General features: G+C 43.1%; 1 protein-coding gene, 2 non-coding genes and 2 pseudogenes across 35 annotated transcripts; 4 read left to right on the forward strand and 1 right to left on the reverse strand.

Annotated features, from left to right (window-relative positions):
- Nucleotides 1–58,030: 58,030 nt before the first annotated feature.
- Nucleotides 58,031–714,063, reverse strand: Magi1 (membrane associated guanylate kinase, WW and PDZ domain containing 1). Of its 33 annotated transcripts, none has more exons than XM_052721677.1 (26): nucleotides 713,177–714,062; nucleotides 558,252–558,341; nucleotides 326,354–326,470; nucleotides 200,581–200,700; nucleotides 180,830–181,036; nucleotides 171,605–171,806; nucleotides 160,323–160,405; nucleotides 156,379–156,414; nucleotides 144,582–144,639; nucleotides 141,631–141,764; nucleotides 139,478–139,570; nucleotides 130,787–130,969; nucleotides 129,079–129,699; nucleotides 101,655–101,686; nucleotides 90,984–91,197; nucleotides 87,223–87,306; nucleotides 84,337–84,428; nucleotides 82,585–82,777; nucleotides 80,174–80,470; nucleotides 77,104–77,307; nucleotides 69,477–69,570; nucleotides 69,259–69,319; nucleotides 68,277–68,420; nucleotides 65,403–65,541; nucleotides 63,265–63,353; nucleotides 61,327–61,492 (listed from the first exon to the last, which is right to left on the reverse strand). In XM_052721677.1, exons 1-26 carry the CDS (start codon nucleotides 713,487–713,489, stop codon nucleotides 61,436–61,438), a joined length of 3,957 nt encoding a protein of 1,318 aa, XP_052577637.1. In that variant the 5' UTR covers nucleotides 713,490–714,062; the 3' UTR covers nucleotides 61,327–61,435. The 33 variants fall into 33 exon arrangements, with proteins under 33 accessions (XP_052577622.1, XP_052577619.1, XP_052577621.1 ...); XM_052721678.1 differs by having other exon boundaries at nucleotides 77,104–77,271; nucleotides 90,984–91,200; XM_052721676.1 differs by having other exon boundaries at nucleotides 77,104–77,304; nucleotides 90,984–91,200; nucleotides 713,177–714,061.
- On the forward strand, nucleotides 172,720–177,997 carry LOC128099832 (40S ribosomal protein S2-like; annotated as a pseudogene).
- On the forward strand, nucleotides 182,405–182,511 carry LOC128100184 (U6 spliceosomal RNA). The gene has a single exon (XR_008214702.1). It is a non-coding gene; the product is annotated as a U6 spliceosomal RNA (small nuclear RNA).
- Nucleotides 277,328–277,457, forward strand: LOC128100214 (small nucleolar RNA SNORA44). The gene has a single exon (XR_008214728.1). It is a non-coding gene; the product is annotated as a small nucleolar RNA SNORA44 (small nucleolar RNA).
- LOC128099831 (histone-binding protein RBBP4-like) lies at nucleotides 604,024–605,375 on the forward strand (annotated as a pseudogene).
- Nucleotides 714,064–923,281: the final 209,218 nt, after the last annotated feature.

Consider the following 923,281-nt stretch of genomic DNA (forward strand, 5'->3'; position numbering starts at 1 on the left):
AACAATATTATTTCATAGTGTTAAACCTAGAATAGTTCTTGGGTCTTCAAGGGAACTGAGAAAACACGCTTAATGAGATAACATCACCCAGGTACACAGGATACGAACCTCAAGGGGTTTTAGTCAATACTACCGTTCTACCTTCAACTCTCAACACCTTCCAATGCCATTCACTCATGGCTTGCAGCCAGTCAGATATCATTCCATTCCCTAGAGATGCTCCATCTCATCTTCACCTAATAAGCTTCTGTATTTAGAGAATACAATTCTCCAAAATCATTTTTATTTCCATTTCTATTCCATGTTTTCTCATAAGCACTATAACGAAGCTGCTATGCAGTAGATCACAGAAGCACTAATGAGCTGTACTCATGTTCAACTTTGCTGGATGGAAAACCACTCATATTGAGGTTTGATTAAAAAATATCAGTCCTGTGACATACATGAGATCCTAACGTAATGATGACCCTTGAAAAGGGGACTTTCCAGAAAATTCTCTAGAATTTTCATCAGCTCAGGAGGTACCAGAGAGTAATTAGTTAGTCAAAGTAGATGTTAATCAGGGACATCAGCCCTAACACCCAAGTGATCATTTTTCCATGCAAGATTTTAAATTCTAAGCACATTCACGTTACAAGACATTAAAGGCTTTGAACAGTCACTCTGTGAATTATAGCCATGTCCTGCTTGGAAAGCCAGTGAGTAATTCTTTGCACATCAAAAGGTATTGCATACAAATTCTTCATCTCTCTCGATGTTAATGTTGGCCTTGGCTGATCCTTCATCAAAGACTAGTATAATGTCTTTTTAAATGACCCTTTCTTGCCTTGCACAACATTTGCAGACCAGGTATTCTGAAGAACATTGTCAGGTTTCTGGGAAGAGCTGCAGCATGTTTCAAAGTGTTTGCTCAGTAATACACACAGTTTCAAAAGCCCCCCCGCCAAAGTGTCTCAGAAATACAACAGAATTCCTAGAGGTACCAAGTTCTTCCAGTCCAGATACTCAGGGTCTGAATTATTTATTTTTTACCCAGAAAGTAGCCTACTCAATGGGACCTTCCCTCTTTAAGCATCCGCTGCCCTTTCCTTTCCTATTGTGATGATAAACAACATCACCAGCACCCCACAACTCAGCAGTAGCAGGCGCCCCCACAGTGCTCAGTTGCTTGAAAATTCTCAACCTTTCATTCTGCCTAGTTATGCTCATCTGCTGCCTCCCCAACAATATGCCTACCTACGTCCATCCAGGCAAAATAACAAAATACTTCCAAGCCAATAATTTATAAACATATATATGACTGTATTATCCAGTTCTAAAACTAAAATGTTCAAGACCAGTGTGCTAGCAGATTCAGTGTCTGGTAACAGCTCACTGCTCATAGATGGTGAACTCTATCTGCATCTTCATAAGCTGGGAGGGACAAAGAGATTCTTGGTTCTTAAGCTACCACTACCATTCATGTCACATTTGATAACTTCAACCCTCTCATGATGTCACTGAATTGGGGAGGACATCCTGGGCACACAGATATTCAGACACGGCACTCTCTAGGTGTCTGTCCGTCTCTATCCATATTTCCTCCTCCCCTCCTCTCCTCCCCACCTCTCTGCCAGCATGTGTATACCCATCTCTGTTGCTCTCTCAGTGCGTCTGTCTCTGTGTCCTTCTCTATTTCTCTCCTTCATTTCTCTGTTTTGCTCTAGATGTTATTTATAGTCAGGATATGAGAAGTCCCCCTAAAATCCATATATTAAAATCTTGGTCCCGAATGCGTGCTTAAAGATAAGGCTTAGGGCAAGTGATGAAGTCCAGAGGGCTCTGGCTTAATCAGTGGATTGGTCCATTGATGGATTCATAATTTGCTGGCATCACTGGGGAGTATTGGAAACTAGACAGTAAAGCCTAGGTAGAGGAAATAGGTCACTAGAGGTGTGTCATGGAGAAGATGCCTAGTCCCCAGTCCTTCTATCTCAGTCTGTGCCACCTGGCCACCATAATGTGAGTTACTTTGCTTGACCATCTGTTCATTATGATGCTCTGACCGATCATACAGAAGCCCAGAAGCAGCTGGGTGTAGAGACCGTGAACTAAAATCTCCACAATCGTGAGAGAAATCCTTTCTCCCTTAAGTTGTCTTCTTAGATATTTTATTACAGTGATGGAAAGGTAACACATTGTCTCTCCCTCTACTTTCCCTCCTCCCCCTCACATCCACACTATCATTACTGTTTTACCTTTATGGGGGATGGAGAGATTAACCGCTAGAGGCTGTTCATGTCTCCCATACTATACAATGAAAAGTTCTACCTGAAAAACAAATGTCTATGCTGAGACATTAAAATCTTATTAGAAAATAAAACTCCAAGGCAAATGCAAATTAATTTCTCATTGCCCTTTACATCTAACACTTCACCTACGGATCCCCAATGTGTAATGAAGGCTCCATTTCATTTCTTACACAAGTGATTAAGAATATCTAAACAGTGACACTCATATTCATAGGCACAGCTATCACTAGGTACAGGTGGATTTAACTATGCATTATGTGTTTTTTCACTATTATTTTGAAGTTCATTTAATTCAAGATTGTACATACAGAAGGCATGATTGTCCACAGTGGCTAATTCTAATCTATTTGGGAATCTCTTGAAACTATAAAATATTCTGCTTGTGAGCAGTTTTCAGGAGGAAATCCCATAGCTTCCACCAAGATTCTCAAAAGAGGCCAGGGGTAGTGATTCATTCACAAAACCCAAGCACTAAGGAGTCTGAGACAAAAGTTCCAGGTCATTCTGGGAAACATAAACAAATGCAAAAAAAAAATTCCCAAGAGAATCCTTAATACACACACACACACACACACACACACACACACACACTTAAAAATAAATAAAGGTTGACAGATTTCTGCAAGTCCAAGACCAGCCTGGTCTGCATAGTAAGTTATAGGCCAATCCAGCCAGGGATATATAGTGAGACATTGTCTCAAAAATAATAATACAAATAATAAATGATAATATTTTAAAATTATCAATCCCTGACATAGTGGCCATCTGCAAGAAAGAATAAATCCATTGAAAATATTTTCCTTGTAGTCAGTGTGCATGCTATCGGCTAAGGGATGCTGACAGTCACATATCCACCATCCCATGGAAGTTCACAAGGCATTCTCACAACTGCTGCTTTAGAGGCTGCAGTTCTTCCCACAGGGAGCTATTTCATTTGGCACTGCTATTATTTTCAATCATCTCTGTGACATTGGGGAACCGTTTCTGACACCATCCAAAGCAGTCTCACCTCTGTGCTTTTACCTTCCTGAATATTTGTGCAACATTTTTTTCCTATCAATTCCTGAAGCAGCTGCTCACTGGAGAGGATAAAGTCATGATGCATTTAGCAAGTAGCTCATTCTGTCTCTACAATGAGTCCACAGAGAAGCTGTGCTGAAGAAAAAAAAAAAAAGGTGTGATTGTCTTTTGTCTTGCTTCTCAATGCAGGAATTTGTAAATTTGCCTTCCACAACTCACCAAATAATGAAACTATCGAAGATGGTCAATTTTTGATGTAGACACTTGACTTTATATACAATTATCATTTCATTTCTAAAGCACTTTTTGGAAGGAATGACTACTTATGGATAAAAAACTAAAAGCAAAATGGGTCCGCTAGCAGACACATTAGCTTCAGAAGCCAAGGATGGAACGTTCCATTTGTAAGCTCCACAATGCCCAAATTGGAGCACCTCAAAACTTCAAGATTCCCCAAGCTGTAGTGCCAAACTTTAGTCCCACTGTCTTATCCCCAGAGTTCCTGACCAGCTGGTCCACCTCCTTCCTTCTTTCTTGAATTCAGTACTCCAATAGCCCTCTGTACACTTGGTACTGTGACAAGTTTCACGGACGTCACCATAGCCCCAAACACATAATGACCACATCTTTATATATCCTATCCCTCTAAGTGTATGTCTCCCACAAATAAATGTCACAAGATGTAACTGTCACGGTTCTGTTACATAGTATAAAACCCAGCATTGCTTGGGAGTTTATCCTGCTACTCTCTCCCCTCCCTCTCCACCTCACTCTCTACAGGAAAATGAATGGGGTACAGCCAGTAACTGAGAGGGACTTGGAAGTGATGAGGATACAACCCTGGTCAAGCCCGGTAGGATTCCTCCCCCACAGAAACTACGAAGTAACTAATATGCTGTGTTAAGCTGCTATTCATTACCCAGCAAAGAAGAGCAATGTAGCTTAGACCATGTTGTCTTTCTAGAGTGTTCTTTTTCCTCTTTGGAAATCCTGCCCCTTTGTGAAGCATCACATCTCAATTGTCTCTGGCATTTTATCACCTAGAAGCTGACGGTTTCTCCAAGGGCTTCCTGGCAGTTGGACTGCTATCTTCTTAATGCCCCCTTTTTACAAAGGCGAATCTGGGCCCTGGTGTCTTGGATCTCTCTGCATGCTGCAGCAAAGGCCACTATGGCTTTATTTATGTGCAGTAATAGTCTCCTCCCTCTGAATGAAACTTCCTTCTTAACCTTTCTTTCTTCTATCTAGAGATAGACAGAGATGTCTCTGTCTACCTCTAGTCTTTCCTGCTGTCCCCACAGGGAAGGTAAGTCCTAAGCCCCTGAGCTTTAGTGAGATGGTCTGGTTTCCTTTTCCTGTGAACCCATGTAAATTTCCCCAGCCAACTAAACCCCATAGTTACAAGCTGTGGAGAAGACTGGAGGTTGATGCCCAGTCACCCCATCAGTCTGAATGCCTCTCCAGTCAGCGGAGCAAGGCCCCCCTATCCACACACCAGTGCAAACAGCTGTGCAGCCAGCGGCTAGCAGGCACCTGGCTGGCTCTGAAAATCTCAGTGCTCAGAGGTACCAAAAGGTGGACACACATTTGAGTTCATATCCGAACCAAAACAGGTCTACATCAGGGGAAATGAGGGTTAAAACAGTAAAGGGGATGTTATTACTTTATTAATTATTTACAATTAGAATATATGCATGGTTCGTGCATTTAAGAAATGTACCGTAAAACACTTTGCCAGTGTAATTCAATGGCTCCAAATTTAAAGTCCTGTTTGGCAAAGTGCCCCTCTAACACATAAGTGTCAAGAGCTTCCAGCTTCCTGCAGGGTCCCGTGAGCATTCCCCAGGAGAGGATATTTCAGTTCAGAGGAAGTCACTCACAGCAGTATGTGAAAAGATTTAACTAAACCATGGTTTATCTATTTCATAGACTACCACCAGGCAACAAAAAGTACCAGTTTTCGATGTAGGCAACTGAATCAATCCCCAGAGAATCACCAAGTGAACAGTCACATTCCCCATAGGTTGCCTTCCTGACTGTGTCATGCATCTGTTTTTGAAACCCAAAAGTTATAGAAACTGAGAACATGCCAGTAGCCTCCAGGACAGTAGCTCCCAGGGGTAAAGGATGGTGTTGGGAAAAAAGGAATGGTATGTGGCTCTTACAAGGTTATAGAATGTGTCCTCGAGATGCATCTAACCCACATCTGGGCTGCATCCATGCCTCCATGCCAGCATTTGGGCTGTGCTGCTGTAGTTTGGTTTTGCACAGTGTTACCAGTGCTTAATATGTCTGTAGTTTTCCTTTCAGGTTCACGAGAATTTATAGTTATCTCAAAATAAATGTTTTCATTTAAAAGGGTATAGTGCTTCTAAACTCTTTAAGATGCAATGCTTTAAAAGAAGATAAGTTTAGAACATTACATACACTCTGGCCCCAAATATATTAACATTAATATCAACCACCTTCATAGGACCCATCACACACATTTATACAGTTCATCCTCATGATAAATGTACTATTATCTGCATCCTACAGAGAAAGACATCAAAGGTACAGAGGTTAGGTAGCTCAGACAAGGTCACTTAGCATCTAGCAGAGTCAAGATTTGAACTAAGCATCATGATGCTGGGGCTCCTGCCTTGAGTCACTAAGAGGCAAATCTTTAGATTATCAAACTGAAATAAACTTTTACTTTTAAGTAAGAGGAAATTAACTTTAAAAGATATATATCACTAGAGGTGTCCTGGCAAGCAATCTTTGGTGGGGAAGGGAGGTCATGGTTCTGGTTTGAGGTCATTACCAAGGTAATACAAATTTGCTCAATTTCTAGGTACTAAAACGATATCACTAGACACAGGGTTATAGCCTGCCCCAGCACATGACTGTACATTGTGCCACACAACAAATAAAGCCAGCATTCCTTTAGGGAAGAGAAATGTAGGTTAAAAACATTAAAAGGGGATTTTTGCTCTGCATAAATTATTAACAATGAGAATATATGCATGACTCCACGCATTTAAGAAATACAACATAAAACAATTTAACAGTGTAATCCATTGACTCCAAATGTAAAATCCTTTTTGGCACAGCTTCCTCTAACATATTGCAGTGCTCAAAATACTTCGGTGTACCCATTACCTATATGAAAATCGCCAGGCCCCTTCTCAGGACATGCACAGCCTTTCAAGGGTTTGGCTGTGGCCCCTGTCTGAACTCCTGCCTCCCTTCCCGACTCTTAAGCCTCCTTGTCTTTGACGGAGCCTTCGTCTATATGTGGAATGCTATCTCCACTTCTTTTCCACAGTTGTACTCACAGGTAGCATGAAGCCTTCCATGAAGCTGCACCCTTGAGGTGAAAGCTCATTTTTATCTTCCCCTCCCTGAGCCCTAATATAGTATGTATTAGTTAACTGTTGCTGCCTAACAAGTTGCCACCTAAATTAGCAGCTTAAAACAATATTTTTGTTTATAGTGTCGCTGGGTCAAAAGTCTCTGGTTCTGTGGGTCATGAATCCTCATTTCATGGCATCTCACAAAGCACAGAACAGTATCACTACCAGGTTACTAGGTCAGTAATCTCACTCAGAACCTGAGTGGAGAAGGATTCTCTTCCAAACTCACTCACATCATTGTTGACAGGACTAGATTCCCTCTAAGCTGTGTGGCTGAAGTCCTCAGTGCTTTGGGGACTGTTGGCTAGAAGTCTCTCTCTGCTGGGTTCATAGGGCTGCCCACCACATTGGGGCTGGTTTGGACAGAAAGGACAAACTTGAGAGAAACCGTGAGCAAAGCACAAACCAGGCCTCCTAAATCCTTTTCTAGGAAATTTCAGTCCAGACTTGGTCATATCTCACTCAAGAAAGCAAGTCCCTGAGCCTAGCCTGTGGGGAGCTGAGGAACGAGTGAATGCATATTGTTGACCTAGGCATGGCCATGTCAATGACTGATGATTCTGACCCAGGGGAGACTGGCACAGCCTTTCTCTGGTCCAAGCGTGAATGTAAACAGTGTGCAGGCACGAGTGTTTACAAAAGATTGACTGGTGTGTGCAAAGACTAGCAACTGTGACTTCCTTTTCCAGGATGCTTGCAGTCTGAGACTTTTCACCCGTAGAGAACCCCCTCCAGAGGCTGGCTAACCACACCGCCCACACCCCTGTGCTGTATATAGTAAATACACTGAGGTTCAAGGTTGCTCCATAGTTAGTACAGCTCCATCAGATCATGCCCAGCACACCTGACCACAGTTTTTCTGTATCTGTGTCTGTGTATCCATCCTTCCTTCATTCTCCTTCAGCCTACGTCATGTTTCCAGGACCAAGCTATACAGGATGGGATGTGACACCAGCCTTCACTCAAAGGGAAGAGATTACAGAGGAGAGACAAGGACCTTTGGGAGCCATTTTGAAAGCTTTTTATTAAACAGGGTTTCATAGCTTCCTAGGTATAGAACACAATGCATTACCATAGCAACATCTTTACCTATCTGTGTACATATGAGTTAAAATTCTCTATCTCGCCAGATGCATGTTTGGAACTGAGTGTTTCCAAGGTGTTGGTCATTCACTGTGCTATGTGTTGACAGGTAGCATAAAATGAAGAGAGAAATCTCTGTTTTCATGAAACTACAAACCAGGTGGAGGAAGAAGACAAAGACCAACCCAAGCAGAAGATGTAAATTAGATCAGATGGCAAATTCAGAGAGGACGGGTTTATTTTGGCTCAGTGTCAGAGAGACCAGATTCCATTGATCCATTGATTGTAGGTGCACAGTAAGCAGAGCCTCACAGCAGCCAGAGCATATGACAGAGGCCACTTCCCTCATGGTGGACAGGAAACAAAGGGAGCAGAAGGAGCCCAGGACTGCATAACTGTCCAAGGCATGCCTCCTGTGACCTGTGACCCACTGACTCCATACAGAGATGCTGCAATGGTTTAAATAGGAAATACCTCCTGCTGGTTCATTTGCATTTTTAAAATGTGAAATATCAATGTATGCACATTTCTAGAATTATCATTCCTTCACCCATGACTTAAAGAAGAGCCACAGCTCTGGTGTTCTCTGGGTTAAGCACACTGAATTTCTCAATCTTGAAGCAGCTGGCATTAGGTTGGTCAACTTTGCTGTGGGGTTGCCCAGTGCACTGTAGATGTTTAGTGGCTTCCTCTTCACTAGATACCAATGGCACCTTCCAAGCTAAGAAAGTAAAAAACATCTTCTGATATTGTTGAATTTCCCTTGGAAGCCAAAACAACCCTGCTGAGACCAACTTTCCCAATAGCTCAGGTATGTGTTCTTGGGAAATTACTAATCCTGTTTGGCCTTCAGATATTGATTTATAAAGTGGAGAAAATGTTCTTAGGACATGTCTAAGGAAAGAAAGGGGAAACAACATTCTTTGGAATGTCTAAGCTCAATGCTCCTGTGACCTTAGACTACTCAATGGAACAGTTACACAGTATTGAGGGCATCCCTATGCAATGGAGCTACATAAGGTGAGAACTGGATCTTATGCTGTGCTGTGTGTTAGTATCTAGCTGGGTTTGTGAAGTAGGCTCCCAATCAATATGGCCTTAATGATGATGAAATACTGCCCATACTGTTCTCCCCATTGGTACTACTAAACCTAGCACAGCATAAGTGCTTAATGAATGCTTAACAGTGTTATTTAATGTGTGAGGTCACAGTGAAGTGGGCCCTTTTGTTAATTCAAATGCATTTAAGCTAACTAACACTTATCAATCACTTGCAATGACCCAAGCCACAAAGATACAGATGTGAATGGCAACAGCAGTAGCTGTGCAGAGCATCCCACCACAGTGGCACACACCAGCCCACGTTACAGGGGATTCTAGTCTCCAATGAAAGATTCAACAGCCAGGTATCAGGGAAGAAAACTGCCTAGCCCTGTCAATCTTGTCCATGCATTGATTCCTAGGAAAAGGCATTTCTCAAGAATCCAATCACATTAATGTAAGCAATTATATAAGATGAAGTCATTCATTTGAGAACTCTGAAGAAATCGATTACAGATTCCCCCTACCTTCCTAACTATACAACGAGTACAGTGGACTCTGCTGATGATTTTATCTCAAGCATCAGCTCGGAGCCATGCTCGCTTCTAAGAGAACTGTGACGGATTCTCAAGTCACAATCAGACCCATAGCTGATGTCGACCCTGGCCCCAGCAGTGGCTTCTTTCCAGGCATTGAACATAAATGATCTAGCCTCTTCCTGACATGTCAAAGTTACATTATAAATGCACTCCAACCTCTCAGCTAAATGATAGCTCAACAGTTTTACTCATATTGGCCAAAATTCTGGGAATCATCCTGGTCTTCTTCCTCTCACAACCCCAAAGTAGCTTCTCAGCAAATGTTAGTGGCTCTGCCCCAGCAGACATTTACTTCCACAGAGACCAGCCTGGAGCAAGCCTCTTCTGGATTCCCTTTCCCTTCTCACCATAGCTCCCCAAATGTCCCCTGAATCTGTTGGGATCCCAATGGACTCTAGAACTTTTGGTTCCCAGTTCCCTCCAACTTGCACACTCCCTCGTCAGACAACCACGTTCCAAATATTCCTTTGTCTTTCCACAAGGCCTTTCCTGGCTTTTCTATTTACAGTCACAGCTCCCACAGCTTTCCTCCTCCCAACCCTTTCCCCTCGACTTGCTGATGCTCCATACACTTTTGCTATTTGCTTGTTGAGTGGAGACATTTTCCTCATTTGCTACACAAGGGCAAGAGTTTCTACCCAATCCACCCACCAGTGTATCTCTAGCATCTACAGCAGACCAACCACATGGCAGTAGCTTCATAAACAAATGAACAAAATGGTTAGAGGAACAATGCCTCTATAAATGCCTCCACAATCCTGCTGTAGGGAGTTTTCTTAATTATTGACTGATCAGAGGAGGGTCCAGCCCATTGTGGGTGGTGCCATCTCTGGGCTGCTGGTCCTGGTTCTATAAGAGGAGACTCAGCAGGTCAGGGAAACCAAGCCAGTAAGCAGCACCCTTCCATGGCCTCTACAACAGCTCCTGCCTCCAGGATCTGTTTGAGTTCCTGTCCTGACTTCCCTTGATGATGAACAGCAATATGGAAGTGTAAGGCAAATAAACTCTTTCCTTACCAACTTGCTTTTTGGTCATGGTGTTTCATCTCAGCAGTAGAGACCCTAGCTAAGACAAGGATTATAGATTGGTAATATTTAGTAAAACTTGCAAGTATGGAAGCCTCTTTGTCTCTGCACAAAGTACCTCACATAGGAGTGCTTTGTTTCCTTCTCTAAGGCGAGTCTCTCAAGGTGCATTGTCCAGGGGGCAGGGGAGATGTAATCTCAGCACTGGGGAGCCAGAGACAGGAGGATCCCTAGGGCTTGCTTGTTAAATCAGTGAGCGCCATGTTCAGTGAAATACCCTGTCTCAAAAATCAAGGTAGAAAGCAATTGAGGAAGACATTGATACTGACATCTGCCTCTATGTGTACATGCACATATGTGTATATGCATCTGCACACACACGTGTACACATAAACACCTCACACATACACACAAAGATACAGTGTGCAATATGAGAGCCGTTACTCACAGATGTCTATCTACGTATAACTTTGAGTTAACTAAGACTAAATTAAACTTCCCTCAGTCAGAGTATTTGCATTTCAAGTACTCAATTAATAGCCACATTCTGGCCACCACCATTGACCAGCAGAGACAGAAGATTTATACTAATTCAGGAAGTTCTACTGACCAGAAACAGACTAGAAAATCTACCCTGACTACCTCACAGTAATTATTATATCTAGTATGCCAATTAGAGAGACCAAACAAACTTCTTTAAATCACAGAAGGCCTAGAAATATGACTGCATCAGTAAAGTGTCTGCTGAGCAATCATGAGGACAGGAGTAGAGATTCCAGCACTGACGTAAAGGCTGGGCATGGCAGTCTGCGACCCCAGCTCTGTTGGGGGGAGGGGAAGATAGGAGGCTCTCTGAAGCTCTTGGCCAGCCATCTTAGCCAGAGATGAGCTTTGTGTTCAACAAGAGAATCTGCCCCAGAAGATAAGGTGGAAAGCAACTGTGGGAGACACCCGAGAGTGACCGATGACCACAGCAGCTGCACACGTACACTCACACATCCCACATGCATCCATATATACCACACACTAGATGACAGAACATAGAACGGGGGGTGGGTGGGGTGGTGGTGAATAGAGCTGATGTTATGGAAAGAGGTCGACATGTCCCCATTTGTAGCTGTCACCTTTCAAAGCATGCTAGATCTCTCTCTCTCTCTCTCTCTCTCTCTCTCTCTCTCTCTCTCTCTCTCTACCTTTCTCCTCTCCTCCCCCCCTCTTTCTCATTATAAACTGTCTTTGTATCTGTCAAAAGAACTGCAAATATGTTTTGATTGACAACAGGCTTCGAGGTGGCTTAAGGCTGTAGCAGTTAGGATCAAATGAGCTACAAGTAAAATATGACTGAACTTAATACGATCTAATTTTAACTCCACCAAATAAGAACAAAATCATATTTCCCAAAGCAAATACTAAAGATGTCCTTTCATTTTTAAGAAATGGTCATTTATTTTGGAAACATGCCAAACCCTTCTCTTTTTTTCAAATTTGAGATAGACTTTCGTCATTTCAAAACTGGGATAATCTTATTATCTTTTAAAGTTCGTGTTTTTCAACATGGTGATCTTTTACTATTTACTATTGTTTTAGTGAAAGATGGTGACTGTCTATTAATTTCATTCTATAATTAACAGGTTTTTCATTTATCTCTCCTCAATCCTCTGTCAGTAGCATCTGCTCAGTCATCTTGGAAGTGTCTTGTTCATCCTTTTGAGTTTCCTTGGTACTTCACCTGGAATATGACATTGAGTTGATGTGGAATTATTGAATGAACGGATTTGTGAGTGGAGGAATGGCTTGATGAATGAGTATCTAGGTAACCAAGTGAAGAAGTTATCACATGTGTCTATGGATGGCCAGTCTTCACCTACATGTCCTCACTTAGAAAATGCTTTCAGGGGGAGCAGCTATGTATCAGTGATCTGAAGAGGGATGGGAAAAATGGAGGGGGCTTTAATTAGAAAGGAGATAAGGGAGATAAATACAGAAGACGGAGGATACAATAATAGTAAAGCTGTCTGAAAAGTCATAAAGAATCTTATTATTAACTATTTACCTAAAAGAAAAACTATAATACATATCTGGGGTGTGTGTGTGTGTGTATGTGTCTACACATACATATTTTAAATGAAAATTTCCCATCTGGGCTAACAATGCTCCCCCAAAAGCCATAGACAATCTAACAAAACCCCAAACACCAGGCATAACAGCCATCTTTTGAGTCGTTGGTCAGGATTAGTTATCCAATAGACTCCCAAAACCTGAGAGGCTATTGCTTGTCTCCCAGAGAAGGAAGCCCTTATTGCTGAAGACACCATGCACTTTGGACACAGGACCCAGAGGCTCCTGAGATGGATCTGACCTGAAAGCCTCCTCTCTGAGGACTACCTTACATGGTACCAGAAGGTGCCATGCAAGCATCCTAAGGAGGGAAGCAACCAACAGTACCACCCACTTGTGATGCCTATGAACCACAGCAATGGCCAGCATGGGTCCAATAATGACATGAATACCCTGGCAGCCACCAGCGTCTCTCTAATTGGACTTAGGCCCACTCAACAAGAAGGAAACCTTGCCTGGTACTGGAAACCTAGCCAACTACCCAGGACTAGGGAAGTCATGAACCTTGGAGGAAAACCTACAACTTCTACTTCACTAAACCAGGATAATCCCTAGCTACATTCTAAATATTTATCCTTATACCTACAGATAAGTGTAGTTATTACCTCTAATCAAGGAAGCTTCTCTTTGCAACAAATGGAGACCATTACAGAAAACACCACAACCCATCAAAATGCAAAGTTGTGGAGCCCGGCCCCAACTGATACATTCACAACAGAACTCCTGCACTGAAGGCTCAGGGATCACTGTGGAAGGGGAGGCAGGGCAGAGGACTGTAAGAGCCAGAGGAACAGGGAATTTGTTGTGCGGTGGTGTCTCCTAGAAGTGTCAGAGAAGCTGCACCCATGAAATCCCATCAACATGGCTGCCTAAACATGACCTGAACAAGGACTACATCATTAATGTGGAAGGTGGAAAGGTCATATGGCTTCAACCCTAACAAAAAGCTACCGGCAACTAAGGAATGCTGATAGTGGAAATAGTCTTCCCCAGGGAGGAGCACACCAACTGGTCATCCAATAGAAAATGATCAACCACGAGAAACATATACATATGTACATATACAGACTGAGCAATTGGTGTTTGTATATTTAGGAATTAATATATATTAATATATATATATATTAAAGGGTCAGCAAGGAGGTACATGGGAGAGGATGAAGAGAGAAAAGGGAAAGTGGGAAATGTCATAATTATAATCTTTAAAAAAGCCCATTTTCCAAAGGGACTCCATTGCTGAGCAGAATAATTTAATTGCCTTGGCTCAGGGATAACTGGTAGCAGAGAGGGGATGGATACTGTTTGGGTTTCTATTGCTGTGGCAAAACACCATGACCAAAGCAACTTGGAGAGGAAAGGCTTTATTCGCTTAAACTTCCACATCATAGTTCATCACCAAAGGAAGTCAGGACATGAACTCAAGCAGGACAGGAACCTAAAGGCTGAAGCTGAAGTAGGGTCCATGGAGAGGTGCTGCTTACTGGCTTGCTCTCATGGCTTTGCTTAGCCTGCTTTCTTATAGAACCCAGGACCACCAGCCTAGTGGTGGCATCACCCACAATGGTGCCTCCTCCATCAGTCACTAATTAAGAAAATGTCCTAAAGGCTTGCCTGCAGCCCAACATTATGGAGGCATTTCTTAATTGATGTTTCCTCCTCCCAGATGACTTTAGCTTTTGTCAAGTTGACATAAAACCATACAGCACAGAATCTATGAGCCAACTGATATGCAACATAGCTCTCACACAATCACAGGGATCCGGAAGGTACCATAGTCCTGAATGGATTTTGTTTTAATGTATTTGGATGTTATCCAAGTCATAGGCAAAGTATTCAAGAAGAACGCTTCTGGGTGTACTCCCATTTAAGCTACTTTTTTTTTTTTTTTTGGTTTTTCGAGACAGAGTTTCTCTGTGTAGCTTTGCGCCTTTCCTGGAACTCACTCTGTAGCTCAGGCTGGCCTTGAACTCACAAAGATCCTCCTGGCTCTGCCTCCTGAGTGCTGGGATTAAAGGCGTCCGCCGCCACCACCGCCACCACCACCACCGGGCTCCATTTAAGCAACTATTAACACCTGATAACCTTGACCAAAGTGAGGAGGCTCTCCATCATCTCCTCTTGCTGGTTTCCAGGCAAGACAATTAGATAGGTCCAAGCTCCAACATGCAGAGCCAATAGCTGCATCTGGAAAGGGAGCTCCAGCCGGAGAACATAAATGATCTCTGAAGCCAGAATCCGGGCTCACTAGCCATGTGTAATTGTTAACTTTGATTTTCCAGAATGATTATCTGAGGGAGCAGACCCCGCTCACAGAGCGGGCGGCACCTTCTAGGAGACGGCCCAGGAGAAGTCGGTACCGCTCTACCTGCCTGCCTACCTTAGCTCCCTGCTGCTGATGCATCTACCCTGGGTTGCTGCTGTTGAAATCTGGCTTCACCAGCCTTCCCATGTAGACTGAGGATCAGCTCTTCTTCAGGAATCTTCCAGGCCTTCAGCATCAGAGTGGAACTACTGAAGCATCCAGCCGTGAGGACAGAACAGGGACCAGACTCTTAGATTCTCCCTCCAGTGTGCAGATGGTTACTGTTGGACTACCCAGCCACTGTCATATAAGCCAGTCTAATAAATCCCTTCATATAATGTATCATTCCATCCTTTCTGCTTCTCTAGAAAACCCTAACTAATATACCATGTGATCCACCTGAAGTGGAGAACAATGACTGTTCCTATGCCATGGAGTTCTTACACAGGCAAGTGTAAAGGACTAAGAATAGCGTAGGGTACCCTTCAGCCCTCCAGAAGTCATTGCTAACATGATGGCAACGATGATGATCTTGAAAGGGTGGATTTCAATAATACATTCCCATTCTAGGACACAGCTTGTCATATGGACATCTGTCAGACAGACCTGGGTAGTGCTCATAGTCCATATGCCCCATAATAATTACAGAGCACACGGCACCACTGTGCTTCTCTGTACACACCTTATGTGAGACTCTTCCATATGAGAAATTCAAAACTGTCGCCACCACAGGAGCAAGCAGCAGAACAGAGCACCTGTCACTCAGACCAGGATGTGCTCAAAGAGCAGCTCCATCACTTACTACTTGTGCAGTGTAGACAGTCAACCTTGCTTCATTTGCTGTTCTGTAGATGAAGGTGACAGTAGTGCCTGTGGAATATGCCTTTTCCCTGTGTGAATATATGACTCTGTGGTTGGTTTAATAAAGAAGCTGACTGGCCAATAGCTGCACAGGTAGAGGTTAAGCAGTACTGGCAGACAAAAAGAAAGCGTCAAGTAGAAGCAACATAGGGAGCTCATAGATGAGGTAAACAAGCCGCAGGGTAGTACATAGATCAATAGAAATGAGTTAATTTAAGTTGTAAGAGCTGGCTGGAGACAAGCCTGAGCTATCAGCCGAGCATTTGTAATTAATAATAAGTCTCTGTGTCGTTATTTGGGAGCTGGTGGTCCCGATGAAAAAACTCCACCTACAAGTGCCTGAGCTCATTGTGCTGTGATAGAAATAAAACATCCCATTCAACTCTTTCCTCTGTTGCCAAGAGACTGTTCAGTAAAGAGAGCCATCACAGCCGACCCACTTGGTCAGGGTGCTGATGGTCCAGAGCATCGACCTGTTCTTTGCATATATACAGGACTTGCTTCACTTCTTGTAGTGCTGGGATCGAGCCCAGTGCTTTCTAAGCACTCTATTACTGAGAAACATCCTCAGCCCCACAACAGGCCTCAATTCAAAGAACCACAGGGTATCTGAGTGTGAAATACGTGCAAGATCACGTGCCCAACTCTTTTCTTTAGAAAGCAGTAAACTAGGATCTAGAGGTAGGAAGTTACTGTCCAACCATACCCTGATGGGTACAGGCAGAGACGGCATTGGAGAGTGAAAAGTCTGTTCTGGGGAGATGTCTTAATTGATAAACACATGTGCAAGCATGAGTTCGATTCCCAGCACATAAGTAAAAAGCCATGCATAGTGGCATGCCAATGAGGTAGAGGGAAGACAGAGACAACTAGATTCCTGGGGTCCACTGGCCAGCTAGTCTAGCCTACTTGGAGCAGTCCCAGGCTGGTTAGAAGCCCTGTCTCAAACAAAAGGTAAGGCAGGGCAGGGTAGATGGCTGAATCTGTGACGTGCCTGCTCTGCAAGCACAAGGACCAGAGTTCAAGCCCCAGAACCAACAAAAAAGCAGAGAGCAGAGGCATTAGTTTGTAATCCCAGTGTGGGGAGAGAGAGAAGCGGGTCCCTGGGTCCAACTAGACAGCCAGTCTAGCCGAACCAGTGAGTTTCCAGATAAAATGAGAGACTCAGTCCTAACAAATAAGGTGAAGGGCAACTGAGGAAGAAAGCCAAAGCTGGCTTCTGGCCTCCATGAGCAAACAGATGCACACACATTCACCTGCACAGACACACACACACACACATGCACCTGCACAAACACACACACACATACATATGCACCTGCACAGACACACACAGACATGTGGACACACTAAGAAAAAGTGGAAGGTCCCTGAGAAATGCTGTCTGAGCTTGTTGTTCCCTGAGCTCAGTTGCGCGCGCGCGCGCGCGCGCGCGCGCGCACACACACACACATACATGCACTTCCTGGGCTGTGGCTCTTTCACCGACTCCTAGCTAGAACTGCTTGCTTCACCCCACGTCCACTGCAGCACATGTTTTCAATGTCCATGATCTCAGCAGTGACTTCTGCTTCCCGCAGGTCATCTCAGAGGTATGTTCTACCCCACCTCTCAAGTATCCCCCTCCCCATGTGGCTGAGCCCCAACTGTACCCAGAGGTAACCTACTCACTAATGCTCCCTGTATTGGCTTCTTTCTCTTCTTTTTTTTCTTTTTTTTTTTTTTTTAGATTTATTTATTTATTATGTATACAGTGTTCTGACTGCATGTATGCCCACCCACCAGAAGAGGGCACCAGATCTCATTACAGATGGTTGTGAGCCACCATGTGGTTGCTGGGAATTGAACTCGGGTCCTCTGGAAGAGCAGCCAGTGTTCTTAACCTCTGAGCCATCTCTCCAGCTCCTTCTTTCTCTTCTTACTTCCTCATCATGTAGTCAGGGGTTCATGGTATCTCCTTACAATTGCTTAGCTCACCGTCCACTTCTGGGTAACATCACCTACAACGTCCACAAACACGATGGACTGACTAAAGAAGGAAAATGTTAGTATAAAATCAAACACCTTGGCAGGAGAGCAGGAATATGTGCACATCAGAAAGTTGAAACAAAAGGTCCAGGCTGGTCAATGGCAGCTATCTGGCCTAAGTCTGCTCAAGTTCAAATACCCTTGCGAATCTCTAGAGGGGACCTTTAATCATCTGTAAAGTCATTGGACCCCTTCTGTGAACATCCCTGTGACACAAGTCAGGCAGCATCTCTTCCCATCAGCTGGTACCCACAACCCATAAAATATTGGTGTCTCTCTTCCCTGAAAGTCCCCCGCCCTCACATTCTACAAACAGAGGCCCTTAACCTGGAACATTCGGTAGCTCATTTCCCTTCCCCAGCACGTCAGCCAACTAGGAAATTAATGGGACGGATTCTGACCTGAAGCTTTTGGACCAGGCCAACAGCTCAAGGCCAAGCAGCAATACCACTAAGCACAGTAAACAAGTCTGTCTTTGCCGGTGTGTTTTCTCATCTGGAAAGCTGAGGAGCTGGCAAGGCCCGCTAACGATAGTGTGCTGGTTAAACAACACGGCCAGAGAAACAACAGTTGCGCTGTGTGCCGTTGTTACATTACGGCCTCCTTCCTGCCCACTGTTAAGGCTTCCTATAGCTCTGTCCTGGTGGCAGGCTCTCTTCAGCTAGGGATTATAGAGGCAAGCCTTCCTCCCCTTTCATCATGAAAGACTGGTTTGGAGTCTGTCTTTGAACCCGTGAGAGCAGAGAGAAAGCAGTCTTCTAAGAATAGCGCGCTAATCTTAAGGAAGGCGGCCTTGGGAGCAGAATCAAGAACACAGAGCAAAGCTATTGTGATGGGTTTTAAAGCTTCCTGGAAAATGATTCATGGGTCTCTGCTTCTAATTTAAATTTCGCTGTAAGAAATGATGTCATCTGTCCCCAGTTGTTCTGTAATCAGGGCCGGTCAAGCTCCCAATGGAAATCCAATGGAAAATAAACATGGTATCTGTTTCAAAATATGACCACCCTGAAGCCTAAATTCCTCTGCACTGCACCGAGAAGAGGAAGTCATATTTCATCCTACAGAAGCCTGTCTAGCACAGTGAGTATGGAGTAATGACATTGGCGAACAACTTCTTGGAGAGTGAGGGCAACTGAAGAGAGAACCTGGGCCTCACACGTGCTAGCCAAGTGCTCTACCATTGAGACGTACCCCAAACACTGCTTCTACTTTTTACTTCAAGAAAGAGTCTCACTGAGTTACCTAGGCTGGACTTGAACTTATGATTCTTCTGTCTCAGCAGTGATCCCTGCCAAGGAGCTGGGATTATAGGCTTTCGTCACCGTGCACAGTTTAGACAACTTCTGGAGATTGGCTAACTTTTGTAACAAACAGAACTCAAATAGTAAAGCCACTATTTCTTGATTTTCTAATAGTTATGGGTAGGTGGACACCGACAGGGAACCTTCCAGTGCAGTTTGTTGGGGAGTAAATTAGTGGAACCTTCGCCATCCTCAACATTTGAAGTCGATGGTGGCCCGGAGAAGGGTCTCAATTTGAGGCAGCCCCCAGGAAACCGGTCTGATGACTAAGGTGAGGAAGTATTTACAGATAGAGCTGACGTGGTGCTCATGGCTTCGGAACATGGTCCATTGACTAGATCTGCAGCTGGTCTCCTGGTCCCTGAGAGGAAGGAGATGTGAGTGCTGTGTGGCCAGCAGTCTCTTCCATAGGCACTCCCACTTTGATCCAGAAGCTGTGGTTTCTAGACATAGCTTTTAGCTGGCTATGATAAAGCCACTCAACGTTTCTGAGTCCAAATGAGAAAGATTTGGATAGCTTTTACAATGTGGAGAAGGAGGAGGAGGAGGAGGAGGAGGAGGAGGAGGAGGAGGAGGAGGAGGAGGTATGAAAGTAGTCAGGATGTCAGACCACACAGCAAGATTCAATATGGCTGCATAGATGGATGCTGCTAGCTGTGAATGGCTGGAATTTGGATCCTGGAATGGGTGACAACGTGCAATGTCCCCATAGGTTGCTGGGTGGAATCCTCTGGCAATAGCAGACTTATTCAATCACTTGCACCTCTAATTTACAATGATGCATACGTAACAATACAGCTATTCTTTAATAAGAGGCTCATTTGGGGATGGGAGAGCGGAAACTATCATCTGTCCAGCATGTTCTTCCGTGTCCTAGTCACAGAACAGAGAAAGGTGAACCATCTTGATGGCATTATTTACAGGTGTTTGAAGATACGAAAGAGCCAAACATCCCTGGATCATAAGCCAACATTTTGTTGTTAGCTTTTACTATTTTGAAATGTAATTCTGCTATTAGCAGTAGACAGTACTGACTAATTAAAGTTCTTTGCTCGTAGGCAAGCTTAAACTAAACAAACCACTTGGATACTATGTTGTTTGGCTTCCTATTTCTATAATAAATACTTGGAACAAGTCAGCTTAAAATGGGAGAAGGTTATTTGGGCTCAGGGTTGGAGGGTTCAGGCCATGGTTAGCTGGCCCTAGTGATCTGTGCCTATGGTATGGCAGAACATCATGGTGGGAGTTACAGGAAGCCTTGTGTCAGACAGATGAAGCTAGAGAGGAAGAGATCAGAGCCACAGGCCCCATTGAAGGTTTATTCCCAAAACCCTAACAAGGCCTTTCATGAAGCTGCACCTCTCAAAGGCTCCAACACGCCCTAAGAAATGAAGCCCTCAACGCATGGGTCTTTGGGATGTAATGGTTGTTATCCATTGTCAACTTGAAAGGATCTAGAAATCACCAGAAAACAAACCCCTGGAGCTGTCTGTATGGGAGTTTCTACATTAGATTAATTCAGATGGGAAGACCCACCCTCAATGAGGGTGGCACTCTTCCCTGAGCTGAAATCTTGGATTGTGATGAAAAAGGAGAAAGCTAGCTGGGTGAAGGCACTCATCACTCTCTGCTTCCTGGCTGGATACAATGTGGCCAACTGCCTCAAACTCTTGCTGTCATGCTCCTTGCCATGATGGACTGTATCCTCAATCTGATAGCCATACTAAAGCCTTCCTTCCTTAATTCACTTTCCTCATATTTTATAAAAGCCAGAGAAAACATAAATAACACAGGAGACATTACAATCCAAACTAGAATTAAATGTGAAGTAAATTCTTGGGAGAGTCTTGGCTCAGAGTCAAACAGGAGAATGGAACAACATGAGGATCTGGGGACAGCAGTTAGACATATCCTTTTACCTTCTTTTCTAGGACATTATCAAAATATGTCCTGATTCAGTCGCCTTCTAAGCACAAATGTGACCACCAAGTGACTCCTCAGATTCCTAGAAGAGGACTTCCTCTTGGTCCTGCTGGGTAAGTCAACTCGACCCACAGACAGTGCTTCTCAACCCCAGCATCACTGACATTTTGTTCAATATAATTCCTTGTTATGCAGAGCTTCCCCAGACATTGTAAGCTGTTTAGCAGGCTCTTTGGCCTCTACCCACTAAGTGCGACCAGTATCAACTCCATCTCTTGCCAGATGTACCCTGGGGTGAGAAGAGGGAACATATTCCTTGCCTGATAACTATTGTATAATCGTGCATGGGCCCCCAAACAGGAAATGTCAACATGGCTGCTGGGTGTCCGAGGTGACTTATCTGAGCAGTCGTACTAGCAGGGATCCACATAACATTTCTCACTTGAAATTTTTTTCTTTCTATTATTTAAATTTGTACTTTGAAATTTTCAAGCAAAGAAGTTTGATCATATTCTGTACTATACCTCTAGATCTACTTCCGGTCCTACCCACCCAGCTTTGTGTCTTTGTTTCTTCCCCCAAACCCATCCAATCCAATGCACGCTGCTCATATGGTCTTTGGAGTGAGGTTATCCAAAGGAGCATGGTCAACCTTCCAGAGGCTACACCCTTAAAGACTACTGACAGCCCCTCTCCCAGGAGCTATTAATTGCCAGTAGCTCCCATTCCCTAAGAATGGGAATTTGTGCCAACCTTCCTTTTCTATGCTGGGATTTTGTCCAACTTGACTTGGCCCAGATATGACGCTTACTGTCACAGCTGCTAGGGGTTCATATGTTCAACTGCGCTCCTATATCTGGAAGACAGTGTCTTCTGGTGGTCACCCACCACCTTTGGCCCTTACAATCTGTTGTTACCCTTTTCTGCATTGATTCCTGAGCCTTGGGAGAACAGGGTGTGCCAGAGGTGACCCATATAGAACTAAGAATTCTGCATTAACTTATTCTCTGCATCTTGACCAGGTGTGGGTCTCTGTGTTAATTAGTATTTACTACAAAAAGAAACTTCTCGGATGAGAGAGATATTAATCTGTGGGTAACTAGAAGGCATTAGGAGTAAGTTTAATACTGTGCCCATTTAGCAGAATAATAGTAGTAGGTTCTTCCCTGAGGTTCTCTCTCTATGACCTATGTAGCTGCTACAGGTTCTTTGCCTCAAAAATGGTGCTAGATATGGGTTTCATATTGTGGAGCAGATCTTAAATCTGGTCAGAGAGTGATTAGTCACTCCCACGACCTTCATGCCACTATCACACCAGTGGCCATGTTTTGTCAGGACGGTTGTTACTACAGCTCCCAGGATTCATGTATGGGTAAGAGAGATATTTACTTTCCCCCTCTGGCAGCATGCCGAGCAAGCTCCCAGGACTCATATATGGGTAAGTGTAATGGGTGGCTGTTAGAGCCATGCCCTAAAGCACTGCCCCTAGTGCAGGGTGGCAGGTCACTGTTATACCTGCCTATGACTTTGAGGTACAAGCCACTGGGGCATGGCCCTGGGGACCCTTAAGACCTGGGATGCACATACATGATCTCTCTTCAATACCTCATGGTTTTGGATGCTGGAAAGAACCACAGCAGAGCTTGCCAGAGAACAGCATTGGACTGTGCCTCATCCTTCCAAAATCCTGCAACAAATTCCTTTATTCGGCCTTGTGAGTTAACCCCCAAATAAACTCCTTTGCTCATTAAATAGACTCTGTGGATTACTAGCAATATAATCCCAATAGGTAAGATGGATGTTTACTCTTCTCCTCTGGTGCCCTGCCTAGCCCCGACCAGCATTATGAAAGCTAGCCAGGAAGGAGGAAGCTTCCAGGTTAATGGCAGCTTCATTTTTCCATGGTCTGTGACTGAGACACGTGGTATCTTCAGCAATAGAGTCTTACTGTCTCCTTCACTTGCCTTATTGCTCTAGTTAAGACTTCAAGCATTATATTAAGCAAGGGGTGGGAGATACATGGACATCCTCATTATGTTCCTGATTTTAGCAGAAATTCCTTGAGATTTTTCCACTTAACAAGGTGTTGGCTCTGTGCTTGCTGTATATTGCATTTATTATGCTGAAATATGTGGCCTGTGTCCTCAGGTTCTCCAGGACTTTTGTTACGAAGCGATGATGGATTTTTGTCCAAGGCCTTTTTCTGCATCTACTGAGGCGTTTATGTTGTTTCTATCCCTGAGTCTATTTATATGGTGGATTACGTTTGTTGATTTGTATGTGTTGAATCATCCCTGCACCTCTGGAATGAAGCCATCTTGATCATAGTGGATGATCTTTTTAATGTGTTATTGAATTTGATTTGCAACTATTTCTTTGAGAATTTTCCATCCATGTTCATCAGAGTTATTGGCCTATGAAATATATATTTGGGCTTCATAAAAAGAGTCTGTAAATGTTCCTTCAAACTTTAAACTCAAATGCCTTTAGACATCTCCATATAGATATCTTAAAATGAAAAGCAGAAGCTGTATCTTTTCTTGAGTCTGCTCCATCTCTTGTCTCAATGTACTGGTGAGAAGCAGAACTCTTTGCTTGTTCTCCCCAAGCTGGAGAAATGAGTATCAGCTCACCATCTCTGTCTCCTCCATCCTCCTTTCAAAGACCCAATTCTGTCTTGTGTGCCTCAAAACTATCTTTCCTTGCCTCCTAATTTCTAATCTTGGACCAGCCCCCATGGTGTGTGTGTGTGTGTGTGTGTGTGTGTGTGTGTGTGTGTGTGTGTGTGTGTGTGTGTGATGGTCATGCATGTGTGTATGCACATCCCCATGTGTGTGTGTATGTGTGTGTGTGAGTGCGCACATGTGTATGCATGCATACACATATATATGGGGTGTACATGCACATGCATGTGGAAGTCTAAGATTGACACTCAGTGTCTTTCTCTCTTGCATTGAGGAAGAGTCTCTCCCAGAATAAAGAGCTCGAAATTTTAGCTAGTCTATCTAGGAAGCTCCATTCTGAGATGCCTCTGCCTCTGGTGCACTGGGACCGCGGGAGTGTCACTGTGCCCTCTGGCTTTTAAGAAGATTCTGGGAAACTGAACTCTGGTCCTAAAACTTTAAACACTATCTCTCTATACCCACGTCTTTTTAATTATGGACTTGGATGATGCTCTACTAGTTCTCCCTACCACTGCTCCCCGCTGCTAACCAATTTCCAGATCCCAGAAAGATCTCCCCAAGCTGACTCTCAGAGCAGCACTTGCCTGCTTAAAACAATGTGTGGGCCCCTTTCTAATTCAGCTTCCGAAGATTTTCTTTTTATTTTTTAGTTGTGTGAATATGTGTGCATGAATGGACACCACCTCTTGCAGATGCTGTGGAGGTCATCAGAGGGCATTGGGTGCCCTGCAGCTACAGTCACAGGCAGTTGTGAGCTGCCCAGTGTGAGTGCTGGAACCATGTGAGTCCTCTGGAAAGGCAGTAACCTGCTCTTACCCAGAAGCCATCTCTTCAGCCCCAACTTGCTAGAGTGAAACATGACATCATCACCGTCTTGACTCAGATTCCTTTTCTTTTCTTTTATTGGTCTTTTCTCTCTCTTCCCTAGTCCTTTGTGTTGACCACAGAGAAATTTAAAAACAATGACTGTTTCTAAAAATACGCCACTTGCGGGGGACATGCCTTGTATAGGAACTATTCTTTTCCTCGGAGCATCCTTTGATTCTTCCAGTAGACACTTCTTTTTCTTGTGTCCCTGCAGGATGCTGTCCCTGACTCTGTTGTGAAGTTAGTTGCTCCTGTCTCACAGTTACTGTGTCCCTCTCTACTATTAACACCTGGGTGGCAGATTTGGACTGGCATGTCTCTCTGTGGTCCCAGGAATTTCAGTTTGTATAGAGCAGTGACATCTAGACAGGCCTAGACATCTAGAGTCTGGGGCATGTAGCAGGCATGTACCATAATGTTGTTAAATATGTTTATCCATTAAAGATTTAGGCTGCTACTTCGAAGCCAGCATATGGGCTCTTAGACCTGAGTTCTAATCCTGTCTTTGTATCCACAGCTAAGTGACATGTTACAGTGCCCCCCACCCCGGCCTCTTTCCTATAGAAACGGGCATGCCGTCTACGCAGAAGCTCTCCACCACCATGAAGCTTTTCAATGAAAGCTGAAGAAGCACTTGCCTGTGGAGCACTTACCCCAGTACCTTTGAAAGACCTGAGTAGCTGCTGGCTGCTGTTATTCTCTTCACTCTCATCATTACTGTCTACTCAGACCCTGTCAAAAGGCATTGAAATGCTCTCTTGAAAGGCCATTACCGACTCCAATTGAGGCAGGCCAGAAAACCTAATCAGCTTTGAAGGAGCACAGTTTGTGACATCATCCCACACACCAGGCAGGCACAGTACTAAAGGGGGAGGGGAGAATGTAATCACTGAACTGGAGTGATTGGACACTTAGACGTCAGAGCACTCCTCAATGTGAACCTGAAGACCATCACAAGTACACTCTGGTGAGGACCCTGGTAAAGATGGACATCTGGCTTTAATCTACTAACCAACCTTTGCAAATTTTCCTCGGGGGCTCAGTTTCCTAATCTATAAACTGATCACAAAATTATTATATGTATCCCTAAGGCTCCAATGGGTTAGACATTGTGTTGTTATATAATGCTGTGGAGATTTCGAACTCAATACAAATGTAAAGGCATTTGTTTCTCAAAGTTAATGGTAACTGATCCTCATTGGGTGTCCAGGAGAATGGGCTGAGCTGAGGCCACACAATGATGTGTCTCTTAGTCCATTTTCTGTTGACAAAATACCTGAGGCTAAAGGATTTATAAACAGGCCGGGCGGTGATGGCGCACGCCTTTAATCCCAGCACTCGGGAGGAAGAGGCAGGTGGATCTCTGTGAGTTCGAGGCCAGCCTGGGCTACAGAGTGAGTTCCAGGACAGGCGCCAAAGCTACACAGAGAGACCCTGTCTCAAAAAACCAAAAACCAAAAAAAAAAAAAAAAAAAGGATTTATAAACAGGGAAGATTTCTGTAGCTCACAACAGTGGAGTTCAAAAGCGTGGCAATGTTGGAAACACTCATTTTTAATTGTGTCCCAGTGGCACGATGTCCCAGACTCTATGAGTCATATGGCAGGGACCAATGTGCTAGTGACAAACAGGTGTGTTGGAGGAGGCAGAACACTATCGGAAAATGTGCTCCACAAGAACACACTTGTGCAGTAACAGACTCGGTTTCAGAACGCCCAACTTACTTCCAAAAAAGATGGTCATGTACTCATGGGAGCAGAGACCTGTAATACGGTCACCTCTTCCACCGTTGCACAGGTAATTACAGCAGCGTGGGTTTATGGGGAGGGAAGAGACTACATCTGGAGGACTCAGAGAACCGGGCTACAAACTAGCCTATCAAATGATTTACTGCAAACAAGACAGATGAGATCCACACTAGTGTGCACACTAAAAACACATCTTAGAGTCCTTAATGAAAGGAATTTCCAAGGCTCAGGTATGAAAATATGACCTAATGTCACATGGGGAGAACCCAACTGTGAAGTGTGCTTATACAAAAATCGGCATCGCGAGTGTTTTCACAGAGACAAATCCCGTAGTTTAAGATTTTCAGTGGAAATACATTAGCCCCGGATGCATTATTTTTCACATTGCTAGGAAAAAATACCTGACGAAAGCAACCTTAAAAAGGAAGGGTTTGTTTTGGCTCACAGTTCAAGGGTGTAATTTGTCCAGGAGAAGAGGGCGTGGCAGCGGAGATGGGGCGTGGCAGCAGAGAGGAGGGCGTGGCAGCAGAGAGGGGGCATGGCAGCAGGAGCTGGGACACTGCTCGCACTGAGTCTGTGAAGAGGAGAGACACTCACTCAGCTCAACTTTCTCCTTTTATCCAGCCCATGAGACACCGCCCCCACCCACCCACCCACCTCCACCCCACCCATTCCTGTCTATGGAAGACAGGTGCATCTTTCCTGCCTCAATTAACCTAATCTAAATAATCCCTCATAGGCACGCCCCGGGGCTTGTCTCCCAGCTAACTCTAGATCTCAGCAAGTTGACAGTCAATGTGTACCATCCACAAGGCCCTAATATGGGTCAGGCACATCTTTACATGCTAAAGGCACTACTATTAATCCTTCTTTGAATTCTAAAAAGGTAGATACTCCAAACCCCATTTGGATGGGGGTGGGCAGAGGGTAGGGGTGGACAGAGCCTGGAAAAGGAAGCCCACAGAGGTTTGGTGATTTACCACAGGTCAACACAACATGTATGTGGTAAAACAAAATTTGAACCTACACCATACTCCAAAGGTGATTCTTTGCACCCTCCTGCCTCATGTTCTATGCATACTCCTTCCTTGAATATGAAAAGGCTCAGTCACTCTCTCCTGGGCTGTGCTAATTTAGATTTCACAGCCAACTCTACTGCAGCTAGCATGTGACTCGGATGCCTTTAGGGCTTTTCCCCAGTTGAAGACCTCAGTGGGTTACAGAGGGGGTAAATGAGCTTGTATCCTAAGAAAGAGCGAGTGTGGAGTAGGCAAGTCTGCAGGCCACTTTTCCAGTCAGAGCCAAGGGAGGTCAAGGTCAGCAGGAAATCCCCAGTGAGCAGCTGAAGTACTTAGCTGCCTGCTAAGGGGGTTGCCAAACAATGATTTAATTAAGGAGTAGACCATGGAGCAGAGCAAAGCATGAAACTTCCGATAAGTCCAGCAAAGCACCGTGGCTAAGTGTGGGGCCTGTTTCTAAGGAAGAGGTCGGCACCTTTCGTTTGGTGACATCAGGGGTCTCCAGCTGGAGGCTCCTGCCTATCAGGCAGCTCCTGTTCAGACCATTTCCATGGTAATGATGGCTATTTATTGAGTGTGGAGAATGTGCAGTCAACGCGCATGTGTGCACATGAGTGTCAGGGAAGGGAGTGTAGGAGGAAAGCAGAGAAATGGTCATAATCCAAAATTAAAACGTCTAATGCCAAATACAGACAGTCACATCTTTGAAAAATAAAATTCAAAGTCATTTTGAGATGCAGACAAGTCTAAGAGGCAAAAATAAATGAATTTCTTTTTTAAAGCCCATGCATGGCTTTTAAGAACAAAGGACACACAGTTTTATGTTCATAAAAATGAGCCAGGAATCCATGCTGTCTTTAAATTGGGATAATCATTTCAAGGTTCTCTCTATTATTGCCAAATTGGGGCTGAGGGAGTCTGGTAATTTTGTCCAAGAGAAAAATCTACAGTGAACTAGAGGTTGAGAAAGTTATTAATCCAGTATTGACGTGGGGTGTGCTGACAGGCTGATGGCCCATGGGTAAGGGGGCGTCAGGCTACCCAGAGTTTTTGCTTCCCTTACATCAGCGACTTTGGGATTAGGTAGAGAAGTCATTGAGGCAGAAGAAATGAGTGGTGGTCGCTGCGTGGCAGGAGCTGGCCCATAATGGAGCTGGGCTTTCTGAGTGGGAAAGGTGGTCAGCAGAGCACGCCAGCTTGGAAGGAGGGAGCCAGAACACTGGGTTAAAGCAGCATTGGCTTTTCCTTTGTGTGTATTCATGTGTGTGTGTGTGTGTGTGTGTGTATTCACACGAGTGTATGTGAACCTGAAGGTCCGAGGTTGACTTTTGGGCTTTCCTCGGTTGCTCTCTACATTTTTTTTTTTTGAAAAAAAAAAAAAAAATGGTTGTATTGAATGCATAATGATGGGTTTCCCTGTGGCACTTTGATACACGTACATTCCACAAAGCAAGATTCATTGTTGTAACAACCACAAGACCCGTTGCTTAGAATGTATGCTCATAGTGGCTTATAGAATCAAGAACCAGATGAGCAGTTTTCTTCGTAGTCTGTGCAACTGTGGGTATGTTCAGACTCTCCAAACCTCAGGATGGGGCCTAATTTATCGAAGGCCTTATGTACTAGGCGTTCGTGCTAAACACTGGGGGAATCAGTGGTGAGCCAGCCGAAGGTCCTCCCCTCAAGGAGCTTACTTTCAACTAGGGAGGAGAGACAATGTGTGCTCTTACTTCAACAGAGAGTAAGGAGGACTAGGCCTGCGGAGGGTGGGGAAGACGCTTTGGAACACGTGTGTTTACAGAGGTTTTTCTTGGGAGGAAACATTTGAGCACTCAGATGGGGCAAGGCTTCTTAGCCTAGGGACTACTGCCAGGGGGCCAGAGCACCTCCGCTATGGGGGCTCCCTGTGTCATATAGGGTGTTGGTTAGCATGCCTGGCCTCTGCCTGGTGGAGGATGGAATTGTCTCCCCCATCCCAGAGCTGTTAACACAAGATGCCTGCAGACAAGGCCTGCTGAGCAAAGGAGAGTGCAACAGAGAAGTCTATAGCCTGGGCTAGGGCTAGGCCTGGGGCAGCTAGGAAGAATGCAGGTGATTTGGGAGTGTGGCGGGGCTGGACTCTGAAGTCAGTGAGAAGAAACCCCTCTGAAGTGGAGTCAGAGACACAGAGCATGGCCAGACCACCAGCGCTTGGCTGTGAGAAGATTTGGGTGAGAGCGACAAGGATGTCTGCTGGGAGGTTAGGCAGGAAGGGATCTGACCCAATTTCCCTCCTGGAGGATCATTCTGCCATGAGGAGAACTGGCCATCGTGGCAGAAAGAAAGCAATGGGCCTGTGGTTTGGACTTCCAGGCAAGAGTTGCCGGGGCCACAGTGTCACAGAGAAATTGCAATAATTTGTTGGAAGAACTGACGGACTCTGAGGATTGTAAGAGAAATGAGGGACAGCATGCCTACATCTGCGTGAGGTGAACAATTCAGCGGGGTGGCTGCCAAAGGATGGGGCTGGGAGGCGGGGCAGTGGCAGCAGCTGAGTCAGTGCTTCTCTGGACATACCGACCTGAGTGTGACATCTCAGAATCAAGCACTGGACAAGCTTGACACATGAGGAGGGTTCAGTGAGGCAAGAAGAGGAAGCAGCCGCATCTGACACTCACACCGTGAAGCTATTTACATTACAAGGGCACACGGACTAGTCCTTTAAATTATGTATTTCTCTCACTCAATTAAGATAAATTTAGGAAGAATATTCTACCCCTGTCACTCACCCTTGCCACTTGCTCTCCATAACTTCACACTCAGATGGGAAATCTTGCCTGGGGGAGGAAGTATTTGAGTATCTGGGATCCATCATAGGTAAGACCCTTTAGGACTCTCTCCTGCTTGTTTATCAGGCAGGAAATCAGTGGCAGAAGTCATCAGAACCAATCTCTTGGCGTATTTTATCGATGGTTTCTTCCATCCCTAAAAAAGGTGCACTCCAGAGGAGATGACAAAGCACAAGCTGCAGAGGAAAGTGACTTTGAACGAGTTAAAGATGGCACTTATATTTAGAACAAACTGCCCCCCCCCCCCGCAAGGAGAGGGGTTGGCTTGGTGTTTAATTAAATAGCTCCCCGCTGTTCTCCATGGGGCACACACACCACTCCTGTCCCATGGCCTCTGTACCTTCAACCATTTTCTTCCTATTTGGAATGCTCGCTTTCTCTGCCTTGGCAGTCTAAATCCATACTGCATGTATTGTCCAATTATTAATGCGTGGATTCTTAGGTTTAGACGCTCTGTGGCAAGCATTTCACAAGCTTTGGGGGGAAAAGGGCAGAGAGTAAATAGTCTAGAGTTTACAAGCCCCTGTCTGTCACAGCCAGACACGTCTTCCAAATGCAGTAAAAAAGCCACCATAGACAATACGTGAACAACCAGTGTGACTACAGTCCAATAAAACTTTATTTGCCAAGACTGATCATGGGATTTGGCTTACAGGCTATCACTTGCTACCCACTGCCATGGAGCATAGTCTCACAGGACATGAAAGCCCTGTAGCATGGCCTCCAAGCACGCAATGCAGGCCCGTACTGAATCAATCACGGGAACACACCCTCCAAATCTATTGACAGGTCTCTAGTATCATCTTCCTTCAGATTCCACGTTAGGGACTTATACATCTGTAATCCCAACCGAGAAAAGATTAAGCTATATCGTCTATTACCACAGTATTTAATAAACCACACTAAAACCATATGGTTTCAAACAACAGTCATTTATTATCTCTCCTAAGTTCAGGGGCCTCTGATCTGAACTGGCCTTGCTCATATCTCTGCGGAGCTGGCAGGTTAGCTGGGGCTGGCCTTGACTAGAATAATTTAGCTCAGTTCTACGTGGCTTCTCATCTCCAAAACACTAGCCAGGGCTGGCCTTCACTGTCAGGCTGAAGCAAAGTCTGAGAAAGAGCAAGCGTAGTGCGAGCAAAGGGATGGCTCAGGCCTCTCCAGACAGATGCTCGGAGCTGAGTCTGTCATTTCTACATTTCTACCACACTGTCTTGACTGCAGCAAGTCAAAGACTCGTCCAGGACCATCCTGAAGAAAGACTCTAATCAGGGCAAATACCGAGTACAGAGAAGCCATTCACTGGGGTCTTCAATGAGCCGGGCTGTCACCAGAGCACTCCAACACCAGCTCATTACTGGCACACTTTCTCAGCGGTGGACTGTCACTTAGGCAGAAGGAAGCTGGGGGAAAAAAATCAATTTATTCTCAGATTCTTTGAAGACCTATGTTCTAATGTGTCGAATTTTTCAAATAGCTCCAAGTAGTGGCTCATTTCCTTCTGTCTGACCGTGACATAGAGAAGTGTCTGTCATTTCCAAGGTCGGAGGACACGCTTGTGCTGCAGGGTTAAGACTTATCAGAAGTTGTGGGGTTTTTTTATTTTTTTGTTTTTTATTTTATTGTTATTTTTTTTTTTTTTTTGGTTTTTTAAGAGAGAGAGTGTTTTACTGTGTAGCTTTGCGCCTTTCCTGGAACTCACTCTGTAGCCCAGGCTGGCCTCGAACTCACAGAGATCCGCCTGCCTCTGCTTCCTGAGTGCTGGGATTAAAGGCGTGCGCCACCACCGCCCGCCCTAAGACTTATCAGGGCACCAAAAGTGATCAGTTGTCCAGCTACAGAAAGCAAAGCAACAAAAGAAGACCCATTAGAAACCAAAAACACAGCCAGGTGTAGTGGCGCACACCTTTAGTCCCAGCACTTGGGAGACAGAGGCAGGCTGATCTCTGTGAGTTCGAGGCCAGCCTGGTCTACAGAGCTAGTTCCAGGACAGCCAGGGTTGCATGGAGAAACCCTGTCTGGAGAAAAAACAAAATAACAAAATAATAATAATAATAATAATAATAATAATAATAATAATAACAACACAGCCCTGAACCCCTGTACCCAGCTTTACCTAGCAGCCCAAGCTGGGCTCCTAGTTCTTACTGTTGGCCACCTGTTTGGTTTAGACAAAATATTCCAACAGGAAAGTACTGTTAAAGATTCTTCTTTTGTAACAAGCTCCACGGGAACTGTACTCATTTGGATCCTTTGGTTCTAAGTACCAGAAGCCATCTTAAGCAAGCTACAGCACTTGAAAGAAAACCTGGCGTTAGAACACAGTGGCTGCCTCTCAGAAGCCACAGAGAATGGAAGCCCAGCTTTAAGGAGCTGGCACACAGCCAGGGCCCAAGAGAACTTTCCTCCAGCTTCTTCATTTCTCAGTCAGTCCAGCTACCAGCTTGTTCTAGTACTTAGCCCAGCTTCTGGAGGGCATGTAGGGGAAAATGGCTTCCTATGTCCTCGTGGACTTTTTTGCTATTGTTCTTATGGAGAGAGAGGGAGGGAGGGAGGGAGAGAGAGAGAGAGGTTCATTCTGTTGCTGTGACAACCACCATGACCAAATGCTACTTTGGAGAGGAAAGGGTGCATTTTAGCTTATAGGTTACAGTCCATCACTGATGGGAATCAGCAAAAACACAGAGGCAGCTCCCAGACAGCATTCCTTCCAACCAAGAAACTCACTTCACAGCCAAAGAAAGAGATACAGCAAGAACTGTGAAGGATGCTGCTTGCTAACATTTTCCCAAGCCAGCTTATACTCAGCCAGCTTTCTTACATAGTTCAGGACCACCTGCCTAAGGATGGTGCCACACAAGGTAGGCTGAGCCCTCCTACATCAACCAATAATCATTCAAATCTGAACAGTTCCTCAGCTGAGACTCCCTTCTCAAGTAACTCTGGGCTGTGTCAAGTTGACAGTTAAAGCTAAGACAGAGGTGTATGTGTGTGTGTGTTTATGTCCATATCCATGTCTGTGTGTCCGTGTGTGTGTGCACGTGCATGCACACCTCTATGTGAAGGTTAAGGCCAGAGGGCCACATTGAATGTCTTTCTCCATTGCTCTCCACCGTATATTTTGAGACAAGAGTCTCTTGCTGAATCTGGAACTGAGCACTTTGTTGGGCTGGTTGCTCAGCTAGCCCCAGGAGCCTCCTGCCTCGTCTCCTGAGCCCTAGGATTGCAAGTGTGAACTGCCACTCCCAGTTTTTTACGTGGGTGCTGGGAATTCGAACTCAGGTCCTCTTGCTTCTACAGCAAGCACTTTATGATCAAGCCGCCTCCCCGGACTCCTATGTTTTATCTTCTCTGTCTGTATCTGAACTGGAATATTGATGTATTAACTCCATATTCCTGATGATACGGATTTTATTAGTCGAGCTTGAGTCTGATGGCCACTCAGTTCAGTCATCTATGGCCATGGTTGGAGAACAGAACATGGTCCCCAAATCCCCTCTTCTGTGAGACACTTGAAGGGGTGCTGAAAGTTGCACAAACATGCCCCAAAGAGCTTGTGACAAAACATCTCTGGAGTTTTAGGCCAGGACTTCAGTAAGGAGGAAAACAGGTCAGGCTTGTAAAATTGTGGAACTCTCAAATCTGTGCATTCTTTCAAGTCTCACATTTCCCCATCACTGGGTAAATTTATGTTAATGACCTAACATGCCAAAAATATGAATGAAAGCTTGCCCCACAAATAGACTTGGAGTTAAGGCTCCAAGGGTGAGCAGTCAACCTGGGTAGTTAATGTCTCACTAATGGAAAGGTACCAAAGCTGACAGGAAGGGTCTATGGAAGCTGAATGGATGGAGAACTAACAAGCAAACAGCCATGGCATACACCTGCATCTAACTGGGGAACTTGGAGAAACAGTAGGGATTGTGCATCCAGGACTTGCCACGTTAGTTAAGACTGCCGAGTTGATGTTTAATTTGCTGTCAGTGCCGGCTTGCTACTTACATGGAAAGAGCTGGTTCCATTGGCCACTGGGAGCCCATGGGCACCAAAATTCATGTTCTAGCTAGAGTAACCTCTGCTGGTGTGCTATGAAGCAGTGTGTGCTGGAGACAGCCAGGGACTATGGGGGAAGGGACCACACAGCCACATTGTTAACAGGAGCCAGCCTACTTTATAAAGGTCACAGGGGGCTAGGGAGATGGCTTACCCTGTAAAGAGCCTGCTGCAGAAGCATTTGGGTCTAAGTTCTGATCACCAGCACCCGTGTGAAAAGCAGAGTCCGGTACACATCTGTAATCCCAGTACTAGGGAAGTGGATCCCTGGAGCCAGCTTAGCTTAAAGTGGGGACCTCCAGGTTCAGGGAGAGACCCTGTCTCAACAATTAAGGTAGAGAAAACACCTGTAGATTTGTACCCACATGCATATGTGCATACACTCACATGCAAACATATAATAAACCTGTATAACACTTCCCCGCCATACACACGATCACATCGAGAGGGCACAAGTTGGAAGCAGTGGGACCAATTAGAAAGCTGTGACACTAGTCCAGGTCTGACATGCTGGAGAAGATGGGGAGGCAGGTTTACAGCAAGCAGGAGCTGTAAGGAAGGTCTTCAGGACGTGCAGACAGAAAGTGGCAAGGATGACTCCGGGAAGCCCTGTGGTCTGCTTTCTCTGAATGGGGAGAAGTTTGTTAGGAAAGATCGGGTGTTCCAATCCAAGTGGAAGACAAGGCATTGGTACCTGTCAGAATACACAGTGTTCTTAAAATGGCCCCCAGTACTTGGTACCCTGCCAAGGAGTCCTGAAAAGTCACTAAGGGCTGTACATTCTAGAGGAGTACCTTTACAAGTTCAAGTGCATAATCAGGCCAGTGTTTTATGAGGACATTTTGGGAAATAATAGAACCCGGGTCATCAGAGGAAGGCACGTAGAATATGACACAAAGGGTCCAGTTCCATCGCTGTAAAATCCTCAAAGACCCAGGAGATGAGGGTAGAGCAAGGACTCAGTGTGAGCAAAGGGGTGCAGAGGAAAGATGTGAGAAGTGGTCCAGCCTCACAGGGCAAGAGAAAACCACGGCTTACCACTGGCTTCACAGGAAGGTCTTCCTGGCTAAGAGCTCATGCTGTCCTTAGCAGGGTTGCCAGAAGTGACAGGGCAGGCATGTTGGATAAACAGCCAAGCCTTTTAGTGTGTGCCCTTTCGGAAACACGAATGTGACTGGACCCTCTGTATTTTCACTTGCTAAATTTGGATATTCAGGGTCTGAAGAAGACTGGGGACAGGTAGAGATACAGGCCTTGGGTGGAAGGAGAAGTGGCGTTTGTAAGTTTTCACCCAAGAACACACAGGACACGACTCGAGTGTCTGGGCCTCACAATTGACTACACTTAAGAATCGCCCAGAGAGCTTTGAAGAAAATAAAGTAAAAAACGTCCTGATTATCAGAGATGCTGGGTTAATTCATCTATTGCACAGTCTAGGAAGTTTAAATCTCCTTAGGTGATTCTAGTCCATGGTGAAGTTTAGGAACCACTGAACTAAGCCCGGGAAAAGATGGAGTCACTGATGCGGGTGAAAAAGAATGCACAAGTTGGTTCCCTGGAGAGCAACTAGTGCTTACGAGCTACACAGGGACAAGGAGACAGCAAGGGGAATGGAGAGTGCTGGTTTGGGCATGATGAATGACCCACCAAAGCCAAAGGGAGGCAGGGAAGGCCTCGCCAGGGAGGCCCCAGGGGAAAGAAGGCTGCAGTACTAGACAGCTGCTGGTAGGTGGCGCTGGTGGGTTCAAGGTCAAGGAGACCGTGTGGAAGCCAGTTTTCAGGTGCTGGGAAACACAGGCAAGGTGCCAATCCTGTCATTTCTGCCTTTATCTGAAAACAGAGACGTCTGCTGTCTTCCCTATTCAACTCCTGGGGGACAAAAGCCAAGTAGGAAAAAAGGACGCACACATTTGTCTTAGTTTGAGATGCTGAAGCAATACAGCATTGACTTCGGAACAACTGGAGCATGTTCTCATTTCCCAGTTCAGAGGCCATGGTCAAGAGAGTAGCCCCAAGGACACTTCCACGCTGGTAGTCACCAGCTGGACAAGACCATACAAGGTCTGGGAGGTGCTGGAGGATGAGATATGGTCCAAGCACAGTGACCGACACATAGTGGGTGCTTTTCAAATTGTTTCTGCCCAAACCAAAAGGACTTTGCAAATGCAGTAGACAAAGACTATAACAAGAATTATGACTACAAGGAAAAAGGAATTTATAGATCCCAGCACTTACATGGCAACCATAATTATCCATAACTCCAGTTCCTTGGCATCTGACCCCCTCTCCTGACCTCTGTGGGCATCAGGCATGCACATGGTACGCATGCATACATGCCAACAAAACACTCATAAAATAAAATACATCTTTTTTTTTTAAATCATCTGCATAGGGGCTGGAGAGATGTCCCAGGGATGAAGAGCACACACTGCTCTCTTGCAGAGGACCTGAGTTCAATTCTCAGCACCCACCTTGGGTAGCTCACAACTATGGATAACTCCAGCTACAGAGGGACCCCATGCCTCTGGCCTCTGAGGTTCCCTGTACCTGTGTGTACCCTCTCATATATATAATTAGAAATAAGACAAATCTTGAAAATGTGTGCCTGGGAACTAAATTTAAGTTAGAGTTTCTTCAAGCGAGGGTTGGGAGCAGTCTCCCAGTCAGGCTCTGCTCTCAGCAAGGGGGCAAGTGAGAAAGGGAAAGAAACACAGATGATGGATGATTACATATGAGAAGATGTGTGGGGTTTCTAATTCAGTTACTGCATCTCGGAAGTAGCATTGCATTCTATCACTACTATGGGATTTTAACTTCCCTGGGAGTATTTTTCTCTTTGTCTCATCATTAAAGGAGAATCTGCAATTAGTCACCTCAAATAAGGCTCCTGTTTTTCAGCTGTTGGCCACTCCCAACTCCGATACCCTCCCTCCCAGGGAACTACTCAAGAAAGTGAGGGGATAGGCAGGTTCAAAGCCACGAGTAATGTCGAAAAGGTGCCTAATTTGCCTAATGGTGGTAGTTAGAACGCTGAGTGTGCTTCAAAGCACCTTACCAATGTTAACTAATCAATGCTCAGAACACCCTCTGCAGTGTGCCTCTGAGTGCACGGACAGACTGCAGAGCTTCAGCTGGGGCTAAGATTTAAATACGGCCACTTGACAGTGAGAATCTGTAACCAAACCAGGACGGCTGTGTTAGTCTCAAAGAATTCTGTGTGCTCTGACAGAGGAGCTGAACAGGTTGTTTTAGGAGCTGTCTGAAAAAACAAGCATAAAAGAAAATTGATTGATGCACTAACCATTCCAGAGAAACATTCAAACCAGCAAGCTGGGGGCTAGAGGATGAATGCATGCTTGTCTAAAATTCTATTTTCTACAAAATTCAATTGTTAATATTTTTGAAGTATTTTTCCAGTGGCAAGGTCCCAGGAAATCCATAAAACGTGGCTTAGTGCAGAGTTTCTCAACCTCACTCTGCAGGCATTCTGGCTGGCTGGTTGCCTACTGAGGAGGAGGACCTATGTGTGCCAGAGGAGCACTGGCAGATGCTAGGAGCACAAACCCCTCTCCCAGTCTGATAAAAAAAAATATCTCCAATCATTCTTTAGTGTCCCCTGACCATGCGAATTGTGTATGTGTAAGAACTACACACTTAGACTAGATTCAAAGTATTTCTTCCCAGCTCTCTACACATCCAGAGAGTTCTTGCGGATTTATAACTTCCCTGACAGGAATGAAGGGATTCTAAAGAGACACTGCTTTCCCTGTCTGCCGTGGTCAGCCTCTTGAGACCATAAACCTCCCCAGATTGGAATTCCCCAGGATTCTGACTCTGTGAGAAGGGGAAGGCTGAAGCCCTGAGCCAGTCAGAGCAGGAAAGTGTCTCTTGAAAAGAGATTTTCCAGGATTCCAGCAGCTGGTCAGATCACCTTGAAGGAGAGAAGGAAGTCGAGCAGACCGGATGGGTCAATGATGGAGAGACAGAAGCCGAGCAGACAGATGGGTCGAAGATTGGAGGAGCACACCGTGACGGGATCACTAAGCTGTGCCTATTTCTTGCTCTCTACTGAAACCTAAACCTCATGTCAGAGTCCAGGAGGTTGTCTTGGAGGTCACTGGACTTCTTCAATAGTTCCTCTTCTCCACATTATCATGTTGAGTAAACTTCCATTCTTTGCTTTCCACTAGAACTTTCTCTATTCTTGTGAGGACAGGTGGCTGGGCCCAGTTCATCAGGGCTGCCAGAGCTCAGGCTCTTACCTTAGCAACTCCAGTCACAGTTTTGCCAAGGGGAGGAGCATTTAATCTTCCCTGGATTGTTACTCTTTGGTTCATGTGAACAGAGATATCCAGAACTTCTCCTGGCTTGGGAGGGTGGGCCTTGGATGACACAGTGTCTCTGAAGAGTCTCCAAATAGCAGTGCATTTTAGCATTACGAGATGGCTTCCCTGGACAATCCATCTGTGTGGGGGCTGGCCATGGACCTGGGGGTGTCTACTAGTGGCCTCTGTAGCTTTCTCTTTCTCCTCAGATTGCCTGCTGGATATACTAATGCTCGGGGAAAGCTGGCAGCCCACACAAGACATTTCTGGCTTTGCCTGCCTCCTCCATCTCTGCATACTGAAATGCCAAATTCTCCCACTCTTGGAGCTGAGAACTCTGGGGGCTGTTGAGAATGAGCAACTGGCGATCAACCTTCCTACAACCAACCTCTGACTCCTTCCTGCCTCTGCACCTCAGTTCCTTCTTTCTTACCATCCAGTGCCTCCCCAGAAGTGACAGAAGTCCTCATTGCTGTTAGTTCAAGGGGAAGCAATGACACTTTATTAAAGCTTAGAAAAATAAGGGAAATTATCTCCTGATGGACATACGGATAAATAGAGGATAGTCATACGATGTGTTATGAAAACAAACTGGGCATTTATCAGTTCATATATGTAGTCTCTTTACACACAGTGTGTCTGCATTTGAACAGAGGGTCTTATAAGGGAACGATTAGGGTTAAGTGGCATCCTAAGGACAGGACTTAATCTGCCAGAGCAGTTGTCCTTACCAGGAAGTGACACCAGAAGAGAGCAGTGTGAAGACAGCAGAGAAGTAAGGATGAGAACCCTCACAAGAAACCAACCTTGGTGCCTCAGCCTTGGACTTCTGGTCTCCAGAAGTGTTGGAAAATAAACATTTGTCCCATCACCAATGCTGTGGTAATCTATAAGAGCAACCTGAGAAGACTAATACACCACAGAACTCAGCAGCTAAGTAAATGGAACAAAAACCAACAGAAAATGAGTTAGAAGAGCCTCACCAAGGTGGGCAAGAAACAGCATGATGTGCGGAGCGGGAGAAAACCCAGAGCCTCTGAGCAAGAGGATTATCACCATTTGGCATCTTAAGACTCCACAGACAAGATTGTGAGCACAGTCAAACACAAGTGCTTTGAGACACTGGCATATAAATGGTGGTGTCTGGGATAATCATCCCAATGTGACAAACCCCAGTTAGCTCTGGGAGAAAACTGGAATTGGGCAAGGAAATGGTCAAGTGGATGTTTTATCATGCTATCTGGAGGGTTTCAAAATATGTATTTTATTAATTCTTTGAGAATTTCACATGATATATTTTGATCATATTCATCTCCACTCCTCCCCTTAACTCCTGACAGATCTGCCCTAAGCATGCCTTCCCAGCCTCCTATCTCCTCTTCTTTCTTTTTTTCTTTTCAGTTTTTTGAGACAGGGTTTCTCTGTATATCCCTGGATGTCCTGGAACTCACTCTGTAGACCAGGCTGGCCTCCAACTCAAAGATCTGCCTGCTTCTGCCTCCTAAGTGCTGGGATTAAAGTCCTGCACCACCACAGCCTGGCACTTTTTTTTTTTTTAACTCACAGAGTCCAATTAGGGCTTCCTATATACTCTATCTGTTGTTTTAGGAAAATTCAGCAGGTCTGGAGAGATGGTTCTTGCTACAAAAGCACAAGAGCCAGAGTCTGAGCTCCAGCACACACACGAAGGCAAGCATCAGCAAGTGCTTGGAATCCCAGTGCTGTGGAGTTGGAGGTAGGAAGATGCCTGGGGCTCAGTGATCAGCTAGCCTCACCTATTTGGCAAGTTTAGACCAGTGAGAAACTCTTCTCAAGAAAAAAGTGGACAGCACCTGAGGAGTGACACCCATTATTGTCCTCTGGTTTATGCACCTGCACACACACACACACACACACACACACACACACACACACACGCACATGATACATAACTAATGTACTACATACTGCATATATCATAAACAGTAATTAAGTCCTTTGTTGCCTTATTGTTCTTCTGTTTTCTCAGAGCTTGAATTATGTTCTCACTGATGCCTACATCTGGCCTCTATCAAAGGCAGCATAAAGTCCCAATAATATTAAATTCTTTCTGCTCTAAGTTCTACAATGAATCACACTTTTTCTCAGCATTTGAACCTAGTTGCTTGATGCAGGAGTGGAACATGCAGAGTATTTCCCTCAAAATCTAAACTGAGTTCCATTAATAGTAGAAGAGAAACATGTTCATTCTTTTCAATGGAGGCTAGAGAGAGAAGAAATAAATTTACAATAAAAAAGAAAAGTAATCTGCATACACATTATGGTTGTTAGCTTGGTGTTTTTGTGGGACTCCTAACAGTGGGAGTGGGGGTGTCTCTAACTCTTTTGCCTGCTCTTGGGACCCTTTTCCTCTCACTGGGTTGCCTCACCTACCCTTGATATGAGGGTTTGTGTCTAGTCTTATTGTAACTTGTTATGCTGTGTTCAGTGGATATGCCTGGGAGGCCCGTTCTTTTTTGAAGGGAAACAGAGGAGGAGCGGATCTGGGGGAGAGGGGAGGGGAGATACTGGGAGGAGTGGAGGGAGGGAAAACTGCAATCAGGATGTATTGTATGAAAGAAGACATTCACAATAAAAACGAAGAGCAATACAAAGAAACCAGACAAAATATACCAAGTTAATAATAATAAAAGCCTGTGAAATGGATTTTCTGAAATAAAATTCAAAAGAGGTGGAGAGTTAAAAAACAATCCACAATAGTGACTTCATGGAGCTCACAACATGGTGCATTTACTGAGTCCATCTTCCTTCCAGAATGTGTACCTGTGTTCAGATTCCACACAGACCGGCGAGTGGCAGTGAAGACACTCCCAGACCAAGTCTGCTCTTTAGAACCCAAATGTTGGCTCTTAGGGGAAGAATTAAGAAAATTCTTCTTCCTCTGATGAAAGAATGCCAACCCATGATGTCCCCTTCACATATCTGTGGTTCTTCTAATAGGTTTTGGTGTTTTCTGGATGTTGGACATGGGCTGTCCTCACTGCCTTTTGTTATGGGAGTTATTTCAGCAATCATTGGAGGGCTTGGTGCTCTGTAAACTGCTCCACACACACACACACACACACACACACACACACACACACACACACACACACACACACACACACAATCAGTCTTTCTCCATAAGGCTTCCAGATCCATTCTGAGTCTTGCTTCTGTGTTTCCCTACTGCAGGCCTCCAGGCCGTCCCTCCACTCCACGAGAAGCCGCCCTAACTTTTCAGTGAAGTCTTTGCCCACGCCTTCAGTTCCCTGTGGGGAGCTTGAGCTTCTCTCCTTCCCTTCTCGGCACGGTCTAGACGAAGTTTCTTTAATACAGACACTCAAGGACACCACATACTCCTCCAGAGCTCTTACCACAAGGAAACGCAATTAGCTAGTGTCTGGCTTTCCTGTCAGACTCTAAACTTCAGGATTGTAGGAATTTCATTGCCCTCCTCCTTTTGACATAAACACCCAGTGCCATGCCTGCAAAATGGTAGCCACTCCATGCACACTTGTAAACAAACTGCTCTGGAGGAAGCTATATTTTTCAGGCCATAAAGGAAACAGTTTAATCAGTCACATTTCAGTTTGCAAGAGGAGAATCTGCTCCATAAATAATCTCTCTCTCTCTCTCTCTCTCTCTCTCTCTCTCTCTCTCTCTCTCTCTCTCTCTCTCTCTCTCTGTCTCTCTCTCTCTGTCTCTCTCTCTCTCCTTCCCTTCCTCCCTCCCCCCTCTCTGTCTCCCCCTCCTCTGTGTGTGTACATGTGTCGAGGTCAACACTGAATATCTTCCTCTATCTCTCCATCTTATTTTTTGAGACATCCTCTTACTGAACCTGGAACTCACCACTTAGCTACACTGCCTGGCCAGAGAGCTCCAGGACTCCTCCTGTCTCTACCTCCCCAGAGTGGGGATTACAGTCACTGATGAGACATCCAGCTTTGTATGTGGGTTCTGGGGATCTCAATTCCCGTCTCCAGGCTTGGGTGCTAAGTACTTTATCCACAGAACCATCTCTCCATCTCATCCAATGGATCTTTGAGTTCTGATCCAGTCCCTAGATAGAACTCCTAATATCAATGGTGTATTCTGGCCTGGGGCACTAGTCTAGACAAATGTAAGTCACCTGGGCTGATCTGCTATAGGAATGGCATTATTAATAACAACATGCTCTCAAGAATTTCTTCTCATATTTTAAAACTGGACTGCTGTCTTGGTTAGAGGAATGTGCATTCTGCTCATTCAGCCACACACAGTTTTTAAACTTTAAGATGCTTAATTAGGATCTGGAGAGATGGCTTAATATCCAGAGATGGTCCCTTGCAGAGGATTCACATCGGGTGGCTCACAACTGCCTTTAACTACAGTTCCAGGGGGTCCAACGGCCTCTTCTGGCTTCCACCACACCCAAATGCATTTGTTGCATATACACACACTCAGGCTCATACATGTACACATAAAATGAAAAAAAATGGATCTTTTAAACATGCTCAATTTAATCAATATTATAACTAGTTAAATTTGTTTTTAAACAATTTCACACATATATGAGATATACACTGACCACTCTCACGTCTGCAAAGTCTTCTGCTCAGAGTAGTCACAGGTGGAGGCTGGGAAGAGTGAGGGGCCCAGAAATACTTTGGAAAGAAAGAATGTGCTAGAAAAACACTGCAGTCTTCTCCTGACATCAAACCACTCATTATTTAATATTCTCTTTCTTGTTCTGTTTTAACATGCCTTGTGTTCCATTTAGATAGGAGCATTAAAGTATTCTTCAAGGCTTTTTTTTTTTTTGGTTTTTGGAGCCAGGATTTCTCTTTGTAACAGCCCTGGCTGTCCTGGAACTCACTTTGTAGACCAAGCTGGTCTTTGAACTCAAAGATCCGCCTGTCTCTGCCTCCTAAGTGCTGGGATTAAAAGAGCGTGCTACCATGCCAAGGCTTTTTTTAAAAAAGGAAGTTATGTGATGGTATTGTGTTCCCCAAAATATTGTGCACTCTAATAAACTTATCTGGGGTCAGAGACAGAACAGCCACAATATTAAACATAGAGGATAGGCAGTGGTAACTCACGCCTTTAATCCTAACATTCCAGAGGCAGAAATCCATCTGGATCTCTGTGAGTTCAAGGCCACATTGGAAACAGCCAAGCATGGTGACTCCCGCTTTTAATCCCAGAAAGTGAGCCTTTAATCCCAGGGAGTGATGGCAGAAAGTAGAAAGGTATATAAGGCGTGAGGACCAGAAACTAGAAGCATTTGGCTGGTTAAGCTTTCAGGCTTTTGAGCAGCAGTTCAGCTGAGATTCATTCTGGATGAGGACTCAGAGGCTTCCAGTCTGAGGAAACAGGATCAGTTGAGGAATTGGCAAGGTGAGGTAGCTGTGGCTTGTTCTGCTTCTCTGATCTTCCAGCATTCACCCCAATAACTGGCCTCAGATTTGATTTTATTAATAAGACCTTCTGGGCTGGAGAGATGGCTCAGAGGTTAAGAGCACTGACTGTTCTTCCAGAGGTCCTGAGTTCAATTCCCAGCAACCACATGGTGGCTCACAACCATCTGTAATGAGATCTGGTGCCCTCTTCTGGCTTGCAGGAATACATGCAAGCAGAACACTGTAAACATAATAAATAAACAACATAATAAATAAATATTTTAAAAAAATAAGACCTTCTAAGATTCTTGCTACAAAGTTACCCTTGCTGAAGCTCAGGGCAACGCTGGTGCCTTGGAGGATGCAACCACCTCTCCATACTGTGGAATAAACTCAGTTATGGCAAGGATATCAAACAATTGACAATTGATACCTGTAACTGGAGTATTCCTGTGTCCACCCAGCTCCTGCAGCTGCTCAGGCCCAATTAAACACACAGAGACTTGTATTACTTATAAACTGTATGGCCATGGCAAGCTTCTTGCTATCTGTTCTTATATTTTAAATTAACCCATTTCTATTAATCTATAAGTTGCCACATGGCTCGTGGCTTACTGGTATCTTACGTCATGCTCCTTCTCGTGGCGGCTGGCAGAGTCTCCTGACTCAGCCTTCTTCCACCCAGCCTTCTCCTCTCTCCTTGTCCCACCTACACTATCCTTCCTGCCCGGCTACTGGCGAATCAGCATTTTATTTATCAATCAATCATAGCAACATATATTCACAGCATACAGGACATCCCACAGCAGATACCCACTTCCCTATCTGAGTATATTACCCTATATTTAGGTAATAGCCTCATATGATTAGGAAGGTTTGCAAAAATCATCATACTTGTCTTTCCTTTGTGCAACTGAGGGATTGCAGAAGGTGAGTGCAGACCCCTTATGGCCAAAGGAGAAAGCAAAGCAACGCACCCCATCCCTCTGTCCATGAAGTTAAAGTCACTGCTGTCTGATGGAATCACCAGGGACCTTTTATAATCAGGCTGCAGCCAGGCCAGTTACATCACAGTCCCTGAGAGGGCCAAGGCCTCACGGTTTCTGAAGCTCTCCACGTGGCTGCAATGTGCACCTGAGGCTGTGAACCATCAGGGTCAGCCATTAGGTTATGCTTGGAAACTCACATCAATGGGACACTGTCCCAAGACCTGCAAACACTTAGCTAAAACAGCTGTTCCCAATGACAGTGTACATATTCCCGGTATTAGTGTCACCAGAAATAGAAAAGAAGTAGGAACCATGATTTACTCCTTCAAAGGCATTTAAACCGAACCACTCAGGGATGCCGGGCTTTCATTATATACAGGGCTATTCACTGCAGCAGATTTTTGTAATAGAAACTGTGTTCCATAGGGAACTAGCTAAATAAATTGTGGTCAACAGCAGAATAGGTAGCCATTAAAAGAGCAAACTACACATATTACAGAATAACAACTCTGAGCAGGTTTGCCCCCGCCTAAAAGACGACAATCCTTGACTTTTCCAAGCTTACATTAGGGCTCTTGCACGGGCTTAACTCTAAATGAGGATGAACCATGCAAATTCAAATTGTGGGGTTCCTTATTCAAAGACTTACTAAAAAGTAAAGACCACAAGAGGAAAGTATTAAAACGGGTCAGGGCTCCTTCCTCGGGCATGGCTCTGGGTGTGGCCGCACAGGCTGCATGCTCAAGAGGAAACAGGTGGTCCACGGTGGAGAGAAAAGGGATGGTGGAGAGTCAGCAGTCAGGAGGTGCAAGAGCTGTGGAGGAGAAAGAACAAAGGATTCGAGCTGAAATCCTTAAATAGAGTAGTCAGGGGAGGGGGCCAGGAAGAGTGAGAGAGGAAGCCAGTGCGGCTTTCTGGGTCGAGAGCGGCAGTTGATGATCAGGGGCTGGCTGGGGCAAAGTCCCAAGGACTTCCCAGAGTGTGGCTGGAGTGCTAAGGACTTCGCTGAAGCCCCAGGAAGAAGGATTTGTAGGTGGATACGTGGGAAGGTGGGCAGAGGAGCGAGAAAGCTTCAGCAGGAACCAGAAGAAAAGGGGAGAGAGCGGGGATCTACAGGATGCAGATTTTATTTTAAATGTGTGTATACATCCCTAACATGGAAAAATGTCACCATATCCAAGCTAAAAGAGCAACTCAAAATATGATTCGTGGCTAATTCAAGAAAATAAAAACTTGACTTTATGCACACACATATAAACATGCACACACACACACACACACACACACACACACTCTAAAAAGATTAGAGATGTAATAAAAACATCCGTTGACAAGTCAGTTCTTTTAAATGCTCATTGGGCCATTCTAACTGTTGTGCATAATAATGGGCTTCATCATGACATCTTCACACATGTACAGGATCACAGTCACCCTCCACTGCTCTCTTCACACCCGCCTCCCACTGGCCCCCATGCTCTTTCCAAATATTTCCCTTTGTAATTTCATGAACTTGAAAAAAAATAATGTAATATTTCCTTTCTGAGTTTCACTTGGTTTGCTTAACATTATGCTAAGAGTCCCACTCGTTTGTACTTTCATTTATATTTATGGCTCAATAAGACACACACATACAATGCATATATGTCACATTTTCTTTACCCATGCAATGACTGATAGGTACCTGGGCCGATTCTAGAACTTGGTTATTGTGCACGCATAAACACACACACTGACCTTGATTCTCTTGGGTGTATACCCAGCGAGAGGGAGAGCTGGATTGTGTGGTATCTCCTTTGAGGGGACTCCCATGCTGATTTCCATGGTGGCTGGACTCTCATTGCCACCATCAATGGGTAAGGGTCCCTCCCACACACTCCTGCCAGTATTTGCCGTGTTTTGGTTTCTTGATGACAGCCACACTGGCTGGAGTGAGATACAATCCTAACGTCATTTTGATTTGTGAAGACGTTTAACATTTTTTTCATGCAGGTACAGGTCATCTGTGTTTTTTATTTTGAGAATTGTCCCTTCAGTTCATTTGCCTACTTACTGATAGATCTCTGTTCTTTTGGTGCTTAACCTTGTCAGTTTTTTGTATTCGGGGAATCCGTTCCTGTGGAATGAGGAGCTAGCTGCCCAGCATCCTCTCCATTTTCTTGCAGGCTAGGTCTCTTCTCTGGTAAATGTTTTCTTTGTAAGCAAAAGTCTTCTAATTCGGTACAACCCAATCTCCAGTTCCTGCTATTTCCTGAGCAATTGAGGACTCCGTCAGAGAGTTCTTGACTATAACTGTATTTTAAAGTATTTCCCAAGAGTGGTTTCAAATGTGATCCATGTTAGATTGGTGTTTGTACAGGGTAGAGGAAGGACAGAGGCTCAGTTTTCTTCACATGGCTATTTAGTTTTGTCACCACGGCTTTTGCGAAGCTTGTCTTTTCTCGAACATGTTTTTGGCGTCTTCTCAAGAACAGCAGGCTGGAACTGCATGAGTTAACTTCCTGGTACCCTGCTCTATTCTGTTGCTCCTTATCTGTTTCTGCGTCTGCAGCATACTGGTGTTTCTCTGCAGTACAGTTTGAGATCAGGCTTTGTGATACCCTCAGAATTGCTCTTTTTGCTCAGGATTTCTCTAACGATTGAGGGTCTTCATTTATTTTTTATTTATTTCACTCTCTGCATGAATGGTTTTGCCTGAATGTGTGTTCCTGCACCACACGCATACCTGGTGCCTGCAGAGGTCAGAAGCGGGTACTGTGGCCCCTGGACCTGGAGTTATGGATGGTTATGAGCCATTATGTAGGTCTCCTAACTGGCTTCAGGGCATCTGTAAGAGCAATGAATGTTCTTAAGTGAGTGAGCCATCTCTCTAGCCCCCTATTCACAGCTTTTTTTTCTTTTATAACTCCAGTATGAATTTTAGGGTGTCTAATTTTTCAGAATGCTCCTAGAGCTTTGTTGAAGATTGAACTGAATCTGTAAGTTACTTTTGGTAATAATGATTTTCAGCATATGAATTCGTCCAATCCATGAATTTCTTTCCCTCCCTCCCTCCCTCCCTCCTTCCTTCCTTCCCTCCCTCCCTCCCTCCCTCCTTCCTTCCTCCCCTCCCTCCCTTCCTCCCTCCCTCCCTCCCTCCTTCCTTCCTCCCCTCCCTCCCTTCCTCCCTCCCTCCTTCCTTCCCTCCCTCCCTCCCTCCTTCCTTCCTTCCCTCCCTCCCTTCCTCCCTCCCTCCTTCCTTCCCTCCCTCTTTCCTTCCTTTCTTTTGTGTCTTCTTCTATTTCTTTCTTCAATGTTTTATCCTTTTCATTGTAGAAGTCTTGTACCTCCTTGGTTATGGTTAATGTAGGTATTTTATTTGATTTTGGAACCATATGAACAAGTTTCTCGGATTTCTTTTTCAGCATGTTCATTATTGGTAGAGCAAAATAGCTGCTGACTTTGTATACTGATATTGACCTGTTTGTCAGACTCAAGAGTTTCCCGGTGATGTCTTTAGGGTCTTTTTAGTATAGGTTTCCTTTCCTATTTATATTTCTTTTCTTTTTCTTGCCTTACTGCTCCAGTTAAGAACTCAAGCACTATATTCAATAAGAGTGGAGAGAACCAATAGATACACCTGTCTTGTTCTCGGTTCTAGGTGAACTGACTCAGGTTTTCCCCATTCAGAGTGGGGCTACTGGTTCATCACATAGAACTGCACTATGTGGAGGTATGTCCTTTGCTTCTTTTGGGCTTCTATCATGAACAGATGCTGAATTTTGTCAAAGACTTTTTCTTTCCTATATCAGTTCACATGGTTATGTGATTTACATCTTTGATTACATATATATACTGTGATGGTTCAAAAGAAAATGGCGCCCAAAGGGAGTGGCACTATTGGGAGGTATGGCCTTGTTGGAGTAGCTGTGGTCTTGTTGGAGGAAGTGTGTCACCATGGATGCTTTGCTCAGTGTGATATTCAGTCTACTTCCTGTTGCCTGCAAGATGTAGGAATCTCAAATACTTCTCCAGCATCATGTCTGCCTACACATCACTATGTCCCACCATGATGCTAATGGACTGAACCTCTGAACTGCAAGTGAATCACCCCAATTAAATGTTTTCCTTCGGAAGAGTTGCCGTGGTCATGGTGTCTCTTCACAATAGAAACCCTAAGACATGTGCTGTTATAGTTATTTATATGTATCTGTTGTACCATCATTGCATCCCTAGAATGAAACCAGTGTGATCATGGCTGTGATATTAATGTGCTATTGTCAAATCTAGTTTGTACTTTTAAAAAAAGATTACTTGTGCATGCGCAACATCCTTCTGAACACTTGCAAGGTTCCCTTCCCATCTCTAATTTTATTAATGTGAGTTCTTTCTTTTGGCTAGTTTCAGCTAAGGGTTTGTCAATTTTATTCATCTTTCTGAAGAGCCAAATTTTTACTTTGTTGATATTTTTTCCCCTCTTGGTCTCCACTTCTTTGATTTCTGCCCTGATTTTTATTATTTCTACCAATTTGGGGTTGGGTTTGTTCTAATTTTTCTAACATCATTGGGTACATCACTAGACTATTTATTTGAGACTGATTTTAAAATGTAAGTAGGTATACCTATGAATTCCCTCTTAAAACTACCTTCCTTATATCCCAAAGGATCTGGTAAATTGTGTTTTCATTTTAATTTGATTCTAGAAACTTTTTAATCCCACTCCTCAACTTATTCAACAACCCACTGATCACTAAAAAATGCATTGGGCAACCCCCATGAGTTTGTAATTTCTCTTCGTATTGGTTGTAGTTCTCCCTCATTATGATTTTCATATTAAATATATAAGAACATATTTAAATGACTTTTAGGTGTGTTAAGGCTAGTTTTTTGACTTTTAATGTAATCTATTTTTGAAAATTTTGCATAGGCTGATGAAATTCAATAGCTAGTTGTAATATTCTATAGGTGTGTAATAAGCTTAATCTATGCTGATCTTTAACTCTGGAGTTTTATATTAAGTTTTATATTTACAATCATTAAATATAAATGTAAATATATTAAAAATAAATATAAATATAAATCACTGTCTATTTTCAGACCCCGACTACTTGAGTTCTCATTTTCCATTCTTTGGCTTTCAGTCTCTGTATGCCTTTTGCCAAGGAGGATGTTTATAGACAGGAAACAGTTAGATCTTATTTTTTAAATGCAATCTACAAGTCTACATCTTTTAATTGGAAATTAAAAGACTGTTTACACTTAGGGTTATTGTTGAAAAATAAGTCTTAATTTCTCCATTACCCCGGAGGTTTTCTGTTTAAGTGAGTTAGCACCCTCTGACCCTTTCCTAATTCTCATAGTGAGCCTTGTGAGCTTTATACTTTCCCAAGCTCTCAAGCTCATGCACATCTATCTTCTTCTTCTCTGTGTAGAATTCCTTCCAGTATTCTCTGCAGTTCTGACTTGGTGGTCATGAACTATTTCAGCTTACACTTATAATGGGCGGACTTTCTTCTTTGATTTTAAAGGGTCATTTTGCTGGATAGAGTAATCTTGGTGGGGACTGTTGTGTTTCATGGTTTGAAGTGTATGAGCACACACCCTGCTGGCTTTGAGTTTCTGCTCAAGAGGTCTGCTATTGTTCTCATAGGTTTATCTTTGTAAAGAACTTGGCACTTCTCTTGCAGTTCCTTCCTTGTCCTGTGCTCTTGTTATTTTAGTTAAACCAGGGCATGGGGAATTTCCTTTCTGGTAACATCTTTTGGGGGTTCTGTTGTACTTGAAGGCCTATTCCCTGCCCCCACCTAGATTTGAGGGAACTTTTCCCTTAGTTCACTGAATAGGTTTTTCTATGCTTTTATTTATTTATTTATTTATTTAACTATTTATTTATTTATTTATTTTGAGCCAGTGTTTCTCTGTGTAGCTTTGGAGCCTGTCCTTGAACTCACTCTGTAGCCCAGACTGGCCTCAAACTCAGAGATCCACCTGCCTTTGCCTCCTGAGTGCTGAATTAAAGGCGTGCGCCACCGCCGCCCAGCCTGCTTTTAGTATATATTTAAGTTCTCTTCAATATCATAGACATACAGATTTAGGTTTTTGTTTGTTTGTTTGGTTGGTTGGTTTTTGTTTGTTTGTTTGTTTTTTCAAGACAGGGTTTCTCTGTGTATCCCTGGCTGTCCTGGAACTCTTTCTACAGACCAGACTGGCCTTGAACTCAGAGATTCACCCGCCTCTGACTCTGGAGTGCTGGGATTAATGGAGTGCGCCACCACCACTCGGCCTAGACTTAGATTCTTAGTGATGTCCCAGAGGCCTTAAATATTATAGTTATTATTTCTTTTGAGACATTTGAATAGAGCAATTCTTCAACCTTTTTTTTTTTTTTTTTTTTTTTTTTTTTTTCGTTTTTCGAGACAGGGTTTCTCTGTGTAGCTTTGCGCCTTTCCTGGGACTCGCTTGGTAGCCCAGGCTGGCCTCGAACTCACAGAGATCCACCTGGCTCTGCCTCCCGAGTGCTGGGATTAAAGGCGTGCGCCACCACCGCCCAGCGCAATTCTTCAACCTTTTGATCAGTCCCTGATACTCATCCTTCCATTTGGTTTTGTCTATCAATCTATTAGTCACACTTTTCATTTCAGTCCTTTGAATTATCGAGCTGTTCATTTCCAATATTCTTTTTTTTAATTATCTCCATTTCTTTGTCATTCAAATGTTTAATTTTTTATCCACACCTTGACATCTTAACTTCATTTATATTTACTTTAATTCTCCAAAAGGTCATTAATAACTTTTAATATTAAGCTTTTTAATTTTTTAGGATTTTAAACATTTCAGTTTGGATTTAATTTTTAAGTTATGAACTTTAAAAGGAGTCATGTTTATTGGCTTCTAGAATTACATGTATATATATATATGTATATATATATTATTATTTTTTTTTTCTTTTGAGAGGAAGTCTCACTATGTTGCCCAGATTGAGCTCACGTTCACCTTCTACCTCATGCATCTGAGTGCTGGAATTATATGTTTTTTTGTTTTTGTTTTTTCAAGACAGGATTTCTCTGTGTAGTTTTGGTGCCTGTCCTAGATCTCACTCTGTAGACCAGGCTGGCCTGGAACTCACAGAGATCTGCCTGGCTCTGCTTTCCGAGTGCTGGGATTAAAGGTGTGTGCCACCACCGCCCGGCTCTGGGATTATATCTATGTGCCACTACACCCACCCAGTAACTCCTGTTTCTGTGTTGCAGCTTATGTCATCGTTAGGATGGGTATATCGTCTGTTTTATATGGGGTCTTCAAGTAAGCTGCCTTCTCTTGAGGGGTTAATCCTTAGGACTGTTCCAGGAGAAAACAAAATACTGTAAAAGTAACGTCATCCACATAAAAAAGCAAAGACAACTACTACATCACCGACCACCACCAAAAAGGAAGTGGTAAAAACCACTGAAGGATACCTCTGAGGTTAAAAATTAATAAAGGAAGAAGTAGTGAAAGAATTGAGTAGGAGCAAGGAAGGGAAGACAAGATGCTGCAAGGCTAAATAAAAGAATAAACGTATATGAGGAGGAAAAAAAGACAGATTCTGCTTACAAAATAAAAAGAGCATATAAGTAAAACTAGATAAAGGTAAGAAGATAAAAATATGAAATATTTTAAATAAAGTAAAAATGTCAAAAATAAAGCCCACAGATGAAAGGTTTAAAAAAAAAAAAGATGAAGAATTGTTGAAGATGTACCCACAGATGCAATAATGGCATGAACATCATAGGAGTAACCTATAATTTTCTGATAGAATTTAAGACACATTGCACAAGATAAACCCACCTGTCAATACTGTCAGGCCAAGAGCCTGTGGCTAGACAGGTTTCAAGCTCCAAGGCAGAACCTACCTACTACAATTATTCTGCTAAGTGGATATAGCATTATACCAACTTCTAATGGGTTAGTGTTATACTCATCAATTAATGCATCTCTCAACCCTCACCAGAGAAAATTTTATTTGTAGTACACAGTGGTAGGGAACACAGAAAACCACAACCAACCAAGGTGTAGAAAATAAAAGACCACAGAATGCTCAGTCCTAAATGGGACATGTATTTCACATCCTCTCCTACCAAAGCTCAGGGATCATTGCAGAAGATGGTGGAAAGGCAAATACCCAGAGGAGTTGTTGAATATGAGGAGACAATGTCCCCAGGGCACAGCAGAGTAGCTGCACATAAGAACTCATGATTGTGACAACATGCATAAGACCCATGCAAGATGAAGCCATACCAAATCTCAGCATGGACAGGGGAGGTGGGCATAAAATCCAAACCTTAGCTGAAGACCTATTGACTTCTTTAAGAATGTTGCCTCTCCAAAGGGGTTCCATGGGAATCCTAAAACAACCCAGGCTGTTTGCAAGACTATAGATCTGTTATTCTCCACAAAGGATGGTAAGTCCCATTGCTGAAGACAACGCATTCACAACTCATTGAACATAGAGAAGTTGAGCTGGTGCCTACCTAGAGCCTTCACCCCTATGTTCTAGTATCTTTAGTACAGGAAGGTATCTTGCACACTACCAAATGAGAAACACACACAGCAAACCAGCCACAAACCTTTTATCTACAAGGGTGGCCTGCTTGCAAAATATGCTAGTGTATACTGTTGGACAAAGCTTGTGGGAGTAAAAATAAAACAAAGTAAAAGACAAAAATAAAAACAAGAACAAAGTGACTCCAGTGACTTTCTGTTATACTCAGAGATCAGTGCTTTGCTCAGCCATCATCTTGCAGCTCAAGCATCATCTTGCAGCAGATGGGAACAAATACAGAGACCCACAGCCTGACTCTCACAGCAGAGAGTGAGAGACCTTGGAACACTCAGCCCTAAACAGACTGTCTCCATCAAACCTCTCCCCTCAGGGCTTAGGAAACCCTGTGAAGAGGAGGTGGAAAGAGTATAAGAGCCAGAGGGGATGGAGGATAGAAAGGAAACAAGGCCCTCTGAATCATCCTGATCAAAGCACACATGAACTCACAGAGACCCAGTCAGCATGCACAGGGCCTGCATGGTCTGCACCAGGTCCTTTGTATATATATTATGGTTTCCAGTTTAGTGCTTTTATGGGATTCCTGAGTGTATGAATGAGTGAGTTTCTGTTTCTTATGCCTTTTCTTGGGCTCTTAATGTTTGTTTGTTTTGTTCAATTTTGACGTGTTAGTTTAGTTATCTTATCGTATTTTATTTTATTATTATCCCTTAGAAGCCTGTTAGTTTTCTAATGAGAGACAGAAAGGGAGTGGATCTGGATGGGAGGGGATGAGGGAGGAACTGAGAGGAGTAGAGAGAGGGGAAGCTGACATCAGGATATATTATCTGAGGAAAAAACTATTTTCTGTAAAAGGATAAAAAAATACACTAATAATTAGAAAATAACTGTACTGGAGAGCCAGGACCAGAGGATCCTGACAAATATCAAGTAACAGGGAACCTGGAAAATAGTATCATGGGAGATTTTATTTATAAGATCTTTTAAGTTATTGCTCCCCCAAAAGAAGGATTTTTAAATTAAAAAAAAAATGTCCTATTGCCTCTGGGGGGAAAAAAAAAGCATGTTGCCTCTGGTAAATCGACTGGAAGGTCACATATCCAAGAATTGGCGGGCAACACAAATTAGACTTGATGCATGGAGGGAAAAAAGAGAGAGAGAACACAGAGTTCAGTGGACAGGGAAAGGGCTTGAATCTGTAAGGAATGGTGTCCATGAATCTATCAAAGCACAATGTACAAAATTCTCAAGGAATCAATTAAAAAAAGAATTGGAGAAACTTCTTTTTTGGTCCTCTAATGTAGACCAATTGCTAAATGGTGTTATTAATAAAAAACATGGAGCCAGAAACTGGGGTTAAAGCTGAGAGATCAGAGGAATAGGACAAGCCACAGCCAACCTCACCTCACCACCCTTCAGTCTCCAGAAGAGACCTACTTCCTGTGTACTGGTACTCACTTTGTGTGTGCAGAGGGAGCAAACGTTCCCGTTGAGGAGTCCTTCCTACCTGACTGAGCTCTGCCCTGGAGGGGAAGAGCTCAGAGAACTGGCAGTCCACCCGATACTCCCAGAACTGTCAGAATTTACAGTGGAGGGAACTGCCCTGTGGGACAAAGGAGGTCGTTGGAACCCAGCCGTCTGCTGGACCTCTAAGTTCAGAGCTCTACCTCCTTACCCACAGCCAACCATCGGTGGAAGGAAGGTAGGTCTAGGGGTCCCGTGACTGCCAGCTACGGGTTCGGCGTTCTCATCTCCTCTCCCGCAGGCAGTCAAGCTTACTCCTCCTCAGGGTGCGGTGCCACTGGCCCCTGCTTCTGACACTGAAGCTCCCTGATCCCTAAACTTCTCAGATCTCGCCGAACCCTTTGGTTGTCATCCCTCGAGATACTGTGGCAGTGCTTCCAGGCTGCTTCATTTAGGACTGACCCTCAGTTTCGCGTCCCCAGATGTGGTGATTTGAATAGGTATGGGCCCCCACAGACTCATGTGTTTCACTGCTTGGCCTATTGAGAGTGGCCCTATTAGAAGGTGTGGCCGCCGGGCGGTGGTGGCGCACGCCTTTAATCCCAGCACTCGGGAGGCAGAGCCAGGCGGATCTCTGTGAGTTCGAGGCCAGCCTGGTCTCCAAAGCGAGTACCAGGTAAGGCGCAAAGCTACACAGAGAAACCCTGTCTCGAAAAACCAAAAAAAAAAAAAAAGGTGTGGCCTTGTTGGAAGAAGTATGACACTGTAGGGGTGGGCTTTGAGGTCTCATATAGGCTCAAGCTACACCCACTTGGGACAGTTCTCTTTCTGTTGCCTGCAGATCAAGATGTAGAACTCTCAGCTACCTCTCCAGCACTATGTTTGTCTGCCCACCACCATACTCCTCGCCATGATGATAAAGGATGAAATCTCCGAAACTGTAAGCCAGCCCCAATTAAGTGTTTTCCTTTATAAGAGTTCCTGTGGTCATGGTGTCTCTTCACAGCAATAGAAACCCTAACTAAGACACCAGAGTAGCTCAGTCTTAAATCACAGAACCACTGTCAAGATGGCCCCTGGGTCTAGTGCTCTGAGACATGAAGAGTGCTGCCATGGATTTCTCCTCTGGTGCTAGCTCCAAATCCAGAGTGATAGTTATGTTGAAAACATGCACCGAGATTCAGGTGTGTGAGCCCTGTTTTTCCTCAGACTGATGCTCATCGCCAGAGCCATCTGGCTCATTTTATTGTGCATCTTTGGGCTCCATTCCCTAACAGGGAGCCAGGGCTGGAGTTGTGGACTCTTTTCTCAATTGTTTCTGTTACCATCTTCTCCATGCTTCTTAGCTGCCCTGTCACTTTTTTTTGATTACCAATCCCCTTCATCCTCCTCTCCAGAGAATACAGTTTCTTTTTGTTACCTGACTCGTCTCATTCAGTCTCGCAGAAGAAACTTGGAAACCAACATCTTATCCCAGAAATGCCTTCTGGCAACTCTGTAAGTTACATACAAAGATTGGAATTGACTGGTCACCAAGAACACCACCTTGTTCTTTATAATCTCCTGAAATACTTGTGTATTTTATTAAAAGTCTGCATTACTTTCATAAATTTAAACATGTTCTTCAAGACAGAGTATTGGAAGTATTCCTATCCAATACTCAAATGCGGGATGTCCAGCAAATGCCGAGCAATACACGAACATGCTTCTGCACGTCAACAAAGATGTGGTCAACCAAAACAGTAAAAAGACAAGAGTGAGAACAAGGTTTATGAGCTCTGACACCTATGTGTGAAAAAGGGTAGAGTAAGGTATGGATTTGTAAGCTTCAAGAAAATGAGATAAATTACCTGGGTACAAATTTCAACAGGTTTTTACATGTATTATAAGGGTACACTGACAAAAAGTAATGACTAGGCAGACTGGAAAGAAAATGAATTCTTTCCTACGAAAAGTCCAACAGTAAGTGGGTCTGGGCCCAGGCAAACCAGCTCTTGTATTCCCTTGAGTGAGATCCCATGGTTACAGGGACAGGAAGGGCACCAATGTCTAATGCCTCCAGCCCTCCTCTTGCAGTCTGAGGGGCATGATGCTCCGAGATCAGCTTTCTCCAACTGAAACCTAACTTGTCCACATTTCCTTCCCTGAGAGCCACGCAACCCAGCAGCGGCTCTGTAAACACTCCAAACGCTGTTCTGTTGAAGCTGGAAATTGGGAACAAGGCCAGCTAGCCCTTCCATTTGGGTCACATTTTACCTCTGATCTCCACCCCAGCCCACTCGATGATCCTTCTGTCACCGGCTAAGTCCTTTTCTTCTCTTGGTCTATCCAACCACCACTCTCCTCACTGGCTAGATCCCCTTAAGTCACTATCACAGGACCTGGGCCTCTCTACCTGCTGTCTTTTGTGCATTCTTTTGTTTTTTGTTTTTCTTCCCCCTCTACAAACTATCAACTCTCCCCACCAAGTAGGTATGTCTAACTATGTATGTATCCGCCTTCAAGTGAAGCTCTGAGACCGATTCTCTGGATCAAAACACAGCATTTACCTGCCCATTTCAAGATGAGACGTTCATCATACCTGTCCCTAGTACAAACGCATGCAATTAAGGGAAAGGCTAACTGCTGGCAGTGTCACTCACTGAGGACTGTCCACTTGCCAGGGGAGTTCTGAGCACTTGTCACTTATCCTGACCAACTCTATGAGGTATGTTCCTTTAGAGGGGAGGGAGGGAGGCTTCAAGAGAGTAAGGAACCCCCTGGCCAGAGAGCATACCCTTAGGAAGTGACTCATCCCTTGGGTCTGAGGAATTTGCTATTACTAGGTGTCTGCACTATAGCACACTGCTCAACTTTTCATGTGCATACAAATTAGCACAGGATCTTGTTAAGTACACATTCTGACTCTGGAGGTCTGGAGTGGGGTCTGAGATTTTATACTAATACACCCCCGCCCTCAGTAATCATGAGGCAGCTGGGTCATGTATCACACCTTGAATAGCAAGGCACTTTCCCATGACAGAGACACAGCTCCCTTTTTCACGGGCAGAATGATAGTTCAGTAGTTGCAATCATGGGCTCTCAAGTGATGACTTCACCCTGACACATCTGAGACCACATGGAGACGAAGAAGATACCAATCCAGAAGCAACAGTAGTTATGGAATGCATCCACTTCCATGTATTTTTACAGTAAAAATGCGTTAAAAAATCTTTCACAAAAGAAACTTAAAAAAACACAAGTAGGCTATTGAGTCCTCCTACCCCCTGAACACTCTTTCAGGCATCAGTTGTATGGGGGGGGGGGTCCTAAATGGTTTGATTTAATCATACAAAATACTCATCCATCATACCTCATCAGCACTCGTACGTGAAGTGGGAGGTGGGGAGATAGGCTCACAAGAATCAGTTTCCAATAAAGGTTACAGTAGATTGAAGAGAATTCTACTTTTCTGCTTAGTGTACAGTTTTCCGTACTTTGAAAGTGCAATACTTTCAAACCAGATCTGATGTACGGAATTAAGGTTAAATTGCTACAGCAGAATTCCCCAGACACCGAGACAGGCTCAGTTTAAATGCTCACTACCATTTCTTACAACGAGACAGACATCTTGATGTTAACATCAGGACACCATCCAACATTCCTCCTTGACTTTTACTTGCTTATAACCCATAGACTGTGATCAAGAGAATGAATCAGTCACATCACGGACTGTGCTCGAAGTAGTGAGAAACATCCCAGCGGCAGAGCCTCAAGCGTGACACCTCCAAGTTGGCTCTCAGGAAACAGATGAACTAAACATCGTCACTCAGTTGCTCAGTTGTCTTCCTCAGCATTAGTACTGTAGTCAGTGCATGCTTGTAGGGAAAACTCTGCTAGTAAAAGCAGCAATCACAGACTCCCTGACCCCTTTAGCTACAGAGTGTACACTGTGTTTGATTCAGGAAAGGAACTTTGATCATTTCCCCATAACTATAGCTACTCAGTGTAATGTTACGTATAAACCCTAGGACAAATAACGCTATGAACAATGTAATATTGATCTGTGCATAGTGTTTTATAAAAAAGATTGGCCCACACAGTGCTTTTCATCAACACAGAAAGAGCATTAAGCAAGAAATAAATGAGTGAAGAACAGAGAATGCAAATGAATGCTTGATTATTCATGAGCAGGCTCTCCATGGAGAAATGATAGCCCCCACAAACTGAAGCTTTACTGATTACTTATATAGTCTCCCATTTTAAAACAACTTTACATACCTGATTTAGTTTAAACTATATTCCCAAGAATCAGTCTGTTCATATTCAGAAATATAGACACATATCACATTCCTCACAGCTAGACTTTTGTCATAAATTCTCTTTTATACAAAAAAAGGCAACAGTTGTTTAATTTTTTTCCAACAGGCTCTATTAATTACAATTTTAAACTCTACATACAATGATTGGCTGGTTTTCTTTTCTTTTTCTTTTTTTTTTTGTCTTTTTTCTCCCCTCCCCTAATACAGTACCATGGGAACAACAGTGATTGACTTGCAGTTTTTGTGTCTGAATGGGAAATGTGAAACAGTACTACAGAAATACAAATGCACTGTCAGCAGCGGTCTGCTGTAGCGGTCCAACAGGTACAAGCAAACACTTTGGCTCAGCTAGGCAGTAATCCACTTAAACCACTTCTCAGGGCTACAGCTGACCCAGCCACACCTCCTGAGGGTTCAGAAAATGGGTCTATTTTAGAAAGAAAAACCATTACATTTTATTTTGCTGTCCCCCCAAATAAAGAACAGGGTCACCGGGATGGAGGTTTCCCAGTTTCTTCCTTGCCCTTCAATCCTTCAGACTTGGATTGCGCTTTCAAAGTGCATAGTCAGCTATTCTGGGAATAAGCAGCCCCAGTGCTTTTTAAATATCACGAGAGAGGTTTCTTCCACCAACGTCCACTCCTTTGCTCCATGAGATTATGCTAAACCTTTCCATGTTGGAGACATTTACATCTCCCTTATCCCAGAAGCATAAGGTCCTACATTCCATCTCTTCAGCTTCACACTGGACCAGACAACCCAGAAGCAGCTTGTCTGTTCCTTCTAGAGGCTGACAAGCTGTGGCGGGCACTGCTGTAAGTGAGATGTATTCTGTGGTGGAGCTGATGAACCTGACCACCTGAGCTAAGGCTGTATTTGGTTAATGGCAGCCAAGCTTCTTGTTTCTGCACCTTCCTGGGCCAGGGAGAGCACAAACTGTTCTTTGAACCAACTGTAACTCAAGATCATAAAGTTTCTTAGCGCTGTGCACTGTAGTCATAAATATCCTTCATTTGCAGTAGTATTCTGTCACACAGCCTGGCCACCCTAATTCATCCTAAAAGGTCCTCAGTTTGTACAAGTAGAAGTTTACTTTCTGTGTTCTGCTTTTCTGAAAAACAAGTGTTTACAACACAGCACTACATCACTTCTAACAGTTTATATTGAGTTAGATTTAATTGCATTTACTTTGAGGACATGACCAACAGCCCCATTTTCTGGAAGAGAAAGAGCTTGCCCCAAAGAGGGAACAATTCTCAACAATTCTATAGCTTGTGAAGAAACAAAATGTACATCCCTTTGGGCCATTATTTTGGCAAATGATTTTCAAAAAAAAGTATGCATTTAAAAATACTTTCTTTAATATTATACATCAGGCACAAGACTTTTCATATATATTTTTTTTCTTATAAGATTTCAAATGCATAAAATGTCCATTACTATTCATAGGTCTGTCAGGTGTCAGATGCTGCCTCAGGTAAGAAACTAAACTATTTCATGTTTGCGACCTCCCTCTTAGAACCTTTGACACGGTAAAGGTTGCAATGTGACTCAGAGTCTCAGATGCTGAGGTCGGTGCTACATTCTTTATAAGGCCGCCTTCTCTGCTCCGGGGGATTTCTGGGGCTTCTCCCGGCCTCAGCCTTCAGACCAGCCTCCTCCTTTTCTCGGTGGCCAACCTTGTCATCCCGGTTCCTTTTGTCCAGAGACCGCTCTCGCCTGCGCTCAGGGGACCTGGCCCTCCTCCTGTCGGTGGACTTGGCTCTCCTCTCAGGCGAGCCCCCTCTTCTGCGCTCCGGGGACCGTCTCTGATCCAGGAGTCTTTCGAGGGACCTCCGCCGGCGGCTGGGGGAGCTGTCTCTTCTCCGGGTGGGTGACCGCTCTCGCTTCCTCTCAGGGGACACCTCCCTCCTCTTCTCATGCCTCTCCCTCCTTTCCAAAGTGTTGTCAGCGCTGCGGGTGCCTTCCCTGCGCTTCTCCGGAGACCTCTTCTTGGGGCCATTGGTGGCTGTCCGCTCCGGCTGTGCGTCTCTCCATGCATCGGGTGGCCGGTCTTTGGGCCGGCATGCCCCACTGTCGGGTTTTCTAGAAGTTCCATTCCAGGTGTGGTGTTCGTTGGGTTGTCTGCTGTGCTCCCTGTTGCCTTTTGGATCCTTCGCGAGTGCCCGCTTTTCCCCATGTTGTGATGATTTGTGAAGATCGGGTGGGTAACTGGACTCCAAGGCTGGATGCGGTCTGCGGTCTGGCGGCCCGGACCTCACTTCCGGAACACCTTGTGCACCGGTGGAGGGGCCGTTCCGGTCGCTGCTGGGGTCTGCCAGGAAGAGAAATAAGAACAACCGTTTAACATGAAGGTCCTGGGCTCCCGGCCCCCGGCCCCTCCCACACTTGACTCATTAGTCACAACAAACAAACAACTGTTAAAGCAGATTCAAAGCCAACTGAATCTGGGTTAATTTAAGAATGACTGCAACTAGTTAGGATTAAAGACTAGCAGTATGGCTTTCAACGTTTAGCTGACTATTCCCCATACCCTGAAGACAGACCATCTGAGACATTATAAATGGTTTTAGTTTTTAAAAAGCAGAACTGGAAGGGTCTGTCTAGAGGTGCCAGAACTACCGCCCCCTGACGTACACCTACTCTCCCTTGGCCACCCACCAGCTCTTTCCCAGCCTCTGTCTTTCTTCTGTATCCCTCCAATACCATTTTATTTGAACAATACTTGTTCTGCTTAAAGTTAACCTAGAACACAGACCTGGATGGGCACGAGGAAAGCTTTCTGAGGGTTAAAATTAGTCGCTGGCTTATCTGGATGGTGACCTAACAAGCAGGAGGACAAGCCACTGGGGATCTGCATGTCACAGAAAAAACACACTTCTACTTCTAGAAAATGATTCAGGGTATTGGGCAAAGGGGGTTATCTAGGCAACACACAGGGCAGATGTTAACTGTCAAATGTGACACCAGCTTGAAGGTCCACTGAATTACTTTTACATTTTACTATTTTGTTTACTTTTGAGTAAAGTAAAAAAAACAAGGAACTGTATTTAAAAAAGCTTTCTGCCAGAAAAAAGTGAGGGGGAATAGGATGTTAGATGCACCTTTAAGTGAGTTGGGACTTACAAAATCTCTACGTTTAAAGCACCTTTCCTTATGCTGTAAGAAGCAACCATAATGATATGCGAGAGCTGTGGACTCGGTGGACTACTTCTCAGTTCACTCAGGCATCCACAGATCTAAATGCTGGACAGCCCATGACAAGTCCCACTTATCATTAAACTATCTGAACTGACACCACAACCCTTTAAGGCAGCATCTTGAATTTATGCAAGCCTTTGCAAAGCGGGATGTTTTGTTGCAATGATAAAACTATCAAGTTTTGGGTGCCTGAGCTGCTGAACTGCAACGTGGGATACAGGGCTTTGAAAACATCTTCCATGAGACAGTCAGGATGACAGTAACCAAATGGTCTGTCTCATGAAGGAGCTCTCCAAACCCAGGACAAGCTCAGCGAAGGGAGAGAGACAGAGTAGAACACGAGTCCTCACAGCCTTAATTCTTTTTACTGAGAGGGGGGCTTCTAACACTCATTTTGGGTCAGCAATCCCTCTTTAAGTTGACCCCTGTGGTGCAAAAACATTTTTAAAAAAATGCGTGTGCAATATGCCAAGAAAACTTTATTTACAACACCAGGATGTGGTTCACAGGCTGGAGTTTGCTGAGAGACCCCTGAACAACCAGGAAATCTCCTCTCCCTGTCCAGCAAAGCCTTACCCACCAGGGAAGAGCTCCATGATGAGGCTCGTTCTTTCTAAAGGCTGGGTGTGCTACCGAGACAGAGACAAAGTCATTCCACACTTGGGGGAGAGAAGCACTCGGGTAGCTGTAAAGCTAACCTACGTTCTGACTCTATTCTTAAGACAAGGGAGTGCAAACTTCAACAGGGTCAGCCATGTACTTACAATTCAAAGAACGCAGGGTGCTCAGAATGAATTGCCAAACATATCAAAATAGAGCTAAGCAGAAGCAATGAGGAAATTAGGCCACAGCACAGAAACACCTAGTATTGATTGAGCTACAAACCGTAGTTTGATTATGGCCCATAAGGTAGAAGCAAGCCTCCCCGAGCTTTTCATTTCTCATACATGCAGCGATATTAGGAGGTATCATCGCTGTAGGAGGGAGGGCCCAGCACCAAGAACAGTCAGAGAGAAGGAGAGAGAGAGAAAGAGAAAAAGTTGAACATTTAGATTCCCTATAACAAGAAAGAAAGAAAAAAAAATCTTCATTTGTTAACATAGGGCAAAGAGAGTTTATTTGTCCGGTCAGTCTAAGGCAATACCCAAGGCTGCAGGGACCGACCGCAATTGAACAATGACCTTTTTAGATAGCTGTAAGATGACTCCAAAACCCAGATGATGATGCATCCTTTTGTTTTTTTGTTTTGTGATTTTTTTTTCAAACAACTGGAACAATGACAAGCTGGCATAGGAGAGCATTAACAATAAACAACCAAAGAACCAAGTCCCCTCCCGCCCCCCCCCCCCCAATACCGCGGCAGTTAAATTAAGTACAAAAAACTCATTACAAAAATAGCCTCACAGAGAAGCAGGTTCCAGTCAAGTCAGAAAAATATTGGAACTTAACATATTATAACCCATTTGTAACTCTAATCAATAGAATTAGAGAGATTTAGTCCAAATGACGCATGGAAACATTACAGTAGCACAACCCTGGCATGTTCAACCCTTTGTGGAAAACCATGTAGTTCAATGATCTTTATTTTTAGCCCAAAGAACATTTGTTAGTGTTGGATTTTCATCCTCAGTGCAACAGACATAGGTTTGGAGAAGATACACAGGTTACTGACGATGGCCCTCAAGTGAGACATCACATCCAACAGAAGCATAGGAAAGACAGAAAAGGGAGACACGTTACACAGGTTCAGTGGTATCCATACACCGAACGGCCAGAAGTTCAGCACAGTGTGCAGCCATGGCACCTGATGTTGTCATTAAGGTTCCCTCTGATTGGACACCCACCCCCCCCCCTTACCTCAGACCCCTCATATTGTGCACCGGGTACCAATGTCCAACACCTGGAAAGGCTGCCCTGCGAAGGAGCCACTCTCCTCCTTGAACTATGTCTGAAATTGAGCATCTCATTGAGCCCAAAATGCATCTGGGAATTGTGCAGAAAGACGTTCAGAAAAGAGGGTGATAACAGATAAATCCCGAATAAAGGGGACCAATGTATATGGGGATCTTTCAATCACAGTTTCTATAGAAACTTTTGTAGACCTTTGGTTGGGAAAAAAAGCCCTACATCTAGGGCATAGCTTCCTTTTTTTTTTTAAATTTTAAATTTTAAACAAGAATCTCAAATAAATAGGACATAATTATCACAATATACAATATTTTGCCATCAGAACACTAAGCTAGGTAAAGAGCATTGCTGTCTACTCAAACTATGTTAAAGATACGACAGAGGAACTCTTCATATCACCTGGCTTTCCTCATAGGAAAGGTATAGTAGCATGTTTCCCTCATGATGAGCGCTGGGAATCTATTTCATCCTTTATCATTTAAAAACATATGGCTAATAGATCAACATTTGTTTGTTGTTGTTTGTTTGATAGTGTGGGCTCAGGTGGTCTGATTTGGGGTAAAAGACCAGTTGAGAGGGACAGAGAACTGTCATATACAGAGTCTAAACAAAGTGAGCAAAGCCCCCCAATCTCAAAATTTCACACCTCTGCAATAAAGTAACAAGAAAAACAAAACAAAACAAAAAACAAAACAGAGCAAAACAAACAAAGAAACAAACCCAACTAGATATTGTGCCTCAACACCAGTCGGGCAACCTGCTTCTTTAAAGGACTGTGTAGTCATTTGTGCTAACAATTGGATCTGAGAAACAGTTTGGCACAGTTCAACAAACATTCCTTCGCTCCTGGTTGGACTAGACAGAATGTTCTCTCTGATTATCAGAAAGGGGGCTATCAAGATCTTGTCTTAGGCCATGCCCCAGTCCATGTAAGCAAGCAAAGGATGAAATGTGTAGAGATTTCAGAACAAGCGCGGCAAATAACCACATGGTGCGAGAGGCTGGTAAGACACTGGTGAATAGGGAAACAAAAAGGACTTTCCTGCTGCCGTTCTGGAGACAAACTCATGGAGTCATGCCAGGGAAGGAAGGGATGTTTTCATAGTTTGACCCACCATATTCTGGGACTGAGCCGTCTCCCCGCCTCAGAAACAGACGAACTCTGCGGCCACCATTCTTTATCAGTTCTATGGCCCGAGAATGTTTCATGTTTTTGGTGGTCTCACCATTGATCTCTAGAATTTCATCACCAATCTGTCAGAACAAGAGACAAAGTGAAATGGTCACACCAGGTTTGCATGAGCTATGGAAGTCTTTTTGACTCAGAATTCTTCCCCTCACTGGTTCCCCATATACACATTAGGCATATTCCAGAATTTTTTCTATTGCTCAGGATGTAGCAGTGAAAATACTCAACCCTCGTGGCACTTAGATTCTAATGAGGGAAAGGCAATTTGTAGGAACACTGTACAAGTCGTACGTTACATAATGTTAAGTGCTAACTGAAGCAAAAGCGCTGTAAGAGACTATGAGTTACTGAGGAGGACACAGCATGGCCCCAACTGAGGATCTCTGTTCCATGGACGGACCCTTGGGTGCAATCTCCTTTACTCTGGATGTAGGTTAGAATTAGTGGGTTGTTTCGAATCACAAGAATATGGTAAATGTGACAGGATATCCGGTCAAGGCATTACAAAATAATTGTCTTCTGTCTTTCTTGTTCTGTGTTCTCTCATTTGCTCACCCTGATGCATGTTGTGGGGTGCCTACTGTGGTGAATGTGTTCCCCAAAGGCGCTGTGTTGAATGAAGACTTTGACCCATAGTCTGCGATGCTAGTGATCAATGGTAGCATAAAAGGAAGTTAGGTGACTGAGGGCATGTCCTTGAAGGGGATACAGGTAGCCTGGCCCCTTGCTCTCACTCTTTCCTATTTCCCATGAGGTAAGGAGTTTTGCTATGCCATACATCCTTCCACCTCACTATAACACTCTTTGCCTTCCAAACAGGCCTCAAAACAGGAACCTCTGAGACTGTGAGGCACAATATGCTTCTCTTCACTTTAGGCTTATTTCTGTAGGCATCTGGTTCTGAAATCTAACTAATATATCACCCTATGGAGTTCCATGATAAGAAAATGAGAGAAAAGCCTGGTGTGGTGATGCATGCCTTTAATTCCAGCACTTGGGAGGCAGAGCCAGGTGGATCTCTGTGAGTTCGAGGCTAGCCTGGTCTACAGGGTGAGTTCCAGGACAATCAAGGTTATGCAGAGAAACTCTGACTCAAAAACCAAAACACAAAACACCAAAAAAAAAAAAAAAAAAAAAAAAAAAAAGAACATGAGAGAAGACTCTAAGACTCCAGCCACAGGCTGACAGGCACCTAAGCCTGGAAACAGCCACAATGAATGAGCTCAGAAGAGAAATCTTCCATGTGAGTCTTCCACATACCTTCCTAGGCACTGTGCAAAATCAGAATGAACAAAACAGGCCCGAATCTGACTCATACTCAGCTTACATTCTAGAAGAAAGAAGAGGCAAAGTACTGGCTTTGGAATCCATGCCACGAGCTTGGATCCCATCTCACGTCTGTCAAGTAATCAATTCCAGGGCCCTTCAACCTCCTGCAGCTCAGTTCTTCAATTGCAGAGGGGGGTGAAAACAACCTCATGCTACAAAGCTCAAGGGACCAGAGGATAAATGTGTCTTAGGAGCTGTGCACAGCTGTATAGTAATGCTATTTCATACTATTAGAAACTGTTTCTTCCAAATATCCATCATTTTTCACCGCTTAATTCTAGAAACTATGCTCTGCTTCCTCAATTAAGAAAAGGCTCAGTTTGGGGCCAGTGAGATGGATCAGTAGGCCAAGGCCACAGGCAAAGTCTAAGGAGCTGACTTTGATCCCTGGGACCCACACTGTGGAAGGAGAGAACTGACTCCTGAAAGTCATCTTACTGGCTCCACATGTATGCCTAGACACATATACACATATAGAAGAAGCAGAATAGTATATAAAAATAAGAAACAACAAGAAGCCAAACACTTCAGCCTGAAAATGAAAAACAAGTATAAACACATTATTGAGTTCCTCACTCTTGGCTTGTGTGTGTGCGTGTGTGTGTGTGTGTATGTGTGTGTGTGTGTGTGTGTGTCTTTCTGCTCAGGTAGCTCACTTTTCTTCCTTTCCTGATGATCTCTTAGCTGCTGCAGTGGCTCCCTAAGTGTTTCAAGTTATGTAACTTACCTAAATGCCATGATTTGCCTCTTTTCAATCACCCAATCCACACAGATAGTAACAAACATTAAACAGCTCAAGAGAACAGAGAGCCCTGGGTCTGTGTCTTTTCTAATTCTCAGGCTGGGTATGCCCAAGCTGTGACATGAGGGCACACATGGCTGAGGAGGGTTATAAATGTGGCCCAACACAAAACTCTTACTCAAAACTTTATGAGATTTATTTTTGATAATTTGGTTTTTTTTTTTTTTTTTTTTTTTTTTTTTTTTTTTTTTTTTTTTTTTTTTTTTTTTTTTTTTGTAACTTGATTTCGAGGTTCTGGTATGTGACCTTTGTAGATAATAATGTTGTTTCACAATTTTAAAAGGGTTGACACCCCTGTAGCAATTCCCAGTGTATTAGAACTATTGACCCCATTGGGGTCTAGGGTTGACTGGGAGTCTCTGCGGCTAAGGACAAGCAGCTGGTGACAGCTAGAGAAAGAATGAGCTCTCTACTCAGAATCTATAGGGCTACTTGGATTTCCTCCCTTCTATGCATTCTGCACTGTCCAGTTTCTTGTGACAGGATGTGCCTACTGTAAGAGACTAAGACCAGAACAATGGGGAAGGCATTCAAAAAATACCCACTTTAAGTATGCTTTAGAAAGAACCATGACAGGAGCCATACATCCAGTGTCCTGAAGGCTGTGGGAATGTCAAGCAGCGACCACAGATGACATATGTACAACCACTCTGGCCCCTCTCTACTTACCCTCATCTTTCCACATCTTTCCGCAGGACCATCCTCTGCTAAGCGCAGAACATAGAGGTCCATATTATACTCTCGTCCCCCTCGAAGACTAAAGCCAAATCCCTTGGCTCCTCTTTCCAGTTCCACAGTGTAAAAATCTTGCTCCTATTTGAAGACATTAAATGCAGTCATTCTGGGGGAACTTAGATCCCCACCCATTTCTCTTAGTGACTTTGCAGAAAGGCACAGACTATCTGCAACCCCCATCTTGTGACTCTTGTTTATTAATCATCCGAGGAGTTAGGAATCCTGCATCTGTAAACATTCATGAGCATGTCTTGATACATGCATACATTTACAACACTCAGTAAGGCTGCAGCTGACGTTTTAGGCAGGGAAATTTTCCATTTCATCAGCCCAACCACTGGCTGCTGTGTTGCTAAATGGCCCATTCCTGGTAAATGCTAGCAGTGCCCTAAGTCCGCTTTTAGAGATGAGGGCTCCGTTTCCATTCTGCTTGGAGAAGGCCAGCAAAAACATTTACCTTTGGATCACCCCTGTTCCTCAGATTTGTATCACTGGCTGTTACTTGTGCATTCCCAACCTGAGGACAAGATTTGCACTCTAGGGGGTCTTATCTGAAATTCACTAGCTAGAGGAATGTCTCCTACACAAAGACACTTGCTTGGCAGCAGCAGGTTTTGAAAACCATGAGAAGCGAGACACTAGCTGTCTTGCTTCTCTGATCACTGAGTCTTGTGACAGCCTTTCTTCCTTCGCCCTCAGAAAAGAGCACCTAGGAATATTTTTCAAAGGCAGTAAAAACAAAATGTCATTTTCTAGACAATCAAATTTGAGCACACATCTGGTTAAACCACCTCCCCAAAAAAGGCTGTTTATTTCCAAATAAGGGTTCTTTGAAGACTTCTTCCTAAAGCTAGCTAGCTTCAGGAAGTTGGAGGGCAATGAGGAAGATGGACAGAGAAGAGGAAGTGGCCCTCACCTGGGCAGCCTGCGGTCCTTTGAACTCAAACTGAGAATCCTGCTTTGGTTTGGTGGTATTCCTGCCAAAATGACAGACACAAATATAACAGCAATCCCAGGAGAAACAAGAAAGAAAAGCCAAAGATGTGTGTACATGAGGCAGGGGCTACTTTATCCCTTCAACAATGCTGATGACAACAGTAACGGTAACAACAGAGGGCCCAAGCCACATCTGACCTTGTTTCCTGGGTCCCCTGCTGAGAAGGGGCATGAGTAGTGGTGATGGTGGCGATCTTCTCAGCATTGGTCAGCAGTGTGGCATTTGAGGACTCTGTAAGGCAGAGCATGAAGACATGAGGGCCTTAGAGAAGACATCAACCAACTGGGAGGCATGCAGAAACCCTGGACCGAGATGAAAAAGCCTGGCTTCTCTGTCTCCATTTCCAAGAGCTGACTAAAACTTCTAAACAATCAGGTGGCCAATGAACCTTCCCGAAGACCATGTGTGTCCCACAACTCTCCTCCCCACCAGACATTTCCCCAGAAATGTAATGTGGCTTACACAGCCGGATCACCCCTGTCCTGCCACTGAAAGGTGGTGGCATGTGCCATCAGAGCACTGCGCCCCACTGGAGTTCAAGAACTTTACAGGATGATGATAAACGGCTTTGCTAACTTCTCTTGCAATTTATCGGCTATATTTGGTTGAGTCTGCTTGATTTCCTCGTCTGAATACGAAAACTCAGAAATGCTGTACCATCTTGTTAAATACATAGATCTACTTTCTTCCCCATTGCTTTTAATGAAGCCCAACTGCAAAGATGGGACGCTTGACAAATTTCATTTAGTATCTCTTTGAAAGATTAATTTTAAGACTTGCATTAGCATAACCAGTGTTTATAAATATAAGTCATATAAATTATGAAGCCACCTTAATGTAATGAATACAATTATATTCATATGTAAATTGACTTTCTTCTCCACTAATCAAATTCAAAACCAACTTCATTAATCTCTAGAAGTTTAGAGGCTCAGAATCTGAAAATACTCATGAATGTCACCATGCTCTGCACACTGACATGCATGTAAAATACAATCACTTGTTAGCAATGGCTAATCATTCTCTATTTACTAATCATTTGCTAATTTCTAATCATTTCTCTATTTAGATCAAGCCGGCTGGCAGCTAACCATGAGCAAGTCCTACTTTCAGTATTTATTTTTAAATTGACGCTGAAACTTAGTGTAGATTTTCTAATCAGGAAAACACTAACCGTGGTTGTCAAGTTCTAGTGTGAGTCTGTACATGTCCATTTCATTCATGGAGCACCTTGGAAACTCAAAGTCCTATGATTCGTAGTTTAGCATTTGCTGAATACAAATCTCTACCTACCAGGTACAATAGGTTTCTATGGGGAAATGCTTTAGGTATTCTAAGCCTAGAAACCTGGACTATATCTTTCTCTACTGAACTCTTGGAACAAAAGACAGCTCGCTTATCCCAACTGCTGGTGGTCTATCTTCTGTTTTCATTTCTTAAGCATGTAGTCAGCTAGTATCTAACTTCCTAGTTCTTTCTTTTTCATTATATGCCATGCATGAGTTTCGAGATCTCAGACGCAGATTCAAATCACTGCTTTCCTCCTCATTAGGTACGAGCCTGATTTTTCTTATTTGGTAAAAGGAGACCTACCCCTTCATGTGGATGAAGGGCTAGAAAGTGTTTAGTAGACTGCCTGACATGTATGTCATGAGTGTCCAGTGTGTATCTACTCTACCTTTGGGCCTTGCTACTAGTAAAAACATTTTATTAGTTTCTCTGGGAGCTTCTTAAAGCTATATGAGCTCTCTGCAAAATGACAAAGTTTAATCTGATTTTTTTTACAGTTTCTAGTCTAGCCCCCAAAGCTTATTACTCATACAGGCAAGGCACAAAAATCTAACTGGATCCAGAGAACTGCTTCTGTATCCCAGTCATGTTTCAGGACAGTGTTCCCCAGAATCTGTTCTTATCAAATGTTTCTGTAGCTATCAAGGGAAAGAGTGTGTGGTCAGTTAGGAAGTAAGGTGTGAAACAAAGGGGAACCTGCCTCGGAGCACCTCTTGGGCTTTCTCTATCTGGTACGGATACAATGTGCCCTGTGCCCTCTGAGTGGGGAGGTGGTGCTCAAGTCAGCTGAGAGGCAGACTGCTCAGTGGTTGCAAGGTCAGACTGCAGAGTCTTGACAGCTTGTTCTGCATCCTACGCTCTGAAGCTTACTGCACAGGCCTTGGACAAGATGACGTAAGTGTTTGCTGCCTCAGTTCCCTCACTTTACAAGAGGAACAACGGAAGTCTCGAAGGAAACTGGCGCAATGATTATAAGTCAAAAATCGGATAGTGCTGGACACATAAATATGAGCCAAAATGGTAAGAATATGTGAGGGCATTTATTGTTACTACTTATTACCACCATCATTATTAATGATTAAGAGAACATTGGTGAATTTTAACGAATGCTATTAAAAGACTGCAGGAACACCAGCTCTTTACATCACTTCCATACCAGGGCAGCTATCCTGGAGAACTGAGGTGTAAGTCTACGTGGTATTTCATAAAGCAAGTTCACTGTGCCAGTACAAGATGAGGGATAGCACAGCCTGTCAGTATGACTCTCCGGAACATTTATGAGCGTGGGCACTGGTCTCGTATCACACTTCATAGTGCTCACGGTCACACACTGCATAAAGATTATCCAGGAAATTATGGTGGTGTTTGGGCCATAACGAAATCATAAATGGGACAAAGAAGAATGTTTCCTTGTAATTAAAGTGATTATAACTGCTGAATGAATTCCTTTAGAATGTTGGTGTGCTGTTGGTCACCAGCATTTTCTGGGCACACTGAATCCCATTGTTAAGCAAATTTTGTATTTCTGTTGTTTTTGTGATTTGGTGGCATATGATAATCGCCCACTACACATGTAAATAGAATGCCAGCAATAATTTTCCTTCAATTCTTTACTTACGATGTTTCACAATGCAAATTGTTTGGGTGTTGAAGCTCAATTTTCAACATTCAAAACACATTAACACTTAATATGCTACTGTGGGTTTGATGTATTTTCCTTCTCCCATGGATTGTCGTACTATTTAGTTTACAGTGTGCAAAGCAAACACTGTACCTTGTAGGTCCCCTATGCTAATCACCTATCATTCGATTCTTCTCTCTCCATAAAGCAAGCAGCTACAATGAATGTCTCACTTTACAGATGTGGATCTGAGGCATAGGAAGATAAATAACACACTCAAGACCTCCCAGGAAGCAAGTGGAGATGTTGGGACGTGAAGCCAAGGCTCATCTCACAGTTCATTTCCCAACACTTACTTTATTTTGCCTAGGAATTATAATTATCAAGAAAATCATACCCAACTGGTACATTCCTTTCAAATAAGCAATGCTTTAATTTTACTACATGAATATCAGTACCTTCACTAATCACCATCAATGATTCCTTAAAATATAGCCTATCCCTGTCTACTGGATTTTATAAGCCATCTTCAGAGCATCAAAATAACTTAAATAGGCTTGATTTCCAGTATGCTTTTACAATATCAATAAAATTAGACTTATTTTCCATAAACATTTAAGTCTTCATTTGGAATTAAACCAAGATTACATCTGCCAAACACTGTCCAACTTTTAAAAACACAGAGATACAGCCCATTATCAACAATGTATTGTAGCTCTAGCTCCCAAGCAAAATTTGCCTTGTATAAGAGACAAAGTACCAAGGGGCCTGAAAGAAGAGCACACGCTTCCCTGTATGCTAACAGCAATGGTACGAGGGAGAGTCACATCACATGTGACTGTCACAGTTCTCTGGCAGTGAGCAGACTGAGCATTTTGGAGACAAAATCTAGACAGTGCCTATACCCTTTATTATTAATACTCTAATAATAATTAATGTTATTATTAAATAGCATTTACATCTCCCAGAGGAACGAAGATGGATATTACTACATTTTTCAAATCCATCACATATCATGAAAAGCACATCCTAGCTCTCAAGGCACTGTGGAGGGCTATTCTAAGCCAGGGTACTTACTCTTCTGACAGGAGCTTCTACCTCAGGTTTCAACCTACCCCCGCTGACAAATGGTTACCATGCTAACCTCATTGCCATGCTAATATTCTTACCTTCCCTGATGAAATATACATTGAAAAGCCAAGCAAATCAACAAAGGATGCAATCTTTTTTTCATAAATACTTTAACTGCAAACACAATAAGTGTCTGGAAACAGCATGGGCAAACCTAAATCCTATGCATATGTGACACCGTTGGGAGCTTTTTACTATTCCTCCTCTTCTCCCAAGGAAACCACAGAATCTGTACTGCCAAGCTCTGACTTATCTATAAGCAAATACTTTGAATAACAGTGAAATGAAATATTAGTTACATTTTTAAGCTCACACAATTTTTTATCTTGAACTTGATTCTGTATTAGCCAAGCTCAGTCATGTTCTTCTCTACCTGATCAAAGTCTTATTCCCACTGAAACTGCACAGGCATTTCTATGCAATACAGGTATGGTTTCATTCTGAAAATTCAAGCTCAGATTCAGTATGTTCAGCTATCTTCTAGGCCTTTCTGAGTTGTCACTATATATTTACTAGCCCTTGCTCATAATCATGGAAGAGGCTCTTCCTCTACTCTACCATACTTCTTGATCACTAACATGTAAAAGGCAGAGAGGTAAGGGGTCCTCATTTGGTACAAGATCTGTGAAACTAAAGATGATGTCCTGGATCAGCGGTTCTCAACTTGTGGGTCATGACCCCCTTGGAGGTTGAACGACCCTTTTACAGGGGTCACCTAAGACCATCAGAAAACACAGACATTTCCATTGCGCTACACTATGATTCACAACAGTAGCAAAATTACGATTATGAAGTGGCAATGAAAAGTTTTATGGTTGGCCCTTTATGGTATTATTAGGAAGGCTGAGAACCACTGGCCTAGAGGGGAGTAGAGTAAGGGAGATTAGGGACAGAATGAGGCATCTGAAGACGGGAACAGAGAACCAGGCAGCAGGAGCTGAACAATGCAGCCAGGGTGGTGCCTCATGCCTGTAATCCCAACACTCAGGAGGCTGAGGCAGGAGGATCTCAAGCTTGAGACCTTGTTTCCAGACAACACCAAAAGAAATAACTAACAAAGCCAAAAACATCCAGGGCATGTTTTTAAGCATTGCCCAGATACTAAAGTGAGGATCAATGGTCTTGCTGTGCAGGCCTAGGATTCCTGAGAACAATACCAAGGAGCATGGATTCACTGTGGTTTAGAACTTCAGCCTCTTTGGGATATCGCCAAACGACTGGTCTTCAGGTTATTCGGTATGGTGACCACTCAAATGAAACATCCGAAGGAGACCAGAGTTCCCTAACTCCAAGAGCTGCCCACCTCACTTCCCAAACCTGTCCTACAAACCATACACAGAGGAAACGGATCCAGCAGGGTTTCACCCCGCGAGATGGTGAAGGCCATTCTCCCTTTCCATGTTTGCCAGTCACTGGAATCTGAACTCCCTTGCCTCAGGCTCCAGTTTCAGACCCTCTAATGAATGGACACCACATGTTCTTCCTATGCCTTCACCTGGCTCCTGACAGTCATTCAAGTCACTGTAGAGAGTTTGATTATCATTGCAATGATTTCCTGAAACACCATGGAGAAAATCCACATCCTTAGAGAGCCCATTCTGCCTTCAAAACAAACAAACAAACAAACAAACAAAAACACTGTCTTCTAATCAAAGTAGGGTATAGAATGCCTTCCTGAACTTGACATTTAAGTATTAGTTTTAAAAGTCCTTTTAACTGCTAATTATTAGTGGCCACCCCACTACATACTCTGTATTGTTGGTGTTCAGGTTTTCAGAAAGTCTGTTGTCTATTATTATTATTATGTTGATTCTTGGTGTCCACACTGTAGTATGAGTTGCCTTTCCTGACTTCAGACTTTAGCACTTGCTTTCAGGAGGTCCCCTGCCTGCCTGCCTTCTTTTTTGAGACATTCTCATTCTCACATCTTGATTGCCCAGGACAGAGTCAGTAAGTGAATTCCCATGCCCAGTTCTTTGTTGTTGTTGTTTTAAACATCTCTTCGTGACAGGTAAACTATTTAAATACTACCTCTGGTTCTCAACCAATGTTCACTTCTTCTCTGGCTTCCCTTATCCGTTCCATTTGGAATCCAGGGCTCTGCCATTTTGTGATCACTTTTGTAAATTGCAGTAGCTTTCCAGAGAGGCAAATTGGTGGAATGGCCTCTGCACCAGATGGCAAATTACAAACCATGCATTTAAAGAAGGTGATGCATACAACCACTTAAGGAGATATATGTTCTCCTCCACAATAGGCACAGGGTATTTTTTAGAGGAAAGCACTCAGTTCTGAGAATACACAATTTTTTTTTTTTTTGGTCAGAGCTGAGGACCAAACCAAGGGCCTTGCACTCTACCACTGAGCTAAACCCCCAACCCCCACAATTTTAAAATATGTGTTTGCTTTGAAGTTAACTTTGACTGAAAAAGCACCAGCTCTGCCATTCAACTTCCCAATCCTAAGTATCACTCTCTATCAAGTAGCATATAAAATATTCATTGAAATTATGGCATTAGTGTTCTTCACCTTGGGAAACACTCATGCTTTAGAATGTAATTTACTTTGTAGCGTGTATGGAAATAATGGGGAGACAATTAAATGTTTTGGGATAAGTATTAGCTTCTTCCTAACATAAAGCTGGCTTAGAATGAGATCAATACTCAGACTTTAAGTGAACAAGCAACCCACCCTCACCGATATCAGCACATTAGCCTCACTTTTGCAATTATGAATGCTAGTCTTTTCTACTAGGTGACTTCTCACTGTGGGGGATGCTCTATGCACTGGGGGATATTTGGGACTGTCCCAAGCCTTCACCCATTAGAGGACACTGTACAAACTACAGGCATGGCCAGATGTCTCCTGGGACAGAAGTACCAATGATGTAAAAGAACCCAAAGTATTAATTTAACCAGTTAAGTAAACAAGGGTACTTCAAGTTTAATATATATAATCTGTCAAAAAATATAGACATCCAATCTTTCTTTTTGTTTTTTTTGTTTTTGTTTTTGTTTTTTGTCTTTTTTTTGGTTTTTCGAGACAGGGTTTCTCTGTGTAGTTTTGGTGCCTGTCTTGGAACTCACTCTGTAGCCCAGGGTGACCTCGAACTCACAGAGATCCGCCTGCCTCTGCCTCCCAAGTGCTGGGATTAAAGGTGTGCGCCACCACCACCTGGCCAATCTTTCTTAATCCATATTGAAAAATTATAGACAAACCAAGTAGGCTATGGCCTACTGTTCATTAAATCACAAGTATCAATATGGTCACTTATTTTGAAAAATAAAATAAGTATTGGCTCTGCATTGTCGTTAGATAGTTTTTGTGATGTCATATTTTAGTGATTGTTTAAAAAAAATAACATTATAAAAAAAAAAACCCAGATTTCCAGCTAGACTATCAGGTCAACATTACTACCCATAGTAAAGTTTTTCTATAGCACTGGAAACAAAGAGAGCAAAGGAAAAAATAAACGGAGAAAGTTGAAGGTTTTCTGGAATATTTTATATCTGCATCAAGATGGGATCATAGAGTGATAGGATTAATTAGGTCAGAGAGTGAGAAATGGTTTAGTAACAATGGCTCTGGTTCATTTGATAGGTATGTTTAGTTAGGGATAGATAAAGCTGCCTCTATATCAAAATCAAACAATTACATGAACACTAATGGGGGGGGGTGAAAGAGAGAGAGAGGAATGAGAGAGAGATAACAGTATACTTTACCATCCCCGGGGATGATCCGGAGGGTCACTGTGTTGCCCGCTTCTTTGATTAGGTTGACAATGTCAGAATGGGATTTGTTGGTGATGGAACATCCATTTACTGCCAAGATCCGGTCTCCTACTTTCAGCTTGCCACAGCGGTCAGCAGGGCTCCCCTCAATAATCCGACCTATTTTGTGAGGCATAGCCACACATGCATTGCCTGCTTTGGTATTGCGTTTTAATTTTGTTTTTAAGTTATGTGGGAATATAGTGAAGGGAGGAGAAAAGGGTTGAAAAGGGAAAGAGAAGGTTAAGTGTTAATTAATTAAAGCATTAAGCAAATGTTATTAGAGGAGAGCGCTGTGCTGATGGTCAAAACATTGGCAATACTCAGGGTGTTTAAAAAGCCACAGCTCTGAGACTAGAGTTCAAGGTCATAGTCTTTTTCTGATTGAAAATGATCACAAAACCCCAGCTTCTCTCCTTAAAACAGTTAGAATTTGGGATATTTGGCAACTTGAATCTTGAGACCCCAAAGAACTTGGTGGCCGTTGGTTTATTTGGGGCTATAAACATAAACCCCAAAGCTGGGGTGGACGCTTTTATCCACTCTGGGTTCCTGTCCCTTCATTTGCCAATTGTTATTAAAGCGTCTGCCAATGTTTTGTTCTTTCTCCATTTACAAAAATAATCACTGGACTTTGGGCGAGATTTAAGAGTCTGCTAGCGTTAAAAGTTCAATGTGAAAACACAAGGTGGACCGACCCCTTAGCTCTCTGTGTGCAGAGATGAAAGCTTTGGAAAAGAGCATAATCATCGGAGGTGAGCCTGGAGAGCACCAGCACCGACACATACTGATCCATGTGGGACCTTTGTTCAATCAGCCCAAGTAGGGAGCTCTCAGGCAGGCCCTGGTGGGCTCATTAGCTCGGATCCCCTTCCTGCTTCACAAACAAATTCCCTTAAAGGGACATAGTGAAAATCCAGCACCTATTCACACTTAGGATAGCGAAGCAAAGCTAGCCTCCAGTCATTCCCCAGCCCCCTTTCTTTCATCATCTCCTCTCTACTCATCGGCTTACACACATACATACATAATATGAAACAGGGGAAAGGGATCTGCGTGTGTGTGTGTTTATTGCACGCTTGAGGCACTCTATTGGGGGAGTTGTCTTTGAGGAGTGCTCTGGGATAATCAGGTATTTGTATAGTGAGTTCCAATGTTTTTATGCAGACTTTTAGAATTTGCTTTCTCAGAACTATCAAAACAGCTTCCTGGTGGAGCCACCTTTTGGAAACGGTGACAAAATTAATAGGGGAGTCTATAAAGTCAACTGTGCAGGCTCTTTCATTATAATTTCTACCTGAAGGGAAAACTATCGGAAAAACACACTTTGACTCCTTTGAATTTGAATGACCGAGTCTGTGTGGAACACCAAATTCAATTCAAAGAATTTTAAAAAGCAAGTGAGCTGTCCATGAATCTACAGAGGAGGCACAGTGGAAGGGAAGAGTATCCAGTTCAAGGTCCTGAGTAAGTGTAGCTCGGCTCCAAGGACAACTTGCAGGACAAAGGTCTCAAACAGCAGGCATGAAGAAAGGCTCTGCGTAGCTCGGCAGCCTCGTGCAAGGTGTTAGGGGAAGTTGAATTTGTTCATTGTAAGAATGAAGGGAAAATAATCAAAGATCAAACTGTGAGTGAAAGCATCCAATACTCATCATCCAACACAGAGCCTGTCACCTGACATACCTGCTTCTTCTTTCTGGAGACTGAAAATGAGAACTATGATAAAGTTGAGAGGGTCAAGGGGTACACTGCAGATTGGGGGAGCAATCACTTGGGATTTCTTTTCCCTGTTTTTTGTTATTCCTAAAGTCAGCAGAAAAGTCTTTGAAAGTAATTTAAAAGCAAAGCAAAATAAAACCAAATAAAAACTGGTGCCTTGATGTCAGGTCACGCACTGTGACACGCGGTGATGACTTCATCTTCGCAACTCAGAAAAGCATGGTTAGTGATGGGCGGTTGTTACTGCAGTCACACATGTGCAGAACAGGCTGACTGTCTCCTTTAGCAAGAAGCAGCTCATCAAGACTAACTGGAGACAGTGTGGTTTCTACCGGATCAGAATGTTAAAGAGCTATAGGCCCTTGTTAACTTAAGCCAATGAGTGACCTACACCACTGGCCAAGAGGTCCTGGGTGGATAAGCCATTTGAGATAAAAATTGAAGCCTGCATAATAACCCTTCCTGTCTCCCATCACCTTCCAGCGTGCTTGGGAGACAACAAGGGACTGAATCAGGAAGGAGGGTGCACACCCATTGCAACAGGAAAGAGACTCCTAGACTCAACTGGGTTCTTAGAATAATCTGGGTTCCTATTCGCCTTTATGCATGCACCCAGGAGAGAGGTAATACTTGGAAAAGGTTACAAAACATTACCCATACTTGGCTGAAATCTAAGACCTGGATAAGACCCCTAATCAAATGACTCTTAACTCAGAGTTCAGCCAGTTTCTAAAGCAACAATAAAAAAATCATTTAAAACTTCAACAGCATTCAGGTAGGGATGGAGGAAGGACACACACGAGGCGGGGGAGTATCACAGGTGGCTTTTTACTTCTACATGGCTCCTTTTCCTAGGCATCCTTATAAACATCTGCTTTTTTGAAAACCCTTATGACTTTCTGAGGCCATTGCTATTAATGGCCTCCCCTACTCAGGAACTTTCTGAAGTCTTTCTCTGGCCAAAAAAAAAAAAAAAAAAAAAAAATGTATAATCCGTTACACTACCAAAGAGCTGCTATTCAAATTTGACATAAATCTTATCTGTACTTGAAGTTGTGCATGACCACACATTTAGAAAGCTAAATGGGGTTGTGGATCCAATAAAACCTACCAAATAAACTCCATCTCCAATTAAGACTTTAATTATCTGAAGCAAAAAACAAACAAACAAACAAACAAAACAAAACCATTAAGGCCTTTCTGTTGGGAGCTAAGTCCAGATCCTCTGCAAGAGTAGCAAGTATCCTTAACTGCTGAACCCTGCTGGTAGCAGCAAGCCCAGCCTGTTCCTTCTAGCACTCACCAAAGGTTGTGCCCGCTTCAGGCCTGCTCACGGAGGACACGATGACGAACCCAAAGCCCTCGTTCTCCCCACGGCGAATCTCCACGTCATAGGGCTGCAGCACCGCACTGACCACGCCGCTGCCCCCGCCGCCGCCGCCGCTGCCGATGCCGCTGGTGCTGCCGCTGCCGGAGCTCACAGTGTTCAGCGAGTTCTGGCTGCCCTGTGGCGTGCGCTTCTCTTCCGTCAGAGAGGCCGGCTGGTTGCTACTGTGGTGCGATGAAGCTGGTGAGGGTACCTCATTCTCTGCTTTGGGGACTGGGAGAGACATGTATTACGACTAAACCATTTGAAATCCCTGGAAAACGGGCCCAGTCACCACTTCCACCTTCCCCACCTGTAAGGAAACCGAGATGCTAAGGAGGGCATCTTGTCTCAGAGGACTGCAACACAAGCGTGGAAAAACAGCCTTGCTGTGGAAACATTAATAGTCTGTCTTCAGGAAGGCTGACTCCATGCACATCGACCCCCAAAGAGGACTCCTAAATGGCATGCAGTAGACAGTACAATGATACTACCCACAATGCCACTCTGTCTACATCAACATCCAGTTATGACCTTTCTGCGATGGAGGAAGGAACTGTGAACAGACTCTGTATGAGCTGTACCAGTGCAGGCTGCCGTCCTCGCTTCCTTCATAGCCTCACTCACTCAGTCATTCCCTCCTCCTTACATCTTTGTTCAGTGTTTACGTTTTCACTGGGTAGGAGACTGCTAGGGTGGTTCTTTTAAGGTACGCAGGATTCATGAAGACCTGAAGGTAGGTACACATAATTGCTCTCCCAGCTCCCAGCTGTAAATATCTATTCCAATCACAGAGCTAGAGGCATTAGCTTCCTTCCAGCTTTGGGTATTCATCCGGTCTTACTGCCTTGTCAGCTAACAGGGCAAAACATTCTTAAAGAGTCCACACCTTAGGTAAATCCAGGCATGCCAAAATCACTGTGTACTATGGCGAGTTGTGGCTACGGTTATATTTATTCCACAAAGCTTTTACTTTCATAGATGGCTTTAGTTATGGGAAAGCACAAATTTAATGACGTAACAGTGCTTACATGTAACTCAGGGGCATAGATGTATTCACACTGTCATGTAAATGTCACCACCATCCATTTCTAGAACTTTGTCAACTTCCCCAAGTGAAACTTTCACCACCAAATAACAGCTCCCTTACCAGCACCTGTCAACACCCACTCTGCTTACTATCTGCCTGCCTAATTTCACTTAATATAACGTCTGCATTGAACTAACTTACTGAATATCCCAAACATAAGCCTTTCAAATAAAACTGAAACAACCAAGTGAAATTACATTGCCTTACTACTTTAAGACAGGGAAATCAAAGTTTTCAACTCATTTCAAAACCCCAAAACAAACCAGCTGACTGCCATTGGCTGCACGGAATACCATACTCAGAATTTGGGGGGGCCAGAAATGAGTTCTAAGGACATAATCTATTGTGAAATAGGGACTGTTTTCAATGGCTACCATTAGATTCTTACACTGGAATTTAGTAACTTCATTCTGTAATTAATTATATATCACTTCAAATAAGCTACATTAGTTTCTTTTTTTTAAGTGCCAATTAATTTTATCTGGGCTATCTGCTACACTAATATTAAGGCTACAGAGAATTCACAGGCTTTCACATCATACTTCTTCAGGAATTCAACTGACATAACAGTTAATCTTCCTCCTCTGGATTCTGTTGTACAGGCTTTGAGTAGAGGCTGCATGCAAAGGTGAATAATAAAGACATACGCTTTCAGGAGAGAGCAGACGTGTAACAGCTTTCTTAAAGGGGCAGAGTGAGATGTGGAAATATACTCTGAGCCACAGGCATGGCGGGAAGGGGGTGCTAAAACCTGAAAGCATTTGGAGGAGTGTTTTTGAGTGGAGCCTGAAAGGGTATTCTGAGAACTTCAGAGGAACCAGAGCTGACCTAGAACTGGCCAGCTTTTTGGCTTTCTCAGTAAAGCAACTGCAGGAGCTGCTGGGAAGAGCTCATTCTGCAGTCCAAACCTAACTTCTGTTCTTTGAATCTGGAGCTGACCTTTTCTCACGCTCCCGATAAGCTGGTCGGATGAGGACTATCCTCCAGTGAAGAGGAAGGCTAAGTTCTGGTTGGTGAGGGGCGAGAGTCAGGGGATGTATATTCATCTCTCGTCTTTCTGGAAGTCTTTTTTGGAGCATATGCAAAGAGCATATTAAAGTACTTTTGAATGACAGCACTTTTGCAGAGCCGGAGAGAAGCAAGCCATCTGGAAATTCTGAGCTTGATCACATTTGCAAACATTTGCTAAAATAGAAGCTTGAGGAGGCAGACACAAAAACGACAGAGCATGGTCCGAGGGGATGAATGGAAAACATACCAGCAAACACCACTTTGCGCCTCACTGTGAGATTGACATGGCCTTGCTTGGCAGCCTGTTGCATAAGCTGGACCACAAGCTGGTGTGATTTTCCAATTACTGGTGTCCCATCCACACAGATTAATTCATCTCCAGACCTCAGGCGGCCGTCTGTGTCAGCAGCACCCAGTGGTACGATGTGACCGATATAAATCTGTTGAGTAATCAGATGATGGATGAAACATTGTCCTGTTAGTTTTACTATCAAGACTGATGGCCTGTACATCTCTAGAAATAATTCAATTCATTCATTCATATCCACATGCATGCCACAAACGATTATTGAGCACCCACTGTGTATAAGGCATTGTGCCAGGTACTGTAGCAGTTTTTAAGAAGTGGGAAGAATAACTATTTCTTGTATGGCTCTCTGACATAGCTATTATCTGTGGCCTGTCAATCATGTCGTTTTTCTTCTTCCACTCCAGAGAAATGGGCACTTTATTTTCTCACTTATAAGGCCTTTCCTCTTTCCCTGTCTACCCAAGAACCCCACTCTCACTGAGCCCTGCTAAGTACATCAATACTTAGTTTCTTAATTGTCTAGTACTGTCTGCTTAGCAGTAGGGCACCTCACTAAACATAAAATGAAGGGGAGAATGAAGCAAATTCTGGCCTGATATTCCCATTTCTGCCATCTTTCAGCACTAGAAGGCAGAGGAACATTTTTATTCGATGTCTTGCTGTTCTGCCATTCACCAAATGTGAGTTTAAATTTGGTGTGTGCTCTGTCTTCTCAGTAGACAACAATGTTATTGTTCTCTTCATATGGCATTTAGGGTTTATGAGGGGCATGAACAAAACAGTGGCTGAAGAGATGGAGGAGTTGGGCCTTATCAGCCTTGCATCTACACTCGCTCTGGGACCTTGGGCCGGTTCATTAACCTTTCTGGAGCTTTTATTTTCTGGTTTGAAAAACAGGGATACATTCTGGCTAAAGGAGATATTATATGTTAAAGGTTTTTAGTATAGCACGTCACACACAGTAACTGCTCGATGAATGATATGTTTTGTTCCAAAGGCATCAACTACACTTCTCTTTTGTTTTCCTTTCAAAGGACCGTGTGGTGTGAAATAACTGACTCTAAGAAACTGAGGCCCAGGGAGGAGATTCAGTGTTTATTGGTCACTGTTCAGGGTTCTTTTTCCATTATTTAAGGATAGGGTGCTGTTTTCTTGAGCCACAGTGCTGCCTAAGGAAGTTCTCTCTGTGCTCTAGCTACTTACTATTCAGACCCCTACAGTTTCTACATACACACACACACACACACCCCTCTACTTGCTACAGATACCACAGAACTGACTCCTACAGTTTCCACACACACACACACACACACACACACACACACACACACACACACACACACACACACACACCCCTCTACTTGCTACAGATACCACAGAACTGACTACAGGGCTGAGGCTACTGTCTGCTCTGCCTTCTGTTTTCCTTCTTGGTGGGGGGCCTCACTGTTGCAACCCCCACCACACACAAAAGCTTTAGAAAATATGACTTCCCTTCTTCTTTAAGACAAATAAACAAACAAACAAACGCAGCTCCACAAGAGGAAGTGCGAGATCCATACTTCTCAAGATGAAAGAGCCAGGGCCCCAACTAGCAGGACTCCTCTCCTGGTGATCTGTCAATTGCCACCACTTTGCTTTGAAGTCTTAGCAAATAGCACAAGGGAGAGAAGCAGATAAAAGACTCACAGGTTCCCCTGGCTCATTTCCACCCAGAATCCTAAATCCAAATCCGGTCTCTTTTCTCCAAAGGAAGATGTCCTGTTCCTGATAATCTGGAACTGCAGAGAAGAAGGGAAAGAGATTATTTCATTAATAAAGGGGATTATGTGTCTAAAAAGGACACAATTACAGGACCATGATGGATGATGCATGCACAGATAAAAGCTCCCCAGCACAGGCAACCACAGAAAAGGTCATGGGTAGGCGACAGGGCACAGGGCAGTGGGCACAAGGAAGCGGTAGGAAAGTTGAGCTCTGCAGTTCCCCAAGAGACTCAGGCTGCCTGGTAATTCCCAGTTTAGCTCACGACAGCTACGCCAGGAGTCAGCAAGCACCTCTCTCCCCAGCATCGCTCCAACAGGAATCAAACTGAGTCACTGTGGGCTGCACTACCCAGCAAGTATCCACGAAAAAAATCACACAGAGGGACTCTCCCCAGAGGAGAAGTGGGCGCTATGGATTTGAAAGTTCCTTTAAATGACTTGTCATTTGATTGAGAGGACAAGTATTATGGCTTTGGCTAAAAAGAATTCCTAATTTATTTTTAATCATATTCTTCTTCTCTAGCATAATCAAGACCACTGACACCAGTAATTTAATATGAGATCAGTTTTGTGAGAAAAACAAAATTACTCTCAAGGGCTGTGGGGCGCACAGCTCAGTGGAAACTGTTTGCCTATCCTTCTTCAGGTCTTGGGTTTGAACCTTGGCACCATTACAAAACATAGAGCTTAATATGATTTCAGTACTAATATCCCAGAGTTGTCACATTTCTAGACCCTTAGGGTCAAGTGGTGACAGCAACTTCTGAACAATTAACTGTATCTCATTACTAAATTACAGCTTTTCCCTTAATTTGCCTATGGTATCTGAACGTGCATTATCTTATTACCCAATAAGTTCCTATTTTGTCTAACACTCAGTAATGGTCTAGTGCTTTAAAACGAAGCCCTCAGTAAATTCCAGAAGAAAATGCCTGTCGTGCATGAAGTCATTCTATATAACTGCACTGTTACCTCACTGAGATAATAAAAGGCTTGCTTTCCCTTTATTCTTATGGAGTACTTTAATGTACATACAAGGTGTTTTATAGTCTATAAAGAGATATAACTTTTAGTTAAAGAGAATGCATATAATTTAGTTGCAGTGAATCCTAAAGGGGGCATTAAATTACTGTTCCACATTCTTTGTTATTTGCTTTATTAATTGTATTTTGGGCTGTAGGAGTATCTAGGCCTGAAACTTTAATTCCCATCTTCACCGTTTTGTGCGATAGAATAGGAAAGACAAAAATGGTAGTTTAGATTTCACATTGGGGGTTATTGTTGCTTTTCAGTGATTTGCCTATAGCCTAAGATGCATAGTAAATGAATAATCCAAGGGAAACAAAATGAATGGGTATAAGGCAGAGGACTCAGAATAGATTTTGGATGTTTGTATACAACCTTTTATATTAAAAATGCTGAGGCTAGCTTGTAAAATGCCAGGAAAGATGAACCTGGCTACATCATGGGACTCCTACAGAAACATTTGGAGACTAATGTTTCCTTGAACACATTTATATAAATATATTCATTAATTCCTGTTTGAGTAGCTTGGTAAATGATGCATGCTGTGAAGTGCCTCATTGAAATAACTAAATCAGAGGGTGTTCTGCCTTTTGGTTTACCCAGGGAAGGAAACTAGCACCCCAAAAGACCACTGGTGATTTTCAGCTGGTATACATGGGTGCTGGCAGAGTCAATCTGATGTCTGCTGAGCATAAGAGCTTTCCAAGAGCAATTAAAGGGCCTCTGCAGTCGCCTTCAGCCCAGACCCATTTTTCTCTGCATCACTCATTTTTCTCTGCATCACTTTAACACAGTATCTTTTGTCCATCCTACAGGGGCAAAAAAAAAAAGTAGTACATTCTGCCTTATGTTGCAATGAGGTGTCAGCTATCATGGTATATGGAGGAGACCCAACAGATTTAGGTCAATCACCCAAGTTAGGCCACAGGAAAAAAGTTTTTCTTCCTTTCAAGAATCAACTGGAAAATTTATTTAAAGAGTTTTCTGTTGAAAAGAAAGGTGCCCCGTGACAACTGGGATATACATACACTCACAATGAGTCAGGAAACACAGATATAAACACCAACACAGACACGTGACAAAGAAAGCCTTCGGCTACTTAACTTTTAGCATATTAACAATTTTACCCTTTCACCAACTAAATACCATTTACTCAAATAAATATAGCCTCGGTTAATGAATTGGTATTGAAATATACTATGGTAGTCAAAATTTTATCTCCTATGGTACTACTTCTTGATATAAGTGCTGAGATTTTGAAATTAGTTCCCCCAAATGTTTCACTCTCTACTTTCAGAAGAATTGTATTTTAGAGGGCAGCAAGGTGGGGCCATTTTTCTGACATTACTGTCACATTTCTTATTATTACTGTCACTTCAGTGAGGCCAGTCGTGCAGAAGTTACAGCTCTGATCCAGCCGTCTGCATCTTAGATCCTCACCTAGGGGACAATCGCCACCGCAGTTCATCTGCTTCTGGTATTGGTAGTGGTCACTTAAGAAAGTAGCCGAATGACTTTCCTTGATATTTAGTGAGAGTGGGGTCACCAGGCCCTGGTGTCTCCACTGCTCCAGACACACAATGCATCTACAGATTCTGAGAGCACACACATCACTTCCTAATCTCATCTTGTGTTTGCTTTATGCTCAGCCAAAACAAGCCTAAAAACATCACTGCATGGACTTTTATCTTCCCTCATTTCTGTGGGCTTCTCCCCGGACAGATGGGAACATCAAACAGGAGCAATGATAATGGAGACACAAACGTGTGCGGCAGATCCTTACTCTGACATTCTCCAAAACTCGTGGAACTGATCTCTCTGTCTCTTTCACCCTTGCTCAGTCCTGATGCAGGCGAAGGCGACATGGCTGGAACAGCAATTTCACAGTTGTGTAAAGCTCAACATACACTCGCTCTTGGTTCATTTGAATTTAGTCGTGACTGATAAGGGATGTGCAATTCAGCTCCACAATAAAGGTCCTGACTGCTATGGACTTGAAAGGACCACAGTTGGGTTCTGTTTTTCACTTTCTTTTTTTCCTGGTGCTTTACTTGTCAAAAATCTAATTGAACACTGAGAGTTTCCTGTGACTTCCATTACCACCGTAGGCTCCTGATGCTTAATTAGACTCTAACCACATTCTTGAGTGACCTCATTTCAGTCACATCATGAACTAGAGAAGGCTGTCTAAACCCTCATTGCCTTGTGAGAACATGGACGTGTATGTTAGCACTCCACAACAGCACTTGCTTAGGGGAGTGTCGGTTCCTGAGAGAATCCATTCTTAGAACGAGGCATGCCCTGGTGAATTCTAGGTATTTCAAACCAGAATAGTCTTATGTTTGAGATACAATCATGGAATCTGTTGAATCTGAACGAACACACAGACAGAAATGGTTATAATGATCCTACAATCCTGGTGTAAGACTTGTAAGCATGACCCCCCAGAGGACAGCTTTATAATGGTTAAAATGACGGCTTCGGCTGCTTTCTTCGCAAGCTAGACCACAAACAGGCACAAACTTTATTTATAAGCTTTGGAGTTTCCTTTGTAGTAAAGGCTGCTGTGCACGAGGTGACTGTGTGAACATCTGCTAATAAGACCAATCATGTCACTTTTAAAGACATGGATCCAACTGGCATGTTATCTAGAGAAAATACAAAACAGGCAAGGCGGCTTATTGAAAGGACTTCAAGTCTTTAATTAACATTGAAATCCTTCAAAGGGATTCATTAACACTTCTGTAACTCAGATTAAATCATTTTTGACACTGCGGTTTTGGCAGAGAGCCAAATTGAGAGGATGGTATTTTGTGAAACACCTAGAACATGTAAGGGAAAGTGGTCAGCTGTGTGTTCATCTTTACACTGCCCTTAACAATGAAGTTCAATAAGAAGGAAAAGGTATTTTCAGCACAAAGGGAATAATATGTATAATTAATGTACTGTGACTTACTTCAATTTTCCTTCAGTATTTGCTTATTTTATCATCAAAGGATGGGGAGGGAATTCCATCCATCAAGGCTACTCTTTTTTTTTTTTTTTTTAAAGAATGTTCTTAAAAGACAACATACAAAATAACTTATTGCAATGGGAGAAATGAATTTGAGATTAAATAAAATGGTAGGTAATTCAAAGACAAGATTGCTATAGGTTCATCAGTGGGCACCATGGGAAGAAGAAAAGCTGTGCTGGAGACACAGTAATTACTGGAGGTGGAGCCAGGGGAGGGTCATCATTATCCTCATTTAGTAGAGAAGAAAAAAAATCTATGCCGATCTTAACAGCCATTAGGCTGTTCCTATCACTCAATTACAGAACCTCCATTGATTCTCACTGTGGGGCTATATCTGATCGCTTAGATGCTAAGAAAGCAAAGGGACAAAAAGGGAACCATTCCAAACATGTCATTGTGACCGCATGGAGCAATGTCAAAGCTTACAGCAATCAGCTTATAGTGCTTATGCTGGATAGTCCAGTTTCTTTTCCTGGTGAAAACTTTCCTAAAAGTTGAACTAAAATATCCAAATCCCAAGAACTATTGTTGCTTTAGGGTGGACGAGCCTACCATTGAGCACGTCCGTGCTTGAAGTGTCCTGTCAATCCAGGAGGTCCCGCCAGTACTTCAGGGAATGATTTATTTGATCACAAAAGGATTGGAACATGGAAAACTCAATCATAATGTGTACTGGACTGAAGAAAGCAGGAGCATGGTCAATAAAGCAATCACTCAACATCCCCTGAAGTTGGGTCATTGATTGAAGAAGCCACATGGTTAGAGAGCAATGTGAAGGGACTATGGAACATTCGAAACTGGGAGGCATTCCTTCAGGGTGTTTTAAAGAGAAATCACTACAGTTAGAGGGTATTCCTGGTATGAAGCCCAGGTTTGTAATAGTTGGGTGTCCCTGATTCTGAAAACCTCACATGCTATAAAACCCAAAGCTTTTTAAGTATTGATATAACACCATAAGAAGAAAACTCCATACCATAAAATTTATATTTACAGATAAAATCACTGCAAATATGGCCTAAAATGACTTTCTGGCTTTGTGTGTAAGAGATGTAAGAAACATAAACAGATTTGAAATTCAGACTCGGGTCCCGTCCTCAGACTATCTCATTACAAATATGCAAATATTTCAAAATTGAAATTGGAAGCATTTCCCCTCGCGAGCATTTTTTGATATAGGATGCTCAACTTTGTAGTTAATATTTGCTGCATTTGTAGATTTCCTTCAGCCTGGCTTCCAAAGGACTTCAGTGCTGTCTTCCTGGGAGTCGGGGGAGTCCATTTCCAAATTAGCTGGCTTTTGTCAGCATGGTGAGCCTCCACGGGTACAACAGGCTATCTAATGGGCCAGTGTTTTACTCTGATGGTGTGGTACTTCAAGGGACCTCTGACAGCTGCTAATCAGCAAGAGACCCTCCTGTGCCCCCTGAATGTCGAGTTCTACCTAAGAGTTTGGTCAGCTTTCCTTCTCAGGGCTGCTGGCCTTACTCCCTTCCTTATCCGAGTCACAGAACAAGGGAAGTCTTCCCAAACACCCTTCAGACAGCCAGGTATGCTGAAGAGCCAAGTCAGAGTGGTTGTTGAGAGGAGGAAGAGCCCTTAGCCTCTCCATAGTCTCTGAGCTACCAATCTCCACAGCGGTGACATCGGGGTGGTTAGGAACAAAGCCTGTTCTAAGTTCCCCCAGTGGCCAGGCACAGCAATGCTGTTTTCTCTCTCAGCTTCTCCCAGGTCATCAATAGAATATGTCTTTCCTCCTAACACACTGTACTTCATTCTATGGCTGGGCATACGAACCAGCCAACTCAGAAAGAAAATGTTAGTGACGGCAAAGACCCCAAAAGAGCCAATAGCGTCTGCTAAGCTTGGGGCGTTTTAGGGCCTGGCATTGGTAAAATAACAAAGACAACTGATGGTGAATGTCCCCAGGAATCCCTTCATTAAAAGGAGAGAAGGGAAATAAGGAGGAGTTCTTAGGTGTTTAAGATCCGGAAAGTTCTGAGGTCCATCTCTCCAAGTTGATCTTAATAAAACAACACACCTAACTACTGTATAGATAATTAAGCTACAATCATTCTCTGTGGGTTTTTTTTCCTTCTTCTTTTTGAGGGAAATGTTTGCAAAGACTGGTATCACCAGTATTTTTAAGAACCACAAGGCCACAAAGAAAGTACCTGACCTCTTCTCATGAACCCACAGTCACAGTTATACTGTTGTGTGTCGGAGCAGCTTCATCAGGCAGGAGTACAGAGCAGGCCACATTCTCCACCCGGGAAAGGATTAAAAGACAGAGGCTCTTACCAACCACTTCTTTGAACCAGAGAGAAAAGCATCCATTTTTACCCGTGCTTCCTCAAGCTGGAGACATCATCTAGCCTATGCAGACAACCAGGGAGTTCTACCTGTTCTAGGAAGCTGTGGCTTTCCATCCTCTTTACCTTTATCCACTGGATACCCCAGGCCTCTTTTATTAAGAGGAGGCTAGCGCACTGGGAAGGGCCTGGGAGAGCAGGAACCCAGGTTTTACTCACGTCGGTTTTCATACATGCTCCTGGACTGGGCCCAGATTTTAAAAGGATCTGGTTTTTTCTGCCCAGAGCTGTCGGTCTGATCTGGAGCAGGGGCGTCTGCGGGTGGGTACTCGGGGAGCACCTGTGTGCTGTGACTCGGGGATGCCGTGTGCAGGCTCCGGTGGCTGGAGACACTGTGCTGGGAGCTGTTCTGGCTGTCTTTCCTCTCCAGTGGCTGCTGTAAGAAAGCAAGTGAGAGGGCCAAGAAAGGAAGATGACTGTTGTTTCTCCAGTGGGTACCTCTCCCCAGCCTGCCTTTGCTCAGCATTTCTGTACACACACACACACACACACACACACACACACACACACACACACACACACACACTTAAAATGACACTCTGGCTTCTACAGCAAGTGCTGAATGCAGATAAATCCTTAGATGATTGGCAGGAAGACAGAGGGGCGGACTAGACAGAGACATAACCATACCCATGCTGCTCTCTGGACTGTAGTGGGAGACAAATCTGATTTTCATTGTAAGCTCTCGGGAAGATACACTGGGTTTATTTATTGTAAGATGCATCTATCCCAGCACCCTCAGTTCTTGACAAAAATATGTGACTCAAAATATCCTAAGTGTTTTAGATGTAAGTCTGTAATACCTGTAAGCAATACAATCAGGGCTACAAATGCTATGTGGGGCTCCATATGCTGTATCTCTTAATAATAAAATGCCTGCTCCGCTCTGCAGGTTTCCTCCAGCCCTGTTCCAGCAGGGACTGTGGCAGAGCATTAGGGAGTCACACCGGGCAGCACAGTGCTCTGGTACTCACTGCAGAGAACCAAGAGCGTCTACAATTTTTAGTCAATCAGTTCTAAAGGCAGTGCTTTCTACCTCTTGAATTACCGAGACTACCGTGAATTGAAAAAATGAAGAGCAAACTTGAAGTACATGTATGTGTTGCTCTGCAGGGTCAGCCTTCCCAGCCTGGTAACTTGACCAAAGTTTAAGTACTTTTCAAAGGGGAACTTCGACTTCAAAGGCAGAGTCAAGTTCCTGATCACTGAAACCAGCCCAGCACAGACGTACACTGGATGAAATATTCCCTGACTTGACAGAGAGCACAAGCAAAAACCCTGGTAAGGGTTTCACCCCTGCGAATGCAATGCTGGAGTTCTCATTTGCAAAAGTTACCATGTTACTTAACTTCAGGTGGGGGACGTCTGCATCCTCTATTAAGCACAGTGCAGAGCTGTTTTTAAAGAGGTTTATAAGAACCCGACTGTGTGTGTTCTGGTCCCCTGGAGCTCTGCCACCAGAGGCTATCATCAATCCCCCTTGCTCTCCCCTCAGTGTCCTCCATCTTTCACTCCTTGTTGGAAATGACCATGGTCCTTTCCCTTTTCGTCCTTGTTTAGAAATCAGTAGATGAAGAGAGTCCAAAAAGAACAGATTTGCTTTGTCCCTTTTGCCTGTGTATGTTCATGTGTGGGGACATGTGCATTCATACACACACACACACACACACACACACACACACACACACACACACACACACACAGAATGCAGAAGGCAACCTACCACTTTTTTTTGAGACAGAGTCTCTCATTGGCCTTGAGTTCACCAAGCAGGCTAGTTAGCCAGCGAGCCCCTGAGAGCCTTGTCTCCACCTCCCATTTCACCTTTCTGGAATAACAAGCACGGGCTGCTATGCCTGGCGTTTTCTGTGGGTTCTGAGAATATAACCTAGGTTTTCATATTTGCACGGCAAGCGTTATTGACGGCCATCTCTCAACTCCTAGGCTGAGTTGAGATCTTGCCTGCTAGAAACCTGACTATAGGTTTTGGAAAAGATCCACAGGCTATTAGCACGTTGAGAGGCCTAGCTCACTCCCATGCAAAGGGGTGGCACCCACTAACGAAGATGCCAAGGGAAGCACAGGGCAAACACACCACCACTTCACCCTTTCTCTCTTCAGGTGTTAATGGACTTAGCTCAGTGCTGGATAGACAAGCATTTCTGGGACCTGAAATAGGCACTCCGCCACCTTTTAAGGTCCTTCCCTACATGGACGTCAGCTCTCTTGGCCTCATATCATGCCCTGAAAAGCAATGCCTATCCTGACCCTTCCTTGGGCGACATGCTGGAGATGTTGAGGGCAAGAACAGCACCAGTTCTCTCTTGAATGTACACATCTCATCTGTGTCTCTCTTACAAGCTCCCTCTGTGTCTCTCTTACAAGCTCCCAATCACAAAACTTGCATAACATCGGCCCATTGTTGGTGTGGACATACGGCACAATGTTTAGAAAAAACCCCGATACTATGGGTAGTTTCTTCTTTTAAGTTTTATACTTTTCAGTGCTGTATATGTATATATATATATATATATATATATATATATATATATGTATATATATGTGTGTGTGTACATATATTTATACACACACACACACACACACACACATATATATTTTCTAACAACAGGTAACATCTTACAATAAGAGAATTAAAGGCTATTTCCATCTTGAAGTGAACTTTAGTAAACAGAATTAATATGGACTATGACTTTTATGCTGTTAAGGGGATATTCTAAATATAAAACCAAATCACTCAATATAGGAGCTGAGTTTGCCTGGAGAACCACACACTCCCTTTCAAATGCTAACCCTATTTTTCTTCCTTAAAAGAGTGGCAGATGCCTGATTGTGGAATAAGCCCAGCAACACTGAGTTCATTTCACAGCTGAAATAAGTCTCTACTCCTGAATGTGTCAGTCTCCATTTGAAGACACTTAACACCCCCACCCTCTAGGCCTGCATGCCACAGTATACCTGGAAGAGCATTCATAGGTAGCTGTTTCAGGGGGTGCTTTGCAGTGTGTGTCCTACTGACTTCTTGGGTCCCTGTCCCTGAAAACCAAACTTTAACCTCTTACACTAGATCACTTTTCCTCCCTGTCCCACTGAGAGTCTGGTGCAGTGTTGGGCATTTCTGCTGTATAACGTGCCCACTGGTTTTGTGCCCAGTGAGTGGCACCCACAGAGCCAAGGGTTTGAGCACATGGTCCCCAGCTGGTGGTGGTGTGGGAAGGTGTGGAGCCTTTGGGAAGCTACCAGAAGCGGGTATCCTGGGATGGCCCTTGAAGATGACAACACCCTTCTGGGTCTAGCCTGACCTTTCTGTTTCTTGTCAGTCACCATGTGGTCAGCCACTTCCTGCTCCTGCTGACAGAGATTAAGTCAATCCTGCAGTATGCCTCTTCACCCTGATTGAGTGACACCCCGAGCTCAGGAGCCAAAATAAACTGTTTCCCCTTAAGCTGCTTATGTCAAGACTTTTCTCACCCCAACGAGAAGAGTCATGCACACACCATCATCCATGTTGCTCAAATGGGTTTCTAAGGCCCTAGGATGTTCATCTTAGTGTAACAACTAAGGACACAGAGGACCCAGCCTCAGGTTTAACTAGAGAGCTGCTTGGCCATAAAGGGAGTATGCAGATGAAGTCTCCTGAAAACACTTTAGCCACTTTTCAAATTATAACAGCCTTTCTCACCTAGCCATAAAGGCTCATTTAAGTCTGACGGCACACTTGGATGAAGGAACAAAACTGCATCTCTGTCACACTGGGCCTCTCAGTCCCTTTAATGTCATCTAATGTTGCCTCTCAGTCAGAAAATACTAGCAAAGGGATATCCAAAAATTTGGAGAACGTGCTCCAAAAACTATACTCCAGAGCTGTCACTCACTAGTTTAACCTGATGCCAAACTAAAAGGCTATGGTCCAGTAATCTGGAAGCTTTCTGGATTTTTACCTTGCTAAGATTTAGCTCTGTTCTATGTTCATTTTTAAAACTGACTACTTCTCTTCAACTTAAAGATGCATTTTATCATGTGAATCTTAGGGTTTTTGGAGTTGTGCTCTGTGTGTATGTGTGCAAACATTTCACAAGTATTTTTTCATTTTCTGTGACATCCTTTATCAGAGCCCAAAACTGGTCAAGGAAAAAGCAGGATTTACAGGGCTCTCAAAATTAAAGTAATCTGGTGTGTGTGTGTGTGTGTGTGTGTGTGTGTGTGTGTGTGTGTGTGTGTGTGTACACGTGATCAGGTCTGTATGCACACAGGTGCATATGTATTTTTTGTGGAAGCCAGAGGGTAACCTTGGGTGCTGTTCCTTAGGCGCCATGCACTTCAGGGTTTTGAGACAGCCCTTTTTTAAGTCTGGAGGTCCTTGATAAAGCCAGGTGGGCTGATAACCAAACAACACATTTGCCATCTGTACCTCCTCAGTACTAGAATTATATGCATACACCACTGTATACTTTTTAAAAAATGTAGATGCTAGGGAATGAGCTTGAGTTCCCGATGCCTGTGTGATCATTTTACTGACTGAGCTATCTTCCTGCCCCTTCAGTTTGTATGGCTTTTCTTGACTGTCTACCAGAAGGCTTTGCGCATGAAAGAAAATTTACTTCTCAGTTGAGACAGCACAGATTTAGATCTGCAAGCAATATGAATGCCATTCATCTGTTTTTCTTTATAGTTTTGTTTACTTTGTGTGTGCGTGTGCGTGTGCGTCTGTGTGTGTGTGTGTTTAAAGAAAGTTTTACTATGTAGCCCAGGCTAAACTCAAACTCTCCTGCTCCTGCCTCTGGAGTGCTAGGGTTATATATGCGTGCTACCTTCAATTCATTTCCCCAAGTGAGACACTAGCTCTAAGACAAGGAGCCCTAAGGCTGTATCTTTAGCCCTGTTAAGAAAGGGAAACCTGTGCATGCAGGGCATGGATGGAGAGAAACACCTAGCACACTAACAACAGGATACCAGTCAAGGCCTGCCTACAACCACCTGCAACATATTTATTCAACTCGATCAATAAATACAAATGGATAATTTATACTGTGCCAGACACTAAGAAACACAACAGATAAATAAAAAGATGTTACCTAACTGCCTGGAATTTATACCCAAGTATGAATGTATATGTGAAGATGGATATTAAATGAATCAGATATTCAGAATATATTTAAAACAATGCACCACAATGTCCTTTGGATAGCTGGTTTAAGGATGGGCGTATAGAAAAGTATTTTGGCAATGGACCCAGCATATGCTAAGTCCTAACATAGAAATGAGCTTGGACAGCTTGCAGTTTGCAGAATGAATGCTAGTGTGACACTGCAAGGGGATGGGGAGCTGGACAGGAACTTGGAAGGCGAATCCGGCAAGTGCCTTATGTGACACTGTAAGGAGAGGCTTCCTTTCTAGCTTTGGAGGAAGAATCTATTGACGCTAAAATGAGAATGAACCAGGAGTTAACTGATGTAGAGAAAGGACAGGAAGCAGAGAGGCCAGGCTGAGGTTCCTTGTTGCTCTGCACCCGAGGCAGCCTCCCCTGGGGTAGGGGTGTGACGAGGAATAGGCACTGCTGAGAGGTCCAGTGGGAGACAGGAGGAGGAAGAAGAAAATACCTTAGAAACAAAGAACTCACCCCCGCCATCTCCACCTTAGAAACAATGCATTCACCCCAACAACACTCCCGCTTGAGATAATGATTGGGAAGCCACATAACCAGACAGAAATCACCAATCCTAACTACTGTCACTAGGCTGATACTTTTTAACTAAGAATTTCATTTCTGATTCTCAAATCTCTACCAACTTGGAAGAAGGAATGGGCTTAATTTTAAATCTCCTTAAGAGTCCTTGGCCATGAACTTGTCTCACAAAACCTTTTAGAATGAAATTGTACCTATCTCCCTAAAATGAATGATTCTCATCCTACTTACTGTCAGGTCAGGAAAATTGGGAAGGCGCAATGGTTTTTATAAATGGAAATGGGGAAAAATTTATCTCATCAGTATTTCACAGAATGATTTAGAAATGGAGGTTCTTATAAAGTGAACTGAAAATATTTGCTCGGAAGAGCAAATGAATACAGACAGCACTTAGGAGCTTAGATGATGAGAAGAATTCATGTGCCTTAAAAATGACAAATTGATCCATTTTAAAGCCAAATTATTTACAGTTGATGTATCTGCCAAGACCCAAGGCCACTGCAGTGATTTTCATGGACAATAGGAGCAGATCCAAGTGCTGCTGAGGTATGAGGCCAAGGTCATTAGAAGTGTGAAAATCAAACACCAGGTCTAGGCCAAAGCATAGGCTGCTCTTTACTTTTGCCTTTTCCTGTATCTCTTATCAGCTTCCATATCAAATTTCTTCTCAAAGACAGGTGAAGGAAATTAATGGAGAAGAGCAGGAGAACACTGGTTGGATATAAAAATGAAATCTGAGTCACATAAGATGTAAGAAATTTAGGAAAATGGAAAGTCTATGCTTCTAAGGGCTCCAATGTGCTGTTCACTGAGGTGGGACAATTTGATTGACAATTTGAAGTCAGTCTATTCCTTTCCTCGTCTACCATTCTCACGGCTTTTCCTTGTGGTCTGAAGAAGCTTTGATGAGATCTACATGGTAGCTTTGGAACTATGAAGACTAGGAGTGCAGTGTGAGAGCATCACAGAGAGCGACTCAGGCAGGAGTCACCCAATGCATATGTCATCTAAGAGGTCTTGTGTCTCCCCAATGCATACATCATCATCTAGGAGGTCTTGTGTCTCCCCAATGCATACACCATCATCTAAGAGGTCTTGTGTCTCCCCAATGCATACATCATCATCTAGGAGGTCTTGTGTCTCCCCAATGCATACACCATCATCTAAGAGGTCTTGTGTCTCCCCAATGCATACATCATCATCTAAGAGGTCTTGTGTCTCCCCAATGCATACATCATCATCTAAGAGGTCTTGTGTCTCCCCAATGCATACATCATCATCTAAGAGGTCTTGTGTCTCCCCAATGCATACATCATCATCTAAGAGGTCTTGTGTCTCCCCAATGCATACATCATCATCTAAGAGGTCTTGTGTCTCCCCAATGCATACATCATCATCTAAGAGGTCTTGTGTCTCCCCAATGCATACATCATCATCTAAGAGGTCTTGTGTCTCCCCAATGCATACATCATCATCTAAGAGGTCTTGTGTCTCCCCAATGCATACATCATCATCTAAGAGGTCTTGTGTCTCCCCAATGCATACATCATCATCTAAGAGATCTTGTGTCTCCGTCTCCTCAATGCATACATCATCATCTAAGAGGTCTTATGTCTCCCCAGTGCATACATGACCTAAGAGGTCTTTTGTCTCCTAAAAACATACATCACATAAGAGATCTCGTGTCCCCCTTACATGTCTTAATGTCTAGTTCCAGAAATGTTGTTCAGTATCTCTTGTAGGTAAAGGGGATGGAAGTGAAACTTCCTATTGCTGTCTTGAAGACACCATCTTGTCACTGTTTGTAAAACTTTGGGTGTTCCCAGTCTGCCAGAGAACTCCAAATAATTTCACAGTTCAGCACAGTTCTTTATTCTACCTTGGGTCTGGGCTTTGTGAGACTATTCAATGCAGGTCACTGGAACTGACAGCGGCATGACTAGCATAATGTGTGCTCGTGGTCCTCCCTTCATCCACTTTCAATGTGTACCCCAGACTTTAATCCCCAGGCGGAGAGGGTCTAGACAGCTCTGTCTGTTGATGTGGTATCTATTTCTCTCTCCAGTTGCTGAGAGTCAGGGATAGCTTCTGTCTTAGTTTCTGGATACCTGCACTATCGTAGCATCTGAAGATAGTTAGTAAACATTTGTACTTCCAATGTCTCATTTCAAGTTCCATCTTAGTAGTCCTTACTACTAATTTGCTGAATGAAAGGCTGGATAAATGGTTGAGTAAGTGGAGGATAAATGTATGGATGGACAAATGAACAGAAGATTGGTGAACAGGCAAAGCAATGGACAGATTAACAAAGGGAGGATGGGGAGGTGGGATGTGACCCAGCAGGAACACAGGTATATCTGCCTTACAAGAAGTTTGAGTGTGCAATTTAGAGTTTAAAGGCCCCACACAAGATCTCTGTGTTTGATATAAACTGACAGTTAAAATTAAGTTTCTAATCAGAATGATTAAGTTGGGCCACAACTTAAGTTTTCCAGAGACGTCTAAAATCCCACAGCAAATGTGTCTTATTTTTTTACTGCCATGTGGTAGAAAATCTGTGACGTAGAAATCCAGGTATTAAATTAATCAGACATTATTAAGATACCACCATTATCCCGCAAGAGTATACAAAAACCCACAAACTTGCCGTTTAAACTAAATCTAGCAAGTTAAGTTCTTATTAAGAGTAAGCTATAGGGACAACCCAGGAGGAGGAACAACATTAAAACGCTAAACCCTTCTGCTCTAATAAAATCTCAACTGCCTAATTATTGAAAACATTAAAGAAGAAAGAAAAAGTATGGCAACACAGAGACCCTGTCCATCATGAGAGGAAGCCGAGCGTGTCAGAACCTCGGGGTACAGAGGGGAGAACAGGCAACCAATAGTGAGGACCTGGTTTAGATGATAAACCACAGAGCTGGGGTGGAATCTACACGGATCACAACCCAGGTCCAACTGCTGCACTTTTCCTTCTGCAGCCTGCAGAACTGACACTATCTGTCATCACCTGAGTGGCTCAACCAGCACCTGGAAACCCATCGTCCCTGTGGATTCCCTCCAACTCTACTGAAAACATCTCATAATCATCTGTCCCATTGGCAGGACATCATCCAAATTCAACCCAGGGAAAGGGAAACAGCTTTCCATCCACCTGTACAAGCCCCCACTGATCACAGATGTTTGTAATGCTCTCCTGCCAACAGCAGTCCTTGGCTGATAGTCCCCTAATCATGTGCAGTAGCTGCCGGAGTGCCAACATGCTATGCAAGCTGCCATCCCTGTCCTGGAGCAGGACCTGGGTGAGGACAAGCTCCAAGCTCTTGGGTCCAGCAGCACCCACCCTCTTAGCTTGTGGTAATTAGAAGCCAGCAGACTGTGGGCAAAGCAGTTAAGAGCGCTTTTTTTCCCTAGGAATGCAACCCAAGTAATTGGCTTGTTGCTCACTAATGACATGGCAACTACAAAAATAAGCTACCAGAGAATTCTCTTAACTGATTTCAAGAACATGGGCTCTGTACATGCTTGATACTACTAGGTGTCCACCAGGTAATTCTGAACTACTCCAGATGATATACAAACATTACAGAAACCTCTCCTACACAGGTGCAAACAGCAGCGAACACCCCGATATCTGAAATCATGTTATTAGTGCAAAGCGGTGGCTCCTGGTCAGGATTCCACAGCATGTGGGGTGTGTAAAACAGGTCCATGCATCAACACAGCATGGTCATGGAAAGCTCACACTAACTCAAGCTCGGGAGACACATCTTCCAGCTGCATTCCGTTTGGCTGAAGGCTGAATGGGTTTCTGACGATGACCCAGGGATGGCGATAAACACATGCACACATGCAGCCACTTGGGCATCTCTGTGGTTTCAATGTGGGCACCAAGCAGCACTTTCCTGCCTGGACATTAACACAAACTGACATGGGAAGCAGCCCTGAAGTCAGTGTTCCAGTTGCCACGGCCGGCCCTGTGCCATCAGAAGCACATTGACTACTGCAGGTTTTTCTCTTTGCAGAACTAGGGAGTCGGGCTTCCGAGGGCGTAAAGCTCCCCTCGCTCATCTCCTTAATAAACTTCTGCCTGGTGCTGCCATGCTTGGAGACAGGTGTAAAGAATTCAGCTGCAGCGCCTGAAGCTGCAAAGTTTTCAATGTCCTCCTCCGGATGGTACAAAGCTACAAATTTCCCCGTTCAGAAATCTTCTAAGTTACAAGGAAGCCCCCCTTTTAAATCCTAATGTTAATGACCTGGGAAGCTTCTACCACCTAGTTCAATTTCACAGGCATTCCAATCACAGATTTTGAGTTTTTAAGTAGCATTTTAATTTGTTGTTAGTGCCCTGGGAGTAAAAGCTCATACAACCAAACAAAACACTATAGCCTCTAGGCTATTAGCCAGCATGCCAAGTAGGTAATGCATCTTCAGGGAAACCAGATTAGAAAGGACAGCAAAACATTGATTTTTTTTTTTTTTTTAAAGAATCCTATACCTGCAGCATAATGCTGCTAAAGCTAGCAAAACAACAAAGGACATTTCCCCAGCAAGGAAATGTCTTATTCTCAGTGCCAGGCAGTGAACACCGTTCCACCTGAGCATGGACATACACAGGCATAGCAATTCTCCAAACCCACGGGCTTTAGGTTTTGTGATTAATTCACCATTGAGTGCATAAGGAAGCTCTGAGAGAGCCGGTAGCCATGTGAACGGCTGCCGGCGAACACCAGTTGAGAAGCAGGTGGAGCCTTTTCTCTCTCTTCCTCCCCCAAAGGAAACAATAGCATTTGTATCAAGTTGAAACAGCTCAGAAACTCGCCCATTCAAAGGAGTTGCGAGCATTTGTGTAGGGAAGCCAAACTGCATTGTTTCAATCCTCAAAGCTTTTGCATCCTGCTTACACATCTCCGCATAGTTAAAAGACAAACCCAAATACCATCTGTATCAAACATATCCCCAAAACTTAATTAAATGAGCCTCTGCTCCTGGCTCCTGCATCCACTCTAAAACACATTTAGTGAGGTGAAACCAGGCAGCGAACCTTCCTTCCGCTGGGGTCCCCCGCTCCCCCTCCTTACCCCCCCCCACCCCACCCAAACACCAAGTAAATGACAAGTCCTTACCGACTTTGGACTCTTCTTGGGAACTGGTAGCCCTAGAAAAAAATGCAACAAGGAGAGGGGGGAGGAGACATCATTAGCATATAAATGTTACCTTTTCTTAAAGAACAATCCCCAGGTGTTTCATGGCCACCTAGTCATCTGCAGAGTTCTGTCAGGTTCCTCCCCAGCATCGGAGTTACCAGCCTGTTCATATCGAATCAAAGCTGAGGGAGGAGGAGAGCGAGAGGCAGGAGATCTATCTGCATTAGCTATGCTGACTTGTGCTGCAGCAGCCTGGAGGCTGGGAAAAGAAATTCACAGACCTCAGCGGCCTGGGAAATTGAACACTTGGACAGAATCTCAAATGCTCTTCTGGATTAAGAGAGACTTAACTTACAATTAAGTTCAGGATATTCCCTTTGCTCACGATCCACTTGTCAACGGAAATGGACCAATCAGGGCAGAGAAAGGGGTATATATTTAGTTTTAAAGGACAGCATGGTTAAATTTATATCCCCCCTCCCGTCTTTTTATTCCCCTATGTATTTCAGGCAAAGAAATGCCTCCTTTAGCTTGGATGAGCTCAGTCTCAACACAAAGCCGACTGTTCTTTCGCCAGCAGAGAAGGATAAAATAGGAGCACAAGTTCAAGTTGGTTTAGGATACCCTCTGGATCATCAGCACACATCCTGAGATCTGTCAGTCATATAAGCAGCTCCCTAACTTGGCTTCTGGAAGAGACTGGGGCTTGGACTGGGCTCTGGAGAGGTAAGCATGCCATTTGGAAGGAAGAAGGAGAATTTCACAAAGCCGAGAGAAAAAGCTAGTAAGGGAGAAAGAGATCGGCAAAGGAGACAGGTGGTGGCTGAACCTGGTGGGCTGTCCGCAGACCCCGCCGTCCTTAGTGGGAGGGCCGGCCGGCCGGCGCGGGAGGGAGGGAGTCAGTGATCTCATCACTTCTAGGAAAATGAGCAGCCATCAGAGGCAGGCTTATGGGGACTCTGTCACCAAACAAGCGTGGGGAAGGGAGGTGAGAAAGGAAAACAAGTACAAGCTGGTGTCAGAAAAGTAATCACTTCCCCCAACTGCCACTTCTTTTTCTTTTTCTTGTTGGAGCAGGAGTTAGACCACAAGCTGCAGATCCCATCTGCACCAATGCCAAAGATACACTTGGGATGCGATGATTCTGCACAGCCATTTCAGCTTGGCTCTGAGAAGTGATTCTGATGCAGCCTACTGAATTTCAAGTCTTTGGGAAGTCACTTGTCAGATGGGAAGCCATGCTAACCCAGCAAGAACCACAGGAAGCAGCGGAAGTGGGTAGGAAGGAGGATCCCACTCAGATGAGCAGTGCTAATGTCCACACTACCAGTGAGGCCTGGCAAGAGTCACTGGTCCTCAGAGAAGTTAGGGGCACTCTCTGGCAAGGCTTCTCACATCACAAAAATGAGGTTACCATGGTCTGACAGAGTAGGTCTCAGATCTCAAAATGTAACACTTCCTTTAAAAAAAAAAAAAGCACAACCCCAGCACCCTCTACCCACCTCAGGGGAGCAGAAACCTGCAGTATTAACAAAAATCTCTCAAGGTTTCTGATGCCAAGGTAAGAGTCACCTCAGGAACATGTTTAAAGAAATTATGACAGAGCAGAAAGAGTGTCACTGTTTCAAGTGAGGCAAAGGCAGGCGGGTCACACTTTGGAGTCTTTTGCAGCTTAGTTTCTGCACTAATAAATGGAAATCACAAGGCTCCTCTTTTAGGATTGTTAAGGCAATTAAATAACACAAAATCTCTGAGAGCCTCTACCCTGTCCTGGTCCTATTCCAACATCATGTTCTTTTACCTTCCTTGGCTGACTGACATCATCGATGAAAAAAATGATTAGGATTAGCCAATTTCAATCAGGAAAAAATCATTTTGCTGAGTTAATTAACACATAAAAAGATTTAGGGGAGGATTTACTTACAGATTTCAGACTGGACTGAATAATTTTTATATGACTTTAATTTAAAAGAATTGGGTGCTTTTATTGGCCAATAGGCTGTCCATAAGGAATCTTTATCAAATGGTATTACTGAATCACTACATACATTTCGAAACTATATACTATTACATGGGTATGTTCACATTTTCTCCTAATTCTTACATACTTAATTGGAATAAGCCAAGTTTCATGACAGTTAGTTTTTATAAAACTCGATTGATCAGTATCCATTGGCCCTCCACAAAACTTCTTATACAGTCTCCAACTGGCTTTGTAAGACTTCAGTCTGGGTAGTCACCAACTGTCTCTCTTAAGATTGCCATTTGTAAGGTAATGGTATGTTTCATTCTCTGCCACAGAGGAACAATCACAGATTCCCTATGGTGCACCCACAAAGACGCTCACTGCAGCATTTTAATACACAGGCAAACTGAAAACCACCAGAACTTCTAAATAACTTGTGGGGTAATCCACCAACAAAGCACTCCACATGCTTTGAAGGAATGAGCTCTCTCTTCAGGTAACAATGCAGAAACCACCTCCAAAACACAAACTCAGTGTAAACAGTATGAAGTATAACAGGAGGGAGGCAGTAAATACAGACACACTGTGCCTTCTGTGAATGTCCCCAAACTGATATCACGGACATTATTCATCATTACTGATCTCACTGAGGTAAAAAGATAGCAATTTTAAAATAAAAATTAGCTAATAGCCCTTCTACTATTAACAATAAAATATCAACCAGCATGAAAGAAATTGGTGTAACCGACTGATGCATGTTTGTATGTTTCCTCTAGGAAGTTGCCCATATGATGTTCCAGAAGGTCCTAGCTAACCTGAAAAATCTACCACCCCACCCCCCGACAGGGTTTCTAGGTGTAGCCCTTGCTGCCCTGGAACTAGCTCTGTAGACCAGGCTGGCCTTGAACTCACAGAGATCTGCCTGCCTCTGCCTCCCCAGTGCTGGGATTAAAGGCATGGACCACCATGCCTGGCCCCACAAACTGTATTTTACAACAAATAAGAACACCTCTTTGTAAGAAGGCCTTTATTTTGCTCTGCCAGTGAGTTGCTGAAACCTTCATTTTAAAAACCACACCCTTTGATAGAAGCCCAAAGTAGGTTATGACCACAAATTAATATTTAAATAGTCAAAATCAAGAAATTCCACTTGACTGCTTTAAAGTGTGTGTGTGTGTGTGGGGGGGAACCAAAGATTTGTGTTAGGCCCATATGGTCATTAAATCTTAAAAATCTAATAAATATGAATGCTGGAACAAACTTCCTTATTACAATTTATAATTTATTTTAGCAAAACCTATTCAGAAGGATTGAAAGCAGCTGGGAAAAGCCCTATAACACAGTCAAAGGGTCCCATTTGGGGACACATTCTCTAAGCCCTAGAAATCATGGCACACAGCTCTTCCCCAGAAAGAGGCAGCTGCAGAACACCCTGTGCTGGGTAGACTCCTTCTCCATGGCAGAGCCCTGGTCTGCTTAGGCAAATTCATTCTTTGTGCACCCTGTGGCAGCAGGAAAGAGGACCGTGCTCTATAAAGCACACCACATACTGCTTGTGAGGCATATGGGCACAAGCAGCACCTGTCTTGGTGGGCTCATATGGTCCACTCAAGGTAAGAAGGTTCCCCAAAGTGGGAGAAGAAAGCATTGATGGATGGCGCCATCTGCTCTTAGCACCCAGGCAGCAGCAAATGCTACTTCTAAGAGAATCCGGAACACTTTTACAGGGATGTGTATGCTCAAGGTGTGAGCCTATGTGTGATACATGCAGTGAGAAAAGCCTGGGACCCGGATTTCTACACTTCCCAGCAGGGAAAACAAAAGGCGAACGATCTAGTGAATGGGACATGACCATTAACGCCTCAACAGGGAGTGCTCTCTCCCTCATTAAATACCAAAGCCATAAACTCTGCTCCCAGACTCACTCTCACATTACTAAGTGTAAGAATGGTATTCCTGAAGAAATGCTTTAATGGCCGGGCACAGATAACTTACAGGAAAAAGTAACACTATACAAGCATCTGGGAAGCAAGGAAGTCCTACACAGAAACACCACTTTCTTTGGCTCAGGGGGTTCCAGGTGCCTTTACTATGTATGTTGTTATCCCCTGCAACAAGGAAAGCTTTATTTGTGAACATACACATACACACGGATACTACACTAAACACGAATCTGCACCGCCTTTTAAAGTAAGACACATTTGAGAACAATTGCTAGGGCTCTCACTGACTTCTGCATCTTGTAAGCATCGCTTCTTTCCCTGCAAATGAGCGCAGACACATCGCTTTCCCTTCCTGGTAAGAGGATTGAACCCAGGGTCCCATGTACGCCAGGTCAGTGCTATACCAGCTGGGCTGTGTCATCAGCCCTTGGTTTTGTTCTCTTTTTATTTTTGAGACCAGGTCTTAATATGTATCTCAGGCTGGCTTCGAACTCACGGCCCGCCTGTTTCAACCTCTGAACAGTAGAGATACACAGTAGACTACCATGTCAGGCTGATGCGTACATAGTTTTGTCTAGATAAACATTTGTCCTTGCCCTAATGACAGAATGAAATGGCGAAGAAATAGGAGTGCTCAGCTGAGCTATTGGGGAAGCTAAGCAGAAACTTCATTTTAGCTCAGCGATGTGTGATCCTGGAGTTGCTGTGACAGAGGGCTTCTACGGCCCCAGTGTCCTCCAGGGTTAAAGGACATGAGGTCCCAGGCAACCCTCCCTGACTGACAGAATGAAGAAAAAAACTGGGCAGAGGGTGTTGAAAAGGTGAATTCTGAAGTCACTGTGACATACGAAGAGGATCTAACGAACAAGAAAAAAAGCACAGCATCACTGGCTGACACTTCCTTCATTATTGGCTTCCATTCCCCTTTCACTGTGTCTCCAGACATGGCCATCCTGCTACAAACACTTGGGTTTTCTTTGAGCAGTTCAACAAACCCTAGGTCACTATTCTGCATGCCCCTGAACACATCTCCTTTTCTTGGAACTGTCTAGAAGTCTATAGAAAATGATTGTGAGGGGAGGAACTGCATTGAAGAACACACCACAACACTAACATTCAGAAGCAAGATGCTGCTCTGTGAATACTGTTTCTGCTAGTGAACGCATCAGCCTGTTTATGGTGGTGAGCCGAGAGAGAGGGACCACTGGGTAGGACGGACAGCTGAGAACTAGGCTCCTCCATCCAAGCCGAAATGATGATAGTCTGAAAACCAGCACTTCTTAAACAAGCCATGAATACCATTCCTTACCAACTAGCTTTCTTGTTTTGTTTGATAGAGAACATGTGAAAACAGACGTAATATAATAGATTTAAGTGAGAACGCTAATTTCTACTGGCTTCCATGCAGATAAAACTGAAATGCTAGGGAGAGCTCAGGCTGGAAGGGATTAGGACAGATTCACTCACAAGTTTAACCGCAGCGCATAGAAGCCCTACTATGTGCCATGAATTAAAATGCAGTGAGCGGGCTGAACTCCTGATTTCACACACTGTGAAGAGAATCAACAGCATGGTAGATAATTCCCGTGAGGAGTTTCTTCTTTGATGACAATGCAGAATTACAGTGAGAGAGAGGCTGGACCTGGGAACAGCTACTTTAAACTCTGGTCAACAAAGTAGTCCACTGAAGAGATGGCATTTTAGCTAAGACCCGAATCATAAGAAGGAACCTGGCATGAGATTATTCCTCCATCCAAGATTTACTGAGCTCTGCCATATGCCTAGCAGAGCATGGCTGGGGAGATCCAGGAACTCGGGCTAGGACCTTTGCCCTGGAGAGGTTCCCAGGCTGTTCACAAACCCAAATAACAGAGTGGTGAGCATGAACCACCACACTGGAAGGCAACCCTGTCACATGTAGAACCGAAAAAGAAAGCGATTCCTTCAGGAAGAAAGGAGCAGAGGGGATGGGCTGGAATCAAAGGACAGTCAGAGTTTGCCCATGGGGCTCGGAGAAGCTGGCAGCTACATGCAATGACTGATGATTGACTGAATAAGGACCATGACTTTTAAGGTTGTTTCAGGCTAAATAAGTATGTCAACATAGACTCAAAGCAAAGCTCGAGCCAGGGTACATTTCCACTGATGCATCTGACAAACACAATACATCACAAAATTAAATCCAGAAAACAAAATGAAAAATGATTCTAGTTTGAACTGTTTGATTTTTTTCCCCTTTCTTCTAGCCAAAGACCATCATCAACTCTGCAGAGTAATTTTTCAATGCAAACACAGTGTCAGCTGCCAAGAACACGTGGACCAGACCCACTGGCCCCAGAAAGATGAAGGCATTCTTCCTTAGGAAGCCTACTAATGGTCACTATGCAATAGCATCACCCTTATAATGCAGAGGGCTGGCTGGACTTCAAGATCTGGAGTAAGGAGTTCCCATGCTGTATCACCTGGCATCTTGCAGAGAAGATTAAGAATATAGCTGTTCAGGTTTTACAGCTATAGAGAAGTTGGCTTCAATTACACAGTACATATAGCCTAATAAATATGTCCCTAGGAGAAATAAATGGCTTGCGAGGCTGGTGATTGCTAATGGTTACAGAGCCTTTCACCTCTAAGTCAGAAGCCTTGAACTGACACAGATGTGGAGAGACTTGGAGCATTAATACCATGCGCTGCTGAAAGACCAAGGTAGGATGGATGGACTACTTTCAAGCAATTCCTCAGAAATAAATGGTCACTTGAGAAAAAATACCACTGAAATGGAAGGATGTTCCTACAGTTCATTCAAAAGCGTGGGAAGTATGGGCTGAGGTTGTGGCTTAACAGGAGGGGGCTTGCTTACCATGCAAGAGAGTTGAAAAAAAAAAACCCACAAACAAACAAAACCCAAAACACATATGAAGTATACCTATAACTCGAAGGGTGAAAAGCTGTCTTTTCTTCTTATTTCTAATATCTGTATATATCTTTAAAAGTGAGACCTGCGTGTAAAAACAACTAGTGAGCATAGATGTGTACTGCTCTTTACAAATAGCTCTCTGGGCAAGTCCTAAAGGCTTCCTGACTTTACAGATGAGAAAATTGTCACACTCAGTGTTAAACAACGTGGCCAAGGGCACACTGCCAAGTAAGTAGCCCAGGAGACCACACAACATGCTATTCTGGGGAACAGATCACAATGAAGGGATGAAAACTATAGTTGTCCATGCAGTATACAATGACTTTATGGAAACGTTTTCATACAGCCTCATGGAGAATGTCGTCTAACATCTGCAAACAACAGGTCAGTTTGTCATGGTTATCTTAGACCCATGATCATGATTTAAATTTGGGCAGATGGTTCTCTTCCATAGGTGAAGTCTCTATATAGTTAATTTCTTAACATGCCTCTGAGTTATTACTCTAAGTCCCAGTACCTAAATCATTGCCTGCTGAAAGCTGTGCATACTGAAAATACAGTTAGACCTGTCTCTGATTGGGGCAAAGAAGCAAATCTAAAGCTACACAGCTGACCCTAATAGTTGGAAACAGAGTAGTAGTAACAGTTTTGGTTTGCAACTGAATCCTGACAGTACATGATAAAAGGATTTCTTTTTATGGGGTATAGGGAAAAGAAGTAAGGAGTCAGAAGTTGGCGGGGGATTGTGGAGCCTTGCCTTCATAAAGGGAAAAAGAAGAATTGTCACTTTAAAAAGTCTGTTCTGTCATGATATAGCGCAGGGACAATCCTTCTCCAGGGAATATCCTTGCAAGATGTACTGCTTCAAAGTGGAATCAAGGCAGTTCTTATAGTTCTCTACATCATGTGGGTTGTGAATATTTGTAATTATACTGTTCAGGGGTCTTATCTCACTCTAAATATATTTCTACCCCTGGGGAACACTCCTGGAATGACAGACCACCAGCTTGAAATATCAACTGCTACTTGTACAGATGTTTCACAACTGGCCTTGCTAATTCTTCCTCTTACCAAGAGTTCCCTCACAGAGAAGCTGTTGGGGTGGGTAGACTAGAGTGGTCTGGAAACTCTACAGAAGTCCCTTCAAATTTCAAAGTTTGACTTTTAATAGTATTAGGAAGTAGGGAGCGGATTATGAAACAATAGCTCAAAATAGTGCACTGAGAGAAAAACTCAGTAAGAATTCCTCTTCCCAAAACAGGATGCTGCGTGTGTCCCTATTTTAAGGTCACTGGCCTCCAAGGGAAAGCTATCACTGTAATTGGTACTGAGGCACTTCTGGGTTGTAAAATCCACACCAGGCCCCTTCCCTCCAGCCCTGGGGACTTTGGGTCAATTTTTATCACAATTGCTTATTTTTAGTAGTGGAAGTAAGGCATGGGATGAAGAAAGCTATCTAGTAGAATCTTCTGAATTTTATCTTTACAAGGCTTCTAGGGTGATCTTAATCTCTCCTGCCTTGTCTGCCTCTATGGAAGCACTCCCATCTCCACTGCCATTGTCTTGTCTTTCCTAAATGACTACAAAGGCCTCACCGCCCGACCCTCAGATTTATGATGGAGACCAGAGATGGCATTGTGTAGCACAGATCCAGTGATCTGGTCCCTTGGCTGTAGCTTCACTTCAATGAATCTCCCGCTCGTCCCTGTATCCCACCAGGCCCTCCTTCATCTCAGCTGCCCTTGGTCCATTCCGGTTCCACCTGAGTCACCTCGTCCCCATGTTCTAGTCTGGCTGCCATTTACTTTTAAACTCTTTGCTTCGAGTCCCTGGGCATTTTCACTGGCTGCTCCCCCATCGTGGAACAGTAAGTCCGAAGCTCTAGGCATGGGAAGCTTCCCATCTTCTCGACACGACGCCCTCAGAATTGATCCCGGCCACCAGCCAATATGAAGTGACCCCTTTTGTCATAATTGACTTACAAAGTCCAGCTGGTTTCCAGATACCATGACACTCCCTAAAATAACTTCATGTGCCCACGTCTTTATTTTTTAGTCCTGATTGTCTTTGGTCCACCTTATCTGTCTATGCCGGGCTTCAGAACCAGAGCTGGACCTCAGGTCAGTAACTATCTTTCCACGGAATCCATGAACGTGCAGACCTTCTGAAGTAAGCCTGTATTTCAGGGGCTGCAGGAAGAGCCGACGAGGCACCTGGGAGGGGCGACCCAGCCTCTCATTTTTCTCACCCCGTCACTGCTGCAGTGCCTAGCTAACAACTCTTGATCATTGCTCTGTTTCTTGATTTAACGGGAAGCCGCCAGGCTTAGCTCAACTCAGAGCCGCCTCGCTCTGCACAGAACAAGGTTCTACTGTGCCACCTTGTGTCCTGACTTCCCATGACAACGACAAGCTTGCTTCTCAGAGCTCAAACCCGAGAAGCTCCCAGCCCCATGAAACTCAAGGACTATTTTCAGGCTGAGATAAGAGACCTACCTATCTTTGCTTATGAAAGAAACTTGCATTCCAGCAGGAGTTGTAAGGCTCCAAGTGGCTCCCTTTCACTCCCACAATACTGCTAAGGGGAAGAGCAGCAGCTGCTTTGTGCAGGCCAAGCCATGCATCTCTGGCACAGTGCTAACGGCCTGATGGGGGTGTCAATTCCTCTTGTCAGTCTATTTTTTTTTTAATTTTATAGGAAGGCAGATTTTCAATGTCTTCTGTAAGGTTGTGGCAATTTTATTTAACTTATTACAGGACTGCTTAATCACAACTAAGGACTTCCCCCCAACCTGCACCAAATCAAACTTTAAGAAGTGTTATATACTTCAGATAGCACAGGTTGTGGTTAATAACAGCAAGACGATTCCCCAACTGGAGTCCGTGGTACTGCATTATTCAAAGAGTCTGTGAATCAGGCCAAAGAAGCCACTTACGCAGGGGTCAGGCTTTCCAGAGAGCAAAGGACATATCATGTGAAGCCCCATTTGTGTCCTGGGGAGATATTAAATGTCTTCAAAATCCTCTTGATGAAACAGTATCTGAAGTGGTCTAAGTGACTGTGGGAATTACTGAGCGGGGGAAGGAGGTGTTTCCTGTCAATTTCTAATGAAAAGAAACCAATCACTGTAGCTTCAGGAGAGAGGCTCACACTCTGTTCAGGTTTCAAGCAGTCAGGTCTCATTGTGCCAACTGGATTTACATCCAGGGAAAATACAGCATCAGTTCACACACCCTAACACACGCACGCACGCACGCACGCACGCACGCACGCACGCACAGGGTCCCACCCCAGGTGAGCCTCATTACAAATAACTTTTATAGGTCAAGTGTATTTAAGATGCAGGAAGGATCTGAGAACTTGGAGGCCATGGAATGGAATATTTTAGCCAGGAACAAGCTATAGAACGGAGTACCGTGATTGTGGCGAGGAAGAGGAAGTATGGTGGAAATGAAATCTGTGCCGACCCGTGAGCACTCAAGTCACTTGCGCACTGTGGAGGGTCCCATTGCTGCTTCTGTCTGAAGTTAGCTGTTTCCTGTTGTTTTTCTTGGCAAATCAGGCTAAAAGTTAATGCGGACGGGAGATCTTAATGCTAAGCAAACACTCAGGAAGGAGTTTTAAAGGCTGTTATAAAGTTTCTGAGGCTGCTTTTTCCTTTTTAAACATAAAACGAAGACAAAAACAAAAACACCAGCCACGGGTATCTTGGAAATCCTCAAGCACACTGAATGTGCCCAGCTCAGTCTGTCTTTCCCTTTTGGATTAGACAATCTCTAGGTTACCCTAGTAACTTTAAGAGGGCAGAGCTACAGGAAAGGGTTTCATCAATAATGTCACAGTAAGAGGGTGGCATACGGAAGAGTAACAAATGTCACCGTGGCCTGGGACTCTGCTTCTCCATACATTAAGAGTCCCTGGTGGTCGGAGGAGGAAGAGTCCCCTGGACATTCCCACATGCTCTCCTGTCCTGTCTTCATCTTCCTGGGGGCCTTTTCCCTACAGCCGTGCTCTTTGGATTGTAGATTTCACAGACCAGCACATTTTTGTAAACCAGAATTGAGCAACTGAACACAAGCTGCCAATTCCTTACTTTGCAAACTGAGAAGAACATCTTCAGAACGATTTAAAAAGGAGGCCAAAGGCACTCGTCTCTCTCACTGAAGACTTCAGCGGGAAAACTTCCCCAGTCAGTGCTGATTTTCCTCTTTCACTGCAGCAGAAAGAACCCAAAGTCACCTCGCCCCGTCAAAAGTATAAAGTGGCAGCACATGTCTGTGTGTCTTTCTTCTTCTCCCCTAAGCACCGCCCACCCAGACAAAGCAAGGGCTATAAGGTAAGAACCCGCCACCTCCAGCCTACTGGTGGGCTGAGAGTGTGACAAGCCTGTGCCAGTCCATCTTGGTTACCACAAAGGAGGGTGCCCTTCCACCCATATATCAGATAACGAGCAGGAAGTCAGAGACACTGTCTAAGGCTCACCCAGGCTGAACCTCGCCTAGTGGCAGCCCGCGCAGGGAGCTGTCACAACTGGCCGAAGCATTTACTTCTATTACTGAGGAGGTACAACAGAAAAATCAGAAATGGGAGACTGAGAGAAATTAAGTATCTTCTGCCCGAGTTCAACAACGACAACAAAAGATAATAAAGAAATGGATATAATTTGCATTTTAATGAGTAGAACACAGAAATTGCAATAAGCAAACACAAGTGGATATCAACGGGCTATCTAAACATGGCTCTCAGAACTGACTCTGTCCTTGAGACAGGTAGCCCACACATCTGCAGACACCCACTGCTACAACCGAGGGCTGGGAGCTGTTACTGGCAGCAAGGCCTCACTTGAATACCAGCCTTTCCCCAGTTTCAGCTTGCCAGGGGTTAAGTAAAAGCTGCTTTACCAAAGCAGACTGATTCCACAAACATAGAATTCTATTAATTCACGGGCAGTGTTGCTAATTTCAATGCAATCATCTGTCACTTTGGTAGGTGGTATCTACTGCAAAAGTCACTAAGAGAACATAATCCATTTTTAAATTTAGAAACAACAACAACAAAGTCCAAAAGAGGACAGACAATTCTATCTCCAAATGATTTTTATGAAACATGGTGTTCATGCCAACTATAGGAAAGTCTTTTTTAATACTGATTTTGCAGGGTTAATCATGCCAGGATCAATGACCATACCAACGGACAGAGTAAAGGCCTAATTAAAAACCCAGGGCGCCGAAGGAGGTCAGCAGACAGTGGCGCAGGGACCTGAGGGGACTTCCTCCTTCTCTAGGGCCTTTTTACTGTCCTCTAAGGCAACTCCCTAAGGGCCGCTAAGCTGTGGCTGTGAAAAACGATCTTTCTTTAAACACGGAGCTCACAAAACAGTAGAGGTGTTGATGGCTAAGGTGATGTACCAATGAGAGGTCTAGAAATTGAAGGAGGCATGGGACCTGAGCAAGCACACTGGATTTTACATGTTTACTTTCATGTCACCATCCATGAGAGATTAGCGCAGTTCTGGAGTTTGCTGGGTGAATTAGAAGTAGTATTTATTACATGTGGCAAGGAAAAAAATAAGAGAATTAAAAACACACAAAAATATTATACTAAGGAATCAGAAAAAAACCCAGGTAATAACCTGACACCAAAAAGGCACATTTGAGGTGGCCAGGAGGAAGCTGACACTTGTGTGGAGCCAATGCTATTTTTGAAGACATTAAGATTCCACTAATAAGAATTCTTGCCGGGCGGTGGTGGCGCACACCTTTAATCCCAGCACTCAGGAGGCAGAGCCAGGCGGATCTCTGTGAGTTTGAGGCCAGCCTGGGCTACCAAGTGAGTTCCAGGAAAGGCACAAAGCTACACAGAGGAACCCTGTCTCGAAAAACCAAAAAGAAAAAAAAAAAGAATTCTTAATAATAAGTTCACAGATAGGGTCTGGGATTAATATCTGAGTCAGAAACCACGTTTGCACCTGTCTGTGACAACGCGAAGACTCCAGCAATTTCTTTTTTTCACTCACCACTTATGTTCTTTTTTTTTCTTTTATTGAAAATAGATTTTTTTCTCATATAATATATCCCAACAATGGTTTCCCCTCCCTCCACTCCTTCTAGTCGTCCCCCCCCCCCCCGCCACCTTCCGTCTGGATGTACCCCCCTTTCTGTCTCTCATTAGGGAAAAAAAACAGGCCTCTAAGGAATAATATAATAAAAAAACATAATAAGATTAAACAAACAAAACCCACAACATACCAGAATTGGGCAAAACAAACAGAAGGAAAAGAGCCCAAGAGAAGGCACAAGAAACAGAGACCCACTTGTTCACACACTCAGGGATCTCATAAGAACACTAAACTGGGAGCCATAATATATACTCAGAGGACCTGTGCGAACCCATGCAGGCCCTCATTCCAGCAAATTCTTAATGCAATACGCTGCTAACGAATGTGAGATTTACCTTGATGGAATAAAGGAAAAAGAATATTTTACAGGGCAAACTGCCCCACATAGTAGCTCTGAGAGTGTTCAAAATCAGGAGCAGGAAGGTGCCTCTTCCTTTAGTGAGGAGAAAAAAAACTATCATTATGGAGTTCCTTTTCTTCTATACTTTTAAGATATGATACAACATCCAAAGTTGCTGATAAAAGTTAATCTTCGCCTATAACTAAGTGAAGGGGAAAAAAACCTGTGGGAGAAAAAGTCCACAGGTATTGAGTTTTTGTTAAAACAAATTATATTAATGAAAAAACAGAAAATGCCACATTTTGGGATTTTGAGACAGTAACAATGTACTAAAATACTTGGGAAATGGCCCACAGCGGGTCTCTCTCTACGCATCCATGCACTATATCCAGCCGCCGCCCCTCCCTATCAGCGTCATCATCAGTCTTTGGGCTGCTTATGGACCACAGACAGGTAATGTACAAGCGTGAAATCAGATGTAAGAAATGGTAGGACAGGCCCATGGCATAGGAACCAATGCAAAAGCTAACTGTATTCAAATTTTAAAATAATTCTTCAAGAGATCGCTACAAAATGGATGAGTGGGCCATGTCAAATACTGCCCATGGACCACCAGTTCCCAGCTCCAAGTCCTTCCTAGACTTCAAAGTTCCACTGCATCAGTTCTCACAGGTGACAATTTGTCGTCTAAGGGATATCTGCCAATCTTGTCAGGCAGTTATGCCTCCGACATCTAACCACCTACAACATGGGTGTGGACTTTTAGGGAGGAATTACTCGGCTCATGTCCATCAGACTCTGCCCTTGCCTCACTGTTACCCGAATAGGCTCCATAATCACCTCCCCTCTGGGTCATTTTTTTTTTTTCTTTCCCCAAAGAGGGTTTCTCTGTATAGCCGTGGCTGTCCTGGAACTTGCTCCGTAGACCAGGCTGGCCTCAAACTCAAACTCTGCTTCTGCCTCCTAGTGCTGGGTCTGAAGGCATGTGCCACCACACCCAGCTTTCTGACTCACATTTCTTCCAAATCTACACCACACAGAGAATACCTGTCACTCTGGGAAAATTCATCTGCTGGTCTGGACTCCTTTAGTTAGCTTAGGCATACTATGATTTCACTCTTCAAATTCCATAATCGAACACAAAGAATATCTTCATTCTTTGTTAGGACCAAGAAGGGGTTAAATGACAAGAGGCTTATAACTTTATTAATAGGACAATTAAGTAGAAAATAGAGGCTGGGGAGAGCCTAGTCAGTACTGTGCTTGCCTTGTACCTGTAAGGACCCAAGTCTGACCTTAATCTCTCCTCTAAAAAGCCAGACAGGGTAACATATGCTTGTAATCCCAGTGCTGGGGAGGCAGAGAGAGGTGGGTTTATGGGACTTGGTGGCAGGCCACCCAATCCTAATCAGAAAGCTCCAGGCCCCAGTGAGAGATCTTATCTCAAAACACAAGGTGGATGTCTCCTGAGGAATGATACCCAAGGATGAACTCTGGTCTAATATGCACATGTGCACACATGTAACCCACCTCCCCACATAGATAAACACATACACAATGAAATAAAATCAGCTATAGTATAACTTCAATTGGTTCTATTAAGTGCAAACCTCAAATATACACGTTTGAGTATTTTACTTTCAGGAGAAAAAATAATGATCAAATCTAGACTATTTTCTACCAAGTTTACAGAGATCACCCCACATGCCAATATTCCTCCCATGAGGGCTCCACTTCCTCCCCCTCAGACAGTCTGTCTGCAAGCAGCAAGCACAGGCTTCTCTCAGTTCTCCAAGCACCAGGACCCCTCTCTTCTAAGTCATCCCCATCAGCATTCAAGATATTCCTACCTCCTAAGAAAAAAGAAGTGCCCCTCCCATGACTCCACGCGCTCAGCCTGTCTCTTCTATGTGCTCTACTTTATGACAGAGTTTCTACAGCTTGTCCCCAGCTCCCACTCCTCGCCACTCACTCCAGGCTGACTGCCTTCCGAGAACTCCACAGCTCTGTGCAGAAGGTTCCCCGTGTGCTCAGGAGGCAGCACTGTGCCCTCATGAGTGTCGCTCTTCCTGGATGCCACTACTGCCACCGGGACCCCACGGACATGGCTCCACTCTGGATTCTGAAATACTCGGTTTTAATTTTCCTATTCTTTTTCCTTTGCACACCTATTCTGTTCTTGCTGGCACCTTCCTCTGCTCAGCCTCACCTTGCAGGGGGACACAGGCCTCTCAGGCTTCTGTTTTGGCTCCTTCCTTTTTATTTTTATTTTTTCCTAAATAACCTCAGTTAGCCCCAGGCCTCAAAGACTGTCCGACCATGTGAAGAGTTGTAATTGTGGTCCACAATGAGGAGTATATTAATATAACACATTCATACACATATACATTTACATATATGTACAGGTGTGCACAAACATGTACACAATGTTCTGTGAGTACCTACTTACCTTTCCATAGTGAGATACACTCTGATAAGTTTATATTCTCTTTCACTTAAAATAAAAATGCCAATTATAGCCTAATATATTGATTTCATGGCTAGCAATAGGTCATATCTAACAGTTTGTAGAACATTCAATGATTTTATTAATGGCCCATAAATATGTATTTCTCCTGCCCTTATTCCAGACTCCAGACAATAGCAGGCATTCCTGCTGTACTTGGATGCTGATGGGGCATTTCACAATGAGTGTGTCCAAGAAGGAACACCTGACACCACAGCACCTCTCTGCCTACTCCTCTTCCAGCATCCAAATCCAGGCAAGTATGAGACTCATATGGGAAATTTAGAGATCTCTTTTGGCTTTTCCATCTTCTCTTCCTTTTCTTCTCCTCTCCCCTCCCCGCCTCCTCCCCTGAGACAGGGTTTCTCTGTGTAGCCCTGGCTGTCCTGGAACTCACTCTATAGACCAGGTTGGCTTCGAACTCATAGAGATCTGCCTGCCTCTGCCTCCCAAGTGCTGGGATTAAAGGCGGGTGGCACCACCGCCTCTTTTCCCTCTTTAAACTAGGATCAGTGAAACTGGAGCCTGTAAGTATTCTAGTCAGATCGGACTGAAGACACCCGAGAAGGGCGTTTCAATTGGGGAATTCAATTGAGGAATCACTCAGATCAGACTGCCCTGTGGGTATCCCTACGGGTGACTGTCTTGACGGTGAACTGACGTAGGAGGGTGCATACCACTGTTGGCCGAGCCATTCCTGGAGTCAGGTGGTCTAGACTGGACAGGAAGCTAGCTACGCATGGGGTTGCTAGCAAGCAGCACTCTTTCCTGGTTCAGTACTTCCTTGCCTGTAAATGAGTTCCCTGGTTATGAGTGGTTATATGTGTGGAATACTAAGAAGGCCCGCCTTCAAGTTCCCACTTGAGTTCCTGTTCTGGCCTCCCTCAGTGTTGGGACTGTGACCTGGAAGTATAAGCCGAAAAAATCCTTTTCTCCCCTAAGTTGCTTTTGACCATGGAATTTGTCACCTGGAAGTATAAGCCGAAAAAATCTTTTTCTCCCCTAAGTTGCTTTTGGCCATGGCATTTGTCACAACAGATTGAAACCAGAGCAGTGAGGCACATCGTGTGTTTTTAGAACACAAACAATCCATGCCTTTGCATGCTACCTGGTACAGGGCAGATGAGTGGTGAAAATATAGAGGCTGTAAGGCCCATAAAGCCTAGAACAGTTACTAGCTTGCTTTTTACACATATGTCAATCACTACTTACAACTCACCCACCGCATCATGCCACTCTCCCTAACGGCCCATGGCACATTGCGCTTGATCGGAACTGTGGTCACTCCGAGCTGCCGAAGCTTGCTCAAGCTCAGCAACAGCTCCACAGACCCGCTCCCTTCACTAGTTTCTAGTGCACTCTTTCACACCGGCTAGCGGGATGCTCTGCCAATGCTAGTGCAAGCGTTTTCCTTCCACAGGGTGAAACCGGACACCACTGTGAACACGGCATTCTATTCTGAGTCCGGTCCTTGTCCCCAGCTCCTGACCTCATTATGACTCTTACCACTTGTCTCCAGCCACACTGCCCTCCTTTCCATCTCCTCCTTCCTCCCTGTGGTGGCTTGGGTTTTGCCAGCTAACACAGAGGAGTCACCCTCCCAAACTGCCCCCACCTGCCCACTCCCGCTTTGATCGCGTCCCAGCACTCTCCTCTGCCTGACACCTTCCTGTTCACCTGCCAATTTTGCCCCCTTTCACCTTTCACAGAACACACATTTCACGAAACCAAGTCTTTTTCTGTTTTCTTTGCAGATGATTCTGTTCTGCTCCCTGCGTCTAGGCAATGCCAGGCACATAATGTGAATAAATTTGCCCCCCTCCCCAAAGAGACAACAAATCATTGTCTTTAACATTCAGAAGCAGTTCTGTAAGTAGCAGCACAGAATAGTAATTTTACTGCTGTCAGCCCAGCCAATGAAATGCTACCACTCTTCCAGAAAAGCCGGGGGAGGCCACTACGTTTTAATGAGAATGATAAATCTCATACACATTTATAATAAATAATGTGCATACGTTGGGGATATTATACTTACCTTCAAAGGGGGATGAGGCACTCAGCCATAGGGGAAAAAAAATCATTTGTTTGAGAGGTGTCAACCACTCAGCGTTATGAACATAAAGGAACGGGGCTGAGGAGAGGGCTCAGTTGGAAAGGCCAAGCATGAGACCTGAGTTCAATCCCCACAGCTTTTCATGTGAAAAAGCCAGCCATGGTAATACATGCTTATTGTCCCAGTTCTGGGTAGGTGGAGCCAGAAGACCCCCAAGGCTCACTGGCCAGCTGGCCAAACCTACTCAGGTGAACTCTAGGCTCACAAGAGACCAAAACCCAAGCTGAAGAGCTCCTGAGGATAAGACCCAAGGTTGACCTGGGGCCTGCACATGTCCATAGGCACACATACTCACACACAAATAGCCAGACATATCATCCAAAATAGAAAATATTAAAAAGAGAATATCAAGGAATGAACTCTAATTGTCCAATTACATTTGACACCACCTATAAATGCTTGAACAAGTAAGCAATATACTTAAATTTACAAATTAAGACAAAATATAATTAAAGAAACTAGAATTCCTCAAGACATGAAAATGAAGCAATTCTTATGCATTATATAATGAAACACAACCAAAATAGAAACATTTTTATATTTATCTCCTATCTTGGTGTAAGTCATCTCAAATGCAAATGTGACCTAACATTTTATGAAGAATTCCAAAATAAAATCCTTGATGACTTTAAGCCATGGCAATAAACCAAAATAACAACTTCAAACTGCATTACTAATAAAGGCCAGAAGGCTCCTTAATAGCAAACGTGAAAGCCATCCTGCTTAGCACCATGGAAGTGCAAGAAGTTTGCTAATTTTAACTTGAACAACTTCTAACCGCCTTGAAGGAATCAGGCTTCACACTGGATCCAACCAAGGCCTCAACTTTCTGATCGTGCTGCAAAACCAGAACACCCTCTGTAAGCTGTGATGTCACGCCCATCAACTCAGGAGGTGTCGTCAGCTTTCTCTTTCAATGGAGTTCTAACCAACTGTACACTTAGCTTAGGTGGCAGATCACACATTTTATATGCAAAAATTTTAGCTGTTATTCATTTTAAAGGTAAGATCTCACTATGTAAACCTGACTGGCCTGGAACTCAAGAGAGACCTGCCTACTTCTGCTTCCCGAATGCTGGAATTAAAGGCAGGTGCCACCAATGCCTGCAATGTTTTATATAAAATGTTGTTTTCTGTGTATGTCTGAGTGCATGCAGTAGCCAGTGCAGGCCAGAAGAGGGCATTGCATCACATGAACTAGAGTTGCAGATGGTTTTGAGCCACTATGTGGGCGCTGCAAATTGAACCTAGGCCTTCTGCAAGAACAGTAAGTGCTCTTAGCCAGTGAGCTAGCAGTCCAGCCTCCATTTTAATTTTTTTATACCTTTGTGTGTATATTGTGTACGCATGTGTGAGTGTGTAGGTCAGAGGACAAGTTACAAAAGTCAGTTCTCTCCTTTCATCATGTGGGACCCAGAGATTGAACTCAGGTTGGCAGGGCTGGCAGCAAATGATTTTACCTGCTGAGCCATCTTTCAGTCTAGTTGGGTATAGTTGAAATTTTTTAAATAAACTTCTGCCATGGTTAGTTTTTACTATCAAATAGACATCCTAGCCATGAGTCACCTGTGAAGAGGGAGTTTTGATAGAGAAATAGTCTAGATCAGAATGGCTTGTAGGCATATCTTTGAGAAGAATTTTCTTGATTACTGATTGATGCAGGAGGGCACAGTCCACTGGGAGCATTGGCCATCCCTGGGATGGTGGTCCTGGGCTGTATAAGAAAGCTGGCTGAGGGGCTAGAGAGATGGCTCAGCAGTTAAGAATCAAGCCAGTGAATCCTACAGCCAGTCATGGCAGAAAGTGTGGCTTGGGTGTAGAGTTTATTTTATCTCAGAAGTGAGGTGTTAAATACCCTTTATTTTACCATTTCTCTTAACTGTATACCTTGGAACAGAAGGAAAAATATGATAATGAAGATGACTTCATACTTAGTGGAGTTCTTTTTTATTATGGAAGGCAGTAATACCAATAGATCCAATTGATTCTTTGGCATCTTAGCTTACAGACGCTCTTGATCAACACAATTCCCTGTCCTTGTGAGCAGTCCTGAGAGTCCTCAGGCTTTGCAAACAACCAGATCTGGGTTGAGATCCAGGTGATGGCACTGTTTTGCTGCATGGTGTTAGTTCTTTTCTCCAGCTATCCCTCCAGTAATCACATCCCAGGAAGCTCAGCTAAGGAGAGCTGTTCAAGAAACACGGCCTGGCATGTCTCATTTGTTCATTCAGTACATGTGATTTTTGTGGGTTTTTTTTCCCCCTTAATGAACCAGAGTTGGGATTTCATAAAGATAGTTGTGAATAGGTTTAAGCATGAGAATTAAGAGAAAGAGATGCTCAGAAGAAAGGGAGGCACATCTGTGAGCGTGGGTGTAGGCTTCTCAAAGAGCTGTAGAAACTAAGACATACCCAAGGTACGGGTTCCTTAAGGAAGAGCCAGTCATTAATCTATGTGATTTTTTCTGAATAACTCTCATATACCGGGCTCTATTTCAGGTAATGGGATTGAGTTCCAGCTCTCATAGAGACTCCAAGTAAGTACAAGGAACCTGTCCCTTACCTGAGGTGATACTTTCTGAGGGCTAAGTCATTCTAAGTCTGAAAATACGAACTTGAAATTTCCAGAAATAAACAAGTCATAGGTATTGTATGCTGGCAAGAGAGGCATGCATATTGTTCTAATTATTCATTATTATTGGCTATTATTGGTCTCTTCCGTGCTTAACAAAGTAATCTTTACTCTAAGTATGTGTATACATACATGGAGGGAGGGCGCGAGTTGTGCTATAAGGTATCCACTGAAGGCCCGAAGGATAAAGGATAAAGGAGGAAACACGGTCTAAACACTAGGACTTTAAAACCTCTAAAACCCAGAGAACAGGGGGGGATGGTGATTGACGCCATTTCACTTTATGTGCATGGTCAGAGCCAGCCTCTGAGATGAAAGGATCTCAGAGCAGAGGCCAGAGGATGTGAGGAATGGAGTCCCGAGATTCTCTGGGAGAAGAAAGAGCAGAGAGTGGATATCACACGGCAGGGCTTGACATAGGACTGTGGAGTTTACACTGAATGATGGGAAGCCACTCGGATGTGAGAAGAGCCTTGACTTGACTTTAATCCACTCTAGCTAGAGTATGGACAGAAGCACTGAGTCCTCTTCTGAGGCCAGTACAAAGCCAAGTGCCATGAGGGTGCCTGGCAGAGGCCAGGGAGGGGTGAGAGGTACTCTGAGCCTGGAGACCTAACAGGGAGAGGGACAGCGTTTGAGAGAAGAACATGGAGTACTCAACTCTATCAGGATATCACTCTGGGAACAACCTGAATTTCCCTTCCTGGGGCCTTGCAGCTCAGTGTGAGACATTCTGGCAGTCAAACACTTTAAGTGGTGCAATTTGCAATTCATTCTCCAATCCAAGACCAGAGGGCAAAGAGAGGCGCCTGATCACCCAGTCTAACTCACAGGCAGACGCTCACTGTGTTCCTAATTATGATGGGTTTGCATCATTTCAGAAGAAGCACACACACACAGAGATAGATATACACACACATAGACAGACAGACAACACACACATCCAGATGGACAAACACACACACACAAAGGCACATACTTACACTCATACTTTCTCATACACACAAACATACACACATAAGTGGATAGAAAGGAACCCACATACACAGAAGCACACACTCACATACACAGGCACATATACACACAGGTATAGTGACACACACAGATACACACACATATGAGCATACTTATACACACACACAAAGCACATACTTACACACAAACACAGACACTGACACTAACGCTGTGCTTAAATGACTGAAATTTTTTTTCTTCTTTTGTTCTTTTCTTTCCTTTTTCATGCTAGGTGGCTTTTTTAGCAGAGTGTTTAAGCACAATCTCTGCGGCCCAGATTCCCAGTTCAAATCTCAGCCAGGCATGTAATTTGGGGAAACTCTGACACTCTTGAGACCTCAACTTCTCCTAAAACATGGAACTAATACTGCACCATTTTCAGAGGGCTCCAGGAATTCTATGTCAAGTGAATGCAAAACGCTAAGGTCAGTGCCTGGTGCAATGGCGGTTTGTTTCTGCATGCTTTCCCAACGGAACCAGAACCCCTGCTTTGCTCTAGACTACTCAGAGCTAGCTGGAGTTTCCTTCCACCCCCCCCACACCAATCCTCCACATTTTCTTTCATATTGTAGGAGGCAGTAAATAAGTACCTTCATTTTGCAGAGGATCAAACTTAGAGTAACTCTGCACATGACAGTAATTCTAGTTTGGCTGCAAAAATGAGATGTCACCAGGTTTAGTGTATGTCTTTGTTTGAACGTGTATGACTGTACCATGCTAACATGTCTGACCCACAGGAAGGACTCAGCCACTATTTTCATATTTAATTTTTCCCGAAATATGTATCATTGCTCTTCTACAGTGAATTGAGGAGGTTACAAAGCTATATGGTGTGGTGATATTGTGTCCCCCAATATATTTGTGCACCCTAATAAACTTATCTGGGGTCAGAGAACAGAACAGCCACTAGACAGACACAGAGGCCAGAAAATGGTGGCACACACACACCTTTAATCCCAGCATTCTGGAGGCAGAGATCCATCTGGATCTCTGTGAATTCAAAGCCACACTGGAAACAGTCAGGCATGGTGACATATGCCTTTAATCCCAGGAAGTGATGGCAGGAAGCAGAAAGGTATATAAGGCGTGAGGACAAGGAACTAGAGCCTTTTTAAGCTTTTAGGTTTTAGCAGCAGTTCAGCTGAGATCCATTTGGATGAGGATTCAGAGGCTTCCAGTCTGAGGAAACAAGATCAGCTGAGGAATTGGCAAGGTGAGGTTGGATGTGACTTGTTCTGTTTCTCTAATCTTTCCGTGTTCACCCCAATACCTGGCTCCGGGTTTGTTTTTATTAATAAGACCATTTAAGATTTGTGTTACAATATGGGTAATATTTTTCTGTGACTTGTGGATGAGGCAGTCTACTCTAAAGCATCTGTGGTATAAGAAAAAAGGCACAGATCCCACTTTCTGGGAATCCTAAAATTTCATTACTTAAGAATCAGATCCTAAAAAATAACTTAGTGGCTTGACAAAAAAAACTCTGTGTATGACATGGTTCATGGACACGGTGGGGCAGACACCCCTTCATTACTGTCGGCATCACCGGAAGAACTCTGTGTATGACATGGTTCATGGACACGGTGGGGCAGACACCCCTTCAGAACCCAACCATTGCTCCTATTCTCTGAAGCAGAAGAGTGCAGAAGGTAGGAGTTAAAATGGCTCTTAGGAAAGATGGGGACATCTGCTGCTTACAGAAGCTTAAGTGGCAGAGACACGGCTTAGTAGGCGAGAACGTACCCAACCAAGCAAGAGGCCTCAGCTTGATCCTCATCACCAACAAACCCAGAGAAACCTTTTAGAAATTATTCAAAATGGAAAATAACTTTAGTTTTATGAACTTACCCCCCCACACACCCACACACACAAAGTATATGAGAAGGAGTTCAAGCCAAAGACATCATGAGGTAGGAGCCTGGTTTCATTCACAACACCGATTACTATCTAACACCAACAATGGAGCTTCTAAAACAAAACGCAGATGTCAAAACATCATAGAATGCTATTAAGAGTCTGAGTTCTGGCTAGAGGTCATCTTTGCTTTGCTTCCCCCCCCCCCCCCCCACTTTTTTGGTTGTTGTTAATAAAAAGCCAGCCCAACCAACTTCAGTAGTTACTTCTGCTAACTGGCAATATTAGTAAAATGCCATGGATGGACCACCAGCAGCTACTTCTTATTTATATCATGCACACAAGGCATTCTCTTTTGTTACATTCTGAACTAAGCTAAGGGAAGGTGAGAGACGTGTCTAAAAGCGCACACAGTGAAGGCAGGAACCAGGTTCAATTCAAATGATGTTCTTCGGGCTCCAACTTTACTGTCTTGTCTCCCCAACAGTGGAATCATTCTCTTTATGAAACGGGAGCCCAAAAGGTCCTCCAGCTCAAAACGTTCTTTTTCTTTTTTGGATGAAGAAGTGAGTGTTGGGGCCAGAGGTAAAATGGTAAGGACACAGCTTAACCCAGAGGCCTGCTCACTCCTGACAGACCCAGTTCAGCTATATTTCCAATAGATGCTTCCTCTCCAAAGCACAGCACACATTTCCCACATTCACAAAACACTGTGGCAAAACAAAACACTGTCAAACTTCAAGTCAACATAGAATTATTTTGGAAAGAGAAGCACAGAGGTGTGCGTTAGCTGAGCAGGCAAGGCTTTATACACTGTGGGGCATAGGTGATATGCTGACTCCCCTTAAACATAGGAAAACCTGTACAGGGCACGTTCTTTAGTACATTAAGAAACTATTATATTAATTAACCACTGGCTAGCATGATTCTCTAAACTCAAGAAGTCCTATAGACTCACACTGGCACTCGGAGGCAGACTGCTGACTGCAGATGCTGGTACAATTTTAAGCCGTAACAGAAAGAAAGCACTCTCTTGTCTACACAGCCGAGGGAGGAGGAGGGAAGGACATGCTTGAGAAGACGAGGACAGCACAAGGAGGGCTGTGCTTTACAGACAAACCCCAGAGCGGGAGCAACAGCAGGAAGGAGGTCTAGTTGAGACACTAGGGACAACCTGTGACATTTCCAGCTAGCCAGCCTGTGGGAGGACAACCCTGGCAAACCCAAGCCTAACCCCAGAAACTGACTCCCGAAATGAACAAAAGCTATTTCATCCTCTGCCTTATTTCCCTAAAAGTAACAGACATGGGTGTGTGTGTGTGTGTGTGTGTGTGTGTGTGTGTGTGTGTGTGTGTGTGCGTGCATTAAAGTAAATTTAACCAAATCTCGACAAGGACAACCATCAAGAATGAACACGGGACTTAGGAACGAAAACAGAGGCCGCCAACATCCAATTCTGCCACCAAGGAAAACAAACCCATTTGATAAGGCATAGGAAACCCCACCCTCCCAACATGGATGCTAGAGCATCACGGACGATGTGGTGATTTAATGAGTGAATCAATCTGTTTACCAGCAACTATGACAGAAATGAGATTCATGAGCAGTCAGTGAACTGACCGCTCACTTCCTCATATCACCCAGCTGCTGTCCTGCTTCTTCATCTAACATTCTCCTTACACCCCCACCCCACACACGGAGGGATGATTAAATGTCAGCCCCGATGCAAACAACTAATGCGTGGCACAAGCAAATATATTTTTATGCTTTTGAGAAAGATTAATAGTAGCTGGCAATGGCCTGCCAACTGCAGATGTACAAACTTCCCATCCTCCACATAAATCAAACTCAGGGTGTATGGCGTACTTTACAGACTGTCGCTGTTACAGTGATTTGAAATTACTCAAGTTGTAGAGTAAACCATGTAGATGTTGACTAATGAGGCAATACATTCTGGATCTTTCCATATGAATGTTATAAAATGTAATAGCATCAACAGAAAGACCGTCTCAGAATTAAGAAAAGATAGACTTAGTTAAAAGAAGGGGTATATATATTTCTATAATCAACTCTTTGCTATTTTAGGCAAATGCAGCATGAGTTGAGTTAGTAGATTATCACAAAACTATGTTTTGGTACCTTTAAAAGTTAATCTAGTGGTAGAAAAGCCCAGTACACAATACACTCAATAGAGAAGAAGGATTAAAATAGGTTATAGAGGAGACTGGCTATAAAATGCACAGTAGCTGGATCAGAGAGAGATGCCTGTGAACAAGTGGACATGTGAACAAGTATGCACAACCAACATTGTTCAGAGGGAAGCTGGCAGAGCTCTAGACGAGGAACAGGAGAACCAGAAATGGGGGTAACAATTCGCTTCTGCTGGGAGCCGCCACTTTCCCATGCAAAGGAAATGGTAAAGATCAGATGAGAGGTGTATACATGTATAAGAGCACTCTACAAATCACCAGTCTGTCTACATGAACCCAGATCACTTTTAGGGATTGGCTTTCTGGGTATAAAGTGGTCTCAGAACCAGAGGAGAGCTCAAAATGTACTAGAGTGTTTTTGCCAAATCAGTCTGCACAGTGTTTTTTGTTTGTTTGTTTTAAATTTTAGACATGCTCTCACAATGTACCTCTGACTATCCTAGAACTCATGATGTAGACCAGACTGGCCTTGAACTCCCAGAAATCCACCTGCCTCTGCCTTCCAAGTACTGGGATCAAAGGTGTGTGCCACCACTCCCAGCCTGCACAATGGTTTTGATGACTGCTCCGGGAAGTTGGAAAAACCCTTTAACCAACTCAACAGTTGTGCTGTGTTCTGGGTTTCCTTCAGTGACCCTAATCACTCTGATAACACAAAACGCAGCTGCAAGTGAGCACCTCTGCTGCAAGGAAACCACATTTGAGAACTGATCTCCTCCTTTCCAAGGGCTCAACTATGTTAAGCATGAAATGTCATGCTGAGGAGGACGGGGGCGGGGAAGGGAGACAATCTCAGGCCTTCTGTGAACAAAAATAAGCTACAACTAGTTACAAGTTCCCACCCCAGTAGTGAGACATTTCAACATGGAAATTAAGAAATACGAGGAGTGCTACTGAGGAAGGAAATGGGAGGCTTAGGCAAGGAGAAAGAAGGAAGTTTAATGTTGAGACTAAGATGATGTGAGTTCTATAGCATTGTTCTAAAAGGAGTCAGGTATGCTAAACGCTAGGTTAACAAACAATGTGCAGATGTGTGTGCTGGCTCATAGAACTTACGATCCCATGAAAGAGAAAGAAATGAAAATAAAAGTCTAAAATAATGGCTCATGATAACAATTAATAATACTGACTGTGATAAAGACTATCACAAGACAGACATACAGGAGAGATGTCGTGGATGTGTCAATGGTTAACTTAGATAGTGAGATAGATAACTCCCTAGGGAGAAATCCGGGAGAAACTGGGCTGAGGAAATAGAAAGGTCCTGAGGCAGGAAAGGACTAAGCCAGTGTGGCTGAATTCCAGTGGAAGCAGCAAAATAGTGAGAACTGAGGCTGGGAGAGTAGACTCAAGAGGACATTTTTTTTTTCAGCCTGGGAAGGCCAGGGCCAGGAGTCCTACAAGAGAAATCTTACTTGGTTTTAAGAGACAAATCTTACTTATTTTTAAAAGATGCAGGATTTGTTTTACAGAGTCACTCTAATTATATGTATGCAACACAATATATAAACTTTATTGTGAAGAATGTCCAAAGCAACCAAAAGACATTTGCAAAGTATTTTCAAATACGTAAGTGAAAGGGATCTAGGGCTAGCAATGCAGCCTGGTAGCACAGTGCTTGCCTAGCATGCTGAAGGCCCTGTGTTCAACTTCTAGTGTCCCAAAAAGGAAAAAGAACAACAACAAATCTTTAAAAAAACAAAACAAAACAAAAACCCTCAAATAGTTGAAGACTAGTAAGCCAACCAATGCATTTCAGACTTCAAAAGCAAAGAACAAAATCAACCTACGTACCTCCTCGCTGCACCAACAGTGTGACCTCACTTCCCTTTGGACACTCAATCAGCATATCCACGACTTGGTTGTGCGTCAGAGCCTGCACGTTCTTCTTATTCACTTCCACAATCAGATCCCCTTCTTTGAGGCCTCGGCAGCGGGGACTGTCGACAATCTGTTTCACTCTTTGGCCACCCCCACCGGGACTATCTGCAATCGTGAAGCCAAAGCCCATTGGCCCTTTGACTATGTGCACAGTTATCAGCTCTGGCTGCGTGGCTATGGAGGAAGCCAAAGAGACCGTGTCATTGGGATAACCATGGGAACTGTTGGAAGCCACGTCTGCAGGGCTGCTTGGCCTGGCATCCTTCATGCTGCTGACTTTGCCTGTTTTACTACTGTGGCTTGCTGGTGAATCATAGGTCTCTTGTCCATTCACAATAATTGGTTCTTTGTCCAAAATGGCCACCGAGGTCACTAAACTTGTATTAGGGTCATCCGGGTCAAAAGGCAATGGATAACCTCTGCAGAGTTCAAGGTCCACACTGGCACCAATAGGAATGGACTGGAAGATTTTTACAACTTGAGCATGTGTGTGTCCCAAAACACAGGTGTCATTCACGCTGACAATTACATCCCCTGTAAAAGGTAAGAGTTTGGAGGTCAAACAACAGTACCAAAAAATGGTGCTACAATCACATTCTCTTAATGTTCAGAACCCACCACCTGAGGTTCCTCACTCAGGACAGGCCTATTCTGAGCTAAAGATGCTTGAGAGGAACTCTTTTATTCCTCCTGAGAACTCCACATAGACGATGTTCTCACACAAGAAGCAGCATTCTGACTTCAGTACATCCTCGTTACTATGGATAAGAAGCCAACACCAGGAGGAGTCGATGCACACTGACCTTGTTAAACCACATCTGACTTCCCAGTCACTTCTCTACTCTAGCCTAAGCCTGTGTGTTCTTGTCACATTCTTATAACCTACTCTGTTTGCTGTACCAAGTGCTGAACATCATCTCTGGGCTGCTATTTACTTTTGAGGGTCCTGTGTCACACTCTACTCATTCTTTGTATTTAGGGAGCAGTTTCAGAGTCAAGGTCTCCCTATGCAGCCCAGGCTGGCCTTTAATTTGTGATCTTTTTTTCTATAGCTATCTGAGTGCCATTATACCTGGTTTTAAACTCATCTTAAATGAACGTAAATGCTCTTCTCTTATTGACCTATCTTTTGTGATTCTAAGGCCCATCCAAATTCCTAATGAGGGTGGAAGTGAAATTTTAGTTCTTCTGTACCTTCAATATAAAGTTGAATGAAACAGGGTGGGGGTGGGGCATCCACCAGCCAAAACCAGATTGGATATTTTAACTGATAATAAAGCTTTCTTTTAGCATCTAGTATCTTCTCTGTTAAATGACAATATAATAATCATTGAAAGAACACTGGGGTTCTAAGTTTAGAATTCATTTATTCAAATGGATCTACATTTTTAGTAAATTACTACTTTACTACATGCAATAGCACTCTAACAGGTTTCTAAAGTCCAAGTACTTTCAAAGGTTTTCATCTGGACTGAGGACGGAGGGTGTTGTAAGAGGAGACTCTAGCTCACTGCCAGGTGTGAAAAGGATACATCCAAAGGAATCCTGATGCTGTCTGCCCCTGTTCAGATGTGGGCACAGGTCTCACCACATGGAACATGCTATGGCCATGGGGACTCACCCGTCTCCATCTTGCCATCCAGGGCAGCGGGACCATCTAGGACGAGGCTCTTGATCTGCAGGAACTCGTCAGGTTCATCCCCTCCCACCACTGTGAAGCCAAAGCCACGACTGCTTTTCCGTAGCTTCGTGTGAATGAACTTGCCTTTCAGCTCAGAAGGGTTTCTTGTAAAAAAAGGTTTGCCTGGTTTGGATTAGAAGGAGAAAAAGACAAGGAAATTCATCGTGAGTATACCTGTGAATGGATTAAGGATGCTACGAGACCATGCAGACAGCTGTTCAAGAACAAGGGTTGAGGCCTTTAGACACAGATGGGCCTCTGGGGGGATCAGAGATGACTCAGAAATTAAGAACACTTGCTGCTCTTGCAGGGGACCCAAGTTTGGTTTTCAGTGTCCTATCAGGTGTGAGGCCAATACAGACTCCATCTAAGGGTATGGCCATCATCGTAGACCACCTGCTGTACTCAGTTCCAGGAACGACCTCAGGAATGTGCCATGACAACTCAAACAGATACAGGGCAGTATGCTCCTGCAGACATTCTGTCTGTGGTTTACGGCCCTTGAAGATATCTAGATAATCCTGCTGAGCAGCCCAGATAATTCTGTTCAGCAGGTTGTGGTTCCAAAAAGTCTAACCCAATGGTTTCAAATGTGGTTTCATGCCCAAAGCTTAGACCAATAGCTTCAAAAAAATCACCTTGCCCCATATCCCTTCTACCCAATCCCAAGTTGACAAAACATGTAATTCCTGGCTTGCGGTTTTTCCCTACAAAAACTCTCTACCCCTGGGCCTGTGGCCACCACGGCATTTCCCTCCATCTGCCGTTTGCTTGCCCAGGTTCAAACCTGACAATAAAAGGACCCTTATGTGCTTGCATCAGAAATCGGCTCCTTGGTGGTCTCTGGGTGTTTCAAGAAATGGGTACAACACAGGCAGCTCACAACTGCTGTAAGTCCAACTCTAGGGAATCTGATGCCCTCTTCTGTTCCCTATGGGCATCTGCACATACATGGCATGTTTATATACACACACTTGAATACAGTTTTAAAACTCTTCTCTTGACTGCAGGAATGAGGGTGATCCTGAATACTCTGTTTAGGAGGTGGATGTCGCAGTCATATTGTCATACATTGAGAATATCTTCCTTCCTTCCTTCCTTCCTTCCTTCCTTCCTTCCTTCCTTCCTTCCTTCCTTCCTTCCTTCCCTCCCTTCTCTCTCTCTCTCTCTCTCTCTCTCTCTCTCTCTCTCTCTCTCTCTCTCTCTCTCTCTTTCTTCCTTTCTTTCAAGACAGGGTTTCATGTAGCCTAAGCTGGCTTCCAACCTCTTATACAGACCCTCCACCCCTCAAGTGCTGGATCACAGGCGTGCAGGGTACGAATCCACCCTAGTAGGTCAGAGTCATCGGGCATTCTCTCAGGTACAGCCCTGTGTCAGGCAAGTCAGCTTCCAGGTCCAAAAGAAAGAGAAGAGGACAAAAAACCAGTCTCAGGATGGTGACATTCTCCCTCAATTTCAGCCTACGGGGTTTCACAGCTCCTGGGCTGCCACAGCCTCCTTAAAGGAAGCTTCTGGTCTTTGCTTTGTGCCATAGTTTTCTATTTTGCAGTGTTTACTATAATGTGCTACCGCAAGACACGGCTTCTAAGCATAGGGCCAACGGAGCAGAAACTTCAGTTCTTAACCAAATGGAAGGCTCCAAACAAAAATCCATGGGTAATATCAGGTCACCAAGTGTAGCTTGACAAAAATGTAGTATCCCAGTTTGGAAAATTAAAGGTCATTACTTCAAATGGAATTCCAAAGTCAATGGACTTGTCTTATTTGCTGCAGCTTGTAACATTCTGAGAAAGAGCTAACATGTATTCATTGCAAAGGTTGATTGCTTTAAACAACAACAACAACAATAACACCATCACCACTACCACTACCACCACCAACAAAAACCTTAAGGCATTTGGCAGAAGCAGCAAAAGCAGAAGCCGAAACAAAATCCTCAAACTAAACTAGTTCCTACAAGAGCCACATGGGTTCAAATTCAGCCATTTTCCTGGAAAGGAATTACTTAGCTAAGCAATGCTCACTCATACTAAGGCTTTCCTGCTTTTAAACATGTGTATATGTTCATTTGCATGTCTGTATAAGTATAGGTGCATACATGTGTGTGGAGGCCAGAAGACAACTTCAGGTTTCATCCTCAGAAAAACTGTCTGGGTCCTTTGAGAGAGGGTCTCTCATTGGCGGGGAGCTCAACAATTAGGTTAAGCTGGCTGGTCACAGAGCTTCAGGGATCCTCCTGTCTCTGACCCTTAGGGCTGCCATTAGAAGTGTGTATCATCACCACGTCTAGCATTTTCCTGTGGGCTCTGAGGACCAAACTCGGGGACTCATGCTCATGGGGTAGTAGTTATCAGTCTGAACTATAGCTCCAGATATGTTCTAAAGATAACTAACACTGAGGATGTTTGTAAAGCCATAGAGACATATATTTTATAAGTTTACTTAAAAACACGTATATAATATATATGCATGTGTGTGAATACATAAGCACATACATACACATAGCTTAAATGGTGTTATACCACATGGGGTGATAATACTCCTCATAAGAGCCATAGAATAAAACCCCCAGTGCCAGGCACAGGGAATCTCTCTCCAAGCTGTTGATCAGAAGATTATAAGAGTTGCCCCTAAACCATATAGGCTATTGGCACTGACCTTGGCTGATTCCCAGAATTTTAAGGTAGGTCCCTATTGCTGAAGACAACACATGCTTTGGTCACAGGACTTCAAAGAATGGAGCTGGAACTGACCTGGAAGGGCCCTCCCTGAGGACTGGCTTTCAAAGTATCTGAAGGTGTTATGCAAGCTGCCAAGGGAGCAAAGTGGTCACTAATCCTACCCAGCTGTAAAGCCTGTGAACCACAACAATGGCCAGTCTGGCAAGATACCCCCAATGGTGCAGTGGTGGCACTTTTCTCTTGTGGATAATGAATAAACTGTCTTTTTGGACTTAAGACACATTTAATAGAAGGGAATCTGTGCCTGCTGCTATCACCTAGCCAACTACCTACTGGCTGATTATATCATAGGGCCTAGAGGAGAACCTACTACTGCCGTATTCCTGAACCAATATGATTTCTAACTGTATTCTAAATACCTAAATACTTATCCTTATGTCCAGAGATAAGCACAGCTCTTTCTGCTCACTAAGAACACTTCTTTTAGCTACAGATTGAGACTATTACAGAAATCCTAACTGGTCAAAATGCAGAGACTAAATGACCTTGGGATTCCTAGTCCCACCAGATACATCTATAGCACAACCTCTATACCCAAGGCTCAGTGAACATCAGGGAGGAGGAGCAGAAAGATCTTAAGAGCCAGATGACCAAGACCCCTGATGCTGGATAGTGCTTTTTGTTTATGATAGAAAGTTGCACTCGTGAAATCTCAACAATATGGTTAGGCAACAAGATGTACATATTGAGAACACCAGCTAACATGCAAATGTGGATACAGGAAATTCTGCAAGGCAATCAATGGCTGCAGAGAGAGAGAGAGAGAATATATCAGTGTTCTTCCAGTACAAGTTCCTGATAAATTATCTAATCCCAAATTGTCAATCTTAAACACATGTACATACAAATGACACTAAATGGACTCAATAGGTTATATCAATGTGTGTGTATATAAATGTAATAATAACAATAATAACAATAATAATAATAATAAGGAAAGAAGAGGTCATGGATTTGAGAGGTACTTGGGGGCATGGGAGGAAATGGAAGGAACAAGGAGAGCTGAATGGAAATGCTGTAGATGCAATACTCATGTATGACAATCTCAAAAAAAATTAAATAAATTTAAAAAAGTGGCATTTCAGAACTAACTCACAAAGCCATATTCAGGCTTCACTAAGTTCTTCTCTGTATCCAAGAAGTTCTTTGGGATTTCTAGGGTTATCCCAAGCAGTGGTCAGTTGCCTCTTTCCTAATTTCATTTGCTGTGTCCTGCCCTTGTTACAACTTCCTCATCTGCTCTATTTCTTTTCTTTCTTTTCTTTTTCTCTCTTTCTTTCTTTCTTTCTTTCTTTCTTTCTTTCTTTCTTTCTTTCTTTCTTTCTTTCTTTCTTTCCTTCCTTCCTTCCTTCCTTCCTTCCTTCCTTCCTTCCTTCCTTCCTTCCTTCCTTCCTTCCTTCCTATCTATCTATCTATCTATCTATCTATTTTTTTTTTAAGAGGAAGAAAAAGAAGTTACCCTGTGCCTCTGCACTTAGCAGCCTTGGCACCCAGTTGGGAAAGTTATTTTTGGTTAGCTATAACTAAAAGGCTTAAAAAGGTCTCTGGGCACACACACAAATTTTAATTGCATATTTTTAAAAGTCTCTGGCTCTTACAAAGAAGGCTCCTTCAAGTTGGCTGTAGTCAGAGGTCTGCTCACAAACCTCCTCTCCAGTGCAGTCCAAGGCTTATTGGAAATTCAATGAATGGCAGCCCTGAAACTGTGGTTAAAGAGAGGCAAGATTTAGCAGGATTTGCCAGGCACAGTCATCTGCCAAGGTGTGGGGAGAAGAATGGCACCACCAGTGAAGACTTCTGGGAGACAGCTCGCAGGCCATTACCAGGTGAAAAGTTGAGGACAGGGAGAAGGACTCTGAAGCTCACTTTGGCACATGGAAGTCAGATGGCCTAGGTCTTAGAGGGGAGGCTGAAGGAGTCTAGAGGGCTTGAAGTGCACACATTTCAGTTATGCAGAGACATCAAGAGCTGCTAACTGTCAGTGAGACTTTCTTGGACCACGTTATTAAAATGGGCAAGGTCTCTGCAATAGTTCCAGCCCTCTTTCCTGCTTTCTTTTTATCCTAGAATTGTCTCATTTAACACAGTACACATCTCACTGACTAGCTTGCTTTCCTGTGCCCATGCTGAAGGAGCACTGTACGTGCACTAAACTCACGAGAATGTAAGCTCCATGGAGACTCACTTGCAGATTCAGGGCTTAGAATCTGAGTCCTGTCTGATATGTATGAGGTGCTCCAACAATTTCTGTTGAAGGAATAAAATGCTAAGGAAGGGCACAATGAACAGACTTACTAAGATGCTGAGAACTCTGACAAGAAGTGACCGGTATTGGTACCTTTCATTTGTATTATAGGCCAAGTTAGAACATGTGAAAACGCACCACTTAGCTTACTGAACTGTAACCACAGAGACAACATCAGAATTTTGTATTAAATGCACATTTTATTATATTTTAGGTATGGGTGGGCCATGAGTTAATGTGCATTGGGAATTATTTTCTCCCACAAGCAGGGGCATTTGATACTCTTGGCTGCTGCGCTGTGGTCTACTCCATCTACTGAGACACTAACTTCTTGGGGGTAGTTGTAAGACTTGGTTGTGTATCTGTACATTCATCTGAATGGCTTTTAAAAAACGTACTCAAGGGTTGGGGATTTAGCTCAGTAGTAGAGCGCTTGCCTAGCAAGTCCAAGGCCCTGGGTTTGATCCTCAGCTAAAAAAAAAAAAAAAATACTCAATTTAGTTCTTACCCACTGCCCGTTGAATGAGGATCTTCTGGGTCGGGCTCAGACTCTGCCCTTGAACTACCCTTAAGTGTTCTCTGACAGGTCAGAACTACTCTAGGCTCTGGTACTTGGATTTCTAGACTGGTAGCTATCTACTATCACTTACTGCAGCACTGGAAATACTGTGTATTTACACGGACCTATATGGCAGCCGCTACATCATGTAAGTAGATATCAAAGCCTCAAAAGGAGGCTAATGGTCAAAAAAAATTCAACTTTTAATTTTTTCAGTTGTAGTTAATTTAAACCTAAGTGACACTATCTAACCAGTGACACTGCACTAAATAGTAGAGCTTAACTCATGAAATAAAGTGCCCCACAGAAAGTAGAATAATAAAAAGTTATGAGCCAGAAGGTCACTAATTTCTAATGAGAACAGCATTTATATATACATTCTACTACTTGGTGACAAACCTCTCTTTCTATCCGAGTATTGCACATCTAAAGAGAGACAGAGATGGTACCAACTTCACATAATGGTTATCAAGAATTAGCAAAGTGGATCATGGATATGAAGGGCTTAGAGGGGTATCCTGGCATGTAATATGGTTCAAGAAATCAGTTATCATAGGGATGGGATTTGGGTTCAGTGTGGAGAGGAAGCTGTAGAAATCCCTCCCCAAACCCAATCTGGAAGCTGGAGAGTTTATCCAAGAACACATCTACAAAATGACCAGGTGCTGGGAAGAAAAGTTAGTCACAGGAGAATCTGGTCTAGAAATTAACCACCAAGCTAAGTTGGCAAAATGGCTTCTTGATTTACCATTAAAACTAGATACTGTGCAAAACTAAGATGTGTAAGCAGGAGGCTGGTGACGCAGTCATAAACAATGAGACTAAAGTCTAAGTTAAAGTTTATGACACTGCCAGCTTAGAGAGAGTGTTCCTTTGGTGTCAGACACACTCCAAAGACCCTATGTCTGAGCAATATTCAGGGATCAACACGAAGGCCACCCTGGAGATTGGCTATGAGAACAGTTACTTCCATGGAGAGTTTGGTGGACCTGGACTTTTTCAGCCCACTGTCAAGTTCAACAGGACTAAAGAAAATAAAGAAAAGGAACCAAAAGCCTGGAGTATGGCTCAGTAGCTGAGCACCTGCCTGAGACACCAAGGACTCTGGGCATAGTGGTGTCCAGATATGTGTCCTCTACTATCAGTACAGAGGAGGCAGACAGGAGGATCTCTGTGAGTTTGAGGCCAGTCTGGTCTAGACAGCTAGTTCCACACCAGTCAGAGCTGTATAGTGAGAACATGGCCTTAAACAAACAAAACAAAACAAAAAAAAAAAAAAAAGCGGGGAGATAATGAGATGAAGCATACGGACAAATGCCATGTGTAGCCTTAGTTGGTGCTTTACACACATGGTACATCCAGGACCTGTACCTTTCGATCTGTAGTGTGGTTCATCTCTAAGACAATTCTTTTTAAGAACATGAGCTAACACTCAATAAGTGGTGGCGCACGCCTTTAATCCCAGCACTCGGGAGGCAGAGCCAGGCGGATCTCTGTGAGTTCGAGGCCAACCTGGGCTACCAAGTGAGTTCCAGGAAAGGCGCAAAGCTACACAGAGAAACCCTGTCTCGAAAAACCAAAAAAAAAAAAAAAAAAAAAAAAAAATACATGTGTGTGTGTGTGTATGTATATATACATACTGTTTCACTCAATAATATTGTAATTTCAGCAGAGCATACGTAGTGTTCTACTTGATAGGGAATTAACAAAACAAATAAACAAACACCAAACTCCTGGGCTCAGGCCTCCATGGATTTAAAGCTTAGTGAAGAAAGTACTGTGAAATAACACAACACAAGTGAAGACGAATTCCACTGTCAGGCTCTATAAATGACGAGTACAGGATGGCTAAGAGTGAACGACGGGAAGGAAGAGTAGAAAAGAGTGGGTGGAGGAGACGAGTGGGTGGAGGAGACGGCGACACGGAGGAAGAGACTATGGAACTCTTCTAGTGGTCCAGCGTGGCCGGTTGAGGCACATGAGGCTGGTACAGCTCTCTGATTATGAGAGAGCTGAAGCCACAGGACAGGAGCCAAAGAAATTGGCTTACATTCCAAGAAATGCTAAGGACGCTACAACAAAGATGGCATTCTTTAATATGCTAGATAGACTGCAGGCTCTCTTTAGGAAACCATTATCATAGTAAAATGCATTTGTGTGCTCAAAGATAGTAATAATGCTCTAATGATGACATCAGCTACCAGAGACAACTTGCCACGGGTGTAATGGTTCTGTATCACCAACATCCCATAAGTCTACAACACTATCCAACGTATGTCTAGTTTTCTTGTTTGGACAGAAAAAAAAACAAGCAACCCAAACAAGCTGCCTCTCTTCCATCATTGAGGAGTAATAAGGACTGACTATAGCAAGGCTCAAGAACCCAAATTAGGGATGATCCTTTCTAAGGGGTTACACCAAGACATACCAGTTTAAATACAGCAGCAGGAAAGGACATTTAAGGTAAAGTTATTTACACTGAGAAGAAAAAACTTCTCAAAAGCAAATATGTTGTCTGGAATCTCAAAATATCTAACACTCAATTTAAAAAACATTGTGGTCTCTGAATCATTCACTCTCAACTCTGGGATGGTTCTGTTCCTGAGGGGCATCTAACTATGTCTGGGCATCTTCCAGAACATCATAGTGGGTAGGGGGAGGTGGGTATATCCTCCTGATGTCGAGTGGATAGGGATATTTCCAAACATCCTATAAATAAGTGTTTAAGACAGTCCCCTTTACAAAGAATTACCTAGCCAGAAGGGTTGATAGCACTGAGGCTTATGACTTACAAAATCTCATTTTTAAAATGAGACTTTAGGACTGACAAGATAGCTTGGCAAAAGTCTAACAAGCTGAGTTTGATCCCTAAGCCCCACACGGTGGAAGAGAGAACTAATTCCTTCAAGTTGTACTCTGACCTCCGCATGTATTATGTGGCACTAGTGTGGGAGTGGCACACACACGCGCGCGCGCACACACACACACAGACACACACACACACACACTTCATCAATGTAATGAAGAAATTAAAACGTGGGCAACTCTAGAGCTCAAACTATCATGCAATCAGAAACCCACATTACCCTGAAGTGGAGCTTCCCTGGCTGGCTCCGAATTGCTCTGGGGATGGGAAGGAGCAACAGGGGGCACAAGGGATGCATGATCTTCTGTCCATTCTACGAAAAAGAAAAGAAGCAGTTTCCTGGTTTGTCTCTGAACAGCTGTGCCATTTATCTTCCCAGTAATAGTCAAAGCAACGAATCCATAGCAGGTGGTGAACAGAAGAAAAGGCCAACGGCCCTCCGTCGGTGGGAAAGATGGCAGGGTCTTTCTCCCCGTGTTTGCGCTTTTGCTAAAGAAATATGGCATGACTGGTAAAAATCCAACTTTAAAGGTCTTAAGTGAAAACACAGTTTTGGTTTTTTTAAAGTGTGCATTCACCTGAAGGTAGCCATATGAGGAAGAACCTTCTCCAGGCTCATTGAGGGGTGGGCTGGTCTGCTACCGTGCCCGTCCTACATGGTGAGTTGGATGAAGACATGCCATCATTTTGCTGAAACACAACTTCTATTGTCTCTGAGACCCAAAGGGAGGCCACCACCAGATCCTAACTCTAAGCTCACGACCATTGGAGGCCCAGGAGCACCTTGCAGTGAATTACTCCTTAAGAGGTACTGCAGGGCCATGTTCCCTCAGCTAACATGCACCCACGGCTCAGAACATATTTTCTGAGACTATTAGGTTTTATCATCAAGAAAAAAATAAATTCAAGTTGTTCTTAAATTAAAAAGGAGATTAAGGCAGAGAACTTCTCAGCTGGCAAATAGGCTCGCTCTCTGAACTATATAGTTAAGGGTAGCAGGTGGGAAACCATGGCTTACCAGCTAAACTGGGCTCAACATCTACTTTTGTATAAACACAAGGCATGAACATCTTTCACGTTTTTAAAAGCTTAAAACTGAGTATTTTCTGATACATGAAAATTATGAGATTTACATTAGTGTTCATGAAGTTTTACTGATCCACAGATATGCCTATATTTACATATTATCTGTAGCTGTTTTCATATTATAAAGGTGGGTAGTTATTATGGGAAATACATGTTCATTAATCCTAAAACACTTGTATGTGGCCATTTACAGAAACATTTGGCTATTCCTATAGTGTAAGGTCTATATTTGATTATGTTTAAGGGCTAGGAGTGTAGCTCAATGGTTGAGTAGATGCTTGGCAAGCATGAGGTCCTGAGTTCAATTTCTACCACCATACACATTTATATATATATATATTATATATATAATATACACACACATATATTATATATATTATATAGTGGATATATAGTTACGTCCAGTATTGTAGGAACAAAAGTGTTATACTTCACATTCACACAATTGATATTCATATATTATACTTAGAGGGTATAAAGCCTATCATTTAAAAATTGTAATGAAAAATTGGGAAAATATAAATATGAATAATGGATGGTTACATATCAGTAGAAACACTCATTAAATGATACATTATTCAGTTATTTAAACTATGAGTTAATTATAATAAACCTTCAAGAAGGTTTAAGAAAAAAAAGTGAAAAAAAACAAAAAACAAGGTGCTCAAATACACCTGGGATATATTTACGCACAAGATTATCTTGTTTTTGATATTTCCAATTTGTATATACCAGAAAATTTCTGCACAGTGAACATCTGAGAACGGGATGGGGCAAGCATTGGGAAATTTAATGTTGCACTCTGCTCCTGGGTTATTTTTATTTCTACAACGAATATGAATTCCTAACTTCCTAGAAGCACTCAGGATTACCAGCTCTAATCCTTCTGTGCAGGGTTTCAAAAAACAAAACAAAACAAAACAAAACAAAAAAACCCTGCACATGAAAAAGGCGTCTAGTGCCCAGAAACTCCGCTTGAAGTAAAAACATTAAAGGGGCACTGGATTTTGACAAGGATTGCCATGCAAATGCTGCAGGGGCCCTAAAGTCCCTCACTGTCAGACTTAGCTCTGCAGGCTAAGCTCCTGTTGAAGCAAAGCAGAGAGGTCTGGGTGCCTGTGCAGGGGCGCCCCCTTCAGCAGAGTGCTGGGGTGTGCTGTGGGAGGAGGGAAGGCAAGAGGAGGAGGAGTCAGTCATCAAGGCCAGCTCTGACCACACGGGGGTGGCAGTGCCTAGGAATTGCCCCACATTCCCAGCTAGGCAAAAGCCTCCAGCAAAGAAGCCGACCTTCTGGCTGTGGTGGTTGGGGCTGCTGCTGCTGCTGCTGCTGCTGCTGCTGCTGCTGCTGCTGCTGCTCAAGCTGTTTCTTCCTTTTGGCTTCTAGGACTGGGTTTTCATATTGTGTCTTCCTGTTGATGTGGCTAGGAAGAAAGGAAAGCAGTTTTCAGGCAGGAAATACTCATTCTAGAGGCAAAAGGCTCACCAAGTCCTTCAGTTGGAATGAAGCCACAGAGAGGGTCTGGTGCGGACATGCAGATAAGAAGAAATAAACACGGTTTCCATTACTGGCTGCTTATGTGCACTAAGAGCTAGGGTGTCAGCTAGGAATGCATCTTATTAGAAATTCCTAGTAAATGTCCTAAGGCAAAATGTATTCTTACTCATGCAGCAGAAACTCCTTGTTTATAGGGACATACTCCAAGACTCCCAGTGGATACTGGAGTCCAGGATAACGTCTAGTCCTATATGAAGTATGGTTTTCCTCTGTATCTGCACACACCTATAGTGAAGTTTAATCGACAAAACAGCTACAGGAAAAGATCAACAACAATTTACCACAGCCTCCAGCAGTCTCCACACGTGATTTCTTTTCTGTCCTTAGTCACTTAAAGAACTTCTGCCCTGTCTCTTAAGCATGTTCCAATTGCCTGTGCCACTTTGTGCTCTGGGTCCACCATGGAGTTAAATAAGGGATACTTGAACACAGCATTTGACATTGTGGCAGCTGACCTGGTAACTGAGATGGCCATTAATAGGTAGGCAGTGCATAATAAAGTAGAAATGCGCTGGACAAAGGGATGCTTCATGGCCAGATCTTCATGGAGCAGCAAGGACAGAGAGCTCATCATGCCAGAAGCACATTCAACTTGAAACTTAAGATTTAGTTTCTTCTAAACTATCCCATGTAACTCCCCCACCCCCAACCAACAGTTGACCTTGAGTAGGTGAAATTACAGAAGCGAACCATGTATTTAGGGACACTACGTCATTTTATGGGGGAGGGAAGTACCTCTGAGTAGTTCGCTTGCTCTGACAGTATGAGTGAGCCTGCTCACTCAGCTATGGCTGCTTTTGAATCCTAAGACTTGAGCCAGTGACTCTACCCAAATTTCCAAGCTATCACCAGAGAGCGGAGGTACTTAAATCCAGCAAGAAGTACATTCAGAATTACTGAAAATTAAGATTAACTGGGGCTGTGATATTATCTGTGGCACACAATGGTAGAAGTCTTGAATGGCTTTACAGCAGGGTATATAGAAACCTAAGAGTAAAGTTGAAAGAACCCCACTAACATCTGTCAACTATGTTAACTGACTGACCAAGAGGAAAGACCGAAATTAGAGCCCGTAGACAAAGATAGCCGAACTGAGTATGTGTGATGTGTTCACAGGGACAAAGACCTAGGTATTTTAGATGACTATGTAACTAATAAGGTCAGGGCAAGCGTGCACGCACATACGCATACAACCGCCTATCCACCCACATAGGTGTGTTTTTAAGCGATGGCCTTATTTTGTATTTATGCTAAGAATACATAAATATACATATACAGATGGTGTATGTACATACTTTTTAAGCAAAATTAACAGTTCATTAGACGCTTGGGGGCATACCTATTGTGTTATTATCTAAAATATCAAATATCGCTTTTGAAATTCAGACTTTTTTTAAAAAAGGGTTTAATCAAACGGGGTGGGCAGATTATCTTTAATTCTTATTAAAAGGACATTTGCCTTTTGATTCCTTTGGGCCAGGCATTAAAAGACATAGAGAACCAGACAAGAGTAACAACATCTCATCCCTGAGGACCAGATTTCTTTTCCCTTCAAAGCGGTGCCCAGCCACTTCCTTTCTTACTAAATGCACAAGGCAGCTGAGTTCCGAAGCAAGCCTGGCCTCATCTGGCAGAAGACTCTCTGTTCACCTGTATAAAAGAGCTTCCGAGCTCACACAGGAAATGTACTTTATTAGGGTCCATAAAAATGGCTTTGCTTGTGTCTCTGATGACAATACTTCTCTTTCTGTTCTGCAGAGGGAAGCAGGACTTGCACTGGTCAAGGGCACTTCCTATACTGAACTCCTATAATTGCTTTACAATGTGATGTGGCATCTTACTTTGGCCTGGCATTTTTGCATAATGTGCTCCTATTATAGGGGCATTATATGAGTGACATTTTATAGCCAGCAACATGAGAAAGAGAAAGAAGGCCTTTTATCTTCACCATGGCAGGAAGGATAACGATGATACAAAATTGATATGGCATTTGTCTTGTTCAAAGGGACTGTATTAGTTATCTCTCATTTTTCTCAGAGGAAAAGATATGATTTATATGTTTTCAGTATTCTACCTCTTGGTTATTTTAAAATTTCCTTTTAGAATCCTGCTAATCAATGGTTTTAGTAAAATGACAGAGGACACGCCCAATGTTAGAATAAAGTCCATAGTGAAGAGATCACACTAAGAGGTGAGACTCCTGGGGACAGGCCAAGAGGGACAGATAACAGGTCCTGCATCTCATCCCAGTTTTCCATTTCCTTCTTACTCCTGGTAACATTTCATAAATTATTAAGATTTGTCTAACCCGTTTAGAATGGCAGAATAAATAAGTAATTACTGCGAAGTTCAGACCTAGGCATGAGAAAGTAGGGCAGTAAGGCCCCTCTGAGAGAGCACTAGCTTTTTTATTGGCTCTCCCACACCCTGGCCTTCAACTAACACTCACTGAGCACCTGTCACACACACCGTGTCTCGGTGATTTGGAAGTTAACAAAAGCCACATGGACTGACTTCCTTTCTGAATTTCTTCAGCTTCAGGGACGACTTACTTATTCACTAAGTTCTTCACATTTTCATTATAAAATTATTACTATTACGTTGAACCTTGTAACAATACCATCATGAACACAACTGCCCAGGAGTGCAGAGAACGATGTGTGGATGTTCCACAGGCACTTACTCTACATAGTAGACACCGTAGACAGGGTCTTCAATCTTCTCCCAGCCAGCAGGCAGCTCTGAAAAACAGAAGGACATCAGAACAAGAGGAGCCGATTCCTGAAGACCCAGGCGCTCACCAACTGAGCGAATCAAAGGGGAGTGATATGTACAAGCACCGTGGACCCAATTAAAACTGTATGTTCTAACACAAAGACGCATGCATTATTTTTACTTTGTTCAGTGTACTTTTCTACATGAAAAACAACAACCACAACAATTCTTTATCTACTAGTATTTTACTTAAGAAAATAAAACTTAATAAAATGCACTCCCAGCTGCCTCCATTACCAGCCAAGTATTAAATTAGCTTTTAACAGAAACACTTGAAACTTGCCTTCAATGCCTACTTCTCACCTTAAGTATTTACAGTTTTCTCATTGTTTCCAGACTACCTTGCCATATAAGCAAAAACACATTAAAAACTACTTTCTATTCATTTTCAACTCAATGGTCTTATTTTGCTTTCCTCAAATAAAAATCAAAACCCACGTCTTATTTTCTCATTGTTCTTGATTAACACTACTGAGTGAATAAACATGGCAGGCCGTGCCAGTGTCTGACATGCACACTCTGTCAGGCCATTCTTACTTACATGTGGGTCAGTTTGTCTTTCCAGAGCTTTACTTATGAATGTGACACAGACAGCTCACAGTTGTGTGTGAGTATTATTCTTTTCTATTTCCCCTAGTGAGTGGTGTCAGACCAGGTCGCACTAGGAAGGCCAGGCTGGTCTCACACTTGCAATTTTCTGGCCTTCACTGCTAGAGCCCCGGGATTGTAGGCATGTGCCAACATGGCAGACTATGTTATCTTTTAAATGGGAGGGGGACTAGCACTAGGTAAACAGTGAACCCTGCCTGCCTCCTATGGTTTCACATCAAGGTTGGAAATTCATATATTAACTAGGTTCCTGAGTTCCACTAGATGAATCTAGTACAGAAAAGCCTGCTGCATTTAGCTGTTTTACATGGAGAAGAAGCACCTTGGTTGCATCTGTGTCATCAAACAGTCCTTTCAGGCAGAGCAGCAATTACTCAATTTGAGTTTCAAAGCTCTGTAGATCTGTGTAGCTAAGGAAAGCTTGGGTAAATGCTATACTGTGAAGTGAATCATTATTCCTAGAACTCACTAGTCAGAGGGTTTGAGCTGAACACTATAAATACTAAACATACAAATACTAGAAGTATCACTAACTTTGAAACAGTTTCATTTTTTAATTCAAAGAATTGTATAGTTACTATTAATTATTTTTGAGATGATAATACAATTGCGCCATTTTCCCATCCCTTTCCTCCCTGCAAACACTCCCATACACCTCTCCTTGCTCTTTGAAATTCACAGCCTCTTTTCTCATTAATAGTTGTTAGAGGCACACACACACACACAACACACCCGTATATACATGTATATTTCTAAAGACAACCTGCTCAGTCTGCATGTTATTTGCATGCATGTTTACAGGGCTGACTGTTTGGTATTGAGAAACCAAGTGGTGTGTTCTTCCCTGAGGAATACTATTTCTTCCACTGGGAGCATTTCTTAGTTGCCTCTAGTTCTTTTTGTAGGGCTGAGGTCTCATGGGTCCTCCCTCCCATCTACTTTGGCATATCTACTGTTGTCTTGGTTCAGCTCATGTTTTGATAGTCATGCCGGGGAGACATTCCTAGGAGACACAGTCTCACAGCAAACTCACTGGCCCTCTGGGTCTTCCTATCTTTCTGCCCCTTCCCACAGTGCTCCCTGAGCCTTAGGTGCACATTTGTTTTGTAGATGTGTCCATTGGGAGTAGGATAACAAGCATTTTGATTGGTTGTGAGTTTCTGAAAGAGGCTTCCATCTGTTGCAAAGAGAAGTTTCCTTGATGAGGGATGAGGATTTGAATATCTGAAGATTTGGAGCTAGGAGCCGAGAGAGAGAGGAGAGAGAGAGGAGAGAGAGGAGAGGGAGGAGAGGGAGGAGAGAGAGAGGGAGAGAGGGAGAGGGAGGGAGAGAGAGGGAGAGAGAGGGGAGGAGAGAGAGAGAGAGAGAGAGAGAGAGAGAGAGAGAGAGAGAGAGAGAGAGAGAGAGGTGTGACATTTGACTTTTTTGGGTCTAGGTTATGTCATTCAATATTTCAATAGGACCTTTTCTAGTTTCATCTGTTACCTGCAAAGATCATGATCTGATTTTTCTTTACAGCTGAATAGTATTCCACAGTGTGTAACACATTTTCATTAATCATCCATAGGGTGGCAAGCATTTAGGTGGTTTCCATTTTCTGCTTAATGTGACTGGAATAGCAATGAACATGGTTGAGGAAGCATCTGAGGAGTCAAATGCCATGACCCCTTCGGGCATATGCCAAGGAGTGGTATAGCTGGGTCATATGATAGATTTACTTTTTACCTTTCTGAAAAGTCTCCACACTGATTTCCATAGAGGCTGCACCCGTTTACAATCCCACCAAGAGTGAATGAGGGGCCCTTTCCCCTCACCCCCTCTAGCATTTGTTGTTAGTTGTTTTGTTAAACTTTGCCATTCTGATAGAGGTAAGATGAAATCTCAAAGTTGTATCAATTTGCATTTCCCTAAGTGCTAGAGGAACAACGAACATTTTGTGAGATATTCCATGGCCATTTTTTTTCCTTCTTTTGAGAACGCTTTGTTCAGGTCCTAGGCCTGTTTTTTGGAATAGGTCATTTGGTCTTTTTTAGTTCTTTATATATTCTGGACATTAATCCTTTCAGATATTTATCTGGCAAAAAGATAAATCCCATCCTGTGGGCTTCCTCTTCACCCAGTTGATGTTTCTTTAGCTGTGCGGAGCACTTCAGTTCTGGAAGTCGCACATGTCAGTTGCTGACCTTTACCTCGGGCAAACGGGAGTCTTCTTCAGAAAGTCCTTTCATACACCTCTATTATGTAGGATACTGCCTATGTTTTCTTCCAGCCATTTCAGTGTTTCGTGTTTAGGTTTTGGTCCATTGGGAGTTAGTTTCTCTGCAAGGTGATAGGTACAAGACTAATTTCATTCTTCTGCACGTGGATGTCCAGTTTTCCCATCACCATTTGCTGAAGATGCTTTCTTTTTTCCAGCTTATATTTTGGGAATCTTTGTCAATTATTAAATGAAGTTATGTGTACTCATGTCTGGGTCTTCAATTTTGTTCCATGGGCCTACATGTCTGTTTTTCTGCCATTACTATATTGCTTTTATTGCCACGATTCTGTAATACATCTTAAGATCTGGTATGGTAATGCATCCAGCATTGTTCTTTTTGTTCAGGATTGTTTTGGCTATCTGAGGTCTGTTGTGGTGCCATGAGAATTTCAAATTTTTTATTTCTATTTCTGTGAGGAATAAGATGAGGATCTTCATTGGGATTGTATTGACTCTGTAAACACCTTTTGGTAAAATGGTTATTTTGACATTAATTCTACCAATCCATGAGTATGGACTGTCTACCCATTTTTCTAATGTTTATCTCTTTCTTTAGAGGTTTAAAGTTTTCATTGTAGAGGTCCCTCACTTCTGTGGTTAGGTTTATTCTTAGATGTTTTATTTTCTTTGAGGCTACTGTGAATGGGAGTGTGCCCATGATCTCCTTCTCTGTGTGTTTGTTCCTGGTGTATAGGAAAGCCAGTGAATTGTGCAGCTTGATTCCATATCCTTCCACAATGCTGAATTTGCTTATCATTTCTAAAAGTTTTCTGGCAGAATCTTGGGGATCTCTAACGTAAAGTGTCATACATACCATCTACAAACAGTGGTGGTTAGACTTCTTTACCTATTTGTCTTATGGCTGCAGCTAGTACTTCAAACACACACACACACACACACACACACACACACACACACACAAAGAAAAGTGAGGATAGTGGTATCCTTGTTTTGTTCCTGACTTCAGTAGAATTGATCCAAGATTTTCTCTGTTTAGAATGATGTTGGTTATGCATTTCTCTTATGCAGCTTTTATTATGTTGAGGTATGTATGTTTACTCTAGTCTCACATTCTCTGAGACTTTTATCAAGAAGGAATGCTGAATTGTAGTGAGTAGCCATTCCAGCTTTGATCTGGAAGTTCCAACCCCCATTGAGGCTTCAGTAACTGTCACGCCTACAAGGCGGGGCCAAGAGAGGGCCCTGAAGACCTGAGATCCAGATGCTCCGAGCTCTCTCTCTTCCTGGACCATGGACGGTGGAGGTTGACCGAGCAGAGTTCTCCAGAGAACACCACAGGACTGCGACACACCTTCCCCAGACTCTGCGACCTACCTATCCCTTCATTTGTAAGTTATGCCACTAATAAACCTCCCTTTTAACTACGTCGAGTGGCCTTAATAATTTCACCAATACTGAATTTTGTCAAAGGACTTTTCTGCATCTATTGAGATGATCATTTGATTTTTGTCTTTAAGACCAAAGTCCATCTTTAAGACCAAAGTTTACCATATTTACTGACTTGTGTATGTTCAATCCTCCTGCATTTCAGGGATAAAGCAAACTTGGATACGGAGTATAATCTTTTTGATGTATCTCTGTATTCTGTTTACGAGTATTATACTGAGCATTCTTGAATCTATGTTCAGAGATATCGGCTTGTGTTTTTCTGTTTTTGTTGTTTCTCTACCTGGTTTTGGTATGTAAGCAATACTGGCTCTGGAAGTGCTCTTTCTGTTTCTTTTTCTTTCTTCCTCTTGTTCTTTTTTTCCTCTTTTTTCTGGTAATAGTTAAAGGAGGATTGGCTGTAGATCTTCTTTGAATGAGTGAAAGAATTCTCTTGTGAATCCACTTGGCCTTGGACTTTTTTTTTTGTTTGTTTAAGCTTAAAGGCTTTTTATTACTATCTTAAGCTCCTCATTTGCTATACTTCTCTTTAGGTTGTTGGCTTTTTCTTGATTTAATTTTGGTGGTTTGGCTGAATCTAGAAATTCATTTCTTTTAGGGTTTCCAGCTTGATGGAGTATAGATTTAAGTGTTCCCTCATAATATTGTGAAACTCTTTGGTGTCTGTTGTACTGTTTCCCTGTTTGTTTCGGGATCTTTTAATTTGGTTCCTCTCGGTTCTTTATTTTGGCTAGTTTGCCAATTATCTGATAATTTTGTTTATCTTCTTGAAGAACTTGCTCTTAGATTTGTCAATTCTTTGTATTGTTTCTATAATTTTTGCTGGTTTTTTTGTTTTGTTTTGTTTTGTTTTTGCTGTTGACTAGTGTGATGGCTGCTCTTGGTTGTCAACTTGACAGTATCTGTAATGAACTACAATCCAGAATTAGGGGGCACACCACCTGTGAGAGATTTTCTCCTTGGTTTGAAGTGGGTAAATCTATTTCTAGTCCAGACCTTTGAGGTAGGAAGAAACATCTTTGATCCAGATCTTGAGATGGGAAGACACATTTTTTTGATCTGCTCTTGAGGCAAGAAGACATACCTTTAACCTGGGCAACACCTTCTGCTGGAAGCCTATACAAAGACATGGAAGAAGAAAGCTCTTGCTCTTTGCCCGCTTGCCCTTGCTCTGCCAGCACATCCATTCCTTCACTGACATTGGAGCCTTCCTCTTCCGGATTCCAGCATGTACAGAACAGCTGAGACACCCAGCCTGTGGGACTGATCTCCTACTAGATTCATGGACGTTCCGTTCACAGCTGACCATTATTGGATTAGCAGACTGCAGCCTGTAAATTACTCCAATAAATTCCGTGTGTGTGTGTGTGTGTGTGTGTGTGTGTATGTGTGTGTGAGAGAGAGAGAGAGAAAGAGAGAGAGAGAGAGAGAGAGAGAGAGAGAGAGAGAGAGAGAGAGAGAGAGAGAGATTGAGATTCATTTCATAAATTCTGTGGCTCTAGAGTACCCTGACTAATACAACTGGGTTTGGATTTGGTTTGCTTTTATTTTCCAAATTTTTGAATTGCTTTGTTAAGGCATTTATTTGTGCTCCTTTTCTTCCTTCCTTCCTTCCTTCCTTCCTTCCCTCCTTCCCTTTCCTTCCCTTCCCTTTCCTCCTCCTCCTCCTCCTCCTCCTCCTCCTCCTCCTCCTCCTCCTCCTCCTCCTCCTCCTTCCCCTCTCTTTCATTTTCTGATGCAGGCACTAGGAGCTAAAGATTTCCCTGCTAGTACTGCTTTCAATGTGTCCCAGAGGCTTAGCTGTGCTCTCATTTTCACTCAGTAGAAGGGAAACTTTCTTTCTTTCTTCATTGACCCAATCATGCTTCAGAAATGAGTTGTTTAGTCTCTACAAGTTTGTGTACTTACTAGAGATTTGTTTGTTGTCCATTTTAAGGTTTTATTGCCTTGTGATCAGATAGGATACATGGAGTGATTTCAATCTTTTTGACTTGTAAAGATTTGTGTCTCAGGACGTGGTATGTTTTCGAAAGCATCCATGTGTTGCTGACCAAAATATGTATTCTTTGGTGTTTGAGAAGAATATTCTTTAGATAACCATTTGGTGTATGATATCAATTAATTCTGATGTTTCTCCATTTATATTTTTTCTGGATGATGCTTCTAGTGGAGAAATTGGGTATTGAAATCACCAACTATTACTAGATGGGTCTTAATCAGTGTCTTTAAATCAAGTAGTGCAATTTTTAAATTAAATTAGGTGATTAGGGTTTGGAGCATACATCTTTAGGATTGTAATGTCTTCTTGGTTAACTGTTACCTCGATTAGGATGAAATGTCTATCTCCTTTGATTAGTTTTACTTTCAAATCTGTAGTGTATAGTGTCAGATATTAATATAAAGATACCTGATTGTTTCCTAGTCCCATTTGATTAGAGCACTTTGGTGTCTATCTTTAAAGCTAAGATGTATTCCTTGTAGAGAACAGATAGATGGGTTTTGTGTTTTGCTCCATTCATTCAGCTCGTGTCTTTTGATTGGAGTATCGAGGCCACTGACATTTAAAGTGTCAGCTGAAATGTGTGTTAACTGCAGTTGTCCTGTTGTTGATTTTGGGTGGTGCTGTGTTCTCAGTGGTACTCTGTGCTTTAATAATTGTGGCTTCCTATGTCTTTCCACACTGTCTCTACTATGCTCATTTCTCTGTTCAGCTGAAATTATTGCTTTCGGTTTTTTCTTTAGGTAGAATTTGTTGGTTGTAAACTTTTTAAAAGACTGTTTATATAATAGAAAGCTTTTCTTTCAACTTCAATTACAGTGGGTAGTTTTGCTGGGTATATTATTGTAGCCTGGCAATGATAGTCTTTTAAGACTTGGAATGCATTGCTCCAGGCTCTTCTCGCTTTCAGAGTTTCCATTGTGAAATCAGCTGTTATTCTGATGGGTTTCCATTTATATATGACTTGTATTTTTTTCTCTTGGAGCTTTTAGTACACTTTTGTTTGTTAAGTCCACTTAGTGTTTTAATTTTGATATGTTGTGGGGATTTTCAAATATTGACAGTTTTGTCAGCAAAGTGTTCTCACATGTTACCAACAGTCACAGAGTGTGGTGGAGTCATGCATGTGCACACAAACACATGTAAACTAATTACTCAAAGCTCATGTTCTGTTTAAATTTGACTGCACATCCAGAGACATTGATTTTATGGCATTTGCCACACAGGTTATGCCTGCAAACAAAGACACACTCCCCCTGCTTTTTTAAAAAGCATTTAGCAGATTTTAAGATGTCTCTGAGTTTGGGAGACATTAGCACTAAAATGCATGTTATAACATAGCCTTTGTTTGTTAATATCAGAGCTTAAAAGACTGATGTCAATCAAATGCCTGGGAAATAGTTTACCCTTACAAAGCTGGAAATTACCATTTAAATGAAAATGAAGCAGGGAAACATTTTCAAGGAGTTGGGAAATTCAAGGTTAAAAAATGCAAATTGTTGCACAGTCATGGGGTGGAGGAATGGATGAGAGTGAAGGATAGTGCTAATTATACCAGACCTACCAAAACCTAAAACCTAAAATATTTGACCTGATTATCATCAAATAAAATGGCAGAAAGATGTACTCGATTTTCTTAATTTGGCAAACATTAACAGAAGCACTACTGTTTGCCTGTGGATGTTGTCAGGCACCAGGGACCCAGAGGGAAGTGTACAAGTCGTTACCTGTGCTTAGGTGGAGGTACAAAGAGGATACAAGAAACCACCCCTGACTTGACCCCCAGGTATCATCAACAACTTAACATCCTGGAGTTGAGAAATGTGGCCAGGCAGCTGGTATTTGTGAGTATGGGGGTTGGGGTGATAGCTCGATTGGCAAGCACTCTGTGTATTTCCATGCACACACACAAACACATACACAAATTAAACATTTCTGAAACAGACAAACCAATTCTATAAATTTTTGAATTTTTTAAGCTAAAACTCAGTTTGAAATGAAAAGACAGATTTCTCACTTCCAATGTGGTAATTAACTTAATAACAGGAATTAGTCTCCTAATGCTTAAAATAGAAATAGGTCATCAATTTAAAAAAAAAAGGAAGCTGTTTGTCTTAGAATTCGCCACTTGGTTTTGGAAAATGAAAAAGGTCAGAAAATATTTAACATAGAAACTGATTCCATTATGTTTTAGGCAAACATTACTGAAGACACACTGCCTGTGTCTATGGATGGATGACAGACAGGCAAAGCTCTCCAGCCTGTTATGGGGATTAGAGAGAGCTGAGATCTTTCACACTCAGATCTGGGATTGTAACTTATGGTCCACATTGGCTCTGTTGTCCTGTGGATTCGGCTTGGTTAGTAAATATCTCTGAATATACCTTTCCCCCAGTTCACCTGAATGGAGATGCTTGTAAAATGCTTCCAAGGCATGCAGCCCATAGCCAATGCCTGACAGGGAAGCACACGGAATAAGGATGGTTGTCTACAACTGTATGCTTGCTTTTCCTCCCTCGGAAAATTTCATGTGGAGCAAATGTTATGATTAGTCAAATGTTCTGTATGTGGGAAAGCTGTCAGAGGATTTTTTTTTACTTTAAGTCTCTACTTGATTTCACTATCTGAATACCTACCTACTAGATCAAATGAAGGTTCTGTGGGTGTTTGTTTTTTGTTTTTTAATTCTAAAGACACTTTTATGGAGAATGTGACAGTATCTGCAGACCCAGTGCAGAATGGAGCTACTACCTTAGTTCACATACTAGAGTCCAGACACAACTCTATAATCAAGTGACGTTTATCCAATACCCATACTGACTGCCTATGCCCCCCAGAGCAGGTTAGAGGTTCCTTATCACATACGGACTCCCACTATTCACCGAAAACCTGACAGGTGCCTTTGTTCAAAAAATAGATTACATTTATTAAGTAAATGGGCAGTGAGCTCATCAACAGAACTTCAAGTAAATATAGTAGACAATAGTAAACATGGCAAACATGAGTGTGCACACTACTCTTACACAACGGAACTGTGCAAACAAAAATCAGGCGCCATGCCTACACTACTCATGAGAACATATTTGATATATGGGTGACTTCTTTAGAATGGCACATAGTCAACTCTTGTCTTTGATGAAGGGAAAAGTATTGCAAGAAAGTACTGGTCAATCCAATAAGAGGGCTAACTAACATATAAAGCCTTACTGAAGCACCAACTTGTGCTGATCACCAAAACAAGTTCTCAGTAAGTCTCCTCGGAAGCATGGAGGGAGCCCTCCTTTTACTCTGATTTGCAAATCTGTGTGTGTGTGTGTGTGTGTGTGTGTGTGTGTGTGTGTGTGTGTGGTGTGTGCTTGCTGTGTACATGTACACAGGTTCATGTAGGTGAGGGTGTATGTGGGTGGAGTCCAGTGTGGACATTAAGCCATTGTGAGCATGGAGAGGGCAGAGGAGTTGTTTTTTTCTCCCCATCTTCCTGTGGATTCCAGAGATTAAACTCTGATTTTGAGACTTGAAGTAAGTGTGTTTGCCTTCTGAGTCCTTGTACCAGCCACAACCATGGTTTGTGAGACAGGATCTCTCATCTGTCTGGACCTTGCCAGGTAGGCTAGGCTGGCCGGCCAGCAAGTCCCACCTACCTCTATCCTCAGCACTGGGATTTTCAGTGTTAGGCTAAGCTTTTTTAAAAGCAAAGGTTAAAGGTCCCTCGGCTGCAAGATACACACTTTACCAACTGAGGCCTCGCCCCAGCCCCTGACTTAGACATCTTTTATAAGTGTAAAGCGGGAAGGTGAAGAAGGCTGACATCACAGAGCCAGTATGTAAGCGAGGAGAGCTAGTCCATGTCAGGGAGTCAGTCAAGTAAGGAAGCTGGGCAGTCTGCTTCATCCCAGAGGCAGCTCGGCAAACTGTCTCCATGTGAGCATGGAGCACATCACTAGAACACATTCTTGAGAGTCTTCGACGCTATGGGCAAGTTCTAACAATGCCATAGTTACAAAGGGGAAATGACAAACTGCTTTCCGGAAATCCCAACATTCAGACTGCCTTGGAAGCAATGAAGCATGTGCTAGTACACACAGCTGTGTATGCTATCTCCACGGGCCACCAACAGCCGCAGATTGGTCACTCACATATTTTATTCAGGTGGTAGCAAAGGCTGAAATTGGTTCAACAAATGGTTACTACTCCTGACTTTGTCAATGTTTTAATCTATTCTAAGTTGATAATTTTTTAAAATAGAACTGGTTTTGAATTATGTTATCACACAGGGCAAACCTCAAGCCATTCCCATCACAATAACTGCAGGACAATTTACTAAGCAACTTAAAAAACAGACCCCAAGAGTTATCATCCATTACTGATGTATTCACTAGTTGTAAGAGGATATCTTCCAAGTGTTGATAAAAATGAGGCTAAATTCTCTACTACAACTCTAGTCAACCAATATTATATGTATGTAGGAAAAGCAAATGAGAGTGGTAATCACTATAAAATATATCGCCATTGCTAGGAATGAAGACACTGCTAGAGTGCAAGCAGATTCAGTAATCTTGGGAGAGTCCGCGCACTCACACTCATGTTAAAGAATCTTCTTAAAACTGGCAAGCGTGGGCCACTTTTCAATCAGCCAGTGCTTGCTCCTGCAATTTACCTGAAAGTACTTGTGCTTTCCCATCTACTCCAGTGATGTTCCACATGGACTGCAACTGACCTCAAAACTATTCAAATCCCAGTCTTATCACAGGGAATATAACGCAATACAGTCCAAAAGCAAAGCAAAGAAACAGCATTGTAGACACGTGCAAATTACTCCTAAACTCCAACAGCCAGGGCAGCCAAGAGCTGAGTTACACTGACACACAGTCTCCACAGAAATCAGCACGGCTCCTGCTGCCCAAGACTGCAGTGACAAGGTCAGCAGCACACAGTCCATGACTTAACAATACAATTATAAGACTCATCAGCTAATGCAGCTCATCGCTGGAATTACTTGATTTCACATAGCGCACATAGCAATCAGTAAATCTGTCTCTTGAGTTTTGGTTTTACTTGGCTGGTTTATATTATTCATAAAAACAGTCTTGCACACTACACAGATTGAGGCAATGAAGCAAAGACAGATTACATGAAAGTTCGAGGGTCATGGCAAGTATCCCTTCATTTCTTTCTCCAATTCTGAATTTAAAGACCACTCATTGCCAATTTATTCCCACGCTACTCTTAATCTACCCGCACTGGTTCTCTGTAAACACCGTGTGTTACACACAACTCCGATTGATGCCTGTCATCACAGGCACGGCCTTCCATGGGCCCAGCAGGCTGAAAACTGTGACTGGCGAAGCACAAACTCAAGGGACAGAGCAAGGAAGCAGTCCGTCATGGAGGGTACCCACGCAACAGCAGCAGGCAGGGGGTGGGCGTTACCTAGTTCACTGTCCAGCTCCTCGGTGTGTACCCCTTCTTCTCCAAAGGAAGAGCAGGAATGAGATAGAAAAGAGAAAGACAAATTCAGACACCAGCACCAAGAGAGAAACCCCCTTAGAAATCAGCAGCAAACACATCATTATAGTGTCCTTACCTGAATTGCGGTTTGTTTCACTGGCTTGGCTAGTAAACTCCTGACCTCAGTGTAAATCACAAAATGGTAAGAGCTGATATTGGCAAAATAATTATACAGCTCATTTCCTTGCATGTCAAAACGTCGTTTGATTGGTTGTAAAGGATGATAAATACCTTTGCGGTTTCCATGCTCTTAAGTGGGAAGTCACTTGCTACTGACCTTATTTTGCAGCAAACAAAGCTGTGAGACCTTTCACTATCGGTCCTTTTAATCCTTCAATAATCCTCTCATCACAGAAGCAATCACACTCGCAATTAGAGCATTACTTAACTTAAAAGTAATACCGCTTGAGAAACAGAAGGTGAGGTCAAATTGAGAAAGGAGATTGTATAATGAACCCAGAGCCTTTCAATAGGGGCTGGAAAGATCAACTATGTCACGGTGATACATTATCAAGGATGGGGTGCTTGAAGGCCACACTCAAGGAGGACCAGGGCAGAGTTCATTCACTTGTTTGCTTGGTTATTTGTACATAAGCTTTCTAAGCCAATGGTTCAGAAATAGTCATGGGAATATGTGCTCAATTATTTCAGCCAGCAAAACAAGTCAAAATCCTTTCCGTCTTGACCTCCTCTGGCTGTCAGTAAAACAAGCGGGTTGTGTGTGCCTGAGATGAGAACACGGCACAGCACACAGAGTTTATTTTGGTGCTAAAACCTCCCCAGTGGAGAGCAGGTGGCTGCTGCCTACACCGGAAAGAAGCTGCACAAACAAGAGACTAGGGGTCCAAGCCTCTTTCACAGTGCTACATGCTAGTAGTGCCCAGGGCACTTTCTAGACCATCTTAGGCACTAAACATTTCTCAGCTAGTCCTGGGAGCCAGTCTGACCTCAGGATCCCATCTCTGTCTCCTGGTGGAGTCTACAGAGAGGCTTCCATGGCCCCCCCCCACACCACCCCCCCCCCCCCCCCCCCCCCGGCATGGACAGTAAGTTTTGACTGGCGGTCTTTTTTTTTTTTTTTTTTTAAAGAGGTTATCAAACTTGAATAAAATTATTTGTAAAAATGCCCATTTAGATGTTACCTAATAATGTTTTGGGGAGGGATTGTTAATTTCTTCCCCTGTGACTATACGCCAGTCACTGTGCTAGGGGCCTGTTACATCAGCAAAGATACAGCGACTCTTTTGGAAGAAGAGACACATATAAAGCTAAACAAAATGTAACTGAAATTAAGACCACGCCTAATTCTCCAGGGTCATTGAAATGGTATCTGAGCTAGAATGTGAAGGGTGCATGGATGTCAACAAAAATGACTCAAACTTCAGCTCTGTGGCAGCTGGCTGTTTTGCCATTGCAGTCACTGCAGGGCCTACAATGCATGTGTCACACAGAAGACATTCAGCAACAGTGACGAACGTGAAGCTGTTCTAAGGAGAAAGAACTGTGCATCTAACTGTTGGGCAGTAGTAGCTCAGCGCGGTCTAGTGGGAGTGAGTGCAAAGCAAAGGGCAGGGCAGAGAAGAGCAAGGACGGCTGGACAGGCAGACGAGACCCGGCAGTTACCAAGCAACCGGAGAGCCACAAGTGAAGACTCCTTCACCCCGACACTGCAGAAGAGCATCTAGGTAGGAGATGCGTGCGACCTGGCTAGGGATGGTACAGGCAGGGAAGAAAACAGGGAGAGGGTCCAGCAATGTTTAAGAAGCACGTGAACTGAGCTGACTCATGTATCAGAAATGGAGGTAAAAGGGACAGACGGATGGGATTGCCGAGTGTGCAGTCATTTACTCTCAACTAACACGGGGAACGACTAGCAAAGGCTGGTGAAGGGTCAAGAGTCGGGTTCTAATGAGCCCGTGAGTCTGGAATCTCTTTAAGACAGCCTGTTGGGACAACAACGGGCAACTAAAGACACTGACCTGGCACTAGAAGGCAAGGTCAAGACTTCTAATGGTGCTACACTGAGGTCAATGGCCACAGGTAATTAATACACCTTGCGTCCTCACTCATTTGAGAACAGCAACAGAAAGTGCAGCATCCTCGCAATATTTAAGCATAACGGTGTTGCGTTGCATTCTGTGTGCAGGTGAACCTGGGAGCAGAAGGCAATGCAGGCAGGGTATGTGTGGGCAATAGTGCATTCTTGGTCTGCGTCACAACAGCAAACAGGAGCACAAGGCAGCTCTGTGTTTACTAGCATCGGAAAATGCAAACTGACGTGTCATCATATGATTACATGTTTATGCTGTCTGCACATACATATCATTCTAGATGAATAAAACATATGATTCTAATGTGGAAGAGACAATTACTGAATGAATTGCACTTGGTATGGACGTATACTTGTTTTAAAGGAAATACTGGTAATACAGAGATGAAAATTTGGTGACAAAATCATTAACTCCTCTTAATGCATTTATTCCCCAGCAATTTTTCTCACTAAAAGGTTCTGTAACCTTCTGTCATCTATAAAATTATAGTACTATGTATTTTCACACATTCCCAATGTACTCATAATGGATACTGACCCTGAAGACCCTATGTGATAAAAATGGCTAAACTGCCTTCAAACTCATCTCTTGTCAGAGATTAAACTTGTTCTATGAAGTTGTACTAAAATACATTCTAAAGAATGCATGTGAGGTTCTCATCTTTGAAAATTGAAAATCTTTTGAAAACATTATATTAAACAGAATCCTCAAATACTCTCAGATAGCCGTTACCCCCAGTGTATGAGAAGCGGCTCTGATCATACCTAGCTCACTCCTTCTTCAGCTATGGGAACAAGGATCCAAAATAAAATGAGCACCTGATCGTGCCTCTTAAATTAGAAAAATACACATTTCCACTTGGACTTGCTCCAATAAATATAGAACATGCAAATCTATATTTATCTCATGTAATCTGTAGCCATATGCAACAGGAAACTCTCAGAGTACAAGGCTTTTAACTGTGTGATACTTTGAAAAACAGTCTTGCATTTTCCAAACATCACATTTATGTATATGCAACAATTCTTCACTTCAGGACAAATTAATTATACTACAAATTCAAATGCCAGAATTGTATTGTATAATGAGCAGCAAGGCAAGAATTTGTCTTTTAATGTGTTCCCAGGAAGAAGGAATCTTGGTAGAACTCGGGTTAGATCCCAGTGCTAAAGAGGACGGACATGCTCTGCCTTCACCTCCCCCCCCCCTCCCCAGTTTGGGAGAAATAATTAGAAACTCCAATACTTGAAATAATCTTTTACAACAGAAACTGGTATAGTCAGAAGGAACGTTTGGGAGATGAGGCAGTAGCTCTAACAGCTGCCTCTTCGAGAAATAGCCTTTAAAAAAAAATGTGGCTGTATTTTAGGCTACAAAGATATTCCCAACATGTCAAGATCTTCCTGTTGCCCCCCAAACTGGAGAAACAACAGCCAAGGAAATCTGATTGCTTCCATGAAGCTTTTACCACATAGGGTTAGGGTCTAGTACATTAGTGTGTGTGGAAAATCAAACTATCTTTCGTTTCTATACCCTGGAGTGCTTCTCTAGAGTCTTTTCAAGTTCAAGGCAGAGGATGAACTTGCCTCTATTTCCAACAACTATACTGGAATGTACATGTCTTGAACCGTTCTTTTGAAAGAATTCTATTTAAGTCCCTCTTGCATTCTAAGCCACAGTGTGCTTCCAATAAAATCAAACAACAAAAACTACTTCCATGTTAAAAACTGATTTACCTTTCGATCACTCTTTAGAAAAATGTGCCCATGTAATCAAGTCCCCAACCTGCTGATCCTAAGACCTCTTAGTCCTTACCATCATCTTCACATTCTTCCAGAGGCTTCTGCTGTTTGTTCAGGCACCGAGGGTCTAACCATGATGTTGTCTTTGTGTTATGGCTGAAATCCAGAGACAAAAAAAAGATGAAATTTCTTTAAAAAGAAAGAATAACAACAAAGTACAAAGACAGAAAAATCACAAACACTTGCATATCTGCTCATGAACCAATGAAGAGATACATTCCAACAGTACAGGCAAACGACTAGAGGACTGGAGGCTGGAATGATAATGGCCTAGGGCGAGTCTTAGAAGAACATTTCCCTAAAATATAATCAATGAATTACTGAATGCTTAAAATATAATACCAGCTTTCTTTTTGAAAAAGATACAAAGGACATGCTTTTCTTATACAGTCTACCCATCTAGACTTATTCTTCAGTCTTCATATTTGCCAAAGAATAAAGTTTGGTTTAGTTTACGTTTGTCTATGACTTCAATTTAGAAGACTGAAATTCAAACAAGGCTGCTATGTCACTCTTCTATCATACAAGCCCTTTCCTTACAGTAGGGAACCCCTCTATCACATAGCACCTTAAACCTATTCATACGCATCACTCTCCACAATATCCTAACTTAGGCATTTAATGAACTAGTTAATTTACTTATTTATCAGTGTGTGAGCACATTCATGCTATGGAACATGTGGAAGTCTGAGGACACCTCACAGGAGTCAGTTCTCATCTTTTATCATCAGGGTCCCAAGAACTGAACTCCGGCATCAGGTTTGTGGGGAAGCACCTTGACTGGCAAGTCGCCTCACTGGTCCCTAACTTAGGCTTCAGAGAGGTCAAAGGCAACCCAAATTACCGACTACAAGTAGAATCAGGCTATTAAGGAAAAAAAGAGAATGAGTAACAGAGACGCTGTCCAAATGCCTTCTGGAGAGGACAGAGAAAAGGTCTCAACAGACTGACTGGGGCCTTCTGAGATCTGAAATATCCCAAGGATATTGCCCTTCAGTCGCACTAGGAATGTCACAGGCAAAGCGGGAAGAAGACGCCTTTGTGCTTCCCCAAGTGGATCAAGACACTGGAGGTCAGAGTTCTGCCTGGGCCTGATTCACTGAGCAACTAAGTGGGTGAGATGGGACCGCCAAGTCCAAGAGCTCTGGCCAGAAACTAGATATGAAAACAAGATATGGAGAGGGAAAAGAAAGCATTTGAAGTTTCAGCATGAATCCTCGTTTATCCAGAGTTTAAAGTTCAAGCTATCAAGGTAAGAGGAGGCACAGAGCTGCACCAGGTTTTAGACTCAAATCTTACTAATTGTTAAAGAGAAAATTATGCCATTTCACCTAAGAAAAACAACAACAACAACAAAATTTAAAATAATACCATAATTCCCATCATCACTCTGCTCTGTGGGGCCACCTGCCGCCATGAGAATCTTATTTCATGTTAGTTTATTTCATTCTCATAATAACCCTATGGGGGCAGTAGTGAGCAGTAAAGTTACTATGCCCATTTTACAGAGGAGAAAAATGGAACTACAAAGATGAAGCCGGCCAGAGGACACTGCTGACACATGGCAGACATGGAACCGAAACTAGTCTACAGTGATGCAGCAACACTACACCGCTCACTGCCGGGAGACGGGTATGCAGCATTTCAGAAACAAACCTCTGTCTTAGTTATGTTTCTGTTGCTCTGATGAAACATCGTGACCAAAAACAACTTGGGGAGGAATGGGTTTATTTCAGCTTACAGCTTGTAGTCCATCATCCAGGGAAGTCAGGGCAGGAGCTTGATGTAGTTACTGATGCAGAGGCCACGGAGGAGTGCTGTTTACTGGCCTGCTCAGCTTGCTTTCTTAAATAACTCAGGACAAGCTGCTCATGGGCTGACCCTGCCCACAGCAATCATTAATCAAGAAAATGCCCACAGGCTTGCCTACAGGCCACGTTGTGGAGATATTTTCTCAACTGAGTTTCTTTTTACCAATGATGGCTAGGTTTGTGTCAAGCTGACAGAAACCAACAGGACAATTAACCCCTTGCTGACACACAAACACATAATTTATTTATCCATAATCTTCCCTTTCTTATTCATTCACAAGATCTCATATTAATATCAATATCACAATATCAAACATTTCAGCCTTTAAAAAATCAAACACTTTAAAAGTTCAGTCTGTCTAAAAGATTCAAAGTCATTTTCAAAGTTCAAGTTCTTTCTAAAATATCTAAACTCTCTCAACTGAACTCCTATAAAAAGTAACTTACATACTTATTTCCAAAAGGAAGAGCCAGAGCCCAGTTACCATTAGATCAAAGCAAAACCAAACTCTAACACTGTAAATAACCCAGTGTCCAATGTTTAGGACTCAAAATCTTCTGGGCTTTAAAGGGTTTAAGGAGCTCCACCTCTCTTGCTCTAGCATGCAGAACCCACACAGTACATTTCACAGGCTCAGACCAACTCCAATCCACAGCTGCTGCTGTTCTTGGAGGCTGTCCCATAGTACTGAGATCTCCAAAATGCTAGGAGATAACTAGAGGCACCCTTACCAATGACTTCTCCTAGCCTCTCTTCAGGGACTCTGACCCTGCCACATGATGCCAAGTCTCAATTTCTCTCCCTGACTCTTAAATCTTGGGGATTCTACTTGAGGCTGTACCATGACCAGTGGTCTCTCCTGGCTTCTCACAGTGCCAAATCTCAGCTGCTCTCCATGACCACGTCATACTTTCAAAACCAGTACCACCTGGGAAACCCTTACACATTATCAAGCTCAGCTGCCATCATGAGGTATAGTCTTGGCCCTCTCTGGACCACAGCTTGTGTGTGCTAACCCTGAGGAAATACTTCCAGACTTCCGATAGCCAATGATACTGGCCTCTTCCTAAAAACCACTAATTTCTCAGCTCCAGCATCAACTGTCCCAGTAAAGCAAAGGTTTTACTGTGGGGGTGCCGGTCTCTTGTTAATTACAGCCAATTCTTCAGCCCTAGCTGTCCAGGACCACAAATTATTTTATTGAAATTATCAAAAGGCCACAACAGAGTCTATAAGGGACTCTTAAAACCCTCTAGAATTTCACAAGTTAGGTTTCCATTATCACAACAAATGTCAGCGTTCGTATATTCCAAGCTCCCACAAAACAGCCCTCTGGGCTGCGAACACTCAATAGCTTTTCCAGTCCAAAGTTCTAAAGTCCTTTCACAATCCTCTCAAGAACACCACAGTCAGGTCTGTCACAACAAAATCCCACTCCTGGTTCCAATTTATGTCTTAGTTATCTTTCTGTTGCTGTGATAAAAACACCATGAACAAAAGCAATTTGGAAACGAAAGGGTTTATTTCATCTTATAGCTTGGAGTCAATCATGGAAGTCAGGGTAGGAACTCGAGGCAGGAGCCGATACAAAAGCCCTGGAGGAATGCTGCATACTTCTAAATATGTCTCGGTTTGTGTCAAGTTGACAACCAACCAACAGGCATAATAACCTTTTAGTCTGAAATAACTATAGATCCTCATGTCACTATATTGAAGAAAACAGCTAGATTCAATATACCTTTACCTGGATACCATCAATGGCAACATCTTTACAAAGCTATTCACTGGGGCAGCTAGAACATGTATTATCGTGTGTGTGTGTGTGTGTGTGTGTGTGTGTGTGTGTGTGTGTGTGTGTGTCTCCCTCTCTCCATTTTTTAAAGACAGGATCTCATAATGCAGGTTACCCTCAAACTTGACATTCTCCTGAGAGCTGGGATTTTCAGGTACATAACCATGTTGGCTATTGGTTTTGTACTTACTGAATTTTATTTTTCACTCTTTTTATTTGTAATGCCTTTGAGTTTTTGTTCTTTTTTTTTTTCCCTCCAGTACTAGGGTTTGAACCTGTGCTGTAGGCATACACACAAGCCTTCATTTGTATCCTCATCAGGGAAACATCACCATATAAACATCATACAATGTTGATGTTCTATTTTCTAAAACATTGTGTAGAATTCTGCTATGACAGAATTCTCCAATGTGAAACCATGGAGGCCTACAATTTCTTTTTCAGTAGTTTAAAATTATAAACTCATTTTCCTAATAGTTAAGGGCTCCTTTAAAGATCTTAGCTCATACTAGATGAGCAACAGTCTATCTCTTGAATCACTGTGATTTGTTAAATGTTTATATGGAGATCTGCAGCCACATTCCCTTAGTATCTTGTAGAAATCTTCAGATTGGTGATGATTCCCAGCTTGATTAATACTGGCAAATTTCTATTTTTCATTCTTTGTCTGTCTTAGAGATCCTCTTCAGTTCTATTAAACCTTTGAAGAATTAGCCATTCTGGACATTTTCTCTAGGGTTCAGTTCCATTGACTGCTCTTCTTCGGTCTCCCCTGAGAACAGCTTGAGAGAGTGTGCTAAGATTTATTATTATTTTACTTGTATAAGTGTTTGCCTTTATCCATGCGCACTACATTGTATACAGTTATCTGTGGATGCCACAGAGGACACCAGACCCTCTAAAACTGGAGTTACTTTGTGAGCTGTCACGTGAGTGCTGGGAATGGAATCAGGTCCTCTCAAGAGCAGCCAGGGTCCTTAGCTGCCAAGGCATCCCTTATTTTGAGTTTGACTTAACTCTTCTTTTTCTTTTTCTTTTTCTTTTTTTTTTTTTTTTCGTTTTTTCGAGACAGGGTTTCTCTGTGTAGCTTTGCGCCTTTCCTGGAACTCACTTGGTAGCCCAGGCTGGCCTCGAACTCACAGAGATCCACCTGGCTCTGCCTCCCGAGTGCTGGGATTAAAGGCGTGCGCCACCACCGCCCGGCTTAACTCTTCTTTTTCTAGGTTCTTGAGATAAAAGCTCAGACTACAGACCAGAGCCGTCTCTTTTTTAAACACTACACATTTACCTCTGTCATTCACTGGGTTTTGTTCCATTCTGATACACAGTATTTTCATTTAATTTGATTTTCTTTCTCAAGCTAAGTACTAAGGAGACTAAGGCTAGAGGATTACAAGTTTGAGGTCAGAACGGTTACAAAGAAAGACTCAGCCACAGAAGTGAACAAAAGCAAACAATTTCTTTGAGAATACTGTTCTGAGTTATTGGTTCTTTTTCTTTCTTTTTAAAGAAGTCTTGTTTGTTTGTGAAATGATTTTTTCTTACTTTATTACATAATATTATGATGTTTAGTCTTTTATGATTAATACTTTTGTTATAGTGTTCCCTATCCTTTTATGTTCAGCATACCTCAACTGTCACAGCATTAATTAATTTCACGTAGCTACTGATAATCCCTGACTATGCTCCTGCTTTCCAACTCTTTTCCAGCTTTCCTGTGGGCTGCTGGACTTGAGAAATCCTTTCTCTGTATCTGAACTACACTTATTGTTTATCTGGCTTTTGAAATGGTTGCTTTGGGTACGCCTTAGTTGGAGTTATTATAGTCGTGTTGAAACACCACGACCAAAGCAACTTGGGGAGAAAACGGTTTACTTCTCTCGCAGCTCCATGTAACAGTTCATCACTAAAAGCAGTGAGGGCAGGAACTCAAGCAAGGCAGGAACCTGGAGGCAGGAGCTGATGCAGAGGCCATGGAGGCGGGTGGTGGGGAGGGGTGCTGCTTCCTGCCTTGCTCTCCTGGGCTTGCTCAGGCTGCTTTCTCTGGCCCGGGGTGGCCCCCCACAGTAGGTTGGGCTCCTCCCCACAAATCACTAATTAAGAAATGGCCTACAAGGGCTGGAGAGATGGCTTAGCAGTTAAGAGCACTGGCTGCTCTTCCAGAGGTCCTGAGTTCAATTCCCAGCCACCAAATGGTGGCTTACAACCATCTATAATGAGATCAGATGCCCTCTACTGGCATGCAGGCATACATGCAGACAGAGCACTTCTATCTAAAATAAAAATTATATAAAGTTTTATAAAAAAGAAAATGACCTACGGGCTTGCTTGCCTATAGCTCGATATTATGGAGACATTTTCTTAACTGGGGCTCCCTCCTTAATGATGACTCCAGCTTGTGTCAAGTTGCCATAAAACTAACCAGTACAGGGTATTACAATGTAAATATTAAGATACCATATCTTATCACATTTAGATAGTAATTCATATATAGTTATCTTATTATACTTATATATTCCTTCATATGTGTGTGTTATAAAATCTACTGGTGTTACTATTTTCCCTGGTCAATTGAAAATATAAAAATCTTAGCTACACTTACATTCTTTTACTTATAACTAGCTTACTGCTTTTTCCTAAATTTGTATGGAAAAAAGTGTTGAACTTCTTTTTTATTTCAGTCCTCTAAATTAATTAAGAAAAATCAAGAGGTAAAGCAAAGTTTTTCTTATTTATATTTTTGCTTTTTCTATTGTGGCTTCCTGCTGTTCCAGAATTCTCCTCTTCATATAGAGTAGGCTTGCTGATGATTACCTTTCCTAGCACTGGTTCATCTACGAGCACCTCATCCTAAAGGTGCTTTCAGTCTACGTAGACACTGAGTTATTTCCCCTCTCTCAGGGTCCAAACAGCTCTTCCTACCTTCTAGGCTGGTGGCAACCTTCCTAACATTGTGACCTTTTAATACAGTTCCTCACATTGTGGTGACCCCCTAACCATAAAATTATTTTGTTGCTACATCATAACTGTATTTTGCTACTGTCATGAATCATAATGGAAGTGTCAAAGCTGACATGTTGGATATCTGATAAGTGACCCCTAAGGGGGCGGCAACCCACATGTTGAGAACCATTGTGCTAGTCTTTTTTATCAGTTGTTATATTAAGGTGTCATTTCTCCTATTCAAGATTTTTTTTATGTTTAGTTATGATGGTTTGAAAGAGAAATATCACCATAGGCTCACGTATTTGGGCACTTGGTCCCCAACTGGTGGCTCTGTTTTAGGAAGTTACAGAAGTTTTAGGATGTGGGGTCTTGCTGGAGAAAGTCACAGGGCGCTGGGGAGCTTTGAGAGTTCATCGCCTAGCGTTACTTCCAGTTCAATTTCTGGGTTTGCTAGGCGACAATCTATATGACCAGCCAGCTCCCTGCGTGGGCCATCTGTTGTGGTGCCTTCCTGGCCCTTACAGATTCTCCCTCTGCAATTGTAAACAGAAAAAAACTCTCCCCTAAGTTGCTTTTGGTCATGACCCTTTCTTTACTGCAGCAACAGAGAAGTAACGTGACGATGATGTGCGTTTTCTTTGTGTGCATTCAGTTTGAGCTCAGCTGTTTTCTACAATCCTGCTAAATGTGGGAGATTTTGAGACACTGACTCTTCCATTTTCCCCCTTGCCCATTCACTGTCTTCTCCTAAAACTTTGATCACTGATGTCGGATGTTTGTAATTGGCCCCAAAGTGCCTGAAAGTCCGTTCCTTTACTTCTCTCCCAAGTTTTGTGTGTCGTACGGGTCAGGTAGTCTGTTTGCCACCTCCACATGCGGCCCATGTGGCTCTCCCTTCCCTGGCTCTCACTCTGATGATGACAGTGAGTGCTGATGAACCCATCTACTAGGCTTTTTTATTTTTATTTTTTTTTAAGTTCAAGGTTTTTCTTTTTATATTTTCTACTGTTTTGCTGAAACTTTCTATTTTTTTTATTTGTTACAAGTATGTTTATAATTGACTAGTGAAGGAGTTTGTAATGGCTGTATGTACATATATATGTACTCATTCATTCATTCATGCAACAAAATCTCTAAATGTTGCTCAGGCTGGCCCTAGATTCTCCATCCTCCTGCCTCAGTCTTCCTAGTGCTGAGACTTCAGGCTAGCTACCATGCCTAACTATAATGGGTATTTGTAAAATCTTGAGACAATGCTAACATCTCTGCCATCTTGGTATTGGTATCTGCTGATTGCTTTCTCTCACTCAACATGAGATCTTTCTGGCTTTTGCTACAAGAAATGTGTCTGTCTGTCTGTCTACCTACCTATCAATCAATCAATCATTATCTATTTGTGGTACAGGGAATTAAACCCAGGGCCTAACATATGCTAGGCAAATGCCCTAATGCTAAGCTATAACCCTTTTTATTTTTAAAGAGGGCATTGATATGTTGCTAAGGAAGGCCTTTAAATCCTGTTGCCCAGTTCACTGAATGGGTGAATTCCAGACTTGTACCAACAGGTCCAGCTAAGAAGTGACTTTTTTTTATTAACTTGGATATTCAAAGCATTATATTACAAAACTATGGGTTTCACTTAAACCTACTTTAGCTGGCTTGACAATGCTCCATAGAGTTATAGGTAGGAATTGCCTCACTTTCAGGGACATTAGATGGGGAAGGACATCCTTGTCCCCTTATCTGGAGAGGTTCATTCCAGCTATTTAGGAGACCTTGCCTGATACCAGCCCAGCTGAAAGGGATAGAAGCATCTCACTATGGCTCCAAACCAGAAGCTTCACCTGTGGGCTCTACCGCAGGCCCGAGATGGAAATCTGGACAACACCCTAGAAGGGAAACGGTACTTTGCTTCTACGGGTAGGGAGGAGGTCCACACCCTCTCCTCCCAGTATTTGGGTGGAGAATGGGCAGGCAACATTGTTTTGGCCTCTCTACAATCAACATTCCATCTCTGCCACAAGTCTTTCAGAGAGTACCCTGGAAGCAGGTTTAGGCTCCCATCGGACTATTAAGGGGCAATATCTAGGTTCCCTCTTTTACTGGCTCTTGGGGGCAAGGGTAGGACCCTGGTATGTTCTGTGTTGCTGTCTGGGGTATAGGAACTGTTCACCAAAAGCTGTCTGAGTTGTCGGATTCCCCCTCCTTTCCCAATTATCAGCTAGAGAAAGCAGGCTTTCATTAGGACCATCTGTTTCTCTATCTGCTACTGTTTCTGAGTTGCCAGTATCTCTTGCTCAAAGCCTAAGATAAATGAATTAAAAAGAAAACTCCAGGAATGACCTGCCCATGGCTCTTTTGAAGACCTGTTTGAGAAAGTCTGCTCCATCAGCTCCTTTCAGAGTCCTCTTATTTCATTTTGTACACAACGTACAAGCGTCCTAAGTCTATGCTTTATCTTTAATGTTCTTGCTAACTTTTAATATTTTACATTTTCCCAAAACTGTAAAACCAGTCTAGTATTTTAGATTTTTCCAAATCCGTAAAACACAAAAGCATTAGATTTAATTCTACTTCAACTTGTGATTCAATACAAGATACTCTAAGTTCTTTTCAGAAGGAAAACATTGTTGGACGTTTAGTTCTGTATGTGTATGTCTGTAAAATTAAGGTTAACATATAAATGGCATGTATGTATGAATGTTTATACACAGGTTTTTTTTTTTTTTTTTAAAGTGCTGGTGATCAAATCTAGTATTCACATACAGAAGGCAGGAGCTCTACCACCAAAGAACATCTCCAGTCTCAAATGGACTATGCAGTTAATACAGCTAATACTAATATCTGGAAAGCCAATGTCATACTTGTCAGAACCATATGTTTTGACATTAGGGTAATAAAACTGGCCTCCTAAAAGCTATGTTAACTTGCAAAGAGTATGTACTTAAGCTAGCCAAAGTTTTTGGGGCAGGGGGGGAGGTTAGCATCTCACTTACTGTTAGCATATGAACTTTCTTTTCTAAAATTTATCAGTTCAGTCCTTGGCAAAATTACAGGTTGTTTCTTTTCCAAGAATGTGCATTTCACACATTATTTGATATTGGGAACGCCTCTATTACACTTTCTTCTTGCTAATGGACATAATTTCGAAGGAAAAATATGTTATAAATCCTAACTATGGAAGTCTGAACTTCAAGGTGATAAAATTTCTTTTAGCAATATTGGAATTCATCTGCCATAACTGTGAGCGATGAATGCAGTACTAAGAGAAGCAGTGACAGCTAACTACATCAACCCAAGCACTCTACACACTGCTCCCGCCAACCCGCCAGACTGAGTAGGTTCGAGATCTTCTATCCTTTTACAGATACGGAAAAGGTTCAAAGAGGAGCAAGGCTCTCAGCTCACACAGCTGGGAAGTGGAGAAAACAAAGCGCTGATCACTCTGCTGCTCCCATTCTGTGTTTAATAAGCATCCGCCATTAACAAGAAATCCGCAAGAGCCATGGGTGTCTCCATCCTCTGGCTGGACAATACCAGAGCTCCCCCTCACGCCTCACAAACTTCTTTCCAGGTGGGTTTTCAAAGTAGTTTTCTTCCTCATGCCCATGTGCTTAGGAGAATTGTACTTTTAATTTTTATTTCCCTTTTCTAGTAATAAAATATATGGCATATAAGAAACTTAAAACCCAGAGAAATGTGGACTATGATTAGGAAACAAGCCTCTCACTTAGATGCATGCATGTATTTTAGAAAGTTGAGGTGCTTATATATTCTTCTGCAATGCCTTCTTTTGCTGGTTCACGTAATAGTAGACCATTTATGTGAGAATAATACATTTATCTATAGTTTTGTTTGTGTATAATTAGAGCATTGTACTACTGCTTTAACCGAATAATTGCCTCCCCACCCCCCGTCCATCTATGACCTATAAAAAGCGGTGCATGTCACCACCAGCAGATTCAAAACACTACGTTTAAACATGCACTACCGTTGTTAGGAGCGCCAGAAGACTTTTGGATTTTCAATTATAGGAACTATATGTTTTCTTTTCTCTATTTCTGCTAGTGTTACTTATTTAAAACTTTAACTACATACAATTTTAGCCTTTCACATCTACATTTTTTCAAATCCCTATTCACCTATCTTGTACTGTGCAATAAAATCAGCCTATGTCAGTCCACGCACTGAAACATTCGATGTAAAGCTATGAAATTTCTTCAAGAACTATAACAGAAAATCTTTAACCTTGAGTTAGGCAATGATTTCTCGTTACCCCAGTAAAGGCACACTCCACAAAGGAAAAAAACAGATCAGTCAAATCCAAAGCTCCTTGACTTTGAAAAGCTATGAAGAGTCACACTTGAGAAAAATCAATAAAACTATGTCCATAATATATAAAGAAGCCTCAAAACTCAGTAGTAAGAAAACTGAAACCAGTTAAGAAAAATATGTCAAGTATTTACCATTTTAATGGGAAAATAAAATGGTTATTTATTATAATTATATAACAAGATTCAGTATGTCTAACCCCTTCAAGAAATTATAGACCTTCCACTCCCTAAACCCTTTCACACGAATAATTAAGAACGATATGAATGAAAACGTTTTACGTGAAGCTTGTGTAATCAGAATATCACTACTATGTGATTAGATCCCTCAGGCCGAGCTGATTTCCAGAGCAAGGGGGCGGGAGGGAGAGAGCTAGAAGGGTATTTTCAGGTAGAGAAAATAGTATACTTTACTCTATAAAATAGACTTCTCCATTTTCGGTATAGGCCATCTCCCAGTTTTCAGGTAGAGGACCTAAATTATCCTCTGCAGAAAGAGGTAGGTACTGAGGGAACTTCTGAGAAGGGTCCGTGATGGGAGCGGCGAGGATGCTACTATTCACAGGCGGGAGCGTTGCTTCTTGGAGAGTGTGCTCGTCCTGGTCTCCAGAATCGGCTGCTCCATCAGGCACAAAGGAGAGAGAAAAAAAACAAGCACAAAGCTGTTCAACAACATGCTGGGAAATGCATGACGAATACATCTACATTCTTTCCCCACACACATTTGTGATCCTAGATTTTATTAACAAATATTAATTATGCATAATAATGGCTTTCCTTAGGTCATTTTCATACATGTACATAATGTATTTGGATCATATGAACCCATTACCCTCCTCTCTCATTAATTCCTTTTCTCTTCACACCTAGACCTCCTTCTCCTTTACTCCCCAACCTTCTAGCGACCCATGAGTTTTTCATCAGCATGTTTACAAAAACTTGTGTGTCTTGCCAGTGGCGATACCACTGAAGAAAATGCCTCTACCTGCTCTAATCAACCATTAACAGTGTGTAAAGCATCACAGAGTGTGTGGCCTCATGAGCGGCTTCTTCTTTCATGCCAGGCCCAGTCTTACAGCTGCTGTGAATTCAAGGGTGCGACAGTGACGTCATGCCCAGAAGTTAGGGTTCCACACCACTCTCCACCCTTTTACAGCTCTTGTAAATTCATCCATCCCTTCGTCTGCAAGGTTCCCTGAGCCTTGGTGAGGGTGTTATAGATGTCTCATTGATAGGTAGGCTTTTAACAATTATTTAATTTCTGTGCCGTGTATCCCTGGTGAACACAGTTGCAAAAATTCTCAATAAAATACTTGCAGACCAAATTCAAGAACCCATCAAAAAGATCGTTCATAGTGATCAAGTTGGCTTCTTTCCAGAGATGGCATGATCTGTAACTGTAGTATGTCACATAACTGCCCAAATTCAGCTTCTACATTCTTTTTTTTTTTTTTGGTTTTTTGAGACAGGGTTTCTCTTGTGTAGCTTTGCGCCTTTTCCTGGAACTCACTTGTTAGCCCAGGCTGGCCTCGAACTCACAGAGATCTGCCTGGCTCTGCCTCCCGTGCGCCACCACCGCCCGGCCCAGCTTCTACATTCTTAAAAGAACTTATCTTTTCCTAGTTGCTGGTTATCCACTATGGCTTCTGTTTCACTTGGGTAAACAGAAAGAATCAAAATGATTAGCAAGGTCAGGGATATGGCTGAGTCATAGAGCATCTGCTTAAGGAACCACCCAAACAAAACAAAACACAGCAAAGTGTATTTGAAAAGAAACAAGACAACAATTATCTTGAAGATATCAAAGGAGAAAGCAGTTTATCAACTCAAACCCTAAGGATTCTATACCAAAATGTCCTCAGACTGATCTGAGTTCTCATTCCGTTGAATTTATTTGGTTTCATGATTCAGGAGGGGAAAAAAGATCAAACTAAACCCACAGAATCTGTGGCATTTTTGTAGGTTTTTGTATAAGTTATTTAGTCTCTCTGAGTCACTCCCCTGTAGACATTTCTGAGTTTTGATAGACACCGGCAAAGATCAAATAGTGACAAATTAAGCTGGAAAGATTACAAAAGTTTAGAATAAAGAGACAGCTATGGCATTGAGTCAGAACTGAGACTCCTTTGGGAAGCTAAAGAGACTGTTCCTGTGAAAACTAAGACAGTTACCCCAGAACAGTATCGTGTGGGTGGACTGATTGGACTTGGATCCTAGAAGAAGGCTCTAAGTGAATATGTCTCCTTGCCTCCGTATTAACCAGAAACATCAAGGATGATGTCATCAAAATACCCATAAACAGCACTGCTGACATCCCTGCTGACTTTTTATAGAGGAGGATGATATTAAACGTCAATCTCCATGGAGCTTCAAAACACAATAATCAAGATATAGTCATTTTCTGTCTCCCCCAAGTCACTCCCCTGTAGACATTTCTGAGTAAAGCAAAATAAGGGATAAAACTGGGTCCCAAGCTGTCTGATGAACAGCTAGTGAGCTCAACACATGAGAAGGCTCCCCAGAAGGTGAATGGCAGCATGCCAAGCCTACAAGATGAGCAGCTCTACCACAACCTAGCACCACTGACTAGGCCATCTGGAGGACTTCCCTGGCCAACATTTCTCCCCTCTTATTTTGGTGCCATCATTAAGGCTCCTGTTTGGAGGCCATTCTGTGTCTGGGTGGTCCAGATAGAAACAGACACAAACCAATGTGTGGTTCCAAGTCACACTCTTGGATTTAGGAATATTCTATCGTGTTTGTTTTTTCCATTGGTTCAGGAACAGGTGCATGCTGCAAGGCTAAGCAATGAAGGGCAGGTGTCTTAGTCACATTTCTACTGATGTGAAAAACACTCCAAGACCAAAGGCAGCTTGGAGAGGAAATGGTTTATTTCAGCTTACAGTTGTAATCTGCCATGGAGAGAAGTTCAGGCCAGGAACTCAATGCTGGAACCTGGAGACAGGAACTGAAGCAGAGGCCACAGAGGAAAGCTGCTTACTGGCTTGTTCCCTATGGCTTATTCAGCCTGCTTACTTATACCACCCAGGATCGCTTGCCCATGGGTGGCTATGCCCCCAGAGAGCTGGGCCCTCACACATTAACCATTAACTGAGAAAACACACTACAAACTTGCCTACAAGCAAACCTTACAGAGGCATTTTCTCAACCGAGTTCCTCTTCTTAAATGACTCTAGCTTGTGTCAAGTTGACATAAAACTAACCAGCACATAAGGTATAGATATTTTGGTGGAGCAACTTGCAGCCTGTTGATGTTAGAATAATCAAGCAGACAGGTTTCTAACACTTGATGTGCTGCTGGTGGTCCTTCTAACATGGCTTAGCAAGATGTATGCAGAGAAAAGCAGAAACAAAAAGTGGAACACTGCCTAAGATTCCCAATGGAGCCTTTGAGGTCATGTCTGAAACCGAAGCTGTTCCCAGGCTATTCAACTGCTTAATGCCTCATTTTCTTTCTCAAACCAATACAAGTCAAGTTTTATGACTTGCTTCTCCTTCTTTTGGAAAACATCAAATGGCAGATAATGCCAGTGCGGTGGGAAGGCCTAGAGAACCAGAGGCCCAGGATAGGAGGCTGTGGCAGAGGTCTTAGGGGCCACAGTAGTGGTCAAGGCAGTGGCTATAGTCAAGGCCGTGGTTGTGGTCAAGGATGTGGGGCTCATGGAGGTAAAACCAAAGATAAGGGGTGGATCCCTGTCATCAAGCTGGGCTGACAGGTTAAAGACATGAAGACCAAGTCCCTGGAGGAGATCTACCTGTTCTCCCTGTCCATTAAGGAATCCGAGATTATTGATCCCCGCCCCCGCTCCCGCCACCAGGCTCATCCCTAAAGAATGAGGTTCTCAAGATCATGACAGTGCAGAAGCAGACTTGGACTGGCCACCGGACCAGGTTCAAGGATTTTGTCACTATTGGAACTACAATGGTCATGTTGGTCTTGGTGTTAAGTGCTTCAGGGAGGACTGGCATCCGAGGGGCCATCATCTTGGCCAGGCTTTCCATTGTTCCTGTGTGGAGAGGTTGCTAGGGGAACAAGATTGGCAAGCCCCACACTGTTCCGTGCAAAATGACAGGTCACTGTGGCTCTGTGTTGATGTGTCTCATCCCCGCCCCCAGAGGCACTAGCATGGTCTCTGCTCCAAACTGCTGCTGATGGCTGGTATTTATGACTGCTACACATCAGTGAGGGGCTGCACTGCCACCCTAGGCAACTTTGGCAAGGCCATCTTTCATGCTATCTCCAAGACCAAAGTCTCCTTATCAGGAACTCACTGGCCATCTTGTGAAAACCCATACCAGAGTCTTTGTTCAGAGGACCCAGGCTCCAGCTGTGACTACCAAATAAGAGTTTTTATACAAGAAAAATAAAGTGAATTAAGTCTGTTAAAAAAAAAAACTTACTGTTGTAGAATATTAAAGATATATTACATTTGTTTATGCTGTGGAATATTTGTTTAATGATGCAAAGATGTATTGCATTCTTTTATGTTGCATTTGTTTAACTCTGTGAAGCTGTGTTACCTTGCCTATCTAAAACACCAGATTGGTCTAATAAAGAGCTAAACAGCCAGGAGGTGGGCAGAGGAAGGATAGGTAGGGCAGGCAGGCAGAGAGAATAAATAAAAAGAGAAATCAGGGAAGAAGAGATCCAGAAGTGAGAGAAGGAGGAGGCCTCCAGGGTCAGCCACCCAGCTACACAGCCAGCCATGGAGTAAGAAGTAAAGAAAGGTGCATAGGATAAAGATAAAAGCCCAGAGGCAAAGATAAATGGGATAATTTAAGTTAAGAAAAGCTGGCTAGAAACAAGCCAAGCTAAGGCTGGGCATTCATAAATAAGAATAAGACTCTGTGATTTATTGGGGAGCCGGGTAGTGGGCTGCCAAAGAGTAGAGAAAAAAACAAAACAAAAACAACAGTTTACAACTTATATCTAACAGTATAGATTAACAGAAATCTAGAAAAACAGAAAGGAAATCAAAAACAGAAGGATCATCTTAAAATTATTAACAGCTATCAATATGAACTGAGTAATTAGCAAGAATGTAGAATGACTCCACAAAAGTCAACACACACTCATTTCTGACATTTCTCTGGAAGTTTCACACCTCATGTGTCCTAGAAACCCCCAGACCCACCACCAACTACTACTAACCACTTGCCTGGCTCCTTGGTGCAAAACACAGGACGGAGGTAAAATTTTAAAGGTGTGGTGATATTGTGTTCCCCAATATATTGTGCATCCTAATAAACTTATCTGGGATCAGAGAACAGAACTGCCCCTAGATTTAGAGGCCAGAAATTTGTGGCACACACACCTTTAATCTTAGCATTCCAAAGGCAGAGAGATCCATCTGGATCTCTGTGAGTTCAAGGCTACACTGGAAACAGACTCACGCCTTTAATCCCAGGGGGTGATGGCAGAAAGCAGAAAGGTATATAAGGCGTGAGGACCAGAAACTAGAAACTTTTGGCTGGTTAAGCTTTTAGGCTTTGAGCAGCAGTTCAGCTGAGACCCATTTAGATAAGGACACAGAGGCTTCCAGTTTGAAGAAACAGGATAAGCTGAGGAATTCGCAAGGTGAGGTAGCTGTGGCTTGTTCTGCTTCTCTGATCTTTCACCCCAATACCTGGCTCCAGGTTTGTTTTTATTAATAAGACTCTTTAAGATTCATGCTACATAAAGGGACTTTTTTTTTGGGGGGGGGGGCGTTGAACCAGGGTTTTTCTCTGTGTAGCCCTGGCTATCATGAAACTCACTCTGTAGACCAGGCTGGCCTCAAACTCACAGAGATCCATCTACCTCTGCCTCCCCAGAGTGGGATGGATTAAAGGCATGTGCCGCCACTGTCTGGCTTAAAGAGACTCTTTTTAAAAGCACCACATTGAGGAAGAGTCAGTTCATATAAGAACCATGTTTTCATACAGTTCTCTAAAGAGTGGAAAGACATAAGATAAGGTAGCATGTGAGTTGTTTAAAGTCTTAATTTATGTGCATGTTTATTCCCAACTGGGATTTGAACTCAGCTTCTCAATCTTGAGCAGCAAACACTCTTACTCACTAATCCATTTCTCCAGCCCCTAAAATTGTTTTTTTTTTTGTTTTTCTTTTTAACATTTTTGGTTCCCTAAATAGCTGTGCACTTTGGCCAACAGTATAATTCTACTGTCATTAAGTACACATAAGAAGAATTTGCCTTCAGTGGCTCCTCTTAGCTCTGTAATTCAGGGGCCATTTGTAGAAGACTGTCCCACTACCTAGTTCAACCATCAGTCCTGTGGTTAGTGTCTGCTCATTGTGTGTGTCGGCTATCATCACATAAAGAAGGCACAGGCTGTGCCCTCAGGATGCATGTGGCCATTATTCCCCTGTTGGCCTGCTATTGACGTTGAATGTCACACAGGCATGATTACGGGGTACAACTTCTTCAAATGATCCAAGCGAGGGACAGCAGCAATATCAGGTTCTTTTTCAATGTCCTGGTGAGTATCATTTTTAATGGGCACATAGTACTTGTACATTTGGATAGGAGTGTCACCACTTTAGCAAAGCCAGTCTAAAACAGAGTGAAGACCTCATTATGCCACTGTTGTTCAAGAAGCTGTTAGCTTAGAGCAGCTGGCGGATTGCAACTTGAAGAGGTATACGGTGCAAAATGCTTTGAAGCAACTCCTTTGACACATATATCACAGGCGTGTTAATTATTTGAAAGCATCAGTTTGAGTTAGTGCATGACAGTGTCAGTGTTCTGAATTAGTATTCATTCAACATATTCCTTACATACTGAAGTCATCCTATCACACAGACACATCGAGCTACCCCTCCCCTTTTTCCCTCTCCTTTTCCTTTCTACTTCCTTTCTCCACCCCACCTCACCCCCATCCCCAGATGCAGTACCTGGAATCTCCCCGAACTTGCACACTGGGCATGCACTGTACCACTGAGCTATCCCCCCAGTGTAGACCATCCCTTTGGAGGACATGCTATTTGCTTTCTTGGTACTAAGGTGGGAACCTAAAGAGCACAACTAGTGATCATTTGGCTTTCTGTTTTGTGTATAAACTAATGATGAGACTGATTTTACCAATGATGATCTAGGAACACATGCTGTCCTTAGATGCTAGACTTTCAACTGGGGGTGATTAAAAAAAAAATCAGGTTTTCCGAGACCTGGCTTCTACCAATAGAAACATACAGTAGTTAAAAACAGGAAGCCCACCAATAACTGCAGCTACTACCATGAATTTGGTCTTGTTTTCTACCAAGAAACCTCTTTAACATGTATGTAGAAGACAGGTAAAGGACATGAAACAAACCCCAGGCGACTACTCCTGGGAACAAATCCTGGAGGGCACTCCTGGGACCAACTCCAGGGATCCTCTCATGGAGCCTACTCTTAGGGAACACTACTGTGGTCTACTGAAGACCACTCCTGGAGTCTACTCTTAAAGACTACTCCTGGAGCCTGCTCTTGAGGTTTATTCCTGGGGCCAACTCCTGAGGTTTATTCTTGGGAACTTACCTTCGGGAACCACTCCTGGGGTCTAGTTCTAGAGACCACTCCTGGGACCTAACTCTGGGGTCCACTCCAGGGATCTACTCTTGGGGAATATTCCTGTGGCCTACCGAAGACTCCTCTTGGAGTCTACTTGAGGAGACTCTTCCTGGGGTCACTCCTCGGGACTACTCCCTGTGCTCACTCCTGGCATCCACTCCTCAGGACCGCTCTTGAGGTCTACTCCCTGTGCTCACTCCTGGCATCCACTCCTCAGGACCGCTCTTGAGGTCTACTCCCTGTGCTCACTCCTGGCATCCACTCCTCAGGACCGCTCTTGAGGTCTACTCCCTGGGCCCACTCCTGGCATCCACTCCTCAGGACCGCTCTTGAGGTCTACTCCGTGGGCCCACTCCTGGCATCCACTCCTCAGGACCGCTCTTGAGGTCTACTCCCTGAGCTGGCAGAGCTGCTTCACTAAATCTGGCTGCTAGATCTTCTTTGGGGACCTCCTCTTTGCTGGGAGTTAAATCATGATTCGCTATTCTTATCTGCTGAACTACTACAATATTAAAGTATTAGAGGTTTTTAAAAGAAATGGTAACACTTGTGCATGGTCCATTTTCATTTTGGAAAAGAACACGATAAACACACAAAATATTCCCAAGGAATGAAATCAGCGGAATTTAATAAAAGTATGCATAAGAATGGCAAATATCTTCTAGCTATTGCAACTAAAGGTCAGCCACTGTCTATTCCATTCTAAATAAAAAAATGGAAAATTTCACAGAATCAAATTCTTAGAGAAAGTTAGAAGTAGCCTAATTCAGCCATTTTATACACAAGTGAGGCTATGCATATTGTCTATAAAAGGAAAACCACCACAAGCCAAGCCATAACACCTAAGCACTCCTTCTTTACCCAATGTTTCTCACAAAAAGGTTGAGCTACACTATTGCTGATAATAAAATTACCAAAACTTTTTATTGCCACCTCAGGATTCTGAATTTAATGTCTGGCAAAACCTCTGAGAAGTACAAAAGGCTATATATGATGTTCAACTCTAATAGCTCTTTCTTGAATATCCTATTAAGTTATCTTGACTGTGGTGGGAGGTAGGCATACAGACTGACCAATCTTTTCACTCACTCTGGCTAGGTCTAACTAGATAATGACAAAAGTCTGCTGATACGCAGAGAAAAGGATCTAACATGCTGAAAATGGATAAACCATCAATAGCTACAATTCCGAGACAGGAAAGGAAATAAAAATACAGGCAAAGTGGAGGAAACAAGATGAACTTGTAAGTCACATAACACATTAGCAACTCCATATATGCTATAGGCTGTGTGTCTGTGCCATGGTGGAAACAATGAACTGCATAGCCATTTATATAATCACTACATTTTGAGCTACAGCATACAGATCAAACCCACACACTGTGAAAAATACGCTCACTAACTGAGAACATGCACCCCAGCCTCTGGTCTTACAGTGCCCGGAGGCCTTATCCTTAACCATCCCTTCATAATATGTATCATCTCAGTAACCCATGCTCTTTAATGCAGCATGCACATGCACTGTGGAACCTTACAATATTTATTTTTCTATCGTTCCCCCTGTAGGATATACAGTGAAATTTGTACAAGTTAACTGAAGACCTGAGCTGGTTCCATTATATCTTTACCTAGATGAGAAGAGGATGCTGGGAGCTCACCAGTATAGCCTCAAATGACAGCAGCCTGATCAAACAAATTTTCATGTTTCAATTCATGATCAACCATGATCATGTCTCATGATCAGGCCCCCCATAATAATAAATAAAAATAATCAAGCAACAAAGTAAAGAATTTTTTAAACATGTTTTTTAGTATTTTGAAGAGAAAGAAATCAGGTTGAGACTGCAGTTATTTATTCCTAGTGCAGTAAAGATGGTTTGGGTGAAGTTCAAAGACTTTTAGGAACAAGCACGGTACGTAGACCAAGGAAAGGACCCCCTGTCCCCATGTACCCAGTGGTCACAGTTTGAATCTTGATAACCCCAAACACTGGTTGGAACCCTTCCATAAAGACTCCAATCACCACTTTCGCACATCTGTTCAGAGGAGACACAATCTATTCTTACCTGTAAAGCTACTGTTCATTTCAGGAACATCATCCTCCTCCTCATTCTCCGTGTGGACTATGCCAGCATTTTGCATATCATTGTAGGACTTTGTTCGCTTAGGGGTCGACTGCTTGGAGCCGGACTGAAGGCTGTGCAAGGCATCCGTCGTGGTCACTTTCCCACTGACTGGCTGGCTGGGAGGTTTGGGTGTCCCATAATAGTTTCCTAGGTGATGGAGAGACACATTTGCATGTTTCAAAATGAAGACTTTTTTTTTCAGCCCCAAGAATTCACATCCAAATCTCTTAGAGTATTAAAAAATGAAGCTGGAAAGCTAGAACATGCTGGATTTCATTTCTAGAATGAGTTATCAAAGGGGTCTTTTCTATCTAGCTAGTTACGGGGTTATAGAAGGGAAAAGGAAAGCCACAGCGTTTTGATGCAAAGAAGTTAGGATAAAAACAAAAGTGGCCGTGCTGAATAGAGGCGTTTCATTGTCATTACATTTGAATTTCAATGGGTCATCTTTTGATATAGGCAACCACACAAGGCCGAATCCGATTAAGAGTGAGTCCCACAGAAGACAAAATTCATGACTGCCAAGATCCTCCCAGGCCTCAAAGGTCGAGGTCTCTGTCTCTCTTCAAGAGGCAACCGGGGCGCTTCTGTAAAAGGAGGGCAGTGAGCACCACGTGGCACCTCTTAAACTGAATGGCAGGGTTGACTATAGGGGTTGTGCCAGGTGGGAACAAATCCTCGCCAAGTTTCAACAGAAAAATGTTCACTGATGCCCCCTGGGGGAAATCACCCTTCATGTAGTGGTCTTCTTTGCTTCTAGCCATCTTCAATTCCTCCGTGTTTGGGAGGGGGCCCCCCTACCTCTGCTACGCAATTATGAATGATACATGAAGTGGATACTTTTTTCTTTTTTTTTGAGACAGGGTTTCTCTGTGTAACAGTCCTGGCTGTCCTGAAACTCACTCTGTAGACCAGGTTGGCCCCAAACATACAGAGATCTACCTGCCTCTCCCTCCTGAGTGCTGGGATTAAAGGCGTGCAACACTACTGGCCAGCAGAGTGGATATTTTAATATTTAGAAATGTGTACTTTATTTCCATTTGTATGTTTGCTCATATGTGTGTATATTCACGTGTGGAGTATGCTTTTATACTTGTATGCATATACCATATACAAACCAGAACGGTCAACCGTACATGACATTCCTCAGATGCCATGCACCTTCACTTTTGAGACAGGATCTCTCCTTGGCTTGAAGTTTGCTGATTCAGCTAGACCAGCTGACCAGTGAGGCCCTCTCCACCTGTCTCCTCCTCCCCAGCACTGAGATTACAAGCACACCCTATTACACCCTACTCTTTTATGTGGGTTCTGAGGTTAAACTCAGGTTTTTATAATTACATGACAGACACTTTAACTATGTACCTAGTCCCAGATAGGTATATTTTAAATTTGGTATAATTACTAAATCCTAACTAGTAAATTCAATTAACTTTCAAAATGAAAAACAATGCTTTAAAAAAAAAGGTTTATTTTAACCACATACCTTAATTTTCCGAAGAGAAAGTTAATCAAGTGCTCTCTTTGACAACACTTATACTAACATTGCAATAATACCGAGAAGATATGCATGGCCCCTGTGCAAGGATGACATAAAGCCAAAGTTTACTTAAGCAATATTAAGGTGGCTCAATGTCATTACCAGTTGACATGCCAATGTGGATGGGAGATTTCACAAAGCCCCACCTCTACATAAAGAGCCACAGTCAAGCAATGGTTGCTGGAAGAGGGAGAATTGGTTTTCTCCAACCCCAAGTGGTCAGCCCTAAATACGCATGCATATGAGCAACACTAAATGGACTCAGTAGTTTGTGTGTGTATGTATGCAACAATAACAACTGAAGAAGTCATGAGTTTGAGAGTGAATGGCAGTCATGGAGGCGTTTAAGGGAGTTAGGGGGTATAAATGGTGTAAGTACAGTACTCATGCACGAAATCCTCAGAAACTTAAAAAAATTAAAAATTTAAATAAAGTGGGTAATGGTGGCACACGCCTTTAATCCCAGTACTCGGGAGGCAGAGGCAGGAGGAGCTCTGTGAGTTCAAGGCCAGCCTGATCTACAAATTGAGTTCCAGGACAGCCAGAGCTGTTATAACAGAGAAACCCTGTCTCAAAAAACAACAAAACAAAACAAATTTAAATAAAAAAAGAAATCAATGAGTGGAAGAAATAATGATAGTAGTGATAATTTCCTTCTGCAATTTTATGTTTAAAAGCAAGTGATTTTGATATTGTCTTAAATGAAACTTTAAGAAGCTTGTCCCAATACAAAAAAAAATCTTGAGTACTTTCCGACTAATCTAGATTTGGAAAGCATGTGATATTCAGGAGGGTAGGGGCATTGACAAAGAGTGTGCTTCCACCAGGCTTTACCTATAACTACTCTTCCGTTTTCTTTTATTGGGACACCTGCTTTCTTATAGTGCGGCTTTATGGGGTGGGGAGTGGAGGACAGAGGCATGGTCTGGTTTCAGGTAGCCCAGGCTAGGCTGGTCTACTGCCTCTGCTTCCTGGGGCATGCATGAACTGCCACTCTTTTTATACTTGCTGGGATTCCACTCAGAGCTCCAAGCATACTAGCCAACCTCTCTAGCAACTAAGCTATTTCTCCAGCCCTGCAATTAAATTTTTTTTTTTTTTTTGGTTTTTTGAGACAGGGTTTCTCTGTGTAGCTTTGCGCCTTTCCTGGATCTCGCTCTGTAGACCAGGCTGGCCTCGAACTCACAGAGATCCGCCTGCCTCTGCCTCCCGAGTGCTGGGATTAAAGGCGTGCGCCACCACCACCCGGCGCAATTAAATTTTTTTAAGAAAGGAAGGTTTAATATTAATGCAATATTTTTTAAAGAAGAAACTCTTTAGAATTCTTTTCAATTTTTGTTTGTGTATGTGTGTATGTGTATGTCTACATGTATGTGCTGTGCTTGTTTGTGTGGGTGCCTGTGGAGGCCAGAAGAGAGCATGGGAGACCCTGAACCTGGAGTTATTAAAGATGGCTATGATCTGCCCAGTGTGGGTTCTGGGAACCAACTTCTGATCATGGGGGAGAGCAGCAAGCACTCTCAATAACAGAGTCATCTCTCCAACCCTAACATTTGTTTCTTTAAGTTGTCTTTTGAATCCATAATTTTATTAGCACACGTAAAACTATTTTCTTTTGAGATGGATATAATAATCCATGCCACCAGTGAACTCTGGACATAGAAGTTAATAAACACAGGAGCGAGAAATGGAGCCACTGCTCAGCAGCTGAGGGCACTTGATACTCCTACAGAGGACTTGGGCTCAGCTCCCACCACTCAAATGGTGGCTCACAACCATCTGGACCTTCAGTTCCAGAGCATCTGACATCCCCTTCTGACCTCTGCATGCATGTGGTACACATAGGTACAGGTAGGCAAAACAATCCTACACATAAATATAACAAATAAACCTTAATTAAAAAAAAACCCATGGGGGCAAAGGGCACCATGTTTAAACTTTGAAGACTCCAGTTGGCAGTCTCTGGTAAGCTGTCACTGGAGGCTTTGGTTAAGACTTAAGCTCTCACACAGTAAGTGATCTATCAGTCTCTTATAAAGAAAAATCTTTCAGATTCTCAACTTATAGGCCAAGAAGTTGGGAGGAAGAAGCTAGAAAGAAGACAACCTATAATGGTGTGAGAGGCTAACCCTCACACAAGGAAGAGCTAGCAATTATGTAACAATGAAACACACTTCATCTTTCATATGTACAAGGTCATGGAAAGACTATTCTATGCTTTCTTTAAAGGTGTGCCTAGGCCAAGTACACCAGTGTTTGTGAGGTTAAGGGAAAGTAAGACTGTTGACTTAAAATTAAATCTCCATAGAGAATTAAATGAACAAACAGAGATAAAGCGCTACTGAATTTAATTTTAATTTCTCCCCATTACTAATATACCAAAAGAGCACACTCACTTTAGAACTAGATGTTGAATGAAGGCTGATATCTACAAGTCAGAACCTACTGCAAAAAGGGAGGTAAAGAATGGGACCCTGCGCTCTTAATTTCCTAATTACTGTTGCTCACAAAATTATCATCTTAAAACTAATTTACTCTTTGATATCCACAGTTTATGACAGAAATAAATGGCTAGGAAACAAAGTTTCACGTAATTTGACAAACACGTGTAGATTTTCCAACAAACACCTGTCCTGAGTTTGCAAGTTAAAAAAGCCTAGCAGATTTGTTGATACACCCCTACAAGTTGTTTCCCATGTCTACAAAGCAGTCTCGGAGACAGATGACTTGCATATTATCAGGTGAACCATATAAAATTAAAACTTGTTGCACTTCAACAACGTAGTGTGCCTTATAACAATGAATAAATGTGCATCAGCAATACTGAGCAGCCTTGGCACTGCATGTCAATAAAGCTTGTAAGAGAGAGCCCACAGTTCCAACTCACCATCACAATTTCCAAAAAATCCTCAAAGAGTCTGTAAGCTGGCCTTTGAATGAATTCAAATTTGGACACATCTATCTGGATCCTGGACTTTTAGTCAACAAGAGTATAACATTGTAGACCGTCTTTCCCATGTAACCGCAGGCAGGTGGGTCATGTATAGAGTCCCACAGTTACTCCAGGACTCTATAGCCTGTATCTAGTGTCTTGGAGTTTGAGATCCAAACTGTGCCTTCCAAAAAAAAACCTCCACCTTATCAAGAATTCCCAGTGCGATCATTATGTAGGCCAGGTTCAGCCAAGGTAGAAGCCCAAACCTTACAGAGAATGTGCAGCATGTACACAAGACTCTGTGTGAAGGACATAAATAATCCGAGGCACTGCAAATGATTCAAAAATTAATTAAGCTTATTGCTTGGCAGGTTGCATCATTTCTGTGAACCCTGAACCTGGCTGTCCCACAGTCTCCATGTTACCCAGCAGACACTTCCTGAGGTGCCCGGGCTTCAGCCCAAGTGGGAATGTGTTCCTCTTCCTCTGCTATTTTCAGAGCAGGTTCTACAATAAAACTCAACAGGGGTGGTGGGTAGGGAGGGAAGGGAAGGCAGGGGAAGAGGAAGGAAAGTCTGGCCTTAATTAACAGGCACAATCTATGGCCATGACCAAAGCCAAAGAAAATCCTTTCTAACTCACACTTATAAATTAATGAGGGCTGCAAATCAATTTTTAAGAGCTTTATAAAACATTTAAGGAAGACTGTACTATCCCTGGATTTTCAGCAAGAATGAATCAAATCTGCAGCTTCTCAGCTTACACAGTTATAATTTCATTTACATCCTAGGAGAGAACCTTTATTCTAAGTACTAAGTGACATACTAGCAGTAAGATGTAAAAATACAAATCTTTGTACACAGCAAATGTCAGTATTCTGAAACTTTAATGGGCAAACAGTCTAGGAACATTAATTACAGATGCTGATCCCATAGGTCAGGGTGGGCCTGATAGTCAAGATTCCAACCAGTGTATCAGGTGATTCTGCAGCACCTCAGGGTTTCTATGTTTAGACAGAGGAAACCATCCCCCGTTTTGTAGGAGAGGGCACAGAGGGCTCTTGTAGGGTGCCACTGTTAGTTCAGCATAAATGAGGAAACCCTTTTCTGTCCTCTTAGGGGCTAAGCATTTGAAAATAACCTAAAGCCCAGAAGGAAATATAGACAAAACATTTGCAATGAGGGTAGTATCAACCGCAGGTGATGAAGATCCCTTCTCCTTTTGGAGGGGGTGTTTGTATTCTACCCTCTCCTGTATAAGCACAGACAGACATCTGTACACTTGGTGAACAAAGACATCCAGCTCATCTGGTTTGGCCTTGGCCTCGGGGCCCTGAGGACTCTGCTCTGGTCCTCCCTACTCTCAGGCTGGTCTACAGCTGTCTTCTGCATGCTCTCTCACTCTGCCTCCACAGGGCTTCATTCAGGAGCCCCTCACACTGGGCCTCCTTATCATCTCATGGCTTCCTTTGTCCCTCATCCTTACTACTACTTGTCCTCAGGACATTATCTCTGATACCAGAGGCTGAATCAAAGCTGTACTCAGCCCTGCTGTGTTAACAGGGAGATACATACCAGTCCCTTTCTAACATCTTCCTCTGCATGTATCAAGTAGTTTGATTCAGCATCAGTTCTCACTTCTGGGTTATGAATTCTATAAGGCAGTAACCACGACAGTTTCTGTGCACGTCTGTGTTCCCTGAGGGCTGCCAGAGTCTATAAGGTACACAGTGTCACTCAGTAATACTTTGCGGAACATAAAAAGGAACAAGTAGTGACAGCACACATAAATCCCAGCCGAGGATCGTCCTAGATACCAGTACTGTGGATCCGGTTTTTAATGACATGACTCATGGCATTTCTCTCCACTCCATTAGTTACACCTGAATAACATATACCTATACTACTTTGCCATGTATGTGTTCAACACATTAGGATATTCAGAAGACTCCCATCACTTTCTCTCTACTATTCCTTTTCCCACATGCCCCACCCTGTAAATGTGTTCATATATAAAAAGGATAATAAGCCAACATCCTGTAATTAGATGTTCCTCTGTACCCATGACTTTGAGTATGAGACCAAAGAAGAGACAAGCTAGTATTTATAGTGATCTCACAGCAAAAGGAACAAGTAGTCTCATTTTTCAGTTGAAGGAGATGAGAGACACATAATTTGTAAATGATGAAGGGCATTAAAACACAGACTGGCTTGTGTCTCAAATCTACACACTCAACTCCAGAAATCTCAAAGGATCTCTGAGCAAGAAATTAAGTAAAATTTTCCTAGTTCCAGCCTCACCATCTTCAAATGCAGGGAAAAGCCACTGACAGCACAGGTTTCCTTTGGTTACTTTCATTATCAACAGAGAACATTCCAAAGCAGAGTGTGCCAACAGAGCTTATCACAACAGACGGCTCCCAGGGCCCGCCAGAGAACAGGACTCCAGACGGTCTCCTTTTCCTCAATGACAAACATGAACTCTCTTCACCCCACTTTATATCTCTGTCCCCCAAAAGTACACTGCCGGCAGCTGCTTCTCTGCAGATCTTCTAGGAAGCAAAACAATCCCATTATTGAGCACAGACATCCCCTTTCTAATTAGCATGCAGAAATATGCAACCCATAACTCCAGTTTGAAATGTCACCCTGGCACTGCACTTCCAGGCTGAAGGAAAATCTCTGTGTGGCTCGAAGTGTATAATCGGTCTCTTCTACCCAGAGGCATTTGTAAAACAGGCATGTTCAGAACCCAGTCCTATTGAATAGTTCATCCCTTGTAAACTCTCTCCCAGGGAAGTCCCAAGGGTGGGCACTAAGGCAGCAACCAGGATTGCAGAGTAAAAATGTCAGCACAGAAAAAAAGAAAAGAAAGAAAGAAAAAAAAAAAGAACCAACAGGGATGGTTCAGTGTTTTATTTCCAGCACTGTATCAAATAAATTAGCTCAGTGCACCATTAGAAAGTTGGCCCAAGGAGTTTATTCTTAGTTCCTTTGATTTGCTTTGATACCTTGTCTGTCCAGGAAAAGGACAAGGACCTGGTTTGAGCCGATTCAAGGTGTAAAGCTCCACTAACAACTTCAATGCCTTGCAAGAGGGTCTGTTGGGAGCACATGCAGCTGTCAACAGTTACAGCTGCTGAGGGGACAGTTCCACGATAGAGTCGGTGCCCACTCCTTAAACCTGGTCCAATTACAGCATTGCTTTCCTTCTTTTTTGGGATAGGCTTCACTATGTAGTCCAGGGTAATCTAAAAACCATGCTCCCCTTTGCCTCCTTCTCTCTGTCTACCACAGCCCCCTAGTGTTTATTATCTTAGCAAATGTTAGCAACCTAGGTCTAGATATAGAAGACAATAGGCTAGGAGGATTATTGTCACTTATCTCTTCTTTCCTTCTGACAATGAACAACAAATACATCAAAAAATTCAGCTCTTTGGTTACAGGAATATCTCTAGATTGAACCAACTGGTCACTACTACCATCACCCATGCAGTTCACAGCTAACCACAATACCCACTGCCAGATAAAAAGCACAGTAGGGTGTTCTGTGGTGTGGTATGTGTGTGTGTGTGTGTGTGTGTGTGTGTGTGTGTGTGTGTGTGTGTGTGTGTGCATGCACACGTATGCATATAAAAGTGAGTTCAGGAGCATGTGTGCTATGCTCCATGTATATGCATGTACTGCTGGTACACGGGGTGCATGCTGGTCCTTGCCTTCCATCTTGTTTTGAAACAGGGTCTCTACTGGATTCCTCATTGTATACTCCAAGCTCGCTGGCCCATGAACTTCCAAAGGGTCTCTCATCTTTGTTTCCCATCTCACTGTGAGGGTCTTGGGGTTACAGACACACACACTACAGTGTCCAGGTTTTATGTGGATTTGTGCTACGGCATTGAGCTTTCTGTACAAAGTTGGTAAGTGAGGAGAGAGGTTCTTCGGTGGGACTTTATTTCTCCTTGAATAATTTTTTATTCAAAAATGGCACTGAAATAAATACAGTGGCCAGCAACCATGGTTAATTTAAATTCAACTTTTAAAAAATTATCAGTTATTCCTTTTACTATTTTGTGTGTGCATGTGTGTGTAAGAGGGAAGGAGGGAGAGAGAGACAGAGACAGAGAGGGAGGGAGAAGATATGTGTGTGTCTGAAAGGATCAGTGGCATCAGATCTCTCTGGAACTGGAGTTGCAGGCCATTGTGAGCTACATGACATGGATGCTGGGAAGTTTACTTGGGTCCTCTGCAAGAACAGTAACTGCTCTTAATCACCGAGCCATCTCTCCAGCCCCAATGTACGAATTCACAGTAGTTGCAACAGCAACAAATCTCTGTAAACCCAGGCCAGAACAAATCCAAGCATGGTGAAGAGAATTTGGCAAATAATCCCTACTGCCATCTATTAGCTGAGAAGAGGGATGTTAGTTCCGGTTAAGTTGACTATTCTTTAGTGGAAGACCACACCTCCAAGACTATTTGGGCAGCACATATTGGTCTGGAAAGATTTGGGGGCAGGGGGGAAACACACAAAGTGTGTGGTAGAAAGGATAGGTTTAATCTGGGGAGAGTTGGGGGAGGGGAGTGAGAATGACTAAAACACATTGTAAGAAACTCTGAAAGAAGTGAAAGAAAAGAAAAACCCACAAAACCTCAACTGTTCAGGGGCTTGAGAGATGGTTCAGCATTAGGAGCACTTGCTGTTCTTCAGCAGAGGACTAGAGTTTAGTTCCTAGCACACAGATGGAGTGCCTCATCAACCACCTGTAACTTCAGCCCCAGGGGATCTTGATGGCCAGTTCTGGACTCCACGGGCACCTGTACTCAGGCACATAGGCACACACATATCATTTTAAAAAGTACAAATGAATGCACCTGTTGAGTCTGAAGAGCCTTAGCAGGTTAGTGGCTACCATATGCAGAGTTGAAAATAAAGCGGGCGTGGTACACTGAACAAAACTCTCCATGGACAGCGCTGGCTTGGGGAAGTCGAGATGGGCTGCTTCGTGCCCCACCCACAAGCCATCCTGCTAACCTTCTCTGTACTCAACACAGTCGGCTTTCGGCTCATGCCTTGGGTGCTGATGACTGGGCTCCCTTGCTATCTCCAAGCAGTTCACCTGACCTTCCACAAGCTCCCCTCTTCCAGCTGCTTCCTCGACCAGCTGGAGACAGCACCTGCCATAGCCTTCTGGAGCATGCTGCAGAATGCCCTTTCAGAATGCATTTTGCTTTTGTTTTGTTTAGTATTTTCGGTTTTCCCAGACAGGGTTTCTCTGTGTAGCCACCCTGGCAGTCCTGGAACTAGCTCTGTAGACCAAGCTAGCCTCAAACTCACAGAGATCCCCCTGCCTCTTCCTCCTGAGTGCTGGGATTAAAAGTGTGGACTACCACACCCACATTCTATCTATCTATCTATCTATCTATCTATCTATCTATCTATCTGTCTGTCTGTCTGTCTGTCTGTCTGTCTGTCTGTCTGCCTGTCTGTCTGTCTGTCTATTTGCATCAGAACCTGAGAGATTCTAATCCATAATCAGATGGCTCTCTTCCTTTGTTTTGGCCCTGTGGCAAAACAAGGCATTGGGACAAGGAAAAGGTGCATGCCAAGGTGGAGCAATCTGTTCATGTCATGTGGCTAAGAGGCAAAGAGAGAAAGAAGCCATGCTCTCAATATTCCCCTCAAGAGCATATTCCCTATGACTTCCCCAAAGCATTCTAACTAGACTGACTCCATCTTTTAAGAGTCCCACCACTTGCCAACAGCAGCCTGGACTAGGAAACTAGCATTTTTAATGCACAGCTCTTGAGGACATTTATCTGAATAAAAGCAATCAAATACAGTTATTTTTAATGGCATATTTAAAGAATACCCTATATAGTTTGGTTTGTTTTTAAGGAGAAGAGCTGTCTCAGCTCAGAGTTTCAGAGTGCTCAGTTCACAGCATGGTAGGCCCGGAAGTAAAAAGTGTTGTAATACCAGCCTCTTCCTTTTTGGAATTAGAGGCCAAAAGAAATTCCAGATGGCAAAAAAAATGTGGGTGGAACCTGGGAAATAAATACATATACTTGACTGGCAGGTCCACTGGTTTACTAGAAGGAGATGGAATATGCTGTGTAGCAATTTACGTAAGGCGTGTGTGTGCGCGTGCGTGTGCGTGTGTGTGTGCAAGAGCTAACACTGACTGGGAGTGTACCTATGCCAGGCCCTCAGCTAAGCCCTTTGCAAGCACTCCCTCATTTAGTCCAACTCACACGGAAGTGCTGTAATTACCAAGGGGAAAATGGAGACTGAGCATAAAATGATTTGCCAGAGGAGACACAGTTCCACGGCTCAGGGCCGAGACTCAGATCCAAGTGGTTGTAGCCTGCTCCTGAGTGTCACCCACAGACACAGCCACTGGTGAGGGATGTTCCAGGGGCAACAGGTGAGAGACAGGCCTCTGGGGATCTAGTAGCATTACTCCTAGTATCTGGCATTTAATAAAATTTCCATTTGCTTTCAGCTTGTGAAAGTCAAACTCTAGTTGGTTCCAAAAATTTAAGAGCCTTCTTGTATGGGTGTGAAATTAAACTAGTAAAAGGTCAAATGCTGGAGAGCAAGCATAGAAAAATGCCTAAGAAGTAGAAAGGGTTGATTTGGTATATCAGGAAATTTCAATTCCAAAATAACCAACCAACATTCATAGAAATATACTTGAAGACAATCAGATATTTTCTGAAAAATATTTACTTCCCTTCTGCTTGGCCAGGAAGTCAGTGCAACACTAACAGGCTACCTGTTATAGCCAGGGTACCCTTGAGTTTGGGGGAAGACTGCTGGATCTGAGCTGGGGGTGGCGTCTCAGACCGGCCATGAAGACCTTCCCTATTCCCTTTAGCCCTGGTCGGTCACAGTACTGGTACCCTTGCTGCACCGATGACAGTAAAGGCGAAAAGGAACCTGTCCCACCTATGTAGTTTGTCACATAAACATCTGAATAAACTAAGTTTATTTCTACTTTCCATACTATGCTTTTGTCTAGATCCTAAGCTTTTCCTCTCACCCCAATTCCTCTAGCTGTGCCCATAAAAATGCAAACATATGGAATATGCATCTGGGGACCAAGGCTCCCCAGATTGAAAGAATAGGTGAGGACAATTCACTATCGAAGCAAAGAGGTCTCCAGCTGCTCCATAAAGGTCACCAAATTATTAAATGGAGTCACACAGACAGGAAGTCCTTTGTGTCTCTCTCAGCCCCTTTCTATTCTTCATTGTATCCTTAGACCGCAACCATTCAGCCCAGAAGCTATCCAGATACATTCCCTTCCAAGGGACTAAGTCAGAAATAAGTAAGAATCCCCCCAAACAGTATTGTTGCCTGTAGTTATCCACCACTACTGGCCTTTACAATTTTTCAGCCTGCTCATTCACAATGATCCCTGAACCTTCTATTTAGGAATGAACATTCTACAGTCGCTTGTTCTCTGCATCTTAACCGTGTGTGGATGTCTGTATGAACTGCCATCTACTACAAAAAGGAGTTTCTCTAAATGGGGTTGAGAGATGCATTAATCTATGGGTATAATAATAAGTCATTAAGAACTGGTTTAATACTATGTCTATTTAGCAAAAAATAATAATAGGAGGTTCTCTCCTAGGGCCTATGATCTGTCTAGTCACAGGCTTTTTGCCTAGATAATGGTGTCAGATATGGATTCCATCTTGTGAGGTGGGACTTAAGTTCAATCAGAAAGTGGATGGTTACTCCCATGATGTTCAGCCACTACTGCTCCAGTGGGCATGTCTTGCCCGCTTAATTGTTACTTTAGTGATTAGAGTCTGGGTAAGACTGATGATTACTTTCTTCCCCTGGTAGCAAAACACGCTCCAGGACAGTGAAAGCTACACAGTAAGGATGAGCTTCCAGGTGAGTACCAGCTTGCTTTTTCCACATTCTTTGACTCAAGTTTATAGTTTCTCCAACAATACAGTCTCGCCATCAAGTCCAGAGTGAAAGCAATAGCATTGGCTATATATACCTGCAATGTTTGGGGGTCTATGTGACCTAACTAGCCAACAACTTCAAAATAGGCAAACCATTCGTGGCACTAGGCTTTTTATTTGTTAGCCTATGGTGTCTGGTAGGGGCACTGTTACCTGGTTATAGGGTAATTCCACTTTAATTCTTTTCATATATGTGCATGTATATATTATAGGAAGCTCCTATAGTGGTAGATTTCCTGATGACTTTTTTTTGGAAGAATATTAGTGTTATTTATCTCTCTCCAAGTCCCTTCTCTACTCCGCCCTACTATACACAGCCCCATATTAACCCCCCCCCCCCCAACCCCGTACCACTATTACTCTTTAGCCATTTCTATTACTGAGTTCTGGTGCTCTTCCCTTGAAAGCTCTTCTCATGGTACCTTCCTTATTCCGGACATGGCTGTTCCAAACAAGGCATACATATCTGAAGACTGAAAGCTAACATTAGCAAATGAGAGACGACATGTGATGTTTCTTTCTAAATCTAGGTTACTACACTCAGAATGATTGTTTCTAGCTCTATCTACTTACCTGTGAATTTTATAATTTTATGATTCTTAATAGCTAAGTAATATTTCATAAATATACCACATTTTATTATTCACTTGTTATTTATCTCATCTTGTTATAACTTTGGTAGGCCATATATTTTTCTCATCCATTTCTTTCAGATTTTCCAGTTGGGGAAAATATAAATTTTAAAAGTATATCTATGATTCTCAGAATTTCTTCAGTATCTGTTGTGAGGTCTTCCTCCTCATCACCAATTTTATTAATTTGGGTCCCGTTTCTCTCTTTTGGTTAATATGGCTAGCAAACTGCCAACCTTGTTAATCTTTTCAAAGAACCAACTCTTGGTTTTATTCTTTGTATTGTTTTGCTTTTTTTCTGTTTCTATCTCAATAATTTCAGCCCTGATTTTGATTATCTTCTTGTCTTAGTTTGACTTTTATTGCTTTGATAAAGACATGATCAAAATCAACTTAAGGAGGAAAGAGTCTAGTTTATCTTATAGTTTACTGTCCACCAGGAAGGAAAAGTCAGGGCAAGTGCTCAAGGCCACAACCTAGAGGCAGACACTGAAGCTGGAACCACAGAGGGAGGGGCACTCCTCACTGGCTTGCTTCTTATACAACTCAGGACCACCTACTCAGGGGTGGCAGTGCCCACAGAAGGCCTAGCCCTCCCACATGGATCATTAATAAAGAAAATGCCCCACAGACTTGCCTACAAGCCAATCTGGTGGAGGCATTTTCTCAGGTGAAGTTTCCTCTTCCCAAATGACCCTAGCTTGTGTCAAGTTGACAAAAACAAAAACAAACAAAATACCCCAACAACAACAACAACAAAAAACCAACCAGTATACTCTCTTGTCTATTGTTTTTGGTTTTGCTTGTTCTGGATTTTCCAAGTTCTTCCAGGGCAACATAGTTATTAGTTTGAGATTTCTCAGATTTTTTTGATACAGGTACATAAAACTATAAGCTTTCCTCTTCGGATTACCTTCATGGTATCTCACAGACTTTGGTAGGTTGTGTTTTCATTTCCATTCATTTCTTTCTTGATCACTTATTTGACCTAACTCAGTAGTGTGTTGTTTAGTTTCCATGAGTCTACATACTTTCTGTAGTTTCTACTGCTGTTGATAATCAGCTTTATTCACTTATGGTCAGACAAAATGCAGTGTGTGATTTCACTTGTTCTATATTTATTAAGTGCTGTGGGATGGTCTGTATGTCAAATGTGTTGCTCTGATTGGTCAATAAATAAAACACTGATTGGCCAGTAGCCAGGCAGGAAGTATAGGCGGGACTAACAGAGAGGAGAATTGAGAGAACAGGAAGGCAGAGGGAGACACTGCCAGCCTCTGCCATGACAAGCAGCATGTGAAGATGCCAGTAAGCCACGAGCCACGTGGCAAGGTATAGATTTATAGAAATGGATTAATTTAAGATGTAAGAACTAGATAGCTAGAAGCCTGAGCCATTAGGCCAAACAGTTTAAATAATATAAGTGTCTGTGTGTTTATTTTATAAGTGGGCTGTTGGACTGCCGGGAATTGGCAGGGCCCAGAGAGAAAACTCTCCAGCTACAAGTAAGACTTGCCTTAGATCCTAATATGTGGTCTGTTTTGGAGAAAGTTCCATGGGCTGCTGAGAAGAAAGTGTATTCTTTAGCGTTTGGGTGGAATGTTCTATGGATAATCTGTTAGGCCGATTTGATTTATGATGTTTTCTAACTCCAGAGTTTCTTAGTATAGGCCTTTCCCCGCTTCAATGGTCTGTCTATTAGTAAGCGTGGTATTGAAACCACCCACTATCACCATGTTGGGATCAATCTGTAGCTTTAGATCTAATAGTGACCCTTTTATGAAAATGAGTGTTTCTGTATTTGGTGCACATACAGTTAGAATGTAATACTCTATTAGTGGAGTAATACTTTGATGATTATGAAGTATTTTCCCCCTCTCTCCCTCCCTCCCTCCCTCCCCCCCCCCTCTCCTTCCCTCCCTCTCTTGTTTTTGTTTTCAAGACAGAGTTTCTCTGTGGAATAGTCCTGGCTGTCCTGGAACTCACTCTGTAGACCAGCCTGGCTCACTGAGATCCACCTGCCTCTGCCTCCCAAGTACTGGGATTAAAAGCATGCACCGCCACCACCCAGCTCCTCATCTCTTCTGAGTAGTTTTGAAGTCTACTTTTCCAGATATTGGATTAACTACTCCACTTGTTTCTAATTTCATATCTTTTCCTATCACTTTACCCTATGGTGGTATCTATCATTGATTGTGGGGCATGTTTCCTGGAGGCAGCAAAAAAAGAGATGTATCCCATTTTCTAATCTAATCTGTTAATCTGTGTGTATTTGCTAGGGAGTTGAGACCCTTAAGGATTATTGAGCAATATGTACTAATTCCTGTTACTTTGTGGTATTTTATTACATATCTTTTAAGTAACTGTTCTATTCAAATTATATTACGTTTGATTAAGTTTATTTCCTATGCCTTCTCAGGCATGTTTAATCTTCTCTCCATATCTCCTCTGTAGAGCTGGCTTAGTGGTCACAAATTCCTTAAATCTATTTTAATCATGAAAAATTTCCTTTTTCCTTTGATACAACTGATAATTTTGCTGCATATAGTAGTCTGGCCTGGTATCTGAGGTCTTTTATAACTTGTCTAACTGCTTCAGGTTTTCAGTCTCCACTGAAATATCAGTTCCTCCTCTTCCTCCTCCTCCTCTGCTCTAGCCTTTCTTTGTTCTATACATTTACTGTGTTGACTGTTATGTGGAAAGTTTCTTTCTGGTTGTGTCCGGTGATTGCTCTGTATGCCTCAGATTTTTGACAGGCTTCTCCTTCCTTAGATTAGGGAAGTTTTCTTCTTTGGTTTTGTTGACAATATTTTCTGTGTCTTTGACCTGAGTCTCTTTTCCTTTTGCACCTGCTATCCTGCTATCCCTGGGTGCTCTGTCTTTTCATAGTGTTCTGACGTCCCTTGTTATGTTGTATCCGTGACTTTTTGCTGTTGGTTTCATTTAACACACCCTTTGACTCAGTGATCCGGGTCTTCTGGATTGTCTCTAGACACGGCGTGCTTCCTTTCCCTTGTTCCAGTCTATTGATGAGGCTTTCCTCTGAATTTTTTGTTTCAATTCCTGAAATTTTTAAGAGTTTTACTTCATTTTTTTCCCCGAGCTTCTATCTCCTTATTAAATTCTATTTCCAAAGCTTGGATTGCTTTTATTATTTTATTCAACTGTGTTTTCACTGTCTTTATTCCAGCATTTACTCAGACCCTTTTGGAGTTTCTCAGTTATTTTATTGTTGTTATTTTGAAATAATTGTCTTGTATATCATCTAAGTTGCTTTTCTTAGGAATATTACTCTGGGAGGACTGATTTTTTGTGGTGACCTATTGTGTTGATTATCCATGTTGCATGTGTTTTGGTGATGGGACCTAGGTATCTGGGGTTAGGTCTTTGGTAAGGTTTCTTGGTATGGATATCTTGCTTTTCCTTTGTTGAGTGGGTATTTAAAAATCTCTGTTTACTGCTCTAGCAATCTGTAGGGTTATAGACCAGAATTCAAATTAATTTCAGGATAGTTTAGGGGTTAGTCTTAGGGCAATTCAATGTTGATGCTTGACAGGGTATTAGAAGTAATCCCAGTTCATCTTAGGCTAGGAGTAGTATCTAAGAACAGGAGAGGGCTTCTGTAGAATTAGAGGGGAATCTCAGGAGAGTCTGGGGGAGAGGAAACCATGATCAGAATGTACTGTATGAAAAACATCTATTTTCAGTAAAAGAAAAAAAAAGACAAAAAGAAAAGAATTCCATATGATACTGCATTGTCATATTTTAATTAGTAATTAGTTTGGCTTTTAATGGTGCATACAATCAAGTGACAATGTCATAGATTTGAAAATATATAATCACTGGGTGTAGTGGCACACAGCTTTAAGCCCAGCACATGGGAGCCTGGTCTACAGAGTGAGTTTCATGATAGCCAGAGCTATATAGATAGACCTTGTCTCAAAAAAAGGGGTAGGAGGGAGAAAAAGAAAGGAGAAGAAGATTCTTACAGCCAATCCTCAGGAGTCTGCTTAGGACTACCTGTTAGGCAGCAAGAGTGAGTGGAACTGACAGTGTGAGCATGGGGCTCCCTATCTGAAGAATGGGGTCTAAGGGCCAATAAAAGAAACCTGATTCTCATGCAGGGAAGGGGGTTAAGTGGAGTTGTAGTGGAGCCTAGGAATAGGATGTAGTACTCAGGTTTCAGGAGCAGGTGGAGGTGGTCATGAGAGTGTGGGGCCCTTTCCTGGAGAGACGCCATGGGCATGAATGGATCTGGCAGCACCAGTCTACAGTCCCTACCTGGAAAGTGGTCTAGGCAAAGGACACAGTCTTCAGGCAGGTTGAGGTGGAGACAGGTGAGTAATAATGTTTCCATTTACCTTTTGTTTCTAATCTTAATGTTCAAAATTTTTGTATGATTATCCAATACATATTTTAAGAGTTTGTAGAGATCCATATAACATAACTATGAATAAATTAGTAATTTAACCTAGTTAATTGTATCATATTATGGTATTCTGTCTCAAATAACAACACTCCAAAGAACAATCAAACATTATATCCAAAGATATAACATTGTTTTCAGAAAATGTCACATTTTCAAGACATATAAATGGTCAACAAGTATCTAAAAGTATCTCAGTATCAGTCATCATCAAAACTAAATCAACACCATAACAAGGTATTGTCTCACTCCAGGCAGAGTAGCTATTAGCAAAAGGACCAAAAGTAGCACACAGCAAACCTGAGGGTGAAGGGGAATTCTTGAACAATGAATATACATTGTATATCCAATAGGAAAAATAGCATAGAAATTCCTTAGAAATATAGAAACAGAAGTAGTTCATGATCCGCTTCATGCTCACATACATATATGTACGTATATACATACATATACGCATATAATATATATATATATATATATATATATATATATATATATATGAAGAGAAAACAGAAGTAAGAGTGTAAAACACATCACTACTCCCATGTTTATTATTGTTCACAATGGTCATGGCTTGGCATCAACCTGAGTATGCCGATGCCCTAGGTTCATTCTCCGGTACCTCATAAAACAGAAGTGGCGGTAAAAGTTGTTACCTCAGTACTGGACAGGTTGGGGCATTGGGATACCAAGTTCAAAGTCAACTTCAGCTACATACTGAGTATCATGCCAGCCTGGACTACATGAGACTCTCCTCAAAAATAAAAATAAAAACTTATTGTTGGTCAACATGGATGATCATGGAGGACATTAGGCTAGATGAAAACATCAGACACAGAAAGACAAATACCTCATGTTTTTACATGCATGTGAAAGACACAATAGCTCTGTAACAGAAGGCGAGAGGAGAATAGTAGCAACTGGAGGCTGGGAAGGGTGTGGAAGACAGAGAAGATGATTAGCAGTAACACGGATACAATTAGCTAAGATGAAAAATCTCCAATTTTCTATCGAATAATAGAGTAACTAGGGCTGTCACTAATTAATTATATATTTCAAAACAACCAGGAGAAAGGACTCTGAATATCCCTAACACAAATGATCAGTGTTAAATGATGAGTATCACTTGTAGTCTGGCCTTGTATCGAACTCATGACCTTCCATTTCAGCATTCCCAGCCCTGGGATTCCAAGTGTATGTCAAGTGTCCTGATCTGATCCTCACATATGTATGAAATATCAGACCTGAATGTCAATTAAAAAAGAAAACACTTAAGAAATCAGCTATGAAAAACCCACACATAGAGAACTAGCTAGATAAATTATAATACAACCCTCAAACAGGTAAGGAAATGTAACTTTTCCCCTATTTGGTTTTGACATAGAAATTTCATTTGTAGAAACTCACACTATAGCTACAGCTAATGCCCATGTTATTAAATACAGTAGTGTTCTGAAAGAGCAAAAATTATAAATATTTTTAAATAATGAAAAATCGTAAAAATTGTTTTTAAAATAACGCAAATGTTTGCATGGAGAGAAAAAAACTAAATATGGTACATTCATAGGAAGTGACTTGAGAAAGGGAAACAGGGAGTTCTCTACTGCTGAATGGCAAGGATCTATAAAGACAGAACAAGACAGACAGGCACAGGGTATCCGGAGCATTCAATGCACACTGTCCTCTGTGCACAACAGGAAGAAACATGAACACACAGAGGGACACACATGCATGCATGTGATACTCAAATGGACTTCAAAGAACAATCAGGAGCTCTGGTCATCAGCCACATTGCTTATTGCACTGAATTCAAGTCAAGCAGGGAGCAGTCTGCCATAGGAAGGTGCTACTCAGTGGTGTTTCTTTATGAACAGTGTAAATACACTTCCGGGTAAAACCAACTAGTGGTAAAAATAGAATTTCATTTCTTCAAGATAAAAACAACAATGCACAAGGGTCCACATCAAAACATAAAACTTAATGTCCTTAAATTCACAAAGTAAAAGAGAAAAGCGATTTGCAAAGAGATCTTTCAAGGCTTTCCATCTTATTAGCACAAACCACATTAAGGCAGACTAATCTCTTCTTACTTCTTTAGACTCCCCAGAGTCTAAACACTCTGTCTGGACCACTGCAGGCACTCGGGATGCCACAGGGCAGCAGGGCAGCTCACCTTCATAGGTGCCGACTTCCAACAGGGTCCCGCTCTGCTCGAGGTCCAAGAACTCTTTCACAGTCAGAAAGCTGTAATCCACGCCAGGCACTTCTCCTTCTCTGGGAGATCGGGTTGTGCCTGCAGCAGAAAATACAAAGGCCCAGGATGCCATCAGTCCATTAGAACAGGGAGTTCCAACCTGAGTAATTAAACAAACCTGCTCAGTAAGCTGGCCTGCCTAGAACTGGAACAGGGGCCCAGGAAAAGTAGCTTTCTAATAGAATGACATCCCCAATTCCTCCCTCCTTCCCTCCAGCAGGGAGATGGGAAACAGGTAATCCAGACAGTTTTAGCATTTTTTTTTAATGCAGCAAGCAAATGAAAAATTGAATCCAATGTCACACAGGCAATGTTCACAATTATCAGCTTTTAGGACTCTAATAAATGCTACAAAGTTATCTTCCCTAAGCTTGGAGCCTAAAGGATTTGTATTGTTATCAGAGGCCTTGAAAATCCTTGTTCACAATACATCTAGCAAACTCCAGTGTAATAAGCCTTTGAAGAAAATGATACCCAGTGCATAGACATAGCACTGCAGAAATGTGACTGCTCAATCTGGGCACGGACATCTCCCAGGATTAAAATGCTGCTTCCTCCAGGTAATTATTATGCTCAATAAAACGTGGACACCCATGAGCTCCGAGGACAGACAAAGGACACTGTGTATGAAAGGAAAACTCCCCTTGAATTAATCTGTTCACACTCTCAACAGCTAATCAATGTATCCATTTCTCTCAGGAAATGACACGGGCCACAGAGAGCATTTAAGACGTTCTGCCCAAGCTCTGAACTGTAAAACTATCTATCACACTTCAGCACAGTGCCAACCAAAGAGGGGAAACAAGGTGAATGTGGTTCAGATCTACACCAAAGGAGAAAATAATACGATGCGAACACACAGCATGTACTGGGAACCCGTGATTAATGTTATGAGAACAAAATCTGGGCAATACAATATGGTTTCTGATCCTATGTAAACCCTGCAAGCCTACAACTAGGGGATGAGACTCAGTGGAGTTCACAAGGCATCATCCATGGTGGTAATTTACCGTTTTCCAGTACAATAAGCAGGGTTTTGTCTTCTTCCCCGAACTCTCTCCTTGCAATTGTAAAGCAATTAAGTAAGCAACTGTATGCAAGCAGCAGTTCTAATACCTTTGGTGCAGCATGCAGTCTGATCCCATACCTGTATAAAACAGCATTGACATGCATAGCATGTGTAGCTATAACTTCCTAAGGTCAAAACCCTCAAGAATTACTGCATAATCTGCTCAGGCTGAATCCATTTCTCTGAGCATCCAAAATTTAAAATATCTTAAATCCATATGTCTTATAAGATAGCTTCAATTTTTTCCCAGAATGGTAGTTTCTCACAACCAATACATGGCTTTGGGCAAAGAGGCTATTGGTGCCACCCAGAACTCAACTCCTATATTCTTTGCTGGTTTGTTCCCCCTTCTGGTCCTGAGTGGATAAAAGGATAGTGTGCGATCTTTAAACTTCTATCCCAGTTATCACAGGCTAGGATCATTGGTGATGCTTGCTTGGCATGTTCCATCCCCAGAAAGGCAAAACAGGCACCAGATACCAGCACACAGTTGATACTGGAGAAAACCAAGAGCAACATACACCACAGGAGAGCAGAGGTCTGGATGGGAAGGACAAATTCATGGTCTGGCTCTCTACTCACAGTCTCAGGCATGTTCCTTAGTTTCTATGACTTAACAGTGTCCGCTTTGCAAGACAGGGTTAACAACAGCACTTACACCACAGGCTTGCTGAACGAGTCTGCTGGGATAATACTTGCAGTCAGTAATTGTTAGTGGGTATTGTTTTTATGTTGTTAGGATTAAATGAGTTTATAGAGTCTTATATTTCCAATTCCACTATAACAATTTGCAATTATCAAATATATACAAATATGTATACATCTACACATGTATATAATGCCATTGTTTGTCTCAATTACTTAATAATTTTCTGAGGTCCCAATGAATGCCAAGTGATGATGAAAGTGCAGAGATAGCATTGGTAAATGAGGCAAAGTTCATGGGAAAAATGATCATTTTACTGTGAGACATAAAATATGTATGGGGCTGGAGAGATGATTCAGAGGTTAAGAGCACCGGCTATTCTTCCAGAGGTCCTGAGATCAATTCCCAGCAACCACATGGTGGCTCACAACCATCTAGAATGAAGTCTGGTGCCTTCTTCAGATAAACATGTATATGTGATAAATAAAATAAATCTAAAAGAAAATATGTATGTATGTAGACAAGCACAGAGTATAGTTGTGGGTAAAAACAAAAAAAAATGTATCTTAGTGCCATGCAGCCTAAAGGGTTGGAAAGGGGGAAAAGGAGGCACCCACACAGTGGCAGCTCCTAACTGGCTGTAACTCCAGTCCCAGGGGATGGATGCCCTCTTCTGGCCTCCATGTGTACTTCATACTCTTGGTGCACAGACACATTCAGACAAACTACCAATATACATAATAATAAAAATTGGGGGAAAAGGAAACTCATTACATACTATTGTTGGAATTCTCAGGGTCAAATCTGGGCTTAGGAGACCCAACAAGTTAGATGAACCATCCTCCATATGCTAACTGAAGAGACAAGTAGTCCAGAAAAGCAGAGAAAGATGGTAGTTCAGTGTAGTCACACTGGGAAAAGAATGAGTAAAGAGGTCTGATGACCCCCAAATCCATCTTCAGGGTGCTGCCACGAGGTTTAGGTTTCTATGGAGTGTAAGAGGTATGCATAACTACGCAGTTCCCATCAAGGTGTGATCATGTCCATCACTGACCCAGACTGCCTCCCAAAGTTGTCAGGACTATGTGGAATCTCTTCGGGGAGGCAAGTTCCTCCTTTGGCTGGTACTAGGTAGGATGCCAGCCTTTCCTTCACCCACATGAGGTTTCTGGGGAAAAATTTGGGGGGGGGGGGTCCGTTGTTTCAATAGTCCTAGTAATACAAGTGTCTCTCTTTTAGATATCCTCTCTCCTAACAAGAAGGTTAGAACCACTCTGCCTGCATTTTAAAGATAAACACACAGTAACCTGCTGGTGGATTAGATATGCTATGTAAGAGAGAATAATGGAGACTTTTTAAAGGTTTTTAACCTGGACAAATGGGTGATGCCATTTATAAAAGTTGAAATCATGGAACAAATAGTTCCAAGGGGAAGGGTCAAAAAAGTTCACCTTGGTCATGTTAAATTTGAGATTAGACACTTTGGTGTAGAAAGCCCAAGGAACAGTGACCTTGTAAATCTGCAGGTCAAGCCGAGTTTGAGAAATTAGTTGTCCGTTATCAGCAAGTCAGGGGCATCTGAAGACAAAATATTGAGAGAGAAAACCTGAGTAGAGTGTGGCGGGAAAGAAGCTGAGAAGCACTGGCTGGACAGTAAGACCTTCCACTCTCTACCCTAGAAATTCCAGGAAGATTCTGGAAGACAGCTGAGCAGAAGTCAGAGAGGAAGAAGCAAAGGCGGGCGGGGTCCTGAAGCCAAGAGAAAAAGTTGCTTAGTCAGCAACTTGTACGCCACCAATAACCAACAGTCATCCTGGGAAATCCTCTCTGGACAGGCCGCGGGAGGATCCGCCCTGAGTCTGTTCTTATGGCAAACTCGCACTCAGCTTCCACCCTCAAATTCCATCAACCTAGTCCATTCAAAAGAAGACGAGGAGAAAATAAAACCAAACGAAAGATCCCCTCAGCCTTAAAAGTCTTCCTAGACCATTGAGTGCTGTTTTCCCCTTTGCCTGGCTCTGGCTCATATTTGCCGACTCTTTTTTACACGTTATCACATCCTATTTGCCAGATTTACTTTAAAGACAATCGTCACCCCAGGGTCTGCATTTCCTGAAAGGATTAGAAATAATCAGGAACTTCAAAAATTACATTTTACGGGAAAAATGAAGCTACTAGAGACACTGTCTTTCCAAGAAAACAAATCTGTTTCCAACAGCCTTTGAGCTGCGGGGAGGAGGTGGGAAGGCGGATGAGTCTCCACCCATTGGGCTCACAGGGCTTATTACTCAGATGAAACCTGTCCTCACTATAGGCTACCAAGAGGGTTACTCCCAGGGATGCTCCGAGCAACCCACTTTGGGTCTGGGCCAACTTCCCAGGATCCATTCAGAGAGGATGCTGGGGGAAAAGGCCACAGGGAGGGGCCCCGCCTCCTCTTTTCTTGTAACAGAATGACAGGCTGCTGGCTGGACACACGCCTGACAGATGGCATTTCAAAGGGATTTCGGGAGCCATCTGGGGTGGGTACAATGATTACAAACCGTGCTTCTAACAAAGCCAGAAGGGTTACTTCCTGAAAGAAGAGAAGTAAAACAGATTCTATCATATTAGGAAGACACACAAGAATAGACCAGACTCACAAACTCCAGCTTTCTGCAGCCTAAAATGCTACCTTCTGTTTGTGGAGCTGGAAACCAGGCCAGCAATGTCTTCCAGTTATTAGCTTTACGCTCATAAACAGAGGGTTTCTCCTCTTCGAGAAAAGGAGACCATCAGACACCAGGGGGAACAATGGCTTCTAGCTCCTGGATGTTTACTCGTAGAAAGACATTCAGCATTTAATCAAGAATATATTTAATCTGCACAAGAAACCATAGAGGTAGAAGTAGGATTAATATTATACTCGTGAAGAATTCTGAGATTCAGATGAGGAAAGTAACCCATTCACGGCCATATAAAAGGTAGGTGAGATTAAATGATTTAAGTCATTTAACATGATTTAAAAGGTAACAGTTGATACCATCTCTCATTCTAAACTAGCCTTGTCTAACAGAACCTTCTGCTGTGGTGAAAACACTTCATTTTGGTGCTGCCCAACATGTAGGCTCTACCCACACGTGCCTGTTGAAAGGTGATTACCAGGTCTGGGAAGTGGCTCGGAGGATTCAGTGCGTGCCATGCACACATGAGGCCTTGGGTTCAGATGCTAGAGAGCATCCACGTAAAAGCCAGGAGCGGAAGAAATTTGAGTCTGTAATTCCAGTAGAAGAGTGGGGAACGGAGTGTAGACTCAGAAGGCTCCTCAGAGCTTGCTGGCCAGCCAGTTTAGCTAATCTGTGAGCTCCATGTTCAATGAAAGACTACATCTCAAAAAATAAGAGAGAAGAGAAAAGATGCTCCCAAGTCCACTTTCAGCTATGTATCACATGCACACACAACTACACACACACACACACACACACACACACACACACACACACACACACACACACACGGGGGTGGGCGTGGGGTGACTACTGAGGCTGTGGAACTAAATTCAATATTACTCACTTTAAATGTGAAGAAGCCCTGCTAACAGCAGTGGACTAGCCAGTCGAGCTCTACTGGAGAAAGGATCTGTGTTGCTGGTTATACACTGTGTTTGATACAGCCCCCCAAAGATTTCAAGCTCTCAAAGTAACAAGAAACATACTTATATTAAACGGCAAGACATCTTGAACGGCTATTTGAAAAAATCTTCCATTTTTTCAAAGCTTGTATATGCTTTGAAAAATGATCTAGTTAAAGCCTGTGTTTTTGGGAGCAAAAAAAATTTTTTTAAATATACTTGTATAGCATGGATTGCAAACAAATTAAACACAGTAAAATGAGGGAGAAAAGGAAGCAGCCCTCCACAGGGAAGAGATGGGACTGAGCTTGGTGGGTTTGCCCTCAGCAACAGTTTTAGCCATGGAACGGCAAACGGGCAGGACCGTTAGACTGTAGGCAGCCGCCAGAAGGAATGTCTGCATCGTGCACTGAGGAGACATGAACAAGTCACAGAATAACAGATGACTGCGGCTGCAGTGACCCAAGAATGGAGAATGAAAAGGCCATGCTTCGTAGGCTCATATTCTACCAGATAACCGGTTGGAAGAATTCTAAAGTCTTAATGCTGGGCACTTCAAGAGGGTGGCTGCAGAAATGGGAGAGATAAAAAATTCTTCCTTTCAGTAAATACTCTCATATTCTGGACTTGGGCGGGGGGGGGGGGGGGGGGCGCTTATTTATTGCTGCATCTCATGAACTGAATAAAATGATTCCTTAACTCTTGGACACTAGTCAACCATCACCAGTCTTAACTTATTCACCAGAAAAACATGTAAAGGAATTATAGGCTCCAGTCAGTGACACTAACAATGCATTTCAAGGTTTCCCACGTGACAGAAAGCTAACACCAAGGTCAAGAACACACACTTTCAGTTGTGAATAAGAACACACTGGGAATAAAGTTGCAGAAAAGGTGGTACTATTTTTCCCTGATATTACTTTTAAAACTCAAAGTGTTAATGTTAATCATTACAGCCGTCTTTAATTGTTTTAAGGTAGAATCTAAACTCCCAACCCTTTTTACCACCAGATCATAACTTAATCTGAGCACTGTCCTATTGAATGTCTCAGTGTGAATTAGCAAAGGCCCCAGAGTTCTCCTAGCAAATATTGAGTGGCTATTTGCTTCTTATGCACATTTTATGGTCCATAAACTTTTAGTATACCTGGCTTCAGTGACCCTCGCTGAGGCAATCAGAAAGTGACCTTCTTTGCCATCACACTCTATTCACCGTAGCTGAAGAGAGGACACTGGGCCGAAAGCCCTTCTTCCAGCCATCCCTCTGTAATACCCAGGCAGCTGAAGAGACCCCAGTGCTGAAGGGCCTCTAAGCAGTCTCCTGCTGATTCAGGTTCCCAACACCAGCAGGTTTCCAGACCAGCCATCCCAATGGAGTTCTTTCTCAGCAACTGTACAAACGCTCTCAGGCCCAGCCTGCTAACTGGGTCATGATCATCTCACTCAGATTGAGCAGCAATGGTATCGTTTGCTGTTATATTAATTTGGGCCTTGTTTATCAAAATCTACTAAGACTTCACAAAGATTACTGTCATTTCCACTGCTTAGGACGGTTGAACACACTACACACAGACACCATTTCATCTTGCTACACAACTGCTTGCATTCCTTAGACATCCGGGATATCTGACAAGGCCAGACTTACGCTATTCATTCTTTAGCTAACGGAGACAGAGCACAGATGTATGCATTGCTCCCCCACCCCCATTTACTCCATTACCAACCTCTCACAGTAATTTTTTTTTACAGCTCTGAAGACCAGAGGCACTACTCAATATTTGCCCTTCAAATAATTTTTCAAAAGCTTTAACATGACAATTTGTTTAAAAATATTTAATATAAATGTATCATACATTCCAATAATCTAATTCATTTCTTCCAGAGAAGTGAAACGCAAGTTTACAAAACCAAACAAAAATGTTTACAAATGTTTATGGAAGGCTTCTTTTGTAATCACCTCAAACTGGATATGACCTAAATGGTCTTCAACTGGACAAACTGTGGTGTGCCACTGCAATGCAACAACACCCAGAAAAACAACTGTTACATAACAGTGTGGCTAAATCTCAATTACATTGTGCTAAGTGGGGAAAAAGCCGGACCTGGAAGACTACACGCGGTATAATACCATTTACATGATGGTCTATAAAAGGTAAAATTACCATATGACAGACAGGCTACTGCAGAGAGATAGTGTGGGTGGTATGAAATGACCACACAGGGCATCACAAGATGACTGGGGAGAAGAGAACACAGAAACACTGCATCCTGACAGTAGTAGATGGCGTTCATTAGTTAACCTGTGGTACACTGTCTTAGCTCATTTTCATGTTGCTGTGATAAAATAACCTCACAAAAAGAACTTAAGGAAGGGTTCATTTTGGTTCATAGTTCCAGATACAGTCTATCATGGTCAGGAACTCAAAGCAATGGGAACTGGATAGCTGGTCACACTGCATTCACAATCAGGAAGCAGAGAGAGATGGATGAATGCTTCTGCCCAGTCCACTGTCTCCTTTATATATAGTCCAGGATCCTAATCTAGAGAATGATGGTACCATAGTGATTTGGATCTTCCTACCCCAAGTAATCACTGGTGAACTCTACTTCTTATTAGTTATTTTTAACAAAAGGAAATGTCTAGCATTTCATTAAATGGAGAATCAGTTTCATTTTGTCATAAATACCAACCAAAAATAAATACAATAAAAAAATAAAACCCGTTTATCCAATCTGGAACCCAAGGCTTAAATTCCCTTATTACAAAAGGAGATAACCACCGTGACTATGGAACGGAGACCACCTCCTTAACTTAATTATAAGGCTTGGTCATAACTGGAGCTGCAACAATCCACCAGAGACCAGGTGGCTAACGCTGAACAAGCCTATACTTCTCACAGTGCAGGTTCTGTCTGGACTGGAGGCAGGACTTTCAGGGAGCGAGGGGGTCAGGGAGGAAAGCGTGAGCTCTTTCTTTTTCAATGACATTAACTCCATCAGGAGTAACCAATGCTGTCCTAAGCCGTTCTAATCATCTCCTAGAGCAGAAGTTCATGAGACCTTTGGGGGAGGTCGAATGACCCTTCACAGGGGCCACCTAAGACCATTGGAAAACACAGATATTTACGTTACAACTCAAATTAAGGCATTTTACAATTCTGTATGTCTCAGCTATACCACTCCTGGGTATTCACCCAAAAGACTCCAAGTCATCAAAAAGAAATGCGGTGGGTTTGGCTAAGTTGGATGAGAAGAAAGCTGATAAAGCATTCTCAGGATTTCCAGGAGCAGGAAGCAATTTCAAGAATACAACGTCCACATCCCCAAAGAGGTGGTGTGGGATGGGTGGTTTTTTTGGTCATTTAATGGGTTTTGGGTCTGGGATAATTTTCATTGATTGGGGGGGTTGGTTACAAGCTGTTGTCAAGGGTTAGGAAAAAGGCTAAGCAAAGGAGATTAGATTTAAGGTTCTTGTTTAAAAAAAAAGAGAGAAAGAAAGAAGAAGAAAAAGACAATTAATAGTTTTAAATACTTTACATTGGATTGGATTGTTTTATATTGTATACAAATTATATATATTGAAATTGATATTGTTAGAAAATGCTTTATGTATATTTCTAATTGTACTGTTTATTTAACAATGTAATGCAATTTTCTGATCCTTGAATGTTATTATTACCAACTATTAGGATATAAAGAAATGAAGGTTAGTAGTTAGACATTACAATAGAAATTGTAGTCATATTAGATATGTTTTAAAAATTGAGCAGATATATTTTAGACAGGTCATCTTCAAACCCTTCAGAGATCTGCAGAATATGGCATTTAAAATGTTTTAATAACTTAGAAAATTTTTCTTTTTTGTTATGACTATGAGACATGTCGGCTCCTGGCAGTACCAATCTACTTCAGAGAAAATATGGGCATTGAAGAAACTGCATATGGAGTTAACTTTCATTGTGGCAAAAGTTAGCCACTGGACAACAAAGTATCCTCGAATCAACTGCTGACAAAATGGACAGACAGGACATGAAACAAAGGACTACTGATTCTTGCCAAAACAAGTGTGGTTCTTTATCAAAAGGCATCTTCTGAGGCCAGGACAATATGGCACCATCCCTGAAGTGGCCTTCGCAATTCGGAAAAGGTACAGTGCCCTTTTCTTCGAAGGCAGCTGAACAGGCAGTGGGCTGATGGCCTCTGATGTGCAATGAAACAGCAGCTGAAACAGTTATTCTTGAAGAGTAACTAAGCTCACGCCTCTCAATAGTAGACTGGCATTTGATAGAGGGATGTGGAGAAGAACGGGATGCTGAGATGAAGCCATATATACACAGCCAAGAAGAATGGACAGCTGAATTAAAAAACCATCAACAATTTCCAGAATTTAAAATCCTGAATCATGACATGACACTAGTGGAATTCAGGTGTTTCTGGTACATGGAATGCTCTCACCCAATGTGAGGTTGAACTGTTGACCTTGTGTACATCCTACTTCACAAATGAGTCTGTCAAACACGCTAAGCCTATAGGCTGAAGATGATGCCCCAACACTGCGGAGAAACCTCAGATGATTGTCCAGGCAGCTGGCTGTTTCTGTCAACTCACAATTTTTTGGAAGTTGCTTGCATATACTTCCCGTTTTTATTTTTTTGTTAGTTAATATTATTTCCTTCTTGGGTCTCTGAGGGAGTTGAAGATTAGTTAGTTATAGTTGAAGATTAATTAGGATAGAAAGTGAATTAGATACAATAGAATAGATAATGGAATTATTTTCTCTGAATTTGTCAAATACAAATGAACTTATATTGTATATAGTTATTGTACTTTTGTATATAGTTTTTCTTATGTTAGTTATAAGCTTTTTCTTTTTTTTATTAAAATAGAAAAGGGGAAATATGGGGATATTTTATTTGTATTAAAATGTTATTTTTATGTTAATAAATAAAGTTGCCTGGGAGTCAGAGCTATTAGCAAGCCATAGGAAAGCAGGGCAGTGGTGGCGTACTCTTGTAATCCCAGCACTTGGTAGGCAGAGCTGGGTAAGTCTCTGTGTGTTCAGGGATACAGCCATTATTGGATACACATGCCTTTAATCAATACCAATCATGGAAAACCTGGAGGCCTATACAGACAGGCCGTGAGGAGGCAGTCATGTGGTTGGGTTTACAACCAATGAGAAGGCACGACAGGAACTCTATATAAAGACTTTAACACAGGGGTAGCTCTGGTTCGGAGAGGTAGGACCACCGCAGGAGGAAGGGTAAGGTTTTAGCTCATAGCTCTGACCTCTTGGCTTTCTTCTTTGCATTTGTTCTGTGTTTCTTATTTAATAAGAAGGTTGGTTACATCTACACTGACCCCAAGTTGTATGGCATTCTGTCACATTACCTCTTGATCAGAGAAACTCGGGGAAGAGCCCAGACTCCATTCAGTAACGAATTCCAGTACAAAGGGACGTGAGCATTAATCACTCTTCTGCTTTGTCCATGGGAGAGAATGTGATCACAGATAAATGCAGAGAGCCTGCATGCATTAAACACAGGAAAGCAGAAGTCTCCAGCTGTTGCTGATTCATTCCAAACAGCAGCAAAAACATTCAGGAAATAAAGAATCTTCACCATGAGAGGTTCCCTTATCAAAAATCAACCCCTGGGGATTATCTTGACACATATTCCACCTGAGTAGAATTCAGGAAGTGAGGAATGCCACATCTGAATGGGAAGGGTTGTCTGTGATAATTGGGGACCTAAGCTGATTTTATCCATTATGACAGGTGATACTTTCATTTTCTCTGAAGTCATTACACTAGTGTTTGTATATAATGGAATGGATTCATCTTCAATGTTTTCAATTGGACAATTTTCAAAAGCTTGTGAAAAAAGTGATTATTTTAAATGAAAAACAATGATTAAGAATATCATATTTCCATAAATTAGGTGACTTTGCTTGCCCAATACAGAATGAATAATGGTTCTAATATTAGGCAGCTTGCTTTCTTAGTTTAAAAGAAAAAAAAAGCTCAGAAGTGACTGCTAATGAGCATATGGTTTCTTTGGGGATAATGAAAATATTTTGCAATTAATTGGTTGCAATAGTTGCACAGTCCTGTGAATGTAATGCAAACCAATGAATTGTACTATTCAAAAGGGGGGAATTTTATGGTACATAAACTGTACATCAATAAGGCTGTTAAAATATAAATAAATGTTGGCTGGGCAGGGTGATGCATGGTTGTAACTCCAGCACTTAAGTAGTTCAAGCAGGAGGAGTTTGAAGGAAGCTGGGGCTACATAATGAATTTAAGGCCAGTCTTAGATACATAGTGAGAGACCCTAATTCAAAACAGATAAAAAGTATGCATGTGTGTGTGTTACCCTTAAAGATAAATGTGCAAGTAAAGTCTAGTCTCTGCTCTCACTTTTCAGAGAAAGTCCAAGTTCAGAAATCAATGTCCACTTTATATAATTTCCCTTAACACTTCAGAGATCTTGAGCTCTTCCAGAATTTGTGTAGAGAAATTACAAAATCTAAAATCAGGCTTTATACATTTAAATCTCAGCTCAGGTTTTTACAAACTCAGAAATGACAGTCAAGGTCAACACCTTAGTTTCTTTATCTCTAAAATGGGAATAATTATGATAAAAATATAACAACACATTCTTCATGAGATGTGTAATGTTATATAAGACAATGCGTGTAAAATGCTTAGCTGGGTCAGAATATGCACTTGTGAAGTACCAGCTGTAACAATGGGAACATCATCATCATCACCCTGACAAACTCTGTAGCTCAAGGAACCAAATCTAGTGATTGTGCTGGGACAGGTGGGGGCAGACACTGTAGCTCAGTGGCAGACAGCTTGCTTCCCTTGCAGCAAGGCCTGGGTTTGAGCTGCAGCACCACACCTAAGAAAGTAATAAAGACCCAGCTATTGGTCACTTGCTGTTCTTACACAGAACACAGGCTTTCTTCACTCAATGCCTAATTTCACTCTTCAAAGGAGGGTACGTTTTCCCTGCCTTCACCAAAGTTTCCATCTTCAGTCAACATTTTTCAAAGCCTTTCGCACAATGTATGTAACTTTAACTATACCTCCTTGGGTTATCTTTAGATGACAAGTCACACGGTCCACATATTGTGTAAACAGCATCACTTTAATCATTTAGCACTAGCACTGGTATTGATTCACAAGAATATGTCAATATGTTTGCACATAATGTCTACATTGGAAAAACTCAATACTCCCAATCCCTTATCAACCATATTATTCTTCATGTGGCTGACTCCTTTTCATTGAATGAATGTAATACTTATTTATTTAATAAATAACACAAGTGGATTCAAAGACAGATAACAATGTTTAGTACTAAGACTGAACAATTCTAAGAACAATTCCAGATGGATATAAGAACAAAGGTTGATGTGAATGGCCTGCTAGTCACCCGAGTCCAAGGTGATGTAGGGGCCTGAGCTGTTGCCAAGGGTCATGTCTGGGTCTGTGACCCTGCCACAACCAGGGTCTGTGTTGACGTTCATGGCTCCTGAGACCATTAAAGGCTATGCCGATGCCTGAACTCTGGGTTGCCACCTGGGGCCATGTTGGTGTCCGAGGGCCACACGGTCATGGGGGCCATGCCAATCAGAGTAGCCTGTGCTTCTACCTGGGACCATGGTGACATCCAGGACTAGGTGGTTGCCTAGGACCATGTCTGGGCCCATGGTCTTATCACAACTCGGGTCTGCTGTGGGATGGTCTGTATGTCAAGTGTGTTGCTGATTGGTCAATAAATAAATCACTGATTGGCCAGTGGCCAGGCAGGAAGTATAGGCGGGACAAAGAGGAGAATAAAGCTGGGAAGTGGAAGGCTGAGTCAGAGACACTGCCAGCCGCCATGATGACAAACAGCATGTGAAGATGCTGGTAAGCCACAAGCCACGTGGCAAGGTATAGATTTATAGAAATGGATTAATTTAAGCTGTAAGAACAGTTAGCAAGAAGCCTGCCACGGCCATACAGTTTGTAACCAATATAAGTCTCTGTGTTTACTTGGTCGGGTCTGAGCGGCTGTGGGACTGGCAGGTGATAGAGATTTGTCCTGACTGTGGGCCAGGCAGGAAAACTCTAGCAACTGGGGTCTGTACTGATGATGTCTGTGGCCCATGTTGCCACCAAAGACCACACAGATGCTTGGGTCTGGGCCGCAACCTGTGGCCATGAGGGTGTTCAAGGGCCATGTGACTGTAGGGGCCATGCTGATCTGAGTGGTCTGTGCTGTCACCCGGGACCATGGTGTTGTCCAGGTCAGGGCTGCTGCTGAGGGGCCATGTCTGGGTATGTGGCCCTAAAGCAGCCAGGGTCTGAGTTGATGTCCATGGTTCCTGTTACTACCAAGGGCTGTGTGGATGACCAGGATCTGGTCAGCTATCTGAGACCATATGTGGGTGCCTGAGGGCTACAATGCCACCAGGGCCATGGTGATATCCAGGCCTGAGCTACTGCCAAGGGTTCATGCTCCTATTGCAGTTGGGGTCTTTGATGATGTCTGTGTCCCGTGTTAGCACAGGGAGTCACTGGAACCATGCCCTGCTGAGCCGGCTCTGCCCTTCATTGACCCTAGGATGGCTGGCCCTGGCCATTACTGGATATTGAAGCAGGAGAGCTGGCCCCGCCCCTCCGGGCAGAGCTAGTGCCCGGCTCCCCACACACACTTGGGAAAGATGGCTCCACCCCTCACCATAGGCAAGCACCGCACCAGAGCAGCACACTAGATCTGACCCTGTGGTCAGAGATGCAGGTGAGCCGACTCTGAGGGGTTGAGAGCAGGAGAGCTGACCTTGCCCCTTTATCTGTCATGTGGTGGCATGGGTGAGAGAAAGATGTCCTCTCCCCCCCCCACCCCCGCCCCCTGCCGCCTCCCACCCATTAGCACCTGCAGCAGGTGAGGGAGCTAGTCCAGGGTCACAAGAGTGGGAGAGCTAGCCCTGGTCCTTACTGGCTGCAGCACACAAGAGAGTGGGCAATGCACCCCACCTGGACATCATACTAGAGCTGACCCTTTTGTTGGGGGCACAAGTGAGTCCGCCCTGAAGGCATCAGAGCAGGAGAGCTACCCCCACCCCCATATCCCCCCGACAGCAATTGGGAAAGTGGGCCCTGCACCTTGCCTGGGCAAAACAATAGAGCTGGCCATGTTGGTGTGAGTGTGGGCGACCCGGATTCGGGGACCTGAAGACAGAATGGGCCCAGCTCCTTGCTGCAGGTTGCACTGGGTGACCTAGCCGAGGTAGTGCTGGAGAGCTCACCCAGGCAGTGAGGATGGGGGAAAGCTGCTGGCAGGGTGACCAACCCAGCTACCACCCAGGCCCAGAACCATCCCAACATCCACCTCATCTATGAACTGTTGGAGCGGGTGAAAGGGGCAAACCTACAGATCCAAAACAGCAAGATCTCCATGGCAAAGGACAACAACAGGATAGTCAAGAGGAGCCCCAGAGACAGCCCATTATCTATGGCGCAGCAGAAGCCAGAGGCCTTTGAGCCAGACCAGTGACTCTTGCAAGTAAAGATGAATGGACTAAAGGGTAAACTGTGTAACTCAATGGACCACACTACAGCTTCCAGGACAAGATTATTCTTCTCTCTCTCTCTCTCTCTCTCTCTCTCTCTCTCTCTCTCTCTCTCTCATTTGTTTCATTTCTTTGTTTTGTTTTGTTTTTGGTTTTTTCTTTTATATTTGATTTCGTTTTGGGGGGAGGTTGCAAGGGCAGAGGGTGGAATCCAGAGGACACAGAGATAAGTGGGATTGGAATGCAGATGTGAAATCTACAAAGAATCAAAAAAAGTTCAAAAAAAAAAAAAGAGCAAAGTTCCTGGTGATTTATGACTATACACAGTCATGATAACTCCTGAAGCCTTCTCAGCCATACAGCCAAATACTCCAGAATATGTGAATTTTATCTACACACAGTCATGATAATTCCTAAAGCCTTCTCAGCCATACAGCCAAATACTCCAGAACATGGGAATTTGATCTACACACAGTCATGATAATTCCTAAAGCCTTCTCAGCCATACAGCCAAATACTCCAGAACATGGGAATTTGATCTACACACAGTCATGATAATTCCTAAAGCCTTCTCAGCCATACAGCCAAATACTCCAGAACATGGGAATTTGATCTACACACAGTCATGATAATTCCTAAAGCCTTCTCAGCCATACAGCCAAATACTCCAGAACATGGGAATTTTATTTTAGCTCCCCTAAAATACACATTGCCATGTCAAAGTCAATAAAAGGGCATGCTGTGCAGAGAGAATGACAGCGTGTTGGTAGAATAAAGGGGATTGGCTAGGAATTCGGCCTACATTAAGTGGAAAGGGGATTGGCTAGGAATTCCGCCTACATTAAGCGGAGACTGCCTATGTGTAGACTTTGTAGCATAAGGACATAAGAGCAAAGAGAGTAAGAGAAAATTTAGTGGCCAATTTAAAAAACAACAACAACAACAAAAAACATTTCAAAGAGAAATGTTTACAGGTTGCTTTGAATAATTACATAAGGATAATAAAATCTATTTTACAGATTTTAACTGGCTGTTTTCATACAAGTGTGCTCCCACCCCCAATATCAGGTAAGCATGTTGCCTTCTAAAATGGTAACATCATTTTAAACCTACAGGAGTCTCATTAACCCCCAAATGCAAATTATGCCCTTGTCAAATATGGAAAACTGGACCTAAAGTAAGTTAATTAGATAAGATCCAATCAATGATAAAATCAAAAGCTCTTTATTAGAGACAAGAATTTGTACATTGATCATTAAAAGTGAAGGATTCATCACGAAAAATAAATAAGCTTATTTTTTAAAAGAAAAAAATAATGAAATACATTGTTTGCTCCCTCTATGTGAACTGAATGGTTCACATAACAGGAAGCTGATGGGTTCTCACTACTGGGTTTCATCTAATTCTTCATGCTTGTCAACAGCAGCTGCTGGTCAAGGGCAGAGAGAGGGGAGAGCAATCTTCCTTCCTTCATTTGGCAGCAGGGGCTCACTGCCATTAGCTCTGTCAGTGGGGGCAGCCGGGGGAGGTAATAAATGACCTGGGAGCCCTTACAGGCCACTCTCCTCCATCCTCGCCTCTTCACCTACTTACCTAGCAGTGACTGTCTCATCTTCAGGCAAAGCCACCTTTTTGCCCACAGCAGAAGAGTCAAAGTCTTTACTAAACCCACAGGCCACTAGTGGAGTTCCGTGGACATGTCCTGACAAAGCAGCTCACTAAAATAGTGCAGAGAGTTTGGTAAAGGGAGCGTGGACATTCTGAAAGTCTCTTTCTAATCCCACACCTAATGAGTTATTTCTGAAAAGAGGGAAGAGAGATTGAAGGCGGCAACTCTCCAGTTAGTCACTTTAGCAAATGTTGTAAAGGACAAGACTGCCTTTATTGTTTTGTGAGGGTAAAGCAGGAAGCGAGCCATGTAAGGAAAGCCGCAGCTTCCTAAACGCCGGCCACTGAACGACGCAGGAATGATCCAGAGAAGAATGGGAAACAATGGAAAAGGCAGCGGTGGCAAAGAGGGCCTGCCAACCTTCTCAGTACGTTCTTCTTCCAACATTTCTCTCTCTAAGTTGATGAGGACAAGGGAGATGCTACCAGGAAGTCCAATGGGGAAAAGCACCTTTACCATCCCAGCTGACCACCAAAGGTTCCCACCCACCACCCCGCAGACAGGGATCACATCCGTGGTGCTCAGCCAGAAGTGGGGCTCATCCACGCATGCTTTCTTGGGAGCAACACTGACCAACACTGATCCCTACCACAAACGTTTACGGGGACAGAGACCTACTCCTTTTCACAACCCTTTTACTACCTCCACCACTGCTGTGCTCAAGTCTCACAAGCATGGAGAGTGAGTGAGAGCACACTTTCGACACCTTTACAGGAGGCTGAGGAATTGGAAGAGTGAAATAATCAAAAGCAATTTCTTGCTCTGGGTCATGTAAAGGCATTACAATAATGATGATGATGATGATGATGATGATGATGATGATGATGATGATGACAGGTGTTCAACTAATGGGAGAGGTCTGTTATTAGTGCTGCCACTACAAACTCTGACTCTGGTGCTACTTGGCATCCTCTCTCCTTGAAACCTCATCACACTCACAAGCCCAGAGCTCACGCCTATGGCTGCGAAAGGATGAATTACTTACTTGCTACCTTTTAATGGCAGCTATGCTGGGATCAAAACTCACACTTTGCTGATTCTGAAGTTTATGCCACTTCCCTTCTCAGTGGCCTCCTTGCTCCTACAGAACGCCAGGGAGCATCATCCCTCGAAGGCCTCATGTTCACATTCTTCTATCAGAAGGCTAGTGCTCCAAACTTCATTAGAATGTGTGCGCGCGCACAGGGGTGTGTGTACACATGTGGATGTCAGAGGACAACTGCTGGGGAGCCAGCTCTCTCTTTCCACCTTCATCTCGTTTCTGGAGGTCACATGCAGGACATCAGGACTGCACAGTCAGTGCCTCCATCAGCTGAGTCACCTGACTAACCCTCAGATGGCCAGTGGTCCACAAAACAGCCTCAGGGCTGTTGCCAAATCGCCGATAAGTTTAACTCAAATGTTACTGTGGGTAGTCTGAATGTCACTGGCCCCCATAATCCCATAGGGAGTGGCACGATTAGGAAGTGCGTGGCTTCCATGGAGCAGGTGTGGCCTCGTTGGAGGAAGTGTGTCACTGTGGAGGTGGGCTTTTGGGGTTTCCTATGCTGAGGATACTGCCCAGTGTGTCAGTCGACTTCCTGTTGCCTGCAAGATATAGGACTTTCAGCTCCAGCACCGCATTCATTTGCATGTCGCCATATTCCTCATCATAAAAATAATGGACTGAACCTCTGAAAACCGTAAGCAAGCCACCCCAATTAAATGTTTTATTTATAAGAGCTGCCGAGGTCATGGTGTTTCTTCACAGCAATAAAAACCCTAAGACAGTCATCTTCGAGGTAAAGAGTTCCTTAACCCTTTAATTGCAAGTCACAGCCTCTCCCCCATCCAACTCCTCGCATTACACATGTCCTTCAGCACCCATCCATAATAAATGCTTGGCAGGCATAGTGATCCACATGCAATCCCAGAGTTTGGGAATTGGAGACAAGCCATCCTTGGGTCAAGCTAGCTAGCTAAACTAGGCAAACTGGCAGGCTCCAGGTTCAAGTGAAAGACTCTGACACAGTAAGGAAGGCAGAGAGCAATCGAGAAAGGTGCTGGATGTCAGGCTCTGGGCGTGACACACACACTTTAACAGGTGCACATTCACTTTATGCCAGCACACATTTGAACATGTATGCACGTATCACACACACACACACACACACACACACACACACACACACACACACACACACACTCTACAAAGAAAAAGAAGAGTGTAGATTAGTGAAGCCTATCTCTAGCTGTTAAGAGGACATTTCCCGAGACAATGAGATACTGGGAGCTCTGACCCAATGAATAGGTTAATCTACTGATGTATTCAAAGCATAAATAGGTAAGTGTGGAACCATGGAAGAAGGTTGGGCTGGAGGTGCCTGGGTACAAAGCATGTGGAGCTTGATCTCAGCCTGGCCTTCTTTATCACAGCTTCATTCTGATTCTGATGAACTCTCTGATGTTCCAGACCACCATGAGGGTAAACAGCTTCTGTGACATGGTCCTGTCTCCATGATGGAGTGTCTCACCCACCACAGGTCTACAAAAAACCTATAGCCTGAGATCTCTCAAGCTGAGGGCTGTGGTAACTAAGATCGCAGCGAGAACAGATCTTCCACTCACAAAACTGAAGCGAAGGAAAGGCATTCATACCAGCTTTGCTTTTGCATCTCAGACTGCAAACTTCCTCATGGCTTGTGCCAAGTGTTCACAGCTCGGATGGAAGAGGCAGCAACATGAGAAGGCGCAGACACCGAGACACCCGAGAGAGAAGTTCACATGCCGTGTAGTATAGACGGTGTTGCTGATGTTAATCTCCCACTGTGTCTATTCATACATTCAACTTTACTGTGAGCATGTGGATACAGCGACAAACAGACTGACTGGGGCTTGGTGCTATTTCAAGCATCCTCTGGGAATCTGGGAACAGATTTGCTGTGCATAAAGAAGAACTATGGCACCTGACGTATTACCAGTGCAGGTCACAAGCAACAAAAAACACCTTCCTATAGTGGCACACAAGCTCCGTGGAAACAAGGGGCTTCGTCTGTCTTGTTGCTATTTAACTGAGCTCCTGGAGTACTATCTGGCCTATGTTAGCTGCTGAATAGACATGGGTTGAAAAAATAATCCATGTGGTTAGATGCTTAAAAATAGCAAGTAGCTATGGTCCAGATTTCACTTCAAGATGGCCATGCCTCTCCAAAGCCTCCCCTGACCATGACTAAAATGTCTCTCCCAACTGTCCTTTGTTGGCCACTCACTTTTCTTCCCTAGCACTTTCATAATCTAGAATTAGCTTATGTATCTGTATAGTCATTTTCTTCCTCATTCCCAATATTAATACTATAAGGATCAGGGCTGTATCTGTCCCAGGACATCCTCAGGCACTAGCCCAGCAAAGCAAACAGTAGCTGTTCAGGTTTTTTTCTGGAAATAAAAGTACAGAGGGACTTAGATAACTTCTTAAGGGAATGAACTCTCGGGCTGTTTTATCATATGGTTCCAAAAAGAAATGGTTAAGAGAGGTTGAGATTAGGAGGAATCCCAGTGAGATCCTGGAATCCCGAGTGGGTAGCTTATTAAGCCAAATCTGAGCTGACAACACCATGAGATATTAAGTTATATTCATGAAATAAAATACTTCGTAAGTATCAATATCCTGCTTTCGGTAAATGTTTACTAAATACTGTGTGCCAAGTTTAACACATTGCATGCACCAAAAATAGATGAATAAGTAAAACCAAAGACCTGCCCTACTGGAGTTTATATTCTAGTAGATAAACAATCCCCAAATTATAGAATAGTGTTCATTTGCTGTAAGGGAGAGTGGGGTAGGGAATTCTGGGTGGCAGAAGCCCAGAGACAAAAGGAACCAGTCACAAGGGTACGTGAATCACAATTATATAGCTATTTTCAACACAGCAATTTTGTTTATTAAATGTTGTGTGAAAGGGCCGAGCATGTAGGCTCATGATTTTAATCCCAGCAACTGGGAATCAAAGGCAGGTTGGTCCCTGTGAGTTTGAGGCCAGCCTAATCTACATAGTGAGTACCGAGCTAACCACGGATACACAGTGAGACCCATCTTTAAAGAATAAAACAAAATAACAAAGATGTATGAGAGGCTGGCGAGATGGTGCCAGCTCTACTAGCCTGGAAACATGAGTTTGATCCCCAGAACCTGAGAAAAGGTGAAGAGAGAGAACCAACTGCGCAGCTGCCCTCTGACCTCTACAAGCACTCTGCGGCATGACCCCACTACAAATAACAATTTTAAGAGCTTGTGTGATTTTCTGTGACAGTGTCTGTCTTCTGTGCTCAGGGAACCTTGGTAGGAATCGAAGATGTTGAGAGTACCAACCCACTGCACGATGTTTCCCAAGCGCCATTGCTACCATGTCTATTCTGGAAAACATACTTTAGTGGACTTGGTGACTAGCACTCTGCTGTGACACCATCCAGGACCTCAATGCTGATGAGCACAAAAACCACCAGAAAAACCCAGACATGGGACACCTTTGCCACCACCAAGATGAGACTTCCACAGATGGGTCCTTTACCACTTTATTAATGTAACAGATCAAGATATTTACACTCACCCACTTCCACTTTATTAGAGATTACACTCAATAGAGGCTGGATTTTAACAACAAAAGTCTCTAGCCAGAGGCAATAAAGTCCTGACCCAATAGCCACAGCCAGGCAGAGAAACAGGCAGCCTGTAACTGGCTTTCTAGATTCTTGTGAGGAGACTAGAAACAATGTTGCTTTAAAATCCTAATAGCCACAGCTTGGAACAAGTGCAACAGATGTATAGAACTGATTCAATAAATATTTAAATACCTATGTGGGTATGCCATTAGTTTGTGAAACACAGATTTCAGAAAATATCGACTTGAGGATTACATTACTTACTGAGTAAATATATAGTGCAATGAATATTCATGAACAATGGAAATTCACTATTTTAATGTAAGCATGCATACTTGATTTCTAAATGATTTAGCTTTGCACAAGGTGGCTCTTAGGTTATTATAAGGCTATGCTCCTTACCATATGCTAATAAGTAATTTAAGGTAAGGATTTTAGGCACCAAGTCTTGGATTATAATATAATGGAAAGTCATTACAGACTAATAGAAAACTAATTTTTACAAATGAACAACCATTTCTCTGTTGATATATAAACCAAAGTGCTACTATTTTTAAAGACTTATACTGGACATTAATCTTATCTCTTAGTTTAATGGGACTTAATGCATCAGAGATGAATTCCTCCATCATCTGTTATCCTTCTTTACACCTACATAAGCTTATGACAGCAACGTGTTCTCAACCACTGTTACAAGAAGGTAGCAACAAGAGAATAGAAGCACAAGGAAGAGCCCAAATGGAAATTTCTTTTCCTTGTTCACTCTCCCAATGGTCCTCACCTAGTACAGTGAACCCCAAAGAGAAGCATAAAACTGTGAATGTTATTACTAATAAAGACACTCAAAGTTTTACAAAGAACTAGATTCAACACAAGGCTGGAAGAAAAAAAGTAATAAAAAGCAAAGGACAGCCGGGTGTTGGTGGCACATGCCTTTAATCCCAGCACAGGGAGGCAGAGGCAGGAGGATCTCTATGAGTTTGAGGCCCACATGGTCTACAGAGTGAGTTCCAGGACAGGCAGGGCTACACAGAAGAAACCCTGTCTCGGGGAGAAAAAAAAAAGTAAAGGACATGACATGACTTCTCCTAGGTATGGTAGATGAGAAAGTTTACTGTAGATAAAAGGGAGACATAGTCAGAGGCAGGGACTTCTGGAAGAGTCCAGAGTAGACATGACCCTGAGCCATGTGAGGAGAGGGGGAGGGGAAGAGAAAAGGGAGAGAGAGAGAGAAGCAGGTGCAGCAGCCAGGAGGCCCAAAGGAGAGATGAAAGGGCCAGGTAACGAAATGGTTGGTTTACACAGGGAAGGGCAGCTGGGAGAAGGGCAGCCCAGCCTCTGCACTGGAGAAGTTTAGGGTAGGGGGCAGGGTATGCCGGCCATACCCTCTAACAGGTAGGGACTGAGGGATGCACAGAGAATCTGGTTGCATACTTTGATATGTTAAATAGGCACCTCAACCATTTGTCCCAGGTTTGAAACCTAACAAAGGCTTTCTCAAATTTTTTTTCATATATACTATTAATCAAGAATTTCCAGGAAGAGTAAATGATGCTGCATTTACCCAATTCTTTCTACACTGAGCGCTCCATGGGACTGGTGCTCTTTGGTGGAACCTTAGGAAATACCAGCAGGTCAGGATTGAGTTCTACTGTTACACACTGCAGAGGATGCTTATTTGTATCATCACAGGAACACTGCTTCAAGAACTGATTCCAGTTTTTATGTTTTCACCACAGAAAGTTAAGGTGTACCTATGTTCTCAGCAGGATGCAGCAATTAGGTTTCCCTCCCAGCTGTCCAGCAGACCATCGCAAACACAAATGTGACTCCATTATCTATCTGCTCAAAGTCCGCCACAACATCTACCTACTCAAAGTCCTCCAGGGGCTTCACAGCTCTGTACAGTAATACTTACATATTTGATAAGAGTTCTTGGAATTTTTCCCATGATCTGCTCTTGGTTTATCTCCCCTTTCAAATCTGTCAAGATCGCAAGCTAATGACTTCAAGTTCCCTAGAAGCCCTCCCAAATAAATGTTCCAAGGGAAGAGGCCTTGGCTAACTTAGTTGAGTGTGGAATAGACCATCACTGCCTGTGCATGGAAAGTTCGCACCTGTTACACCTCCACCAGAAAATAGTTATGCCACCAATCCTTGCCTGGCAGGAGAACTCCCATATGTTCTTTTGGCTTCAGGCTGAGCTAAGTAATCATTACTCTGGGTTTTCACAGCATCTATTTATTCCTTTGGCATGTGGTAGGATCCCCCACTGGTCATTGAAATGGCCTAGTTACTTGTCTTCTCAAGCAAAATGCTTATGACCTGGGAGCCAAGAACAGAGTTAATATGCACATGTCTGTGCACATATCTTAGGTGGCAAGATCGATCAGTAAAACATACACGCTCCTAGGATGCTGGATATTCACACAGGTCACTAAAGCTGTTGAACAGTGCAGGATAACCACTGAGCTCAAAGTGCATAACACTCTATTCAGATGTCCAGGATGTTGAGTGAGGGTGTGCTCTGAATCAGCCCAGTATGACAGTCCAGAAGGTGACTTTTAGAATTACTATGAAGGTCATTTAATGTGGACAACTCTTGTGGTATATTCTGATCACACTGTGACACTCCAGACTGTCATTAAGACTTACCTTGAATCAGGGAGCAGAGCCAGGGACCAACTGACCGGAATTAGCCACAGAGAAGCCAGCAATTTGGATAGAGAAGATAGAGAGGGTGGGGACTAGAGTTTGAGCTACCTTTTGGTTCTAGGACAAGGGAAGAGACGTGTCTCTTGGGGTGTCTTGGCCAAACATCAAGGTTAGCTCGTTGCTACTCAACCTCGCTAGCAGGTTTTCACTCCAGCCTTTAACTCCTGAGTTTTACTGATAAAGAGAATGATAGAGACTTAACTGAAGCTGCAGCAGAGTGGGAGCTGGAAGCCTTGACAGGTCTTGGCCTGAGTGGCTGATAGGACACTGACTACGGGGCCGTGGGCTGCAGATAACAATTAAAATATCAGCACATTCGTGTGCAGCCACTAAGCTGACAAAAAAAAAAAAAAAATCAGGAAACCTTAATAACATTAGTGAGATCAGGAAATGAGGGAAGGGAGGTGAGTTGGAAAAAAGAAAGGGGGGGGGGGGGAGGAAAGCACATAAGATAAAAGGCCAGATAGAGAACAATGTAGTTGTGCATCTGAATGGATCCACACTGCTATGCCCAGCTGCTGAGTGGTACTTCGTCACAGTCTCTGTTCCACATACATCTCGGCACGAGCATCTTGCCTGATGTAGTATTAGATAATATACAAAACTGAGAGCCCTTCAAGAGGAATTTTTATCTTAGGTGGTTTTCTTTGTCTTATATGCTTGGAAACTGCTGCATAGGTTAGGACTCAATTGTACAAGCATGTAAACAAGTAACTCTCACTATTGGGAAGATATGGAAATCATTGTTGAGACCACTGGGAAAGACATTATTCTCAAGAACTTAATACACTGTCTATACTTTTGTATCGCTCAAGAAAACAAGTACAAATTCTTCTCCTGCAGAATCATGGCAGCTGACACTACAGATGTCTATGGTGAGCTGTTCTCTACCCTGCTACCAAAGAAACCCTAATGTGAAAGCCATGGACAACACAGACCTCAAGTTACTGCAATGTCAATTATAGGAAAAAAAAATGCTCAGTGGAATTTTGAAAAAAGGAGGAGGAAGTGAGAAAGGGGGAATGAAAAAAGTGGGGGTAAGGAAGAAAAGAGAAAAAAAGAAAAGAAAACTGAGTTTTGTTCCTTGGAAAAATGTTATTATTCCACAGCATTCTTTTCGAATGAAAAATTCCAACTAGACTTTAAATCACAAAACTATACACAATAGACATAGCCAGGAAACACAATGAAAATGTTTGCTGTATTCTTTCCAGAAGGGTAGATGTGTCTCCTACCAGTCTACCGAGCTTCTTCGAGGAAGGAACGTGTTACAAGAAAAGAAGCACTCCTTTCTGCTCAGAAGCTCAACCCTGACAGAGAAATCAAGACAGACAATGAAGAGGGTTGGAGCGAAGCTCACTTGGGAGAGCACTTGCCTAGCACACATGAAGCCCCAAGACTTCAATCACCAGCACCCATAAACTGGACATGATGGCACACATCTGAAACCCCAATAATCAGGTGGCAAAAGCAGGATCAAAAGTTCAAGGACATCCTCATCTAAACAGTAAGTTGGGGCCAGCTTGTCTCAAAAAGCTAGAGAGGGAGAAGAGAAGAGGGGGAGAGAAGAAAGAGACAGAGAAAAAGAGAATTTCTGACTGTGAGAACGAACAAAACGCTCCTCTTACTTAGGATCTGACACTTCCTGGGACTTAATAAACACTCACCTCCAGTGCGACTACTTTCCTTTTCCCTACAGAACAGTAACAGGAATGTGTGGAGAAGTGCACTGCCTTGTGACCGACTCCTAAAGCAAAGGCACAGGTATCTCAGAGCATCACTGAATTCCTGTAGCACAGATGAAAGTGCTAGCTTGTCCAGGACCAGGCAAATATTGGGGGTGTAAAAACAATGCCCACGTGCTGCCCAGCCTGAGGTCAACCCATCCTACCCTGCTGCCCTAGTGAGTTTGAAGACAGTGGACAGCATCCAGTGTGTAGACCTTACTGCATAACAAGAAAGGCTCTGCAGGTCACCACAGGTGGAGGTCTGAAATGGCAGCCATATAGGATTCCTTGTGGTCACCCACCTCCTAACTCTCTCTCAGCATCATGCAGCTCTCCTTGGAAATTGTATCTCACCCACAGACTTGGGCAGAGATCCAGGAAAACCTAAGACAAAAACTGGCAAATCTCCCAGCACAGCTCATTAATAATCTGCAAATGATGCCCTTCAAGCCACAGGTCATGGAGGTGCAGCCTCACATCTGTCATGTAAAAGCAGTGCCTTGGTGCTAGAGGTCCACAGGTGCCACAGGCTTGAAACTGTCCCTGACTGAGCTCCACCCACTAGCTACTTTAAATGCCCACTCAGAACTTCTTAGAGGCAAATGCTCACACTGCTAGGAGGGGCGTCTTTCTAACCCACGCCACCTCCTTCCCTGAAGTCAAAGTCCCTTCATCTTTGAATATCTTCTTAGGTCAAGTCCAAGGAAGGATACCATCATCCAATCTGCAGCACTCCTCAACACTGCTCTCATGGAGCACATCAGTTCTCAGTGGGGTTTCTATTTCCTTTTCTTCTCTTTAGATAAAGCACACTGCCCCAGTACCTGATAATCTGCAGAGAAACGCTGCCCTAACACTTGTAATGCCAAATGCCTTCTATACCCATGGAACTAAGATCAACTCAGGATATTCTCAACAACTCCGTTCTTGCTGAAGAATCAAAGTGATCTGAAAAATCTAAATATGCGGCTTAGAAGAATGACTTATCAAGACCTCGGGCTTAGCTTCAAAGAAAGTGAAACCGAAGGGCATCAGCACTTCCAGTATGCTACTGTCTGGAATAAATGAATTAACTTCTTAGGCTGTATCTCATAGTGCTTGAATTACAGTTATCGAGAGCCACTGCATTGTAAAAATGTGTGGAAAGAAACAAGGATGAGACAACTACCCTGTCAACTCTCTACCGGCAGAATGTGCCTAATTACAACCTGGGGCTCAGTGGTGGAAATCCACTGGCATGCTGTGTAAGGGTTTACTGGATCACTACGTCCCACAATCCCGTCCTCATCACTTACCGTCTTGGGAATTACAGTAATGCCACCAAATCTCAGCCAAAGGGAGTTCAAAGAACTTAGAAAATGAGATGTTCAGCAAAGGGCTTCCCAATCTTTGCAAAACAAGAGGGAGTCTTTTGATCTATAGAACTAGTTCTTTAAAAACTTACCTTACATTCAACATTTGTACCTTAATTTATGACGCCTGACGGACGGAGCCAACGATGAAGGGGTGACGCTTGCTACTCCACTCTGCCAGGTGACTATCTGATTGTTTCCTTTCTTTTCCCGTCACCCCTTCCCCGCCCTGCTTGATGTTTGCTGTGAAGGTGTTGCTCCCCCAACTTGTTTTTTTTTTTTTTTTTTTTTTTTTTTTTTTGCCAAAAACGACTGTTCAAATTAAAATAACTTGTGAACTATTGCGTGTAAAACAAATGGGGCATCACCGGAACGACTACTTCCTGTATGTAATTCATCTGAAATGTAACGAAGTCGGGGAGATGGGTCCCATGAGCACACCCAGAGCAAAAGCTTCACTTGTCCTAGCAACCATTACCATGGGTAACTATGCCACCAAGCTGTCCAGAATGCTTTATCAGCATGTAAATCAGTTCATAGGTGCTACAGCTGCTATTACGACAGTATAAAAGCAAGAATTTGATAATGAACTCTCCTCTTTATGGAAATTTGCTTCAAATTACTCCAGTAACACCCTGTACGTATCTGGAATTGCTCGCCAACTGAAAAGCCCAATTCTCTACTGTGCCCAGATAGCTGCACTTGACCTTCCTTCTTATCACTTCAAATGGATGAAGAGGGAGTCTCCAGGCTACCTTCCACGGACCCCCAGCTTTTTCAGTACTCTGACAGGGGCATTCCTGCAACTGACAGTGTGGATCACTTGGTGATGCAATAGTCCTACAATCTTTGGAAGGTTAAAAATGTAAACAGCCATCAAACCCACAGCTCCTAGCTTACCACCAATCATCAGCATTAAGTTCTGAGACCTTCACATGCCACCAGCACGTAGGATCCAGAAAGGAAAAAAGAACTCCAAGGTCCGGATCTGAGACCAAGAACACATGCATAGGGTAGAAAAAGCTGGGCTTGAAAGAATTTAGAAGGGCCGTTTTACTCCAGGATGCTCACCTCCGATGTATTCGCTTCATCAGGTGACTGGCCAGGTTTATTAATCACCATCTAAAACTAATGCTTTTGAGCAGAAACTGCGGAGGAAAAGTCACAGCCCTTTGCCACCTTTTTAGGAAACAGAAGCCAGGCCTCAGTTCCAGCATTTTCTCTGCCTCCTGAGCATAGGATGCTACCACAAGGACATGGTGGGGCCTCACATCTCCACACTCACAGTTTGATTCTTCAAGTTAACTATTATATTTCAGAGAGATGGCAAGTGCCAACTAGGAGTCTCACAGAAAATGGGGACTATGGATCCCTACATTAATATCTTTTATAGATTATTTTTTGGGGGGGTTAACTGAAACAATACAGAGATTTTAGGACAGTAAGTTCTAGGGAGATGGCTTAGTGAGTATAGCACTAGCCATCAGATTGGTCTGTAGGAATGGGGGCACGGGGGGGGGCATTTCCTTGATGAATGACTGAGATGCGAGGGCCTAGCTTACTGAAAGCAGTGCTAGGTAGGTGGTCCTGGGTGATATAGCAGCACTCAGACCAAGCCATGGAGAGCAAGCCAGAAAGCAGCATTCTTGATGGTCTCTGTACCAGTTCCTGCCTCAAGTTCCTGCCCTGACTTTCCTGGAGCATAAGATGAAATTAATCGGTCTCCCCCCAGGTTATTTTTGATTACTGTGTTTCTCACAGCAGAGAGGTAAACTACAACGATACATAAATCCCAGTGTGGTAGTCTGCATCTGTAATCTCGCTGTGTCTACTGCAAGAAGGGTGGTGGAGACATGGGAATTCCCCAAATCCTGCAGAGCAGCTAGTCTGGTATTTACCCACTGGCAAATAACTAGAGACCTCATTTCAGACAAGTTGGGGAATGAGGTTGTCCTCTGACTTCCATATATGTGCCATGACACATACATGAACACACTTACACACATACACACAAAAGACAAAAGGAAGACAGCAGGTTAACAGAAACGTGTCCACTCAGTCCTTGTTCCAACGCCGTCACCTGTATCAAGGAAAATGGAAGGCTCTGAAAGAATGGAGCACGGGCCTTATCAACTGGACGGAAGTCCCTCGTTTCGGCTTCACTCTTCGTTTACTCCAAGTCGATGGGTATAAATTCACCCAATACTGCAGAATCCATCTCAGTGACAAATTCAAGATATGCAGCAGCTCCCTCCGTGTAGAACAGCCAAAGGACCTGGTGCTCACACACATTGAGTCTCTGCAGGAGACTGGACAGGGTACAGAGCCACCTGCATCTCAATTACTAATTCTGCAACATGAAAAAGCACTACTCACCGCAAAGGCTGCTGGGTCATTTAAATTTGATAATCCAACTAAGCTCTCTGTGTGGGGCTGGCAGAGAGCAAACACCCCACAGTATCAGTTCCCACTTCTATGCTTTCTTCCCACAGGGAAACATGGTCACCGTACCAGTGACATTTTGCCACTCAAGAATACTGGGGCTAACTTCTATCTGCCTGGGATATAGACTTTTCTACAACACAGAATTGATCTCAGCTTGTAAGAAATACGTTTAGAATAGATTCCTCTCATAACTGTGGTTAAAAGACAAAACAAAACAAACACACAAAAAACATTACCAAAAGTAAAAAATGTAACTGTTTCAAATGTATGATTCAGTGACAAGATATGGGCAATGCTGCCCAGTCATCACTACCCAGTCTGTGCCCACTTCATCAGCACAAACCACCAAGCATCCATGTTCCCTCTTCTTCCAGCGCCTAGGTTTACCTAATTTAGCTTTGCATAATTTATATCTTTCACATAAATTCACTGACAAAAAAGATGGTCCTCTGTGCTTGACTTTTTCCACACAGTACATTTTCCAGATTTGTCCACCCTGCAGCATGTCCTTCAATACTTTTCATGACTAAATGGTATTCTCTCGCATAGACATACTACAATTTATTTATCCACCATTAGTTGATTATCATTTAGGTTGTTTATACCTTCCGGTTACAGTGAATAGTGTTCTGCTATGAACATTCATGTGTGAGTTTCAACTGTTTTACACATAAACCTACAAGTGGATTAGAGTCAGAAAGGTCCCAACTTTTTAACACAGTGATACCGGCAATGCCATCCACAATGTTCATGCTCAAGAACTGTGCAATCAGACTACCCCTCTGGCCTCCAAATAGCACATAATGTTTTAAGTAACTTTAGAATTCCATGTTGGCCCACATGCATAACTCTCCTTGACCACATTTATATGCACACACACATACAAGCTCATATATACAAAGACATAGATCATTAATAGATAGTTATGCAGAACACACATAGAGGCTAATGTGTGCTACAGTTGACTTGGCCATATTTCTTGCGTTAAGGCCTTTCTTCTTTCTCCATCATCACTGGCTGATGCTCTCAACTCCACAACTGTAATCTTTTAAACATCAAGTCATGTCCCTATTTTCCTTGCTTACACATTAGCACAGACGTGTGAGAATACCTGCCTTGACTAGGTGTTCAGTAAATGTTTGAGCAATAAACAAATAGATAGGACCCAGCACACAGCACAGATGCAGTGAATACCTGAAACCAGGCCAGTACCATAACCATTTACAAGGTTAAGTCAGAAAAAAGGTAGTGTTCAGAGGGGGACTTTAGGTGTCACTGCCAGATGTTTGTCACCACTGCTCCTCATGCTAGGATGGACTTTGCTCTCTCTTACACCACAAACTCCTCAACAAGAGGATATATCACAGTATTAGAATTTCACCAGCCCCATTACTGAACTGAATGCAGCTTCTATAAGGCTCTATTTGCCCCTCTGAAAGCTGAGATGCTAATTCTTGTGCCTTTAGTTTGCTATGAAAACAAAATGGTTTAGTCCTTTATGAAGTACCCAACAGTGTCTGACACATAGATAAGGTCATCAGTGATAGTTCTCCTTAATACATTCTGAGTATAAGCTACATCTTTCTTCTTGTACTAAATCCAGGAATCACACAAATCTCTGGAAAAAAATCAATGTATCCATTCCAATACAGATCCATGGCCTTACATGGATATGATGAAGAATGTCGAGTCTGCTGTCACGGTTGTTACCTGAGCTACACACTTGCCTGTAACCCAACAACCCACTTGACATTTCCACTTAGGCCTCTATGAACATCTTAGAATTAATATGGAGCATGCTCAAGATACCATCATGGAGGGAGCTGGGAACAGGATAAACAGAAGGCCTCTTCACTATGTCTGCAATGTTCTAGGACTCCTAAACTACCCCAAAATCGAAGTTGTGATATTGATTCATAATAATAGCGACTGCAACTTTGCTTACTATCCTGTTTCTTTATAAAAAAAATAAAGTTAATATGACTCTTCAGCCCTAAAATGCAGATGCCCAAGGTTATGTAGCTACAAATTAGAGGACCCAGAATTCAAACCCAGCAATGTAGCCCTAAGGCTTTTGTTCTTTGGCTACTTTCTGGTATGAGCACACACTTCAGCAGTTGTGTGGACTAGTTCGTTTACTGCCTTGTGTCCAATGTGTATTGAAAACCTGGCCACTCCTCCCTCTCTGGCCTACCAACCACCCCAGTGTCCTGCCACCATCAACTCCCATGAGTCTGCATATGCTCCTCCCCTTACCACAGCTGACTTACCACAGTACTCAGAAACCTAGCTCACATGAGTAATCTTCTTCTCCTACAGTTTCTTTTTAATGTTTCCATAGTTTTTCACTAAGAGAGTTTTTAAAATCCTACCAGTGGGGGTGGCAAGAGGACTCTGCAGATAAAGGTGCTTGCCGCCAAGCTAACAACCTGAGTTCAATTCCTGGGAAGCACATGGTGAAAAGAAAGAACTGGTTTGACAAGTTATCCTCTGTCCTACACACCTGTGCCCCAGCATGTGTGTAGACACACACACACACACACACACACACACACACACACACACACACACACACACACATTTTTAAAAAGGATAATGCATATTCATTTTAAAAAATGAAATAAAAGCAAGACCATACATAACAGTGCCTCCCAAGTCTTCTGACTTCATTCCTGCTTTCCCCTCTGTCTTCCTTTCCAGAAACAGTGGCCTTGACATCTTGCTGCTTGTGGCCTGGATTTTAAATGCCATTTTCTCATCCTTTCTTAGCAACAGGACTCCTAATTCCCATAGTCATGCCAAACACTGGAACAGAAACTACTTATGTAGCCTGCTTCACAGCTACGGAGCCAAGGCATTAATATCTAACCAATAAGATCTACACAGAAGTATTAGGTGTATCCTTCAGGATATCCTTTGGCACAGAAGGCACTTGGCTTTCTAACTCATCCTACATCAGAACGGCTACTGTGCAAGCATGGCGGCTTAGCCGTGAAGCATGAGAATTTTTAAAAATCGCAAAGCAGGGCTAGGGAATTAGTTCGGCTGATGGAGTGCTAGCCTAGCATGTGCAAAGCTCTGGGTCTGAACCTCAACACTGCACAAACCAGGTGTGGCGGTACACATCTGTAATCCTCTTCAGGAGGCGGAGGCAGCAGTATCAGGAGTTTAACGTCGCCCCCATCTACACAGCAAGTTTAGGACCCAGAGAGCTGGGAAGGAAAGAGGTAGAATGGGGAGCTTGCCAAGCAACAGGTGAGAAGGCGCCAAAGGCAGTGAGGGTAACACAAAGTTAGAGAAGGTGTCTCGGTTCATGACCATGACCCTCCCCACAGTGCCAGCTCCAGGGTACTTAGTCTGTGCACTGCTATCCTCAACAAGCGACTTTAGCTTGGGTTCTTCCCCCTTTTCCTGGCAGACAGGTCCCTGTATGGCTGCCTGTTTTTTATTAGTCTGTCTCCCCTCTGTGGTACCCCAATGGCGTCTATGGTTCAGGACCTCCCCCGATACCCCGTCTCTCCACATGTCTGTAAACTTCCTTTGTAGCATGTGGTAGCACTAAAAATCACTCGTCTTTCTCCTGACTTGGTGTCCCCTTCCACTGAAAGGTAAACATGGTTGGGAGTTGGGGGTGTCCTCTCTAAAGCACCTAGAACAGTTTCTGGCACACAAAGGACAGCATGTCTCCTTTGTGAGTGGTTTTGCACTTCCTCCAAATTAGCAGACTTAGTTCAGCCCACAATTTACTGAGTGCCTAACTGGGTAGAGACACTGTGGAGGATCTTGAAGAAACAGTGATAAAATAAGGTGATGTCAAAGGTCACTGGCCCCAGGGGCTTCACATGGGCAATATTGCACTCCATGTTTACAGGCAAAGTACTCAGTGTTCAAGGAAGAAGCAGGACATTAGTCAAAACTTTTCTCCAGGTATGCTTAGATGCTCAGACTCTTATCCGTTATTTTCATTGTTGGAATCCAGCTTCATACTACACTACAATGATTTTTCGGTGTTTCTACTATCATAAAATATTAACAAATTCCAAAATGTCATTAATTATCCCCTTCTTTAAAAATCCTATCATCACAATATCATTCTGTCAAAACCCATGCTGCAGAATCCAAACAGCCTACGAATGTAACATGCAAGACTCTGAAAAGCTTATAGAAAGAGACACATGTCCTTTTAACAAGACCAAATGCTTCCTCAAGAGGCAGCTCCTAAGGCAGCTCCATCAAAATACCCTCAGAGCACTTGAACAAGGACTTTCCCATGAGGTTATAACCATTTCCTGGTTTACTATCACTCAAGATGGATCACTGAAAACGGAACTTGAAAAACTTCATGACACCAGCCAGGTATGGGATCCATCCAGTTTAAGCCTGCCTGCAATGATGTAAGATTGCCCATGATGCTTGCACTGCTTTTACAAATTCAATACTTGGACTCTGAAGAACATTCGAGGTCAGTCACCAGCTTGGAAGTGGTTCTCTAGCCATAGCCAAAGCTTGAGATCCACTGAAGCCTGGCAGCTCCACTGAAGTTTATGAGAGAAAAAAAAAAAAAAAAAGTTCCCCAAACTCCCTAAGCCAGAATGCCCAGTGGAGCTGTCCCCGGATTCCTGGCCCTCAGAATCTGGTGATAACAAACAATAACTGTTTTTAAAAAAACTAAGAACATATATATGAGCATGAAAACCTGAGTTTCGAGCTCCGGCACCATTTCAAGTAGGGCACAGTGGTATATGTCTGCATCCGCAATCAGAAAAGGTGGAGACAGGAAGATGGCTGGAGCTTGCTGACCCTCCATTCTAGCTAAATCAGTGAGCTCCATTCAGTGAAGACTCTGACTTCAAAAGTAAGCTGGAGCCGGGCAGTGGTGGCGCACGCCTTTAATCCCAGCACTCGAGAGGCAGAGCCAGGCGGATCTCTGTGAGTTCGAGGCCAGCCTGGTCCACAAAGCGAGATCCAGTATACACCAAAACCACACAGAGATATCCTGTCTCAAAAACACCAAAAAAAAAAAAAAAAAAAAAAAAAAAAAGTAAGCTGGAGGACCACTGAGATAGCTCAACAGGTAAAGGTGCTCACTGCCAAGCCTGACAGACTGAGTTAGACCCCTGGGATCCACATGGTGGAAGGGGAAAGCCAACTCTTGCAAGCTGTCCTCTGTCTTCCATACATACACTGTGACATGCACACACCCATTCACATACACAAATGAATAAATAGATGTAATATAAAAATAAGGTGGAGAGCAACTGAGGAAGACACCTGGAATTGACCCGACCTCTACATGTGTGCACACCACACACACACACACACACACACACTTCATATGTACACACAATAAAACACTTAAGATAGGGCTGGAGAAATCACTCAGCAGTTAAGAACACTGGCTGGTCTTCCAGAGGATCTAGGTTCAATTCCCAGCATCCACACGACAGATTACAATTGTCTGTAACTCCTGTGCCACGGGATCCAATACCCTCACACAGACATCTACCCAAGCAAAACACCAATGCGCATAAAACAATAAATAAGTCATTAAAAAGAGAAGACACTTGGGACAGTATTTAGAGTGTAGATCTAGAAAGACTGTAGTTAGAAAGTGGCCTGAGCTCTGTGACTTGTGTGAGTGCCACTAGCTTCAGAGAACTAGCAGGATAAATACAGGAGATCAGGAAGTGAGGTCACAGGGCTGGCCACCCTGGCACACAGTAGGCCCTCAGCAAACGTCCACTGTGCTGCTACTGAGATTGATGAAGATGACTGATATGTGCTAGGATTTGAATCCATGTCTGGCTGCCTCTAAAATTCAGTCTTATTTCATTCTCTCTTACCCACTGTCTTTACTCCTGTTCACTAAGGAGTCACCTGCAGGAAGCCTCAGCTCCCATTTTTAAGATCTGGAAGCTGCAAGGCATCTAGGATGGAGTCTGCTGAACCCGAGCACCATGGCAGGTAATTTGGGCAACAGAAGACAGAAATTGAATGGAGGGAAAGGGCCAACTACTCTGTGTGTGTGTGTGTGTGTGTGTGTGTGTGTGTGTGTGTGTGTGTGTGTGTGTATGTGTGTTTCGGGGAGTGGGGGGGGGACCACAAAGCACCATATGGCCCTGCAATTAGGGAGGAAGAAGACTGCCAAGGGCAAAAATAACCCTGGCAAAACTGAATACGGTTGGCAGGAGAAGTCAGCCCAGGCCAGCTCCTTCTCCATGCTGTTTTCATTCCCCAGGGGATGTTACTGTCACTTCTTCCCATGAATTTGAAAGGGATTTGAAAGATGAAAATAAGTCTGATGATAGTGGGTATTTCTAATAACAGGTCATTAAAACAATTTTCTCCCTTCCTAAAAGCCTGAGAATGAACAGCTCTTCAAAGGGAAGATCGTCTCAGGAGAAGATCAAATTGTTAACTTTGAAGATGTACAAGGATTCCCTTCTCCCAGCTGAGAAAGACAGCAGGTAAACTCCCAGCTCTGAAGGACGCTTCTAGGTGCATGAAGCCAGGGGCAGAAGCCAGAGGTGGAGGCTTCACAAGTCCCACGTGTGAATTTTCATTCAAGGAAAAGTACAGGGAATGGACCCAACTGCATTCCTTGAAGTACGCAAGTATTTTCTGCCTGAGGAAAACCAGCCTTGTGACTTTCCCAATCTGGACAGACTTCCAATGTTCCCCCGCCTTCTGGACCAATGGAACAAAGCGATCAATGGCATCAAACACTATCACTCACTCAGTGGGAAGCTATTTTAGGCAATGAAGTTCGGGTGGGCGATACAAGGATAGAAAAAGCCAAAGTCTGCATTTGGCAAAATGAAAATTAATATTTCTTAAAATAGAGATCAGTTAGGTAATCACTTGTCTTAATTATGACACCTCAAAAAAAATTTTTTTTCTTGACAGCTTATAGTCAAAATCATCCTGATTGCTGCTTCTCTGGTTAAACAGCAGCTGAGGAAGTTGGCTTAGATCCAGGGACCATGTGGCATTTTTTAAGAATATACACCGAGCGCTAGAAATGTACCCACTTGGGTACTCACAGCATGGGGACACACTGAAAAGAAAACAAGAAAGCTAACCAGTGCCTGAAGTCCTGCTGAGGGGTCTTAGGAGCACCACACCCTCAAGAAAAGGAACTCACAACAAGGATAGTAGCATTTCAGTCTTTGACCTTTGAGCCAGCAGGCATTCCTGATTGTGTGTCTGGGGTATCAGCACTGTAGAGTATCGATGTTGTCTAATTGTTTCTTCCGCAAGACCTGTGAAGGTGGAGCTATCTTTAACTCCTCCTACTACACAGCACGTTTCTTCCTCCTCCTCCTCCTCTTCCTCCTCCTCTTCTTCTTTTTTGGTTTTTCAAGACAGGGTTTCCCTGTGTACCAACTTGGCTTGCTCTGTAGACCAGGCTGGTCTCAAACTCACAGAGATCCACCTGCCTCTGCCTCCTCAGTGCTGGAATTAAAGTCATGTGCCACCACACCCAGCATCTACATAGCACTTTCTATATTCTATGATATCAGGATAATATTGGATAAAATGACAAGAAAAGTGTGTGTGTAATCTGAAGTCCCTCCTTATTCACACAGGATATTGTCTAAGACCCCTACAAATGTCTAAAATTAAATGATAAGGTTTAATATCTCAATTAGACATAATAAAGATCAATAATTAATAGTGAAATAGAACACTTATAACTATAATATGTAAATGGGGTCTCTTTCGAAAGATTTTACTGTACTGTAGAGCCCTAAAATCTCAGAATATAATTTTTTTCTTTTGTTATTAAGCCAAGAACATTTACCTTTTTGAAAGAAACATTTTTGGGTTTCTCTTTCTCATATCCCAGTTATCAGCACCATTAATACTGTCTTTGGGGTATTTACTAAGTAAAATGACAGTTCCTTGAACAAGCACTAAAATACCATTCACAGTAAATCTAACACACTAGCTCAAGGGACTAACCAGTGTGTATGGCATACAGCATGGATGTGATGGACGAAGGAATGATTGACGTGCCAGCTGGGACAAAGCATGACAAAGTGAGACTTCGGAGCACGCTACTCATGGGGCATGTGACCTAAAAATTATATCTGGAATTTTCCATTTAATATTTTCAGACTGCAGGTAACCAAAAGAAGGGAGGATCCTTTCCTGCAGGCACCTATAAAAAACAATGATGAGATCTCTCTTTGCTTCTTTACAACCAAAAATGGATTGAGTCAAAAAGATTTCGGTGTTTACAAAAAGAGCCAATCCCTTTTAGCGTGTAGGCTGAAATGTGTACTACAAATAAAACATCTCACTCTAGTCTCCATGATCTGGATTCCTGTTACCAGCTCCCACATCCTGAGGGCCAAATGAGCCCGACCTTGCCCAGCACAGAACCTCTTCTCCAATCAGAGTGTTCTGGAGTGGCCACATGACCCAGATAATCTGGCTGGATTCAATAGAAGGATTTGGGTTGTAAACACTGAGGAGAAGAAACTTGTCTTTAAGGTCCAGGGGCTGGGGTGCAGAGCTGTTAAAAATGCATTCCCACCTGACACGTAATTAGAATATAGTTAGATGGTATCAACACGTCAGAAGACAGATCAGAGACTCAGGGGTAAATCCCTAGCGTGTTCTGGGCACCTAGATCTAGCCAATGTGTGAAGCCAGTTCCTATCCAATGCGTGAAGCCAGTTCCTAGCCAACGCCTGGAGACAGTTCCTTTAGTTCTTGCTGTCGAGTAGGCAGGACGTTTCCTTCTCTACCATCAGAATGAGTTAGGATTCAGTGGCAAGAGCCGAAAGTGGAATGAGGGTGTCGCTGAGGCTAACGCAGGTTTGCTGTCCTCAATCGTTACACAATGGACCAGAACCCACTTTCTCTAACCTTAGATGTGGATGTCATGCATTTAAACTCCAAGTGTTGTCTATAAATAAGAGGCGGGACAGAAAGGCAGAAGAAATTGAGGGGAAAGGGAAAGAAGCCCCTCACCCCAGAGTCTAGTTGAAGTATCAAACAGCCACAAACCATACTAATGGCCAGAGGGTGTGACCTTTGAATTTAATTTTCCTCCTGTCCTGGCTATAAACCTGTATCTTTCTGAGAACCTTACAAATAAGATTATGAACCATCGTTATAACTGAAACATGCCTTAATTCCCTTGTGACCAGTACAGTGAGATTACCTCAACCCTTTTTAGATCATGTTTCTATCTTAACAACCTGAGATCCTGTCTCGCGACACTCTGGAATGACCCTACGGCCTCACTTACTGGAGGAAGGAGGAGGAAGAAAAGAGAAGAAAAAAGGTTGGTGGTGGAGGGGGGCGGGGAATAAAGGGAAGATGGGAGAGGGAGAAAAGAAAAACACTGAAGCCTCTTAGAAACTCTATGAACAATGTAACCTCAGAAACTACCCAAATGGTATATATAGCTATCATCAAGGTACTTAAATCAGCGTTGTCTGTCTGTCTCCATCTCTCAGTCTTCAAGTTGGAATGTAGTCAAGCAAGGTAGACCTTGAACTGCTGATTCTCCCGCCTCCCTCTGCCAAATGCTGGGTTACAGGCCTGTACCACCAAGCTGCTTGGCTCTCTTTGGAGAATCTACAGACATGTTTTAGTGTGTACATACAATCCTTTGCCAAAGAACATTACTCCCTCCCTAACATCTGCATTTATATCTATGATACAGTCCAACTCATTCAGAAATTCTTCTCTGGGATGAAGTCAGGAATCCTGGCTTCACCTAAGTAGAAGCCTCTAGAGAGAACCCTCGGACTGCCACAGGGAAGAGTATGGAGCTGTCTCCAGCTCTCCGAGTCCCTGACAAGCCACATACAGTGATGCTGATGTGCCTGCCTTTGCGCTTGCCATCACTCCTGCATATAAGAGCCTCTCCCCCTCATCTCGACAATAAAGTCCAGTGGAAATGAGGAAGACATCCCCCCCACCCCGTGAAAGCCTGGCTCAACCCTCTTAAGGAGGGACAGACTCGGTCTGGTGTTTTCCTACCGTGTCACCATCCTTGACAGCTTCTTACGTTATCTGCCACATCAGTCTCACAAGTCTCTTATCAACTGTACTATCCACCTGCATCGCCTCACAGCTCAGTGTTCAACCAGCAAGAGAGAGAGGAAGAGACAGGAGGGAAGCAGTGAAGATGGGTGGATTCCCAACGAGAGCCTCCTAAGGCTGGCTACACTTCGTAATGAAAGCAAAATTCAGGTGATTGGCATCAGATTCCAATGTTTCCAAAATAACTTTCCAAGCCCTCTCCTTCCACTGCAGACCCAGGAAACAGTCACTGCCCTAGCAACGTCAGATCATTCGCACCTTCACCAACACACAGGAAACCCAGGAGGCGGTGCTGGAAACCAGGAAAGAACAGACAACAAACACCACAGGAATAATGCTTTACGTGACGCCAACTCAGGGACTACCTTTTAGTCAGGCTGGAGGGCACAGAGCATCTTTCTTCTGATCTTTCCCTCTCTCAAATCCTAAAACATTGCTCTTGTGTGCCAAGTACTTTCTGAAACATATATTCAAAAATCAATCATGTAGAGGGAGACTCACCACTCTCAGAAATCTGGCAGATAAAATATTAAAGCTTCTACAAGAAGTGTGTAATTGGACTAAAATATTAATTACAGCATCAATGTGATTCTCTTCAATCAGTAAGATCTGCTAGATACTGCAATCTCATTTACCCATATAGCTGCATCTCAGTTTATGTTCAAGATAGACAACTCAGAATAGCCACTTTCTCTCCATTTGTGCGCACCCCCCCCCCTCTCTCTCTCACACACACACACACACTTTTCTTAAGGAAACAAGCTACACATGCACACACATAAACTACCCAGCAAATAGAAAAAGAACTTTCTCCACATGCTGCCAAGGGGCCATCTGAAAGGAATATACCATTCTCCAGGGAACAAGAATACCACCCCCTGGGAAGGCTGTGTCCTTTTAACCTGTATCTGCATTTGTGACTGCGGGCCAAAGCATATGTGCTCAATAACAGGAGTGTAAGGAAGCATATGGTAAGTAATTCTGCAGCACAATTTGGGATGAAAAGCAGGGCATGGCTTTGCAGGCTGCTGGAAACACAATGGAATGGGCTCCCCCTGCTTTGGACTGGGTGCGTACAGCTAGTTAACATGTGAAGCAGATGCCCAGCAGGGAGCATTTTCTGGAGACATAACAGGTGGTCCTTAATAGAAATACAGCATATACACCAATGGTGTATCAAGTAGTCCAGTTTATCCAGTGTATTTTCCCTCCAGGCTTAGCAACCTGGAGAAGGAATAACCCTGGACTTCTTGCTCACTGGCGAGGCGCTCTAAGGGGCTTTAAACAAAGCAGGATCAGCTCTGCTACTAGGCCAGCGGCTCTCCCTCTCTGCACAGACACTCAAGAAGGAAATGCACCCTTGCTTCCTCAGGAATCGATGGAAAACGTGTGATCAAATCACACACTGAATGCGCTTAGCAATCAGACAGGCTCCGAGGGAAGTCAGAAACCGCACACCAGGACAACTCAGACATTCAGCAGCTAAGCTAAAACTCACAACCAACAGAAGACTTCTTAATTTCTGTTTGCTACTGGACTACTTTATCTAAAATAGCAATGCGCCCTTTATTCTCTGTCAGCTCATGCTGTCTTATTATGCTCCACAGAAGTATGTATCACCATTGGCATTTTACATTTCTAGGGGTTTATATACTACTGTTTTTTTTTTTTTTTTTCCTTTGAGAGGAAACAGTATCTAATGCAGACCAAGCTGGCTTTGAACTCACTGTTGTAGGTGAGACCAGCCTTGATTTCCTGATTCCTACCTTTGCCTCCCAGGTGCTAGGATTATAGGAGTCCCTCACCAGATCAGTTCTCTTCTTGTTTCACAATGGAAGTTGGAGGAAGCTTACTGCTATACCACAGTACCCAAACCAGTACCCAAGAGAAAGAGAATCCCATGGCTCCAAAACAGGAGAATGGATAGAAACCTGAAAAACAGACAGCTATATATTTTTATTCATTTTTTTAAATGACTGTGTTAAAATGAAAAGGATCTTTTGTTTTTGTTTAGGGGATAAGGCCTCATGTAGCCCAGGTTGGCCTCAAACTCAGTATGTAGCAAAGCATGACCTTAAAGTCCTTATCTTCCAGTCCACATCCCCTGGGGTTAGAGATGTGCCACCAATCATGAGGTATGCAGGGCTTCCTGCATGCTGTACAAGTACTCTACCAACTGAGCTACAGTCCTGGGTGCGTGAAGAGGAGTTTTGATATTGTAGCTATTGACCTAAAATAGAACTACCATTGTTTGTTTGTTTGTTTGTTTGTCAACAAACACTGACTTGATAGTGCATTTCAGGAAGCTGCCTGTGAGCTGCTGAGAGGTAAAGCCAACCTTTCATCAATCCAGAGTTTCACCTACAGTATACAATCACACCTTACTGATAACTGTCCCTCTCCCTTCTTCCTCCCGGCAACAGGAAACGCCGCCCTGCCATGGGACACAATAACCAGCCTGTTGGGAGAAGGAAGAGGGGATGGATGTACGAGAGCAGCAGCGAGGCAGGGCTTAGCTTCTGGGGTTCCCAGGGGTGCAGTCAAGAGCCAGCCCGCCTCCATTTTAGGCTTAAAAGCCATCTTCCAGTGAAGACAAACTAGGTTCCTTCCTGTTTGTGATTAAATCTGTTTCTCAAGGTTTGGGTTCTGCCCCACCTGTCCCCTTAACTACAATCTGTGCTGCCTGCTTCAGGAATGGCAATTATGCCTTGGTTTCAAAAAGTTGTTTAGAAACATCTCACAACCCTGCCTTTGTTATGCCCAACTTGCAACCACGGCTTTGTTTCAGGTCATGAGGAATAACGTGTTATGCTTATGTGCTGTTCCTGTAACCCTGCCTATTTTGCCTACCAAATCCTCTACCTGGAAGCCCTCTACCCGTGAAAAGCCTTCTCTTCCTCACATGCAATGCTGATCTTCCAAACCCCGCCTTAGGGGGAGGCAGCCCTTGGACTTGACTGAAACAATTGGGTCTACTTAATTTGGCCATGATGATCTGGGCCGGTGGTCTTTCTCCTCCCATCTCTGGGATTAACAGCAGCAAGCTCACCAAGTCCTGAGTCTTCCTTAGTCTCTTGAGAACAAACCACAAAAGCAAGTTTTTAAAAAAAAAGATGATCAAGCAACATAAATCAGGAATGTTTTTAAAAATGCCTATGGTTAGGTGAAGACAGGAGAACCATGAATTTGACACCATTCTGAGGTACAGAGGAAAATCCTGTCTTGAAAAATAAAAATAAAAAAGAATTTTTCTTTTATTTTCAGAATCTTGTACTTTCTAGACTGTCTCTAATGAATGATTGCCACTTCATTTATAAAATGCTACATATATTTGTGACTGGATAGACAGTGCAAATGGGCAAAATGTATGCTATGCAAGTCTGATTATCCAAGTTCAATCCCCACTACCCAGTGTCAAAGTAGAATACAAAAAGTGACTTCACAAAGGTGTCCTCTGGGCTCATACATGGGCCAGGCCCATGCATATCTATTATCCCAGCAGTAAGAGGGCAGAGACAGGGGCTTCCCAGGGCTCACTGTGGCCAGCTGCGAAATACCAGTTCCAGGGTCACCAAGAGATCCTCCCTCAGAAAGTGCAAGGTGGAGAGTAACACCTCTGTGTTGCAGAATATTTGTATACTGTGTGAAGATGTGTGGCTACGGCTGGTGTAATAAAAAGCTAAATGGCCAATAGCTAGGCAGGAGAGGATGGGCAGGATTTCCGGGGAGAGAAAAGTGCTAACAGGAGTCACGAACTGCAAACAGCACCAGGCCTACACTGACGCTGGCCATAACATAACCATATGATGGTTATAATGTTTATTTCACACACAACCTCAAGACAGAGTCTGGAGTTTCCAACACCACACCCTGGAGAAGTGCCAAACCATGAAGCTCCATGACTATAGGAACAAGGTTTGAGCAGTGTTCATCTGACGAGTAGGTGGAGTCATTGTGGACTCCGAAACTCCCAATCAAGCACTCCTCACAGCGTCTCCATGAGTCTCCTAACCCAGACATGAACTCACACAGTCAAGGATGTGGATCCACACTGGCGGCTGGGAGGAGGAAACTGCTTCTGGCAGACAGGCATGCTAAGAGTTACATTTCCTGTGAGTGGGCAGGGAAACCATGGAAACTGGAGCTACAGGGCACTTAGGGGCATCCAGGTAAAAAGCTAGCTCTCTCCATTTCAGAGCAACCTCCTGCCTCAAAATGAAGACACTGGTGTAGGGGGCCAGGGAACTGTGGACGCCCTCCTCCTCCTTCTTCCTAAGCTAGGGACCTCCAGAGGCCAGGAGGGAACACGGCTTTACAATAGGATCCTGCACAAAAGGATCTCCCACTTCTCAGTGCATTTTTTTTTTCCCCAGCTGAGCTCAGCTTTAAGCAAGCACCATTCTCAGAGGGGTCCAAAATCCAGGCTCCTTGAGGGGTGGGGTGAGCCAACACTTCCCAATAGCAGCAAACCAGTGAAGTGGGGATGGAGGGAATAGGAGACAGACACAAAGAGGAAGACCTTCTGGCTCTGAATACACGGGAGCCACAGCAAGGCATCCTCCATGACCCCTGCCACCAAGCAGAGGCAGCCTGGGGGATGCTAGCTGCTCCCATCCCTCTCCATCTTCTTGCACAGACTCCTAAGACACAGCAGGGCAGTTCCTGAAGCACGTGCTCAGCAGTGCACCCGGCACGACTGCCCAGAGAACATGGCTGTCTGGAGTAAACTGGAGAAAACACACAGAGAGCGAGGCTGGCACTTCAGATGTTTAGAGGAGGACGTCAGGCTCCGGCTGTAGATGCAGGAGACAGGGAACTTGAAAGCCTGGCAGGAGCCAAATGTGGTGCTTCCAAGCTGCTCTGGTGGTGCTTCCAAGCTGCTCTGGGGCTGCCTCCTCCCTCCTCCCTCCTCTTTCCCATCTTCCCTGCCTCTCTCTCATCCCAGGCTCCGTCCTGACCCCCACCCTTCCTCCTGCTGTCACTCCAAAGTCCAAAACAAGGAAATCCTGCCTGCCCACCCCTGCAGCCCCTGATTTACCTGCCTGCCAAGCCTCCTTAGGCCCTACTCAGTCACAGCCTAAGTCCAGGGGAGCAATCTGTGGCCAGCTGCCTCGTCATCAGGCACCTGTGGGCTGGGTAGCAGCTGCTCCTTCTATGGGATCACAGGTAGGAGACATGGCCCCAAGTGTCCCTCAGCCCACTCGCCACCTTCTCAAGGCATCCTATTCACACTCCCTGCCCTGTTCCATAAGGCCTTGGGCAGGGTGGGGTGGGAGGTAAACATGGCTTTCAGGACACTCAGTAGGGGAAGGGGATCAAACAGCCCTCACCCAGAGTTACTACAGACTTAGAAATGGAAGTGGAAACTACAGTGAAATGACTGGGTTGAGTTTGAAATAAGGCAGAAAAGCAGTTAAGGCTTAACTTTAACTCATTATCAACTTACTTAGAACTATTACATAGGACCTGCCATTTTCTTAGGTCATTATGATAAGCTGCACTCTTTGTTCTGGTCCAGACCATCCTGAAAGCACTATGCTATCCTAGCCCACCACGCAGCCCCATCTTGGGGATACATTCTCTTTTTTGAGGGAGGATGATTCTGGCCCTCCTTCCACGGGATAAAACCAGTACAACTTGGTATTCTAACAGTTATCTGTAAGGCTATCCTGGCTCAATTCTACAGTCTCAAAGCTGATGCTATCTCATTGCATGCCAGTCCAGAGATGGTGACTATTTGTTTTCCCCTTTAAGGCTCAAAATGGGGCCACACAGCCAAGAAATAAGAGAGCAAAGTCTCTGTGCAGTCCAAGTTCAAGGATGTGGGTGGTCCAGTTTGCCCAGTGTTTCTATCTGTTAAAAACTCTTAAAGTCAAAAAGGCACCATGCCTATTTAAGATTGGGAAGATACTCCATCCTTCCATCTCAAAAAAACAAACAACAACAACAACAAAAACAACCAAAAATAAAACAAAACAAAAAACAAAAAAACAACCAAAAAAAACCAAAAAAACAAAAAAACCCTTTTTTCCCTAAAAGGACTTTGTATAGGCTCATCCCCAAGCGCGCACGCTTCTGGCCAGCTCTTCTTTTTTATTCGTATACAATTTCGGTTCTAATTTCAGGTGGACTATTGCAATCATTTGTGGGGAATTCAGGAGGAATAATCAATGTGACTAAATTGGAACTGGCCCCAGCATGCTCATATCATTGCCTGGAATAGCAGGTCCACTTACAAAGGAAGTGAAAAGCAATGGTTTGCTGTGCTTTACAAAATGCTTCAGGGGTATTTCCAGGTGGCTTAGAGAAGCAGAGGAAATAGAATCTGCATTGAGGGGCTGCAGCAGGCCTGCCTTCGAGGAGGTGGACACATTAGCCAGTGGGAAGCACATTTCCTTTTAATTTATTTTTTATGCAAGGACCAAGAATGCGTTTCACATGCAGGGTCCCCCAAAACAAACTGGTACAATTCTCCTAAGGGAACACATCAGAGGACCTGATCATCCTGCTTCTGATGAGATGTGGAGAGACGCAGAAGGGCAGTGTCTAAGGTGGTAACTTCCTGAGGGCTTGGGGTGGCAAGATATTCCTGCTGGAGTAAACGTAACTTTCAATTTGGAATAATTACATTAGGTCATTCAGTGGGTGGAGTGGAGTGTCTGTAGTATATGGATCTCCTGCTGAGAGGGTTCTTCAAGGCTGAGTGTTAGGAGGCAGAAAGCTGGCAATTAGAAGCCCTGAAGCACCCACCTTTTCTGATGAAGAGGGCTGGAGAGCAGCCCTGCTCAGACAGTGGCGAGCATGTGTGTGTGTGTGTGTGTGTGTGTGTGTGTGTGTGTGAGAGAGAGAGAGAGAGAGAGAGAGAGAGCGAGAGAGAGAGAGAGAGAGAGAGAGAAGTTCCCAACATTAACATTTACTTCATCAAGTTTTACAAGCTTCAGGGTGGTGGAAAAAGAGTAACTCAAAGCAAAGGCAAATGAAAAAGCCATTTGACAAAACCCTAAAACCCATAATTCAGAGACAAAGATATTTGAACCTACACCCAAACATCCATTTAGCACAAGGTGAGAGAACAGGCTATGCTTTGAAGCATCCAACAACAATAACAACAACAAAAAAGAACTTTTTCTGAGCTGCACACTTTTTGGTTTATTGCACTGATCTGCTCCTTACCAAAGGGAACAGGAAAATGAGGGCTTGCTGGTGACATCACCGTTCTTGTCTATTTCTGGTTGTTTCTAGCAAAATGGACCTCTTGGAACAAATTTAGCTTCTCTTGGGCCCTGACTCTTACTCGATAAGGGTGTGTGCAAGCTGAAATCTGCTTATCGGAGGAAATATAGAAACAAAACTTAGGTCCACAGCTACTCCTGACATGATACATGTGAAAAGCGTCACTCCTCCTCTGAGTACACTGGCTATGTTTCAGAAAGCAATGGTAGATAAATTCACTGCTTTTTATAATACACTCATCAATTCAATTCTCTAGTTCAAAGTAAGGAGGACTGGAGACTGGCGCTTACCTGCTCAGGCACTCATATACCTAGGTGCACCCAAGCCCCCCTAAACATGAACAGTCACTCCCAGGTGACAAGGCAAAGGGAAGTGAGGAAAACACCTCGCCATCAACGTTTCACTCTCTCAGATGAATCCTGCTCACCTTGGCTAAACTAACAATACTGGTGCTTTCTGCCTTGTGCAAGCACCCCAAGATGGAAGGAAACTAAAGTCTGATTTAATCTATGAGCTATGCAGGGTCTAACTCTATGAAGTCATGTATTTGGAGACTTAGTAGCTGGAGGCAGTTTCTCCATTTAACTAGAATGGCCACCCAGAACTCACTCTCTGCGGTAGGTACGGATCTTATCCTACATTTTGATCACTGGGGTTTATTTCTTTCTGAAGGTCCTAGCGAGCTATACTGCACTAAGCTTATGGCCCTAGTAACAAACAGAATAAATCAGTTTGGCTCTCACTGACATTTTTTTCTTTAAGTAGTACCTCTTTTCCAATTTATTCCTTCAATACAATTTTTGGGAGAGGGGATTTCACAAGGCCAGGCTGGCCTTGAACTCATCATGTAGGTCCAAGCTAGTCTCCAACTCATGAGCCTCCTATCTGTGTCTCTTGAACATGGCCATTAACGCATTTCTTGTTACTATTACACACCGTCTTCTATTCTGCTGTCTCAGATGTTAGAGAAGTGGCAGAGCAGACTTCCATGGTGACATCCCTCTGCCTAACCAGGATCTAACGTCAACAGCACAAGTGGAGAGACAGTCCCCAGTTATCATCTTACTCCAGCTAACTGCACAACAAGAAACACAGATGAAGTAAGAAAGGACCATCTCTGCTTCGAGGTGCTGCTGCGTCTTGTCTCTATGGACTTCCTTGTGGGTTTCTAATATGAATAAGGCTACAGCTTGGTAAGGGTGAACGGTGTTTAGGCCTTTGCCATTTGAGTCTAACTGTCCTGCACGGAGCTCACCCATCCACACGCACTCTCTCCCTCTCTGATCTGAGACAAAGGTAAGACTGAAGTCAGACCACAAAAGAAAAACTATTTGGCCTACAGCCGTGTTTTACAACACATTTTTTCATTATTACTTCCACTATTTTCAGATATCTGCCCTCTCATGCCCCTCAACCTCTTCTAACAAACAAAGCTTAACAGCGCAGATACACCGAATATCTATTTGGGTACTCCAGGACTGTTTACATCTGTTTAAGCAAATCTTTGCCCTACGAACTAAACATAGCAAGTTTTTTCCCCCATGCTGTCTTAGTTAGGTTTCTATTCCTGTGATACAACACTATGACCAAAACTGTTTTAGGGATGTGTGTGGTTGCCTTGACTTACATGAAGGGAAGTCGGGGCAAGGAAACAAGGCTGGAACCTGGAGGAGCACTGCTTCCTGCCAACTGCCTTGCTCCTTGGGGCTTGCTCAGCCTGCTTTCTAAAACAATGCAGGACCACCTGCTCAGGGGTTGCACTGCCCACAGTGAACTGGGCCGTCCCACATCAATCATGTACCAAGAACATGCCCCACAGGTTTGCCTATCGGCCAATCCGAAGGAGACAGTTTCTCAACTGAGGTTCTTCTACCCAGAGAACTCTAACTTGTGTGCCATTGGCAAAAACAAACAAGCAGAACACACCCCCAGGAACTGCTACTGTTCACACACTTCCAGGTTGATCTGGCTTCCAGCTGGGAGGGCATGGCCAAGAGTCTGGCATGCAGTGCTTCCTAAATTGAAGAAACTACAATGATGTGGTGGAAACAAGAATGGCCCCCATAAACTCATATGTTTGAGTGCCTGGTTCCCATTTGGTAGAACTGTTTGGGAAAGATTAAGAGCTGTGGCTTCCTTGGAGGAGGTATGTCACTGGGAGTAGTGGGCTTTGAGGTTTCAAAAGACTCAAGTATCTCTCTGCCTCCTATTTGCAGATCAAGATGTAAGGCTGTTCCTGTCCTGTGTCTTCATTTTACCTTCATGGACTCTAGCCCTGTAAAACTGTATGCCACAAATTAAATGCATTCTTATATAAGATGCCTTCTTGGTAACGGCGTTTATTCACAGCAAAAGAAAAGTAACTGAGATAAGGGGAAGCCACAAGAAGATGCAGTAGGTGTGACTCTATCCCAAGATTAAGGAAAGGCTGGTTGAGTCTAGGAAAAAATGACAGGGGAGAAGGTGGGACCTAGAAGGCTTAGGAGCCCTTGGTGCTCTTGCAGACGGGCCAGGTTTAGTTCCCAGAACTCACATGTGGCTCACAACCCCCTGGAACTTCAGTTTCAGGGGGTCTGGCACCCTCTTCTACCTCCTCAGGCATCAGGGACTAACATGCAGGCACTAACACATACACATAAGATAAAATAATAATTATTTTAAAAAGGTGATAGGGGCTGGAAAGATGGCTCAGAGGTTAAGAGTACTGGCTGCTCTTCCAGAGGTCCTGAGTTTGATTCCCAGCAACTACACGGTGGCTCACAACCATCTGTAATGAGATCTGGTCCCCTCTTCTGACATTCAGGCAAACACACAGGCAGAACACTGTATATAATAAATAAATGAATGTTAGAGAGAGAGAGAGAGAGAGAGAGAGAGAGAGAGAGAGAGAGAGAGAGATGATAGAGAATACATCAGGTCTTATGCCCAAGAAGCCAGAGTTTGACTGGCAGGGTGGCAGCATAAGGAGGCTGGGCTGAGCTGGGCATGAATCACAACGATCGTTTTATTGATGAAGAGAGATAAGAGCCAGTGCTGAGGGCAGCCAGATAAGGGTGACAACTCTTGACTGGTCAGCTAAAGCTAACTATTACTTGAAGATACAAAGGAACAAGACTCCAGGTTCAGAGTTCTCCTTGCCTAAAAATTCTCCTTGCATCCCTTGCTCCGTCCACTCTTCCCCTTCTGTCAAGTTTGCCAAAGTCCCATGGCCCTCATGAAGTCATCTGCAGCACAGGTATGTCACCATCACAGCATGGTCTTGAGTGGAAGGTCCTTTCATAGGACAACTAACTACAGCACTTTTTCATAAACATCACGGTCGTAAGGGACTTAAAATGTTACAGATCAGACAGAGGGCATCTGAATAAATTGTAGGACCTTATATTGTTGGTAAAAAGGAAAGTGGTAAAATTCCACTGTCCCCAGGTTAGTTACTAGTATTGTGCCAATGGTGACTTCCTAGTTTTGATCATGGTGCCACTGTGATATGAGAAACCAACATTAGGGGTAACTTTGAGGAAAATAGGAGAAATCTCTATACTGTTTTTCAGAACTTCTAAGTCTGATTATTTCAGAAAGAAAGTTTTTAATAAATGTCTCAAGAACCTACCCCACACTAGGCCTTTTTAGGAGCTTGGAAATAAGTCATGAACAAAGACAGACACCTATACAGTCATAGATACCAGGGATTTCTCTCCTCACAGTAGCTACTGAGCAATGCCTACTTGGGGAGTTCTATCCTGCTACTACTGACATGTCAAGTTCAAAAGCCCTTGTTGTGTTTCCACACAATGAACATGGCAAGTTGTTCATGGACAGAGCATGGCTTTGATTCGCTGCCTTTCACTCACTCCCTGCCTGACATGTAGCAGGTGCCTGGAATAAGGCTTAGTGTAAGTATCCTGGATACTTAAGAGGAGGTAGTATTTCCTCAAAAACCTAGAGCCTGGAACAAAGTATCTTTTCAATTAACCTGTTTCTTTTCCTGGAAAGTAAGAATGATTTACGTACTAGTCCTATAGACTCTCAAATGTTTTATGACATGTCTAAGTTAATTCTTTGACAATTATTTATATGTGGTCTGGAGATGTGGTTATGTTACTTAAATGCTTGGCTAGCATGCACAAGACACTATGTTTCAGCCCACTCCTGTATGATAAGACATACTATGAACTCTGGGATAGCAATAGGAGAAGCAGAAGGCTGGATTTTATGGCTAGTGTGGAAGACATGAAATACTGTCTTAAAACAAAAGCGAATACAAGTGCACACAAGAGTGAGAAAGAGGAGAGGGAACAGGAAGAGGAGAGGGGAAGGAAGGGAGGGTAGGTAGGGAGACAGGGAGAGAGGGAGGGAGAGAGCAGAGGCAAGAGGCAAAGCAAGAAAGGGGTTAAATTACGTATGAAAAATGAATTCATTTGGACACCCCAAATGGACATCAACATCTAAATAAATAAATAAATAAATAAACTGGGATTCAAAAGATTTTATCAAGCTGCTTTAAAAGATAAGAATGATCACTTAAGGGAAAATGCCAAGAATTCCAATGAGCATTGCTGGACATGAACTATTCACACACAAATGAAAACAATATCCATTTTTAAAATATGTACTAGGCCTGGACTGGGGTTTAACCATGTACTAGGCCTGGATTGGGAGATGGCTTGGTAAGGAAAGTGCTTGCTTGAGCAAACATGAGGACCTGACTTCAATTCCTAGAACCCCCAAAAAATCTGAGTGTGGCAGTGTGCATCTATTTCCCTAGGGCTGAGGGCAGGTACATCCCTAGGCATGCCTCAGGTTCAGTGAGAAACCCTGCATCAATTAATACGGTAGAGACAAATAAAGGAATGCATCATCAACCTTTGTCCTCCACATGGGTGAGCACAGTCGAACGAATGAACACACACACACACACACACACACACACACACACACACATTAAAGAAAAAAGGCCACCATGTTTTCTACAATTTGAGTAGAACTGCACGTTTCCTAGCAGAGCTTACCTTCCTCTCCTCTTCCATCTCCTAATATTGGCTACCTGATACATTTATTCACTGTCCACTGTGACATCTCCAATTTCAGGACCAATTGTATTACACATTTCTGAAGGCTGGTCCTCTTTCCAGCCCCCCTCTCTCCCTCCCCCCACCTCTCTCTCAAGAAAAAAAAAGGACATCATGCATACCAACCTGGCCTCAAGCTCATTATGTAACTGGGGATGACTTCGAATTTCTGATCCTTCTGCCCCCACAGCTCAAGTGCTGGGATTACAGGTATGTGCCATCATGTCTGGTTTATGCTACACTGAGGAATGAACCCAGGGCTTAATCCATGCTAGGCAAATATTACCAACTGAGCTGCATCCTCTGAGCTCCTGGTTCCCTTTATCTGACAATGTCACCTCAGTCCATCCCATTCTAGATGCCACAAGCAGAGGTCCTACTGGACAACAGCTCCATCCACTCTAAATTCTGACAAGCTTCCTCCTAAATATATTGCACATCCATCCACTACTATTTCTCTGCCAATGTTCTCACCCGAAATGATAATTTGCCTGGATAACTATCACAGCTTTCCAGCTGGCTTTCCTACCTATAATTCATACTGCTCACAGAAAGCAGACTGATGTCTTTAAAAAAATTAACTAGCTTAAGTATTCAAAGACTAAAATTCTTCATTTGACCTCAAAGGACATGTGCGATCTGGTCCCAGTCAAGCTCTTGAGCATCATCTCCCAGGGCATCTAAGGCTCTGCTCCAAAGAACCCTCACTTTCATCTCAGCTTGAACAGCATCTTATCAGAATGGACATCAACAATCCTCCAGATTCTGTGCGTGGGTGACTCTCTAGATGGCCCTTAAGAAGCCCTAATTCCTTTGATTTGGACTCTTGTACATTCTCCACCCACTTAATACAACATTGATTTGTATAACAACAGAGAGAAAGAGAGAGAGAGAGAGAGAGAGAGAGAGAGAGAGAGAGAGAGAGAGAGAGAAACAGACAGACAGACAGACAGACAGACACACTGGACAAGAGAGGTTACATCACTTGAAAGATGACGTGAGGATACAGCAGTGGTACCCATCTTGTTTGTGTATACACTCTGTCTGCTTTGAAGAAACCAGATGCCTTGGTAGAACCTGCCCTATGCAGAGCCACCCATATCAAGGGACTAAAACAACACTGCAAAAGACATGCTTTAGCCCCAGACAAATCCTTGATGATTACAGTGATACCAACAGCCGAGTTTTACCCTCAAGAGAGTCCTTGAGCCAGAACCACCCACTTCTACCACCCCTGGATGCATGGCCCACAGCAACTGTGGGAGACAACATCAATCTATCTTTGTAAGTTGCCTCTGTTAATGAAATGCACAGGGCATTAGAAATGTATTCACTAGGTTCAATGTCATGGTGATAACCTCTCAAAGAAGCTTGCTCTTCTCTTTTCTTGATGATTACATACTTACTGAACTATACTGGTCCATGTCAATGTCCTCATCAGTTCTGTCTTAACCCTCACCACAGTATTTTCCAGAACTTTGTGCCAGGTAGAACGGAGCCTTCAAAAACATTACACAGTTCAGGTCACCATTCCAACCTTACACCTGGAAGACTTTCCTTCAATAACAATCACCTTGATAATTTTGCTTTTGGTAGGAAGTTAACAGATGCAATGTGAACCTTAAAATCGAACAGTAATTAATAGCGATAACAGATAACAATGTAGACAAGTTCCCCTTAGAACTGTGATTCATCTAGTGTTAATTTTACTCTATAATTGACCTTCAGCAGTACCCTGCACCAAACTGCCTTCCACCTAAGAGTCGATTAATAACAATAAAATTGCATCTGCTCCAGGTCCAGCCAGACTGCACACAAGACTCAGACATGAACAGACTTCCTCATCCCTGAGGGATAACTGCCATCCTCATCTTCCCTGGTCCTAGAGGAAGATGTGACTGGTGTCTAAATGGACTGGATTTCTGTTCCTCACCAAGACTTCTCCTCTGCAGTGGTATACTGCTAGTTCCAAGTGGGATCATTTGAGAAAAACACAGCCAGAAGGACCCCAAAGAGGGCTGGCAAGCCACCAATACTCAATGTGTATAATCAAACAGGTGACAGGTTCTATTTTCTCCACGTATCATTCCCTTCCAGCCACTGCCCCAATTTCTACTCTGATGATTAGAGAAAGCTCTGGTCCCACTTCCAAGAAATACATGGGTTTAGGCCAACATTTCCAATGGGTTGGCTGTAAAGGATATGTTGTCCGAGCTTTCCTTGAATGTAGTTTCAGTTGAAATGCTAAAAATGAGAGAGGGAAAAAAAGGAAAGAAAAGGAAGGTAGAGAAAATAAAGAGACAGTGTGAGATTAAAGAAAGAAAAGGAAAGGGGGGAAAAAAGGTCAATTCATGGTGGTGGTGCCATGAAAACCGGAAGTCTTTCACCTAGTCTATTCTGAAATGAGGAAAAAGAGGCTACAATTGCTAACACACATGAAAGAAAGAAAAAGTGATCAAGTGAGAGAGTTAGGTGGGGAGGGAGGGAGAAAAGGAAAGGAATGTTTAGCAAACCATCCTGATGTATTTGGTCAGAACTCCTGTAAGGAAAGCCTAGGAATCTGTACTTTTAGCCACTAATCTATGGAGTAGAGTAGACTACCAAGCACTAAGCTTTACATGATCTAAAATCATTTCCACTTCACTAACCTAAAGGGAATAATGGCAGAGAACAGTGACTGTTCTAAAGCCGGAAGCACTAATGACGTCATTCCCAGGTACTCCTACTCTGCTATGGTGGAACCAAATGAACAAGCCATATACGCTACAAACCAGATAGCTCAAAAGCCTCTCAGCACACATGGTGTGGTGGTTTGAAAGAAAACAGCCCCCAAAGAGAGTGGCACTATTAGGAAGTGTGCCCTTGCTGTAGTAGGCATAGTCTTGTTGGAGGAAGTGTGTCACTGTGAAGGTGAGCTTTGAGGTTTTATATATGCTTAAGTTACTCACAGTGAGATAGACCACTTCTTGTTGTTTATAAGATGTAGGACTCTCAGCTACCTCTCCAGCACCATGTCTGCCTGCATACTGCCATGTCCCACCATGATGATAATGGAATGAACCTCTGAACTATAACTGAGCCACCCCAATTAAATGTTTTCTTCATAAGAATTGCCATGGTCATGGTGTCTCTTCACAGCAACAGAAACCCCTAAATAAGACACATGGGGATTAATACACCACACAGGGACCATGAAACACTGGAAAAATCGCTTTTTAGATTCCCTTTCCTTGGTGAACTCATGTGCTAGGACCCATCTCATTCTTCCTCAAGAATAACTCCAAGTTGAACAGAAGACAAGAACATTTCCCTCATGCCACTTATCACCATAAAAAGAGACAATGCCCTTCAAAGAAGAGGGCTGAAGGATTCTTATACTTTTCTTAATCATCTTTCCTGCCTTTTTATTGTTCTGATTTAGCTTTAATATGGGGGTTTACTATGTTCTGAGGCTAGCTGTGGGCTACTCAACCTCCTGAGCAACTCAAATACAGGTGTGTGTCACCACAACCAGCCCATTCTTCCTCACTCTAAAGCGACAGCTTTTGTGTCAAATTAATAACCTACTTTAAACGCAAACCTATATGATTTATTCTGTACTATCTTCCATTTACAAAACATCAGTTATCTACGTGAACATATCTACTCAGTACTTGAAAGTATTAAATTACTATTTTTATTTTTACCTTGGTTTTCTAAGGAAACACTTACCTGTACCATTTCTTATTTCTTATTTCTAACATTCTAATATTCCTGTGGTGCCAGATGCTATATCAGGTAATTAAATCCAATCCTTTTTAAATCTGACCCAAGTTCCAATGAAGTAGGGATGACTATTCTCTTCTTACACAGCAGAAAATGGAGGCCAAGAGAGGTTTACAAAATCATCGAGGGACTGGGGAGAGGACTGGGTGGGTAAAACCACCTGCCATGTAAAAGCTGGCTGTACAGCTTGAACATCTGCAGTCCCTGGATAGGGAAGCAGAGGCAAGAATATCCTCATCAGTTCATAGGCCAGCTAGCCTGGTATGTGCATGTGTGTGTGTGTGTGTGTGTGTGTGTGTGTGTGTGTGTGTGTGTAGCAGTAATTAATGCATAAGTAAATAAAGACCGTAACTCAAAGTGGAAAATGAATGACACCGAAGTTGTCCTTTGACCTACAAAATATGTCATGAAAAGCACATGCCTACACCTGTAGACATAGAAATACACACATATACACATGAGGCACACACGGGCACACACATACTTAAATTCACATGGTTTCAGGCACAAATATGATTGTAATGCTTTTTAAAAAACAAACTATAAGTTTTGCATATATAGGATAAAATATCATCTTCCCATGGCAATAGGAAAAATCATGTCAAGAACAATACATAGGGATTCCTTGGCATTTACCAGCATTTTATCATTTCAGGGAAAGTCACATACCAGTGGGTTTAATTGGTCTCTTTGAAATGTAACGTATCCATGGTGACAGTGCAGGGAAGCATACTTCTTTCACTCACATCCTATAGTAAGGAGAGGTTACAATAGCTAGCTCATGTGTTAATAGCAGTTTGGGATTCTGAAGGAACTAGCCACCTACAGTGAACTTACAGGGCTGGAGTAAGCGTGAACTGTGGCCAGGCAGAGAAAGACAGGCGAAGGCACACATGAAAGAAACAGTACTGGAGGAGAAGTAAAAAGCCACCCAAGAACACCTCACACAAGATCACAACAGGCACTAAAGCGTGCAGACACGGGAGGGCTCCTGACACTGTGCCTCCCAAGAAAGGCTAGGGATCTGCTACAAACTCTGCAAACACAGGGGTCATCTGAGAGGAGGAGTCCCAGTGCTTAGCCCAGAGCACTGATAGATGAGCTGACAAAGACACTGACCTATTCCTAACTTGACGGGCCCTAAAATCTCTGAAGAGGCAGCATCTAGCTATGTTTCTTAGTTAGGGTTTCTAATACTATGAAGAGACACCATGTCCACAGCAACTCTTAAGAAGGAAAACATTTAATGGGGTGGTTTACACTTTCAGAGGTTTAGTTCATTATCATCATGGTGGGACATGGTGGTGTGCAGGCAGACATGGTACTGGAGCTGAGATCAACAGGCAACAGGAAGTGGTCTGAGGTACTGGGTGTGGCTTAGTATACATGAGCCCTCAAAGCCCACCCCCACAGTGACACACTTCCTCCAACAAGGCCACACCTCCTAAGAGTGCCACTCCCTTTGGGGGCCATTTTCTTTCAAACCACTACAGTATGTGTATGAAGAATTACCTAGCTGAGGTCAACTGAGGTGGGAAGATTTACCTTAATTGTGGATAGCACCATCCCAAGGGCTGAAGTCCTAGACTGAATAAGGAGGAGGAAGTAAGCTGAGCACAATCATTCATGTTTCTGCTTCCTGACTAGAGATGCATGATGGACAGTTGCTTCAAGCTCTTGCCACCACATCGTCCCCACTGGGGTGGACTAAACCCTCAACTCTGAGCCCAAATAAGCCCTTCCTTAAGCTGTTTCTCAGGTGTCATCAAGGCAATGACAAGGGGAGCATGACAGTGACTCCTGGGGACACATGTTCACACGGTACAAATGGAGCCTGTGTTTTGAAAATGTTCACAGTTTTCCATTACTAATTCTTATCGGCACACTGTTATCAGGGGAACAGATACGTTGAGAAGAGACAAGCTGCTTAAGGCAACTGAGTATTAGAACTTATGCTTTTCCTAGTTCTTCAAAGGTGAAGTTGTTTATATTCTGTCATCGGGTTGAACTCAAGACTTTGTACACGGTAGGCCGAGTTCTACTATATTCTCAGCCTATATGTGAGGTTTTTAATGGTTACCAAAAGCTTTTACAGATCTTCTAACACTACTAAGAAAACATGATTTTCTTTGTCCGTCAGTATTTCTTCCCAATGTGGGAGAATCTGGTTGCAAAGGTCACGTGACTAAGTATTTTGAATGCTACCCCCAGCTATCATCTCAATGCCCCAGCTTAGGACATGGGGTCCAAAAGTCTCTATAGAACTCAGGAAGAAGACACCAGCAAAGACTTGAGGCTGAAAGAACAACCCACCACCTCAGAGGAATTTAAAGCTTTAGTTGATTATAGAGCTGTACAAAGAGAAAAGGAAATCATCAGACAGAAATGTCGAAATTTAAGGTAGAAAACTCCAGATAGGCTTTACCTTGAACTCAAAGGGCCCCAATGTTTAGCTATAATCTTAGAGGGTTGAGGAATGTATTATCTCTGGAAACTGAAAATCTTGGGAATTTACTGTCACAGGCACTTGCTTATTATAAAACAGTGATTCTCAAACTTCCAAACACTGTGACCCTTTAATACAGTTCATGTTATGGTGACCCCAACCATAAAATTATTTCATTGCTACTTCACAAATGTAATTTTACTACTGTTAGGAATCATAATGTAAGTATCTGTTATTCAGGATATGTGGTATTTGACCTCAAGGGGTCATGACCCATAGGTTGAGGACTATTAAAAAAGGTTGGTTAATTTTATTTCCATTTTACTTCTTTGAAAATTCTTTTTAAAATTGAAACATAAAGCCTGTATATATTTATGAGTCACAATGTAATGCTTAAATACACATATACACTGCCTGATGTTCAAATCAAGATAAACACATCTAATGTTCAAATCGATATAAACATATCTGTCTCCTAAAGGATTTTCCCTGTCTTCTTCCCTTCCTTCCTTAGTTTTACTTTTTTTTAGGAGTGATCTCCTGTAGCTAAGCTGGCCTCGGTCTCCATATGTATCTAAGGATGACCTTGAACTACTGATCCCTATGGCTTCTTCCTCCCTAGTGTTGGGATCCTAGCTGCCTCCTCCAGGTGCATTTGCCATTTCTTTATGGTGAAAACATTTGAAATCCTTTCTTCTAGCCTTTGAAAGTATGCAGCACATTATCACTATCTGTAGTCAACCTACCATACAACACAACACCAGAGCTTATTTCTTCTGTCCTACTACAACCAGACAGGGCACTGTCTATTGGACAGGCTTGATGCACTCCATTCCATTTCTCTCCACTGTTAAAAGATGTATGAGAAAGTGCACGAATAGATCAAAAACTAAAACCCATTCCCATGGAAGAAAGTGTCAGACTTTTATGTTCAAGCTGAAACAGAGTCTGGGACTAATTTATGTCACTTCTCTCAATACACAGTGGAGGAGACTGAGATACCCGGATGCCACATTTCCTTATCATCATGAAAGATGAGTCACATATGAGTTTGCACTGCTTTGTACAACTTTATTAACAAATTAAAACAGATTCAGCAAAGCCACAATTTGGCACAAACACCTACCTCCACTTTAACAAAAACCTAGAACTCAGATATTTAACATATTTTCTAGGACATACCATGAAACACATCATGCATTATCAAATCTAAGGCATAAGCTATAATTTAAGATGCAACTGTATACTGTCAACTAAATTACAAAATGTCGCTGATTGTAGAGTGTGTTTTAATTCCTGGAACATTAAAGGGTGGGAAACCACACATCTTAGAATTGATGGTTGTGGCAATGCTTTCATTTAGAACAGAGTGGTTAACTACCTTTTGCAATAATTCATAGTTAAGAACGTTGAGACTACCTCACATGCTAAAACTGCCTTTTCCAACATATCTAAGACCAGGAAATGATGAATTCATGAAACCAGGTGCAAAGGGCAAGACATCAGACCAAAAAAAATCATATAAATTCAAAGTCTTTCACTTTAACACATACATTCATTCTCTGATCCATTTTTTTTAAAGTACAATGAGAATCTGGTTTTGAATCTAGACTCCCTGTTTGGGAGTACACAAGTTTTTTCTTGGAAGAGATCATGCCTACAATTCAAAGGCTACAGTTTCCAGTCAGAATTTATTCGAAATGGAGTAAAAAGGGAGACAGTTGAAAAGCAATGTGAATGTTTTTAAGTTTTTATGGCTGTTTTTAAATTTTACAGACCTTACCTAAACCTAACTTCACAATGATTTTTTAATCAGCTATCCTTTATTGGGACTTCTTCGAAGGTTCTAATGAGTTTAAACAATTGATAGCTCTCTTTTTCCCTCACTCATTACTTTACTGGTTTCCATAACTCTTACTTAAATTTATGCCTGTAGTAATATGTGGCAGGTATGAGCCAGGTTGGTAACAAACAACAGATCATTCACTGGAAACACCATACAACTTTGGGTAGGCAGCACGGGATCTGACTGTCTCTGGAGTTCTCTGGGAGGAGCTCCATTGTAGTCCCCTCCCACCGAAGGGACTAACACGATAGGATGATGGGGTTTTCTGAAGTGAAATCCTAAAAGACACCTCAACTTTCAGTGTTTTGTCTTTGGTCTCTTGTTTTGCAAAAGCAGATGCAATGTCATGAGGTCACTTAATCAATCTTGTAGAGAAGTTCCTGTGACCTCCTGACAAGAGCCAGCAAAACTGACCAAGCTATGAAACACGACAAGATAATATCCTCCAGCTTTACCAACCCTGCTCACACTTGAACTTCAAACTCACAATTCTGGCCCCAGCTACTCGGCCATGCAAGTTCAGATATTTCACTTACAGAGCCTATATGGAGTAGTACATATTTATCACTGAAATCATCAACAGGATGGACAAGCTCACCTTACAGTACCAGGAACCAATATATCTCTCGACTACCTTGTGTGCAGTCAACAGGGGTTCACCTTTGAGATGGAAAGGCTAAATGGCTATGCAGAATCTTCCTCAGAATGGCGTTCTAGCTTCCTTTACTACTAGGAGTTACTGAACAGCCTTTACATGTGAGGCACCTTCTGCTTTCATAACACCTAGTAATGTACTCAAACCAGGAGGCGTGGCTAAGGGGGGAGAAAGCACTGTACAGAAGTGGATATGGGGACATCAAGTCCCAAGTCTGCACTTGTTAGCATCAAGATGGCCAGGAAGGGCCTATCACCCAGTCACCTACTAGGCTTCTGCCTTAGGAGCTGCAGGTCTTCTGCATTCCTCTCTCCTTATAGTCCCCTCACCCCACCATACTAGGTGACTAGTTAGGAAAGAAGCTCTGAAGACCACAAGGAAATCTGTTTCATTACAAAACTAATGAACACAGAACAAACAAGAAAAAGACATACCTAGAAAGACCAGCATGTCAAAACGTTCATTCAATCCATCTCTGTCCACTCTCAGGAATATGGACAAAGTCTTGGGTGAAGGCTGAGCTAAATATATTCTGTGAAATGCAAAGGGAGCTAAAATATTTTGTGAGGCTATGTTGGGTGGAGCAGATCTCTAAGACCTCAAACCTCACAGCAGGGCAAAGGTGGGTTCTGACTTGCAGTAACAGAAATAGATGTCTCTAACTCAGATGTAGCCGACAAATAATCTATTTCTTATAAATCACCTCTAAAGCAATGTTAATCACCTCAGATTCATAGATAAGGACATCAGTAACTTGTACAGGACAAGGAGAAAGGTTCAGTGAAAGAATGCTTCACATATATAATAATCGCCTTGGATTCAATTCTCAACCCTACAAACAAAAACCAAAACAAACAAAAAGAATACCTCATCCAAAAGGCCATCACAGTGCCCCTGGTTTCAGCCGTCTTCTCTATTTCTAGGAAGTGCAGCTGATGACCATCTCTGCTCTCCTCTATCCCACACCACAAACAGGGCCACTCAGTCTCTCTGCATGAGAACACAGGAGGTTTCCACTAACTTCCTCTTTCCCTGGGCAGAGAAGGGCTGGCGAGACGGCTGGGCGGGTAAAGGCACTTGTCGTCCCTAGACCCCACATGGTGAAGAGAACCAAGTCCCACAGGTGTCCTCTAACCTCCACACACACGCTGTGACACACATGCAGCCCATACAATGCATGCACATATACAAAACAAATCATTGGTTTTTAAAAACTAAGACAGAAAAACCAGGTGCGATGGCAAATGAGTGTAATTTCCAGCACCTGGGAAATCAAAGCAGGAGAACAAGAGTCGGAGGCCAACCTGGGCTACAAGAGACACAATGGGGAGAGGAGGAAGCCCCAAATGAAATGTGCGTTGTTGACAGGAGCACTGGCATGCCAAGGACCCTCATGTGTCAGGCCCACGCGAACTGGCCGAGCCCTTCTCTGGCCTGAGGGCAAATGTAACAGTGTATACAGAAACTGTCAACTACTCTTTTCTCCTCTGGGATGACTAGAGTCTGAGACTGGTCCCCTGCAAACATCTCCTATGAGATAAATAAGCCTGTGGTGGCTCTTGGAGCCTGTAGTGGTTTGAATAAGAATGGTCCCCATAAACTCATCTATACAAATGCTTAATCACCAGGGAGTGGCACTATGAGAAGGATTAGGGGGTGTGGCCTTGCTGGAGTGGCAGTGGCCTTATTGGAGGAAGTGTGTCACTGGGGGTGGGCTATGAGGTTTCAAAAACCCACAGCAGTGCCCCTCACTCTCGGCCTGCTGATCAGGATGTAGCTCTCAGCTACTGATCCGGTGCCATGCGTGGCACCCTGCTGCCACCCTGATGACAATGGACTAAACCTCTGCAGCTGTAATCAAGCCCCAATTAAACACTCTCTCTCTCGTAAGAGTCGCTTTGTCATGCCGTCTCTTCATAGCAATAGAACAGTGACTAAGACAGTGTGTCTCCATCAGAAAGCATGGCCCCCACACATATGCTTTTCCGTATGTGTCCATAAGTCTGTTCGTTCTTCACTCCCTCATCATCCCAGTCAAGTTCCCAAACCAGACTGTGCAGAATGCCAAAAGAACCCGACTTATGTAGCTAAAGAAGAACAGAGGCAGAAGGCTACAGGGAGAAATAACAGAGAAACTGAGAGCTCAAAGTCAGGAACCTAAGTGGTGAAACACAGATGGTCTACTTTCTCACTGTTTTACCCCTCACGAGCCACCATACTGGCTAAAGAAGGGCAAAGCGATCAGAATGGACAGCAGAACATACAAGAGACCTCACAAACATGGAGCAGTTCCCTGCCTTACACAAAGCTGCAAAAGAAGATAAATCTCATAGGAAAAAAGAGGAGTAGGGGCAGAACAAACCTATTTAAAAGATTCCTCCCTTTTACAATCACAGTGTGCTTTACACATGTCCTGATTTGGGTATTTCCACTGCCATCTTCTGCCCCTGTTTTTGGCCTCTTTCCACGTCTAATTCTGAATTTTCTTCTTCACTGAATAGATCCAGGCAAGGCAAAGAGACAATTATATGGCAAAAGAATGAATGAGCTTTTTTTTTTTTTAAAGATCTCTTATAAATAACTATCTGCAGAAATCTTGAAATAACTGTGGACAAAGAATTGTCATCCAATCTACAATACTAACAATATGAAGACCAAAAAAATTAAAAAAATAAAAATAGTAGGCCATGTAATGGTTATTCACGAGTCTACTGGGAAATTAAAAATAGGCACAGCCTCATCCCAAGTTCAATAGCAACCTAAAGATTTATTTGCTTAACAGTTTGATTTCCTAATAGTATTCTAACCTGCAGCCAAGGTCTTCAGCAGAGGGGCCACTTGTCAGAAATGCTCTCAAAAGCTTCACTAATGTTTTATCATCATTAACCGCCTGTGACAGAATAGATCTCCTGGCTCCTCACTGCCGACCAACTTCGCAATGGTAGAAAGACAACATGGCTCCAAAGGCTTTGCAGAAAGTGCAATGACACTATCAGAACAGAGCTGAGCCAGCACGCTTCACAGTCAGAGTACTGGCTCCCCTGAGAGTATCAAAACAGACCTACGGTAAAGGGCAGCTGAACCTCCGAGACAGGGTAGCAAGCCTTGATAGTCACCAAAGGTGCCAAGAGGAGTCCACCAGCAACGAGCACACAAACGCACGTACATGTGTGCACAGACATAATTTAATAAAGACTTAAACATATTTCTAGTGACAACTGAGCAACAGAAAAAAGGTACATTATCTAAAACATCATTCTTATTCCCTTTTTCTTAGTAGAAGATGCTGTGGCCTGTGCCACACGAAGAATAACTCTAGAAGAAAATAAATTCCACAGTCTTATCAAGGGCCTACCATTGCTTGCTGATAATTCATAATATACAGACAAAGAAGCATGCCAATACTAATTAGGAACTACACAGGAATACTTATGACTAGAGGGTATTCTGCAAGGCTATATGCAGTAGTTAAGAAAACAGCAATAGCCATTTGGGTTCTTGGATGTTTGATCAAGCTGACATTTGAGATCTTCACCTTCTCCAGGACAGTTTCAGGAATACCACTCTTCTTAAGAAACATTTTTAGGGGTGAAGGAGCCACTGGTGTGCTCTGCAACCATGAGGGCCCAGTTCAGCGCCCCAGCACCCAAATAAAAAGCTAGCTGTGGTTATGCATTTGCCTTTACCTCCAGGGCTATAGGTGGACACGGGAGGTTTACAGGTGCCTGCTGGACCAGCCTAGCTCCAGGTTTAGTATCCTAGTCTGCTTCTTGGTTTGTATGATGAAACATCAGGGCCAAAAGGACATGGCGAGGCAAAGGCTTAATTTCACTTACACTTCCGGGTCAAAGCCCATGACTGAGGGAAGTCAGGGCAAGATACAACTGGGATGACTTGCCCAGAGATGGCACCATCCACAGTGAGCTGGGCCCTCCCACATCAAGCATTAGCTAAGAAAATGCCCCATAAACATGCCCAGGGGCCCATCTGATGAAGGCAGTTCCTGAACTGAGGTTCCTTCTTCCCAGGCGGACTCTAGTTTATAGCAAGTTGACAAAAACTAAGCAGTACAGTGAGAGCTTGTCTCAAGGAGAAGAGTGGTAGAGCAGAATACTTGACTTCCTCCTCTGGCTTCCCAGTGTGTACACCTGCATTCACACTACACACACACACACACACACACCCCTCATACTCAACACACACACTCCATACATCACACACACACACCCCCCCCTCATACTCAACACACACACTCCACACACCCCCCCCCACACACACACTCCTCATACTCAACACACACACTCCACACATCACACACACACACATACACACACCCCTCATACTCAACACACACACTCTACACCACACACACACACATATACACATCTCATACTCAACACACACACTCCACACATCACACATCACACACACACACACACACACACACACACACACACACACACACACACACACACACTGAGTGGGCAGGGGTCAGAGGGAGAGGGAGGAAAGAACTCATCTTTGGACACTCTCTACGTCCAGAGTAGGGTACACAGCAGGAGAGTGGAAGCTGCCACATCGCAGATGGGAACAGAGTCCTTACCATCATACAGCAGGTATATTAAGTGTCAAGAGAAAGTATCACATGCACGTTTTTCAAAAGTAGTGCATAAAGCAAGTTACATTAAAACAGATGTCCATGGCACTCATCTGAACATGCTATCTGCATACAGAGAAAGAACCACAGGAAGGCTAGCAACCTAAAAATACTAACAGTGACTAAGTGCTGGGGACAGGGTGATTTTTATTTCCTCTACTTTGCTGATTTGTGTTGTCTTTCTACAATGAACACAAGGGACTTCTGCGATTGTCACATTCAATGTAAGTGGCACAAAGGCAAACAGTACACACTTCACAGCAATAACATAGGAAAGGTGGCTTCAAAGTCACTTGAGGTCAAGGTTCTTCTCCATGTCATGGGGGTATTGCTTGCTTCACTTGGACTGTGGGTCAGATACTTGTACTCACACTTGCATTTTCCATAGCCAACCCAGAGCACACCATGGCCATTTTCCATTGGCAGCACTGTCAAGACCTCAGAGACAGCCCCAGAAGTCTAGGACACTTGTGACTGTTGAGGCTTCTTGCACACAATGTCCTCATCAGGAGTCTACACATTGCAGCATGTTGCTGGATGTCTCAAATGCACCTTGGGATGGGCTCTGTTTCTACCTGGATGTACCTCAGCCTTCACTTTAAGAGAATTCCCAAGGCTTAAACTGGAGGCTCTTCTCTGCTCCCTCTAAGTGCATCCTGAATCTAGGAAATGTAAATAGGAACACCCCAAATGGCCCATCCAGCCCCACAAAAACCAGACAGGCCACGCTAATACAGAGATAACATCTAAATCTAAAAATGTAAAACAAAACAAAACTCAACACACACAAAACCAAACAGCAGTCAACAAACCAAAACAAATCTCAGAAAAGGTCCTGCCACAAAAAGCACTAAGAGACTCATGCTCCCAACAATTTTATCAGGTCAAAGAGGCTAGTTAGAGAAGAAAGGAACTGGGGAGGCAGCAAAGAGCCTTCCCACTGCTGCAACATATCCCACTGGTGTGGTATATTTATATTTAATTTAGGCCGAACGCAAATCTAGCAAATCTCTTCAGCAGTTAAATGTTGCCTTCAAAGGGACATCAGGACATAAATCCCAGAGTCAGCATCCACAAAGCAAACTCCAAAAGCCCTGTCCCAAGGGCACCTGTTTACCAGAGAAAGGGCACAGCCAGAGAGTCAATTAATGTGAAGGTAAAGGACCGAGTAAACACGGAAGCTCAGCTTTTCATCAACTCTTCACTCAGTCAAGGAAGAGGGCTGGGAGTGGGAGTACTTGTTAACGGGGAGGCAGGAACTATCCCCGACCTTGTCCCCTGGGTTCTCTTTGATTTCTCATTCTTTATAGCACCTAAAACAAAAATGTTTGACTACACACCCACACTCACACACACACACACACACACACACACACACACCCCTATTGGTTGAACTCAGGAGTCAGCCTTTGATGTATTTATCCAAACATTCCAGGTGACTCCTTGCTATGAGCTATGAGGGAAACCCTTAGCCTTAATCAAATCAAGGTGCACAGTAGAACCCTCGTGAATATATATCCCTGCACACGAGCAGGGAGCTTAACTCATGTACTGGGCTCCATACTCTGCTCAGTGTGGATGATCCAAATCATAGACTAAATTCCACACCAGTGTTTTCAGCTATTAGTGAACAGACAACCCGGGACTGATGAAGCTGCATCTAGTCTACAGCCATTTAGTGCCTGTTCTGGGCAAAGGCCTGGATGATGTTCTGTATGTTGGAGATTCTACAAGAAAATGATGATTGCCAAGTTTGCTTTTGGGTTTAAGCCAGACTAATACTAAAGATGAGTGCTCAGTATCCAGAAAACATCCTGACAGGGCCGGGGAGATGGATCAGTCAGTATAGTGCTTGCTGCCCAAGTATGGGACCCTGTGTTTAATCCCCAGAACTCACACTTGAAAAATAATTCAAAACAACAACAACAAAAGCAAAACAAAACAAACCAGCTGAGTGTGCTAGGACACACTTGGAATCCCACAGCTGGGAAGCACAAGACTTGGGTCCCTGGGGCTCGGTGAGCAGTCAGCCTAGTCTACTCAGCAAGTTACAAGCCAATGGGAGATCCTGTCTTTAAAAACGAAGTGGACAGTGCTTGAAGAATGATGCACAAAGTTCAACTCAGGCCTACACACACAGGCACATGCACATATCTAAAGGAACAGCCACACACACACACAATCACAAACCTCATGATGCTCCATAAATTTCTACTACATCAAGTACATGGCCCTTTTAGTGTGACTGCACGGGGTACTTGATCCTCTATACTTTCTTTTTCTTTTCTTTTTTTTTTTTTTTTGGTTTTTTGAGACAGGGTTTCTCTGTGTAGCTTTGGTCCCTTTCCTGGAACTCACACTGTAGCCCAGGCTGGCCTCGAACTCACAGAGACCCGCTTGCCTCTGCTTCCTTCATGCTGGGATTAAATGAGTGCACCACCACCGAGTGGCCCTCTATACTTTCTAACAATCTACAGTAATGAGTTAGATAATTTTCATGTTCACTTTTATTATCCATATAGACCAGTGCAAAATCCAGTTGAGGGAGTCATGTTTTGGCTAGCTTGCATAATGCTTAAAAAAATTTTTTTAAACAAGTTATCAGCTAGGTATGGTTTTGCCAAGCTTCAATCCTAGCACTTGGGAGGCAGAGGCAGTAAGAGCTCTGAGTTTGAAGTAATCTCGGTCTATACAGCCAGTTACAGGCTAGCTGGGGCTACAGAGTGTGATCCTGTCTCAAAACAAATAAACAAATAAAAAACAACCCAAGTAAATGATAACAAACTAGCTGTTAAGCAAACTAGTATTTATTGATTAAAAAATAGAAAGGATAAACAAAATCTGGTTTGTACATTTCAATTGTGAATTTCCAAGTAGAAATACTGACATGTGATACGTGAATGAGCCCGAAGGACAATGGGCCAAGCAAATGCCCTCTGAACTCAGGACTATGGGATCTCCACAAGCATCAAGTGAAGAAAGACAAATGAAGTTGGCAGTCTGCAGTCACTGAAGGGAGGGAAAGGAGAAGTTGTTGGCTGGGTACAAAGTTTTAGTTCTGCAAGATGCAAAGAAATCTGACCGAAGGTTGGTTGCACAATTGTGTGAATGTACTTAATATTGTGAACTATCATGCACACGTAATGATTAAGATGGTAGGCTCAGTGGGTTAGGAGTACACACTGTTCTTGCAGAGGGGATCTGGGTTCAGTTCCCAGCATCACACGGTGGCTCAAAACCACCTGTAACTTCAGTTCCCAGCCTCCCAGTTTAGTAGACACAAACTTGAAGACATACACAGTAGGCAAACACTCAGACACATACAATAAAAATAAATATTTTTTAAAGATGGTGTAAGCTCTATATTATGTATATCTAGCCCAGGTTTAGAATTTAGTTGACAATTTCAAAAGGGGCTAATGTCACAGGAAAAAAAAATTCAAATTTCCAACTTCTCTTTAAAACTGACAAGATCTGACAATAATGAGACCCTGCTACAACCTGGTAATGGACAGCCGGAGGAAGAGTAACCACTCCTCTCAATATGCTCTTGGTCTCCCAAATTCCCAGCATCTCTTGGTGTGTAAGGAAGGCTCTGAGTTTCATCTCCAGCACAAAGAGAGAAAGAAAGGGAGCTTACCCTATCAATCTGATTACTGTACTCACAAATGAAAAAAGAAGCCCTACGTAATTACTCTGTGAACATGGAAAAACCATTTGAGAAATTCCAGTACTGATGGAACAGAAAAAGCAAGAAAGGGAAAATAAATAACTTCTGGCAAACTCTAACTAGCTCCGAACTTCCTCCACCTGAAAGGGGACTTAGACGAGACCCTACCCCAGCACTCACACCTGGCGCCAAGATGGAGTGCTTCCCCTGCAATTATAAATGAGAGGTGCAGAACTGCTTCCCTCCATTCTACCCAACACATCATTACAAGAACTCCTAGGCAGCACGACAAAGAAAGGAAAGGAAAGAAAAGACAAGGAAAATTGGAGAAGGCCGAGCAACCTGCCCATTTCTCCCTGATGGCACAGTTACCTGTGGCCAAGGCTGGCATCCTGGAGAAATTTCCATGACTAAGTGTGGTGGGGAACTTCCCCAACCCCCACTTGCTTATGTAGTGACCAGGACTGTTTTCCCTACGGCAGGCAGAGAAGCCGCCACCACAGACCATCCAACCCACAAGCTGAAAATAACTGCTAAAGGGTTTGAAGAAAAAGGTTTCTAACCCCTGATCGATGTAGACAATCTGATTCAATCTGTAATATTACAGATCACAAGAATAATGTCCAAAATATGTGTATTTCTATCCACTTACAATCTGTAGTCAGAACTGAAATGTTAAAGTAGCATTTATTGAAGCAACAAAAATATATAATCTCGAAGACTAAATCTGACCACATGGTGAAAGGAAAGAATATGGCCTCTGGAGAGTTGACCTTTGACCTCCACAAGCACTCCCTGATGCAAACATGCCCCCCACAAATATTAAAGCAAACAAACAACAAACAAAAAAACTAAAAGGAAGAAACAAACCCTTTAAAGATTCACCTTATTTGGGGGTAGAATGTATTCATCCTGCAGTGTTGGGGGATGGAACCAGGAGCCCTGCACAGGCCAGGTAAGCAGTACCACTTAGCTAGACCCCAAACTCCACGGGTATATTTTTTAAACTGTAAATTCTCTACGTTTAGATATTCAATATAGTCCTAACCAAAATTCCACCTTACGTTTGTAGCACTAGAAACAGTGGTTCTAAAATGTTTGTAGAATTTTACTGCAGAAGATCACCAATGGCCAAAATAAATTTGAAGATGGAGGAGAAGGTTTATGTCTAATTTCAAGACTTCAATTCCCAATTACCAAGACAATGCTACCCTACTCTGGGAACATAACAGACAATCCAAATACGCATGCACACACGATATATGACTCGCTCTCGTAGACAGAAATCCAATACAATCCAGTGGAGAAATGAAACGTTTCCGAGAAATGGTAGAAAAACAACTAGACTTCTATATTAGAAGCAGACAAATAAAAGATAAAAGCAAAACCCAACAAGAACATAAACGGTATGGTGGTACGTGTCTTTAATCCCAGCACTGGGGAAGCAAAGGAAGAGGCAGGCCCATCTCTGTGAGTTCAAGGCTGGCCTGGTTCACCTAGTAACCAACCAGAGCACATAGTGGAGACTCTGTTTGTCATCCCTACCCCACACCCTCAAAAAATTCAAAATGGATCGGAAACATAAAAGTAAAATCACAAACTACAAAATTTATAGATAGAGATGGGAGAAAACCCTTCTGACCCGCCGTTACATGAAATACGATGCCAAAAGCATGATCCCTACGTATAGATACAAGGGGTAATTTGGATAGCAACAAAATCCAAACTTCTATTTTCTAAAAGACACTATAAAAGCATGAAAACACAAGGCACAGCCTGAGAAATAATACTTACAAACCAAATATTTGATAAAGGACTTTTATTGAGAATATCTAAAAAAATTTTAGAAATGCATTAAGAAAACACCCAGCGTAAAAGGAGCAAAAAAACATTTCAATATACACTTCAAAAAAGAAGATACATGAAAAGCAAAGGAGGCCATGAAAAGACTCAACATCATCTGTCATCAATAATGAAATACCACTATACACTATTAAAAGATTAAAGCTAAAAAGACTAGCCAAGGGGCTGAAGAGACAGTTCAGTGGTTAAGAGTGCACACTGCTCTGTGCACACTGCTCTTGCAGTGGACCTGAGTTCCTGGCGACCACATTAGACAGTTCACAATTGCCTGTAACACCTGCTAACAAAGATCTGACACTTCTAGCCTCTGCTGGCACCAGCACTCACTTATGTGTGGGTATATAGCCCCTCATAGGCACACAAAATCCTAAAAACTGGCCAAGTTGACACTTGTTGAATACGTGGGAAAACTGAAGTCTTATTCACCACCAGGCCGGGGGGGGGGGGGGGGGGGGGGGGGGGGGGGGATATAAAATGCAACTGATACTCTAGAAATGATGGTATATTGCTTAAAATTTTCAGATGAAGTAACATCCAGCCATATCACCCCTAGATACTAAAAGAAGAGAAATGAAAGCCCAAATCCATATAAAGACTTACTTGCAGATGTTCATAACAGTCCCCAAAATAGAAATAACAAAAATGTCCATCAGCAGAGAAGTAGGTAAAATATGGTATCTCCATACGAGGATCATGATTCTACTTGGTAATTAAACAGTGAACTACAGCTACATGCTACAACATGAATGGATCTCAAAGAATTATGTCAGTGAATAAAACATAATTCACTGTTATGCTTTGATTTAAGCTAGACTGGTTCCTTCACAAGAAGAATACATAGTACATGATTTCATTGGTGTAAAATTTCTAAGAAAGCAACCTAAAGCATAACAATAGAAACCATGTATTGGGGCTGGAAAGACGGCTCAGCAGTTAAGAGCCATGACTGCTCTGCCAGAGGACCAGAGTTCAATTCCCAGCACTGACATGATGGCTAGCAACCACCTGTAACTCCAGCTCCAAGGGATCTAACACCCTCTTCTATCTCTGAGGGCACTGCACATACATGATGCACAGACATACATGCAGTCAAAACACATAAAATAAAAATAAATCTCAAAAAAGAAAATTTTAAAAAGAAAGAAAACACGTATCATTGTGTGGGAATGGAAAAAGTATAGGGTAGATAAGCGTGATTATAAATAGGTACAAGGAAACTTACACAAACAAAACATGAATGTGGCTTTGTCCCCTCCCCCTGGTCTCCCTGTCTTGTTATATTGTTCCATTTAACTCCTGAGTAGTAGTTATCTGTGGTGGTATTGTGTTCCCCAAAATATTGTGTACCCTAATAAACTTATCTGGGGTCAGAGAACAGAAAAGCCACTAGATACTTACTTAGGCTAGAAAATGGTGGCACTCACGCCTTTAATCCTAGCATTCCAGAGGCAGAAATCCCTCTGGATCTCTGTGAGTTCAAGGCCACATTGGAAACAGCTAGGCATGTGACACATGCCTTTAATCCCAGAAAGTGAGCCTTTAATCCCAGGGAGTGATGGCAGAAGGCAGAAAGATATATAAGGCGTGAAGACTAGAAACTAGCAGCATTTGGCTGGTTAAGCTTTCAGGCTCTAAGTAGCAGTTCAGCTGAGAGCCATTCTGGATGAGGACTGAGAGGCTTCCAATCTGAGGAAACAGAATCAGCTGAGGAACTGGTGAGGCGAGGCTTGTTCTGCTTCTCTGATCTTCCAGCATTCACCCCAATAACTGGCCTCATGTTTGATTTTATTAATAAGTACCTTTAAGGTTCATGCTACAGTTTTCCTCTTGCTTCAGCTTTTTCAAGCAGTTAGGACTAAAAGCATATACAGCTGGGCCTAGGTTTTTGATCACTCTTAATCTTGGTGATGGCTTCAAATTGTTTCACATACTAAATACGTGCAAGACATTGTATATCAAATCTTTCTCAATAAAGAAGTGTTTCAAAGGTCTTTAATGGAAGTTAAATTCTGTTTTCTAATTGTCCGCTGCATTAATAAACACAAGCTTTACACAATTGTATTCAAAATACACCATCAACATTTTAACCTAAATTTTTCCACTTTCTGTTCCTTTCTCCTATCTAAGTCTCCAAACAATCAAGCCAACACGTACTAGTAATCTCTCCAGCAATTCTAATTGAACTTTTCTAAAGATTCAGTTCGGGGCACTAATGTAATCAACATAATCACATCAGTGTTATAATGTACCTGGCATACTAGCATGAAAATGAGTGGTGATCCTGTCATTCCCATGCAGATATTGCTAATAAATCACTGTGCTCTCTTCTCTGGATAAAGGATCCCAGTTCTAACAGACTCAAGTTAGGCCCACCTCTACCATTATAGAAGTGTAGTGGAAGCTACTGAGTAACACTTGGTTTTCACCCTCACCTGCCTCTCTCTCTGCCATTCTGTTGCCTTGCTCCAAATCAAAGAAAATGAGTATTACATTTCTGCCCTGGAATTTAAATAATGGCTTCCTCTAAGAGCCAATTTAGAACTCATACATTCCAGGAAGTCTCCTATTGACTAAACTCAGGTTGTAATAAGCCTGACTTTTTCTAAATCCCTTCAACAGTCTTCTATGCTAGACATTACCACACTCATCATCTGCTGCCAGGATTATCCTTGGAATATCTCTCTTCTCACCTGAAAAATGGTTGTGCCAATATCTATATTGAAGAGTTGTCATAAGGACTTGGAGTGATGTACAGTTGTCACTGAGATGTATGTTCCAAGAACAAAGATTTGCTTAATTTATATAACTCAAGCATTCAGAATAGTGCTGGCATGCAGTAAATGGTCAATAAATATCTATTAAATAAAAGAATATGTAAAAAGCCCTTCACATACAGAACATACACAAAAAGGGAATTCAATCCATATACACAGTCCGTGTTCTTTCCGTAAGAACTGAATTCATGAAGTCACCTTAGATGTTCTTTCTGTCAGTTACAATCATAATTTCCAAGGTCGGAAGTCAAGGACAGAACCAAACCAAAGGGAAGCAAAGGATACATGATCTTAGCACTCCAAAGAGAAAAACAAAACCAAACAAAGCTTTAGTAATTTCGAGTAAAAGTGTTTGATGCAATATATATAAAACACACACACACACACACACACACACACACACACACACACACAATTAATGCAAGGAATCTTTGAAGAACTTATGTCTTAGTTACTTTTCAATTCCTCTGCAGAGACACCATGACTGAGACAATTTATAGAAGAAATTATTACTGGGGCTTACACTTCCAGAGGATTAGTTCATGACCATCAGAGTAGGAACATGGCAGAAGACAGGCATTGCTGTGGGATGGTCTTTCTGTGCGCTGTGAATATGTGTTGCTACTATTAGTTAATAAAAAAGCTATTTTGGCCTATGGATATAACATATCCACAGGATATAACCAGGCAGGTAGTCCAAGAGAGACACAGGGAGAAGAGAAGCCGGGTCAGAGGAGACACTGCGAGCTGCTGAGGAGCAAGATGTAATAGTACACAAGTAAAGCCACGAGACACATGGCTATACGTAGATTAATAGAAATGTGTTAATTCAAGATGTTAGAGCCAGCTAGCTATAAGTCTGAGCCATAGACCAAACAGTTTGTAACGGATATTAAGTCTCTGCGTGATTATTTTATAAAAATAGCTTCTCTCTGGGTGGGACCAGGTGGGTCCGAGAAGCTTCAGTCTACAAGGCATGGTCTTAGAGCAGTATCTGAGAGCTCACATCTTGATCCACACAAGCACAAGGCAGAGAAAAACACTAAGAATGGTGTGAACTTTTGAAACCTCAAAGTCTACCCCCAACTGATATATCTCCTCCAACAAGGGCACACCTCCGAATCCTTCCCAAATAGTTCTACCAACTAGAGACCAAGCATTCGAATATATAAGCTTATGAGGGTCATTTTCATTCAAACCATAACAAGTGAGTTTTATATGAAGGTAAGATCAGTACCAGAGCCATGCTGAGACTCAAAGACATCCTAGGAAAAAAGAAAAGGAAAAATTCTCATATATCTTTACTTAAAATATTGTGTTTTAGTTTTTAAATTTTATATATGTTTTGTTTGTTTGTTTGTTTTCCTGCATGTCTATGCACCACGTGAGTGCCTGTTGCTCACAGAAGCCAGAAGAGGGCATTAGCTCCCCTGGAACTGGAATTATGGAATGTTGTGAAGAGCCATACAAGTGATAGAAATTAAGCCAGGGTCTTCTGGTAGAGCAGTCAGTACTCCAAACTGCTAAGCCATCTCTCCAGCCTCTTAAAATAATTTCAAAAACATTATCTTAAAGAGTTAAAATGATTACTGATAGTGCTCTTAAGTTGTATGCTTCTCCTACTTTATCCCAATTCGCCATTTGTAAAAAACCTAAAACTGTCTTAGAAGTGTCCTATTTAAACTCTCCACCAAATGCAATAGTCTACTCTGCTTAAGCTCAATGTTGCCAGTCTGTTTCCAACGTGAGAAAAGCTCACTGCTTTTGGAGGTGAGCCCCAGGATGAAGTTGGCTTATGTCTGAAGAACGACAGTGTAGATGAGGTCCCTCAGCTCGGTGAGGTGGTGATGTGAGGAGATTTATGTCTCCCAGTTCAGTCTCCCTCCTGATACAGCCTCTAGGCAATTGGGACCAGGTACACAGTTTTTGCCCCCTGCATTCCTTCTTGTGAGTGATATACCACACCTGTCTCAATCTCACACATGCACACACTTGGCTTATGTCATGTGAATGAATAAATAAATATCGTGACAATGTGGCTCTCTTAGGAATGCAACATTGCCTACCACAACTTGGCTCTCTACCCAGAACCCTGCAAGCTGAGGGAGGGTTCCGCCTATAGTTAGGACCTCAGCTCTCACAAATCACTATCAATGTCTTCAGGCCACAAAGACCCAAGAGACTGCGGCACCCAGGCTGCGCATCCCATTTGCTGCCCTTAAGAAATCACATCATGTTGCTTCTTCTTAAAACTTCACAGTTTTATCCTGAGACGATGTAGCACCATTTCTGCCAGGAAGCACATGCAGAAACATGGTTCTGTTTTGTTTCTGGACATACTGTATTTGATAAAATTAGAAGGAAGTCGTCATACCAGCATTCTCACAGGAGGAGGAGGGGATTTTCAACCAGCTATGAGATGCCCCATAAAGAAGACATAAGGAAACATTTTTGCTGGTTCCAAATCCCACTTGCAACACTGATCCAGCACCAGAATGGAAAGAGCTGGATGCCAAGTGTTACTGAGCACAATTAATCCTGTATGAAAACTTGGCCACAAGGGACAATGAAGTCTCCCTGGTCTAAGAGTTTTTCAGTAAGGACAGATAGATGCCCTCTGCAAGCTCTCTAAAATCCACTGTATTCTGGAAGTCCACAAAACACAAGACACACTTGGCACTGGACCTCCCATGGCTGTAATGGAAAACTAGGTCAATGTGAATAGCTTTAAGGGGAACAGTCTTGAAGTACTGCCCAGCCCGACTACTGTATGAGTCCTGTAATCAGAGTACCAGATTCTACGAGGTCAATGTAGGTGTTTTTGAGATAAGGTAACAGAAACTTAACAAAACCCAGTGTCACAATGGCACTGAGGTCATGAAGACATTGGTTGGGACCCTCCAGCAAAGTTCCTGCCAAGGTATTACAGCACCTTCTGTCACTCAGTGGTTGGACCACTGAGCCCAAGACAGACACATGTGTGAACTCTGTACAGCTTCCCTCTATGATGAGCAGGACAGATCTCTCTACCTGCTATCAGATGCCATCTCACCAAACTTGCTGCTGAGATGCAAAAAGGATCTGACAGTCAAAACACTCAGTTCTAGAGCCTCAGAAATTAAAGCCAGTGAGAAAGGTGAATGGAGCATGATTCAATGAGACCTCACTAAAAAAGAAAACAACACCATGTTTCCAAGAGCTTTGGCTGGGGTATGGTCATGGGATCTCCAACTACATCACCGAGTAACATGGAGACACTCTGACAGCTCAGGTCAGCACAGTGCCTGCAGCTGCTACTCATCTCAGAGAGGGGAGGGGAGGATGGAAACAGGCTAGACATATAGTCCAACAACTGGTGAACAGATAGTGACGGTGTGGTACACTCATACAATGGAATAATATTCAATTTAGGGAAAATGAAATTCACAGGTTAATGGATTGTGAACTGGAAACCATCATCTTGAGTGAGAAAACTCAGATGGAGAAAGACAAACCACATGTTTTCTCTGAAATAGGAACTTTGTGTGTTTCACTTGGAATGCCCACACAGGTTAGGACACCAGGAAAAGGCCATGTAGGAGCGGGACTTTTTCACACAAGGGGAGACAGAATATAAGGGTAGAAAGAAGGAAAAGAGAAAAACAGAATAGGAGAGGTTAAGGGGATGGGGGATAGGAGGGAATACCGAGAGCCAATAACTAACTAAATTCCTTTTGGAAAAGACACACACACACACACACACACACACACACACACACACACACACACACTTAACCTATAACCACACGTTACCAAATAAAAACCCCAATGCAGGAATGGGTTACTTCTTTGTGAAGTTGTTGGCCAACAGGGTCACATAGACCTACAAATATTACAGGTTATATCATTGATTTTGGTTACCTTCCAAAAGTAAGATCCTACTGCTGAAGACACCATACCCTTGATTCATAAAACATGGAGGTCAACACCATGGCTGCCCAAACCAAGCCTGAACAATTCCAACTCCAGCTGACATCCCAACATAGACAGGAAAAATCGCTTGGGGATCCACTCCTATATAAAGAACTACAGGCAATTAATGACTGTGGAGAGAGGAAGAATTTTCTTTCTTGGGGATGAGGCCCCTAATTAGTCATCTAATACCAGTGGTCAGCCCTAGAAACATATGCATACAAGTAATACAAAACCGACTCAGCAGGTTGCATTTATGTATATATTTGAATATATATCTGTGCTGGATAGTTTTATGTCAAACTGACAAAAGCTAAAGTCATCTGAGAGGAGGGAGCCTCAATAAAGATAATGCCTTAGTAAGATACGGCTGTAGGCAAGCCTGCAGGGCACTTTCTTAATTAGTGATTGATGAGGGAAGGCTCAGCCCACTGTGAGTAGTGCCACTCCGTGGGCTCCTAGTCCTGGGTTCTATAAGAAAGCAGGATGAACAGGCCATGATGAGCAGCATCCCTCCATGACCTCTGAATCTGCTCCTGCCTCCAGGTTCTGGCCATGTTTGAGTTCCTGTCCTGACTTCCCTCAGTAATGACTACGATGTGGAAGTGTAAGCCAAATAAAGCCTTTTTTCCCCAAGTTACTTTGGTCATAGTATTTCATCACAGCAAGAGTAACCCTAACTAAGACAATATCAATAATAATTAAAGGAAAAGAGGCCATGAATTTGAGAGGAAGTGGGAATGGGGATGCATGAAAGCAATGAGGCAGGGGAAATGACGCAATATTTTCATTAAAAATTTAACAAAAGAACATCAACAACAACAAAAATCCATATTGAAAACAGCTAGCTGGCTTTCAGTCCTGGAAGGTGCTAGGCATGCTGTTTCCTTGTAATGATCCATCACTTCTAAAGAAATGTAATCATCAGTCTCACCCAGCTGTGCACCCTGTGAGCTACAGTAACAACCTAACTGGCAAGATGTGCCCAACGGTGTAATAGTGTCACACATATTACGGAGATAACCAACCACTTTCTTTCTTTTTTTTTTTTTTTTTTTTTTTTTTTTTGGTTTTTTCGAGACAGGGTTTCTCTGTGTAGCTTTGCGCCTTTTCCTGGAACTCACTTGGTAGCCCAGGCTGGCCTCGAACTCACAGAGATCCGCCTGGCTCTGCCTCCCGAGTGCTGGGATTAAAGGCGTGCGCCACCACCGCCCGGCCCAACCACTTTCTTAATTGGATTTAAGGCCCACTCCATATGCCTGGCTCTGTTAATGAGGCCAAGAACCTGTGGCAAGATAGGTCAGAGGTCCTAGTAGAAAACCTACCAGCACTAAAACAACTCCTAACGACATACTGCTGTACCCAAGATCAGTGTACCTCTCAATCCTCACCAGAGATTCTTCCTGCCCTAGAAAGCAATTAACAGAGACTACAACTAGTCAGTGTGTAGAGAACAAGAAACTTCAGAGTGCTCCGCCCTAAATGGGACATCTATGTCACACCCTTCCCTACAAGGATCAAAGATCTTAGTGGAAGGGGTAGAGAAAGACTCTGAGGGTCAGAGATGGTGGCTTATTCCAAGGAAACAGTGTTTTGTTAGCTTTGTTTTGTTTGGGTATACAGCAGGGCAGATGCACCACTTATGACTATCAACCGCAAGTGGCGCAAGCCTGTAATTCCTGCACTCAGGAGGTTAGACGGGAACTCTCTGAGTTTGGGGTCAGTCCGGTCTACATGGAAAGTTCCAGACCAGGAAAAGCTACACAGTTGCAACTGATAACTATTCTCAGATATTCTTTCCAGAATATATACTAGACTTAATTTGGGACTCGACTATAGAAAGTACTTGTATCCCTTTCCCCCGCAACTAGCGTTTGCTCCCGGTTAGATGTTCAGCATTCTCTCGGGTTCTCTCCTACCTCAAGAGCGTTGTCAGCTAACAGCACCAGAAGAGAGGCAGTGACTCAAACACCAGAGCTGCCTCCAAGCTGAAGTTCAACTTTGGGGAAATAAAAAAGACTCCTAATGAGCTCGGTCTCCCTACCACAGGTCACATTTCTTGTGTAAGTCAAGCAGGTGAAGAATCATTACAGCTACACTAAATGCTGTATTGTGCCCACCTAGAAAGAAAGATCTTTCTACCAAAGAACAAATAACAAATCGAACTGAGACCACACCGCACAAAACATGGAGTCAAGCACCTCAGAATCCTACAGAGGGACAAGAGACCCCTATAACATCACTAATTTTCTTTCCACCTTTTTCTCTTACAAAGCATACAAGGATTTCTAAATATGAATGCGTACATTTCAATGTTGCCTAGATATCTTCTACATACTTAATGCTTTACAATCTCCCCCAACTCAGTAGATTAAAACTATTCCACCCTTCTTTACTGTAGAAGGCAAAAATCATGCCAGCCTTCCTTTCTTCTACACAGTCCATCCAACTTTACCGTGAGACCACACCCAGATCTGCTGGCTTCCTCCCCTTCCGACAGCTGTATGAACCTGCACGCTAGCCTTCTTCACCTAAGCTTGCCTTTCTACAGGCTGCCGGTCAGAGTCTCCTGAGTTGTCCTCTGAGGTGCCAAGTCACAAGGGAGTCTCTCAACACAAGGACTCAGCATCTTGCCAGGGACTGTGGCTAGAGGGTCAGGTATGTTCCTTAAGGCTTACAGAACTGCACATCAGTGATCCAGAATTCTACTGCATAGATCACTTTTCTCAGAAAACTAAGCTGGATTACAGAAGATCTGTACTCAAAATCCTGTGTTTAAAAAAAAAAAAAGCTAAGTTCCCACCTGATAACATTCCCTATTACCTCTTCAACATCTTCAGATACTTCCTTCCCCTTTGCCCCACTGTGCCCCAGCCCCACTGCCCTCCCTTATTGATCATCAAACAAGTCAGGCATACTTCCGCCTCTTGGACATTGACTGACTTTTCATTCAACTGGGAACAAGCCACCAACACCCTGATTTCCAGAAGGAAAACAAACTCGCTCCAATTCATCTGGATCACCTTCCTGGTTGAAAACTCCCACTCACTCCCACCTACACCCTCAGCACCTTATTTTGTTGCACTCTGCCTTTTCCTCCCACTTTTTTTGTTTATCAGTTTCAAACTCAAAGAGAACAACAGTCTTTCTCTCATGCTTCTATTTGCTGAGAACATCAGAAAGTACCTAGAAGATGGCGGTTGTTGAGGTAGTCACTGAATTCATGAAGGTGCACAATGAGTACCTCAGTACACAAACACAGCCTTCACCCCTGTGGATACAGATTACAGGGATGATTGCTAAATAAGTGGTTTGCCCTCTATAACTTCCAAGTTCTCTGTAGGTTGGCCATTCATTGCAATTGAGTGTCTTAAACATACAAGAGGCCCTAGTAGACTATCTGCCCCTTCAGTCAAGCTTAGCAGGAGTTAGTGTGGCTTTTCTACTACTTTACCTCTAACCCTAGAAGGTGCACCCCACACAGCTCCATACGCAATAACAGACTGTTCAGGAACAGAGCACACGCTCTGTGGACAAGGAATCATTTATGAGCCTACATAGCAGATTTAAGGATGGGAGGAGGGAACAGCAGGTGTAGAGAAGAGGCTCAGGCCTGGGTTAGTTCTTCTCCGAATGGCCAGGCCCAATCACAGTGGGCAACAATACACAGAAACCTCCTTCAGTGCTCTTGGGAACTGAGTGGAGTGGGTGTCTGTAAGCACCCCACAAAAGCACTCACTGCAGGTGAGAGCCCTTGGAACTGCTATTAGGCACGTAACATCAAAAAACAGGCTCTGGGGGTTGATGGAGGAGAATGCCAGAGCATTCTGAGCATGAAATCCAGGTCAAATACAACTTCTGTAGAGAGCAAGCTTTTCCAAGGAAATTGCTGGGCTTTCCCTTTGCATTCTGACCTTGTTACCTCATTTCTCCCACTTGAACCTCATACCAAGGCCATCACGAGCACAGATATCCATGGCAAGCACACAGTTGTTACCAATCCCAAGCCCCTCTATGGTCAGTATTCAAATGGTGGCTTCAAGGGATGCAAGTTTTTCCAAAGAAGAACACACTTCAATCAGCAAGTGAACACCGACCGGCATAGGCTATGACTTTGACTTCTTGAATTTTTGAAATTATGAGTGCAAATGTCACACAAGTATTATACCTTTCTCTCATAGAGATATAATATGGACCCATACATAATTTTACAACACAAAGATAATACTAAAAATAATTCAAGAGGGTGGATGGCTCCATGGTTAAGAGTGTATACAGCTCTTGCAGAGGACTTGGGTTGGGTTCCCAGCACCGACATTCACAACTGACTGTAATTCCAGCTCTGCACTCACAGGCACATACCTACACACGTACATATAATTTAAAAAAATATTTAAAAAAAGAAAGAATTCACCAGGTGGTGGTGGTGCATGCCTTTAACCCCAGCACTCAGGATTAAAGAGGCAAGTGGAGCTCTGTGAATTCAAGGCCAGCCTGGTCTACAAAGCGAGTTTCAGGACAGCCAGAGCTGTTACACAGAGAAACCTTGTCTTGAGAAACAAACAAACAAGCAAACAAACAAACAAAAAACCAAAAAGAATGAATCCAAGCCAAAACTAAATGAACAATTAGTTTATTTGAACTCAACATATTCAAACTACTGTGATGTCAAGTCAGTCTAAGAATGATTAGCAAGGTATTTTCCTTTCATTTGCTGACACTGAATCTTTACAATGTGCAGCCTATCTTTTCCTGTTACCAGATCTCAATTCAGATGTTTCATATCTGAAATGCCCCAACAGTTCCATGTGGTTTAAGACTTACTGACCCTGGACAGTGTGAGTACAGATGTTAAGCACTTTTCCTTTTCCAGACTCTATTGCTGTTCTCTGATTCATGCTTGTTAGGTACCTCAGAAAGGAGTTTGAAATTTCTCCCAATTTAGGACAGCATTAGCCTCAGCTCCCAGATATCTCTTGGAATATGGTTACTATATGAAGTAATATGACAGTGGGAATGGGCTGCTCTGTATACCAGAGTTGTATTGCAAATAATAACTGTGTTTTTCTGATCTCTAAGAGAAACTGCTTCATTAAGCTTCCTTTTTTTGCAGTGGTATTTCTTGCTAATGACACACTAATGTATGTTGACGATAAGGCTTTCAAACAGTTATACCAAAAACAAACCTAACGAAACAATTAACTAGCAACACAGAGGACAGGAGGCAGGTAGAGTTCAAAAACTATCCTGCATGCCTGGAGCTACTCTCAATGTTCTAGCTTCTGTACAAGGGAGCTCCTGAAGGATGTTCTCAGCAAGGTTTTAAGGAGAGGAAGTGAAAACGCATTCCGGATAGGTATAAATCTACCACCCGAGAGTCTCTTTGACCACGAAAAGGCCTCCTCTTCTTGAAGGTGAGATTACAGCTTCTCCTGGCTTCTGAAAGGTGAAGTGGATCACCAGAGCATGAAAGGCAGTTCAATTTGGAGAGCTTTCCACAGCAACAGTGGTGTAGAGCTCAAAGCTAGACAGAACCTAACATAATAATTAACACATCCCAGCAACTCCCTGACAGTCCCTATCCCTCCTTCCCTTACCCATGGGCCTCAAAAGACACTTTTTGAAAGAAAGCAAGCTGGCTTAAAGTTAACTTTCTCCCTTCCAGTGGGAAAAAGGAAGGTTGGTTGGAAGTATTGCTCAGCCTACAAAATGAGCTATTATGACCTAGTTCTGCCTTATAGCTGACTCAGCTGAGACCAGCTGAAACAATGCTTTTCAGGAGGCCAATGCTGGAGTTGGTGAGGCTATGACAGGACCCTGCCAAAGTCAGCGATTTCTTAAAAATGAGGTCAGGTTATAAGGAACCCTGGTAGCCTTGCTGCTGCTGCAAGAAAGCTAAAGCAACCACAAGTACCTACCCTCCCTAAAAACAGCCAAGAAATAATGGGCCACACCCGAGGAAAGCTGGTCAAGAAGTGCCATTCAGCACAGCTAAAAAGTCATCAGTTTATCCATAGTTAGACTATTGGCAGATACTGTATCCCAGCCAAGAGAAACCTGCAGGTGGGTTGCAGGCTATGGTTTTGTCCTTTAGAAAAGCATTAAGTAGAGAGAAAGTATATGCAAACACATCACATTCCTAAATCTTGCTGTCAGACTCCCTAAAATTAAATCTGAATTTGTTAGCTAAAAAGTATCAATGACTCCAGCACTAAAATAAGTGGCAATGTTACAAAAATACCCAAGACTTAGTTCAGTGCCTAAAAGGCGCACTTGCGATGGTCCTACAGAGCAACCTTCAGCAGTACCATCCCATGTTCTTCATTCACCCAACAATTCATTCCGGCCTTTCAGTACCAGTTAAGGGCCAGACCCTGGAGCTGCAGTGGTAAGCAAAGGTCACCAAGCACTTCCCTTTAGGGACCTCACAGATCTGTTATTACGGAAGGCAGACAGGCTAAAAGGAAGTTCACAGAAATCAGTAGTGCTCCCTGACTTGCTCAGCAAGCATACATTTTGTGTGAGTATGCATGACTACTGTCCAAATGAAGGAACAGACTCATAGATGTGAAATGGCCGGCTAAGGTCATCTTTACAGTCAGCGACAGAGGAAGCCCAGGTAGGTCCAACTCCTAGCAAAATTTTAAAACAAAACAAAACAAACAAACAAAAACCCATCAAAAAGGAAGGAAGGAAATGAAGAAGTGAGGAACCATTTTGATATTATATTTATTTGTGAGTATATGGGTCTGTGTGAATGTCTGCACATACATGCGGGTGCCAATGGAGGTAAGAAGAAGGTTTCAGATACTCTGAAGCTGCAGTTAACAGGCTGTGTGGCTGTGTGGCCTGCCTGACATGGGGGCTGAGAACTGAACTCAGGCCCTCTGGAAGAGCAGTATGTACTCATAACCACTGAGCCATCTTTCCAGACACCATCTTGATATTTGAAAGAAAAAAAAAAAAATCAGACAAACTAATAAATAGGATTGACTGACAGTTTGTGTATTCCCTTAAAATTCTTGATTGTAAACAAAGCAATTTTTTAAATGGATAAAGAATTTCTATACACAGCTTACCAAACAAGATATACAGGTGGCAAATAAGCACATGTGGACATGTTTAGCATGTATAATTGTTTGGAACTAGGACAAATTACTATCACAGTATTAGAAAGACTAAGAAAAAAAATCTGGCAGGATGGCTTGAGATGTAAAGATACTCCTTGCCAAGCATAACAACCCGAGATTAACCCCAGAACCTCCATGGTGGGAGGAGAAAATCTAATCCTGCAGGTCCTCTGTCCTCCAATACATGTACTATGAAGCTTTGTGTGTGTGTGTGTGTGTGTGTGTGTGTGTGTGTGTGTGTGTGCACTCATACACATGCATACGCACATGCATGCATACACACACACACACTGAATAAACATTAAAAACCACACACCTATAAATATTTTTAAATAGACTAAGAAAATATTTAACTTTACAATATAGCTTGGGATTCTTTTATTTGAAATATTTGAGACAAGACTGTTTCCGAGTTCCCAGTCCTTTGGATTTTGAAATATTTGTATAGCCTTTACCCAGTGCACATCTCTCATCTGAAAACCCAAACTCTGAAAAACAATGAAATTACAGAATTTTTTAAGTGTGGACATGACACTAACAACGCATTAGGGTTCAGCATTGGAATTACTGATGAGGGATGCTCAGCGTGTACCAAGTATTAGAGAAATGCCAGGCATGGCGGTGCATGACTTTAATACCAGCACTTAGGTGGCAGAGGCAGGGAGGTCTCTATGAGTTCCAGGCCAGTTTGGCCAACATATTGAGCTCCAGATCACCCAGGACTACACAGTGAGACCCTGTCACAAAAACAAAACAAAACAAAAAACAAATACCAGTCTATACAGCAACTGAGAGTCTTAGACTGCCCACCACAGTGAGGACGCACCACTACAGAAGTGGGTAAGTTTTCCCTAGCATTAACCACGGACTTACCATGGACCCAGAGACCTCACTCCTAGGTATTTACCCAAACAAAGTGAAAATCCAACTTGACAAAAATCCCTTGAACACTCATGTGGTTCTTTGCCCAGGAACTCTAAGCCTATTCTCTTACTTTCTGTGGAGCCTCCTTAATGACATTATTCATAATCTCCTGAGTGAAAGCAATTCAACAGTCCTTCAGGAGGTAAATAGGTAAATGTACTGTGGTACATTCATGAAATAGAACAATACACAGCAATACAAAGGAACTAATAAAGCAAGCAACAACAGAGATGAGTCTTAACTCTATTTAATATGCAAAAGAAGCTGAATTCATAAGCTCAATACTAAATGATTCCATTTATATGGTATCTGGGATAAGTCAAAAATATTGGTAACACAAAGCAGATATGGATGTTTGGGGATGGAAGGGTATCGACTACAAAGGATGGGAAGGAAGGGATTCTTCGGGAGACTTCAGTGTTCTCCTTGAATGAACTGACAGGTCCAAGACTGTATGTGACTGCCAAAACGCAGTACCACATCCCCAGTTGTAAGTAATTTTGAAGTGAATTAAACTCACTTCAAAAAATTGAAGTTTTTAACAACAACCACTACCTAGCATTTCTTAGAAGCAGGCATGTATGTGCATGTACGCACGTACATACACATGCACACACTTAAAATTCACCTAGATTAAAGCCATCTCAAACTAGCATAAGTTTTCTTAATGACAAATGTTGGAACATACATATTTTCAAACTGGCAAGAAACATAACAGACTTTTTTTTTTTTAACACCCTCTTGCTGGTTGGCAAGCACCACAGTTCACTTCAACACCTTCATTCTGCATTCTGGAAAATGCAAACACAACACAGGCGTCTGGAGTAGGAGACACAGGTTTTCCATATATCTTGTAAGTCACAAAAGCCGCCTCGGAGAAAGTGTCTTTATAGAAAGGAAACTGAAACCTCCCCACCAATAAAATCAAACCTTAAGTATACTATAACTACATCCACTGCCTTGGAGTCCCATCCCTAGTCCACTGCTGGAGGATTCTATGCTATAAGGTTAGGGACATTTGCGATCATTACACATAGAAGATACCACTGTGTTAGCACCTTGCTAATGTTCAGACTGTCCTCAGAAAATAAACCATGCCCCACCCCATGTCTTTGCATCACACATAACAAAAAAAGAAAACTCATGAGGAACAATTAGCTTCTTCAGTGCATGGCAAGACCAGCTGCCCTTTAGGGTTGGGTGAGGAATCTATCTAGAATTCTCTTCTCCAGACACATGTAGGTCTCCTTGGGCTCCAGAGCCATTCTCTTTTCTGAACGGTCCCAGAGCTCTGGCTCATCTGCCTACCAAAGACTCACTGAAAACCCCTATTACAAGCAATTCAAAGCATGAAATGAAAATTGATGCTTTCAGCTCATGTAATGATGAAAATGGGAAACTGCCAGAAACTCCATGTTCCTTAATTTCCCATGTCACATTTCAAGAATGCAGATAGCAGCGTGTCATATGAGATAAGAGAACGGACTAAGGGTGAAGCATTCTTCCCTAAATTTGACCCCATTAAAACAGAGCATCTGCAATAAAAGTAAGTCTGGGAAGAATGTATTAACAAAAGAAGAGAAGAAATAGTTTCAAAATCAGCACCAATCAGGGCCAAGGATGGAAAGTGCACATTAAAATAATGCATCCTGTGTCCTTCAGAGTGGATCAGATCACACAAGTGAGATGTGCAACCCAAGGCCTATCTCTCAAAATGATGGAACTAGACTAAAATATAATCTTTCTACAATGTTATTCGTTATAGTCTTAGGAACTGAGAAAGGGTAGGGATATTGTACTGTCTTTCTTCTTCCATTAAAACAAAAGTTCTTTGATGGCAAGAATTGTTAACTACTGTACGGCAGAAATAAAGCAGACTGCCTGGGATGATATTTAATGTGTTAGACAAATTTTTATTGAACAAATCAATGGAATATTTTAGAAGAAAGATGTCTGTCTTCTTTCACCCAAGTATCGTGTTTTGTAACTACAAAATAAATATTAATACATTGAATTGGTTGCATGATAGATCCTAGAGTCACATAAAAATGTATGAGACACTGTACTTAGCCTTAGACTAATAGTCTAGGTAGAGAAATAAATATTTGCTTGAAAAGTGAGCCATCTAGACAGTCAGGACTTCCCCATGATTCTGTGAAGGGTTTGGAGCCGGGGTGGATCACATTACATAATGTACCACATTAAGGTTTAGGTATGAAACTTACTAGAAGGCTCATGTGTTGAAAGCTTAGTGTCCAATGCAATGTTCAAAGGTAGATCTTTGGGGGTGTTTAATGATGGGTGCTCTAATAAATCAACAAATTAATATGACATTATTGGGAGGCGAGGGAAAGAAGGAGGTAGAATCTGGTTGAAGTAGGTCCCAGGGGCATGCCTTTGAAAGATCTAGTTTTCTCTCTCTGTTTCCTGGCTGCTATGAGGGAAGCTGCTTTCCTCCCCCATGCCCTTTCACCCAGTGTTCTGTTTCACCACTACTTGCCAGTTGGTGGTTGTGGACTGAAACCTCTGAACTCAAGAGCCAAAGGAAACCATTTGACCTGCATGCTCTTTTTCGTTAGATTTTCCGTTACAGCAATGACAATCGGACCGACACTCCACACACAGGGATGGCTTCCTCAAGTGTGCGAAGCTGAGATTTGAGTCAAGATTAAAACTGGCAAAGACAGATTCATTCCTGGAGCAGACAAGCAGAAAGAAGATAAACAATGAGGTACTTCTGGGGTTTTATGCACTAACGAGGCCTAAACTCCAAGTTATCATCTTCCACACCCAATCCGGGCAGCCACAGGCTCAAACACCTCCCACTTTGCTGGGCATCTCCACTTAAATGTCCCCTGTGACCTTTCAATTTCCCCGGTCACTCTTCCTAGAACTAATATGTCATTTCCAACTCCTCCTCTCCCTTGTACTTCTCATTCCATTACAAAGTTCTTCCAACTTTACTGAATGGTTGGCTTCAGGACATTCATTAGTCACAGCTTCCTTATAAATGTCCTTGTATTAACTTCCAACCTTAAATCAAGGGTTAACAAACTTTCCTCAAGTAAATAGTTCAGGCTTGGCGGGCTATACAGTCTGTGCTACAGGTACTATACCCTATAGTTACAGCACAAAAGCAGGAGAAAGACAAGCCCATGTCCCAAGTGAAGACTAGCCTAACAAACAAACAAACAAACAAAAACTTTATTTGTGAGAAGAAGCAAGCAATGGATCACATTTGCCCAGAGGATCAGTTAGATGGCCTCTACCTAAAGTGGCTGCCAGTCATTTTCAAAAAATGCAAGCAAGCAATTCCTTCTGTTTAAATTCCCCCAAGATTCCCAAGGCCCTCAAGAGAAGTTCTAAGACTGACATTCTGGCAGGACACAGGAGTGTCACTAAGTCCCTACCATGACAGTCCCTCACAACTCGTATAAACTGCACACTCCACAATGAGTGACTCTCTTCAAGATGTGCACATGACTGGGCCTTCACTCCGGACTCTCCAGGTATCCTTCTGTCCTCTGCCCTTCAAAGCCACAGCAGAGCTTCCTGTGTCCCAGAACCCATCCTTGACCTCAATTCCAGCCACATCACCTGTACTCACTGTCCCCCATAGTTCAGAGGCCAGCATGCCACCATCTCCCACAGATGCATTTCCTACCATCAATGCCACTGGATCCTGAGTCACACTTCATGCGACGTTGTCTCCCAGGCCCCTAATCTACTATCTTCCTCACAGCTGAGACATATTAAGTATTTGTTTCATTAATTAAGGAAAAAGTCCTCAATCAACCTTGTATAATTTTTGAAGAAAGCTGAATTCACTGGGCACTTTACCTTGGCTGTGCCAACTATTTTAATTTAGCACCAGCTACTAAAACTCGTCCACATGTCGGAATGCACTGTTCTTTCTGAGGATGATAGAATGGCATAATTGAAAATTTCCCCTTTTACAGGAGATGTACTTTAAAACTGCTACTTGGCTGTCTCCCCATTAGTCTTTAATTAGCTGCTTGAACAATGCTGAGTATGTTACATCCTCCTGCAGAAAGCTAAGTCCTCAGGCAATTAGTTTGTCCTGCTAAATATGGCCTATGCTACCACTGTGCCCGTGGTAGGCAAACTTTCACAGAGGGGAGCAAATTCTTACAGCTTCCAGGACCTGGACAGAACCTCTGAGGCTGAGGACATGAGGTCTGAGTAAAGACTATATTTATTATTAATATTTACATATGTAGACCATATTAATACACAGCATTTCTTCTATCAACCTGTGCAACTTTTAAAGATTGATTATACTCAGTCTGAAGGAAGTTGAAAGAAAATAAAAACTTGCACACACTGACAAGAATGTGCACTATGAAATTCCTTTGCAAAGGTATTTCTAATCCTAAAACACAAATTCTCTAAGGCTAGAGGAATGGCCATTCAGAAAGTGCTCGCTTTGTAAGCACAAAGACCTGAGTTGGAGCTACAGAACCCACAGAAAGAATGCCAGGCACAGTGATACAGGCTTGTAATCTTAGTGCTGGACAGGCAGATCCCTGGAGCTCACTGGCCAGTCGGTCTACCCTAATTGGTAAGTTTCAGGCCAATGAGAAACCCTGTCTCCCAGGAGGTGGACAGGATTACTAGGATGACACCAGATGTTGTCCACTGGCTTCCACATACACCTTCACATGCACGCATGTGGACCTGAACACATGCTTCCTCACACACATGAACACACACATAAATGTAAGTGTGCATAGAAAATACACACCTGTTTCACTCAGTAATGGTAGACACCTCGGGAGTTGAACCCCCAGAAAGTTGCAAGTAGGTACAAAGCTATTTCTCTAACAGTGTTGTCATAGGATTGACCTAGCTAGTGATAGCCTAACTCATGGCATACTGGAGGTTTCCATAAATTCCAGATCATAAACTCCTGAGAACCCGTTCCATGTCTAGTTAGATATTTCTCATTTACTAAGTCCTACCTGAACTCCTGACCTAAACCACAAGTTGATGACACCTTCTAGGCTTCCCCTATATGTTCAAGCTAAAAAGCAAAACCAAACAAACCATCAAACCCAAACAACTACAGTTAAAAAATAAATAAAGCTGGGTGGTGGTGGCATACACCTTTAATCCCAGCACTGGGGAGGCAGAGGCATGTGGATCTCCAAGTTCAAGTTCAAGGCTAGCCTGGTCTACGCAGTGAGTCCCAGGACACCCAAGACTACACAGAGAAACCCTGTCTCGAAAAACCAAAAATAAAAATAATAAACTAGAGTCATTCTTCCTCCCTTTCACCCTCACCAAACGCAGCCATGCCTTCCTTCGGCACACCTCTGCTCTGAGTAGAAGACAGTGACAACTTCCTAGTTGTGTTCCCTGCTTCCATTCCTTCAGACAACTCAGCCCACTGCCTAGAATGAGGCTTCCCACCACCAAGAGCAGGTCTGCAGCACTCTAGTCGGGACCCTGCGATGACTACTGTTCATTTTGAGTAGTGCGGTTGTGTCCTGAGATGCCACTTTCCAGTTTCCCCCATGTTCTCGACTCCAGTCATTCTCATCTTCTTCCTGTTTCTCCGCAAGTGCAGCTAGCACTTCTGCTGTAGTGTCTGTACTGGGCTGTCAATCACTCAGACATAGTCCCTCCCCTCTGTCAACTTTTATGTTTCCTTCCCTGTGGGGTCTAACCAGACACCTTAAAGACGCTATTCAAAACTGCAACACACCTAATCCCCATGTTCCTGGCCTTCTTCCTCTCCTCTGCTCCTCCCCCCATCACACCTGCACCATTTTGCACACTAAATAACTGACTATTGCCAAATTCCCTGACTGTAACACAGACCCCATGCTGGACCTCCATCCTTGATCTTGATCGTAAATCTCGAGCATCCCAGTGGTTCTCAGAACAGAGATGTTGCAAAATGTGCCAAACTTTTAAATCTATCTTATATGACTAAATGAGCCAGCTCAAGCATGAAGCAGCCTAAAAACTCAGATTTCAATAATGACTAGAAAGCAGGAAGTAGGCAAACGTGTACTGACATGGAAAGCTGCCCAAATGTGATTGATGATAACAAGAAAAGCCAAGCGGAACTCGTGCACTGGGCTAGTTACTGTGTATCAATATGGGAGGGAAAGGGGAGCTAAGCCAAAGTCCCAGCATCAAAATGAAAATTAAGAGCATTATAGCACTCTGCCCTATACATGGGGCATTTGCTACCAAAATTTTGGCAAGGATACTTTAATTATTGTCTTAAGATGTCAATTTCAGGTAGAAAAAAAGTGGCATTGATTCAACAGGAATACAAGTTGCCTATGCATATATTGATGCAGAAAACTCAGAGCATACACACAGACACAGACACACACACACAGACACACAGACACACACACACACACACACACACACACACACACACACACACTCCTTTTGAAGTATGAGACTGAGGTCAGCTGAAATTGTCTTTGTGACTGACCTTATTTGTAAACAATCAAGTCAACTTTTGTTTTGACCACCACAATAGTTTTTAGGAAGAAACTTTACAAAGTATTTCCTTTCCAGTAATCACTTCTGCCTTATCCTCCTTTCCCTACCTTGGCTGGACTAAATCGGCACGGGTTCTAATTCAAGCCTTAGAAGCTCAGCGAGATCTGGTCTGCTTTGCTCACTGTGCTACAGTCCTCAATCTCTAAAGGCACAGAGTAGGCATCCACATGTGTACTACTTCCAGGGCAGTATCACCACTAGATAGAAAGGTCAATAATGACCTAAGGATCCCAGAAGCCAGAAAGAGAAGTAGCAAAGGCTTCCTTCCCTAAACCCAGGTGCTAAGCAGCATTAAAAAGAGCTAAATGTTTGCAGACTAGTTTCCCTTTCAGGCCCTATCTATACTTAGAGTTTTTAAAGCAACACCCTTTGGCATTGCTCCACAATTAATTAGAAAATTATGGCACTTACTGCTTTTCGGCAAGTTATTTCATACAGCTGTTGTCAAATTTGTAGATTCACATGGATCTAATCTTTACTACGGAACAGAAATACACCCCATGCAATAGTTCAGTATCACCCTGAAGATCAATTAAACAGTGAGCAGAAACCTAAGTGCTTTATTTCCTATAGAATATTGGACCAGCGATTTAGCTTGCAGGAAAGAACATGCATCTTTAAATGTAGGGGACCTGCCCCTCCTTTCTCTATTTCTGAAATGATTTTTCATGTACTGGCAAAAGCAACAGCACTCTAGCACTCAGATCAAACTTCAAAATGACTGCCCAGGGTACCTGATGTATCCACTCACTCAAGTATTTACTCAATATGTATTATGTACTAGACATGGCACTTAGAACTGGGATCCAGAAAGGAAAATGGCAGAAAAGCTCCACAAACAAGGGTGTATATCACAAAGAAAGGAAGTCTATGCCTGGGGATTTTTTTTCCTTTTCCTTTCGGGTCAGAAAACCACAAATATCGAAGAGGTTTGAGTCTAGTGGGTCACTTTCAAGCCTGGGGTCTCTCTTTACGCTCATGTTTGGACTCCTTCAAACATCATAGTAAATGTCAAACAACATTTTCCCATTGATTTTATGCCTCAGTCTGACGTCTGTTGAAACTTCAAAGATGCCAATCTCCTTGGAAGAGAGAATCAAAATGAGCAGCCAGAGCCCAAGATGTGTATAAGGAGAATACACCAAGCCGAACCGAGTATCCACATGGCATTCAGTCATCAACTCGCTAGATTCTGGGGACAAATGGGAGAAGAGCCATTTTTAGGAGTCTGAGACCAGAGACAGAACACACTGCAGTGCTTGGGAGGCACTGCTAACTTAGCCATAATCCCCTGAGTATGAGCATCTCTGACAAGTCCTGTGCATGTGCTGGGGGCCAACAACGGCAGACACTTCCCTCGAAGACCTGGGGATCCAGAACACAACCTTGGAAGCAAGTGTCTCAAACAGTTCTTCAGAAGATGGGAAGCCCACAAGAGCCGACCTGCTGCTGTCTGTCACACGGGCATCTGCAGAGTTCCCAAATCAATGGCTGCCACTGCTGCCTTTTCTTCCCACCAGACTTCTCAAAAATGCTATGACAGTTTGTCTGGTGCCAGAGGGTGTCAGTATGACTGCGAGGGATGTGCTTACATTCAAATATTTGGGGTCTGATTATCAACATAAGAAACATTTTTTTAAAGGAGAAAATAAACATGCTGGGAGAAAAATGGTTACCAAATGAACTGGATTTTGCCAGAAAAATACAAGTGCAAAGAAAAAAAAATACTTGAATGGAGAATTGTCTTTGATTCTGTTTTTTCTGATCTTTGCACCTCTACAGTCATTATTAACGTGAAAAACTCTTTTGCATTTAGGCCCAAGTTCCCACACATTCTATTCCACATGGGAAGGCTAATAAGCCAAAATTAGAGGGACACACTGAACTACGTACTTAGTAGTACATACATACCATGAAATAAGCCATCTCAGATGCTGTTACCTTAACTGCTTTAAAGACACTGCCCAGGGGCAAAGAGAAATGTCAACTTTTTATTTATTATTTGTTTTTATTTATTCATTTTAGTAACTGGTACTGATCAATTAGTTTGACTTCTTTGTAAATGTAAAGGTGTTATTCTTTCTCCCTCTTCTTTATTCTCTCTTCTACCTCCATCCACATGACAAGGGTGAAGTAGAATACACTATGGGAAATGTTCTTGATGCACACCGGCTACAGCCATGACTCCTTTGGTACAATGACTCATGGACTGTTATCTTATGTGTCAGAATGGCCCATCTACAGCTGTGTATCACAGAAACAGTCTCAGTGTGGAAGAGATCCAGTGGACGGTTGCTCCACTGGGACACACCCTAGGTCACACATGGAAGCTCCAGTCTTCTTGGGGAAAGTTCAGTAACAAACATAACTGTCCCTGCTTTCTGCTCAGCAAGGAGCAGCAGGTAAACCTCAAGTCCAAGTTCAGTGAAAAAAACGAAAACAAAATAATAGGTCAATTCCACCTCTGTGGTAAAAACACAGGAGAGCCAGAAACAATACCAAACATTTTCTTCAAGGCATTGCCATAGAAACACAACTTGAAATGTGTAGCCTGAGAAACTACAAAGGGAAGCAAAACAGGAATGCTCCAGCATTTAACTTGGTGGGGTAGAGTACAGTGGGAGTGGGGGACAGAGATGGGTCCCAGCAGCAATCCCTCCCTTCTGCCCCATCCTCTTCCCCAAAGCCCAAAGCAAAGCGGCCAGGGGCAACAGCAGACTGTTTCTGTTTGCTCAGCTGAGAAATGGAGGAATCAAGACAGTGTTGATACCATTAATCTGCTCAAGCTTTCAACAGCACTAAAATTCACAGGCAAGTGGTGAGCTAGGCCTTATTGACCAGGTACTGTGCAAGTTCAATCATGAAAAGAATCTAAACATATATACGATCAATGCAGGATTCCAAAGTTATGGAATTTTTAGTTCAGTTTTCAGAAGGCACTAGCTTTATAGATGATAAAATGTAAGCTTTTCTCAACAAAAATCATTTTCCCCAGAACCCCCAAAGGCACTGTTAGTCTATGTTAAAATGTGCATAGTTATATATAAAACCACAGTCAAATATTTTCAACATAAAAGTCACACACCCCTTCCTCTGGAAACGCTTTCAGTTTTCATCTGAACCTCCAATGAATATGTCTGAACCTTTGAAAACACTGAATAGGTTCTAGTCAAGAGTAGTAAAAACAAGCATGCAAGCAAACAACAAAACCAGCAAGGGTTATTTGACCAGTGCACAGCCCCAACTAAAAAGCCTCCTAAATGATTCTCAATGGATAGGGCTGTAGGCATAGTCAACTCTTGGAAAGAGAAAGGGGCCTAGTCCTAATCCTTACAAATAAACAACACACACCCTCAAACCATTTAGTCCAGACACAAATCCACTCCCTTTGTGTGGAAGGCCAACTCTGTGGTTGAGACAGCTTCCTTGCACACTTCACTGCCCCCTTGGATCTCAGGTCAGGCAGACTCGGGTTTGAGAAGAGGAAGGTACACCCTCCTGCCTCTTTAAAAAATAAAGATCCCAGCCTTCCAGGATTGGCCCATTAAGAACCAGCTAAGGAGAACAGCCTTTCAGGTCCCAAGCACTCACAAGCCAGACTCCGGATTCCTCTATTTACTGATGCCCACAGACAAGCATACCTTACCTAGATAAGACAGAGCTCTCACAAACACATGTTAATTTCCAGGAAGCAAACTTAAAAAAAAAAAAAAATAAACCTTCTGCATGTACATTCCTCCTTTTAAAACTGAGGGAAAGGAGAGAGGGGATGGTGGTCCTTTCCTCCTTTATTTTCCTGAGAGCTTGCAAAGCTCTTCCAAAGTGCAAAGGCATTTGCCTACTACCGCCAGGAGAAGCAGCTCTCTGTCTCCCCGCCTACTCCAGCCTGGGCGCCGGAACAATGCTGCAACATGCATTTACCAACACCTGCTGGAGCCTATTAATATGCACGGGGGGCCTAAGGCTTTCCCCCTCCCCTTCCCCTGCCCTCCACACTGAGCAGGCTTTCATCTCTCCTTTACCATCCATCAGGAACTCATTTCGGCAGCCCCCCTCCCCCTCCCACCCCTAGTCCCCATTCAGCAAAGCCTGGGGGCCGCCCCTCGCTCTGGCTCCCCAAGCCCAGGCTGACTAGCACACTTTGGAATGCACTTCATTAAAATTTAGCTGCCCGATTCCAACCTGCAATGCGGAGGAGGCAATACAAAGCGCACGCCACACTTCCTCCAGCATCCCCTTCAAAAGCCCCATTGTTCACCAGGCATCTGCTCTGGAGCCCAGCCTCTCCCTACCCACTGACCTCTGATTTTTTTTTTTTTCCTTCTCGGCTTCTCCTCCCACCCTGCCCAGCCAAACGGGGCCTGCCTGCCCGTTGAATTAAAACGCAGCCTCGGCCATCTGGCCCTCCCAAGCTGGCCCACAGTCTCCCCTCCTCCCTGGTCCACACACCACACATGGCATCTTCACCTCCATGGATGTTCCCACAACCCAAGCGCAAACCTCCGGTGACAGGCGCCCCTGTCGCCGCCTGCCTGATCCCAGCCTTCCTCCAGTGGACGAGCGTTCGAATCCAGAGGTGGGCAGGGGACGGCCAGGAGGAGATCGTGGACTTGTACTTGCCTGCAAAAGCCCAGCCAATCGCCAAGATTAATCCTTCCTTTTGTGCGCCTGAAAGAGCCTCCCACCACGCTGGTCCTCGGCTCCGCAGCGGCTGTAAGGAGAGGCGGGGGTGGGGAGTGGGATCTGAACCCTTTCCTGAGCTATCTGGGGGCTCCTCGGCCACCTGACCACCCAGTGGGTTTTCCAGGGCACAGGCTCTGGATGGAGGAGCAGCTGATGTGCGAGAAGGGAGAGAAGATGCTCAAGCTTGCGCCTTTTATATCACTGGCGACATTTCTAACACATGACAACAATTTCCATCTGTATTTAAGCCGGGAGTGTGAAAAAAGCGCATTACATCACAGAGCCCGGGTTCTTAGAGGCTGCCGGATATCTAGGCCAGGGGGGATTAGGGCTGCACCTGTGAAGGGGGCGGGAGGGGGCGGGACCCAGCTAGCTCCCCTACCAGGACATGTCAAGTCCCCATCACCCGATTGGTCCTAGGGAGCCCTTGGCCAAGCAAAGGCGGGAAATCGGGTTGCCCCATTTGCTAAGGACTGGCAGCTGAGTGGACAGATGGGTGAGGGCTTGGGGGTATGGTCAGGAAAGGTGGGTGACTCTCAAGAACAGGGACAAATGCCTCCCAAGTCCCCTTTGGCCTTTCTCCTAACTTTGAAAGGAATTTCACAGGAAATAATTCTTATATTTGACATAATTGTTTCTCGGAGTTAAAGATGATGGAGAAGTTCAGAATGAGAATGTAAAAGGTTCCCCATCAAGCAGCTGACTCGAAAAAATTAAAGGTAGAATCCCATTGAGAATCAAGTTCTTTGGGGTTTATCACCTTTTATTCAAACTTACTTTTTCTTTTCTTCTTGTGTGTGTGTGTGTGTGTGTGTATGTGTGTGTGTGTGTGTGTGTGTGTGTGTGTGAAGAATGCATCTTCAATCATTTCTGTAGCTTAATATTCGAGGAAGGGTCTACCCCAAACCTGAAGTTCACCAGTGCAGCTGGACCAACTGGCCAGCTAGCTAGCCCCTTGGGATGCCCTCATCTCTGCCTCCCCAGCACTAGGATGAAAGGTGCATCCCGCTGCACTGGCTCTTGGAAGAGAGCTGGGATCTCAGGTCCTCATGCCTGTGCAACAAGCACTTCACTAGTCATCTCCCCCACCTCGGACTCAGGGCTTTGATCTTAGGTCTATTTCTAGTTCAGCATCCCCATCCCAGCTCTAGGAGTGGAAAACAGTGCTCAGAGACTTAGAACTCCAGGGAGGAAATAGTTCCTATTGGCAATTGAGGAACACACTGATAGCAACACAGAGTATGCATTTGACTACAAACGGAATCACCCACCACTGCATTCCCACAGCTCCATACTATGCAAGAGTCACATGCAAGGAACTGTCAAGAGTTAAATACTAGAGCAGGGGCGCACACCTCTAATCCTAGCATTCCTTGAATCCCAGAATGTGGGAGGCAGAGGCAGGCAGATCTTTGTGAGTTTGAAGCCAGCCTGGTCTACAAAGTGAGCTCCAGGACAGCTGGGTCTACACAGAGAAACCCTGTCTTGAAAAACCAAAACATAACTAAATACTAAAGTATCTAAAGTATGGACAGGAGACAAGGGAGTCTAAAACTCTGAAGAATAATGAGAAAAACAGGCAGAGGGGACGAAAGCCAAAAGATGGCAAAATATTTGAAAGCTGGGCAGGAGGGAGCTGACAGTGCAGCCAGGTCAGATAACTGGGGACAGAACTCGGCCTGGGATTCAGGATCAGCAAGATGTCAGAGCAGATGAGGGAAACAAAGCATGCTGCTTCCCATTTACTGGGCAGGAACCTGTGACTCTATTCCTGGAAATGGGATCTTTTGTTCCTTCAACAAGCCAGGGAGTGGCAAGACAGCATTTCTAATGTTCCTCTTCCTGTGGTCACCTATGTATGGCTGGAAGACTCAACAATGGAATCAGGCTCTGTGTGTGCTAAGCCCATCTCTCCTCTTTAGGCTTTTGCATATCGGTGAACTGTGGTGGGAACTTTTTGTATATTATTCCCACATGATAGTAGTCATGGTGTATATGAATGTATGTCTTCACATGTGTGTGTTCATGTGAGACTGGAGGTCAATATCCGGTATCACCTTTATCACTGTTTCTATTATAGTTTTTTAAACATGTGAAAACAGGCAAGTAAAGTGTCTACAGCCCATGTGGACAGAAAAAAAGGGTTTCTGTATGTCATCTGCTGTTGCTATTTACTACAATGTTTTCCCTATAAAGCATCTCTAATTGACTGTTTGTTTGTTTTCTGGCTGTCCTAGAATGCACTATGTAGAGCAGGCTGGCCTCGAACTCAGAGATCCACCTGACTCCCAAGTGGCTGGATCAAAGACTTGTACCACTAAGCCTAGCACAAAACACACACCCTTTACTATGGGAGAGGTCCTATAAAATAAGTATAGGACTCCAGTTAGCTGAATGCAGGGCCCTGGGTCGGGGCATCACTCTAGTTGTCAGAAAAGTGAGATACTACTTTGTTTAAAAACAAAAACAAAAAACAAAAAAACCCTTAATTCCAGATTCCTGCCTACTCCATTGGCAGGTGAGGCCTTAGAAGCCGAATGCAAAGAATCAGTTTACATTTTTGTTTTGAGGAAAACAATACTTGAGTGAGCAGTTTCTTTATCAACTTTGCACATAATATGTGTAAGTACTGACATCATTCTCTGTCATCATCAGATGGAAAAGCATCACATAAAATTTTTAAAAGCCTTTGGCCACAAGCTCATGCTAAAAACTGGAATCTGTATTTTATTAGTTTCCACATGAAAATGATTGTACAGTACAAATTAAACTGTTCTAGTACAACGAAGCTCCACAGAGACTGCAGCAAAGGTAACAGAACTACAAAGCCATCCTCTTTAGGAACCATGGAAGGAACTTCTATGCAGTCAGTATTCACAGACGGAGCTTTTCAGTCTTCAGTAGGGTCAGAAAAACAACCCTCATTTAGATGGGAAATGTCCGTAATGGTAACAAATCATTTTCTTTTTAAATTTATGTTTTATTTTTAAAAACTCTCATACAATATATTTTGATCATATTCTATCCCCTCCTCCAGCTCCCTCCAGATCCTCCCCATCTCCCTACCAATTCAACTTCATGTTTTCTCTACAAAGAGAGAGAGAAGAAAAGAAGAAAATCAAAATGATTTTCAATTAGCCCAAGACTAGGCTTCTCTATGTATAAGAGAAACTCAAGGCGAGGAAAGAGACCATAGGAATCTGCTTAAGATTTAGTACACCCTCAATCTTACAAACCCAGGCTCGCAGAGATCAAGTGGTCTCCAGCAAAAATAAGTACAGATACGTCACAGGGTGTCTTGAAATCACACTGGTCACATACACAAAATAAGAACCAGTGTGCTCTTTGTTCATTACTACCCGAGTTCTAGACCCAGGGAGCAGTTAGACAGGGTCTTCAGTTCAAAGTAACAATGAGCTGTAGACATGTCTTCCTATCAACAATTTAACAAGGTGTGAGAGAAGACCAAAGGGTTTCTCTCTGAACAAATGTTTGGCCATCAGACCAAGTAAACACAATGACCACTCTGGAGGTAGGAGTGCAGGCTGGTTTCGAAAGTGGAAACTGGGGCCAAACATGTGCAAAAGCCACTCTGCCTCTTTCTCATGTGGCTAACGGGGCAAACAGCCTCACTGGGCAACACCTTTACTCTCTCTCCTGTCCAAGGAGAGTCCTTGCCCCATGGGGCAGGTATAACGACTGGGGGAGGGGGAGGATGCAGACCATGAGTGAGTCTGGCACAGAGGCAGGCTTGGTGTTCCTGCCATCACACTAACCACCTTGGAACCTTCCAGATGTGGATCTGATAACTGCTTTCTATGAATATGCCTTCGGGAGGATGGAGGGGGGTAGTTTGTGATATTGGGTCTTGCTATGGAGATAGCTGGGAGTTCTCTATATCGAACATGCTAGTCTCAAACTTCCAGCACCCCCCAGCCTCTGCCTTCTATGTGCTGGGATTACAGACACGCACCACTATGCCAGAATTTAACTGGTGATCATATTCTTCTGTTTTGGTTTGTTATTGTAAGGCAGGATCTGACTATGTAGTCCATGCTGGCCCTGAACTCAATCTCTATCTGCTTGCCTCAGCCTCTTGTGTCCTGGGATCACAGGTCAGCATCACCAAACCCAGTTTCCATGTTTTTCCATGTTATTTAGTACATGCCAAGAGTGTGGCCCTATGGGATACAATAAACAGGCATAAACAATCTATGATGTTGGAAGAGGGGCTTTGTACTGACTACAATATAAGTGTCCCTTGATAAAATTATGTTTAATGACAATCTAAGCCACCTTCACTAACTAAATGCAGTAACAATAGACATTAGAAATAGAAAGGAGGCCAAAAACGGGCACTAATAACAAACTAAATCTGCAGGATGGGCCTAGGCACCTACACAGAAGGAAACTACAGCCTTAAGTATACTTATTGGAGAATGACAGAAAACAATTGAATTATGATATCTACTTATGGACCTATAAACATGAAAGATAATCTTTAAAAAGGTTTGAAATATCATCTAATAGTGCTGGGAGTATTAGATATTCATATGCAAAAGAATAAAGCTGCTCCCTTCTCACATTGTATACAAAGATTTACTCACAAGAGATGACAGACAGAAATTGATATAATTCTCAGAAGAGTTATTAACAGTCCTTGGTTAGGCAATACCAAAAATGTACACACACAAATTAAGCACATTACATATTAAAGAGCTCGCTTTTTTCCCTGAGAGTAATACTACCAAGAAAAGGAAAAGAGAATCAATAAAAAGGGGGAGAATATTTGTGAATCATATCTGATGAGGAACTTATATCCAAAATATATGAAGGACTTCCACAACTAGATAATAAAAAAAACCAAACAGTCCATTTGAGAAACAAGTGAAGGATTTAAAGAGACAGTTCTCCAATGATGATACACAATTGACCAATAAACACATGAGAATGCGCTCAGTGTAATTGGGCAATCCATCAGGAAACATAAGTCACGACCACCATGACATATCACTTCATAGTCATGAAGATGTTTTAATCAAAATGACAACTAGCAAGATGAAACTCTCAAATAGGAATATAAAATGGAACTGCCATTTTGGAAGATAGTCTGGCAGAGGCTCAAAAAGTTATTTATAATATGACAGAAGAATTCCATTTCATAGAATGTGTCCAAGAGAAATGAAAATATGCCAGGGCTGGAGAGATGGCTCAGAGGTTAAGAGCAGTGGCTGCTCTTCCAGAGGTCCTGAGTTCAATTCCCAGCATCCACATGGTGGCTCACAACCATCTGTAATGAAATCTGGTGTGAAGGTACACATGCAGGCAGAACACTGTATACATAATAAATAAATAAATCTTTTAAAAAAATATGCCAATATAAAAATGTATACAATGTGTTTGTGGTAGTATTATTCATACTCATCAAAAAGAAGTAAACACTCAAAAGAATGTGTATGTGTTCATAACTTAGGCCTTTCAAATACTATAAGTCACTTCTGGGTTGCTTATAATACCTAAGAATTGTTAAACTGTGTTGCTTTGAGAACAGTGACAAGAAAATAAAAGGCATTAATACTCAAGATAGACATATCCACTGTGAGCTTAACACAGAATCTGAAGTTGCTTGAATCCATGGATACAGGGAGCCAGCTATAGACTAAAAAACAAGTCCTTAAGAAATGGATGATACATTTCAATGAGGCTATTTTAAAAGGTATAGTGTAAGAATAATGACATTAGAGTAGAAATATAGATAAGAAACTACAGGCAATAAGAAAAAAGGATGAAGAGAGGAAATTTCTTTTATAGTTTGTTGTTTTCTGTGAGAGCATAATGCAGAGACCCACAGAAGTTTCCTAGTGAGAACTTACTCAGGGTCCGAGAATCTGAGCTTGCTTTACCCAGCAGGGCTGTATAAGGGGATGATTTGACCATGGGCGTGGTTACCAGGTGTTTGGAAGGGACTACACTTGGCTGTGCAGTGTGCTTTGATCTTGCAAGGGGGAGGTCCTTTGCCCCACCCCTTGGCATTATTATAAAAAGCCCTTTTGAAGAGGCAGAAGGAACCATTGGGTTTTGATCCAGGTCCTCCTGAAGCTATCCTGTGTTTCTGCTTTTCTCCTCTTCACTATCTTTCTGTGTAATATTTTCTTATCCCTCTCTCTTCCTCATAAGAACCCTGGAAAAGGTGCGAGCAGGCCTCCCACAGCTTAAGAAAAAGATCTTTGGAAAACAAAATCATGAGTAGAGAAAGGAGAAATCATGTCATTAGCTTCAAAAACAAAATGTAAAGCAATATTAAAAAATGTGTAAGAGAATGTCATATATAACTCTACTAATTTGAAAACCTAGACAGATGAATTATTTTCTGGGATAATATACTAATGAAACTATCTTAAGAAACAACAGAAAACCAAAAGAGAGAAATTAATGAATAAAATGCAGTTAAGATGAAAGAACCAGTTGGGTTCTTTATATATATATAGTATACACACACACACACACACACACACACACACAAACGCATATATATGATGCACATTCTTTGCTCTACATTGTGTGTCTTTTATGTGCTCATACATGTTATGGTCTGGATACTAACATCCTCCAAAGGGAAAAACATTGGGTTGCCTGACTGTGGCACCACTGGGAGGTAAGGCAGCCTGAAGGAAGTGAGGACTGGTGAAGGAAGGTAGGTTGTTAGGGGCAGCCCCCAAAGGTATTAGGATCCTTATATCTTCCCCTCACCTCTCTGCTTCTTAGCCACCAGGATGTGAAGAGATCTCCTCAGCCACAGCTTCTGCTGTGATGTCCTGCTGTAGGTATTACAGGCCCCAAGCAATGGGGCCAAAGGACCACAGTCCCAAACCTTCTGAAACTGAGTCAAAACAACCCTTTCCTTTACATGTGACTTTTCCCGGATACTTTGTCACAGTAAAGAAAGGCACACACATTTGTGAATTATTAGAAAAAAAAATATCAGAGGGATATTTTTGTTTGATTTTGTTTTTGCAGCGTTATGAGTTAAACTCAGGCCTTGTGCATCACATACTGAGCAAGCAGGAGCTGTACAGCTAGATTACATCTAGCACCCTAATACATGTGTCTATGTTATGTGTATTAGGGATGGGGTGCTGGGAGCCCTGGATGCCTCACACATGCAAGGCAAAGGATTAGAAGATTTCAATAACAGTCCACAGTTATTTGACAAAAATAAACACTATGGTATTACGAAGGTCACATGAAATGTTTCTGCTTTTTTTAAATAACAAAATTAACGTTACTGGTGCAATAACTTGATAATTATATGGAATGGAACACTCTAAGGTATTCATTAAAAATGCGCATTGAATGTCTTGCTAGTTGATAGAGCCATGGAGATGAAAAGGGGCCAGACAACTGACACCTGAAGGCAACTCCTTTGAGCTAAAGTCATCCACACGCTGATTTATCAGCCTGAACACACAAATTCCAAGCACAGGTAACAACAATAAATAGTCTGTGTCTTAGTCCATTTGTGTTGATGTTTGTTAGAAGCAGAAATTCGTGAAGTTTGTGTCACACAGTTCTGTTAGCTGGAGAGGTCAAAGTCAAGGTGCCAATGGGCTTGGGAGTCTCACAAGAGACTTGTCCAAAAATGGCAGCTTGTCTGCATGCTCAGAAGGGTGAACACTGTGTCATTATCTGGCAGAACCAAGACAGAACACAAACATATTCTCTTAAGCCTTCTCATAACCGCTCTGATTCCCTTCACACTCATGACTTGATCTATCATCTAAAAGTCTTTGGCCATTTATTTTCAACATTTGAATTTAGGGAGACATTTTTTTATATCATAGCACAGGGACTTTTTTTTTTTTTTTAAATACCAAACTTTCCTTAGTTTGGGGCTGAGGCTGTAGCTCAGATGATAGAGTGATTGCCCAGTATGCACAAAGCCCAGGTTCAATTCCTAGCAGTGCATTAATCGGGTATGCTGGTTCATGCATGTTATCCTGCACTCAGTGTTCAGAATATGGAGGCAAGAAGATTGGAAGCTCAAGGTCGTGCTTAGTATAAAGCAAGTTCAAGGCCTGCCTAGGATACATGACACTGGGAGAACAAACAACAGTTTTACCATGTTATTAATTATAAGCTACATATTTAATAGGTTTTTCAAGGAAAAAAGGAAACTATAACATTACACACATACATCTGTGTTTCAACACACCCAAATGCAGAAAAACATACGTCTCCAAATCAAGAAATAATGGTTTTGTAGAACAATGGAGGCGCTGATCAAAATGAAACCCCTTTTCAAAGGATACAGCTTTTAAGCACAGCTGTTTGAGTCTTGCAGCAAAGTTTTGCCAGGAAAAGGACACTGATTTTCTCCTAAGGTTAATCTATAAGGCTCATTTAGGACGTAACAAATATTGTTGGGGAAAGAGAAGCCAATCAAAAGAATTTCTACTTCTATGATGCTTTTAATGTTAGTCAAAGGACCTCGATATCAGGATGTTCCGCCAACCTATAGCTGAGACATGATGGAAAATCACTATTGATGTTTTTTCCTGCATACGGATTATAGTGGCTCTCACATAACATCAAAGACAGATGATAAATCATTTCACAGTTAGTATGGGCCACAGAGATGCAGCTTCCTTATAAGAACCTTTGACTTCTACTACAAATGAAAAGGGGAAAAAGTGGAACAATTTGAAATGTTGCTTTCCAGCTGGATTTTGACTTGAATTGCCACAAATATAGGAGGAAGTGACCCCTCCACCCTTACAGAAAACAATCCCACTGACAATTCCGAAGCTTTCCTAAGTCAGCTGGGAACCACACTGTAAATGGGAAATAAACTCAGTCCAAAGGCTGTCAGTTTCAACAAGGAAAGGAAATAGAGTAGATGGAGAGCATTTCCCCACAACTGTCACTATTTGACAGTGCCCTCCAAGGTGGAAAGAGCCCAGCTTCTTTGATAGCATGCACAGGTTTGTCAACCAACAGTCTTCCAGTTGCTACTCGACAAGGGTTCATGTAATGTAATCTATGCAAGAAGGCTATTCTACAATGGTGCCATCAAAGATCAAAGTTCCAGAAACTCCCAATTTGTATTGAACAGGAATGTTGTCAATGTGCAATCTTTCTTTGCAGGACCTCACTACAGAAGGACTGTTTGACCAGGTCATAGCTCTCCATCCTCAACAATGAGGTCATAGCCCTCCATCCTCAACACTGTGGACTGTGTGACCAGGTCACAGCCCTCCATCCTCAACACTGTGGACTGTGTGACCAGGTCACAGCCCTCCATCCTCAACACTGTGGACTGTGTGACCAGGTCACAGCCCTCCATCCTCAACACTGTGGACTGTGTGACCAGGTCACAGCCCTCCATCCTCAACACTGCAACCTTCCTTAGCCTGTGTCATCATTACCTTTTGATCTGCTCTGCTGTGACTCCCACTGGGCACAGAACACACAAGAACAGGGGATAGGATGTTTTAACTTTTTACATGTGGTACATTATGGTCTACTCAACATAACACCCATGTGGAGGTCCTGAAGAAAAATCTGTTACAGTGAGTAACTAAAGAGGGTAGGAAACAGAGATGTGCATTTGCTGGGGGAAATGATGTGACACACGGGTGTGCTTCGTGGGGTCTCTGCAAGACTGCAGAAAAGCTCACTTCTGTCATGCAGACAGCCATTTCAGAGAGCTCCAGAACTGGCAACAAAAGGAGAAGCCCATGAGGCCAAGCAGGCCCTTCTGTACTGCCTGACCTCCTTTAAAGCATGCTTAGGAGCTTTATAGTCAATGAGGGGGAAAGAAAAAATAAGGCTACAATATCACACTTAGCATTTTTTTTTTTTTAAAGATTTATTTATTTATTATGTATACAATATTCTGCCTGCACATGTCCCTGCAGGCCAGAAGAGGGCACCAGAGCTCATTACAGATGGTTGTGAGCCACCATGTGGTTGCTGGGAATTGAACTCAGGACCTCTGGAAGAGCAGTCGGTGCTCTTAACCACTGAGCCATCTCTCCAGCCCCACACTTAGCATTTTAATGTGCAGGTGAGTGTCTTTTATGTCAGCAAATTATAGATTGTTCAATGGTAGGCTAGTTATACAGCAGATTTATCTCAATCGCAATTGCTCTAAAGAGCGTGGAACATTTGGTGACAGAATTATAGAACCAAAGCCTGCTTGTAGCCACAACGCACAGACGGGGTTGAGTGAGACTACATGGTCTGGTAGGTGTGCTTAAAACACGCCTTTCTTTGGACCGACCACTGTACTCATAAATATCACTGAATTTGACATTTTCTCATCAAGTGTATGGATTTATCTCAGAAACACGGCTGCCAACTGTGTGCTTGGTCATATCTTCAAATGTTATGCCTCTCAATCCTCTATCTAAGTCTAGGGGGACCATAGCACAATCCTGTTTGTAAAACGTTAGGAAACGTCAGGGAAGCAACCTATCCAAGTCCACAAAGCCGGATGGTGGAGGGAATGTGAGTCCACATTTGAAGTCTGCATTTACTAACAACCCCAATGGTGTCCCAAAGTGCCCCAGTGTCCCAAAGCCAGGACGAGGAAAGCTGCCTAAAGTCAATTCCAGTACCTTCTCAAGTCACTATGATTTTGTCCTTACACACACTTCTCCCAACCCACCCTGCCCTGAGACAGGGTTTCTCTGTATAACCCTCGCTGTCCTGGAATTCAGTCTGTTAGACCAGGTTGGCCTAGCACTCAGGGATCCACCTGCTTCTGCCTCCAGAGTGCTGGGATTAAAGGCATGTGCTACTACAGCCCTGTATTACACATGCTTTGAAATACACAATCAAATATAACAACAAAACTCACAGTACGTCATTTGGGATCCCAGGGTTGGCCCAACCCCTGAGCCTGACATGTAAAGGGGCATCCTGGAACAATGGCCCAGGAGAAACTTGACACTGACAGAGGTTCCTCCCAGAGGAGAAGAGCCTCTCCCCCTTTCTAACATTGCTCTTACTGTTGCCACAAGCACCACTCCCTGGGCCTGCTGCTGTCTCTGCCCTGAAACAGCTTTCACTGAGCCCCGTGATGGCAGAGGCAGACACTTCCATCACCTCCATCAGCACCGACACTCTCACCGTGGACACTGGCCATCTCATCACAGTAGGTCCCAGCACAGTGCTTGATGACTGGAGGTGAAGCCCTGTGAGGAGTCTCACAGAAAGGCTGTGAGGAAGGAATTGCTCTCTCCGCTTTCCAGGTGAACAAAGTGGGTCTCTGAGAAGCTAAGTAACAAAGGAGGGGGAAGAAATGAAAGACAAAAGCCAGGCCTTTTTCCTGCATGCTTCTTACCAGGGCAGGGAGATGGCTCTAATTGAGTGCTCCATCTACATTTTATATTCTCGCCCTCTTTTTAGCAACTCATGTCTACGCCACATTTGTCTCCCTTGCAAAGACAAGTTTCTTGGGAGAATTGATATGACCTCTAGTGTGCCTTTGTAACCAATCAGTCACTTTAGCTCAGTATGTATTATGCATGTGACCATTCTCGTTTTGTACTACAAAGAATAGGAAGCAGGTAAGGGCACATAAAGAGAAGGGGGGGGGGGGGGTGCGCACAACATAACAATGTCTTAATGAATCTGACCTCTGATACAAGAATAGATTTTCTTTTTCTTAATTTAGATGTTACTCGCCCGTGCCTTCATTGTGCCTGGAACAGAGCACTTACTGCTTTGTCCTTGGTGATTCACACTTCCTGTGTCAATCTTATTGCAGCCTACCGATAAAGCAGGTATAACTGGAACCATTCTGTGGGGTTTTCTTTGTATCTGTGTGTGTGTGTGTGTATATGTGCATGCATGTTCATGTATGCACCGGTGCACTTCTGTATGTGGAGGTGCATGTATGCATGCATGCAGAGAGCAGAAGACAGCCTCGAGCCGTGTCATTCTTCAGGGGCCATCTATCATGTTTTTACTGAAACAGTCACTCAGTGACTCTGAAACTCACTAGTAGACTAGGCTAACCCTAGGGATCTGCCTATCTCTGCCTCCCCATCACCCAGATTACAAATCAATGCCATCACATTCAGGTAACTTTACATGGGTTCTGGAGGTCAAGCTCAGGTCCTTGTGCTTGCAAGCAAGCAAGTTCTTTACCAACTGAGCCATCTCCTCCATGCCCCAGTGAGCTTTATTGTTTGATTTTTGAGATATATACACTTTACAGACAGGTCTTATGATGACTAAAGTTATGTTTTAAGTTTAATAACTGTGATTAAGAGATCTATAAAGAAAAATTGCTTCTAACCTATGAGCCCTACTTGCACAAGGACAGATTCCTGGAATGCTAGGGGCTATTGTTTATGTACGATAACAAGCTACATGTTTTAATTTCTGTAAACAAGCTTGGTTGCCCCAATTACCCAACCACACAGGACATGCTTGATCACATGTAGTGACAGGGATGGAGGGTGTTATATAGGCAGGAAGTACATCAGCAGGTTTGCTTGGTCCCATTGAACCAAGGCTGGAAGTACAGAGCCTTGTGCAGTTTGCCTTTATAAGCCCCTGACTAATGTAATTTGGAATACCAAGAATGGACCCAGCCAGTGTCCATCGTCCTGGACAGTGTTTAATGAAGCTTGCTTCAAATTTGGCTCAAAAATTGTGGTGGTGATCTTATTCTGACCCAGTAGGATTAATAGTCTCATTATGTAGCATAGGCTGCCTCTGATTCAAATCCTTTAAACTCGGCATGCTGAGTACTGGGATTATAAGCACCTACCACCCCACTTGACCTTACTAGTCCCACTCCTGAGAAATGTAAGAAGTTTGGACAATCTATCCAAACATAAAGATAAAATTTAGGGCTGGAGAGATGGCTCAGCAGTTAAGAGCACTGGCTGTTCTTCCGGAGGTCCTGAGTTCAATTCCCAGCAACCACATGATGGCTCACAACCATCTGTAATGAGATCTGGCACTCACTTCTGGCCTGCAGGCATACATGCAGGCAGAATACTGCATATATAATAAATAAATAAATCTTTTTTTTAAAAAAGATAAAATTTAAAACTCAATTTCTGCTACAATTCTGAGGAAAAAATAATCTAAATTAAAAGAAAAAAAATGGAAACAAATCGAATAGGAACCTTACAAAAGAAGATACACAAGTGGATGAAAAATATTTGAAATGATGCTCAATATCATTGTGACAGCAAGTATGCAAACAAGTCCCAAAGAGATACTACTGTATACTCACCAAGATGACAAAAATATTTGTACACAAAACTAACAATATCTGATGACTTTAACAATGAGGTGTGGTCTGAACTCAGTGTAGAGGCAAATTCCACCTTGGAAATGCTTTGGCAAGATCTACCACAACTGAATTTATGTCTTCACTTTGACCAGCAATTCTTCTCCAGGTATTGTGCATACTTGTGTAATTGTGTAAGAACACAGACAAGCGGAACTAAAGGCTGGAGACCATTGGAACCAATGGAAAAGGATGGCAGTCTATCTTCACAAGGAAAACCTATCCAGCGGGGGTGGGGTGGGGTGGGAATTCCTGTTACATTGAAACACGTGGACACATTTCAAAAGAAGAACATTAGAAAAAGATAGAAAGAGATAACAGAACTCGGGCTGGCTGGATGTTTCCACTGAGTGAAAACACCCACCACCTCAAAGCCTGAGGACATAAGTTCAATTCCTGGAACACAAGGTGGAAGAAAAACACACATATCACATGGTTATACTTATATGAAGATCAAGAAGAAAAGTGTATTTATATAGAGAGCATCAGAATCATGATTACTTCTGAAAAGGAAAGGAAGTATTCACAGGTGGAGGTATAAGGGGGCTGCTAGAAGGCTTTTATCTGGGACCAATCACGTGGCTCTGGGTGTGTCCACCTGCAAACAAGCAGGTGACAAATGTTTGTGTGGAAATACAGGACAGAGGTCAACCCTGGTGTCATTCCTTAGGCACTGTACACCTTGTTTTCTAAGACAGGGTCTCTCACTGGCCTGGAGCTCCCCAAGTAAGGTGAGGCCAGGGTGGCTGGCCAGCCAATGCCAGGGGTCTTCCTGTCTACCTCCCAGCATTGAGATGATAATCACTCCCTACCACACCCAGCTTCAGTGGGGTGAATTCAGTGGGGACTGAATTCAGGTGTACACTTTACCCACTAGCTGTCTACTCACTACCTCCCCACCCACTTCTTGGTCTGTAAATGACGCACTCTGCCGGGCACTGGGGATGATGCACTCTACTGTACACAGGGAATGATGTCCTCTACTGTGCACTGGGGATGATGTCCTCTACTGTGCACTGGGAATGATGTCCTCTACTGTGCACTGGGAATGATGTCCTCTACTGTGCACTGGGAATGATATCTCTACTGTGCACTGGGAATGATGTCCTCTACTGTGCACTGGGAATCATGTCCTCTACTGTGCACTGGGAATCATGTCCTCTACTGTGCACTGGGGATGATGTACTCTACTGTGCACTGGGAATGATGTCCTCTACTGTGCACTAGGAATGATGTACTCCCCTGTGTACCAGGGATGATGTCCTCTACTGTGCACTGGGAAGGCACAAACTTCCCCTGCAGAATCTTTAAATGGTACGAATGTGTGCAGGTGTGCAATTCTGACAAAATGTACAAGGCATAAAGTAGGTGTCTAGCCTTTGGGAGGAGTAGAACTGAGTAACTAACAAACAAACAAAACTCAATGAAACCTCAAGGCCAAGGTTCTCAAAACAAAATATGACCAGTGTCTCCCAGGGTCACCATGAGTTCCATTGTCAGAAATCTGGGAGAATTTCATTGTTCCTGCGTGTGTGCATGTGTGTGTATGTGTGTGTGTGTGTGTGTGTGTGTGTGTGTGTGTGTGTGTGTGTGTGTGTGCGTGTGTGTCTGCACACATGTATATGCACCCATGTGTGTGGAGGTCAGAGGCCAAAATCAAGTCACTTCCTCTATTGCTCTCTACCTTACTTCCTGGACACATCCGTCTCTGACTGAATCTTGAGCTCACTGACTCAGCAGGACTATCTGGTCCGTGAGCTTGAGGGACCCTCTTGGCTCCAAATCCCCAGCACTAGAGCTACAGGTAAGTGCCCCACACTTGACTTTTTCTGAGGGTGCTGGAGATCTGTACTCAAGTTCTCATACTAGCATGGCAGGCGCTCTAACAGCCAAGCCCCCACTTCCCTCCATAGTGGTTCCACAGGGTGACTCATTGTAAGTCGTACCACACAACTAAAGAACATTCCAGCTACCACTCAAGCAACGTTTCCTTTCTTAATTCTTCTGAAACAGATGTGGCGTTTCTCCCACAAATCCTAATTAAGTGAAGCTGAAGCCACAAAAACCAATTAGAGATGAAAACAAGACATGTATAACTCTGAAATCAGTAGACGAAACAAAGAATACAGAAACTGTGGTTCCCATATGCTGTAAGAACTTAATGTTCCACCCAAGGAGGTGGGTGAGGAGAAAACATCAAACACATTCCCATACAGAAACCAGAGGAATGAATCGCCCACAGGTATTAGCCAGTGACCTTGAAAATGATTTCATTTCCATTCTAACCAAAATATGTCTCACTTTTCCAAACAAACCCCCTAAGACAACAGAATGGCCCACTTCTCACAGGCAGGAAAGGGCAGAAAACCCCAACTCCACGTAAGTCAAACATACATAGGTGAGATGGCTTGAGAATAAAGAGCAGGCTGATGAGAAGGCAAAGCCCTGGGAAAGGCCTGAGGGCTGCCACAGAACACCTTGCTCATGTTGAGAGGGCCCTTGATGTCTGTCAACTAGCCTCCTGGGCACCTTCATTTAACAGGCGATTGAAGTTGGGAAGCATGCCGTACCTATCAAGAGTTGCCCAGGACAAGGAGGGCAAAGGTCATTTGTCTCAAGTCTCCTATTCATCATGGACCTCAAATTTAGGAATTTGAAGTCCTTTTTGGAGGGCGGGGGGGGGGGGGGGGGGGGGGAGACAGGGTCTCACTATGTAGCCTTGACTATCTTGGATCTCAGTGTGTAGACCAGGGTGGTCTAGAACTGTCTGCCTTTGCCTCCCAAGTGCTGGGATCAAAGGCATGCGCCACCACACAAAGCTTTAATGTACTCTTCAAATAAATCTAGATCCACAGTACAGTGATGCAATAAAAGAATCCAAGGCATTAATGGGGGTCTCAGCTCACAGTCACAGGGTAGATTTTCCCTGGTTCCTCCACTGCTTTTCCCAGTATCTCCTTTGGCATTTTTGTTGGATCCCAGGTCACACTGACTCACTGGGCTCATGGCAGCTATCTCCCACATGCTTTTTGTCTTCCCTGCTACACAGCAGACACCCAAAAGTAGGGAATTCACCCAGCTTATCTTTTTTTTTTTAGGTGTTTCATCATTTTTTAATTATTTATTTATTTATTCATTTATTATTTATTTATTTTTCTTTTTTATTTTATTTTATAATTTAATTTAATTTTACATATCAGCCACGGATTCCCTTGTTCTCTCCCCTCCCGGCCCCCCCCACCCCCACCTTCCCCCCAGCCCATCCCATCTCCTCCAAGGCAAAGACTCCCCTGGGGATTGAGTTCAACCTGGTAGATTCAGTCCAGGCAGGTCCAGTCCCCTCCTCCCAGGCTGAGCCAAGTGTCCCTGCATAAGCCCCAGGTTCCAAACAGCCAGCTCATGCACTGAGGACAGGTCCCGGTCCCACTGCCTGGATGCCTCCCAAACAGTTCAAGCTAATCAACTGTCTCACTTATCCAGAGGGCCTGATCCAGTTGGGGGCTCCTCAGCTATTGGTTCATAGTTCATGTGTTTCCATTCGTTTGGCTATTTGTCCCTGTGCTTTTTCCAATCTTGGTCTCAACAATTCTTGCTCATACAAACCCTCCTCTTTCTTGCCAATTGGACTCCTGGAGCTCCACCTGGGGCCTGGCTGTGGATCTCTGCATCCGGTTCCCTCAGTCATTGGATGAGGTTTGTCCAGGTTGTTCATGTAGATCTCATCCATTTCTCTGTCATTGGGCGATCCCTGTGTCTTTCTTGGGTTCCTGTTTTCTAGGTAGCCTACCTGGAGTTGTGAGTAGCAGTCTAGTCATATTTTGATGCACCCAGCTTATCTTTAATACTAAGCACCCAACACATTCATCTGCTCGGTACTGCTGTTCTGTAAACATTTTTCCAGGAGACAGAGAAATGAATAAATAGACATGGACTATTAAGTAGATGTTTTAATTGAGAACGTCAGGATGGATAATCACTGCTCATTAAGGGCCAATCCTGATAGCTCATTAATTACATCTGTTTCACTGTGACCAAAATATCTGAAAAAAAATAAAGAACAAATTTCTTTTGGCTCTCAGTTTCAGAGGGTTTTAGTCCATCACCACAGAGAAGCATGGCAGAGCGACTCAGCTCAGAGAGGTGAAAGCATGTGGCTGAAGCTATTCATGTGATACCAGACAGGCAGCAAAGAGGGAAGTGAGAGGTAGGTATACCCTTCATCAATGCTGTCCATAGTAAACTACACATTTGGGTGGAACCTCCAGCTCGCCCCTGCATGATCTGGAAAGCACCCCCTCCCCCGCCTCTCCAACAATTTCCAGCAAAGAAAAGGTGCCAAAAAAGCCCAGTTCTGCATACCTGGCGAAGATTACAACTTTCTCCCCTGTTTCCACCAGCAGTCCAAGTCCCCACTTAAGCATTCCAGATTTTGACCATACTTGGGCACAAACCCAGCTTGTGGCGGGCACATCACCCCTCACCTACAGGCTATATTATAATCTCCCATCTTCAGTTCAGGCATTTTTGGCTTCTTGGGCTTCCATCTCTGGGACTGGAGAACCCACCCGGGAGTAGCTTTGCTCAAATAAACATGTTGTTATACTTTTTCAGTTCAGCTTGATCTGGTTTACTTCATCGGCGGAGCAATCTATCACTGGGGTACAGAAACCCTATCACTACATCCAACAGCTGGCTCTACATCTAAAGGGTTCCACAGCTGCCAAAACCAGGCAAGCCAGACTGGGGAGCAGGTGTTTAAGACATGAGTAAGGAGAGGGGTACTTTTGACTCAAGTCATAACAAACAAAACCCTTTTTCCTTTAAGACAGGGCCTCATTATACAGCTCTGAATGTCCTGGAACTCACTATGTAGACTAGGCAGACCTCAAACTCACAAGAATTCCAAAGGGCTTAGTAGTACTCCCCTTTAATCCCAGCATTTGGGACCCACAGACCTGGAAGTATCACAGGTTCAGAACCAAGATGGTGTTTAAATTTTGTACTGTACATAAAGGATTAATAAGAGAAAGAATGAAGAACTCTTTTAATTGGGTTTCTGATAAATCTGTAGCAGGTATTACCTGGATAACACACTACGTCATAATATTTAGAAAGCATCTTTGAGACATGTACTTCCAAAAATTAGTAGCAATATTATTCCACTCTCTCTTTCTCAAATTGAGCATCTATCTAGTAGAGTATCCACTACAGAGCTATGACTTAGAGGTGGTGAGATTTTAAGCAAGTTATTTAACCTTGAATGTGGAGAGTAACAGCACCCTGTTATAGGACCATCAGGAGACAACTATGCTGCAGTGGAGTAAAACCTAGCATATGCAGCATTCAGCACATGTTCATAATACAATTATCATTCTACGGATACGTTTATATTCCTCTAGAATCTCATTAGCAAATCCTTAGAATTGACTTAAAATGATTATTCCTAACTTATTTTCTAGATAGGCATACATGCAACTATATACCCAAAGTCTAATGAAAAAACTAGAGTTATGAGCAGACGTTGAGTGCTGGTGTCTCAATCCTATTGTGCAAGAGTAAGAAAGTGAACATTATCAGCCTCAGTTTCCCTATCTGTAAAAGGCTAACAGTATGACAGGAGTGCCTACCTTCACAAGAGTTCTGCAATAATGACATGAAACATGCTAACTAAAACACTTAACATAAACTTGTTATTCCATACGAGATTTTTGTTTCATACTATGCACCTCCCTCAGAAAGTCTCCGCTTCATGACCTATCAAGGTGTTCACTAAATCTCAGCTCTAGGACAGTCTAAAGACACTGATGGAAATATAGGAAGAATGATCCCCAAATGGAGTATATACACCTTTTTCCTACCAAATAACATGTGGTTAATTTACTTCTTTTGGGTATGGGTTAATTTTCTTTTAAGAATATTTTATTCAGGAGTAATTTCAAATTTATAGATGTCAAAAGAATAAAAATGATACATAGGACACCACATGCCCTCTCCCAGACTCGTCCACTGTTAGCAGTTCTGCCTGCTGGCCTGTTATTTGTTCTCTGGCTCCCTTTCTGTACAGGCAGTATATTTTCAGTTGTTTTTTTCTCTTGTAAATAACTGGCATTAGTTGTATTCACCCTGGCCATCTATCCATAAATACTTCAAGGCATATTTCCAGACAGAAGTGGTAACCAGCTAATTATATGTGGAGGAGGGAGTGTTTCTGGAGATTAATATAGGGCTTCATGTACTATGTTAGCCGTGCTACTGTCCCAGGCAACTGCCTAATTTTAAATGCAGTGTACCACTCATTAATATGACAATTTTATTCACATTGTGATTGAAATGGAACAGTAGGCACTGTCTAGTCTAAACTGAATAAAATCACATTGAGCAGTTTGTTTTACACCTCAGTATTTCTTGTGTATGTGCATCTGTGTCTGTGTTGTGTGTGTGTACATGCACCATGTGTGAATGCAGATGAGCATGCATGTGTGTATGTGAGCATGAGAGCACACTATGTGGGAGTGTAGGTAACTGTGTGCCATGGTTGCTCGAGGAGGTCAAGGACAACTTTCAGAAGGTTTTCCCTTCCAGTATGGCTCTCAGGGATTGAACTCAGGTCCCCAGACATTCATGACAAGGGCTTTTATTCGCTGAGCCATCTTGCCAGCCCAATAGTTTCTAAAAGTGTGTGTTGAAACCCATATAAAGTCCTGTAACTGAATGTGAGGGATAGGAAACTTTTGGCAATAGTAAAAGGGTGCTGAATGTGTGGTGATGAACAATTAACTCAAACATGTAATGAATCTGAGGTATTTGTGGCACGGTTTTCCCATGTTTCATTTCGCAGCTTCACTGTAGCCCCTGTTCTGAACATACAAGCCCAACTGTGCACTATCATGCTGTCATGCCATATAACATCAGCAACACTGTCTACAGGAGCTTAGCTCAGAAATGAGATGCTAGCGGTTATAAATCCCAGCATTTCTACTGCTCACATGAAGTTTTCTGCTCTTATAGGAACATAATTTAGTTACACAACACAGAAAGTCTTTTAAATTTTCCCTACTGTCAATCCTCAGCATGTATCAAATAGGGGATCTTTGCATGATACTGTGTTAAAGTGTTTGATTTTTAAAATTACTGTTTGAGCTGCTCACTTGGGTTGCATTAAAAAAAATGATTCAATGAATTTTGGTTTGAGACTATCTCAGAGTTTCAAAACTTTCTGAAATGGCCCTAAATATGCTTCTGCTCGTTTGTATCATGTACCTGTGTGAAGCAACATTCCCAGCTCTCACCATCATAAGATCTAGCTGCCAATCAACTCTCAAAGACATGGAAAATGTTCTATGTCCTGCACTATCAAATAGCTAACAAAGATTTAAGTGATTATGTAAGGATGGACAAGCACATCCATCTTGTTTAGGCAAGTTTGTTTTCATCTTCAGTAAATGACAAAATTATGCACACACACACACCAAATAATTGCTTTAAAATAAGTTGCTTTATGAATTCTTCTCAACAAATGCTGATTTAGAAACTTATTTCATATATCTATATACCTGGAGTCGGGTAAAAAATTCTCAAGCAAACAGGTGTTGTGGTTAAAAAATTTTTTAGAAGCCCTGACCTATATCATGGTCTATTTTAAATTTTAACATGCCTGTGTGTGTGTCTGTGTGTATGTGTGTGTGAGTGTGTGTGTGTGTGTGTCTGTGTGTCTGTCTAAATGTATATCATTTGAGTACAGAAGCCCATAAAGGCCAAAAGAGGGTATCAGATGCCCTGGAACTGGAATTACAGGCCACTATGGCCTGCCTGGTCTGAGTGCTGGAACCAAATCCATGCCCTCTGTAAGAGCACAAAGTGATATTAACCCCTTATTTCATCAAGTCTTTAGCAAGACAATCAAATCATAAGAGGAAAAGTATCCCTACCTGGACTTTAACATAAATACTCACAATCCATAAAAAGAGCTAGAAAATGTATTTGTTTCTTTGTGGGTTTTTAGGGGTGTGTGTGTGTGTGTTGTTTTTGTTTTGTTTTAGAGATGGGGTCTCATGTAGTTCAGGCTAGCCTCAAACTCCCTGGGCTCTATGCTGCTAAGTGCATCTATGCTCTTGCTGCAGCTGCTGATGTAGTTCAGGCTAGCCTCAAACTCCCTGGGCTCTTTGCTGCTAAGGGCATCTATGCTACTGCTGCAGCTGCTGGCACCATCTGGCACTGAAGATAGAACCCAGACTTCTTAGCTTCCAGCAGGCACTGAATGCCAGTTCACTCCAGGCCTTGAGCACCACACTGAGACTGGTGGGGCACCCCGGCCTGTGGACAGAGCAGCCGGGTTGTCAGCCTCTGCAGAGTGCAGACAGCCACTGCTGGACCACCCACCCAGCAGCATGTAAACCAGCCTGTTAGCTCCCTTTGCAAGGTATATTAATGCGATCGAGTCGGATCCTCTAGAGGACCCTGACTAATACAATCTCCATGCCCAGTTTTACGTAACACTAGGGATCAAACCCAAAGGGTAGGAGTGTGGAGCTCATGAATGCTAGGTGTGAGCACTCAACCAAATGAGCCACACACCCAGCACTATTTGCACTTGTTTCTACTGAACACACTTGACACAAGGAGGATTTGTGTAAAATACATTGTATTTTGTTCTCTGGACTTAAATATTTTTTTAAAAACTAACATATCATAAAGCCTTCTCTGATATAATAGGTGGTAAGGACACTATGGAAACTCTCATGTACCTTCAAAAATTACTGTGAAAATTGCTTTATAATTATAACAAATCTTGATGGAAAATGTCAGCTAAAATTATAAAGCAATTAAATAAATTAACACGGATGCCAAATAGATATATTAGGATCCCGGACTGAGCCAAGGACTAATCCATATGTTATTAAGAGGAGATGCTTTGCAATTCAGTATGCATTTAAAAACTGATCTTCAAGGCGACTGGAGGCAAAGAAGCAAAACCAGAGCTTGGACTCTGGTGCCAGTTAGAACTGTGTCTGTTCTTGAGTTCAATCACTAATAAACTGAGTACCAGCACAGATCACTGACTGGAGCTGCCCACCTCTCTTGCTACATACACTAAGAAGACATGAAATACAATAGTAACAAACTACAGCTCATCCTCTGAAGGGGCTTCAAACGGAGGAGAGGCCTCCTCTCATCACGCCTCTGTCACTGGACCAAACAGCAAGAAAGCTCTTGCCCCATTCACACACCTTGGTACTGATAAGTTTTAGACCCTCCTGAAGGCCTCTCCGCCATCACAACAAACCAAATCAGACCAAATTAGGAAAAGCCCAGGTTTAATGGGCAAAGTGCTCCTGGGCGATTCCCCACCCCCTCGCCCCGCCCTGCAGAGAGGAGAAGGGGACCAGACCAGAGGAACCAGGAGTCTGTTTTTGGGGATGCTGCTTATACATCCCCTGTGGGAGTCGTCCTGAGCCTCTCTGGGGGAGGAGCTGTGTTTGGTGGGCTTTGAAGGGGCGGATTTGGGGAGGAGCTGTGTGAGGTGGAGCTCCCACCCAAACATTCCAGACTCTATGGGCATAGGGATGCCAAGGTACCAGGGTGCCATGGGTTGAGGCGGAGCTCACATCCAAACAGGTACCTCCAGTCGTGAGTGATTTTTTTCTCTTTATATTCCCTAGTCCAGAGTGTTTCTGAGATAGCTAAAGCCTAGAGAGAACTTGAAAATGAGCAGTGATGCTAAATTTGGAAATTCATGTCAGTAGGGGAAGGACTGACCTCAACAGAAGACCTTCAGACAGAAGGTCCCAGGGCTGTGTAACAGAATCACACTGCAACATAACATTATTGTCTACAAAGTGCAACTGAATTGCCCCCCCCCCAAAAAAAAAAACAGCAAAAACATTTCAGGATATATGTTTATGATTTTGTGCCAGGCTGGGACATTCACAGTTATCCCAGGACACATGTGGTCTGTGAGTCACAGGTTGGACACACTTGACGGATGACCTGGGAAGAGGGAGGCTCACTTTTGGGTGCTTATATGCTGCTCACAAGCATCCATGAAAAGAGTGAACAGTGGGGCCCCACACACCACAGGAAAAGTGCTAACTGGAAGAGCTGCTGGCCTCTCCGGTCCTTCGCAGAATGTCCCAGAGAGTCAGCATCTCTTTGTCAAGCACCAATGACAGAGAGGCAGCGAGGGAGTCCAGGAGAGCAGAGTGAAATCTGAAAGGTGGTTTGTGGTGATGCTCTTCTGTACATTACCACACTACTTGCTAAATAAACCAGCCGATACGGCAGGTTAAAGGTTAAACACACAAGCACACACACAGACAGACATACACAGAGAGAGAGAGAGAGAGAGAGAGAGAGAGAGAGAGAGAGAGAGAGAGAGAGAGAGAGAGAGAGAGAGAGATTTGTCTGTCTGTACTTCAGGCCCATAAGCACCTATGTACCCTAGAGAGTTAGAGATGACAGGACAGACAGGCAATCTACACAAACTACACAAATCACAATAGAGCACCTGAGACACAGAAACAGTCACAAAAGTAAGTGACTATCCATGTTAGGAATCAGGCTAGGCTTCGCAATGAGCAAAAAAAATCCTTTTAATTTTAGGCAGCACTTTGATTAGAGGGTAACAGTCATGACAGTCCTCAGATGCATACAGACCTCTCTACAGGCTCCAATCAGAAGCACTTCATTAACATCAAACACAACCTGAACACAGACACACATTCCAGAAGACGTTCAGCATCAGCTTCTTTGCTCCTAGTCTACTCTACCATTAGCTCTAATTATTAAAGATCATGGCTGAAAGGGCTGATTTCAGACAAGCCAAGGTGGAAACAATAATGCCTCAGATAAAACTAATAGGTTCAAACAGTCCCCAAAGTAATGCATGGCTCTATGCATGAAGAGGGGAAAAAAAAAAAAAAAAAAAAAAAAAAGGTCAACGTTGGCAGATGCTCAACTGTCTATCTGAATACGGCACCTCTGTAAACAAAGACCAGGGTCATCTGTTTATCACATCAAATTTAAAATGTCTTGGAGATCAAACACAATCTCTTCGTAAACTCTTTTAATAATCAATACCTCTTGGGCAGGTCACACTGGTCTCAGGATCACAGAGAGCCTTGATCAACAAAACATTAAGCTGTAAAACAGGCTCCTCTTCTCCTCCCCTGTTTTAGGAGATATTTCTTTGCCTGTGTAGAAAAATGAGCCCCTCAGAGCAGAGCCCCAAGACTTGGGAGGCAGGAGCGGGGTGCACTCAGCATTCCAGAGAAGCAACATTGCTGAATGAGCCATGAGCTGCAGCTTCCATCTCACTTTGACAGCAGCGGCACGGCAAATGACAAGTCCCGTCAGGTGAGGTATTTATCCTCACATGGAACGCGGCCACTCCAAAGCAACAGTCTCAGATGCTGTCACATCGGCGAAGACAGGAAGTCATGGAACAGGAAGGCTATCATTGAGGGAGGTACAGCAACAGAGACTGTAATTAAGAGCTGCTGCAAAGGGCCCCTCTGCATCATGCTCAGGATTGCTTGGATTACCTGCCAAGCCACCAGTGAAGTCCTTACCAGCCAATCTCTGAGGGGAGTGAACTTCTGAGCAGTCTTTCAATCTGGAAACCTATGCAAAAGCAGCTCTTAAAGGCTGCATAGGTATAACCAAGGAAGAAAAATCAAGGAAAACAGTGAACTTTCCTCCATCTTTCTTCCCTTGTTCATTCACTCAACAAGTAGTTATCTTACTATCCCGGCACCAGGTTAGGGGTACAGAGGTCACTGAGGGAGGCTTGGCAAAGTAAGATTCTAAAAGAACAGATAGACACACGGTAGGAACCACAGCTTAGGACATGGTAGAGGGTGAGGGGCTTTGAGAGCCCTGAGGAGGGCACCTGTCCCAGTAAAGGAGATGAGGCAGACCTTCAAGGAAGAAGAGGCTTCTAAGCTGAACCTTAAATGGAAAGTAAGGAACTGGTCAGAGAAAACAATCTGTGCACACAGAAGAAGGCACTGGATGTATGCTGGAGACAGGAAGAAGTCTGTGTGGCTGACACATTAGGCAGGGGCCAGGAAACAGACTGCATGTGCCTCAGGACAGTTACAAAAAGGGCACAAGACAAAATGGTAAACTTAGAACACGGTGAGATGTGTGTGTGTGTGTGTGTGTGTGTGTGTGTGTGTGTGTGTGTGTGTGTGTGTGACTACATTACCAGGTTCACAAGTGTGAGATAAAGTGTTGCAAAGTCAGGAGGTTGGTCATACCTACAAGGACCTCCCTCAAGCTTCCCCTCCTTCAGAGACACTAGTTGGGCTTAGACTCCTACCTCCCATCTAAAGAGCATCAAAGGGGTTCTGTGAGCTGCAGGAGGCCAGAGAGCTGACAGAGCAACCCTCACACTTCACACTCTGGCTCCTTCTGCATTAGCTCTCTTCTCTGTACTCATTTTTTTTTGTCCTAGAGAGGAGGGGGTGATTTTCAGCGGTAAATATAATTAAGTTCTAGCATGATGACCTTTTCCTTCGACTGTAGAAACAGAGTTCTTGAATAAGGAGGAAAATAAAAGGGAGAATAGTTACCCCAAAAATAGGACTGTAGGAAGGAATTAAAAGGGTGACGTAGATAGTATGTGAATTACACCTCAAGGAAGCTGCTGCAAATTTAAAATAATAACCACAGAAGTGGGTGAGAAGTGAGCAGCGTGGTATTTCCAAGTGTGACTGAGCAGCAATTCAGTGGTTCCTCTGCTTGTCCGTAAAACAGACTACTGTCATGGTTAGGACTGAGTTCTGATCTGTGACATCCATCCCTACACACATGCTGAGGATGTCAAGATGACGTGGGACAAGAGGAGCTTTATCTCCTCATTTCTAATGGCCAGTGTATCTTCTACAGTGTGGAGAACAGAAATTCAGCCCCCCACTGGCAGACACCTGCTCAGGGGGTCACCCTTCCACACATGGAGGTCAGGGACTATCAGCCAAGGAAGGTTCTGGAACCAAGAGAACACAGGGAGTTTCATTTCTATTACAACACAAGCAGTCTCCCGATAAGGTACTGGTGAAGAAAGACCCCTGCTTTGCCAGGCATAGGCCCAAAGATCAAAATCAACACACACAGGGACGGACTATCCCAAGCCTGCCACAGAATTCCACATCACACTAGCCAACTCATGTTAAGAAGCACATCACAGGCAGGGGAGGCAGCGCAGAGGGCAAAGTGCTTGCTCGACCAGCATGAGGGCCTGTACCCACAGTTTAGAAAGCCAGATGTGGTGACACAGGCTTGTAATCCTAGCGCTGAGGAGGTGGAGACATGTGGATCCTGTGACTCTCTGGGCAGCCAGCCTAGCTTAAAGGGTAAGCCCCAAGTCCCAGAGAGAGACCCAAGGTTTCAGCACCCAAGAATGACATCAAAAATGGACCTCTGGACTCCACTTACACACATGTGCATGTGGATGTACATCCACAGGCATCACATACATATCTCCATGCACACATGCATACACACATACGTGCATATACATACACAGAACACACTACGCACAGAAATAGACCTCATTTTTCTGCCACTTTATAATTGGATAGGTACAGTGAATTGTGATGTATCTTCTTTTTCAATCCAAACACCAACTCCACTTTCCAAATTCCTATTTACTAGTTTCATACAAAGAGAACATCAATACCCACTAGTTTTTCAAGCAAAGACAAACATTATTTTCCCATCGTTTTTAAAAAACTGAGGTCATTTTGGACCTACTTCCTCAATAGTGGCGCACTTAAAATCAAGTCATGTAGCTCAGTCAGGTCCAAGAGATCAGTGGGGGCAAAAATAAATGGGAAAACTTGCCCAAAATGTAACCATGGCAACACCATAGATGTATCAAGCAATGGTTTGATCATTTGCTTCATCCCCATTTCTTAAACTGGAATCTAAGTAGGGGGGAAAGTACCTGGAGAAAAGCATGAGTCTGCAATTACTGAACTCTGCAAAGTTGCATTCAGCCTGCAATTGTAACTTACAGGCAGTCATGGGACAGCTAAAAAATGGCCCTAGGAGGTTCAAGAGTCAAAAAGATGAGGATCCGCTCTGAACTCCCCATGACTCTGTTTCCCCATCTGCTTTCAGGGGGTTGGTGTCTGTGACACTGGCCAGTGTGACAAAGGTGAACCCAGCTGGATCATACAGCCTCAATCCTGGAACCCAGAGTCACATTCTCACTCAAAACTGTGTTACTAGATCAATAAAAATGGGATTAAAATCAGCACCCATTCGCAAGACTAGATTTAAGAATTGCAATTAATCCAAATACACATGTAGTCATTCAAGGATATTACTGGGATTAGAGTTCTCAGTTCAATATGGAAAAGCTGAAATGAGGACAACTAAGTCAAGTAAACAGGTCACCTCTTCTCTGTCAGATGCAGCAGCCATGTAAGTAAAGAGGGGACTCTGGAGTGCTGGCCCAAGTCACTTGCAGTATTCTTCTTCCCTACAGAGCCATGATTTACTACCAAGTAAGATGGAGGGCAGCAGATTGTTCTAGAATCTGATTTCCTAAGGTTCTCAAATCTATGCAAAGCCTTTGGTTAGTTACGCTTGTGACTTTAGAGTAATATCAGCAAACACTGGCATCTAGCACATCACTTACAAAATACCATATTTTAAAGAAAACCATTTCTAGACAACAGATCACAGTAACAGGAGGGCTTTGTGGATAGGATATTAATCTTCCTCTAGGAGGCAGTGTCTTAAAACTCTTTCAAACTTTAAAGGACCAAGTGACAGACAGCACTACGCAAAATTCCCAGTAATAAAACCAGAATCACTCTTTCCTTGAGATGTGAATGAAATCAAATAAATGCCGTGACTTCCCAAGAGGCAGAGGTGAGATCAGTCTGTTCATGGACACAGTGTGTCCATGTCCCACTCTAAGGCAGTTGTCTATTTACTACTCACAGATCAACAACACACTGCCCCTTGTCCTCACCCACAAAGATTTCCTTTCAGAGGCCCAATGTTCTGGATCTTGCTTGCTCAAATTTGATTGCACTGAACGGTTTTTAGAATTTGGAATTTTTAATCTTTGAAAATCCTTTCTTCCTACAATCCATACTTGGGAATTTTTAAGTCTGGTTGTAGGAAAGGAGAGTATACTGTGGTATTCCCTCCACTGAGGGCCATTAAAGACACAGTGGCCTCCACCCAGGTCAGTCTCAGGGTCTCTGCCTCGCTCACTCCATTAAACACAATAATGTTTAGAAATGTCTCTGTTTCTAGAGGCTTCACCTTGCCAAGGCTTTACAAACTGCTTACCCGCTTCAGCTCACTTATACTTCACAGCAGCTCCACGAAGCTAGCATGGCTGACATGTTCTTTACACAGATCAGATGGTGAGCTCACAAAAGGTAGATAATTCACTCCGCATTGAAACCCAGTATAAGTAGCAGAGCCAAGCGGAAATCCAGTCACACAGTCACACCATGATCTCATGCTGTCTGTCTCACGGTCAACCACCATTTGCTTCACTCGGGAGGGCATCCCTGGGTGGACCCGCTACTAAGTGCACCAGAACCATCAGTTGAGCTTCCTTCTCCTCTTTACACACGCGTGAGCCCACACACCCCCACTCCAGCAGTGAGACACCAAAGCTGGCTACTTACAAGGCACGGCATGGCGGTAGAGGTTGTCCCTTATGGTCTGCTGGAGCTCATGATCCGGAGACCCCTTCTGGAAGCGCTGGTTGAGGAAGTGTCGCAGGTCCTTGTTGAGCCTTCCTCCTGCAGGAAATACATAAAACAGACAGAGCATATCAACAAGAGAGGGCTGTGTGTGAGAAAGCAGCGTCCGGCACATCCAGCCCACAGCCCCTCAGCCACCGTGAGGAAGTGCTTCCGTTTCCCTCTGCAGGGGAACAGCCAGAAGAAGGCACCAAAGAGAAAACAGTCCAGAAACAACTAAGGTGTGGCCCTATCACGTGCAACACTAGAAAGCCAAAGAACTGAGAATTTCCTCTAGGCTTTGCACTTAGATGGGCGCCTGTGACATCCACAGACACTCTGGGAGGGAGAATAAGCCGCTGAAACTGCAAAGGGGACAGTCTGTGACAACTGTCCCACTACACAGCCTTCTTCACTGGTTACACTCGCAAGCCTGTTTGGAACCCCAGGATAATTTCCTATAGCCAATAAGTAAAGATAAAAGCAAGCAAAGAAACAACATAGAAAAAACAAGCAGACACCGATTCAGTAAAGCGCGGCCCACCTGCTAAGAACACAGGAGCTCCACCTCTACATGCCAGTCACAGGGAGGGAGCTCAGAAAAGAGCCCTCAAGGTCTGACCCCGGTTTGCATATTTAAACTTTATTTAACTGGCATATAAAAGCAAAAAAAAAAAAAAGTTACAACTTAACATATAGGAGTATATAGGAGTGTACCATGTAATATTTAAACATAGGTATACACTGCACAATGGTTAAGGTAGCTATCATTTGTATACAGTGGAAACTTTCAAAATCCTTTCTTCTAGCTTTTAAAGTATAGACTGCTGTACTATTATGTCTAGTTATCCTTCTCAGTGGGAGCAAACCAGTTTCTACCTACTGACAAACCTCTCCCCTGGTACCACCCAGACCACTGGTAAACACCATTCTCCCACTCTACTCTCCATTAGTGTGAAATCATCTTTTATATTCCATGCATGAGTGAGATCATGAGTGTAACTTGTCTGTCTTTATGATTCTTTTGGTGCGGAAAAAGGATTCTAAATAGGAAATAGACTGAGGCACAGCTTAGCCAGTTTGAGACTAAGTTCAATCCCCAGAATCAAACAAAAACAATGAAATAAATAAACTACAAAATAAAAAAGAGAGAACACATATTAATAGAAGGGATCTTAAAAAGAAAAGAAGGACAGCCATTTCCTTTAGAGTAAAAGACTTGAGCAGAGAAAGGAGACCCCATTCTTCATTTTAGAGGTAAATAACTATTGATGAACTATTGATGTGTATATCTCCATCCCTTCCACTGCCTTTCAAAGGCAAGGTACACATTGCTTTTTTATTGCTATGTGAGCCACAGTTAATTGTGTCTTTATTTCCTTGAAATCTTGTATACTTAGTAGAACAAAAGGAAAGCTTTCAAATGTTGCAAAAATGTATCATAGAAAAGAGAATTTTAAAGAATTGTAAAATAAATGGATAAAGACCCTACAGAGATGGCTAAAAATCACAAGAATAAGGTTGTCTTCCCAGCTGGGCAGTGATAGTGCAGACTTTAATCCCAGCACTCGGGGACAAAGGCAGGCAGATCTGAGTTGAAGGCCAGTTTCTTAATGTACAGAGAGAGTTCCAGGACAGCCAGAGCTAGAGAAACCCTGCCTCAAAAAACAAAAACAAACAAACAAACAAAGAGTCTCTTTCAGTTTTTATACAAAATAAAAATCAGGCAGAGGCATTTCCAGCCTTAGTGAAGCAACACAGCCACTGGTCACCATGCGAGCCACAAAACTCCTTGAAGCAACTTCATGCTCAGAAGGGTGATTTAGGACTAAGACAGTGATGCTAACATGACGGTATTTCCTACTTTGGCAGGAAACTACTGGTCTCGCTTGTCACACCTGCTCATTCTGGCACAAACTTATGAAACTGCATTTGAACTATTTTATTTCAGTTGTATTAAAACCAAGGTTCAAGTTGTCAAAAGGAAAATACATACATACATTAATAATCAAAGTTAACACCATTCAATCATTTATCACCTATTTATGAATGAAGCAAGAGCTGCCTTACCTGCTTCCTAGACAGACAGACAGGATGCTTCAAAAGTTCAGAAAAGAACACACACACACACACACACACACACACACACACACACACACACACGATGCTGACACAAACCTAGGTGATAGGAACATACAAATTCAAATCACAAGGAGATCCCACTACATAGCTACCAGAAGAGCAGAATTCAAAGAGTGAATAAATATATCACCTTTTGGCAAGGTTATAAAACAAGGTTTTACATACAGCTAGTGTACAAGGAGTGTATAAGGAGGCTCAGCCTCATGGGAACACAATTTAACAATACCTTATTAAGTCAAATTTGCACAGAACAAGTAACCCACCAATTTTACTGGAAATGAAGAACACGAAAATAAGTCCACAAAAAGAAAACAAATATGAATCATTACAGTAGCCTTAATGATGACAACCTTAAATTATAAAAAATCCAAATGTTTATCCAGAGGCAATGAAACAAAATGTGATATGTTCGATGAAGTGCTACACAGCAATTAAAAAGGAGAAATGGCAAATACATAAATAATGTTGACAATTCTCAAGCACTTAACATTGAACACAGAGGCCAGACACAAAAGGGAACAAAACTTCATCCATAAAGTTTTAACATGTTCTCTCCAGAATAGAAGAAAACAAAGACAAAGAGTGGAATACATGATGGTATGGAATACCTGATGTATGAAGTACATGGATGTTTGCTTATGCACCAGTTCACATGAGTGAACTTCATGAAGGGCATTGAGAAACACGATTCTACAACTATGAGTCAACAACCACCACAATAATTATTTCCAAATAACTTAAAAAAAATAACTGATTTAATTTTCTTTGATGTGCCTTGGTGTGAGAGTGTCAGTTCTCCTGGAACTAGAGTTACAGACAGTTGTGAGTTGCCATGTGGGTGCTGGGAATTGAACCTGGGTCCTCTGGAAGGGCAGTCAGTGCTCTTAACTGCTGGAGAGTCATCTCTCCAGCCCTCCAAATACCTTTTTAAGAAACAGAGACGACAATGGACTCTTTGAGGGAGATGGCAATCTCGAATTGATAGACTGTGTGCTACAACACAGATCCTACACATCCGAATGCACAGACGCACACAGGAAACAGAGTTAGATGGGGTGGCTGGCTGAGTGGGTACCATACGCTAGGCGCTGTGCTAGATGCCCCGTTCCCAATTTCATCAGAGTCAAACAGAAAGAATAGGGCACCTCTTGGCAGTGAACAAACACAGGTCCAGGTATGGATCCAGCTCCATGGCTCATGGCTCCTGGGCCTCTCCTCTCTCACTTGTATAAATAGACCAATGACATAATAGGAGCGGGTCACATGGCTGCTGTCAACATCACAGGCGGTGACAGGATGGCACAGTGCAGGGCAGAGTGGAAGCACTTACCAAGAGATAAAAACTGTAATCACCACAGTGTCAAGTGGACAATTTCTGAGGTGAGGGGAAAAGAATAAAAACTGGCCCAAACATGAATTATCATTCTTTTTCAAAATAAAAAAAAAAATCACATCAATTTGAATGTTATTCAAATGGGTTAGAAATCACAAGAGACAAAACATAAGGGCGAGAGAGCTTGGACTAAAGAGCATTTCCAGGGCTTCTAGAAATGGGTGAAAGTCTTTTCGTGCTAAAATAGTGTGTTCTTGGGTAAACGGGCTGAGGTTCAGGAAAGAATGCTAGCTGGTAAAGTACTGGTAGGTGTGATAGTCACACTTGCTAACCTCTAGCCCCAGGGGGAAGGCACTCTGGGATGATTCAGCAAGAATAACATTTCCCATGTCCTACGACCTAGGTGGTATTTGACATAAAAAAGTCCTATCAGATCACCGACAGGGCCAGAGAGGCTCAGTGGGCAGTCTGCCAACCAAGCCCGAATTCCGTCCCTAGATGCAACATGGCAAAAGAGAGCCAACTGTTGCATGTTCTTCCCAACACGTTTGCCATGACACTTGTGCTCCCACGTACACACGCACACATATAAATAAATGGATGGATGGATGGATGAATGAATGAATGAGTGAATGAAAGGGGCAATGAACACTATTTGAGCTATGAGTAGCAAAGAGGTCTGTGATATCTAAATATACTCTTAGGCTCCAAAATAAATTCCAGAGAACATATGGGACACATTAGTTCTTTCCCTATATGTAACAGAGATGCACACCTCTATAGTCACCACCAGGATAAATCAGAGGTTTTCAGACGGGATGGTATTATTAAGACTCTGCTGGATTATCCTTGATTTTAGGCTCCAACTAAGCAAGCCAGTTATGGTTTATGGTCAGCAGACCGAAACCCTCCCTTTTGTGGATGTGCAAAGGGCAGGGTTAACTCTGCTGCCAGTTAACATTTACTCTGCATTCCCTGACATTTGGATGGAAAAGGCTTCCACCTTCACATTCCATTAAGAATAAAGTACTCTGAGCATCTAATCTCAAATTAATTGCCAATTATTCAGAGGACATGTCAGTAAATCTTTTCCTAATTGTCAAGGGCATTGTGCCAATGAAATAATAAATTGTAAGGTGGATAAATAATAAACTGTAAGTATGTCACGGCATCTTTACTTTTGTTCAATTTAAAGATTTGTTTTGTAAATGGAAGAAAGAACATAGGTCGGAAGTATGTAGAGCTTTGCCCAAGAAAAAAAGGTCAGAACTAGGGCTGGGGAGATGGTTCAGTGAGTGAATAAAGTGCTTGCTCTGCAAACATGACCTGGGTTCAAATCCCCAGCACCCATATAAAAAGCTGGTTATGGCAAGATAAACCTCTAATCAAAGTGTAGGGGAGGCAGAGAGAAGTGGATCCCTGGAGCCTACTGGGGAGCCAGCCTAGCCAAATTGATTTGGTGAGAGACCCTGTCTCAAAGAAATGAGAAGGAAAGCTGGGTGTAGTGGTACAGGGCTATAACTCCAGCACTTGGGAGGCAGAGGCAGACAGATCTCTGTGAGCTTGAGGTCAGCCTGGTCTACATAGTGAGTTCCAGAAACAGCCTGAGCAAATAGTGAGGTCTTGTCTTAAAAAACACACCCTCCCCAAAGAAAGAAAGAAAGAGAAGAAAAAAATTAGGAGGAAAGCAACTGAAGAAGCCACTCAGTCAACTTCTCGTCTTCACACATGTGCATGCACCTGCACAGACACCCGTGTGAACAGACGGACATGTCCACCTGAACACACTGCACATGCACATGGGCACACACACGCTTTCAGAGATCAGTGCAAGAAGTTTTAAATTGTTTTTTGTTTTTTTGGGTTTTTTTTTAGGTTTTTCGAGACAGGGTTTCTCTGTGCAGCTTTGCGCCTTTCCTGGATCTCGCTCTGTAGACCAGGCTGGCCTTGAACTCACAAAGATCCGCCTGCCTCTGCCTCCCAAGTGCTGGGATTAAAGGCATTGTAAAAGAGGGCAATTCTATATCTTCTAAATTCCCAAATATATCTCTGTATTTTTCCATTGAGTTTTCTGAAATTTAATGACTATCAATATATCATCTTAATATTGTATAAGGTTCCATTTTCAATACACCAAAATTCATTTTCCTTCATATAAAAATCAAGGTATGATTTTAATCCAGATCATGTTGCTATAAATGTCAGTGGGATGACATGAAGAAAAAAAAATGCAGTAAAGGTCAAGAAACTGATTTCCACAGAGCAGAAGCTTAGTCTGCAAGCAAGTGCACTAGGGAGGGACTCCTATGGTGTATTTAAGGACACAGCTCATGGATGGAATGGTTATTCATCCCATTTTCTTCACATGTCTTCAGGCATACCACGTTTCTTTCCTTTGGGGCTTCAGGCTGGACCTTAACTCTGAAATAGGATTTTCTGTCTCTTTTGGGGCAAGAGAAGCATGTGCTATCTGCATCAATACCATAATGAAATTCAATACTTTGGATGATAATTTCAATTAAAATATTTTAGTTCAGGGAAAGAAAAGGAAATTTATTTTCAGTAAATCAGAACTCTCTGTATTTTCCTTAAAAGTTTTAGTTAGGCAACTATAAATTTCTACAATATACTTTGAAAGGCAGAGGACAGGACTATTATCAACAATGACCAAGCCACTGTGACCTTCAGACCCTCACCTACGTCATTTGTGCCAGAGGATATCAACATGGTGTTATTCATGTTTCTTTCTAACATTTTTTACCCAAAATTTCTCTCACCTGTAAAAGAAATATAATTATTAGGGAGTTAGTGTTTGATAAGAAAGAGTCTTGGTTGGAGATATTCAAAAAGTTCTGGAAACAGAGGGTGGTGCTGGCTGCAGAATAATGTGAATAGACTTGATGCCAAAACCTCTCCTTGAAGGTGGTTAAATGAAGTCTTACACATATTTTACCACAATAACGAAGGTATATAAATTATCAACCTTGAGAAACAAGCCAGTCCCAGAGACACACACTTATACTCTCACCACTTCAAGGTTGGGACCAGAGTACAAAGCATTCAAAAACAGCCTGAGCTGCACAGTGAGATCCTTTCACCAAAGAGCAAACAAAAACCCAAAACATGAAATGTTCTGTGCGTGGGTATTTCTGTGTATCACATATGTATGGAAGCCAGAAGAGAGTGTTGGATCCCCGGGAACTGGAGTTACTGATGGTGGTGAGCCTCCTCATAGGTACTGTGAATCAAACCTGGATCCTCTGGTTGAGCCATCTCTCCACCACCTCGAGGAGAAATATTTGAAGACAGAAAGTTGCACAACAAAGTAAAACCATGTGTAACCTCACTTGCACTCCTGTATTTATTTTTATCTATTTTTTGCCCTGTGTATGGATACATATATACACTCAAACATGAAATCATAGCTGTACAGACACATTGTATCCTTGGATTACAACATACACCCTTTAACATGCCCATTCACATGAGTAAATGCATCATCTCACTCAACAGAAATGTATTGAATGCCTACAGACAAATACGCTGTGAACCCTGAGGATACGCTTGTCCCTAGGAAGTGGCACTGATGTACAAGGCAGGAATAGCCCATGGATAGAGGCAACTGTTAAGAGGGCAACTAATGAACTAAATGAAGGTAGTCACTCCTGCAAAGCGTGGAGGAAAGTATTCCAAGTAGGAGGGAACAGCATGTGTCAAAGATTCAGAAGCAGCAGAGAGGCAGGCCTGCACAAAAAGAGCACAGAGCGTCATCAAGGAGGAGCGTGGGTGGAGAGTGAAAAGGGCTTCGAAGGCCATGACAAGGAGCTCGTATTTTACTTGAAGTGCAGGAGAAATGTGCTGAGGGACTCCAGCCATGGCAGAGAAAGACACGTTGTAAATTTTCAGGCACAGTAGGCTGTGTAGTAGTAAGTGACAGTAGTAAGTGTCAGTGCAGCCACACTAGCTAAAGAGGGGTGTTGACCTAGGAAAGGGCAGAAGAGCAGGAGAGGATAGAGATGTGATTTAACGCAGAGCCTCCCAGAAGCTCGTGTATTCAACACCTGATCCCCAGTGGCGGCAGTCTGGGAAGGGTATGGAAGCTCCTGGAACCAGAGCCTTGCTCAAGTAAGCATGCCCGTGGGGGCGGGCTTTGAGGTTTTATAGCCTGGACCTACTTCCTTTTCTCTCTCTGCTTCCGGTGAGCAGATGAAATGTGATCTCTACTCTCCCTGTCTGCCAGGCAAGTCTCAGGCTCCTGATTCCATGCCATGATAGACTCTGTTTAAGTCAGAATAAAAGCTATCCTCCTCTAAATTGCTTTTGGTCATGGTATTTTATCGCAGCAACAGAAAAGCAACAAGGTTTTACTTTGAACTGGCGATGAATGGGTCCAGAGTTCAGTTGATCCCTATTAACTATGGCCTAATTTGTCAGATCATACCAAGTATAAGGATTCATGCCCACATTTTATAACATTTTGTAAGCATTTGCAAAACATAATTATGTTTCAAAATGCTATATATTTCATCAATTCACACAACCTATCCATCTGTAAGAAGGAACCAAACTGAAGCCATTTTGAATAAAACTTCCAACTTGAATGAGGGTCAAACAAAGTTTAACTCCCAAGACCTCCCCAGACCTCCCGGGGTTACTGACATCACTGAAATCCAGTTGGCAAGATGAGACAAGAAGAGTGGGCAAGCCACCCCACCACACTTGAGTAAACCAACCAATGAGAGTAAGGTTAGTGTATTACAAAGCCATGTTCCTAGAAACTATCTACTCTTTGAATCCTGATTGGTGGAAAACCATAACTGTAACTTGGCACAGATGTTTGGGGTGTTTCTGCTTAAATACCTGCTGAGAGGGGGATCGGTCAGCTTCCGAGTCTGTGTTGCTGTTCCTGACTGGTCACTTTCTGCCCTGCTGCCCAATCCAATAAAATCTCTCTTTGTGAAACTTTTTGTGTCTGCATGGGTTGTTTTGGATCCTTGGACCCACAACATATCCATTTCCAACAGGTAAGCATGTACATTATCTTCTGTGTACAAAATCCATTCGTAGCTATGCCACAGACCTAAAATCTTGGTATTTGGGAGGTGGAGGCGGGATCAGATGTTCAAGTTCATCCTTGGCTGTATATGGAGTTTGAGACCAGTCTACATGAGATTATCTATCAAAACAGACAGACAGAGTAATCTATCTGTATTTATTACTTTTTCATGATCCTTGATGTAGTGATATTGGAACAAAAAGCATGGAAATGTTTAAGGCTCTTGAAAGGAATTCTCTCCAAAAAACTGTGCTAGCTTCCCCTCATCCCACCCGATCTTTATTTATTAGTTTTTTGAAATTCTATAACCAGGCTGGCCTCCAACTGTTTTTCCTGCTGTTAGGTGCTAAGGCCCTAATTCTTACCCCAACTCCATGCAGTGTGGACACTGTCCTACACAGAGGGACTTTGGCCTGGTAAACAGAAGGATTCTTACTGGATAAACAAGTCCAATGGCTGCTTTCTGCCTACCAGACTCACTCTGAGTCTTCCCACAAAGGTCAGCTACCTAGGGCAAAAACATCTGGTTTAGTCTGCATGGCCTGTATCAGCTCACTGACCCCATCCTGTTGTCACATAAAACCTGCTCGCTCTTCTGCCATTTTGTTGTTCTCTCTGCCCGCACCTCCTACAGCCTTTGCAGCTCGATCCCAACAACCTTTTTCTTCTACACGTGGAGTGGCCTAGTTCGGCAGTTTCACGAGGCCCTTGCTTATACCTGCCTCTATTTCATATGTGCTGAGTTTGCAGATGGGCACCACACCAGAACTCTTACCTTCAAATGGCTCAAAACTGGTATAGAGATTAATCATGTACCAGACATGTGGATGCCCTACCTAATGCTACAATGCAAACTTAAGTATAAATTATTGCTGAAATTGCCTTTAAATGAAATTACGTGGTTCCCAAGGGTCATACCAATTTCTACTAAAGTACAGAAAAAATTCAATATCACTCATGTGACAAAGAATGTTGAAATGAGAATGGGTTTTCCCTTTTAATTAGTGTCTCCTAATCTTGACAAACTGCTCTCCACAGAAAATTAATTTAGAGAATGGCCTATTGAGAAATAACGAATGACTGTCATTATCATGTATATTTAACCAAAAAAAAAAAAAAACCAAAAGAATACCCTAATATGTAAAAAAACACATAAACTGGGAACACTGACTATGTCAAGTCTTTATACAGTTATGTCAAACTTCTTTACCCAAATAGCATTAAAGCAATGACCTAACTCAGGGTTGGCTACATTTTACAATACAGGATGAAATTGAAGTACCCTTTCCCAGCCTTGAGAGCACACACAGGCCATGCAACTATTCCATTCTGCCTTGGTGCTATGAAAGTCAACAGGGACCTATGCAAATAAGAATGCTTCCCATCAAAACAGTATTTATGAAAACAGGAGCGAGAGCTAGACAAGGTGGGGCACACCAGTAATCCTGAAAAGCAGGAGGCTGAGGGTGAAGGACAGGTGTGGGATATACAGTGAGATCCAACAAACAAGACTGGACTAAGGGGGGGATGGGGAGAAGGGCTAATAGACATGGTCTCAGAGCTATAGCTTATGAATGAGAATCCTGAAAAGAAACTGCTTCTAAAACGTCTGATGATTACATCTCAATGAAATTTTATACTTTAATTACACGTTTTCTTGCTGTACCATTAGCCCTCCCACCACTCCTTCCCCACCTATTTGCCAAACCTAACATCCTGACAAATAGATAAAACCCCCTGGAATGTATTCAGTTAACAAAGCCTTATTCTCCACCAATGGGAAGGCTAAGAATGCCATCAGCTACCATCTGAGGCCCACAGTTGAGATCTGACATCTTTGTGGCACCTCCACCCTGATGTTTCCACCAAAGAATTTTTAAAAAGCTTTATTTAGCTGGGCTTGGTAGTGCATGCCTTTAATCCCAGTTCTCAAGAGGCAGAGGCAGGCGGTTCTCTGAGTTCCAGGACAGCCAGAGTTACACAGAGAAGTCCTGCCTGGGAAAAGAGAGAGAGAGAGAGAGAGAGAGAGAGAGAGAGAGAGAGAGAGAGAGAGAGAGAGAGAGAGAGAGAGAGAGAGAAAGAGAAAGAGAGAGACAGAGAGAGAGGGAAGGAGAGAGACAGAGACAGAGAGAGACAGAGAGGAAGGGAGAGAGACAGAGACAGAGACAGAGACACAGAGAAAGAGGGAAGGAGGGGGGGAGGCAAGCAGCCTTGTTTTATAACTCTACTTGTTCTGTCCACACAAAAACTCCACGCTGTGGTTTCCATGTTGAGACACTATACGGGGAACCTAAATCTGTGTTCCAGAATGAACCTGATCTTCCTGTCTTTCATTCCTTTGATGCAGAGCTGCTCCTCTGGAGAGCAGGCTCCTGTTTAGGTGACAGCTCTGCATCCCTAGGCGGGTGGGAGATTCGACAGGGAACTCTTGAGACACATGGAAGCCGAATCCATGCATGCCTTGGTGGTACAAAGATTGCTGTTTGCTCAAGCGTGTTTCTCCAAAACTTAAAAAGAAATGCACAGGAGTCTGTGATGCGAGAGAGGCGCAGAGCAGAATTGTGTTTGCTGATGAAACCCAAGAAAACACTACTTAACATTAACTACCCCACGTGGACGAGCACAAAACATTTGTCAGCACTTTAGGAAGTCGGCTTTATTATTATTTCCTGGCTACCTTTTTATTCTTTTTCTCCCAGTGAATCTTTTTGTAACAAATTTCATCCCACAGCGAGAAGAAACTTGAATTAAGCATGGAAAGAAAAGCAAGCTCAGGTTTTAACTTTATCGTCTCCATATTTCCATTATTTACAGCCTTTCTGTTCCCTGTATTTATTCCAGTTAAGCTAAGAAGCAGAATAACATCTGTTCACTGGGGGGGGGAAGGGGGGGGAGAGATTTCTACAGAGAAAGCAGAAAGACAATGATCCCTCTTGTCTAAGCATTCTAGCTGATGCAAGTTCACGCCAGCCCAACAAGCAGCTCTAGGGTTTTACAAAAAAACCCGAAGCTGTGCACCCAGGCTCAGCCTCCTCAGCAGCACCTGAAGATGCCTGTGTGCCCATTTATGCCCCACGCCAAGGCACTGGGGATGGCAGTGGTGGCTGCTGCTGCTGCTGCTTCTTCATTGTCTTCTCCTGTCCTCCCCCTCCTCTTGAGCTTCTTTGTTATATTTATTCATGGGGGCTGGCGGGAGGCACATTGTAGTGGGTACTCATTCCAACCTTGATCTGAAAATTCCAACCCCCATTGAGGCTTAGGGTAACTGTCACGTCTACAATGCGGGGCCAAAAGAGGACCCTGAAGACCCGAGATCCAGATGCACCGTTCCTCTTGGTTCCTGGACCCTGGACACTGGAGGTAGACGGAGCAGAGTTCTCCAGAGAACACCGCCGGACTGCGCTACGTCTTTCCCAGACCCTGTGACCTACCTATTCCTTCATTTGTAAGTAACACCACTAAATAAATCTCCCTTTTAACTACGTGGAGTGGCCTTAATAAATTTGCCAATAGCACATGTTCCACAGTGGACTTGTGGAGATCAGAGGACAACTCATGGAAATCAGGTCTCTCCTTCTGTCAGTGATCCTGGTACCTGAACTCTGATGGTTAAGCTTGGCAGCAAGTGCCTCTCTCTACTCAGGGAGCCATCTTACAGATCTGACAGTGACATCCTGAAAAGACACTAACCGGACCTGCCACATTTGAGTAAGGATAAGGAGCATATACAGACCACACCAGTATATACTGATGAGGTGACTTCATGATCCATCCACCTCCAAGCCAATGAGGTCGCTTCTACTGCCAGTGCCATGTTGAAGAAGAAAAACTAAAGAAATCCCTCCATCACCCACCTAGAAAGGAGGAGAGAGATGGGACTCCTATCCAGATAGAGGGGCTGTCCGAGTGTCAGTAGTTAGGGAGGGAGTCAGGAGACGCTTACATTGGGAACAGAGCATCTTGGAAGAGGCAAATTAGGAAATTAAGGCCAAGAAGTCAGGGCACAGTCTTTGTGTAAAGTCAAGTTCTCATATTCACAAAAGGTCTGTTTTCTGAACAGCTTCTGCTTTTGGAAGTGTTTGAAAGCACAGCTGGTGTGGTGGAAACCAAGTGATGTAAGACATGCCCATGCACAGTAGGACTGTCAGTGGCATGCAATCTGCATGCACCTGATGGTAAGGAATGGTTTTTCTTTTCTACCAAGGTAGTCAGCCAACAACATAGTTTCTGAACCTCCCCTCAGCCCTTTGCTCTGATTAGCCAATCACATCAGACTGTGAAGTCAAGCTCCAACCAATGGAATGAGATGCAGTCACTGCCTACATCAGGGATAAAAGACAAGAGGCCCTTTTGGCTACTGTGTTCATTAGCCTCATTTGGGCTCTGGTGCAACTTTTTTACAAAAAGAAATGGTTCTGCTGAATTACTTTTGCTTTCTTTGTTCATGTGTTCCTCTGTGCAATACCAAGATTATCGATTTCCCAGCAGACCTCGAGCCAGATTCCACTATCTCTAATCTAGGCTCCAAATTCTGCAGCAGGCTTTAGACAAGTTGCTAAATCCCCGGTGATCCTAGCTTTCCCAAAGTATCAGCTGATTATAAAGACGGCATGTGCTCTGAAGATTTCTTGTCAGGCTTAGCATCATCATGCTTTAACACACTACCTAGCACACTGTAAATGCTCAGTAATTCGTTATTCTTTCTCTTACCAAGGGTCATCTCAAAGAAGTGTGTAAACTTGAGTAGACACTAAATTTAATACAAACAAGGCAAGAAAGACTCAGCTGAGGAAAAGATGAGTGTGGCTGAGAAAGTCTAAGGATGCTACTGAAAGGCTACTGAGACATGGCATCTGTGCCAAAACTTACAGAAGAATGTCATCAGTTGGAAGTGATGAAGGGCTAAGGTAGCTACATCCTATATTCATAAAATGTGGTGAGATGCAAATATGTATAGATATGCAAACAGAGAACAGTGATGGCCAGATGTGAATGAAATGGAGCTTGGTAATGAGGGTACATGTTATGCTGCTATTCACCTTCCAGACGGATAGGAAGTTTTTCAGAATAAAAAAATAAATGATAACATTATTTTGCTAAGGCTGTTATAATTACCACGAAACTAGCAAACATCTGTATGACTCTCAATAGGAAAGATACTAACTTCTCTCACAAATCACAGAAGTAAAGTCAACAGCCCTCAGTGTTCCTACTATGGAAAAAAAAAAAAAAAGAGCAAAGCAAAGAATTGACATCAGACTAACAAACACTACTTTCCAGACAGTCAGCCAGGATGTGGGAGCAAAGTTCCTTCCAGGGAAACAGCCCTCCCCACCCACTGGCAAAGCACTGTCCTGCAGGGTTTTAGGACTCTGGGGACAAGAAGGACCTTTCAAATGATTTTCAATGCAAATGTGACTGAGATCCCATTGGCATTGCCAGGCTTGAACATCCACAATAATTAAGACAGCTGTTTTGCTGCCCTCCCAGTCTCACCTCAATTTATTCTCCAAGTGGGGAGAGAATCTGGGTTGCAAACCATATTCTGATATTGTTCATTCAACAGTTGGCTGGGGCCAGAGCTCCAGGCACTCTGACCTACATTGGCAAACCACAGACGAACAGCATCATAGCACAGCACACTGCTGCCATTTATACTGGACCAGACTATGAGAGCGGACAGGAATGGTGAAGCACACATCACTACATAAGTTTAAAGAAGAAAGCGAGATAATTTCCTGTTGTGGAACATTTGCACACTGTGTGAAAATGTATTGCTGTGATTGGTGTAATAAAATGTTGAATGGCCAAGAGCTAGGTAGGAGGTATAGGTGGGACTTCCAGGCAGAGAGAACTCTGGGAAGAGAAACTTGGAGTCACCAGCCAGACATGGAGAAAGGAGCATGAGCTGAATGAAGAGATGAGGTAACAAGCCACATGACAGAACATAGATTAAAATAAATGAGTTAATTTAAATTACAGGAGCTAGTGGGACAAGCCTAAGCTAGGGCCGAGCTTTCATAATTAATAATGTCTCTGTGTTGTTATTTGGGAGCTGGCTGGTGGAATTGAGAAAGACTCGCTACTGTTTCCCACTCAAGAAGATACACCTTTACAGTTTTATTCTTTGCATACAATCTTGGCTTTAAATACAGTTCAAAGTCAAAACCAAATAACAGAATCACCAAGACCAACAAGGGAAGAACTGAGGGAAGGAATACTTCATATGTGCACGTGGTTATGTGCATGGTTTTGGAGTAATTTTATATGTTGCAAACCTGTCATGGCCTGTCTGGCAGGAATGAATATACTTTAAAGTGGCACTTACGTTATTCTCTTTGGCTATCAGACTAGTAAAAGAATGGATCCCCAGAAAGCAAAATTTCCCCTGGAATCTCATGCAGGGAGAAGAAATGGTTGAAGCCCTGTGGGCAGCCAGAGGAGGAACTAATAGACCAGAGGAGGGCCCTGTCTCCCAAAGAATAAGCTTACAGCAGAGGCTAGGAACTGAGACAGCAGGTACACAGGGACCACACCACCTCTGCTTAGTTATGTGTACCTCTGGCTTCCACTGAACCCTCACTCTCAGGACCTCCAAGATGGCCTTGAGGTGGGGGTGGGGATCTGGTCATTGGATCTCTTTGTTCCTCTTGTAGCTGTGTTGAGTACATCCCTTCTTCTGCTTTTCATTATTAATTTGGCTCTTTTAACAGGGCTATTAAGGAAGGTGGCTAGGTGGGGCAAAGGTGGTGACACTCAAGTTTGGGAATAAACCTATCAAGTAAAAATTCTTAATTTACCAAGATTCACCTCGCTGGACAGACTACAGCTCTCACTTTGAATGAATGAGGAAAACACTTCCTCGGCTGGTCATCAGAGGTTGCTGATCTCCCAAATGCTATCAACAATTCCCATTTTTAGACCCCACCACTTCCATGATGGACTCACTGCCATCTTCCAGCTACTATTCAAGAGTGACTACAAATAATGGGCTATAAAAGCCACTCGGTAATTAGGACACTCACTGGCCATATGCCAACTCAACAAGAGGTGATGTATCGGGAGTCACTGGCGCATCTGCCAGCCTGGTCCCCTCTGGCTGTAGAATAACAGTGCTCTCAATGGCCATTTGTTCTTGATTGAAGGGCTGACCAGCAAGCAAGCAAACAAAACAATCAATAAATGCCTGTCTGCCTCTCCAGTGTTGGGATTATAAGTGATGTCACCCTGCCTGGCTTCTTTTAAAGAAAAGGACTTGTCAGTGCTATAGACTGAACTAGGGTCCTTTTGCAAGCACTTTACCAAATGAATTATGGCCACAGCCAACTCTTGTAGAATTCTGGGTTTGTTTATTTCTTTTCTTTTCTTTTCTTTTCTTTTTTCTTTTTTTTTTTAAGCTTCATGACTGTCACTTAGGTATAAAACAAAAGGAGTTAAACACGCCAGCCTTCTATGTGTCCAGAATGTAAACTAATTAAATCCAATGTTGGCATCAGGCTGCTTCCACACTCCCACTACCACACGGTATAGCTAAAAGTATGCAAGCCAAGAGAGGGGATGTGCTTTCAGCTTTATGGGAGGAGAGGACAGGAGAGAGCAGCAAGTAGCATCCCCACTCTGGTTTAATCCAGTCCCAAACATCAGGGCATGCAGCCTTCATTTTCAATTTCCCCGTTTATTCCCACATTCTTTATGTGTGGATCACATTGCTTATTCATTATTTTAATTTGCATTCTCCCCAGAAGGCTAACCATGTTAAGCATCTTGTTATGTGCTAATGAAAGTATCTTTCCATTTGTGAAGTTTCTATTCAGATTGCTTGACTGTTTATTAGGTTATCTTAATAAAACAGTTCCCCATATACTGTGATTCAAGTCATAGACAAAAGGGGATTTTGTAAACATTCTCTCCATCTGTGGTTGCCTACTTATTTTCTTAGTGATGTAGCTTTTTCAAAATTATATTTTATTACTTTGGGACCCAAGGATTGAACATAGGGTCTGGTGTACGCTGGGCAAACATTTTATTCTACAAAACTACACCTCAGACTTAATGGAATCTTTAGACGAGTGAAAATTGTCAATGTTGATGAAGCCTAATTTTTACAGTTATTTTTTCTTAACATTTTACTATTTTATATGTGAGTCAGAAAACAAGAAAATAAAAACAAAGAATCCTGGACAAAGGTCAGAAGACCTGGATGCAAACCCAAAATCTGTACAATCTGGTTTAAAGAATCATCTGTAAGAGTCCATTTCACATGCAGACCCGACTAGGATATGAAGTAGCCAGATTCTTGGTCAAATATGATGCGTTTAACAAAAATCAATAGACTGAGTAAATCAGATCGCCTTCGTAAGTGTAGGTAGACCTGATCTAATGGGTGAAGGCCGGAGGGTGTTAAAATCTTGGCCCCTCACAAACAACAGGGACTTTTCTCCACCTGAGAGTTCTGAATACAGAATCATTTCTTCTTCCCTTCAGACTAGAGCTAAATCATGGGCTTGCCAACTTTCTGCTGGGCAGTACCACCAGCTCGCCTGGGTCTCCAGCTCCTTCACTTCAATTCTTGGAATATGCCAACCTCCGAAATACTTATAATCTGAATCTATCTCTCATCTCTCTCCTTCCCTCCCTCTCCCCCCCACCCAAACTCCTTGCTTTTACACACACATACACACACACACACACACACACACACACACACACACACACACACACGGTGGAGAACTCAAAAGGATATGTCATTTGGTTCCATTAGCACCAACATAGTATGACACATTGTACTTAGTGCCTGTGGAATGTCCAAAAAAGTGGCCCTAGTTTTTTCTTTCTTTTTTGTTCTTGTTTTTGTTTTTGTTTTGCTTTTTGAGACAGGGTTTCTCTGTCAAACAGTCCTGGCTATCCTGGAACTCACTCTGTAGATCAAGCTGGCCTCAAATTTAGAGATTTGCCTGCCTCTGCCTCCCAAGTGCTGGGATTAAGGGCATGCATCACCACCACCCAGCACCATTGTTCTTTCTTAAAGATTTGTTTTTGTTATTTTTAATTGTATATAGGTATATACAGGTGCCCTCAGAGACTAGACCAGTGATTCTCAACCTGTAGGTCTTGACCCCTTTGGGGCTCACATATCATATATCCTGCATATCAGATATTTACTTTATAATTCATAACAGCAAAACGACCCTTATGAAGTGGTAATGAAATAATTTTATGGTTGGAGGTCACCACAGTATGAGGAACTGTACTAAAGGGTCACAGCATTAGGAAAAACAACCACTGGACTAGAGGGACTGGATTCCCCTTGAGCTGGAGTTACAGGTGGTTGTGAGCTCCTGACACAGGAGCTGAGAGCTGAACTTGGGTCCTCTTTGAGAGCAGTATACACTCTTAATCACTGAATCGCCATCTCTCCAACCCTAAGTGACCCAAAAAAGAATACACTAGCTTCTAACTGATTTTAAAATTGTCCGATCCTTATTTTGGTCTCCCCTTTCTATTCCAATGAATGCTTTAATGTCCGCGTTCCTCCAATAAAATTAAGTCAGCTGCACCATCTACAATGAGGTCAAAAGGGATTCTAAAAGAACTCCATAACATACAACTTTTTAGTGTCGCACTGGCTTGCTTACGCCACAGCGGTACTACATGTAGTCCTTTCTGCCCCGAGTTCAGAACGAAGACAAGTCAAGAGGGCTGGAGCAGCTGGATTCTCCCAGCTCCTTCTCTACACACCTTACTTATATACAGATAGAATCACTTGAATCCTGACATCTTAAAATCGGCACCAAAGATGCCAGATGAGCCAATAAACCCCATTAGTAAGTGCTCTATTAGGTGAGCAAGTCCTTGACGCTTTGCTTCTTTTCATACATTGCATCCAGACATGCACGGGATAGATGAAAGTCTTTCATCTTCTGCCTTTAAAATGGGACACTTTGTCAGTTGCTTGATTTCAGACTGATCCTTGAGCCTAGACACTTGGACTCCAGCCAATGGTGCTGTTGAGAGCTGCAGAAACTGTGGCTGTGGCCCGACTAGCAGACGTGCATCACTAGGGGGCTGGCCCTGAAGGAAATACCTGCTCCTGTTCCCGAGTTACGCTTCTAGATTTCCCGAGATGTTATAAACATACCATGCCACAAGCATTCACCACTAGGGACCAAGCCTGCTGCAGCCCATACCTTCCCAACCATGAGGGACTGGTGTCACTGGAGAGCCTCAGCAAAAATAAGTCCTCCCTCCCTGTGATGTTTCTGTTGGGTATTATGTATTATAGTAAGGCCAGGAGAAAAGTGACTTATGTGTTACATGTATCTCTCAGAGAAAAATCAAACATCTTTTCTCTCCTAGTGTCCTCAAAAAAATCTTAATACCAGAGAACCAGCCAGACTTACTCAAGGGCAGAGATGGAAGCTGGATGCCACCAGAGAACCAGCCAGACTTACTCAAGGACAGAGATAGAAACTGGATGCTACCAGATGAAGATTTGCATTTCACTGGGGTTTCAGCAGAATCAGCTAAGACATGTCTAAAATAATACCCATTCCCAGGCCTCTGACTTCAGATCAATTAATAATTTCCATAGCAGGGCTAGGCAGATTAAAAGACAAAACAAACAAGCAAACAAATCCCAGTATTTTCAACAGGTTTTAAATGTCTGGTAGGCTGGAGAGATGGCCGAGCCATTAGGAACCAGTACCCACATTAGGGACTCATAACTGCCTATAACTCAAGTTTCAGGGGATCCAGCAACCCCTCTGGCCTGCTTGGGTATCTACACACCTGTGGCAGACACTCACGCAGACACATACATACACACCTACACAGGGTGTAACTCAGTTGTCAATGTGCTTGTTTACAGTGCCTAATGCCCTGGGTTTGATCCCCAGCAGGGTCTAAACTGGAAGTGACAGTACACTTCTGTAATCACAGAAGTAAAGGCAGGAAGATGAGCAGTTCAAGGTCATCTTTGGCTAGATAGCATGTTCTAGGCCAGCCTCGGATGCATGAGACTCTATCTGAAAAAACACAAACAAACAAAAAACCAACCACTATTTTTAATAGGCACCCACTAGTGGTTCCACTATGCAGCCAGAGTTCTGAGCATAGCCTGATTATTCACTCCTGAATTCATAATGGTTGTACTAATTGTCAGAACACTGTGCCAAACCTGCTGTTTATACTGCATCATGCACCTAAGATGAAGTGCTCTCAGCTTCAAAGATGAAGCCGAAGACTCTTGAGAGGAGGAGAAAGTGGGATGGGAGTGAAGAACATCAATAAGAAAAGGACATGAAAAATTCTAACACTCTTTAGAGTCACAGCCCTGGGAATTTAAATTGGGTTTCTGCCTGCCCTGACTAGGTGAGAAAAAAAAATCAAATTAGCTGGATAGACACTTCATCTCAAAAGATCATGAGACTCAAAGTGATCTTTTCTTATGTGTTATCACTGACCCTTAGCCACACTTCTCACTTTCACACAAATTTCTGAGAAAAGACCTCTTAACCGTGTGCAATCTGAAGAAAAGACATCAAAGGGTAGGGTGTGTGTGTGTGTGTGTGTGTGGGTGTGTGTGTGTGTGTGTGGGTGTGTGTGTGTACAAGTGTAGGGGGAACCTGAATAGACCAGTTTGCAGTTGGCTATGATCAATAGCAAAGAGCAAGGGGAGAAAGGCTTTTTGGGAACATGGTGCTTCCCACCCTCATGTCACAATAATGATGCTTTAACAGCCACTCAGGCTGGTATCTGAACTCTAGCAAGCAGCAGCACACTCAGAACCATAGAAAATGAAAGGACAAACAGGAGCCTCTCCCAAACTGAACACAACTCAATGTGACTGCTACGGATAGGGTAATTATTTCATTGGCCTACATGCACCCCAACAAGGTGTCTTCGGCCACCAACACCGAGTGCAGCCACTGCCAGATAAAGATCAAGCCTTCTCTGTTCACAGGAACCATTAACTTCTTTAATGAGAAAGTACCCTGCCATGGGTCAGAGATACAGGTACAATGACATCATGCCCTATCTAACAAGGCATCCAGAAATTTCTACCAGCAAACTAAAATGGTGTAAGCACTATAGAAAAGCCTTATCTTTATGCAGACACTAAAATTTTGCACAAAATCTTTTTCTGCTGGCTTATCTAGCTGTCTAGCCTGGATATGTGTGCTCTATTTATACAGACTGAAGTCACACCGGTATCTTAAAAGTTCAAGCAAAATCAAACTATGCAAGTAAGCCAGTTACACTTGCTTCCGCTTTTCAAGATGAAGAGAGACTAGCTTAACATTTCTTCCCCTCCCCATAATTAGAAAGGTTCTGGGAAGAGAAAATGTAGTCAAACAGGCTTGAGCAGAAAATAGCTTAAAAAGCAGTCTCATGTATAAAAGAATAACAATTAAGGGATAAGAGCTCCGTCTCTCATCTGGGAGGTATTACCTGCCCAAGAGTTAGAATATTCTTTGTGCTATCTCGAGAGAAGACTTTTGTTCCAAAACTGGGGTCTAATGTTTGAGTAGTGCACGCCAAATGAGCCTGAAGAAACAGAAGGCTCGGCGAAGCGCTAACAGAAGAAGCCCTAACATAATATGCCAAGGAAAGCGTGTGACAAAACAGAAGTAGAAAAATATTTTCAAAATCGGCTCCTGGCTTAAATATAGCACTTGGCGCCTCGAGTACACACAGAAGCAGCTCTAACTCGGTGGTGCCATGTGACTTCTTGAACTGCAGGAAGCCAGATGGGGAGGCTGGTGATTCATTTCTCAGCTCCTCATTCTCTTTGCCCTTCCATTACCAACTACCAGTTTCCAGTATTTTAGAAGAGCTGGACAGGAAATCCCTGGCTAGATCAACCTTTGCTCTTCCTAAGCATTTGCTTCTATAAAGTCACATTACTAGCAACTTCCTCACACCAACTTGATAGTTCTTCTTCGTAAGTGTTCTGGATGACATAACCAAGTCCCCACCCACTGTCTACTAACTAGGTAACCCTGCCCTTCTTGAAAGATGAGGCCTAGTTCTCTCTTTCTCACACTGAGCACAACCAGAGATCCTGGGTATCATCTTCAAGACAAACAAGCCCTCAAATGTAAAGAGACAGACATACAGCGGGATGACAATAGTTCCGGGAGTTTCCTTAAATTTCTCATATCTCAGAGTTGATAGTGAAGAAGCTGGAAACTAGTCAAAAATGAATAGGAAGAGAGAAGATGAAAGCCTGTTCTCTTAAACAACCAGGGGACCGGAAAGGGACAGAACCTTTAGAAGATGGCCGCCCTACTTCAGCCAATCACTACTGAAAACAACAAAACTATGGCTCTACTACATTCTAAACTGGAAATTATGGAGAAGGGAGCCAGAGACTTCCAGGCAGTAAGGAGGCACCCTAATCTCTGGGCTCCACTATAAGGCATATCAGAGGAGTGAATGAAGTAGAGAGACCAAATTTTCTTTTTCTATTTTAATTCTTTTTTGAATTATCTATTTTATGTATATGAATGGTTTGCTTATATATGTATGTATGTATGTATGGGTGTCATGGGCCCAAGGAAGACAGAAGAGGATACTGTATCCCCAGAATGCTGTATTACAGAAGTTGGGGATCAACACGTGGATGCTTGAGAGCCTAACATGGTTTCTCTTCAAGAATAAGGAGTGTCCTTAATTGCTAACCAACTCTCCAGCCCCCAAAAATCAAATTTTGAACAAGGCTCTTGCCTTCCTCACATCTTCCCAAATCCACCTATGGAGAACCATGGGATTGCATGGACTCCTGAATCACCCAGGAGGGATAAAATCCACCTATGGGAACCATGGGATTGCAGGACTCCTGAATTACCCAGAAGGGATAAAATCCACCTATGGGAACCATGGGATTGCAGGACTCCTGAATCACCCAGAAGGGATAAAATCCACCTATGGGAACCATGGGATTGCAGGACTCCTGAATCACCCAGGAGGGATAAAATCCACCTATGGGAACCATGGGATTGCAGGACTCCTGAATCACCCAGGAGGGATAAAATCCATCTATAGTGAACCATGGGATTGCAGGACTCCTGAATCACCCAGGAGGGATAAAAGCACCGGTCCACTGAATGCCAGTGGAGGACTAAGGATTTCCTTCTCCTCCCCTTGCCAAATCAACAGTAAAACAGCAAACAACAGAGCACCACCACCAATCTCTAAGGGGGCTAGAGAGATGAGTCAGCAGGAAGAGTACCCACTGCTCTCGGGGGAAGACCCAGGTTCAACTTCCAGCACCCACATGGTGGCTCACAACCATCTGTAACTCCCAGTTCCCGGGCATCCAAGGCCCTCTTCTGGCCTCCTTGGGCACAAGGTACCCACATGGAGCACTTAATACATGCAGGCAAACATACACATAAAATAAACATATGACTCTTAAAACAAACAAAAAAAAAAAAACCCTAAAGTTTAATGAAGAGTCAGAAGTTCATAATGGCCAAAATTTACAGGCTTTATAACTGAAAATTATTCATCACACCACGAATCAGAAGTTTCAACAATGACGAAAAAGGCATCAACAGACACCAACTTGGAGGTAACAGAGATGTTACAGTTATCTGACAAGAACTTTCGCAGTGACTATAGAGGTGATCCCAGAGACAACAGTGAATACATCAAATACCTTAGGAAAAAACAGATACCATAAGGTTGAAACAAATAGAAACCTTGTAGATGTAAACAACCTTCTTATTAAATAAGAAACACAGAACCAATGCAAAGAAGAAAGCCAAGAGGTCAGAGCTAAGAGCTAAAACCTTACCCTTCCTCCTGCGGTGGTCCCTACCTCTCCGAACCAGAGCTACCCCTGTGTTAAAGTCTTTATATAGAGTTCCTGTCCTGCCTTCTCATTGGTTGTAAACCCAACCACATGACTGCCTCCTCACGGCCTGTCTGTATAGGCCTCCAGGTTTTCCATGATTGGTATTGAGATTAAAGGCATGTGTATCCAATAATGGCTGTATCCCTGAACACACAGAGACTTACCCAGCTCTGCCTACCAAGTGCTGGGATTACAAGCGTACGCCACCACTGCCCTGCTTTCCTATGGCTTTGCTAATAGCTCTGACCCCCCGGGCAACTTTATTTATTAACATACAAATAACATTTTAATACAAATAAAATATCACCATAAAACCTACAACTAAATTATGACCAATGAGCAAAAAACAATGGCTGGGCTCCACAGCGTAACTCATAATGGAAACCTAAGGATGGAGGAAAGGAGTAACTAGAAGGAACAATTCCAGTACACTTGAAGGCAAAAACCATCAAGAATGCAACTCGGGGAGGCTGAGGCAGGCGGATCTCTGAGTTCTAGCCCAGCCTGGTGTATAGAAAGCATTACAAGACAGCTAGGGATACACAGACAAAACCCTGTCTCAAAAGACAAATAAACAAACAGACAAAAAAAAAATCAAGAAAATAATTGGAAGCTCTGGTAGAGATGCATGCCTTTAATCCCAGTACTTGGAAGCCAGAGGCAGGTGGATCTCTGTGAATTCCAGGACAGCCAGGGCCATATAGAGATACCCTGTCTAAAAATGAGAAAGAAAGGGGAGGGGAAGGGAAGGGAGGGGGGAAGAGAGGAAGGAAGGAAGGAAGGAAGGAAGGAAGGAAGGAAGGAAGGAAGGAAGGGAAGGAAGGAAGGGAGGAGAGAGAGAGAGAGAGAGAGAGAGAGAGAGAAGAGAGAGAGAGAGAAAGAAAGAAAGAAGAAAGAAAGAAGAAAGAAAGAAGAAAGAAAGAAAGAAAAAGAAAGAAAGAAGAAAGAAAGAAAGAAAGAAAGAGGGAGGGAATGTGTGTGTGTGTGTGAATGTGTGTGTAGGAAGGGAGAGGGGAAAGAGAGACAAAAACAGACACAGAGAGAACACACACCAGTCAGCCTGCCTGTTCTGCCTCAGGGAATTATAGGGCTATATAAATAGATTTCATATTTGTGTCACTAGAATCCCAAAAGAAGAGAAGAAAGAACACGTCTAAAAATGCACTGGCAGTAATAATCACGAAATGTCTCAAATTAAGCAAAACATATAAATGTAGAAATTCAAGAAAGTAAGAAAAAAAAAGAGGAAAAAAGTCAATCCACATAATATACAATATAATTAAGCATATGAAAGGAAATAAAGGTATTGTCACATGAATGAAAGTTATTCATTAGCAGCAGACCTACCATAAAGAATGAGTGAAGAGGGACTGGAGAGACACCTTGTGGTTAAGAGCACTTGCTCTAGTCAAGTTCCCAGCACCCATGTTGGGCAGCTTACACTTTCCCATAACTCCTGGTCCAGAAGACCTGATACCTACTTCTGGCTTCCACAGGCACTCCTACACACATGACACATGCTCATACAGATATACACATACACATAGACAAAAACAATGGACAAACAGATTTACTGAACGAAAGGAAGACCAGAACAGAAATTAAGTGTGTGTGTGTGTGTGTGTGTGTGTGTGTGTGTGTAGTGTGTGTGTGTGTGTATGTATGATTCAGGGTCCTTCTCTCTCTCAATTCCCTAAACAGGTTTAATAATTGGGACATAAGGTATAATACTGTTTCATTTGATTCTAAGCATACAGAAGTACTTCAGACAAGTATATTATAAGGACGTAAAAGAACATATGGTTTAAAGAATACACTTGAGCTAATAAAATTACCACATCAGTAGAAGGCTACATTCTGAGTCTATAAGGTGGTATCTAAAACAACTACTACAAAAAATCATGAAAACAACAACATGATAAAACTTGAGATAAATTGAAATCGGAAACTTGAACAATGCTTAGCTCTTAGGAAAGCAGGTAACAAAAATTACAAAAAAAAACAAGTGAAAAAGTAAAATAAGAGAGCTATAAGCACTAACATGCCTAAAGTTACAATGTAAATGGACTAATAAACTGTAAGCATTATATATTTAGTCTTTCAAACATTGTAAAACTTTTATGAGAAGAAATTCAAATCTTTTTTCATCTTAACCTTGTAAAACACTATACAAATGTTTTCACCCCACTCCCACCCCTGCCAATCTCCCCATTGTCCAAGCTTATAAAGCCTTTGTTTACACACAAAAGGCCCTGCTGCATTCCCAGAACTTAAGTGCCTCCCTTGCTCTCCTTTCCTTTTCAGGACTCTTTTAAAACTAACTGGGAAAGACTGAGGCTGGCCCAGGCAAGGAAGAAGACACCGTCAGCACCTGAGTTAGGACACAAGACATGTGTGTTGAGAAGATGTATTTATGTGATTGGTGTAATAAAAAGCTGAATGGCCAATAGCTAGGCAGAGGTTTAGGCGGGATTTCCAGGGAGAGAAAGGAAGAGGAGGAAGAATCTAGGCACGCAGGAGATGCCAGGAGACATGGAGAGAAATAGAAGGTGCAAGATGGAAGAGAGGTAACACCATGTGACAGAATGTAGATTAATATAAATAGGTTAATTTCAGTTGTAAGAACTAGTTAGGAACAAGCCTAAGCTATAGGCCAAACATTCATAATTACTAATAAGTCTCAGTGTCAAGTTATTTGCGGGGCTGGCGGTCCCCATGAAAAAGTAGTGATACACAAGTGTATTTCCTCTCAATGTGCTTGCTCTTCTGAGTACATCCTCTTGATAAAGACTAAAATGTTGCCTTTCCAAGATACTTTTGCTTTGTTTCTGGTATTCCTTTGTATAATGTAGAGAATGTTTCTAACAAAATTAAAAGACAGAGGCAGCAGAATGAACTGAAAAGCACAAACCAACTATATTCTTCAAATATACCACCACAGAAAAAGGAAGAATAAAAGGATAGAAAGAAAATCATGGAAATTTAAGTCCAAGGAAGCAGTAATGCCCAGTCTCAGATAAAGAGGACTTCACAGCAAGGAAAGTTAGCACAGACAGAGGCATCATATAATGATTAAAAAGGTCAAACTAACAAAAAGACAGCACAGTCCTGGTGTACACACTGAAGAAGAGGACTTTAAGACACATGATGGATGGAACTTAGAAAGGGGATAAATCTATAGACTTCAACATCCCTCTCAGTTGGTAAAATCTCACAATCACCCATGAACATGTGATAGACAGACACCTATCCAAGTACAACCAATATATATCTATTATATCCTTCTACAATAAATCTTAAAGTATGGGGCAAGTGAGATGGTTCAGTAGTTGAGAACACTTTCTTTTCTTGCAAAGGACTAGAGTTTAATTTCCAGCATCCACATTGGGTAGCTCACAAATGCCTAGATCCAGTTCTAGGGAATATGATGTCTATCTTCACAGGTACCCACATATACATGCATGTGTGAGCATGCACACATATAAATGAAATTTCAAATATTTTATTTTAATCTGAAAGTAGACATGGTTGTGTTCTATCAATACAAGAGAATCAAACTAGAAATTAGTAAGAGAAAGATCTGAGGACAAGGTCTGGACACTTAAAAGATCTGTAACGAATTTTCAACTGGACAGAAGAAAACTGCAGCATATCAAAATCTGTGCAACACAGCTAAAGTAGGAAATTAAATTTCAGAGGAAAATTTATAGCTTTTACATCAGTAAAGAAATAAATCCTCAAATCAATAATCACCACAAGAATTCATAGAAAGAAAAGCAAAATAAAGACAAACAAGAGAAAGAATATGAAGATAATAAACGTAACAAAAAAACAAAACAACAGAATAGTTTATGGTTCTTTGAAAATATTGAACAGAAGGTAATTTCTCCTGTAAACTGACAAATGGGGACAAAAGAGGAAGAGAATGGTCCATAGGAGGAACTCAGTAAATGATGTGGCCACGCATGTATAAACTAGAAGGGACTACTAGAACAGGGCACACATTGATGACTGAGGAGGAGAAGGGAACTCGTAACGAGAGCAACACCATAGTTTAGCTAAGAAACATATAACTCAAACAGCTTTAGGACTATTGCAACTTGCAAACTAAATGCACAAGGAAACCTATAGACTCACATACCTCTTCACTGATGAGACAAACCTAACAACTCTGTGAAGAACACCAATTCCACACAGTCTTTTCCAGAAAATGAATATAAGTGAACGTTTCTCAATTCATTTTACAAAGCTAGTATTATCTGCTACAAAAGAAAAAAAAAACAGACTAGTATATCTCTCCCATGAGCCCAGATGCGAAAATTCTCAAAAGAAAAATAAACTGAACCTGGCAATATGAAATGAAAAGAAATTATGAGCCACGGACTAATTGAGGTGTTGTTTGCTTGTTTGTTTGTTTTGGTAGATAAGCAATAGTGTTTTATGACAGTGATCGTCTGAAGAGCCATCAGTATAATTCATAATACTAACACGCTTATAAAGAAACCTCAAGTGGAGTGGTGGTGGTGCACACACCCCTGTAATCCCAGCACTTGAGAGGCAGAGGCAGGTGGATCTCCGGGTGTTCAAGGCCAGCCTGGGGTACAGAGTGAGTTCTAGAACAGCAAAGACTGTTACACAAAGAAACCCTGTCTCAAACGCACCCCCCATACACAAAAAAAGAAAGAACAGAAAAAAGAAAACTCATACTATCATATCAACTGATTCGGAACTGATAGGTATAAAACTGAATTCATAATTAAAAATAAACTTTCAAAAATTATGATTAGAGGAGATATCTTCAAGCTGACCAAAACCAGTCAGGAAATCCTTTGGCTGACATGACATTTCTCAATGCTCAGTCAAATGCTCTTCCTGCTAAGATGTGGAAAATTTTCACCACTCAGTCAATAAGGCACCGGAAGTTGTAGCACAAGAGCAGAGTGAAGGATGGTAACACATTCATTACAACTGAAGAAATAAAACCGCCCGAATTTACAACGCCAAGTTTATTTGCACAGACTGGACTGGGGATACAGCTTAGAGGTGAAGAGGACTGGCTCCTCTTGCAGAAGACCTGGGTTCAGTTCCCAGCACCCACATGGCAGCTAACAATCATAAGTAACTCCAGTCCCACGGGTTTCCACTTCCAACACCCTTTCCTGGCCTCCAAGGGCACCAAGTATGTATGTGATCCATAGGTATGCAGGCAAAGCATCCTACAGAGAATTAAACAAAGATTATTTACATAGAAAATCTCATGGATTTTTTTATTAAGAATGTAAAATTGAGGTCAGTGAGATTGAGACAGGGGAGGGATTTAGATATATATATATATATATATATATATATATATATATATATATATATATATATATATATATACACATACACACACTACATAGCATTAACAAAAGAGACCTTGCCTCAACAAGTTAGAAGCAGAGAGCCAGCTTCAGAGAGTGCCTCTATAATCTCCACATGCACATCATGATGCACCCGCACCCACACACAAACACAGTAACTAATTATCTATTTCATTTTTAGATTCTTTTATTTAACATGTGTGAGTATTTTGCCTGTATATGTGTGTGTATATGAACCACATATGTGCCTGGTGATGTGGGGACAAGGAGAGGATGTGAGATCGATCCTCTGGAACTAGAGTTACAGATGGTTTTGAGCTGCCATGTGGGTGCTGAGAACCAAACTGGGGTCCACTGCAAGAGTGGCAAGTGTGCTTAAGTGCTGAGCCATCTCTCCAACACCCTGGCAGGTGTGCCTGTACATGAAGCCAACTTTCCCAGACACACGCAATCCGTATCAGCCAGGCCAATGGGACTGTTGGTCACAGTCTATCAACCTCTTTACTTTCTTCTTTTGCTCGCAGAAGACAGACATCCCACACATGCCAGCTGAATATTTAACTCAGCACCAAAGTTAATTTTTCAATTTCTCTGGGATTTAAGCCAGTATTTTTCATTCTCATCTTAAGGTAACCAACCTTTGACTAAGTTTTTAGCTCATCTTTAGAGAATATATTGCTCTAGAAATATTTAGAGCAAACATCTAAGTACCTATCTTCTGGAGCTATTACGCTGAGGGGAAAAAGTACTAATTGAAATGATAAGGCCATAGCAGGACAAAGTAAACAACATCGACTTTCAGACTCTGTTATTTGTACATACGCCATTCGAATGGAAACCTAAATAAGAAGCGGTAAAATGAGTTCTATTACTGTTTCTAGACTAACAGCACCACCGCTGTGAAGCCACTGTAGTCCCTCCTCTGCCAAGACAGGATTTCTCTAGGTATTCCTGATTGTCCTGGAACTCACTCTGTAGACCAGGCTAGCCTCCAACTCAGAGACACATCTGCCTCTGCCTCCCAAGTGCTGGGATTAAAGGTGTGCCCTGACTGTGAAGCTACTGTTTAAAGGTCTTAAGCTCTGGTTTTTAGTGGATGGGTAAATAATTCAACATTCTTCTAGGAAAAATCTGTTTTCATTTCTATAACTGTCACCATTGATATTATTTAAAAATTTGAAGATGAACATACGATTCATAGTCATTCAAAGTGAGAAATAGTTGAGAAAGAACCAGGATAAAAATAGCACTTTAATCTACGGCTCTTGACTTTGGCATTATTGGCCTGTGTGAACAGATGCACCTGTGTTCTTGGGGGCAGTACTTGTGCTGTAGAACAATTCACAGTCTCCCTGGTCTGTATCCACTAGAGAGCAGGTACCAGTTCCCAATCAGCTGTGAAAAGCAAGAGCAGCCTCACACATTGCCAACTGTCTTCCAGTGGAAAAAAAAAAATCATCCTCATCTAAAAAACCCTTGCTTCAAATGAGCAAACAAGCTAACTAGCTGAATGCTGAGATGTAACTGAATTCTCCATTGGCCCTCTGTGGGTTTAGTACTTGGTGATTCTACAGAACTGTCAGTGACTTAACTCCTAATGACTACATGTTATGAATCATCTAAGTACAACAAATTCCATGGGGATGCGAGACCATGAAAAGGCCAAGACCTCAGCTTTACTGGGATTCCAATAACAGGGGCCTTGCCTACTTTTGTATCCAAGAAACTGAAGGTGTCATTTTGAGGCCTGAAGACAATGTGTGGAGCCTCTGGGTAGCATACCTGAGGAATGAGGGTTCAAACAGTATGCAATTCAGACCTGTAAGAAAAACACAACTCTCTCCCATTCACTGCTGGAGTCAGGATAGCAGCATTTCCAAATCACTCAGGGAGTTCCCCTGCTCAGCATGTATCCAAGTCACTATGCACTTAGGGATTCAGAACCATCTCAACAGGTTGGGCAACTCTTATGGAACCCCACCCCACATGCATGCCCAACCACAATAGAAATGTGTGTTCAAATCACAATCTGAGAAAAAAAATGAAGGGCAGTATTTTGTACCTGAAGCTATCTCCTCCATCTTTTCTAGATGCCATCAATCCAACAGTCTGCTTCTGTCAATTCCACCAGCTGCTTCTCTCTCCAACCAGCCCACTTCTTATCACGTGTTTCACTATTGGACTCGGATGGGAAATCCGTCAGCAGCCACCTACCTTCCTTTTGGTCTTCTCTCCTGTCTAAAACACAAATCTGATTGCCTTTCTCAATGTATATTCCTTCGTGAGATCCCCAATAAACTTAGAATGAATCTTGATAGCTGTAACCTTCATTTTTGTTTTTGTGAGACAGGGTCTTTCTAGTGTGTAGCTCTGGCTGTCCTGGAACTTTCTATGTAGACCAGAGATCCACTTGCCTCTGCTTCTGGAGTGCTGGAATTAAAAGCATGGGCTACCAACTCTCTGTTTCTTTTCCTTAACCATGACTTACCTTAGGTGTGCAGGATGCACCTCTGCACAGGAGTCTTGATGCTACACAAGCTGAAAATGTCCGAATAACTAATAATACAAATTACTGCTAAAATCCTCTAAATGACCAGGAGTTGGGCTTCTAGAAGCTAGAAGGCCACACATAAACCTTTCGTTCCTCTCTCTGCGTTTCTACAGTACTGTTCTTTTCTCAAAGTCAGAGAGAGAACTGAGCCAAGGTTATTTTAAACCTAGCAGGGCTGGGGGCTGGGACAGTTAATTAGAGGGATTTCAGTTTTCTCTTTCTTTTTATCCATCATCTCAGTTACATATGGTGGAGTCTAACTGTGCTTTTGATGTAATTTCCATATATAAAGCACAACTTCAACTACATTGAAGATATGCATACACAAAGGTATCCTATTTCCATGAGGGGGCAGAGAGGGTTGCTAAGCATGGTTCTAATATATGCAAGACAAATAAACTAGAAAAAAATACAGCCATATGCTAACAGGAATGTGTCTGGATGACGAAATTAAAGATGAATTGATTCTCAATACTTTTAAAAATTCTAAAAGTTTGCTTTGTAAAAAGTCTTCATCTATACACATAGATCTAGGGCCTACAGCAAAGGCACCATAAATCATTTTAGAATGCAAAGATGGATCACCCACCCAGTTTTGCTAAGCTGTGGATCTTTGTGCCCACTTGATGGCCCCAGACTGGAAACGGTTATCATTTAGTGCTTTCAGAGTTAACTGCAAAATCAATCACAACTAAGCTTTTTCATACACAAATGTGTAGGGGGTAAGAGGGCAGGGCAGAGAGCAAAACACTACTCAAAGCTGAGAGCAAATTCCTATAAAATAGTTAAGTGGCTGCAAGAGCAAGTCTGGCTGTGTAACCTGGACAAGAGCAGCTTGTGCTGAACATAAGCATGGGGAGGAAGACAGTTAGGAAGCATGGCAGCATGTAATAAGCTGCCAGCTTTCCTGCCAGTACCTCAAAATCAAATGTTCCATGAACATCCAAGGTTTCACATGCCAATCTTTACTTCAAGTACCCTTTCTGTGTGCTGGTGACACAGGAGTAGGGACCATGTTTTTCATTGAAGTATATCTCTTTCAATACAGGGCTGGTAAGCCCAGTTAAATATCCATTTGCCAAAAGTTATCCACTCTTTCCCTCTTAACACGTAATCTACAGTGTGCATCTTGGTTGGGGAATGAAATCTGGGCAGAGCCTGCCGACTAGTCTGTCTCCTGCAATTCTTTGCATAATTCCCAAAGTGCTAGGCTCCAAAATGTAAGACTCAAAGCTACCTTCACTTTATTGCCCAGTTGTTATGGAAATGCAAATTGCTACAAATATATTGCATGTGCTCCAATTCTACACATTTTGTAATTGTGAAATAATTTCACTTTGCACAGAAAAATGCTTCTTGCCATTACTCCACTTCATTCCTATCAATTTCAAAAGGTGGAAATTATCTATCGCCTTGGAACTGCAAGCCTTGCTGCTTTCAATGCAGGGGCTTTTATGAGCTCCCTCCATTATACAGCTCTTCTCTTTACCAATGTGAAAGGGCATGTGGGAGAGAGGAAGGTGTTTCATTCAACACCCAAGGATTCTAACAGGGGGAGGGCGGGAGTGCAGACAGAGGGGGGGGGGGGCAGCTCCACACCTGCCTTCCCAGATGACAGGAGAGGACTTCACCATGATTCCATAAAGGCTTCTGATAGATAGGCAGGTGTAGACAGTAAGCAACTAATTAAAAGGAGGGAAACGTTTATATCCAGCCACATATAGTTATGGTATAGATTGTTACCTACACAGCAAAGTGCAACTCCCGAACTGTGACCTAGTCAAACTCCAGCAAAGAACAGATGACAGAGCAGAGTGTTTCTGTTCCTCCCCCACTGATGCTCAGATGGATTCATGGGGATTTATTATCAAGGGATATTTTTTTTTTTTTGCCTTTCTGCTCAATTTGATATGCAGAGGGGAATTCTAAATTGTCATCATCTATCACCATGACGACTATAATTTACTGCAGGACTTTGCTAAGTGTCCTTATACATTATGCAGTCCTAGCCTCAGCACTTTGAAATGGGAGCACCATTTGCTACCTTAGAGGCGATAAACAGAAGGAAGCACAGACAGGTTGAGAAAGTTGCCCAAGATCACACAGCTTAGTTAAAAGTCAATATGGAACTTGAGCGTAGGTACCTGAATTCTCATTTCCAGTTACTTTTATACTCTTTATGAAAATCTTATTAAGAAAGAGAAAAGCCTTGGGAACTAGAGAGATGGGTCAGCAGTTAAGAGCACTTGTTGCTCTTGCAGAGGACACAGGTTCAGTTCCCAGCAACCACCCAGAGGCTCACAACCATCTGTAACTCTAGTCCCAGGGGCCCTGTCACTCTTTGGCCTCCATGGGCATCAGGCATGCACATGGTGCACATATATACAGATAAAACATTCATACAAATAAGAAAAATAAATGAATCTTGAGAGAGAGAGAGAGAGAGAGAGAGAGAGAGAGAGAGAGAGAGAGAGAGAGGGGAAGAGAGAGAGAGAGAAAGAGAGAGAGAGAATCTTTTTTTCTTGTATTTTCTCAAGAACCAGTTGGATCTTATGATCACTAACAGTGCAGAAAGAGGTCCTGGTGTCACAGAGTGAGTTGCCTAAATTACCATCCCAGACTTTTGTTTTCTAATAAAGTATAATCCTACAATATCATCTAGTCTGCATCAGGAACAGAGAAATAATGTTACAAAAGTACTAAATTTTAAAAACTCACCAAGGATATTTAGGGTCACATATTGAGAAAATGTAATCTTTTAAATTCTTTTAGATTTATTTATTTTATCTTATGTGTATGAGTATTTTGCCTGCATGAATGTCTGTGTACCAAGTGCATTCCTGATGTTCACAGAGACCAGAAAAAGTCACTGGAGTTACAGATGGTTGTGAGCCACCATGTTGGTGCTGGTAAATGAACCTGGGACTCTGTAAGGGAAGCAAATGCTTTTAACTTCTGGGTCATCCCTCCAGCCCATAGAAAGTACATTTTTAACCAGAAGTTCAGTATCTTGCAAACATCTCAAACTCACCTGCCTGACATAGTTTACTGTTTCTCAAATGGTCTGTAACACTAGTGTATATGACAAGCCCAAGATGAAGGAAACTTGAATCTTTTAGCATAAATTTGCTGAGAGGAGGGAATGAAGAATGGTCATCTAATATTTATGAAGTTCTAGATTGGATCCTCAACAAGCCAAAGGGAGGAAAAAGTATCTATTGGTTATATCAGGAAATAAAAAACAAACAGGTGACAGACAGCCAGTCAGCCAGTCAGCCAGACACACACACACACACACACACACACAGAGAGAGAGAGAGAGAGAGAGAGAGAGAGAGAGAGAGAGAGAGAGAGAGAGAGAGAGAGAGAGAGAGAGAGAGAGAGAGAATAAGGACAATTATATTAATAGTTAATATTTATGGAATACCTTCTGTGAAGCTAAGAACTTTACATAATTCTGAACATTTTATCTCTACAACATCTGTAGGACCTAAATACTACGGTGTCCCCAACTTTAAGATAAGAGGGTACAGGCATAAGCAAGCTAAATATCTCACCTGAGGACAAAGGTTAAGATGTTACTGGGATTCAAAATCCAAACTCTGTGTTGATATTGCCTCTCAAGCAGAGCAACCAGAAAATTATTCTCTGAATTAAGAAAGCTAAGCACATGTACCCTTTACTTCATACAAACAACAGTAAGCAACTTGGAAAGCCATTGGAAACTACTACCTAAGGGGCCAATAGCTTTGATTAACTAAATGAAGATCTCTGTTAAAGGGTCAGGAGGAGAATCCCTAAGCAATTAGGAAATGCCAGTGAATCCAACTCTCCTTCCCTAGCCTTGCTGAACTTTGGTTTCTACTGAAATCTCTGGGTGGCTACATTCTAGTTACTCTGGGCTGTCTGCAGCTGATACCTAAGAGAAAGAAAACTTGCTCCCAAATTTGGAGTCATAGACCAACAAAAGCCAACTCCTTACCAATGACTTCCAATTGAAGAGAAACACTTGTCAAATCTTGAAACCAGCCACACAACACTGGGAAGGTCATGCTCTGAGTAAGTCCCTTACCTGTCAATCTGGTGTAACAGTGCCTACCTACAAACGTACCTGCTGACAACAGTGATAGCAAAACATTCATAAGGAGCAAGAAAGCTTGTGCCTTTTCCAAGTTTCTAAATCTCATTAAGGAAAACAGTCCAGATTTCTGCTCCTATGATCACGTCAGACCTTCATTCAACCGGAATGGCAAGAAGTATCTGCCTTTCATTTCCTAATCACCCATCCCCTTTGTCTTTTAGATTAAACAAATTTGACTATGATGAAACAAGAGGAGCAGAGCCCATCATCTCCATGGGAGGTCAGAATGTCTAGTCTTCCAGATCAAGCCATTACAGCATTCTGGAGCCATTTGCATGATGTCAAAGGACCAATTATCCCGGGAATCTCAGTTCTGGGAATCAGATTGATAAGAGAAAATGCATCCACTTCAAACAAAAGTCTAACCATCAATCTGCTACCACACACGCACATAAGACAAAACACCAAACCACACCCCAGGATTCCAATGTGAATGAATACACATTTTCTGAAATAAATTACGCATTGTTCAGGACACAAAATCATGTTTCCTGACACCAGTTTAGAGCTTAAAAAAGAAAAGAAAAGAAAAAGCCCCAAATCTTTTTCTTCATATCCACTCACAGGTTGGAATGCAATTAGATAAATTGTGAGCATATATATGCCCTCCTGTGGTGAGGGGTGCCAGCAGGGCAAAAAAATAAGCCATTCTAGATTGCTAGCCTAGAATTCAGAACAAGTGGAGAGAAAAGCAAATGTCAAACAATCCTTCTATCATCATGTACAAATTACAAACTAAATAATTTCTTGTCAATACAATGTGCGGCTGAGGATGACCATGAACTTCTGAACATTCTACCTCAACTTCTATAATGCTGGAATTACAGGTATGTGCCAGCACACCCAGTTTTATGTGGTGCTGAAACTAGAACCCAGGTTCCAAGGCATGCTAGGCAAGTTCTACCAGCTAAGTTGTGGGGGCCCATAGGAGGCTCTTTGTTAAGATCTTACTCAGGGTCAGAAAATCTGAGCTTGCTATACCCAGCAGGGCTGCATAATCAGATTATTTGACTGCAAGCATGGTTACCAGGTGTTTGGAAGGGTCTACACTTGGCTGTACGTTATGCTTTGATCTTGCAAGGGGGAGCTCTTTTGCCTCTCCCCTTGGCATATTATAAAAAGCCTTTTGAATAACGTCTCAAGGCACGACTGGGTATTGATCCAGAGCCCTCCCAAAGCTATTCTGTGTCTCTATCTTTCTCCTTGTCATTGTAGTCTAGGTCTATATTTCTACCTAATATTTCCTCATTCCTCTCTCCTCCAACCAAGAACCCTTCAAAAGGTGGGAGCAAGGTAGAAGCTGGTTTCCCGTAGACTCCCACACTTAACAATACCTCAAATCCCAATGTTTTGTCTTCTTGATAGAGTCTTGCTATATACCCTAGGCTGACCTGGAACTCACAATCCTCCTGCATAAGTACTGGACCTACAGGACTGTGTCTTCACTCAGGTTCTATTTTACTATCTTGATGGGTTTAAAAAAAAAAAAAAAAAAGAGGACACAAGCCAGGCATTGGTGTTACACACCTTTAATCCCAGCCCTTGGAAGGCAAAAACAACCAGACCTCTGAGTTTGAGGCCAGGTTGTTCTGCAGATCCAGTTCCAGGATAGCCAGAGCTAACACAGAAAAACTCTTGTCTTGGAAAACCAAACCAAACTAAAATGAAAAGAAAATAGAGGACACAATTGTGTAAGTATGGAATGGGGGATGGATCTGGGAGGAGATGGTAGATGGGGATGAAAATGTTCAAAGTAAACTATAAAATCCTCAATAATTTACAAATACTTTTAAAATTTTTAGTGGGTAGGCAAATATACAAATATGGAACCACTGATAGGGATTAACCATGTTTTTCCATGTAAAGCTAGAAGTGATTGGGCAGAACACTTGAAACTGACCTGCCTTCCACCTACCCATTAATAGTGATAGGACTTTGAGCAAACAGTTTCATTTCTCTTAGCTTCAGTTTTTAAAACATGGCAATACTGGAAGCTGCCCCATTAGGTCCTTTTGAGCACTATATATGATTAATAGCCCTAGAACTAACTATACTCTAGATAAGCACACGTTGACTGAGTACATATTATTACCATTTTATGGTGGTAATGAAGTGATACTCATCCTTGTACAAACAGATAGATTGTTCTACATCATTTCCCCCTTCCCTCTTCTCTTTAGTGTATGCTGTAATGATAAGTTGGCAGCATTGTTGGGAGCATTCTCTGAAATGTCATAGGTGAGAGAATTTGTATCACTTAGCAACTAGGCTGTGTTCTCAGAAACTCACTGTCAGGTGACTTCATCAATGTGTGTGACATCAGAGTGCATTTACACAAAGACAGCTACAGTAGTCATACTGGTGATGTAATCCTGTGGGACCACCAGAGCATATCATTTTTGTCACTGGTGGAAATATTATCGTGCACATGACTGTACTACAATACACACTGGAATAGATTTTAGATATTCCCACCACAGAGCAAAGGAAGAGAGCTGTGATCCTTTTACTCTGAGTATATGTATCAAAACTTCATGTCGTATTCTTTACACAGTATAAAGAAACATTATTAGGAAGTACAAACACACCATCGTGTCATTCTTACTGACCTGTTACACTGCTCTGGAACAGTCCACCTGTCTCAGAAGTCATTTTGGACATACGCACGGTCCTTTGGTCATTTCCTGACTAATGCTACTTTTACGTTAAACAGAATCAAGTTATTACTATAGAGACTGTATGGTCCTGAAGCTTAAACCAAATGCTTCCTAGTAGTTCCAGAAAAAGTTTACTAATCCTATTTTAGAAGAATCTTTCTCAATTAAAACTAAGCCAGGCTGCTTCCTTAAGTGCCAGAGGTAAACAGCGTGGCCTTTCCAGGGACAAATGTGTCAGTATTAACCCAGAGAGGGGGAGGACGGGCAGTGGCACATTCCCAATCTCCTCAGGATTTTTATTTCATTCACCTTTTCTTTGTTCTGATTCAGCTTCTGTCCTAAACTTATTAGGATTTTCCGTGATCCCTCTGCTTTTTATTATTGTGATTATTTGTGGAAATAATAAAAAATAAAAAGGTGACCGATAATAATATAGTAAACTGGATGGCTGGGTGGTAGCAGTGCATGCCTTTAATCCCAGCACTTGGGAGGCAGAGGTGAGCAGATCAATGAATTTGAGGCCAGCCTGGTCTACAGAGTGAGTTCCAGGACAGTCAGAGCTACACAGAGAAAACAAAACAAAACAAAAAACAAACACACACAAACAAATGAGGACTTGAGGTATTACTTAGCCAGTAGTACTTGCCTAGCATGCCTCAAGAGGTGCTCAGGTTCTTGTGCACAGTGTCATAACTACTGTGGGTTCCTTTGTGCAACTGCCTCCTATGTCTGGAAACCGCTGCTTCCCTGTAGTCATGCACTGCTTCTACTCTTCCTGTCTCTCCACCCTCTTCTGCAGAGGTCCCTGCACCTTGTGAGGGGGGAGTTGCGATACAGATGTTTTATTTGGGGCTGAGCACTGGACAGTCTCTTAGTCTCTGCTCCGAGACCAGTTGTGGGTCTCTGTGTCAATCACCATGTTGCACATGAACATTCTCTGACAGGGTCTGAGAGACTCTCTCATCTATGGGTACAACAAGAAGTCATTAGAAATCAGTTTAATAATACCTCCCATGAGCAGCAAGACAGTATTGTGTCGGTATGCTTCGCACACCTGAGTCACAGAACATGAAGGTAAGGAGAGATAGTGACCTGGAAGCTTCCTTTCTACTGGCTAGTCTTCCTAATGCTAGTGGTTATGCATTCGACTAGAGGAAGACAGTAATCATCAACCTTATCCAGAAGTGAACTCTGCAAGCTACAAGAATAACCAACCTGCCTTGCCAATGTCTACTGGTGCAATAGTGTCACAAATGTCCTGGGCATAAACAGTTCTGGTCAGTTTTAAGACTTGCTCCATAATGGAACCTGGCCCAATTACTGGGGTCCATGGCCTCTGATTAGACAGGTCAAAGGCCTTAAGGCAAAATCTACTACTATAACATTGTTAATGGGATATACTATTAAACCAACTCCCAAATGTCATTTTTAACCTGAAATCAATACAAAATATTTTCTTAGTCACTTACAGACATGTAAAACGCATTGAAAGATTTTTCTCGTACAAGGTGTATGTTCCCAGCAAAGGATAAACATGACAACATCCCGCCTTCTTGTTTCAGTTCTTACATGGCAGACAAATGCCCCCTTCACCATGTATTCACTGCTATCTTCTCACATCTTTGTGCTTTTTGTGGGTGTTTTCTGTTAAAGATGCCCCCTAACTGTCCGGCTGAAGCCCACCCAGTGCTTCTAAAGACACAGCCATGCTGTGCTTTTCATGGGTGCTAACTAAGCTTCGTTTAGCCGTGAGTTTTAGGGCATCTGATTGTGAATTCCAGACTAGCCAAGCCACAATAAGGTGCATTCAGACAGAGGAAGAAGCCACTCCCCAAACGAGACCAACATCTGTGACAAAGCTGAGATAAAAAGAAAGAGACTAAACTGGGAGCTTGTGGAACTGGGCAGTAAATGAAGCACGGCAGGTATCTATGTCATGGGGCTAAAGGCCCAAGACAATGTCAGCCATGTTAGCCAGGGTCAGGAAAGTATCATCTCTCTTCAGTGGCTTTGAATTATACATCAAAAAGCAGGATTGTGTGCTTTATAAGAAATATGCATAAAGTAATGGATAACTAGCTGTTCACACATCTATAATAATCCTAACACAAACAGGCTGAGGCAGGAAGACTGCCAGCTGGAGGCCAATCTGGGCTTTACAGTAATTTCTAGGCCAGTTCTGGGCTGTATTCTGAGATGTAGGTAGGTGTGGAGATGTAGAATTTTGTGTTTGCCCTACTGGGTTTCATTCTTGGTTTGATCCAGTATTTTCTCACTGTGCTCCCTTTTCTCCATTTTGAAATGGTAATGTATATTCTGTGCCAGTGTTTGTGGGAACTAAATGATCTGCTTTTTAATTTTCATTTTACAGGGGGTTACAGTTAAGAGATTGCCATGAGTATCAGAGACTTTGAACTTTGATTTTTAAACAGTGTTGAGATTGTTACTGACTATATGAACTTCAGAAGTTGGAATGAATGCATTTTTGCATTATGATATGGCTACAAGCCTGTGGGAGTCAGAGAATGGAATGTGGTGGTTGGAATAAGAATGGCCCCTTAGGCTTACATATTTGAATACTTGGTTACCAGGGAGTAGTGGTATCTAAAAGGATTAGGAGGAGTGGCCTTGTTGGAAGAAGTGTGTCACTGGGGATGGGCTTTGAGGTTTCAGAAGCCCAAGCCAGACCCACTGTCTCTCTCTTCCTTCTGCCTGTGGATCAGGATGTAGAAGGCTCAGCTACCTTTCCAGCACCAGGTCTGTCTGAGTGCTGCCATGCTTCCTGCTGTGATGATAATGGACTAAATCTCTGAATGATAAACCAGTCCCGGTTACATGCTTTCTTTTATAAGAGTTGCCATGGTAATGGTGTCTTTTCCCAGCAATAGAACACTGACTAAGACAGTAGGTATGTATGTAGGTATAAATAAAGTGCCTTTAAACACAAACACAAAAACCATAAGATTCTGGTAGATTAATGGATAAAAATGCTACCAGAGGTCCACAGGACCCTAGTCCTGCATTTCCCTCAGAAGCTGAGTGTTGGCTCCGGTCTTCATGGTGACTTTGCAGAACACAGTTATCATGGATGACAAGAACTGAATAGACCCAGACCTTCCTTTAATAAATATGCATTTTAGACCTTAGCACATTGTTCTCCAATTAAACTTCTGAGCAGTTCTGTCCAGAAATCTGAATGTTTTCAAGGTTCTTCATTTACAAACCTGTGTTTTATCACTATGCTGTGTCATGCTCTTCATCAGAAACCACAGAACTCCCAGGAGCCCAATCTACCTAGTTTTCAATTCCGTACCACCCCGTTCTGACCTGCATGCTCTAGAGGCTGCCCTAGACATGGCTCAAGCTTAGAAACTGCTCTAAATCTTGCAGGAAGTAATTTCGGCAAACCATTTTTAAAAAGAAAAAACTTCTAACACCTTCCATATGGTCATTAAAAAAGCAATCACACTCAAATTTCCAGCTAGTAGTCCACCTGCTGAAGATGCTTTTCTGTACCAAGTGGAGAGCCAGGGATTTGTGTGGTTGCCATTGGCAACCTGTCACTCTCAGCAAACTTATCACCTCTTTCAAACTTCTCATGTGTACACATATGTTCACCAAGCACTATTATGCTAACAAGCAGAGCAATGTATAAAAGACATAAAAGGATAATCAAATCAGGTGAGCTCAGGGATGGATCTCAGTCACTAAATCCTGTACAGCAAGCATAAAGCGCTCGCGTTTGCTCCCCAGCACTGCATTCATGTCCCTAATCCAAAACAGGAGGATCAGAAGTTCAAGGTTGCTCTCTGCTACATACCAAGTTCAGGGTCAGGCTACACTGACCCTTTGTCTCAAAAATAAAAAATAACCAAATACAAAAGCAGCTAGGTGTCGGCACATGACATTATTCCTAAGGCAGAGATAGGGGGACCTCTGTGTTCCAGGTTAGCCTGGTCTAAAGAGGGAGTTCCAGGACAGCCAGGGCTACAATATGGTTGAAACTCTGTCTCAAAAAGGGGGTAACTTTTTTCAGAGGTATAGACATAGTTGCTATAAACAGTATCTTAAAGAACACAAATGGATTTGGGGGTCATCCTCAAAAGTCTAACAACTTTTTACTGTAATATAGAATTCCTCAGACTTTGTTTCTCTACACCAGTGGTTCCCAACCTTCCTAATGCTGCGGCCCTTTAATACAGTTCTTCATGTTGTGGCGACCCCCAACCATAAAATTATTTTCGTTGCTACTTCATAACTGCAAATTTGCTACTCTTATGAACCATAATGTAAATATCTGCTATTTAGGATATCTGACATGTAACCCCTGTAAAAGGGGCATTGACACCCCCCCAAAGGGGTCGCAGCCAACAACATATTGAGAACCAGAGCTCTACACACAAGTCACATGAAACATGATGAGAAGGAAGTCACTGAAAAATGACTTTTGGAAAATGCCATGTGTAATAAAATCTTGGAGACAACCACACAGGGGAGTAAAAGCTCTGAGAAGGTCTGAAGGGAAAATGACAACGTCTAAAATATGATACAGAACCATGACGGTGGCTTAGGCTTGCCTCGGACTGTGGCCAGTCAAGCTGGTTTGAATTCAGTTCTATGAACGTGGAGTTCACAAGGACCTTTCTCCAGGCAGTGAGTGGCCCTGCCACCAACCTCAACTGCTCATGATCGCCAGCCTGTGAGGCACTATGGCTCCAGCCCTACATGGATGTGTTATCCTGAGATGGGTATCGGCTGACCCACCTCATCACCCAGAAAATGTTCACTGCCTTGGTCTCCTACATCCCGGCCAGGAATGTAGCAGCTGCAGCAGGAGCAGCATCTCATCCAGCATAGACCAGCTCAGCCCGGGTTCAGGCAACCAGAGCTGACATCGCAGAAGGGTCCAACAACTGGATGTTAGCTTGAAACTAGAGGAAGTTGTCTAGGAAATGCTGGACTTGATCTCTCAAAGTGCTACCTGGAGGTCACAAAACAGACTTGACACTTAACAGTGCTTCGGAGGCCAGATAAGTAAGATTGGGTGGTGAAGAATCTGAACAAATTTGAATTTTTCTTTTCTACCTTCCTTCATTGCTTAACCATATTTGAATTTGGCTTCCTCTGCCACCCAGTACCTTTTAATTATTTACTGCCAAACAAATACGTGTGTGTGAGTGCGCACCCACACCCACCCACCCACACACACTTACTTCAAGGAGTAGTTCCCAGACCTCTTTGACCATGGATTTCTTTTACATACCTATGAATTCCAGGAAACAATGCTGAGAAACATTGTTATGTTTTGAAGTTCAAAGCCACAAAGATGTAACCAGCCAGTCATAATACACTATTCCTTCAAAACAATGTGATGGACCTTTCACATTCAGTGTGCAGATTCATCACAGATCATTCAAACAGGCAGTGTTGGGCCCTCTCTGAAGTTCCATTACTGCAACATTCACTGCGTGAACACACAAGCAAGCCATCCTTAGGTAGGGAGGAGCACTGGGTTCCATCAAAGACAAACCCATCTAAAACCTACAAAACGCCGAGAGAATCACCTTGTCAGCCCACGGATGGAGCACGTGAAGAAGAAGAAGGAATGGTCTACTTGAAGAATGGCAGTGTCCTCTCTACTCACAGCGAATAGAAATGGGACTTCTTTGCTATGAATGGGAACAGAGGAAAAAGACTTCAAATTTAGACATTTCAGTTTCAAAGGCATCTGTCAAAATTATTTGGTGACATTATAAGGGCTCTCGGGAAGGAGGACACAACAGGTTGGGCCTTGAGGAACCAATCACAAGTCAATAAGGACTAGGGTGTGAGAGCGTGTGCGGCGAAGGGGGCTGGGGTTGGAGGGGAGGGCTCGGATGGAGCAGAATGAGAGCATTGAACAATCTGGTTCGTCCCAATTCCATGTCGGCAGGTTCCTGTGAGAAAAGCAGCCAGAAGGTAAAATTTAATTATTCTTGCTGAGGCCCTTGGAGACATGCAAGCGTAAGGAGCTTGCTGCATGCCTGGCACAGACCAGGGAAGGGAGGACACATGAGGGAGACGAGAGTGAAACAGGAAGGACAGGTGTCTTCCAAAGAACTGCTCTGCATCCTAAAGGAGGAATCAACTTCTCAACACGCCCAGATGCAGCTGGACCTGTGGAGGACTTTCGGAGCAGTAACAGTATAATGGTGGGATACAGTACATCAATTCTGAATCTAGGCTACCTGGATCTCTATCACAGCTCTTAAAAACTGTGTGACTCTGGGCTGTTTATTAAATTCTCTGTGCCTCGGTTTTTCCATTACAATAGAAATGATACAAAGGTTAAAGGAACTAATATACCTAAAGCACCTATAATAGTGCCTAGCATACTGTATTATTCAATAGACTGTGCGGGAGCAGGCTTGGATTCACTCATGAAACCAAAGGGTAATTAGGATTTCTTCCCAGTTCCATGTTGAGTGACCAGAACCAGTGGCTCAACACTATCAGACCACAGACACACACAGACACAGACACACACACACATGAATGCACTCATGCAGAGAAAGGGGGTGTACTCATGTCACACATATATGTAGACATATATATTAGTTACGTTTCTGTCACTGTGATAAGATGCCATGATCACAGCAACTTATAGAAGGAAGATCTTATTTTGGCTTATGGTTATAGAGGGAAAAATATCATAGTGATATCAGGCATGGTGTCTAGAGCAGGAAGTTGAGAGTTCATATTTTTTAACCACAAACACGAAGGAGAGAAAACAACCAGAAGTGGGACCAGGCTATGAGCTCTCACAGACTTGACCCACTGAGTCTTTCCTTCAGCAAGACTGAAGCATCTCACCAAACAGTACCAACAACTGAGGACCAAGTTTTCCAATACCTGAGCCTGTGGGAAACAGTCTCATTCAACCACAATATATATGCATGTTCACATGGGTACATGTGTGTAGTTCTGTGAATATACAGAAATGCTATCACCGATGCTATCACCATTAGAGTTTTATGTGACTCAAGCAGAGACTCACTTGAATTCTTGTTTTTTTTTTTTTTAGAGGTTACACAAAAATTGAGACATTGTCATGAATCCACACTCTAACAAATACAGATGTTCTTCAATTTACAGGAGAGTTACCTACCAATGAATCCGCCAACTAAAAGCACCAAGCTGTGAAAATTCACTCAATAAACCAGACTTGCGGAACACCACAGACCAGACTGACCTTCCTTAACATGTTTTAGGAACTACATCAGCCTGTGATTGGCCAAAAATCATCCAATACTAAGCTTCTTTTATAACAAAAGATTGAATATCTTATACAGTTCAGTTCTTGAACACCGCACTGAAAGTGTACAGGTACACTTCAAACCATCACACCATTAAAGACTGTAGGTCAAACACTCTATACTTGTGGAGCATCAAAACTACCAGGCACAAGCCTAGTCAGGCTGGGCTATTGATTGCTAAAGTACAACAAGGGTTTTTGCCTGCAGGGAGTTTGCAATCTAACTAAGATGTACTACAGAGATCCTGCCACAAGGAAGACTCAAGTTCCCCCTCCTCCCCTGCCCCATCTGCCTGGTTTGTCTTTTAGAAGATTAAAGGAAGAGCAGGTGGGAATGTGGCACCAAGCAGCTGATAAGCACAGCATTACTTTTAATAAATTAAGCACCACTGGGGCTTACTGGCTCTGATTCCCTCCCTTAGGAGCCTCAACCATCAACACAGCTAACATGGAGATTAGCTCCAGACAAGTACACATATGCCAACGGCACACATTCCCATTCTTCAATCAAGAAGGAGTCAACACACATGTACTGGGGCTCTAGAATGTGCTGAAGTACTTTATTCACTTCCTTTGGAGGTGTCATTTACTGTTTTGGGCTACATTTATAATGATGTAATATAATTAAAGTTATGTAGTAGGTACCCAATGTTTATTGAGAATGGGTTCTTATAAGAACCTGAGATTATTTACTCAAAGTGCATTGTGTACAAGTGCAACAATGCCATGATACACTCATAAGTTTGCATGAAGAGTAGATATTAGTAGTTATTAACTTAAAAATACACACACAAAACAATACTAGTCCTGCAAAATAAATAAATGGATGAGTAAATAAAAAGCCAATTAATGAAAAATTAAAATTTAGGTACAAGACTCTAACCCTGACTCAGAGAATAAAAGGGCCCAGAAAATGACTATTACAGTAGCCAAGAAAATCTGTCTAAAACAGAATCATTGACACAAATACAATCTTTTCATTGTAGACGCAAAACCCAGGCAGAGTCTTTATGTGGGGAGAGGCTAGTTTTCATTTTAACCTATGAGAGGTATAAAACACTCATCTCAAATTAGAGATGTATTTTCCCATCATGCAAAGTGGCTGCTACATCCTAAAGTGAAAAACAAACAAACAACCCCAAACTAGAACTGTCATCAAGTAGATTCACTAGAAATCTCAAAGCTTAACACTAGAGAACAAGCTCATGCTTTCAGACACTCATTCATAGGAGCAAATGCTAAAAGAGAAAGGTAGGGACTAGACATGAATAGACGCTTGGGCGTTGGTGTAAAAATCCTGGATCCTAACCTCAAGTCAACAAAACTTCATCTACAGAATGAAAGTGCTACAGAAGGTAACTCTGGTTTGTCCTATCCATACATATAATGAATTCCCAAATGCCAAAAGTGATGATTTATCTATCAGATCTAATGCTGAAAAGATACCACCTTTGATTGTTCTTTTAGCAACTGATGGATGGTCTTCAGGTCACAGCAGTGAGGGCACAATATGTAGAAACAGAATAAAAATGTTTGTGTCCTGAGCATCTGGTTTTTAAGGTAAAAATAAGAACAAAAAAAAAAAAAAGAGGGAAGTCCACAAGAATACCAGGCAGACACTGCCTGTGAAGGTCAGAGAACGGGGTAGATGTCTTAGATAGAGACCGTGATAAAATTCTGACCAGGAATTACATTTTATTAATTAATGAAGTGATGATCTGATACCACTACAACAATTTTCTAGGGACTGATCTCAGAGAGCAGATTTGTAGCTGTAACTGAAGTCTATTCCTTTGAAACATGCATATCATTACACTCCCTCAAGGGCAGGCCTTCCCTAGCATTAAAGTGTGGAAGAAAATTATTCCAATTTGCTTGATGACTAGGAATTACAAAGAAGAAAATCAACTCATCTTAAATGATATGACAACAGGATGTGATCAAGAATGAACAATTGTTTTCTTGTATCCCAGTCCCTTAATTAATGCTTTAGAGTTTGAGAAGGTGACGGTTAAAAACTAAGTTTTCAAGTCCAAAAGGGCATCAAATAAACGACTACTGTCGCCACCTTTTGGTGGCAAGCAGAACTGCTGTGCTTCTACTTGGCCTTGGAGGTTTCTTCTGAACCCAGGAACTCTAATCATATGAACCCTCCAAGTTTTCCACGCGAAAAAGGGGGTTAATGTTAATAGCGTGGCAGATAATATCCATTACTACTGGACCTTCTCAACCAGACACAGCATGAACTGTAGAGGAAGTCTGGTCACTCCTTTCAATATTCAAATTGTGTGATGGCTCATATTTTTATCTTAAAATTTCATATGAATTTTGTGCCATACATCAAAGTAATCCCCATCTATTTAACACGAAAAAAATTTTGAAAATTAATTATGAGGCAACTTTTGTAGTCCAACTGTTTAACTGTCATCACCCTGGGGTTAAACGCACAGTGCTTTAGGGACACTTGATTTTAAGTAAGCTCCACTTGCCACCTTCAGAAAGTCCTGAATTTGAGGATAAGTCTGATCTCAGCTCTGCCACAGTCTGCTCCATGCCCACCACGACCCTCAGTTTACTTGTAAGGCCTTATAAGCACTGTGGCTGAGCGGGGCTAGGATGCTTCCAGCTCTGAAACAACCCAGAGACCTTTAGACATAATCCCTCTGTCTACTAGGAACCATAGGTGCAAAAATCTCATCAAATGTGGCCTCTGAGAATAGAGAACTCTTATTCCTTAGCACAGAACTAACAGAAATTTCACTTACATTATTAAAACCTAACACATTCAAACTGGCAAAATAAGAGCCTTTTCTCCCTCACATTCCTCATAAGCAAAATGCAGATGCCTTCCACATGGGGTTACTTCATATGGAAACACACAGAGTAGCTCAATAAGGCCTAGCATTTGAATGTGGGACAAGAGATGGCACTAGCCAGAGAAGCAGTGGCCGCATCACAAGAGGTCTCCAAAATTATGTGAAGGAGCCAACAGGAAGGATTAAAGGCACCTGCCACTGAACATTGGACCCATAAAGAATTCAAGAAATGACTTCCAACATTGTCATATGACTTCCACAAGTTCAACCAAGGCACACATACGTACTTACAAGTATAAATTTTTAATGTAAAAAGAATTTTTTAAATTATGTTAAATTGGGGGGGGAGGACAGGGGAATCCATGGCTGATAGGTAAAATTAAATTAAATTATAAAATAAAAAAAATTTTTTAAATTATGTTAAATAGCTTAGACCCCTCCATACATGTGACAGCCTACAGCCTGTGTGTTCTGCATACTCTGATAAGGGCACACAGACAGACAGGTAGGCAGGAGAGTATGGATGATAGCCTCAGCACACTCACAGGCACACAGACAGGCAGGAGAACATGGAGGACAGCCTCAGCAGTGGACTTTCAAGTAGGATTCCTGTTCACACTGAAGAAGAAAGACAAGCCATCTATCCAATCTACCTGCAGGCACAGACTGTCGTTTCATTTTACCCTATGACCACAGACATTCCCAACCTCACGAGGTGCCTGTGAAACTCCATCTACAGAAACTACTTTGGGGAAATGTAGACACTGGAAAGTGCACTCCCAGAATGCTCTTGCTCCTGGTCCTATCGGTGGAGGGAGAGTGCCATTGATACTCTACAGCCACACCTTCCACACACTCAGCAAGCCCACTGGCTCACTCACTGCTGTGGGTGCACTTAGTGCTAATAAATAAACTCTAAACTCTGTAGACACTGGAAAGTGCACTCCCAGAATGCTCTTGCTCCTGGTCCTATTGGTGGAGGGAGAGTGCCATTGATACTCTACAGCCACATCTACTCTACAGCTTATGCATCTCTTTTGAAACAATACAACTTTCCCTAGTTTCTAGAAGAGCCATTCTCAACAGAGGCTTTCTGTTCTCGGACAGCTTTCAACCCTGCCTTAAGCTAGTCATCATCAAGAGAAATAAGAAGGACATTTCAGTATGCCCCTTGTTCTCAGTGTTCCCCCTTCTGCCATGATCCCTCTGTTCTCTGGCTGGCAGCTCACTCTCATACAATCTGCCGCAGAATACAGAACCCGCGCACTTCCCACACACATCACTGCCCCAACTGTACTAAAGCACAGGCTTCATAATTTGCTGCAATTCAATACTAAAAACGAGGATAAGGCTCACTCACTGCTGTGGGTGCACTTAGTGCTAATAAATAAACTCTAAACTTCTGTAGACACTGGAAAGTGCACTCCCAGAATGCTCTTGCTCCTGGTCCTATTGGTGGAGGGAGAGTGCCATTGATACTCTACAGCCACACTTTCCACACACTCAGCAAGCCCACTGGGTTGTTCCTCTTAAGACAAAGGATGATAAATTAGGAGAGAGACACGCTGACTTGACACTCCGATCCATGCCCACCAGTCTTAATCACAATGTGGGGACACCAAGACTCATGAAAACAAGTTAAAATGAAATTACGATATTCGCTTATATGTGTCATGCAGGGCAGATGAAAAGTCCCAGATGTTTGGGGCTTCAAAGTTCATTTGAAATAACAACAGATCACCTTTATAAAAACTGCACACCCAGGGCCTCTAGGCTTCAAGGACAGTAGAAGATGTTGGGTTAGAACAAACCAGCTTGAAAAGCTGAAGTCAACAATTCCACAGTTCTGCCAAAGCATAAAATGTGTTTTTAAATGGGGAAACAGGGAAAGGGGGAAAAATAAAAACCTCAAAAACATTTTAATACTATACTATAGAACACTTAGTAGAAAACTTGAGGGGAAAAAAGGGGAAATTCTCAAATGACAATCACAGTCAGAATGGCATAGCAAACAAACAAAACCACAAGCCCACTATGAACCTAGAAAGACCTCATTCCAAGTATGTACCATAGACAGATTAACGAGGTGGCTTTTTACAATGGAATTCAGCTCCACCCACTGAGCCAAGAACAAAACAAAACCGAAACAACTGCCTCACAACACAATCCAAACAATTTACATTGGTTTAACCAAAGAAACAGTGTGTTCTAAGGCTAGAGACAGTTTTGGCTGAATTACGCTCAGGAAGAAATGATGGAGAATAGGGAAAACCTAACAGATTTTTGAAGATAAATGTGGCCATACAAAAAAATTCCACTTGATGATGACTTCTACATAATGGCTGCAAAGAGAAAACCCACCTGGTTAGCCCAGCAGACAGCAGGCAGCATTCTATCCAACAGTAAATTTTATACATATTCAGATCTTCACCTATACAATAACAAGCACTTAACTATAGAATACTCATACAGGAAAATGTGGCTATTAAAAAGAAATGGGACCCATGTACTGTAACATGAATTGTTAGAAGGTCTTATTGATAAAAACAAACCCGGGAACCAGATATTGGGGTGAATGCTGAAAGATCAGAGAAATAGAATAAGCCACAGCTAACCTCACCTCGCCAATTCCTCAGCTGATCTTGTTTCCTCAAACTGGAAGCCTCTGTGTCCTCATCCGAATGGATGTCAGCTGAATTGCTGCTAAAAAGCCTAAAAGTTTAAAAAGCCCCTAGTTCCTAGTCCTCATGCCTTATATATCTTTCTGCTTCCTGCCATCACTTACTGGGATTAAAGGCATGTGTCTTTCCCAAGCAAAGATATGAGATCTCAAGTGCTGGGATTAAAAGTGTGTGCCACCACACCTGGCTCTGTTCCTAGTGTGGTGTTGAACTCACAGAGATCCACATGGATTTTTGCCTCCCAAGTGATAGGATTAAAGGCATGTATGCCACCATTTTCTGGCCTCTATGTCTATCTAGTGGCTGTTCTGTTCTCTGACCCCAGATAAGTTTATTAGGATGCACAATATATTGGAGAACACAATATCCCCACAGTGTACTCACAGTAATAAGGACAGACATGAATTAAAGGATGAAAACTATTATTTTTATAGTTTTAAAACTATAGCATATAATGATCAAAAACACTAATGACAGTCTATGTTGGAGAGGATGCGGAGCAAGGGGAACACTCCTCCACTGTTGGGGGGAGTACAAACTTGTACAACCACTGTGGAAATCAGTATGGCGGTTTCTCAGAAAATTAAGAATTGATCTACCTCAAGACCCAGCCATACCACTCTTGGGCATATACCCAAGAAATGTTCAATCATACCACAAAGATACATGCTCAACTATGTTCATAGCAGCATTATTCGTAATAGCCAGAACCTGGAAACAACCTAAATGTCCATCAGCTGAAGAATGAATTAAGAAAATGTGGTACATATACACAATGAAGTACTACTCTGCAGAGAAAAACAATGACATCATGAAATTTGCAGGCAAATGGATGGAACTAGAAAATATCATCCTGAGTGAGGTAACCCAGACTCAGAAGGACAAACATAGTATGTACTCACTCATAAGTGGATACTAGATAAAAAGCAAAGGACAATCAGACTGCAACTTACACATCCAGGGAGGCTACCTAGCAGAGGGGACCCTAGGATGACTATGGCTTATAATAAGTTTTGGTTTTGCCCAATCACTGGGCAAGATTTGGTGAAACATTTCACTATTAGGATAAGAATATGTACCATATCAAGCTGATGAAAGAATATGCTGGCCATACATACTTTCAAGAGGGGAGGCTTAAATCTTTTTAGATTATGGATTAGCCTATGAAAAATGTCTGCTGTAAATCAAAGAATAAAGGGGAATTTGAATAGGAAGCTCACTTACACAACTTAAGTAAAATGTAGCTCTCTGAACCAAATGAAGATAGGTTTTTTCTGTCTCCTAGAATCTAATTAATATTTATGTGTAATTCAACTATTATTTGGCTTAAAGGGGCTTATTGGGAAATGTTATCATTTTTACTATTTTCTACAGAGAAAATATTTTCCAGTTTCAAATAACCCTGGACTTTTGAATTATAACCTGCTTTTATGTTCAAGCTATCTGTGTATTATTTCTCTTGCAGTTACACATAAAAGTTTTTAGATTTAAAAAAGGGGCAAATAGGTCGGGCAGTGGTGGCGCATGCCTTTAATCCCAGCACTCAGGAGACAGAGCCAGGCGGATCTCTGTGAGTTCGAGGCCAGCCTGGGCTACCAAGTGAGTTCCAGGAAAGGCGCAAAGCTACGCAGAGAAACCCTGTCTCAAAAAACAAAAAAACAAAAAAAAAAAAAAGTGTTTTAGCCGGGCGGTGGTGGCGCACGCCTTTAATCCCAGCACTTGGGAGGCAGAGGCAGGCGGATCTCTGTGAGTTCGAGGCCAGCCTGGTCTCCAAAGCGAGTTCCAGGAAAGGCGCAAAGCTACACAGAGAAACCCTGTCTCGAAAAACCAAAAAAAAAAAAAAAAAAAAAAAAAAAGGGGGCAAATACTAAAATAAAAGAAAAAAACTATAGCATATAAAATATATGTCTGTATTTAAAGAAAAAAACATGCAAAGATGTGTATCCCCTTACTGAAAGTAGTTAAGCCAGAGAAAGAAACTGGAGCAGCAATTTTCAGCTCTGACTTAAAATTTCTGAAATCTTACTTCTTCTAATAAACGAAAGATGTTCTTATGTATTTGTGAGAGATCTCTTCCCCACCCCACCCCACCTCACCCCCCAAAGAACCTCCCTTTGATGCTCCAAATCTGTGCATGCTCAAGTCACTTATGTGATGGGGTATCCACTTCTCCAGAGAATTCACACACATTTAAGTCACCTCTAGACTGTTTATAAAATATCTACTATAGAGCAGACAAGATGGCTCAGTGGGTAAAAGCATTGGCTGCCTACCTTTACAATCTCAGTATAATCAGCACATGATGGAATCAGAGAAACAACTCCACAAGTTATCCTTTCTTGACTTACACACACACACACACACACACACACACACACACACACACACACACACACACAGTAATTTTTAAAAGTACCTAGTATAATAAAACAGCTACATGCTATTTCATTTGTATAGATTTCAGGTTACACTCAATGTGCAACAAATTCCAGTTCAGTCTTTTTGGAAAGCTCTGAGGTTTTTTGCTTCCTAAATACTTCTGATTGTCAGCTGACTAAATGTGCAGATGAGGAGCCCACACCCACAGACACCGAGGGCCAACTGTACTCCTTTTGCAATACCAAATAACTGAAATCAGTCTGGAGGGTGGGGAAAGTTTTGAATTAAAACAGAACTGGGCTAAGACGGGGAGCTGACCTAGTCAAGTCTAGCATGGCTGGAACAGGAGACACTGAATTGTATACAGACCAGGGAAGGCGACAGAGAGGTCCTGGCCCCAGCTCAGTCAACCATTAAAAACCTGAAGAGGGATTTGTTTCTTGTGTTCTTTTTCTCTCCCTACTCCTCATTCTCAGCCAAAGTACAATCCTTTTGTTCTTTCCTCGGGAGCTAAAGAAAACAGATGGTCTCACCATCCTTTGAAACTCTCAATGAACTACACAAAACCAAGTGTTTTTCTGGAGGGGCAATATTGTGTTCACAATATGGAATGACACATCCCAGTTTGTCCCTCACTTGCAAACATAACAGATCATCCTTCTAAGGAGACTTACAAAGGGACAGGGACAGATGTACTTAATTTAATTCAACAGATATTAATTCAATGTCTCCATGTACATGGGATTTAAAAAGCTGCTGAGGGCTCTTTAGAAACTGACAACTTTATGGGGGGGTACATAATAAAGAATAAGTATATAATTAAGATTGGGGGATGTGTTTGTAGATTATTTTAGAAGCAATAAGGAGATCTTGAGTTGAGACTAGCCTTAAGAATGGTAACAAGAACATCTAGAACTTTTAAACTTTCTCAGCTTTAAATTCTAATTTTTGATTTGTTTTGTTTTGTTTTTAGAGAGTGGGTTTCTTTGTGTAGCCCTGGATGTCCTAGAACTATCTCTGTAGACCAGGCTGGGCTAGAGCTCATAGAGATCAGCCTGCCTCTGCTTCACAAGTGCTGGGATTAAAGGCGTGCGCCACTGCCCGGCCTATTTATTGATTTTTGCTTGCTTGCTTATTATTGTTATTAATATTTACTGTTTGCCAAAAAAGAGTCAAGCCAAAGATATTACAGCTGACTAAGAACAGTTTCCATGGTCACTGAGGAATTCAGTGAGGGTTGCTGGGCTCCGAGAAACAGCACAGACACAGTGGACATGACAAAGATCTGTGGTATACTGGCATCCTTGGAATCCCAACAATAGGGGATGTTTTAGCAATAGCTGAAATAAGGAAGAAAAACCGTGGTCTGGGGCAAGGTGCTCAAGATGGAAAGCTCTCGGCATGAGGATGCCAGAAGGAAACATGACTCAGGTTCACCACTCAGAGGAGGTGAGCACTGGGTTACTGCCTCGCTCTCTCCACCCGGCAGCTTCATGCAGTCAGTATGAAACCCGGCTGGCAGCACCTCCAACACGGTCACACTTCACACCTCCACGTTCAAGCCACCCCTGCCCAATCTGGACCCACAAAGTAATTGAGAAAATATTGAGACAAATATCGTAACATGTGTCACCATATTGATTATGAGTGAACGTATACTGACTTCCTTTCTAAAATAAATAAATAAGCAAATAAATAAGGACTCATGCTGCAAGTGATAGTAATTTGTATGGTGTATGTGTGTTAGACATTTGTGTGTGAACATGCATGTGTGCATGCATGTAATAAACATGTGTAGGTGCCAAAGGTTGATGGCGGGTTTCTTCCTCTCTCAATCTCCACCATTTATGTATGTATGTATGTATGTATGTATTTATTTGAGTCAGGGTTTCTCTGTGTAACCCAGACTGTCCTGGAACTAGTTCCATAGACCAGGCTGGCCTTGAACTCACAGAGATCCACCTGCCTCTGACATCCCAGTGCTAGGATTAAAGGCGTGTGCCACCATCGCCCTGCTCCACCTTATTTTTAAACACAGGGTCTTTCACTAAACCTGGAGCACATCTATTCAGCTAGATTGGTTGGCCAGCAAGCTCCAAAGATCCACCTGCCTCCATCCCCTCAGCACAGGCCTTAGAGCTGTGCACTGCCACACCTAGCTCTCCTTCCACAGAGGGCTGCTGGGGACCTGCACTCAGGTCTGCGTGCTGTGTAGCAAGCACTTTACCAATCTCCTCAGCCCCAGTGCACAGCATGTTTGCATTTTTCTTAAGCAATTTAAAAAGTTCCCTACTCACAAAAGAAGTAAGGGTGTAAGAGGGTCCACCAAACCATAATGGGATAAAAGAGACGATATCCTTGGTAGGAATAGATACAAGACAGAGACTTAATTAAAACCCCTTCATGCAGGCTTGAGGGCAAGCATTCTTATGGGTAGGTGCCTGCTGTGGATATCGTTCTGTATAAATAAAACACTGATTGGCCAGTGGCCAGGCAGGAAGTATAGGCAGGACAAGGAGAGAGGAGAATTCTGGGAAGTGGAAGGCTGAGTGGGAGAGACACTGCCAGCCACCGCCATGACAAGCAGCATGTGAAGATGCTGGTAAGCCACGAGTCACGTGGCAAGGTATAGATTTATAGAAATGAATTAATTTAAGATGTAAGAACAGTTAGCAAGAAGCCTGCCACAGCCATACAGTTTGTAAGCAATATAAGTCTCTGTGTTTACTTGGTTGGGTCTGAGCAGCTGTGGGACTGGCAGGTGACAGAGATTTGTCCCGACTGTGGGCCAGGCAGGGAAACTCTAGCTACAGGTGCCTACCGAGGTTCTCAGCACATCTGTCTTACAAAGGCAGGAAGCCCACGGCTATGGCTCTCTTCAGTGCTGTCCTTTTCAAATTTTGTCAACCCGTGTGCTTACACTCCTCAAACAAGGGAACTGTCAACTAGTTTAACATCTTTCTTCTACATAGATTCAACAGGCTCAAAGGAAAAAAAAAAGTCTGAAAACTTCCCCTCATTCTTACTCTGAAATTTGAGAAGCACTTCGTCATTTCAACATGTCCTTGTTACTATAAGATAGCTATTTTCTATCCTCATTGAAACTCAAATGAATAATTAAGAACCATCCAATCTTCAAACTTGAATAATGGGCTTAAATAGCAACAGAACCCTTTTTTTCCCCAGCATTTCACTTGCTCTGCTATTCCTCCTCAATCATGTTGTTTAATTTCTCGTCAGCTAAGCATGTCTGCAGACTAACAAAGCAATTTCTCCCCAGAGGAGGCTCTTCTGCAGTTGAAGTTTCTGTTTGCCTATCTACATCCTCTAGCACAAACCCACGGATGAATATACTCAACCAGCACAAAGATGCTGTGTGTGATATTGAACTAAATGAGAAGAGTGGTAAAGTCTAGCACTGTAGACATGACAGACACTGTACTCGTGGGAAATTGGTTTCAGGATCCACCCAGAGAAACTAAATTCCATATTGTCCAAATATATAAATAGGATACAGCATTCGCAGATAATCTAGGCATGCCCTCCAGGGTATTTTAAGCAATCTTAAGAATGCCAGAGGGACAAAATCACCCACATCTCTTGTTTCCATGGGGCCAGTTTGGGCAAGGGCTGCTAAGATGATGTCATGCCCAAACCATCCTCCCTGGGGGCTTCCTTGTCCTGAGCAAGAATGAAGAAGGCAGAGGGAGCCCTTACTCAGAAGACAGAGAAGACTACTCCTCCCTTTAGTCCCAAAGCTTTCTACCTTCTGAGTGTAAGGATAAGGAAGGAGAGGGAGTGACGACCTCACATTACACTCTTTTCCCTCTATACTTTCTATTCTTTTATGACCTTAGGAAGTACAGAGCTGGCCTCTGCTCTGGATTCCTAAACCCCACCCCATTATTGCCTTGGCAAAGCCACACAGGTCTCAAAACATTAAGCCATGATCTCTTGTTGTCAAAGTATAAAATTATAGTGTCACTGATCACTTTTGGGTGGGAATAGCCATTAGTAAAATAAAAATGATAATATTATGATACTGCCAGGTATGTATCTTAGAACTGTCCAAAGAAAGCATGACTATGACTTGACATGGATGTCAAGTACGAGATCTGAGGAAGAAAAAGAATTACTTTGGGGCCAGGCGGTGGTGGCACACGATTTTAATCCCAGCACTCGGAAGGCAGAGGTAGGTGGATCTCTGTGAGTTTGAGGTCTACAGAGTGAGTTCCAGGACAGGCTCCAAAGCTACACAGAGAAACCCTGTCTCTAAAAAAAAAAAAAAAAAATGTTTTGGGTTCCTTAACTTTTAAGTCATTTTGACAAACATGTCCCCTGTCAATCCCTAGATAAGACCTACTTCCCTGAGCTCTGCACTGGGACTCAAGAGCAGAGCACCACCACTTCTGTGCTTCTTATATTGTCTGTGCATAAGTGCCTCTGGGAGTTTGGAAACAGGGTGAGTTACTCCCTGGGCCACTAGCTAAAAGAGCATAATAGCTACTTAAGATCACCTGTGCTAATGTGCATGCCATTAAGAGAGAATTCCAAATTCCTTCTTCTCCATTTCTTTCTTTCCCTTCCAAAGCCCTAGATCTTATTCATGGAGTGGAATTGAGAAACATGCCTAAATAACAATCCTCTCAAGTCCATTTCCTCATGAGGTCCCCTGGAAGTGTGTAAAGGCACCAGAAGACAGTGCCATTGTTTGTCCTGCCATTACTGTACAGTATGAGTTAAAATGCTTTTATCCTAAGTGAACAACCAAACCATTGTTAAGAGGAAAAAAAAGTTCCTCTTCTGTTTATGTAGCCAAAGGGACAGACATTACAATTTACACAATCACTCTGCTGCCATGCTGTTTGAAAACATTTCCTGAAGAAATTCCCCCCTAAAACCTTCCTGTTTGAACATTTGCAGACCCTTGCACTTATTTGTACACTCAGTCACTTCGCTTTTAAAGAGAGCATTGGGAAATTACAAGTGAAGCCATCTTCATCTCTTCATCCCCATTCCCAGTCACATCGCTAAATCTAAACAGGAAAAGAACTTAAGATCAAAGATTTGCAAATCAGATACATTTACAGAAAGGTGTTCAAGAGTTTGGGGGGTTAAGGAGGGCATAAATAAAATCACCCACAAGATCAACTTGGTTTTACTGTACTCAGGGAGAAAATGAACAACATGATTCCCTGGGAAAAGGGAAAGAATTGCTTTAATCAAAAAAAAAAAAATACAATGAGTTCAGGATTAAAAGTGAGCATGGGAAGACACAGAAACCCAGACAACAGGACTGTGGGGAACACAGACCCAACAGTCCAGGCGAAGAAAGATGTGGGGAGACACATTCCATTCATTACTAGTACTCAGTAGGTGCTACAATAGTGCCACAGTGTGATATGGGGAGGGGGATGGACATACAGAGACATAAAGGACATACATTACAGGACCTAGAAACAGACCTGTGAAACATATGCACATCTGATTTTTTGGCAATGATTTAAAAAAAAAAACAATAATTAAATCAATGAAATGTCACCTTTGAGCAAATACTGCTAGAGAAAAAGAACATTCACAGAACAAACAAATAAAAAAAATGAATGGTAACTTTCAGAGAAAATCTTCAACACACAGAGTAGGAGAAAGGGCTTTTGGTATGATACCACATACAATCTATTAGAGGACAAATTATTACTGTGAAGCCAATAGAAGTTTAAAACTTAACCACTTGAAAACCAAAGTGAAAAGATTAAAAAGGACCCACTAACAGGGCCCAGCATGTTTAGGGAGAGTACACAACACTACACATTTATCTAAACCAACAGAATATACATCACCATGAGGGAACACTAATGTTCAGGTGAAAATTACCTGTCCACAGTTCATGAATTTTAATGGCTCTCTTTGTGGGGAGCAAAATGAAGAAGACTTCTAAAAGATTTATTTTTTATTTTTAATTGTATGCACATATACACAGGTTTTTGCACATGCATATGGGTTACCATGGAGACCAGAGGCATAGGAACCTCTGCAACTAGAGCTACAAGAGGTTGTAAGTTATCTGGCACAGATATTGGGAACCAAACTCAGGTCTTCTGGAAGAGGAGACTTCACTATGAACTGCTGAGCCATCTCTACAGTCTAGGAAGGCTCTTCATGTGTAGGGTCAGCAAATTCAGAGGAAACGTGTGCAATTTTCTCAGCTTTGCTGCAAACCTTCTCTAGAATAGCTTTTACATTTTTTTTTTAAATAAATGCAAGTTGTTAACTGGGAGAATTAGGACTTACAAAGGATGCTCATGCGTGAAGGTTTAAAACTCTACTTAAAAATGAGCTAAAGCCCTGAACAAAAGATATGTGACTGAAAATGACAGGCAAGCACATGAAAAGATGTCCAAGACAAATGGCATTGGAACTATGTAAGTTCAAAACACAACATGTCCACTTCACTGCTTGCAGAATGGATAAAATACGGCAGCATTGCCAAGTAAGTACCAGCAAAGATGAGCTAATCCCAACTTGTACTCACGGGTAAGTGACCCTTCTAAAGTGCCTGAGGAGAAGGCATAGGTCGGATCTGAAACTGTTCAGGAATGTTATCTCAGCTTTATTGGTAACTGTGATACTAGAAATAGAACCCAGGCCCTCCCTTGCCCCTGATAGGCAGGTACATTCCCAGTCCGGTTGTGCACCCAGACCAGAAAATTCCAAATCCAAAATTCTGAAAACAGAACATGAGCAGCAGAGCCTTCAAAGGTTTTAGATTTTGGAGCATTTTGAACTTCAGATTTTCGGATTAAGGATGCTCAACCTTGAGTAAGGTGGGAAGTGAAATAAACGGTAGGGCCACTCTTGTAAACTGCTTGTGAGTTCCTTACAGAACTGAACACCCACCCAAATACTGTTGTCTGTGCATTTTATCTAGGAAAAGAGAAAGCCACACTGAAAGAAACACTCTACAACAATCTCTGCATGAATATTCATAGCAGCCTCATTGTAGTACCTGAAATCTGGAAGTAACCAAGATGGCCTTTAACAGGTGAGTAAGAAATACAAGGCTAGATGACTCAGCTACAAAATTTGTATACTCCAAAAGTATAACAATTTTGAAATGAAAAATTTCAGAATCTAAGGAGAGATTAGTAGTTACCACAAGCTGAGAAGGGTAGGAAAAAGCAAAAAAAAAAAAAAAAAGAGAGAGAGAGAGAGCAGATATGAATATAAATGTTACACTTGTAACAAGTATGGCACAAGTATGTGTTTTAAGTGTGTTGCTGGGAGGACTGAACAAAGGGCCGTGTGTGCCAGTCAATGCATGAAGCTACAGCCCAGCCTTGTTCAATAAGTTGACTGTGGTGATACATAGCTAAGGTTTCTATTGCTGTGATAAAACACCATGACCAAAAGCAACTTGGGGAGAAAAGGGTTATTTTGCTTACACTTCCACATCATCATCCATCACTCAAAGAAGTCAAGGCGAGCAGGAACTGAAGCAGAGACCACGGAAGAGTGCTGCTTACTTGGCTTGTTCCTCATGGCTTGCTCACCTTGTGTTCTTATACAACTGAGGACCACCAGCCCAGGGTCAGCACTACCCACAGTGGGCTAGGCCCTCCTACATCAATCATTAATCAAACCAATGCTCCACAGACTTGCTTATAGGCCATTTTTATGGAGATCTTTTCTCAGTTGAGGTTCCCTCTTCTCAAATGACTCTAGCTTGTGTCAAGTTGACATAAAGTTAACCAACAAAACCATCTTACAAAGGTGGTGAAATTAAGTCCCCAGATCCACACAAATGAGCACACATCAACCTGGGCAAATGTGAACCTGCTTGATAGGCTGCATCACCATCAATATCCTAGCTGCAGTACTACAGTGGGTTTCTGTGAAAAGCAGCTCTGGGAACCCTGAACTAAGTGTTGAAGGGATCCGACCACATTATTCCATAAACCTGCATGTGAATTTATAATTATTTCAAAAATCTCCAATTAAAAAACCAAGTGCTTAAAAATGAATGCTTTCAATGTGCATGTTCCATAATGCTCAACGAAACACCAACATATAAAACCAGCAGAATGACGTCATTTAGTAAAAATGTGAACATAAGTTTAAACATTTCTGCATTAAAAAAATAGGAAAAAAATTAGGAAATATTTCTCGACAGTTGTTATTTGGGGGGTGCCAGGTACACTTATTTGCTTTTTAATTTTTCTTAAAAATTTAATCTATTTTTCAAATATTCCACAGTGAACATAGTTTATATTCTATTGTTATTAAATGGCTTTGTATCAAAAGAAGAAAAGCCATATTGTACCTATTTCATGTGAAGCACAATGTCAAGGAATGTAGTTTAGCTGAAGGCTAAAATATTTTCAGTTCAAGTATGTGAGTATCAATTTAGAAATGGTAATTAATCCCTTGAATATAAATAAACACCCTTTTCCATGTAAATCCTACCAGTAAATTCACCCTATATATTGCTACTTTCATTCAGTCAATTCCATCATTTTAATTTTAGCACCAATAATGACTTCAAATTTTAAAGCTAGTGTGGTGGCACATGTCAGTAACCTAATCATCTGGGAGGTGGAAACAAGAGAATCAAGAGTTCAAAGCCAGTCTCAGCTACATGGAGAGTTAGTTCACTGCTAGCCTGGGCTATACAAGATCCTGTCTCAAAACAAGAACAAGAAACAACAAAATTCAAACTTGAAGAGCTAACTAAAGTCCTTCAAGGAATTCACAGCTCCACATAGCCACTGTTGCCATTCCAGGGTTGGATAATGTCTGTGGTCTTTTTTTTTTTTTTTTTAAAGATTTATTTATTATATATACAGTGTTCTGGAGCGGGCGCCAGATCTCATTACAAGTGGTTGTGAGCCACCATGTGGTTGCCGGGAATTGAACTCAGGACCTCTGGAAGAACAGTCAGTGCTCTTAACCTCTGAGCCATCTCTCCAGCCCATGTCTGTGTTCTTGACATAGAGCTACAGAACTATGGGGAGATGGACTCAGCTGGAAAAACACAATTCAGTCCTTGGTAACTAGCAGGTTTCACTGTGATGGCTATTCTTGGTTGTCAATTTGAGGCAGGATGACACACGACTTTAATCCAGATCTTGAGGCTGGAAACACACCTTTAATCTGGGCCACACCTTCTGCTGGAAGCCTATGTAAGGACAATGGAAGAAGAAAGAGCTCCTTTGTTCTTGGCCTGTTTGTTCTCATCTCAGCACATCCATTCCTTCACTGACATTGGAGTCTATTTCTTCGGGATTCCAGCACATACAGAAGACCAGCTGGGACACACAGTCTCATGGGATTGAGCAGCTACTAGATTCTTGGACTTTCCATTCACAGCTAGCCATGGTTGGATTGCAGCCTGCAAGTCGTTCCAATAAATTCCCATATATATCTCAGTATATATATATACAGAGAGAGAGAGAGAGAGAGAGAGAGAGAGAGAGAGAGAGAGATTGATTCATTCCCTAAATTCTGTGACTCACAAGAACCCTGACTGATTCACGCTATGTCCCACCCTCAGAATGCTTCAGATTCTTCCTGGACCTCCACTTAACACCCCTTTGCAGCCCAATACAAAACAAATCTGTCAGTGCAAATATGGCCACAGTGACTTCTCTCCCAGTTACTGTGGGAACGAAGTGAACAGCAGAGAAAACACCTCCAAAGCGAATGTGCTGGCTGGTCTCCCGCCGTGTTCTGCACTGCGTACCATCAGTCTACTTGATTTTTTCCTTGGGCTCTGGGCTTATGAGACAATCTTCTTGAATTAAACTATAGGTGATCACAAGAAACTGAAGGTTAGCCTGTGGCCCATTTCATTGACTGTCCTTTGGGTTCAGGGGCTGTCAATAAATGATACATCATCCTATGAAATATTTTGGCAATCTGTATGGGAGTGGACCTTGTGAATGCAGAGAGAAAGGCTGGAGTTGTAGCTCAGTGGTAATGCACTAACTTGCCACTAGCTAGCATGCACAAGGTCCTAATTTTGAACCCCATCACCATAAGAAAACAAAACAAAGAATTCTATCTCTGAATATAGAGAAGAGGAAATCTGTCAGAGCAACTTGGAAGCAAAACTAGGATTTCATAGGCAAGGTCTTGATGAGCTAGTCATGAAAAAAGACTGTCCCAGTAGAGAGTGAACAAAACACCAAGAATCTGAGCTGAGAGTCTTTTCATCCTGTATCTAGAAAGACAAATTGTGATTTTTGCCTCTATGTGTGTACACATAAGCCAGAGGACAACCATGGCTGTATTCCTTCAGGAGTCATCCATCTGGCTGGCCAGAGAGCCCCAGGAATATTCTTTCCCAGCTTCCCTAGTGTCTTAGTTCACTTTATACTGCTGTAATAAAGACCATAACCCAAAGCAACTTGGGGAGGAAAGGGTTTATTTTGTCTACACTTCTTAGTCATATTCCATCATGAAGGAAAGTCAGGGCAGGGATTCAAGACAGGAAGTGAACACAGGCTATGGAAGAACACTGCTTACTGACTTGCTCCATAAGGCTACCTCAGCCTACTCTCTTATACTCCCAGGACCACCTGTCACCATCCAAATTATGCTGGGCCCAACCGGATCAGTCATTAATCAGGAAAATGCCCCACAAACTTGCCTCCTGACAATATGACAAAGGCAAATCCTCAACTGAGCTGATCTCCTTCCAGATGACCCTAGCTATGTTAAGTTGACAAAAAACCAACAAGCATATTTTGTGCTGGGATTACAAGCATACACCACCATGCCTGACTTATTTGTTTTTGTTTAAACATACATTGTGACGGTTGAACTCAGATCCTCACACTTGTGTGGCAAGCATGTTACCAACAAAGATATCTCCCTAGCCCAAAGCATGATTTAAAAAATATATTTACTTCATTTTAGGTCATGCACCATGTGTGTGCCTGGCGATCAGTGAGGAAAGAAGAGGTTGTTGGCTACCCTGGAACAGGAGTTATGGGTGGCTGTAAGACACCATATGACATCTAGGAACTGAACCTGGGTCCTCTGCAAGAGTAACAAGCATTGTCAGTTTCTGAGCCATCTCTCCAGCCCTCTAAATGATGATTTTTACAGTTTTAATACTCTAATATGCAAAAATCATATAAATTAAGAGGATCTCGGGACTAGCAATATGGCTCAGTGGGTAAAGATGTTTGATATGCAGCCTGAGAACCTGAGTTGGATCTGTAGCAATTAGTTTTATGACTGAAACTCATAATGGCTCTGTGCACAGGTTTCTAGAGCCTTTCTGCTCATAGCATGTCTAGGAACAGGAGTAATGGACTCAGCAAGTGGCTGGAAATGAATGTTCTCAAGCATTACACGGGAGCTGCTTAATCAGAATAGGCACTGAGAAGTTCCCCAGGAAGAGCTGGCCCCCAAGCATGTATTACACACACTGCAATGTGCACCACTCACCATCAGCAACCTGGTTTCTTTTATTTTCCATAGAGAGTTCCGTCACTACATAATTTTAAGCATTAGGGAAATCAAGAGGATGAATTCTCTATTAACTATACCAGAGGCAAATAAACAGAACTCAAAAACATCTTAGAGAACAGACTCTGGGTGGAAAACTACAGAGAAGCAGCTATCCACAGGCTGCCAGCTCTGTACACTTTTTTAACATCACTGTAGGGTTTAAAAAGGCAGTTGAGCTGCAGAGGACAGCAGGACAAACAAGGGAGATTCCTGTTCCACTCTGAGTTTTGTGTCCCAAATCATCCTCACTGGAACAGTGTGATACTGTGTCACTAACATAGGTGGTATTTGGGTTGGAGAGATAGCTTAGAGGTTAAGAGCACTGGCTGCTCTTCCAGAGGTCCTGAGTTCAATTCCCAGCAACCACATGGTGGCTCACAACCATCTGTAATGAGATCTGGTGCCCTCTTCTGGCCTGCAGGGATATATGCAGACAGAGCACTGTAAACATAATTAAAAGACACTATATACATATTAAATAAATAAAAGAATTTAGGCCGGGCAGTGGTGGCGCATGCCTTTAATCCCAGCACTCGGGAGGCAGAGGCAGGCAGATCTCTGTGAGTTCGAGGGCCACCTGGACTACCGAGTGAGTTCCAGGACAGGCTCCAAAGCTACACAGAGAAACCCTGTCTCGAAAAAAAAAAACAACAGTGGTATCTAATACAAGTTAGCAGACACAGAGAGAAACACAAAGCTCCTGAGGCCCAGGTATTGGTGTCTTCAAGAGAAAACACACGCTCCAAGAACACTTCCTCCAAACAGCCTTCTCAAAGACAAAGAGCCAGCTTTCACCTCACAAGGAGACAAGTCTTCACTTTTCTCTAAGAGGATTTTGCTTTGAACAAAACTAAACCGTTGTCTTCAAATTCATGGTGAGTGTTTTTCTCCAAAATCTACTTTTTTCCTTTTGTTTCCTTGTTTCAGCAAATAACAGGCCCTATCACAATCTCCGAATTCTACAGAAACAACAAAATTCGGCGACTACTAATGACAGCAGGTCACAGCGGCACAATGGCAGAGGAGGTGGTCCACTCGGAGGAGAAGCCCGTAGCTAAGCTTCAGCTTCCTTAAGCCTGACCTGTTCGGCACTTGCAACACTAAAGGCCAACCTTGAACTCCTTGCCTTCACCACTTGATTGTATTTTTGTGACATGTTTACTCTGTCTGCACCTAATTATCTACCAAACACAATTAGCTGCAGCTTAACTGACTAGAAGCTCAATTAATGAAGATCTTTATCTGATTAACAGGAAAAAGAGGTTTCACAAAACGACAGGCTAAGGCCACCTGCTATTTCACCTACCAAAGCACAGGATAATTTTCTGCTGCTTGTCCTCAACTTTCTTCTAGGGCACAGTCCAAGCCCCATTCCTGACTCTGCACATGGGCATTACCTGGGAACGACATATCCCTCTGCACAAAAGGTAACAGGAGCCCCAGCCCAGCCGTGCCTACCACCCAACCTTTCACAAGAGGAAGGCAATGAAAATCACATGACCATGACGCACCAATGAGATTTCAACCTAAGCATGATTGGAAGAGGAGGAGAGCTCAACCTCCACTGTTGATGTAGAGCGAATCAGCATGGACCATTTGCTTCCACAGTTCCCTTCAGAACCAAAGGAATACAGAGGGGGGGAAAGGACAAACAACTCCCCCCCAAAAAAAACACCCCAAAACCTGACGACAGAATGTGCTTGGTCCTCGTGGCACACTTGCAGACTTACAGTTCACAAAGACACACCTTTCCTGGCACAGTATCCCTGTTTTGAAAGCCAGGTGCAGTTTGTGAACTGGTACTTGCAATAAAACCCAGATAGGCTAAGTGTCTTCCCTTTTTTAATGGCTCGCTTGAGGAGACACAAAGAAAAAAGCCAAAAGAACTAACAAGTCGAGGACAGTATCTACACCACCTGAGCCACGTATGATCTGTTTAAGGAATCTGTAACCAAGCTGGGAGTGCTGGCACACGCCCTTCTTTAATCCTAGCACTTGGGAGGCAGAGGCAGGCAGATCTCCGTGAGTTCAAGGGCAGCCAGGTTTACATAGCAAGTTCCAGGCTAGCCAGGACTATATATAATAGAGACCCTATTTTCAAAGCAAAAACCCTGGTAAACAGAAAGGTGGTCACAAATGCTAGGACATGGGATTATGACATGCGGATGTTTTGATAAGTAAACCTTACTTCCACAACCACCAAAATCCGTGAACTCATTTTAGACTGCCCAGAGCAACTGTGTGACAGTCCACATGCCAAACCCCTAGAAAAGTCACGACGAACATTAGCATGGTAAGGGCCTGTGGTGTTCTGCTTAAGGAACGCGTTTATCCTCTTTGAAGACATAATTTTACATTAACACTACTGTGCAAATATTCTTAGCACATACAACATGACGGAACATTACACTCGGGTGAGCCCTGAACGCCAAGGTCTGCTGTTGCGTCTGAAAACACCACTGCTGTTGTTCTAAGTCCGTGGCTGTGCTGATAAAACTGTAAGAACTTTGATTTTCAAAATCTAGCAAGAATTGATTGAAAGCCGCTATCCCAGCACAGCGCAAACTAACGCACCTCTCCAGGTTCTAGAGTGGGGGCTGCACTAACTACCTTCCCAGCTTCCTGTCGCTGCTGCTATGTCCCCTTGTGTTCACGCATGAGTGGGAAGAAGAGGTTGGATGACTGCACTGAAACCATAGCCAAAAAGTGCCTAGGCCATTTTCAACTCAATCAGCTTCTCAATGGAAGACAAAAATCTAGCTTGATGCCGTCAAACAGCTCTTACTACGTGGACGTCAAAATGCCGCATTCCATGCAGAGGAATTCGAGTCTGAGTAAATCACCCCAGGCAACATAAATACTGTGCATGATACATGATCAATGCTATTGAAGAGGAACCAAGCACACAAGTACAAGGAATATGAGCCTGGGGCCAGAACAGGGATACTTTGGTTTTGTTTCATTTTGGTTTCTTGACACAAGATCTCTTTGTAGCCTACAGTGGTTTGAGTGAAAATGGCCCCCACAGACTCATAAGAAGTGGCACTATTAGGAGATGTGGCCTTGTTGAAGGAAGCATGTCACTGGGGGTGGGCTGTAAGGTTTCAGAAGCTCAAGACAGGCCCAGTGTTTCTCTCCTCCTGTTGCCTGTGGATCCAGATATAGAATTCTCGGCTACCTCTCCAGCACCATGTCTGCCTGTGTGCCACCATGCTGCCCAGCAGGCTGATAATGGACTAAACCTCTGAACTATAAGGTAGACACAATTAAATGTTTTCTTTATAAGAGTTTCCAGCCAGGCGGTGGTGGCGCACGCCTTTAAACCCAGCACTCGTAAGGTAGAGGCAGGCGGATCTCTGTGAGTTCGAGGCCAGCCTGGTCTATAAAGTGAGTTCCAGGAAAGGTGCAAAACTACACAGAGAAACCCTGTCTCGAAAAACCAAAAAAAAAAAAGAGTTTCCATGGTAATGGTGTCTCTTCATAGGAATAAAACATTGACTAAGACATAGCCCAACTCACAATCCTCCTGCCTCAGCCTCATGAGTGGTGAAATTACAAGTGTGGTCCTTCTTGAGTGAGTCTCTATCAGACACTTGAACTGGCCTAATCTAAACATCATCTGGTTCCTTATTCTCTCAAGACTCAGTATTTCACAGCTGGCCAGTGTTGGTGACTCCAGTAAACAGCATCTCTGTGAAAAAAATCACAATTTTGCCTTTTTGAAATTCTTTTTGAGGTTTAATTAGTTTTCCAACCAACCAGATCTCTGAATTTCAAGTCTAAACCACATTTAAATAAAATGTATGAATGTTTTACCTGCATGTATATATGTATAGCATGTACATGCCTGATGCCTTGTAGAAGTCGGAAGAGGACATGGATTCCCTAAAACCAGAGTTATGGAAAGTTGTGAGCCACCATGAGGATGCGGGAACTGAACCTGGGTCCTCTGCAAGAGCAACAAGTACTCTTAAAAAAAAAAACACTGAGTCACCTCTCTAGCCCCTATTTTATACATTTAAAAACACTATTTTCAGATGCTTTCATGGGTTTCACACTGCCTGAGGTATCTGGCACAGTAAGGTGAGAAATCCACAAGAACTTTATTTTATTCTCAGATTAATTACTAGCAGTTATCACTTCAGCAAGTTCATTAATTGAGGCATCAGACCCCCTGGAACTGGAATTACGGACAGCCATGAGCTGCCATGTGGTTGCTGGGAACTGAACTCAGGTCCTCTGCAAAAGCAGTAAGTGCTCTTAACTGCTGAGTCATCTTTCCAGCCCCTCTTATCCTTATTTTTATTATTGATGAGAAGCCACTGTGGTATTTTAAGTACAGGGAGTGAAGATCATTTTGGAAAGAGCATTCCAACTCAACCATAGACAGTGTGTGAGAAGGGACACAGAACAGTGCTCCCTCTGAACATCTTTTTAATCCAACAGTGAACTTTTAGAAGTGAAAACACTTCTTCAGCTCTACCTTATGTACCTCTACCCAGGTACATAAGCCAGTAATAAGCATAGCTACTCTGAAGGAAGCTGGTGTCACAGCCCCAAATCATAGCAGCTCAACATTTCTTTCCTTTCCCAAAAAGTCCCTTCTGACACTCCCATCTACAAAGCCTGAAAACAGGATATATTTCCACGTCTAAGCCAGTAATTTGAAAATTGATCGTTTTTGATAGAACAATTCAGAAACTACCAAGACCATTAAGGAACAACAGGTTTTTATGAACCTAATAATCCAATTCTCAATATGCCACTATGTTCCATTACAACAAAGATTCTTTCATTCATTTTCTTGTTCAGTCATTCATACACACTGGTGGATGCTTCCTCTGTAACAGGTAGTATTCTAGATAAGGGAGATACACTGCACCTACCACACAGAGTGAAAGGCCGAGATGGTAGTGGCAGAAGCCAGACAACATGTACAGGAAGGAGGGCAGGCTCTCTTCTCTCTCTGTCTCAACCTTACCTTGACATTCTAGAGTAGCTCCCTAAACTCCTTGTCTCTAAAGACCTCTTTAATCATTGAACTTCCAGGGTTTTCATCCTTCCTCTTTACCTATCTTGCATGTTGAAAACCCTCAGAGAGACACAGTTTTTGTGTGCTTATTTTTCTTTGGACCACATTCTGTCCCTTACTCCCATCTGCTAGCCAGGCAACCAGCTCATGTGCTCCTGCTTTAATAGCCCATAGTTCCAGCTTTAACCCACCTGCAGTGCTCTCCTTGTACAATTCATCAAATGAGCCTCCACTGCCTCAAACTCTGACCCTTGACCTACAATGTAAAAATCTGACACAAGGTCCTAAACACAACAGGACCAACTAGGATAGAAAGTAAGGTCTGTGCAGGTAGCTAAAGCATCACTTTTGCTCATTGTGGCCTATCCAGGGTTCGAAATGGGATCTGTCAAAAAAGTATACTCCAGGTGGATAGGATTCAATTGGATGGGATGGGATGGGATGGGATGGGATGGGATGGGATGGGATGGGATGGCATGAGATGGGATGGGATGAGATGGGATGAGATGGGATGAGATGGGATGAGATGGGATGAGATGGGATAGGATTTGATGGGATGGGATGGGATGGGGTGGGGTGGAGTGGGGTGGGATGGGGTGGGATAAGATGAGATGAGCTGGGATGAGATTCGATGGGATGGGATGGATGGGATAGGATGGGATAGGATTCAATGGGATGGGATAGGATTCGATGGGATGGGATGGGATGGGATGGGATGGGATGGGATGGGATGGGATGGGATGGGATGGGGGATGGGATGGGATGGGATGGGATGGGATGGGATGGGATGGGATGGATGGGATGGATGGGAGAAAGGGTTAATAGACAGGCTATTGGGCAGACAGAAGAAAAGAAAGACTAGAAAGAGATGGGGAGGGGAAGGGAAGAAAGGAACAACATGACACTGGATATTGAAGGGAGCACAGACACACAATGAAGTACATTATTGGAGAGTTAGAAAAACCCAAAGAAGCCTTGACTCATGCTCCACAGTGCCTCCTAACCCATGTATCCCAGGAGGACAACTAGTGTTTCATCAACATGACCTTCACCATGTCGTGAATAAGGAGGCTGCAAATGACTAGGTTTCAGAGATTTTTCTTAAGATCATACAACATGGACATGCACAGCAGGACTTAGACCCTAGTCTTCACTGCCCACACAAGTAGCTCAAAGCACCTGAACACAAAACAGCACAAGAATGGAACATGTTTTTGATTTCACAGACACTGAAAATTCAAAACAGTGAAGAAAATGCCCCAGACCAGGATTTCCTGAAAGACATTACGTGTCTTCTTGAAAGGTCTGCTGTCCTACCATCAAATGGAAGCAAAGCTTAGTGTGGTGGTGCACATAGGTATTCCCAGCCCTGGAGAGGCTAGGGTAGGAAGACTATGGGTTTAAGGCCAGCCCAGGCTATACAGCAAGGCCCTATCTCCAGAAAATATAACAAAACCAAGAAACCAAAAGGAAACAGATGAGTATCTTTGCAGAGGTGGAAGAAGACTTTGTCCCAGATAAAGGGTAGATCCTCAGTCGTTACTGGGCATCCATATTCAGAACACAGATGACAGAGGGGAAAATATGGGCAAGAAATAAATACTGGATTTTTTTAATCAGCAAGAAACAATAAAGATAAAAATTCACGTTGTAAAATGTAGTCAGATAACTAACAAACAGAAAACAAGAAGCAGAAAAGTCTGACCTCCTAATCTCACTCATATACTCAAACTACTTCTTAAAACACAAAAGCTATATCCAAGCAGTAGGAGCTGGTAAAGTCACTACCTTTCAGTAACACTACCTAAGTGTCAGGTACTGCATTAGGAGGCGCGCCTTGAGGGCATTCCTCATCCTCACCACATTGCATCTACAGTGAGCATCTCTCAGTGCTTACCTCACCAGGATGTTGTGGAAATTAACTGAATTTAGAATGGTTAATGGTTAATAGTAATTGCTCATAAATGTGACAGGGGGCGGGAGAGGAGGGATGGAAAAGTAGCTCAGCAGGTAAGAGCACGTGCTGTGCAAACATGAGTATATGGAGTTCAAATCCCCAGTATTCGTGTAAAAAGCTCTGCATGGCTGTGTATACGCTAGCATTGGAGATATGAAGATAGGAAGACCCTGGGAATTGTTGGCCAGATAGGCCCCAGTTTAATACTAGAACCGTTTTTTGTTTTGTTTTTAAGAAAAATTAGAGAGTGGTAGAGAAAGACATTGGACACACACATCCACGTGCAAACACACACACACATACACACTCATGCATGAAAGCACTCACACAAGAACGTACACCAAATAACAACAACAACAACAACAATAATAATAATAATAAAGGCGACTGTTCTCCTTACTACCGCTCTGTAGCTCTTCCACAAGGGGAATTCAATCAATTCCACATCCTAATAATAGCACATACTAAACCAAAGATGGGTGAACCATCCTCAGGGACTTAAGTAAAGAGACAGCTCACCGAGCCTAATCAAGTCGATGGTCAGCAACAGTAACCCTGTATTCTGACTCCACCCCACACATACCCAGAAACTCTTATCCTGCAAACAGCAGGTACCCTGACAAGTCCTCTAACTCATGCTCCTTTGAGCACCCCCTGAGTTGCACTTCTCGAGCTGAGGTCCTCTACAGGACAATAAAAAACACCTGCATTAAAAGGCAGGACTCTATCACTTACAACCAAAGACTTGCATTTTAAAGGAATTTTTTTTAAAGATTTATTAATTTATTATGTATACAGTGCTCTGCTTGCATGAATCCCTGCAGGCCAGAAGAGGGCACCAGATCTCATTACAGATGGTTGTGAGCCACCATGTGGTTGCTGGGAATTGAACTCAGGACCTCTGGAAGAGCAGCCAGTGCTCTTAACCACTGAGCCATCTCTCCAGCCCGACTTGCATTTTAAAACGCAGCAATCCCTCCTCTGGTTAGCTGTCTCTAAGAGCAGAAAGAGATCATTGGTGTTCTATTTTATGTTTTTCTTATGTAATCCTTTTTAGTATATATTTTAGCACCGACTACATTTTGTGTACAAATTGAGAAAGTTCTTTTATACTTAAGGCAGCTCATGCTCAAGCAAACATTTAGTAAACTGGATTGGCATTCTTTACCAGAAAACAATTAGGATGGGAAAAGGAGCATGAAGATCCCCAAACTAATGACCCTGTTCGTACACAAATGCCAGTGTGCAATCCATTCTCAGATGCCCGCTGAACAATCTTCTTCTTCAATGTGGGGAACTAGTGGGTGAAAAAGGGAGAATGAGAGAGAAATCCAAAGAACAAAGACAAGTAGGGAGAGGATGGAGGAGAGGAGAGGTCTTTGGAGTAGCAAGTGTTCAGAACAAGTTCAGGACCGACCAACTCAGGCATCACTCTGTTAAATAATGTGGGGAGTAGCAAGTCCTGTCACAAGACGATGATAACAGCTGCAGAGTTCAGACTGATGGAAGTGATGGAAGTGACCATAAGGCCACCTGAAGACTGAGACACTCGGTCCTTCTGCACCACAAGCTGTGGGACATCTTGACCACCCCTATCCTTAAAACATCATTTCCTACTATCTAAAGGATTGAGGGGGCTAGGGAGATTGCACAATGGCTATGAACACTTGCTGCTCTTGCAGAGGACAGTTTGACCTCCCAGCACCTACATGGTGACTTACGACCACCCATAACTCCAATTCCAGGATATCTGATGCCCTCTTCAGACCTCCATTGTCACCAGACATGGACATGACATGCATATATACATTCTGGCAAAATACTCAGACATATAAAAATAATTTAAGATTTAAAAAAAATTATTGAGTCCTCATTTTTGTTGTTGTTGTCATCATCGTCGTCGTTGTTTTGTTTGTTTTGTTTTTGAGACAAGGTTTCTCTGTGTAGTTTTGGTGCCTCTCCTGGATCTCGCTCTGTAGAACAGGCTGGCCTCAAACTCAGAGAGATCCGCCTGGCTCTGCCTTCCGAGTGCTGGGTTTAAAGGCGTGTGCCACCACTGCCTGGCGAGTCCTCATTTTAATGTCTTGATTACATCATATCTGGACAGAGAACACAGGTTCTGAAATGACCAAGCTCCTGTATTTGTGGACTTTCCTCTTTATTGCTCAGAATGAAATGTTGATGAATGAATCTTCCTAAGATTTCTTCTAAGGACAGAAAAGGAACTGAAAAGCCATTTGATACAATGGGCTGCTGGGACAGACATAAAGAAATTTCATTCCATGTATAGACTCTAATGCTCAGTTTCTGGCAGCATGCTGCATTGACAAGTCATTAAAATCAATATCCAAGCCAGTGATAAAGGTCCTGGTGATTGATTTGTGGTGTTAGGAGAGCAACATAGAACATCAGTGTTTTGAGCACTTTTTACTCTTCTAAAAGCCACCACACTTTCCTTGTTCCAATTCTCCATAAGGACAGTCTGGCCCTTCCAAAGGTCAGGCATATCCTATCTATACATTTCAAAACCCTCCAATGGCAACCATTTTCATTCAGAACAAAATCCAGTGGCCATTCCCCATCCACCTCATCTATTACCTAGTAGGTTCCAGTGCTGACAGCTTTTCTGCTCATCTTTAAGCACAACCAGCATATTCCTGCATCTCTCTCTGAGAACCACTTCCGTCCACCCAGATGCACTTAACCTCACTTTTCTATGGGTACCTATTTCACTTAGCAAGACAGTGTCCCCTGTTCACCCTGTATAAAATAGACCTCCTTCACCATCATCTCCTCATAATATTTTCATACTTGATGTACCACTTATCTGTTGTCTGTTTCCTCCTCCGACTCCTTTCCAACTGTCATTCAGTACTAAACTCCATTAGAGAAGAAAGCCATCATTCATATTTATGGAGTGTCCCAAAACTCAGAACACATGAATGAATAAATGAATTTCTTGGCTATTAAAATGACTGAGGTTATATTCATATAAACAGTAGCTCATCTACCCAACAAAATGTTTGTCTATGATCTCATATTTTGGTTCCCTCTTGTCAGATACCAAACACTGAACTTCCCACCTTGAAATGGCAATGGTAAAAAGTCAAGTAGAAGGAAGATCAATGCATCTCAGCATGAAACATATGCAGTAATGAATGACGAACAGGAGAATGGAAATGGGTGGAGCCAAGCGGCAGAGTGCAGACAGAGCCCTGCAAGGCCCAACTCTGCAGTATCAAGGAAAGGAGCTGCTTCTTCCCCAGTTCTCTAAGTGTGAGCTACCCCAGACTCACCATCAAAACCACAGGATATCTGTCGGGCATGAAAATTCTTAAGCCTGACCTCTGACCTTCTGAAGACAGACCCAGAAATCAGTTTTAAACTAGGCAAAGTATGCTGACCTATAGTCATGCTTAGAAATTACTGCCCTGGGCAAAGAGGCAATATTTTAGATCCCCTCTTCCCTTGGGATAGAGTCTTGCTATGTCCCCTCAGGCTGGCCTTGAAGATCTGAGCTCAAGTGATTATCCTGTCATAGTCTCCTGAGTTATATAAGGATGGAACTATACCATTGTATCCAACTGGAAAATTATTTTAACTAGGAATACTTTTGATCTTTTGCCTGCAAATTAAAAACATCTTTCTTTATAAAATTCTTGAGATAGCCTTTAAATAATAAACAACAAATTTCATGTGATTCCCATAGTGAATTGTCATTTTTAAAAACAACTATACATGATTTGTACATTTAAAAATATTTGTATCTTACAGTTGCCTTGAATCTACCTATATAAAAAACTGAACAACTACATCTACTTTCTGCCTATGTTGTGACTCTTCAGATAGCAGTTCTGATAATTAGCAGGAATTGGCAAATTAAAATATGACTGTAAAACATCTTAAGAAGGCCTCAAAGGATAGAAAATGTGAATGCCTAACAGCCTGGCATCCAGAAACTTCACAGAATGTCTTTACCTGAAGCCGTTTCTGTAATTGCTTCTAATGAAGTCAATGCATGTGTTAATTAAATATTAAGTGCAAATGTAAGTACTTCTAAGGTGCAACACAGCTCTTCAGAAGTACACACTAGTCACTCTGATCCCTATAGAGGATAAGGGCTGGGGCCCCAAAATCACTTAGCCAACACTCTCTTTCTATGCCCTGGACCACCATCAAGGGAACACTTGTCAGCTTATAAAGATGAAATTTATGCCCAGAATATGGGTGAAGGACAGGTTATGCAAAAAGACTAAAAATATTAACCACTGACCTGTGCTAAGTGTTGTCACAGTCTTGTGACATTTCCATTTATCTCCAGTTGACAATGAAGAAACTAAGATTCCACAAAACAAATGAACTTATCTCAAATTGCAGTTTATAAGAATGATGTCAGAAGTTGACTCCATGCAGCTTTCCAATGCATGGTTTACTTTTTCTTCCTGCCCCGCCCACATGTGGTCCCTTGAGCTTCTCAGACAAGCCCCAAATAAAAGCACTTTTACTACAGAACGTCGAAAGGCATGATTAGGAAGAGCTTGAATTGGAGTTTCATTTGCCAAGTAATGGTCTCTGGCGGACCCTGAATTTCCTCCGTACTAATAAACAGAATCACAGCTGTATACTTCTAGCAAAAAGATGTATAATTTGTAGACAGTCAATATGAGCAAAATAGGAAAATGAGTAGAAAATACTTTGAAATGGCTGACACGAAGCCATGCTAAAATTTTAAACGTGAACATTTCTGAGAACCGATTTCAGCTTATCGGGCACTATGCAAATCAGATGCAAATCCCACACCAGGCCTGGCTCTAGTCTCCCTTGCCTGTTATTTCATTGGTTTCCCCTCACAGGTGGCCCTTGGGAAATCCAAGTAGAAACAAGGGAGCTGTGATTCTCCCTGTGGCTCAAGCTCTGGATGGAACGCTTGCTGCAGGAGAGGTGACGAGTGTGGCGGAGTTTCTGATTGGTATTCCACACATACGTTCCCACACAAGTCCACCAGTCTCCTGCAAAGCCAGCATTACATCCAAACGTCAAGAAGAATTGGTGGATGCATATTTTTAAAGTGTCAGCTCATACAGCATCCACTTATTTACAGCCAGTCTTTGCCTACCCCTGCTTTAAAAAAAAAAAAATCAATGCACAAACACAACAAGCCACCCCTTACATGTATGATTAGGCAGAAAGGCTCTTCACAGTTGAGCCTGATGCCACCACAGCCTTTTGGGTCAATGCTGCAATTTATCATAGTATAATTTGTAAGCTGCCCAACCTCCCCCCACTGCCCCCCCCCAGTCTCACGTGACACAGATGCAATACACAGCAGTAAAGTGTGAATTTTAAAATATATATGCGGAATTCTTGTCAGAAGCTATAAGCAGGCTTACCAGCCAGTCCCTCTTTTTGTTTTTGGGTTTTGTTTTGTTTTGTTTTGTTTTTTGAGACAGGGTTTCTCTGTGTAGCTTCGCACCTTTCCTAGAACTCACTCTGTAGCCCCGGTTGGCCTTGAACTCACAGAGGTCCACCTGCCTCTGCTTCCTGAGTGCTAGGATTAAAGGCATGCGCCACCACTGCCCAGCCTACTAGCCCCCTCTTACTTCCCAGAATTACCAATCCCTTTCCTGACCCAGCCTTCTTCCTGGTCCCCACTCCCTATCTCTCTGCCCTGAACATCATTTAGGGCCTGTCTTCCCTGACTAAAGAATATGCACGCATGTGTATGCATACTTGTGTGAGCAGGTGAACATGTGTGAGTGGGTACAAATGTGTAAGTACAAGTGTGGGATGTTCAGGCATGGGAGTACATGTGTATGTGCACATGGGTGCATGTCGGAGTCCAGCTCCAACCTGTCGAAGGGTTCTTGGGGGGTGGAGAGAGAAATGAGGAAGTATTAGATAGAAATGTAGGTGGAGACAAGAAACACAGAGACACAGGATAGTTTCGAAAGGGCCTTGGGTCAATACCCAGTTACCCTAAGATTTATTCTAATGGGCTTTTTATATACTACCAAGGGGAGAGGCAAAAGACCTCCCCCTTTCAAGATCAAAGCAGAACATGCAGCCAAGTACAGACCCTTTAAAACTCCTGGTAACCTCCCCCCTGGCCAAATCATCCTATTATGCAGCCCTGCTGGGTAAAGCAAGTGTAGATTCTCTGACCTTGAGTAAGGCCTTACTAGGGAACCTCTGTGGGCCCCCACAGGTTGCACATACATGTGGGTGCACACACATCGTGTAAGTATGTACATGTGTGAGGGTGCCACACATCTGGGTATAGTTCCTAAGGCACTATTCACCTTTGTTTGAGAAAGTTTTTTTACTGGGCTGAAATTCACCAAGTAGGCTGGGCTGGACAGTCAGAAAGCCCCAGGGATCTACCTGCTTTTGTCTCTCCAGCACTGGGATTGGAGGAGCTCATCGACACTCCTGGTATCTGGGCGCTGGGAGTAGAACACAGGTCCTCATGCTTACACAGTCAATGCTTTACTGAAGAGGACTTTAACCACCTGCAATTATTCATTGCACTTATTTATGCTCAGAATTTGAACTCCTTGAAAGGAGTGACATTGCTTGATCTGGTAACCAGAGTATTTCTGAAGCCTCAGTCCTCAAGGCATATTTGTCAAACAACAAATAAATAAGGAGCTTCTCCTTTTTCCATCTCCAGCTTGGAGCTCCTGTTGAACACATGGTGTGAGAAACTCCACTCTTTAGAACTCTGAGATGCAGGGCTACCCCTGCTAACAATGATGGAAGGTTCCCATGGCTTTCATAGAGCATTTGCAGCAGAACCTGGAGAAGAGGCACTAAGAGGATTGGCTGGGGAGAGGCAGCCACCCTCCCAGGTCAGCAGCTCCCTGCTGCACTTGACAAGTGCCTCTTCTAGCCTTTAAGGCAGGGCGTTCATATCCTACTGTTTTGGCAGGGGTAAGTGGCTCCTAGTCCTGCTGCTCTGTGTGCTGCATGACTGCTGAACCAGAAGATGAGCAAATCTGATGCCTTCGATGCTGAGTGAGTCTAACTAGAGTAATGAACTCGACCTAGGCATTTGCTGAACCCAGGAGCGGAGTGTGAGGACCCATGATGGGCGAGTCAATTATCTATTCAAATACTGCCAAGACTGCCCAGCACAACTTTTCTCACTGATTAAAGACCCAATGAAAACTTGTCTAAGGAAATAGAAACACACTCCAGGTGCCCTTTCTCATTCCCTCCATGACTGCCTTTAAGCAGTTCTGTCTAAGCCTGCAACTTCCATTATTAGCTCTGCGGCGATGAGTTTTTTCCAGAGCTTCTTCCATGGATCCAGCTGCTTCCTGAATACTACTATGTGGGCATTTCAAACTTGGAATGTGCAACACTCGTATCAGGTTAATTCCAGGTTAAGATGGTGCCAGAGAATATAAACAGGCTTTCTAATGTCCAACCTGTCTCTCCCTCAGTGTGGGCTCCTGGAGGATACAGGGTTGGAGAGTCCAACTGTACAGACTTGCTGAGGTAAGTGAAATCCCAGAAAAATGAGCTCTAGATCACCAATGCCAATAAAATGCTACCAAATCCTAACCTTGGGAATGGCTAACTTGAGTGCTAGCTGGAGATTTCCAAGACACTGTTACAAGCTTCCAGGAACTAAACATCCTGCAATTTGGTAGAGTGGTGTTGTTGTTACTTAGGTATTTTTGTTTTATTTTGTTCTTCTTATTTCTTGCACTGTCTTTATTTTTATTTATTTGGTTTTGGTTTGGTGTTTTGGTGTTTTGGTGTTTTTTTTATATGACACACTCATGTGGAAATCCGAGAACAACTTGAAGGAATGAACACTCTCCTACCACGTGGGTTCTGGGGGCTGAACACTGGTCATCAGGTTTGCGGACGAGTGGGAAATTCCCTTTACCAGCTGAACCATCCCTTCAGCCCGTGCTCTGCTTTAGAATGGTTACAGTTACAGAAGTCTCTCCCGATACAAGGAACGTATAGAGGCAGAAAAGGACGGAGGTCCTCCAATCCACTGCTCTCTTTACATAATAGTCACGTCACAGGGAGGCTTCATCTTATGTGGAGCTTCTGCAAGTCTGCTCTTACAAATTTCTTCCTTTAGGCTTTGCTTTTCCAGGACAGGTAACACCGAGCTATCTCCACTCCTGAACAAGATCAGCTGTCCTTAGAAGGCACCTAACTTGCCATTCCTTGCCAATCTTGAACTCTAATTTTCTTAGGTACAATTCTTACCAAATGAGCTGGAGCCTGAGATGTAAACTCAGCTGACTTGTCCAGGAAAGACCAGGCAACCTCCTCAGCAGGAAGTTCAAGCCAGACTGGCTGTCCTATGCTGCTCTTTGCTACCCACTTCCTCGGGACTTCCAGACCTCACTCCTGGGCCCTTTCTCCTGGTTATCTTTATCTTTCTTCTGCTGCTGACTAGCTCTGCCCAAACAGCTCCCTGTGGACTGACCTGAGTTTCTTTCTCATCTAACTTGCACAAGTAACAAATGACTCACTTGGGTCTTCTATGGTCTGTAAGTTTGGGAATGTAATTGTTGGTCATTTACATTTTTGTTCACAATGATCACTTAAATTAGTTCCTGAAAAATGTTTGTACATTCAAGTGCATGGCCACACAAAGATCTGCTTTATAAAAAAAAAAAAAAAAAAAAAAAAGGCAGAAACAGGCAGCATTCTATGGAAATGCAGCTAGAAGAGGAGCTAAGTCACCTATACCGGGGTAACCCATGGACCCTCATCTCCTTCCATCTTGCCTGGGCTGTGCACAGGGAACTGTGTGTCTCATATTGACCTACCCTTCCCAATAATCCCCGTTTTCTTTCTAAACTCAAAACACAGCTTTCTGCAGCTGCACAAACTCCTCAGTGGCTTTCCCAAATCCCCAATCAATTAAAAGTGGCTCTGGCTGCCTGGAGATTTGGAGACCTTCGCTGAGGCTAAGGAGCAGTCACAATACATCTCATATCACCTTTACACAAACACCAGGGAGCACAATGATGCAGAGATTTGCAGACTATTCCCTGAAATCTCTCATTCTCATGGTTTTAAGTCAAGCTACACTCTTATTGAGCTCTATTTGAAGTAAGAAAAAAATGATTTCCAAGCTTACATTTGGATAATAAAGTGTTATTTGAAGTCATTTAATATTGTCGGAGAGCATAATCTTAACTAAGAACTTTCTCTGCTCTATAAAACTCCATAAAGTAGCTGGTATTCAGTGGCACACAAGGCCAGCTGTGACAGGCTTTTGAAATTTACTGAAACTCTAATTAAATAGATAGTGCCTTAGTAAGTTCTTAAGCGGAACATTATTCACAACACATCCTCAGTCCTGAAAAGTAGTACATGCACTTTAAGCTGTATACATTAAAACACTTTTTGTTCAGTGAATCTCACCCTGATTCTTAGAAAAAGTGTAAAGTATGAATCAGGGCAAACAATCTCTGATGGGAAGGCTTCTTCATTCTCATGAGATTAGCCCAGGGTTATCCTGACCAACTACAAACCTATGGATGGGCCTGAATGCTATTCTTCTTAAAGAAAGATAAATGTTTAAAAATGTAGTTTAAATTTACTTTTTATTAAATTTAATTGTGTGTGTGTTTACTATATGTGTATCGGTGATATATGTGTGTATGTATATGTAGGTATGTGTGCCCATGCATACATGCTTGTGTGGAGGCTAGATGTCAACCTCAGGTGTCATTTCCCCAGATACTACCTACCTTATTTTTTTATATATGGCCTCTCCTGAGCTGGAGCTCCAATTCAGCTAGACTGGCTGGCTATGAGTCCTAGAGATCCACCTATCTCCTCCTTCCCAGTGCCAGCTTCTTACATGGGTACTAAGGATCCAATCTCACATTCCCAAATTTGTGCAAAAAGCCATTTACCAACTGATCCATACCCCTATTCCCCTGAGTACCTTGTAAGAGATATGGGACACTTTCCAACTCACATGGATGAAACCTTAATATGTCTTATGGAAAAAATTATATGAGTATGCAAAAGGATTTCACATTAGAATGAGTACAAAAACTTTAGCTCCTTCATGTGACTCAAACCTTTGAGTCTCCTCTTTAGACAGGACTGATGTATAGGCCTGGGGCTACACAATACCTCAAGAGAAGCTCTGACAGGATGTTAGCACTTGTGTGCCTACTGATCTACAAAGGCAGAATCTACATATTTTTAAGACTTACTTTTATTTCTGCAGGTGCCAGAAGTGGGTATTGGATGGCAGAAAAGGAGGCAATGTGTTGGCTAGTTTTATGTCAATTTGAACAAGCTACAGTCATTTTAGAAGAGGAACTCAGCTGAGAAAACGTCCCCACCAGATTGACCTGTGGTATACCTTCTTGATTAATAACTGATATGAGAGGGCCCAGCTCACTGTGGATAGTGCCATCCCTGGGCTGCTGGTCCTTGGTGCTACAAAAAAGCATGCTGAACAAGCCTTGAGAAAGCAAGCCAGTAAGCAACATGCCTTCATGGACTCTGCTTCAGTTCCTGCCTTGACTTCCCTCAGTGATGGATTGTCATCTATAAGATGAAATAAGCCCTTTCCTCCTCAAGATGCTTTCGGTCATGGTGTTTATCACAGCAATAGAAACCCTAACTAAAACAGGCAGCACGTGCTCTTAACTGTTGAGCCATCTCTCCACCCCTCCTAGATGTATGGGAAGCACCTCCAAGGTACCGAGCACAGAGCTATAGATAGAGAAACTGTGAAAAACGAACCAAGCTCTTCTTTCTGAAGGAGCTGGAAAACAGCATCAATTCAGACTGTAATAGCTTCAAGATAAGGACAGAGAAGGGCTTGTGATGTTAGGAACCAGAAACAGCCTGGAATGTAGCGGAATCAAAGATGAGGATCCAGAGCTGGGCGATAGTGGTGGTGGTGGTGGTGGTGCACGCCTTTAATCCCAGCACGCGGGAGGCAGAGGCAGGAGGATGGTTGTGAGTCTGAGGCCAGCCTGGTCTATAGAGCAAGTTCCAGAACAGCCAGAGAAATCTTCTCTCGAGGAAAAGAAAAAAAAAAAATGAGGATCCAGAAACAGAAGGTCAAAAGACGAAGGAAAGGGATCTGAGAGAGGAAAATAGAAACTCAAATGTACTGAAAAAATACAGAGTATCTGAAAGTACTTTTGTAGAGCACAGCTTAATAGACAGAGAAAGGAGGGAAGTCACCTGAGATGACACTGAAAAAGCAGGCAGGGGCCAGACACCGAAGGACCCTCTTGGCCGTGAGAGTACACTTGAGCATTCTACTTTGATACAGGGAGACGTTGAAGGTCTTCCCCCCACCCCTAGGATGCTCAATTTACTTTAAACCCGAACCTATGCTTTCATCTTCGAAAAGCATACACAAAAAATTTCCATACCCAAACAACCTATGGGTTTCATTTATCATTTCAAGAGAACCAGTCTCAGTGTGGCAGGAGGATAAACTAAAGACTTGGCAAGGGATGTGGAGGGATTGACAGCTCATTGATCAAATACGGACGCGTTCCACACAGTTCTTAATGGTGTAGGAACGTCTATCCTGAAGCCTGGCCACACCTTAGAGGTAGGCAACTTTTCTTAGGAGCTGCCTGAAAGAGCTCCTAAGGTTCCCAAGCTAAATATTTCATCGCTTGGATCCATCAGGGTTGGTGCTACACAACACAGAAGCACTTTGTAAATAATCAAAACAGGCACTCAAGATTGACAAAAAAAAAAAATCTCTGGAGCAGAGAGGGAGGGTCATTAAGCAAAAGATAAAAGAAACCACATCAGTAGCCATGGGCTTCAAACTTCCCTCTCAAGTTTCTCTAGCAATACAGCAATTAAATGACACAGGCAGCTAAACCAGGGTAAAGTGAGCCAGTAAGATACTGGCAGTCAGGAAACCTTCAGACAAGGTCATGGGCATGCCTACTCAAACCAGGGCTGTGATGGCGGAAATGGTGCGGCAAACACACATTTGAATAGATACAAAGCGAAGCACCATTCAATAGGGCATAAGTGTCATATACAGGTCAGCATCTCAGCAGCATTTCAACCTGAAAGAGCAGAGAATGGACACAGTTCTGTATAGTCCTCTGTGACAAAGTAATTCCCCCTGTAAGTGCAGCCCACTTTTTACAAATTGAAAATTAATCTTTCAAATCAGCTAGATAAAACTAAAGCTCTCAAAGCACCTAGGTGAGATCCAGCCTGGCCCCTTTCAAATTTAAAGACACTTCTAGTTTAGAGGGTGCTGCTGTAGATCAAATCCAGGGCCTTATGCATACTGGGCAAGCACTCTACCAACTGAGCTACATGCCCAACAGATATGGAATACCTTTAAAGAACAAAAGCTAATGAGAAGATAGTGTAGACCAGAAAAAGGAGAAAGGGGGCCGAGGCGAGGAGGAGATAGCATTCTGCTTCTGATAGAACACCCAAAAAGGCCTTTCCAGACTTCATGATCAACCTTTCTCCTATTTTCTCCTCTTCTACACCAAATCCAGGGCACTGGGATAAGTAAAAGACATGAGACGTTAAGGGGAAGAGAATAATAATTCCGAGCCCTGTCTCCCATCTGCCAGCCCCTCAGGAGCTGTGGCCTTGAAGGTAGTGGAGGGAATCTGATATCTCCTAAGGGTTAATAAAGCACTCTAATTTAACAAGTCCCAGAAGAGGGAGGGATAGACCACACAGCTCAGCTTTGTGGACTGAGGGAAAAGCCTTAGAAAACTAGTCATACATTTTCAAACAATGATGAAAATGTATTTGGTCTTTGTGTTCTTCTGTGTGACAGAAACGGACTCCGAGGTTCCATCTCTGACTTTGGAGTAGGGGTACTCAAGCATGTAAAAGCATGAGGAAAACAAAACCAAACCAATCGTACAGATGGCACGTTTCTTAAACCATTCTCTGAAGGAGAGGCAATGAGTAACATACTGGAAACAGAAACTCTCTCTCGTTTCCAGTCCACTGTGTAGTACAGTGGATGGCAGAAACTCAAAGGTTTTAGGACAGTGTGTCTCCTTAAAGCTGTGTCTCCGCCAAGACTTTGTTGTTACAAATGGGCTGCCTCACCCAACTCTAGTAACACTTCCCAAGTGTCCCTGGATTTTTTTATTTTTGTGTGTTTATATGTATGTGTATATCTGTGTGTTTATGCAGATGCACACACACCTAGACAGCCAGACGACAGATCGATAGATGTATGTGAACATGTATACATATGCCTGTGGAAGCATGGGACAAATTCAGCTATCATTCCTCAGGCACTGGCTACCTTTTTTATTGATACAAAACCTAGAACTCACAAGTATCATAGACTTGGCAGCCAATGAACCCTAGGGACCTGCCTTCTCCTCCTCCTCCTCCTCCTCCTCCTCCTCCTCCTCCTCCTCCTCCTTTTCCTCCTCCTCCGTGTTGGGATTCTAAGTACAGTGTGCCCTGACCAGACCAGTGGTGGCTACATGTTCTGGGGATCAAGCTCAAGTCTGAATGCTTGGGAGGCAAGCACTTTACTAACTGAGCTATTTCTCACCCCTAGGTCTCTCTGTAAGAGCCACTGCAGGAGCATCAACGTGTGTGTGTGTGTGTGTGTGTGTGTGTGTGTGTGTGTGTGTGTGTGTGTGCATGTGTGTGTTGTATGCACTATTTCTTTGCCAACATAAGCACATAACACCTATCTTTCAGTATCTGATCCATTAGCGGTGTGTTTAAACACACTGACACCCAAGAGTGCCACCTTAATCAGCCTATGATCACAGTGTTCATTTCACACATAACATTTGACAAGTTGAAAATCCAAGACCTGTTTTTGACAGGCAATTTTAAAAGACTCTGAATAGCTCTAATTTGCTGATGGTACCTAACCTCTGTTTTATGACAGAAATAAACTGTAAGTCAGGTCCTGCTTAAAATACACTTACCAAGAAGTACCTGGAGTTATGCAAACTATAAGGAATACGCTTCAAAAACCAATGACATTCCCTTCAAAACACCTTGCAGAAGACAACTCAGTGGCTAGACATAAGCTCAAGGGTTTGACCTGTGAAAACTGTCTCTTCTTAGAAAGCATTGTGGGAGCTGGACAGGCGGCTCAGCAGTTACTAGCAAGTACTGCTCTTACAAAAGATTCAAGTTCAGGTGCCGGCACCCACATCAGGCAGCTCACTAGCGTGCGTAACTCTAGCTGCAGGGGATCTGATGCCCTTGCTCTCCTCTTCTTGATTCTCCAGGCACCTGCACTCACACGCACACACCCACACACAGACAGATGCATAGGTGTAATTCAAAATGAAAAATGAAAGACTTGGTGGGCTGGGGTAAGCACCAGGGACTGAGTTAGTCCCCAGAACTCATGTAAAAACCAGACAAAACAAACACAGATTTGCTTTTACATGCTTATAATCTCAGTCCGAGGAAGGCATAAACAAGCAGATTCCTGGTGCTCACTGACCAGCCAGCTACTTGCTGAGTTTCAATAGAGACTGGTTCTCAAAAATGAAAAAAGAAAGGGAAAAAAATGAAAAAAAGATAGAAGGCATCTCACCAACAATATCCAGGTTGTCTGTTCTCTGGTCTCCATACATACATACATGCCCATGTGTGCACACACCTATAAATACATTTAAAAACAACCCACATTGTCATTGAAAAAAAATACAGGTATGCCTGCCTTAGCTGGACGGTGCTGACGCACACCTTTAATCCCAGCACTCGGGAGGCAGAGGCAGGCAGATCTCTGTGAGTTCGAGGCCAGCCTGGGCTACAGAGTGAGTTCCAGGACAGGCTCCAAAGCTACACAGAGAAACTGTGTCTCGAAAAACCAAAATGACTTTTATTGTCCAGTTCCCTATTTCCTGATCCATAGCTACATCTTCAATATACAGTTTTCTCTGATGCCTGAAGACACGGACTTCTGAGTCCTACCTCTGCCAAACTTTTCTGTTCACTCATTTTGTATTGTACCCCAAACATGAAACTTTCCATTTTTTTTTTTTTGGTATTGGAAAGTTTAAGTAAATTAGCTTGTTTTTTGAGATGGTCTCATATAGGACAGGCTGACCAAAATGCAGCATAGGATACCCTTGAATTTCAGGTCCTCATGCCTCTGTTTCTATCTACAGTGCTGGGTTACAGACATGGACCACCACACCTAGCTTCTGCCCCTTCGTTTTCTAACTCATTCCACTTGATGTCCCCATCCACTTCCATTGCCTCTTGTGTAGATGATTCCCAAAACTAGCCTTATGCCCTCAATTCCAATAAAACACTGCTACTCACCAACTATCAATCAAGCATCAGCCACAGCCTATGAACAGTCAGAACTTCAGGTCTGACACCATGAACAAGAAAATGAAAGAGCCGCGCTGACTGTGAGGATCAATCATCATAACTCTGCAACATGATCACTGGACTAACAGGGCTCTTCATAGGTGTACAGACAAGATCAACAGGGATGAGTGTACAAAGGAAACAAAGAGGAAATTTAGAATCTAGATTTTATTCTGATATATTTTACAGATATTACTTTTTTTTAACCATGTAAACTACTTGTAAAAATGTAAAAATGAAAGTGTTTTAAAAGTAATTCCTAAAAAGGGAGGCTAATCAAAATGATCTGAATCTTGGTACTTTTAGTTTGTATCTATTTGATGTTTGGTCAAATCTCTGCTACAAGCTTCATTCTGCTACAAACACAATCAACTCATATGTGAAGAGTTAAGTCCAAGAATGTGGGTCTGGTTACTGACAGGGTCTTTAGGAACACAAAGTCAATGAGATCATATGGAAAACCCTAATCCAACATGGCTGATGTCCTTCTAAAGGCCTTAGGGCTTGCACCTGTATAGCCTCAGAGAAAGACCACGTGAGGACCCAGAGAGAAGATATTTGCATGCATACAAGCCAAGGAGACCAGCCTCAGGAGAAGGAAAACACACTGGCACCTTGATATGTAACTTCTACCCTCCAGGAAGAAGAGAAAATATTTCTGTTATCCAAGCCACCCAGCTGACAGTAATTTATGACAGCCTAAGCAAGCAAACAACCCCCATACTGTCAACCGTCTGGGTACACCCATTTTATGATCCATTCCATATTATAATTAATTTCTCTTCGTGTGAGCTGTTAGGTTGAAGCTATCTCCCAGGATATGAACACAATGAGGACCAGAACTATAAGTTTCTCTAAAGTACTCAGCATAGAGGGAGCTCTTGTGTTGGCTTAACAATAAAACCTGAGAATTCTTTGCTCTATCTCCCACTAAAAGGTCAGGTCTATGTAAGCTCCTATTAATTTAGGATCTTGAACTTGACTGATAGACTATGAGAGAAATGACATTACCATTCCATAACATTTACCATTTCCAGGTCCAAAGCTCAAGAGCCTTCAAATTACTCTTTGGGGGACTTTTCCTTGAAACCAACCAACTTATGTAAAGTAAGCTGCAGGGAAGCTATGTGCACATGCTCTGGTTCACAGTTCCAGATGAGATCCCAACCAATAGTCACCAACAGCTGCCAGACAGGAGTTAGGATCTTTCATTCTGACAGCAACCATGTAGAGGTCCACGGCAGGGAAAAACACCAAAGCAGAAGAAACACTAACGTCGTTTCCAGAAGTCACAGTGTTTTATGATTCGTGGGTTTTGTTCTGGAGCAACAGAATGTCTATTTTATAAGCATACAACTACATGAAATGTGTTAGCAGACATGTCTAGAAACTCCACCCTAGATCTTTTGTCATACCCCTAGGTCCATAGCAGGTAAACATTATTCTATCTTTATTCCTTTACTGGAAGATTCTCCAACTAAATATGCATCAAAAAGATGTAGTTAAAAGGTAAATTTACTGTTAATCTTTACCTCAGATGTAAGCTGATTTCTCAGTGAAATGGAGAGTGGAAGTAACATGGACAAAAGCTTTCTCAGCTCCTTCTGCTGAGGAGACAGTTCCTGGCCACTGTCCTTTGCGGCCCTCTTTGTCATAAAGGACCCTGGCTGCTTGAGTGATGGAATATCACCCTGTCTTCTGCTTCCTTTAGCTGCCACATGAACCTTATCAAAGCTGCAGCCATCACCATGGAAACCAGGCTGGGAAGAAGCTCAACATCTTTGGTCAACTCTATGCTGTTACCTACAGAGAGCTCTAGAAAAAGCCTTGTACTTAATTGAAAATGTGTATTTCAGGTTCTAGGAGACACCCGCTGTTTTCTCCCTAACAAGCCACAAGAGAAATTCAAAAAAATAAATCAAATAATTTCATTTCTAACTGCCTTTCAAAATAATACTGATGATCTATCTCTGGGAATGACTAAAATAAGCCAGAAAACCTAAACCCCATTTTATTTAAGAATGGGTTTGTTCTACTATTAACTAATAACTAAATACAAGGCTTGCAAGACCAGAGGGACCTCAACTCAAGCCCCAGCTTGCTACTAAACATCACGGTAAGGTCATACAGTCCCTCGGTAACTTGTGTGGTTAACAAATTCTTTTGTGTATCTACTAGGTCAAGAGCCATTTGCTGAGCACCAAGAAAATTCTTGGCTGCTCAACAGAACTGCCTTTGCCAGGCACAGGCTATAATCCTAGCTCTTAGGAGGGACTTAAATACATTACTTACCCTTCTTGTTGCTATGACTAACTAGCAAGAAGTAACTTAAGGGAAGAAAGACTTACTTAGGCTTACAGAAGGAATACAGTCCACCACGGCAGGGAAGCCATGGCAGCAGCAGAAGCCTAAGTCAGCTGGTCAGATCATACCCACAGTGAGAAAGCAAAGCTTGAACAGGAAGTAGGAAGTGCTTTAAAACCTCAAGATTCAATCTTAGTGACCTAGTACCTTCAGGAGGCTCCACCACATACAGGTCCCGCAACCTTTCAAAACAGAGCCACCAGCTAGGGACTAAAGGTTCAGACTGAGCCTGTAAGAGACGCTTGACATTCAAAGCACATCATGGCGGCAGAAGGATAGGAGTTCAGGCCCCATCTGGCTTTATAGTGAGTCTGAGGCTAGCCTAGGCTACGAGACTCCAATTCAAAACAAAGAAAGCCCCAAACCAGATGCAGCCTTAAACACTGACCTAGGTTCTACATCATACCACTCAGTACAATCTAGCTCCTAAGAAGCAAAGCACATTTAAAATAGTTTTCTTTCCAGTATAGAGACAAAGAAAACCAAAGTTAAAGAAAATGACATGGTTGCAAAAGCTATGATCAGCCCTGGTAGTAAGTACAGCAATGCCAATTAATCTCCAAGCCTTAGCCTTGGTTTCTGTACTGGAAGACAGGCATAATATTGTCATGAATGGTTGTAAGGATTAAAATGGATTAAAATGAACATTTGCAATGCACAAGAGCAGTGTGCCATACCGTGTGGGTGGTCAATATACCTCCTCTTGAAAGAGACAATCCACCTTGACTCCCGGTCCCTGGGCATTCCACTAGAAAAGCCCTAAACTGCCGTTTGCCCAGATCACTGCTGTAATCGTGAGGAACCAACATGAGACACAAGAAAATGTCATCCAGCTCAGATGCACAATCCCATCCTAGACCTTTGAAATATCCTCTTGAGAGTCAAAGGGTGCAGGAAGCCTGCACACACCGTGCCCATGCTGCTTGCTGTTTCCCAGTGATATCAATTCTTTCCTCTCTGGCCCAAGAGTCTTTTGTCTTCTGCTGATATGGACGAAACTGTAATCAGCAAACTGGTCAATTTTTATATAGACTAAAATTCTCAAACCGTAAAAGTATTCAAGAATCACCAACAATCTTTAGATTGGTTTTCTATAGAGAAATCAAATCTCTCTCTGACACAGCTGACTTTTTTAATGATAGCTCTTATGAGATCACCATGAAGTACGTACAAACTTCTGAACACAAAATCTGAAGATACGATATAGACTATAGATGTGCTTTCAAAATGGAGACATGGCTAGAAACAAAACTGAGCTCAGCTAGGTCAAATATTAATCAGTGATGCTTGTTAAAAGATATCCCCTCAAGGACACCCAACTATAGATGATAAAATGGACCAGAATAATCTTCTGAAACTCACATTAAAGTAAAAAAAAAAAATGCACCCATTGTAGTTATAACTTTTTCAGGATAAGAAAGATTTTTTCCCTTTGTTCCCTTGTAACACCTTCCTTCTTCCCAGCCATTTCTCCCTTTTCTTTTACTTTCTGGGAGAAACTGTAAGTCCAATTTGCTACCTGAACACAAAAGCACAGAATCTGAAGTGCATCTTTAATTAAGTACACGCCTGGGACTTGGAAAATTCCAACCAGACCAGTGTGTTTATTTCATCTTAACTGCAGGAATGCAACAGTGTTTTTCCTTGAGTATCACCTCTTACTCGAAAAGCCACATGCACTTTCCAGGGAATGTCACACACCTACCAACAGACACGTACACACAGGAACCACAGCTTCAGACACATATTTTGTTTAAAATAAAAATTACTTGGGGGAAGAAGCAGATTTATTACTTCTCCCAGGCACTAGCCATGCTGAGGAATTATTTCATGTCAAAGATAATTGCATCAATGAAATATTTATGTGCTCTCATTATATGAATACACTCCATTTTATAACCAAGATTTTGTGCAGTTAAAAAAAAAAAAAAGCAGGGAAAGGTAAGACTGTAGAATTCATTCTGCTTGGGATTTGTTAATTTAGTCAACTAGAGCAGCTGCAGTTGCTTGTCTCCACTGGGATGCCCCTGTGAGCAGCCAGGTGTTGGAAGCCGTTTGTTAGAGCAATGCTTTCAAAGAGTCTCGTTACCCTTGAAGGTATGTGAAGACTCGGGTCTCTGAAATTGGGTTCTAAAACAAAACGAAAACAATGGATGCCAAGAAAGCATTTAGCAACCTGAACAACTCGGGTACCTTTGGTCTACTTTCAATCAGAAGCACCCTCTTGTCCTCACCTCTGGGGCTGAAGCATCAGACACCATCTAGCTAGGAGCTATCCATCCCATCATGCTGCCAAGCATCGAAAACACTCTGCTGTTTAGATGCAGAACCAGTATGCAAATTTGGGACATTTGCTAAGGACACCAAAGGTGATGTAGGAACTGTCAGATATGCTACAGGTCAGTGAACTGTAATCCCAAAGGATCTATGTAATCACTCCGTTGAAAAACACAGAGACTCCATCACAACCCAGCTTGAGAACAAAGATATATTTCATCTGGAGAAGCTGCACTGAGAAAGAAAATAAAAAGAATAAATTATTCTCCGCCCTGGATTGATTCATTGGCCACTTACCTCAATATGCAATGCACAGAAGAAATGGGAAGAATGAGCTGCAATTAGGCCGACACAGAGACAGACTATCTCATTTCACAGAGTACTGGGAACAGTGGGAGACTGCAATTCCTCCCTTGCTACCTGACTCTGAAATCTCCAGTTCTTGGAAACGACTTAATCGCGTATCTTTGCAGGCCCGTTTGCTGCCTTCTCCACATTCTGTATTGCAGAACTGTTCCCAATGCACGGCTTCTAACAACTCCTCTTCGCGGGGCCCAAGATGAATAGAAAGAACAAGCCTGGTGCTCAGTGAGCACATATGGAGGCCTCCTTTGTACCAGGCTTTGTGTTTGTGTTAACAGGCTGGGGTTCAGAAAGAAAATCCCATCCTATGAATTGTGGAAACACTTAAAGAGAGGTTTTCTAAACTATATCACAAACATTTTATAGCTAAGTCTTAGATGCTGTAATGGAAAGTCAGGTCAACTCACTCAAGCCGTGTGTGTGTGTGTGTGTGTGTGTGTGTGTGTGTGTGTGTGTGTGTGTGTACACCACACAAATGTGGTAGGCAGAAAAAAGCCTCTCCAGATGTGTCCATGTCTGCTCCTCAGAACGTGTGGGTGTGTCCCCTCACAGGGCAAAAGCAGACTTGTTTAAGGGAAGGACTTGAAGAAAGGAAGACTGACCAGACCTTTCAGATGGGCTAAGCCAAGGGCATCTTAAAGAGAACCTTTCTGGGATTTACAGAAACACAGGAACAGACACAAGGCCACACTGATGGCAGTGGTTTAAAAAAGCAATACCAGAGTTAGGAGATGGCTTAGTCGGTAAAGGCGTGAGGACCCAAGTGCGGACTTCTAGCGCGCACATAAAAGCTGGCGTGAAGCTATGTGCCAGTAAGCCCAGCCCTGGGAGGTAGAGACAATTGGCTCTCGGGGGAGTTAGGAGCAAGCCAGTTTAGGAGAGAAGGTGAACTCCAGGTCACGGAGAGAACTTCATAGAGTAGAGAGGACTGGAGAAAGACACTCAGCATTGACCTCTGGTCTCCACAATCTGTTTTGTTTTGTTTTTTTTTGAGATAGGGTTTCTCTGGGCAGCCCTAGCTGTCCGAAAACTTGCTTTGTAGACCAGGCCTTGAACTCACAGAGATCAGCCCGCCTCTGCCTCCCAAGTGCTGGGATTAAAGGTGTGCACTGCCACTGCGTGGCTTCAAGCCCACACTCTTAATCTCTGAGAAGCCTTCTCTAATAGGACTACCGAAAGTCCTTCAGTTGGTTCTGACTGGTCCGGCTTGGATCACTCTCTGAATTAACCACGGTAGCCATGAGATGAGATTAGACAGCATCCTGAAAGGTCAAGCTCAGCCTCGGGCCCTCTTCCAGGACTGAAAGGGCTGCCAGTCCTAGATCTCTACAATCGAAAACACAGCAGCCAAGGTGATAACACAGAGGAAGCCGAGAAGAAAGAGATGTTCTGGTCAAATATACCTAACTACACTGACAGTGATTTGGGAGAGGTTTCCCAAACTTACATAACACCACCATTCATGAATCAGTCTCTCTGTACTTTCTCTTGGACTCAGAATTCACTTTGTGAATCTCATCATCAAGATATTTGTCAAGGTCACAATGACATGAAAATAAGAGACTACATTGTCTATGGTTAATGTGACACCACGATGGTCAACACGAACTTGTTTTGCTTTGTTTTTTTTTGTTTTTGTTTTTTTTTTTTTAAAAAAGAAACGGTATTGAGACTAGCCAGGCACTCTAATTGTAGAAGCCAGTTCTGCAATACTGCTGCAAGGATTCTGGCTGGGTCTGAGCTCCCTACAGTGATGAAAAGGAGCATCACTGTGAGGACTTGGGGCAGCTCTCTGAATACATGTTTCCAGAACAAGACGGAGATAAACCTCTGCAATCAGTCATAGCGACAGACAGGATGGGCAGAAGTGGCCTCAAGGTCCCAATCCAAAGCCTGCTCTGTCCTTCCCAATGTATTCCCACCACATTTCCATTCTCTGGAAAACATGCAGAGGCCACGTACTTTAGTTACACATCAGAAACACCTAGCCATTAGATGTCTTCACATTGCCGTAACTCACATGAATAAGCAAAGTAACCTGGGCTCAGAGATAATATAGATTTCTGAGTACATTCTGAGTCAAATTATAGAATTCACATACAAATAAGGGAGGTAATCCTGAAAATCAACATACCATTAAGGAGCACAACATAAAAATGGGAAATGAATAAAGTCTTCATTGTTTTTTTTCTTATGGCTCCTCCAGAAATTACTTGTCATGCCTCTCTCTCTCTCTCTCTCTCTCTCTCTCTCTCTCTCTCTCTCTCTCTCTCTCTCTCATCAACTTTACATAAACTACGATCATCTGGGAAGAGGGACACCAATCAAGAAACTACCTCCATCAGACTGACCTGTAGACAAGCCTCTGGGGGCATTTTCTTAATGAATGCTTGATGTGGGAGAGCTCAGACCACTGCAAGTTGCCAACCTGAGGAGGTAGTTCTGGGTGGTGAAAGATCAGGCTGAGGGCTGGAGAAATGACTCAGAGGTTATGAGCACTGGCTGCTGTTCCAGAGGACCTCAGTTCAATTCCCAGCACCTCCAGAGCAGTTCACAACTATAACTCCAGTCCCAGGGGATCCAGCACTCATTGGAAGCAATCCAGTGAGCAGCATTCCTTCAGGGGCATTCCTTCAGTTCCTGGCTCCAGGTCCCTGCTTTGAGTTCCTGCCCTGACTTTTTATTCATGATGGTCTATAAACTGTAAGCTGAAATAAACCCTTTCCTTCCCGAGTTACTTTCGGTCCTGTCGTTTATCACAATAGAAAGGAGAGTTTCAAGTCTCCAAGCTAGTATCATCAGGCATCTTGTCCTGGTTTCCACTGTCATGTTAAACTGAGCTAGAGTGTTTTCCCTTCTTCTCTTGTTCCTGTCATCCCTCCTTCCCTCCTCCCTTCCTCTATCCAGTCTGTGTTCCTCCCTCTAGGCACCAACAGACGCTATCTACTCCTTTACCCAGCTCTCTCCACTCCTGGCCCCATCCTCTCACACACAGCTTTTCAGTACATAGCCCTATCAAGAAAAAGATGGAGAGCAAATGCTTTAAAGTGTTGGGTAGTTTATTAAAAATAAATAAATAAATAAAAATTTAAAAAAAAAACCTGAAAAATAAGTTCTAAACCCAAAACCTACAGTCATTAAAAAAAGAAAGAAAAAACTTGAAAAGGCACAGATAAAGACAGAAAATCACAAATAGTAGTCTATTGAACTAATATAAACATGCTGTTATAGATTTGTTCAAATGATGTGAATGCATAATCATACAATGCATGTATACATATAAACATATCTAGGATTTCCATATAGAATTTTGTTTTTACAAAATCCATTTTTATAATACTTTAAATATGTTTAAATTTAAGGTGGAGCGGTATATGCAACTTTCTAGTTTACTTTTTATCATTTACATCACATAATGAAAGCACTATTGAATACCAATAAATATACTGTGGCATCCTGTTAATATACAGTATTTTAACACCTACAACATTAAATATACAATTCACTTACTCTATCCATAACTTTACATACTTGGGTTTTTCCTAAAAGTGTCAAATTTTAGAACACTGCTATTTGGATGGCCCAGACTCAGCATAGCTTCCTGACTCTCTATGATTTATCTTGTCTTTTTCAAGAGTTATCATCCTGGAGCCTGGCGGTGGTGGAGCACACCTTTAATCCCAGCAGAGGTAGGTGGATCTCTGTGAGTTCCAGGACAGCCAGGGCTGTTACACAGAGAAACCCTGTCTCGAAAAACAAACAAAAAGTTATTATCCTCACTAGTGACTGAATACTGACAGTTTATCATGAACTGATTTTTTAATGTGGTTTACTTCCTCCAACTAGGCTCCACATCTCAGATTCCACAGCTTCCCCAGACAGCGCCACCAACTGGGGACCAAGTGTTCAAACATCTAAGCCATTGGGGAAGATTTTCACTCAACCCACCACCACACTGTATTCATAGCATATCTAGCAATTTCATGTAACCCAGGTATAGGTACGGCCTACCATACACAATCGTCTTCAATTCACTTTAGTAAGTGAAAAACAACCACAAATGACTAAGTTGGTAACTCCGACATGAAAAGCACATCATAATCACAGTTTTGGTGGAGAAGTCATGCTAAAGCGAGGGTGATGAAACCTTAATCACATAGGAGGGCCTCATTAGAGCCTCGAGTATTTAATTGTCAGCGAGACACATTATGAGCGTCAAAAAAAAAAAAAAAAAAAAAAAAAAAAAAAAACCCTTGGGTGAAAATTAGTGCATTTCTGGATTAGAAAACGTGAGAGTTGCTAGGTGTGCCAATGAATGCACACATTTCTAAAATATCATCAACCACACACACAGTATTTCAAACAAAGAAATTTGAAACTCTAAGCAACACACTAACAATAACAAGCCTGAACAGGCATGTTTAATAAGAGTGAATATAATACATCTTCAAAGAGACCATGCATTAGAGTTTTCTTTCAACCCAACCAGGCTTTATAAACACATATAGGTTTGTATGTAAACTCATATTATCCTGTAGAAATTATAATGCAGTGGTGGAGAGGGATGGCAAGGGAAGTGGTTACTACAGTAACCAAAATCACCACTACACCCAAATACTCAAATGATTCCATCTCTTCTCTTAGGTGACCAACATATCCAATTGATTCTTTATTATCTCTTATGTGACCTACATAGCCAAGTGATTCTTTATCATTTCTTAGGTGACCTACATATCCAAGTCATTCTTTATCATCTCTTAGGTGACCAACATATCCAAGTGACTCTTTATTATGTTAGATGCTTCTCAAAATTATTTGAGCCAGTTATATGTCAGCCACAGAGAGGAGAGTCCTTTAGGAACAGGGCCCCCATTCTTCAGGATCATCTAAAAAGAGCTGTAAGTACAAAGTCTGTGGATAAGCAATTTCACTGCATACTAGACTCAGTTGGTCTTACTGGAATACAAAGTGATGTATACTCTTTGGAAAGAGACATTTTTACTTGTTTTCATTGTTGAATACTCATTACCCAAGCAAGATACTACCTAAATGAATGAAGTGCTCAATAACCAGATATTAAACAAATGAACAACTGATCTCTCTCTCTCTTTCTCACACACACAGACACACACAAAACAAATAAACAAACAACAACAACAAAACTCATTAACAAAATCTCTGTACTTGGGTCTCTTGGTCTAAAAATCCCAAGGACCAGAACTTGAGTGGAAAGAACTCGACTCTTCTATATGCCCAGAAGGAAAGAACTCCAAATAGGGTTCCAATCCAACTTGTTTGGATCACTCATTCCTACTAATCATCAATGTGTCATTCAACAGAAGGAAAGTGTAATGGTTGAACGCACAGACTCTGGGACAATGGTGTCTCAATCTGAAACGTGGTGCTCTCCCTGTGTGACCTGGGAAAAGCCACCTAACCTGTGTGCTCCACTGTTTTTGTCTGAGAAACAAGGAAAATAACAGGACCTATTTCAAGTGTTCACAACCATAATTAACTACAGACTAAAGACACAAAGAAGTCAGCAGTGGTGACTCATGCCATTAATCCTAGCACTCAAGAAACAGTCGTAGCTTAGAGTTTGAGACCAGTTTGGTCTACAGAGAGAGAGTTCCAGGACAGCTAGGGCTCTACAGAAAAACCCTATCTTAAAAAACAAACCAACAAAACAAACAACAAAGAGTAAAATATCCTTAAGTTCTGTCTTACTTAGGGGTTTCTAGTACTGTGACAAAGCATCATGAGCAGAGCAACTTGGGGAGGAAAGGGTTTATTTGGTGTATGCTTCCACATCTCTGTTCATCATCCAAGGTGGTCAAGACAGGAACTCAAACATGGCATGAACCTGGAGGCAGGAGCTGATGCAGAGGCCATGGAGGAATGCTGCTTACTGGCTCGCTCCACTCCACCCAGCACCACCAGCTCAGGGGTGGCCATACCCTCAATGAACTGGGCCCTCCCCCATTAATCATTAATTAAATGCATTACAGGCTTTCCTACAGCCAGATCTTATGTGGGCATTTTCTCAACTGGGGTTCCTTCCTTTCCAGTGACTCTGGTTTTTGTTATGTTGACATAAAACTAGCCAGTACAAGTTCTTTGTCAAAAATAACCAATGGCAATATATTGTTAGCAGTTAAGAGTATGAAGTGCTCTTTCAAAGGACCCATATTGAGTTCCCAGAACTCATGTTGGGCAGCTCACAACTGCCTGCAACTCCAACTCCAGGGGGTCTAACACCCTCAGTGGACACTTGCACTCATATATGCACACCAACACAAACACACACATTATTAAAAATAAAATGAATATTTTAAAAACCCAATTCCAAGTAATTTAATCAGCAATAAAAATAAAAGAAGGAAAGAAAGTAAGAAAGTGTTATGCAAAGGGTTAATGATTCCATGGCTTCTCAGATCTGTTCTGGAACCAGTATAGCAGGCAAAAAGTAATTTACATGAATGTACACTTGGCAAAAAAAAATAAAAAATAAAAAGAAGAGGAATATAAAATTATGCAAAGGCTTTTGAGATTAAATGAATTATACTGCTGCATATGAATCAGTGTATTTTAAAGAAGGTAGGCAGTATAAAATAGACATAGTCTTGTAGTTGATTAGATTTACACTTCTATCTTATTTAAACCATGCCACCTGGAGAATAAGATAATTCAATGCTTTTTACATAAAACACCTTAGCTTAATATTTCACAATGAGAACCCCTGCTTTTGAATTCAATTATGGCGAAATGGAAGTTTAGGAAGGAAGATTCAGTGAGGGGTGCTAACTACCTGGTGAAGACACACTGCCTGAGTGGTGGGAGATAAGGATGCTGTGTAACATTTCCTAGAGAGAGAAGTGATTCGGAAGCACCACCAAGTCTTGGAGGAGTCTTCCACAAGACAAGCACATGTTGCCTTGACTTTTTTTTTTTTATTTGTTTTGCATCTTTGTCTTCTGTAAACTGTCTGTCTGTTTCAGTTAAAGAAGCCAAGGCTCGGTTGCACTCACAATGCCTAGGAATCTCTGATTAATGCTGTCTTCACAGATGGCATTGTGAAAACAGAGAGAAGGAGAATTATGCTATTTCATACACACCAATCCAAAGGGAGGCCAGAAAGTCTCTGCACTGCTGTCAGCAAGTGCATTAAGACACTCTGAAATCAGTGGGCTGAGCGACGCAGAGGCCTTCCACCTTGGGAGCGAGGATGGGACCTGGGTCAGTTAAGGCTTCCAGGACCATCTTCTTATTCCCTGAGCATCCTGGGCACTCCAAATTCTCTCCAGAGAGCCATGAAAACATCACTCTTCACTCTAACAGCCTTTCACACCAAAGTAAGAAGCAGAACAGAAAGGGTATAATTCAACTCGATATTAACAGTTAACACAGAAGAAAATACAGAAGGCCGCTACGTACATAAAGTAAATTGTGACACAAAAGCAATACACCTTTCTACCCTCTGGGACTTACAAGCATCCTTCAGTATGATCACGAAATATTCTAAAGGGATACAAAACTGCTGCAACTTATGAATTATTTGATAAGTAAACTCATTTTAATGGAGTTTCATTAGAGTCAAGAATTCATACAGAACAAAGTAAGGGGCCCCAGCTTCAGATACTTAAGTTGTATTAACTGATGCACGGATGCCAATAAATATTTGAGCAACATGTGAATTTTTTAAAAAATAAAGAGGCGGAGATTTATTTAAATTTAATTTGAGAAGTTATTATGTGTTCTAGGTCCCACAGTGCCCGGTCCCCCTTATACAGGCAAATAGGATGGATAACAGTAGGCAAGGTAGATTTTCATTTAAACAGACAACAGAAATATAGACAGAAGAATCTCAAATTCACATTATATTTTTAAGCCAGGGTGATACAATAATGTGACAGTGGCTTGGACTCTGGGGCACTACTTTAGACTGGATTAGTGGAGGAAGCACTAGAAAGGGGCGGTATTAGGGCTTGGTATCTGACCACAAGGAGCAGCTAGTCACATAAAGGTCTCGGGAAAGAGGTCTTTCACACTAGGCAAATACAAAATGAAGAAAAACAAGTGGAGCCCCAGCACCCTGTGAGAAGCGAAGAGGGTTTAACGCAACACTGGAGACCCAGTGAGGTAGAGATCATGTAGGGCTGTCAAGTGCACAGTAAGATGGATCTTCATCAGAGGGAGCTGCTGTTGCTGCTGCATGCATTCACGTGAGTGTGTCCGTGTGACATATCTGTGCAAGTGTACAGTGTGTGCATATGGAAGACAGAGGTCAATGCTGTCTTCTTCACCTGTTACTTTCTAATCTAGTTTTTGAGAGAGGTCTCTAAAATGAACCTGAAGATTGTGGACTCCTGGACTCAGCTAGATTGACTGGCCAGCAAGCCTCAGAAATCCTCCTCTCCTGTTGCTGCCTCTCCAGCACAGGGATTATAGGTGTACAGCACTATAAAATGACTTAAAACAACAACAACAAGACCCTTATTTTCATTTATCAGATTGACATGTGTCTTAGTTAGGGTTTCTACTGCTGTGAAGAGACACCAGGACCACAGTGACTCTTACAAAGGAAAACATTTAATCGGGGTGGCTCTACTACAGTTCAGAGGTTCAGTCCATTATCATCATGATGAGATATGGTGTCATCCAGGCAGACGTGGTGCTAGAGAAGTAGCCAAGAGTCCTACATCTTGCAGGCAACAGGAAGTAGTTTGAGACACTGGGCAGGAACCTGGGCATATATGAGACCTCAAAACCTGCTTCCATAGTGACACACTTCCTCCAACAAGACCACACCTACTCCAAGGTCACACTTCCTAGTACTGCCACTCCATTTGGGGTCATTTTCTATCAAACCACCACAGCATGCATTCGTATTTTTTCCTTTTTTTTTAAGAATTTCAGGAGTACCATATTTACATCATTTCCAACTGCTCCAATGTTCTCCCAACTCCTCAAATTCAATAACCTCTTCTGCTTTAACTATTATTATTGCTACATGTATGTGCACACACATACTCAAGTGCACATGAATACATTCTTGCATATATAAGTACAACCTGCTGAGTCCATTTAGTGTCACTTATATGTGTATCTGTTTAGGGCTGACCGCTTGGGATTGGATAATCTACCAGGGGGCTTGTCCCTGGAGAAAACTGATTCGTCTTTTCTCAGCAGCCAATCGTGGCCTGCAGCTTTTCATCTGGGGGTGGGGCCTTGTGAGATTTCCCCAGCTGCACTACAATGTCAACTTGTTTCATAAACTCCATTGCCTGTGCAGCCAGGGCTTTACTGACAGGGCCACTTCCCCAAGCCCACGGTGGTTTTAAGTAGGAAAATGACATGATTTCTGCTGTGAGTGTGGTTGCTGCTGTGTCAAAGAAGAATTCAGACCTCAATAACCTAGTTCAGTTCCTTAAGCCCGACATTCCCCAGAGAACCAATGGACACATGTTCAGGTCTACCTTTCTCCTAAAGAAGCACTGTTGGAAGAGATGCGATCATCCCAGAGAAATCAGGGAAAGAAAAAAACAACAACAACTTTGTTTTAATATTGTTTTGTCTAAGGCACCATTATTCTTTACAAACTTCCTTTGAATCTCATAGGGAAAAAAAGAACTCAAGCAAAAGCCTTTTCAATCCCACGCATTATTCTTCCAGGAGAGCTCCAGCATGTATTGAAGCCAATTAGTTTTTAAACAGTAAGTCTCTACCTTGACTCCGAGTCAATATCCCATGACACTGCCTCACAAAATGATAACATATTTAATACTCTTAGGATTCAAAAGGAGTGAATACACTACAATCTAATTAATTCTGACCCAATTAAAACTGATTTTTATAAAAGTTTACAACTGCAAAGATCTGAGTCTTTATTCTGCTTCATTAAGAAAATTTTGTTCTAGAAATTAGAAAGTATCAAAAGGAACAGTTGCACGAGACAGAAATTATTCAAGCAAATGTGACATAGAAATGAATTTCTATGGTGCTGGACTCGGACTACACCTGGCTTGTCTGTCTGTGACAGCAGGCCATCCACAGATCTCTGCTACCCTATGGGAGCTACTCTGCAGCTTCCTGTCCCCATACTAATAAACGAACTACAAATTTGAAAATACCTCCAGTTGAGGGTCTACAATTCTTTCAGCGAGTATTATATAGGAGTTAGTAAAAAGTAACAGAAAGTACAAAAGTAACAATAGTTAGTACCAAAAGCCCTGGGACATCACTATCTACTAACATTCTGAGTATAATACTGGACACAGCAGACAGCTACAGTGTAGACAGTGTCACCAACAGACTTTACCCGAAATGGTAAGGGAACTAAACTCTAACTTGAGGTTTAGAAAGTCAACTAACAAAGAGGCAAATGTGTGTGATACTGCTTTATTTAAACATTCTAGTTACTGCCCAGCAAAGCCAAGTTCCTTAAGCAAATCTGTTTGTGATCCCTGGAACCACCTCTGAGGTTCATTATCACTAACGAAAGATACTGGAAGAACTGAAGAAACAGTTCAGGGGGTAAAGTGTTGGCTGGGCAAGCATGAGGACCTGAGTTCGGATCCCCTGAACCAATGTTAAAAAAAAAAAGAAAGGATAGAAGGGAGGGAGGGAGGGAGGGAGGGAGGGAGGGACAGGCAGCCAGGTATAGTGGAGAATACATCTGTAATCTTGGGCTGGAAGGGTAAGCAGGCAGATCCTTGGAGCTAGTGAGCCAGCCAGCCCAGGCAATTAATGAGCTCTAGCATATCCACATGTTCACTCATATAGTCACCCATGCACACGCACCCTCCTGATCTTTCAGTCACTCTAAGAATAGACAGACAGACAGACAGACAGACAGACAGACACACACACACACACACACACACACACACACACACACACACACACTCCCACACTCCCTCCCTCCCTCCCAAGCTTTCAGCCACTCTAAGAATAGACAGACAGACAGACAGACACACACACACACACATACACACACACACACACACACACACACACACACACACACACACACACACACACACACCCCTTCCCTCCCTCCTGAGCCTTCAGCCACTCTAAGAACAGAACCACAGTTCCAGTCTCCTGAGAGAGTCTCTGAACGAGTCTGCTGTTCCTACGCTCCGATAGTCTAGACAGCAGACCCGGCTCGCTAAGAAACAAATGGTTAGGGAAGAACAGACGCAGCAACGCTGAGAGCACCAAGTAGTGCAGTCCGGCTTCCTCTGCTGTTTGACTCTACAGGAGAGCTCAGAATGATTTATTAAACAAAACAGGACAGATTATTTTCTTTCTCTAACCACACACTTTCAGGCCTCCGGTTCAACTAAAAATTAAAACCTGACCACATACGTAGAGTGTAATTACATTTCTTCAATATTTGTCTTTCTTTTCAAGCCAAAAGAAAATTAATATTTACAAAAAAGCAGACCGAGGAAAAAACATAAATGGCTGTCTTTCCATCTCATTCAACTAGTTATGCATACAGGCCCATTTTGCCTTAAAGTATTTTATCAATTAAGAAATTTAGGCTAAAAATAAGAGAATCCCTGAGAAACAGTGGTTTAAATAGTGAGAAGCTTGGTTTTTGTTTTTTAACTTTTATTTTCTCCCCCGTGTTGCTTCCCCCAGGGATCTAGGGGGAGAGTGTTCTGGGGAGTTGCTTCAGCTATTCAACAATGATGTCTCTATTCCACCCTTCTTTACACCTTAGTCCCACCATCTGTCTACCACCTCATTCCCATAAAATGGTTTCTATATCCTTATTCAAAGCAGGAAGCAGGAGAGAATGCTGGAATGATTTGTTTCTGTGAGTATCCACCATTTTCATTCAGGAATGGACTCTCGACTACCTCCTCTTAACATCAATAGCAAGAGGTGGGTCACATGTACACCTCTAAGTCAATCATGTTTTTATTGTATGTAGTGTGTAGTGAGGGTAGAGGCTCAGAAGCTGTTACCAGTAGTCCTCTGGATCAATGTTCACCTTGCTCATTGACAAAAGACCTCCAATTGAAATCAGAGCTCACTGATATGACTAGTCTAGCTAGCCATCTTGCCCTGTGGATCTCCCATCTCCACCTTTTGAGAATTAGAATTACAGACAGACCAGCATGCTCACCCAACATTCATACATTTACATGGGTACTGGGGATTCAAACTAGGGTCGCACACATGCAGAACAGACACTTTAACCACTGAGCCAGTCCCAGATCTTGTTTGTGGTTGGTTTTCTCATTTTTGTTTTTAAAATAGGGTCTCAGGTAGCTCAGGATGGCTTCAAGCTGTTTCTGTAGCTGAAGACCTTGAACTTCTGTTCTTCCTGTCTCCATCTCCTGAGCTCTGAGATTACAGGTATGTTCCACCAAAGTCAATTCATGTGCTACTGAGGATTTAACCCAGAGCATCATGCATTGTAAAACTCTCTACCAATTGAGTGATATCCTCATTCCCTAGACACTTGAAGGAGAATAGGAGGATTACACTGGCTTAGACCAATCATGATTCAGCAGATATGAGTAGAGATACAATTGCTAAGATGAATTAACTGTTCTAATGAATGTCTGGGTTCGGTGAGTAATAACAACAAGGAGATGGTCACAAAGTAAACAAGGACAGTAACATAGATCTCACCCCCTACAGTTGAAGGATCTATGAATAACAAATGATCATGGGGCTGGAGAGTTGGCGCAGTGGTTAAGAGCACTTGTTCTTGCAGAGGAACTGGGTTCCCAGCATTCACATGGTGGTTCACAACCATCCACAACTCCAGTTGCATTAGATTCAATATTCTCTTCTGACCTCTGTGGGTACCAGTCACACACATGTACAGAAATGCACGCAAGCAAAACACTATAAAATAAATAAATCTAAAATAAGAAAATTTAATGAAGAAACATCATAGCATATCTTTTATTCTTCTCAAGTCTGAATATTGTGGAAGGCTGACATGTCCTCACCCCCACTGCAAAGCCATCTCTACTCATTCTTTACCACAGTCAATGAAGAAAAGGAAGATGAGTCATGCTATCTCTGGAAATATCATCCAACCTCAAAATTAGTAAATGGGTAATTCAAAATGTAACGAGAATAACAGGCTATTTCTTCTGGTTACCCGTGAAGTTTTAAACATATATTAAACATGTATAACCAAAGAGGCTGGAGAGACAGCTCAGTGGTTAAGAGTACTGACTGTTCTTCCAGAGAGTCTGGGTTCATCAATTCCCAACATCCACTATAGTAGTTTGTAAACTTCTGTAACTCCAGTCCCCAGGGGATCTACTGCCCTCTTCTGGTCTCCTGGGGCACTATAGGTACACAGTGCACAGACATACAAACAGACAAACATTCATACATACTAAATAAAAATAAAAACTCAAAAAGGTTTAAAAGCTATATAACTAATAGCTCTGGGATTATATGACTGATGTAAGAGGAAGAACTTAGAAATGTTTGCAAAATTGTAACCCTGTCATCAGAAAATTGTAACTCTGTTGAAAGTAAGAGACCCACTCCTACCCCCTACACAAGTAATTTCCACGCTATACCTAAAACCACCACATGACCAGTCTCAACCACAATATGGCTAAAGTGAAAGTGAACACTATATAAAGAATTTCTGGGGCTGGAGAAGTGGCTCAGTGTTTAAGAACATGAATTGTTCTTGTGGGGGACATCAAGTTCAATTCCCAGCACCCATATCAGGCAGCTTATAACTGCTTGTAGCTCCAGCTCTGGGGGATGCCCCTAACCTCAGGCACATGCACATATACAGTCATACACACTTGTACATATAAATAAATGATAATAAAAATATTTTTAAAAAGAATATTCATTATCACACAAATTAGTGGTTTTTAGGGCTTTAAATATTATTTCTTCAATTTCAGTCACTACATAAGCATTGCTTTCAAACCCCCAGACACAAAGCTGAGACTTAGAAGCGCATCCATGCTCCAGTAGCCAGCCCTGTAACCTAAGGTCTGGTCCACTCCATTCTTAAGCAGTTTAAGAGCACAAGCAAGAATCACCCTCTACATTTGAGAAAGTGACTAACAAGATTATGGATGGTAATTAGTTGTTGTTCAGATAAGTCACTAAGAACTAAAAAGTCACACTTAAAGAATCCTAGGTCTTGTGAACCACCCCCCCTAGGAAAAAAATCCATTTAAATGAGTTTATCAAGTTACATTCTTCGAAGATGTTTAGGAATAAAATGAATCCTGTCTTGGCCTAAAAAGGAAGCAGTCACAGGCATCAGGGAGACAAAAGAACAAAGTCCAGATTCCCTTCACAATGTCTCTATGCCAAGATCACACAGCCCCACTGTTGGGCATTTAGCAGTCAATCAACACACACATGCAGGCTTCATCCTGATACTGGGATTCAAGACACAAAATCCCGCACACACTGTGTATGTGTACATACACATACTTCACACTGATTCCTGCAGATTCTGATAAAGAAAAACAAGCCCAAGAACACAACTTTCATCCTTCCCCCACATCTTCCACGAGCTCCCGGTACTCTCGGGATTTACAGTGGGAGAAAAAGAAAAAGGAAAATTTTCTGAATGCTCCAAACCAGCCCCTTTGCCCTCAGACACCTTATCAGCAAGCTGCTCTCTATTGCCCCCTAGAGGGTCTCATTATTACAGCACGAAAAGAAAAGGCTTTGCACAAGAATGGAAGTGACCTCAAAAGAATGTTTATTGAGGCTTATGGTTTTACATTTTGATTAGCAAAAAGAATTTCCCAAACATCTTGCTAGAGATTCTATACCACACTTAAGTACCATTAATGCATACTTTCCCCAATACCAAGGCTGCTCCACTTCCTGGGAAATGGAACACTTAACTGAACACAGTAAAATATATGTGAAGATTGTCTTTAGTTAAACAAAGAGTCTGTGCTTCTTTAATTCTTTTATCAGAAACTGCAATAAGAGAAATGAGCTAGGTATAAGATATTAGGGAATGGTGGGGACTGTAGCAAACTGGAGATTTCAGCTGTACTGACAGGGCGGAGGGGCAAGATCTAAGTTCTCGGTAACTGATTATGCCCCAGTTGGTCACATTATTTTAAAGACTGTGCATGCATGCATGTGTGTGTTTGTTAGATAGGACAGAAGAACAATTTTTATCAGAACCTCTATGTTTTAAATGATGCATAACTTCAAACAATGGGAAGGAAGAAATCATGCCAACCCCTTCAATCTATCCACGTCAGCCGACATTTCTGCTATACGCTCATCTGGAGTAAAGGCAATCCCAGAGAAAAACAGAAGGAAACCTCATCCATCTCTCCTACAATGAGATTCATTCTATCAAAAAAACATCTGGCTTATAGGGACAGATGCAGCAGCTGTGGCAATTTGAAGACTGCTTAACTCTTCAACCAGTCCCTTCCTTGGGTGTTTCATCTTAATTTTGAAACAAACAAGTGGCTTTATATGGCATATTAAAGCATAAATAAATCTCTACAGTAGTCTGGGCTGTTTCTTCCTCTGCCTGTTCCGTCTGGAAGTACAAGAAAGAGTGCCAACTGGACACTCCCCAGCACGGGATAGAGGCAATGAAACCACTTCCCTCGTTCCTATGAGACCACTGCCATTATTAATTCTCTTCTAGGGAGGGGCAGCACAGCCAAGTTAATACAGCAGTTCATGCCCCGATCCCAACTGGTACTTTTCTCCAATTCTGGGTTTGATCTAATCCAATCTCCTCTGCCTACTGCCCCAATGGCCCTCCTTAGATCCATTTCTCTTTTCCAGAAATGAGGACAGACTCTCAGTTCACTTTCTCCACAGCTTATAGGACAAGGGATGGGGAACAGGCTCAGCAGAGGAGAATGAGCGGGCCAGATGCCAACTCATTTTCATCTTCAGGTTAAATACATTGTCTGCTCCGTGTCACCTTTACTATCATTAGTCAAATCTCTATTTCAGCAGCATGGAAAACTCCTCCGTGCTGCTTCCAATTCAATGTGATCACTGAAGATTCCTAAAGGAAGCAGAACTCCTAGGTATATAAGCAAGGGCCTGATGCCCTTGAACATATGCAAACATTTAGCAGAAATTTCCAGGAGGCTATCTCCAGTATTCTGGAAAAGAAAAAGAAAGAAAAGAAAGACAAAATTTATCCTTCTGATCACTACAACTCATACAAATATATATATATATATATATATATATATATATATATATATATCGTGTGTGTGTGTGTGTGTGTGTGTGTGTGTGTGTGTGTGTGTGTGCTAGTTTGTTCACATGTGTATGTGGGTGTGTATACATGTGTCTGAGCATGCAGGCGGAGGCCAGTTCAACATAAGGTGTTTTTCTCAATTGTTCTTCACTTTAATTTTTGATGTATTCTTTATTTGTATTTTATGTGCACGTCTGTGTGAGGGTGTCAGGTCCCCGAGAACCAGTAAGACAGTTGTGAGCTGCCATTGGGTTCTGAGAATTGAACCCAGGTCCTCTGAAGAGCCGTTATCCCCTGTGCCACCTCTCCATCCTCACTTTATTTTTTTACTACAGACTCTCACTGAACTTGGACCTCACCTATTGAGCTAGGCCGCTGGACAGTGGGCTCCCAGGATCCTGGGGTGCCCACCTCCCTGGCTCTGGGATCACACTCACATTTCCGTCCCCGGCAAATGTCCTCATGCTTCCAAAGCAAGCGCTTCACCAACTGAGTCATCTCCCCAGCCCCTTTCAGGATGGTTTCTAAAATACATACATTTGCACACAACAAAGATCCTTAAAAATCTGCCCAGTGATATTTCAGTAATTTAACAATAACTTATTCCTGAAAGAGACACAAAACTAAGTTTAAAGATCTGTGGACTGTTTTTAACCTCCAAGGATTTTTTCATCAGATCCTTTCTGGGATTGTGCTAGAATCCTAACCTTTAATTTCTCCCTTGCAAATGAAAGAGGGTTATGCCGACAGCTTCATCTAAAAATCTCATTTTAAAAAGTTCTGTCTTCAGCCGGGCAGTAAATCCCAGTACTCAGGAGGCAGAGGCAGGGGGAATCTCTCTGAGTTCGAGACCAGCCTGGTCTACAGAGTGAGTTCCCGGACAGGCACCAAAACTACACAGAGAACGCTGTCTCGAAAAAAAAAAAAAACAAACACAAAAAATAAGTATTGTCTTCGACTGTTCTAATAATAGAAAATTGGGATTTACATATTATCTGGGTTTCTCATATTAAAGTGGATACAGCCCAGTTTATAAGGCATGCGTATGGGGGCACTTTCTTCAGATCCATAAGCTGAGGACCTGAAGCACCTGGTCTAACGATTCAACACCCCTCTCAACTGCTCACTGCCTTCTGGTGTCAGGTCCTGCAACTCCCCTGCAGGGAAGGAGGTGAGGATTTGATAACAAGCATCAGATCATAAACGCCAGATAACATGTGTCCAATTAGAAACAGCCAATGTTTTAGAACAAGGCACAGAGCTCATTAGCCTCCTTGTCGACACTGCCACAGCTACACGTGGTAAGTGGGGTGAAGAGAGAGAAAGAGGAAATTTATAAAGATGCAATGGACACACATCATTAGTCCACAAAAGGAGCCTCATTGGCCCACCTACAATTAAACTGTGCATAGCCTTACAACCTGCCAATAAACACGGAGAAACTCAGCTGGAGTACCCAGTGTTTTCAAGAGGCCATTTTCTTTCCTCAGTACCAATGGCTTTAGGCCACCACCTCTCATGACAGTACTCAAGTGTTTAAACCGCAAGTTTTGCTGCAACAGCACACACTGCACAGACAGCCCCAGAGAAGACTGAGAAAGGCTTTGACAGGATAGTTTACTTAAAGCCTTAGACAGGAACACACAGTAAGTTCACACAAATTCTCCCCCACAGACATGACCACACACAAAGAAAAATAAATAATGATCTACGTTCATAAATCTGAAAGGAAATACACTCAGCTTCTGCTGGAGAAGACTACTTAGGCTTGTGATAGCAGGGTTGATAAGAATGCTGACAATATTTTCTGAGAGCTAGACACTGACCAAGGTGAACTACAAGCATACATTATCGAATCCTGCAGGACTTCCCGGGAGGTTACTACAAGGTCTACGGCAATGCACACCCATAGAAAGTATTCCTGAGAGTCATTAATGAGTGTGTTCAAAGGTCACACACAGAGAGAGCTGAGAATGCTGGGATCTGAATTTAGGAAGCCCTAATCCCAACCCTGTTTCTAATTACCATGCCCACTGCCTCTGACTGCAAAAGTGTTTCTAATGGTAAGGATTCCTGCTACTCTACAGCATCTCTGGGGTTGGGGAAGGACTCAGAGACGGTAGGGAGAAAGGAAGGCAGAGGTGATTGCTATGGATGAGTTTGTAGCAACTCAGAAGCATTTTTCAGCTAGGACCAAGAGACATTTTGTGAACTTAAACTATAAAACCACCACTCTTAAGCTACTAAAATTAGGTTGTGAAAAACGTCTTTACTGATGTGAACATTTTAGAAATATATTGCTAAGGAAAATCCAGCTCCAAGTACATTGGGTGTGTACATATTTATAGACACTATCTAACTTTTGCCATTCTTTATTTAAGTATTTATTTCTCCAAAGGGTTTCAGATTTATTGTTTCTGTGGTGAGGAAGTAGGCTTAATGGAATCTATTAGGGGCAGGGTAGAATTTAATAGCATTTGGGCCGTTTTTTAAAAATGGCGTTTATTATTATTGTCGAGGTGTGCACATGCTGCCATGCACATGTGGAGGTCTGAGGACAACTCTGTGGAGTCAGTTCTGTCCTTCAACCTTCACACGGGTTCCAGGGATTGAACTCAGGTCATCAGGCTTGTGCAACAAACACCTTTCCTGGCTAAGCCCTTCTGCCAGCCCTTGGGCTGGTTCTTGAATGGACATTTTGGACTCCAGTATGCAAGCAGGTTCAAAAACTAGTTAGGACCAGACAGACCTTGTACTCTTAACCAATTGTAGAGTGCAGAGCTCTACCAAAATAAAAGCAGAAGCCACCGTCCTTGTTTCAATACTAAGCTACATGCTGATGGGCACATGATGATATAAAAGTCCTCACCTATGGCACCTTCAGTTACTGCAACAATATTTAAAATTCGTAAGATCTGTAAAAACCTACTCTGGAGTAGCTCTGTCTTCCATGGACTACAACAGGGAGAGTTCTGACAAGGACAGACTGAAAAGATTGTGTGTGTGTGTGTGTGTGTGTGCCCATAGAAATCAAAGGTTGATAATGGATACTCCCTCAGTTACTATAGATATTACTATTATTATTATTATTACTACTACTATTATTTGAGACAAGGTCCCTCATTGATTGGCTAGGCTGGCTGGCCAGTGAGCTCCAGAAATCTGTTTCTCTCTGCCTCCACAGAGCTAACAGGACAGGCACACGCTGCCATGCCTGCTTTCACAAGGGTGCTTGGGATCACAACTCGGGTACTTAAGTTTGTGCAACTAGTACTTTACAGACTAGGTCATTTCCCCAGCCACTGATGGTTCTTTTTAACCAGCACCTCCACAGAGAGCAAAATGAGTGGTTCTCATGGGGAGGAAGACACCCCAGGATCATTCTGTGTCATACAAATCAATGGGCATACTCCACTTGGGAATGGAATTTGTCACACACAAACAGAAAACCTTCACCATGGACATTCAAAGTTTAGAGAATAAGTACACAGAGATTCTGTCCAAGCTTGTTTAACGATGTTGTGGGAAATCTTTCTTTGGGGAGATGTATGTCTACCCATTCCTTACAGGGCTCCAATGACAAACCAAAGTATAACTATACCAAATTCCAACTCAGGGACCCACTGAATTTCTTGGGCTTACCTACAGAGCGTGGGCGAAGGGTTCTTCACAACAGCATGGGTAACTAGAAACAGCCACAGCACTGATCAGTCACATCCCAAGCATGGGTCATGACTTCCTCATAATTGCAGATGGTGCCCTCCTTTCGTTAACCTATCATAATCTGCATATTTTAGTACTTCTTAAGACAGTGAGGCCACCTACAATTTGGGCAGAATTACATACAACTGGCCAGGAGGTGTAGGAGAGCTGCCAGAATCTCAAGTGCAAGTCCAGGGACCCTCCTCACCCCCATCATCTATGGGGGACTGTCAGCAACCTACAAATTGATTGATGATCTTGGGGGTCACTTGCAAGTAGTCACAGCTGTTCTGATGAAGGTGGCTGTTAATCTGGAGGATAGCATTCTACAACAAACGCTTATGACTTATTTCAACTACTTTTTCGTTCAGCAAACATCTAGTAAGTTCCCAACCTGAACTTGGTATACAGTAACAGGTACAGCAGAGAGGAGGCGTGACCTTGACTAAGCAGGGTGTTCAGATTATACAGAATGAAGTCTGGAAATTAGATAATAGAATCACATTATGAGGCTGTCGCTGCCCTTGCTTATCTGCATACAGGAAATAGGACATTTATGCATATTTACATCAAAATGCTTAGAACTGCGCAACACTTAACACTTCATCAAAAGCAGGGAGAACAAAGGCATCCTTCAAAGGCTCCTGTTGTTCTACAGCAAAAACTCAAACCACAGCAACCACAAGCATCATCGAATGTGGAGTGCTTGGCATTCACCAAGCACCATGACAAATATTTTATATCACTGGTCCATTCAATGTCAAGAGATGACTCTTAGAATCCAGGTGCCCAGGTTTTGAGACAACATTCCTTTTTTTTTTTTTTTTTTCTGTTTACAGAACTCCAACCATTCCCAGGGCATGCTATTAATTTCAATAAACTTTTATAAAGAGAGCAAGGAAAGACTGTGGTGCCTGACATGTCAGGTTGTGTGGCTTGTGTGGTCCACCATGAATTGCTCATGTGCACTTGGACAAGTTCCATGAACTCTGAGCCTCTCTGCCCTCTTCCCTGAAAGGAAGAGCTGAGTCCTTGCCCAGGACTCTGAGAATTAAAGGAAGTACAGGTGAGTGTGTGTGCATCTGCTGATACTGGCACATAAGGAACAAACCTTGACCTTACTCAAGATGTAAACTACAACCACACTGCTCCATGCCCTCCTCCCCCATCCCCCCAGCTTCTGGGTGATTTCATTTTGCGTGAAGTGTCTCAGTTCTCTTTATCTGATTTCCACTGGATTCTGCTGAGCTAATGAACTTCTCTGTCTCTGCAAAAACCTACGGCATTTGTCAAACTGTCAATCAGAAATGTAGGGAAACAGCCCAAAGAAACTGCCGTTAATTGAAGAAATGCGGTGATCAACAGTATGGCTGGGAAATGTTAGTAAACAAACCCTGAAACACATCTGCCCAAACACAAGTTTGAAAACAGATATGAAAAGTAGCTTTTCAGAGGGTGGTAAGTGAGAGCTGTGGTAAAATGGGCCTGTTTTTATAAATCACCCGAGAAAGAGACAGATTCCCCATGGACTTACAATTCAAAAGGGATCTGCACTTCCTTGATGCCAGATACATACAGTGACATACCACAGCACCTATTATCACCCCTCTTGAGATTAAAAATCATTATTCTGTTCATTCCCACTATAGAAAGCTCTATTCTTTCAAAATGCATTTATCCATTCAACTGTATGTCAAGTTTTTACTGTGTGCCAGGTACTGTAAAATAAGAACATGTGGAAGCTTCCTAAGAATGTGTCTATCCAGCTCCTCATATCCCAGCAACTTTCCAGTTAACCACGGAGGAAATACCTCTGAATCGGCCCTTGTACTCTGCTAATGTTTTAAAGGTCTCTAGAATTTCCTATTCACCTCACTAAAGCTTCCGTTACAATAATTATTTTTTCTGCATCTAGGGAATATTTAATATATATATTCCATTTGTGTGAGTTCTCAAACTCTAAGAAAGTAACATAAAGTCTGGGAACAATTAAATGACATGTAATAAAGATACAGGAATTCACAAAGATACCGTTAGGTGCATGGCAGCTTTGTCCTACTACTCACAACAAATGGAAACTCTTTTTTCTTTAAAAGCACACTTGGATGTATTTTTGCAAAGACTCTTTCAAAGTGTTAATTATGTTACACATTAGTTTTCAGAAGAGGCCAAAGCATCTTCTGTATCCTAGGGACAGTAGAGTGGAGCCTGAGAAATGGCTACAGAAAATGTTTTTGATAGGGTTTTCTTTGTCAGGCTCCTTTCAGATAGTTTTCTGGTATTAGCATGAAACTCTGAGAGAATGGTAAGTCCAGAGGAGTGATAAACATTCTAGAGACTGCCCAGCCCAGTGCCCTCCACACAACACCACATGGAATCGGTTTGCATGGGTCAGATGATGTAGCTCTATTGCCCATACCCATCACCAGCTTACTCAGAGGCAATGGCCAGCCTGGCTGGAGTCCAGCACATGCTCACTGAGCATCTACTGAATGAACAAAATGGAAATCAGTGTGAACAGGAGAACATTGAAAAAGGCGGGATGGCACATGGTCCATAATGAATGACTCAGATAAGAAGTCCTTTAATAAATACTTTTTCTTAAATTTCATGTGTATGAGTGCCTGTGTGTCTATATGTGCACCATTTACAGCCCAGAAGAAGATGTTGGCTCCTTTGGAACTGGAGTCAGACTGCTGTGAGCTGCCATGTGGGTGCTGGAAACTAAACCCAGGTCCTCTGCAAGAGCAACAAGTACTCTTAACCATCTGTCCAACACCTTGACACACTTTAAGCAACTAACTGTGTATGATGCAAAGTTCCTCACAGCACAGAGAAGTGTTCATGACAAAAGGCTGAAAAAAGACAGTGGGTAGCCTGTATAGACTCTATGATCTCAACTTCAATAGTGACAAAGACCTTTAGAAAATATTTTCAAAAATAAATGTATGGAAACGCAGTCAACGCATGAATAGGAAAGTCTCGGAGGAGTGGGCTCCTACATGATTTTTCCTTTTATTTGCTGTCTTTAAAAATACGAAATTTGCCATTTGGGTAATATTCTGAATTTTTGTTTAGTTATTTATGATTGTACAAGCAAGTGTGTGCACCCACATATGTGGAGATGTGCACGCAAGTGTGTGCACCCACATATGTGGTGGTCAGAGGACAGCTTTGTGGAGTGGATTTTCTCCTCCCACCTTTGCGGAGGATCAAACTCAGTTTTCAGGCTTGGCAGCAGGTGCCTTTACCTGCTAAACTATCACATGCTGCTCACATAGATGGCCGCAATTAGACCAGTTTAAGTGTGTAACTTTATTGCATTAATGACATTCACAATGTTCTATAGTCATCATGGGTATCCATTTTCAATACCTCTGAGAGAAATTCTGTAACTATTAAACAAAGAAGTTCCCTACTCCACCCATCCCAGACCCTGGTGACCTTTAGTCTACTTTATTTCTCTCCATTTGCCCATTCCATATAGTTTATAAAAATGGGTTCATGTTTATAAAAATGTTGGCTTTATTTCACTTTGTATAATACATTCAACACTGATACTTTTTGAAAACTATTTTCACATATTTCATTTCTTGCAGAGGAAATATTATATATAGGGAACCAGAATGCCCTGTGCTGTAAATGAGAACAATAAAAGAAGAAAAGAGAAGAGGCACACAAAGGGCAGTAGCCCAGTGGTCAGTAAGTCCGTCCGCTACCCTGAAATGGGTGGCACAGAGCATGAGACATACCCCCCCATTCCGCCCAGTTCGTCCCACAGGATCACCTCCACGGACTGGGATATGAAGCGTGTGACTTACACTTGGAAGCCCTAGATTTGTAGGTGAGCATTTTGTGCACGATTTGGCAGGTTACAAATGAACATAGGAAGACAGCATCTGTCACGCCCCTTAGGAAACCAGGCAGAACCGAATGTAATTCCTTACCTGAAAAACATAAACACAAACACATATTAGCATTCAATTGGCACAGTTTCTTAGTAATTTAAGCCACATGTTCAGTTTATTTCTTCTTCTCAAGGCAGGCTGGCAGTGTCAGTTGGATACTGAATTCTTATTTCAAAGAACATTCTTCCCTGTTTCAAGTCAGTTTGGATATAAATATTGCTATCAAGAATCTATGTTCCATGCTAGCCTGGTCTGGTCAGCTCATGTGACTTTGACCATCCCATGCTACATCCAACCTCCATGCCCTGCCCAGGACACTCATCTTAAGTCTAGATTGCTGATTTCCTGAACCCTAGCCTGACTGCATTCTCCCCAATCTTCAGACTTCGCCCAGGTTGCACATCCTATGGGTCAGTCCAATACCATTAAACCACCTGCACTTTCTCAATCCCCATGCTTGTCCCTGGCCATACACCCTACACGCTGGTCCAGTCTGGAGAGTCACTACAACCTTACCTGTTCACACTATCTCCCACTCTACACCCTGCACACTGGTCCAGTCTGGAGAGTCACTACAACCTTACCTGTTCACACTATCTCCCACTCTACACCCTGCACACTGGTCCAGTCTGAAGAGTCACTACAACCTTACCTGTTCGCACTATCTCCCACTCTACACCCTGCACACTGGTCCAGTCTGGAGAGTCACTACAACCTTACCTGTTCGCACTATCTCCCACTCTATACCCTGCACACTGGTCCAGTCTGAAGAGTCACTACAACCTTACCTGTTCGCACTATCTCCCACTCTAAGTCCTTGCTTTGGCCACACGGTTTGTACACTGCTTAGCTAGTGAGTTTCCAATATCGAGCTCACCCATGTCGTTCTCTATGTTCACACTTAGCCCAGCTAGAACAGTCTGCACACTACCTCAGGTAAATCCAACCATTTTCCCATCCACATGCTTCTGTGTTTACCACTAGCCTGGAATCACTCCATTCCTCCACCAAAACCAGCACTGAGCATCTGAAAGACTGACCTACCAACCCCTCATACCTGATCTGAAATCAGTCAATACTGAACAACAGCAACAACAAAACAGAAACTGACTCTCCCTCAACAGAGGCAACCTAGAATCCCAGCAGGCACACAACCAGGGAAGGGAGTCCATGTGCCCAGGTCTCCTTGCAAATCAAGCAATATGAAAGGCCAAGATGGTATACTTGCCCCCAGATGAACTCCACAACATACATCTTAAAATTAAGAACAATCACTGGCCTAGAGAGCTGGCTCAGCAGTTACAAGCACTGGCTGCTCTTCCAAAGGACGTGGGTTTGATTCCCAGCACCCACATGGCAGCTCACAACTGTCTGTAACTCTAACTCTAGTTCCAGGTGATCCAACCTGCTCACACAGACATACATACAGACAAAACACCAAGGCATGTAAAATACATTTTAAATATTTTTTAAAAATTATATACTTCATCAAAGAATTCAAGAAGTTTAAAGAAGACGTGAAACAGCTCAATGAAATACTTACTAGACTAAATGCCTAAGTGATGCTCAAGAAAACACAAAAACACATGGCTGGATGAAACAATGAAGACTGGAATCAATAAAGAGATAGAAATGTTGACAAGAACTCAAGGCAAAATGAAGACGGAATTAGTAAACACAAGACAGCCTACAAGCAGATAGAATGTCAGGACTTGAAGATAAAGGAATTAGACCATATGATGTTAAAACTCACAAAGGGGAAAGACAGGAACTGTGGGGCCCCCTCCAGGACCAAGTCTTCAAAATACAGGCAAGGATGAAGGAGAAGAATTTCAGGGTAATGGAATATACCAAATCTTCAGCAATATCACAAAAGGCGACTTCTCTGAATTAAGGAAAGACATACCTACCTATACAGTAATAAGAACACAGAGAACACCAAACAAATGGAGGAGGAGCCGCCTCTTCCCTAGAGCATATCATAGTTTATACAGTAAATATACTTAATAAATGAGTATTGAAAGCTTTAAGTGGAAAAAACACAGTTAACATATAAAGGAAAATTCAACAGAATAACAGATGATTTTTCAATGGAAACATTAAAAGTCAGAAGACCCTGGAACAATGAATTTCAAGTTCAAAACACCATGGATGCCAGCCTATATTACTGTACCTGGCAAAACTATCTGGCATAGTTGAAACACAGAGAAACATTTTGTTTTTATGAAAAACAGGCTAAAGGGATTCAGTTCTACCAAACCAGTCTCACAAAGAATACCAGGAACAACACTTTGGACTGAATTGGTGTAGCTAGCCAAGAGGTGATTGAAAGAAAACAACTGAAGCTGTGATTACTCAAATGAAAAACAGGATGACAAAGACAAAAAGAAAAACAAACCATAACCAGACAACAATCAACACATACCTTACAACAACTTGAAATATTAATAGCTTCAAATCCTCAATCAAAAGACACAGGTTAGCTCAATGGATTAAGAAAGCAAATTCTAGCCAGGTGTGGTGGTGCACATCTTTATTTCCAGCACTCTGGAGGCAGAGGCAGGCAGATATCTGTGAGTTCAAGGGCAGCCTGGTCTACAAAGTGGCCAGCCTAGTCTACAAAGCAAGTTCCAGGACAACTATGGCTGTTACGCAGAGAAACCCTATTTGGGGGCAGGGGGGAGAAGAAGAAAGAAAATCCTATTTTCTATTGTCTACAAGAAACTCAGCTTTAAAGATATTCACCACTGTAAACTGAAAAGGTGGAAAAGTATTCCAAGCAAAGGGGATCAAAAATATCCAATATCCAACAAAAATGGACTTCAGACTACAACTGAGGAAAAAAAGAAAAAAGAAAGAAAGAAAGAAATGACCCAAATTAACAGAAGCAGAAGTGAACAGGAAAACATATAATAAGTACTAAAGAAATTCATAATATTATAAGGGAATACTTTAAAACCTGTAGTTCTTTAAGTTGGAAAATCTGAAAGAAGTGAACAAATTTTCTAGATTCATCCAAGCCACCAAAATTAAACCAAGAAGAGATTAAAAAAAAAAAAAAAAAAAACCTAAACAGACCCAATACAGAGGGGGAGATTGAAATGGTAATGAAAGGCCTTCTAACTAAAAAAAAAGCTCAGGACCTGATACATTTATGGCAGATTTCTAAACAGCCTCGACCAATTCTCCTTACATTATTTTTTAAAGATAAAACAAACTGAAGAGCACATCCAAACCCCTACAAACCAGTATTACTCTAATACCACAAATAGGTATTAGAAAGAGGGAGGGAAAAAGGGATTGAGAGGGAGGGAGGGAGAGAGGGAAAGGTGGGTGGGGGAGGGAAGGAGGTAAGTAGATAGAGGCAAGCAAAAACTCTACAGAACATTATCCCTGATGAACATAGATGCAAAATTCTTTGGTAAAATACTTGCAAGTCAAATTCAGGACTATCTTAAAAAGATTGTCTACCATGATCAGGTTGGCTTTGTTCCAGGGATGCAGGGATGGTATATACAACCCAACAAATATAATAAATCGTATAAATGACATAAAGACAAAAATCACATGGTGTTATCAACAGATTCAAACAAGCCCTTTGACAAACCCCAACATGCCTCCATGAGAAAAACTGGACTGGAGGGAACATACTTCAACATTATAAAGGCTATAAACCCACAGCCAACATCATCCTAAATGGACAGAGAGCAATCCCAATAAAATGAGGAACAGGACAAAGCTGCCCATCATCCTGACACATCTTCAACACAGTGCTTGAACCCTAGCTAGAACAATAAAACAAGGCATAAAGGGCTACAAATAGGAAAATGAGTCACTTATTATATTTTCAAATGATATGCATGAGATCATAAACTTTCCACTAGAAAACTTCTAGAAATGATTGAATTTCAGTCAAGTGGAAGAATATAAACAAAATTAATGTACAAAAACCAGTAGCCTTTCTATACACCAATAACAACCATGCTGAGAAAGGGACCATGGATACACCCCGATTTACAATACAAACCCACGCTATCTATCTTTCTAAAATCTATCTATCTATCTAAAATCATCAACCTATCTATCTATCTATCTATCTATCTATCTATCTATCTATCTATCTATCTATCTATTCTTACATACATACATATGAACTAACCAAGAAAGTGAAAACTCTACTCTGAGGAAAGAAATTGATGAAGACACTAGAAAATGGAAAGACCACTCATGCTCATGTATTGGTAGAGTTAATACTGTTAAAATGATCATTATGACAAAAGCAATTTATGGGTTCAATGCACTCCCCAACCGAAGTCCCCATTCTTCACAAGTAGAAAACAAATCCTAAAACTCACATGGAATCTCAAAAGACCCTGGAGAAACAAAGCAATCCTGAGCAAAAAGACCAATTCTGGAAAAACTACCATTCCAGATGTCAAGCAATATTACAGAGCTATCGTAATAAGAACAGCATGGTATTGGTCCCAAAACAGACACAAATACCAATGGAACAAAACAGAAGGCCCAAGCACAGGTGCACCTAACTACAGTCTCTAATATTTGATAAAGATGCCAAAAAACATGTACTGGAGAAAAGACAGCATCTTCAATGAACGATGATGGGAAAACTAATGTCCATGTTTAGAGGAATGAAATTAGACTCATAACTATCATCCTGCACAAAAGTCAACTCTAAGCCGGGTGGTGGTGGTGGTGGTGGTGGTGGTGGCGGCGGCGGCGGTGGCGGCGGCGGCGGCGCTCGCCTTTAATCCCAGCACTCGGGAGGCAGAGCCAAGTGGATCTCTGTGAGTTCGAGGCCAGCCTGGGCTACCAAGTGAGTCCCAGGAAAGGCGCAAAGCTACACAGAGAAACCCTGTCTCGAAAAACCAAAAAAAAAAAAAAAAAAAAAAAAAAAAAAAGTCAACTCTAAAGCCATCAAAGACCTCAATTTGAAACCTGAAATGCCAAAGCTACTATAAGAAAACATAGGCGGTATCTTATATGATATAGGTATAGGAAATCATTGAATTCTTTGCCCAAGAATTAAGGCTAACAATAGACAAGGGAGACTTCATAAAATCAAAATGGTCTGTAAAACAAAGTAAAGAATCAGTGGAGAGGACCCCACAGAGTGGGGAAAACTTTTTGCCAGTGATAAATCTTACAGAGCATTAATAAACAGAATATGTAAAGAACTTAAAACAGAATGAAACCACAAATGACCCAGTTAAGAATTTTTATGGATCTAAATGGAGATTCTCAAAAGAAAAAAGTAAAAATAGCTAAGAAATATCTCCAAAAGTGCTTATCATCCTTAGCATTAGAGACACGCAAATTCAAACTAATTTTGAGATTTCATCTCACCCCAGAACAGCAAACATCAACAAAACAACTGACAACAAATGCTGGCAAGGAGGTGGGAAAAGGAGAATCCATCACTTTTGATGGAACTGCAAACTAGTACAGCTACTCCGGAAATTGGCATAGAGAATTCTCAAAAAGGTAAAAAATAAATCTACCACATATATGGCACAGATAAAGCACGTCCTAGCACATGCCCCAAGGACTCAACATCCTACTCCACAGATAACTACTTAACCAGGTTCACTGAAGCTCTATTCACAATAGGAACTGGACACACCTCAAAGTCATTTGACTGATGAATGAATAGTGAAAATGTGGAATATATGCATAATGGAATTCTATTCAGCTGTAAAGAAAAATGAAATTATGAAACTGAAGGTAAATGGAAGGAATGAGAAAATACTGTATTGAGTGAGGCAACCCAGACCCAGAAAGACAAATGTCACATGCTCTCTGTTATTTGTGGATACTAACTCTGAATCTTTAGAGTTGAGCACAGAACCTGGAGTAACAGCGGAATCCAGGACATGAAAGTGGACAGGGGTGGGGAAAGAGCTCTAGAAACGGGAATAGCAAGGCCCAGTGCTATGAAGGGAGAGAAATAAATGAGGAAAACAAGGTCTGGGGTCGGGGTGGGGGTCAGCAGCTTTAACTGGGAAGTGGGGAGACAGGACAACATAAAGGGGGAGTGAGGGATTAAATAACCCTAACAATGTTTGAGAAAGCCAAAGGGAATCATTATTTTATGTTTACCTAAAATTGTATTATATATATAGATAGATATGTACATGAACATATATACAAATACACATACAAACACACACACAAATTAAATGATATCACACTACTTAAGGGTGATAATACACTCACCAAGAGCCATAGATTATCTAACCAAAACTCCAATGCTAGGCATGAGAACTTTCCTTTAAAGTTGTTCATCAGACAACTTCATGAGACCAAAACCAAGAGAACCTGCAGTCACTGCCCTTGGTTGCATCCCAGAACTAGAAGTCAGGTATGCATTGCTGAGCACATGGGGAAAACACCATCTTCCGGTCAAGAAGTCTCTGGCCAGGGTCAGGCAGAGCAGGAAGGGATGCCCAGTCACTGGCTAGAGCTCAGGCTATGAATTAAAGCCAGGAGTCTGCAGGATCCAGAATCCATTGGTCATGTTACTGGTAAAATAATCGCTAGGGAACCCCAAGGCCACATGCTGTAACTCTGGCTAGTATGATAATGGAGGTAGGGCTGGGGATATGAAAACATGAGATTTTTAAAAGGAGAGTTAACTACCTAAGATTTATAAACAAGAGGCAGGGGGCCTGAACACTGCACCTTACTTAGTCTTACTTACAAGCAGCACCCTGGAAGACCAAACTATGGCCCTAACAAAAACCAATGACAAGGTGAACCTCAGAATGAATTCCTGAAATTTGTAAAGACTCCACAATGCAGTTCCTCAAAGGCTGTGACTAAACGCATGCATTCAGACAAGTGGGCAACATTGATCACCAGCTGGGTGAATGAGTTCAAAGTTTGCTATAACGATGAGAATCTTGAAAATGTGATTAAACCCTCTCACCTGAGTTAAAGAGCACACTTCAGTCTCCAGTGCCGGATCTACATTAGAATCCTGGCTTCCAGGAACATTTTCCATACACTCCCTCCATCATTAGTTATAGAAATGAGTTAAAAAGAAAGCTTGTGGACTGGGGGTGGTGGCTCATGCCTCTACTTACCAATACTCCAGAGGAAAAAGCAGAAGGGACGCAGGAAGGTGACAAGGATGCCAGCCTACAGCTTCAGAGCAAGCGCAAGCACCTGACCCCAACTCCCTCACACACCTGACCCCAACTCCCTCACACACCTGACCCCAACTCCCTCACAGGCCTGCAAAGCTCCTATCATCCCTCTGTGGAAGGTGGAGCATGCAAGTTATTTAAACTTTTGAGCTTGGCGGGGTGGTGCATACTTTAATCCCAGCACTTAGGAGGCACAAGCAGGTAGATGGATCACTGTGAAGTTTTAGGATAGCCTGGTCTAGCCTGGTCTACACTTTGAGTACTCAGACAGACAGGGTTACATATAGAAACTCTATCTAAAAACAAAAAACAAATAAAATAATCTAACAACAAAAAAAAAAGACTCTCTGAGACTTGGGCCTCTGTTCCCTTATCTTAAGAAGGGGAATTATGAATTTTCATAAATTCATTATAAGGACTAGTCCAAATAATTTTCTTAGTATTTGTGTCTGATGGATATAAGCTGCAATTATTAGGGGAAAATACATGATTAAAATGGTGACGCCACTTGCTAATCACTCAGGAGAGATGGCTGTCAGGCACATGCTTGTCCTTTTATTTGTCCTATCTCTAGCTCAGTCAGAGGCCTCAATCTAAATGTCCTCCTGCTGGTGACTTCTCAGGAAGGAAGAGCTGGTCCTGCCCCCTGCTGGGTAATGCAGCATTAACAGAGAAACAACAACCACCAAAAAAAGCAGATTTCAGAAGCAGGCTGTGGTCACCCCATAGTGTGGCAGTCTCAAGAAGACCAATGTCTCCCTTTCTCTACTTTGATGGCCCTTTTCGGCCTAAGAATATGATGTTCATTGACCCTCAGAGGAAGCATTCTACCTTCTACAAGGTTCTGGTAAGTGATTTCTGAAAACACTCCCCACAGGGCAGCAGTACTTCTCAGAAGGGAACAAGGTAATGATCATGTCATTTCAGAGTGGCCTTGGGAACAAGAGGACAAAGAGTTTCCAAATTTCATTCAAGACTGTCTTTGAAAATATCATCAAGTCAAGTGAGGATGTGAGTTATGTATATGTACATATGACCGGTAGTTATTTTTTTTCTCAATAATCAAAGTACTTAACATTTCTAGGTTCAAGTTTACACAACAATGCTACAGTTTAGACATAAAGAAAATACACCATGAACTGCAGTGCTGGCTTGGTGGGTAAGTGCACCCATTGCTGTTCTAGAGGACCCAAGTTCAGTTCCTATCAGCCACATCCAGCAGGTCACAACCCACCGTAACTCCAGATCTGATGTATCCAATACCCTCTTCTGGCTTCCTAGGGCACCTCCATGCATGTCACATGAATAAAAACAAAACAATTCTATTTTTAAAGAAAGACGCTACATCACCTTCAGAGATAAAGACTCAGTCTGTAGTCAAATTTGAAATAATACAATTTCTTGGGATTGAAGAGATGACTGAGCAGTTAAGAGCATTTGCTGCTCTTCAGAGCTCATGAAATTCTATATTCACTCACTGTAGTCCTCAAATTTTAATCTACAATATCATTTTTCAACAGCATGAAAGCTATTCCATCAACTCCCAGAGCAGCCTTTTCATAGATGCACTTTTTAATGTTCTCAAATCTGCTTTTTATCTGGGCTGCCTTGAAAAAAAAAAAATCATCTTAAGAAAAAATGGTGTTAGGAATGCCAAGTTTTCCCCTTAAAAGGAATATGCTGAGTTTGAGGTGGCTGTAAGAATTACAGCTTTAGGGGGCTAGAGAGATGGCTCTGTGGTTAAGAGCACTGGCTGCTCTTCCAGAGGACCTTGGTTCAATTCCCAGCAACCACATGGCAGCTCACAACTGTCTGTAACTCCAGTTTCAGGGGATCTGACACCTTCACACCAATGCACATAAAATAAATTTAAATAAATTATTTAAAAAATTTATAGCTTTGGCAAAGTCCCACTAGGTTTTCAGAGTGTACTCACATATTTCAAACTAAATCTACCATGTTATAGATAAAGGAATGGCAACTGATTAGCCAATCAATTTGAACACCATGAATTATCATGAATTCTAACTCTACCTGCAGCATACATTAGCTAGCTACAGTTTTCCTGTTTGTAGAAAAACATCTTCCACATAAAGAGTGGTGTCCATGGGCCCAGCCAACTAAACAATGATTACAAAGCAAAGAGTGTGCCCAGTTACTCAATGAATGCTTACAACATTCCTTCGAAAAGCGGGCACAGCTAACACCTTTGACAAAGAGACAAGTGTAGAAAGGCTCAACTTCACTGGGTTCAAGTCCAACCTTACCACTGTCATTAGGATCAGCAGATTCAATCAAGAACAGGGAGGTCTATTTGAAACTAATAAAAAACATTTTTATCTAAAGATGCAGGAGGCAGGGAAAGTGCAGGGCTGAAAATTCAAATTCACTTCTAGACAGTCTGTGATGGAATTCAGCAGCAGCAATTTACATAAGACATATAAAATGAATATGTCTTCTAAGAAAATGTAAATGATACCCAGAGATACAACTTTATATCTATTTATGGTCTTCAGGAAGCTTAGTAAATGTCTTAATGTTTTCTCTTGTGAACAATAAAAATCAACTTACCCACAACTGAATAAACCTAAAAAACTTAAAGCAACAGTTATCTTACAAAGTTGCTATAATTATTAAAATAAAAATCTCATTAACCCTGTGCCAATTTATTTCAGAGTGTACCAATTTGAGAAAACAGTTACCCTTGAGGCAACCTCATGCCTTATTATGCTATAATACAAACACTGAATATTTTGAACCTAGATAATTCAAAATCTGTCATTTCTGATCTCTCCCGCCCCAAATTCCCTTTTTTTATACCATTTCTCCACTTCTAAACAAGTCCTCCCTTTAGGGCTTTACATCATCTCAATTTTCAGCAGCTGATTCTAAAAATGTTCTAAAATATGGAAAGAACTACGTAATATTCATGATGTTGAAACAGCTCATATAATTAGTTTTCCCCTCTTTTTTTTCCAACCCACTGTCCTTCCTGACCACCCCGAAACCCTTCTCAAGGAGATGAAATGTCTCATGCAATTTGCTAGTGGTAGATTCTTCAGGAAAGAAAGGATTTAGAATGCAGGCAGCATCCCACTGGGGAATGTGGCTGGATAGGAAGAAGGGTCCTTGTTCTGCACAGCATTGAAAAGGAAGTAAAATGGTTCATTTGAATAAGATCAAAGCTCTCCAGTGATGAAGGACTAGAGCAAAGAGAAGATGGGGATTTGAGGATGATGAGTTGTCACAGTGTAGATGATTTTAAACACCCTATGAGCTCGAGTCAAGGCCACCTTAGCACTCAACAAGAGAAACACTTGAGAAATGCTACAACTCCATTTCATGCTCTGTGTCAGCAGAGGACTTCACGGTTTCTGTCAGTATCCCTGTCTGACCTGAGACACTCTCTCAGCTGAACTGCAGAAGCAGGTTCTCCTATAAACTACTTTTATGAAAAATGCTGGTCTTCCTCCCAGTGACACACCTTGAGGTCACTGGTAAAGACTTGTATCTCAACACAGAGAGCAGAGCCAAAGGGAAAGCTACAGAAGACAATGCCTGAACTTCAGTCTCAACTAAAACAAAACCACCACACAATACATCATCGCAGGAGGACGAGATTGAACTCTGTGGCCCATCCTCAAAAGAGAACAAAAATCTTTCAGTAATGATACTGTGTTTGCACCTACACACAGAATGTTGAATTTAAAGCATTTAAGCTCATTGAAAAGAATCTCAAAAACGACACTAAATTATTATTTTTTGAAAACAATGTGCTATAAATTAAATTTCAACAAATAAAACCACCCTTCCTAGTGGTTTAAGCCATCTTCTCAGAAGTATTTTACACTATGCAGGGTTCAACTTTTACATTTCTTGGCCAACTTCCTAGAAGAAGGAACCTTAAAATAAATTAAATCTCAGGAATTTAGGAAAGGGTGGGAGAGAAGCATTCACTTCTGCTTTCTCAGGTTTCAAAGTTGAAAAGCCCATCTTTTTGCTGGTGTAGGTGTGTTGAAATTGAGGGTCTTCCGAAATCACTCTACTGTGACTCCTGAAGCAGAGTTTCTCACAGAGCCCAGAGCTCACTGATTTGACTAAGCTAGTTGACCAGCTTGTCCTGGAGCTTCCCTGTCCCCAGTGCCTGAATGCTGGGATCTCAGGAGAGCCATCATCTTTTATGTGAGTTCTAGGGATCCAAACTTCAGTCCTTGGGCTCATGTGACGAGAGCTTCATCGCCAACCCCCATCTTCTGATATAGAAAACAAGGCATTCGAAAATCTGTATCAGTTTCACTGGAAAAATGAAGGCAAGCTCCTAAAGTGAGGTGGGAGGAAGATACAGAAGCATCTCCAAAAGCTCAACAGCCAGCTAGGAAAACAACAAAGACTCTCTCAAATAACAACAGAGGTTGTCTATGACCTCCAAACACCTACACTTGTGTAACAGCACACACACTCTCTAGCATACACACTCTCTAGCACACACATGAGCACAGAGATAAAACAAAAAACAACAAACAAAAATATAAGTCAAGGGAAGAAGTAAGATGCCACTCACTCCCTTCTAAGATGTTTACATTATTAATTTTCTCATAATTCACACTATACAAACACTAGACACCTCCTCTGTTTTTTCTTCTTGTTTAAATTGGGTTGTGTTTGTTCACCCATTTGTTTTGTTTTGTTTTCAAAACAGTCTCATCATGTGGCCCATGAACTCACAATTGCTGCATTTTAATCACTTGGAGCTCATTTCCAAGCATGGCACTCTTGAAATACATGAAAAAAAAAATTGTTCTCTTTGGACCACATTTCACAAACTGTTCATATGGAGCCACTATCACATTTACCCACCTTGCAGTATATTTAACCAAACTAGATGCTAATATATATTCCCAGAACAGTGGTTATAAGCCAGAGGTGATATCATACCCCAAAGAACACTTGGCAACATCTGGACCCAGTTGTGGTTGTCATGACTGTGGAAAAGCTATTGGTATCTAGTGAGTAGAGGCCAGGGATATTTCTAAACCTGCTACATATTATATAGCCTAAAATCTCTACAGTGCCAAAGTTGAGTCACTTTGAGAAGACAATAGTATTTTGTTGTCTTTATTCATTAACATTCAGGTGACTCCAACACACTTCCAAGAATTCTCAAAAACAGGCAGACATTTACTTCTACTTGACATAAAAATTTAGTAAGTGCACGTATATATGTACAGTATAAGAATTCATAATTTAAACCTATCAACTACTGAGAGCATCTCACACATGTCACGTGTGTACGATGAGAGCTTCTCACACATGTGTACCTTAGCACAGCCCCAGGAATATCTGTCTTACTGCCCATTAAAACAAAACCACTGAATCAAGTCCCTTGTTTCCATTCTCCCATTTATTCCACAGTACTCCCTTTCAGGACAATTTTGGGGTTTACATTTTGTTATTTTCTTATTTGTAGGATTGTTGGTATTTTGAGAGTAGGTTTCATGTAGCTTAAACTGGCCCCAAATTCACTATGTAATTAAAGGATGACCTTTCACTCTTCATCCACCTTCCTAGTGCTGGGATTATAGGCCTGTGCCACAACCTACCTCAACACCAAATGCTCCCTGATGTCACTTAACCAATATACATTTCAGTGTTCCTGTCTATCCAAAATAAGCTCACAAGGATGCCACGCATATGCATATAATTATAAAAAAATATATTTGAGCAATTAAAGAAAGCCCAGCACAAAAACCACCCACTGCAAAATTCTGTGAGTGCCACAGAATATAAGGGGAAGGGACACACGCCCATTCACATGGGCCACAGGATTCAACATCTGCTCTTTTTTCTTTTTCCTCTATTAAAAGAATAACAAGAATCTAGATTTTAAAGTCAGCTGGATGGTGGTGGTACATTCCCTTTATCCCAGCACTCAGGAAGCAGAGGCAGGTGAATCTCTGAGTTCGAGGCCAGCAAGTTCCAGGACAGCCAAGGCTACACAGAGAAGCCCTTTCTTGGAAATTACCCATTCCCCCTCAAAAAAAATTTTTTTTAATTTCAATGACACTGGACAAAGGTGGAACTAGTAATGTATAGAGAAGTCTTCTTTTCCCATTTAAAAACAATGAGTCTGTCTGTATTTTCTTATTTAAACAAATACTGAAAGGTGAAATGCACTGAGAGCAAGGAAAAGGAAAAAAATTTATTCGAGTTTAAGAACCTAGAATTAGCTGGATTTGGATGCTATCTCTACTATGTACTGCTGTGGGATGGTCTGCATGTCAAATGTGTTGCTCTCATTGGTTAATAAATAAAACACTGATTGGCCAGTAGCCAGGCAGGAAGTATAGGCGGGACTAACAGAGGGGAGAACTGAGAGAACAGGAAGACAGAGGGAGACACGGCCAGCCGCCACCATGACAAGAAAGATGTAAGGTACCAGTAAGCCAGGAGCCACGTGGCAAAGTAGAGATTAATAAAACTGGGTTAATTTAAGATATAAGAACAGTTAACAAGAAGCCTGAGCCATTAGGTCAAACAGTTTAAATAATATAAGCGTCTGTGTGTTTATTTTATAAGTGGGCTGTCAGACTGCTGGGGCTTGGCGGTCGGTCCCCGGAGAGAAAACTCTCTAGCTACAATGTACTATTTCTGATAAAGAGAAGAGGATAGACGCTTTCTAGCCTCGATTTCTCTGTGAACTCTCACAGAATTCTTCTGACAGCCAAATGATATACCATATGTCAAACTCTTTGCAATTTGGGGGAAGGAGACTGGATCTCACCGGGTAATGCACACTGCCCTGAATTCACTCTGATGTCCCGGCTGGCCTCGAATTCAAGATCCTCCTGCTTCAGCCACTGAAGTAGCAGTGACAACCACTGACCCAGCTGTAAGTCAAGCTCTTAACTCAGGGCTGGCATCATGCACAAGTAGAAACTGTTGGCCATCATTGTTACCATTGCTGCTCTGCTCCTCTGCCAATGTACCCTGCTGTGTCTGGTTTCTGGAAGGTTCACAGTATATGTCCACAGATAAGAAGTTATTTACTACATTACATGCACTGTCCTTTGAAGGAATTATAATTGCTGTCTACTCCATGAAATGAAAAAACTGGGGGACAGCCAAAGTCACACAAGTAGGAAGCAGTAGAGCCAATCCCTCTAGTACCACACAGCCCTGCCTTAGAATGGAGGAAAAGAGATGGACTGAAAAAGGCCTTGTACCTTAAAAACCACAACACAGGAGCTCCATCTCAGATCTAGGGAAAGAAACGGATGTTATGTCTCACAGAAGATCCTTGGACAGATGTAGGGCGACCGATTGAGCTCGCTTACCATCTTAAACATATTCAGTGTTATACAGACAGATGAGCCAAAACTGAGGGCAGGGGAGCTGGGGAAGGATCACTGAAATGGACAGAAATTTAGGATGAAACCGTGGCGCCCTTCCACAGTACAGGTGCAGCTCAAAGCCCTGTGTGGTTTGAGATTCTCAATCCTCGTTGATTCTCTAGAGGCCCATTCAATTTCCACTGTCCCCAGAATGTTTTCTTTTAGACATCACAACTTCATAGTCATGTAACTTCACCATCTGACTGCAAACCAAGCTACAAGTGAGATTGAAACATGAAAAAGGAAGTGGAATAGCAATGCTAGACACGGCCACGAAGAGGCACCTCTGTCGCCAACAGACCTTGTTCATCTAGGACTTTGAAGACTCTATAGGAAAATGCCGAATTCCAGCACCGTTAAGCTATTTCCTGTAGTAATTACAGGAGGCTTCATTTCCAACCTCTCAAAATGCTTTTATGGCTGTCGCTTTCCTAGTAGCAAAGGCAGGGAGGTTAAGAGGAGCAAACCATTTTATTTCCAACGAGACACAATATGCACGCACAATGCGGCAGAAGTCTTGATTCTGCAGGAGCCTACTCCTCATTAGGCAGCAGAGAATGAGTCTGGAATGCACAATGTCTCCGAAACCACAGAAAAAAGATGCCAGTGACGGCTGCAGGTAAAACGGATTGCTTTTGCCTCCCAGGACCACCTGGGAGTGAATGTGCTCTCCGCTTCATCTCCACTCTGCACTCCAGGATGGCTGAGCTCCTGAGCGCTTGTGGGAACAAGTCAGGTATGAGGATAGCCTGTAGAAAATGAAAAATGGGCTTGATGTGACAAAGTGGTATTTTCCATCTTGATTACAAATGGGCCTTGATGGGGAATGAAAGGAGGTTCGTTTAACCCTTCAGGACCCTTGTAAGTATCATTGGGGAAGAGGTGGACTGGGATGTAGCTCAGGAACTTCCTGGGTGGTCAACAGGGCAGTGGTGGAAAATGTCCTCCTTTTCTTTGTACTGTAACTCCATCATGGCCCCAGAATGACTATACTTCACCAGGCAGAAGCCTTCAACATGCAGAGTCTTTCCAGAAGGCAGGCCATGGATAACCATAGGCCAAACAGTTATTTTTTGCCTCTTCAATTAGACTCGCAAAGGAACTCTCAGAAGGGGGTCCACAAAAAGTTCCTTCAGACACTATCTGTCCCTTCTAATAAAAGAAGAAAGTCTGACCTGTCACCGGGAGCCACTGACAATTACAAGAGACACCAATATAAGACACCAATTCACTCCCCCTCAAACTGGCCTCTTTTTACTGTGAGCATTGACATCAAGCATGGTCCATGAGAGTGGAGGGGAAAAAAAGGAAGCAAAACTTCAAGGTACTCAGAGGGAAGCCACCATTACTTTGCTGTACAAGGATCCTTTCCAAAGTATGAACTAGACATTGTTCATTTAGCCATTCACCAGAGAATCATGAGCCGACTCTGAGGAACCAAGAATGTTATTAGTCAAAATTATTACTTTGCTTGGAATTGGTTTTTGAGTTGTGTAAGTGATCTTTTCCCTTGTCGCCTTGGTTACTCTAAGTGCTTTATTTGTGTTCTTATTCAGTTCTTCTAGCCGACCGGTTCAGGGGGTACCATTGCTCCTACCGCTTTACAGATAGGGCAACTGAGGCCCTAGGACACTGAACATCGCACCTAGGATTACACAGCTGGGAGTGACTGAGATGAGCTTGAAACACTGGCACACTCTCAGAAGATGGAAGAGAACAGCACTCTCCACAGGACTTAATGTCTGTGCTACTACAACTTCTGGAATAGGGACCAAATGCAGGCGTAATTAGATGTATATGACTACTCACTGTCATACAATTTGAAATCCAAGATAGAAACGACTCCAGTTTCTTAAAGAAGGGAGGTCAATCAATGATGGTGCATTCTATAAAAGCAAACACCAAACTAAGTGAGATGAAACTGAAGAGGAGCAGAAGGCCCATTCTGAGATGTGCCACACTGGCAGAAGGGTTATTTTGAGCTTAAAGCCCTGTAAAAATAGCAAAGATAAGGACACTCTGACCTACTCTTTTTTCCATGAAATGCCCTTCCTGTACCAAAAGAAAAGTGATGTTCTTATTGTCAAGGACAGTGATGGCTGGGAGAATTCTGTACAAACAAACCATGTTAAAAGCACTCATCTTTCTTTGGCTCCTGTGCAGTTCAGTTACTTTTTACAATCGCTTCTCTTTGTTCAGCAAAATATGAAGTTGGAACATGAAATTGTCTAAGTTCTGCAGCTTCTTTGGCTCTGCACCTCACTGAGGCACTTCCTGTGCCTTCACAAACTTTACATTAAATGTGTATGTTACTTCTCCTGCTGTGTATTCTGGAAGTTTAACACCCAAGCCTGCTGGCAAAGCCAAGGAGGGTGGAGCTCTACCTGCGCTTCCTCTCCAAGAGCAGCATGCAGGCGTGGCTTATTACGTGCCATATCCTTTTGATATATTCACTCACTTAATTGCCGCAGAAACTACAGGAAAGGGGAACGGGAAAATCCTCCCTCACCTCGTCCAGTCACTAAATCTAAGAGGTGGGGTTCCATCCCAGGTGTCTAGCTTCAGTGGCTTCTAACCATCACCCTCCACCCAAGGACAACAAAACAGCACAAATTCACATCTCTCATATGCTTTCTATGAACACAGCCTGTCTGTCAACAAAGGCTACTATTAGTAATTAAAAGGGTAAAAATGGGAATATCCATGTATTTCATTTGGTTCTTTGCTTTTTTTCCTAAATTGAACTTCAATTTACCTTAAAGTCTAGAAGAAGGTCTGACAACTGAGGCCTTTTAGAAAGGTCACCTAACTCAACAGACCACTTGGGGACACATCGATCAAAGGGCTTACATTTGCAGACAGAAGTCTACTATAAATCAACTTTCTTCTCTAAAGCATCCTTTACAGAATACAATGAGAAAGCACTACCACACAACATGCCCTTTGAAAGGAATTTTAGGATTAATGGAGTGTGTGGAATAACCACAGGTGTGGACCCAAGGCCTGAGTAATACGCCTGGGGTATGTTGGCTTCTTTGAGGTATTTATTTTTATGTTTTTCACTTGGCATACAAAGTGACAAGGCAACTAATCACACTATTTCCTTGGGGTTACAGCCTTTTAAGCTGCATTATGCACCCTCTAAAAAAGACACTTAACCATCAAAAAAGAAGATTAAAGGAACTAACGTACCACACCCAAGAGGTGGATTCTCACAAGGCATCCATGTCTCTCATTAAGCAATGCATACTTTCCATGACAGAAGTGAATGGATGATCCTCGATGGGGCATCCTCAGTGCTGGAGAACTACCTAATTCAATTGTCCCCATTAAAACCAGTCACATATACAGTCAACTCCTGCAGAACGCAAACTTGGCAAATGCCATGCGTCCCTCTGGCATCTGTAGCTAGGAATGGACAGATGCTGAAAGACTGTGCGCAGAGCTTGGTTCCCTCCCTTCCTTCCTTCCTTCCTTCCTTCCTCCCTCCCTCCCTCCCTCCCTCCCTCCCTCCCTCCCTTCCTTCCTTCCTTCCAGGATTTTGTGGCAGTCCTGATAACAAATACACCAATGCTTAATTGATTATAATCTTAAAAAAAAGTATGAGTTATTTCCCACAAGTCACCAAGTTTGTGTGGTGATATTGTGTTCCCCAAAAATATTGTGCACCCTAATAAACTTATCTGGGGGTCAGAGAACAGAACAGCCACAAGATATAGAAGCTATATTAAAGGCACACATGCCTTTAATCCTAACATTCCAGAGGCAGAGATCTGTCTGGATCTCTGTGAGTTCAAGGCCACACTGGAAAAAGCCAGGCATTGTAACAAGAGCCTTTAATCCCAGGAAGTGATGGCAGGAAGCAGAAAGGTATTTAAGGCATGAGGACGAGGAACTAGAGTCTGGTTAAGCTTTTCAGCTTTTAAGCAGCAGTTCAGCTGAGATCCATTTGGATGAGGACTCAGAGGCTTCCAGTCTGAGGAAACAGGATCAGCTGAGGAATTGGCAAGGTGAGGAAGCTGTGGCTTGTTCTGCTTCTCTGATCTTCCAGCATTCACCCTAATACCTGGCTCCAGGTTTGATTTTATTAATAAGAATTTTTAAGATTCATGCTACAAGTTTGAGATGGGGAAAGACACACAAAAGCCTAGAACAACAGGCTTGCATCAGGCCTGCTAGCTACAGGGGCTTTGCTCCGAGAACATGACCTTGAAAAGTTTACAGTGCCTGCTCTGCCAAAACTCCCTACTACTGCCCGTGCAGTCTTTGGAATTGATTGTGTGGAGGAAATATAATCACTAACCCATAAATCAATTCATTTTCTTCCATTGTGCAAATCAATGGACAATCTTCAAATAGTAGACATTTTCAAGTTTCTTGGTCTTCCATCTAGTTTTCATACAAGACAATGGCTCTTTCTGCACAATTTTCCCATTCTTGCAGCATCTGCCTACATCATTAATATACCTGTGAACCCTGCTGATATAAGTAAAATTTTCACTGCTTTCAACTAAATAACTTGATCTGACCATCCTAACCCAACTTGTGGGTTTCTTCTTACCCGTGATTAAACTGAGGCCAACAGGAAGGGTGAATTATGCCTACCATTTTCAGAGAACTTCATTTATGAAGACAGAATACAAGCTTTGGCTCAGGCAGAAGGGTGTTCATAAGTGCTGGTTACACTCACTGCAGTATATGATCAAGAACAAGGAACAGAAATCCAGAAGTGGTGGGCAACATCTGGAATACAGCCAACCTGCTGTAATCCTTAAAGAGGAAAACAACACTGGACCATGACCACATGAGATGTGGATAAAAAAGACTGGAAACCAAGTTGAAAGGAAGTCTCTGGCTCTCTCAAGGGGAGGAATGTTAAGTACGTATCTACATCAGCATTCCTTAAATTAAACCAAAATATGATGTGACAGTGACAAAAAAATGAGCCGAGAATCTTACCATTAAACAGTTGAAAATGATGTATTATACATTATGTACTCCATTCAGGGCTAAAAAAAAAAAATTACGGGTGTGATGAACGTGCTTAGGGAATGGATGCTTGAGTTTTGTGACCTTGCTTAGATGATGACAATCTAATTTATACCATCATACCACAGATGGCAACTGCTGATCATAGCAAGTGTTTCTAAACAGGAGAAAATAACCAACAGGATTTTTTAAAAAATAAAATGGGAAGGATGTGGAATATGAGGTTAAAATCAAGGAAGGCCAGGCATGGTGGCACACACCATTAATCCCAGCAGAGGCAGGCAGACCTCTGTGAGTTCAATACCAGCCTAGTCTACATAGTGAGTTCCAGGGCATCCCGAGTTACATAGTGAGAACCTGTCTTGAACAGAAAAGGAAAGAAAAGGAAAACAAACAGAAAAAAAAAAAACCTATATTGCAGTCACCAACATAATACAGTAGGTTCAAATAAAGAAAATTCTGGTTGCACTGAGATACCTGACCTGAAGCAGGCAATGGCCTCCTCTCTCACTTTCTATTGTCTCTCTATTCTTCCATGAGTGCTTAGATTCTGTAGGGAGGATGGCAGAACCAGGGGACACACAATCCTTGTGCACCCATGTCTGTTCGACCACATGACCTCTCTAATCACTACCATACCTTCCTCTTCATACTACTGGCCATCTGTCTGTCCCCAACCATGTGTAATCCTATATTTTTTTGCAGACCCCCCCAAAATTCTATATTTTTTGTAGGCCTCCAAAATACATAATCTCTTTCTGAATTAACCACAAATTTCCCCATTTTTTTTTAAATTGTGCACACATGCATACACAGAAGTCAGAGAACAACCTGTTCTCTACCACATCAGTTCCAGGGACTGAACTCAGGTCACTAGGCTTGGTGGCTTTCATATGCTGAGACAGCTCCGCCGCCTGAAAGGTGTTTTTTTTATTTAGTTTTGTTTTTCAAATACTTTACTAAGAGTATTTTCAAAATTCCCATAGCCTAAGTTGGAGAATATTTGTACAGAAAATATTTTCATAGAAAATATTTGTATAGAAGATGGATGGCAAGCAGTAAAGCCATCCACTCTTTCTGCCAAGGAAAAGACTCTTCCACAGTGAAGCCCTGCTGTGGCTGTAGCTGGGGGGTATACTACTTGTCTGGCATGCAGGAGGACTTGGGTTAGATTCCCTCCCACTGCAAAGGCAAATACAACAAAAGGAAGCTCTGGTAAATTGAAATTAAACAACAGTTAAAAGAACAAACAAAAAACCACCCATTGTTTTGGACTGAGTTCCTGCATGAGGGCCCCAAAGTCAGACCAAACCAATTCATTTCAAAGTCCCCCGTTGACAATCAAACATTTAAGTTCTTCATCTCATGAGAAATCCAATGAGAAAAATGATAGCTAAGTCCTAGACCAGCCAGTTCTAGCAAGCACAACACCTTCACCTTTACAATTAGAGACCTTATTAGCCTGACATTACCCGGCCCATTCTTTACATTTTGCTATTTCCTCACTCCTGCTCAAGCTACCTTATAAAAACTGAGTGCTCTGCCATGCCTAGCAGACTTTCTTTTCTGAATCCTGAGATGTGGTATTTGCCAACTTGTGAATCACTAATAAAAGCCAATTAGATCCATGACCTACATCAACAGGCAAGTTAGCATAGCAAGTTGCCTGAACATTCTTTAAACAAATGGCTGCGAAAATAATTTCAGGAAGTGGTCCCAACACATCAAATTCAAGAACTGAAAACCAAAGGTCACTTTTCTCAATCAATTCTTCTAAGATTCCACCACTACCTCACTTTACTAGCGAGTGGGGGAAGAGAGAGACAGAGAGAGATAGAGAGACAGAGAGAGAATTGAAATCAAAGAGCAGAAAAGTCAGAATGCCGTCTGAAAAACTAATCACTTCTGCAGAGCTCACATAATAACAGCCAGCTGTGGGGTAGAATGACTTTATTCACATCGATGAAATCAACGGCAAAGATGAAATGCAGAACCGGAGGCCTGTGTTTTCCCCGTGAAGGTAGCACACAGAGGAGCCCTGGGTTGAACCTGCCTTGAGTTTAATTTTTAATATCTCTGCTTTAGAAAATACTACAGTGGCAGTACTTTAAAGAAATCATTATCTTTTGGAAAATGGGAGAAGTATTTTTTAAAGGATAAAAAGTGCTTTACACACCAAATAATATTTCCCTTTTAAACTCCATGGACAAAGTACATTTTCCTATGTCACCACACTGTCAGCCCACTGGGATTCTGACAAACCACTTCTTATCTAAACTTAGTGCTAAGAACTCCTTGGGACCTAAAGCCAGCAAACAGCCTCTCACTAGCTTTAATAGATGAATTTCAGGATTAAAGGCAACAGGCTTTAACAAGATGCAGTGCCATAAAGAAAAAAAAAATTTCTTAAAACTTGAACTCAGTATTTGCTTTATGATTAAAGAAAGGAAGCAGGAAAATGTTCTTCAAAGTTGTGGATCTTTCTTCCATGATGGTAAAGGAAATATGAGCAGCTGGGGACAAACGATTACTTATGCATGTCATCACAATATACATGTGAATATAGGGGCTTAGCTGGGTGTCTTTTGAACAATTTTTATTTGCAATACTGTCTCATCTAGCTCCGAATGGACTCAGATTCACCATGTAGCTAAGGATGACTGTAAACTTCTGATCCTCAAGGGCCTATAATCTCAGCCACTTTAGAGGCCGAGAGAGAAAGACTGCTTCAGTCTAGGGATTCGGAGCCTGGGTAACAGCAAGACTATTCTTCAAAATAACATGAACATCAGAACTTGCTGATTTATTGCCACTAAGTAGGTCCCTGACATGACCATTGTTCCTGTACCTATTAAGGCTACAAGGAAAGCGAAATAAGTAGAAGAAAATAGGTCCATGGGGGAAAGCTCTTTATCTTTTACCACAAGGGTCCTGAAGCCCTGCATGGACAAAGGACAAGACCACTGTGGCCATTTCCCCAAGGACTCAGCACCTTCTTACCCAAAGAAGACTGCCTTCTACACCAACACTGGGTTTCACAACTAAAACCCGCCAAACCCTGTTAGAAACTAAAACCGTACACTGACTGCTACCCTCTTAGCTGCCACTGTGAGTCATGTGGTAAACTCAGCCCTCATCCATCTTGCCAAGTCCAGAAGAATTAGATGGTAGAAAGAATTATTTTCTTTTTGTAAAGAAAATAAGTTTAGCTTTAAGGGAATCCATCACAGTCTAGGAATGTAGACGGCTTGCCCAGCATGTGTGAGGCCCTGGGTTGACCCTTGGTACCACACACATATGGATGGATGATCATATACACACACAATTATAAAATATTGTTGAGCAAATATCAGTTAAGATAGAACATTAACATGGAAAAACATCTTGTAAGTTATTTCTCAGTCTTTTCAGATTATGGATGGAGCATGTGTAAGCATCTCATCACAGAGCATGGGCAACACAGGGAAATACTGGTACTATGTCATATATATGAAATTTTTGTAACTACATGATATAAAATTTCAACTATAGGGAATATAATTTGAAACAAAACTAGCTATCAAAACAAGGTATAGTTGTCTTTCTCTAAATGTGTTCATAGTTATTTACTATTAGCTCGCATCATTTCAGTTTCCGATAGCATCAAAAGCCAGTAAGAGGTCTGGAGAGCTGGCTCCACGGTTAGCTGAACTCACCGGAGCTAGTTCCTAGCATCCACATAATGGAGTTGATACCTTAACTTCAATTCCAGAGTCTTAGACACCTTTTTCTGGCCTCTGAGGGCACCAGCACACACATGGAATATACAAAATGAAGACACACAATAACACACATATACAAAATTAAAAAAAAATTTTAAAAAGCCTATGAGTCATCTTTAAAAGAAATTAAGAAAGTTTGACAAAGGTTGGCAGTGTGGCACTTCTTGACAACCAACACTGAGAAAGCAGGTAGAGGCAGGAACACTAGGAGTTCATGGACATTGAGAACTATATAGTGACTATGAGGTCAATCTGGTCTACATGAGACCCTGAACTCCCCCACATACATACACACAAAGAAGTTTGATATAAAATAATCTTAATGGATTTGATCTCATTATTCAGTGACTGCATTATTTCACACTTCTTTATTTAAAGGCATGAGTCCCTATAATAAGTATGCAATCAAGGTCTCCTATATGATTCTATCCTATGTAAGATCAATGTTGTTAATGTTTTAAAGGAATGTGACTTACTGAGCCTTTATTGTAAAGACCAGTGTTCCCTGGTCAAAACAGAGACTTGGTGGTTCTGTATGTGAGGGTCCACCCATTCATTAGCACTGTGAGGCCCTAGTAAAAATAGCTCTTGTCTCTTCTAACCAAATTCTGTGGGGTTCAGGTATAACTGCCTAGCACAGAACCCTGCTTCTACCACAGGGACAGACATAGGACCCAGGGTGGCCAATCGATGCTGATGGAAGCAAAGGTCCCAAAGTAGCCACTGAAGTTCATCTCATACACCGGCAATGATGCTAGACAGAGAAGGAGCACTTACTCCCTACAACACAGGAAGAAGAAAGCCAGCAGCTGCCATGACAACAGCTTCCCAAGATCCAAGCTACTATACGGAAGCAAGCAAGGGGAAGGGAAAAGAGAGAGTGGAAGGGCAAAACCTTCCAGGCAGGAAGCTTATAACTACAGGAAATCAAGGAGTTACATTGTTGAGACTCTATTGAGCACAAGACACCTTTCCAGGCACCTGATTTCATAACTCACTTCTGAAAACTAAACCTTCTAGAGCAGTGGGTCTCAACCTTCCGAATGCTACGACCTTTTAATACAGCTCTTCATGTCGTGGTGACCCCAACCATAACATTATTTCATTGCTACCAATAACTATAATTTTGCTACGGTTAGGAATCGTAATGTAAATATCTGATATGTAGGATATCTGACATGTGACCTCAAAGGGGTCACGACCCACAGGTTTAGAACCACTGGTGTAGTGATATTATCTATACCAAAAGTACTTTACAGAATGAGAATTTAAGAGAATGAAGGTCACAAGGAGCTGAGGAGGCCAGAGGTCTGTCTGAGCTGAGTAAAGGTCAGGACTCAATAACCAATGGCCTGAGTTTTTAAAAGCAGTCTATTTTTTTCAAGAGCTGGATTCTTCATCAGTTAACTGAGGAAACTACTTGACAGGCAGCTCTACTTGAAGAAGAAATGAAATAATATGCATTGTACATATAAAGTATTCAAAAAGCACTGGATATAGAATGGTTCACCTTAAATGTTAGTGAGGACTGGTCACCCCCATAAAATACCAAACTTTTTAAGAAGGAGAGGAACTCAAGTTCTCACAGATCGTGAATCACTGTGACTAGGAACAGCATGTCAAAGCAAATGCAGACATCTCCAAAAGATTAATGACCACAGGAATGGGGATAGAATCACTGAGAGATCAACTCAGCATGTCCTAGCACCAGATCCGTCTTCACACGGTGACAGTTTATGGAGAGTCACTGGCTTGCACAGCTCTTCTGGCTACAGGGCCCATTGGAATTTGTTACCGGCACTTTGAACTTGGTTCACAAGACTATCTTTTAAAGAACAAAAAGAACACAGAAGAAAAATACAGCGACATTGTAATTTGCTTTTCTCAGGTCTACGACTGCCTTGTCTTGGATACTTATGCCTTAATTATACTTAAGTCATTAATTTTAACGACTTCTTCATAATTAGATTCAAAGATTAGAATTGTTATATCTGATTGTACTTCCATTCTAATATGAATTATTTGTAGCTTGCTAAATGAGCTACAAATTAGAATAATTTCTTCCAAAGAGCAAATAAGAAAAAGAATTCATAGGAAGAGAGAAAATTCCAGAAGATAAATAGCTCTGGGGTAGAAATTATTCACTACAGATTCCTGCAATGCTAACCAACCCAATAATTAAGGGGAACATGGGCATTTGTTTTCATAGCCCCAGTCTCTAGCTAATAAAAAAATTAATAAAGTGGTAATCCAGTTTTGTTCCAACATGGGATAAAACATTACAGCATTAGAAATTTATACATCTAAAATATAAATCTGGCTAAATGAAAGTTCTGTTTTCACCAGCACCGCTGAATGAGGAAAGGGGAGTTACATCTTTAACATGGCTCACAAAGGCCCGCAACATTCACCACAGTGACGCCTGAAACTGCCTGAAGATGCCTGCCATTGTTTCCCACCACATACCCAGAGCCTTTTCTGTTACTGTAATAAACACCATGACCAAACGCAGCTTAAGGAGAACATCATTTGTTTAGCTTAGCCTTGCAGATCACGGTCCATCACTGAGGGAAGTCGGGGCAGGAACTCAAGAAGAAACTAAACAGAACCCACAGAGGAACACTGCTTACTGGCTTGGTGTCTGGCTCATGCTCAGTGAGCTTTCTTACACAGCCCATGCCTGCCTACCATCTAGGGATGGAGCCGCCCACAGTAGGCTGGGCCCGCCCACATCAATCACCAATTAAGACAATTCTTTTCAACAGAGCCACATATCAATTCTTCAGCAAAGGTTCCTCTTCCTCAAGTGACTTCAGGTTATGTCAAGTGAACAATTAAAAATCAGTACAACTGCCAGGCATGTTTAATCCTAGCACTCATGAGGCATAGGTAGGCAGATCTCTGTGAGTTTGAAGCCAGTCTGGTCTACAGAGTGAGTTCTAGGACAGCCAGGGTTATGTGTCTCAAAAACAAACAAAAACAAAAACAACATGAAACATATATATATATATATATAATATTCCAAGACATAGTCTCACTATGTAGTTATGGCTGTCCTGGAACTCACTATGTAGACCACACTGACCTCAAACTCACAGAGGTACCCCTGCCTTTGCTTCTGCCTCCCAAGTACCAGGATTAAAGCTATACGCCACTACACCCACCTTTATTCTGAATACAAGTTTTAGTCTTTGGACTTGTAGGTGCCCATAACCCCATGGGCCACATCATCTACCAAGTCAGTCTATTAAGCTACTGTTCACATGGTTTATGGGTACACTGTGCACATCCATTCTGCTCTGCTAAGGGAAATGGTACACTCACAGCGTCTTCCCAAACAGTAGTGAATGAGTACATGGAACAAAAGGATCACAATGACTTAAGAGCCTGTGCTTAATCCTTTGAATTGAATAAGAAATTCAAGCAAAGGATTAACTGGAACTGAGAGTGTGTTCTGTGCCTAACACAGGGAAGGGAGGATCTGTGAAGATCTATGGACTTGCCTCTGGCATAACAAGACACTGGAATCTGCCCCCAGAAGAGAAAGACTGGGGCCTGACCTCTGTCTTTCCATCTTTGCCACTGACTGGGCCATGAGGCAGTTACTTCTCAGCTTCCGTTTCCATGCTTATAACTGAGAAGAAAGCATTATCAATGTTGCAGGATAATAGTGAAAATTAATGAAACAATATACGGCATGCAGAAGCTCAAAAATATTGCTGATAATGTTTACTATTATTCTTATCCCAAAGAGCCATCAATAACATAAACATACTGTGATCTCCATTTCATTAAAAGAACATTTTAGTGCTTTTTTAAAATTTAATTTTGTTTTAAATTAGCATGTAAATAAGTTTTTTATGGCATTTTTATATAGACTTAGTTTTGGTTGATTCATCTGTCCCTTCTCTCCCCATCTTCCTGCTCCCTGTCCCCTAGTCCCCTAATCCCCTTCCCTCACAGAACTCACCCTTCAACTTCCATATCACATGTATTTGCTCTATGACCCTCCTTGAAAGCCCATCCTCCCTCAAAGAAAAACTTGGTGGAGTCTTGTGATATAATGTGCTTCCCTTTTCCTTCCTCTCCCCCATTCTGCAAAAGCAACTAACACAAATGCCACTTTTTCTGGTGAACAATGATATATGTTGTCATACCAAACATCTTGCATTTTTAAAAGTTATCTACATGTGAGCAGGTGTGTAAAAAAAAAATGTTCATTAACACCAAAATATTAATTTTGGATATGCATGGGCTGCAGACTCTGGGTCTTTGTTTTCTTCTAGCACTAACTGATCTTTGATAAATTTCTCTTTGGTTGTAAAACAAACAAGACAGAGACACTTCCGTAAGAGAAAGAATGTAAACCAAAATCTAGTGAAATCAATTAGAAGGCAGGTGCTTCTGTGGCTGCTGTCGCCCTTATCACTCTGGCTGAGAGTTTTCCAGTCCTCTTAAACAAAATCCTCACCCCGTCTTCTCCTGGGACAGTGCAGGAAGAGTAGGAGGAAATCAATGCAGCATTATTTACTGCTGTTTGCACAGAAAACTACTGGCTGGCAGCTGCGTTTTCTTACCTTGCACTAACTAAGTTGAATTGTAACTTCAAAAACAAACAAACAAAAATAAGGTCACACAAATATTCATGTTAAAAATGGGATGAGGTGAGACAATGAAAGATTTGGATTTTGCATCTTTGAGTTGCAAGAAACACAATTTAAAAAAAGGTAATCCTCGTTTTAACACGTTTAGAAGATCTTCTTGTGAAGTGTATTAAATTATAAAGGAGACATCAGTTTTGTAAAGGCTGATTTCTAAATTATAATAGAGCACATCTGGGGTGATTTCAGAATCTCCTCCAGTATTTGGTTTTCTTGGCAGCTACAGGAAATCTCTGGGCAGGCACACCACTCCAATAATTAATGCCAGCTTTCAGGCACTGGGATGAAAAAAAAAAATCCATAACATCAACAAAAAGTGGTATCCCTCAAAAAAAAAAAAAAAAAACCACGGGTCTAATGTAAAACATGAATCCATGGCCTGGAGCCTAGAGCAGATGAAAGACACTTGTGGGATCCATGAACAAAGGGCCATTCGCTCTCCTCTGTCACACACTTCTGCTTTTCAGAGCTTTGGTTTATGCCCATCATAGGCAGCTCCATTCACACCCTGGCTAAGTCCTCTCTGAACAGTGCTCCTGAGTCCTGCAGCAAACACAACACGGACTCTACCCGCTGCTTCAACTCTTGAGAGTTCCACAAGGAACTGCAGAGCCTATCCCAGCGGAAAGGTAGGAGAGCTCAAGAAAAGGTGGTGGACAGACAGGCTAGAGGATGAATGAATGCGAACATGGGAAAGGAGCATCCTCACGGGCTAGGGCCGAGGAGACAGCACCACGCAGAAAGTGTTAGCATCAGGTCGGATCCCAAGCATCTACGTAACAAGCAGGGTACCGCACTGCACACCTGTAATCCCAGCTCCGGCAAGGCAGAAAGGGGGATCCCCAAGGCTTGTCGGCCAATTAGCCTAGTCAAACTGGTGGGTTACAGGTTCACGAAGAGGTTATCTCAAATATATGGTGGACAGTAAAAAAGGAAGGCACCCAATGTCAACCTCTGGCCTCCATATGTGCACACACACATAAACATATGCTCATGTATACACTATATACACAGTGAATAAAATTTTAACAATATGCCAGACTTTCCTGATTGAAGTACAGCAAAATTCTTTTATTGATAGTAAATGTATTTTTAGGGAAGTTTACTTTTTAAATGATTTCATACATGAGTATTATATGTCATTTCTACCCTTCCATTTCCAACTCCTCCCAAGTCTCCCCTACTCCCTCTAATATTCATAACCTAGTATATTCTCTCTCTCTCTCTCTCTCTCTCTCTCTCTCTCTCTCTCTCTCTCTCTCTCTCTCTCACACACACACACACACACACACACACACACACACACACACCCTTCCTGAGCCCATTTAGTATAGTATTGTTTGTATGTGCATATGTTCAGGGGTGACCACTTGGTATTAGATAAACTATCAAGGGATTTGTGCCTAGAAAAAAAAAACTGGTTCTCTCTTAGCAGCCATTGATTGCCTGTAGCTCTTCATCTAAGAATGGAGCCATGTGAAGTTGTCCCCCCCCCACCCCCCCACCCCCCACTGCCACCCCGCCATTCATAGCAGCATTTCAACTGGTGTTGTCATTATGCAGGTCTTGTTTAGACAACCATATTTTTGAGATGTTAAAAAGCAGCTTCCCTGTCATGTCTAGAAAACACTATCTTACAGCAGGTGCCCTTGCCAACACACATATGGTTTTCCTTGGGTTTTGAGGGTAGAGGTTGTGCTGTACCAACTGGGATTAGTTACTCCACAGTCATTTATTCTCTACATTCTGACTAGTAGTGAATCTCTGTAGTAGCTCCCATCTGTTGTAAAAAGATTCTTTAAGGAGGGTGAGAGCTACATTTATCTGTGGGTATAAGGAGAAGTATTTAGACTACAGATAGAAATAACACTGGTTTAGAAAAGTACAGTAGCATTCTCCTCTAGGGCCTGTGGCGGCCTCTCTAGCCACAGGGAGTTGGCTAGGTTGAGAGTACTGGGCATCAATTCCTCACTTTGATTGGACCAAAAGTCCAACTAAACAGTTGTTGGTTACCCCCAAGATACAAGTCCCACTATTGCACCACTGAGGTTATCTTGGTAGGCCAGTCATATTGGCTTGTAGGTTTTACAGCTGGGTAGGGCTATTGCTTACTTTTACATTTCTCTCTTGGCAATCCACATAGAACTTTGAGTATGTTGAGAGCTAGTAGGAAGGAGGCTTTCAGGGCAGTTCCAGTTCATGTGGTGGTGTCTTAAGCAATAGGATCCTATCTTCAAATTCTGGGAGTTACCAAGGGCAATGGCAACAACTCTTACAGTTTGGGGAGTCTCTTAGATTCCCTGTTCAACAACTTGAAGGGAGGGTTCCTATGCCTGGCAACGCCTTGTTTTTTGTTTTTTGTTTTGTTTTGTTTGGTTTTGTTTGGTTTGGTTACACATTCTATGGTTCTTGTGGGAAAACATTATATCCCTGATGGTATGATATATCTATTTACACACACTTTATTTATAAGCATTGTTAAATAAACATAAGATAATATGTTTCTCTATGGTTTTTCCCTCCCTCCCCCAAGTTAAAGTCCCACCACCACCATTTGCCCCTTTTCCTCTTCATAGCATCTCTATTCTACTTTTAGAAGCAAACAGATAAACACTATGGTCACAAGGCAGGTGATCTGGGGGGAAAGCTTTAAGTTCCCGTGTGTCAGTATATTCTCAGTGACAAAACAGACGTGGTAACACTACATGCTCAGAGAACTGTTTGGAAGGTCAGCTACTGAACCTAAGAACTTAGTGAGTAGGGCGAGGCCATAGCTCAGTGGTAGAGTGTTTCCTTAGCATGGGTGGAGTCCTGGAGCCCCTGTGTCACAAAGAAGGAAAACCATTAAGGCAAAATAAATGCTAGTGTCGGGGGAGAGGAGTTAGGTCTGAGCAAATAAAAAAGTAATTATCACAGGGGCCAAAATTGGCATAAATATCAGATGTTCAATATTATGTTCCAACTCCTAAGACATGAAGACTCAGTGGCCGAAGCTGGCTTCCAAGCCCTGTGGCCTGGGGAGGTGCTACACAGTGTCCGGGCATCCATGGCCGTGTACACACGTAGACACCACAGTTCTCATCACCTCAACCATTTGTTTGCTTTTCTAGAGCTAGGGATTGAACCAGGGCTTTATGCACGGCAGACAAGGGCTAACTCTACCACTGAGGTAAACCCCCAAACCCCACCACATCCTCCTGAAAACATTAAGTTAAACAACCTATTTTTATAGAAAATTTATATCACATCTTTTTAAAAAAAGATTACACTTTATTAATTTATGGGGGCGGGGTTGCATGTCATAGCATGTGTGTGATACCAGAGGATGGTTCTCTCCTTCTGTCATGATGAGGGTTCCAGAGACAGAACTCCAGTCATCGGGGTTGATAGCAGGCACTCTTAACCATTGGACTATTTTGCCAGCCCACATTTATTTTATTTATTTTACTTTTTAAACATTTATTTATCATGTGTTTACGTGTGTGTATATATGTATATGTGTATATATATATATGTGTGTATGTATGTATGTATCATATAGTGTGTGTGTGTGTAATGTGTACATGCCATGGCATATATGTGAAAGTCAGAGGACAATTTTGAGGAGTCAGTTTTCTCCTACTACCAAGAGGGTCTCTGAGATAGAACGCAAGTCATCAGTCAAGGCAGCAAGGGCTTTTATTCACTGAGCCATCTTGCTGGCCCCACGTTACATCTTTTTTATTGTGCTCTCAAAGAAACTCCAGTCCATAGTAACAAGGCAAATCAGTGGTTAACTAGTGGACTGTGGGTAGGACAGGAAAGTCAGGATGCAAGAATACAAAGGACCACTCCCTTCACAGGGTGGTAGTTTTATGGATGCTGAAGGTCAAAATTCATTAAACTGTATCCCTAAAATCTGTACAAATCATTGTAGGGCAATTATATCCCCAAAAAGCTGTTAAACGGCTGGCAAAGGGTAATATATATAAAGAACTAGTAAGAAGCCTGGCACACAGGAAACAGTCAACACATCATAGCTAATACTATCCCATACTGTTTGGAATCCAGTGACACCATGGATAAGTAGTGAAGCAATATCACATATACACAGAAGATGTCAGACATCATTTACTAACCCATAAAACATCTAGGGAACACTTACCTCATACTAGGAAACTTCAGATACTGTATTCTTTAAAGTCTTACAAAAGCCATGCGCAACAACCGTTTCTACCACTCAGTCTCTTGGCAGATGCAAAGAGGTAGAAAACACTTATGGACACTTATGGACCCAGGGCCCTTCATGTAATCAGTGGACCACATCCTCAGCACACATCTAGACTAGGGGAAATATGCCTTCATCCATACCCAACAGGAAAACAGCTTGCCAAAAAAACCAGAGCCAAAGTTGGGAGCCATTAAACCAAAAGAGACTAAAAGCCAGTCAACGTTTGTCTTTGACTTTGGTAACTTTAAAAAAGATAAAACAATTCTTGGGCCAGAATCCTAAGAGCAAGTTTTCAAAGATTCTCATGTATTTCAGAGGCTTCCACCTTGTGGCAAAATGCCATTGGACACTGGACAGAATGCAACGGCATTAATAGTTGTCACAAATATGGAGGTGCTACCATCATGGAAGGGAAAACACACTGAACATCCTATAATGCCCAGAATAGCTGCCTCCACTTACCTCTATTAATTAAACTATTAATAAACCAGTACAAACAGTCAACAGTTTGCCTGTATTAACCAGAATGAAATTTAACCAGAATGAAAACCTCCCCACTGCCCATGAACCTGCACAGTGCTGAGTCACACTCAGGAGCTCCAATGCTCGAGTGCTGCATGAAATACCAGCTCAGCCTCACTCAGTCCTTCAGCATGCTCACACTCCAGCAGCCTCCCTCAGTCCTTCAGCATGCTCACACTCCAGCAGCCTCCCTCAGTCCTTCAGCATGCTCACACTTCAGCATACAGTGCTGCCAATGTGACCTGCCAATGTGACCTTCTCCATTGCACCATAGGCTCTGCCAGCACTGCCATCAGTCCAGGTGTCCTTGCAGATGTCCATTAATGAACTTGCCATGCTCTCAAGCAGACATGGGAAGGTTCCAAGTAACTTCTCAGACTCAGCTCCCAAGCAAGAGAAGCCAGGAGTGACTAGGCAGAAGGTGCAACATTTCCCCAAAGACAATACATCTCCTACCAAGCCCATGGTCTTCTCTACCTATGCTTTTGGCATAAAGAACTATGCGATGATTTAAAACTAAACTTTAAGTTGGGTGTGGTGGTTCATGCCTGCAATCACAACACTCAACAGGCCGACACAGAAAGACTGATGGAAGTTTGGAGCAGTCTGGGCTACACAGGGAGACATTTGTTGGCTGGGTGGTTGATTGGATGGATGGATGGATGGATGGATGGATGGATGGATGGATGGATGGATGGATGGATGGTTTTGTTTTGAAGAAGCTGACAAATAAACTTTACAAAGGTAAGACTGAATCTGATTCCTAAGAGTGGGAATAGCATGATCAAGTGACACATTTATGTCATCTTTGATGGCCTCTGCCCCTCCCCAGGAAATCTCAACTTTGGGATCCACAAGTCTATATTATGAATAGTTCTCTTTGGGAGCACAGCCTTTTAAAGTCACAACCTGAGGAATATTATTCACACCACAGATGGAAAGATCTTGACCCCGTAAGGTCCCCATGGAGATCTACTTTTTGAAGGTGACAAATGTGTTAACATAAGCCAGTAATAAGTAGCACTGACCTTTCCCTAACTAGCTGAAACTGTTCCAGACTCTGTGTGATGCCAGGATGTTTTACCATGAAAATAATGAGACGAAATGACAAAAGATGATGCTTCTTATCACATTTGACCAACTTGAGGAAGCAGTACCACTGATGGCTGAGATGATGCATCAGGAGAGGCAGAAAGGAGGGCAAGGGGCTTACTCAAAGGCATCAACGAATACAGCAGAAGACAAAGTTTTGCCTTTCAAATGCACCCTCATTAACTTTAATAAGCACTTAGTTATGACACCGTCCACGTGGCCAGAGGAAGATTTGAGGCAGACATTCTACCACACAACACTCAAAGGGCTGAAGACGACCCTGAAACCAGTGAAAGAAGAGACTCAGAGGTCAACTCACAGAATGTCTCCGCTGTTATCTTCAGAACCACAGTGTCACAGAGGCTCGACAGCTGAGCAGCAGTTTCATCTTGGAAGGACAAATGACTCTTAACATTGTAGAAAATACATTACTGTGATGCAATGAATTTGAATAAGCCCAGTTCATATCTGAAGATCACGCATGAACTTGTTTGCAAAACCATAGGAAAATTAAGGAAGTTATGAACACTGAGGTGACAGACTTCTGGAAGGACACAACACACCGGTCTGTTTACCTCAGGAAGGGAACTCATGACAGACAAAGCAATCAGTGCAGGGAGTCAACTTGGAGGACCAATGACTTTTTTATTGGTGTTACTAATGAATCTGGGTGAGGGGTTACTTACAAGCAGCAGGGATGACTCAAAAGCAGCCGCATCCCTGACAAGCCACCTCAGCCAGGGGATAAGATGCAACTCTGGGGCTCTCTGCACGGCTCACAGGAGGCTCAGCAGCCTGAGACTCTCCTCTCTCTGCCACTCAGTTCTGATCAGGGTCTCCTCCCAGCCATTGTTTACTCCTTCTTATACTGCTGGAGAGGGGCTGCAGAGAACCTTCCAAGTCTCTGTTCCCCCAGACAGGTGACCTTTTCTTTGCTTCCCGAGTGTCATGGAGGAACTGCCATGTGAGATGCAGTAAGGAGAAAAGAACCCAGCTCATGCAGAGTTCTGGGAAGAGTTCTGGGTGCTGCTGCTTTTCAATTCTCCAAGAACAGTGGCTAGGGATGCTTTTTAGTTCAAACTTCACATAATTTGTTTTTAGAATGTTTGGAAGAACAGAACAGTACCCATACACAGCATCTCAGAATAGATCCTGAACCACCACAAGCCTCCTAGTACTCACTGAGGGCCCTCTGTGCCTGGCCTGGAGTGGGAGCACTTGAGGACTTTATCATCACAGCTGCCTTAGTCTGTTTCCCAGAAACAGATCCATTAAAAGAATCATTGCCCAAATAATATGGCAACTGCTGTTTCTCAAAGAACAAAGGGCACAATGGAATTTACTTGGCCTCAGGCACATAAGAAGCTTCATTTTTCATGTCAGGGTAAAGAGCTTTAAGACAGTATTACCATGTGATAACATCCATGGAAGGACTTGCTAAAAGTCTTCTTCAATTCTCTATTTAATCCGCATTACCCTGCCCCTGGCAACCACACACCATTTGTAGTCTGAGTCTTTCCTGGGGTCAAAGGCAATGGGGGGGTGGGGGTTAAGCTACTAGACTGGAGAGCTGTGAATATATATTACTCAGATTGGTTTAATAAAGAAGCTGACTGGCCAACAGATGAACAGGATAAGGTTAGGCAGGAGAGCCAAACTGAGAATGCTGGGAGAAAGAAGGGTGGAGTCAGAAGAGATGCCAGCAGACTCAGAGGAAGCAGGATGTGTAGAAAGTGAGGTAATAAGCCATGAGCCACGTGGCAGAGGGCAGATAAAAATATGGGTTAACATAAATGTAAGAGTTAGCTAGTAACAAGTCTAAGCTATTGACCAATCATTTATAATTAATATTAAGCCTCTGTGTGTTTATTTGGGGGCTGCTAGCAAGACAGAAACTTCCACCTACAGAGCAAGCAGTGGAGTCTTGGGTATCCTGAACTTTGATGGACATGATATATTTACATGCCTGTTCATCACACAGCCCAAGTCTAGAATCCCCCCTGCCCATTAAGGAGAAAATACTTTCCTGTTATACTCTGCAAAAATTTTAATTAAGAAGTATGGCAGTCCCCCAAAGATGTCCAGGTATGGATCCTAGGAGATTATATGTGTAAGGTTCATGGCAAACAGAACAGTGATTACTAATTGAGGTGACCTTATAAGTATGTGGGTGGGCCCTGGCTAACAGGGGGATGTAACAACCATGGTTTTGAAGGCAGAGGAAAACAACCCCCAGAGAAAAGTCAAGGAAATGATCCGACAAGAGACTCCAGAAGGGAGCACAGCCTCCTCTACAGCTGGATTTGTAGCCCAGTGGGATCATTGCTCAGCACTAGTCCCCAGAAATTGTTTCATTTTCAAGAACTAACTTCGTGGATTTTGTTATAACAACAAAGAAGAACCTAATATAGAAATAACTATTGAGGGGTTGGGGATGGGGCTCAGTCTGGGAAGTACTTTGCCACACAAGCATAAGACGCTGATTTCAGATCCCTAGATTCCACATAAACAAATCAGGCACAGAAGCACACACCATAATCCCAGCCTCGGGGGCAGAAATAGGATTCCTGGGGCTTGCTGGCCATTCTCAGACAAGGAATGGAAGAGTTCCAAGTTCAGTGATGGACAGGTGGGTGGGTGGATGGGTAGATGGACGGGCAGATGGATGGATGGATGGACGGAAGCAACTGAAGATGTCTAGTGCTTTCCTCTGTTCTTCACAGGAATGCACATACACACTTGAGCACACACCTAAAATATACACACACACTAATAACATAAAAATAAATAAAAGGTATTTATACAACTCTTGAAAGGAAAAAAACTATTTAAAAAATATATATGCATATATATTATTTTAGCAAAGAAAAATGTTAGATGAAAAGGTCAGTTTACTTTGATTGCTTACCTTTAAAATACCAATATTTTGAAGTAGGTTTCCCCCCTCATTTGTTTATTAGTTGGTTTTGCTAAGGCTTAAACTCCAGATCTTACTCATGGTAGGCAAGGGCTGCTAACACTTAACCTCCACCAGAGTTCCTTTTTGACTCTGCAGTTTAGAATAGGATCTTCATAGGTGAGGGGGCTCTATTCTAGTGAAGGTCATTTGTTTTCAGGTTCAAAATCCATAACATTTACTAAGAGCTGATAATATATGAGCCATAAGTGTTACCTCATTAAGTCCTTACTATAGATACTATTGCACGGGGAAGATGCTATTATTGCTTGGCAACCAATGAACAGTAGTTTAAGGGACTGGAGAGATGGCTCAGTGGTTAAGAGCACTGGCTGCTCTTCCGGAGGACCCTGGTTCAATTTCCAGCACCCACGTGGCAACTCACAACTGTTTATAACTCCAGTTCTAGGGGATCTGACACCCTCGCACAGACACGTATGCAGGCAAAACACTAATGCATGTAAAATAAGAATAAATAAATCATTAAAAAAAAGAAAAGTAGTTTAAGGATCAGAGCCTACATGTGCAAATCATATAAAAACTATACAACTCTTCTCTGTTTCTCTCTGTGTCTCTGTCTCTCTCTCTCTTCTCTCTCTCTCTCTCTCTCTCTCTCTCTCTCTCTCTCTGTGTGTGTGTGTGCGCGCGCGCGTGCGTGCGTGCGTGTCTGTGTGAACATCAGGTTCTTTCTTCAATTTCTCTCTACCTAATTTTTTGAAAGAGTTTCTATTTGGAAAACAGTCTTGGATTTCTTCAGAAAGTTACATGTGGAGTTATGGATGACCTAGCACCTCCAAGATGTACTGCAAGAGAACTGGAAGCATATGCCCACGTAGAAATTTGCATGTGAATGTTCCAGGTAATACTAATTATAACAAGCTTTAAAAGCAGAAACAACCCCAAAAAGTCTACTAGTTGGTGAGCTGTAAAGAAAAGTATGGAGGATCCTTAGAAAAAAGGACTCAAGTCCTGATACCTGATGGTGCTTGAAAACAAGTCAAGTAGCAAACTACAAGAGACCAGGTATCACACAGTTCCCTTTGTCTGAAACAACTACCAAAGGGAAGTCTATAGAAACAGAAAGTACATTTTCTGAATGTGGCCTCGAGCCACGTGGAGGAAGTGATGGATAACAAAGAGGCATGGGGATACTTTGAGAAAAGATTAAAATATTCCAAAAATAAGAAGGCTGCATGATGCAAGACAGCTGCATATCTCTGCAAGTCCATTAGAAACACTAAACTGTACCAACTGTTACATGAATGAATGTTGCATCACATATTGATTGTTTCTAAATAAACCACTTAAAATGTAATTTAACTCCAGGGCCATGCGTTTATGTAATTTGGTTTAAGCAAATAGTTTGAGAAGTGAGAATTTAGAAGAAAAATACAGTGAGCCACAAGAGGGCGCTATCTTCATAGCTACAGAAAAGAGATGCCAACCGAGCTGGGTAATTTATTTACCAATCTAATTCATATTCATCTCCTCCTTCCTTTTTGAGGAAGCGGCATTTATTGGTTTGTTTCATCCAAGCCAACAACATGACCAAAGTTGATAGGAGGTTGATAAATCAAGGATTAAACACAGATAAAAAGTAAATGTTTAACTGAACGTCAGGAATGGAGAAACTACAGATAGGATTGCTATGTGTTCCTTTCCGTCCCTTCCAGCCATACAACAGACTAACAAAGGTGTTTATTCAGGATGGAATTCAGGAAGACAGCATAAATCATTACAAGAAATGGAACATGTTAGAAATACTGGGTGATGGGTTCCCTGTTCTGTTTCCTGCCCCTAGAAAATTCCTGCTGCAATTGGCCTCTAATAAAAACTTAGCAAATGAATAAGATGAATGAATGAAATCAGTATTTCTATTTTTTTACTGTGTCTTGTAAACCAGATCAAAAATATCTCTCTGCATCCATACCCATATGAATAACCACACGATCCTTTCATCAAGTATCTCTCAGAAGTATATTCAGTGGTATTAAATGTAATTCTTTTGGCCAAGGAGTCCTCTAATATTGGCAGACACACCTCTTTCAATGATTTTTTTTTTTTATGTGCATTAGTGTTTTGCCATGAGAAGTTTCAGGTCCCCTGAAACTGGAGTTACAGATAGTTGTGAGACGCCATGTGGGTGCTGGGAGTTGAACCTGGGTCCTCTGGAAGAGCAGTCAGTGCTTTTACCCACTGAGCCATCTCTCCAGCGCTTTAATGATTTATTTTTAAAGTTTCCTACTTCAAATTTCAATCAGTAGCCTTGCTAACACTCAAAGCATGCAACAACTCATTAGTGGGAGTCAGGTGTTTCTCCTCCTCATCTTCAAGTTCCCTAACATCAGAAGGTCTGTGGTGGCATCACCACTCTGTTGTCCCCTAAAGCCATGTTGAGGGATAGAAATTCACAGAGACAACCACAGGCAGATGCACTCAGGAGACAAGGAATGGGTATAGATAAAAGGTACTGCAATCCAGGCACTGGGGCCACCTTTAAGACTGAACTCAGGACCAAAACAGCATTTCCATGGCAATACACTCTAAAAGAAACCAGATCACCAAAGGATAAATTCAACTTGAAGTCTTCCTCTGCCATTTTTTTTTTAGTGAACAGTCTACTGTCAAAACAAAGATGTTATGTTTAGCCAGTTCTAGGCAGCTCAGAAACTTTAAATAGAAAACCAAAAACACACTGAACTTGAACGACAGGGAAGTGATTCTCACACGTCATTCATTTGTGTACTCAAAACTATTTCATGGAGATAAGGGCTATATTCGGCACTGGAAAGCTGACAGCAAACAGGGCAGGCACACTCCCAGTCCTCTGAGACTGCACAGCCCAGCAGACCAGCTGGACAGAGAAGTGGGCAATTCTAAAAGCGAGTGGAATGTTAGGAGAAGGGCATGGTATTCTGAGAACACTAAACTGAATACCTAATCGGGGTTCGGGGGTTAATAAAACAACTGCCAATTCATGAAATAACAACGGTGAGGAGTTTGCCATTGAAAGTGGGTAAGAAGAGCATCTCAGACAAAAATCCCCCATGCAAAGGCCCGGAAGTACCATAGCTTAGCAAACCAAGAAAATGAAGCACAGCATGGCTGAAGTCGGGGATGGACATAGCCAGGGTTCAAGTCAAAACGACCAACGAGGCAAGAAAGTCTCACCTGCTCTTCATCCTAAGAGAGCCCTACAAGTCTAAACGTTGCCATTTTCTTTTTCTTCCACATTTTTTAGAGCCTCCTAAGTTCCCTCAAGGTCAAATCAGAAACCCTGACAAGTAACTCACATATGCTATAACTCAATTGTGCCCAAGTAAAGTTCCATGAAACAATCATGAGCGATCCTGCCAAAGCCTGTTTGGACAGCACTAGCAAGTCACAGATACGTGAAAAGCTTTGGAAGGTTTTACAGGATTTTTTTTTTCAATGCAATTTGTTCTAGGAATCATGTAAGCATCCCACAAGGTGTGTGTTATCCCAGTCTTACAAATAATAGTGCTGCAATTCAGCCAAGTTTATGAATTCAGCAACAGAGCTTGGACTCTTAACGCTGGTCTCAGCCTACCTGTCACTTATCTGCCACCAGAGCACCTGTTTCCCACTGGAAACATCTTGCTCTGCGGACACTTCTGTATGCATTTCAAGTGATTCGTTTCATTCTGTTTTTAGGGTGCTCCTTTTGCACTGCAATTGTGAAAAGTCTTACTAGCTAGCTATGTCCAGAGTTCTATGAATGCCTCAGACAGACTTCCCAGCTTGGACTGTACTCTTGACCCTCTGCTACAATAAAATCAATACCACAAAAGCACTCTTGAAATCATGTGGTACTTCTCACCCATAGATACAAACAAAAATCCTGCTTTTTAAACATCTTGGAGCAATGTAGAACCTTTGTAATTTGGACAAAATTTTCCTCTGTCTTTCTTCTGGTTTCCATAAGGGAGAAACAACTTAGACATAAAAATCCCCAGGTCTCTTATCCCTCCAGTTCTTATCCAGAGAGCTCCAAACAAGAAATGCTGTCAAAGCTGGCCTGCAAGACACTTGAGCAGATAAAGAGCTTGCTGGGTAAGCCCAACTCTCTGAGTTGGATCCCGAGCATACTGACTCCCGAGAGTGATCCTCTGGCGTACACACACAACACACTCACTCACTCCACGGCATATTTGTACCCACATTTACACACTCAATAAATATAAAATACTGTTATTGTAAGCATTATCATAAATGCTTATTAGTCCAGTAAATGGATTGCATGTCCATAATCTGTAGGCCTAAAGAAGACCAAGAGAAAAACTTTGTTCTTAAAAGCCAAACTAGAGTTGGAGAAGAAAAATAGTTCTATTCATTACTAAGAGCCTATGTGAGCTTTGGTTAAACTGAGTTTCACCTCCCTAGCTCAAAACAAACAGCAACAATAAAGGACACTTGAAAACTAAGATGACATACTCAAAGTTAAGAACAACCCTAAGACCACTGAACCACCATAAGAAAATGGAATCCCCACAACAAAACTGCTTTGCTTTAGCTTTGTGTGTTTGGGGTGGGGAGTTCGACACAGGGTGTCTCCATGTAGCCCTGGCTGTCCTGGAACCCACTCTATAGATCAGGTTAGCCTGGAGCTCTGACAAGTGCTGGGATCAAAGGCGTGTGCTACCACCTGGGTTTGCTTGCTTAAGCAGTTGAGCTTGCTGTCGGAACATGGAGGAAAGAAGAAACCATGGAAATGCATTGTGTCCTCCTTGTGAAATACTTGTTCAATACAACTCAGCCTAAATTGGCCTTTTATCAACCTAGACTCGGTGGTTTATAAACCCAACCCCTTGGAGTCCATTAGTTGTCCTTTTTCTTGGATTAAAAGCAAAGTAGACAGTCACACAAGGGTTAATGCCAGTGGGCAGTTAGAGAAGAAAAAACCAGAAAGCCTGCTTTCCTGCAATAGACAGATCTTGATAAGACAGCATTTTATTGAGCCTGTGAAGTCAACTAGAGAAGTTTTAAAGAACTGTTAAGCTTGAGCTAGTAAAGTGGGGAAAGGGTAGCTTAGAGCCAAAGAACCCTGTCATTCCAACTTGTCAGCTTTAGCCTCCTCAGGGAGCCTCGGGCCTTTCAGTTCCATAATGGCAAGAGGCTGGTGCAATAAAGCATGTTCATATCGACATGGTTTACACATGCAGTCCTTATAAGGATGACCTTTCATAGCACTTGCTGTCCTTGCCTATGTCACTGTCCCCCCATCAAGGCAAGCCCCGATGGGTGGAGACTCAGGCTTCCTGAGAGGAACTAGTAGCCTTCCCCTCCAAGCTGAAGAGGTCAAGCTAGTCCAACAAAGACTTTTTTTTTTTTTAAGCATAAAGAAAGTAGACAAGGGACCCGCAAATACTGAAGTCCATTGATATTCAAATCTCTATGTAAAATGTCTCAGTATTGGCAAAACACCCACATGCACTCCTATATGCTTTAAATCATCACTAGTTATCGATACTTAATACAATACAAATGATAAGTAAGTAATTTTTACCTTAGATTGTTTGGGGACACTGACAGGTAAGAAAGTCTGTAGTGCATGTTCAGTACAGAGAGTTTGGTTTTGACTTGTTGTTTTCAAATATATGTCCATCTGCAGCTAGTTAGTTAAACCACAGATATACAATCCACAGATATGGAAGTCACTGGCTAGCACCTCCACAAGGAGAACCAGTCACAGCCAACAGCCCTCTACGGACGGTCGATGTAAAGACAGAACACTGATTGGCAAGGGGCAGTGGGCACACCAGGAGGAGGAGGACAGGTTGTAAACAAGGAAAAACAACGACAACTCTAACTATCGAATTTCTTCCAACCTGCTTGAGTTCCCAGGGAGACTCCACTCTCTCTTCTGTGTTTTAAGTGCCTGATTCTCTGTGTTCAATCAATTTCCTTTCAGGCTTCTGTGTGTTGGAAAATGTTCCTTTTCTTGTTAAAGTATCATTTGGCCTGATACTTCTACCTCAAGATAGAATTCTCATTCAAGGTATAATTTCTCCAAGAAAACTGGTAAAATCCTAATAGATACCCAAATAAATAGAAACTCACTGAAGTGCTCAACCACAGACATCTGGGGGGATATTTAAATGACAAGTGAAACAGGATTGGATAAACAAATCATTATCTATATATTCTGAAATAGTTTGAGAACTGTTCACCATCTCTATGGAACTCTTGTAGGCACTGGGCTAAGCTGTGAACAGAATGAAAATCTACCTTCAAGAGGCCTACATCCTGGTACTACAGTGGTAACACAGCCACCAAAGAACATGATTCTGAGGGGGGGAATTTAACATTAGAAAATATTATTAAGGGACATTAAATAGAAGATGGTCCAAGAGGAGAATGCCTAAATTTTCCACCAGTGGGTATGAATTTTAAATAGAAGAGGGGAGGAGGGAGAAAACAAAGACTGGGTATCTAGAAATGGAAGAGGAAGAAGAAGAGAACAGTGAAGACACAAATCAAGTGCACATTCCACCCTGCACTTGCAATTACATTTACAAAGTATGCGTTTTTCTCTCTCCCTCCCTCTCCCTAGGCCTTGGGTCTAACCAAGGACCTTGGGCATGCTAGGCAAGCAGTCTAGCACTAAACTGCATGCCTATCCTTAGTTTTCCTTCTCCTCCTCTCCACACCTCCTTATTTTGTGTACAATCCTGGGATTCAAACCTAGGACCTCCACTGGGCTACAAGCCCAGTGTTCTACTTAAATCTCCTTAAACAGCCTAGTCTTCTGAACAGTAAGTACACTGTCTGTAATGTTCTAACCAAGACTACTCTATCGGAAGCATTATGCAGCATATTCTCTCTGCCATAACTGCTCAGCTGTGGTGCTGAGGTGGGAAAGCAGCCTTGGACTGCACATAACACATGGGAATGTTTGTTTGTGTTCCAATCGAACTTTATCAGTGGGAACAAGCTCTGTACCACATTTGAGCTAAGGGACATACAGATCAAGGACTCCTTCCCCAACCCATTCCTCCCCCACCAAGGTATTTTTCATCTTCCAAGGGTGTGATCTTGGGTTGAAATCTATGTCTGTGCTTTTGTTTGCTTATTTATCTAGCTTGGCACTGCTTATCTAAAAAACTTTGGCTATACCTCACAATCTGTAGTTATTATACACTAGTAATGAAGTGTTTATTTGCTGGTAAATTTTTAACTTGCGATAAAACAAAACAAACAAACAAACAAAAACCAAAGGCATCCTTTAGTCTCTGCCATACAGCAAAGCCTAATTAGTACAGATCACACAATGCACCCAGCTTCAGGAGCCTCAAGCTTTCCAAAACAGGAGAGGAGACAGATAAACATTCCAGCTCAGGGTTCCGGAAGGAAGTGCCCAAGTCAGCTTTAATAGGGACAAGGTGGCTCTGGAATCTACGAGCAACTACAGTTGTTAGACAAATTTTTTGAATTAATTTGGTCTATGTTTGACAACTGCTGCTTCTGATAAAGAGAAAACTGAAGTGCAGTTTTTATGAATGGAAAGCTTTATAAACATGCAGAATCTCCTAAGAGTGTAGGGCAGAGACAGGAAACATCATCGAAACAGACTTGACTGGGAATTAGAATCAGAGCTGACTCCAGCGCATGGGCCAGAGTTGGTGTACGGTACAGCTACGGAGCAACCCTTTCAAAGTGACAGCATGGCTCAGTCCAAAACACATTCTCAGCTCTGCACCTTCAGCACAACCATAGGAGCTTAACATAGTAACCCGTCCACTCATCTAGGCCCTTCTTGTCTCCTGGACACAAAAGTGAGCAGGCATAAGCCTGCTCAAAAAACCAGGCAGCAGCCATCATTCTGAGGGGCAGAACTCACATCAAGATGAGCAGAGTTGCTGCTGTTCCCATGACCAGGGCTTTCGAAGGTGCCTTGGATTTCTTTTATCTCCACAGATGTATCCGAGGGATGGTAAAAATTATCCACAGATCTAAGTCATTGTAAACTGAGGTTTGATTTAATTAAATCAAATTAAGCTAAACTAAACAGGTGAGCCACAAATCATTTAATATAGTTTTAACTGACCTTTATCTGGGTATTACTAAAAGTATACCATTTAGTATTCTTCTGGTCAAGACTCTCTGGCCCAGGTGAAGACCTAACATTCCAGTTGGGCACAGTCAATCACTTGGTCCATAGACCATTCCAAGGAAGGTGGGCTCAGGTCAAGCCACACTAAAGAGACAGATAAAATCATTGTTCTTTAATGACACACTCTACTTTTCCTTCCCAGAATTCCCTCTTCCAAGTGCAGTTTCCATGAGCCACCATGAGGTCTGGCTGGTCTGCCACCTTTTTGAGGCCCGAGTCACAAAAGTACTTTTCTTCATACTGTTTCTTTATCACTTTCTCCCTCCTCCCCCATCTCACCCCACTTCAGATGCTAGCCAGAACCTCCGTGTACTTTGTCTAATACATTAAGCCTCTTTATTCTGTCTCTAAAGCCACACTCCCCATCATGTGGATGCTTCCCTGCCATGTGATGCCAGCTAAAATGAATGGTTTTTTCCCTTCTCTCCTTGATTCTCCTCCCAGTAGCTGTGGAGAATTACAGCTTGTGGGGTGGGCAGGGTTCCTTTAAACTTGAATAAAAGTCTCCTTGATCTTTTGTTTTTAAGTATACTCTACTGACCAATGTTTGGGGGGTGTTTGGAAGGTAGACAGTATATTATACATTTCCCACTAAATTATCAAGTATACTAATACTTTACATTTAAGTGTTCCTCGCTTGGAAAAATGGCTGGTAGTTAAGGGGGGAGGGTAGAAAAACAGTGAACATATTGTTTGAACATAGAAATAACATTGTTTAAAACATTTATGCTATGTTTTCCAAATTGTCAGATATTCTTGATTCAGAATGTCTACTCAGGTGACTGGCACTAATATGGTAACTGATCCCATGTTTCCATATCCTTATCTACAATATAAGATATACTTATCTAACAATCCCCACCCCTCTGTCTGATCAGAATGAAGAGATGACTGTAACATCTTGAAGCATATAGAAAACACCCACAGGGAGCACCTACCACCATCACCCTTTTTTATTTTTGGAGACAGGGTCTCGCTATGTATCCCTGGCTGTCCTGGCACTTACTGTGTAGACCAGGCCATCCACCTACCTCTGGATCCCAAAAACCAGAAACTGAAGGTATGAACAACCATACCCAGACATCCTTTTCTTTTCGGTCACTACTTCCTGGTCCTTATGTTTGAAAGTATCATGTGTGAGCATGGGTAGGACATGCCATGTCATAGGTAAGCCAGTCTTCATTATCTCAGAGTAATGTGGATAAACTGAAGAGGATCCTTTGGTTACTGAGTTAATTTCTTAGCCCCGTAGAGAGCTAGCAGGAAATATAGAATGGACAAGTTTGTGCATAAGCTAGTTCAGTTCATCTCTCCTCTGCTTTCACCCTGTCACCCGGGGAATGAATCGGGGGACAGGTGCTCAGTCAGGTGCATCAGGAACTGCTTCCAATAACTAGAAATGCATTCATTGCAATAAGAGCTTCCCTGGTAGAAAATGATCCACAATTAGGAAACACAATTACCACATAAGAAATTGGCAGAGGGGCTGGAGAGATGACTCAGTGGTTAAAAGCACTGGCTGCTCTTCCAGAGGGTTTGATTCCCACAAGGCTGCTCATAACCCTCTGCATTCCAGTCCAAGGCCCTCTTCCTGGCCCTGGGGTGCTGCACACATACAGCACATGGACACATATTCAGGCAAACAATTATACACATAAAATAAAAAAAAATTAAAACCTAAAAAAACTTAAAAGAAAAAATTGGTAGAAATCATTGCTTCTGGAAAGTTTATCAGTAAAAAATTTTTCTTAAATTAATTTCTCAGTGAGGCATGGTGACTTGCATCTTTAATCCCAATACTTGGGACACAGAGACAGGTAGAGTTCCAGGCCAGCCTCATCTGCAAAGTGAGTTAGTTTTAGGATAGCCAGGGCTACATAGTGACACCCTGCCTGGAAGGATGGATGGATGATAGGATGATAGATAGATAGATAGATAGATAGATAGATAGATAGATAGATAGATAGATAGACAGACAGACAAATGGAAATTTTAGAAATCCATTTCTCCTGATGTCTACGTATTTTGATGCTAGGGTAATAATCTACCATCTCACGTCCATCTTATAGTCAAACTATACACTGCACAGTTTGCTGCCGTTCCATCTCAGATGAAGGGTAAACAGAGTGACGCATGAAAATCTCAGCATACTCTTTATACTTATTCTCAGTCCCTTTCACTTACTTGCATCAATGTGTTTATTTCTGTCTTACATACAGAAAAACACCTTGTTTTGTTCTTATTGTAGACTATGGAAGTGAGAAGCAAAGAACAACTCTAGCTAGCTACAGCTACAATTCTCCTGGGCAAACGTCATGGATCTAAGGCTGTCAATGGAATGTTTGCCTTACCCAGCACCAGGGTCTTGTGTATGGTAGGCAAGCACTCTAGCACAGTGCTATAACTTCACCCTTTGCTGTAGCTTTTATCTTTTTTTTAAGAATAAATATATGTTTATTAGAATGGCGTACAGACTGTGGTCCACCAACAATTGCTATATACCTATATGTAGCTTTTATCTTGAGACAGGGTCTCACTAAGGGACCTAGGCATGCCTTGAACTTGTGACCCTCTAGCATCAGTATAGACCCACAACACCAGCAGAAATACCCATTCTTTAAATGAAAATGAATGAACACAGGAAGTTGGGGGGGGGAGCACAGATTTAAAAACAGTAACACATTTATAGCTTCCAGTTAAATAACATTAATGCAGGCAATCTCCTTTTGAGATTTGATACAGTACATCTAAGAAATATCTGGTCTTAAAAAACTATATGACCCTTTGAACTAGGACTTTATTAAATGTTTCTATTTTATATGTGTATTTGTATGTGCATGTGGAACTGTGCTCTCCTGTGTGTGTGTCCATGTGGAACCAGAGTCTGATCTCACGTACCATCCTCAAGTTTCCCCATCTTTTTTGTTGTTGGTGGTGGTTTTTGTTTTTGTTTTTTGAGACAGGTCTCTCATTGACCATGCAGCTGTTACCTTGGCTAGACTGACTGAGCAGAGTGCTCCAGTGACCCTCCTGTCTGTACAGAACACTCCACTGCACCCAGCTTTCACATGGACACTGGGAATCCCAACTCAGGTCCTCATGCTTGTGTGTCAAGTGCAATATCCACTGAGCATCTCCCCAGGCCCAGGTGGCTACGTCAGATGTGAAGTCGTAACATTCTAGGAAAATGCCAAGTTGCTGACATCTTTGCTTCCATGGAGATGACTGGCAAATTTGAAGGGACCTATATGTACCTGATGCCTGAGCAGAAATAACATCTTAGAGGGCTGTAGAAAACTCTGTAATTCAGACATGTCCAACAGACTACATACATTCCCAGACAACTATGAAGGTAGCCCAACACATTTGTAGATGATGGTATTTCACAAAGCCAGAAGGTTGAACACTCCAGCTCCATGTTATCAAGCAAGACCCAATGTCCACATAGATGTCCATTTTGCTCACATATTGTGTTCCCTTCCAATGACCTGGCCTACCTACATGTCAACATAGTGGCTCCCAATTTTCAAATAATTACCTATCTTTTGGAGTTTAATGAAACTTGGGGTGATAGTAATTATGTTTAAAATATGTGTGTGTGCATAAAAACAAAAACTTTCAAACAATTCACAAAAGAAGTACCTATTTTATGAATTCCCAAAATGTCACAAGGATTTAAAAAAAAAAAATCAAAGTTTCTTTGTGTATCTACTACATACCACTGTCCCCAGTACCTGAGGTAGAAAATTTGCTCTCAAAACTCTCCCCACTGATAGATCAGTTGGTAAAGTGTTCATTTTACAAGCATTACAGCTGAGTTCAATCTCCAGAATCCACATCCAAAAAGCCAGGCAATGGCCTGGAGAGATGGCTCTGTTCCTAATAGGCCTTGCTGTTCTATCATGAGGACTGGAGTTTGTATCCCAGAACCCAAGTTGGGCAGCTCACAAACACCTTTAACTCCAGCTCCAAGAGATCTAATAGCCTTCTTCAGGCCTCTGCAAGCAACGCCCCCAACACACACACAAATATATAGCCACACAGACATACACAAATAATGAAAATAAATAATAAAATTAAATCCTTAAAGAAATAAGGCAAGGTGGCACATGCTTACAATCCCAGGCATGGAGAGGAGACAGGCAGGCATCTGGGACTCTGGCCATCCAGCACAGCCTACAAGATGCATTCTAGGCTAGTCTCAAAAAAGAAAGACAAACAAAAATTGATGGTGTTTGAGAAACAACATCTGTAGTTCCCTATAACCTCCACATGAACACATGGACCTGTGCACACACACACACCAACAACTTCTCCTTGTCCTATAACCTCCACATGAACACATGCAAATGGACCTGTGCACACACACCAATTTCTCCACACTACTCCCTACTTCTCCTCATCCAACCCCATTCTCTTCAGAGAAGGTCTGAGCAGAAAAGGTAACCTCAGAGAATTCTAAAAATCTATTTGGTGGAAATGGGGAAGAAAAGGAGATGGTGATGGGTGGCAACTGTCCTTTAATTGCTAGGATTTTAATTTCTTATCACACAGATTCATTCATCATCTAGTAGTAATTAAAATTTATTGATTTATTAATTTATTAAAACTAATTAAAACATTAATGTAAAGGATGTCCAGAAAAAAAAATCAAAAAACCCTTCCCAACCACTTTAATGTCCCTAAGAACATGATATCCTGCAACCACACACTGCATTCTGGGCTCTAACAATGGCTAATATTACTAGATATACTATTGTTGATACTCTAATATCAACATGAAACTGGTCATGCAATGACTGGGACTCTTCACTGTGACACCCATCAAGTACAATACAGCATCTAACACAGGGAGGAAAGGGGATTAACGAAATAGTGGAGAAGTGAAGGGGTGAATGACTAAAGAACCCCTGGTGTTCCACCCCAGTACTAAGAACATGTTACTACTTTCCTTCCATGGCAAACATTTTCCAAGACACCTCAAGAAAGTCCACCTAATCCTTGTAGTAACTTATGTTGACATCTAACTACCCACAATGAAGAACGCAAACTCCAAGTCTATGCCTCCTCCATTTTCTATGATGTATACACCCATGTAAGCACTGTGCAGAAGATGAACACATAACATATCATCTATGATGTATACATCCATGAAAGCACTGTGCATGAGAAGATGAACACATAACATATCATCTATGATGTATACACCCATGTAAGCACTGTGCAGGAGAAGATGAACACATATCATCTATGATATATACACCCATGTAAGCACTGTGCAGGAGAAGATGAACACATAACATATCACCTATGATGTATACACCCATGTAAACACTGTGCAGAAGATGAACACATATCATCTATGATGTATACAGCCATGTAAGCACTGTGCAGAAGATGAACACATAACATATCTAGTACCAACAACACACTCCTCCAATATCACCTGCTTTAAAACAACAATAATCAAGCTGGGTGCAGTGGTGCATGCCTTTAATCCCAGCCCTTGGGAAGAAGAGTCAAGAGGATTTCTGTGAGTTTGAGGCCAGTCTGGTCTACATAGTGAGTTCTAGGACACCAAGGCCTATGTAGAGAGATCCTGTTCCAAAATAACAAAATAAATAAATAAAATAATCTTTATGCACTGTCTTTGTTTCCTAGTAATTGCAAAGTGAGTTTTAAAATACGGCATTTTTATACAGAACACACACAGCCAATCTAATAAAGTGATATAGGCTAAAACAGTAGTAGACGGAGAGTGTTCTCTTAAGAGATGACAAATAATACTGTCTAAACTAAAATCATGTGACAACTTCTACTGTAATGGGCACTGTCTACATGAACACATAGTAAAGAGTTTGGATTTCAAAACCTTTCCTCTCAGCACTGACTAATTTTTATTTGTTTATTTATTGATTACAAATAAAAAACACATTAAGGAAATATTTAGATGTGGCCTGATACGCCCCTCAAAGACATCTTCCAGTTCCTTAGGCGATGGTTCAGTCGGTAAGGAGCTTGTCAAAGAGTTTGTCCATGCAGGGGTGGGGACCTTGAATCCCCAGATCCTATATTACCAGTGCTGGAGAGACAGAAATAGGTAGATCCTGGGGTTTGCTGGTCAGCCAGCTCAGCCTGCCAGTGAGATGCCCTGTCTCAGCTGACTCCAGGCCGGTGAGATGCCCTGTCTCAGCCGACTCCAGGCCGGTGAGATGCCCTGTCTCAGCCGACTCCAGGCCGGTGAGATGCCCTGTCTCAGCCAACTCCAGGCCGGTGAGATGCCCTGTCTCAGCCGACTCCAGGCCAGTGAGATGCCGTGTCTCAGCCGACTCCAGGCAGGTGAGATGCCCTGTCTCAGCCAACTCCAGGTCAGTGAGATGCCCTGTCTCAGTTGACTCCAGGCCGGTGAGATGCCCTGTCTCAGCTGACTCCAGGCCGGTGAGATGCCCTGTCTCAGCTGACTCCAGGCCGGTGAGATGCCCTGTCTCAGCTGACTCCAGGCCGGTGAGATGCCCTGTCTCAGCTGACTCCAGGCCGGTGAGATGCCCTGTCTCAGCTGACTCCAGGCTGGTGAGATGCCCTGTCTCAGCTGACTCCAGGCTGGTGAGATGCCCTGTCTCAGCTGACTCCAGGCTGGTGAGATGCCCTGTCTCAAGAAAACAGGGTGGAAAAGACCTAGGGAATGATACCCTAGATTGATGCCTAACCTCCACATGGCCACACACAAGCACATCCATATACATCCACATAGAGAAAGTATTACTCCTTATGAAATTGACTGAATCCATCCCTTGTGAATAGGTGTCAACGGGGAATATAATGTCATAAACATGTTCTGCGTAAGTCAATGTAATTTACATTTCCTCTTACACAGAAGCAGTTTAAGTGCTTCAATGAAAATTGTAATTAAGGTACAAAAACAGTACATACACCTTTAAGATAGTAATGACAAATTAATGAAAATCTAGCAGAAATGGAGGCATCTCAAGGCTCACTCCCCATCTACCCCTGAGACAATTGCAACAACACTCAAGCCCAATTAATTACATTCAAGTTGGAAAACCAGACTCATGTCTTCTTACTGAGGTAGAAATCGAGAGAACTACCACGCTAATAGCTTCTTCTGCTTGACCTGGCAGACAATGATTTGCAGGGGCACAAATAAGAAAAGCAGAAAGCTCAAAGAATGTATCAGTTACAAATAGAACACTTCTGATACAGCGTTTTTGGTGTTTTGTTATTGTTTTTTTATAGGAACATGATTACATCACAACATCAGGAGGAATGGGAAGTCAGATGTGGCGGCACAGGCCAGTAATCCTAGGACTTGGAGGTGGAGGAGAAGAATCAAGGGTCAGGAGTTCATGGACAGTTTAGTTTAGGCTACCTGAGACCCCATCTCAAGACAAAAAATGAGAGAGAGAAAGGATAGTGGGGCAGAGGAGAGGTAGAGGGGAGGGGAGGAGGAGGAAGGGAATAAAGGAGGGAGGGAGGGAGGGAGGGAAGGAGGGAAGGAGGGAGGGAGGGAGGGAGGGAGGGAGGGAGGGAGGGAGGGAGGGGGGGGGGGCAAGCAAAGAAAATGGGAATAATTTTCCAGTGCTACCCACACTAAATGAGGGGATTTCAGGATTTCTGCTGCTGCCTTGTGATCAAATCATTTTAACTTACATGTTCTGTGCATTGTAGGGAACTTAACACCTCTGGCCTCTGCTCACCAGATATGAGTGCACAGCCCCCAAGTTCTGATCATCAAATGTCTGTAGACACTCCTGATCCGGCACGTATAGGGGGGACAGAGTTTTGAGTGCTCAGTTGAGAACTAATGCTCTCCATCCGTGACCCTGCTGACCACACAGACGATGAGGATGAAAACAGAATAAAATAATAACAATGTCCACCTGGTCACTGCTGAGTCAGATGCTGTGTTAAACACTCTGGATGCATTTTATTCTGTCAAATCATCATTGAAACAGGTACTGATATGATATGAAGAAGACACAGTTCGGGAAAGATAATTTTCCTATTCAATGGCATTACCAAGCAGCTGTATTGCACTCAATACATTACCAAGCAGCTCTCTTAATCTTTTCATGCACTGTAACAATTTCTAGTCTGTGAAACGTACACGTAACAGAAATCCACTTCTTCCAGTTCTGGAAGCTGGGGAGGCCCAGATGAAGGTAGCAGCAACGATGAAGGTGACAGCTCCCACATCTGGTGACGTCTTGATCTCCGCTTCAAGTATAAGCCCTTCTTGCTGTGTGCTTCCACGGCAGAGGAACAATAAGGAGCAAGGACTCCTCCATGGTCTCCTCTCTTACGGAAGCACCTGCCAGAGACCCGCCCACCTCTGAGGACTCCTGCACCGGCAATGCAGTTCTAACACAACAGCAAGGGCTGAGCACAGAAACAGCAGGACTGGCCTTCCGAGTCTGGAATTTCAACCTCTGTTCTGGACTGCCACCTCTAGCCATACAGCATTGTAGGAGTGCTCCGTGGAGCCAGAATCAGGTACTTCAAAGAGAGAGACATGCAGAACATGGCACCTAATGATTCCACTGGAGATACCTGGGATAGACAAAGTAAGTCACCTCTGGCCTGGGAAGACATGCATGCTTCCTACCAATAACCTATGCTTCACACACAACCTCGCCAATCTTCAGAGCAAGAAAGACTCTGAAAAACAGCCTTAGTAAATAGAGCTCTATTTTTCAATGTAACAGTGTTGATGCTCCTAATAGAGCCCAGATTTTAAAAGGAAAACACATCTGGCTGCTAAGCATCAATTGCTTGCGGCACAATGATTCCTTTGGGTCCAAAGACAATAATGTCAACAGAAAAATCTTCATGAAATGTCATTTAAAAAAATGGGAAAACTTCACAAGACCAACCGTGTTCCAACCACTTCACAAACTGGGGACCATTCTGGTTTCTGTCACTTAAGATACATCTTAGATTGACTCAGGACCTTTTGCAGGTCCTCCCCCCCCCACCCTTCTTTTTCCATCTTATTTTAAACAAAACAAGATCTTTCTTAGAGTGCATTTCTCCTCTTACAAGAGCACTAACTTAACTGCTCAGGCTCAACTGGAACACTGAGGCACAGCCATAATGTGTCCCCTGGATAACCCAAAAAAGTAAGAGAAGAAAGAGAGATTTACTCTGGGAAATGAGCGCAATACCCGAAGCGGGAATAACCTGAATTACAGGTGTGTAATATGAGAGAAACATTTGGATATTGGGAATTCCAGAGGAGAAATGAGCCCATGATTACGGTCCATGGGACCCATGGGTATGTTATTAAGAAACACATTCACATTAAAATAGTACGCTATGCTAGTGTGGTGTGAAAATACTGTTTGAGGTTTCCTACCGCATTCCCATCACAGACCCTGATGATATGCTCTAACAGCTGGGATAATTGAGCACACTGGGACCCTAAGCTTCTTTCTGGACACTTCAGCAATCCAGATGTAGCAGATAATTTAAGACCTTTAGAACTGGGTCACCACTGTCACCATTGCAAGGGGAAGTTGCATAAATAGGTGAGAGGGTTACACCTAGCAAAGAAATTCAGTAATCAGTCAATTACGTCCCCTCACACTATGGAAAGACCACAGTTTACACAGGAGTCCCTCCCCTGACTGGAGGCAGCAAAGGTAGAGAAAGGTGAGAAAGAAGGAACAAGGACAGGGAGGAGAGCATAATTTAAATTGATGATGATGAGTCTTTTAAAAACACTTTATCCAGGGGCTTCTGCTCATTCAGAGTAGCCTCCAAAAAATCCTAAGATCACAACCCTCTCAGCTGTGACAGGAAACCCAATTCAAACTGAAAGCCAGATACTCTCTTTCTGCTGGTACAGTCACATGACCAGTATTACATCCTTGCCCTTGCCACCAGAGGAGACACTGGAGCAGGGCGGAGATGGGTAGGCAGCTGCTAGAAGAAGAGGAGAAGCCCTTGCCACCACAGAGGAACCAGGACACCACACAGGTAAAAACCTACCTCTGACATCCAGTTTAACTTCTCAGGTGCATAAGATGGTGGCCTTGGCACAGGTTCTCATAATCAGTCTCAGAACCCCACGGGCTCCGTCTTTTGCCCTCTGCAATGCCCCTCTCCCACCATACCCCTCCCTTAGTTCCTGCACACACACATCTTCATTTGTCCTCACTCTCCTCTCTCTTAATGCCTGTTTTACTCTATTTTTTCTCTACCAAGAGAAAATGTCTCTATTTCAGGATCCCCTCCTTCCCCAAGTATCTTATGAATTCAGAGGCAGGAGATACCTGAACACACACAGATTCATTTGTCAAATGCCATCCTTGCTGGTAAGAGGACCAGCTGGGTGAAGCCTCTGCAGCTAAATGAATGCATCAGCATTAGTACAGCACTTCTTTCTTTTTCTTTTTTGTTTCGGGCTTTTGTTCTTTTGTTTGTTTGGAGACAAATTCTCCCTGAGTAGTTCTGGCTGCTCTGGAACCTGCTCTGTGGACTAATCTGGCCTTGAAGTCAGTATGAGACAGCCTGAATGCTGGGATTATAGATGTCCACCACCACGCCCAGTTTACCATAGCACGACTTTGTGGGAGGTCCAAAGCAGCCTGACCACACAGCTGCCATGACAGGCTTACAGGCAGGCAACACCTGGATCCAGGAAAAGCCATAAACTGGCACCACCTAGGGATGCACCCAGGGATGGGCCAGCACCTAAGGGGAAGAACCTGACATCCCAAACATTCCAACCCTCAGGTAAGATTAGATAAGATCACCAGATGTCCCTGAGCCTAGCACACACCTATTTCCCCTATTCAGATACCCCCTAGACAAATGTTTGCCAATCAGGGTCCTGAAGGCTGGAAATACCCTCACTTCAACCTTATTAAGTAAAAATCCTACCCTGCCTGGGCTCTGGGCTCTCTGCTCTCACCGAATGTGTCAGACATCAGGGAATAAAGGCTCTTTGTTTTTACATAAGGGATTCGGTCTCTGTGGTGATCTTTTGGGGGTCCCCTCAATCTAGGCATAACAGAAGTTCAGGAGGCCCTTCCTTTCCATAATCCTTCACATCCTAACAGCGGCAAACTGCCTCTGAAGTTCTGCCACCAGGAGGCCTCCTTCCTTCAGAGTAGTCAAGCCACAAGTCAGAAAACATGACCACTGTGGCAGCATCCCTGTTCAGAAAAAAGAATACTCCCTGAATGTTATATCAAAGCACACCGCAAACTAAGCATGAGTAATTCCACTGCAGTGGTGACTAGAAACACAAGTCAGAAACTCTTACAGATAAGAAACAGGGCCCCCAACTAATGGAAAATGAACTCCAGTGTAGCACCACAGAGAGACAGGAATGAACTAACAGGCATCTTCCCCCTCACACTTCTGTCATCCAACCAAGGTTCCAACTCTGCCAGTGAGGTTGAGTGTCTACTGAACGATCATGGACACCCTCTCTTGGAGCTCTTGCTTTTCAGTCAACTCAAAAGAGCCCAACAGCCACATGTGCAATGTGTGACAATGAGCAGCTAAAGCCACTGAAACACACCTTCATTGTACTGACACTAATGTTTCTTTGTTACTTGTGGATGGACTTATGTAGCTCCTTCCTGGCTCTCCCAGGAGACTGTTACAGGAAGGCTCCACCCACCACCCCACCACCTCCTTCAACACTTTGTAAATACATAGCCTACAATGAACACATACCACATATTTGCTGATAGAACCAATATGCTGATTTTAAAGAGTTGATAACTAATTGAGCGAATGTTTACAGAGGAGCAAGGAAAGAAAGTTTTTGTTCTCAAGACTGCTGAATTTCAGCTGCTAGACTAACTATAAAAACATCAGAGTCTATGTTAGGGAAGCAGAACCCTGAATGCACCCTTCATTATTTTTTCTCTAGGTAGTTTAATAACCTTTGCATCCTGGCTCTTCAAGGTATGAAAAGCATGTATTGTTATGGTAACGCTGCCCTTAGGCCTATCACCCAGGCCCTTTTGATTCAGACAAACAATGAAAGCTATAATCACTAATGTTTTCTGCTAACAGCCTAAGAAATGAGTGTTTAAAACTTGGGTTTTTTTTTTTTTTCTTATTCTATGAGACATCTTTTGTATTGCCTGCCAAATCCAGAAGCCAACTCTCTTCTTGGGACACCTCCTGCCAGGTCTCTACAGGGAACCCTAGGCGGCCATGTTTGACTAGGAATCCAACCTCCACGCATTGGCCAAGAGCAGCCACCTGACCCATACTTGGCAGCACTGAGTCTCTTTCTAGGAAATGTGAAGCTATGACTGGAAGCCAGCTAGCCAGTCTCTGTGGGTGGCTAGAACTTTACAAAGAGCTAAGGGTTATTCATGTTTTCCTCCACATGAAAGCTAGGCTTTGGAGAATGAGAGACAGGCAAAAACAACAAAAGCAGCTCCAAGACAGTGATAAACTCCCTAGTGCTCCCCAGATTCCAGGCCACAACCCAGGAGGAGCTCATGTGTGCACTCAGGGGCTAGGCCACCCCTGTAACTCCACAATAAAGAAGGTTTCTGCTTTTAGTCTTTGCCAAATACTTATTAGCTGTGACTGAATACACACACACACACACACACACACACACACACACACACACACACACACACACACGCACGCACGTGCGCACACACACAAAAATCAAAGTCTTGTGTTGTTCACGGCTGTAAACAAATAGTATTGCTTTTTTACAAACTCAGGAATTTGGGATGGGGTTAATCTCAGGTTCTCTGTGCAGATCTCCAATTCAAGACCAAGCTATCTAAACAGCTTCAGGAAGTTGTCCTCCAGCCTCCTCAGTATTGGGCACATGGAAAATGGGGAGGTTGAGGGAAAATAATATGCCACCCAACGGGCTATTCTTATAAAATGGCTGACTTCTAAAAAAGCTATATAAAAGGTCATACAATGTGATATCCTAGAAATTCGTGTCCTTATTTTGGAAATAAGCTAATAAATCCACAGGGCATTGCACACACATATGAAAAGCCACCCTCCTGAAGTAACCAGAGAGTAACTGTCAGTCTCTCCCCCGTTCTTCTCAACCTGACTTAACTACACTGTACATTACTATCACCCACAATGGTGTGATGAATGGTTCTACTGGTTAAGAAACAGAAGGTAGTAGGATACTAAGGACTAGTGTACTAGTTTATTTAAAAACAAAAAGCCGAGGCTGCTGAGACGGCTCAATCAGTGAAGTATCTGCTATGAAGGCATGAGGCCCTGTGTTCAGATCCCATGCCCAGTGTGGAAAAGCTGTGGGAGGCAGAGACTGGAGGATTCCTGCGGCTTGCTGGCTAGACAGTCATTCAGAATCATTGAGCTCCAGGTTCAATGAGAGACCACACCTCAAAAAAGTGGGGGAGGGGTTAGAGTTGGCCTACATATATAGTCTTCAAAACACACACACACACACACACACACACACACACACACACACCACAGAGGTGGGGCAGGCATTAATTTAAGCTACAGAGTTTCCTGCTAAGTACCACATGTGAAGTCAAATAAATTTTTTAAAAACTTTCAACAATAATTTGTAGTTGGATTTTCTTTTACTGTAGCCCCATGTTGTTACATTAAAAGGCTGTTGGTTATTTTTGCTCTTTTTGTTCTTTTGGGAGGCCTACCACCCAGCTACCAAATAAATACATGCACGGAGACTTTTTTTTTTCAAGACAGGGTTTCTCTGTGTAGCTTTGGAGCCTTTCCTGGAACTTACTCTGTAGCCCAGGCTGGCCTCAAACTGAGAGAGATCCGCCTGGCTCTGCCTCCCGAGTGCTGGGATTAAAGGTGTGTGCCACCACTGCCTGGCTCAGATGGCTTATTCTTAGTTATAAATGTCCGGCCTTAGCTTGGCTTGTTTCTTGCCAGCTTTTCTTAAATTATCCCATCTACCTTTTGCCTCTGGGCTTTTTCCTTTTCTTACTTCTGTATATCTTACTTTCACTCTTACTCTGTGGCTGGCAGTGTGACTGGCCCCTAGCATCCTCCTCTCCTTGTTCCCTTGCTCCTTCCTTTCCTCCCAGATTTCTCCTTCTCTTAATTCTTTCTGCCTGCCAATCCCACCTACCTCTCTCTCCTGTCTCGCCATTAGCCGTTCAGCTCTTTATTAGACCATCGAGTGTTTTAGACAGGCAAAGTAACACAGAGTTAAACGAATGCAACGTAAACAAAAGTAACACACCTTAAAATAAAATTCTAGAACAATAATTTATGTATATGAGTATTTTGCCTGCATGCATATATATGCACCACATGCTTGAAGTACCCTTGGAGGCCTAAAGATGTTGGATCCCCTGGAACTAAAGCTACACAGCTGTGAGCTGCCTTATAAGCGTTGGAAGCCAAACCCGGGTCCTCTGTGAAAGAAGCAAGTGGTTTTAACCATTCAGCCATCTCTCCAGCCCCACCCCACAAACACTTAAAAAACAGTGTAACCATCTTTTAACTATCTGTAAAAGGCAATTAAAGAAATCACAGTGTTAAAGTAGTAGTGAAAACTAATTGAGTTAATATATGACACAGCAATTTCTCTCCATGAAAGGCATACAATAGTCCATAAGAGATGCATATTTGATATATATTGAGGCTTAGGATTTCACATTTACTTTATTTATCCCTCATCTCTCATTTATACAGTGGTAAAAGTGTTATCAGCTCAGACCTCCAAGATGCTAGATCTTTTATGAGGTCACCAACAGCTATTTGGGGTTAGGGGCACGGTGCACTGGTGTATCACATGTCTGCAAGCCTGCAGTTCTGGACTCCCAGCACCAAATCACACAAACAGACAAAAAACAAGGCCCTAGTTCTCTCGCCTGAAAATGCAGGTTTCCTTGGGTCAGCCAAGGAAGCAGAACTATAGTTCTGTAGCAAGTGGACACAGAGCACCCCTCACTCCCAAGTGGCCACCTGTCCCAAGAAACACAGACCAACTCAAAGCAGCTGGGAGAATCACAGCATGTTACAAAAGAAGCCTTGCATGAAGGAGAATACGACTGCCATGTTTTTATGTCTCTGAGAAATGATGATAATTCCGGTTCCAGTTGTATAGTGATTTGATTTGATCATTTGAAAACACGAACATAAAATGGTTTATCTAACCAGTTGCTAAGAGTCCTGGCATTTTAATAGGCAACTTAGGAAAACACACCTTTTGAAAGAAAATACCAGTGTCTACAGCGAGGAAAAGGACAGATGAAGCTCATAAAATTTAACTGCATTTTAGTTTTGATTTGGGAAAGCTGTTAAGATCATCCATCCACCGGGAAAACGGTCTACATTTTTAAGTCCAACCTATTATAATGACAGTCTCTTCTACAGGGCTCCAGGGACCAGCAGCATGCACAACCTCCACTTGTTCTTTCTCAGTCTCCAGAAAAAAGTCCCAGTAACTCAAACAACTGGAAAAGTTTCCCTCCTCAGAAACTCAGATGAGTCTAGACCTCATGGTTTGAGAAAAGACGCTCTGGCCTAACCTAGGCTGTGGCCAACAACGGCTAGTGAGAACACTGAAGCACAGAGGTACCACCTGCCTGCCCTGGAGACTTCTCCAGATATGGGGCCACTTAACTCCACTCAGACTGAGTAATTCCAAGGTACAAACCAAAAAGGCAGAGTAAGCAATTTCTGGCAGATAGCCATGTGACAAGGGTGTCTAAATTCTCACTTTGCTCTGTCCTTGCATATTTGAAGGAAAATACTTAGACATTCCCTAAATGGGAAAGCAATTCTCATAAAAATAAACCATGTCATTTTATGCTAGCAAGAGTTTTATGTTACATATTCATATTCTGAGAACACATATTTTATTATATATTTAAATAATTTATAATAAAATTATATTACCAAATGTATTTTTATTAAATGCCTGCATGTTTTATGTGCTTTATCATAATCATCACACATTTCAAGGGAGGTGCTATTAAATACACATGAAGTAACAAAGGTGTGGTCTGTGGACATAAATGACCAGAAGCTCCTCAGCAGAGGATTGAGATAACTCTACCATGGTTTTGAAACTTGCCGGGGAACTTTCAAAGGCACCTAGACAAAAAAAAGAGAGGAGGAAGGAGGTCAAGTTCAGGAGACCCTGATTTGTGAATTAAAACATAAAAAGTAGGGCTGGGGTATAACTCAGTAGAGGGTATATGCTTAGCACAGGCAAGGCCCTGGGTTCAATCTCAAGCTTCAGAAAAGCAAATAAAATAAAATATTTTTATCTACAACAGTGATTGTGAATGTTGGCAGCCAACAAGAATCACTGAGGAAAAATCCTTTGTAAATTCTGATGCTCTGATGATTATTGTTATTAGTCAACATGACAAATCTAGAATTCCCTGGGAGATGGCCCTGTGAGTATGCCTGTGGTATAGTAAGTATATTTAAGTTCATTAAATTAATGAAATGGGAAGACCTACCTTAATTGTGTGCAGAAACATTCCCTAGGCTGGAAACCCTGGACTATACAAAGGTGTGAAAGGCTAGTGCCCCAAGATCCTAGTGCTGGTGACTCTCCCTCACCATGCCACATCCCCACAACCACACTTCGCCAGTCCCACAACAATGGACTGTAACTCTGAACTATGATTTGAAGTAAATACCTTCCCATTTAAGTTGCTTTTGTCAGGGTATTTTATCACAATGATAGGAAGAGCAACCATTTCCTCCCCCTTCCCAATGGTAATTCTACTTACCTAGAATGGTAAAATGTCAAATATTCCCCCATTTCATTTTTTTTTTTTAAGTTTTCCAAGATAGGGTTTCTCTGTGTTAACAATCCTGGCTTTCCTGAAACTCCCTTTGTGGACCAGGCTGGCCTCGAACTCACGGGAATACACCTGCCTCTGCCACCTAGGTACTGGGATTAAAGGCATGCACCACCACCCAGTGCCCCATTTGATTTTAATGTAGAGTCAAGCTTAGAAACAAACTGTATAGAATACAAGAAGCAGAGAGAGAGGGGGAGAAGGGGCATGTGGCAGAACCTGGGGTAATACTTCAAAGTCCATAAAGGAAGTTAAGCTGCTAAGAGGCTGTGGCACTCTCTATAAGAGCAGTACTGAAAAGTCTTCCCTCGTTAACAGAAATGTTCTGAAATGGGTTCTGTCCAGTGTGGTAGCCTGCAGCTTCAATGGCTACTGGGAGCATAAAAATAAATTTAAATTTTATTTCTCCTTAAATAAAAATTAAATAACCGCACAGGGAGGGTGATACTGTATTAAACAGCACAGCTCCAAATATCCAGAGATACACCCAAGCTCTACCAACTTGAAATTTGCTAACTGGAATTGCCACTGTAAAACAGAGGCAAAATAGATGCGTTTTTGCTGTGTAACAATTATCTGGCAGGACTGGCTATCCATAGTGGAGCCTTATTAACAATTCAGAATCTCTGCATAACTACTGGGGGAAATAATCAGTACGACCGAAAGTATATCAAATATGTCCAACCAAATGTGCTCTAAGGACCTAACACTCCAAGATAATGAAGGGTTGGGAGAGATGAGGACACAGAGAGGGAGGGGGACAGAGAGAAATGCATACATGTAGAGGAGGCCAAAGCAGGACACTGGGGGTCTTCTGCTCTCCACCTTACTGTCCAGAGGCAGGGTTTTTCACAGAACTGGAACCTCACAATTTTGGCTAGACTGGCTAGCGAGTTTTCTCCCCTGCCCTGCAATGCTGAGATGATAGGCACATGCAGCCTTGCCCAGTAAGCTCATGTCCTCGGGCTTGCACAGCAAGAGTTCTTACCCACTCTGCCATCTCCACATTCTTAATATGCTCCACATAATACAAGCATCGATTACTAGCCATGGCCGTCATCAATATTATATTATTGATGTAAAACAAGTGAAATTAAATTAAATGTGAGGTATTAGGCCAAATGTTATCTTAATAATGGGACCCTAAATGCTTTAGTTCATCTTCAGATAGTCAGCATCAGCTCCAATGTTTTAAATACATATTAAATGGATCAATTACTAAGTCAATGTAACACATTTAGCCATTCTCTTTAATAGTGTAGCTAATGAGATAATAGCTAAATTATAAGGAATAGGAATACATAAAATATTGAATATATGCAAGGAACAGATGGTTTAGACAGAAGTTATAGCCTAGAAAAATTAGCAATACTTCTGACTTTTATTTCAACTAGAAACTGTTTTAATTCGTAGGTAAATAGTATTCCTGTATGCCAAGGTATTATGCATCCCTTAATGGGAACTACAAAAATATATGTCACCTGACTAATTTCACACATGTGCACATTTTCCTAAATTCTACCATAAAATATGCTTTAAAAAAAAAGATTAACCAAATTTGGCAAGTCAGATTTTGACATATTTTATCTCTGAATGTAATTACAATTATGGATGCTGAACAGTATATTACACTTATCTAATTTTACATGGGGTTGTTTCTATAACTTAAAATGACTTATTATATTCAGAATGGATTTTGCAAAAAGGAATCATCAATCCCTAGCTATACATATCTTATAAATATAGTATAGTTGCCCACTCCAGAAATACAACCCTTATTTATAGTTTCATCTTCTATGGCTTCAGATAACGGTGAACAACTTCAGGGCAAATTATTAAATGAAAAATTCTGGGAAAAGTTTTGAAGTGAATACTCTTTTGTGTGACATGATGAAAGCTCATGTCATTTCTATGCATCAGACCAATATGAAAAAGATTCTCTGTCCAGTGTATAGAAGCAATATGTACTACCTGCCCATTAGTCACTCAGTAGCTAAGTTATCAGACTGCTTGTCATTTGTATTCTATTGCTGTGTAAGTGTTGTGTAAGAGCCTAAGAAAACGTCACAATGCTATATCATCCTATCTCATCACAAAGGCACTGGGTCCCTTTACATCGTCACAAGTAATAGACTGAATGTGATTCAGTAAAACATTTCAAGAGAGAGGGCACATTCATATCACTATGTAGTATCTCATTATAATCACTTTTGGTTATTATTGTCAAAATAGTATAAACAGGAAATGGTACTGCCCATGTGTGATGGCTATTCTTGGCGGTCAACTTGACTACATCTGGAATTAACTAAAACCCAAGTGGCTGAATATATCTTCTGGTAGCAGCCTATATAAAAGACAAGGAAGAAGGAAGCACTTGCTCTTTGCCTGCTTGCCCTCGCTGTTACTGGCAAGTTTATCCCTTCATGGGCATTAGAGCCTACTTTTTTGGGAATCCAGCATATGCTGAAGACCTCCTGAGATACCCAGCCTCATAGACTGAATAACCACTGGATTCTTGGATTTTTCTGGTAGTAGATAGCCATTGCTGGACTAGCTGGACCACAGCCTGTAAGCTATTCTGTAAATCCTGTATGCGTGCGTGCATGCGTGCGTGCACGTGCGTGTGCGTGTGCGTGTGCGTGTGTGTGTGTGTGTGTGTGTGTGTGCATTCATTCATTCTATCACTTCTGTTCCTCTAGAGAGCCCTGACTAATACACCACGGTTCCAGATATCTATCAAGAATCTTGAGTTGTGTCTTTCACAGGGAAGGAGTGGCTAGTATAATGTTAAAGCCTTGGCATGGCACCAATCTAAAAACAAAAGCTTAGTCTGCTCAGTTAAACTCTCTGGCAGTAAACATTAAGTTCCTAGTGTGGTCTTGGTGAACATATGAACATATCCTGGGCTCAATCCTCAACACACTCCTCCCATTCCTACCCCAATCACCCCTTGTTGGAGCATTTCTGCCTCCTGTTCTAGAGACAGGGAGAATAGGGCCATTTAAACATCTCTAGCACCACAAAAATAATAACAACAATAACCAAAAAATCATGCTTCTGGTTTACCCAAAATATACTAGCACTTCTATTAAAAAAAAGAAAAAGGCTACCAACTGAATCTTTAGGAAAAATGAATAAATAATGACAATGAAAACCTATGAGAGTGCTCGGGTTACTGTAGGTCCCCTTTGGGTGCATTCCTATTCTGCTCTATGACAACAGATTAAACAGGACTGCTCTGGCCCTGGTAGGGACTATTTTTAGACAAGAAGGAAAAAGAAGATTTGCCTGTTAATGGCATATCAAATGTAAGAGAAACAAGACACAATGGTCTAATAAGAAAGAAAAGCAAATCATAAAATAAACTTGGACTATGATAATAGCTTGAGAAAGTCAATTCTAATGCAAGAGAACCATGATAATGTCTAATTACTCCCTTCTATTTCTGCAGAGAAAACCAAAACACAGGACATTCTAACTTCAGTTAAAGGACAACTAATTAAAATTATGAGGGTCTCTCCGCTCTGGTTTTCCTTGTTTGGGTACTGGGAATTGAACTCAGAGACTTACACATACATTTTTACCACTAACTATATACTCTCAAGTCTCGATTTCCATTTTAAAAATAAAATTAAAAAGACACTTAAATCCTTTTAAACACACAATATTCTGTATTCCTCTGTATCTTTCAAACACTGTCCTTGGCCAGAAACTATTAGTTAATGAAAGATCTTGTTCACTTTCTAACGCGTCTTCACAGTACTCTTCTGTAGTTAGTTCACATCTATCTCAATTCCACATTTAATTCAACTAATATTTAGTGATGCTCTATTTAACAAGCACCATACAAGGTGTAGAAGCTCTGATAGTAAGCACGATCAATTTCCTAGGCGATGGAACATCTGGATTTATGGCTATCTAAGGTATAGCAAATGTAGTGAAGGGGCTGTACAGGGTGCAGCCATAACACACAGAAAGGGCTACCAGGCTGGATGATGGAGAAAGAGGCAGCTTTCCAGACATAGTGAATCTAGGGTAAAGAAAAGACCTATCCTGAACCAAGAAATACCATGCGTCAGCAGCTTAGCAGGGGGCTGAACCCTGCATGTGGAAGGATTCTTATGTTTAGCTAGCTCAAGGATGCAGAAAGAGGGTCCAGTGACCAGAGAAGAAGCAGGTGCCATCACTGAGGAACTCCAACATCCTATCAGTGAGTTTCAACTTTTACTAGGAGAAAGCTCTAAGGCTCTAGATTTGAGGTTTGTAGGACAACACTCGGGTGCTTTGTAGAATGGAGATTGGAGGATGGACGAAGTCAGAGGATGTAGAACATTCCTGAGGAATCATCCAGGTGGCTTCTGCAGCACTGACGGGATTTAATCTCCATCTTTATGTGGATGCAGTAAGCATGAGCCAAACTCTTCGCAAAGTAACCTATCTTTTTTCACAGTAGATATTTATAGAGTCTGTACTATGCTCCAGAATTGTCTAAGTAGTAGGGATGCCTCATGAAGCTTGCATTCTGAATGACAGGCCATCCTTGGCAGGTTCCCTCCCAAGCGTCACCACAGAGATACAAGAGATCACAAGATGCTCAACAAGTTCAGAGACCCAATATAAATCTTGGTTTTGACTTTTAACAGAAGCTGAAACCTGGAGTGAATAATTTCAAACTTCTTCACTTCACTGGTAAAATGAAAAACATTTTACAATTCACTTTCTAGAATTTAGGTACAATTACACATAAACTTCTTTAATATAATACAAACATAAAGCAATCAATAATGTTACTGATTATTATATCAATTCTCCCAAGGAAAATTTAAAAACTAAAACTCTTAATTAAAAAAGGATTAAAAGCTATGTGGCTAAACCACTCACGTACCCACTGTCACTGAAAATTTGGATGTTCACATAATTTTGTGAATCCTTGCTCTGCCTTTTCTCTAAGCTCTTGTGGGATCTTGGAGAAGAGCTGTATGTAAGAGCCAGGGCCACAGATGGGCAAATAACAGGAACTGTTTGCATAGCACATCTGGCTTCCTTTCCAGCTCCTCAGCCCCAAAAGCCCTTCAAGAGCTCTAAAACAAAACATCTCATTTGTGCCCCTGGTCGATGAAGGGGATCAGCACATGGGGCTGTGTAGATGGAGAAAAGAAGGGGCCTAGTATGTGAAGAGGCCCAACGTTAATTCCAAACTACAGGTGCTTCCAACCACACACATGTTGCAGGGACTATAAGGAACTATACACACAGTGAAATAGGCTACAGAAAGAGCTCTGAGATTCATGTCTTTAAAAATAACCTGGGGATAAAGAGGCCAGGGATATGTAGCTCAACTGGTAGAATGACTATCTAATACAGACAAAACCCTGGGTTATAGACCCAGTACCACATAGGCCAGATGTGGGTGTGCTTGGGCATATCTGTATTCCCAGCATCCTAGAGGGAGAAGCAGAGTGACCACAAGGTCATCCTCAGCTAAAGGGCAAGCCCAAGGTAAAACTGAACTATCGGAGACCTTTACCTCAATGACTAAATAGATTCTTTGTTCTCAGATGATCTAACTCTCCACCCATCATTAACAGACTATGAATTAAAAAGCAGACACAGGGCTGGAGAGATGGCTCAGTGGGTAAGAACACTTGCTCAAGCATGAGGACCTGAGTTCAGATCTCCAGCACCTACATAAAAAGCCAGTTATGCCAATGTGAACCCATAACCCCATCACTGGGGCAGGTGAGGGACAGAGGATCTCTGGGACTTACTGGTCACCAGCCTAGCTAGACTCCCTCCATGCTCCATGCACAAGCACAAAGCAGACACGAGGGCTGTGTAGGCCCTCTGAAGGTGGCTGCCGAGATAACTAACTGTCCCTTCTGATGCAGCATTCAAACCCTGTGTTCAATATTGGGGGGTGGGGGGCTGAGGAGTAATGATTCTAGCAGCTAGCTCTGGCTTTTCTCTTATCCATCAATCATTTAAGCACTTGGTAAGTTGTACCAAGTATCTCCTTACTAAAAAAAAAAAAAAAAAAATACAATGTTTTTTTCTAGTCTAGAGTTATTTGTGTGTTTTTAAGACAGCATTCATGAGAACATTGAAGGATATTTTAAGATTAAATTAATATTAAAATTTAAGGATGCTCCCTGAAAAGGGGGGTGACACGTACTAACTGCCATCAACCACCGAACACACAAACACAGATCAGGGTAAGGCCCAAATGAAGCAGGGAATAGGGGGATGGAAACTGATATCTTCAAAAGCACAGGCACAGAAAGGGATTAATGACTTCAAATGGACACTAGACTTGGTTTTTTAAAAGTTTATCTTTGAAAATCTTACGTCAGATTTGCTTCTGCACAGAGGGTGGGGGGTGGGGGTACTAAACAGAAAGAAAGTACTGACAGTTTCTCAACTCAACATTTTGGCCAATGGTGCAGTCCTCTATTCCTGCTAGCAGACGGGGTCTCTTCATCTTTATAATCTGCCTTGCAATACTTCCTTTAAAGTACTACCCCTAAAAATAATATAAAATCAATTGTAAACTTGCTTCAAACATTAGGAGATACTGTTGCCTTTGGGTCTGAGGTAACTCAACTGCCAATTGTTAATGACAACTCCATGTCACAGTCTCAAGAGGCTGAACACCCCTGCGAACCTCCAGAAAGAACTACAATTCTACTAGCACCTTTATCTTAGAGCTATAAGACTACGCCAAGCTGCCGACCTTCAGAAATTAAACGTGTGGCATCTCAGCCCCTAAGCCTGTGATGATGCAGCAACAATAGCAAAGTAAAACACTAACTAGCTTAGGCATAAGAAATAATCATGCCTATCTGTTTAGGCCAAGAGTCAAGCCCCTCCACACTGCTATGTTCTTTACCTTAGTGTTCCCTCGAAATTCCTACTTTCAAACCTGAAGCTCCTGAGATACTTTTAAACGGTCTGGCCTTTAAGAAAGAACTTCCAAAAGCTTGGCTCTCACCAACCGGGTGCTGACCTTAGAAGGTGCAGCGACTGCCCTTTCAGTCTGTGCTAAAGCAGGAGGGTGTGGTCTATGAGACACAAGCCCTTGGCAAGCCCTGAATCTACTGACCTTCCTAGTCTCCAGAACACTGAGCAATACAGCTCTTGCTAGACACTGCCCAATCTAGGCATTTTTTGTTGTAGAAGCCCCAATGACTAATACACATAAGGCATTATTTATAAACACGTTTTATTAAGTGTGAAAGTTGCACAAAACAGTCACATGTGCAATGCCAAAGACAGCCAACAGTGTTGGAGAAAGTCTTAGAGAAACTAATATCAAAGTTATAAAATCCCCTCAGGACATTCTGAAAGACAAAAATAGGTAACTTGAATCAGTCACTGAAACTTTTTACCAGCAGAATATGCTTTTACAATGGCCAAATGAAGCATAGACCCCCCACACACACACACACACACACATGTGAAGGGGTTTTCATTAGGTGTTGAAGGGTAAAATGTATAGCCTTTCAGTTGTACTCTGGACTCATTACTGCTCACGAACTAATTGTCTTACCAGTCATGACAATATCCACCTACAATTGAAAATTTGTGTTCCACACATACAATGATGTCTTATGCCGGGAATGCCTGGTACACATACAGACATTAAAACACTCTAACTCCTGACCATCAGCATTACCCGGATCCACAGAAACCAGTGCCAAGGCCTCAATGCCATGGCTAGCATCTGGCACATATGGTATCCCAGGAACCTCTGCTTGAGGCAATACACTTCTCATGACTTGAAAGTGAACTTTCTTTCCGTCCTTCTTCTCTCCCTCCCTCAAGTTGTCCTTTTAAGGAGTCTTTCAAGTTGTGACCTTTGAATAGTCACCAATCATCCTGAAGTTACTTGTATACTACAAAATCCACATCTGGAAGAAAACATTACTAAAGTACTGGCTGTCCAAAAACAAAGTCCAATATGTAACTATAGCTAAAACATCATGAACCTTCACATCATGATGCTAGGAAAAACACACAAGGAAAACCAAATAGTCATGTGGCTTGACTTATAAAGCCTAGAAAGGAGGATAAAGTCATCGGTGCTACTGCCACTGGTGCAGATACTTACTGGCTAGGACAGTCCTAGGGGACACTCTGGTGACACAGACATGAGTCACACACAACTGCAAGAACTGGGTGCTGGTCACGGAGAGTGCGGTATTTCGTCTCCTGAAAACTCATCAAGCTGTTCAGTTACAGCTTGTTCACTTTTCTGTATGCACTTTATAGCTTAAAAAGACGAAACTGGCAAAGAGCCGAAGTAAACAGAACTAAGACTATGCACCTGGGCACAAAAGTCATGACCTGTAATACTGATTGCTGCAAAGAAATTCAATAGAAAAGGTCAACATGTACAAATGTGTAAAGAGGAGTCTTTCTTTCCTTGAGTATCACATCACTAAAAGATGAGAGAAAAAAAAAATCTGGGAAATGAAAAATGTCACTAATATAAATGTAACTGCGGTTGTCAATCCGTGCAGATTATCATGTCACATCATTACATGTAAAGTTTCCTAATTATTAGAAGACATACTTTGCCCCAAGCCCTCAAGACCGCAATGTTTACATTATTAAAAAAAATTAAAAAGAAAACCTAGCAAACACATTGAAAAGCTGAAACTTACAGACAGGGGTGGAGGGAGAGCTGGTTCACTTACAGATACAGAGCCACCAACCCTAGAGTTCTCATGGTTAGATTCACCATCAAGCACCAATCCATGGAACGGGTCAACTGCAGCTCCAGTGAAAACACTCATGGAAAACAGAAATCCGCCTTTACAAAACCAATGGCTTCATTACTTTTCTAAAGTTTAAGCCACAGATGACCAGGCTCTTGGCAAAATGGGCTACCACACAACACATTTTCTCTCAGCAGAAATCACTTCCCATTGCCTCCCACAGCCAGACCCCTCCTAAGAGAGGTTCCTGGCAGCCTTCCCAAATGACTGAACAAGTCTGACTTATGTTTGCAATTAATTTCCAATGTGTTTTATGACTGATAGTAATATATTGTACACTATTAAAAATAATCACACATGTCCATGTGATTAAACACTCAAAGGCTTGCCCGAATCTTATCAAGACTGCAATGCCCTAGTATGAGTGAGGAAAATCCATAGACAATGATGCCTGGGTTGTTTGCCAGGAGTCTTCCTATGACATCAGCTAGTATGAATACATAGGTCTGCAGTGCTGAAGCAAACAAGCATGCAGAATTAAGATGGGCGTGGTACTGGGTAGTTTAGAACAATGAACTCTGAAAAATAAACACTAGCAGGGCTGGAAGGATGGATCAGTGGTTAGGAGCACTGGCTGCTCTTCCAGAGGACCTTGAGTTTAGTTCCCAGCACCCACATGACAGCTCACAACTGCTTGTAACTCCAGTTCCAGGGGATCCGACACCCTTACACAGACATTCATGCAGGCCAAACACCAATGCACATTGGATGGATGGATGGATGGATGGATGGATGGATGGATGGATGGATGGATGGATGGATAGAAGCAAACACACACTAGCCAGGATTTGTAACTCTGCCAATAATGGGCACTCTTGGGCAAGTGTTCGGACATGACACTGATTTTCCCTGTTCATTTGTGAAATAGGTTTATTGGTCTGTGCTGCATTGTGGATTCCAAATTCATGAAAATATGTGGACCACCAGCATCCCTAATGACAATGGGAGAATTCTGATGATGTTCCTCTGTGCTGAGTCTCCATAGAGACAACGAATTGCTCTGTCTCCTGCCTTGACTTCATCAAGGGTGGTTGCCCAGGAAACTTTAGTTTCTCCTTTGCTTGTAACTTTATCTCCTAGTTGAGGTGAGGGGAGGTAGGGATCTCAGCATCTCCTTTAATAAGGGTTCCATCTGGAAGAAGAACAAGGAGGAAAGGAGGCAAACAGGATGAGGATGAGGGGCAGGACGAACAGGAGTAAGAGAGCAGCAGTAGCAGCAGCTTGGCAACTTGGGAAGAAACCATGTCCATATAACCTAAATAGTGTTTTACAAAAACTAAAACCAAGTGCACATAAACCCCAGAGCCAGCTGAATTTACATTCCTCTTCCTTAAGAATGGGCACTATGAGGGTCTGAGCACAGACATAAAGCATCCCATTATAACAAAGTACAGCATTGTACTGAACCACTCTTTTTCCAAAGTACAGAGTAGAGCGCTCAATCTGTAAAAGAGGCTTGAAGACTAAGTTCGGAAACTCAACAAGTGGTATGTAATCATAATAAAGACATCAAGTTTCTGAACAACAACAACAACAACAACTAAAGAACTAAATGTTGCCAGCTTTAGAATTAAAGCAAGAAAGATGTGAAGCCAAAACACAAGAAAAGGGGGGCTGGAGAGATGGCTCAGCAGTAAAGAGAACTTGTTTTTCCAGAGAACCAGAGTTTGATTCCTATCACCCACATCAGGGGGCTCACAACTGCCTGTTAACTCCAGCTCCAGGGACTGCACAGGCACCTACAGACACGCACACACACACATGCATGGACACACGGAGACACCCATACCATAAAAAATAAATATTTTTAAAACTACCAAAATAAAAGAAATTCATGAGAGGTTCAGGATATATCTCCATTAGTACAGCACTTTGCCTAGCATGCATGGAGCCCTGGGTTCAATCCCTAGGACCACATAAGCATAGTTTGGTGGGGCACACCTGAGATCCAACACTTGGAAGATGGAGGCAGGAAGACCAGAAGTTCAAGGTCATTCTTGGCTACACAGCAGGTTTGAGAATAGCCTAGGCTACATGAGATCCTGCTAATCAAAGAACTGAAATGAATGAAGACTGTTGGCAATCAAGAAATTTTAAAGCACTTGTTAGGAAAAAATCTACTTGTGTGAAAGGAAGTGTTAAATAAAATGGCCATGTGAGCCACAAACAACTATGGAGCTGAAAAGGCAAGACAGAGTGAAATACGAAGTTCTGAAAGAACCCTGGTGGACTGCAGTTACAGAGTTGGGGCACTACTGAATTTCACGAGAACAACATCACAAACCTTCCTTTCAATAGTAGAGAAAGAATCTCTGGAGAGACCTCAGACACCGACTCTCAGTACATCTTAATTGCAGTTGCCATTGCCCCAAAGTGCTTTCTTGGTTTCTGGGGTTTCCAATGGCCCCTCCTTTTGATAGCACCTCTCTCGTCTGTCCACAGATAAAAGCTTCCTCATGGCTGGCAAGGGAGCAACCGCACAGCCATTGACAAGAATCCCAGTGCAGATCCACACACCAATGGCTGCAGCATACATGTTTCCCACCTCAGGGGTGGCAGCAATGGCTGTCTCTGTATGGTCCTAAGCCTTATAATCTGGAAAGACCCTTCAGCAACAACACCAAGGAAGAAGCTAACATGAACTCTTCAACACAAGTGAAAGGCTCTGAATGCCTTGAACACTGAAGTAAACCTAAATCTAGGATACTAAAACTAGGGATGAAGGGAGAACAAAAAAAAATGAGAAAAAAGAAGATATCCCTTTTGGAGTTAAGTACTCCAGCCTTGTATTCTTGGCACTCTCACTGCCCCTCAAGATTCAAAGATCACCACGGAAGAGAAGGCAGGAACACTGTAAGCCAGAGGGAGTTGCTGTCTGTAATAAAACAGCATTTGTTGGGCATGACAGCACAGTTGCATACACGAACTCACAACGGCCGGGACCGAAGACACAAAACTTGCACAAGAATAAACCAGTCAAAATTCTAGCACAGATGGGAAAGGGGCTGGTGAAGTCCTACCCACTAAGCAGCGGCCAGAAGCTGATGGCTACTGAGGGAGGGAGCTCACTTTTCTTTGGGATGTGGCTCAGAGAGTTTTCTCATGCTCCAGTAGATGGTCCCACACCCATGACATACAGACAGCACTAAGTAGACTCAGTGGGTATTAATATTTTTATTAACAGAACACAGGAAGTCGGATGAAAAGGAGGAGCAGACAAGGGAGCAAACGGAGGGTGGGCTGAATCCAAACATTTACATGCATAGACGAATAATAAAATAGTTACTAAAAATAGCTGGAGGAGGAGGAGGAAAGTGGGCCACAGTAGCCCACACCTTTAATACTAGCACTCACAGGAGGCAAAGGCAGGTGGGTCTCATGAGTCTGAAACCAGTTCTACACAAACCAGGGCTACATACTGAGATTCTGCCTTAAAAATAATAGCAATAACAACAATGATACTACTACTACTACTACTAAAGAAGAAGAAAAAGCTCACGGGCAAGTCTTCTAACTTCAAAACTGCCAGCACTTCTGTGAATGGCACATACTGATCTACACCTACTGACTTTGCCAGTGAATGTCCACACTCCCTCAAAACTGGGGGAAGCAAGATGTTCCCTTGCACAGCCAAGAAAAACACACTACCCCCAGCTTCCGCTTCAATCCCATGTAATCTGTAGTTGTTTCTTTTCCATCTCTTGGTTCCCTAAGCCTCCTATTCATTTCTATGGCCCACAGTGTAGCAAAGACATACATGATACTTAACAGTGTCAAGTGGTTACTAAAGAGAAGCCCCTGCATTTGATGGAAGTAAGCAACATGGTCTCTTGCTACATAAAAGAAAATGACATTATCACTAAATGGATTCAGTGGGTATTAATTTCTGTTGGTTTTCTAAGGATTTTGTTGGCTGCAATGTCTGACTATTGTTGAGTAATGCTACTTTGGGATGCTTGTCACCTGTCCACTGCTTTCACTCACTGTGTGACTCTGGGAAAGAATGGAACATGCAAGATTAGTATTTTGTATTAAAATCTTCACAACAATTCTATAGTGGCACAGTCACCAGGCCAATTCTTATGACAGAATAGAAGGCTTTGGAAAAGAAAATAAATCACGTTTCCATTTCTAACACAAATGACTGAAATACCTTGCGATTATCCAACATCCATGCTATAACTCCTCTCCAACTTATCAAATACCAAAATGAAACAAAGAGACTGAATACAGGCCCCCCGAATATACATTGATATGTTCAAGTTTCTACTTATTACAATAACCACTGATCACTTTCCGATGTGCAAGACCTTGTTATTGTTTGGGTTTATTTTATTCGGTATTGGTTTTGTTGTTGTTGATATTTGCTTGTTTGTGGATAGGTTTGTTTGTTTGTTTATTTATTCATTCATTTATTTATTTATTGAGACAAGATGTGTCTTGTGTTCTATACTGTCCTAGAACTCATCACATATCTGAGAGTAACTTGAACTTCCAGTCCTCCAGCCCCACCTCTCAAGTGCTGGGATTATAAGTGGGTACCATTACTCACAGCTTATGTGGTACTGGGGGTGAAACCCAGAGTCCACTACTAGGCAGGCACCCTAACAACTGAGCTATGCAGTCCATTCCCAGTATACATGTTTACAAGATTGTTAAAGATCAGGGCTAAACTGAATGGCCCACCAGGATTTAGTATTTGTTTTTTTTTTTTCATAATTTAGATTATCAGTCTTCTGAAGACTTTTACATACATCCAACCCATTTCATTTCAGACTCCCCTAAGAGTTTCTTTGCTTAAATAAACAACTGTATGAATAAAAAAAGGCTAGTTGAAGAGATTTCATTTGCACAGGAAGGATCTGGTTAACTTAGTTTCTCAAATCCCCAGTTATGGATTGCTAATATACAGGAGTGATTATGCAACCAAAACCTAACGTCCACTTAACAAATTGTGACTTGACAGGCATTATCCAGGTACCAGGGACACTGTTGAGACAGACAACATAGGCAGTTCAGCCCTTTCTGCTGAGAAACACAAAAGGTAAGTGTACATACAGTGACTGTTAGAAAGTGACAGTGATATGAAAGGAGTGGGGAGGGACAGCAGGATGGCTACAGAAGGCTGTGCAGAGCCATTTTAGGCCGTCTCAAAAGTGCCTAAACAGTATTGAATTAAATGCCCAGGGTGAACAGACCAAAGGACTAATGAACAGCATGGCATTCAAAATGCCCCACCAGTATAATTGGACTTAACACAAGCCAGGAACAGCCCCGGGGCACACAGAGTTGGACTTCTTTCTCTTATTGACTTCCACCTTGACTATACTATGGTTGGAGAACACACTGAATGATTACAACTTAAACTTGGTGAGATTTGTTTTATGGCTCAGGATATAGTCAATCCTTGCATACAACCTGTGGAAGCTTGAAAGGAGCATGGATTCCCACCTGCTGGATAAAGTACAGAGGCCAACTCCGTCTCCGCCTAACATTAAGACCTTCAGCAGCTTTGCTAGTTTCTTCTCCAATACTCTGTCTCAGTCATCAAGAGGAGAGGCTGAGAGCTACAACCACAATTACGCTTTGTGCACTTCTCTAGTCCATTACTCCCTCCATCTGTTTTGGCTTCACACAGGTTTCTCCTCCATTGTTTGGTGCACAGCCATTTTGAACTCCTCTGTCAATCTGACAGATGGACCCTTTTTATCAAAGGGTCCCGCCCCTCTCTGGGCCTGAGGATTTGGCTCAGTAAGTAAAATGACTATCACTCAAGCATGAGGATCTGAGTTCAGATCCCCACCACCCTCATAAAAGCTGGGTGGGGTTAGAGGAAGCCCAGTGCTTGGGATAAAGAGACAGACAGACAGATCTCTGGAGCTCTCTGGCTAGCCAGTCTAGACAATCAGTGATCTCTCACAAAAACAATATGGAGAACAACAGATGCAGATACCCAGTGTCAACCTCTGGCCTCCACATACATGTGAATACAAAGGAATTTTCTAAATGTCTTTCTATGAGTGGTAAGTTTATACGCTTTGAAGTGTGTTTTTGTTTCTGTTTTTTATTTTATTTTATGTCTATGAGTGACTGCCTGAATGTATGGATGTACACCCTGTGTGTGCTTGGTACCTGCAGAGGCCAGAAGAGGCTGTTAGGTGCGCTGGAACTGGAGTCACTATATGTGAGTAATCATGTAGGTGTTAGGAACAGAACCCAGGTTTTCTTTAAGATCAGAACGTGCTTTTAACTGCTGAGCCATCTCTGTAACCCTGAATTCCATTTCATTTTATATTAACACAGCTACATCTGCTTACTATTGATTATGGGTTGCATAATATACCCTTTCATCCTTTTCCTTCAGACTTGTGTATATCATATAACTTGATGTGATTTTCCTGAAACCAGCATAAAATGGTGTGTGTGTGTGTGTTTTGATGACATTTTTGATGCATTAGGTCTTCAGTATGCCAATCTATTTTAGCTAATGTTCTCCTCTATTTTCTATATTTCTTTCTTTTTTCTTTTCTTTTTCCGCAAGTAGAGAATTTAAACTCTTTTTATTAAAAAAAAAAAAAAAAAAAAAAAAAAAAAAGAACTTCATTCTGGTTTGCCTGTATTTTTTAAATCCCCCCTTTGATACATTTATCTTTTTTTAAAAAAACCAGGGACTTCAAGGAAACACAACACGTATGACTTTAAGGTATTTACATTTTCACGGTCTCAGACATATATAGCAGGAAAAGAAGAACTTGCCCGAGAGTTAATAGCACTTAATAGCAATGGCAAAAGCATCTGTGGGCTTATGTATAACCAGCAATGTTTTTCTTATTTGAAGCATCTATATTTCCTGGGCTTCTGATCCACCTTAACATGTAAACTCCTAAGTTAGATGAAGGCCATTCATGGTAAGTCAGTGTTTGAAAACACATGACTGTGTACAAGAAATTAATAACCCTCTCTGGTGTATTTACTTTCTTCACCGAACAATATTTGCATTAATGTTGCATTTTATAGTGAAATCTAAGACATCTCAACTATTTAAATGCAAATTAGAACTCTCTTATTTTATACGAAGTATTTATAGGCCATTATCTGGCAGATTTAGGAATTTATATTTATAATTTTAGCACCCACTAGTACCCTATATAGATTTGCCTGCTCTATGGCTGAAACCAGAATGCAGCCCTTCTGTTCAACAACCCTGGATCTCCCTCACTGGTTACATTAAGCTTCTTGTTTATCCCTGCTTTAATTTAAAATTTGGTACCATGGATAATAGATGAGAACAGAGTTGAAGTCAACATCACTGCTGACAAAATGGGTGTTACTTGCTTAATACAAGGACCCAGTATCAGGGACTTTAACGTGTGGCTTCAGTATGCCATCCACATCAACCCACGTGCACAGAAGCTGTGACATCATGATCTAACAGATGATTCATTCAACAAACCCAAGATGTCATGGGTACATTTAGTCTTGAGTAAGATGTACCAGGTACCACACACAAGATCACAAAGCCAAAGAAGGATAGTGCTTTGCTGGAAAACATGAAGACTGGACTCTGATGCTGCATGAAAGATTGCTCAGGAGCATAAACAGCTCTACTTACTGACAGGCTGGGTAGTCACCCAGAAACTAAGCTAACTCTGCTGTTACGGTGTAGTGAACATTCCTGGCTTTCTAGTTTCTTAAGGACTCTGTAAAAACAGGTTGGAGATCATGGCAAGTGCAGACTATCAGCTACTAAGGATAGACAGGGGAAATGACATTTGGCTTAAGAACAGGATGGAGCTGGGCTTTGTGCCATCTGCCCTGCCTGGATGCTTCTGGCACACCTATGTTGTAATATGAGTATAAAATATCATACAAACAATAAGTCCGGATGTAGTATAGTGCATGCCTGAAGTTCCATCAACATAGGAAAATGAGGTAAGAGGATCATTTGAGTCCTGGAGTTCAAGATCAGCCTACACAAGACAGAGGGAATTTTCATTATGTTATTTTTGATTGTCATAATGATGATGATACAGCACCACCTCCTTATATTAACATAGTCACTGACAGTTTGCACACCTTCCATCTTTGCTCACAAATGGATCCTAAATGTGACAGTTTGGAAACAATTTCTCAGAAATTAAGACATCATTAATAAAGGCAAAACGAAGAGAACCTTCCTCAATTAAAAAAACAAAAATAAAAACCGCATTTGCTTTTCTATGAAGGATCCTGATACCATAGCTTCAAATGGATACAGGTGGGATGAGAGTCACACCTTGCTAACACGATCTCAGCCAAAACAGAGTTTCCACAGCACCTGGGTGGCCTTGCCTCTCCTCACTCAGTCCCTGTGTTATCAGCTCTGCAGCAACTGGCAGAACGGCCCTACAAGTGAGTACCGGCCACAGATGCTATGCCTGCTAAGGGAAGGCACAGCACATTGAAGCAAGAGTGAGGAGAAACACATGCTCTCCCCGAAGTGGCGCCGGGCTACTGGAGTTCTCCCAGTCTACTCTCCAGTACCGACACTGGCTACAACGCCCGACGGCGGCACTAGAGTCCTCCACCAGCCACAAGGGAGAAAACACAGCTAGCAGTGGCCTTCATGTTTTGCTAGTGAAATATGCAGCAGCTACTACTAGCCATTTCCATAGGACACAGCTGCCTCCTGCTGCCTGGCAACAGTAAGCATCTTATTTATGATCTAAATGATCAGCACAAACTCACTCACACTTGATATCCCATCTCTCTTCTGCTATGCTATATCCTCCAGCATTCTCTATCTGTTGGTCTATGTGGTTCTTCTAATCACGTCCTGCTGAATCTGCTGTCTGCTTCCTTGCAGGGCCAACCTCAAATTTCACACTTGTTTCAAGCCGTTTAAAGGAACTAGCACAGAGATTCACAAACTCAGATTCAGGACACTTGTGGCTGAATACTTCTTCCACTGTGTGTGACTGCGCTGTGGTCAGCAGGACATTTAGCAGTATGATCCACCTCTCGCCATATGTGGCAAACAAAAATATCTCCAGGACACATCAAAATGTGCCAGGGTTGAGGCTAGAGAGATGGCTCGGCAGTTAGGAATGTTTGCTGTCCAATCCTTTGGGCTAGAGTCCCCAAACTCACATAACAAGTCAGGGGTAACTCAAGCTCAGAGGGATCTGACACCTTCTTTTGGCTTCTATACACATGTGTGCAATATACATTCATGCAAATACACACATAAAATATAACGGAAAAAAGTACCCGGGTTGGTGGGAGAGCAGTGGTAGAGGATTGGGCTAGAATTAGAATTCTAGCCAGCACATGAGAGGTCATCTGAGAGGTCTCACTTGTTTTATTTGGGTTTTGAGCGAGTGTCTTGTGTAGTCCAGGATGGTCTCAAACTCACTATAAAGCCAACTTCTGACCTTCCCACCTCTACTTTCCCAGTGCTAGGGTTATAGGCATGGATCCCGGGCCCAATTTTATGTAGCGCTTACATTTAAACCTAGGACTTGTACACACTAAGCAAGGCCCCAACCAACTGAACTACATATATCACCAACCTGAAGGTCTTATTTTCATACAGTTTTTCCCCTTCAAGAGATTATAGATCCATGAAAAACGGTAGAGATAGAAGAGATAAGACTTCTGTACCCATCACCTGTTTTCCCATATTGGTTCTACCCTAAATAACTACAGAGGAATTTCAGAAGTAAAAAGTGGCATTGCTACATGCATTTATTTATGCATTCTATGTCAGTTCATTACCTGGGTAGATTACTATAACCACATGCCCCCATCTTCTACACATACACACAACTGTTAACTCTGGGAAAAAAACAGTAACAATTACTAAAAGAGAACCCTTGGATATCATTGGGAGGAATGTAAATTGGTACTGTCATTATGGAAGACAGTACTCCTGTTCCTCCAAGATGACTGAAAAGAGAACTGCAGAATGATCCAACAATCCCACTGACAAGTATCTATCAAGGTAATGAAATAGGTTTGTGTTAGAAACAGCTGCTCTCCCACGATGGGGCTATTCAAATTAACTAGTCAAACTAAAGGGAGGCAGTTTGTGCTTCTCTGGTCCCCCCTCATGTCATCTTGCGCACATCTGTATAGAGACAGCAATGGTGTTCTGAACCTGGATGTCGTGACCCCTTTGGGGGTTGAACGTCCCTTTCACAGAGATTGCCTAAGACCATCTGCATATCAGATATTTGCATACGATTCATAACAGTGGCAAAATCACAGCTATGAAGTAGCAATGAAAATAATTTTGTGGTTGGTGGTCACCACAACATAAGGAACTGTATTAAGGGGTCATAGCATTACGAAAGTTGAGAACCACTGGTATTATTGTACCCGGTATTCCCTTTGAGCTTGCTTTGTTGGCTAGCTGGTTGGTTTTTATGCTTCTGAAGACTGAACCCAGTGCTCCACACATGCTAGGCATGTGCTCTACCCTCAAGCAACTTCCACAGTTCTGATGTCTTCAGAATCTGCAATGGTATCTTCTTTTTCATCTTTCATGCTTGCAGTTAGTGTCCTTTCTATTTGTCAACTTTGGTAGACATCTGTCACTTTCCTTGTTTTCAGTATTTCACCCATTTTCTCCATTATGTTCCATTTTCAATGATTGCTGACTGTATTGTTGGGGGTGGGGGGCGTCTATTGCTGTGATAAAACACAATGGCTGACGCAACATATAGAAGGAGGGTTCGTTTTGAGCTTACGGTTGCAGAGCTTTAGGGTCCATAATGATTGAAACCAAATGGAAGCAGGCAGCAGGCATGAAGGCTGGAGCAGAAGCTCAGACCCACATCTCAAACCACAAACAGGAAGCAGGGAGAATGCACTAGAAATATGGCTTTGGAAAGCTCAAAGCCTGCCTCCAATAACATACTTCCTCCAGTAAGGCCATACCTCCTAAACCTACCCAAACAATGTCACTAACTGGGGACCATGCATTCAGATGCCACAGAATATGAGTAATATCTCATTCAAACCACCACACCAAATTACAATGGCTCTGTTTAAGCCAATTGGAAATGCCTGAGGGATATCGAGGATTCAATTCAAAAAAAGAGTCATCATCCAGTTTGATAACACAGATACAGAAGAATCATGGTAATAAAACATTTCAACAGTTACAATTAAATACAATACTCACAATTTAAATCACTGTTAACTAGGTAACTAGTTAAGTATCAGTGTGCACAGTTTCATCATTCTACTTTTTTGGGGTCCCAGCTTCAGACCTCTACCACAGAGGTTGCTCTGCCTCCATCAAATTTTTATGGCCATTTCTTTAACATCAAAACAAATGCCACAGCCCTGAGTTATAGAGCTGTTTCCTACAGAGCAGGAAGTAGCTGGTTTTCCCTCCTGGGTGTCTTAAGACACAGCAATCAACAGGACCACTTTTTTACAACACTGCAATTACACTCTGGGAAGGGAGGAGGTAATAAAAGGTTATTTAATCAAACACAGAAAATGACACCCATTTTCTCATTTTGTTTAGTTCCTGGATTTTGTGAATGTGAAATTTTAACATAATCCCAGCTAAAAGAATGACTTGGGCTGCAGCAAAAAGCCTTTCTGTAGCTCCTTCTTTTTCATTAGCTTTTGAACCACAGGGTGCCATGGGCAAAGTCACGATGACCATCTGTTGCTTACTCAGTGCTATTTCTATCCGAATCCTCTGCTTAATTCTGGACCAGGACTACTATGTTGCTCACAGTACTGGGGGATGGGAGCCTTCCTCTGTAAACTGTTCTCTGCCTTCTTGTTACTGTGAAAATTTGATATATGGGTCCTCTACCAAGAGTCTATAGCTCTTTACACTCTGTGGTTCCTGTTGGTCACATTTTGTTGCTGTATCAAAGCACGTGACATACACAGTTTAAGAGAGAAGAGTTGCTGCCAGAAGATCACAGTGGTAGGGGTATGTAGCAGAGATGGGTCATGTAGAAAGAGACATGGTACAGCCTCCAACAAGAACCTCAGAACTCACAAATTCACTTTTAACCTAAAACTGTCACTTTCAGCCAAGATTGAAGAAGACTGAAGCTTCTGTCTCAGGTGAGCTCTGCCACTCTTCCCTGAATCCCTCCTGGAGGAGCCAGATGTCACAGACAAGTCCACTGGAGAGGTCTACTAAGTAAGGGACCAAGGCCTGCATTCCTGCCAGTGCCACTGACTCAGGCCTTTAGATGAGACTTCAGCCCAGCTGTCAATCAGTCAGCTCATCAGAACCCTGAGCACAAGGTCCCAAGTAAAGCCACACTCAGGTTCGGACCCACAGAAACATCTATTATTTTAAGCTAGCAAGTTTTGAGACACATTTATTACTCAGCAATAAATAACTAATACTACCTCCCAGCTAGAGACATTTACGGTCACAACAAAGCTGTCACCTGTTATTTAGGTCATGTTCAAAGACTCCCCCATTCCAGAGGAACTAACCCTGCTCCCCTAATCAAATCCACAGAGCAGGAAAATTAGTCATCACCAAGACTTAAACTTCGTAGAATTTTTATTTTTTATATTTAACAGTAAAGCAACAAAAGTAGAATGGAAATCTTTAAAGAGAAAAAAGCAGATAGTTAGAGAGGTTGCTCGGTGGTAAACACTTTCTTTCTATATGAATGCTCCTGCTTTGATCTCAGCACTGAAGGGGGAAAAAAAATGCCATCAGGCCTGAATTCAGTTCCCAGGACCCATGTGGTGGAAGGAGAAACTGACTCCTGGAAGTTGCTCTCCTAACTCCACATGCATACCATAGAATACTGATGTACATACATACATGTGCACACATAATTAAGTAAATGATGCTTTAATTTTAAAAACAACAACAAAACAGAAAGCAAGGTTCAACCTTGTGCTCGGTTTTGGGCACTGATCTCATGGAAAAAAGACTGGTGGCCAAAAATTGTTAAAGAATGCAAGAGCTTATTTCCCGCTTTGGGGAGCTCTGAGAGGCCTTCCCATATCAAAAACTCTGATCCTGAGCAGGCAAAATATCCTCTGACCCCCAAATATGCGCCATGGCCGATGTGCAACCCTTGCACATATACAAATGCACAGAATAAATTAATGTATTTTAAAAACAAGTAAAACCTCCGATCCTGCCCATTTCAGTTTAGCACACCCTTCACAGCCATAATATCCACTTTGGAAGTCTTGCTGAAGCAGAATTCTGAATGGTACACTTTGGGGAGGAAACAGTGCAGAGAAAGCCGTCTCTAAATGCAGCTTAAATACAAGTAAAAGTGGGCTGGAGAGATGGCTAGGGGCACTGGCTGCTCTTCCAGAAAATGAGGGTTTGATTCCCAGTACCCACCTGGCAGCACACAACTGTTTATAACCTCAGGTTCAGGGGATTTGAACCCTCTTCTGGCCTCTACAGGCATGATACACACAAAAATAAATAAATTTTAGATAGATAGATAGATAGATAGATAGATAGACAGATATTTAAATGAGTAAATTCAAATCCAGTTTATATAAGACATGGGTGTTGTTTTGTTTTATAGTGTGTTTCCCAACTTAAGTACAGGGATACTTAAGTAGGGAAATTCAATATTGAATGGGATGGTGCTCTACCCCCACCAATTCAAAGACCATGGCGGCTGCAGCCACTCTTACTGCGGTTTTCAGGGTTAGGGATACTTTCATGCATTAAGGTATTCACCTCTTGCTTTCATTTAAGTTGTTTTGTTTTGCCACCCTGAAATTTTCAGAAGAAAGGCAATGTCAAGCATGGTAAAGACGATGGGCTCTGGAGTAATTCTGAACTGTTAAGTGGCTCTGTATCCTACAACTCATGTTGAATAGCTTTGCTGGGCTTCCCCACTCTTATCAGTAAAAGGTAGCTAATAAAAAGGCCTACCTCAGTGAGATCCATGGGCATTTATGGTACAACACCTAGGACCAGAGAGACTCTATAAAAACCGTAACAATTTCCTCATCTGATGCACTGGATCTTAAATTAAGGAACTTGGACTTCTAACCCAGGGCTGACATCTCAATGATTCAATCTTGTCCTTCATAACTGCACAGAGGTCCTGTCCTCACTAGGCCACTGCTCTGCCGGGATGATGGAAGTCTGCTCTCCTGTGACAGCGCTCAGGGCTTCATCCTGTCCGAATCAGCCACACATGCCTTGAGCTTCCCCAGGTCCAGACTGCAGACAGAGCTACCAATTTGGAGATCTCAATTTCCAAAGTTTCACAATTCTTGCAAGAAAGTGCACTTGGTTGGTTTGCTTCCAATACCATTCATGATGCCACACAATGTTTCCATGGCCTCACAATCTAGGACACAGGTTAATCAGCTGAGCCTAACTGATATGTTCAGCCTTCTTACCTAGTGAAAGGCTAAGACAGATCAAAAGCCAGGCTGAACACTCTTAAACTTTCATAAAACTTGTAAGTCAAAGCTGCAAATCAATAGTGGCACTGACACACTGAGCACATCATGTGGCAATTTCAGAACCCACAGACACTGACTTGGTGCATGACTGTTCACACAGTGCTAAGAAATGTATTGGCTATTAACCAGATCTGCTTCTCCTTCTGCAAGTTATTCTCAGTCAGTAAGTAATCTCTCTCTCTCTCTCTCTCTCTCACACACACACACACACACACACACACACACACACACACACACACACACACACACGAGACTTCTAAAGGAGACCACAGTCAGCCCGAAAACTAGAAAACTAGAAGCATCCTGGGATATTAGCCCTGATGTCATGAGGACTTGAGTGACAGTTGAAAAGAGAATTTGCACACTAGAAATGTGATGTCACTGCAGACGGCAGACAGAGTTGAACAGGATGCAAGCCTGGCCTCTGAGCAGACTTTACAGGATACTCAGTCTAGGCAACACACCCTCGCTGGAGAATCAAAGTCATGAACCAGATCTTCTGGCTGTTAAAGCTACCAGATGCTCTGTTACCATGGTCAATGGGAGGCAATGATGGGGCCTTGGGCTCAATGAGGGAAATTAAACACCTAAGTAGCAAAGACCGTGTTAAGCCTTGGTAACAATTCTAAGGTAGGTCCTGTTATTATTCCAATCATACGTAAACTGTAAGTCTGAAAGGGTAAGTATTTATCTAGGACAGTTAGGAAATGATGGAACTAAAACCCAAGCTCAAGCCTCTGATTGTAGTGCATAAGGTCTCAGCCAAGGGACCACACTGACCCTCTGAGGAAACTCTTGAATGCATAATTTGAAAGGAAAAACGGATTAACAATTGCCATGAGCTGGTGTTTTTATCTTCATGGGCCTCATCCTCAAATAAAGAAGGAAACCCTAGCTTGTTCTGGCAGATTACAATGAGCAGCAGAGTCACTCTCAGAAATGAAGCACCTTTGTTTATACCGATTTTAAAACAATTACCTCCTGAGCTAAATTCTGTCCTGAGGGCAGGTACTTTCTTAAACAGTGCCACATAATCAAACAACTGGGGACAAGGCAACAAATGACCCTCCAGACAGTTTTCTTCTTTGTAAATGTAAAATCCTATCTGCTAAACAACTATACCGTGACAAATCACAAGTCTGAGACAGAGTCTTCCAAGTGCAGATTTAAAGCTCCAGGATTTCTACAAACTTAATAACATTAAATCTGAGGCAGATGGCTGAATGCCTTAGAAATCCCAAATTCTTAAGGGGATCCTGGATGGAAATTCCCTGGCTGGGTTTGTAGTTTTTATCTCTGCATCAGAAAAATACTGGCACCACCTGGTGGTTCTTTTTCTGCTACAATAAAAGTCTCTGTGAACCATAAAATTAAGATCTGGACAGCACTCCTGTTATCAAAGTGACTCACATTTAAAAAAAAAAAAAAAATCCTGTTCTTAATTTGTAAGTTTGTCATATAACTCCAACTGAAGCATTGAACAAATTTAGCTTTTATCCATATGGAGATATCCCCATCTCTTGAGCATGCTCTTAAATTCAGTGATACACATGATAAATATTAAAACACACAAGTCAAGCCTGAGACAATGGTACGTGCCTATAATGCCAGAAACATAGAAGGATGGTTGAGTAGGAGGATCATGTGAGGCCATGAGTTCAAGAGAAACTCATACAACACAGTGAGACTTTGTCTAAAAGTAAACTTAATTAATTTAATAAAATTAAAAATATACAAGTTCAAAAATACCCAGGATTTATACTGAGCACAGTGAAAATTCAGTCCTGAATTTTTATACTGGAGGAATCACATCATTCTGCTATTATTTATGCATTACTTTATGCTGAGGATACAGAAGCTACTTTTTATAAATAAATGTACCTTTGAACAGCCCCTAGTTATCATGAAACAATTTATCATGCAACTATTATTTATTTTTTTCATTCTCTCACCTATCCAGGCCAATGACATACAAATGATTTTTTCCGTTAAATGTTTCTTTGCAAAGCTGGGGGTGGAACCCTGCCCCCTCTTGCCCATGTTAGGCTTGTTTACCTAACACTACCACTAAGCTTCAGCCTGGGCCCTGAACATGTCTTGATAATGCTTCACTGGGTTGCTTATCATTTTGCAAGGACTGAGTCAGTAGTGAGTGCCAGAGCTCAGATTGAAGCCTGTTCCCATACTGCTCCCTGCTACCCTTGGTTAGTATTACCAGGATGACCAGGAGCCAATACCTACCACATTTACACAAAACTTAGAGAGTTCTAGGGGACTTAAAAACTCCACTAATCGATGGCAGTTACCTTGAAATTTTAAACCAGAGTACAGGTTGCAACACACAAAATACGTATACAAACTGTTGCTCATTAGCTTACAATTCTGTTGACATTAGATAACTCAGAAGTCCTAAATACTTCTCCCTGGTAGAAGTTAAAATGCAAAACCAGAGGGTCCGAACTGCTCCAAAGACAGGAAGCACGTCTGTCAACTTCACTAGGAAGACTGAGAAGCAGCAGTGAGTTGGAAGAAATCTACTTTGTCAGCCCATGTGTCTCTGTTTGGGTTACTGGGAAGTGTGGTTAACATAGGAACTGCCTGTTACACTGAATGAGCTTCCAATAAAAGAAAGCCAAATGGGAAACATATGGGAGTGGTAAAGAGGTGAGCCAAGTGGAGCAGAGCAGAGCAAAGTGACCTGGAATGTTTTAGACCCCATATGGACAGTCTTAATAAGATGCTTAAAATGACATCCTAGGGCCTGCAAATCCAAGCGAGCCCGTAAGTACATTTACTCCTGGCCCCATGGACCCATTATTGCTCAGCTTATAATTCAGCTCTTACAGAAACCTGACAATCACTCTTTAATTAAAGTGCATTACAAACATAAGGCACAGTTTGAACAAAGAAAACGACAGTGCTCTGGTAAAATTATCCAGCTTCTGTTGTATCTGATTTTCCTCCTAAGCTGAGAGTTCATTAAAGGAAATAAACTGACCTTCTAACTTATTAAGAGATGAGCAATCGGCGGACAGGGAGACTTTGCCGAGAAGGGATTAGTGGCTGAAAGCCTGAGTGCTGTACTCAGCACAGAAATGGAGCTCAGTCACCTGGGGAGTCTATAATCAAGTTCCTTCACCAAGCTTAGTCTCAAGTTCAAGTGCTGCTGGGGAAGACACCAGAGTAGCTCACTAAGTATTTCTGATTGTTGGTAATATATGAAGGCTGTATTTCCTATTCACCCGGCTTGTGAGTGTGTGGCTGGGGCCCTGTCATCAGGCAGCCAAAGAGGAGTAAGCAGGTCAATGGCAGCCCAAATACTCATTGAAAGTTCAAGACCACCCACAGCCTCTTTTGCTCTTGCTAGGGGAACGAGTTCTGCTGCTGGGATAGAGGGTTCTCTCTCAGCCTCAGAGATGAAGTTGAGCAAAGTTATTGTCCCCATCCCTGACCATTTGATACACACGTACTTGAGCTAGAAATCAGCAGGAACAGTGGAAGCAGAAATGGAAAGTTAAACAAAAAACACTAGGATTTGGTTATTGCTTCAGATGATACCTACAGACTACTTCATATGGTAGTCATAGAAACTAAAGGAAATAAATTCTCTCAAGCAGCCCCAGCGTATCAAGGGGTGTCAAGAAATAAGTATTTTGCCGTCTATATAGCTTCATATATTGTGGAGAAGGAACACAAAGATCAATTAATATCATTTTTTTTCTCCATTCTTTCCAGATTCCAATAAACATGGGAAGATGGTATTTGGCTACCTATGAGAATGTAATAAAAAACTATTGCTCTGTAGATCCGAGGCAGGATAGAAAGGCAGGGAAAACTGGGAGGACAGAAGAAAAAAGGAGCTTGCATCCAGACATTTGGTTTCAGCTTCTCAGCAGCAGTAGGGCAAGATTCTAGCACGAGACCACTGTTCAAAGCCCCCTCCTTCTACCTCAGTCCCTACAGAGTTCTTGGACTCTCAGCAGAAATCCCATTTACAGGGAAAGGACATGCACTAAACCCCAGTGCAGCCCCCATGGACCTAATCAGAGTCTAACTCTATCCATCCAAAGCATCTCTGAGAGAGAGAGACAGAGAGAGAGAGAGAGAGAGAGAGAGAGAGAGAGAGAGACAGAGAGAGACAGACAGAGAGAGAGGGAGGGAGGGAGAGAGAGAGAGAGAGAGAGAGAGAGAGACAGAGAGAGACAGACAGAGAGAGACAGACAGAGAGAGAGAGACAGACAGAGAGAGAGGGAAGGAGGGAGGGAGAGAGAGAGAGAGAGACAGAGAAACAGAGAGAGAAAGAGAAAGAGAAAGAGGAAGAGGAAGAGAAAGAGGGGATGACTTGTCAACTTTTTGAGATCAAACGGGAAGGTCACCAAAAGGGTATATAAGGCTAATGCTGAGACAATGAACTGTTTCCCTTCCTGGAGAAGCCAGTATGTCTTGGGTGTACGTCTTGCTTTCTGGCACTCTCCCTCAGAAAGCATATACCCACTCTTGGGGGTGTCTGTCCTTCTTCTGCCTCTCTGTCTCTTAAGCCTACATTAAAAGATCTTTAATAAAAATCAGCTACTTGGTTTTACTATACTAACTAGTCCTTAAACTTTTTTGTTGTTGTTGTTGTTGTTGTTGTTGTTGTTGTTGAAGCCAGTGATCCCACTGAGATGAGATCGAGATCCCTAAAGGCTGAAGGAAACTTCTCAGGCTCTGAGGGTAGCCACGTAGCGCCATGTTTCTGTCTCCAGTGACCCATCAACAAAACAGATTCTTTCTCTACAATGCCAATTGGTGAGCTATTTTATTAGTTTAGTATGAAGCAGAAACACATATCAGAGTTAGCTGATCAACTATCATTATGATGACCCAGGGGAATACCATATTATTCTGAATAATAACCGAAGAGGCACAATGCATCTGAACCAAACTCATCTAAATAGCCTGCTTCTTTACCAGAATCGTACTAATCTAAGCATACCTATTTGGAAATGTGCTAAGATTTTATTTTTTTAACCCATACGTTTGTGTCGTGCTCCAAAATGTAAGCATAAGCCTTTTCTATTTGCATTATGCAAATGAGAATGACCAAATAACGATTTGCAGAACACTTAGGTAGCTGAACATCCTGCTAACTCAAGAAACCTCTTAGCACTCCAAGCAAACACACTCCCAGATTGTCCTGGACTGTCCAGATTTTATTTTTTAATTGTCTAGATTTTAAAAGTGAAATTCTCACATCTCAGACACACTGTCAAACCAGGGCTGCTGCTGGTCTTAGTAATGCAAAGACATCCTCCGAGTGTCAAGATAAGAAAGAAGCATCTTCCTGGAGTGTAAAGACATAAGGGAGGGACATTACATCATCTGAGAGAGTCTTCCATTAAAACCAAGATAAGAAATAATATATGATATAAACTCTGGATGAACTTTTAGGGTAAAACTAAAGCTGTCAAAGCAATGTTGAGTTTTTGTCTTTTGTTTTTATAGGAGTATGGCAGACGAGATGCTGATTCGCAGTACTGAAGAACAAAAGCCCCTGTGTGAGCCTGGACCAGGCAGTCAGCTCTCCAGGCCTTTCTTAAACCATCCATTGGAAAGGAGGGAGTACTTGGTACCTGAAATTTGTACAGAGAAAATACTTGCTATACTGTGTTAGTGGTCTGATCTCTGAGCCACACATACAATATTACTGTCATGAAAAGGGAAATTCCCCAAGAACACCCCATACATGTACATGTACATGCAGGCATACACACATGTGCATTCATATGCACCAGACACACAGACAGACATTTTGTTTTTCATTTTTGAAAACTCGGAAAATACACCCATCATAAGAAAAAATTGCATGTTTCTGTCAGAAGAGGAAGTAGGAAGATTGACAAGGGATGAGGCTGAACAAAGACTGAATCTTATGGGATGGGCTGTCACAGGGGTAAGAGTAATGTTGAGTTTTCGTCTTTTGTTTTTATAGGAATGTGGCAAATGCTATGACTGATAAGCAATACCAGAGAACAAAAGCCGCCAGTGTGGACTGCTCAGCTAGGTGTGAAGGGTTACAGAGTACCTTGGGCAAGGTAAGCTTAGTGGTGTGCTTCCACGGGGAATAGCTAAGAACCCACACAGAAAGTGGGTTCCGGGACCTGTGACTCCTACACCAGCCTTTCTGTCTGGTCCTACCATAAGGAAGAAATCTGCCCAAGGATAACCACACAGGAAGCTAGTGATGGAAGCAGGAGGGCCACTGTCTAGGATGGGCTCCCTGGACATCAACAGACTTAAGCCTAGCCAGAAATAAGGAGGGCACTGATCAAACACAGTAAGCTTGTTACCAAATGACCCCAAATGTGGAACACTACCTAAAATGGTAGAACGCAACACACACTAGGGAGTGTGTGTGTGTATACACCTCCATCCACTGCTTTTAACGTTAGAAGACTCTCTGTACTTGAGAAAGCATTAGAAAATACCTGAGTGACTAGTCAGAGGTACCACACCAGCATCTTCTGTTGCTACACAGCTTGAGATTTAGAGAGGTCTCCAGATTTTCTCAACTGCCCAATCCAACCCGATGTAGTCAACAGCTCCAGGAACTGTGAACACCACTTGAGTGTGCTATGACTAGATCTACTGTATATATTTAATGCACTGAGGAGTGAGTCCCTGGAAGGGCCAAGATCACAGCTCATTCATCTATGGATACTCTATGCTGATAAAAATGCTAACATGAGTTTCATTCCTCAAATACTTCAACACTCAAAGTCTAAAACACACACTACACCTCTATCATCTGCTGGGCAGTTTCTGGTGCACCGAAGCCTCATTCTATCTGTTCTGCTTCTCCTGTCCTCTCGGTCAGCATAATATTAGCGGAACATGGAATGAATTTCTGGACCAGTAAAAAAAACTTCAAAATGTATCAAAAAAAATAAAAAATAAAAAAGGATAGGTAAGTGATGGGGGGGGGCGTTATCTCTATCTACACAAGACCACATTTTATTTAATTATTTGAAGTGCTTTCTTCTTCTAGACAGCCATTTTGCTGCTGACACTAAAAATGAAAATCCCCTCAGAGCAAATGGGTTTTTACTATCAGGATTCATCCAAAGTGCCCCTGGCAAAAAAATACATGGGCTCTGAACAAATTCTAGCCTATTATTTGAAATACATTACAGGGAGAAGAAAAAGAAAGAAAGAAAGAAAAACAACCAGGAAAACCTAAGTTCAAGAAGCTCCTTCCTTCACACAAGGACTTAACTAGGCCAGTCATCTATCTGTCTCTGAAGATCCAAGACAGGATTTCTGAAAGAATGAAGCAATGATATGCAAACATCTCTCTGCTCTAAAAAACTCAAGGAATCTTCAGCATTGTTATCACCCCATTACTGAAATAAATTGCCCATCAAGATAAGGAAGAGTGGCTTTAAAAACCAGAGTTTGGGCCGGGCGGTGGTGGTGCACGCCTTTAATCCCAGCACTCGGGAGGCAAAGCCAGGTGGATCTCTGTGAGTTCGAGGCCAGCCTGGGCTACCAAGCGAGTCCCAGGAAAGGCGCAAAGCTACACAGAGAAACCCTGTCTCGAAAAACGAAAAAAAAAAAACAAAAAAACAGAGTTTGAAGAACTCCCCTGCCCCGCCCCCAACACACACACGCTCTCCAGCATACTCACAAAGAAGCTAGACACCAGTCTTACAGACACCACTGGAGGGGATGAGTTTGGGGAAGCTTGCCTATGGTGTCCTCCCAGGGGTGCTTAGCCAAGGAGTTTTGCAACCAAAACAAAGATTGCCTCACTGTCCCATCACCTGGTTCCAGTTCAAATCATGACCCATACATACCTCCTGGGATGCCATGACAGATGGCCACACAGATGAAAAAAAGGAAATACCTATTTCAAGCTCACAAGCAGAGAGAGAGAGAGGTGTGGCACCTCAGAGATGGAATCAGCATCCTCAGGTCAGGTGGGCCCAGAAGAGTAGCAAGCAAGTCTAACACTTGCTAGGTATTATGTTCAAGGGAATGGCACTAGCCACCGCAGCAGAGGGTGTGCCAGGCTAGAAGGATAAAAGTGATTATTTACACTCTGGGGTGGTGCTCATGGCCTCTGAAATGGTAAGATAAACACAGTTTGTGGCAAGCTGTGACAAGCCTTCCCAATCCTCATTTCCTCTAGGTTCTGTTGACAGAACCCAGTGTCACAGAGAGAAAGCGTGCCCAGCAAGAAGAGTCCTAACCTCCCTTGCAAGAGACAAGCAGAGAAACTCTAGGGAAGTTGCTGGGCTAGACTTCCACAAACGTGCTGTAAAAACACCAGTGGCTGTCACTGGCCCTCACCATTCTTCCTTCTTCCTGAACTGTACTCTACACAGGAGTCTCACCTTGAGGAGAACAAGAGCACTGCCTAGGGGTGGCAGAACATGAAACAAAAAGAACCATGTGCCTTAGGTGTCCCAGGCCATCTTCCTCCAGGCCCTGCACTTCTTAGGACAAAAGCAAACCTTGCTCAGTCCATTCTTCGGCTTCTCTGCAGTCTCCTCTCAGTATAATTTCTTTTTTTTTTTTTTTCTTTTTTTCGGTTTTTTGAGACAGGGTTTCTCTGTGTAGGTTTGCGCCTTTCCTGGAACTCACTTGGTAATCCAGGCTGGCCTCGAACTCACAGAGATCCGCCTGGCTCTGCCTCCCAAGTGCTGGGATTAAAGGCGTGCGCCGCCGCCGCCGCCGCCGCCGCCGCCGCCGCCGCCGCCGCCGCCGCCGCCGCCGCCGCCGCCACCACCGCCCGGCTCAGTATACTTTCTAATGGGCACAGAGCCCTGTGATATCTAGGATAGGCCACTGAAACAGGAAATAATGAGAACATGCTCCAGGAGCCACCTGAGGCTCTGGAACCCCAGATGTGGGTGTGATCTTTGGTTCTGCCAGAGACTGGAAAGTTAAGACAGACTTCTTAACTCTGGAGGGCCTCAGCTTCCTCAGAGAGAAAATGAGGACCAAACTCCGAGGACGAGGTGGGATGTCAGTGCACCCATGGAGCACTCGGCATCCTAGCCAGCATACAGGATGGATTCTGCCAAAGATGCCATCATAAAGAAGAGCTTGTGTGGGTCCAGAAGATGGAAAAGCCTGGGTAATGTCTGCTTTGGGACCTGTAGAGAGAGAGATCACTGCACTAAATGACTGGGAGGCAAGGTAATTAAACAAATGAAGTCAGAGGGGGGCAGATGGCACAAGGAAAATTAGGAGAACTAAACTTGGCTATCCCTGGTTCCCGTGGGTCCACTGGCATGGCTAAGGAGACATGCGCAGAATTTGTCTCTGGTTATCCGCCAGATCATCCCCTCACTTACTCATGTATCAGAGTCACGGGGAGCTCCTCACATGCTATGTCCTGAAACCTTGTACTAAGCACACACAGAGATGTATACACGCGCGCACACACACACACACACACACACACACACACAGAACTTGGCCTTGCTATCTCTAGTACTCCTCAGCAGAACCAAGGATAAAGACAATTTCCGGGAGAAGACTAAAGATGGCAGCTACCGGCACCCTCGGGACTGCATGGCTGCTCCGAGGAGCCGAAGAGACCCATGGAGATGCTTAGGGGCCATGCGGCAGTGGAGGATGAGTCTGCAGAGGGCCTGCAGACTCTCCGGAACAACTTTACAGGGCAGGTCTTCGGGACGATGCTTTTAAAAAGTGGTCTCAGGAAACTGGAGGGAAAGATTGCAGAGCAGAGTGGCGCACACAGTGGCGACTGGAGAAACTGCAGACATGGCTGCAAACAGTGCGGGAGCTGTATGACACAAGGACAAAGAACATGTTAGTACAGAAGAGGGCCAGCCCCAAGTCCAAGGGACAGCCGGCAGCATGGAGCCACCTCTGCTGCAGCCCGTGCTGTCCAGCCTGCTGGGAGAAGTGAGTAGATGAGCAACGCAAATTGGACTTGGTGTATTTCTTTTCTTTTCTTTTTTGGGGAGGACACAAGGCGGGGTGGACCTGGGAAAACACTGGGAATCGATCAGGGTGCGGTGTAAAATTCTCAATCAATAAAAATGTCATGTTAGGAAAAACATTAATTTAAAAAAAGGAGTATTTCTGACCTGAATTGTCCTGTGCAATAGCCACAAATGGCTACTGAACACTTGAAGTACTGTCACTGCAACTTAACCTGGGATTTTCTGAATTATATGCCATTTACACAAATTTGTGTCTCTAGTTAAATAGCCGCAGAATGCTAATGGCTCCCACAATGGATATGGAATCCATTTAGATGGAGTGTTCTGGATAGGGCCCTTGGGTTAGACAACAAGAAGAATGGAAGAGACTCCAGAATGAATGAAGATCTTATCCGAACACTTCCCTACACATGCTGAACGTTCTATGACAAATGACAGCTCAAAAACTCAGTGTTTCCATTCCCATCCCCATCCCCGCCCCCTAGCACAGAGACATGCTTTCCTAGGGGGGTAAAAATTACAATGGCAAAATGATAAAAAAACAAACCAAACCAAACAAAACACTAAAGTTCCTGTGTTGGATGAGTGTGTCCCAGAACACCACTGTACGGAGTGAGTGATCTTGGCAGGTGCCGGAGCCAATGTGATGCACACGGCCTGATGCTATGTCCCTCCCACACTTCCCTGCACAAAGACTACGAGAACCCTGACATCAGAGAACCGATGCTGTAATGGTACAGAACCCAAGAGCAGGAAGACAGCAGGCTCGACTTCACTTCACACCATTCAGACACACTTTGGATGAGCATGTTCAGTGCCACATCTCAGTGTCAACAGTCCTTGTTCAAGAGGTCCACGTGCCCTCTCAACATGGATGGCCCGGGACAAGCAAGTTGAGAGCTCAAGGTTGGTGTCTTCTCTACAAAGCTGTAACTAACGTCCCCTCACTTGAGCCAGCAGCGCCAAGAAACCGTGTCTGACTCTCCAGGAGAGTTTCCACGCATGCTCAAGTTGATGAGATGTACAACAGAGGGGTAACACCAACACATACAGATCCGGACTTCATTTTACCTTAACCCATGGCATATTAGAAATTGTCCACAACCCTACCACACACACTGGCACTGCGCGCATGAAAACCAGCATTCTGCAAGTGGCCTGCTTACTCAACAAGAATGTATGAACCCAAACAGTGGTAATGGGGCCGCAGATGTACGAGCCACACCTGGCAGGAAGGCCGCGCTTGTGTCCTTAGCCTTGGTTTATAAGGTCATCAGCCAGCCGTGGTCAGCGGTATTCAGAACAGGAAACAGCTGGTCTTTAGGATGATTGGCAAGCAGGTTCCTGGAAGAAACTGGCGAGGAGAGCACAAAACCCAAGCTCACTTTAGAGGTGACAAGCCACTGAAACACAGAGACACTGCTATGTCACCTGAGGTCAGATGCATCCTGTTTTTTCACACTTGAAGAACTTAAAAATTTATGAAATTTTGTTAATTATCACCCTATAATGGTTTGCAAACCAGAATATTCTCATAGCGATTCTGCAATTCACACCTACTAACACACACATGACTCTAGCCAGAGTAGGTACAACCACTTTCAAGTCACACGCAAAAACTAGAGTTCAGGTCAGAGTTCCCAGTCAACTGGCTCTGCCATCCTTAGCAGAGATGGCGGTTATGTTACAGGTAAAAGGTTTGGGTCATGAAAACTGTGGAGGTGGGATGGTTTTCTTTTTTCTTTATCTTTTCTTTTTCGAGCTTTTAAATCTAGTATTTCCCCCAAGGAAGACCTGAAATGAATGAACCTGAGATGCTGCCTTTTAGTGAAATTCTGAAAACTGCAATCCACTGAACAGGTTCCGAAACCAGTTGAGAAATGCTGCAGTCAGCAACTCACAAGCCTTTGCCTGTATTTCCTCCTTTTACAGGGGCACATTAAAAGACACACTACGTGTACCTGGAAAGATGAGTGAGCAGTTCAGAACAGCGAGTGCACAATCATGAAGACTACCAATTTGGATACTGCACTCAGGTAACAAGCCAAGCATTCCAAACACCTGTAACTCCAGCTTCAAGGGCTCTAACTCCCTTTTCCTGTGCTCAGGTGAGGCTTGTGCCTACATGTACACACACACACACACACTTCTTAAAGATACCTTATGGGGCTGAGGAGATGGCTCAATGTACCACAGCCTGAGAACCCAAGTTCAGATCCCTAACACCCACATTTAAAAGTTGGATGCAAAAGCATGCCTATATAAACCCCAGAGCTGGAGGTGAAAGGGCAAGAATAGATGATTTTTGGAGTTCTCTGGTCAATCTAACCAAATGTGTAAGTTACAGGTTCCATGAGACAAACCCTACCTAAAAAGAGAGGGTGATTAAGGAACCATCGACACTGACCTCTACATATAGATGTAGCCACAGGCACACCTCTTGGGCATTGAAATGAGGTAGAGTGGCAAGGAAACAGGAAAGGAACAAGTAAGTCTAATGCTACAACATTCAACTAATTAAATAGACATTCATGAAGACTGAGTATTTCCAAAAGTATTAATTCTGAAATGGTGTTTACAAGTATAAAGCTTTAACAATCACCTAAGCCTGAATGTGATCGTTTCCACTAAACAAAAATTCAGGACCCTGAGAAGTTTCCAAACAACTTCCGAAGGAACTCGGTGCTCAGATGTTTTACAGAGCTATGCCGTGTGGTTAGACGGAGTGGTGCCCCGGTCTGTGATTCCAGACTCAAGCTAGTTGTTATGGAGACAACATGCCAATGGGTCCCAGCTGCATTCAACTAATTTTTAATCTTGTAGACTTCGCTGCTCTGCCTAGCTGGGTAATGCCATTAATACATTAGAAAAGCTGAGAATCAGAATTTTCCAAGTCCTAATATGGATAACTAAATCACTGCCTCTTCCCTACAGGAATTGCAGATTCTTTTACCTTCCACCCCATTCCACTCAGCATCTCTTCATCAGATCTAATTGTGAGCATCTCTGCCTTGTGGGAAGAGGAAAGACAGAGAGGGGATCCCTCTGTAAATGGAAACCTTCACTTAGCAAGAGACTGTGGGTCTGACTTTGTCATCTCTGCAAGCGGCTCTCCTCAGTGATGGGCATGGGGGGAAGCCTGACTGCTCTTCCAAAAATTATTACTTTTTTTTTGCAAATATACAGCATCCAACCGCATAAAAGCCGGAAGACATCAAAGCCCACTTCCCCGTTGGTGTGTGCATTATTTTAGAGCTAATTCATCTTCGACTCTGAATGAGCTAGCACCGTTTGTCTATATCCAACACAAATATACCCCGAGTCTTTAAAGTGACAGAGCAAGACAGGGAGCCAGCACAGTGGATGCTTGTCTGAACCCCGGCATTGGTGGGGGGTAGGGTGGAGGTGGAGGGGGTGGTGGAGAAAAACCTTACAAAGGCAAGAGAAGAGTGGAGGGAAGGAATCGATCACGTATTAAATGCTCGACGCCAGCTACTACACCAAGGTCTCTGAACATAAGGTTTTATTTAATTCTTAGATCAAAATCGCAGACCAATGTGTGTACAGAGTCATCTTTACAGGTAAGATGGAGACTGTGTCAGAAGCCACAGAGCTGGTCAGTGTGGATGCCAGGGCACATGGTACCACAGCCCAAGAAAGCTCCCCATGTTGACTTCGAAGAGGGCGGAGTCCTCAGGTACCCTGCAGGGATTTCTGTGCACACTTTTAACAAGAGCTGTGGGGATTTGCCATGGTGATGGCATCCAAAGGCAGCTGCCACGGAGCAGGTGCCCCAGGAGTGTTCCAGAAGCCTGCCTTCCCAGAGGCAGAATCTTTGGGGAAAGAACCGGGATGTGGATGGTAGGCTTAGAGGAGTAGATCGCCTCCTCTTCTGCTTCTTCCAGCTCCTTTGAGGAGGGAGTCACCCTTCATAGATTTACATCTGTTTGACATGACAAAATATTTATTCTTTGAGTCATTTCAAAGTAACTAACAATAATCATTACCCCCCCCCCCCGTTTTCCTATTATTCTTAGAGTAACATACAGAATTTAAATAAGGAAGCAGAGCTGTGCTTTAAAAAAAAAAAAAAAAAAGGCTTTTTGAGACATAGTTTCTCTGTATAACAGCCCTGGCTGTCCTGTAACTCTCTGTCTCTCACTCTCTCTCTAGTTCTATTTATATTTATTTTTATTTTATGTGTACAGGGTGTCAGATCCCCTGGAACTGTAATTACAGACAGGTATAAGCTACTATGTGGGTCCTGTGAATTGAACCTGGGTCTTCTGGAAGAGCAGCCAGTGCTCTTAACCACTGAGCCATTTCTCCAGCCACCTGGAACTCTCTTTATGGACCAGGCTGGCCTCGAACTCACAGAGATCCACCTCCCTCTGTCCCCTGAGTGCTGGGATTAAAGGCCTGCGCCACCATTCCCCACTTGAGCTGTCCTTTAATAAAGGGTTTATTATCATCCAGCAAAACAAAGTAATGATCTACACCCCTCAAGTAACAGATATTTAAATCACCACACATTTATAAGAAAATATTATACAACTATAAAGAGCAGCTTTGATATACACACTGGTCTTATCTCCAATCTTCCTCCACTTCTGTGTTCAGACATAGCCAGTCAGTTCCCTGAGGACCATTCTCTGTGCTACAAACTCACAGATCAAGTCTCTTTCAACATTCTCTTATATTCATTGGAATTATTGTTTGATTATTACCTGTCTCTTCTACTGCTATTAAATGAATGGTAGCAAAAAGACTTTTCCTGCCTGGCCCACAGTCAGGGCAAATCTCTCTCACCTGCCAGTCCCACAGCCGTCAGACCCGACCAAGTAAACACAGAGACTTGTATTGGTTTCAAACTGTATGGCCATGGCAGGCTTCTTGCTAACTGTTCTTTCAGCTTAAATTAATCCATTTTTATAAATCTATACCTTGCCACATAGCTCGTGGCTTACCGGCATCTTCACATGCTGTTTCTCATCATGGCGGCTGGCAGTGTCTCTCTGACTCAGCCTTCCACTTCCCAGCTTTATTCTCCTCCTTGTCCCGCCTACACTTCCTACCTAGCCAATGGCCAATCAGTGTTTTAATTATTGACTAATCAGCAACACATTTGACATACAGAACATCCCACAGCAAGACTTCTTTTTTTCTTAACTCTTAAATAGGTTAATGGATGAATGAAAATTCAACAGAACAGAAAATGTGATGAAATGTATATACTTATCAATGGAAGGGTGATCTGCAGCATGTGTCAAGTGGCCTCATCAGCAATGCTCAGCTGCACATCAGAAGCAGACAAACTTCCCATTTTCCAACTTGAAGGGTTCCCTTTACAGAAATGCCCCTGTGCCCTCCACGGCTACTTGCCTCCAGGCCTTTGGGAAAAACACCAGGTGGCTTTTTGTGGCTATTGACTGGAAACATTGAGCTGACATGAGAATCCTTCTCAGTGACCCTACCACTGTTCAAATCCAAGTTAGAGTCCCAATGAGGGTTTTACTGGGGCTACAAATAGGAAAGAGGGAAAGGGGAGGGGAGGGGAAAAGAGAAAAGCACAAATCAAAAATGTGACTAAGAAGACAGCTAAGGAGTCACCATCACTGTAATGACAGATACTGGGCAGCATTCCTCATGACAACCGCCCAAGAAATTAAGATGCGCCAAAATACAGCACCCTGAAAACTTATGTTTGTTTATCTTTATTTTATTTATTTATCATTTATTTGTTTGTTTGTTTGTTTGTTTTTATGTTGGGGCAGCATCTCATATATCCTAAGCTGATCTGGAACTCCTGGCAGAACAATGACCTCGAACTTCTGATCTTCCTGCCTCTAACTCTCCAATGCTGGGATATGGGTATGCTCCACCAGGACTCTGCTGCGGGATGTTCTGTATGACAAATATGTTAATAAATAAAACACTGATTGGCCAGTAGCCAGACAGGAAGTATAGGCAGGACTAACAGAGAGGAGAATTAAGGGAATAGGAAGTGAAGGACAAGGAAGATGTAAGGTACCAGTAAGCCACGAGCCACGTGGCAAAGTATAGATTAATAGAAATGGGCTGAATATAAGAGTAAGAGCTAGACAATGGTAGGCCTGAGCTAATGGCCAAGCAGTTTAAATAATATAAGCGTCTGTATGTTTATTTTATAAGTGGGCTACGGGACTGCCGGGACTTGGCGGGACGGGATCGAAAACTCTCCAGCTACAGGACTCGTTTATATAATACCAGGGTTTGAACCCAAGGACTCATATATGCTAAGCAAGTACTCTACTACCACATCACTTGCCCTCACTAACCATAAATACCAACAGTTACATAAGAGTGTGTACATGGAATCTTACTGAGGGGGGAAAAAAAGCTTTTAAAACACAATGTATTGATTTCATTTTTGTAAGGTAAATACAAGCTCTCCGTGTAAAGACATAAAGTACACACGTGTATAAAACACATATAGTAGAGAATATAAATGTACATGTAAACAGATAAATATGTAAGTTTATACACAAAACCAGGAAAAGAACTACTCTACAGAGACAAAGAGAGGACACTTGGGAAGAACTGTTGGGAAGTGCTACAGTCCCTGGGGAGGGGAGATGGGATGTATATTTAAAAGAAAATAAAAGTGATTAACAAAGAAAGTGAACTCTCTGGGGAAGTGGAAGAGAACCCAGGCCTGGAGCTCACCACCAGGCCTTAAACATCTGCTTCAGTCCCCAGTTTACTCCTGACACACAGAGATCTGACGGGAGCCATAAGCCTAAGTGACCCTTGACACACACGCCGCCATATTTAGGCTTCTCTCCTCTTTTCTTAGATCTAGGCCTTGCTTAAGTCTCCATAGCACCAGAACCTCTTCCCACAGATACCAGAACCTCTTCTCAGATATCAGGTGAATGAGCTGCAGTTAAGCAATTAGGCAGTTAGACAAGGGTAGATAGATAACCCTCAGAGCAACATTTCCTGCTGGCTGAACAGCCCATAATTAAGTCCCTTCCTGCTTGCAACCCTCATTACTAAGTGCCTTCCTGCTCAACCCCCTTTGCCTACCTATATATGCCTTAAGAGAAAAATAAACTTTTGGAGCTTGATCAGACTTCCTGTCTTGCTCTCATTCTTTGTGTCTCTTGTCCCTCTCATTCGCCGGCCCTCCCTTTAGGTCCCTGTTGAAGACCCCGCTGGCCGGGGCAGAGATCCAGAATGGCAGAAGCGCAGGGGGAGTGTGGGTTTCTGAAGAAAGGCTCTGCAGAGATGGCCGGCACTCTGGTATCTCCTGCTGAACCCCTCCCCGCCCTCTACCCACCCGTCACCTGGGAGATCTACACTGTCTTCTGGAGTCAGCTGTTTCCAAAGGCTGAGTGCTATCACGCTGATGGACTAGAGGAACAAACCTCAGGGCCAAGTGCCGAGTGGCCAGGGACTCAGAGAAGAGGGCAGCAGGTGGCTATTTACCTGGAGCCCAGGAGCCTGCCCGCTGCCTTAGCCGGCCACTACTGCTCAGGCAGAAGCACTCAGCAGTTAACCTTGCTTTTTGTCATTTTTTTTTAACTTTGTTATTTTAAAAAATGTCACAAATAAAAATTCATCACACCCTAAAATTAACCAGACCCAAAAACTCTGAATTTCAGTACAGTTAGAGTGGCCATTTGGAATGGATGTTGTGGAGCTTCACATTGGATTTTATATGTTCACTATCAAATGTTTTTTATGCACTAATCCACCACCAAAAGCATTAAAAACTCATGACAGTTAGAACTAGAAAGAAAAGTAGCTTTCCATCCTAGTCCATAACTCCAGCCCCTACTGCATTCAGTTCTTCCTAAGATTTAGCCTTCCTTGGTCTCTTTTCTCCATGATACACTGTGCCCATACACTTGTTTACACGTACACATATACTGTTGGCTAGAATTCTTCTTTTTTTTTTTTTTTTGGTTTTTTTTAAGACAGGGTTTCTCTGTGTAGTTTTGGTGCCTGTCCTAGATCTCGCTCTGTAGACCAGGCTAGCCTCAAACTCACAGAGATCTGCCTGGCTCTGCCTCCTAAATGCTGAGATTAAAGGCATGCACCACCATCACCCAGACTGTTGCTAGAATTCTTTTACAAGATGTCTTTTGAAAGCAAACTTGTTCAAGCTTCCCCCAGAAGAAGAATGCCCTCGGTTGCTGAAATGGGCCCTGGGGAGTTACTATGACACTCCCTAGCTTGTGTAGATAATCACAACGCTGGCTGGGTATGTTGATATACATCCAAACCCTAAGCAAGATGGGAGCTTGAGTTGGAACCAGCTTAGGGTACACAGCAAGACCCTGTCTTGAGCATGTGAGATGTTATCAGTGACTTGAATAGGGGAGGGAGTAGTATGTTCAAAGCTAATTTTCAACTAACGTTACCAGAAGTAGTATGCTGCTGCTCAACAGACTCAATCCAGAGTTAAGAAAACCCTTCAAAAATAAGTAATAAATTCTCAAAGTGTGCTGCATGGTTCTGAAATTTAAATGAGTTACGTACCCAAAGTACTTAGGAAGTCACCCAACCCAAGAAAAGCTCTCAGTTTTTACCATCACCCAGCTGCCAACCCCACCCCTCCCCACCAGGTTCCCAGACTGCAAGCCCTGAGCTGACATGATCCTATTGCACCAGGCGCTGGTGTAGTGCTGACATGCTGTGGGCGACACTCTCCTTCCTGGAACACTCCCTCAAGAGCTCAGCTCCACAGGGCCCATGTGCATCACTAGTCCAGCCCATCTGACCTCTAGAGCCCTCCCTGCAGGATTCCTTCTGACCCAGCCCCAAAGCCCCGGCCATACACTTTGTGCTTTGTTGGAGGCTTAGGTGTGTTAGGTCAGAGAGTATGGGAACAGATGGTAGTCCCTGGAGTGCTCCTTGTCACCACTGATCTATCAGGAACCCACAGCCAGTCTTGCCTGTGCTGTCATTTGCTTACAAGTCAGCCTGCTGAGGAAACTCCCCGGGAGTTTTTCTGGTCCATATGCTGTTCTGCAAAGTTGGCCCTGGGATGGGCAGAGGAAGGAAGGAGCCTGCCCTTTCCAATCGCAGGCCTCACCTCACCTGCCAGAGCTTAACTGTTCGTGCAGCCTTCTTGCCAGTGGGTCTCACCAAACCTCAGACTGCTGGTGAATCGACATCATGCCAGACATGTGAACATTGGGCACAGGAGATGGAAGCCACCCAGAACCCAGAGGGCAAACCCTGGGGTAAATGTGACTATTCTGTTTTCACAAAGGAGGAGGAAACCACATTTAGAGGAGAAAGGACGTGTCAAATGCAAAGCCTGGACTAAAAAGGTCATGAATCTGAGGATGAAGCCTAAAGCGCTTCACTTCATACCTCCCAGACTCTGAATATCCTGGAGGAAGGGCTCAGGGTCTTCCTGCTGCAGTTGTGGAGCTGGGTGCCCGAGGAGCCTCAGCACATCGTCAGGGAATACTGTCTGACGGCCCGCTTCCCTGTGCACCGAGGGCGGATCATTTCTCAAGGGCTGAATAATAACTCCAGGCCAGTAAGAGCAGAGGTAAGGAACGGCAGGGGCCACTCCCCTCTGCCCAGCTGAAAAGACCCAGGAAAGGAGTTCTTCAATGCTTCTGGCTAAACCCAGGGAGGGTCATCTCTTGAATATGCGGCACTCTTCCTTTCAAGCTGAGATGTGCATTTCTAAACACAGAGGATGACAAAGAAAGCAAACTCTATGGGAAAATTGGAGAGAACCCTGGGCTGGGACTGAAAAGGCAGCTGACCCAGCTCCTCAATGAAGTCCACCCTGCCTCTTCAACTCAATACTGCCACCTGCTATGCCCTGGTTATTCCCAGTCCTCTGATGTATTCCTGCGTGTGTGTGTGTGTGTGTGTGTGTGTGTGTGTGTGTGTGTGTGTGTGTGTGTGAACACGCGCGTGCACGCATGTGTGTTTGGGTGGGTGGGGAGGGATGATGACACACCTGCCTCAGAGCACACACGGAGGTCAGAGACAACTTGTAGGAACTGGCTCTCTCCTTCCACTCCATGGGTTCTGGGAACTGAACTCAGGTCATCAGATTTGGCAGCAAGAACCTTTACCAGAGGGCTTGAGGCACAGACGAGGCTGACCAGGGATCAGGACCACTGGGCACCATGCTATGTAAGGACTTCTGGCAAACACCAGGAAAGAAACTGCAGACACTGCCCTAGAGACATTACCAGACATCACAGAGACTGTCCAGCTCCCCTTTCCTCTTGGCCCCATACAGTCACTGTCCTTAGATTACATACACTACTGTCCTTAGAACCCAGGTAAATCCCTGGCTATGCACGTGCAGGCAGAAGTTCTCTCTTTCTGCCCTGTAAACACGGGCATTCCCTTTTCTGTCTGTGTCTGCCACATCTTCTGCAATCAATACATCGGTGTAAACTTCTCTATCAGCATCCAGTTCTGTGACATGGGGACATGTGACTGAACCCCCGGTGCCTTCAGCATTATAGTTTGGCTCTTAATCATCCCCTAAGATCTCACACGTTGAAGGCTCACTCACCAGTGCAGTGTGTTCAAGGGTGGGGCTTTTGGAGAGTCAGTGGGACAAGAGAGCTCTGACCTCATTAGTGGAGGAATCCTAACTTAATGAATTACTGAGATGCGGTGGAAACTGTGGGTGCAGGAAACAAGTCATGGCGGTGTACCCTTCCAGGGCCCATCTCCTCCCTACCTTTTTCCCCCTCTCTCTTTGCTTCCTGCAACCAGATGTCAGGCAGAGTTCCTACCTAATGACAGACCCAAAGGCAGCAGGGACAAGCAACCACACACCTCAATCTGTGCAGCCAGGAACCAAAAGAAGTGTTTTTGTTTTGTTTTTTTTAAATTAATGATCTATCTCAAGTGTTTTGCCACAGCAACAGGAAGACAGCTAACACTTTGAGCTTCCTAGCTGGTAAACTGAAAATAACAGTAGAAGAGCTTGTGGTGTGCCATGAAGATAAAGTTTGAGAACTATGAGGGCTCAGTGGCAGCCACCCAGTAGACCCCATAAGCCTTCACTGTGCCTTCCAGTCAACGTTTTGCCCTGTGAACCATGGGCTCAGTACCAGCCTTGTTCACAGGTGAAGACGGCGTTCACCGGAGTTGAAACACATTCCTTAAGTTGAAACTGCTGAGGAATGGGGCAGCAGCTGGAGTTTGATCCACACAGAAAACTCAGGCCCCAGACCGATCCTCACACGGTCTCCAACTCTTCCTCTCCACATCTGCCCCTCTCTCCATCGAACACACGGTAGCCAGCTCCCTGCTCCGCTCTGTCTCCATCACTTTCCTTTTGCATGCCCTGTCCCTGATTTACACATATTCGACGCCACAAACCACATACTTAAAACACAGAGCTCAGAGGCAGACGCAAGCTGGACAGATCAGACACCAGAACCGGGGAGGGGAGAGCGCTGTCGGGAAGCACTGGAAGTGCAAGCGTGAAGAGCTGAGTTGGAACCCCAGAACCCGGGGAAAAAAGCTGGTTTGGGTGATGCGCTGGGGACGCAGGGACAAGAGGATCCCTGCAGCCAAATGGCTAGCCAGTCTAGCGGAATTAGTGAGCTCCAGGCCAAGACTCATAAAACAAGATGACTAGCTGCTGTAGAAAGACACCCAAGCTTGTTCTCAGGCCTCCACATGCATGTACACACACATATACACCTGCACATACCCCCCCACACAAGCACATACATATACAGAAATACACACAAATCAGAACCCATTTGGCAGCATCTTCTAAAGTCAGACAGACATCTACTCTAAGACCTAGGTTCCTCAAACTTTTAAAAATACACAAAAGAAAGAAATATGTCCCCCCCCTAAAAAAAAAAAAAAAAAAACACTAGGAAAGGACAGGACATCTTTAGTAAAAATATCTCCAAATTATAAACTACCTAGATTCTTAAGAGAAATACATTCAACATGATCACAAAGTAGAATATTATATAACCAGTAAAAAGAATTACTGACACACTCAAAATGGAGGTGTCTAGCAAACATAAAGAAAAAAGTGTCAGCCTAACATAAAAAAGCACATGTTATAGTTAGTTTTGCCTGAAAAGCAAATGTATAGTGACTGTGATAAAAGTCAGGGTGGTGCTAAGGCCAGGGGACTCCAAAGATCCGAAGCTCCACCTGGTGGTTGTTACAGAGAGGACACTGGTTAAAAGAGCAAGCTGTATTTTTATTAATGTACTTTAAGTCTTTTTCAATTCAATGTTTGGAAGAACAAAGGCAATAAAGACATCAAACCAGGGCAGGAGCCAAGATGGCAGGCTTTGCTGCTGTCCACAGGCCAAGTGCTGACTGTCTTTCTGGGTGAGCCCTGAGACAACCTTGTGTACAGGGACGGGAAGGCCAGAGCCCAGAGTTCAGGTCCAGTGTGTGCTGCACTAGGGCCCCACGGCAAACCTTGAGGCCTGGAGAAGTCTGCAGTTCACGCTCAAAGTCTCTAATCCCGTTCTCACACACTGTTCTGGGTCGACTTCAACATTAATCCACATGTTGTGTTTTCTGGCACATCTGGTGGCTTTTGCTTGGGACATTATGTTCTCTGGTCTCCCTTTACCAGAACCAAAATGCATCCCCCCAATTGTTTATACTCTGCTCACAAAGGTTTCAGACTAAGAGGAAGGGATTAGGACCCATGCACTGTGTTATTATAAGGTACACTACATTCCGTGGGAGGGGCAGCAACACACTGGAGAGTGGTTGTCATCAAAACTCTCACAGAGCCAGCATGAGTGGCCACGCCCACTGCTCCAGCCTTCAGGGGCTGAGGCAGGAGGACCCTGTGTTGGAGGCCAGCATGTGCTGCCCTCTGACTTTCACACCAACTTAGGCTACACCAAGAGATCCTGCATCAGGAGATGAGGCAAGGGCTGAGAAGATGAGTTCCTGGGTCAAGTGCTCGTCACACAGCCTAACATCTGAGTTCAGATCCCGAGAATTCCCATAAGAGCTGGACATGGTGGTACATGTGTCTTTAATCCCAGTGTATCCCTACAGGAAGATCACAGATAAAGACAGGAAATTCCCAGAAGCTCTTGGGCCAGCTACACAGCCAAGCCTACATAGCAGTGAACAAGAGAGGCCTTGTTTCAGACTAGGCGGAAGGCAAGGTCAGACACTGGAGATCAGTTGTCCTCTGACCCCCACATAAACATCTTGCAAGTACATTCCTCTCTTCCTGTGTGTGTGTGTGTGCACGCTTGTGTGTGTGTGTGTGTGTGTGTGTGTGTGTGTGTAAGGGAGGGAGGGAGAGAGAGACACACACACACACAGATACACACATTCCTTATAACAGCTTTTTTATAAGAGAAAATAGGTAACAAAAACAATAACACCTGAAATCTCAAGGAGAACTGAAGACTTAGCATGTGTGAACGGAGGGAAACAACACAGGAAGTTAACCACAGTGCTGGGTGAGATATTCCACCAGAAGACAGGAAGCTGAAATGGTAGAGACCGACATCACTGTAATGACTAGCAAACCCTCTGTGTGCTGCTAAGGACTGAAGCTGTGCTTGGTGCATACTGCACAGGTGCTCTACCACTGACTTAATATGTCCAGCTCTCAATTTGTCCCTTTAAAATTAAAGTAGTCCATTAGGTAATTTCATGACATTCTATGAGTCCTGTGGTAGGCAGAGGCAATTCTTGTACAGCACTTGCTTGGCGAGCAGAAGGCCTGGGCTCCAGCCTCAGCGCCACCAAAGGAGTGCTGTAAAAATGGCAGACACTTCCCCCAAGTTTAAGCAGAGACTCAAAGGCAATCTCATCTCAAGTACAGGTCATGACTAACACTCCTGCGGCCTGACCTAAGGGACAGTTGCCTAATGAGTGTTCTAGGAGCTGCCTAGGAAAACATCTTCAAACAAAACAAGCAGCTTCTGGTGGAATTGATGTAATGACCCACAAAAAATAACTCATCACCCAGAAGAGAAGAAACCTTCCCACAGGAAGGGCAGCACGTGCCCTCCCCACAAGCATGAACAGCTCATGTGCCCATGGACACTGTCATGTGTTGTTTTTTTTTGTTTGTTTGGTTTTTTTTTTTTTACTTCCACCCAGGGCCTAACTCCTCAGAGGTGACCTCATGGGAATCCAGCTGCAGAACAGTCTTCCACTGGAGAGAAGCACTCTTGGCCCACTCACCTACTGTAAGTTGAGGAGAACATACAGAAATCCTCCCACTGGAAAAGCTCCCTGCATCTTCCATTGACAAGAAGAAGTGTTTTGATCACATGCAAAACACTGGCCTGAGCCATACCACCCAGCACCACTGCTGTGAGAGGCTGTAGGCCGGCCCAGCGAGCTGAAGTTTGATATAAATAAGAATGGAGGGCCATTCTTTACACATCAAATCAAGGAAACAATGAATTTTCTCCCATCATCCAGTGTTTATCATACTCCAAGATGAGGGGAGAAGTGAAAAATAAAGCACAGGAGAAACCAAGTGGGCAGGATTCCCACCAGGGCTGCACTTGCATTCCTGACACTCCATCCTACACAGCAGTGCTGTCAGCCTGTTTACCAGCCACCCAAAGCCTGGTCCTGGCCACAGCTTGGAGGAGGCTGCCAGCATTGATTGACAGACAGCTCTGACCAGAAGCTGCTCTGATTTGTCTATGGAATCAACGGGGTAGGGGAGCAGCTAGAGGTGGGGTAGTCTTCTCCTGGCTGCCATTATTTAGCCTGTCTGTCTGCTTTTCCTGTCCCTGTGATTAGAGCTCCAGCTTCAAGGTGCTAGGATCAAAGTCATTATCAGCCTTGCTGAGCCATGGCTGTTATGCCAGCAATCTGCCTTAAAAAAAAAAAAAAAAAAAAAAAAAAAAAAAAAAAAAAAAAAAAAAAAAAAAAAAAAAAAACCCCAATAAACAAAAGAATCCCCAGCAGAGGGCTGCAGCCTAACGGGTTGTAGCCTAATTGGGATGAGTCATCTCACAGTGCACCCAGGACTTGTGCTGAAATGCTCCTCAAGAATTTCTCAACTTGTTGATGCAAAATCAGAAATGAAGACAGAAGCAAAGATCACTGGGTCTCAGGATCCAAGGGGAAACCTTGAGAAGCATTCACTCCTGGTGTACTTCCTTAAAGACAGAAAAATCTAGGGCTCTCCAAAGGAAGGTCTCTTGCAGGATTGCAGCCTCAAGTAAAGTAACGACATTACACTTTGCACAAATGTTACAGACACTAAGGAACATCATGCTCAAAGGTTTGCTAATATAACCCTGGACAACCAAGCTGCCTGTGTCCCAATCCCAGCTCCCTACATCCTGGCTGTGTCCAACAAACAAAAATGTAAACCTCCCTATGCTCAGAAACACCTGTAAATTGAGGGTAACAGTGAACCCTATAACTCAGACCTGTGCCTGCACATGGTAAAGAGTCAAATATAGCACCATCATATTATGGTAGTGTGGTATTGTGAATGAGAATGGCCCCTACAGACTCCTATGTTTGAATACTTAGTCCCAAATTGGTGGAACTGTTTGAAAAGGATTAGGGGGTATATGTGGCCTCACTGGAGGAGGTATATCACTGGGAGCAGGCTTTGAGCTTTCAAAAGATTTACACCACTCCAGTGTGCTCTTTGCTATCTATGGATCAGGATGTGAGCTCTCTGCTGCTGCTCCATGCTCTATCTGCTGCCACACTTCCCACCATGATGGTAATAGACTTCTATCCCTTTGGAACTGTAAGATCCAAATAAACCCTTGCTTCTAAAAGTTGCCTTGTCCGTGATGTTTTATCACAAGACTAAAGAAATAATTAAGACAAGTGGTTTATGTTACTCCCATCTTAACGGCAACAAAATCTACCTCAGAACTGATCTACCCATTTGTCTGATGCTCCAGAGCTGGTAAGTGGCAGAATCTTGTATGGGAGACTGAGTTCACACTCATGGCTAGTCTAGTCTCCTCTCACCTTACATTCTTCCACTTGATCATGTTTAGCAGACACATGAAGTCACCTATTGAATGCCCATGTGATAAAAGTCTGAATAAAATTCCCTTAAAAGCCAAAACAGCAATAATGGTGACAGGAGTGGTACTCGGGGTAGCAATGATGGTTGTGATTGTTGATACAATCAATAGGGCCTTTCTGAGTGAATATTACTCAGAGCTAAGGTACATATAGACAGCATCTCACCTCCCATATCAGGAAAGAGTCCTTGTATCCTGACTCAGATAAAGCTTCAGAAAGAGAGAACTTCAAAGGTAGAACACAGAAGAACTGTGTTGGCAGGGAGATTGTAAATAAGAAATATTGCAGAATACTTCCAAACCAAGAACCTTTAGGATGGATAGACAGATGGACAGGAGGATCAGTGTATCGAATGGCCATGTCAAAAGCAAGCACTCCATGCCAAAATCTGAGGTGATGATGAGCCGGTGACAACTGCAGGTGACAGGGAGACATCTCTCCCTAAACCATTACAACAGCGAACATGAGGAAGAGATGTTCTTCATTTTTTTTCACTGTGTGGAGAATGAAGTTCAAATCCATTGTTGTAAGCTCCCGAACTAGAGAAAAATTGGGCACAGTACTATTAGCCTAGGACATATCTCGGCAATGTCTTATCACTTTTGTCCTCGTCATCATTTTTATGGGGAGTATGACATCTTTGCTTCTGATTTTAAGCTTGTCTACACCCTGAGATCAAGAAGCAAAACAGTGGGTATTGCTAGCTGCTGCTCACTCGGTATCTAAAGCCATCTCTGGGAACCTTTGCTGAGTGCACAAATGATGTACCTAAATCTCTGAAGTGCACAGTAACTTTCACACTAGGAGAGGGTCAGTCTACAGCTTGGAATCCCTCACAATGATGAATGGAGGAAGAATAAACATCAACAAACTGCACACAGACAAGTAGCTGACTGATCACAGGCTCCCTTCTTCCTCAGCCTCTAGGTCATCCCTGTTCATTCCTCTCTTCTAAGCGGAACTCAGATTCCAGAGGACAAAAAGAAAGAAAAATGGCACCCAAAATGATTCCTCCATTGAAACAGGGCTTCATGGATATTGAAGGTTTACTGCAGCTGTTTGGTTTTGAGACAGGGTTTCCCTATGGAAACCTGGCTAGATTGGAACTTACTTTGCAGACCAGGTTGGTCTTGAACTCACAAAGATCCACCAGCCTCTGCCTCCCCAGGTAAGAGCAGAGGAAAAAGGAGATGCTTTTAGTTTTCTACATATTTCTACTTCACATCCAGCTTCCTGTGACTCAAATATGGTGCATGCATTCATTAAAAATATGAATTCATTCAACAGATATTTATTGAACTCCTACTATACACCATATGTGCACAGGGAACCCTCAGGCACTCTTCAATCTAAAAAAGAAGGCTTCTTGTTAAATAATATTGGTAGATGTCACTGACTGCCTAAGAAGAAAAGACTAAGGACAAATGGGTGAAACTGTGCCGATCATGGAAATGCCCCTGTGAGAAGGCTATCTAGGTGGCTATGCCTATGAAGGGCACTCTAGATCAGTAGAGGAATGTGTTCAACCAGAACATGTTCACATCCATGCCAGCAAGAGAAGTAAGTGTTCTGGACAGCAGTCCATGAGAAGGACTATGAATCGAATCTTGTATCCAGTGACCACAAAATGGAAGAGGAACTGTAAGGGAAGTTCCAGATATCCTTAAGGAAAGAAGGCCAAGGACAGAGGATCCAGGTGGAGAGTAGACAGGAACAGTTCTGAACTGAGAACCAAACTCTAAAGTTGACAAGATCCAGAAAAGGGCTCCCATGGAGAGAGGTGTCAGCATCCTTAACATAGGAGCCCAGTGCCTAGGAAAAGAAAAAATGGAAATGGCCCTGCTCCCTCATCACACCACAGTCATCGTTGTCTACCTCTGTGATCCACACACAGGGCTCTGATGCCTCCTGGCAGATGTGCCAATTGCTCCCAAACACCACTTCAAACAGATTACACTTCCCAGAAGGCATCTCATACAAATTTAAATTCCATCTCTTGGATTAAAAGGTCTTGGGGTGGGAATTACACGGGAGTTGGGAAACCAGAGTTTTAATGCCAGTTCTGTTGTTAATCTACCAGGTGGTCTTTAGCAAGCCAATAAACAACCTTCTGTCTGCAATTCCCCATCTACAAAATAATTGCCCACAACAGTAAAACACTGCGAGGCAGGGGGTATAACTCAGTGGTAGGGAATTTGCCTGGTGAGGCCCAGGCTGGAGTCTCGAAAGTACAAAGCAATTTTAAAGATCTAAAATTTAAAAAGCACAACACTAAAATTGTACTCATGACAACTGTCAAGATTTGATCTACTAAGAGCAACAGCAGAAGAGAGTTCAGCAGCAGTCTGTAATCTCAGTATGTGAGAGGCTGAGGCAGGAGGATTAAGAGTTTGAGGCTACACTGGGATACATTATGAGACCGTCTCAAAAAGACAAAAACAGAGAAAGATTCAAAGTATTTATTTACATTTTTTTGCCTTTTGATACAAAGAAACTATTTCATGAGATTACATCTGTCTTACTTCTTTAAGATCTGAGTTTTTAAGACTGTTAGAATATTTAGATAATGAGAAAAATAATTCATGGTACAAATTTCAAGCCATGAGATGCTGGAAACTCAAAGGCAGACCAAAGGTGGATGACCACAGAATGGCCAGTGTCAGAACTTCAAAGGCACAGAGGCACTGAGAGGACCAGAGCTCCCAGGAGATACCAGTCTTCCTGTGAATTCTCACTCCATCACCTCAGCAACTGAGCATGACTTCTGGCCTTCACCTTCTCCAGCACAAATTTTCCTACATGAAAAACAGAGCTCAAGAATGCCTTAGCTGACAGTCTACTGCAATGTAGCCAACAAAATATGCCACAGTATGTACGTACTAGATGCTCAACAAGAGGTAATTATGTTTGTCTTCAGAAATTAAGTCAGAGGAGGCCACTGTGATCAACCTATACCCACTGACTAACCAGAATGCTCTCATCCTGCAGAATACAACCGTCAGTACAAAGGACAACCATGCTAATCGAACATAGTAACGTATATAGTATCCCTATAGCATAGGGATACTATTATCTCCCATTTACAGATGATGAAATTGGGGCACTGAGTTCATGGCCATTCACCCAAGGGAACAGTTGGCCAAAACTCCCACAGCTGAGACCCTGAGTTTTCCCAAGTGTGGATGTGTTTCTGGAAACATGGGGTCACACATCAGCATTTAACCTAGAGAGCTGTACCCGTTGGCCAAGAGTATATAGAATCTTTTATATTGGCCTAATCATGTTTCTGACTAATGAAAGGAATTCAGAAGCATCCAAATATCTCTGCAGGAGTCCAGGTGTGAACAGAGGAAGTTGGGGTGGACCTAAGGGCATTCGTATGAACTCAGTAAGCTCAGATAATTTATACTCGGTCTTAAGATAGGCAATGCATTGAGGAGACTGTGTTCTCCAGTTTCTGCACAGGAACTTATCTCCTAATGTCTTTCTAAATTTACTCAAGTGCTTCTGATAACAGTTCTGAAGAGGAGGTGAGACCTAAAATCCCTTGTCATTCACAATGGCCAGGGTACAGAGATATAAGGACATCTGCAAAGCCGGTAGAAATGGCTAGACCATGGGGGGTGACCACACATGCACAGTTACAAGGTCAGAAACTAGGTCTGGGGGTGCAAGCCTATAATTCCAGCACAGGGGAAGCTGAGACAGAAGGATGGCCAGTTTGAGACCAAGTTGGGATACAAAACAAAATTCTTTCTTTAAAAATACAAAAACAAAAGAGTCAGATTTCTATCAGAGATCACACACCTAACCCTTCCTGCTTCCTAAGCCATCTTCTGTTTGGGAAGTTCCTCAACTGCCTGAGTGTCCACCAATAGGAAGCATATGCACAGCAATACCATCTAGAACATTCCATGCAGACAGGTAACCTTCCTTTTATGAATTCAGAGAATCATTCTGACCTAGATAGGTGCATGTGTGAGGCAGGTTAATGTGAACTGGTTGGGTAGGCATCCCCCTGGGAGCGTCCCTGGGACTGCTGACAGATCCACAGGGCAGGCAGATTTCTTCAGTTCCTAACAACAGAAGCCAAAAGAAAAGTCATTTCTTATGTGGACCTGAAATAAAAGAAAAAAGAAATAGCCTCAATGGTCAAGGGATATGGCTCAGTCAGTAAAATGCTTTCCTAGCAATGCACAAAGCCCTGGGTTCAAGACCCAGCACTGCACAAAACTGAGAGTGGTGATATACACCTGTAATTCTAGCTCTTTAGAGGTGGAGGCGGAAGTATCACAAGTTCAAGGACAGTATGGGCTACATGAGCCCTGGAAGGGAGGGAGGGAGGGAGGGAGGGAGGGAGGGAGGGAGGGAGGGAGGGAGGGGAGGGGGAGTAAAGGAAGAGTATTAGTAAGAGTGTTAGGACTGGGGAGTGGAGGGAGGGAGGAACTAATGGTTCAGCAGGTAAAGGTGTTTGCTACACAAGCCAGGTGACAGAGTTCACTCCCTGGAACCCATGTAAAGGCAGAAGCAGAGAACCAGCTCTACCTTGTTGTACTCTGGCATCCACATACGCACTGTGGCACCCACACATAACCCTCCCTGAAACACAATAAATTAAGCTCTTTTAGTAAAAAGACTGCTGTATAGATTTTGGCAGCAAGGGCAGCAGCACACTTGCGTGCTCCCCTCAGAATGAACAGACCTGACTAGATCACTCAGGCCCCTTTTCAAGTCTGGAGGAGTTCCTCTGACCGACTTGGTTTAAAGCTGCGAGTTCCCCATCTAGAAGATGGTAGGGAGCTTCAACAGACCATGCTCCTGAGAATGAATGTGGTGACGTATTGTGTCCCAACATACTGTGCACCCTAATAAAGTTTATCTGAGGATCAGAGGAAAAAGCCAGCCACTATAGTAAACATAGAAGTCAGGTAATGGTAACACACACCTTTAATCCTATTACTGGGGAAGCAGAGATCCCTCTGAATCTCTGTGAGTTCAAGGCCACACTGGGAAGAGAGCCAGGCATGATGGTACATACCTTTGATTCCAGCACTAACCATAAAGGTCTGGAGGTCTGTACAGACAGACAGGAAGTGGCAGAGCTGGGCAGGAACAGGAAGTGATATAGCTGGGGGAGAGAGGAAATGAGATGGCAGAACAGAAAGGCATATAGGCATGAGTATATTCAGTCTCTTTGGAGACTGAGGTGTCAGTGAGGTGAGGTTGTCTGTGGCTTGTCCTATTTCTCTGATCTCTCGGGTTTTAACCCCAATACCTGGCTCCAGGTTTTTATTAATAAGACCATTTAGCAAATCGTCTTACAAATGAAGGGTACATTCTCTAAAAGGAAGAAAGGGAGGGGAGTGAAGAAAAAAATAAGGAACTAGAAAAGAAAGTGTGCATGCAGAAAATTAACCAAGTGTACCTCACAAGGAGTCAGGTACCTAGCAACCCACATCAGCAATTTGTACAACCCTGTGCCCCCTCCACTTCTTTAACATCCCAGTTACTTAGCACAAACTACACCAGAAAGCTGAAGTCACAGAATGGGAAATGTAATAGACTCTTAAGCACCGGAACACCAATCAAAAGCTGGTATTAGAAATCAGCAGAGGGCTAGAAGGATGGCACAGTACCGGCCTAGCTGGCACCAGGCCAGGGATTCGATCCCTGTAGTTTCCCAAAAGTAATTAACTGGCCGGGCGGTGGTGGCACAGGTCTTTAATCTCAGCACTCAGGGAGGCAGAGCCAGGAGGATCTCTGTGAGTTCAAGACCAGCCTGGTCTACAGAGCAAGTTCCAGGATAAGCTCCAAAAGCTACACAGAGAAACCCTGTCTTGAAAAAAAAACAAACAAAAAAAAGTAATTAATTAAAACTTTGAACGAGAGGTCAGGGAGATGGCTTAGTCGATAAAGAGTTTGCTGAACATTAGAATTCTGATCCCTAGAATCCACTTAAAACTCAAGTAGGCACAACAGCTGCTTGTAATGACAACCCTTAGGAGCAGAGACCAGGAATACCAAAGATAAGCTAATCAACCAGGCTAGTCAAATGGGCAAGCTCAGGGTTCACTGAGAGACCCTAGCTCACTAAATACAGGAACAGAGGAAGATACCTGACATCCACTTCAGGCTCCCATATGTATGCTCACACATGCACCTGCACATACATGTGCCAATACACATGCAAGCATGCACACACCACACACACACACACACACACACACACACACACACACACACACGAAAACAGCTTAATGAACCCAAAAGTCAGAAAATGACCAATAAAGTATTAAAAATTTCACTATATAGAACAGTTGCCAAAATTAGGGCTTGTATTTTGTATTTGTAAAGTCAGTTGGAAATAATTATTCACAATAAATTACCCATGCAGCATTTTCACTAGCAACGTCTAGCTTGAAAGAATAATAAAACAATTCCACAACGTGACCCTCAAAAATGAACAAAAGTATTTTTAGCAGGGTGGGTCTTAATAAGAAAAAATTTAATTCTTCTTATACAAATAACCCTTTGCAACAATTATACATAAGGTTATTCCTGGAATTGCACAGACACTTGCTATGTGCTAAAACATACTGCTAGACCACCCAGTTTCAACGGCTGAACTACCAACAAGTACAGTTCTCAAAATATGTTGTTTAAAAAGGAGATTTGCTGTTTTAAACAATGACATCAAAGGGCCTAGCGTGTAGCTTAGTGGTAAAACACTTACTTGCCCAGCATTCTTGAGGGGCTGTGTTAAACCCCAATAACAAGAGGCAGGTAGGCACTGGCACTAGAATGTCCAGCAGTGAGTGAGACCAGAGACAGTCCCGAATCGCCACTGGACTGTCCTTCTGTAAACCTCTCCAGTCTTATTTCCCCAACTCACCCTCAGATAGGAGAGAAGGCCACAGAAACAGTAACAATCGTTTATCTTTTTGTTTATGCGTGTTGCCTCCAGGCTTTTCATAGAATATAAAATAAAACCACCCCCTCAAATGAAACCACAGCCAGTACATTTCCTGTTCACTAGGAAGAAATAAGCTGTTCAATCTAAACTGCCCAGACTAGCAAGAAGGAGAAAGAAAGAAAGGAGGGGACTCGAGTCCCCTCCTAAATGGGAAGAGGAAACACAAAGAACTCGGGATTCTAGCCGAAAGGGCAGGACCACCTATCCTACAGGAGAATGAAAATGGGAAGACAAACGGGATCCAAGAAACCATCCAGAGCCTCATTACGGGGATCTAAAGGAGATGGCCCACTAATTAGCGTCCTAAATTGACACTGCAATGGACAGACAGGCCACGGCTCTCAGGCCGCCTCTGCTTAGCTACAGCAGGGGACCGACGACACAACACAGAGCATGAGGTATCTAGGGGCAGACTCATTACCAAGATGAAAGAAGAAATGGCACAGCCTGCAGTAGAAGAGGAAGTTGGGACCCGACCAAGCCACCATCTAGAAGCACACAGAAGGGGCGAACAATAGACACTTTCTTCTAACGGCGAAGGACCCAGCCTTAAGCTACCACACAAAGTTAAGGAAGAGAAATTTTAAGGCAACTTGAATCAGTCTTGAGACTATTAAAATATCAAAGTATCTAAGGGCTGAGGCTCCTACTATATGAACAAAGACTTCAGATATTACTGAAAAGCAGTGGGAAAAGCATAAAGAAATGTCTCAAAACTGTTCCAAGGCTTGGAAGACGGCTCAGCTGCCAAAGAGCTCCTGCGCACGCCTAAGGATCTGAGTAACAGCCAGGCATGGTGGTTCATACTCGTCATCCCAGTGCTAGAGAGGTGGACCGCTGGGGCCTGGTGGCAGCCAGCCTAGCCTAACCCTAACCCTAACCCTAGCCCAGATCCCTGTGAAAAATCCTGTCTCAAATATAAAGGTAGATGGCAAAAATCAAGCCAGGTCGACCTCTGGCCTCCACATGCACACACACACACACACACACACACACACACACACACACACACATATCTAAAAGTATAAATATATCAACAATTGCACATGTAATAATTGTCTCCACAAAACATTCAGACAAATACATAATAACACAAGCATCTCATCACATCACTACTCATCACATCGTTCTCTATGGAAGCAGAAGGTTGGGAACAACTTACACTCGACAACGCAGAATAAATATGTGATGAAATTCCATAAAACAGATTATCTGTGTGATGATGAAAAATGGTGTTTTTACATGTATCATGGGCATCTTTCCCTCCCTGGTAGCAAACGCAATATGGGCAAAACCCCAGACTGTGAAATAATTAATGCCTATGGAGGTAAGTCTCAGGCAGATATATGGTATACAGGCTTATATATGCATACACACTGACATGTCCACATCTATATTTTATGCTATTCATAAAGCAAGTGTTACCTGATGGCCATCTCTGAGGAGATATTACAGTTTTATTTGCACTTTCAAATACAGCAAACAAGCTTGATAAAATGTTAAAAAAAAAATCACTTTACAATCCAGCAATGTTATATATACTTGAAGTTTCAAACTAGAACAGGATAACCTTTTGCTAGATTAAGAACAGTAGATTTCCACATCTCCCTGTTTTACAGTTCTAAACGATTTGTTACCCAACAAGATCTTGTTCCTATTCTGCACAAAACATTCACATCTGTCCTGCTGTTGGCAAAATTGTATGTTAAGATTTGTACATAAACAGATGAGAATTTTTAAAAAATCAAATGGCTTTTTCATTTATAGTTGACACATCAATGAGATTTTTTCAGTCATTTGTGCATTAATATGCTTCGAGATTCCTTTAAACACCACAGAGCAGTGTGAGTTGCCCATGAACCACATCCTCCCATCCCTGCAAATACTCAGCTGAGCATATGGCTGCCCTGATTAAAGGCTGTCACTGCAGCTGCTCAGGGACTTCTGAGACATGAGCAGAAGCAGTGTGCCATTCCTGGCTCATACTTGTGAAAAAGAGATGTGTTCACTCATGGTCCCTTGTCCCCTTCCCACTATCCATAGCAGGCACGAGATAAATCTCACTTGGACCCGGGACTGCCCAGTTCTCGCCATTAGAAGAGGAAGTCCCCATGAAGTGCTGATTCCAAACCTACACTGGCTGATACAAACAAATACAGCTGAACCAGGGAGCCATTTAATTTCCCCAACGTGACACACAGTTGCCTTCACCACTATAAAGAAAAACTCTAAATGAACGTAAGCTATTCGTTCCTCATTAATTATTGAAAAATAATTGTCTAGTCAATGTCAAGGTGTCTGTGCAAACATAAAACACAAGGCACACTTCAAATACTTGAGAACTTTTCAAATGCTAGTAAAGTCAGCACCTGCATCCAGGTAAAAGATTTCAAAGACCACAAACACATTTTCACATGCAGAGGAAAAAAAGTATCTTCAAGTAGTCCCTTCTAGAGAATTAGAATTTTAAGTCAGATACACAGTGTTAACTGAAGTTCCTAGGAGGGGAAAGGCCACACTTGTATTAAACTTTCAAGTTCATTGGAACTTGAGTATCTATGGGGAGTTAGAATGTTGCAAGTTCAAAGTCAAACTATCTTAAATAGCCAGGTACTGTCTGTCCATTTTTGTATTTGACCTACCCTCCTTGTTGTGCTTCCCACCAACTCAAGGTTAAGAATGTCATCAGATGGCATCTGAAGCTTCGAGCAGAGACCTCCTGCCTTGCTGTAACCTGGCGGCTTGAGGTCTCCACCGGTACCTTTGGAGACTGTCATGATTTATGAGTATCTTTCTTCTGTTACTATACAAACTTTACAAAACTATCAATACACTGCAACATGGAATTTGGAGTGTAGGAGGCATGGAAGCCCTGTGTTCACAGATAAGCACTGGAGGAACCTAGAATGTTAGGGCAAAAGGTTGTTCCTCCAAGGGAAAGAATGAAATACATGTTATCTATCCACAAGGCAGGAGCAAATATGCACTCTAGCCTGGTGACCTTTGCACTATCTGTGTGGCCGAAGACCACAGAGAACCCTCCCCCAGACTCTTGTAATTAGTTTGGTTTTTTCGGTCAATCTATAGAACCCATCTTTATGGAAAGTGTCACATGTATTTTACAAAGTCGAGTTTTGATGTAGTCATGTCCAATCTTTATTTACCTTAGTTTATTCAAGGAGTTTTATGTATGCTTTCTTGTGTACAGGGGATTGAGTTGATTATCACCAGAAACGTTTTCACCAAATTGTGCTGTGCAAATTATGCCTAAAAGAAACTACTCAGGATCAAACTCCCAAAGTTTGAACTAACCCCGGCTACTTAGTCATGTTGAACTGAACTACCGTCTCACCTCTCAAAGATCGTTACTCTGCTGGCTGTGGTCACAGAGACTCCCACATTAGGGTACCCTGAATCAGGGTCTGCAAAACATGGTCATTCATATTTAGCTCCAGAATAAACTCTTATTCCCTTTGAGGAGAAAGTTGCTGTTTATTTTTACTGACAGCAGGAAGGTAAAAGAAAATTCAGTTTCTGCTCCATAATGCTGTGTTTTAGTTGGGTTTTTATAATAAGCATGTACCAATTTAACAACATACAAAAGAGACAAAGATGAACTGTACTGGTTACTCTGCCCTCCATGGAGAGGGAGGGAGGGATGGAAGGAGGGAGGGAGGGAGAGGAGTGAGGGAAGGAGGGAGGGGAAGGTGGGTGACTAGGAAGAGGCAATGAAATTTCCATTGACAATTAAACCAAAGACTTATAAGGTAAGCTCATATACTAAAAACTCTACTGAAATAAACAACTATAACATACTATAAAACTTGAATCTGTGTCTTTCCCTTCCTTGTCTTTAACAGATACCACAACCCCTCTACGACCAGAAGATGAAGAGAAGAAACCAGGGAGGAGGAAATCAAAAGTTCATTAAATAGTGAGGTACGGTGGCACAAAGCTTCAATCCCAGCACCCAAGAGGTAGATGCAGGTGGATCTCTGTGAGTTCAAGGCCAGCCTGTTTTATGTAGTGGGTTCCAGGCAAGCAAGGACTACAGGGTGAGACTCTTGTCTTCAAAGAAAAAAAAAAACATAAAAAAATAAATACCCTGTATATGGTTAAGGCATAACAAGATGCCACTGTTATCTAAGATACAGTACTTCCCATCTGGGCGGTGGGACAACACATTAGTGACCATGATCAGACTTACGGCTCAGTGCAAAACTCACCTCCCAGCATATATTCCACAAAAGAATAACACAAAAACACTACACTGAATGCTGCTATCATATCATGCACAATGAACATGAGCAACTGTCAGACCCAGTACTATGAGGTCAGTAACTACATCCAGGCTGCCATTAGTTCAGTATGCTTTACTGTATTTCGACAATAATGAGGGCCAGCGGTCGGGATGTGTCAGCCATTAGCGGTATTTGCCCATGAGCCTGACAAGCCGAGTTCCATCCCCAGGCCCCACAAGGTGGCAGGAGAGAACTGACTCCCAAGAGTTGTCCTCTGACCTCCTCTGTACACCATGGCATGATCTGACCTACACAATAAATGAATACATATTTTTAAAGAAAGACTATCACAAAGCAAGCATCATCATTTGAAATCAGCAATGCCCAGTTGCTTTAAGAGTCTCAGTTGATTGCCTAAATTAACTTATTACCGTAATGGCAACCCCCACTAACCAAACCTGGTGGTGAGGGAGAAGCCAAATAAGTGTCTTAAGACATGGACTCTATATTCCTAGAAAACCACTGCCCTTCCTTCCCCGGGACAGTAGGCAGCTGAATCCACCTCAGTAGCTTTACACAATCACAGGATCTCAAAGGAAGAAAGCTAACAAAATTATTACTCAGATACTCAAGACAGTCCAGTGCGGTGCTCCCGTACACTGCGGCCCACAAAATCTAGCATATGGCTAACCATTACTCCAAAGGCCCTGAAATTCTACATAGAAACCATAAATTATCTGAATATAAATGAATGCCCTTAATGTATTTTCTAGTATATACAAAGGTCAGATGTGTGTGTATACACGTGTTGCGTTATGTGACTGTTTTGCCTACACGTGATAATATTAAGTCCTGGGTTCACAGTAGCTTTCTAAAACCATGAGCTCTGTTATTAGCAAATATGAAAAACATTGAAGTACAGACACTTAGAGGACTGGGAACCACCACCTTACTCCAGTCTGGTCTTTCAGTTGAGCTCTGTAATATGACAATGAGTTGAGATATAAGCATATCTGCCCTAGGTCAGAATGAGATGGATCAATGAACTAACAAGTATCTATCTGATATGTAGTGGGGAAAGTGGGTGAAAGGGAACAGAGAAGCCCGTCATCATTTAAGAAAAAGGACACATTCTCTTCTCACATCCAAGTCTTTTAAGAGGCCCAGCTGCTAGTGCACAAGGTCAGCACAGACTCTGTATAGCAAAATGCTCAATACGTCTGAGCCATCATTCCCCAATCCCCTCAGCTACCCAGATACACTGTGAGTCACGTGATGACTGTCCTGAGTGACAGGAAGATATCCAACAAATTCCGCGCTTACACCACGTAGCTTCTGAGCACACGAGGCTGAGGAGTAACCTCCAAAAAACTCCACTACGGTGTCAGGACAGGCAGCAATTTACCTTGAGAGGAGGGGAAATGACAACTAAAACCGCAATGTCGGCTTTGGTCTCATGAGGTAAATACAAGTAATGATGGCCGCGACCCCTGACCGCTGTCAAAGGAGGCTTCCTAGAAGGGAGGTACTTGAGAGGATGCTAAGACGACGATCAAAACGTGAACCCGTCAGCACGTGTGCACACGGGGTGTGCATGAGGAGAAGATGGTTCCGTGGCATACCTTAGAAAAGTGAAACACAGAAGCAAGCTTTGCATCCTTCCACAAACTGCTACCTTAATGGCTCGCTCATACTATTCAAAAGGCACACAGCACACAAAAGTTAAGCTGAGCATGGTAACTTGGGAGGCTGCAGCAGTAACGTGAATTCAAAGCAAGTGTGGCTGCATGGTAAGACACTATTCCAAAACTTAAAATGAAATACACTTCAGGAAAAAAGATGGCAGGACCCCTAGCTGACATATAAAATTCATTGTATGTCCCCCCACAACGCTTCCTCTCTCATACACAAACACTCTCTCTCTCTCTCTCTCTCTCTCTCTCTCTCTCTCTCTCTCTCTCTCTCTCTCTCTCTCTAACAAATGCACACAAACAATATTTTATTCACACATCTTTCTCAAACACATGTCCCCCTCTCAAACATACACAAATACATATACACCCCCACCCACCCACCCTCCCCACCCCTCTCCTCCTGTGCAGATCAAAAAAGCTTGTGTTCATGTATTCAACTCCCCTAAAATTAAGCTTTATAAAAACTGGTTGTTTAAAAATACTAATTTTCTAGTTGAACAAGGCCCATCACAAATGCCAGTATTTGAGAAAATTTCACAAAGGATTTGCAACAACATTTTAACTTGAGGTCAGGCTTAGTATCACACTTGTACTCCCTGCACTGGGAAAAATGAGCCAGGAGGATTCCAAGCTTTGGACAGACTAAGCTATACAGCAAAATGGGAGTGGGAGCAGGGGTGTATATGTGTGTAGAGGGCACGGGGTCCTTGTAGTCCCAGATAAGCACTAGGGAAACCAGGAATGTTAAACACAGACGGATGTCTCCTCAATGGGGGAGATAAAGTACCCACATTCCACCCAGAAAGCTGAGAGTGGACATTATTAATAACCTGGTGACCTTTTGCTATCTGTAGAGGCAGACCTCAGCCAAACCCTCCAGAATGATTATCCCAGACTCTTCTCTTCCTAGACTTTTATATTTGGCTCCTAGTTAATAGAAGCCATCCTTGGGGGAGATGCCACAAGTATTTTATGGCCTGCTGACTTCTGTGATATCTCTGTGATAGACCACACTAGATTCTAGGCCTTTTAGCTATAGAACCCACTTTCATGGTCACATGTACTTTGCAAAGGAGGTCTATGTAGTCACGCCTTAAGCTTTACTATACACCTGGAATGGGAATGATTGTTGTTTTCCAAATTCTATTTTTCTTTAAATATGCTTGTAATAAACCACCAGGCAGCAGACTCTCTAGAAGTTTGATCCAGTTTGAATAAATCAGATGGAACCAAGTTTTCATTCTCACTCTTTGTGGTTTATTTCCCTGCCCGTCTGCAGGAATCCCTCATAGGGAGTGGGAGGCAGTGATCCAATAAATGGAATCTCAAAACAAAAACAAAACAAAAGCCAGGCAAAGAGGCACAGGCCTGAAGTCCCAGCTACTAGAGAGGCTGAGACAGAAGGATTCAAGTTCAGTTCAGCCTGGACACAGTAATGACATCCTGTTTCAAAATTTTTCTAAAGTAAAAAGAGGACTGGGGTGTGGCTCAGGATCAGAGATGCCCAGTATGGCCAGATTAGGCCCTTGGTTGGGCTTAATCACCAGAGCAAAAAGGATGGGACAGGATGGGACAGGATGGGACAGGATGGGACAGGATGGGACAGGACAGGGTGGGATGGGACGGGACGGGATGGACAGGAACAAAGAAAGGGGACAAGACATAAGCAAAATGAAGCCACAACTATATCCTGTAGCTAAATTCAATTTCAAAGTCATCCAAGTGACAGACTAAAATCTTCCCACTGTATTTAGTAGCCATCTGAAATCACATAAACATTATCCACGGAAAGAAAAAAAATAATGCAATTTATACTGTGTTCCCACAAGAAAACCTACTTTAATGAAACTGTAACTTGGGCCATGACTGATACTTCACAGAATGAGGCGGATTCTACGATGGTGGTACACGGGGTGCTCAGTTCCTGCTCTCAGTCTGAGCACACCCGGCCCTCATTTCAGCACTGGGCGGCTGAAGTGTGCATTTTAACAGACACAAGCAGCACACTTACTTTTAACCGTTTTATTCTTATTCTGCATTTCATGAAAATTGGATTGGTCTCTTTTCTAGAAAAAGGCACTTCAAAACTTGATAGGGCCAGACAGCAAGTTGACTCACCGTGCTCAAGTCTGACCACCAGACTTCAATCCCCAGAACCCACATGGTGGAAAGAGAGACCAGACGCCTGCAAGCTGACTCCTCTCCACACAATGCACAGCACACACCCACAGCATGTCCCATCATGCAATGTAAAAACATTTGTAACTCTTTTAAAAGTTAAAATATAATTCATATCAGTATCTCCATGTATTCTCAAACCCCAGCAATATAGTATAATGAAAATAATGACCACAAATATTTTTTGGCAGCTCATAAATATCCAATCACCAGTTCTCATAGATGTCTAGAAAGAATAAAAGATAATCAGCCCCATTTACAGTTAACAGAATAAACATAAAAAGCTAGGCACCTCACTCAAGGTTACATGGATATTAAATGTATAAACAATATTCATACCTAGAAGGAGAATCATGTTTTCACTGTGGCCCCAATATCTCAATCCAATTATACTGCTACACACATGTTATCCCCAAACCCAATGGCTTTAGCTAACAGAGACCACCTCAGTATCTATCACAATTTTCAAAGTCTCTGTTAAGGGAAGCCTGAAGATTCACCCCAGGAAGACTGAAGGTGACTTGAGACCAAAGGCTAGAAGCATCAGGAAGCTTAGCTGTGTCTGATCATGGAAACACATAGACACGGCCTTCCCATGTGTCTACCTGAGCGGCTTCCCAACCTGCTGGATGGATTGCAAGGCCAAGTTTCCCAAGAGAATGAGATGGAGGTTTCACTATCTCTCCTGACCCTGCCTTGGAAGTTTTAGATCCTCACTTCACTGTAACCACAAGTCCTTCCCCTCAACTCAAGGAGAAGGAACCAGACACCCTACCCACCCCCCTGTGCAGACAAGATTCTATTCACACTCTGTAACTGTGTATGAGGAAGGGGAGGAACCGCTGTCAAGAATTCCTGCCGTGATTCCTAAAAAGCATTGACTATTATCAAAAGGACTTCACGGAGGCTGTGTGATACTAAGGTGAATACACCAATCCTCCACGAAGTCCCTTCATGTGGCACTTAGAACCTAACGCTCTACTTAAACTGTGCTCTTCACTGTTACAATCATTAAAACTGGGCTACAGAGAAGGCTCAGCATTGAAGAGCACTAATGGCTCTTCTAGAGGACCCAGGTTCAACTCTCAGAATTCAGGTAGCAGCTAACAACTATCTGTCACTATGGGCCAGGGGATCCAGTGCCCTCTTCTGGCCTCTTCAGGTACTACATGCACATAGCACATAGACATACATCCAGGCAAAACACCCACCCATACCCATAAAACAAAAGTAAATTTTAAAATCATTAAAATGACAAAAATAAACCACACCACCCAAACACCAAAAACGATAACCAAGTATCAATTATCAAATCCAAAAGGTAACTGATGACAGCTCTTCTATAAAGTAATGCTACTGTATCAGTCATTTTGAAGTTTGGGGTTTTCGTGGTCATTTTTAATGCAGACTAATTGAAGACAGAAAATACCAACAGAATTCCATAAGAACAGTCCTTGAGAAGAACAAAACTACCTCAAATAGTGGTGCAAACACTCCAGTTCAACCCAATCAGGACACACCAGAGGAACACAACGGAGCCAGCAGGCATGAACTCTGCCCTGCTCTGTCTGGAAGGGGAGCTCACATCAGAACCCTTCACAGTCCTCAGAGAGCCTGTCCCAGCTCTGAGAATATCCTGTGGCATGGGAAATTTCACAACCATCTTCACTGCAGGCTGAGGCCACTTGCATCATCCACGTTAATTACCTTACGAAAACCTGCCACGTGAATGTTTACTGTTGTCATGGAACCTTCCTATGAGGTCAAAACACACACACCCATCACTGTGACATTCCTAAACAGAAATGAATAGTATCAGGGAAATGGAGGTGCTAAGTCATGTCATCTATTAAAACCTATATAAAAATGTGCCCCTTTGCAGATAGCTGTGATGTTCATGGGGGGGGGGGGGGGGGGATACAGCTGCACATGCATAACCAAGAACCTGGCAATAAATCCTTCAGTCCTTTATCTCCCTTTGTGTGCACTAAACAGCAGGCCTAAGTGCTGTGGGACAAGCAAGTGGGATTTACTGCACACAGGCAACAACAGCACTCCCGAAACGCTGGCAGAAAGTCCATCAAAGCGTTTCCTCTGAAAACTCAACACCTATTTCCCAGTGCCCCTCTCTCCACCCAATGCCATGACCGTGGACACAAAAACAGTACACGAAACACACAGAAAATGTATTGGCCCAGGGGGTTAGGTGATGTCTTGAGATTTCAGAAATTAAAACTGTCACCTCAGAATGAGAGGCTACAAGTGTCATAATTATTATAATTCATTCAGAAGGCAAAGCATGACAGACGCTACCTTTGTATTCATTCATACAGTAATTAAGTTTTCTTCTTTTCCAATTCCCTGCCCTCTACCCCCCCCCAAAAAAAATCTTTGTAATAGGATTGGTGATCATCTATCCTGCAGTTTTCTCTATCACAGGGAAAAACTGAACCTAAACTCACTATGGTAGGAAATGACAACCACAAATTAACAACTAATTTTTAAAGTCATTTAGATGATAAAGTCTCATTCAAATCATGTCAATGACCCTCTACATTAATGTGGAGAAATGATGTTGATCTAGACTTTCCAGACACTTCTTTCTGTTCTCTGAAGGGATTCTTCAGTTATCAAACTGTAATAGGTATTAAGCCCAAGGTACTTCAATCTCTGGAAACCTCCTAATGAGTCAGTCCTTCTCAGCAGTTAGGAGCAGGGAAATGGCCTGCTTGTTCTATGACAACACTCCCTGGGCATTCTTCCAGCTCAGAAAGGGAAAAGGACTAACCTGTTCCCTAATGCTGCTTCTCTGGAACAGCCAATTCCTTCAGACAATGACAACCACATCAACATCACACACACACACACACACACACACACACACACACACACACACACAAAATCTGGCTAGTGTGGGGGAGCCGTGGACTGATGCGCCACAATAGTTTTCTCCAAAAGGCAAATGTCGCAAAAGACCTCAAATTCTGACACCAGGAACAGACAAGAGCAGGAAAAGAAACCGAGGACCCAGACCAAACTGAAACCACCAGGATAGCAAATAACAGTAAGAGCTGTTATCTCTGCAACAAGAGCGATCACGACATCCGAAGTGTGACCCTGTTCAGCACCTGGAGGAAGGTTATCAGGAAAGCAGTATGATTATATGTGAGTTGAAAACAAACAAGGGGCCTTGAAATCAGCCAAACCTTGAGCTCAGCTATTCCACGGCTGGGGAGTTTGTCCGTCCAAAAATAAACTACTCATCATGTGGACAGTACTGAGATACAAGGGCGTTTATCTTAAAATTCTTTAAAACACGAAAAACTAAAGGTAACCCTCTACTATCCTGCAGTGAGACTAGCTGGCGCTGTGATGGAATGCTACGCAAACCTTTAAAAGAGGTAGTATAAAATAATGTGGGTTTTATTTTTCATAGCAACATGTTCATGATTTATAGGAAGTAGAAATAAAAATAAAATGCATACATTTCACCACTGATTTTTATTTTATATATACATACATAATACATCTAGACTAATATATTCATGAAAGATAACACTCATCAAATTTGGTGTAATTATAGATGAGGATTTTCTGAGGGAAAAAGTCTCTTTTTTTTTCCTAACAGTTTAGTAATAACTGTGTACTACTCTTTGTACCCAAATATTAATGAAAAAATTGAGGTATTTCAATATCTTGCTACATGGGATTGCTATTTATAGGCAAAGTATTTTGAAGGAAAACAGATATTTATCCCCTAATATCAATTTAAAACATAACACCAACTAGTTAACTAAGGATATACTCATAATTACCTTTCTCCTTAAAATATTTAAGAATAACGCCTTAGACAAGACATAAGCCAGAGTTTGATATTCCAGTAGGCTGAATGGTTCTTTCTATAAAAGCCATGCTCAAAAGGGCTCTCTGAATTTATCTATTTCTACCAAGAGTTGATCCAAAAATCTATCCTCAGCTATGATCTAACATCAAATATTTATTCTTCTCAAATAAAAGTCCACTGACAACTTCAGAGAAAAAGGGGAAGAAAGGGGAGGTGAGGAGGGTCTCAGGGAAGGTTTATTTTCAAAACGCTAGAGAAAAACACTAACAAAATTTAATCGGGACAGCACACCAAGGTGGCATTTATCTGTAGAAGTTAATACATGTGTGCATATTATATATGAAGACACATATACATGTGCAAAATTACATGTGCACATATATACACAAATACAATTTGAACTGTTGATACGCTCAGAAAATAAGATTCCGTTTTATGGCTCGTTCAATTCTATGATTCATTTCAGAGTTCCCAGTGCTTCGAAATACTATATAAAGTCTTTCTAAATATACACACGTGGAACAATGAATGAAAAAAAAACAGCAACTAAACAAAAGGAATGAATTCTACAGACAGATCTCCTTTGGAAATGGAAAATGTCCACTGAACAAAGCCTGTCATGGGAGGAAATCTAGAGTCACTCAGACACACATAAGCGCATCAATTTTCACTGATAACACGCACCTAAAGGACCACTCAACTGAAGAAACCAGGCTTGGCAAGGTATGGTGGCACATCTTTAATCCCAGCACCTGAGAGGCAGAGGTAAGTGGATCTCTATGAGTTCAAAACCAGTCCGGTTTATATAGTGAGTTCCACAACAGCCAGGGCTACACAGTGAGATCCTGTCTCAAAACCAAACAAAAAAAATAAATGGGGTGTGATGGGACCCAAAAATCGATCACAGGAAGGCAGGAAAGAAAGATCAACCTTAGGAAAAACTGAGGTCACCTCAGAGGTCCTGGCAGATGGCAGAAATGTCATCAATGCCATAGTGTCACCATTTTGACATGACTCAGTTACAAATCCTTCCAGCACAACAACAGAGGAGCAAAGCCAAGTTGGATAGAAGAGCAGAGAACAATAATGAACTGTCCTCTTTTTCATGCTCAAAAACGGATTCACAGTAAAGCCCTTGGCATCCAGTCTCTGTACATGTATACCAAAACCTCCAAAGAGATTTTATGATACGGTTTCTAATATACTTTACCTAATTCACTTACATTTTGGATTAAACTTGCAAAAGAGGATTAAAGTTATAATTATATTAAGGAATGAAAATTAAAACAAACCCTCTCTGAGGTACGAATTTTCCGGATGCTACAGAAGTCTTGGTCCAAAGTGAACGTACTAAGATGGCCTTAAATCCATGGAAACCCAGACCTTGCTTATCAAGAAACATTTTTCATGTCTTAATCATTTGCACACTTAGATCAAAGAGAATAATAATTAAACTTCTAATAGAATTTCAGATTTGCTTTCAGTTATCATTTATCCAGTGAAACCAATTACCTGAACTAAAAACATAAAGCATTTTCTATCCTTTTGGCCAATTCTGCTTCTTGGCATGTTTCTAGGACAAGTGATGGATTATCACACACCCAGTCGTTGGACCTTGGAAATTATTTCACCGGACACTATCTTATCTTTTGTTATACCAGGCCTCCCTGAATTTAATCATTATTTTTTTCAAATGTCATCACTTAGGACAGAAAAAAATGTACACACAGCATCAAGGAACAACCTTCAAAATAAGCTCTCATTCCAGTGACAATCAGGTGGGAATCCAGCAGACAGAAAGCATATGGCTATAATTCTGGGAAGATAACATGGTGTGGGTGAAAACTATGAGGCATGTGTTACTTGTCTAAGCTGAAACAGGGCCCAGGAGACAGAAGGCATTCAATAAGTGCTCACATGCTAATAATACCCTAACACACAATTATTTTGTCAATATCTGCCTGTCCCGCACCAGACATGTAAATACTTCTGTTGGACTAGGTTTGGTGTTCTTTTGTTAGGATTTGTTTTTTGTGTCACTGAGAATGGGACGTGGAGTCTTGAGCCTAACAAGCAGGTCCTCCATCTACTCCTGCTCTATACTTCTATCCCCGACTTGACTGATGAACCTGAAATTGGAGCAGAAAAGGAGTTAGGATTTCTAAGAGCTGGAGGCATAGCTCAGCCTGGCATACACAATACACTATATTTGATCCCTAGCATTAAAAGAAGGTGTGGTGATACTCTGTTTGTGCTCTAACAAATAAAGCTTGCCTGGAGATCAGAGTGCAGAGCCAGCCACCAGAGGCCAGGCAGTGGTGGCACACATCTTTAATTCAAGCACTAGGGATCTCAAGCCTTAATCCCGATACCTGAGAGGCACATGCCTTTAATCCCACACTTGAGAGGAGGAAACAGGAAGTAATATGGCTGGGCAGAGAGAGGAAGTGATAAGGTAGTATGGAGACAGAAGCTTGGTCGGCCTTTTCAGTCTGTGGATTTGACAGAGGTAAGAAGTCTTTCTAGTGGCTGGTTGCTCTGAGCCTCTGATCTTTCAGTTTTCACCCTGATAACTGACTCCAGGTTTTGATTATTAAGACCAATTAGGATTCGTGCTACAAGAAGGTCCTACAAAAACTCATTCAAAAAAGAAAAACAAAAAACAAAAACTAACAGTGTGGGCTAGCAACGTGGCTCAGCGGGTAAGGGTGCTTACCACCAGGCCTGACAACCTAAGTTCCATTCACAGGACCCACGTGATAGACATAGAGAACCAACTTTCACAAGTTGTCCTCTGATCTCCACACACAAATAAATAAACGTCATTGTAAAGAAGACTAACAATGGTGAACTGAGTTCTGGAGCCATTTCTGCCCCTACAATGATTACAACAGATTTGCTTCCAGCCCCTGAGTTGCATGGGATTTCACTTCCTGTGCCACAGATGTGGGCTTCTGACCACAATGGATCAATCAAAGCCCATCCCTTCAAAACACACAGGGTAGACAAAGATTCTAGCCTTGGTTTGAAATGCATGCTGGGAATATGGGCAGCCAGGGCCTAGGAAGGCCAGAGAAGAAAGAAGAGCACAGGAAGAGGAAATGAGATACAGAGACACCTACCAGACAGTGTTTGAGACCCGGACACTGGTATCCCCCCTTCCCTGTCCATCCCTCAGACACCCTATGCTATGCCCCATGCCCTGAAGTTAGACACTTTCTGTCTACATTTGTCGAGAACATTACAGTGCTTGCAACTCAGAGTCATCCACAAAAGCATTTCCTCCCCAACCAAAGCAACCATCACACAAGACCGAGAGAGCTGAAGCCACAGACAGAAAAGTGCAAACAAGCCAGGGTGGTCCATGAAAAGAGGAGGAGCCACCAGAAAGGAGACAAGGAAGCTCTGAGAAAGCGTATGAATTAAGTTTCTGTTCACCCTCGGCAAATGATGAGAGGCGCTCGGTGTCTAAATTGGCTGGTGATATCAGAGCTGTTTTTACAATGTTTTAGTATCTGTGAATCCCACATTCTTTTCCTTTCTTGTACAGTCTTGTTTGAAACTCTGGCAAAACGCTGCGCTTGGGAAGCAATTGAAAGTTGGCTAAGCTGAAGTTATGTGATTTTCAATTAAAAACACTCTCGCTGGCTGGTTGCTACCGCCGTGGAAAATAAAGAGCTGCAAAGGGGGTTTCCCTCCTGTTGAAAAATGGGTCTGTTAAGCTTCAGAATGGTAAAAATCACTTACCTACCTACACAAACCACTTCTGTTCAAGCTATACCACGGCTCTGATCCCAGTTCCTGGGAATAAGGCACATTTTTGTATAGACTAATTCTTCTGTTTTCATCCCTTAAGGGCCCTCCACGAATTTGCATTTATATATCCAAGAATGCCCAAAACTCACAAATGCCTGTGTTCCCACAGGGCTCCGATAATTACCACGCTTACTACTAGCACAGGCTTATTCTGCTCCAGGAGACACTTGCCAGGTTTGAAGGTCACTATTATTAACAGAAAAAAATAAAACTTTCACCACACAAAAAGAACTACCGAAGCCATCCTACTCTAAAGAACAACATGCTTGGTAATTTTTTTCCCAGTGTTGTTCAGTGAGTGCTAAAGAATGCAAAATAACATGTGCGCATGCACACACAGAGTCTTTGTGAGCATCCCTGAACAGGGACTGGCTGTAATCGCTAACAAAGCAATGGTGGGGAGTAAATACCTGAATCTGCTTGCTGAGTGATGCTTCTACAGATATTTTAATTAATGCTGTAAAGCTGAAGTAGAATGGCATTCATCTCTGGGTCATGTCTTTCTGGTAGCTGATAAGGACTGACAGCAGCCCAGACTGCCACCGAGAATGGAACCCACTCTCAAGTGGAATAAAAGTAAATGAAACCATGATGGCTCATTAACAATAAAATCCCAAACAATCCAAGAAGACAACAGCCAACACTCTCTTACTAGAGAAGGCAGAGACTATCCTAGGCCCTGAATATGCAAAAGAAAACCCTAACACCAATCTCTGATCCTGCAGGAAGCACCAACGTCTCCTAGAGGCTCAAGCAGGTCTTAATTTTAGCTGTGAAAAAGTAGGTTGCTGGAGCTTTCTTACCTGTACCAGCCTGTAGCTCCCTCCCCTTAATTCCAATGTGGGCCTTGCAGGCAGAGCTCTTCCAGCAACTCTGCAAAAGGGGCAGGGCAACATGGGCAGGGCGACCTGGGTTTCGGCTATCACCTGCTGGCAGGACCTGAGCATGCACACCATCAGGGCACAGCCTAAGGGCAGGCACAACGTCAGTCCTTCTCTCTTGCTTGAGAGCAGGACCAAGCTGGCAGCATCAACCCTCCAACACTAACCTTCAGGAACAGGAGAGAGAACTGACTGACACTGTCTTAAAGAGCTGTAGCAAAATCAGAAGTTAAAGATCAAATGGAAGGAATTATAGATTGATTATATGTGTCATGAAATGGCTGGAATGAAATCACCAAGTCTAGCTGGGGAAAAGAAGCCCTGGAAGATGCTCATATTCACCAAGGGGGCGGGGAGGGAGGCTGTCTTAGCTGAAGCTTTCACGTTCCGCAGAAATTGGGAGGAAACCTTGAGCAACAGGATTGATTGGGTGTGTACTCTGCTCTGCCACTTCCCAGCTGAATGTGACCTTGGGCAACCTGCTTCTAAGGTTCGGTTTCCTCATCTCCAAGACAGGAAGGATAGCTCTGAAGATCTCAAAGGGCAGCGTGAGAACTGAATTCCCAGCATACAGAAAGCCCTCCTAGTGAAATGTCAATACCGGTCTCTCTGTCTGTGTCTGTCTGTCTCTCTGTCTTTCACTGTTTCTGTCTCTCTCTCCTTCCCTTCCTCCCTCATCCATTTCCTTGACAGAGGGGACAGGAAGGCTCCTTCCTTCATATTATACCTGCACCAATGATTTCTTTAAAGTTCCTACAGTGCTCTTTATAAATGGTCCAGTTTTTAATTTGCCTAAAATTAGGCATAAAATATAGAGCCACGTTCCTCAAAACCAGGTGAATCTAGGAATCCGGAAGGAGCACCCACATCCCTGTGAGGATGTTGGGGAGATGGCATGACAACCTTTAGATTCGGTTTTTACTTTCCCGTTTCAGACCTTGCAGAGGCACAGCTCCATGAGACTTCTGTGAGATAAGCAGCGTGGGGAGCCAAGAGTGCCAGAGGGGCCCGGCCAAGCAAGCCTGGTATATTATCTATACTGTTTGCAAGACTGGAGACCAAACTAAGACACCCACCTCTTTCTGCCTTTCACACCTTCAGAGACTTTCAGCCACAGAGATGTACCCTAGAGGTAGGAGGCTCATTTCCTATTAAAATCTTTCAACAGAGTCATTGTTCTTGGAATAAGATCCAAACCCCTTACCACAGGCTGCAAGGCTCTGTGACTACCCCTTCCCCACCCCCACACACTCATCCCACACTCCCAGCTCCACTCTCTTCTAAGGCCAGTCCCACTGTCCTCAGTCCAGGATGCCCTTCTTGTGTCTCCTCCCTCTGGCTTTCTCTCATGACTCAACCCTGCCGGACACAGGTTACCCATTCACTGGATTCTCACTGGTTAAGTACCTAAGGGTTACCAGCTGTATTAGTCATGTTCCTTGGTGCTGTCACCACATACCTGAGAGAAATAGCTTGAAGGAAAAGGGCTTGATTTGGGCTCATGGCCTCAGTCTATCCTGGCAGGGAGGCATGAGGGAGTTCACGGCCAGGGAACACGTGGGGGGAACTGCTCACATCTTGGCAGATCCAAAAAGTCCAAGAATGAAAGCAGAGGCAGGTGTCCCCTTCAGTGCACACCACTAGTGACCTATGCCCATCAGGTAAGCATCATGCCCTCCAGAAAACAGCACCAGCTGGGGAACCAAACTTCAAACACCACATTCTAACCCAAACACCTGTTGAGAGCCTAGCTCCCATCTACCCTCCTGGGGGAAGCCTCAGGAAGAGCAGGCCTGTGTACCCAATCACCACCTATGCAGCCCCAGGCTCAAGCTACTAGAGATAAGCAAAAGGTAGTGTGATGCCCTTCTGAGGCTCCCCTCTCCCCATGTGACAACATCCTGAAACAAAGCTTAAGAAAGTCACAAGAAAGCAAAGGTCTCACTATAGAAGTGCTCAGTTTCTGATGGTAATGAAGCATTCCTAAACATCACAGCGAAACTAGGTTCTCTACAAAGGTGGGGTCAACTAGGCCATTACAACAGCCAGGGCAGTTTGGAAACTGCTACAAAGAATAAAAAAGTAAGGAAAACAGTAATGCTGGGCCCTGTGCTATATCCCCCAGATTCTGATTTAACAACAGTGTACGGCACTATCTGATTAGGATGACAGGATACTCACCAAGGGGTGAAAAACACTGCTTTAGCACTCTGCCTCACAAACTATGGGAAGAGTATCTGAACACAGCAGTAACCAATCACTAGAAATTTTAAAAAAGTAAAATAAAAAAAGCAAGAGGCTGGGGGAGCCAGTGGCTAAAGTGCCTGCTGAGAAAGCATGAGACTGGAATTCAGATCCCTGGAATCCAATTAAAAGCTGGACAAGTGAAGGGGGTCACCTTTTGTCCCAGCATTGGAAAGGAGAGACAGGAAGTCCCTAGGACAAACTGGTTATCGAGAAAACCTAGAATTAGCAAACTCTGGATTCATCTTAAGACCTTGACTTAATAAAGTGGAGAGCAAAAGAGGACTTCTATACACATGCTCATACACATGCACCCACACAACTATGAATGGGTATATATATATACATGCACAACACACATGCACACACATACACTTTTTTAAAATATATGAAATGCAAGCCCAAACTATACAGATATGCAACTGGTACGTTAGATTATTATTCATTTTCAAAATGCTTACTCACAATGTCTGTACAGAGGTGATCAAAATGTGGTTTTGGGCTGAGGACGTAGCAATGGTACAGCACTTGCCGAGCATGCACAAGATCCTACGTTCACTTCCCAGTACCATCCTTGGTCTCCTGAACCAGCAATGCAACAAATGTACAGTAAAAGAACAAAAAACTCTCTGATAGCTTAATCGGTGTCCGGACAATCTCTGAATTCTACCTGGCTTGATTATACTGCACAGTGGTAGATGACTACACTTCCAGATGAGAGCGTGCCATAGAAATCCAGATGTTTCTGTGACCTGACAGACTTCCGTGGTGCTCCCAGATATAAGGAAGAGTTCTAGGAGGTTTAAAATGCAGAAATAATGGGATTTCTGTGGTGAACAATTCCAGATACCTATCTTTTAAAAACATAAGTTTACTTTTGTGCCCTTGGAATTGTGTCAATGTCTTTGAGAGCATGATTTTTGTGTTTCCAATTTTTAAAAAAAAGTAGACGCATGCTACTCTTGTCACTGAAAATGCATTGTTTCAAGACGAAGGTACATCTTGAAAGTCACAGCATCAAATGGTAAATCGAAGGCAGCTGGCCCTCTGTGTGCATCACAGATTCCACATCCATGGATGCAAGCAACCATAGAGGGTGGAAATACTGGGTGAAATAAAAATTGTGTCTGTACTGAATGCATACAGATTTTTAGTTGCCATTATCCCCTAATGGAGACAGCACAGCAAATGCCTACATCACATTTATCTCACAGGGGATAGTATTAGTAACCTAGAAATGATTAAAGTATGTTGGAAGGCTGGGGGTAGAGAACAATGGTAAACATGTACCTAGTATGTGCAAGGAGGCAGGTTCTATGTAACTACTAAGCCATTTTCTGTAACTTAAACATCTTCCCACCCTCAGTGGGTCCTGGACTCAAGCAACCCCCTTTGGACACCCATGGACAATTGTGTTACTTGAAGCAGGGCTACGCTAGGAAAGGGAGACTAATGGCATTACCTGAACTCAAAGGCAGGAAGGATTAAGGAACACTGGAGAGCTAGCAGGGTTTTACTAAGAAGGGAGAACTGAGGCTAGGGCATAGGATGGAGGATGGAGGAAAGATGCAGGAGGACAGGAGCAGCGGAGTCTCACCTAGCTAGAGGGCTGTTTATAGCACAAGGCTGAGCCCCAGCAACAGGGTGGGGGTAGGCAGGCTTCAGTTCCCAGATCACCCGTCTGGGGGTTCCATTCTAGACTCCTCATAGTCCATAAAAGTGAAGGTTTTCACTCAAGCCTCAAGGACCAAACACAAACAACAGTTTGAGGTGAGAGTCAAGGGCATCACCCTAAGTTCAAACAGAAGCAGTTGGTAATATTCCTGAGCAGCCAAAGAGCAGTGAGAGAAATAAGAGCTCCCTACTCACTCCGATAGCAAGCCACAAAGTTAGCGAGAGAAAAAAAAAAATCACTGCAACAATCTTCACTCGGTAAAGACCGAGGATTTCTATAAAGAAGTGGTTTGTGGGGCTAGGGAGATATTTCAAGCATAAGGGCCCAAGTTACATCCCCAGCACCCACTGCCCTTTGACCCAGTTTCCAGCTATTCCTCCGGTACTCTAAGCCCCGTCTGAAATGTACAGGGTTTCTGAAACCTGCTCCTGTCCTAAGACCTTGACAGTTGCCAATCTTTCTGCAAAGTACACTCTCTACCCAACATGCTAACTTGGCCCTATGTTAATTCCCAACTTCAAAGTCACTTTGACCATGAGCCTCTCTATGAACCCTCTGTTACCCATCATTCCTGTTCATTCCATCACTCATTATCTCTTTATCAATTTCCATTTAGTTTCCTTTCTAGTGCCCATTTAAGTGATATAATTTTCTTTCTTTCACTGTGTGAAACAGAAAGTCCACATGAGGACAACTTTAAAGATGAAGATGAACAGTCCATGTGAACAGGCTCCAAAGCTACAGAGAAACACTGCCTCAAAAAAACAACCAAACAGAGAATATTAAAACAGATGCCACACATAAACCAATGTACCCTGAAGCAAAGGTTATTGTAAATATCTTTAAATAAGAGAATCTCTCACTAGGTCACGGTATAAAATAATCAAAGGGGGTACACAAGAAAATATCTACCAAACTGAAACATCAACTCTTCCTTCTGTTTAACACTCTTCCCTCTGACAGCACTATTCTATGACAATGCTTAAGATTTCTCAAATAAATCACTTTTAGGCGGTAGCAAGAATCAACTGAGAAGCAACTGGTGTCCACTTTGTCCACTTTTGTAAAGCCTATTAGGATTTGCCCGCTAACAGACCTTATGTGAACATGGAGAGTAGCCTTTTCCAGGCTCCTCAGGGTGACTGACTCTTTAGTAGTCTCCTCATTAAAGGATTTTCCTGGTCCTTCACCATGACGATCCACACAGACTATACTTCTGTCTATAACCCATGGGGGGCTGAAACTCACAAGTCTGCTTCTTCCCAGCATGCAGTATTTGCAAATCAATTGCTTTAATAAAAATAGTAAGTTTTTGCTTTCTAAATCCGGAAGATGCCTTACTGCTGATGAGGAATCAAGCTGAAGTATAACAGCTGCCAAGTATATATCCTTACTACCGAAACCTGTGTGCTCACAGCACACCTCCTGAGCCTCCCCTCCAATTACACTCACACAAATACAATCGCTGTTCCCGAGGCTGGAGAGACGACTCAGTAGTTAAAGTACTCCCTACACAAGAAAGAGGGGGCTTCAATTCAGATCCACAGGACAGACCCACACAAAAAGATGGGTGTGTCATACATGCCTGTAATCCCCAATGCTGGGGAGGTGGAAAAGGAAGGATCCCAAAATCTCATTGGTCAGTTAGTCAGCCTAGCCAAATCAGTGGGCTCCAGATCAGTGAGAGATCCTGTCTCAAAGAGTAAGGTAGAAAGTAACCAAGCAAAACATCCATTGCGTGAGCGCGCGCGCACGCGCGCACACACACACACACACACACACACACACACACACACACACACACACAGTCATCTACATTCCTGTATTGACACTATCAATGGCGTCCTGGTCATCAAACTATTTCTTCCAACCCACCTTCCATTTTCCTCTTTCTTTCTGACAGGCTGGGGTTACAGAGCTCAGACTAGCCTAGAATTCCCCATCTTCCTACCTCAGCTTCCTGAGAGCTGGGTTTCAAGGCTTATACCACAATACCCAGCTCAGCCCAACCCACCTTTTCTTAAGGTTGCCCCCGCTATCTTTATTTCAGGAATCTGGGTACTACAAGTAAACTAAGAAAACTCAGATAACACCTTCACAGTTAGTGCTCCTAACCATCTGTCTATGCTGGGAAAAAAATCACCTTGAATATAAAATGATATTTTCTTCCTTTAATTTTTTATTGGTTTAAAGCCATTGCACATAGTACTAGGTTTCATAAGGACACGTTATACAGGTATATAATTTGCTTTATCTCCCCCCACACACTTCTCTAACTTCTCATTTCTCATCCCTGCTCCCTCCCATCTGTCCCTTTCTGTGTCATACGTACATGACCTTATGTATCTATATATAATCTAGAATGCACAAATGAAAATACAATTGTGATATTTGACTGAAACTAACTTAACTTCCTTAAATAACTTCCTATGACAATCTCCAATTTCATCCATTTTCCTACAAATTTCAATTCTTTATGGCCGTATAAAATTCCATTGCATGTATACGATGTGTGCATAATTTTCTTTATCTACTCAATTAATAGACACCTAGATTGATTGATTCCATGAATGGCTACTGTGACTACTACAGTAAATATTCATGCACAAGTATCTCTATGACATACCGGTGTGTAGTTCTTTGAGGAAGACTGATATGATACGCTGGGTCACCTGAGAGCTCTAGTCCTAGTTCCTTGATAAACATCGAAAGTGAGTTCAACAGTGGCTACATAAAGTCCATACTCCTGCTAGCAGTGCATAGGGTTCCCTTTTCTCCACACCCTTACCTGCATTCGTAAGAACTGCCATTCTGACTAGGAAAGAGAAAATGGTGGTATAGTTTGAACTAGCTTTTCTCTAATGGCTAGTGAGGTTGAACATTTTTTCATTTCATAAAACAGTACTGTAAGTCATTCTAGCTGTTAAATTAATGATTTCAGAAGTATTGTGAGGAAATAGTTTTATGAAAACAAAAGTCCTATTAAGGGGAAGACCTTCTTACTCTCTTAAAAAGAATACACCAGTTACCTTAAAGAAAAAGCATTTGGGCCGGCCAATGGTGGCGCAGGCCTTTAATCCCAGCACTCGGGAGGCAGAGGCAGGCGGAGCTCTGTGAGTTGGAGGCCAGCCTGGGCTACAGAGTGAGTTCCAGGACAGGCTCCAAAGCTACACAGAGAAATCCTGTCTCCAAAAAAAAAACGGAAAGAAAAGAAAAAGAAAAAGCATTTGGTAGCTGGGCAGAATAGCACCTCCTACTATCTCAGCACCAGGATGAGTTTAAGGCCAGCAGGGCCATGTAGCATGATGCTGTCCAAAACCTGGAGGAGGAAGGTAGGACCAAAGGAGGAAGGGGCAGGAGAGCAAACAAAGGCAATGCATTGAAAAGTGCCTGGAAGCACAAAGCTGTAGCTGACAACATAGAAATCCTTGAAATGCACACTGCAAGGAAAACACAACTGTGAAAATAAATCATCAAAGAGACACAAAATATGCCGGTCCTCCAAGTCCCTTTCTTGTTTCTTGTTTACACACTGACCCAAGTGGGTGAAGGAGCTGGAGTGTACCATGCCAAAACCTGCCCTTAGTCTCAGAGAGTCAGCGCTGCGTTGGTTGTGTATGTTCTGAACCTAAGACCTCAAACACGTTAAGCATGACCTCTACCACTGAACTAAGCCACTGGGACGTTGGAGCTTTCACAAGAACTGTTTACTAAAATATCTTGTTAAGGGGCTAGTGAGATGGCTCAGTGGTTATGAGCACTTGGTGCTCTTGTGGAGGATTCAGGTACAATTTCCAGCACCCACATGATGGCTCATGGCCATCCATAACTCTAGTTCCAGAGGATCCAACACCCTGACCTCTACCAGCATCTGGCACATGATACATAGACACATCAAAACAGTCACATACATAAATGAACCTAAAAAAAATTAATACAATAAAATATCTTGTTATAGAAACAAGAAATGGTCCTCAACACCTAAGGATACCCAATAGTGTTTCTTAATACTTCAGGATACACTCCCGAATTCTCTTGCCATCTGATTTGCCAACCTCTAAACACTAACTCATTGATGGACTCTGATCTCTACTCATCATCTATCCTCCATCATGGATGGAGGCTCACCTTCAGGCATCTTGCACACACGGTAGACTTGTACCACCCAGCAACTCAAATTTACCTTTCTCCTCCTCAGAGAGGCAATTCCACTTAGCTGGAAAGGAGCATGCACATCTTTTGGCTATGGATGGCATAGTGGACCACCACCAAGTTGCTCTGTGGTTATTTCACCTAGACTGAGACATTTGAATATGAGTCTATATGATTTTGACACAAAGCACAAAAAAGACTAAAACTGACCAAAGTTCATTCATCCCACAGAGGGTGCTCCACAGAAACACAGAGGGCGCTCCACAGAAACAGAGCATCAGTCCCTCCAGACTTGCAATCATGTCTTTGCCTTCTGGCATCACTTACCATGTGTTCCTCAGATCCTGTAAACTGACATGTCACCACTGAATTTTAACAAACATACCTCTGCATAAAATGGACTCAGGATGGATTTATCTTCATTTATCACAAAGGCATCCTAACACACATTTACTAAAGCTATTTTTACACCTTTGTACAAAAACCCGATTACTTTCAACTCACAACATTATGACCACTCTCTCCTCAAAATGTTTATACAGATATTTTTATTTACTTTTCCTCGAATAAAAACCATATTTTTGTAGACCACTGTTTTCTTAATTTGCTTTTTGTTGCTGTGATAAATACTATGACCCAAAGCAGCTTAGGGAGGAGGCTGTTTACTTCATCTTACACTTTAGTATGTATCACTGAAGACAGCCAGGGCAGGAACTTGAGGCAGAAACCATAAGGAGGGAAGCTTATGGGATTGCTCTCTGTGGTGTGCTCAGCTTGCTTTCTTACCCAACCCAACCCAAGACCACCTGCCAGGGGTGGCACCATCCACAGTGAGCTGGACCATCACACACCAATCATGAATCAAGAAAATGCCACCACAGACTTGTTGACAGACTACCTGAGGTTCCCTTCTCCCAGATGACCCTAGTTTGTGTCAAGCCAACAAAACTTTCTAGGATCAAGTGCAGTACCTAGAAGTTGGTAAGATTCTTCTTCTGTCATTACCAAATGCTTACCGTGTACGAGGCTGGGTCTGGTGTGCGCTGACTCACTATTAAGCGTGGTCCCCACAAAGTAGGTAGTATATCCCACTTTAAGCTCAAGCCCCAAGGCTGAAAATGATTACCTTGCCCAAAGGTCCACACAGCTGGCGAGTGACAGTGTACATTTTAATAAAATGTGACTCAAAAGCACTGAGGATAATTCTTGAAAAGGGAAAGGTGGAAGTGAAAATAATTTTATTCAAAGAATACTTATTTCATTGAGTTGCTACTGATGACTAAAACTGAATCTTCTCTCAGGTCTATCCATATAAGCTCACAGTTGAAGGCCCATGAACCTGGTTTTGAAAACAGTGCACCGTTAAATGCAACAATCCAACACTTCACCAGAATAGGAGGCGGGGAAGGTCTGTTTCCAAAACCATACACGTCATGTTTTCTGGTTTGAGGTGCACATCTCTGGCCTGCTCTGACAGAGCCAGGAAACCTGAACACCAGGTGAAGGCTGGGAGAGCCAAGGCTGAGATTCCAAATCCATTACAAGTAGACAATTCACATAGAGGTCATCAAAGTCTTCCCTGGTTAGGGACAGCTTGTATCTATCTGGTTTTATCAGGTCCCCTCTGTTTGGTATGATAAACAAGCTCCTCAAATTCAGATATTCTGATTTGGGGATACTTATTTTTTTTCAGGAACAGAAATAAGAGACCCAGAAAATAGGTTGACTTAACTCACCATGGGACTGGACTGAATAAGGGACTTCATCTCCCTGGACCAGTTTCCTTAGTAAAATAGGAGGAAATGTTACCTTGCAAAATCATTATGAGAATGAAAAGAAAACATGGGCCTGGGGGTGTAGCTCATGGGTGGAGTGTGTGTTTGGCTTGTGAGAGGGCCCAAACTCCAGCACTGAGGACCGGGTGAACATATATTTGTATTTATTATACATGGGAATTATCAACTCTGTAGCAAATCTGAAGAAGAAAAGCAGAAAAGACCACCTGAGTACACGTGTTGACAATGTGCATGCTGATGCTGTCCAGGCATTATAAATTGTTGCTTTAACTGCAAGTCACCAAAGGAAAAAGGGTTCCAGCCCCGTACAATCAAGCAATTCATCAGACACGACGAAGTTTTATTTTAGTTTGAGTGTTTTAAATACTACTCAGTCAACACATTTCTTATTTGACAAACTTGCATTTCAAGAAATAAATCCATTAAGTGGAATAAGAATTATGGTATTATACCCTACTGCCTAAGTCTGAAACATAGTTCCAAGTTTTTAGGCCAAGAGGTGCATACAAAACTAAAAGATAATTCTGGGAAACAGAAAGCATGCATCAAGGCCAGATTCCTAAGGGAGTCAACTGATTGGGGAGCCCTGTGTTGGGCAGAAACAGAATAGCTGCCTTGAGCACAGCATGGCTCAGAGTTTAACTTGGACCTAGCCAACCTCCACCTGCTGGAATAAAAACTACTTCCCACAAATGGAATCACAAAGAAAAAAAATACATTCATTTTGGTAGAAAAAAAAAAAAAGCACTTCCCAAACATACCCATGAACAGCAACTCTTTACAGCAAATTTTCCCCCAGTAGCTGCAGCCTGAGGACTAAAATCAGGGTGCATCATAATCAACCAAGCACCAGCCTTGGGGAGATGCCCAGTAGGACACTGTCCACAGGCAGCAGATGGTGTTCTGCAAACACAGACCAGACAGGGAATTCTACCAACAGGGAGGGGGCTTCTCTGGTTAACAATGAACTGATATTAGTCAAGCCACTGGTTTGTATTAAGTAATGTAAAAGCCAGCAACATTGATTCTAGAGCAAAAATCAATTTCTTAGCACTGATTAACCTGAACCCACAGTGAAGGAACACATTGTCCATCCTGGTTGCATGGTTTCTGCAATCAAGAAGTCAAATGTCAGTGGGGTGGAGGACACGTTAACCTTGAGGCCTCAAGATATTCATGAGTGATTCAGTGAGAACAAAGGACAACCCTTCCAGCACTCAAAACAACAGAAATCAAAACGAAACAGAGTGCAAGAGGTGCAGGACTACTATCATGAAGATCTGAACCTAGTGCTCCAGAATACCTGCTGCCCATAGTAAACGTACAAGTCACCAGGCTGAGAACAGGGACCAACAGATGTGCCAAACAAGGTTGTCTATGAGGGTGCAAGGCTAGGAACAAACCCAACACTAACAACTTAACATGCCTTCCCAACCCTATGTGCTAGAGTAGAAAGCATTTCCCAAACCCACCACAGAGAGCAACTCTTGCAGCAAAACCCCACTGCAAATGGGTTCAGAGTCCTCTAACGCATGTCGAGTAGCCTTGGGGGAGGTCTATCACTTCTGGACCTCAGTTTCTCCATAGGTTAAAAGATGATGAGACCACCAGTCTCTCGGGGTAGTTGCTCAAGTTAGTAATAAATGTGTACAGCTCTTAGCATAGCGTAGGTACCCAATAAAAGGTAGGCTAGCAAGCATGGTGGCTCGTGTCCAGTTTCTTAGTACTTGGGAGACTGAGGCAGGAGAATTATTGTGAGTTCAAGACCAGCCTGAGCTACAACACAGTAAAGTTCTAGACCAACCTGTGATGTAGTGTGGGACTCTGCCCTCCCCCCTCCCCATGTCCCCTTGCACACACACACACAAAAAAAAAGCAGGTTCATGTTATAACCTTTTTGAGAACAATTCTTGAGAGGACAGAAAATCTCAGTGATTAATCATTTAGTAAACAATGCTGTTCAGTCCCTTAGAAGATGCTAACTGTGACCTGTGTCAGCCTCCTGCTGGAGTCATGACAGAATGCTGCACCAGACATGCTCACTCAATCCCAGAGACCAGAACACCAGTACCATTCACATTTTAACAACACCTTGTACACATTCGGCACTAATTCTGCTAAATATTTTCAAACACTCAATGTGAAAGTGCAAACCCAGACACATGCAGCTGCTAACAGATAGTTTCCTGCCAAACACCTCGGAGCAGGCACAGTCATTTGCCCTCCATAATTCGCACTTATTTTTACCCGCATAGGGTCTGTATACTTGCCCTTTTTTTAGACACCAAATCCTACTCCCTGAAAAAAAAAAAAATCTAAATTCCAGCTTGTTGGATTGTTTCTTTTTGTTTTTGAAATCCCTAATGAGCCTGCACTGGGAAGAGGAAAAGTGATGAAGTAATACCGCACAGGTGCTTCCTACCTAATTAAAAGAGACGTTTCCAGCTGCACTGAGTGAGTCAGCCCCACGGGTTAGCCATGTGCATCCTCTGAGTGGCACGCAGCCCCATCAAGAGCCACACTGCTTGCGCTGCCTTCTCCTTCCTTGGTAAAAAGATGATTATCAGGTAACTGAGGGTACTGTCTGCTTCCCAGCTTTCGTCCCTATGGACATCCCAGTTCATAGTTTGTATTTCCTGGATTCTAAAAATAATGAAATCACCTTACAATGAGGCTCAGCGCTCAATAATTCAAGGTGTGAGACACATTGACTGAGTCAAACTGTACCATCGGATGAAAAGAAGATACAAATGTGTGTGTTTGCTATCATTTGTGTGCATGGTAAGTATTGAGATTATATGAGCAAATGTAAGGCTGGTCGTTTAATGCATAACAAATATATTCCCAGGGTCAGAGAGGTGGCACAGTGGGTGAAGGCACTCATCGCCCAACCTGATGAGCTGCGTTCAATCCCAGGAGTAACATGGTGGAAGGGGAGATCAGACTCCTACAAGTTATCCTTTGACCACATACATGTACCACAGCATAAGTACACACACAAAGAAATGGTTAAAAAAACTTAAAGAACTACATTCATATATTTTCTCACATAGACACATATCACATGTTGACATTCTAGTCAAGAATAGATTGCATATGACAAGAGGTTCTTTTTTTAATTATTATTATTATTCTATTATCAGCTTGATACAGTACAAATTCTTATCCTAGTAGTGAAATGTTTCACTGAAGCTTGCCCAGTGATTGAGTAAAACCAAAACTTATTATAAGCCACAGTCATCCTAGGGTACACCCTGATATGCAGCCCCCCTGGTTCTGTGGGTTGCAGTCTGATTGTTCTTTGCTTTATATCTAGTATCCACTTATGAGTGAGTACATACCATGTTTGTCCTTCTGGGTTTGGGTTACCTCACTCAGGATGAAATTTTCTAGTTCCATCCATTTGCCTGCAAATTTCATGCTGTCATTATTTTTCTCTGCTGAGTAGTACTCCATTGTGTATATGTACCACACTTTCTTAATCCATTCTTCAGTTGATAGGCATCTAGGTTCTGTTAATGTTTTATCACATATTAACTCTGTAGCCCCCAGTATAATTTACATTCTATGTCTGCTCAGCAAGAAATCACCTAATGGCAATTTTGCGGCATACATACGTGCTTGGTACTCATATGTATATGAATGTTCTCATGTGTGTAGACATATGTGTGTTCAAGAGGACATACACGTGTGTGTACATGTTGAGGCCTAAAACTGATGCCCAAGATTTTTCCTCCATCACTCCCTATCTTAAATGTTGAGGTATGATCTCTCAGTAGAACCCAGAGCTCATCAAAAAGGCTAATCTAGCTGGACATCCTACCTTAGGGATGCCCTATCTCTGACTTCCCAGAGGGGTCACCATGCCCACCTGGTATGTAGGTGCTTGGAATCCCAACTTGGGTCCCCACATGTGCACGGCAAGTGCTTTCTTTATCAGTGAGCTATCTATCTAGCCCTCAATGTCACTTGTCTTGAACATACCCTTGTCTCTACATGACATTCAGTATGGCACACACTAAACACGTACACACCAATGCCCATCATGACCCCAAGGGAACCCAGATAACGCAACGGTGAAGGTGAGAAGGTGAGTGATTGTAAGGGACTAAGCTAAGATAAACTCTTCGCTGTAAACATCTTTACTCTTTGAAACTGTACAGCTTATGAATATGTAACAATCCTAAAAAGTTACTTTTGGCTCTCTCTAAAAATATTACCTGGAATATGCAGATGTTCTTTTGTGTTTTTTTTAATATTTATTTAATGTGTATGAATATTTTGCCTGTGTGTACATCTGTGCACCATGTGTGTGCCTGGTGCCCACAGAGGCCAGAAGAGAGCATCAGATCCCCCAGAAGAGATGGCTGTGAGCTGCCTTATGAGGGCTAAGATTGACCACTGGTTCTCTGCAAGAGCAGCTAGTGCTTTTAAGCTGAGCCGTCTATCCGGCACCAATCAATATTTTTTAAATTAATGCTTTACTGGTGTTTATTTCTTTAACTTTATGCATAGGTATTTGCCTTATTGCATATAAAATACAGAAACTTCTAGAAACAAAACCAATACATTTCCCAGAGGTTCCAAATTATATTTATTCTTTATTTTTCTTCATTATTAGTAGTGTAAGAAACATTAAACATGAGTGTTTTGTAGCTAGAGTTTTCCTGCCTGGCCCACAGTCAGGACAAATCTCTCTCACCTGTCAGTCCCACAGCCGCTCAGACCCAACCAAGTAAACACAGAGACTTCTATTGCTTACAAACTGTATGGCCGTACCAGGCTTCTTGCTAACTGTTCTTACAGCTTAAATTAATCCGTTTCTATAAATCTATACCTTGCCACGTGGCTCATGGCTTACCGGCATCTTCACATGCTGCTTGTCCTGGCAGCGGCTGGCAGTGACTCCTTCTGCCTTCCTGTTCTTTCTTTTCTCCTCTCTGCTAGTCCCACCTATACTTCCTGCCTAGCCACTGGTCAATCAGTGTTTTATTTATTGACCAATCAGAGCAACACATTTGCCATACAGAACATCCCACAGCAGTGTTTTATAGAAGTTGTGTTCAGAGCCAAGCATGGTAGTTCATGCCTTTAATCTCAGCACTGTGGAGATAGAAGCAAGCATATTTCTGTGAGTTTGAGACCAGCCTGGTCTATATAAAGAGTTCTATAACGGCCAGGGCTACATAGAGAGACCCTGTCTCAAAAAAACAAAAACAAAAAACAAAACCTTTATGTTTAGGACAAGGAATTAAAATCTTTTTAGCTCCCCCAATGTGTAAGACTTTTAAGCAAATGTTTTATTTCTCCCACACCCTGTAAAACCTTTGTATATACAAAGGCCCTGCTACATTCTGGGATTGAAGGGTCTGGCCTCTTCCCCCTTCATTTCCTGTGAGCCAATATTTTTAAAGGTAGCCAGTCCCCAAAGCCTGAGGTCAGGCCCCAGCCAATGGAAGAAAGACACAGTTACCACCTACATTAAAGTCAACCAGATCAAGTCCTGATCCAGAGTGCTCACTCCTGCTTGATCAAGAGTCAAGTGCTCCCTTGTCACGACACTTCACCTGGAGTGCTGCTCTCTGTCTTTGCGACCTGGACTTATTTCTGACAACAGAACTTTCAAAAGGGGGGGGACCCTATCCACAGAAACAACACTAGTGAAATACTTCTGTATATACAGATAAGAATATCCAAAACCCAGGACAACAACAGCACCAAATGCTGGAAGGATGTGGAAAAACAGGAACTCCCACTCACTGTCGTGGGAACGCACAGTGGAAGGGCAAGTGTGGAAGGTAGTTGGGAGGTTTCTCACAAATTAAAACATAATCTTATCATGTGGTCTTGCAGTTGGGTTCCCATTTTACCCAGTGATGTTGAAAACCTACATTCAGGAGAGAACCCTTCCAAGGGAAAGTTTAGAGCAGCTTTCTCTCTGCTGAGAAAGAAGACGTACTCAAGTAGGCGTATCAGAACAAGGGGGTGTGGGTGATGGTGAGGTATGGTGAAGAGACAGCACAGAGCGGCGGAGACACTCTACAGGCAGCTGTGACAGTACTTCATGCTGAGTTATTGTAACGGCCGTCCATCTCAACAGTCATCTGTCCAAATCCAGAAACTACACTACACCAAAAGTGAGGCTGGAGCGCAATCCGAATTAGTCTTAACAATACGTTAAGTGCCTCCCAAGTGCTAGGATTAAAGGTGTGCCACCACTGCCTGGCCTCTACAGTTAACGGCTAGCTTTGCCTCTGATCTCCAGGCAAGTTTCACTTGTCAGAACACAAACAAAATATCATACAACATTTCCCCCTTTTTATCTAAACAAAAAACAAAGGTTTTAACTAACATGGAAAAACTATATACAATAAGTACAATAACTATATACAAAAATATACAGGCAATAATTACATTAACAATGTCTAGCCCATTAGCATTTGACAAATAAGAGAAAATACTCCATTATCTATCCTATCTTGGTGAATCCAAAGTGTTGTACCTAATTCACTTTCTATCCTAACTTGCTTGCATTACCAACCCAAAATTGTTTTGATGTCTCTCAACCCTATACAGTTTACACCTCTATTGTGAGTTTCTTTTCTGAATTTGTTAAAAAAAAAAAGAAAGAAAGAAAAGAAAAAAAACTATAACTATCTAGTCTTCAACTCCATCAGAGATCTGAGAAGGTTAGAGTTTCCGGAGTAAACAGGAAGTGTAGAGCAAACAACATCCCAAACTAAGAAATGACAGAAACTGTTGGCTGCCTGGACAGTCACCTAAGGTTCCTCTGTAACACTGGGGCACACATCTTCGGCCTACAGGCCTAGAATATCTGACAGACTTTTCTGTGAAGCAGGATTTTTGAAGTACTGTCCCTGCCTTGTCTTGGCAAAGTTCTGCAGTCACTTTCTTTTGTGTCCTGCTTGTCCATTTTGGACAGCATTCTTGCCAAGTGGCTAACTTTTGTCACAAAGAAAGGAAACTAAATTGAATTTATAGTTACAAAGTAGATGTCCATATGGAGTTTCTTCGATGCCCATATCTTCTCTGAAGTAGACTGGTGCTGCCAGGAGCAGACAGCTAGTGTTAGAGTAATGTGGTTACACCAATGTGGGTTCCTATGGTGTAAAAGCTGTGCCTCTCCCTTGGTGGCGGTGCTAACAGTGGAGAGAGGCTATACCAGCTGGCAGAAGGAACAGGAGAAAGCTCTCTGTACCTTGTTCTCAAGGTTGCTGGTAACTGAACCTGCTCTAACAACAACAACAACAAAAGTTATTTGTTTAAAAGCTACTCAAGTAAACAAACAAATAAAGAGACTACACTAAATTAAATTTATAGTTACAAAGTAGATGTCCATGTATTGAGATAGGGTCAGAATGAATTCCCAGCATTAAAAATGTCATCAAATCCCTGGAAGAACATCTATAATTTAAACAGTAAGTTATACAACTGTATTAATTAAGTGCGCTTTCTATACCCTCTACATTTGTTTACCTTGATAAATACCCTGGATCTGGAAGTGATGGACAGTATTATATTCCCAAGGATCTACAAGAGCACCCAGTCATTCAGCAGTCATCAACTGGCTTTTTTTTAAAAAAATACAAATGAGTTATTTTCATCCTGTTTGGCTGATAAGCATGTCGGCTTAAATTATTGTTTGCCTGAATCCAGTGGATTTTAAATATTCTTCACGTACAAACGTTCCACCAATAAATAAATGTGAGACAATGAGAATGTTCATGAGAAGGTAAGAGTTCAGCTGTACACAGGAGAACAATCTTTCTGAAGGTAGAATAATTAACTTCATTTTCAAAAGAGAAACAAAACAAAATAAGCAGTAGCCCAAAGGGTACAGAGTTGGAGTCCTGTAACGTTCTGGCAGACACGGTCTGTTCACAAGGACACTGACTGCACGGGAAACAAGGCAACTTGGTAAACACAAACTATCAGCTTTCCTGATCCTGCTCAACTCACTGCATCAGCTTTTCCTCTGAACAAAAGTGAATTAATCTCATTGAATTTGAGTTAGTTTTCACCCTTAGGAGATGAAACGCTGACTTCTGATTCTGAAATTATAAATGTATGAGCAACTGGAGTTTCCATTCCTTAACCCCCAAAATGCTTACATAGCAAAGATTCCCAGGAGACACCATGGTGTATTCTAGCCTGTGTTCCCTCCCCTCCCAACCCTTCTACCGTGGACAATAATACACCACAAAAAGAATTTCCATTATATATTCTCTTAGCCTTCCCCTAGCATCCATCTGCTGCTCTGAATATCAAAAGTCAATCATTTTTAACCAAATATTTCAGACCTGCAAGCACCTTGCCTCCTTCCAACATTTTTCAATTTTATCCCCTTTATACCGATTTCAGATTCATAGAAACTCATGAATAACAGAAATCTAAATGGTCACCTAGTCTACTTTCTGACCCAATGTTTCAGTACACACACTTACTGGATAACCTAGACTGGGCCGAGAGCACAGAATCAGAGGAGGGGGAAGAACCTTTCCAAAGAGCTACAATCATTATGGCGAGCTCCTTATTTTACAGACTACTCCCGTTGTACTCTTTGTATCTGTAGAGGTGTGTGCAGCGTATGCATGTGCATGTGAGTATAAGTTTGTGCAAGTACCTGCAGAGGGCAAAGGTCAATGTCAGGTTTCTTCCTCATCACTCTTCACCTCATTTTCTGAGACAAGGTCTCTTCACTAAACCTGGAGTTCACCACCTGGCTAGAGTGGCTAGTCAGTGCGCTCTAGGGATCTGGTTGTCTCTGCCCGCCACACCCCATAATGAAGTTACAGATGTAGCCCATCACCCCAGCAAGCCCTTTCCCACTGAGCCGTCTCCCCAGCTCTGTGATGATTAATCTTTACCAATGTATGAGCAATTGGTGTTTCTACTTGATGGGACTGAGAATATCCTTGGAGATTAGCAAAACGTGTGTGTGTGTGTGTGTGTGTGTGTGTGTGTGTACGTGTGTACGTGTGTGTGTGCGCGCAAAAAGTGACAGTCAAGAGAGTGCCTTCACCCCCATGTGTGTGCAAGTGCATGCACAAGAGCACACCCATGTACGCCTGTGCATGTGTTCAGTATGCCCTGAGTTAAGCAGCCGCTATTCTATCTTCCCATCACCATGCTGCCCCTGCCTCATCACAGTCCCACAGTCAACAGAAGTATAGGCTGAAAACAATGAAGCCATGAGCCAAAGTAATCCATTCCTCCCTGGAAGCTGTTTCTCAGAAATCTTGGTCACAGATGTGGTAGGCTGTTTAACACGAGAAAATTAATTTTCATCATATATCGGCTCTCCTATCCATAATCATCTATCTTTTATTCTTCTAAATAAACACCTCAGATCCAATTTCTAAGGCCTCTGTAATAGTCATTAAAGTCAGTGAGATTCAAAAACAAGTAATTCTAAAATTACTTTCTTTTTAAGTTTAAGCAAGCAGAACACAAATATTCAATCTACAAATTCTGCCAGCCAAGTACAAACACTGTATGAATTTCTAATATGGAACCATCTCTTTTTAACGTTATGATACACGTGTCAAATGAAAACCTAATCTCTCTTCCCCTAGTGCAATCACCTCAAGACGCTCCAGATATATAAGCTTCATTCTCTCCTAGAACTTACAAAGTATTTATAAAACAATGCAACATAATTAAATTTAGCCCATTTTGCCATGTTCAAAGAGATTCTTAACATTTATTCAATTTTACATTTCAGAAAAAAATAACAATTAAGATTAAATTGAAATACCTCCCGTGGGTTTTAATTTATATCACATTTATATTTAGTTAGAACACAATAGAGTTGGACTGCAATTTTATAGTCATAATTGGCTTTACTTCCAAACTGAAAACACAAACATGATGTTGACTTGTACTGCCTTTCAACCCACTGCAGAATTAGTTACTACTGCATATCTTGTGGAAAGAACTCTATTACCTGGTACACTGTGAGAGTGTGACAATTTGTAATAAAAAAAAAACTTAAGTTAATTTTCTAATGTTGGCCCACATTTCAGCACTGGCTTATAATTTTCTGAAAACATTTGTTACCAGGTAGGCCTGCCTGGTGGCAATGTCTGTAATCACTGCTACTCAGGAGGCTGAGGCCTGAGGATAACAAGTTCAAGGCCTATCTGAGCTACATGTGAGCTCAGAACCAGCCTGTGAAGTGTACTGAGACATCCGTCTTAAAATGAAAAGTAAAAAGAGGATTGGGGAAATAGTTCAATGGTAGAGTACTTGTCTTGCACACACAAGGCACTCAGTTCTACTCCCCAGAGCAGAACCCCACATGCCCCCACCTAATAGAACATTTTTGTTAATCATACTGGAACTACCTTCAGTGAATATATCAACACAGGGGTTCTTACATAAATTTGGAATAAAGAGGAGGTGTAGAATATACATTTAGGTTGAGTTTTCAAAGAAATGAACAAACAGAAGTCAAGGACATACAATATTCGGTATATTACATGATCTGCCTACATCTGTGGTGATATTTTAATTGTGCTGAAATGTGATTTTATTTGTATGTTAATAAATAAAGTTTGCCTGGAAACACAGCGAACCATAAACAGAAGTCAGGTGGTAGCCCACACCCTTAATCCAATCACATGGCAGGTAGAGTCTCTGTGTGGTCAAGGACACAGTCAAGCTGGTAACAAGAGCCTTTAATCCCAAAACTAACCATAGAGACCTGGAGGTCTGTGTAGATAGGCAGTGACTAGGAAGTCATGTGGCTGGGCTTAGAGCCAATGAGAAGGCAGAACAGGAAGGCAATAAAAACACAGGTTAGAAGGGAAGAAGCTCTCTCTGGGGAAGCGATGGCGGCGAGGTGGTAAGATAAGGATAGTCGTGGCTCTTTGCTGGTTCTCTGATCTCTTTGGCTATTACCTCTATAGTTGGCTCTGTATTTCTTATTTAATAAGACTGTTTAGAAATTCGTCTACATACATCATCTCTCTGACTTCTCAAAAACTCCAAAAATACAGGTATTATGTGATCAGTCTCCTCATAGAAATGGAGACACTAAGAGATGGAACACCATATAACAAAAAGCTAAAATTCTAATGAGGGTGTCCAACCTTTTGATATTGCAGCACAACATTATACACAATTGTGCTGAGCCACTTCTGCATCTATTGTGGGACACGTGCAGCCCATGGGCCTTAGGTTGAACATGCCTGCCAAAGAGATGATAAGCCATGCAAAGTTACTCAAAGAGCAGCGGACTACATTAAGTTCACAGAACAGCATCGAGGCAGAAGGTTGAAGCCCGGGTTTCTGAACTGGTGTGTCCCTCCCTACATACCCAGGTCCACCTGGAGCTTTAACTGGCCTTATTTAGAAACACACCTTTTGCAGACAAAATTAGTTAAGAAGCACTAGATTAGAGCAGGCCTTAAGGCTAATATGACTAATATAGTTTTTTAAGGAGGAGGCACTTGGACATATATGAACACACGCATGTGCCCCACCTCACCCACCCACACACTTACCTCCAACAGCAGTATGAAAGGGAAGAGAAATCAAGAGTGAGTAAGTCAGTTTTTCCTCACTTTAAAAAAAAAAAAAAACCAAGATGAAGTTTCTTAGCTCACGGTTTTGGAGGTTTCAGTTTGTGAGCAACTGGCATACTGAATTGGGCCAGGGCAAGGCTACTCACAACATGGCCAGGGAGCAAAAGAAAGGAAAACAAATGGGCCATGCCCTATGATCTCCTGCAAGGCCATGGCCCCAAGGACCTGAAGCTATCTCACTAGCACCCACCTCTTTTACATTTCACCAGCTCCCAGTAACACTTTCCTGGGGACCAAGTCACCCAAACATGGGCCTGGGTAAAGAATTCAAAACCCAAGTGACAGGGGCTAGAAGGCTGGTTCGGTGGTTATGAAAACAAACAGTTCCTGCAGATGATCCAGATTCAGTCCTCAGCTCCTGCAAGGCAGTTCACAACTTCCTGTAACGCCAACTCCCAGGGGGATCTGACATCTGTGGCTTCAGATATGTACTCTCATACACACATACACATACACACACATACACACACACACACACACACACACACACACACACACACACACACAGATACATACACACATAATTTAAAAATTATTAGAACTATATTATTTTGTGTGTGTGAGATCTGACTGCATGTGTGCATGTGCACCACATGTGTGCTTGGTGCCCAAGGAGTTCAGAAGAGGGTGCTGGATACCCTGGAACTGCAGCTATGGGTGGTTGGGAGCCATCACATGTGTGCCGGAACTCAAGTCTAGGTACTCTACAACAAGTGCTCTTAACCACTGACCCATCCTTCCAGGCTCAATGCATACATATTATTTAAAATTTTAAAAAAAAATTTAAACCCCTAAACCCAAATTACAGCTCACAGCTCTACAGCAACAAAACCAGGGAATGCTGGTGGCTGGCAGAAACTCAGAAGGCACAAGAAGGGGTCCTCCCACAGTCTTCCTCAACGTTACGATTCTAGTTTCCAGAACTCAAAAATGACACAGTTCTGTTGTTAAAAGCTACCCATTTTGTAAAACAGCCTGGAGAAGCTCTGACATGTGGGAAGGGAATGTAATAAGTCAAGCAGCACCATGACACCAATACCCCGTTTGCAAAGAACATCTGAGAACCTGAAGCAGAAGCAGCAACAGGAAGCAGCCAGTCAGGAAATAACCAGGCTAACCTAGTTATCAAATGATAACTAGTGTCAAATGACGACCACTGGTGTATGCCCAGCCGCACACCAGCATCTGATACACTCTGTTAACACTGCTTGTGATAGGACAGTGTAACTGCGCTCTAGATAACTGCTATGCCTGGCTACAGGAAGCACAAGAGATTCCCGACAGGAGACAGTTGCAAGTACAGCCTCCCTTAGGGCTCACATGTCCTGAAATAAAATGTCATTACTCCTCATCAGGTTGAAATTTTGACTCTGATATCCAAGGGTCATGGGTCCCATGGAAAAGACTGTGAACGCTATGACGTACAATTTGCTGCTTTTCTGCTCATTCTTCACGTATTTATCCAGCCAGCCATCTGTGCAGGTGTCAAGCCTGAGTTCAATAAACACCACATAGAACATACAAGGCAGCAGGCATGTTTGTGCTTACAGGTATGGGAATAAACATGACAAATACATGTCTATCTTTTAAGGAACTGACTTTAGCAGAAATGAAAGAGGGTGTGTGTGTGTGTGTGTGTGTGTGTGTGTGTGTGTGTGTGTGTGTGTGCATGTGTCTGTGTGGAGACCATAGGTCAACCTTGAAGATTGTTTCTTGGGAGCTGTCTATCCACCTTGTTTATTGAAAGTTGGTCTTTCACTGTTACTTTGGCTTGGGATGGCAGGCCAGCATCCCCAAAGATCCACCTACCTCCACTACCCACCCCATCCTCCACCCGAACATTCAGCTTTGCTCCTGGAAACTAGAGACCACAGGCATTTTTCTGATTGAACTATCCACCCACACCCTGAGAGACATTAAAAAAAAGTAATAACAACTTTAAGTATAAGGAGAATTACCAAGGAGACATGGTGGGGGTAGGAAGACAGCAGAGGCTGGCCAGTCATGTACAGATGTCCAGATTATGCAAGAATGTAAGGGCATCTAACCTTGGAACATGCTGGGGCTTTTACTGGCCTCTCCATAGGCACAGCATGACCCAAGAGTGATGCATTCTCATCATCACACAGAAGCAGTTCCAACTTGTATCAGCTCTCTACAACAACAGGGAACAGGGACCTAATAGTCCATGTATCACCGATGAATCTGGATTTTATAGTGAGTAATGGGAAGTAATTGAAGAGACTTTAAGTATTAGACTCAGCTGTCTCTGTGAGCAGAAATAGTAATTTGCCTAACACTGTTTCATCACTTATGCGATAACTGTGATAATTCAAGGAGATGTATGAATAATTAAAGCTAAGCCCATCTGTAAAAAAAAAAATGCTACTTTGGCTCTTTAACAATTGATGTACATTTAAATATTAGATGAAAACGCTAGTTTTCCCTTATTTATAGTTTTAAAAGATTTATGTATTTCTTAATCAGGTGCTCTTTCATTGGTCTAAAGTAGGATCACAAGCCCCAATCAAATCTTCCCACAGGTCCATTTCTTGCCTTCATGATATGGAAATGTCTGGTCAGTATGGAGATTCCCCTATCCAGGGGGCTGCAAAACTGGAAAATCATGCCTGTCGTAAAAACCGCAAGTCACTGCTCAAGCATTTCTGGCACAGAGCGGGGAAGAGAGGGTTGGGGAAATGGTCTGACAGATAAAAGAGATACAAAGGTGTGAGTCTCACAAGGCAATGGGAGTTCAGATCCCCTGAATACACATAAAAGCTGGGTCAGAAAGGGCTGGGGGGCCCTGGAATCCCAATTTGAGAGAAGCAGAGACAGTGAATTGCCAGAGTAAAGTGGCCAGCCAGAGTAACTGAAACTGTTGAGCTCTGGGTTTAGTGACAGACCCTGCCTCAGTAGGTCAAGACGTACTGTATACATATGAAACTGTCAGAGAATACATTTTTAAAAGTCAAAAAAATTAAATTATATATATATTAAGGTAAATATATTAATTTATGTGTATGTGTGTGTGTATATATATGAAAATATGTTCAAAGAAGATATCCTCAGATTTCCACATATATACTTATGGAAAAAAAGCAACAGAGGTTTCTATATCACAAGGATACTAAGGAGAAAGCAAGATATTCGACAGCATAAAGGCACAGTAAGGCCAACTGCATCTAAAATTATCCAGGGGCAGGGGCAAATACAAAGAAAACAGTGACATATGAGTGAAAATACCCCAAAAAAACAAACAAAAACCTGGGCATGGCAACATACACCTTTAAGCCCAGCACTTGAGAGACAGAGGCAGGAGGATCTCTGAGTTCCAGCACAGCCAGGACTACAGAAAGAAACCCTGTCTTAAAAAAACAAAAAAGAGGCCGGGCGGTGGTGGCGCACGCCTTTAATCCCAGCACTCGGGAGGCAGAGGCAGGTGGATCTCTGTGAGTTCGAGGCCAGCCTGGTCTACCAAGTGAGTTCCAGGAAAGGTGCAAAGCTACACAGAGAAACCCTGTCTTGGAAAAAAAAAAAAAAAAAAAATGAAAAAAAAAAAGAGAAAAAAAAAAAAAAAGAAAGAAAACACCCCAGTCAACCCATTGTTGAAGTTTTTGTCTGTCTGTCTGTCTGTTTTTAAAGTAATTAAAAAGAGGGGGGATGTCAGTCACAGTTTGCTTAGGGTATCCCAGCAGCTTCCCAGAGCGGTTTCTAAAGGAAAAGGAACATTAAAAACCTGTCTCGGGTCTTGTGTTCAGAAACCCACATCCTATACACCCAACTTCATCTCCTCAGAGAGCATCTGGGAATAAAACCTCACAAGACAATCGTCAGGATTTGTGAGTTAAAGGTGCAAAACGGGGCTGGCATGAGATGGCTTTGGGGGTAAGAGCACTCAATGTGAATGCCCAAGGACCCGCATTTAGATTCTCAGCACCCACAGAAAAGCCGGGGGGGGGGGCATGCACCCATAATCCCAGCACTGGGGATCCCTAGATCTCACCAGCCAGCCAGTCTAGTTAATGGGGAAGTTCCATGTTCTGTGAGAGAACTTGCTTCAAAAAATAGAGTGGAAATAAATAGATGAAGAAAATCAATGCCGCCCTTGGCTTCCACATACATGCATGAGAGCACACACATCATACAAAAGCTCAGCATCATGCCAGGGACATAGTTAAGGGCTTGATAAAAGTTGGCTCTTGTTTGTATTTTTAGAGCACCTTGGTGAATTTTTATCCACAGAACTCTCTGAGGAGTCTTGCAAATAGTAAGGCAGTTGAGCCGCATGTACTCCAGTTCTACCTAATCTTGGCTTGCACGGATACTTTTATTCCCATTACACTTTCTCTCTGGGCAGCTCAACAAGTCCTACTAAGTTCACGGTGGGATGTGCAGCCCCAGGCCTGTATGGGCCTTGCCTCCCTCCACACTTCTCACCCGGCAACAGGAGCTGGCAGAATTGAAGTCATGACTCATGATGTCGCTCACCCGGTAGAGCGCTGGGAGTGCTGGCCCAGCATGCACTAAGCCATCAGTCCAACCTTTGGCACCACACAAACCAGAGGTGACGGCACAAATCTACAATCCTAGCACTTGGGAAATCAAAGCATGATCAGAAGTTCAAGGTCATCCTCCACATGCAATGAGTTAGAGGCTAGCCCGAGCTACATGAGATTGTTTCAAAATAATTATAATAAATAAATATTAAAGAAAAGAAAACAACTTGGATCCATGATTAAGCCCTTTTAAAATTCTATTTCCTCGGCCACTGAGTCATCCTTGACATTTCCTTTAGAATATAATCCCAGAGTAATAAAAGGCCTCAGCGGTATTTTTACATATTTTTGGTAGCACTTAAGGTGGTGCAAAGGTCACACTCAATGACAATCAAGGGCACCTTGCCCAAACCTGTTATAAAAACAACTCACTTTGGCCCAACAAGGACAAAGACAAACAGCCTAGAGCCAATGACACACAACTCCCAGGGGAGAGCTGGGCAAACAAAAGAACTCCATTTGCTCTGACACCTCTTCCTACTCACAGGCCTAGAATACTAATGTCCCCATGCTGAACATGGAAGACACCATCCTCTCCCCAAAAGTAACAGTCTGCACAGCTTGGACCATTTCTAATGTATTCACTCAGTCCTCATAAGAACCGTCTGAGATATTTTCATCCCCATTTGGCAGACAAACTGAGGCACCACACATGGCAGACCTGTGACCATACAACAAATAAAAAGAAAGTGGATAAAAATAAAGAGTCTGGCTCCAAAGTTCGTATTTTCTCCACTATGTATATATATATGGCTGTAATTAAATGATTTTAAAAATGTGTTTTTAAATGTTATGTATTTTATAAGCAGTTTTGTGTATACGCACTGACTCGTTACGCCTCAGAAGCTGTCTACCCTACCTCAAATCTACCTCATCTCCACAGCCTCATTACCAGAGCTTTTAAAGAGATTCTTGTCTATTAATGACCACACAGCTTTCTTCCAGTATCAGCCAGACTCCTGACACTGAAAAGCCAACCTCATAATTGGTCACGATTTGAGCCATTTCTGTTGTTTGGGATTTCTCTAAATGAACTCAGTTTTTACCTTAAAAGAAATTTTATTACACTGTGGTAAGACAAGGATTTCCTCTCAATCCAAACAGATGGTGGTACTAAAGATAAATAAGATGCCAGCAAAACAATGTTAATCGAGCCCTCCCAGCTCTTCTGCCACCATGGCTGACAAGAAAGCTGCCTTTGGCGACGCGGTGGAAGAATGTGTGATCAATGAGGAGTACAAAATATGGAAGAAGAACACCCCTTTTCTTTATGATTTGGTGATGACCCATGCCCTGGAGTGGCCCAGTTTAACTGCCCAGTGGCTTCCAGATATAACCAGGCCTGAAGGGAAAGATTTCAGCATTCATCGCCTTGTCCTGGGAACACACACACATCTGATGAACAAAACCACCTGGTGATAGCCAGTGTCCAGCTCCCAATTGATGATGCTCAGTTTGATACATCACACTATGACAGTGAAAGAGGAGAATTTGGAGGTTTTGGCTCTGTCCGTGGGAAAATTGAAATAGAAATCAAGATCAACCATGAAGGAGAAGTAAACAGGGCTCAGTACATGCCCCAGAACCCTTGTGTCACTGCAACAAAGACTCCATCCAGTGATGTGCTTGTTCTCGACTACAGAAAGCATCCTTCTAAACCAGACCCTTCTGGAGAGTGCAACCCAGATTTGTGTCTCCGTGGACATGAAAAGGAAGGTAATGGTCTTTCTTGGAATCCAAATCTCAGCGGGCACTTACTTAGTGCTTCAGATGACCATACCATCTGCTTATGGGACATCAGAGCAGTTCCAAAAGAAGGAAAAGTGGTAGATGCAAAGACCGTCTTTACAGGGCACACAGCAGTAGTAGAGGACGTTTCCTGGCATCTGCTCCACGAGTCTCTGTTTGGGTCAGTTGCTGATGATCAGAAACTTACGATTTGGAATACTCGTTCAAACAATATTTCCAAGCCAAGCCACTGGGTCGATGCTCACACTGCTGAAGTGAACTGCCTATCTTTCAATCCCTATAGTGGGTTCATTCTTGCCACAGGATTAGCTGACAAGACTGTTGCCTTGTGGGATCTGAGAAATCTGAAACTCAAGTTGCATTCCTTTGAATCACATAAGGATGAAATATTCCAAGTTCAGTGGTCACCTCACAATGAGACTATTTTTGGCTTCTAGTGGTACTGATCATAAGCTGAATGTCTGGGATTTAAGTAAAACTGGAGAAGAACAGTCCCCAGAAGATGCAGAAGATGACCCACCAGAGTTGTTGTTTATTCATGGTAGTCACACTGCCAAGATATCTGACTTCTCCTGGAATCCCAATGAACCTTGGGTGATTTGTTCTGTATCAGAAGACAATATCATGCAAGTGTGGTAGATGGCAGAGAACATTTATAATGATGAAGACCCTGAAGGAAGTGTGAATACAGAAGGACAAGGATCCTAGACATGTCTGCACTTGTGGTTTAGACTCCCCTTGTTTTCCTCTGAACCCTGAGATGGATTGAGACAGACTTTGTTCAGCTCTCCGGCTACAATAGGTGCCACCAACAATATTATTAGCCCAAACCACGGGGGTTTTCTAATCTTAACTGGGGGACTTAATTCAACAAAGCCACAGACTTATATTTAAATTTTTCTTCAGGAATTTTCTAGTAGCAAACCAGGTTTAAAGCATCTTCAGAAATGGGGGATATTACGTGTGATTATTTTTCTTCTTAAGCTATATCCCCAAGTTTTTCAGATTCTCAAGTAAGAGGCCAGAGTGGATAAGGAATAGAGCCAAGTGAGGTAGGTGTCTAAGCCATGAGTATAACTATTGCAAGACGTCGTTTTCATTCAGGACTTAGGGGAGAGTCAGGTCACAGAGTTGAGAGTCCTCACACCTGGCTTTCCAGGATGCACACTTCCTATGGAAACCCGAGTCTTGGTTTCTTTAGTTACGACAACGCGGTCCCCCTTCCCCTTGTATTTTTGCTCATTAGTGTATTGCTTGAGCTGTTTCCATATTATTCCTTTCCTTTCTGTGAAATGGTTTTTGTTGTGTGTGGGTTTGTTTTTGTTTTTGTTTTTGTTTTTGTTTTTAACTTGGGACCACCAAGCTGTAAGGTATATGTTTTAAACTGACCATCATACCACCGGTGAACTGTCAAGTTGAGAAAGAGTGAATTGCTAGTTTCTCTTTGTTTGTAAAGTTAAATTAATCCTTGGTAAGAGTTGCTTTTCTAGGGGTTAGTCCTTGACCACTATAGTTTGATGCCCTCTCCATTTTGGTTGACCTGTCTCAGCATCGGGCCTGTTGCTCTCCATGACTAACTGTGTAAGTACTTATAATGGAATAAATTACTTTTCTATGAAAAAAAAAAAAGGGATGTTAATCATTTCCAGCTAAAGGTATTTGTAGTAGACCCAACACTAAGGTCCATCTATCCTGATGATCTTCTTCTCCCCTCTGCCTTCCCATCCCTTCTTACTGACACCAACAGCACACTTCCAGACATCGTCACACCCAGTGAAAATGAACTTGAAAAGGTGTGACTCTGCCTATGAACATACACCTTCCAATGGCATTAAGAACTGGGGGTGACACAAATGAAGTGTTATCTGCCAATTAATCAAAGGGTCCCAGCAGGATTTCTGTATTATGAGACACTACCACAGAGACACACAAAAAGTATTACTTCTAGAGCCAAGCAGTCAACAGTAAAATGATTGACAGGGGAGCTGGCTGGGTTGAGAGACGTGCCTGTGGAAAAGGCCGACCCCAAGATCAACAACAGCCAGGAGTGTGACAAGGGGCCTGGGAGAGACAAGAGAATGTTGGGCTACACAGTGATCCAATCAAGGCAAGAGAGAGAGGGATCCAACCTGCAGGGGGGGCCAGACAGACTACACCTGTGCTCAGGGAGCACGGGAGCATGGCTATTTAACATCCCGTGTTCCACTGAGAAAAAGCAATCAGGAATGTGAGGTATCCGAAAACGAAGCTATTACAGGAATGTGATCTCTGGCTTTAGAAAACTGCTGCCCAAACCCCTGGTTGTACATAGTCCCCTTCCTCACCCTACGACACTCTTCCCTTTATGTCCCCACCCAAGGCTCCTGTTCCACCACATACACTGCTCTGACATAAATTCGTTGTTTCTTTTTCCCCTGGGGGATACGGTTTTCTTTCCCATTTTGTTCACTGATGCATCCCGGCGATGTAAAACAGACACATAACAGATGTTCAGTAAACTGCATGAATTCATTAATTCTTCCGAAAATATTGTGGACTATTATAACTGGAAAGGAGGAAGTATAGGCGAAACTTAACTGACATTGAATGTTTAAATAATTACATATATATCTTACTCATCACACACTCTGACACTGAGATGAGTGAGATATTTTTCAATCTCAAATCTGCCATTTATATGCAGCTACACTTCTCAGAGAAACAGGCAAATTGAAAAATACACGCAGCTGAGAATAAGAGGAAAACATTCTAAGTCTGGGAGCACAACCAGCATTTTTCCGTGTGCTGTCATGATGACTAAATAAGAAAAAGTGGGACAAGCTTGCTACAATGCTAGTGGGCAGAGGTAGAGGCTGGAGGATGCCAAGTTGGAAACCAGACTAGGCTACATAGTGAGAACATGTCTCATAAAAAAAAAATTAAATTAAATTAAAGATATAAAGATAAAAATACATTAAAGAACTTTTCAAATCTGACCCATAATAGAAGTCTCAATGAATGAATGACCCATCCATCCTCATGTAATGTCATTACAGTTCTGTTTTTGTAAAGTGTCACTGGAGGAACTCATCGTGAATGAACAGAGCCAGCTCATACTGACACCAGATCCAAAGCTCTGCATTCAATGATGACAGTGGCCGTGTAACACTGGCCATGGGGACACTGGTAACCACTACTCTCTGCCCAGAGCTGGCAATTAACTCACAACCAGCACACTACTGAACACCCCTGAGGATCGAATCTGAGGCAACAATACAACAATGAATTCACAAGTAGTTTTTCCGGCTGAACCAGGAGCACTGCTTAAACAGAAACCAGAAGACAGCACTTGTCAAAGGCAAGTGGGAAGAAATGATGCATTGTTTTCCTCCAGACTCAACTGTTCTTCCAGCAGGAATTCCAACTGCTCACGTTTCCTTTCTCTCCTGCCACCATAACAAAAGTTTGGCCTTGGTCCCTCTATTCAACTGTGTCCTTCCACCTGGAAAGATTCTAAAACTGCAATGCATACGCAACTACACAAGTCTCTTGGGCACTTTCTAAATATACAGAACTTGTAAAGCCATTTTTTAAATATGAAAGGTGTAGTTCCACCTTTCAAAAACAACTACCTTCTCAAATAAAATCTAACCACAATAGGAGCTGTGGCAAAACTGCAACTTGTGATGTGTCTGTCATTACAGGCTGTAAGTAAAACAATGAGATCTTTCATTCAGATGAACCCTCAAAATGAATGAAATCATTATAATCAAAGATGCCGTCAGCATTAGCCCTATGAAATACAATTATAATATGTGAGTAGGACCTACAAACCTGTCACAGATCCCTTGCAGCAGTCAATGAAAAAAACCTGTGATAACAAACCTGCGTGTAGAGCAACCTCCTCCAACCTATTTATCTTTTCTCCTCCATCTAATTCAAACTTGCCTTACAGAGCAGCCTCTCACAAATCAAGGAAACTCCGCCTTCGCACAGGCAGAGAACACAGTGAAAACAGAAAGGTGTTTACATCTCAGAGTCAATGCAATCCACAGGACACAGTGCAAACACCATCTCCTCAAGCAACCTGACACCTTTTCATGCTTCAAAAGCCATGGAAGATTTAAACCACAACTAACATTCACAAACTAAACACTACAAACCACAAAACAGGCTTGGAATAAATCTTAGTGGTAGAGTACTTACTAGAAGTCACCAGGCCCTGGGCTGGGTCCTCAGAACCAAAAACAAATAAAAGGCCTTATAACATAAACCAACTCATGGAAATGACTCAGGATATGATGCCAAATGGTTACAAAAGAGAAAGGTGCCTGGGTCAGAAATTCCGGGTTCAGGGGGTATGGTGGCACAGCCTGAAGTTCCAACACTCAGAGGAGGCTGAGGCAGGAGGACCAATCTGGGCTACACAGTGAGTTCCATGCCAACCTGGTTATACAGCATGACCCTGTTTCAAAAAACTAAAAGGAAGGGAGGAAAAGTGGGAGCGATTTCAAATCCATCCTGGATTCTAGTTCAGTCTTTGTTTTACTAATACTAGTGACTTTGAGCAAGTTTGCTAAAAACTAATCATAGTTCCTTTCATCAAAGAGAATTTTTTTCTTGTGCATCTCATAGCTATCCTAGAAGACTAAATGACATTTAAAAAAAAATTTATCTAAAGTAAAAGTCAGGTTTTTCCCATTTTTGTCTCAGTCTTTCCGATACCCTCTGCAAGTCAGCTGGATGGACATTCATTCAGCAAAATGACCGCGTGGGTTCTGGTGGTTTCTTCATCTTTGAAAATTGTATGCTGGAGTAATCAGCATGCTAGAAACATAATAGCCTATGAGTGTATCTGAACCCAATTCTAAGTCTGAAGCTGTGTGTATGGAGGGAAACACTGTATTTTTTTATAAGTTGTGTTCCATTCTACTGTAAATCCATGTACATAGACACCCTAGGAGCAGCATGCTGACCAGTTATATCACATGTCTAAGTACTCCCTTCCCAATAAGAATCCCATCACACTTTAACATGTAGGTTGAGTATACCTTATATATACCTCAGACTCTTGGGAACAGAGTGCTTGCATATACAAAGTAAGATCTTGATAGTGTGACCCAAGTCTAGAAACAAAAATTCATGTATGGTTTACGCATACTTTATACAAATCATCCAAGGTCAATTTTATTCCATTTTTAAAAATAAAAGTAAAAAATAAATATAAACAAATCAAAAATACCGCACAAGAAAAAAACGATTTATGTTTTGGGATTTCCCAGTACTTTGTCATGCTGTGCCAGATTTTAAAGTATCTCAGATTTTGGGTTTTCAATTAAGAATTCTCAACCTGTCCCTCACTGGAGCTTCGAGGAAACATTCCAGGAAATGAAGGACATAGTAAAGAGCCTGAGAATCCAAGCATCTCCAGATAAAACAACCCTCACTGTGTTTTCTTTAGAAGGGCAAAAATGAGCATAAATCGCACAAAGAATTCATTGAATAGTGTTCTTTTTCAGTGAACATCTTCATCTGATTTCTGTATCATTTTCTGCTCAATCCCCCTTCTATGTACCTTAAACTAGCATAAAGAAAGCCTCACTGATGACCTATGGAGCATACTGTGTTCCAACTCCTTCACTATATTGTCCAACAGGAAAGGATTCCAGACACCCTGACCCCAACTTGCATGTAGCTAATAAGAGCAGCAGCACTACAGCTCCGAGGAAGTCGTGACCTCACACTCACTCTCCTTTTGCTAAGTGCACATTTACTAGTGACAATTTAGAACACACAGGAACACTGCCTTTCCTAGCAAGGATCACAGAACTACATTTTTAATGCATTCTGTAATTCTTGCTTTGAGAATGTGTAATGCACATTTACACGCCCCTTCCCACTTCGCAAAAGAAAACTATACCTCTTAATGGTAAAAGATAGGACACAAAATTCATCTTGACACAGAGGGAAAATGACATTCAACACTTTATCATCTATTGCTGTCTTAAAGCAAAAAGAGGCTGGAAAATTGCTGTATTCTTCAATTAGGTAACATATCACTTTCCTAAAACCAACTCCCCTGCAACTCTTCTAAAACAACAGACAGTTTCAAGTTATCAGGGCACCCACCGGCTGGCTCCACTTTGGAAGCTGCAACCCCTTTCAGTCCTACCTATAACATACATCATCAAGAATGTGTTCCTGGCGGCCTTAGAATCCACCTGTAGCAAAAGCTGACTGGCTTAGGAACAGACACTCGACAAGTTCTACCAACTAATCCTGTCTTCTGAGCATGTAAGTAAATCTGTCATATAATAAATTGGGGGACCCTGGGCTTTCCAAATTCTATCATGTAGGTCAAAATTCAGACAAAGATCACCTATGGAGGAAGATACTTTGAGAAAAGAAGAGATTCAATAAGAAACCTCGGAACTTTCTATTCCAGGTTCAAACCTTTCCTGAGACCACTCCCTCCGTGTCTGCTAGCTCTCCTTTGCTCTCTGTTACAGTCTTTTCTACTTAAGCTAGTATTTGGAACAAAAACTGATTGTTTCTATGGTTTAGATAAAGTACTACCCTATAGTATCCTACATCATCCTACATTTTCTTAATAATTCTATCTATTCAATAATAGTCCAGAAGAGCTGATATAAAAGAGGAAACACCACCATCTACATCTAGGTAGGATCTAACCAGAAAATGTTCTATTAAAAAGTGAGTATTCAGGGAAGTTTACATTTCTTTCAATAACTACCTTTGGAAACAATGTAACCCATTCACACATCCTCTCCTTGGAGCCTAGAGAGAGTACAGGGTGCAGTAGCAGCTAAACTGATAAGCATCTGTGGTCCCACAGTTTCATTCAGGGTTCCTGGCATGGTTGCAGTCAAAATGTTGTTTTGAAGTCATGTGGAGCTTGATCAAGATGAGGGATCTTTTCCCATGATGGACAGCTAATAAGGATATTTGCCAAGAGACCTGATTTCAGCCAGGCACTCCTCTAATCCCAGCACTTGAGAGGCAGAAGCAGGAGGATCTCTGTGAGTTCAAGGCCAGTCTGGTATACAAAGCAAGTTCCCTGGGTGGCTGGGGGTAGGGGGTGGTGTTGGAGGCTTGTCTAAGAAGAAATGGAGGAGGAGGAGGAGGAGGAGGAGGAGGAGGAGGAGGAGGAGGAGGAGGAGGAATTCCAAGGGTACACTGAAGTTGTGTTCTGAGCAAATAAAGTACGGGACCTGTATAACTAGTCTCTGTCACGGATGGTGGGAGCAGGCTACTGAGAAAGCAGCCATTGTTTCTGCCCTGGGACACAGGATGAGTTTCTCAGGAAAGACAAAAACAAATTCTAAAAAGGAATGAGGAACACTGTAATGACCAGGAAAACAGAGGAAACTCTTAGGAAGGGTTATGTTTCCCAGAATCTAGGGTGTCACAACAGGAACACCCTTAGAAAATGCCCTGAAGCGGAAGTCTGAAGTATATATAGCAGGCTAGCTAGAAAAATAATATGCAATAAGGAATATTCCAGATGGAGAGAAATGCATGGTTCCTGGGCAAAAGTTAAGGGAAGGGAGTAGTTGAAGGAACTGCGAGACATCCCATGATTGTCCTGTGAGAGGTGCAAGTGGCAAGAGGTGGAAGGGGTGGCTGGGGAGTTTGTAACGAACCTCACTGACAGGTGAGTCTAGAACTTGCCCTGAGGAACAGGAAGTGCTGACAGTGGTACAGATGAGCTCTGTAGCAGGAGACGCAAGAGGCTTTCCTTCTGCCAACACCACTACCGTGTAGATTTTTGTTCTGTTCCTTAGAGATGGGGTTCTCCCAAGGCTGCCCTGGTGAGCCCACAAACTCCCGGGTTCAAGTGGTCCTCTTCCCTCACTCTAAGTTCACTCTTCCGGAATGATGTCCAAAACCACCAAGTATGGAAGCTGGTCCAGCCCCTAGGAGAAAAGTAACACTGAAGAGACGCAAAGTGCTCCAGGAACCGTCGGGGCCAAAGGACAGACACTGGAGAGTACTTCCCAGGCTGTCACCAGTCAAACAGAGCAGCTGGGCAAGACCAAGAACTCTCTCACCAGCCAACACACAAAATCATGAGAAATGGCAAACCATTATTTCAAAGCCACCAGTTTTGCTGGCTTTATCAGTCAGCAACAGAAAAAGCTGGACGGCGTCAGGCAAGATTAAAAGGACCCCAACCTTCACCTTGAAACCAACACGGGGGAGTATCATAATCTATCAGCATCAAGGCTCCCACTTCCATATTGTGGATATTAAATTATTATGAATGAATAATAGTCGGATGAAAAGAATTGACTATAAAATACAAAGAAAAGTGGCAGGCTCAGGATTTCCAATGTTTCTGAAGCTGTTGGCAACCCATGGGTTAACCACAAATCTACTCTCACTTGGCTCCATATAGTATATGCAAAGAGAGTCCACGAACATATGGGTAAGTCATGATGGGGAAACCCAGCAGAGGCCTTTGAACCTTGATTGTCCCTTAAGTGGCAAAGAAAGCAGAGAAGAGTGAGGTGAGTTAGCATAGAGCTAAACGTGTTACTACACTAAGGTGCTAATCCACCAGTAGAGCAGAGAGGCAAACTGGGTTTGCCTTGCCAAAATAAAGAACATTCAGCACGCTTGGAATCAAACTGGGCTGTTTTTCTTTAAGTCTCTACACAGCAACTTTCCTCCTGGTGCTGGGTAAGTCTGTACTGCTTGCCAAAGCTCTCTTCCACTGGTCTCTATCAGAGACCCTCATTGGAAGGTGAAGAGCAAAAGAGGAAGGGGCCTGTATGCTGGAATCCAACATGTGAGAACTGTCCTGAGATTGGAAAACCCCAAGGACAGCAGCGTCACAACCAACAGTGATACTCAGTCCTCTCAGGCAACATGTGGCCAGCCCTTGCCCTAATGCTTCTGATCTTCAAGGTTAGGGTCTTTGTGTGTTTTGAGTGACAACAGTCTGGGTTCAGTTCAGGAAATCCTCTCCCTCCCCAGATGGCTCACCAGGAAAATTGTTTATAACTCAGCTTGTTCCTGGAGGTGACCTAACCCACTCACAGTTTGAGAAGGAACTTGCCTTTGGGGATAATGGCCTCCCTTGGCCAACCTGCAGCTGGTGGTTCAACCACAGAGCCACTGGCAGCCTATATAGCATGAGGCCATGAGAACATGTGTTTCCTGCATGGCCTGCATTGGAGAGCCACAACCACAACTCATCCTGCTTGGCCTGCTAAACGGAAGTTTTTAAGACCATTTTTGTAAGCGGAGAGGGTATTGGGTGTGCAACCCAGGGCCTCCTGGATCTAAGCAGGCAGGCGCACTGGCATTGAGCACCACCTCCCCCACAACCAAACTTTTGCTTCCATTGTAGTTAACAGAACCGTGGAGTACTGCATGATACAAAGAATGGGGAGAATACAAAGAAACTGTATCAAAATTCATAATTTTAGGGGTTGGAGACAAGGCTCAGCAGTTAAGAACAGACAAGGCTCAGCGTTAAGAGTACTACCTATTCTTCCAGTGGACCTGGATTCTATTCCCAGCATCCACAAAGCAGCACATGAGTGCCTAAAACTCCGGTCCTGAGGGATCAGCACCCTCTTCTGGCCTCCACAGGTACGGAGTACGTGTGTGTTACACAAACATGCATGTAGGCAAAACACCCACACATATAAAGTTAAAAACTGCTCAGAAGGTTGGTATTTTTACCTAATGGATGTTATTCTGTTAGATGACTGCATTAGCCTCTAAGAGTCATACATAGGAGAAATAGGGCATTCAGTTTACTAGAAATCAAAATGTAACAATTCCTTTTTCTTTTCTTCTCTTTTTTTTTTATTTAACTTTTTTGTGAAGAAAGTTTCATAATCAAGGAAATGTGAACAAAATAATAATCTATTAAGAAATGTTTGACCAAGCCAGGCAGTGGTGGCACACACCTTTAATCCCATCATTCCAGGCAGAGGCAGGGGGATCTCTGTGAGTTCCAGGCCAGCCTGGTCTATAGAGTGAGTTCCAGGACAGCTGGGGTTACACAGGGAAACCCTGTCTCGAAATCAATTTTTTTTAAGAAAATGTTTGACTAGATCTCTTGATCTTAAGAAATACATTCCATTAAAAAAATTTTTTCAAAGGAAATATATTCCACAGTTTTTATGTGTAACTGTCTATCCAATCGAGTTCAGACACATATAAAGTAGAAATTTTTACCTACTAAAAATTTTCTAGGACACAAGTGTGGTTCACTTGGTTGGTAGCATGCTCAGCTAGCATGCATGAAGCCTTGGGTTTGATCCCTAGCACCCATAAACCAGGCATGGTGGTACATGCCTGTAATCCTAGCATTTGAGTAGAAATCAGAGGTCCAAGGTCATCCTTGGGTACACAGCAAGTCTGAGGCCAACCTAGGCTAAAGAGACCTTCTCAAAAAATATATATATGTGTGTGTGTGTGTGTGTGTGTGTGTGTGTGTGTGTGTGTGTGTGTGTGTAAATACATATATATGTATGCATATATATTATTGCATCAAGTATCTAAGCTACAAATAAAAACAGAGCTCCTAAGATTAAAAGGGAATTTGATCAATGGATAGGAACAATTTATTTCAGTTTAACTAAACTAAGTCAAATCCCAAGCTAAAGCAAATGTTTCTGTAGATCAGGACTTTTAAATGAGTTTTGTTTGTTTGGGTTTTTTCTTGCTGCTGCTGCTGCTGCTGCTTTTGGGGAGGGGCTGTCAAACCAAACCCAGGGTTTCGCACAAGCCAAGCAAGTGCTCTACACTGGTCCACCCTACTCCCTGCACTCATTAATGGCTTTTGATAAATAACGAGTTCTTGTCTCACTTCCCTGCTCAAGATGACCAGAGTGCTACACTCAGACTAGGAATGAACAGAACGACCCCTAAGATCTTAAGATGACACTGTCGAAAACAACAACCTCCCCAGTGGTTACACGAGGGACCTGATACCATTCTCTGCATTGAAACAGGATGACTTAAAGCTCGGAATAAAATAATGAAAATAACACTATGCAGGCATTTCTTTACATGGAGACCTCGTCTGAAGATCACAGGTGGGACCTCCTAATCATCTAAACCAACAGCTGTAAGTATTCCTTGGTGTAACAATGACATGAGACTTATTTATAGTTTTCCTGAGACTCATTAAACATTTCCTGAAGTGAGACATCACTGAAGTCATTCCATTCTGACAGGCCAGCCCAGCACAAAGGGAAAGGTCCTCAGAGACAAAAGGAAAGGCTTCGCGGAGGGCAGTGCGTGCAGCCCTGTGTACTTTGTGCTGAGGATGCAACCACCGTAGGTAAACAGCAGGCACAGGTGTATCCTGCCCTGCATAACTCATTCACTCGGGAGAGCCACTGACGTAAACACCAGCACTATCACTTCTTTCTGCGACCTCTTCAAAATCATTTTAATACGACTATGCAGCTAAAGAGAAAAACAGAACTATGTCTGCTCTTACTTTAAACTAACATACATCGTTCATGGAAAGAGCTAACCAGATCATCGATCAAACATGCTCTTTGGACTTCCTGTGTCTCTAGAGTGATACAGGAAGAATCTTTTTATGTGCATCTCTTTTCAAAACCAAGTTCGTGGCTCCTCCAAGTTTCCACATTTCTGTGACTATTCACAGGAAACAATGCAGCCATACGATCTCTAGGATCAGAAAACGTGCACACTATGTTTTACCACCATGATTATTATTTTTAATTTATTCATGTTTACATTGTGGGGTAGGGGTGGGGTCTGTAGCCCCCAGTGCTAATCCTGGGCAAATTACAAAGAACTAAAAAGAGATGACTTGAGTTAGTTCTGAACACAGACCTGAGAATGGAAGCTATTCCAAGGAAACATTAAAAAGCCTTAAAGACATTTGTGATCTAAGGTCAGAGTAGTACTGCAATGGTGAACAGTATACTGCAGACCCATCAGAACCAGCAGTCAGGAAAAACACGAGCTAGATAAACTATCAGCCTCCACTCTGATCTGCCCCAGAATGTACACACTCACTGCATCAGACACTGAGAAAGGAAAGGGCGAGTGACTGGGGAAGAAGGTAACGCACTCAAGCAACACAGTATCCAGAACTCTAATGAGGGCTGGAAGCAAAGCTGATGTTACACCTGCGCTTCAGACAACTGTCACTCTTCATGACCCTTCTTACTTTGAATACAATTTTCTTCTGCTCCTGCCACTTTTCTGTGAGGCCAGCAACACGCAGCAGGACTCTAACCCTAACGCACAGCCATTGTCTTTTTCTTATTACTACTGTTAAATACAAAACCAAGGGGCTGGAGAGAGAGTTCAGCAGTTAAGAGGGCTTGTTGCTCTTATGAAAGACTCAGGTTTGGTTCCTAGCATCCACATGGTAGCTCCCTATAATAGTCTATAACTACAGTTCCAGGGGATCCTTAGCGTACATGATGCTCTGGGTTTTGTCTAAAGTGTTACAAAATAACTTTTTTCTGCTGTTATCTGAAGTATAAATTAACGTGTTTGTTTCCATTCTTCATATCAAATTCAGTGCATTGTTATACTGTTATGTTTCTTTTGATGCAGTAAATATAGAAATGATTTTCTTTTTTTGTCTGAACTCTCCTAAACACACTCACAACTTGTGGGAGAACGAAAACATTTCAGGAAATAGAACACATTTCAGGAAATGGACCCCTCCTCTGTAAGATGTGCGAATTGTATGTATTCCATTTACTCATACACTCAGACATTCTAGCTTGTAGTCCCTGTGAAGATTTCACTCCAGACAGTCGTGATTCATCCAACATGAGGAAAACAAAGCTTTTCGTGAGTAATGCACAAATTTAAAGACTTAGTGGTCAAGTGTTGTTTAACTCTGGATACCTTAATGAGAGTACAAATCTTAAGGATAATCTGTTAATTCTACACAATTCAAAATGCTGAGGTTTTTTGTGAAGTGGATTTTTACTTTTGACACTGAAAGTAAGTGTTGAGTATTGCATAGCTTAAGGAATCAAAGGTTGATTTTTTTATTTTCTCAAACAAAGAAAAGAAGTCACAGGAAAAAAACAGTCTGCTTGAGTCCATCTGAAAGTGCCGGACCACGAAAGTGCCTGACCAAACGCAGGGCACAGGGTAAGGGCCTGGGAGTCAGGAACCCATTCATCCATGTTTAATGGATGAATTTCCTTTAAGGAAAGGTAATGAAAAGTGACCTACAATTGTTTTCCACAGAGACGTACACTACTCTATAAATGCTCATGTCTTTCCCATGCCATGAAAAGATCCCTTTAAATATTATACATCTTCCATGCCAGAGACTCTAGCTCTAGAAAGAACCCTCAACTCACCTGGGAAACATTTCCAGAAAAGGTGCCGTGCCCATATTATCAATTTCTTGCATCATTACAAACTAAGGGAATGTGGGGCACAGGAAAAAAAAATCCCACACTAGGGAAATGGCTAGATAATAAAAATGTACAAAGTTTAAGCCAGGAGTCATGGCTCATGTTTATAATCCCAATGCTTGGGAAGCTGAGGCAGGAGGATCACTTTGAGTTTCAAGATCAGCTTGGGGAACGGGGCACCAATTTTGTAGAGTTAAAACATTTAACAGCTGTAAGTATTCATTATATAAGACACTCATTTATTATACTGAGGGCATTCAATATATAGTATTGTGGGGAAGGGAAGCGTGGAAGATAGACCATCATTCAGCCCTTTGTCATGTTCCAATACACAGGAAAAGCAACAGAGAAACTGGAAACACTGTGAGGCTAGGGCACGAGAGCTCAAGAATGAGGTAGCAAACAGATTTGCTGGAAAAGCCTTTCCTAAAATGCAGATTCTCTGGCCATTCACTCTCCCATACATGCTGATTGTGAAGTCCTGGAAAAAGTGGGACAAGAATCTGTGCTTAAAACCACCACGGCCGGGCGGTGGTGGCGCACGCCTTTAATCCCAGCACTCGGGAGGCAGAGGCAGGTGGATCTTTGTGAGTTCGAGGCCAGCCTGGTCTACAGAGAGAGATCCAGGAAAGGCGCAAAGCTACACAGAAACCCTGTCTCGAAAAACCAAAAAAAAAAAAAAACCACCACGACCACCCAGGAGACTCCGAGGTCACGGACCGTAGTACACCCATTCTAAGGAAAGGTCTTGAGTGTCTAGCATCTGAGTGTCAGGCCCAGGAGCGCAGCTACAATGCAGGAGCTTCTAAGCAGGGCAGTGGCAGCTTAAAAAATTTTTTAACGTTAAGATCACAGTTCTCAAATACTCTATTTTTAATGCAGAATCAAAATATCACTGTGTTCTAATTCACTTTTCACTTAAAACAAAGAACACATAAGCAGCTCTCTGGGTTGGACCAGCCTCCACAGACACTAGCAAAGGCTGAAAATAACTGGTACCAGAGTATGAGTACCCCCTGGGGTGGCTATCAGCACGAGGCCCTGGCATTTCCTGCCATGCCTGCTAACCCTGGCAGTACTGCCTTCCCAGGGAATTGAAGACTGGAACTAGTAACCAGAAAGGGCAGAGACAGAGAAAGAGCGAAACAGTGCTACTGTCGGCATTTGTGGGTACAGGGGAAGGAGGATGGCACGGCTCCCCGCTGACATCCTTGGCAACCCAAGGAGTTCCCTCAGAGTTTCAGGGATCTTGGCTGAGGGCAAACCAGGACTGGTGGCTTCTTCTGGGTTAGCCAGTTATGAAGCAGATTTGGGGATTAAAGATCTTTGAGTACAGGTGTAAGAAGGAGAACTAAGGGAAGGCACTCAGAAGACAACAGCACACCCCAGGTGTGGCCATGAGTTCCGGGGGGAGAGAGGCACCACTCATTGTTTGTGTAACAGTCACGTGTGTGATTTAGGTGGGGCTTGGGGTTATTAGCTTATTATCACTGGGTGCTTCCTGAGGGGAACTGGATAGGATGACAATCGAAAAGGTAAAAGTCAAGCACATGACCGGATACAGGAAGACAAGATGCCTTTACTGCAAGCGAGTTCAGCTCTGAGAGCCTTGAGGAGCTGTCCAGTTTGATGTGAAATTGGCACAAGCTAGAGACATTTGGGGAGAGGGAGCCTCAAATGAGAAAACACCTGCACTAGATTAAGCAGTGGGCAAGCCTGTGGTGCATTTTCTTAATTGATGATTGATGGCAGAGGGCCCAGCTCACGTGACTGTTATCAATAAACAGCACTCCTCCACGGTCTCTCCATCAGCTCCTGCCCTGACTTCCCTCAGTCATGGACTGTGACATGGAACTATAAATCCTTTTTTCCTGAAGTTACTTTTGGTCATGGTGTTTCATCACAGCAATAGAAACCCTGACTACGGCACTCAGGCAAGGCCTGTGGAAAGGAATGGGGTCCTACACAAAGTCATATACATTCCGCCCGGGGCACTGATACTGTAAAGTGTCTATGTATAAAATGAACATGAACTCTGTGCTGACGGCTTTCACAGCATATGTTCATTGTGCTGGACTTCTTGCTTCTCAGCTGGGGTGACGCTTCAGCCAGACCCTAGCGTGACGAACTCCTTCCTCTTCTAATGTCCCCATAAGTTCTCTCTCCACCTATCCCCACTCATTACTTCACTCCCCAAGAAGCCCAAGGTGAAATACTTCTGCAAACCACAAATCCTCATCGCCACTCCCTGGTGGTTGCTGCTGCTGACCTTGGCCGTTAGAAATCACTCACCCTTTGCAACATTTCACCATGCGTTTCCTAATCTGGAACACTCCAACTTCACTGCACGCCGGCTGGGTCAGTCCTCTTCCAGCCGCTTCTTTAGGTACAAATTTCAGCAAGCTTTTCCAGGTGAACGAGACACGGAGCCAAGGTGGCAAAGAGATTCAGCAGAGACCAAAGCAGCTACCACTATTTGTCTTGGCAGTGACATTCGGTGAGTTGGTTATGTCATGTGCCCACAAGCCTGTTTTCAGTAACTCATTTCCTGAACACTGTATCCTAACTATGCAGGCCGTCGTGCATGCATCTGCACATGGGCATGCTGCACACCACATACACAAGAGCTGCCATGGACTTCAAGGTAGGCAGAGCAGGAGACAAGAAAATGATAAACAGAGTTCAGTCGATGTGGGAGAAAACACGTAGGCGTTTAGAGCTGTTTTATCATGTGCGTATTAAGAAGGCACAAGAGAAAAGCAAATGCTGAAGAAATACATCAGCTAATGAGTTTACACAATATACTTTGGAAGTAAATTTTAAGGAGGACAGCCAGGCAGTATCTAAGTAATGCAGTTAAGGTGTTTTCATCTCAGTTAGTCCATATGAATTAATGTCCATTAATTAATTAATGTCGACTAATAACTAATAATTAATGTCAAGGAAAAGTTGGCCCCTTTGCTCTGTGTTGTGTCTGGTACTCCGGGACTTCCTGTGCTCGGTAACTTTCAAATAATAGTATGTGCATATTCCTATGTAAAGTAATTCCCCAGCTTTTACTTTGTGTAGTCCCTGAAGGAGACAGATCCTAATGCTGCAAGAGAATGAGATCGAAAGTCACAGCAAACAGTAAACAGTTCTGTAAAGCAACTAAATGCTGTCCTAACAGGTCTGTATCCTTTTATGTTTAGGGTTTCATCAACACTGACTATGGGATTCAAATCTGTTAAGAACCTCAAATGTGTGGTAGATAGATGTGTTTAAACACAATTAAGAACTATAGGATCATAGTGTGAGCTACTCAGGTAGCAAGGTCACACGTTGGAATCCAGCCTTGGCTACATAATGAAGTTCATAATCAGTCTGTGCAACTTAGCCAAACCATGACTCAAAGTAAACACTTGAAAAGGAGGGCTTACCTACACACAAGGTCCTGGGTTCAAACTCCTGTAATACAATAAATAAATAACCCAGAGAAAAAATGCCATATGATCAAACTAATAGAAAAACAGAAACAGAATAAACTCATGTTTCTAAATTCTGAAACCTTCTCTATCTTCACCTTTTAAGTATCAGTGAGGAGGACTGGGAAGATGGCGCCCGGGTGAAGGCACTCTTCTCAAAGTCCGATGACTAGAGTTTGGATACCCAGAACCCATGTGAAAACTGGATACAGTACTGAGTATCTATAATCCCAGTGTACCCCTATGGGGAGATGAAAGGCAGAAACAATTGAATCCCAGAAGTTTAGGGGTCGGCCTGCTTGGCTAATCCAGAGACCCACCCTGTCTCAAACAAGGTAGAAAGGCTAGGACCAACACCTAATGGTTGTCCTTGGACATCCATGAGTGCCATGACACACTTCCCTCCCTCCACAAACACGCCGCCACCATCAATGAAAACACTAAAGCTAGCTATAAGCTATGCTGCACTTACACCAGTGATCCAATAGACATTTAGACTGTGACAGCTTTCCATGAACACAGTAATCAACAGTGGCTTTAAAACCACAGACTAGTGTCTTCTCTGCCAACACTCAACTCGACCAGAGAGCCCTGTACTGTGGGAAGCAGACTTACTCACGACATGCACACTCTAGCTTGTCAGCTTGCATGAAGGGAAAGAGGGACTAATGGCAGATTACCAAGCAGCACTAGCACAGTCTGAGATAAACCACACCTCAACCTTCCTCAATGACCCCCTTCATAAAACCTTCCTCACTGGTGAAACCACACCCTATTGCCAGAACCTGAATAAAATGCCCAGGGCCTTTGGCCCTCAATTGCACTAAACTCTTAAACTGCCCAGCCAGAACAGGACTGAACATTGCTCAGCAGCTACTCACAAGCCCACACTCAGCCCAAGAAACTGACAAATTCCTGGGAAATTCAGTATTACTGACCCTCCAAAAACACCTCACTCCAAACTTAAATGCTTGAAGTTTTTTTTTAAAAGGCAAGAATACGAATAAAACCAGCTCAACTTATTCTAAAAGGGGTATCAAAGGCCAACTGTGTCCTAAGCAAGGACATCTATCTTCAAATGCACAGATTTAACATGTTGTGCGGGCTGAGTAATATACTATTTAAGCAGCTGTTAAAATCTGTTCCTGTTTTAACATCATAAAACCTCTTAGCCCTTATTTGAAAAACAAATTTTACAAGTGATGAGGGTGGTGACACGGACAGTCCCCATGAATCATGAGGCTTAATGTTGTCTTTCCCAAACCAAAATGAAGGCACTGAATCATCCAGTCTCATCCCACTGCCCGGAAACCAGCAGGAGAAATCAACCAGGACCGACTATAAGAAATATAGAGAAAAGAGCATGCAGAGAGGGTGCCACTCCATTGAGGTGTCCTCCTTAATCAGAACACTCTAGAGACTTCTCACCATTTATAATCTCCTAAGCCCGCTTCTACCACACAAGGATACAAAAGTTTACTCATTTCAATAAAACCAAAAGTGTGGTTCCATCCAACAAGGGATGGAAAAATCCAAATGCCTTGGCCCAAAGCACGTGTCTACTGATACGTTTTAGCACCCATACAAGTGAGTTCCATGCCCAGCATTTGTCTTACTGTCCTAGAAATTCACCTGACACGGTACACAGCCAGCAAATACGTGTTGAATGATTGTATAAATGCCAACGGCTGTTTGCTATTACTGCTACTATTTGGTTAGAAATTGTTGTTTCTATTCAATATAGACTTAATAGAAAACAACCGAAAGAATTCTTCTGTCTGAATCACCATTTGGAACTGTCCAAGATTATTGTTGCCAATCAAAACTAGGGTTTTTAGGACAGAAGCAACTAACTAAGAGGTAGGTTCAGCCATTCATCCCAATTTGCCAAACAAAGAGACAGGCAATGGTGAGAGGTAGGGAAAGGAGACTTAATAGAGGGTCCGGTCCAGTGATCCCAAGATCATCTTCAGGATGCAGACAGGAACTTTAGGTTTAAATGGAAGGAACTGAGGTAAAGGCTAAGAGGCACACACAATTAAGCAATCACTGTCTCAGGGTCCTGCAGGGTGGCCCAAAGAAGCCCTCACTTCCTAAGGGAGCAAGACAGTTCTCAGGAGATGACCATTCCTGGCATAACGAAAGGATGCAGCCTCACCAACATGGATAATTGCTCTCAGTGTGGGGCGATCTCTGTCCTCTAAGGCTCTGCTGTTCCTGGAATTCAATGCGACTGCAGGCTTATGGGGGAAAAAACAACTGGAGAAGACCATCATGAAACCTCTGCGAGTCTGGAACAGGCCACTCTGAAAGCTTACCTGGAGATACCTCAATTCTTTGTGTCTTTGTGCCTCAGTCTTGAAGGATGAAAGACGCTATACATCACTGGTTGGTTTGTTGTTGTTGTTGTTGTTGTTGTTGTTGTTGTTGTTGTTTGGCCAGCTCTCTTTGAATAATTAACAGGCCTAAACACAGAGGCGAGCAGGTGGCTGACCCAAAGCAAAGGGGACAGTTGCAAAACGAAGCTGAGATGCCACACTTCGTTCCTGTTTTTTAGTTACACTGCGGGCTTAGATGAAGAGCCAATGCCGTTCAGCAAAAGACATTTCCAAGCTCCTGTTGGGACTTTACAAGACTATACTTCCTCAAGAGCAAGAAAAGCACCATTTATTCCCTCCCAGATGCCACAGCGTGACAGTCAGCAGTCAGCTCTGAGTCAGCACACACGAAGCATGTCACCAGGTACACAGGGCAGAAAAGAGCTCTTCAGTGTCACACATCATGAGTGACACACATAAGTGTCCTGTCAGGTGAGAAGATACACTTGTGTCCCTCCCTTCAGTTATGAGACTATTAAAACAAGGGACCTCACCCCCGCCACCGCCAAAGAACTAAAATTTCCTCAGGAACCCCATGCTAGAGGGATGGAAGGTTGGACCCAGGGGCAGCACAGAGTTCTGATGCTTTATCAGACCACCTTGTAGGACAGGCCTGAATTTGAGAAACTGTGGGACAATGACAGGCTGAACATGGACTTGGGAAATCACTGGACCCTTTTATTGGTTTTTTCCCAATGTAGGCATCTCCTCTGCTTTTCACCAGTACTCCTCTCTCAAACTTTTAAATGTACAACCCAATGTTCTATTTATATTGGATCAGAACTGGCAGTCGGGCGGTGGTGGCGCACGCCTTTAATCCCAGCACTCGGGAGGCAGAAGCAGGTGGATCTTTGTGAGTTCGAGGCCAGCCTGGTCTACAGAGCGAGATCCAGGAAAGGCGCAAAGCTACACAGAGAAACCCTGTCTCGAAAAACCAAAAGAACTGGCAACATTATTGGTTCATTTTGTAACAGCTTATAAATTTTAATCAAAGGAAATAAAAAGGCCAGACACAATACAAAGTCAGAAAAACAAGTAGAAGGTAGAAGAAGAGCTTGTAGAAGGCTCAGCTTAAAGAAAGCACTGGAGGAACCAAGCTTGTCAAACATGCCGGCCCATTTTCTCCCAGGAAGGAAACGAATGACTACTTTTCACCTAGAATGCGGAAGTGAATGCTGTCTGACAACCCGGTGACCTTTTGCTATTCTGTTATGAGCCAACCTCCACCTGAATCCCCGCAATGTCCTGAGATTTGTTTAAGCCCTAATGCTGTGCTTTGTCTCTCCGTGAATAAAGTCATCCCTAGGAAAGAGACCCCATGTGACCTCCACCACCAACAGAATCTATCCTTAGGCTTATCACAGATCCTTCCTCTGGGTCCCATTCCTGAGCTCTGTTCTTCAGTCAATAAAACTCGTTCTTACTGTAAAGGTCACAGGTACTTTGCTACATTGCTAGGGAGTTTCTATGTAGATAAATCTAAAGCTATGTTGTGACGATTGTCACGTGGAAATCCCTTCCCACAGTTTTACTGTGCTTAAACGTGTAAGAAGAATAAACCATGAGGTCAGTCTCTGGAAGGTTCTGACCTAGTGCCTGCAAAGACGGTACTGTCTCGAGTTTCATTCTTCACCTCACAAAGATCATCTCCCCACACTTGTGGGGTTCCTGACAAGAGCTAAACTATCCAAGTAAGTAACCAGTTACCTTGCCAGAGTTCAGGGAACGCTCCCAAGAGGGGCAGGACATTTCTAATGTTAAAAAGTAGCCTTGAAGGGATCCCACTCAATCTGTGTGGTCCAAATGCCAATCTTGGATTTGTAGATTTGTCTTTGTTCCCGAGACTGGAGGAAAAAAAAAAAAAAAAAGCCTTGTATCCTGCCCTGGCTGTCAAATGACAGTTAAATGAAGTAAGTTATTTCAACCCCACCCAAGCACCTTCAGGAAAACACTTTAGGGGAGTGGAATACAAACAAAACACCAAGAGTCCCCTATGTAACTCAAGCTCCATTATTACACCAAAGACCGCACAGAGAAAAGAGAATCATTTCCAAGGACTTCAATTCTCCTCAACTGGTTGGAAAGAGAATTAGAAAATCCAGTCCACCAACAGCCCTGCAAAAGACGCCAGAGCAGCTCAGTGCTATGGTCAGTGGCAATGTCATGGCTTGCTCTGGACAGGAAGGATGCTAGGCAGACCTCAAGGAAAGTTCTGAACAGTCACTAGTGTTGCTAAACAAATTAGAAGCCTATGAGCAGTTTCCTAAGGCAATTCCCATGGCACTCTCTTCAACCACTGTGTTTTCTGGAAGGTTCTGGATATAGCTAGACTCAGAAGCAGCATAGTATAACAAGGTAAATTACAACTTTGGGCAACCATAAGGGCTCCTATGGCTCCTCCGGCTAAAAAACTCAATGCTTATGTTTCTTTCATCTTCAGGAATTTCAGTGTAAGTATCCCAGTGCAAATAATCAGCCAGCGTATTGAGCTGGAGGCCCAGGAATTCGTATTTCAAGTGAAATTCTGTTACATGTAGTCAGAGTAACAGTGATCTTGCAGCACCCAATTATGTAAGTCAGACCTGATGCAAGCATTCACCGTAAGAAAACAAATGAAACATCTCATAACTAACTTTTAATACAGCCAACCTACTGAAATCATATTTCACATATAATCATATGAATAAAAAACATTATTTACTCTTTTTAAAGCAGCCAGATGTTTGGTTTGATTTTTTTTGTTAGTGTGCTGGTTTCTTTGTGGCACTGGGGATTCAAACAAAGGCACTGTGCATGCTGATCAAGTACTGTGCCACTGCAATAAATCCCCAGCCCATTTCTTTTTTGAGTCAGGGTCTCACATTCTTGCACAAGCAGGCCTTAACCTTGGGAGCCTCCCACCTCAACCTCCCAGGTAGGAAGGCCTGCACCACCACACCTAGCTGGGGATTTCAGATTGCACACAATTCATATTATGTTTATATTGGAAGAAAAGTTTCTAAAGAAGCAAATCAGGGGCTAGAGAGATAGCCCAGCAGTTAGAGCACTGGCTTCTCTTCCCAAGGACCAGGATTGGGTTCCCAACACCCACAATGATAGCTCAAGTCATCTGTAACTCCAGTCCCAGGGGATATGCCCCCCTCTCCTGGACTCTTCAGCCACTGCATGTACATAGTATGCAATATTACATATGCAGAAAAAACACTCAAACACATAAAAAAATTTTAAATTAAGCCAATCTGTTAGAGCTTTCACTCTATAAATACAACTTGTGTGTGTGTGTGTGCCTGGACTCCTTTGGTAGTTTATGAAGCCTATGGGTACTGAACAGAATAACACATATAAGTAAGTAAAATAAATGTGTAAAAGTACAAAGGAAATCAATTATATTGAAACATGACTTCTAAAGTACTTGTAAAATAAATTTACAATACAGTAATGCATTTTCTTAATAAAAACACTGAAGAATCATAAAACCGGATTCAATAACTACTGTGACCTCTAGTTAGAAAGAAAACAAAGCATGGAAGAATCTGAGCATGGTGGCATACTCCTGTAATCCTGGCATTTGAGAGAGAGAAGAATCAATCAGCAGTTCAAGGCCACCCTTTGCTTATAGAATGTCTGGGAATAGCCTGAGCCACATGTCAGCCTGTCTGTAGCACGAATCTTAGAAGGTCTTAATAAAAATAAACCTGGAGCCAGGTATTGGGGTGAATGCTGGAAGATCAGAGAAGCAGAACAAGCCACAGCTTCCTCATCTTGCAATTCCTCAGCTGATCCTGTTTCCTCAGACTGGAAGCCTCTGTGTCCTTATCCAAATGGATCTCAGATGAACTGTGCTGCTCAAAGCCTAAAAGCTTAACCAGCCTAGTTCCTGGTTTTCACGCCTTATATACCTTTCTGCTTTCTGCCATCACTTCCTGGGATTAAAGGTATGAGTCACCATGCCTGGCTGTTTTCAGTGTGGCCTTGAACTTACAGAGATCTAGATGGATCTCTGCCTTCGGAATGCTAGGATTAAAGGTGTGAGTGCTACCATTTTCTGACCTCTATATCTAGTGGCTGTTCTGTTCTCTGACCCCAGATAAGTTTATTAGGGTGCACAATATTTTGGGGAATACAATATCACCACACCTGTCTTTAATTTTTAAGGTATAAATAATACTATAAGATATTAAAATATCTAAGCATCCTGCTTGTGACTTTATGGTGAATGTTGCTTACTCCACTGAGGCTGACTGGCTATACTCATAACTGAAGGAAAGCTCAATTCAGCCAAGAGTTTGTAAAGATATGAATATAATTTTTCTTCTCCAAATTTATGGATCTCCTAACTTCTATACACAGGCCTCTTGTGGCCCCACTAACTCCAAGCTAGGCATGCTTCTTTAATTCCAGGAGATTCGGTCTGTCACAGATGCCCCTATCTCTGGGGGCTCATTTCTGTTAATGCGGTGTTGATGACCCACAATTTTTGTTTTTGACCATAACCAAATAAATACAAGGAAGAGCTTCCGTAACCGAGAAGACCACACAAAAGTAAGTGGCACTTCATCTAATTCTCATTGTTTGTTACCATCTGCAAACTCTTGTGTGATACTGTGTGCCAGGTGCCATTCTGAGGAATACAAATATTACGTCTTTCATCCTACCCTAAGAGCTGCATCTTATTAGCCTTATTCCCTTTGCACAGATCAAACAACCAAGGCTCAAAGAGGGTCAAGTCCACGGTCACAAGACTGGGATTCCAGCCGAGACCAGCTGCCTTGATTTTTCTCAAGAAGCAGGTACTACCAAACAGGAACATGGAACCCACAGACTACTCACCACAAGGGAGCCTTCCTTCCTGCTTCCAAACTGCTCAAGGGGCGGGATGGAAGGCAGCCTTCACACCTCCTTACCTATTCACAGGTTGGCAAATTAAAGAGAGCACTGTTCTTTATCGTATCTGGGACCTGATATTTTTCACTTTATCTAAACTATGTTCTAGGAGACTCTCAAACCAGCGATAAGCCAAGTTTCGACTCCGCCACACCGGCTTAAAAGAGATTACACACATATTTTCGACTTAAGCAGCAAAAAGGACAGAGAAACCTCAGTCCCTCTGCATCCTGTCACTATTGACACTGGGTTGCCAGGGGAGAGCAAATCCTGGCTGAGTTAAGGATTCCACAGTGAGGTTTCTGCAGGGAAACCAGCCCTACAGGTGTATCCAGGGAGGCAGGTGTACCAGCCACATTCCTCTCCCAACTGAACAAATGAAGGTTTGTCTTCGCTGTGCCAGACTGCCGGGGCCTGATAAGCTCATTTAGACAAGAACTTCACAACACAGGAACACTTGAGCTAGCTGTGTCTCTGACAAGAAAAAGAAAATGAAAATGGCTGTCAAACGCCAGCCACGGAAAGAGAAAGGAGAGAGCGTCGCCACAACATCCATCTAAAAAGACAGTGCTCGTTAGGGCGATGGTCCATGCACATCAGTGACTTTACAGAGTCACTGGTCCCTTTTCAAATGGGATGCGTGTAAAAGCTTCACCCAGGCTGTGTGGAAGGGCATCCCCTTCTGAAGCAATAGCAATGGCAGCCGTGATCGTAAGTGAATCCATTCCCTCCAGAGAACTATTTTATCTCCACCACCACTCTCCAACTCTCCAACGCGCCAGGCTCCAATACCAAGGGGCAAAAAGGCAGGCCTCATAGGCCTGGATCATTCTCAGATTAACAACCTCGGAGGAATCACCCTAACAGAAAATATTGTCAAGATTTTACTTCATAACATTTTGGAACCAGGTGAAATTTGAGTTTGCAGTTATGTTTTTCTGAAACCTCTGAAGTCGTTTGTTTCCCACAGTTTTTCTCAGAAACCAGTTTGTGGGGAGGGAGGGGGGAGCCTCTCCTAGGCAGAGGACTATCTCAAATAAGGTCACTCTGAAAGAAAGTCAGCCCGCACTGAGCCTGGGCCACACGGCAGAGCTACAGATATTGACAGTATGGCACAACACTGCTCAAAGAGAGAGCACGTGCTGTGGGCGGGGCACACCAGACCTGATGCTTCCAAGCACATGGGAAGTGATGCTAACTGTGCAGTCGTTATCTCCAAACAGAAGTGGGTGGGTGTGACAGGAGGGCCAATGTGCATAGGAAGCGATGCTAACTATGCAGTGGTTATCTCCAGCGTGAAACAGAAGTAGGTGTGTGTCAGGAGAGCCAGTGTGTGAGAGGTGCACTGTTTAAGGACAGACTCTGAACTGAGTCACTTCTCATTCAAAGGCCAACTCTGTCACATATTAACTGAGAATCTTAGTCTAGTCACTTGAACACTTGCTGTCTTCATTTCCTTGTCACTAAATAGAGTTCCCAACCAACCCAGAGTGCAGTTTGGAGGGTGGAAGAACTGACTATGCAAGAGAATTCGGAACAGGCCCTGGCTCAGAGCACATGCTAGGTATAGCCATTTGTTTCTCTTTTTGAAATCCATATGGTTGTCATTTTCTTACAGAACCGCCACAACAAACAGTATAATCCCTGACTCCATTGAGAGATAAAGAATTAAAGCTTAAAGATATGGAAGTTTCTCAGAATCAAGCAGTAAAATGCTACGTAAAGGGATTCTATTTCTGTTGTAGGCATTCACATACCGGTAGTCTGGGTGTCTCTGTCTGTCCACCCACCCATCCACCCGTCCATTTTTCCACACATCCATCCATGTACGTGCATCTATCTTTCCATATATCCATCCATGTATGTGCCCCTTTCTCCTCCATTTTTCTCTCCTTACTTTTTGAAAGAAAGGTATGAGAGACACAGAAACAGACAAAATAAAGACATAAAAATAGAAGAAGGGAATAAGGATGAAGAGAAAGGAGAAAATGAAATTGTCTTGGACAATTTTTTTAACTGACTTAAAAAAAATCATCAACAACAACAACAAAACAAAAAACATAACTTATTACAAATGGAATTCTTCAAGTCAAACTCTCTGCAAGGACATCATCAGGGTGTTCCTTCCTAGTCTCCTAGCCAGGCTTCTGGAAAGTTCTGCTGGACAAGTAAAACCTAGCAGGAAAACGCTAAGGAGTGAGGGTGGGAGGAGGGTACCAAGGGCGCCACCTGCACTGCTGTTCAGCTGTCCTTGAGTCCTCCCAGAGGCCAGGAGCAGAGCACCATAGATAACCTGGGTGTGAGGGAGGAAAGGCCCTCTCTTCCCCATCAAATGCCGCACAATTTCTCTCCAAAGAAAACTGACCTTGTGTTTCTTATTTTCCTTTGGATGGCCATTTTTAGTTCTGGCATTGCGAGGTTACCCTTCAAATATCAGCATGCCAAACATGGAGCTTCCCAGTGCCACCTTAGGTCGCTGGGCAAGGGTAGGAAAGAGGACAGCAGCAACACTGGGGCTGCCAGTCACAATATTTCCCCAGGCAGCAAGGCTTTGTTTTGCTTGCAGTGGAGGATGCAGAGACCTAACAAAGGAAAAATAAAACTCCTCTGCGTCAAAACACAGCCAAGCACCATTTCCTCCTCTGCTGTCCTGTGTCAAATGCAGACACATCCACAGCGCCCCTGGGGCTCAAGGTGTCCTTCAAAACATACACACTCGGATATGAAGCACGCAGGGTGGCTCCAGAACGGATGTATTGGGTTCTGATTTCTGACACTCTCGGTGAAATAGCTGTTTCCCCGAAAACTAAAGTGAAATAAACAAATACAGGAGTATTCCAAAGCCATGACACCAGGCCCTTCTTCCTGTGACTCAAAGACTTCATCAGCCTTTTGTTATAATGAACGTGGCCAGAAACTAAGGAGGTGCACCGTGGGAGGGCTGCAGGGCTCCTTGTACCAACTCCACGAGGAATTTTAAATGGTTCCCATTTTGCAGACAAGGATATTGAGGCTCAGAGAGGCTCAATGTGTGGCCTCACATAACTTGGCACTAAGCTTTTGGACCAAGATTCCAGGGGCTGAGGTCCTACCACTAACACTTACAGCCTCCAATAATCACCCAGTGGTCCTTCAGTGGGAAGCCTTAGGTAAATTCAGACTACTTATACTCCAAACCTCAGTCAGCCTCTCAGTCAGTCAAGCAACCAATCTCTTGCATTCTCTCTCTCTCTCTCTCTCTCTCTCTCTCTCTCTCTCTCTCTCTCTCTCTCTCTCTCTCTCCTTCTCCCTCTCTCTCACTCTCACTCTCACTCTCTGTGTGCGCATGCTCCCTCACGCACGATAAATCTAGAGCCACCAGGGAACACACTTTGAAACTATCTACTGGAATTAGATAAATACACAGTATGTGATCAGGTACTACAATTCCATCCAGGCTACACTCCAGAGAAATAAACATACCGGTGTATGCCAACATCACAATGTTATTTCTAATAGTTCCAAACCACATACAACATAATGTCATCAAAGCAGAACACAGGGGGCTGGGAAGAGGATTCACTCCGTAAAGTACCTGCTGCGCACGCATGAGCACCTGAGCTGGGATCTGCACCCAGGTAAAAAGCCAGGTACAGCTGCATACATCTGTAATTATAGCACTGGGGAAGCTGAGCTGAGAAGACCCCTGGGGCTTTCTGGCCTGCCAGTCTAGCTGATCATCAATGAGACCCTACCTCAGGAAATAGAGAGCAACTGAGGAAGATTCCAAACACCAACCTCTGGCTACCATATACAGGTGCACACGTGTGCACACACACAAAGTAGAGCATAGAAAGAAATGAGAAGATATGCGTGCTACAAATATCACCAGAAATCAAGAGTCTGGGCCTTGCTGATATACTACATGAACAAACCTCAACAAGACAGCAAGAAAGAAAAGCCAGGAAGAAAAGAAGCCATACCAAGTTCATCTGCTCATATACATTTTGAAAGCTCATAAAAACTCCCCAGCGAGGATGAGGTCACCATGAGAAGGGGTTGAGCCCAAAGTAGGGTGTGTGGTTGCTGTCAGGTTCTCCTGGAGCTGCTGTCACTGGCCCAGGTGGGTTGACTTGTGCTATGTCATCTCTCATGTATGTCATCATCATGTGACTTCCCTCCCTCTCCCTGACCTCACTCAAAGAAAGCCATTCATTAAACCTCACTGAGTTCTTGAGACGAGCACAGGGAAAACGATGCATAAGCTCGGTACTGAAACCAGCCCAGGATTTCTCACACACACAAACAACTATGGAGAGACGACTTCTGTCCTCAAAGCTCAGCCTGGCAATATTTAAACTACGCTTGTAACAAATACAGATCTGCTTATCGTGGCACCAAAGGGGCATAGTGCAATCCATCTGGAGAAGAGACTTCTGGACAGAGTGCCTAGAGCTTATCGCACCAACAGGCAGTTAAGTGTCTGACACAAAACAGTCTGGTTAGAAGCAGTACACTAAGAAAAGCAGAGGACACAGCCTGAGGCTGGGGCCTGACACAGCTAGACTATTCCCAACAGTCATACAGGAAACGACAACATTTTAGGTAGTCTGGCACATATATTTAAGGTAGAAAGCCAACGCCCATGGTCCTAGAGAGCAAAGTACACATTCTGCCCGTTGGCTATTATAGGCAGGATATCATTGTTTTGACAACTGCCAAGGCACAAATAACATTTCCATTTCTGGAAGTTTCTGAGGGGCCTAGTGGCCAAAGGCACAAAGAACTCTGATGTAGCTTGATTCTCTACCTTCTCCATTTGTTTAACTTGAAAACTATTTCAAACTCACTGTGTTCAAAACACCCCGGCTCTCCCTTACAGTTCATTAGGTCCCTACATTTCTGTTGTCTTACAATGGGTTTCCTTACAAAATTATTTGATTCACAACAACTTATCATTCATCTGGCCATCAGAATTCACCAATGCACAACACAATGTCCATCCATAATGAGTACTAATAAAGGCCTAATAGGCAAGAAATTAATCCTCTCTCTTCCCTGTTCCTTTCTTGGCCCCACACCCTTTATGAAACAGAGTCTAGCCCAGGCTGGCTTCCAGTTACTATGTACTTGAGAATAGCCTCAGAGCTGAGTTCTGATCATTCTGCCTCCATCGAGGATTCTAGCTAAGTACTACAATTATAGTGTGCGCCATCAAACCGAGTTTATGAAGTGCTGAGTATTGAGCCCAGAACTTAATACATGCCAGGCGAGCGCTTCACCAACAGAGCCATATTTCCACTCCCTATATTCTCTTTGAATACCAAAAATAGGGTTGAAGAGATGGCTCAGTGGTTAAGGATGTTTACTGCTCTTGCAGAGGACCAGGGTTGGATTCCCAGAACCTCTCACAGGCAGTTTATCACAGCCTAGAACTCCAGTTCCAGATGATCAATTTCTCTGGCCTCTATGGGAATCTGCACACATGTGGTGAACATAACCTGATACACGTATGCACATACATAACTACAAATAAATAAATTTCTAATATCAAAAAGCAATTTTTTTCTCCATTCTTCTCACACAAGTGACCTATGCCTATTCCCTGTACTCTTCAAGACTGGTCTAAACTTGTTCCAGATGGGTTTTTTTGTTTGTTTGTTTTTTGGGATTTTTTTTTTTTTTTTTTTTTTTTTTTTTTTGCCCGTTAAACCAGTTTTCCTAAGCCTGGACTCCCGCTGTGGAACAGCTCCCAGAAAAACCAGTGGAGATAAGAAAGTGATGTCTAGACTATCCTGCTTAGCCTTCTGAAATTCTCCAGCTGCTTTGCTGAACCTCAGCAATCAAGTCAAAGTTCACATTTCACAGATTCCTCATCAGAGTTTTGACATCTGTGGAGAGGAGATCTTGGCGAGGGCGGACAGACATGTCTCTGCCTCTAACCAACACATACAACACTTTTAATAAGATGGACATGTTTCTGGCCCTTTGGTCATCAAGTGAAAAGGTGGTCTGTCCCATGGGAGGATTCAAAAGGGGTGAAATGTACCTAATGCCAACTTAATTACAACATTTTAACCTAAAATCCACACGGAGCAAACCATCTAAGTTTGAAGCTGGAATTAAAAATCTCATTGTCCACAAATATACCCACTACTTCCATTAAGCAGAATTGTACAGGCAGGAGGACTCTCAGGTCCCTTTATCCATCCTTTTGTTTTTGTTTTTGTTTGTTTTTTGAGACAGGGTTTCTCTGTGTAGCCCTGGCTTTCCCAGAACTCGCTCTGTAGACCAGGCTAGCCTCAAACTCACAGAGATCTACCTGCCTCTGCCTCCTGAGTGCTGGGATTAAAGGCTTGCTTCACCACCACCTGGCTTTCCTTCACCCATTTTAAACACCACCACCCCCCATTATACCTGGTAAATTCCTCCCTTTGTTTCTATAGAACTCCCCATCTTTGTTCATTGGGCAGAGGGGGGGTTCAAGACAGGGTTTCTCTGTATAACAGCTCTAGTTGTCCTGGAACTTGCTTTGTGGACCAGGCTGGCCTAGAACTCACAGAGATCCACCTGCCTCCTCCCTAGTGCTACGATTAAAGGCGTGCACCATCACACCTGGCTCCATCTTTGTTCCTGTGGAGTCATAAGCAAAAAACACTTCTGAGAAGCCAGGTTGGTGGCACATGCCTTTAATCCCAGCACTCAGGAAGCAGAGACAAGTGCATCTCTGTGGTGATATTTTATTTGTGTTCTAACAAATAAAACTTATCTGGGGGTCAGAGGACAGAGTTAGCCACTAGATTAGACATACAGGCCAGACAATGATGGCACACACCCTTAATCATATCACTCAGGAGACAGAAATCCGTTTGGATCTCTGTGAGTTCAAGGCCACACTACAAACAGAGCTAGGCATGGTGGCACACACCTTTAATCCCAGGACTTGAGATCTCATGTCTTTGCTTAGGAAGGACACACACCTTTAATCCCAGGAAGTGATGGCAGGAAGCAGAAACGTATATAAGGTGTGAGGACTAGGAACTAGAAGCTTTTGAGCAGCAGTTCAACTGAGACCCTCAGGGGTGAGGACTCAGAGGCTTTCAGTCTGAGGAAACACGATCAGCTGAGGAGTTGCCGAGGTGATGTTGGCTGTGGCTTGTTCTGCTTCTCCGATCTTTCAGCATCACCCCAATACCTGGCCCCGGGTTTTTTTTTTTATTATTATTACTAAGACCTTTTAAGATTTGTATTACACATCTATGTCAGTTTGAAGTAAGCCTGGTCTATAGAGTGAGTTCCAGGGCAGTCAGTGAGACCCTGTCTCAATCAATCGAAAGGAAGGAAGGAAGGAAGGAAGGAAGGAAGGAAGGAAGGAAGGAAGGAAGGAAGAAGAAAGAAAGAAAGAAAGAAAGAAAGAAAGAAAGAAAGAAAGAAAGAAAGAAAGAAAGAAAGAAAGAAAGTTAGTTTTCTGGGTTTAAAATTTTAATTTAATTTTTTAAGTTAAATTTTATAAAAAAGAAAGATGGAAAAAAAAAAACACTTCTGAGAAATGAGTCCAAATGCCACAGTTACACCCATTTCCTGTTTACTGATAATAACAGGTCACCTGACCGACTTCCTACACCCCACCCCATCTTAAGCTCTTAGCTCCTGGTGGGCAAGGACTCCTATGTCTCGGAGCGGTCTGGCTGGCAGGGATGCAAGCACTAACAGGTAAGTGGAGTGAACATGTGAACTAGGTTCCCATTACAGTCAAAGCCACCATGAAATCCCAGAATAGTCTTCTCAACTTCCATGGCATCATGCTTTCAATGACAAGCCGGGGATGAGGAGCAGTCCCTTTCCCATCTGACGGTATCCTCCTGCAGCAAGCTACACCCATCTGCCGAACTGCATCAGAAGTGGCGTGCTAGACTGACTATGAACTATCCCAACAGGCTTGGTCCTGCTGAGAGAACGGCTTTGGTAAGCTCTAGAAACCTGAAGGTGAAAGAGTGAGCTTCTGAATCAGTGAGACCCTAGATTAAAAAAAATAAAATAAGAATAAAGCAGACAGTGGCAGAAGAAAATGCCTAATGGCCCCCTGTGGTCTCCACATGTGTGTGCACGGGTGCATACATCCAAACACCCAAGTGTGTGCACCACCCATATATTACCACCACCACCACCCCAAACCTAAGTAATCTCTGTCTAGTGAAAGGAATTATTCAGCATAAACTTACAGAAATAAAGTCACTCTGGGTGTGCTACTACCTACCCACAATGCATTTCCCAGCCCGTCTCTGAATTTATCCAGTTCTTTATCCTGTCCCTTCTACCGAGGTTGTAACTGCTGCTGCTATTTTCAGCTTGAGTTCCTTAAGCAACAATGAGCAAGCAGAAGTGAACTACACACTGCCAGCATTGACAACATGACCTGGACCATGAAGACTCCTTAAATAAACGAGGAAACGCAACACCAAAAAAACGCACTGAACAATAATGTGTGTATTCAACACAGGTGACCAACAGCCTGCCGGGCTGAGTGTCTTAGAACACAGCATAGTTGGATGTGGGCTTCAAGGGCACCCTGCAGAAGACAAGGATCCTCATACCTGGTTCAGTCAGCAGCTGAAATGAACAGAGAATGACATCCATTCTTACCATTTCACATGCTTCAGAAGTCAACCTTTCCATAAAGACAGGCTTCATTACTCTTCTCCCAACATTCCTGCTGGGTTCCCTTTAATAAAGTTTCTGCAAGATAAACATCACAAGTATTCCATTGTGCTGAGGGGGTGGGGGAAGGAGCGTCCAGCAAATTGCTTAGTTAGCACGGAAAGTTTGGGAGCTATCTGAGCAATCAGCTAAGTGGTTTGAAAAGGTGGTTTCTCCAATTGGAACAGCTTCCGTGATTTGACTCAAGAAGCCTGTCATATACCAGTGGTTTCAGGGTAAGAAGTTAAGCAAGGTGGGCTTGTTTGGTCTACTAGATAAACAATATCCTGAACTGTATTCTTCACATACATTCAAGTCCTTCTGAACAAATGGTCCTGTTTGGAAGATGGGCTTTGTTCTACCATAAAGCCTACTAGAGTAGAGATGGGGACAGGGGTACCTACCTACAGTCCCCAGCTACTAGAGAATTTGAGACAGCCCAAGGGTTCAAAGCCAGCCAAGACAATAGAGCCAACGGCCAAAAAAAGATAGCTAAAGAACAGTGAGAAGGGAAGAGAGGGAGGAAGTAAAATGAAAAAAATCTAAACATCCATCAGAACTAAGACAAACCACCGGAGAGCTGAGGTGTGGTACCCCTGCATGGAGAGGTCACTATATCAGTACCAACAACAAGAAAAAGAAAATGTCTACCAAAGGAAAGGACCCATCTCTTATCACTTTGAATTTCCCAACATGGCCCCATATCCCTACTCAGGAAGTAAACCGAAGAGAACAAGGACTCCACAGGAGCAGGGAGTGAGTCGCTGGTTCCTCTGTACATCCCCAGTTAAAAATAAAACAACCCTCTCACGCCCCTAATCTCAAGGCTGTTGAATTGTCCTCTCCAGGGAGTACCTGGCTCTCCTGTCCTAAGAATCCTGCCTTTGGCTCCTGCTAGTTTCCACAATTTAACATTTACCCAACTAAGGACCCCCCTAAGCAGTTGTGTGCCTTCCTCTCCTGAAATACAATCCCTAAGAATCATACAAATCCTTAGGCTTAACCAGGATCCATTTCAGAGGATTCCATGAGCCTGCCCCACACTTCTTTTGTGATAGGGTCTTGCCATTAAACTATCTTCCAATGATCCTCCCACCTCAGCTTCTTCAGGAACACACCACCAGGCCTGCTCTCATGCTCAACTCTCTTCCCCATCCAGACAAGCCTGCATTGAAGCCGGGGTCATCTGTGGTTTAGGAGCTACTTCCAAGTTCTCCAGATACAAAAGATCCATCTCCTGGACCTTCAGGCCATACAAGAAAGAAAGGGGTTTTCAAATGAGAAACACTTTTAGAAACTATGTCCATCAAACTCAGCTCCTTCGGCCTGCTGATGATACCAAGGACTGCTTCGAAGAGACAGGAGGGTTTGGCCAAGGCCCCAAGGCATAAACATCCTTGCTCTAAAACCTTCCAGAGAGGCCAGAACCAACTGCATGTATTTTTCTTAGCTCAGAAACAGATGTAGGGTGCAAAGGATTTTCCACTGAATACCTCTGAAACAGATGCAACTATGTGGTAAATGTTCCCCTGCCCAGAGGATCCACTGTCAACAGAGACCCGACAGATGAACCCCAAGGCTCATGTCCATCAGCGCTTATGAAAACTTCTACCATTTGTATCCCACTCTCACGCTTACGTCATTAAAAGTGCTGCTGCTACTACTTCACCTTTGTCCTTTTCCACAAACTCATTTCATGTGATTAAATGTGTTTCAAGTGAACACTCTTCAGTAAAAACTGATAGGTCTATAAAGTACAGGCACAGAACCAGCTTCATAAAAACACAGTAACTCTAAAAGCAAAAGGTTCCATTAAAAACTAGTTTCTCTCAAGTATATTAGTATATGTTAGTGGAGCAGAAAAGCTTATCTTACTTTATTTTTTTTTTTAGTATTAGTTAAAGGCGGGGTGAGCATAGGAGGAAGTGTGTGCATGCCCGGCACAGGTGTGGAGGCCGGAGGACAACTTTCTGGAGCTGGTTCTCCTTCCGCCTTTATGTGGACTCCAGGCTTGCATCCATCTGACTGGACCAGCTTACTAACCCCATAAAAGCGTATTAACACCTAAAAGAGACTTCTCTGAGATAATTCCAAAAAGAGAGCATTCAGGGAAAAACAAAAAATGTGAATGGAAGCAGGAGCTCCTGGGCACAGCATGAGGCACACAGGACACTGCTTCCATGTGCTGCCTCTCAGAAGCAGAAGATGGTATCACAACCACAGCCTATACCCTGAAATGCCTTCTCCCAAAATGCCCATGATTAAGATGGGGATAGGACCCATATTTACTTGTTTCCTAACCCTTTTTCCACAATATGCCTTCGATGGCAAACTGGGAAGTTTCTAGCACCTCAGATGTTTAGCAGTTGACAAAGGACTCACTACCAAAACGCCCCAAGGTAATTCCCATCCAGCCAGAGCACAACAGTAAAAAGACTGAGTTGGAAACTCAGGGTGCAGAAAGGTGTTTCTGCAAGATACAAAACACAGCAAAGTGATCTCCCTTCCTTCCTCAAGAATAACCTTCAAGAACTCAAGGGCATGCCAAGAGTCACCATGCTTGGGTGTGTCTTGTCTCCCTGTTTCTACAATTCAGATGAATGTTCTTTTCAATCACAAGATGGCTCAGCAGTTAAGAGTATTTGCACTCTTGCAGAGGACCCAAGTTTGGTTCCCAGCATGCATGTGGCAGCTCACAACCAGCTATAATTCTAGTTCTGGCCTCCATAGGCACCAGGCACATATATGATATACACACATTCAGGCAAAACATTCACACATATAAAATATTAATAGTTGGATGGTGGTGGCACACACCTTTAATCCCAGCATGCAGGAGGCAGAGGCAGGTGGATCTCTGTGAGTTCGAAGCCAGCTTGGGCTACAGAGTGAATTCCAGAACAGGCACCAAAGCTACACAGAGAAACCCTGTCTCGAAAAACCAATAAAATAATAATAATAATAATAATAATAATAATAATAATAATAATAATAATAATAATAATTTAAAAATAAGGTAGTTTTTTAAAGCAGGAGCCACTGCTTAAAAAGGAGAAGAAACACTAGAAGCGGGTGGGGAGCTCTAAATAAGGGACACATCAATGTCAGGGTGAAAGGACCCCTCCCAGAAGCCTTCCCTCCCCAACTGTGCTCCACTAGAACTCTGTAAACACTGAATCAAGTTACAGGGTACCCCATCTGGAGGCCAAGACTGGGAAAGAGAAACAAATGGACTGTCAAACTGGGTCCTCTGCCAGCCAAGGGAGGGCAATCGTCTCCCACCAAAAGCGTTCATGGAAACACCAGGCCAAAGGCCCCCAGGGGAACCTGTCTTCTGACACTGCACATGCAAGCAGATACCTCTGGTTCTAAAATGGTAAGGAATGTGGGCGCCTAACTGCGCCGCCTATCTTTATGCACTGGCAAAGGCCCAAGACAAGTTTATAGGCTCCAAGTCCCCAGCACTACAGATGAGGACCTGTTCTTAAAAGCCTCCCAGGCATTGGAACAGAGGAACGTGCAGGAGGGCCCTTGCCCAGATGAGATTGCAAAAGCAATGAAAGAAGGTGAGAAGGTGAGTATCTGCGTCACCCTGTCATGGAGGGAAATCCAGGCATGCTCTCAAAGAGCGCCAGCAGTGTTTTTTAAGCACACCCCTGGGCTAAGTGTTCCCCAAACTGGGATGGATGAGACAAGCAGTTGAAATAAAGTCTTGACCACGTCTAGGCCAGGGACAGGAAGGAAGGAGGACAGAAAGGATAGTAAGAAAACAAGAACTGGGTTTAAGTGCATCGGCGCACCGCTGGTAAAAGCAAAAGGGGGCGTGTTCCTGAAAGGGCAATCCGGCAAAACCTACTCCAGATACAAAGACAGCCTACCTTTCGAACCAGCAACTCAGCTGCTGCGGTTCTATTTTATAAACAGAATTATTTGTGTACAACGATCAAAATCAGAGCGTACAGCATCACCAGAGCATTATTTGCAAAACCAAAACACAGGAAGAAAGTGGTACTCATCAGTGGAGAACCGGTTGAGTGCATTCTGTACAGAGCACTGAGACAGGCCAAGTCATCAAAAGAATGAAGTTGGGGCTGGAGCAATGGCTCATCAGTTAAGAGCTCTTGTTACTTTTGCAGAGGACCCAGGTTCAGTTCCTGGCACCCAAATGGTGGCTTACAACAGCCTGTACCTCCAGTTCCAGGGGATCTATTCTCCTCTTCTGCCCTTCACAGGCACTCGGCATTCAGGTGGTGCATGTGCACACGGACGGCACTGCATGCACTCACACGTACACATAAAATTAAAGTAAGAAAAAGGGAACAAGAAAATCACACGCACGATTTAAAAACACAGGAAGTAGATTTCTATGCTATGGCCAGATGTAATATTATACATACTCTACGCTTAACTGAAGAAAAAGAAAGAGACAGAAAAATGTTTTTAAGTGACTGAACAATTACCAGAAGAAGAAACAGCCACGCCCCAGAGCAGTGGTGGCGCACGCCTTTAATCCCAGCACTCCGGAGGCAGAGGCAGGCAGATCTCTGTGAGTTCGAGGCCAGCCTGGGCTACAGAGTGAGTTCCAGGGCATGTGTCAAAGCTACACAGAGAAACCTTGTGTCGAAAAACCGGAAAAAGAAAAAGGAACAGCTACAGGGGTTCCACAGGAGGACTAGCTAAGTCAGAAAGCTGGAGATTTTTCACTCTGCACTTTTTACCCTATATCCTCTGTATACTCTGAATTCTTTTACTCTACACATGCAATCCTTTTTAAAACACACAGTAAACATTACCTGTCTGTGGATATTCTAAACCAGCACTCACAGAGTGTGGTGGCCTATGTGGACTTTAGTCACAATGCCTTGGTGAGTGTACTACGAGGAATTGCTTCACACCTGTTGTACATTCTGGAGGACACCTTAAATGTTCAGCAGGCAGGGAGCACGTTAGTACAGCCAATTTCACACAAGGTGTAACTTGAAGGATTGGCTAAGTAATGTATTTAATGAGGTTCCCATAACGCAAGGCTGAACGCTGACTCAAAATAATCAGGTCAAAGAGTCAAGTACTGAGGACCCTCCCAGGATCTAAGCCAGTGACTAGAGCGGCTCTCAAGGAACATGCTTCCTTCCCTCTCACTGTCCACTAGCTTCTTCACCATGCTGAGAAGCACCGGCACTCACCCTTCCTGATCTTTAACAACAGTCATTTTAGCCAGAGCAAAAGGATTTCACAAGCTAGGACTTACTGACACATGGGGTCACTTGGTCTGTGATGTGGAGGGCTGTACCGTGTACCACAGCATGCCTACCAATGTCTCTGGCCTCTACTTCTCCTCATCCCAGTCCTGACAACCAAAACCATCTCTAGACTCTGACGGATGACAGTTACAATGACAGATGCTGCCTTAGGAAGACTAAACTGATTTCTCAGTTCATACTGTAATATCAAGAAAGAACTTTGACTGACAGCTTAAGTGCTCAAACTTTGCCGTAAACAGCCTGAGTAAAACCCTATCTCCACCCCACAAAGCTGATTATGCTGAGTGGCATATGTTTTTAATCCCAGCATTCGGGAGACAGAGGCAGGAGAATCTCTGTGAGTTTAAGGCCAGCCTGGTCTACAGAATGAGTTCCAGGACAGTCAGGTCTACACAGAGAAATCCTGTCCCAGAAACAAAATAAAAAACAAAAATAAAAACAAAACTGTAACTACAGGCTCTCCTTGCTGTTGTATGCCATAGGCTTTGGAGACAATTTGTTACACAGCATGCTTACAAAAGAGCTGTCCAATACACAAGCTCTCTCTGCTTATTTATGGCTTCCCCAACAACAGAGTAATCAAAAAATAATGTTACTGCATGCTTTAGGGTTATCTCTATTCTACAAGTACAGAAATGTCAGCTGTTGTTAAAAGATAAAGGCAGAGGATATGAATGCTGATGAATTATTACTTATCAGACTCAATAGGCTCCAGAGCAGCAGTTCTTAATCTGTGGGTCTCCACTCCTTTGTGGGGTGAAACAACCCTTTCACAGAGGCCGCCTAAGACTATATGCATGTCAGATACTTTTACAATTCATAACTATAGCAAAATTAAAGGTATGAAGCAGCAACAAAAATAATTTTACGGTTGGGGGGTCACTACAACATGAGGAACTATGATAAAGGGCAGCAGCATTAGTGAGGTTCAGAACCACTGCTCCACAGCCCTCCTTAAGGGGCTGTGGCTTGTGGCCTTCGGTGGGGTTTGCATTCAGAGAACACACACTGCACCTCTCCAACTCAGCATCCCACTCAGAGACCATCTGATCTAAAGAGAAGCCGGTATTGTGTGTTTCAGGAGCACAGCAGGCTTCAGCATCCTCCTGGAATGATGTACTCCTCCCCTGCAGTTCCTTGGGGGGGAGGGGAGGGCAAAAACATTCTACTGTCCAAGACCCTTGCTCAAAGAGGAAACACAATCTGTACCCAACTCAACTGGGGGTTTGTAGTGCAGAGGAATCAAAGATGAACAAGTAGAGAGTACAGGTGAGTCCTATCACTTCCCACAAAGACTGTTTCGGCCAGGAGCATCTCCTCTAGGCAGACATGAAGGTTTCTGCATCCTGCTTTCCTGCATAGTATGTTAGCTTGTTCGTCAGACCATGGACCACATAGTGAGAATAGCTGGAGGGGTTTTTTTTTCAATTATTTAGTGTATATATGATGTACATGGACATGGCAAAGGTACCTTTATCCACTGAGCCATCTCCCCAGCCAAGGAACCAACTTCCTGCCCTACTCAAGTTCAACAGCTTCCTCTTGGGCACACTTAACTATCATTCTATACTTCAAGTACTATCCAATAGAAGGAAAATCCAAGGCAAAGGGGGAAAAGACCTAGCAAGAGGATAAGAAGGAAACAAAAGAGATGAGATTGCTTGTTATGGGTTCAGGGTTTTGTTTTTCCCCCCCGCAGGCTCACCCATTTGAACACTTGGTCTCTAGCTAGAGGCTCTGCTGTGGAAACCTGTGGAATCTTTAGGATTTGGGGCCTGGTTGGAAGAAGTGAGTCACTGGGGGCATATCCTCGGAGGTCCACTAGCCCTCCTTCCTGTTAGGCATTCTGTATGCTTCTGGTTAAGTCACAATATGAAGTCTGCAGCCACTCCATAAGGGACTGTATATATTATACATATATACATACCCTCTCAGACCCTGAGATGACACAAACCCCTCCTCTCTTCAGTTACTATGTCCAGTGTTCTGTCACAACAAGAGAAGTACCTGGTGCACAGTGCTGGGGGTCAAGAGGGCAGGGATTTGTGGGGAGGGCTTTCCCAGGCCAGCCCCTCCAATAGAGCATAACCTCTAAGCCTGCCAGTTTCTACATCAAAGCAGTTCCTGCCCACTTCAAAAGCAGGATGGAGACGCAGGGCAGCAGAAGGGAGGAAGCACACACTGGCAGCAGAGAAGCAGTGAGGGAAATGAAAGGGAGTATGACACAGCTACCATTGTCCATTCACATCATCCACTGCAGTTGAAAGATGCTAAAACCAGCCGAAGAATACCTTTGTTGCTTAACGGATTATACCTTGGCAGTTCCAAGCATTTTCTGGTGAGAATATCCCATGGCTCAAGACATGGCATACTCTTTATTTCGTTTACAAATTGATTGCTTAGGCAGTTCTGTTTACCTCCTTTGTTGTGTGACCCTGTCCTGGACAACGGGCACTGTATAATCTTCATTAGGCTGGAACTACTGTGTTCAACAACTTTCATTCACCATTTCCATTAAGCCTGAAATCCCAGGTATTCTTGCTAAAACTGAGATTTCCATGAAGGGTCAGGAGTTAAGGAAAGTATGCTAAGTTTGAGGGTGATGAGGAAGAAAAACAGATGGGAAAAATACCAAGAAGAGCAACCCACTATCCAACCCGGAGTGATCAACATTTCTTAACCAGGTATACCCACATACTCCATCCTTGGGATAGCACTAACACATGTTAGCAGTACTTTACATAGGGAAAAATAACTTCAAAGGGGGATACGGACTTGGCTGACTTCACACATCTGGCAGATGTTAGTGCTCAGATTAAAAGGGGGGATTAAATGAAATATGGTCCTCTGAATCACTGCATTCCAATACTACCTCCTGGCAGATACCAAATACATGGTCGTTTGTGTCTGTTTGTACTTTGTTTTGAATCATTTTTTTTAATGTTTTTTGGTTTTATGTATATGAGCATTTTGCCTGAAGGAACCAGAAGAGGGCATCAGACCCCCTGGAACTGGAGGTATGGATGGTTGTTAGCCACCATGTCAGTGCTAGGAACTGAACAAGGGTCCTCTGGAAATGCAGCCAGTGCTCTTAATCTCTAAAGCATCTTTCTCCAAACTCCTTGTTTGGGTTTTGAAATAGGGTTTTATTTCAGTCAGGCTGGCCTCAAAATCACTAGGTAGCCAAGGATGACCTTGAACAAGGCTTGTCCTCCAAAGTGTTGAGATTACAGGCATGGGCCACCACCCTTGGTTTTATGCACTGCTGGAGAATGGTCAAAGCTTTGCGAAGTCTACATAAGCACTCCACCAAATCAGTGACAACCAATCCCCAAACGTAACTTTGTGAAGAGGTAAAGACAACCTAGACATTCCCCTGGAGACATTACTCTAAATACCTTAGCCCCCACTGTTAAGAGGATCAAGTTTTAATGATATTTGTGTGGGGTCAAGTACATAGTTAAGTGGTCAATCATTCAGCTATCATTTGTGAGACCTTGCGTTGGTGCCTAGCACTGAAATAAACAATTAATGAGCTAAAGTAATTTTCATAAAATCTCTAATCTGGCTTTTTCTATTTCTTTCTTTGTAAAGGAAGCAAAAAAAAAAAAAGTGCCTTGGGGTTGCATGAGATTTGACAATATACACCCTTAACTCTGACTACTGCATCCCCCACAGTACTGACACACATGTGGACAAACTTTGCTTTAAGGACTCTGTTTAACTCTTTTTTTGTTTGTTTGTTTGTTTGTTTTTTGTTTTGTTTTTCGAGACAGGGTTTCTCTGTGTAGCTTTGTACCTTTTCCTGGAACTCACTTTGGAGACCAGGCTGGCCTCGAACTCACAGAGATCCGCCTGCCTCTGCCTCCCGAGTGCTGGGATTAAAGGCGTGCGCCACCACCGCCCGGCAAGGACTCTCTCTATTTAACTCTTAAGCAACAGTACAGATGTGTAAACTGTAATGCTAGACATGGAACTGAGTACCAGTGTGTATGTTTATACACACAATGGTAGCAGAGTGGCTGCAGTTGAGGTCTAGATTAAAACTGATCTCCAAAGTTTACTGATTTTTAGAATTTTCAATAATTAACTGTTCTAAATCTTAGCTGTATTAACCATAAAGTAGATATGTTATATAAGTTATAACACTTTGAGAAGATATATAACACATGCATATGAACTGCTTAGCCCAAAACTTAGCACACTGAAATCACTCTTTCAGTATTAAAACTTATTTGTTCAGCTCATCACATTTTATTTCCTAAATTCTTTTATTTTCAGAACAATTCACATAATCAGGACAAAATGTAAATAATAAGGATATATAATCTAACTAAAGAATGGCATAAATGTGGATGTCATAAAATACATGCTGCATTAGTTCATTTTATCTAAAATTCATTTTGGTTTATATTAAATATGGCTTAAAGACATGTTGACTGTTCCCCCTTAAGAATTAGCACAAAGCTACTACAAGGGAAAGATACACAAAAATAAAACAATAAGTTACTTTTGAGATGTTCTAGGGAAATGACAGGGTAGACCGTGACTCTAGTTAACTAGCAGGAAATCACTCGCACCTTGAGGGCATAGATCCCAGAGCACACCTTACATCCTACTGACCAAGACCAGCTGCAGAGACAGCAGACCCTCCAACAACTGAAAGCATAGACCAACAGAAGGGGAAGAGGGGAAGATTAATTAGGTCACCTTATGTCGCCAGTTTGTGATGGCTATTTATTGCTATATGACAAATGAGTCTGGTTTTATTGCTTTCAAATAACCAATATTTATTATCTAATGGCCTTATGAGTTAGGGATCTAACAGTGGCTTGGTTGGGTGGCTGTGCTTCAGGGTTTCACATCTCTGCAGTGAGGAGAGCTGTAGTTACTTAGACACAGCTCTCAGGGGGTAGCTGTACACAGCAGGCACCTCAGTCTCTCAGCACAGAGGACCCCTCTGCAGCATCATTCATCACATGGCTTCCCCACAGGGAAAGAATCCAAGAGAGAAGGAGAGAGAAAAATGACTAGGACAAAAGAATTAATCTTGCAAATGGCAGGCCAGAGAGATGCTACTGAGCACACCAACCAACCCTGGCATACTTCAGCTACAAAACATATAAACATGGAAACACCAGTCGATTGGAGGAACTTTTGACTGCAGACTTACAAATCTTTATAAACTCTCCGACCCACACCAAATTCTGATAGTAACAAGTCAACGAGGCATGAGAGGCAGGATTATTTTGCATAGTTGCACCGGTTTACACAAGTCATTCATAACACGCCCCAAAGGTTAAAAAGGAAGTATCTTTAAAGAAAAAAACAGTAATTATCCATGAGAAATGTCAACTTGAATTTTCTGCCTCACCCAAAAACAACTGAAATGCTCTTGCTGTCCAACTTGCAACACTTGGCAAGAGGAATTTTCATTCTGAAAACTCAGGACTTGACTCAGCAAATACATCAGTGCCCAGAGACCAATTTCCAAAAACTTCTTATGAAGCATACTCCAGACACAAAAGAGAGGCAAGTCCAAAAACAGCCTCGTCATTTCGAACCCTTCTCGGAACACCATATTTTATATAAGACATGAGGTAAGAGCAAACACCCTTCCAGAATGCCCTATAAAGTCTGAAGCCAAGACAGCTTCTACATCACAAAAAGCTTTCTGCTGATTTCTCTCTGTGTCTTCATCTTGTCAAATGTCACTCAGACTTGGACTGGAGCTATGTCTTAAAGGACAGGTATTGACTGTCTGGAGCTCCGGATCACCCCTCCCAGTATGAACCTTTGGCCTTCTTATATGGCACATTTTTTTCTTTATTTAAGATGTTTCCAGGGACAGTGGTGTGTGTGTGTGTGTGTGTGTGTGTGTGTGTGTGTGTGTGTGTGTGTGTGTGTGTTATGTGTCTTCATGTGGATACTATTTTAGAGGTTGCTCCTCCGGAGCCATCCACCACCTTGCTTTTTGAGACAGGGTTTCTAGGTTGGCCTAGACTTTACCAAGTAGGCGTGGCTAGCTGGCCAATGAGCTATAAGGATCTGCCAGCATCCACCACCCCAGCACTGGAACTACAAGCAAATATTGCCACTCCAGACTTTTGTTGTTGCTGCTGCTGTTTTATTTTGGAGTTTCTGGATTTGGCTTAGGTTTTATGTCTAAGATGGGCTCTCACTATAGAGCCCTGGCTAGCCTTGAACTCATAAAGATCCTCCTGCCCCTGCCTCCTAAATGTTGGAATTACACAAATGTGCCACCATGTCCACTACACTCTCAGCTCCCTATGTGGTTTGGGGGAGCTCAAAACAGGTCCTCATACTCACACAGCAAGCACCTTATCAACCAAGCTACCTCCCCAGCCCCAACATGTAGTAACGGAAAGTATTTCAAGTTATACTTTTCATCTGGGAATGAAGAGGAAACATGAGCCATTCTGAATTCCACTGACAGTAGATGACGGAGGGTCCCCACACCAAAAGATAGTCTTTACTGTGGCTGCTTCCAACCTGGGGTGTTCAAATTTGCCCTTTGACAATTATCTCACCACACTTCCGCTCTGTGCGAAGAAGCCAGAGGTTTTGGTGAACTCAAACTTCTGTCCAGTTGTGACTGCTGACACTCTTCCCCAGCCAGACCATGTGTGGCCTTACATGATACTGTGAGAGCTACTAAGTCATAAGACAGTCCCAAACAACGCCAAGTTATCACAAATGCTTCAAATCTATCCCATCAACAGGCAGTCTGTGAGCTCTAACCTTGTAAACTCAAGACACAGCATCTGTGTCCAATACGCAGATTTACGTTCTTATCATTATTCTCTAAACAATAAGGCATCAGAACTACTTATATTTTTTAGGTAATATGGGGAGCCTAGAGATGAATTAAAGTATACAGAACAGGCTACATAAGAGTATATGTAGCACAAGCCACACCACTATATATAAAGGACTTGGGTATCTGGGGTGTCCTAAAACCAACCTTCCACAGACAGTGAGGGGAAACATACATCTTTAACAACTTTGTTTACATTTAGGGGGCATAGGGGCATGGGGACATGCCATGGTGTACATGTGGAAATCAGAGAATAACTCACAGGGTTGGTTGTCTTCTACCATGTGGGTTCCAGGGATCCAACTTAGGTCATCAGGCCTGTCAGTAAGCACCTTTACCTGCCAAGCCATCCTGCTGGCCCCATTTTTTTATACTTGGAAAACAACAAACAAATAAACAAACAAAAAAAACAACTCTTTTTTAAACACCAGTAAAATAGCAATTATATAAAATTTATCTTAAAGCCCTTTCTAACTAATGAATTTAAGGTGGTCTTGTTTTTGTTTTTTGGTTTTTTTTTTTTTAAAGTTTGAATCCCATTCTATAATTACCCTTGTTCGTGACTTTATTTGATCCAAAGCCAATTATACAAATCAATCAAACCCCACACACAGCACGGATAAAGCAGAAGGGGCCCAGGAAATCCTGGGCTCGGATGGCAAGCTTTACGGCTGGCCCTGAATCACACTGCACACTTCACATTTGCTTTGTCAGAACGTGCAACAGGGAGCAGGAGTCCTCAGACAACATCTTCACTCACTGTGGGATCTCTCACAGGGATTTTCAGACAGACACCATTAGACTATTTCAAGCTAACAAGAAATGGAAACCATCCCAGCACGCAATCTTCCAAACCCCAATTCCAGGAAATCAGCATGTCCCTTATTAAAGCACTTAATCCTGGGCCTTTCTAATGATGGACTGTGCTGGGTTCTACAGGGTTTCTTCTGGTTCCATCTATGCTTAGGCCATCTAGGCATTGAAAATGAGAAGGGAAGTCTTCGCGGGCTCTGCCACCTCACCACGTCCCCAGCAGCAGACTCGGAAAGTGATAGGTATGATCAAGCCCACGTCATTGTTAATACTTTATCTGACTACATGTGGAGCGCACACTCAAACAGAGTTCACAATGGGTCATGCCGCTGCTCGGGGACAACCCAGCAGCCTAAAAATGAAAGAAAGAGGGAGGGGGGGGAGGGAGGGAGGGAGGGAGGGAGGGAGGGAGGGAGGGAGGGAGAGAGAGAGAGAAAGAGAGAGAGAGAGAGAAAGACAGAGAGAAAGAAAGAAAGAAAGAAAGAAAGAAGAAAGAAAGAAAGAAAGAAAGAAAGAAAGAAAGAAAGAAAGAAAGAAAGAAAGAAAACAGAAAGAAAGAAAGAAAGAAAGAAAGAAAGAAAGAAAGAAAGAAAGAAAGAAAGAAAGAAAGAAAGAAAGAAAGAAAGAAAGAAAGAAAGAAAGAGCTGGTCTCCATGGCTGGTAAGGCCCCCATGTGACCTGTCCCCTGCCTCTGCTTTGAGCTACCTTCCATCTGTGTCCATTTGCTATGATTTGAATAGGTAAGGCTCCCCACAGGCTCATGTTTAGGAACCCTTGGTCCCCAACTGGCAGCACTGTTTGGAGCAGTTACTAAGCCTTTGGGAAGTGGAGCCCACGTGTGGAGGAAGAGAGGAACATAGAGTAGACTAGAAGTTTATACCACCTCTGGTTCAAATCTAGCCCTGTTTCTAAGTTCACGGCCAGACGTTGAAGAAGCCATTGCATTCTCCTGCCACCACTAAGCTACTCCAGCCAGGCTTCCCCACCATGGTGGGCGGAACTCTAAAACCGTGAGCCAAAATGAGCTCTTGTGGACACAGCGATGAGGAAATAAATACACCATTTGAGCCTCAACAACCTGCTGCTCTTCCCCAGACTTGCCACATCTCCTCAGCCTCTGGAAACTGAGGCTCTGCTCTTTATGGGGTCCTCTGACTCTGAACACGCCTAGGCCCAAGTCCTGTCTCAAGTCAGGCCTTCTCTGAGCAATGGACCTGAGACTGCACCACCATGACTCCAGATCCCTCACTGCAGACAGTTATTTTGGTCACCCTTGTTCAGCAGTGCCTTTTATCTGCCTTATGTATACACATAAAAAGGAAAACCTATGGAAAACAGCAGCTAAGAAAAACTAAGTCTTACCCTATATGGAATCTCTGCATAGATCCTAATCTAAGCACTTTAATTCTCAACTCTGTGCAAGGCAAGGAATAAGCTTGTTACAAATGATAATCTAAAGCACAGAGAGGTTAATTTAGTCAAGACACACAGCTTCTAAGTAGTTGGTTTAGGATCCATATGCACACTCTTTTTTTATTAAGCAGGGGAGGGGGAACATGTTGGTGTGTATCCAGGTACCATGTATGTGGTATGTGCCTGTGTGTGGAGTCCAGAGGTCCGCCCCCAGTGCTGGGATTACAAGTACATGCTATCACATCTGGCTTTTCCACATGGGTTCTGGAGATCAAACTCGGGTCTTCATGGTTGTGTAGCAAACACTTTACTGACTGACCTATCTCCCCAACCCCAAATCCATGATCTTACTCAGGACATCCTGGCACCTTCCCAAGAGAGCAGTGACCTTTGTCCTGCTCACTGAAGACTCTTAGAACCTAGCGTGCTGGGAAGACAGGACTGCAGAGGGCTGACTCAACTCCTGCTCTAAATGGTTTTCTGGCTCCTATCCCATCCAAATAATCACTAATAAGGGACCCAATGGCCAACCTCACTGTTGACTCTGCCTTCATCACGATCACAGGGGCCATCTGAATCATGCCACAGGGGTGAGTCAGTTCCCAATTTCTTCATTCACAAAGCAGTGATTTGAAGGATCTAAAAAAGCAGCACTTCCCTTATCCTAAGCTAAAATATCCACCTTATTTACTCTTATCTTCTTCCTTAATTCCAGAGCCCAGGCAGGAATCAACTTAGATTCTGAGTCAAGAGTTGTTTGTTTTGTTTTGTTTTGCTACAGCTATACATAGAAATATCAAGATCTCTGGGGAAAACACAGGGTGGTGGCACATGCCTCTAATTCCAGCACTGGGGAGGCAAAGGCAAGTGGATCTCTATGAGTCTAAGGCTAGCCTGATCTACCTAGCAAGTTCCAGGCCAGCCACAACTACATAGTAAGACCCTGCCTCAAAACACAAAACAAGCAAATAAAAACAAAAAAAGGAAAAATATGTAAGAATTTAGCATGAAACAGTCCAATTTTCTTACAGTTATTTGTCAAAGAAGGCAAAGCCTCAACCTACCAACCCCCGCCCCAACACACACACACACACACACACACACACACACGAGATCATATTTGTATCTTTAATAAATCACATTCCCAGGCTGGGAAGGAACCTGTTGCTTAATCAAAACGCTATCCAACAAAAACCATCCTAGCAGTTAAATTCCATTTCCTTCAGGAGCAGTTGGCTGCAGGCTCACAGGGACATGTGGTTTCTGCTATTCTTACACTTCAGGGTGGTGCTATTTTTCCTCCAAGCATCGTAGCCCAGCAACCCCAAGGCAACCTGATTAACTTCCTTAGGGATGTGCTTGTAAAACTCACAGCTCTTGTGGCTTCATGGAATCTAAATGGCTTTCCTTTCCTTTCATAAAAACCTTAAAACGCTCAGAGGAGGATGAGCAAAACCGGAACTTTCTTTTGATTTCACTCTTCTTCATTTTGTTTTTGAAATGCGGGTCAAGATTAGGAATGGGAATTGTGCCTCACCTCTTCATCTTCAAATTGTTTCATTAGTAAACTGGCTGGAGTCCAGAGGGTTCCTAAATAAACAGCCTCCGTGTGAACAGGACGGGCTATATGGGCTGTGCCAGGTCATGGGGGCCCACATACAAAAGCATTCTACTCGAAATACCATAAGCTTAGAAGTATTTCAGGATCGCACTGCAGCCTTGACTGCAGAGGAATCCTCCTGAGAGCACAGGCCGGAGACTCCAGAAGAACTGACCAATCACTGGGTCACTGCAAACTGGCAATAACGAGTCTAAGTTCTCAGAGAGTATCTCTCAGCAACTGATGGACCAGAATATCAGCAAGAAAAGTGGGGGGGGGGGGGTGCGAGGGCAGTATCTGACATAACTCCTGACTGTGGTATTCTGTCCATTATGTGTGGACCTTATCACTAATTTTTATTCTTCAAAGGAGTACACTGGGGCTAGCAATGTAGTTCCGCGGTAGAGCACATGCTTCGCACATGTGAGGCTCTGGGTTTGACCCTCAGCACTAAAAGGTATAAAACAGAAAGTAATGCATGTGGATATAATACATTGATGAGGTTTCAGTTCCTCTTAAATTTTGTAACTCAGATAACTGCCTCTGAGTAATTTCTTAGTATGTGAAGCGTCTCATGTTGGGCATCACGCCAATCAATTTGCATACGTATCTGTTAGTCACTTGATGTCATCCTCGTAACTCCCCTGAGGGGTAGGTACTATTGCTATCTCCATTCACTTGGGATACTAAAGCATGACACAAGTGGCATCACCTGCCCAAGAACACACACACAGAAGAGCAGAAAGCTGAAGCTCTTCATCCCCGCAGCAACCACAGGGGGCCATACTGTCAACCCCAAGCAAGTAGACTTAAAATCTGACTCCATTACCTCCCTTCACTTTTAACACTGAAAATAATGACATTATCTTCAAAGCACCAGCCCCTAAATAGCTTGAAGGACTAAGATTCAACATAAGCTAAACATAAGAAATGGTTCATGAACATTTCAAATTTATGCATCCAGAAGAAAACAATCTCACCTTCCCATCTAAGCCAGAACAAAAGTTACTGAGGTTCCCTTAGGACATGTCCAGGGTCAGAGGACCAGGACCGCATGAATTTGCACCTGGAGAATATTAAACCAAGAGCAGGTTTGGGGGCAGGCTGGCCTGCTTCAATCCTTTTACCTAATTATACACTTCTGCTATTCAAACTTAGAGATTTACCCTGGCTCAGATCCAACAGACAAATTCATCTGAAGGATAAAATTAGGATCAGTTGTAGCCCTGGCTGCTCTTGAACTTGCTACAAAGACCAGATTGGTTTCTAACTTAGAGCTATTCTCCTGTGTCAGCAGCCTAACTTTGATTACTCATAGATTTCAACACAGTCATTGGGAAAGTTCAAAATGGCAGTATTATAAGAATGTTAGTTTCAATGTTTCAATTTTCTGTTTCCAAGTTGGGAAGGAGGAAAAGGAGGAGGGAAGAGAAAAAAATTAAGGAAGGGAGGGAGGGAGGGAAAGTTGACCTAAATTGGGTCTATCTCAACTCACTGTCAGTAATGTTGGCTTTCTTGTGAATACAGCCTCCAATGTTCTGTGACAATATTGACATTTCCTTCAAAGAGGCAGTTAGTAAATAACCATATATTAGAAAAGACTTTTTTAAAGCTTCAAGAGCCTATAACCACCACTTTACTAAACAAGCATAATCCCTAAATATATTCTAAATATTTATCCTTCTATCCACAGATAAGTGTAGTCCTCATTCCTTATCAAGGAAGCTTCTCTTCGCAACAGATAAAGACCACTATAGAAAACCACAATCAATGAAATCACAGAGCTGTAGAGCCCAGTCCCAAATGATACGTCTACCACACAACTTCTGCACCTCAGGCCCATTTTGAAAGAAGGAGGAGAAAGGTTTTAAGAGCCAGGGGAATAGGGAGTTTACTGTGAGACTGTGTCTCCTAGAAATGTCAGAAGCTACACCCATGAAGTCTCACCAACATGATTGCCTAACCCTGGTCTAAACAAGGACGACATCAACAGACATGCTAATGTGGACAGAGGCAAGCCATGAGTCCTCAACCCGACACAATAAACTACAGGCAACTAAGAAATGCTAAAGTGAGAGAGAGACTCTTCCACGGGAAAGAGCACACCAACTGGTTATCCAATACCAAATGGTCAGTCCTGAAAGCATATATATACAAGTAATATTATAAGAACTGAGCAGGCTGTATTTATGTATTTAAGAATAAACACATACAAGCTGGGTGTGGTGGAGCATGTGTTTATTCCAGACACTCAGGGCACAGAGGCAGGAGGATCTCTGTGAGCTTGAGGCCTACTTGGTCTACATAGTGAGTTCTAGGATAGCCAGGGCTACATGGTGAGATCCTGTCTCAAAAAAGAAGAAGGAAGGAAGGAAGGAAGGAAGGAAGGAAGGAAGGAAGGAAGGAAGGAAGGAAGGAAGGAAGGAAGGAAGGAAAAAATAAATGATACACACACAACACATACTCTTAAAGAAAAAGAGGCTGTGGATTTAAAAGAGCAAGGAGTAGGTATATGGAAGGGTTTAGAGGGAGGAAAGGGATAAAGGAAATGAGGTAATTATAGTATAATAGAAAAATATTAAAAATTAAAATAAAACCAAATCTAAAAATGCCAAAGTTAAAAAGTCGAGTGATTCCTACCTAAGCAGGTCAGAGAGTCTTGTACACACTCCATTCCTACCTAAGCAGATCCGAGAAGACTTGTACTATGGTGATATTTTATTTGTACTGAAATGTGATTTTATTTGTATGTTAATAAAGTTGCCTGGGGGTCAGAGCTAATAGCAAGCCATTTAGCAGAAGTCTGGCAGTGGTAGCACACGCCCTTAACCTCCCGCCCCCCCATCACATGACAGGCAAATCTCTGTGTGTTCAAGGATACAGTCAGCATGGAGACACACGCCTTTAATCTCAATACCAACCATAGAGACCTGGAGGTCTGTATAGACAGGCAGTGACGAGAAGGTAATGTGATTGAGTTTACAACCAATGAGAAGGCAGAACAGAAAGTCAATAAAAAGACAGACACACAGGAAGTAGGTCTCTTTCTGAGGGGAAGGACAACAGCGAGGGGTAAGAAGGCGGTCTTGGTCTTAGCTCTTGGCTGCTGCTCTGACCTCTTGGGCTTTTAACTCTGCATTTGGCTCTGTGTTTCTTATTTAATAAAACCGTTCAGAATTACATCTACATTGTACACACTCCATTGATCTTCATTTTCATTAACCATTTGTAATGTGACAGTCCAAGGAAGTTTCAAAACGTGGAACATGGAAATAGTTACAATCTTCCTGTCTCCCTACAGTTACACTTCCAACAAGGAGGGCTCCGTGTAACCACTAACTTCAACTACCTCTCCTCGTCCATTAAGAACATCTGTGCATATGACCAAAATGACCAGGCACCAAATGGGGCATGGAGGTCGTTCTGCACAGAAGAAACTAAATTTAAAAACATGGGTGAGTTAAGAACTTCTCAGTGAGTCAGAGGCCAGTGCAGTCTGCAAAGCTGGTTCTAGGCCAGCCAGAGCCACATAGCAAGACCTGTCTCAAAAATACAAGAAGCCTGTTGAGAAGAGGGTGGTGACATAAAATATAGACTGGCTACCACTGTCTCCTTCGGCCTAACAGAAACAGAATTTTTTTAGCTAAATAAAAGCTAAGCTTGAGGATCATCCATTAAGGCAAAAACATGTCTTTCTTTAAGCTCTGGATTGTAAATCCTAGCACTCCAACCATTAGGACAGCCAACTAAGGACTGGGAAGACAGCTCAGCCAATAAAATGTATGCCTTGCAAGAGTAAGTTGATCCCCACAACCCACATTAAAAGAAAAAGGTCAGGCATGACAGGTAGTATACTAGTTTGTATTTGTTTGTAATCCCACAACTGGGGAGGAGACTGGCAGGTATCTGGGCTCACTGGCCAGCCAGCACAGCCTACTGGAGTTCAGGGCCAGGGAAAGACACTGTCGCCAAAAAAAAAAAAACCAAAGACAGGAAAAACAACTCAGTGATTAAGAGTGAAAATAGCTCTTGCAGAGACCCCAAATTTTGGTCGCCAGCACCCACATTCGCATCTCACAACCACCTGTAACTCCAGCAAAAAGGATCCCAGTGACCTCCCCTAGCCTCCACAAGCAACTGTATGCCCAGCATGGACCATGCATAGCCATACATATATACATAATTTAAAATTAAAAATAAATCTGGAAAAAAGTAAACAGTTTCTGAGAAATAATATCTAAGGCTGACCTCTTGCTTCCACATGTTCCACATACATATACATAAGCAGGCACACACATGCACTCACACAAACACACACAACATACTAAAACCTTTTTTATTAATTTAACAAAATAATGGGAATCAGCATGGCATCTTCAAACACACATACCATTATACTTCCTCTTCCCATGCATGCTAAGCAAGTGCTCTACTACTGAGCCCTGTCTCCAGCCCTTCCATCAATATCCAATGAGTAACACTGGATGAGTGGGGATAATGATGGCAACATACTGAGTGCTTCCCTGGGTGCCATGGACCACTTTACATCCTTTCTACAGATTAGCAACTCTCCACTTTTTATTTTATGCATGTGAGTGCTCTATTGACTTTATGTCAGATCCCACTAGAGATGGCTGTGAGCCACCATGTGGTTGCTGGGAATGGAACTCAGGACCTCTGGAAGGGCAGCCAGTACTCTTAACCACTGAGCCATCTCTCCAGCCCCACAACTCCCCACTTAGGTGATGATATCACTACTCTCATTTTCCAAAGCAAAAAAGCCTGAGGCCTGAAAGGCTGGGTAACTAACTGACAGTACTATCTACACAGTGGCTGGCTGCTCCCAATTCACATCTCCCCATCTGTAGGAGGAAAGCTGAGTGAGTACAGGACAGCGAGCCTGAGAGAATGAGGAACAGCGAAGAAGTGTCGAGGAACAACAAAGAAATGCCTTCTTTAAAAGACTGCTCACCAAGCCTTTAATTTGAATTTAAACATTTGAAAACCTGGTATTTAGCTGGAAACAAGATGTAGGATCAGAAAGCACTAAAACTTGGACCTGCCTGTGAAGTCACATTGTTCAGAGTCGCTTAATCCAAGCTGCTACAGCCATTTCAAAAGACAGAAGAGTTCACAGCTGAAACACTCACAAGTAGTTTGAAAGCAGTTCCAGAGAGGCCAGAGAATTTCACTGTCCTCTACATTTTTTGAGATAAAAGAACTTTGCATAATTTTCACAACTTCAAAGGACAGCATAAGCAAGCAATGGTCCATAAATTAGTAACTACTGGAGCAGAAAACAAGGGGAGAAAGAAACAGTAAGTCCACAATAAAGAGAAGCAAATATTTATGTCAGAGAGCAAACTAGTTTAATGTATGATACGCATTAGGTTTTTTCTCTAAGAAACATCACACATTACAATATTTGTACTCTTCAACATTAAGGAACAAATTTTAAAAAAAAATGAGACATCTCACAATGTAGCCAAAGGCTAGTCTAAACCTCACTTTGTAGTCCAGGCTAGCCTCGAACTCACAGCAATCCTCCTGCCTCACCTCAAGAGTTCTGGTATCACAGAAATGAACCACTATGCTGGCCTCATAAATTTTTTAAAGATAAGATCTATCAAGAAGTCTGAAAGTTTGAGTCTGGGTCTGCCAGTTACAAATGGCTTCAACTCGAACTTCTGGCCCCGGCTCTCACTGAGCCCAGATCTACAGTCATAGTCATGTGTGGATCTGAGTGAAGTAGCCGAACAATCACCAGTGTTCCACGTGAGCCCCATTAACATATCACATACGCCAGACACTTATAATTAATATTTTTATAAAACCCTAATTACCTCCTTTATGGCAGTCACTCCTCAAGGCATATTATAAATACACTAGAAGCATTAATTTATTGGGTGTAAATATTTAAATACGCCATCATTTTTATAGCTGGGTTTTGGCATTTCTTTTCTCTTTAAATCTGTTCAGGAAGTGGCCAGAGTTATCTCTGCACTTCTGCCTGACAGATGGGAGGAAATGGCTCCCTGGCCAGGGGCAGGAAGGTGGAGGACAGACACTTGGCCTTTTCCCTCTAGGCTACACCTTAGCAACAGAGAGGGGCCTGTGGCTGGCCCAAGTTGAGTTCAGGAGGGTAGATCTTAAAACCTCAGGCAGATCTTAAGCTCACCTGTGATGGAAGCCCTTTCCTAAGCCGAGACTTCATCCTGAAGCCATGAGAAAATAGACAGATGGCCAATGCACTAAGCCCAGGAGAGAAGGACATGTCTGCATCTCCCGATTGAATCCAGCTCCAGCTAAGAAGAAAGAATTGGGGGCGGGGGGATGGAAAGGAAAAAGTCTCTTGCTTTTTATCTATAGGTACATAATTTTAAATCTCTAATCCTGCAACATTAAGAGTATTTTTACCTGGCACAATTCCTAAGAAATCTGTAGGGCTGGGGAGATGGCTTGCTGTGAAAGCATAAACATTTGAGTTTGATCCTCCAGAATCAAAGTTGAGAAAAAGAGAAGAAAAAACAAAACAAAACAACTAGTGTACCTAGAATCTCAGCAGTGGGGAGATGGAGACAGGAGGATCCTTTAGGTTTTCTAACAAGCTAGTGAACGCCAGGTCTCAAAACACAAGGTGGAAGCCAAGCATGGCGGCACACATTTTTAATCCCAGTAATCAGAAGGCAGAGTCAGGAGGATCTGAGTTCCAAGGAAGTCTGGTGTACAGAACTAGGTCCAGGACATCCAGGGCAACACAGAGAAACCTTGTCTTGAAAAACCAAGAATAATAATAATAATAATAATAATAATAATAATAATGTAGAAATCGATTGAAGACACTGGAGAATAACCTCTGTCCTCCACATGCTCACTTGCTCTCTCTCTCTCTCTCTCTCTCTCTCTCTCTCTCTCTCTCTCTCTCTCTCTCTCACACACACACACACACACACACACACACACACACACACACACGCACACGCACACACAATGACATGAAAATTACACACATGCTATCTCTGGGCATGTATCACTAGCCATTTCACACATCTAATATGATATCTCATACAACACTTCTCGGGAAGGGGCTGCAATATCCCAGTTTTACAGGTGATCAAACTGAAGCTCGAAGAAACCAAGTTCTTTGCCCAAGATCAACGAGACATAACCAAAGAAACCGTGTCTGCAACCTAAAGTCAGTAGTACTCCAGAACCCAACATCTTCTTTTTCCTTTTATCGGAATTAGATTCTTTTCTCATACATTATACCCTGATTATAGTTTCGCCTCCCTCTACTCCTCCCAGTTCCTCCCCACCTCCCTTCCCCTCCAGATCTACTCCCTTTCCTTTAATCTCATTAAAAAAGAATGGTCTTCTAAGAGACAACAACCAAACATGACAAAGTAAAATAAGATGAAGCAAAAACTATCATATCAAAGCTGGACACAGCAACCCAATAGAAAGAAAAGAGTCCCAAGAGCAGGCACAAGAGTCAGAGACCCACTCATTCTCAGTCAGGAGTCCTATGAAAATACTAAGCTGATATCTATAATAAATACACAGAGGACCTGTTGCAGACCCATGTAGGCCCTGTGCTTGTTGCTCTCTGTGAGCTCATGTGCACCTTGCTTAGTTGACTCAGAAGGCCATGTTTTCCTGCTGTCCTCTATCCCCTCTGACTCTTACAATTTTTTGCCTACTCTTCTACAGAGTTCCCTGAGCTCTGAGGAGAAGGATTTGATGGAGACCTCCAATTTAGACTCTCTATCCGCATAATGTCTGGCTGTGGGTCTCTGTATCTTCTGCCAAAGGAAGTCTCTCTGATGATGACTGGATAACACACTGATTTATGAGTACAGCAGAATATCATCAGGAGTCATTTTATTGATACTTTTTTTTTTTTTTTAAGGACAGTAGTGTTTGGTTTTGCCCTAGGTCTCTGGGCTTTCTAGTCTCTGGTTCTTGGTTACCCAAGCAGTGTTGGGTATGGGTTCCATCTTGTGGAGTAGGCCTTAGGTCAAATCAGACATTGGTTGGCCACTCCCACAACTACTGTGCCATGTAGATGTAACCAACCTTCTTATTAAATAAGAAACACAGAACCAATGCAAAGAAGAAAGCCAAGAGGTCAGAGCTAAGAGCTAAAACCTTACCCTTCCTCCTGCAGTGGTCCTACCTCTCCGAACCAGAGCTACCCCTGTGTTAAAGTCTTTATATAGAGTTCCTGTTCTGCCTTCTCATTGGTTGTAAACCCAACCACATGACTGCCTCCTCATGGCCTGTCTATATAGGCCTCCAGGTTTTCCATGATTGGTATTGATTAAAGGCATGTGTATCCAATAATGGCTGTATCCCTGAACACACAGAGACTTACCCAGCTCTGCCTACCAAGTGCTGAGATTACAAGAGTACGCCACCACTGCCCTGCTTTCCTATGGCTTGCTAATAGCTCTGACCCCCAGGCAACTTTATTTATTAACATAAAAATAACATTTTAATACAAATAAAATATCACCATAGTGCCACCACTGCCCTGGCATATTTTGCAGGCAAGACAGATTGCAGGTCTAAGATTTAGTGGTTCAGTTGGTGTCCACATTTCTCTTCTAGTAGCCTATAGAGTACCCTCCTGCACCCAAGAGACTAGAATGTAGGAGTAAGGGCTCCATATAGGCACCAGCTCAACTTCAGGAAGTTGGGGATCCATCTTCCTCAAGAACTAGCTATACCACTCTTGAGCATATCCAAAGGACACTTCAGCCTACCACAGAGACACTTACTCAGCCATGTTCATTGCTGCTCTATTCATAATAACCAGAAACTGGAAACAATCTAGGTGTCCCTCAAAAGAAGAATAGATAAAGAAAGTGTGGTACATTTACACAATGGAGCATTACTCAGCTGTTAAAAAAAAATGACATCATGAAATTTTTAGGCAAATGGATGGAACTAGAAAAAAAATCATCCTGAATGAGGTAACACACCTAGAGAGATAAATAAGGTATGTATTCACTTATAAGTGGATATTAGCCATTAAGTAAATGATAACCAAGCTACAGTTCACATACCCAGGGAGGTTAGGTAAAGAAGAAGGGTCTAGAGGAGATGCATGGATCTCCGTAGGAGGGAGAAATAGAATTGATTGTACAGGCAAAGTCAGGGTGGGTGGGGATAAGAGTCCAGGACATCTGGCATGGGAAGAGATGGGGTAGAAGGAGAGAGCTCTGGGAGAGACTACAGGAATTGGAGGGCATTTGGGTGATGGTGTGGAAACCTAGTGCAGTGGAAACTTCCTGGAATCTATGAAGGTTGTCCTAATGAGGACTCCTAGGAATAGGGGCTACAGAGTCTCAACTGGCCATCTCTTGTTACCAGGCAAGGCTTCCAGTGGTTAGACTGGGTTACATTCAATTAAGCTGTTGACCAAGGGGGTCCTATGGAAATCCCCAAACAATTTGGGCTGTTGCTAAGACAATGGGTTCCCCTCCGCAAACTGACAGCAGGGCCCCACTGTCAAGAACAACACCCATTAAAAACCAACTTCTTAACAACCATGTTCCACCAACTCCTCCAAAAGCTGAAGAGAGGACCAGGAAGTTCATCTGCCCACTAAAAATTAATCATCCAAGAGGTCTCTCAGTGGTATGATTTAAGTTACTAAACAAGGCAACGGATATAGCCACTGGGCCCTTAAACTGTGAGCAGTGTAATCAAAATATTATAGTCATAGTTTTATTTCATTGGAATGCATTCAACATCAATTACTCAAACTTAAGTGGCATAAACTCTGGATCGGGTAAGGCCGGGAGCACAGGGGTGGCACTCATAAATGACATGACGGTTCTCACTCGGTACCAAGCAGCCGATGTTCTATGGACTGCTCTTTCCTATTGCCATCATTGACTTGTCTTTATTTCAGCAAGTAAAAACTGTGTGCTAAATCACAATGGCATCCATGTGATTTTTATTCCTCCAACATCCACGCACGGAACCAACAGTTGCTCAAAGTATAGTTCATAGAAGCTAAGTAATTTGCCTGATGTCACTCAAGAGGCAAGAACAGAGATTAAAAACACTTTTTACTGCAGCATTTTTTTCTCTTGTCATCACTGTTTGCTTGTGTCATTAAGCAAGGATAATTCCTTTTTAATGACCTCCTCATGCCAAAGGGACAAAATGAGAACTTAAATCTGAAAGCACACTGAAGATACAATTGGAGGAGTCGTTATCTGGCCACTTTTAAAGTTTAAAGAAATAAAAAAAAAAAAAAGAAAAAAAAAGAAACAACAATAAGCACCTGGCTTTTCAGAGCATCTCAGAAGGAAGCCCATGACTCTGCAATCAAGTAAGAAAGTGACATGAGTGATTGACTGGAAACAATAACCTCGACAAGTTACTAAATTTGTACTTGACCTACATCCAAGTTATGTCTGTGGTGTTCTATTTTTCCTAACCTGCAAAGCCTAGATGCCAAAGTGGTTGACTATCTTTGAGTTAAAAATTAACAGAGGTTTAATTGTCTTTGCACAATGTCAGCAACTCGCCCCTTAAGTAAATGTAGGATCCAAAAATCACCCCCAAGTTCAGTGGCAGCCCAGCAAGACAGCCATTTCTCCTCCCCTCCATCTTTCCACCCAACACATTCCATACTGCAATGTAAGACTGCTACCAACAGAAGCCTGCAGCTTCCAGGATAGTGCCCACCAAGGAGGACAAATGTAGCACAAAACCATCAGCAAGAACAGCACCATGAGATGCAGTGAAGGACAGTCACACTTATAGACACAGCAATCAGAACTGCCCATAGGTTTACAATCGGCTGTGACTAGCAGCTGCTGTTCAGTTCAAGTATTAAGATGAGCTCAGCTGTCTCAGATTGAGGACAATCACAGTCCAAGAGCGAGGACACAGAGTAGGCTCTGTAATTAGCAAGAATTCGCTATTTAAAATTATCATCACTAATATGAAATATTTTCTCCTTAAAGGCCTCTGACAGTTTTAATCTTCCCCTAGACATGCTTAGGAACGGTATGTACTATACCCCCAATACCTTTACAACAGTAATCAGAGCACAAACCCAACGTGACCAAGAACCTGAGTCTATTCCAGGGACCTAGGGGAAAAACAAATACTACTGTTCTTTTAAAAAGAGGAAGAGGAGAAAGAAAGGAAGGAAGGAAAGAAGAGAGGGAGGAAGGGAGGAGGAGGGAAGGAGGGAGGGAGGGAGGGAAGGAAGGAAGGAAGGAAGGAAGGAAGGAAGGAAGGAAGGAAGGAAGGAAGGAAGGAAGGAAGGAGGGAGGGAAGGAAGGAAGGAAGAGAGTAGCAATAAAATGTCTCCCAATGGCATTCTGCTATACTCATATCAGTGCCTTGCTCAGACATCATCAAAGAAGCCTCCCCCTGCAGCGGATGGGAACAAATACAGAGACCCACAGCCTGACATTATGCAGATAGAGACCTTGGAACACTCAGCCCTAAATGGGATGTTTCTATCAAATCCTATCCCTTAGGGCTTAGAGAATCCTGTGGAAGAGAAGGTAGAAGGTAGAAAGAGTGTAAGAGCTAGGGTGAATAGAGGACACAAGGAAACAAGCCCTCTAAATCACCATGATTGATACCCACACATGAACTCACAGAGCCTGAGGCAGCATGCACAACAGGGCCTGCACTGGTCTGCACCAGATGGGACCTAGAACTGAAAGGAGAAGTGCACACATGCCCCCATCCCTATCCCCCCACAAGAAACTAGCTCCAATTGACAGCCACTTGCAAATGAAAATTTGCTTTCCTCCAAGGGAGTCTCACTGGGGAAACAAACTATTCTGAAGGGCAGGCAGTAGATGGTCAATAGAAAACGAACTCAATGGCGTCCTTGGAGCTTCCTTGTATCATGATGTTATGTAGGTACTTTTTTTTATTATTTTTATTTTATATTATTTTATTCTTGTTTTACTTATGTATTTTTTTTCTCTTTTTACCCTACAAGTCCTTTGTGTGTATTATGGCTTCCAATTTAGTTGTTTAAATGGGATTCCTGAATGTACCAGTGAGTGGGTCTCTGAGTCTGTTTCTTGTGCCTTTTCTTGAGTTCTTTTCCTTCTGTTTGTTTTAGCCTATTCTGATGTGGTAGCTTTTGTTTTGTCTTATTATATCACTCCATATTCTATTGACTGGATTATTCCTTAGAAGCCTGTCTGTTTTCTAATTAAAGACAGAGGGGTGGATCCAGACGGGAAGGAAGGCGGGGAGGAACTGGGAGTAGAAGGAGGGGAAAATGTAATCAGTACATAGTATATGAGAAAAAAATACATTTTCAATTAAATGTAAAAAGTGTTCACTTCCTCACTTGACCCTTAGTCTCCCACTTGACAGCTGAGTTCACTATGGCTCCTAAAGACAGACAGTTGCCTGGAATCCTCAAGTTAGTAAGTGGCAGAAATAAGCCTATAAGCTAAGATTGCTCCAGTTATTCCAATGGCTGATGACCTAAAATTAGAAAATTCAAGTGCCTCCAGTGCAGACACTACTCGGAACCCTAGCCTCACTTCTGTATAGCCGTAGAACCTGGAGATCTGGAAATGCACCTTCTAAGAGAACTAGCATACAAACAATATAAAGCCTGGGTTAAAACAGAGACTCAAACCAGTGCGGACATTCCAACTTGTTCTAGACTTCAGGGATGTACACTTTACTCACTTAAGCGGTTTTAGAAAAATGACCTATAGCTGTATATCATTCTCAGGACTTTTTATGTCATTAGTGATGCTCGGGACATGAGCATTTTCTCCCTTGCTCTTCCCTCATGAATACAATGACATGCTACCGGTCCAGGTATGTCCTGCCTTTTAACATTGCAACATGATCCCATTTACAAAGTCCACATTGGAGAAACACAGTTGAGTTAAAGAAAGAAAAAAAAAATCACAAAAAATCCTCATAATATTCATTAAATTTACAGCTTTGTCTTTGGTCACATTCATATCTCTCCTCAGTCACATGTGCCACACAGACTGCAGAGGGAGCATGCATTAACAGTATATGGGTAAGGGGTGGCAGATGAAATGATTTTGCTAAAATGGTTAAAAAAAATTCTCAAAGTTATGGGGATCAAATCCAGGTCCTTAAGCACAGTAGGCAAGCACTCCATCTCAGTGCTATACACTCCAAATCCAGGTGCATTTTTAAATGCATTGTTCTCTTGCGTTTGAGTATAATGTCTGCATATTTATGTGCACCACATGGGTTCCCAGGTACAATTGCTTTTTATGTTAACAGTCATGTGCTCATTTTAAAGAATATTGGGGAAATCTAGCTGTCTTTTCTTAAACAGATTTTTCTAACTAAAATTTGCAAAGTAATTTGATGAATGGAAAAACATATTAGTAAAACCTATTTCAGGAGGTCAGTGATGAAAAAAGTATGAAAGTATTTAAGGACCAAAGTCAAGGATAGAGAGACAAGAGAGGGCAGAGGAACTGGCAAGACTCGGAGAGCAGCTCAGATGAGAAGAGGAAGAGAGTGCAACTGAATCCTCACAGCAAAGAGGAGGAGAAAAGTCGGGCCCCAGGCCTTGACCAGCAGTACTAACTACTCGTCAGTTCTCAGTGATTATTCCACCACTAGCCAAAACAGAAAGTTGGCCGGGCCGTAGTAGCACGTGCCTTTAACCCCAGCACTCGGGAGGCAGAAGCAGGTCAATCTCCATGAGTTCAAGACCAGTCTGGTCAACAAAGTGAGTTCCAGGATAGCCAGAGCTGTTTGTTACACAGAGAAACCCTGTCTCAAAAAACAACAAAACAACAAAAAAAGGGAAGTTCAGGTACAGACATGAGTGATGAAAGACCAACATACAGACCAACTACACAAGTGTGTTTTCACTGGTAAGGGAAGCTCTTCTTGAGCACAAAGCGCTAACCCCACAGAGCATCACTGTCAAGACTCATCTCCAGCACACTTCAAGTTTCATTCTTCAAATGCCAATGCCTGTGGTGGTGCTAAGTTCCAGCCAGTTTGCCCCTAGCACAGGGAAACAAACTGATGTCTAAGTGTGGTGAGCTGGACACCTTGCTTCCAGACATGGCTCTAGACATACACTGCTAACCATCAAAGCCTGATTATCAACTCAGACATGGTGATGCATGTCTGTAATCCCAGTACTTTGAGAGGCTGATGGAAAAAGATTTCAAATTCAAGGCCAGGCTGAGGTGAAGTACTCCCCACTCCATCTCAACAAACAAAATCTTGAGTCATCTTTAAATTGCAAACTTCCAATTTACAGAAGATTTTAAATGATATACAAAAATCGAAGTAAGAATGCATATCACATTTTTAGAGAATTCCTTCCTTTCCAATTCTCTTTGAATCAAAGGATGATAGGTTGGAACTACTAGGGAAGGGGACCTCTGTTAACACTGGTTAGTGTTTTTTTGTTGTTGTTGTTGTTGTTGTTGTTGTTGTTGTTTTGAGAGGAGTTTGAGATCAAACACAGGATCTCATGCAAGCTAATACTGTTCTTCTTCCCTGGGTATTTAATGAACAAGCAAGACAACTCAGATTCAGAAACTTGTGTTTATGTGTATATATGCCCAGCAACACTGTGAGCTTCCAATTTTGATCACAGTCTAGTTTACTCTAAAAAGGTAGGAATTCTTAAAAGTTGACTAGGGCTGCTGAGATGGCTCAGTGGGTAAATACACCTGCTGTCAGACCTGATGACCTGCGTCAGATCCCTGGATCCACATGGTACATGGTTGAAAGAGAGAACCGATTCCTGAAAGTTGTTCTCCGACCTTCATACCCATCCACACCACACCCGCATTCACACACAAAGTAAATAAATAAAAATGTTAAAATGAATCAAACAGTAAGTCGGTAATTTGTGATCGTGGAAATAGCCATGAGGGTCTCCAAACCACCTCTGCCTCAGATACAGTTTCCCTGGGTTAGGAACGGGGTTTTCTGCACTGTATTTACCAAAGTGCAGGTGACTGGAATTTTCTTTTCTGGTTACTTTTCTTATTCCTAGATAACTGAGGAAACCACTTGGGCTAGCTAGTCCTGGCAGACTATATTCTGACCTGCTTCTAAAGTAAGGGGGTACAAATATTTACTAACCACCATTAACATGTGAGACTCTGAAAAATCAAAAATAAATCGTGATGTAAATATCTTCCTTGCTTAGTTTCTGCTGTATATCCCAGACTGTTAACACCGAGACCATAAATCTGAGGACCATGTGTAGGGTGCGGCCTGGAAGAGTTTAGATATCAGAGAGTGTTGGGGTTTGAGCACAGGTCAGTTAACCTCAAGAAACTGTAAAGGGGTTAGGTAAAATGGTTCTCAGGAGTCCCCTCATACAATGACTGGTATACAATCAGCAGTCAGTGTTCGCACTCCTGACTAACACGGACAGCTGGACAGCTAAGGAAGCTACCTCAACAATGTCCTGACACTCATTCCATAAATAAACTCCACGGAGTTATTCTCTTCTCAGAGGTCCTGGAATAGTACTATCACTGGTTGTCTGTGATAAAATAAAGCGACTGAATGCCAACAGAAGAAAACTATGGGGGTGGGCAGCAAACACACACAGTGGACTGGTCTGGGGAGGTAACTCAGTTGGTAGAGTGCTTACCTAGCATGCACAGAGCCCTAGGCTCAATACCCCAGCCCATCTGTGATCTTAGCACCTGAGGGGAAGAAGCAGGAGTTCAAAGCATCGTAGTGAACAAGAACGGTTTCCTGTTTGGGGCACGGTTGGAGGTGGGGACTGGGAAGATGGGAAAGGGAGCAGGGAGGAAGAGCTGCTCTGTAGCACAGCTTAAAGAACATCCTTCATCTGATTTCTATCAATTTGTCTGCCTTTCAACATCACAACTAGCTAATCAAAACTTTCCTCCTACCCTCCCAAGGGATCTTGTTAAAATGCAGATTCTCAGGGCTGTTAGGCGACCTGAGAGCCTGTATCAAATGCTGCTGGAGCTCACGTTGAATAGCAAAACCCAATTCCAGACCCACAACGGAACTCCTAAATTCCTTTCTCTTTCCAAAAAATCTAGGTATCGCTGAGCTGAGTTTTATTTCCAGATGAGGAAATGAACTGTCTCACAAACCATCTCGTGTAATCAAGAACCACTGCAATGGGCTTCATGGAGTTTTAATGACATTAATTTGCTTGTGTCTCCTGGCTTTCCTGGCAACATAAAGGATGCCAGTTTCCCCGAACCATTTAAAAATGACAACTCTGCCTCACATATCCTGCAGCATGTGGCCCTAAGTTAACAGAACAAGACTCACAGACCAAGAGGCGAGGATTTACCACAGCAGTGGTTCTAAACCTTTCTAATGCTGTGACCCTTTCATACAATACCTAACTGTAAGTTTGCTGTTAAGAATCGTAATGTAAACATCTGATACACAGGATATCTGACAGGACAACCCCTGTGAAAGGGCATTTAGCACCCCACCCCACCCCCTGCAAAGAGGTTGCAACCCACAGGTTGAGAACTGCTGCACTACAGACAATTCAAAGAACCAGCAAGCCCTTCCTGAACACCAGCTGAACAAGACCAACTCACATCAGAACAGGCATCACCCATTATCTCGTCACTCAGCAGATGAGTACAGAACACCAACTGTTTCGGGTTACACTGAGACAAGTAAAAATGTGTTCGGCACTGCAGCCTGGACAGCCTTCAGAGACACTTTCTTAAGTGGAATCAAGTGGTTTTCCTTCTTTCCTTCTTTTTTTAAAAACAAAACAAGGTCTCACTGTGTTGTACTAGCTGATCTTGAACTCACTGTGCAGCCTAGGCTGGTCTTGAACTTGCATTCCTCCTGCCTCCACTTACCAAGTGCTGGGATCAAAGATATGCAAAATACACCCACTTGAACTAAATGAAATGCCATTACAATAACATGGGGGGGGGGGGGTGCTGTGCAATGCCAGGTGTGATTTCTGCCTCCATAAGGAAAGAATCACCTTCAGTTCAGGTATCACTTGCACATGCACACAGCCTGGTAACATTAGGTGAACTAGCAAGGCAGCTAATAAGAGCCAGCACCTTGGGATGAAACAGATCCCTGCTCCATTACAAAACTCATACTTTTAATCTCTAATCTGTGCTCCCAACGCAGAGGACTGATTCCCTGATGCATGCACATGACTGTGTGGGTAAATGTGGGTAAATAGGCACACATATGTGAGGCCAGAGGAGGACTTCAGGTGTCTTCCTCTATCACTCTCTACTGCCTTGAGATGGTCTTTCACTGAATTGGAAGCCTTTTCAGCTGGGCTGGCTGGCCAGAGAGGATCCACTTGCCTCTGACCTCCAGGGAAGGAATTACAGGCACACAGAGCCATGCCAATCTTTCTACAAAGATGTATGGGAGTCAAACTCAGGCCCTCTCACAACAAAGCAACTGCTTTTTCCCATTGAGCTATCTCCCCAGCTCCCTTTCACACGCATACCTGGGGTCCTAGCTAGAATGGTACACAGCAATAGGCAAGCAAAGCCTACTTAGCTGAAGTCACAAGACTCCCTTAAAGCAGTCACAATGTTCAATAACACGTTCTATAAGTGTGCAAGCATTGGATGCTGGGCTCACAGAAGAAATCCTGGTAAAGAGCCTAGGGTAACTTGCACACATAAAAGAACGAACAAACCATTTCAATCTCTGAATCCACTGCACTAACTGTAAAATTACCATTTCCCTTGACTAAGGTCTAAGAAGGAAACCAAGAGTCACATGGTCAAGTGCTAACCCTGAGGGGCACAGGGTCCTTAGCACATTCCTCCACCAACACATAAGCTTCGGGGAACAGGGACATTGTTCACCTTAATCCTCACTCTCACACAGACTGCAGGCTCTGAACAAACACAGAAGCAACTGTGAGCCTCTGATGATTCACTCTGCCTTGGCTTCTCCCTGGTGAAGACAGACATCAACAAACACATTTCCAGAAAGGTGCTAAGATAGCAACAAGCTAAGAACAAGTGCAGTGCAGCCTAGAGATGGATCTGCTGGATGGTGCCTTGCAGCAGCCAATCACCACAGAGGGTCCTGAGCAGTGCAGCAGCAGCAGCAGCAGCAGCAGCAGCGGCCGTTCACACTGGCCACACTCAGAGCATGCAAGAAATAAAACAGATTGTCACACTGGAGCTCTAAGTTCATCAGAAATGCATAAACCTTTTTAACAGTACAGTTTAAAAAGCCAAAAATGTACATTCTTTTCACCCGTTTTCCCTATAGGATTTTACTACTTCCTTAAAAGATTTTCTATTGTAGTATTATTATTATTATTATTATTATTATTATTATTATTATTATTATTTGTGTGTGCATGCATAAGAGAGCACATGTGACACAGAGGACAATATTCTCAAACCTTCCTGAAGGAATTGGTTCTTTCCTTCAACCGTGAGTTCCAGGGCTTGAACTCAGGCACTTCACTATGTCACGTCACCAGGCCAGTAAGGAATTTTTGAGATGGGGTCAAATCCAAAGTGCATCCCTAGGACCCAAACAGGGAATCCAAATCTTCCTCAAGTTACCGAAGGGAGGGGGGTAATGCAATCGACTCAGGAAGCCTGAGGTCCCAAGTTTAGCAACCTCACACTCCTCTCTTTGAGCCTGCAGAGGTCTACCCAGAACTTCTGTGCCTGCTTGTCATTGTTCAGGTATCCATTTCCAGAGTATTCATTTCTAGAACATTCAGTGCCTACCTACGTCTGTGTCCTAGGCATTCAGGGAAGAGACACTTTCAGACAGAAGTCTGTGCACCATGTATACAGGATATTTTCTACTTTCCAAAACAGTAATCAGAATTCTAAGAATTTCAGCCCCACCGCATACAAGTGTGGACTGGAATCTAGAATCTACCCTTCATGAGCTACATAAGCTTAAGGAACCATTGAATTAACTCCGGCCTTCAGTTTCCCCACTGAATAATTACAACACCCAAGGAACTACCCTTAAGGTGTCCAGGAATATCAAAAACACCTGCCATCGCATATGTCCAGCATTTTGCCCAAGACATGGGACACAGGAAACTCTCCACAACTGCCAGCTACAATTATAACTTGTCTTTTTATACTGCACCTAACCCTAAATTAACAGTGCAACACTTCATCTTTTTTAAAGTCTCATAATTCTACCCCATTGAAGCCTAACTGGATTTTAAAATATACACCAAAAACTTAAAAAGAGATCCAGGCACAGCTGCCAAGTGGCAAGTAAAAAGCCATCATTTCCCATCATTGGAATATATTTAGTTGATAACTATAAATGAAAAACTAAGGGGAAAAAAATGCCCTGCTTCCAATCACCCTGGCAGTCCGACAGCCTGAAACCCACAAAACAAAGCTTGACTTCTAGTTCCGCTAGCCCTGCTCCTTCCGCCCATCTGTCAGAGCTGGGTGGAGAACACCCACATCCCCTGGGCTGTGCCAGGAGCTCTCTGCCAGGTAAGGTAAAGATGGCACCTTGCAGCTTGGGTAGAACAGCTGGAACGGTACTGGCCCCCACACAGAGTAAGCCATCAAGTGACTGGCATGTCTTCAGCTTAACAAGCCGCTCCTGCTATTGCTGAACAAGGCAACAAAGGACATCATCTCTACATACCCTTGTTAGGTCGCCTACTGTCAACTTTCCCACAGCTAAAAAAGGAATTCGTCCTCTAGAAACCACAATTTGCTTAGTAGAGATATTGTGTGTGTGTGTGTGTGTGTGTGTGTGTGTGTGTGTGTGTGTGTGTGCATGTATGTACACACAGACACACACAGACACACACACACACACAACTGTAGATCATGGAGAACCATTTCCATTACAGGGAGTATTTAAAAATGTGTGTATGAGCACAGCCTCTCCCTCAATAGCTGTGGTCTGGCAGAAGAGCTCCTCAATTACCTTGACCAGCACTGTGAAGGACTACAAACCAAATTCAGACCACTAAAACCTCCACTAACTTATCCACAGACCAAAACCCACAGCTGCCAACAGTTGTCATTGTAGAGATGTCACACTACCAAGAGTCACATCTCAGTCACACAGAATGCAATACAAACGAGAAAAGGTGCATATTACAGTTTCCCTGAGTCATGTTCGATTCTGACTGCGATCTGCAATTCTCTTGCTTGGTGATTTGCTTTCATGTTCCGATCTTTTTTTTCCTCCATGATCACACTCAGAAAGGGGTAGAACTCCCATGAGAGCCAAGACCTCATCCACCTTGTTCACACTGTAAACTTGGCCCCACAAGACAAAGAAGTAATGGTGGTGGATTCTACTATTCTTTGGCAGAAATTCTTTCCCTCCTCTTACCCTAGGCTCCATGGGAGGGTTGTTCTTCAATGGCCTGCTCTGGGTATACGCTGAAATGACACTGTGTGATGTCAATTCCAAGGCTAGCCTCCACAGTAAGATGTATAGAGTTCCCCAGCCAACCTTCACATCTGTGATTGTGGAGATACTTCATGTCTATGAGCAAGTTCAGGGTGATTTGTTACACAGCGCTTCATGCCGAGATGACTGCCACAGCAGGCTTGCAATAAACATTCGTTGGAGTAACAAGTGATCAAACTCAAATCATCCTTATAGTAAAGAATGTATACTTAGAAATTGAGACTTAAGAGACTAAGACAACCTATTAGGCCTTCCTAATTTAACCACAGCCAAGAGATAATGACTATTTTTCAAATTTATAGATCATACTCTGAAACAATTCAGATTTTCTTTTTTTTTACTCTTGCCTTTCCTAGAATGCTGGTGTGAAGGCTTCAGGCTCATAAGGTACCAATTTTTATAGAGTAGTATTCCTTTCATCTAGTGCAAAAAGCCTCAACGCTCATAAAATTGAGGTTGTAAACTTTTAAGGCACATAGCTTCATGGGGTTAGTGTTGATGTGTTCCCATTATTTGAAACATTTATTGGAAGTCGTTTTATAGTTCACTTACATATTATACTCACAATTACTTAATTCTTAACAGAGAATAGAATCATGTCTAAATGAGGATAAAAACCATGATACATTTTACAAGTACCTTTTTATTCTGACCCTTTATCACTCAAGGCAATGGCTATAAAAGAAACCTTTTCAAAGACAATGCAATTCTGGAAGCAGGGAGAAGATAGGAAGGAGATAGCAGCAATAAATGTGAAAACAACCCATGGCAGTTCCCCATCTATGGCACTGGCATGCTTCCGTCCAAACACACCAAATACCACAATTTCATATATGTCCACATGACTAAGGTGCATCAAGACCTCTCTGCTCCTCTCTCCCTGCTAGTGTGAAGTATCTGCATGTCTGTGTATGAAAGAGAGGGAAAGACAGAGACATTGGCGATGCACTTTGCACTTTACACCGGGTTTGCGGTAAACACACGACAAAATATTCTAAGTCAAGTCTACTTTACCATGTATTTTAATGACCTAAAATCCACTTTCTCTATGTGAGAAAGCTTAGGTCACTCCGGTACACAGTATTACTAGTTCCCTCTTTATTATTTGGATGCTACATTCCCTTGCAATCAAGAACCAGTTTCATCCTGTTTTGCAAATACAATCCCTTTACAGAGTTCTAATGAGTTCAGGAACCAGGGTGGAAGTCAATTTTCAGTTTTAATCAAAATTTGTCCAACTACATGACTTCATTTTCTCACTAAAAGTTAGTTTAGAAGTGGGGAGGCATGGTGTTATATGCCTTTAATCTCAGCATGCAGCGGGGCAAGGAAAGGCAGATATCTGTGAGTTTGAGGTCAGCCTGGTCTACAGAACAAGTTGCAGGCCAGACAGGGCTACATAGTAAGAACCTGTCTCAAGCAGTTAAGAGCACTGGCTGCCCTTCCAGAGTACCTGGGTTCAATTCCCAGCACCCACATGGCTACTCACAATTGTCTGTACCTCCAGTCCCAGGGGCTCCAACACCCTCTTCTGGCCTCCGCAGAGGTGCACCGTCAAACATGCAGGAAAAGCACCCATAGACATAAAATAAATAAATAAAACCTAACATGACAATAAACCATTAAAATAAAACCAACAACACAAAAATAACCCCAGCGTACATTCTTCTGATGTTCTACCTTGGTTATTTACCAGGGTGAACGCCACAAAATGTGCCTTGTAGGCAATAAAATCTAAAAGCAAGCAAAAGGACCCAGCAAGATGAAAGGTATCCCAGTCTAGAGTACTTCAGTAAGAAAGTTGGTGGCCTGAAAACTTCACTCAACCTCCATACTACCTCTGGTGGGACACGACTCAGCTTAGGGGCTGACTCAAAGAAGGCACTTAACAAAGACTAACTCCCTGCCAGCGTCAAGGCAGTGTTCTCTATCACGGGCTCCATCTCCCTCCATCTTCAACTATTCCAGAAGGACAGCAACTATTTCTTCCCTCAGTCTACCAACCCTACTGAGAATCCACTGCATGTCAAGCCCTGCCTAAAATGTTTCACACGCACTATTTCATTGATTCCTTCCAGGGGTCTGACTAGCACAAGGAAAGGGAGGCTCGGAGTTATAGACAGCGTGTGTTAGACATTATGAAGGCATCTTGCCTAATACAGGAGACGATGGATGGAAAGATGAAAATATTTTCCTCAATGGCCTGCTAGCAAACAGAGGAGACAGAAGGTTTGGACAGTATCAGTGTGTAGTACAAACCAATAATCGAGTGCAGGATGCTGTGAGGAGGCCCATAAATCTCCACTTGCACTCTCTCTTGAACACCAAGTAGGGTTGTTCTGGTGAGGGCAGAGGAAGAGAGATGGGAGAAGACTCTCCAGAAAGGAAAAAACCCACCTCAGAGAAACTTTCAAAAGGAGAAGTCTGAAACAATCTTCGAATCTTCATAAAAGTCACAAAGCATCAAAAAATTACTCTAATTATTATATAACATGTATTGTCATATATGCCTGGCAGACAAGGTCGCTCTTAACCCCCACAGTAGCTGAAGGAAACAGTCGTTACTTAATATAATCAAATAAGTTAAATAATATGTGAGAATGAAAAGCCAAATGATGCTTGGACCCCATTAACGCCTAATATAGATATCATGCATAATTGATGACTGTACCTATCTGCCCTTCTTATTGGAGCTCCTATGTGCTTCATTATAGCAATTTTTCCTAATCAAAAGCAAGTAGCCTCAAGAAAAAAGGAAAAATTTGAACATCTATGCCAATACCAATGAAATAGCTGCTAGCCACAGGCCTTCAAAAACTGATTAAAGTTGCCAGGCATAATGGCACATGCTTTTAATTCCAGCACTTGGGAGGCAGAAGCAGGTGGATCTCTATGAGTTCAAGACTAGCCTAGTCCATATAGTGAGCTCCAGGACAGCCATAGCTATACATACAGTAAGACCCAGTTGGAAAAGAGGGAGGGAGGGAGGGAGGGAGGGAGGGAAGAAAATAGATGAAAGTTGAAATTTATCATACATATGAAACGAAAGAAGCTACCTGTAGCAGAACTAGCAAACTCCAAGTTTTCCCTTACCTCCTTGTACCCACAGCAACTTGGGTATGCTAAACCACATCCTAGATGTCTCCTAGGCCTCAGTAGGCTTAGAACCTCTGCAGCCTTTTGACATAGCAAATGTCTCTATTTCATTCAGTGAGTCTCATAAACAAAATCAATGCACAACACAGAAATTTCTTACTAGTAAAGGGACTCCCAACAGTTCTGCTTGGACAAAGAGTAGCTTCAAAATTTAGATTGGAAACACAGCCTTTTTAATTAGTTTTTTACGAAAGAAAGGGTAATTTACACAAAAGAGAAAAAAAAAGTATGTCTGGATGAGAAGGGAAGAGCTCACTATGTGAAACATCTCCATAATAAAGAATTCTCTAAGCTACCATTTTAATCACTTGACATTTTGCTTCCTTTTAACACAAATATATAAAAGACAAGCTCCAGGCTGACTGCTAAGGATATGGCTGTTGGGCAGAAACCAGAACCTATCCTAAAGATGTTTCAGAGAGCAAAAGAAGATCTATGAAATAACTGATTAAGAGTCGCATGCCCTAGGTGGGCTATTTTTCACAAACGATGCTTTTGATTCACTACCCTTTGGTGCTGGATCCCTGATACTCTCAGGTCCAAGTGGCATGGGAAGAGCCATTTACCCAGCCAGGTAAATTACTGGCACTGGCAGGGAAATTAAAACAGGGTGGAATCAATGGACACATATAAACTACTCAACCAGTAATCACTCCACATCCTTATGTTTAAGGGAAACATATTGAATGCCCTGATATACAAAAGAAATAACCAGCTAGTTCACATTATAGCATGTACTTGGAGTGTAAGGAGCTATGGGTTTAAGCCTTAACACCAAATGTAAATGGAATGAACATGCTGCTTAACTTTCTGCATGTCACACAAACTAGTCATCTAGGAAGAGGGAACCTCAATTGAGGAACTGTCTTTTTAAGACCGGACTATAAGTGCGTCTGCGGGGCACTTTCTCGATGAACGATTAATGACTGATGCTGGCAGTGCCACCCCTATGCAGGTGGTCCTGGGTTGTATGAGCAAACTGAGGAACACAGGGGAAGCAGGCCAGTAAGCAGCATTCCCCCATGCTGTCTACTCCAAGCTCCTGCCTTGGCTTCTTCAATGATGGACTATCAACTTTAAGCTGAAATAAATCCTTTCCCTCCCAAGTTGGTTTTAGTCTGTGTTTTAGCACAGGAACAAAAAGCAAATTTAGCACAGAGGTGGGTGAATGTGATCAAAATACTATGTATGCAATTCTTGAAGAATAAAAATCATTTAAAACAAAAGGAGCAAGGGGAAAAAGGGAGAACTGATAAAGTGCATGATTTCCATATCTGTAAAACTGCACAACCTGGGCATCTGTAGCTAATTCCATTTTCCCTTCAAGATGGGAGTCATGAAAGTGGCCATAAACTACCTACTACTGCCTTACACTGCCTATCCTTTCCCACCAGCCATTTCCCACCACCTTCCCAAACAACATGAGGCACTTCTTCCTGGGCTTGGGCTTCTGCCCATAGGATGAGGTTAAGTCCCTCCTACCAGAAAATGTACCAACAGTCATCCAATCTGGGGAAAGAAAGTCACCATAGGTAGGATGTCATGAACGAAGACAGCAACTAGAAACTGGAAGTACAGTAAGCTCTATGAGACATCTGAAAGCCAAATACTTCCCGGCTCCAACCTGGAAAGATGCTGCAACTAGTCTGGAGCAAATCTCACTTCTTCGTTTTCACCAATGCAACAGTAACCAGAGAAGATGAGCTCACCAAGACAATCTATCCCCATGCCCCGGATTCCATCCCAAGCACGGAAGAAACTGGGCACAGTGGTACACATCAAAAATCTCAATACTCAGGAGGTGGAGGCAGAAGGATCAGAAGATCACAGGTAGTCCTGCTGATTTAACTAACAATGCTTCTTCTTTCCTACATGGGAGAGCTAGCTGGAATCATGTCTAAGGCAATAATGCATTCAAAAAGCATGTATGTGTATGGGGCTGAGACTGTAGCTCAGTGGTATGCCTTCACCTAGCATGCATTAGGTTCCAGAGTCAATTCTTAGTACCACAGGGGGAAAAAACTGAATACGCATGCACACCTGCATGCATGCACACATTTAGGGGGTGTGTGTAAATATATATATATATGCATGTGTTTGGGGTGTGATATATATGCATGTTAAAAGTGAGGTGTTTCAGGCAGCATGCATGTACAGGCATTACATATGGCATGCACTGTGTGTAGTGTCTATGCACGCATATATTCAGAACAAGACTGCAGTGAAGTCACACAGTGAAACACAGGTAAACATGGCCAGAGTAGCTCAGCTTCATTGTGCACTGGTTTTAAATTAATTTTGAATCACTGAGCATTCATAAATCCTTCACTACTGCCAAATTTTGCACCATCTTCACATTGAGTTGCATGACCTTGGAGAGTCATGATCCACAACTTAGGAAACTGGCATGGCAGGTATTCATAATTCCAGGCACCAAAGCAGGTTAAAAAGCAGAGGCGAGGGAAAATACAGACAGATAACCATCTCACACACCCTCATGGATAGTCAAGATCACTCACTGTATATACAGGACAGGAAATACTCTGGAGGCACACTTGTAAAAATTAAATATGTCCTGATGATAAATCCCCAACAAAAGAATTCCACGAGTAATGTTAAGTGGAAAAATTCTTAGTTTCAGTCAGATACCTTTGAATATAGCAGATTTAAAGCAAACACCTGAATGGGCAATAATCACAACAGAGACCAGAAGAATGATTTTAGCCACAGAAGCCCAAGACCTTGCCTTTGAAGCCATAATTACAAACAATGGTCCTGGTTACAATTAGAAGAATCCCCAGAATATATTACATACCCTTGCCATCTTAATAGAGAATGGTTCCTTCTATATCCAATTGACATTTAATTTAAGCATAATATAAAAGAGTATTAAACATCTCCTGAATTATCATTCCAAAGTTTGGATTTCATCAAGATGAAATCCGTGAAGTTATGAATTTGCCATGTTAAATAGCTTTTTCATTTTTAATGGAACACAGGCAGCAGCTGTTTACAGAGAAGCACTAGATTTAATTTGGAGCTCACGTGACCTACAGCTCTCTGGATGTGTTGCTTCAGTATCCCCAGCAGCCTGCTCCGAGGTGAGAGGGGGAAGGGAAGGCAAAGTATGAAGTCAGTGTGCCATACCTGAGTGAACAGCATCTTTTCCTCCTGACACCTGAAAGAACACCATCCAGGCTCTTTGCCTGTTTTTGGGGTATATCAGCTATGATGAATCTAAAATGTCTCTGTCTTAGGGTTTCTATTGCTGTGAAGAGACACCATGACCACATCAACTCTTATAAAGGAAAACATTTAATTTGGGTGGGCATACTTATGGTTTCAGAGGTTCCGTCCATTATCATCATGGTGGGATATGGTGATATGCAGACAGATAAGGTGTTGGAGTAGGAGCTGAGAATTCTACATCTTGATCCAAAGGCAAGAGGAAGTTAACTGAGCCACTGAGCATATATAAGACCTCAAAGCCCACCCCCACAGTGATATATTTCCTCCAACAAAGCCATACCTACTCCAACAAAGCCACACCTCCTGATAGTGCCACTCCCTATGAGCTTATAGGGGCCAATCACATTCAAACTTCCACAGTCTCCCACAGGTTCATATTCTAAATGTTAGTTCCTTAGCTTGTGGCACTATTTCTACAAGTGTGGAACTCTTATAAAGGAGGTAAGACTTGCCTAAGGGCATACCTTTAAAGGTTATAGACACTTGTTCTGTCCCATTTTCTCAGCAATTCTACCACAATGAAGGAGCTTACACACACCACACACACACACACACACACACACACACACACACACACAGAGAGAGAGAGAGAGAGAGAGAGAGAGAGAGAGAGAGAGAGAGAGAGAGAGAGAGTCATGAACTCTGCCATGCCTTCCCTGTGATGATGGACTGAAGTCCCTCTGAAACAGTGAGCCAAATTAATCCCTTCCTGCTTCCTTTCTGTAAGGCAGCTTGGCATAGGAATAAAAAAAAAAAAGGTCAATCTACAACTTCACTAATCAGGACCCCATCCCTACCAGATGTTTCTAAATAACAGTCCCACCTCCAACTGTCTAGTAATCAATACTCGCAGTCACTGAATCTCCCCTGCTGGGAAAACCTTTGGCACCTCCCACCCAGAACTAGTTCCACTCCTAAATCTCCAATCCCTTCCTATGTCTTACTACAGAGGATAAGGACAGTGGTTTGTGAGAGCAAGAGGAGAAAAAAGGAGTGTTAAACAAACTAGCAACCAAAGGACAAGGACAGAGAAAGGGAAGGGCACAAAGAGGAACATGGTATCAATTAAGACAGACCTAGTGCTAATAAAGAACAAAGGAGGTAGAGACCTTCCAGACACCTGCCAGAACAAGACTGAGACACAGTCAGAGACCAAGGGCACCCTGGAATTGTTGCAGAAGGGAATTACCCAGTTTCTAGGAATACTCTTCAAGAAATTCACTTCTACTACTTACTGGCCCTTGAATTGTAGATAGGAAATAAGACATTGCCTCCAGTAAGTCGTTTAGGGTCTCTACATTACATGGGCTACATAGAGCTGCTTCTCAAATGTGTAGAGGGGCTGGGGATGTGATTCAACTGATAAAGTTCCTGCCTAGCATGCACAAAGACCCAGCTTTGATCTCTAGCACTGCATAGAAGCAGCGGTAGTGGCCCACACCTATGATCCCAGCACTCAGGAGCTGGAAGCAGGAGGATGGAGAGTTCAAGATCAGGGGCTGGAGAGACAGACAGCTCAGTGGTTAAGAGAACCACCTGCTCCTTTCAGAGGACACAGGTTCAATTCCCAGCATCCATGTGGCAGCTCACAGCCATCTGTAACTCTAGTTCCAGGGATCAGATGCCTTCTTCTGGCCTCCATGGACACTGTATGCATGTGGCACACAGACAAATATGCAGGTAAAACACTCATACACATAATTTTTTCAAAAGAGTTCAAGATCATCCTCAGATGTTCTTGTTGAGTTTGAAGATACCCTGGACTTCAAGAGACAAAGGGAGGGATGGGTGTGTGTGTGTGTGTGTGTGTGTGTGTGTGTGTGTGTGTGTGAGAGAGAGAGAGAGAGAGAGAGAGAGAGAGAGAGAGAGAAATAACTTGTAAAGTAACACTTCATTTTTTTCTGTACTTATGACTTTTACCACTAGTGACATTACACTGCAGTGTAAATAGGAATCTATACAGCTGCATTTAGCACTGTCCATTATCCCTAAGGAACATCTAATTACCAGGCCAGAATCAGCAATCTAAACAGGAAACATTTATGTTGTCACTACACAAATAATGCCAGCAAATCAGAAGTAAGTTGTAACAGGCTAAAAATTTAATACCGCCAGCAGTAGACAGGAAGAAAAACAAAACAAAAAAAAATTCCTACCTTTGAAGATAAAACACAGTGAAGATGTTTTAAAGTATGAAAATTTCCCCATAAAGCCAAGTAAGGAATTTTGCATTGTGATATATACATATTTCATGTATATGTGTGTGTTTATATGTAGCTATATGCATTTATAAATGTATATGTATAACTATGTTTGACTAAAACAAACTAGAGTGACTTACTTTCAGCAAGTGCCAAGCCCTTGACAATCCCAAAGATAAGCTTTTTTGTTTGTTTATGCTCTGGCCATCCTGTGGTACCAAAACATGAGCATCTAAGAATACCACAAACAGCACTGCTGTTTAAAGAAAACACAGCATTTGGGCATCTGAACAGAGACACATAAATATCACCAAGGAATGAGACTGTGAGTTCTTAAACTTTGTTTAAAACTGGTTTTGGCTTAGTGATCCTATGAGAAGGGGTGGAGAGAGAGAAAGACAGATAGACACTGAGGCTGTTGTGTGAACATGTTATGTGTACATAAGTAGAGGAGTATCTCACCCATGCAAGCCCATGCGGAAATCAGAGCCGAGTATTGTGTGGCTTTCTCTACTGCTCTCTATCTTACTGGCTTGAGACAGGGTCTCTTGCTACACTGAAAGCTCACTGGAGTTTTTTGTTGTTCTTTTTGTGTGTTTGTTTTTGCTAGGCTGGCCAGAGAGCTCTCAAAATCTGCCTGTCTCTAGCCTCCAATTCTGGGGTTACAAGCATGCACAGCCATGCTCAGATTTTTCTAAGAGTCCTGGGAATTTAAACTCAGGTTCTCATACTTGCAGGCCAAGCTCTCTTACTTCACTGAGCCATCCTCCCAGCCCCACAGCCCTATCTTTAAAGAGAATATATTTCTTGCACAGTCTACTGAGCATCACTACACACAGAACAGGATGCAGATACACACAGAACACATATGGAGTCCCAGTGCTCCAGAGAGGTCTGCATTCTGGCCCAACACCAACAGAACTTCAGCAGCTCCATCTCATTATCTCTTATAAGCTCCAGGTCGCCATGGTGCTCCCAACTCCCCAGTGACACACTGCCTCTTTCCTGTATTATTAATTAACTGGCAAGAATCAAGTTGCCAACGAACAAGATCATTAGAATCCCAAGAAGCGGAAAAGCTGGACATCCACCCCAAACTTAACAGATGCCTAATAATCAGCAGACTAAACCTACTGATACAGCATGTCACCAACGCGGTCCCACTGCAGCACAGAGGAGGAAGACAAGGCGGGGGAAACTCAACGGTACACAAAGGGAAAATGATGCAAGCACCAGGATCAGTTCCCTGACTCCATCCTAAGCAGCTGTCCTCAGTACGCTCTAGTGTTTAGGAGTAAGCATTTCAAACTTCATCAAGGACACTGGAATAGAACTGTGCAGAGGCTTGATGCAAATGAGAAAAGATACCGCAGACAGGAAGAAACACAGTGTACAGAGCCACAGTGTAGAAGTACCATCTCACTGTATTTGCTACACTTTCCTGGAAGTGGGGGAAATGCAAAATGAGGGAGGGTTAGATCATCTATATAGTTGTTCTCCGGATCTTACTGGGTTCCAACATGTGCTCCCTAATCTGAGCATGGTGCGGAGAATGTGTGAGGGCATCCAGACCTACTGAAAGAAGTCTGCACCCCCAGGTACTTCCCATGCAGTCAGGCTGTGGATTACCCCGTAATGGGCCATATAGCGTCTGGGGAAAGCAGGGATTTCAAGTCTTCATCTCTTCCCTCATTAAGTCTAGAAAATATGAGCACCATACTAAAGGGAGGACCCCACGACATGACGGCCCTGTACCTGGCAAGTGTTATGAACACAGTGAAGGAAACCCAGTAACATCTTTAACCCTACCACAGTGTGGTGCTGAGCACTGACGGGAACAGACCCAACTGGCACAACCACAGATGCGTATCAAAGCACGGCTGTGCAAAGGAACACACAAGGCTTCCTCAAAAGAAGTGGTAGCAGAAACAGAGCGGTCAGAGTTAACTGGGAGTGGAGATGTGCAGCACGCAGTAAAAGAGGAGCAGTAGGGGTAGGTAGGCAAGGGCCTCATAGCACAGCCCTTCAAAGGCATCACTGGAACAGCCTGCCATGAGACTGGGGAGAGAAGTAGGGGGCAGACCCTAAAGGCTTCTGTACCTCCACAAGGATGCTGTGAACGGTGCTAAGTCCCTGTCAGTGTGTAAGCAGGACATACCAAGTGAGGAGGAAAAGGTGGTGGAGGGAAGCATGCAAGTCCATGGATTTTACCGAGGATTCAGACCCCAGACAATCCTAGCTCTATAGCATCATTTCTCTTCTCTTCGCTGAGACCCAGGTCTGCACCGTGGGTATGCCTCTCTCTGATACCAACCCTGCAAGACAAATAGTGTCTCTTTCCTATCAAAGAAAGAAGCAAATCGTAGCCTGGTGCTAAACAAAAGACCAACACTACATGGCTGGTGAGCCAGCCTCGCGACTGCTGCAGGATGTCAGAAGAAATGTGGCGGAGTCATTAAGACTCTTCGGAACAGGGAGTACCTGAATTGCATCATAGGGCACAACCATGCATCTACCACGAGGGGACTGAAAGAGTGACACTTAACACACAGGAGGTGTTCCTTAAAGACTAACTACCTTTCCCTAGTGCGAGCTTCTCAGCCTGCCCTCAAGAGCACATTAACTCTGAGAGAGAGAGACAGAGAGAGAGAGAGAGAGACAGAGAGACAGAGAGACAGAGAAACAGAGAGACAGAGAGAGACAGAGAGAGAGAATAATTTTGTTTGTTTGTTTTTTGAGACAGAGCTTCTCTCTGTAACAACAGTTCTGGCTGTTCTGGAACTAGCTTTGTAGACCAGGCTGGCCTCAAACGCAGAGATCCACCTGCCTCTGCCTCCCGAGTGCTGGGATTAAAGACGTGCACCAGCACCACCTGGCATAAATTTATTTTTTTAATCTTATTTTTGATATGGGTACAAAGTCATGCAAGGGTATGAAACAGGTGCTGTTATTAGCCACACTCTACAATGGAGCACAGAAGGAGTAAGCAGTGAGATGAGGTGTGCGTCCAGGCTGATACCAGGGGCTATAAGCAGACATAGCAATCTGAGTGTTTCACAAAGGGCTCTCCTTGCTCATCATCCCTGATGCCCGGTAAAGCCTGGCGCACACAAGGAAGGGCTGGAACGACAGAAGCGGAGACCCTCTGTGCAGGGTAGAGTTAGACAAGTGAACAGAAAGGCTGGACAGAACTGCACTTCCTAGGTGACCGCCCCCGGCAGCCTCCTAGTCAACACTGACTTTCTCTGGCTTGGCTGGACTCCAATGTCATTAGTAAAGCCGTTACCTGAAAATCCCCAAGGACTCGTTTTTGGTAAAATGTAACTTCCTTTGCGGAATTTCCTGTTTGTGGGATGTGGAAGAAGTTGTATAAACCCTGCTTTATTTCGTTTTCAACTCTCTTTGCATACCACACACCCCCAACTTGGTTATAAAGCACGTTTGCCCCCAGCTTTCCAGGCAGGAATAACAATACACAGGAAATAGTTCATCGCTGCTCTGATCCTACCCAGTGCTCTAGCGGTCCTTAAGAAAGCAGTAGGGTTTCAAAGCTTTCTCCATGAAAACCAAGTGTGACCGGTGGCATTTCAGTGGCTTGGGGTCTGCTGAATCCAGGGCTCCCTGGGGAACTGGCACAGTGGCACCAATGTGGGAAACAGGAGAGAGGACTGGAGTTGATACTCCTCTTCCAGCAGGTGAGTCATTCAGAACAAATGTTGGGATGCTGGAGACAACCAATTTAGGCAACTGCATTATGTCCCCAAGAGGCAAACAGAAAAGGAAAGATACTATCCTAAGTATTCTCCTCTAGGCGACTAATACCGCAACAGCTACATAGCAACAACAATATACGTGTAAGCTAAATTAATTGTCATTTCTCCAGAACTGGTTCAAACACAAACTTGAAGGAAAAAAAAAAAACACAAGCACTAAATTAGTTTATATAAGCAGGGCACCCAATAGATGCTTTTTCCCCTCCAGTTCTAACTCTCCCTCCAGCATCCAAACTGTCCCAATCAGATCTGTTTTTCTTTGTTTTAATTGGATGCTAAACAAAACGGGTTTCTGAAAGTTATAGTTTTTACAGTCAAAAGAATGACAGGCAATAAAGAGTTTTGTCTTGGACAAGCAGACAAGGGCTAGTTTAGAATTTGGAATGGGAAAGAGGGAGGCAGCACACCATATTCCAATCAACTTGAATAACCCACAGTATACTGTATTCCACAAACATTCATTCTACTGTTGTCTTACAAATATAAAAGGAGACAGTATTGGAAGTTTCCAAGCCCCACCACACCTTAAAACATAAAATGAGCCAATGGACCAGCTATTTGGAGAAAAGCAGAATTGGGAACAAATGAGAAAGGAACGTCCAAACGGGAGGACACACTGGAGCACCACAGAGTTTTCCAGGATGAATCATCAAACTAGCCAACCATAGGCCTGCATGCACAGCCTTTAAAGAGAAAGGCATGCCCAGCGCCCGCATGGAGCACAAACCACTGAGCAGCTTCTAAGCAGCAGTGCTGGTGTCTGCTGAGCACAAGGTCTCATGAATGTTAAAGCAGACACTTCATCACTGAGTTAGCTATACACCCCCGGCCCATAGCATCATTTTTAAAAAGCTGAATGGAACCATATGGAATGACTAACATGCATCTTCCTGGTTAAAGTGTGTCCCAAAATGATCGGGACCAAGAGGAAAAAGAGGACTGACAAGATCCAAAGATGTTTCCACCTTCTCAACATTCTGACCAGAGCCACTGTTCATTAGCAAGTAAGATGTCCAGCTACTTTGTTCCAGATCCCCAGGTTTTAAACAAACACAACCCTGCTGCAAAAAAGGGACAATGACAAAAAAAAAAAAAAAGGAAAAAAAATATTTGACCTTGGAAAGTTTACACACTACTAAGCACAGGAGTCTCTACCTTTGCTTGCTAACCCTTAACTTACCCAGATCCAGTGTTAGTCCTCTAATTTGGTACAGTGTGGTCATTCTCAACCAGGGACTGCTCTACCCTCCAGGGGACTTTTGCAAAGACATTCTTTGTGACAACCAGAGGTAAGGAGAAAAGGGTAGGAGTCACTGGTGTCTGGTGGGTAAAGGCCAGGGAGGTCAGCCACAGGCCCCAACAAGAAATCAGCCAGGTCAAGATGTCAATAAGGATGAGGCTGACAAGGTCTCTTAATAGTGGAGTTAGTATTCAAATTCCAAGTCCAAGCTGGGCAGGGTGGTGCATGCCTCTAATCACAGAACTCAAAAAGTAGGAGGACCAAGTTCAAGGTCATCCTCAGCTATATAAAAATCACAGGCTAAACCCAGGCTACATCAGACAGACCCTGTTTCAAGCAAAACAAACAAAAATTAAATTATAAATCAAAGGAGACTGGTTTGAGGCCCAAGCATCTTGGTTAGGGACTTAGTGTTCTGAGCCTCAGTTTACACACACACACACACACACACACACACACACACACACACACACACACACACACGAAAGAAGGGTATTATGGCTCAATACTTCAGTGAAGAATGAAAGATGTGACAAATGTGAAGTCACCCAGCACAGAGCCTCGAGCATCAAAAGTGCCCTGTGACATCTTTTTTGCTATTGTTGTTGTTTGAGTTGCAGCTATTTCCTTCCCAGGTTCATTTCCTCTGGGGGTTACCAGGAAGCAGAGAAAAGTGGACCACAGCCAGCTCCGCCACGGACTCGAGCTCCACAGTGTGCGTGGAGCTCATTTAATGATTTAGACTCCTATTGGGTCTAAATTGATGTTTGAGGAACCTGGGGATGAGACGATCACAATTTCACACTCTTTCAAAGAGTGTGTTGTTTTTCTCGGGGAGAATTTCAATCCAACAACATAGGCGTTAAATGAAAGAAGGAAACGCAATAACCCCCACTAGGTCTTTGTAAAACTGGATGAGTGGCGGAGTATGCTGACTTGTATGACAATGAAAACCTTCAGTAATTTTATGGATGACTTACTGGAGTAGAACAAAGTAGATGTTCATCTCACAGGGAGAAAAAGGTAATTTCTCCATCAGAGATGACCATGTAATGGTCGGCCAGCAATGAGCCACTATCTGATACAGTAAAGTCATAACCCTCAAGTTGCTTTATAAAAAATTCATGCTTGCTATAAACTACGCCAGCAGGTCACAGGTGTAACAGCCTTTTCCCATTACTCCTAATTCTCAGAAAAAAAGACAGAATAACCATGTAAGTCCCTTTCCAAACAAGACACTAAAGATGTAAAGATGGCACTATAAATAATCATGTCATCAGGTGTAAACCAGCTATTCTCAAACAAAAAACATGTCACCCAATCCAGAGGCAGCCATGGGTAAGTGATCCATGTTGTCCCAGACACCCACCAATCCAGAGGCAGCCATGGGTAAGTGATCCAGGTTGTCCCAGACACCCACCAATCCAGAGGCAGCCATGGGTAAGTGATCCATGTGGTTCCAAACACCCACCAAATGGGTTATAAATTTGTTCCCAGAATGGAATCACCTAATACAGCCTTTTTCATTTACTGTATCATCCGTTGACATGTCAGGACACAGATTCAACTCACCAATTTAACTAGCTGTAGACTATGGTACAAACAGGGAGTCACTATAAGCTTTCAACCATCATAACACACGAGTCAATTCTTTACTAGCAATACCACAGAGTGCACAACCCTTCACAGAGCATGCCGAGTTTGACTGTTTCCAGAGAAAGGGTTTCTAGTGGTGAGAATTTAAGGCCAAAATGTTACAGTTTTTAATGGGTTCTTCCCACATACTTTCAAATGAGGCTTTATTTATCAAATCATTTCAAGACCCAAGTTAATGAGCACTCCTGAAACACTGCCAGGCTGGGAAAGGAGGCATACAATCCCATTCCCCTTACTACTTGGGGCCCACAGCATACTTGTTATTTTCCTGCCTTCATACCACTGCTCTGGCTGTCCCCTCTACTCAAACTAACACCCCACCCCAACTCTGTAAATAGCCTAAAGACATCAAAAACTACCTCCTCAGTAGGCACTCCCATGCCCAACTGTGAGCAAAGACCCTGCCTGTAGCACTGATTTCTCCATCAGCACCACAAACACTAATTGGTCTACAGTCAACTCTAAATTGTAGGCACTCCGAGTCAAGGCTGAGCACATGCAGGGGCTACACAGAGCTAGGAACACATCCTACTGGCACCAGTAACTTAGACCACATCACTTTCTCTAAACTCCAAACCTCAGGATTCAATAGGAATCCATAGGGATTCAAAACAGTATAAAGGTTTATACTTAAGTGAGTAAATATACAAAGGCTATTTAACACACAAGAGGAGATCAAGAAATACTAGTAATTTCATTGATTATTGCTTAATAATAGGACTGATTCCTGAAGGCTAAGTTCCCTGCAAAAGTAACACATTAACTCAGACACAAAAATCAGAATGTGAGCCGGGCGGTGGTGGCGCACGCCTTTAATCCCAGCACTCGGGAGGCAGAGGCAGGTGGATCTCTGTGAGTTCGAGGCCAGCCTGGTCTACAGAGCAAGATCCAGGAAAGGCGCAAAGCTACACAGAGAAACCCTGTCTTGAAAAAAGAAAAAAAAAAAAATCAGAATGTGTGTGTGTGTGTGTGTGTGTGTGTGTGTGTGTGTGTGTGTTTGCTATTTCAACAGACCTCTAGGTAAAATGACATTAATAGAAATATTTATTGAGTGTTTAGTATGTACTCAGTAGTCTGTAAATATTCCTCATACATTATACTATTTCATCCTCACAAACAATTCTATAAGGCACATAACCTATATTGTTGTTGTTGCTGTTGTTTTTAATGGAGTCTGAGAAAGATATAAACATAACCCAAGGACAGAGTAGAAAAGAAATTCAGACCTAGGGCCACCTGACTCAAATCTGGACCCTTAAAGGTCATGTATCCCACACATTGCAAACACCACATCACACAGAGTAGAGCAATCCATTCCTCACTCTACACACTAACAAGTCACAGAATATACAAATAGCTTGTGTATGTGTGGGGCCTGGATCCTCACAGGGGAAAACACTGCTCAAAGTGTTCACTACTCAGCCATGCCTAGGTCCCACAACCCCTACATCTCCTCTCAAGTGATAAAAAGAATGCATTTTAAAAAAACAAACAATGAGAAGCTGACAGCGTAGCCAGCTCAGTGGTAGGACACATGTTACCCTGCACAAAGCCAGCCTGGTATCCCTCCACCGGCATCGCAAAGTAACTACAACAAAAATGAAATGCCACACAATAAACAGTGAGCATAGGAGTCGAGGACGAAGGCGGTCCTCCAGGTGAGGCTCAGCTCAGGGCTCTTAAGGTCTCTACCCTGCAGCCTTCAGGGTCCAGGTGCACACTCACACACTTTTATTTTGTTGGTAAGATAGGTACTATGTAGCACAGGTTGGCCTCGAATTTATGCTCCCCCGTCTCAATCTCCAGAGCACTAGGATTACAGTGCATGCCATCACACCAGCCTTAAAGCATATTTTTTTAGGCTAGAAGCAATAAGCATCTAGTGAATGAATTGTCATCCTATCCACAAGTAACAGAAAGAAAAACTGCCCAAGACCAGTCTGCCACAACTCATTGGACAACATCTACATTCATTATCTATCTCATGGCAATCATTCCAGAACACTAAAGAGTCAGAGATCCTTGAATTATCCCATAATCATTTGTAGTTTCCTTTAGAGGGTGGTGACTAAAAATTCAGACTCTGAGCCATCTTACAAAAGAAATAACAGGAAAACATAAAGACAGCATACTTAGAATGAATTTCTATCAAATCTGCTCCATAAAACTTGGTCCAACAAACTCAGCTCCATAAAATCTAAGTGGAGGTGGTAGTGCCAGGAAAGAGTATAAAAAAAACCAGAGTGTTAAACAGACGTGTTTTGAGTCAATTACATAGTCAATTCCACGCCTCCACAAACCTAGACTCAAAAGTTATCAGAGTCAAAGCAGGAAAAAATATCAGCTATTTGGTTCTGTTTTTACTCTATGTTCTATGCTGGGGTTCACTGTGTCATTTCATTTAACTCTTGCAGCTACCATTCATGATGTTTCTTATTACTGCTACTTCCCAGAAGTATAATCACATGTCCAAAGTTATATACTAGTTCAGTCATGGGCCTCCAGTCGAACCCAGCCTCCATGAAACCCATATCTTATGCATGTAAACAGTGTACTGCATCCCTCCCAAGAAGGTGGAAACAGTAACTAGATTAAAGCTATTGAGGGTACTGAAGACACAATCTATAAACTGTTCCAAACACCAAAGAAGACATGAGCTAACACTGCTGGCCACGCTCTACCCTGGTGATGCACCACCTGCCTTCAGAGCCTGGGGCTTAGGTAAATAGTATGCATGAGAGAACTGGGAAAGAGGGGAGGGAGCAAGAAAGGAGACTAAAGACTGAGGAAACCTTTGACCCCCAAAGTGAATAAAACCAGGCAAGACAGTGCATGCCTATAATCCTAGGATTTGGAAGACAGAGGTAGGAGGATAAAGAGAAAGTCATTCTCATACACATAATAAATTTGAGGCCAGATAGGCATATATGGAAGATCCTGTCTCAAAACAACAACAAAAAAAAAAAACCTAAATAAATAAAATCTGATTCTATATACCTGCTTCTGAGCAGAAGATAAAAGTCAAACAGAGAAAGGGGAATGGGAAAAAAAAACAAAAACAAAGACCAGTTCTCCATGGACAGATTAACTATGAGTAAAAGCGAGGCCTACACAAGCAACGGAAAATGAAAGCCTTAAAGGGAAGGAAATCATGGCAAATGCTACAGTGTGTATGAACCTGGAAATCACGGTGATAAGCGAAATAAGCCAGTTACAAAAAGCCAAATAACATGCATCCACAGATACACTGCTCTTACAAGAGCCACATTCAAAGACAGAAATGAAGTAGCGGTTGCTAGGGGCCACAGGCAAAGAGGAACAGGGAGTTAACAGGGACAGTTTCCACTGCAAAAAAAAATGACACAATTCTCTGGAAATGGGATTGTGGTGATGGCCTCACAACAGTATGTGTGTACCTAACACCTAACATGCTTAAAAATGATTGAAATGGTCCATTTTATTCTACACATACTTTTCTTTAAGTCCAATAGAACCTCCACAAAGTTCAAGTTCCTTTCCTTGGACCCCTGAGAAGTGTCTAGTCAGAGCTGGAAGATGCAAACTTATGTCTAGACATGCACAGGGCGTGGCCACAGATGGATAAACAGCGCAGCTTTGTGATGAGCCAACCTGAGAAGAAATGAGGACTTCAGGATAACACAAGGAAGGAGGGGGAAAGCCCTTAGGAGTTCAGAATGAGAATGTTGAGAACCAGAAGGATAAAAGAAAAAGCAAACACCTTTGCTCTTCTTTGAACGCTAATAGCTGCTGATTGTTTATTATCTTGGATTCATTTCTTGTTTTTTCTCTTTATCTTGGTCAGAGATGGGGATCCCTAATTACTGTTGGCTGTACTGCATACACACAACTATGAACCAAAGAGGGAGAGGTGTGTGGGGTGTGTGTGTGTGTGTGTGTGTGTGTGTGTGTGTGTGCAAATGTACTTTCGATGCTTGATATTTTTATTTTATTTGTATGAGTGCTTTGCCTACACCTATGTATGTGCATCACGTGCATACCTGATGCCCATGGGGTCCAGAAGAGGGCACTGGATCCTGCTGGGAGTAGAGATGGCTGTGAGCCACCATGTGTATACTAGGAATTGAACCTAGGTCTCCGGAAGAGCAACAATGCTCTTAACCACTGAGCCATCTCTCCAGCCCCCTAGCTGTCTTATTTTAAAAGCCAGAAAAAAATACCTTCAACTACTAGTGCCAACCCCCACTGCCCACCACCCACACCCATGATTAGTCCCTGCATATTTTCACATTTGTAACTTACAAGGTAGGGAATGTAAAAGCAGACCATTTTCCCCCAAAGACTGTACCCAAGGAACAACACATGGGCATGCTCTTCCTCCAAAGATGACATAGTCCTCTTCACCTTCCAGCCAGGGCGTTTGGAGCCAAGATTTCAACCCTGAGATGCCAGAATTCTTAAGTACTGAGCTATGTGGCCTTAAGCCAGGTGCGGAGAGCCAAGAACCACTGTCATCTCTTCTTATAGAAACAGAGGAAACTGAGACAGAGAGGTTGGGCAGCGTTTTCAAGGTCACACAGCTGGTAAGGGACCAAACCTGTAACTGCCCACTGTCACCAATGCAATCCCCTGCCTCACATGGAACATGTCCCCTTGGGGCCTAGATTCCAGGTGAGCCTGCTCCAGCCTTCGGTAACCTGATGGCCTGGGGACCTTCTTAGCAAGCCAACCCCGCTCCAAAGTCTAAATGCTCAGCTACAGTCAGCAAGCAAGTTCAGTGTCTCTCTCTCCACTCAGCCCAGCATGGGCTGGTGCTGGGTATGTATCTCCTGTTCTCCTATTTCAAGTCATTGCTTGTCCAGCTTTGCCAGCAGAATGAGAACTGGTTGTCTGATCAGTTCTCACTCTGCCCTTTAGGAGTTCACAGTGCACCCATTATTCTACAGCCTACTACAGAGCTTCTGAGTCCATCCTTTTATCGCCCCTGAGCCATCTCCATCCCCCCACGAGCCTTCCCACCCAAAGAAGGCAGCTCTTTCGCTTGGTTCATCTATTCATTTCATATGATAACGCAACTCAGCTGCCAGCTGCTGCTTAGTCGGGAGAGCGGAACATATGGATGGGATTACTGCCCTCCAGCCATTACACCCCAGAAGGCCACCAGAAAACAAGGAGGCTCGCTTCAGATAAGAGCATCACAAGTGGGCAGATAAGATGCAGGGCATCTGGTTCCCTGAAAAGGTTCCAGTTGCGCCTAGGTTTCCCCCTCTAGGTGCTGCTGTCCTTTAGAGACAGGTGACTCTTTGTTGTGGTATTGTCCTGTACATACCAGCACAGTAGGACACCGAGGCATCCCTGGCCTCCACTCACCATCTGCCAGTAGCACCTTCCAATTATAAAACCCAAATCTGTATTCAGACATTCCCTAACATCCCCCAAAGATGGCGGATGGGAGGAGCACAGCTCATGGTTTTAAAAAAAAAACAAAAAACAGTTCCCAGACTGGTTCACAGCAGAGCTTCTAGGATTGGGAACAAATTAAAGTCACGGTTTACTAGCTGTCAAACTGAAGCATGCCGGGGTAGGTGTGGGAAGGGGTCACCAACCAGCCGTTCTATCTGGCATACAGTTCACGATTTCACCCTTTATAACAGTGCCACTTCCTGATTAGAAATCATGAATAATGTCTCCCCAGTTGTGCAAAAACTACATGGTCCAGATCCAGGTGACTAACCTCACTTTCCCCCTGCAACTGCACTTACCTATAGAAGCCCGGATGGTTGACTTAAACACTGCAGAAGGACTGACTCAGCACACAACATGTGGCATTTGTTTGTGCTTCTCCCCTCAGCTTTGAACATGAATACACGTCAGCTGAGCATGGTGATTTATGCCTTTAATCCCAGCATATGAAAGGCAGAAGCAGGCAGATCTCTGTGAGTTCAAAGCCAGGCTTGTCTACACAGTGAGTTACATACAGGTCAAACAGAGCTACAGAGTAAAACCTTCTCTCTCTTTAAAAAAAAAAGGAAAGAAGGAAAGAAAAAAAGCAAGCATACACCGCAACCCCTCCCCTCAATCCCCCTTGAACACATCACCTATCTACAAAACAGAGAGGTAGCCTAAACCCAAAGGAATGGCAATGATGGAGAACGCTCTGAAAAGTCGAGGTTTTCCAATATAGAGGTAGAGAGTACACTTTCACAGCTGGTTAAGTCTAGGAGGCATGTCAGTGGCATATGAAGAACAGACAGCCCTGAAGCTGATCAAACACTAACTGATGCTCCCTGAAATTCTTAGTTTTATGCATCAACTAATCCTTTTAGGCCATCTAAAACCATTTGAACTTTTATTATTAATTATAACCAAAGAACTGAGTTTAAAAAAAAATAAAAAATAAATAAACTTTAACTATATAACCTCAGCGTAGCCCAGAACTCCCAAGCATAAAACTCCAAGTAAAATTATTTTCTCAGGGGGCTAGAGAGATGCCCTTCCAGAGAATCTGGGGGTTCAGGTCCTAGCACCCCCACAGGCATCTCACAACACCTGTTACTCCAGTTCCAGGAGATCAACAGACTCTTTTGGCCTCTGAAGGCACCTACATACATGTGGTGCACATAAACTCACATAAGCACATAACATTAATAAAAGAATCTTTTTAAAAAAGATTTTTCCGACCATCCAAGATACTCACTTATTAAGTGTTGGGGATAGAGCAGCCAACAGGAAAACATTATCCAGCCTCATGGAAATTAATTGTTCTATACAAACAGTTTAGGGAAATCTGCACACTACCATACACTCAACTTCTTTAAGAACACTGTGATGGGTAAATGCAATGATCAGGAGAAAAAAAAAAAAACTAAAACACCACAAATATTAAGTTCAAATTTAGGAACCATCAAAGTGTTGCTCCAACCACATTTCAGAGCAGCCGAATGTGACAGCAAATATTCATGACTGTTCTTGACATTTGGAATGGCGCTGTCATTTGTACTGTTCAGTGTGGTAGGCATGAGCCATGTGTGGCTTCCTAGACTTGAATTCATTATATGTACATAAAATGTCAAGTTCAGTTCCTCAGACACACTAGTAGCCACAGTTTAAGCCACCACAGCTACCTGTGGCTACTAAAGTAGATACAGAATGTGAAGGATAGCCACACATCACAGAGTCTATTCTACTGGGCAGCACAGTCTTTCCTGTGGAGGACCATCCCTGTTTTAGAACGGCAAATGTACTATGGAAGAAAAAGTCCCTTTACATTACAGACTGATGCTAGAGTCAGTCTGTAGCTGTAAAGCAAGAAAACCATCTATATACTCCTATATACACATTCCCAAATACGCAGCTCCCTCAAATAACTTAGTCTGCCTTCCCACTACTGCTGCCTTCTCTAAATCAATGTGTTTTCAAGTATACACTGGGGCCTACCATCATCATTTATTAGGAAAGTAGAATTGGAAAACCACATCGTGAAGCCTAGAGCTTCAATCTATAGACATCCCACCATCCATCAGAACTGTTTTTACACCATGGCTGCACAGAATACCCACCCCAACCCCAGGATTCTGATTCCATACTGTCTAAGCTAAGACCATGTCATCCTCATATTCAAAACTATCCTTGCTGATTCTAAATCAGGGGTGGTTTGAGGGAACCACTCTTTGGAACTGGACACAGAGACTAGGCTATGAAACTCAAGTTAGAATAGCAAATGAAGCTACCACTCCAGATGCTTAGACCTTGCAGCATGCTACGGGAAATTCTGCCGTAGGCTGTGCTCCCCTGAACTCAATAGGCCAGCCAGTGTTTCCAAAGCTGATCATTTTCTCCGTGGATCCAGGCCTGCGATGCTATCAGCAGCGTTCAGGTGAGTATGAGCAGCATTGCCTGGTGGCAGGTGCACAGGTCCACACAACTCCCCAGCCCCTTCTAAACCTCTCTTTGCCCTTGTGGATTCAGAAAGCAGAGTGAGTCACCGTGTTTCATGAAACCCCATGGATAGGGGTTCCTTCTACCAACAGTCTTCAAGAGTAACAACCAAAAATTATATCCCCATCAACGGCTTCTTCTCACAATTATCCTTTTTTCAAGATAATTTATCTCACAGAGAATAGCTTGAACTTACATTTTTAGCTAAAATATCACAGAAACAGATTCACACTGCACAAGAAAGCTGGGTCCTTTCTTCCTTATGTCAGTATTTTCCAAAAGAGTTAAAGAGACGCAAATAGGCAGCAGCTACAGGGACATTTCCTTTACTGGTTTTTCTATATAAATATACCAACATTGAAATAATGCCCTGTGCTTCCAAAAGAAGTCTTCTTTTTTTAGTTTGAAATGAAAAATGAAGTTATTACAACAACAAATTCAGCTCACGGATTCCAGTGGGGGAAAGCCAGGACATCTCGGGATGCAAGCAAGCATCAGAAATGGTAGGCTAGTCTGGTGTTCTTTGGCTGGAATGAATGGTTACTATGTTCCTCCCATCTTTAATTTTTGCCTCACCCAACGCAAGTGCAAAACCCCCAAAGTGACCTAGCTTTTGACCATGTGTTAGCAATTCAGACATGGAACCTACTGTCTCAGTTACCTACTGTACTGCTATTGAAATACCACACACTAAGCAATCCTGAAGCCTCAGAGGCATGGGACAAAATGTGTTAATTAGATATTCACCTGGGATTCACTCAGGATCAGCTGGGCAGCTTTAGAATCCTACCTACAACAAGTGAGCTTTCCCACACACTGTCCAGGTGCTTAACTTTGGATCAGCCCTCCAGCACATCTAGATTCTTCAACAAAAACAGAGGGGCAGAAATACTACCAAAGCTCACACAGCCCAAGCAAGAATGGCATGTATGCACTGCATACTACAATACATCTTTGAGCAATGCAAAGTGGCAGGCTAAGGCCAAATTTCATGCCAGGATGGAGACATCTGTGTGCCACAAACGAGGCTTTGAAAACACAGCAAGTTTGCCAGACCATACAATAGTCTCCATTGGAAAACCCCTCTTAGTTCTGTCCTATGCATGAAGTTCTACACGACAGATAGACTATCCTACCTAAAATCTGAATTCCTAGACAGTCTGCCAGAACGTTCCATTCTGACAGGGTACAGAGGGAAGGAAGGTGACCAACGAAGGGAAGGACGCACAAAGCAGACCCACATGAGTCTTAACGCCTCATTGGCTTTAACTGCCAACTGCCCCGTCTTGATCTTGTAGCGGCCCTTCCTTTACCTGGCTCCTTGATAGAAAACCCACGTTGACTAAGCTCTGGTCTGAAATACTGAGTCCTGTTCCTCAGCTTCAGGCAGCTAAGCTGGAGTTCAGCACGAATTATGTAACACAGAGCAATCCGTTCTGCAGGCAGGAAAAGCAGCAAGGGCTACAGCTCCCAGAACACAAAATTCTACCATGTAACAATGGCACTTGAGAACAGGCTCCAGAAGCTCACCGAGTCTAACAGCACGTCCAGCTACTCTTCAAGGAAAGGCTGGAATCCTGATTTATCTGCAGAAGACCCAAAAAAGATGGTCTCAGGCACTTTCCTTTACTATTTAAAACCTTCCGGGCCAGAAAGACAGCTGAGTTATTTAAAGCAAAAAGACTTGAATTCAATTTTCAAAACCTACATTAAAAATAAAAAAATGTAAAGCCATGTGTGGTGGTTTGAAAGAAAATGGCCCCCAAAGAGAGTGGTACTACTAAAAGGTGTGGTTTTGTTGGAGTAGATATGGCCTCGCTGGGGGAGGTGTGTCACTGTGGAGGCAGGCTTTGAGATCTCATCTATGCTCAAGATATCACCCATTGTCTCAGACCACTTCCTGTTGCCTGTAAGACGTAGGACTCTCACCTACCTCTCCAGCACCATGTCTGCCTGCAATGCCACCATGTCCCACCATGATAATAATGAACTGAACCTCTGAACTGTAAAAGAGCCACCCCAATTAAATGTTTTCTTTTATAAGAGTTGCCATGGTCATGGTGTCTCATCACAGTGTTAGAAACCCTAACTAAGACACCATATATGGTGGTGATGTTCGAGAGACAGAAAATGACAAATGGGGCTTCCTACTAGGTTAGCTTGAGGCCAATAAGAGATGCTTTCTCAAAAACAAGATAGGGCTGTAGAGTTGGCTCTGTGGATCAAGGGACTTGTTGAACAAACATAAGAACCTGAGTTCAGATCCCAAGCCATCTACATAAAAAGCAAGGCATGGTTCCAAGTGCCTATAACCCCACCACTGTGGAGGAGTGGGGAAGAAGAGACTGAAGAACTGTTGGGGCTGGCCAGCCAGTCACCAATCTAGCTACAGGTTCAGTAAATCTGTCTCAAGGGATAGTGTGCACTGGCAGGCATGCATACACTCATGTTCACACATCACCCACACAAATACTACACACATGAAAGGAAGGGAAAATATAGATAGTCCCTGTCTTAGTTAGGGTTTCTATTGCTGTGATGAGACACCGTGACCATGGCAACTTAGGGAGGAAAGGGTTTATTTTGCTGACACTTCCTTATCACAGTTCATCATAGAAGGAAGTCGGGGCAGAAACTCAGACAGGGCTGGAACCTGGAGGCAGGAGCTGATGCAGAGACTATGGAGGAGTGCTGCATACTGGCTTACTCCTTTTGGCTTGCTCAGCCTGCTTTCTTATAGAACCCAGGACCACTATCCCAGCGGTGTCCCCATCTACAATGCTGGGGAATGAGCCCCCCATCAAACACTAATTAAGAAAATGCCCTACAGGCTTGCCTACAGCCCAATCTTATGGAGGCATTTTCCCTATTGAGGTTCCTCCTATCAGATAGCTCTAGCTGTGTCAAGCTGATATAAAAACTAGCCGGCACAGTGCTTGAGGAACAACACACAAAAACTATGTCTGGTACATACTTGCATGCATACCCACACACCCATATACATGTATACACATACACACGCACACCATTCCTAAGCAGCAAACAGAGCTCACTCATTCTTTTATTTATAAGGCTATACATTTCACAGTGAAATCATCTCTAAGCAGAAAATAGATTCTATTCCCACACTGGGAATTCAAATCCATATGAATGTCAATTTCAAGATGTGATTTTGCACCCAGTTCTCAGTTTCAGCCGACCAGGGCCCTGAGACAGAATATTCCAAAGATTATAATCAGCTGTCAAAATAGACTCTCTCCCCAGCTCTTCTCAACTGGAATTGGAGAGCTGTCACCAGCTGGGCCTCAATGAACCTACATGGGCAAGTTCTCGTGCCAAACTAAACCACTTCCAGGATGTATTATTCATTTCAACACACATTTCTTGGCCTTTGTGTGTGTGTGTGTGTGTGTGTGTGTGTGTGTGTGTGTGTGTGTGTGTGCGCGTGAGCTGGTCACCATCCTGGACCCTGAGAACACAGACATAAGAAACATGATTGCTACTCTTACAGAGATAAGATGTGACAGGCACCGATGGAGAGACTGATACATACAGGAAGCACTGCAAACTTGTCATGTGGGGGCCAAATATGGCTCCCAGATGCGTTCTCTTTGGTTCACCCATGTTTTCAAAAGAACTTTGAGCCAACATTTAAAAATTGGTCAAATACATGTCTTTTAAAATTCCAAGCTTTTGTGGTTTCTTGAACTTGAAAAGAGCTAATGACCCTGGACCAACATTAGTACATGCCAGGTGACCACAGCAGATCAGAAACCTTTCCTTTAGAATGAGGAAAACCCTTTCAGTTGACCCCAGTCTCTACCACTCCATATCCTTTATACAATTGCAGAACATGAGCTCAGCATGACTGCCATAAAAAATAATTCTAGTAGAAGGTATTGGGCATGTCAAGTAAGGTCAGCGAAGAACAGGGTTCTCATACACACATTCAAAGGCTATAACTTGATTGCCAACTTGACATTTGTTCAAAGAAAATATCTGAACACGTTCACTAAAATATACATACATAGAAGGATATTCATCGACACCATGTATAAAACATGGAACAAGTGAAAATAATGTAAATGTTCATGTTCAAAGCTTGAAAACATACTATAGAGTAACCAAAACAGATCACATAGCCATTGGGATATTTAAGTAAATTTATATGTGTTTAAAAAAATGTCTTAGGTCAATAGACACAGTAGCCCACACTGCTAGTCCCAGAATGAGGAGGCAGAGGCAGGCCGATTTCTGAGTTTGAGGACAACATGATCTAGCTACACAGCAAGTTCTACGCCAACCAGGGCTACATAAGGTCCTGGTTTTTGTTTTTTTGATTTTGGTGTTGCTGTTGTTGTTGTTGTTTTAAGCCCATGATATTAAAGTTCCACCAAGCACTGTTACACAATTTCATTTTAGTAAGAAGGTAGTCCCCAGCCCCTCTCTCTCTCTCTCTCTCTCTCTCTCTCTCTCTCTCTCTCTCTCTCTCTCTCTCTCTCTCTCTCTCTCTCTGTGTGTGTGTGTGTGTGTGTGTGTGTGTGTGTGTATGTGTGTAAGCATGGATGGATAGATAAAACTACCATGTTAACACATACATTTCTCTGGGGTAGAATATTAAGTCATGTACATACATTTTCTTTCCACATTAACATCTTTCTGTATTCTACATATTGTTTAAATGTGAAAAAAAATGAGACAAACAGACAATAGATTGATATGGATGGATGGATGGATGGATGGATGGATGGATGGATGGATGGATGGACAGATCTACTACATACAGTGACCAATATGAGGTCACCGTTATATGAGGCCACCGTGGCATTTAATTTTTAAAAGATTAGAAACCAAAACCTTGATGTACATACTTTTTATTAAAAAAATAAAATACACATGCTCTAACACCAAAGAAAGTTATTTTTTAACAAGTTGAGCTTTGAATTCTTAACCAAGGCGCACAGACCGAAGCAGGCTGATAGTTGGAGGTGGAAATGAACACTCTATCAGATGCAAATTCCATGGCCTTGCCAAGGATCCAGGTGCTAAGACACCGGCTCTGTTTAAATCAGGCCAAAGTGGTGCCTCCCATGGCCACCTCGCATAAGCAACTGCTGCTCACATCTGGCCAGAATAAAGGCGTGCTAAACCTCCAACACAATTAATTCAATATTTTCTCTACAGTTCAAAACGCTGTAACAACTGGCAGACAACCATCTTAAATCATCACAGAAAAGTCAGACATATGGCTAAGTATATTTAATATGCCTTAAAAATAAAAAAGTGGATTTCCTCGCCAACAAGATCCTAGGCAAGAATTTATGTAAAAATTATGTCTAGTTTTTAACTCTCCGAAAATTTCAGCAGAGATTTCCTGAGTACCTACACAGAGCAGAGATTATACAATACACAAAACAAGGATGCTTCCTACAAGAAACACATACACAGCAAAGAAGACAGTCAGGCAGATTTACAGTTACGAGGCACAGGCATAAAAAACACCCAGTACCCAGGAGGAAGGGAACCGACAGAATTAGTGACATTAATCATAAAGAGCAGGAGCCCATGGCAAATAAACAGAATTGCCTGAAGATATGTCATAGCACATTCTGATTTCTGGCTGGTAAATTTGGGAGAATACTTTTTTTTTCTAGAACTATCTTAGATGAGGTCACTATGCATATAGTACTGTATCTGGCATCTGTCTAAAACAGGTGCCACACTAATTCCACACTAATCCCCCACACATAAGGACATGAGGGCTCTAGACATTTGTAATATGGAAGTCCAAGGTAGCCAGGTAGAACCAGGCAGACGTACGCTTGAGTCTCGCTGTCAGTGACTAACTTGACCTCTGAAGATATACTTCTCATGGTTAGGAGAAGAATAAGGTCCTTATACACCCAAGCAAACTCTCTAACCCGAGACTCCAAAAAGTTCATAGGCGTTATCATTACTAATCTACCATTCCTAACTCAAGAGTCCCAGTCTCTCTATGAAGCAGTACCTTAGATCGAGCTTTCTCAACCTCGGCCTTAGCGATAGTTTTGATAAATTTCTTGTACATTATAAGTTGTTTAGTAACTTTCCTGACCTCTATTTAGGAGGTGTCAATACCACCCAATCCTTAATAGACATGAAAAAAATGTTTTTACACACTGGTAAATTTCCCCAAGGAGGGTAAACGAAATTCTGCCCTGTTAAAAACTACTGCCTTAGGGGAACTCAGTGTGCTGGGTTTCTATTTTTCAACCAAAAATGATCACAGATGATCATTATTACTTATGAACCAAGAAAAGCACTGTTTAACATACATTATCTCGTGTTGTCCTCACAGTCACCATGTTAATTCGCTTCTCTGTTGCTGTGACAAAACAGTGACCAAAATCAACTTGGGGAGGAAAGGGTGTACTTGGCTTATAGGTTACACAGCCCATCGTCAAGAAAAGCCAAAGAATGAACCTGGAGGTGGGAACTAGAGGAGAATTACAAGCTGGCTTGTTCAGCTAGTTTTCTTATACATCCAGGCCCACCTGCCCAGGCATAACACTACCCAGAATGGGCCAGGCCCTCCCCCATCAATCATTATCAAGAAAAGGCTCCACAGACAGGTCCACAAGTCAATATGATGAAGACAATTTTTCAACGACATTCCCTCTTCCTAGATATGTCTACGGTTTATGTTAAGTTGTCATAAACTAGCTATGATAGCCACACTATGACTCAGGTATTATTCGGTTTGTCAACTGAGAGCTGACATTCTGCCAATTAACTAGCCCATAGTCTCTCTGCTGGGAAGAGGAAGAGCCTGGACTTGCGTCCACACACACTGACTTCAAACCTACATAACTAACCACTAAACACCACTACCTCCCCAGACATTGTTAGTGTGGGAGCCCAGACATGGTACCAGAAAAATCAGAGAACCTTGGTGGTCACAATCTCAAGGATCACTAATGCTGGCACTGGCCTGCCTGGCACACCAATAAATAAAGAATCTGCCATCTCTCCAAACTTTATCAAAACCTGGGACCTCAGAACAATCATGAGGACCGACTCCTCCCCCATGCATGTAGGCGCAGACCTCCACCAAACACATGGGAAATCTACAAGCTTCCTTCCTATTTGTCTAAACCAATCCTGTAGAAAGAGCATCTGAATCATACAGAAAGGTGAAGGCTGTTTATGGACTTGAAAAGCACCCACAGAGAGCTATGTACCCAAATCTCCATGCCCCCGAAAATCTTTCTTCTCCCTGAAGCGCTTTCAAATGGGGAACATTAACAGAAGCCAACACTTTCTGAGCAATCACTTTGTGCAGGCCCAGAGCCATGTGCCTTACTCAGATTCCATCTTCTTCCTACATCAGCCCTACAGAGTAAGCATCTTCATCATCTCCATTTTCAAAGGGACCATCATGGCTCAGAGAGGTAAAGCACCATGCCCCTCAACACTCAACTTTTACATTAGCCAGACTGGTCTAAAATCTTAATTACAACACATCAATTAATTGCTACTCATGGAGTAGTCTACAAGCAGTTTGACAGTCCAGTTAATACTGCATATAGCAATCAATAATTTTTGAAACATGGCTTATCATCACTATATAAGCAAAAGCCTTTTTAATTGCACCATCACACCCCTGTCCATAAAGAGAACCTCAAGCCTTGTCTCCCAACAAACTAAAGGATTAGCCTCACTGCAGAAAAGGTAACTGTGGCCCATTAACAGCACACACAATCGACTCTGCTACACTAACAGTAGGCTTGATACCTCAGGAATGAGAATAGAATTGTCTTACATAACTCATTCTCCAAACACTAGAGATGGTTACAGAAAAGGTACACAAGGCAGAGCCAGCAGGAAGAACCTCCCACCGACCACAGGAGGGCTGAAAATGCTCACGACCTTCCCGGATGCACTCAGCACGAAGCTGCTGCCCTAAGCCCAGAATTCCTCCCTCAGCAAAGTGACTTATTTGAACACCTGGTTGGCACCTTGCCTCCATCTACTTGTGTTTCCGAGGACCACCTCCCAGATAAGCCGTTCACATTCAACTAATCTCTAGGGAGTCTGAGATAGGAGGGTTGCCACCAGTTTGAGGCAATTTTACTGGTCGCACAGTAATGTTCAGGCAAATTTGAGGAACAATAAAAGACTGTCTCAAAAAAATAAAAATTGAAAAAGTTAATCTCAGATGTGCTCCTAGAAATTCAATTTACGACACACATGATGGTGGTGGAGAGCAGTCAGGGTGGAAAACAGACTGAGGTCAATGACTTGGGGATGTCAACGAGATCCGCAGGGTGGCTCCAGTGGACTCCAGTCTCCAGTTGAGGTCAACCACCTGGTGACCCTAAGTACTGCCACCACAAAAATCCAGCATTCAGTTTGCCTTACAGTCAAGCCAAGATTGAAAATGCAAGTTAAGTATAACTTTATCTTTGACCCCCAAGGAGAGTCTAACATATTCCATTCTCCTATGCTTGGTGGGAGACAAAGGACTAAACGTGTTTACTATAAAAACCCATAATCCCAAGTCTACTGAAGCAGGCCAGAACTGCTGTCTTCAAAAATATTTCTGGACCACACATCTAACTCTATTCCGCTCCAGTCAGAGAGTGTGACTATTAAAAGTCACACAAAGCTTAATGCAGACCATCATGAATTACCTACATTCTCATAATTTGCTGAGACAATTGAGCTCGAGGAGATATGTTCTCGTTCTAAACTTGACAGTAAACACTCAACAAGTACATGAACAACGACTATACAGCACCCTGGGCACCAGGGAATCAGCGTTAGTGAGGAACCAAACCACCCCGCCCTCTTGGAACTTATGTTCTACAGGCAACTTCCTTAAGTGATCTGCATATTCCAGGGTCAAATAAAACACAAAAGGGAGGGAGACCATAGGATGACAAGTGTCAGTGGAGTTGGCTTTAAATCATGTGTCCGAGGAAGCCTCACCGAGAGGGTGACACCAGAGAGAGGCTTCAGCTCATAAAGGAGCCAGTCTGTCAGATGTGTAAGTGGCAACCAGCAGACTGGGCAGGGACAGAGAAGCAATGGCAAGGGCCACATCATAGAAGCCTTGGAAGTTTCTCTATGAACTTTGCCCTTTACCTCTCACCTGGGGACTACAGGTGTGAGCATAAATAATGGACTGCTCTACTATCTAACTGCTGAACTATAAAAATAGATGATTACTATTTAATCATAAGATGCACTATTCAAATACATTTTCTAATTGTATTGCATGCCTCCAGAAAAGGTGAGATTCAGAACACACTAGACCTTTTCTAAGAGACCCAGACCATAAAGCAGAAGTCAACAGACAGGCCCAACCTTGACATCCATGGGCTTCAATTGGGGAACCAATGAAAGGAAATCACAAGAAACAAAACACGATGCAGACACCCATGGAGTACAGTATGACTCATGAGAGACTCAGCAAGGTTATCTTGCATATGAGTGGGCTACAGACAGACAACGATTCAGTAACCTACTTTTTAGGACATGAATGTCAGCACTTAACAAATCTGACAGCCTTTATTCTCTGTGTATACAAAATTCAGCATATCCTATTACACATATATACACATGAAAGGAAAGGACCACTAACATCACAGGGTAGTGGTGTGCATTAAATAACCACTGTTTATAGAGCAACATCCTTCACGTAAACCCCTGTGGGAAGGAGATGTCAGAATGTTTTCTCTTATAAACCACTTAATTCCCCTTGGTGGATATCATCAATTCTGCTATCCGAGACGAGCGGGATGTGGGATGCTGAATGCCAACAACTGCAGTGAGCCAACTGTACGCCATTGCCTCCTCATAAGGTCAAGTTAATCTACTTTAAATGGCATAGCCAATGCCAAAGGGTGGTCACAAGGAACAACACACAGCGTGGACTTGCCTATCCTTGCACTGGTTCCGTCCTATAAAGGCCATGAAGTATTCCTCAACGAAGGCTAAAATTACACCTCTGAGAAGGGTCTTTTGGCACCAAGAACAAAAATAGACTGATTTTTGAAGGTTTAAGTTAAAAATATATAAATAAACACAAGGTATAATTTAAGAGTGAGAGAAAGGACAAGCCGTTTTATGTAGCTAAGAGTCTGCTGCTAGTGAAGATAATTAAAAAGATACTGTTCACAGAGACAAAGCTTCCATAAGACAGAGCTAAGACATCATTCTCAAGACACTGGCTCACACCAGAGACCACATGACCTGAGCAGGAAACCCCTGCCTGCTGGGCATCTGATTTTTCCAGCTAAAAATGTGTTAAACTTCAGTTAGTAGAGTCAACAGGCAGAAATATTTGAATATAACTCATTAGGCTCTGACCATCGTTATAGCCCAGAATAAATCAATTGACACTGGGAGTCAGCTCACTGGAAGAACTGGTAGTAAGAAAGTGGGCACAGTAAGAGTCTAAATAAGAAAGGATGAACAGAGACAGAAAGAAGAAAAGACAGATGCCACAGCTGCCCTAGTTACACACTTCTCTGAAACCATCACTGTGGCACACACCTTTAATCCCAGCACTCAGGAGGCGGAGGCAGGCAAATCTCTGTGAGTTCAAGGGCAGCCTGGTCGACACAGAGTTCCAGGCCAGCCAGGGCCGCGGCACCGTGAGATGCTGTCTCAGAAAACAACTCCTCTCAGTAAGAAGAAAACCACAGAAAATGTCCACCTGGGTAGAACAAATTTTAGTGAGTACCTAGTTAGTGCATGTCAGGAAGTGTTTTAGGTGGTGGGATTAAGGCGAACAGAGGTGAGCTTCCTGTCTTCACAGGAGAGAGAGGAGGGCCCAAAAAGAACCAGAACTTGTAAAACTGTGACAGCACAGCAGGGAAAGGGACGCACTCGACTCAGGGTTACCATCCACGCTTCCAGTGGTGTCTGATAATAGCTCAGACTGGACTAGGAAAACCAATGCCATGCGCCTCTTCCCAGTTCCAGTTCTGCTACAAGCCAAGGTCTTCCCACGCCCACCAAGATCTGTGGAAGAGGCTGGCAAGAGAGCCCAGCGGGGAAAGGTGCTTGCTGCTAAGCCTGATGACCTAAGCTCGACCTCCAGGACCCACACAGGGGAAGCAGCAAACTCCCTTCCTCAAGCCGTCCTCCACAAGTATACCACGGCACACTTGTGCATGCATTACACACACACCAAATAATAAATAAACGTAATAACAATCTATTTTCTAAAAATCTTCAGAGAGAACACCAGGAGGAGGACATATAGAATGAACACAAGTCAATGAGAATCTCTTTGAAGTAACAATAAAAGCCAAGGGCCAGGAGAGATGCCAGGGCTGCGCTGCAGAGTTTGGTTCCCAGCACCTATTTCACTCAGGTGGGTTATTACTCCAATGGGATCCAACACCTCTAGCCTCTGCAGACACCTACACTCACATGTACATGCCCACACAAGGACATATATGCATAATTCAAATTTTAAAAAGGAGTCAAAAGCCAGGCACAGTGGTGCACACATGTAACCCCAGCATGCAGGAAGGTGAAGGCAGAAGACTTTCGTACAGCCTGGACTATACAGTGAGTTTAAAGGCAACAGAGCAACATAGTGAGATGTGTCTGAAAAAAGCAAAGAGAAGGCAGGCGATATGGTTCTGGGGGTAAACAGATTCACTGCACAAGCCTGAAACCCTGAGCTCAATTCCAGAAAAGACATAAAGGTGAAGAGTGGACCAGACTACAGTTATCCTCTGCCAGTATGTAGCATATGTAGGCTGTGGCATACACTTGTCCCCAGGTACACATCACACACACACACACACACACACACACACACACACACACTCACTCACACACACACACACACAAAATAAATAAACAAAATAAAATTTTAAAAGCAAAGAGAAAAAGGATTTTTAAAAAGGAGTTGATCTAGAAATAATCTGGGAGAAAGGAAGCAGATCAGACACTCACAGAAAAGGAAGAAACCAAGAAAGACACGGCAGTGCGATTTGAAATGAAGGGAAAATAGTCACAGAATTATTTTCAGAGCTGATGCCATATATTCCGACTCAACAACACGAGCACACAACATCAAAACAAACAAACGCAAAGGAAGGAACCTGCACCAGAACTATATTCAACTCTGCGGAGCCACAACCCCCGCCCTGTGGTGAGAAAGGTTTGGTGCCAATGTTTGAATTTTAAATTGGGTCTTATTTATTGTCTCCTACTCGCCTTAAGAAGACAGTGGAAGGGCAATTTCAGTTCCTGAGTAATTTGCAAAACCACAAATTCATCCACAAAGAAAAAAAAAATGAAAAAGCATGCCCTATAATATACTCGTTTGAGAAACTGCAATCAGACCATTTTAAAACTCAAGTCTGAGTTATTCATGGCCCAGAACTTCACAAGAGCAGTGGCTCCGAAGGGAGGCCATGGCTCTGGAGGGAAACATACCCACTTACACCTGGCATTGAGAAATTTAGGCCCACAGAGGGTGACTTTGCAAGACCTGCCACACCTTGTTCCAGAACAGAAGGTCATCTGTCCATCTTCTCCACTTCAGGCTCGACCCTAGGCCAGTACTTCACAAAACTCCCTCGAGGACCCCGTGCCCAAAGTTTCTGAGGCAGAAGCACTTTGGGAGGTAGAATTTACATTCCTGATGAGGACCCTGGTGAGCTTAGATCTGCTGGCTGGGGAACTCCAATTCCATACCCAGTGTCCCCAGAGTTAGGAGCAGAGGCTCTGGGTCGGCACTGGGCTAGGGCCCCCTCTACCACTGCTATGTCAGTAGGGCTCTCAGCCAAGTTACCCAACCTCTCTGAACCCAAGTTTCCAAGATCTGAGTCAAGCTCAGAGGATTAAAGAAGAGAATGCCCACAAAGTTCTAGGCTAGCCAACCTGACATACTCTTTCCATCTTCTTGGTTTACTCTGGTGCCAAGGTGTGAACCCAGGACTCACATGTACTAAACACACACTGGCCTGGCAAATTCCAATGTGAGAACTTAACAAAAACTAGTGACCTCCTATTCAACATTTCTGTAATTACTTTCTTTCCCTAAAATACTAGAATGATTAAAATTCAACATAGGTAAGATTAAAGACTAGCAAAAATAGAAAATAACCGGAACACTCATAGCAGTGAAATGTGCACCTAGAAGCAAAAGCAAAAACAAATGGGAAAAATACATACTAGAGAATAGTGTGCAGAAAAAAGAAAAAGGAGCCACAGAAGAAGGTACACACAGCATGAAATTTCCAAAACCACCTGGGTGAAAAAAGACACCATATTATATAATCAGTAGCAAATAATCTGAATATAAATCTATAATAAGAATGAGGAACCAGCACCCTTTGTTGGGAGTAGATTAACTGGAAAGAAATGTGAAGGGAATTTTCAGGTAATGGAAATGTTCTATATCTTCATTTGAGTGATAGGAACGTGAGGGGGTACATGTGCCAATCATGTGCCAAAATTCATCACAGTAGACACTTGGTATCTGACCTAAACTTCTATAACATATACACAAGTATCAAAACACTGCAGTGCACTAGACATGGCAGCAGACACTGCAGTCCCAGCACCGTGGACACTGACGGGAGAACCGTGCATTCAAGGCCGCCCTGGACCACCTGCCGGGGGAAAAAATGTGTATCGATGCCTGTGTGTATCCGCTTAAAAGTGTATGTAGGTTTTTTTTAAAGATCTGGATTCTGCTACAGGTGAATAACATGCACACAGACCCAACTAACATATGCACATTTATAATATTTTTTAGGCATGTTATGACCAACAACTGCACTCTACACTTGCCGTGAAGAAACTCCAGCCTAGTGGGTCCATTTAGTCTGGTTCCCAATCCACTCCCATGCCATATGCCATTTGCTATAGACTATTTTGGTTCTCAAGTCTCTCCGGAGAACTGCCATGCAACAGAAAGAGTACAATCTTCTCACACAAGACTGTGACATTTCCACACAGACAAGTACCCAGAGGGACTGTGTCCCTGTGAGGGGCTAACTGCAAACGGAAGCACCATAAAAATATCATGTCTTCCCACAGACCAACTTAGTCTACCTGATACGATAAAGACACAGTAACAAAGAAAGTCAGATACAATAAGCCCTATAATGTAAATCACTTTGGAAACATGAAAGGAAGACTGTTAAAATGGTTCCTAGGGCCTTCTTCACTGTACCGTCAACACTGGACAAGTAACTGTGCCTATGTAATTATCACATGCAACAGTATTCATAATGTAGTGGATTCCAAGCCACCCCTGGCCCATTACAAGGATGTTCAGAAGCATCAGCCCACTCTCCCTTGTGAACATTTCTGTTGGCAAAAGAAAGTCCTAGGGAAAGGACTAACACTTGGAGGCACTACAGTAACTGTCCAATCCACAGGCATCTTTCCCCAACTACACTGATGAAGCACACACACACTCACACACAGGGGGCGGGGGTTTGCTAAGCAGTGGAAGGACTCAGCTTCAGGCAGCTTTTTTGCCCACAAGTCTCAGGACCCATTAATCACCCCCCAGACATCCTACTGGATGAGAAATCTTTCTGCAAAGTGGCCCTGAACTCAAACCTAATGTTGTTCAATAAACGTCTAACACAGTATTTTCTCAATGGCTCTACCGAGTCATAATCACCCGGGGAACTGGCATTAAATTCCTAACTAGGATAGACTGCTTAAATTCAACACTCTTCCAACAATGATAGCTCACTTCTACTGAGCACCTACGGTGAACCAGCACCATGTTGCACACTTTCTGTTAGGAATTGTATGAGAAACTCGTAAGGACATACTCATCAGACAAGGCCAAGCAGCGAGATAAAGACATTCCACGGTTAGGTGTCAGCCCCTGGCTCCCAACACCACTGACAGGCCTGGCTACTAGGCTACCCACACACATACTGCACCCCTCCTCAGGTCATCTGGAAGAGGCTGGCTGCTGAGAGGAATGGTTCAGCCCAGCCTTTCCTTTGACACATTTCCTTCAGCGGCTGCCACCCTGACAGGAACATATGGCAACTTTTCACCACATTCAACTCTGCCACCTCCTCGGGTGCCTTCATCTGGGAGAACCTGCATCACAGCACTCGGGTGCAGTAGGGATCCCTTTAAGCACAGCAGTCATTCTCCGATGGCCAGAGAGAGGATCGGACCTCCGCTCATACCAAACAGAGTGACTAACCTACCACGGCCATGAGCCATTAAATGCATCGTTAAGGAAACCATTCCCATAATACATAATTCTTGGGGGAGGAATTTGCTTCCCCCTACCCCAGCATTCAGTCCCTAGAGGTCATCCCCCAAAGTCCCTCCTCCTCCTTGCTTAAGGTTTAACAGAAAAGGCTCATAAACTTTTAGTAGTCGTGTGACCTTGGGCAAGTCACTTACTTAAGGTCAGTCCCGGCTTACTTATTATAATACAGGACCTACAAAACAAGTCGATGGTATAGCACTGTTTGTGAATCAGAATGAGATAATGCAATTAAACCACTTTACAGAGAGGCTCTCACACAGTACGCTGACAATGAATTGTAACTATCAACAATCATCCTCAATAAGGACGACGGTGCAGGAGGAGGAGGAGGCGGCGGCTGGATAAACTTGGACTAGATTCGCGCCAAGAGCGAAACACCCCTTCCCCCACTGTATGTCTCCACAAGGAGGAGACACAGACGTCACCCCGCTGTAGGGTGAATGCAGCCTCCTCAGGCGGCGGGATTAAGAATCTCCAGGGGGTCATAACCCCGCCCACCTGGAGGGGCTGCAGGGTGAAGGCAATTTCGTGATGGAAGAGTTCCAATCAGCCACAAATAGACCCTCTCCTTCCACGACCCACTCTCCAGTTCTGGGAACCTAAGCAGTGACCAGAGAACGCCACCAGCTCCGAGAGCTTAGTCGCCGCATAAGAGACAAGGGGAAGCTTCCACCTTTGCCCTGCCTCAGTCTCCTAGCCGCCTCAAGGTGCAGATGAGGCTGCGCAGCTCTACCTAGGTGGCTGCGATGAGAAGTTGGCAAACCCGGCCTGGGAAGCATCTCCACTTTCCAGCGCAACCTCGGCCCCTGCCCGCGGCCACGCAGGTGGTCGCCAGCCCACAACCTCGCAACTTTGCGTGCCTCTGGCCCGGGCCTCAACTTTGGCTCTCGGCACTCGGAGCAAACGGCGCCCCCTCAGGCCTCCCCTCTTTTTCTGGGTGCGCCCCCCCAAGGCACGCCCCGTCTTACCTTGTCTGACGGCTCTGAAGGTGACGGCCTCCTTGCAACTGTCGATGACTCCCAGCACGTCATAGCGGGGCAAGCCGGACACCCGGACCCCCTGCACCTCCAACAGCAGCTCACCTTCGGCTAGCTTCGGGCCCTCGCCGCAGCCGGGAAGCACCGCCACCTCGGCTGCCGCCACCGCCCCCACGTACAGAAACTCCCCGTGCTCCGCGCCCCCCAGCACCGTCACTCCCAGCTCGCCCTGGGGTCCCCGCTTCACGGTGCACTCGTGAACGCGGCCAGTCCAGTGGTTCTTCTTCTGGATCACTTTCGACATGATGAGTTACGGCCCCTCCTCAAAAGGAAAAAAAAAAAAATCAAGTAAACTGCTGAAACGAGAGACAGGTGCCCCCACAGCACGAGCCCCCGGCGCGGCGGGCTCACGGGACAAGCATCTCTCCGAGCGCGGGAGCGAGCCACTCGATCCTCCTCGTCCGACTCACTCGCGCTCTCAAGCCATCATAAAACAAACTTTCCGGGCTCCGTCGAGAGCCCTGCACGGGCGCCCGCGAGCTTTGTTTGCATTCCGGTGCCTCCGGGTCCGCGTTCCGGCGCCGATCGCGCTCCCGGGACCAGAGTCCACTCCGGCGCCGCCCGGGCCCGCTCTCTAGCTCCGCGGCTTTTCTCCACACGCGCCGCGCCTGCTCCGCGCCGGCCGGCCGCTCCTCAGCGCGAGGGAAGCCCTTTCCAAGCTAGTTGCCGGGAGCCCTGGAGACGCGGCGGCGCGGGGAGGGGGTGAGGGGACGCGAGGGAAGTGGCCGCGGCCCCTTTAAGCAGATACAAAAGGCTCGGCTTGTTTTGTTACAGTTCATTCTACTCCGCTCGGCGGAGCGCGGCGGCCGGCTGGAGGGGAGACGCGCGCGCATGCGCCCGGTGGCCGCCCGCGGGCAGGCCCGCCCCACTCCTCCTCCTGGAAGGGAGAGATTCCAACGCGCCTCCCGCGGGGGTCCTAAGGCCGAACCGCCATTGACGCCGACTTGCTCCTCTCCCTGCACCCCTGGAATTCCTCCTTTCCCAGTGTTGTCCGCCCAGCCAGACCCTTTAGGGGAACGCGTGTGCGAGCCCCACTCCAGCTGTCTAACTTTTGGAACACAAGAGACTCCGGCTTTGGTGTTTGCAAATCGTTTCAAACAGGTGGGGGCTGGGAGACCAGTTCAGTGCCGGGCTCACTCCTGTGCCTTGTCGCCCTCGGCCGGTGCCTGGCCACGCCATCGCTCACGCGGCTCCGCTGCCTCCCGCCACATTCTCGCGCCTGCTCGCCGCCCAGGGGTTCAAGTCCACACGCGGAGCCTGGCTCTTGTCTCTGTGACCCTTAGGACCCGAACCAGCAGGTCACACACACACTCTGCATGCCTGTCTATGTCCATCAAACGCGCCTACACGTGCACTTCCACCCTTAAACTTTGGGGCCAACTTTTTAGGACAAGGAGAAAACTGCTGGCGATCGAGAAAAGCCAAAGCTAGCGTGGCCTTCAGCCTAAGAGATCTCGCTAGCCTCTCATTGTCCTTCCAGCAAAGGGGCAGCGGACAGACTTATTTGGATTCTGGAGGAGCCGAGAGACCTAAGGACTGCTTTTGGGAGTAAAGATCACCGCGGGGTGCGTGCGGGTCCTGCACCCGCGTAAGCGGGGCGGGGAATGGGGGGCGGGGACCATCTGGGAATTCGCCGCCCTGAGGCGGGGTGCGGTGATCTGGGCACTGGCCAGATTGGGACAGAAAGAACAGTCTCCAAACGCCAAGAGGCCGGCGCAGTAGTGGCCCAAGCAGTTTCTTTTACCTGTTAGTGATTTCCAACAAGTTCCTCTTTGGTCACAGAGTTGAGAATCTACTAGATAGAGGGAGGTAAGTTAGAGCCACTAAGAGGTGAAGATACCACTGAACTGGGTTGAGGAAAATCTGAAGTTCAGATTCCTCAAGCATCTTCGGTATGACATTCAGTAAACTGACCTCTCAGAGCTTCCACTTGCCAATCCAATGCTGGAGGAATACAGCAAACCCCCCCACCACCACCACCACCACCACCACACACACACACACACACACACACACACAGTTGTGAGGAATAATGCACGGGCACTGGAAACTTGCAAAGTAAATAGTTGTATAGTGGCATATATAAAACTTCACAGACTGAGAGTTGGGGTTGGGGGATAGGAGTCCTTACTGCTTTGGGTTGGAGTGCTGTGGGATGTTCTGTATGGCAAATGTGTTGCTAATTAGTCAATAAATAAAACACTGATTGGCCATTGGCTAGGCAGGAAGTGTAGGCGGGACAAGGAGGAGAATAAAGCTGCGAAGTGGAAGGCCATCCATTGTCAGCCTGACACAGAAACATTACTGTTAAACCATAATCTTTCTTTGTCCCTAAGATTTCATGATAGTATTAATAATCATAATATAAAATACGGTTTTTAAAAGTCCCACATCTTTAATTTTTTTAACATTTTAAAAGTTCAAGAGCTCTTAACAAATCCAGTTTCTTAATTGCAAAGTTAAATCTTCCCTGTAAAATCAAATCATTACAAATGAATACATCTCATTATTTCTTTACTGTTTTGTGTTGGACCATGTCTATAACTATCTTTTGCCTGGAATAAGATGGATTGAACACCTATTTTTTCTATTTTTGAGACTAGATCCAACTCATTCTGCAGCCCAGGAGGGCTTCAGACTCTTCCCTCTCCCTTCCTGCACCTCCTAAGTACTGGGATCACAGAAGGATGCATCAGGCCTGGACAACAGTGGATTGATTCCCTTAAGTGGTGTTGCTATGCAATACTAAAGGCCACAAATTTAGCATCTTAATCCCTATGTGTTTTTTTTTCACAGTCCCTGTGGGAGAATAAACATATGACACAATTCTCTGGAGTATGTACCCCAGGATGGCAAGGAACTCAGACATTTTGGGTTCCGGACATACTCCCAGTCAAGAATACTGGATTCCTAGTACTTCATGAGTTCTCAAGTGTGTGTCAAATGAATACTTTCTGCCAAGTGTACATTTTTAAATACTGTTTGAAATGCATTTCAAATTCACTGGTAGGCTTGACCTTGTGTTTTTTCTTATCACTTCATTTTCTGTTAAGACCTATTTGCCAAAAATACCCTTACCCACATAGAACAGGTGGTCCCTCACTTCCTGACTTCACTCTCATCCCCACCTGGAGCATTCCAAGGGATCTGCATGAGGCTTATGATTCCTCCCAGGACAACTGAAAAGGCAGACGACTTAGAATTTAGACCATTTCCCTTTTTCTGTTTTGTCTGGGTGGAGTTTGGTTTGGTTTTTGAGTCTTATTAGCTCTGGCTAACCTGAAACTTACTATATAGACCAGGCTAGCCTCAAACTGTCATAATTCCACCAGCCTCTGCCTCACATGTGCTGGAATTAAAGTTGTGCACCACCATACATGGTTGGGTTTGTTTTGTTTTGTTTGTTTTGTTTTTGTTTGGAGTTTTCAGCCTGAGGGTTTTATTTTATTTTGAGACAGTCTCATGTAGCCAAGGCTAGTCTTGGTGGGGAGGAAAGGGTTTATTTCAACTTACAACTCTCAAGTCACATTCCATTGCTGAGGGAAGTCAGAGCAAGAAATCAAACAGGACAAGAACCTGGAGGCAGGAGCTGATGCAGAAGCCACGTGGAAATGCTGCTTACTGGCTTGCTCCTTATGACTTGCTCAGCCTGGTTTCTTATACTGTCCAAGACCACCAGCCCAGGGGTGGCACTGCCCACAGTGAGCTCGGCTCTCCAACAACAATCAATCAAGAAGATGTACTACAGGGCAGCATGTTTTCATTGAGGTTCCCTCTTCCAATATGACTATCTTGTGTCAGGCTGACATGAAACTAGCCAGCACAATTGACCCCTTCTCAACTTGACACAGAAACACATTGTAGTTAAACTATAACCGTTCCTCTCATTCATCCCCAAGATCTCAATATCACAATATAAAACAGTCCAACTTTTAAAAGTCCCAGTCTTCACAAATTAAAACACTTTAAAAGTTGAGTCTCTTTAAAAACATTCAAAGTCTCTTTCAAAGTTCAAATTCTCTAAAATATCGGTAGCCTCTCTAAAATATCCCAAGTCTCTTCAATGTCTCTCAACTCTGGGCTCCTGTAAAAATCAAAATGAGTTAAAAAGCTCTTACTTCAAGGATGAAGAACCAGGGCACCGTTACAATCTGAACAAAGCAAAAAACTCCAACAGCACAAATAACTCTGATTTCTGGGACCCACCCAACAATCCTCTGGCCTCTACAGGGCTTTGGACAGCCATGCTTCTCCAGCTCTGCTATTCACCGTACACAGCTTGTTTCCTAGGCTCAGGCTGACTCCACTTCATACCTATAGCTGTCCTTGGTGGTTAGCCCATGGTATTAGCATCTCCAAAAAACGCTATGAACTCTATTGCCAACAGGGCTGCACCTTCACCAGTAACTTCTCCTTGGCTCTCTTCAGAGACTCTGATCCTACGGTGATGATGACAAGCTGCAATCTCTCTTCATGACCCCTTCGATCCTCAGGTTTTCACTGCTACTGAGGCTGCACACACATTCACGGAGTGTAGGCCTGGCCTCTTATGGCGCCAAGCCTCACCTGCTCTCCATGAATCCTTTATGCCTTCAAAGCCAGTAAAACCTGGGAGACTCTCTAACAATATCAAGTTCAGCTGCCAGTATGAGGTACCGCCTCAGCCACCTGCACCACAGCTTTTATGTGCTGACCCTGAGGAAATCCTTCCCGGAAGATTTCGATGATACCAGCAAAGCAAAGGTTTCACTTTGGTGGTTCTGATCTCTTCCAACTCTTCAGCTCCAGCTGACCAGAACCACAGATTCTTAATTCAAGATAGCACATAAAAAGCCCTGATAAAGCCTTTGATTCCCTCTGCAACGTCACAAGCCAGGCCTCCATTGTCTGCAGGGCTCTCAGCATTCTTATCTTCCCAGCTCCCACAGCACAGCCCACCGAGCTCTGAATACTCAATGGTTTTTCCAGGCCAAAGTTCAAATGCTACCAAAATCGTTCCCAAGACTCATGTCACGTCTGTCATAGTAACACCCCCATGACCTGGTACGAATTTCTGTCTTAGGGTTTCTATTGTTGTGACAAAATACCATGATCAAAAGCCACATGAGGAACAAAGGGTTTATTTCCGATTATAACTCTCAAGTCACACTCCAAGGCTCAGGGAAGTCAGGACAAGAACACAAACAGGACAGAAACTTGGAGGCAACAGCTGATGCAGAAGCCATGCAGGCACGCTGCTTACTGGCTTGCTCCTACGGATTGCTCAGCCTGGTTTCTTATAGCATCCAAGACCACCAGCCCAGGGGTGGCACTGCCCACAATGCAATTGGCCCTCCCACATCAATCATCAATCAAGAAAATGTACTACAGGCTTGCCTACAAGCCATCTGGTGAGAGTATTTTTTCACTGGGGTTCCCTTTTCCAAAATCGCTCTTGCTTCTGTAAGGTTGACGTAAAACTAGAAGCACAAGTAGGAACCTTCGTTGAATGGATGTTTGAATGAATGAATGGCCATAGTGTGTTGTTGAATGGCTATATGAATGGCCATAGTGTGACATTAAATTATATGATGTACATGCTAAAGACAATTTAGACTTGATGGCTAAAACCAAGATACTTAAAGATTGTTTTGTTGTTGTTGTTATTGTTGTTTTGAGACAGGGTTCTCTGTGTAGCCCTGTTTGTCATGGAACTTGCTCTGTAGACCAGGCTGACTTAAAACTCACAGAGATCCACCTGCCTCTATCTCCTGAGGGCTGAGTGCTGTGGGATGTTCTGTATGGCAAATGTGTTGCTGATTGGTCAATAAATAAAACACTGATTGGCCATTGGCTAGGCAGGAAGTATAGGCGGGACAAGGAGGAGAATAAAGCTGGGAAGTGGAAGGCTGAGTCAGAGAGACACTGCCAGCCGCCATGATGAGAAACAGCCTGTGAAGATGCCGGTAAGCCACGAGCCACGTGGTAAGGTATAGATTAATAGAAATGGGTTAATTTAAGCTATAAGAACAGTTAGCAAGAAGCCTGCCACGGCCATACAGTTTGTAAGCAATATAAGTGTCTGTGTTTACTTGGTTGGGTCTGAGTGGCTGTGAGACTGGCGGGTGACAAAGATTTGTTCTGACTGTGGGCCAGGCAGGAAAACTCTAGCTACAGCTGAGACTAAAAGCATGCACTACTCCCGCCTGACTAAAGATTGTTTTCTAAGAAGGGCTGATAGCTGCCACATTTTAAAGTATATTTTCCTTAAACAGATATAAAGAAAGGGCTCTAACATCTTAATGTTTCTTACTTTTGCCAGGAATTTGGCAATGCATTCTACTGCAAAGAATGATGCTACAAATCCATGACTTTGAAGCTAACTATGTATGCCAGGACAGTTATGTGTGTTGTTATATTTATTATAGCAACCAAGTGACGTGGAAATGACCAGAAACGGCCTCAATTTGACCCTTAAGTAAAGTGAGGGTAGGAATTGAACAAACTTGCCCAAGAGTTTTGAAGTAACAAAAAAAGCCAGGTGTTAATCTAGAGGTAAACCCAAAGACCATGTGCATAGAACACTTGGGTATGAGACTATCGATGCAGCCATTGAAGATATTAGGCAAAGCTTTGGTGGAAGGGCCCCTTGAATCTGCCAAACAGTGTGTATAGGTTAATTTAGTTTTCCCGTCTCTTCCTATCTGTTTGAAGGAATACAGTGTTCTACTTTGGGGTGTGCCTTTGAGCCATCTGAAGATCGTGTACTTCACAGGAATGTAGGTAGGATAGACTTGCAAACATTTCTGCAGAACATAGGGACCTCAGAGCTAAATGCAGTGCAGGTGAGGTACAATGCTTTCTTACACCGTTGACACATAAATTTCCAACCCTTCACTTTTGGTTCTTTTTCCTTTCTCTCTCTCTCTCTCTCTCTCTCTCTCTCTCTCTCTCTCTCTCTCTCTCTCTCCTTCCCTCCCTCCCTTCCTTCCTTCCTTTTTTTTTCTTTTTTAAGACAGGATCTCACTATATATCCCTGGCTGGTCTGGAACTCTCAGTGTAGACCAGGCTGATCTCAGAGTTCTACCTGATTCTGCATCATGGCTACTGGGATAAAAGCTAGGTACCACAGGGCTCAGTCTCCTCTTTATTTTAAAGTTTTTTTTTAAATGTGTATATGTATATGCCTACATGAGTTTATGTGTACCATATGCATGCATGTACACATGGGGCCAGAAGAGGGAATTTGAGCCCCTGGAATGGTAGTTACAGGGATTTATGAGACAGCAGTGTGAGTGCTGAGAATCAAACCCAGGTCCTCTGCAAGAGCAGCAGGGACTCTTAACTGCAGAGCCATCTCTCCAGCCCCAACCATGAACTCTTCTTTTGGTTTGGTTTGGTTTTGGTTCTTTAGTTTGGGGGGGTGGTTATTTGTTTGGCAGGCTTTTGGGGGTTTTTTGGTTGGTTGGTTGGTTGGTTTAGTTTGATTTTTCAAGACAGGGTTTCTCTGTGTTACAGCTCTGGCTGTCTTGAACTCACTCTGTAGACCAGGCTGGTCTTGAACTCACAGAGATCCGCCTGCCTCTGCCTCCAGAGTGCTGGGATTAAAGGTGTGTGCCACCACCACCCATCTTGTTTTGGTGTTTTTGAGGCAGGGTTTCTCCATGTAGCCCTGGCTGTCCTGGAACTTGCCTTGTAAACTAGTCTGGCCTCAAACTCCGATCCCCTTGCATCTGTCTCCTAAGTGCTGAGATTGAAGGCATGTGCCACCATACCCAGCTACCAATGATGAGCTCTTAATAAGACAGACTAGAATTGAATAAGAAGTAAGCTGTAACAATAGACTCTCCACAAATTCAGATCTGACTTTTATATAGCTCTTTATACTATAAGGAAGAACAAAACCATAAACAAGAAGGGTTCGTTTCTTCTGCTCCTCCCAAATTTGTTTCTTTCCAAAGTCTTGAAGCTATGAAGAAAGATAGTCACACTAACAGTCTGTGCTGGGAGGAGAGGACCTCAATTGAGGAATTTTCTCCATTAGGTTGGCCTGTGGGCATGCGGGCATTCCCTTAATTGCCCATTGATGTAGGAGGACCCGGCCCACTAGGGGCGGGGCCATCAGTGGCGAGTAGACCTGGGTTGTATAAGAAAGATAGCTGAGCAAACCAGAAAAAAGAAGCCACGAAGCAGCTTTCTTCCATCATCTCTGCTTCAGTTCCTGCCTCCAGGTTGAATTCCTGCTGTTTGGAAGGAGTATTCTCAATGTCGCACAAAGTGAAAATAATCTAACAAAGCAATTTCTTTTTGCCCAAAGGATGCGCCATGACCCAAACCAGACTAACCAGGACACAGTGGATAAGAAGTTCACTTAGATCTTATTCTAACATAAGGTGACAGTGTCTGGAGGGCCGTTTTAGGGGTGTACAGAGCTTGGGCAGACAAGCAAATACACGTAAGTTTCAAGACAGGGAAAGTTTATGGGATGTTTGCCATTGGTGGGCTAGCGACCTTTGACAGAAAGAAACATTTCTCATGATTCCCCCTCTTTCTTATACATTTTCACTTTTTTTTCTTCAAGGTCAACCAGGGTATGCTAACTCTCTGTACTCTCTAGTAATAAATCATTGTTATGATAAATTACTGGGGAGTGTTTGGTGACAGCAGCCTTGAGGAGGCTCTGGACAAGGCTCCTAACACAGAAACTAACTCTTTCTCCTAGTCAACATAGCTGAAGGTGAGCCCACCTTCCTAGGGAAAGGCCATTGGCCAGGAGACTGCCCAGGCTCCACTGGAATGCTGGGCCTCCATCCAAGCCAAAGGGTCTGTTCTCTTGACCAAAAGATCTCTCCGAATAGGCCTTACCACTGCTGTAACATTCCTGAGAACGAACGTCTGAGAGTCATTTGCAAACCAGATCAGAAACCAGAGCCTCTGAAACACTTTTGGCATCTCAGGCCTTTGGCAAGGATGAGGCTACCAAGGGGCCCAAGGACATTTCTGGCTTTTAGCTAAGACAGAAGCTGGGTATTTTTCTTTTATTTCTGGGGTCTTTTACCCTAAACTGCCTAGATAATTTTTGGCCTCCTCCTTTCATCATCCCCTCTCCAAAGAGGTTACCCTAACTGCCGTATGGAATTGGGGTTAGGACTGATCTGGCTTATTCCAATTGAGTAGGGGTATCAGATATGGCAGCGAGGGTATCTCTCAACTAGATCTATTTAAAGAACCCCCTCAAAGTGCACCCATGGTTCCATTTATATAATGGACAGATATGGGAAGGAAAGAAAGTACTTGACCGATGCCTGGGAGGAGATGTGAGGGGAAATAAAGGCAGGAGCTATTAGCATTACAAGTCCTAGGCAGAGAACCAGAAAAGGTCAGAACAGAGGATATTTTTTTAAATCTCCAAATCAAAGTCCATTAGCATTTCTTGATGGGCTCACCAGAGCATCCGTCAATTGGTCTCCTCCTCATTTTTCATTGGCCTCTCAGGCTGCTCTCCAGAATGCTGAAACCGGGATCTGCTCTCAGCACCCCTTGATAGCTGTTGGAGTGGTTAGAACCAGCCTGAGATCCCTCCCAGATGGGTTCTAGAGATGGAGTGAAAAGGAGTTTAGTCATCATTAACTTTTAGGTTAGAATAATAGTAGGCTTGTCTCTCGTGGCTATAGGTAGGTGTTGCGGTGAGTCTAGGTAGGAAATTTGATCTGGGCAGCATTTTCTTTTGAAGAAGAAAGTCCTTTGTGAAAAATAGTTGTTAAAGTTAACATCTCATATGGATTTAAGTTTAATGTCTAGGGAATGCAAGTCTTTGGACTGTAAAAGAAATGCACCAATCATTTTAGTCTTTGGTTATACTTCCAAAGTATGGGTGTTTAAGACCATACAGATAGCCAACATTAATCATTTTCTTTTTTTGATCCTAATCAATTGAGGATCTGGTCCTTAGGGGTCATTTGGACTTGAGAAGAACCTCTAGCTCCTCAAATCTTCCTGTGAATTGAAAGAAAATGGCCCCTATAGGCTCTTAGGGAGTGACACTATTAGAAGGTGTAACCTTGTTGGAGTAGGTATGGCCTTATTGGAGGAAGTGCATCACTAGGGGTAGGGTTTGAGGTCTCAGAAACTCAAGCCAGGCCTAGTGTCTCACTGTCTCTTCCTGCTGCCTGCCAATCCAGAGGTAGAACTCTCAGCTACCTCTCCAGCAGCATATCTGCCTGCATGCCACCATGATTCTACCATGATGATAATGGACTAAACCTTTGAACTGTAAGCCATCCCCAATTTAATGCTTTTCTTTGCAAGAGTTGCTGTGGTCATGATGTTTCTTCACAGCAATAAATCCCTAACTAAGACACTTTTTTTTTTTAACCAGTTTTTCATCTATGTGAGGATAAGTCAAAGCTTTGCTCAACCGTGCCTTTGTTGGAAACACTGAAGAAATATTTCCTGTGTTGGCCCTCCTATTCATTGACTGGTTAGAATAGACTGGGTCTCCATGGCCTCCCTAAGCAAAAGAATAGGTGAGTCCCTACAGTTATAGGTGTTTCAAGAGCTGCCCACAGTCTGGACCTAGGTGACATTGGACAAGAGGCAAAATACTGTCCTTTTTAATCCTTCTGACCACATGAGTGTAGGACTCCAAGTATGGTTACTGAACACAGAGAATGTCAGTTACACCAGTCTGGTACCTGTGGAGGCCCACAAAGGTACTAGTGAGATCTGAGCATGCTTTACCCAGCAGGGCTGCATTAGAGGATTGCTTGACCACATGCATGGTTACCAGGTGTTTGGAAGGGTCTGCACTTGGATGTGAGGTATGCTTTGATCTAGCAAGGGGAGATCTTTTGCCCTGCCCCTTGGCATTCCTTATAAAGCCCTTTAGATAAGACAGAAGGAGACAGTGGATAAGAATCTAGGCCCTCTTGAGGCTATCCTGTGTTTCTGTCTGTATCTCTCTGTGAGGATTCTGCCGCCACTCCAGCTGCATGGCTACACATGCGCAGTTCAGCAGCTGAGTAAGGGGTCTTGCATCTTACATCGTCATCAGTGCCCACTGGTGATTACGTGCATGCTGCGTGGTCACGCAATTAGTGCATGCATAGTGTAGCTCCATAAGCCCACCTGCACATGTTCACAGGAACCCTTATAAAAGCCAGACACAGACTCCTTCCCACCTCTGTTCTCCCCTGCCCCACCCCACTCTGTTCTCTGCACGTGCTTCTTCTTCCCCAGGCCTGGTTCTTTTGTTATCCCCAACCCAATAAAGCTCTGATACTGGGTTTTGTCATGGCTCGTGCCTCATGACCTTTCCGCACAGTAACCAGCGCCGCTTATCATTTTTAAAAAACAACACTCTCCCTTCTATCCTTTTATCTAAATATTTCTCACTTCTCTGTCCTCAAAAGTATCCTGGGGAAAAAGTGGGAGTGGGTCTCCCACAGGTACCTTTAACTACTGTGCAATATTTGGATAAAGCTGAGGCCAAAAAGCCTACACATTTTAAAATAAACTTTGATTACACATATATTTTTGTTCTTTAAGCCAGTCCTTGTAATTGTTATGAAAAACAGACCAGTAACTCCATTAATAGAAGTGAACTTTGACCTTAGAAATTTCAATATATACATAAAGTCTTTCATATACCTTAGGTAACTTAATCAGGCCTTTATAAGTTGCTTAAGCTTTCAAGCTTTCTTTTTCATTCTGGAAAAACATCCACCCTTCTTAATCTTTATAGGAAAGTCCTGCTTTAATGAAATATTTCCATTTTTACATCATTCTGTTTTCTTCTACTTCCTGGTTTTCTTTCTTTTTTTTTTTTTTTTTTTTTTTTTTTTTTTTTTTGGTTTTTCGAGACAGGGTTTCTCTGTGTAGCTTTGCGCCTTTCCTGGGACTCACTTGGTAGTCCAGGCTGGCCTCGAACTCACAGAGATCCGCCTGGCTCTGCCTCCCGAGTGCTGGGATTAAAGGCGTGCGCCACCACCGCCCGGCTGTGGTTTTCTTTCTTAATACCATGAGAATTTCCTCCTGGGAGAGTGGAGGTGCAGATGACTTGACTATGTCTGTCTAGTTCCTCTTTTTTTTTGAGACAGGGTTTCTCTGTGTAGCCCCGGCTGTCCTAGAATTTGCTCTGTAGACCAGACTAGCCTCAAACTCTCAGGGATCTGCCTGCCTCTGCCTCCTGAGTGCTAGGATTAAAGATGTATGCCACCACTCGGTTCTATAACCTTCTAAAGTCCTAATGGTAAACAAAAGTTTTATTTTATCTGAGTTCACTGTGGAGAACCAATAAGTTTCTTGAGCTTACTTACAAAGAATGGGTGGGGGGCTACTGAAAAGAATGTGGGTGACCTGAAAGCGGCCACATTGGAAAGTCAAACTGTATGGATGGTGGCTTTCCCAAAAATGCATATATGTAACCCCCTCTCCTTAGTCTTCCCAAGCCTCTATACTCCAGGTCCTCCTCAAGACCCCAAGACCACATACAAGTGAGGCAGAATCATACACACTTGACTAGATACTCCGGTGAGGCTCCAATTACCCAGACCACCCCTCTTTCTATGAAGAAACATCAACAAACTTAACTCTGATGATCCTTTTTCTTTTTCTTTCTTTCTTTTTTTTTTTTTTTTTTTTTTTGAGACAGGGTCTCTCTGTGTAACAGCCCTGGCTATCCTGAAACTCACTTTATAGACCAGGTTGACCTCAAACTCACAGAGATCTGCCCGCCTCTGCCTCCTGAGTGCTGGAATTAAAGGCACGCTCCCCCATCAGCCTCTGCTGATCATTTATAAGCAGGCACAGCTGATCTTCTGAAGAAGGCAGTTGTTTGACTTAGAGGATGGTGCTAGGTAACAACCACCTCATTAAATGAAAGCTGAACCCAAACTATATGTAATAATAAACTAATATTACCTATACATACAGTTAAAGTATGGGGTTTTGTAAGTTCCTGGGTAAATCTTACATAAAACATAAGATACGCCAGGCGGGGATGGCGCGCACCTTTAATCCCAGCACTCGGGAGGCAGAGGCAGGCGGTTCTCTAAGTTCGAGGCCAGCCTGGTCTACAGAGTGAGATCCAAGACAGGTACCAAAACTACCTGAAGAAACCCTGTCTCAAAAAAAAAAAAAAAGAAAACATAAGATACCCAAAAGTCTTTGAGGGGAAGGCTGGAAAGATGGCCTAGCAGTTAAGGCCACTTGTTGCCCTTGCAGGTTCCCAGCACCAACACTGGCTCACAACCATCTCTAACTCCAGTTCTGGTGGACCTGACAAGCTCTTCTGTCTTCCACAGATACCATGAATGCACATGGTGCACAAAATACCTATATACATACAAGTACTCAGACACACAAAATAAATAGATCTAAATACATAAAGTTTTTGTGGTATGTACAGTCCACAGAATGATCCACCATTGCCATGCTTTTGGCTTTGAGTGAGTACAAGTAGCAAATAGAGAAAAACAGCAACACACAGTAAAACACCATCAAACTGAACAGCTAACAAATTCAGCTCAGGAAGTGCTGTTAAAACTATGACCCTGGAGTTACTATTGTGGGATGATGATGATGATGATGATGATGATTTATTGAGCAGACAGCCCTCTCTGTCCCCTCTGCAGACTGTAACAGTCTTTTTCTTCACTTATTTTTCATTTACTACCTCTAATCTAGAGATTACAGAACACAGAAAACAATAACATCTAAAAGACCCTATAAAGGCGGGCATCAGCCTGCTCTTTTTTCTTAGCCTGTCTATGTCATTTGTAGCTGGAAATTAAAAACAAAAGCAAGAGTACCCAAGGCTCAGAGGTGCAGGAACAAAAGCAGACAGCAAGCATGGACCAAAGGAGACTTGAGAAGGGAAAGAAGATTCTATGTGTCGGAGAAAAACGGCCACGGAGATGCTGAGCAGAAAAATCAGGTGTTAAGACCAGCAGAGCCTGCACCTCCAGCCTCCCACCCAAGCAGGTGGTTCCCTTTTCCCCTCCAGCTCTTGCAGCTGCCCACTGGCAGCAGCTTGTCTAGCACCTGGCAATCTTGTGGCTCTATGCTTTCCCAAGTTTGCTCTTGGCTGTTGCAGATTCGTCTGAGTAGTCCCGATCTAACCATCTCAAAGTGTCAGCTCTCATAGGTAGCTGACTAGTGTTGGAGGCACCGAGATGATATCATTGGAAAAAAAGGTATTGCAGAGCATTATTTTAAGGTGTGTTACTTTTGTTTATGTTGCATTTGTTTAACTCTGTGAAGCTGTGTTACTGTGTCTGTCTAAAATGCCTGATGGTCTAATAAAGAGCTGAACAGCCAATAGTGAGGAAGGAGAAAGGATGGGCGGGGCTGGCAGGCAGAGAGGATAAATAGAAGGAGAAATCTGGGGGGAGGGAGAAGAAAAGAGAGGAGGAGTGGGAAGGAGGAGAAGCCAGAGAAGGAGAGGAGGATTCCGGGGGGCCAGCCACCCAGCTACACAACCAGCAGCAGAGTAAGAAAGGTATCACAAAAGTAGAGAAAGGTAAAAGCCCAGAGGCCAAAGACAGACAATTTAAAGTTAAGAAAAGCTGGCTAGCAACAAGCCAAGCTAAGGCCAGTCATTTATAATTAAGAATAAGCCTCCATGTGTGATTTATTTGGGAGCTGGGTGGTGGGCCCCTCAAAAGAGTTAAAATAAACAACAACAAAAAAGGATAAAAAACAAAAAAGAAAAACTACCATAGAGGTCTGGTATTACTGCCCGAGTTTGACATAAAATTCCATCAACTTTATCACCTGGCATTGTTGGAGTCTCCTCTGCATCTCCCATTTCCATGATCCCATCAGGCATCCAGGGAGGTAAAAACCCAAAGAGAAAAGAGTTGGGATGTGGGACTGAATGCCTGTGGTATAGGAAATTTTAGGGGTTTGGTGATCCGTACTACTGAGAAGTTTTAGGGTTGCATGAACCAAGATGGCAATGACGTCATATGGCCCTTATCTTCTTGATGATATCATTAGTAAAAGATGGCAAGTGTGGTGGTTTGGCAGAAAATGGCCCCCAAACAGAGAGGCACTCTTAAGAGGTGTGGCCTTGTTGGAAGAAGTATGTCACTGTGGGGACAGGCTTTAAGGTCTCTTTTACTCAAGCTTCCCTTAGTGTGACTGTCAGCTGACTTTCTGTTGCCTGCAAGATGTAGCACTCTCAGCTCCAACACCACATCTGCCTTCATGGCGCATGCTCTCTCTGCCGCATTGATGATAATGAACTGAACCTCTGAAACTGTAAGTGAGCCACCCTAATTAAATGTTTTCCTTTCTAAGAGTTGCTATCATCATGATGTCTATTCACAGCAATAGAAGAAACCCTGACTAAGACAGCAAGTAGGTTACATGGCTACTCAATCTTTCTTTCTTTTTTTGTTTTGTTTTGATTTTTTGTTTGTTTGTTTTTGTTGTTGTTGTTGTTGTGATCTGTCCATATAGCCTCTGGCTCTCCTAGAACTCTCTACATAGACCAGGCTGGTCTCGAACTCACAGAGATCTGCCTGCCTCTGCCTCCCGAGTGCTAAGATTAAAGGTATGTGCCACTGTGCCGGTTGGTTGCCTCAGTCTTCATGACATTACCAGCCAAGATGGCACCATAATTACTTTTTGCTTATGATGGTCTCAGACCCATGATCAAATGAGCCCGTTCCCATCAGGGCCTGTGGTAAAGCACAAATCGTAACTGTGAATACCAAGGGGCATTAGCTGGATCTTACTTTTGGCTCCTAGTACAAGCTCTTGCTAGAATGGAAGTGTAAGGAATGGGAGAGATATGACCAATGCCCATAGGTGGCACTATTGTTCGGGGAGCACATAGAGAAGCTAGGAAGGAGAAAGCAACCTTGCCACCATTTATTTCCCTGCCAAGTATGGTGTGGGCTGAGATCAGACAGATCTGTGACACTCAGCAGTAGCAGGAAATTAAGTCTTTGAAAAACTAACTTGTTAAAATGATTAAACCTGATTTAAAACCTCAGTAATCTTTTTTTTCTCTTGCCTCACATTTAAAAAAATTTTTTAATTAATAATTTATTTTACATCCCAACCACAGTATCCCCTCGCTCCTGTTCTCCCAGACTCTCTCCCCTACCTCCTCTCCTCCATTTCTACTCAGAAGTGGGTAGGCCTCTCATAGATATCAACAAAATATGGGATATCAAGTTGCAGTAAGACTAAGCACCTCCCCTTGTATTAAGGCTGGGCAAGGTGACCCAGTACGAGGAATAGGGTCCCAAAGCCAGCCAAGAGTCAGAGACAGCCCCGCACCTACTGTTAGGAGTCCCACAAGAATATCAAGTTTACACAGCTGTCACTTATATGGAGAGGGCCTAGGTCAGTCCCATGCAGGCTCCTTGGTTGTGGGTTCAGTCTCTGTGAGCCCCTGTGAGCTCAGAAAAGTCTCAGTAATCTTGTATGGTTCTTCTACCCAGTTAGAAAAGCAACTACCTAGAGACCTCACGGTCTAAGGCAGTGGTGAACCTAGCCACACCAAGCAACTCTCTCTTCTCCTCCCTTCCTCCAAACCTGATCCAAAGTCTCCCAGCTGGAGAGGGAAAGAAAGGAGAATCCCATGCCTGAGAGAAGATGGGGAGTTAAATGTAGGTTTTGAATATTTCTTTGGCATTGTTCAATCTCTTCTTAGTTGGGGCAGGGAGAGGCATGTTGAATGAGATAGAGGATTCTCTGGGCCGGGCGGGGAAGTTGGTTCACCCTATCTGAGGGAATTAATTTCTTTTCTTTATTTTTCTTGGAGTTCAATTTGTCCTGAGCATTTCCCATTTCAGTCAAAGTCCCTTAGAGTGTAACCCTCCATCCCTAAAGAGAAGGATTCTTTCATCTCAGTTGAGAGACTCTTATAGTTCAACCCCCTCATCTCTAAGGAGAAAGTTCCTTGCACTCCCAGTTGCTCTCAATCTCTGGAATGTCCCAACATTTAGTAATATTTTGCTGTCCTCCATAATGTTTCTTAACTTGGTCTGTGTACAACTGTGCCTGGTGGCCCTGGGACTTTCCTAGGTTCCTTTCCACATTACAAAGAAACTTTCTGTCCTGAAAGTATTACCAATCTGAAAGACTGTCATTTGCCCGAGACCCTGGGGGTCACTGCCATGGCACCATGGGACATGTCTCCTTCAAGGGAGGGGATTCAAGCAAACACACAAAGTAAAAGTAACCCAGAAAAGCAGTTTCTTTTTGGAAAAAAGGGTGTTCCATGACCCAAACCAGGCTAGCAAGCATACCCTAGGGTGGAAGGGTCATCTACTTTATATTCTAATGTAGGTGGTGACTGACTGTGTCATGCCCCTTTAGGGTTCCACCTCACAATCTGACATCATCAGCTAGTTAATAATCTGTGTGTGTGTGTGTGTGTGTGTGTGTGTGTGTGTGTGTGTGTGTGTGTGTGTGTTAGATCAAATCTCAGGAAGAGATTAAAAAAAATTCAAAACACAAGAGTTTCAAAATTGGGACCTTTATGGAATATTGGCCCTTGGTGAGTCTAGCCACCTTTGCTAGAAACAAACAAACAAACAAAACATTTCTCATACTGCCTTGGCATTCCTTGATGATCACTTGTATTCTGCAAGCCAAATGAATCCTTTCTACCTCAAGTTGGTTTGGGTCCATGTTTTAGCACAGAAACAGACAAGCAAACTAGGACACAGTCTGGAGTAGTGTTTTACTTCACTCTTCTGGAAATGTAAGGATGGGCTATAAACTTACCAGCTCTTCACGAAATGTAAGAGCATGTAAGTCAAGGGAATCACTATGCCTAGCCTTGAATTCATCATCCTTCTTCCTCAGCCTGTCAAATAAACCTCAATTCCTGTGGAACGCTGCTAAGAAGATTCATTAAAGATGTCAGTATAAATATCTATGTATAGGAAGGTAACTAACTCCACACTGCTGACATGGAGCACAGACCAACAGGACAGATTGAAGCCGTTGGTCCAGGCAGATGGTAATCAGAATAAAGGCACTTTGCTAGTGAGCTCATGGAGGCATTGTTGTGATTCACCCACTAACATCTTTCTTTTTCTCCCCAGGCAGATGATACTAGCTATGTACTTGATACTCACTGTATTTCACACAACCCTCCACTGTGCCTAGTATTTCTGCCCACCCCCACTTTAGTACCTTCAGCTGAGAGCAAAGATAAACAAAATATTTTTGTGATCTTTCTAAATATCAGATATGAGCTTCTATTTCAATATGCCAGAAAAAAAAAGGCCAAGAAGAGAGAGGATTTAAACTTTTAAATCCTGATAAACCTTCTTGTGTACTTCCATTAACTGCTTCCCAAAAATGAAGGCTGGAAGATTTGAAGTTAGATTGTATGTCAAAGGAGCAAGGAAACCCCAAAGTTTTATTTTAGCACTCCTAAGACTTCCCATATTGTTCGGTTATATAAAACACTGTTAAATCAGCAACCCCTCCTGCATAATTCCCCTGAAAATGCATAGGATAATGTTGCTCACTGTGTAGGAGAACAGGATATTTGCATTTTATTCAAATAAACACTCTGTCTCTGTCTGTTTTTCTTAGTGTGTGTGCGTGTGTGTTTGTGTCTCTTTATACTTTTATTTATTGACTTACATATACACTTGTGTTCTTTATTCATTTGTTTACATCCACTTGTGCAAGTGTACATATGTGTGTGGCACATGTATGCCACAGCACTTGTGTGGAGATCTGAAGGCGACCAGCATAGGGGTCCATTATCTTCTTTCACCCTGTGGTGTCCAGGAATTGAACTCAGATTGACAGATTTGGTTGCAGACGCCTTTGTCCTCTGAGTCAATATGCATCATTTTGCGTCTGGTTGTTTAGTTTTATTTCACTGGAGAGCAAGTTTGAGTCAGGGTCTTGCTTTATAGGCCTAGCTGGTCTGATACTCACCAGGTAGCCCAGGCTGACCTCACACTCTGAACAATTCTCCTGCCTCAGCTTCCCAAAGGTTGGGACGATAAGCATGTGCTGTGGTAGGTAGAAGAGGGGACCCTTGAGAGCTGAGAGGAAGAAAAACAGGAAACAGCACGCAGGCTGAACAATGTCCATGAGTGTGTGCCCATGCAGGCTGGTCAGCAGCCTCTGTGTGGACATGCCAACTGACCACGCCTCTCCTGTAATCCCCTTCCTTCCCCGCCTCTCCTCATTCTAACCCTTACTGCCTTGTGGGTTAAAGTGCCAAACTAGAATGCATAGTGTAGCCATGTATCAGAGATAAGACAAAAATGTATAAAAGCTTCAACCTTGTTTGAGGCCAGCCTTACTACATAGCAAGTTCCATGATAGCCAAGAGTACAGAGAGAGGCCCTGGCAAAATAAAACAAAACAAACAACAACAAAACCACAACCATGTAACATTCTGGGCTCTTTAGCAATTGAATAATTATGCACTAAAAGCCTGCTTACTATTTTTTTTTTTTTTTTTTTTTTTGGTTTTTCGAGACAGGGTTTCTCTGTGTAGCTTTGCGCCTTTTCCTGGAACTCACTTGGTAGCCCAGGCTGGCCTCGAACTCACAGAGATCCGCCTGGCTCTGCCTCCCGAGTGCTGGGATTAAAGGCGTGCGCCACCACCGCCCGGCTTCCTGCTTACTATTAAAAGCAGCCTCAGGGTCCCATTTCTTTCTTTCTTTCTTTCTTTCTTTCTTTCTTTCTTTCTTTCTTTCTTTCTTTCTTTCTTTCTTTCTTTTCTTTTCTTTTGGTTTTTCAAGACAGAGTTTCTCTGTGTAACTTTGGAGCCTGTCTTGGAACTCGCTCTGTAGACTGGGCCAACCTCGAACTCAAAGATCTGCCTGCCTCTGCCACCACCACCCGGCTTCAGGGGCCCATTTCTTATACTAGAATGGTGTCACCATTCCTCATTCCTGACTTGGATATTTCTTTTATCCCATCACCCACCAACTTCACAAAAATTCAATAATTTAAGCATAGGACATATTTCAATAGTTCTAGTTTTTATTATTGATTTATTATTATTATTTCATTATTCTACATTCTTCTATTTCTTCCTCTTGCTTTTTTGTGAATCTTTTCTAGTTCCTATACCAAAACAAAATTGAGAGAAGAGAAAAATATGTACTGAAACCAAAGGCAGAATGCCTGTGTTTTAGAAATACAGTGCCATTGAGATGACTTAGCAGATAAAAGACCTTGCCATGCAAGCCTGATCCTGAGTTCAAATCCTGGAACCCACTTAAATGGTAAAGGAGAGAACCAACTCCAAATATTGTCCTGAACCTTCAAACTCACGCATTTGTTCAACTACACAATCACACATACCAAATACACACAATAATACATTTTTTAAAAATTTATAAATGCCCTAGTAGCATTAGTTTTTTGGAAGACAGTAAAGTTATATATAATAAGATAGCATTAAATTAAGCTGTTCAAAACCCTATTAGCAAAAGTTAAGCACTTACATTTGAGTGGATTCCCATTAGGACTTTGCGGCTGTGGTTTGGGGGATGTTTGCTTGTTTGCTGTTTCTTTAGACAAGTTCTCATCGTATAGCCTGAGATGGGTCCCCTTGCCTCAGCCTTATGCTCTGTTGTTACCAACTTGCAGTCCCGCTCCCAGCTTCCTATCAGTACGTATGCACACGACAAAGCCTGGGCATGCTGGCACATGCCTATAACCCCAGCACTTGGGGGTGTGGAGGCAGGAGGATCCTGAGTTCGAAGTCACACTTGGCTACCTAGAAACTTTAATGCCATTTTGTGCTAAATGATACCTTTCTCAAAAAGAAAAAGATTCATGTGCTTGGCGATTGGGAGTGTGCACGCAGGCATGTACACACACACACACACACACACACACACACACACACACACACACACACACACAGAGTACCCTCTTAAGATTCTCTCCCATGTGGAATTTAGTTTATTTGTAAAATAAAAGAAATCTTGTTTGTTTGTTAAGACCAGGCTGTCCTAGAACTCATAGATCACCATCAGCAACTGCCTCCTGAGTGCTAGGATTAAAGGTGTGTCCCACACCATACCTGGCAAAGAAATCTTTTTTCAAACTTCTCTTGTCCGTTGATTTATCATCAAGTCCCCTTGTGTAAACATAGACCTATGTGTATTACTTGCAATAGCTGAATAATACCCTGTTTGACATGAACCAAGATAGAATGGACCAATGCCCTTTTAGCAGTTATTCTGGATTTTGAATGAGACCAAAATAGCAATTTGTAGTAGGTTTGGGTTGCCAACGACATACCCAGTCTAACTAGCTTAACCCAAACAGGAAATGCATTACTCCACATAATTGGCAAGGCTGGCCTGAGAATGACTCTCAGCATGTCTGGATGGAAGGCTTAAATGACACTGCCATGGTTAATCTTGATTGTAAACTTGATGAGACTTAGGATCCCTGTGGAAACAAACCTCAGGGGATGTCTGTTAGAGATTTCCTAGATTAGGCTAATTGGAGCAGAGAAGACCCACACTAAATGTGAGTGGCACTCTCCTACTTGCTGAAGTCTCAGAATGAATAAAAAAGAGAAAATGAGGGACTTGAGAGATGGCTCAGTGGTTAAGAGCAGTGACTGCTTTTCCAGAAGAGCAGGGTTCAATTCCTAGCATGCTGTGGGATGTTCTGTATGGCAAATGTGTTGCTGATTAGTCAATAAATAAAACACTGACTGGCCATTGGCTAGGCAGGAAGTGTAGGCGGGACAAGGAGGAGAATAAAGCTGGGAAGTGGAAAGCTGAGTCAGAGAGACACTGCCAGCAGCCACGATGACAAACAGCATGTGAAGATGCCGGTAAGCCACGAGCCATGTGGCAAGGTATAGATTAATGGAAATGGATTAATTTAAGCTGTAAGAACAGTTAGCAAGAAGCCTGCCACGGCCATACAGTTTGTAACCAATATAAGTCTCTGTGTTTACTTGGTCGGGTTTGAGCGGCTGTGGGACTGGCGGGTGACAGAGATTTGTCCTGACTGTGGGCCAGGCAGGAAAACTCTAACTACACTAGCGTCCACAAGCCAGCCTTAGCTCGTGGGTCGTGCAGGGGCAGGTTAAAGAATGGAGGAGAGGTAGACCATGACCTCTATCAGAGCGAAAGGATAATAGGGTGTCCTGAGACTTGGTTCCAGTCACATGCACAAGTGTGTTTGTGTAAGATCTGCTGGAGAGAAATGAACACTGCTTTTCTTATCATGAACAGCAACCCTAAAAGTTTGTAACTGTCATGCAACTCCAGTTCCAGAGGATCCAAGACCCTCACATAGACATACATGCAGGCAAAACAAGAATGCACATAAAAAAATAAAATAAAAATGAATTGAGAAAGGAGAAGACGAGCTGGGCATCAGTATTCGTCTCTGCCTGCTGCCTGCAGCTAGTGACCGGCTGCTTCTGGCTCCAAACACCATGCCTTCCCTGCCCCATGGAGTGTAGCCTCGAACCGGGAGCCAGATACAAGTAACTAATACAGATGTCCTCTGCTATGTCTGTTTGTCTCTTGGATCTGCCTTCCTTCAGCTGTCCCCATCCTCTCTGGCTCTGTGAACACTAGCCTTGTCCTGTCTGTAGGGAAAGATGTCCAGAGCAGCTTTCATAGTCCGGTTTAGCAGCGTAAGGAGGACATTTTTCAGTAGGGAAAAGCAATCAGACTCCAGTTCTTGGTAAAGTAATTCAGTTGTTGACAGGAGAGGCAGAAACTATGTTTTAGAGGTTTAACAATAACTACCAATGATTTAAAAATATCAAGCACTGGAGGTGAAGTTCAATGGGAGAACACCATCTTAGCATGTATGAGGATCTGGGTTCACCCCTAGAACCTCCCCCTTCAGCTCCTAAAACAATCGTTGGCTATCTAAGCATGACAGCCTGTTTGTGGACATGGAGATAGTCGTGGAAGCCTCAGAAAAGAAGAGTACCCTTCAGCCTCTTATGGTTACTTTTTTATGCAACTGTCTAAAAGTTCCAAAAATTTAAATATAGTGTGAGCTTTTTTCAATGGAAGCTGCAGTGCCTGGCCCATGTTTCTGTAGACATTTTAAAGAGACTATAAAGCTGGTAATGTTATAGTCTCAAGCCCTTTGCAATGGGAATCAGTCAAACATAGATGCTTAATATGATGTCTTATTAAACCATATAGCATCAAGTTCAAACGCTTCAACAAAAATCTTGAGTTTCTATTTAGGCTAAGCTGAAAAAGTTAAAGATGGCATATGACCCTTGAGTATTAAGAACATTATTTTATTCATTTATTCCACAAAAATTGATGAACTACTTATTTTGTCAGTTCTATTAGAGACTGAAGGACAGGACTGAAAGGCACACTAATGTTTCTGTCCAGAGCATCGAGTCTCAACCTGTGGGTGGTGACATCTTAGGGGGTCAAACAACCCTTTTATAGGAGTCGCCTAAGACCGTCAAAAACCACAGATATTTACATTCCGATTATAACAGTAGCAAAATTACAGCTTTGAAGTGCAGCAATAAAATAATTTTATGGTTGGGGGTCACCACAACATTAGGAATTGTATTAAAGGGCCGAAGCATTAGGAAGGTTGAGAACCGCTGCTCTAGAAGAAACTTACCTCCAAATTTGGCATTCAGCCAAGAAGAAAACTACAGTGTTTTGAAAGTTCACAGAGAGGGAGACCCAGAGTGGCCCTAGGGGAGTTCTCCTTAGAGAGGATGGCACCTTGTAAACGGAAACTGTCAGAAGAGTTTCCTGTCTCCTTCCCGCTATTGATCTGAATGGCATTTTATGAAGCCAAAGGCAAGTCTGGGGTTCTGATCACATTCCAGTGCTCCAAGCTGTGTTTCATAGTCATTTGGTTCCTCGGGTGGTTAAAGTTGCCCACGGTCAGACTGTGTGGTCCCACAAAGCTCATCTCTGCCTTCTAGCACAGCAGATCCCAGCAAACATGAGGTGAGGTTTGGGAACATGACTCAGGAGAAAGAGGCAGTGTGGGAGTCTCGGCGACCTTGCTCCTTGAACTGCGCCATCTTTGGAAAACTGCTCCCCACCAGAATCATGTAGCCAGCTGAACGAGGACTCCAGAAATAGGTATGACTCGCTCTCCAGACTCACCACGTTCCTAGAATTTCAAACTCCTTTTTTATGGACTGTTGCCCAGGTGAGGAAAGACTTGGCCCAACCCAGAGTGGTTATGAGCAATGCCTCCCAGGGAGTTGCTCCCAAATTTGGAGTCCTTATATCCTGAACATTTCTGACAGTCCTGACTGAGACACTCTGCCTGTCTGCCTTGGAGCCTGGCAAAGATTTTTGGATGCAATCTAGAACTGCTGAACTAAGCTTCGTATTGGTAGGTACCAAGGTTTTAATTATTGAGTTAACTTTCGACTTTACTGGATGCATAAGCTGGCATATGCTGGGGAATGTTTCTGCTTTCAGTCTCACAGCATCTGCATTTTTCAGATGTTTGACCTTGATCTTTGACCTTGCCTCTAGAATTCAGACAGCGCTGGGAACTCTCGCAGCTGAGTGATAGGAGCAAACACTAGACAGCACTTCCTTCTTCTCTTCTCTCCTTGGTCTTTATTTTAAAACCAGGGTTACCCTATTTTAGACTTACTCAGCTTCCTTCAGTTACTAATTTTACTTTAGCATGCAGTCTTGGTATGACTTTATTTTTTTTAATTGACGCCATTAAATGTAAAAATATTACAGCTATGCCATCCCCTCGCTAAGGCAAGCTGGCATTTCCTGCCACTGCTCTCCAGATGGCTGGGAACTGTCTCTAGGTTTGTGTCTTACAAACTTTTAGGGTTCATGATAAGAAAAGCAGTGTTCATTTCTCTCCAGCAGATCTTACACAAACACACTTGTGCATGTGACTGAAACCAAGTCTCAGGACACCCTATTATCCTTTCGCTCTGATAGAGGTCATGGTCTACCTCTCCTCCATTCTTTAACCTGCCCCTGCACGACCCAGGAGCTAAGGCTGGCTTTATGTTTTTCAATGGACAAAAAGCAACTCAAAAGAACATTTCTATGGAGTCATATTTCTAACATGGCATACATTGCCATAATTCTTTGTGTTTATTGTCTCATTAAATCTTTACAGCAATTCATCTTTGCCGTGATCAAAATCACAACCACAGTAGCAATGATGGGGAACACTTTCTTAGTGACTTCTTGCTATGCTGGCATGCTGCTGAATGCTTTATATAGCACATCTATTTAATACTCTCCATTTTATAGGCAGAGAATTTGCCCCATTTTACAGATAAGGAAAAGGAAACTAAACAAGGCTGTGTAACTAGAAGAGGGCCATACACTTCGGAAGTGGCGGTTGGGATTTGGGCCAAGGTTCTCTGCTTCTAGACTGATGGTTTTGGGTATTGTTCCTGGTCCATGACCTAATGCACAGTGTGGGGTCAATGCATACTTGAAGACTGAGTAAGAACTGTGCAAGAATGAGTGAAGGGCACTGAGAATGTTATAGTCTCCGTGGATCTTGATCAGCCATAAGAACACAAAGAAAGCACTCTGGGCTTTGAATGCAAGGAAACATTTCATTTAAAAGATTATACATGCATGCTTCAAATAGGTTTCCACACTTGAGTCCCATAATGGCTCTGCAAGGGGTGATGGAGAGACCGGGGTTTAGAGAAGTTAAGCACCCTGCCCAACATGACACAATCAGTACTCAAATCTGTGTGACCAAAAAGAAAACCATGTTTTTAACCACAGTGTTTAGGTACTTCTATTATTTTTATATTTTTTTTTTTTTTTTTTTAAAGATTTATTTATTTATTATGTATACAGTGTTCTGTCTGCACATATCCCTGCAAGCCAGAAGAGGGCACCAGATCTCATTACAGATGGTTGTGAGCCACCATGTGGTTGCTGGGAATTGAACTCAGGACCTTTGGAAGAACAAGCAGTGCTCCTAACCTCTGAGCCATCTCTATTTTTATATTTTTGAGGCCAGATCTTACACTGTATCTCAAGTGGATGTGAAACTCACTATGTAGCTCAGGATAGCCTCAAACTTTGTTAATGCCCCTGCTCGAGTCACCACATGCAGCTTCTCCTAGACTCACTGTGAGAGCTTCTAGCCTGTGAGTTTTGTAGGCAAAGTGAGACACAGCTGAACCTTCATTAACAATGCCAGTGTATGCCAGTGATGTATTCTCTATCAAAAAAAATCCAAGGTAGAAGAGTTAGCAGAGGTGCAGAGGAGGCACCTTCTAATGTATTTTATATGAGTCTATGTTACTAAAATATTGTTCTATTATCTTTTCAACTTTTCCCTAAACTTAACCCCTTTGCCCTAAAAGTTAGATCTTGTTTTTAAAAACACCATGAAACATGTGAAATGGTTTTTAGCTTCTTTAGTCATTAGGAAAGTGTAAATGAAAGGCATAAGGAACCTCTCTATACCTACTAGATATATAGGTCTGCTATACTTAGTAAAATGGAAAATAGCAAATGCTGAGAATGGGAAAACGTCAGAAGTTTCATGCAATGCATGGGGAAATATAAAACAATACAGTGGCTGTGAACAGTTTGGCAGTTCCTCCATAAGCTACATTATACACAAGCCAACAGTTCCAAGGTATGCACACCCAAAGGACAAAAACTGTACATAAATGCTCATAGCAGTGTTAGTCACAATAATCAAAAAGTGGAAACAACTCAAATGCCCTTCAGTAGATAAATGCATCAACAAAATGAGCTATATCCATACAATGGAATGTTCTTCAGCTATAAAAAGGAACTAATTATTAACATGGCCAAACAAGGAGGGGCCTTGCATGAAGGAAAGCAGAAAGCCCACACAGAGCATCTTAGCTACTTTGCTTATCACTGTGACAGAATAACAGACGAGAAGCAATGAGGGGTCGGGGGAGCAGATTTATTTGGGTTTACAGGACCCACAATCCATCATACTCAGGAAAGCATGGTGGCAGGAGGCTGCTGGTCACATTGCACTCATTGTCAGGGAGCAGAGCGCAAGCATATCCAGGCTATAAAACCCCAAGGCGCCAGCAAGACCCCAACTCATAAAGGATCTACAATCCCCCAAATAGTACCACCAGCTGGGGACTAAGTGCTCAAGCATGTGAGCCTAATGGAGGACATTCTCGTTCAAACCACCGCACAGTATGATTCCGTTTAGATGAAATATCCGGAATGCACACAATCTAGGAAACAAATCAGTGGCTGCCCGTATCTATAGGAAGGAAAGTAAGAGTCTTAAGAGTTCTGGGGGGGGGGGGCACAGGGGCTCCCTAGTAAGACCTTATGCAAGGTCAGAAAGTCTGAGTTTGCTTTACCCAGCAGGGCTGCATAATAGGATGATTTGGCCAAAGGCATGGTTACCAGGTGTTTTGAAGGTCTACACTTGTTGGTACTTTACACCTCGACCTTGAAAGGGGGAGGTCTTTTGCTCCTCCCCTTGCTGACATATAAAAAGCCCATCATGAATAAACTCTGGGCAACTGAGTATTGACCCAGAGCCCTCACAAAGCTATCCTGTGTCTCTATCTTTTTTTTATCTACATCTATATTTCTTCCTATTATTTCTCAATTCCTCACTCCTCCCTCCAAGAACCCTTTGGCAGGTCAGGGCTGGACCCCGACAGTTCTGGAATTTCTCTAAGCAGGTGGTGAACTAAGATGAACATAGGATGTTACACACGGTTGACAACAGTCAACTCAGTATTTCAAAAGAACTACTATAGAGGATTTTTGAATGCTACCAAAATGATGTTGCCTGATAACCACTCAAAGTGCCAAGTATAAGTAACCCAAAGTGCTCAGCTATGGATGAATCACCCAACCTTCCCCTGTCTAAGGCACAGAGAATATAGAGAAACAATGGCTGAAGTAATGATATGAGACCTGACAGATGAGAAAGGAAGCTGTGAAAGCTGACATGGCTGATGCACACGTCAACTCACAGTGGCTATGATTATCTGCACATGATCAAGCTAGTCAAAATCCATGCACAAACTGGAGAGGAGCCCCCAACACCCTACCTTTGGCAGAGAAGCTATTAGCAGTTGGTTTTCTTGGGAAAGGGTCACTTTCCTTTTGGGTTATAGCAATTGGTATATTGTCCATGTCCCAGAGGATGGCCCCATATCCATGCACACATGGGCAATATTAGCTGGACTCGGGCTTAGTAGTAATGACAACAAAAAGAATGGATGACATAAAGTTGGGAGGCAGACATGAGGGGACACTGGAGGGAGTTGGAGAGAGATATGGTCAATTGATCAAAATATATGCATGAAAATTTCAAAGGATAAAACATAACACTAAATAAGGTTATGTTTGAGATGACAGGTATGCCAATTACCCTTATCTAATCATTACATTTTATATATACTAATGGCTACTTTGTTGCCAAATACATATATATGATTACTATACATGAATTAATGAAAATATACTTTTAAACTTTTCTGGGATTGAAGATACAGCTCAGTGATAGGGCACTTTCCTAGAATATAAAAGACCCCAAATTTAGTCCCAGCACAATAATAATAATAATAAATTAATTTTTATGTGAATTTTACCTGAATTTTAAAAAACTCTCTAAGATGAACATAGTGGTGCATGCCTTTAATCCCAGCACTTGAGAGGCAGAGGCAGGTGGATCTCTGTGAGTTACTGGTCCACATAGTGAGCTCCAGGACAGCAAGAGCTATATAGTGAGACCCTGTCTTAAAACAAAACAAAACAAAAAAAGTTTCTAACATCATTAAAGATTATAATAATCTAAAATAACACAGAATGTGCTGGTGTATATCATATAACTTACAAAGGAAAAAAATTACACATTACAAGAAACAGTGTTTGGTCAGCACATTGTCTCAGGTGTAGCCAACTCATGGCAAATTGGCCACATGCTCCTTTGTAGCTTGAGTTTTCCTGCCTGGCCCACAGTCAGGACAAATCTCTCTCACCCGCCAGTCCCACAGCCTCTCAGACCAAACCAAGTAAACACAGAGACTTATATTGGTTACAAACTGTATGGCCGTGGCAGGCTTCTTGCTAATTGTTCTTATAGTTTAAATTAATCCATTTCTATTAATCTATACCTTGCCACATGGCTCGTGGCTTACCAGCATCTTCACATGCTGTTTGTCATCATGGCGGCTGGCAGTGTCTCTCTGCCTCAGCCTTCCACTTCCCAGTTTTTTCTCCTCCTTGTCCCGCCTATACTTCCTGCCTGGCCACTGACCAATCAGTGATTTATTTATTGACCAATCAGCAACACATTTGACATACAGACCATCCCACAGCACTTCCCCTTTTCTTTTCTTAAAAAGGAAGGTTTTAACCTTTACACATCTCCAAAGTCAGCTTGGTATATTTGGGAATTTGAGCGTAGCTTCTCTTACTACTTCCTGCTAGAGGGGGGCGCTGTATCTTCTGGGGAAACAAAGAAAATTTTAGGATCATGGAGTAGTCCGTGAGGCTGTATCGTCTAAGCCAGTTGCCTTGAAACCATTCTGGATGTTGGATTATCTGGGCCTTGGTGTCACCTTTCAGGGGGTCTTGGCTGGTCAAACCTGATGTATCTTAATCTGGAACAAATCCATAGCCTCTGGCTTTCTGTGGGAACAAAAGCAGAATCTCCTTTCCAAAGCAACATATCCTTATATCCAAATTTGAAGTCAAGGTACCTTTAAAATATACATTTTGGCATAACTCAACAGCTTTTACAATCAAATGTTTTTCTGCAGTTAAAAATCCCAAAGACAACACAATCCAGATTCTCTGTGTAATATTCATCTTCACATGGCTTATTTTTATATTAATTTTACTGTCTCTTTAAAGACTTTATTTTTTAAAACTATGTATTTGTTTCTATACTGTATATATCACCTTTTTTGTCTCTTTCAAGCCTACGTATATTTTACACACACTGTAAACTATTACATCTGAATCTGTCTTATTGTGAATCTGTTGCTTTAAACTGCAGCAGCTGTGGCTGCTGGCTCCGCCCACCTCAGCTTCCCAACATGGCTACATTTACCACCAGCTCTGGGAGCTATGTGGGTCTATGCTTTTATCCAAAGAGCGTGTAGTCCAGAAACCTCTTTTTGTGTTTTGTACCTGCAAAGGCTAAATCCACCATGCAGCTTAATGTGCCACTTGCAGAGGTCTTATTCCCGCCATACTGCAGGTTGAGCGCACACTCCAGGAACCCACCAGTAGCTCAAACTGGCAGTTGCCGCTCATTTGAGAGAGACAATTAGGAAGCTGTGTTTAGCTCCATTTTAGAATCTTTTCTCAGGTTTTAGGTGGAAACTCTTGCCACCACGTTGGACACCAATTGTTGCTAGAGTTTTCCTGCCTGGCCCACAGTCAGGACAAATCTCTATCACCTGCCAGTCCCACAGCCTCTCAGACCAAACCAAGTAAACACAGAGACTTATATTGGTTACAAACTGTATGGCCGTGGCAGGCTTCTTGCTAATTGTTCTTATAGTTTAAATTAATCCATTTCTATTAATCTATACCTTGCCACATGGCTCGTGGCTTACCGACATCTTTACATGCTGTTTGTCATCATGGCGGCTGGCAGTGTCTCTCTGCCTCAGCCTTCCACTTCCCAGCTTTTTCTCCTCCTTGTCCCGCCTATACTTCCTGCCTGGCCACTGACCAATCAGTGATTTATTTATTGACCAATCAGCAACACATTTGACATACAGACCATCCCACAGCACTCCTTGGTGTAGCTGAGGCCTCGCCCAAAAGTTTGAACTTTTATAAAACATGAAATTTTGTTGTAACTCAGCTGTACAGTTCACAAGCATGAATTTTATAGAAGACAACGTCAAAAGAACTAAAGCCCCATGCTGCCACATAATGCCTGGTATGTCCTTAGCCCCACGCTGTCACACAATGCCTGGCATGTCCTTACACAAGTTTGCAACCTGTCTGAGCCCAAACCATCTCCAAACACAACACGTGTATGATTGCTGTTCATTATCGAATACTTCTCAAGTAGGTTGGCACTTAGCCGAAGAATGATGATGATAGCCAGCGTGTCCCTCATTCTTTCTTTCTCTTTGTGTGCGAACTGAGTGTTACTAATCGTCTTCCTGATCATTAAAAGCCAAGTGATCCAGGTTTGGAGAGAGAATCATATTTCAAATGGCTTTTTATCTCTGCATGAGGCTTCCTACATCCCAGGAGAAATATTCTATGAACAGGTCTTTGAAGTAGTTTCCAAAGGAGTAGAGCAATTTATAATAACCATTATGTAGGATTATATGGAAATTTAGGCTAAATTGCTATAGCTAGAATTTTGAGGCCAGTCCCAACCTGGTGTTAAGCAAGAACAGCCATGGGATCTTTGTACAGATAGGAAAAAAAATTTTTTTTTAAGAATAAAAGGTAGCCTTTCACCTCTCCCTCTGCTTGAGAGTAAATAAGCTGCCACTGTGAATATTAAGACTGCTATTTTTTTTTGGTATCTCATATGGCACTCCCCCCCCATCCTCCAACCCCACCTCAGATAATGATGTCCCAAAGCCTGACACAGCTCCAGAAGAAACTATACAGCTGCTGAGAATGGTCGTAACCAAAAGACTGAAATGTTTAGAGGCAGAGGCAGTCCCTCTCCCAGGCACAGGCCTCTGATCCGTTACGTACAGTTTCTCCCCCACTCAACTTCGCCACCATAAGAGAATGACCCTTCCAGAGCCCTGTCCTCCAGCCTCTGCTTTTTCCCCCTCTCCGCTTCTCCCGGGAGTTGAGGAACGCAGGAAAATAGCTGCAGGGTTTGGCTTCCAGTTGGTCAACCCTGATGCTAATTTCTCTATGGGACGTTTTTAATCTCCATTCTTGGCAAGAAGCTGCGGAACCACAAAAGCTGCCAGCTGCATGAAAATATGCTGAAGAGCGGGGGTGGGGCTGGGGGAGGGGCGTGGAAGAGCAGGGTGTCTAGCAGGGTGTCTGGGAGTGACGGGTTTTTCAGACTTCTATTCCCTGAGCTAGACAGTCTCATCTAGCTACCAACACAGAAAATTTGACTCACATTTTATCTATTGCATGAATATAATCAAAAGGACCAGAAAACAAACAACCCCCCAAAACCTGAGTTTTTTGTTTTGTTTAACTGTTTTCTTCTCTTTTCTTTTCTTTTGGGCAGGGTCTCATTATGATAACCAGACTGGTCTTGAACTCACAATCCTATCTCAGTCTCCCAAGTGCTGGGGGAGTATGCTTCCATACTAGGCATGAAATTCTTTTTCTTATTCCTTATACTTCATGTGACACCTCTAATTAAGCCAAGCACCCTGTGTTTGCTTAGTAGCTTCCAACTTCCTTATGCCTTCTAAAATATATACAAAGTGCACACTGTGGACCAGATCATTTGCTACACGTTATATATGGATTTGTGCTTTCATCCATTAAATATGGTTTGCATACCTAACACATTGTGGTAGCTTGAATGTAATTGGCCTCCCTAAGCTCATAGGGAGTGGCACTATTAGGAGGTGTGACTTTGTTGGAGTGGATATGGCCTTGTTGGAGGAAGTGTGTCACTGTGGGGGCGGGCTTTGAGGTTTTCTATACTCAGGATATCATCCAGTGTCTCAGTTGACTTCCTGTTGCCTGCAAGATGTAGGACTCTCAGCTCCTCCAGCACCATGTCTGCCTGCATGCCACCATCCTCTCCATCATGATGATAATGGACTGAACCTCTGAAACTATAAGTGAGCCACCCCAATTAAATGTTTTCTTTATAAGAGTTGACGTGGTCATGGTATCTTTTCACAGCAATGAAAACCCTAAGACACACATGAAAGACAATATTTGACTATTAGGAAAATGTCACCAACTAGATGAGCAAAGGTCTACTTTTTTTGTCCTTTTTCTCTTATTCTTGCTTTATTTTTGTGTTTTGTTTTGATCTTGAAAATTACTGTTATCAACCAGCAGGCCTCAAGCTTACAGCAATCCTCCTGTCTCTACCCCAAACCCCCATTGGAAAAGCTTACATTTGTCATGGGACAATACACAAAGAAAAAAATTGAAGATCAGTACAATGGAGGGGTCATGGGAGAACTGTGATGCTGGGGTGAAGGTGGCTATTGTTTCTTAGATGGCAAGCGAAGATGGAGTGGTTAAGTTCATATATGAGCCGAGACCTGGAGAAAGCAAGGGATTTGATCAAATAGTTACCCAGGGAGAAAGTGTTACAAGTGGAAGGAAGGCCAGGGGTGTGGTGTGAAGTTGAGGCAGAAACAGTGTGAAAAGCTTTGCCCCTCAAGGAGCATAGAGTCTGGGAAGGGGAAAGACTAACCAGGGATCTCCCTAGTAGCTGTCTAGTTCTAAAGTGCTGTGCCAAGGGGAAAGCTCAGGCAGGTTGGAAAGATCCTGCAAAGACGTCTGACTGAGGGCTGGAGGCGTGGCTTGGTTGCCTAGCAACCACAACATCTTGGCTTTGTACAGCCTAATCTGGACACAGTGAGACAGGAATTCAGAGTCATCTTCTGCTACTCAAAGTTCAAAGCTAAACAACAATAAAAACAGCCTATCAATTCTAGGGAAAGGAGTAGCTTAGGCCGTAGAAACTGAAATCAAAAATGTGGAAGTTAGTGAGATAAAGAGAAAGATGGCTCAGATTCAAGAGGAATAAAGGAGGCCGTGCTGGCTCTAGGACATAAACGACCACAGAGGTTGGCCAGGAGAACACAAGAGGTAAGAGCCTGCCTGAGACAACTCACTAAAGGGTCTTCGCATTTACTTAACTGATTGAATAGATGTGGCGGCAGGCTCTGCTCCCTGCTGGACCAAACAGAGCTACAATCCTGCTTTATTTAATTCTGTGTCCTCAGAACCTAACCAGAGAAGCATTGTACAACAAAAGCATTCCAGCAGTCTGATATCACCGAAAGCCTTAATAATGAAGACAACAGGTTTCCGTCAGAGTTGGGGGTTTAGAAAAGGTCAGCCGACTTGGCACTGTTCAAAATTGTGATTTCCGTTTGAAACCTGGAGATGAAAGCTGACCATAGGGCCAGTGAGATAGAGCACGGGGTAAAAGCGCTTATCACAGATGCCTGGTGACCTGAGTTCAATGCCAGGAAGTCACGGGATTTAGTCTGCTGCTCTGTGGGAGTGGTAAACACCAGAGTCAAAAACAACCTGTAAAAGAAATGGTTTATTTTAGCTTACAGGTTATAGTGAGTCCATCATTGAGGGGAGTCAGGCCAGGAACTCAAGGCAGGAACTGGAAGGCAGGAGATAAAGCAGAGGGACCGTGGAGGAATACTTAACTGCCTTGCTCTCCATGACTTTCTCAGCTTGCTTTTTTTTTTTTTCAATTTTTATTGATTTTTTTTAATTTTATGAGCATTAGTGTTTTGCCTGCATGTATGTCTGTGTGAGGGTGCCGGGTCCCCCTGGAACTGGAGTTATAGACAGTTATGAGCTGCCCTGTGGGTGCTGGGAATTGAACCTGGGTCCTCTGGAAGAGCAGCCACTGCTTTTAACCGCTGGGCCATCTCTCCAGCCCCCAGCTTACTTTCTTATGCAACCCTGGACCACCTGCCCAGGGGCAGTACCTTTCATAGTAGTTTTGTTTTCCCACATCAATTATTAACCAGGAAAAAAAGGCTCCCCAAAATTGCCTACAAGGCAATCTGATGACTTTATAGAGGCAATTTCCCAATTGAGAATCACTCTTTCTAGGTATCTCTAGTCTGTGCCAAGTTAACAAAAAACTAACCAGCAACTCATATTAAGGTGGATGGAGAGAATTGACTCTGTGAAATTGTCCTCTGACCTTTATACATGCTCTGCGACGTGCACATTCCCCTCCCCCCATACTGATGAAGGTTTTTTGTTTGTTTTAATTTAAACTGTGACAATGGAAAACTTCCTCAAGGAGCAGAATCCCGGAGGCCCTTTCATTGCTTCATGGCATTGAGGTGAGGATGAGGAACATCTGGACTAGGCGTCAGTGTTCTGGGTTGTGGGCCTCTGCTTACCTGATACATTGTGTTACAAAGTAATGTGGTTGGCTACAGATAAGACTACAGCACTTTTTCACTTGAGATTGTGTAGTGTAGGGTTTCTTTTTCTTTTCTTTTGGTTTTTTTTCAAGACAGGTTTTCTCTGTGTAACAGCCCTGGCTGTCCTGGGACTCGTTCTGTAGACTTTGAACTCAGAGATCTGCCTGCCTCTGCCTCCTGAGTGCTGGGATTAAAGGTGTGAGTCACTACCGCTTGGCAAATGTAGTGTTTCTGACCAGGACACTTTCCTTCCCTAAGAGAAAAGAGGTGATACAACTTTGGGAGTATGGAGGTGGAGCCAAATCTCTTATTTTTATTATATTTAAAAATGTGTTTATTTTGTGTGTGTGAGCAGACACGAGTTGGTGTACCAGGGGAGGCCAGAGGACTTCTTTTGGGAGGCAGTTTAATCTTTCTACTGTGTGGATCCTGGGGGATGAACTTATTCCTCATGCTTCCCAGCAGGTTCCTTTACCCACTAAGCCATAATAATGGCCTAAACCTTGTATGTTTGTAAGTTTGAAGACAAATATTTCAGAGACAATTCCTAATATCTGATCTTTTAAAAAAATGTAGTTTTGCTATATGATCAAGGCTGGTCTCAAACTTCTGGACACAAAGATGTCTTGAAAGTAACTGGAACTACAGATGCACACAACTCTATCTGGCTCTGGATTTTCCTCTCACAGTTGATGTGACAGGTTTGATGTTTTCCACAGAGGCCTCCACTTCCCCCTTTCCTACTTCCCAGCAGACCTCACGTTCCACCAGAGGAAAAGAGAATTCTCCCAGGACAGGAGCAGATGTTCACTGTGCACCTCACAGCCATATTCAGTTCAGCTGGTTGATCCAGCGCTGTGCATCATGTGACCTCGGGGGTTCTGGTTGGTCCAGCGCTGTGCATGTGACCTCCAGGATCTGGCTGGTTGCATGTGGAATGCTGGGTCAGAGAGGCACACTTCTTTTTGATTCAAGACAGTGTGGTTGGTGGTGATGCAGATACAAGTTCTGGAAAGGGGTGGCAATTCATGCCACTCACAGAGTCACCCTGGGGTCAAGGCTAATGCAGAGGAAGCCAGAGCTTGAAGGATGAAAGGAAGACTGGTAGGTCCGGGAGCCAAATCCTACCTGGAGCCAGCCCTGCTTCTGGGCTCTTCTGTGTAAGTCCCTACATTCACTTCATTTATCATTTAAATTGAGACTTTGGGAATTGGAGGTCATGTTTTCCTAGCAGGTAAGAAATTCAGAGACAATGTTGTGCCCTCCAAAATAAAGCAGTGTGATAGGTAATCAAAGTACGGATAGAATTGCTCCAAAATATGTCTTAAGTGTTTTCAGTGATGTCTCCCAAGAGTTAATGCCGTAAATATATTAGTTAAATTTGAGTAAGTAAAAATGCATGCTTTATTTTTTTAAATTGCCAACAGCTGGAAGAGCTCAGCAGTAGAGCATGTGCTTACCATTCATGAGGCCCTGGGTTCAAGCTCCCACATGCGTGCGCACACATGTGAGCACACACACACACACACACACACACACACACACACACACACACACGAGTGTGCAGAGGAAGGAGTTTTGGGAATGGGAGAGAGATAACAGTAGTTAGTAGTAAGTGTTGGTCTTTGCTATTTTCCCCTCCTCGAAGGCAAATTGTTAGCTCCCACTACAGTTCCTAGTGGGTTCTTCATAAAATATTCTGGGCATGGATCTCCCTTTTAGTTGACATGGAGGTGCTCTATATAGCCTCTTGCTTTTTCTTGCCGAGAAAAATAACTTATAGGTTATTTTGTATCTGAAAAAAATTTAAGTTACATTTATTATTTATTATGTGTGTGACTTAGTGTCATAGCAGGTGTGTGAAAGTCAGAGGACAACTTTCGAGAATCTCTCTCCTTCCACCTTGTGGGACCCAGGGTTTGAACTTGGGCCATTAGGTTTGGCAGCAAGTGCCTTTAGACACTGAGCCATCTTCCTGGCCAAATATCAGGAAATACTAAAGCTGTTTCTTAGCTAACATAGTGTGACTAGCAGCCCCTCGCTCTTCGTTATATTTCTATAGACTGCACCTGTGTGAAACACTTTTTTTTCTAATAAAGGTAGTTGGCCCCACAGAATGTCCATATTTCCCGAACCCCCATCTTCCCCTTTACATCCATTAGCTAATAACATCAGACTGTGGAGTTGAGCGCCCACCAATGGGATGAGGCTCAGTCACCACTGACTTCAGGGATACAAGACAGAGGCCCTTTTGGCTGAGTGTGCTCATTAGCTGACTTTGGGTGTTGGCCCACCAGTTTTACAAGAAGAAATTCCCTTGCTGAATTACTTCTGCCTTGTCCATGTGTTCTTTTGTGTAACACTGAGATTGTTCTTTCCCCAACTTTTTGGGGGCTTTCCAGGATTTAAAGTCCACCTCTGAGAGTATTCAGATACCCTTCCTTGGGGGAGGCACACTCTGCCCCCATTGCTGTGGCCCCCAAGTGAACAGCACTCCTGCAGATGGACAATGATTCCTGGACAGAAAGTTTCTCCGCAACATGGAGAGGGCCCAAGAAAATACTGAGGTAACTAGGTAGCTTTCGTGCACAAAACCAAAGTAGGAAATGTGAAGAATGGCAAAGTTGTTCTTGGTTGGTTGAGTTTTGATGGAGTCTGACTAAGAGACAGCACTTGTCGCTGACATAAAGTGAATGTGGAGTCCTGATCCATGGCTCTATAAAAGTGTCCTTGGAACTTTTGTTTTCCAAGAAGCACCTAAGATAGGACATGGAAGGACATGGCCTTGTTGTGGAATATTACTTTAGCTATGTAAAGATATGTTTCATTTGTTTGTTGTGGAATATAACTTTAACGATGTAAAGGTGTGTTACATTTCTTTATGCTGGATTTGTTTAATAATGTAAAGCTGTGTTAACTTTGCCTGCCTAAGGCACCTGATTGGTCTAATAAAAAGCTCAATGGCCAATAGCTAGGCAGAGAAGGGAATAGGCAGGGCTGGTGGGCAGAGAATAAGTAGAAGGGGAATCTAGGCTCAAGGGAGAAGAGAATGAGAAAGAGAGGGAGAAGGAGAAGCCAGAGGTCAGCCCAGCCAGGCAACCACCAGACAGACAGACATGGAGTAGGACATACAGAATGAAAGAAAAGTAGAAAGCCCTGAGACAAAACATAGATGAAGAGAAACAGGTTAATTTAAGTTAAAAAAGCTAGCCAGAAACAAGCCTAAACTAAGGCTGAGCATTCATTACTAATAAGTTTCCATGTCACGACTTGGGGGCTGGCAGTCTGAGAAAGCCTGTTACATGGCCTCATGAGGTAATTGAGATATTCATCTTAAAGCATTCAAAATCAGAGTGCAACAAAAGCCTCCATTAGGGAAGACTGAGATTCCGATTAGCTATGGGAGTGTAAGAAATCTGTATTATGTGGGGTTGAGACTCTGATGGTTAACTCTTACAAAGCCAGGATGGGAAACAGGTAAAAAGAGTTAGTTGTAAGGAAACAGACCAACTCCTCTGGAAGATCAAAGGCTCCCCCACCCCATTTTATATTCATAGGTCTGTCTTATTTTAGTCCACACCAGGCTCAGGTAGGACAAAATAACACCAAGGTCACTTTCTCCTTCCCAGTTTCCTCATATCATCCCCAAACAACAGCAGCACCTATGGTGTTGGGCACACTTCCCCATTCTACAATCTACTCTCACAGGTTCCCCTTCTCAGCAACAGTTTGATCTTCCCCAGGAACTAAGGGGAGATCAACATGGGATCCAAAGAACACTGCTTGGTGTTCACAAGAAACCGTTGTGGTAAGGCTATGGACTCCTTTCTTTTTGGGTGAGACTATGAATTTTCTCCCTGTTTCTTTCCTTTGCTTTTTTGGGGGAGACGGTGAGGGGGATGAGAGAGTGCTTGCCAGTGTCCTTTCCCCCTCCCAACTGTACATTTTGTATTCCTTCCTGCCCTGCTTGTTTTCCATTGTAGAGGTGCATAAAATGATTACTAATAACCACATAACAGGTGATCTTGAAATCTGTTTCACCAAAGAAATTAGTCCACTACTGTAGTAGAATATTTTAAGGTGTGTTACTTTTGTTTATGTTGCATTTGTTTAACTCTGTGAAGGTGTGTTACTGTGCCTGTGTAAAACACCTGATGGTTTAATAAAGAACTGGCCAATAACAAGGCAGGAGAAAAGATAGGCAGGGCTGGCAGGCAGAGGGAATACATAGAAGGAGAAAGCTGGGAGGAGAGAGAGCTAATATCTAGGAGCCAGAGATGAAGGAAGACTCCAGGGGCCAGCCACCCAGCTACACAGTGAGCCACAGAGTGAGAGTAAGAATTACAGAAGTAAGAGAATGGGAAAAGCCCAGAGGCAAAAGGTAGATGGGATAATTTAAGATAAGGAAAGCTGGCTAGAAACTAAGCCAAGCTAAGGCCAGGCATTCATAAGTAAGAATAAGCCTCCATGTGTGATTTTAGAGCTAGGTGGTGGGTCCCCCCCCAAAACAACAAAAGCCTCCAACAACACATTACTTTAAAATTTAGCCTCAGGCAAGTTCTTAGGATGTGGGCAGAAAGCATTCAGATTCTTTGCCAAAAATCACAAGAATGGTCTCTAACCCATTTGCTAATATTCTTCTTCTCTGAAACCTTCCATAGTACACATTGCTCTGAGCACTGCTATCTTTCAGCCTTCTACTAGGATGGCCCATAGAGCCCCACTGATAGCATCCAACTGCTAGAAAAGTCTGTAGTTCCAAGGTCTTCCACATTCATCCAAAATCCAATATGATCAGGATGCTCGCAGCAATACCCTACTGTTGCCAACTTTTGTATTAGTTATTTTGCTGTGATAAAACACCATGACCAAGGCAACTTATAGAAGGAAGAGTTTATTTTGGGCTTATGGTCCCAAGAGTCAGAGTCCAGGATGGTAGAGCAGAGGTAGCAAGTGGCAGGTGGTGGTGGAAGCCACAACCGAAAGCTCACATCTTTCTGTTTGAACCACAAACAGCAAAGAGAGTACACTCAAAATGGTCTGAGTCTTTTGAAACCTTAAGGCATTCCTCCACTTCCTCCAGCAAGGCCACACCTTCTAAGACTCCCTAGCCATCAACTTGGGACTAAGTATCAAACTACCAAGACTATGGAGGATATCTTGTTCAATCGACCATACATGTGAATTTGCAGCAGCCCAGGGAAAACTTGGCAAAGTCCATATGCCATTCAAGACCTAAAGGATGATTGTCAGGTGCTAAACAAGCTACTGCCAGTAGGCAGCCACTATAGCTGGAGGCAAAGGGAAATCAGTCTCCTTGGGCAGGAGGCTGGAGATGCAGGCTCCACTGGGTCTTAATAACTGCTCTCTGCTCAGCGTCTCCAATCCTGTTTTTCTCCAACTGGCACGGTATATTCTTTCCATTCAAGACTCCTTTGCTCTATATTTTCTGTTTGCTTCTGTTTCTGCTCCACTGAGCCTCGGGTATCCTTTGCTTTTGTTTTTATTTACCAATTACAGTTGCAGAGACAGGGTATGGAAACAAAGGAACTACGAGGATACCATCCCTTTCTAAGGTCTTTTTAACTCCGTTGTCATAATTTTAATGGGGCTTCCTTAGATGAGTTTGTTAGATGTTGTAAACATCAATTTGATGATGTTTTACTGTGTGTTTTTCTCTGTCTGCTACTTGAACTCATTCAAAACCAAAAGCTTGGCCATGATAGATCATCACAGCTGAGACTGTTGATTATTGATAAAGACTATGAGGACTGGATTCCCCTTACCCCAAGAAAGGGGGAAAAGTGAAAAGTTTAAGTAAGCTACAAAGGTCGGAGCAAGTCACATAAAGGTATGTAAAGATAAGACTCTATATATGATGTTAAAACTGATAAGGTTAGAGTTCAATAGCTTAGTGTCAAACTGCTGCTTAAATGTATGTCTATTTTAAAATGTGTAGGCTTTTTGTTGTTGCCCTTGTTGTTACAGCTTTATTTAACTATGTAACTTTTGCACAGTAGTTGGAAGAACCAGACTGGTGTAACTGACATTCGGAGTTCTCAATAACCATACTTGGAAACCTAGGATCAGAGGGATTAAAAAGAGACAAGATTTTGCCTCTTGTCCTCTAAGGTCAACTAGGTCCCAGGGGACTGTGGGCTTCTCTTGAAATGCCTGATAACTATAGGGAGTCACCTGTTCTTTTCCTCAGAGATGCCATGGAGACCCACCTGCTGAACTCTAACTGGTGTCCAGTCTGTAGAAGAGAGGACCAACACAGAGAAAACTTCCTCTGTGCTTCCAAAGAATCAAGCAATGCTGTGGATATTGCTCTGTATAAATAAAATGCTGATTGGTCAGTAGCCAGGCAGGAAGTATAGGAGGAACAAGCAGAGAAGAGAATTCTGGGAACAGGAAGGCTGAGTCAGAGAGATGCTGCAAGCCGCTGCCATGACAAGAGAGATGTAAGGTACCGGTAAGCCACGAGCCACATGGCAACTTATAGACTAATAGAAATGGGTTAATTTAAGATATAAGAACAGCTAGCAAGAAGCCTGAGCCATTAGGCCAAACAGTTTAAATAATATAAGTGTCTGTGTGTTTATTTTTTTTATTTTTTTTTAAAGATTTATTTATTACATATACAGTGTTCTGCCTGCATGTATCCCTGCAGGCCAGATGAGGGCACCAGATGTCATTACAGATGGTTGTGAGCCACCATGTGGTTGCTGGGAATTGAACTCAGGACCTCTGGAAGAGCAGTCAGTGCTCTTAACCCCTGAGCCATCTCTCCAGCCCCTGTGTGTTTATTTTATAAGTGGGCTGTCGGACTGCCAGGGCTTGGCAGGACCTAGAGAGAAAACTCCAGCTACAAAGCAAGGCCACTGGCCTCTCCTCACAGAGAAAGAACAACTGGGAAAAGGAAATCTAGAGGAGCCAGAAGTTCTTCCCAAGCCATGTGATGATCCCGAGGACCAGATCCTCAACTACAGTAAAAAGTGATTCATTTTGACCAACTAAACACCCAACAGGGAAGTATAATCAAAGACTAAAACGATTCATATGTTTCCTCAATAGTTCCAGTAACCACACTCTCTAGAGTTAGTCTAAAATCCATATGGGATGTCATTTAGACAACCATTTCACATTATGGATTTTCTTTGTAATGTTAAAAATGCTGCCCAGATATAAGAATCCTGACCTTGGCTCTCTGCAGTACAAACTTACAGTCAGGAGACCTGCCCACTATTATTTTAACCAAAAGTTAAGTGATGGCTGCATTTCTTTATTCTCCTTCTCTAGAACCCATCTGGGAGGGATCTCAGGCTGGTTCTAGCCACTCCAACAGCTATCAAGGGGTGCTGAGAGCAGATCCCAGTTTCAGCATTCTGGAGAGCAGCCTGAGAGGCCAATGAAAAATGAGGAGGAGACCAATTGACGGATGCTCTGGTGAGCCCATCAAGAAATGCTAATGGAGTTTGATTTGGAGATTAAAAAAATATCCTCTGTTCTGACTTTTCTGGTTCTCTGCCTAGGACTTGTAATGCTAACCACGTATGCCTTTACTTCCCCCTCACATCTCTTTTGGGACACCATTCAAGGGCTTCCTTTCCTCTCTGCATTTAGCTGTTATACAAAATGGAAATTCCTCTCTGAGAGTTCAAGGCCAGCATGGCCTACAAATTGAGTTCCAGGACAGCCAGGCCTGTTATACAGAGAAACCCTGTCTTGGAGAAAAAAAAGTTCCAGTGTACTCTTGGGTCTTTCAGCTAGACTTCCTGAAGCAGAACACTGACTATCATGACCAACAACCCCGTCTAGATGGAAGAAGCCAGATTCATTATTGCCTCAACTCTATTAGGGCAGAAAGGGGTTACCTCTTCAGAAAGAGGGGAGATGATTTTTAAAAAATGTATGATAAAGGGGGAAAATTGTGAGGAATGGTTTTGTTTTGTTTCTATCAAAGGCAATTAGCTCTTCAAGGGCCCATATTTCCTGAGCTGTCCCTTTCTTCTTTGTGCCATTAGCCAATTGTGTCTGATGGTGACAGAGCTCTCACCAGTGGGATGATGTAGTCACTAGGGTTAAAAGGCAGAGGACATTTTGTCTGAGAACCTTTGCTAGCCTGGTCTGGGTTCTGTGGTACCCTTTATGCCAAAAGAAATCACCATGTCAAATTGCTTTGTGTATGTGTTCTTTTGTGGGGCACTGAGATTATTTTCCCAATAATATGGGAAAGGATGAGCTGCTAAGTTTATTTAATCAGTGAGGGGCAGCAGCAACAGCAGCAGCAGAAGCAGCAGCAAACACCTGCAGATGATTGCAGGTTTTCTTGTTTTTCTTTTGTGTTGTTTTTCAGTTCTTCAACCAATTTAGCCAATCTCCTGCAGAGAGCTCTTTAGGCTGGAACCTTGAGCTACCTCATGTAAAACTGTCCCAAATGTTTTTGTATCTGCTGCTTTGTTTGACAGCTGTGTGACATGCTCTAAACAACAGCATATGTAAATAAAGGCTGTTGAACCAAAACTTTGCATTTGAGACACTTTGAGGATTCAAACCCTTTTTGTTGTAATTGGTTTGGTTTTGGCATGTAACTCTCTTTGCTCTTCCATGTATATGGATTCCTTTTCCTTTTTCACTGAACTATCTATTAGTTTATTTAGCATGTACTTATGTATGTGGAAGTTTCTGTCCTGCAAGCCGCTCCCAAGTAACCACACAGAGGCTTAATATTTATTATAAATGCTCAGCCAATAGCTCAGGCTTGTTACTAGCTAACTCTTACATTTTTCAATGAACCCATATTTTTATCTATGCTTTGCCACATGGCTTGGTACCTTTTTGTCCATCTTGCTTCTCTCTGCATTGGCTCACTACACCCCTGATTCCACCCTTCTTCCCAGCATTCTCTGTTTGGCTCTCCCTCTAACCTTATCCTGTCCAGCCATTGGCCAGTCAGCTTCTTTATTAAACCAATCACATTGACATATATTCACACAGTGTAAAGGAATATTTCATATACTTATTGTAAGGGAATATAGGGTACTTATCCTTCCATCCAGGGCCTCATGTTATACATTCTCCTGAGAGCTGGCAATGGGGCTGATAAGTGTAGAGTCTTCAGCGGTTATTAAGTACTGACATTAAACAGATACTGGTTACCATGTTTCTATTGTTACTTCTATAGATACTTAGTTTGGGACCTGTATCAGAAAGGGCCATTACCCAGTTAGACAACTGAATATATACAAGGGAAACAGGCAATAGGAGCCCCCCAAAATAGAACACTATTACTGAGCCCTTATTTCATATAGACAGAATTCAGTAAATAACTACATGTTACCTACCACAGGAGCGGTAATGAGTCCTGTAGTTTGTTCCTTAATTCATTAATTATAACATTGCTTATTTTGTACTTTAAAAAACGCTTAATTTCCTCTTGTTTTTATTTTTCTTTAATTGCCAAATACAGAAGAACTAGTGTTGGGTTATCATTTGTAGTAGGGTGTGTGTGTGTGTGTGTATGTGTGTGTGTGTATTGTGTGTGGGTATGTGTAGGGATGTGTGGTATGTGTGTGTGTGTGTGTGTGTGTGTGTGTGTGTGTGTGTTGTGGTGTGTGGGTATGTGTAGGTATGTGTGTGTATGTGTGTGTGTGTAGGTATCTGTGAAGGCCAGAGGTCGACATATGTCTTCCTCTATCACTCTCCACCTAATTTTTTTGAGAACGGGTATATCACTGAACCACAGGTAAGGGCTGGGACTTTATCTTAGTGGTAGAGCACCTACCTCAAATACATGAGGTCTTAGGTCCAATTCCTAGTACTGAGGGGAAATGGAGCTAAGCAGTTAAGTAGACTGCTGGTCAGCAAACTCAGAGGCTCTGCCTGTCCCTACTCTGACACCACTGGAGTTACAGATGTGTGCCATTGCACCTGGCTTTTACATGAGTGCCAGGGATCTGCATTCATGTGTTCGTGTTCCATGACAAGCACTTTACCCAATGAGCAATTCCCCAAGGCCCTGGAGTGTTTTTATAGTTGTAACATTTCATTCCGTCACATAATCCCCACAATATTAAAGCCTAAGATGTTAGAGGCATTGCTAGGGAAATGAGTTTGGACTCATCTGTGGCCCAGATGCGCTGTTCCTGACAAAGTGGTATGTTATTAAAATACTTTACCTATAAGGAAATCCATGATCACAATCGTTACAACCAAACCTAGAAAGAGCTATTAAAAAGTTAACTTACATCAGGCCACACCCTTATAATCTTGGGCTTCACATGTCTTTCTTTAAAGAAAAATTTAAAAATATTTTATTTTCCATTTTCATTCACATATACATATGCCTATCAGTGTGAGGTGTGAGTGTATGCAAATATGTGTGTGGGTGCTCAAGGAAGACACTGAATCCCTTGGAGCTAGTTATAGGCAGCTGTGATCTGGGAATTGAACTCAGGTCCTTTGGAAGAGTAGCAAGGTCTCTTAATCACTGAGTTATCTCACCAGCCCCATATCTCTTCTCTTTACTTTCTGTTCATGCTTTTTATCAAGCATATATATGTATTTATATGTGTATATATATATATATATGTGAAATATACATGTGGAAAAAATATATGTGGAAATATATATATCTTGTTTTTCTCCTCCACTGGACTCTAAACTTCATTGGTGAGATCAGTCTGTTTGTCTATCAATTTTCTCTCCGTGTTGAACACTGGATAAGTGTCCAATAAATTGAATTTATATTTGGCTACAAACTAGTCAAATAAACCAAGGCAAGAGTAGTTTGTTGTTTCAGACACTGTTCCTGTCACCAGGACAAAGCACCTGATGAAAGGAGCTTATGGCAGGAAGGGTTTGTCTTGGATGACAGTTGGAAATTGGGGAAGGCATGACGGCAGAGGCATGACGAGGCTGTCACATTATGTCCTTAGTTAGTAAGCAAAAGGAGATGAATGTCGGTTCTCAGTTTGCTTTCTCCTTGTGTTCAGCCTTTGGAATGGTGGTATTCTCATTTAGGTGGATTTCCCCTCCTTGGTTAAACTTTTCTGGGAATACTCTCATCGTCACACCCAGAGGTAGGTTTTCATGGTGATTTTAGATTTAGACAATTTGACAGTGAAAGTTAACTATATTCATCATAAAGTCAAATTAAAATAGTAACACAAACAATGAATATGGTAAATGAAGAACACAATGGCTCATATAGGAATCCAGTGCAAAAGAAGCAGCAGCCTGGCAAGGGCTAGGAGTTTCTGGAGATGATGAGGTCTCACTATATAGCCCAGTCCATCCCAGAACCCATCATCTTCCTGCCTCAGCTTCTCAGATGATGAGATTACAGGTGTGGACCACCATGCTCAGGTTATAGATTTCTTTATGTTTAATTTTATTGACAGGTCCCGTATTTGTGGCTAAGGGCCAGGAATTGTGTTTCTTCATTTGATCAAAGGAGGTACCCACCTTCATCAGCTTCTGAGAAAGTATTCTAAGATGATTGCACTCCATGTACTGTCAAGACATTGTGACAGAGCCCATCATAAAAAAAAAATGACTTGTAGACCTGAATGGACCCTTTCATCAAAAGACCTTGAGACATCGTACAAATGATAATTCTCTCTTTCATCATCCCCTCTGAGATAAGAATATTTTTCTTCATTCATAACTTAGTCTATATAAAATCATTTCTCCCAGACTCCCCAGTCATAGCTGGTATCAGTCACCTCCTGAGCCATGTGTCAGTTGGCAAATAAATCACATTGTAAAACAAGAAAAACTTAAATTAGGGGAAAGTTATGTTGGGGCTATTGAGAGACTAAGTCATTAGGGTATTTTGGATTTCAAACAAAAATTCCCTAATGATGAGTGGAAATATACTCGAGTTTCAAGAAAAAAAAGTGTTCAGTTATATGTCATATTTTAATTCCATTTTTAATATTTGGATGAACCAAGAGATAAATGGGCTTCAGAATGCATTCTGAAGTTGTAGGTGACCTGGAGCCAAAATAAAGAATATCTGACCAGCTATACATTCTCAGAGGAATGATAATAAAAATCTTAATCTGGGAGAATGTTTCATTTTATTGCTCAAATCCATGGAAGTTCACCAGGGCTGATCAAACTTTTAATATCTGGTCACAACAGGACATCACTCTTGATGATCCCCAGCTGCACAGTACGTGCTTGAAATTTTCATTCCCACCTTTGTGCTGCCAGGGAGGGATCCTGCATTTTTTTGGTCTTACACAGTTTTTAAACATTGGTTCACAAATCATTTCAAGTGTCAAGAAAAATTATCAGCACAAAAACTCCCACGTACCCATGAACTGAATTCACCAATTAGTGCTATTTTGCCTATCCATTCTTCATATATGAAAATTTATTCCTGTTGGTGACTGAGTTGTATTCACTATGGAGCATTACCCATCAGCCTTTGTGTTGTGTTTCCTGAGAACATGGGTATCCTTGTATGTAACCACACTGCACTTACCTATTGAAGATAAATACATATTAATCAATACTTTTATTGAATCTACTGTCCACATGCCAGTTTTGTCAACTGATTCAATAAGGGCTTTTATTGATTTTTTTTTAGTACAGAATTCAGATCAAAATCAGATATTGCATTGTGACTGTCTTCTTCAATTTTGATCAATGCCTTTCTTTATATTTCATAATAATGACATCTGGAAGAACACTGGCTCATTCCTTTGAAAGGGCAAGAGCAATGAACTTTATTGATGATACTCAAGACAGTGGGCTTCCCCAAGCCCCTCCCCTTCTTCTAGGTATCTGGGATGGAAGCTGTGAGGTCCAGGTGCTCAGCATCAGGAGCTGAGATGGGATAGGGCCTCCTCAGCAGCCAAGGGCCTCTCTCATCCTCTCTGTTCTTGCTAGGCCGAGTGGTCCAGCGCTTCTTATTTCTTAGAGGCCAGGTGGTCCATGAAGTCTACCACCCTGTTGCTGTCGTCACGTTCATTGCCATACCAGGAAATGAGCTATACAAAGTTGTCATTGAGAGCAATGTCAGCCCCAGCATCAAAGGTGGAAGAGTGGGTATTGCTGTGAAAGTTGCAGGAGACAGCCTGGTCCCCATATTTCCAGGACACCCTTGAGTGGGCCCCTTATGCCTGCTTTACCATCTTCTTGATGTCATTGTACTCGACAGCTTTCTCTAGGCAGCATGTCAAATCCATGAAGGACATACTTAGGGTAGCGGCATGGAAGGCCATCCAGTGAGCTTCCCATTCAGCTCTGGGATGACCTTGTCCACAGCCTTGGCAGAGCCCGCGGATGTAGGGATGATGTTTTGGGTATCCTCATGGCCATCATACCACAGCTTCCCAGAGGGGTCATTCACAGTCTTCTGTGATCATGAATCTCTACACAGTGCCAAAGAAAGGCTAAGCAGCTAGTGGTGCAAGAGGCATTACTGGCAATCTGGAGTAAGCTGTCATACTTCTCACAGTTCACACTCGTCACAAGCATGGTGGCATCAGCAGAAGGGGCAGAGATAATGAGCCTTTTTGCTTCACCTTTCGAGTGGGCCCTGGCCTTCTCCATGGTGGAGGTGACATCAGGAGACTCCAAAACACACTCAGCACCAGCATCACCCCATTCGATGTTGCCTGGATCTTACTCCTGGAGGATGGAGATGGCCTTCCCATTGATTACGAGGTTCCCATGCTCAGCCATAACTGTGCTGTGGAACTTATACTGGACTCATGTAGACTATGTAGTTGAGGTCAATGAAGGGGTCATTGACAGCAACAATATCCATATTGCCAGAGTTGAAGGCAGCCCTAGGGATCAGGATCCCAAAATGTCCTGATTTTTTTCACTCCAACTTCCCCATTAAAGCAGCGCCTGACATACAGGCTTAGTGCCTAGTGAAAGTCCTCAGTGCAGCCTTCCTATTGCCAAACACAATGTTCCAGGTGGAAGAGGACCACATGCCAGTCTAAATGGCAGCCACCCCCTTTCTTTCTCTTCTGTCTTTTAATCACATTCACTGTAATTATAAGACGGGAAGTAATTATGCAGTTGTTGAAAACCTGCCTTTTCCAGAAAAGTAGGATTTCCCATCAGACATCAGGGAGACTCCTGCAAAGAGCATTTGGTTTATCCCCCCCAAAACCTTAACACTCACCGAGTGTTCTGCCTTTTTTCCTTAGGTCAGTGCTTTTCATCTTCTTTCTTTGGCTGTTCCTTCCTTCTCTCCACCCTGTGGGATACAATGGCTTGCTTAGGTTCTGCTGAGCTGAAATTGTGGAGTTCGTGATAAATTCTCCATCATCTAAACATTCTGCACCCATTTTGAGAAAGTAAACATTTTAAAGGGTGTGTTGTCAGTCTACCTAAGAAAATCATCAGTGCCTTGCTTTGGCACCTTTTGCTTATAAGCAATGAGTTAATGGTAGGAAAATGTTTACTGCGGTTTAGTTATCATTTAGAGAACAGAAACTGTTTTTGTTTACTTTGCTTTCATCCCTCCTCAACCATCTTCCAACCACAGATGATGCTTAGAGAGACGTCACTAGTCCAAGGTCAAACAGGTGGGATTTGAACACAGATCTCTAAGTTCTACTCTCGCTGAATCACTCTCTGCCGGGCTCATTTGATGTATATTGGTGCCTATTGCCCCACACCCTGGCAGGCAGACTAAACATGTGCTTTGGAAACAGCAAAGCAACACCCCCCCCCACACCCCCCCCCCCCACACACAGGTGGGGGTGGAGACTTGGTAAAGTGCTTGCCATGCAAGAATGAGGACCTGAGTTTGGATTTTCTGCACTTCTGTGAAGAAATGCCAGGCACAACAGTGTGTTCCTCTAATCCCAGCACTGACAAGGCAGGATAAGGAGGATCCTTGAGACATATAGGTCAGCAAGTCTAGCTGAATTGTTGTGCTCCACATACAGTGGGAGATGGAGTCCCAAAGATAAAGTGGGCAGTGACTGAGGAAGACATACATCATGGACCTCTGGCCTCCACACATGGACATATGTACATGTTCATGGACACAAGTAGGAATGTGTCTACACACACAAAAAATTAATGAAATGTATGCTATACCAAGAAAATGAATGATGGGATGCTCATCTTCTTTTCATTTCTTTTAAGGTTGTTTTTATTTTGAAATACAAGGGAGATGTGGGAAGGGGCCATTACTGTCTCTTTAGGCCTCAGAACCCTCTTAAAATTCTAACTCCAGTTCTGGGTCCTTTAAAAATAATAAAATGGTGTTTCATTTTAAAATATCCTTTTCATTACTTTAGAGAGAGCTTCCCTCACATGGAGCTAATTTTTCCTGGCAAAACATGGCTGGGAGAGAATGTGCTTTCCAGTGACTGCTCTCCAGGTACTTTGAGTGATAAGAGGAGCTCCCGAGAGAAAAGAAGGGACATGGTAGTGCACACAATCTCTGTTTCAGGATGCTGCATGGGGTTTCCCAAGTGACATTGCTTTCGGACTTTTCATTCTTTATGCTAAGTCAGCTAAGGATTACATTTTCACTTTATATTCTGAGGAAGTGCTCTTCTCTATACTTAATAGGTAACTACCTATTACTGAAGTTTATTTCCATGTTTCTCCTCAACCTCCTCCTCCTCTTCCTCCTCTTCCTCCTCTTCCTCCTCCTCCTCCTCCTCCTCTTCCTCCTCCTCTTTTCCCTTCTTTTGAAACAGGGTCTTACTATGTAGCTCTAGCTGGCCTGGAACTCACCGTGTAGATCAAGCTGCCTTTGAACTCACAGAGCTCTCCCTGCCTCTGCCTCCCTCTGCTGGGTTAAAAGGCATTTCATCACCATGCCCAGCTTGGAGTTTATTTCTTTAAAAATCATTTTATACCACTGGAGGCATTGGGGAATAAGTTGAGGGAAGATGTTAGTAGGGGTATGAAAGGAACTCTGTTAAGGAAAGATTCATGAGATCGTCTATCAACTCGAATCTACTTCCTCTTCCTCCCACCCCTCTCTCTCTTAGTCTGCTTTCCTTTTTCTTTGTGTCTCACATACAGGGTCTCACAGAATCCCAGGTTGGCCTAGATCTTGCTGTGTAGTTGAGAATGACCTGGAACTTCTGATCCTTTCGCCTCTGCCTCCCAATCTTCTACCTCGAGGATTGCTGGCCTGTGCCACCATGCCTGGTTTATGGGATGCTGAGAACTGAAGCAAGGGGAGTGGCTGCATCTTCGGCTTCATCATCATCATCTTCATCATCTAGTAAACAGGTGTATGTTTATAATAAATGGGGTGAGATTGTCCTGCCTGATGGCTGGTGGACATACCAGCTGGTGACAATAGCCATGCCTATTACTGATGGAGCAGTTGTTATTTGTAGGTATGTCAGAAGATATTTCATTCTTACCTAATTCTGACCTTAAACCTCAGGGCCAGTCACTGGTATAGTCTGCTTTAGTAGATTAGGATAGTGAGCCTGGAAAAATTACAGATGAGCCAAGGCAGCCACACAGCTTATGATCCCATTCCACCTGACTCCATGGGCTAGCCTTTGTTCTGGGTAAATCTTGCTTGCATGGGTCAGGAGGTGCTTTAGAATGGCTTGGGTAGTATTCAGGAAACTAGAGAAGAAGCTATTGCAGAAGTCTGGGTACGTGGTGACAGAGCCATGTCTAGAATTTCAAAGGTGAAAACAGGTACATGGATTGAGTTGGGAGGGTCTGAGAGTGAACAGTTTAGGAACACGGAGTGTCCTGAGGTCCAACCCTGTTGTGACAAGGACAGGTGGTATTGGAAAAGCTACAGAGGTTAAGATCCTTCAAAGCCTTTATTGTGAGGTTGGGGAGATGGCTTATTAGTTAATAGCACTTGCTGCTCTTGCAGAGGACCAAGGTTCTGTTCCCGGCACTCACATTGGCTACTCATAACTACCAGTAACTCCAGTCCCAGAGGATCTGACACCCTCTTCAGGACTCTGGGGACACTTGCATGCATATGGTACACAGACTTACACTCATGACCACACATACACATAAAAATACATAATATTTTTTAAAAATCTTAAAAAAAAACTTTTGTTGTTCTAACTCCTCAACAGAAAACAGCCAGTGAAAATTAGAGTAAGGTAGAAAAGATGAAATGTTTGGTGGAAATAGTTTCATCATTTTCAGGAAATATAACAAGGCTACACAATGATTCCCTGTTCTACCCTGAGACTTCTTTAATAACGAGAAAGAGTCTACAATTCACATATCAGCTGGATCCAAACCAGCTTCTGGAGTGTTTGAAGGTGATTAACTGCAGTTTGCTTTTTTGAGTGGTTTAAACACTCCCTTTGGAAATCTTGCCAAGCTCATCATTTGTTTCCAAACTCATTCTCCTTTAAAAAGGGGACAAGATAAACTCGGGCTGAGCCTGTGTCCCGCATAATGAGGTTTACTCAATTAGAAAATATTGACTGGCCAAGGGAACCTATATCTTCTACATCAATAGAAGCACTTAAAAAAAGATTTATTTTGTTTATGCATATATATCACTGAGTGTATTTGCATGGATGTGCATAAGTGCCCTTGGAAGACAGAAGAAGACATTGGATACAGCTGGAGATACAGGTGTTCTGAGCAGCCTAACATGAGTCCTGGGAATTGAACTCAGGTCCTTTGAGAGAACAGCAAGTACTCTTCAACTCTGAACCATCTCTCCAGCCCCTAGATTCACTTTTTCTTATCCCTAGATCTTCCTTCCACTTAAGCTTTAGCTGGCATTAAGGACTATTTTAGAGACACCTCTATTTATTACTTTGTCTTCTACCAAATAGACTGGTACAAGACAGGGGTAAAGGCCAGTGAGGTGGTTTGAATGAGACGGCTCATATATTTGCATGCTTACTCCATAGTTCATGAACTGTTGGGAAGGATTAGGAGGTGTGTCCTTGTTGAAGGAGGTGTGTCACTGAGAGTGGCCTTTGAGGTTTCAAAAGACCACATCAGGCCCAGCATCCCTCTTTTCTACCTGCTGCTTGAGGATCAGAATGTAAAGTTTGTTGCACAAATCCTAAAGGGTCTTAAAATAAAAACCTGGAGCCAGATATTGGGGTAAATGCTGAGAGATCAGAGAGACAAAGGAACAAGGCACAGCCACTTCTTACCTCGCAAACTCCACGAATCCTGAGACTGAATGCCTCTGAGTCCTCATCCAAAAAGGACTGTCTCCTTCCGCCTTATATACCTTTCTTTGCCCAGCATATCACTTCCTGTCTCAACCTTCTGGGATTAAAGGTGTGTGACTCCCAAGTACTGGGATTAAAGGTATGTGATCCCAATGCTGGAATTAAAAGTGTGTGCCACAACTGCCTGGCTGTTTCTCTTTTAAACTGGATTAATCTTGTGTAGTCCAGGGTGGCTTTGAACTCACAGAGATCCAGACGGATCTCTGCCTCCTGAGTGCTAGGATTAAAGGTGTGCTAACTCTGTGACTGGCTCTGTCCTCTGATCTTCAGGCAAGTTTTATTAAAGTACAACAAAATATCACCCCAAAAGCTCTCATCTACTGTTCCAGTGTCAAGCCTGTCTGCTTCCCACCATGATGATAACTGACTGACCTCTGAACCTGTAAGCAAGCCCGCAGTTGCTTTATTTCAGAAGAGTTACCTTGGTCATGGTGTCTCTTCACAGCAATAGAGCACATACATCTACACAACTCATTGAACATGGAGTTGAGCTGGTGCCTCCATAGAGCCTTCATCCCTGTGTTCTAGTGTCTTTGGTAGAGGAAGATACTTTGCATGCTACTGAAGGAGAAACATAAACACCAACCCAGCCACAAACCCTTTGATCTGCAACAGTGTCCTGCCTGTAAGACTATGCTAGTGCCATGTGTGAATATCTGATTTGACTTAAGGCCCACTCCATGAGATGGAACCCATATCCAACATTGCTTGGGTGACCAGAGACTAGATAGCCCAGGGACCTAGGGAAAAACTGTTATTAAAAAAAAAGTAGCAATAAAATTACTCCTGAGACATTCTGTTGTACTCATAGATTAGTGCCTGGCTTAGCCATCATCAGAGAAGCTTCCTTCTTGTGGGAGACCACTCCCACTTTTTCCCCAGGGTACTCTTGAGGAAAGAGGGATAAGAAACATTAGTTAGAAATATAGTGGGGAGAGAAACAGACAGAAACACAGGATAGCCTTGGGAGGGCCTGGATCAATATCCATTGGCCCCTTCTGTTTCTTCTAAAGGGTTTTTTATAGGAATGCCAAGGAATGGGCCAAAAGACCTCCTCCTAGCTCAGCCAAGTGCAGACCCTTCCTGCACCTGGTAACCACACATGTCATCAAGCCATCTCTTAATGCAGCCCTGCTGGGTGAAGCAAGCTCAGATCTTACTAAGAGACCTCTGTGGGCCTTCACACCTCCTACAGCACATAGGAACGAATACAGAGACACACAGCCAGACATTATGCAGAGAGGAAGAGACCTTGGAATACTCAGTCCTAAATGGGATGTGTCCATCAAATTCCTCCCCTCAGGGTTCAGAGAACCCCTTGAAAGAGGAGGTGGAGAAATATAGGAGCCAGAGGGGATGAAGAGCACCAAGAAAAGGAGGCCCTCTAAATCAACATGATCAACACACACATAAACTCACAGAGACTGAGGCAGCATGCATCAGACCTGCATGGGTCTGCACCAGATGGGTTCCTAGAACTAAAAAAGGAAGTGGATACATACCCCCATCCCTAATCCAGAAGCAATCTCCAATTGATCACCACTTGCAAATGAAAATCATATTTCTTCTCTCTTTTTTATCCTGAAGGTTCTTTGGGTATATATTATGGCTTCCAGTTTAAGTGTTTTTATAGGATCCTGAGTGTGCAAATGCGTGTGTCTCTGTTTCTTGTGCCTTCTTTTGGGTTCTGTTCCTTCTATTTGTATGTTTGGGCCAATTCCAATATGGTAGCTTTTGTTTTGTTTTATTTTATTTTATTATTGTCCTGCAGAAGCCTGTTTATTTTCTAATGAGAGACAGGGGGTGGATCCACACGGGAGGGGATGGGTAGAGGAACTCAGAGAAGTAGTGGGAGGGGAAACCACAATCAGGATACATCATGTGAGGGGAAAAAAATGAATTTTCTATAAAAGGAAAGGAAAAAAAAAAGAACAGTAACTAAGACAGGCAGTCTCATGACATGCCTTGCCTGAGATATATGAAGGATGAAGGACATAGGCATGGGGCTGTCTCCTCTGACATTTGCTGAGTACCTCCCAGGCCGGGTTTCTACCTTTATTGCCTTCTTTAGCTCTCCCAACCAGCAGATGCAGGGAGAGCAGCAGCACTTCAGGTGAGCATATCGGGCTCTCTGCTGACCGTTTTGACTGTCCATTCCACAAACGACTCAGAGGACTCACGGTGTTTCTCACTTCCTCCCTTTCCTGGTTCTGTCATCATCTAACCTAGACCTACTGGTTCCCTCCGATATCTATTTCCTTCCTCCTTCCTTGTGTATCCCTTCGGTCATTCAGTCCCATTTGTTTAGTTGTCTATTCTGGATTCATTTTTCTATCATGCCTATAGAATGAAACCACACCATAACCGCTTCTCTTTCTCTGCTTCCAGAGTCGCATGGCCCTTCTTCCTCTTCGTGAGTCACCTCTCTCTCTTCTTCTCAGTTGTATGTCACTTGGGATGCTCACCCAGGCACAACAGGACAACCTACTTCTCTTAGTATCTCTAGTCCAAGGAGGGAACACACTTAAAGGGTACAGATAACCTTCTTCCTGCTCTCCACTTTCCTGAGCTTGACTTTTGTAGACCCCACATGTCTAACTGTCCCTGGATTTTCTCATTCCACACAGTGTCCTTTAGATTTGTTCACACTTTACATATGACATGATTTCCTACTTCTTTTTTTTTAAAATAGCACCTCACTATCTGGTTTAAGCTGGTCTTGCACCCCTAGGTTCAAGCCTTCCCCCATCTCAGTCTTCAGAGTGTCTAAATCTAGATGGATGTGGCTAGCAAGATATTCTACTTAATCTTCCTTCCTTCCTTCCTTCCTTCTTCCTTCCTTCCTTCCTTCCTTCCTTCCTTCCTTCCTTTGTTTGTATGTACGAATGTGTATGTGCATATCATAGCTTGAGTGTGGAGGGCAGAGAACAACTTGCAGGAGGCCTTTTACCTGTGTGTTCTGGTGATCAAATAAAGACTGTCAGATTGGCGGCAAGCACCTTTACCTGCTGAGCCATCAGGCTGACTCACTCTGTCTGTAAAGGCCAGGTTCTATTTCAGTGTTCATGCATGTTGCATCTTAAAATCTTTTCACTCATCCCTTTACGGGCAACTGTAATTCTTTTCTTTGGCTAATGTAATCATGACTTTTCTCATTGCTGGGATGAAATCCCTGTCAAAATCAAGTCATGGAAGACAGGGTTTATTTTGGTTCACAGTTCAAGGGAAACAGTGCTTCATGACAGTGAATTCACAGCAGCAGAAAGAGGAGGCAGCTGGTTGCGTTGCCTCTGCTGTCATGAAGCAGATAGAAGCTGGGCATGGTGGCCCTTGCCTTTAATCTCAGCACTTGGGAGGCAGAGGCATGTGGATCACTGAGTTCGAGGTCAGCCTGGTCTACAGAGTAAGTTCCAGGACAGCCAGCTCTACACAGAGAAACCCTCTCTCAAAAAACAGAACAAAACAAAAACGATTGAGTCCAGAACCCCAGCTCTTGTAATGGTGTTGCTCACATTTAGGGTGTTCTTCCCACCCCACTTAACCCTATTTAGAAGGCCCCTCACAGACAAGACCAGAGGTGTATTTCTGTGGTGATTCTCAGTTGCATCAAGTAAGTGATGGTGATTGGCCATACAGCTGTGTGAACACGTCAGGACACGCATCGATTTGACATTTTATTTCATTTCCTTTTGGTATAGACCCCAAAGTAAGCTTCTTGGACCATACTACAGTTTTATTTTTAGTTCTTGAGGCACTTCCATGTCACTTTTCAAAATTACTGTTCCACTCATTCCTTGCATTGCCAGCACAAGTCATCTGACGCAGATGGAACCTTTCGCTGCTCCAAACAAATGTCCACTCCTCTTAGCTGGCTGATAGAATGTCCACACAGCAGCACAGTGAGATCCAACAGGAAGGGCCAAGCCTCCGACAGCCTTCAATACAAAGTGGGAAAACAAAAATTAAGGCAGAAAGAAGAAAAACACCTTGTTTGAAAGGGCACTTTTGCTTTTCCAGAGGACCAGAGTTCAGTTTCCAGCATTTATGTGATCAGTTGACAATCACCCATGACTCTCGTTCCAGGAGATCTGATGCTCTCTTCTGGCCTCCTTGGGCACCAGGGCACATGTGGCATATGCTCACACATACGCATGACCATAAAAACAAAATAAAGTTTTAGAAGAGAATTATCCTCACCACAGAGCCCCAGGCATGGGCATCTGGGACTTGCTGAAGCTTCTGGTAGGCTGTCGGGGCTCTTTTGGGATATGACGCTTCTGCCTGATGTATAACACCACGGAGATGAGGCAGGTGACGCAGGTCCCATTTGTGGGGGAGAGGACACGTTGTGGGCGTTGGCTCTTGCCCTGTACCGTGTGGGTCCCAGGGATCAAACTCGGCCTGTTAGGCTTGGCAGCAAAGGCCTTTAGTCACCGAGCTGTCTTGCTAACCCTTCCCTACACATTCTCGTCAGCATTTAAATGTTCTCTTCATACTAGCCAGTTTAACAAGTGTGAAGGGATAGTTCACCATGGTTTTAGTTTGCATTTCCCTGACGACTGGTGATGCTGAGTATTCTTTCTTACACCTCATTTGTATGTTGTCTTTTGAGAAATAGCTGTTCAGGTCTTTTGCTCATTTAAAAATATCTTATTGTTGAGTAATTTTAATTTCTTATGTTTGTATCATCTCAGTTGATGTTCATAAGAGCCTCAGCATCTCACAAAACCCCATTTGCAGTGATGAAATAGTGTGGTTAAATAACAGCTGTGTGGTTGTAAGTTTGGAGAGGGAACTCGGACCCAGACAGCCTGGTTCATGGAATCCTGACACTTCACTGGTTCCAGACAACTTTACCCATGTCAGTGACAGGTACAAAGGAAATGTGGTAGTTTGAAAGAAAATGTCCCCCAAAGGGAGTGGCACTATTGGGAGGTGTGGCTTTGTTGGAGTTGGTACCGTCTTATTGGAGGAAGTGTGTCACTGTGGGGGCAGGCTTTGAAGTCTTATATATGCTCAAGCTTTACTCAGTGCAATATACAGTCTACTTCCTTTTGCCTGAAAGATGTAGGACTCTCTGTTACTTCTCCAGCACTATGTCTGCCAGAATACCACCATGTCACACCTTGATAACGTACTGAATCTCTAAAACTGTAAGCCACCCATTAAATGTTTTTCTTAATAAGAGTTGCCATAATCATGGTGTTTCTTCACAGCAATAGGAACCCTAACTAAGACAGAGGGTAAAAGAATGATTTCAGAATATATGTCACACTAGGGAGGAAGAATTCAAACCATATAATGTTTGAGATTAGTGATAAATAAGCTGATGGGAATTTATCTGTCCCTTTTGGTCTTAGGGAGAGCAAGTGACTCATCCAAGATCATTTTGGTTAATGGCATAGATAGAGGTGAGTCTAAGTTCAAGTACTTTAAGATACATGAGACCTTCTATAGTAGGGAACGTTGGAATTAGAGAAATGTCTTGGTGGGAAAAGATACTTGCCTCCAACTTGATGACCTGAGTTCAATCCCTAGAGCCCACATGGAAGAGGAGAGTCGCAGATCACACAAGTTGTCCTGAGATCTCTGTGTGCCTCTCTCCAAACAGAATAAATAAATGTGAAGCAGAAGAATTAAAGTAGAGAAAGTCTAATACAGGCATCTTATTTAATTTTAAGCTTAAGAGAAGCCTAACCTTATCACTATCATTATTATTCAACTCGATTATTTTTTATTAAATTGGTCAAGTTGTACATGTAACTATTACTATAATTCAATTTCAAAACATTCTTCTCATACATTTATTTGCAGTTAATCTCTGATTCTACCTCTGGTCATGCACAACCATTCATACCTCTCCTGTCTCTGTAGACTTGTACATAAAAAGGAAGTATATAGGCCGGGCGGTGGTGACGCACGCCTTTAATCACAGCACTCGGGAGGCAGAGCCAGGTGGATCTCTGTGAGTTCGAGGCCAGCCTGGACTACCAAGTGAGTTCCAGGAAAGGTGCAAAGCTACACAGAGAAACCCTGTCTCGAAAAACCAAAAAAAAAAAAAAAAAGGAAGTATAAAATATGTGATCTTTACAGTGACTTCTTCATATAGTGTTTTTAGATAGATATACATTGTAGTTTATATCAGTACTTCTTTCTTTCCTTCTTATTGTGAACTAGTCGGTCATGCATGCTTCCTTTTTACGGTTGACTAATACTTTCCCTTAAACCACATTTTGCTTGCCCGTTAAATCTTCTTTAAAGTTCACTCTTTCTGGCTATCATGAATAACTTTGCTATGAATAGTCACATATAAGGTTTTGCTTGGACATATGTTTTTATTTCTCTCAATATGGAGAGCTTGAAATGGGTTGGGTAAGTTACATGGTAATTTTGTTTACTTTTGTTTATGTTTAATTTTTAATATTTAATTTTGAAGAAAATATGTCCTATCATTTAAGCCAAGATGTGAAAGCTGGAGAAAGAAACAAACTGAGGAAGGGGGAAGGGAAATGGTCTAAGCACTAGTTTCTTTGTTCCATATGTGATAAGGAAACAATTATATTTTACATTGAAAACCCAATTCAGAATAGCATTAAAGGAGGCTAGAGAGACCCCAACACCCATGTAACAAGCTGGGGGTGTCCTTGGGCACATGTAACCCCAGAACTGTGGGGAGCAGAAACAGAAGGACTGATGGGGCCTTGCTGGCTGCCAGACTAATGAGAAAATGTGAGCACCAGGATCAAGAAACCCTGCCTCAAAAGACTAAGACAGAGTGTGACACCCAGTGCCTTCCTCTGGGGCCCACAGGGGCACAGGCATGTTCTTCCCCCACAATACATGTGCATAGTACACACACACACACACACACACACACACACACACACACACACACACACACACACACACTAGCATTATGAGAGCAAATGTGTCCCTTTCCTGGTCCTCTGAAATAATAACTGCAGGATCTCCATGACTCAGGGCAACAGCGTGATACTTGAAAGGCGTTTTGATGAAGGTCCAGTGATGAAGGTGTGACAGAGGCCTTGAACCAGACCAGTGACTCATAGCAATGAACATTTGGGGGTGGGACTGATAGAACAAAAGGGTGTACTGCCTGACACACCACAGCTCCCAATGCCACTGGGATGAATGAAGAGGTGTTGGAAAAGCGGGAATGACAGAGGATCAAGGTGGTTTTGTTGTTGTTGTTTGTTTTTAATTAATTTGGGGGAGCTTCTCTGGGGGGATGCTGCAGGGGTGAGAGCCAGATATGGAAGGACTGGGAGGTGATTGGGATTGGGGTGCATGATGTGAAGTTCCCAAAGAATCAATAAAGAATTATGTTATAAAAGAAAACATGTCCCTTTCTTGAAAGTCATAAATATGCCTGCATTACACCAGGGCTGTCTTTTCCAAGTTTGAATTGAAAAATCCAATGAGAAATGACTTTCTGAAACCCCACACTAATTAAAAACAAGACAAAGCAAGCAAACAAACAAAAACCCAGACTCTGGCCCGATACATAGGTTGGAAGGGCATGTGCCAAAAGAAAGAATGTGTGACTGCTCCTCACGTTCCTCGTCTGTGTTGGGGCAAGCCCCCCACCTCCCACGCACGGTGACAGTGTTTGCAGAGTCCGAAAGTCACAGTTCTGATTGCTTCCCAGAAGAAAGCCGGTATTGGAAAAGTACAGGAGAATGATCAAGCCTGTCGTCTCTCTGAGATGCTTTCTTCCTCTTTGTCAGATTTTGTGAACCTTGTTTTGTGTGTGTTCCTGGGTGTTTTCCCTCTGTCTGCTCTTTAGTGCAAGACAGAGCAAGTATTCGTGACTCTGGTTGAGCCAATCAGTTGAGTACACAATACCTTGGTTAATCCAAGGTAACCTACATGTTTAAACATAGCCTGCAAAGACAGCTTCAGTATAACACAGTTACATTAAAAACCACAGCATGAAGTTTGGAGATGATTTCTAACGGGCCCCAAAGAGAGCTTTTAGTTCTTAGGCTTATGACCAGAAGTTCATGGCACATTAAGTTTCCCATCTGAAAAGCAGGAAAGTCCCTTGCTACAACTTATAAAAGCGATTGGAGACGGAAAATATCATGTGTTTCTCTCGATGGTAAGTACTCTCCGAGTGCGATAATAGAGCTCCCGTTTCCTCTCTCTGATTTCAAACTGAACAGGAGACAAGGACTGGATGTCTAATCAGCTCAAGGTTACTGCTGACTATCTTTTTTCATCACCTGCTTGTAACTCTTGCTTTGAACTTTTGGGAATGGCCCTTTGATTTTCCTTTGAGACACAGTATTGTTAAGTTCATGTGGTTTGTTTGGTTTGTGACTATACCCCGGGGGTAGGCAAATTACCTAGACCCAAACAACTGGAGGACGGCAGATCTCTAGTCAGTGTGATTGGCTCAGAACTGGGCACACAATACTACCTGAGCTGTTGAGAGGCCCGGGAGCTTTTGTTAAGCCAAAGAGCCCTGTTCACTGTGGATTCTTCGAGTGGGAGAATTTCTGTTGAGAGCTACTCGGGAATATTTCTGATACCTGAGATATTGGAAATCTTTCTATAAAAGGAGAGAAAAATACCAGCTTCAAGGACAGTGGAATCCAGAGATAAGCAAATACTGGGTGGCATCATCTCAGCTCTGGGCCAGCTGAGCCACAGCACTGACTACTTAGTCACAGGTAAGCTGTTTCCTCTGTGCATGTCCAAAGCTCTGTGCAAGGCACAAGAACATAGCTGGAATGCTGTCTCCCAGAGAGCCTGAGAACAGTCTCAGCAGTGAGGATGGCTTCAGCATGCTTTCCATCTATCTATACACAGGTGCCATACATCAAAACTTCAGTAAGTTAAAACTGGTGGAATCCCAGAAGGCTTGCTACTTCAAAGGTAAAGTGACTGTCCCTGGGCCATCTGCTGTGGTATAATTGGACTGTCGTGATGTTGGAGTCTGGTGAATATACTTTAGTAAAATGGATTTCAGAACTGAAGATCCTTCATAGGAATGAGTTCTAGGATCAATTATTAGACAGTGATCAGCTTTTAAAAAAACAAAGAGAATCGAGAATGTCAGAATTCATCACGTACAGTAAGTATAAAAATATTCCATGAGGTTTTTGTTTCTGTTGACTCTAAAAGCATAGATGCGCATATATAAAGATGCTCATGTAGTGAGTCTGATGGAGTCTATGTATTTTTACTGTGGCTCAAGGTCAGAGTTTGAAAACCTCTTTAGAAGATATTAGAATTTCTTTTACAGGTGTGTTTTTATCAAAAAGGAAAAGCAGTATATTTTCCGTATCAGTAAAGGGTTGCCTAGCGTCGAAGTCAAGCCAGCCCCTGTAGACAGCATGGATTCTAAATGAAGGCTCTGAGCCTGAGTTATAGACACATTTTCCCTGTTTGCCTCCTGCATTACTAAGCCACCAGTAACAAGGGTGTGCTTTACAGTGCTTTGGGATTCTTTGGGGGTTGAAAGTGCTGCATAAAATCAAGTCTAGTCTGTTTATGGATGTAATTCCCTGTGCCCAGAGATCAGGATGTGTGCTGTGGTCTGAATTACACTGCATCTGATTCTCATTAACTGCTCGTGATTCCCCCCTGGATCTGGTTTCTCTGCCCTCTCTGAATTACTGTGCACATGGCTGGCTTCTGGAGAGTGCTCAACCCTGGCCGTCGGCAGTCAAGTCTGTTGCTCTGTTATAACCCAAGCTGCAATTGGAGTAGACCCTAGGAGGAGTGTTTTAGAAACACACACACACACACACACACACACACACACACACACACACACACACCCTGTCTAATGATCAAAGAAACTTACTGAGCTGCATGTTTCTGCACTGGTGAGCTGATTACCAAACACTATGAAGAGGGGTGTGTGGTTTGATTTCTTAGGTCCAGAGAAAAGAAACTAGACAATGAATGTTTATTATCAGCACATGCATAGTGCTCTGGACTGAACTGTGTTCCTTTAACATGGGTATGTTGAAGATCTGGCTCCCACCGTGATTTGCAGAGAGAGCCTTTAAACCTTAAAGGATGTGAGGAAGTAAAGGGAGGGTCTAATTCAATAGGCTTGGTGGCTTTATGAGAGGAAAAGCAAGGGAGAAAGCACTCTCCTTTGTCTCTTGTGTACTACACCCACCAAGGAACAACCAAGTGAGCGCATAGGGAGAAGGTGGCCATTTGCCAACCAGGGAGAGAGCCCTCACCAGGAACAGACCATGCTGGTACCCTGAGTTTTGGATTCCAGCCTCCAAAACATCAGGAACACAAATGCCCATTGTTTTAGCCATCTACTCCATTGTATTTTGTTATGGCAACCCATGCTGACTCAGACAGATGACACACAGCTTTTCTCGATTCCCTCTTCATGCAAAAACAGTGTGGCACAGCTCTTAGCATAAGAAGTGTCCGTGCATGGTGCCCACTGTGTGGCCAGCAAGATCTGGATCCTTGGGGATTATTAATTTGTGCAGGCTTCATAGCAGCTCACAAGCAGGTTGAGCTAATATTCTGATATTTTTTTTGGTTTTGTCAATTTGACACAAGCTAGAGTTACGTTGGGAAGTGGAAGCCACAATTGAGAAAATGACACTATCTGATTTGTCTGTGGGCAAGTCTGTTGGGTTGTTTCCTTGATTGAGGTGGGAAGGCCCAGTCCACTGCGGGTGATGTCACCCCAGGCAGGTGGTTCTGGGTAGTATAAGAAAGCAGGCTGAAAGGCTGGAGAAATGGCTCAGAGGTTAAGAGCACTGGCTGCTCTTTCAGAGGACATAGATTTGATCCCTAGCACCTACATGGTAGCTCACAACCATCAGTAACTCCAGTCCCAGGGGATTCAGCACCCTATTCCGGCCTCTGCAGGTACCAGGCACACATGTGGTATGCAGACATATATGCAGACATACATGCAAGCAAAACACACACTGAAAACAAAGAAAGAAAAGCAAGCACGCAAAAAAGAAAGAAAAGAAAGCAGACTGGATAAGCCATGGGGAGCAAGCTGAGAAGCAGCATTCCTCCATGGCTTCTGCTTCAGTTCCTGCCCCTGGGTTCCTGCCTGGGTTTCTCTCAATGGACTGTGCTTCAGGATATGTAAGATGAATAAAACACTTCCTCCACAGATTGTTTTTGGTCATGGTCGTCATCACGGCGATAGAAAGCAAACAGAGACAGCTAAGGAACACCACAATGACAAACTCCCGGAGTTCAGTATTTAACACCACACGTGGAGCCGTCTTCCTCTCCCGTGGACCTGTCTTGGGTCTGGAGTTGGAGAAGAAAAGTCTTCCACCTGGAAGTGAGTCATGCCTTCTTGCTTTTCATTGGCTAAAGCAAGCCCCAGGAAACTGAGGAAGTGCTCTCCTTCCGTGTTGGGAAGAAAATGAAGCAGCCATCTTCCTTGAGCAGTAAAGTATCGCAGCCATACTATGAAGAACATGCTTTTACTGATAAGACACGGAGAATTTACAGACCCGTGCCCTTGTTCATGCAGCTAATAAACTGAGTAAAGTTAGCAGGCATTGCAAATCAAAACACGTAACACCTAGGTACATTTGGATTTCAGATAAACAACAAATAAATTTTTAGTAGAAAGATGTGCCAAATCTGTGTAAGGAATATATTTACTCTAAAACAATGGTTGTTTATCTGAAACACAAACATAGCATCGTACTTTGTGTTTTAGGCAGGCAACCTTAATCCAGACAATCCCCAAATAAGGCTTTGGCTCCAGAGAAGAATAATATTCTATTCAGTGCCATTCTTCTGCCTCTGTGACCTTCTTTTGTGCCTCTGCCAAACTTAACATTTATTCCTTAACCATATGACTAAAGCTGAGAGAAAATTTAGGACCTCTCCATTGGAAGGGAAAGAAAGTGCTTTGGAAATGTTTTCCCACTGATCACTACTTGATGAGGAAATAGTCTCCTCTGGAAAAAAAAAAAAAAAAAAAAAAAAAAAAAGGATCCTGCTCCATTCAGACATGTTTAGTAAGCTGTTGCCTAATGTTTCTGTTAATGGAAGGGAAGATGTGGGGCAGATAATCATAATGACAGTCAATCCCCCAAACTTTCTCCTAGGAGTTGGAAACTGGTCATATTTGCCTTTTTCATTATGAAGCACTTAGGCCAATAATGCAATTACTTTGTTTCCTCTGACCAAAGTTACTGAGAATTCAGGCTCAAGGGGATGAATCCATACCAATGGTAGACAGTAGTGACGCCATCATGTGTGAGGGTGGGGGGGCATGACAGGGCAAGTTCACAGCCAGCTGAACCTTCCACATTTCTGGTTTTGTTTTGGGGTGTGTGTGTGCGTGCGCGTGTGCGTGCGTGATATATGTACCATCTGTGAGATAAGAGGCCAGAAAAGAACCAGAGGAAGATGTTGGGTGTTCTTTTTTACCATGTTCCATATTATTCCCCTAAGACTGGGTCTTTCACTGAAACTGGAGATAGGCTGATAGCCAGCAAGCCCCAGAAATCCTTTGGCCTCCACCCCCAGCAGCACTGGAGTTATAGGGACACTTAACCACGCCTAGTTTTTAGATGCGTGCTGGGATCCAACTCAGGTCCTCATGCTTGTTTATCGGGCACCCTTATCCACTGAGCTATCTGTCCCTCTAGCCCCAGGAGTCCACATTTGTAGATGGCTTAGGCAAGTAAGTAAGTGTTGGCAATGGATACAGCTGACATCTCATTAATATTTAATTAATAACTCTTCACTACCTGGCACCAAGTCTGGCATGGAGTGTGAATCAAGTGTTTTTTGAATTAGTTGATAATGCCATGTGAGGTACTGACACCCTTCAACGCCCATTTTACAAATGAGGAATTGGAAGGTAGGCTGAGTGAGACTCTGATTAAAACAGGCCAACTTCTAAAAGGCACTGAGAGTAGGCAATGACTGATTTATCCGAGGATGTGTTTGAAGGACTCATCACTTCTCTTGATTTGACTTGGACTTCCAAGGTCTGACACCAAGGGGCTGAAACCAGTGACTCATGGTCCCCTCTAGGAATAATGACTAACAAACCGTTAGGAGGAATGGACTAGCAGGCTTGATTCCTTGCATGAAAGGTAATCAGTACATGAGATTAGTTTCTCCTTGCACTGTGTGGCCTGAGTTTCACTTCTTTTTTTTTTTTTTTTTTTTTAAAGATTTATTTATTTATTATGTATACAGCATGTATGACCACAGGTCAGAAGAGGGCGCCAGATCTCATTACAGATGGTTGTGAGCCACCATGTGGTTGCTGGGAATTGAACTCAGGACCTCTGGAAGAACAGTCAGTGCTCTTAACCTCTGAGCCATCTCTCCAGCCCGAGTTTCACTTCTTAATCCTCTGAAAAATAAGACAAAACCTTTCCCTAGGCTAGGTTTTAATCCACGGTGTTTCTTATAATTTGCTGATCCCAGCAAGTGAAATAGCTTTCACGAACGTCTTGTCACAACCTGAGTATTCCCATCCTAAAACAACTGTTTCAGATACAAGTACCATTAGCTTCTTCCCTTGTTTGCTTGCTTGGGTTTTTTTCCAGTACTGAATATTGAACCCTGAGCCTCATACAAGGTAGGCAAGTGCTCTACCACTGAGCTATGCCCCCAACCCAGGTTGGTCTTAATCTTCCTACCTACTAAATCCCAAAACAGTGCCTTGTCAGTGAGACCTTTTCAGACTATTGCTGGCAGGAGCATAGATTCTTACCATGTGTCTTGGGGCAAGGACGAAGAAAAAGCAAATGAGGGCTAGAGGGAGTTTTTGTTGAGGCTGTTCAACTTTGATGGGTTCCCACTGATATTTAAAGATGGGTATCACACGCTGGGCAGTGGCAGCAAACACCTTTAATTCTGGCACTCGGGAGGCAGAGGCAGGTGGATCTCTGTGAGTGCAAGGCCAGCCTGGTCTACAAAATGAGTTCCAGAGCTGTTACACAGACAAACCCTATCTCGGACAAAAAATAAAATTAAAAAAAAAATGGATATCTCCCCTTGTGGACTTTTCATAAAGAAACAAAGTTCTTTGTTGAGGATACTAACTTTTGTTTATTACTATTGTCCAGGTGCTGCCCTAACTAACATTTTTGTAAGGATTGCAGTTTGCAACTCAACACAGTCTTGTGGATTATTCTAACGTTGTTTGGCCACCCAAGCTGGAATGGGCAAGCAAGTTTTAGATTGTGGTACAGGCCCCATCTTAGTTACTGTTCTGTTACTGTGAAGAGATACCATGACCAAGGCAATTTATAGAAGAAAGCATTTAATTGGAGGCTTGCTTACAGCTTCAGAGGGTTAGACCATGACTAGCACAGCAGGGAATGTGATAACAGGCAGGCAGGCATGGCATTGGAGCAGTAGCTAACAGCTTACGTCCCGATCCACAGGCAGCATGGAGAGAGAGAGACTGGGCCCAGTGTGGGCTTTTGAAACCTCCGTGCCCACCCCCAGTGACACATCTCCTCCAACAAGGCCACACCTCCTAATCCTTTTCAAATAGTTCCACTAATTAGGGGCCAAGCATTCAAACAGATGAGCCTCCAGGGGCCACTCTTATTCAGACCACCGCAGTCACACAATAGAACACTAAATGCAGCAAAGCAGATGATTCATCTGCGACTGCATCCAAAAGGATGAAGGCAGCTCATAGTGTTCAACCAGGGAAGTGAGACACAGCAAACATGCTGTTGCATAACATTTTGATGAAGGATTTTTTTTTTTTTAAGATTTAAAAAAATTTATGTGTGAGTGCTTTGCCTGCATGTATGTATGTGCATCATGTGCATGCCTGGTGACCACAGAGACTAAAAGAAGGCATTGGATTCTCTGGAACTGGAATTACAGACAGCTGTGTGTGCACTGGGTGATGGGAACTGAGCCTGGGTCCTCTGGAAGTACAGCAAATGCTCTTAACCACTGAGCCATCTCTCTAGTCTCCGTTTTTTATAAATTTTAAAGGCAGGTAAACATTCTGCGAGGCATCAAATAGTGGTGTTGCCATAGGCAGAGGTCTAAGGTCAGTTCATGATCTCTGCTGCCCAGTGCTTGTCCCTTATATTAGACCTGTCCCTTGAGTACAATTGTGTCCTCTGATGTGCTAGACTGTCACTTCTTACGGTCTTAGTCTAAAACATGCCTTACCTTCTTGAGTTTCGAACACTTGTGGTACTACCGGGAAGGCTGTGAGCCTTTGGGAGGTAGATGCTGGCTGGAAGTGCTAGGCCACTAGGGCCAGGGCTTTGAAGATTATAGCTGTCCCTGGCTTTGGTGTAGCTTTTTCTGAGTCCTGTCTGCCAGCCTATGAACAAGCTTCCTCTACATGCTCCAACTGCCATAAGCTATGAAATGCCTTTGCCTCCATAATGGACTGAAACACACCCTCTCCTTAGTGGCTCCTGCCAGGTTTTCCGGTGATAGTGACAGGAAAAAAGCTAATACATCACTCCTGCCATTAAAATGCCTAATTGCCAAGCTGGTGATCTGAGGTGGGCTCATGTAATTGGGTGAGTTCTTGAACGAGCAGAAATAGAAGAAGCCAGAAGGAGAAGGTCATTCTGGTCTAGAAAGAAGCAACAGCTGTGAACTGCCTGTGGGGACTGCCGGCAGCCTACCGGAGCCGAGAGTGGGTCCTCACTAACGAGCTGAACCGAAGGCGCAAGACACGCACGTGAGACCACGAGCCGCATGGCTTTAACTGGCTCAGTTCGTGGTGTGAGGGGCTTTCTAAGGACAGAGAGCTAGTGCAGATGGCAGGATGGGAGAGGCTGCCAATGTGCTAGAAGCGCTCCCCGTCTTGATCTGGTGAGGGCTAGGTAGGAGCCCCGAACTTGCGACCTCACCAAGCTTCACGTTTAGAATGGATGTGCTTCTCTCTATGTATTTTGCGTCTGATGTGAAAAAGGTTTTTTCAAAAGCTGGGAAGATGGCTCAGTGTGTAAAGTGCTTGCCTTGCACGCACAAGGACTTGATTTTGATCTGCAGAACCCACATTAAAAAATAACAAACCACCAGATGTGGTGGCATGCATTTGTAATCCCAAGACTGGGGCTGTAGAAACAGATGGATCCCTGTGGCTTACTAGCCAGCCAGTCTAGTCTACTTGGTGAGTTCCAGGCCAATGAGAGATCCTATCTTCTCCCCCAAAAGGGGACTTGAGGAACAGTACCCAAAGTTGTCCTTGGACCTCCACATGCTTACTCATACATGTGCATGAACCTGAGTGTACACACAAACATGTGTACACTTTTACATACACACAAATTAAAAACCACATGTAGGAACAAGGTTATTTATGTCGATCTTAAAAATACAAGACCAAGAGACACCCAAATCCAGGCCAACTTAACTCCATTGTACTAGGCTGTACTAAGGTTGGCCCTTCCCATCTGTGTTCAGGCTGTGGAAACCTCCCCCGTGATGGGGCTGCTTTTGGTGGAACACTCAAAAAGAGAGGAAAGAAACAAAGGAGAGGCATAATCCTTTAGACTGCATTAGACCTTTGAGATGTCGTTTTGATGACACAGGACACCCTAATATTACTTCCAGTCATTCCCCAGTGAGGGCATAGGTGACTCTTTCTTGTCACCCTGCCATTCCTCCCAGGGACCAGCAACGATTGGGTCTAGGAAGGAGTATGACCTTTTGTCCCTGCTGCCAACAGCCGAGGGTGGAAAATGCGGTAAGAGATCACTTAGGGCATTTGTATGGGAAGGCATCCTTAGGCCAGAGCTTCCTTTAAAAATGAAACAAAACAAATTGTGGAAAGCTGTCTTCTAAAACTCACCAGTCATTTAAGCAGAATCAAACAACTTCAGAAATTAAACCCTTCTAAGTGTTTGAAAAAAAGATTCTCCTCTCCAAACAGAGCCATTATTAACTCTTGAACAAAGCTTGTCCTTGCTTCTTTAAGAACAATCTGGTGGGGGTGTGGGGAGGGTGGGGACTGGGCAGGTATGATGGTACATGCCTTAGTTCCAGAACTTTGGAGGCAGAGGCAGGCTGCTCTTTGGTAGTTTGAGGATAACCTGGTCTACACAGTGAGACCCTGTTTTAAAGAAAGGAAGGAAGGAAGGAAGGAGGGAGAGAGAACAGGATGAAGGGAGAAAGAGGGAAGGAGATAAATGACTGAAATTATAGCCAAGAACTGGACATTCACTAATTGTTCAGAATGATAGCACAGCACATACACATTTCAAAAACTGCACTGTCTAATACATGTGGCCATTTAGCTCTTGAAATCTAATTAATCTCAATTATTCCTATGGAAATATATGGGTAATTTTAGACTTAGAAAAAAGAATGCAATATCTCATGAAATTTTATTGTTTATATGTTAAAATGATAATTTGGGCATATTAGTCTATATGATATGTTTAAATTATTGGATTATATAGGGTCTCTGTCTGTGGCTCATGATAGATTTCTGTTGGGTAGGTTGATGGCTAGAACCCTGAAGATATTTCATAAAAGATATCTACAAGAGAAAAACTAGGGTCTTAATTATATGGTATCATCATTTGTGTGTGTGTGTGTGTGTGCGCGCGCGCGCGCTCATGCGTTTCTAGGGACTGAGCCAAGGTCCTTAGACATAGTAGGCATATTTTTTTTTAATGATCCTTTTCTTTTCAGTTTATAAATACATATTGAGTATCCCTTATCTGAAATGTTTGGGACCAGAAAGTGCTTCAGATTTTGAATTGGGGGAGGGGTTGAATATTTACATATACATAATAAGCTATTTTAGTGATGGGATCACAAACTAAAATGAAATTCATTTATAGTTCATGGGAGGATTTTGCATATAACCTGAAGGTAATTTCACACATTTATTGTGCCTTCATCTTGACTATGATCTATTACATGAGACTGGGTGTCCTGGTTGGTTTTTGTCAAATTGACACAAGCTAGAATTATCTGAAAAGATGAAACTCAATTGAGAAAATGCCTCCATCAGATTGCCTGTAGACAAGTCTGTTGGGCATTTTCTTGATTAGTAGTAGATGTGGGAAGGTCCAGCCCATGGGCAGGGACTGGGGGTGGGATTAGGGTTTTCATCCCTGGGCAGGTGATTCTTGGTTATATAAGAAAGCAGGCTGAGCAAGCCATAAGGAGCAAGCCAGTAGTGTTCCTCTACGACTTATGTTTCAGTACCTGCCTCTAGTTTCCAGCCTTGAATTCTTGACCTGGCTTCCCCTAATGGTGGACTATGGGCCAAAGAAATCTTCTCCTCATCAAGTTGCTTTTGATCATGGTGTTTATCACAGAAATAAAAAACTAAGAGACTAGGTCTGGAATTTTCAACTTGGGATACCATGTAGGTCTAAAAGGTTTGGATGTGGGAGCATTTGGGGTTTATGATTTTCATAGCAGGAATGTTCAACCTGTATATCATAACACAGCAAGAAAAAAAAATCAGAGATGTAGAAAGTCATAATTAGGTAGCAAAATCTCCCATAATAGAAATTATAGTTTGTATTAACGTTATGGCACATATCCTTATAAATTATAATATACACATATGCATTATATATTATGTGCTCTATGAACTTCTTTCACTAAACTTATGGTAATTTTTTTCCCATAATGTTATCCTTGTGACTGTTTTTCCATAGAAATGTACTTTATCCAGTATCTTGCTCACTTCAATTGTGTTTGGTTTTTCTTTTCTTTTTTTTTTCCCCATATGAAAATTGCTACTGCTTTTGATGATTCAATACATACCTCTTATGGTACTTGTTCAGTCATTCCTTTAGGATTTATTTCTAGAAAAAAACATTCCTGGGCAAAAGAGCAGAAATGAAAAGCTTTAGGCCCATACAGTGCCTTTTTCACTAGATTTTTATTTTACTCTTGGCAATACCCTGCCAGGTAGACAGACTGTTTAATTCCCCCACAAGCTTATGGGCAGGGACCTAGGGGTTACCTCTTTCACACACCTTTCCAGCTTTTGAATTTGTTATAGCTGGAAAATCACTTGGGTTTTCTTATGGTGGAATCTAGTTGCAATAATCAGGGACTTCTCTAATTCTTGAATCATCATCTGAGGTACTGTTAAGCTTTCCAGTGCCTGATATTGGTCTCAATCAACATTGAACAGAGTGGTGGAGACCCGCGGGGCTCAAGAAAGCAATCTAAGTGTAAGGGTACCTTCCACAGATAGACACTAACACCAGCTTGTCAGCTGAAGTCCCTATGGTTGCTTAAATAAGAATGGCCACCATAGGCTCATGCATTTGAGTGTTTAGTCACCAGGGAGTAGGACTGTTTGAAAGGATTAGAAGGACTAGGAGGTGTGGTGGTTTGAATGAAAATGGTCCCCAAAGACTCATAGAGAGTGGCAGGCATTGTTAGAGGTGTGGACTTGTTGGAGGGAATGTGTCACTTGGGGGTGGGCTTTGAGGTTTCAGAAGCTCAAGCCAGATCTAGTAACTCACAGTCTCTTCTTGCTGCCTGTAGATCCAGATGTAGAACTCTCAGCTCCTCTCCAGCACCATGTCTGCCTGCATGCCTTCAGGCTTCCCACCATGATGATTGTGGACTAAACATCTGAACTATAAACCAGCGCCAATGAAATGTTTTCCTTTATAAGAGTTGCTGAGGTCATGGTGTCTCTTCACAGCAGTATGACCCTAAGACAGAAGTTGGTACCAGGGACTGAGATATTGCTGTGATGGGCCAGACCATGCTTTTGTATGGAGAAATATGGAACACTTTGGGACTTTGGACTAGAAAAGCAGTTGAATGCTTTAAGTAGGACTTCAGGAGCCATACTAGTAGGAGCATTGAAGACAGTGGTGCTGAGGGTGATTTGAACTGTGCAGCCCTGGCTCAAAAGGTTTCAGAGGAGAAAAATATTAGTATGTTGTGTTATTTTGGTGAAGAATGTGGCTGCTTTCTGCCCTTGTCCAAAAAAGTCTGTCTGAGGCTAAATGGAAGAGTTTTGGATTAACAGCTTTAGCAGAGGAGATTTCAAAACAGCCTAATATTGATTGTGTGGCATGGTTGTTAGTGGTCAGTCTTATGCAGATCTATAATGAAAAGGAGCAAGCTGAGCAAGGAAAAATACAAAATGTAGATAAAAAGTTTAAAGGAAAACCTTATGCTAAGTGAAATAAAGTGAATGGTGACTTCAGGGCAAGATCCCACCCAGTTAAGCTCCCAATTGGGAAAAGAGATTTTAAAAAGCAAAAAGGAATTTTAAAAGCTTAGGGCCAGTTGTGGTGGCACAGGCCTTTAATACCAGAGCTCAGGAGGCAGAGGCAGATGGATCTCTGAGTTCAAGGCCAGCCTGGTGATCTACAGAACAAGTTCCTGGACGGCTAAGCTTAGGCAGTGAAGGAAACCATTGAAAACAGAAAGCTGGTGAAAATGTGTTTGAACAAGAGGTCCATGTTCCAGCCCCAGCAAGCAGCAGAACTTGGCAACTTCATCCGTGTGGTTTTGGCTTTAAAGTCAAGGACACAAGAAAGGGGTTATGGAATCTCCCTCCACAACCAAAAAAACCTACTGAGGCCAGGCATATGTCAGGGAATGTCCCTTCATGGAGGCCTAGAGAAGTCGTTGTGTGAAGTATGAAGATGAAGCCTGGATTGTGTTGGAGACCCCAAGATGTTGGAGATGCCAGAGCTGTGGGATCTGAGGGATGCGAAGCAGTGCTGCTAACAGGGAGTAGAACCAGTCCAAGAGAGAGAAGTCTGTTGCAGTCAATAAAACTGAAAGGACTTGTAGCTCTGAAGAACACTTTGACATCAGATATGAAGATACAGAATTTGGAGTTTGCCCTGCTGGTTTTGGATCTTGCTTTGGTCCAGTATTTCCTCACTCTGGTCCCTTTCCTCCCTTTTGGAATGGTAATGTATATCTGTGCCATTGTATGTTGTAACTATGTGATCTGCTTATTTATTTTGATTTTACAGGGGGTAACAGTTAAGAGATTGCTATGAGTTTCTAAACAGACTTTGGACTTTTAAAAAGTGTTGAGACTGTGATATACTATGTGGACTTTTGAAGTTGGATTGAATGCATTTTTGCATTATGATATGACTACAAGCCTATGGGAGTCAGGGAGTGGAATTTGGTGGTTTGAGTAAGAATAGCCCCCATAGGCTCATATATTTGAATGCTTAATCACCAGGGAGTGGAACTGTTTGAAAGAGTAGAGGGATTAGGTGGTGTGGTCTATTTGGAGGAGGCGTATTTGGGCTTTGAGGTTTCAAAAGCCCATGCCAGGCCCAGCCTCTCTATCTCTGCATGTCGCCTATAGATCAGGATGTAAAGCTCTCAGCTACTACTCCATTGCCATGCATGCCACACTCCCTGCCATGATGATAACTAACCTCTGAAACTGTAAGCAAGCCCCCAATTAAAAGCATTCTTTTATAAGAGTTGCCTTGATCATCCTGTCTTTTTATTCACAGCAATAGGACAGGGACCAAGACAGCCCCTTTAACCAGGACTGCACAATAAAGGTTTATTTTCACTGCATTTGAGTCTGTGAGTGCTAAGAAATTTTTGGTGCAAGTGACATCTCACTGCATCACAGATATATAATTTCAGTGTCCTTGCCAAGTGCTTGAGTCTTAGTATCTACTCAAGAAGCACTGTTAAGTTGAATTGACTTTGAAGAGGTCATACATACCAACTAGCCCAATCACTGTAGGGGTAGGATCAGAACCACCATGCAAAATAACCTGTCATGAGCCACATTCTGGAAATGTGTTTCAGTCCTACAGTGAATAACTCCAGGAGTCAAAGCCATGAAATTAATGTTCTATATGATACATTTCTCTTTCATGGAGAGAAAAAATAAAAATGCCACCTAGGAGAATTCCAGGAGTGCTCAATCATAAATTCATAGCAAGTTTAGTGTGCTAACTCTTCAAGCAGTGCCTTGTGCCCAATTGCTATAATTAAGTGAATTAGAAGAAACATTCAATGCCATGTACCCAGTCATTATGCTAATAGAATCAGCATTAGTTTTTAGGAATGTAAACTATTACATATTCTAGAAACATTTTTTGAAAAGTACACACATATCTCTAAGGATTTTAAACCCTTAGACTAACATCAATTGGCTGGGGACGAAGCTCAATTGGTAGTACTTGCCTAGAATGCAGGAAGCCCTGGGTTTGACACCCCAGCAACTCAGCAGCTGTATGTGTTGGCATATACCTATTATCCCAGCACTCAGGAAGCAGAGGCAGTAAGATCAGGAGCTCAGACCATCTTTGGCTACGGTGGTGGTTTGAATGAGAATGGCCCTTATAGGCTTATTTGTTTGCAAACTCAGTCCACAGTGTATAAACTGTTTGGGAAGGATGAGGAGGTATGGCCTTGTTGGAAGAGGTGTGCCATTGGGGGTGGGCTTTGAAGTTAAAAAGCCCATGTGGTAAATCATAAGGATGTAAGCCTCATGGGTGAGCTTCCATAGGGAGAGAATTTGTAATGGTTGAACAGACATATGAAAAGGTTCCAGTATATGCTGTAGAGCCAGCTGCCAATATATAGACTTGTAAGTTTCATAGTGTGATATAAATATAATATCATCTGTGCAATAAGTGTATTGTAATATATATGTATATACACACATATGTACATACATATATATTATTATTAGTTTAGGGGACTGTGAGGAAACTATAGTTGACAGTTCTGATAGTTAATCTGTATATATAAAATGAGGAACTCTGCTCAATAAATGAGTCCTAGATTTAAAAAAAAAAAAAAAAGCCCATGTGGGTCTATGTCTTTCTCCCTGCCTGCTGCCTGAGGATCAGGATGTAAAGCTCTTAGCTACTGCTCCAGCACCATGCCTGTCTGCTTCCTTCTGTGTTGATGAATAACTAACCCTCTAAAACTGTAATCAAGCTCCCAATTAAATGTTTTCTTTCATAAGAGTTGCCTTGATCATGATGTCTTTTCACAGCAATAGATCAGTAACTAAGACATAAGGCACTATCAAAAGTCCCTATTGTGGGACTGAGGGGGAAAATTTTAATTCATGGGATTCCTCCAAAAAGGAAGGAGGCAATGTCTGTATTTTGTATCACCAACCCACTAAGTCCTTTTGTATTTTTTAAGTAACTTCTCTGTTTTTAAGCACTTCTCCTTTCCCCCACCAGATCTCAGGCAGTCCAGAGGTGGCAGAGAGTAGTTAAATAGAAAGCAGAGCAAAGAGAGAAGCAGTCCCTACCCTGTTCCTACCATGAAACAGATCTGAGTTGCTGGGGAGAAAAGCTAGAGCCGTGCGGCCATCTTGATGTCTGAAGATGGGATTAATAAATTAACAGATGAGAAGTGTTTCAGAGGAAGCATGGAACCTGCTCTAGACATTAACCTGGGGAAAGAAATGAAAATACAGCCACGAAGGTGCAAAGAGAGCAGTAGAGAAAATAAACGTGTATCCATCTCTACTTTATCAAACCCGGCTCAATTAGCTAGCGTCTCCCAGTCAACTGCTATTGCTGTGTGTGATGGTTAACCTCCACTGTCAGCTTGACTGAATCTCCAATCACCTTAAAGCACATTTCTGGGCTTATCTGTGGGAACGTCTGGAGAGGTTTAACTGAGGAGGGAAAGCCAACCCTGGATGTGGGAAGCGTCGTCCTAGGAGCAAAGGTTCTGGACTGAGCAAAAGGGAAGAACTGAGAACATTGGCTGTGCACCTGTATTCACCTCTCTCTGCTCCCTGACTTAGGCAGAACGTGACCAGCCACCTGACTTTACCGCCACCGTGGTCTTTTCTGCCATGATGGACTGGAGCCCCTCAAACCCAGGGCCCAAACAAGCCCTTCTCCTTTAAGTTGTTCTTGTCAACTATTTTGTGATAGCAACAGGAAGAGTAACAAACACACCATGTAAAAGCCACCTCACTTCCGCACAATCTGTGGTGACCTCCGTGATGATAAGCATGTGTGGGTTGGTCAGGGATAAAGATATGCTGCTAATGCCAGATGGTTCTCTTACAGTAAAGAGACCACCGGGACATAGATCTGGATCGTGGGTCTCTGTTAGAAATGCTGAATCTCAGTCCCTGTCTGGGACACACATAATGATATTCTGCATTTTAACCAGACCCCTGTGATCCATTTTATATTATAGTTTTGTTTGGTTGGTGCTGGGTTCGAAGCCAGCGCTTCACACAAGCTAAGCACACACCTTACCACTAAGTTTCAGACACAGATCCATCTTTTTTTTTTCTTTTGTTGGTACTGGTATTAAACCTAGGGTCTTGTTCACATAGTTTAAGAAGCATTGATTTAGAAAACTCAGCATAAGCTGGTTGGTGGTGGTGCACACCTTTAAACCCAGCACACAGGAGGCAGAGGCAGGCAGATCTCTGAGTTTGAGCCAGCCTGGTCTACAGAGTGAGTTCTAGGACAGCCTGGGCTACACTGAGGAACAAACAACAACAAAAGAAAACTCAGGATAGTTTGGATTATATGCTATACCGGAAATACCTCTCTTTATTTTTTGTTTCTTTTTTTCTTTTTTTGAGGCAGGGTTACTCTATGTGGCTCAGAAAAGCCTGAAACTCAAAATTCTCGTGCTTCTTCCTCCGGAGTGATGGGATTGCAGGGTGTGCAGCACTATACCCTGTGATAAATGCTTCATTTTCATCTCTCCGTTGTAGCATGCCGAATTAAAAGGAACTTAAAACTGGGAGACCTGGGCCATGGCTATGTCATCCTGGCCAAATCGTTTCTAGAAGTCCATGCTTTCTTGTGGTTTGCTTAATCACTTGAATTGAAAAGTCCTGTCTGGCTCTGACACTCAGTAATTCTGAGAAATTTTGTTTGAGGCAAAGGAAAAAATTAAAGCCTCATTGAAGTTTATTAAAGACTGTGATAGATTGCTTAATGAGCTTCTGCCGTGCTTCAGTGCGGGAGGGTCTTGTCCATGCATCAGGCTCATCGCCTGGGCCTTTGTGGGAGCCCAGATGAAATGTAATTTCCTGTTTAATCATAATTATGGCTTCTGCACCGAGGAGGAAGCACGTTGATAAGAAGATTATTGCCAAAACAAAATAATATTTAGTGTGGCAGGTGGCTAGGAGTTTCTAAATCATTTGTGTTGGAAGGATAGGTAAGTTCTTCTTTTAAAAAGGATTTTATTTATTTATTCATTTATTTGCTTACTTATTTAGAGACAAAGTCTCTTGTAGCTCACGCTGGTTTCAGACTCCATATGTAGCTAAGAATGTCCTTGAACTCCTGATCTTCCTGCCTCCACTTCCTAGTCCTGGGATTATAGATGTGTGCCATCATACCCAATTTTTAAAATATTACATTTATTTATTTATTTATATAGTGTGTGTGTGTGAGTGTGTGAATGAATGCATGCCTGTGTATGTGAGTTTGTAGATGTATGTGTGTGTCTGTGGATGTGGATGTATGTCTGTGTGTGTATGTATGTCTGTGGATGTATGTGACTGTGGATCTGTGTTTATGTGTGTGTGTGTGTGTGTGTGTGTGTGTGTTTATATGAATATATGTCTGTGAGTGTGTATATATATGTGTGTGTGAATATATAAGTCTGTGGGTGTGTATATGGGTGTGGGTGAATATATATGTCTGTGGGTGTGTATATGTGTGTGTGAATATATATGTCTGTGTGTGTGTGTGTGAATATATATTTCTGTGGGTGTGTATATATGTGTGTGAATATATATGTCTGTGGATGTGTATATGGGTGTGTGTATGAATATATATGTCTGTGGGTGTGTATATGGGTGTGTGTGTGAATATATGAATATATGTCTGTGAGTGTGTATATGTATGTGTGTGTGAATATATATGTCTGTGTGTCTGTGAATATATATGTCTGGGTGTGTATATGGGTGTGTGAATATATGTCTGTGGGTGTGTATATGGGTGTGTGTGTGAATATATATGTCTGTGGGTGTGTATATGTGTGTGTGAATATATATGTCTGTGTGTGTGAATATATGTCTGTGGGTGTGTATATATGTGTGTGAATATATATGTCTGTGGGTGTGTATATGGGTGTGTGTGTGTGTGTGTGAATATATATGTCTGGGTGTGTATATGGGTGTGTGTGTGAATATATATGTCTGTGCGTGTGTATATGGGTGGGTAGATGCAGAGGTCAAAGGACACCCTACAGGTGCCTGCTTTGTCCTTTCCCCCCACCAGAGTGGGTTTTGGGGACAGAACTTTGCTTGGCAGCAAGCACCTTTACCCACTAAACCATCTCACGCCTCCCCGCCTCAGTTTTATTTGTTCTGGAAATTGAACCTGGGGCTTTGTGCATGTTAGGTAAGCATTCTACCAACTGAGCTACATCCCTGGAAGATTCCTTATTTGAAAAATGTAGCTAATTGGGATTGTTTTGGTCTATAAAAATTTTTGTTTCATTTTGAAGAAAAGAGGAATTGCTCAGTTGAAGAAAGAAACATGACCCGTGTGGTGTGCATCGAGACAAATTCGTACTCAGGTAGTGTGGGTCATGGAGAATACCAAATACTTGAAAGCATGTTCCATGGGTGTCACTGACTCATTTGTCACCTTGGCAGAGTTTCCTTCTACTCCATAGTCCTGAAGGAACTGGATTGGATTGTTCCAATCTGCAACTGAGTAGATCTCCTTCATAGGGGCTGCCTGAACTTTGGGTTGAGAATTATAGTAAGGCCTCAAGCAACCTGGTCAGGAAAGAAGTGATCAATTAGTAATGTCTGCAATGAGCAAGGGAATAGGGAGTGAACAAGGAAATTCCATTTGTCTGCAAATTGCTGGGCTAGAAGATCTCTGAAGACATTGATTGCTTTAAATATTTCATCCTGAAAATACTTATTTAAAAAAAAAGCTGTATAATAGGAAAAATCTAAAGAAATAAACTGATTTCTAGATTTATTATTGCTATTTTGCGGTCTTTTAACAGCTTGAAATACATACATGTTTTTCTGTCTTAATAGCTACCTGCGGGATAAGCTCTGAGGAAAAGAAAAATATGGTTGGATTTAACAGAAATTCAGCGTGAGGTATCTGCTAGGTCGGAAGTGATTTATGTAGGAATCCTGTTTTGTTAGAACATAGGCTGTTGTTCCATTCAGAGCCCTTTATATGAAACAGATGCCCAATCTATAAATCAGGCACCCTGCAGTAAAAGAGATGGCATTTTGTATAAATTATGGTGCATAGAGGAAGTTGAGGCGTGGATGAACAAATTTTCTTTGGCTTTTTGGTGTAGGAGTCATTTTATCAATCATCTCTCTGTGGTAATCCCCCTTTACCCCTGCGCTCCTATTAAGGGAAGTGGTAACGAGGAAAGAGTTGGAAGGTGTGCGGAGGAACTTGTCTTTGGCCCCACAAGTCCCTCCATAGGTCTACTCAGGGAAGCTCTGTAGGTCCTTTCCACCCTCAGGTACCTTTGGTTTTGGTTCAAATGTAACCCTCAGAGGAAACTACATCATCGTCCTCTTGCAGAGTTCCGAGAAGGAATGCAATTTTTTATCTGTCTCTTCAGTGATGTACTTCTGCTTTCCCACTTAAAAGGTAGAGCAGCTGTGTAGACGGCCTCAGTCGATAAAGTGCTTGCCTTGTAAACATGAGTACCTGAGTTCTAGCCTCAGAGCCAACATGAAAAGTAACTCCAACGCTAAGGAGGCAGATACAAGTGGACTCTTGGGGTTCACTGGTGAGGTAGTCCAGCCTACTTGGCAAGTTCCAGGCCAATGAGAGACCCTGTCTCAAAATACAAAGTGGGTAACACCTGAGGAACAAGAGCAAGGGTTGTCTTTTGTACACAGAGAGGGGAGTGGGGAGGGAAGGAGGGAAGGAGGGAGAGAGAGATGTGAGAGGGGAGAGAGGGAAGGAGGGAGGGAGGGAGGGAGGGGGAGGAGAGAGAGAAAGGGAGGATTTGCTTTTTCTGCAACTCCCTAGTGGATAATTTCTGGTAGAGACAGTTAATTGATCATTCCCCATGGACCAAAAGCAGCAAGATCCTTCATTCAGTCCTTGCTGTAGTAAAAACCACTCTTTAACTCGGTGAGTGAGATCTACAACTTGCCACCCAGGTTACAGGGCTCAATAAGACAGGTCTGGTCTTCAAGTTTTACAGTGCAGCAAAGGACCAGGAAATGTTCTGAATGACAGAGAATTCAAATATGAGTTTCAATGGATTTTGAAAGCACTTCCTTTCAGAAAAAAATGTTAATTTTCTTTATTTTGATTTTGTCATATGAAATGGTAACATATTCATCTAGTTAAAAAAAATAAAGAACTCACGGGGGCTGGTGATGTAGCTCAGTGGTAGAGGGTTTCCTCTGCACTAGGAAAAGTAAAAATAAATCAAAAGGAATTGTTATTCTGAGTACGGACTCCAACTACCTCATTCTGTCTCCTGGTCTCTTTGTAACAGGTCTTATTCGTGTGTTGTGTTGCCTTCTGGCTTTTATTTCCCTGCGAATATACTGTTGCTCTTTGTCCTTTTCATGGAAATTAGAATTCCCTGTGCCATTTCTGCATTCCTCATTTTTCACTTCATAGCTTTCCTGGGGTGTTTTCCACACGGGACAGAGAGCCTCTGCTCTTCTCCAGCTGAGTAATATCATTGTCCCTTGGCTTATTTACCTACCTGTCCTTAGATGGGCAGGGGGCCATTTCCAGCCCATTGTTCCTGCTCACAGCTCTAATAGGGTGTCTGTGTCACTTTGCTCAGTGCCGGCTTAGGTACAGATGTAGAACAAATTCCCGGGAGTGGAATCGCTGAGTGAAAAGTCAATGCATTTGTAATTTGGATCGCAATTGCCAGCTAGATCCCCAAAGGGCTGTACCATTTTGTACTCTTGCCAACAGTGTATGAGAGCGCAGAATTCTGCTATTTATTCCAGAATGTGTTATACAATTTGGAGATTGGGTCTTTGCCAGTTTAATACGTAAAAATGATATCCCTGTACAGTGCTGCCCTGTATTTTTCTTATTATTAGTGAAGTTGAACAGCTTTAAAATAGCCAAGAGCAATTTCCATTTCTCTTTCTGTGACCTGTCAGTGCTTTGAGAATATTTTTTTCACGAAAAAAACTCCTCTACTTCCTGAATGTATATCTTAAAGATCTACGCTAAGCCTCCTTATATGTACTCATTCAACTTTTTAAGTATACCTGCAAGTTGGGTAGAGCTGGTCTGTGTTGTTTTTTTCTTTTCAAGTGTGTGTGTGTGTGTGTGTGTGTGTGTGTGTGTGTGTGTGTGTGTGTGTTTACATGTATGTGGGAGCACATGTGGGAGGGTGCAAGTGTACACTTGTACGTGTGCCAGGGGAGGCCTGACATCAAGAAACTTTCTTGAATGGTCCTCCACATTATTCTTTTGGGTCTCCTCCTACCCCACTCTGTAGCTAAAGTTTTCCTGCCTGGCCCACAGTCAGGGCAAATCTCTCTCACCTGCCAGTCCCACAGCTGCTCAGACCCAACCAAGTAAACACAGAGACTTATATTGGTTACAAACTGTATGGCCGTGGCAGGCTTCTTGCTAACTGTTCTTACAGCTTAAATTAATCCATTTCCATTAATCTATACCTTGCCACGTGGCTCGTGGCTTACCGGCATCTTCACATGCTGTTTGTCATCTTGGCGGCTGGCAGTGTCTCTCTGACTCAGCCTTCCACTTCCCAGCTTTATTCTCCTCCTTGTCCCGCCTATACGTCCTGCCTAGCCACTGGCCAATCAGTGATTTATTTGCTGACCAATCAGCAACACACTTGACAAACAGACCATCCCACAGCACCACTCTCTCTCAGAAAGGGTCTCACTGTGGTGCCTAGGCTGGCCTGGAATTCCCAGATATCTGTCTGTTCCTGTCTCCCAGAGTGTTAGGATCAAAGGTTGTGCCAACATACCCATTGAGGCAGAGTCTCTTGATGAAACCCAGAGTTCACCTATAAGGCTAGTCTCACTAGTTAGTCACCCGCCCCAGGGGTGCCCTGTCTCTAACTCCCAAGGGCTGGAATTACAGGACAGGCACCTCTACAACCTAACATTTATGTCGGCTCTAGGGATCCAAATTCTGGTCCTTTTGCTTGGGTGGCCAATGCTTTAACCTTGGAGCCATCTTCTTCCTAGTCTGTGTCCTTAAAAAAGAAAACTGAGGTTCAGAATGGCCGAGTAAGTGACAGGTCATACAATCAGGAAGAAACAAACCTGAATTTCAGGGGCTCGAGGGGCTTACGGGTAAATCAGCCAGGGGTGTGTGACCTTCGTAGCACAACGTTGTTATTTAGAGTTCATGCTCAAGAGCCACAACTGAGTTATCAAAAAGGTAAGTAGGCAAACAAACAAAAAACCTCAAAATGTTTTAAGTTAGTCTTCCACTTTGTGTTGGTCACATCCAAACCTATTCTGGAGCATGTGCCCCCTGTGGGTTGGATACCCTGCCTAAGGCACGGGTAGTGCTATGTGGTACCGCGTGTCTTAGACAAAAGCCAGACTTAACTCATTTGAACTGGTTCTCATTACCTCATTACCTCAAGCAGATGGATGGAGACTCGTGTCGCTACATTTATTCTGGGAGTGTGTGAAAGTCCAGCAGAGATCAGACATGCAACACACTCAGTCCACCCAGCCAACAGTCACCAAGGAGAATGACGCACACCACTCACACCATAAGCCCAGGAAGCCAAGACAAAGCAGAAATGACAACCCGCCTTTGTCACACAAAAGAAAGGTCACAGAGTGACACAAAGTGTGAGTGGCCCCTGGAAGGCAAGCACATAAGCCAGACTTCACCCCAGCTGGTTTCACACTGAGGGCCAGGAAACTGCAAGATGCTGCAACCTCTTTTCCCCAGCTGCCCTGTATCAACCTTGTGGGAACCTGGGTCATAAGTGGTACTGAAGCCTCTCCCCAAGGTCCTCTAGCTGCCTGCCCGCCACCTGCAGGCCCCACAGTGCTTGAGAGGACCATTTTCCTTCCCAGGTGATCTCTCTGTTCAAAGTTGCTTATGCTGTGGATGGGGACTGAAACTGGCCTCCAAAGAGAAAAGTGAATAAAAAAAAACTTTGTTCGTTTACAGCTCTTGACAAATCTGCAAGATTGGACACAAGAGTATTACTAAATGATTGAAACCCCAGGTTCTCTCCTCCAGGAGTAAGTGTGGGAGAGTATTAGATTACTGCTGAATAATGCAATCACTGCAGCGTTCTGACAGCTCAAACATACAGCCAGGACGCCCCTTTCACTCTGTTTACCAACCACGTTCGAAAAGCCATGTTCCTTCTGGCAAGTTCCCCCATTTTCCTTTACTTTAGTTTATGGTGACTCAATAAAATATGAACCTGGTGGGTTGCAACTTACTTAAAGCAGCAGTCACATTTTTTATGCAGGGGAGGTGGTGTGTGGTAACAGGATTCGGGAAGTGTCTGTCTTCGGTGTAGACATTTAGGAGGAAGGAAGGATGTGGGTCCCTCACACAAAGGAAGGAGAATCAGATGGATTTGGATTGGCCGAGTATTTAATTAAAGTGGCACTACCTTGTACATTCACTCTACTGTTAGGAATCAATTTCTGAATTTCTTCCAGATGTCCATATTTGATGACAATCAAAGCAGAAACATTCCCAGGAGGGAATAATTGCTTTGGTTCCTATTAAGCTGGCTGTGAGTGGTTAGCAAAAACACACAGAGCAGCTGGTCCAACATGATGTCTAAACGGAAGCTCCTTCCTTCTGTGTTTCTTCCTTGTGTGTACTGCCACTGTGGATTTTTTACTTTTTGGCACCACGATCTCTAAGCAATCAGAAAGGGCAAAGCAGGGGCTGGGGAGGTGTCTTCATTGGTGGAGTGCTTGCCATGCCAGCGTGAGAACCTGGGTTCAATGTCTAGAACCCACTCTAAAAACCCACGAGAGGTGGCATGTGCTTGTAATCCCAGGGCTAGGGATCCCTGCAGGCCACTTCGCCAGTGAATCCCAGAACTCAATGAGAGACCCTGACTTTGTCTCAAAAAAAGTAGATAGCTTCTGCAGAAGGATAGCTGAGCTTGACCTCTGGCATGAGCATGCATGAACACACACACACACACACACACACACACACACACACACACACACACACACCTATAAAGTCAGGGCAGAAAAGGCAAGTATCAAGCATAACCAACCATGGCCAGCCTTGGGTACTCTGTCATGGAAGCCTCAATTTCTCAACCATTTGCAGTCACCCGTGCCCTTGCCTTGTTGAATGTTTCTTTAAGATTTTGTGGACTTTGTCTCATTGGCCACCCTTTCCTCCCACATCTGATAGCATATTGTAGAGGTGCGTTTAATGTCTTTAGAGTTAATAAGTTGTCTAAGGCAATACTACTAAAAATGCAGAGCTAGAATTGGGGCCAGGTATATCACATTTTTGAGGCCAGTGGTCTTACATACCAGAATGTTCTGTGAAAGAGACTTTTCCTTATGGCCAGGGCACAGATGGAGAGGACCTCAGCATTGCTGGGCTAATTCAAGTAAGAGGTGCTCCGGGTACAGTAGACCAATGTAGGCAGACTTTTCTGTCCTGCCAGCCAGCTCCCAAATAACCACACAGAGACTTCTTATTAATTATAAAAGCTCAGCTGATAGCTTGGGCTGGTTTCTAACCACTCATAACTTAAATTAACCCATCTCTATTAATTTACTTTCACCTCATGGCTTTATTCCCTCTATCCTATTTTGTGTGGCTGACTTGTTTCATGCCGAGCTGGCTTCTCCCCATGGCGTCTCCTGGTGACTCCACCCTTCTTCATCCCTGTGCTCTCTTCCTGTCTGCAAGTCTTACCTAACCTCTTCCTGCCTAGCTATTGGTCATTTAGCCCTTTATTAAACCAATGACAGCGACACATATTCACAGTGTACAAAAAGATTAGTCTACAACAGACCAGTGTCTAGTAAGTGTGACAAAGAGACACAACACAGCTGTCTGCAAAAGAATTTCAGGCCATTGTCTAGAGTCCACAATGAATCTGTCTAAACTTGTTCTATGGCTTTATTATGACTGGCGATAGTCAGTCAACTCAAATTGAAGGGACAGTTAGTGAGGTGAAAAATCAAAAGTTAGCAGAAAAGGGTGGTAGGAGAGGTCAAACCCGAACTTCAAAGTATACTTTAAGTTTTCCTTCTAATGTTTGAAGTCACATTTTTTTTTACAAAGATCTAAGTGTCTAGAGTGGCTTTTGATTGTGTTTTAAATGGAGGCAGCTAAAATTCTATGACCATGATAAAAACTCAAGGATGGCATCTGCAAAAATATTTTGAAATCCATTTAAAAAAAAAGCAAGTATCTTCTTGGTATCTGTTTTTTGTTGTATGTGAGCTTTTGTCTCTCCTTTGTGTATGTGTGTGTATGTGTATGTACATGTTCTTGTGTGTGTGCACCGGTTCACATGTGTGCATGCTTGTGGAGGTCAGAGGTCAACCTCATAGTCTCCACCATGTCACCTGAGACAGGGTCTCTCAGTGTCCTGGAACTCACTGATTAGGCTTGACTGACTAACCAGTGAGCCTGGGAATCCACCATCTCTGCCTTTCCAGCTCTGGGATTACAGGTGTGTGCCACCATGACCAAGGATTGAACTCGGGTGCCCCTGCTTGGGCAGCAAACACCATGCCAATTGAGTGACCAACCTCTCCAGGCTCCCCAGGGCTGGAGAGCAAACTCCAAAATCTTTCTGTCAGAGGCAGTGTGATGAGGTCAGAGACACCCTCATGGTAGGTGCCGCACTCTTTGAAGCGGCCTTACTCCTGTCTGGCAGGGCCAGTGTCTTTTCTACTCTGAGATTTGGTCTCTTTATCTTACAAAGAAAAGGTATTTGCAACTTCTCGGCCAGTATGTCATGAAGAATCAACGTCGTTAAAAAAGAAGTCACCTCATACAATTTGTGTCAGTTATAAACACCCTTTAAATGTGAGATGGGCTGTGAATCTGACATGTGACACCTCTGCTGGGCATTTGTTTTATTTATTGAAAGCACCATGAGGATAAATGTTACGACTTCTATTAGGAGCCAAGTTCAATGTACATCACCGAGGTTACTCTTCAGCTTGCTAGGCCGAGGTTGATTTGTGTGTGGTTTTCTATTTTTCCCACTCAGGAATAACACACCTACAGCAGAGTGCATGACTTTTAAATATTTACTGCTTGGTGGAATTTAGATATGAACATATACAGCATTCCGAACCTAGATCTACATGGAGCATAATTCCAGCATGCCTGGACCTTCTTCCAGGGAAAACTAATATCATTTTTTAAAAACAACAACAACAAAAACCAAACAAAAAATTTGCAAATGCACCAGCATGTGGGTGGGTGTGTCCATGTGTATGTGTGGTTTAAACATGTGAATGTGCAAACGTGTACATTTGTGCACATATATGTGGAGGTCAGAGCAGGACACCGGGGGTCTTCCTCTAATTCTCTCTACCCTATTGCCTTGAGACAGAGTCTCTCACTGAACTGGAAGATCACCATGTCAACTAGGCTGGCCGGCCAGTGAGCTCTCAAGATCTACCTGTCTCTGTCCCCCAATGCTGGGGCTGTAGGCATGTGCAGCCATGTCATGTAACTTTGGGGTGTCTGTAATCCTCCAGCCAGGGAGGAGAAGAGAGTAAAATCCCTTGGGCTCACTGACAAGTCAGTCCAGCCTAATTGGTGAGCTCCATGTTCAGTGAGAGAGAGAGAGACCCTGTCTCAAAAAACAAAGTGGAAAGCAATTGAGGAAGATGCCCAGCGTTAGCTTCTCATCTCCATACACATGTCCGCACACATACGTGCCCCCTTACACATGCATACACCCACTTGAACATAAATATACACCACACATGCATACACAAAGGAAAAAAAGTGGTCAGTCATATTATGTAACATTCCTCAATTTTGGTTAGTGTGATGTTTCTCAAGATGAAACTCAGGATGTGTATTTTTGGCAGTGATGCCACAGAATTGCCTTTGTGGCCTTCTAATTGCTTATGAGACATGTGATAGTGTCCATTTGCCCACTAACTTTAGCTCCTGTTATAATGTCACCCATCTGTATTTAGAATTATAATTCTACTATAATGGAGAGATGCCCTTTCTCAAGTTTCATTTCTTTATTCAGTTATTTACTTATGAATTTTCTGTTTATTATTTAGTAGAAAGCTAATAACCTTTATTTCATTTAATACTTATTCATTCAGTACCTATTCATTCAATAACCTTTATTTTATTCAATACTGTGGTAGTTTGAATGTCATTGGCTCCCATAATATCATAAGGGGTGGCACTATTAGAAGGTGTGGCTTTGTTGAAGTAGGTGTGGCCTTGTCGGAGGAAGTGTGTCACTGTGGGGGCAGGCTTTGAGGTCTCCTATGCTCTGGATACTGCCCAGGTTCTCAGTCTACTTGCTGTTGACTACATGTCAACATGCAGCAGCTCCCTCTCCCAGCACCATGTCTGCCTGCATGCCACCATGTCCCACTGTGATGATAATGAACTGAACCTCTGAACTGTAAGCCCGCCACCACAAATGAAATGTTTTCCTTTGTAAGAAAGAGTTGCTATGATCATGGTGTCTCTTCACAGCAATAGAAACCCTAAGACAAATACTTTGTTTTTGTTTGGTTTTGGTTTTTCAAGGCAGGGTTTCTCTGTGTAGTTCTGATTGTTCTGGAACTTGCTCTGTAGACCGGCCTTGAACTCAGAGATCTGTCCGCCTCTGCCTCCCAAGTGCTAGGATAAAAGGAGTGCTCCACCACCAACCAGTTTAGTTAGATGCTTTCTAGATCAGTTATTTGTCTGTTGCTGTAACAAAATGCCTGACAAGAGCAGCTTTCAGTAAAAGGTTTGTTTTGGATCATAGTTCCGGGCTGTAGTCTTCTACAGAGGGGCAGTCATGGCAGCAGAGGCTTTGAGGCAGCTGGTTACACTCTGTCTGCAGTGAGGAAGTGGAGAGCAATGAGTGCCCCTGCTCAGCATTCTTTCTCCTTTCTTAGTACAAGATCCATCCCACCGGATGGCACCGCACACAGTCAGCATTGGTCTTCCTGTCTAGGCCCTCACAGGCATGCCCAGAGGCTTGTCTCCTAGGCGATTCTAGATCCTGCCAAGTCGCTATGAACCATTACATTTTTGTATTCATTATTTGCCTACTTGGTACCAGCCTATGTCATGAATATGCAGTTCCCTGTGTAACATCCATTATTATCACTACTTTATTACTCATCTTGTCTCACCTTTGCTCAGTGGGAGACCCTTCAAGTTGACTCTTCTGTCCCACCGCATGTTGATTCCATTTTGTTGTTGTTTAGTACTTCTCCATTTTCTGGAATCACAAAATGTTCAGGCTCATCTTGTGCTTTCCCTGGCCCAGCCCCAGAATCAATCATTTCTGTAAGAAACATTGTCCGTTTCACTGGGAAATGGCCTTGACACTGCGATCTAGGTTTTTTGTGTGGGCAGTGTGTTATGATATCACTGCTTCCATTGTTTTCAAGTGCCCGGAGCAGAAGGAGCCAGAGACTGTATGTGTGTGCACTAACATGCACACACACAACACGCTTATAATTCAACAACTCTCATGTATTTGTCTCTATCATTTATCTGTGTCTCAACATACACACGTATACATGTATAACCATGGTGCCATACTGATAAGTCGGTTTCAGTTAACTAAGGGTTTCTGTGAGCCTCCATCCTGTTCTTATTTGTTATCCTCCTTTTTGACCAGCAAAACCACAATCTCACCCATAATATATAGATAAAACTAGGTAGGAGACTATGTCCTTAGCATGCGCAAAGGCCCTTACCTTGATCTCTCACACCATCATAAAGTAGGAGTAATGTATCCACTAACTTGCTGTGCCTTTTCATAAATATAAGTTCAGAATTAACAATCTACTCCCTTCTGAGATTTGATTTTTTTTGTACAATTCTTTATTGTTGCAATGTATAGTAAAGAACACTGTTTTCCAGTTTTACATAGGTTCCTGTGCCTCAGCCTCTTCCCACCTTCAGGGATTATTTTATGTCACTTGGACTACAGAGCCCTCTGAGAGTCCATGTTCTGTCTGACTCCCACTACATCCTGCTTAATTCCATTTGTGTATTCACCTCTGAATGTAAAACATTAACACAATTCTACAGTTTAGAGATTTTACTCAGGCATCATCTCTCTTCTCTTCCACTCTCTCCACATGTCCCCACCGTTTCTACCCATTCCTCCCTTTTTTTTTTTTTGAGGGTCAGTATTGGTTATTTTTCTATTGGTGTGATAAAAACACCGTGGACCAGAGCAACTTATAGAAGAAAGAGTTTATTGGGGCTTAATTAATTCTAGGGGATTAGAGTTCCTCACAGCAGGGAATCCTGGCAGTGGCATTGTGGCAGGACCAGTTATGAGTTCACATCTAGCACACACAGCAAGCAGGAAGAGCTAAGACAAAATGGCATCTGTCTTTAACCTCTCAAAGCCCACCCACAGGGACATAACTGAAGGCCATACACCTCGAAATCTTCCCAATGGCACCACCAACTGGGGATCAAGTTTTCAAAGGCCCCAAACTGTAAGGTGGGGACACATCCTTAAAACTACCACAGGTCCTCACTATGTAGCCCAGACTGGCCTGAAACTTGCTGTGTAGATTAGTCTGGCCTTGAACTCACAGAGATCCACCTGCCTCTGCCTCTGACATGCTGGGATTAAGGACGTGTCACCATGCCTGGCTCCACTCATTTTTCATGTGTGTGTGCACGCAGGTGTGGGGTCTGGAGGACAACCTCCGATGCCATCCTCTGGAATACCATCTACCTATTTGGAGACAGAGTCCGTGGCCTGAAGCTCACCAGTTAGACTAGACGGGCCATTCAACGCACCCTAGAAATCTTCCTGCCTTCACTGCCCCAGTGCTGGGATTACAAACCACCAAGCCTGGCCTTTTACATGGGTTCTGGGAATCTAACTCAGGTCCTCGTGCTTACACGGCGTATTAATTGCTTTTCCGTTGCTGTGATGAAACGTCATGACTGAGTTAACTTATGGCGATATTTTATTTGTGCTGAAATGTGATTTTATTTGTATGTTAATAAATAAAGTTGCCTGAGGGTCAGAGCTAATAGCAAGCCATTGCACAAGTCTGGCAGTGGTAGCACACGCCCTTAATCCCATCACATGACAGGCAGATCTCTGTGTGTTCAAGGACACAGCCAGCATGGAGACACACACCTTTAATCTCAATACCAACCTTTGAGACCTGGAGGTCTGTATAGACAGGCAGTGACGAGGAGGTCATGTGGCTGGGTTTACAACCAATGAGAAGGCAGAACAGAAAGTCAATAAAAAGACAGACCCACAGGAAGTAGGCCTCTTTCTGAGGGGAAGGACGGCAGCGACAACGAGGGGTAAGAAGGTGGTCTTGGTCTCAGCTCTTGGCTGCTGCTCTGACCTCTTGGGCTTTTAACTCTGCATTTGGCTCTGTGTTTCTTATATAATAAAACCGTTCAGAATTACATCTTCATTAACTTATAGAAGGAAGGGCTTCTTTTTGGCTTACTGTTCCCGTAGCAGGGAAGCACAGCCACAGACAGTCATGGCAGCCAGAGCAGCCCCCCAGAGCACACATCTTGAACCACGAACAGGAAAACAGAGAGAGAGAGTGGATCTGAAATGGTGAGAATCCTTTGAAACCTCAAAGCCTGACCCAATGATGTACTTTCTCCAGCAAGGCCACACCTTCTAAGCCTCTCCAAACAGCCATCAGCTGGAGATACCTGGACTATGTGGTATGCAGTAACATGCCTGTTTGATGAGCGGAGTCTGACGCATGAGTATAGAGATGCCCTAAAAAAGGTTAAAAGTTTTAAACACATTTTATAATCTGTGAGAGTAACGTGTAAGGAACAAGAGTGTCAACAGCCTGTCACAGAGGTTGTGTAGCCAAAAATATGTGGAGTAAAAACTCTATCTAAGATTAAGGTGGCTACTCAGTGGGAATCTGCTTGTATCAGAAGAGATGCAATAGAGATGTCTATGTAGCTGTTTTTTTTTTTAATTTACAGTCTGCAGGGGTGGAAAAGGGGTACAAGTTGCATCTGTGCTCAAGAACCTTCGCTACTTCCAAAAACTTGGAGTCTGTGGAGAATCAGAGAGCAAAGACAGAAAGAATCTGACATGAGTAACAGTAAAAAAAAAATAAATTAAAAGGAAGATTTTAAAAAGTGGTGTTTGGCCGGGCGGTGGTGGCTCACGCCTTTAATTCCAGCACTCGGGAGGCAGAGCCAGGCGGATCTCTGTGAGTTCGAGGCCAGCCTGGACTACCAAGTGAGTCCCAGGAAAGGCGCAAAGCTACACAGAGAAACCCTGTCTCGAAAAACCAAAAAAAAAAAAGTGGTGTTTGATGCCAGTTCACTAGGCCAGATAAGACTGTTCAGTCAAGATTTGAGGAAAAGACCAATTTATCGGACTCCAGGACGGGGGTGGAGCCTTAGCGGCTTTGGTAAGAGCCACATTAGGACAAGCTCTTCGTCAGGAAGAGACTTTAACAGATCTGAGTACGTAGGCTACCATGTAAACCTGTAAAGGTGCTAAAAACAAGTAAAAACAGATAAAAAGCCAATCAGGGGGACCTCTCCGTGTGACTTGGAGTCCAATGTGGGTAGACTGAGTCAGAGTTTTTAAGAAAAACACATTGGTGAAACAGCAAATGCAGAGTTGGTGAGCCTTTAGATCTGAGCAGCAGTTCACCACAGGGCGAGTACAGAGAGCAGAAAGGTGCTGCCGACTCCTCCTATTGCACACCCCACTGCCACCCACTCCCTGCTACAGAGGAAGGAAGTCTTCAGGGATGGAAAACTCCCCACCTACTAATGGGATGGCTCGGGGACACTTGAGGTAAAGACCATGTAGGGTGACTGAAATCCCTGTGTTACATTGCATACTTATCGGTCTTCTATTATGTTAAAAAAATATTTACTGGAAGCCGATGTGTCTTGGTTCCTGGTGACTTCCAGGAACATCAAATGCAATAAACATCAGTTTATAAACATAGATATAAAACAGTGCAAGTCAAAAAGATTAAGCTTGTAGGAGCTATAGGCAGCTGTCTACCCCAAGGAAAACAGTATACATTTCTCTCTTAGGTGCAGTTCATCCAGCCAAGGGGAGGGGTACAGGTCTAGCCTAGGAGCTGGGAACAGGCATAACTAAGGAGGTGGGTGACTACTCCTCCATTGACCCTAGGCTAGACTAGGCAGATAGCACCAGCCCCATCAAATTCCCTAGGGGCAAAGGAAATGCCCAGAGATCCCATGAAAGTGCTCTACCCTGAGAGCTAGTACAAATGGATAAAATCTTCTCATGCTGAATCCAACCTTGGTAACAGTTTGCTTCGGTCTACTCTTCTCTGTGGACTTCTGAGATCACCTGACATCTGCTTGGAACAGGTGACAACAGACTTTCAGAGTGCTTTACCAGGCTTATCTCTGCAACCTCACTGTCATAGGGTGGGGGTTCGGGACTTCACATCATTGTCCTGCCCACCTTCTACAAGAAGATTTCATTCTACATACATAAGTGGTTTTCAGATTTAGAGACGAATTTGAGAGACGTGCCAGGGCACCCAAAGAAGTGGAGAGGGAAACCAGTTCCCAGACAGTAAACATGGGTATCATACAGGGAGAAAAGCAGATGCTCCAAATCCACAAGGTTATTAAACATCCCAGTACTAAGGATGGATTAGCTCCTAAAGAGTTTTTGGCAGGGAGGTGCTAAACAACCCTGAAACAATAAAGGTTACTGTCATTGACATTGGTCACATTCCAGAAGTGGATGATAAGATACTCGTAGAAGGTGTCACATGCTTTGGTTATAGAAATACAGCCAAGACTAACCTGAAAGTGTCCCTTCCCAGTGGTCTACTTCCTGTAGTGCTAGAATGTGCTATTAAGTTGCTAGAGAGAATTATGGCCCAAAGTCCTTCTCAGCTGTGGGTCCTGTATGCTTCAAGATAAAAGTGCAAGACATTTTGCATCAGCTAGGACGATCATGGTGTGAGTAATTATGGAGGAAACCAACTTTCTGATTGGACCTAAGGACCTTGTTCCACAGAGAAAAATTCACACCTGGTACTAGGAACTGAGATAAAATGTGTGACCAGGGAAATCATAGGCTCCAACAGAAAAATAATTGCTTTTGTTTTGATAAATAAATATGATATACAGGCTGAAGTGCTCCCCAACACGTGTAATTATGAGCAGAGGTGATTACTGCTGGCAGTGTCCACGTGATTATTTTTCCTGTTTCTGATTTTCTTCCTTTTTGACACTTGTATTTTACAGCAAAAGCAATACTACTGAGACTTAGCACCAAGGACAGTCTAGAAACAGATAGATTTAAAACAAACAAGCAAACAAGATACAAAGTTTCCATGCCCCCTGAGAGTTAAAACGCCAGAGAGTTAGACTTCTTTGTCATCCCCTTCAACAGATCATTGAAGAATAGTGGTGGAAAGAATATAAGAGCTGGATGGACAGATGGAGTATCATATTGCAGTTTCCTCCTGTATCTTGGGGAAACATTTGTTAAGATATAAGATGTTAAAAGGGAGGTGAAGCATTCCATTCTGCAGAGATGCTCTTTAAACTCAGGAAGTAAACAACTCAAAGGCTTCAGGAAGTCCCTGAAACCCACCAGATTCAATAGGCTCTTCCTTGTCCAAGCATATAGAAGCTGTAAGGGTTACTTAGAGACCCTAGTAGTCAAGCTAAGCTGCCTGGAAGAAGCAGAGTCGGTTACTTAGAGACCCTAGTAGTCAAGCTAAGCTGCCTGGAAGAAGCAGAGTCCAGCCTAGATACCTAGAAGAGGCTTAGAGCAACTGAATTAACTGGAAAGGAGACTCTCCAACCTGTTGTCCTGCCTGCAGGCTGTGCAGTGTGCTCTAAGTTCTCAGTTTTGTGAGCCATCACTCATGCTGGGGTGGGCTTTTGAGGATGCAGCTGTATTTGAGTCATTTCTGCTCCTGTAAGTAACTCCTTATCAATATTCTTGTAAGTAACCCCAAATTGGACTTTGGTCTGCTATCAGTTTCCTATGTGAAGTGATTAGATCTTTGTTCATGTCTCCCCAGGAATAGTATCACATAACACATTTTCTTATATCTTCTTATTTCCCATGAAAACTGACAGATTACACATACTCTGTTGCCTCCCTCCATACTTAGTCCATACTGTTGGAAGTAGCTTTCTATCCCTCCATGGAGAACCTCCTCATTCCTTTTTCACAGAAGCACAGCTCTCCATTGTGGATTACTCAGCCACTCGACTGCATGTGGCCAGAGAAGCATTTTGTGATATTTTGCTGTGATTGACAATAATATTATAACTTGTGTGTGTTCTTATATTATGGGAAGCATAACGTCAGTATAAATTCCTAGAAAGGGAATTACTGAGTCAAAAGGTGAATGGATATGTAGTCGTATTAGACAATCCCAAATCCCCTCCATAGGGGCTCTGCTAGGATGAGTTCTCATGGCAGTGCCGGATGATGCCTCTTTTCCTGTTGTCCTCTGCAATGCTCGCTTGCCAGGGTTTAGAAGTCTTATAGACCTGGCAGTAGAGAAATGGTGTTTAAAAATTATTTTTAACCGTGTGTCTATGTGTGAGTATGTGCACATGAGTGCAGGTCCCCTATAGTTGGAGGTACAGACTGTCGTGAGCTACACAGTGTGGGTGCTGAAAGCCAGACTCAGGTCTTCTGCAAGAGTAGTGTGTGCCCTCAACCACTGAGCCATTTCTGCAGGCCCAAGGAATGCTATTTTGATGCTGTTTTAATTTTTGTTTAGCTAACTAGGAGGGAATTTGAACATGTTGTAAATTTGAGGGCCATCTGTGTGTGCACATGTATGTGTGTTGAGTTTTGTTTCTTTGTGTTGTTTCTCCTCTTCCTCTATTGAGTTTTAAAGCCTATTTCATAAAAAAAAGCAACAAAAACGTTTGCTTTAGAGACCTCGTATTATGTAAACAAGTGTGCCTCAAACACGTGATCTTCCTTCCTACCATAGCCTCCTGGGCAAGAAAAGGGATCTTGGCTTTTTTTCTTTTTCCTGGTATTTTTTTTTTCCTATAAGAAGGTTTGATGGTCTGTAATCCTGTCTCAGCTCTTGGAAATGGAGGTAAGAAAATCATGAGTTCAAGGCATATATCAAGACCCTGTTTCAAAAATAAAATAAAACAACAAAACAAACACATGCCAAAAGAAGAGGAGGAAGAAGAAAGAAAGAAGAGGAGGAACAGAGAGCAAGAAGATGACTCCAAGAATTGCCTCTGGATGTAGAATGTCTGTATGTGATGCTCAGACCTACCGCAGACTTCTGGCAAATTCCTTAAAGACTTGAAACAAATAGAGATGGAGTAATAAATATAAGGACTGGAACTTTCCATATTCTAGTTCAAGTGTGGAGGCCAGAAGAAGGTGTCAGATTCTCTGGAGCTTGAGTTATGTAAGTGGGTGTGAGCCATCATATGTGAGTTCTGGGAATCGAACTAGGGTTCTCTGAAGAATGTGCTCTTAACTGCTGAGCCATCTCTCTAGCTCTGATAAGGTATTATTTTCTATTATTCCTGACCCTCTAAGCACCCATTCTTTAAGACCAGTTGGGTGGCCCTAAGTATTGGACTTTGTTGGAGTAGCAAAGGGGAAACATGGCTCATCCATCACATGTATCTGCAATTGTCCATCTTTAGCATGCATCAAAGTAGCCCAGGGGGCTATTGAAACACTCTGCTAGATTCCATCTGCTATAAGAGCTGACTCAGTAATTCTGGGGTGAGGCCAAACATTTGCATTCTTAGGAAGTTCCAGCTGATGTCAATGCTGCTGGCACAGATGCTCTGCTCAGAGAACAGACATTATTATACTAGATTTAGTCATAGACATCTACTTCATTTTGTTTTTGAGATAGGGTCTCACTAGATACCAGGCTGGCCTCAAACTCAGGACCCTTCTGCCTCAATATCTTGAGTACTGGGATCACAGGGGTGTGCCAGCACACCCAGCCAATCACAGACAAATTGAAAGCTCAAATAGGCTGTGGGGAGATGGCTTAGCCATTAAGCATTCCTGTATCTCTTGCAGAGGATCTGAATTTGGTTCCCAGTACCCACACCAGGTGGCACACAGACACCTTTAACTCCAGTTCCAGGGGAGCCTCTGGCTTCTAAAGGCACTTGTACTCATATGCACACACCCTCTCCCTTGAGACACACATACATATACATAATTAAACAAGTAAAAAAAAAGCTCAAGTACATCATGGCTTCTTTTTCTATGAAGAAATATAAATCTTGGGACTGGAAGATGGCTCAGCTTGCTGCATAATCATAAGGACTAGAGTTCAGATCTCAGCACCCATGCAACAAGCTAGGCATCTTTCAAATGCCTGTCACTCCAGCTCCAAGAAATCTAACACTCTTTGTGGCCTTCATGTGCACAGGTATACACACACACACACACACACACACACACACACACACACACACTCAAATACAACTCTCTATCATCTTGAGTGAAAAATATTTTCTTACATCGTGTGGATGATATTATCTATATAACTATCACTATTTGTTGCATTATTTCAGTTTTCAAATATCTTTTTTTTTTTTTTTTTTGGTTTTTCGAGACAGGGTTTCCTTGTGTAGCTTTGCACCTTTCCTGGATCTCGTCAAATACCATTTTTTTCAAGATTTGCTCTTCTTTTTTAAAATTATGTGTACCCATGTATGTGAGAAGCTGTGTGTGTGCTGTGGAACAATCTTTTTCTACACTATGAATATGTATTACTCTCATTGGTTAATAGAAAGCTGATAGGCTGGTAGCTAGGCAGGAAGTTAGGCAGGAAAACCAAACTGAGAATGATGGGAAGAAGGAGAGTGGAGTCAGGAGAGATGCCAGCTAGTTGCTGAACAAGCAGGACATGTAAAAAAAATGAGGCAATAAGCCATGAGCTACATGGCAAAGCATAAATAGAAATATGGATTAATTTAAATGTAAGAGTTAGCTAGTAACAAGCCTGAGCTATTGGCCAGGCATTTATAATTAATATAAGCCTCTGTGTGGTAATTTGGGAAGCAGCTGACTGGTATTTGGGACTGACTGAGCGATTGGGACAGGAAATGTCTGTTTACAGGTGTGTTCATATAAGGGCAGGTATCCCTGGAGGCTAGAAGGTGTTGGATCCCCTGAAGCTAGAGTTATAGGAAGGCCCATCCATTTGTAATAATGAATTTAGTAACTTTTACCAGCAAAGAAATGGAAGGCCCAGTGTGTCTTGAGTCTGTCTTTCTTTCTCTATATCAGAAGAATTTGAGCATGCTTTCTTCTCTCTTTTCGGTATTTCTATTTGAGCATAAAGGCGACCAACTGCTTCCTGCTCTGAAAGCAGGGAAAGAAGTTATATTTGGATGTGGAATGTCCATCATCTCAGACATAAAAGAAGGTCACCCTGCAGGGGCAAATCGAGATCCATTCTGTCTGTCTCTTGACTGTAGAAGAATTGATTTCCAGGTGTATCTGTCCCCCTAAGCCAGAGCAGCCCCTGTTCAGCTGGGACCTTAGCGTAATTCATATAGAGTTCCCAGCAGAAGAAAGCTGTCTGCAAAAAGCAGATGTCATAATTATGGTCTGGTCTGGCTTGACTATTTTTTCAAGTAGAGTTCTAGGTAATAATTGAGGCACATAATACAACTGTATTTTAAATATGGAAGTTTACTTCCCACTCACTTAAGAAACAACATGGGGCCGAATGGTCCATTAATGTCATTGATCTGCAGCCTCCAACTGTTCCGATTGTTGAAGCTTCCCAGCCAGTGAGGGTTGGGGTGGGAAATAGGAAAGTCAGAGAAAAATCTCAGTTCTTTTCAAGGTCAAGGGCTAGAATTTGTATAAGACGCTTCTGCACACATCCTATTCACAAGAACCATCAGGCACAGTTAGCTCTGTGGGTTTGCTCTGTATCCGGGTAGCCATATTGAAGGCATTGAAACTGATTTGGGAGCTTCAAAACTCGTGGGGCGGGGTAGTGAGGGAAAGATAGGAAGCATTGTGAAGCTTTGAGACATGAGCCATTCATGAGGAAAGTCACAGACCACTCGCCAGTCTTGCTTGACTTGTTCACGTACTTTGCTGCGAGGGTTTCCGAAAGGAATTGTGACTAAGCCCATCAAAGAGGGGCAAATGCCCGCCTCTCCCTCCTATCACCTGTTTCTTATTGGCCAAGTTTACCCCACAAGGGATGTAACTCTTCTCTTTCTGTAGCTTAATCCAGCCCATGGAGGCTCCCCTGGAAGTAGACATGATGCTCTGTGAATGGATGAGTGACCCACTGTAAATGGGACATTGCCCGGGAGGGAGAAAAAGGCAGTGAGGAGAACCTGAGATAATGCCCACAATCTGTGTTCCAATGCTCTACTTAATGCAATTTGACTTTGTTGAGAACTGTTGTAACTGGTCCGTCTCTGGGTAGCTTATAAAATGTAATGACTAACCAGAGGCCATTGGAGAGAAGGGAGTTCCCTTTGATCTTTGGACAAAAATTCTTAACATCATAGAGGATTCTCCACAGAAGAGGTTTTGTCTAGTATCTCCGAAACCTAAGGAAAAGTCCATCCCTCTACCCTTCCTGCCCTGTACATATCAATTCAGATGCTATAAGATATCTATCCATCCTTCTCTCCTTCCCTTCCCTTTCTCCTTCCTTCCTTCCTTTCCTTTATTCCTTCCTCTTGTATGTGATTTATTTTATTAAGAGCCTGACCTTCTTCATCACACTTTCTTTCCCGGAAAGCAAGCAGAGTACAAACCGGCCACTCCAAATGGTTCAGAACAGAGGTGTTCAAGCAAGCTCACATATGCGTTAGGTTGTCTCTGAATGAGCCTGACATATTTGTCTCCTGTGAACTTAGAAATACACATAAATCAAAAGTTAAACCAGGGGCTGTAGAGATAGCTCAGAGGTTAAGAGTACTTGTTGCTCCTGCCAGGAACCTGGGTTCAATTCCTACCACCCACATGGTGATCCACAATCACCTGTAACTCGTTTCAGGGAGTCCAATGCCCTCTGCTGCCCTCCTAGGGCACCAAGTACTCACATGGCGTACACATACGTGCAGCGACAACACTCACACATAAAATAATCTTCGAATTATTTCATTCAAAACTTAACCTAAAAAGAGGGACTTACACCAGAAGCAGCTTTCTTGGATTTTTGAAACACCTAGTTTTGCTTTCAAAGCATCTTTAAAAACAGAAATTTGCTCCTATTGGCCCTCATGCTATTTGAGAGTAAGCCTGCTTCTCCTTCTTTCTAGAATTTGATCCTAGGTTTACCTCTGAGCGTCTCAGTAACTTGGGCACGTTGCCGAATACTCACCTAATTTCCTACATAATCAGGATTATAGCAGCATCAAGTATAACATCAGTCAGCTGCTGTCACAGGCATGCCTCCTTCACAAGAGCTTTGTGATGATGGGTAATGAGATCAGAGATGCCAAGCTCCTGTCATAAAATACCTAGAAATCCCAAGAAGTTCTCCTTGTTGTCCATAGTTGTTATCATCATCATTCTATTGTTGGTCATTGTTTTGCCATTGAGATTCACGAAATGTTGGCTCTGGTCAAGGAATTCACTTAGCTCCAGAAAGGCTGTGGGAGTGGAGCTTGCACAGAATCAATCTTTCCATCATTAGGTTGTTGAAGGAGATGCGTACGTTGTGTGGGTTTGTTTGTTTGTTTTCCTTTTCCAGAAGTGTCTCAATCCTCCATCAAAGGGAAAACCTCTACGACATGCTTCCCATGGTTTTCTGAGGAGTTTCTGTTTTCAAAGCCTGGTAAAAGGAGACTCATGGAAATCTAGGTCTCATCTGGGTCCTGGGTTCAAGTTCAAGCCACTTGTTTACAGTCAGCCTAGGGTGATTTTATAGTTATACAGTCTGGTAACTGGTTTCTAAAAGAAACCAAAGTCTTGTCTCTAAATTCTGCAGCTATTGCGCTCAGAGCAACAGGGCTGCTCCTTCATGTTTTGGAGCATATCTCACTGCACTGACTCGCTTCCTGACAACCCCAAGAGAGGACAGATTTTTTGTGGATGAATTTGTCCTCTAGAGTAGCACATCATGGTCTTCACCAACGTAACTGCAAAGCCAGTGATTCGTGAGGTGCCTGCCCAAATTTCTTAATGAGAAGACAGAAAAGGGAAGATGGGTAGGAAGATGCATCCGCAGAATTTCTCACCATGTGTCCTCCAGGCCTACGTCTATCAAACGCACTATGCTCCAGAATCGGCAACACAGGGAGCTTGGCCTCTGGGGAAGGTAGAGATGAAACCATACTGAGTCCTTTAAAGAGGCTCCTGAGGGAGGTGAGGCTCAAGAGGAAGCGGCCTGCAGACAGGTGACCAGACAGGGCCCTGTGCATCTGTTTCTCTCCACCCATTTTCCTCCCAGCCATGCAGCCACGTGACTCCTCAAAAATACGGTGTCCTGTGTGACTTCCAGGCTTCTCGTGGCTGCCATTTCTCAGCTCAAATGACCATTCTGAGGAGTGGCTCTCCAGACACTCAGCTGAAGGGCGGGAGTCCCACAAAGCCCCAATAGTCTCCCCACTCTTCCCCAGTGTCATTATTTTTAGGCCTGTTTGTCTTCGTTACAGTTTCTCTTGCTGTGATTAAACACCATAACCAGAGGACACGGGTTATCACAGTCCATCATCTAATGAGGGCAGGGCAGGAACTCAACACAGGTACCTGGAGGCAGGAACTCAAGAAGAGGCCATGGAAGAGTGCTGCTTCTTAGCCTGCTTTTTGTGGTTTGCTCAGCCTGCTTTCTTATACACCCCAAGACCACCTGCCCAGGGATGGCACCACCCACAGTGGCCTGGGCCCTCCCACATCAATCACTAATTAAGAAAATGCCCTACAGGCTTGTCCACAGACCATTCCAGTTGGGGACATTTCCTTCAGTTGAGGTTCTTCTTCCCAGGTGACTCTAGCTTGTAGCAAGTCGACATAAAACCAGCACACAATACTGCTATCTGAAATAGCTCTATTTATTTACCATTATCATTTTTTAGCTGCTCAACTGTTAACTTTATTGTTATTATCTGAGCAAGCTTCAGAGAAAATTGTCTGAGTTAAGCTCCAAATCCCACTCCTGAGCTCTAAAGAGTCTTCCCTTCTTTTGAGTTACCCCACCTTCTGGACAAGAGACATTTTGGTCTGGTTCCATCTCTTTGTCTTATTTTCTTCTCTTTGGGGTTTCTTACAGAATAGATTTTCTCAGGGAGCTGCGTGAGCATTGTCTTAGTGAGAGTTAACATTGCTGTGATGAAACACCAGGACCAAAGTAACTTGGGAAGGAAAGGGTTTATTTCCTTTATGCTTCCATAACTGTGACAGTTTGAATGTGATTGGCCCCCACAAGCTCATAGGGAGTGTCACTATTAGGAGGCATGGCTTTGTTGGAGTAGGTATGGCCTTTTTGGAGGAAATATGTCATTATGGGGGTGGGCTTTGAGGTTTTCTATGCTGTGTCTGAGACTATTTCCTGTTTGCAGATCAAGATGTAGCCAGCACCATGTCTGCCTGCACGCTGCCATGTTCCCTGCCATGATGATAATGGACTGAACCTCTGAAATTATAAGTTAGTCACCTCAATTGAATGTTTTCCTTATAAGAGTTGCTGTGGTCATGGTGTCTTTTCGCAGCAATAGAAACCTTAACTAAGACAATAGCATTGTTTATTATTAAAGGAAGTCAGGACAGGAAGTCAAGCAGGGCAGGAACCTGGAGGCAGGAGTCATAGAGGAACACTGCTTACTTGCTTACTCCTCGTGGCTTGCTCAGCCTGCTTTCTTATGGAACCCAGAACCGCCAGTCCAGAGGTGACAGCACCCACAATGGTCACTAATTAAGAAAATGTTCCACAGGTTTGTCTACAGCCCAGTCTTACGGAGGCATGTTCTCAATCAAGGTTCCTTCCTGTCAGATGACTCAGCAGTTCTCAACCTATGGGTTGTGAGCCCTTTGGGGTCAAATGACCCTTTCACAGGGGCCACCTAAGACCATCAGAAAACATAGATATTCACATTATGACTCACAACAGTAGCAAAATTACAGTTATGAAGTAGCAATGAAAAGATTTTATGGTTGGGGGTCAGCACAGCATGAGGAACTGCATTAAAGGGCGGCAGCATTAAGAAGGTTGAGAACCGCTGCTCTAGCTTGTGTCAAGTTGACATAAAACTAGCCAGCGCAAGCGTCTTATAATATCCTCCACTGTGTCACTATTCATGCATTAGGAAAATTGTTTCTTGGGAGCATCTTCGTCATCTTAGGTACCACATATAATCTGCAACACTCTGGCCGGTGATGTACTTCTGCTGAACTTCTGCCTTCCAAGTAAACTCTTGCTTGCAGAATCATAACCAGGGAACTGTTTGGTGCCGTGAAGGATAGATAAGCTTCAATCCACAGCTCTTTCCAGGATCCCCGAAGTTGAACGTTAGGAGGACTTCTGGCAAAGCCTGTATTCAAGTAGTAATGAGAGCAGCGACAGGCTGACCACCAAAACCCTCCTTATTGTCTTTGTGATGTTTAATATTGTCAGTTGGACAGGGTCTAGAATCCTCCAGGAGAATGCCTCCAGGCACACCTGTGGGGAAAATGACCTAATTAGGTTAGATTCTGGCCATGCCTATGGGGCGTTCTCTTGATGAGGAAGACACATCCTGATAGGGTATGAAACATCCCCTGGGCTTGGGTCCTGGACGGCACAAAAACAGGGATGCTGGCTGAGTGTGAGCGTTGATTGCTCTCTTCTTCCTACTGCAGCACAGTGTGGCCAGCTGCTTCGAGCCCCTGCTGACCTCCCTGCCTTGAACCGTGAACCCCCAAACCCTCCCTCCCTCCCTCCCCTCCTTAAATTGCCCTTGTCAGATTATTTTATCACAGCCACAGGAAAAGTAACCAGGACAGCTTCTTCTCCAGTAACCTCCGCTTGGCCTTCATAGAGCCCGTCCTTGCTAATCTGTTGAGAGACCAGTACAATAGGCTGCCCCGTAACTTGTCAGGCAATCTCTCACAACATGTTTTGGTAGTCGATGTGCGACAGCTGTGTTGACCATCTTATCTCCTTCTCTTTGGGAATAAACAATTGAGCAAGGTAATCAGTTTTCACCCACTCATTTTCTTACAAATTCCTTTGATATCACTTAAGGGAGTAGGAAGTGGCGTGTGTGTATGTGTGTGTGTGTGTGTGTGTGTGTGTGTGTGTGTGTGTGTGCAGGATAGGGTAGTTTATGAGTGCACGGAGGCCAGAGGACAGCCTTGTTATTCCCTAGATGTAATCTTTTTTAAGACGGGGTCTCTCCTTCCTGGAATTTAGCAAGTAGGCTGAGCCGGTTGGCCACCGAGGCCCAGGGGTTGGGATCCATATGTCTTTGTGTTTCTACTCCTGGGATTATTTATTATTTATTTATTCACTTATTTATTTATTGTATGGGTCATGGGAATCAATATATCCCTGAGTACAGGGAAAGACTCTGGAATTTTGTTCCTGCAAAGAAGCACTTGGTGTGGGTGTGGATGAATTGGATGGCTGCTCCTGCACTGTATAAGCTTACATCATTTATTCACCCTCTCCAGCTTTCTTTCCATACTCATCTGTAAAATGAAAGTAATCATTTCTAACTCACAAGGTATTTATTTATTTATTTATTTATTTATTAGGCCATATGTGTGTGTGTGTTTACATGTGTATACATATATGTGCAGGTGTGTGTAGATGTAACCAACCGTCTTTTTAAATAAGAAACACAGAACCAATGCAAAGAAGAGAGCCAAGAGGTCAGAGCTAAAAGCTAAAACCTTACCCTTCCTCTTGCGGTGGTCCTACCTCTCCGAACCAGAGCTACCCCTGTGTTAAAGTCTTTATATAGAGTTCCTGTTCTGCCTTCTCATTGGTTGTAAACCCAACTACATAACCGCCTCGTCATGGCCTGTCTGTATAGACCTCCAGGTTTTCCATGATTGGTATTGAGATTAAAGGCATGTGTATCCAATACTGGCTGTATCCCTGAACACACAGAGACTTACCTAGCTCTGCCTACCAAGTGCTGGGATTACAAGTGTACGCCACCACTGCCCTGCTTTCCTATGGCTTGCTAATAGCTCTGACCCCCAGGCAACTTTATTTATTAACATACAAATAACATTTTAATACAAATAAAATATCACCAGGTGTGTGTGGAGGACTGGAGTCAATTTTGTGTTGTTCCTCGGGAATGCATTTTTTTATATCATATGTATGAGTGTTTTGCCTGGTATGTATGCTAATGTACCACATGTGTGTAGTGCCCACAGAGATCAGAAGAGGGTGTGGGATATTCTGCAACTGATTTCCCGATGGTTGTTAGTTGCTGTGTGAGTGTTGGGAACAAACCCAGTTTCTCTGCAAGGGTAGCAAGTGCTCTTAACTGTAAGGCATCTCATAGTAGCCACCACCTTGTTTCTTGAGACAAGGTCTCTCAATTATCTGGAGCTCATCAGTCGGTCTAGGCTGGCTGAATAGTGAGCTCCAGAGATCCACCTGTCTCCGCCTCCTCAGCACTGGGATTACAACCACACCATACCGTACCTGGCATTTACATGGATTCATGTTTGGCTCCTAGAGTCCTGGAGTGTCTGTATAGGCTCCCAAGATCTACTCAACTAAAAATACTGAAGGCAGGGAGATGAGCTGACAGGAACCAAGGCACTTTTTAAAAAATCCAATCAGATGGACTCCCTTCTGTTCTTCTGATGTTGTTTCAGAAGCCAGTGTGTAACTGTTCTGTGCCTGTGTCTTGGTCCTGTGTTCTAAGTCTCTGAATCTGTAGTGGTGAAGGGTCCATGTTCATACTGTGGAGGAGGTCAGAGTCATTTTCTTAGCCTGTGCCTCAACTTCTCCACCTCCTGGGAACTACTGGTTAGATCATAGCCCAGTTTTAGCCTATGCCGGTAAGTGTCTGGAGAAGTTTTGGTTTCCATTAAAATAGTGACACACAAAGCTGAGGAAGTGGCTTGGTTTGTAGGATGCTTGTTATGTATGCGTGAGGACCTAAATTTGATCCCCAGCAACTAAATAAATACCAGGCATGGTAGAGCAATCTCAGTGCTGGGAAGGCAGAGAAGGGAGGATCCATGGGGCTCCCTGGGCAGCCAGTCTAGCCAGACTGGTCAGTTCCAGGTTCAGTGAGAGACATGGTCTCAAAAACTAAGGTGCAGAATAATTGGCCCGACATTGGTCTCTGACGTCTACATGCATGTGCACACCGGTGTGCACGAAAACACATATACACACCCAAACAAACAAACAAAACCCATGGCTTGTGGTGTCCTCTTTCTTAACTTCCCTCCCATGCTAACATCACATCTGTCATTGACACCTTGCGATCCCATGGGAGGAAGCATGATGAGAATGACTGGAATCACAGATATGTTGGCTCTGACTTCTGGAACACACTTAGCCAGTTCCAGCAGCCCCTTGGCTCAGGATTTCTTGCCTTATGAAGAAGATGCCATTATTGTCTAAGCCTATATCTTCAAATGCCTCCCTAAAGATATGCACATCCATCACTTTTGGTAGGACTGTGTCTAGATCAAGGATTCTGTAACACGAATCTTAAAAGGTCTTATTAATAAAAACAAACCCGGAGCCAGGTATTGGGGTGAACACTGAAAGATCAGAGAAACAGAATAAGTCACAGCTAACCTCGCCTCACCAATTCCTCAGCTGATCTTGTTTCCTCAAACTGGAAGCCTCTGTGTCCTCATCTGAATGGATCTCAGCTGAACTGCTTGCTGCTCAAAAGCCTAAAAGCTTAAAAGAGCTCTAGTTCCTGGTCCTCATGCCTTATATACCTTTCTGCTTCCTGCCATCACTTCCTGGGATTAAAGGTGTGTGTTACCGGGCCTGGCTGTTTCCAGTGTGGCTTTGAACTCACAGAGATCCGGATAGATCCCTGCCTCTGGAATGCTAGGAATAAAGGTGTGTGTGTGCCACCATTTTCTGGCCTCTGTGTCTATCTAGCGGCTGTTCTGTTCTCTGACCCCAGATAAGTTTATTAGGGTGCACAATATATTGGGGGACACAATATCACTACAGGATTCTGAGAGTAGCAAGAATTTAAACTATCATGACTTCATCATCTCCCCGCTTTGTATAGACAACAGTCCGGTTGTCTACCGCCACATCACAGCCTGAGCGGCTTCCAACAGCCTTTTCGTTATCTCTTTCAGTTTGGAACTGCCTTGGTTCAGCTTGGCAATTCTTCCATTCCTTCTAATATCTGCTGCAGCTAGTGTCACCTGGAGGTCCCTGGGTTTGTTCCCTTAATGCCTTGACAGGAGTAGCTGCAGCCTGGGCTCACCTGGGACCCTGGCCTTGCTCTCTTCCCATGGAATCTTGGAGCTTCTTCCTGTCCACATGATCCCTTCATCTGGTCTTGCTAGCTATACTTCACACATGGCATCTCGGGTCTTGTTTGTTTGATTTTGTTGTAGTGCTCCTCTTTGAGCTCAGGACTTGGCATAATGCTCGGCAAATCCTCAACCACTGAGTCAGGTTGCCAGCCTTTAGTGTTTGGAGACAGGGTCTCTTTATGTAAGTCCAGGCCGACATTAAATTTACTATGCGGCCCTGGCTGACCTTGAACTCACTGCCCTTCTGTCTCTACTTTTCAAGTGCTGTGATGGCAGCTGTGCACCGCTGTGCCTAGAAAGATAGTAAGGCTTTGTGCATGTTGTCTCATTTGTCATTCCTGTTGATTAACATGAGAATTATTCAGATTTAAAGACAGAGGGCTCCCTATGGGCAGGAATAGTTTATTGGGGGATGATCTTCGCAGACTCACTGTTATAGAAACTGAGACTAGGCTTTGAAAGCGAAGGATCCAAGATAGTTGAGTCGTGACTATTTAAATAGGAGATCATGGAGGAATGAGAGACACGTGGTGGGACAGGATGGGGTATGAGTAGAAGAGAAAGTTCTTATGTGCTTATCTCAGGGTTTTATCTCTGGGGTCAGATAGGTATGTAGAGTATTTCTGGACATTCTAGAGTGTTTAGCATCATCCATGACAACTGTAGTTGGATGTTGAATGTCCTCCAAAGCTCCATGTGTTAAAGGCTTGTTTCCAGAGTGGTGCTGCTGGGAACAGCTGTGGATCTTCAGGAGGTAAAGCCTTATGAGACTTCACCACTGGAAGTGTCCTCTTAGAAGGGACTCTGAAGTCTTTGCTTCATGAAGGGAGCAGCTTATTCTGCTGTGTGTTCCCCCACATTGCCATCTGGCACCCCATCACAGATCCAAATTATTGGGGCCCCTCTATCTTGAACTAAAACCTGTAAAACTGTGAGCCAAAGTAAACTTTTTGTAAGTTAATTAACTCGGGAATTTAATTTAAGTAACATGAACCTGTCCAATACACTGGCCTCTCCCCTCTAGATGCCAGTAACATAGTCCTTTCAGTTGTGACAACCAAAAACGTCTCCAGATGTTGCTTAATGTCCCCCCGGGTACAAACCACTCCCCAGTGGAGAGGCACTGCCCGGCCACAGTGGTGTTTGTGGTGTATCTGTGACTGTTCAGAAGCCCAGCTAGGCTGCAAAACTGCCTCACAGGTGGGTCAGTGTGCACATTTCTAGTCTTCAGTTTTCACAGCTGGACGTGAAAAAAAAAACCAGAATCAGTTTCACATGGTTTTGTAGAAACTTTACAATGTTTATAGGCTTTATAGCTCCCACCAGTAAATGACCCAAATACACCTTTTCTTTTTAAATTTTTCCTTACCTGTCTGTCTGTCTGTCTATCTATTTCTCTATTTGTATGTGTCTGTGTGAGTATACACACACATGTGCACTTGCCCATGCCTGCAAGGGGGGCAGGGTGAGAAGAGGGTCTCCTCATTATTCTTTGTCTGTTCCTCTCTGATTTTTTTCTCTTTTGTTTTGTTTTTTTGAGACCAGGTCTCACTCAGCATCTTGGTTGACCTGGAATTAAAGGTGTGCACCGCCATGCCCAGTTGTCTGTTCCTCTTGAGGAAGGGTCTCTTGAACCCAGGACTTATATCTCAGTGAAGCTGGAAGCCAGCAAGCCTCCTTCCTGGCTCTGTCCCCTTTGCTTCTAGGTTACAGGTGTTTATGGTTAATGAATACCCACTTGTTATTTGGGTGCCGGGATCCAAACTGTGTTCCTCACAATTGTGGATCAAGTGCTTTAAACCATCTAGCCATCTCTCCAGCCTTCCAAGTTGCCTTTTAAGGTTCTGCTCCCAAGTGCATGCTGGCCCGGTGTGGTGGTTTGAATGAGAATGGTCCCCATAGGCTCCTGTAGTTGAATACTTGGTCCCTAGTTAATGGAACTGTTTGGGAAGGATTAGGAGGTGTGGCCCTCTTGGAAGAAGTATGTCACCAGGGTTGGACTTGAGGTTTCAAAAGCCCATGCCATTGCTAGAGCTCTCCCCCCAACCCCACCCACCTCATGGTGTGTCTCAAGCTCTTTTCCAGTTGGACTTGCCCTCTGAAACTGTGAGCCCCTATTAAATGCTTTCTTCTTTACGTTGTCTTGGTCATGGTGTCTCGTTACAGCAATAAAACAGTAACAAAGTCACCCGGTATGCTATGCTACTTCTCTGCCAGTGCACAGGGCTCAGAGTCCTCTTATCTTCCCTCCTTTTTTCACCAAAGCCTCCTACATACAAGTGGATGGTTTTATTGTTGTGGGTTTTGGTGGTGATGTTTTGTTTGCATGTTTTTTTGAGACAGGGTCTCACTACGTAAGCTAGACATCTACCCTGATGCCTTGTAACATTAGATCGAGTATATTTAGATATACTGTCAGAAGACAGAAAGACACTCCTTAGCACAGAAAACCAAGAGTGTGTGTGTGTGTGTGTGTGTGTGTGTGTGTGTGTGTGTGTGTGTGTTAGGGTTTCTGTTGCTGTGAAGAGACACCATGACCATGGCAACTCAACTCTTATAAAGGGAAATTTTGTTTGTGTGTTTTGTTTTGTTTTTCAAAACAGGGTTGCTCTGTAGAACAGCCCTGACTGTCCTGGAACTCTCTTTGTAGACCAGGCTGGCCTTGAACTACTCACAGAGATCCACCTACCTCTGCCTCCTGAGTGCTGGGATTACAGGCATGTGCTGCTACTGCCCTGCAAAGGAAAATATTTAATTGGGGCTGGCTTACAGTTCAAAGGTTTATTCCTTTATCAGGTCAGGAAGCATGGTGGCATGCAGGCAGACATGGTGCTGCAGAGGTAGCTGAGAGTGCTACATCTGGATCCACAGGCAGTAGGAAGAGACAATGAGCCACTAGACCTGGCTTGAGCATCCAAAACCTCAAAGTCCACCCCCCAGGGACACATTCCTTCCAACAAGGTCACACCTCCAGTAATGCCACTCCCTATGAGTCTATGGGGGCCATTTTCATTCAGACCATCACAATATGTATACATATATAAAACATGTTTTGCTTTTCTCTCTATATGTGTGCATGTGCATATACATGTGTATATAGTATATGCATGTATATATATATGTCTGTATGTACACATATCAGCATATACATATGTGCATACTTTCTCTTTGGTTGGAGACAGTTGAATATAGATTAGAAATAATCTAAAATATTTCTAGTTCATTGTTAAACACTTGGATAAACTGGAAGAATTGATCTGGTAACTTTTGAGTCCAGGCTTGTCATTACCATGGTGTTGCATAGTTTTATGTCAGCTTGACACAAGCTGAAGTCATCTGAGAGGAGGAAACTTCAATTGAGAAAATGCCTCCATGAGATGGGGCTGTAGGCAAGCCTGTAGGGCATTTTCTTAATTAGTGATTGATGGCAGAGGACCCAGTCCATTGTGCGTGGTGCCATCCCTTGGCTGGTGGTCCTGGGTTCTATAAGAAAGCGGGCTGAGCAAGCTATGCGAAGTGAGTTAGTGTGCAGCACCCCTCCATGACCTCTGCGTGGGCTCCTGCCTCCAGGTTCCTGCTCTGCCTGCTTGAGTTCCTGCCCTCTCTGCTTTTGTTGATGAACAGTGAGTAAAACAAACCCTTTCCTCCCCAAGTTGCTTTTGGTCATGGTGTTTCATCCCAGCAATAGGAACCCCTAACTAATGAACCGCCTCTGGCATGGGAGGGGCCGTATTCATGAAAGTTAAAAAGCTCGCCTGCCTTTCTCACCCTTGTGCTCAGAGGGCCTGGAAAGTGCATGGTGAAGGGAAGGTGCTCACGATGTGTTTGTGGAGTGAGAGGATGTCTGTGCTAGAGAGCAGAGGGCTTAAATAAAGATGGCGACTGTGTACCAAGCACACCTGTGTGTGATATCGCCATAGTTATGGTTGCTGGTCCCCAAGCCTCCCTTTGTCTGGAGGTGCCTCCACTCTCCAGGTGCTGCGTGCAGAGATGTGACCCAGGTGATATTTGGACTGGGGTTTTGTCAGAATAAATGTTCTTGATTCTGTTTGTCCCTCCACAGGGAGAGAGGGAAGTGGCTGGTTCTGGGTTCATTTTAATGATGGAACGAACAGGATTTCCTGCTAGGTAGGATAAGAAAATGGACAATAGTACACAGGAGAATGAATCAAAGCTTAGGGCCAGAGCAGCAGGATAAAGTCAAAATTTGATGAGAAAACGCTACATGATGAAGTTGGGGCATAGAGAAGGAATCAGAATGCAGTGTGTGTGGTGTTCTTATTTGAGATAGGTTTTCAAATAAGACTCACTGTGTCCCTCATGCTGGTCTCAAACTTCTGGTAATCTGCTGGGTGGCGGTGGTGCACGCCTTTAATCCCAGAACTCGGGAGGCAGAGTCAGACGGATCTCTCTGAGTTCGAGGCCAGCCTGGTCTACAGAGTGAGATCCAGGACAGGCACCAAATTACACAGAGAAACCCTGTCTTGAAACCCACCTCCCCCCCCCAAAAAAATAACCCCCAAAATCAAAAAAACAAACTTCTGGTAATCCTCATGCTTTGGCCTCTAAATTCTGGAATTATAACCACCACACCTGGCAGGTTTCCCCATGTTAAAGATACACCATTCATGAGGACTTTTTCTTGCTGTTTTGTTTTACATGTGGGTGATATTTAAAGCCACGAGACTGAACCAAATCACCAACAGATGTCATTTGGACCACATTTTTGTGATATCTACTATGACATGGTAAACTTTACCAAACTCAGAGACTTAGATTTAAGATGCTTAGTTTCTTTGTTTTGATTGACATATATTAATTACATATAATGATGAGTTTCAACATGCCTGTGATGTACTTTTTCATATTTATCTCTATTGCCCTCTTTTGTTCCCGCTCCCACTCTTGCTGATCCCTTCCTCTCCTCAACTAGTCCCCACTTAAACTTTAATGCCTCCCCCCACTTAGAACATCTAAATGTAGCTCATGGTTCTGCAGGCAGAGGGTAGGGCTGAGCTGAAAACTCTTCTGTCTCAGTGGAGTTGCTGAAAGTCTCCCCTCGTTGCTCAGTTGGGGGATGGGTACGGATATTCACTGAGGGATGGTGATGATGTAAAGTGAATTTTGTGGCTAACCATACACGTGCAGGTAAAAGAATGTATAGTATTGATATGGTTTGAGAGTGAGACGCATCCCCTGTTTTCATGTTTTATACGCTTGTTCCCCAGCTCATGGCACTGTTTGGGGAGGTTGTGAAAACTTTAAGAGATGGAGGCCAAGCCTTAACTAGAATAAGTAAGTTACTGGGGTATGACTGAAGGTTATGCCAAGTCTCATGTTTCTTTTTCTCTCTCTGCCTCATGTCTACTATGAGGTGACCAGCCCATTCCTCCACATGTTCTACCCAAGCACATGGGGTCAAGCAACCATGTACCAAACCCTTGGAAACAGTGAGCCCAACTACATCTTCCCACCTTTAGGTCATTCTCTTGAGTATTTTGGTTGCAGTCACATAGAAACAGCTAACATAGAACTATAGTGTTCTGAATGAGAGGGCTACGCTTTCCCGGAGTCAAAGCTTCCGTCTTCATGAATGCCGGAGCATCCATAGACGTGTAGGGAAATGGCAGGTCTTTGGAAAACTACTGCATAAATGGGCAGAGACAACTCTACCAGGGTAACGAGTCCAGTCAACATGCAGGCTTTTCTGTAGCTCCTCATTCATTCCCTTGTCTCCTGATCACTGAGCCTTGACCCCCCCCCCCCAAGCTGGGGCTACTTGTGCCAGAAGCCTTAGTTAAAACTACATAATTCTTGGAGGAATTAAGTTCTGGACTTTTTCAGGCACGAATAACTGTCTCTTCTGCTGTGGTTTTGAAGCGTTTTGAACTCACAGGAAGTCCTCATTGGCCACTGACATTAGAATGAGATTTGAAGTGAGGTGAATGGTGTGGGTGCATTCAAAGAAAGAGAGCAAGCTTCAAAGGAATTTACCTTGAGAGAAAATGAAAATAATACTATAACAAGAAAATTGTTTCCTCTTGCTTAATAAACTATTATTTCTCATAATGACTATGTATAAGAGGCAAAGAATTAAGTAAGTGTTATTATCTGGCTTGAAGGTTTGGCTAATAAAATTTATGTTAAAGTGCCATGACAAAGGACCCTTCATTCAGACACCATTTTTTTTTACCCTGATAATGGAAAATTGATTTCTGTTTACACACAGATATATACAGACATACAGTCTTTAAAACTTTTTTTAATTGAAATAGGCTTACAGAAACAGTGTAGGTATGCTGAGTGTTCATGTTTAGTAATTGTCCACATTCATGAGGTTAGCACCTACCTCCAGGACAGACCATGACAGCATCCTAGGTGTCCCTTTCTTGTTCACATTTGGTCTCCATCCAACTCTGCTACAAATAACTGTTTTCTTGATTTCTAAAGCTTGCATGAGTTTTAATCTTTCTTTAATTACACTTGATGGGATCACTCCTTTCCCTCCATATCACATCTGTGAGCCTTACAGGTGTTGTGGCTGGCAGCTTTACAAATTCATTCTTCTTGCTATGTTTTCTATACCATTCACACAAAACTTTGTTCTCCATTGGTTGATATTTGGGAAATTCCTAGTCTGAGGCTATTGGGAACAGACTATGACAGTGTTTAGCATGTGCTGTTCCCAGAGTTACTACCATGACACTTGAGAAAGGCACAGAAGCAAGAAATCTCTCTGGCCTTCCTTTTCTCATCTCCTCTTTAGCGGTCCATAAGACCCAGATGAGCTTCCCCTGAAGCAGGTTATATGACTCTCATTCTAGTGAACTCCCTGCCCCCCAAGCCTGGAAGAAGGGACAGAGATGAAGACCCTGAGATGCCAAGAACCTGAGTGAAGATACTGTCAGCCCTCGCTTCTAGCTCATTACCATCAGGCCACACCTCTTTGTCCATCCATCATACTTCTGCATACCCCCATAAACATGTTTGCTTTCTGAGTCTCCATTTCTAAAAGATCCCACATCATGCAAAACCTATGTAATTGGAGTGCTTTTCTCTTGTTCCTCTGTCTCTCGTGAAGACTCCAGCCAGGGCTTGGGTTAATGTATGAGTTTTGGTCATATGCATTCCAGTTGGGTCACAGAGTAGTATTTTCTTTTTTTCCTTACCTGGGGATCTGTTCATTTGGTCCTATCTGTTTAAAATTTTGCCTTAACAATATCTTACCCCTGTTGGAGCTGATGGTGTCAAGTGTAGCAATTAGTACATTTACTCAAGAAAGGACACAATGATTCAGCAGCAGAAATGAGAAGCCATTATACCCCCAGTGTGGTGATAGAAGCAAAGCCGTAGGGTATAGAAGTGGTTACTGAAACAGGTATTTGTGAAAGGAGGAATGCCATTGATTCCTCTAAATGTTTTACAGAAAGACGTCAGAAGACCGATGCAGCTTCCAGTTATACTTTCTTTCATGCTGTTTCTTGGATACAGGCAAAAACATTTCCCATCACACATCATGCATGCAGTTGAGAAATGACCCATTTCTTTGGACTAGATAAAAGACATTTCAGAGCAGTAAGAAGGTGATATATCTCTTATGTACTCTGCAGAACTGTCATGAAGGCCTTGTGTCATGGTTTAATTGGCAGTATTTTTATTCTTCTGGGGAAGCGGATAAACAATAATGCATTAAAAGCAATATTGGCTTTAAGTTGATGAAAAGTGACATTTAAAGTTATATTAATGTAGTTTCTTAGCATAACCATTGAGCTCAGCAATTTGCAAACATCGTCTCATTTAGCTTAGTTTTCACGGCAGCCTCAGAAGGTGGGTGTGATATTTTGGGCCATGGAGAGCCAGACACTTTAAACAAGGCAGATCAGAAGTAAGTGATGATGCCAGGATTCAAACTCAAGTATTTGTCACTTACTGAATACTGACTTTCCAGGATAAAGAGACCCAGTAGTTCCAGGCTGCTCTGTTGGATGAGGAATTCATTTGAGATGAAGAATGGGCAAGAAGATGGTTCTGGCACTGTTCTTCAACAGCGATGTTCCTCACTCCAGTGTGTGTCTGTCAGAGGAGAGGGGTGTGCATGTGTGTTGGTGTGGGTGCGGTGGGCTTGCCTGTGCATATATGTGTGGAGGCCAGAGATTGATGTCTGGTGTCTTCCTCTATCACTCTCCACCTTACTTTTTGAGACAGGGTCTCCCACTGAACCTGGAGTTCACTGTTTTGGCTAAACTGGCTGGCCAGCAGTCCCCAGAGTTCACTTGTGCCCCCTGCCCTCCATCATTGGAGTTAGAGATGTGTGGTGTTGTGCCCAGCTTTCATGTGGATTCTGGGACTCTGACCTCAGATATCCGTGCTTTTCAGCAAGCATTTTGCCCGCTGAACCGTCTCCTGGCCCTACTCAAGCTGTTCTAGTTATAAAAGCTGTCTCCCGGCCTGCGTTCTGGTCATCTGTTGCCAGCGTCTGTTGTAATTATGGATAGTTTCCTTGTGAGTATCCCTGCTTCTGCCATTATCCCTATGATCTGTTATCAACACAGTTAGAGCAAGGTTCAAAGCAGAAGTCGGGACACGTTCCAGCTCTGCCCCAAACCCTCCAAGGCTTCCTGTTTCACTTGGACAGAAATTCAGAATCCAGAAATCTATAGATCCCATGACCTTAGGCCACTGTCTGGCTCCCATTCTTATTAACCCCTCTCTCCCTCAGGCACAACAACATCTCTTTCTTATTTGGCCAACTTGGCTCTGTCTTAGTTTATGTCCCCTGCCTACAAACTTGGAGACCAGGATTAGAGTATAAATCACTTGTTTGGAAAGTGCCCTTAGGAAATCGAAAAGGGAGCTGGGAAAGAGGGAAGAACTCCTGTAAAGGATGTGTGATCCAGCCAGCCACCACCACAGGCAACTGATCTAATTTCTCTGGCAAAATCAGATCCAGCACTAACCATGTAAATCATGGGATAATGGTGTTATCTCGCCCAAATGGCAGGGGTCTGGGGGAACTTCTATGCCAACTATTGCCTGTTCCTGGCCTGTGTCTGTTCCCATTCCTGTTAGTGGCTATGTATGGGGACAGAGAAGGCTCCAGTGCCCAGAAAGAGCCCTGAGGCAAGAAGGATACCGATGCTGGGACTTTCATATTGGGTTGAGATAAAAATAATAAAGCTTAATGCATAGATGTAAATGGGACCTGGGAAATGTCCGCCACAGGCCATGAACTGGCTTAGATAATCACTTGCTGTGCCTTCTCATAATAATTCTCTGTAGCTCCTGACATAGGCACTTATCTCCTGTGTGTTGTCTTTCTTCCTCTATTAGAGGTTCCACAAAGCGGGTGTACTTTGGCCTCTTAGACTTGCTGCCCTATTCCTGGGACTTACTGTAGAATCTGGTAGATTGTAAGAGTGCACTAAGTATTGAATGAATGAGTCAATAAATGGAAGATGATCTTTTAAAATATCTCTATTGTGCCTATATTTGCCATTTGAGTTGTAATCCTTAGAGATGAAGAATATAACTTAAAGGCACCTTCAAGTTTGATATTCCTGTTGTTTTATATTAGGTCTTGATTGTGAGTGGCTTTGAATGTACCCTCCTGTAGCATGAATCTTAAAACGCTGAAAGATCAGAGAAACAGAATAAGCCACATCCAACCTTACCTTGTCAATTCCTCAGCTAATCTTGTTTCCTCAGACTGAAAGCCTCTGAGTCCTCACCTGAATGGATCTCAGCTGAACTGCTGCTCAAAAAGCCTAAAAGCTTAAAAAGCCTCTAGTTCCTGGTCCTCATGCCTTTTATACCTTTCTGCTTCCTGCCAGCACTTCCTGAGATTAAAGGTGTGTGTCTTTCCCAAGCAAGATGTGAGATCTCAAGTGCTGGGATTAAAGGTGTGTGTCACCATGCCTGGCTCTGTTTCCAGGGTAGACTTGAACTCACAGAGATCCGGATGGATCTCGGCCTCTGGAATGCTAAGATTAATGCTACCACTGCCTAACCTCCAGGTTTAATACAGTGGCTGTTCTGACCTCTAGATAAGTTTATTGGGGTATACAATATATCAACCACACACCCCCAATAAAAACATGCAGAATATCTTTGTTGTGTACATATTCGTGTGTGTATGTGCAGGTACACATACAGGTTTGTACACATGTACTTATGGGCACATGTGCATAGAGCTTCAAGGACAATCTTGATTGTTCTTCACACGCCATTATCCTTTTTTTCTTTTTTTCGAAACAAGGTCTCTCATTTGCCTAGAATTCACAAGTAGGGAGCCTGGCTGGCCAGTGAGCCCCAGGACTCTGTGTCTCTCTGCTGGGATTATAAGTGCATGCTACCACACTTGTCTTTCCCTCCACATGAGTCTTGGGGCTTGAACTCAAGACCTCATGCTCTTGCAGTAAGAACTTTACTGAGGGGTTGGTTTCTGCAGCCCAATACTAGTATCTTACTGTGTGCCAGGCTCTGTTCAAAGGGCCAGGAACACTGTGATATGTCAACAGGGAATGACTTTGGCAGAAAGCAACAGAAACACCAAAGGCAATGGCCTTCCCCAAGTGGGGGTTTTATTTTTCTCATGTAATTAGAAGTCTAGACACAAGCAGTCCCCTGCTCTTATCGTGGTTCTGAGGGGCCATCAGGGACCATATCTGCCTCTTCTTCTTCTTCTTCTTCTTCTTCTTCTTCTTCTTCTTCTTCTTCTCCTCCTCCTCCTCCTCCTCCTCCTCCTCCTCCTCCTCCTCCTCCTCCTCCTCCTTCTTCTTCTTCTGGTCCCAAGTTGGTTGCCCTAACACTAGCAGCTTCTGTATTCCAGTCAGGAAAGAGAAGTGGCAAAGGGAACATTTATGTTCCAGAGAACTCTCCACCTTGGCATGCTTTCTTGGAAACCTACGCCCAATAATTCTTACCCACCTCTTATCTTCTCCTGTTAACACGGGAGCTAAGAAAGGCACTACCACTTTCTAGTTTTGTTTTGTTTGATGGCTTCCTTGCTTGCACACACACATTTGGGGAAAAAGATACAGTTAAACACATCATGATTGGGGACCAGCAACACTGACCGTGAAAGGAGTGAGAAGCATGGTCTACCTGGGCTGTCACTGTGGGAGAACAGAAAGCAAAGCAGCGAGGTCCCTTCCGCACGCCTTCTGCCTGCCAGCTGCTCCCAACAGTCTGAGTGCTGGGCAGAGTGATCAGGGAGGGGAGGCGTTGAAAGGTAACTCAGGTTCCCTGGAGTTAGGGAAGAGTCGACCTTGGAGCTGGCTTCTGGTGACTAGAGAGAGAGGCAGCCTTGCCAAGGTCAGCCACACCTTTCCTGATCCGCTGTTGGTTATAATTTAATCTGGGAAAAGAAAGCAGTGGAGCCATGCCCACCTAGTTCTGTCAGAGAGAAGATAGCAAGCATGCTTGGTGTGCTCTGTGAGACCCCCCTCCCCCGCCCCCGTGCTTTTTTCCTCTCTCCCTCACACACAAAGAAGAAGTTTAAATTCTTCCTTCATAGTGATGGGAAATGAACAAGGAAGATAAATATGCTAATAGTTTTTGTTAGTTATTTTCTTTTGGGGAGAGAGAGAGAGAGAGAGAGAGAGAGAGAGAGAGAGAGAGAGAGAAAGAGAGAGAGAGAGAGAGAGAGAAAGAGAGAGAGGATTCCTTTTGACAAAGTATGGCACTCAGGTCTCACACAAACTTTTGTATGCAGGCAAGGATACCATCAAACAAAACAAAAGAAAAAAATTAATAGTACTTTTCTTAGCTCCCTTGGTGATACAAGGTGGGTGAGAATGTTCTTTTCCACCCCCAGGGAAATAAGCAGCTATGGACATTAAATTTTTTTGTACTACACTTATTTATTCATGCATGTATTTATGTGAGTCGGGGAGGTCAGAGGACAGCTTTCCGGATCTTGTTCTCTGCTGCCAGTATGTTGGTCCAAATCAAGGTGCCAAGTTTGGCAGAGAACTCCTGTACCCACTGAACCGTCTCGGCAATCCGGATGTGGACAATTTGTAATAGAGAACAGTTTGCGGGAAATTCTGTTAATGAGTAGGCCAGCCTGGTGACTGGAGAGATTATAAGAGGAAATACTAGCTGTTAGCTTAGTGTCGTGGCTTCCAGAGCCCATCCGTGGCACTGCAGGCCTCACGAGGTATATGTTCCTGTTCATATATGGTCTCAGAAATGCTTTCACATGCTGCTTCTCATTTCAAAAGTCCTTGTGATGGAGGAATGTGGCAGGATTTGGTTTGGTTCTGCAAAGCCAGAGCCTGAACCCAAAGCCTCACTCTAGGCAAGAACTCTACCACTGAGCTCCGCTGTCCCCACTCATAGCCCTTGTGTGTCTCACATGTGACTGCAGTGGGCATTCTAATGTGGTTGGACCTGGATTTCCTTGAGCCTTAGCTGATGTGATTTTTTTGTTTTTGTTGTTGGCAGTTACATTCTACCCATGTTTTATGCTGTGGGTATGTGTCCTTTACACATATTGAGAACGTGGTCCCCTAGCAAAACCCTGACTCGATGAAAACCAGCAGGTGCATTCAAGTTCACTTGCAAGAGAGTCAACAGGGAGCAGGATGTCAAAGTGTCAGTGAGTGCCATGGATGTGATGCTGCCCCGTGTCTCCGTGGCTAGTGATTCTGTAAATTCATTATTTACAGAATAAATACTTTTCATCTTAGTTCATATTTAGGGTGGTGTGGGGTCACCTTGTGTTCATTAAGTGCTCTCTCCGCCCAGATGTCACCATGATCTTAAGAAGACTGTGTGCTTCTAAAAGCCACTACATACAGTGAGAGGATTTTCCCTTTTATCTAGCCTTCGTCACTCTGTAACTCATGCTTCAGAATTGCATCCTCTCCCATCTTCCTTTTCCTCCCATCTTACTTTTTGTGGTGCTGGTGGTGAAACTCAGGCCCCGCACATGCTAGGCAAACACCCGGCCACTACGGCTACACTCCTTGTCCAAAGTTCGGGCATGACCTTTAGGACATCCAACTTTCCACTTTTTCTATGTGGAGAAACCCTCCATTTTATCCCATGTACTAATAAAGCTTTACACTTCATTTTTCTTCTTGCTCAGGATCACACGTAGGCCCTTGCACATGCTAGCTAAGTATTCTACATCTGAACCATGTCCCCAGCTATATTCTTGTGTGTGACACAGTCTCACTGTCTTCCCCAGGCTGGCCCCAAACTCATCATCAGCCTACCTTAGTCTCCTGAGTGTACTCCACACAGCTAAAAAACCAAAGCAAACCAAAAACAGTATTCTTGATTTCTGAACTCTATTACACTAACATCCTAATTCTACCTATAGAATAAGCATAAACACCAAAAGATTTTGAGAACCAAGATTTGTTCTAAAACGTTACTCAAATGATTTAAATATTCTACTATGTTAACACAAAGGAATTATTTATAATGATTTATACCCAAATTCTTAAAATAACAAGAAGTGATAGTGATATTATTCTGAGTGAAAAGGAAGCAATAACGTGCAGTTTTGGATGAGTCTGGTTTTTTTTAAATGAGTTAGGAAATCTGAAATATGAGGCTGGAGTGTGGCCTAGTTGGAGTGTGTTGGGCCAGCATGTATAGCACCAGCCCAGTCCCCAGCACAACCCCAAACCAAAACTAAACAAACACCCCCAGAAGACACTGTATCTGAGTATTAAGCACTGAAAAGTAAGGATGTAATTTTTCACTTTATTTTATATTTTCCTACCAAGTTTAGTGTGGCTGAAGTTTTTCTGTGTCCACACAGTCCACAGCCGCTCAGACCCAAGTAAACACACACACAAACTTATATTAATTATGAACTGTATGGCCTACTGGCTCAGGCTTCTTGCTAGCTAGATCTTACATCTTTAATTAACCCATTTCTATAAATCCATACTTTGCCACATGGCTCGTGGCTTACCAATACCTTTACATCTTGCTTCTCCTGGCAGCAGCCCACAGCATCTGCCTTGCCTCTCCTTTCTCTTCCTGTCTATCTGTTTGGATTTCCTGCCTGCCTCTAAGCTGCCTTGCCATAGGCCAAATGGCTTTATTTATCAACCAATGAGAACAACACATTCACAGCATGCAGAGTGCCATCACCCATCAGTTTAGAGTGTCTTCATAGTGACCGTACGAGTCAAATTTGTAAAGAAGAAAAGCTGGAGAAGGGTAGAAGTAGAGCACTTGCCTATCATGTGCAAGGCTTAAGGTTCCATCCCAAGTCTGTCTCTCTGTCTGTCTCTGTCTCTCTTGCTCTCAGATCAAGATAAAAATAAGAATGAGTGTTGGCATAGGGGCTTAATAACTGACCATTCACTATACCTGTAAACAGAATCAGAGCTGCTGCAATTTCATATATAAGTCTGGGAGGAGGGATGCATGGGTCTTCAAAAGCTCTGCATTTTTCTACTTATTTATTTATTTAGAGAACTTTATTAATGAGTACTGTGCTGTTTAAAGTAAGTATGAAAATGAAGGGTTAAAATGGCTGTCAGGATCACAGTGAAACGATGCTAGGTAGTCAGACATGGTGGCATACTCTTATAATCCCAGAATTCAGAAGGCAAATGCAGGAGGCTCACCAGTTGCTCCAGGCTACCCTGAGCTAAAGAAGGTGATCTTGTCTCAAAGTAAAATTTGAAAAGGGCTGAGGTTGTAGTTTAGCGATGAGCACTTGCCTAACAGGGGCTCAGCAGTTGTGAGGTCCTGGGTTCCATCTCCAGTACCACACACCAAAAGACAGGGAGGAAGCAAGGTCATGAGATGGATGTGTGCAGACATGCTCAAAGGAGAGCTGTGCTCATCAGCCATCCACATGGGGGCCTTTTAGAACCTGGCTACTCTTGTTCTGTAAGGTGAACATGCAAAGCACATGCTGTGTACAGATAATGAGGAGCCATGGAAAATACTACATGCTACAGGAACTCAAGTAGAATTGTGTTAGGATTCCCCCCCACCCCGCTTATTTTTATTATTTTCTTATTTTTTTCAGATTTATTTACTTTATTTTATGTGCATGAGCATTTTGCCTGAACGTATGCCTGTGCCCCATATGTATACCTAGTGCCTGTGGGGGCCAGAAGAGTGTGTCGGATCCCCTAAGACTAGAGGTACACTGGGATTGTGCGCCACCATGTAGGCAGTGGCAAATAAACCCGGGTCTTCCAGAAGAACAGCCAGTGGTCTTAATCACTGAGCCATCTCTCCAGCCTTTCCTTTTTGTTTTTAAAGGTAGGGTCTCATTATATAGTCTGGAATGGTCTCAATCTTGCCATCCTTCTGCCTCAGATTCCCAAGTACTGGGAGTATGGACGTGAGGCTATGGCTAGAAACTTTGTATTGTGACATTGGAATTTTTGCCACCCACCACTAGAAGGAAAGAAGAGCTCAAACATCACAAATTGCCATTTGTTTTGAGATGTACTTTTTGCTCTTTGAAAGTCCATCTCTGTGGACTTCCTTCCAGTTAGACGGCATAGCAGGGCGACTGGCTTGTCTCTTTATCTCTTGCCCTTTAAACACACATCCTGTTGAGATAAGCCCTGATACTCTGTTATACAGCCGGGGGACACTCTAACTGTCCCTATTTTGTTGGGTTCCTCCTAGTTATGGGGTGCCATTAATTACTGAACAAGGAAGTGGAACTCTTCGTGAATAGAAGGAAATGTCCTCTGAATGGAATCCCTTTTCTGTGTTTGCTAAGACTGCTCAAGGAACTGGGGTGGATAAAATGACTAAGAAATCATTGTTAAGTTGGTTTGTCACAGAGAATGGCCCCCATACCAAAGATAAGACCCGGACTATCTGCAGACAGTGGCAAAATGTTAAAGGACTTTTCCTGAAAATCTTGAAGTGACTCCTAAGAGCCAGAAGTTAAACACAGAATAGGTAAAACCGAAAATGACAGTTGACAATTAGTAGTCATAATCATGAAAATATCACCAGTGTTAATGATTCTGCCATGATTGTCTGGTGGGAGAGGTGCTCTCAAGGTACTTTGATTGTTTAGAGTTCCTTCAGTTGCTATTTTTAGTCATATAAAGTGATACCCAGTGTCACCTGTACATATTGAAAGACTTAAATGAGTTAAAAATCATTCAGAATTATCGTGGGTATCAGTTTGAAGACAGCCTTGGGAACCGTTTTCTATAGATTTCTGTGTTGATCATGATACTGGGGTGGAGAACTTGTCAGTTTTCATTGTGGACAGTGGTCACTCTTTGTCATTTCTTATATAAGGAAAAAGCCTGACTTTTTATAATTCGAACCTTACTGAAATGTCTTGAACAGAATTTGTATTGGCATATAGCCACTGTGCATAGTGATGGATTTTGACAGGCATTTTCAGACGTGTGTGGTGTATTGTGATAGTCTCCATTGCTCCACCTTTCCCTCCCTCCCTCCTATATTTAATTTCATTTTTATTTGATTAACTACTCTTTTTAATTAGCTTACATATTAATTTCAGATATGCTTTTATCTTTGTTCCTGGTTGATTTTAAAATTTGATCCTAACCTTTTTGGAAACTAAGCTTCAATAAAATATAAATTCACCCCGTAATGTGCTAGGTGATAGATTCCTACAATGTTGGAATTCGAAGGGCCTTAAAGAGAGCATCATTTCTCGCATTCCTGCTTGTAAGATAATTACTACAGAATTGTTAACAGCAGTGATTATTTTAATGTGAATCATGTTAATTTGAGATGTTATTTTCTAGTCTGTTTTGGATCACAAACCTGCTTTTAGAAAAAAAGCAGAGACTCTAACACAGGGGTACAACACTTGCCTAGCATGTTCAAGGCGGAGTGTTCCATCCCCCACACTGTCATGTAGTATAGGCTGGCCCAAACATACCTTGATGGGGGGGGGGTTGCCCTGAACTTCTGATCCTCCTGCCTCTATCTCCCTCCACCTCTAGAGTGCTGAGATTATAGACATGCATTACCACGGTCAGTTGATGTAGCACTAGGGGTGAAATCCAGGACTTCATGTAATCCCTGGACCAACTTAGCAACATCCCCAGTCTGTTAACTCTGAAGAGAATGAATTTGAAAACTGTTTTACCATAGATGTTTGTGTTGACCAGAAGAACAATTTGGAAATTTATAATAAAACTGATAGAAATTCAGGTAGTTCTTCCTCAGTTGTGCACAGAGCTCAGCCCTGTGGGCAGTCAACGGTTGTCCTTCTCACATTGTGGAAGAAGGTGGTTTTGTGTGATCCTCTCCAACATTCTAGCGCCCAGCTCTCAGCCCTTCCCCCTGAGTAAACTGCAAAGCTAACAGACTCTCTCACTAGGATGAGTTACAGGACGTGTTTCCAGGTGTTCATCTGATAACTATGATTTTACGTTTTGGGGAATATGATCCTTTAACCTGAGATGAACCAGTAGCTACTGTATACTAGGAAGCTGTGCATCGCCCTTGCTGGTGTTTAGAGAGGACACTGGAGTGTGAAGAAACGTAGGGACTGTGAACAGTAAGCTGGACTGATTACCTAGTCAGATCTGAATCTGTGCTTCCTCAGGCTGTCCACTGGTGTTCTGTCTCTCCCACTGCACTGGTACCTCATTGAGAAAGACATTGCTAGTCTCCAACAAGCGGCTGTTGGTTTTGAATTTGAGTTGCTGCTGTTCCCACAGCAACCACTTGTTATCACAAAGTAGAACGCTCCCATCACCTTGGGACTTCTTTCAGTACCATTTGCTTTATGTCTCCCCCTACAAAGCCCTACCCTCCCAGCTGCTGGCTCTTCAGTTCCTCCTTTGGTTGGAGTATTTCTCTTGACCTTGCATCAAACAGCTCCCATGTTCTGCAGACCCTCAACTGTATCCTTTATGGCGTGAGATCACATGCTAAGTCATTGCCTTTTAGCACACATCGAGAACTTCTGATGGAGTCAAGAAGGAAGCCTCCAGGGGGGTGAAGGTGTGACTTTCCAAATCTGGATCACGTTTACTGCACAAGTGTGAACGTTTTGTATTATTGTGTTTGTTTATGATTATCTTCTTGTTTTGGATGTATAATTTTGATCTGCATTTAGAGTAGGCACATAAAGCTTCTTTTAAAATTAATTTCGGAGCTGGGAAGGTAGCTCAGGTGTAGATTGCTCACGTAGCATGTGTGAGGTTCTAGGTTGGATGGCCGGCTCTGCAGAAAGGAAAATCCAGTTGGAAATCAGTTGGGGTAAAGAAAAGCATTAATTGGAGGCTGGTGATGTAACTCAGTTGGTGGAGTACTTACCTAGCACGTACTCAAAGCCCTAGGGTAGATATATATCCCGAGTGCTGAGTCAACCGGATGTGATGGCCAGATCTGTAACCCTGCACTCCAGAGGTAGATAGAGGCCAGGAGGACCAGATGTTCAGGGTCATTCTTGGTTACATAGCAAGTCCAGTGCAGCTTGGGGTACATAAACCATTATCTCAAAGAAGGAAGATATAAAATAAATGAGTAAATATGTTAAAAGAGAATTGATTAAATACCTCAGATTGTTGTTATGAGTTAGGAAATCACAAAATTCACCTCTGTTCAAGAAGGAAAGAAATGTAGTGAAAATCTGGGCTATAGTCTCATCTTGGGGTTTTGTTGTTGTTGTTGTTTTGAGACAGGGCTTCTCTGTGTAGCTCTGTCTGCCCTGAAACTCACTCTGTAGACCAGGCTGGCCTGGAACTCAGCGCTCCCCCTGCCTCTGCCTCCTGAGTGCCGGGATGATGGTTATTGTCATGACACCTGGCGGTCTCATCAGTTGTAATGTATAAACTGTTGAGCTCCCCTTACTTGTACAAACCTGCCTGTCTCATGCTGAGTGCAGAAATCCCTGTCAATGCATTGGTTGGAATTGACCAGTGTGCTGCTATAATTGTCAATGGGAATGGATTGAAAAACACCTGGAGAATAATGAACCTCTGGGCATGTCTGTGAGGATATTTCCAGAGAGGTTAACCTGAGGGGGAAGAACGGCCTCCAGGAGTTGTCCTCTGATCTCCATACCTGCACCATGGCACGTATCACACACACATACACACACACACACACACACACACACACACACACACACACACACACATACACACACACATACACCCCACACATACACACACCCACCCACATACACACACACACCACATACACATACACACACATACATACCACACATATACACACACCCACCCACATACACACACACACACACACACACACACCACATACATACACACACACCACACACACTCATACACACACACACCACATACACATACACACACATACATACCACACATATACACACACACCATACACATACACACATACACCACACACACCACATACACACATACCACACACACACACACACCACACACATATACACACACCACACACACATACACACACATGCACACACACACACCACACACATACCACACACACATACACACACACCACACACACATACACACACATACATACCACACATATACACACACACCATACACATACACACATACACCACACACACCACATACACACATACCACACACACACACCACACACATATACACACACCACACACACATACACACACATGCACACACACACCACACACACACACATACACACACCACACACACTCACACACACACCACATACATACACACACACCACACACACACATACATATACACACACACACCACACACATACATATACACACACACACCACACACACACACCACACACACACACACCACATACACATACACACACACCACACACACATACACACACATACATACCACACACATACACACACACCATACACATACACACACATACCACACACACCACATACACACACCACACACACACACACACACACACACACACACACACATGTGCACGCATGCACACACAAAATGTAGACAAGACCCATCCTGAATGTGGTGGTGCCATCCCAGAGGCTGAGGTCCAGGAACAACAGAAAAGAAAAAGAAGCAGCACAAAGTGAGCTGGCTACCAGCATCCCTCTCTGTTTCCTGCGGTGAACACAGAGTGACCAGCTGCCTCACACTCCTGCCACCTCAGCGAGAGCTGCTCTCCCACTGTGTCTCCCACACATGGTAGACGGTCCCTCAGACCACGAGCCGGAATGAGCCCATCTTTCCTTACATCACTTCTGTCAGCCATTTATTTTGACACAACAGGAAAAGAACCCAAGAGAGAAGGTACTAAAAAGTGGAGACTTGGCTGGTTGATGATCAGCGGGTAAAGGTGCTTGCTACCAAGCCTGATGACCTGAGTTCAATCCCTAGAGCCCACAGGGTGGAAAGAGAGAATTGACTCCTGCAAGTTGTCCTTTGACCTTCATACGTGGAGATGTAACCGGGACATATGTGCATTTCTTAAGTCCCCGACCTGTGGAGTTAGGGACAGACAGGTCCTTGGAGTTCACTGGCCAGCCAGTCTAGTCCCAGGTCCCATGAGAGGCCCTGTCTCAGAAACAGGGTAGATCACTCCTGAAGAACAAGACCCAAGGTTGACCTCTGGCCTCCACACTCAAACACATAGGCATGCACTTGCAGACATGTACACACACATACACACACATGCAGAATATGCACATGCACACATGCACCCACACACTTGGACACACACACACGGGCACCTGCACACATACGTGCATCCACACATGGACATACACACAAAGAGGGGACTTCAAGGATTTGTGAAGTTAGAGCTCTCAAAAGTAGGATTTGTGAACTCACAGAGAAGGGCGAGTCTTGGTCTTCCCTGCTGCCCCGTGAAGACACAGAATTTGTTCCTTGTGTTCTTTACGTGGCAGTGTGCTGAGAGAAAGTACCATGTAAGAAACAGGCCCTCACCGCACACCAAGCCTCCTGGCCCCATCTTCTCCGATTTTCCAGCTTCCAGAGCTGTAAGAAATACTTCCTGTTGTTTATAAATTGCATAGCCTGGGGCATTTTGTTGCAGCAGCTGGAAGGAACTAAGGTATTCATAGAGTCTTGAAGAGGAAAGTCTATAAGCTTCTTGACACCACAGAGTGTCTCTAGCTCATCATTTATTCCTCAGTTCCCATTAAAGCCGCTCACATCTTGGATTCACAAAGAACTCGTTTTTCTTTGTTTTTGTGGTGCTAGTTTGTATGGCCAGTGCATTTTTTTTCCTGTAGCATTATTAAAAGAGTATTGAACTGGAACACAAAGAAAATAACAAGCATTTACACATCTTAACTAACCAAATCTGTGTTAGCTTAACACATACAGTATATACACTGTATAACATTGAGTGCATACAATGTATACATTCAAAGCATAAAAATATAGAATGAATCAAAGAAAAATAAACAGCCCTCTGACTCGACACTCGCAGTACAGAGCAACCAAACACTCATTTTTGGAGGGAGCAAGGAGGCGTAGACGAGGTTCCTAGTCACAAATGTATTGGGTGGTCCCAGGTCAGGAGCCTGGCTTTAGTGCAGCTTGGAATGTGCCCATTAACCTCTCACTCCCTCTGCTGGCCTTGACCAGCATGTGCACTGCGTTGTTAACAGTAGCCCTGGCTACTACTATATGTCCCTTGAAATTGCTGATGGACCAGAGGGACCCAGCAGCTGCCTTCTCTGCAACAGTTGTAATATGAAATCCTACAGCAACACAGGCAGCTTGATTCATTGTACTTTTTCAGGTCCAAAGGAACTCTCAGCCCTGACCTCTCCCGTCCTCCTCTGTCCCAGGGAAGGGAACCGAAGGCCGGCTACCCGGCCCACACCCAAGAGTCTTACTTTTCTTCCTAGGGCTCCCTGCGACCTCTCTGGTTGTATTTCGCTGCTTTTCTCTCCGCCCTCACCCTCTGCACAGCCTCCACCCCTGGCTGGTGCCATGTGTGAGTCAAACAGTCACTGTGTGACTCCTTTGGTTACAGAGCAGAGCTGTTAGCTGCTCTCATTAGGCAGCCTCTTATGTCTCCATTTGTGCTTAATTCAAAGCTGTAAAAAGCTTTTCAAAATAGGTGTGTGCTCAACTTGACAGTTGTGATAAAACAATGCCTCCGACAGAGAGAAAGCAAGACACACTTGCCATTTCCCTTTCCATAATTTATAGAGAGTTAGCGGCCCCTCCCCCATCAGGAGATAAGCGTCTCTGGGAACAATTCTCTTTTGGTAGCACCATCTGAAGCAGCAAACATTTCTTTTGCAGTTATCTAAGCCCCCTAGCCTGCGAAACAGTGAAGAGTGAATTAGGACTTAGGGAGGCTGTCTGCATCCCATAAATAAACAATGAGAGCCTGGCCATTTCATTACAGAGCTTAAGTACACAGTACAGATGGTCCGTGGCAGTGCTACACGTGCATAACCCATTTAAGAGATGACATTACAGGGTCAGAAGCATTAATGTGCTCTCCATGCCATTCATTTACTCGAGTTACAAGTTACGAGTTACACTTAACACGGCATCAAAGCTGTGGGTCGGGCGGATTACTGCCGTCGGTGATGTTGAGAGGACAAGGGAATTGTTAAATGGCAAGAGGATAAATCCTAAATTGGTCTGGGGATTTATGGGCTCTGAGCTTAATCTAATAGATGCTATTAGCCATTGATCCTTCTCATGGAATTGTAAGTGAAAAAAAAAATCAATTCAAATTCACTCATGTACACACATGAAGAGGTAATTAATTGGTCAGCGCATCGACACATCTGAGAAGTTCAGAGCTTCAGATATGGATAGTTCTAGGTGCTCAGGAGTTGTTATGGTCAGAGCCTGGGCCCTGGCAAACCTCACAATCTAGGCTCAGCCAGCTGTCCTCAGTCCTCAGTATGGTAAGTCCTGGTCAAGGTGTGGCCCTGCCCATTATTTATCCTTACATCGGCTCTAATCTGTCCTGTAAGGTGGTCCGTCAAACCATGAGAACTGCATGGAATCTCTTTCAGAGAAGCTCAGTCTTTCTCCTCCCCCAGCATGAGACTCCTGGGAGAACTCTAATTTCTTGGGGTTCATTGTCTCAAGAGGAGTGATATGAGTATCTCTCTTTAGAGCAGATACTAGGGTCACATCTCAGATATCTGGCATATCAGATATTTACATTATGATTCATAACAGTAGCAAAATTACAGTTACGAAGTAGCAATGAAATAATGTTATGGTTGGGGTCACCACACCATGAAGAACTATTTTAAAGGGTCTCGGAATTAGGAAGGTTGAGAATCACTGCTCTAGAGTATATTCTCCCCTGCTAAGATGATTACTGCTAAGTCTTTTCTTAGAATGTCAGTGAAGACCCTTAAGGGGACATTCCTTCTGGTCAAGAGACTAGAATCTCTAGCCTGCATAGAGACCTGATATTCCTATTGGGTAGCTTAACCATTCAACCCAGGGATTACCCCTTGGGAAGTAGTAGGAATTACCCCTAGAAAAGTGGGTTCTGAAGCCATGCTAAAGAGACAGGTAGAATAATTATCCTTCTAATGAGATAACATCCTTTTCCTTCCCAGAATCCCTGCCCTCAGCACAGTGGTTTTTTTTTTTTTTTTTTTTTTTTTTTTTGGTTTTTCGAGACAGGGTTTCTCTGTAGTTTTGCGCCTTTCCTGGAACTCACTTTGTAGCCCAGGCTGGCCTCGAACTCACAGAGATCCTCCTGTCTCTGCCTCCCGAGTGCTGGGATTAAAGGCGTGCGCCACCACCGCCCGGCATCAGCACAGTGTTTTACAGAATGTGGCCATGCTGTGCTTTGAGTCTGTCGACTTCTCTGAGTTACTGAGAAAAGTGGTATCTTTTCCTTTTCTAGCTCAGTTCTAAGCCTGCTTCTCCTAACACTGTGGGGTTCTGGACTCTTTCTCTAAAGCCTCCTTTCCCACCATGTGGCTCTTGCTATTGTGTGGCTGAGCTCCATCCCTATCTCAAAAAAAAAGGAAAGGAAAAAATAAGACAGAGAGAGAGAGAGAGAGAGAGAGAGAGAGAGAGAGAGAGAGAGAGAGAGAGAGAGGAAAAGAAAAAACAGAAAGAAGAGTAGAGTGAATGTGTGAATGTGTTCTTTTAAGCTTGGTTGGTTTGTTTGGTTTGTTTGTTGGTTGGTTTGTTTGTTGTGGGGTGGCTATGTGCCACAGTGCACATATGGAGGTCAGAGGACAGTTTGCTGGAGTCGATTCTCTCCTTCCTTCATGAGAGCCTTGGGGACTGAACTCGGGTGTAAGGCTTGGCAGCAATCACTTCAACCCTTGGAGCCCTCTTGCTAGGTCTAGTAGCTGTGGTTTTATGTTCATTCAGAATGAAAAAGTCTAGACTTGAGTCACAGGTCCTTGGCTTGGCCACTAGCACTCCACCATGCTGGAAAAGAGTCCTGAAGCAACAAACACTTGTTCATTTTCTGTAACTTAAAATTAACTCTTGTAACACATAAAACTATTGGTGAATTACAAGTAACCATCTCTAAGTGAGCAATTCAGTGGCATCTAGTCTAGTCACTATGTTGTAGTTACCATGTCTACCCAAAAGATTTTAAACTTCATTACTATTAGACAGTGATGCATCATCCCTCTCCCTCCCTCCCCTCTCTTCCCCATCCTTTTAGTTTTCTTTCTGAAAGGGTCTCACTATGTAGTTCAGACTAGCCTTGAGCTCTCTGATCATCCTGCCTCTGCCTCCTAAATGTTAAGATTACAAGTATGTGTAGAAGTAACCATCTTATGAAATAAGAAACACAGAGCCAATGCAAAGATGAAAGCCCAAGAGGTCAGAGCTAAGAGCCTTACCCTTTCTGCTGCAGCTATCCTCTTCAGCCAAGAGAGCTACTTCCTGTGTGTTTGTCTTTATATAGACTTTCTGTTCTGCCTTCTCATTGATTATAAACCCAACCACATGACCTCCTCATCACTGCCCATCTGTACAGACCTCCAGGTCTTCTATGGTTGGTATTGAGATTAAAGGCGTGTGTCTCCATGCTGGCTGTATCCTTGAACACATAGAGATCCGCCTAGCTCTGCCTCCCAAGAGTTGGGATTAAAGGCATGTGTCACCAACACCCTGCTCTGCTATGGCTTGCTATTAGCTCTGACCCCCAGGCAACTTTATTTATTAACATACAAATAAAATCACATTTCAGTACAATTAAAATATCATCATAAGTATGCTCTACCTCCCACTCTTAGCTACTGGGAATTGGGAATCCACACTCCATCTTTACTGATATACCCACCCTGGACATATCATGTGAATAGAAACATCCAATGTGTTACTTTTTTTCTTTTCCACTTATCACAAAGTTTTCAAGGTTCAGTTGTGTAGTAGCATGCATCAGTCCTTCATTTTAACAGGTCTCAGGACATGCTATCCCTTGCAAAGACAAGGAAAGTCCCACCCCCGTCCCCTGAAGTAGGCCATAAGACAATTTTCTGATCCTCCACTGGAGAAGGTAATAAAATCCTCATCCCGAAGTGCCCATCCTGCACACAGATGAATGAACAGCAAAAATGGCTTAAGACAGAAGGAGCTTATTTTCCTCCCATTTCAAGGGGACAGTCCATCATGGAGAAGAGAGTTCAAGGGGACAGTCCATCATGGAGAAGAGAGTTCAAGGGGACAGTCCATCATGGAGAAGAGAGTTCAAAGGTACAGTCTATCATGGAGAAGAGACTGTGGTAGCAGGAGCCTGAGGCAGCTCACATTGCATCCATAGTCAGGAAACAGAGAGAGATTAATGTTGGTGTTCAGCTTGCTTTCTCATTTTTATATAGTCCAGGACCAGGGAATGGTTCCTCCCATGTCTAGGGTGGGTTTCTAATCTAGAAACTCCTTCACAGATGTGGCCAGAGGTTTGTGTCCTAGGTAATTCTAGATCCTGTCAAATTGACAATGTTAACCATGTCATGTATGTGTACCATGTTTGTCCCTGGTGCCTGCAGAGGTCAGAAGAGGGCAGAAGATCCCAAAAAACTGGAGTTATGGATGGCTATGAATCATTATATAGGTGCTAAGAACTGAACCCAGTCTTCTGCAAGAGCACAAAATACTTTTTCTCACTGAGTCATCTCTCCAGCCTAGGCTTTACATTCTAAGAGCAAGAAAACAACAATAAGCACTAAATAGGAAAGGCACGTGATTTATAGCATAAAATGAAAATGCAGACCCATTATTAAAAATGATTAATTATTTAAACATGGGAACAGCAGAACATTGAACAATGTGGAGGGCCTATCTAAGTACAAGGACCTGTAAGACAGCAGGTATCATCCACCTATGAGATTATCCTGGCTGTGAGAAAAGAAATACGGTCACTTCAGAGGCCAAGTAACCACAGGTACACCAAATAGAGGAATATGACAACAACCAGGTGGCACTAGGGACTGTGACAGTTAATGTCACTCATCAACTTGGTTGGGTCTGGAGTTGACTAAGAGATACACCTGAGTGAGTCTTTAAGGAGCTTTCCAGAGAGGATGTACCAAGGGCAGAATACCTTCCCCCAGTTGGTAGCATCTTCTCGTGGCAGCCCAGCACAAAGAGGTCCAGTCTGCCCTGCCTTTGCTTCTTGCTGGTTAGTACATCTATCCCATTGTCACTGATGCTATCCTTCCCTGCCATCAGTACCCAGCTGCTTAGCCTTCCACTGTAGACTGAATACCAGTGGCTTTCCTTTGTCAGATTGGGACTGTTAAGGCAATCAGCTCTGTAGACTGAGCAAATACCGTTTCCCAGATTTTCCAGCATGCAAATAACCATCATTGGACTACCCAGACCCTATTATGTAAGCCAGTCTAATAAATCCCATTTACAATGCACAGTGTATTTTACCATCCATCTAATCTGCCAGTTTGGTTCCTCTAGAGAACCCTGACTAATACAGGGAGCTAGTCTTAAAAGTTAGGAATGGTTTCTCTCTTGTTCAAGCTGATCCCTGAGCCAGAAAAAGAAATTAGTTATGTCATGATCCAGGGGCAGAGTATCCAAGCAGGAAGAGGATATGAGGCAAAGTCACTTAATGTGTCCCTGATAGAGTTAAGAAATAATCGAGGTAACTGTCTGGGCCTTGTTATCTGTAGTCTATGTCTAGGTGTGACTTCTAACACCATGCTTCTTGAAGAAGAAACCCAAGGTTTTACATCTCTAAGAAAAACCAGTGCCTGTTCTTTGGCATGAAGCATGTGAAAGTCCATCTTGGTAGCATCAAACTCTAACCCATGGTTCTTAAGTGTCCACCAAACACATCCTAGATTCTGTCCAATTTATTCTGCTGCAAGAGAGCACACAGTATTTGTCAGCATAGTGAGTGGAGGGGTGATTAGATGTGGGGTGTAGAATGCAATTTGAGCTAGTAAGTATTAAGAAACACTCCATCGGGGGCTGGAGAGATGGCTCAGTGGTTTAGAGCACTGACTGCTCTTCCAGAGGTCCTGAGTTCAATTCCCAGCAACCACATGGTAACTCACAACCATCTATAATAGGATCTGATACCCTCTTCTGGCATGTAGGCATACAGCAGACAGAGCACACAGACCTAAAAATAAAAGTACATACGTAAATAAAACTAATTTAAAAAAAAAAGACTCCATCGTGACACCCTCATTGAAAGCCTGCAAAGTTGGAGCTTCAGACGATGTGTGTTTCTGAGAACGCCACCTTGGGTATAAAGGGGTCTGAAGAGGCTAAGAATGCAGGATGATTAGTGTGCCACTCAGACATCCCAGGTGCCTCTGAGCTGGAGTAGACCTGCATTGCGGTTGCTGTGGGCTGGCTGGGTGTCTCTTAGGCCTTTTAAAACTTTTAATAATCATAAGGTTGTGGGAACTGAAAAAAGTGTGAGACTATCTCTAGACAACCTTTACAAGGACCATAGAGGTGACAGAGTCAAGTGTCTGTCTGCTCTGACAGTTCCCTTTGCAACTGCAGAAACCCAAGCAAGAGAAGCAGGGTCTCCATCCCAGCCAACACTTTCAGAGCCCTGTGAAGGCAGTGGCTGAGTCAGAGAAATGAGGGCCGCCAGAAGAAATCCCCCAGGAGTTACGGTAAAAATCAATGCCAGTGCTTGAGAAAATTGAATCTATGAGACCAGAGACTATTAGCAAAAGGAGAAAAATCCACGTTTTCTATCACTTCCCAAAGCAGAGTTATAAACAGTGGAAGAGGACCAGTGAGCACTGTAGACAAGAGAAGAGGGAAGACACCAGATTGCATGACTGGTGGGAGTCTGGATGTCTCCCAATGTTTCCGTGTTAAGACGTTTCATTATTTTGAAGGAAAAAAAACTCTGAGAAAATAAACTTGAAAGAGGTTAAGATTTATTTGGACTCAAGAGGTCTCAACCTATAGCCATTACTTTTAAGCCTAAGGCAAGGCAGAGGCATGCTAGCAAGGGCATGGTGGAGCAGAGCTGCTCACTGAGTGATAGCCAGGAAATGTTGCCTGGGTCCAATAATTTCACCTCTAAGGGTGCAATATGAATGCTCCCCAACCACTCCTCTTAATCAGGGCCTAGTTCTGAAAGCCAGCAAGGCAGCGAGACAACAGAACCCCATTCTTAACTAGCTACAGTATCCAGGCCAATTGATTAAGTGCTTCTGGTCATTTGAGAACATGGAGGGGCTGCCTAGAGGCAAAGTGCCGGGAAAAGCAGTAACATGCTCCACAGTGGACTGCCCGCCCTCACCCAAGATCCAACTATGACCTTCTAAATTGTAGCAACTTTTTCCTTTCTTTTAAAAATAATTACTTGAAAATTTCATATATAAATATAATGTATTTTGATCAAATCCATCCCCACTCCGTCCCCTCCAGCCCCTCCTATACCCCCCCATCACATTTCCCTCCCAACTGCAATGACTTTAATATACTATAAAGAGCTATAATTGCCGATGCTTCTGGCACCAGACTTGCCCTTCAGTGCAATTTCATTAAATAATTTAAAGTGGACTCCCTCCAATTACGGGGTCTCCAAATACAGAGTCCTATATTATTAATTTTTGTGACTACCCCCTGCTCTGGTTGTGAGTAGGTAAAGAAAGGGGTTGGGGACAAGACATTGCTTCCAAAGGCATATCCCCAGTGATCCAGTCCCTCCAACTAACCCCCACCACCACTTCTCAATCATGCCAGCAAATCACAAATCCATTAATGGATTAATCGATAGATGGAGACAGAGCCCTCATGATCCCATCACTCCTCAAAAGTCTCACTTCTGGGGCTGAGGAGATGGCGCAGTAAAGTACTTGCTATGAAAGCATGAGGACCTGAGTTCAAATTCTTTAGCACCCCATTAAAAAAATAAATACCTGTGGCACAGCAGCATACACTTATAATCCCCAAAGCAGGAAGAGCCAAGAGGATCACTGGAACTTGGTGGCAGTTATTCCAGATAAACAGGTGAGGTCCAGGTTCAGTGAGAGATCCTGCCTCAAAAAGATGGAGCGCCACCGAGAAAGACAGCCGACATTTATCTCAGGCCTTCACACACTTGTGCACCCATACACACACCATGCGGCTGCATACCACACATGTCCTAGCTCTCAACACTGCTGCGTTAGGAATCAACCCTTCAACATGTAAGTCTTTTTATTTTGTGTTGTTGTTGTTGTTTTGAGACAGAGTTTCATTATATAGCTCTGGTAGTCTTGGAACTTGCTCGGTAGACCAGTCTGGCACTCACGGGGGGTCATCTGTCTCTACCTCTCCAATACTAGGATTAGAGGTTGTGTACCACTGTGCTTCATGGTATGTGAGCCTTTTGAGGGGACATTTCATACCCAACCAGGACAGTTTGCATGAGTGTTTTCCGGTTCTTCATAGGTAAACACTTGGTTGTTTTAGATCATTCTAGATGCCCAGGCCATTCACATGGTCTTTTGGGTTCATATTGTAGCTGGAGTTTTCTCCAGTCCCGCCCAGGCCAGAAGCCGCTCAGACCCAAATAAACACATAGATGCTTATATTAATTAAAACTGTTTGGCCTAATAGCTCAGGCTTCTTGCTAGCTAGATCTTACACTTAAATTAACCCATAATTCTTATTTATGTTTAGCCACATGGCTTGGTACCTTTTCCCAGTTCTCTCTTCACATCTTGCTTCCTCTGTGTTTGGCTGGCGACTCCTGACTCAGCCTTTCTGTTCCCAGAATTCTCCTCTCTCTTTGTCCCACCTATAGTTCCTGCCTGGCTACTGGCCAATCAGCACTTTATTTATTAACCAATCAGAGCAACACATTCACAGCATATAGAGCGATATCCACAGCATCATGTGGCCTTCATACTCACTGCACTTGTTGAACTACCAGTCAGTGTGAACAGTATGTGTGACTGGGTTCAGTCATGTGAAGGATAGTCGTCCATAGATCCATGTGCTTTGGCTATGTGTGAATCCATCCCTGAATCAGCATTCACTTAGCCTGTACAATACATAGCTTTCCTGTTCTTAAAATACACATCAGGACTTGGAAACTTTTAATTCTTTCAAAATGAAGTACTGAGGGAAAAGCTGTGTCTCCCTCTAGAGTGAGTAAGAGGCCTCTGGGTGGAAGGTGGCATTAGCCAACATTCTCGCCGCTGTTTGCGCTTTCATTCCCTGTTGTGAAAGTCAGAGTTCACCGAAAGCCAGTTAAATTCCAAAATATTCCCCACGTTTACTTTGCTTGGCTTGAAGTTTAGTCACTTGTTTACAAGAGATCTCTAAAACTGATTATTTTGTAATTGTTTCGGAAAAAAAAGTAGTTATACTTGTAACAACGTGCTACAAAGATTTTTTTTCTGACTTGACTTTGAAAACATTAGTTTCCAATTACTGCTCGAAACAAAAAGACAGCTTCCAATTTAAAAAGCTAATAGTAATTCTACCTTTGTCTTTAAAAAATCTGTACTGTATCTATTTATATGCAAAGAATAAAATTTAGAATGGTATCAAAAGGGGTTAATCTCTCTCTCTCTCTCTCTCTCTCTCTCTCTCTCGCGCGCGCGCGCGCGCGCGCGCTTTGAAACAAAGTGTCATTAAATCCAGGCTAGCCTCAAACTCAATGTATAGATAAAGATGACCTTGAGTTTCTGATCCTCCTGCCTCTTCCTCCCAAGTGCTGGGATTACAAGTATATGCTACCACATTTAGTTTATATGCCCTTTGGGATCAGACCCAGGGAAGCATTCTACCAACTGAGCTACATTCCTAGTCCGTGGCATTCCTTTTTGGGGTCTTATTTTTCTGTACTGATATATATTATTTGTAAGATAAAGAAGGGAAAATAGAAAACTAACCCAGGTACACTGTGGGTTAGGATCGTAGCTATTGGTAGACAGACAGCACACACACTCTAGAGCTTGAGCAAAGATAGTTAACATGAGCAGAATGGCTTTGTGGAAGGATCCATCAGAGCTGATAGGCCAACAGGACATGGTACATCACTCAAGGATTGGCAGCTGGGAAGCTGTTCTCACTACTAAACATGAAGGTGAAAGATAAAGGATAAAGCCTGAGGCTGGCAGGACTATGGTGAGACCAGAACTGAGGACAGGAGGTACAGAGATCAGTTCCCATGGCCTTGCCTTCTTTGCCTGATCTGAACCCCATAGAACCCAGACTAGGCATCCCCAAGGGTCAGCCTCAGGCCATAGAGCGGGCCAGGGAACAAAGGGCATGATGGGCAGACATGTGGAGCCCGCTCCAGCTGCACTATAAAGATGTTTATCTGATGCACGCTGTAACTCTTCTATGGCTTCACAATTTAAAAAAAATATATTTTTTTAAATTTTCCTTTATTTTCTTTTCTTGGCTCTTCATAAAACTGAAATAAATTCTGTGTCCAACAGAGATGATTGACAGGAGAGCAGTGGCAGTGGAATATGGTTTAAGTATTGTTAAAGATAAACAGGAGAGTCATCTTTTTTCTTGGTCTAGCCTTCACCCTTTCTAGAGAACTTTACGTCTGCATGACAGAATCATCAGTAACTGTTTCCTTTCCCATGGGATGAGCATGTGACTGAGCCTGGCTAGTCAGCATGCCCTGTGTCCCTGGATGTAAGAATAAGCTGGTATCGCCGGGCGGTGGTGGCGCACGCCTTTAATCCCAGCACTCGGGAGGCAGAGCCAGGCGGATCTCTGTGAGTTCGAGGCCAGCCTGGTCTCCAAAGCGAGTTTCAGGAAAGGCGCAAAGCTACACAGAGAAACCCTGTCTCGAAAAAAACCAAAAAAAAAAAAAAAAGAAAAAGAATAAGCTGGTACATGACCCATTGAGCCTCTCGGAGCTCTTTCCTAGAGACTGACATGAAGTCTGGGAAGTAAAGGTTCTTTCCTTCTGGAATCAAGACCTTTAGTCTAAGTGGTGACCTTGCTCACTGTGTAGAGAGCCTGTTGGTGGAGGCTGATGCCATGGAGGAAGAGACTATAGAAAGACAAAGAGCGATTCCACACAACGTGATATTCAAGCACTTGGACCTTGCATTTACCTGAAGCTAGCAAATAGCCTGGACACGCCAGCTTTATACATCAACAATCTCTGTGCATATTATTTTGAAATGTATTCCTCATCCTTGACTCTGAATGAGTCCCGACCCACAGTGGCAGCAACTGCTCCCTGCACGCCAATCAATGTCATTTTCATCTCTTCTTAGGATAAATGTGGAGGCAAATGCTGTTTGCTGTTGTTCTGCAGGTAAACAGAGAGATTTGGTGGATGACCCTAGGGGATTGAGTTGTCAGCCAGGAAAAATCCCCACTCACCTGCAAAGCCCATAAAATAATCATGTAATGTGACATCAACCAGACCAGTTTATAGTTGGAATAATTCCCACACTGGAGTAATGGGCACAAACTTCAGTTGTTCCAGGCCAAATACAAGTCCTCATACTCCTATGACACTTTCAATTTCCTCCTTTACTGTCGAAGAAACACATACAGACAGAGTAGTAATCTATACACTGTCATATGACATGTGTATGCTTGGGTCGGGGGAAGGACTGAGGAAGTGATTCTCAGTCAATGTCATGTCTGTTCTGTGACCAAATGTGGGGCATGGCAAGGCTCATGTTTTCCCCATTCACAGACAAGTTTGCAATTACTATACGCCTCTGTGTAATTATTTTATAAGCAGCTGTGGGACCTCGGGTAGGGGCCAGGCTGGACAAAGACACCTTCACCTACACATGGGCCACTTAAATGATTCTTTTTGTTTATTTGTTTCTTTTTGCAACAGGGTCTAACTTTGTAGCCCAAGCTGTCTTTAAATTCCTTTTGAGAGCTGAGATTACAAGTGTGAGCACCATGCCAGCTACTAGACAATATTTCATGGAGTCTCTGTTTTAGATTGCAGGAGCAGGTGAGAAGTTGCTGCTGCTGCTGCTGCTGCTGCTGCTCTGTGTGTGTGTGTGTGTGTGTGTGTGTGTGTGTGTGTGTGTGTGTGTGTGTGTTGTGTGTGTGTGATATTATTATTTACTAAGTGGCACAATGTTATTTATTAAGTGGTGCTGTTTACCGTGCAAGAAAAGCCACGAGATGCAATAAAACCCACTATAAGAGTTTATTAAGGGAATAGAAGGGGTGTGCATAGTCCTGTGGAATGACCGTGCTGGAAGAGAGGGAAGGAATAGGTGGAACCCACTTTTATAGGTACCTCCGCACATGCACATATGGGTTTATGTAGCTACACCACACATGCGCATAGATTATGTGATCATGTAGAGCACAGATTATGTAGATGTAAGGCCCTAGGATGACTAAGCATCTTGCCTGACTACTGGACAGCACATGTGCAGTTATGTAGCTTGGGGAGTGGCTAGGAATTCTAACAGATATCCCTTTGGAGAGAGAGAGAGAGAGAGAGAGTGTGTGTGTGTGTGTGTGTGTGTGTGTGTGTGTGTGTGTGTGTGTGTGTGTGTAACAGGAACAGAAGATGTTAGGAGACAGGTTCTCTGTCACTGGCAGTGGCCATGACAGTGATATGTTTAAATGCATTACTTTCTGCTAGTTTAGAAATCACACCAAAGCTACCCAAACATGTTTCTTTGATTTCTTTTGGGCTGGGAATTGAATCCAAAGGGGTGTGTGTGTGTGTGTGTGTGTGTGTGCATGTGCATGTATGTATGTGTGTGTGATATCCCTTTTGAGAGTGTGTGTATATATGCACATGTCTTCATGTGTTGTATATATGATATATCATGTGTACACATACAGTGTGGGGAATATGTGGCTTATGCCTAGTACTGTGTCATGTACTTACAGTCTCTTCACTAGTACAACCCTATAAAACAGACCGCTAGCATCTGATTTTACAGACCAGGTAACTGTGCCTCGTTGAAGTGAAAGAGCCTGGGTTAGGCCATTTATCCAGGGTGTGTTTATTGTCTCTTTGAGCCAGGATACAATGTGGAGTGCTGAACCATGTGATGATGGTGATGTCATATGTCTCTAATTTCTGTTGTCTCAACACTCAAAGCAAAGAAATAATGTGAGCAGACTGACCCTTCACCCATTCTGCCTGCCAGCCCCAAATAGCAAGTGGAGTGTGAACATGAGAAGCTATGCAGGGCTCCTTGGCTCAGTGACAAGTAAGGAGAGAGAAGACAGGAACAGAAGATGTTAGGAGACAGGTTCTCTGTCACTGGCAGTGGCCATGACAGTGATATGTTTAAATGCATTACTTTCTGCTAGTTTAGAAATCACACCAAAGCTACCCAAATATGTTTCTTTGATTTCTTTTGGGCTGGGAATTGAATCCAAAGGTTTGCGCTTATATGAGCTACACCTCTTTCGCATTTGACATGGGGTTTTGAGAGTTCCTTCGCCTACCCTTGCTTCTCCATACTGAACCTCTCCATGCCTTCCAGACTCTGTCCTGGAGACTCAAGGAGTGAGCCTGCTGCTCTCTGTCTAAAGGCCTTACCCCTGCACTTTCCACTGCTAGGCTACTCTTCCCTTAACCTGCCCCATCCTCCACTAATGCCCTTCTGGTCTTCCCAGGGCACTTGGAACCATCCATCCTGACCATCTGATGATCATCTCCCCATGGCTCCATGTGCCTATCAGGGTCCACTTTCAGGTGTGTCTAAGCTGGTGCCCGTGGGCGGCCACTTGGATCCCAAGAAGGCAGTGAATGTGGCTCAATACAAAATCATAAACTAGCTTAAAACATGATTGTTTTGCAATTTTTTGCAATTTTTTGCAATTAACCTGACTAAGCCATTCTCATGCATGAATCTGGTAGATGTCCATGTTGTGTTATAGGCTCAAAAGGTTGGACATGCCTAAGAACTTAATCTTGGTTTATATGATTATGTTTTCTCAAGCAGTCAGTGATCTCATTAAGGGCAGAGACTCCCTTCTTTTTGTTTTGTTCATCAAAACTACATTTCATTTAGTTACAAATGTGGAGCTAAAAATCTATTTATTTGATGAGATGAATGACAGAATAAATGCATGCATGCATGGAGCTGAGATGTAACTGAGATACAGCAGGCACCTAGTCCACTTAGAAGATGCTAAACTGCCACGTTTACCTATAACTTATTGTCATTGTGTCTCTAGCACACAGCTCTCTGCTTCTAAAATTTCATGTTCATGCCAATCATGTGAGCCTCTCCTTACGGCATAGCTTCAGATTTAGTACACCTGGCAAAGAGCTCGGATGCCTGCCTTTCTCACAAGCTCCCCAGTGCTGTTGAGGCTGCTGGCTCAAGGTCCACATTTTGAATTCCCAGTCTAAGCAATATAACATAGTTACAGGAGTATATTAGCTTAGAGTGATACATCCAAACCGATGCTTCTGGCTACAAGTAACAGAAAGCCCAGCTCAGCGTGGCTGACTTTAGCCTAATCTAATGCCTATAGTCCCTACTTCCCAAGAGGCCGACTGCAGACTAGACGGGGCAACATAGCAAGATCCTGGTTGAAACATTATAAACTGGCTTAATTTAAAAGTTAGTTCGTGGGAAGGGTGTGGTGACACACGCCTTTAATCACAGCACTTGGGAAGCAGAGGCAGGTGGATCTCTCTGAGTTTGAGGCCAGTCTGGTCTACATAGTGAGTTCCAGGACAGTCAGGGCTAAAGAAAGAGACCATGTCTCAAAAGAAAAAAAAATGAACATCTTACTCTACATAATAACTCACACTGATCAAATTAGTTAAGAGATGGTTTATTCTCTTGATGCTGAGGGAACCAAAAGCCTCTTTTCTGCTGGATGGTGCCATTTGGAACAATAACGGCTCTAGAAAGATGCAGCCGTTTTGCCAGTGACAAGGAAGTCAACGGAGGAATGAAAAGGGAGCTCACAGAGGAGTGGCAAGACAGAACAAAGCTGAACCTTGATTAAATCCCATCTGAACTCCATCATGTTAGTCTTTTTCAGTCACACGAGGAAAATGAGTCATCTTTATTGTCTGCTTTTTGTTTTACTTTTTAAAGACAGATTCTCACTCTATAGACCTGTAGGCCAGGTTGACTTTAAACTTGCAGCAATATGCTTGATTCAGCCTCCCAAGCATTTGGATTATAGGTGTGAACCTGCTACCTGTCTGATTTTATAAACCCTTGCTATGTAGCCAAGACTCACCTGAAGTGTGTGCTCTATCTACCTTAACCCCCCGCCCCCCAAGTACTAGATTTCTAGGCCTGGCTTAGCAACAGGAGGGGAGTTACTGCTGATTCCTGGTGGGATGGTACTAAATATCCTACAATGAGAAGAACAAGCTCCAAACAAAATATTACTCAGAACAAAATGTTCAAGCATGAGCATCTGAATTCAGTGTAAGAATAGAACCCATGTAAGGTATCAGGCAAGGGTGTGGTATCTCTTGTAATCCCAGCATGAGGAGGCAGAGACAGGCTCACCCACTCTGGGGATCATTGACCAGCCAGCCCAGACTACATGGTGAGTTCCAGGCCAATGAGAGACTTTGTCTCAAAAAACAAGGTGGATGGTACCTGAGGAATGATGCTCAACACCCACTTCCCCCATAGACCCACTATTTATTTATAGTATTCTGGACACTGGTAGGTGAACATAACATGGAACATATCTTTAAGCTTTAGTGTACTTGAGAGTTAACATGGATACTTGTTGTTTTTTTTTTTGTTTGTTTGTTTTTTTTGTTTTTTTTTAGAGACAGGGTTTCTCTGTGTAGCTTTGCGCCTTTCCCTGGGACTCACTTGGTAGCCCAGGCTGGCCTTGAACTCACAGAGATCCACCTGGCTCTGCCTCCCAAGTGCTGGGATTAAAGGTATGCGCCACCAACGCCCGGTGGATACTTGTTTAAAATGAAGGTAGCCTGAGCCTCCTGGAGGGCTGTGCACTGGCTGGATGTTGATGTTCATCTAGAGATGTTCGAGTTCCTCGGAACACACTCTGCTAAACAGAGTTTCCAAAGGCACGGACTTAGAAGCGGGATTGTGCTCTCAGGTTTGAGCCTAGGTAAAGGCCAGAAATAGCCTCAGGAGAGGCACCATCTTGAGCCAGGAACACATCTCCTGGTGGGATTCCAGGCACCAGCCGTGGGCGGGGAGATATTTTGGGCTGCACTGCTGAGGCCCTTGCAGCTCCTCGCTTCTCCTCGCTGTGGTGGGTCTTGTGAAGCCAAATGCAAACCCCAGCTGGTTTCTGATCTTGTCTCCTCTGAGGAAAGCTGGTCTGAAAACAAGGTTACTGTTTCCAAGGCGCTGAAGGAGCTTTGGGGGTTTTTATTGACATTCGTTTTTATAGCTCCGAGGAGGTTATTTCTATCCTTTCTGTCAGTAATGTGAGATAAGTTGGAAAGAAAATGAGATTCCCCCAGGAGCAGACAGTTTCGCCAAGTCCTGTAATGTCATTGTGAACTCTGCAGAGATTTGTGGAGCCGGTCTGAGGGGCACCCTCAGAAGCTCTGTGTTGGGTCTATCTGTCTTCACGGCGGGGTCTGGATGTGAAACTGGGTGTGAAAGTCAAGTGAGAGCTCACAGGCCTCACCAACTTCGGCCACCCCTCATTCCCCCAAACCTGCCCCCAGGAGAGAGAGACAGTGCTGCAAATAGACCCACCTTGCCGCAACTACAGCGGAGAGCTGGCTGGAGCCTCTTCCCCTGGCTGCTGGCATTGTTTTGGCAGAACTGATCCCTAAAATAGCTCAGCCTAGATGCCTTCTGCTTCAGGTTTCTACAGGGTTGTGCCCTGTGTGGCTTCTTCCGGACTTCCTGTCGCCTGGAAAGAGGCCACGGTTTGGAAGAGAAGGAAAACAAAAGGCGTGGAGCTTTGGAGACATGGCCTAGTGTTGAAGTTCTGCCTCTGTGTCTTCCTGGCTTTGTTTGCTCTGGACGGACACTCATCCCTGGCTCAGAAGGCTAAGAGCCGCAAACTTGCTTATAAAATGGAGACAGTCTAAAACCAATCTTGTGGAATCTAAGGATGGATTCAGCTCCCTGATAAAGAATGGAATGAATTCTCTCTATACAGAGACTGAGTTCTCTTTAATACTATTTATGACTTGGGTATCTTAGTGCTTTATTGGCCTTTTTGAGACTAGGTGGCACTATGTAGTCCTTGCTGGCCTTGGATTCACAGAACTCCACGTGCCTCTGCATTCCATGTGCTCAGATTGAAAGTGTGCGACACCCACCACACCTGGCCTGAGGTGGGCATTTTGACATAGCTATCTTCATTCCTGGCATATCTCAGGCGGTATGAGGTACACGATTACTTTACCATTTCCCTTCTTATCTTTGATTGACAGCTGTCTCCCCACCAGAAATCCATAACAGAGCACTCACCTATTCATAAAACACGTCTTGAGTAAGTGAACAAATGAATGAGTGAAAAATGCATCCAAGTTACCACAGGTCTTGAAAATGCCTTCTTTTAGAGTTAGGAATTATTTGTTTGCAAGAAACCAAAGCCCAACCAAACTAATATGAATTGCAAGTAGTAATCAAGTCTGGAAGTGGAGCCTGGTCTCAAGGGGCTGTATGTAAACTGAAAACTTGGCACATTCAGATGAGCAAGTGTGTTCTCTTCAACCTCTCTCTCCCTGCCCCTCTCCCCCCTCTCCTCTTCTCCTCCCTCCATCCCCTCTCCTTCTGTCCTCTTCCTTTCTGAAGTCAGTTCTGTCTTCTTTAGCTTTGTATAAGCTCCTAGACTTTGATCTGAGGTCAGATCACCTCAGCCCGTCCTTGAACACAGGGACTGGATTATCATTGAAAGGGATTGGTATCGGCTCAGGACCCCCAAGACCAACTTCTCAGCACAAAAAAGATGTATTTACCCCAGAGGGACAAAGGGCAAGGAGAAGGGACAAAGTCAGGAGACAGAGCATGAAGGGGAAGGGGACAAGGGAGAGGGGGAAGGAGTACTTGTCTTGGGGGTGGGGTCATGACAAAGGACTGCCTCTGGATAGAGAGGAGACAGATGTGGCCCACAGGAAAATGGCAGTTTATAAAGGTAAAGGGGGAAACCCTGTGTTAGGATGAGGTGTTTATTTTTAATTGGGCATGTTAATTAGGGCGACCAAAGGGGGCTTTTGATTGCTGGACTTCAATACTTTGATAGCTGGACCTTGGTAGTTAGCCTCAGGAGGAGGAAGTGGTCAAATAAGGAAATAGACCTTGGGGGCTAGCTTTAGGAATGGAATCTAATGGTTTTTAACAAGGCAGAGGGAATGGGGGAAGAGCAAGGCCTGCCAGAGCCATGCTGGCCACGCTCAGGCTGGCTACAGTTCCTTCAATCATCACAGTCATTATTACTGTTTGTGGTGCTGAGAGTCCGTCTTGGAGCTTTATAGAGTCCCTGTATTAGTTTCTTTATGTAATTGTAACTAAGTACTAGAGAGAACAATTTAAAAGAGGAAGGGTTTCTTTGGGACCACTGTTTCAGAGGGCTCAGTTAGTAGTCCTGCTGGGACCCATTGATTTTGGGTTTGTGGAGAGGCACAGCATCATGGCAGCAGGCACATGTGGAGGAGATTCTTTACCTCATGGTAGACAGGAAGAAGAGAGGGAAACAGAAAGGGGTCAAGGACAAGACATGCTGAAGGACCCATTTCTTATATTTTTAGTGGCAAGCCCAGCCTTTAAAAGCTGAGCCATCTCTTCAATTCCCCCCTAAAGATTTATTTATGCATTTTATGTATATGGGTGTTTTGTCTGTGTGTACATCTGCACACCAGAAGAAGCTATTGGATCTCATGGGACTGCAGTTATAGATGGATGAGCCACCATGTGAGTGCTGGCAATAGAACTCAGGACATTTGGAAGAGTAGCAGTGCACTTAGGCACTGAGACAGCTTTCCAGTCCTGAAGGATCCATCACTAACTATCCGTCTTCTGGTGGTTTGAATGAGGATGACCTCCACAGACTCACATGTCTGAATGCTTGGTTCTCAGTTAGTGAAACTATTTGGGAAGGATTAGGAGATTGGAGGGGTGTGTCACTAAGGGTAAGCTTTGAGGTTACAGAGGCCATTCTCAGCTCTCTCTCTCTCTCTCTCTCTCTCTCTCTCTCTCTCTCTCTCTCTCTCTCTCAATTACAAATAAGGATGTAAGTTCTCAGCTCCAGTGTCAGCCTACCTGCCTGTTGCCACTGTCCCCACTATGACAGTCATAGGCAATAAAGTCTCCAACTTAGTACTTTCTTCTATAAGTTGCTTTGGTCACAGTGTCTCTTCACAGAAATAGAAAAGTAACCAAGACATACTTCCTCCAGCTCAGGCAGGCCTACTTTCCAAAGTTTCTACCAGCTGTAAAAATAGCCTGAGCAGCTAGGACCAGGTGGACCCACAGGGGATTTCCTATCAAGCCACTGACAGGCTCTAAGCCTCTACGACACACTTTCAGGAAACAATAAAGATCTTAGCTTAACAGATGAGTAAGCATCAGGTCCAATGAGAGAAGTTGGAGGAGCAAGGACGAATTCCTGTGGCCCTTCCTGCTTTGGATATCGCTCTGTATAAATAAAATGCTGATTGGCCAGTAGCCAGGCAGGAAGTATAGGTGGGACAAGCAGAGAAGAGAATTCTGGGAACAGGAAGGCTGAGTCAGGAGACGCTGCCAGCTGCCATGATGAGGAGCAGGATGTAAAGTACCAGTAAGCCACGAGCCATGTGGCAAAGTATAGATTAATAGAAATGGGTTAATTTAAGATAGAAGAACTAGATAACAAGAAGCTTGCCGCGGCCATACAGGTTGTAACCAATATAAGTCTCTGTGTGTTTACTTGGTTGGGTCTGAGCGGCTGTGGGACAGGCGGGTGAGAGAGATTTGTCCTGACCATGGGCCAGGCAAGACTGGGGAAAACTTCAGCTACACCTTCCCACTCTACTGTCCAGGGCCCCAGAAGCAGGTGCTCAGAGGGAGGAACTGAGGCTGAGACGGGATCGTTACTAAGTCTTGTTCATAATATTGACACCATGCTAAGTTCTGGAGAGCCGTTCATCTGCCCATGAATTAGTTAGTTAAATTAATTATTAATTTATTGCAGACATTTTCCTAATGTTTACCATGCCTTTTGTGCCAAGCAGTTTCCCATATGCTGAAATAAAACTCTAATAGGAAGATAGGCAAGTACCCTCGCCTTCTGGAGTCTTCTACCTGCAACATAGACATTTCTATATTCCAGCAAACAAGTTCATGGGCAAGATAGCTTCAGGGTGATAAATGTATAGAAATTGCAACATGACATAAGATCATGTGGCCACATCTGGAAAGGTTAATTTTGGATTGTCATTTCAGGAATTTTTTAATACTGACCTAAAGAACTAAAAAATACCACAAAGTTCTATGATTTTAAAAAACGGATAAATGAGGAACTCTGACTATTCCTTATATTGTTTCAGTATGTAGGGATGATTGGAGGAGAAGTAGCTCGTTTGGGATTGGAGCAAGGACAAACAAGCCATTCACTCACCCTTTGTGATCTTTTGGAACCTTTCAAAGCTGAGTGGCTCCAAAGCATATCATTTTGTTGTTGTTGTTTGTTTTTGTTTTTCGAGACAGGGTTCCTCTGTGTAGCTTAGCACCTTTCCTGGAACTCACTCTGTAGCCCAGACTGGCCTCAAACTCACAGGGATCCGCCTGCCTCTGCCTCCCGAGTGCTGGGATTAAAGGAGTGCGCCACCACCGCCCGGCTCACATCCTTTTTCAATAGCAATGATTTCTGTTCGCTTTGGGTACCCACACAACACAGCTTCAGATGGAAAACTCAGCCATTGCATGGAAGGGGAGCTCACCCAGGCACCTCCATTTCAGGCCTCTTGAGCTTTTCCTGAGAATGTTCCACAGAAAGTATTGCAACAGCTTCTGAGTAAGATGGCAGACTGGAGGCCGTTTCCCTGTGACTCAGTGAATAGTCAGGGTTCTCCAGAAGAATGGGGGATGCTGGAATGACAGACTATAAGTTAAAAACGAGGAATTGATTACATCAGATTACCCAATAGGCTCTGGATAGTTGACAATGGCTGTGTGCACATTGGAGAGACCAAGACACAAACATATGGCTACTCAATCTAGAAGGATGGATATCATCTGTAGCCTCAATATAGCTCCAACGGCCTGGAGAATTTCTGTAGATCACTTGTCTTCACTCCACACTGGAAAGGTGAATAAGCTGGGTTCTGACAGCCGTGATGGACAGCAACAGTGGCAGCCACAAGATAGACTCAGTGACCAGCAGGAAGTAGGCAGGCTTTTTCATCATATCTCTTTATGTCTGAATTGCCACGGAAAGGTGCCACTCACGCTGGGGGTTGGGGGTCGTCTTCTCCTCTCAGCTCATCCTTCCTTGAAATGTCCTCACAGAACATTCTAGGGATGTATCTCTTAGTCAATTCTAGATCTAATGAAGTTGATAATCAGAATTATCATATTCAGTTAAGGAGAAGAGGCAACATGAGAGAGAACAGGCTCTATTCCAAAGAACGAAAGAGGAAGAGTTGTGAAAATGTACAAAGGTAGAAAAAAATCTGAAAAGTGCTGAGAAAAATACAGGTGAAAAACCAAAGAGAAGCCAAGTCGAACACAGCTCCCACATGCAGCTTGAGCAGCAGGGGGAAGCAAAGCAGAATCCTCATCCCAAAGGTAACAATCCAGTGTCTTCGGGTTACTATTGCTGTGATGGAACACCATGACTAAAAGCAGTTTGAGGAGGAAAGGGTTTATTGGGCTTACACTCCCACATCATGGTCCATCATTGAAGGAAGTCAGGGCAGGAACTCAAACAGGGCAGCGACCTGGAGGCAGGAGCTGATGCAGAGGCCAGGAAGAGTACTGCTTACTAGCTTGCTCTCTGAGGCTTGCTCAGCCTGCTTTCTTATAAAACCCAGGTCCACCAGCCTAGGGATGGTACCACCCACAATAGGCTGGGTCCTATCACGTCAACCACTAATTAAGAAAATGAGATACAGGCTATGTACAGTCTGACCTTATGGAGGCATTTTCTTAATTGAGGTTCCAGAGGACTTTAGCTTGTGTCAAGCTGACATAAAACAAGCCAGCACAATTGACCCCTTTCCAACTTGACACAAAACACACCACCATTAAGCTACAACTTTTCCTTTCTCAATCACCCCCAAGATCTCACATTAAAAACATAAGTAACTTTAAAAGTCCCACAGTCTTTAAAAATTCAAGCACATTAAAAGTTCAGTCCCTTTAAAATATTCTCTTTAAAAATCCAAAGTCTCTTTTAAAAGTTTGAAATCTCTCAACTATGAGCTCCTGTAAAAGTCAAAATTAAGTTAAATGCTTTCTTACTTCAAGAGGGAAGAATCACAATCTTAACAAAGCAACCCAAACTCCGAAAGTGTAAATAAGTGGAAATAACTCAACGCCCAATTATCTGGGATTCATTTATGATCTCCCAGGCTCCTCCAAGGGGCTTGGGTCACTTCTCTGGCTCTGCCTGCTGCAGCGCACACAGCTTGTCTTAGGCTCTGGTTGGCTCCGCCCCTCTGCTGCTGCTCTTAGTGGCCATCCCATGGTACTGACATCTCCAAAATGCTGGCATCTCTGGCTGCAACTGGGCTCCACTTCCACTAGTAGCCTCTCCTGGGATCTTCAGCAACTCCAGCCCTGCCACACAGTTTCAAGCCTCAGCTGCTCTCTCGGACTCCTTCATGCCTTCAAAACCAGTACCACATGGGAGGCTCTTACACTACCAAGTTTGGCTGCCAACAGGAGGTCCAACCTTAGCCATTTCTGGAACACAGCTTTTGTATGCTGACCCTGAGGAGGCATTTCTCAGAAGACTTCACCTTAATGATGCTGGTCTCTTCTTAAGCGCAGCTGATTCTTCAACCCCAGAAAACCAGCATCCACTGTCCCAGAAACACAATGGCTTCACTTTAGTGTTTCTGGTCTCTTGTTAATCACAGTCAATCCTTCAGTCCCAGATAACCAGAACCAGAGATTCTTAACTCAAATGGCCTGGTGGAGTCTTTGCTTCCTTCTGAAACTTAACAAGCCAGGCCTCCGTCCTCTGCACTGCTCTCAACCTTCTTATCTTTCAAGCTCCTAGAGAACAGTCCCCTGAGTTTTTATTCAATGACTTTTCTAGCCCAAAGTTCCAAAGTCCTTCCACAATCCTCCCCAAAACAACATGGTTAGATGTGTCACAGCAACACTCCACTATCCTGGTACCAACTTGACTTAGTTAGGGTTACTATTGCTGTGATGAAACACCATGACTAAAAGCAAGTTGGAGAGGAAAGGGTTTCTTTGGCTTACACTTTCACATTATAGTCCATCATCAAAGGAAGTCAGGACAGGAACTCAAGCAGGAGAGGAACTTGAAGGCAGGAGCTGATGCAGAGGCCATGGAGGGGTGCTACTTACTGGCTTGTTCCCCATGGCTTTCTCAGCCTGCTTTCTTATAGAACCCAAGACTACCAACCCAGGGGTGGCACCACACACAATGGACTGGGCCCTCCTGCATCGTCACTGATTAAGAAAATGTTCCATGGGCATGCCTACAGCCCAGTCTAATGGAGACATTTTCTTTTTATTTATTCTTCTCTTGTATATTACATCCTGACTTCAGTCCCCCACCACCTCCTAACCTCTCCCCCTGCCCCCTATTCCCCAGATCCACTCCTTGGGGTAGGCCTCCCTGGGATATCAACTAAACATGGTATATGAAGTTATAATAAGATTAGGCACATACCCTCATATTAAGGAGGAAAGGGGTTCCAAAAGCAGGCAAAAGAGTTAGAGACAGCTCTTGCCTCCACCATTAGGAGTCCCACAAGAACAACAAGCTACACAACTGTAGCATACATGTAGTCGTTCTAGATCAGACCCATATAGGCTCCCTCTCTGTGAGTCCCTAGGAGCCCTGGTTAGTTGATTCAGTGGGCCATTTCTTGTGGTGTGCTTGACCTCCTCTAGCTCCTACAATCCTTCTTTCCCCTGTTCTGCAGGATTCCCTGAGCTCTGCTTAATGTTTGGTTGTGAGTCTCTGCATCTACTCCCCTCAGTTGCTCGATGAAGCCTCTCTGATGACAATTGTGTTAGGCTCTGGTCTACAAGCATAGCAGAGTATCATTAGGAACCATTTCACTGCTTTGCTTTTTTTATTATTTTTTATTTTTTGCTAGTTGTGTTTGGTTCTATCCTAGGTCTCTGGGCTATCTTGCCTCTCCAGTTTCTGGTCCTTCAGGAAGTGTCAGGCATGGGCTCCATCACATAGCATGGGTCTTAAATTGGACCAGTCATTGGTTGGCCACTCCCACAAGTTCTGTGCCACTTTTATCCAGAACGTCTTGCAGGCAGGACAAATTGTAGGTTGACGGTTTTGTGGCTGGTTGGTGTCCCAATCCCTCCACTGGAATCCTTGACTGGTTACAGAAGATGACTGGTGCAGACTCCATATCTCCGTTACTAGGAGTCTTCGCTAGAGTCACCCTCAGATTCCTGGGAGTTCCCATTGCACTGGGTTTCTACCCTGCCTCCAAAATCCTCCCCCAACCCCTGTTTATGTTGTCTCTTCCACTACTCTCTCCCTCCATCCTCCACCTCGACCTGATCCCTCCTGTTCCCATCCCCACCCACCCCAAGTCCATCCATGAAAACTATTCTACTTCCCTTTTCCAGGGAGATTCATTCATCCCCCCTTGAGCCCTCCTTGTTACTCAGCTTCTCTGGATCTCTGGACCATAGACAGCATGATTCTGCAGGCGGCCATTTTGTCCTATTGATGGTGCCCTTTACCTTACAGAAGCTTTTCAGTTTCATGAGGTCCCATTTATTGACTGTTGGTCTTAGTGCCTGTGCTATTGGTGTTCTGTTCAGGAAGTGGGGAGACACTTCCTTAATTGAGGTTCCCTCCTCTTAAATGACTTTAGCTTGTGTTGAGTTGACATAAGACTAGCCAGGACATCCAGGTCACTCCAAAGCAAAGAGACTGATTGTCCTGTGCTCAGGGCAAGCCCTCAGCCCTCACAAGCTTTGAATCAGATTGCACATTTCGGTGAGACAGCAATTCCTCTGTTGAATGGGTCACTCTACTATACTCAGAGGACCACATCTAGGCACCATCTTAAAACAGAAACTAAATTTAGAAAACTAAAACCTCCTGGTGTGGATGCTTGAAAGAAAATGTCCCCTCTAGGCTCAGGTATTTTAACACTTGGTCCCCAGTTGATGGTCGGAAAGTTGTAAATTGTACAGTCTTGCTGAAGGAAGTTTATCACTGGAGGGTGGGGGTGGCGTATTTGAGTTTATACCCTCTTCCCATTTCTGTGCTTCGTGTTTGCAGTTGAAGATGTGACTTCTCAGCTTTCTGATCCTGACACCCCAAAATAAACTCCCTCTTCTTTAGGTTGCCTTTATCATGGTGTTTTATCAAAGCAACAGAATAGTAACTAATACACTCAGAAAACCTGCTAGCAGGTAACAACCACAAGTTAAGGACCTCTTGAACAGGGCAAAGGCTGTCTGAGAGAATTAGGGTAATTTATAAATAAATAAATAGAATAAATAATAAATATATTCAACCAATGGCCTGACTCCAGATATTCAATTCTCAACACCAACGAACAAGTCACATGAGAAAACAAGCAACAGTAAGTCCTCCAAAAATTTCTAATTCCACAGCAATGGCTTCCACTGAGGATGAATCGGATGGAATCCCAGACAAATAACTCAGAGGAATGATTTTACATGTGTTCAAATGAATTACAGAAGATGAATGAACCTCAAGAGAATACAGACAGATGCAATAAGTAACGAAGTCAAAAACTATGAAGGAAATACTATAAAGAGACAGAAACACAGAAGAAAACCAATGAAAATGCTGGAGATGAAAAGAACAGTAAAATACAAAGCCCAGTGGAAAGTTTCGTGACGATAATGGATCAAGGAAAGGACAGAATATCAGAGCTCAAAGACATGGTGGACGAATGTGAGTAATTTGACAAGGACAAAAATAAATCAATAAGAAGGCACAAGTGAGACTTCCAAGTTATACAAGATGCAACAAAAAGACCAAAAGCGAGACTTGTAGGCATAGAAGAAAGATAATACTTTTATTCCAAAGGTATAGAAAATATTTTCAACAAAATGATAGCAGAAAATTTCCCCAAATTAGAGAAGAGATGCCAATCCAGATCTAGAAGGATTTTAGAACACCATACAGATAAGACTAGGCAAGGAAACCCTCTCATTATATTACACCTAAACCACTAGATATACAGAACAAAGAAGGTGTATCAAGTCTCAAAGAAAAACATCAAGACACACATTAAGGCAGGGCCATCAGAATAATAGCAGATTTCTCAATAGAAACTTAAAAGCAAAGAAGGTTTGGAATGATGTATTACAAGTTCTTAAAGACAACAATTGCCTCCCCGAACTACAATACCCAGAAAAGCTATTATAACGAAGGAGAAAGAAAAACTTTCCACTAAAATCAAGTACACTGAAGGAATTCATTACCACTAAGCGAGCTCTACAGAACATATTTGAAGGAATCCTTTAGACTGAGGGCAAAGGCAAAGACATCCATGCGGCCACAAAAGAGAGTAGATCATACGAGAATAACAGTTAAGCTAGGAATAGGAAGATACCAAACACTAAAAAATAAGCAAAATATCGAGAATTACCATACATCTTTCAATAGTAACTCTGAATATCAATGGTCTCAATTCTCCAGCCAAAGACACAGGTGAACAGATAAGAAAAGAAAGAAGGAATCATATGTTCATTGTGTCCATGAAACACATTTCACCATAAGACACAGATGCAGCCTTTGAGTGGAAGGATGTAAACAGGTATTCCAAGGAAACAGCCTTAGGAACAAGCAGATGTCATTCTTCTAATATCTGACAAAATAGACTTCAAATGTGAAAGACAATCAGAAGAAGTAAAGAAGACCAGTACATACTGATTAGCGGATCAAACCATCGAGTGGATCTGACGATTCTAAACCTATATCCATACAACATGGGTGCATTAGATTTTATAAACTACTATGAGGTGCAAAGTCTCAGATTAACCTAAGCACAATAACAGTGAGTGATGTCTATACTCCCACCAACTGATGGGCCATTCCCTCACTGGAGAAGCATCTGAACCAAATGACATCATACACAAAACATATCATCCAAACGCTACAGAATACATTCTTCTCAGAAGCCCAGGATGCCTTCTCTAGAACAGACTGCAGATTAGAACAGAAAGCAGGTCTTAGCAAGAAGGGAAAAGCTGGAATAGTCCTTTTATTCTATCTTATCACAATGGAATAAAAGTACAAATAAATAGGAAGAGAAACTACAGAACATCTGTGAATGCATGGAGATTAAGCAACGTAATATTGAATGTATTGATTTAGTCACTGAAGCAAGGGAGATCTGGCCCCACCCCTGACCTGCCATATGGTGGTGTAGATGGGGGAGAGCTGGAGGGCTGACCAACCCTGCAACTACCCAGGCCCAGAACCAGGCTATGAGTTGGCTCACCCCAATATCCACCCCATTTATGATCTGCTGGAGCACATAAAGGGGCCAGTCCTGCAGACCCAAAGTTGCAGAATCTTCATGACACAGGGCAACAACAGAATATCCAAGAGGAGTCCCAGTGAGGGCCCAGTATCGATTGCGTAGCAGAAACCAGAGGCCTCGAACTAGACCAAGGACTCTTGGCAGTATACACTTGCAAGTAAAGAGATATGGATAAAAGAGTTTACTGCATAACCCACTGTATCAGCTTCCTTGATGAGGGATGAATGGGATCAAGATGCATGATGTGAAAGACACAAAGAACAAGAAGAACGTTTTAAAATTTTTCCTTTCTGTTGCTGATGAAAAACAACTAAGGGAAGGAAAAGGTTTGCTTTGCCATACAGATTATAATCCATCACTGAGGGGGGCCAGGGTGAGAACTCTAGCAGGAATTGGAAGCAGAAACCGTGGAGGAAGTCTGCTGGCTGGCATGTTTGCAGGCTCATGCTAGCTCACTCCTTATACAGCCCAGGACCTCATGGCTAGGAATGGTACAGCCCATAGTATGCTGAGCCATCCTACATCAATTAATAATCAGGACAGTGTTCTAGAGACATGCCCACAGGCCAATCTGATTGGAGAATCATTTAATTGAGACTCCCTTCTCAAGTGACTCTAGGCTGTGTCAAGTTGACAGATCTAACTAGGACCTAAGGCCAAGAGCTGACAATTGGTATCTCATGAAACTAAAAAGCTTCTGTATAACAAAGGGAACATATAGTAAAGTGAAGAGACAGACTACAGAAGGGCATAAAATCTTTGTTAGCTACACATATGACAGAGAATTAATATCTAGGATATACAAGGAGCTTTAAAAAATGAACAATATGAGAACAAATTATTCAATCAAAAATGGGCTAATGAACTGAAGAGGTCTCAAGAATTGGATGAATTATTAGATACACATGATTGACCAAAGTTAAGTTTTAAAACGTATAAACAACTTCAGCAGATCCATAATAAACAATGAAATGGAGGCAATTTCCCTACAAAGAAAAGCCCAGGACTGGATAGATCAGTGTCAAATTCTATCAGACCCTCCTATGGAAGCTCCCAGCTTAATCAGAGGCCATGTGGAGGCAGAGGGCAGAACCCAGGTAAGCCCCTCACTCCCTCAGTAACTACCCAGTCTACTCTCAACTGTCTCTCACCTCCTCATAACCACATACCTATCCATAACTTCTCTGGTGGAAGCCCCCTGCTCCACCAGAGGCCACACCCACTACCAAAACCCCTGCTCCGTCAGAGGACATCCTGCTGGACTGGAGGCCATGCCCTGGCAGTCAGAACTCCAGCCCCCAACTCAAGTGGAAACTGAAGCTTGCATAACATCGAATAGATTGAACCAGAAAGGAAAGTCCCCCTGCAACCACATAACACTAAACATACAGAACAAAGAAAGAATATTAAAAGCTGCAAGGGAATAAGGCCAGGTAACATATAAAGGCAGACCTAACAGAATTATACCTGACTTCTCAATGGAGACTCTAAAAGCCAGAAGAACCTCAAAGATGTCCTGCAGACTCTAAGAGACCACAGATGCCTGCTCAGACTACTATATCCAGCAAAAGTTTCAATCAGCATAGATGGAGAAAACAAAACATTCCATGATAAAGTCAAATTTAACAATATCTATCTATAAATCCAGCCCTATAGAAGGTATTAGCAGGAAAACTTCAACCCAAGGAGGTTAACTACACCAATGAAAACACAGTAAATAGCCAATCTCATACCAGCAAAACCAAAAGAAGGGAAGCATACACACCACCACTACCACCACCACCATCAACAACAACAACAGAAAAGTAGGAATTAACAATCTTTTGTCATTGATATCTCTCAATATCAATGGACTCAATTCCCCAATAAAAAGACACAGACTAACAGAATGGGTGTGAAAACAGGATCCATCCTTCTGCTGCATCTAAGAAACACACGTCAACATCAAAGACAGACATTACTTCAGAGTAAAGGATTGGAAAAAGATTTCCCAAGCAAATGGCCCTAAGGAACAAGCTGGTGTAGCCATTCTAATATCTAACAAAATAGACTTCAAGCCAAAATTAATCAAAACAGATGGGGAAGGACACTTCATACTCATCAAAGGAAAAATCCACCAAAGTGATCTTTCAATTCTTAACATCTATACCCCCAAATCAAGGATAACATGTTTGTAAAGGAAAACACTACTAAAGCTTAAATCACACATCGACCCTTACCCATTAATAGTAGGAGACTCTAATACCCCACTCTCACCAATGGACAGGTCATCCAGACAAAAACTAAAAAGAGAAATACTAGAGCTAACAGATGTTATTAACCAAATGGACCTAACAGGTATCTACAGATTTCACCCAACACACACAAAAAATATACCTTCTTCTCAGCATCTCATAGAACATTCTCCAAAATTGACCACATACTTGGTCAGAAAATAAGTCCCAACAGATACAAGAAAATTGAAATAACTCCTGCATCCTGTCAGACTATCACAGATTAAAGCTGGTGGGTGTGAAACTTGTACAGCCACTATGGAAATCAATATGGTAGTTCCTCAGAGAGTTGGGAATCGATCTACCTCAAGCCCCAGCTATGCCACTCTTGGGCATACACCAAAGGACACTCCATCCTACCACAAGGATACTTGCTTAACTATGTTCCTAGTAGCTTTATCCATAATAGCCAGAAACTGGAAACAACCTAAATGTCCCTCAACCAAAGAATGGATAAAGAAAATGTGGTACATTTATACAGTGAAGTATTAATTAGCTCTTAAAAACAATGACATCATGAAATTTGCAGGCAAATGGATGGAACTAGAAAAAAAAATCATCCTGAGTGAGGAAACTCAGACCCAGAAAGACAATTTTATACTCACTTATAAGTCAATATTAGCTGTAAAGGATAATCATGCTACAATCCAAAGATCCAGTGTGGCTAAGTAACAAGGAGGGCTCAAGGGGAGACATATGAATCTCCCTGGGAAGGGGAAATAGATTTTGTAAGTGGATTGGGGGTGGGTGGGGATGGGAACAGGAGAGATCAGGTGGGGCTGGGGGACAAGGGATGGAGGGAGAGAGTACTGGGGGAACAACTGGAATTGGGGGACATTTTGGGGGAGATGTGGAAATCTAGTACAGTGGAAACTCCCTGGAATCTTTGAGAGTGACCCTAGCAAAAACTCCTAGTCATGAGAGATACAGAGTCTGAACCAGGCACCTTCTATAACCAGGCAAGACTTCTGGCAATGGGACAGTGACACCAACCCAGCCACAAAACCTTCAACCTACAATCCACCCTGCCTCCCCGATGTGCTGGGATAATGGTGGTGCTCAACTTGTGGTAGTGGCCAACCAATGACTGGTCCAACTTGAGGCCCATGCCAGAAGAGGGAGCCCATGCCTGACACTGCCTAGATGGCCAGGAACCAGAGGCTGGATAGTCCAGAGACCCAAGATAGAACCAAACACGACTTGGCGGGGTAGGGTGGGGGGCAGGATTCAATGAAATGATTATTAATGATATATTCATAGATCGGTGCCCCGACCAATTACCATCAGAGCAGAGTCATCCAGCAACTGATGGAAACAGATGCAGAGACCCACAGCCAAAGACTATGCAGAGCCAGGGGAACCCTAAAGAAGGGGTGGGGTTTGCAGGAGCCAGAGAGGTCGAGGAGACCATGAGAACCTAGCCCACAGAATCAACTAAGCAGGGCTCATAGGGCATCACAGAGACTGAAGTGACAATCATGGACCTTCTATGCTCATGTATTGGCGACTAAATATTGTAAAAATTGCTATATTATCAGGAACAATCTTTAAATTCAGTGTAGTCTCTATACCTAAGTTCAAAACCCCAGAACCCAGGTATGCACATGTATATAGAGGCCAGGAGATAACCTTAGGTGTTGTTCCTCGGGTACCATCTACTTTGTGTTGAGACACAGTCTCTCACTGGCCTGGAACTCACCGAGTAGACTACACTGGCTGACCAGCAAGCCCCAGAGGCACACCTGTCTAAGGGCACACCACCACAACCAATTTTTTTTAACCTGGGTTCTGGGGTTTTGAACTTAGGTATTCACACTTGCAGGGTAAGAACTTTACCCGTCAGGCCATCTCCACAACTTACAAGCCCCATTTGAAAGCATGGGAAAACTTAAGTCTTGACAAGAGCCATAAGTGTTGGAAAAGGGAACTTGGTCGTCATTCTCTCAACTTAAGCCAAGTATTCTGCTATGTTCAGAAAGTGTCAGTAATGAAAACTTTAAGGTGGCATTTAAGAACTATTTAATTTAACTTAATTTGTGTGTGTATGGGTATTTTGCCTGCATGCACGTCTGTGCATCACTTGCCTGCTTCTATGGCAGAGGAGGCCAGAAGAGAGCATCCACAGGACTGGAATCCACAGGACTGAAGTTACAGATGGCTAAGAGCTGTCATATTCGGGGAAATCCATGGCTGATATGTAAAATTAAAGTATTTTTTTAAAAAAAGAGCTTTCATATGGGTGCTGGGAATTGAACCTGGGTCCCCTGGAAGAACATCCAGTGCTCTTAACCTCTGAGCCATCTCTCCAGCTGGATTCATCATTTTTTTTTTTTTACTTGTTTGGTCAGAAACATTATGTCTTCTATTTTTCCACCACTCTGAAGAGATAATGAGAAAAATATGGTTTCTAAAGTGAATTCTAGAGCCAAAGCATTGTCAGAATGATTGAGCAATCAAGTTAAGATCAAATACAGCTCTGCCCACACAAGAGTTTTTAAATTCAGATATAGTTGTCTAAGAGAAAACATTTATTCCCAGTATACCTGATCTCTCATCCCCTCATTGCCAAATGAGTGATTTTCCGTGTACAATCATCTGTGAGCAAATGTAAATTGACATAGTACATTAATGCTCCATGAGGAAAATCAATGGTAATTAAAGGGAACACTCAATGAACAAAGTTGATAGACCCAATATATTTGAGATCTCTTCATTTTCTTTCCTCCTAATTGCTCCTTCTGGCTGTTACAATTTTCAATGATTTGTTATCCAAATATCAAATGAGCTGCTCTAGTCTGAAAATTATTAAGTGTTTAAATTGCTGAAAGGACAGATTAAGGTTCCAATTTTTTAAATAATTTCTCTGATCTTGGACTTACTCCTTTCAACTGTTGTCACTTCATTCTGATTGACGGCTACATGGAAAATGGTGACTAGGCTTTCTTCTGGCATTGATGTGTGTGCACTTACATGCTCACCTACACAAATATAAATGCACACACACAGAGTGGGGGGTAGGGAGAGAGGAGTGTTGAGTGAAGGGGAGAACAGAGATCCCATGCCACGGGCTCTCATGTGGCAAGGCTGGCGAGTGAGAGAAGAAGTACATGGAGTGACTTGGTCTGTTTTCTGTTGCTATAGCATCAGACACCTGAGATGGAGTAAATGCTAAGATATGGAGGTTTGTTCCATAGAGTTCAAGAGGCCGAGAATACTGAAAACACAGGACCAGCATCTGGTTAGAGCTTTCACAATGAGTCCTACGTTGTGCAGGGGATCAAACAGTGAGAAAGTGTGCTCTATTGAAGCAGAACATGAGCCAAACTCTTCTCTTCATTAGGCGCCTTCTTATGTGATAACGTCCTTAATCCATGCAAGAAGGCAGGGCCCTCGTGTGCAATCATCTCTTACTACTGTTAAAAGCAGCAAAGTACATTTTAGCATTAGTTTAGGAAAAGCAGGCCATGTTGAGTGCTTTAGGATAGCGTTTTTTCCTTTTAAGATTTGTTTTATTGTTTTTAACTATGTATATGTGTGGGTGTATGCACATGACTACAGATGCTCACAAAGGCCCAGGGCATCAGGGCCTCCTGGAGCTGGAGTTATAGGCCTGATGTGGGTGCTGGGAATTGAACTCATGTTCTTTTTTGTTTGTTTGTTTGTTTGTTTTTTGTTTTGTTTTTCGAGACAGGGTTTCTCTGTGTAGCTTTGCGCCTTTCCTGGAACTCACTTGGTAGCCCAGGCTGGCCTCGAACTCACAGAGATCCACCTGGCTCTGCCTCCCGAGTGCTGGGATTAAAGGCGTGCGCCACCACCGCCCGGCGAACTCATGTTCTTTGCAAGAACAGTATATGATTTTAGCTGCTCAGCCATCTTTCCAGCCCTGAATAGTTGGTTTTTATAGTTTTGCTTTGCTTTGCTTTGTTATTTATTTGCTTGTTTGTTTGTTTGTTTGTTCGGTCATTCAAGATGGGGGTCTTGATTTATAGTTGAGGCTAGCCTTGAACTTGATGTGTAGCCCAGGCTTGCCTCAAACTCATCATCCTCCTGCCTCAGCCTCCTGAATGCTGAGATTATAGATGTGTGACATGGCTCTCGGATGGTTGGACTTTTGATGTGATATCAAGTCTCAAGCTGAGGCTAGAGCCATGAGAAGGAATTGGGGAGGTCCTTGTCTTCTGAATGGAACAGTGGGGTGTGTGGAAGAATTTTAGGCTTGAGATCAAGAAGTGGACTCACATTACCACTCGATACCTGTGGTAATGTGGTAAAAAGCTCGTGGCTGGGCACAGTGTGTGTAAGCAGTCAGCCGTCTGCTGGCCTTGCACGGAGATGGCCTACACAGCTGAGGAGAACGATACTGCTCGCCACGGAGGCGACGTTATGAAAACACTTTCACATAGACGTTCTTGTTTTAGTCTTTGCAAATCAGCACCACTTCAGAGATGGGAAAACTAGCTCAGTGAGATGGAGACTCTTGCTTTGCCCAGCTCACCAATCTTGCAAGAGGTCAGGCTGGAGCAGAGCTCTGACCTTTCACCTCTGATCCCTGGCTCTTTCTAGGAAACAAGCCTGGGTTCCGAGCATTCTCCAGTTTGTCTTCTGAGGAGCCCTGTAGAGCATGCTTCTTTGTGGGCCCCTCAGCACCCTAGTTAAAATGCTCACTCTTTTAAGAGGAAAGAAGCTGTCACCGAGAGGCATTTCCATTACACTGAGAGGCATTACATGCTGTCGTTACAGCCACTATTTGGTGAGGCTGAGTGAGAGGAACCTTGAGGCTTAAAATATAAACTGCATGCCATATGCCACAGTCAGGGGCTAGCATCTGACAGAGCATAGTCTGATGGAAACTTCTGTTGTCCTTTTAAAAAGAGGCGGGCACTCGGCAGGACTCATTCAGGCCATGGTGTTTGTGTTTTTGAGTTGAGTCCGTAGGTACTCTAATGGGCTGTCTTCTGCTCTCCCTTCCCAGTGCTGTTCTGTAGCCTTTCCCAAAAGGCCCCAGCTCCCTGGACTCTGGATACTATTAGCAAGATGGCATTTCTCTCTTCCTGCCTTTATTGTCTGGTCCTCTGTGGCTTCCAGAACTGGTGTATTTAAGACACTGACCAAGAAACCTTTCTCACAGTCCTCTTTTACACATCAAAAAGGACCTGAGAGGAGATGGCAGGGCTTATGTCTGAATGCAAACAGCCTGAGACAGAGCTGAGATTTCTGTAGTACCCAAGGCCCTACTTGACATTTGTCTTGAAGTTTCCATTTCATGCTCTCTGTGTCCCCACTGTCTCTGGAAGGAATGGAACAACATTTAGGGATGAAGGCTGGGGATGCTCCTCAATCTCTATAATGCCCAGAACCACCCACAGTGAATGATCATCTAGCCCCAACTACCAATGTTGTTGGGACTGTGAAATCCAGATGGCAGACTGTGGTGATATTTTATTTGTGCACTCCAATAAAGCTTATCTGGAGATCAAAGGAAAAAGCCAGTCACTATATTAAACATGGAAGTCAGGCAATGGTAGCACACGCCTTTAATCCTAGCATTCGGGAGGCAGAAATTCATCTGGATCTCTGTGAGTTCAAGGCCACACTGGGAACAGAGCCAGGCATTGTAACATGAATTGTTAAAAGGTCTTATTAATAAAAACAAACCCGGAGCCAGGTATTGGGGTGAACACTGAAAGATCAGAGAGACAGAACAGGCCACAGCTAACCTCACCTGGCCAACTTCTCAGTTAATCTTGTTTCCTCAAACTGGAAGCCTCTGAGTCCTCATCAGAACGGATCTCAGCTGAACTGCTGCTCAAAAGCCTAAAAGCTTAACAGACTCTCGTTTCTGGTTTTCACACCTTATATACCTTTCTGCTTCCTGCCATCACTTCCTGGGATTAAAGACGTGTGTCACCGTGCCTGGCTGTTTCCAGTGTGGTTTTGAACTCACAGAGATCCAAATGAATCTCTTCCTTCAGAATGCTAGGATTAAAGGTGTGTGTGCCACCATTTTCTGGCCTCTATGTCTATCTAGTGGCTGTTCTGTCCTCTGACCCCAGATAAGTTTATTAGGGTGCACAATACATTGAGGGACACAATATATCACCACAAGGCATGGTGGCACACGCCTTTAATTCCCAGCACTAGTTAACTATAGAGGTCTAGAGCTCTGTACAGACAGACAAGAAGTGATAGAGTTGGGCAGGAAGAGGAAGTGATGTTGCTGGGCAGAGAGAGGAAGTGAGATGGCAGGGCACAGAAAGGCATATAGGCGTGAGTACACAGGAAGTAGCTCTCTCTTTGGCTGAGGATTTCCTAACAGTAACAATGTGGCTGGCTTCTTTCTACTTCTCTGATCTCTCAGTTTTCACCCCAATATCCGGCTCCAGGTTTTTTATTAATAAGATGGTTTAGCAATTCGTCTTATAATAAACAAAACACACTTCAGAATTTATTCCATTCCAGGCTTTGTTGTAGAAACAAGGGAGTCTGTGTCAAGCAGGAGTTTCCCCTGTGGAAGTTCATTCTTAAGAGAAGTAAATACATTACTCAGCTGAAAATTGTAAAATACCCAAAGCCCATCTTAAAGATATTTTAAATTGTCTTGTGTAATATAAACCTCCAGTCAACTGCTAGGGGATTGCTTAACCAGATAACTCAACAAGGTCAAATATCTTGGTGACTTTCTACAGGACAGTTTTGGGTTTTTTTCTCCTACTTGCAAAATAGTTGCTGTAGCTCCATTCTCATCAGACAATCCCCATGTCGGAAAAGACACGGGACTTAAGGGGTCTCCTCTAATGGACTCTTTTCTTCTGATAAAGGAGGGAAATATTTTGCACAAGCTCCCCAGGGCCCAGCAGTCTTCTTCTTCCATTCCACATGCTGGAAGTGACGCATCTGTTCATTTTTAGACTCTGGGGGAAAAGGGAAAATTCAGTGGGGCATTACTATCCGCAATGTGGGCCAGGGATCAGGAACTTCTGTAAAGGGCCATGTGACAACTGTTTGGGTATTGTGTCAAGTATAATTCCTATGTTACACATTTATTTATTTATTTATTTATTAAAAAAAAATTTTTTTCACTTTATATGCCAATCAAAGATTCCCTTCTCCCCTCCTCCCACCCCTCCAGCCTCTCCCCCCAACCCACCCCTCATTCCCTCCTACAAGAAGGTAAGGCCTCCCATGGGATGTCAGTAGAGCCTGACATTTAGTAGAGGCAGGTCCAAGGCCCTCCCCCTGCCTCAAAGCTGTGCGAGGTGTCCTATCATATGTAGTGGGCTCCAGAAAGCCTGCTCATGCACCAGGGATGAATTCTGATTCTACTGCCAGGGAGCCCCTTAAGCAGATCAAGCTACACAACTGTCTTGCTGTGCAGAGGGCCTAGCCCAGTCCCATGGGGGCTCCACAGCTGTTGATCTAAATTTCATGAGTTCCCACTAGTTTGGTTTGGTTGTCTCTCGAATGGCTACCCACTACATTTCCCCATCATAATCTTGATGCCCTTGCTCATATAATCCTTCTTCCCTCTCTTTGACTGGACTCCTGGAGCTCAGCCTGGTGTTTGGCTGTGGCTCTCTGTATCTGCTTTCATCAGTTACTGGAGAAAGGCCCTAAGATGACAGTTACGTTACACAGTTTTAATTTACAACTTTTAAAATGTAAAAACTGATTTCAGTTCATGGGCTGTACAGAAAATAAGCCATTACCACATGGTGCGATTATGCCCTGAGGAGAATGGATGGGAGAGATGGTAGCCTCTCCAAGATGTCTGGCCATGAGCCATGCCTCCAGCACACATGCCCTTGTGTCAAGAGCTTTGTTGGACCAACTAAACTGACAGTGTGTGAATTCAGAGGTAGGATCGTGAATACGTTGCCACCTCTACCTCAGCCTCATGGAAGCCCACTGCTGGGTTGTAAGGACACTCGTGTGGCCAGTTGAGAGGCTTGCAAAGTTGTAGCTACCTGAGGGAAGATTCTCCAGTCCTAGATAAGCATCCACGTGACTGCAATGCTGGCTGAGGTCTTGATCACAACCTCTTACCTAAGCTGCCTCATGGCCCCTCATCATAGTAGCTATAAGAGGAGGCATGTCTGTTACTTTAATTTCCTTAAATTTGGGTGGGTGTGTGTTTTTTAATGTAGCCATAGGTAGCTGACACAGAGAATTCTTGAGGTTTGGGACTGCCTTAGTTCCCAGTCTCCTGGAATGAAATTTTCAGATGCCTGTGAGACGATGGGGAGTGTTGGCAATAGTTCACCTGTGGGCAACAGAGAGGGATTCTGGGAACCCAGGATCTTGGGTTCATTTGTTAAATAAGTGCTTTAACCCACTGCTTTGGACTTCTCATGCAAACCTTGGGATGGAGAAGATCAATAATTGTCAGGAAAACAGAACCAGCAAGAGTTTTTGTTATTCTCCTTTCTGTTTTATTGTAATAGAAAGCTCAGTTCTATTTTCTCAGAATCAGGATCTCGCCACCACCCCCATCAATCTTAAAAGGTCCTGCCGCAGTTGGACCCAATTCCAAGTATGCAACACTGGGCAGAGATCATGCATGGAGTCTGATTCAGGACCAAGGACAGTAGCTGACAAACTGCTCCCCACCCTCACCCCCAACTCCCCCCAACAGGCAGAAAATCAGGAGCTTGCTATGCATTTTCCCAAATCCCATCTCTGATCTACAAAATTAGAGGAGTTGGATCACATCTTTCAGATTCGGCTCTAATAGTTCGTAAATTCATGATTCCAGGTTATTTGCGCATCTTCCAAACCCTGATCAAACACCATCAGTGTCTGCCAGTGCGGAAGGTCAGTCCTGTCCCTCAGCTGGACATCATGTTGGAGGCGAGATACCAAGCTCATATCAGTTTACCAGGGAAAGGGGGCAAGCGAGGGCACTAATTTATTTCTTGTTGCTTGGCTGCAGCTGCACGCCGTCCTTTGCCAAGCACTGCAAGAGAGACAGGGAAAAAAGTCACAGATTTTTTTTCCTTCTGATGCTCACAGTCTGGAGGATAACAAGGGCTCTGGTGACTCTCCTTGCTGCTGTCTCTCTCCTGTAGATGCACACCGTACTTGTCCCCTGCACAAGACTGACTCTCAGACAAAGATCTTGGAACATCCATTGTGATTCTGGCATGACTTTAATTCATGATATTGCCATGCATCCGAAGCCTCATCTGTCTTGTAGAATGGAAGGCTTAATCTCCTGATAAAGAACTGTGAGGCTGTCATTACTAGACCTTTTTAAAAAAGTGTGACTAAGTTCATTATTGAAGTTGTTTCAAGTGCAAACAGGGCTGTAATCCTGCGCTTCCTGTGCACAGCTGATGTCAGTGGAGTAGTCCTCTATTCTTAGGTGGACTGGAACCCCAAACTTTAGTTCTGTCTAGGTCTGGTTTAACTGTTAACCCCATTGCTGCTTGGCCAAGACTCAAGCCTGAGTGTGATGGTGAACTGTCTGTTTCTCACAGAGGCTTTTTTGAGGGCAGATTTCCACTTCCTGGTGGTTGACATTGATTGCCAACTTGATAGGATCTAGAATCACCCAGGAGACGAACTTCTGGGTCTGTCTGTGGGAGAATTTCTAGATTGGGCTAATTGAGGAAAAAAGACCCATCCTCAATGTGGGATGAACCAGCTGTGGGCCTGGACTGAATTTTTAAAAAAGGAAGAAGAAGAAGAAGAAGAAGAAGAAGAAGAAGAAGAAGAAGAAGAAGAAGAAGAAGAAGAAGAAGAAGTGAGCTGAACATCAGCTTTAGTTTCTCTGCACTTTCTTTTTTTGTAATGATTTTATTATTTTTTTTCTATCCTGACTACAGTTTTTCCTCCCTCCTCTCCTCCCAGTCCCTCCCCCAACCCCTTCTCTGTCCCCCCATCCACTCCTCCTCTATTTCCTGTTATGATTGTGTAGTTTGGTCTTCTTGTGGGACTCCTAACATGGGAGCAGGGGCTGTCTCTGACTCTTTTCCTGGCTTTCGGGACCCTTTTCCTCATACTGGGTCACCTCGGTTGGTTTCTCCACTTTCTAATGTGGACACAATGTGACTAGATGGCGTCCTCACTCCTGGCACCACACCTTCCCCACCATGACAGGCTGTCTACTCTTTAGCTGTGAGCCAAACAAACCCCTTCTTCTTTAAATTGCCCATGTGACCAGTGATTTTTGATCTGGAATGGCAGCCCAAGGCTCTGTAAACTACAGCTGCCTAGAGAGCATTGTCTGTGATTGGGGCTGGGGATGCAGCTCAGTGGGGAAGAGCCCTTGCCACACAAGCATGAAAACCCGGGTTTGGATCTCAGCACGCACAGAAAAAGCTAGGTATGGCTGTACACATAGGTCTGTAACCAGAGCACTCTGGGGAGGCGGAGACAGGAGGATCACCAGGGCTTGCTGGTCACCTGCCTAGTCCCAGGTGTAGTGGGAGGCTCTGCTCAAAGGAAGACTGGAGGGTGGCAGAGCAGGACACCCAGATTTCCTCTGACCTCCATACCTTCTCTCTCTCTCTCTCTCTCTCTCTCTCTCTCTCTCTCACACACACACACACACACACACACACACACACACACACACACACACAGACACACACACACGGAAGGAAGTCATCTGCCACAGAAGAATATGGCACTAACTTATTTTTCTAAAATTTAAGTCGGACACAGGGAGAAAAAGGGAACGTGATCAAGAGGGAATGATGGAAGAGAGGCCGTAAGAGATGTAGACATTTTGGCCTCTGGGTCAAGCCAGGCCCGAATGCTCCCTACTTTGTATAAGCCAGGGCATTCCCTATTATGAACAAGAATGTTTAAGATATCTTTCTTTCATTTACAACCTAAAGGAATCCTAATACGTGACTCTCTGAGCTATTAAGAGGGTGAAGCAAAATAGGAGTTTTTGAAAGCACCTTGTTGAACGCTATACAAAAGCCACAGTCATGTCCTCTAGGTGTTAACCCCTTAAGCTCCCCATATGGTCCTAAGTGCTTAACAAGCATTATTTCTTTCAATCCTACCCTGCAGCCCCTATGCCCTGTTGATGGGCAAACCTTTGGTTTTCCTTCCTTTGATCTGAAGCTAACACATTTCGCCTATCACAGTTTTCAATAAGTTCAACAATAAGCTGAAAGATCCCTGCACTCTTTCAGTATGGGTTTTCAAAGGACAGCTGCTCAACATAAGTGCAACCAGCTCTCTGCATGGCTTTCTGAGCAGGGCCTTAAGGGACGCTCTCTCTTTCATGTTTTGTTTCAACAGCAGTGGCCTAGTTGCTGTCTGCGGTGGGGCCAACCCACCACCTGCCACCATTGGTTTCCTGGGCACTGAGAGGAACCTATTCCAGCCATATTCCCAAAGTTCCAAGGCAGGACAAACAGTTTTGCATATGGTCCCTCACTTTAATTTCTTTCTTCTCTTTAGAGGCATAGGAAGTCTCAGCGTTCTAAAGCATTTGAAGGGAGATCTTCCCTTATCCTCAGAACCACAATTATTCATGGTTTTAATTTTTTTTTTTGCCAAGCATGAACTGTGTTGTTGGAATCATGGGGCTTTGACTTTCCCCCACAAGGTGGCATTTGTTGGAATGTGACTTACAGATGTTTACTCATGTCTTACCCAATGGCAGAGGCTGAGGTGGCTCAAAGTCTGTGAGACTAAGCTTCCTGTTGATAAAAGTCGTTTGCAGCCTTAAAAAGCCACTTAGCAATTCCTACAAGCAGATCTGCAGCCCCAGAGATAATTTTTGAAGAGTTTTTTATTTCTTTTAAATACAAATCCTTTTTTGAAAAAAAAAATGAGGCAGGACCTCTAGTAGCCCAGGTTGACCTCAACCTCTATATGTAGCCAGAGATGACCATGAACCCATATGCTCCTGCCACCAACTCCCAAGTTCTGGGATTACTGGTGTGCACCATCATCTCTACCCACTTTGGGTATCCTTTACTATCACTCCAGTCTCTTCTTGAAAACTTGTATGTGGTCACTAAATCATTACTGATGCTCACTCAAACTTAGCGTCTAGACATCTTAACATCGCTCACACTTAACACTTGGTGCATGCCTAGAGTCACTGAGGCTTCACGTCGCATATTCATTTACCATGCACTAACTAGGCTGCTTCTGTTCCTCAGGAAGATCAAATTCATTATCTATCTAGGCCTTTGCCCATTCTATTGCCTCTGGCTTAGGATAGTTTTTTCATTCTTCATAAAGTTGATTCCAGACTTGCAATTTAGATCTCAACTCAAATGACTCCCAAGGGTATTCCTTGTGCTTCCTCCAACTGAAACAGCTACCAGTCACTCTTGGTTACCCAGAATTACAGCTCCATGACAGCAGGAGTCTTATTGTGTGCGTATCTGAATGACCACCTTTTACAATCTGTGCCAAACATTTGATAAATCCTCGCTGGATGAAAACCATGGCTGGCTTCCATGCACTTTCACATGCTGACATGCAGATGTTAGATGCCTAGTGGGTATTGGAAGCAGGTGGGATAGCTAACTTAGAATGTGTTTATGCTTTAGTTAAAAATTATTCCAGTTTTTAAGTTTCAGACTCACTAATTGTTATGGCTAATCTTTTTTTTTTTTTTTTTTTTACTTTTTATTTATTTTATTATTGTTACTATTTTTTTATTAATTTATTTTGCAATACAATTCAGTTCTACATATCAGCCACGGATTCCCTTGTTCTCCCCCCTCCCGTCCCCCTCACCTTCCCCCCAACCCCCCCCCCCCCCATTCCCATCTCCTCCAGGGCAAAGCCTTCCCCACAGACTGAGGTCAACCTGGTAGACTCAGTCCAGGTAGGTCTAGTCCCCTCCTCCCAGGCCGAGCCAAACAATCCTGCATAGGCCCCAGGTTTCAAACAGCCAACTCATGCAATGAGCACAAGATCTGGTCCCACTGCCTGGATGCCTCCCAAACAGATCAAGCCAATCAACTGTCTCATCCATTCAGAGGGCCTGATCCAGTGGGGACCCCTCAGCCATTGGTTCATAGTTCATGTGTTTCCATTCATTTGGCTATTTGTCCCTGTGCTTTATCCAACCTTGGTCTCAACAATTCTCGCTCATATAAACCCTCCTCATTCTCGCTAATTGGACTCCCAGAGATCCACCCGGGGCCTAGTCATGGATCTCTGCATCCAGATCCCTCAGTAGTTGGATGAGGTTTCTAGCACAACAATTAGGGTGTTTGGCCATCCCATCACCAGAGTAGGTCAGTTCGGGCTGTCTCTCGACCACTGTCAGCAGTCTGTTGTGTGGGTATCTTTGTGGATTTCTGTGGGCCTCTCTAGCACTTTGCTTCTTCCTATTCTCATGTGGTCTTTATTTACCATGGTCTCCTATTCCTTGTTCTCCCTCTCTGTTGTTGATCCAGCTGGGATCTCCCGCTCCCCCAAGCACTCTTTCCCTCAACCCTCGCCTTTCATTACCCCCACTCATGTCCAGGCTGTTCATGTAGATCTCATTCCATTTCTCTGTCATTGGGTGATCCCTGTGTCTTTCTTGGGGTCCTGTTTTCCAGGTAGCCTCCCTGGTGATGTGAGTAGCAGACAAGTCATCCTTGTTTCATGTCTAGTATCCTGCTATGAGTGAGTACATACCATGTTTGTCTTTCTGAGTCTGGGTTACCTCACTCAGGATGATTTTTTCTAGATCCATCCATTTGTCTGCAAACCTCATGATGCCATTGTTTTTCTCTGCTGAGTAGTATTCCATTGTGTATATGTACCACATTTTGTTTATCCATTCTTCAGTTGAAGGGCATCTGGGTTGTTTCCATGTTCTGGCTATTACAAACAATGCTGATATGAACATAACTGAACAAGTGCTCTTATGGTGTGGTTGAGCATTTCTTGGGTATATGCCCAAGCGTGGTATAGCTGGATCTTGGGGGAGAAAGCGCCATATTGATTTCCAAAGTGGTTGTACAAGCTTGCATTCCCACCAGCAGTGGAGGAGAGTTCCCCTAGCTCCACATCCTCTCCAGCATAAGGTGTCTTCAGTGTTTTTGATCTTAGCCATTCTGACAGGCGTAAGGTGGTATCTCAGAGTTGTTTTGATTTGCATTTCCCTGATGATTAGGGATGTTGAGCAGTTCCTTAAATGTCTTTCGGCCATTTGAGTTTCCTCTGTTGAGAATTCTCTGTTTAGTTCTATAGCCCATTTCTTAATTGGACTGTTGGGCATTTTGATGTCTAATTTCTTGAATTCCTTATATATTCTGGATATCAGTCCTCTGTCAGATGTGGGGTTGGTGAAGATCTTTTCCCATTCTGTAGGCTGTCGCTTTGTGTTATGGCTAATCTTAGTTGTCAACTTGACTACATCTAGAATCAACTGGGCATGCCTATGAGAGCTTTTCTTGATAGGAACATTTGAGATTGGAAGACTCGCCCTAAATCTGGGCCACGTCTTCTGGTGGCAGACTGTATGAAAGGGCATGGAAGAAGGAAGCTTTTGCTTCTTGAGTGTTTGCCCTCACTGTTGCTGGCATGGTCATCTCCCCTGCTGTTAAGACATCTTCAGGATTCCAAATGAGACAAGAGGAGCTGAGACATCCAGCCTCATGAACTGGATAACTACTAGATTCCAAACCGTTCTGTCAAGAGACAGCCATTGTTGGACTACCCAGACAACAGCCTGTAAGCTGTTCTAACAAATCTCCTTTGTGTGTGTGTGTGTGTGTGTGTGTGTGTGTGTGTGTGTGTGTGTGCATGTGTGTGTATGTGTGCATGTGTGTGTGCATGTGTGTGTGTGTGTGTGTGCATGTGTCTGTGTATGTATTCATTCTATCAGTCTGCTTCTCTAGGGAACCCCAACTAATACACTAATCAAGAAAGAGGCATTCTTCATGTAGCCCATGTCTTTCTGAATTTTATGTGTGTTTTTCTGGGGAGAAGGGCTGTGGTGTTCCTAGTATTTCCAATGGCATGCACAGCACTGGCCGAGGCACAGTTGCTGCTAATCTGGACCTAGTCAACTGCAGCTGCACTAAGGCATGCACTTGGGTAGAGCACCCTCACCTTGCAAGGCTCTTGAAGCCTGCATTAAGTTTCTATGCAAGTTGTAAATCAAATATATACATTTGCTTATGGTTTTATTAAGATATCTCTCTCTCTCTCTCTCTCTCTCTCTCTCTCTCTCTCTCTCTGTCTCTCTGTGTGTGTGTGTGTGTGTGTGTGTGTGTGTCTTTTTTTACATTTGATCCTCAGAACCTATGCCCAAAAAAGTAGGCATGTTCTAGGCCAGTGAAACCTTGCCTCCAAAGAAGGCTGGTAAGGTGGAGGCACCTGAGGAGGGATATCCAAGATTGTCATCTGACCAGGAGGTGTACACACACACACACACACACACACACACACACACACACACACACACACACACAAACACAAACACACACACTCAGTTATTATTAGAATAGCTAGCAGCAGAGATATTTCCAACACAGCCCAGTCCCTAAAGACATTATGAGAGTCTTATTTTCTGTAGACCAGAATGTTGTATGGTAAACCAAGCTTAGGCTGCAGCATTTTTTGAGGAGTTTGTTTTGGTCCTTGGTGACAGAGATGCTCAAGGTCTCCCGTCACCCCAGCAACTCTCCAGTCTCGTTGGCAGCCTTTCAATAATGTAGTACTATCCCCCACATTTTCAGCTTTCTTAAACATGTTCTAGCACCTGCTAGAATCTGAGCCAAGCCCCCTGCCCCAGCCTTTCCACTCTGTTACCAAGGGATTCACAGAGCAGCTGCTGTGGCTGAGGATTGGAGTCTCAGCAAGGAGTCACCCAAAGAATGCTCCTGCTTTCAGAGCTGGTATGAAAACACTGTTCTCTTCCTTCACCTCCTTTCTGTAAGTTGAGTTTTCTGCTAGTTGAGTGTGACCAGGTCCCTTGTCCTACCCTGGTGAAGTATTTGTGAGAATTCTATGTAGCCAGTGTTAGAAACTCCATCAAATTAGATGAATTCTAAAAAAATATTGGTTCATCATTAAACCACCTTCAGGCTCAGCTCAGGGCTCTAAATTACTAGTCTAGAGTTGCTGAAGCAGGGTACCTGAGTGCTTTGCATCATGGGAGCTTTTTGTTTCACAGATCTTAGAAGTGTGAGACCAAGGTGTGGGCAGAGTCAGTTCCTTTCCAGGAGATGAGAGAAAAATGTTTTGTCTCTTCCTAGATTCTGGTTGCGTGCTGCCAAGCTTTGGCATTCCTTGAAATGTAGACATGTTCCCCATACCACTACACACTCACGCATGTGCCATGTGCTAGTCTCTGCCCTCATATTCACATGGCGTTCTTGTGTGCACATTTCTGTGACCAACACCCCCTTTATAGTAATGCCATTCGTAACAGAGCACAGGCCCACAATAATGAGCTAAGTATATCTACAACCACTCTGTTTCCAAATTATGTCACACTGAGAGGGACTGAAGGTTGGTATTGTTGGTAAACAAAGAACTTCCCACATTCCAGAACCAGGTGCTCCCCCAGCCCACCTTCAGCGACTCAGCATTAGCAGCCAAGCCATCACCAGCTGCCAAATTCGACATACTTCCACTGTCACCATGAGTCGCGTACCCTTTCTAAAGCCTGCCGCCCCCTTCCTATCCATCCTCAGAGACAGCCTTTTGCACTTCCCCCACCCCAGTAAATCTCTTGTGTGAGGTCCGTTGTGTGGTGTGATCTTTGCAATACCCCTCGACCCTCGGATCACTGCAAAACCCTAAGGTGTCCCAGCTTAGGAATTACATGCGGAGGAACACACTTCAACCCTTGACGGAACCGTCTTCTTTTGCATCTCCAGGCTCTGCGCCCTGTGTTTATAGCATTCTTGCCAGACTTTCTCTAAATTTCAACGAGCATGGATACCAGCATCTCCAAGTTGGAAATAAGTGGGGGGTTTTGTTGTCGTGGTTGTTTTGTTTTGCAATTTAAAAAAAAAAGTTCCTGCTACAGTTGAAGTCTCATGTGTTTCCTGTAGGCTCATGGTCTCTAGCTGGTGGCACTGTCTTAGGGGGTTACTGTAACATGAATTTTAAATGGTCTTATTAATAAAAAAAAAAAAAAACGCAGAGCCAGATATTAAGGTGAACACTGAAAGATCAGAGGAATAGAGCAAGCCACAGCCAACCTCACCTTGCCAATTTCTCAGCTGATTCTGGTTCCTCAGACTGAAAGCCTCACCTGGAAGGTTCTTAGCTGAACTGCTTAAAAGCCTCTAGTTCCTGGTTCTCACGCCTTATATACCTTTCTGCTTCCTGCCATCACTTCCTGGGATTAAAGGCGTGTGTCCTTCCCAAGCAAACACATGAGATCTCGGGTGCTGGGATTAAAGGTGTGTGCCACCATGCCTGGCTCTGTTCCCACTGTGGCCTTGAATTAGCAGAGATCCAGATGGATCTCTGCCTCCCATGCCATAGGATTAAAGGTGTGTGTGCCACCACTGTCTGGCCTCTATGACTAATCTAGTGGCTGTTCTCTGACCCCCAAATAAGTTTATTGGGGTGCACAATATATCAGCCATAGGTTATCTTTGGAGAGTGTGGCCTACGTGGCAGAGCTAAGTCACATAAAGATTACATTTTCTTCTGGACCTTGAGATTGCAGCCCCTTCCAGTTTGGGCCTGAGTTCTCCACTGCCTGGTTCATGACCGTGATGCAAGCAAGGCTCTGCCATCACATGGTCTCACTGTTGTAAACTCCACTGCGTCTTCCTCACTGTGATGGACTGACACTGTGAGCCAAAAGAAATCCTTCCTCCCTCAAGTTATTTCTGGCACAGATTTTGTCACGGCAATAAGAAAAGTAACTGATGTCTATAGTTGGCCTGACATGAGCCACCAACCTGTCATCTGTCATCAACCTGGACCTGACCAAAGGTATCAGCTATTCAACAGTCCCAGGCTTCCCTTCATGCTAGGGTAGATGAAGGAACAACATAGATTGAAAGTAGAAAGGAGTAGGGTGTCCCCCAGTAAAAATAGCAAGTGTTCACTGAAGGGACGAGAGGTGACCATCATGTTCAGCAATGCTGTCTGATGCAATCTCAGCGTAGCACCCCTGCATCCGCAAGTCTTCCTTTTCATCACCTGTATGAACTCACATCATCTTTAACACCTTGAAAACGTGAAATTTCATCCTTCTCTTTCCCAGCATATTTAAACTCCTTTCCCGTCTCAGTAGCAGTTGAGACGATTGAGTTCTAATTCTACAGAAGCCTTGAGTTCTTGGTATTCAGATTCCTGAGTGGGGATTCCTGCATGTTATTCCTCTTACTGACACTGTGTCTGTCTGCTCCCTGGCACTCCGGGGTACAGCACAAACACTTAATGTGGCTATTGGGAGAATGAACTCAAAAATAGTAGCAGGCCCTTGTTCGTTATTCCACAGGATGAGGATTCATTTCCTAGTATAGACACTTCCTGATGGATGAAAAAACTTTCCCCAGAAAATGTCAAGGTCTTTACCAACTCCCCAAGCTAAGCATCTGCTCCAGAAGTTATTCCTAAGTTTACAGAGCCTAGAACACCTACATCCTCCCACATTAACATTTATACCCACATCTCCATTTTGAACAAAACTTTCTAGGAGTTCACTTCCTCGTGTGACAAGGCCTTCCTAAGAAAAGAGACACTGTGCCTTGGGCACTTATTAATATTCATCATTATTTCTAAATGAAGACCAAAATGAGATGATGTTGTCAGCTTATGAAAATGCATTATGAAAAGTCACAAAATATTGCTAGGCAGAGGATGCCACCTAAAGCTTCCAACAGATAGTTGTACAGCTCGGCTCACCTGGCATCACACTGTAGACAACCCAGAAAATGAGCACACTGCATGTGGGTTTCTGCATTGAGTGTCATACAGTTGGTGCCCCAAGTATAATAAGGGTCGGTAAACCTGACTTAAAATCATATAGTATTATGAGTATTTGTCAGAAGGAATTACTTAAGATTCTCTAGAGATATAGAACCAATAGGAAGTATGTATAAAAACAACATGAAGAGAAATATTTAACCAGGTGTGGTGGCACAACCTTTAAGCCCAGTGCTCAGGAGGTAGATCTCTGTGAGTTCAAGGCCAGGCTGGCCAACATAGTAAACTCTGTGGTGGAATATTTGTTTACACAGTGTGAAAATGTGTCACTGTGATTGGTTTAATAAAGAGCTGAATGGCCAATAGCCAAGCAGGAAAGAATGGGTGGGACTTCTGGGCAGAGAGAGAAACTGGAGAAGAATCTGAGCCATGGACCAAATTGGACATACAGAATGGAGGATAGGTTAAAAAAAAAAGCCACATGGCAGGCAGAACATAGATTAATAGAAGCAGGTTAATTTAAGTTATAAGAGCTAGTTGGGGACAAGCATAAGCTAAAGGCCAAGATTTCATAATTAATAAGAAGTTTGTATCGTTATTTGTGGGCGGGTAGCTAGCAAGGAAAGTCCAACGACAAAACCTTGTTTGGAATACCACCCCCCCCACCCCCCCCCCACCCCCCGCCAAAAAAAGAGGTATCCTTATTACAAAGAATTGGCCTGTGTGGTTTGGAGGAAGTGCAAAGATTTGTAGGTGCACAGCTAAATCTGAAACTCAGAGGCAATGACGTCAGTTCTAATGTGAAGGCTCACAGGCTTGAGATCCCAGAAGAGCTATGCTTCAGCTGGAGCAGAAAGGTAGGAGAAAGGGCAGTGTCTGTGATCCAAGGCAGTCAACCATGCAGGGCTCTTTGCCTAAGGCTAGCCTTTGGTTTATCTAGGCCTTCAATGCACAGGTCAGGTCCATGCACATTAGGGAGGTGTTTTAGTCCATCTTCATATGTAAATGTTTAATCTCGTCTAAAAATAACTTCATAGAAAGATGCAGAATACTCCTGGACCAAATGCTGAGGTTCCCCAATGGTTCTGTAAAGTTAACACAAACATTAGACATCATATATGCAGACCTACTTTCAACTCTCTGGGCAAATAAGTGAACTGCTCCAAGAACCAGCCTGCTTATCTACATGACAGGAATAAAAATACCTGGCTAATAAAACTTTAGCCAGATGGCCTGGCACTCATCTATAGCACTTGGCAAAGTGGCTATCATTGCTAAGAGTTTTATTCTTTTTAATTCTTAGAAAATTTCATACATTTATGTAGTGCATTTTGAGCATATCTACCCATCATTACATCATTCCCACTCCCTCTCGTTCCTTTCACCCCATCTCCATCCCAACTTCATGCCTTTCTTTTTTATTTTAATAACCCAGGGCCCAATTAGTGTTGCCCATATAGAAATGGATGTGGGGGAGTTCACTGGGGTGTGGGCAGCCTACCATTAGCCATGGCCCCAAAGGAGAATAATTATTTTTTTTTTTTTGTCCCTCAGCCGACATCAACTGCTAATAGCTCTGAAAAGGGTGGGGCCTCAGGGAACCCCTCTCCACCCATGCTGAAATTTTGACTGGTGTGGTCTTTGACAGGCAACCACAGGTGCTATGAATTGGGGTATGCAATGGCCACGTCATGTCTGGAAGTTAACATCTCCCATCTCTTCTTCCCATCCACCAGCTCTTATGTCCTTCATGCGCCTCTTCTGCCACATCGCCTGAGCCTTGGGTACAGGGAGGTTAATCTAGATGATTCACCCACAACTCAGCACTTACTGTTACTTAGACTTGGCACTTTGATCAGTTATGAGCTTCGACACTAACTGCTACACCCTGCAGGAAGCAGCCTTTCTGACCAAAGTCAAGAGCAGCACAAGTCTATGAGAACAAGCATAATTATTTAGAAGGCAGTCTGATAACATGATCATCTAGCAAAACAGTAACAATAGGTTCCACTCCAGGGCCAGTCATCTCCCCAGTCATGGGCTTTTGAGCAGGTTTATAGTACAGCATGAAATCTCTCCTGTGGCCCAGACTTCATATCCAATCAGAAAGTGATTGTCAATTCCCATACTTGTCATACCACATCATCGCACCAGTGAGTACATCTTGCCACGCAGGTCCGTATTGGAGCATGCAGCATTGAATGCTGGGTGAGATCATGGGTGTCTTTTCTCCCCAGCAGCTTGCATAGCACCTTCTGGCAACATATAACCAGCATCCAGAGGGTTTCCCTGTCAGTCAAGATTGATTTATCCATGTCCTGTATCCACAGTGAGTGGTCTTTGGCAACAGGGTCTTATCATCTAGTTATGGTGGACAACCAAGAGTGATGGCAATGGCCCGTGCTGTTTTGGATGTCTCTGGGGTCTCCCTGACCAATAATTCATAGGCAGGTGTCCCATTTAGAAAAGAAAACAAACAAACAAAAGCCATAATGAGACAATCACAAGTGCACTTGATCCTCTTGTTTGAACATGACACTTGTGTAGATGGACTCTTCAGAAAACCCCACCTGGGTAAGATTTTTTTAAATAACATTTTTATTAATTCTTTGAGAATTTCATAAAATGCATTTTGACCACATTCACCTCCAGATCCACCCCCATGTAGCAGGAATCTTAGAAGGTCTTATTAATAAAATCAAACCTGTAGCCAGGTATTGGGGTGAAGCTGGAAGATCAGAGAACCAGAACAAGCCACAGCTACCTCACCTCGCCGGATCCTCAGCTGATCCTGTTTCTTCAGACTGGATGCCTCTGAGTCCTCATCCAGAATGAATATCAGCTGAACTGCTGCTCCAAAGCCTGAAAGCTTAACCAGCCAAATGCTTAACCAGCCAAATGCTTCTAGTTTCCGGACCTCATGCTTTATATACCTTTCTGCTTTCTACCATCACTCTCTGGGATTAAAGGCTCACTTTCTGGGATTAAATCACCATGCTTGGCTGTATCCTTGAACACATGGATTTCTGCCTCTGGAATGCTAGGATTAAAGGTGTGAGTGCCACCATTTTCTAGCCTTTGTATCTAGTGGCTGTTCTGTCTCTGACCCCAGATAAGTTTATTAGGGTGCACAATATTTTGGGGAACACAATACCACCACACCCCCACCTACCTACTCACCCAACTTCATCCCCTGCCCCCTTTAGCCCATCAAGTCCAATTTGCCATACTCTTGGGTATGGACGAGTCTCTGGAGCATGACTGACTTACCAGGGGGTCACATCCTTAAAAAAAACTGACTCTCCCTCTTCCAGAAGCTCTCAACTGCCAATAGCTCCTCAGTTGGGGTTGGAACTCTGTGCCCACCTCCTCCTCTAGAGTGGGACCTTGTCTGGCTTGAGTCTGTGTGGGTCTTGTGCATGCTGTCACAAGCCCTGTGGGTTTGTAAGTGTAGCTACCCTGCTTTGTCGGAAAACACTCTTCCATTCCAGCCACCCACTCTTCCAGCTCTTAAAATCTTTCTGCCCCCTTTTCCATGGTCATTGTGGAAGGAAGTGAAGGGAAGGAGATGACATAGATGTCCCACCATCTAAGCATCCCACAGTCTCTTATTCTCTGTCCATGGACCAGCTATGAGTTTCTGGGTTAATCACGTCTATTACAAGAGGATGCTTGAGTGAAACACTAATCTGTGGTTGTAGCACTAAGTACGGGTTAGCTCAATACTATGTCCATTTAGCTAAATAAAAGTAATAGTAAGACTTTTAATTTTGAAAGCAGTACTTTACCAAAAGTTCCAAAGAGTGTTTTTATTGCTTGTTGAATCTGCAGTACAAGAATAAGTTTTGCCTGGGGGTAGTTATTCTGAGAAGCCATCATTGGGGCCAGAGAGATGGCTCCATAGGTAAAGTCCTTGCCCTACAAGTGTGAGGACCTGAGTTCAGAGTCGTAGAACCCACATATATCTGGATGTGTAGCACATGTCTATAATCATCTCAGTGCTCGTACAGCAAGATGAGAGGTAGAGATGGGAAAAACCCCAGAAGCTTTTGGTCCATAGTGGAAAGCCAAGACAAACACCCAAGGTCGTCCTTTGACTGCCACATGCACACCATGGCAAGCATGTGCTCAGACTCCCACACACAAACACACACACACACACACACACACACACACACACACACACACACACACAAAGATACTTTTAAAGGGGAAAAGAAAACCATTTATGTATGTGTAGAGTATAGAGTGTTTGGAGGAAAGAAAAACTTGAGCAACTATTCTGGTGTCTTCCATAGAACTTGTGCAAAGTGTTGAGATGTTATATAAGCATCAGGGCTGGGGATGTGGAGTGCTTTTACAGTCAGAGTGGGGGAAGTGAGGAGGGAGGCTGTGGATGATGGCATCTTTTACAAGTGACAGTCGTTGTTACTCTAATCCGCTGCTTTAATATAAAGCCAATGGTGGCTTGGAGCCTAGTAAATCAGAAATACATTTGAACCTTATTGATTAAATAACAAAAATCAAATCAGTCTTCTCCCGAAACCTATTTGCAGTTACAAGGTATTACTTGAAATTTCAGGCTCCTGAGAGAGAAAATGCCATCCAAATGGAAGGTATTAGTTTAGAAGGTCTCAGACTCTTGTACTGACTTGACTCATGGTTTCAAAGTCTAATGTTAGGTTATACCTGCCCAATAAAATGAGTGGCGTTATCTGCACACTTGAATAAAAGAACACCTTAAATTGTCCTTTTTCTAGGGACCTCTCAGGACTTTGTAGGATCTGCTGAGGATCCTGTTTTTGGTTGCCTTAATTGGAAAAGGGGTGAGATGGAGGTTGAAGATGTGGAGAAAACGACCCCTCTTCAAAGGGAAAAGGTTTCCCATATCTATTTCTACCAGATAATTAAGCCCATTATCCTGATGATAAATGACCCCCTTAGATCTCCTTCTAGACCTATAATTTTGTAATTCCAAGAATAAATCCTCAGTCTAGCTACTGAGGCAATTAAGGTAAGTTTCACTTGGGTAAAAGCGAGATTACAGCTGGAGTCCTGCAGGTAATTACTATCATCCTCAGCTCCCCTTCGTCACTGGAAGCCTGGCATGCTTAATCAAAGGAAAGGCCCTCTGGATAGAGTGAGGAGATGGTTAACTGCACGCACTGAGACCTGCAAATGCACTGGGTACCACAGAGAAGTTGGATGATGGGATCTCCACCCTGTAGAATTGTATAAGTGCCGTGATGGTGGACCAAGCAAAAGAGATTGGCATGTTGTTGTGCGCAACCTGAGTAATAATGACAAGTAGTAGGAGAGCTCTGAACAGGGAAGTCATTCCAAAGACCACTGGGACAAACCACCCTTTGTGTGTGAGGAGGGTCATGGCAGATTTGTGAGCAAAGAGCATGAGGCTTCAGCAAGAACTCACAAGACATCCCACTTTTTCATCCCCAATAGCTCTACCCTCTACCTTGCTGAATATTTTCCTGCCTTCCACTTCACAATGAATACTCACTCTTCTTTTCTGCCCTCAAGAGAACCTATCCTATGGTTTTTCACAGCACACCCATCCTCCAGCCTGTGGTTGCCCAGGGGATGGTTGTATGTGAGATATGGAAGTGGGTAAGCTGGATGGTGTCTAAGAACTCAAGATATGAACTCATCCCTAGGGGAGTAATGGGAACTATTGAAGGCATTTTAGGCAACAGGCTGTGGGTCAGTGTTTATTTTCTGAGTATCTACTGTGGATTTGAGTTTTACACATAGATGGGTTTGTTCTTTTTTGTTGTGGTTAGTATGGGCCACTGTTGAAAACATGGTTGGCTTCTTCACACTACTGGGTAACTGCATTTTCATTGTCCTTATGGTAAAGGACATGGTAAGATGAATGGCTAAAACAGAATTGACTTTTATATGGCTGGGTGGGGGTTGTAAGAAATTAATGGGAACCAGATATAGAGAGTGGCGCACACCTTTAATCCCATCCCTTGGAAAGCAAAGGCAGGCGGATTTCTGTTGAGTTCAAGCCCAGCTTGCTCTACAGAGGATTCAAAACCACTACACAGTGAGACCCCATCTCAAAAAATAAAATGAAATGAATTAAATAACTGGCTTCAAAAGTAGTGGCTCTGTGCTTGGAGTTTTCTGAGATGGCTGACGGGAGCTGGAGAACATGTCCTCTTCACCATCTGTTGATCTGAGGAACTAAGGCAGGCCTTCTGTGTTGTCAGATATGAGGGCGACAAGACCTGATAAGAGGTCATGTCCTGGTTCCAGCCAAGGCCAAGTTTAGATAGCTCAAAAGTACCTAGATCCATCTAATTTACCCAAGTCTTAGTGGAATGTGTACTGGGTAATTTTCTTGGTCTGCATTAAAGCCCTTCCTGATCCCCTTGTGGGTCACATAAAGTACAGTCCCAAATCATAGAGGTAGCGTCCTGGGACCAGTCTCAACCTACAGGGATAAGGAGTTCACAGGTGGCCGTTCTGTCCTCACATCCTTCAGACGAAGCTGGCCAGTGTTTCCTGCATCATTTTTAAGAGGTCCTGCTAGACTTAACTCCCGTTGGATCTATCCATATACATCTGGGGTGATTTCTTTGTCTTTTTTTAAAGATTTATTTATTTATTCTGTATACAGTATTCTGCCTGCATGTATGCCTTCACACCAGAAGAGGGCACCAGATCTCATTACAGATGGTTGTGAGCCACCATGTGGTTGCTGGGAATTGAACTCAGGACCTCTGGAAGAGCAACCAGTGCTCTTAACCTCTGAGTCATCTCTCCAGCCCCTGGGGTGATTTCTAGAACCTCTAGGCTTGCTCGCCTGCCTCCCCTTTGTCTCCTGTGAGGTTCCCTTAGACTAACTGCATGAAATCCTTGTCCTCAAGTTTGGAGTCCTTGACGGAGATATCAAATCAAGGGGGTGGCATTCTCTGAGAATATTAAGTGTTGGAACTTTACAGTTGATCTTACCCAGAAGTGACACCTTCCAGTTGTTTTGACTTGTTAAAGTAGTAACATGTCTCATCCTGCTAATTAGAGGAAATGTAGCTTGTTTTAAAAAATTAAATTTTGCAAAAGTGTCAGCATATGACACAGAAGGAAAGCTTTCTAAAATGCTTAAAGCAGAATGAGAAATTAAGTTGAAGAGCAATAGTGTAAGATGTTTATATAACTGCTTGAAACCATGTGTTTGTGACTAAAAGATACATTCCAAATTCTTAGTGGTGGTCACTTTGGAGAGGCAGACTGAATAATGAAGCTACCAAGAAGAATTTCAGTATTATCTATAATTTTTGTGATGTGGTTATTTTTGTTGTTGTTTTTGCTTTTTGTTATTTGCTTTTCAAGACAGGGTTTCTCTGTGTAGCCCTGGCTGTCCTAGAACTTACTCTGTAGACCAGGCTGGCCTCGAACTCACAGAGATCTGCCTGCCTCTGCCTTCTGAGTGCTGGGATTAGAGGTGGACACCACCATGCCCAGGGTAATGTGGTTTAAATAAGAGACTTGAACAGTGGAGAAACGGCCAACATTAGCTGTTCCTTTGGAAGGTGTCACACAGACCTGTTAGGTTTTTCTGTTGAATATGCTGTAAAATGTTTCCAAATTAAAAATTTTTTAAAGTTAAAGCACTTTTCTATTAAAGTCAAACAAATTTAAAATTTTAGAAAGGATTAAGCTGACCTGTGCACTCACCAACCCTTAAGTATGTACCGTATTGCTAAAGTGATCATATTTTTCTGAATGTTTCTCTACCTCAGAATGTGCAATGATTTTGCTGTGTTTTTAGAGATTCCCAGTTTGATTCCTGATGGTAGGAAACAGGGAGAGAATCTTGTAACAGAGAATAGTAAAAAATACATTTAATTTGTTTTCTAGAGAACTTGAGATTAGCACTATGAGGGTGAATATGGGGTCCAACTTAGTTCATGGACACAAAGAAAAGAAACCAATCTTATTGGGAATAAATCGATTTCAATGTTATTTCTTTTTCTTCGATCACCCATTTATAAAAACAGTAACATGCCAGCATTCTTCTCTATCTTCCATAAGAACTTCTGGCTACTGTTTTCCCCCCTTCTTTTTATGATTACAAATAGCCTTCACTAAATGTGCAAACTGAACCCACAGTTTGGATTTTTTGCCTGGCTGCAACTTGGTATTATTCAGTATTATTATTAATAATATATGTGTTGGGAGACAGGAGAACACTCTGATAGATATTCATGCTACAGGCCAGATCGATGCATGTGTAGAGCATCTATTTGCACGAAGTAAATGCCATGAGCATCTGGCTCCCAAGTTCTGAAGTCTGACACTGGTAGATAGGCTGGTGACGGTAGTTTATCATGTATGGCTGGAACAGAGAGATGAATGGCAAAGCCCTTTAACGGTCCCTGCCATCCAGGCAACAAACCCTTCTGTCCTTTTCCTCTTTGCCTCCAAAATAATCAGTGGAGTAGGATTCAAGGATAAAGTCAACATAAAACTCTTTGGGTTCCAGAATGGACGGAGAGGGGCTTACTAAGGGGCAGTCATGAATAGAAGACATTGTACAATTTGTTGGCCTCAGAGCCTTTTCAAAAGGGGCCTGCAATTTTGCATGCTGCAAGCCATTTTTTTTTCCCCTGTTTGTTATCTTCTACGTTTCCCTCCATCCATGGGGAACCAGGAATAATAGTTCCTAATGGGCCAGGCAAAGGGTGGGCAAGTTGTAAAAGATGCAAGTAGTTTTAAAACCCTTGATTCCTTTAGTCTGCCAGCACCAAAACCTATAAATAGGAATGCCTGGCAAGAGAGGGAGGGAGACAGCTCTCTTCACATCTGAGTGCTCTTGAGCAGGAGGGAGGGAGAGGAGCGTGTGAAAGGCTTGGCACAAGCCTGGCTTCTTGCCATTATGCCAGAGCTCCCTGGCATTACGGAAAAGCGGGCATGGAGGGAGGGAGGGAGGACTCAGAGTTGGAAACTTTTGCTGCAGAGGTTATTACTGACCTGATAGGATTTCAGAAGTGCCTCTCTAGGGAGGAAAAAGGGACAGAGAGTTTTGTTTAATTTTGTGGACATTTGTCTTTTACATGCCTGCTATGGGCTGAACTCACATCCCTCTTCAACGTTGTACAGAGCTCTAGCCCCTTGTGTGGCCATCTCTGGAGACAGGGCTTTAAGGAAAGCAATGAGGGTCAAATGTGGTCATAAGGGTAGGGCTGTCATCCAAGAAGGCAAATGTCTTTTGTGGAAAAGAGGCCCCAAGAAGTGTGCTTGCACAAGAGAAAAGTCACGTGAAGACAGAATGAGAAAGCTGCCATCTACAAGGCAGGAAGTGTGCCCACCCCAGAGACCGACCCTGCTGCCACCGTCCCCTCGAACTTCCAGACTCCAGAACAGCGAGAACATAAAGCGGCACTGATGAAACCACCTCGTCTGTGGTCACAGTGTGGGTAGACATGGCAAACCAACACAATGCCTTGCAACACCAGAAGGCAGATCTTACTACACATAAGTGTCGAAACTCCACGACACATATATACACTTAGCTCCAGGAAATGCTAGAATGAATCGGCTGCTGGATTTAGGCAGGCCTAGTTCAAAGTCCAGTTGGCCACTAACTAGTGGAATCGCCTCCAGCTAATTATTACCGCTATTTATGTCTCCTCATTGGCCGAAGAGGAAGAATGGCGGATCCTACCGACAAGTTTGCCCTGAGACGGACTGCTTTCTGTACGTAGAACATGTGTGAAGGCTCACAGATAGAACTCTAGCAGACTGCTAGCTGTGGCCGAGACACTGAGGGCCTTGTTTGTGTCGAGTGTTTTCAGCTTACCAAGTGTTTCCATTGCCATTCTTTAACTGGATTTTTATAGCAATCTGATGAGATTAGTGGAGAAGGATATGTGATATCCACTCAAGGCAGGAGGAAATCAAAATTCTGAGAAGTCAAGCAGCTAGTCCCAGCTCAAATTTCTAGTAACTCTGAAGCCAGGCTTCCCATGAACGTCCCCTGGCCCCAAGTCTATGGCTTTCATTGGTAAGTCAGTACCCTCTCCGGTTCCTCCCTTCCTCCCTCCCATCCTTCTTCTTCTTGTCTCCCTCCCACAACACATACTGCGTTTCTGACATGTTTTCAGAATACTTCTATTTCCTTCTCCAGAACTCTGTTCTTTTTCCTTTGTTTCTGTGGATTTTGATATTATCTGTGCAGTGTGCAAGCCCCCCTGGGAATGCAACAGTGTGCCCATGCCTCTGTATCCAGTGCTGTCATCCGCAATGGGAGTGATCACCTACTTCGTGCCTCTTCTCCCCAACCTGACAGCTTTTTCACTTAAAGATGCCAGGGCTCAGCTTTCAAGGACATATTATAAATAGATCCTTAGCAGGACTCTCCTTTCTTATCTGTGAACTGACACCAAGCACAGGCAACCAGGACACAAAGAAAGAATGGTGTCCGGGACGGAGCAGATAATCGATATCTTCAAATGATTTGAGAGCAAGTTTTCCCAAGGGGGAAGTGAGGAAGGCCTGAAAATGACAGCCTGGGAATGCTTTCTGGGGTCTTCTGTGGAGGGGAGGGTATCATTTAAAGGAACAGGTTTCAGATTGCCGTTTTTTATATTTGGCAAAATGTCAGCATCACCCTTTTAAGCTCTTCCTACAAACTGGGGAAACTAAAGCTGTGCAGATGCTCCTTGATCACTGGTGTGACGTGGGAGTTGCAGCGATTCCCAAAGGGACAGGAAGGTGCCTCTGCATTATGAGAAGTGAGTCATTACTATGTACTTCTAGCCATTAGGGACGTGGATTTTATGTGTGTGTGTGTGGGGGGGGGTGCACATGTGTATGGAGGCCAAAAGACCATCTCAGGCGCTATTTTTCAGGGCTTTCAGTTCTTGTTTAAGACAGTGTCTCTCTGGCCTGGAACTTGCAATGGTCTAGACTAGCTGGCCAGCAAGCCCCAGGGATCCTCTTGATTCCACTTACCAGTGCTGGGACTGCAAGGATGTCTCTATACCCAGCTCACTCGCTCGCTCACTTTCATTCTCTCTCTTTCTTCCTTCTTTTCTTCCTTCTTGTCTTTATTTCTTTTTTATTTAGTTCAGTTTTGAGGATGGAACTCTGGTCCTCTGACTGAAATCTCTCAGCATCCCCAAGAATGTGGAAATTTAAAAACTGAGAAGCACTGTCCTGTGGAATCGTCAGAAGAGAAGCAAAGGCCTAAAAGGTTTTAGTTTATGTCTGAAAAGTCCCAGGAGAGTATGAGAAGCCCATCAAATCCAGCTCTCCTGTTTTACAGGGAATGCAACTGGAACACAGAGAGGAGCCCCAGGCAGAAGATCTAATATTATAACTAGATGTGCCAGGCCCAGCTCTTCCTTCAACCAGTAGTGAGGGAATATTAGTGGGAAAGACCAGAGAACTGCCAAGTCATTCTCTGCTCCAAAGATAGAAAATGAAAATGTGCCCATCGGATGCTGCCTCCTACCCAGGACATCTGCCTGAAGGATGTCCCTGGGGAGCTGAAGGAGCACACCCCAGATCTCTCCTGCCCTTCTAACTGGCTTCAGAAGGGTCTGTGGTGTTTCAGTGATTATTCCAAGAGCTAAAGTAGTGAACTGGAGAAGTAATGTGGAAGATCATGAAGCAGCTGTTGGCTTTCTGTGAATGTAGATCATGTTCCTGTAAGACAGAGTGTCTGTAATTATTCTACATAAGAAATCACCCACAAGATGCTGGTAAACCTCACCCTCACACTTAGCCTTGGTTCTCACTCACACCCTGACCACTCTTTCCTTGGTCCTCTTCTCAAATGACTCACGTTAACTGTGTCATGTTAACATGAAGACTAGCCAGCACATCATCCATGACCATCGTCATGTCCCTAAACATGATCTTGATGTTATTCTTACATGGACCAAAACCCCGTATTTGGTCATGAATTTTAACCTTTATTTTTGCTCTCACCATATTCTTCAAATGGGCAGTGATCATAATCAACTATACCATAGTCAGTCCAACCCTCTCTTGACTCTCATACTGACTGTGACCCTCTTACCAAACTTTATCATTTTGTTTACCATGTCTATGACTCTGAAGCTGACCTTTATCTGCAACCTGACCCTGACTCCACGATTGTTACCCAAACACTCTATCTGATCTCCTTGCTCCTCAATTGTTACTTCATCCTTGATGATGTGTCTGACCTTGACAATCACTCTGATCATGACCAATGTCATGACCTCTCACCAGCCCCACCCTCACAGTAGTTTGTATTTCACAGAGCCTTTAATTTTGGTTGGATTTCTTATTCTAACCCATGTCTTCACCCCTGCTTCCTCGACAACTGCCTTATCTTGACTCTCACTCTCACCCTGACCCTAAACTTTACGCTGACCGTGAACTTCATCCATTCATTGATCCTTACACGATGTCAGCTTTTATATTTCTATACACTGACTCTTAACTTGATTTTCAAATTAACTATCTTTCTATTGTTGTGTTGGAATCATAACCAAGAGCAACTTGTAGAAGAAAGAGTTTTTTTTGGTTTATAGTTCCAGAGTCCATGATGGTGGAGAAGGCATGCCAGAAGGAGAGGTAAACCAGTGGATCACATCTCAACTGCACACAGGAAGCAGTGATGAACAGGGAGTGGGGTTAGGATAGACATCCTCAAAACTTACCCCTAAGGGCGTTCTTCCTCCAGCAAGACCATACCTCCTAAAGTTCTATAGCCTCCCTAAGCAGTGCTATCAACTGGGGACCAAGAATTTAAATACATGAGCCTGTGGGGGACATTTCTTATTCAAACTGCCACACTGACCCTCTCCACATCAGAGACCCTAAAATATACAAGCACTCTCACTTTGACCCTATTCTCTTCATCCTCACCCTAATGCTCACACTCTCACTGATCTTGACTTCCAACTTGACTCCAACATATACCATTACCCTAAAGCTGTCTTCATAACCTTGACCTACAACATGACCCCGACCCTCATAATGATTCTATTAACAGTGACCTAATCATCACTAAACTGAGTTTGAACATGAAATCTCATGTACTTGTATTCTATCTTAATCTAGATTCCTTATCATTTACAATAGAAATGCATTTTGAAAAGTATATTTAGTTCTGAACTTGCTTATACTTGTACTTTGTGTTTTCAAATTCATTCTTCTTACATGAATATGTCAAAGTAAAAAAAAAATACCCGAGAAGAATAGTTTGTTATTTTTGCTTGTCTCATATAGCCACAATTAAATCTGGCAGTTAATAAGATTTTTCTTGAGAGACCAATGTCTGATTTCTCCTATATTTTCCCCAATCTCTGTACACAAGTATAATTTTCAGAGATACTTTTTTCTTTAACTGACAAGAAGTAAGTTTTTGAAGCTTAGGGTTTTCTAGCTTGGTCTGACTCAGAGGAAGAAAATATAACTCAGATGAATGTGTGAGTTTCTGAGAGATGTTTAAAATCTTATCAACCCTGTATGTATCTTGGTTGAGGCAAACAAATATAGTATTGAAAAACTCTGTATCAGGAGGCTGGAGAGATGGCTCAGAGGTTAAGAGCACTGGCTGCTCTTCCAGAGGTCCTGAGTTCAATTCCCAGCAACCACATGGTGGCTCACAACCACCTGTAATGAGATCTGGTGCCCTCTTCTGGCCTGCAGTCATTCATGCTGTATACATAATAAATAAATAAATCTTTAAAAAGAAAGAAAAGAAAAACTCTGTATCAGTGCAAACAAGCTGCCTTACGTGTTCCTCTCAAATACCTTATTGCTTCTCAGATTAAACTGAGATGAACGTCAGCCCAGAAGAGTGTGTGCCATTCATGTCAAAGGTGCCTCCTTACTGTGAGGGGAACTGTGAGCCTGAACTGTGGCACTGGAAGAATCTGAATCAGTCTAAACAAGCTCAGATTCAAACATTCTTCTCAAAAATAACTCCTGCCAGGCTTTGTGGCACACCTTTATCACAGCACTGGGGAGGCAGAGGCAGGAGGATCTCTGAGTTCAAGGCCAGCCTGGTCTACATAGTGAGGTCCAGGACAGCCAGGACTGCATAGAGAAACCCTGTCTCAAACAAAACTCCGTATTGCTACTTACAGTGAACTAAGATGAATGCATGAACAGCATGTGTCCATCTAGAGGGTAGGAATATTTATACTTCCCATTCTTCCATTACAGTCCTAACCTATAATCTGATGGTAGAACCTGTAGGGATGAATGGGACTTTATAAGATGAGGTGGAATGCTTACTTCCCTTCTGTGGCCTCTACCGTCTAAGTACCAGCAAACACAGAAGACCTTCACTGGATGCTAGTTCTGCAGGCACCGTGATCTTGGAATGATGTGTGACAAATGCTCATCACTGAAGCCAGTTGATGCTATTCTCTTGATGGCAAGCAGGCTAAGCCAAGAGAGCTCAGCAGAGGGATGCTGGGAAGTATCGATGAAAAGGAACTGGATAGTATCATCGAGCTCAGGTCAAACCTGCCTTTTAAAGTCCTTCTCAGAGAAAAACAATGTGCACCTAAGGACACAAATCACATATCACATATCAAAGGCACGTGGAGAAGGAGCAACTAAATGTAGTCTTAATCCATTCTTTATTCTTAAAATGTCAGCGAATTAACAAAATATGCAAATCTCTTTGGCTTGTAATTTGGATTGACCTTTTCAGAGCTTTTAATTAATAAGATGAATGCTCATAAAAACGTACCTGGGCAGTTTGTAACTTCCTGTCCTCTAGGAAAGAATTGTTACTTTAATTAAAGCTAATAACTGACATTTTTTTGTACTGAGTTCAAAGATTGCACGTATAAGGTTTGATTTTTTTGTTTATACATTTTTTTAAAGTTGTGTAGCTCATTAATATAATAAACTAAATGACATATACTGTTTTATTTAGTATATTAACAATTATAGTTTAACATTATACTTTTATATTATTACTTATGTTTACATATTTATATATACCTTAATGCATACAAAGGGAATATATCCTTTACTACATATATATTTTTTGCATAAGTAACATAAAGTATAAAATTAGAATGAGGCTTTTTTTTTTCTTTTTTTAAAGAATGAGTCTCACTATGTACCTGGCCTAGAACTCACTGTGTAGCCCAGGCTGGCCTCCAACACACAGAGATCCACCTGCTTCTTCCTCCCGAGTGCTGGGATTAAAGATATGCATCGTCATCACCTCTGGCAGAATGGAGACCTTTTGTGTAAAATGACAGGTCATTTTGACGGGTTGCACAATGACCAATGGACATTCCTTTCTGTCACCAAATTATTCTAATGCTGATGCTTCCTGCACACCCACCAGCCATCCTGTTAGAGAGTCCCATTGATAGCCTTGGCCTAAATTTTCTTGTTCAAATTTTAAGATGCCATCACAGACTTAGTTCACCCTCAAAATACAGACAGCTTCTAGAAATTAAGTCAGTTATGAAGACTAATACCATGGTCTTCACAGGGCTTGACAGCTCACCGGATGCAGGGGTAGAGGAATTTTATGTGTTTTTTTTGAATAGATGTTGGTTATTTTATCCATTGCTCTGACAAAAGCAACTTAAAGGAGGGGTTTTTGGATCTCACAGTTTGAAGTTAGTACAGTGACAGGGAGGCAGAGTGTCAGGAGCACGAAGCGGTGAGTCTCACGGCTCCGAGTCAGAAAGCAGAAGAAAAGTGCTGATGCTCAATCAACCGCTGCTTTTTTATCCAGGCCGGGACCCCAGCCCACGGAAGGGTGCCACCCACATTTAGGGTAAGGCATCCCACCTAACTAATCTAGACAGCCCCTCGAAGACAAGCCCAGAGGATTGTCTCTGCGGTGGTACTAGAGCCTGTCAAACTGACAGTCCATAGTCCTCACAGCATAGTGGACAAAGTTGGACTCATTTCAACACAAGGGTGTTTCCAATCTGCCAAAAACAAAACAGAACGCGCATATTGCGTGTCAAATGAAAATGTTTACCACTGTGCTGAGACAACAACCTTAATCTAGACAGACACTCCTATGATCACACCCACAAGGCTCGCGGCATCCAATCCACTGTTAATGGTCAGTAAATGGCCCCTAATTCAGTTTGGGATGATGCTCACTTAGATCTTAGTGTTGCCTGAGCAATGATGATGCCAAAACACTTGAAAATGGGAGTTCAATGAAAATTCTTCAAGTGGTCAGCACCAGACAGGGATAAACATCAGACGAACACTGGCAGCCTGACTTTAAATCGCCATGCCAGCACTGGGTCCCAAAGCATGCCCTACTTGCCAGGCACAGTCTTGATAAAGCCCCATAGTGGGTCACCAAACAGAAGGAAGGGCTCTACAGCTCTCTAAACACCAGCCAATGGACTTCACACAGTACCTTTTGTGTTTATCGGGCATTTGTTCTCAGGGCCCACTCAAGTTTCTCTTCCCTGGAGAGAGCTATGCCTATCTGGTTTTAACGGGGTGGGGAGTGGGAAGTGGGGAGTAGGGGTGGGGATAGCTCGGTTTTGTGTTTCCACATGGGAAGTTCCCACTTGCCCCTCTAATGATGTACCATAGTTGAATATTTTCACACAGAAACTTCGTGTCTTCATCACCTGCAGTCCTCACTATGAAACAGAGGACTAGGGAAGCTTCTAGAGCCTGGTGCATTCCTGTGTCTCCAGGCCATTAGTTTTCCTGTTTCTGGGACTTTCAAGCTGTAAGTGGGAAACTTTCTTAAAGGAGTAAATAGCTGAACCCCTGGGATTACTTGGGGCCGCAATCCTGTCTCTCTTGCCTCTTTGTCGCCTTGAGGGAAGACAATACAGCAATAAATCTCTCTGCCCATCTCAACCACGCCCCTGTAAGCCAGCGGCCCAGGTACGACTTTCAAGTTTAATGCACCCTAGTACGTTCGCAATTTAATTCTTTGGTGTGTTACTCTCCCTTTGCTCCCCAGTACATTCTGGCCAGTGTGCAGGGGTGCCACTCTTAGGGCGACTGTGCACTTGCACCTCCTCCACAGTACCAAGGGGACAGTACTGCGGTTGCTAGGAAACACGCGCTACAATCCCCTCGACCCTGTCCTCAAGTGCGCTTTGCAGAAAAGAGCCCAGCTGGACCCTTGAGCTGCAGGGACTATTCCAGGTGCATAGGCTGCCAAACTGCTGTTCTCAAGGCGCAGTGCTGGATGGAGCTCCTGGCAGCCCCGGGAACGCCTGCTGCGGCGGCTTGCGGTGAATCCCAGCTTAGCTAAGATCTATGGCATTCCTCTCCTTCCTCCAAAGTAGGAGGCGCAGCCTCAACAAAAAGCCAGATTTCCTCCCAGCCACCCCATGTTCTTTTAAATAAGTGCGTTTGTGCCTGGCCAGGCCCTTTTGGCGTTCGTATGTGCTCAGTGTCTCCACCTGCTGGTACTTAGCTATGCTTTGCTATGTAATTTTAAAATACCAGAAATAGAAAATTGGTCTCTACCTAAAAGAATGGTTGAGAAATAACAGTGATTTGGTGGCAAAAGGACCTTCTCATGAGCAAATTAACAGTCATCTTACTTGTAAAACAAATCGTCTATTCCTTACCCATATAATGGTAAAAGATTTATTAATAGGAATTATTTGTAGGAATTTAGTCATGTACACAGGAAATATGAACACTGAGAATGAGGCAGGCATGGAGGTGCACATCTGTAATCTTGGTGTGTGGAGTGGAGGCAGGAGTTCAAGGTCGTCTGCCGCAAAGTGTACAAAGTTTGACTATAGTGTCCTGTTCAGAGAACTGCGTCTCTGCAAGGCTTAGATCCAGTCAGCTGACATCCATATGAACACTGTCTTTTCAAGCTGGGAATAGTGGCGCATGCCTTTAACCCCAGCACTCAGGAGACAGAAGTAAGCAGATCTCTGTGAGTCTGAGACCAGCCTGGTCTACAGAGTGAGTTCCAGGACAGCCAGAGCAAATAGTGAGCTTGTCTCAAAAAACAAAACAAAATAAAACAAACAAACAAAAAGCAAGATTTAAAAAAAAAACAACAATGTCTTTCACTGAGTAATCAGTCTTTTCTCTAGAAGTAAGAGACAGTTGTCTGGAGAAACTTTAAAGTTTTCAGTTTATTTGTTATAGCAACGTGTCTTCCTGGGCTGCACGGTTGGCCTAGTGGCTAAGGCTAGTACTGCTCTTTCAGAGGACATAAGCTTGGTTCCCAGTATTGATTCTCAACTGCTAGCAAAACCAGCTCCAGGGGCTCTAGTGCCCTCTTCTGGCCTCTGCAGGCAACTGCATACACATGCACACATTGATAACACATATACACATAATTTAAAATAAAAATAACTTAAAATAAGAATGTGTCTCCTATGATTTTAAGATTGGAAAAGGCAAAACTGGGGGGCAGGCATCCCCAGTTTGGTTAGGTTGATCCCACAGTTCCGGTATACTTGATTATTGAATGACTTTTCCCAGGCCCTGAGTCAGACTCCCAGGAACACACCAGTAGGTGGGTATATTAGGCTTATTGCTAGTTGCATTGAAGGAGAACTCATGGCAACAGGACCTGCATGCTGTCTCAGTAAGAAAGTGTCAGAATTTATTTATATAAATGTTGTCTTCTGTTAGGAGACTAAGGAAATGAGGGTTTTGATCTAGATCAGATGTTGTAAGAACAGCGGGGCCAGATACATAATTGGGTATCTTGTGTATATATATAACAAATGATTAGATGATAACCTAAAGTTTTTAACTTTAGCTATAAAGGATAATTAATTATCAGTAAATTAAAGCAACGTATATCAAAGTAATTTTATCTTACAAATAAGCTGCAACAACTTTAAACAATCAGTAGAAAATCAAATAGAAATTCTGTTATGCCCAGTATAATAAATTCTTGCTTTAATTATTATCTCAAATAGGAGCAATTGCTTTTTTTCTTTCTCTTTCTGTAGACATAGTGACACCTAGAGGACAGAGGGTTTAAAAACTTGTCAGCTAGTTTTCACTAAGCATTATTTCATAGTCATTAACAACAAATACACATGTGTTGTCATCTAAAGATATTTCCATAGTCTGCGAATTCATTGATATTTGAAGAAATAAGAGTCAGTTAAAATATGGCTTATGAACAGTAATATCTGTCTATGTTTACTAAGAATGTACCTTAATTTTTTTAGATTTAAAATTTTATTTTCATTTCATGTGTGCAGGTGTCTTGCCTTCGTTATGTCTCTGCAGGTTCAGTGCAGAGGAGGCCAGAGGAGCGTGTTCGATCCTCTGCGATGAGTTACAGAGAGTTGTCAGCCACCATTTGGGTGCTGGGAATCAAAGCCGGGTGTAGATGTAATTCAGTGGTCTTATTAAACAAGAACACAGAGCCGATTCAGAGAAGAAAGCCAAGAGGTCAGAGACAAGAGCCTCACCCTTCCTGATTCAGGGATCCTCCTCAGCCCAGAGAGCTCTCCGAAAGAGAAGCCCTACTTCCTGTGTGTCTGTCTCTCTAGTCTCCTTGTTCTGGCTTCTGATTGGTTGTAAACCCAATCATGTGACTGCCTCGTCACTGCCTGTATGTACCGCCCTCCAGGTCCTTAAAGGCATATGCCACCACTGCCATGCACTTGCTATGGCTCTAATAGCTCTGACCCCAGGCAACTTTATTTATACCACCACAGCCGGGTCTTCCAGAAGAGCAGCCAGTGCTCTCAACCTCTGAGCAGAGTATGTTAAAAAGTATATTCCCAAGAAAAATACTTTTTAAATGGATGTGCTTTGCTGTGGTTACATTTATCTCAGTTTACCCTGAGAAGCAGTATGAAGTTTTCTGTTGTTGGTGGTTTTTGTTGTTTTGTCTTACAACAGCCATTAGATCGAGCTCCAAGGAATCTGATATCTGATTTGCCTTAGAATGAGTTTTTTCCAGTATCTTCTCCATTTGCCCAGACTCATACATGGAGAATTTATGTGAGAAAAAGGACTCCGAAATGTAGAGACTTGCGTTCATGTCAATTGTGGTTTCTTCCCATGAAGTAGAGGAAGACAAAGTAATCTAAGCCAAGTCTGTGACTCCAAAATGTGCTTTTGACAGGGATTTCTTATTGCTAGTCAAAATGAATACAGTTGAAAATTGTAGGAAGGTGAAGGGACAAGTAGTAAGATGAAGTCAAGCTCAGATTCCGACGTCAATCCCTGAAGACTGTTCTTAATGACTACTATAATAAGTGGAGGGGCTGGAGAGATGGCTCAGAGGTTAAGAGCACCGACTGCTCTTCCAGAGGTCCTGAGTTCAATTCCCAGCAACCACATGGGGGCTGACAACCATCTGAAATGAGATCTGGCACCCTCTTCCGTATACATAATAAATAAATAAATCTAAAAAATAAAAAAAAAAAAAATAAGTGGAGCTGAGCCCAGGCCTTATCTGAGGCAACTCAATGAGAATCAGGCGTTTTTTCTCAACTGCCTTTCTTGCTTTGGAGTAGACCATATCAACCCAAATTAGAACAACAAGTTTCTAAGCACTCAATATAATGCTCCACATTCCCATAGAGAATTCTAAGAAGACTAGATGAAACTAGAGTGTAGCATGAATCTTAAAAGTTCTTATTAATAAAATCAAACCCGAGGCCAGTTATTGGGGTAAATGCTGGAAGGTCAGAGTACCAGAACAAGCCACAGCTATCTCACCTTGCCAATTCCTCAGCTGGTCCTGTTTCCTCAGACTGGAAGCTTCTGTGTCCTCATCCAGAATGGCTCTCAGCTGAACTGCTGCTAGAAGCCTGAATGCTTAACCTGCCAAATGCTTAACCAGGCAAATGCTTCTAGTTTCTGGTCCTCATGCCTTATGAACCTTTCTGCTTTCTACCACCACTCCCTGGGATTAAAGGCTGCTTTCTGGGATTAAAGGCATGAGTCACCATGCCTGGCTGTTTCCAATGCAGCCTTGAACTCACAGAGATCCAGAGGGATTTCTGTCTCTGGAATGCTAGGATTAAAGGCGTGTGCTAACATTTTCTAGCTTAAGTATCTTGTGGCTTTTCTGTTCTCTGACCCCAAATAAGTTTATTAAGGTACACAATATTTTGGGGAACACAATACCACCACACTAGAGTGTATGTCTACAAAAGATTCCATGTTCAGATTTAATGTCGTGAGGGCAGTGCTCAACATAGGGTCCTGGGTCATGCTGAGAGTTTCACATCAATATCAGGCTCTGGTCAGGGTCAGTATCAATTTCATGAGGAAAGGAAACATTGGATTCAAGCTAAGCATAGGTAAAGGTCAGGTCAGAGTCAGAGCCAGGATTCAGGTCAGGGTTAAGGTCAAGGTCAGTATCCAATAGAGCTGCTCTTAGGATTACAATAAGGGTCAGGATCAAGGACAGGACTGAGGTCATGGTATGAGTCAGGATCAAAATAAGAATCACAGTCAGGGAAGGGCAAATCAAGGTAAGAGGCAAGTGATTGGCAGTGTCGGGGTTAAGGTCAAAGTCAGAGTGAAGTATGGATATTATGTTCAGTGTCAAGGGTGAGAAGTCAGGTCATTGTGAGGGTCACTCTCAGAGAAGATCAAATAAGATATGGATGATTATTAGTGTCGATAATAGGTAGTGATTGAAAGTTATGACAAAGAACAGATGAGAATGTGAGGTCACCATTGATGGAGGATTCTGGGTGAAGGGCAGAGGTAAATTGAGAATACGGATTGGTTTAAATATGAAGAGTCAGTGTATGATCTTTGTAAGTGAGGGTTACAATCAGAGTCAGTGTAAGAGGAAGGTCTAGTTCAGAGTGAGGTAGTGTAAGGGACGTGTCAGTCATCATTGCTGAGATCCATGGTGATGGTCAGAGTCAAGGTCAGGTTGAATGTCAAGTACAGGCTCTTCCAACAACCAGGGTCATTGTAAATATCAGATACAGGAAAATCAGAGTCAGACTTAGGGTGAGTTTGTCTCAGTGTCGTAGTGAAGAATAGGGAAGAGTCAGGACAAGCATGAGAGTGTCTCATTTCAGTCACAATGAGGTTGAAAATCAGTTTCAAAACTGAGCTCAGTGGCATGCACCTCTAATACTAGCTACTCAGGAGGCAGAAACTTGGGGATAAGAGTTCAAGAGTAGCCTGAGTGTCTTAGAAGAACTCATCCCAAAGAAGAAGAAATGAAAGTAGAAAAAATCATATTCATATTTAGAGTCCTACTCATCCCAGTTGACAGTCATAATAAAGATCATGGTCTAGGTCAAGGTTTACATCAATGTTGAGGTAAAAAAAGGATTCAGATCATGGTCAAAGCGTCAAGTGACTGTCAAAGGTAGGTAAACTTCAAGGTCAATGTTAGCTTAAGGGAAAGGTTTAGAGTAGTGTCAGTGTTGAGATGAACATCAGGATCCGAGACAGGTTCACATGAGGTTAAGTCTCATTTGAAGAACTGTGTTGAACATATTGGCCCATGGGCATGTCTGTGAAGGGTGGGCTTGATCATTAACTGATCTACTAAGAAGTAGCCCATTGTAGATGCACTAATCACTGCTTGGGACTTTGGACTGGTTAAGAGTAGAAAGGGGCCGGGCGGTGGTGGCGCACGCCTTTAATCCCAGCACTCGGGAGGCAGAGGCAGGCGGATCTCTGTGAGTTCGAGGCCAGCCTGGTCTACAGCGCGAGATCCAGGAAAGGCGCAAAGCTACACAGAGAAACCCTGTCTCGAAAAACCAAAAAAAAAAAAAAAAAAAAAAAAAAAGAGTAGAAAGGGATAGCTAAGTAGCAAACAAGAACACATTTATTCTGTTTGCTCTTGACTGTGGTTGTGGATGTGACCAGCTGCTTGACTTCCACAAAATGATGGATTGCAACTGGGATTGTCAGCCAAATAAACCCTTTCCTCCTCTAAGATACTTTTTGTCAGGCTATTCATTCACGGCAACAGAAGTAAAACTGTAACATTCAGACTCTCCATCAATGTCAGTATCATAGTGAAAGTCATGGGACCATGGTGAAAGTCACTAGAGTCAGGACAAGGAACAAAGTGAGGTTAGTGGCCAATGGCATGCCTAAGACAAAGGTCAGATTAGGACCAGGATAAGGATGGAGTATCAAGGCCCACGTCAGGATGAAAGTTAGATCAGAAGATGTTTCTTCAGGTCTACTTCAATGAGCAGGATTAGTGTAAGAGTGAGAATCTCATTCAAAGTGCAGAATCAGGGACAGAGTAGAGTGCTGTGTGAGAGTGAGTGTTGGGGTCTAATTTAGGCTTGGTTAGCTTGGGAGGCAGAGTTGGGTTTACAGGTAGTATCAATGGAAATATTGTCTGTCTACTTGAGGTCAGGGAATGGAGACAGTCAGCTTGAGGTTCATCATCAAGAAGAGGGAGCTAGCTAGGAAGTGAGGACTAGTTTAATTATTAATCAAGAAAAGAGTGACAATGAGGGTCAGATTCAGGAACAGGGCCAACTTGACTTTCAAGGTTAGGGTCAGAGTCCACATTGGCACGGGTCACAGAAGATGAGACTGAGTCACAGCAGGATAAGCACGGAAAAGAGGTGGAGGAAGACTCAGATCCAGATCATTTTCACAGTGAGGGTGAACCCAGAACTAAGGCCCAATGGTGAAAGTCCAAGTCAAGGTGAGAGTTGGGGTGAAAGGTTAGATTCAGTGTCATGATCAGACTAACACTGAACATGACTAGAACCTGACCTTGGTTATCTTTGTGTTCTGAAAAGACAGTGGCTTTGAAGCTGACCTTGATCCAGATAAAGTCTTCACTCTAAGTCTTGAACTTGACTCTGGACATTACATGGACAGAATAACACTCTGATCTCCAGCATGATGCTGACTGGCCTTGGCCTTCAATCTGAAACTGACCCTGACTAGCGAACTGGTACTTTGTCTCAAGGAAAAGCTGAACCTTACCCTGTCCTTTCTCTGACCCCAATTCTGTCCATGACCATCACCTGGAGGGTCCTTACTATGACCCTCCTACTGACAGAGCTGACCTCCATTCTGAATCTGACCCTAATTTTCTCCCTGAACTTAACTCTCAAAACTCATTGACAGCTGCCCCCTGACACTGACCCTTCCCTTGACCCTCCCTTCACTATGACCTTGACACTCACTTTGACCATGAGCCCATCCCTGAGTGTGATCCTTGGCCTTGATTCTCAAATTGAGCTTGACTATCACCTTGATCTTGACCCTGAACATGATCAGCATTAACTACAACTTTGAACTTCCATTTTGACATGATTCTGAGCCTTAACCTCACCCTGATCTTGACGCTTACACTCACCTTTCTTGTGACCCTTGCAGGGGTCTGAAAGAGAATGTCCCTGATAGTCCCACATGTTTGAACACTCGGTCCCCATGGGTGGTGCTGGTTTGGCAGACGTGGTCTTGTTGGAGAAAGTGTGTCACTGTAGGTGGGCTTTGAGAGTTCAAAGACTCTGTGTCACTTCCAGCTTGTTCTTTTTACTTTGTGCTTTGGGCTGAGGGTGTGGCCTCTTACCTTCCTGTTCCTGGCCGCCAGGCTTGCCACTTGCTGCCACGTTTCCCTGCCATGATGGATGCTTATCCTTCCTGAATCATAAGACTACATAAATAAACTCTTTCTTTTATAAGTTGCCTTTATTGTGTTGTTTTATCGTAGTACCAGACAGTAACTAATACAGACCCTTAACCCGGCTGGGATTGGAAAGTTTTGCTGTTTCTCACATGCTATTTGCCCCTGGCACTGACTATTATTCTGCCCCTGACCAATACTGTGACCACGGCTCTGATCCTATCTTTGACAACTTATCCTGAAGCTGACCCTTGCCCTCCCTTTACTATAATCCGTATCATGTCCCTGGCTGTGAACTAAGTCAAACATTAACTCTTGCCTCACACAGACACTGAAATGGACCTTCATCCTGCTTCTTCCTCCCTCCTCCTCTCCCTCCTTCTCTCCCTCCTTCTCTCCCTCTGAATAATATCCTTTATCCTGAACCTAATCCTCACCGCCCCCCGGACTCTGATCCTAACTCTCTTCCTAGCTCTGAAAATGGCCTTCAGACTCGTCTGAGCCTTGACTTTGACTTGACATTAGTCATCGTGACATTCACTATGACTCTACAGTGCTCTTGATCTTCAACTTAACCCTGTCACTGGTCATTATACTAACATGCACCTCGACTCTGACTCTGGTCTTTACTTTCACTCTAATGCTAACTTTTAACCTGATCCTCTTTGTTTTTATCCTGATACTAAACTCTTCACACCAGCCCTCACCGTGACTCTGGGATCATACTGACGCAGAACCTCACACTAACCCTTGTCTTGACCTTTATTTAGCTGTACTCTTATGTGACCTAGACCATTATCACCTGTTGTGTGATAGTTTGTTTGTGTTCTGACAAATAAAGCTTGTTTGGAGTCAGAGGGCAGAGCTAGCTGCTGCTTAACCATAGAGATCTGAAGGTCTGTACAGAGAAGAAACAGGAAGTGATAAGGCAGACAGAGATAGGATCTCAGCCCTCTTGGACTGAGGAATGGAAGAGCTAGTGACTATGGCTGCTCCCCTGCTTCTCTGATTTTTCAGGTTTTTACCCCAATATCTGACTCCTGATTTTTATTGATAAGATCAATTAGATTTACACATCAATCACCACAATGAGTTTAAGCATGATGTCTTTCCATGTACACATTCTAGTTTCACCTAGATTTCTTGGGATTTGGGATGAGAACCTATTGTGAGAATTATACACATTTATCAACTTGCTTATACTTTATATACTTACTTTCAAATATGCTTTGATTCATGTTAGCGTGGTCTAATACAATGAGCTGAAAAATTGTAGATTGTTCATAGGATTCTTATTTGTTGCTATGGTAACAGAGTTATGATGGCTTATAAGTTAGACAGATTAAAAACAAAAACTTTCACACAAGTCCAAACAAATTCAAGTACTGTAAAGAGTCCTCCTGGCTGGCCGGGTAGACCATGGATATGTTGGGACCCATACACTGCCACTAGTCTTTACTATCTTTTATTAAGCAGATACTGGGTAGAACAGATTAGCTGGCATCACAATCCAGACAGTGGAGAAAGGCAAGTGGCATGGCCTACAGATTACAAGGATTTAGTCATGATGCCCAGCTCATGGCATGGCCTACAGATTACAAGGATTTAGTCATGATGCCCAGCTCATGGCTCGTTGCTGGGGACTCCAGAGCTATTGCAACCATTCTGGCAGGAGCGAAGAGAGTCTAAGTGACACTTGTGTCCCTTTGGCCACCATAGTCTTGAAAGAATAGGCTCTAAGAAATGGACAATTCCTCAGGAACCTCATGCTGGTTACAGCCAGCAAAGGAACTTGTCTCTCAGAAAGAGATTTCATACAGTTCTGACTTGTTAGACCACCTTGCAGGACAGACCAGGGCCGTCACAATGACCAGCCCATAACAGACCAGACCACACCTTACCAGGATTGCTTAGTTATGTATACATCTTATATTTAAATCTGAGCTTCATACCAGGACCCTAAAGATGGTGCAGTTAGCATGGCCAAGTGGATTTAGAATCCTGAAGATGTGCTTGGAGGTAGTGGGAGATACTGGATCTCCTTATTCGTTCCTCTTCCCAATGTGATATATTGAATAAATCTCATTTTCCTGCCTTTCATTATTACTTGTCTGTTTAATTGGGTTATTGAGAACAGTGCTGAGCCTAGCTTGTTAGGGGTACCTGGGCCTAGATGCTGTCTCTAATGTCTCCCATATTACTATAGCAGTTGCATTGAATCCTTTTGTATCTTTTTCATTATAAAGAATATAAGTGGTAATTTCTCTCCATATTCATGTCTATAGAGAATGATAAAACACACATTAGATGTTTCCAATAAGAGAAAAGGGTATCAGCCATCAGTGTGCTTTTATCATCTCCCACAGAGGAAAGCAAACATGCTTATACTTCAGAAGCTATTGCTTTCAAAGATTTCTTTATATGTTTATTCTGTGTGTGTATGTGTGCACCACATGTGTTCAGGTGTCCATGGAGGCCAGAAGAGGACATCAGATCCTCTAGAACTGAAGTTACAGAAGTTAGTCAACTGATGTGAATGCTGGAACCTGAACTCAGGTCCTATGGAAGAGCAGCAAGAACTCTTAACCACTGAACCATCTCTCCATTCCTTCAGGAACTATTTTTATAAAGGCTATTTTATAAATTAGAAGATTAAATTTGCTAGCCATGTAGTTTTATTTCTTGTAAAATCAAAGAGAGAGGGGTTTTTGGAAAGCGCATATTGGAAAAGGTCTTCACTGAGAAATGTCTGATAAGAAAATGCCACTGAACTAGCTTACAGCAAATGACAAAGAATACAGACTATTGTCTCTGTGTGTGTATTGCCTCAAAAGGTTAGTCTAGTGTGATCACTAATGAAAAGAAAAGACTTTGACATTTCTACTTCGTAGGCAATCATCCTGCAGTTCATTAAAGTGGCCAATAGTCGTGGTGGACAAAATACAACAGATGGGTGGCTCATTGCTAAGATTTCTTCAATGTAATACTGTAATCATATATTTGTACATTTATACGTACACACATACATGCATTCTTGGGTATTGACTTAGGGCCTCATAAATGCTCATCATAGCACTCTACCCTTGAGCTACACCCCCAGCCCAATCATATTTACTTCCTTGATGGCATTCTACTTTACTCCATATCAGAGAAAACCAGCCAGCAAAAAAGCAAAAGTCAAGAAGTTAGTAACGTGAAGAAATGGCCATGATATTACCAAAACCAGGAACTAAAACAAACAACCATTTCTGGACCAAATAGAATCTGTCAACTTGCCAAGTGAGTTAATGGTTTTTAATCCTCCACCACAACAACTATTGCAGCTGTGCATTGCATGGGGCTGATCTTGCCATGGTGTCTAACTTGGCTTGAAGTCCATCAGGCACAATATAAATGACCCTTACTTACAAACCCATAAACACTCGAGGGGACAAGGTAGACACCTGCACTCATAGTTGATCAGAACTGAAGGAAGACAGGCCTATTATGCAGTATTGTATTCTACAGGAGACAAGAGAGTGAAAACAGAATTGACTTCCTCATGCAAAATCATCAAATCCAGAACTCTTGTATTGCAGGCAAGTAAAGATTTCATTGGCTAGCTTCACCTGACTATGAGATGCAGGGGGCTTTGGTGTAGAAATGTGAATTTCAGAAAACAGATGTGGCTGCTTCCTCGTTTGGCTAAGAACACTGTCTTTGGGAGACAGGGAAGAGCTTTGAGCTTTCTTATTTACTAGGTTTTTTTGTTCTGTTTTGTTTTTTCAGAAATTAAAAGCTTAGGTTGTACCATGCCACCGTGTTTTAACATTTCACTAATCGAATGAAAGTAGTGATATGCAGTGAAAAGCTTTTCATGTTTATCTATTGAGACTGCACACACTGTGCCAATTTCACACTCCTTGAGCATGCCTTACTCCTGAATAAGAAAGGAGAAAGCACCGTTGAGGCTCAAAGATAAAGACATAATTTTAAGAAACAAAGAAGTGGATTTAAAATTCCCCGTCCCCAGAGTCCTGTAAGTATTTCTAGTTAGGAAGCAGATGTACTTACAGGTCTAGCTATTGTTCCAAATTAGATTGCTGCAAGGCTTTGATTGGGACTGCCATGGGGTACTTGTACGTATTGTTAGGAGATTGGAGAGAATTTCATGGGTGGATGGAGACATTTGACAGCATAAATGCAAGGGTCTAATGCTTACAGCCACTCAAGATTATATGATTCATGTCAGCTGCTTACGGAACAGTGTTAACTCACATTTGGAATGGAGCATGCTTCCTTGCTTGGGTGGAAGACAGTTGAGCTTTCTGTCATGTGATCATATGTGGAGAAAACTCCTTTGACCCTGTGCTAGAATCCTTCATTCATTCATTTAATAAATATTCAGTTAGACCCAACTGAGGCTATTTCTTTGAAGGAAGTCTGTCCCATTTGTGTTTCATTGATGATAGAACCTGGAACAAGGACTGGGGTACAGGTAGTTTGGGGTAAGGCAATACCTCAAAGCATGGATAAGAAAGTAGAAAACCAGCCGGGCGGTGGTGGTGCATGCCTTTAATCCCAGCACTCGGGAGGCAGAGGCAGGAGGATCTCTGTGAGTTCGAGGCCAGCCTGGTCTACAGAGCGAGATCCAGGAAAGGAGCACAGCTACACAGAGAAACCCTGTCTCGAAAAACAAAAAAAACAAAAAAAAAAAAGAAAGTAGAAAACCATGAGACAGGAAAGGGGGCCAAAGGTGATAAATCATACATAACCAAGCAGGTGAGTACTATAAGCAGCTAGGTCTCAATCCTCATTCATAGCTCTGAGAAACTATCTGGAGCACACAAAAAAACCTCACCATGACAGTGAAGTCTTGGGTCCCTCTGTACACACATACTTGATTGTGTCCACGGTTGGGCAAGTGGATGAGTGGCATCAACTCTGGGGGAGGAACACTGTCAGTTTGTCATAACTATTTACCTTAGCTGTAGGTGAACTCAGGTGAGCCAAGAGGACATCAGGTGGAACCTCACCAGCATCTGTTATAAACTCCTTCCTTTCTGGAATTAACAGACTTCAGACTGAGGGAAACACAGAGGTGCCATATTTAGCCATGAAGATCATGTTGTTGAACATCAAAGATTGCCACTTACATTGACTGCAAAGCAGTTACTGTTCCTGGATCTTTGCAATGAAGAAGCTATAAAGTTTATAGTATAAACCATTATACCACCATATAGTTTCTAATAATATAAACCATTATATAGTTTATAGTAGAAACCATTATATAGTTTATAGTAGAAACCATTACACCACTATATAGTTTCTAATAATATAAACCATTATATAGTTTATAGTAGAAACCATTCACATAGTCATCAGCAAGATACTGAGTATCCCTAGGAGCAGTACAATTGCAGAACCTGCAAAACTTTGCTGCCTATCTCATAGGAAAATCCACCAGTGAAGAGCATTGTTCTTGATACTACTGTAGAAGGATAAAGGGAGGAAATTTCAGAATAAAGCAAGCACAAGGCTGTGATTAGTTTTTGTCGACTTGCTGCTACCTAGAATCACCTAGGAAGAGAGCCTTGATCAAGAAATGGTCTAGATCAGGTTTGGCTGTGGGCATGTCTGTGGGGGGATTGTCTTGATAGTTAATTGGTTTAGGAAGACATAGCTCGTTGTTCATTGTGGGCAGCGCCATTCCCTAGGTGTGGGGGTACCAGTAGTCCTGAACTATATAAGACCGGAAGAAATTCAAAATCTCGGTGAGAACAAGCAAGGAAGGATCTGTGCGCTCTCTCTCTCTCTCTCTCTCTCTCTCTCTCTTTCTCTCTCTCTCTCTCTCTCTTTCTCCCTCCCTGTTCTTGGCTGTGGATGTGACGTTTTAAGTTCCTGCCTTGATTTCCCTGCAATCATAGACTGTGACCTGGAATTGGAATGAGCCTAATAAACCCTTTTCTCCCTTAAATTGTGTGTGTGTGTGTGTGTGTGTGTGTGTGTGTGTGTGTGTGTGTGTGTGAATATGTGTCACAGCCACAGAAATAAAACTGGAATAAGGCTCTTGAGGACTGTGGTTTGATCTCCAGCTCTGCACAAACCAGGCCTGGTTGTAAAAATCCTGTAATCCTAGCACTAGGGAGGAGGCAGAGACAGTAGAATCAGAAATTCAAGGTCATTTTTAGCTACAGGAGAAATCAGAGAATTCAAGGTCAGCCTGAGATACGTGAGATAATGCCTCAAAAACATTTTGGAAAATAACACCGGTAAGTTGAACAAAACTAAAAATGAGCATAAGAGGCAGGGCTGTGCATGGAGATGGCATATGACCCTACATGTGGTAACACGTCCCCTTCTAATCATTTGGGGAAGTGATGGGCATTTCACAAGAGCAGCATTGAGCTTATGGCAAAACAAAGGTATCCACTCACTTTAGAAAGCAGTTCTTGGAAGCGGGGCTCACCTGGGGACGGATCCAGACAATGGATGTTCGGTCGGTAACATTAAGCCTAACGTGTTCATTTAGAGTGCGTGCTGGTGGCTGGGAAGAATGGAAGGCAGCACTCTCTGGTCTGGAGGCCTGCTGTTTGCTTGACAGAAGGTAATAAATAAAAGCCTGTGGTGCCCCACAGCACTTTGGAAGGTTCAAGATGAAGAAGGTAAAAAACGGTCAACTGAGCATGAGACGGGCAGGTAATGGTGAGGGAGCCGGGGAATAGAAATTCAAAGTGAGGCCCATCACTCTTTAAAATGTCTCCTTAGTGGGGAATTAGCAGTGGTTCTGAGCTCTTAACAGAGCCCTGTGACTAATGACTGCGGCCTCCTTTCCTGACTTCAGAAACACAGTGACTTTGGAGGGCGGGGGAGAGCTTGGATTATTAATTGATTAAAGAACACAATATGTCAGGATTGTTCCTCCATTCCCGCCCCTCCTCCTCTCTTTGACTCAAGGTCTTATGTAGACTAGGTTTGTCTCAGGCTTGCTATGGAACCGAGAATGACCTTGCACTTCAGATCCCCCTGCTGGGCTTTTAGGCATACACCATCATAGGCAGTTTATGTTGGTACTGGTAGTGGAACCCAGGGCCTCATGCACGCTAGGCAAGCACTTTTATCAACTGAGTTTTGTTGGTGAAAGATAGCTTTCACCTCAAAGGGGGTAACAGAGAGTTTATTCTGGAACTAAATGAGTAACCAGGACCTGAGAACACAACTTCAGGTGATCCTAAATTCCAGGTTCCAAATGTGGTAACAGTGTGATTAAGTTTTTATAGCAACAAGACAAATAAAGTCATAATTTAAGGCACTTTAAAAAGATATCAAGTAGGTCATTTAAAGCAAAGTGGAGCCGGGCGGTGGTGGCGCACGCCTTTAATCCCAGCACTCGGGAGGCAGAGCCAGGCGGATCTCTGTGAGTTCGAGGCCAGCCTGGACTACCAAGTGAGTTCCAGGAAAGGCGCAAAGCTACACAGAGAAACCCTGTCTCGAAAAACCAAAAAAAAAAAAAAAATAAATAAAAAAATAAAAATAAAAAATAAAAATAAAGCAAAGTGGAAAAATCTCTCCTATGGGCCTCCAATGCTATCTGTTGACATTTTTAGCCTTTTGGTTGTTGGAAACCAGAGTACTTTTTAAAATAGTCCAAAGGATTTGCTCAATGGCTGCAAAGATGTTAGGTCACATACAGAGGAGGGCAACAGATGACTATTAGGGGTACATCATTCACTATTCCTTGTCACCCACACAACACAGACTCTCCAGATAGGTGTAATTATTACCATAGATGAATCAAAATTGAAATACCATTATCTCCAAACTTCA

The sequence above is a fragment of the Peromyscus californicus genome, unplaced genomic scaffold, assembly GCF_007827085.1.
Source record: "Peromyscus californicus insignis strain IS unplaced genomic scaffold, ASM782708v3 Scaffold_6__1_contigs__length_162567912, whole genome shotgun sequence".
NCBI lineage: Eukaryota > Metazoa > Chordata > Mammalia > Rodentia > Cricetidae > Peromyscus > Peromyscus californicus.

Bases quoted from the DNA above. Each gene is read 5' to 3' on its own strand.
- Magi1 (XM_052721658.1), bottom strand. From the start codon at position 713,489: ATGTCGAAAGTGATCCAGAAGAAGAACCACTGGACTGGCCGCGTTCAC. The intron at 144,640-156,378 runs GTAACGCCCACC...TCTGTTTTTCAG, and splicing joins GGAGCTGGACAGTGAACTAG to AGCTGCCTGCTGGCTGGGAG. The intron at 65,542-68,276 runs GTAAGTAGAGAG...TTGTTCTGACAG, and splicing joins AAAGATGTGGAAAGATGAGG to ATTGGTGATGAAATTCTAGA.